This window comes from Dama dama, chromosome 9, assembly GCF_033118175.1.
Source record: "Dama dama isolate Ldn47 chromosome 9, ASM3311817v1, whole genome shotgun sequence".
Lineage (NCBI taxonomy): Eukaryota > Metazoa > Chordata > Mammalia > Artiodactyla > Cervidae > Dama > Dama dama.
Genome location: NC_083689.1, coordinates 90,761,384 through 91,872,207, shown reverse-complemented (window position 1 = coordinate 91,872,207; position 1,110,824 = coordinate 90,761,384). Strand labels below are relative to the sequence as shown.

The 1,110,824-nt window shown below is 38.8% G+C and overlaps 5 protein-coding genes and 2 pseudogenes across 11 annotated transcripts; 4 read left to right on the top strand and 3 right to left on the bottom strand.

The window, feature by feature from the left end:
• Nucleotides 1–167,213: 167,213 nt before the first annotated feature.
• ADGRV1 (adhesion G protein-coupled receptor V1) lies at nucleotides 167,214–716,842 on the bottom strand. The gene is made up of 90 exons (XM_061151999.1): nucleotides 716,761–716,842; nucleotides 689,600–689,784; nucleotides 687,403–687,552; nucleotides 686,152–686,247; nucleotides 681,206–681,310; nucleotides 679,607–679,720; nucleotides 677,199–677,764; nucleotides 676,563–676,833; nucleotides 675,642–675,971; nucleotides 667,995–668,171; nucleotides 665,660–665,883; nucleotides 660,774–660,900; nucleotides 659,512–659,697; nucleotides 658,597–658,777; nucleotides 657,537–657,700; nucleotides 656,062–656,185; nucleotides 654,789–655,055; nucleotides 648,371–648,497; nucleotides 647,512–647,729; nucleotides 646,269–647,012; nucleotides 641,223–641,596; nucleotides 629,669–629,845; nucleotides 625,793–625,973; nucleotides 624,630–624,832; nucleotides 611,030–611,159; nucleotides 608,182–608,262; nucleotides 606,634–606,773; nucleotides 604,185–604,794; nucleotides 600,261–600,476; nucleotides 595,102–595,317; nucleotides 594,177–594,421; nucleotides 592,777–592,958; nucleotides 591,167–591,978; nucleotides 588,061–588,270; nucleotides 580,936–581,066; nucleotides 579,780–579,879; nucleotides 578,896–579,075; nucleotides 578,022–578,185; nucleotides 574,215–574,308; nucleotides 572,071–572,149; nucleotides 571,828–571,966; nucleotides 571,043–571,184; nucleotides 569,475–569,737; nucleotides 567,451–567,626; nucleotides 566,529–566,653; nucleotides 563,472–563,629; nucleotides 563,235–563,381; nucleotides 562,806–562,913; nucleotides 558,782–559,046; nucleotides 557,918–558,040; nucleotides 550,640–550,862; nucleotides 550,105–550,309; nucleotides 545,871–546,017; nucleotides 543,072–543,327; nucleotides 541,354–541,556; nucleotides 539,510–539,686; nucleotides 538,998–539,177; nucleotides 536,892–537,071; nucleotides 533,541–533,705; nucleotides 529,785–529,902; nucleotides 527,772–527,895; nucleotides 525,856–525,994; nucleotides 525,491–525,676; nucleotides 524,994–525,226; nucleotides 523,150–523,298; nucleotides 521,345–521,546; nucleotides 520,603–520,822; nucleotides 516,719–516,958; nucleotides 515,119–515,268; nucleotides 513,569–514,042; nucleotides 506,428–506,571; nucleotides 503,277–503,455; nucleotides 499,922–500,053; nucleotides 496,798–497,903; nucleotides 493,232–493,349; nucleotides 492,122–492,293; nucleotides 483,451–483,693; nucleotides 478,326–478,733; nucleotides 472,565–472,749; nucleotides 469,300–469,549; nucleotides 468,677–468,816; nucleotides 466,991–467,151; nucleotides 459,057–459,157; nucleotides 353,624–353,740; nucleotides 343,060–343,238; nucleotides 260,532–260,689; nucleotides 233,529–233,650; nucleotides 179,847–180,038; nucleotides 177,416–177,593; nucleotides 167,214–167,641 (listed from the first exon to the last, which is right to left on the bottom strand). Exons 1-90 carry the CDS (start codon nucleotides 716,780–716,782, stop codon nucleotides 167,523–167,525), a joined length of 18,924 nt encoding a protein of 6,307 aa, XP_061007982.1. The 5' UTR covers nucleotides 716,783–716,842; the 3' UTR covers nucleotides 167,214–167,522.
• Nucleotides 716,843–745,801: 28,959 nt separating this feature from the next.
• LYSMD3 (LysM domain containing 3) lies at nucleotides 745,802–758,906 on the top strand. The gene is made up of 3 exons (XM_061151998.1): nucleotides 745,802–745,960; nucleotides 750,124–750,386; nucleotides 754,985–758,906. The coding sequence occupies exons 2-3, from the start codon at nucleotides 750,132–750,134 to the stop codon at nucleotides 755,636–755,638; spliced, it is 909 nt and encodes a 302-aa protein (XP_061007981.1). The 5' UTR covers nucleotides 745,802–745,960; nucleotides 750,124–750,131; the 3' UTR covers nucleotides 755,639–758,906.
• Nucleotides 758,907–759,660: 754 nt separating this feature from the next.
• Nucleotides 759,661–806,656, bottom strand: POLR3G (RNA polymerase III subunit G). Of its 7 annotated transcripts, none has more exons than XM_061151992.1 (8): nucleotides 806,544–806,656; nucleotides 791,942–792,063; nucleotides 789,733–789,862; nucleotides 782,795–782,851; nucleotides 779,710–779,760; nucleotides 771,028–771,110; nucleotides 765,713–765,873; nucleotides 759,661–762,071 (listed from the first exon to the last, which is right to left on the bottom strand). In XM_061151992.1, exons 2-8 carry the CDS (start codon nucleotides 792,056–792,058, stop codon nucleotides 761,954–761,956), a joined length of 717 nt encoding a protein of 238 aa, XP_061007975.1. In that variant the 5' UTR covers nucleotides 792,059–792,063; nucleotides 806,544–806,656; the 3' UTR covers nucleotides 759,661–761,953. The 7 variants fall into 7 exon arrangements, with proteins under 7 accessions (XP_061007975.1, XP_061007974.1, XP_061007977.1 ...); XM_061151991.1 differs by lacking the exon at nucleotides 806,544–806,656 and adding an exon at nucleotides 805,717–805,888; XM_061151994.1 differs by lacking the exon at nucleotides 806,544–806,656 and adding an exon at nucleotides 805,717–805,888 and having other exon boundaries at nucleotides 765,713–765,859.
• MBLAC2 (metallo-beta-lactamase domain containing 2) lies at nucleotides 806,523–822,208 on the top strand. Its single transcript, XM_061151989.1, has 2 exons — nucleotides 806,523–807,007; nucleotides 818,717–822,208. Exons 1-2 carry the CDS (start codon nucleotides 806,554–806,556, stop codon nucleotides 819,100–819,102), a joined length of 840 nt encoding a protein of 279 aa, XP_061007972.1. The 5' UTR covers nucleotides 806,523–806,553; the 3' UTR covers nucleotides 819,103–822,208.
• LOC133061496 (small ribosomal subunit protein uS8-like) lies at nucleotides 814,601–815,059 on the top strand (annotated as a pseudogene).
• A 44,767-nt stretch (nucleotides 822,209–866,975) lies between the features above and the next one.
• On the top strand, nucleotides 866,976–884,376 carry CETN3 (centrin 3). Its single transcript, XM_061151988.1, has 5 exons — nucleotides 866,976–867,132; nucleotides 869,137–869,272; nucleotides 871,056–871,170; nucleotides 878,770–878,961; nucleotides 883,981–884,376. The coding sequence occupies exons 1-5, from the start codon at nucleotides 867,116–867,118 to the stop codon at nucleotides 884,022–884,024; spliced, it is 504 nt and encodes a 167-aa protein (XP_061007971.1). The 5' UTR covers nucleotides 866,976–867,115; the 3' UTR covers nucleotides 884,025–884,376.
• LOC133061540 (actin-related protein 2/3 complex subunit 1A-like) lies at nucleotides 875,666–876,493 on the bottom strand (annotated as a pseudogene).
• Nucleotides 884,377–1,110,824: the final 226,448 nt, after the last annotated feature.

Here is a 1,110,824-nt window from a genome sequence, read left to right as displayed (position 1 = left end):
TAAGCCATGCTGGATAAGAATTGTTTCTAGATCTCGAGAGGCGTAGAGGAATTTTTAATATAAATTATCATTGTTTTAATTTATTAAGTGATAGATGCTTTTTTTATAAAATTTAGAAGTTTGATATATGTTTCCATGTATATATGAACCAAACTGAACCAGCTGTTTTCACTTTTCAGGTACTAATTCCTCTCTCTGATGTGTCCCAAGTTTCTAGTATTTCAAGAGCACATAAATTTAGAAATTGTATTAATCTAATCTTAAAACAATTTTTCTAAATGTTAAAACATTTTTTTTTCCTCAAAGAATGTCTGGATTTTATAGTGATTAGTAACATTAAGAAGTAACATTTGGAATCACACTTAGAAGTTATCTTTTTAACAGTGTTTATATACTCTTGGATGATCTATCAAGTTGTATATGTACATTACTATATGATTCTCCCCTATTCTCAAATGTATATATACATGGAAGAAGTGTGTTACAAAGAGACATTAAGAGACATTTACAATTGATTTTATAGCAACACACTATCATCCTTGTTAAGTAAAAGCAGTCTGCACAATATTTTAATACAATAAGGAAGTAAAAACAAGTAGGAGAGGAATCATGAGAAGGGAACATCTGTGTTCTGGGTTCTTTGACTTTAGATAAACTTTGTATAAGATGGAATTTTGATTTCTTCATCTACAGAGTGGAACAGTATGCAGTTAAAATACAACTTTAGGTAAAGAAATGATGCTTGATGTCAGTTGCTGAAACGTTGGAAATTAACCATGTTACTTCTAAATTTGCATTTGAATACTTCTAGTTCAGTACATGTCTCAAGTTACATAAAAGTGAGTTGCCTGGGTCTAATTTTTTCTTATATCATCTCAGTTCAGGTTAGTCGCTCAGTTGTGTCCAACTCTGTGACACCATGGACTGCAGCACGCCAGGCCTCCCTGTCCATCACCAACTCCCGGAGTTTTGAAACTCATGTCCATTGAGTTGGTGATGCCATCCAACCTCTGTCGTCCCTTTCTCCCACCTTCAACCTTTCCCAGCATCAGGGTCTTTTCCAATGAGTCAGTTTGCATCAGGTGGCCAGAGTATTAGAGTTTCAGCTTACTTAGCAAATTCCCTGTGTCGTTAATTTATTGAATGGTCAACATTGGTATATTTTATCAGGACTTTTGAAAATTGTAACAGGGAGAAACTCAGACTAGCTTAAGTAAAATATGTTAAATAGTAATTCCAGGGATGAACTGTATTAAGCACATTTGGATCCAGAAATCCAAATACTATAAGGATACACTTATCTCTGTTCACTCACCTTTTTTGTATTACCATTAGTCTTTCTTATCAGACTCAATTCTCTGTTAGATGGGTTGGGAAAGATGGCCTCAGCTTTTATAGCTCACAGAAGAAATGTCACCTTAAGCCCCCAAGACATTTGTCAGGGAAACTGCTAGTTGCCAGTACCTTGGTCATGTTCCATGCTACCTAGAATGGATTTCCCAAATTTCTGAAAATTTTGTTTCCAGAAGAGAAAAAAGTGAAAGTCGTTCAGTTGTGTCCGACTCTGCAACCCCATAGACAATACAGTCCATGGAATTCTCCAGGCCAGAATACTGGAGTGGGTAGCCATTCCCTTCTCCAGGGGATCTTCCCAACTCGGATTGAACCCAGGTCTCCCACACTGCAGGCAGATTCTTCACCAGCTGAGCCACAGGGAAAGATCACTATATTTTTACTGTTAAAGTGTTGTTCAAAGCAGCAGTAATGGCATCATCTGAGAAAAGGAAAATATCAAAATCTGTCTCAGAGTATTGACCCAAAGTACCTGTTGACATGACTCCCAGGTAATTTGTAAGTACAACAAAGTTTGAGAAACCAGCAGGAAACAAAAGTATAAAATGGAAGCAATAGGCAAATTTGTTCTCATGAATACCAAGGTGTAATTGAGTTGAGGATTTGGGGCACTTAAGAAGTGAAAAATAAACTTGCCATTTCAAATCCCACAGCGTATTCATGGCTTGATATTTTTGAGACAGATCTTTGTAATTACGGAGATGCTAGCAGTTACTATACCTTTAGAACCCTCACGTCTACAATCAGCATTTCTCAATGCTCTTCCATGACTGATTTTGCCTTTTCATGATACAAATCAATACAGAGGGGAAATACATTTTTCAAGTCATGAGAAAAAAAAAAAACCATAAATTTTATTTTGACTTTTGAGGATTGTAAGTCTGCAATCTTACAATGAAAAAAGATTTTTAGGAAAATAACCAGAAGATGTATATACACAAATATGGAAAAGTCCAGGACAACTAGTATTTTAAAAACCCAAAAGCACATGCCCAAATGGAAAGGGAACCAGTAACGCTGTCTGACTGTGGAACAGCACAAAGGTAAATATAAAAGAACTTTTTTTCAAACTAGCTTCACGAATGCCAACGTACGCAAGTAATGTCAAGATATTATACAGAGCCAAAAAGCAATAAAGTTGCTTTAGAATAGTTTCTAGCATTTATGTTAAAAGTATATAGTTTGATGCAATTCACACCTATATTAAGAAGTTTCTGGGGCTTCCCTGGTGGCTCAGTGGTAAAGAATTTGCCTGCAATGCAGGAGATTCAGGTCTGATCCTTGGTCCTGGGAGATCTCACATGCCTTGGAACAGTGAAGCTCATGCACCACAACTACTGAGCCTGGGTTCTCGAGCCCACAGGCCACGACTACTGAGCCCACAGGCCACAGCCTCTGAAGCCCGCACACTCTAGAGCCCATGCACCGCAACAGGAGAAGCCGCTGCAGTGACAAGCCCGAATACCACAAGAAGAGCGTAGCCCCTGCTCGCCGCAACTAGAGAAAAGCCTACACAGCAATGAAGACCCAGTACAGCCAAAATAAGCTTTTTACAGACAAGAAAATGTGTTCCCTAATCAAGAAAATTATTTAAAAAAATAACTGATAAGTCATAGCTAAGTCAACTGGAAGTGGATTTTTGCTAGTTCTAAATTCAAGACTTACATAAGTTCTCAACATTAATTTCCAGTCTAAACAAAATAATCATTACCTCTGGGCACTGACTGGTAAGTCTCTGGGAACACTAATAAAGTTAAAACAATGAGAACATCATTTTGTATAATTTAGAGGTCTGTTTCCCAGTTACATAGTCTTACCAGTGAACAGAAGAATGTGAAAGATGAAAATATATATCTCCTAATTTTTAACCCTATAAGATGGTGTTAATTTTGCCAACTCATAGATCCAATGGTAATGATACAAATAGTGAAAGTCAAAGTATTACTCTGTTACTGTTTTAGATGATATGAATTTTTGCCAAAAGCTATCTGATCCTTATTGAATATAGGAATTCGGATTTAAGTCATTTTTGTTAAATGAATTAATAGCTTACACAATGATATAAATGCAAAAAAAAAAAATGTTAGAATGAGCCAGTTTCTGCTCTCTTTTTTTCTTTTTTTTAGAAAATCAGCATCTCCATCTTCTAGTGCAAGGCCCACTTTGATAATCTAGACGTTTTGACAGGTCTGAATCCCACAAAGTGTACCCAAGATATTTAGACTAATTAGGAAAATAATAGGAAACTCAAATTCAGTGCGAGGATCATGCAAACAAACAGCATGCTGGCAGCCTATAAAAGCATACCCAGAACCTACAACAATAAAATCACACAGGCTGTTCTCCAAATCGTCAATTCCAAAATTACAATAGCAGCGTTGGTGGGATAGTGGTACACATAGCTGCCTTCCAAAATTACAAAAAGCAGAGGAGAAAATGTTCCCTCCCCTTCACTATTTTTCCTTCCATTTGGAAAACCAATTCTACAAAACCCTAGAGAAGAAATAGCCATGGGAGTACATGCTGTGTAGGGAAGCCGTAGACAAATGCCTCAGACTGCTGAGCTTTTATGAGTCCTTGAGCAGACTGATCCGGAAAAGCCAAATAAATTGCCATGTTACACTGCCAAGTGTATTCATTTCCTATAGCTGCCTTAACAAAGTACCACAAACCAGGAGACTTAAAACAACCACAGTTTATTTGCTCACAGTTCTGGAGGCTAGAAGTACAAAATGATGGCAGGGCCATGTTTCATCTGAAGCCCAAAGAAGAAAATCTTTTCTCTCTTCTTCTTGCTTCTGGTGGTAGGAGGCAGTCTTCGGGCTTCCTTGGCTTGCAGATGCCTCACTGGAATGTCTGCCACTGTTACCTAATGGCCATCATCTCCCTGTGTGTCTCTCTCCCTTCATATGGCATTCTCTCTGACTCTCTTTTCTCATTAGGACACAGTCATATCGGATTAAGGACTCACCTAGCCCAGTTTCTGTTAGTCACTCAGTTGTGTCTGATTCTGCAATCCCATGGACTGTAGCCCACCAGATTCCTCTGTTCGTGGAATATTCTAGGCCAATATTCCAAGAATATTGGAGTGGGGTGCCATTTCCTTCTCCAAGGGATCTTGCCAACCGAGGGATCGAACCTGGGTCTCCCTCATCGCAGGCATATTCTTTACGATCTGAGCCACAAGGGAAGCCCTGCCAACAAAGGTCCATATAATCAAAGCTATGGTTTTTCTAGTAGTCGTATACAGATGTGAGAGTTGGACTGTAAAGAAGGCTGAGCACCCAGGAATTGATGCTTTCAAATTGTGGTGCTATAACCCTTTTCCAAATAAGCTCACTTTCTGAGATGTTGGGGATCGGGTCTTCAGCATATCTTTTTAGGAGACAAAATTCAACCCATAACACCTTCCTTCACACTCAAAATGAAACCATCATAACAATACAGCATTTATAAGGAAAGGCTACCACTTTTGGGGGGCCTGTTGAGAGGCTGTGATAGGCAAGAATTCGTCTGGGAGGTAAGAAACCTAAATTCTGGTCCACAGACACCAAGAAGGTGAATGAACTTGAACAAGTCATTTGAGTTTTCTGGTGCCCCCATTTCCTGTTTCCTCATTTAAGAAAAAAAAGTCTTTGGGGACACTTCCAACAATACCTTTCTACTTGGGTTACCTGATATAATGGAGTGAAAATACCTTGTGTTCGGACTCTAGGGTTTCTAAGATTTTATATTATTACAAAAATTATAATTTCCCTATTCTTCCACCAATACTGTAGCTTTTAAAACTTGTACAATTGAATTTCACTCTCAAAAATAGTTTGTAGTAGTATGTAGTGCATTGTGTGTGCACATTCAGTTATTCGGTCATGTCTGACTCTTTGCTACCCTATGGACCGTATTCAACCAGGCTCTTCTGTTCATGGGATTCTCCAGGCAAGAATACTGGAGTGGATTGCCATGCCCTCCAGGGGATCTTCCCTGGAGCAATGAAGAGTGGCAGAAGAAGCTTTGCTAGCTCATCTGCCACTCACCTCCTGCACCGCACTTTCTGATAGGCCACAGACTGGTACGTCAGTTTCTTCATTCTTCAACAGTAAAAGTGAAACTTTTCCAGGACTTTTGCAGTTTCTTGTAGACAAATCTCTTTCTTACCCAGTGGGTAGGAACTCAGGTGTGACCCTGCTCTCAGAGTACCACATACTCAGACTATGTGTTCTGGCATGAGTTGATTATTAAGGGATTAGCCTTTCTTATTTAAAGTAACTAGAATCCTCAATTCTCACACAAAAATTTGTGTTTTAATACATATTCCTAATGCTCTGAGGTATCATTTTTAAATTTTTAGTATATGACTACTAAATGAGAAATAGATTCGGTTTTGTAAGATTTATGAGAGCAAACATTAATTTATAGAAAGAGCCACTGAGTCTGAGTTGGTATAAGAGTCAGAATAGAGTAGAACTTCTTCTGGAGAAGGCTTCCGAGCCATGGCTCAGATGGTAAAGAATCTGCCTGTAATGCAGGAAACCAGGGTTCGATGCCTGGGTCAGGAAGATCCCATGGAGAAGGGAACGGAAACTCACTCTGGTCTTCTTGACTGTAGAATTCCAAGTACAGAGGCAGGCTACAGTCCAGAGGGCAACAAAGAGTTGGACATGACTGAAGTGACTTAGCATGCACACACACAGGAGCAGCTGCAAGGTCACCTGCCCTGCTTATTTAGGGTGAAGACACTAGTGACCCTGGCTTCCATAAAAGGAGGGAGGGAGATAGATGATAAGTCAAGGGAAATTGTATTTCTCTGTTCATCTTAAGGTAGTTTACTTCAAAGATAATCTTCAATTTAGTGTTAACACTGGATTATTTCAAGGGGAAAAAGTGCACCTGGGATACTTCTATCTGGGACAATGCTACTACGGTACAAAGTAGAAAAACCAGGAAAAATGCAGGATAAAGTTTGAGCTACAATTTCCCCTTATTACACAGTAAAATTTCCTTCTAAAATACCCCTCGCTTGGTGCTAATGGAATACAACATAATAGAGTTTTGTTACCTTAGGGCATTATCTACACCACTCTATGCCTCTTTGACAGTTAGCTTTCCTGATTCAATAAAGAAGAAGAAAATTGCTCCAATTTGAGGAAAATCTATTAACTCGTTTCATTCTCTAAGGTACCATTCTTCCATACGCTGAAGAACTAGCTTGCAAAATTACATCATAGAAATTGAAACACTCTGACCAGGTAGAACCTGGAATACACATTCCTAAACTAGGGGAAAGATTGTACGTCTGTCTGCCTTCATCTTTTCCCTAAGCCCATGTAGAATGATTTGTGAAGTGTAGAAATGGTACACGTGTGTTTTTCTTTGGCCTGTCTTTCGAATACCAACCTATGAAATAGCTCCTACAATGTGTCAGGTACCCTGCAAGGTCTCTTTATGTACATTGTCTTATTCATCCTTATAGCCACTTTCAAAGATAGCTATTACATGTCGTAGTTTTTAGTTGGGGAAACTGTCTTCAAGAAAGTTTGATCAAGGGCCTCTCTGGTGGCTCAGTGGTAAAGAATCCACCTGCCCAATGCAGGAGACACGATCCAATTCCTGATCCAAGAAGACGCCACGGAGCAACTAGGCCTGTGCCCTAGAGCCCGGTATTTTAAATCCTGAATATTTCAACTACTGAGCCTGGGCCCTAGAGCCCAAGCCCATGTGCCCTGGAGCCTACGCTCTGCATCAAGAGAAACCACCACAACAAGAAGCCGTGCACCGCAAATAGAGTAGTACCCCCTCACCACAACTAGAGAACGCCAATTCATAGCAACAGAGACCCAACACAGCCAAAAATAGAGAAATAAAAATTATTTTAAAAGAGAGAAAAAATTTTGAGCAACTGTCTCAAACCACACACCTATCCCATTAAAGACCTGTGACTCACATCCAGGATTGTGTATATTTAAAGCCCTGGCATTTTGCTGTAACGCTACACATATTATCAGTGAACCCTTTATCTGCACCGAGGCTTTGTCTTCAGAAAGCCCCCAGTCAGCATAAAATTCATTCATCCTCACCAGGACCCCTCAAGAACTAGACACTACGGTGCTAAACGTTGCAAGTAGGAAGGCAGAAGTTGTTGGGTGCAATTGTAGGCGGCCCTGAGCTCTGAGGGGACAAGTAGGAAGTTTCAGGGCAGACCACTACGTGTTGCCTTCACTGAGGGAGCCAGAGCCCGACTGTCAGCAGCAGCTGCTGGCACAGGAGAAAGGTCAGTGAGAGTGGAACTGCTGCGGGGAGAGGCCACGGCGGGCCCAGGAGACGGGACCTGATTCCAAGGGGAAAACTAGGTCATAGCACAGCGCCTCTGTGCTATTCTCTCCCGGGCTCCCTGCCCACTGGGAATGTCTCAGTGAATGTACCTGGACTAGGCTCATAGTCAGATGACTCCTTTGAAAACTGAACTAATTAATCCCTTCATGTGATGGGAGAACCATTTTAGCTAATCACTTCTTCAGTGTGTGCATGCGTGTGCATGCGTGTGTGAGTTGCTCGGTCATGTCCGACTCTTTGCAACCCCACGAACTGTAGCCCGCCAGGCTTCTCTGTCCATTGAACTCTCCAGGCAAGAATATTGGAGTGAACTGTCATTCCTGTCTTCAGAGGATCTTCCCAACCCAGGGATCGAACCCTGGTCTCCTGCATCACAGGCAGATTCTTTACCGTCTGAGTCCCAGGGTTGAGTGACAAATAATGCTCACAGCACTCAGTTCAGTGGAGGTGGGAAAGCTCCTTGACTTCCAAATCTTCCCTGATGCCTACAAGGCATTTTGGATTTGAAACTTCTAAAATTTACTCATTCAATCATTAAGTCAAACAACAAATATTCATTATATGTGGCACTAAGTGTGTACCCTGAGAGAAATCAGAACTAAACCCATTAAAATTTCAATAGCATTACACCACTAGCCCATTTGCTGTTGCTAGATCCTTCAGGGCAATGAAGATGGCTAATAGTCCTTTGCTTTCCATACATCTCTCTACATATTTTCTCAAAGGAATCTTTCATTTCCCTAGCTTCAACGATCAACTCTATGATAGTGACTCCAATTACCATTATCTCCGATCCTACTTTTCCCCATCTCTTTGCTCTTATTCCAAAGACGTTACAGACATTTTACTCAGTAAAGTCTTCAGTTCCTAAAAATTGGCATTTCCAAAAAGAACTCGTCTTTCCTCATGTACCTAACCCGCCCCCACCCTCAATACCTTCCCTTTATCTGGAATTTCTGATCTCTGTTAAAAAGAATTGCTCTCCTCACCCATTGATTCTTGCCTCATTTACTGAGGTTTTCCCCATGCCAGTAAGCTATGAAGTTTTCTCCGTCTTCTCATTAAGATCTCCAGGGTCCCAATCCCTGTTCTTCCATTCCCGTTGCTACCCTCCTCGTCTAGGTTTTCATCCTCTCACCCAATTCTTACTTCTTTCCACCCATTTTAAAATCCCATTTCCCCCCATTTTCATTTCTGGATCATTCCAAGCCCTCATGGATCCCTGATACTCTGGAGTTCCCTCAGCATTTATTCTAATTTATGATATCCTGGTCTTAGCTCCCCAGTGAGTATTTTATCCCACCCCACCCTACTCTCAACCTTCATAATGCCTGATCCAGCTGTTCCAGGACAGATGCTCAAAAAACACTAGGCAATAGTTAACATTTAGACACTGCTATGTACTGAATGCGCCCTGCCCTTTCTAGTTCTTATGTTGAAGCCACAAAATCCAAGTCATGTATCTGAAGACAGGGTCTTCAGAAGGGAATTAAAGGTAAATGAGGTCTTAAGGGTAGGGCTCTGTTCTGAGAGGACTAAGGCCTTAGAAGGATGAGAGATCTCATCCTGTGTCTCTCCCTTTCTCTCTCTTCCCCCCACCTCCTTCTCTCTCTGTGCCACGTAGAAAAACAGCAAAAAGGCAGTCTTCTGCAAACCCAGGAGAAAGCTCTCAGCAGAACCCAGCCATGCTAGTACCCTGATCTTGGACTCCCCAACATCTAGAACTGTGAGAAAATTAACTTCCGTTGCTTAAGTCAGCCTGTCTATCTTATTTTGTTACTCCAGACCTCTTAGCCATGAGGTATGAGGTGGCACTAGTGGTAATGAACCCACCTGTCAATGCAGGAGACACAAGAGCTACAGCTTCAATCCCTGGGTTGGGAAGATCCCCTGGAGAAGGGCATGGCAACCCACTCCAGTATTCTTGCCTGGAAAACCCCACGGACAGAGGAGCTTGGCAGGTTACAGTCCATAGGATCTCAATGAGTCAGACACGAATGAGGCAGCTTAGCACAGCACATGAATGAGCTTAATAAAGACAAAGCCTTGGTTAGCTTAGTCTTGTTACCTTGACCACAGTGAATCCTCCAAGGATATATAAATGATCTGATGCTGACCAGATGGATATAAGAAGAATTTTGTGGGAATTTCTGGGAAAATTCCTTGCTCTCAAAAGAGTTGTCAAGACAGATATTCCCTCAACATTAAGTTGTTGTGTGTGGAATTGTTTCAACTGTTTATTTACTGTGCAGGAAGGCAGGCTAAAAAGGAAGCAGACTCAGAGAGAGGGGCAGACCTGGGAGAGAGAAGCGAAATAGAGAGGGAACCTTGATCAGATGACACCTGAAGCCTGACCTCTTGAACTTTTTGGTTCTATGAGTGGGTAAATTTCCTTCATAGGCAGTGTGAGCCTGGCCTTCAAATACTTGCAACCAGAAACATCTTTCTTACAGAAAGGAACGCTAAGCCCATTACAATGAAAAAACTGTGATTCACAAGAGAAAATTCAGACCTTCTCCTTTTGTATTTTATGAACTGTATCTGACCCAATTCATCCCACAAATGCTTTGTAGGAACATTTGTCCTAACCCTCCAACACTGCTTCTCTGTAAGTGCCGGCCCATCCCACAGCCTGAGGCATTTTACTCTGAGTACATTAAACAGAAATTACATAAATTTGTCCTCAAAGAACAAACTAAAGTCTCTGATAAAATAAACAGAATGGAATGAACAATTGAAGAAGCAAAGCAAGGACAAGTATTAGAAGTGATCTCAGGTGGCCTGCAGCAACTTGAAGCAGGATTTTAATTCCCAGCCAGAGAGGCCGAGATCAGGCTGCAGTAGTGAGGGCGCTGAATCCTGGCCGCTCGACCACCAGGGACCAGTGGCCAGTGACAAGGCCCTCGTGTGTCAGCTGTGTGGAAATGAATTTCTACATAGAGATGGAAAGTAGTGAAGCAAGTAAAGTGTTTACTGGGAAGAAAAAGAGTACAGTACATGTGGGTAGACAGGGGCTCAGAGAGTGGCGCCCTCGTGGTAGTTTGAATTACTTTTATGGAGCATTTCTTCTGGGTTTCCTTTGGCCAATTATCTTGCTTTGTTGATTCTGAGTCCATGTTTGGTTTGTCTGGATTCTAGTGAAAAGGACTATGGGTAGGATAACATCACTTACTATGAGGTGATGGCCCTTCTCATTTGACCTCCAAGAAACCCTTCTGCACACCTTTAGTCAGGAAGGTCTTGACCTCAAGAATGAGGAATATGTAGTGTTTTATCTCTTATCTGGGCAGGGCTGCACTCTTCCCCTTCTTGCTATTTTTGGAGTCTTTGTCCGCTGGGGAGAAACTTCAGCTGTTCAGCCTGGGGCCCATCTACCTCCTGCCTCAGGAAGACCAAAATTCCAATGAGAATTAAGGAAATAATTGTAAAAACCACCGAAAAAAGCCGGGGTCTCATTTTCTTAGCAGTCGAATGAAAGTCAACAGCATAAAAACAATTGTAAACACAAGAGATCCAGAATCATGTCTTTTTGTCATGGTGGTGATAATACACTCTTAACTAAACTCTCTTGCTGATTCAGGGGTCAGAAGTCTAATTTTTTAAAAGTCATTTTCAGTGGGCAAGTCCACAGAAGATCTAATGACTGCAGATTAAGATCTATGAAGAAAGCTAAAAACTGGAATAATGTAGTGCAGGTAATACAAAATCAAATGCCACCAGCATCCAGGCAGGTACCACGTGTGAGTCGGTTGTGGACGGTGGGGCTTGGAGACGACTGAGGATCAGTCTGCTCTGTTCAAAGTGCACAGGGGCTACTCAGCACCACAGGTGTGTTGCTCTTAGAAATATTACCCCTTGTATTGTCAGATTTTCCAAATTTTTCAAGAGAACCTGAAAATGTGTGTATATGGAGTGTGGGCATGTGTGTGTGTAAAATGAACTAGTCAGGAAAAAAAAAAAATCAGTGTTCAGTCCAAAAGAAGGAAAGAAGGGTAGGGGGAGGAAAGAAGGAAAAAAGAAAGTCAGTGAGCCACTTTTCCCACTCATCCTTTAAGGAAGTCATCTTCAAGGAGCCGGAGGAGCAGACCATCTGAATCATCATTTTCAAACTACCCTCATGTCTCCTCTCCCCCACAGCTGAGACGAGCCCTCACAGACGTCATTAGGCAGAAGATGGCCAGTGCCAGAATAGGGCTCCTTTTTAAAAAAAAAAAAAATGTATTTTATTTATTTGGCTGCATGTGGCTCAGCTGGTAAAGAATCCGCCTGCAATGCTGGAGACCTGGGTCTGATTCCTGGGTTGGGAAGATCCCCTGGAGAAGGGAAAGGCTACCCGCTCCAGGATTCTGTTCTGGCTTGGAGAAGTCCTGTATAGTCCTGGATAGTCCATGGGATCGCAAAGAGTCAGACACAACTGAGCGGCTTTCACTTTCACGGGGTCCCGGTGGCAGCACATGGGCTCTTGTAACGGTGTGTGACCTTTGCTCTGGCTGTGGTGCCTGGGCTCCACATGTGTGAACTCGGTTGTTGCAGTGCAGGCTTAGTTGCTCTGCAGCATGTGAGATCTTAGTTTCCTGACCAGGGATCGAACTTGCATCCCCAGTATTGGAAGGTGGATTCTTAACCACCGGACCACAAGGGAAGTCCCCAGAACAGAGTTTCTTGACCTCCTAACAGGAAATAAGAGTCGCCTGGGAGTCCTGTGAAATTGCAGAGACCAACTCTAAGGTCTAGACGGGTCTAGGGTGGAACCTGAGATTCACATTTCTAAGGAGATCTCAAATGTTGCAAAGTGACTGGTTCACACTTTGAGTAGCAAGATTTTATAGAATAGGTTTTTCCAACGTTTTTTGACAGCAATCTAAAATAAGAAATACATTTAACTTGGCAACCTAGAACATATGCAGAGCAGACATATAATTGAAACATGGACCAAAGTTATTTTATGGAGTATACCGTGTCATTTTTATTCAATTTCACTGTTTTATTCTATCCTAGTGTGTGTGTGTATGTGTGTGTGTGTGTGTGTGTTTAATATTGGTCATTACTTATCAAAGAATTTTTTGGCCCCCTTATAGGTAATGATATAAAGCTTGAAAAACACTTCCATTAAATTTATATTCAAATCTCTTCTATTATATTTTTAAAAATGTATCTCTCCTTCAGAGCAAGAAGACAAGAAAACACTATAAAGGTTGCTGGAGGAACCTAGATCCAAGGAGAAGACAGAAATAGTTAACAGGGATTGAACTCTTCTATTTTTTAACATTATGATTAAGCACATGCCCTGTTGGATCAGACTGCAGGATTCTAAACCTGGTGAAGCCACTTAAAAACTGTGAAACCTGGGCAAGTTATTTAACATCTTTGTGCCCAGTTTCCACATCTGTAAAACAGAGATAACAATAATACAAGTGCCTTGTGGGCTTTTGTAAGAATTGCTATGTATAAAAAGCTGAATATGTTTGCCCATATATATATATATGCATATATATATATATGTGTGTGCGTGTGCTTAGCTGCTCAGTCATGTCCAACTGTTTGTGATTCCCCTGGACTGTAGCTCATCAGGCTCCTCTGTCCATGGGGATTCTCTAGGCAAGAACACTGGAGTGGGTTGCCATGTGTGTGTATATATATATATATATATATATATATATATACACATTTATATATAAATATAGGACAATGTACTACACACACTAAGCATCATGAAAGTGTTTGTCATTGCCATCATTATTACTAAGTACTTTACAGGAGTCATAAAATTTAGCTTTTTTTTTTTTCATTTAGCTTTCTAAAAATCCCATGGGATGATACAGCATTACTGTTAAGTGGTCTAATTTACAGGCATTCCCACTTATTTCTGTGTTGACAGAATTCCTATCTACTCAGGGCATCCATCCCTTACAAGTGATTCCAGAATGAATTCTAGTTGGGAAGGAGATCACAAGAAACCTCTCCTCTTGCCAGTGATGGGTTAAGAAAGAGAACTTGATTCAGCTCTCATCAATGAGCCATGAGGCATCTGGGAAATGTTTCCTCTCCCTTAAAGTAAAACAGAAGAAAGAAACATCCTATCTTCTTGTCTTCAGATGTGTCTAGATGTGACACCAGAAACAGCAGCATTCATTTGACAACCACGATGGAAGCCACAGAGAACAAAGTGAAAGGCATGCACGTGGACGTATGTACATATGTTTATCATCACCACTGTGGATAGGGAGGGTGAGAGATAAAGCAAGTATAGGAAATTTCCAAAAGTCATATTAAGGAAGCCACCTATTCTTTATCCACTATGCTACTATAGCCTCATTTTTTTTTTACATACATAATTATTTTCTTTAAACATCCTGAAAATATGAATTGATACACATGGAAAAGATTTCCAGAATCAGTTGTCCATCTCAAAACCATTAAGGTTGATTACTCTCCAATTATTCCCTTACTATTACATGTCTATGGATTAGTTCCTCTTTAACTGGACTGTCAATATCATAATTATTCTGATAAACAACCTTAACCCAAGGTGTTATTGACTATTCATAGATTAATATATCCTTGTTTTCAGGCTGTTTATGTTTTTAACACACGTCTTCCCTAAAAGAATGTAAATACTTTGGAATTTCTGAGGCTCTGGCTGGGGATCCCTAAAAATAACACTCCTCAAAGAGCAACCTTGAACTCTGAGTCTGATATTTCTCTTCCAAAACCTAACAGGCATAATATTCTTCATGGCTACCTCTCTTAATATTGCAAGTGAACATGGAAATAACTAAATAAAAAAGCATTACATAGGCATAATGTTTAAAATTTGCTGTCATTTTACAAACTCAGAGCCACCTCATTTGTTTTTTTAAATCAATATTTTAAGAAACACACTTTTATTTCACATTTTAGCAGCTTTGAGATTGGATAGTATTTTGCAATTTTTGTTAGTCAAAAAGGGAACAGGATGCAATTGTATAGACTTTTACTTACTTCTGATGGCAGACTGGAAAATTCCAAACCCATATCATTTCAGACCCACTTGAGTTGTTCTTTTTTCAGGAAACTTCCCGTTGATACCTTTTGGTAAGATGAAAAAAGCTACAGTGTGAAAACTTGTAAATAGATGTCAGAAGCTTGGGGGGAAGTGTATAATAACAGAAACATATTCTTTTTAACAATGCTGCTTCCACATCAACAGGCACTGATAAATCTGATTCAAAAGTGAATCTGAAAAGCTGATACCAAAGAAATGTTAGGAATATCTTACCTAATTATCTCCATTTTCCTTTTTCTGTATACATGAGTAAAATCTGAGAAAAAATTTATATCTAAATCAGAAAGAATTCTTTCAACTACAAAAAGAATTAATAATTCTAAATGATAAAAGGATTTGTCAGTTTACTTGGCATCATTTTTTTTTTTCATTTATTTTTATTAGTTGGAGGCTAATTACTTTACAATATTGTAGTGGTTTTTGCCATACATTGACATGAATCAGCCATGGAGTTACATGTATTCCCTATCCCGATCCCCCCCCCCCCAACCTCCCTCTCTACCCGATCCCTCTGGGTCTTCCCAGTGCACCAGGCCCGAGCGCTTGTCTCATGCATTCAACCTGGGCTGGTGATCTGTTTCACTATAGATAACATACATGTTTCGATGCTGTTCTCTCGACACATCCCACCCTCGTCTTCTCCCACAGAGTCCAAAAGTCTGTTCTGTACATCTGTGTCTCTTTTTCTGTTTTGCATATAGGGTTATCATTACCATCTTTCTAAATTCCATATATATGTGTTAGTATGCTGTAATGTTCTTTATCTTTCTGGCTTATTTCACTCTGTATAATGGGCTCCAGTTTCATCCATCTCATTAGAACTGATTCAAATGAATTCTTTTTAATGGCTGAGTAATATTCCATGGTGTATATGTACCACAGCTTCCTTATCCATTCATCTGCTGATGGGCATCTAGGTCATTTTTTTTTTCATTCTCAATTTTACCTGAAAATTATGACGCATCTTCCCATCAATGACATCTTGAATTCTAAGAATATGATTTTATTCATAGAAGAGCAAACAGAATCAGAAAGGCTAAATATATACACATGCATACATACACACACACATGTGCACACAGTTCCCACAGGACAAGAGGACAGGTCTTTTCTCTGCACTGCAATATTTTGCCTCTGCTTTGGTGAGCATCTTATCATGAACCAAAGTTTATAAGGCTTCCTGTAATCCCAGGACTCAACTTCGAGACAGTATTTGCCACCTGTGGAATGTTATGTGTATTTTTTCTCTAAGCCCCAGTGCCTGTGAAATGTCAAATGACATAGCAAAGACCTTGTTTCCTTTTAATGAACATCACTACGAAGGAAGAACTTGATTGCCCCGGTTGTGGCAGGGACTGCAGCCGTGTGAGACACAGACTGTATGTGTTGGGGGAAAGTCACATTGTACACATGCTCTGCTGCTATCACACGTATGGTACCTCCGAGTATCAGCCCCTGGAGACAGTGACAAGCTTTTGCTAGGTTGGTGTGCAAAATACATAATGCAAAATATTCTGATTATCTCTAGGTTAAATTTCAGAGTTTAGCTTCAAGGATCAAGGGTGTCAAAGAGTGATGAAAATCTTCCCAAATTTTAGGGACTTCCCTGGTGGTCCAGTGGGTAAGACTTCAAGCTCCCAAAGCCTGGGTTTAATCCCTGGTCAGGGAACTAGAACCCACACGCTGCAACTAAGAGTTCACACGAAAGTGAAAGTTAGTCTCACAGTTGCGTCCAACTCTTTGCGATCCCACGGACTGTAGCCTGCCCGGCTCCTCTATCCATGGAATCCTCCAGGCAAGAATACTGCAGTGGGTTGCCATTTCCTTCCCCAGGGGATTTTCCCGACCCAGGGATCGAACCCGGGTCTCCTCCACTGCAGGCAGTCTCTTTACCAACTGGGCCACTAGGGAAGCCCAAGAGTTCACATGCTTGCAACTCAAAATTCCACATGCTGAAATGAAGATTGAAGATCCCACATGCCACAACTAAGACTTGGCACAACTGATTAAATACTTTAAAACAATAAGTGTTGGAGAGGGAGGCAGGAGGGGGGATTGGGATGGGGAACACATGTAAATCCATGGCTGATTCATGTCAATGTATGGCAAAAACCACTACAATATTGTAAAGTAATTAGCCTCCAACTAATAAAAATAAATGAAAACAAACAAACAAACAATAAGTGTTGTTGTTTAGCTGCTAAGTTGTATCCAACTCTTTTTTTTTTTTTTCTGAGACCAATGGACTATAGCCTGCTAGGCTCCTCTGTCCGTGGGATTTCCCAGGCAAGAATACTGGAGTGGGTTGCCATTTCCTTCACCAGGGGATCTTCCTGGCCCAGGGATCAAACCCAAGTCTCCTGCGTATCCTACATTGCAGGTGGATTCTTTACTGCTGAGCCACCAGGGAAGTCCCAACATATTAAAAAAAAAAAAAAAAAATTCCAAATTTTAAAATCTGAAAGTTCCTACAGGGGATTCTAGCTTGATTCCATAGCTTTTGCAAGCTCAGATTCAAATAAGCCCCTGCTGGACTGCAAGTAAATATTTCTTTGAAAGAAAAATATACCCTGGAGAGAAGCTGAAAACCATAAAGCAGCTCCTGGACTGTTCGATGGTGCTGAAGTGCGTGGGGTTTAAGAAAGAGCTCTGTCTACAATTATATTTTGTAATCTACGTTCAGAATGCAATGCTTTAAATTAAAAACAATAAATCTTTCTAAACTCCAGTTAGCTGCCAATAATGATTTGGAAACTGAAGCACAGATCAATCATTTGAACATGGAAGGGAAAGGACAAAATCCAAGAGTTTTTCCTGCCAGGAGGCCTTTAAGAGTGGTCTGCCACATGGACAATTTTTTGGCTGTGCTGACTTGGGGAGAGGATGAGGTAGGGGACAGGGAGAAAGGAAAACTTTTTGTACTATAAAAATCCTAGCACATCTACTCTCAGTCAGACCAGTGATATTAAAATCCTGACCCTAATTGAATGTTACCATTGTTAAAGCAAGTTATGAGCTGTTTAAAAAACAAATTTCAGGCTAGAGTTTTTTCCCCCAATGCAATCTCAACAGCTAATCAAATGTAGAGATTTTCAGATAGCAAGTAATCTATTCAATACAACTTTTTGCCAGTCCTCAATTAGAAAGTGTTAGGTGGAATCTCCAATGCCCTTAAGCCTGAATTGTTTTTCGTGTGAATCTAAAATATCCAGACCCTGTGTTCAAGAAGGGGATATCATCAACAGTGAAAATTCCTCTAAGCTACTCCTGTATCTGTGTTTGCAAAGTTCCTGCTTGCTCTTAAGGAAATGTTATGTAAATCAGGAGCACGACTTAGTCATTCCTAGACATTATGTCAGAGGTGAAAGAAGACCTTGAGAACTACCTTCCTACAAAATTCAGGCAAAATTATTTTTGTTGATTTTTCTCCTATAGTAATAGAAGGCATATAGAAATTTCAGTTTGAAAAACAAAACAGAAAATATAATAATGGACAGAACTCCCTTTCCTAATCACTTCTTTTTTTTCTTATTACTTGCACACAAACTGAAACTTTGTTGTAGAATACTTTCAAAAGCATTCAGTCTTTCTGTGACTTCATCTCAATAATTTTGAGAGAAGTCAGTTTGGAAATTTGCAACGTTTCTGGGATAATTTCAAATAAATACGCATCTATGTTCATACGTATGGACCAGTGATTTGCAACAGGGACAATTATGCCTCTTCCTATCCCCAACCCTTATCCAACCCCAGAGGAAATTTGGCGAAGTCGAGATTCCTTTTTGGTCATCCTAACTGGGGGGAGAGGAGAGGGTACTACCAGTATCTGGTGTGCAGAGGTCGAAGAAGTTCCTAAACATCCTACAGGGCACAGAATTGTACCCACTCCCCACCGAAGCAGTCCACCCCAAATGTTGAGAGTGCTGAGATCTTTGATATAGATACATTTTTGTCCCTCTTTATTTGAACTGTGCAATGTGACACAGGGCTCTTGGGACAGAATTTAGTGCACAGGGATAGAAAATAACACATACCATTTCTGCCATAGGCAATGCCTGCACCTTAGACCATTGTGAAACAGGAGGGAAGAGGGCAGGGTGCAACCCTTTTTTAATTGGAGGATAATTGCTTTACAATGTTATGCTGGTTTCTACCATACAACTATGCAAATCAGTCATATATATATATATATATATATATATATATTATATATATATATAGCCCTTCTCTCTTTTGCCTCCCTCCCCCCACCATCCCATCCCTCTAGGTCATGACAAGGGCACAACCATTAAAAGAATAATATAGCCCAACACCACCACACGAACTGATTAGAACCAAATAGGTCCAAGATGGCAGAGAGCTGACATCCACTAGACCTTGAGAGTACATCATGAGAAACACTGGGCTGGATGAAGCACAAGCTGGAATCAAGATTGCTTGGAGAAATATCAATAACTTCAGATATGCAGATGACACCACCCTTATGGCAGAAAGTGAAGAAGAGCTAAAGAGCCTCTTGATGAAAGTGAAAGAGGAGAGTGAAAAAGTTGGCTTAAAGCTCAACATTCAGAAAACTAAGATCATGGCATCTGTTCCCATCACTTCATGGGAAATAGATGGGGAAACAGGGGAAACAGTGGCTGACTTTATCTTTTTGGGCTCCAAAATCACTGTAGATGGTGACTGCAGCCATGAAATTAAAAGACACTTACTGCTTGGAAGGAAAGTTGTGACCAACCTAGACAGCATATTAAAAAGTAGAGACATTACTTTGCCAACAAAGGTCTGTCTAGTCAAGGCTATGGTTTTTCCAGTAGTCATGTATGGATATGAGAGTTGGAGTGTAAAGAAAGTTGAGCACTGAAGAATTGATGCTTTTGAACTGTGGGGTTGGAGAAGACTCTTGAGAGTCCCTTGGACTGCAAGGAGATCCAACAAGTCCATCCTAAAGGAAATCAGTCCTGAGTGTTCATTGGAAAGACTGATGTTGAAGCTGAAACTCCAATACTTTGGCCACCTCATGCAAAGAGCTGACTCATTTGAAAAGACCCTGATGCTGGGAAAGATTGAGGGCAGGAGGAGAAGGGGACGACAGAGGATGAGATGGCTGGATGGCATCACCAACTCAATGGACATGAGTTTCGGTAAACTCCAGGAGTTGATGATGGACAGGGAGGCCTGGCGTGCTGTAGCCCCTGGGGTCACAGAGTCAGACATGACTGAGCGGCTGACCTGAACTAAACTGAGACCATGAGCCTCAGGATACACTCATTGTAATGCATCAGCAAGCTAAACGACACACCCGTGGGCGCCGTGACTGTTCCAAGCCCAATCATAAGGGTCAAAAAGTAGATGGCAGCCCAATTCCGGGAAATCCCCATTCCTTCCTCAAAATAGCTGGAATATTCTCCTACTCATTAGACTATAAAATTACCCACCCCTATAAAAACTAACCACCCTGTACCCTGGGGCCTCTCTCGCCTCTGAGTTGGCCCACACTCTGATTGTGGAGTGTGTTTCTCTCTAACTAAACCTGCTTCTTACCTATCACTTTGTCTCTCTCATTGAATCCTTTCTGCAATGAGACACCAAGAACCTGAGCTTCATTAATTCCTGAGACAGGTGTGATCTCAGTTAAAAGACCAGAGGTTCAAGTCCAGATCTGAGTTACACATTTTCAATTTCACCATACATTCTTGCGTGGACTACTCCCATAGCCTCCCCACTGGCCTCCCTTTTTCTACTTCTGTTCCCCTGTTCCAGACTTCTCTGGAGCAGCCAGAATGGCTTAAATGATGGCAGGTTCCCTTATTGTGGACCCCCCTGAGGTCAACGTCCTTTGAGAACTGTGGGAGCTCCCCTCCCCGCTTCAAGCCACATTGGCCTATCACCAGTTTGTACCTATCACCTTGATCTCTTGCACCTCAGAGACTTCCAATTTTGTACCCACCCCTCTTTCTTTATTCCTTATCTTTCAGATCTAATCTCAGTTTCAGGAAGTCTTCCCCAATTCATCTTCACTAGATAAATACATTCTCATATGCATGCTAAGTTGCTTCAGTTCAGTTCAATTCAGTTGCTTAGTCATGTCCGACTCTGTGACCCCATGAACCCACAGCACACCAGGCCTCCCTGTCCATCACCAACTCCCAGAGTCCACCCAAACTCATGTCCATCGAGTCGATGATGCCATCCAACCACCTCATCCTCTGTTGTCCCCTTCTCCTCCTGCCTTCAATCTTTCCCACCATCAGTCATGATCAACTCTTTGCAAGTTGCCATAGCCCACCAGGCTCCTTTGTCCATGGGATTCTCCAGGCAAGAATACTGGAGTGAGTTGCCATGCTCTCCTCCAGGGAATCTTCCTGACCCAGGGATCAAACCTGCATCTCTCATGGCTCCTGAATTGGCAGATGAATTCTTCACCACTAATGCCACCTGATCCTGTAGTATTTTTTTTTCTCTTAATACTCTGCATAATTTGCATTATGTGCTGTGCTTAGTCGCTCAATCTTGTCTGACTCTTTGCAACTCCATGGACTGTAGTCCACTGGGCTCCTCTGTCCATGGGGATTCTCCAAACAAGAATACTAGAGTGGGTTGCAATGCCCTCCTCCAGGGGATCTTCCCAACCCAGGGATTGAACCCAGGTCTCCCACATTGCAGGCGGATTCTTTACCTTCTGAGCCAGCAGGGAAGCCCAGTTTGCATTATACACTCATGTAAATTAGCTCTGCTAGTTGACCATAAGTTTGTGAATGCACTGTTATTGTTCAGTTGTGTCTAATTCTTTGCAACCCCATGGACTGTAGCCCTCCAAGTTCCTCTGTCCATGGGATTCTCTAGGAGTGGGCTACCATTTCCTTTTCCTAGGGCTCTTCCCAACCCAGGGATCAAATCCTGCATTGCAGGTGGACTCTTTACCATCTGAGTCACCGGGGAAGTCCCTGTGAATGTAGAGCCACTAACTAATTTGCCCATTGTTTCTTCTCCAAGGTCCAGCATGATGTCTGATATAGTGGCTCAATTATGTTACTGAATGAGTGAATTCCCAGGCTTTGCCTTCTAGAAGTTAACACAATTGATGGTGATCAGAAAAAATGTCTGTTTAACAACATACTCTCATGCATCTACTTGCTATGGGTGGGGAAACACGGATAAGCATAGTTTAAATGGGAAAAAAATCAAAGAGAAGAGACTTAGGGCCCCCAAAATATATTCAGGAGACACAGAAATTCTCTATGACAGGGAATAATTGCCAGTTTTTCAGAGAGTTCTAGGAATGATTTTGAAGTTCTCTCCTGTACAGATCTACAACCATTAATCAATCTGAATTCCAGCAAAAACTTGGTACTCTCAACTTTTTAAGAGTAGTGCTCTGTGAAACGGGAGTAATCCAAGCTGTGTCCAACATTGGGAACACCATGAAAAAAAGACATCAGAGAGGGGGGAAGCCTGAGATCTCAACAGATACCAGCCAATTGGAGTAGAATGATGAGAAAGGTGCACCCTTTGATGACTACTGAAGATACGGAGATAGATGCTGGATTTTCCCCATATTTATATAAAGGGCTTGAGTTCACCTTACTTTAAAATTAGAGATCTAGTTGCTTCCAAGCAGGTGACACCTGGACACTGGCATCTGTGTTACAAAACAATGTGGAATGAATAAAGGAAGGGTTAAGCTAGATGATATCTGAGATCTCTTTTTCAAACATTTCCTCTCTTTATTCTTTGTAATGTAAAAGCTGAAGCATGAGTCTGAGAATAACTGCTTTTGATTTTAGCATTTGAATGTGTGTACATTTTCTCTGGCATGTCCAAGTATTATTTCTTTTGTTCCCTGAATTCTCATCTCACAAACTGGCAAATGGAAATCATACTTACCCTTTATTCTGCAGTTCCCAGAAAGGTTTACAACGTCCTAACTAAAAGTCACCAAGTGACTCATTATGAAAAGAAATGGGAAAAACCAACTCCAATGAAGCGTGGGAAAAAGAGATGCAATGTCTTCACAGCTAGTATTTAAATTCAGCTTTTAAGTGCTTTCATATATCAATTCACTGAATCACATCAACTCTTTGAGGAAGGTACTATCATTATCCTTATTTCACAGAAAAAAATATTTGAGGCACTAGAAGATTAAGTAACTTGCTTCTGGTCACATAGCTAGTAAGTGATGAGCCAAGATTAGAACCTAGGCAGTCATCCTCCAGGGGTTACACACTCAACCCAGTGTGCATTCATGCCTCACTGTGAAGAAGTTCACAATGATAGGTGGGCTTTTGAATATAGTACATAGCTAGGTAAAACACAGGATAACATCTCAGTTAATCCCACCTCTGCCATTCGGATTTCCCTGGTGACTCAGACAGCAAAGCGTCTGCCTACGATGCAGGAGACCTGGGTTCGCTCCCTGGGTTGGGAAGATCCCCTGGAGAAGGAAATGGCAACCCACTCCAGTATTCTTGCCTGGAAAATCCCATAGACAGAGGAGCCTGGTGGGCTGCAGTCCATGGGGTCCCAAAGAGTTGGACACGACTGAGCGACTTCACTTTCTTTCTTTCTGTCCTTCATTTGCTCAATCCAGAGAAACATCCTTGAATTCTGTCTTTCTCTTATATCCCACATTTGATTTTCCAGGAAACTTCAAAATATACCCAGACTGCAACTGTTTTTTATCATCTTCACTACTACCATCCTGGTCTAAATCACCATCATCTCCCCCACTGGATTACTGCACTAATTTTCCAAATATTTCCTAGGCCTGCCCTCTAACAGGGACTTCCCAGGTGGCTCAGTGGTAAAGAATCCACCTACCGATGCAGGGGATGATGTAGGAGACGCCAGTTCAGTCCCCAGGTTGGTAAGATGCCCCGGAGAAGGAAATGCAACCCGCTCCAGTATTCTTGCCTGGAGAAGCCCATTACAGAGGAGCCTGGTGGGTATATATTCCATGGGGTTGTGAAGAGTCAGACACGACTGAGCATGCAAGGAATATTAAAACTCTGTTGCTGACTTTTAGGTCTACTAGCCCTTGCAGCCAGCAATAAGAGAGTCTTTCAGGAAAATCACAGAAGCTCTCTCACTGTGCCCTGTACTGAGAACTTAAAACTATTTGGTTGTTATTTTTGCTCACACAGAACGCATACATGCCCGCTAACAAGTTACTCTGGACACAGTAGTCAAGAGTGTGATCCTTTAACACCAAAAGTCAGATCAAGTCACTTCTCTGTTCCTGACCATTCCATGGCTTCCGATTTCATTCAGTGTGAAAGCCAAGATTGTGACAATGACCAGCAAGGCCCCGCCTTCCTCTTTATGATGACCTCATCCCCTCCCACAAAGGCATCCAGCCAGCCACACCGGACGACCTGCACTTCTTGTCCTCAAATATCCCACACCTGCTCTCTGCCCTAGGGCTGCAGCACTGGCCAGTCCCTCTGCCTGAAATTCTGCATGGTCATCTTCCCCAGTTCCTGCAAGTCTTTATTCAAATAATAGGCCTTTCCTGAAAGCCCTGTTTAGAATTACACACTGCTAGGGTATTCCCTGGAGGTCCAGTGGTTAGGACTCACCGCTTCCACTGCTCGGGCCTGGGTTTGGTCACTGGTTGGGGAACTAAGATCCCACAAGCTGTATGCACCCCCACCAAAAAAATATATATATACATAAGTGAACCCCATTGCTTTCTCCCCCACGTCCCTCTTACCCATGGCACTTACCATGTACTACTTAGTCACTGTTTGTCTTTATCGGAGTTTAAACTTGTCAACACTAATGTATCATAAATACTATACAGGTTTGGTGAATGATCGAATGAAAGAGTAAATGGTCATAGTGACCCTAAGGAATGAGAACAGCTGGTTTTTAAAGTCAAGAAATTGTCTATAGACACAGGTGAAATGTATTACTATTGGGTGCATCAGGGTTTTGGTATGCAGACCTAAGGGTTTGAAATTCTCGGGGCCTAAATTTTTTTGCATAAATCAACCTTAAAATATAAATTTAGAAGCAATGAATATTATGGCATTAAACACATAATTCCACATTCCAGCAATATATCTGAACACCCTCTTTTCATTCATCATGTAGGCTCCTGAAAGGAATGGGAACGGTTATAAAAAACAACTATACGCAAGAAAAAAATTTTTGTGAGAACCTTTCACCCTCCCTGTCTGTTCAGCACATCTGTGTCAGTTTTCCTCTCCCAGAGAATCACTCCATTTACGCACTATATCCCTGGGATGGTCCCCAGGAACGTATACAGGTGAGTGGTGATGGCTCTGACAGCAGGTGTCACAGCTCCTCTGACTGGACACCCCTCCCATCAGCACCCAGGGCCATCCAGGATGTCTGCATCCAAATTCCTGGGACTCCAGCTATTCCTACTAATTTACATTCCTGAGAGATGGGTCTGGGCATTTCCATTTTAGCTTGATTCTAAATCCCATGGATTCTTAAGAACCATTGTTCTGATCCAGACTTTTCCTGACCATTCTCCCAGGTACAAATTTGCCCTCCCTTAGTCTCACTTCCTTGTGCCCGATTCTCTGTCAAGACTAATCTTCCAAGAGATGATTAGGCAATAATTATGGACACCATTTTAGTGTGTTAGTTCCTAAACTCTCCTTTCCATAATTGCATTCAACACCTTGACTCAAACTAGCAACAAATGCCAAGGGCTATGCATACTCGCAAGCTCAGAAAGGGAGAGAATTAATGACATTTCTCTAATTCAATACAGTTCTTCCTCTCTAATGTTCTGACCTGGTGTGAGTTTGAAGGGTGTGAGTTTGAGTTTCCAAAACATCTTTCCACTTAAGTCATATATTTGGAAATAAAAACTATTTTCTTGTACACCACGTTTATGTTTTATCTATCCAACTACCAGGTTGACCTAGACAAAACCAGGAGGATCCTGTTTAGAATGACATAGATTAAATTTAGCCTTGATCCTTAAAATTTGCTGGTTATATGAAATGCTAATTTGGTAGGTACTACTGATATTTTAAGAGTAAAATTATTCTGAGAATCCAGAAGTCTTGTTTGTGTAGAAGTTCACTAAATAGCAGGTACTTTTAAAGCCAGACTCCAATAGATTTATGCCACCAGACTTCCCTGGTGGCTCAGATGGTAAAGAATCTGCCTGCAATGAGGAAGACCTGGGTCCTCTGTCAGTGGGATTTTCCAGGCAAGACTACTGGAGAGGGTTGCTATTTCCTTCTCCAGGGGATCTTTGAAACCCAGGAATCAAGACCATGTCTCCTGCATTACAGGCGGCTTCTTTCCCACTGAGCCACCAGGGAAACCCAAATAGTATAATGGAGATAGGAAAAAAGAAACAAAACAAAACAGGGTCACGTGGGTAGAATGACTGAGCTAGAGGTGAGGGATATTTGAGTGGGCGATATTTGAGTCAAGACCTGAATAATGATGGGAATGATGATGTAAAAATCAGAGGGCCCTCTGCCTCGGCCGACCCTCTGCTCAGAAGTGATTCATTTTCCTTTCACATGGCCTCCACAGACTTCAATTGGGCTGGGAAGTAAAGGCTCCTATTACTCCAAGAAGGCGGGGAAGACAGATCATGGGGACCCAGCAGTACTTACTCAGAGTCTCAAAGAAAAGGAAGTGGCTAAACAATAACTTGCCTGCTTGTAATAAAATCCGTGTTTAGTACTTAGCGTGGCTTAAAATATCAGAAGGACAATTGTTCTAGGCAAAGGGAGAAGCAAGTGGTTGCCACATTAAAGGAACCGGGAAGAGGCCAGTGTGTAGCTGGGAGGCAGTGAGAGGCAATGCGGTGGACTTGAGGATGCGGCCTGGGAGGGCCAAGCAGGGGCTCTGGATGTCTGCTCTAAGTGCAGCAGGGTGCATTCAGTTTCCAGAAGAGTCAGGTAATCTGACTTAAGTTTCTAAAGTATCTCTTTGGCTGTTGGGTGCAGAATAGATTAAGATCAGGGAAGATGTGGAGTATAAAGGTGGGTAGACAGTCTGCAGTAGTCCGGGTGAGAGAGGATGGTTAACTAGGCTTGGAGGAAAGGAACAAGGAAGATGAAAGGTGGATCTTTCATGTAGAATAGACAGGACTTCGTGGGAGATTGGATGTGAGGAGGTAGAACATAGAGAACTCCCCTCCTGGTAAATAGCGCTGGGTATTTGTTTTCCTTTCCTTCCTCATTTTCATTCATAAACATGAGGATGCCAGTACATATGCTATACTGTGTTCTTCACTGCAGAAGTTTTATGAACTGTATAAAATAATGTAGATGAGACCAATTTTTAAAAAGAACTTATTATTACTGAAGGATGAGATTGATTTTTTACTTGAAAATAGACTTACTAGTCCTGGTCAAGCCAATAGTCATCTTTTGAAAAATAGTCACCTATTAAAAAAAAAGAGAGAGGCTATTCTTGAGTTTGGATTATTAAATAGATCTTATAATTCAGGGTGCACAACTACAGAATGTGAACTTGTGTTGAAAGTTTTCTAGAAGTTAGTTTAGTACTGTCTGATGTGATTCTAGTATAAGTACAACATTTGAATTTTATAAACCTCTGTGCATGCTCAGTCACTCAGTTGTGTCCAACTCTTTGCAAACCCATAGACTGTAGCCCACCAGGCTCCTCTGTCCATGGGATTCTCCAGGCAAGAATAATGGCATGGGTTGCCATTTCCTCCTCCAAGTGATCTTCCCAACCCAGGGATTGAACGTGCATCTTCTGCGTCTCCTGCATTTGTAGGCAGATTCTTTACCACTGAGCCACCTGGGAAGCCCATAAACCTCTTCATTTGTTGTCACTGCCAATCATATGCTACAAATGCAGATCCCTAATCACTATAATCATTGGTGACTTTGTAGTTACACTTAAAGAGCAACGATCCTAACCTTTTAATAGAAATTCTAACTCCAGCCTCCTAACATTTTGCATTCTCTATTCTTACACAGCATTTTTTTTTAAAGCACTCACATCTTTAACACAAATGGAGATGTAGGCAAAAAGGAAATTTAAGCAGTAGCTCTTCCATTTGTGTTATGTTCCAGACAAGGTTGAGGTGCCAGAGTGGGTTGCTTGCTGTGTGCGCCACCAATATGTGAGACAAGAGTGAAGTAGAGATATAGAACTGTCTGTTGATTTTGTTCTGTAATGTGACCAGATGTGTTTAAAACGCAGCAGATGCTGAGTCACATCTTCCATGAGGCTGAACACCAGGGTAAAGCAGCTGTGTGGTGTGGTCAGAAGACAAGGCTCAAGATAAGTGGCTGCTTGCAAAATTTTTAATCTCTTTTTCCATATTTTAAAAGAATCTGCCTGCAGTGCAGGAGACCTGGGCTCGATCCCTGAGTCAGGAAGATCCCCTGGAGAAGGGAATAACAACCCACTCCAGTATTCTTGCCTGAAGAATTCCATGGACAGAGGAGCCTGGCGGACTACACAGTCCACGGGGTTGTAGCCCAAAGAAGTTGGACGAAACTAACACTTTCACTAAAACGGAATTCTCAGTGCCAGCTTTATCTGGTACACGTGCATTTTTCTGAAGCACATTATACACAACTTTTGTAGATGTGGAAACCCTCCCAGAAAGCTTGAGGAGCCCCAGTCTGATCTGGAGACTTGCAAACCTGTCTTAACCTTTGCTTGTGAAAGCTGAGAGAGCCTGTCTGGTTCTGCGAGTGAGCAGGGGTCATTCAGCTGGAGTGACAGGTGACTCCTGCCTGCGGTTGCCTAGCCGGTACAGAGGAAACTATACTACTTTCAATAAGGCTGCCCGCGGGAGAAACTTTTTTTAATTTAATATAGTGAGGATCTAAGGGGATTTACCAAGATGAAAGATACAGTGGAGAGAAGAGAAATGGAATGCCAACATCAGTGAGGACAGGAACATTAGGGAGAGGGGACATTCCAAGTTTTGAGGGTTTTGTTTTGGTTTGAGAAGTGATTTTGTAACTTTTGGCTGCCGGCAGGGTGGGGATTTTGTATCTTCCTCTTTTTTGGATTTGGAATGTGTCTTTCCATGAGGTAAGGAAGAGTTACTGTAAACGTATACGTCTATTTCTCCTCTTTCTGCTCAGAGAATTGCTGTTAAACATACTTCTGCTGCTCCCTTATTTTGTACCAAGTAAATGTTTAAATATTTTAAAATAAACATGTTTCAGCTGACTGCTGGGTAAGATTCATTACGGCCAGGAGGAACTCAGTGGAACTGTTCAAGGAGATCTGGTTAATATCACCATGATTTATGCCTGTGGTGGAAATTACACTAATATTTACACGAAGGGCATGGTTTGGAGGCAATGGCAAGGCCGGATTGAAGTGGGAATTTGCACAGTCAATGTCCACTAATGAAAATAGCTACAGTTCAGTGCTCTTTGCAAAAGCATAATTAGGCCCTTCAAACGACCTGTTTTTTTCACATTTTTACTCTTAAGCTGCAAAACTTTTTCTTGCCATCCTGTGTCTGCACTGAGATTATTCCTTTGCAAAAATAATTCAGCAAGATAATATTAGGCTACAGGATAACTTTTAAAAAATGTATTTTGGCTATTCTTTGATAAGCTTTACCAATGGAAAAAAAATCATGATTTCCTTGATTAATTATATACATTTTAAAATGACCTTTGAGTTTTCTTTATAGTGTCTCAGTAGCATTGTAGAACTGCATTTCTTGGCACTCTGAACACTTGAATGAGTTCCACATAGGTGGAGAAGAAACTTCAGGCCAAAAATTACACTGAAAATATAGTTCTGTTAAAGTCCTTGTGGGTTTCCTCATTTAAGTGATGAGTGAGCCAGTGGGAAATCTCTGACACTGAGTTTGCCAGGTTTCAGACTTTTTCTTTATCCTTGCTTTCCAAGTTCAATGGTTTTCTAATTTGTTCCAAAAGTAGAACATCCTGTAAGTCAAGGTGCTCTTTATGTCATGTGATAAAATACAGATATAGTTATTCTGATTCAGTACAATAAGTCTGAACTATGCGTGTCTATCTAGAGACAGATTTCTATATAGATACATAAAAAGTTATGCATTTATTTTACTCATCTTTCAAGATTATTCAGTGTTGATGTAGTCTTAAACAGCATTCTCTTGATCTTATATTTATAAATAAAACATGGCTGGATCTTGGTTTCCAATTAGGGCCTCTTCCACCTTTTCCTGTTAGTACTTGTTTGTCACTTGTTCACTCACTTTTGTACCTAGCAAATAAGATGCAATAGCTGATGTTTTAAAGAAAAATTTATGAGAAAAAAATCAAAAATTTTAAAGATTGTATTCACTTATTTGAGATTTTTTTCTGAGGTGGGAAAATACCATTATTTGATTTTAGCACTGAAGACATTAATCCCAGCTCATAGTCCAGCAATAATAGATTTGAGCATAGCTTGAGAACTGTTGCTCTAATTTTACGTTGAGAATGGGTTACAGCTAACTGCTGCTGAGAAGAGAGAGACCATTATTAATATGACTCAAGGTTAACTGAAAGGTAGCTATGGGTAACATCTTTTTTTAATCTTTAACCACCTAATATGTGCCAGGCACTGATTTAAACTCTATGTATATGAATAGTTTTAATCTTCAAAACTCTAAGAAACCTATAATATTCTTTTATTTATTAATACATTTTACTAAGTGCCTGCCACTATTCTATGTCTCAGGGGTAGGACATGAACAAAACAAAGTCCCTACTCTACTACAACTTATAATTCTCATCAAGGCTACAACTCTGTTTAAATCTCTGCTTCACCTCTCATAATCTCTGTGTCTAAACTGCTTTATCTGTAAAATGCAGGCAATAATAGTTCCTACCTTAGAGGCTGATATGAAATGATATGGTATGATATTAATCAGTTAATAGTTGCCAAAGCCTTTGACTATATAGATCACAACAAACTGTGGAAAATTCTGAAAGAGATGGGAATACCAGACAACCTGACCTGCCTCTTGAGAAATCTGTATGTAGGTCAGGAAGCAACAGTGAGAACTGGACATGGAACAACAGACTGGTTCCAAATAGGAAAAGGAGTACATCAAGGCTGTATATTGTCACCCTGTTTATTTAACTTATATGCAGAGTACAGCATGAGAAACGCTGGGCTGGAGGAAGCATGACCTGGAATCAAGATTGCTAGGAGAAACATCAATAAGCTCAGATATGCAGATGACACCACCCTTATGGCAAAAAGCAAAGAAGAACTAAACAGCTTCTTGCTGAAAGTGAAAGAGGAGAGTGAAAAAGTTGGCTTAAAACTCAACATTCAGATCCAACCATTCCATCCTAAAGGAGATCGGTCCTGAATACTCATTGGAAGGACTGATGTTGAAGCTGAAATTCTAATACTTTGCCCACCGGATGGGAAGAACTGACTCATTTGAAAAGACCCTGATGCTGGGGAAGATGGAAGGTGGAGGAAATAGGACGAGTTGGTGACAGACAGGGAGGCCTGGTGTGCTGCAGTCCATGGGGTTGCAAAGAGTTGGACACGACTCGGCACACAAGTACATACATGTGCACAAAGTAGCAGCCTGCCTATCATGGCAAATAGAGAAAGACTAGAAATAGGTGTGGGTGGTTCATTTTATACAAGTGGTTGGGAAAAGATTCACTGTGACAGGGACGTTTGAACAGATACCTGATAGAAGTGAGAGCCTGGATCACATAGCCATCTAGGGGAGGAAGGGTCTGTGTGGAAGAAACAGCAAAGGACAGAGGAGGGGCTTTGCATGGTTTTACAGTCATGTTCAAAGAACAGCAAGGAAGCCAACACAACCAAGAAAGGGAGTCTGGTGGTGAAACCATGTAACTCTGATGGGGACTTGAACCTACAGTCTTAGAACTGAGATCACACATCTGGTCTCAGGACTTAATGAGGCTCAAGTTCTTGACGCCCCATCGCAGAAAGAATTTAGTGAGAAACAAAGTGATAGGAGTGATTTACTGTGAGAAGTGGATTCATTTAGAGAGAAATTCACTCTACAGACAGAGTGCAATCCAGCTTAGAAGGGGAGGCTAGCCTCAAAATACAGCATGCTTAGTTTTTACGGGCTGGGTAATTTCATAGGCTCTTGAGTAGGATTATTTCAACTATTTGGGGGGGAAGGGGTGGGGATTTCCAGCAATCGGGCCACCACATCCCCTTTTTGGTCTCTGACGGTTAGCCTGAGAACTGTCATGGTACTTGCTGATGGGTTACAATGAGACCACACTGGGGCTCAAGGTCTAGTGGAAGGTGACTTGTCCACCATCTTGGACCTATTTGGTTCTAACCAGTTTATGTCATATCCTTGGGCTGTGTCATTCTTTTCAATTCTGTGGCCGATCCCCTCCCTTCTGTTTCAGTGGGAGATGACAGAAGGAAGCAAGGATTCCAAGTCAGGAAGAGCTTTTAGACTATGATGAGAACTCTCTGTCTTAATTAGAACTTGATTCTGAATAAAGAGAAAGGCCCAATAAGCTACACCCCTCTTCACCACCCAGGTTTTAAATAATTGATGAAATAAAGCAAAGGAATTTTTTTTTAAAATCTGATTCTTTTTCTTCCCCTTTCTAATGTATCCCAAGCAGCAGAACAGTATCTGGCATCCCTGGTGACTCAAATGGTAAAGCGTCTGCCTACAATACAGGAGACCCAGGTTCAATCCCTGGGTCAGGAAGATTTCTTGGAGAAGGAAATGGCAACCCACTCCAGTATTCTTGCCTGGAAAATCCCATGGACGGAGGAGCCTGGTGGGCTATAGTTCATGGGGTTGCAAAGGGTTGGACATGACTGAGCGACTTCACTTTTCAAACTTTTAAGGGTCTCAAAAAACATTTGATGAGTGAATAAAGGAAAAAAATCTATTTTTAGATAAAGATGGAAACCAACACGTCAGCTTTATTACTGATAGAGGTACAATTGTTAGATGCTGCTTTGGGTTAGTTGGCCAAGCTGACTTGCCAATACTGAATCCCAATGTTAGGCAGAAAGAACCAGTGATCAGTACATCAACTGACGGCGGGGGGTGGGGGGCTGGGGGGGGAGAGAAGCAACCTGAGGGAGAGACTCGTGATGACAGAGCAGAGCAGAGTGCCTGACCAGATTAAGTAGCATGCCTGGTCTACCATTCCACTGTTATCAGATAAGTCAATCTATCTTCCCAGGAGCTGAGTGTCTACAGATAGAAGCTAGGAATGTACTTAGTAATACCTCTTCCTTATGGAAATCAGGAGAGGGAAAAAAGTAGATCCCTCTAATGACTGAGATAAACACACATTCAAGGATCTGGAGCAGGGACGGACATTTTCTGATTTATATTTTTGAATATTCCTTCTGTTTGCCACTCCAGATCTGAAACAGGAGGGAAGGCAGAAGGGCACAACCTTTAAAAGAATGCCATGGCCTGAGGACATGACATGAATAGATTAGAACCAAATAGGTCCAAGATAGCAGACAGTTGACTTCCACTAGAACTTGAGCCTCAGTATGTGTTCATTGTAACACATCAGTCGGCTAAATGACACATGCACAGGCACCATGACAGTTCCAAAGTCAACAATAAAGGTCAAAAAGTGAGCAGTGGCCCCATTCCTGGAAATCCCCACTCCTTTCCCCAAATAGCTGGAATACTCCTCCCACTCATCAGACTATAAAATTACCTGCCCTTATAAAAACTGACAACCCATACCCTGGAGTTGCTCTCACCTTCTGAGATGGCCCACACTCTGTCTCTCTCTAAATAAATCCACTTCTTAATTACCAGTTTCTCTCTAACTGAATTCTTTCGGTGATGAGACATCAAGAACCTGCACATCATTAAGTCCTGAGACGAGTTATGATCTCAGTTAAAAGACCTTGGGTTAAAGTCTCAACGTGAGTTACATGGTTTCAGATCCACTCTTCTTCACCTTCCTCCTCTGGCTGGGTACTCTGGGGTGAATGGGATTGGACTCTAAGAGGAGGATCAAAGAGTTAGGTAAGAAGTGGATTTATTTCGAAAGAAACACTCTCCACTGATAAATTGTAGACAATCTTAGAAGGTGAGAATGGCCCCAGAGTATGGAGTTGTCAGTTTTTATAGGGATGGGTAATTTCATAGGCTAATGAGTAGGAGGAATATTTCAATTGCTTTGGGGAAGTGGTGGGCATTTCTGGGAATTGGGCCACTGCTCACTTCTTGAACATTATGGTCAGCCTTGGAACTCTCATGGTTCTTGTGGGTGTGTCATTTAGCTTGCTGATGCCGAGGCTCATGGTCAAGTGGAATCTTGGACCTATCTGGTTCCAATCAGTTTATGTCGTGTGCTTGGGTTATGTCATTCTTTAAAGGTTGTGCTGTGCCCTCTTCCCTCTCTTTTCAGTAGGAAGTGGTCTGGGTCCTAAAATTCATTTGAGTGCAGAACCAATAGGACATGCTGATGCATTAGTTATGTGCACTAAGAGAAAAAAGTGTCAGAAAAGACTCCTCATTTTATAAATCTGTGGACAAAATGTTGCTATTTAGTGACCTGGTAGAGAGGGAATTGAATATAGTTTTTTCCAGAGGTGGTAAGATATGTTTCAAGAATTTTCAAGATTGCTTTAGCAAAAGTTTTCCTATTGATAGTGTTCATCTCAAAACTGTGGCTCAGAGGGTAAGGCGTCTGCCTGCAATGCTGGAGATCTGGGTTTGATCCCAGGGTCAGGAAAATCCCCTGGAGAAGGAAATGGCAACCCACTCCAGTATTCTTGCCTGAAAAATCCCATGGACGGAGAAGCCTGGTACAGGCTACAGTCCATGAGTTTCAAAGAGTCAGACACAACTGAGTGACTTCACTTTCATTTTCATCTCAAAACTGTAATTCCTAGGACCATCGTGGGACCTTCTGCAGTTTCTTCAATCATCTCTAGACTGTTACAGATATTTCCACCCAAGAGAACGACTTTTAAGCCACTTTAATTAAAAAAGCAAACTTACACACACGTCACATAGCCTTTTTAGGAAAAAGAAGGAAAAGGAATATTGTAAGTCAAATCACCAAGGGAGGTTGCAATTGCAAAACTCTTGGTAACTACTAACCCACAGAATAAAACCCTACATTTCTGAGCACTCTGAATCTTCTCACTTTGAACTACTGGCTGTACAAACCTCTGACTGCTACTGCCTACGTATTCTGAACAAATGTGCATAGTATTTTCAGTAATCTCAATAATATACAGATGCATGCATATGTATGATGAAGCAAAAACTGAAAAGATAAAACCCAAATTGCTAAGATTATAAGTAATTTTTAATTTTCCATTTATACTTGTACACATACAAAGTTTTCTGAATTAATCAAGTGTTAGTTTTAGAAACAATTTCTATTTTGATTCTCACCCTTAGACTGCGCTTACTAAGCCACCTATCTAAAATAGTGATTCCCTCCACCCCCATCCTGCCCTACTTTCACACAAATGCATACACAGAATGCTTTACTCTTCTTCATAGCTTATATCACAGTTTGAAGTTATATTATTTGTTTATTGTTCAATCCCATCAATAAAATTTAAGCTCTCTGAGACAAGGTCCTTGTCTGCCTTGTTTATTCTTCCAGAGCCTAGAAACAAGACTGGCCATGAGGACGAGGCTCAATAAATTCTACTAATTCACACACACACACACACACACACTTATTTTAAAGGTATCTATCATCAGTTCACTTTAGTTCAGTCACTCAGTCATGTCCGACTCTTTGCCACCCCATAGACTGCAGCATGCCAGGCCTCTCTGTCCATCACCAGCTCCTGGAATTTACCCAAGCTAACGTCCATTGAGTCGGCAATGCCATCCAATCATCTCATCCTCTGTTGTCCCCTTCTCCTCCTGCCCTCAATCTTTCCCAGCATCAGGGTCTTTTCAAATGAGTCAGCTCTTTGCATGAGGTGGACAAAGTATTGGAGTTTCAGCCTCAACATCAATCCTTCCAATGAACACCCAGGACTGATCTCCTTTAGGATGGACTGGTTGCATCTCCTTGCAGTCCAAGGGACTCTCAAGAGTCTTCTCCAACACCATAGTTCAAAAGCATCAATTCTTCGGTGCTCAGCTTTCTTTATAGTCCAACTCTCACATCCATACATAACCACTGGAAAAACCATAGCCATGACTAGACGGACCTTTGTTGACAAAGTAATGTCTCTACTTTTTAATATGCTGTCTAGGTTGGTCATAACTTTCCTTCCAAGGAGTAAGTGTCTTTTAATTTCACGGCTGCAATCACCATCCGCAGTGATTTTTGAGCCCCCAAAGATAAAGTCAGCTAGTTTCCACTGTTTCCCCATCTATTTGCCATGAAATGATGGGACCAGATGCCATGATCTTAGTTTTCTGAATGTTGAGCCAACTTTTTCATTCTCCTTGTTAACCTTTACCAAGAGGCTCTTTAGTTCTTCTTTGCTTTCTGCCATAAGGGTGGTGTCATCGGGATATCTGAGGTTATTGATATTTATCCTGGCAATCTTGATTCCAGCTTGTGCTTCATCCAGCCCAGCATTCCTCATGATGTACTCTGCATATAAGTTAAATAAGTAGGGTGACAGTATACACCCTTGACGTACTCCTTTTCCTATTTGGAACCAGTCTGTTGTTCCATGTCCATGGTGATTCCAAAAAAATCTACACCACTTGTCAAAGTATGTGAAAAATGAAAGTGAAAGTGAAAGTCGCTCAGTCCTGTCCAACTCTTTGCCACCCCATGTACTATACAGCCCATGGAATTCTCCAGGCCAGAATACTGAGTATAATCTTTCCCTGTCAAAGTATAAATTGACTCAAATATTCTACGGGGAAAGTTTACCATATATTAAAGAATAAACTTAAGAAAAATCATGACTCTTGATCCAAAAACTCCACTTGTAGGGATTAACAGAAGATTCATATATTTACAAAAGTGTCTTTGCACCATCCCTGTAATAGGATGAAACATAAGGAGGTTTGGTTAAATATATTATGAAAAAGTCATGAAATAGTAAATCATTATAGCAGTTAAATTGCTATAGAGAGAGATATATTATATAATATTAAATTTTAAAAGTAGGTAACAGACTAGCATATTCAGCCCAATCCCTTATATATGGAAAAACTTTTGAGAACTCCAGAATACTAACTGTGGTTATTTCTAGGCTGTGAGATTATAGATGTCTCAGAGTTTCTTCTATATGCTTATCTAAACATTTTTAAATGTCTACAATAAACTTTTGAAACAAAGTATTGCTTTATTTTCTTTCATTTTTCAATACTGTTGAAAAATTATTATAAGCAATTCAAAACGGATTTCCTAAGGGCTTGTATCTACAACATATCTCAAAGTGGAAAAATGAAATTTTCAAGTGAATTAAAATTAGAAAAGTGTCTGAATGTATTTTCTTTCTCAATTTCTGTTATCCAGTATTTATCTCAAGTGGAATAACATTTCTCTCTGGGCTCCAAAAAGGATATTTGTGGAATCACCACCATCTGCCAACAGAAATTATAACTGCAAACAATAACTAGGCTGATGCTGAAAACCCTAGGGGTAAATACTAAAGCCACAATTCACCATGATCCTTGACTGCAGTTTGCAGAGGTTAGTGAAGATGGTCTCTGTCAAATTCAAGTCAAATAAAGGGTAGTAAGCACGTAGGACTTCCCTGGGGGCTCAGATGGTAAAGAATCTGCCTGCAATGCAGGAGACCCAGGTTCAATCCCTGGGATAGGAAGATACCCTGGAGAAGGAAATGGCTACCCACTCCAGTATTCTTGCCTAGAGAATCCCCATGGACAGAGGAGCCTGGTGGGCTACAGTCCATGGGGTCGCAAGGAGTCAGACATGACTTAGCGACTATCACAACAGTAAGCATGCTGCCTACGCTGAACCCACAGAACCAAGCACTGAGAAAGAGAATGTGTGATGCAAAGTGCTTGCTGGCCAGTGACTGTACAGATGCGGCCAAGACCATTCTCGCCAGGAAGGCTGTTTTGCGAGTGTGGGAAGGATGGTGTTTAGAGGTGAAGAGTGGGTCTGTGGATAATGTGTTACTTCTTTAATCTGAGCCAGGGGTTGCAAAAATGTGATTTGAAAATTGACTCAGTCCTGCAGATATTTGAAACACTTCAGTTCAGTTCAGTCGCTCAGTCGTGTCCGACTTTTTTGCGACCCCATGAACCGTAGTACGCTAGGCCTCCCTGTTCATCACCAACTCCCGGAGCCTACCCAAACTCATGTCCATTGAGTCGGTGATGCCATCCAACCATCTCACCCTCTGTCGTCCCCTTCTTCTCCTGCCCTCAATCTTTCCCAGCATCAGGGTATTTTCCAATGAGTCAGCTTTTTGCATCAGGTGGCCAAAGTATTGGAGTTTCAGCTTCAACACTTAGCGAGCTTAAAAAAGAAGTTTGAAATCTTATTTAGCTCTTTCCAGGCATAGCACTTCGCAGCTAGTCCAAATCACGAGTTTAATTTATGGGCTCCCATAGGTATAGTTTTTGATCCTTATATCTGAGCTATTCTTGGATCCTTACTGGAAAGGCGACCAGCATTTGTCAAACAAAAAATCCAGAGAAACTGCTCTTTAATTGCCAATATGTAAGTGTCATGCTGTTCCATTTTAATAACACTAACTTCCACAATTCTCAGAAAATAAATACTAGGTGGGACTTCCCTGATGGCTCAGGCGGTAAAGAATCTGCCTGCAATGCAGGAGTTCAGGGTTCAGTCTCTGGGTCAGGAAGATCCCCTGGAGAAGGGAATGGCAACCCCCTCCAGTATTCTTGCCTGGAGAATCCCATGGACAGAGAGAGGAGCCTGGTGGGCTATAGTCCATGGGGTTGCAAAGAGTCAGACGCAACTAAACGACTAACACTAGGATTTCCTCCCAGGCCTCTTCCTTAAAACTTTGTCCCGCTCCTGTTTACCGGTCAGGGACAAAAACAAAGCTAAAAAAGTAGCAAGCCAGTGTAAAAGGAGGTGGGTCTAGGGGGTTGGGAGTCAGGGGCAGATCAGGTTCTGCAGGACCTCAACTGCTAGGAGATGGAATTTTGTCTTTATCCTGAAGATAATCAGTGGTCTTTGATAAGGAGATAGAATAAAAATTTGGAAGCAGCCTCTAAATTTCAGAAATGGAATCCGTTCATGAGAGTTCATCTCAAATAGGAATCTCCACACTTGGAGCACGAGATCCGGCCTGTCAAGCAATTTCTGTCAGTCTCCAGATTAGTGATGGGTGACTTGGCACCGGGGCCGCTGGGCTGGCAAGAAAGGAGCTCTCGTGTGTCAGATCAGGGACCGCCACAGACACCCAGGGCCACGTGACTTGTCACTTACAGGAGGACGCGGCCCGAGACTGTTCCATCCGCCGGCTGCTGAGTCATCCTACTCCGGGAGCTATTTAAACAGAAGTCTCCAGGAGACACACAGTCAACACTCCACTCAGACAATGCCCAGACCTGCGGAAACCGTGTCCAGCTTGGACTGCCCACGACACGTGCAAAAGCGGTTTCCATCCTCTTCCCAATTTTATCACTCTAGGGGGTTCTGACTTCTGCCTCCTTCCTCCATTTGGGCCTCTTTAGCGGGTCCTCCAGGGGGCTGTCGGCCCCAGAGGCCACCAATTCCTATTTCAAAGTTTCCTCACGGCCTGCCTAGTACAGTATTTCTGTCAAGTCAGCAAACACGAGTTGCACACCGGTGATGGCTGAGGCACTGACCTCCAGGTAACGTTGTTGGTTAAAGGATAAATGAGACACATTCCTTGCCTTTAGAGGCTGAGTCTAGTGGAGGAGACTCTTCCAGGCAACTACAATTTACAAAGTGACAGCTCCAAGACAGGTAAGAACAAGGTGATGTTTTGAACCTTAATTTGGGGTGGGGAGGATGTGTGTGCCTGCTCAGTCACTAAGGCGTGTTCTGACTCTTGGGGACCCCATGGACCGCAGCCTGCCAGGCTCCCTCGTCCATGGGGAGTGGTAACTACTCTTCTCTAAAAGTTGTCACCCTCTGTGTGTGGCCGTCTGGGAGGAACTGAAGGGATGTGGGAGGCATCAAAGGGATTTGGGAGGATGGGCGTTTCAGAAGGGCTTTGCAGATCTGACAGCGTGCTTGCATTCCCACCTGCCTGCCAGCCGTCGCCCGGTTTGACCTGAGCCCCGCCGGCCACTCTGTCTAGCTGTGAGTTCTGTTGATGGTTCTTCTCCCTGCCCGTTCTCTCGGTGCTCCCTCCAGCGTGTCAGATGAGGACTCGCCTCGCATTTGGCTGTCATCTATCAGCCACGACTGTCCTGTCCAGAAGCGCTGGAATTGGCTTTCAAGCCCGCTTCCTGGCTTGGCTCTCTCCACAACTCCATTAAGGATACCATTTGATATCACATGTGCTGCAAGCGCTGTTGATGGAAGTACTAAAGTTGCTGGACGTGAGTGACGTTTTTGGGAAGGATGAGACAGTGTGCCCATGTGGTTGTTGTGTCCAAATGCTGTCCTTACCTCCCAACGGAAAGGTACAGTAAATAAAGGGAAAGGGCAAGACCTTATTTGAAACACCAGATATGAGCTAGGAGCTGTCCCAGACGCTATGCAAAAGATTTTTTTAGTTCTCACAGTAATAGCATCTGTGTGTTAGAACCCTATTTTACAGTTTGAGGAAGTTATGGCTCAGAGAGGTTAAGAGACGTATCCAAGGTCACACAGCTCTACAATTTTTTTGTTGAGCATGAATCTGAACACAGGTCTATGTGACTTTGACTCTTATATTCTTTAACCTCCTGGAATAACTCATGGAAGGATCTGTGGAATATTAATATGGCAATAAGATTTCTGATTCCAGTCTGATGATTGGTCTTAGAGTGATATAGGTACAGGATGTATAGTACAAGTATCTGAATCTTTGAAAGCTGTCAGAACAACTTGGGGTAGAAAGAAGCAAGGAACACATAGTAAAATCTAATTCATCAGATGAAAATATGGATCAATAGGTTCACATTTGCAGAACTCTTACTACTGAAGAATGAAAGACCCACTGGGAAAAGACAAGGGGGAAAATCTGTCTGTTTTTACGACTTGTTGATATCTATGGCGTTTTTCCTTAAGCCCCAGAACAATTTACAGCATTGCCAGCAGCATTCAGTACATTCAGAACAGGATCATTTCACCCGCAGCTGAACGAGGGCCATGCTTGGGACAGCTCTGAGACGAGCCTTCCAGCAGACATGCCAGGGAGTAAGCCAGGGTCAGTGAGCGAAGAGAAGAGTAGGGCCATTTAAAGCAACACAGTTTATGTAAGTGTGATCTAATCGCTTCCACTGGAAATGGGTCAGATTTGAGTCAAGAGGACCATAGGCCTTAATGACCCCAGTGAAATCAGATTACGGCTTTTCTTTCCGTCTCCTCAGAGAATATGGCCCTCTGATGAAATCAAGATGCTTGGATTCATTATAATCTACCAGGTTTCCCACTCCCTTCTTGCTTTCTCCTAGTTGACTTGCTTTTTATCTTTTTTCTTTTCAGTAAAACCCATTAAACTCAACAGGATATATCAGACGACAGACAAGGATAAATGGACTATGGGGAATAGGGGAAAAGTATGGGATAAAGAAATAGGTCTTTTTCGTCTCTCAGAGCCGTGATTCAGTTCTGACTCAAAAGGAAGTGTGCCACCTTCTGAATCACGGAAACCACTTCCTGTAGCTGTTTGGTTTATTCTGGAAGGGCAGCAGGCCAAGAACTGCCCTGCCCTGACCCTGACTGACTCTCCGGAGCCAAGGCGTTCACAGCTTGAGGTGGTTTGGCCTCAGACTCTGAGAACATATCAAATGACAAGTGTTTCGTATCCTAGCAAGGAGTCTTCAGCAACATGAAAACGAGCATGGGCTATTTGCAAACCAAGTGTATCATTACTCAAGCTCCATATCCTTACTGTTTCACAAGGTCTGTGCTCCGGATGACCACTCTCAGGATCTGAATGCAGGCTGGTTCTGTGTTTCCTGAAGGCAACTTGGGCAGCCTGTAGCGTGGCATTTCCCCAGATGAAGCGGCAAGAGTGCCTTCCATCAGTGCAGCAATACTAGACTTGTACTCATTCATTCAATGTGTTTGGAGCACATGCTCAGGGCTATAGACTGTGCTGGGGTAGGAGTAGAGGCTACAGGGGCAAACAAGACCTTCCAGTTCCTGACCTTATGATACTGATGTTCTATGCTTCATGAAAATTATGTTCTCCCTCTAGAAGCAGGGGCTGTGCTTTGTAAACCATGAAGAGGAACATCAACTAAAGGAAAACTGTTATTTCCTCTCTACCCACAGAAAGTTTCTGACACCAAGATGTGTGGGTTTTTCCACACCGAGAAATTCTCCAGTTCTTGGCAAACACTGAGCATCCCACAGTTCAACTCAAATTCTGTCTGGAGTTACAGCCCAGAACCCTCAGGTTAAGAGCTCAGTCCCATAAGAAGAGCCCCAACTTCAGACATCAAGTTCCAGCTATCACCTGTATGTCGGACTAACTGGCTCTATGGAGCATTCCCCTGAGCCCCTCCTCAGGTTTGACAATTTGCCAGAATGGCTTACAGAACTCAGAAAGAACATTGACGCTTACTGGTTTATTATAAAGGGTACAACTCAGGAACAGGAGATGGGAGAATGATATGGGGCAAGGTTTGGGGATGGAGGGATGAGCAGTGGAGCTTCCATATCCTCTCTGGATGCATCCCCTCTTTAGTACCCTGATTTGTTCACAACCTAGTAGCTTTCCATAGTTCAGGATATTTATGGAGACTCTATTAGGTAGTCATGACTGCCTAAATCATTGATGTATGGTGACTGAGTCCATTTCCAGTCCCTCGACCCTCCCTAGATGTCAGGGAGTGGGGCTGAGAGTTCCAACCCTCTAATCACATGGTTGGATCCACTGGTAATCAGCCCTCACCCTCCAAGAGTTACCTGTGTCATAAACTCAAGTATGGTTGAAAGGAGCTTACTATGAATCGCAAAAGATGTTCCTAGCATCACTATCCCTTAGGAAACTCCAAGAGTTTTAAGCGTTCTGTGCCAGAAATCAGGGAGGAAAACCAAAATAAATATTTCTTCTTTTTTGGGGGGACCAGGGGGGCTGTACCACATGACACTCAGAATCTTAGTTCCTCAACCAGGGATGGAACCCCTACCCCCTGCTATAGAAACAAGAAATCTTAACCACTGGACTGCCAAGGAAGTTCCTATATTTCTTATTATATCACAACATCTAGCATCAGGCCTTACATGAAGCAGCCCCCTCAATACTTGTTTGCTGAGAAAGTATATGAAAGAGGAAAGAATGAAAAAAAGAAAGAAAGAAGGGAGGAGCAGGAAAATCTATTATTTTTTGTTGTATTTGGAAGTAAAGATGAAAGCATTAATTATTTTTTTCTTCTATAATGAGAATTTCAAAAAGACTACAGGTTCCTGTTCCACTATAGGTGGATCTGGAAAGTCTCCTGTGACTGAAGACACTTGTGGGCTCTTAACCAGGAAAGTTCTGAGATCAAGAAAGTCCATTCTGAGATCAGGTCAACACTTGAAGTCCTGAAAACCCTCTCCAAGAGTGAAAGGCTCTTTGTTCTCCTCCTTGGAGTGGGCCATAATCCCTAAAGACAGAGAATGTATTATTCCTGTGATAGTCCATGTCCAACAGATGTATCAAAGAATGGCTGCAAATCTGTGTAACATTAAGCAAATAATTTACCCACTTCATAAAACAGTTGTGATATTTCAACACAATTATGTCTAGAATGGTGCCTGACCCACAGTAGGCGCCTTGTACATAGAAGGCATCACAACTGCAACTTTTCTTATTATCATTGCCATCCATTTTCCACTATTATTACTTGTGCTGTGTGCTCTATCGCTCCGTCATGTCTGACTTTTTTGCAACCCCATGGACTATAGCCTGCCAGCCTCCTCTGTCCATGGGATTTCCCAGGCAAGAATACTGGAGTGGGTTACCATTTCTCCTCCAGGGGATCTTCCTGACTCAGGGATTGAATGCGTGTCTCTTGCCTCTCCTGCATTGGCAGGTGGATTCTTTACCACTGAGCCCTCTGGAAAGCCCACTACTATTCCTTAGGTTGCCTGTATAAAGCCATCAATTTTTCCAGGTATGACCAGTAGTCTTCTGTTTAATCATAGAAGTCTATGGTTCAGAGTGTCTCATCTTTTATAGACCCACATTCTTTTCTGAACAATCCTAAAAATCCAATATTGACCTCCCAGTTGAAAATCCCAGTCAAGAAGATATTGTCTAGGTTACTTAGAATGCTTAATTTATGAGAGCAATATTTTTTCCCAAACATAAAATTATATCACTGAATGTTTTTTAAAATGATATGTAACTCAAATATAAGTAGTGTTCAGAGATAAACAGAGGCATATTAAAAATTTTAAGAATTTATTTGAGCAAGTGAAATTCACTCAGTCATGTCTGACCCTTTGTGACCTCATGAACTGTACAGTCCATGAAATTCTCCAGGCCAGAGTGATGGAGTGGGTAGCCTTTCCCTTCTCCAGGGGATCTTCCCAACCCAGGGCTTGAACCAGGGTCTCCTGCATTGCAGGTGGATTCTTTACCAACAGCTATCAGGGAAGCCCTAAAGATTAGACTAAATGAGCAGCATCAAACCAGAAGTGGTTAGGAGTACTCCACCAGTAAGGAGGCAGGGAAAGACTTCTATAGGAAAGAGGCACAAGACAGTAAGGAAATTACTGGCTATAGATTAAGTGGTTGCATTATTTGGTTGACTGTTTGTGACTGGGTGTCCTTAGGTTTTGATTTCTTAACCTTGAGGCATTTACAGGCTTATATTTTAGTTTACTTACTAGGCTGCTAAGGCATTAGCACAACCTCAGATTAACGGCCTCATGATTTAACTAATAGGTTGTTTTGCCCCTGCCCTAAGGTCTATTTCCTACACATTTAGCTCAGATGGTAAAGAATTTTATTGCAATGCAGGTGACCTGGGTTCGATCCCTGGGTCGGGAAGATCCCTTGGAGAAGGGCCTGACTACCCACTTCAGTACTCATGTCTGGAGAATCCCATGGACAGAGGAGCCTGGCAGGCTACCATACATGGGGTTGCAGAGTTGGACACAACTCATGGATTAATTTTTTTTTAAAAGTCATAAAAGAAGAGGAATTTTTTTTTTAAAGAAGCAAAAAAAAAAAAAAAAGAGAAGTAAGAAAAGATACAAGGGGGGGATAAAAGATCCCCACCAAAAATACTGAAGAGCAATGAAAGTTTTATTGGAGTTTTCTTAAGGACGGCTGAGGCATCTGTACTGTACCTCACACCACAAAGATAATAAACATCTTGTTGAAACCTTGACCAGTTTCACTCAGAGTTTCTCTTTCTGATAGAAATCCCAACATCTCCCTTCATATAGATTCTTCCTTACCTAGGTGACACTTTTCTTCCCCTGTTTCCTACACAGTACCTCAGAGTTTGCCCCTCTGTTTTCACAAAGATTAGTTGAACCTCTCTGCCCCCCATCATGTCATTTAGCTCAACAAAGGACAGGAAATTAGATCCTAGTTTGTTGTTCAGTTGCTCAGTCATGTCCAACTCTTTGTGACCCCATGAACTGCAGCAAGTTTTCCCCAAATCGAGACATTAGAGTCGCCAAGAATATTAAAGAATTACAGCAAGCAAATAAATTATTTCACAAGAGTCTCAGAAGCCCAACAACAATTTAAGCCCTCTTTTGCATGTACAGTTTTGGTACTGGTTTTGTTCCGCTCACTGATATATCCCAAGTGCCTATAAGAATAAACGGCATAAATATGTATTGAATAAATTAGTTTGAGACCTAACATTTCAAGTGAAACAAAATACCATTAGATTATCTTTTCTGTTTTTTCCTCTTTAATAATGTGTGTGAGACAAGTTTCACACATGCATCCATAGGAAAGAATACAAGTTTCTGTCATTAATATTTTATTATATCACTTTAGGTCAAATGTTACAGAAGATTATATTGAAATCTTGACCAACCTATCTACTTTTTTCCATTGGAATATTGGCCCAACTAAGAAATAACATCAAGGAAAAATTATTTTTTTGGCAGAAAAACGTCCTCTCTAAATTCTTATGTGTTTTGTTTTGATTTTTCCTTAGTGACTGGAGGTCAGTTTCAATCCACTCAAGCACAGATTCCAAATTTTCAATCTGGTTTTCTTGAGTACAGACCATGTGCCAAGAATGAGGCAATGACACAGCATCACGACCAAGACAGACACAGACCCAGAGTCCAAGGCATGTTCCAGTGACTTGTTAGCTTCTCCCCACTCAGGTTTGCTCCCAAAATCACACTTTTTAATTTCAAATGAATCTATTCTCCCTGTCCCTAGCCAAGTCTTATGAAATGTTTTGTTTAATGTATTGGTCAGGGTATTCCAGACCCTAAAAGATACCATAATGGGGGACTTCCCTGGCGATCCAGTGGTTAAGATTTTGCGCTTCAAATGCAAGGGGTGCAGGTTCAGTCCCTGGTTGGGGAACTAAGACCCCACGTGCTGCCTGGAATGGCCAAAAACGTAAAAAATATTTTTTAAAAAGATATAATGGAGTCATCTATTGATTACAGACCATGTGTCCTCTATGGATCCTTTCTTGCTTCCTTTGAAAACTTGGATTTTAATATGCTTGTGAGTGAATCAGTGACTATAGTTTCAGTAACTTGTAGTTACTGTAAGTGTAAATACAGTACAGTTGCTATAACTATCAAAGAAATAATACTTTCATTTTAGCCCAGTAAAAAAAGGAGCTAAGTGTTTTCGGCAACCCTCAAAGAACCCCATGTTATTACATATGTGATGCTGAAGAAAAGCGGTGACCCAAAGGAACGGTGGCATGCCCGACAACCAAAGGAACAGACGTCTACCACAAGTAATGTGAGTACCAGGTTTGGATAAGACCCATCTCCGCTATAAGACCGGGGACAATTCACTTAATAGGAACTTAGCTTCTTCTGCTATGACTCCGGTATTGATATACTTATGCGCTTATTTTGTAACTCTCCTTAGTAAAGTTAACTGTGTCTGTTGTTCCATGAGTCTTCAATTCTCAGGATAATCTTTTCCTATTACAGCCACATTCTTTATCATCGACAGAGATATTCACCTGGTTATTTTGGTTTCTCTAATCCTGCTGGTGAGGACACCTCCAAGGGAGCTTTCGGTCAGGAGCTGACCATGGCATTTAAGGTCACATGCTCTTGGTAGAGAAGGAGAATTTGAAAGGAAACCAAGATCAAACCACCAATAATATATATATTTTTAAAAATTTGGACCTAATCACTTCCCTGATAATGATATTTAGTTCATATTTGGTATGTCCTTAATACTGCAAGCTTTTTTTTTTTTTTAATGCATCACCTCATTTAATTCTTATAGTAATCCATTGGAATAAGGTATCAGGATGTTTGGGGCTTCGCTGGTGTCTCAGTGGTAAAGAATCTGTCTGCCAATAAGGGAAACCCAAGTTCAATCCCTGGGTTGGAAAGATCTGCTGGAGAATGAAATGGCAACCTGCTCCAGTATTCTTTCTTGGGAAATCCCATGGACAGAGGAGCCTGGAGGGCTACAGTCCATGGCATCACAAAAGAGTTGGGCATGCCTTAGCAACTAAATAACAATAATCAGGGTGTTTGACTATAAGTGATAGGAAAAAAACAAAAAACGAACTTCAACTGACAAACAATAAGGGCATCTGTTGGCTCACATGACTGGTAGTCTAGAGAGAAAGCAGCTTCAGGTTTGGTTTATGGGTCCAGTGGCTTTAGACTGTCACCAGATCCGCAGGATCTGTCTCTGTCCTGACATCCAGGGGTGGACCCCTCGAACACCAATTCCCCTCTGTAGGATGGCCATCAACAGGAAATCTGCTTCCATAGTCATGTCTAGCAAAGGGGAGTGAGTGTCCCCACGGGCAATGAAAAAAGTGAAAAAACTGCCCTCTCCTATTCATGATCTGCCTAACTTGTCAGCTGCTTAGCTCTGAAACAGAAAGTGTTGGGAATAGCAGTCAGGGGAAGGAGGAATATTATGGCATAATTGACTCAGCTTCCTGAATCTATCAATCTCTCTGGTTGACTTGGATGAATTAGAATATAATCCTGGAGCTGGGGCAGTTTTCTGAACCACGCTGCCGATTACACAATGAAAGAGGAATGGAGCAGATCTGGGGGGAGGGGGGCGACTACAATGTGCATTACAGGTAAATATTGCTGTGTCCTAATTTACAGAGGAGAAAACTGAGGCATAGAAGAGGAAAGATAAGTAATGCCCAAGATCGTAACTGAATCTTAAAAGTCTATCCCCCCCATAACAAATTATCTTTCATGTATATTTCTTGGAAGATTATGATCTATAGGAAGAATTAAGGGAAAAACAGGGCTTCCCAGGTGGCACTAGTATTTAAGAACCTGCATGCCAATGCATGAGATGTAAGAGACATGAGTTTGACCCCTGGGTTGGGAAGATTCCTTTGGAGGAGGGCATGGAAACCCACTCCAGTGTTCCTGACTGGAGAATCCCATGGACAGAGGAGCCTGGTGGGCTACAGTCCATAGTGTTGTACGGAGTTGGACACGACTGAACCCACTTAGCACACATGCAAGGGAAAGACCAAAGCACTAGGCATCAAAAGATGGGATTACAATCCCTCCCGTGCCCAATTACTTGCTGTATAACTTCTTTGAAAATGAGAATTATAAAACCTCCTTACTGAAGTAGTAGCAAATATTCAAATAGAAACCTTTCAGAAGAGTGGCATTACTTGGGGACTTGTTTGAAGCACCAATCCTCTGCCCTACCCCAGAACCACTTAATCAGAAGTTCTGAGGCTGGGGTCCAGTGACGAATACTTTATTAATCTTTATTTATTTAAACTTTTTTTATTTAAATAAACTTTATTTATTTAAACTTTATTTATTATTATTTATTAATAACAAGCCCTCCAGGTGATTTTGATGGTTGCTAAAATTTGAGAACTGCTGGGCACACACCTTGCTTGGTGCCTAAGCTTTTATTTGTTGTTATCATTCTAAAGACAACGAGTATATTGACTTCTATCTCTAAGAGTTTATAATTTAGGGAAAGACAGAGTTCTTTATCAGGTTCTTTAATATAGGACTGTACTGTTTGATAAATGCTCCAATACGGGTGTAATTCGCTTTGAAAGCTTACAAAGGGTTGAATCTGTTTCTAACAAGATGAATCGCAAAAGGCTTTATAGAATAGGCAAGAAACAGAAAGGGGAACATAGCTATGAACTAAAAGCAGCAGAGATAGTTAAACTTTCAGTGGTTACAACAAAGTTATATCTAAAAATTAAAATACAGTTGACCCTTGAACGATGTGAGGGTTGGCGATGCTGGCCCTCTGCACAAAAATTTGAGCATAACTTACACCTGTGCCCCTAGAAACTCGGTCCCATGTCCTCAGATTCAACCAGCCCAGGACTGTGTAGTACTGTAGTATTTACTATTAGAAAAGTTCGCATATAAGTGGTTCCTCACATTTCAAACCTGTGTTGTTCAAGGGTCAACTGTGTAACAATATAAAACTAATGTATTAGAGGCTTCACATATATAGGAATAAAAGCCTATCAGAAGTCAGAAGATGAGGATTTTAGTCTTGAGGTTATTACACTTACCAACTGGCCCTTAACATTGTTACTTAGTTGCTAAATCATGTCTGATCTTTGTGGCCCCATGGATTATACACCCATCCAAATTCCTCCATCCATGGGATTTCCCAGGCAAGAATACTGGAGTGGGTTGCCATTCCCTTCTCCAGGGGATCTTCCCAACCCAGTCATTGAACCCACATCTCCTGCATTAGCAGGCAGATTCTTTATCACTGAGCCACCAGGGAAAGCAGGCTGTTAATGTGCTGTTTCATAAAATAGAAGAGAGGTTGGACCCCCACCTCCACCCCGTTCTTAACCAGGCGAAGTTAAGGTAGAGATAGGGCATGTGTAGATTTAAAGATTCCACAAGGAAGTGTGGACACACTCTGGTTAAGAAGCCCCAGACTCAATGGTCTCTAATCGGTGACCATGTAAAGAATTCTTAAAGAAAAACTAAATACATTAAGAAAGAAGCATGTATATATCATTAAAAATCTATAAGTCAGATTCTTCTTTTTGTGGTTTTTGTTTGCTTAACATCTCTGTAAGTCCTTTAGTACCTAAACACCCAACTGATCAAAGGGATACGTCTGTATTATGTACCAACCAAAGATCCCCCTTCCCTGCATGGATCACAAAGTCCTTGGCAATCACTTCCATACCAGACTAGTGAGAATTGTTGTTCTCATTTTCCAGATGGATAAACAGAGGATAAAGGCCTTGTTATGTGTCACACATTTCAGTCACCAAATGAAACACAATGGATGTCAGTCTTCTCGTCCCTTCAACAATAAAGAGCTTTTAAGCTTTTGCAGTCAACAAGAACTTCTGGAAAGATTACACTGGCTGGAAAATCAAATGTATGGATGATATCCACAAATAGGAGAAAAATGAAATTAAAGCTGAGTATCTAAGCTCACTGACTCCCAGCAGGAAAGACAGAAGTGCAAAGTTTTAGCAAAGAAAGGTTTGAAAGAAAATAAATTAAATATAGCTGATTATCAAGTGGTTTTTACACAGTAAAACAAGGGGAAAATTACGCTTCTTTAAGTAGTAATTCTTATCTCTTGATTGAGTCACTCATCCATTCAATAAATACCTATTGATTGCCTTTTATGTACCAAGTACTCATCTCTGTATTAGAAATGCAACAATGACCAAAAGCAGCTAATAAAAACATATAATGCAGTACGTACTAATACTATATTAATGAATGGTAATAGATTGCTGAATAAAATGTCAAAACCCAGTATGAACTAGCGTTCTCTCTGGGGGCTTCCCAGGTTGGCAAAATGGTAAAGAATCTGCCTGCCAATGCAAGATATGTGGGTTCGATCCCTGAATTGGGCTGATCCCCTGGAGAAGGAAATGGCAACACACTCCAGTATTCTTGCCTGGAAAATTTCATGGACAAAGGAGCCTGGCAGGCTACAGTGCATGGGGTCACAGGAACTGGAGATGACTGAGTGGCCGAACATACACACACACCCAACTCTTCTAACTGTACTTCTTTATTTCCTACTCAAATACTGGAAGAGATGTGTGAAACAAAAGAAGAGCTACCTTGATATTGTTTAAACACAAAACAACAGTGTTCTTTCAACTGTGCTTGAGATGGAATAAAACACAAGCACATCTGACATTAACTTTCAATGGTAAATTCATTCTGTATATGTTTTTTAAGAGTAAATGCTTTGGGGGCTTTAAAAATCATCTCTTCATCTTTTTAAATGTCAATTTACTCACACTGATGATGCTCTCAGAGGTTAGGAAATCTTTTGAGACAGAAAGTGGGAAAGAGTGATGCAATATTTCTGAGTGTCATGTGATTTCACAATTTCTTTTTCTGTCTGTTTGGATTTCCAAAAAGGAAGACTCTCATATGTCAACAAGCTCATGAACTGAAGCTTACAATGACAGAAACAAAACCTTAGGGTTTCAAATATATGAATATAGGTAATCTTGTTCTTTGATGGGATGCTGGCTGGCATTAATGTTTGATCTCCTGAGAAACATTAATTTTTCTCTGACAAATTTGCTAGTTTGCTTCATCTGAACACATGCACTATAAACAATGCTTAATAAGAAGGCTTTCTGTTTTCTCCAAGGTCAAAGTTGGAAGAAGTAGAGGGAATTCAGTTTTCCTTACTTGACATTATTCATTATTCTTGTAGTCAGTATTCTCATAAAGAATGCAAACCTCTTACTGTTAGTACAAAAATGCAGCAAATGTCTAGAGCTAAAATATAAGTGGATGAAAATGGAAATATGTAAATATGTAAGCTTCTTCCATTTCCAGATATAAAGTTTGAACTCTGTGCTCTCATTGTTAAGACAAAGTCCATGTAACTGTAAACAAGAACACATATTCTTGTTTCCTCATATTCTACTACTCTAAGCACCCATGAGAATTTTTTCTGGTACTTAAGCCATTAACCTACTTATGCTTTTAAAGTTTCTGTGTGTTTTTTCAATATTTGTTGAGCATTTCTGGTATAGTATAGACGGCTCAGAGGAGCCTGGCAGGGCGTCCATGGGGCGGCAAAGAGTCAGACATGACTGAGTGACTATCTCTCATAGATGGCTCAGTGATAATAGGTAAATGAGGAAGAAAGAAAAAAAATTAAAGTTTTGCAATGGCATTAAGAATAGCAGCAATAAAACATAATTGCCTGAAAATCACAGCCTTGGAGGCAGGTTGGTTAAATAAAATGCATCATATTTGGTTTGGAGTCAAGAGATGATTGGAATTTGTCTCTATTGAACGTTTATTTGGCAAAATTTAGCCAAAGTTTCATGACTCAATATTCAAAATAAAGTGAAAAGAACGTGAACATGTGAATTAATTTTTAAAAGTAAAATTGTCAATTAAATATAAAGTGGCACAAAAAGATTATATGGAAATGAAATGCAAATTAAGTGTTTTATTGCCAGATCCAGAAGCAAAGCTTTGAGAAACTGTCATTATTATAATTGCAGAATTCTTCACTGCATATTCCTTCAATATTTTTAGATTGTTCTCATCTTTACTATACCACATTGTATTAATGGGTACCACAACCTTGTTTGTTTAGTTTATTCACATCACGGTCCACTTTCCCAAGGAGATTAAGAATTATCCTCCCATACAGCTGTGACCTGATCACAGCAGTTTAAGTCCCCCATGCATTTAACACTTCTGCACAAAAAGAAACACCACCATACTAGAATTGTGATGATGATATGATGAATCACATCAATAGCAAGTTATATGAAGTTTTAAACTTGTTAGAGCAGATATGGTAGTAAAAATAAAATTTTACCTCCCCAAAAACTCTTCTAGTCCCCAAGGCCATGACTTTAAAATAAATGCTGCATGAATTCCTTCCGCATCTTACTAGTGTAAGAGTACTAATATACCTCGCAAAGTGTGTAACTCATTAGCAGGTAGTAACTCAAGCAAAGGAAGCACTCTGGCTGGTTAAGTGATTGGTCAGCAAGGCCTGAATCATGGGAGGTTGGTCTCTGGTGTATCCTCTTGGTCCAGAAAGTGGGAGGCGGTGGTCCAATGAGCCAGGAATTGCCTGGCAGCATCAACATCCTGGCTATTGCTCAGGGTAGGTTGCATTTTTTGGCTTTTGCTCGCGAACCAAAAGTTCAAGTATGAAAAGCAGGACTGAAGCCTCTTCTCAGCTAGAGCCAGGATACCCCCCAGTTCAGCCAGAAGTTAGTTTGAGGGTGGAGTTGCCCAGCATTCCAGGAGTGGCACATGTCAGCCGGAGGTGTGCCAGGGCTGTGTCCCAACTGCAGAGCTGGGCTTGCCACACATCCTCCACTTGGTTAAAATACTGAATTTCTGGACGACTGGGCAAAGATGCTGTTGATTCAGAGTCAAGATGAATGCTGAGTCTATTATCTCACCCTTGGGAGGCATGTATTAGAGAAGAGTCAGGCTGTAGCCTGTAGACTTCAGCCCACCTCTCCATCATGTACCTGAAAGCTGCTCCTGGACCCTTTTGTTTCCTTGTTCTTCAGAGTAAAGCTCTCATGTTCCTCCCTTGCTCCTTTTGTAAAAGCAAAGGCTTCTACAACAGTGCTTCCCAGAGCTGACTCTGCAACTGAGGGAAGGAAACACCTCTCCACCGCGCCTTCTGGCGTGACTTGTTCGCGTCCAATGCTGGCACTGATGTTCTTGTTCATAATATATAAATATATATGTATATATTTAAAAACTACAATGTAGGCTGTACTTACAGGGAAAAAAATCAGAATAGCATAGAGTTGTATAAATTGAAGGTAGAAGTCCATATTACAGAAGCCCTTCTGTACCCCCACTCTCTTGGTGCTTTTCTGGAGAAAATATATGTGTGTGTGTGTGTGTGTGTGTGTGTGTGTGTACGCACGCGCGTGTGCATGTGCTAAGTTGCTTTAGTTGTGTCCAACTCTCTGTGACCCTATGGACCATGTCCTGCCAGGCTCCTCTGTCCATGGGATTCTCCAGGGAAGAATATGGGAGTGGGTTGCCATGTCCTCCTCCAGGGGTCTTTCCGACCCAGGGATCAAATCCGCCTCTCTCATATCTCTTGCATTGGCAGCTGAGTTCCTTACCACCAGCACCACCTGGGAAGCCCACATATACACAAATACACACACATATACACAAATATATATACACATATGCATATATGTAAATGTTTCTATGTGTTTGTGCTTTTGGGGGGTTTATTTTTACAAAAAGGGGCTCTCAGTGATCTCTTTATCTGCTAAAACATGTACCGGGGCAGCAGGTGGAGGAGAAGCAGGTGCAGTTTGCCTCCCTCCTCTCCTTCTCAGGCTTGCCCCTGCGCTGATTCTGTGTGACCTCATGACAGAGGAGAGCCCTCTGGTGTGGCATCCAGGATGCGTCATGCAGCAGAGGCGTGGCCACTGGCACAAAGAGCATCTGGTTTTCAAAGACGAGTCATGAAGCCAAGAGTCGGGTACTTGGGTTTCAGCGCCCAGCATAGGCCAGCACCAGACTGACTTTAACCAGCCAGGAGGAGACATGCTAATGAATTCATGATATGTGATTCAGCTGAAAATGTCAACGATTTGAATGCAACGAAATTGGAATGAACCTTCCCAGTGGCTAAAATTTTATGGCTCACTTTGGCACAGCTCTTAGCACAAAAGGCAATTAGAATATATGTGCAAAGTGGCAGCCTGATTAGTTCACAGGCACAGACACACACACACACACACACACACACAATTATAGTGCCTTTCACACATCTTAATTGCTTTTCTGCTAAGGAGAGTGAAACTGCAAATCATGAAACTGTGGCATCCTTCATTTTATTAGCAGGTAATATATCCTGAAGACTATTGAAAAATGACAAAAAGATACACATTTACAGGGCAAGTTGAGGTTAAGATACTGCTGACTTTAAGACACTTAACCTAGAAGACAATTATAATGTATTACTATTCACACACACAATATACATATCTCTGTACAGAAATTTTATGAGTTACTATTAGAGATAATGTTAAAGGTTCTTATTTTTTGCATTTTTCCTGCTTTCCCACATCAACCTGTAGGTTAGGGGGAAAATATTGCCTCGGAAAGATCAAAGATAGTAAAAAAAGAGTAGAGTACCAAAGTAAATTACTCAGTAGCTTTGCTGAATGCTCAGATAGATAGAATTATCTTGAAAGCCCATATTTACAAAAGAATAAAGGATGTTTTGAGTTCCATAAGACTTAGAGCCCGAGGGAGCCAGAGCCCCAGGGAGCTTCAGTGTAAGGCCAAAAGTGGGTAAAATGGCTAGTGTCCTTATCATTAAGATAGGAGATATACGCTTCTCCAGCTTGAAGTGATGAGAAATTCAAAGGGAGACCCGGTTAGCACCTGAGTCCCTGAGAGGGCGCAGTAGAAGCCCCATAAAGACTTAAGAAGACTAGAGATGGAGAATGTGGGAAATCTTGCCTCTATTTGTAGAGTATGCCCAGAGGAGGCTCCAGACATTTCAGAGAAATGTCATGCCCAGCAAGACAACAGAGCATAGTGGATGAGGGAGGATCTGAGCAGTCAGAACTGAAGGGAGTCTCACTCCAGACAGGGCACGAGGGGACCCACCAGACCCCCCAGTTCTCAGGAGCACGGGGTTGGCTGACAATAGCCAGGGGACCCAAAGGAGCCTGAGTTAGGATGAGGAGGATATAGAACTCTGGTCATGACACCTGCAGTACGTGGACTGTGAGCATCAGCAGTGGAGACCAGAGGCACAGAGCAGACTGGGTTCTATGCCCACCAAGGCTGCAGGGACAGAGGATGATGGAAGACCAAGGACCCCATTCTCACCCGATGTCAAGGTGATATATATGCTTTACTCTCCTCTTTTCAATATCTCAGCTCCAGAAAAGGAGAGGGGAAAGACAGAGAAAGAGTAATCCTGAGTTAAGTGAGAATTACTCAAAAGAAAATGAGATTTGAACAACCAAAATGCAGTTTTCCACTAGCAGTGGAAGCAGGGCCAGGCTAAGATTAGTAATAGAGAAACAAAACTGCATGCTGTCATCATGACTGAACTTCCAGCTCTAAGCTTCCCTCTTCTTCATGGGAACAAGGTAGGCTGTAGAGAAGCATTATCTTTGTCTTACAGGAAACCACCAGAAACGAAAAACAAGAATCCACCAGAATCGGTTGAACCAAGTAGGCTCAAGATGGCAGAAGCTTTGACCTCCAGTGGACCTTGACTTTATAATAGACTCGTTGTAATACATTAGCATGCCACAGAACACACCCACCAGCACCATGATAGTTAACAATTGTCTTGGCAACTGCTGAAAGAACCCTACAAGGACTGATGAATCGTGAATATTTCTCTCTCTCTTTACTCAACTCCCTCCCTTTTACCTTGACCTTTTTGTATATATAGTGTCTCGGCCCAAGTGGGTTTGAAAGTTGACTTGCAAAGTAAGTTCTTCTTTCTCCATTCTCTGGCCATTGAATAAAGCTTGTACTGTTTCAGTCTCAGCAACAGTTTCCTTATTGGGTGTGTGTATCCAAACAGAAAACGAATTGTCCTTGCCAAGGCATGAGACTTTTGTTGGGCTAGCGCCCAAGTCGGGGGTCTATATAACCAATTTTGTAACAATGCTATACCTGAGTCTTTGTCTGGAATTCATGCCCAGTGAAATACATAAGGTCAGTCATAATATCATAGACTCCAGTGGCAAAAAATAGTTGGATAACCTTGGGCATATTTTTTTATCCAAGATTCTGATTCTGTTAAACTAGGTATTGGGAGAATTAAATGAGATACAGGTGTTACCCTAAGACCTGGCATATGGTAAGCTCTTACTAAGTAACCCACACCAGTACTCTTGTCTGAAAAATCCCATGGATAAAGGAACCTGGCAGGTTACAGTCCAGGGGGCCACAAAGAGTTGGACATGACTGAGCACATGTGCGCACATGCACACACACAAGCTTTCAGTAAATGTTACTTATCATGATTGTGACAATAATTATCATTGTGCATTTGTTCATTCTGAGTCTGAACTTTTAATTCAGTTCAGTTCAGTAGCTCAGTTGTGTCTCTTTGCCACCCCATGGACTGCAGAACTTTTAATTGGTAGGATTTAATTACCTGTTGTACACATAGCATTATGCATCCAGCTACCGAGATTGTAAATGCCAATGAAACAGGAGGGAAGGGGAAAGGGCACGACCTTTAAAAGAATGACATCGCCCAAGGACATGACATGAACTGATCAGAACCAGATAGGTCCAAGACAGCAGACAGTCGACTTCCACTTGACTCTGAGCCTCAGTACACGCTTATTACATCACATGGGCAAGCTAAATGATACACCCACAGGCATCAAGACAGTTCCAAGGTCAACCATAAAGGTCAAAAGTGGGCAGTGGGCCAATTCCTAGAAATCCCCACCCCATCCCCCAAACTTCTGGAATTCTCCTCTCACTCATTAGCTCATGAAATTACCCATCCTCACAAAAACGGACAGATCTCTACGGACGGGCCACTTTCACCTCTTGAGATGGCCCACACTGCCTGTGGAGTATGATTCCCCCAAGGCCTCTCACCTTCTGAGATAGCCCACACTCTGTGGAGTGTGTTTCTCTCTAAATAAATCCATTTCTTACCTATCACTTTGTCTCACCCTGAATTCTCTCTGCAATGAGACATCAAGACCCCGAGCTTCATTAAGTCCTGAGGCTAGATATGATCTCAATTAAAAGACTGTGGGTTGAAGTCCCAATCTGGGTTACCTGGTTTCATGAAGAGGTGAAGGGGACATATGCACAGGTCTTTAGAGATAGTATTTAAGGTATACCCCCTTTTACATGTTTGTTTATGTTTATTGTTTAATTCTGTGAGTTTGTTCTGAGGGAGAGATATGTACCTCTAGATTTGGCAAAATTTGAGGTAAGATTCCTTTTGATAAAGTAATAAAAATAAGACAAATCTAAATTTTAAATGAGGAAAGTTTGTTTCCAGTTCCCCACCCCCACCCCCATGACTTAGGTGGAAGCATGGTGGGTGGCCCAAAGTTTCACATTTGGTTTCCTCTTTGCCAGACTCTTCAGAGGCACAGTGCCCTTGAACCTCACCCTAGCACACACTTCAGAACACCGCTTTATGCTTGGCATCCTGAAAACTCCTTTAGGAGATTCAGTCATGGAGTGGTTTTATTAATGTATTGCCCTTATATAGTAATCAGTATTTACAACATTTTTGATATGGCAGCAATATCCATGTCTCTAGGGCCTCCTTGTGATTTGAGAAATTTCACCAGATAAAGCATTCAAGATGTCTCTTATTCAAGAGTGGGTGGGCAATCCTAGTTCCAACCCCCTAAGGCTATCAAAATATAAAGGCTGTGGAAATTGCCCTATCCCTACCTTCGATTCCTGGGTTGGGAACACACCCTGGAGAAGGGCATGGCAACCCACTCCAGTATTCTTGCCTGGAGAATTCCATGGACAGAGGAGCCTGGCGGGCTACAGTCCACGGGGTCACAAAGAGTCAGACATGACTGAGCCACTAACACACACACACACACACACACACACACACACACACATGTAATAAAACAATAGCCACAGGGGCTAATAGTCTTTATCTGGCAGAAGAGGCACCATAAAGTCTTTGCTTGATCTCTGGGTGGCCTCAAGGCTTCCAATCTCTTGACTCAGTTAATTTATTTACAAAAGGGGGATAATGATACTGTGCCAGTTTGCCTCAAAGGGATATTATGTAAAACAAAAGGTTGTACTGTTGAAGGACAAAGCACTATGCAAATGTGATTATCATTAACCAGCCTTGGTTAATGGCGAGTCAGTTTGTTTACTACAGCTGTTCCCTGTATTAATGTAAAGTGTGGCATTTTCTCTGTGCGCCTCTAAATTTCATTCAAGATAGAGAACTCAGCTGAGTCTCTGAGTCTCTCTCCTAGCTTCTGAAACAAAGCAAAACTGACTTATTCCATTAGAAGGAAGGTTCTGTCCTACGAAGTGTGAAGTTTAGAGGCAAAGACTTGGCCATATGAAAGCAGGCCATATGAAATGCAAGTGGCCAGATGTCAGTTGAATTAGGCCTGCCCTCAACACAGAGATCTTTTTTCATCTGATTACACTGTTGAAAATAAAAGTTATACAGATCAGCATTTGGCCAGCCCTTTAAAAAGCGGAACTGTGCTTTCTTACAATCATTAATAAGAATAAATGTTCCTTGGCATCTACATATGTTATTCAAGCTACCCTGAAGTCCCTGCCTTCTTTAGACCTCATCTAGAAATAATTGGTGAATCATTCTTTAGTCACACAAATACATATGTTGTGTACTACTGTGGGAAAAACACACACGAAGTTGCAAATGATCATTCTTAACTCTAAGGGCAACTCTCTCTAATGTTTGAAGACACAGAGAGTCTGTTTTTTTCACCATTACTCAAGTTTCCTCAGGGTCTGTCAAATTGCTGAGGAGACTCAAAACAAGCCCTGATCTACTGGGACGAATGCCAGCTTTATGCTTTGGTCTGGCTGTGGAAAATCCCAGGGTTTTCTCTAGGAATATCTGGGTTGGGACATGTGATTAGATCACCGCCATCATCATCTTTCTAGTGTAGGTCTGTCCCTTCAAACTTGTTTCTTTCTCACACTGGGCTCTCCAAAAGGCCTTCATCACCATTTTATTGCTGTTGTAACTGAATTCAGATCTGAGAGACAAGAAGGTCTAAGACGCTGAGTGGTTTCCAGGCCTGCCTGGCTTCACAGAGCACCCAGCAAGGTCATTTCGGGGCTTACTCAAGGGACAGACGTGGTCAAGGATAGATCTGCTAGGCCCTAGACTTCGTCTCTTGACTTGACTTTGTTTCGTAAAGTAGATTACAAACTCCTGCAGTTGGGGATCCATGCTATTCTTTTGCATATTTCATGAGCTACACCCTGAGAGACCCTCCTGAGGAAAAGTGGGGTTCTGGGGTGATTCACATCAAAACTTGATCTCAGAGCAAGAAACCACATTTATTATTCCTTGAAGATAGAGGTGACAGGCTCTATGTCATTCCTTGACAATGTGATTAAGAAGTGTCAGGCGAGTGTATGCTCCTCGGTTTTCATCTCATCACAACAAAGATTTGGAGTGACAGACATTAAAGCCCCCCTCAGCATGTCACAGCTCTCGGGTCTTGGACAGACCGTGTTATAGCTCTCAGGTCTCGAACGGACCGTGTTAGATAAATTAGATAAATCAGTGTTATAGCTCAGTGTTACAGCTCTATTTTATCTAGATAATAGCAGGAAAATCCATCTTCAAGGCGTGAGGGCATGTCGACCCAAAGACGCGAAGAGAACAGCGCCCCAGCGTGTGGGAGAGAGAGCGAGCTAGTTTTGGCTCCTCTTTTTATGTGTTTCCCTCTCCCTGGGCCTGTCCTATGTAAACTGGGCCAGCCAGGAGTGCTGTTTGTTTTACCTGAGGTTCTCACTCAGGTCCTCGGACCTTCCTTTGTTCTATTTTCGTGGGCTTTTCCCTTCTAGGTCTTTTAGCCACCGCCATTCTGGACTCCTTTTCCGTATTCTAACTACCTAACAGAAGGAATACACTACTTTTCTCAATAAACTGCCCACAGAGGCTGGTTCCTACACTTTAGTGACAGCTGCTACCCCTCACGCTCTAGGGTGTTCCCACAGTTACTTACTAGAACCTACCAGGTACTTGCTTTTTTTGACTTAGAACTGGTGAACATTGAGGTACTTTTGTAAACTGGAGGAGAAACTCATTTATTCCACTACGTTCATTGTTGAATTATATTCAATGGCATTGTAGATTCATTGAAATAGGCTAAAACAACCCCCATTCTGAATATTCATTGATAAAATTGATACCTGAAGCATGTTATAAAGGAAAGAGAGCTGGTGCTGGAATTCAGACCTGCTTCTACCAATTGCTAGATGTGAAGTTCTGAGAAAAATATGTAACTTTTCTCAGACACTGTAAAAATGAAGAGTGTAGAAAAGAGGCCGAATAGCATTAGGAAGATGACCTCAGCCTTTGCAGCTGGACCAGCCTGGATTCCAATCCAATTCTATTCTACCGCTTATTAGCTAAGTACTCTTGGGCAAGTTACATAAACTTTCTGTTTCTTTGCTTTCTGATCTGTGAAAATGAGAATAGTGCCTCCTCATCTCACAAAAGTGCTTTTACAAGAATTAAATAAAAGCATGTCTATAAGTGATTACTTGGGCTTCTCTGGTGAGTCAGATGGTAAAGAATCTGCCGGCAATGCAGGAGACTCAAGTTCGATCCCTGGGTTGGGAAGATCCCCTGGAGAATACAATGGCTATCCACTCTAGTATTCTTGGCTGGAGAATTTCACGGACAGGGGAGCCTGGTGGGCTACAGTCTGTGGGGCCGCAAAGAGTTGGACTGGACTAAGCAACTCTTATAGTGCCTACTTCACTATCTGGCTCATAAAAATAGTAAACTGTGGTTTAAAAAAAAAAAAATCCTGAAAGAACTTTTGAGATCACAAGGTGTAAACTCCTACAGTTTTAAAATGAGAATTAGAGGTCCCGAAGTAAAAGATCCCACTTAAGGTGACTGAGACCACGTGTTTGTGAAACAAATTCCCAAACATTCTATGAGCTCTATGATCTGGACAGAGTACTATCACTTTGTGACCTAATCTATTTACTAAATAAGTGGACTATTAGACTTGGTGATCACCAAGTTTCCATCCACATAAAAATGCCAATGATTGCATTGCTATTGAGCCCCACCTATGTTTAGAACATGTTGCTGATATTGTGGGTGCTATAATGGGCATAAGAGAATCTGTCTCTGGTCTTAAGAGGGTTAAAGTTTAGTTGGAGAGACATTTATATAGCATTTATGAGACATAAACCACTGGCATAACCACGTGACAAGGCCAAATTTCAAGGGTCAAGCAGATTGGATACAGACAGTGAGATCCATTTGATTTAGGTGTTAGCGATGGCTTCATAGAGAAAATAGGCGTTTACCTGTGCATGAACACTGAGCTGGATCTGAGTACACAAATTCAAAGAGGAGAAGGGAGGAGAGGGGAGGGCATTATGCGCCTTGCACCTCTGTGCCTGGATAAAAGTGCAGAGGAAGAGATAAATGCCATTAAGTGTGGGGCATTCATTTAAGCACTTTTCAGTCATCCCTTAAGCGGAACTGACTTCTCTCAGTGTGAACTCCAATTTTCATAAGTGGCAGTGGGGGTGTTCACAAGTGTGTATGTGTGTGTATATACATGTGAGCACACATTTCAAAACTCTTGACTTTAAATATAGGCAGGAAAAAAAAAAAAGAAAGAAAAAAGATATTGGCAGGAAAACACCACCAAGACCTGGTGAATCCCCAAATGCTCTGCACCCGGAAAAGTAGAGCTCATCTATGATTCCTCTTGCTCTTGATTCACTTCAGTCCATCAGCTTCTTCTGGCTCCTCTTCCTCTAGCATATATCTCAGTTTCCTCCCCTTCTTTTATTTCCACTGCCCCAATATCCACTGTTGTACAGATGCTAAAGGCACCCCTGTTCCATTCCTGATCCCTACAATGCATTTGCCACAGGAGACCCTGTATTGCAGGCAGATTCTTTACCAACTGAGCTATCAGGGAAGCCCTTACCCTTCAAGCTGCAGCTTAAATATCACCTCCTCTGAGAGGTCTTTTTAACCTAGCCATATAAATAATTTTTTTCTGGGATTCTAGATGGCAGCCTATGAATCGTCCTTATCTCTTTTTTTTGACAACTTTTGATACTTTCTCAATTAGTTAGTTTCTTAGCTTTTAAAATGTTTGTTCTTCCTACCAGAATATAACTCTACAATTAGGTCTTGTCTATAGTGTTCATTTTTCAGTCTCCAGGATCTAATGCTGAAGACTGCAAAGAATATTGAATGGATAAGCAAAAGCAAATAAATGGAAAACCATTGTAACAAGTAACTATCATTAAATGCAATTGCTTTCATGCCCACGTTCACCTCCTGATTTGGTAAATGTAGGACTGCAATCATGTACAAAGCAGTTGCTTTATTTGAGGGTAATTCTAAAAGAAATATTTATTTTAATTATTTCAAGAGAATGACTGTTACATCTTATGAGTAGGGGGCTCAGAGCCGTTTGGAGTGGTTGATGGGAGATTGGTTGTTAACCTTCATTAATAGCTAAGCTCATTACTTTACACTTGGAAAGAACCAAGTTTCTATCTCTGCGAAATAATGAATTATCGCATGTCATGGGGGTTGATCTATAGTTTAAAGGCAAACTGTTATATTCTCTTTGCCTAGTAACTGCCATACTATTCTGCCAAGTTGTTCTCTCTGAGGACAGAAGAAAATGGCTCTTGCTTGGCTATTTTGCATCATCTTTGCGGCCGACTGATGATTGTAGTCATTCTCTTTTAGCTTTCCTCTCATAACCAAAGAACATTAAACACTCACCCAGCTGTTTTACAATCTTACCCAAATATCTTGCCTAAGGTCACTGAGTCAATGCGTTTGTGATGTATATTCCAAAGCCTTTATTAGTCAGATGAGCTGGACAAAATAACTGCCTCTTTGTGATCTAATCTACAGTTTAATCAAGTTCAGTAATAATGACAATAGGATACAAACATTCATTTACAGGAGTTTTTTTTTTTAATATGTCTTTCAAATGTGTCTTGTAAATGTGCCTAGCAATGTGCAAAACCATTTTTAGGCATCATCTCTTTTAATCCTAACAAGCCTATGAAATAGTAATTTTAATTCCATTTCACAGAGGACGAAACTGAGATGTAGTGAAGCTAAGTATGTAGCCCAAGTTCACGCTGTTAAAAAGTGAACTTGGGTTTCAAACAATTCCATAAATGCCAAGGCAGTATCAATGTTTACAAGGTAATAAGAAAGAATCAGAATTGTATACAGGTTTTTAGACATCAAATGATGTACAGATGATCCCTTAACCTACAATGGTTTGAATGATCATTTTTTGACTTTACAATGATGGGAAAGTGACACACATTCAGTAGAAATGGTACTCTGGATTTTGATCTTTTCCCAAGCACATGAGCCAAGAGGTGTACACTCCAGAGGCAGTGAGTAGTAGCCCCCCATTAACCACATGAGCACAAGCGTGATCAATACACTTACAGCTTACACGATGTATTTACAACTCTTCTGTTCTTTGCCGTCCGTATTCAATACATTACATGAGAGATTCAATATTTTATTATATAGTAGACTTTGTGTTAGATGACTTTGCCCAACTATAGGCTAATGTAAGTGCTCTGAGCATGTTTAAGACACGTTGCTCAGTCACTTCAGTCGTGACCCTGTGGATTGTAGCCCAACATGCTCCTCTGTCAGTGGGATTCACCAGGCAAGAATACTACAGTGGTTTGCCATGACCTCCAGGGGATCTCCCGGAGCCAGGGATTGAACCCACATCTCTTTACATTTCCAGCATTGGCAGGTGGGTTCTTTACCACTAGCACCACTTGGGAAGCCCGTAAGGTAGGTTAGGCTGAGCTATGATGTTCAGTGGGCTAGAAAGAGTAAATGCATTTTTGATTTATATATTCTACTTAATAATGGGTGTTTTGGGACACAAACTCATTGTAAGTTGAAGGAGACCTATATAAACTTAGTTAAGTTTTTAGATATTTTATATGAGAATAATTTAACTTTTTTTTTTTAAGCCTAGCATTTATCTCTGGCTATGAATAGTTTATTAGATTCCATTTCTGGTTCATACTACCCATTTTGCTTTTCTGGTATCTCATCATTTCTCATATTTTCATATTTCCTTGTTTTTTTCAGTTTGGTAGTTTTTCCTACTTTTAAAAAACTGAACAGTCATGCTTCTCTGTAAGCTTGGTGAGTCAGTTCAACCTCTAATTACTTCAGTCTCTTTCCTTGCAGGAAAGTCTGTCAAAATACAAGAACACTCGAATGTTTTGCATCATCTCACACGCACACAGGGGATAAGGAGGGATATAATTCTCCTGAAGAAGCAAAACAACTGGCAACAGCTGGCACAACAACTTCTAAAGACCCAGTCTGACTGTTTGGAAATCATCAGCCTCAAACGGCCCCTAAATAATAATTACCCCATCTGCACCAGGACCATCTCATTGACTAGCTACACTTAATGACATAATACCTGCTATCTACTTTCAGCATTGATGTCATCATCGCCATATTTTGTAAGACCAACAAAACATCATCCATTCAGACAGGGGGATGGATATCCTAGATCACACACAGATATACTTCCCCCATTCTCTGGTAACACTGTATCAAATCACTAACAAACACGTCTCCAGTCTTCAAAATAATTTAGTTATCAGAAAGGTGATTGGACAAACCGGTAAAGATTTTTTTTCCCCCACCAACAAAAAGCAAATCAGAATAGTGTTAGTCTTTTTCCTCCAGTTAGCCAGCCTTCACAACTCTCAACTGCAGTCCCACTATAATCATTTTAGACTCCATTGTGTGAGCATTAGATGCATAATTTTCAACACATGTTTTATTAATCCATTCTTCCTGTGCTTCATTTAAAATACTGGAAACTATAAAAAGATAAGCTTGTTACTCCCCTGCCAGGAAAAGAAAGAAAAAAAAAAAAACTAACCAGAAAACAGGAGGGGGAAAAAAAAAAAACCAGAGCAACTGGAATCTCGGTCTTGAGGAAACACATGGCATTGAAGCATCCGCCGGAGCTCTGTCACCGACTGTCATCTCTGACTCCCGGGCGCTGAAACCTCCAGGCCGGAGCGAGGAGGCTGTGCGTGCAAGCCGGTGAGTATGAGCCTGCGGGGGTCCCGGGGGGCGGCGGGGCCGGGGGGGCGGGGCCGGCGGCGCGGGGAGGGTCTTCCAGGAAGACCGAGCGCGGCGGAGCCCGCGCCTGCGCACTCGGCCGGGGCGCCCGGGCCCGCACGTAGCGCCCGGCGTGACTCAGCGCTGACTCACCGCGGCCGCTGCTCCGTGGCTTTCTCGGTCCGCGCGCTCCGCCCGCCCGGCCCCGCCGCTGCCTGCTCCCCCGTCCCTTCCTGCGCGCAGACCAGGCTCGGCGCTTGCAACAGAGCAGGGCGGATCTTATAGCTTTTGAATCCCGAACAAGCAGGGATTCAAACTGGCTTTGTTTTCTTTGACTTTGAAGGGCTCCATAGTCCACTGGTGAAATTCTTCCAAAAGCTTTTTGGAACAAATCCCGAACGGCGTGCTGCCACGGTGACTTAGAGATGACCTCCACTCAGATTTTTGCTTCGGTCGTACCGAGCTCGCTTCTACTTTTGGCCCACGTGTGGGCAGGTTATCATTTCAGTATGTGTGAGAGCTAGCCTTGGCACACACCCTCAACTGGGGTGACGCAGATCAGGTTGGGACTTGGCAGTATGTTTGGACCTTGAGTGGCTTTACTGTAAAAGCTGCATAGAGACGTCCGTATCTGCCATCTCGCTTCCTGATTAGATGCCACGCTCATTTGCAGCCTGTCAGTACCCTTTGCGAGGTCCTGGGGTACATTTATATTGCTAATAGCCGGATTCTTGAGCGGTAATGCTCATTTCTCCCTCTCTGAGGTTCAGGGCAGAGAGGAATACCAAGACAGTATTTCTTCAGGTGTAGCCCACAGGCCACCTGCATGGAGGGTGTCTGGCGATATTTGGTCAAAAGGCAAGTTCTTAGAAGATCTCACTCCAAACTGCAAACTCAGAATGTCCTGGGTTAGGGTCTGGAGATCAGTCGGGAAAGGATTCTGATGTACTTAGATTTGTAAACTGCTAGGTAGAAGATGAGGCTATGAGACATTATTCAGTTAAGACCAGGAGAAATCTTTATACTCAAGAATACACTGCTCTAAAGTCGATATTGAAGTTCTGATGCCAGGCAATCGTGTATCTAAAATTAGTTTTATATATAGTATTATGTTTAACAGAGTTTTTTTTTTTTTTTGGAAATTCTGGTTTAGAATAAAACGAAGTACCCATTGAGTACATTTTGTTATTTCAGACCGGTATTTCCTAAACCCGACTTTGCATCAGAATTACCCATAAAGCATTAAAGAATTCTAATCCCTGGGCCAGACCCTCGGCCTAAAGAACCACTATCGGAAGGACAGTGCAGTTTCAAGAACATGAGGTTTGAAAAGCTCTGCAAGTTAGTCTCTGTACCTTTGCAAAAGGGCACTCTTCCCAAATACAATAAATAAATAAGTGTTAGTCGCTCACTCACGTCCGACTCTTTGCAACCCGAAGACTGCAGCCTGCCAGGCTTGTTTGTCCACGGAATTCTCCAGGCAGGAATATTGGAGTGGGTTGTCATTCCCTTCTCCAGGGGATCTTCCCAACCCAGGGATCAAACCCAGGTCTCCTGCATTGCAGGCAGATTCTACCTTCTGAGCCACCAGAAGTGAAGTGAAGTGAAGTGGCTCCGTCGTGTCCGATTCTTTGTGACCCCATGGACTGTAGCCCACCAGGCTCCTCCATCCATGGGATTTTCCAGGCGAGAGTACTGAAGTGGTTTGCCATTTCCTTCTCCACTGAGCCACCAGAGTGGCCCCCAAAGACAAGAAAAATGTCACCAACTGCAGGGTGGTTGGCCTGTGTTCGTCTATGGTGCTCACTCATCTCTCAGTCTGTACTGTTTGCTTTTGAAATCACCATTTAAAAAACAAAGTTAAAAAGACACCACATAAAATATCAGCTTATTACTGTATTGATAAATTCACTTATTGAGAAATCAAGTTTGAAATCTTTGTATTCCAGATCTTTTGAGGGGAGTGGATGGGGAGGATGGCAGATTGGAGAATAATCTGGGAGTTTATTTTGAAATTTTTCTCTTTCTTTGAATATTTTATTTACTCATTTTATTTTCATCTCACTGAATAAGTTTTTTCATTTCATCCCTGTTAGCACTGTGTCCGAAAGTCTAGATCTGACCCACACCTGAAAGAGACATCTCCCTTGTTCACTGTACACATACAGCCTTGCTTCTCCAAGGGCGGTCTCTGGATAGCTGCATGCATGTCACCTGGACACTTGCAGGAAATGCAGATTCTCAGGTCCCATCCAGAACCACTGAATCAGAATCAATACTTTAGTAAGATCCCCAAGTGATTTGTTTGTATATTAAAATTTGGGCAGTGGCTATCTTACAGTAATGGGAAGAGTTATACTCTGGGGCTGCTGGAGGAAAAGAGAAGAAATCGAGTAGGGTATATTTGTTTCCTTGGGCTGCTATAACAAAGTACCACAAACTAAGTGGTTTATAACAAATTTATTCTTCCACAGTTCTGGAGACAAGAAGTCAAAATCAAGGTGTCAGCAAGGCCATGTTTTCCCTGAGGCTAAGTAGAACTCTTCTTAGCTTCTTATGGTAGAGATGGATCTTTGATGTTTGTTAGTTTATAGTTGCATCATTCCTGTCTTTGCCCCTATCATCACATATCGGTCTTCCTGTGTGTCTCTTGTTTTTACAGTTCTTATAAGGACTTCCCTAGTAGCTCAGCTGGTAAAGAATCTGCCTGCAATGCAGGAGACCCCAGTTCAATTCCTGAGTTGGGAAGACCCACTGGAGAAGGGATAGGCTACCCACTCCAGTATTCTTGGGCTTCCCTGGTAGCTCAGCTAGTAAAGAATCTGCCTGCAGTGCAGGAAACCTGGGTTTCATCCCTGGGTTGGGAAGATCCCCTGAAGAAGGGAAAGGCTATCCACTCTAGTATTCTGGCCTGGAAAATTCCATGGACTGTATAGTCCATGGGGACTCTTGTCTTTACAGTTCTTCTTATAAGGATGTCAGTCATATTGGATGATGGCCCATCCTAATGAACTCAGGCTAAATTGATTACAGGATTTTCCAAACAAGGTCATATACACAGGTACCAGGGGTTACAGCTTCACTATATCTCTTTGGGGGGCACAATTCAATCCATGACAGGTAGATATGGAAATTCCATTTTCAATATGTCTTTAATGCCAGAGACATGGGTTTGATCCCTGGGTTGGGAAGCTCCCCTGGAGAAGGGAATGGTTTCAATATATAGAAATTCATTATGTGAAAAATAACATTAAACATAAGTATTATAAAATAATCTGATCACATTTTATAAAATAATTATAAACTATTCTCTCCTATTGGCTATTATTTCACCCTTTTGTCTTGTATTCTCTTAGCTGGATAATGAACTCTTTCCAAAACCAGACTTCTTTGCAACCCTTTTTTATATGATTCTGAGTTCATAGTAAGAACTTACTAGTTATTAAGTATAATAATTAAGTTATAAAATACTATTAGACAAATGCAGAAAATCTCATGTGTTTTAATCAACTGGTGGTACAGGGTCAGAGAAAATTCTACCACAAAGATGAGCTTGACCATAAAAATCAAGCCCTAAAATAAAGGAAAAAAGTACTTACAACTGAAACTATCTTAGGACCAGGGCAAGAAAGTGAAGGGAATCCTTATAACCTCAAGAAAGGATAAGAATAGCACCGGAGAGGCAGCTCCAAAACAGTAATGTCTTTTTAAAAACCTTTGACAGTTTGTAGTGGGAGCCTGATTTTGTTTGCTCAGCATGCATTCCCCCCCATTCCTCTGAGAAAGCTCTCATCATTCTCTCCAGCATTTTTGTGCAGGACTGCCAACCACAGGGTTCCCCCCCCCCCCACCCCCACCGCTTCCCAAGGCTAAAACACATGACTGTTTCCTTTTTGTCCTCACGTCTAAATCTGGGTGAGTCTCAAAAATGCAGAAAGCGGTTGAAGGTGAGTCATGTCAGTGGTCATTTCAGACACCAACCAGGTGTTTTTGTTTGTTGGTTCATTTCACCATTGAGAATTCCAGAGTAACCCTAGTTACAGTCTTCTCAAGTCCCAATTATTTAAATCTTTTTTTCTAAGAGCTGCCCCAGTATCTTTCCAAGTATTAATTTATTTTAAAATGTAAGATTCCAATGTTTATTTTTAACTTATTCTTTTTCAATCATTATTTTCTACTATCTTATTATAATTTATTGTCAATTATTTTTTTATGAGGCCATGAGTTAGCCCCAGGTGGCTTCTATTGCTTCCAGTCAAAGGAACATAACTACTAGGAAAATATTGACGGGGAGGACACATATTGCCTACAGCCACCCTACAAGGACAACTTGAGATAGTAGTTTGCATTCACAGTGAACAAAATGTGTACTTTTTTTTTTCTTTTTTTTCAAAATATGTACTCTTGAGGACTTCCCTGGTGGTGCAGTGGACAGGAATCCACCTGCCAGTGCAGGGGGATATGGATTTAATCCCTGATCTGGAAAGATTCCACATGCCACAGAGCACCTAAGCCCATGCACCACAACTCCGGAGCCCACACTCTAGAGCCTGCGCTCTGCAACAAAAGAAGCCACAGCAATGAGAAGCCCTGGCACAGTATGAAAAGTAGCCCCCTACTTGCTGCAACTGGAGAAAGCCCACACACAGTAACAAAATCCCAGCACAGCCAAAAATAAATGAATAAATAAAAATAAAGAGTAAAACTCTTAAAGAAGTACGGGTAATAGCAAATTTGTGACTAAAGATGAAAGATGAGCTTAAAAAAAATATGTACTTTTGAAATGTAATGAAGGAATTTTCAGCTTTCTTCAATTGATTTTTTTCATCTATCATTATTGCCCTGTGTTTCAAGCTGAGTCATTCTTTCCTTCTGAACCATCCAAATTGCCAAGGGGTACAAAAGAGAGAATCACTCTGGTTATGCTCCTCATAAACACCAATAATCTTCTTTATGTTGCCTCCAATGCCTCATTGTGGTTTTCATGATACTTGCAGTTTTAAAGAGATTAAAGAAGAGTACTCCAAAGTTTCTAAGTAGAGCTGTTTACCTGCAGGCTAATTGACAAAATAGAAGCAGTGTCTCTGTTATGCCAGATTAAATGTGATCTTTTCCTTGCAAGCAAAGATTAGCCTAAAGCCTTCATGTTGGTCAACACTAAATATGTGTCTTTTTGAGTTCTACTGATAAAATTGAATTTAAATGAGGTACATAGCTTCTCAGAATCCTTTTTTTACTCTCATCCATCTCTCTCCCATCACATGCCTGTATTAGTTGTTGCATAGTGGATATGGAGGCTGGAGAACTAGTATTTATAGGCACAAAAAGCACAATCTATTCACTTTAGACAACTTAACAAAAGTAAACTTAAAATATACATAGAGCATTCTAAAACTAAATGTGAGTGATCTCCTGGTGGAAAGTTCCTGGTTCCCTTTTAATCAAGTGTCCCAATTTCACAAAATACAAAAGAGCAAAATTCAAACATACAGTACCTCTGATACTTACTACATCTGAACATAGATGTAAAGGGGAAAAAAAAAAAAAGGAACCACAACCCACAACAGTATCCATAGCTCTTTGTAAGTCTTATATTCTTACTAAAATATTGCTATTCACACAGTTCAATTTCTATTAATAGGACAGCCTGATGACTCATTTTGTACACTGAAAGTCTAATGAGGATTTTTTTTTTTAAACGAGGATTTTTAGATCTGTAATACTCTTTGATGATCATTAATAGCTCCTTCACATTAAAACACATTTTGGGGGAAAATAGTTCTATGAAAATATTAATTTTTTCCTCTTTTTAAATATTAAGGTATAATTTACATGCAGTAATTTTTAGCCTTTTAGTGCATATTTCTGTGAGATTTGATGAATACATACAGACACACAACCATCACAATCAAAGCAGAACAATTCCATTATTCCTCAAAGTCCCCTCAAGCTCATTTAAAGTCAAGTCCTACCTTCCCCCTAGCCTCTGGTAATCACTGATCTGTTTTCTCTACATACAGTTTTTCCTCTTCCAGAATGCCATATAAATAGCATCAAACAGTATGTAGCCTTTTGAACTTGGCCTCTTTCATTTAGTATAATGCATTTAAGATTTACAATTTTCTTTTTTTTTTTTTAAGATTTACCATTTTCTTGCATATATCATTAGTTTGTTCCTTTTTATTGCAATAATATTCCATTGTATGGATGTACCGTAGTTGGTTTATCCAACTATTAATATTTAATCGATCATTAATTATTTTGTAAAAGAGGATGGCTTCATGACTATGAAATTATGCATTTATCAAGAAGAGGAAAAAATAAGGTATATTCCATTTGTGCCTTGAATTGTGTAATTACTTTAGATTTATTTGGCTATATACTAGGTATATCTATTTTAAAAAATACATTTTTCACATAACTGAAAAAAGTATAGATATTTGTTCAACTCTGTGGATGTACATTTGAAGCATGTGCTGTGATTTGAAAGGTTTTCTCTACCTAGAATGGGAATAGATCACATCTGATTATTATTGCTGATAACATTAGATAATATTTTGCTTAACCTTCTGAGGGTAAGTGCTCTGTGAAGACTGTATTCAACGCAGACCTCTGAAATGGCTCCCTTCCCATCGAAACTCTGTTAATCTTTTACCACGTGGAGGCAACAGGTGGGTTAGTAAATAGCCAATAGAAAGACAATTCTTGTCCTTCAGGATTGGTGCCAGTGGAAAACAGTGACCTGAAATACAGATCTCAGGCCTGACATGATGAAAATCTAATGCCACAGCTGTTGTCTCTCACAACTGTCACTCGTCATGTTTTAATTTCACAGTTTTGATTTAATCTTTTTCTAAATATGGCAGGCACTAGATAAATACAGAACAAGATAACAAGAGTTCCCAGCAAAGGAGCTAGGTTGGATTAGCACTATCCCCCTTTCACCACCTCCCCAATCTTTTGGATTTTATTCTTTGTGACATTGCATCTCGGGGACACTGCTTTTCATGTTCTTAAGGACCAGAGCTTCAGCACTAGCTCAGAAGCTTAACAGCAATCATAGCTTTGATTTCATGGTGACTTCTTCACCTTTCTTATCATGCTAACCAGATGCCTTTACCAGCCATTTTAAGTTGTAACACACAGTGGAATTGTATTTGAAAAAAAGAATCAAAACTTTCTATGATGTACCCTCAGATTCTCCTCTCTTCTAAGATATATAATTAAAAACACTGTTTTCAGCCACAGATAAAATTCTTTTTCTTTTAAAGCCTCCTCTAAAAAATAAACCCTATATTGAGTTAGAGCTTACTTACAATAAAATGCATCCATTCTAACTGTACAATCTTGACAAATATATATACTTGAGTCAACCATCACTGGGCTTCCCCAATGATTCAGTGATCAAGAATCTGCCTGCAATGCTGGAGACACAGGAGTCATGGGTTTGATCCCTGGGTCAGAAAGATCCCCTGGAGGAGGAAATGGCACTCCAGTATTCTTTTTTTTTTTTTAGTGCACATGATGATTTTTTTTTTTTCCTTTATTTATTTATTTATTTTTTCAGTGGGTTTTGTCATACATTGACATGAATCAGCCATAGATTTACACATATTCCCCCTCCCGATCCCCCCTCCCACCTCCCTCTCCACCCGATTCCTCTGGGTCTTCCCAGTGCACCAGGCCCGAGCACTTGTCTCATGCATCCCACCTGGGCTGGTGATCTGTTTCACCATAGATAATATACATGCTGTTCTTTCAAAACATCCCACCCTCACCTTCTCCCACAGAGTTCAAAAGTCTGTTCTGTACTTCTGTGTCTCTTTTTCTGTTTTGCATATAGGGTTGTCGTTACCATCTTTCTAAATTCCATATATATGTGTTAGTATGCTGTAATGTTCTTTATCTTTCTGGCTTACTTCACTCTGTATAATGGGCTCCAGATTCATCCATCTCATTAGAACTGGTTCAAATGAATTCTTTTTAATGGCTGAGTAATATTCCATGGTGTATATGTACCACAGCTTCCTTATCTATTCGTCTGCTGATGGGCATCTAGGTTGCTTCCATGTCCTGGCTATTATAAACAGTGCTGCAATGGACATTGGGGTGCACGTGTCTCTTTCAGATCTGGTTTCCTCAGTGTGTATGCCCAGAAGTGGGATTGCTGGGTCATATGGCAGTTCTATTTCCAGTTTTTTAAGAAATCTCCACACTGTTTTCCATAGCGGCTGTACTAGTTTGCATTCCCACCAACAGTGTAAGAGGGTTCCCTTTTCTCCGCACCCTCTCCAGCATTTATTGCTTGTAGACTTTTGGATAGCAGCCATCCTGACTGGCGTGTAATGGTACCTCATTGTGGTTTTGATTTGCATTTCTCTGATAATTAGTGATGTTGAGCATCTTTTCATGTGTTTGTTAGCCATCTGTATGTCTTCTTTGGAGAAATGTCTGTTTAGTTCTTTGGCCCATTTTTGGATTGGGTCATTTATTTTTCTGGAATTGAGCTTCAAGAGTTGCTTGTATATTTTTGAGATTAATCCTTTGTCTGTTTCTTCATTTGCTATTATTTTCTCCCAATCTGAGGGCTGTCTTTTCACCTTACTTATAGTTTCCTTTGTTGTGCAAAAGCTTTTAAGTTTCATTAGGTCCCATTTGTTTAGTTTTGCTTTTATTTCCAATATTCTGGGAGGTGGGTCATAGAGGATCCTGCTGTGATTCATGTCGGAGAGTGTTTTGCCTATGTTCTCCTCTAGGAGTTTTATAGTTTCTGGTCTTACATTTAGATCTTTAATCCATTTTGAGTTTATTTTTGTGTATGGTGTTAGAAAGTGTTCTAGTTTCATTCTTTTACAAGTGGTTGACCAGCTTTCCCAGCACCACTTGTTAAAGAGCTTGTCTTTTGTCCATTGTATATCCTTGCCTCCTTTGTCAAAGATAAGGTGTCCATAGGTTCGTGGATTTATCTCTGGGCTTTCTATTCTGTTCCATTGATCTATATTTCTGTCTTTGTGCCAGTACCATACTGTCTTGATGACTGTGGCTTTGTAGTATAGTCTGAAGTCAGGCAGGTTGATTCCTCCAGTTCCCTTCTTCTTTCTCAAGATTACTTTGGCTATTCGAGGTTTTTTGTATTTCCATACAAATTGTGAAATTATTTGTTCTAGTTCTGTGAAAAATACCGTTGGTAGGTTGATAGGGATTGCATTGAATCTATAGATTGCTTTGGGTAGAATAGCCATTTTGACAATATTGATTCTTCCAATCCATGAGCATGGTATGTTTCTCCATCTGTTTGTGTCCTCTTTGATTTCTTTCATCAGTGTTTTATAGTTTTCTATGTATAGGTCTTTTGTTTCTTTAGGTAGATATACTCCTAAGTATCTTATTCTTTTTCTTGCAATGGTGAATGGTATTGTTTCCTTAATTTCTCTTTCTGTTTTTTCATTGTTAGTATATAGGAATGCAAGGGATTTCTGTGTGTTAATTTTATATCCTGCAACTTTACTATATTCATTGATTAGCTCTAGTAATTTTCTGGAAGAGTCTTTAGAGTTTTCTATGTAGAGGATCATGTCATCTGCAAACAGCGAGAGTTTCACTTCTTCTTTTCCTATCTGGATTCCTTTTACTTCTTTTTCTGCTCTGATTGCTGTGGCCAAAACTTCCAACACTAGAGAAGAGCTAACACCTATCTTACTCAAACTCTTCCAGAAAATTGCAGAGGAAGGTAAACTTCCAAACTCATTCTATGAGGCCACCATCACCCTAATTCCAAAACCAGACAAAGATGCCACAAAAAAAGAAAACTACAGGCCAATATCACTGATGAACATAGATGCAAAAATCCTTAACAAAATTCTAGCAAACAGAATCCAACAACACATTAAAAAAATCATACACCACGACCAAGTGGGCTTTATCCCAGGAATGCAAGGATTCTTTAATATCTGCAAATCAATGTAACACACCACATTAACAAATTGAAAGATAAAAACCATATGATTATCTCAATAGATGCAGAGAAAGCCTTTGATAAAATTCAACACCCATTTATGATTAAAACTCTCCAGAAAGCAGGAATAGAAGGAACATACCTCAACATAATAAAAGCTATATATGACAAACCCACAGCAAGCATCACCCTCAATGGTGAAAAATTGAAAGCATTTCCCCTGAAATCAGGAACAAGACAAGGGTGCCCACTCTCACCACTCCAATATTCTTGCCTGGAGAATCCCATGGACAGAGGAGCCTGATGGGCTACAGTCCATGGGGTTGCAAAGAGCTGGACATGACTGAGCACATAGGCACTCAAACCATAGGTACAAGATAAAAGCATCTCCCCACTCAAAGCCTTCCTAATGCACTTTTCAGTCATTTCTAGCTCTACTCCCCATCTCAGGCAATTGTTCTGCATTTTAACATGATAGATTAGTATTACTTTTTCCAGAATTTCCTACAAACAGCATGTGTTCCTTTGGGTCTGGTTTTTCACTTAGCGTAAACTTCGTGGAGATCATCAGTGTTGTTGCATGTGTCTGTAACTTATTCTTTCTTTTCCCCTCTGAGTAGTATTCCATTTTATGGATATGCCACCATTGATTTATCCACTCGCCTGCTGAGGGACATTTGGGTTGTGTCCACTTGAGAGACGTCATGAGTAAAGCCACTATAGACACCTGTGTGTAAAAAAATACATGGTTATTTGTAGAAGATGGTCAGAAAATGCTTGCTAGGCATTTGAGCGAAGACCTGAAGGAAGTGAAGGAGAATACCATGAAAATATCTCAGGGAACAGTATTCAGAAGGCAAAGAGAAAATCATGTGAAAAAGAACTTGATGGGTTTGAGGAATATCAAGGAGACCAAGGGGGCTGCAATGAGAGAGGAAAATAGGAAATGAGGTCAGAAAAGTATAAAGTCCAGCTCACGTAGAGTTTTTAGGCTAATGAACTTTGGAAAGAATGAAATCAGAAATGATTAGAGGATTTTGAACATTAAAAGGAGACAGAGTGTCATATTTTAGAAGAAATCACTCTAATATTGGATATAAACTATAGAAGGCAAGACCTGACGTAGGTATATCAGTTAGGTGTGCTTAATCACTCAGTCGTGTCTGACTTTTGTGACTCCATAGACTGTAGCCTGCCAGGCTTCTCTGTTCATGGGATTCTCCAGGAAAGAATACTGGAGTGAGTTGCCATTTCCTTCTCCAGGGGATCTTCCTGACCCAGGAATTGAACCTGGGTCTCCTGCATTGCAGGCAGACTCTACCGATTGAACTATGAACTATTGAACTAAGCCCATATCAGTTAGGATGTTATTACAATTGCTCAGATGGGAGACTGGACCAGAATGTTAACAGTGAAGCTGAAGAGTAGTGGGATTCTGGACATATTCTGAAGGCAGAGATGACAATACAACCAATGGATTGAAAGGATTCTGTAAAGAGGAGTCAAAGTCATCAATTTAATTCAATCTTACACTTCCTGTAAGTATAGGGGGAAATTTGTTTCAAGAAGAAAAAGGGAGAAAACAATCACACAGTGTGTATGCTTAAAAACTATTAGAAACTAAGTTGAAACTCATGGTCACTGGCAAATCCAAACTATGTTAATCACTCCAAATATTTCCAATCTAAATAGCTCATGGTGTCTACCTAAAGTAAAATTCAGTGTTATGAAAAAATGTGATATACAGATTATATGTTGATTTGTCAATGCTTTAGAATCCTGAATATATAAAAATACTTCACTCAAAGTTTGGAAAATAACTAATAAGAGAGTAAAATGAAAATCATCACAATCCTACAAAATATAAGATGAGCAACAATTAGTCTTACTATTCTATAGGTTGTAAATTAAAAATCAAGATAAATATATGACCCTTTGGATCAAATCTAATGAATCAGAGACTAGGATCAGAGTCTACTGATTCAAATTGTAGCGCAGATATACTTTTGATCATTGCTGACTCCTGCTCAGGGCTATTTTTTCTGTCTATTTTAATGATGGATATTAAATATCAGTACCTTTAATATCTATGACATATATCCAGAAACCTCAATAGATAATTATAAGAAGATTCTGTATGATATCACCATGTTTAGTAAGATCCAACAATGGACTGGTTGTTCAAAATTGGAAAAGGAGTATGTCAGGGCTGCATATTGTCACCCTGCTTATTTAACTTATATGCAGAGTACATCATGCAAAATGCCGGGCTGGATAAAGCACAAGCTGGAATCAAGATTGCTGGGAGAAATATCAGTAACCTCAGCTATGCAGATGACAACACCCTAATGGCAGAAAGTGAAGAGGAACTAAAGAGCCTCTTGATGAAGGTGAAAGAGGAGAGTGGAAAAAGTTGGCTTAAAACTTAACATTCAAAAAACAAAGATCATAGCATTCAGTCCCATCACTTCATGGCAAATAGATGGGGGAAAAAATGGAAACAGTGACAGATTTCTCTTCTTGGTCTCCAAAATCACTGTGGACAGTGACTGTAGCCATGAAATTAAAAGATGCTCCTTGGAATAAAAGCTATGACAAACCTAGACAGCCAGAGATATCAGCTTGCCTACAAAGGTCCATATGGTCAAAGCTATGGCTTTAGAGTAGTCATGTGAGATTTGAACCATAAAAAAGGCTGAGCACTGAAGAATTGATGCTTTCGAATTCTGGTGCTGGAGAAGACTCTTGAGAGTCCCTTGGACAGCAAGGAGATCAAACCAGTCAATTCTAAGAAAATCAACCTGGGATTTTCATTGAAAGGACTGATGCTGAAGCTCCAATATTTTGGCCACCTGATGCAAAGAGCTGACTCATTAGAAAAGACCTTGATGCTGGGAATGTTTGAGGGCAGGAGGAGAAGGGGGTGACAGAGGATGAGATGGTTGGATGGTATCACTGACTCAATGGACATGAGTTTGAGCAAACTCCAGGAGACAGTGAAGGACAGGAAAGCCTGGTGTGCTGCAGTCCATGAGGTCACAAAGAGTCAGACATGACTGAGTGACTGCCCAACAACAAACCAAATGATAGCTCAGTGAAGTATGAAGACTTTGTACAAACCAATTTCTAAGAAATCTATGATCTGTATCAGTTCCCCTAAGTGTTCTGAAACATCTAGTGCTACTATAATTGTGTAGATTTATTTTGCAATGACAAAATCTGTCCAAATGTATGTGTGTTGCAGTAGGGGAATCAAGGGGACGTTTAGAAATCCACACAGAAGGGATATTTGCAAACACATTTAAACAAAGCAGAGTTAGAAACTGTAATTTTTACTTCTCTGATGCTGAGCATACACTTCTCCTAAAATAAAAAATAAAAATTTAAAAGCAGAGGGCTGTAGAATTTATCTGTACCAAGGCAATTTTATTCCGTTATAAATATTTTGCATATGTCTAGAGCTGGCACCAGTAATTAGGCCATAATGGTAACTTGTGACTCTTAAACACAACAGCTGTGTGTATTTGGAAAGATTAGGGATAAGTAGATTGTTCAGTAATTTTGGAAGCCTTGTTTACCAAAGCAAAGATGGCTGACAAGATTCTTACTGTTTACTTAATATGATGTAAACATATTTTATTAAATAGTTAAGACTACATAGCTTAAAATTTAATAAAGAAAGCTTTTTGCCTAATTTTGGGAAAAAATAAAGGAAAATATTTCTTTCTAAGGCTGAAATTTCAACCTTCTTTATAATATCTAATAATTTGCCACATACAGTTTGATACCTGATCATTTTTTTCTTTAACCAACCTTGACTCCTTACATCTATACACACACATGTACTTTAGTATTAAAATGCATTTTCTTTATTATTCCTTGAAACTATTCATGAGGTGGTATTTCTATTTCACAGACAGAGTTATAATTATTTATATGTATAAATTATTTGTATAATTATTTATATGCAATCAGCTAAAAGCTACATGAACAGTAGAATGAGTACCAGAACATGATTCATTAATTTTAGATTTGAAGATCAGCAAAGCCCAGATATCCCTGATTCTGAGCTGCTCCTTTGGCAAAGAAGTTTGCCATTTGGTGATGGAGAGAGTACAAATGCACATTTTATACTGGTATATATTGAGAGTGTAGTAAGTTGTTAATGGGAAGGATCTCCTTTTCCAAATAAAATGCAGGCCTCTAAATACAAGCAAAATTGGGATTCATTTAATTCTGGAACATCAGAATAGGCAGAATAAGTAAAATAATAAATGAAATAATAAGCAAAACCCTTAATGACTTTTCTAACCTTTGAGCTGATTGAACTCCAAGTTCATTTTGCTAAACAACTTTGGAAAGCTTAACCAACCAGTAGAAATGTGAATTATAGCTCTTCCTCAATGAAGTAACAAATTGACATTGCCCAGGCAGTAAATTTCAATAGAGTTCATTTAAAATTGGAAAAGATAAGCCCATTTGGAAACTGCTGTTAATTAGCCAGCCAACAAGGGCATTGAACATCTATTTTATGTCCATCAGTGGTTTAGGGTGATGAAGAAATATGAGAGATAAAATGAATGGTCTTTACCTTGTAAGGATTTATAATCTAGTTCTTAGTGACAATTTTGCTTCAGATTAGTAGATAAAAACTTTACGTATTTCTTGATATCCTTCTTGCAGCCCATGGGGTCGCAGAGTGGGACATGACTGAGTGACTGAACTGACTGATGTCCTTTAGAGAACCAAATTTTGTCAGAATCACAAGACTCTTTTGGACAATACCGTGGAGTAAACAAACAATATTGAAAATGCTTCCTTCAAATGAGGTCCTTATTTTATTCAGTGAGTAAAGATTCCGTATACCTATTTGAAGTATCTCAGTGTGGAAGAAGTCCTGACTGGCCAGGTGACCTCCATGGGCTTCTTTCTTCACTCTCAGAAAGGAAAAAATGATACTGGTTCTGCTTCCTGGTGCTGACAAGGAGCACATGAGGTAATGTGCAGTGTACACCACTCCAGTGTCCCTTATAAACAGATTCTGAAAACATCAAAGAGGCAAGCATTTAAACTAAGCAATTAGATTTTAGAAAAACAGCTTAAAAATAAAATTTGACTAATTATACAATCTTGTTGGACATTCTGCTCAGTCATCTCTCACTACATAGTCCAAACTGTTTCCTCTTGGTGTTCTTTAGAAAGAAAAAAAAAAGTTAATCATTTTTGGTACAAAATTTTTGGTAAAAACTACCTAGAGACTGGTAAAGTTTTGATTTTTTATATGTAATCCTGACTCATGGTCACTATACTGAATATCAGTTACACTTCAGTAATCATTTATTGTGCAAGTTTGAGATACAATTCACTGTGTTAGACATGGAAAGACCTGTATTTGATATCCAGATGCTTAACACCCACCAGAGATAATCCCATAAATTCTGTGAAGTTGAATTTATACTAAGATGTACCTGGTAGCTGTGCTTTAGAATATGTTGTTGTAAAAATAAATAATTAATATTATTTTTGTTTTTATCATTAAAAATAGAATGGGGAATGAAGGGAAAATACAGTTTAAAGAGCTTGCTTATTATTTATATGCCATAAGAAATATAGATGTATATGTAAATATATATAGATACAAGTATTTTGATGAAAATAGATTTGAAAATATTATCTTCTCTTAGTGAAACAATCTCCTATTGAATTCAAAATATGGAGGAAATTGTGTACAGAATAAATCAGTTTTAGGATCTAGAAAATTAGAGGGAAACTTTTCCTGAGTCAATTTAAGAAATGCACGAACTGTTGTAAAAGCCAAAAACACTCAATAAAATTTAGGAGACCAAATAGTAGTGTCCATGATTTACCTAAATCTAAACCATTTAAATGATATCTACCTTCGGATATTTTACATAAACCTGATACCTATAGCTTCAGGGTGCTTGCTGTAATAGTTAAAATAATGAAAAATTGAGTTTAGACTTCTAGATAAAGGATCAAATACATATACTTATGTTTGCTTCCTTTTATAATATCATCAAAGTGATAGTGATTTAAAAAGAAGAACAAAATCCATAACGACAAAGAGGATAGAAGAAGAGTTAATACAAGAAAATTCTAGAAACTAAGAAGCAGACTGAGAAGTGATAACTGCCTATTAAAACTTTAGAAAGTAACTTTAGGGAAAGTCAAGAAGCAATTAGCTTACATTTCAGAATTCCCAAGGGCTCAAAATTGTTGACATTAGGTGCTTTTGAACTGTGTTAAATGCGAGGCTATAAACAGGAGAAGGAGTTGAGTATCTATGGGATGCATTTGGTCACTTCTCTGTCATAGAGCTTCCTCCCTACTCTCTAGAATGGGCAACCTGTTCCTCCCCAACTAGTACAGAAGATCACAAGTTTATTCTAAAGAGGACTTTTGAAAGGGAGAACACTAGGCAAAATTGAAGCTACTGGTACCATGCTTAAATCAGTAGAATTAAGTGAATGTTAACATATGAAATTCTAAGAACAACCATCTTATCTTCTCACCCTTGGTTCCTAGAATGCTAGCTTCCAAACCTCTACCTCCTAGGCCTAGGAATGGAAAAGTCGTCTTTGGGGAATCTGACCAGCTTCAAGATCCTGACATCAGTGTTCCTTCAATGACATGGGCTGCCCAAACCACCGACCAAGAGCAAAGCTCCGCTCAGCACACTGCACCCAGAGGCGCTCAGAGCTTGCCCTCAGCCTTCTAGTCTCCGCACTCTTAGAAAACCAAAATTCATTCAGTATCTAAGGGGAGCCTCTGTGAAAGACAAACATGCAAACAATCAGACAAAAGCAGTGTTGAAGAGATGAACACAGGCAAGGGAAGAAAATAAAAACTCTCTCTTTTGTGGCTCAGATGGTAAAGCAACCGCCTACAATGTGGGAGACCCGGGTTCGATCCCTGGGTCGGGAAGATCCCCTGGAGAAGGCAATGGCAGTCCACTCCAGTACTCTTGCCTGGAAAATCCCATGGATTGAGGAGTCTGGTAGGCTGCAGTCCACGGGGTCACAAAGAATTGAACACAACTGAGTGATTTCATTTTTGTATCCCAGACTGACAAGAGAGAGTGCAGTAGCCATAAAGTTAGAACAGGGTGACTATCTCTCTGTCTGTCTATCTATCATCTATAAGGAGAACAAAAAAGAGCTTATAAAAATTCAAATTATGAGTATAAATTTAAAAAAATAAAGGATTGAAAGATAAAGAGATAAGTTGAGGACATCTCTCTGAAAGCAAAGCAAAAAGACAATGAGAGGATAAGAAGGAAGGAACGGTTTTGGAATCAAAGGACTGTGGACCATCTAGGAGGTCCAACATCTGAATAACAGAAATTTAAGAAACAGAGATAAGAGAAAATGGATGGAAGAAAATAATCAAATAGGGAAATCATGAACATTTTGCAGAACTGAAAGATCTGAATACTCCCATTAAAATGGACTACTGAGACTGCCCTGGGGGTCCAGTGTTTAAGAACCCACCCTGCAAAGCAGGGGACACGGGTTTGATCCCTGGTCAGTAAAGTAAGATCCCACATGCCACTGGCAAATAACCCTCCTTGCTGTAACTACTGAAGCCTGCTTGATTTAGAGCCCGTACACGGCAACTATTGAGTCCACACACCACAACTAGAGAATTGGTGTGCCTCAGTGAAAGATCCCGCATGACACAGTGAAGATTCTGGGAGCAGCAACTAAGACCCAATGCGGCCAAATAAATACATACTTAAAAAAAAAAAAAGACTACCAAGTACACACAACAAAGATTTCTAAATCTTCCACTCTCTCTATATTTTTTGCCGTATTTCAGTATCACATTCTTGTATTGCAGCTTCTTAATTTGGCAGCTTTAGGTATTATCAATTGACTTCCTCATGTTGTAGGTTTAGTATTGTTTCACCATTATCCCATTCATCTCTCTCTTTCCTCTCATTGTCGCATCCAACTAATATAATTATATTGAATATTCATTATTTACATTATTATGAGTACATTAAAATCATTCACAGTGGATCCCTGTAGCGTTTTATGTTTTTTTCTTCTTTCATAATCTTCTGTTTCCTTTAGAGTTGGTCTTTGTCTTGTTTCTTCATTTGTGAAATTAGAAGTTTGCGGTTTGATCTATTTCAGATACAGAGATTCAGATGTTGGGAGATTGGGATCGACACGTATACACTGATACACTATTGATAACTAATGAGAACTTACTGTATAGGACAAGAAAGTCTACTCAGTGCTTTGTGGTGACCTAAATGGAAAGGAAATCCAAAAAACAGGGGTTGTATCTATACATACGTGTACACTTTGCTGTACACTACAAACTAACATAAAGCAACTATACTCCAATAAAAAAAATTTTTTTAATGACATCACTCCTTTGATCTACTCTGTTTTATTCTTTACCTTCATTCTAAGGCAGGCAATCCCAGGGGGCAGCTCTGAGGTTTTCCCAGGTGGTGCAGTGGTAAAGAATCCGCCTGCCAACATAGGAGATGAAAGAGACGCAGGTTTGATCCCTGGGTCAGGAAGGTTACCTAGAGTAGGGAAGGGCAGCCCTCTCCAGTATTCTTGCCTGGAAAATTCCTTGGAGAGAGGAGCCTGGCAGGCCGTACAGTCCATGGAGGTGCAAAGAGTCAGACTCGGCTGAGCGCGCACACACATACACACACAAGCAGCTCTGAACTTACATCCTCATGGTTTAGAAACTTCAGCAGATAAAGAGAATCTTTTTCTCAATAGCTCCAGTGAGGGAACCAATCTCTTGCCCAAGAGGATGTGCTATTCTTTTTGTTCTCTTGAGTCATGACTTAGGCCTGGGTGGTGTCAGTTTTATCTGAGTCTTATAGATTGAGAATGAGTGGAGTCTGGGCAGACAAAAAAATGATAATAGGCTTGGAAAAATTTTTAATGCATTTTGTGTTTGCATCTTTACAGCATAGCTCAAACTCAAATAAGTCCTACAATTGCACAGGTTATAAAGGACGAGAGTTCATTTAATCTTTTCCTCTTTTCCTGGTTATAAGCAGGATCATAACCAAATTATTCCAGATTTAGCACCAAAATTCACTAATGTTGAACTCTATAACTGATGCCTTCAGGTTGACATACTATATAAGTTTTCAAGTTTAAACAATATTATAATTTTAGAGCTAATTCGGGAATGCTTTACTGATAGTCAAAGGGCAGAAATTATAAGTTAAAATTAAGACAATATGAACTCATGACAAATTTTAATCCTATCAACGTGTTTAAATGAAGTTTACTTGATCTTTTAAATGTTATATTTAATATTATTTTTGATGAGTCTTGTGATCTTTTCCATCTGTTATGAGGCAACTACTGGCTAGGAAATTTAGTACTTAGGATCCCCTACTTTTTTAAGATTCAGCCAAACAATACCTGTTTGGTAGAAATGATTATGATTTTGGTTTGGACTGCAAGGAGATCAAACCAGTCAATCCTGAAGTAAATAATCCTGAATACTCATTGGAAGGACTGATGCTGAAGCTGAAACGCCAATACTTTGGCCACCTGATGCAAAGAACTGACTCATTGGGAAAGACCCTGATGCTGGGAAAGATTGAAAGCAGGAGGAGAAGGGGACGACAGAGGATGAGATGGTTGGATGGAATCACTGACTCAATGGACATGAGTTTGAGCAAACTCTGGGAGTTGGTGATGGACAGGGAGGCCTGGTGTGCTGTAGTCCATGGGGTCGCAAAGAGTTGGACACAACTAAGCAACTGAACTGAACTGGTTTCCAAGGAGACAAGGCCATCTTCATTCATTTCATCCTTTTTGGTTTTATATATATATATATATATATATATATATATATATATATATATATATAAATTTATTTTTATTTGTTGAAGGCTAATTACCTTACAATATTGTAGTGGTTTTTGCCATACATTGACATGAATCAGCCATGGATTTACATGTGTTCCCCATCCCGATCCCCCCTCCCACCTCCCTCCCCATCCCATCCCTCTGGGTCTTCCCAGTGCACCAGCCCCGAGCACTTGTCTCATGCATCCAACCTGGGCTGGTGATCTGTTTCACCCTTGATAGTATACTTGTTTCAATGCTATTCTCTCAGAACATCCCACCCTTGCCTTCTCCCACAGAGTCCAAAAGTCTGTTCGGTACATCTGTGTCTCTTTTTCTGTTTTGCATATAGGGTTATCATTACCATCTATTTAAATTCCATATATATGCATTAGTATACTGTATTGGTGTTCATCTTTCTGGCTTACTTCACTCTGTATAATGGGCTCCAGTTTCATCCATCTCATTAGAACTGATTCAAACGAATTCTTTTTAATGGCTGAGTAATATTCCATGGTGTATATGTACCACAGCTTCCTTATCCATTCGTCTGCTGATGGGCATGTAGGTTGCTTCCATGTCCTGGCTATTATAAACAGTGCTGTGATGAACACTGGGGTGCACGTGTCTCTTTCAGATCTGGTTTCCTTGGTGTTTATGCTCAGGAGTGGGATTGCTGGGTCATATGGCAGTTCTATTTCCAGTTTTTTAAGGAATCTCCACACTGTTCTCCATAGTGGCTGTACTAGTTTGCATTCCCACCAGCAGTGTAAGAGGGTAATATATTTTTTAGCAAACCAAAAGTTCTTAGCTGTCCTTCAACTACCTTGCACTGCAAGAAGGGTTGAGATTATTCATTGGGGAAAAAACTCAAAACACCATGCCAACAAAATTCTTTCAAAACTAATGAACAGCTCTGTATTTCTGAGACCCTTTTAGTACTGTTGTACACTGATCTTTAATGTTGTCATATTTATATTCATTTGAGGATAACTTTATTGTCTCTCTGAGATGTGACTATGTTTACATCTAGCCTTGTAAGTAAAAAATGTTCATTATGCATTTATTTAACAGTATTAAGAGAACTATGATCCACTTTTTGTTTATGACAATACAGCTCTGCCATTCACAAATAGTGATAGCAAACAATAGCTAACATTAATCCTAGAAAACCTCTATAAACCAGACACTATTATCAATATATTGATGAGGATACTGGAAAAGAAGATAGAAACTTACTAAGAAACTTACTACCAAGTGGTTAGAGCCCAACTCATTCATACAAGGTAGTCAACTCTAAGAACATAATGATAGCACTGGATGGATTATGACAGTCTGCGTGTTTTTAGTGTAGAATATCAGAAGAAGAAAGATGAACATGAGGTTTGAATGGCATATGTAAAAAGCCAAGAGAGCTTTAAGTTGACACATGGGATTATGTTGTGGTTTGTACCTGGAATAGACTATTCACTGAGTCCATTTGCTTGGGATTCATAAGGTCCTCAGCAGATAAAAATGACAAAGATAAGGTAATAAAGATCAGAGCCCACCATGAGGAAGCCTTTTTATAATTCTGGACAGACAGAACGTTCTTTTAGTGAGCTATTACTCTTTCTTTTTCCATATCATCTCCTCTCCAAACCTTTATTCTTTAAATAAATAAATTTTTAAAATTAATTTTATCATAATATATACTAAATATACAAAAAAGCACGGAGAATAACAAAACCAGCATCCATGTACCCAGCATTCGACTCCATCGAATTCTAACATTTTGTTCTAACACTAACATTATTTGCTAATTTTTAAAAATTATTCCTTTTGACAGTGTGCTAGATTAGTTTAAATAGTATACAACTAACCTGTATGACTCTCTCATACATGACTCTCCTCACCTGTATGACTTGAAGAGTAATATGTACTCTCCAGCAAGCCTAAAGATAAAACATTACTCCTGTCTTAGAAACCCCTGTGTTTCCCTTCCCAGTGTTGCTAGTTTGACAGAGTATAGAACTCTAGATTGGAAAAAATTATTCCTCAGGATTTTGAAGGCACTATGTCACTGCCTTCTGGCTTCCAGTGTTGCATTTCAGACACCTGATGCCACTCTGATTCTTTATCCTTTGTCACCTGCTTTTCACCCTCTGTGGAAGCCCTTTGTCTGCACTGTTTTGAAATTTCACAACCGTGTCTTGGTGTGGGTTTATTTTTATCCATGTACTGAGCTCTCAGTGAGCCCTTTCACTCTGAAAATTCATGAACTCCTGCTCTATAAAATGATATTGGATTACTTTTTTGATGATTATCTATTCTTAATTTGAACCTTGAATGTGATGGGCTGGTGTTCTAACTTTTTAACCATTTTCTCTCATTTTGAAATAAATCACTTTGCCTTTTTGCTATGTTCTGGGACATTCATTGTCTTAATTCTGTCCTTAAGTCCTTCTAATTTCTATCATGTTTATGGTTTCCAGTGGCGCCTATGAGCCACTCTTTGCCCCTTGTTCCTGGCACAGAACTCCTAGATCCCTTGTAATTTTCTAAATGATTAAAGCTCTAAGAGCACGTTTTGTTCTATGTGATGACACTAGGAAAGACAAAGCCACGATTAGAAGCTTGTCAGCCCTGTCCCCCCACTTCTCTAGAGAGGGCAAAGAGGCTGAAAATGGAGTTAATTGATCATGTCTATGTAAAGAAGAGCTTCCCTTGTGGCTCAGATGGTCGAGTCTGCCTGCAATGCAGGAGACCTGGGTTCGATCCCTGGGTTGGGAAGATCCCCTGGAGCAGGAAGTGGCAACCCACTCCAGTAATCTTGCCTGGAAAATCCCATGGACGGAGATGCCTGGCAGGTACGGTCCATGGGGTCACAAAGAGTCGGACACGACTGAGCGACTTCACTTTCACTTTCATGTAAAGAAGCCTCCATAGACACCCCAGTAGCATGGGCTCAGAGAACTTCCAAGTTGGTGAGCACATCCACACCAGGAGGGTAGTGTCCCCAACGCCACGGGGACAGATGATCCCACTCTCAGACACTCCCAGCGCTTCCCCTGTGTACCTCTTCATATGGCTGTTCATCTGCATCCTTTATCATATCCTTTCACACATGGTAAACATAAGTAAGTGTTCCCCTGAGTTCTGTGAGCTGCTCTAGTGAAATAATCAAGCCTGAAGAGGGGGTCATGGGAACCTCTAATTTGTAGCCAAACTTGACAGAAGTAACCTGGGGACCTACTACTTGCAATTGACAGCTGAAGAGGGGTGGGGACAGTCTTGTGGGACTGAGTTTTTAACCTGTGGCATCTGACACTATCTTCAGGCAGAATGAAATTAAACTATAGGACACCCAGTTGAAGTCACGGAGAATTGCATGATGTAGAGGAAAACCTCCACATGTTTGGTGATCAGAATATCAAAAGTGAAATGTTCTCTGTGAGTAGTAAAGGAGAGACACAGGAGGGAAAAACAGGGTGGTTTTTCTTACACAGTTCCTTTTCCTCATCTGTTCTTTTACTAAAGACTCAGATTCTTTTATGGCTACACCATCTTATTTATCTATCTTTTTAACAACTTTAAAATATTTCTCTCCTCTTTGTGTGGTCTCTGTTTTCTTGGAAATGCTCTTTTCTGTTTCCTCACTTGGGTGACCCTCATATTCTGCAGTATCTCATAGTGATCCTTGGCCTCTCACTCTCATTTAAGGACGGGGCATTAACAGTATGTTCAGAGTTCCATTTTCATGTCTGGGGCTTATTGATTGCGAGCTTATTTTAAGATGTTTTGTCTAAACCATTTTATTAGGGAATCCCTGTCATCTTGCCTATTGGTATTTTTTTTTTTTTTTTTTTTTAATGAGAGTTGGAAGATTCCCAGAAGAGATTCTTCCTTTCTCCTTCCTTGCCTTTGAAACCTGACTGCTAATGTTTCAGAGTCAGGAGGATGGTGGGGGTTGATGGTATCTCAACAGCCAGTTTGTAAACATTTCATTTAATCCTTCTGTTCTCAGGGTGGTAGCCAGTTCTGCCCTCAGCTGTGCCCTGAGCCCTCCAGTCAAGAAAAACACTATTCTAGTCTCTCTAGGGAATAAACCTCCAGGGTTCTGCTAGAGCAGGAAGACAGCAGTCCCCTGGCTGCAAGGCTCTGGGTGTCTAGGTCCTTCTTTTTTAGGCCCAACTTTACTCCCACTTCCAAAGTGATGAGATCTTAGCAACGCTGAGAATACTAGTAACTTTGAGGGATATATACTGGGGTGCTCTTTTTGGTTTCCCTACTGTCATTTTGGGGGATTCCCTTGTAGCTCAAACAGTAAAGAAATCGCCTGCCAATGCAAGAGACCCTGGTTCTATCCCTGGGTCAGAAAGATTCCCTGGAGAAGGAAATGGCAAAACACTCCAGTATTCTTGCCTGGAAAATTCAATGGGCAGAGGACCCTGGCGGGCTACAGTCCATGGGGTTGCAAGAGCTGAGCATGCAACTGAGCATGCACAGATGATGATGACTGTTATTTTAGAGTAGGAAGCTTCTTGAGTTCTGCTAAATTCATCTGGTTTTCAGAGTCCTATTTAGACTTCCCATTTTTTTTGTTCTTGGTGCAATTGTTCTTTTCTGCAATTTAACTATGAGTTTAGGTGTGGATTTCACTTATCTTGCTTGGGGTCCCTTATGTTCCTGAATGTGAAGATTTGTATCTTTTCTCAATCCTAGAATATTCTCCTTTACATTTAAAAAAGTTATTTTCTACTAGCGATTGTACACACAGCTGTGTACAATTCTGGACACTTTTTTCCTTTTGGACAATTTCTTTAAAGTAATCATCTAGCACACTAATTCACCTTTCAGCTATGTGTATAAACTCTTTAAACTAAATGTAGAATTTCTAACTTTAATTATTATATATTTTATTTCTAGAATCTATTAGTTCTTTTAAAAATAATTATCTTAAATGCATTAAACAAGCTTATTATCTTATATTCTGTAGCTATAATTTTAGCATCTTTGCAGTTTTGGTTCTGGTGTGGTGATATCATTTTGTTTTCTTTTTGTTTCTCCTGCTCAGAGTGGCCTTTTGTGTTGTATGTTTTGAGATTTTTCATGTTGTGTTCCTGTTCCTTGGAAATGTACCTGTGAGAACTCTTTGATACCTGGATTTAAGAACCATACCCTTTGTTCTATCAGTGCTTCCTGGGAACATTGCCAGCCTAGGATCACTTTGATGTAAATTTTTAGGCTGGGCACTTTGAGCGACATTGAGTAGCAATTTTGACCTGGGTTCAGATTGAGGGTTAAATACTGTCAGCTTGAGGTTAAATACTGTCAAGAAAGAATTCCCACCCTCATCCAGAGTTGAGATCAAGAGAAGCAAGTTTCTTTACTATTTCCCTTTTTCTTAATTGTCCTACTGAGGGGAAAAAATGAACTTTGTTGGCATTGGGCGAGGGTCTCATATAAGAATTTCTGTATGAATGTGTCCTATGACTTGTAGGAAGCCATTAAATCTGAAGCTCTAGACTCTTTAGAATCAGTAGATCCCAGTGTGGCATGCACTGCCCTCCCCGCCCCAGCCCGCACCGCTCCTGCCAAGAGTTGAGGAAATTAGCAAGCTTTTTGTTCCGTGTCATAGCCCTGTTCCATGGTTCATATTATTTCAAATCAGATCACATGAGCTATAAGGGAGGAAGAGATGATCTCTAACCTTAACAAGCTTTATCTCAAAAAGAGATTTAAAAAAGGAACACACACATCTAAATGCATCCACAAATATACAAAGATCTTCCATTTAAATTTAAATATATAAGTGTTATTAAGCATAAAGGAGGCAAAGATGGAGCTGACTTGCTGAGAAGGAAACCTATGACGTGACCTGAACGTCCAGAGGCAACTGTGGCTGTGTGCGCAGCCCGGCTGTCCTCATTTACCCCTCTGCTGCATGCTGACAAAACATTCAACTCCCTCTGTTTGGCAGCTGGAACAATTTTAGCAGTCTTGGAGTCCAGACATGCACACATTTAGATCCTCAATTCTGCTTCTGATTGACAGTCCCTAAAATGGCAGTCTGTGGAAGTCTGGTCATTTATGAGTCTAACATCTCATCAGAAAGAATTGAAAAGCAAAGCATATATTGGTCCTTCTTTCCCAGCCAATGTTATTCAACTGCATTCTTCCACCGCAGAGCCTTGAGATTTTATGGTGCTAAGCATGGACTTTGCTGTTACTTCTAATGTTGATTTCTTTTTCAGTGACCTCAAATGGTGAGGAACATCATCCCCATCTTTGGAGGCCTTGTGGTGGAGTTAGCTACTTGTCGTGAAACAGTTTTGTCTATTAAGGAGCTGGATTATTAGAGGGAAAAAGGCATCTATTTTTTGTTTTTCCTCCTTCTGTCAGATACAACTTAGCAGAGTAGACCAAGTTTGTAGGGGTGGATCTCTCGACCACTGTACTCGACATGCCCTGTAAAACCACTCAATATCTCTTCTTATTCTCCTTTCCAGCACACTTTTCCACCTCTCATTCCAATTCTAGTGTGTGTGTATAACTTGATAAGCGGGGTCCATAATTTTCATGAAAATGCAAAAAAACCAAGTGTAACTAAGACATATATGGAGAACAAGGTAGGAAGAATTCTACTAGACATCACACACAAAAAAAATACAATGTAAGAAGGGGGAACCTTTGAATCATCAACAATTAAGAAAGTAAAAGGAAAAAAACATTCAAAGGAAATTTCATGTCTCCGTAAAATTTGGGGGGAAGGCTCCAGTAATAGGTTAAAAAATAAATGTTGTTTCCAACAAGTGTTATAAAATGCTTTGAATTTGTAGTTAAAAACAATCTGCACTTGAATTCTAACTCATCACACGTCACCGGTGTGTACATGTGTAAAATGGGGATAAAAATTATAGAATCACTGGAGCAGACATTTTTAAAATGAAAAGTACTATTATTAAGTTCAGTTTCCTTTGATATAAGATCAGTAAGAGTTTTAAACTAGCGATTTTGATGAACAATTTTTAGAGAAAAATTAAATTTTGGAGGGGTGATAGGCCGATAAAATTAAATTTTAAAATGTTTCCATTTTCAGAATATTTTGTAGGACATGTATAGATGGAAATTATCAAATGAATTAATGTGTCTGAAAATATAATGTAAAACAAAAATACTATGTTTTGGTCCATTTCCAATTCATAGTTCAAGTAATTAACAGTTGAAATAAAAACATCTCATATATTTCTAATAAGTGTGATATTGCCTAACAAATATTTTCTGAACAGTTTCTTCACTGCCAGCTCACTGCATGAAACATTCTACATGCATATTTTGCTTGTGTTTTCATACTACCTATCAGTTATGCTTGTTCAAAGGTCATTGTCAACTGTCTACTCTCTCTCAGGCATGAAGAGAGACTGCAAATGAAAGATCATGCGTATCTGTGCAGTGACAAAAAAAATGTTTGTTTATATGATATCATGTGTAATTTACAAGCATGAAGTGGAACTTAGTGTGTTGTGTAATATTTTATAAGTTTAAAATATTGCTATTTCTAAACTCAGCCTCCAAAATTTTCAAAATGCTTGTAATTGGGGACTTTGTATAATATTTCAAAATAGCTCATTTTGAGTTGTCTTCAAGAAAAACACACTCTTCTCCTTCAACAATGAAAGTAACCAACCATCATTATAATTAAATATTCCTATGTTTATAATACTTTTTATGTTAATCATGCACTGGCCAGCTGATGGTGAACTGGCTAGTATTTCTGTGTGAGGATGCCAAGGACAAAATTTCATAAGGTCTTTACCTCTCAGTGAAAAATAATAGCTTTTTTAATCAATTAGGAATGTATTGGGGATAGAATATTATTTTTAATCAATTAAGAATGTATTATAGGATAGGAATTCATAATTTAAATAAATCTATAGTTCTTTCTTTTGAGGTATAAAATTTTCATTAATAATGATATTATTGATACAGAACAAGACTGTACCTGGGGCAGTCATCTGGTTTATAAACTAGATTCCAGATCCAAATATTTTATGCCCAGTCTTCTCAACTATAATCCCCAAAGCTGCCTGAAACAGTTAAAAAGTTTTCACAGGTCAAATTCTGTGTACCTTCCAGTGGAATGTAAAGAGGTAAGTCATGTCAATGGTGTGCTAGAACTGGTGCAAACTGACTCTTGAGAACCAATGTGTGTTTTCCAACCCCACATTCAGTGACATCATACTGATAGTTCAAAATCAGCCCTGGTAGAAGGAATTATGGGCTTCCCAGGTGACTCAGTGGTAAAGAACCCACCTGCCAATGCAGGAGACATGGGTTCGACCCCTGGGTTGAGAAGATCCCCTAGAGAAGTAAATGGCTACCCACTCCAATATTCTTGCCTGGAGACTCCCATGGACAGAGGAGCCTGGTGGGCTAGAGTCCATGGGGTCCCAAGGGCCACAAAGAGTTGGACACAACTGAGCAACTAAACAACACCACCAATAGGAAGAGTTATACCACAGAAATGGAAAACACTATAAATTCGTTCTTCTTACCTTGGAGAGTCAACTGTTAAACACTGATCAGCATATCACTATTTAGGGGGAAGAAAAGAAAAGGAAGCATGGATGTGGTTTCAGTTGTAGGAAGGCAGTGAAATTTGTAAGTTGGGTTTAGAATGACTAATCAGATTTAGAATTGGAATGTATTATTCAAAATGTCATGTCCTTGAAGAATATTTTTCAGCGTTCGTGAGATCAATGAGTTTGGAAAATTAGGAAACAGCTACTGGGAATTTTAAATTATGGGAAGTTCTGAGCAATCTAGTCTGTTTGTAAAAGGGATGTGTAATGTAATTAAATGAATATCTTATCAAGCACCTTGGCTCTGGTCTGCTCCAGGTTATCCTGATGTCAAACAAGAATAGCCTTCCCTAGAACCTCAGCCAAACCTGGTGTAGAAGACCAGAAGTCCCTCAAATGTAGGGTGCAGATTGGTGTACACTAGAAAGCAAATGAATACACATTGGCAGGGGCCAGGTAATTATATTCTTCACTTGGTAGAGCCAACAAAAGTCAGCTTTGACTTCAGAGCAATGAAAACAAAGTTCTAAGATGTTATAATCTGACCACATTCGAGTTTCACAGTGGAAATTTACAAAGAAAAACTCATTCTTACTGTTATCATGGCACAATTTCAATATGTAATTTGATTGATTATATATAAAACATAGAACCAGTTATTTTGAATATAATATGAACCCATAGGATATCCTAGCTATTATAGATATTTACAAGTAATAAACAGGTGTATATTCAAGTATGTGAAACCACTGTGATAACAAGATAGGTAGGCTTATTCTTGTAATAATCACTTTTCTATTATTCTTGTAATAATTACCATTCTATTATTAATCAACATGCCATATCTCCTTTCTTGGATTTTTTCTCCATGCGCTTATCACACTACATATTTTTTTGACTGTTATACTATCTATTTCCATCCACTACAATGTGCAGACCTATGTAGCTAAGGATCTTTTCAGCTTGCTTATTACTTTATTGCCACCACTATGTTCTTTCACTACCTGGCACATGATAAATAATGAATATCTGCAGAATAAGTAGATGAATTAACACAAAGATTGGTGAGGAAGTTTCAATGACTAAAAACTTTCAGAATTTTATTCTCTTTGAGATTCCACAGTAACCATAAAAATCAGAAACAGAGAAGATACAAAGACAAACCCAGCATAAAAATGTTGCTCACTTGTACTTAGGTTACTAAACACTGAAAGTATGTTTCAGCTATCATGTCTCAGTTTAGTACAAATAGCTAAGAAAATATCTTGCAAGCATTTTAGCTGATAAGAAAATTTTCCAGAGAGAATAAACTCAAGTCATCCCTAAAGTCCCAGAGATCAGATACTTTTCAACAATGAAATAAAATAGGGTGATTTTCCTTCCTTATGTTGGAGAGCTATATTCTCATTGAGAGCTTTTTTAAAAACAGTATCTCAAGGTGTTTTCAGGGAAATTTATTCCCACATAGATATGCTATCATGCTGTCATCCTCAACAACTTTTCCTATTATGGTATTGTGGTGTTTGAGAAGACTCTTGAGAGTCCCTGGACAACAACAAGATCAAACCAGTCAATCTTAAAGGAAATCAACCCTGAATATTCATTGGAAAGGCTGATGCTGAAGCTGGAACTCCAATACTTTGGCCACCTGATGTGAAAACCGACTCATTAGAAAAGCCCTTGATGCAGGGAAAGTTTGAGGGCAAGAGGAGAAAGGGGCGACAGAAGATGAGATGGTTAAAATAGCATCACCGACTCAATGGACATGAATTTGAGCAAACTCCAGGAGATGGTGAAGAACAGGGAAGCCTGGAGTGCTACAGTTCATGAGGTCACAGTAGGACTCGACTGACTGACTGAACAACAACAATGACAACAACTATTGCTATATTTTAAAAGAAATGTGAAAAATCTTTTTAGATCCATTGTAGAAACAGATTAAGAGAAAACAGAACTAATTGGCAGACATAGGGATAGTGGGAAGATAGCCAATCCAGATGAATTTAGACTATTCAAATTTGCAAGATATGTAAATCCATTAGAAAATAGCCTAATTTTTCATTTCCCTTTGATTATATAAAGCTGGTAGTCAAAAAAGCTGGTATCTATTTCTTATAGATATTTAAAAAATTATCTGTGTTTGTAGGGTTGAAATTGCTGTATTGTTGACAAAAAGTGTTCATCTGATGGCTGATAGTGGGTTCCTTGCTGGGCAATTACTTTGTCATCTCTAACATCTAGCCTGGATATGAGACCATAATCAGTTCTCAATAAATATTTAAGGAATGAACATTGTATAACTGATTTAATAATGAAGTATCTTTGCACCTAGGTCATTAGCTTTGAATTCAGAGCTAGACCAGATACTTTGGCCCTTGAAACCCGTTTTCTGCACTCATCTCCCTTTATTCTTTGCTTGCCCTATGACAGAAGTGTAGAATCTGGAGCCAACAAAGGGAATAGAAATGTACAAAATAGCATTTTTAATACAAGAGTCTGTGTGACCTTTAAGAAGAGTCCAAGCTGCATTGGCTGAAAAGTTTTCTGTGGGCAAAGCATTTTCCCAAGGTCACGAGAGTTCAAAGAACACAGCAAACTTTGAGGAACATGCCAATGAATTTTGTAAAAGTTGTTTTTGTGTGTGTGTGAAGACACAGGGCTTGGCTGGTCATTCTGATCTCCAGATGGTCACAGGATGTAGCCAGTAATGACCATAAAACATCCTGAAACGTTATTAGTTTAATCAAGCAACATAGTCTCATTTGTTTGCTTGTAAAAGAGAATTTGTCAGAAACGTTGACTCTCTTCTCTATCATTCCCACCACCACCCCTGACTAAGTGACCATTGTTTTTCAGCTGGATTGCTGTAATGACTTACTGATTGCCTCTTTAATAATCTTGCTTCCTTGAAATCTATTCACAGCCTAGCTGTAGAGATCATTTTCAAACCTAATTTTTGGATCCTGTCACTTCTAGCCTTGGAAAACTTTTTGCTTCCCATTGTAGTCAGGATAGAATGCAAGAATTTTTACCATAACCTACGAGACCCTGCTTGATTAGGACCCTACATTCTTCAATTGTTTCTCTTGCCACAGTCCCTTTAACTTCAGCCACACAGAACTCTTGTGGTTCTTCCTTGTCTTAAGGCTTTCCCCTGTGCTGGAATCTGCTTCTCACTCACAATTTAGTGCTGCGTGTACTATTCTTGACATCTCTTTAAGGATTAGGAGGCAGTAGTTACTTTTACTGCACCAGGTTGGTAATGCTTCATGACAGGGGTGATGCTCAAACTTGAAGATGAGTAAGGTCTCCTAGTCAGACATGTGGGACAAAAGTGTAATTTCAGCAGAGGTAACAGAATAAATAAAAATAGAGATGGCAAGGAACCATTTGACAGAGAAATAGCACTGACATTTGTTAAAATAAGGAAAATGGACAGAGGATGAAATTTTGATAGCTAGGTGATTTCTCCTTTGGATGTGTTGAGCTTGATTTGTCTGGGACTACAGGATAGATAAGAGGCTAAGCAACGGGTGCTAATGGTAAAGAACCCGCCTACCAGTGCAGGATGAGAGATGTGGGTTTGGTCCCTGGGTCGAGAAGACTCGTTGGAGGAGGGCATGGCAACCCACTCCGGTATTCTTGCCTGGAGAATCCCATGGACAGAGGAGCCTGGAGGGCTACAGTCTATAGGGTCTCAAAGAGTCAGACACGACTGACATCACTGATGTAGCATGCTTGAAGGCAACTGGATATGTGGGGGAGAACATAGAATGGATACATAAAAGGCAGGGAAGGGTATACAGATCTATGAGGTGTCAGCACATACAATTTCCTAGGAGAATTTGTGGAGAAATATAAAAAAGAAATGCCAACATTTAAATAGCAGATACCAGTAAGGAAGAGAAAGAAGAAGCGGTCAGAGAAATTGTCTCTGGACACAAGGGAGGTAAGGGTTTCAAGAAGGAAGTGGTCCAACTCCTACCACAGAAACATAGAAGATAATTTTATTAAGGTGAGGACTGAAAGGACCCAGGGATTTCAAAATAGGTAAGTCTTTGATGAGTTTCACCAAGGAGGTATTCGAAATGGAGCCACAAGGAAAATAGCCAGAGATTGAGGAGGAATTGGGGTATACAGGGATAGAGACAAAACAGAGACAGACTCACAGACATAGAAAACAACTTAATGGTTACCAGAAGGAAAATGGGTGAGTGCAGGGGTAAATGAGGAGTTTGGGGTTAACAGATACACTATTAAATATAAAAGAAATAAACAAGGGCCTACTGTATACCACAGGGAACTACTATATTCCGTATCTTATAAAAACCTGTAATGGAAAAGAATCTGAAAAAGAATATATGTTTATATGCATATATATAACTGAATTATATATATTATATATAACTGAATATATAATATAATTACATATATAATATATATAATTCAATTACAATTATATAATGTATATAATTCAATTATATATAATATGTATAATTCACTTTACTGAACACGAGAAACTAACACAACATTGTAAATCAACTATGAAAAGTGAAAGTGTTCATTGCTCAGTCATGTCTGACTCTTCGCAACCCAATGGACTGTAGCCCACCAGGCTCCTCTGTCCATGGAATTCTCCAGGCAAGAACACTGGAGCAGGTTGCCATTCCCTTCTCCAGGGGATCTTCCTGGCCTAGGGATCAAACTTGGGTCTCCTGTCTTGCAGGCAGATTCTTTACCATCTCAACCACTAGGGAAGCCAACTGTACTTCAACTTAGAAAAAGAGAGAAATGTAGGCAGAGACTGAAGACCATTCTTTTGCAGAGCTAGGCTGTGAAGGGTCGAGGAACAGTGTGGCCAGCTGAGAGTGGATGTAAAGTTGAAGAAAAGTGTTTTAATTATGTTTTATAATACTGAGATTAACTTTGTTTTACAGGGGAAATAAGGATGATATTACAATACAGTTTTTAAGGACATAAGGGCGTCCCTGGTAGCTCAGCTGGTAAAGAATCCGCCTGCAACGCAAGAGACCCCAGTTCGATTCATGGCTTGGAAAGATCCCATGGAGAAGGGATAGGCTACCCACTCCAGTATTCTGGCCTGGAGAATTCCATGGACTCTCACAAAGAGTTGGACATGACTGAGTGACTTTCACCTTTGAGGAAATAACTTATGAAACAAAATATTGCAAGAGAGAGTAGGGGAGGTAATTTTGAATCAAGAAGAATTACCTTTTAGTGCAGGAGCAAACTCCTGAGATGAGGAAAAAAAGTGAAATGAGTCACGGTCCCCTTACACATCTGTTTGCTGCCGTTCTCCTCAGTGGGGTAAGAGATGTGGCCACTGTTAAGGGGATGTGAAAGTAGCAACTCAGTCTCAGTAACTTTGCGGATATATCTGATGGTGCTAAACCATAATGGTTTTATGTTATGGCTCTAAGGACTTGACCCACACATAAAATAACATTCAAAGCTGAGACATTGCTGCAGATATTTGCATATGGCCTCATCTAGTCTCTCTTGAACCAGAAACGGGGATGCAAGACCAGAGGAGGAGGTTCCAAGACCAAGGATGTGAAAGTAGCTGAGATAGCAGGAGAGATCCCCTCTGAATGTGAACATCAGACTGTTAACAGCAATGGATTCTTCTTTGGTGCGGGCTTGACACCACCTTCTTCTTGCCATTAGAGTGCATTTAGGAATCACTACAATTCCAGGCATTGTCTCATAGTGCTTGACTGTACTCAAATTTGAGCTTTTAAATGTTTTAAACAATTGTTTAATTTTGAGAAAAATGAGAAGTTGAGGGGTTGAGTGGGGTGATGTATGGAATTTTCTTTCATCAAAATAAATAACTATGCATTCTCCTTAGGAAATAAAAAGCAAAACACTTTAATATATATATTTAGCCAGGGGCATCACCAACTCAATGGACATGAGTTTGAGCAAACTCTGGGAGATAGTGAAGGACAGGGAAGCCTGGTGTGACCCCCGGCAGCCCATGGGGTCACAAAGAGTTGGACACGATTTAGTGACTGAACAACAACAAATCCTGTGTTTTTAGCATATGTTGGACAGTTACATTTGGTTTAAGTCAATAGATTATAGCTGTGAATGGTTCTTTCCTTCATGTATTTGTGAACATAGTGATCTAGTTTTTACTGGTACTAAAGTTTTCATCAGTGTAGTATGATTTTCTATGCTTAGGGTTTGTTCTTTTGCCTTTTTGTTTTCTTGCCTCTAACTTTTTACCTTTGCCAGCGTTATGCTGTTGAGGCAATAGCATCTGGACACCAAGTAGGCACTGAATAAAGACCTACTGATTCACTGACCCACATCCTGTGAAGATGCTTCATTCACAGGGTCAAATCAGGAAGCTGATGCTGCCAACGTAAACCTGTCTTCCTGGGTGCTTCAAGCCACCTTCTTGTCTAAGCGCGGAACGTGAGCAAACTGCCTTCCCGCATGCTCACAGTGTCAGTGCTGTTGCCTCGAGGAGCAGAAGCAGGAGAATTTGCAAAAGTACAGAAATGTCTAACGGGGGTTTTGTCTCCAGCTGCTAATCTTAAATACACTGTCAACCTAAAGATATCACAGATAAGGCCATTTGGGTTTTTCCCCTTTTTCTTCCTTCTTCTTCTTCTTCTTTTTTTTTTTTTTTAACTATAGCTTTATCATCAAAAACAAAAATTCTTAGGATGAGATGAGTGGGTTAAAGCATTTCATGCAAAGATGGACATAGTAAAGGACAGAAACGGTATGGACCTAGCAGAAGTAGAAGATATTAAGAAGAGTTGGCAAGAATACATAGAAGAACTGTACAAAAAAGATCTTCATGACCCAGGTCACCATGATGGTGTGATTACTCACCTAGAGCCAGGCATCCTGGAGTGTGAAGTCAAGTGGGCCTTTGGAAGCATCACTAGGGACAAAGCTAGTGGAGGTGATGCAATTCCAGCTGAGCTATTTCAAATCCTAGAAGATGATGCTGTGAAAGTGCTGCACTCAATATGCCAGCAAATTTGGAAAACTTAGCAGTGGCCACAGGACTGGAAAAGGTCAGATTTCATTCCAATCTCAAAAAAGGGCAAAGAATGTTCAAACTACCACACAACTGCACTCATTTCAGATGCTAGAAAGGTAATGCTCAAAATTCTCTAAGCCAGGCTTCAACAGTATGTGAACCATGAACTTCCAGATGTTCAAGCTGGATTTAGAAAAAGCAGAGGAACCAGAGATTAAATTGCCAACATGAGTTGGATCATAGGAAAAGCAAGAGAGTTCCAGAAAAACATCTACTTCTGCTTCATTGATTACACTAAAGTCTTTGATTGTATTCAGTTCAGTTCAGTCGCTCAGTCATGTCCCCCTCTTTGTGACCCCATGGACTGCTGCACACCAAGTTTCCCTGTCCATCACCAGCTCCCAGAGCTTACTCAAACTCATGTCCATCGAGTCAGTGATTCCATCCAACCTTCTCATCCTCTGTCATCCCCTCTCCTCCCGCCTTCAATCGTTCCTAGCATCAGGGTCTTTTCCAATGAGTCAGTTCTTCACATCGGGTAGCCTAAGTATTGGAGTTTCAGCTTCAGCATCAGCCCTCCCAATGAATATTCAGGACTGATTTCCTTTAGGATGGACTGGTTGGGTTTCCTTGCAGTCCAAGGGACTCTCAAGAGTCTTCTCCAGCACCACAGTTCAAAAGCATCAATTCTTTGGCGCTCAGCTTTCTTTATAGTCCAACTCTCACATCCATACATGATTACTGGAAAATCAAAGCTTTGACTAGATGGATGTCTGTTGGCAAAGTAATAACTCTGCTTTTCAATATGCTGTCTAGGTTGGTCATAGCTTTTCTTCCAAGAAGCAAGCATCTTTTAGTTTCATGGCTGCAGTCACTATCTGCAGTGATTTTGGAGCCCCCCAAAATAGTCTCTCATTGTTTCCATTATTTCCCATTCTATTTGCTGTGAAGTGATCAGATGCCATGATCTTAGTTTTCTGAATGTTGAGTTTTAAGCCAACTTTTTCACTCTCCTCTTTCATTTTCATCAAGAGGCTCTTTACTTCTTCACTTTCTGCCATAGGGTGGTGTCATGTGCATATCTGAAGTTATTGATATTTCTCCCGGAAATCTAGATTCCAGCTTGGGCTTCATCCAGTCTGGCATTTCACATGATGTACTCTGCATATAAGTTAAATAAGCAGAGTGACAACATACAGCCTTTGTTGTGACTGTGTGGGTCACAAAAAACTGTGAAAAATTCTTCAAGAGATGGGAATACCAGACCACCTTACCTGCCTCCTGAGATATCTGTATGCAGGTCAAGAAGCAAAAGTTAGAAATGGACATGGGAAAATGGACTGGCTCAAAATTGGGAAAGGAGTATGTCAAGGCTATATATTGTCACTCTGCTTATTTAACTTATATGCAGAGTACATTATGTGAAATGCCAGGCTGGATGAAGCACAGGCTGGAATCAAGATTGCTGGGAGAAATATCAATAACCTCAGATATGCAGATGACACCACCCTAGTGGCAGAAAGCAAAGAAGAACTAAAGAGCCACTTGATGAAAGTGAAAGAGGAGAGTGAAAAAGTTGGCTTAAGACTCAACATTCAAAAAACTGAGATCATGGCATCTGATCCCATCACTTCATGCAAATAGATGGGAAAATAATGGAAACAGTGACAGACTTTATTTTCCTGGGCTCCAAAATCACTGCAGATGGTGACTGCAGCCACAAAATTAAAAGACACTTGCTCTTTGGAAGAAAAACTGTGACAAACCTAGACAGCATAGTAAAAAGCTGAGACATTACTTTGCTCACAAAGGTCCATACAGTCAAAGCTATGGCTTTTCCAGTAGTCATGTATGGATGTGAGAGTTGGACTATAAAGAAGGCTGAACAGCGAAGAATTGATGCTTTTGAACTGTGGTGTTGGAGAAGACTCTTGAGAGTCCCTTGGACTGCAAGAAGATCAAACCAGTCCATCCTAAAGGAAATCAATCCTGAATATTCACTGAAAGGACTGACGCTGAAGCTGAAACTCCAAGACTTTGGCCACCTGAGGTGAAGAGCTGACTCACTAGAGTCAGCTCTTGAATGATTGAAGTCAGGAGAAAGATTGAAGGCAGAAGGAGAAGAGGACGATAGAGGACAAGATGGTTGGATGGCATCACTGACTCAATGGACATGAGTTTGAGCAAGCTCTAGGAGATGGTGAAGGACAGGGAAGCCTGGCGTGCTGCAGTCCGTGGGGTCGCAAAGAGTCAGACACGACTGAACAACAAGAACAAGAAAAGGATATTCATTGTAGCAATGTTTGATTTCTAAAGTGTGGAAGCAACAAAATTAATATCAGCTGGAGACCTTGTATTCTAAAATATGGGATGTAATATGTATTAAGGGTTACAGAGCATGTTTCTGAAATACATATACATTCTTTTTTATATTCTTTTCTATTATAGTTAATCATAGGATATTGAATATAGCTCCCTGTGCTATACAGTAGGACCTTGTTGCTTATCCATTCTATATATGAGAGTTTGCATCTGCTAATCCAAAACTCCCAATCAACCCCTTCCTGACCTCTCCTTCACTGGCAACCATGAGTCTGTTCTCTAAGTCTGTGAGTCTGTTTCCGTTTCATAGATAAGTTCATTCATTGAACACCGATTTTAATAGTCCCTTAAGAAGCATTTCTAAGGTGTTTCTATCATAAATTGTATGCTGAGGGCTTTTCCTTCCTATGTATTTCTGGTGAAGTCATGCTGTGCATTACTCTGCAGTGTTATATTTTTAGCACGATTCTTGACTTAAAATGTTATTGATTTTTCCTAGAAAGCTTTTTATTACTCAGTTTAATATGTAGTTTTTAAAACTTTGTCTGCTGTGTCAGTCAAAGAAACTTTGTGTGTTCTTTGTCTGTTTTAAAACTTTGTCTGTGCAAAAGTTTTTTTTGAATCATGCATGGCTTTTTAAAACTAATATCTGGAAGGCTAGAATTTTTAACAGGAATATGCACATTCCTGTAATACAATAGTATACAAGACAGGCTAGATTCTTGCCCTGATGGAGTTTATCTTCCAGTGGGAAAGATACTTTAGAAAAACAAGTAAAATGATGAACATACAATTTTAGGTGGAGATTAGCATTATAAAGAAGAATAGAAGAGTGAGAGGATAAAGTGATAGAGCAATGTTAATTTTTCTAATCCACTAACATAGGGTATCTTTCCATTTGTGTCTTTTTCAGTTTCTTTCATCAAAATCTTACAGTTTTTAGTGTACAGATATTTTCCCTCCTTGGTTAAGCTTATTCCTAATTATTTATTGGTAAATAAATTATTATTTATTCCTAATTATCTTTTGGTAAATGTTATCATAAATGGAATTGTTTTATTTCATTTTCAGATACTTGATTGCTAGTGATACGTCTTTTTATAAAGACACTAATCACATTAGAATAGAGCCTCCATCCTTCTGACTTCATTTAAATTTAATTACTTTTTAGAGGTTCCATCGATAGTATAACCATCCCGTGTAAGGTTTTAGCATATGAACTTGGAGGTGGGGCTACAAACATTCAGTCCATAACAGGAATGATATGATCCGACTTAACTTTTGAAAATATCATATGGGCTGCTGTGTGGTGAATGACCACTCGGGGGAAAGAGTGAAAACAGAGGGCCTAATTGTACATCTAATACAGTGGTCCAGGTAAGAAATGATAAAGGCTTTGAATAGAATGACAGTGGTAGAAACTGGGACAATATGTAGATTCAGATTATACTTTGAAAGCAAAACTGTGGCAACTTGCTAGATGTGGGTGGATAAAAGCATGACAAGAAACAAGGGAAAAAAAGACTATGGTTTGGGGCCTGAGCATGAGGGAGCATGGTGGCATTATAATCTAAGATAAAGAGGACTAGCAAAGGAAAGGCAGAAAAAACAAGAGTTATATTTTAAACACATTAAGATTAAGGTGCCTATTGGACAGTCATTTGGTGACTTGGAATAAACAGATAAATACTCAATTTGTGGCATGTTGACTCATAACCAACTTTCATAAAAGCATCTATTTCAGGAAAGTTACTTATTACTTAGTTATAAGCTCTTAACATTAACTGTTGTTGAATTAAGCAGTTATAATAATATATTGAGTACCTCATAGGATTATTGGGAGAGCTGAAGAACCAGAATTTGGCATAATTAACCAAGGAAATCTTCCCCCAAAACCCCAAACCGGAACTGGCCCTGGGAAGAAAACTGCTAAATATATTTTAGGATGATAATGCCCCAAGCTGGGCTTGAGCTACCAACATTTCAGTTTCCATACTCTCTGGAGACTAACCAGCCTGCTGGTGGCCTGTTTTTATTGAACTTCTTCCAAAATGAAGTACACATTTGGGAATAAATGATTAGATGATTATTTTAATGCTTGTATTTGTTTTTCCTGTCCTTTCTGCCAGAATCCCCATTCATAGATTTATTATGTGTATTCTCCACCATGAAACACCATCCAACATAACTTCCAATCAAGAAATTTATGGTGAAAGGAGAAAGTGGACTGGTGTTTATGGAATTACTTTATCGTGTATTCCCATTATAAAGTGGCAGCTGATCTTACAGAATTTTGAAACAATACATGAAATACTCAGTTCTTATGCTAGCTTGGAAGTTGGGGTGCTAGTATGTTATGTCTGGTATGTGCTCTGAACCAGTAAACATTTCTGGCACTGATGCTTCCACAGCCAGAACACAGGGACTCTTGGAAGCAAGGGGCAAAAGTGGAAGTGACCCCTCCGACATATTCACTCAATGGCTCGGTCACACGAGTTTTATATCCTATTCCAATCCCTTTAGGCTCCATGGGTTTAGGAGTCTTTGTAGACTGGGGGTGGGTGATGCTGCTGCCTTGGAATCAAGTAAAGATTGACTGGTTTAATGGAATTGGAGGCTGAGAGTGCCACTTTCCTGATTCTGATTCTGAAACCACAGGATCAGTAGTCACAAAGAGGATTATAGGGTGACAGAAATGATTGATCGTAGCTGGAATGGGGAAAGAGTGCTGCTATCACACAATGGGGTCAACAAGGGGTTGATGGAAACCCAGTGATCTTCCGAGGTGCCTTTTAATACTGCTGTTTGCAGCATAAAAGTTAAAGGAAAGCCACGACAACCCATTTGGGAAAGATAGTCAAGGGGTCTCTTTTCTCAGGGACGAACGTAAGGTAACATTTTGGCTAAGGGCAAAAGAAACATGAAATTGTTAACAGAGGAGGCAAGTCATTAACACAAATACAGGCTTCCCAGGTGGCTCACTGGTAAAGAGTCTGCCTGCCACTGCAGGGGACACAGGTTCAATCCCTGGTCTGGGAAGATCCCATGTACTGTGCAGCAACTAAGCCCATGCACCACAACTCTGGATCCCGGGAGCCACAGCTACCGAAGCCCACAGGCCCTAGGGACAGTGCTCCCCAACAAGAGCAGCCTCCCCAGTGAGAAGCCCGCAGCTGGAGAGTGGCCTCCGCTTACTGCAACTAGAGAAAAAACACCCATGCAGCAACAATGACCCAGCACAGTCAAAAGTCATAAAATTATTTTTTGAAAAAAGATTGTTATTTAAAACAACAACAACACAAATGCAGCACCAACAATGAGTTGCAGAAATAAGGATTGCATCTACCCATATAGTCTTTTGGGTGTGTCTTTATATATTTTATCAAGTTTTCCTACATTTTCCTCCATTTCTCCAGTGATTTATGTAGTGTATTTCACTGGTAGTTAACTTAAATATTAGTAGATACTTTATAGAATATTGAGACAAGACCATGGCACAACACCAGAAGAACTGGACATCTTCCAGAAAGCCTGGATTTCAATCTGGATAAGACTTCAGCTCATTCCCTTTATATGGGGAAAAATAGTTACTTTAGGCTAGATGCAAGAGAAGTGTGTAAATTGATGGGCTGCCAAAGGTTTGACTTATACAGGAAATTTGTGATTCATTTTGGCTACATAGCAATCAAGCCCCTTTCTATATTTGGGGAATTTTATATTTGGGGAATTCTCTGCTTTGGTGTAAGACTTCCCCGGTGGCTCAGACAGTAAAGCGTCTGCCTACAATGCAGGAGACCTGGGTTCCATCCCTGGGAGGGGAAGATCCTCTGGAGAAGGAAATGGCAACCCACTCCAGTACTCTTGCCTAGAAAATCCCATGGGAGGAGCCTGGTAGGCTACAGTCCATGGGGTCTCAGAAGAGTCAGACATGACTGAGCGACTTCACTTTCACTTTTCTGCTTTGGTGTAGTAGAGTGGGCAGAGAGTCTATTGCTTTAGAAGCTGAAAATGCTAGACACTTAGCGTGCCTGTGTGCTCAGTTGCTAAGTTGTGTCAGATTTTTTTGTGACCCTATGGACTGTAGCCTGCCAGATTCCTCTGTTCATGGGATTCTCCAGGCAAAAATACTGGAGTGGGTGGCCATTTCTTTCTCCAGGGGATCTTCCCAACCCAGGGATCAAACCCATGTCTCCTGTGTCTCTGGTATTGGCTGTCAGATTGGTTTTTTTTTTTTTTTTTAATTGAAGGATAATTGCTTTACAGAATTTTGTTGTTTTCTGCCGAACATCAACATAAATCAGCCACAGGTATACATATGTCCCTTCCGTCTTGAACCTCCCTCCCATCTCCCTCCTCATTCCACCCCTCTAGATTGTTACAGAGCCCCTGTTTGAGTTTCCTGAGTCGTATAGCAAATTCCTGTTGGCTATCTATTTTACATATGACAATGTAAGTTTCCTTGTTACTCTCTCTATACATCTCACCCTCTCCTCCCCCCTCCCCTACCCCCATCATGTCCCTAAGTCTGTTCTTTCCTATTGAGCCACCTGGGAAGCTCAGATACTTAGCAGTTTCCCTCAAAGACCGAACAGTCTCATAGCTGGACTTTGACCAAGTAAGTAGTGATGCAAGAAAGCAAGAAAAGGAGACTTTTTTCTGTGTGTTTGTGATCATGACAATGACAGCAATTATTTCCTTATAAAAACAAGACAGAGACTTAGTTTGGAGGTTTTCCTTTAGCTTCTTAACCTGAAATTGGGCTCCCTCACCCTCCCAGGGTGCCTGTAAACTATCCTTTCAATAAATTCCTTTTCTACTTAACTCTAGCTGAAATTGTTAGAAATCAAGAATCCCAACTAATACAGCATCTGTTGAGGTGGTTTCCAACAATTTTGTCAACCTTATGAATCACTTTTTAAAAATACCTTCAAAATGATCCCTTTTAAAAAATCTGTTTTTAAAAGAAAGAGACCTCCTGAAGTATTTTAATATTAAGCAAAACACATTTGTTAAGTCTGTGCAACTTTAGCTCAGATAAAATTATACCATTCATCAATTTAAGAATTCTAAAAATAAGATAGATGCCTTCATCACTACTTTTAGATTGAGGATCACTAGGTTGAGATAATGTACACTGGGCAATAAGACCTCATTAATTCAAATTACACAGGAGGAAGGACTTCCTAGGTCAATGTAAAAATACCAATTTTTAAAAGCAATGAAGGTTTATAATTTCTAAGTACTTACAGTAAGTAGTGACATCTAAATACCAACAAAGCATTACTAGAGATGTTAGAAAGCTACAAGAAATAACAAAAAATCTGCCAAGCTAGATTTATAGAATACATAATCATACAATCAAAATCCTGTATTTTTCAGGATTCTTTCCATTTCACATAACAAAAGCACAATTCAACTGGCTAAAATTTTAAAAAGGAATGTGTTTGGCAAACAGAACTGAAAGATCCAGTTAGTCTGGCTTCAGGAATTGCTGGCTGCAGGGGCCAAAAATCATCAGGACTCAGTCTACCTCTCCCCATTGTTGGGCAACACCTTCCTTTGTATTAGTTTCATTCCTGGCCCTCTCCTACTGCTTGAAAGATGGTTGTCAGAAGTTCTGGGCCTACATCTTTATCTCTCAGCAAAAAATGATTCTTTTTACCCAACAGTTTCTTAAAACTCCTAGGACTATCACAGCATATGATCCATGTGCCATTCTTGGCCAAGAATCTGAAGGATGCTGAATGCCTGTATCAGGATCACATTCCCATTGCTACAACCCAAGAATGACTGTGGCTCTGTCAAATCTCAAACCTTGTAGAAGTGAAAAAGTGGTTCAACAAAGAATGCTACTACTGGAAGAAGAATGGGATGCTAGCCAGGCAGATGACCATTTCACAACCATTTCACTAGAGGACCTTGGATCCTAAGCATCACCTGGAGCTTCAAGCTTCTCTCTAACATCACTGATAGTGACTCAGCTTCCACTTGTACACTCCTGTTGACACTTTTTTCTCTCATTTGGCAATCTATTTTGCTGCCAGTAAGTGATAAAGTTCTTCCTTATATTGAACTAAGGTTTGCTTCCTTGGATTTTAAAAACATCAATCTCTCTATACTCTGCTCTTTAGAGTATAGCATTTGCCCCTTCCTACTTTAAAATGGAGAGTGAAAAAGCTGGCTTAAAGCTCAACATTCAGAAAACTAAGATCATGGCATCTGGTCCCATCACTTCATGGGAAATAGATGGGGAAACAGTGGAAACATTGTCAGACTTTATTTTTGGGGGCTCCAAAATCACTGCAGATGGTGATTACAGCCATGAAATTAAAAGATGCTTACTCCTTGGAAGGAAAGTTATGACTAACCTAGATAGCATATTAAAAAGCAGAGACATTACTTTGCCAACAAAGGTCCATCTAGTCAAGGCCATGGTTTTTCCAGTGGTCATGTATGGATGTGAGAGTTGGACTATAAAGAAAGCTGAGCACCGAAGAATTGATGCTTTTGAACTATGGTATTGGAGAAGACTCCTGAGAGTCCCTTGGACAAGGAGATCCAACCAGTCCATCCTAAAAGGAGATCAGTCCTGGGTGTTCATTGGAAGAACTGATGCTGAAGCTGAAACTCCAATACTTTGGCCACCTCATGAGAAGAGCTGACTCATTGGAAAAGACCCTGATGCTGGGAGGGATTTGGGGCAGGAGAAGAAGGGGACGACAGAGGATGAGATGGTTGAATGGCATCACCGACTCGATGGGCATGAGTTTGGGTAAACTCCAAGACTTGGTGATGGACAGGGAGGCCTGGCGTGCTGCGATTCATGGGGTCGCAAAGAGTTGGACATGACTGAGAGACTGAACTCACTGACTTTAAAGTGATGTTCTTTCAAGTGAAAGATGTCAGATATGACACAAACCATGCTTGCCACTGAGTGTTATTTTCCTCAGCCATTTCTCACATGACACATTTTCTATAACCTTCATTGTCTTGGACATGTTTCCTCAAGATGTTTCCTCATTTGTCTATGTTTCTTTTACTAGGGTATCATAAAAATGTGCTTCTATAAAAGAATACTTGAGGGTGGATAAATAAAACAACAAGAAAACAAGTCTACACCATGAAATACAGACTGTCATTTTGTTCACTGTGGCCCATCTATCTGCAAAGAGTCCAATAGGGTAAAGATACCAATCCTTGCATTTAAATGTAAAGTGGAGGCAATAGGCCACTTTAGGCTTCATCTTGAATCCAGTGACCACAGTCTGCACTGCCTATGCCTTCTGCGCTAGTGAAAATCTGAACCACTATCTATTACTGAAAGTGAGAGTGAAGTCGCTCAGTCGTGTCCGACTCTTTGCAACCCCATGGACTGTAGCCCACCAGGCTTTTCTGTCCATGGGATTTCCCAGGCAAGAGTACCGGAGTGGGTTGCCATTTCCTTCTCCAGAGGATCTTCCCGACCTAGGGATTGAACCCAGGTCTCCCAAGTTGCAGGCAGACACTTTACCCTCTGAACCACCAAGGAAGCCCATCTATTACTGATATGACTGGTTATTCCACAGGCGCACTAGGCTGTGAACTATTGAGGGACTATGATTTATTTACCCTTGTATTCCTAGAGTTTATCTCCATTCCAGGATAGAGTGGATATTTAAACACACATTTATTGAATAAGGGGATGGGTAATCTCATCATATTGTTTTAAGCTTAAACACAAAACTTTGCATTTTTCCTTAAAAGTACACATATAACTGGAAGATGCATACTTTAGAACAAGTGATCTGTTTAAGTCTTAAAAATAGTCCTTCATGTATTTTTCAAAATAGCCCAAATATTTCATAGACAAGGGCTTCCTTGGTGTCTCAGACAGTAAAGAATCTGCTTGCAATGCAGGAGACCTGGGTTCGATCCCTGGATTGGGAAGACCCCCTGGGGAAGGAAATGGCCACGCCCTCCAATTCTATGGACAGAGAAGCCTGGTAGGCTACAGACAGTGAACAATGGCCAAATAAATGAAATTTATTTAGTAAAACTTAACGAGTAGAGGATCCCTGTGCCCAGGACAGAGTTTCACGGATAGTAAATATTACATAAATATTGCTGGAATCAAGACTAACTTCAAGGATATTTAACTATCACATGTATAGATTATGATGGTAAAGTAAAAATTGAAACAGTGAATTCAGTAGATTTGGTCTTAGATATCTATCAGCTTAGTTTCAGACTGTGCAGAAGGATAGAACTGGCAAAACACTGGTTAAGTAAAATGCCTAGAGAAAGTAGCAACATAGACTTTCAGAATCGTCACTCAAAAAGGTGATAGAGACCACTTATTCTAATCTACTCTTTTGCAAAGGAGAAAAACCTGATCACAAAAAGCCAAATTTCTTGTTCAAGGCCACAAGGTTAGTTTCTAACAGAAACAGATAATGCAAGTTTTAAGGTGGAAAAGTACAAGGTCTTTACTTTCGTTTAATGGGGCTTCTGTGTTGATGGAGTTAAACAGAAATATTTTAGAAATCTCTATTATTTTGTTTTTGAGGAAGGGATGTTGATCAGCTGATTGATATTTCAATACTTTTACTTTCACGTGTAGCTGTGGGAGCATTCTAAATATAAAGTGACCACACTCCAATCATGAGGTTTCCCTATAGTACTTGTAGAGGGAATGCAGATTGAGTGAGCTATATGTAAGGTGGCCAGATAATTTATCACCCAGATGGAAACATTTCTAAGAGTAAGAGAGGGTGCTATTAATAATTCTGCTTGAACAATAGGCACAAACCCAGACGGTCACCCTGGTAAACCAGGGTGTATTGTCACCACAGACAGATGTGTACTTGTTTCATAGTTCATTGCTTTCTGTTAGGGAGCTGTGGACAAGAATTCTAATAATGGAAGTTGGGAGTAAGGGCTTGTATTTGCTTTTTATTAAGAATATACGTAAAATAAAAAATGAGTTTCCAGATTTGGATTTAGTCCAAGCACATTAAACATCTAGAGTTACACATCCAGAAATTATACATTTGCAGTATCATCTGAAGGTATCAAGGTTACTAAACTATAGCATGAATCAGGTCTCAAATAGGTTGGGAAAAGTACAAGTTGTTTTGAGACACCTTAACCCCTCTCTAATATCTTTACTAATCATGAAAGCAATGCAACTGTTTTTATTTTGTCTTTGACTTGGGTCACATTCCATTGCAGGATGATGTAAGTTTTAACCAAGCATGGAATAGTAATGAGCAATTTGGGAGATCCAGTTCTAAAACCTTGCCTTTGGTCACACACAGCTAGCGTTTAGAGTCTAAAAACACGGAACCTTTTGATTTGCAAGGTTAATCGTACACCTGTTTACTTCTGGCATATTTTCTGAGGTTAAACTGTAAAAGCAAATGGTTGACTTGTCCAAGAAAAAAAAAAATAAGCCTATGAGTCTTCTAGTATTTTTCCTAGCTCGTTGAAATGTACAAGCTTGGTCTGCATATCTCTCCTCTACAAACAGCTGAGGGCTCTTGACTTTTGCTTGTAGCCAGTAGTTTCCAGCTTGGCTAAACATTAGAATTATTTGGAAGGCTTTTTAGAAATCCTGAGACAAAGGCCACACCTTAAACCAATTAAATGATCAACTCTGGTAATAGAACCCAGACATCAGTATTTTTAAAACCCTAGATAATTCCAGTGTGCAGGCAAAGTTGAGACACACTACTGCACACCCAGCTCCATCTTCAGCTCTGGAATCATTTCAGGGATTATTAGAAGAATGCTAGTCCAGTGCTCTGAGGAATCTAGAGAAGTCAACTCAAGTTACAGAGCTAGGACTTGTAGTAACTGATGTCCTAGAGTTGCACATGGAGTAAGAAAAAGAGGGATTATTAGCTTTAGACTTTGGTGGGCTTTATTTTTAAACCTGGGATTAGATACTTACATTAGCTGTAAGGCTTTGGACATGTTAGTCTCATTGAGCCTCAGTTTCCTAATCTGTAAAATGGACCAATAACACCTGTTGCTGACCTGCTGTGATCACTTGCCTTGCTAATAAAACCAAACTTCCTCTCTTATTTAATCTAGCTTTGGAAACTTCTATTCCTAAAATATCTAGAGTCCTGTCTTGATCATCTGATATTCTAGGACTTAGCCTCTGCCTTCTTTGTATGGGTGCTTTTTCAATGACTATCTCTCCTGGACATCAGCTTGATGTTGGGAGTTTGCTACCTGCTGACAGATTATCCTGATCTTATTTTTTCTTGCACGTGTACATTTGTGTGCTGCCCCATCTAGATTTATTGTTTCTGGGCTCCTGTCACTCAACCACTGGCATATTCCAGAACTTCTTTCTGGATATCACTGACATCTGTTACCTCTAAGTACACATGAATTGGGCATCAAGATCTACCAGTCCGACTAGACTTCTTCTTAGTACCTCTAATTGGGTTGTCACTCCTATATTTGCAGAGCATTTATCAAATCAAATCACTTTGTCTCTGTGCTCACAATTTACAAAATAGTGGTGGAAGATGGACAACAGAAGGTGTAGTAAGTACAGTGACAGGGACACGTGTTGGCCTTCATCACCCCTATATCCTCTTTTCTCATCAAAGCTTAACACTTTTACATTTGCTTATATCACAAAATAGGATCATTGTTTAAAAATTATTTTAATTTTTTGGGAAGGAGAATGGCAAGGAAAATGGTTACTGGCTGTGTTATGTTGGTTTCTCGTGCTTTGCTCTACACAATTGGGATGATTTAAATTAACTTTGATAAGTTTTGATCATTTTTCAAAGTTCATTTCCCACTCCTTGGCATGTTCAAGCATACGCTCAGTTCTATTTCAGGATCATCTTTGTGAATCTAAAGTGAACTCCATACTTTTCCTTAGAAACCATTTAGTGTGCTGTGTGGATGAGGTATCCTTTGGCTCTGTAAAAACCAATCTGGCTTCATCTGTCAATTTCTATAAAGACTGTACAGGTATGTACAAACAGCTATGTGCAAACAGGTCTCAAAGAGAAAAGGAATTTGATGGCCTTTCCAGCAATCTACATTGTGGAGCAATCAGTGAGAATGTTACCCGGGCTACCCTCTGACTTCCCTTAGCTTTGCGGATCAGTCCTGACTCCCCTCTGTGCCTTCCTAACTGTATTTCTTTGTGTTTCCTGTGGCTGCCTGCAACTTTATATCACCTACTAGAGGAGTAAAACTGACTGATTCTACCAGAAGCAGCGGAGAAGGGGTACAGGGCTCACAGGAGTGATGGTGAAAACCATGATGATGACTGCAGTTTTTGTCTTAAAGCATTTTACCAGGGCTTCCCTGGTGGCTCAGCCAGTAAAGAAACTGCTTGCAGTGCAGGATCCTGGGTTCAATCCCTGGGTTGGAAAGATCCCCTGGAGAAGGAAACAGCAAACCCCTCCAGTATCCTTGCCTGGAGGATTCTATGGACAGAGGAGCCTGGTGGGCTACAGTCCTTGGGGTCCCAGAGGGTCAGACATGACTGAAGAACTAACACTTTCACTTTAGCATTTTACAGAATTCAGAAGTAATTGGCTGCCCCCAGATCACTCTACTCACTACCACTCAACCAGTTTGTTTTGTAGTGATCAGGGCCGGTTTAGCAAAAATTAAAACGGAGGAAATGGTTAGGCTCAGTGAATCTGTCTCCACTCCTATGTGTCTAGGCTCTTCCTGCTGGTTTCCTGGGGTGCCCTCTGCTGGGCTCCAACCGGAGTTCTAACGCATGGCAATAGCCCGTGAAACTCATGCCTCAACCTCCACTAGACACTTACCATTTTATGTCGTATGTCATCAGAATCTTAATATTTGTTTTCCAAGCCGACAATTAATGCAGGTAAATTAACCCATGTCAGTGAGTAATGTATTTTATTGTATAAATGGGAAAAAAACCAACACCCCTCCCAGCTTATTTAATTATACATTTTCACAGTGACCTCATGGAGATAACACTTCTACTTAGAGTCTAATTTATTGGTGATTAATGGTGGGAATGGAGGCCAGGAATATGAAGAAGGCTATATTCTGAGAATTCAAAGGGGAAACTATTTTCCAACAGGTCAGACCTTATGGCTCCTCTCAAAGACTGTGTGGGCAGCTGTGTACTCTAGCTATCTGTATGGTGGTACAGATTACCCCATGGGGGGTAATTTTCACTCTGCCAGCAGGAAAAGAATGAACGACATTGTTTACTTCTACATTTTTATGAAGAATACCTTGAACTCTTTTAGTGGGTATTATCCAAATCCTAATAATAGGCAAGTACATGGCATTGTGGGGTGGATTATTTTGTCCATAAAGATGTGTGTAGGGCGTGCATTCATTGGCATGACCTCTTCTGCCCTGTGTTTTTTCTTGTCTACTGAGATCAGTTGGGCAATCCCTGTCTGTAAGCACATTTCCCAAGAACTGGTTAGAGCCAGTCTTCATAAGAGGAACCTATTATGAAACCAGCTCCAGAGGATATTTACTTTGTTGAAGATCAGCTGAAAGATACACTTGCTTGAAAATGAAATTGCTTTCTCCTGGGTCCCTCCTAGCCCCTTGAAAACCAGAGACCCTTGGGCCTCAGATAGAATTAGAGAAGGGAGATGACAGCTCGACCTGATCTGCTTTTTAAAACTTTCTCATTACTTAAGCTGTTATTTTCATAGCTGTTGAATTCATGTTTCATGAAGATCAGCTAAATCCATAACATATTATGAATTTAATAATGTGCCTGGGGTTGGGAACTTGGAAAACATAGCTCACATTTTTTGAAGGCTCACCTTTTTTCTTAAAGTTAAATATGAAATGTGTATCCTTGCCTTTAACCTAGGTTTGATCCCTGGGTTGGGAAGATGCCCTGGAGAAGGGAAAGGCTACCCACTCCAGTATTCTGGCCTAGAGAATTCCATAGACTCTGTAAGTCCATGGGGTCGTAAAGAGTAACCTATCCATGTTTAAGACAAAAATAAATGAAGGTTGCTTTCCAGATAAGTTATTAAATCTTTAGTTAAATGTCCCAGTAAGAAACAGCACCATTAACTTGTGGCTTCTAATCTGAAACTATGTATCCCCAGGGTTATATGTATTCAAATTTGAGAAGCACAAACTCAGAAGAATCTTGAGGGAGAGGATCTTGTCAGGGAAGAATGGGTGTTAATGATCAATCTGCTGAGAAGGAGGGGTAGCCTGAGTTCTGCTATGGATGACATTCACAGGGGAACAGTGGCTTTTGATGATAACATCTGGTGCATAGTTGTAATGAGACAGGGATGTTAAAAGTATATAGATTACCTAGTATCTAGAAGAGACCATAAACTCAAAATAGAGAGTCATAAAGATGGATGGGGAAGAGGCAGGAAAGTGATTAAACCAGTGCGCATTTCCTAGGTTCCTTATAGAATTATACTGTTTGCAGATGCATGAAGTGAACAGAATTAATTACGTAAAGAAGAAAATTCTCCGTATTAATTTTTGCATGATAGCATCTGAAATATTAAGGTATTAAGTTTTAATATTTAAAGTATTAAAGGATTTTACTTTTAAAATACCATATACTTTGGTACATGGTACCAATATATTTAAAACACATATTTTAAATATTTAAAACACATATCACTAGTGTTTTAAATTTATTATGTGAAATATATTTATTCTAGAAGCTAATTTCCCTGAATATTCACTGAAGAACTGATGCTGAAGCTGAAGCTCCAATACTTTGGCCACCTGATGTGAAGAGTTGACTCACTGGAAAGACCCTGATGCTGGGAAAGACAGCAGGCAGGAGGAGAAGGGAACAACAGAGGATTAGATGGTTGGAAGGCATCACCAACTCAATGTCCATGATTTTGAGCAAATGCTGGGAGATAGTAAAGGACAGGGAAGCTTGGAGGGCTGCAGTCCATGGGGTCGCAGAGAGTTGGACACGACTTAGAGACTGAACAATTCAACAAAAATTTTGTCTATAGGTTATTTGAAACTCAGAGCATGCTTTCCAATACAAAGAATCTTATCAACAGTGAATTTTTCATGCCAGTTCTCAAAGTGTATTTAGCACATAGGGTATCTGGAATAGGTAAGGACCTGACTATCTGCATTTTTTTTTTATAAACACACTTTGATGCAAGTGATCTGAACAATCTGATACAAGTATGAGAGACACTATTATAAGAGGTTGAAGACTCCTGTGATAAGGGCAGGAGACTGCGGACACTGGCTGAAGAGCCCAGGACAAGATTGAAAAGGAGTGTAGAAATAAATTAGGTTGACTGCTTTCTCTGCTGTCACATCCAACATGAGTAGTTACTTTGGCAATTAAGGGAAAACTGATGGAACCATGGGTAGACACTTGATCTAGGGTAGGTAAACCAGACACCTGAGAGTTTGCAAATAGGGACAGGTGTAGAAGTTAATGCCTATTGGTTACTTGAAATGAAGAGATTTCCAGGGGCTACAGGGGGTCAGTCATGTCAAGGGAATGGACCAGCAGTGAGCCAACATACATAGAAGAATGAGAAACACACAGAGAGAAAGAGAGGAAGAGATGAGGAACCATATAGTATGGTGGGGAAGGAGAGGAGAAAAAGTAAACGAGATAGAGAGAAAGAGCAAAAAAATAAAAACAGAGGGAGAGTTTTCCCTGGAGCCTGTCAATTAGTTGCGGTCAATTAGATGCCAGTCCCTCCCAGTGGTCTATGTTTTCTGTGAAATGTCTTTTCTGTCCTTCCAATCAATTCCTCTTTTTCACTTAAGCTAATTTAAATGTACTCCTGATGACAGGACAATGAAGAATTTGAGAGAAGAGAAGCTACAATGAGATGTATCTTTTTCTCTCTGCTGCCTCCTCTGTCCCGTCTTTTCTCCTTTCCTCTTTCTCCAACACCTTGATGCTTCTGAGGCTGTTTCCTTTCGACTAATAACATCCTTCTCTTCTCCCTTTCAAAGAGGAAGAGGACCTTCTTTCCTTTGACCACTTCTGTTCTCTAGGTCTTGACCATTTCTGCCCTGAGTAGAAACAAACAGCCAGGATGCAAAGGAAAAGAACAGAGGGACATTCCTAGGACCACTTGGGCACAAATAAGAATGTAACTACTTATTCTAAAATATAATATGTGGATTATATTTATTTAAAATAACCCCTTTGTTAAGTACGCTGAACTTAAGAAGCAGCTTCAGGTGGGCTTTACAGTATTTACACGCAGCAGATAGAAACGCTTATTACTATCTTTGGAGAAGGCAATGGCACCCCACTCCAGTCCTCTCGCCTGGAAAATCCCATGGACAGAGGAGCCTGGTGGGCTGCAGTCCATGGGGTCGCAAAGAGTTGGACACGACTGAACGACTTCACTTTCACTTTTCACTTTCACGCATTGGAGAAGGAAATGGCAACCCACTCCAGTGTTCTTGCCTGGAGAACCCCAGGGACAGGGGAGCCTGGTGGGCTGCCGTCTACGGGGTCGCACAGAGTCGGACACGGCTGAAGCGACTTAGCAGCAGCAGCAGCATTACTGTCTTTGAAATTTAAACTTTTGTGATGTTTTACTTGATGAAATACTTCTATGGCTCAGTCAGCTTCAGCCACACTCACTGGCCTTTAAAAATTAGACAATCTTCCCTGAACTGAGAGAAAAAGAATTGCAGATGAGGAATAAAGGTCTAGATTTGTTATTAACTTGAAATATAATAGGTCACACATAAGATTTATGATTTTACATCCTAAAAAATCCTCACTATGCTGCGAGGGAGGGCTGAACTAAAAATGCTCCAATTTTGGCTTGGGTTATTTTTATGAACATTTAGGCTGAGTTGTAAACTCACCTGATCAAGGCAGACAACATATTTGCCTTAAAAGGGCCTCTGGCGGGTCTCCCTCCCTGCTTTTGTGTGAGAAGGGGAGAAACGTAGCTTAATGTGAGCTGACAAAGAAGACAACTTTGATTCTGTCTCAGTTCTGCTGCTCACTGGTTAGAGGAGCCAGAATAAGTGACAGCGTCTCTGGGTCTCAGTTTTCTCATTTTATAAAGTGTGAAATCCTTTCTGCAAACAAGGCCACAATAGGTACTTTATGAAGATGATGAAAGTAGACTGCCCCAGGTCCAGCTGGGATGGGGTTGGGTTGACAAGGCTAGAATCACTTCCTCCTGACTCCCTACCTTAATGCCCCAGCACTCTACCCATACGCCACCCACAGCTGCCTCCACCCCTTGGAACACCAATGAACTTTGAGGGTTTTGCTGAGAATCCCTGGAAATTCCCCAGACTTGATAATCTCACAATTGCTTCAAGTTCATTAATTCTACAATTCTATAAGGTCTTTAAGAAAAACTCAACTGAAGAAGAGGAAAATAAGTCTTTTGCTCCACTTCGTGTTTGCCTAGACAATGTAGGAGATCAGATTTTTATTGAAGCTGCCATTCTAATTGGTAGACATCACTTCATGTATGTGTTTGTTGAAAAGATCCCTCATGTACTTGCATTTAGATAGAACTTTAGGGGAACAGAATGTATTCATAAAAAAACAGTTGACATTGACTTTCCAGTCAAAGCAAAGTACCCTACCTTGGTTTACAATATGTCTCTTCTAAGAGCTCTGTTGGGAAGGTTAAAAAAAAAAAACACTTTTGTTTTGGCCATAGAATTATTTATACTTTTAAGATCCATGAATATTAAAATAATACAAATTTTCTGTGATAATTCAAAATTATAAAATTTGAGTAAGGGCTAAACTCATATTTTCCTATACTGACTAGACCTTTTCTTCCGAAATAGTTGAAATTAATACTAGCTACTCATCCATCATCAGAAATGATTCATGGTACTACATTAAAAAAAAGTGTTTTATATCAGTTCTTCAGTCTGTTTTACGCCTCTTTGACCAGTTTGAAATTTGTATCAGGCTTGCAATGGACATTTAGAGGTTTGCTTAGTTCTATTTCAAAGGAAGAATGTGGTTTGGGAAGGTTAACTCTTAATGCTGTTGCTATAATTTTTAATATTGTTGCTAATTCTTAATATTGCTGCGGTGCACGTGATGTCAGGTTTGCTTCCTACCCCATCATCCCTCGTCAGCTAGTAAGGTCTTTGGGAATCTGAGTTTGCTCTTTAACAGAAAAGAGTCTAATTCAGATTAGCAGATTCTTTTTAAGTGTTATGTCAAGGTAAAGATAAAATAGGAGGCTAACCCATCTGAACTTCACAAATAGTACTGGTATTGGTTGGACTATGTCCTTCAAAAATTCATAGGCTGAAGTCCTAACCCTTAGTATCTCAGAGTGTGACTTTATTGGGAAAGAGGTCATTGTTTGCAGATGTAATTAGTTAAGAAGAGGTGATATTGCAGTAGGGTGGGTTCTAATCCAGTATGACTGGTGTCCCTATTAAAGGGGGGAATCTGGCCAAAGGCACACAGGGAGAATGTGTGCTAAGATGCAGGCAGAGATCAGGGAGATGTAGCAGAGGCCAAAGAATGCCCAAGATTGCCAGCAGAACTAGAGAAGAGGCATGGAAGAGATTCTCTCCCAGCCATCAGAAGGAGCTGTAACCAGACCTGTCCCAGAATCAGACTCCTGGCCCTCCCGAATAAAGACCAACTACTCTTAAATTAGTTTCAAAAGGAAGCTGCAAAGAGAGGAAAATAAGAACTGGTTAGAACCAACTAGGCTCAAGATGGAGGAAGATCTGACTTCCAGAACTGGAGCCTCATTACGTGCTCATTGTATTACCTTAGCACGCTGAATGACACACCCACCAATGCCTGACAGTTGATGGTTGCCATGACAACAACCGGAAACGCTCAGACAAGGACTGAAAAGGAGAGCTGCCTGCGTCCCAGGTCCACACCAAGTCACTGTTGTCATGAATATTCCTCCTCCCTTTTCCAATTCTCCCTTTTACTTCGACCCTCCTACGTATTTGGTGTCTCCACCTGAGCTGGTTGAGAAGTTGATTTGCAGTGAGCTGGGATCCCGACTCTTGGTTACTGAATGAAGCTTGTGCTTTCCTAGTCTTGGCAGCAGTTTCCCTATTGGCTGTGCAAATCTGGTTGAAAAAGAGAAACTCCCTGGCCAAGAAAGGGTATTTTGGCCCAGTCTAGGACCCTGGCATGGGACCACTTGACCACTTTGGTAACAGAACCAATACTGCCAACATCTTAATCTCACACTTCAAACTCCAGAACTGAGATAATTTTTTGTTTGCTTGTTTAAGCCACTAAGTGTGTGGTATTTTGTCACGGCAGTGCCGGAAGATGAATACAGCTACCATCACTGTTGATTTTCTAGAGGGGTATTTCTCAAATGTTATTTGAGTAACACTTTCATGACTCTTGTTATAGTGGTACACATAACCTGTATACTTATTTATTTTAAATTTTTCTTAAAAAAACATAGCTGATTGAATAAAAGAAGACTTTTTAGTGGATTTGTGGTCTAAGTGGTCTTTAATTATTATTGAGGTACTGAGTTAAAATATAATAAATATTCTTTAAAATGCATAGTAGACTTCACAGGAAAACAAGAGAAATTTCCAGAGTTCAAAAAGAGCTTGTGAATCCATTCACTGTTCTCTACTTCCCCTGCATGTCTCTTTCAAGCCACCAACCATCTTTCACTCTGGACCACTGTGAAAGGGCCCATCAACAACTCTTGTTTCCTCCAAACCACTCTCCTTGTTGCAGTCAGAATGAGCTAAAATTGTATAATTTAATTTTCAAAATACAAACACAACCAATTCACCTCTGTTTAAATCTTTCCCATGATCTGCCAGAGCTATTAGAATAAAGACCAAACTCTTCTCATAGATGTTGCTTACCCCTCTAGCATAGCAGATTCCAGTTATACTGGTTTTCTCTGGGTCTCCGAGCAAAGAGATTTTTCTGCTTGAAACATACCCCACTCTGCACTCTCCTGCCTCACCTTTATTGGTTAATTCCAGCTCATGCCTCAGAGTTCTGCTCAGTGAAACTTCACTTCATTTAAAGCCTTTCTCTGATCCTCCCAAACCAAGAGAGTCTCTGTGATTTTATTCTACGAATTTTCCGTACTCTTTCCCAGCATGTCACGATTCCAGTTAAACAAATGATTAAGGATTTCATTGTTTTATATGTCTCTCCTGCTTTCACTTAAACTCCACGACAGGAGGGACTGCTTTTATCTTGTTCTCTATAATATGACCTAAACCAAGCATGGTGTCTTCCATAGGTGATTAAAACTATGTTAAGTGAATGATCTGTGTGTACTTAAGAGTAGAGTTGATACTAATTTCTCTCCACTTCATTCCTTATATTCCACCCCCTAAACATTTTAAGAGTGATATTAGCCTGTTACAAGTTTTCTTTTAGCCTTTCTTATAGTGATGATACAAAACCCTGGCGTGCTTCAATCCATTGGGGTTGCAAAGAGCAGCGCACGACTCAGCGACAGAACAACAAAAGCAGCCTAATGCCTGTATAAAGAAGTTTTAGTCCACACTTGCTGGAAAAATGTTATCACTCTTCTGTAATTTGAAAGAAATATTTAGAGCAATATACTCCACATACTTCTAATTGTTGCCAGGGACCGATTTTATTATTGGGGTATAATTGCTTTATTTACATTAGATTCTTCTGTACAGCAAAGTGAATTAGCCATATGCACACATATATCCCCTCCTTCTTGAGCTTCTCTCCAACCCTCCCCATCCTCTAGGGCATAACAGAGCACTGAGATGAGCCCCTGTGCTATATAGCAACTTGCCACTAGCTATCTATTTCACACATCAGGGACCTACTACTTTAAACTCTTATTTAAAATTATGAGCGAATATCAGTTGAAATATACGAGTAAAGTTAATTATTTAGGCTTCTCTCTGGCTAGTGGTTGATACAACTGATTTTACTTTTACCTGAAGTAAGTGTTGTAACAGAAATTTAATTTCTGGTTGTAACATAAATATTAATTTTTGCACTATAAGCAAATTAGGTGTGCGTGTGACTAGCTTCGCAATCTAGCACAGCTAATTTACTAAGGAGTTCGCTTGCCTATATAGCCCTCTTATTTTATCAATTCAGACATAAGGTTTGAAGTCTTTAAAACTATAGACAATGGAAAAAATACTCCTATAGGAGCAAAAGCTGAATGCCTGAAAAGTTAGCTTTGGATTTAAGTAAACCATTCTCAGTGTTTAGCAATCATAATGCAAAAAACATTCTTCAGCATATAAATAACCCATTTTCTCATTGTAATTGCTTTTTCCTTGTGAAAGCAAAATCAAGTAACCTCTGTCATGTGAGACTATTTGCTATTCAGCATTCTTGGGGATTGTTTCATGCTAAATCATTTGCCCACAAATCCGCATCAGCAGTCAGATTAGTACAGAATTTTTTAATACATATGATCTTAAGTGAATAAGATGGTCAACAAAGATCCAGGCCCTGAATTTAAAACTTTATATCCATCATCTAACTTTAGTCTCAAACCAACTGTTGGCAAATGCAGTGGGTTATTTCATTGCTGTTGAGTCGCTTAGTCATGTCCAACTCTGTGTGACCCCATGGACTGCCACCCGCCAGGCTCCTCTGTCCATGGGATTTCCCAGGCAAGGATACTGAAGTGGGTTGCCACATCCTTCTCCAGGGGATCTTCCTGACGCAGAGATTGAACCCACGTCTCCTGCATTGGCAGGTGGATTCTTTTACCACTGAGCCATCAGGGAAGCCAGGCTCATTTTATTATAAACTCATTATTCCCATTTCCTGAAGCTTGGAGAGATTAAGCAACTTTCCCAATGTCACACATTTAGTATATGTTAGAGTCAGGAAGCAAACTCAGTTTATTACATTTCATTCCAAAGCCCCGATTTTTAACCATTATGTTCTAGTGCTTAGATTTTAAAAAGCCCTATATCGCCTAATGTTCAAATACATAGGACTTATATCCATTATACTTTTAGATGAATTCAATTTTACACTTATTCGAGGTCATCTCAGGTGCCCTTGGCCTGCAGCAGCTTGAAGCAGGGTTTCAGTTCCCAGCCAGAGACTCAGATCTGGCTGTGGTATTGAGGGTGCTGAATCCTGGCCACGAGACCACCAGGGACCAGTGGCCAGTGACAAGGCCCTGGGCGGTCAGCTGTGTGGAAAGGAATTTCCACATAGAGATGGAAAGCAGTGAAACAAGTGTAGTGTTTATTAGGAGGAAAACAGTACATGTGGCTAGACACACAGGTGGGCCCAGAGAGTTGTGTCCTCGTGGTAGTTTGAACCATTTTTATGGGGCATTTCTTCTGGGTTTCCTGTAGCCAATCATCTTGCTTTGCCCGGTTCTGAGTCCATACCTGATATTTCTCAGGGTACCCGCCATGTGTGCATGCTCACCTCTTAGCCAAGATGGATTCTAGCAAAGAGGTCTGTCTCTGAGTAGGCTGACATCACTTAACATGAGGTGACAGCCCCCCTCTTTAGACCTCCAAGGAGCTTTTCTGTGCATGTGTAGTCAGGAAGGTCTCCTTGATCTCAAGAATGAGGAATATGTGGTCTTTTATCTCTTATCTGCGCAGGGCCCAGCCTCCTCTATCAACCTACTTTTATGAAGTTTCTGTCCACAGGGGAGAAACCGTTCAGCCTGGGGCCCACTGATTTGTCTCAGGATTACGTTGTTTGTTCCAGATCTGGGAGAAGAACTCAGATGCCCTGATTTCCATCCCAATTATTTCCTAGTTATATTATGATACTTCCAGTTATAGAGCTTATTTGCATACATTTTACTTGTGATATAAAGTAAAGCAATATTACTGGGCTCTTTGCTTAAAGAAGTTGTTGTTTAGTCATTAAGTTGTGCCTGACTTTTGCAGCCCCATGGACTGTAGCCTGCCAGGCTCCTCTGTCCATGGGATTTCCCAGGTAAGAAGACTGGAGTAAGTTGCCATTTCCTTCTCCAGGGGATCTTCCCAAGGAGATCTCAGCCAAGTCTCTTACATTGGCAGGTGGATTCTCTACCGTTGAGCCACCAGGGAAGCTCCAAAGAGGTTACATACACCAGAAATTTAAAAAAAAAAATCCTTAATTAGTTGGACATCTTTGTCGTATATGTTTAACTGTCATTCACACGGTTAACACCCTGACCATGATCTTAAAAAAGACATCTTCTGGGACTAAGATCTAAACCTCCAAACTTTAAATCAGCCAAAATATCAGCACTCTCTTCATTCCCTGCCACTCCCCTCCATCTCTCATGCCAGAGAGAGAACTGCTAGTGAGAAGAAAATCACACAGAAATTCTACCCTAGTTCATTATGCCTAACTTTTATGCTATTTACAGCACACAGTAGAAGCAAGGAGAAAAAATAATCATTATATAGCAACAAAAGAGTGAATTCCTATGGAAGACTTCATTTTTTCATCTGAAAAGTTGTTTTTTTTCCTAAAATTAATTAAAAAAAAAGATGAGTATGTCCCTTCCTGGCATTTCCAAAGATCCACAGGTCATGAAGGTCATGATGTATACCTGAGATTTATGCATCATGATCTTCCTTGCAGCAAATCTTACATAAGCTGCACATTTTAAAAAATTACCAGTAGTATTACTTCTTATTAGAAATCCTAGTTATATCTCCCAAAACCCTTCAACAACCAACAAACAAAGCTTAGTGGTAAAATGAGTAATCATATTTGAACTACTGTTATTAGACTTTGATAACTTTTAGGAACATGATGAATTTTTTTCTTGGGCTATTTTATTCCATGAAGAACAGTTCAGAACTCTTCCTTGTTTCACAGATATCTATTTTCTGATTACTTTAGTGATGTCTCCTGGTTCTTCTCTAAATCTTTCTAGATTCTCCATAAGCTTCTACTTATGGATTATTGTACTAGTGTGCTCAGGGCTGAGACCTGGAAGCTCTATTACCTTCCATTCACTCATCCAACTTCTACTGTCAGATTTATGCCAGGCACTGACAATAAACATGAAAAGCAGTGTCTAAATCAAGCAGAGCCTGGATGACTGTTACCCAAGTCATTTCTTCCTGGGTGCACAGCTAGACCACTATTCTCAGTCCTTCTAATTAGGTGTGGCTGTGTGCGGGAGCCCAGTGACTTGTGGGCACCAGTCATGTGTGACACTAGCAGGCCTGACCCATAACACTTCCTTCCCCTTTGTCAAAGTAAACAGGTATTGAAACTGGCTGAGCCACAAGATAGAACTTGAGACCTCGACTTCTGCTTGGAGAAGAGCCACCCTTGACAATTAGCAACATCTGTTTTGGACTTCTTATGGGCAAGAAATAAATGCCTATTGCATTAAACTACTTAGATGTAGGCGTTTATCTCCTACAACAGCTTTCTGTTGTTCAATCACTAAGTTGTGTCCAGCTCTTTGCGACCCCACAGACTGCAGCACACCAGGCTTCTCTGTCCTTCACTGTCTCCTGGAGTTTGCTCAAACTCATGTCCATTGAGTTGGTGATGCCGACTAACCATCTCATCCTCTGTCACCTCCTCCTCCTCCTGCCCTCAATCATTCCCAGCATCAGGGGCTTTTCCAATAAGTCAGGTCTTTGCATCAGGTGGCCAAAGTACTGGAGCTTCAGCTTCAGCATCAGTCCTTCCAATGAATATTTAGGATTGGTTTCCTTAGGATTGACTGGTTTGATCTCCTTGCTACAATATTTCTATAATAGCTAGCAGTTCCTTAATTAATACATGGCACTCCAAACCAAACAGGATGGTAGATTTAAAAACCACCATATTTATGACAACAGTAATACATGAGTATAGATCAAATAATTTGCTTGATATGTGTGAGGGTTGATACTGGCATCAGATGGCAAAGGATAAGGTCTAGAACAGACCTCCTGCAATGTCATCTCCAGTTGTTTAGATGCAGATTATTTTTTCTCACTTAAGAACGAAATAAAGCAAAGGAGATTGTCCAGCATGAGCTGAAAGAAAGGAGGGCCAAGTGTGGAGGTTTAGGAGCCACTTACATTTCAGTACTCAACTAAATAAAAGGAGAAACTAAGGGAGGAAGAGGAAGGCAACTCTGATGCAAGCCTTCAAGTGCCAAGTAGTGCAGTCATGGCAAGCCCTTGAAATGCTACAAGAAGGACCAGAGGCTTCCATACTCACTAAGACAAAAGCCCTTGGAGACCTTTTGGGGGAAAGTGTAGTAGAATGCAAGAAAGCCAGACTACAGTGACTGAGAGGGAGATAAAGATGTGGAAGCATGAAATGCTACTGTACTATCTGTATGAATGAGGGATGGCTGCCACAAAGGCAATGACACTGAAGATGAAAAAGTTTGGGGATAAGGGGCAAACTCTTAAATGAGCCACGAGATAATGTGAGGCCTCTCTTTCCATTGCTCAGAATCATTTTGGTAGTTTCCAGCACTTTGGCTCTGAGATGAAATCATTTCTCATGAAGGATTCCACAGAGAAAGTCCCTGCTACATGAACCATTCTGTAATCTTCAGAGCCAGTGGGACCACCTGCAGAAAACTGAGAGGAGACATCACCAAGGAGAGAGCCGTAAACTCAATATATGCATTAAACACTGATTTACTGGATATACCTGTCTTGTCTGGAAAGAAACACTGTATCAGAAGTTTGCAGCTAAGTGAGTTTAGTGAGGAGAAATTAATGTTGAAAGGATTGTTTTAGAGGCCAAATAGCACAATGATTTTTTGCTGTTGCTGTTTTATTGTTTCAGTTTTCCTTAATTCTCTCAAGTCCCAAAGGATGAGTATATGACGTACAAACCAAGTGCACTTGATTTGTTTTTTTATCTTGTGAATTAATGGTAGAGGGAAAAAAGCCATTTCTCATGGGAAAACAATTTGATTTTAGACGATCTATGAATACATGTTGCTTCATTCTTACTTTTCAACTGTTTTTCAAAGAACTTTGTACTCGTCCATAATTTAAAGAAAATAAAATATTTTGTATTTCAATCCCACTAATTTTGTGTCATTTTAGTCAAATCAATAAAAAGTTTCCCTTTTTGTTTCTACTTCTCTATGCTTCTAATAAATTACTGCTACTTATCTGTTTTACTAATGTAGACAGTCAGTTCAGTTGCTCAGTCGTGTCCGACTCTTGAATCACAGCACGCCAGGCCTCCCTGTCCATCACCAACTCCCAGAGTTTACTCAAACCCATGTCCATCGAGTCAGTGATGCCATCCAGCCATCTCATCCTCTGTCATCCCCTTCTCCTCCTGCCCCCAATCCCTCCCAGCATCAGGGTCTTTTCCAATGAGTCACCTCTTCGCATCAGGTGGCCAAAGTATTGGAGTCTCAGCTTCAGCATCAGACCTTCCAATGAACACCCAGGATTGATCTCCTTCAGGATGGACTGGTTGGATCTCCTTGCAGTTCAAGGGACTCTCAAGAGTCTTCTCCAACACCATCATTCAAAAACATCAGTTTTTTGGCACTCAGCTTTCTTCACAGTCCAACTCTCACATCCATACATGACCACTGGAAAAACCATAGCCTTGACCAGACGGACCTTTGTTGGCAAAGTAATGTCTCTGCTTTTTAATATGCTGTCTAGGTTGGTCATCACTTTCCTTACAAGGAGTAAGTGTCTTTTAATTTCAAGGCTGCAATCACCATCTGCAGTGATTTTGGAGCCCCAAAAAATAAAGTCTGACACTGCTTCCACTGTTTCCCCATCTATTTAAGATAGTTTTATTCTAGTTTTGAGTGCTTCATAGAACAAGAACTGACAAGGGATCAAGAATCAGAAAAGTCAAGTTGGAGACCTAGCTCTATCTTACACTAAATGTGCAGAGCTTCCCTGTCTGCACCATAGGAAGAATAAATGTCCTTACTGGACGATTGTGAGATATCTGTGAAAAGGGTCCATACAAATACAAGCTAACTTGGACTTCTAAGAGACCAGTGGGATAATACCCTTTACTAAGATGAAATAACCTCATTTCTACAAATAATGTCTATTGCATTAGGTAAACAGCAAAAATCACCCAGCAAAGTGAAGTGAGCTTTAAGAAAACTTCCTTTCAAGTTCACCACAGGGATTGTTGCTATCTGGGCAAATAAAAGGAAAGTGAGATTTGAACAAACAGTCTCTATCTTTCAGAGTGAAATGTTGACACCAGTGAGCTAGTCACATGATCCAGATACCGTCAGGGAGCCTGGGGAGTACAGAAAGCATGTGGATATTTATGAGCCCTATAGTCTGTAGCCCAAACCTCAATTTTTTTAAGCTAAACTGAGAAAAATCTTAGCAACTTTCTCAGTGTGGTTCTTTTAAGACTGAGTAGCATTAGGAAAGATCAGTTTCATCTCCATAGGTTTCTTGAGCAAAAGCTGTGGAGATTGCTTCCTTGCTTTGACTACTGTAAATAGTCAAACTATTTGCAATGAACACTGCAGTGAACACTGAGGTGAGTGTATCTTTTCAAATTATAGTTTTCTCCAGATATATACCCAGGCATGGGAATGCTGGATCACATATTAGCTCTATTTTTAGTTTTTAAGGACTCTCCATACCATTCTGTATTGTGGCTATTCCAATTTATATTCCCACCAACAGTGTAGGCAACCTAGATGTCCACTGATAGATGATGGGATAAAAAAGATGTGGTATATATGTACGCAACAGAAATTACTGAGCCATAGAAAAGAATGAAGTAATGCAATTTGTAGCAACACGGATGGACTTAGAGATTATCATACTAAGTGAAATAAGCCAAAGACAAATATCATATGATATCACTTATATGTGGAATTTAAACAAAAGATAAAAATGAACTTATTTACAAAACAGAAACAGACCCACACATATAGAAAGCAAATTTATGCTTGCAAAAGGGGAAAGGGTGGAGGAAGGATAAATCAGAAATTTGACTCTTGAGAGTCCCTTGGACTGCAAGGAGATCCAACCAGTCCATCCTAAAGGAGATCAGTCCTGGGAGTTCATTGGAAGGACTGATGCTGAAGCTGAAACTCCAATACTTTGGCCACCTGATGCGAAGAGTTGACTCATTGGAAAAGACCCTGATGCTGGGAGGGATTGAGGGCAGGAGGAGAAGGGGACGACAGAGGATGAGATGGCTGGATGGCATCACCGACTCGATGGACATGGGTTTGGGTGGACTCCGGGAGTTGGTGATGGACAGGGAGGCCTGGTGTGCTGTGGTTCATGGGGTCGCAAAGAGTCGGACATGACTGAGCGACTGAACTGAACTGAATATGGAAAATAACCAACAAGAATCTACTATATAGCACAGAGGACTATACTTAGTATTTTGTAATAACCTAGAAGGGAAAGCATCTGAAAAGGAACACCTGTATTTAGCTGCATCACTGTGCTATGCACCTGAAACTGACACACCTTTGTAAATTAACCACACTTCAATAAAAAAAAAAATAACACTCAAATTAAAAATAAAAACTACAGGAAATAATAGACACGATGGGGTGGGGGAACAGTCATGGGTGATGACTGTGTGAATCGCATATGGAGCTCTGCATTTTAGGGTTCCTTCAGGTTTTGGAGAGGTGGCACTAGAGAGCAAAGGCCAGGGTAGAATCCTAGGTCTGGTGCCAGGATTGGCTTCTCAGCTCTCCTGAACCCATGATCAATTAGCCCATGAACCTAGGCTGCAGGTTTGACAGCCCCTCATTCTTGAGGTCAAAGTGTTGTTTGATGCAGCCCTAGGAAAGTGATTAGAAATCAGTTTTCATTCATTTCATAATTGTAGGGGTAGGACACTTTTTGTCATTAATCTGAATTGAGAGAGAATTTTTTTCTCAGAGAATTCTTTCTCCAAACTGAGAAAGAACTGGACAGATTGAAATATATGACCAAAAATGAGACCCTTTTTTCAGGTCTCTCTGCTCTTCAGAAGGAAAAACAGGTAAGGAATGAACTACTGTGAAACAGGCATCCTAGGAAGAGTCTAGAATAGTAATATATCCATGCCTCATTCCAAAATCACTGCAGATGGTGACTGCAGCCATGAAATTAAAAGATGCTTGCTCCTTGGAAGAAAAGCTATGACCAACCTAGACAGCATATTAAAAAGCAGAGACATTACTTTGCCAACAAAGGTCCATCTAGTCAAAGCTATGGTTTTTTCCCATAATCATGTATGGATGTGAGAGTTGGACTGTAAAGAAAGCTGAGTGCTGAAGAATTGATGCTTTTGAACTGTGGTGTTGAAGAAGACTCTTGAGAATCCCTTGGACTGCAAGAAGATCCAACCAGTCCATCCTAAAGGAGATCAGTCCTGGGTGTTCATTGGAAGGACTGATGCTGAAGCTGAAACTCCAGTACTTTGGCCACCTGATGCAGAGAGTTGACTCATTGGAAAAGACCCTGATGCTGGGAGGGATTGGGGGCAGGAGGAGAAGGGGACAACAGAGGATGAGACGATTGGATAGCATCACCAACTCAATGGACATGAGTTTGAGTAAGCTCCAAGAGTTGGTGATGGACAGGGAAGCCTGGCGTGCTGCAGTCCATGGGGTCGCAAAGAGTTGACATGACTGAGAGACTGAACTGATGCCTCATGGCAGCCTCATTACAGCCTGTTGCCCAGAGTAGGGCCACAAAATTAGACAGGAGAAGTCAGCCTACCTGCAATTTTGCTTCATTGGGAAATTTAAATACTTTAACTGATTTGATTTTCAGGTGGATTTAAATCACTCTGTTACACGGTCCGGCACTGGGACAGGCAGCTGGCACATGTCTGTGCAATAGCACTCCAGGCAGAAATAATCTTCACAATATTACCTCTCACTCACAGCAGGTGTCTCTGAGGAGCTCCAGCACCGAATTCCATTTAGCAGGTAGAAATACAACACTTCCATGCTCTCAGTGCATTGAGAAACAATTCAAACGTAACCATGATGATAGCAATCATTTTATGACATGGCTATTACATTACCTCCATTGTTGCAATGGCGTTTCATTGGCTACCACTCATCAATAGACTTGTGTGGTTCACAGGGATCTAATAAATTGCAGCAGATGGAGTTCTGAGTCTCCTCTGGAGAGCTGACTAATCCTACAACCTGTGGAACTGCTTTCTTTACATTTACGGCTTGGCCTTTTTCAGAGACTGAAAATGAATGTGACAGGGAAACGGACAGAAGGCAAACTAGTTGCCAGAGCTGAGACATTCCTCTTTTGTCTGTACTCTTCGGGAGCTGGATCTTATTCCAAACCATAGTGATTTCTTTCCCATGCCAGGCACACCCACTGCTTTTGTTTACACTGGAAATGAGAACTCTGCACAGTACCTTGATGAGCTAAACTCAGTAAAGGGACATTCCTGGACCCTCCCTCTCATCCAAACCTAATTACCCTGCCAGATCATTTCTCCCTTTCTGGTTAGTCCTATCAGACTACTCAGGCTGCCATAACAAATACTGTCGACTGGTTGGTTTAAACAATAGGAGTTTATTTTCCCACAGCTCTGGAGGCTGAAGTCTGAGGTCAGAGTACCAGCATGACCAGGGTTTCCTGCAAGGGCCTTGTAAATGGTTGCCTCCTGGCAGTGTCTTCACGTGACAGAGGGAGAGACACAAAGCAAGCTCTCCGGGGTCTATTCTTCCGAGGCATCTAATTCCTAATTCTCTTAAGGGCCCCACCCTCATGATCTCATCCAAACCTAATTACCACCCAAAGGCCCATCACCAAATACCATCACACTTGGGGTTAGGGCTTCAACATATTGATTCCGGGCAGGACACAATTCAGCTCAAATCACTAATATAAGACATGAGTAGGAGGACTCTACCCGTTTCCTAATGAATCTCCCGGTTCCTCACCAGACCCTATAATCTATTCTCAGAGATTGATTTTTGAAAAATACAAATTGGTTAACATCACTCCACCACTCAAAAATCCTCCAGTGACATCCAACTATGTTTAGAAACCAATGTTCTGTGGACTACAGATTTCCGTAGATTCAGACCTTCATCCTTCCAGTTCCTTGTTGTTCACCTCACTGGCCACACCAAGTCTTTTATCACTCCTCACACACATGCGAAGAGCTGACTCTTTTGAAAAGACCCTGATACTGGGAAAGATTGAAGGCAGGAGGAGAAGAGAACGACAGAGGGTGAGATGGTTGGATGGCATCACCGACTCAATGGACATGAGTTTGAGTAAACTCCAGGAGTTGGTGATGGACAGGGAGGCCTGGCGTGGGGCCATTCATGGGGGGCCATTCATGGGGTTGCAAAGAGTCGGACACGACTGAGCGTCGGAACTGAACTGATACACATCGACTCACTTCTCCTTCAGGGATCCACAGTTGCTGGCTACCTGGTCTGGAGCCCACTTTTCTACATCTTTGAATGGCTTGTTTCCTATCTTCATCTTTCTTTTCTTAATTGTCACCTTGAGGCACTCCTCTTCCTCTAATTCTAACTGTATATTCTGGTTAATGTAAGCACTGTGCCTTGAAAGGACTTCATATATGAAACTTTGTTTTTGTTTTTTTCTCTTCATAGTCTCAGTGACTGGAAGAGTGCCTGGCATGTGGTAGGTACAAAGCATTTATTACAAAACCTAAATTAAATATGATATATGTGCCAATAGCTTGCACATACATTGTCCCACTTGACTATTTCTTAGACATCTCAAATTACAAGTTTCCAAATTGATTAATCTATCCTGTGAAACCGAGGTCTTCTCCCATGTTCCCTGAATAGAATGGTTCAAGCAACATCTGGAAGTCACCTTTCATTTCTCCTTCTCCGTCCACTCCTTACAGCCAGTCAATAAGCAATCGTCTTATTCTATCTCTAAAACGCATCATGAATGTATCCTCTTTGCTCCATTTCTATCACTGCTATTCTTGTCCAAGGGTTTCCCCAGTGGCTCAGACAGTAAAGAATCCACTTGCAATGTGGGAGACCTGGGTTTGATCTCTGGGTTGGGAAGATCCCCTGGAGAAGGGAACAGCTACCCATTCCAGTACTCTTGCTGGAGAATTCCATGGACAGAGGAGCCTGGCGGGCTGTAGTCCATGGGGTCGCAGAGTCAGACATGACTGAGTGACTAAGCACAACACACATCCTTGTCCAAAAATGCCATCATCTCTGGCCTGGAACATGGCATCTGACAACAGATCTTCCACTTTCATTCTTGGCACATCTTCCCAACTATATTCTAAGCAGTAGCCCGAGTGGTGCTGGGTATTTCATAGCAGCAGTGAATGGGTATTTGGTTCAACTATGTGCTACTCTGTGGGCCTTGAAGATTAATAACCTCAACATGAGTTTTGTCTCCCTTGGAGATTAAAAATGAAAACCTGTTCATGTAACCACCCTATAAAAATGTTGAAAGATTTGATCTCATTTGCCCTTTGAATAAAGGGCAATATCCTTACCCGGCCATCAGGCCCTCTGTAGTCTGGCTCTGCTACTTTTACAGTTTCAGCTTGTATAGCTCTCCTCCAGCCTCTCTGGGTTCTGGTTGCAACAGTCTCACAGCCCTCTGAAACTGCCACTTGCCTCTCCCTTCAGAGTTTTCACATAGCAGCTTCTCTGCCTAGGAAAAAGTCACTCTCATCTTCAGGTAACCACTGCTTCTTTTAAGCCTTGACTAAATGTCACTCTTTAAAGATGCCTCCCATGAAACAGCTCATCACAACTGATTCTCCCTAATGCACTCTCTTTGCAGCACTTACATTTAGCTTTATCATGATTGATAATTACAGATTCATCTGTAGCTGCCCAAGAGCTGCTTCTGCCATGAGATAGATAGTAAGCTCTATGAATTCAGAAGTCATGGAAACATGTTAAAAATAACAGACCACATCTGCTGTATCCTCAAGGGTTGAGCTGAGTACCAGGTATACCGTGGGCATTCATTATTTATTATTATAGCCAAAATAAGTGAAACACTCTCCCCCACCCCAGAAAGTACCCAAGGGACTTTTATCTCTGGTCCCTTGGATGGCTTAAAATAAAGTTCAATAACAGACTACTATAAAATGTACAATATACCAAGTAACAGAGAAGGGAGGGGTGTTTCAGTCATGACTTATATTGAAATTTCTTTATTTTCTGTTCAAGAACAAAAGTTTCCTGTACATAGTATGAAAGAATCATGTTTTCTGTTAAGGAACTTACTTGCATTGAGTAATTATTTGTAAAGCATCAATTGTTCATTTGCAAAGCACACCTTTCAGATCTATTCTTTATGATGATAAACTGCCAATTTATTAAGGGAGGCATTGGGATTTCACTGTCAGAGTGAAATGATACTACACAAAGTATGAACACACACGTCTTCTACCCAGTGATTCAGTTCTTTGCCAACACTACTTTGCCATATGTAACAGGGCTTTGACATAGACTTTTAAAGTCCAAAATACTATTTTGTTTCAACAACAACAATTATTATTATTACTACAACCACAAAAGTCTGCACGTCTAAATGCAGGTGTTTTTAATCAAAACAATATGAAGTAGCCAACCATAATAGGAGATATTCTGGGACCAAGTTTCAGGCAATTGGTTAGGACAGATTGCAAGTTGAGAGTCAGAACCAAGAGGATATCCCAATCTGGGTAGACAATTTACACAGGGATCATGGGCTAATAATGATTTTATATACTTAAATGGGTAAAAAATACACTAGAAAATAATTTGTGACATGTAAAATTAGTATGAAATACAAATTTCACACAATGAGGCCCATTCATTTGCATGTTATCAATGTCTTTCATACTATAACAGCAAGGTTAAATAGTTGCAACATAAATTTTTAGAACTGAGCAGAAGATAGTTGATCATGTTATAATTAGACAGTATTTCTAATGTTATTTCTGATTGTGACCCACTTAGGATTGCTACCCATAGCTTGAGAAACATTTGTTTGAATTTGTTTCCACAATCCTGGTTGCATAATAAAGCACCTAGGAAGTTCTTTAAAACTACTTGCCCCCTACCTCCAGACTTATCAAATCAAAATCTCTGGGCATCTGGGTATTGGTCTCAAAAAAAAAAAAAAAAGCAAACACCCAGCCCTCTCAGGGTGATAGGACTGAGAAGCCCAAGTTGAGAAAGAATACCCTTGCTACTCCAAGCTTGCTCTTCAGAACAGCAACGTCAGCACTTGGGAGTTTGTTGGAAAGGCAGAAACTCAGACCCCAACCCGAACCTACTGAATCAAATTATACTTTTTCTTACAAGATGCTCAGATAATTTACATGCACACTAAAGTGTCAGAGGCAGTGATCCAAACCCAGGAAAAGTTTGATGAAGCACTGCAGCATTAGGCTGTATTCTCCTCATTGTTATGGAAAGGAAAATGAACATATCTGTCTCTGGTTAGTATTGGATTTGGACCAGCAAGGGCAAAATGTATATTGGCAAAGAGTAAGATGGTATCCAGAAAGAAAAGCTATTTCATGGCTGGGAGTTTCTACCTGCAGGCGGCCATGTGACTTCAAACAGGGGAATCTGGGAGCTGGATTCCAAGAACATAACAAGAGTAACTTTGATGTACCAAACCAACCAGACATCTCAACGGGGTCCAAGTATGTTCCAACCCTGCCCTGCTCTCTCCAGGACACAGCTTTCTCTGATCTCAGCCTCTGCACCTGGGCCAGAACCAGACTGATTTCTAGGAACCAGAGGATCAGCTATTTGATCAGAAACATCCATGTTTTAAAGGTCAAGTTCTCTGGTGCATTTCATTCCAGTGAGATCAAAGGCCGAGCTGGAATTCTCTCTGGTCGCTGAATCTGAGGCTTCCCGGGGGCACAGTGAGTCACGGAGGAGCCTCGGCGGGGTGATGTCTCCAGCAACCTACACAAACTCCTTGGCAACTGGAACCTTGGGCAGAAAGTTTTCCCTCTGTAATTTCCTGGGGCCTCTTCTACACTTTAAACTATTTGTGTTCTCACAGCATTTCCAAATGCTGGTTTTACCCTCCACTGACCTGAGCGATTCTATTTGGTGCTGTTGTTAACTTTTGAAGTGCTGGTAAGAGACAATATTCAGTTTCGGTTTTTGCTTCGGTTTTGTTCTATTTTGGGTGGAGGGAGAAGGTGTGAGTGGAGCTACTGGATTTAGAAGCATGCGTTGATAGACATTCGGTCAAATAATACTAGATCTAGACATGGGTGTTAGAAGCCACCTTTTCCCCCTGAATAGCTCCCTTCCAGAACAATATACAAAAGATAAGAAAACAAATAAAAACCAGATCTAATTTAAAATGACCGCATCTGAACTTCTCTGGAGAAGTTTACACAACTTCCCTTGGATGTTTTTGCTCTCAGTCCCACTGGTCAGAGTGTACAATTCCCAGGCAGTGGTTCTCAAAGTGCAGGAGAACCCATTTCGCCTGGGAACTTGATAGAAATAACCAGTCTTGGTCCTCATCCCAGACCTGCTGCATCCAAAGTTCTGGGGCTCCAGGCCAGCCCTCCAGGTGATTCGAGACATCCTAAAGTTTGGGGACCTCTGTTCTAAGGAACAAGTGAATTCACATCAGTTATCATTTAAACCATTCTCAAATGAAGGTTGAACTTTCTGGAAACACGATTTACTAATCCCCACTGCCTTTGGAGAAAAAATTGAATTTATGGAAGGCAATTCTGATTCTAAGCATACACAGATTAAGATCAATGTTTTACGGTCCCCAAAGCACTTTTCCAATAACAGCTTAAAAAGTTATATAAACATGGCCAAACCTGGTTAATCCTCAGAGTCACCTCCTGCGCTGGTCATCTTTTGTTGAAGATGATGTACTCCAACGGACATGAATCTGTCACAAGGGAGAGAACAATCTGCTCTCATTTTGCAGTTGAATTTTAACTCCAGTCAATCAACTAGGTAAATTAATTTGGAAAGGATTAAAATACTTCCAAACAAGGAGGAGTTCATCTGTCAAGATTCAGTTAGCAGAAAGAAACCTGTTCCCCCAACTAGTGCTTTAAAAGTTGAAAGGCAAGAAGCGAGCCTGCAAACACATGCAAAGATACAGTCGGTGCCCAAGTTATGTTTGCCCAGTGAACCACAAAATATGGCCTAGCACGAACTTCTGAACAAAGTAAAGACTGAAAGTTGCTGCCCAGTCCTTTGGGACAGCAGTATTTCCTAAAGGACAGTAAGCCCAACATTGACATCGGCTCTAAGCAGAAATATCTTGAGATTACACTTAGGTATATGGAGCATTGCTGAACAACAGCAAAGGGATTAGAGGCAAATGATTTCCCATTTAGAAAGCTTTAAGAAATGAAGGCTAAATTTTGGGTAATATTTTAAAGAAAACAAACTACAGGGTTTAGTGGTGAAGCAGGAAAAGTAAATTCCAAGTGGAGAGCATTTCCTTCTTCTTAAATTTACATACCAAGCATTCATTCATCAGTCTGTCATTTGTTCATTTCTTCCTGAATGATCTTCAAACTTGGAGCTCTCCTGGGACTGAAAAATCATCACTGGTGGTAAGTATTCTAACTTATTATTGATCATCAAAGAAACACAAAAGATTTGGTTGTTATTTACAAGTTATTCAAGTTCTTAAGAGCCTGATATTTCTGCAACAAAATTATAATACTTCTTTTATATGGTCCTTTTTTAAAATTGGAGGATAATTGTTGGTGTCTATCATACAACAACATGAATCAGTCATATATATATATATATATATATATATCAGTTCAGTTCAGTCGCTCAATCGTGTCTGACTCTTTGTGATCCCATGAACTGCAGCACGCCAGGCCTCCCTGTCCATCACCAACTCCCAGAGTCCACGCAAACCCATGTCCATTGAGTCAGTGATGCCATCCAGCCATCTCATCCTCTGTCGTCCCCTTCTCCTCCTGCCCCCAATCCCTCCCAGCATCAGGGTCTTCTCCAATGAGTCAACTCTTCGCATGAGGTGGCCAAAGTATTGGAGTTTCAGCTTCAACATCAGTCCTTCCAATGAACACCCAGGACTGATCTCCTTTAGGATGGACTGGTTGGATCTCCTTGCAGTCCAAGGGACTCTCAAGAGTCTTCTCCAACACCATAGTTCAAAAGCATCAATTCTTCGGTGCTCAGCCCTCTTCACAGTCCAACTCTCACATCCATACATGACCACTGGAAAAACCATAGACTTGACTAGATGGATCTTTGTTGGCAAAGTAATGTCTCTGCTTTTTAATATGTTATCCAGGTTGGTCATAACTTTCCTTCCAAAGAGTAAGCATCTTTTAATTTCAAGGCTGCAATCACCATCTGCTGTGATTTTGCAACCCCAAAAAATAAAGTCTGACACTGTTTCCACTGTCTCCCCATCTATTTCCCCTGTCTCCCCATCTATTTCCCATGAAGTGATGGGACCAGATGCCATGATCTTAGTTTTCTGAATGTTGAGCTTTAAGCCAAACTTTTTCACTCTCCTCCTTCACTTTCATTGAGAGGCTTTTTAGTTCCTCTTCACTTTCTGCCATAAGGGTAGTGTCATCTGCATATCTGAGGATATTGATATTTCTCCCGGCAATCTTAATTCCAGCTTGTGCTTCTTCCAGCCCAGCATTTCTCATGATGTACTCTGCATATAAGTTAAATAAGCAGGGTGACAATATACAGCCTTGACATAATCCTTTTCCTATTTGGAACCAGTCTGTTGTTCCATGTCCAGTTCTAACTGTTGCTTCCTGACCTGCATATATATATCTCCTCTCTCTTAAGCTTCCCTTATGTGGCTCTTGTTAGACATCTTATATGTCCTACAAAGTAATTTTTTCTTAGTGAGGTGGAACATTGTAGAGAAGTCCAGCAAAGATTCCTTTGGGTGTTTTGTTTTGCTTTGCAAACTATATCAATATGTCAAATTTGTTAATTCTAGATATCCTTTAAATTCAAGACGTTCAAAGAGGAGCTATTCCTTCACCCAACAAAACCTCTATTCTTTTGCTGGTGTTGATCAGTTTATCAGTGTTGATGAATTACTATTAATTAAGATAGTCATATCTAGCGCCTTCTTTACAACCTGGCAAACCCACTTTAGCATCAAAATCCTATTGTTTCTACCTTTCTGACATCATACTGACTTCCCAACTCCTTCCCTTTGCTACTGCAGTAGTCAGTTACAGCCTTTTCCTGCTTTCAGTGTTTTATGCTAGTCAATCTAGTCTTTATGGTATAGTGGATGGTCAGACAACCTTTAGCACTTCTTGCTGACATTTGGCTCATCTCCACCTTTTTATAGTTAGATCAACTTGCACAAGTTATTTCAATACAAATAGATCTTGTTTTTTCACCTGGAAAATGGGTATTATAAAAGTACCTACTTTACATGTATTGCTTGGAAAATTCAGTGATATAATCAATATGAACTACTTGGTGCTCAGTTCATAGCAAGCACTGTGTAAATATTATTTTACGCATAGCCCAATCTTTCTAAAGCATATTTTATCACTCAAAATAATCCAGAATGGCTTCCCAATGCCAGCACATTAAATTCTAGAATGTTCATAAATAGCTGATCATTTTATTGGAAAACAGGTATTTTGGAAATCCCTTAGAATAGTGCCCTTACCTTGAGCGACTATATCAGCTACTGTAAAAGAGGCAACTAAAATTTGGATGCTAATACAGGGGAGAAAACGGGTAAATTAAAAATGCCTTGGGACTTCCCTGGTGGTCCAGGGGCTATGACTCTCTGCTGCCAATGAAGGAGGGCCTGCTTTGATCCCTGCTCAGAGAACTAGATCCCACACACTATAACAAAGGACTCTCAGTGCTGCAACTAAGATCTGGAGCAGCCAAATTAAATAAATAGATAAAAAAACCTCATAATCCAAACTGGAGGATCCACGTGCAGGAATCCTCTTCATTCCTTGCAGATGCCGTGTGATTTTTGTCCCTAACTAGCCATTGGTTAAACCCCCAACCCACCCCCAGCCTTCACATCCTTCATCACAACCCTGTGATTGTTTCTTGGTACTTTTCCTGATTCCAGAGAATTTGAGAAAGCTTACAGAAATGTTTACAGCAGGGGAAAAAATACATAGCACCCTGTTAAATAAAATTAAAATTTGAAAATGTAGCCAAAGGAGCCCTCTTAAAATCTAGACTATTCAAACTGATATTCCCTGTGTGTTTGTCTGACCTAGGCCCCAAAGAATACATGTATCTATCTGTCTACCAATTAACCTACATTTTTGTCTCTGTATTTCTACATCTATGTCAATATATAAATTAGGCAGGCAAGTGATTGATGGTAGGGGCTGGACAATTAGCCCAAATCATTTGATATTGACCAGTAAATTGCTGATATAGTCAGGTACTCAAAGTTCTTCCCAAAGGTGAGTCCATTGCTCTACTAAAACCTGGAGAATTTTAGGGAAAAACTGACACTTCCAAAATAAACTTTGAAGTTGTTCAAAATAAAACTAAAAGTCTTTGAAGAATTGTTGAAATCATGGGAAGGACTGTAGGTATTTTACAATAATCTTCTGAAGGGTTCACAGAAACTTAGATTTGTGGGAAACCTACAGCTCAGTTTCAGAGAAGTAGATTATACAATGAAGTTCAGAACAGATTAGCTGAGACTTAGAATATAAGATTATTTTTCAGAAAGGAGAACGAATCCACTTCTCAGTATAAAAAAGAAAGTGAAGATCCTTGCCACGCTGTAATGTAATAAAAACATTATGAGAAGCAGAGAAAAGCTGTTTTAAATAGTCACTGATGGTTGGGTTGACCACATGTCTTGTTTTGCCCAGGACATTCCAGGTTTATATGTGTTGTCCTGCTGTGATTGTTAGTAGCAGTCCCTCCTGATCTTAAGTGTTGTCCTTTATTTATTTTTAATATTTATTTTTATTTATTTACTTTTAAAACTTATTTGTTGTGCCAGGTCTTCCTTGTGGCATGTGAACTTGCAGTTCTCTGACCAGAGATTGAAGCCAGGCTCTCTGCAATGGGGGCATGGAGTCTTAGCTACTGGACCACCAGGGAAGTCCCTGAAGTGTCTTGCTTTAAATGATAAATTTTACATTCACTCTATAAAAGTAAATGTTTTATATTACTTATATTATTATACATTTAATATGTTTACTTATTTGCCTGATTAGCAGAGCTCTCACTGAACTATCTCCTTGGGCTGGAAACAAACCACTTTACCTTTCCCAAATGGGTGTTGCTTCTAGGAGTTGTGGGAGCTTCCCAAGCTTGTTTTATATATAACGATAATTCTGTGTGGATCTGGAAATTCCAGAGACCCAGTAGGAATTAGCATTTTGTTCTTTCATTGATAAAACACTTTTTAACGACCTCTGGGAAGGGCTGAGATTGCTGGCAGAAGCTCAGGGCTGCTGGGAACAGAAAACTAAGCAGCAGGCCCCTTGAAGTAAGGATTAAGGGGAGTGTATTAATCTCATACCAATGCCCTTCACAGATCCCTGTGGCATCAGTATATTGAAAGGTCACAAGCCGACTGTGAAGATTAATTAAACCCTTGGTTAATTCTCTAAATCCAGTTTCCCATAAAAAGTCTTTCCAAGTCCTTGTAACTTGAGGATCTCTCCCATTCATGAGCTATCTAGAAAACCAGTAGAGACTTCTGCAAGGCTACAGGGAGGGGCCTCACACCTAGCCATTGGAGTCCAATATTTCAGTGGAATACTGCTGACTTGCATATATGCAGGAACTACCCATAGCTCTCTACAGAGATGTATTCAGAGAGTTCTAGTTTGTGCCACCAAGTCCTGTCTGTGTTTCATGAACCTTCATCAGAAAACTATTAACATGGACCATAAAGATAGGATTTGTTTAAAAATCAAAGTCTCAAGCTATTTTGAGGGAATAGCATCCTTACTTTAATCTCAAACTTCATACACTTTAATAAATAAAATATGTAAGTGATTATATGAGATGACATGTGAGACTATTCCTTGTAAAGAGGTTATACAAATGGAAGACATTATGGTTCAAATTTCACATGTCTGAGTCTCCCAGATACCTTGGGATGCTTGGCCCCCAGTGTTGAGAGCTAAGCTGCAGCTATACCAGCAGAGGTGATGTTTAGCCTCCTGCTCTCTGAGTAAATGGGTGGGAGGCGGGGCAGATGTTGTTGCAGGCTCTTGTCTTCACCTTACCCTCCTCAGCAAGCTTGTTTCAGCAGTTCCGTGAGTGAGCAGACTTCTTCTGAGGACAGGGATGGGGGAGGGTGTGGGGGTGGGTGGGAGGTTAAGAGTAAATCCTTGCTCTGCTGATCTGGTGTTTTTCTCCTCTTTGCCCAACAATTTCACCTCAGCTTGGCTTGTATTTGATTCCTCTTATGTGAGTTCAACATTTATGCTTCTAAAATTGAACTCTTGCTCCTGAAGCCCAGAGAAGCAAATGACAGAAAAAAGAAAGAAGAAAAAACCACCCATGCCCACCACTCCCCACCCCTGCAAAAAAAACAAAAAAAAAAAAGGCAGAAAAATTAAGGTGGAACGGAAAGAAAGCTGGAAGAGGCTAGGGAGGAGAAGATTGAGGTGGAAATCTTTCTTGATTAAAGATTTCAATTATTCTGGGTTTCAGTTTCCTCTTCTGTAACATAGGAGTAATCAAGCAATCAGCTTTTAGAAAAGTTGGGAGGATTCTGTAAGATTAAGTATGGGAAGAACATGAAGTAGTGCCTAGAACATTCCCAGCAATCAATAATTATTCTATTAAATGGTTATAAGAAGGGAATTGGAACATAAGGAATAATTTTTAAAAATCTCCTATGTATCAATCTATCTTTAGCTAAAAATAGCTCCTTAAAAAAAAGCAAACCATAATCCCTACTCTTGCTGAGATATATGGTAGAGAAGATGTGCCTTCTGGCCACAATTCTTGGTACCCAGACCCCAAATATACAGTGAGTATGTACAGATTTTCTTCCTCTGGATCCCAATTACGAACCTATGGTTCTTGTGTGTGTGGCCATAGGTCTTCTATCACCCTTGGTTTACTTTTCAATAAAAATGACATGATTCATCGAATAACTCAGGGCCTTTTGCAATGGAAATAATTAGAAAGTAGCCAGAGATGCCTCATGGGTTACGTCTGATCTCACTGAAGAGTCACGCCCTGAATCCCAAGGGCTTTGGGGTGCCAAGCCTGAAGAGCTGCCACCTGGGTTCTGGATTCAGCTGGTTTGATTTTGGATGGTGTAAGAGGCCACAGAAAAAAGATAGATCATAAAAGGCCTTAACAAATCCTTTTCAATTATAGGTGTGGTGTTTTCAAAATAACCCTGCTTTCAGGGAGCTCAGCTCCACCCAGAGGAGACAGGTCTGTAGCCAGTCAAAGAGAAATGACTTTGTAAACTGCATATAGAAACACGGAAGAAGGAAGCTGATGCCTCTATCTTTACCCTCAGGTGCAGTCTTCATATGAAGCAGGCAATTATATGTTGAGCCAGAAAACCCCAAGAAATGTATTCTAGGCATACCAGATCCTCCCTTAGGATGGATCTCTGAGTGGATCCTCTCTGGTCTCTTGAATCCTGTTCCTATCCCAGTGGAGGGAAATTTTGTGCATTTAGTTATAATCTTAGTTACAGTCTAGCAATAGAAGCAGATGCAAGTGGTATTCTAGGCATCCTTTCAACCAAAGAAAGAGTTACCAATTGGGAATATGTTTTTCATATATCTAAATAGCTAAAGACACACCATGAGCCAGGAAATGGTGAAATACCTATTATCTTGCTCTGTACCGTCTCTTGAACCTCCTTTGGTACTACATGCATTCTCTTCTAAAGGTCTTGTGTGAGGGACCTGCTATCAGGTCAGAAGATCATTATGGAAGGGAATAATTATGCAAAATAGGAGCTGAAAAAGACTTCCAAAATTTCTGTTGGGTTGAGTGGTTCTCATTGTTACCTGTATATTAGAGTCACCAGAGGAATTATACAAAACTGTCAATACCAAGCCCTTCTCTAAGAGACTCTGATTTAATTGTTCTGGGTTAGAGTCTGAGCTCAATAATGAATTTAAAAGGAGAGGATAAGTGTATTATTACCAAGTGTATAAATAATCAATACATTTGATTAAATAGCATACATAGAAACTAAACAACTTTTCTAGAAAGTTGAAACAGAAGCAAGTATTTTGAGCTATGATCTTGGTTTACTCCTTTTGGTGTTCTGAGAACTCAATTTATAATGGGCATGGGGGGGTTGCCCGTTGCCACCATCAATTCTCTGGGGATAGGAACAGAGTGTCCTACAAATCAACTCAATTTTGATATTTTATCTACCCAGAGATAGTACGACATTCCACACAGTCAGTCCCACAAGGCAGTGTCCCACCCCACCCAACCCTAGGCTCCATTCAGACATTATAGCAAAGCCAGGCTATCACCTGTGGTTCAGGCCAGTTGGCTACCGACTGGAGGTTCCAGTGATCCTCTCTTTCCTTGGGTAAGAAAACTTGCTAGAGTGGCTCACAGAATGCAGAGAAACATTTTACTTAGTGGATCACAGGCTTACTGTGAAAGAATATAACTCAGGAACAGCCGAAGGGGGAGACTCACAGTGCAAGGCCTGGGAAAGGGAGCAGAGCTTCTATATACTCTCCCTGACTCGCCCGGTGTTCAACAACCTGGGAGCTCTGTGAATCTTCTCCTTTGGGTTTTTTAAGGAGGCTTAATTACAAGGCAAGATTGACTAAGTCATTGGCCATTAGTGAGTGACTCAACCTATAGGCTCCCTCCCTTCCCTGCCTTAGGTGGGGGAGGGGGGACTCGTCACCCAATTAACTTAACAGAAAACACCTTTGTCACTCTTACCACTAAAGGAACTCTATGCCAGAAACGGGATGAAGACCCAAAACATATTTCTTCTTGTAAACCATAATACCACCTCCACCTCACTTTGGTGAATTGTACAATGCAATCAATCAAAAAATAAAAGTTGAGTACTGGCTCAAAGGTTAACTCAGAAGATGTCATTGAAAAATCAATGGCAGCTTTAAAAACACGTTCACAAAGCTCTATGATAGTCCTTCTGAAACAGGAGGGAAGGGGGCAGGGCACGACTTTTAACAGAATGACATGGTCATTGGACACAACATAAACTGATTAGAACCAAATGGGTCCAAGATGGCAGACGAGGTGACTTCCACTTGACTCTGAGCCTCAGTATACCCTCATTGTAACACACCTATGTTAACTGCTCAGTTGTGTCTGACTCTTTGCGACCCCATGAATTGTAACTGGCCATGGCATTCTCCAGGCAAGAAAACTGGAGTGGGTGGCGTTCCATTCTCCAGGAAATTTTCCCGGCAGATATCGAACCTCGGTCTCCTGCATTGCAGACAGATTCTTTACCATCTGAGCCACATGGGCACCATTGTAACATATCAGTAAGCTAAATGACACACCCACAGGCACCATGACAGCTCCAAGGCCAACATAAAGGTAAAAAAAGGGGCAGTGGCCCAATTCCTGGAAATCCCTACCCCTTCCCCCAAATAGCTGGACTACTCCCACTCACTAGCTTGCGATACTACCAATCCCTATAAAAACTGACAACCCCCAGTACCCTGGGGCTTCTTTCCTTCTGAGCTGGCCCACACAGTCTGTGGAGTGTGTTTCTCTCTAAATAAATCCACTTCTTACCTACCACTTTGTCATTGAATTCTTCCTATGATGAGACAATCATGAACCTGAACCTCGTTAGGTCCTGAGACCAGGTGTGATCTCAGTTAAAAGTCCGTGGTGGGTTCAAAGCCCAATCCGAGTTACAGGGTTTCATTTCCTTTGTGAGATGGAGCCTAATTTCCCTCTCCTTGAGGATGGATTTAATAAGTTGCGTCTAACCAACAGTATAAAGCAGAAGTTGTGGAGATGAAAGTCAGAAAAAGGCCCCGTGGTGCTCTCTCCCCCTCATGAGTGCCCATCTTTCACTCTAGGGAGGACAGCTGAAATGGGTCGGGACACTCAGGCAGCCCCGCGAAGCCCACATTCTGATGAACTGAGGCCTCTGCCAGCAGTCATCTGAGGAAGCCATTTTGGAAGTGGAGCCTCTAATTGTGGTCAGCTCATCAGATGACTCCTCACGAAGTTGCAGCTCTGGCTGACAGCTTGACTGCAACCCCTGGAGATCTCTTGAGCCAGAAGCTCCTAGCTAAGCTGTTCCCAGATTGCTGACAGAAATTGTGTGAGATAATAAATATGTGTTGTTTCAAGATGCTAAGTTTTGTTTGTGTAATTCATCATGCTTCAGTTGACAATATAACTGAAGGGGCTTCCCTGGTGATTTAGCCTGAATCTGCCTGAAATCCAGATTCAGGAAACTTAGCCTGAATCTGCCTGAAAGGCAAGAGATGCAGGTTTGATCCCAGGGTTGGGAAGATCCCCTGGAGAAGGAAATGGCAACCCACTCCAGTGTTCTTTCCTGGGAAATCCCATGGACAGAAGAACCTGGTGGGCTATAGTCCATGGGGTTGCAAAGAGTCAGACATGGCTGAGCAACTTTCACTTACAAGCTTACTTTTCCAGGCTTTAATACTTACAGTGTTCTTGCCGTTGTTTATTACCATATATTGTGTTTTCCTTGAACTGTACCAGCAGTGGACCTTTAATCTCCATTTGTATGAAATGACCCAGCCCTACCAAAGTTGATTGAATCAGAGGTTCAACCTTGATTCAAACTAGAACAACCTGAGATTCATTTGTAAGAATTAAGAACTGGGCCTGGGTTGAAGTATTCTCTTAAATGGAGGATAGGTTGGTACATGTTGTCAGCCACATTTTCTTCCATATCTACCTGCAAAGCACAGAAATCGCTCCTGAAGGGAGAGAGAAGTAGAGAAGATAGCTCCATACCATGACCTGTAATTTTGTAATAAATTGTCAATTTCCTCATATCATGGAAGCTGGTTACACGTGAATCTTTCTGTAACCAAAAGGACCTGTCACACTATTCATGTTCATGATTTTATAATTTAGATATACTAACATTAAAAATGATTCAAACTTTGTCTATTGCTATGATAATAAGGTTTTAATAGCAAAGCCTCTATTCTCTTGCACTTTAAATGATTTTCTTTTTCCTAAATTGAATAACTTTCCAGAGAAATGGCATAAGTGAAAGAATTTATAAACAACATCTGTCTAGCTCATGTTATTGGTTATTTGTGTAAAAATTTATCTTATTACTCACACAAGATAATTTTTTTACCCTTTGGAAAAGAATAATCTATGATTTCCTGTAAGTAAAAGAGCCAGGGAATTTTTTTTTATTTTGATCTAAGTTGTTTCTTCACTTGTAATTATACCTACTATTGTCCCATTCAGCCAAGAAAAGTGTGACTTGGTGTAAAGCTTTAGAATAATTTAGATTAAAAAAAAGTTTCAACAGCAACAATTTGTTGTTGTTGCTTAGCTGCTAAGTTGTATCCATCTCTGTGAATCCAGGGACTGCAGCTTGCCAGGCTTCCTTGCCCTTCACTATCTCCTGGAATTTGCTCAAACTCATGTTCATTGAGTAGGTGATGCCATCCAACCATCTTATCCTCTGTCACCCTCTTCTCCTACTGTCCTCAATCTTTCCCAGCATCAGGGTCTTTTGCAATGAGTCAGCTATTCACATCAGGTGGCCAAAGTATTGGAGCTTCACTTTCAGCATCAGTCCTACCAATGACTATTCCAGGTTGATTTCCTTTAGGATTGACTGGGTTGGTGTCCTTGCTGTCCAAGGGACTCTCAAGAGTCTTCTCCAGCACCAACAGAAAGTCAATTTAAATCAGAAGAATTGTTATACTCCCATAAGTCATTGAAGAGATACAGATGAAGAAATTAATAAGATAAACCTAAACAAAGTTTGAAAAAGTGTAACATGCTCTAGAAAGAAAAGGTAACATTATTATAATTAAGTCAAGTAGGAACTTTTTTTTTAAGTAGAAATTTTTTAACTTTACTGTATATGATTAATTTAATGGCTACAGGCAAAGGCTAAGAAATCCCACAGTATCGCCCTCTGTTTATTTTCCCGTCAGTGTTTGGATGGTTTTGAATTCCAGAATTGCTGTGAGGTCTTTTTATTATGGTTTTTTTTTTTTTATTCCTTTTGTTTCCAGTGAAGAAAAATATCTGGTTTCGTAGTGAGGTCTGCTGTAAGAGATTGTTTTTCAGAATATTTCAACTCATCTTTGGGTCACTGACCTCAGGTCTGAAAATTGCAAGATGTTTCCTCATGCAGCTTGCTCTTTGGAGCACTTGTGTTTCATAACTAGTTTCTACCTCCAGGCATTCTATTCCGGCACTAAGGATTTACCTTTTCATCTCAGGGGATTTTGAAAGAGTGTAAACTTGTATCAGAGTATCAAGCATTACTGTGTGCGTCTTTTATGAAAACCTGTAAGTTCTATTTCAGCTCCTCTCTTCTCTAGAATTTTCATCATAGCCATTTTTATTGCTTCTAACTCTTAGTATTAATAGTTTCCTACAGTGGCTGGTGATTCTATTGGCTTATTTCTCCCTTATTTTTTTTCATTGCTTGCAAACATTGAAGGGATCAACACAACTGAAGCAAGGATATCAGCTTTGAAAATGTTTGATTCTTCCCTGGAACTTGAAATACAGTGGGAAGGGTTGGCAGGGAGCAACTTACTAGGACTGTGCAAAGAAAACCTCTGGGTGAGTCAAAATGATAGTGCCAGAGTGAAGACAGAGAGGGCAACATGGAGGCTGGGATGGTAAGAGGAGGGTGTGCATGAAACACATGCCTGAAATAAGGGTTGGTCACCTAAGACGTTACGTACATGGAAAACATGGAGAGGCTCTCTGTGTGGTACAGGCTCTCGGTGCTTGCCTACATGTGCTCCTTTGCAGTGCTCCAGTTCAGCGTATTTCCTGGCCCCTCTTGTACCAGTCATGTGACTGAGCTCTGGCCAATGAACTTCTAGTGCTGATCATGATATATTTCAAGTAGATTTCCACTCTCTCTCTTTTCCCCCAAGCCACTCTGCTAAAAATGAAGGGTTCCAAGGGTCTGAAGTATGCAACCACAGGAGAGAAGGAACTGGGACTCCTGAGTCATTGTTTGGAGGAGAGGTATATTAGATTTTGCAAAACAAGAAATAAAGTATGTCACTGAAAGTTGCTATTTGTTTCTTATAGTAGCTAGCATCAGTTATCCCGACTGACATAGTATCTCTTTGGTTATGATATCGTCTTTGATATTGTTACAGTAAGAGAATAAAAGAAGGAATAAAGAAGCAGGAAAAATATTACTCAGAGAGAAAAGACTCAGAGTATTCTCTACAGAGAGTACAGAGAGAATCCTCTGAGAGAATACCCAACTCAAAGGGGTGGGTGGGATGAAGGGCAGAAAACAGATGGCATTTGGGCATGGAGGGCCTCTAGAGATGGAAAACATTCTGTGGATGTACTGATCTAACTTCAGAACTGAGCAGGACACCTCTCAATGGACCTCAGTTCGTGTCAAAGTAGACTGGTATATTTTTAATAACTATAATTAAAGGAATATCTATTTCATACAACTGTAAATGAAGCACAATATACTGTGCTTAAAAATACAAGACAGAAAAAAAATCAAAGTGCTATAAAGTTCTTAAATATAAAATTTTTTTTAAAATGCTGAGGTTTGCTACATGGATTTCAAAATAGGAGAGATTGGAAGCTCTGAGCTTGCAGAGTGGAAGGTGCTGTGAGGATGAGAACTGTATGTAGAGAATGTCTGGATTATGTGCAATTAAATACAAAGCATTCTGAACCTGGGAGCCCAGAGAAAGGGGCTGGAGAGGACCAGTTTTTCCCTTTGCTTTTTAGTAAATACAGTGACTTAAAAGTCAGTTTCTATGCAACAAAAGAAATATTTAGTGATCAGATTTGGAACAGTTATTTGAAATTTCCAAACATCTGAAGTGTAAAAAATTAGAACTAACATTTCCTTTGAAATATAGCAGGGTGTTTTTTTTTTTTTCTGAAACAGGGAAGAAATCCAAACATCTGAAATAATACCCCAAATGTTCACTCTTCAGTGATTAACCACCAAATATATGTCATTATCTTTAAAGTATGCTAACATTGTGGCACCCACTGATTGGGATAAAAACACTCCTTTGTTCCGTCTATAAACTGCCAGTCACAGACCTTTCCTGCAGTTTGGGGCTTTCCTTTTCTTTTCCCCCTTCTTTTCCACACCAGAATTTGAGATTTCCTTAGCCTGAGTGGGCCGTCTACGAGTTTCTTTTTGTTGCTGTTGTCCTTTTTAAAAACTTTAAAATTTTGTTTTGGAGTATAACCAATTCACAAATAATGTTGTGATAGTGTCAGGAGAACAGAGGAGGGACTCAACCATACATACACATACATGTATCCATTCTCCCCCAAGCTCCCTTCCCACCCAGACTGCCACATAACATTGAGCAGAGTTCCCTGTGCTGTACAGTGGGATCTTGTTGGTTATTTGCTTTAAATAAAGCAGTCTGTACACGTCCATCCCAAACTCCCTAACTATCCCTTCCTTCCATCCTTTTCCCCTGCCCCCCACAACCATAAATCCATTTTCTAAGTCTGTGAGTCTTTTTCAGTTTTATTAGTAAGTTCACTTGTATCTTTTTTTTTTTTTTAGATTTCGCATATAAGGGATGTCATATGATATTTCTCTTTCTCTGCCTTAGGAAGTCCAAGAGTTTCTGATTAGAGATCCCCAAGGCTCTAATGCCCTGGCTTCAGTGGTCTGTGGCTCATGGTGGTCTCTCTGAGTTAATTACTGTGATCACCTATAGCATCTATGGTGGTGGTGGTTGTTTAGTTGCTAAGTCGTGTCTGAGTCTTTGCAACCCCATGGACTGTAGCCCGCCAGGCTCCTCTGTCCATGGGATTCTCCAGGCAAGCATACTGGAGAGGAATGCCATTTCCTTCTCCAGGGGATCTTCCCGACCCAGGAATCGAACCTGGGTCTTCTGCCTTGCAGGCAGATTCTTTACTGACTTAGCTATGAGGGAAGCATCTATGAGGCAGATTATAAAATCATGTCATATCCCCCAAGCAACAGGGTGTTTGGGGTCCTTAAACTCTAAAAATCTCACCACCCAGAGGTAGCGGTGGGTGCGGAAGGGAGAAGTAGGTAGAGCATGGAAGAGTTTTAGGGCAGTGAAAATACTGTGTATGATTCAATAGTGATGGATTACATCATTACATATTTATCCAAACCCAGAGAATTACAACATCAAGAGTGAACCCTAAGGTAAATTCTGGATATTGGATGGTTATGATGCGTCAGTGTAGGTTCATCAGTCCTAACAAATGTACCATTTTGGGGAATGTTGATAATGGTGGAGGCAATGCAAGTGTCAAGGCAGATGGTATATGGGAAATCTCTGTTCTTTCCTCTCAATTTTACTGTAAACCTAAAACTGCTCTTAAAAATTGTCTTTAAAAAGATCTCACTAGCTATAATTGTTTCACTAGAAATTGAGAAAAAAAAAAGTGAGGTGTCTTAAACACCACCTGTGCTAAAACAGGGCTGAAATAATTTCCAAAAAGCTATATACTTTTTTTCTGATTTCAAAGATGTTCTTTGTAGAAAACTTGAAAAATACACAAAAACCAGAGAAAATCTCTGAATACTATTAACTTGCTATATACATATTATGTGTGCATTTATGTGTCTGTGAAGATATATGTAAAAATATACTTATATTGTAAACATAATATATAAATGTATATGTTATATATTTACATAAATATAATATGTAATTATAATTTCATATTTATATATTTTCCTATTGAGGAATTTTATTATATATAACTTCATCAGCTATGCTTAAAAACAGTTTTCTTATTTATTCATTAATGTTTTTAAGACACTCTAAAAATAATCTCTTAAGTGACTTCACAAGAGTTTTCTTCCAATACTTATTTCATTCTCCTCAAAATTTGTACCATAGAAGGGCATGTATACTGAATAAATTTCTAATCTTACCACTGTTACACTTTTCCTTAAAACAAATGATGTTCTCTGCTTTGAAATGAAGTTTTAGAGTTATTAGGGAAAACTGTGAACTCCAAATCATCAACATCATCAAAAGGAAGCTTATAAAATCTTTCTTTATGTGTACTTCTCCACATGCTGTGAGCATACATATTGCCATAGTGGTCACTGTAGAGGCTGTATTTTTGAAAATCTACCTATTTGGAAATAAATAGTTTGTGCCATTGTCTATGATTCTTTTACAGTCCTTGAAGGGTCAGTTATTGCCTGAGGGGAGTCAGGGGTCTCTTTGTTTTTCCCATAATGAAAGTGATAAACGATAAACCATTTTAATGGCTTCCTATTTCATTGGAAACCTTGGCAGTGTCAAAATCTATTTATAAAGAATGCTCACATAAGTCGCTTGTAAGTATGTGATGACACGCTGAGCTTAATTTTTACTCTGCCTTGAAGCAGGCAGAGTGTGAGCAATTCCCCACTATGCTTCACATGACAGCTTAGTCCTAAAAGAGAAAGCAACCGTTGTGGATTCCAAGAGCCATATAGGGCCTTGGTTTCTACAGATGGTACCACATGACAACTGGAATTGAGCTGATGAAGTGTATGAAATTTATTATATGTCTGATGGGCATTTTTCCAGTCTTAAGGTCTTCGTCTTCAGAGACTTTGCTCCAGAGAAGGTGTGGAGGCAGAGAGTAATACAAATCACTGAAGTTAAAAGGCTTGTCATCTTTAGAGAGTTTCTAGTTTGTGGTCTCAGTTATTTATTGTCATCTAAATCCTGCAAAGACTGGTTGTCCTCCAAGGAGAGCAAAATCAAATAGTTTAAATGCCTGTAAGTGAAGGAATCTTTTCTTTCCAAATGGACAACCTTGTATTCTATAGTATTTGAGCAAAATACAAAATCCTCTGAACTTTGCCCATGAAATTCTATTGGTTGGATGAGAAAGGAGTACATAATCTCAAGTATGGTACCATGAAACCAAGAAAAGTATGCAGTTGTATGTGGTTTAATAGAAAATATAAACTACTCTCTTTGTCAAAATGAAGCAGCATCTGAGTTTACTTACATGGATCACGGCATGCTAAATTCAATAGAGTTTCAGAAAATGTTGGGTGTTTGCAAAGGAAGCTTTTCAGAATAATCATTTAGTGAATAATTCTGTTTCTCAGTAAGACCACCTTTAAATAAAATAGGCAGACATTAGTTTAGAGTTGTACCATTTTCCAACTTTTTAGTAAATCTTTTGTGTTCCAAATTTGTCAAGTATTTTACAATGCTTGACTTTGTATTGCAAAAGAAATAAAATCTATCTCACTTTTAAAGCATGTTCAGTTCTTGATTTATTTCTAATAACTGCATCCACTTGTGCCAAGTGAAAAAACACAGTTCTCCACCTGACTGAGATTCATTCCTTTTGTTGTTTGGTCTTAATGTTTTCATCCATTCCTTTTATTGTTTGCTTCATTATGAAAATCCAGTATATTGTTATATTACATTTTTCTTTAGTTGTATAGAATTGGTTGTATTTATTTGTATAAGTTCCTTTCATATCCAGGAAAGTAATTTCCTTTAAGGATTTCCTAGCCCTTGGCAAGCAGAGAGTCTTCTAGTGTGAATGTCATAAGGGAACTGATCACTGTGTAAATAAAGTATTCTTAAACTTACCATGAACAGTTGTTTATATTTGGTAACTTAACCCTTAACAACTACATTTTACTATCTAAAGTTTTTAGGTTTTGTATATATGTGTGTGTATGTGAGAGAAAGGGGAAGACAAAGATGAAGAAGAGGAAGAAGGAGAAGGAGAAAGGGAGGGGGGACAGTATCACAAAACCTCCTCCTTTGCTCACGAGAGAGCCAAAAGGTTCATCCCATCTCCCCTCTTATCTATACCTTTGTTTGTTGTTATTGTTGTTTAGTTGCTCAGTTTTGTCCGGCTCTTGTGATCCCATGGACTGCAGCCCGCCCGGCTCCTCTGTCCATGGGATTTTCTGGGAAAGGTTACGAGGGTGGGTTGCCATTTCCTTCTCCGGGCATCTTTCAACCCAGGGATGGAACCCACATTTCTGCATCTCCTGCATTACAAGTGGATTCTTTACCACTGAGCCACCAGGGAAGCCCCCGTCTACATCTTATACCAAAATAATCACCCATATACAGGAAAAAAAAAATTCCTGTCTTTGCCAAAACCACAAATTGCATGGAGAACACTTACAGTTGAGTGTCTTTCTATCTTTTAGTTAGTTAGTTCAGTCACTCAGTTGTGTCTGACTCTTTGCGACCCCATGAATCGCAGCATGCTAGGCCTCCCTGCCCATCACCAACTCCCGGAGTTTACTCAAACTCATGTCCACTGAGTCAGTGATTCCATCCAGCCATCTCATCTTCTGTCATCCCCTTCTCCCCCTGCCCCCAATCCCTCCCAGCATCAGGGTCTTTTCCAATAAGTCAACCCTTTGCATGAGGTGGCCAAAGTACTGGAGTTTCGGCTTCAGCATCAGTCCTTCCGATGAACACCCAGGACTGATCTCCAGGATGGACTGGTTGGATCTCCTTGCAGTCCAAGTGACTCTCAAGAGTCTTCTCCAACACCACAGTTCAAAAGCATCAATTCTTCAGCACTCAGCTTTCTTCACAATCCAACTCTCACATCCATACATGACCACTGGAAAAACCATAGACTAGACAGATGTTTGTTGGCAAAGTAATGTCTCTGCTTTTTAATATGCTATCTAGGTTGGTGATAACTTTCCTTCCAAGGAGTAAGCATCTTTTAACTTCATGGCTGCAATCCGTCTGCAGTGATTTTGGAGCCCAAAAAAATTAAGTCTGACATTGTTTCCACTGTCTCCCCATCTATTTTCCATGAAGTGATGGGATCAGATGCCATGATCTTTGTTTTCTGAATGTTGAGCTTTAAGCCAACTTTTTCACTCTCCTCTTTCACTTTCAAGAGGCTTTTTATTTCCTCTTCACCTTCTGCCATAAGGGTGGTGTCAGCTGCATATCTGAGGATATTGATATTTCTCCTGGCAATCTTGATTCCAGCTTGTGCTTCTTCCAGCCCAGCGTTTCTCATGATGTACTCTGCATATAAGTTAAATAAGCAGGGTGACAATATACAGCCTTGACATACTCCTTTTCCTATTTGGAACCAGTCTGTTGTTCCATGTCCAGTTCCAACTGTTGCTTCCTGACCTGCACATACATTTCTCAAGAGGCAGGTCAGGTGGTCTGGTTCTATCTTATTTACATTGAAAATGCGTTTACTTTGTTGGTGACAATACCAGAAGGGAGAAAATACTAACTGCTTCCCGTTTCCCTGAAGGCAGTAGCAGAGCAGGTATTTGTCAAATACGAGTTTCTAAAAATCCAGTGTTGATTATATAACCTTTATTTCAACACTCAGTGGGGAGGAGATAGGTGGGAATTTTGTGAGGAAAAAAAATTATCTGGTATTTCCAGCTACAAAGTGGAAGTTACGTGAGGTGAGACAAATATGCTGACCATGTGAGTCCATCATTTGTTCTGACCGGGATCAGCACTCAGAAATGGACCTTTCTGGCTCTGAACATCCCCAACCACACGAGGCACACAGGCAGGTGCTGGCCTGGGGGCGGTGGAGATGGGGAGGTGAGAGATTCTCACTCTGGACTGAGGAGCTCCAACCTCAACCTGTTCTCTGTGGACAGAGGACTTGGCGGTGAAGGTTACTACGACTGAATATTCTAACAGGGCATCTAATCCAGCCGCTATTCCCATCTCAGGGTCAACATCTCTGTTACGGAGCAACTGCAACAGTTCAGAGCTGCTCGCAGCCTTAAACAAACCCTGATGATAAGATAAAAACACCAAGAGAAACCTACTGTTTACTGCTCCGTCCTCCCTGTCTGGCTCCGCCTGGTCTCTGATCCATGCCTTGAAACCTGAACCTTTAGACCATCTCCAGCAGCTGAATTATTATCATCTGGGGACTGAGGCGCTGAGGAGAACTGACTGAACATCACACACCTACTTTTTTTTGCCTGTTTCTCTTGTGATGAGCAGGCAGATGTGCTTCATCTTAATATAAGCCAAACTTTGATCAGAATCCTTACTTTTATTTTGCTTTTTTAAAATTGAAGTATAGTTGATTTACAGTCTTGTGCCAATCTCTGCTGTACAGCCAAGGGACCCAGTTATACACATTTACACATTCTCCCTTATTTTCCACTGAATATAGTTCCCTGTGCTATACATTGGGACTCTGTTGTTTATCCTTCAGAACCCTTATTTATAATCAAACTTTCTCACATAGTGTGAAAAATGTGATGTAATTTAAGTACTTTAATATAAAATTTCAGAGATTCTTTCTCATATAAAATAAGCATGACTGTATGAGGAAAAGGGGAAATGGTCAACAGAAAGACAAAGGGTAAAGATCCAAAACCTTTCCTACTATGCAAGCAGTCTTACACGGTAAGACAGAAAGGGAGATTTTGTAGAATTAAACAAATGTGTTTTCTCTCTTTCAAAATGATTTAGGGAGATGTGAGGGAGTTTCAAAAGGGAGGGGATATATGTATACCTATGGCTGATTCATGTTGAGGTTTGACTGAAAGCAGCAAAATTCTGTAAAGCAATTATCCTTCAATAAAAAATAAATTAATTTTAAAAATAGTTTTATACTGTTCTAGTTTATAGAGTTTTAAAATACTTGGACTGAAGATATATCCAAAGAAAATCTGTTCCTCTTTCTGTTCATCTTTCCAATTTGGCAATTCTGCTGTATATTCTATAGCTTCTACACAGGCAAACTGTGATTTTTTAGCAATTTATCAATTATTTTTGACTGACTCTAAAATATTTATTTAAAAAATTTGTTGCTTCTTCAAACATATTTTTGATCCTTTGCCAGAAAGAAAGTCTCTTCTCCACAGTTCAGTCTTTATCTTGGAGAATGACAGGAAACAATGACTTTTGATCCATAATCTTTTGGGTTGTCTTGAGAAATCACATAGTGGCTGAATATGGGAGGTCTTGACTCTTATCCGTAATTAGTTCCTAACAGCACTGAGTAGAGACATTGCTCAGTTATGAAGATGATAGTGTGTTCTAAGCTTGGACACTAACAATTAATCTAATAGACAATGACTTCTTAGCTTCAGAGTACAACTAGTCTTATTCCCTTGGCTCACTAAGATTAGAAATTATATGTTATCTAGGTTTGAGTGTTACAATGCAGACTGTTATTTCAAATATATGTAGTACAGGCATAATGAATCAACCATGAAATGACATATACATACTTCTTTGACTTCCTACTGTGGAACCAGATAAGTATGAGAAAGACTGCAGATTATAACCCTTTGGTTTCAAAATATTCATGCATATGTAATTTCCCACACAAAGCCCTTATGACAAGCAGGTCATGGAATAATAATGAGATGTGAGGAGTAAATATCACCTCTTGCTGTCTATTTACTTTTGGTTTGGCCTCCTTCTTGCCCAGTAATCCTTAAAAAAAAAAACAACTATCCTAGTTTGAAACTTACATAGACTACTGCCAAAATGAAAATAACAAGTTTTTCATAGGTCTTCGGTGGTTTTCAAGACTCCATGGATGACTAGGAAGCAGAATGAATTACATATATATAATTCAACGAATTATAGCTTTGGAAATGAAAGCTGCTGGTAATGTGGAGATGATACGGCATCTGGTTTGTGCAATAATCGCCATTCATTTGGATTCTTAAAGGCAAAACATCTGTAACTAAAATTATAAAAGATCAACAAAGATTATGCTCTAATTAGCTATCCTAGTAGGGTAGGGATCATTTTTTTTTTTGGTTGGACAAATACTTATTGGTCATCAATTTTGTTCCAGACATTGTGGTAGGTGCTTAGGAAACCAAAACAAATAGGACATAGTTCTTACTCTTCAGGAGCTAATGGTCACATGTGGGTTTCTTTTTCGGGGTTCTGCAGATGTCATTAGGGGCTCTGTGAGAGGTGAACTAGGAGTTCCAGAAGACACTGGAAAACATTTAAAAAATTGTTTGAACTTCCTTCTCCATGCAATGCTAACATTTGCAGTGGAGAACAGTGATCAAACAGTCTTGTTAACAATTTTAAGTATTGTTTTATTTTATTGGGGTAAGGACACTGAACATGTGTTGAACCCTTCTGACAAAATTTTAAATGTATATGACAGTGTTGTTGCCTGTACATACAATATTGAAGAGCGGATCTCTAGAGCTTACTCATCTTGTTAACTGAAGCTTTATGTCCACAGACTAGTAACTCCCCATTTCTCCCTGCCTTCAGCCCCAGGCAACCACCATTCCACATTTTGATTCTATAAATTTGACTATTTTAGATACCTTGTAAATGGAATCATGAAGAATTTGTTTTTCTGTCACCTATCAAGAAAGTGAAAAGGCAACCAGTAGAATGGGAGAAAATATTATAAACCACATATCTGGTAAGAAATTAATCTTAAAAAATATGATAATTCTATAACTTAACAGGAAAATAACTAATTATCTAATTTAAAAATGGGCTAAGGACTTAAAAATACATTTCTCCAAAGAAGACATACAAATGGCCAACAGGTATATGCAAAACGCCAATGTCACTAGTCATCAGGAAAATGCAAATTAAGACCACAATGAAATATTACCTGTAAGGATGGCTAATATGAAAAAAACAAAAAACAACAATGCTGGTGACTGTTAGCGGGAATGCAGAATAGCACAGCTGCTATGGAGAAAAGTATGGAGGGTCCTCAAAAAACTTAAAAATGATCCAGCAATCTCACCTGCTGGGTATCTATGAAAAAGGACTGAAATCAGTGTCTTTTTTTTTTTTTTTGCTTGAGTTTCTTTTTTTTTTCTTTTAATTTTTTTATTAGTTGGAGGCTAATTACTTCACAACATTTCAGTGGGTTTTGTCATACATTGATATGAATCAGCCATAGATTTACACGTATTCCCCATCCCGATCCCCCCTCCCACCTCCCTCTCCACCCAATTCCTCTGGGTCTTCCCAGTGCACCAGGCCCGAGCACTTGTCTCATGCATCCCACCTGGGCTGGTGATCTGTTTCACCATAGATAGTATACATGCTGTTCTTTTGAAACATCCCACCCTCACATTCTCCCACAGAGTCCAAAAGTCTGTTCTGTATTTCTGTGTCTCTTTTTCTGTTTTGCATATAGGGTTATCATTACCATCTTTCTAAATTCCATATATATGTGTTAGTATGCTGTAATGTTCTTTATCTTTCCGGCTTACTTCACTCTGTATAAGGGGCTCCAGCTTCATCCATCTCATTAGGACTGGTTCAAATGAATTCTTTTTAACGGCTGAGTAATATTCCATGGTGTATATGTACCACAGCTTCCTTATCCATTCATCTGCTGATGGGCATCTAGGTTGCTTCCATGTCCTGGCTATTATAAACAGTGCTGCGATGAACATTGGGGTGCACGTGTCTCTTTCAGATCTGGTTTCCTCAGTGTGTATGCCCAGAAGTGGGATTGCTGGGTCATATGGCAGTTCTATTTCCAGTTTTTTAAGGAATCTCCACACTGTTTTCCATAGTGGCTGTACTAGTTTGCATTCCCACCAACAGTGTAAGAGGGTTCCCTTTTCTCCACACCCTCTCCAGCATTTATTGCTTGTAGACTTTTGGATAGCAGCCATCCTGACTGGCGTGTAATGGTACCTCATTGTGGTTTTGATTTGCATTTCTCTAATAATGAGTGATGTTGAGCATCTTTTCATGTGTTTGTTAGCCATCTGTATGTCTTCTTTGGAGAAATGTCTGTTTAGTTCTCTGGCCCATTTTTTGATTGGGTCATTTATTTTTCTGGAATTGAGCTGCAGGAGTTGCTTGTATATTTTTGAGATTAATCCTTTGTCTGTTTCTTCATTTGCTATTATTTTCTCCCAATCTGACGGCTGTCTTGAAATCAGTGTCTTAAAGACACTGCCCACTCATGTTCATTGCAGCATTATCCATAATAGCTGAGACATGGAAACAACCCAAATGTCGATCAAGAGACACCATTCAGCCTTAAAAGAGGAAGGAAATTCTGCAATACATGACCACATGGGTGAACCCTTAGGATAAAGATGATCATTTAAAAGAAGAAACCACTCATTTACTACATAATACCAGTGTGCTATTAGATAGGATAGAACATTAAGGAAACGTAAAGCCCCTGGTGGTTCTTGAGTACCTTTCTAATTTGTGTTCTAACCTCTAGCATGTTTTTTATTACATGATTACTACTTCCCTCCTGTGACATGGCAAAAGTTTTCAAAATGACTTTGATGAATGAACAGACCAAGGGTATATACTCTGGGGCAGGATGATTGACATTGTCACATGCCTCATGGGTCAGCTTTTTAAAATATCTCTTTATCATGTATTGTAAAGTATAATGGAAACTGTTATTATCAAGATTTTCCTTGCTTTTTTCTCAGTTCAGTTCAATTCAGTCGCTCAGTTGTGTTCGACTTTTTGCAACCTCATGGACTGCAGCAAGCCAGGCTTCCCTGTCCATCACCAACTCCCAGAGTTTACTCAAACTCATGTCCATCGATGCCATTCAACCATCTCATCCTCTGTTGTCCCCTTCTCCTCCTGCCTTCAATTTTTCCCAGCATCAAGGTCCTTTCCAATAAGTCAGTTCTTCACAACAGGTGGCCAAAGTATTGGAGTTTCAGCTTCAGCATTAGTCCTTCCAATGAATATTCAGGACTGATTTCCTTTAGGATTGACTGGTTGGATCTCCTTGCAATCCAAGAGACTTTCAAGAGTCTTTCCCAATACTCCAGTTCAAAAGCATCAATTCTTCGGTGCTCAGAAGCTTTGACTTCTCAGAATTCTTTTATTCTTTTTTTAATCTCTCTTTCCCTTCCTTCCTTTGTTTTTCTTTCTTGTGAGTATATATACACCCTTACCTTTGAAATTATTATTTTTGTCACTAAGTCATGTCTCTTTTGTGACCTCATGGAATGTAGCCCACCAGGCTCCTCTGTCCATGGGATTTCCCAGGCAAGAATACTGGAGTGGGTTGCCATTTCCTTCTCTAGGGGATCTTCCTAACCCAGAGATCAAAACCACTTCTCCTACATTTCAGGCAGATTCTTTACCACTGAGTCACCAGGAAAGACTTACCTTTGCAATAAGTATAATCAAATAAGGTAATGTTAAAATTATTTGCATTGTCTTTCCCCTTCATTCTTGTTATAAAACATTTCTGAATTTAAAAATATATTAAATTTATGATTTTGCTCATAAGACTCCTAAAGGCTAATCACGGTAAAAAGCATAGTTTACTTTCTTGGATCCCTGGGTTGGGAAGATCCCCTGGAGAAGGGAAAAGCTACCCACTCCAGTATTCTGGCCTGGAGAATTCCAGGGACTGTATAGTCCATGGGGTCTCAAAGAGCCAGACACGACTGAGCGACTTTCACTTCACTCACCTTGTTGGAATCATTTTATCTGTTAGAAAACAATGAGTACTTATCTTTCTCACTGGACTAATATACCATTTCATGCTCTGAAACTGCTAGCAATTTCCTTGAGCTGAGTCTCTTCTAGGGGTTCAGCTCTAACCTCGGGGCTCATCAGTTTAGTTCAGTTCAGTCGCTCAGTCGTGTCCGACTCTTTGCGACCCCATGAATCGCAGCACACCAGGCCTCCCTGTCCATCACCAACTCCCAGAGTTCACTCAAACCCATGTCCATCGAGTCGGTGATGCCATCCAGCCATCTCATCCTCTGTCGTCCCCTTCTCCTCCTGCCCCCAATCCCTCCCAGCATCAGGGTCTTTTCCAATGAGTCAACTCTTGTCATGAGCTCATAGCACTGCCTAAATTGTTGTGTCCCAATGCTGAGTCTCTGGAGGGGTAGGCTGGGAACTGAAATGAAGCATCCCATAGTACTCCTGGTGACTTATTTAAAAAAACACAAAAGTACAACATGAACCTCTGAGTATCTTACCTGGGGCAAACGGAGGACTATAGCCCAGGAGACAGCATTTCAGATAGTTCTGAGAAACTGCTGCAAAGATGCAGGGAGGAAGGTAAGCATAATGTGATTTTGGTGAAGGGAGAATACATGCAATCAAGCACATATTTTTTTGCAGAAAGTTTCTGCTAGTCACGTGGAGCAGCTGTCACCAGGAAGGATTTTAGTACTTTTCTAGATATGAGGAGATACAAGAATTGGGCTCATAAAATCAGTTCCTGAAAATATCGTGTCTGAGGACCTGCTTTGCCAGTTTTTCCCGGAGCACAGAGTGCCTCATTTCTGCTCTCCACCCTGAACTCCTTTCAAGGGGTGTGAAAATCAGCAGCTACAGCAGCATATGATTTAATTCTTGTAGAGGTAGATGGCAAGTGCCCATGGAAAGTGCCAATTTGTAGCTGACACTCCCAAGGACCATGACAACAGTGTCTGATAACTGCATCCCACTGTTACAGATGATGGGAAACAAGGTTAATTTCCGTTTGCTTCTTTTCCTGAAACCATGTAAGTTTCTTAAGTAAAATATTTAAATTCAGGTGGTTGCTAAACTTGTCAGGTTGATGTGAATACAGACCACAAGAGAAATAATGTTTTCCCCCTCCTCAGGACTATTATTTCTCAAAAATACTGCACATGTATTCCTCATATGAGCTAGCTGGTATGGATTATAGTTTAATTAAGCATCTGGGGTTTTCTAAATTTTTGCAAAGGTGAGTTTGGTTTTCTATTATAGTGTTGAAATTATTATAAGAAAAGAATTTGGGTAGGTGAGATGTATTGAATAATAACATCAAAGTACCAACTCAGTCTTATGAAAATCACTCACCTTTATTTCACTAGTTGGTCAATGAAACTAGAAGAGATTCAAGGTAATGGAAGAGTTCCGAGCCTCTGTCCCTTGGTCCATTCTTTAAATGTTACAGGCAATGTGGTCCTCTGACTTACATCCTCCTAGAGCAGTCCTGGAGAGCTGGGTCGTGCCATTAATAAAAACCACATGAAACACAGGATTTCCCTTGTTGCATTCTCTGTGCCTATTAAGGTCAGGCTGCCTGGAGGTGATCCATTCCGTCACCCAGCTGCTTTGAAAATTCAACATTCTCTTCTCTGATTGAGATCTACCCTCAAACAGATCTACCCGGGGCACTTAGGCTAAACTCAAAGTGGATCTTAAGTGTTGGTAAACACAAGACCAAGTTGTTTGGGAGCTAGGTTCCTGAACGGCATTTTTTTTTCTTCTTCCAGTCACAGCCCCATTACATGTTTAAACTTCTCTGGTCAGATTTAGGAGCCATGGAAAGTACTAATTAAACCCTAAAACACCTCAAGAGATCGAAAACCAGCTCAAAGATCCAGTTCCAGGGTGAAATGCTTTCTGTTCTGCTTACTAAGATTTTCACTGGCCTGTTCTCCCCTCCTAGCTGAATTCTCCTGGCTCCACTGCTACTCCATATCTCAAGTGCATACCTTGTTGGTGGCGGCTGCTGCTGCTCTTTAGCCCCCTGAGAAGTCCCATACCTGTCTGCACTTGCATCCAAATTAGGAAAATCCTCTTTTTTGAAAAAAAAAAAAAAAATTGTAAAAAAAGTTGAGAAAGAACTAAAGCAACAAGAAACACAAATTTTAAATAATCACAAAAATGCAGAAGCAGAGACCTTTCCCAAAGAAATTAAATTAGATGTCTACTGACAGAGGGAGGAACTATCAAGGCGATGGGGTGAATACAGAGTTTCTGAGGGTGAGAAAAATGTTTTTAACATTGTGAGTGTAATTAATATCACTGAATTTAAAAACCACAATTAAAAATGACTAAAATGGCAAATTTTGGTGTTACACATATTTTACGACAATTAAAAAAAAAAACAAATGGGAACTGTGTAACACAAGGAACTCTACTCAATGTTCTGTCATGACCTAAATGGAAAAGAAATCTAAAGAAGGGGGAATCTATGTATACATATAACTGATTCTCTCTCTTGTACAGCAGAAATTAAGATGGTAAAGCAACTATACTCCAACAAAAAGGAAAAACCCCAACAACGTCATATAGTCAGCTACTACTGAATTGTGCATTTTAAATGAGTGAGTTGTACTGAATGTCAATATCTTAATAATTATAATAATCTTAATAATCTATCTTAATAAATCTATTTTTTTAAATGTCATGGAGGAGTATCAAACCTGGAAAAGAAAGATCACAAAGTGTCACATTTCTAGTCTTTGAATTTTCAAGACTATGATTTAATTTGCTTCCTCCTATGTCCTTCCCTGGCTGATGTCCCATTTTATTCTACACTGAGAGGAAACTGAATGGCAAAACATTGCCGCTGTGGCAATATGAAGCTTATTTGTTTTAGCACTGTAGTTTCTCAAAATCTTCCCTTTCCTTTTAATATTCAAAGAATCATGCTGATCAGTAGCAGGAGGTTCTCTGATTCTTTAGTGAGATGGCATTTTGGATAACAATAGAAACTCAGTGAGCTGAAGTAAGAAAGCTGTCCCTGATTGATTGCGGTTTCGGCCAGATTATTCCAAATTCTGACAACAAGTAGAAATGAAAATAGATATTGACAATTGCCTTTGTTATTCATCATGGTGGAGTTATAATCCTTTTAGGAACTTTAAAAATGCTGACAATAAGCTAACTTCACCTTAAGTGACAAATAAGAATCGAATTATCTGCCAAAAAATGTTACAGTAATTATGACTCATGGATTCCACACCATGAAATCTCACTTTTCTTCAATCACCATCTAAGCCTCAAATTCATTAAAGCCTATTAACATTTCAAAATTTTCATGCTAAATATTTATTTTATAACCAATTTCCTCAATTGCTTCTACCCTATTTTGGAAGACACTACAGTGCAATGCTGTAGATTGAGACAGACAACAAATTTATTTGTCATTTAATGTATATTTCAATTGTATTACCACCATTTCTAAACTTCCTAAAAAGGACTGTAACTGTGCCAATGATAATTTTGTTTTTTATGCTGTTTGATTTTGTTGTTCAGCTTTTGCTTCCTGTGCAGCTAAAAAGATAATAGATTGATCAAAACTCAATATAATAAGAGATGGAAGTAGGGGAGTATCAACAGAAAGAAGAAAGCAGAGTCATTTTATAATTCATCAAGATCAATACTGCCACCTCAGGCTTTATAAAAAATAAAGCCATTTTTCACAGTGATGATAGAACACTTGAGTGTTTTAATTAGGGTTTTAAGGGAAATTATTAACAACAAAGTTTCCCTTAGGTGGGTTTTTCTTTCAATTTTAAATTTTTCTTAAAATGACTAATGATTTTCCCCCAAATACTTAAGAATTCAAAAATAAAAGGCCAAAAAGTCTTTCTTATAACAAACTTGTTCTGTCCTTAAAGGATTCTTCTGGAACTATAGTCAATGAAATCATCTTGAACACAATAGTGTTTGTTCTAGGACAGACTTTCTGATTTCTCATTCCAAGACAAAGACTGAAAAATCTAAACCAAGAAATAACTTCTCCCAAACAAACTCTGCACTGTTTGGATGATCCTCTTCTTAGCTGTGTTAAAATGCTTGGTGAAGTTATTTTTAACTGGGAACAGAACATTCATTCTGGAAGATGTTCAGTTCCCTAATTTTATAATGAGCAGAAATAAATACTTTTGATGAAAGACTATGTAAACTATAGTACTCTGTCAATACTTGGGTGCAAAATCAGCAGACAATACATTTTATGGCTTTTAGGAATGAAGGTGGAGTCTTAAATCTGGATCATCTGTATGAATGTGGGGGGAAACAGGGTAATGGACACTGTCTAGACAGAGTTTGCTTCTTTGCTTGGGCACAATATTTTCTCATAAATAATGAGCTTGGGTGATGCCAAGTGGATTATGGTTTTTATTGATTGTTATTACTTTTATTAAACAATGTTAGCATTATTAAAAAAACAACGAATACTCTTGGAATATGTACATTCTATTAACTGATACATATCAATCCTATTAACTGATAGAAATCGATCCAGGCTTTCACTGTAAGCAGTTAATTTTCAGGTTGCACAAAGGTAAGTAATTTATATTCCGAACACAACAATCACTTCTGGGTTCATCATCCAGTACAATTCACAGAATCCTATTATAGAACATTTTAGCACAGAGCCAATACAAATATGAAAGTACCCTCATTCTAACGATTACTGAGGTGCTAGAGGTGGGTGTCGGCAATAGGGATCCTTCTGAGTTCCACGATTTGGGAGTCAGTCAAGGTGCCTCCGTCCTGGCTGCCTTGACCGGATTCATTATCACTGACGCTGAGACCAGCACCTGCAACAGAAAAAGAATAAACACAAAACTCCCACCTATTAGTCCAGCAAATTCACGGTCAAGTTCCATTAAGTCAACACACGCCTATTTCTACGCTCTTAGTAAAAAGTGAGCTACACACTTAGAATACATATTACTGACACCTAACGACTATTAAACTGTATTTTAAATTCCTCTTGGTAGTTTCCGTAGGTACAGATTAATTTCTAAAGACATGGATTTGTGTTCTCAATCATTGTTTTCTGTGTCTACATGGTTGACAGGCATAACTTACTCCAAAGAACACCATTTCTTTTTTTTTTTACTTTATTATTATTTTTTTTCCATTTATTTTTATTAATTGGAGGCTAATTACTTTACAATATTGTAGTGGTTTTTGCCATACATTGACATGAATCAGCCATGGATTTACATGTGTTCCCCATCCCCATCCCCCCTCCCACCTCCCTCTCCACCCGGTCCCTCTGGGTCTTCCCAGTGCACCAGCCCCGAGCACTTGTCTCATGCATCCAACCCGGGCTGGAAAAGAACACCATTTCTTAATTGGGGGCTTATTAAAGTACAAAAGAAATCAGGCAAGTTAATTAGAATTTTTCGGCAGAGGGGGCAGGATTTGCTGTTAGAAAACATATATCCTCCAACCCTACATCTACTGAACCTAGTAGGTCCCTCAGCTGACACTCGGTGTGGGCAGGGCCCTGAGAAAACCGTGCGTTGACAACACATGGTATCGTATCGGCTTCCAGAAGACACTGGCTCTGAATGACTCAGATCTGATCCCAAGATAAAAATAATTATGTAACACAGTGCCAAAAGCAGATCTGCATAGGAATCCCACAAAGCTAGCTGTTGATTGCAGATAGCGCCCTGAATCTCTGTATTGAGGAAGTGCCACTATTTACTACTTTTTTCACAACTCGGAATAATTCAGAAAACCTGATAGAAGGCAAGACTAACACCTTGCTGTTTTCTTCTGTAATGTGTAAACACACAAACTCTCCCTCTCTCCTCTCTCTCTCTCTCACACACACACACACACACACACACACACACACACACACACACACACAGACAGAATAGGGACGTGGTCACAGGGTGTGCTGTTGGCTGAATCACCAGATTACAGCTCCCAGCCCCACCCCCTCTGCTGGGCACAAGACTGCAAACAAGAAGGAAAGTGAAAAACCAGTTGCCCGGGTAGTTCATACTTCCCTTTCTATCTGAGGTGTAGGAAGGGCAGTTTTGCAGAGCTGGTAGCTATGGGAAGACAGTGGATTAGCTTCTTCTCAACCTATTTGGAGATGGAAGCAGGAGCCTGCTAAGGATCTCCTTCTAGCCAAACCCTCCCTCTTTTGGGTCTCTGCCCTTCCCACCCTCTCTCTTTTAAAGACTGCTGTTGAAACCCCACTGCCTGACTTTGCTACCGTGACACCACACTGGCCTATCTTATCCTGTGGACTCTTTTCAAAGCTCTTCTGCTTTCTTTTGCGTCTCCTCCTGCTGTTTGACCTCTGGCGGGCTTGTCTTAAGCCCAGCTTCAAGGCTGATCCATCTGACTCTGGCCTGGCTTTCTAGCCTAAATGTCTCACTAGAGCCACTGGTCACTCCCGTTCCCCACCATGTCATTAATCAGCTCTTCAGCCTAGAAGGCTCTTTCCCTGCCCCTCAACCCTTCTGCTTGGTTGCTTTCACTCTTCCTATAAATATCAACTCAGGTAGCATCTCCTGTGCTACCCATGACAACATGATGATTCTCTTTAAAAATTTCTGGTTATTCCATTGCATTATGTCCCCCAGGTCACAGGACAGTGCTCAGCCACTGCGTGTATTCAGTAAATGTTGGTTGAGTACAGTAATAAATTATGCTCTGCATCTTAGTTCTTGAAAATGCCTCTTTAAATTTTTATTACCAGTTCATCAGAATGTCCCTCTGATCCATTCTGCATTCCACTGCCTTCTCAAGAACAAACATTAATTCCTACTGTAAACTGCATCAAGCCTGGAACTCTCTGCATTGTCTTTCAAGATACTAACCCAGCTGGACTTTACCAAATAGACATATTCCAGTCTTTGCCCATTGGAAAAGTTTTCTCAGTGTGATCAGTTCTCTAGACTGGTCCCTGTATGTGCCATGTTAATTTCAGCCTGAGTGTCTTCCTATCCGTCCTTCAAGGCCCATTTCCACATCCTTACACAAATACTTCTTTCACTATTCCTTCAAGCAGGGAGCTGAAGGATGCAATATTAGAAAAGTCCTGGTTTATACCTGAAAAAAATTATTAATCACATTCCATCTACCATCTCAAATTGCCCTGATGTGGATGATAAATTGTATGGGAGTGCTCTATATTGGGTTGGCCAAAAAGTTTGTTTGGGTTTTTCCGTAAGATGTTACGGGAAACCCAGAATGAACTTTTTGGCCAACCTGGTATAATGTACATGTAAATCATGAAGCAAAACATGTGACAAACACCCATGAAGTCCTTCCTCAAGTTAAGAACTACAATATTAACAATGATAATGTGTTTTAAAAAATTTAGTCAGTTGCCATAATTGAAAAATGAATATTGTTAACAACAACAAAAAATCAGACATGGGATTTCTCTTTAAAAAACAGAAGACAAGGCAGCACTGGGCCTGTGTTTCTGGACTGCATAAAACAACAACAATAAATACATGGGGTAGGCAGTGCCTTTTGGTTTGCTGCTGCTGTTATCAGTCTTGAATCCCTTATGGGGTTTGACTGCCCCTACGTTTTAAGTAATATTTGGGTTTGCCAGACTGTCTTTGAAGGACAAAGGACCCATGTTGCTCTGCCAGGGAAGCAGAGGAACTGCCGAACTTATACCAGAAGAACCTCCCAGTGGATCAGTGACACCCTGGCATTTTATAAAGTGGTGACTGAGGCCTTGAGGCCTAGAGCAGCTTGATCTGAGTAACTCAAGGGTTCAGTTGCCCAACATGGGCTCAACTCCAGAGAAACAGAAAGGACCTCAGCATTAGTACCAGGGAAAAGTGGGGCTTAATGAGCAATCGAGCACCAACTCCCTCTGATTTCAAAGGTGGCCTGCTCTAAATGCCATTGTGAGTGCTCGGTCACATCTGGCTCTTTGCGACCCCATGGACTGCAGTTCACCAGGCTCGAATCCAACTCCTTGTGACCCCATGGACTGTAGTTCACCAGGCTCCTCTGTCTGTTGGATTTTTTCGGCAAGAACACTGGAGTGAGTTGCCATTTCCTCCCCCAGGGGATCTTCCCAACCCAGGCATCAAACCCATGTCTCCCCACTGCAGGTGGATTCTTTACCATCGAGTCATCTGGGAAGCCCCTCTAAATGACACTAGGAACATATAAGCATCTGCCCAGCATGGCGACAAAGCATGCTAGAAAGAAATTCGTGAACTGAGAGCCTGCTGAGCAGACTGTGAGGGTCGGGGTACACGGGGCTGAGAGGCTGAACGTGGGTGCAGCCGTACAAGTGACCAGTGTCGCCGGCTTGCCCAGTAGCGCGGAGCCCTGGACGACGTCAGCAAGCTCTCCATGCAGCCTCCCCTGAGTCACCACATCTGTGTGACCCACCTCGTCCTCCTTTTCAGTTTCCTCCCAGTTGACATAAATGCACAATACCCAAATCCTAATCCCTCGCCGAGACTCAGGACGGAACACATTCTCCACACAAGTGTAACACGGCAGAACTGGGAACACAGCCCAGGTTTCTTGTCTCTTTGTAAGTCATTCAGTGGTCTAGGAAGGTATTTGGCAATAGGCATCCTGATATCCTGAAAAGTATTTTCGTGCTTAAATTTTAAGCTAAAAATTTATGAAAAATCCAGTACGTGTGATGATAGTAACTCTTCCTCTTGGTAGACTGAACAGGCAATGTCAAAAGAACTACAAGTAACAATTCACATTTATCTAGAGTCTCTCCTTGACATTTCAACATACTTTAGTTAGAAAGCTTGACTAGTCCTGTTTTATAGACAAGAGATTGAGTGGGGATCAGAGGTGTTCACTGAGTGGCCCACGTCACATACAGGGAAATTACAGAATGAAGATATACAACTGGACTTCTTTTTTTAAATTTTACTTCATTTTTGGCCATGCCATGCTGCTTGTGGGATCTTAATTCTCTGACCAGGGACTGAATCCAGGTCCACAGCAGTGAAAGCCCCTGACCACTGGACAGCCAGGGAATTCCTTATTTAAAAAAAAAAAAAAACACCTTTATTTATTTGGCTATGCTGGATCTAAGTTGTGTCATGTGAGATTCTCAATCTTTGTTGCAGTATGTGGGATCTAGTCCCCTGACCAGGGATTGAATGTGGGCTCCCTGCATTAGAAGTACAGAGTCTTAGTCACAGGACCAGCAGGGAAGTCCCTCCAACTGGACTTCTGACACCAAATGTAGGGTGTTGTCTTTTAATACATCCTATGGTCTCTTATATTAAAAAGCAGAGACATTACTTTGTCAACAAAGGTCCATCTGGTCAAGGCTATGGTTTCTCCAGTGGTCATGTATGGATGTGAGAGTTGGACAGTGAAGAGGGCTGAGCATCGAAGAATTGATGCTTTTGAACTGTGGTGTTGGAGAAGACTCTTGAGGGTCCCTTGAACTGCAAGGAGATCCAACCAGTCCATCCAAAAGGAGATCAGTCCTGGGTGTTCATTGGAAGGACTGATGCTGAAGCTGAAACTCTAATACTTTGGCCACCTGATGCTAAGAGCTGACTCATTGGAAAAGACCCTAATGCGGGGAAAGATTGAGGGCAGGAGGAGAAGGGGACAACAGAGGATGTGGTTGGATGGCATCACCAACTCAATGGACATGGGTCTGGGTAGACTCCAGGAGTTGGTGATGGACAGGGAGGCCTGGCGTGCTGCGGTTCATGGGGTCGCAAAGAGTTGGACATGACTGAGTGACTGAACTGAACTAATGGTCTCTTATGGGGACAGCTCTAACTGTGTGACTTCTTTGTCCCCCAGGTTTCAAGTGTTCACACATCTGTTTATAGGATACATTTCAAACTACTTGGCAGATATTCAGGCACCAACCTACCTCACTATTTTCAAGAGTTATGGTGCAGCAAACACTCAGGTGTTACAGAACACATTATAAACATTTAAAACTGTTTTTAAGCATAACAACAAATAATTTATACCACAAATGGAATTTAAATTCTGCCAGATACTACAGTAGATTCTTCACATAGACAATCTCTAAACTTCATGAAAACTAACAATGAGAATTCTTATGTGATAAATGAGGAAACTGAAAGGTTAAGCTCCTTATTGAAAGTCATAGAAACAGAAGACTGAAGAACTAGGATTACAACACAAACATCTCTGAACTCAATGCCCATTCTTATTTTCTATGGCCTTTTGGAAATGTGGCAATGATACAAAGGTCATATTCCTTCAATCTGCTTCTGAGGCAAAGAACTTAAAATCTTTTCAAATTCTATTTTTCTACTTTGATCTCCATCTAACTTTGTTTAGTACACTGGAGTGCCTAAGTTCTCGGAGTTAAATAAGTCATTGTAGTTTTATGTGATGCCTCTGAAAGAGAAATTTATTAATGGGTTCTTTGAGGAATTCATGAATTTGGACCTTGATTCTGAATGTTTTCACTTGTGTTCAAGGACTTGGTATTTATCTTCTTCTGACTGAAAAAGAAATCGTTTAAAGGTTTCCAGTAAGGAAACGTCTACCATGACATTAGTGTCATTGGTCTGAGGTAAAAGAAGGAAGCTAACAGACTAAGGAAGGTGGGGAATCAGATTCGTCCCTCTGGGAGAAACCCCAGTGAAGAAACACCCTGTTTCAAAGCCCAATACGCTCCCAGCTTGACATTTTCTAGAATCTCGCCAGCTTTGGCTGACATAATGATGACAGCAATCAAAACACTTCTCATTAGGGATGTAAACAGAGTACAAGCCTCTCCATTCTGGACTCATGCTCTGCGTAGGTGGAGTCTGTTCTTGTTAGCTCAGCACCTTCTCCTCTTCCCTAAAACGGAGGCTGCTCCAGGGTGCTTGTTCTCTTTCTCCCAAAGTCCTGACTGGAGACAATGAGGATACACTGGAAAGTTCTATTAATAATAACAAGACACCACTAGTCGAGAACTGAGTGTCTCATTTGCCTGTGAAGAACCTGATGGATTTCTTTTTTCTTCTTTATTTTGGTTGTGCAGTGTGGCATGCTGGGATCTTAGTTCCCCAAGCAGGGATCAAACCTGTACCCACTACAGTGGAAATTTGGCGTCTTATCCATTAGCCTACCAGGAAAGTCCTGAGGCTGATGTATTTTGAGAACAACTAATTGAAAGATGCTATGTTCTCTTTTTAGAGTGAAATGTGAATTTCTCATACAGGGACAAATAATTTACTTTAAAAATGAAAATGGTCAATTGTGTTTTCTTCTTCTTTGTGTTCTTTCTTAAAAAATAAATTCAATATGGTTAAAATTCAAATGGAAAAACAAATCCATGACTGGTTTGGGGGCCAGGGCTTGTATTTTATACCAATCAAATGAATTCAAACATAAAATATATTAAATTAGGATAAAATTCTGTGTTGTGAGTAGAATGGCAATACAAGTTAAAAGAGAAAAGAGAATGGTGTAAAATCTCCAACCGTAAAAGAAAAGTTTGCTTGTATATATTTGAAATAAAATGAATAACAGTGGGCATCAAATTGCTCTGGTACTTAAACCCTAAAATTTATAATACAATAGAAATGACATTGTTTGATACTATTTAAACTCATGATGACACCTTGAGATGCTTATTTAGATACATACAAATAGTAACACAGTTTTTCAAAGTTGTTTAGCGGTTCCAGTGAGAAAGACTTGGAAGATCCATTGTTCCCAGTACTTGACTTTGAGTGGCCCACAGTTAAGGCGGATCTGAGATAGGTCAAGGTCTACAAACTCAAACATCACAGTTGCAAGGGAGGCTCCTGTGAATCAGTGACACAGAGCTGGTGGGTGCTGGACAAACTAAAGAGCTCACGTCCTACTAGAAGGGCAGCCGTTACTCAGCTCCAATCAAGCAATGCTGTGTTAGATTTTAAGCACTTTATCGGTAGATTTTTTTTTTTTTTAATGAAGAAATTCTGGATTTTTATGGGATATCTCTACATTTAAAAATTTTGGCTCCAAAAAATGTTAAAAGTGCAATGAGGTTCAAATAAAACTCCCAGTTAAGCCAAATCTGGCCTATGTGTCAACTGTGAATTCCACTGTGGGTAGAATGGCAGGTGGACTGCTCCTTTGATTTGACCATATTCTATGATGGAAAGCATCTATGGGGTGGTACTTGATTATTATAGTACTTTTTCTAAAAACAGAGGGAGCCAGTGTGAGAGACTGCTATTTTGGTCTTTTTAAGCATTTACTTCCTAAAAGAGTTTAGTGAACTCTAAGGAATGCTAAACTCAGTCTATAAGTAAGCAAGTAATTCCATGCATTCCTCAAAGGAATGCATTTAATACTTGTTATATATATAGGACCCAGATCTAATTTAATTATGTTGTAGGAATTCATTTTATGCTTCCAGTGTCATAACAGCAACTGTCTGCATTGCAATGCCGGGAACATGATCTACCCTGAGAATTATTTGTAACCTGAAAGCCCCCTTTCAGTCCTAACTTGGATGAGCATTTTACACAGTTGCCCCTTCCTCCTTCATGGAACTCTCTTCTCTTTAGTTCTCGTGCTGACCTTGCTATAGCGTCCTTTGTAGGACCCTCTCCTATTCATTCTTAAGCATAAGTATTATCTTGGATGTTCTTCTTGTTTCCTTTCCTTTCTCATGTCTTCCCTTCTTTCCTCTCCGTTTCCTTCCTCACCTCTTTCCATCTCATCTCTTAGCTTCTACTCTTCCAGAGTAAACTCATTTCTCCCCTTAGTTTCACATGTAACTCTGCACAATGCCATTCAAGATCATTACCTCCAACCTTGATCTCTCACCAGGGATCCCAACTTGAATATTTAAGAGCCACCAGGCTGGATGATCAAATGATCCAAGTCTGAACTCCCCAGGGTCCACTTGAGAGCAAATAAACAAGCGAATGCTCTATGTATGATTCCCCAGTCACCTAGGGGAGAAGCCTGAGTCTTTGCTGACTGTCTGCTCAGTGTTCCTTCCGCATTCCTCTTGTTCTTTTTCTTGCCACTTCCCAGATTTGAGGTTTAAACCATGTTTCTTGGGGCTATGTGAATTACCTCTCAGCTTTTCTGATTTTGCTTCTAAATTTATTCTTCAGACTTCCCTAAGAGTTATTTTGCCTCAAAACCAGTGGGAACATGTTGTTTTTCTCCTCAAAAACCTCCATGGCTTACTGAATTCTATAAAAACCCCACCCCTCAGAGTGGCATCTGAAGAGTATTTTCCATCATGCAGAGTGTCAGTAAGTGTTCTGCCTCCCCAAATGAATCTGTCGCTAAATGTGTTCTGGAAGCCACAGGTGAATGAAGTGAGTTTCTTTAGGACTTTTTAGATCTGCTAAAATGCTCAACTGAATACTGAAACTCTGCAGTTTCCCAAGTTTCTGGTCCGGGGGCCCTTTTCACTGAGCATGTCTGTGAATATCCCAAACAGGGTGCCAGCTGAAAGCCAGCTGAGGAACTACAGTGATTTATCAACAAAGCAGGTAAACTACTTTCCGGGCGTTTCTCCTGCTGCCTGACTTCACTCACTCCACTCCCCATCCCCTGCAGGCCATGCAGCTGCAGCCCCGGGCTTTGGCTAATTCTATTCCCTCAGCCTGTAATGCCTTTTCTCTATGCTTTACTTATGTAAACCCTACATATTCTTCAAGACACAATGGATCAGATTTTTAAAAAATTTTCCTTGAATCCTCAATAATTAATAACTCTTTCCACAACTTATCTTACTCTTCTTAATGTTTGTGTGAATGTCTATTCCGCCAAGCAAACTCTTAAATTTCACCTTTCTTTCTTTTCTTCCTTCTTCCCTCCTTCCTTCTCTTTCTTTTTGTCTCTCTCTCATTCATTCATTCTCCAACAACATCTACAAAAGGTTTACCAACTGCCAAGCACTGATCTGAACACAAGAATATATATAATAGAATGTACTTTCAAATAACTGTTTCAATAAGTTCATCTGAGCACAGGCATATCTTCTTGCATGTTTGTACATTTGGAAATGTAAAAGTTCACTGAACTTTTGGTAGCAGTGACAGATCAACATTTTTCTGAGAAAAAAAAGGAAAAGAAAGAAGTTGCATATTTGATTGGAAAACAACTCTCCATGGGGGTCACAGACTGGTGAAGCTGAATATATAGGAAGATCCAATGAAATACTACATATGATGGCACTTTAAAAACTGTAGAACTGCATGAGAGACAAATTATGTTGCCTTTGAAAGTTTCTGCCTCAAAGCTACTCAAGAGGAAATTCTCTTTGGCAGGTCAGAGGCAAAACTCTCTCAGGGAGGTTGCTACCAGATTCTTCCAGCGCTGAATTTATCTCAATCGGTGTTCTATCTAGCAAGATTCCAGTGCACAGATATTTACATCGAGTTAAAACATGCCTTTTTCTTAGAAGCAAATTGTCAATTATTTTTAGGTCGTCTCATATTTGGTGCCAAGAACAGAATATCCTAGAATTCGGCTGGGATTAGGAATGGGTCATGGGAATCGGAATGCGCTCAGGGTGACACCGTACTTCTGAAACTTCATGGGAAGGAGATATAAATCATAGCATAGCAAGAGTGCTTCCTTCTAATGGGCTTTGTGGGTTCACATACCAGTTTTTAATGCAAATATCAAGTCATCAAACTCCTGGGACTCCTCGTCGGCTATTAGTGACCCCTGGCCATATCCTCCAGAGGAAGGGAACGTGGCGGCATTTTGTGGGCTTGGCTTTAAGTCCGGGCTGGCCTGACTGGCTTGCTGGAAGGATGCTCTCTCCCAGTCAGGTGGCACCTTTGGGGTTGGAAGAAAAGGAAACCATAATATGAGTACATATATATTTACCCTGAAATCTACATGAGCTATTTATCTCTAGATCTCATTACAAAAACCAAGTGAAAGGGCAGCTGAACTGTTTATAGATATAAGACCTTTAATTTTACCTCTGTTCCTCAGAAAAGTGTGTCTTTTCATGAGCCAATCTAACCTGGTGACACTAAACAATTCCTCTATGAAAATTACTTGCAGATTTCTATGCTGTCATGTGTGGAAAAAGAGAAGTATTTTTTAACCCAATGCATACATTAATTGTTTTTCACAGAATATGTGCAAAAAAAAAAAAAGCTGTTAAAAGTATAAGAACTGGAAAAGAACTCTGCTAATCTTTAAGATAAAACATAGAATTTTAAATAGAGTAGCTATCTACGAGGATATACTGAATTGAAAAGAAAAGCTCTTTGATAGAATTCTAAAGTCCTCCTTTTTAAAATTTAAATGATGAAAAAGATAGTTCTATCTTGAAGTGAGTAAACATATTTGCTGCCTTTTTGGTTACTGCTTAAAAAAAAAAAAATCCCTTAATCCTTCCTTTCCTAATGCTTTCCCTTCTCTGCGTGGCTTTTCAGAATGCCTCCGCCAGGCCCTCGCGGACAGCTGAAGCAAGGCCAATTCCAAGCTTCCGAGGAATGCAGGGCGCCCTTCAGGGTATGGCTTTGTGCTACACCCGCAGTGAACATTCAAGTAGCGGCCCAGGCCAGGAACCGAACCGTCACAGCTGCTGCCTCCCAATACAAGGTTCTCTGAGGGACTACAGCATGCCTCACAACTGAGGAAAGTGATCTGAGGGAGGGATAAGTCAATCTGAGAGAAGAGGAAACCTTAAAAAATTTCCTGGAGCAGCAGAACATCGGGACTAGCACTGTTCAGTACAGTGATGGTTCAGTATGGCTTGGTGGAGCCCTGAGAGGCTACAAATGTTTTATATCTTTGCTCTCCATTACCATGGCTACTGAGCACTTGGATGCGGCCAGGGTGATGGATGAATTGAATTTTTACTGTTACTTAAATTTGGCTAGTTTAAGCAGTCACACATGGCTAATAGCTAATGTATTGTATAGTTCAGGTCTAGACAGATCTAAACTGGGTAACCAATCAAAGAGACAAAAAAATTCTTTTTAAAGATTTACTCCTGCACTGTTGATCCTGGCAATATTTGTTTCTATTGTTATCAGCTGTGATGTGAAAATAATTCAGTTTTAAGAACTTTTGGGATACAGAAATGGTACTAAACATCTAAGGGTACTAAACATATATCCCAGTCTTTAAATATGATACTTTATTTGTGATCACTTACCTTAATTTTCACCTAACATGAATAAAATTACTTCCAAAATTAACATGGAAGACAGCAAAACATATCATTGAACAGGCAGATTATCTATTTATCTACCGACCTATCTATTATCTATTTTCTTTTCAGATACATGCACTTTGATTTCTTGATTTTTTTCAGGACACAAACACAAATACTGTTTCCCTTGGCTCTTTAATATAGAGACACTGATAAAAGTTCTGTAAGGAATGGTAGGCAGGCACATCTTAGGCACTGCAGAAATTGTCAGGGTAACCCTCCTGACCATGTCTTCCTGGACAAATAACTTCAGGTATGTTTTAAAATACGAGCAGCGCTGCCAGTGCTATGGCTGACACTGTTGATGGGTTGGTGGCAATGTGATTTGGACACAGAAACCCAAAACGATGTGGTCAGAAAACAGGGGGAGGTTTGTCTGTCTGCTGGGATTTGAATGGTGAATCGGGATGGGCAAAGAAAGGAGGAGAGCCGTGAAAATATTTTCAGGAAGGAACAGTATTTAAAACACCATTTGTGAAGCAGATTTAGTCACTGCAAGGACAGAGGAGCCCGGCCGGCTGCAGTCCATGGGGTCGTAAAGAGTCAGACACAACTGAGTGACTACGCGCAAAGGTCAAATTAGGAAGCTTTTGAAGAAAGAAATGACAAATTACGTGCTGACTTTCCAGTACAAACCACTGGTAAGTAGGGCTCACAAAGCACAGAGGAAAAAGAATTAGATACCAGACATGATACCACAGTAAGCGCAGCAAATATCAGAGATCAGAGAACATCAGCAGGAAAAAGAACCTGAAAGTTACGTGGCACCATTTAACTTGTACTCTATAAAATGGAAAGGTCGTGTCTGAGAGAGACAGACAGACAGAGGGAGAAGGAGAAAGGGCAAGGGGAGGCACCTCCTCCATAGCACTGATAAGATTCTGGGTGGACTTGCTGATCTCGCCCCCAGCAGCAGGCATTCCACTCCCGGGGGTGAAGAAAGCGGTGCTAGGTCCTGGGTGCCCATTCATTTCCACTGTGTAGCTGGCCTTCACAGGGCAGCACGTCTGGTTGTGTAGAATGAAATAAACCACAAAAACGTAAAGTCCCTGCAAAAGAAGAGAATACTAGTATGTTAAAGGGGAGCCTGCTACCGTAGCTAAAGAATAAACATGATTGCAAGCATAGCTGCCTTTCTACAAGTGTTCTCCAAATTCTCCCCAAAGCCGGGAATGACAGAACGTGTTTGAAGCAGGAGGCCGCTGCAAATTTCTGAATGGCACAAAGGTTCTTCAATGTCATTTGAGAAAACTGCTAACAAGACAATTTTTTCTTAGTTAAAAAATCAGCACTCTGAAATCTAGCTCTACTATATGTGAATACAGACCTGCAGAGAAATGTGTCTGTCAGATTCACTGTGTACATTTTGTTTTACAGGACAATCTCTTGCCTTTGAAAAAATTACTGTTGTTTTTTTTTTCCTGCACCTATTGCACTCTCTTTTTTTATTTTTTTCTCAGCAAAATGGTGAGTAATGCTCTAGCCACCTTAGAGACTGAGGCAAAGGCAGGACTAATTAAGCCTTCTGCTTTTGTTCATCTATCTCACCTACTTATCTCAGTTGGAAATAAAATCACTGTGTAGGGATTCAGGATGGATTGCTTAATACTTAGCATGCTTCTCAGCGAACATCACATGAGGTTGACAAAGCTATCTTATGCCTTCTTAAACATCTGCTGGCCCTTTAAATTCTCTTGCAATCAAGTCAAACTGGACAATTGCTCTGCTTCCGTCACAGGGAGCAACTCACATTTTGCAATTGTGTTTCAGACATTGCCTACACTGGCTTTCCTTCATGATTTCTACAAGGGGTCTACTGTATACTTCTAATCGTGCTTCTATAAAGCTTGGTAATTTTGACCTTTACACTCAGCCAATAAAATATGTTAAATTGTGCCTTTTGTGTCTATTAATACTGATGTTTAAGTTTTGGAAGCAAATAAGAATCTCCTTAGTTACTAAAATTCTTATATTAATCCATAAAATTGAAAGTAAGACACACAGCCTGTTAAAGAAAAAAAAAGGAGTTAATGTCAAAACTTTATAAAACACAAGTAAGTATGGTCAGTTTTGAGGCCTGCATTCTCCCATGGCCCCTAATATTTCTGGCAGTGTAGAAGCAGGAAAGCAAACAATATTGTGGACTTAAGACTTGTACCTGCTGGAATAAATAGTAAAAAGTCTATTAGAAAATCCTCAAAGCACAAGAATTACAACTAACTTTTAATGGAAAATGAAATTAGAGGACAGTCTGAAAGGTAGGAATACTAGCATTTGATCTCTGTTGCCATTTCTGGAATATTGTTATAAATTAGGATTTTCTCCTCTTTGTACTGAAATAACCCCATCCTGAGTTGGCATCCAGTCTATATAATTAACAACTCTGTTTTGAAATCAGTGGTTTATCTGCTAAAATATTTTAAAATGCAATTACTCTTAACCATAATACAAAATTAGTAACTGAAACATTAATTTCCTTTTGAATTGGGCTTGTTTTGTTTTTTTGGAAACAACATTAATATTCTAAATTATGTAGGGTAAGCGAATTAGCTTCACGTGCAAATGATGTCATGCACATTAGCAGAAACAAATCTTCCTGAAAACACACACGTCCAACATTTTTCTTGTACAAGTAATTTTTCACATGGGTATGACTTAACTATATTGGCCACAGCAATAGACAAAACAGGAAAAAAATTAAACTGTCAGCCTTGAAAACTGTGAGAATGTCACTGATTTATTTCAGGATTTTTCTAAGTGTGACTAAGTGATGGGGTAAAAGCTAGATTGGAAAAAAAAAAATGTCCTAAAAATTCATCTCCAAGGACCCATTTTTTAAAACAGCACATTCTCTCTTGTTTGTTTTTATATCAAGCCTTTTGTGCTTCAGAGGAGGAACTATCTGAAAATAACTTGCATGTGAAAACTGCATACGCTGTGTTTTTTTTATTTTCTTAAAAGCGTATTTACATATACAGTAAATACTCTGAACCTTTTAGAGTATAACTTGCATGTGAAAACTGCATATGCTGTGTTCTTTTTTTCTTAAAAGCATATTTACATATACAATAAATACTCTGAACCTTTTAGATGTGTATCAGGAAATATAAACACTGTTAAAATGGAAAGAAAATAATGTTTAAATGCAGATTGTATGACAATTGCCTGTGTCCAATCCAGGCTGGGCAGATACAGAAAAAGGACTTTCATTGTCCAAAGTACTCAGCTGTGGAGGTTTCTGACCTCAGAGTAAAAATAAGTCCCTATTTCAAAAGCTGTATGTTAAATCTCAGGCTCTCCTTTGAATGCGTGTGTGTGCGTGCACACGTGAGCTCAGCCGCTCAGTCATGTCTGACTCTTTGTGACCCCATGGACTGCAGCCTGCCAGGCTCCTCTGTCCATAGAATTCTCTAGGCAAGAATACTGGAGTGGGTTGCCATTTCCTACTCCAGGGGATCTTCCCAATCCAGGGATTGAACCTGCGTCTCCCGCATTTCCTGCATTGGCAGGCAGATTCCTCACCCCTGCGCTGTATGGTGTGCTGTAAAAGAATTTTATGAGAGCATCTAGAATCTCAGTTACTCAATCCAATGTGTTGACTACCCCTATGTGCACTGCCAGGCAATGAGATGCAAGGATAGAACATTTGACTCCTACTCCAAGTTGCTAACAAAGACAATATCCTACCAAATAATAGGTTAACTGTTTCTGAAGCAGGGTATATATAATAATTCACCTGTCCTTCCTAGTCTTTATTTAGTGAAAGCTTACAGAGGAGGAGATTCTTTCTGTGTATTGCTATTTTCATTATTTTACTGGATTTCCTACGACAATGATGAAAAAATGCTTTCAAAAATCTTTAGTTGGATTATATCTGGACTGACCCACTCTGAATTTATTTTGATGCAGGAATTTAAACTTATTAGCAAGTGCTCAGTGAGACACAAAGGAGAGCGTAATGATCTGAAGCAGCAGTCCCCAACATTTCTGGCATCAGAGACCAGTTTTGTGGAAGACAATTTTTCCACAGACTGGGGCCAGGGGGATGGTTTGGGGATGATTCAAGTGAATTGCATTTATTGTGCATTCATTCCTATTATTACTACATCAGCTCCACCTTTGATCATTAGGCATTAGATCCTGAAGGTTAGGGACCCCTGCTCTGAAGGAGTTAATAAATACTCTTAACATCATCAGGGAGCAAATAAGTACAGGAGATTTTGGCTGCTTATCTCAGTAGTTTATGTTGGTTCCACATGAGATGGGAAAGAATCAACATTGCCATTTAACAAATTCACCCAAGAAGCAGTGGCAGAGGAGAAGTGGGGAAACAGGAAGTTGATCTAGCTGCTTGTCTCGGAAGGAAGTGAAGTCTCAGCGTTTCATACTGGTTCAGAGACCTCATCTAGGTGTCCCCTCTGAGGACTAAGATGCAGCCCTCAGCTAAGAACAGGTAAGCTTTTTAAGGCTTATAAAAAGATCACAGAGGAGGGCTTCCCTGGTGGCTCAGTGGTAAAGAAAAGGCAGGAGACATGGGTTCGATCCCTGATCCAGGAAGATCCCACATGTTGCGGAGCATCTAAGTCTGTGTGCCACAACTACTAAGACTGTGCTCTAGAGCCCAGGAGACACAACTACTGAAGCCGGCGTGCACCAGAGCCCATGCTCCACAAAAAGGGAAGCCACTGCAATGGGAAGCCCGTGTGCCACAACTAGAGGAAAGCCCTCACAGCAACAAAGGCCCAGCACCGCCAAAAATAAACAAATAAATGGGGAAAGACAAAGATCTCTGGAGGGTAACACCAGGTATCAAGGCATAACTAAAGGCACACTGTCTTAGTCAGCAGTCCTTTTTGTCTCTGCCTTTCTCATCCCATAATTTCTTCAGGTTACAGAAAAAGTGGTTAGATGGCCAAGAGGCATGTGAAAAGATGCTCAACATTGCTCATTTTTGGAGAAATGCAAATCAAACCTACAATGAGGTACCACCTAACACCCGCCACAATGGCATCATCAAAAAATCTACAAACAATAAACGCTGGAGAGGGTGTGGAGAAAAGGGAACCCTCTTACACTGTTGGCGAGAATGTAAATTGTAGAGACCAGTATGGAGGCTGCTTAAAAAGCTAAACATAGAACTGCCATATGACCCAGCAATTCACTACTGGGCAGGTACCCTGAGAACACCGTAACTCAAAACAGACACATGTATCCCAGTCTTCACTGTAGCACTATTTACAACAGCCAAGACATGAAGGCAACCTAGATGTCTGTTGACCGATGAATGGATAAAGATGATGTGGTACATATAAGCAATGGAACATTACTCAGCCATAAAACGGAACGGAATTGAGTCAGTTGAAGTAATGAGGATGAAACTAGAGCCTGTCATACAGAGTGAAGTAAGCAAGAAAGAGAAAAGCAAATGTTGTATACTCACACATAAGTATGGAATCTAGAAAAGTGGTACTGAGGAGCCTGTGTGCAGGGCAGGAATGGAGGTGCAGACATAGGGGACAGGCTTTCGGACACAGCGTGTTGTGGAAGGAGAGGGTGGGATGAATTGAGAGAATAGCATTGACAGATACATACTGCAATGAGTAAAATATGAATAGATAGCGGGAAGCCGCTGTGTATAGCACAGGGAGCTCGGCTGTGTTCTCTGTGATGACCTAGAAGGGTGGAATAGGAGGGTGGGAGGGAGGATCAAAAGGGAGGGCATATATGTATATCATGTCTGATTCATGAGGTTATACAGCAGAAACTAACACAACATTGTAAAGCAATTATATTCCAATAAAAAATAGAAAATCAAATACATTAAATGAACCAACCCACTTAACAGCTGCCCAGGCTCATACCTTTAATTTTATTTGTCTCGAAACAATGTGACACATAAGTTCATTATCTTGTCTGCGTTCTGAATGCTGGCCTGCACGCACAGCCAGTTGGAGTGAGTGTGACAAACCCCAGGCTACGTCCTCCACCTGTGCGCGTGGACACACCACACCGCAAGAGGTCTCCGCAAGCCTGAGCTAAACGTGTCCCGCATCCTGACGTACTGGTTCCGTGTGGCCTCTATTTGTAACATTTATTTTAGTTTCTGGCAAAAAGCTATTATATATGATGAAAATATACCAGTGACAGTACCTAGCAAGCCATTAAAACACAAAGAGCTGAATCAGTCTACATATTAAAAAACAGACCTTTTCTGGTGGCTCAGATAGTAAAGACTCCTCCTGCAATATTAAATTATTATTTATATTAATGTTATATTATAAAATACATATTTATATTAAAATGTAAAGTTTATAAAATACATATTTCATATTAAAATATAAATTTTATAAAATACATGTTTTATTATAAAATTTTACAAATATGTATTTTATACAATTTATATAAATTTATATAAATACATTTTATACATTTTATAAATATAAATTTTATATACAGCACTTAAAATATTTGAGGAATAAAGAGCTGGACACCTATAAGCAATGAAAGATTGGTCTTACAGACACCACAGATCTCCTGGATGTCATGAGAGTTGATGAACAACGGAGCTATCAGTAGCTGGAACTGATTATGGATGAGGCATATCATGACTCAGAGAATTTGAAAATAAAGGAAGAGGTTTGGCTAATATAAAATTCCAGTGGATTAAGATGAAAAAAAGACTGATTAAAGTAATAAAAGAAGCTAATCGGTAAGAAAAATACTCAAGAATTGGTAATTACTATCCGTGAAACAGGGAATTCAATGAATGTAACTGAAGATGAATGAGAACATATAATATTAACACAAGAAAAGGTTCCTGGGAAAAAACCAAAACCTTAATCCACAGATTGAAAGTATTAACTACAATACCATGTACCAGGGAAATTTTGATATAGATTCCTTGATACCACATCATAGCCTTACTAGCTGTTAAACTTTGAGAGATTCCACCAGAAAACAAATTTTAAGCTGCCTTCAGACTTCTTTACAGCAACTTTTAGTGTTAAAAGATAATGAAGCAATATTTATTTAGTTCTGTGGGAGAAATATTATATTCAGAATATAATATTCAAGAATATTATATTCAGCCAATATAGTATTTGAAATTATCAAATATAAAGACAATGCTGGGAATGCAGCATTCGTAAATTTTCTTGGGTAAAAAACTTAAAAACCTAACTACATGATAATAAAATATGACTAATAAAGAGAGGAACTGTACATACAAAATGTACATGAAAAAACAGAATTCAGTAATGATGATGGCAAAAGGATCATGTAAAAGGTACTACCATCTATGCATTTAGATACTGGAATAATCTTAAAACTATGAGAATTATATTTATAGATTCAAATGTAAATGTTAAGCCTAGACAATGTAAAACATATAATTTTAACCCCATATATATACACATATATATATGTATATAAACCCTATATGTGTGTGTGTGTGTGTGTGTGTGTGTGTGTGTGTGTGTATGTGTGTATATACACACACACCTAATGTTGGGAAGAGTGAAATGGGAGGAGACCTGAGTATTGATGACTATATCATCTTTTACAGTATGTAGTCAGTTGATACTATAAAATTGAAATACCTAGGTTATAAAAAACAGTGATTCCAATCCTTTACTGTATTTATAATTTCTTGACTTAAGAGAGACCTTTTATCTCTTGTGATGATTAGAATATATTTTGTGGTATAGAAGCATTTTTTGATATTTAATAATTATTTCTCTTCCATTTTAGCTTTTCTCAAGACAAATTCAAATAAATTGAAATTAAATTTTGTATATTATAGAAACTATAATATGGTCACATATTTAAAACATTTATAAGTAGGCATCTAATCATATTTAGTATGTCCAGAAAGATATCTGAAATGATGTTCAGACATGAACATCATTATCTTATTTTAAATGTGATATTTACTTTAAAATAGTCAACAGTCTTTGCGACAAAATGACATAGATATACATAAAGTAGGAATGATTTGTTAACTAAACCTTTATATGTAATGACTTACTTGCTCTTTCCAGTGTTCTCCATTAATTTTCATAGAATTAGATTTCTCTCCTATCATTTCCCTTTCCCTTCAATCTGTGTAACTTCTTTTTAGCATTTCTTGACGCTCAGATTTTTTGGAAATAAATTCCTTCAGCTTTTGCCTGAAAGTGTTTTCATTGTACCTTCCTATTAGAGGGATATTGTCACTGGATATAGATTTGTAGGTTAACAGTTTTGTGTGTTTTGTTTGTTATAGGACTTTAAAGAGGTCATTCCATTGTCTTCTGGTTTCCAGTTTCTGATGAGAATAGTATTAACTTCTATAATGATTTTCTTGAATACAATGTTCCCTTCACTTCCCCAAGCTGCCCTCACGATCTGCTATTTAGATTCTCAAGAGTTTGACTGTGATATGCCCAGGGATACTTTTCTTTGCTTGGGATTCTCGAGGCAATTTGGATCTGTGGTTTGCGCTAATAAACTTGGAAAATTCCTGGGCATCATAATAGTCACTTATTATTTATGAAGATTACTTATGGATGAAATTTGAAGTGACTTTACAAGTTTTTAATCTTTATATTTTTATTATTTATATTCCTATAATAAATCTTTATCATTTTTCTAAAAACAATGATTGAAAAATAGCCTAAGCAAATTTGTCAATATATTAGTAGTGATCAAGTCTACATAAAGGGTACATAGACACAGGACCATTTATTAATACTGCTTTTTTTTTTCCTGTTTTTAAAACTTTGGAGCACAACAATATTAAAATAATAGGAATAATGGTTTTGGAGACCTAAGGGAAATGTGCAATTTCAAAATCTCCAGGTATATGTTAATTCTGTTATTTAAAATAGTTAAGAAACAGGCAGTGCAGTCCTACAAGGGGCCTAATCAAAACCACCTATCTTTTGGCTAGCCTAAGAAAGAACATAGAACAATGCAGGATAAGAACTTAGAAGTATGAAATCTGCACTAAAATCAGGCTATATTTTTTCAACTCAAAAGCTACAAATTTGGGATTACAAAAAAAGAGTTATCTTTGATTCAATGGTAACCTCCTAGAAAGCAAGACATTATATCCAGTTAGTTCACTGATGTATGTTTTGGTTCACAGTAAGGTCCTTGGCACCCAGAAGGAGCTTAAGAAATATTTGTTAACTAAGAGATTCTGGCTTTTAATCTTCATTAGTGGCAGAGAGTAGGCTGGGGTGGGGACAGGCAAGTGTTGGTTCTAGTCCTCTAATTTTCTCACTACAGTTAGGTAATTTGGGAGTTGCTCAATAAAAATTTGCTTTGGCCCAGTCTTTTGTGTTTCTCCCATTACATGTGCCAAGACCCTCTCCCGGGAGAATGAACACCACTGATGGCTGGTCTCTGCTCTCTGGGCCTGTGCCCCTCTGGCGGTGGGCTGGCTTGGCGCTGACCCTCCGGGTGACTTCCTGACTCTGGCTTCTCTGCTGGGCCTGAGTTTGCATATTGCTGCTGCTTTTTCTTGTGACTACTTCTCCTTAAAGGGCTTCACAGCTTCTGCTTTTGCTCTCCCCTTGGCAGACACGCCTGTGAAGTCTCTGTGAGTTCTTGCTTCTGGCGTCACAGGAGCTGCTGACCTACTGCTGTTTTGTATCACCAAGTGACTTAGCGGCAGAGACAATGGATTTAGAACCAATGACAGAAGTGAAAGACCAATACTGTATTTATGCATCTGTACATTTTCTTCAGGCGTGAGAAAACTAGGAATTTCATCTTTCTTGATTCACAGTTTTTCAACAGCTCTTTTTCGCAATTTAACTTGCTTTTGTTAATGTTCTTATTTACAATAAGATTCTTCAATATAACATGTGCTTTAAATATACAGAGAAAAGGAAAATAAGTGAATCATTTTGATGGCCACTGACTCTTAGTGCAATTCAAACATTTAGAATGCTTTGGGAACAATTATCACCCAAACGCTCCTAAAAATATTTGGATGGGATCAGTAATTACCTAGTGTTCACCATGGGTTATGTCAAGTTCTTCTAAAATGCCTTACTAATTTAAGGGCCACTATTCAGAACAAAGAGAGTCAATGAAAGTTCAGTTAGCTTAGTCTGCTGGCTTCAGAGATGTCTGTAACTAAAATATCTGGGTAGCATGACTTCATTTTCAGGGCTGAGGCTTAGACTGATGTCTATTCTAAATTTTGTAAATCCTAGGAGCAATAATTCTATTTTTTTTTTTAACCAGAAATATCCAGATTATAGACAAGATACCTTTTGTTTTACACAACTAAAGTTTCTATCTGCAATATAAGAACCTTTTTCTCTGTGTCACTTATGGGCAGGAGAAACATTTGGTCAGTCTTTTTTTGAGATGGATACTCATGAATCAAAACACAATTATTTGGCTATGCCTCAGCAATTTCATCTCCAGATGGCATGGGCCCCGTTCCTTCCGTTTTTCCTCTTGAACCTTGTCCTATAGGACTTTATCGCAGAGACTCTCAATGTTCTTTCTGCTTCTGTTAAGTTTCAAAGCATGGCATGCTAATCAGTTGTGATACTACTTATCAGGAGCCAGACTATTTCTGACAAGATAGAAGGAACTGAAAATTAAAGTTGTTTTTTTCTGTAAAGTTAGAACAAGACAAACCCCTGACCCCACCAGCGCCCTGCTGTGAGAGTTCCCAGATAAGAACATGTTGAGAAGCACATACTGAGTTGGGTGGTATGATGAGGACAGACAAGGCTGAAAGTGGTCATAAGAGAACTGAGGTGGGACTAGAGAGTGGAGGAGAGGTTTGAAATCGGAGGGTAATTTTTAAAGGTTTTCATAGAAAGTGGAGAAGAGATTCAAGTTGGATTAAGTTTTGAATATGAAAAATAGTTTTAACTGAAAGTACAAAAATTGCCAAACTGTACCATGACTATTTAAACATCGTTATATTTATAAGAACTTTAAAACACAGTTCGAAATAGTTTTTGGTTTACTTTGAGAAATCTCTGCAATAGGAACTGGAAATACTCAGAATCTGTAGACTAAAATACTATTATTATTATTATTAATAATAACAATGACAGTAATAAAATAGTTAAATATTATTATTAATAATAATAACAATGACAGTAATAAAATAGTTAAAGTGAATTGTTTCCTTGTCTCGGGGGTGGTTTTTCTATGCAGAACAGATTATGCAAAAGTTGACTATTATTAATAGTCTTGTCTAACAGTAAAATCAGTAGAGTGTCCAGCAAAATCGGCCCATTTGTACACTTACAGCAAATCACATACATGGCAAATCACCAAGATTAACACTTCAAATATCTTACAATTTTATTTGCCAATTATACCTAAACAAAGCTGAAAAAAGCCTATAATAATGAATAGGACAAATCACTGATACACGTAACATGAATGAATCTCAAAATCAGCATGCTGGGTAAAAAAGTCAGTCATAAAGAAGTGCCCACTGTATGATTCTATTTATACAAAATTCTAGAAACCACAGACTATCATACAGTGACAGAAAGCATATCAGTGGCTCCCTGGCTATGGGAGCAAAGGGAAGGATGGTCTACAGGGCGGCCTGGGGAATCTTTGGGGGGAGATGGAAATATTCTCTGTCTTGACTGTGGTTTCACGAGTGTGTAACCACGTGGTTTTCTAAAGGCTGAAGAACAAAATAGGGTTTTGAATTTGCTGTTTCAATAAAGTGAACACTAATCTTTTAAGCCAAGGGGTCAGCAAACTTTTCCTGAAGGCAGTCACACAGTAAATATTTTAGATTCAGGAGGGCACATGGTGTCTGTCGAAACTACACTGAAATTTGTCTCATACAATTTTTCCCATGTCATAAAATATTATTTTCCTTTCTATTTTTCCTAACATTTGTAAATGAAAAAGCCATCCTTAACACTATAAGAGGACTTCCCTGGTGGCACAGTGGATAAGAATTTGCCTGCCAATGCAGGGGATATGAATTCAATCCCTGATCTGGGGAGATTTCACATGCCATGGAGCAATTAAGCCTGTGTGCTACAACTACTGAGCCAGCGCTGGAGCCCGGAAGCTGAACTACTGAAGCCTGAACGTTCTAGAGCCTCTGCTCCGCAACAAAAGAAGCCACTGCAATGAGAAGCCCGAGCACTGCAACGAAGAGTAATCCCTATTTGCTGCAGTTATGACCAACCTAGACAGCATATTAAAAAGCAGAGACATTACTTTGCCAACAAAGGTCCGTCTAGTCAAAGCTATGGTTTTTCCAGTGGTCATGTATGGATGTGAGAGCTGGACTATAAAGAAAGCTGAGCACCAAAGAACTGATGCTAAAAGAACTGAGGTGTTGGAGAAGACTCTTGAGAGTCCCTTGGACTGCAAGGAGGTCCAACCAGTCCATCTTAAAGGAAATCAGTCCTGCATATTCATTGGGAAGGACTGATGCTGAAGCTGAAACTTCAATACTTTGGCCACCTGATGCAAAGAGCTGACTCATTTGAAAAGACCCTGATGCTGGGAAAGGCGGGAGGAGAAGGGGACGACAGAGGATGAGATGGTTGGATGGCATCACCAACTCAATGGACATGAGTTTGGGTAGACTCCAGGAGTTGGTGATGGACGGGGAGGCCTGGCGTGCTGCAGTCCATGGGGTGAAAAGAGTCGGACATGACTGAGCGACTGAACTGAACTGAGAGAAAGCCCACGCAGCAACAGACACCTAGCGTGGCCAAAAATTAAGAAACAAACAAAAAAACACGGTAAGAACTTTTCAACACAGTTTCTGGTCAGAATCCTTTAAATCGCCTTTTCAGCAGTCCTCCAAAATTTAGCATTCAGGTATTCGTTACCAACTCTGTGGATTCATTTTAATTGTTTGGACAGTGATAGGTGACCAAAGAACAGGGTTGATGACGATGAAAAGGGAAAACTGACTTAGAGCCCATAAAAGTAAGCGAAGAAAGAGAAGGGATCATTCTGCTGTGGAAATTAAGCGAAATATCATCCACCTTGATGTGAAAATAAGTACGATCATTGTAAGTACTTGACAGAAGGTCAGGAAAGAAGACAAAGTTAGAGACTGAAGTGCAGAAATAGCTGCGCAGTGGTAAATGCTGAAGCCATGATGGGTCTATGACTTGTTTTTTAAGGAAGACACTGAATGTAGAGGAAATGCTGAGTCTCAGGACTCGGCACAGCTGCAGGACACGAACAGGAAGAATCACTTTAGTAAACAAAGAACTACCGACTGGTCAGGCAGGTCAGATGAGAGGACAGCCACAACTGACTACACTCGGGACCCCAGGAGAAGACTCAGCTCCCGGAGGGTGAGGGGGTCCACATCACTCTAAACACATGTTAAGAAGACGTGAAAAGAGCCATTTTTTTCACTGCAGATGCAACCATTATCTGGGAAAAACACAAGCAGATCATTCCCTATCCTAAGAGGACTTGTCCCTTGATAGCACTATATATTATATATTTCAGTCTACTGTCATCCCATCCAGAGAGCAGTAAGAAGACATTTAAATACCTAATACACAGAGTTGTCAAGAAAAAGGGTACCCTGAGGTTAGGGAATGATCTGACTCATGACACGAGATCAGCCAGTTTGATAACTACGTGCTGACACTGGATGGGAGTTTTCTTCCCTCCACTTCACCCACTTCATTCATTATTATTCTCATTCAGAGCAAAAGACTGCAGAGAACAGAGTTTAATACCTTTAAACTGTGAATTTCAGGCGTTCCATCTGAAGATACTGAATGAACGTTGACAATTTCACATTTGCTACAATGGGTGTTTCTCCCTGCCAATTTTAGGTCACCTCTGATACCGAGTTCCCTTTAGGAGATGCCCAATTTTTGTACTTTTGACTTATTCCTGTCCCACAGGTTGCTGAAGGCAGCCAGCCAGCCAATGACTCATAACTACTGGGCTTCTACATCTTTTATGCTGCTTTTGAAAGGAAAAAAAAATCTAGTAAGCTTTGAAGAAATGCATTTCATCATAACATGGTTAGTCAAATATCAAAGATGATCTAAACGGCTTTGTTTTAGAAATATTTTTGCATGAGTCAATTCCAAAATAAGGACACAGTCCATGTAGACTTTTATAGAAATGTGGAACTCAACACCTTATGATCCACTGCACTGGAAACAGGTATAAATTCTGCACTGAGGAGACAGAAAGAGATTTGTCACAATTGCCAAGACTGGCAAATTCTGAGATATCTCACCAGTAGACAAAAACTCCGAGTTACTACCCTTCTGGGAATCTTTACATTTACAGATCTGAGATAATACAGCATGTAAACAGAAATTAATAATTGCAGATATTAAGAACCATCTAACATATTATTGTTGTTGTTTGTTATTCAGTTGCTAGGTTGTGTCTGACTCTTTGTGACCCTGTGTACTGTATGTAGCCTGCCTGGCTCCTCTGTCCATGGGATTTTCTAGGCAAGAATACTGGAGTGGGTTGCCATTTCCTTCTCCAGGGGATCTTCCTGGACCAGGGATTGAACTCAAGTCCTCTGCATTGGCAGACGGATTCTCTACCACTGAGCTGCCAGGGAAGCCCATATTACATATTATCAAAATATTGTTACTATTTTCAAATACTCTTTTCTGATGATTACTGAGCTACTTAGTAGGGAGAAATCATTTTGTACCTTTTTGTTGCAATTCTCTAGAAACAAGGATACTAAGATATCTCCAGTAATGCTCTATAGAAAAGCTAATTTACTAACAAACGTCTAAAATGTATGGATATTTTAATTTTAAAGGGCAATAATTTAAAGAAGCCCATTCATTGTTAATATTTATTGCAGAAGGGGGAAAAGGAAATAAAATACAGAGAAGCCACTCCTCATCCCCAAATCTTAACACTCAGAAATCACCACTCTATCTTGGATATAAACTTTCTTAAAACTACAATTTCTAGAGAGGGTTTATTTTCCCCAACCCACTAATTATGTAAGGACATGTTTCCATATGTAAGCATTTTGTTGGGAAAAAGAGCTGAAGGTTGGATTTACAGTTGGGCAATAGCTGAAGAAACCTTAGATCTTGGTTTGCCTGGGACAGCCCTGGTTTGTTAGAAATTCCTGGTTTTGCCTGTTGTCTCAGCATTTTTATCAACATCACCCCGCCTTTCGTTAGGGCTCAAGAAGGATCCAGGCTTCCCTGGTGGCTCAGTGACAAAGAATTTGCCTCCAATGTGAGAGATCCCAGTTCGATCCCTGGGTCAGGAAGATCCCCTGGAGAAGGGAATGGCAATCCACTCCAGTATTCTTGCTTGGAGAATCCCATGGACAGAGGAGCCTGGTGGGCTACATACAGTCCGCGGGGTCACAAAGAGTTGGACACAACTGAGTGACTAGCACACATAAGAAGGATCCAGCACTGAGGAATAAATCCTGATTGAATCAGCAGAGCTATTGAGCGTATCTTAAATCTTAATAAAAATCCAGACTCTAACCAGCCCTCTTTATGTAAGGATGGTCTGCAATTTAAATTCTCTCCTAACCATCTTTGATTCATTCATTAAATTCATATGTAACAGCTGAATGGCCACCAAGAAGTGCATTTAGGTTCCACGCAGGCAGTGGACAGACAGGCTTGAGCGCTTTCTCCAGCATTTCATGCCCAGTCCTGTGGGTCAACGCTTGGAGCTCCACCAGGAGTTCCTCTGCGTCCTAAATCTCAGAACGTTGCCTGAAGGGGAAATAAGTGAAGTGAAAGATGGGTCCAGTGACCGGCTTTACCTAAGTTGGGATATTCTTCCAAATATTTTACCTTTCTTCAACAAAATAAGGTTGTATGCTATTCTTTGAAAAGTTTTTGAGTGTCTAGTACATGGAAAATTCTGTGAGTCATAAAATAATATAAAAGATGGGGTATCTACTTCAAAGATCTTACCCTAGAGTGAAAAATATGAGGCATTTAAATAAAATTAAGTCTTGTGGCTTAAAGTACCTCCTAAGATGGTCCACACTCCCAAAATCTTTCACAACAGAAATTTCCAACTCTGCAATAGTTGGTATGTTTCACATATGGGCATATATTATCTCTTGTGATGAAAGTCAAAGGAAAGAAAAAGATTAAATTTCACATGTTGATTCCATAATCGAAATTTCAGAACACAATTATATATATTATACTGGTAGTAACATGTACATTTTCTAGTTGGTGCCTCTTTGAATAACCATATCATCAAGTCAATTAATTATTTTCCTTTTATTTTTTTAAAGAACACTTTAAATAGAGCATTTCTTTTCCTTAGACCAAAACAAATATAAAAATCAGCAAAATGGGTATTATATTGTTTTATATTTGGAGCCTAAGAACACTTAAAAAGCAGAGATATTACTTTGCTGACAAAGGTCCGTCTAGTCAAAGTTATGGCTTTTCCAGTAGTCATGTATGGATATGAGAGTTGGACCATAAAGAAAGCTGGGCGCTGAAGAATTGATGTTTTTGAACGGTGGTGTTGGAGAAGACTCTTGAGAGTCCCTTGGACTGCAAGGAGATCCAACCAGTCCATCCTAAAGGAAATCAGCCCTGAGTATTTATTGAAAGAACTGATGTTGAAGCTGAAACTCCAATACTTTGGCTGCCTGATGCGAAGAACTGACTCATTGGAAAAGACCCTGATGCTAGGAAAGACTGAAGGCGGGAGGAGAAGTGGATGACAGAGGAGATGGTTGGATGCCATCACTGACTCGATGGACATGAGTTTGAGTGAACTCTGGGAGTTGTTGATAGACAGGGAAGCCTGGTGTGCTGCAGTCCATGGGGTCACAGAGTTGGAAATGACTGAGCGACTGAGCTGAAGAACACCATTTATTATCTTCTGTTCTTTTAGGAACTGCTCAATTCTTAAGATTGATAATTTAACAAAAAATCTAAATAAGGATTTCATTCTATCCCTAAGCTTAATTTTCTTGACTGGCTATAACCATTCTCTTGTAGAGAATGAAATTTACAGTCATATATCTTGGAATTGAATATGCAACTGGTAGTATTAGTACAATAAGTACATACTAATTAGTATAGTTAGTATGATAAAGTGCTTTGCTACTTGCTAAATACTGTTATATTGAGCTATATTTATATGTACCTCAGTTGCTTCATCTATAAAATGGGAACCAGTACCTGTCACCTCAATGGATTACAAGGCTCTGATAAAACAAAGGCAAGGTGCTTTTGCAAACTGTAAATGTGCTTCATAAATATAAAGAGGTACTGTTTTTAAGCTAAAAGGGTTTGCAGAAAGCTAGTCTCATCCTTAACCTGGTTGGCTTCTTTCCTTGCACAGCACATTCCTACCAGTTGAGGTAGCCTGCCACAAAGTCGTGTTCCGAGAAATAATGTAACACTATGAAGCCAAGCAGGATCTTGGTGGTTGAATATTTACCATGGCTAAGAACCACTTCTTTCCCAGAACTGGTAAAGAACACAAACCAAGGTGCTGTTCTGCCTTAGTGTGATTACAAACACAAGTCTTAACCATTTCTCTTAAGACCTGGGCATCAGTTTTTTGTGCTTTTTTTTTTCACTGATACGGTTTATTCTGCATTTGAGTCATTTCACAAAAGGGAGATGTCACTGCTTCAGTGGTTCCCAGTACCTTCAGAAGACAGAATACAACTTGCAACTTGGCTAATTAATAAAGCCTTTCGTGGATTGGTCCTGAATGTCACCACTCCCTGACTTAGACTCCACACTCCAGGCAAAATGAACCACCAGGCACTTTCAGTTCCTCCAAACGAGCTGTGCTTTTTCTCAGGTTTGACCTGTGGAGTTGCTGTTCCTCCTCCCCTAGGCTGGCTGGCCCTTCTCCTTAAGTCTGAGCTTCCTCCAGGGCACTGAGATGTTTCTGCAGCTACCCTCCCACTTCATCCTGGGTTAGGTAACCCAACACCTTGTCCCTGCGCCCTAGACTCCCCCCTTTTGCAGCATTTATTATGCTCTATGCTCACGGCCAGTTTTCTAGTTGGTGTCCTACATCACACTGCAGATAGTAAACGTCTCAAAAGCAAGACAACTGGATTTTTACACTGCCATAAGCCCAGCACAATGCCCTGTGAAGACCCAAGTCCTTCATAGGTATTTGTTGAGTGGATGAAGGAATATATAAAGCTTCCTCAAATCTGTATCACCTGGGGCCTTGAAAAATAAGGGCAAGAAGAATCAGGATCCCACTATGAATGGCACTGATGCCTTAAGGACCTACTCTTAACTAAGAAATGGGTATAGCTGTACCTTCTGTGCCATTGTTTTTAATACACCTTACCAGAAATCTAGAAGACAAATTGGGGCGCTCTCTTTGGCAGCTGCTCCTGTGACTCAGATCCCAAGTAAGTAAGGGTAGGAGGGAATGTAATCACAAATTTTTATAGGTTATTAAGTTGCAACAAAAACCACCTATAGTGGGAGGGGATGAAATGCTTGTTATGGGAAAGGCAATAAAAACTGAACCCTTTGTGTGCAAGTTTAAAGCCCTTGGCTGTATATGTGAAAGCATGATACATTTTTACTATTCTATTGGTTTAAAACATTTTAATTTAAGTATATGAGGCAATAGCTATGTCTAAGAAGAAAATTTGCTAATATTAAGGAATAAACTCCAAACACCAAATTTTGTACATTTGCAAATCTTTCAATGCAGAAAGTAGTTTGTACTTTAATTTCTCCATCAAATCAGAATGAGAGTCGTTCTGGGTAGAGTATTCTTGGTTGTAGATTCTTCCCTTTCATCACTTTAAATATATCATGCCACTCCCTTCTGGCTTGCAGAATTTCTGTTGAAAAATCAGCTGATAGCCTGATGAGAGGTCCCTTGTATGTTATTTGTCATTTTTCCCTTGTTGCTTTAAATATTTTATCTTTGTCATTAATTTTTGTCAGTTTGATTACTATGTATCTTGGTGTGTTCCTCCTTAGGTTTATCCTGCCTGGGACTATGCACTTCCTGGATTTGGTTGACTATTTCCTTTCCCATGTAAGGGAAGTTTTTAGCTATTACTTCCTCAAATATTTTCTCTATTCCTTTCTCTCTCTCTTCTCCTTTTGGGACCCCTATAACGTGAATGTTGGTGTGTTTAATGTTGTCCCAGAGATCTCTTAGGCTGTCTTCATTTTTTCTCCCCCCATCTTTTTTCTATATTCTGTTTTGCAGCAGTGAGTTCCATCATTCTGTTTTCCAGGTCACTTATCTGTTCTTCTGCCTCAGTTATTTTGCTCTTCATTCCTTCTAGTGCACTGTTCATCTGTTTCTTTGTTCTTTAGTTCTTCTAGGTCTTTGGGAAACATTTCTGGCCTCTTCTCCATTCTTTTTCTGAGATCCTGGGTCATCTTCACTATCATTGTTTTGAATTCTATTTTTTCTGGAAGGTTGCCTACCTCCACTTCATTTAGTTGTTTTTTTCTGAGGTTTTATCTTGTCCCTTCATCTGGGACATAACCCTCTGCCTTTTCATCTTGATTAACTTGCTGTGATGTGGTTTTCCTTCTGCCTGCAGGATTTTAGTTCTTCTTGCTTCTTCTGTCTGCCCTCTGGTGGATGAGGCTAAGAGGCTTGTGTAAGCTTGCTAAAGGGAGGGATTGGTGGTGGGAAAAAACTGGGTCTTGCTCTGATGGGCAGGGCCAGGCTCAGTAAAACTTTAACTCAATTGTTGGCTGATGGGTGGGGCTGTGCTCCTTCCCTGTTAATTGTTTGGCCGGAGGCAACCCAGCCCTGAAGTCTATAGGCTCTACGGTGGGGCTCACGGTGACCTCCAAGAGGGCTCACAGGAAGCGGGGCACCTCCCAGGACTTCTGCTGCCAGTGTCCCCATCTCTACAGTGGGCCACTGCCGATCTAGGCTTCCACGGGAGACCCTCCAGCTCTAGCAAGGTCTTGTTCCGTCTCCTGTGGGGTCACTGCTCCTTTCCCCTGGGTCCTGGTGCGTGCAAGATTTTGTTTGTGCCTTCCGAGTCTGTTTCTCCCAGTCCTGTGAAAGTCCTGTAATCAAATCTCGCTGGTCTTCAAAGTCAGATTCCCTGGGGATTCCTAGTCCTTTTGCTGGATTCCCAGGCTGGGAAGCCTGACATGGGACTCAGAACCTTCCCAACAGTGGGAGAACTTCTTTGGTATTATTTTTCCCCAGTTTGTGGGCTGCCTACCCGGCAGTTATGGGATTTGACTTTATCATGGTCGCGTCCCTCCTACTGTCTCCTTGCGGCTCCTCCTTTGTCTTTGGATGTGGGGTATCTTTCTTTGGTGGGTTCCAGCATCCTCCTGTTGGTGGCTGTTCAACAACTACTAGCAGTCTTGGTGCTCTCACCAAAGGAGATGAGCACATGGCCTTCTACTCTGCCAGTCTGTACCTTGACTTTAAATTTTCCCACCCTTATAAGAGAAGGCATATTTTACATTATTCTAACCTAGCCTATAATTTTCAGAACAGATGAATATGTGGGGAATTCCCTGGTAGTCCAGTGGTTAGGACTCAAGAGATTTCACTGCAGAGGGCCCAGGTTCAATCCCTGGTTGGGGAACTAAGATCTCACAAGCCATGTGGCATGGCCAAAAAAAGAGATCTTATAAACAAATGAAAATGTGTGATTTATAAGACAAAGACATGAAATCTCACATTCTCTGAAAAAAATAATCTAAAAAATATTAGAGAAAATTGTTTGTATAAGGAAATGTTTGCACAGTTAATAAAAACAATCTAGAAATATTTATTTACATGGTATTGGTGAAAAATAGTGAATTTCTGTATTCTATCACATGGCAAAAGGATGACTGAGATCCTTTGCTTCATTTGTCAATAATAACAAAATCTGGACCCCAAGAAACATCAGACCATTAGTTGCACATAACATGGGGTAAAACAGATTGACTTATGCTTGCCTATTTTTTTTCCCCTCAGGAATTTTGGACACATATCTCTGTAGGGTACATATTATTTCCTTGTTCCTACATACTTTTTGCACAGATGTGAAATACTAGTGAATCCAATCATAGCAAGTGATGACAGAATTCACAGGAAGGGAACAGCTATTGATGGTCTTTTCCACTTTATTAAAACTTCAATATAGAAAGCTGAAGCAGTGGCTTCCTGAGCATTTATCTTTTGTTTTTAAAAAAGTGGTAGCTACATTTTAAGGACCTTCCTGGTGCTGCAAGCATAGTTACTGCCTATGATAGTGTGATTTATATTAAGAAATAAATATTCGGTCTTCACTCCCATTCTGGCACAGAGTTCTTAGAACTCTTGGAGATTTGTTTTGTGAGGAAAGGAATAAAAGTAAAGGTATTTGTGGTTAGGTAAATGAGGTGACCTTTGGAAAGCACCAGGATGGGGGTGAGATAACAGTGGCGCCACTTTTGGTCCCACCTCCTGACTTCCAGGGAGGAGAGAGAAGCTGGTGGCTGAATCAATTGCTAATGACCAGTGATTTCAACAACCATGCCTGTGTAGTGAAGTTTCCCTAAAAACCCAAAAGGACCTGGCTGGGAGACTTTCTAGGTTGGTGAACACACTGAAATTCAAGAAGAGTGATAGATCTGGAAGAGGGGTGAACCTTCTGCCCCTTTCCCATACCTTGCTCTTGCATCTCTTCCATCTGGCTATCCCTGATATCCTTTTATAATAAACCAATCATCTTGTAAGTAAATGCATCTTTGAGTTTTGCTGTAGTCAATTAATTGAAATGAGGAGGGGGTCTTGGGAATCCCGGATTTGTAGTCAGTTAGAAGCACAGGTAACAACCTGGGCTTGCAACTGACATCTGAAGTTGGAGGCAGGTGCTGAGATGGGCAGTCTTTTAAGATTGAACATTTAACCTGAGGAATCTCATATAATCTCCAGATAGATAGTGTCAGAATTGCGGTAAACGGTAGGATATCCAGCTGGTGTCCTGAGAATTGCTAGTTGGTGGTAAGTGGAAAACACTATCCCCCCCCACCCCCCCACACACATTGGAATCTGGCCTCAGAAGACCCATTACTGCCTAACTCACAAGTATGTGTCTTTAATAAGCTGTATGGTGGAGCTGACCTCTGCACAAGAACCTGATAAAATAAATGCTGGATTAGAAAAGTACTTATTTACTATAGTAGCAAATCAGACAAGGTTAGTGGGATTCCCTGAAGTGTAAATATAAGAATCAGCACACAAAAGAGGAAAGGCAATTTCTACCTCACTGCATTTCTGAATGTGCCATGACTGTATTAGGAACTTTGCAAACACTGTCATTCAAATCTTTGAACGACTCTATGAAGCCTTCCTTCAGAGGGATTGAGGAGTCTCTTCAAGCACCCAGTTTTCCTAGCGGGCTCAGAAACCTAGGTGTGAAGTGGCTGGAAGCAGAACAGTTTGTGCTTCCCTTACCTTGGGGCAGTGGATTAACTGGACGTGATGGTAAAGTCCAGGTGATATCAGGTGGGCCGGAGAGCACCAAGAGCTGCCTAGGATGGATCATCTACGCACACAGAGGTCCCTAGGAGGGGGACCACCTTGGATGACCCTTCTCTCTCCTCCTCCCCATCCCCAGTCCAATCCATTACCAAATCCAGTCAATTTTACCTCCAAAATATTTCTTGAACCTTGGACTTCTTTCCAAATCCATTGCTCACACACTAGCCAAAGTTACCACAATTTCACACCTCGTCATGGCAAGAAACTCTGCCCCTACTCTCGTCCCCTCCTGTCCTACAATAATTAATTCTCTATAATACGAAGTGTCACTTCACTCCCTACAACCCTTTAAGGCTTACCAGTATTTTTTAAGACAAAGGCCCCAATCCTGCCATGATTTATAAGTATGACATGGACTATCCACTTTTCCAAGCTCATTTGTCACCACTCAGCTTGCACTCTTCAAATTCAGCTATCCTGGTTTCGATTCCTGGGTTGGGAAGATCCCCTCGAGAAGGAAACAGCAACCCACTCCAGTATTCTTGCCTTGAGAATCCCATGGACAGAGGAGCCTGGCGGGCTACGGTCCATGGGGTCGCAAGAGTCGGACACAACTTAGCGACTAAACCAACGATGAATGTATATCATAAGGGTATGATGGCCAGGCACAATTCTAAGAGCTGCTTCCTTAAACACTGCTGCTCCCTCCAGAAAACGCTTCCAAAATGCATAATCCCTTCTGGGCTTATTGGTACCACTTAGGCCAACATCTGACCTCTCTTCCTCAGGAATCCCCCAAATTTAGATAACTTTCTTCTGTTTGTGCTTTTTTTTATAATAGCACCCTGCAGTATTCTCTTGTAGAACTTCTCCAATTTTTAACAAGGTCTGTGTTACTGTCTTATTAAAATGTGCCTCCCACAGTAGCAGCAGCCTCTGTGATTTTTCACGTTCGGTTTGGGACCATTTCTGTCGTGCTCAGAACCCGGCACAGTGACCTACATAATAAATATGTCTGAGTGAATAAATGATGAGGGAGGGTGCCTGTTGAAATCTTTTCACTTATAACCTAAAATATGACTTGGAAATGTGTTACTTATGAAGGTAACAAACAGACTGAAATTTATTAGAAACTGGAGAGAATCTTTTAATTAAAGACACACTGATCTATAACGTAGTTAAAATAAATTTAACAGTTTGTTCTATGAAGACAGAACATCTGGAAAACCAATGACAAAGGATCATTTAGGTAGTCAGAGAGAGACAAGAATCTGTCAGGGATTCTCCATCATTAACCAGTGACCCAAGTACTTTATTTCTTGATGTCCTCTTCCATCTTTAAATTTAGAAATTTATTGGTCCCCCCAACCCAAAGTGGAGACAAGGTGCTTTATCAGATGATTTCAGCTTAATGGAAATACCATTTTTGAGTATTTTTTTCCAGCTTAATTTATAGTCACTAAAGAATCTGAACCATCTCTTGATCCAACTGCTGACTATCCATTTCACTCTAAAATCAGGGAGACATTAGGGGCTGTGAAAAGTACATAGATCTCTACCCAGGAGACCTGGATTCTAGTCTCAGCTCCGTCACTACGTAGCGCTGAAAAACTAGGGTCCTACTTTCTCATGTGCAAAATCAAGGTGTGCTGTAGACTGGCTTTTATATGAATTTTTCTAGAATTAAAGTTTGAATTTTTTTCTATAGTTGCAGAACATAACATAGCTGCAGATATTTTGTGTTCTCTTAAAGCCTATCACAAAGAAGGTTAACTTTACAAATTTACTTTCTGTAGACAAGTGGTCTATTTCCCAGCTACACACAAATCTCATTGTAAATTAACACATCATGAATACTTAAGCAGTGAATTAGCTTTCTGGAGCTTTGTTTTTTTTTTTTTTTTCATTTATTTTTATTAGTTGGACGCTAATTACTTTACAATATTGAAGTGGGTTTTGCCATACATTGACATGAATCAGCCATAGAGTTACACGTATTCCCCATCCCGATCCCCCTCCCACCTCCCTCTCCACCCGATTCCTCTGGGTCTTCCCAGGGCACCAGGCCCGAGCATTTGTCTCTTTGGAGCTTTGTTAAGTGTGAGTTTTTGAGCCTGCGAAGTTAAGTATCAAACTCTGATCTGTGGTGCCCCCAAAGATAAAAGCAGTTTCTACAATACATTCAATAGAGAAGGGCATGACAACCCATTCTAGTATTCTTGCCTGGAGAATCCCATGGACAGAGGAGCCTGGCAGGCTATAGTCCAGAGGGTTGCAAAGAGTCAGACATGACTGAAGTGACTGAGCACAATATATTCAATAGTTGAGAAAAATCATATAGTTCCACCTTCTCCTACACATCATAAAGATACTACTGAATCCAACCACAGCAAGTGATGACAGAATTCACAGGAAGGGAAGAATTATACCTTCTTTCTGAAGTGCCTTCTCATTTAGGCTGGCTCATGGCCTACATGTGAGAGTGGTAACAGGGGAGAATTAAGAAATAGATCTTTAATAGTGATTTTTGTTCTTCTTGTTACAGAGAGCTGAATTTTATGTGTCAGAGAAGATAGAACATCTCTAGTAAATGTTAACTGTATTTGTTTATAAATAAAGGAGATGAATTTTAGGGTTAGTTCTAACTCATAAATTAAATAGGAAAACATTCTATACATACATCCATCTGTCCAAATAATTGGGATCTTAAAATACCCACAACAGCCTGCATCAATTTCTTAGTCCAGAGAAAATTAAATATTTTAAACTCAGACTTTTTCTATTTTAGGCTGATTACTATTTTTCTTCATCTATACTATAACTTTTGGTTTTCATTACAGAAGCCTCATTTTTTTTTTTTTTAACATTAAAGAATCCTTGCCTCCTTGTTTTTATTATAATCCTCTAGGAACTGAAACAGAAATTTTATTTTCCAATAAATCCTCTCAGATTTGCCCAAAGTTGATTATTCAGTTTCTAAGTCCTGTGAACACAGGATAGACCATTCTGACATCAGTGGGGTCCTTATCAATTCACTTCAAAGACAGCAGACTGGATCTCTCTGCTTTACTAGCTTTTTCCCCAGTGTGTGTATGTGTGGGGGTTGAGGGGGGCATGTAGAGAGTCGTTTAAATTTAGGATACACCAGTATAAGTCAACATGTTGGAAAGGTACAGTAAACCTTTCATTATTCTTAGCATTCATTCACGTATTCATTCATTCATGGATCCAATCATTTATTCAATATTTATTGGGCATAGGCATTGTTAAGAGTTTGGAACAGAGAGAGAAAACACGTAACACTTATTTTCAAGTGGCCACCAGGTGAGTGAGAGAAAAACAAAACTAAATGATATTATAGCAGATGAATCAGGAAAATAATCATATCGTAGGAACTCAAAGGAAAGGCATCAAAAAGTGGTTGGGGGTAAGAAGAGAAGATACCTTGTAAGAGTTGACTTCTAAGTGAGTTTTTTAAAAACAACTAGGAAGCCACATGGTAGGCAGGAGGAAGGAGGAAAGGGCAGCACAAGAAGGTACCCAAGAGGACCAGACAACATGTCCGTGCTCTGACAACCCACTGGAGAAGGGGAGTGATGCTTTGGCTATCAGACTGAATCGAATCTTCATGCAACACATTATTTTCACTGTACAACTAAAGGGAATCACAGATGGTTACTAAATGGACCTTACTGTTCCCAATGAGAACCTCAGAAACCCCAAATGACTCCTGTTGATTGTTCAAAATTGTAGTACCAAGAAGAGTGATTAGATTTTACATTCTTGGATTGGCCAAAAGGTTTGTTCATGGTTTTCCCATAAGATGGTACAGGAAAATCCCAACAAACTTCTTGACCAACCCAAAACATTGTAGAGCGCTGCTTTAGGGGGTGGGGCTGAGGAATTCTGAACACTTTTAAAGCTAATACACTTCCAGTGAGTGCAAGAATCAGAGTGACTTTAGTGAAGTGAAAGTCGCTCAGTCGTCTCCAACTTTTTGCAACCCCATGGACTATATAGTCCATGGAATTCTACAGGCCAGAATACTGGAATGGGTAGCCTTTCCCTTCTCCAGGGGATCTTTCCAACCCAGGGATCGAACCCAGGTCTCCCACACTGCAGGTGGATTTTTTACTAGCTGAGCCACAAGGGAAGCCCCTTAAAGAGTGACTTTAAGAAAGGCTTAATAAAGTTGTTTAGGTGGTGAATCAACAGCAAGACAGTCTGCTGATTTTGAAAACAATCCAAATTTGTATTACGAAAACAGAAAAAAAACTTGAAATGGTTCAGGCAAGGGCTGGAGTCAACCTATGAAGTTAGTTTTCTAATTTCTTACCCAGGATTCAAGCTGTCAGTAAGTCTTGCTTTGGTTTTGTCTACTGGGCGACTATATGAACTATTTATCCAGCTGAGGAGAGACTTTTCTAAGCTATAAACTGTTTAGCAGTCCCTTTTGTAATAAATCAAATGTCTAATAAGATTATTGTTAGTTAACAAGCAAAGTCTCAAATGCTTTATAGGAGGCCTACAGAGTAAGTTCAAAGGGTAATAATAGCCCTGATTGGGGATGGGCTTCCCTACTGATGATGGCTGGCTCGTCTCTGGCCTGAGGGAATTTAGAAAAACAGTCAAACCATAGTAGCTACAGGAAAGTGCAAAAGGGTATTCTGTCCAGGTCATTGGGAAGTCTAAGGAGGTGACCCCATGTATTACTCGGTTACTATAATTTTGGAAATAAGTGACAATAATCTACAAGATGGACACGTGACTCTTCTGTAAGGTTGGAAGACTCCTCATATGTTGGAAAATCAAAATCTTGGTAATATGAAAAAAGATATAGTAATATTAGTATATTTCTTGTTGCCCTCATGAGAGACACAACTGTTCAAATACCAGGCATTTCTCCTGTTGTTTCCACGTATCTTCCCTATAAAAGTGGCCCATAAATGAAAGAGCCAAGTCCCATAACAAATCCTGTTTCCAGTTCAATGCTGCAAACATAGATTAAGTCACATCTTGGAATTCTTCCACTGAGAAAACTTACAAGAAGCGAAGCAACTTTTCAAAGCCTAGCAAAATAAACATTTGCTCCATGACTTACTGAATTTGGCACTTGGAAAATATGCACTTCCAGTAAACTGAGTGAGTTATCCGAGGCACCGACTTCACCTTCCTGGTTGCTTAAGGCCACCCGACTGCCCTGGAAAGCTATCCTTCCTTTTTCCCCTACCCCGCCATGAAGTCGATGATTTGCGGCAAAGCATGTAACCTTCAGCTATTAGAATAGCTCTTAAGTGGAACAATGCTGCTGGCTATCACACACATCTTAGCACCAATGCATGATAATTAAATATGTTCTTTTTAATATAAATGTTTTGGTAGTACATGCTGGAAAACTATGAAGCATGTAAATAATTTGAAAAGGTCAGCTTGGGATGAGGTGTTGAAAGTTGTGAGTCATTTCAAGAGACTCCCCTAAATTGAGGAGGTCTGTGGGAGAGAAGTGGAGACATTGGGAATTTCAAATAGATTTAGTTCGACAAGAATTTACCGAGGACCTTCTGCCAGCCTTGTAATTAAGTATTCCAGCAATGCAAAAGAAGTGGAAGACTGGGTCTTCAGGGAACTGGTTGGGAAAGAGCCCCAGGTGGTGTAGGATATGCCAAGAAAGTGAAAATACAGAACACAATGTGGGGGTTGGCACCAGGAGATTACAGTAAACTAGAGAGGTACAGAAGGTTTCAGGGAAGTGGGACATTTAATGCTGGATCCTTAAGAAAGGTAAGATTTGGGAAAAAAATTTAAAGGGGAACACGCTTACACACGAACATAGCAGTGTGGTGGGAGGCAAGGAGATGGGAATGAAAGAAAACCCCTCTGTATTGTAAACACCGTAATGGCTGTATTTGCTCCTTCTAGCCAATATGCCCAAGCAATAGTGCTTTCCATGTTTCGGTGACCTGGTTACCAGGAAAAGCTTTAGCACAAAATACATTTACTCAAAATAAATCTGGAGACTTATTTAAGGCCATGCAACCGTTCTCTTCCTCTCTCTCTCTTTTTTTTAATAGTAAAACTACCCTTTATTGAGTGTCCACTTATGTGCCAAATGCTGGGCTAAGCACTTTATATGTGCTATTTCGTTTACTGGGACTTTGGGATGGCGTTGAACCTGGAATTCAAACTTGGGCCTGATTCCAAATCCCCAGCTCTTCGCTGTAATTTATCAAGACTAGTGCTGCTTGACGTGGGACCCTGCTCAGTGTCACGTGGCAGCCTGGATGGCAGGGGAGTTTGGGGGCGAATGGATACATGTATATGTAGGGCTGAGGCCCTTTGCTGTTCACGGAAACTAACACCACATTGTAAATTGGCTATACACCAATACAAAATAAAAAGGGTTTGAAAAAACTGTTTTGAAAAAACAGTTGCCTGACTCTCTCTGGACCTTGGGGCTTTTCAATGCCTTCAGGTTTCCCCATCTACTAATGCTGTGTTGTGATGCTCCAAAATTACAGCTTCCACTGTATCTCCTAAGTACACTCCTGATCCATGCAGAGAGCATGGTAAAGCCTGCTCTGGGGGCCAACAGTGTTACATAACAGGACTTACTCAGAGTGAATGATAGGCACGTTTAAAGGCCAGTGTTTACATATCATGACAGCAGCCTGTAGTTTAAAATGCCTGGGAAGTAACACACTCGGGGAGCATCAAAGGTCGCTCCTCTCTCCTCGCAGAGATTCAGGGGAGGTATATCTTGAGAGTTAACACCTGAACAGGAAGTACAGAGAAAAGCAGTGTTGTGACGATCTTTTCTCTCCTCTGTTGGTTTTATCTACAAAGTTTTGTTCACTCTGAGGTCTGCTCTGCCCACAACAAGGAGGCTGAAACTCCATATCTCTGAGGGACTGTCTCGGTTGCAGACACTTGCAAACTTCCCATTCGAAGAGAAAGTTAATTTTAATACAAAACAATGAAAACATCCCTTTTGATGCTTATTATCCAAATTCATACAAACTCAAATATAAGGGAGTATTATAGAAAACTGTGGAATCAAATATTTTTATGTACTTCCCCTGACCTAAAACCAGTCCATCTAAAATTTTTCTTCCTCACTGAATGTCAGGAATGCTCAAGTTTGTTATGAACAGATTTTTTTTTTTTTTGAGGAAAACTCCATTTTGCTTTTGTTCCTCTGTCATCTTTTCTATCCTTGAGTTAACCTCAGGAGTCTGCACTAGAGGAGAAAATGTTTTCTAATCAGCTATGGTAAAGTCACCCCCGGAGCTTCTTCAATCTCCAGATCTAGTTATTTTTGTCCTAGTTTGGCTCACAGTGCACCTATCTTGGTAAGTGATGTGAAGCAAATAAGCTTAAATTTTCTTTTGATGCAGAAGTACTAGACTGGCCTAAAGTGAAATTGAAACTTTACACTGTGAACCTAATATGAACCCCACTTACCTGGGAGAGAAAAACAAGGCACACATCTTAAAAAATTAATTTTGTGGTGCTTTTGGATGGATGAACTCAAAATAAATCCACCAGAAAATAAATGCGATGGGAAATCTCAGGATGAAGGCCAAAAAAATACATCAAAAGAGCTAGTCTAAGAGACATTCAGTTTGCAATGCCAATAATATAATGGAACTCACTGATGGCTATTCAAACAATACAGCTAAAATCTTCTATTTTTTAAATTTTTAAAAACAAATAGACAAGGAAGTAAAAGCAAATGAAGCTGGAGCTTCCTTTGTTTCCTTTTAGATGTGGTCATCACTTGTCTTCTCAATGAGCTTCCATGACCACTTACTTTTCATTCTCCTGAACTTGGCATTTGTCACCTTCTTATGTGCTACATAATTTCCTTATTATGTTTATTTGTAATATGTACCACCACCACCTCCAAAGCCCTATACCCAACCAAATGCAAGTTTCTCAGGGGCAGGTATTTTGGTCTGTTGTGTTCATTGATTTATCTTAAGTACATATAACAGTTCCTGAAACAGAGTGAATTAGTTAATCAATTAACATTAAGCATCTGCTAGTGCTAACTAGAGGAAGTTCATAGCTCAGGAACAGAGAAGCAATTATAGACCAATTCACAAATGAAATAAAATTTGTAAAATGGGAGTGAATAACAGTAATGACAAAAGATAAGCATTTACTGAATGCTTACTAGGTACTACCACTCTGAAATGCTTTAGCTACATCGCCTCATGCAATCCTCACAACAGAACTGTGAGATCTGTACCATTATCACGCTCACTTTACAGATGAGGAAACTGAGGCCCGGGGGTATGTTGGGTGCTCAGCTGCTTCAGTCCTATCCAACTCTGCAACCCCTTGGACTGTAGTCCGCCAGGCTCCTCTGTCCATGGGATTGCCCAGGCAAGAATACTGGAGCAGGTTGCCATTTCCTCCTTCAGGGGATTTTCCCATCCCAGGGATCTAACCCACGTCTCCTGCGGCTCCTGCATTGGCAGGCAAATTCTTTACCATTGAGCCACTTGGGGAGCTTGGTATGTTAAGTAACTTGTCTTAAATCATAGAACTAGCAAATGGCAAGCCAGGATTAGAACCCCAGAAGTGTGCTGAAGAGCTTGTGCTTGCTATTCGCACACTCTGGAAGGTGGATAACAGAAGCGAATGGGTTTTACTATATTCACTTTCTCTCCAGCAGTAGGAGAAATGGAGGGCGGTCTGGAGGGTTCCTTTTTAAGATGTCAATATCCTGGCAAGAGCCACACCCGAGACTAGCACCTTGAGACCGTCCTGGGGGATTAAGTGACACTGAGCCCCACTCAAAAACAAAGCACAGTTAAGGGGTGGGGTAAGTGAGTCAAGAGAAGGAAAAAGACATAGGAAGCTGAGTGGGGAGCCGCTAAAGATACACTTTTACATACAAGCTGGAACCAAGATTGCCGGGAGAAATAGCAATAACCTCAGATATGCACATGATACCATTCTAATGGTATAAAGTGAAGAGAAACTAAAGAGCCTCTTGATGAGGGTGAAAGAGGAGATTGAAAAAGGTGGCTTAAGGCTCAACATTCAAAAAACTCAGATTATGGCATCTGGTCTCATCACTTTATGGCAAATAGGAGAAAAAGTGGAAGCAGTGACAGATTTTATTTTCTTGGGCTCCAAAATCACTGCAGTCGGTGACTACAGCCACAAAATTAAAAGATGCTTGCTCCCTGGAAGGAAAGCTGTGACAAACCTAGACAGCATATTAAAAAGCGGAGATATCACTTTGCCAACAAAGGTCTGTATACTCAAAGTTATCAGTTTTCCTGTAGTCATGTGATGTCTTCATGGATGTAAGAGTTGGACCATAAAGAAAACTGAGTGCTGAAGAATTCATGCCTTCGAATTGTGGTGCTGGAGAAGTCTCTTGAGAGACCCTTGGGCTGCAAGGAGATCAAACCAGTCAATCCTGAATGTTCAACTCTGAACATTCATTGGAAGGATTGATGCTGAAGCTGAGGCTCCAATTCTTTGGCCACCTGATGCAAAGAACTGACTCACTGGAAAAGACCCTGATGCTGAGAAAGATTGAGGGCAAGAGAAGGGGGTGACAGAGGACGGGATGGTTGGATGGCATCACTGACTCAATGGACATGAGTTTGAGCAGACTCCTGGAGACAGTGAAGGACAGGCAAGCCTGGCATGCTGCAGTCCCTGGGGTCGCAAAGAGCTGGACGTGACTTAGCAGCTGAACAACAACAACAATCTTGAAAATGTTACTAGCAGGTTCTGTCACTAACAGCAATGATCATTTCCTGACCTGCATTTTGCCAGACTACGTTCAGCCATTAGAATAAGATTAGAAGAGGTAATTCAATGGAAATTCATGGTTTCTCACTGTTAAATAATGCTATTTTATTATTTTCACTTTTTTTTCTCCCCACAAAGAGGTATGAGGTGGTAACGCACCATGACCAGATCAAACAGTGCTAATAAATAACAATAGTTATTTGGAACTAACCTAGAACAAATAGTGCTTTCTCTCTTTCTGGCCCTGTGTGTGTATGCTCAGTTGTATATCATCAGTTATAAACAGGAGACGGCTTCTTTGCTTGAGGAGCAAGGCCCTGGTTAGCATTTGGAAAATGCCTATGAAATATTTCAGTAACAGACTTTTATTTCCACAACTATATTCTGTCCAGGAACATCAAAGCATAGAAAAGCATAAGGGAACAATTATGACACCTGACCTATGCAACATAATATATATTCCACATATATGTGCAACACAAGTAATCATCAACAACTTTCCCTGTCAAACCAATTTTCTCCTCGCTTTTTTACTGAAAGGCCCAGAAAGAAGAGGAAAGTCACACAAAGTCATTGACTTTATTGCAATCTAGTCTCTCTTGTTTCAGAGCCAGGAAAACATTTCTTGATTTAATTTTACTGGTAAATAAAACACTTCTGAAGTTCAATAACAAGTGAATGGTCCAAGTTTCATTCTTTCCCCCCTCTTTAAGCCATACTGACCTTTATAGAAGCAAAAGAACAACATTTGACATTTCGTGGAAAATAAAGAAACATAATTTAGCAATTTCTAACCAATGGCCGCACGCTACAGCTTTGGAGTTGCTCAACTCTTTCCAGACACAAATGTCTCACAAGCATGCTTCATATTCTTCTTCAAATAACAAGTAAATAAACACAGTTTTAATTAGATGAGCCTGTCTCACATACTTGGCTGATGTCATCCTTGCCTCTCTAGGGGGGAAAAAATCAATTAAAAAAAAAAAAAAGAAAGGAAAAACACAAGATACAGACATTGTCTCAAACGCTGAGCTGCATTTTTTGCAGTGCAACTCCATAAAGCTGAAACTGCAGGTCCTGACTCGGTTAATCAGATTGCTTGCCCAACTCACACACCATAAAGAAGAAATACAACCGTGAACCCGGGGGCGGGGTGTGGAGGTGGGGGCTGACATGTCTTTTGCCTTGCTCCATGTCATCTGCTCACACGCCCTATTTCTCCACATGGAACAAAAAATCTCCTCTTGTCTCCATCCCAGCCACGGGACCAACTGGCACTGCTTCTATTTTTGGTGAAAATTTCCGAGAGCCTGGCAAATGGATGGGCATACTCAACAAACTCGGAGAGAAGGTGCACAGAGCATTTCCCATGGGGACTGAACTTCTCTTTTGATTTTTCATGGCTTGTTTTTAGTTCCAGTTGGGGAACAGGGATAAGCACTGTTCCCCACACTCCCTATCCACCGACTGCTTTATCTCTCCTGTCTCTGGCAGCATCTCATTTGCTTCTGCATGGCCACATTGCACGCAGGTTGCCAAGTGCAGCCGAGGAGGTTCTGACCTGACTTGCCAGCATGTGCTTTCCCCCATCGAGCACGGCTAACTGGATTTCTGCCTGCTCTCAGGCTGTCGATCTGAGCAAGGCTGAAGCCTGTTTTGGAGTCATCCAGATCATCCCGAAGGGCCAGCCTCTCCCCCTCCTCCCTTCTTGGACATGCTGCAGACTGGAGGTCACTTGAGGGGATGGCTCTTCCTTGAGGCCACCCTGGGAGTTGGGGTTTGTTCCAGACTATGTTCAGAAGAGGGGTCCAAGAACTCTTAAAACGGCTCTGCTTTTTTTTTTTTTTTTTTTAATGTTTGGTATTAAAAAAAAAGTCAGTGACAGCAAAGCCAGAAAAGAGTTTCTTGCGCCCAATCCACATGTACGATGACAGAGGGCCCCCTTCGGTGAGGGCCCACCTGCTGGGTAAGCCAGGGGCCACGGGGGAGCCCACACTGGCAGCTTGAACACCGCCTGCCAACAGGTTGTGATTGGCCTGCATGCTATTTAAAAGTTGTCTTTTAATAGTTGCCAACATTAACACATCAGGAGCTTTCACATAAAAATCTGGTTTCAGGCTTCTCTAGAAAAATCAGAAGACCCGGCTGACACCAGCTCTGCTTCCCGTCTAGCAAACGCTGACTGGAGCCACACAGCTGCTGCCCCTTTAGACAAGGGCCTCCTGACCCACAGCCTGTGCTCGTAGCCCCTGGCACTCGGGGGGAGTCTGCAGCTGCTGGTGAGGGCACCCCAAGCATCGAGAAGAGAGCCTGGTAGAAGCATTAGGTGGCTGTCAGTAGATACCTGGCAATCTGCCTGATGCCTCCTCTAACCATTTCCATCTCCGTTTTTTCCTGCCTCCAGAGCTGCCCTGAAACATCACGAACACTTACTAGTAAGAATCATCTTCCTTTGCCCCAGGGGCAGAAGTTCAAGAAAGGCCCAGGTACCACTGCTTGCTGATGGCCTTCTGTCTCTGAATCCAATGGCTTGGGTAGGGAGAGAACTTGGTGAGAGAAAGAGAGAACTCATAATTGAGCCAACTAATTATTGCTAAAAAGTTGTAACGTCACGCCAAGGGAGAGAGTCCTAGCGGGGTGTGTGTGTGTGTGGCTTTATGCCTTCACGCGGGCCCCAAATTGGAACGTAAAGTTGATCAATATAAGGCGTGATGTCTAAAGTCAAGCTCAGAGCAACTCAAATATTTTCTTTGCTTCAACCTGAAACTATGGAGATTACACAGAGACTCTGTATTCAGGACACTTGCCAACTCTCCGCCTTAGGAAACAGCAGAGGCTGGCTTCTGGTGACACGCAGCATGAAACCCACTGCAGGCTAGGTGAAAAGTTGGTAGCACAGAGGCAGGAGACCATTCGGGGTGATTTTCAAAGTGCTTCGGGGCCCGCAGCTGCGAGATGCCGTAGACGGCACAGCAGTGGGGCAGCGACATTTCTCTTTCACGCGGCTCTAAAAACATAAGCAATCAGCTCTTGGCTGGCTTCAGGAATCCAGTTCCTGCCTCGGATTCCTCACAGCACCTGCCTTTATGAACTGCTCCTAGGAATGTGCCCTGGCTCCCTGAAAATCGCACCGATCTGGAGGTTTTCATCTTTCATTTTACCCTTTCTGAACTGGGAAATTCACTGTGTCTCCTAAAACAAACCAAAAAAACACCCCGCAGGCCACGGCCGGGTGGGTTTCTCCAGGCAGAGGGGGGTCCTTGCGAGCAGCAGTCTTGCTGTCTCAGACCATAGTACACATAGTTATCTTGAGGACTACTGATGGAACCCTGAAGGTGTGAGAATTATCAAGACAGGCAAAAAAACAACGGGGTGCAATTGACAACAGATGTTGAGAGGGAAAGAAAAACGATAACAGATTCCAGCTGATGGAACAGAGACAGAGCTAGGAAGAGGAAAAAAAGAATGGCCAGGGGTCTCAGATGGATACAAACAGTGTCAGGTTCCAGGGAACCCCTCCATCAGGTTCCAGGTGACCATTCTCTGCCTTAAGGATGGGACAAAGTTCTTTCACCGCAGGGCCCCTTCGTGCAGTGTCCAACACCGCAGGTGCTTTCTGGAGTCCATTCAGCAGGTTCTCAGCACTGTAGCAGGGGCTGTGATCATCAGATGCACGAAGGATTCATAAATCACGGCCCCTGCTCTCAAACTTACACTCTGGGTCACAATTTTATTTGCTGCATTTACGATGCATTCTTTATTTATAGTAAATTCCTTTCATGCTGCTCAGAGCCCACTCCGAGTCAGTGACAGTGGGAAGAACAAGAACACGCGTGATGACGGTTCTACATTCCGGCAAAATAAACACCCCGGTGACGGTCCCTGAATTTGTCTTTACAGATGGAATGCAAAAGAACCGAATTAAATATTTACAGTGGTTAAGGTATTTAACAATACCTTAAATATTGGACTTTTTTAGAAGTTTTTTTTTTTTTAAGTTCTTGAAACTGTTCTAGGATCTCATAACAATGTGGTGAAAAGACTTGGCTCATGTCACCTCCCCATCCCCACCTCAGGGCCTTTTCCACGCTATTCCTTTTTCCCCCTCCTATATAAGTGCCAGCCAGATGAAGATGACCATGCTCTTTCCCCGACTTGTGCCTTCATCCCTCCCTTTCTTCCTTCCGAAGAACTAGAAGAGACTTTCTCCTCTTCCAAACTCATTCGAATCTGGACTCTTTTGCAGCCCAGCTGTAGGTGACATCTGTCATGAAGCCATCTATGCCTTCTCTAAGCCTTTCAATGAATTTCTCTAATTATTACTATTGTGGCTAAGAGTATCTACAAATAGGGTTAGATCACAACCATCACCATCACAGTAACTAATATTTCAAACTTGGTCATGCTTCATATTTATTATTCATATTACTCAATCCCAAGGTGGGTATATTATTATCCCCATTTTTCAGAGAGAGGGGGAGAAATTGGGACTTAGAGAAGTGAAGTACATTTCCCAATGATACATAGTAAGTGATAAGAGTATTCTGGTCAGTATCATCAATTTAGCATTTAACTATGAACATCTTTGTCTCTTGAGTTGCTTTTAACTACACAGTCATCAAGCTATTTCAAATGTACTGTTTGGGGAAGGGGCTTTAGTGAGAAGCCAAAGTGAGGTTTCAAATACAAAAGATACTCTTGTTAGTTCTGTGGCTGCTCCTCAGGGTCCTGGGAGATATATGAATCTCAGGTATCTGAGATTCAGTGAGGAGGAGTGTGGAGGGCACCCGTGAGTGAAGAAAGAACAGTGACAGCCCACAAGAGCACTGGGATGCCATCTGGGACCAGTGGTCGTTTGCTGGAAATCCAGGTTCACATCCCAGACCACGCCCTCATTAGTCTATTACTCTAGAGCTCATCTTACTCTCTGAGGTCCCCATTTTCCAACTTGAAACAAAAAAATAGCAGAAAACACTTGTACTCGCACAAGTCATAGAAAGGATAAACGGCAAAAGCAATTGTCTCCAACTTTTCTGGTTCCTCACACAGAGCAGTGTTCGTGTTTATAAAGTTTTGGAAAAGAATCATAAAGTTTTAGAGCTAGGCAAGATTTTGTCTGATTTTGTTTTCTAGATGAAGAAATTCCAGCCTCATGACTTGGTCAAAGTCTTACAATTAGTCACATATCTGTGCTTCCTCGTTCTTAGTTCAAAGCTCTTCTTGTGGGTCATCATGACCCGCAAGTACAACCTATTTGATTCGCAATTCCATACATATCTATTTGTATTTGGGCTATATAGTCACATATTTGCAATTGATTTCTTTCTGTGATGCAAATCATAGAAATCATTTCTAAGAAAGAAATGATTTCTTTCTTTCTATGATTTCTTTCTATGGTGTTCTTTAAAGACTATTTTGGCCCCACGTGAAAATACAGAGGAAAAGGAGAAATTTTAGAAAGAAAGTTTAGCAACTTAGCAAGTCAACCTCTCCAGCCCTGGCTTCTTCATCCATGAGGTGAAGTAGTTGGCTCAAGATTTACTAAAGTCAATGAGATCCTGGTAGAATGAGAAGTCTACTTTTGGCGCCCAAGCTGTCACAAGGAGCAAACAAAAGGCAACATAAATGATGGGAGATAATAATGCAGAGAAGCAGAAAACAAAAGGGCAAGTGACCGCCATAAATAGAAGGGAATTATAAATAGTGTGGATACAGTAGAGAGAAGTGCAGAATCTGTCAAAATTCTGGTTGTACAGAATGAGAGGGCGAGGTCTGCAGAAGAAGAGCAATGAGTAAAAGGAAGAACAAGCTAGAATGAATCCTAGAGATGTGATGGGCAGCCATGGAGAATACTTGGAACGTCCACAGGGGCAGGCAGCAGGGGGACACAGCTACACCTCCATCAGGGCAGAACTAGCCTTTCTCCCTCAGGTCAGCAAACCGAGGCAGGAGAAAACAGCAGGGACACTGAGCATCCAGGCCGGGCTTGCACAGGACTTTGTTAGTTCACACCGATTTTAATCTGTTTGGTGATTCAAAGTCAGATAAAGTGTTTGACATCTCTCATCGTTTGGTGATTCAAACAAAGCCAGATTTCAAACAGATTTTATATTTGGTTTCTATTCACTTTTGAGTTAAAAATGTGTGTTTCAGGCTTGACAGAGAAGAGCACATGATGAAATTACGTATCAAGGACTAGCAAAATGTGGTTTTGTTTTGGTAGAGATGACCTTTTTGTTTCTCTGACTCTACTTTTCCTAATAAAATGTTTGATTTATATGGTTTAGAGGCATTAAAAAAACACGGTGGACTCCGTCCAAAGACGAAAAGTACTAAATTATAGTGTACTAAGAGAAACCTACCAGTTGCAAAACACTGTGGCTTTTATCATTTATACATAAATAACATACTGAAGCATAGAAGAAGAAGATGAAATAAGAATCTTTCATCTTATTAAAGCTACAAGAATCGGGGTGGTAAACACAGCAAGTACAGAAAATGCAGCAATGACTCAAAGGCACTCATTCTTTAAGACAACTCTCGCACCGGGAGTTCACATCTATGTTATTCTGGTCTAGCATTTTTCTGATAATTTAATTTTGAAGTGGAGTTCATGGGTATACAACAGAATGGAGAAGGGGTTCTAGCATAGACTCTGCAGTCAGCTACTGCAGTCAATAGGGACTTGCAGTCTTTGTTTGCTTGTAGAGTATTATTCCATACTGAAGAACGTACACATATAAGGTCACATTGGCACTGCTGAGAGATGTCAAACACTTTATTGAAACCAGTATGTATTTAGAAACAAAAAATATATACTTGGACATTTCCTTAAAATGCTGAGACTAGTTTTGTTGTTGTTCAGTCGCTAAGTCATGTCTGACTCTTTGTGACCCCATGGACTGCAACATGCCAGGCTTCCCTGTCCTTCACTATCTCCCGGAGTTTGCTCAAACTCACGTCCATTGAGTTGGTGATGCTAGCTAACCATCTCATCCTCTGATGCCCTCTTCTCCTTTTGCCTTCAATCTTTCCCAGAATCAGGGTCTTTTCCAATGAGTCAGCTCTTTGCATCAGGTGGCCAAAGTACTGGAGCTTCAGCTTCAGCATCAGTCCTTCCAATGAATATTCAGGGTTGATTTCCTTCAGGATTGACTGGTTTGATCTCCTTGGAGTCCAAGGGACTCTCAGTTTGGAAGCAACCAAATTTGCAAATGGACAAAATTCAAGTAGATGTGAAAAAATTTTGCAGAGTTTTTCCCTACAATGCCTACTTAGTTGTCTTCTTTGGAAGAAAGAAACCTTAAAATACAATGAATGAGGTTGTCTAAATAACAGTAAAGCAAAAGGCTAAGACAAAGTTAAGCTTCTCAAAAGTATCTCATAGGAATGTGATATTGAAAAGCATCTACAGGGACGACTTCTTTTCTTAAATTTGTTTCAAGCATGAATATTTCTAAAATGATTATTAATAGGAAAATTATTATGAACAAACTTTTTACTAATACATATTATTATAAGAAAATTAAAAAGAAGCAGATTCCTGACAGACTCAGAGACACTTAACTTTCACACTTGGGATGAGCAGTGTAAAGGGAGGCATCTCAGTAAACCTTTTTATTTTTATAGTGATTCTTCAGGATAAGTGGATACCTTAAAGGCATATCACCTATACTTCAGTAATATTTACAACTGTGATAAAATTCATTTAATAAGACTATACCCCCTCCAACTCATTGTAATAACTCTGATTACCCTGTGAACTGTTAATTCTGCTAGATTTTAAAAGGGAAAATATCTGAGGGTTTTCTAATTTAAAAAATGGGTAAATTTATTCAATTTTATTTTGCCTATCACTCATTAGAAAAGAAAAAAAAATTCCTTTGAAACTCCCTTTTAGTAAATGATCAGGTCACTAATACAGCTCTAGTAATTAGGTTATACAGATTCAGTAATCTTTTTTCCTGCATTCTTCTATTTAAGATTCTCCAACTCTTGCTAGTGCTGGGGACGAAGGTGGGCATTCAGTGATGAAACAAGAAATCTGCAGTACAAAGTGCTGTGACCACATCAGCAGACCAGAGGCTGCCCTTACCCTCAAAGAGGAGAGAAAGCAAAGAAGCAAAAGAGAGACAATGATTTCTCAAGCACCGAATCCCTGACTTCGTTTTAAAAGGCCCAAAAGCACATCTGTGACAACTGCTCCTCGGACTGATACAGCCAGTGAATCCAAAGTGTCCACTCCTTTCCATCACTTCATATGAGCTGTCTATCCCTAGCTAGTGCTAAATTTTCTATGTCTGTCTTCACAGCAAATATCATGTAAGGGGAGAAAAACAAAGCCAGAGACTTCCCACGTTTTCCTAGAAAAATGGTAACTGTATTGTGCTTTTGCTGCCATGTTTAAACTTCATTGATATTCACTGAAAAGTAATTGCATTAGGGATTTCAGAAAATGGTGGAGTTCATGGATGAGAATGTTACCAGAGGTTTGGAACGCCCACTTCATCTGTCCTGTTTAGTTCTTGGGTCTCCTTTAATAGGCACCCTCCTAGATGGTTGGACCCTGGGCAACGCAATCCAATACTTGATTTCTTCTAGCCCTGTCTTCGTCTCTAACTGTGTCTCATGTGTAAGTTTTTCCTACCCAGTGAGGTCTATATGGGCTTTCCCGATGGCTCAAGTGGTAAAGAATCTGCTTTGCAATGCAGAAGATGCAGCTTTGACCCCTGGGTTGGGAAGATCCCCTAGAGGAGGAAGTGGCAACCCACTCCAGTATTCTTGCCTGGAAAATCCGGTGGACGGAGGAGCCTGGTGGACTACAGTTCATGGGTCTCAGAGAGTCAGACACGGCTGAGTGACGGAGCACAGCACACTGCTCCCAAGGTCTATATGACATTTAAAATACATACCAGGCGACTGGTCCAGGTGGAAGGCAGTTAAACTGCAGCAGTAGTTAAGAGCAGGGGCTTTAGAGAGTGGGGGGGGACAATGAGATAGGAAAAGAAAGCTGGGGATCTGTAAGGGAGCCACAGACATGCCACCAACTTCACATGTTATTTTAGAGCTTTTTCTGCCTTTGAGGGCTGGAATCATGTGTTTTATTTCTGTTTCAATTTTCTCAGTGCTTACAAATGTCTTAAGCAAGCCAGAGAAACTTGACTTGCTAACTTGACTTGATACTCAAGGTCACTTTTATTTAGACTGGCTAAATTACACAACTAGGGGAATGAAGGATGGCAGATAACTTGTGGGCAGCATATTCACTGTGGAACCTTCCGTCTGATCTGGAGTCTACTGTATGTTACTGCAGCCCTACTGACCCCAGTGAAGATCTTCAATTAAGCCAGAAAGAGACTGTTCTTTGGGAGATGGTGACTTTATAGTGAATGCCAACATTACAATAGATGAACGTTTGTGGAAATGCATTAAGTTTTATAAGTGAAGGATAACAAAACAATAATTCATGTGTTAATTATGCTTACCGATTCATTTTAATTCATGCTGCTTTCTGCATTTTAATTTAGCAACATTTTTAATTCAACAAGCATTTGTTGAATAGCTGCTATAACCACAGTCTTCTGCTAAGGCGCTGTGGAATAAGTAAATAATAAGAGGTTCCACAGTCATCCAGCATCACATGGACTAGTGGGGGAACTGATAAGCTACTAGGTGTGTGACCTTTCCTAAGTTACTTAACTTCTCTAAGCCTCTGTTTCTCTGTATTTAGAATGACAAATATAATAGCCTACCTTGTAGGGCTGTTGTAAGAATGAACTGAAATAAATACAATTCCATATAATAAGCACTTAATATTAGTTATATTGTTATGATTTTCATATGATTTCTCATATGATTTTCTTTTTTTTTCTTTCCTTTTTCTCTTCTATTTTCTATTTTTCTTTTTCTCTTATTTCTTTTAAAGTCCTCTAGTACTCCTCTACTACTCCTTAATTTTCATTTTCAATACACTATAACCTTACAAAAAAAAAAAAAGGAAGAGAAGCCCTATCTTTAAACCGAAGATTATTCTCTCCCAATCTTGACTCTCTGTTTTCTACCTCAGGACACCTCTATTTCCTCCTTTCCCCTTCTCTTCCCAATCCAATTCTGTGAATCTTTGTAGGTGACTGGGCTACGGAGAACACTCTGGGAACAGACACCTGTGTAGATCTGTCTCTCTCCTCTTGAGTCCCCCTTTTTCACCTCCTGCTCATCTCTATCTCCCTCCTCCCTTTTCTCCTCTTCATGTAACTCTGTGAACCTCTCTGGGTGTCCCTAACGGGGGAGAATCTTTTCGCCATTAACCTAGAAGTTTTATTATCAGGGCTGTATAGTTGGAGAAGTCCTGAGACTACAGGAAGAATAAAACTGAAATCCAGAGGCAGGAAACTTAAGCCCAAAACCTAAGAACACCAGAAAACTCCTGACTACATGGAACTTTAAGTAATAAGTGACTGTCCAAAAGCCTCCATACCTACACTGAAACCAACCACCACCCAAGAGCCAATAAGTTTTAGAGCAAGACATACCACGCAAATTCTCCAGCAACGCAGGAACATAGCCCTGAACGTCAACATACAGGCTGCCCACGGTCACACCTAACACATAGACCCATCTCAAAACTCATTACTGGGGACTCCATTGCTCTCCAAAGAGAAGAAATCAAGTTCCACGCACCAGAACACTGACGCAAGCTTCCCTAACCAGGAAACCTTGACAAGCCAATCGTCTAACCCCACCCACTGGATAAATCCTCCACAATAAAAAGGAACCACATATCTCCAGAATACAGAAAGCCCACTCCAGACACAGCAATCTAAACAAGATGAAAAGGCAAAGAAATACCCAACAGGTAAAGGAACATGAAAAATGCCCACCAAGTCAAACAAAAGAGGAGGAGATAGGGAATCTACCTGAAAAAGAATTTAGAATAATGATAATAAAAATGATCCAAAATCTTGAAAACAAAATGGAGTTACAGATAAATAGCCTGGAGACAAAGATTGAAAAGATACAAGAAATGTTTAATAAAGACCTAGAAGAAATAAAAAAGAGTCAATTAAAAATGAACAATGCAATGAATGAGATCAAAAACACTTTGGAGGGAACCAAGAGTAGAATAACGGAGGCAGAAGATAGGATAAGTGAGGTAGAAGATAAAATGGTGGAAATAAATGAAGCAGAGAGGAAAAAAGAAAAAAGGATCAAAAGAAATGAGGACAACCTCAGGGACCTCTGGGACAATGTGAAACGCCCCAACATTCGAATCATAGGAGTCCCAGAAGAAGAAGACCAAAAGAAAGGCCATGAGAAAATACTCGAGGAGATAATAGCTGAAAACTTCCCTAAAATGGGGAAGGAAATAGCCACCCAAGTCCAAGAAACCCAGAGAGTCCCAAACAGGATAAACCCAAGGCGAAACACCCCAAGACACATATTAATCAAATTAACAAAGATCAAACACAAAGAACAAATCTTAAAAGCAGCAAGGGAGAAACAACAAATAACACACAAAGGGATTCCCATAAGGATAACAGCTGATCTATCAAATCTACTAAAGCACCCAGGACTTGAGGGGCCAAGACTCCAGAGAAAAATGGAATAATAAAGGCCGAAGCTGCCTGCATGTTGGCTGAAAGGCTAAGAAACTAAGCAGAAAGCAGCTGCTCAGATGCTCAAAAACCAAGCAGAGAATCCAGCAGTTTCATAGGACCAGGGAATGAAAAAATGGTGTCCCGAGACTGCCGAGGAGTTCCAGGAAATATGATCGGCTTTCAGCTGAGTCACTTTGGTACCCTGAACAAACTTTTAGCTTGCCTCAAGAGAGGGTGAAGACCATAAGTGGATTAACCATCGCAATGCCTGAAACCCACAATGCCTAGACCAAAGAGGTGATTGGCCTATATTCCACTTGGCTTCCAAAAGAAAAACTAAACCCTCTTTAGAGAAGGAAATTGAATTTTGTATACAGGAGTCGCACATGACTGCCACCGATGAGAGTTTAGCTGCCAAAACTTTTGTTTGGCCCACACAATATTTGCTTTTCTCATCTGCATGCTTTGGGGAAGAGGCTGTACTGTTTGATTCTTCTACAATCCCCACCAATCCTTGGAGTCTCACAATAAACCTGTCTGCCCACATAAGTTACTTACTTGAAACCTGAGGCATGTCCTACACATTTAAAAACAGACGAGTGATGACAACAGATCTATGTTGTAAGCCAAGCACTGAGTGTAATCACAAAGGACTGCAGGACGGGAATACCTATGAGGGGATGAGCCCTTTCGTGGGGTGAACCGCTGGCTGAAGAGGGGATTGAAAGACTGAGCTGTGATAGACATAGAGAACAGGCTTGGGGGAGTGGGAGGTGAGGGAGGAATTGAGAAGGAGTTGGGGATTAGCAGACACAAACTAGCGTAAATACAAAGGATAAACAACAACAGTCTAGCACAGACAGCTACATCAATTTTCTATGATAAACCACGATGGAACAGAAGATGTAAAAAGAATACAACTGAACCACTTTGCTGTGGTTCAGCAGAAATTAACACAACACTGTAAATCAACTAAGCCTCAATGAACAAAAACGACTGCGTTTACAAAACTTCCTCTCTTTGGCCTCTCATTGATTTCATACAGCTTCTGAGACAAACATTTCTTTTTGTCCATTTATTCACTTACAGGACTTTGTAAAACATCATGTCGTTTACAAATTTTACATACATATATATTTATATAATACGTAGGACGAAACTGAGAGTGAAAATTAGCATCTCCCTTTGGAAAGTATTAGCTAACTAAAGCTCAGAGACACCAAGTCGTTTGGCAGACACTTAATCGTATTCTCCTTCTACTACACCTAACAGCTTAATATGAAAGAATGTTATCATAAAATATGCATATATATATATATATAAAATGCATTCTCCCCACCCCAATATCTGAGTAACACATGAGATAAAAACAAAATTTTAGACCCTGGAAAAATGATAAATTAACACCAAGGCAAAGAGTCTAAATGATTGGGGAAAAACTGGCTCAAATGTTCATTGCTTGCTCCGCTCTCCCCAAACTCTTTTAACATGGGGTGGTATGTGTCTTGCTTACCTTAATTCTTATAGGTTTGATATTTTGGAATCAGAGCATGCTAGGTCTTCTTGCAGGGAAAGTAAAGGCCCACAAAGCTCAAGAAACCATGGTTAAAAATGCAAAAAATGTGGTCATAGAGGGCACAGGAAAAACTTTGAAATGAAAAAACCACCAAGTTAAAAACTCAGATAGGACTGGGGCAGGAGAAATGGGGGTACCTGCTTTGCAAGGATGGAACCAGGTATCAAAAGGTAGTCTATTCAATCCCATCATGTCTAAACGTGTATTTGTAGAAGACATTCACCAGCAGATCAGATCCTGACACTTTTTATTTAGAGAACCTAGCACAAACAAAAGTAAAAATCCTGCAGTCTGTCATAAGAGCCCTGTTTGGCCAATCAACAAGTTAATGAAAAGGTAATGTTGTCATTCACTGTCAAATGGAGTAAGAAGTTTATTGCATGAAAGCCCAAGGATATTAATATTTCGCCAGCCCAGATGCTACTGAGCATTGAACAGAGTGGCACGACCTAATCGGGACAATTTAAATGTATCTCCTTGTCTTAGCTTCTGTATATTTATTTGTAAAGTTATAGAAATGTTCTGGGATGTTCTGAAGAGCACACGAGGCATTCATTAGTTTCTGAATTTCACTCTCCAAAACAAGTGTAGTTAATTTTTTTCCACTGAACTTGACATGGTTCTGGGACAAATCAGTGATACAGTCCCAACCTCCCCTGGCTTCTACATGTTTATTCCAGGGTTTTCTGGGAAGACTGCTTTTCCACTCTTCATGAATAGTTCATGTGCTAGTCTCCAATGGAAACATGGTGACATTTCTTATTACTGCTGGCTGTTGGAAAGCAATAGCAAAGGGAGTGCCTTGAAACAATTAGTCCTCTGTAACTGATTATTTAACAATGTGCATTTCCCAAGAGCTGTTTATCCTCAAAAGGAAGCAGCCAAGACTAAATATGTACTGGATCTAAGCAGACACCTGCACTGAAGCTCTCTGGATGCTAAACAGGAATTCTGAGAAGAAAATTAACAGAGGATTATTAATGTTCTTCTCTATTCCATTTGCAAAGAACTCTGTACCTTTTCGTGTGCAAGGAAACATATTCCATTTCTTGTGATACCTCAAGGACTACTTTTATTGGGAAAATCTCCTTGTGAAAGATGGCTTTAATTTTAAAGCTGAAATTCAACATAAAACAACAAGCGATAGATAGAAAGCAAGGAAGGAAGGGGTTTCCCTGGTGGCTCAGATGGTAAAGAATCTGCCTGCAATGCAGGAGACCTGGGTTCAATTCCTGGGTCGGGAAGATCCCCTGGAGAAGGGAATGGCAACCCACTCCAGCATTCTTGCCTAGAGAATCCCATGGACAGAGGAGCCAGGCAGGCTGCAGTCCATGGGGTTTCAAAGAGTCAGACACAACTGAGCAATTAACACAGGGACACACCAGAAAAGAATAGAGGAAAGAAGGCAGAAAGAGAGGGAAGGAATGAAGGAGGGAGGGAAAGAAATGGGAGAAAAAGAAACACTATTTTTTAGTAGAAGGAAAATGTTATGTGTTCAAGGCACTCGAGTGGCCACTAAAGAACAATTATCTTTGCTAAAATGTATGAGAAACGGTTCCCACCTCTGAGAACTAGGCACTTATTTCCCTAGCCATTTAGCTGTTTAAGATGTGGGACTAGGAATGAAAATGATTTTAACCAGCTGACCTTAAATTTGAATACAGGCTATATATTTTTAGCTACAAATTCCATGTTGTAACTCCCTTCTCTGAAATAGGGAATGACTCAAAAACTGCCAGGGAACATCTCGAGACCAGATGCTCGCATAAACGAACAAGTTTAAGTCAGTTACAGAGAGACAGTCAAGTAAGACTCTGAAGAATGTGATCTCATAACTCACATACTGAGAAGTGTCATATCCCCATACTATGTAAAGTTCTGCTCCTTTGCCAACTTATGCATTCCAAGAAGAATGCATTTTCAGCTTTTGGAAAGGTTCTTCTCCGTATATGAATCAGCTCCAAAAACTTATTTTTCGCCATCTCCAAGAAGCTCATGCCTCTTTACTGCTGGCTACCCTCATTATCTTACACAGGATTCCCTGATAAGAAGATTATCAGTCGGTGAAATTTTGACTGAGTAAATGGGACAGCCCTAGAGAAGCCTGGAATATATGCTGTGTTTAAGTTTGAAGCTGAGTGGTTCAGGTTAAAAATAGAAATGTATTTTAGAACATAGTTAGTCTAGGTGTGATGCCCACAATATTGAGAGTGTGGCATAGGTACCAACCCATCAGATTGTGGGACTAGCACTGGAGCAGTTGCTGGAGGCTCTCTGTCTAGCCAAGCATTAGCTGAAAGCTGGCAGGCCCTCTGGAACACTTGCAGGGGGTTCAGACAGTAGCTGTTTCAACAGTATAATGATTGATAGGGTTCTACTAGTGATACAGCGGAGTATCAAACTTAGTCATTACTTCCTGTAATGGTTTACACATATGCAGATATACCTTGGACTAAACATTTTAAGAAAGTTGTCACCTATAACTTTTAGCACAATTCTACTTTGAAATGATAAGCTCTACCAGAAAAGCTTCCCTGATAGCTCAGCTGGTTAAGAATCTGCCTACAGTGCAGGAGACCCCGGTTCAATTCCTGGGTTGGGAAGATCTGCTGGAGAAGGGATAAGCTACCCACTCCAGTGTTCTTGGGCTTCCCTTGTGGCTCAGCTGGTAAAGAGTCTGCCTGCAAAGCGGGAGACCTGGGTTCGATCCCTGGGTTGGGAAGATCCCCTGGAGAAGGGAAAGGCTACCCACGCCAGTATTCTGGTCTGGAGAATTCCATGGGCTGTATAGTCCAGGGGGTCGCAAAGAGTTGGACATGACTGAGCAACTGAATGCAAATCAAAACTACAATGAAGTATCACCTCACTCTGGTTTGAATGGCCACCATCAAGCAATCCACAAACAACAAGTGCTGGAGAGGGTTTGGAGCAAAGGTCACCCTCTTGCACTGCTAGTGGGAATATAAACTGATACAGCCACTATGGAAGACGGTATGTAGATTCCTTAAAAAACTAAGAATAAAACTACCATACAACCCAAGAATACCACTTCTAGGCATATACCCTGAGGAAACCAAAATGGATAAAGATATATGTACTCCAATGTTCACTGCGTCGGTATTTACAATAGCTAGGACATGGAAGCAACCTAGATGCCCACTGACAGATGTATAAAGAAGCTATGGTACATATATACAATGAAATACTACTCATCCATAAAAAGGAACACATCTGAGTCGGTTCTAATGAGGTGGATGAACCTAGAGCATATTATACAGAGTGAAGTAAGTCAGAAAGAGAAAAAGAAATATCGTATATTAATGCATATATATGGGATCTAGAAAGATGGTACTGATGAACCTATTTGCAAGGCAGCAATGGAGAAGGAAATGGCAACCCACTCCAGTGTTCTTGCCTGGAGAATCCCAGGGACAGGGGAGCCTGGTGGGCTGCCGTCTATGGGGTCGCAGAGTCGGACACGACTGAGGCGACTTAGCAGCAGCAGCAGCAGTGGAGACGGAGACGTAGAGAACAGACTGATGGACGAGGGCTGGGGAGAGGAAGGAGAGGCTGAGATATATGGAGAGAGCAGCATGGAAGCATACACACTAACATATGTAAAAGAGCCAGTGGGAATTTTTGTATGACTTAGGGAACTCAACTGGGGTTCTGTAACAACCTAGAGGGGTGGGAAAGGGTGGGAGGTGGGAGGGATGTTCAAGAGGGTGGGGACATATGTATACCTATGGCTAATTCAAGTTGATATATGACAGAAAGCATACCAATATCATAAAGCAATCATCAATCAACTAAGAATAAATATAATTATATAAAAAGAAATCATAAGCTCAACTTTTAGCTTTTAAAAATAGAAATTATCAAATTAACGGATAAGAGGATTAAGAAAAATATTAAACACAGTCCTGTATGACTTTCTGTGGACAATGTAGACATATTTGCTTTACAATGGATCCTAAGGATATTTGTAATATACCAGTGTCACACTGATTAAGTTTTCTAATAGTTTGACAGCAGCTGTACTTGGCCTTGTCTGAACTTACATCAGTGAACAAGAAAATTTAGAAATATGCTTAGTGGACATGTGTTACTTTGGTCTGCCTAGCCCTGTTACCATTCTATTGACAAGAGACTCTTCTTTTGGTGGGAATTCCATTTCATGTGATTTTTGTGAGAGCAACACATCTTTCCACCGTTAGCATCTGCTCATGACCCAGGCATGGCCAGAGGACCTGTCACCCTATGATTGGTTTTTGGATAATCAGTGACCTAGGGGGTGAGTGTAATTTAAGTCTTTCATAGTGTATTCCCTGCTTTATTCCCTGAAAATCAGGATGTGTTCACCTCACATTCATACATCAAACACATCATAGGGAACTGGAAAATAAAACAGATACCATAAACATGCTGACATGTTAGCAAGCAACTCCTAGAATTAAAAAAAAAAAAAATCCTAGGGAATAAACTTAGAGGACATTTCCCCCTTCATTCTCTATGTTCTGCTCACTCTTGATACTCAACAGTTTAATTTTTTTTTATCATGAAGATGTAAATAACACACACACATAAAATTTAAAAATGAATTAAAGTTAAGCTCTTGGGGAAAAAATGTCTTAGAGTTCAAGGAAAAACAATAAAAATTTTTAGAATATTTAGAATAGACATATTTAGAATAACTTTTTAATTATCACTTTTGCATTGGCATCCATCACTCTTTAAAGTATTTCCTATATTTTCTTAAAATGCTCAAACAGAAGTTTGCAAGTTCAACCCCAAATCTTGAGAAAATGATTGACAAATTTCTGATAATATTTCAAGTAATCAGGTTTTCTTTTTAAAATTGTATCCAATAATATATATCAAAATATAAGTATATTATAAAAATATACCTCCATCTGTCAGTTTCAGAGCACCTACGACATAATAATCTGGATTAAAAAGTGAGGCAGTAATAACCTCTGAGCAAAATATAAAAGCCAAGTGTAAGATACATAATACACTTCTGCGGTCACAGGTGTTGACAAAAGCCAATAAGAAAATACAAAGTTCAGTTAAAAAAAAATTGTTAAGTTTTCATGGAATATATTTACTACTATATAGCCATATACCGTGGAAATGCCCAAGGTGAAGACATGAGATAGTTAATACATTAAATGAACCCTAATAAACCCTAGAGAAACCATATTTTCCAAGTGTTTCTTCACAGGTGCTCATTTTAGCTCTGACTCAGCAATGGTACTAGGAGTGTGCCAAAGTCCAGATACCAGGCACCAGGGATACAAACACTCATGGCCTCACTGGTGCCACAGAGATGGAAGGAAGCTCATTAAACAGGCGTTTGAAATATTTTTAGTTATAGCTTATACTTAGCTTGTTCTCAGTTCCTCAAAGAAAGAAATCATAACAATTCCTTTTATATCTTATGAAATACGGTTCAACTCTCAACAATCCTCCTTTACTACCAAACCTCCCACCTGCATAGCAGCTCAATAAACCTTTTCCTTGTGTGAGTGGCTGGAGAGGTTACAATGGCTACCACTTTCATCTCAGGGCTTAATTTATGTAATTAACTGCTGAATTACAACCAGCAACCTGAATCCCACTAATTTCTAGACAGTCATGCCTTTACCGTCTTCCAACTCACCATAGTTTGCTATTTACATCCTGCCTAGAACCTGCTCCTTACCTTTTACTATTTTTACCTTAAGCTTTTAACCCATTCCTCTCAACCCATTCCTTGCTTTTTGCCTTTCAGAGAGAGATAAGAGAGAGCAGTGGATACAAACTCCAGCTTTCCACAATTTCAGCTCCTAGGGTACTCTTGTCCTTCCTTCTGTCGGAGAAAGAAACATGTCTACGCCTCCCTCAGACAGACCGCGCATCTCTTCTGCTCCCCCTGCCCTGTCCGTGATCTTGCCAAGGCAATGAGTCTTTCCTCTGGTTTTCAGTGCCTTCTACGTCAGCTCTTTTCACAAGGAAACCAAACCCCCAAGTGTCCTTGGCACCAGTCAACCCTCCTTCCTAAGCTATTGCTTTCTCCATTAAACGTCTTGAATAAAACAGACAAACAAAAAAAACCTGTTCTTTATGTATGAGGTACTGTATGCTTTACACACAGTATGCTATTTCATTAAATCACACTGTAATCTTGAATGGTCTTTATTCTCATTTCATAGATGAAGAAAGTAGAACTGAGTAAATACCTGTGACTCAGCTGAAGTCAACCAGATAGCAGGCTGGTGGAGCTGCAGTCACACTTACTTTATCCAGCGGTTCTCAAACTGATTTCCAGAGTAGCTGAGTCAGCTGTGTCAGTCAGAACTGTCAGAAATGCAGATTCTCAGACCCCACCCTGATCTGCTGAATCAGAAACGCTGGGTGTGGGTCCTACCGTCTGTGTTTTAACAAGTCCTTCATGTGCCTCTGCGGACACTCCACTTCGGGGACTAGGGCAGCAGGCCACACTGCGCTCTTCTTATCCTATTTAACTTCTCAGCTACACTGGACAGAGTTAGGGGTCTTCTTCTGAAGCTTTCTTTTCTTCCAAAAATCCCCAACTACCATATCTTGATTCTCTTTCATTAGCCTTCTTATTAAACCATTGGTTAGTTTTACCATAGTCTCCCAAATCTTACCAACTCCACTGCATATTCCCTAGGACTCTCTCCTGATGTAATTTCCATGTTGACCAAAGGAGTCTGTCCCCAGCCATGGACCTGAGCCAGGATCTTTAGGTGACTCTCTAATACACAGTGCATGCTAAGTCACTCAGTCGTGTCCGGCTCTTTGTGACTCTATGGACTGTAGCTTACAGGCTCCCCTCTCCATGGGATTCTCCAGGCATGAATATTGGAGTGGGTTGCCATGCCCTCAGAGGATCTCCCCAACCCAAGGGTTGAACTTGGGTCTTTTACGTTTCCGGCAATGGCAGGTGGGTTCTTTATCACTAGCACCACCTGGGAAGCTCCCAACTCTTACATTTAATTGGCTAAACCAAATTTCATCAATATTTATCTCTATAATATTCTCAAAGCTGTCACCTACCTCTCTTCTCAGGTGCCCTTCCAAACATTATAGGCTGGAAGATGACAACAGCCTTCCTGCCTGGAGCGGCTCTTTTCAACACCCTCCTAAACATTTCCAGCTATCCTTCTAAAAAGTAGGTATGAGCATCTCATTCCTATTCAAATTTTTTTAAAATGCCAAAATTTAAAAAACAAAAAACTCAACTTTGATGGTTTCCCTTTACCTAAAGGCTGAAGTTTATCATCCCCTTCTGAGCATGGAAACACAGCGATTAAGACAACCCAGCCTTCCGTTTCCTCTCCCACCACAACTTTTCTAATTGTATAACCTTCCCCAGTGTAGGCAAGACTAACCACGTTTCCATTTTGCAGCCTGGTCTAACACTGTATTCTCTGCCTGAAATACTGAACTCTGTCTACTTGTCACTTATTGGACTTCCCTATAGCTCAGATGGTAAAGAATCTGCCTGCAATGCAGGAGACCCAGGTTCGACCCCTGGGTTGGGAAGATCCCCTGGAGAAGGAAATGGCAACCCCCTCCAGTATTCTTGCCTGGAGAATCCCATGGACAGAGAAGCCTGGCAGGCTACAGTCTAAGGGGTCTCAAAGAGTCAGACACAACTAAGCGACTAACACACAGAAGTGACACAAAGTAGGAGCAGGTAAAATGAATGAAATATATCGAGTATAATTAGGTCACAGGCCTCATCTAAAGAGGGCAACGTCTACTCAGGACTTGAAAATTGCTACCATGCAAATACTGCCACTGAAGAAAAGCCAGACCTTCAGGGTTTGATGTGAAATTTTTAAATTGAGCAAATAGTAAAAAAAAAAAAAAAAAAATTTTTAAACCCTGTTCTGTGTACCATTGTGTGTTCACCAAACAAAATACATCTGTCGGCTGTCAGTGTAGACTTTGGTATTAGTTCTGCTAGGCCCAGGGATTCAAAGGTGACCAAGACAGGGCCTCTGACCTGAGTGGCTAACCTCTGGGGCGCAGCTCAAACACTAGCCCTGCAGGAGTAAACAAGCCCTCCACTCTGCTCTCATAGCACGGTGTTTACATGGCACCTGCCACAGTATATCCTTACAGCGAATTGTTTGCTTACTCCCCGAATCATCAGGTCCTCGAGGACCGGGCTGTCATCCTCGTCCTCGTAATGGCCTCACTGTGCTGGTACTGGGTACTCAATTATAACTCTATTGAGAGATGTCTATATGTCAACTTGTATCAACCTGATTCCAAATGTTTAAGCGACTTTGTATTTTTCCCCTCCCTAAATTGATATTCTGATTTGATTAGGCACCACCTTGTTAAATAGGATTTCATTAATGAAGCTGTCTGAGAAAAAGCAAACTCAAACATGGTTTGAGTCATATTTCAGTTGTGTGCTATAATCCTAATACTTTTTCTACAGAGTTTTTTTTTTTTTATAAGATGGTGATCTGTTTAGAGAAATCCTTGATAAATTCAAGAGACTGTTTTAGTCTACAGACAGATCTTTTCACTTTGGAAAATAAGAAAAAAGAATGAGTTCATTTGTTCCATTTGCTAATTTCAGGGTGCAACTTTTTTTCCATTTAACAAAAGCACAAAAAAGTCAGCTTTAATTTTTGTTAGTTATATAATTCCTAGTTATGCTATCCAAACATGCTCACAAAGCTAACTTAAGCTAGGCATTGCCAGACTCGGAGGACGTCAATCATTTTCAGTGAACCAAAACACCAAGTACCAGACTTAATAGGGAACTGCTTGACCATCATTGTTATTTCACTCTCAGCTGATCTAATTTTTAGACACAAACCCAGTCCAAATATATGCATGTGCCCTAGATAGCTGCCATCTGTAAACTTTATAAACATCAATCCCGCTGAAAAAGAAACATGTTTTTGTAGTTACTTAGGTGTTGTCAAAATGAAGGAGGGTAAAGATTTTATGTCTATTTGTATAACTAGCAAGTTAGAAGCCCAGCCATATTTAAGGTGTTAAGAAAGTTTAACACAATCTTTATCACTTTGATCTAACACTTGGCGTGATATTTTGTGCATGTGAATTCACCTCTGTGTGGATGCTTGATTCCTTTATGTTGAAACTCCACACTTGGTGTTCACTAGGACACGTGTGTGCTGTAACCCAACCGTGAGGCTTACCTGCAGGCTGTTGAAAATGACGAACAGAACCAACATCCAGAAGTGTCTGTAAGCCATGTGCAGGCCTCCCCAAAGCCATGTCATCGAAATCAGGGCAAAGAGATACAAAACCAGTGGGATTTCTAGACACCATAAAAGAAAAAGAGTTTTTGAACTTGAGAATACTCCATAATCATACACGTACACAAAATTATTTTTAGCTCCTTCCTGGAGATACCCTTTGTGCCCAAGTCCCCATTTTGAAAGAACAACCTTGGAAACCCCATTCTTAGGGATTCCAGAGAAGAGGAGGGAACATTGCTGAGTCTACATTCCTTCTGTTCTCTCTCTGCCCTCCAAGGCTGGAGAAGGAGGAGACCTGTTCCTCTCCTAGACTACCACCTGCTGGCCGGTCCAGGAAGCGCCGAAGATGCAGTCACTCTTCGATCCCGGGAAAGACCCGGTATATAAACCTGCTCACAAGTGCTCTCCATCAGAAAATGGCAGGCAGCAGTGTGCTTCCAAAATTACAGCAGCCTTGTCTAACATTTTGAAACATTAACGAACTTGTTTGTATGTAAACATATGTATTCATATCTTTTTTTCTGAGTGGACACCAAGCTTCATAGCTGCGGTTAAGAGCAAAGATGAAGTGACTGAGTCACTACTGTCAACAGTAAGCTTAGTCTACCATTATTTTATCATGAGATTTGTTTTGACAGTTCCCAGAACATATTTCTTCCAGGCCAAAGGACTTCATTACCCTTTCTACTTTATCTCTGATATTTGGGATTTAGAATAATAATCTTAAAAGAGGAGATAATAATATTTAAAGCCATGTAAGATTTGGAAAGTGAATCAGATCTTCTTGTTGTTGTCGTTTAGTAGCTAAGTCATGTCCAACTGCTCTGCGACCCTATGGACCACAGCCCACCAGGCTCCTCTGTCCATGGGATTTTCCAGGCAAGAACACTGGAGTGGGTTGCCACTTCCTTCTCCAGGGGATCTTCCTGACCCAGGGATCCAAAGTACATCTCCTGCTTGGCAGGCAGATTCTTTACCGCTGAGCTACCTGGGAAGTTTGTCTCGTAGAGTATCCTTAAATTTGAGTTTGGTATTTTCTCATGATTTAGATGATAAACTTTGCCAGAAATCACAGAAGTGATGCTGGGTTCTTTTTACAGCATTCTATTGGTTTCCACAAGAATTCAACTTGTCTCATTATTTAGGGCTGTTCGTTTTGGTCACTTGATAAGGCATGAATTCTCTACTGTAATCTTTTTTCCTTTGTAACTAGTATATCTTGTACGGCATGACTTAGGAACAAGGTAAGTATTCTTTCACTTATCAAATATTTGATTTATTCATTTGTTTTTATAATATAGATTCACAGATTCTCAATGCAATGGGTTATTACATACTATGTTGTTCCGTTGCTAAGCCGTGTCTGACTCTTTGAGACCCCATGGACTTTAGCCCTTCTATTACTACCTGTTTATTCTGATGTTCAAATTGTCCTAAGTCTGATTAATGGGCGCCCCTTCAAGATGATTTCTGTGACTCCTGTCAGGTCATTGTTCTGGGAGCATTTCCTTGCTTTCTGGCCAAACAAGACGTTTCAAGTTCATCTCATACTTCTCCTGCCATAGTCCTATTTCTTTTAGGGTAGAAGGGTGTTTAGAAACCAAGGTCTGGGGCTGCATATAGTCTTTGGTATTGGATTACTGCTGTTCTTAAGTCCTCGAAGGGCTAGAGCATACATGTTTGTGCGTGTACGTGCACGCGTGCATGCACACACACACACACATCCCTATTTCTATATCTATCTCTGTATAATGAAAATCATCCTTTTATACCAATACTTCCAATTCCAATACAATGCCACAGGTTAATTGTAATTTTCTCTTTCTCTGTATTTTAATTTCATTCTCTGTTGGTAAGCAATGTATTTCTCGTTATTCCTAAAATATTTACCTATTTGATGATAACCAATTTCCCATTGCTGTTGTCCGTCCCTGGCACAGATGGGACCCCCCAAACCTACCCAAGGCTCAGGTTCTCATGAGCCTTTTCAGTTCACCCCACCCTTCACACGGATGCCCCCTCACAATGATGGGGCTGGGATCCTGGACACCTTCCAGTGGATGCATACCTTGCTCTGTACAGACTAATGGCATTAGGATAGAATAGTTCCGGAAGAGAGAAGAAAAAGCAGGGAAGAAGGAACATGAGCATTTTTTTTTGAGAAGGAAACCATGAGGACATCTTGTGAGATATTCTTTTCACAGAAAAAAAATGTCAATTGTCTGAGTTATTACCACTACGCAGAGCAAATAAGAATAATATAATGCAACATAATTTACAGATGAATAGTCCTTTTGTCATTAATGCCTTACCATAGGACAGGAGTGAATATATTAAGGTTTATTTAGCCTTTTTTTTAAAAATTCATTTTTGCTTAATGAAGTCATACAATTTGATAAAGGCCAGAAGACTCATTTGTACTTCTGACAAGATACCCTAATATTTAGGAAACTGCCTGAGCTATGCTTATGAAAGTTTTCAAAGATTAGGTATTAGTCTGGCAATTGCCTTCTTCGCTCTCACTGTGCAAGGACAAGATTCTATTTATGGCTCCGTGCACAGTACAAAAGGACGTGCATATTTTGCATGAACAGCGACGAACCAAATTTTCAAAATCTGGCCTGCATGTTCGTGTGAGTGCCGAGAGCCAGATGAGCACTGTGTGCTGACAGAGCTCAGTGCGCAAGCCAAAAGAGCATACCAGGGCTAGCGAGAAACACCCAGAGCTCAGGTTTTTCTGGAACTCTGCAGAAAAGTGTGGTAGCTTGGCACCCCAGACGAGAAATGGCACGGAAAGAAAGCCAGTCGTAAATAACTCAGCATACCAAAGACCCCTGCCTGCTTTTCTGGCCGTGCAACAATGATTCAGACCTGATTTCAGATGGAAGAAACACATCCAGAGGGAAATCTGGATTTGGTGGGCCTGAAGTTTATAAAACTTTGAAAAGCTTCTTTAAAAAATAAAAATTTCCAAAGCATAGTTAGATAGATGATCTTGGAAGGGGCCCATGCAAGTTAAGAGGCCCTAAAATGTATGCTTCATCGGCTTTATGGTCAACCTAAAGCAGGTACCTTTCACCTTTCTGGGGTCGAGAGGAGTGTGTTGTGTTAGTCGTTTAGATGTGTCTGATTCTTTGGGATCCCATGGACCATAGCCCGCCAGGTTCCTCTGTCCATGGGATTCTCCAGGCAAGAATACTGGAGTGGATTGCCATTTCCTTCTCTAAGGGATCTTCCTGACCAGGAATCAAATCTGTGTCTCCTGCATTGGTAGGCGGGTTCTTTACCACGAGCGCCACCTGGGAAGCCATGGGGTCAAGAGTAACAGTGATCAAAGGAAGGGGTGTGAGAGTGGGAGATGGTAATGAAAGTGGAGGGGACACACTTCTGTTTAAAAGCTACTATGAAATCCACTTGGCAAACTGGAAATGAATTCTCTTCTAATGAACAGCGTTCAGTTACATATTTCCTAAGCTGATACTTCACACTTGGTGAAAGGCTAGTCACTTTTCTGTTGGCTGTGTAAGCACTGCTTACAATGCAGGCATTTATAAGAGGCAATGCTAACAAGTTACATTTAGGAGTGAATTAGTTAATAGAAAACAGAATCATTCCAATGTTCTCAATAAAAGGAAACCCTTAAAACACAGTATGGGGCCCATGGAATAATGGTATCTGGATTAAGTCTGTTGAGACTTCCCTGGTGGTCCAGTGGCTAAGACTCCATGCTCCCATTGTGGGGGGCCAAGGTTCAATCCCTGCTCAGGGATCTAGCTCCCACATGCTGCAACTAGGAGTATGCATGCCACAACTGAAGATCCTGCATGCTGCAACTAAAGATCCTACAAGCCGCAGCAAAGACAGAAGAGCCCACATGGCACTACCAAGACCTGGCACAGCCAATAATAGATAAACAAACATTTTTTGTAGAAAGACTGTGCTACCCAAAATATATCAGGAACCCCTACAACTCAACAGAAACCAAACAACCGAACTAAAAAATGGACTTAAAGAGATATTTCTCCCCGAAAGATAGACAGATGGCCGCCGAGCACAGGCAAAGATGACCAACATCACTAGTCACTAAGGAAAAGCAAGTTAAACCCACAATAAGATACTGTGTATATCCGCTAAGATGGCCCTTGTCAAAAATCAGAATACTACAAGTGTTGGCAAAGATGTGGAGAAATTGGAATCCTAGTGCCTTGGTGGTAAGAATGAAATATGGTGCAGCGGCTGCGGAAAATGGTTTGGTGGTACTTCAAAAAGTTAAAAATACAATTACTGTATCGTCTAGAAATTTCACTCCTAGGTATATGCTCAGAATAACTGAAAATAAGGACTCAGAGACTTGTACATCAGTATTCATGGCAGCACCGAAAGGAGGTTCTATCCGAAAGGAGGCAACAACCCAAAAGTCCCTCAACAGATGAACAGATAAGCAAAATGTGATTATGTACATGCAATGAAATACTGCTCAGTCTCACAAAGGGGTGAAATTCTAACATATGCTACAATGTGAAGGAACCTTGAAAACATGTTAAGTAAAATAAGTCAGACACAAAAGGACAAATATTATTTGATTCCACTTACATGAAGTGCCTAGAATAGGCAAATTCAGAGACAAAGCATAGAATAGAGGTTACCTGGAGCTGGGGTGGGGTGGGGGTGGGGGGATGAGGGTGTTATTGCTTAATGGGTACAGAGTTTACGTTTGAGATGATGAAAAAGTTCTGAAAATAGATGGTGGATGCATTTATTGCTACTGAACTGTACACTTAGAAACAGAATGGTAAATTTTAAGTTATGCATATTTTACTACTATTTTTTGAAAGCCATACTATTAATAAAAAAGACAAGCTTGTGTCAAGATAAAGTTCCACAATGAGGGAGAAAAAAAATAAATCCTTGAAATACTTAAAATACTTACATCAGCAAGAATCACTAATGTGAAAAACAAAGCGATCTGAAAAGGTTTTAGTGAAAGAAGTTACTTGTGGCAAGTAAAAAACAAACAAAAAAATTAGCCAGTGCATTTGTCATTTGGTACCACTCTCATTAGAAAAGTCTACTTACGGGAGTTAGTAGATTCCACTGAGAATATACAAAATCTCTTTATTTTTTAGTGTAAAATATGACTTCAATGAATTTCATTGCCATTTTTAAAGAAAGTATGGGGCTGAATTATCTCTTTTCTTTGTAATTGCAGCCTTGGCTTTACTGCTATGCATCAGTGACAATTATGGCTTTATTATGGAAATCACACCTCATTTACATGAAGCTGAAATTTATTCTGTGTTTACAATCTTCTAAAGTACTTGCTTTAATTTTACCTCACTGACCTTCTGATTCTAACAATTTGGATGTGCTACTAAAACAAACTCATCAATGTAAAACAAGGAAGACAAGTGTGAAATAATGTGGATTTAAGATATTTATGGGTCTATTTCCAACAATAAACATGCATCGTGTTTAAATTAGAAAAAAAGGTAATTGAAAAGAAGGCATCAAAGGTCTTATTTCTAAAATACGGGCCTTTATTCTGAAATGAACAGATACTTGAAGGCCAAGAAGTTTCACTGATCTGATCCATTCCCTGGTGAGAAAATATTAAATCCACTCTTGGGCTTTCTTAACGAGGGTTAAGACACGATGCACAGTCACCCAGCGGTGTGTTCGTCAAATAAACCTATTGTCATAGGCGATAACAGGGCACATTCTTCACAAAGCTGCCAAGTCAGCATTAGGGTACTGTGGCTGGAGCAGACAACAAACTTAGAGATGGGATTTGTAAATTGTTCAAAGAAATGCCCCCTACTTCATTTGGGTAGTTGGAATTCCTAATCTTTGGTCACTAGTCCTATACTTGGTTCTATTTTAGAATTTCCTTCTTGCCTCAGTACTTCGACACATTCCTGGAAGAGCTCTTGAGAACCCACCTGGACAACAGGGAATCCACACTAAGTCCCCTGGCTCCAGTCTCCAGACACAGTTGCACATGTTTGTCGCAGCAGGCTAGACTCTGTGTATGTCAACTCAATGATGTGCCAGGTTCTTCACTTTAGCCATCCTGACCAAATTCATAATCTCCAGTGAAACATGAAGATCACACAGAGTGGTGGGTTGCTTTTAATGTGCACACTCACATCCAAACTATCACTGAAAAGTTCCTGATGAACCTTTATTTAAAATGAACCTCTCCATGTCTTCTATTCCCCTGTCCCCTTTGACATTTCCTATTCTCTCCTACCCTATTCTACTCCATTCCAATCTATCCCATCCCATCCCATCTCATCCCACTTCACTCTAAAATGCTGCAATGAGACTCACCAGTGTATTGTGACTCACATGTGTAAATCTTTGATCTAAAAGATAGTTTAAGAAGCTAGTAGGCGATCTTAGACATAAAGTAGGCACAGTAAACATAACTATCATGGGATGCCTACAGCCATCATGTTCTGATATGGATTTACCCTGACCTTTCCTGGGATGTGAAGGAGGCAAGCCTAATCTGGAGGGACCTGCACAGGTAATATATTGACTCTGCAGGCAGAAAGTCAATACTGGCCTACAGCATATTTTCCAGGTATAAGAGAAATGTGAGAAAATTCTCAAAGGAGTCTCAAGTCTGCTGGGAACCTAAATAGCAGTGCTTTGTCAATGGGTGACTTCGGGCTCTCCTGGACGTTAGAAGACAGTTGAGTGTCAGGCCTACTTTGAGGGTGATTTATTGGGATTGAAAAAAAATGGTACAAGCCTAGAATTATGGTCTCGCCTTGCAAAAGCTATATATAATTTTCAATTTGCAGGCTATAATTTTGAATCTAAGGAGAATAATCAAGTTAGATGAGACATACCCACATGGACCTTGCATGCACTGTTATTAGAGTAATTCCATTTGAACCATGTACTTCAAAGTTGCCAGATAATATCCTACTGGGGAGGGGGGTCAAATAGGTCTGTGATTCTTAAGGAAAAGGTGAAATTACCTGTTTTTTTTTCCCTTGTGAGAAAAAATATCTTGCAACTATGGGAAGGAGAATTATCATTTGGTTTCACAGCCAACATAGAAATTTTCTACACACTTCATAAATGTTTCATAAAATGACATTATGATCAACGTTTTTAGAAGATCAGAGTTCTAAAACAAACATGAAGTCAGCCAACCAACAATCGAAGACTGGCTTAACCTAGTTTTCTAACTACATTACCAGTTACTTAGCCGTGAAGGAGCTCAAAACAGTCATCTCCAGGCATGCTCAGGCACCTAAGAGCAATTCCACTTGGCTTTCATAATACAATGAAAATGTACAATGCATCTTTCAACCTGCTACATCTATATTTTAAATCTTACTAGATGGTCTCATAATTTGAGGAATTAGGCTACTGTGTATTTGGCCATGACTAGCCAGTTATGTTTAAAGATAATTTGATAGTACATCACAGAGCCGTCATTACAATTTAATAGGCTCTAATTCAACACTGAAGTCGTGAGTCAATTCTGACACAATGTCTAGAAAAATTAACACTAAAAATAAACTCTATGTGCTCAAGAAAATATTTTTACAGTGTGTTAAATATGTCAGTTCTCAGAACTGTTTCCTGGTAGAGACCCCTGATCTGAATAATTGCCAACTGACCTCAATGCTTATATTTCCTTTCTTTAATTTGGGTCTCTAGCTCTCACATTACAAAACTGTAACATTGAGTAAAATGTTTATTTTATTTCCTTTGCCACATTACTATTCTAAAAAGTCCACCTTCTGGTTCCTGTCAACGTGATTCACTAACTTTCTTCTTCCAACAGATATTCTGGTATCAGATTATCAGGGCATAGTCTGATCTTAAAAATACAGCTATGTATTTCTCAAAAGCTTTGGGGATATTGTTTACTGTCTATTGTTAAATAATTATGCCTGTAAATATAGAAAACTAATACCAAACCCACAAAGAGAGCTGTTTTCAAGAATATATAACAACAGGCCACAAAGTGGTGTAATACTTGTGTTATATAAAAGCTTATCATTGTCTATTTAAACAATGGCCCAGTACCCACAGGTGTGCCAGGAATGTCTATGCCAATGGAAATGAACTAATATTTTATTGCTCATTCTAACTAACAACCTTGGATCAAGCCCTTACAGGAAAAAGAAAGAGAAACCATTGTGCTAAGAAAGAAAGGCAATCAGCTGGGTGAATGGCCATGTGTATGATCTAGGGAGAAGGAGACCGTCCCAAAAAACCATCTACATTGACAATATTTATATGTTGGTGGCCAAAGTAATCTTATCAACATGGCTTGGATCTAATGACAAACTTTAAAATTTTCTTTCTGTATTTGTTTGTCAATGTTATATGTAGATCTAAAAATGTGTAAGATTTTAATTCTAACTCTTTCTCCTCTTTCATGTGGAAATTAACATTGTTAATGGTTAGACCCTTTCAGCTACTAGTATTTCAGGTGTCAGCTATTAGTAGTAAATAGAGGGTAGATATTAGAGCTTATTTTCACCTCAAGCTCAAAACTATGTTCCCACTTTTTTCTTCCCTTTTTCTTTCCTTCTTTCCTCCCTGTCTCCTTCCCTTCCTTCCTTCCCAAGCCTCCGACATGGAGCTACTCACTTACTATTAGTATTACTCTTACTATTGAATTCCATCTTTAATAGGTTGGACAGATCCTTCTACATTTTTCATTTGTTTCTCTCTTTTTTTAAAAATTCAAGTGAAGTTTATTCTGTTACAAAGTTTGTGAGCCACATTTGAAAAAAAAATTGTTTTTTTCATGGTGGCATTTAACCATAGATTGTGTTTACGTGCATAGGCTCTGGCATTAGTGGGGAGAATGCTGGAGAGAGGAAAATCACCCTACTTCTTGGAAATCATATAATTAAATGTGTAAGTATCAACAATTGTTCATTTCAATTACTTGTTGATTTACAACCACATCGATTTACACTGTTTTATAAAACTACAATAGAGTTTCAAATTGCTCTTCAACATTTTTAGTGTTTCCTATGACCCAATTTCTACTTCTTTCTTGAAGCTGATGCATCCTAATTATAAATCATATCATTTTGCTTTCCTGAATGTAATTTATACTAAATTTTATAATTTTCTTCTGTCAAATTCAATTAAAAGAAAAGATACGTTTTGAACAAGGGCCCTGAGCCAAATAAATTTTTTTAAAAAGCATGCACTGAAGTTGACTGAATGGGATTTATTCTAAAAGAGGCAGAATAGTAGAGTGGTTATGAGCATGGAGACTCTGGGGCCAGACTACTTGAGGTCCATTTACTAGCTGTGTGACCTTGGTGAGTTACTTGACTGCTCTGATACACAATTTCCTCATCTGTACAATAAAGATAACATTAGTACCTCCTAAATATGCTTTATTGAATTCAGTGAGGATTTAATGATTGAAATGCAAAATACTTAGAATAGTTTTATATAAACTTTTGCGGTTGCTTATTATTCAAAAAATATAGATATAAATATACATACATATTTAAGATTCAAAAGTGTATTAGATAAAATGTGACAGGTAAAAGGATGAATTACATAGGGATCTTCTTTCAAATATTATATATATACATATATATATAACATATATATATATATATGGGCTTCCCTGGTGGCTCAGATGGTTAAGAATCCACCTGCAATGCAGGAGACCTGGATTCGATCCCTGGGTTGGGAAGATATACTGGAGAAGCAAATAGCTACCCACTCCAGTATTCTTGTCAAGAGAATTCCATGGCGGGGGGGTGGCGGGAATACACACACACACACACACACACACACACACTATAATAAAAGGTAGAAGATAAATATTAGAAGAGAGGGATCAAGTTACATAAAAATTCAGGGAAAACCGCAGTTACTTCCCATAGATGGTATCAGAAAGGCTTTTGTGAGGAAGATGGAATTTCAACTGGAATTTAAAGATGAGCTATGTCTGAACATGTGGATTTTGAGCTTAAGGCAGGAAAGAAAGGCAAAGAGGCAAGTGCATTAATTAGTGTAAAATATCCCTTTCTGACAGGTCCAGGAAGGTTAATAGTGAGAAGAATGAGTTCATGAAGGGATCTTTAGGACCAGGTTAAGCAATCCAGAATGATTTTACAAGAAATGGAGAGGCATTTAAAATTTCTGAGAAGATGAGTGCCCAATCAGAAGAGAAATTTCCTTAATCTCACAGGAAAGTAAACAGATTGGTGGATAGAAAGCTGGAGACAGGGATACTGGTCAGGAAAACACGGCCGTGGTCCCAGTGAGACAATGAAGACCTGGGGCAAGAACGTGGTGGAGGAGTGGTCCCCACCATAGAAACACGGGGATGCACACAAAAATGTGGTAAAGAATCTAAAGGTGAAGTGCCCCCGAATCAGAAAACAAGGAGGAACTTCACAATCATACAGATGTTGGGACTTAATCCCTGGAGACCCCAATTGATTGAGGCTGTAAAGAGACTCATCAAACCATCATTAGTTAAAGAGCGATTTTGATGATCAGTTTTGACAACTACTGACCTGAAAGTCTACGGCTATCAAGTAAAAAAATATTACACTGGCTTCAAAATTAGGAAAACAAGAAAAGGATTAAGAGGAAGGATAGAAGGAACAGGGAGAAACAATAACAGAGAGAGATCAGAGAAATTGGGGCAGGCAAGCTGTGGACAAGTTTTGTACTTCTGAGAACAATCTATTATTCCCGGGAAGAGGACAGAAAAGAAGGTGAGAAAACAAGTTGAACTCAAGTGGATAGATTTGAAAATTACCACTGTGGTGTGAAAAGGCAAAGGCAATCCCTGGAAAACACATCTATTGCAGAATTGTGAGTCACATGAAGAATGAGTCATGGCCTGGGATTTACAGGAAAATAAAAAAGAAGAGAGTATTATGAAAACCAAGGGAGGCAGACTATTCAAGGAAGGGAAGTCACCAGTACAACTTATGCACAAGAGTTTTTAAGGACAAGGACACGAGAGGTCAGCTGATTTGGTGTTCAGGGTTATGGGTGATGGATGGAAGAGAACAGCAAGGCTTAGCAGGGAACAGAAGGTGATGAGTACGGAGAGCTTATATGGACTCCTTCAAGAAGTCTGCTGGTCAGAGAGGCAGGGAGGTAACTTGATAAACCAGCAGGATAACGAGTAAGTTCTTTTAAGCACTGAAAAGTGATGCAGGTTTTTAGAGGGAGAGGAAAGACCCAGAATAGGGAGCTATTTAAGATGCAAGGCAACTGTGGAAAATTTAATGAAACAAGTTCCAAAAGAAGAAAATTGCATGGCAATTTTTTTGCATGGCAATAATTCATTCTTTGGTAAGAATGAATTATTTACTTCCTTACCTAAATGGGAGGAAAAGTGGCAAAGAGGGGAGAAAACAAAAAGCAGGGTTCAGATAAAGTGAGTGAGAGAACATCAGGTTGTTTTCATATCTTACATAGAGAGTGAGAATAGATGGTATTAAACACAAGACTTAGGGGCAATCTGTTTCCTAAAGATTACCTAGGAATCAAGTAAAGATAATCCAAAGGCTCAAGGAGAAGCAGAGATGGCTCAGTTAAGGTTACTTAGAATAAATTAGTATCTATTGCAGAGTAGCACTAATTGGCTGGCAAAGAGAGAAGTATGTGACATAGACTAGAATGGTGAATGTTAAAATTGCTTAAGGAGAGAGTCATGTTGGTGAGGAAATCAAGGGAGCTGTTGAAAATATCCTAAAGGGAGGTCACAGGGAGGAGTGAGAAACTAGGAGAGGAGGGCAGAGGGGGTGTGAAGAGGGAGATGGGGACCCAGGAAGGGAGGACAGCGTGAGAAATCGTAATCACAGTCATATGAACAGGACGAGGGCGATGCAAGCAAAAGAACACAAACTTAAAAACAGGAAAAATTATTAGGCAGGGACATAATGACTTTGAAGTTCAAGATGGACCACAAATGCTTTTGCTATCCTACTAGTTGGAGGGAGTAGCCTCTTGCTACTGGTTGTAGGAAAGTAATTTGTTTATGAGAGTGCCATTTTGGTTATGATAAGACAACTCAAAGAGTAATTTTATAAAAGGTTCAGATCAAGTTTGCTACCGCTGTCTGGCCCAATGAAATTCAAACTTCACCTTTGATATGGTGAAGAAAGCAACTTTTATAAAAATGTCCTTTTTCTCCATTCAATGTTTGAGTTTTATAATGCATTAACTATTAAATATAGTGCCATGATCACAGATATTGTGCCAGCTATACACTTCTAAAGAAATTTATGATACAACTGTAAATTCCCCAGATTACTTGTCTTCACTCCCTATTTCCCTAGTCCCAACAACTCTACTTTCCTTTATTTCTGGATGTCCTCTTTAATATTGTACCAGTTGATTAAAGTGTGATCAAACAACTATTTAGTGACTATGTATTTTTTAAAGAATTGCATAGACACCGAATCATAAATTGAAAGTAGCCCAAGAATACTGGAGTGGGTAGCCTATCCCATCCCCAGAGGATCTTCCCAATCTAGGAATCGAACCGAGGTCTCCTGCCTTGCAGGTGGATTCTTTACCAACTGAGCTATCAGGGAAGCCCTCTCTAAATAACAAGACTGGCAAAAATGAATAAATGAAAAAAGTTGCAAATAGTGAATGGAATTTACAAGTTAGATGTGGATTAATAAATGTAATTTACACCTTACTTGGAGTTTCCCTGATTAGAGACAACCATGGAGTATCACAAGATTTCTGTGTTGATACCAACTGAGGTGCCTCACAGACTAGGTTAGAGGGGAATAGTGTTTTCAATGCCATAGATTTTCTAAGATAAAATAGCCTTGAAAAATTCATTGTTTTTACTCTTCAGTAGAGTTTTAACATATTCTTTGGCAATAGTCTGAATACAAATTTGAGAGAGATATTTAAAAAATCAGAAATTGTATTTTCATCAGCCAAAAGTTGAATGAAAGATTTCAGTCACCCATTAAAGAAATGAATGTGCTCTTAGATCAAAGCAATAAACATGAATAACTGTTTCATGTAGCTTTCAAAAGAGTAGAAAGTAATGCTTCACTGGTAATTTTCCCAAGATAACTAAAGAAGGATTTGGGGGTGGGGGGAAGTCCTTTGAAAGAGTGGAGTATGCCAGGAAAATTAAAATGTAAACTTTTAATTAACTTGGGAAAAAACTGCCAAGGAAATATATGGAAAAACTCATCCTATATATAAAAATTACAAACAATTGGGAAAATTTCACTGACCCTCTGGGTCAAGCTGAGGCATGGCAATGGTATGCCTATGTCAATAACAGATGAAGGGCAAAGAATGTGCAATGCATATGAGCAGCAATGCCACGGTGATGCTCTTAGAAAACAGTTTTAAATGTGTACCATGATCATATCTAACTAACATTCTGCTGAAGCCTATTCATGATGGGTATCAAGAAATTATTTTCAATTGCATTCCTTCTCCTGCCCAATCACCATGAATGAGGAACTCAGCAAGTGAGACTGAATTCAGTTCCACTATTTAAGTCCAGACTTAGCAGACATCATGTCCGTTTTAGAAAATAGCACTAATTCAAAATGGCTGTGCCTATGGAGACTTTATGCATGAAAGCAGTAGAATTTTCCGTTTATCCTACAGCCTCAGGACTGCTATTGAATGAATGAATGACGCCATCAATTTAACCTTTTAAAGGTTCCATGTGGAAAGGGGACAGACAAGAACCAAGAAATATCAGTCTTAAGAGAGCTGTGAGTTGATGATATAAGCTATGTGCTATGAACTGAATTGAGTTTCTGTAAAATTCATATGTTGAAACCCCAACCCTCAATATGATGGTATTTGGAAATAGGGACATAAGGAGTTAATTAAGTCATGAAAGTAGAGTCCTCACAATGGGATTCATGCCCTTACAAGGAGAGACATGAGTGAACTCTCTCCCTTTCTCTTTCCTTCTCTCCCCCAGGTAAGAACATAGCAAGAGGATGGTCATCTGCAGGCCAGGAAGAGGGCTCTCGTTAGGAACCAAATTGGCCAGCACCCAGACTGTGGGACTTCTCAACCTCTATAACCGTGAGGTATAAATATCTACTGTTTAAACCACCCAGTCTATGGCATTTTGTTAATGACAACCTGAGTCAATTAATATACACCAGGCATAATGAGGAAGAAAGGAAGGGAGGGGCATATTTGAAAGATATATAGGAATGATCCAGGACAAAATATTCTGCACCAGTTACATACTGAAAGAGCTGTTACGCTGATAAAAATACCAATGCATACTGCATGCTTACTATGTTTCAGAGTTAAGACTTAATATGTATTAATATGTAAAGACTTAATATGAATTAACATTTAATCCTTGAAACAGCTCTATAAAGTTAAATATTATTATTATGCCTGCACTATACATGCGAATAGTGAGGAAAACTAGGCACATTTCAGTACCATAATGGGACAAGGCAGTCTTTCTTGGAAATTAGAAGATGAAGAAACAATTTGCTAGCCTGAATCACTTCAAATTCTTTCTGGGGCATGGAGCCTAACAATTCCTTTTATGGAATTAGAGCTCTCTAGGTTTAATTTAACATTTACATGTCATTTTTCTCAATGAAAGATTTGAGGACAAAATGGCGAATGGTGAAGCACTGGTGATGGCGGTAAAGAGAGTTCTGGAGAATTTAGGAGTCACTGGTGGTTCTAACCCCAACTGCACAATTCAACAGCTCTGCAAATCTGGACACCTTCCTAAGCTTCTCATTTCCTTCCCTTTCTTGCCTCACTATAGGACTAGATATATATGCTTCACAAGATTTTTGTGAAAACTGAGACAATATACATAAAATGCTTAACACAGTGTGCTGGTATACCGGCAATTATAGCTGTTACAAGGATAATGATGATGCCACCGGGGCTAAAGTCCACCCACAGCTGCCACTTACAAGCAGTCCAGCCTTTTATTCTCTCCCAGTCCTACTACATCCACGCTCTATGCCCACTACCCACCTTGAAAACAAACTGAAATTGAAGCTTTAGTACCAAAATAGCCTAAACAGAGAACCACCCTTGTCCTCATCACTTTTCAACAGAGACTAGGTAAAAGACAGTCCCTGAGGTATAAACATTTGGGAAACTTGAGTTTTGGAAAGACCCAGCTCTGCCACAAATTACTAGTCCCTTTTCTTCTTTGGTTACATGTGGAAATCAGGAGACCAAACAGAAATGTAAGCTTTCTCTTGACTCTGATTTTATTTTTTACTTTTTATCTCAGTGTTCTAAGCCTTAGGAAACTAATTCCTGATGTTAAAGTTCTAAGAGATTTTAATGAGCAATGTCAAATCCCCAGTATTTTTTTTTTCAAAAACAATAATGAAAAAAAGCAAAAAAAGCAATACACATTGAACGACTACACATCATCTTTCAGGTTCAAAGATTCTGATTTGAATCTTTGAAGACTGAGGTCACAGATATAAATCTAAGCAGAGAATGAGCGTCCAAAATGTTTCTTTAAATATTTTGGATTTTCCCCAGCACTACTGACAAAACGTGGGGAGACGAAATGGTGCTCACAAAGATTTTTTTTTTTAAGCTCAAGTGGAAGAGATTGTTTATTGTGCAGCGAGGGGTTCTGGGGTTTTCCTTTGGTCCCTAGGCATTGTTTTTTATTTTCTTTTTAGCAATGGAACTGGGAGTAGACTGCAAACAAGCAGTTTTCTGCCAAGGACATGTGAAACCTGTTATATTGGTCATTCTGGATCTGATTTAAGTATGTACTATTACTAGGTAAGATTACTTTTACTTTGCTTCAGTGGAAACCTCAATTTTGGTTTAGGAAAAAAAGCATATTGTGTTTTTCATTTGTATTTATAAACCATGTAAAATTTAAAATGACAATGATACACTTAGAATTTTGCAATATGTGTTTGAAATGACAAGCAATAAAAATTAAAATAAAACAATGCCATAAAATAAAAGTGACAATAAAATTTAAAATGACAATGACATACTTAGAATTCTGATGTGCAAAAAAATCAGGACACCAGAACCACAGTGTTTCGACTATTGACTGCTACATAACAAACTTGGTGGCTTAAAATATTTTACAATCTGGGCTGGGTACTTTTCTCTTCTGTGTGGTGTCTACTTGGGCTGGATCCGACAAGAAGGCTTCTTCACTCCTATGTCTGGAATCAGAGCTGGGATGCTTGAAACAACTGGAGGCGGCTGACGTGTTGGTCGCTCAGTCATGTCCGACTCTTTGCGACCCCATGGACTGTATCCCATCAGGCTCCTCTGTCTATGGGGCTTCTCCAGGCCAGAATAATGGAGTGGGTTGCCATGCCCTCCTCCAGGGGATCGTCCCCACTCAGGGGTCAAATCCAGGTCTCCTGCATTGCAGGTGGATTCTTTACTGCTTGAGTTACCCGGGAAGCCTGGAGATGGGTTAAATATGCCTATTCATGTCTATTCACTCCACACAATTAGCTTGGAGATGCTAACATCATGCTTGTCTCAGAGCAATCAGACTTCTTACATTGTGGCTGGCTTCCAAGAGAAAGGAAGCAAAAACAGCCTGTCCTCTTAAAGGCCTGACCCATTATGGGGCAGCATCACTTCCATCAGATTATCCGGACTTTCTTTGTGGCTCAGATGGTAAAGCGTCTGCCTACAATGCAGGAGACCCATGTTCGATCCCTGGGTCGGGAAGATCCTTTGGAGAAGGAAATGGCAACCCACTCCAGTACCCTTGCCTGGAAAATCCCATGGATGGAGGAGCATGGTCGACTATAGTCCATGGGGTTGCAAAGAGTCGGACACGACTGAGCGACTTCACTTCACTTAAGCAAGTCTGAGACCCAGGCTTGATCCCTGGGGTGGGGAAGATCCCCAGAGAAGGAAATGGCAACCCACTCCAGTATTCTTGCCTGGAGGATTCCATAGACAGAGGAGCCTGGTGGGTTATAGCCCATGGGGTCACAAAGAGTCAGGCACAACTTATCAACTGACACTTTCACTTTCTAAGCAAGTCCAAAAAGTTAAAGGGAGGGGAAACAGACTCCACTGCTTTATGTGGGGAGTAGGACACACATCAAGGGAGGGAACTAACTGATGGCGGCCATTTCCGGAGAACACAGCACAGTGTGCATTGCATTTGCTAGGAGCTATTTGGTTCCAAACAGGAAAAGGAGTACGTCAAGGCTGTATACTGTCACCCTGCTTATTTAACTTATATGCAGAATGCATCATGAGAAACGCTGGGCTGGAGGAAGCACAAGCTGGAATCAAGATTGCCAGGAGAAATATCAATAACCTCAGATATGCAGATGACACCACCCTTATGGCAAAAAGCAATGAAGAACTAAAGAGCCTCTTAATGAAAAGTGAAAGAGGAGAGTAAAAAAGTTGGCTCAAAGCTCAGCATTCAGAAAACTAATATCATGGCATCCAGTCCCATCACTTCATGGCAAATAGATGGGGAAACAGTGGAAACAGTGGCTGACTTTATTTTTGGGGGCTCCAAAATCACTGCAGATGGTGACTGCAGCCGTGAAATTAAAAGACACTTACTCCTTGGAAGGAAAGTTATGACTAACCTAGACAGCATATTAAAAAGCAGAGACATTACTTTGTCAACAAAGGTCTGTCTAGTCAAAGCTATGATTTCCCAGTGGTCATGTATGGATGTGAGAGTTGGACTATAAAGAAAGCTGAGCACCAAAGAATTGATGCTTTTGAAGTGTGGTGTTGGAGAAGACTCTTGAGAGTCCCTTGGACTGCAAGGAGATCCAACCAGTCCATCCTAAAGGAGATCAGTCCTGGGTGTTCCTTGGAAGGACTGATGTTGAAGCTGAAACTCCAATACTTTAGCAACCTGATGCAAAGAGCTGACTCATTTGAGAAGACCCCGATACTGGGAAAGATTGAAGGCCGGAAGAGAAGGGAACGACAGAGGATGAAATGGTTGGATGGCATCACCAACTCAATGGACATGAGTTTGGGTAAGCTCTGGGAATTGGTGATGGACAGGGAGGCCTGGCATGTTGCAGTCCATGGTGTCGCAGAGTCAGACACGACTAAGCGACTGAAGTGAACTGAACTGATTTCCTCTTCTTCTTTTTCCTTTGGCTTTTAATGAATTTCCTTGAGCGCTTTTTGAAATATCTTAATATGCCAGGAGAAGAAAAGTCACTCATTCTCAGGATATAAGGGATGATACTTCATAATATTATAATCGGCTTTCAGTGATTTTTGAAATAGCAATGGAATGTTGATTTACATTAGTATTAGTAAATATAAAGAAACGAAATCTGAGAAGAAATGGAAGCATTCATTCTCAAATATATTACCAAGCAGAGAAGTAGCCATTATTGCACCAGGAGATTCCAACTACCTCAGATTCATGTTATTCATGTTATACATAGCTTGCTGAACCTTTACATTTTTACATATCATACTGAAACACATGTGTGGGATTTTTATAAGAAAGGGATTTGTAATCATCTACTTCCTCTTTTCATTCAAATTAATTTTCCTTCCCTGATCCATGAATCATAAGAACTGGCTGATGAAACAGAAAAAGTCAATAAATTCTAATGAGCCTAAAAGGAGAGACAAGCTTATCATTGCCAGAGATCAAAACCAAACTCCAAAATTACAGGCTTTGTTTAAAAGACTGTTTGAGACATTGAAATTGAGTTCAGGGAACATACCTTTATCCTGACTCATTCTCACTGTGCACTCACTTCACTGAAGGAGGAGGCAGCCAGTGAATTTCATTAGGAGCCACTGACTTTTGAAAATCTGTTACTTAGCAGTTGAGCAACCAAAGGGGCACAGAAGGAAGACAGACCAACATCCCTGTTCCAGCCACGCTCAGAAAGGGAGGGACTGACAGAGGCCATCTCTGGAAACTACAGCAGAGAATGTATTTTATTTATCAGCAGCTCTTCCTCTGTGCTCCATTTCCTCTGGATTTTAGTGAAAATTTGAGCTCTGAAATTAAGGGATGTCAGGAGCAAAAAAGTCACTAAAAAAAAAAAAAAAAAAAAAAAAAAGAGTATAGTGGGGTTGATACTGGGCAGACATATCAACACACAAGTGTTGCTGAAAAATTGCTCCTACTGTCAGGCACATCTAATCTGCACAAGAGTACTTAGTTGGGAAAAGAGTTCCATGGAAATATGGAAGAGGCCAGGTCCAACAAAATAACTGATGTAAGCTCTTAAGTTATTCAAACAGGCCTGATGCTGGTGTTAACTCACCACATTTGTTTACCAAACCTGAATCTCTAAGGTAAATACATAATCATAATTATTCCAGTTATGAAAAAATGAAAAAACAGCTTAGCTATAGGAAAACTATAAACTGACCTTTCCTTCTCACAAATGCATTTCACTCATTGCTAAAAGTAATTTGTAAATAAACAACAAAAAAAACATCTCTACAAGGTTTGATCAAAAATACTTAAAACCTAGCAGTTTGAAACATCAGGAAATTGTGCTTCTGTAAGAAAAGGGGATTTACTTTCAACTCTTTTTTTACTGTTGTTTTGGCCACACCATGCAGCATATGTGATCTTGATTTCCCAACAAGGGAGAGAACCTGCTCTCCTGCAGTGGAAGTGTGGAGTCTTAAACACTGGACTGCCAGGGAAGTCCTTACTTTCAACTCTTGATTTAATATTTGAGAATGTATTTCTCATAATACTATCTCATACAGTTGACACTTGAACAATGCAATGCCACACCCTTCGGAGTCAAAAATTCCCATATTGCTTTATAGTTATATACATAATAATATGTATATTTTCTGTTTCTGAGGACTCAACCAACAGCAGGTAGTATAGTACTGTGAAAAGTAAAAGTGAAAGTCGCTCCGTCATATCGAACTCTTTAGGTTTCCCTGGTGGCTCAGGTGGTAAAGAATTTGTCTGCAATGCGGGAGACCCAGGTTCAATCCCTGGGTCTGGACAATCCCCTGGAGAAGGGCATAGCAACCCACTCCAGTATTCTTGCCTGGAGAATCCTATGATTGCCAAGAGGTTGCCATGCCCTTTTCCAGGGAACCTTCTGGACTCAGGGACTGAACCTAAGTCTCTTGCATTGCAGGCAGATTCTTTATCATCTGAACCACCAGGGAAGCCTATAGTACTGTAGTACATAGCTACTGAAAAAAATCTGCATGTAAGTGGATCTGAACAGTTCAGTGCTGTTCAAGGGTTAACTGCAATATCTGAAAATGCTCATCCACTTTAAAAATGCAGGGCAAAATAAAACTAAACCATAAACCATCTCAGCTGCATTAGAAAAAAGGGTCACTTTTGCATGCTTGGAATTGTAGAGAAATAGGCTGGACCTGCTTGAGACTACAATCTTCCCTCTATCCATGGGGGATTAGTTCTAGAACTCTGTAGGAAATTAAAATTCAGGGATGCTCAAGTCCCTTATATAAAATGGTGTAGTATTTGCATATAACCTACGCACACCCTCTGGAATACTTAAAACAATCTCTAGATTACTTATAGTACAATGTAGATATTAATAGTTGTAAACACAATGTAAATGCTATGTAAACAGTTGCCAGCATGTGACAAACTCAAGTTTTGCTTTTTGGAACTTTCTGAAATTTTATTTTCCCAAATATTTTCTGATCCATAGTTGGTTAAATCTTCAAATACAGAACCCAGTGATATACAGAGGGATGACTATAATCAGAACCGCCCCCCTTCTTGGGTATAAATTGTACACAGGGTATGCACGAATCTCATAGGAAAGAAGAGAAGAGGCTTGGGACCAGTCTATGCTGCTTTCAAGCTTAGGTTTTTAGAGAACTTGGCAGCATCTGCGTCCACTGTGGACTCTAAACTCCTGAATGGGGTTTGTGCCAATTATTCTAACAGTAAAGAATATGAGAAGCAAAGAAAGGTATTTACCTTTCAAGGTTTTCAAAAATACAGACATGGGAACTTTACTAATATACTAGGCTTTTTAGCATTCTTCCACCTCCCCCTGCTTTTTTTTTTTTAACAATGGATATTTATGTGTAGTTATGTCAATTTTTTATTCTAGAAAATTCTCAACAATTACCTCTTCAAATTTTTACTTTTCTCCATTCTCTGTATTCTTTTCTTCTGGCAATGTATTCTCATACTTCTTAGCTGTTTTCCTATTTTTTCTTTTTTTGCATTTTTCACTGATGAATTTCTCAATCTTAGTTTCAGATTCTAATTAATTCCCTCTTCTCTGTGTCTCATCTGTATCTTATCTCAAGTATTAAGATATTTAAAATTTTCAACTACTAGTATTTTCATTGCCAAGAGTTTTGAAATTTTTTTCATTTTCATATTGGTCTGTATTTTTATTTTGTTTATATCTATTTTTGCTTTTTATGTTTAAGGGCTTTGAGTGGATATATCTGCCTTTATGTCATGGGTTGATGGTCAAACATTTTCTATACAGGGCCAGATATTAAATATGCTAGTTTTCAGGCCACATGGCTTTTATTCAACTACATAAATTCAACTCTGTATTGTGAAAGCAGTCGCAGAATATATGTAAAAAAAATGGGTGTGGATGGGTGTCAAAAAACCCTTTACTTACAAAACAGCTCACTGGAGCTATTTTGGAAAACAGTTTTGTAGTTCCTCAAAATGTTAAACATATAGTTACCACCAATTCTAGGTATATACCCAAGAGAAATGAAAACATATATTAATAAAAAAACTTGTACATGAATGTCCACAAGAAGCTTCTTCATAACAGCCAAAAGGTGAAAACAACCCAAATGTTCATCAACTGATAAACAGATAAGCAAAAGTGTAGTATGTTCATACAGTGCAATATTATTTGGCAATAAAAAGAACTAAGTACTGATACACACTATAATACAGATAAACTAGTAAACCACTGTGCTAAGTGAAAGAAGTCAGGTCTGAAAGACCACCTATTCTATGATCCCCTTATATGCCATGTGCAGAACAGACAAATCTCCAGAGACAGAAAGCTGCCTAATGGTTACCTAGGGCCTAGGAAAGTGGAGAATGGGGAGTGACTGCTAACGAGTATGGGGTTTTTTGAGGGCTGATGAATATACTCTAAAATTAGATTATGGTGATAGTTACACAACTATATAAATATAATAAATACCAATGAACTCTATAGTTTAAATAGATGAACTTTATGACATGTACACTATATCTCAATGAAGCTGTGAATAAACAAATAGATAAAATTGTGAGTGGCTGGTAGGGTCATATTTTGCTAATTCCTGCTTTATCTTTTTGAAGGGTCGAACATAATTACCAAAGTTATTTATAGTTTATATATTTTTCTGGATTATATTTATCCTTTTGATTGGTGATTTGAATGGCTGTCTTCACCAGTTTTCCTCCAGTGTTTGTATCTTTGATATTGCAGCCAATCTTGAGTAGAAAGCATGTGCTTCTTTGCTCGCGCTCTCTTCCCCTCGTCTCTGTCTTCCTCTCTGGCTACTTCTTTCTGTCTAATGGTTTTATGGTTGCCTCCATTTAACCTTCCTGTCCAAAGAAGGCTAATTTGATATCCTGGGTCTTCTACCCCCATAGTTAAGTCGCTCAGTCGTGTCCGACTCTTTGCGACCCCACCGACTGTAGCCCACCAGGCTCCTCTGTCCATGGGATTCTCCAGGCAAGAATACTGGAGTGGGTTGCTATTTCCTTCTTCCGGGGATCTTCCCGACCTAGGGATCGAACTCAGGTCTCCCGCATTGCAGGCAGATGCTTTAACCTCTGAGCCACCAGGGAAGCCCTAATGACATGCAAATATGGTAGATAAAACTGTGAACTCTAGAGAGTCTTGTCCAGGAACTTGACAAGATTCTTCCTCTGCTTTCTCCTTGGGCTCCTGGACCCCTAAGCCAAAGCCCACACTACAGTGATGGTCCTTCCACAGATTCCTTTCCTGCAAGAACTACTGCTCCAGTCCACCTGCCCTGGGGGAGACCTTTAATTCCCAGCTTACCGCCACAGCAGCTGAGACACTTCTGCATTCACAGGCTTGTGGACCCAGAAAACATCAGGCCCTTGGCTGCAGCCCAGCTTATATTCCACTTTGTGTTTCCGATCTCCATTTCATTGTCTTCTTAATTTTCTCTTGTTATATCTTGTCATTAACTGTGATTCATTTGGAGCAGCAAAATGGGCAAAACATGAATTTTACAGCCCCATCTTGACAATATTTTTCAGGTCAAGGCAACGGAATTTTAGCAGACAGATTCAAAGAGACTATCAAATGGCCCTGAGTAGACAGACATTTTTCCTCTTGACATTTTTGAATTTGAGCTAAGTGGAACATACTCAAGTGGAGGAGAGTTAAAGGAGGCTTCAAATAAAATCTAAAGTATCAAGTCAGAGGTCAAGGCTGAACACACAGTTTTGGGAATCATAGAAGGAAAAAATAATAGTCCTAATAATAAATTTCAAAGGGGTAGCTACAAACAGATCAATGAGATAAATTCCATAATTTCTACTTTGGATGATATGACAGATTCCTCTTCTTCTTAACGCTATATTTAGCTTGTGGGTGCATTCCTATAATTATAAGATTTTATGGTGCATTGATGATTATTAGTTTATTCAGTCAACAAATATTATGCTCCTGCTATCCAGCAAGCACTCTACAAGGTTCTGGTGATGCAGAGATGAATAATAAATGGTCCTTGCCCTTGAGGAATCCATAATTTATTAAGGAAATCAGCCACACACACCAAAACAAGTCACCATTCCATTCTGAAGTAAGTGTTAAGTGCTCTAATGGCCGTGGGGGCAAAGTGCTTTAAAATCATAGAAGAAGGGTGAGTAATTCTTATTTGGTGCAGTAAAGACGTTAATTTCAAAGTCTTCATGGAAGAAATAGCATATTGGGAGCTTCCACAATTTCCATAAAAAAGTGAGCAGTATCTTGTTGGAAGGAGTCAACTTAGGATTGTTCAGCACACATTTTTTACTTAGATTATGCATTTATTGAGGATGGCTTTGGGGAGCTAAGATAGATTAAGGGAGCATAGTAAGTCCCTTACACCTCTCTTTCATTTACATTTTCTCTCATTACTTACTAAACACATGAGTTTTTTTTTTAATCAACTAATGATGAGGAGTTCATAGAGGGCATCTTACATGAGCAAAAATGACAGATCAGGTAATTTCAAAAATGAGTAAGATTAAATCAATGACATGGTCAGAACATAGGCTGAGTGGTAACTAACTTGGGGGTGACAAGATGGCCCAGGGGTGATGAAAAGAGACTCTAGTGTTATAAAGAGCCTGGACTTTCTTTTGGGCAATAAAGCTGAATGATTGTAAAGCTAGAGAGTGAGGGGAGCCCCTTGACATTGTTGAAATACAGACATCTGAGAAAACGAAACAGACAAGAACTGGAACTAGTGACTAATTAGGAAACACTGTTTAAGAGTCCAAGTGAGATAATGACTGTTACGTTGACTGGGAACAGGAAAATCAGAACTGCCATAATTGTTTTATTAATTGAAAAGCTATAATAAGAGCAATGCTTCTATTAATATATTTCATTGTAAGAGAGGTTTTGCTAGTTGAGATACAAGTGTTCTAGGGATTTTATGTTCAATACTTGAGAGCTGAGCTGCTTTTCAGATAATTGGAGCATTGTTTATCTACTGTATCCTGGATCACAGCCAAAAGGCACAGGGGTGATTCAGGAATGAAAACGACTAACTCAATAGGTTAGGCCTTTATGATGTTATCACTACTGAAACATGCAAACACTGGCACTTCTATGTAGTATACAGAATAAAATAAATCTTGCTATTTGGGAGAAACAAACTTTGCCTTCAAAAGAGAATATGTATGTTAATAGAATGAATCTCAAGTTGAATAAAGGCGCAGATTCTGGATAGATTCTACGTCCCATGAAAAAGTACAATTTCTACATTGAATATTGTTTTTCTTTTTTTTTTTGCTGCCATGAATATTTTATTTATTTATTTATTTTTCATTTATTTTTATTAGTTGGAGGCTAATTACTTTACAATATTGTAGTGGTTTTTGCCATACACTGACATGAATCAGCCATGGATTTACATGTGTTCCCCATCCCGATCCCCCCTCCCGCCTCCCTCCCCATCCCATCCCTCTGGGTCTTCCCAGTGCACCAGGCCCGAGCACTTGTCTCATGCATCCAACCTGGCCTGGTAATCTGTTTCACATTTGATAATATACATGTTTCGACGCTGTTCTCTCAGATCATCCCACCCTCGCCTTTTCCCACAGAGTCCAAAAGTCTGTTCTGTACATCTGTTTCTCTTTTTCTGTTTTGCATATTGGGTTATCGTTACCATCTTTCTAAATTCCGTATATATGCGTTAGTATACTGTATTGGTCTTCATCTTTCTGGCTTACTTCACTCTGTATAATGGGCTCCAGTTTCATCCATCTCATTAGAACTGATTCAAACGAATTCTTTTTAATGGCTGAGTAATATTCCATTGTGTATATGTACCATAGCCTTCTTATCCATTCATCTGCTGATGGGCATCTAGGTTGCTTCCATGAATATTGCTTTTCTAATGGAAGCATCTAAATTTAGTCATAACCTTGAGTGCTATTTTTGCCCACATAATAATTGCATGCTAAATCAGAGAGAAGAGGGAAGAGTTGGCTAGATACAGCTATTGTACAAACTACCCCATAAGTTAATATACAAGAGTCCTTTCTCTTTAAACTACAAGGAGAATCTTTTTGCATCTTCCCTGACACAGTTTAGGAACTAGAAGCTTTTATTATGTTAGAATGAATCTTTTTATTATCATATAAGAGACAGTATCTATTGATGTATTAGACACTAATTATGTATTAGACATAATGTATTAGACACTATTCTAAGTGACTTCATAGATGGTATGCTGCTTAAACTCTGGACCACACTTAACATGTGAAGAACTTCTCTCATTCCTTTGGCATTAGATCTGCAAAAGCTTAGAAAAGACTTGGGCTTCCCTGGTGGCTCAGATGGTAAAGAGTTTGCCTGCAATGCTGGAGGCCTGGGTTCAATCTCTGGTCAGGAAGATCCCTTGGAGAAGGAAATGGCAACCCTCTCCAGTATTCTTGCCTGGAAAATTCCATGGACGGAGGAGCCTGGTGGGGTCGCAAAGAGTCGGACATGACTGAGCAACTAACTTATCTTTAACTGATCTTATAGAAAAGACTAGTCTTCCTCTTGGCCCAAGAGAGATTCCTCTACTCCCCAACTCATTAGATTCTCAATATTCCAATCACTCAAACCATTTTAGACTGAGTTTTCTGTATGTAGGTATTTGGTATTGTTCCTTAAAAACATTCCTAAGAGACTCTAATTGAACAACAGAAAAAGAATCAGATCATAAAACCCGGTGTTAAGTATGATTCAAAGGGAAAAAATGAGCTGGTAGTGAGAGCCAGTTTGAGCTGGAAAGACTTGCACTCTTAAGTAACCAGACATGTGCAGCCACTTATGAAGCTGTCTGGTCACATATGTTTTTAAACATCTGTCTGCACAATCAGAACTCCACATGCAAAACTACAGCACTCACAAGCACTAGGAAGGTTTGTTTGTGATAAAGTCTCAGAGTCTGCAAGACATGAACAGATTTCACAGGTTGAACCCAGGTTGTTACTGCTTGAGCTGAAAAACGCTTGGGGAAGCAGCTCCCAAAGGCTCTGAGTCATTCACTTGAATATTAATATCTTCAGGACAAAACTGGCACCAGCAATGAAGCCTGCAGAGCCCTGAAGAGAGAGAGAGATTGCAAGGAAGGCCCAAGGAGCAGGAGAAATCAGAGGACTGTAACTTTTGGCTTCAGAGCTGAAAGCTGAGTCTAACCTCCTTCCCGTTCTTGATAAAGACCATTCAGTGACCTTTTCCACTATTAAAAGCGCCCAGCTCCAAAGTGTGAATACGGTTTCTTACAAACCTGCAGCATTTGTCCTTCCTCTGAAGACATCATCGTAGGCTTTCCACTGTGGCTTCACCTGGTAGGCATGGATGAACACCACGAACACCACCACGAGGCACATTAAAGGGACAAGGGCTGCAGTGAAGAGGGCGGCATAGATGTTTGGGATGAAGCACCTGGAAGAGACCAGAGCGGAGATAACTCAGCTGCAGCACCCGCATTTCTAAGTGCGCCGTGCGCCACACCACTTAATACTGGCTCTTTGTAGCTCAGGGCTGGCAACAGCAGCTTTTTGGTTCGCCACATTGGAGTTCTGTCTGAGTAGCGGCTACATGACTAAATCTAGCCCACTGCTTCACAAAGTGGGTTCCACGGAACATGTGTATCCTGACGTGCTCAGAAAACCTCAAAAAAGGTTACGGCCAAATAAGTTTGAGAAATTGGGGGAGTGGAAGGGAGATTCACGAGGGCGGGGGTATATGGATCCATACAGCTGACTCATGTTGTTCTGCAGCAGAAACGAAAACAGCACTGTAAAGCAATATACTCCAGTAATAAAATAAAAAACCATCCAAAAGGTTATACTCCATTTATAGTTGTTATAAAATATTGGCTCTATTCCCTGTGTTGCATAATATAGCCTTGTAGCTTATTTTATGCCTAAGAGTTCCTCCTTTAGACCCCTATCCCTATATTGCCTTTCCCCCTTTCTTTTCCACACTGGTAACCACTAGTTTGAAGAAGGCATTGTTTAAAGGCAAATTTGAGCATTCCCAGGGCTCAACTCTGTCATTTCCACAATTCTGTTTTCTGAGTGAATGACAGCTTTGTCATTCCTAAGCTGTACATTTCCCCAGAGCCATTCATTCTCTTGAAAATGATGACAGTTTTCTAGAAACTATACTACATAACTGTATCTATTATTCATGGAGTTTACTTAGCTCAATGAGGTTTAAGGTAAACAACATTACATATTTTGGTAACACTGAAATTCCACAGAAAATGGTTTTAGAGATGTAATTGGAAGTTTTTACCCATGCACCATAAAAATTCTGTTTATATGAAATATGTCACCAAAAAAAAAAAAAAAACCTCAAAATGGAGAATGGTTAGAAAGGTTCTCAATATCTAAAATTGTGCTTCTGAGGTATTATAGAGGACACACCTCCTACAACTTATATGACAATAATACTTTACAAGGAATTTCAAGAGTAGGCAATGTTTCTTTTCAAAAATTTCCCCCAACTTCTCCATTTCTTAATACACAATATCTGCAAACTTAGATTATTATATAGTAAAAAAAAAAAAAAAAAATGGATGCTGAAAACTCAAGCAGTGCTGTAAAAACTCAAGGATGCTGTAAACTTTTACTTACAAGAAAACCTCAAAATCCAAAATACAGATAATGACGGGGAACATCCATTCTCGCAACTTGGGAAATTAGCCCTTGATTTTTATGTTTAAAAAGAGATACATTATAAAAGACTTTACTCAGATATTATTTCTAATTAACATGATCTGCTAAATGTATTCCTTAAGTAAACAAGACACATTTCAAGAGATATTTCAACACACATTCTGCATCTGCAAAGAGATGTCAAAATGATGAATTTTCTGGCTTTTTAGAATTTAATTTGGACAGCATAAAGCCCGAAACCTTCCCTGTACACTCATTTGTATGCTATAAGACCTGCATCTTCCAGGTAAAAGGCACATGATTAAATAAAATAGGTGAACATTAATGGCTTTGATCGTGAATATATTTCTGCACTAAAAATAGTAGTCATGTGGGCTACTCACTTTCATGTACACTGGCTTTGAATGATTTCTTATTGTTTTCATCTGAATTATGGCTTCACTGCTACAGACTGGCTTAAAGCAGCTTAGACAAATGCAGACATTGACAAAAGAAGTCACACAGGCTTCAGTTCTTTATTTTTATCTTGAGAAATGTCATCACAATTCACTTTCAGGCTGTAAAATGGGCATAATTGCTGAATCTACTGTGAGCTGCTTTGGGATGATCAACATCTTATACAGAGTGCTACGGTATACAGGTTTGGCTCTCCAACACCTGCCCTTTCTGGTGGCGGGCCATGTTGGCGCCTCAACCTGTCGGTGTGAAGGGCGTTCCTGAAAACTTTCCTTCACCTTAGAGGAAAACCTTGGAAAGAAGAACTCCAGTGAAGCGCGTTACCACCCTGATCCAAAAGTAAATTGAGCCAAGTGAACCTCTGAGAGGTCAGCAGGGAGCAGACATGCCTGTGGTGTCTTTGGGGAGAGAGGGGGAACTTTCGACGTGTCCTAGCTCATCACAGTCTCCCGGACAATTCTCCCTGCTTGCACAGTGACGTGGCCGTGCTGGATCATTCTCTCAGAGAAAGGGGCAGGAAAATGACCCAGTCCTGAAGCGGCCCTTTCCCCCTCTGTTTCTTCAGAGCCCCACAAGTCGTGGCCTCTCATTAGTATCAGGCTCCTGAGAGGGCCCTAAGTCTGCCCTCCACACGGGCAGCATGCGGCCAGGTCATGAACAAGGAGGGCTTTGGGCCCCGGCCTCTCTCAGCTGGCAGCCTCTCCTGCCTGCCTCTTGGCCTCAGGCCCTACAGTCCTGCAGGGGTCTCCCTCATCCACTCCTGTCCACTCCCGTGACTCCAATCCCCGTCTCCCTCCAACAAAAAGTCTCTGCCTTATGCGCTCTCTCTCTGAGGGATGAGGGGCTCAGACAACCCTCCTGAAACACGAACACTGGAGACAGGGCTGAAAGGATGACCCACGGGCAGAGACAGCAGTCAGGGTACCCACTCGGGTGACTGGGGCCATGGAATGCAGGGGGAGCTGGCTATGTCATTCTACATTCTCTCTCATATACTTAACGCTTTCTTGTTTTAAATTCTCCCTCAACTTCTCCTTGAAGGCTAATATGTATTTTCATTTTCTGATCAATCTTGTCTGACTGGATTTTCAACCGATGTAGAATAAAACTTGCGACAGACACTTAAAGTGAGTGAGTGAAAGTCGCTCAGTCGTGTCTGACTCTTTGAGACCCCATGGACTCTACAGTTCATGGGATTCTCCAGGCCAGAGTACTGGAGCGGGTAGCCTTTCCTTTCTCCAGGGAATCTTCCTGACCCAGGGATGGAACCCAGGTGTCCCGCATTGCAGGCAGATTCTTTACCAGCTGGGCCACAAGGAAAGCCCATACACTTAAAAGTTCCCAAGATAAATGAACTATTAAAAGAGAAGTGAAAGTTAGTTGTTCGGTCGTGTTTGATTCTTAGTGACCCCATGGACTGTAGCCTGCCGGGCTCCTCTGTCCATAGGATTCTCCAGGCAAGAATACTGGACTGGGTAGCTATTTCCTCCTCCAGGGGATCTTCCCAACCCAGAGATGTAACCCTGGTCTCCTGCACTGCAGGCAGATTCTTTAGCCACTAGGGAAGCCTAAGTGAACTATATCCTACTCTTCAAAAAAAAAAAAAAAAAAGCCTCATTGATCAGAACTTTCTTTAGTCCAACTGAAGAAGATATACAGTCCATCCAGGTAGTCTGAAGATTTGATCACATGAAAGTGATGAGGGGAGTTGGGAAACTGTGACTATCACGTTCTAAATAGTCTCTGAAGTAAGGCTGGGAACAAATTCTTGGAGAAACAAGCAGGCTGAATGCTATGCATACACAGGGCTGTGGACGCAGCTGGTTAACGTGCTGGCAACTTAGTGCTTCAAGGACAGCTCTGGCAGTTACCAGAAAATGAGACAAAGGCCATGTGGATTTGCTTTCTTAAAAAGGATGAGGAAAGTTGTTCCTTCTAATTACCAGCTCAACCAGCTTCAAAGCATTCTGGTGACCCTGCTCTCTTCTGGTGTTAAATATTTCTTTTGGGTTCTGGTAATCCCATGACTAACTTTTTTTGTTGTTGTTCCCTTTTAAAGTTTCATGGGTAAATTTTTTTCTTATTATAACCCACAGACAATCCGACTTTATTTCAAAATCCTGCCAGGACTTCATCCTTTTCTCTATTTTCAGCCAGATGAAATGAGTGGATATTGTTTCATTACCTTCAGATTTTCCTCTTCAAGTCTACCCTGGAGCATTCACAACGCCTTATGTCACTTTCTCATTTAGTTAAGATTATTACCTCCCCTAGGTAGCTCTTTATACTTATTGAAGTGTTTCCACTTGCATTACTCAACTTGATTTAAATAAATTATGTGGGCGGCACAGGGTATTTCAGGGTTTTGTTTTTTTTTTTTTTAATTCTTGTGTGAAATCAAGCATAAGGAGGAGCTCAGAAGCCAAGAGTCCAGGAGAGACAAAGGCTTCACTTACAACTGCTGTAAATATTGGAAGGAATGCTGGGAACTCCCTGGACATGAGTCTGTGATTTGAGTCCATTTTAATTTTATTTTAGAGAACAAGCTGACCTTGGCACACTGGAGGACTTGAAGCGATCCAGGCAGCTGACACGTGGGTTACATCTGGGTTACATAGGTAATGAAAGAATAATAAATGTATGTTCCCAGGTCTTCTTTGTAAGTGCTTCTCCTCAACAAGACAACAATAATAGTTACGATTCACAGGCTCATGTGCCAACCTCTCCCGGAGGGGAGATTTCTTCAATGGTAGCCCCCAAGTCAGTTACATGTGCCGCTCCAACCAGCCTTTCCTTTTCCACATGGACAATCGTGGTGATGCCCTTCTTTATATGCGAAAAAAAAGAAAGATGGTCTGCAGTTTTATTCTAGAAATTTAAAAATGTATGACGAATTAAGAATTGTACCTTTATCGCCAACTGTTTTCTGCTTTGTGCAGAAAGTACAATACATCGGTTTACTGGCCCTATTAGTTGAAGAATACAGATGTGATTCATTATGTAGATGTTTATCATTTATAACTAATATCTAAGCCAATACTTATGTGTTCAATAGTCCTTTCCTCGCCTGCTCAATTTACTTCCTTTCCAAAGATGATATTATTAAACATACTCTTGTAATTCACCTGTGAATTTATGTATGTATATATGTATGTATGCATATATTTTTGTGTATGTGTGTGTATTATCTGTCCCATCCAAAATGGCTGGAGAGATTTAGGGAGACCCCCATTAAGCACATTAATTTTTTCTCATGAGTAAATTTATGAAGACATTGGACTGAAAAGAGCAATTTAACTAACTGCAAGGTACAAAAATAAAGTCTTCTTTCTGTCCTTCTGCTATAGTGCATACAGTTGAGTTCTAAAAGTCACTTTCCTTTAACTTTAGACTCCAAACAAGGTTGATATTAAGACTAAATTGTAGGTGAGCCCTACAAAGTGAAATCTCTTATTAGGATAATGTATGGACTTAGACAAGAGGAAGAACAAAGTATTTTTCTAAACTGAGTTAGCAGGATAAAACAATCTTAAATACTACTGCAACTGTTTCTACTTCTACTACCACTACTGACAGTATTAGCAGTGATCATTTACTCTGTTCCAGGCATGAAACGCAATCCTTACATGCCTCATTACACACCAACACCACAACAGTCACATTAGCCTCATTGTACACACGGAAAATGACATAAAAAATATTTGAGGTCAAATGCTAGTAGCATAAATAGGCTCATTCTGCTACCCCCGATTTTCTAAAATTATTTCACATTTCCAGCAAAGACATATTAAAGTTAGCAGAAAAGATGCCAGTGTTTTCCTTGAAGACTGGGATTGTAACTTAAAAAATATTTTTCCTAGTCCTTTGCATAATCAGACCCTTAAGAAATTTTCACTGATTTCACTGATTTTTTTTAGCAGTGTTTGAAAACCACCCACTTAAAAAAAAAAGTAGGCATAGAAAGGCCTATATTTCCTGTGTGTTCAGTTTAATCATAATCCAAGCAACTTCTGAGTATCTCTCACATTCCAGGTACAGTGCTAGCCATGGAAAGACAGATAAAGATGCCTAAAGCATGGCCTGTTCCATCAAGAAGATCATAGTTGAATAAATGATTCTAGTCTTTCGCTCAAAGTACTGTTATTTCATTACCATCATCCATACTACCTGGGAGTTTGTTAAAGATGCAGATTCTCACACCCCACAACATAGCTCCTGAAACTACATTTTGACAAGATCCCCAGGTGTTTCATGTGCACGCTGAAAGCCAGAGAAGCACTCTTCTGCGCACTCCTGGGGCATAAAGTAGCTTAATGTAATTAATGAATTTACTGATCTTTACTTCTCTTTGGCAGTGAAGCCAAGGGACTATGTAACCCCAAGGAGAATCAGGCCCAGAGATTTTGCTGCACTTGGTTGTCATAGCAGCCTGAAGAACCAGAGAGAGAAAAACAGTAGGAAGCAAAAGGGATAGAGAGCTCACTCAAATGCACTCCTTTTTATGGCTGAGTAGTATTCCATTGTCTATATGTACCATAGCTCCTTTATCCATTCATCTGTCAATGGACATCTAGGTTGCCTCCATGTTCCAGCTGTCGTAAATTGTTCTGCAATGAACATGATGCATACATATGGAATCTAGAAAGATGGTTATGATGAATTTACGTTCAGGGCAGCAATGGAGAAACAGACATAGAGAACAGACCTATGGACATGGGGGGAGGAGGGAGGGAGTGGGTGAGATGAATGGAGAGAATAACATGGAAATTTATGATACCATATGTAAAATAGACAGCCAATGGGAATTCGCTGCGTGACTTGGGAACTCAATCAGGAGCTCTGTGACAATCTAGAAGGGTGGGGTGGGGGGGGAAGGGACTTGGGTGTACCTACGGCTGATTCTTGTTGATGTCTGACAGAAAACCACAAAATTCTGTAAAGTAATTATCTTTCAATTAAAAAAAATAAAGTGCCCCCCCCCCAAAAAAAAAGGGATAGAGAAGCAGAGATCTGTCATATTTGGAAGCCTGGGAATTAGCTTCTGCCATATTTAGGAAGCTGGGAGTAGCAACCCAAGCATTCTCATTACAGGAAAAGAGAGACAGACAGTATACGAAGTGAGAGAAACATAATAGATCTGCTGATGGTGGAAAGAAACAAGAAGGGGAGTGCTGGGTTGTGATAGGTGTGGGGGGAGATAAATACTCAATCCTGCTGCCTCCAAACACCCAGGAAGGAATAAGAATCTGGAGCTGTAAGAGCAATAGGCATGCTCCGTAACCGCCCACACTGCTCTCGGGTTCTGAAAGAGGTGCTCCCGTGTGCCCTATGACTCCATCCTTACACCACAGCCACAGATCACTCAAGTACAAGTAACTAGCTCTGAGACGGATACCTGGCCCAAAGACAGCCATTCTTCTGGTGTGCCCATGATTTATGACCTGGTGACTCTGCTGTAAATACTCTGCTAAGCCAATCAGCTTTCTGCTCTTGAGCATGCGATATGGACAACTGCCAGGTAGTAGTGGGTGCTAGGGAGAAGGAAATGGCAACCCACTCCAGTGTTCCTTCCTGGAGAATCCCAGGGACAGAGGAGCCTGGTGGGCTGCCGTCTATGGGGTCGCACACAGTCAGACACTACTGACGTGACTTAGCATGCACACATGCATTGGAGAAGGAGATGGCAACCCAGTCCAGTGTTCTTGCCTGGAGAATCCCAGGGACAGAGGAGCCTGGTGGCTGCCATCTATGGGGTCGCACAGAGTCAGACACGACTGAAGCGACTTAGCAGCAGCAGCAGCAGTGGGTGCTAGAGTCACTATAAATTCCTGGCAAACAGCCAAGCTGGAGTAAACACACACTGTACATACAGAATAAGGGATACAGAAATGGACGGGCGGTGGTTGGGAGGAGCATTGAGATGCTCACCACAACAAGAACTGAGGGACTCCGTGGTCCCTGAGAGATGAAGAGTGCAGTCTGGTTTTTAGCATTCTGATTCCAGGTCCTCTGAGGTCCACCTGTTCCTCATGTCCTGCTTCTGAATGTCTCTGAGAATGCCTGTGGGGTACACACACTTCTATAACCCCACTTCTTTTATTTAAAGTAGTTTTAGTGGGTTTTTACATGCAACTATACTGGCCATAGTTAAAAAAAAAAAAAGAGCTAGTGAGTGATAATGAGAGAAAGAAGTGAATGCACAGCTATTCTTTAAAACAATGTTGCTCTTGAAGATGCACTCGGTATCACTGCCATGTCTACCAGCTTTAGAGCTCAAACCTACCTCACTGCTAGCACTGCCATCGAATTCTATGCATTGACAAAAGACCAAAGATTAAGAATCAGTCTCGCCTTTCAGCACCTAAAACTTGTCCATATGCTTATATTACTGGAAAAGACTGAGCAAAGAAAAATGAGGACATATAGGAGCACTCCTATCTCATTTACTTCAAAAGGAACAGATATCTTGATTCACTGAGTATTAAACTGCCTTAAATTTTGAAGCAGTCAGACATATTATAAATGCAGCCTTGTACTGTACGTAATTAGCTTCTGATGAATGAGACACCTGCCCCCACCCCAGCTCATTTAAAACTCAAAATATTAACAAGTTAGATTTGATGAAAAACATCATGATACCCCCAAATGACCTTTTTTTTTCACCGCCCCAAGAAACTCAAATCTGAGCAGTCTGTTCCCTGAACAACGTGGTGAAACTGTTGAAATATGTCTAGTGGTCAGTGCTTGCCAAGTGTAGTCCAGGTAGGTTCCAGTGAATCAAGCCCTTTCAGAATTTAATCAGAATAAGGTCAGGCTGACTTGTTCTTTTTCGCATGTACTAATAATGCTCTATGTTCTCATAAAACAAAATTGTTTGGTACTGGAAACATCATTGTCCTAGAGCCTTCAAAGATGTCCCGTCTTTATTCCTTGTTAACCAAGCCTCTGAATGAATGGCTAAAAAAGTTTTTTTCCCCTTAACTAATCCTGTCACTTTCCTGTATCTTAAAATAGAAAAATCATAAAGTTTTTTAAGTTCATCAAAAAATAAATTTACAGAGGTGACCATGGGAATACAAGATTAAAGCCCCCCAAATATTTATCTTTTTGCACCACCCCCATCTTCATTCAGGGCTTCCCAGGTGGCACCAGTGGTGAAGAACCTGCTTGCCAATAAAAGAGACATAAGAGATGCAGGTTTCATTCCTGGGTCAGGAAGATCCCCTGGAAGAGGGCATGATAACCCACTGTAGTATTCTTGTCTGGAGAATCCCATGGACAGAGGAGCCTGGCGGGCTACAAACCATGGGATCGCAAAGGGTCGGACATGACTAAAGCAACCGAACACACATACTACTGAACAATGGCCAAATTACACTGTCCTGAAGATTAGGTCCACAGATTTTTTGCCTTTATGTAAAAGTCGCAAATACTCCAAGAAAAAAGTGTCCAGCACATTCCCTATAGGAGTGAATGCTCAGTTAAAGCCCATCTTTTATTATCTATACTCTTGTTAATATTCACAGCACATTTCAATCAGTAATGTTCCTAAATGCTGACTTAAAATCGCTAAGAAATTGTTAATCAGGTAGTCAGACCCTGTTTAAAACACACTATACACTTCCTTGTGCTTTCTGTAAAAAGTTAATTCTGAAAACAACAATGGTAACATTTAACTATTGAGTAAACAAAGATAATGTAAATAGATGAGGTGATATGTCAATTATTTCAAGGTCATGTCAAGTTGTAGATAACAGAGTTCTCTCTCAACTCCAATACTCACTCTGTTGCTGAGTCCAATTCAATCTGATGTGCTGAATTTTTATTCAAGAAATTTTTAAGGATGTTGGTCTTCAGAGTATTGTGTTAGCATATCAAATAAGCCTTTTAAGATTTGGTTCAGTCGCTAAGTCGTGTCCGATTCTTTGTGACCCCATGAACCGCGGCACACCAGGCTTTCCTGTCCTTCACTATCTCCCTGAGTTTGCTCAAACTCATGTCCACTGAGTCGGTGACGCGACCCAACTATCTCATCCTCTGTCACCCACTTCTCTTGCCCTCAATCTTTCCCAGCATCAAGGTCTTTTCCAGTGAGTTGGCTATTTACATCAGGTGACCAAAGTACTGGGGCTTCAGCTTTAGCATCAGTCCTTCCAATGAATATTCAGGACTGATTTCTTTTATGATGGACTGGTTTGATCTCCTTGCAGTCCAAGGGACTCTCAAGAGTCTTCTCCAACACCGCAGTTTGAAAGCATCAATTCTTTAGCCCTCAGCCTTCTTCATGGCCCAACTCTCACATTCATACATGACTACTGGAAAAACCATAGCTTTAAATATACAGACCGTTGTCAGTAAAGTGATATCTCTGCCTTTTAATATGCTGTCTAGGTTTGCAATAGTTTCCTTCCAAGGAGCAAGCATCTTTTAATTTCATGGCTGCAGTCACTGCCTGCAGTGATTTTGGAGATCAAGAAAAGAAAATCTGTCACTGTGTCCATTTTTTCCCCTTTTCTTTGCCATGAAGTGATGGGACCAGACGCCATGATCTTCATTTTTTCAATGCTGAGTTTTCAGTCAACTATTTTGCTCTTCTCTTTCACCTTCAAGAGGCTCTTTATTTCTTCTTCGCTTTCTGCCATAAGGGTGGTGTTATCTGCATATCTGAGGTTGAGATTTCTCCCAGCAATCTTTACTCCAGCTCGTGATTCATCCAGTCTGGCATTTCACATGATATACTCTGCATATAAGTTAAATAAGCAGGGTGACAACATACAGCTTTGATGTTCTCCTGTCTCAATTTCCCGTTGTTTTCCATGTCTGGTTCTAACTGTTACTTCTTGTCCTGCTTACAGGTTTCTCAGGAGGCAGGTCAGATGGTCTAGTGTCCCCATCTCTTGAAGAATTTTGAGTATTACCTTGCTGGCATGTGAAATAAGTACAACTGTGCAGCAGTTTGAACATTCTTTGGCAATGCCCTTCTTTGGGATTGGAATGAAAGTGACCTTCTTCAGTCCTGTGGCCATTGCTGAGCTTTCCAAATTTGCTGGTATACTGAGTGTAGTAGCACTTTCATAGCATTATCTTTTAGGATATGAAATAGCTCAGCTGGAATTCCATCACCTCCCTTAGCTTTGATTGTAGTTATGCTTCAAAGTCCACTTGACTTTGCACTCCAGGATGTCTGGCTCCAGGTGACTGAATACAGCATTGAGGTTATCTGGGTGTTTAAGACCTTTTTTGTACAGTTCTTCTGTATATTCTCGCCACCTCTTCTTAATCTCTTCTGCTTCTGTTAGGTCCTTGCCGCTGCTATCCTTTATTGAGCCCACCTTTGCACAAAATTGGAGAAGGCAATGGCAACCCATTCCAGTACTCTTGCCTGGAAAATCCCTTGGACGGAGGAGCCTGGTAGGCCACAGTCCATGAGGCTGCAGAGAGTCAGACACGACTGAGCAACTTCATTTCACTTTGCACAAAATGCTCCCTTGGTATTGCTAATGTTCTTAAAGAGATCCCTAGTCCTTCCTATTCTATCATTTTCCTCTATTTCTTTGCATTTATCACTGAAGAAGGCTTCCTCATCTCTCCTTTCTATTCTTTGAAACTCTGAATTCAGTTGGATATAAGATATCTAAATAACCTTAATATGTTCATACTAGGCAGTTGTTAAAGCTCGCCTATGAAACTACAATTAATAAGTATTTATTGAGTATTTTTATATGTTCTGCAATACTACAGTTTCACCCGGAAACTCAGCAAATGTAAAAAGGCATAACTTCTTCCCGGAAGAGTCTTGGAGCAAGAAAATACAATATAACAATGAGTGAATGTGATAAAATCCCATAATATACTGCCAACATGTGAGAGATATCTAATAAATGCTTAAATGGTTAAGAAATGCGGGACAAAATACCTGGAGAAAACAAGACAGAGTTCATGGATCAGTTTCAGAAAAGGAAAGTAAAACTGGAAGCAAATGGAGGCCAAAGTTCTATCCACGCTATGGGGAATCCCCAGCTTTGATGGGAAATGACACATTTCACTTGCTTTGAAGTTTTGAAATCTTCGGGATTAACTCATGCGGATGTAGAAGCAACATCTGAAAGCCCCAAGTAGGAAAGTCCTAACCCAGATACCAGATATATAGATATAAAATGATTTCCTTTATGATTTATGTAAATAATTTTCTCAGAAGAAATTGATCTTGCTACTGACAATTTACATGTAGGGACATGGACAGAGTGGGTAAAAGTCTCTTTATTGGAACAGGATAATACTGCTTACACACACACACACAAAGACTGTACTGTTAAGAATGAAGGCATGAAGGCTCTGGAACCAGACTGAGTCAATCCTTGGTATACCTTTTACTAACTCTGTGACCTGGGCCAGTATTGAGCTTCTTCATACCTCAGTTTCCTAAAAAAATAAAACGGAGTGAACAATTGCAACTGCTTCGTAAGAGTGGAATGAGAACTGAACATAAATCTCTTGGATCAGAGCCTGGCACACTCTAGGTACTCAATAAAGATATCTATGATGATTATCATCATCTATTACTAAGCCCCAAATCCTCTTATGTCTACACAAGACTTAACCTGTGTCTGAGTAAAAAAATTCAGGTTAGAAGGAAGGATGAACATCTAGCACCATTTTTATCTGTTAGGGAAAAGTCGAATAGTATGAATTTAAAGATAGAAAAGTGTTTAAATTGGGGTAGTGAGGGAAGACTTCGTGGAAGAGGTGGGGTTTGATAGCAACTTTTTTCCTTCCGGAATTCCTTGCCAATCAGCAGATACTGAGTGTGATTTAGTCACGCAAAGAAGATGATCGGCCTGTGTCCACAGAGGCTCTGCAAGAAGGGGGAGGAGGAAAGTTTCCCTTTGCAGCTTTCCCCCATGACTCATCTGTTTTTCTGCAAAACCAGTTGAGGAAACTTGGTTCCAACTTGAAAAGCCAAGGTAATTAAGGGTCATTCAAAAACAGGCAGGTAATCCTCAAGGAAGTCCAACAGAACATATGGCACCACACGGGCTGATGAGCAGACCTGGCCTGGAAGTAGCAGCAGGGGAAGAGTTGGGTTCATGGCTTCTCCAGGCATTTGAACAGATGGTTTCTTACCTGCTGTCCTCCTGTATTTCCTGTCCCTCCAACTGCCAAGGAGAAGGCACAAGGTGCTGGAGTGAAAAGGCCAATTAGCTGATGGGTGTTCTAGAAGAGGGAGACTTTCAAGCCTCTGCAAAGTCCACACTCTGGATGGGCTGACTGCTGGAGGGCTCCCAATATTGATTATCAGAAAGCAAGGCATTGTGAATGTCCCATCAACCCGACCTGCCCACCAGAAAGAGAACTGTACCTCCTCTTTTCATGAAGACATTTTTTCTTTGTAGAATCTTGAAACTAGAAAGAATAGTAAAGGTCATTCTGCCTTCCCTCTAGCTTTGGGAGTGAAGAACCCAGGACCCAAAGGCTTCTGAGGCCTGCCCAGAACCTGACTGTCTGAGCTCCTAAGTCAAGTGTTCCAAATGAGGGTCCGAAGTATAAGTCAGACTTAAGAAAATAACCCAGGGACTTCCCTGGTGGTCCAGTAGTTAAGAGTTCAACTTCCAATGTGCAGGTTCGATCCCTGGCCGGGGAGCTAAGACCCCACAGGCCTCGTGGCCAAAAAACCAAAACACAAAACAGAAGCAAGACTGTGACAAATTCAATAAAGACTTCAAAAAAAATGATCCACATAAAAAAAAAAAAACAAAACAAAACCCAGAAGTTTTCAGGGGCATACTTGGCTAATAATCTAAAAATTCCTTTCATGGAAAGGTTCCCAGTGTTTTATTTTACTTGGATATGAATTCCCAGGGGCTAAGGGACTACTAAATAAATCACAGAATGAAACAATAAACATGCATATTTATGAATATGATACTCAATAGTAATGACCCAAGAACATTAGATCTTACTTAGCTCTTTCATGAAACTTTTTAAGGATACCACATATTAAATTTTTGCAAAATATAAAAATTCACACAAAAGAATAAATTTCATTTAGTCAGACAGACAGCAAAGATATAAAGGAAGGGCAGTGGATCCAAGACGGCACACTGTCATTCATAAACTCCCCTCCCACTGAGGTCCTTCTCACCCTCTAAAAAAAATTGGCTTCAGTTGAATTAATACCTTATCTGAAGGAATTTATTTTTGACAACAGGATGTTCCTGTTATTTTCTAGCCCTGTAATTTCAACAACAGGATTTCAGGGCAGTGAAATGAAATGGGAACAGCAGAGCAATATTCATCTCTGAGCACAATCATGAATGTGTGAGAAAAGCACAAATAGTCCAAAATCCTGTCTCAAAACAATTAAGGCTATCTTCTTCATGAATTTTCTGAGTTTCTTTTAATTAAAAAAAAATCATGATCTAACATGCAGTAAATTTTTCTTTTTTTGGCCAAAATTCTTAACATTTTAATTGTAGCCAAACTTCTTAAATGTAGAACTGAGCCAGCCAAAGTCTTCAAAAACTTCCCTTTCTGATGATACACTAGTGTGCTTTTTATTTTCCTCTTTCTTCAAATGAAAGTTCCATGTGCTACAAAATGGAAATAATTTTTAAGACTTGCTGAAAATGCAAGTGTGTGATATGCATGATGACTGGGAGGGTATCATTGTACTTCTGTGATAAAATTTTACCAAGCAAGAGTCAAGACTGTTTTCATAACTCATTTGAAAGCCTATTACTCAGGTGTGTCGAGAGGAGTCAGGAGATATCATCTCCTCTAAATCAAACACTTGCTTGAAGATTCTGCTGCCTGTTATCACAAAGAACAGAGACTAATCCAACTGGGTTTGATTTTGGGTGAAAATGCATCAACAAACACTTCTGTCTAGGACATTCTAAATGGAAGACAGGGAGAGTATGATGCTTTCACAACAGGGAGTAAGAAAGTGAAGTGCTCACAGATGTGGACTCTGAATCAGATGGGCCTGGCTTTGAACCTTGGCACTGCTACTTCATGGCTATGTGACTATGGGCAAGTGAAGTTACCTATCTGAGCTTCAGTATCATTGTTTATAAAATATGAATAAAAATCTATTATTTTTCATACAAGTGTAGTGAGAATTAGATTAACATGATTCAAGTGTTTAGCACAATGCCTAGCATGTGGTAAAGACTCAATAAAGGACAGTCGTTATTTACTTTTGCATGTGAATTGGTTTAATTACTTTGCTGAAACACTGTAATGTAAACGCGTGAATAGAAATTATATGTGGCATTTAACTGTATGCAGATTCTATTTCATATACTTGGCTAATATCATTGATTTTTTGTAACATCAAGCTTATCCACAAAGTCATCACCACCTCTAACCTAGTGTCCAATATCATTTCTCAGAAGAGCAAGCATTTCCTTTAACACCCATAGCAGTGACTTGAATCAAAAAATTTAAAAATAGTGCTACCATGTAACCCAGCAACAATTCCACTTCTGGGTATTTATCCTAAGAAAATGAAAACAGCAATTCAAAAAGATATACGCACCCCAGTGTTCACCACAGCATTATCTACAGTAGGTAAGACAGGGAAGCAACCTAAATGTCCATTGACAGATGAATGGATAAAGAAGATATGGGGTGTGTGTGTGTGTGTGTGTATAAGCGTTTCCCTGGTGTCTCAGACAGTAAAGAATCTACCGACAATGCATGAGACCTGGGTTTGATCCCTGAGGGGGGAAGATCCCTTGGAGAAGGGAGCGGCTACTCACTCCAGTATTCTTGCCTGGAGAATTCCATGGACAGAGGAGCCTGGCGGGTTACAGTCTGTGGGGTTTAAAGAGTTGGACATAAAGGAGCGACTAACACTCTCACTTTACATATACACACAAACATACACACATATTCACAAAGAAATATTACTCAGCTATAAAAAAGAAAGAAATCTTGCCATTTATGACAACATGAATGGACCTAGAGGGCATTATGTTAAGAGAAATAAGACAGAGAAAGACAAACACCATATGATTTCACTCATACAGAGAATCTAAAAAACAAAACAAATGAACAATCATAATAAAACAGAAACAGACTCATAGATATGAAGAACAAACTCATAGCTGGCAGAAAGAGGGAATGTGTGTGTGAAGTAAGGGAAGGTAATTAAGAGGTTAAAAACTCCAGTTGTAAAATAAATAAGTCAAGGATAGGAAATGTACAGCATAGGAAATATAATCAATAGTACCATAATAATTTTGTATGGTGGCAGATGGTTATCAGGGTTATTGTGATGATCATTTTGTAATGTATAAAAATACCAAGTCACTATGCAGTATTCCTGAAACTAACATAATAATGTATGTCGATTATACTTCAATAAAAAATGGTAAGGCTCTGGGTCAACATTAGCCATTGAAAGCTAAGAAAGACATACAATCTTTAAAAATATATGTTAAAATCTTCATTAGGTTTTGCCAAGGTAACCTAAAAGTGTGTACACTAAATCCTAGATTTAAAGCCACAAAAAGGTGTGGTGTGATGAAGTCTTCATGTTGAGATGCCCACTGCCTACCGGATCTGGGATGTTCCCTATGATTGCTGTGTTTGAAGGGTAGAGGGGCACACGGCATCATAGTGGTCTCCTTCACCATGACTAAGCCATTATTTTCACAGCGATGTTACTTGTCCTTGGAAGACGTTTTCTCTGGCAGTTGACGCAGCATTGTTAAAGGTTCCATCATATTATTTCAATCCCGGGGTAATAGTAAACAGCATCCTTGGGGTGCGTTTTCCCCTACTTTCCTCTTCAGCAAACAGATACTGGACCCTATTTATGCTTCTTTATTATTTCTATAAAATACTAAAGCTTAACTCATGTTCCTAAAAGGGTTTTAAGTAGTTTATGTAATCTACGTAAGATAAAATAACAATGAGAGAAATGAGGTAAATAAAAAAATAAATGAAGACTGCATCAGGAGTGGGGTAGCAAAGTGCTCATTGCTAAAAATGGGCTATGCATTCATTCCAGTGTGCTTTCTCTAGCAGGTGTTTCAGAGGCAGGCACACACACCTACACACACATATATAGTAGTTCAAGAGAAGTACAACTCTTTCTAATACAAGAGCAACACAGTTACTGTGTCATACAATGGACAATGTTCTGGATCTTACTTCATGGGAAATTCAGCTTGACTTTTACACGGCCGCTATTCATTCATTCAACACACATCTACCAAGTAAGAACTACGTGCGTGCTATTTGCCATTCATCAGTGATGAATAATACATGCCTCTTGACCTGGAGAAGATCACAGTCCACAGAGGGGGTGAGGCTCGTGCCAAATCTTAGTGCAATGTGTTAAGTGTGATAGCACGGCCACCTGGAGTGTGGGGAGAGCTCAAAGGAAGCCGTGGGTTACTGTGTGCAGGGGAGCTGGGGGGCGAAACCATATTTGCCAAGAAAGAGACGAGGTGAGACTCGAGAAGGACCTTTGTTACTTAAGTGACCCGATAGGAAAATGATTTGCACAGTCTTGGGTGGGCCATACTCCCTTTCCTGGAAAACGGCAAAGAAAAGGCAACGCTCAAAAAATTTCTCAGCTCTGTTTCCTGTTGCTTCAGGAATCATCTGTGCTCTTAAAAAGGAAGTGTGGTCTGAGATTTTCAGGAAGATAACAGAATTATGATTAATCTTTGTTCCTCTGGGGCTATAAAGCTTTCAAGGCCAAGGATTTGTGTATATATCCTGATTCTGGGTACATGACTTCAGGTAAGGACCATAACCAATAACTATGTAGAATTAAAATCCAGATTTGATTGGTCCAAAGACACACAGATTATGTATTTTACTAATTTTAGAAAGAAGGCCCAGAGTAAAAGAGAGACTTGTCATTTTAAAATTCCTCTAATATAGTCTGCACGATGGATAACTTTGGAGGAAGTTTCAAGAGAGATGCCATATAAGAATTTAAAAAAAAAACAATCAGACAATCCAGTTACCATGGATGTCTTCAGAAAGGAAAGTTACTAAACCAATGCTCTCTTCCCAGGACCCTTCAACCCAATGAACATGACCAGATGTGATCTATAAGATCAAAACCGAGTGAAGGGGGCTTGGGAAGTGGATTAAAAGTATAATTAACCACTCCTTGAAAAGTCTACTTTCTTTAGTTAGCTAAAGTAGCAAACTGAAGAACGCTGAAGAAGCAAGACTTCTGGAAGAAGAGCCTTTGATGCTGTTTTCTGCTCATATCTTTTCAATGTGAATTTATCCTTTCTTGATAATTAAAAATTCTTCCTAATCTATAATTGGAATCTGACATAGACATTTTTAACAAGACACAAGGTATTTACAACACTAGGTCTAAAAGCTAGACTGTCCTGATAATCCAAGAGCAGGGTCGCTAACAGCATGTAGCTATCTTATAAAGAAACAGCAGAGCTTCTCCTATTTCAATGCTTTCCACAAAAACAGAGAACAAAACACTACAATCCATCTAATAAGTGCTATTACAATGCCATTTTGGAAAGTTAGATTCTAAGATGAATCTTCCTGAGGAGAATGGATCATGAAAATAAAGAGGCTATCAGGCTATCAAACACACTAATATCAGATATCTTCTTCTTTGTAACTCCCTTTCTTTAATCTTTGCAAAATCTCACTGCAGACTTCCTGATGTTAGTATTTGTATTTGCTTAGAGTTCCAAGTGGAGCACTTTGATACTAATTTAAAAAGAAGGAAAAGCAAAGTCAGAACGTTCCTTTTATAGTTTAGGTGTAATCTTTATCAAATGATCAGTGCCAAGATACCAAATATTTCTCAGTCTATGGTTTGGTAAAATGTTTAGGCTATCATTACATCTTCTATATAAGAAACTTTATAAGCCAAACAAATAGCCAATTGCTAATGGAAATTACAATGAGCTTCTCAACATTCATTCATTATAAAAATAAGGATGCTGAATATAATTTTCAGAAGTCAAATTTATTTAAAACATGCATTTAGTCAGTATCTCCCAGTTAAAGGGTTGATATTCTTATATCTAAGTCAGGCTTGGCATTTATGGGTGCTATACGGGTCCTTTCAGGGCTTTTAGATTCCATTTCCTAGGTGTTGTATTAGGTACTTTTGCACACAATTTTTAGTTTAATCCTCAAGACAAATCCATAAGACACTGTTTTCTCCATTCTTTCACTTAAAGAATATTTACCAAACACCTGTTAAATTCAAGAGACTGTTTAAAGCTCCAAGGCTAGAGCAGTGAAAACCTACCACCACAAAAAGGTCCTGCCCTCCTGGGGCTTGCTTTCTAGTGAATACTGCTTTTTCTTAATTCTTTGTAATCTAAACTTGTCCTAAACTAAGTTATTAGGAATTAAAAAGTAAAAACTTCCTCTTAGACCACAATTGGAATCTGACATGGAGGCCTGAGAGAAAAGAAAATATTTAAAAAACCCACATTCAAATAAATAGATATTATATCTGATGGTGATAATTGCCATGATGAAAAATAAAATAGGATAAAGTCATTGTGAAGTTCTGGGAATTGCTAATGTTATATCAAAGAGTCAGAGAGATATATTTTAACTGAGATATGAGATTTTTTGATAAATCAATGAACTAGACTAGTGATCAGTGAACTAGAACTAGTCTCTTTCAAACAACAGGAAAAGATGGTAACATGCCAGTATTCTTACCAACAACACCTTGTTGTCCTATCATATTAATGCTAAGTCTTGAAATGGCAGACTATCACCCAATGAATACCTTACTCTACTGGAAAAAAAATCCTATCACTTTATTTCTAAAACATAAAGATTCTCATTGTCATAAATGTACCCAAATAGGTCTGGCTAATTATTTTTCTAATTCTTTATCAGCAGGATCTAGAGGAGGACACCTAGAATTCTTCCTGGAAGGCCAGAAAATGATCCAAGTTAGTAAAATAATTGTACTGAGTATCTGATAAGTCTATGGATTTATATGAAGCATTTCTAGACCTTACACACTGTATTGTTTTTCTTACAGTTTCTTTCTTTTGCCTAAAGCATTCTCCCTTCAAAAATGATCAAAGGACACTGGTGATTCAAACCTTAAATTTGTCTGAGGGTGACATTTTTTTTCTGTCCTGTAAGAATTCAACTCATTTGATCATGGTCATCCCTTAAGTCTGAGTATTTGCCTAAACACAAGTTATCCAGTAAATACACTGAATAATAATATTTATTACCAGTGTGCATTAATATGTAAGGTAACAAGTGTCCATGTGTGGCCATTTGATGTAGTGTGCATGTATTTACTTAATTATTTAATTTACTTCATTTTAGAATACTTGTGATTATTTTGTGCTTTTGGGAGTTTTGATAGAAAGATCCATATATCTACAGAAATGAACTCTAATATAAACGTCCTTTCATTAGAATGTCTTCATTCACTCAGTTACCAAATAGTTGCTGAGTACCTACTATATATTATATACCAGATCCATTCTAGGCTCAAGCAATATAGCATTACACAAAATCCTTACTAAGAAACAAAGAATTAGAAGGATGAAATAAATATAAAATATAATATTGGGTGGTGATCGGGGCTCTAATAAAATAAAGCAGCAAATAGAGAGTGAAAAAGATGGTCAGGAAAGGCTTCTCTGAAGTGTGATATTTGAAGTCAAAGAGCATGCCATGTGAGCATCTGAAAGAAGAACATTCCAGACAGAAGGAACATCAAGCAAAGGTTTTGAGACAGGAACAGTTGTAAAAATATGTAACACATACAGTGTTATTTACTAAATGCTAGGTGCTCGTCTCAGTAAGAGAAGGGTAGAATGAGTGGAATATCATTTAATCCTCAAAACAGTCTTAAGAGTAGTGCTAGTATTATCATCTCCATTCTACAGATGGAGGAATCAAGGCACAGAGAAGTTAAATAACTTGTTCTAGGTTAAACACCAGGAGGAGGCAGATTCAGTGTTTAAACCCAAACAGTTGCTTTGGCTCCAGCGGCCCTTCTCTAACCACTGCACAACACTCCCTCCCCGAACAATGGGGCTGTGGGGGATGCGTACTGAGTGAGGCCTCCTTAAACAGTTGTAGCAAGAATATCTAGAGCTTCAAAGAGTATTGCCATCAAGATGTAAGATATTGGTTTTAATTTATAAAATTAAGATTTGTCAGCTTGAACCAACATAATACTTAATGTAATTATATCTGGAATAGAAATGCCTCGAAGAAGAATAACACAGATGGAATTTTGTCCAGGCTATGGACAACTCTACTGTATTAAAAATCGACAACACTCCACAGGTTTGCTTCTTTGATTATATCTGAAATAATGAAGCAGAGATGGGACTTCAGTGCTTCCCCTCAAAAGAGTTACATCTGGTTTTCCCAGATGGTGAACAGGAAATTGCAGATAAACACTGGACTGTGGATAGAGTAACCAAAGAAGGCCCCAGACGGCTGCTGAATACAAATTAATAAAAATGCCTGGGGGTTACTATTGGTTCAAACTATAGCTTGTTTGTTCTCTTGGGAAGGAAAAAAAAAACCCAGAAATCAAGTTTTAAGGATCTCAATAAAGAGTTGGAGCAAAACAGTGAATGCTTTCAGCACTAGGAACTCCATGTAAAAAGAAAGAAACACATGCAGGCTTCCAGGGTGCTTCCCATTTATGGGTCTAGAAGCAGAAATTTAACATCCTGACATACATAACTTTAGAAACGCATAAAGGAAATAGGACAGAGATTGTTTGCTCATGTGTAGGGTCTTATTTTTAAAAGTCTGCTGTATTTTCTAATACTGACATTTTATTCATATTAAATTATCCTGATTTAACAGATAGTTCTCGACAGTGTGATTGGCAAAAACCCAAAATGTATCACGCTGAAGTAGTGTAACATTTGTTTTAATGTCCAAGGTGGTAGACATGTCTTATGATGTCCAAAGGCACAGCTCCGGCCCAACTGTGGATGAAATAGAACAGTTTACTTTGTGGCTGTTAAGAAAGGTGTTAATTTTTTCTTACATACCAATTGGACTGTGATGCTTGTTATAATCCATTATCATTTATGGTGACTCTCAACACCATGATTACTGAATTGCATATTATTCAAAATAAAAGTGATTGTCTATAGCAGAAGCATGATCTTTTCATGATGCATCAACTACTCAATTGATTTTAGAAAACTTTAGGTAAGAGCTTAAGGAGATCTTTGAACTGAATGAGCAAGTCTTCCCGGGCGAATGGTGTTTGGACTGGAGAAATCAGACTGAAGGTAAACCAGTAAAACTGATGAAGAACCTCAAGACTAAATGCATTTAAATAACTTCCTCATTCTCTATCCTTAAAACTACCTCCTAATGGATACTTAATTTTTTAAATACACAATTCTCAAATCTAAGATGTACCTTATACATAAAGAAAAAGGAAAACATACTGAACCTGTATTTATCTGCCTGTATGGAATTTGTTTTCAGAACATTGTGAAAAAAGGAAATTATAAATCAATGAAATCTCATGATGGTATTAAGGCAGAGATTAACCAATTGAAACAATATTTCAGTTAAGATATAGCCTGTGAAAACTTTTTTCTGGCTGTGAAAACGATCTTCTCAGCAGGTTCTAGCCCAAGTTCAACTACATTGGGAAGGTCATTTAACACAGGCTTCGATCTCATTATCATGTAAATAATGAAATGACCAGAGAACTTACTTCAGTTTCTTTTCAGAACCCAAATTCTATCATTCAATTTCATTTTAACCTGGGTTCAATATACAGTCTATTTATAAAGGTGCTATGAACATTTGCTTTTAATTAGTATAATTCATGATGTTAACAGACTCCATCTTTCATAATTATTGTTACAAGGAACTCTTAGTTGATGACACTAATAGAAGGAGACAATGAACCAGATGATCCAAGACTGCAGATAACTGGAAATCATATCAGTTTCACATTGTCATTAATCTTTTACTTGGATTAATAGCATACCCTGCCTCTATTCATTGAGAACACAGTAGCTAGAAAATTGGCAGGCTAGAAGTCTGCTGTGTATGATGACAACACCAGCATAAATAAAATATTTTCTGTGTGTATCCACAAAACAGATTTCATACACAGATAATTAAGAATTGAGTTTATTATACAACTGGCATCAGCACACATTTATGCAGCAAATATTTTAGGGTCTAGTATGTTCCAGCCCCTATGATGCAAACTTGCATAACGTGATTCTTGCCCTCATGAAGCGTACACTCATTTACCTCTTCACTCTGATTCTGAGCAGCACAGGGGCCCCAGCGGTCAAACATATAAGAAGGAACTCTATTTTAAAAGATTTCAGACAGGCTTCTAATGCATTCCAATGCTTATTAACTACCAGCTGAAAATTTCTCTATCTCAAATCCAAATGTTTCATGCTTCTTCTTAAACTTCTTTTATTTGGTTTTATCTTGAGTATAGATGCAGAAAGAGTAAATTTTTTCTCAATTAGAACCACAGATATATAAAAGTATCCCATTTCTCTTTTACTATCGCAATAATTTTATATCTTTTATCTATCTCAAAAGGTTTTATTTGGCATAGACAAAGCCATACTTATTTAAATTTCATTTTCTACCCATCATGCATCTTTGTAGAACTCTTCTGAATCTTTTTCAATTTGTTTTCAGTCTATTTTTTTAGTTGAAGAGTACCAGCCTGGATACAAACATCTTGTTTAAGGATAGTAAAATGGTAAGACTAAATCACTATTCCTGTATTCTACACATAGTTTTTATTCATCCTTCTATTTTCTTAATTTTAAAACTTTGGCAATTTACTGATTCACAAGCAACACAGTATAGTCTTTTCAACCTTTTACTTATATTAAGAAGAGGTGGCAAGAAAACACAGAAGAAATATACAAAAAAGATCCTCATAACTCGGATAATCACCTAAATTCCAGACATCCTGAAATGCGAAGTCAGGTGGGCCTCAGGAAGCATCACTATGAACAAAGCTAGTGGAGGTGATGGAATTCCAGTTGAGCTATTTCAAATCCTAAAGATGATGCTGTGAAAGTGCTGCACTCAATATGCCAACAAATTTGGAAAACTCAGCAGTGGCCGCAGGACTGGAAAACATCAATCCCAGAGAAAGGCAGTGTCAAAGAATGTTCAAACTACCGTACAATTGCACTCATCTCACACTCTAGCAAAGTGATGCTCAAAATTCTCCAAGCCAGGATTCAACAATACGTGAACCGAGAACTTCCAGATGTTCAAGATGGATGTAGAAAAGGCAAAGGAACCAAAGATCAAATTGCCAACATCTGTTGTGTCACCAAAAAAGCAAGAGAGTTCCAGAAAAGCATCTACTTCTGTTTTATTGACTATGCCAAAGTCTTTGACTGTATGGATCACAATAAACTGTGGAAAATCCTTAAGAGATAGGAATACCAGACCACCTGACCTGTCTCTTGAGAAATCTGTATGCAGGTCAGGAAGCAACAGTTAGAACTGGACATGGAACAACAGACTGGTTCCAAATAGGAAAAGGAGTACGTCAAGGCTGTATATTGTCACTCTGCTTATTTAACTTATATGCAGAGTACATCATGAGAAACGCTGGGCTGGAGGAAGCACAAGCTGGAATCAAGATTGCTGGGAGAAATGTCAATAACCTCAGATATGCAGGTGACACCACCCTTATGGCAAAAAGTGAAGAAGAACTAAATAGCCTCTTGATGAAAGTGAAAGAGGAGAGTGAAAAAGTTGGCTTAAAGCTCAACATTCAGAAAACTAAGATCATGGCATGCAGTCCCATCACTTCATGGCAGATAGATGGGGAAACAGTGGAAAGAGTGTCAGACTTTATTTTTTAGGGCTCCAAAATCACTGCAGATGGTGATTGCAGCCATGAAATTAAAAGACGCTTACTCCTTGGAAGAAATGTTATGACCAACCTAGACAGCATATTAAAAAGCAGAGACATCACTTTGCCAACAAAGGTCCATCTGGTCAAGGCTATGGTTTTTCCAGTGGTCATGTATGGATGTGAGAGTTGGACTGTGAAGAAAGCTGAGTGCCGAAGAATTGATGCTTTTGAACTGTGGTGTTGGAGAAGACTCTTGAGAGTCCCTTGGACTGCAAGGAGATCCAACTAGTCCATCCTAAAGGAGATCACTCCTGGGTGTTCATTGGTAGGACTGATGTTGAAGCTGAAACTCTAATACTTTGGCCACCTGATGCGAAGAGCTGACTCATTTGAAAAGACCCTGATGCTAGGAAATATTGAGGGCAGGAGGAGAAGGGGACGACAGAGGATGAGATGGTTGGATGGGATCACCAACTCGATGGACATGGGTTTGGGTGGACTCTGGGAGTTGGTGATGGACAGGGAGGCCTGGTGTGCTGTGGTTCATGGGGTTGTAAAGATTCGGATATGACTGAGCAACTGAACTGAACTGAACTCCTTGGAAGAAAAGTTATGACCCACCTAGACAACATATTAAAAAGCAGAGACATTACTTTGCCAACAAAGGTCTGTGTAGCCAAGGCTATGGTTTTTCCAGTAGTCATGTATGGATGTGAGAGTTGGACTACAAAGAAAGCTGAGCACTGAAGAATTGATGCTTTTGAACTGTGGTGTTGTAGAAGACTCTTGAGAGTCCCCTGGACTGCAATGAGATCCAGCTAGTCCATCCTAAAGGAAATCAGACCTGAATGTTCATCCGAAGGACTGATGCTGAAGCTGAAACTGCAATACTCTGGCCATCTGATGTGAAGAACTGACTCACTGGAAAAGACCCTGATGCTGGGAAAGATTGAAAGTGGGAGGAAAAGGGTACAACAGAGGATGAGATGGTTGGATGGCATTGCTGACTCAATGGACATGAATTTGAGTGAACGCCAGGAGTTGGTGATGGACAGGGAGGCCTCGTGTGCTGCAGTTCATGGGGTCGGAAAGAGTCGGACATGACTGAGCGACTGAACTGAACTGATTTACATTATTGCATAATTATCTCTTCATCTTACATCTATTGCCTTGTTTTAATCTTTCAGGCCTGTAATTCTGCTTTTGTCCTTGTTGAAGTCTCTCAGTGATGTTTCTGCACTTTCCTAATTTTCCTTCCTGAAATGATACCTATTGCTGGTTAATTTGCATGCCCATCCATCACCCCTATCCTGGTGTTCTGGGATCACATTCCCCTTTTCTTGTGGAGAGGAGATTACCTAAAATTCTGGTTAAACTGATCAAGGCAAACAGGTGACTTGAGTTGGACAGTCAATACTTCATTCTCTGGCCAGAAAGAATGGTTCAGAGACAGAGAATCTTCCCTGTCTTCACGGTGGGAAAACAATACACTTTTCTGTTGGGAAACCAGAAGGACCACATAGGCTAGGAAGTGCCAGTGGCCTCTCTTCCTGTCTCATGGAGAAAGACTGCCAATAATGAAAGCAACAAAGGAATCCAGAGATGAGTCAGGGAGTAAGACAGAATCCTGATGATATCTGTATTCAGAGCTGCCTGAAGCCTGCTCTGCTCCAAAGGATGTTACATACATGAGGTATATATTTTCTTATGCAAGTGTGAGTTGGGGTCCTAGATCCTAAAAAATTATTTACACATTATGAACATCAGGCTCATTACATATTTGATGTAATTGCATATCAATTATATATTCAGACAGTCTGTGAGCTGTAAGACCGTATGAGAAAAGGACATAAGCCTCAGAATTAACAAACTTGGAAATCAGGGAGCGTTAATGGTGGCATTATACCCTAATTTAAATTGTAGAAGTTTGGGAGGGATCAGTCATACTGGTAGGAAAATGTGAGGCATAATTTTACACCAACTGATAGCATAAGAATATTCATTCTTCAATGAACCTAAGCAAAAAACCCCACAAAAAACAAAAAAAACTAACACTATATATTGAGGTTAGGAGGTATATGTAACATCTCAATTCCCTTCAGCTCATCTTTCATCTGCACCAAAGTCAGTTCTTAGAGCCCTGGAGAGAATCAGGTTCCTTATGTATATATATCTAAAATGCTTGCTGTCATTGAAACAGAAGTGAATTTATGAGATAAATCCTCAAGAGACTAGTTAATTCTTTCTAGGCACTCTGCCTGTGCAGTTGCCCATGCCAGAAATCTGAGAATCATCCATGACTTTATTTTTCTCTTTCTAAATCAAATCAATCACTTGGGTCTCACAACTGTACTTTGTCTTAAGTATTTCTTGAATCCATTCATTTCTTTTCATCTACATTGCCACTGTCTACAAACCAGATCACTATCGCCTCCTGCCTGGCTTACAGAAATAAGCCTTCAACTCCACTGTCTGCAGTCACCTAGACCCCTACATGTTCCTTACACAACATGGTAGTGAAGGGGAGGCTTTTTAAAAATGCAAATAATGGCACTCTCTCTTAACCCTTCAGTGACTGACTTAGTGTTACTTGGATCAGGTCCAAACTCCAATCTAGCCCCTGCTTATTTCACTCTGATTTAATAACCCTGGACTTCTTGTGGCTCATCAAATAACCTAGGCCTCCCTCATCCAGCATGATCTTCCTTCCATCCAGAAGACTGTATTCCCCACTCTTAACCTATGACTCTTACTATTCTGCTAGGCCTTGTTTTCAACTGCTACTTCCTCAGGGACACATTCTTTGACATCACGAACTAGACCATGTTCCCCCCTAGTGTATAATTTCATAATTTAATTTTCTTGGGTGGAATCTATCCAAATTGCAGTGAGTCAATTTAAGGCCTATCTGTGTAAAACCTGGAAGCTTCCTGAAGGCAAATGCTCTAGGTATCTTGTTCCCTTCAAACTCCTCCTATTACAGTGAAGAGATCATTGATTAACTATCCATATAACTAACTTTATTCCTCTTCCCCCAGTGAACAGATGACAATACCTTCCCCCGCTGACTTGATGGGACAAATACTGGGAGATAGTTCTCCACGGGTCTCTTTCTGGATGGCTTGCAAAAAGAGGCACTGTCAGCTTTTGTCCTGGACTATCTTTTCAAGAATGTATAGACAGCTTTGGAAAGTAAAGATAGTGCTTCCCTCAGGAGCAGAAGGCGGATTTAGTTACTGTCTCTATAATAAATATTTGTCCTTCCTATGCAAAGATCAGACAGGTTTGCCTGCAGCCTGTTACAAAACGATTGGGGTTTCCTAACCTTGTGGATCTTTGGCTGGGATGCAAATCCATTCCAGGCACAGCATCCAGCTAGGCTGTCCTGCATTGCCCCGGGCACCGGGGGGTAGCAGGCAGGGCAAGGGGACCTGATGGTATAGAGAGCTGAGCTGCCGGCTGTGTCAGGGGTGTTAAAGCTGTCTGTCTTGACCCAGAATTCTCATATCTGCCAGTACCCATGAGCTGTGGCAGGCTATAATTCACCAGCAAGCGGGGAGGGCAAACTTTTAGATCCTGACTTTCTGACCACAGGAGATCATCTATTTTTTGTAACCCTTAACATTAAAAACAATTTAAAAACTTTTCAGGGCATCTGATTATACTACAAACTCTTTAAGCCATATATATATATTTTTTTTTTTACTGAAGTATAGCTGATTTAGAATATCATGCTGATTTCAGGTATACAGCATAGTGATTCAGTATTTTTGAAGATTATATTCCATTATAGGTTATTACAAGATAGTGGGTATAATTTCCTGTGCTATACAATATATCCTGTTCTTGTTGCTTATTTTATGTATAGTAGTTTACTAAGCCCATACCCCTAATTTGTCCTTCCCTCCCCCATGTCTGTTTCTATGTCTGTGAATCTGTTTCCGTTTTGCATACAAATTTATGTGTACTGTTCTTTAGATTCCACTTATAAGTAATATCATATAGTATTCGTTTTTCTCTGCCTGACTTATTTCACTAAGCATAATATTCTCTACGTCCATCCACATTCTGCAAATGGCCGTATTTCATTCTTCTTTATGCCTGAGTAACATCTGTGGTAAATGTATATTATATTTTCTTAATCCAATCATCTGGTGACAGGTGCTTGGGTTGCTTTCATGTCTTGGCTATTGTAAATAGTGATGCTGTGAACACTGGGGTGTATGTATCTTTTTGAATTAGTGTTTCTGTTTTTTTCTAGATAGCTACCTAGGAGTTGGGGATACCCAGGAGTCAGTGATGGCATCACCAACTCAATGGACATGAGTTTGAGTAAACTCCAGGAGTTGGTGACGGACAGGGAGGCCTGGCGTGCTGCAGTCCATGGGGTCGCAGAGTCAAACATGACTGAGTGACTGAACTGAACTGATATCCAGGAGTAGAATTGCTGGATCATACAGTAGTTCTATTTTTAGTTTTTAAAGGCGCTGCCATACTGCTTTCCATAGCGATTGGACCAAATTACATTTTTACCAACAGTGTAGGAGGGTTACCTTTTCTCTCCATCCTCTCCAACATCTGCTATTTATAGACTTTTTGATAACAGCTGTTCTGTGAGGTGATACCTCGCTGTGGTTTTAATTTGCATTCTCTAATAATTAGCAAAGTTGAACATCTTTTCATGTGCTTATTAGCCATCTGTATGCTGTTTTTGGAGAGATGTCTATTTAGAACTGCCCATTTTTCCACTGGGTTGTTTGTTTTCTTGTTGTTGAGCTGTATGGCTATCTGTATATTTTGGAAACTAAACCCTTGTCAGTTGCATCATTTGCAGATATCTTCTCCCGTTCCATAGGCTGTCTTCTCATTTTCTTGATGGTTTCCTTTGCTGTGCAAAAGCTTTTAAGTTTAATTAGATCCCATTTGTTTTTGCTTTTATTTTTTTGCCTTAGGAGACTGATCTAAGAAAATATTTAAGCCATGAATTCTTAAGCTGAGGTACCAGGATGGGCTTCATGAGGACAGTGAATCCAATATATCAGCATTACTGTTTTAACATAGCTCTTGAAAAGAATAAATTGCTTTTTTCATATTTCCTAACAGGCCAGAAAAATATAAAGAATCACTTAAGGGTGTATGTCTTACCTCTTTATGAATATTTTAGATTTATTTAAGACATATTAAGGACTTCCCATGTGGTGCTAGTGGTAAAGAATCTGCTTGCCAATGTAGGAGACTTAAGAGATGTGAGTTTGATCCCCAGATGGGGAAGATCCTCTGGAGAAGGAAATGGCAATCCACTCCAGTATTCTTTCCTAGAGAAGCCCACGGAGAGAGGAGCCTGGTGGGCTACAGTCCATGGATCGCAGAGTCAGACACAACTGAAGCCACTTAGCATGCATGCATGATATATTAGAACAAGGTGAAAAAACAGCAATCTACTCATGAAGTATATGTATATGTTTATTTTTATTTATTTCCTTTTGGCTGCGCTGGGTCTTCGGGGCTTTGTGTGGACTTTCTCTAGCTGAGACGAGTGGGGGCTGCTCTTCGCGGTGGTGCGTGGGCTGCCCATTGTGGTGGCTTCTCTTGCAGGGGAGCTCACGCTCTAGCAGCGGCAGCATGGGAGCTCACAGGTTGTGACATGCGGGCTCCAGGGTGTGCGGCGTCAGGAGTTCGGAATGTGGGCTAGGTAGCTGCTGCTTGCGGGCCAAAGAGTGCAGGCTCAGTAGTGGTGCACAAGCCCTGCTGCTCCAGTGCATGCGGAATCTTCCCGGACCAGGGATCAAACCTGTGTCTCCTGACCGGCAGGCAGGTTCTTATTCTCTAAGCCACCAGGGAAGTCCCATTACATATATTTTAAACGTCAGATACCTGGGATACTTAATCTAAATCCCAATTGGTCAACCTCTTTCTTTACATCATATTTTTGTTCTTAATGACTTGAAATAAAGGATGTGGTGTGAATGTGTGAATCTTAGCTAATATGGTTCCTGGCATTGTCCTAAGAGCTTTATGTGTATTAACTTGTCTGTTACAGCATCCATATGAAGCGGGTACTATTATTATTAGATGTTACAGATGAGAAAATTGAAGAGCAAGGAAGTTAAATCCCTTATCCAAAGTCCCATAGCTAGAAAGTGATTGAAGATTTGAAACCAGACTGGGAAATATATGAATTAGAGACACAGACGTAAAGAAAGACTTTTGGACTCTGGGGGAGAAGGCGAGGGTGGGATAATTTGAGGGAATAGCATTGAAACATGTATATTACCATATGTGAAATAGATCAGCAGTCTAGGTTCGATGCCTGAGACAGGGTGCGCAGGGCTGGTGCACTGGGATGACCCTGAGGGGTGGGATGGGGAGGGAGGTGAAGAGGGGGGACACGTGTACACCCATGGCCGATTCATGCCAACGTATGGCAAAAACCACTACAATATTGTAAAGTAATTAGCCTCCAATTAAAATAAATAAATTAATTTACAAAAAAGAAAAATACCCCCCAAAATAAATAAATAAATAAATATGACTTTACACATAAGCTATGTTGACTTTTCAATTTGATTAAAAATTCGGGATCTTTTTGGATTCTTCTTGCTGTTATGTATTGGCCTATGTGTGCTACTTGATTTAGTCAAGTTGGGCTACGTAATAATATAACTAAAAAGATAATAGCTAACCAGTCACATTCTTGAAAAATACATTCTTATAAATTTTATTACTTGACAAAATCAAAGTTAATTGAAGCATTTCAGAAAACTGAGATTAAACAAAAATGATTCTAGAACAAATGTTGGGGAAGAAAAAAATCTGATATTAAAATGTGATAAACAGAATTTTTCTTATGGGTCTAATTTGGTGAGCAAAACTTAACAGGCCACTGGGAGGTAAATGCATGGCCTTCAAGAGAAAGAAAAGGTGAGACCCAGGGAAGGTTGATTTGCTCTTCAAAGAAAGTGAGAAAAAATTGGTTCCTTTCCAGGAGGAGCCAAAGAGGGAGGTAATAAAAGCTTAGGACACAAAAGAGGGTGCATGAAAGAGAAGAAATGACAAGCTAGATGGTGGAAGAACCAAGCTGGAAGATAGAGCCACTGAGAAAGTCTCTATGTTAGGGAAGACAGGAGAAGAACTAAAAACAGGGATGTCAAGCAAGATGTTCATTACCCTGGTTTGCCCCTTTACCCTCACTTATGCTTGTAGAATTTGACAGGGTACAAAAAAGTAAGAAGTCTATGTTTCCTCTGTCTTTATTGATAAGAGAATGGGAGAAGAAAATTCATGAAAAATGCCAGATGCAGAGTAGAGTCGGGGAATACAAGAAATCCAGGAATCCAAACCAAGCATTCATGGAGATACAGGTGAGAACACTGGACTCCCCACATTTCCTGTGACGGGGAATCAGATCAAGCTCTCGAAACCATAAAATGGAAGGTGATCCCAAGAGGATGGAGTACTTGATAAACAAAAATTCTAAAAGGATGTTTTTTCTAAAACAAAACAGATTAATTGATGTTAATACTGGCGCCCCTCCTGAATCTTTCTTCAGATGTTCAGAAAACCTTGCTGCAGAGCTGTCGTCTATGAGTTTTGTGTTATTCTTCCATGAGTTTCGTGTTAGATTTTAACCTGCTTAAAGTCTGCATCCAGGTCTTACTGGATTGAAATGTAATGTGTTTTGTATTTATTTATTTTAAAGGTTATTACTTTATTATTTATTTATTTTTTTGGCCATGAGGTATGTGGGATCTTAGTTCCGTGACTTGGAATCGAACCCTCACCTCCTGCAGCGGAAGTGCAGACTCTTAACCACTAGACCACCAGGGAAATCCCTGTGTTTTGCATTTAGACTGGCCTTGACTCACTTTCACAAGTCTCAGAAAACTGTGTGGGTAACCCCCTAACCTACCCTGGTCTCAGTCTTTCAGCTACAGTTTGGAAGATTTAGAAAAAGCAATCATTGTTCCCACATTCTTATAAGTACTCAACCACACATTAACTTAAAAGTTAAAAAATTTTATATCCACATATAAGATCAAGTTATCAAAAATAGCAGTTGGTTGAGAATTTCTATGGAGTGAATTTCATTTCTCATACATAAATATTAAAATACTTGGTGACCCGAAAGAAGAAAAAAAATAAACTTTAAATGAACAATGTATTTGAATAAGGCAACAGAAATATGAAACAATGTCACTAATATTCTGAATATCAATTTAAAGCAAAAATGTGGAGGTGGGCCTCAGATCAATACACTTGAGTATACTGAATTCCCCTTTGCTCAAAATAAACTACTTAAAAAATGAACAAGAATAATAAAAATGTAAATGTACAGTCTAACTCAACATATAAAACAATAAATCCTTAAATGCCAAAAAGAAAGTCACACATTGGCCAATGGAGGCTGCAGTCTTGTGACTCAGAGCAATTAGAACCAGGCAGATCTGGGTTTAATGCCTGTCTAGAGGTGGCAGGGCTGTGCCTGCAAGTTATAGAACTGAGTTCTATGAAGAAATCTAGGAGCCATGAATGGCTGCCAAGATCATGAAAGGGAATCAGAGAAATCATCGCTCACTGCCCTGAAGAAGTGAAAAATAGGTGCTAACCAGAAATCTGAACTCTAACCTCTGCCTTTTGTAGATGTGACATCCAAATTCAAACATTTGGATAATCAGGAACCTCAAGCTGAAAAATTAAGATAAAACTGGTTTGGAACCTGTTAACTATATAGGACTCAATAAAGAGCACAAAAAATTCCTATAGAAAACAAATCGTGTCTAGTCAAAATTTAAAAAAAAATCATAGACCACACAAGGAAATGAATGTCCTTGTATCATTCAAGAAAATGTTAAAGACATTATTAACTTTAAAAAATGTGCTGAGTAGATATATAAAAACTACACAAACTTGGAGGCAAAAAATTGAACTGCTTAATTAAACCAATGAAAGAATAGCAAAAAGAAAAGCTAAACAGAAAGCTCAGATTCATAGAAAATGCAAAATTGCAGAAATAACTCAAAGTTTACCAACAAATTGGGAAAGGAAAATGTCAAGGCTATATATTGTCACCAAGCTTATTTAACTTATATGCAGAGTACATCATGCAGAACGCCAGACTGGATGAAGCACAAGCTGGAATCAAGACTGCCAGAAATATCAACAACCTCAGACATGTAGATGATACCACCTTAATGGCAGAAAGCAAAGAGGAACTAAAGAGCCTCTTGGTGAAGGTGAAAGAAGAGAGTGAAAAAGCTGGCTTAAAACTCAACATTCAAAAAACTAAGATCACAGCATCCGGTCCCATCACTTCATGACAAATAGAAAGGGGGAGGGGAAAGTAGAAACAATGGCAGATTTTATTTTCTTGTGCTCCAAAATCACTGTGGACGGTGACTGCAGCCATGAAATTAAAAGACTCTTGCTCCTTGGAGAAAAAGCTATGACAAACCTAGACAGCATATTAAAAAGCAGAGACATTACTTTGCCAACAAATGTCCAGTAGTCATGTATGGATATGATAGCTGGACCATAGAGAAGGCTGAGCACTGAAAAATTATGCTTTCAAACTGTGATGCTGGAGAAGACTCTTGAGAGTCCCGTGGACAGCAAGGAGATCAAACCAGTCTATCCTAAAGGAAATCAACCCTGAATATTCTTTGTTAGGATTGGTGCTGAAGCTGAAACTCCAATACTTCGGCCACCTGACGCAAAAAGCTGACTCATTGGAAAAGACCCTGATCTGGGGAAAGATTGAAGGCAGGAGAAGGGGTCAACAGAGGATGAGATGGTTGGATGGCATCACTGTCTCAACGGACATGAGTTTAAGCAGGCTCCGGGAGATAGTGAAGGACAGGGAAGCCTGGTGTGCTGCAGTTCATGGGGTCGCAGAGTCAGGCATGTCTTAGTGACTGAGCAGCAACAACAGCAAATGTATTAAACCCACTAGCCAATAAAGCTTAGATTTGACTTAAGCAAATCCATACAGTACCCATAAAGTTAAAACAGAGGTCAGAAAATGCCACAGCAAAACAGAAAGCTAGGATAGTAACACTAATACAAAACCCAATAGAAGAGAAACCTTATAAGCGCTGATAGAGACAAAAAGATATCCTATTTAATGATAAGAGAACAATTCTCCCTGGAAGAGATAATAATTTGAAATCTATATGCACCTAGCAAGACAGTCTTGAAATAACATATAGCAAATACTGATATAAAGTCAACAAATCTACAATCTAATTGGGAAATTTCATTTTTTTTTCAGAAACTGATAGATCAAATTGACAAAAACAGAAAGTTAGAAAAACAGTGAAAGAATAAACTATATAATTAAGGGATTTGTTCAAATACAATGTTTAATTATAATTAGTAGGACAAAATAGTTAAGAAAAGGTGGCTAGTTACTCGACTCAAGAAAGTAGAAGACTATAATAAAGATACCAGCCAAAACTGCTGAAAAAGAAATGAATAACCAAAATGGCAGAGAGATGATTCACCTCTGCATTCCCACTGCTCTGCTACCACCTTGGGCCAAGTGGCCATTACCTCTTGCCTCTATTATGGCAATAACCTCTTGACTTCACCCTGCTTCCTTCACATTTGTAATCAGATCCTGCCATTCCCTCCTTGGCTGAAAGTTTCAATGTAAACCCAGAGTGATTACACTTCCCTATTTCCCTAATTCCTTTTCTCTTTCTCTCAATCACTCTACTTGGGCCACATGGGTCTCTTTGCAATCTCTTCACACTGGGGATGCTCTTGCCTTAGAACTTTTGCGCTGGCTGTTCCTTCTGCCAAGAATTTCTCCCCGGATACTCACATGGCTAACTTCCCCACCCCTTTTTAAAGGGGGTGTTGAATTTTCTTCTTCTCAATGACATCTCCCCTATTCACCTTCTTTAAAAGTGCAACCCCCATAATATTGGAAATAAAAGCAAAAATAAACAAATGGGACCTAATTAAACTTAAAAGCTTTTGCACAACAAAGGAAACTATAAGCAAGGTGAAAAGACAGCCTTCAGAATGGGAGAAAATAATAGCAAATGAAGAAACAGACAAAGGATTAATCTCAAAAATATACAAGCAACTCCTGCAGCTCAATTCCAGAAAAATAAATGACCCAATCAAAAAATGGGCCAAAGATCTAAACAGACATTTCTCCAAAGAAGACATACAGATGGCTAACAAACACATGAAAAGATGGCTCAACATCACTCATTATCAGAAACATGCAAATCAAAACCACAATGAGGTACCATTACACGCCAGTCAGAACGGCTGCTATCCAAAAGTCCACAAGCAATAAATGCTGGAGAGGGTGTGGAGAAAAGGGAACCCTCTTACACTGTTGGTGGGAATGCAAACTAGTACAGCCACTATGGGGAACAGTGTGGAGATTCCTTAAAAAACTGGAAATAGAACTGCCATATGACCCAGCAATCCCACTCCTGGGCATACACACTGAGGAAACCAGAACTGAAAGAGACACATGTACCCCAGTGTTCATCACAGCACTGTTTATAATAGCCAGGCCATGGAAGCAACCTAGATGCCCATCAGCAGACAAATGGATAAGAAGGCTATGGTATATATACACAATGGAATATTACTCAGCCATTAAAAAGAATACATTTGAATCAGTTCTAATGAGATGGATGAAACTGGGGCCCATCATACAGAGTGAAGTAAGCCAGAAAGATAAACACCAATACAGTATACTAACGCATATATATGGAATTTAGAAAGATGGTAATGATAACCGTATATGCAAGACAGAAAAAGAGACACAGATGTATAGAACAGACTTTTGGACTCTATGGGAGAAGGCGAGTGGGATGATCTGAGAGAACAGCGTCGAAACATGTATATTATCAAATGTGAAACAGATTGCCAGGCCAGGTTGGATGCATGAGACAAGTGCTCAGGGCTGGTGCACTGGGATCACCCAGAGGAATGGGATGGGGAGGGAGGTGGGAGGGGGATTCAGGATGGGGAACACATGTAAATCCATGGCTGATTCATGTCAATGTATGGCAAAAACCACTACAATATTGTAAAGTAATTAGCCTCCAACTAATAAAAATAATTGGGGAAAAAATAAATAAATAAAAGTGCAACCCACATGCCCCCTCAAACCCTACAGCACTTCTGATCCTGCTTAACCTGCTCCATCTTCTCTCATAGCTTTTCTTAGGATATATTATATAATTAAATATATTTTACATTTATTTTTTGTTTCTGCCTCATACACCATAAGAGCTTGGATCTAGAATCTGTTTATTTTTCACTGTTCTCTTTTGTTCCCCATGTCGATTACTTAGAAAAGAGTCTGGCATATAGCAGTCATTCAGTAGAGTTTACTGGTTACTTTATTGAAGTATAATCATTTAAAAAGCTACTTCTTTGAAAAGATACTAACAATATTGGCATTATTGGTCATTAAAAAGAAAGATGGCCCCAAAACAGTGTTAAAAATGAAAAGGAGGATATAACTTTAGATATTAGAAAATAATATGAAGTGCTTTATGCCAACAAATTAAATACTTGGGTGAAATAAAATTTTCTAGAAAAAAATTCTAAAGTGACTCAGTAAAAATGGAAAACAGGAAAAGGCTAAAAATTATTAAAGAAATTATTGTCAAAACTTACCCAATATTTTCAAGTCATTATAGTTTTACAGCTGAGTGTTAAGTAAACTTTTATGAAATGGTTAACTCCATCTTATATAAATAATATTACAAAATAGAAACTTCTCTACCTCATCTCTTGATACTACTATAACTTGGATATCAAAAGGTCAGAAATATATGAAAAGAATCATAATAAACCAGTCCTGCTCATGGAAATAAATGCAAAAAATCTAAATTAAATATTAGTAATTTGAATCGAAGAGTGGACCAAAACAAAGTAGGGTTTATCCAAGGATTTCAAAGACAGCTTCATAAAAAGATATCTATAAATATAATCCTATCACTCAGATTATAGGAGAAATACTATACAGCAATAAAAAAGCATGGTCTTAGCATAGGGATAAGCAAAAGGAACAGAAGAAAGGGTCTACTCACAAGTGCTGGGGAATTTCAGTATAAAAGAAATAAACGGGGGAAAAATAAATTGCCTAATAGATGGTATTGAGACAATTGGTGATTACTTTTGTCTAAAAACCCTACTTGACACCACTCACAAAAATACATTCCTGGTAAATACTTAAATATAAAAAATAAAACTTCAAATATCTTAGAAGACAATATAAGAGATTATTCATGGTATCAGAATAAATTTTTTCTTAAGTGAAGTAAAAAATGTAAGTGTTAAAGGAAAACAATGTTTAAAAAAAATAAAAGGAAAACAATGTTTAATAGACTACACCAACTTGAATATTCATTAGCTACACGGAATTAAAAAGACAAGGGACAGAAGAGAAGCAGATATTTGCAACATATTTATTGGACAAGTTGCTGCTATCATGAAAAACGTCATTAAATGCCTACAAATCAATAACTAAAGGACAACTACTGGAAGAATGGGTAATTATTTGAAAGGACCAGTTACCAAGCATCGGTGGAGCTGTGGGAATATGCTCCTAGATGTCTGGTGGGGTATAAATGGCTACAGTCAACTTTAAGAGCAACTTGTCATTTTTCATTAATATTTGAGATGTGCCTCCATGTATTTATAGTTCTAAATCCCAGAGAAATATTTATTTTCTGCACATGTTTATTTTGCATACGCATTAGATTCACTGAACTACTATTTATAACAACAAAAAAATCAGGGAAAATCCACATGTCTATCTATTGATAGCTATCAAGTTGGAAAGATAAATCACATTCTATTCACATCATGGCATATAAGAGAACAGTTTAAATAGGTGAACTAAAGGTATATGGACCATGTTGGAAAAGCCTCTAAAACATTACATTGATTAAACAAGCAAATGGCAGAAGGATAGGTTCCTTTAAATAAATTAATATTCTATATAGTTCATGAAGAATATAAAAACATGGGTAGAAAGGATATACAGTAACCTTCATAATACAGAGGATAGAAAGAGAAGTTGAACTGTACCTGTGGAGTATGTCTTTTAAAAAGAAAACTAAGAAAAAAAGTCTAACGTTTTCACTTGTTGGATTTTGGTTCAGTCATGTTCAATGAGTCTGGTAAGTTTGGGACAGGCTGTATTCAAACGGGCCAGTCCCTGATGGTAGATATGCCTTAACACTGGGGCAGTGCAAGGCATCACCAGAAGACTAGGGTATTTCTAGTGTGTTAGGTAAGTCCAGTCATGTTTAAAAGGGCCTTATTGCTGGGAGAATCGGTTTGGGGGCAGGATGCAAGCTGGATCAGACAAAGTACAAAATAAAAAGGATACCAAAATCAATCTTAAGAATATCAAAGTCAGCTTAAATTCTCTTGAAAATAAAGCCGAAAGTAAATAAGCAAGCAATCAAAAAGGAATGGTAAAGCAGGCCTCAGTAAGTATAATTTTCTGGCACAAACCAGGCCTGTCACCCAGGCCAGCCTTGTCTCTGTTTAGAAACTCTAGGTTCTTTGAGGTCAGGTCTATCTAGGTTTATATAGATAACTGGGTTTGAGGGTGAAGAGGAGGTATTTTGGTAGGCATCCTTCCCCACATCATGATCCAGACAGCTTCAAAACAGATTCAGAAGCAGGGATATATAATTCTACTCTTTGCTCATAAATCTGTCTTTCTAGTCTTTTTATAAGAAATAAAAGCAGAGAAAAGTTGAAATTCAGCCATCCATTGGTTTAAAGAATTCAAAACAAAACAAAACAAACCATGGACCTGAATAACAAGTGGTCTCCAGTGTCTTCTAGTACCCAAAGCCTGTTATTTAACAAATCCTGATTTAGAAAACAAATTCCACGAACAACAAAACAAAGTCTGCTCGCCTGGTAAGGCTTAGAAACCAGCAGGCTCTTTAAAAAGTTCACTGTAAGATTCGGTATTTACACCACCACCAACATTGTCAATAAATTAGACTCACTATTGTACAACACAGGAAAAGAGCAATGTTCCTTGTTTATCTTTGGCTGCTGTTTACTTTTAGCTCTGCTGTGGGAAAGAGAACTCAAACAATGCTAAGCTTTTCCTTAATGAGATCCTGATTAGACAGTCTGGACCAGGGTATAAAGCACAGTATAGACCAAAGCAGGAGAAGGAAATGAAAATCTTTGTCACCCCCCTCCCCTGCCAGCACCACCATCAAGTCACTGCAGTTTATCCTCAGCGCAGAGCCTTTTAACTTCAGTGACCTCCCTCTTTAGCCTGTCCCAACTGACCCAATAATGTGCTTGATGTCCTTTCTCACGCTGTTCCTGTATCTTTCCATATGCTAGGCTGGCCTTGCCCTGTTGCCAAACAAGGAATCACACCCACTGTATCTCAACTTCTCAGCACCACGCCAGTGCAGGCAATGTAAAGAATGAGAGTTCATCTATATGTTTTTAACCTGGGACCTGAGATGAGATTTAGGAGCCCAAGAATGCCACTGAATTTATACCTCCACGTTTCTCAAGAGAGAAGAGTTCTGAGTTTTCACTAGATTACCAGGAGGTCAGGAACCATGACTTAGTCCATTAATTATTTTATGGGCTGGATAATGAATAACAGAGATTGTTCTTCTCCTCCAGTTAGGCAGCTCGTTAACGGCAGAGAGAGGATTGGTTTAGAGTCCTGCGGACTTTTGGTCCTATCTTCATTACACTAGAAGAACTGAGGTTAAATTGTCTGTGTGAAAGAAAACATCCATTCTTACTGATAGATGAGGCATTTGACCGAGGCTTTCGGCATTCCCACCTCCCACCTGCCAGGTTGTTTTGGCATGCCTCTGAAACCCGCTCACAGCACAGATGGCTGTGTCACCTATGAGTTCAGGAACGTGCATGTGCAAAGTGCTATTAAATCTCCCTAAGAGCTTCGACACTGAACAAATTCCTTCTGTTCACTGAAATCCAAGGAGGCACCACTCCAAAGTCATCCCTAGCTAATAGCATAAACGTATTTTCCTACTACTCCTCAATAGAGATTGAATCTTGACATTTTCCATTTTTCAAAACTTGGGTTCCAACCTAGAGAAAGGGAATTGCACCAAGATAGAAAAAATATGTATTATGTAATAATTAAATTTCAGGATTCTTAAATAGTTTGGTTAATGTTTCCCAAGTGACATATCGGTGGTCAAATGATCTTTGACTGCTTTATTTTTAAATGGCATTGTTCTATGCCCTGCTCCAATGAAACAGCTTATATTTCATTTGCTAATATCACACCAATTCCACTGTAAAGCATCGGCAAACATTTAATCCTGTCTGGGAGAAGTTTATACATGAAATGGGAAAAGGTGACAAGGAAGAGGTCTTAACCATGGAGGATGTCACAGAAGCCGCAGTGAAACTGTGAATTCCAGGTATCTCCATACCTGGGGCTTTCTAGAAGTTGTTGCATTTTTCAAAAAAAATTTTTAAATTTTCTTAAATGTTTTCTTTACTGCTTTGAATGTAGCTTTTTAAAATTGTTGTATTTTTATAGCGTTCTTTTTTTTTTTTTAATCTGGGCTTCCCTGATGGCTCAGTGGTAAAGAACCCACCTGCCAATGCAGGAGACCCAGGTTCAGCCTCTGCCTCAGGAAGACCCCCCTGGAGAAGGAAATGGCAACCCGCTCCAGTCTTCTTGCCTGGGAAATCCCATGGATGGAGGAGCCTGGCAGGCTACAGTCCATGGGGTTGCAAAGAATCGGACACGACTTAGCAACCAAATGACAACAATCTTGTCTGTAAGTCACAGAAGTTTCCTAAAGGCTAACACAACGGTAGGCTCGGGGTCTAAAGCACTGACCTCGGAGCAAGTCTGCATCCCAGCTAACCCACTTGAGAGCTAGGTGACTTGTACAAGTTTTACATCATTACTTTGTGCCTCAGTTTTCTCATTTCTAAAATGGAAATGATAATATTAGAACATACTTCATAGTAGCACTTTATCTTAAGTACTCAGAAAGTATTATTATTAGGTGGTCCTTTCTGGGTAATCATCTCATCAATATAATGTGCCCAGTTCTTCAAACTTGTTGCCTCTGTCTCGTTGAGAATTGAGGTGCTTTCATGTGCCGAAGCTTACCCACTGAGCTTTTCTACATACTAGGCCTTATTTTTTTTTTTTTTTTTTTTTACCAGTATATCCAGAGTTCCTGGGCCAACCACAGTGGAATTAAAGCACTAAAACAGTGTTGTTTGCATTCCCTGTTTGGGCTGCCAGTGGAGGTGCTGGCATAAATGCAATGGCCACTCATGGAAACGAAATTTAAGGGTTTGTGTGGTCTCTTTACACTGCTGCTGACTGGCGATGGCCGTGGTTGACAGGCCAAACGTTGTGGCAGAAGGGTGGGGGAACAGTACACCACCGGCTTTGTCTTTTGCCCGTGGCAGTCAATTGAGAGATGAGGGGAAATAAACCATCTTATCTGAGAGCCTGTCTTTTCTCAAGGCCTTTTCTCAAGGGTCTCTCACAACTGAAAAGATCCTACGTATTCAAAAGTAATTATATCCATTGTTCCAGCTCTGTCCACAAAGGTAGATCATTTTTATCCTAAATCAACCCCAGGTTCTTTTAAAGGCATTTATGCATCCATTTTGATAACTGGCATTAAAATGTTTAATCTTCAGGCTTAGGGAAGATGTGGCCTCAAAATCTTCCTTCTGCCCCTTGGGCAACTTTATTGTTTTTGCAATACACTAGCTCCTGATCTAGTCGCTGACTACTTGTGGGATTTTTACGTAAATTAGCTAAGTTCTACACAGGGGAAGAGGAGGGGAACTGTGAATGGGAGAAGGAGTGAAAGCAAAAACAGAACAGAAAAGCAAGGGGATGTTACAGAGAAGTGAGGGAGAATTATGTAGAACAGGGATTCATTACTCAGCGTGTAATAGGCTTCCTACTTCAATGGATCAGAATGGTCTCAAGGTTGACAGGGCTGGTCAGAGGAGGTTGTTATAGGCATTCAACTTCCCAAGTCTAATGAGGGTTCAAGAAGCTGCAGTTTATAACTCAGAAGTAGCAATGGGAACTTTAAAGCCTTTTATTTTGGCACAATTCCCAGGGAGGTCTACGTGGAGACCCACTGGCTACAAACGCCATTCTGTGCAACTTGACACTTTTCATTTGGTAGAATTCTGTTGCCAAGGCTATTGCATCAAATTACTGAAATCTTAGTGGATGTAAATTGTCTCATCTGTCTCTTAGCCTGGAAAGAAATTTAAAGGGCATGGTTTCTCCTTAAACTAAAGATTTAACCTCTTTAGCCCATTATGCAATAAGCAGGGTTCTAACCCCCTACAGAAATGCTCATGCTTTTGTTTCTGTCTATGAGAACATACCGACTTTCTCTTTTAACCAGAAAGGAAAAGCTTTAGTAGAACCACGTTCCCCTCATTATGAAGCATTCAGAGGCATATTTGAGGGATTAGGAACTTACTTTCGTATCTTTTAATCATTTTATATAGTTACTCAATTTTTAAAAATTTGTGTGTAACTGTGACTGAGCAACAGAACTGAACTGAGCACTGCCTTTAGTTTAATCCCAGGAGACAAACAAATCAGTGCTGACTTACAGGAGATGTAAACAAACGTTTAATGTTTTCAAATCCTAAATGGGAGCAGAGCAAAAAGGGTAGATGATAAAGCATTAACTTAAAGTTTACTGATCAAAGAGCCCGCCTGCAATATAGGAGTCTCAGGTTTAATGCCAGATCTGGGAAGATCCCCTGGAGAAGGAAATGGCAAGCCACTCTAGCACTCTTGCCTGGAGAGCTGCAGGCTACAGTCTACGGGATCACAAAGAGTCAGATACAACTTAGCGACTGAACAAGAGCAACAATAAAATCATTCAGAGCATACAGACATTGCTTCCCATTCCAAAGCAGGATATTATCAACATGAATTTCCTTTCTTCATCGAGAGTGAAAATGCTCAAGCCTTTCCATTTCACTGCCCTTCTTTTCTGTCTCAAAATTGTCACAGAGTAGACAAGGCTAGTGACACAATGAGGGAAATAACTAAGATCATCAAGAGAATAACAGCTGAGACAAAGTGATGCTACGTGGTTGGGCATCCAGAGATGAGGAATTCAACTCTGGCTGTACATTCAGATCAGCAGGGGAGCCTTTAGAACCTACTTAAGCCTGGGCCCTACATCTTAGGTACAGAAACTGGTTTAACTCTAGGTTCAAAAAGCTTTCATGTGATTCTAACGTACAGTCAAACGTACATGGATCTATAGGATGAAAAACATGAAGGAATAAACTTTAATGTGTGAAGTTCAAGTGTGGGCAGTTGCTAGTTGTGTGTGCGCTCAGCTGTGCCCAACTCTTTGTGATCCCCTGGTCAGTAGCCTAACAGGCTGCTCTGTCCATGGGATTCTCCTGGCAAGAATACTGGAGTGGGTTGCCATTCCCTTTTCCAGCGGATCTTCCTGACCCAGGGATATAACCCACATCTCCTGTATTGGCAAGTGGATTCCTTACCACAGAGCCACCTGGGAAGCCCAGTTTACTAGTTTCTATATATTATTAAATTTAGGTTCTAAAAATAAAAACAGCATTTTAAAAGCATTTAAGTAAGATTCTGTGTTTTCCGCCCTGTCTCTGTCATATAAACACTTGCATTTTCTAAAAAGGAAATGTAGTTCCAACAGCCTTGCTCAGGGCTTCAGGGGAAAGCTTTGCTAGGACTCTCTGGGTCCGCTGTCCCACCCCTGGGGGTTGGGGGTGACCCAGGATCCTTTTGAAATTATGAGATAGAAACCACGAGTGGGGATATGATTTGCATTTTCGAATCAGATACTGGAAAGCATTTCCAAATATCTTTCATCCACTATTCTTGGGCAACTAAACCCGCAACAGTTCAGGAAAATTAACAACTCTAACTCAAAAACAAAACAAGATAAGGAGAGGAAACAAATACCTTTTAATATGAATGCATGCATGTGTGCTAAGTCGCTTTAGTCCTATCTGACTTTTTGAGACACTATGGACTGTAGCTTGCCGGGCTCTTCTGTCCATGGGATTCTCCAGGTAAGAATACTGGAGTGGGTTGCCATGCCCTCCTCCAGGGGATCTTCCTGACCCAGGAATTGAACCTATGTCTCAAGTCTCCTGCATTGGTAGGAAGGTTCTTTACCACTAGCGCCACCTGGGAAGCTCTTAATTTGAATATACAGCAGCGATTGTATTTCTGTTGTCAGGTCCTTATTCTCCATTCCATTCCCACTGAGTCTCTAAGTAAGATCTCCATCACCTCACCTTTACCACTTCTTTAGACAATCACACGTTCCCCCTGAGCTCTGATTACCCACCCTTAATTCAGCCTGTGAATATCTGCATATTAACTTTAATACTCTGAGTACCTAGTGCTTATAGTAAAGTCAAAGTCTAACTACATGTTACAGTCATAAGACTGTTATTAATTAAACACTGGCCTTATTAACTGTAAAACTGTAACATGGAAGTCTGCTTGTACAGTTTCTGTTTAAGCATCAACCCCCCTTTAAAATCATTAGATCTTAAGTTTATCTGCAGGATCTTCAATGGGGAAAAAGAAATCACTTCTAATTTAACTCGCACAAATGGAAGTAAGGCCTGAGACAACAGGGAGCTTAAAAATATCAGAAATAATCCTAGGATCCCAAGTTTCCTCTCAAACATCCCAAGCTTTCACACCTAAATTTAGTTATGTTGGTTCTTCTGTCTTTAAATGTAACATCTTAAAACAGCAATACTGAAAGCTGTAGGCTAAAACTATGACTTGCAAACATGTTGGAACAAATCTAGTTCTCATATGAAGGGAAACTAAATCACTGTATTCATCTACCCCAAACTGTATCTCCACCAGTAATAAAGCTTATCTGTGACCCAGTTCCAGTTGCTCATAAACAGGGGCGGGGTTCCACAAACCCCACAATGGAAACACTTGAAGGATTTATGAGCCTTTAAATGGATGTTAGCCATTTCAAGAAAACACAGGCCAAGCCAAACTCTTAGCTGTCTGTATTTAGCTTTGATTATAAGGGCTATACAAATAAGGACCCGAATGTATCCAGAACTTAGAAAATTGCTTAGAGGCTTTCCTTTTCATAAATCTTAAAAGTACAGGGGGTCCTCTATGTTGAACATCTGAATCAAATCTTTCACTCAGATTTTTTTTTTCCTCCTGCTGCCTATTTTCATGGCAGGGGGAAATAAAAGTTCTCAGAAGCCATAGAAAATGTTTGTATTTTGTATTTTCAACTATTCAACTCTCCTTGATGGTAATTTTAGTGGTTCTTCCCACTTGAGCTCCATGGACATTCTAAAGCAGTTGGATGTGTCTAAGCTGAAGTCTAGCTTCAGCAGAAATATGTTTATTTGCTTATAAATTCTACTCTTAAAGATCTGTTATCCAAGCTGAGGGTGCGTTGATACACACTGTAGATAGTTGAATCAGTCACACAAGGTTAGAAGAAAGATAATGATTATGCAATTTTAACTAGTTCAAAATGGAATTGTTTTGAAGGTGGTGGGTGATTACTCTATGGACTGTTCTGTGTTTATTTTTATTTCAAAATGTTTTACATTGCATGCTGTACAACTGCTGGCCTAATTTTAGAATCTGTCACCATATTCGGCTCCTCAATCGCCACTGTGCTGACTGAAGCGGGCACTAATAACAGAGCTGCCCAGTCCTCATGGGTAGTTGTTTTCGTTGCTGTTGTTGTTCAGTCACGTTTTCGTGTCCGACTCTTCGTGACCCCATGGACTGCAGCACGCCAAGCTGCCCTGTCCATCACCAACTCCCAGAGCTTGCTCAAACCCATGTCCAGTGAGTCGGTGATGCCATCCAGCCATCTCATCCTCTGTCGTCCCCTTCTCCTCCTGCCTTCAATCTTTCCCAGCATCAGGGTCTTTTCTAAGGAGTCAGCTCTTCGCATCAGGCAGCCAAAGTGTTGGAGCTTCAGCTTCCCCATCATTCCTTCCAGTGAGTGTTCATGTTGATTTCCTTTAGGACTGGCTGGTTTGATCTCCTAGCCATCCAAGCCCTCTCAAGAGTCTTCGAGGAGTACAAGCTCACCAAACCTACCTGCTGCCAGCCTTTGTCAAGTGCCAATGTGATTTACGCTCACCTCGGTTTTGCACTTCATTGGTAAATATTCATATAAAAGCTGATGAGACAATACAGGATTATGCCACACAGGAAGGATGGAAGCTAAGCAGTCTCTAACGTGGCTCTCTGTGTAGGCTTAATTAGGTCTCTGATTATTTTGTGGGCACACAAATTATCAAACTCAGCTTTGATTTCTCCACATAATAGAAATAAAGCTGAATTCATCAAACCATTTATCTGCTCCCAGCCACTCAAATTGGGTTTTCTGTACTTAACTTTGTAAATACAACATTGTGAAGAAATTGAGAGAAAAACAATACCACCCAAGGAAAGAAAGTAGCCCTCAGTTAGAATTCAAGTCAGATGTTACTTACTGATGAATGAAACTGACAACCTTATGCCATTCTGCATTATAGCCCTTCAAAAAAATCATTTGTGACAGAGGTAATTGACATTCCTCAAACAAGACAGAAATGATTAGAGAAAATATTTTCTTTTTGCAATTCACTCTCCCAACAATAAATTAACTGACATAAAATAATTGCCCTTAGGGATCCAAATCACTGATGTGTGTCTCTTTCTGATATGGGAATATTTGCTTTAAATTCACATTAAAAATTGAAAATATTTAAAAAGGACTTAAAGAAGAAGTTTGCATTGTTTTTTTTTTCTGTTGTATATCAGTAAATGGAATAAGTTTGAAAGAATTCCAAGTTAAACATTACTTATTACAAAACTAGTGATGTTCAATAAAAGTATTTCTTTTATTTGAATTGTGATATAAGCAGTGTAAGAACTGGCTTATACCCAAAGTCAGTATCTCTTAATATTTCAGAAATTTAGATGGCAAGGAAATGGCATTCAGTAGGTTTCATGTTCTTTACAGTGTCTCCTATTGGTTCATTCTCTTCTCAACTGACAGTCTCAATTTCTGTCATGGTTTCCATGATATGGTTTCCAGCTGAAATCCCTCAGCCTTGCAGCCTTTCTGACGGACATGCACAATGGCAGAGAGTCTTCTGCACATGCTTCGCTGTCACACAGTCTGTAGATGCCAGAAGGGATTCCTGGCAATGGCGTGATATAAAGAATACATATTCAATCCAGAGGTAAAGCCTTGACTCTGTCATTTCCTACTGATATAAACTTGGCATGAGTTACAAAACATCCTCAAGCTCCAGGCTACCTGAAAACTTAGGATAATGATGCCTCATGTATTGTGAGACTCACGTGGGACAATGTACATGAAAACAGTTTCTAAAATGGAAAGTCAAGTAACAGATAGAAGCAGCCTGGAAAGTTCTTTTTTCTGTAATCCACTGATAAGGTAAATGCAGTGCCAATGTCAGTACTAAGAAAGTTTAGGGGGCTGAGAGCGGAACTGGATGTATGTAGGATTTCTAGTCCCACTCCTTAGGATAAAAGCAGGCCTCCAGAAGCACACACCCATGGCAGCCTGATAAGAATGATTACTGGGACGTGCCCAGAAATAATATAAACCAGGAGACATTACAGAGATATGTAATGTCTCATATGCAATCTATGGGGAGGAAACCACGGTCATTCTGCTGTAACTATAAACCATGATGAAATGAGAGTTAAAAACACTATCACATTTTCTTAAAATTTTTTTCAAACATGACCTATTTTGATCACCAAGGCTTAGACAAGCCCAATTATTTTATGAGAATTTTTAAATTCCAGATGCTCAAATGATAATTATATGGGGAGAAAGTATGGGAAATCTGGGAGTGGGAGAGATGCAGAGAGTAGGACACAGCTAGACAAATGCATCAAGAAATTCTCTGAGAAAGAACTGTATTTCTCTCCATATGTATTTAAATAGTCATGCAAATCTAAAGAGTTAAAATGTGAAGAACATTACAAAAAAATACGCTTGGATGACAGTTTTTTCACTAACAACCATTTTATTTGGATGGCATCTACCACAAAGAGTCTAGGTATTTTATATTATTTAAAAAAAAAAAAGCAGTTTCCTAATCATCAGACTCCTGTGAAAAAAGCAAAAATCTAATAGCATCATTTCCAGTGTTTCCCCAGAAAATGAGAAAAAAAACTAAGTACATTAATGAGACATAGCAATGGTCAAGCTATTACCATCTATTACCATTAGACAAGAGTACAAAGAGCAATCTTAAGGAGCTTTCATTTTACACTAGAGAGCAACATGCCTATTCAATAGTTTAAGGGAAGAAGAGGTAATTAAAAGTATTCTAGCTAAGAAAGGTCATCTACACCAGATCAAAGTAGACAGCAATCCAATCAGAAGAGTGGATGTCAAAAAGCACACTGCTACTTCTCTTACATTTCCTAGTCCTAGGACTAATTTCCCAAAGATTTTTACATACTATTACTTATGATGTATCAATACCTATGTAATAGACACAGTTGCTAGTTGCCTGCTCAGCATTTATTTCCTCTTCTACTGGTAACAGCACTTCAGTATCTCCTTTGAGATCCATGTGATTTGTTCATAGCTGACCTCATCTTCCTTCTCTAACAATGGGCCTATGACCTGGCCAATGAATGTCACCTGTTCCCCTATCCACAGCGATAAGTTCAGAGATGGACACTGACTCCATGAAGCCAGTAAGCCTCATACTCAGGACTTCTGGTAGAACTCTTGAAAAGTAAAAACCTTTTTCATCTAGTCTGAAGTTACCAGCTATCACTTTGAGAGAAGGACCTTGCAGAAATAAAATGACTGAAAGCCTGATTGCTGTTGACATGGTTTCAATCCCTGGATGGTTAAAGTCACAGTGCTTTGACACCTTAAACCCCTGGATTCAGCAATGCCTGAAGCCAGTCAAAAACAGCACATCGGACTTCCCTGCTGGTCCAGTGGTTAAGAATCTGCCTGCCAGTGCAGGGGATGCGGGTTCGATCCCTGGTCTGGGAAGATCCCACATGCCACGTGGTGACCAAGTCTGTGTGCCGCAGGTTCTGAGCCCGAGCACTCTAGAGCCGGTGCTCCACTACAAGAGAAACCATCGCAATGAGAAGCCCGAACACCGCAACTAGAGAGTAGCCACAACTTGTTGCAACTAGAGAAAGCCCATGTGCAACAATGAAGACCCAGTGCAGCCAAAAATAAAATAAATGTATAAGCCATTTAAAAAAAAACAAAAAAACAAAAAACAGCACATCGATTAACATATATAATCTTCAAGGTTTATGTCCTGCCAGTTAACACTGAGTTTCTGCCTTTTTTATTAGCATGAATTCTGAGTACTATAATCGTGCTTCATAAAATGTTGGGACTTTTATTGAATCAGCATCAGTGTACTTTAGAACACAGCTTTTGGACAAGAGTATTGATGGGAATATTGCATAAAAGGACATCAGACTGACTTCTTAATTTATTTGCATGAATGTACAGTACATTTTTTTTCTATTAGCTGATTTAAAGCAAACATGAGATGCAAGACTTAGCATGTCTGTTACTTTTTATAAGGGCAAAAGTTGACTTTCACACCTCAAAACCCAAAGCAAACACTGTTTGAGGTCAAGATGTTGAGTAACATGAGTCTCAACTTTTCTAACAACACCTCTCTCGAAGAGGCTCTGTCAAAAACTCTGTCCCACAGACTACGTAAATCTCCCATATCAAGTTTACTGATGGCATCTCGCATGGAATCTCTGTTTAGGCCCTGGGAGAGCAGAGGGAACTGTCTGAGAAGCCCAGCTGGCTACGAGAGCTGTCTGAAGCTTCAATTAACTCCAAGCATCCTAGTTAAGGGCAGGGAGAGCGGGCAGAGTATGACACTGTAATCCAGGGAACCCACCGGGACTTCTTGCAGGACACCTGCTCTTCAAACAGACAAGGTCAGTAGGGGCTGGTGATGTTCAGAGGCTTACAGAAAATGTTTTTCTTCCTCTTTCAGGACCAGATTCTTTACTAGGTCTCTGGCTGTTGCTTTCTTTTTGTAAATAAATATGGGAAAACCTAGCATGTGCTTGGGAAGAACTGGGAAGGGCTGATGATGAATACTTTCAGTGAAACAAATTTGCTTTACACTGTCATTCAGTGTTTGATTAGCCTCTTCTATTTTTGTTTCTATCAACAAAAATGTTTTGTTGAGTGACAGGAAAAGATTCATTTTCTTCTAGGTTCCTAGCTTTCAGATTTCAAATTACATCAGAATCCTTTGAGGACTCCTTAAAAGGGCAACCCCCTAGGGCCTACCCACCAGCCCTGAGAAACCTCAATGACTGTGGGTATAGCCGAGAAATCTGAATTTTCAGGTGAGGCAAGTCTCCAGAGAACCACACACTGAGAAACATTATCCTGGGGGCGAATTCACATTCAAGGGCACACAGTCATTTGTGCCCTGTATTCATCTGTCTCTGTGACCCTAACAGCAATTCAGGTCACTGCTACCATGTCTTCAACTTATGGTTTTAGCATAAAATCTTACTTATCAAGAGCCACAGAGTTAAAATTTTGAGTGCAATATTGCTCTGACTGGTTTTTCTGTCTGCAATCACCTCCTATATTCATGCCATGGGAGGATAAAGTGTTCCTGACTCGTGGTGCAAGTTCCATATAAACAAACAACTTCAGTTCTCCGTCAGGTGACAAAGCAAAAGACATTTCATAGATTCCTGTGGACCCACTGATACATTTTAATTTGAAAAGCTAACACTATGAGGGGGGCTTATTTTTTACTCCAATTTTTAACATAGAATTCTAGGACAGCGCCTGGTGTTTTATTTTTATTTTTTTTTTTGCACCTGGTGTTTTATATTTCACTCCAGAACACATTCTGCCAGTTGTGGTCTAAATGTTTACATGGCTTGGTAGCTGGTCAATCACCATGGCAAGAGAGAATATCCCATAGTGAGAAAAAAATATATATGTAAAATTGAATCTAAACAGCATATAGAACAAGGCTCTTCATGAATTGTATATATTCATTCTGAAAGACACACCTAAAGTAAGGCATGTTTGAAATGTATTGATTATGTATTAATTAATTAATTCTTGGAGGCTGCTGGTGCCACTGAATGCAACAGAGCAACAGTTTCATAAATGGTTTTCCCATCGGAACTCTTCAAACGACAGCCTAAACATCCCTAGGTTTTACAGCCATGTGATAGTCTTGAGTAATATCAAAGTCTTCTTCCCTGCTTTCTTTATCTTCCCCCTTTTCAACCCCTTTCAACCTCCAATATCTACTAGACTGTTTGGTACATAAAAATACCTAATAAATACCTCTTGAATGAATGAACAAAGGAATGAATAAATTAATTAAATGGTTCTTCCCCCTCTGGTCACATTATCTTTTATTCCATCTTAACTTGACTCAATCATCTACTCAAAGTGAAGTGAGAGTAATTTCTTATCCTTAATATCACTTGCCACAGAATACCTAAAATCCGTTAACCTTGCCCTTGGCAAGCTTATGGGACTGATGTCTACTTCTCAACTACAGAAGTCAAATGAAGAGAATAGTTTTTAGAGAATACTGGCCAGCATTTCCCCTTCCTTCAAAGTCCCAAGGCTTCCTTTCCTTTAATCAGCAGTCAGTTTAAGGAAATTCAGATAGAGTTCACGAAAGAGACCTGGGTCACAAGTCTGGATCTGTCTGCATTTCTGTGTGAAACTTGTAAAACTGTGTAAAGCCCTTCAGGTTTTAATAATTTCTGAAGAAATCCCCACCACATAATGTCTGGGTCCAAATAGATAATCAGTAAATCTTTGCTGAATGAATATATTTTGGTGTTATAAAGGCAAAAGATGGCCCAAATCAGTCAATAAAAGACTGACTAAAATTTACAAATAGATGTATATTTGGGCCATTTCAATTTTAAACATATTTTCATCATCTGTGAATATACTTTATCACTAACATTTGTTAGGCAAGGAGTAATGGTTATTTGTCTTTCATGGAAAACATCACATCAGCTCACTACCTGACACATAGTAGGTGAGGAAATTAGTAAGGAGAGAAAAAGTTACATAAATGATACAAGAAGATATGTGATAAGTGCCATAAAGAGTATCTAAATAAATAGGAAGCTATTCATAAGAGAGAGTCTGCCTATGATGAAAATGAAGCAAGGCTTCGAGCAAGCCATGGAATTTAACCCCAAAGCATGTATTCTAACAGAGAAGTAGGCAAACAAGACTGAAGGTGATTTATTAAAACAAAGGGTATAAGCAAAGCGGTGGAGAAAGGAAAGAGTCATTTATTCGAAGGGGGATAACAAGGATTGCAACTAGAGTGGAACAAATGGAATGTCTAACAGTTACAGACCAAGCTGAAACGGTGTCCCGGGACACTGAAAGTTGGGCAAAGGGAAATCAGATTTTATTTAAGCCTAAGAAGGAAACCAGTCACGAAAAGGATGGCAGACAGGCCAACCTGACCCCTATTAAAGAGAGATTGAGGGCTACCAGTAAGCTATTGAGGTTGCTTTTATTTCAGTACTTGAGATCATGGATTTAAGTGGCAGTAGTGGGTTGGAGAAGGAAATGGCAACCCACTCCAGTGCTCCTGCCTGGAGAATCCCAGGGACGGGGAGCCTGGTGGGCTGCCGTCTATACGGTCGTACAGAGTCGGACACGACTGAAGCGATTTAGCAGCAGCAGCAGCAGCAGCAGTGGGATGGAAGGCTTCCCTGGTGGTTCAGACAGTAAAGAATTTGCCTGTAATGTGGGAGACCTGGGTTCGATCCCTGGGTTGGGAAGATCCCCTGGAGGAGGGCATGGCAACCCACTCCAGTATTCTAGCTGGAGAATCCCCATGGACAGAGGAGCCTGGCGGGCTACCGTCCATGGGGTCACAGAGTCACGACTGAACGACTAAGCACAGTGGGGATGGGAAGAAAGATCAGATGTGAGATGTTCTGTGAAGGAAGGATGGAAAAGAAGGGGAGATTTTGTTTGCTGTGAAGAATGAAGGTGGGGAATGGAGTCAAGGTAAGTTCAGATATCTGGGAGAAGTCTCAGAATTGAAGGAAATCATGGCTCATTTCCCAAGAAGGAAAGTGCATTAGTTTAAATGGATAGATCAGCTAATTGCTACTATTATCAACGGAATGCCATTTGAAGCTAATAAAGTAGCTTTTATTGGGTGTGAAACAATGTCTTTCTAGCACCACACTTTTTTCTTGCCTTACTAAATGTAATTAATAGAAGCCTTTGTAAAAGGAAAACATAAATCACGTTATTAAAAGATAAATTGACAACGATGAGGGGATAGTAAGGAAGAATAGAGAAATTTAAAATTCATCGTATTCTGCTTTTATAGATGGGTAATGCTATGCGTGTTTGTGTGCTCAGACACTTCAATTGTGTCCAACTCTTTGCGACCCCATGGACTGTAGCCCACGAGGCTCCTCTGTCCATGGGATTCTCCAGGCAAGAATACTGGAGTGGGTTGCCATTTCCTTCTCCAGGGCATCTTCCCAAGCCAGGGATCAAAGCTGAGTCTCTTATGTCTCCTGCGTTGGCAGGTAGGTTCTTTACCACTAGCACCATCTGGGAAGCCCTGAGTAATGCTGTATATTACACAATATGCTAATATACTAATACATATAAAGAGTCCATAAAAGTAAATATTTTGAAGTTAATAGGGTTCCAAAAGAGTGAGGGAAAGTGTAGAATGAAATCTCCTAGGATTTAGGCTAGTGTTTTTTTTGCCACATGCTAATGTGATGATGACTAAATGAGGAAACTGGAAGAAAAGGAAGAGGATACAGATCTATGAAAATAAGCTGAATCCAAGAAATCAGAAAGGAACTAGAACAGACATGTTCATAATCACAAAAAAGTTCAAATAAAAATTTTCTTCCTTTGGAAACAAAATAAATAGTAACAGAAGTTTGTGAAGACGCCAATATAAACATAGGAGAGAGTAGTTAGTTGCGAAGTTTTCCCTTCTACAAACCTTTTAGGTGCCATATATTCTTGGTCTTAAACGTTAAGACCAATATGAAAACAGTAGAGCAAGTCTGTGATAAACACAATCAGAATAATCCAAAGCAGAAAGTCAAGGCCTCCTGACCATTTCCCCATTTCCTTCCCTAGAGAAAACAAATGTTAGTGGTTTGCTGTACACTCTACAGACTTGTTCTATGCACACTAACATTTGCAATAGAAACTGAATTCGGTGTGTTGCTCTCTCCAAGAAATTATTCATTTATCAAATAGTAATTCTGCCTTATGCTGAGAATCTAAAGTCAAGTAATGTCTGGATTTTATTTGCAGGGACTTTACTATCTATCGGGAAACAGAGAGAAGTCAATTATTATGACACAGAACTTAGTAATCTGAGAATCATTACTTTGTCTAATGCATACTGAATATTTCAAAACTTTCAGAAAAATTTCTAGAAATTAAAATTGATATATTCCAGTTGAATAAAAAGTGATTTCTAGGAGAAAAATCTAGATTTTCAGGTTTCTAATGCAAGTATTACCAAAGTTATTTAGCCAGGCATTTTCAGATAAGTCAGGCAAAGCTTCTTTATGTTATGGAGTGTCTATCACTTAAGGTGTTCATTCTCCAGTGGTTTTAATAACTAAAAATATCTTTGACTTAAAGTTTTTCAGTTTATTTTTGCCCCATCAAAAATCCATCTGAACAACTGTGAACACTGATTTTCCTATATCCAAATATTTTAGAACTCAGAGGCAAAAAAAATGACTTACTATTCATGACTATGTCTGTACAAGGGCAAACAAGTCAATGAAAAGTGTCTCAGAGATCATCTGATCTCTGAGAACAAGATCGGTGTTTTAACACAGTCTTTGTGTTCAGTCAAGCATTTCCTCCTCTTTTAGAAGATGGAAAGATGTGCTCGTATTTAGGTGTTTCTTTGATCCACCCTAGGAACTTCGTATGAAACTACCGCTTCTCAGAAACACTGAATGAGGTCATTATTCATTACTTAGGAAGCCCGTGTGTCATGCTGAATTTTAAACATTCCCATTCATTTGGTTCCCCTAAACATCTATGTCCCACCCCAGCCAGCTTTCACTAACTTGCATTTAAAGACTGTTTTGTTTATGACCTACCATAGACAAGTTTTTGTGAACGAGATGCTAAGATGATGGCAGGATTGCTAGGGTAGCCCTGATCCAGTCACTGTCCTTTATTTCTGTAACACCTTAATGGAAGTCAGAAATAAAAGCAACTGTCAGTGTTTTAGAGACACATGAAATATATACTTATAATTCATGTATCCTTAAATTACTGAGACATAATTTAAATATATGGCCTTAATTTTCTGATGCTTTTAGTCTCTCTTCCTCCTTCACTCCAAATACCTGACGAGCTATGACAGAGTGTTTTGAAATCCACTGAATTTAGTGCCATAGGCATTACAGCACAACTTAATACATATTAAATAACTTTAGTTTATGACGACTGATTTGCCTCTCACCATTACAAAATGGAAAAAGAAAACTTAAGTGGGATTCTTTTTATTAAAATCATACTCAAAAGTTAGAGCTTTAGCAAAAGAAAATTCATAATTAATTTTCATTATTTGGTTCTAATTATCTGTCACAGATATTTATTACATAACAAAACAAACATCTGGCAATCCACTCCAGTATTCTTGCCTGAAAAATTCCATGGACTGAGGAGCCTGGCAGGCTACAGTCCATGGGGTCTCAAAGAGTCGGACACCACTGAGGCTGAGCACAACAAACATCAGAGGTGTGACCATCTGGACGTAAAAAAAAAAATCATTCTGACATCTTCCAGGAATATCTTATTTCACGTCAAGGGAAATCAGCAGTAAGTCATTCTTGGAAGCTGCCAGGACTGTATGAGTCTCCTTGTCTTGCTTCAGTTCTGTCCAACAGAACCAAGAGGTTCAACCTGAGGACATGTGGCAGGATTACAATGCTGGGCCAGTAAAACCTTATCAGGGGAAATACCGACAGTTCTGGATTCCACATCTACTCTCCCCATCATTTCCTTGATGAAAGATCATTTTGCAGAGATTCTGAGAGTGGAAGGTCATAGCTACCTCCATTCATCTCATCTCTACACAAGGGGAAAAGTTACACTTGGAGGTAACTTAGGAAATGTTAAGTCTTTACATTACTTACTCGGTGATCAACGCCTCCGGACTACACATTTGGAAAACTCTTATGAATTGAAGAAATAGCAAGTCACATACAAATGCAATAGATTATGAGGCTAAAAGGTCTATACAGTCAAAGCTACAGCTTTTCCAGTAGTCATGTATGGATGTGAAAATTGGACCATAAAGAAAGTTGAGCACTGAAAAATTATGCTTTCAAACTGTGATGCTAGAGAAGATTCTTGAGAGTCCCGTGGACAGCAAGGAGATCAAACCAGTCAATCCTAAAGGAAATCAACCCTGAATATTCTTTGTTAGGATTGGTGCTGAAGCTGAAACTCCAATACTTCGGCCACCTGATGCAAAAAGCTGACTCATTGGAAAAGACCCTGATCTGGGGAAAGATTGAAGGCAGGAGAAGGGGTCAACAGAGGATGAGATGGTTGGATGGCATCACCGTCTTAACGGACATGAGTTTGAGCAGGCTCCGGGAGATAGTGAAGGACAGGGAAGCCTGGTGTGCTGCAGTTCATGGGGTCGCAGAGAGTCAGACATGACTTAGTGACAGAACAACAACATCATTAATTACTTGGGGGAAATATTAGTGTCCCTATTCCACTTTCAACATGATTTTTTTACCAGAATCCTCTGAAAATGATCACTATGATTCATCAACATTTGCTTCTAAGGAGCTACAAACAGTGCTCTGCTGGTGCTGGCTTGTACGAGCTCATGAGAACAGACTGTTACATTTTTAAGAATTTTTGTGAACCAGTTGTCAGAGCCAATATTAAAAATGAGATTACATAGGCTTACAGTTAACTATATTAAAAGCAAAAGCAATAAATACTAAAAACTTCAGTTCAGTTCAGGTGCTCAGTCGTGTCCGACTCTTTGCAACCCCATGGACTGCAGCATGCCAGCCCTCCCTGTCCATCACCAATTCAGAACTTATCATCTTCTAATTAGTGGGTTGGACAAAAAGTACATTTGGGTTTTTCTGTAACATCGTACAGAAAAACCCGAACGGACTTTTGGGTCAACCCAATATTTGACTACATTTTATTATTACTTATATACCTATTACATATGAGCAGGTAGAAATATCATATAATGGTATGCTATTATGCATCTCTTTCCACCTCTCCTTTCAGGGCAGTCATGCTGGTAGCTTGAACCTAACCATGGTAGGAGCATTTACAACCTGGAAACTAAGGCTGCAGATCAGTTGTGTCCTGCTCCCACGAGGCACTTTAAACATTAACCAGCAAGATCCTGGCAGGGTGGGTTCCAGGATTACAAAGAATAATAAGGCCTTGTCTTCATAAAAATTATGACCTAATTGGGAGACAGGTAAATACTTAACTGTGACTTGTCTTGTAAGTGAGAAAACAGGAGTTAAAGATGTAACAGGAAAAGAAAGCAACACAATGAATTGTGCTTGACGTGTTCTTAGAGGGTCTGATAGAGTAAGCAACCTTTGACTAGACCTTAATCATTGAGCGAAAGTTCACTAGCAGAGAAGAAGGGAAATGCGCTTCCAAAAAAGAACAAAGGGTAAAGCATGAAATGCCTTGGCATGCTTTGGAAAGGGCAAATAATTGAATATGTCAAGGGCAGTGCTTCTTAGACTTCACCACGTATAATCATTAATGGCAAAGAATGAATGGGTTATTCTGGTGATCGGAAGTTGCAGTTTGAAAAGACTCACTGCCTAGAGAAATTTCTTTATCTATTTGGTTGCAAAAATTTATCAGAACTTTCTATTGTCTGTATGTATTTTCACTTTCACTTGTCTTCTTTATCTTCTTTGTTCCATCTCAAATTCTCCACGAGGGAGGGAAAGTTCTTTCAGTATATCAAGTATTTAAAGGCATGAAGGAAAATCAGTATTACCAAGAGAAGCAATTATATTTCTTGTACATGCTATGCTCTGAGGAAGTAGAGAGATCAAGGAGAGAAAGTTTCTGGGAATGATCCTAAGCTACACTGGAGGGACATGCTTTCAAATCATCCCCTAGATTCCCAACATATATATGACAGGTATCAGCAGACTGTGGTCTTTCTTAAAATGAACTAGAGGTGGATGTACCTGGTGAAAGAAGTTTAAGCTTCAGGGCCACTCACTTGAATACACCCTTTTCAGGGGTTTGGGAGTGGCCCCAGAAATATGTTCACCTGGGCATGAGTTTTTGCAAAATCTATAAAACTAAGATATTTTCATTGAAATCAGTTAAGACTGCTGTCTTTTCAATCCCAGCTTCTCTTCTGTCACACTGCCTCGTGCGTTAGGTGATGGTAGAATGACTGGCAGTGTGGCTAAGGGGATCAATTCTGCTGGCATCTGTGAGATAAATTCGCGTGGCTTAGAATCACTTCCATTTATCATGACGCATTGTTAGACATCACTAAAATCACTGCAGATGGTGACTGCAGCCATGAAATTAAAAGATGCTTACTCCTTGGAAGGAAGGTTATGACCAACCTGCTAAGTCACTTCAGTCGTGTCCGACTCTGTGCAACCCCATAGACGGCAGCCCATCAGGCTCTGCTGTCCCTGGGATTCTCCAGGCAAGAACACTGGAGTGGGTTGCCATTTCCTTCTCCAATGTGTGAAAGTGAAAAGTGAAAGGGAAGTAGCTTAGTCGTGTCTGACTCTTCACGACCCCATAGACTGCAGCCTACCAGGCTCCTCCGGCCATGGGATTTTCCAGGCAAGAGTACTGGAGTGGGTTGCCATTGCCTTGTCCGAATGACCAACCTAGACAGCATATTAAAAAGCAGAGACATTACTTTGCCTACAAAGGTCCGTCTAGTCAAGATTATGGTTTTTCCAATAGTCATGTGTGGATGTGAGAGTTGGACTATAAAGAAAGCTGAGGGCAGAAGAATGGATGCTTTTGAACTGTGGTGTTGGAGAAGACTCCTGAGAGTCCCTTGGGCTGCAAGGAGATCCCACCAGTGCATCCTTTTTTTTAATTTTATTTTATTTATTTATTTTTTTTGTTTTGTTTTCTTTTTTATTAGTTGGAGGCTAATTACTTCACAACATTTCAGTGGGTTTTGTCATACATTGATATGAATCAGCCATGGATTTACACGTATTCCCCCTCCCGATCCCCGCTCCCACCTCCCTCTCCACCCAATTCCTCTGGGTCTTCCCAGTGCACCAGGCCCGAAGCACTTGTCTCATGCATCCCGCCTGGGCTGGTGATCTGTTTCACCATAGATAGTATACATGCTGTTCTTTTGAAATATCCCACCCTCACATTCTCCCACAGAGTTCAAAAGTCTGTTCTGTATTTCTGTGTCTCTTTTTCTGTTTTGCATATAGGGTTACCGTTACCATCTTTCTAAATTCCATATATATGTGTTAGTATGCTGTAATGTTCTTTATCTTTCTGGTTTACTTCACTCTGTATAATGGGCTCCAGCTTCATCCATCTCATTAGGACTGGTTCAAATGAATTCTTTTTAATGGCTGAGTAATATTCCATGGTGTATATGTACCACAGCTTCCTTATCCATTCATCTGCTGATGGGCATCTAGGTTGCTTCCATGTCCTGGCTATTATAAACAGTGCTGCGATGAACATTGGGGTGCACGTGTCTCTTTCAGATCTGGTTTCCTCAGTGTGTATGCCCAGAAGTGGGATTGCTGGGTCATATCCCACCAGTGCATCCTAACGGAGATCAGTCCTGGGTGTTCATGGGAAGGACTGATGTTGAAGCCAAAACCCCAATCCTTTGTCCATCTGATGCGAAAAGCTGACTCATTTGAAAAGACCCTGATGATGGGAAAGATTGAGGGCAGGAAGAGAAGGGGACAACAGAGGATGAGATAGTTGGATGGCATCACCGACTCAATGGACATCAGTTTGGGTAGGCTCCGGGAGTTGGTGATCGACAGGGAGGCCTGGCTTGCTGCGGTTCATGGGGTCACAAAGAGTCGGACATGATTGAGTGACTGAACTGAACTGATTGTTCAACATCACCCATTGTACCACCTCGCTGGGCATCAATGACGCAGATGTGCAGAAGTTATACTGAAATATGAAAATGTGCAATTGAGTCCAGACTTAGAAGAGCATGGAGGAGAAACAAGGTTTAGAGTGTACATACTCAAAAGTTGGCCTGTGGAAAATGCTTCAGATTATTATCAGACCCCTATTTCTCTTCTGTCAGAAATACATTCAATGAATAAGATGATGCTCTATATACTTACATATATATATATATATATATATATATATAGTTTTTTTTTTTTTTTTTACCAAGACTTCATAGTTTTTATAGCAGTTTTAGATTCACAGCAAAACTGAGGGGAAGGTCTGGAGATCTTCCACATCTCCTGCCCTTATGCACACATAGCCTCCCCCATAGGAGTGGCCCGTGGATTATAACTGATAAACCTACGTTGACACATCATAATCACCTAAAGTCCACAGTTTACATTACAGCTCATTCTTGGTGTTGTGCATTTTACGGGTTTGGACAAATGTACAATGAAATCTCCATTACTGTAGTATAATACAAAATATTTCACTACGCTGAACAGATCCTCTCTGCCCCCTCAATGCTCCTCCCTTTCCCAAGCCCTGGCAACCACCAGTGATCTTTTCAGTCTCTCCCTAGTTGGCCTGAAATCTGGATCTGCCCCATAAGGCCATGTGCCTGTATTCCCACTCAAATATCACAGGGCATAATATTATATTTAGTATAAAACTAGTATTTTATTTATCAACTAAGCTATTGTATCTTTTTAAAAAATTAAACTTCAGGAAGATAAACCACGTCTACCCTGAGGCTCTGTCTACAACTCTGGGGCATTTTATTAATATTTTAGTTTGAAAACTATAGAACCAGGGCTTAGCATACATAAGTGGATATGAACGGCTGAAAAAAATTATAGGTTGGGGCCAATGCATTAATGGTGCTGCCTGCTGTTTATAGGAGTTTGAATTTTATTTCCAGAGAGTTGCTGAAAGGTTTTAAGCAGATCTTGTTTTAGAATGAACTCTGTGATAGTACAAGGAAAGGATTAAACTGGGGAGTAAATAATATGATAACTGACTGCAAAGCTATTGCAATAGGCTTTGTTCAAGACTACAGGGACTTGAATTAGATCTATGAAATAGAAAAGGACAGGAGGGAACAGGTCTCAAGTGTTATCAGAAGGATCGATAGCCCTGTGACTAAGAGGATGTGAAAAGTAGGTGAGAGGAAGCTGCCAAATGTTCTTGCCTGAGCACCTAGAGAAATCATATGGCTGATAATTAGTTGGAGAATGCAGCATAAGCAGATTTTCACAACATAAATGGTAGTGGCAAACGAATTGGAACTGTTGCCTTAAAAAAGTTTTGTATACGTTCATGTGTATGTATGGCTGAGTCCTTTCACTGTTCACCTAAAACTGTCACGACATTGTTAATTGGCTATTCCCCAATAAAAAATAAGAAGATTCAATAAAAGAAAGTTCTGAATGCTTTCAAAATAGATTTTTAAAAAATTACTGCTAAATTTCTCTTTTATGAGTATCTTAGCCTGTCTTTTTCCCCATAGGAAATGTTCATTTTGGGGTTGTGAATTATATCCTAAGTGATATTTTAGCAACAAGTACAATCTTAAAGTAAATCAGCCAGCCAAATTTATTCACTGAGTATTAACTGAGCATTTACTCTAAAACTAGCACATAAATAAGCTTTAAGTTTAAAATGAATTCTGAAAAAGCACACAAAGTCTGCTTTTTAGTGTAGGGTTGAATAGAGTGTGTTATATTTAAAAGAAATTAAAGAAACCACATCAGTATTTCAGATTTATGAAAAAGAATCAAATTAGAAACCATTGAGAGTAGAAGAACTTTAGAGGTCATTTAATTAGCTTTCCATCAAAGCTTGACTCTCCCCGTCTCCCTTTTTGTTATGTCAGTTCTTCACACATTTGAAGAAAGCTCTATTGTGTCCCCTAAGACTATTCTTTCATAACAAGGCCCTGCTTCTACTCATAAACCCCTACATAATGTCACTTGACATCCTCCTAACCATCATGGCCATTCTTTTCCTGACACGCTGTTTTTTGCATTTCACTTTAACTTCAGAATTCAAAACAAATTACTAAATGAATACCCTTCAGATACATTTATTTAAGCAGGCAAGGAGATCCAACCAGTCCATCCTAAAGGAGATCAGTCCTGGGTGTTCATTGGAAAGACTGATGCTGAAGCTGAAACTCTAATACTTTGGCCACCTGATGTGAAGAGCTGACTCACTGGAAAAGACACTGATGCTGGGAAGGATTGAGGGCAGGAGGAGAAGGGGACGACAGAGAATAAGATGGCTGGATGGCAGCACCGACTCAATGGACATGAGTTTGGGTGGATTCCGGGAGTTGGTGATGGACAGGGAGGCCTGGTGTGCTGCAGTTCATGGGGTCACAAAGAGGCGGACACGACTGAGCGACTGAACTGAACTGAAAACAACTTAACCATATCCAGTCCATATTTTACTATCATGTCCTTAACAAAATAATAGGAACATATGTCATAGTTTACAATATTTACAGCATTCTCCTGATATATAGACACATCCTTTATAAAGGAAATTGATATAAGAGTATACATAGTTTATCATCACTTTCTGTTTTCTAAGTGCTCCTAAGGAATCAATTTAAGAAGATGTTTTGAAGAAATACTTATCTGAAGGTAAGAAATTCCCCTAGTTTTCTTTCTGTCAAAAAGAAAAAAAATAGGATGCTGGAAAGGAGAAATCCCTTGAATTTTAGCTATGAACCCAGTTAAAATTTTAGTGCGTACTAAGTAGAGTTGAACATTCCAGTCTGATAAAGGAATGTGTATATATATGTCTGAGTGTTTTCATCCATGTACCACTGAGAAGCAATTATGCTTAATGATGAAAATCTAGTCATAGTCTCATTAAAGTGAAGAACGTACAATTACTGATTATTGGCAATACAGTGCTTAAACCCTTTTCCTGAAAAGTATGATGACTGTAATCAGATAAAAATCAATTAGCTATATAGATTTTTAAAACAGGAAGCAAAATATAAGTATCTGAGGTTGATTTGTCTACCTAGATTTAAGAAATTTTATCTGTGTAAAGTAATAAAAAAAGTAATTTAAAATGAAAGAAAAAGAAAAGATATTTTGGTAACTTTTTTCAGGACCACGAAGAAGGAGAGTCCAATTTATGAAACTGGGGGAAATATCTGCATATTCTCCATTTGTTTTCTGTTACCTAACTGCCCTGTATCACTTAGTGTCCATTCAGCAAATTCTCTCATATTTGAATATCATCATCAAAGCAGGAAGAGAAATGTGAAGTTTTTTAGAACACTTTGGTGCTCCTACAATCAGTTCACTTCTTTGGGATTTCAAGTCTTTTACCAGTAGTCTTTTTTCTCCCTCTAGAGATTCCTTCTACTTGACAGAGAAAGTTAAAACCAAACTACCTTAATCATGTTTTCTTTTTCTAATATTAAATGCTTTCCTATAGTAGATGTTTTCCCCACTGTTGAGTGTATCTTTAACCAGAACAATAACTTTAAATGGCCCCTCTCTCCCTCCAGTTGTCATTTTATCATTTTTTTCTCAAGTCTCATGTCATTCGAGGTCTAAGCTTCCCTTTTTCTTGCACTGGCCATTCTTTTTCTATTAATGATGCTTTCCTACTCTCCTTCACCATGCCTGTCCTTGTTCATCTGAGTCTACCAGAAAAAATACACATACCCCATAGACTTTGATGACTCTCTTTCCCTTTTTCCCCTTTAAAATTATTGCAACCATTCCATTTAATTTTTAAAACTTTAATTCCTCTAACACTGTATTTCCGTTCAGAGTCTCTGGTCATGAAATATTATCTAATTTTTGTCGGAGTGTTTCCAAATTGAGCTTCCTAAATTTTAGTGTGCACACATATCTAATTATATTCAGGCTTTCCTTTCTGTTTATCAAGGGATCCATCTGGCAAAGGTTGATATCTGCTGGATCTTATTGTTTCTATTTCTCAAATTGAACAGAATTATGTCACGCTTGCTTACTGCTTCCTCTACCTTCTGAGAAATTATCAGGTACTCAATATAAAATATCCTCAGTTACTCTCTTTTAAGCAGAACAGAATTTACAGTATGATAGAGCTGCTATGGAGTTATGGATAAGTAGACCCACTGGGTTTAATCCCAGCTGCATTATCCATAATTTTTTCAAGCTTTGCACCTTAATTTCTCTGTAACTTGAAGAAACAAGTTACCCATGCCATGAGCTCCATGGCATTCATTTAGCTAATAAGAGCCAGGGTCTCCATCACTAGTAAGCTAAGCATCTCACAGAATTTCCTTGTAAGATAGCCAGAGTTCTTTTCCTCCTGCCATCAGTCCACCAATCCAGTTGATACTAATGACCTTCAGCCATTATTTCCAAGCCTGCAGTTCATCAAATCGACAGGAGCAACAGAAATAAAGGGGACTGTACTGGGTGTAGTAGTCTGAGAAGTATGATTTCCTAGGAAAGATATATTTCACAGGTATAGAGACAGGAAAAACCTTGACAGCAATGCCTACTGGGGGCTGATATTTTTCATGTATTCTATTTGCTTAAAGTGGCAGACAACCAGGCTATGTAGGTAGATGAAAATGCCATGCTATCCCCTAGACCTGCAATGGATAAATGCTACACATTATCATTAATTGGGCTGTTAGTATGTACATGGACTTTAAATCAGCCTCTATACTTAAAAAGAAGATTCTAACTAAGAACAAAGCAACCAGAGCAAACCTTCACAGATTTGTGTATTGGACAACACAAGGCTCCAGGGAAATCTCATTCCAGGATGAGTAAATAATTTTTGAAGCATCAACACAGGATACATAAGAAGAAGTAGTGAAACCTCTTTAAAAAGATACCGATATTGAAAACTGCTAAGAGGCCAGAAAAAAAAATTTTTTTAACTGCTTAGAACTTAAATAGAATTAAGAAGGAAGGCAAAGCCTAAGGAAAAGAAGTAAAATAAGGCCCAGATGAATGCTGTCTGAAGGAACTGTCAAAGAAGCAAAAGAAATGGGGGAGAATATGTAACAACTGAAATCTGCCTTGGAAGCCGGGATGAGCAGAATGACAATGCTGAAACTCAACTGACTGACAGGGCCTTCAAACGTGAGAAGCTGTGGCAGAATGCATGGGGAAAGTCAAAGAATTGAAAACAATTAAAAAAGGGTGATTCTTGTGATCACAGAAGACAAGGCACAGTGATCTGTACTCATAATAGTTTGGTATCTCTGATTCTAGAAGAATGGGAAAAGAGCAAAGAAAATACATATGATTGGAAAAGTCAGAGGAGCAGAGCACACACTATGTCTGTGGAGCTAAGAATCCAAGTAACACATTTAAAGGCAAAAAAAAGCTACAACCATATACATTCAGCCCCAATTTTTACATTACGGAAATAAAATGTTAAAGATCTACAAGCATCCAAGGTGAAGAATACATTTACCTGAGTGGAAAAATCTAATGGCTAATCTCTGTAATAAAAAATGTTAGATAATAATAAAAAATTATTTCCAGAGTTCTGATGTGAAAAAATAACATCTGGAAAAAATATTAAATTATTTAAGAGCATAAGAAATAAAAAATACAGCAAGCAACTAAATTATCAAAAAGTAGAAAATATTTGAGATGAAAAAAACACAAAGGGAAAAGAAATTAGGGAGAATATAATGCATTTATGGGAGATATGAGGATCCTATGAGTTAGGTGGTATTTAGGAAATAAAGAACCTCCCTAAATGGAAAGAAACAGAAAGGATAAGGATGCAACTGAAGAAAAATTTTCTGAAATTTAGGAAGAAATAAGTATTCATGTTGAAAGAACACAAAACTTTTCTAAGCATACAAGATGCATATTTCAGGAAAAGACAGATAGGTTTTACTACAAATTAAAAATGTAAATCACATGAAGTTGTGACAAATATTTCATCAAATACTATAGAGGATAATATCTTTACTAGGAACAAAGCTCTCACAAATTTAAGGAAAAAAAAACAGAAAAACAAAGAACATGAACAATTTATGAGAGAACTAAGAATGGCCAAGTATATAAAAATGTACTCAAACTCTGGTTTCATTAAGGAACCAGCAACAGAAACAATAACACATCACTGCATGTGATGGCTAATTTTATTCGTCAACTTGACTGGGCCATGGGATGCCCAGATATTTGGTCAAATATTATTCTGTCTATGTTTATGAGGGTGTTTCTGGATGAGATTAGTATTTAAATTGGTAGATAAACAGAGTAAAGTAGACTGCTTTTCCTTATGAGAATTCTTCCTACCTGATGGTCTCTGAACTGGGACACTGGCTTTTTTCCTGCCTTCAGACACCAACTGAAACATCACCTCTTCTGAGGTCTCAAGCCTGCCAGCCTCTGAACTGGAATCACACGATTAGCTCTCCTAGGTCTCCAACTTGCTGACTTTGCCTGCAGATCCTGGTAACTGCTATCCTCTGTAATGTCATGAGTCAATCACTAACAGTAAATTTCTTTCTTTCTTTATCTATCGCCTGTCTATACCCTATTGGTTCTGTATCTCTGGAAAAGTTTAATGAACATTTACCTATCAAAACCATAAAGCTCATAATCAAGACCAGCACTGTTGCTGGGAGACTGGGACTCTCCAGAAATATCATTAAGAATTTTCAGCCTTTCTGGATGACGGTTTGGCAATACTTCTAAATATTTTGTATTTTTAATCCAGTAATTTCAAGAAATCTGTGATGTAGAAATGTGACACAGCACACTTACTGCAGACCTTTTAAATATTAAAAATGAAGTAAGGAAAGAACTTAAATGTTCAATACTGGAGAATGATAAATACACTATGTTAAAGTCTATCTTGAGACAGATATTGTGTGATGCCATTAAAACATGGAGGTATACCAATGGCTGGAAAAGGAAATGGCAACCCACTCCAGTATTCTTGCCTGGAGAATCCCATGGACAGGGGAGCCTGATGGGCTACAGTCCATGGGATCACAGAGAGCTGGACATGACTGAGTGACTAACACACTATACCAATGGCATGGGAAAATCTAATGATATAATATTAAGGGAAATAAGGAGATAAAACTGTGTGACCTCAATTTTACATTATAAAAACAAAAATCTATAAATTAGATAGAAACACACATACAACTAAAAGTGTTAATATTTGAATGACAGGAATAATCTGACTTTTTAAGATTACATTTTCTAAGTTTTCCATAATTTCTAAAACAATGATTAATTTTACAATAAAAAAGAGTATTTTAAGGGAAAAAATAACAAGCAGATTCCTTGCTCTTGAAAAGCTAAAAGCTAGAAAATACCACCCCCAAATCAACTGTCAAAATATTCTCTTGAGCCAGGAATAGTTTCCTTTAGTCACTAAATATCCTGTTGGACAAATTGTTTGTATTTGTGGGCATTTCCTTTTTCATTAGAGACGTCAACAAAACTTCCTCTATAAATAATTGATTTGTTTCCTGAACTAATACAGGCTTGACCATTTGTGGTTGTATGAGCTTTCTTAGTTTTCCAAATGAGAGTTTTTGATACATTATAACATACCTTGTAACACAGAGCATCTGAAAATGAAAGCTGATCAACTCTTCCATTTTATATGTAAAAGTTTTAAAGGAAATAAGCAAAATGAAATGCAATTCACAAGCATCTCTCATTACAACTCCATCTCCTGCAGTTTTACAACCACCTCTTTTCTTTCCTAACGCTTTATTCAGTTTGATATTTCAGATGCCTAAATTTCTAGCACTCCTGTATTAAAAAGTAATCATTATTCTTCCTGATTCTGCCTCTAGTTAATAAATTAGGAGGAACACAGACTGAGAGCCTTGTGGCAACACATTTTCACCATCGTGACCCCGAGTAAATCACTTTAAATGTCCCACCATGTTAACTGTACTATTATTGTACTTGGAAAATTTAATTAGCACACAAAACACTTAAAATAATTCTCTGAAATAGTCCGATATCTCACAAAGGCTTATCTCACACATTAAAATGGAAATTTTCCTTACAAACAGAGAGATGTGTTAATAGAGAAATAAAAATTCAAGGAAGACAAAAGCTAATAGGCCTAATCTAGTGCACCTCACTTCCAAATCAAATGAAAAGGAAAACAAGTCCAAAAAAAAAAAAATCTCTTCAAATTATTGGAAAAGATGAACAATCAGAAAAATTAACAGAGAAAGATGAACAAGCAAGTCACAAAAGAAATAAAATAGTAAATAAATATATAAATGATATAGAAATGTACACATGTACTTAGTATAATGTCTGATACAAAATAAATGAAGCTATTAAAGTATATGTGTGAGTGGCTCACATGGTAACAAATCCGTGTGCAATACAGGAGACCCAGGTTCAATCCCTGGGTTGGGAAGATCCCCTGGAGAAGGAAATGGCAACCCATTCCAGTATTCTTGTCTGAAAAATCCCATGGAGAGAGGAGCCTGAAACTCAATGAGTTGCAACAAGTCAGACACAACCAAGTGACTAAGCCAAAGCACCAGAGGCTGTTGAGTGGTGAATAGATAGATAAAAACACCTATGTGTATAAACATATAAAACATATCTATCCTTACATGTATATATAAACATATATATCTCATGTTGGCAAGTACAGAAAAATATTTTATAATGCCCAGAGTTGTCAAGAATGTGCTGTAACAGGCTCTGTCACATTTTGTGTGTGTCATTTTTGGAAAACACTTTAGTACTATCTTTTAAAGTACAAAATTTTATGTCTTCCTTGAATGAGTCATCCCACTGCTCAAAATGCATCCTATGGCAAACAATAACACAAGTATACAAAGATACCTATATAGGGAAGTTCATTACAACTATGTTACAAAGAAAAAATGGAAAAGTCTACCAATAGAAGGTTGGCGAAATAAATATAATATTGTAGTACAAAATGTGATTGAGATATACTGATATACAAAATTGTCCCATATATAAAAATGAGACTGCATGGAACTTCCCTGCTGGTCCAGATGTTAAGGTTGTGCTTCCAATACAGACGGTACAGGTTTGATCCCTGGTTGGGAAACTAAGATTCCACACGCCAGGCAGCAGGAGCAGAAGATAAAAATAAATAAAATAACAGTAAGAATAATAAAATACTTTTAAAAAAAGAAATACTTGAAAAAAGTAGATTGCAAAATAGAACATTCCTGTTTTTGTTCCAAGTGTGCATGTATGTGTGTATGACCAAGTGCATATACAAGTATTAGAATACATACAGAAAAAAGGCAGAAAAACATGTACCAATATCTTTCATATGAAGTTATAGGTGAGGTTATCTATCATTATATTGTTATTATAATGAGCATGGAGACTTGGAAAAGATATTATTGATACTGCTGAAATAATCATAAATAAAAATATTTATTTGACATTACTCTGAGAATGGAGAAACAGTGGAAACAGTGGCTGACTTTATTTTTCTGGGCTCCAAAATCACTGCAGATGGTGACTGCAGCCATGAAACAAAAAGACGCTTACTCCTTGGAAGAAAAGTTACGACTAAGCTAGACAGCATATTAAAAAGCACAGACATTACTTTACCAACAAAGGTCCGTCTAGTCAAGGCTATGGTTTTTCCAATAGTCATGTATGGATGTGAGAGTTGGACTATAAAGAAAGCTGAGTGCAGAAGAATTGATGCTTTTGAACTGTGGTGCTGGAGAAGACTCTTGAGAGTCTCTTGGACTGCAAGGAGATCCAACCAGTCCATCCTAAAGGAAATCAGTCCTGAATGTTCATTGGAAGGACTGATGCTGAAGCTGAAACTCCAGTACTTTGGCCACCTGATGTGAAGAGATGACTCATTTGAAAAGACCCTGATGCTGGGAAAGATTGAAGGCAAGAGGAGAAGGGGACGACAGAGGATGAGATGGTTGGATGGCATCACCGACTCAATGGACATGAGTTTGAGTAAACTCCAGGAGTTGGTGATGGATAGGGAGGCCTGGCATGCTACAGTCCATGGGGTCACAAGAGTCGAACATGACTGAGTGACTGAACTGAACTGAACTCTGAGAATAATATTAGAATAAATCTAATTGCTTCTGACTATAGAAGAAAACATTTCTTCATCTTTCAACATAGATGAAGTTAATGTTCTATTATTTTTCACAGCTTGTGATCTTCCCTAAAAAGAGTTCCAGGAACTAAATAGATACTTAATCTTTCACTTCAGGTTGTATTTACATTTAGATAAACTGTAAAAAGACCAGCTTTAGACTGAATGCCTGTGTCTTTCCTTCCCCCAAATTCATATGTTGAAACTGTATCTCCCAATGTGATGTATTTGGAAGTGGCACCTTTGGGAAATAATTACTGTTAGATTAGGCCATAGAGTGGTGCTTTGTGATGGGATTAATGCGCTTATAAAGATAAGGAGGAAACACAGAATTTCTCTCCACATGTACTAAGGAAGGCCATGTGAGGGCAAGACCAGTGAGATGGCCCTCACCAAGAACCTGACCCTGCTGGCATTCTGATTGGGAATTGCAGCCTCCAGAACTGTGAGAAATAAATGTTTTGCTTAAGTCACCTGTGTGTGCTAAGTCGCTTCAGTCATGTCCGACTCTTTGTGACCCCATGGACTTTAGCCCACCAGGCTTCTCTGTCCATGGGATTCTCCAGGCAAGAATACTGGAATGGGTTGTCATTTCCTTCTCCAAGTCACCAGTAGTCAATGGTATTCTGTTACATCAGCCTAAACTAAATGAGAGAGTATCATACATAGAAAACTGCAAGCTTTAGAGGCATTTTTTTTCTCATTTATGACAAAAAAAGAAAGCAAAACAAACCTAATTCTACCTTAGGTTGATAAAAGTTAAATTTCATAAATATTAGAGAATGTATTACTTGCAATTCTAATGTCAAAGATGCAAAACAAAAGGACAGAAATAATTGAAATGATAGTTTCAGAATAACTGGAGGTAGTAAAATGATAAGCCGCCCTTCAGGAATTCATGAGGTCAATAATATTTAGCCAGGCTTGGCTAATAATTACATGAATTATTACCTTATGTGTGACACATATTCACAGACACTGTTACCTAAACCAAATAAAGGCAGTGCAAAGGGGAAAAAAAACAATAGATCAGCCTCACTCATGAACAGTGATAAAATAATACTAAATGAAAAATAAATAAAGAGAATCCAACTCCACATTAATGACCAAGATGGATGTCTTCCATGCATGGTAGGTATGCGCCATCTAATAAATATCATAGATCATGTTAGTATATTGAGATACACTAATAAAACCACACGCTTGTCTCCAAAGATGCCGAAAACTGGTAAAATCTGAAGAATGTTTGCAATGTTGTTAAGGGCGTTTTCTCATAGTTAATTTTCTGGTTTTGAACATTGTACTATGGTTATATAAGTAGGTATACATATGTCCTTGAGTGAAGGGTATATGTGAACTTATTTTTTTCAACTTGTCTGTGTTTAAAATTCTTTCAAAAATAAAATGTAGAAGAAGACTGATACAGATACATAAAACAAGTACAGAGGAGAGCTACTAAGATAATGAAAAGACACACAGAAGCATGCTTTATGTGGAAATATTTGAACAAATAGGAAATGTTTAGCTTAGAAGCAAAAGAATAGGGACAAACTGGAAGATTATTAATATGAAATGTTTAGGGTTTTTTTGGTGTGAGTCCGGCAATTAGATTTTTGAGCCAGAATCTAAAAGATTTCTACTCTGTGTGAAAAGCCCTGAGAGGAAATACTTGCCTTCTCACAGAGCAGTTCAAATATAAAGTGAATGAACATTTGTCAGTGATGCGGTAAAGATTACTCAAGGATTGAATGGACACCGGAAGCAATGCTTTATCAAGTTCCCTTTTCAGCTACATTCCCCTTTCTCTGTGCAGAAGAGAATCCAGGAACTTAAGAGAAGCCATGAGGAATGTAAGACAAAGCACCAGTTGGAATTTTTCTCATAGAGATACAGCAATAGTCAGAAAAGCTGAAGCTGGTGTTAGGGGAGCTAAAGCTAACATGAGCTAAGAGAATGAGGTAACGGTGGTAGAATGAGTTGTATAATCAGCAGCTGTAAAAGGTCAGATAAACTGAGTGTGTTTAGAATAAGAAGTTCAAGAAGCTAATGAGTCTTTGAACAGGAGCCTGAATCATGATATGCTTTTGAGGACATGACTGGAAGTTTATTAAGGCAAGCTGGAGATTTTCCAACCCCTTGGTTCCATGATTCCAAGACCTTGTGGGGAAGCATACACTCAATATTTCTTTATTTTGGAGTTCTGAATAAATGAAAAATGCTAGTAGAATGCTGCTATTTCTATTCATGCATTTCTCTCTGTGTGTGTACACACACACCCACGTGCAATAATATACAACCACCTGAGAAAATCCATAAAGAGATCCTGACAACATCTCTCTTCCATAGACTTACACCAATTTTCTCTAATCCTCAGATGATTTTCTCTAAGATGATTTTCTCTAACTTTCTCTAAGATGACAGGTAAATAGGCTTCCCACATTCACAAATTTTTTTTTATGATTCTCTTTTTAAGTACTTCAATAAAAATAAAGACTCTCACATAATATCATATGCCCCATACAGCACCATTACTTCTATTTAGTTCTAATTTAGAGTATACAGATTTGTCCTCCCTGTTAACAAGATTTCTCCTAATATAGCTAGCAAAATTAGATTGTTTTCAGAGGATTGTGTTATTTATAAAACAGGTAATTCAGTTCAGGAGCAGGATAATCAGAATAGGTTACAATTAAGATTTGCTAAGAATATTGAAAATAAAACATGATACCAAACATACTAAGAAACTAAAATACTGAAAAACTAAAAAAAAAAAAAAAAAAAGCAATCGATTTTTAAATTGTTAGGCATTTTTTTTTTAATCACAAGCAAACACTTAGCTTAAATAGAAGAGAATTCAGTTACACTTTAGCACATAATATTAATAGCTACTCAATAAGTAATTTGCTGATTTTTCTTTAGGTTTGAATTAATACAACTTAGCAAGAAAGAGAAAAATGCAAGTGATTGGGAAGTACAAAACAACCTATTACCGTTAAATCACTTTTACTGTTATTGACATTTATTAATCTGTCAGGGTCTTAGAGCTCAGAGGTAGGAATATTGGAATAGTGAGATAAGTAAGTATTTAGATAAGTAAGTCCTCCCCTCTGGCAACTCATTCTCAGTCATTTTACCCTTCCACAATCACATAACTTTGGCCCCAGATTAACAGCAAATTATGTCTTTAGGGACAATTTCTCAGGCCCATATTCCCTTGACTTCCATCCTGGCTCCTGACTCAGGGCTAGACTCTCTTTCCTCTGCCCTTGGTATGATAAAGCTAGAGATTCTTCTTCAGATTTTTTCCTTTCCCTAAAGCAGCTGAGAAGCCAATCTAAGAAAAATAGGTGGCTACTTCCAAAGACACTAAATATAAACCACTCAATAGGGACTACCTCTGGGTATTCTCAATAGCCTTATATCTGGTAACTAATGGAAATCAATCAAGGGTAGATTTCATTTACTTTAGTTAAGCACTGTTCAATTATAAGATTAAAAAACAATTAGAGGAGTTTCTAGCACAATTTTCAAAAAGTTATGAAAATGTCTTTTAAAAAAACATCTTTAAAGTATAGAAGTCTTCTTTTGTTAACTTTGAGTATAGTATAATTTTTCATAGATTCATAGGATTACCTGACTCAGTGACAAAGAAGCAGTAACAAGTCTATACTGGGTGCTCTATTTCATAGAAAAAAGTAAATTTAATATTTTATAGGCTCTTTAAAATCTTTCTCCAAATCATGTTGTGCAATTTAGGTCTAGATTCAAAAATCCAATGGTATTGATGAATTAGAATTTTATCTATCATACATGTATAAGAAAACTTTTTCCTTATAAGATACAACAAGTCTCACACAGTATTTAAGATGTTGAGACATCAGTATCATTTGGTGACTTCCAGATATTTTAGAACAGGGATTCCCAGGTGGCTCAGATGGTAAAGAATCTGCCAGCAATGTAGGAGACCTGGGTTCGATCCATTGGTCGGGAAGGTCCCTTGGAGAAGGGCATGGCAACGCACTCCAGCATTTTTACCTGGAGTATTCCACGGACAGAGGAGCCCAGGGGTCTACAGTCTATGGGGTCGCAAAGAGTCGGACATGACTGAGAGACTAACACACATACAAGTATTTTAGATACATTTTGCTAATAATTTTACTGTGTAAAATTTTATTATACATATATTATTGCATAGAGAAAGCATGAAAGGTTTTTCTAAACCCACATTTGTATACACTTACCTTGGTTGTTAAGGCTTTTCTTTTTTCTGGTTCAGTTACTTCCATCAAGGGAAAAGTTAAACCCTACATTCTTCATAAATTTATTGTTTTTATCATATATTCTGGAAGTAATCACTGACCTCCAGGTTGAATTTCAATTTGCATAGATAACACTTCATCAAATATTCATAACATAGTATGATTGGTACAATCACAGGATTTAGAAAAGTTCTGAGTCTACCAAGAGTATATATGAGGTAGTGCTTTTAATCTGAAAATAGATACTTCAAACAGCTGATATTTAAGCTGGTGTTTAGAGGGAAAAGCAGGTATTTGGGGGGCAGACATAAGGAAAGCATTTGAGATATAGAAGACATAGTTAAAGGTACAGGCATAAATCTGCCTGCAATGTGGGAGACCTGGGTTCAATCCCTGAGTTTGGAAGATCCTCTGGAGAAAGAAAAGGCTACCCACTCCAGTATACTGGCCTGGAGAATTCCAAGACTGTATAGTCCATGGGGTCGCAAAGAGTCAGACACAACTGAGCAACTTTCACTTCACAGGCATAAAAGACCACAGGAAATATCAAGTAACTTAGTTACAAAGGGTAACCAGAACGGATGGATGGGAAGGGTGCTAAAAAGAGCTGGTTTAATAGTTTAGAGTCAACTGTGGATAACCTAACATCCATGACCTTGAGGTGATGAAAAATAACTTTAATTTTAAGCATCAGAGTTATATAATCATTTCCATATTTCAAAATTTAGTGGATGGGTTATAAAAGGAAGAAATTGAGATAAGAATACAAGTTAAAAGGTAATCCAACAGACTAGACAAAGATGACACAGATGAACTGAAGAGACGGTGATGAAATAAGAAATGAAAATGATGAAGTAGATTAGGAAAACATTTAAGAGTTGGGCTAGGAAACAATTTGTGATTAACAGGATGTGAAATGTGGGGAAAAAAGTAGAAAAACTCTCAAGTTCACAGCTTGAGAACCCTGGAAGACAGTGGACTTTTCATAGAGACTGTAGGTCAAAGCACATACTTAAGAGATTAATTTTAACCTTGCTGAATATAAGTTAGTCACGTGTCATCTGGTAAAGATGTTTATTGGACTTCTGAGTAAATAATAGATGGGGACAATATTATTTGGGGACAAATAATAGATGTCCCCAAACTACACTTATAGAGACCTTCTCCAAAAAAACACATAACAAAACTATCAAAAATCAAAGACAAAGAAAAAATCTTAAAAGCAGCAAGAGAGAAAAAAGCTTGTAACCTACAAGGGAATCTCCATAATGCCATCTGTGAATTTCTCAGCAGAGACCTAAGAGATATCCCAGGAGAGAGTGGAATGATACATTCACAGTGCTGAAAGAGAAACCTACCAACCAACAATACCCTACTTGGCAAAGCTGTCAGTTAGAAAAGACAGACCAAAGGAATTCATCATTACCAGGCTCACCTTACAAGAAAAGCTGAAAGGAGTTCTTTAAGCTGAAAAGAAAGGACACTAATTACTCACATGAAAACATATGAAAATATACAACATACTGGTAAAGGTAAGCATACAGTCAAATTCAGAATGTTCTGATACAGTAATCAGGCAATGTGTTGACCATGTAACTCTATTTAAAAGGTTAAAGGACAGAAGTATTAAAAATAACTATACTGCATTAATTTGTTAATAAATACACAATATAAAAAGATGTAAAGTGTGACCCCAAAAAGTAAAAGGAAGAAGTAAAAGCAGTTGTTATATGTAAATGAAGTTGTTATTAGTATAAAATTTAACATTATATCAGTAAGATATTTTATGTAAGCTTCATGGTAACCATGAGGCAAAATCTACAGTAGACTCATAAAGGATAAAGAGAAGGAAATAGAACATTCTCCAGGATAGATCATATGTTAGACCACAAAATCAGTCAACAGATTTAAAAATACTCAAATCATATCAAGTATCTTTGCTAACCACAATAGTATGAAACTATAGTAGAAATCAATTACTACTAGGAATAAAATTGGGAAATTCACAAATATGTGGAAATTAAACAATACACTCCTAAGCAACCAATGAGTCAAAGAAGAAATCAAAAGGGAAATTAAAAAAAAAAATCTGAAAAATGGAAAACAATATACCAAACTCATGGGATGCTGCAAAAGCAATTCTAAGATAAAGTTTATAGTGATAAAAACCTACATGAAGAAAAAAGAAAGATCTCAAACAAACAATCTAACTTTAAACCTCAAGGAACTAGAAGCCCAAAGTTAGCAGAAGGAAGGAAATAATAAAGATTACAAACTGTTGGTGGGAATACAAATTGTTACCATCACTATAGAAAACAGTATGGAGGTTCCTCAAAAAGTTAAAAATAGAACTATTATAAGATCCAATCCCACCTCTGGGTATGTACACAGAGGGAATGAAATCAGGATTGTGAAGAGATATCTGCACCCCCATGCTCATAGCAGTGTTATTCACAGTAGCAAAGATATAGAAACAACCTAAGAATCTGTCTATGAATGAATGGGTAAACATGTGAGATATATATTGCAATATATACAATACACTACATTACTATTCGGTCACAAGAAAGGAAACCCTGCCATGTGCAACAACACGGATAGATCTTGAGGGCATTATGCTAAGTGAAATAATTTAGACAGAGGAAGATAGATATCATAAACCTTATTTATATGAGGAATGTTAAAAAAGTTGAACTCATAGAAACAGAGATTAGAATGGTGGCTGCTGTGACCCAAGGATGGGAAAAGTGGAGAGATGGTCAAAAGGCACAAACTGCTAGATATAAATAAGTTCTGGGGATCCAATGTACAGCATGGTGGCTACATTCAACAATAATGTATTATGTACTTGCAAGTTAAGAGAAGAAATCTTAAATGTTCTTACCACACACACACACACACACACACACAGACACAGTAATTATGTGAGGTAATGGAAGTGTTAACCAATCTTATTGTGATAATTAATTCACAACAGATGTGAGTATCAAATCATCACATTGGATACCGTAAACTTATAAAATTATATATGTGAATTATATCTCCATAAATCTGGGGAAATTTCTTTTAGATAAATAAATACATAGTACCTAACACATAGTAGGAGAAGGCAATGGCAACCCACTCCAGTACTCTTGCCTGGAAAATCCCATGGACGGAGGAGCCTGGTAGGCTGCAGTCCATGGGGTCACTGGGAGTCGGACATGACTGAGCAACTTCACTTTCCCTTTTCATTTTCATGCATTGGAGAAGGAAATGGCAACCCACTCCAGTGTTCTTGCCTGGAGAATCCCAGGGACAGCAGAGACTGGTGGGCTTCCGTCTGTGGGATCACACAGAGTCGGACACGACTGAAGTGACTTGGCAGCAACACATAGTAAACAAAGCGGATAAGATAAATAGAATAAATAAAAAAAGAAAAATGAGATAAAACCTAAAAATAAAAATAAATTAAGAAAATGAGCAATGAAATTGAAAATAAATGCACAACTGAGAATATCAAGAAGTCAAAAGTTGAATTTGGGAAAAAACAACAATATTCACAGCAAGACTGATCTAGAGATAAAAAATGAAAGAAGATACTAATTATTAATATCAAGAATGAAAAACAGATTCATTTCTACAAACACTAAAAAATTTGAATAGGTAGATGAAATAGAAATATTCCTAGAAAAAAAGATAATTTATCAAATTGACACAGAAAGAACTGCATACAGAAAATATGAATAGTTCTATATGCTCAAAAGAAAAATGAATCTGTAATTAAAAGTCTTCCTGCAAAGAAAACACGAGGCCTAGCTGGCTTCATGTGTGACTTCTTCAAAAATAATAAAGAAGAAATAACACCAAACTTGTAAACTTTTTCAGCTAATAGGAAAAGAGAGATCACTTCCTGGTTTTATGTAATTATCAAAATCTTGGCTCTAAAATTTGACAAAAGCATTGTAACAACTTGAATATATTAATGCATTAGAGATCTACTTAGGGAAAATTCTTAACTAAAAAAGTTTTATTACTACAAACAACTACTGCACAACAGATGTCCTACTATTTTATAACCACAATCCTATCATCCCCAGAGGAAAGGCATGTTTTTAAATGATTATATAAGCATAACATATTTTACATAAATATTTTACAAAAATAACATAGTAATTATTCTTTCTTACATTGAGACTAAAGTAATACTAAAAATACAAATTTTTTAAAAATCTGGAATAAATTCACATGAACATTATATGTGAATGAAGCAGCAAAATAACCTATACTAACCAAAGTTTCAACAGTCCTATAATATTAAGATTGGGTAAAAGATTAATATATTTTACATTTCACTTATTATAGCTGAGTTGATAATAAAGAACTTTCTGCAAAGGCCTCAGAGGCAAATATTTTAAGACTCGGTTGATTTGGACATTCTTGTATAAACAGTTTATTTCTCTCTTTAAAAATCCTTTTAGAAGCATCAAGAGGGAGTTTCTTCTGATTAAGATCACTTGCATTGGGTCCCATTTATTCAGGCTGGGTGTCTACACATGTGATGCTAAAATTGCCACCAAATAACTCCTGTCTTGAAGGGAGCTCATGAAAGAGATGCTACTGGCCACCAGGACTTGTCTCATGGTTATTTGACAAAGAAAGATGCAGAACTTTCTGAAATTAATCCTGGCAGTCCAAGATTTAAATTAATGCCAAGAGTAGTAAAGGTCATAATGAACTTATTTACAAAACAGAAGGAGAGTCACAGATGTAGAAAACAAACTTATGGTCATAAGGGGATGGGGGAGGGGAGGGATAAACTAAGAGACTGGAACTGACATATACAAACTACTATATATAAAATAGATAACTAATAAGAACCTGCTGGACAGAACAGGAAACTCTACTCAATACTCTGTAAAGGTCTATCCAGGAAAAGAATAAAAAAAAAAAAAAAAGAGGGGATATATGTATATGTATAACTGATTCACTTGGCTCCACACCTGAAACTAATACAACATGGCAAATCAACTATATTCCAATAAAATTTATTTTATTTTTTAAAAACATTTATTTATATATTTGGCTGTGCTGGGTCTTACTTGAGGCATGCAGGACCTTTAGCTGCAACATGTGAACTCTTAGTAGGGACAGGTGGGATCTACTTCCCTGACCAGGGATCAAACCCAGGTCCTCTGCATCAGGAGCATGAAGTCTTAGCCACTGGACCACCAGGGGAGTCCCTCCAATAAAAAATTTTTAAATGTCTTATATAATTGGAAAAAGACACAACTACTCCTTTCTAGAAGATCAGGCTTTAGGAATTTTATATGGACAGAATATAACACTATATTTTAATAAATTGTTGTAATACTACAAATTAATGAGCATGAGGGAATCTTACTGAATTTAAATAAAAAGACAAAATTACTATATATGGTGTCTCAATAGGCGTGTTTGTATTACATAGTTAATATCCTTTGGTCAAACGGGGTGTGGGATATTAGTATGTGATGACCCATGTGTGAAGTGTATCTGCAACATGGATTACAAGCATTGATTAAGTATATAATGGATGACTGTAACTGATCATAGGCAATAATGACATTAAAATAATTTCTGCTTAATATAGTGCTTTTATTTTAAAAGATTTTTCACATCTATTACCTAGTTATTTTCTTCACTATAACCTGCGAGATAAAGAGGTACTACTGTCCTCATAAGATTACAACCAGGCTATTCTTTCTCACTTACAAATGTTACTTTTTAAGAAAGAAATCTAAACTGGAAATAGAACTGCCATATGACCCAGCAATCCCACTTCTGGGCATACACACCGAGGAAACCAGATCTGAAAGAGACACGTGCACCCCAATGTTCATCGCAGCACTGTTTATAATAGCCAGGACATGGAAGCAACCTAGATGCCCATCAGCAGACGAATGGATAAGGAAGCTGTGGTACATATACACCATGGAATATTACTCAGCCATTAAAAAGAATTCATCTGAATCAGTTCTAATGAGATGGATGAAGCTGGAGCCCATTATACAGAGTGAAGTAAGCCAGAAAGATAAAGAACATTACAGCATACTAATATATATGGAATTTAGAAAGATGCTAATGATAACCCTATATGCAAAACAGAAAAAGAGACAGAAATACAGAACAGACTTTTGAACTTTGTGGGAGAGGGCGAGGGTGGGATGTGTCGAGAGAACAGCATCGAAACATGTATATTATCTATAGTGAAACAGATCACCAGCCCAGGTTGGATGCAGGAGACAAGTGCTTAGGCCTGGTGCACTGGGAAGACCCAGAGGGACTGGGTAGAGAGGGAGGTGGGAGGGGGGATCAGGATGGGGAACACATGTAACTCCATGGCTGATTCATGTCAATGTATGACAAGACCCACTGCGGTATTGTAAAGTGATTAGCCTCCAACTAATAAAAATAAATGAAAAACAAACAGACAAACAAATGTTACTTTTTCCTCTGAATCTGAATCCTCATTACACCAAGGGAGCTGATTAACCTTTATTATTCCAAAGGTTTTTGAAGGGGTTGAGTGGTCCTCAAAGTTGTAAGATACCAAAATCAGGATTAAGACAAAGCATATACATGTATGTATAAAGATCTGTTAGATTTCAAGACTACAGAGAACTTTAACAAGAATCTATCAGAAAGACCTAGCTGACCATGGCTCCTTCCCATGTTCTCTTGTAGCCACTCTCCATTCACTCTGACAGTCTTTTTATATTTAGGCATCTTATGAATGAAGGTACCCGCCAAAATCTGCTCCCCCTCCCCAAAGCATCAGACTCCTTAGACAACTGTGCCACACTCAAACGTTTCCACTGATCACATTCTTGATCAAAACTTTCATAGTTCCCTGATTTCACTAGGTATTTTTAGTTTGTTACAATCTAACAAACTAAACTATGATAAGGTCTCAACATAAATGGCTATGAATTGTTTGATACATCAACCCACCTGAGAAAAATGGTGTCTACTGAAGGAACTGAAGAGGCACCAGTTCTTTATTTAAAGAGAGAATTAGAGGAAGGAGAGGTTTAGACGGTGTGGCAGGAAGACAAAGGTCTTCGTGGTGCTTCTTCAGTCGGAACCCCGAGTCAGCGGCTCCCACCATCTACCAGTAGAGTTGCCGGGTACACTAGGGCTGACGAGGCAGTGGGCGCTCCCTGGATGTACTTACAGATCACCGTGGATGAGTCCATAGGTCTGCGGCATGCTCTGATGATAGACTGCTCTCAAAATGACTATGAGGAGGATCACCACTAAAGCTGGGAGTCCCCAGCTCAGGAGGAGGAAGAGCAGATAGCGCCTTTCGGTGTGTTCATCATTCATCACCAGCACGTACCAGAAATTCACAGACTAAGGAGAAAAGAGAACACAAAATGAGCAGGTCTGACGGCTCAGGACACACACTCACATGGCTGAGACATCAAGAGTTACTGACCGACAAAGGGCTGGGATCTACTCAAGGATTCAAGTTCTGACTTGATTTTTTAATTAGTTCACACATTCATTTTTTTTCCCCTACAAGACATTCAGGGTATCCTAAAAGTCTGAAAACATTAGGAAATACTTAGTATATTTGTGTTACTTTATATTTTGCTTCATTTGTTTTGATTTACTCTCAGTCATAATCAACTGTCATTGTTCTGTAAATGTGTGCTTGAAGAAACCCACGCTGATATTCAAACTACTTTCCATGTGAACAGTTCCGTGAGGATGATGAAGCAAACGGTCCTTTGCTCCAGACTTTTAAACAATTTTTTTTACTTGTTGAGAGCTGATCAGGTGGTAGAATCAGACACTGTTCCAGGGAATGGGGAGATGTGACCACAGCCCCAGGTCTCAGTTCCCAGTGGGAGACAGATAAGTAAACAAACAATGTTTGCACAGAGAAAAATGTACTGTGATGGGCTAGGTTTTATGGCCATTTTTCTTTCTCAATTTATACTCTCTTTTTCATTCATTTACTTGATAAACATTATTGAGAGCATACTAAATTTCAAAGCCCATCTAGGCATTGGGACTATAACAGTAGCAGAGATGACAGAATTATTTACCTTCTTGAATCTTCCTTTCCAGACAGAAGGAATCTGAGGCCTAGAAATGTTACTCTTGGTCCCAAATCACAACTAGCCGTGTATGGAAGTTAAATCTAGAACTTAAATAGTCTGCCTTCTAGTGTTCTTTTTCCATGAGAGTACTTATGTTTAATTATCATTTATTACAGAAACAACACTGAAATCATATCAAACGTATTTCACACAATGATACTTATCCACTAGCTAAATCCCCTTCCTCAACTTCATATGGCAGAGAGAGTGTGGGTACAGATTAATCATATGTATATGTTTTTATATGTTAAAGGGATAACTTGGGCAAGTGACGACAATCCCAGTGCCTCAGTTTCTTCATGCATACAGCAAAGTTATAAAGATTACATAAGACACCATATACAAAGTGCTAAGCACATAGTCATCACTGGAAAATGTGATCGCCTCACTTAAATCTCCCATTAAGATGTCAGAAAGTGTGAAAGACAAAAGATAAATAGTTAAAGACTAAAAGTACGCAGTCATACAATGGAAACTCTTCTATGTGAAACCTAGTGTTCCTGGGAAGGTTTTCAGATGTTTTACTGAGGCTTCCAAGTAAGATTCTATCTGGACCAAATTAGCCTTGGGGGATTAGTATTGATTGGCCTAAAGCAGGAAAGTATAAAAATGTTTGGTTACTTGCAGATTTTTGTGTCTGAATTTTATTTCCTGTCAGCACTCCGTATCTTTGTGTACATCTGCTTATATCTGCAAGTACGAAGCCTGTTTTGAGTTGTTGCTTATGCAAATTTGTTCTGAGGTTTTTTTTTTTAAATGGTCCAAGAGGCTTTTTTCCTCCTTTCTATTTTAAGTTAGGTGGTGGTGGTTTAGTCCCTAGTTCAGTTCAGTTCAGTTCAGTTCAGTCGCTCAGTCGTGTCCGACTCTTTGTGACCCCATGAATCGCAGCATGCCAGGCCTCCCTGTCCATCACAAACTCCCGGAGTTTACTCAAACTCATGCCCATCGAGTCGGTGATGCCATCCAGCCATCTCATCCTCTGTCGTCCCCTTCTCCTCCTGCCCCCAATCCCTCCCAGCATCAGGGTTTCTTCCAATGAGTCAACTCTTCGCTTGAGGTGGTCAAAGTACTGGAGTTTCAACTTCAGCATCAGTCCTTCCAGTGAACACCCAGGACTGATCTCCTTTAGGATGGACTGGTTGAATAGTCCCTAAGTTGTGTCTAATTCTTGTGACTGAAGCCTGCCAGGCTCCTCTGTCCATGGGATTCTCCAGGCAAGAACTGGCATGGGTTGCCATTTCCTTCTCCAGAGGATCTTCCTGGCCCAAGAATCAAACACAGGTTTCCTGCATTACAGACAGATTTTTTACCAACTGAGCTACGAAGGAAGTCCTTAGCGAAGTGACATGACCCAAACAGGTGGAACTGGACTAAGTGTCTGATGCTAGGGTGGTTGATGCTGTCTGTTTAAAGAAAGAAAATTCATGCCAAGTAAGGATGACTAACCCATCCCCAAAAGAAAAGTATGGGTCATTTATTTCTTTTTTTTTTTTGTTTTCCACTTTTTTTTTTTCATTTATTTTTATTAGTCGGAGGCTAATTACTTTACAATATTGTAGTGGTTTTGCCATACATTGATGATGAATCAGCCATGGAGTTACACGTATTCCCCATCCCGATCCCCCCTCCCACCTCCCTCTCCACCTGATTCCTCTGGGTCTTCCCAGTGCACCAGGCCCGAGCACTTGTCTCATGCATCCAACCTGGGCTGGTGATCTGTTTCACATATGATAATATACATGTTTTGATGCTGTTCTCTCGAAACATCCCACCCTCGCCTTCTCCCACAGAGTCCAAAAGTCTGTTCTGTACATCTGTGTCTTTTTTTCTGTTTTGCATATAGGGTTATCATTACCATCTTTCTAAATTCCATATATATGCCTTAGTATACTGTACTGGTCTTTATCTTTCTGGCTTACTTCACTCTGTATAATGGGCTCCAGTTTCATCCATCTCATTAGAACTGATTCAAATGAATTTTTTAATGGCTGAGTAATATTCCATGGTGTATATGTACCACAGCTTCCTTATCCATTCGTCTGCTGATGGGCATCTAGGTTGCTTCCATGTCCTGGCTATTATAAACAGTGCTGCGATGAACATTGGGGTGCACGTGTCTCTTTCAGTTCTGGTTTCCTCGGTGTGTATGCCCAGGAGTGGGATTGCTGGGTCATATGGCAGGGTCATTTATTTTATATTGACGTTGTATACATCCTTATAACAGGGTAACTTGGTGGTGCAGTTGGTAGAAGAATCAGGAAAGAGAGTACAGACTGGTAAATGACTTTTAAGTTGATTCATCATAATAAAGATCAGGGCATGTCCAAAATGTCCACTTTTACACAGATGAACGTTAGTTCCATCAGTTAGAATCACTGAACCTTTCAGCAGCTGTCTGACCTTTCCCTCAGATAAGACTGAGACAAATGTAATTGCCTTGTCAGATTTATACATGCAATGCTTCTGCTCCAAAGAGCTCAAGTAACAGTGTCGCTGAATTCTTGAATACTCAGTTAAGCAAATCCAGCTCTGAATGTCATGAACTTTTGTCAATTAAAAAAAAAAATCTCTTTCTTTCTTTAAAGAATCCAATCATTAAGGTCTACTTGAAGGACAGTATTTACCGTTGTATGACTTTTTATTTATTGTGGTTAAAGAGTGGAAACGTTATGTTATGAAACAACATTTAATTATTCTGGGACATAGCATATGGCCTAAATCTAAGATTTGTTTTGACTAACTCACTTTATGTTTTCCTTGAATTTTAGATATTTTAATATAGTATGTATGGGAGGTACGTTCTGGAAAGTGTGCCCAGGTCATCAGCCCTCTCTCTCTGAACCCTGTCTCTCTCCTCACATCCTCCCACCAGCCGCCAACACACTGCAGGGTGTGCTCACGACCCTGCCCTTCTGCCAAAGCTGTGGATCTGGAGAGCCTGACCCAGGCTGGACCACTCATCTGGCACTGAATGCCCTGAAATTTTGTGAGAGTCTAAGCTGGTCGACTTAAAAAAAAAAAAGAAGAAGAAAACATACGAACTTTAGTGGTGAGAGTAGCAAAAAGCACAGTGAAGAGAGAAAGTGTGTGTGTAGAGAAGAACGGACAATGCCTTCCATTCCTGCTCACTGCTTCTGAGGTCCAACTATACATACAGAGCATGGGTTCAATGAGCTAGCCTATATGCTTACTCTCCCTTTTATGATTTGAATGTCTGCTTAAATTAAGTTAGGTTCCTTCATTGTTTTAAAAATTTGAGATACATGTTGCTCTTCTGGAGCATCTGTGTTAAAAGTTCCAGTTACTGCCATTCTCCATAGTAAGGTGGGAGGGGGACATTTGAGATATATTCCTTTCCTTGTAATCATGGCTCCTCCTTTGTAATCGGAAGAGTATCAAGAGACCCTTTTCTTTGCGTGGTATTTTTATGTTGACAGATATATAGCATATGTGCCTCAGTATCTATGTCTAACCAATGTTAGAACAAAAAAGTTATGAAAATTCAACATAAGTTAAAGGTGTCCCTCTCAGCAACATGCTTCACACTGAGAACAGCTTACCACACACACCTATTTCCTGCTAAGGACAAACTGTGAATTGCACGGTCAGTATCTAGGTCTCCAATTACATTTCCAGCTCTAGTTTTAAATATTTTGTTAGAACCATCTTATGGACCATCTCAGGACATCTTATTTAGATATAAGGAAGCTGAGGTGGTGAGAGAAAAGCAAAACTTTTTCATATTCGGGTTAGTTATAAAACAAAGCATCTTGTGAAGAGTAAGGTTAAGATTTACTTCCATAGAAAGTCATACAAATACTGATGATTTATTATTTACATAAGGCTTACATTTTGTCTTCATTCCCCGCCCCGCCCCCCCCAAATGTATGTGTTAGTGGAGTTGCATACTCCTTGTTCAAGCTTGGAGATAACCCACTCTCTCATTTGCCAAAACTAAATGAGAATTTACAAAGGACATTCAGAAAAGAAATGGCTGAAACATACCTGTGAGCCATGGAAAATTAATTGGTGTATACCTTGTAGTACCTAGTAAAATGCTTTGCGTACAATCTTTATTGAGAAGCATAAAATAAATGAAGATGTACACAATTTCAATATTTAACAATTATCACTGAATTCAGTAAAAACTTCATACTTCAAACTTCATAACTTCATGGTTGAGTTATTCAGTTTACTCATTTATATGCTACCTTCCCAGAAAGAACTGTTGGATTGACTTGAACTCCTAATGAGAAGGGTCAGCCTGTTGTTTAATATTTGATTAATGGTGTCACCAGAAACCTTGCACTGATATATAACATCAAGTTTAGTCACAGATCACAGATGCTATTAATTTTGTTATTACCATAGGTTCTTAGTTATTCTTTCAGAGGAGAATCTAAGAAATGTTATCATGCGTCCTTGTTCCAGTTATCCTTCCTTTTAACAATTTTTACAAGGCTTTGTGAAGATTGGAGAATTCAGTATTTCCTGGGTATGTCATTTTATCTTGATAATTACCAGTCTGTTGCCCTTAATACCTTTGATGTTCCCTCAAATTAAATCAATGATGAAGGAAAAACACAGCTAATATTAGCTTTTCCCTTCCTGTTGTTATGCTCTGGTACTCAGTAGTCTTTCTACCAAGGAATAAATCTGTATACATTTGGTTCTTCATAACCTGATTTTACAGAGAAATTAAAGTACAAGAGGTGAATGCTCAAGTACAACTGTGAAATGATTTCTAACCTTATTCTACTATTTAAAAATATGTTCTTCAAGTAAGCTTTAGTTTCAAAATAAAACATTATATTTTTTACTAAGCTGTGTCCCTCAGCATGAAATGAAGAGACTTCAAGGACAATCCAGGCATGGATATTAACTAAAGCATTTTTTTACACAATTTAACCTGGTGATAGGAAATGATCCTAACACCGGGCCAAATGAATATCCAGGCAAAATTAAGTTTCTGCTTACCTATATTATATATTAATATCGCAAATAATTTACTTGTGATTTATTTCCTGCGAAGATTAATTCATGGTCTGGCTATCCATCTGGTAACATGTTTCATGTAGATGTTAAGAGCAAAGACATTAGTTTTAGGAATTTATTCCATGGATATTCTATAAGTAAATAAATTATTCAGAGTGCAAGGATGTTCAAGGAAACCTTGTTTATAAAAGCAAAAGTAACTGGAAATAACCAGAACTTCATCACTAGGAGATCAGAAAAATAAATTATGGAATAACCATACTATAGTATAGAAAAGAAAGTGTATCAGGATGGGATAAATTTATATATACAATTTATATATACACTATATATATATATATATATATACACACACACACACACTGTATACAAACATATATAGACTATATACACATACAAACACACATGCACTTCTTTATTTATAAATGTTTATATATTTGTGGAATATATCTGGAGGCATACACAGGAAATGATTAACAGTGTTTACCTTTGGGAGTAGGGTAAGGGTAGAGCAGAGGGTGGAAAGCATATGAAAAAGGGAGAAATACACATAACTCTGCTGGTCAAAGGAAGTAGGAAAGTGTTTCAGTAATTTCACAGAGTGATCTTACATAAAGAGAAAACAGAAGGATAACTCAATTTCCATAAGCAAGGAGGGAATTTGTGAGTTGTATACCTCTTAAAAAACAAGCAAAATAATTTGTTACTCTATTCCCATCATGCACAATATGATTTCCCTGTCAGAGAAGAGGGGAGCTTAAAGAAAAAAGTCAGGAGAGGGGAAAACTAAAGATAAGTCAAGGCCACCAGCTCTGGAGCTGGCTATGCATCACGTGTGCACTTCAGTAAAGAGGTTAGAGGTTAGCAGTTAGTTCAGCTCTGCAGCGAGTGTCTGCCTCATTCTGTCAGCCCCCTCTTTCCCCTGTATTGAGCTAATTCTCTTTTACAAAACAAAGATGGGAATTATATTGGAAAGAGAATATTCAACATGTTTCAAAATCCATGAATTATTAGCCTACGTATTTTCCTAGCCATTAGTATGGTAAATTAATACATCTGGAGTGTGCAGTCCGTCCCAGGAACTACTACGCCAAGCTCTCTCCATGTATTCATTCATTTTGCTTTTCCACAGTCCTCAAAGACAGGTACCATCATTATAAATCTACAAATCCAGTCATTCAGTAAGAAAATCCAGGCTCGGAGAAGTTACGCAATATGTTCAACTGCAAAATTGTTCTTTACTTTGAAACAGAATCCAATTTTACTACAATGTACTAAAAGTATGATATAAAAGTAAGCAACTCTCCAAGATAAATTCATTTAAATCCATTTATTCTAAGATTGCAAAATTGATGCAGATCAAATAAATAGTCCTTACATGCTGAGCCCAATGATTAAGTTAGTAATTAACTTTTTTTTTTTTTTGGTTTACTTCACTTAATATGGTAACATAAGGTATTCATACACACACATATATCAAATTCTCTATGTTGCTAAAAAATATGAAGTAGAATTATTAAAATATTAACATCCTTTCAGCTATTTCAACTTTGTTCAGCTAATAAGACTGGATTAACAGTAGTCTAATCTTTTATGTAATGTTTCAAAAAAAAAATTTCAGCTTTACAAAGAAGATTTTAGTAGACAGTATTTCATAAATGGGAAAATACAGGTTAGTAAAGTGACAACGTTTGACCACAAAGTAACTCATTAGAGGTAACCTACCTAGAATGAGAAATTACTGAATTTCTCCCTTGTGGTCATACCACAAACCATGAAAAATGTGTGGTGTACCACCTAAAACACATTAAACTTCACTGGTACTTTAAATAGTTTTCCTAAGCCATTAGCCATACAGAAATGTAATTACCTTGTTAAATATGCATCAGCCACAATCATATTTACTCAAAACTTGAAGACATATAGAATATACTAATCTCTATTAAATTGGGTGAAAATTTATATGTGATCCTATTAACATTCCCCTAAAGCAAGAGATCCACCTAAAACATTATTTGAAAGTTGGTCATTTCCTGCTGTTTGAATTTATTTCATTGAGTAGATGCCCTCTACTTTCAGATTCAGCTTTTTCAAATTTGAAATTTTTATTGGCTATAAAAGTTATTGACGTGAATCAAAATTTGCTTCCCTAATTTTTGGCCCATTTTTTCTGGCTCTTCCAAATGAAGCTATATAGTCCATTCTTTTCTTTCCTATAGCAGCCCTCCCAGTAATTTGTAGACAGCCAGCCCATCTCCTTAAGTTGTTTTCAGGTTAGTTATCTCCAGCTGCCTCCAAGTTTCTTATCAGACTGTCTTTCAGCTCTCATTGGCTGGTTAAAGTTCTTGCTGAAAGTAGCTACAGGGTGCCAAGCTTGTCTGACTATTGTAGATTACAATGTAAACATGGCTCCCTCAGCTGTCTCCATACTGTTATTTATGTAACCCAGGGCTGTGTTTCTGTAGTTAACTTCTGTATGCTTTAAGCAATCTGGTCACGCATTTGATTGCTACTGAGTTTGGGTTAAATTAAAATTTCTAGATGTTTACATTAACCCCCATCAGATTGTCTTTCACTCTCATTTTCAAGCTGTTACAGCACAGTTTCCCTATATTTTTCTACCTTTACTCTTAACACAGGCTGCTTATATTTTAGCTAACTTTTCAGCTCTGTATCATCTGCATACCTAATAAAACAGCTTCCTGTGTCTTCATCCAGGTCATTCATCAAAAACTGAATAGGTCAGGGACATGGACAGAGACCTTCCGTAAACCACTATGGACCTCAGTTCAGGCAGATATATAACAACACACACAGGATGCATATAAAAAGTTCAACTTAGATAAACTGCTAAGGAAGATCAGAGAATCTTGCAAATGCAATTTTAATTTCAGCAAGTATTTGTTTTATGTTGTACAGTTTAGCTTTACTTTTTAATTGTTTGGTGGGAGGTTGGAGAACACCATAAACCTTCCATAATTAGAATTTCTCAAAGAGTTATAAAACAATAATTCTATGAGGTAGGAATTACTGTCCCCATAATGCAGATTTAGAAACAAAACTTGGAGAGAGTCAATAACTTGATTAAGGTTACAAAGATAATGACAGAGCCAGAATTCAAACCCAAGATGCAGGTCTCTAATTGTTCCAACTAGTTCTATTAACTAAACAGTTCGGTTTTCTTCTCCTTCAGAAGTGAAGTGAAGTCACTCAGTCGGGTCCAACTCTTTGCAACCCAATGGCAGGCTTCTCCATCCATGGGATGTTCCAGGCAAGAAACCTGGAGTGGGTTGCCATTTCCTTCTCCATTCTCCTTCAGAGCTAACTATAATATCATACCTGGGAAAAGATCCCTGCCTTGAGTCTGTACAATGTTCTCTCTTAATAGTATCACCTCACTTTCCTCCAAAATTGCCAGATGGTAGAAATCCTACATTCTTCTTATTAAACAAGAAAAAAGAATATACAAGGGCCTGAATGCATCTGTTTACATAAAAAAGTTAACATGCATACTCAGAAACACATAAGAAATTATTTCTCATGAAAGACTGAACATTACCACCATGTAGAAATCATTTTCAAAGGCAGCATATTTTAGTTGACCTATTGAATTAGTGACATTAACAGTGCTTAAGTGGATCCAACTCTAACATTAGCCTCTTTATCAAGCAAATCAGCACTGGGCAATAGAACCTGGAATTTGAGTCAGAAAAGAAGTGTTCAAATCTCTCCTCAACACTTCCCAGTTCCTTAGGAGAGTATGCTGGGTCTCTTTTGGTCTTACTCTGTACTCTCCCAAAGTGATCTCTTCTAAAGCAAGGGCTCCATTTTCCAACTCTAAGCCAGTAGTCGTCTAGTTATTTCTCTAGCATGCACCTCTGTTCTGGAATTTCACCTCTGCATATTCCACTTCTCTCAGAGTCTCCATTGGAGAGCTCACAAGAACTTCACACTCAGCTTGTCTTAAAAAAAAAAAAAAACACAACTCACCATCTTGCGCCAATCTCCAGCAGTCATTATTTCAGTTCAAGGCACCACTATCCATCCACTCGCTCACACGGGAAACTTGGGTAAGCAACCTCTGCATCACTAATAATGAATCTCTAATCCTGAAGTCCTACTTTAAAAACCAATTTTCAGAAGCTGTTCACTTTCCTTTGTCTCTTCTGTTCCTCTTTGGTTCACACCACTATGTTCTTTCCCCTGAATCCAGTTAAAGCTGCTTAAATGGCTCCCATTTCAACTCTTTCTGAGCTCAATTCACTACAACAGGGAGCTTTTCTAAAATCCAAACCTCATCATGTCACTCTTTTGCTTAAAAATAATTCCATTGACTTCTCCTAGGGAAAAAAATTTAAATTTCTTACTATGTCTTATAGGACCCGTATCACAAGCCTCATCTCCTACCACTCACTTACATAATTCTACTAGACCTCTTCCCACTTCCTCAGATTCACTATGCTTTCCAATGCTGTACAGTGTGGAAGATTATTCTTACATTGATCTCCTGGGGATGCAGTGATGGGTATATGGAATTACTTCCATTTCAGTATAAAGAATGTCGGATACAAAGGCCACTCCCTCCTGATGCCCTGGGAAGTTGCATGGGGTAGAAGGAGGAAGTGAGATACCAACCTGCATGAGCATCCAGCTAAACTGGCAAAGATACAGGTAATGTGTGACCGCAGCAATGGCTGAACAGCTCTCCTCTGTGAGTTGGGGACTTGCATATGCAGATGCCAGAAATACAATCTGTAAGAAACAGACACCTTTATTTTTAAATCATGTTAAAGTCAATTGAGAATATTTAAAAAAACCCATTTTCTTATTTGAATCAACGATTCAATGACTCAAAGGGAAAATAAGTTGATTTGTTTCCCAAACTGAGAAGACTAAGTGATCCTAAAAACAAAAATACATGGATTTTTTATGTTTCTAAGAAAAAAATTAATGATATGAAATTATGCTACATGCTGTTTTGCAGTGTCATTGGAAATTCTCAAAGTAAATCTTGTTCTTATCAAGGATCGACAAAAATCATATGAAATATATTTCCCTAAGTACAAATGAGAAAATAGAGTGGAAGTACCATTCTTTGTGTAAGTCAAACCTCATAGGAGAGAAAAAAAAGAGGCAAAATTTCTAAGTTTATTATCATCTGCATCATCTCGTTAGGAAGTAATTCATGTAACAAAATAGACAAAATAAATCTTAAATTTCAAACCCTACAGTTACCCTAATTCTTGGATTTTTATTTCAACTGCCTTCAAGTCTGTTCAAAAGTATCCTTCACAATAAGATCTCTCTTGACTACACTATTGAAAATTACATCCCCTTTTCTTCTTTATTTCCCACTCATGTGATCACCTGACTCTCCTTTTTTTTTTTTAAATAGCACTTGTCACTTTCTAACACACTCAGTAATTTATTTCTTATGTTTCTTGGTCATTTTTAGTCTCACTCATTAGAATGCAATCCCTGTAAAGACAAAATCACTGAATGTTTTACTCACTGTTGTACCCCACTCACATAGCCCAGTATCTGGAACATAGTAAAGTGAAGTGGCTCAGTCGTGTCCAACTCTTTGCGACCCCATGGACTGTAGCCTACCAGGCTCCTCTGCCCATGGGATTTTCCAGGCAAGAGTACTGGAGTGGGTTGCCATTTATTGGGGGTACTCAATAAATACTTGTTGAATAAATGGATAAATAAATGAAGTGAAACACTCCTGTTGATTTTTATTATTTTGCATTTTCTCTATTATATGACTACTGTGTTAAATTTTATAATGGAACGTATACATGGCAATAATAACATACCGTAATATTGCAAGGGATAAATTCCCTCCCTCTTTAGGACAGAGACCAAGTCTTCTTGACTTAATATTTTTATAAGCTACCACTATGCTTGAAATATGCCTGAAAAAGATTGTTGAAAGAAAGGTAGATTCCAAAATGATAAAGGGGTGTTGAAAGGAGAAAACTAACTGACTTATGTCTCAAAATAGCCCAACTTCTAAAAAAGAAACACAAATATCATTAGCGCTTCTTGGATTTAAAAAAATGAGTAATGTGCTCAAAATAGGAAATACAAATATTATTAGTGCTTCTTGGATTTAAAAAATGAATAATGTGCTCAAAATCAAATCAGAGTATTGTTTCTATTTTCAAATAAAATACGCCCCTCCCCCATCCACTTGTCCCAAACATGTGTACATTAAATTTTCTCAAAAATTTCTGCCCGAAAGTTTTCCCAGGATGGGGTCACTGTGGTGAATGACAGGATCTGGGATGAGACCTCACATGCTTCCAGCATCACTATTTCACAGGGAAAGACTAACCATAACCAGTCTCCTCAGTCAATTACAGAAGAACCAAAATGCTAATTAATAAATTTACAGTAATATGTATCTCATGCCATGCTGACTCTTTCCTCTTTGGAAATATTTATTGAATACTTCCTGTACCAAGTATAGGAGAAAAAGAATCCTGCCTTTTTTTCTTTCTCAAGCTATGGACAATGAACAAGTCAGTTTACCCTTTTGGGACTAATTCTCTCATCAGTATAAGGAAGAAGTTAGAAAAAAATTAACTGTAAAGTCCCTTTCTATTTCAAAATCCCAGTATTCTTTTTCAAATGAGAAGTATTCCTCTTTCAATTTTTTGTTTATTTAGTTCTAGATTGGGAGTATATGTTGCTCACAATAAAATAAAAGCAGACACTAGGAATGAATGTCTCATTATTTCCTAACAATCTGGTATAAATGAGTTCCCTGAATAAACAAAGTCAACAAATTGCCTTTCTAGAACATATCACAAATAGCTTTTGAATTAATTAGGGCTTACCTTAAAAACATGCTCAGATTTTCCTAGATTTTTAGCTTCTAAGTTCTGAATTGTAATATGTCATAAATTTAACCTTCCTAAATTGTACAAACGCATTCTTTACCAGCTGAGCCACAAGGAAGCCCAAGAATACTGGCGTGGGTAGCCTATCCCTTCTCTAGCGAATTTTCCCGACCCAGTAATCAAACCAGGGTCTCCTGCATTTCAGGTGGATTCCTTACCAACTGAGCTCCCAGGGAAGTCCATTCTCTTAACACCTTCCTCAAAACACTAACAATGAACAACAAACACCAGAAACTATGCCTTGAAAGACTCAAGAGACACAGAACTATGAGATTCAGTCCCCAAAAATTAAAAAAAAAATTTTTTTTTAATTGTATGTTCTTTCTTTTTACAAAGTGGCATCTTTTCATAAAGATTTTATAAGAGTACTTACAAATCTCTCTAATTCAGACTTTATAGTATAGATTGTGTTGAATTTATTCTGTAGTTTTGTTCTGATCAAACTGAATAGTTTGCGAGGTAAAACAACAAAACAACAGTGTAATTCAAACTGTAGGGCTTCGCTGGTGGCTCAGAAAGTAAAGAATCTGCCTGTAATGCAGAAGACCTGGATTCAACCTCTGGGTCGGGAAGATTCCCTGGAGAAGAGAATGGCTACCTACTCCAGTATTCTTGCCTGGAGAATTCCATGGACAGCGGAACCTGGCGGGTTACAATCCATGGGGTTGTAAAGAGTCAGACACGACTGAGAGACTAACATTTTCACTTTTCACTTTCCAAACCATAATTGAATATGCTTAGTTTTATGCATTCTATGAAACTATTTATAAATGGTACACTAATTTAAATGATTCTTATTCTTCTGTTTATTTCTTTGAAACAAATCAGTGCAAGTCATTGTTTAAAACTGTATTTATTTTCAAAATACAATTTTAACACCTAAAATTTCATCCTCAAGATACTTCTTCATGTTTTATCATGTTGTAATTTTTTTCTAAATCATAAGACTAGTTACAAAACTACTTGTGTAAACTATGAACATTCTGCCAGAATGTTCTCTGAATCAAGAGAAATGCTTTTTCTCATAATGGGAAAAGACTGATAGATTGATAAGCAAGAGAAGGCTGAGCTCTTAATAAACATCACAAAAACAGGGATGAGCTAATACTTGGAGAACCAGCAATTACACATTGGGCCTATCTAAAGCTAAATTAAAGTGAATTAAAATACAAATTAAACAAGGAAAGTAAAGTAAAATCTTCTAGCATATTTGGCTCACCTATCCTTAAGACACTTAACCAAAGAGACAGGAAGTTTACCACTGCTTTTTTACTCAAACATATAGAGATGACCAGGAAAAAGGGATATTCTCCATCAGTTCTCCGGATACACTAAGTTGAACGCCATAAGAGGAAACAATATTTTTTTCAATGGTTTTCAATCATTCAAGTGTTGACCCATTCAGTAAGCAAATGTTGGAGTGCCTACTATCTACAAAGCACTTTACTATCTATGCAAAACGAAGAATCAGTTCAGTTCAGTTGCTCAGTCGTGTCTGACTCTTTGCGACCCCATGAACTGCAACACCCCAGGCCTTCTTGTCCATCACCAACTCCTGGAGTCCACCCAAACCCATGTCCATTGAGTCGGTGATGCCACCCAACCATCCCATCCTCTGTCGTCCCCTTCTCCTCCCACCTTCAATCTTTCCCAGCATCAGGGTCTTTTCCAGTGAGTCAGCTCTTCACATGAGGTGGCCAAAGTATTGGAGTTTCAGCTTCAACATCAGTCCTTCCAGTGAACACCCAGGACTGATCTCCTTTAGAATGGACTGGTTGGATCTCCTTGCAGTCCAAGGGACTCTCAAGAGTCTTCTCCAACACCACACTTCAAAAGTGTCAATTCTTAGGCGCTCAGCTTTTTTTATAGTCCAACTCCCACATCCATATATGACTGCTGGAAAAACTGTAGCCTTGACTAGACAGACCTTTGTTGACAAAGTAATGTCTCTGCTTTTTAATATGCTGTCTAGGTTGGTCATAACTTTCCTTCCAAGGAGTAAGAATATGATGGCAGAAAACAGTGTACAAGCAAGGTGCTACATATTTTCTCTTGGTTTGCTTATGTGTGTGTGAGTACACACACATGTGTGTCATGTACTACTGATGTGAAGTCTTATTGTTTCTATCTCAATTTTGTAAATGATGACAGAGGATCTGATAGGGGAACTAACTTGTTTAAGGGTCACTGAACAAGTGTTAAAGTGGAATTCAAATCCTGGTGCTCTGATTTGTAAAACCAGTGTTCTTTCTAGAACATCATGCTGCTGCTCCCCCAAGCTATTCAACATCAAGCAGGAGTCCTATCTCAAAGTCCTGAAATTCTAGTTTACTGTTTCTCAACCTTTTTTAATCCATGGGCCACCACAGGTTCACAATGGCAACGGAAATAACAACTATGGCAAATATAACATTACTCTTAATTCTATATTGATACAACATATATACATCTTAACCAAAAGAAAACTATATTCCTAAAAGTGAATATCTGATATATTTTGTTGACAACATAAAATTCTTTCTTCTTCTGGTTGATCAGAGCTCTATTTTAACAGCTAAGGGAGGACATGGGCTTCCCTGGTAGTTCAGCTGGTAAATAATCTGCCTGCAACATGGGAGACCTGGGTTCGAACCCTGGATTGGGAAGATGCCCTGGAGAAGGGAAAGGCTACCCACTCCAGCATTCTGGCCTGGAGAATTCCATGGACTGTATAGTCCATGGGGTCGCAAAGAGTCAGACACGACTGAGCAACTTTCACACACACACACACACACACACACACACACACACACACAAGGGAGGACATGGAGGGAAATAATTATTCTTTCACTTTAAATATATAGCATGTGTCTCACATGAAAAGATGCTCAACATCACTCATTATCAGAGAAATGCAAATCAAAACCACAGTGAGGTACCATTACACGCCAGTCAGAACGGCTGCTATCCAAAAGTCCACAAGCAATAAATGCTGGAGAGGGTGTGGAGAAAAGGGAACCCTCTTACACTGTTGGTGGGAATGCAAACTAGTACAGCCACTATGGGGAACAGTGTGGAGATTCCTTAAAAAACTGGAAATAGAACTGCCATATGACCCAGCAATCCCACTCCTGGGCATACACACTGAGGAAACCAGAACTGAAAGAGACACATGTACCCCAGTGTTCATCACAGCACTGTTTATAATAGCCAGGCCATGGAAGCAACCTAGATGCCCATCAGCAGACAAATGGATAAGAAGGCTATGGTATATATACACAATGGAATATTACTCAGCCATTAAAAAGAATACATTTGAATCAGTTCTAATGAGATGGATGAAACTGGGGCCCATCATACAGAGTGAAGTAAGCCAGAAAGATAAAGACCAATACAGTATACTAACACATATATATGGAATTTAGAAATATGGTAATGATAACCCTATATGCAAGACAGAAAAAGAGACACAGATGTATAGAATAGACTTTTGGACTCTATAGGAGAAGGGGAGGTGGGATGATCTGAGAGAACAGCATTGAAACAAGTATACTATCAAGAGTGAAACAGATCACCAGCCCAGGTTGGATGCATGAGACAAGTGCTCAGGGCTGGTGCACTGGGAAGACCCAGAGGGATGGGATGGGGAGGGAGGTGGGAGGGGGATTCAGGATGGGGAACACATGTAAATCCATGGCTGATTCATGTCAATGTATGGCAAAAACCACTACAATATTGTAAAGTAATTAGCCTCCAACTAATAAAAATAAATGAAAAAAAGAAAAAAATAATAAATTTATAGCATGTGCCTCTTCTTCCTTGGGCTAAATAATAACAAATAATAAAAGCTGGTTTTCCTGTAAACTTCATTTCTCAGTACTCCTTATGCACACTCCCGCCACCATCCCCTCCCTTTACCACATACATCCTCCCTCCTCTCTCTGTGAAATAGTCTTCTCTCCACTCAAATTTCACCTACTCTGACCATGACAGACTGCTAGACTTTTTTATTTTTTTGAGTGCTAACATCACTTGCTGAGCATTTATACTGGGCCAAATGTGTCCTTTCAAACAGGGACGTTCCTAGGAGGAAGCAAGACATGCACATACGAGGCAATAAAATGTGACAGGTGTCGTAGTAGAGGATGGGGCAAAACATTAGGGAAATTCAAAGTCAAGACTGAATAGTTCTGCTTGTTTATGGAAGTCAAAGCAATATTCAAAGAGGAAACAGGATTGCAGTGGCTTGGCCTACGCCTTCTTTTCCACAGGACCCTTCATACTACAAACCTGCTGTTCTAACTGCATTCATTGCCCTTCTCTAAAATATGTTCACATCATCTCCCAACTCTTTGCTTTTGTGCATTGTCTTCTGTGTGGCTTGAATTTTTGTTTGATCTTTCTCTACTTGAAATTATGTCCATTTTGCAAGGTGTGGTGGAAATGCCAACTCTATCATATGGCTATTTCTTTCAACCATAAGTAACCATTTCAACCTCAGAATTTTTAAAGACAGGATTCTGTTATAACAATCAATCCATTTTGCTACCCAATTCTCCCAATTCTTAGATAAAAATTAACTTTAAACTCTTGGAAAACTGTAAATTCCTTAAAGGCAACAACCCAGTAAAATTCTCTATTATTATTATTTTGAATATATTTTTAAGAAGGAAAATATTGTTAACTATTCAGTATCCCATACAGACTCTCATGATTTTGAGCATAGTATTTTCTTAAACAGTGTTATTGATGTATGATTGACAGACAATAAATGGGACATAGATAATGTGTATGATTCAGTAAGTTTTGACCTGTGAAACCATCTTCACAATCAAGATAATTAACGTATCATCCCCCAAGCTTCCTCACGACTTTTGTAGTACCTCCTTGCACCACCACCACATTGCACCTCCTCAGGCAACCTGTTTTCTGTCACTATACATTAGTTTCATTTACTAGAATTCCATGTTAATGGAAGCATATGTACTCTTTTCTCTCTGGTTTATTTTACTCAGCATCATTACTTTGAAATTCATCCAAAATAATGTATCAATGGTTTATTCTCTTTTTATCACTGAATAATATTCTAATAACGTGTCCTATCACCCGCTGATGGATATTTGGGTTGTTTCCAGTTTTTGGCTTTTACGAAGAAAAGCTGCTATGAATGTACAAATCTTAGCATGGACATATGCTTTCATTTATCTTGAGAGGAATGGCTGGACCATATGCTGTGTATTTAATCTTTTAAAAACCTGATTAAGGGACTTGCCTGGTGGTCCAGTGGCTAAGAATTCACCCACCAATGCAGGGAACATGTGTTCAATCCCTTGTCCAGACCCACATGCCATATGGGGCAGCTAAGCCTGTGTACCACAAATACAGAATCCACGATCTAGAGCCATCAAGCTATAGCTACTGAGCTCACATGTTGCAACTAATGAACTATATACTAACAACCAACTATTAGAAAGAGAAATTAAGAAAATAGTCCCCTTTACATCAGCTTCAACAAGAATAAAATATCTAGGAGCAAATCTAACTGAGGAGAAAAAAGACCTGAAATTGAAGAAGACACAAACAGATGGAAAGACATACCATGCTCATGAATTGGAAGAATTAATATTGTTAAAATGACCATACTACTCAAAGCAATCTACAGATTCAATGCAATGCCTATCAAAATACCCATAAAATTTTTCACAAAGCTAAAACAAATAATTCTAAAATTTGTATGAAAACATACAAGACCCTGAATTGCTGAAACAATCTTGAGAAAGAAGAACAAAGTTGGAGGCATCACATTCCTTGATTTCAAACTATACTACAAAGCTACAGTCATCAAAGCAGTATAAGACTGGCACAAAAACAGACACATAGATTAATGGCCTAGAATAGAGAGTCCAGGAATGAATCCACACTTATATGAGCAATTAATCTATGACAAATGAGGCGAAAATATACACAGGGAAAAGACAGCCTCTTCAGTAAACGGTTTTGGGAAAACTGGTCAGCTACACTCAAAAAAATCAAACTGGGTTACTCTCTCACACTATGAACAAAACTAAATTCAAAAACAGATTAAAGACTTAAATATAAAACCTGAAACCATAAAATTTCTAGAAGAAAACACAGGCAAGCTCTTTGACAGTGGTCTCAGTAGTACATTTCAGTCCCAGTATTTTTGGATGTGTCTCCTTATTTGCAGAGAACAAAAACAAAAATAAACAAGTAAGACTACATCAAACTAAAAATCTTTTGTTTAGCGAAGGAAACTATTGGCAAAATGAAAACATCATCTACTAAACAGGGGAAAATATTTGCAAATGATACACTTGATAAGGAATTAACATCCAAAATATATAAAGAGCTCACAAAACTCTCCTTCAAATAAAACCAAACAGCCTGATTAAAAAACAGGTAGAGGACCTGAATAGACATTTTCCCAAAGAAGACATATAGATGGCACATGAAAAGACATTCAACATCATTAATCATGCTGGGCTATGCTTAGTTGCTCAGTCGTGTCCAACTCTTTGCGACTCCATGGACTGTGACCCGCCAGGCTCCTCTGTCCCTCTGTCTTGTCTGGGGATTCACCAGGCAAGAATACTGGAGTGGGTTGCCATGCCCTCCTCCAGGTGATCTTTACAACCCAGGGATCAAACCCAGGTTTCCAGCATTGCAGGCAGATTCTTTACCGTCTGAGCCACTAAGGAAGCCCAAGAATACTTTACCAGCTGAGCTACCTGGGATGCCCCATTAATCACAAGGGACATGCAAATCAAAACCACAATGGGATACCACATCACACCTGTCAGAATGGCTATCAAAAAGACTACAAATAACAAATGCTGGCAAAGATGTAGAGAAAAAGGACCCTTGTACACTGCTGATGGGAATGCAAATTGGTGCAGTCCCTATGGAAAACAGTATGATGGCGCCTCAAAAAGTTAAAAACGGAATTACCATATAACCTAGCAATTACACTAAGGAATTTGGGGCATTAATCCAGAGAAAACAAAAACACTAATTAGATAAGATATATGCATCCCTCTATTATTGTTATTTACAATAGCTAAGATATGGAAGGAACCTAAGTGCCAATCAATAAGATGTGTGTGTGTGTGTGTGTGTGTGTGTGTGTGTGTGTGAGAGAGAGAGAGAGAGAGAGAGAGAGAGAGAGAGAGAGAGAGAGAGAGAGAGAGAGAGATTTTGGAATACTACTCAGTAACAGAAGAGAATGAAATCTTGCCATTTACAACAACATGAATGGACTTAGTCGGTATTATGCCAAGTAAAATGAGTCAGAGGAAGACCAATACTATATTATTTCACTTGTGCATGGAATATAAAAAAATAAAAATGAAAAAAAAAAATGACCAAACATAACAAAACAGAAACAGATCTATAGATTCAGAGAACAAACAGGTGGTTGCCAGAGTGGAGGGAAGTGAGTGGAACAAAGAAGTGGGTGAGGGAGATTAAGAGGTGGTTTAGAAAGAATGATTCTACATTTAAAACTTAAGAAAATTTCAGGAAAATATTTAAAATCATACAGTCTATTTTCAAGGCTTCACAGTAACTGATGAAATTTTATTCATTATTTCCTCAGTAAAGCAAGAGGAACAAGTATCTTCAAAATTCTGCATCACTTTAAAAAGAATTCATAATTCTGCCGTGCTCTTGACTTGGTCTTGAAAAATCAGCAATCTCATCATCTCTCTATAACCCAGTTCAACTAGTTTAGCAATCTCATTACCTCTCTACAACCCAGTTCAACTAGTTACCTAGTAGGCACAGAATATCTAGCACTGAGTGGGCTCTATGGAAGACACTAAGGAGCAGAAGAAATGTCTCCCAGTTGGCAACAGTGGATTATCTACAAGCAGAGATGAGATGATCTATATCAAGGCTGAGTCACACACAAGATTCCCTCTCTCTTACTGTTTTTATGCCTTAGTCACAAACTTTATAAAGTGATCATTCTTTGTTCTGCCAAGTAGGAATAAGGATATAAAAGAAGATTGAAGCTTATTTCTATTGATGGCAGTAAAATGAAATAGTCAGCTTTAATGTTTAGCTTAATTAGCCATTTCATCTATAGGAAGAGAACATTATTTATAATTGATTATTAATTTTTTAAAGATTTTCTTGATGTGGGCCATTTTTAAAGTTTTTATTGAATTTGCCACAATACTGTTTCTGTGTTATGTTTTAGATTTTTGGCCATGAGGCATTGAGATCATAGCTCCCTGACCAGAGATGGAACCCACTACTAACACTTTCACTTTCACAGCTATATATATACTCTACAGATCTCTTTCTCCTTCTCATCATATATATATTCAACTTGATCTAGGAGATGAATACAGTTCAAAATGAAGCACCAAACTTTTACATCTACTCATTACTGTATTTTTCATTGAAATAACTACCATAATTATGAATATATGGCCAGCTCTCCTAATATCTGGCAACATCAATAGTTCAGTTCAGTTCAGTCACTCAGTCGTGTCCAACTCTTTGTGACCCCATGAACCGCAGCACACCAGGCCTCCCTGTCCATCACCAACTCCTGGAGTCCACCCAAACCCATGTCCATTGAGTCAGTGATGCCATCCAACCATCTCATCCTCTGTCGTCCTCTTCTCCTCCTGCCCTCAATCTTTCCTAGCATCAGGGTCTTTTCCAATGAGTCAGTTCTTCGCATCAGGTGGCCAAAGAATTGGAGTTTCAGCTTCAACATCAGGCCTTCCAATGGAACACACAGGACTGATCTCCTTTAGGGCGGACTGGTAGGATCTCCTTGCAGTCCAAGGGACTCTCAAGAGTCTTCTCCAACACCACAGTTCAAAAGCATCAATTCTTCAGCGCTCAGCTTTCTTTATAGTCCAACTCTCACATCCATACATGACCACTGGAAAAACTATAGCTTTGACTAGATGGACCTTTGTTGGCAAAGTAATGTCTCTGCTTTTTAATATGCTGTCTAGGTTGGTCATAACTTTCCTTCCAAGGAGTAAGCGTCTTTTAATTTCATGGCTGCAGTCACCATCTGCAGTGATTTTGGAGCCCCCCAAAATAAAGTCTGACACTGTTTCCACTGTTTCCCCATCTATTTGCCATGAAGTGATGGGACCAGATGCCATGATCTTAGTTTTCTGAATGCTGAGCTTTAAGCCAACTTTTTCACTCTCCTCTTTCACTTTCATCAAGAGGCTCTTTAGTTCTTCTTCACTTTTTGCCATAAGGGTGGTGTCACCTGCATATCTGAGGTTATTGATATTTCTCCTGGCAATCTTGATTCCAGCTTGTGCTTCCTCCAGCCCAGCGTTTCTCATGATGTATTCTGCATAGAAGTTAAATAAGCAGGGTGCCAATATACAGCCTTAACGTACTCCTTTTCCTGTTTGGAACCAGTCTTGTTCCATGTCCAGTTCTAACTGTTGCTTCCTGACCTGCATACAGGTTTCTCAAGAGGCAGGTCAGGTGGTCTGATATTCTCATCTCCTTCAGAATTTTCCACAGTACTGATAGGAATTATGGAGCAGATGTTGTACAAAGTTCAAGTTGAACAATGCATTAATTTGGAAATGGTTAATCAAGCATAAGTGAAGTCATCCCTCCTTTGTCAAAGAAGCTCCATATCAGAACATCATGTACTTTACTGAGTCACTTCCAAACAGTGAATGGAACACACTCTATTTTAAAAACTAAGAGGTCTGGGCTGGATGCAGGCTAATGTACCTTACCACAGTGCTCTAAAATATCATGATTTCTTTTTTTTTTTGCTTCATTCTGACTTGTCATTCAGATGCATCTCAGAACATGTGGGTGAGACTTTAAACCACATTCAGCCATCATGTGCACAGGTTCTTTATGATGCAGAGAACCCCTAGAGTTCCCCTATGTCAGGGAAAGGCAAGCACCCTCTCTTTTCTACACTTGTGCGTGCATGCTCAATAGCTCAGTCGCGTGTGACTCTTTCTTTGCGACCCCATGGACCATAGCCCACCAGGCTCCTCTGTCTGTGGAATTTTCCAGGCAAGAATACTAGAGGGGTTGCATTTCCTACTCCAGGGGACCGTCCTGGCCCAGGGATTGAACCTGAGTCTTCTGCATTGGCAGGCAGACTCTTTACCACTGAGCCACCCGGTAAGCCTTTCAACACCCACGCTCATAATCAATTCCTTCTTCTGGTAATTTATTCCGGGATTCCACTCACCCATTTATTACCTCTACCATCTAAGCCCAATTCATTTTTAATTCAGTCTTTATAGTCATTAAAGCAATTTCATGTATATGGTTTTTAAGTTTCAATTGTTTTAGAAGGTTGAGAACAGACCAGCTGTGCCCTAAGGCCTGCTGTGCAGACATCGTCCTGGGATTCCCCTTGCATTCTGGATTCTGGATTTCTATTTTCCTCCTCCTTCTTGTACTGAAGCACATCTCTAGGAGCTACGTCAGAATACACAGAGATCGTTTTTTTTTGAAGTCTTGTGTGACTGAGGTCTTGTTTGTGTTATATGATTGTGTTATAAAAACAATTTACAGTCAGAATCCTAAAGTTACTCATTTTTGTTCTCCAGTGTTATTTTTGAGAAGTCCAAGACCATTCTAATCCCCAACATGTGACACTGGGCTGGGGGTTGGGTGGGTCCTCTGGAAATCCTTAGCTCTTTTGTTTTATTACAGTGTTCTGAAATGCCACAGTGATTCCATATCTTGTTTGGTTTTGTTTGCTAGGCATTTTAAGGGCTCTTATGAATCACATTCTTCAATTCTGGCCATTTTTATTACATATTTCTTTGATAATTTCCTCCTCTCCATTTTCTATTTTCATAGCTTCTAGATCCATTATCAACTAGGCATTGGACCTTCTGGCCTGATTCCTTCTTTCCTTCTTCTAAAAATAAACTCTTTCTATTTACTACCTCTTTGTTCCCCATCTAGCTCATGAAGATACTCGTAAGAAAAAAATTTAACATGTTTAAAATTAAAATCTACCATATATACAGTAGATCTCAGGAATCTTTCATTGCAATTAGACAAAATTTTACATCTCTATACACCCACTATAAAATCACCATCAAGATCAAGATATAGAACATTTCCAACATCTCATAAGGTTCACTCATTTCCCTTCCCAGTGAATACCCAGTAGTTTCAAGAAAATCACCATAAACACCTGTATTATAATCAGTTAGTTCTGCCTATTCTTGAACTTCATATGAATGGAACCCTGTAGTATGTACTATTTCACATCTGGTTTATTTCTTAATAAATGTCTGTGAGATTCATCTATGTTGTTGTAATACGTTTCACTCTGTTTTTAATTGCTGTGTAGTGTTTCATTGCGTGAATATACCAAAATGTATCCATTCTACTTCCTATGGACATCTGGGTTATTTACAGTTTGGGAATATTATGCTTAAAACTCAACATTCAGAAAACCAAGATCATGGCATCCAGTCCCACCACTTCATGGCAAATAGATGTGGAAAAAGTGGAAACATTGGCAGACTTAATTTTTGGGGGCTTCAAAATCACTGCAGATGGTGACTGCAGCCATGAAATTAAAAGACGCCTGCTCCTTGGAAGAAAAGTTTTGACCAACCTAGGCAGCATATTTAAAAGCAGAGACATTACTTTGCCGACAAAGGTCTGTCTAGTCAAAGCTATGGTTTTTCCAGTGGTCATGTATGGATGTGAGAGTTGGACTATAAAGAAAGCTGAGTGCCAAAGAATTGATGGTTTTGAACTGTGGTGTTGGAGAAGACTCTTGTGAGTACTCTGGACTGCAAGGAGATCCAGCCAGTCTATCCTAAAGGAGATCAACCCTGAATATTCATTGGAAGGACTGATGATGAAGCTGAACTCCAATACTTCGGCCACCTGATGTGAAGAACTGACTCATTAGAAAAGTCCCTGATGGGCTGATTCATATCAATGTATGACAAAACCCACTGGAAAAAAAAAAAATAAAAATAATTAAAAAAAAAAAAAAAAGTCCCTGATGCTGGGAAAGATTGAAGGCAGGAGGAGAAGGGGATGACAGAGGATGAGATGGTTGGATGGCATCACCAACTCTATGGACTGAGCTTGAGCAAGCTCCAGGAGTTGGTGATGGACAGGGAGGCCTGGTGTGCTGAAGTCCATGGGGTCACAAAGAGTCAGACATGACTGAGACTGAACCGAACTGATGAATAAAGCTGTAACAAATATCTCACAGACTAGTCTTTTATGGCTTATTTATCTTGGGTACATATTTAAGAAGAAAATTGATGGACTGTAGGATAGGTGTGTGTTTGGTTAGCAGAAATTCCCACTGGTAATACCTGGTACTGTATGTTTTTTCTGAATATTAGTCATTCTGGTTGATGAACAATTGTATATCATTCTGGTTCACATTCATTTTTAACCCTCTTTAACTAGGTTCCATGGTTACCAAGTAAGTAGTCACTAAGACTACTTTTTAGTATTCATGCAAGTTGATCTGTTTGATATTTTATGTTATTGGCACACCTTCCTTCTTTACATTTGCTTGCTTCTAAATCTCTTCCTTATACAACATAAAGATTTCATTCTTCTGAAACAAACAGTCCTGGATTCAAATTTTAATACTGCCAGTAGACAATAGTGATGTCAGGGAAGTTATTCAACTTTCTGAACTTCAATATCTATGTCTTTAAAATCAGGCTAACTATATTCATCTTATGGGGTAGCTGTGAAGAGTAAGTTATGACATGTGTAGTATATCTCAAACTTTTCTATTTAAGTACCTCTACTGGAAAATGCATGTCTAACTCCTCTTGGGAAGTCTGGGGCTGTATCCTTGACAAATACTTCTTTTGTCTGTGTCATACTTAATCTCAAATACTATGTGAATTTTGCATACATGCATGCTAAGTCACTTTAGTTGTGTCTGACTCTTTGTGACCCTATGGACTGTAGCCCGCCAAGCTCCTTTGTCCATGGGATTCTTCAGGCAAGAATACTGGAGTGGGTTGCCATGCCCTCCTCCAGGGGATCTTCCCAACCCAGGGATCGAACCTGTGTCTCTTCTGTCTGCGGCACTGGCAGCTGGGTTCTTTGCCACTAGTGTCACCTGGGAAGCCCATGTGAATTTTACATGTTGCTTAATATCATCATGCTTATCTAACTATATGTATATTAATTTTATTTTGCTGTAAAACAACACTGATAACTGATGATGTAGGAAGACAGCACAGACACATGGGTTCTCATTCACCCTGCAACACTGTCCTCCTTTTTCCAGGGGATAAATATACCTGGGACAAGAATAGACAATCTTGACCTTCTCCATGCTGTTTCAGAACCTGCATTTTCTTCCTTCTACCTCTCTTAAATAATGGTATTTCAGGGCTGCTAGAATACTAAAGAAAAAAAAAGAAGAAAAATCTGTCTTTTGAATAAAAAGAAATTCAGTTCATCGGCCAGAGAATGTCTTCCACTGTGTTGCTTAGGCATTTTGGAATTGCATTTAAAAAAAATAAATAAATGGGGGCTTCTACTAGTTTGAATAGTGTGACCCCAAAATTCATATTTACCTGGAACCTCAGAAACTAACTTTATTTGGAAATAGGGTCTTATAGATTTATTAGTTTAGATGAGGTCACACTGGCTTAGAGTAGGCCCTAAATCCAATGACTGACGGGTCCTGATAAGAAGGCCACATGCAAACAGACTCACACACAGGGAAGAAGTCCATGTGATGACAAAGGGAAACTGGAGGAGAGCAGCTGAAAGTCAAGAATGCCAAGGATCACTGGAAATCACCAAAAACTTTGAAGAGGCAAGGAAAGGTTCTTCCCTAGAGTCTTTAGTGGGGCACAGACCCACTGACACTGTGATCTCAGATCTCTAAACTCCAGGACTGTGTGAGAATAAATTTCTGTTGTTTTACACTACCCCAACTGTGGTCCTTTATTACAGCAAAGCTAGGAAATGAGTACAGGCTCCCCTCTCAATGGGCAGCTCGTGGAAGGCCTCTTTGAAGAACTGACGTTTTAGCTGTCATCTGAAGACAAGAATGGAGGAGGGCATGGCAACCCATTCCAGTATTCTTGCCTGGAGAATCCCACGGACAGAGCAGCCTGGCCAACTACAGTCCATGGGGTTGCAAAGAGTCGGATACAACTGAGTGATTAAGCACTAAAGCCAAGAAAGCGGTGGCCAGGTAAGTGCAAGAGAGGCTTTGCAAGCCAAGGAAACACAGCAGAAGGGTCTATCAGGTTCAATAAGATGAATGATTTGTCCAAGATGAGAAGACCTGGAAGAGAAGAACTGAGAACTTAGAACTTGGTTCTAAGATTTCAGATTCAAAGACCAGGGGCTACAGATTTCATACTACCTCCCAGATCTTAGAACAGCCTCAAAACAACCAACCAACTGGCCAATTCGTTCACCCATCCACCCCTCACTGTTCAATTTTTTTGGCAATTAAAAGTGAAGTAGGGCTAGAGGCTGAGCAGAGACTGCTGACAAAGGATATTTTTATGAGACAGGAGAAGGCTAGTACTAAAGAGCTACTCTACGATTTTTCCCCCTGGCCAAAGCACCCTAGAGAAACACATGTGAAAACCAGCTTAATCAGTCTTCAAGTCTTGGTGATTGTTTGTAGCTCCTAGTTGAAGAAGAGGCAGAAAAGGTTTCCTGGAGGCTGTAGCTCTTTGCGATTCAAAATCACCTAGAGGCAACCACTGTGAAACCTTCCTGAAATATTCATCAGGTCTCTGGCTTGATGAAAAAAGCTGCAAGGCTCATCTTTTCCTACACAAACTGTAGCTATAGTGTCATAGGCTAAAATCAGCTTTCGGGTAGGTTTTTGCTTGATCTGCTTAGTGCTTTTAAAAAATCCAAATATTTCACACAACAGTTTAGATACTCAATTTTTCTTAAAAAGTCAAAAGTCCTTGCCATAGGGAATGATTAGTCAGAGTTGGGTAATGGCTTCCACTTAGAAAGGGCATACATTTACCAGTTACCATAGTCCCCAGGGCCACACTTAAATAGCTTTTCTGGTCTCTTGCAGGCATTTGGGTTTGTGAACCTTGCTCTATAAAAATTAACTTTACAATCTCCAACCTGATCTGGCTTTATCTGTACATTTAAACATCTCACTAGTCTCAAACTCAGAACCTACTATTAACTCTGAGAAATTCCTCATTCTTCTGTAAATATCTCGTATTCATTTCTTTTCCTCAGCTCTCTTTTAGTCAAATCTACCCCTCCTCCAGAGAAAAACATACGTTATGACACTTAAGCCAAATATATCTGGCCCATTATTTTTCTAGAACTAACTCCTTATTATGTCTGCTAAAGTTTTCTTAATTGAATGCTGACTGGTATTGTTAATTATCAAGTACATATATTTAAGCCAAAGGTTATACAGTGTTTTCATGAATGTCTTTGCTATCATCTTAGCACTTAACACTGAAAATACTCATGGTTAGTTGCATAAAGTGTTTGATGAGTGAATGGTCTCAATGAGTCATCATCAAAGAAAGGTGGGCTAGTTAATAATTCTAATTATTCACCCTTTGGATTATATTCGCTAGGCTCTAGGCTTCACCTTCTTATTTTCAGACAATTCTTTACTTACCAAGTAGCTAACAAAGAGTGGAGAGAATAAAGCAGGGTATAGTTTTCTTGCAAATGCTCTAACACAAGGCTTTATGAGGAGAAAGACTGAAATCAGTGGCTAAAATAAGGTTATTAGACTACCTTGGATTAACCAGTTACATTATCAAAATTAAAAACCAACTGCATCATCATATTTTAACTTCCATAATCATTATAACTCCATGAGTTAATACTGGATTGCTTCTACTAAATGAGATGTCAAGTTAGCTATGGCTTTTATTTCACATGCACCTGAATTTAGACTATCCTTGTTCTGCATGAGAGTCGGCTCTGAAGTCGAATCTTTAAATTCCTAAGAGATCTGTGTGGCTGAGAATGTGGGTTAGACCATTCTCCCAATTCTGTCTCCAATCCCTGTATTTTCAGTTGGGGAACTAGATTGGCAGTGACTCCAAAGCAGAAACCATCTAGCAGGTTTTAAATGGTTTTGGACTGTTGCCTGGTAGTAGTAAAACCAAAATTAATGAGACAGAACTGATTTGAGAATGATGAGTTTGAAATATGCCAGAAGCCCCATATCCACACTCTTGCCCACTCAATTTAACTCATTCCTGAAGGTCGTTCTCATTAAAAAAAAAAAAAAAAAAAGCTTTATGTATTACACATTTCCACAAGACTGATTATTTACTATCAACCAATTTCATTTCCTTTTACTTAAGAAAAATTTTTGTGACTTTAAGCCTCACAGAGGATTCTAAGTGATTTCCTGCCCCTGTTGATTTTGAGCAAATGGACGACCCTGATGCACATTTTACAATATTGTAATCAGACACTGTTCTGAAGGAAAGCTTCATTTGCTTTGGATGGTGAAGTTTGCTTACGATATTGAAAAGAAGTGCTTTTACTTGGCACAATATTCTTAGGAATTCTCTAGAAGCAGGCTTTATTTATATTTGGCTTTTTTTTTCCTTAGGAAATGTTCCAAATTAAGGATTTTATTAGTATTCATTTTCTGCTCCAAACAAGAGGGGAAAACAGGAGCAAATCCCAGGGGGAAAGCATATAAAGCTCGGCTATCACACAGTTATTTCTATGTTTCTTCCACAGAAGAGTAAGAAGTTTGTGAGAAATTATGTCTGTAACCACACATTTAAATGAGAGCTTCTAAATGGCTTTCACAGTGAACCTTGAAACGAGGCTCCGGCTGAATGTAATTTCCCTTCTGTGCGCGCCTCCTCTCCGCTGGTCCCACCTCGGTTCTCCCTGTCATTACTAACTAGTGCCGGTTCAAACTGGCTGGCTCCAGTCTCTGCAGCATCCTTCCTCTGTTTCTCTAGGCTTTTGTTTGAGTTAGAATAGAGCATGGCTTTTTGCTTCCATGCAGCTTTGCAATTAACCCCTAAACTGAAAAAACATCACTGAATAACCTGTTAAGGTCTCAATTATCTGAACAGATAGCATTAATCTAAAGCAATTATAACTCCACATTTACTATTTATTATCATATATATTTATATTTCCTCTATTCTCCTGGTTCTGGTAGTAAATAGCTTTCAACCTTTAGCTGAGCATAAGTCATTCTGTATAACGGTTCTGTTTGTTTATGAAGGCCTACAGAAATGTGTATATAAAGAATCTGCAAAGAATCCAAGCAAAGTTCATTCAAATTTTGTAACTTTTCCTGTTTTTTTCCACTAAACAGACAGGAAGCATAAATAGAACAGTCCTGAGTCATCCAACAAAGAGAAACCTGGAAAATGTCACTGATACAGTGGCATTATTTTAAGCAATGCACTGGTTTTAGAATCAATTATTTGAAGCACTGTCCCTTCAGTAGCAATACCTGTGGGAAGGAAACTCTTGCAAAGCCATTTTTATTTTTAGAATTAAGTACACACCATTATCAAAATTCAAAGGAAATAAAAAAGCAATTTAAAGCATATAAATATTCTGTTCTGATAAAATAAAACCTCACATTATTTACCTACATCAAACAAACTGCCACCCTATGTTAACTGCAGTTTCCCTTCTAGTGTTATAGATTAATACTGTCTAAGGCTGCCGTGACTCTGTGTGTGTGTGTGTGTGTGTGTGTGTGTGTGTGTGTGTGTGTGTGTGTGTGTGTGTAGGAAGAGGAGGAACACAGCAAAGATGAAGGTCAGTGACTCTCTCAGTCAAGGCTTCGGAGCCCCGCAAAGGCTGACACACACTTGAGAAATCTAATGGGATCCACCAGATTAAGCTGGCTGAGAGAGCTGAACTTGGCCTGACAGCGGGTGGGACACGCTGGGAAGTGGACTTTCGTGCAGCGTCTTTAATAACTGGAATGTAAACCCCCCTCAGCAGGGCCTGTACTCTTGGGATCCCCACTGCCTTACATTTGTCTTCATTTGTGTGACCGGCCCCCAAAGGACTTAGAATTTGGGACCCCACTTCAGAAACTGAGTCCAATGACCTAACATCTCCACTGACCACATTATAAGGCCCGTCTCCAAGCTCCTGACACACATTTTCCTCTCTGCTTTGGGAACCTCATCTCAGAAGCAAATTCACTGCGACAGCAGTCCTGACAGTGTATACAGAACCCAGATTGTCTGTCCCCAGTGTACACGTTTACAATTAAACAGAGCTTTATACCGAAACTCAGTCAATTCTCCAGTGCGCCCTCCTTTGGCCAGCAATGGATCAAATTGGCATAGGAAGTAACATCATCGAAATCATGGATGACTCACAAATTCAGAGTAAATGCCAACTAACTGTGGCCTTTTGACTTACTGTGAATTCTTACAGAAAAGTAGAAAATGATACAAATAATCTGTTTTCCCTTTTGTGAAATCATTTGAATGCTAACTGTGCTGTACATCACAAAATAACAGTAGCTCATATTTTGGATAAGACAGGATCAGATTCATATCCCATCCCTTACAGGACAGTCAGTGGAAGGCGGTTGATTCTTAGTCTGTTTACATTCCTTTTCTGAAATAACTGCAGCTCTTTTGCTATTCTGCTGCTGCTGCTAAGTCACTTCAGTCGTGTCCAACTCTGTGCGACCCCATAGACGGCAGCCCACCAGGCTCCCCCGTCCCTGGGATTCTCCAGGCAAAAACACAGGAGTGGGTTGCCATTTCCTTCTCCAATGTGTGAAAGTGAAAAGGGAAAGTGAAGTTGCTCAGTCGTGTCTGACTCTTCGCGACCCCATGGACCGCAGCCTACCAGGCTCCTCCATCCATGGGATTTTCCAGGCAAGAGTACTGGAGTGGGGTGCCATTGCCTTCTCCGTTGCTATTCTGGGAGCATGCAGTAAATGCTAAGAGCTATTTACAAGAACAGTCCTTAAGGGAAAAAAGACAACAGTGGGGTTTGGAAGGTCTAAGGAAAATCAGAATATCAAGTTGTATGCTTGGAAAATATGTTACTTCTGAGCTGCATGAAGAGGTGATGTGACAATGACAGGATCTCTGGCCTCTATGGGGAAATTCTAAATTGACATCAGTGTTAAAGGATAAGATAAACATGTCCAATTACTCTTAAGCCCCACAAGAAAAGAGTATTGTCTCTTTTTCATGAGGCTGTACATATATGGTCTATCTTACAGGGCTTTTGTAAGTGAGATATGAAGTTAGATATGAGAAAGTGCTTAAAAATCTAGAAATCACTATTCAAATGTTAGGTATTATGATTATTCTTTAAAAAATGGAGAAGAAAGCTATTCTTCTAACTAATAGAGCCCAGTATCTAAATTTCCACTGAAAAGTTGTTTATCAATTCTAAATATTATTCCAAGGTGAACAAGAAAGGTTTTTTTCTCTAAATTATGATAATTTTGTTCCACACATATTTTCATAGTACTTTATATCCTAGTCCTTTAAAGTATTTCATTCACAATAATGTTAATCCACAATATCTCTACAAGGCAGGAAGAAATTCACATTGCATGGAAAGTAAGCAGTGAGCCTAGAGTGGAATTCACATTTCCTGACCTTCAGTTTAGTGTTCCATCTGTTAGGCCCTGGTTTTGAATAATGAACTCAAATTAACCTAATCGTCATTGCTCAAAAATTCATTAATCACAGCAGCAAATCTGAACAAAATGAGTAAGTCAATGAAAATCGATACCCCAGAGTTGCTTTTAAGTGTCATTCCTCACACAGCTAACTAATTAATGAGAGAAACTCTAATCCACATCTTGTACCTCATTAAAAATGGGGCCCTTCTTTGACTACTATGTTTTAAAACATAATATCATGGCTTAAACTGACAACAGGTTTCTTTTCATCACCTTAGTTTAACTTTGCTTCTCAAGCTGGAAGATTTCAATGTGGTTTTCTACAAGTGGCACATTTAACTTTAGACAAACTTTTAATATTTACACAAAATATATTATCTATCTTTTCCTGGATTGCCTTTATTTAAGTCCATAACAATAGCAACAGAATAACTGATAGTCTTCTACCACCATAGATGTATAATAGAAAATATATAGAGAGAGACATAAACACATACAGATAGGGGTAGTATTTCTTGTGTCCCTGTTTCAGGCATGTGACAAGAATAATCAATTGAGTTCCTCTGGACATAACTCCTGGGTAGAAAGATAATAAAAGTGAACCTTGAAGCACCAACTGCTTTTCTCTAACCAATATTGTACATACTAACCAATTTCCTTAAGAGTTTACTGACTAATGAAAATGCTGCCTAATCAAAGCTATTATTAACAATAAGCTGAAATGTAAGCTTCAAGAAGATGGAGATTTTATATGATTTGTCTGCTGTCACATGCCTATATGTTATGCATAGAACAGTGGCTTGCATATAATAGGTACTCAATTAAGTATCTGTTGAGTGAAAAAGAGTGGAGAATTAAACAGAGGCTCTGCTTGAGGAAGCAGAGTAATATTATCCAGAGTAACTCACAAAAATCTTTATTAGAAGTGTTCAGTAGGGAACCCTTTAATAAAATAATCTCTTTTGACACTGAAACACTGCCAGCCTTGCTCTTATACTTTTCATCCCAAAAGCATACTCTTCAATACTTATGGGTAGTGTATTAATTTTGGCAACAAATTATAAGTCAAAACGAAGCAGCACCAAAATTGAGGCAATCTAAGTAAGAAAAGCTTCAAGGCAATCAAAGTGAAGTTTTCAGAGCAATGAGTTCCACAACTAGAATAAAAGTCAGTTAATAAAAAAGCTACTTCTGCCTTAATGGACATTAAACATTACTTAATGATACGAAATAAAATAATTTATTTCTTCCTCTTGCTCAAACAGTTCAGAACTTCCAACTTAAGATTCACAATAGCTTCACAGAGGAAAAGTCCACTCTAAACACAGACCAATGATAAGAGTTTTTTCCTAAGGGTAGGAAGAGTAAAAATTATAGCCAGCATCAAATATAATCAAATAGTTTGGTGAACTGGAAAGGAATAAAAATCAAGAGACGGGGCAGGTGCTAAAGTAGTGATCTTGTTGGATTATGGGTCTTTAAGTATGCTGAGACATCAGAAGTTTCAGCTCCTGTGGGATAAAGAGAAACTAGAATGTTTCACAGGAGACAGGGCACTGCAGGTGGCATGCACTGATGTCCCCCCTACCTCAACTTCCCAATAAAAGACTGAAACAGTTTCTGCCAACTGTCGCCTGGGTTAGTGTTTTATGAAGTTGTAAGACTTGCTTAGTGAAAACATCAATACAGCCACCCTACCAGAGAATGAGCCAAGTCATTATTTACCTTCTAGACCAGACTGACTAGTATGTTGTTATTATCAGTCTGAGTCCCAGAATGGAGACTCTAAGTGTCGGGTGGAAGCCACTGCAATACTGTTAGACATGAAAAGATGATGAAGAACAGGAAAAAGAGGAGAAAAAAGAAAAAAGAATCTGCTACTCCAAATAAGCCTGCCAACCAATACTTTAAAACACATGAATAAACCTAATGCAAATAAAAGGCAATCAATAAAATCAACTATTTGAACATAAATGTGCTCCAGATGAAATTAATTTCATGAAACAATCTGACAAAGACCTTAAAAGAGCAGGTTAAGGATGACCAGAATTTAGTGCAGACAAAATTAGCAATAAAAGTAACAAGAGTTCACAAAATATACACAGAAGTGAAATAAGAATAGACAAACGAGAAACATACATATCTTGATATTTAAAAGCACAGTTATTGAAATTAAAGATACAATCAGTGAGATAACTTTAGGCTGGCATCAAAGCATGAATTAATGAAAGGGTAGTAAATACTGAAATACTCACCCAAAACACAGCACAGAAAGACAAGGTTAAAAATTATAAAAGAATATGTAAGATTTTGGAAAGTGTGTGTATGTGTTAATAGCTCAGTTGTGCCCAACTCTTTGCAATCCCATTGACTGTAGCCTGCCAGGCTCCTTTGTCCATGGAACTCTCCAGGCTAGAATCCTGGAGTAGGTAGCCATTCCCTTCTCCAGGGGATTTTCCCGATCCAAAGATTAAACCTGGGGTCTCCTGCATTGCAGGCAGATTCTTTACCATCTGACCCACCAGAGAAGCCCATTGGAAAGTACCCTAATGTATCTTTCAGAAAAAGAGAATTGATAAAGAAATATGTGATAAGGCAATTGCTGAGAATTTTTAAGAATTAAGGTAAAACATGTCATTAGCTAACATGCAATGGACATGAGTTTGGGTAAACTCCGGGAGTTGGTGATGGACAGGGAGGCCTGGTGCGCTGCAGTCCCTGGGGTCGCAAAGAGTCGGACACGACTGAGCGACTGAACTGAACTGCAAGTATGTGTTATCTACATTACCTACATTAAAATGATGGACAACATTAGGTGGCAACAACAGATGGCAAGAAACAATGGAGAGATATTAGAAAGGTGCCAAGGAAATAAAACTCTTAATCTAAAATTTCATACCTACTCAAACTATTATTCAAGAACTAAGAGTAAATAAATATATTTCAGACATAAAATGACTGAAATACTTGGCACTAAAAGATCTTCACGACCCAGGTAATCACGATGGTGTGATCACTCACCTAGAGCCAGACAATCTGGAATGGGAAGTCAAGTGGGCCTTAGGAAGCATCACTACAAACAAAGCCAGTGGAGGTGATGGAATTCCAGTTGAGCTATTTCAAATCCTGAAAGACGATGCTGTGAAAAGTGCTGCATTCAATATGCCAGCAAATTTGGAAAACTCAGCAGTGGCCACAGGACTGAAAAAGGTCAGTGTTCATTCCAATCCCAAAGAAAGGCAATGCCAAAGAATGCTCAAACTACTGCACAATTGCACTCATCTCCCACACTAGTAAAGTAATGCTCAAAATTCTCCAAGCTAGGCTTTAGCAATAAGTGAACCGTGAACTTCTAGATGTTCAAGCTAGTTTTAGAAAAGGCAGAGGAACCAGAGATCAAATTGCTGACATGTGCTGGATCATCGAAAAAGCAAGAATTCCAGAAAAACATCTATTTCTGCTTTATTGACTATGCCAAAGCCTTTGCCTGTGTGGATCACAATAAACTGTGGAAAATTCTGAAAGAGATGGGAATACCAGACCACCTGACCTGACTCTTGAGAAACCTGTATGCAGGTCAGGAAGCAACTGTTAGAATTGGACATGGAACAACAGACTGGTTCCAAATAGGAAAAGGGGTAAGTCAAGGCTGTATATTGTCACCCTGCTTATTTAACTTATATGCAGAGTACATCATGAGAAACACTAGGCTGGAGGAAGCTCCTGGAATCAAGATTGCCAGGAGAAATATCAATAACCTCAGATATGCAGGTGACACCACCCTTATGGCAGAAAGTGAAGAAGAACTAAAGAGTGTCTTGATGAAAGTAAAAGAGGAGAGTGAAAAAGTTGGCTTAAAGCTCAATATTCAGAAAACTAAGATCATGGCATCTGGTCCCATCACTTCATGGCAAATAGATGGGGAAACAGCGGAAACAGTGGCTGACTTTATTTTTCTGGACTCCAAAGTCACTGCAGATGGTGATTGCAGCCATGAAATTAAAAGACGCTTACTCCTTGGAAGGAAAGTTATGACCAACCTAGACAGCATATTAAAAAGCAGAAACATTACTTTGCCAACAAAGGTCCATCTAGTCAAGACTATGGTTTTTCCAGTGGTCATGTGTGGATGCGAGAGTTGGACTATAAAGAAAGCTGAGCACTGAAGAATTGATGCTTTTGAACTGTGGTGTTGGAAAAGACTCTTGAGAGTCCCTTGGACTGCAAGGAGATCCAGCCAGTCCATCCTAAAGGAGATCATTCCTGGGTGTTCATTGGAAGGACTGATGTTGAAACTCCAGTACTTTGGCCACCTGATGCGAAGAGTTGACTCATTTGAAAAGACCCTGATGCTGGGAAAGATTGAGGGCAGGAGGAGAAGGGGATGACAGAGGATGAGATGGCTGGATGGCATCACCGACTCGATGGATATGAGTTTGAGTAAACTCCAGGAGTTGGTGATGGAGAGGGAGGCCTGGAGTGCTGTGATTCATGGGGTCGCAAAGAGTCGGACACGACTGAGTGACTGAACTGAACTGAACACACTTACTAAAAGACTCATTAAAATAAATTCTCCTGGAACAAGAAAAATTAAACTCAGCAGGAAGGTATAATATACAGGAAACAAAGATAAACATAGCAAGTTACTATGTGGGCCAAAATTTTTATCTGTTTGCTAAATGAATGATAATTCTTGTTGAAAAAAATCTATAAATAAAAATTGATGACTCATTTTAATTACAAATAGTACAAAGAGAATAACTATAGATACTGCTAAACTTCTCACAAATAATACATGTTAAAATTTGTGAATAAACATTAATACAATTCACAATTTCCAAATTATCAGAAAAAAATAAGAGGTTAAAGAAAACATTATCAATTCACCAGAACACAGGGAAGGAGAAAAAAATGAAGAAGAAAAGAAAAAATAATGAATAGAAAACATAAAGCCATAAGTTATCCAATATATCAGTAATCACAGTAAACATGCACAGACTAAACTCATTAGAAAAGAGAATACTTGAATTTATTAAAAAAAAATCAAGCTATTTACTGCCTAACAAGAATCCCATCCAAAACAAAAACACATAAAAGGCTGAAAATAAAGTATGAAAAAGATAATACAAATACATTAAAAACAGAAATAAAGGCCATCTTCACAATAAGGAAATCAGACAAATATATAATTTAAAAGAAAAAGCATTAAAAGGATATTTATAATAGAAAAACTATCAAAATGTATGAAAAATATCAAAGCAATCTTAAAATATATTTGGTAAAACCTGATGGAATTCAAAGGAGACAGTGAGAAATACCCAGTCAAAATAAAAGCTTTAAAACATTTTTGTCAGATACTGAGAGATCAAGCAGATAAAAAAATAACAAGGATAAAAAAAGTCTGAACAAACAAAAAGTTTGGCACGTTAACAGAAAATATTTATAAAAACTGACTATGTACAAGATTCCTGCTAAAATCTCAAATAATTTTTTTCAAAATGGTGTCATATACACTCCACTTTTGACCCAACACTGCAATATGAGGACTCAGTAGGAAAAGAAAACATTTAAAACTTTTTAAAAAAGTCCTCTCAAACTAAAGTTAAAATGAAAATCACAAAACATTTAGAACTAAATGAAGATACCAAATTTTATTGTAAAGGTGCTATAGTGACACGAAAAGTAAATTTATAGACTTAATTGTAGTTATTTACAAAACTAAAAAGATAATTTAATTCAAAACTAACTACAGATTAAAAAGTAAATATTAAGTAGAAAAATAAATAATAAAGAAAAAACATTTACTGGAAAAAAGCAGAGACAATAAGCAAAACCATAGCTTGGTTCTATGAAGATATAAATAAAATAGATGAACCTACAGAAAGGCTAATAAAGAAAAAAGGCACAAAGAAACAATACTGAGTATGAAAATGGAAAGGGATTTATAGATAAATTGACAGCACTTTAAAAATCATAAAAACATAAAAAATTCTTAAGTATAGATCTAAATCTAGATTTAGATACTGACAAAATGTTTGTACACATGTGAGAAAGAAAAGTACAATCTATGTTGGAAACAAGCAGATAATAAACTAATTAATAAATCAGTACTAATTAGCTCTGTTTGATTCATAGTCCAAAATATCTTGGCCCAGAAGAAATCAAAAAGGTTATTTGGAAGAACACTTCTTATGGCCACTGTCTTTCTCTACAACTTACAACAAGGGTTCAAAAAGTTTAGAGTACAAAAGAATCACCTTAGAAATTCATTACAAATGCAAACTATCAGTCTTCATCATGAAAGATTCCAAGTCAAAAATTCTGGAATAACCACATTTTGAACAAGTAACCCTGATAGACTTGGCTCTCCACCCATCTTCTGAGAAACACTGCTTTAAGACACAGGACATCCGGACATCCGTCTATAAAACCTCAGTACAACTTCCTGTCGTGAGCACACATCACAGATGTGTGTATAGGGGTGAAGGTGTAAATTCTGTGGTGCCCACAGAATTAATAACTAAAAACAATAACAACAGAACTATTAGCAAATCATATGCCCATGTTTTCCTGCTGAACATACAACACTATGAACTTCCAAAAGTCTCAAGAGCAAAATCAATCTCTCCTCTCTACTAGAGAGCAAAACTTGCCCGAATAAATTACAGCTAATCCCCCACAGTCCACTGCTAGCATTCAGGGCCCAGGGGACTGCAGGGAGATGCAAAGTCCCAGGACTACTCACCCCTGAGGCAAGAGAAGGGAGGGCCTTAATCTCTGAACTGAGAGTCTCTTAGTCTCTGAGATGTCAGGCAGCATGTTCTTGCCAATGGATCTTCACAGAGGACCAGACTGATGTCCCTGCCTTCCTCCCCCCAGTGGCTTACAATTACAAGAGTCCCCAAGGACCTAAGTATAGCCAGAGGAAAAGGCCAAGGGAGCCCAGAATTGCCAGATTAAGTTTCTATACCCTAGCAGAATGGGGCTCGATTCAGCTATGATCAAATAAGAGTCATATTCCTTCCATATCTGTGTGTGGGGGAAACTGAGATTCATACCCTGGACATTCCAGGTAGAAGGACCCTAAATCAAACACAAGAGGATTGAAGAACAGGGCATTTACAGGCACTAGCAAGCAGTCTGGCGTTGCTTCAACAGTGGGTGAAGGAAACTGAATATCGAAGACTTCAAACACCTGAATTCAAAAGTTCTGACCTTATGCTAAAGTCATTGTTGTTCAGTCGCTCAGTGGTGTCTGACTCTGCCACCCCTGGACTGCAACACGCCAGGCTTCCCTGTCCTTCACTATCTCCTGGGGTTTGATCAGATTCATGTCCACTGAGCTGACGATGATAAAGCTACAGGGGATCATCACAGGAAGTATGCTGGCAAAGAAACACATACTCAGAACTTTGTTGAGAAATACAGCTAATGTGGAAAAATGTATTTGATGAAGAAGAAAAGGGACTGAGGGAACAGTAAGTAGACTGACTCCTGCAATAATCAAAGACATGATTTTGACTGGGTGAAATATGCATACAGGATATTACACATGCATATGTACACACATGTCCATGCATACAAAACTCAAAAGAGATGACCTTCTGAATGAATCAGTTCTACACGCCCTTGGCCAAATGAAGCCAGCCTGTTCTGTCATTTAATCCTCAAAACAAGTTGATACATCAGTCTCATGATCTCCTGTTAACAGAAGGGAACAGCCTCAACAAAGTTAAAGAACTTCCTCAGGTTCACCAAGAACCCATCATCTCTTGCGTAACAATTGCAAAATGACTTAAGCGAATTTTCTCTCTTTCATTCTAGCCCCATGTGGCTTCACCTCGGAAATCAGAGTGACCCTGTGAAAAGTTAGGTCAGATGAGCCCATTCTTCTGCACAAATCCCACCCATGATGTCCCCATCTCACTGGTAGGAAAATTCTACTAGGCCCTCTCCCATCTCTCTGTCTTCTTCTGCCAACACCCTCCTCCACATTTCAGGCCCAGGCTCTCTGACTGTTCCTAGAATAAACCACAGAACTGTGCCTGCTTTTCCTTTTGTCTGAAGCTTTCTCCCTTAGTCCTGTGTGTGACCTTCTTTCTCACTTCTTTCAGACCTCTGCTCAAATGATACCTTTTCAAAGAGACCTCTCTTGCCTGTCTGTATAAAATAGCTCAGCTTCTGCTCCTTTCAATCCTCTTCTAAGAGCTTTACCCTTTTTTCTTGCAACCTGGTATGTACCCTTGTCCTCTGCCACCACCACTACCAAATATAAACACAAGTAAAGGGATTTTTGTCCTTATGTTGACTGCTCTTAACAAAGTCAGGGAAAGGACAGTCTGCACTCAATGAATGAATGAATACATGGAGCCAGGTCTCTAACTCTGATACAACAAATCTGAAAAATCCATGCTTTTTAAGGTAAACCAGTCAATTTCGATTTGAAATGCATTTTAAATGTTCAGTTATTCTCTTCGATAACAGAAGTTTGAAATTGTCTGAAAATTAAATAGCTGTATTAATTACTATCTCTAAGATGCAGAGTGTGATTTTTTTCTGACACCACTAATGACTTTAGTTTAATTTTATGTGCATCTTTATCACAAGATGCCTGCTTGTAGCAATATGTGACCAGCAACATTGAGACTGACTTTCACACGCCACTAAGAAAATGTTCTCTATGGTCTGGCAATTCTCAACTGTATTTATGTTTACGTATATATGCTACACACCATCCTTACAGCCTCTGATGATTTTATGAAACTGAAAACTCTTCTTTACACAAATCACTGATTACTTTTTGTAACACTGCATTCTATTATGGCTTAATATCCTCAACTTTTCACAACTGAGATAAAATTAGGGATCTATACGATTTTACTTAAGAGAAAAACATTTTGGGGAAAGAATTACTGTTTTAAAGGCATTATTAGAACTTTTAATGAACATGTTAAACCAAAGAGACTGCATTTTTCTAACAAATTAAACACCTCTGGCCACAAAACAATACCTAGAAAAACAGGTACCAACCAAAACGTTTGGAAGTTTTTGTTATTGTTGTTTTAGCAATAAAAAAGGCCTGCTTTCACTAGCAAAAAAGGACTGTGTGTTAGCATCTTTAGCTTAGAAACAGAAAAAGTGAATACCCCAACAAGGTTTATTGGGAAACAAGTCTTCTGGGTGCTTTGATAAATGAGCTTGGAAAGATCGCCTCCTAGTGGGTGGACTTGCTCAATGTAGAAGTGACAATGTGGAAAAGTACCTTTCACGTGAAAATGAAATGGGAAATCATACTCCTAACGAAAAAAAAAATTCACAGCCTTGCAAACTCATTTCCGAGAAAATGACCACTTCCTTGAATTCTCTCACCTGTTAAAATGATTACATACAGATTTGTCCACGAGGAAAATAAGCTAAAATAAAGGACTAACTTTTCAGTAATTGTCTAACAGTGCTTGAGAAATCCTTTCTAGCAAGTGGAAATTTTCTTAACAATTTATGTGGTGAGGGGAAATAAAACCAAGTGAGGAAAGTAAAAACATAAAGTGAGAGTTCTTTATGGCCCTTGTTATTCTAACTTTGTACCTCAGCTCCTTTGAACCACTTATTTTATGACCAATTTCAACGAAGGTGTTAAGATTTCAAGTGCTCACATTCAGATTAGCAGTAAATTGTCAGTGATTTTTCTCTCAGTCGGTATATAGCAAAGGTTTTCAAGTATGTGCTTATTCAGAGATAGTGATTTCATATCTGTCCACCATCAAGGAAACACACCTAATTATGAATTAATCAAAGAAGAAGAAATGGCAAGTTACTGAAATACTTCTCTTCAGAAATTGTGTTGTCAATTGCATGTTGCTGAATCTTCGCTACTTTCCATACTTGAATTTAATCATTTTATAAAATTTAGCACTAAAGTACTGATGAGAGCAAGAAGTTATTTATTCTTACAATCTGTGATTTTAAAAGATTTACCAATTTCTAAGTAATATTATATCACTTTTAAGAAATTAAACATTTTGCCCAGTGATATTTATCAATCTGGGTAGCAATATAAAAACTGAACTAAAAAAAAAAAAAAAAAAAAAGACATTAACTTTACAGAAGCTCCATGAAGTGAGTTAGCAATATTCTTGGATAAATGACTAAGTTTTACAATAATTGATTCCGTTCCTATGACCTCTCTACTCTTAAATCGTCACTGTTTCCCCATCAATGGTAAAATTACAAGCTTCTTCGACCCCTGGATCTTGATGACAAGCTCTTGCTTACCACTCCAGTTTCATCTTCCACTTTGGCCCGGTTTTACTTTATACTCACTCCAGTCATCTTAAACTGAACTTGGATCTCTTTCTCCATCAACACATGAAAAATTCTATCAGAACTGCCTGTGTTTCCCAAGGCTACTTGCTCTACTTGGACACACGGCAGCCAGTATCTCCTCTTCCCTTCCTCCTTCAATTGACCTATCAAAAGTCTACTGAGCTAATCTTTCCCTGATCAGTCGGGATACCATCTGTTCGAAGTCACCTTGGGAATGAATGAAGCGGTGGCTTCTCTGAGCTCTCGTGGCACCTGTTGAGAAGTCGTATTTTAGCGCCGACACTCTGCTATAAATCAATCTGTTTTGCTTTCCCCTTTTCAAAGTCTGTTTATCCCTAGCCCTGTGCACCACACACTGCCCACAGTGGATGCTATGCAAGTGTTTATTGATTTGGATAATCTCTATTACATAGGGTCTCACATCATGAGAAATGTTTCTTTCAAATCTAGGTAAAATTATTATAATTAAACTTGAAACCACAGTATTTCCTCTTTTCCGTTAAATGGAAGCATTCATAAAAGTGCAAGACCAAGCTGATTAGGATAATAAACTTATCACATGAGCAAAGGATAATTATATTGCCCACTCAGAAATTTGGAGTCATGGAAATCTAAAAAAAAAACTTAAATACACATGCAAAAAACAATATTGTATTTACATAAATTCACACATTAAATACCAAGCTATAAAAATCTATGTACAAAACTACCAGACAATGAAAGGGCTTCACCATTTGGTCATTATGAACTGTGTAGAAGACTGTGTAGGAATGTTCTTGGACAAAGAAGCCCATAATGCAAACAATTATTTTATGTTGACATTCTTATTCACTATATTTGTTTTTTATTCACAGTTTGCCAAAAAGTGAAGTCGCTCAGTCATGTCCAACTCTTTGTGACCCCTTGGACTGTAACCTACCAGGCTTCTCCATCCATGGGATTTTCCAGGCAAGAATACTGGAGTGGGTTGCCATTTCCTTCTCCAGGGGATCTTCCCCACCCACGGATTGAACCCGGGTCTCCTACATTGCAGGCAGATGCTTTATCATCTGAGCCACCAGGGAAGCTCACAGTTTGCCAAAGGGACCTATCAAACTGTGTTAGACCAACACTGGAAGTAAGTATTGGCATCATTGTTTCTCACTTTCTGTGAGAAAGCTGCACATCAGATCCTACAGTTCAGGAAGCTCTTGCATCAAGAATCACACCAGGACCTGTCCTTATATGAGTACGAAACATATTTATTTTCCAAACAGTTTGGGGTATATCATATTAAAGAAACCAGAAACAAAAACCAAAAGAAATATTACCAGGTCAGTCCATTCAATGGAAATCCGAAACCCATGGCTGAATTTAATGAATACTTAAACACAGACTGGCCACCTTAAATTCATCTCTTTTTTAAGGCACAATCAGTTCGGTTCAGTCACTCAGTCGTGTCCGACTCTGTGACCCCATGGACTGCAGCACGCCAGGCCTCCCTGTCCGTCACCAACTCCCAGAGTTTACTCAAACTCATGTCCATTGAGCCGGTGATGCCATCCAACCATCTCATCCTCTGTCGTCCCCTTCTCCTCCTGCCTTCAATCTTTCCCAGGATCAGGGTTCTTTCTAATGAGTCTGCTCTTTGCATCAGGTGGCCAAAGTATCGGAGTTTCAATTTCAGCATCAGTCCTTCCAATGAACATTCAGGACTGATTTCCTTCAGGATTGACCGGCTGGATCTCCTTGCAGTCCAAGGGACTCTCAAGAGTCTTTTACAACACCACAGTTCAAAAGCATCAATTCTTCGGCACTCAGCTTTCTTTATAGTCCAACTCTCACATCCATACATGACCACTGGAAAAAGCATAGCCTTGACCAGACGGACCTTTGTTGGCAAAGTAATGTCTCTGCTTTTTAATATGCTGTCTAGGTTGTCTTGGCTTTTCTTCCAAGGAGCAAGTGTCTTTTAATTTCATGGCTGTAGTCACCATCTTCAGTGATTTTGGAGCCCCCCAAAATAAAGCATCTCACTGTTTCCATTGTTTCCCCATCTATTTGCCATGAAGTGAAGGAACTGGATGCTATTATTTTCATTTTTTGAATGTTGAGTTTTAAACCAGTTTATTGATATTTAAGCCAGCTTACTGATATTTCTCCCAGCAATCTTGATTCCATCTTGTGTTTCATCCAGCCTGGCATTTTGCATGATGTGGAGAAGGGCATGGCAACCCACTCCCATATTCTTGCCTGGAGAATTCCATGGACAGAGGAACCTGGCAGGCTATGGTCCATGGAGTCGCAAAAAGTTGGACATGAGTGAGCGACTTAGCATGCACGCAAGCACGCACTCTGCATAGAAGTTGAATAAGCAGGGTGACAATATACAGCCTTGACATACTCCTTTCCCACTTTGGAACCAGTCCGTTGTTCCATGTCTGGTTCTAACTGCTGCTTCTTGTCCCGCATACAGATTTTTCAGGAGGCAGGTCAGGTGGTCTGGTATTCATATCTCTCAAAGAATTTTTCACAGTTTGTTTGTGATCTACATAGTCAAAGGCTTTGGTGTAATCAATAAAGCAGAAGTAGATGTTTTTCTCGAATTCTCGTGCTTTTTCTATGATACAGTGGATGTTCACAATTTGATCTCTGGTTCCTCTGCCTCTGCTAAATCCAGCTTGAACATCTAGAAGTTAACGGTTCACGTACTGTTGAAGCCTGGCTTGGAGAATTTTGAGCATTACTTTGCTAGCGTGTGAGATGAGTGCAATTGTGCAGTAGTTTGAACATTCTTTGGCGTAGACTTTCTTTGGGAATGGAATGAAAACTGACCTTTTCCGGTCCTGTGGCCACTGCTGAGTTTTCCAAATTTGCTGGCATATTGAATGCATCACTTTCACAGCATCATCTTTTAGAATTTGAAATAGCTCAACTGAAATTCCATCACCTCCACTAGCTTTGTTCGTAGTGATGCTTCCTAAGGTCACCTTAACTTTGCATTCCAGGATGTCTGGCTCTAGGTGAGTGATCACACCAGCATGATTATCTGGGTCATGAAGATCTTTTATGTATAGTTCTTCTGTGTATTCTTGCCACCTCTTCTTAGTATCTTCTGCCTCTGTTAGGTCCATACCATTTCTGCCCTTTATTGTGTCCATCTTTGCTTGAAATGTTCCTTCAGTATCTCTAATTTTCTTGAAGAGATTTCTAAGTCTTTCCCCATTCTGTTGTTCTCCTCTTATTTCTTTGCACTGATCACTGAGGAAGGCTTTCTTATCTCTCCTTGCTGTTCTCTGGAACTCTGCATTTAAACAGGAATATCTTTCCCCTTCTCCTTTGCCTTTCACTTCTCTTCTTTCCTCAGGTATTTGTAAGGCCTCCTCAGTAAGGCCTATTTGCATTTCTTTTTCTTGGGGATGGTCTTGATCACTGCCTCCTGTACAATGCATGAACTTCCACCCACAGTTCTTCAGGTACTCTCAGATCTTATCCCTAGAATCTATTTATCACTTCCACTGTATAATCGTAAGGGATTTGATCTAGGTCATACCTGAATGATCTGGTGGTTTTCCCTACTTTCTTCAATTAAAATCTGAATTTGGCAATAAGGAGAATATGGATAAACAAATCAGCTAAAATACAAACCTTCTGTAAAAATGATTTTTAATGTTTTTGTAGCCCATAGCCATCACTCTACTTTCCTTAACAATGTACAGAAAAAAAATACTCATTTCTATATATTAGTCAACAACTTAAATATACTCAGCACAGTATAATCTATACTGGACCAACTCATGACCAAAAGCTATTTAGAGATGTGCCTCGTCATAAATAGCAAAATAAAAAGACGAATACTAGCAGTACCTTTGAACATCCAGGTTGTGTGTGCACATATGCAATGTGTGTGTGTGTGTGTGTGTGTGTATTCCAGAATATATTTAAATTTTAGATAATGCTTCCCTTACTCTTTCATTTTAGATAATAATTTCTTACGACAGTGTATCTCCAGAGAAGACAAGATGAAATGTAAACCTGGTCATTCGGTATAAATGTACTGAGAGCTACTATGTAACAGATGCTCTGTAGAAGTTTTTGAGGACTCCAGATTGAACAAGATACTGTTCCTGTCAATGCATCAAGAGCCAGATACACACACACACACACACACACACACACACATACAACCACACATACACACACACACATCACTGTTTAGGAGCTTTCCTGGTGACTTGGTGGTAAACAATCCTCCAGCAAATTAGGAGATGCAAGTTCAATCCCTGAAAGAGGAAATGGCAACCCAGTCCAGTATTCTTGCCTGGGAAATCCCATGGATAGAGGAACCTGATAGGCTATAGTCCATGGAGTCGCAAAAGAGTTGGACACAACTTAGCGACTAAACAACAATATTTCTAAAGCCTGAGCACCAGCAGATGACAAGGTTGCGAGTTACAAATGCAGATGCTGATTCAGTAGGTCTGGCTGGGCCCAGCATTCCACATTTCTCCGAAGTCTCCAGCTGATGCCAGGGCCATTGGTCTGCAGACCACATTCTGAGCAGAGAAGGTTTAAATTCTTGGCAACACAGGTAAAGCAATAATGAACTGTGTACTTCAAAGGAAGGTTATCTAGGAAAGCCACTGATAGGAAGTGACAACTGTATAGGATAAAGTGAGGAAGAGCTCTAGTTGCACGAAACTTCAAAATTAAAAACATACAGTGATGAAAATACACAATATAGTTAAATGATAATGAGCTAGCACAAGTGTTCCAAGTATAGAATATGTGAAAAGGTTGCCAGGAGACAAGGTTACAGAAGTAACCTGAGGCTGGGATGGGCCTGTTCTACACATCTGTCACGCATCATGGAATTCATTCACTAAGCAGTACAGAGATTCCAGGGGGATATGGGACTTTTTTGTTGTTAATTTTTTTATTGACAATATCTGACATATAACATTATATAAATTTAAGGTGTTACTTTGGTACACTTATATATTGTGATACTATTGCTGTTGTAGCAGTAATCAGCACCTATATTACATAATTTCTTTTCAGTGGCTGGGATAATTAAAGTTTAGTCTCTTAGCAAGTTTGACAATTATAGCACATTATCGTTGTCTATATTCATTATACTATGCATTGCACACCAATACTTTAGAAAGTTAATTTTGACATTAGTATGGGGAATGGACTGGAAGAGATAAACATAACCAGGGAAACAGTTATCTCAAATAGTTTAAGCTAGAGATGCTGAAACTATTGGGGCTTCCCTGATAGCTCAGTTGGTAAAGAATCTGCCTGCAATGCAGGAGACCACAGTTCAATTCCTAGGTCAGGAAGATCCGCCAGAGAAGGGATAGGCTACCCATCCCAGTATTCTTGGGCTTCCCTTGTGGCTCAGCTGGTAAAGAATCCGTCTGCAATGCGGGAGACCTGGGTTCAATCCCTGGGTTGGGAAGATCCCTTGGAGAAGGGAAAGGCTGCCCACTCCAGTATTCTGGCCTGGGGAATTCCATGGACTGTATAGTCCACGGGCTTGAAAAGAGCCGGACACGACTGAGCGACTTTCACTTTCACTTCATTTTCAGAGATACTGAAGCCTTGGACTGCTGCTGCTGCTAAGTCACATCAGTCGTGTCTGACTCTGTGCGACCACCAGGTCTCACATAGACAGCAGCCCACCAGGCTCCCATCCCTGGGATTCTCCAGGCAAGAACACTGGAGTGGGTTGCCATTTCCTTCTCCAATGCATGAAAGTGAAAAGTGAAAGTGAAGTCGCTCAGTCATGTCGGACTCTTAGCAACCCCATGGACTGTAGCCTATCAGGCTCCTCCATCCATGGGATTTTCCAGACAAGAGTACTGGAGTGGGGTGCCACTGTCTTCTCCTTTGGAGTACAGCAGTGGCATTTAAATAAGGTGGGAAAAAGGATCCCCCCAAAACTTTCATGAAGCTATATGTGGCCAGATATGGAACCATCCACCAAAATCCATTCTCCCAGGCTTTCACGGTACAGAGTTAAGCCTACTTAAGAGATTGTGTTTCATGGACCTCCTGCAGTCACCAGCATATGAGTGGAAGCAAGTTGAACAACTTATGCTTTCCTTAAGAATCCATCTTTGACTCTGGGCTTCCACCAGCCCCTCTCACACTGACTGGAACGGTGACACTGGAAGTCCCATGTTGAAGATGGGAGAGCTGTTATAGATTCAGTCTCTAATGAACTGCGCAGATCAGAGCTGTCCACTGACCCGAGCACTCACCTCAAACTGGGGTGCACGAGAAAAATACAAAATAAGACAGAACTCTACTGGCTTAATCGCGCTTATTAGGTACTTGAATTAATCTGTCTTCTTCAAGTACCTCAGTTTTTATTTTCAGCCCCTAGAGGATTTGGTGATTTAAGTATCTGTGAAGAGTAAGGAACACTAGGGATTACAGAAGGATCCAATTAAACAGTATGAACCACAGGGCTGATTGATGGTGCACCCTTATTCAAATCGAGATATTAGAGGGAATTTCAGGGCTAGGGAGAATAGAGTAAACTCACTTTTTGAGGGATGAAGTTGATGGTTACTTGCAGGACATCCTCTTGCAGATATCCAGTAAGTTTTTAGACAAACAAGGCCTGGATCTCTAGAGAATACAAGAGCTGTGGAGAAGTCACTGGAGGTAGGGGATGCACAGAGACAGGCTTTGCAGTAAAAAAGAGAAGGCTGACAGTTACAGGACCCTGAGAACAAAACCAATTGAGGAGGACAGTCCAACCAAGGAAGATGAGTAGGGGGAGTCATGGGGAAAACCAAAAACAGCGTCACAGAAGTTTAAGTAAATAAAAGAGAGGACAAATCTCATAAAACATCGCCAAGTGAAAAATACAAAAACAGATGCTAAATAACACACACACACACACACACACACACGCACACACACACACACACGCACATGCACACACACACACACACACACACTTTGATCTCATTTACATAAAGGTTAAAACACAAAAATGTGACATGTGACATCCTGAGGAGGAGTACACATAGTCAATAAAAGTATAAAAAAGTGCATAAGAATGATAAATACCAAATCTCTGATAACTTCCATCTGGGCAGGGAGGAAATTACCATCAAGGAGGAATACACAGGAACCCTGAACTCTGTTGATATTATTTCATTTATCAAACTGGAAGGCAGCACAAAAGTGCTCACATTTTTAATAGTTTACATGTTTCACAACAAAATTTTGAAAGTAATTAAAATGCTAGAAAAAGTTTCACAGAGTAGGGTGCTGTTAACAGTATCAAAGATGAAAAATGGAAAAAAAAATTGAATTTGGCAGATAGCAGTTTGTTAATGACATTTATAAGAGGAATTTTAATAAGTACAGAAGAGCTGAGTTACAATTTTTTAAATTAACAGACAAGAATTTCATGTTTACATTTTAAACACCAGCTACACTATTTCTGTTGAATTTTTCAGTTTATAGGAAACATTTTATGAGAAAAATAAATTTTGCTCCTTCAATAGAGGAAAAAATACTAATGAGATCATAACTTCAGTTCATCTAACAAAACAGAGATTTCTTGATTAGCTTAGCTTATAGGGATAAACTATAAAGTGTTAATCATTCTCTATTAGCATATTAAAAGTTAGTCCCATTTCTGATAAAATTACATAAATTCCAGGGAACAGCAGAATCTAGAATAATGAAAAGTAAGAACTGACTCTGAAGGGAAGAAATACCATTTTTGTTCAAGAAGTGAACAAACAATTTTCAAGAGTATTGCAAAATAAGCCTCTTTCAAAATATTTTTCCTGTTTATTCTAGTAGCGATGTGATCTCAAGCTATTGTATATGTCTCCTCTAATGGAGCTAAACTCAAAACTTAAACTAAACCTCACCTGAATCACAGATAAGTACATTAAATAACTGTAGTATATTTTAGCAAAATAAGAGATGACTTTCAAGGAAGAACTTCAATTTTCAAACTCCAGCTGTTTTTTTTTTCCTTACTGAAAATTATAATCTCCATAAGATTCTGATAAAAAATTAATTTTGAATTTGAATTTGTAGTAACAGAATATATGTATATATAGAGAGAAATTATGTTTCCCAACATAATTTTCCCTTATAATTCTTTTTGAAATTTCTAATTCTATTTAATCCCTGGTGGCTCAGTGGTAAAGAAACTGCCTGCAATGCAGGAGATGTGGGTTCAACCCCTGGGTCAGGAAGATCCCCTGGAAAGTGAAGTGGCGACCCACTTCAGTATTCTTGCCTGGGAAATCCCATGGACAAAGGAGCCTGGTTGGCTACAATTCACAGGGTCTCAAAGAGTTGGACACATTTTAGAGACTAAACAACAACAAACAACACCCATCTCTATAATCATCAAAATAAATTGCTATTGTGATTGGGTAAGATTTTCTATTTCACTATTGTTTGGGAATAGAGAGATATTGTCAAGAAGTATATAAGAGATGATATAGGAAAAAGCATGCGAGGTTGGATAAAAAGGAAATGATTGGACCAGATGAGTTTCATGGTCGTTTCTGATTCTGTCATTCTAAATATAGGTGGCAGGAAGAATGCTATTAGTTGCTGAAAAATAAAAGTAGAAAAAGCAGTTCTGATCTGATATTTGTGATAGTGGGTAGTTTACAATGCTTTATGTGTAGCCAAAAAACCGAGCAATGATCTTTAGAAGGCAAATTAAAACAAACCAAAAAAAAAAAAAAAAAGCTTTCAGAGAAACTAGCCCAAACTCTGTGTATGAACAATGAACTTTCTGCCAGCTTTAAAAGATGAATACGAAACTGCATGGTCCTTGAAGGCTGTTTCCTCAAAGACCTATGCTGCTATAGACAAAGCGCTCAAGCAAAAGTTTATGAATCACAATCCACCCAGAAAGAAAAAGTTCTCATGCATGTAAAAGTTGATGTGTAATAATGTCTGGAATCAAATAAAATGCTGAAGGGGATGGAAGAGGTGCTGCAGTGACTATCTGACAAATTCAGTCTTTAGGACTCAAGACGAGAAAGCTGAGGGAGACAGAATGAAAGTTTGTACAATGATAAATATGGAAAGAATAAGCACAAATAGAAACTGGGATGTAGAAGGCATCAGTAAAGTCTAAAAGAGTCACATTAAAATCAGTATTTTTTTTAAAAGCTCAAAGACAGCAAACTTTTAGAAAAGCTTATATTATGGCATAAAAGAAGTGCTGTAGAAAAAAATAGATGTATAGAAATTAATGGAAAAATGCAAAAATAAGGAGCAGTAACTATATTGGGAAATGTGCCTTTCTTTTCTAAGGCTGAAAAAATGGGTTGCAATTAGTACTTTTAGATAATATATATCCTGAAATCCCTACTAGAGAAAGACATACTAGATAGGATGGTCTGACCTGGGGACAAACTGATCAGGTCCCTAAACTGAGGAAAGTGAAAGTCGCTCAGTAGTATCTGACTCTTTGCGACCCCATCGACTGTAGTCCATGGACTTCTCAGGCCAGAATACTGGAGTGTGTAGCCTTTCCTTTCTCCAGGGTATCTTCCCAACCCAGGGATTGAACCCAGGTCTCCCGCATTGGAGGCGGATTCTTTACCGGCTGAGACACAAGGGAAGCCCAGGAATACTGGAGTAGGTAGCCTATCCCTTCTGCAGCGGATCCTTCCAACCCAGGAATCAAACTGGGGGTCTCCTGCATTGCAGGCAAATTCTTTACCAGCTGAGCTATTAGGGAAACACCCGGTTAAAAGATTATGTGAAAAGATCTTGGTAGCTGGTATAGGTATATGTTCCACTAACTAAAAAATGAAGAGAGGGAAGCCTAGGCTGTAGTAATATTAGAAGTGGAAATGTAAAATAATATTTTAAATAATCACAGTGGAGTGAAAAGCACCGGGGATAAGAGCTTACATGTATCAGAAACTATATCAAAATTTATATACAGATATGTCAGTCTCCATAAAACCCTGCAAACCTGTTACCATTATACACATTTTCAAGAACCAAAAACCAAGGCACAAAGACATTAAATGACTTAGTTGTCCAAAGCTACAAAAATAGTCAATAGTGGAGCTGGATTTCAAAATTGGAAATAGCTACACTGAAAATCTGCAGTCTTTCCACACTAATATTTGTACCTACATCTCCTACTAAACTTGGTGACTCATAGACATGGAAGATGCGAGAGAACAAAATCATAGAAAATAGCCTCAAGATTCAAACCTACTGATGTGAATGTTAATAAAAGAGAGAACTAGCCTCTGATAAGCAGAATTTTAGATAATTTCTCTCTGAACCTGAACCTTTGTTTAGTCTAGTAAACATGGCTCATCATAAACCCACTGCAGGCTTCCTGAAAATCAAGGAGTCAGAGGTGGGTCAAACTCTGGGAAAATTTCCTACAGGAATTAGCACCTTCTATTGGGCTTCCCTGATAGTTCTGTTGGTAAAGAATCCGCCTGCAATGCAGGAGACTCTGGTTCGATTCCTGGGTCAGGAAGATCTGTTAGAGAAGGGATAGGCTACCCACTCCAGTATTCTTGGACTTCCCTTGTGGCTCATCTGGTTAAGAATCCACCTGCAACGCAGGAGACCTGGCTTCAATCCCTGGGTTGGGAAGATCCGCTGGAGAAGGGAAAGGCTACCCACTCCAGTATCCTGGCCTGGAGAAGCACATGGACTATACAGTCCATGAGGTTGCAAAGAGTCGGACACGACTGAGTGACTTTCACTTTCACAGTCACTAGACTGGAATGGTTTCGCACCCAAATCACAGCATCTGTGCGAGTCAGTCTCAGAAAGTCTACTTAGACATCTGATTACAGGGATCAGAAGGATAGATTCTGGGATGGCACAGGTCTCAGTCAAATTGCAGCTTCTGTTCTTACTGGTTCTATAACCTGGAATTGGGTGTTTATTCTCTCCATGCTCAATTTCTTCATCTGAAAAATGTAACAGTGAAATACATCTCCCTAAGAGCTATGATAAAAATGAAACAAAACAAGGCAGAGAAAATACTCAGTACAGTCCTTTACAAATGCTCCTTTATTAGGCTTTCTGATGGCGATGATGATGATAAAAATGCTAGAGGATGAGGAAGGGGAAGAAGAGAAGGAGTCTAATTCAAAAGTTCAGACATATTCCCTGAACATCTGCACCTCTATGTATTTGTTAGCCAATAACCTTCAAATAGGAAAAGGAGTATGTCAAGGCTGTATATTGTCACCCTGCTTATTTAACTTATATGCAGAGTACATCATGAGAAACGCTGGGCTGGAAGAAGCACAAGCTGGAATCAAGATTGCCGGGAGAAATATCAGTAACCTCAGATAGGCAGATGACACCACCCTTATGGCAGAGAGTGAAGAGGAACTAAAAAGCCTCTTGATGAAAGTGAAAGAGGAGATTGAAAAAGTTGGCTTAAAGCTCAACGTTCAGAAAACTAAGATCATGGCATCTGGTCCCATCACCTCATGGGAAGTAGACAGGGAGACAGTAGAAACAGTGTCAGACTTTATTTTTTTGGGCTCCAAAATCACTGCGGATGGTGACTGCAGCCATGAAATTAAAAGACACTTACTCCTTGGAAGGAAAGTTATGATCAACCTAGATAGCATATTAAAAAGCAGAGACATTACTTTGCCAACAAGGGTCCGTCTGGTCAAGGCTATGGTTTTTCCAGTGGTCATGTATGGATGTGAGAGTTGGACTGTGAAGAAAGCTGAGCGCCGAAAAATTGATGCTTTTGAACTGTGGTGTTAGAGAAGACTCTTGAGAGTCCCTTGGACTACAAGGAGATCCAAGCAGTCCATCCTAGGGGAGATCAGTCCTGGGTGTTCACTGGAAAGACTGATGCTGAAGCTGAAACTCCAATACTCTGGTCACCTGATGTGAAGAGCTGACTCAATGGAAAAGACCCTGATGCTGGGAGGGATTGGGGGCAGGAGGAGAAGGGGACAACAGAGGATGAGATGACTGGATGGCATCACCGACTCAATGGGCATGAGTTTGAGTAAACTCTGGGAGTTGGTGATGGACAGGGAGGCCTGGCGTGCTGTGATTCATGGGGTCGCAAAGAGTCGGACACGACTGAGCGACTGAACTGAACTGAACTGAACCTTCTTTCTGCTTGGAAGTATGCTTTCCATAGTTAAGGGGTAATAAGATGAGACTCTAGGTGGTTTTTCTTGTAAGGAAAGAAATTTGTTCTCTCCAAGAGATTATCAGGTTTGAAACCAATTTTTTTAGCAGTGTGTCAGATTCAGAGCCTGAAGAAAACCTTAAGAATGTACAGCTGATTTCACTTGTTCATTTTGTTTTGATTTACTATGATCTTGTTTGATTATTTTGAGTAGCCCAACTGCTAACGCATGACTGTGGTTGGCATTTGCCATGGTAGCTAATTTTCATCTATTCTTGGCTGCTATAGGTAATTTTCATTAAATTTTTTTTTATTGGTAATGATTTAGAAAGTCATTTTCAAATTAGAATAATGTACCTCAATCTATCTGATTACAGACACAGCACGATGTACATTCCCTTACTGCCAGGGAATTGCCCATGGTTCTATTTGTAAATGTAGCTATTTACAGCACTTTTCCTCATCTTCTGATTTTTGGAGTCCCCAAAATAATGAAGATTTAACATGTGCTTAGTAGATGATAATTCCCAATTCCAGGAAATCCATGGTGAAAGCACTCACTGCTGATAGTAGTGAGATTGCTACATTCCTTATGAAAGCGATGTGGCAATGATGAACAGCAAGTTTTATTACTCACTCTCTCCAATTTGGCCTGGAAATGATCCAACAGAAATCAAATGATACTGCACCACTGTTTTCTACTGACTTACACACAAAACACTGAACATCATAAGAATGATTTCCAGAAATTATGATACACAGATACACGGACATTTTAATGAAAAATTTGAAGACTATGAACAAGCATTGAAAGTATTTGCTATAACATTAAGTAAAATGGTATAGACAAATAAAATGTAAAATAACATGTACACTGTAGTTCAAACTACATAAAACATCAGTTCTTTACCCCAGGGTGCATGTACCACCCGCAGAGCTTCTTAAATATTTAAATGCCAAGGATCCACCACAAAAGGACTCCAATCAATTGATCAATTGGTGATAAAATTGTTGAGAATTTACATTTTCTCTATATTCTGTATAATGATGTTATCAATTTCAAAATACTTTCATATTTTCAAATGTTTTAAAATCACATAGATGATTTAAATGTTCTTAAATCACCTTAATCAGTACTACTTCAAATTTAATAAAAAATTGTTTTATCAAGTCTATATTGTTGTTTTTCTTAATTGCCATTGCCTTATTAAATTATAATCCTGACTTTCGATTAACTCACTGGAATGGGATTCTAGAAGAAATCCCATAAAAATGTAACAAAGTGGCTAAACTGAAGACTCCATGTGGAGGCCAAAAGCATCCCACATCCAAATACCAGCTCCAAGTCTCTCCAGCTCTCCAAGCTCTGCTGTTAGTCCAAACCCAGAGAAAACCTCCTGGCAATGCAAGGAGATTAATATTCCTGGCCCATGCCCATCTAAACTATGACTTGTCCACCCCAAATATTGGCACATCAGAAACATTCAAGAGCAGGAAAATATGGACAAATGATGCTGCTAAGTATGGCCATACTTACAAAAGCCTAATCAGGAGAGTCTGAATGTATTATAAAATGCTCAACTGTTAGTAACGTGTGCATTTATGACTGAAATCAACCAATCTTCTCTTTGGAAGTGATCTTGGGAATTTTTCTGCCTAAGGATGAAGCACGCCCACAGAGTATACTTATAAGGGCAAAGCCTGTGATCAGGAGGCTGGGCTCCTCCTCCCCAGGCACCCCAGTGGGAGGGGGAGGGTCCTCCCAAAAGTGGGCCAGCCAACAGCCCCTGGTGGGCAGACAGTGATAACAGTGGCTAATTGTAGAATTCAAAGTGTATTTTTTTTTTTACTTTGTTCCCACCCCCTTTTCTATCAATCTCAGTCAGCATTCATTTTTTGCAGAATGCTTTTGCCCTCCTAAGAGAGTTTAGCCTTCAGACACAATGAAAAAACAAGCAAACAAGGTCATGGACTGTATCACGCTCAGTTCATGTGGCTCTTCCCCAGATATCTGACCAAAGGTAACAGAGATTAATAAGTAATATTGAGTTAGAGAATTAAAAAGAACACTTAATCCTCAAGCCAAACTCCACACTCACTCAAGTTTCAAAATAATATTTTAACATCAATAGCTGTTTAAACCAGAATATTGATTATTTAAAAATTGTATTTGCAGTTTAAAAATAATACCCTATAACCAATAATTTTTAAAAGTTATGCTAAGCTACAGTTGACTACATTATATTTTCTAATATTACTGTACTGTCCTCATAATTAGTCTTTTCTAGGGAATAATTCCCACTAATTAATTACAATGAATATTAAAAAGAGTTTAACTATACTTAAATTTCTCAAAGTTAAAAGAAAAACAAAGAAAGCAAAAAAAAAGAAATTACAAACATTTCAATTTATCTGGAAGCAACCTAACTGTCCATCAATAGATGAATGAATATGTATGTGGTACACACACACACACACACACACGGGAATATTACTCAGTCATAAAAGAGAATAAAGCATCACCATTTTTAACAACATGAAAGTGTTAGTCACTCAGCTGTGTGTGACTCTACGACCCCATGCCAGGCTCCTCTGTCCATGGGATTCTTCAGGCAAGAATACTGGAGTGGGTAGCCGTTCCCTTCTCTAGGGGATCTTCCTGACCCAGGGGACAAACCCAAATCTCCTGCATTGTAGACAGATTTTTAACTGTGTGTGTCACCAGGCAAGCCCATGTAGCAAGATGGACAGACCTAAAGATTACCATACTAAGTGAAGTAACTAAGACAAAGAAAGACAAACATATGGCATCGTTTACATGTGGAATCTAAAAAAGAATACAAACTTATTTACAAAATGAAATAGTCCTAGAAAACAAACTTATCACTTACCAAAGGGGGGATAACAAATACACATCACTATATATACAAGAGATAAACAAAAATGATTTATTGTATAGCACAGGGAACTGTATTCAATATCCTGTGATAATTTATACTGGAAAAGAATCCAAAAAAAATATGTCTTTTAAAAAAATTCCCAAGGTCTTATTTAGTTGTTATTTTGCGTTGCCACTGCCAAATGACCGTCTTTGGAGAAACTTTAAGCACAATATACACTGAATATTTTTACAGGAAAAACCGACTCGACAGTAGTGGCCTATGGAGTTCAATTCATCATTGTATAGTTCAGAGAAATATCAGATCATTTTGCATTTTTCAAGATATCAACACGAGACATTGTCTCTACTTAATAATTATCACTGGTGTCAGTTTTGTTAAGTGGGGCAGAAAAGTGAGGAGACAGACAAGGACTCCAGGAGTCAGCACTGGATGGTGAGTTAGGCACGCAGTAATATATGCACATATTTATAAATGCATATATATGTGTATATATATATATATATATAAAACTGAAAAATGTGTATATATGCTTATATATACATAACTGAAAAAAACCCCACAACTTACCCAGTTTTGAGGAGAGCACACAGGCAAACACTAAATTATTTTTGTTTATAAGTATTTTAACAGTTAGTTGGAGAATTTGTCTCTTAGGAGACCTTGGAGGGTAATTAAAATATCATGATCATATGACTACTATTAATTAGAAAAGGTTTCTTGGAAAACAGGCTGTTTTGTTTTTATTGTTGTTAATAAATAAACTTATCTGGTAGATTTAAAGGTCTGTTTAAAGATTGTTAACCACTTGACCTAAAAACTTAATGAAAAGAATCTAGCAGCTGCTGGTAAATGAAAACCAATGAGAAACAGAGGGAAAATCTCTTTTACTAATTACTAGATAAAATAGTCACGTTTATAAATTTTTCTCCTATACAATATTTAGTCAAACAGTACAGTTATGCTTCACTATGTGTAATATACAAATTCCTTGGTCTGGAATTAAGGACCAATTACTGTATCACCAATTAGCAGCTGTGTGACCGTAGACAAGCTGAATAAACTCTCTAAGCCTCAGATTTATCTTCAAATAGGGACGATAAGAGGAGCTCACTCAAAGATTTGTTGTGATTGAATGAGATGACCTCCAGGAAAGCTTTAGCATAGTAGCTGGCACAGAGTAAAACCTCAATAAGGTTATTATTCAGCTAAGCCTGGATCCATTATCATAGTTCCACACACTACATTGCATACCTAACAAAGAATTAGATTTTCACTGTCAGTGTAACTGCTAAGAGGGTCTCATGAAAACTTTAAGATCCATGTCATGTGACAAAGCATTATAGCATGACATTCACCTGCATAGATTTATCATGCTGAGGCAGGACAAAAGTATCACAAATCTATGAACAACTAATTCTAAAGATTTTCACATAAAATGAACACATGAATAAAAATCACTTGAAAGTGACTCTGGGTTGCCTCGGTTTTCCCTGTGGACACTCACATGGAACTCAGTTTAGAAGGAGGTTTTACAGAAAGGAAGCTTACCCTTTGTGATATATTTAGAAAACTACTCAGCAACGGAAAGAGATGCATGAATTGTGATATATAGGGCTTACAAGGCACACAGTTGAAAAACTCTGAATGAGTTTTCTTTCCCATATCAAGTTTATATTCCTTGCAATTGAGAAAAAAATCTGAAGACACTTCTTAAAAATTTACTATAATGGATACTATTATAAAGTTATTTTACAATTCTATATCAGTCATTAAATCCAAAGCTAATTTTTAAATGCTATTGCTTTCAGAAGTAAAACTTCTATTAGACCTAATCAGATGCTGCTGTTTAGTCACTAAGTTGTGTCTGACTCTTTTGTGACCCCAGGGACTGTAGCCCACCAGGCTCCTCTGTCCATGGGATTTCCCAGGCAAGAGTAGTGGAGTGGGTTGCCATTTCCTTCTCCGGGGGGTCTTCCTGACCCAAGGATTGAACCCATATCTCCTGCATTGGCAGGTGGATTCTTTAACACTGAGGCACCAGGGAAGCCCAATTAGTTAGATAACTTTCACCAAATCATAAAAGAAAACAGTCTCATTAAGAAAATGGCACGTATTGATATACCAGGATAATTGCAGTGAAAAGTCTACAAATTTAGGCTTATGTTTAGGTTAAGAGTGAAATCCATGAAAGTGCTAATTCTCTGATGGCGAGTGTAAACGCTGCTACCACGGGAGATGACACTTCATTCTAAAGGTGGACCTACGTCAACGCAGAGCACTGCCTCTACCCTGCCCTCAGTATTAATTCACTGAGGAGGCACATTTCTGCAGTCTATAATGCACACGATTTGCCTGGAGCACAAATTAACCAGCAAAATCACCAACTCCTGGTTAAATGTGGTCCGTTATTTTTATGTGAGGCTTTTAATGATCAGAAATCTATGTATATTTTATTAATACAGAATGAGGTTAAGAGAGGTGATGGGACACAGAGGTCTGGACATGAGCCCTGGAGCAGAAACTTATACTAAGCTGGTTAATGGATATTGGACCTCAGCAAAGTTACATTTCTTGTGCCTCAATATCTTCTACTGTATAATGACAATAAGTACCTAGGATAATTGTGAGGATATCTGTGTGTGTGTGTGTGTGTGTGTGTGTGTGTGTATGCACGTGTGTGTGTGTATTTGTTGTTTAGTCGCTAAACTTTTGTAATCCCATGGACTGTAGCCTGCCAGGCTCCTCTGTCCATGGGATTTCCCAGGCAAGATTACTGGGGTGAGTGAGTTGCCACTTCCTTCTCCATGGAATCTTCCTGACCCAGTAATCAAACCTGTCCGGAATTACAGGCAGATTCTTTACTAGTGAGCCACCTGGGAAGACATATCACTGGTCTTTTGGGGAAATAATAGTATATAGCTCCTTAAACACCCCTTTGTGGAGAGATTGTCCTCTCCACAATCATAATGACAATAACAACAGCTTTTACTTAAGAAGTACTTACCATGTGTTAGGCATCTTGTGAGGGCATTTATGTACCTTTTTTTTTTTTTTTTTTTTTTGCATTTTGTGCTTCTACCAACTTCCTGAGATTGGCTCCTTAAGTCAGCTGACCACAGCAAAAAGCTCAGAACTGGCCGAGCCACGATGTAAACCCAGGGAGCTGCACTGCGGACTCAGAGCCCTGATCACTATGGGGCTGCTTCCACAGGAGACTCTGCAATCATTCTCTCATGCATACTGTGCCCTCAACCTGAGCGATGGGAAGATGCTTTTTTGTGGGACCTGAGACAGTTCCGATTTTAACTAACTTCCTAAGAGGATAAGCAGAAAAAAGTCCATAATACTGTTACAGATTCAAAAACTGTATATTCTTTTGGAGATTCAGAAAGCTAAGCAGGCAGAAGCCCCTGCCTCAAAAAAAAAAAAAAAAACCCATGAATAAGTGGAGGAAATATTATGTATTTAATATTTAACATTTATTGAAATTCAGCTGCAATAATATTAAAACCACTAATATAACAAATGAGAAGTTTCAAGGTCAACTTTTGTGTGATTTATATGTTTTATATTAATAAAAATTCTCACAAGGTAAAATAAACTTTATTCTCCTTCTAGGGAAGCCAGTATGTAAAACAATATTATAGACCAATTTTTTAGTTTCTATGGAAATATTACAAGTACAGAGCCAAATCATCCCTTTTAAGAGATTTTGAATAAACAAAGGCAACTGATCAGAGATTCAGCACATAAAGCCTGGATGAAAGTTGCTGGATCAAGAGGCAAACTGATCCTTCCTAATGTTTACAGAATACGAAAGAGTTCAAAAAGTAAATGCCGAGTTGTCTGTCTGAAAGAGTCACGTTGTCAATACATGAAAGAACTGACCTAAGTTAAAAATAGAATTCTCATCATGGTACTTAACCCCTTTTCCTGAAGAACCTCACTTAAAAATAGAGCTGCACGGATTTTATAGCTATAATTACTTTCCTTGGTAAAACCATTATCAAATTTGTTTAAGATGCCATAGTTCTCTATTAACAATCCTTCCCTAGGAACCCTACTCAATGCTCTATGGTGACCTAAATTGGAAGGAAATCCAAAAAAGAAGAGAATCCTACGGACAGAGGAGCCTAACGGACTACAGTCCACAGGGTCACAAAGACTGTATCATACACCACACTCACAATGCTTACTTTCTCAAAGTAGAATATACACTTAGGATGAAGTTTTTCTTCCAGGATATTGGTGTATATGTACTTTTCTAATAGTCTACTTAGAAAATATCTATTTTCATTGATGGTGTTTCTGTGATACCTGACTAAAATACCACTGACTTTTGCTCTAAATACAGTTAAGGAAGCGTCGGTATTAGAAGTATCAGCTTCAACATATGATTGCATCATGAGTGGTAGCTTCAGTCTGCAGGTTCTTGGCAAGAATCTTTTTAAGGCTCTTGATCCTTTTGTGAGTGCTATTTTAGTTAAAGCTAGAAACACAATCTGTAAATCTATGCACACATAAACTGCAATATCTCCCAAAAAGCTGAAAGTGAATAAACACATAAGGTCCATACTGTCAACCCTTCTGGGTTGTTGAGTTTAGATTCCTCCCTCCAGAAACCTGTTTTCACATGTGATGCCTGATTATCTAGCACACAGAGAATCTTGGACTACTCTATAATTGAAATGTTTGTATTTTTGATTTGTTGTTGTTGTTTAGTTGCTAAGTCATGTCTGACTCTTTTGCAGCCCCATGGATAGTAGCTTGCCAAGCTTTTTTGTCCATGGGATTTTCTCAGCAGGAACACTGGAGCGGGTTGTCATTTCCTTCCCAGGGGATCTTCCTGACCCAGGGATCAAACTTGTCGTCTGCACTGGCAAGTGGATTCTTTACTGCTGGGCTACCAGGGAAGCCTCTCCCCACTTTTTAATTTATTTAAATATTTTCATTTTATACTTATTTTGCATTTTAAGTAATTATAGTCATTAAAAAATTTTAAAGATAAACATGCACTGAACTAAATACGATAATAATATCTTTCCACACCCCAATGGATCATCCTGTATATTTTTGAGGTAAGAACACTCCACTTTGAAGACCACTGATACAGAAGTATACAATTCAACCTGTCTTGAAAATTCCTTCGCAGCGCAACTTGAACATTTTTCTTTTAGAATTTCCACAAATACTTTTTCAGTATTCCCACAAATGAACCTTTCATGGCAAGCAAGCTGGTTGTTACGATAGAAAAAGCAACTGGGCAGAAAACTGAGACTACAACAGTCTCTGGTTGGAAACGCAGCCTATGCAGTAGGCCAGCGACTATCAACAGATAGTAAGCGAGCGATTAGATAGAGGGTAAGCTAACGATATTAACAAGACCAGGGTCCGAGGGAGAAGAGCAACTTGGAAAGCTCAGCCAGGCAGAAATGAGAACACAAGGGTCACAGGAGCTCAGAGTCTAAAGGTAGAAAAGTAATCAAGCAGACAGAGAGAACCCCAAGGCACAATGGCGACGCTTCAAGAACGGTCAAAAGGTCGCAGAGTCAGGAACCAGGAGACCCACTTTAACTAGCACAGGGGTTGGTGAAAGGACAAGGAAACAGATGCGAGACACAAGCAACAAAGCAATTTGATACTGAAGCAATTTTGGAATGGCCAGGAAGTTTCTTACACGTTTCCTACTGGATCCTTTCCCAGAACTTGGCGAGTGTGACCCTGTGCAAATCCCAGTATCTGGAGGAAATGGTGGAATAAGGACGGATCAAGGGAATATTCTTCAGCCTGCACCTCTCCTATGATGCTCTCATCCAATGCATCCTTAAAATCACACACAAAACTTACTGCTCCCTCAGTCCTTCCTTAACTATCCCAACACCACTCTATGAATTCCTATAGCAATTATTTCATCCTCTGAGCATTCTGAAACAACTATGTAAAGCCTTGCATTTTTTAAAATTTCATGTGTAAATTGTGCCCAATAAGATTCTAAAGACTGGGTGAGCTATGAATTCAAGGTACAGTTTAACTTTTCGTAGTTCATGCTTCTTAAATGTTTCTGAGAGTTCTTAGAATACTGTGATGTCATTCTTTACCCAGACAAATGCAGAGACAAATGTATGTACACATTGTTTAGTATATATGAGATTGGGGAATTCACCTAAGGTACTGGAGATAATTATGACAAAATTCTACCAGTAAATTCAAAGTAAAGGTTAGCAAATAAAAGACGTTTCTTCACCAAAATATAATAGATTTCTTCACTTATGTGAAATATGAAAACTTAGAATAGTAAATATTGGACACTAGTCACTAAAGCACTGATTATTATCCATGCAGGAAGAGAACACCATAACATTCACTTATTAATTTATTGACAAATTCCACAAACACAATACCTTTGCTATTGAATAGCATAAAGATACTAGGATATATGCTAGGTGAAAAGAGGACTATCGAAATGAATGAAGCATCATCTCAGCCTTAGGAAAAACTCGAGAATGCAAAGTAAGCCCACCTAATCAAACCCAGGAAGGCTGTCCAGCCATTTGACATTGGGGATGAAAAATGAGTAGGAGCTCATGAGGCAAAGAAAGGGGAGAAGCTGCAGGTGGTAGCATGATCTACAGGAGCAAAGCTATGAGACCACCAGAGTGTGGGTGTGGGGCAGGAGGGGTACGTTAGGAAGAGAAGGGATGGAAGGGGAAACTGAAGCTCACATGATGGTAAAGAGTTTAGGCTTCATCTTGGAAGCACTGATGGAGGAGCCGTGGCCAAGTTTAAAGTAGTAAATAAGTAGATTTCATCTGGGTGGGTGAAAAAAATTAACTATTTATTGAATTAAGTGGTTATTTAATTACTAAAGTAGTATGAGAATCGAGAGTGATCCATAACATTCAGACTAACTCTTTTGTTTCTGAGTTAGCTAATTTTTTTTTAAAGCCAGATGACTTCCAAACTATCTTTGAGAATAATTCAAAACACACACACCATTAGACTGAAAGAGAAATGTCCACAGTGACACTGCTTTGTGTATGAATAATGACATGCCTAATAATGTGCGAATTAACAATTAACTTAGACTATTCCCTAGCCGCATTTTCTAGATGCATCTTAACTTCAACAAAATTAAGTCCTACCTGGACTATCATCTGGGAATCATGAATGACAGCACAAGTCACCTGCTGAGAGGTCTGGCAGGTCTGCATGAACATCTCTATACATGGAGATATATGGAGAGTAATTTACATACATATAAAAATATATATAATTTATTTACACATTCATATATATGGAGTAATACAAATTACTATTTGAGTTATTCATGTCCCAATGGAACATTAGTCTACCATTCTGCCTGTTTTATATTAAAAGAAACCAAAAAGACAAAAAAAATCCTGACCTGTTTGCCTCTCAGTTTAGGGTACATTCTAATTTCTTTATAAAGCATATATGATGAATGATCCAGTCCATAGCATGTTCCAAACAAAATATCACTCTTCCAAAATGATAGTGAAAGCTACTCAAGTTAAAGAAAATACTGCTATTATTTAACTTATAGAAAGCTAATACAATTGTCCTATTTGAAAGAGGTAAACATTACTCAGTATTTTTTTAAAAAACTTTGCAGTACCTTATAAAACAAACATAAGGAGTTTATCTCCACCTGAAATCGTGCACAATATTATAATTTCGTGGAAATATTTGGGGGTAATGACTTTCAAATGGATACAGGAAGAATGTTATTAAAAAGAACAAAGATTAGGAAATATACTGGTGAGCATCACCCTGCAGTGGGGAAGGGAACAGCCTTTTATGACCTAATAGGATTTTTCCATTCTTAACTTGGTTAATCTTAGACAAAAGCAAATAAATCAATCTTGGTTTTTGAAAGTTCATGATGATTCGCAAAGGAAATGAATTCCCTCTGCTAAACATCGTTCATAAAAACATATTATTAAAGTCAACTCAATGAAAAAAAAATCTAGATTTATGACTCAAACGAGGTGTCATTTTTTTTTCTTAATAAAACAAGATATTTTTCCATCCCTTTTCAAACAGTTTCTAACACAAAAGTAGCTTTCCAGGATTGGGAAATAGGTGGTGAACTTGTAGACTGGCAAAGGTGAGATACTGGCATCATAGAGAGCATGGTAAACTCAGTGTGGTGAAGAGATGAGTCCTGCAGACCTGAAAGCACAGTGCCGCCTTCTGAAAAACCCAGGTGTATCACCACTTTACTATGGTTGGGGGAAAAGAGCCTGACTCCTGGAAAAGGGTGGTTAAAATTCTTAATGAAACACTGCCACTACAACGGAGTCAAATAGTACATTTTTCAAACATTTATTTAAAACGGAATTGTGCAAGTACAAGGTAGGAAGTGCCATCTAGGTATTAAAAACCAAGGATAGGCACTTCAGACAAATGTACATATACTGAGACATGGAATTAAACTTGTAGAGCAAGTATCTGAACAGCAAACAAGTATTTCTCAGTTACAGGCAGTATGCACTGCAGCAAGGAGGCAACATACATAACTAGGTTGAGGACAGGAAATTAACTTAGACTATTCTAAGTTAATGGAAATTCTTCCTCCCAACTGAATAAACTATGTGGAAATAGTCTGGTCTTTGGTCAATCAGAAGAGTTTGATGAAAGAGAAAGGATTTCAAAATCTGTTACAAAGTCCACAGAATAGGTACAATTGGCAAGCTTCCAGGGGAGGGTGGTGGCAGAAGTGATGGGAAGCAGCTGAGTAATGGAGTAGGGCTCAAAGTTGATCTCTCCCAGGAAGAAGTACCTTGGATAACTGATGTGCCGAAGACAAGTAATCATGACGATTAGATGACTCAAACCAGGGCTTTCCCTGGACTCTCTGTTTCCTCTTACCCACAACATCTCATCCAGTAGGAAATTCTATTGGTTTCACCTTCAAAGTATAGTGTAGATCTGAAACCTCTTCTCCCTGTCATGGAACCCTTAGTTCAAGCTATCACTTTCTCCTGGACACCTCCAAAGGCTTAACTCTTCTCTTTGTCTTCACTGTTTCCCACCAGCAACTGTTCACCACAGTCTATCCTCCATGAAAAACTAAGATCATGGCATCCGGTCCCATCACTTCCTGGCAAATAGATGGAGAAACAATGGAAACGGTGACAGACTTTATTTTGGGGGGCTCCAAAATCACTGTAGATAGTGACTGCAGCCATGATGTTAAAAGGCGTTTGCTCCTTGGAAGAAAATCTATGACAAGCCTAGAGAGCAAATTAAAAAGTAGAGACATTGCTTTGCCAACAAAGGTCTGTATAGTCAAAGCTATTGTTTTTCCAGTAGTCATGTATGGATGTGAGAGCTGGACCATAAATAAGGCTGAGCACCAAATAACTGATGCTTTTGAACTGGGGTGTTGGAGAAGACTCTTGAGAGTCCCTTGGACTGCAAGATCAAATCAGTCAATCCTAAAGGAAATCAGTCCTGAATATTCATTGCAAGGGCTGATGCTGAAGCTGAAGCTCCAACACTTTGGCCACCTGATGCGAAGAGCCAACTCATTGGAAAAGACCCTGATGCTTGGAACGATTGAAAGCAGGAGGAGAAGGGGACTACAGTGGACGAGATGGTTGGATGGCATCACCGGCTCAATGGAAATGAGTTTGAACAAGCTCTGGGAGATTGTGAAGGAAGGACATGGGAGCCTCGCGTGCTGCAGTCCATGGAGTTGCAAAGAGTTGGACATGACTGAGCGACTGAACGACAACAATCCTCCACTCGGTAGTCAAAACTTTATAATGACCTGGCATCACACATAAGCAACTGGACCTTACGCTATCTGGACCCTACCTCTCCCTTAAAATTCATCCTCTTCCATTCTCTGCCCTGATTTCTACAGCCAAACCATCCTAGACTTCCTGCTGGCATTCAGTTCAAAATCTCAGTTAACTGCTCTTTCATGAACAATAAACCCTGACCATGCACAGACAGTATTTAATCATGTGCCCTGTCTTAGCTAGAAGAATTTGCTGTTGAACTCAATTGCAGAAATTTACATTTGGAAATAACAATAGTGGTGATTTACCTGATTACCGAATAAATAAAGCAGTACAGTAAGGCATTTTCAAATTTGTCTTTAAGATAAGAACAGTAAGTAGAAAGACACACAGAAATAACCTATGGTTATGGGCAAATACGTTCCTTTGAAGCATGAGAGATGTTCACCAACATTGCATGTGTGGGCGCAAACAGGAGAGAAATGGTAAGAAAAGAGAGATAGGAAGAGAGGGGTAATACAGGCACCAAAATGTGCCACACATACCATGTGGAGCTGGGATAAGTGGAGGCCATACAGTTCTAGTCTTAATCCCAAAGACCCCAAAAGACCTTAATCCTTAATCCCAAGGACCCAAAATCACACACACTTTATCACTTTGCCCAGGGGTTGCGGCTGAGTGTATGGAATCTAGAAAGATGGTGTTGATGAATTTATTTGCAGGGCAGCAGTGGAAAAACAGACACAGAGAATAGACTTATGGACATGGGGAGAGGAGAGGAGAGGGTGAGATGTATGGAGAGAGTAACATGGAAACTTACATTACCATATGTAAAATAGATCGCCAATGGGAATTTGCTGTATGTCTCAGGGAACTCAAACAGGGGTTCAGTATCAATCTAGAGGGTGGGACGGGCAGGCAGATGGGAGGGACGGTCAAGAGGGAGGGGACATAAGTAGACCAATGGCTGATTCATGTTGATGTTTGGCAGAAAGCAACATAATTCTGTAAAGCAATTATCCTTCAATTAAAAAACTTTCCCACCATCTTTGTAGCCTTTCAAACATGCTTATTACAGAACGCGCTTCTCCACAGAAACCATGATAGGAGATGGTGAAGCTTCCCCAAGAGACCACAGAATCCCAGTGAACCCATTATATTGCTGGAAGAGTACATATTTCTAATAAGGATGACACTGACCTCAACTCAACACCAATTAAATACTTAAGTGTTCAGCTCTATACTTTGTCATTGAAAAATTGATATATATGTATATATAATATATATGTATTTATATATCACAGCTGTATTATAGATTAAATTATCTTTGGGAGTAAGCAAACGAGTTTAAACAATAACTTTTAAAAAATTATTTGCATCCTAAACATCTACATATAAATAAGGTGAACTGCTAACATGCACAGCAACCATAATTAGATTGGTAAGGGTATAAGTAGTCTGAACAAAAATCAAATAGGTTCACATTAATCCCCACGGGGAGGACTCTAGGACTGCAAAGGTTTGAAGGCAATGATGTGGGGCTGGGCATGTCATATCACATGAAAGACAGCTGACTTTCTCAGTTTTGGTCCAGATGAATACTGGATTGTATTCATTTCTTCCATTGGCCTTAAGCTGGTCAGAATCTGAAAAACCCACCTTCCTAAACAGGTGAGGTCAGGACTAAGATGAACCCAACTGCCTTGAAATATCCCACATTTATGAATACTCACCAAGTAACCTGTTAAAACGACTCAGGACTGTGCTGTTGTCCTATTTAAACCACTCTGGAACCAACTGTGTGCTCAGTTGCCAAGTCATATGGGACTCTTTTGCGACCCACATGGACTGCAGCCCACCAGGCTCCTCTGTCCATGGGGTTTTCCAGGCAAGAATACTGAAGTGGGTTGCCATTTCCTCCACCAGGGGATCTTCCTGACTCCGGGTTCAAATCCACGAATCCTGTGTCTCTTGCATTGGCAGGCAGATCCTTTACCACTGAGCCACCTGGGAAGCCCTCATGAAACCAACTGACAGACACATTTTCTACCTGCACCTACTGGCCAGACAGAGCCCTGAATGGGAACTATTAGAGTTCCTGACTGGCAGAACGTCTAATGCCCTAATGACAAAATGAACGGATTCTAAAAACTTGATATTACTGCATCTCTCGAGGAAAAAGGTAGTTTATGGTGGGGGTTGAAGGAGAAATTAACCCCTCTATACTATAAGGCCCAGCAGCTAATATGAGTGAGTGAAACCTGCAGGATGGGAATCGTGTCACACTAGTGAGTACATCCCCATGTCAAGGGGCAGGTCTTGGTGCCAAAAAACAGCTGCCACAGAGAAATACAAAGTAGTGGTGTTGCCAGATTAAAAAAATTTTTGACACTGAAAATCTGGATTTTTAAAAAATGACCTGCTCTTTAAATGTTGGCAAATGATTTAAGTTAAAAAACAAAAATACATAACTCTCTAAGGGGCCAAAGCTTAAGGGATTTTTTGAGGGTGATTTTGCCATTAAATACATATTTGTTTACTTGTTCTGTATACAAATCCATATTCACTCTAAAGTCTGAGAAGCACAATTCCAGATCAAAGAAAAGAATAACAGCAGTCTGAATGTAGACTAAGAGAACTACAAAATCCCTCTGTAAATGGAAACAACCCTATCTAATAGGAGACATTTCTAAGCATGACTTTCTGCTAGTAAAATTTATTCCATTCTGTTTATCATTATGTTAACAAGATCAAACAAAATTAGCAGACTGATCTAAAATGAGCGCTAGGTGGTAAAACTTACTGAAATAGTATATGAAAGAAGTACGCGTGTGTGTTTATTGTGCATCCGCCATGAAAGTTATGGTGAGAAATAGTGTAAGGACCAGGAGAGTCAAAGAAAGGAAACCAGGGGGATCCATTAGGACAAATCCATAGTAAGAACGCCTTCTCCTAGAGAACCAGTGGCAAAGGGCGTCACCCCTGGTGGACAGAAGACAGATGGGTGGGGGAAGGTTAGCTGGCCGAAATTCTATCAGATTGAGGTGGAAGAAGCTCGTGCTTGATTCCAGACTGTTCAGAGGTGGAAAAGATGGGGCAATGGTGGGGGAGAAGGTGGAAGAATGAAGAGTGACAAACCAGCAGATGGAGTGGATAGGCACATCAGGCCGGGGGAAACCTGAAAGTTCGTTCAAAGAAAAAATCCAAGTAATCTGGAGTATAAAGATTAGTGGCAGGGTACAAAAGGAAGAGAGTGAAATGAGGCAGAGAGTGTGTTAGTCACTCAGTCGTGTCCCACTCTTTGTGACCCCATGAACTGTAGTCCACCAGGCTCCTCTGTCCATGGGATTCTCCAGGCAAGAATACTGGAGTGGGCTGCCCTTTCCTCCTCCAGCGCAGAGAGAGCAAAGTCCAAATTCATATGCTAGATGGGAGCTGAGGTCAAGGCCAGAGAGGAAGCACTGTGGCCTGAAGTCAGACCCTGGGAAACAGGAAGAGGCAGATTAATAACCAGTTTCCAATTCAGCCAAGTTTTTTCCAACTTTGTTGTTTTTGGCCAGGTAAGGGATGTTTTACCTATCAAGGGTCAGATAGCATACAGAACATAAACACAGAGAGGTATGTGGGGTGATCTGTCCCCCAAGTAGACTGGAGGTGAGATACACTGTTCTGCAGGTCTGGGCAGAGTGATGACCCAACAGAGCCGTGCGTCTTCCTTCACTGCAGGTGAGTGAGGCCAGTGAGTGCACCATCTGAGGTATTTTGGTTAAAACCCAGCAGCCAGGAAATCCGACTGTTTCATTGACTTTGCAAACAGGGTATGATCATGAAACTATTTAAAGAAAGAGTTAAAAAAAAAAAAAGTTTTGCAAAAGCTCAGTAATTTTTTTCGATATCATGTGACCCTTGGACTTGATGTTTGCATAACAGAGACAGGCAGCGGCAGAGTCCATTCTAATCTGTAACCATAAATGATTTCCAAGAATCTGTGACACCATCCCCAGTTGCTCTGATTCAGTTACTTTCTACCAGTTACCAGCATTTAAATTTATTCAAGCATGCCTGAATATCAGGCATGTTGAAAATGCTAACCTACATTTTATTGAGGAGGAAAGTACTTCAGTATAATAAATCTCATTGATGGCATTTGCTATGAAAGTGAGAATACACTAATGACTCAAGACTGACTAAGCCAACTAAGCCTTGTAACTTGTCTGTTTATCAAGCTTTAAAAATGAATTTCTATGACTGATCTGAAATGCAGAAGCTAATAAAATATATCAACCACGTAAGGCAATGAAATGACCACAGTTCATTTCAGTTCAATTCAGTCACTCAGTCATGTTTGACTCTTTGTGATCTCATGAATCGCAGCACGCCAGGCATCCCTGTCCATCACAGACTCCCGAAGTTTACCCAAACTCATGTCCATCGAGTCGGTGATGCCATCCAGCCATCTCATTCTCTGTCGGCCCTTCTCCTCCTGCCCCCAATCCCTCCCAGCATCAGGGTCTTTTCCAATGAGTCAACTCTCTGCATGAGGTGGCCAAAGTACTGGAGTTTCAGCTCCAGCATCAGTCCTTCCAATGAACACCCAGGATTGATCTCCTTTAGGATGGACTTGTTGGATCTCCCTGCAGTCCAAGGGACTCTCAAGAGTCTTCTCCAACACCACTCTTCAAAAGCATCAATTTTTCGGCACTCAGCTTTCTTCACAGTCCAACTCTCATATCCATACATGACCACTGCGAACCATAGCCTTGACTAGACGGACCTTTGTTGGCAAAGTAATGTCTCTGCTTTCTAATATGCTATCTAGGTTGGTCATAACTTTCCTTCCAAGGAGTAAGCGTCTTTTAATTTCATGGCTGCAATCACCATCTGCAGTGATTTTGGAGCCCCAAAAAATAAAGTCTGACACTGTTTCCACTGTTTCCCCATCTATTTGCCATGAAGTGATGGGACCAGATGCCATGATATTAGTTTTCTGAATGTTGAGCTTTAAGACAACTTTTTCATGACCACGGAGGACCCCAAAAAGGTGACTGTTGCTGGATCCCTACTTCTTAGCCCAAGAATACTGATTAAAGTCATCAGAGACCCTTGTGTTCTGCTGTGAACAGAAAGTGTTACTCATTATTTTGTCTTTGTCTGCAAAGAAGCTTCAGCACCTAGGTACTTCACCATCTATACCCTTTGCTGGTGTCCTCACCAACAAGATGGCATCATGATGAGCTGCATATAGACCAAAATGATCCCTTCTTGGGCATTTAACTCAGCTGTATACTGGTGCAGTAAAAAGGAGCTCAGCACAAGGTTATTTTTTAATAGTATTTTTTCCTTGAGAAAGCATAGTGCTTACTTTTTCATTCACATGGAAAATGTATTTTATAATGCTTATTTCACTTCTAATACATGTACATTGAGACCGTAAGAATAAAACACAGCAATCAAGGACTAAACATACTGAATGGGTATCAACTGCTGGATACTTTTGCTACAATACAAACTGTTCTTGCTCAGTTCTGAAGAATAAACCCCGATGCATATGCAATGAGGAACAAATAATTCACTACAATAATAAATTTGTTTTTAAATTTGATCATTTCAGGGTAAATTCACAAGTTCAAGTAACAGAGAGATAAATTTCTTTCTGTAGACTCTGAAATATCTCAGAAAGAAACTACAGACAGACTGCATTTAAACTAATTGATGACAGTTTTTAAAAAGTATATGGTCTGACAATTTATATTTTCAGCTACAGTAAAGTTCACTTAACTTCATCAATTGATAGTCAACTGTGAAGGTTGGGTTTCAACTGTGAGGTTGGGTTTCAAGGAGTTATTTGCAACTCTACAGGCATGCCTGAGCCTTGACAGATCAGAGCACACCTCATTCTAATGAGTGACTCAAATCTATAGATGAAACAACTCTGTGCACAAAATGAAGAGATAAATGAATGTTTGATTAAAAGCAAAATGTGAATACTATCTTTCTTTTTGATATGTTCTTCCTGACTGCTTGCTCACAACTGTCTGCACAGATCTTGGCTGCATGCTCACTCCATATCACAGGACATCTCCCAAATTGGAGACACTAGCAAGACAAAAATTATTTCAACTATAAATAGCCAAAATAATGACATTATTATAAGCTGGTCCTCTAACCTAAAATTTGCTGGAAAGGAGGCAGTCTACGTGTTTATTGAACTGAAGAAAAAAGAAATGTTAAGTTTTAAAATATGCTCCATATGTGGAATCTAAAAAGGAATGACACAAGTGAACTTAAAAGAGACACAAACTCAGAGAATGAACTAACGGTTGCTGGTGGGAGGGATAGAGGAAGAGTTAGGGAGTTTGGGATGCAAATGTACACACTGCTATATTTAAAGTGGATAACAAACAAGGACCTTTTGCACAGCACAGGGAACTCTGCTCAATGTTACATGGCCACCTGGATGGGAGGGGAGTTAGGGGGAGAATGGATACGTGTAATATGTATGGCTGAGTCCCTTCACTGTTCACCTGAGACTATCACAACACTGTTAATCAGCTATACCCCAACACAAATGAAAAAGTAAAAAAAAAAAAAAGAAAAAAAGAAAAGATGTGTTCTACCAAGGCCCCACCCACCCCCTGACGACATTTTCTAAGATTTCCCATCTTGTTCACTAGGCAAGGGCCACACTGTCATTTCTATTGCTCAACTTTGCCAACCTTGTTCTACCTTCTGAGCCTTTCTTTGCACCTGCTGTTTTCTCTTCCAAGAAGGTTCTTGACCCAATCTTTGCATTTCTTCTCAATTCACGTGTCACCTCTCCAGTGATACCGTCTCTGACTCCACTTCCCTCCAACAGATTTTCACCCTAACACTTACCAGTATGTAAAGTGTGTTTATCCACCTCTTTATGTCTGTCTCAAATGTTAAGATATATACACTCAAAAGTAGACACCTTACCCTTTTTTTCTTTACCATGGTGAATGTGGTTTCTTGGCCCTTATTAGAAACTCAACAAATATTCATGAATGTAAGGAATGATTCAGTAAAGGAGTATGTCAAGGCTCCTGCTTATTTAACTTACATGCAGAGTACATCATGCAAAATGCCTGGTTGGATGAAGCACAAGCTGGAATCAAGATTGCTGGGAGAAATATCACTAACCTCAGGTATGCAGGTGACACCACCCTTATGGCAGAAAGTGAAGAAAAACTAAAGCACCTCTTGATGAAAGTGAAAGAGGAGAGTGAAAAGTTGGCTTTAAGCTCAACATTCAGAAAACTAAGATCATGGCATCCGGTCCCATCATTTCATGGCAAATAAATGGTGAAACAATGGAAACAGTGAGAGACTTTATATTTGGGGGCTCCAAAATCACTGCAGATGGTGATTGCCGCCATGAAATTAAAAGACACTTGCTCTTTGGAAGAAAAGTTATGACCAACCTAGACAGCATATTAAAAAGCAAAGATATTACTTTACCAACAAAGGTCTGTATAGTCAAAGCTATGGTTTTCCCAGTGGTTATGTATGGATGTGACAGGTGGACTATAAAGAAAGCTGAGTGCTGAAGAATTGATGCTTCTGAACTGTGGTGTTGGAGAAGACTCTTGAGAGTCCCTTGGACTGCAAGGAGATCCAACCAGTCCATCCTAAAGGAAATTAGTTCTGAATATTCATTGGAAGGACTGATGCTGAAGCTGAAACTCCAATACTTTGGCCACCTGATCCAAAGAACTGGCTCATTGGAAAATATCCTGAAGCTGGGAAAGATTGAAGGTGGGAGGAGAAGGGGATGACAGAGGACGAGATGGTTGGATGGCATCACCGACTCAATGGACATGAGTTTGAGTAAGCTCTGGGAGCTGGTGATGGACAGGGAAGCCTGGAGTGCTCTGGTCCATGGGGTTGCAAAGAGTTGGACACAACTGAGCGACTGAATGAATGATTAAAACTGATTTAATAAAAGCATCTTCAGGATCAAATTTAGAAAATAAGACAGTGTTCCTTAATACTGCCATTTAATCAAAATTCACCTTGAAGAAATTCAAGGTAGAGAATGAATTAGGTGCCACAGTCATTTTTGGAGTAGGTACTCGGTGCCCTATCTATGCCATGTGCTAGGCTTGGTGCATCAATGCCAACACTCAGGGAACCTGCTGCAGTCTGAGAAACCTACCTGCCTGGTACAGACTGTGACTGTTGTACTCTTAAAAAGGCATAAAATAGTGGTGAAATAAAGAACTGTCCTGAGAATAGAACTGGCATAATGTATTCGTCTACTAAGTTTTGTCAGTTAGCCAACAAATACGGTCTCCCTTCTACTCTTACCCCCCACCCCCAGTGAGTGCGTCTTCAAGTTACTAAGCGAAGGAAAGCTATTTTACTTACTTATTTTAGACGCTGCTTTGTTCTGAGGTGCAGGTGAATTACATCAAGTTGTGCAGGTATTCCTGATGTTTTATAAACTGATCAGTAGCAGCAAATGATGAGGAACCGAAACAAGAGTATGAAAAGAATAGTGAAGTGGAATACAGAACTGGGAGCTTAAGGGGGACTGAGAGAGATGAAAACCTTTGCAAAACTGAAGCCTTGGAATTCACTGCTTCTTCCTTGGGAACTGCATGAGCTACAGGGTGGGGCAAAATGACATCGCTGCCAGATTTTTTGATGCTGTGTTCAATTTTGTTTCATTGTTTGTATCTAGGGGCTTATTTTGAATCACATACTCTATTACTGTTAATATGTGAGAACATGTATTAATATTTTGAGTCTTTATTAGAATTTAACTATACTATAATTTACCTTTAGGTGATCTTTTAAGAGTATGCTAAATTTCTAAGTGGAGTTTATTTTTACACTCAAATCCTCTTCTTTACTTCTCCCCATACCAGTTTTCAAAGCAACACTACTAAGGAATTTTAATTGTATCTACATCTAAAAACCGTCCCTGGTGGCTCAGATGGTAAAGCGTCTGCCTACAAAGTGGGAGACCCGGGTTCAATCCCTAGGTCGGGAAGATCTAGAAAAGGAAATGGCAGCCCACTCCAGTATTCTTGCCTGGAAAATCCCATGGATGGAGGAACCTGGTAGGCTTTAGTCCATGGGGTCGCAAAGAGTCAGACACGACTGAGTGACTTCACTTTATTTAGAGGTTTTCCCTCATAACTCAGTTGGTAAAGAATCTGCCTGCAATGCAGGAGACCCGGGTTTGTTTCCTGGGTAGGGAAGATCCCGTGGAGAAGAGAATGGCAACTCACTCCAGTATTCTTGCCTGGAGCATCCCATGGACAGAGGAGCCTGGTGGGCTCCAGCCCACGGTGTCGCAAGAGTCGGACACGACTTAGCGACTAAACCACCACCACCACATCTAAACTACAGGAAATACATTGAAAAGTGTTAGCAACCCAATAACAATTTTCAAAATGAACAACTTTTTGCTACAGTGTGTGTTAGCCACTCAGTCGTGTCTGACTTTTTGTGGCCCTATAGACTGTACCCACCAGGCTCCTCCAGCCACAGGATTTTCCAGGCAAGAGTACTGGAGTGGGTTGCCATTCCCTTCTTCAGGGGATCTTCCCAACCCAGGGATTGAACCCGGGTCTCCTGCATTGCAGACAGACTCTTTACTGTGTGAGCCATAATAGGGCTTGGGGGAAAAAAAAATCAGTTAACCTTTCTAATTCAATATTTATTACTAATCTTTCTGAACAAAACCACAACTAATAGAATCAGATTCTTTCATAACATGTTACAGGTTTAACCAACACAAAGAGATAAAATACACCAGATTTAACAAAAGTTCTTGAAATATAATGGGTATTTAAAGGAAATACACATTATGATTTTAAATGGCTGATAATAAACTGTTAAATAAATATGTGCTTTTAAAAATTATTATTCAAGAAGTTCTAAGACTGTTAGATAATCAGCTCATAAATATTAGGCATATAGGTCCTGCTAAAGTAGATTTTGTGAGGTGAGTGTGAGTTTCAAGAGCCTTGAAACATACTAAACAGACAAGCAATGAGACTAGGTGGGTTTATGTGATTTGCTTCCTTATATCAGCAATAACATTTAATCTATTTTAATGATGCTGTTTAAAATGGAAGTCATTCTAAAACTAAGAGCAACAGCACTTTTATATGATATCCAAGTATAATAACTGATACAGTTAATTTTGGTAACTCATATTCAATAAATCATTAAAAACAGAATATTCTATATAATATTTTATTATTTAATCACATCACAATTATTCTCTATTGTCAAGAAGTTAAAGATTTTCCCTTTTCTGATCCCACCACTTTCCAAATATATTTTCCATATTTTTTAATAAAGTGAATGGTTATCATTTTAATTTTACTGTTTATAATTTTATAACTAAGGTTTTACTGTAATTGATGAGCTTCCAGTAACATGTACATACTAATTTTCTTAATCAATGATATTTAAACTATTGCTAACACTTAATTGGGACTTCCCAGATGACTCAGTGGTAAAGAATCTGCCTGCAATGCAGGAGACCCAGGTTCAATCCATGCGTCAGGAAGATTCCCTGGAGAAGGAAATGTCAACCCATTCCAGTATTCTGAAAAATCCCATGGACAGAGGAGCCTGGTGGACTACAGTCCACAGGGTCACAAAAGAGTCGGACAAGATGTAGTAATTAAATAACAACAAATCACTTAATTGTCCTTTTTATCTATACGAAGTTGATTTTATATAAAGCCTATTTTAAGATATTATCTTTCAATTTGTGTTACACAACAGGGTATGACTACTCCTGTACACACATCTATGGCTATCTACTCTTGAGATGCTAAGAAAACCAATGACTCCCACGAAAAACTGAGAAAAGTACGAAGGTACATCCAGTCAAAAAGAGGTCTGAATCGCAAGCACATCATGACCTGACTTGATAATAAAAAGTATATTGATCTCTCTTTTTAAATGTATAAAATATAGAAAATGACAAATAATGTAAGCCATAACTAACTACTCATCACCTAGCTATAACATAAAAAATATCCAGATTTTCTTCAAATTTTTGTTGTTTAAAAAAATTGAATGTTCAGATACATTTGTCTTACTCATTCACTCCATTCCTGCTCCTTCTTCGTAGAGATAAAAAGTGAGTTTCCTTATATTTCCATTTCCTGTGCTTGTATCCAGCATTATATGTGTTGTCTTCAACAAAGAACGAACAAAGAATATTAACAGGCAATTCCCAGAAAGGTCAATTAGAAAAGATTTCAACTTCACTCTTCATCAAAAAAATGCAAATTAAAATAACAGAGAAATACTCTGTCACTTATCAGACTGAAAGTGTTGGTGAAGATGAGAAAAAACATCACAGGTAGAAGTGCAAGTAGGTACAATGTCTTTAGAGAACAATTTAAAAAAAAAACAAAAACTGAAAATATTTCTGTGCTATGACCCAGAGATTACCCTTCTAGAGGTATCACACTGAGACCTCAGAAGGCATGTAAAAAGACCATGTTAATAAATGTTATGGCTAAAATGTACAGTGACTCTTACATGCCAGGTACCATTCTAAGTCCCTTCTATGTTCTCACTGTATTATCCTCGTAACACATCTTCCTCAGAGGAAACATACCACACTTCACAGATGAGGACACCGAGACACAGAGGTTTATGAACGGCCACAGTTGCATAACTAGCAGTGATAGCACCACAAACCCAAGTGATCTAGTTCTGGAGTCTGTTAACCACTACGTATGGGTTTCTGAAGCCTGACATGCAAGAGTGAAAGGGTAGAGGTCATCCAAGAGCAGATTAAAGAGGAAGGAATAAACACCTGGCTGTCCATTCACATGCAGCAGAAGAGCGCAGCCAGTAAGACGCAAAAGCCAGACTACACACAGCAGCTTGTATACATTCCAACAGCCTGGCATGGAGAGAAAAGGCAAGGTGCAAACTGATTTGTGGTACATGATGCCTATACTGACAGGCAGAGAAGCACTTGCCTCGGTGTGCTGAGTTGCTCGGTCGGGTCTAACTCTTTATGACCGCATGGACTATAGCCCGCCAGGCTCCTCCGTCCATGGAGTTTTTCAGGCAAGAGTACTGGAGAAGCCATTTGCTTCTCCAGGGGATCTTCCTGACTCAGGGATCGAACTCACGTCTCCTGCATTGCAGGCGGATTCTTTACCACTGAGCACCCTGGGAAGCCTGCATGATACCTAAGCCCATCTTTATTTCCAACAGTTAAAAGTAGCTAAAGGCTATACATACTAATAAAAATATAAAATCATGAGCAAAAACGGGCTCTTTTTATTTCCCTTGAGGTTAAGAACCGATAATGTGTCAGTTCTGAGAACTGTAAGATTGATAAACTAGATTAGGTTTTGGGGTAAGCACCTGGAATAGTGAAGGATTTTGTAGCTGTTTGGAGCATGCATGCAAAGTCCTTCAAATGATTTTAAAAATCTGCTTATGTGCAAAAAAGGAAAATGTTCTCCATCATCACCCCATAGGCTTCCCATTAAACATGTGGGCCCATAATTATCGCTAAGGCTTATATTCTTGATTTATGACAATTATCTTCATATAAAGACCAAAACAACTTCACTAAACTTTACATACATTAGATATGGAAATATATGGAAAGGTTTTACAAACCAAATTGCACACACAAATATTCACAGAAAACCATATAATGGTATAAGAAATCTGGTTTACTTTTACATGACCAAAAAGGATGAACAAATGATGCAAAAATAAAATTTAATATTTCTTATGCTGTATAACTTGGAAGATAAGCCTATCAAGGAATCTCCCTCCTACTGAAATAGACTCTTAAAAAAGTACTCGCTTTAAGAATATAAACTTAAGGGAGATTCTAGCTCTGAAAACAATGATCTGTACAAGATCTTAGCACACAGCTCTTCCTCCTCACTCCCCAGATGAGACTTCTCTGTGTAATGAACAAGGAAGACCTGTCAAGAGAGCACAATGTTGACGTCAGTTCACCTTGACCATCAACCTTTATCGAGCAAGATTACTCTTTTAGTGGTAGTCGCTCAGACATGTCTGACTCTTTGCGGCCCCATGGACTGTAGCCCACCAGGCTCTTCTGTCCATGGGATTTTCCAAGCAAGAATACTGGAGTGGGTTGCCACTTCCTTCTCTAGAGGATCTTCCCGACCCAGGGATTGAACCCAGGTTTCCTGCAGTGGAGGCAGGTTCTTGCTGTCTGAGCCAGCAGGGAAACCTACTCTTCATGGAACAGTGGTAAATATTAAAATAAAAGATTTGTATGGAGAAAAGACCAATCTAAGAAGGACATACCTTTGAAAGAGCAAGAAAAGCATTGACACACATGGCTAAAATGTTAGTTTTCATGGAAGCTTAATGACAAATAAGTGGGGGTATATTAAATGTTAATTACTGTTAATCTTAGTTCTTAAAAAAATGCTTTAGGTTTGGGTGTGGCAACTCCTTTTGAAAAACTTGTTGGCACTCCAGTGGAGACCTTGCTATGATTTCTTTCCAACACTGGACACACCTTGTTCAAAAGCCAAATGACTCATAAGAGGCCACAATCCAAGATGTGATACTCAGCTTTTAACTCACTCATGATACCCCAGATATAACCACAGTTTCTACTGTGAGAAAAAGAGTAGACTGGGGATTAAAAACTATGGCTTCTCTGTTTCACCTGAATCAGTTGTGCAAGAATAGTAAAAATACAGCTTAGAGTGTCAGATAAGGTAATGAGGAGAAAGGCCACAGTGGGGGGTAGTTATGAAAGTACGCCAACATCAACAAACGTTACTCAATATTTGTACCACTTAAAAATAAGCCAAGCATAGAAGGTGAAAATGGTTAGATAAGAAAGAAGAAAACAAACGCTATTAATGTAAGAGTTGACTAATAAGCAAATGGGTACTACGATTAAAAACAAGTGACTGACACATGATATCCAATATCAAATATGTTATCATTTATGAAAAAAAGGCCAAGTAGAATCACTTCTTTCTCCAAGCCCTTAAGTACATTTATGCATGTCTTAATATATGGCAACCCACTCCAGTGTTCTTGCCTGGAGAATCCCAGGGACGGTGGAGCCTGGTGGGCTGCCGTCTATGGGGTCGCACTGAGTCAGACACAACTGAAGCGACTTAGCGGCAGCAGCAGCAATATATAATTCCAGTCACAAGAGTTCCGCTCATATACAGGCATATCTTAGAGGTATGGCGGGCTAGATTCTAGACGAGCACAATAAAGGGAGTCACGTGACTTTTTTGGTTTCCCAGCACATATCAAAGTTATGTTTATACTACACTGTAGTCTATTAAGTGTGCAATAGCATTATGTCTAAAAAAATTGAGACTTCAGCAAATTATAATCTTTTTTGCAATAGTAACCTCAAAGGTCACTGATTACAGTAACAAATAATAATGAAAATGATTGAAATATTACCAGAATTACCAAAATGTGACACAGAGACATGAAGTGAACAAATGCTGCTTGAAAAAAAAAAATGCCTACAGCCTTGCTCAGCACAGGATTGCCACAACATTCAATTTGTTAAAAAATGCAGAATCTGTGAAGAATAAAGTGAAGCACAGGAAAATGGGCTATATCAAGGAAGATACTGCATTTTTTTGTTGTTACAAATTGAAGGATTGCAGCTGATGGTTAGCATTTTTTTAGCAATAAAGTATTTCTGATTAAACTATGTATGTTGTCATTTTAGACATAATGCTCTTACACACTTCACAGACTACAAGTGTAAGCATAACTTTTAATATGCACTGAGAAACAAAAAAAAATTGTGTGACTCACTTTATTGTGATATTCACTTTTATTGTGATGGTCTGGAACCAAACCAGCAATATCTTTAAGGTATGCCTGTATACAGAGATCAGTTTTCTCCTAAAGTTCATTCTACAGGAAAAAAAATTATTTTAATGCTACTCAGTTCTACTAGTCAAAATAAAAGTGATGCAATAGGTCTCATGTATGTTAAACTGCAATAGTATAATGATCCCTCATATATACATAAAATTTTGAGAAGACAATATTCAAAAGGATTAAAATTGAGGCATGAAAATCAAGAGCTAAAGAATACTTTTTAGTTACTTTTGCTTTTATAACCTCCCTCAAGACAGCATATGAAGGCAGATGGCCATTTTCCACCTGTATTTAAGATCATGCCTATATTTGTTCAGCTTCCACATAGATGAAAAAAAAATTAGTTACTGTGTCTGGATTGCTGTACAGACAAACAAAGAACAAGAATCTTACTGTAAATCATACAAATAAAGTAAGCATTGGCTAGTTAATGTTATTAAATATTTACACATAGACTACATAAAAGCAAGGTAGATGACTAATGGGATAATAGTGAGTTGAATTATGACAATGCCACATTAGATTTTAGTCTGTAGGCTCTACTTTCAACATAAAATCAGTAATTTTTAAAAATCTCATTCAAATTCTATTCCCCAACCAACATTTTCCTGGCCCTACATTAAACACAAACAAAACCTAAACCTTCATTAATTTAATAAATATGCACTGAGTGTTTATTATTAACCAGGCACTATTCTAGGTATCGAATGTACAGCAGTGGTGAAAAGGGCCACAGTTCTTGTCCTCACGGAGAATACAGTCTCATGATGGGAGGAGAAATGAATAAATAAATAACCACAACATGCTTAGTATTATAGAGGAAAGGAAAAATGAACTAAGACAATGCTGAGGATGAGGGAGAATTACAGTGAAATAAGAGTGATAAGGCCTCCCTAAAAAGGTGACATTCGACCCGAAGTGAATGAAGGAATCTGCAATGTAAGGAGCCAAGTATCAGGAGAAACAGCATTTCAGGAAGAGGCCACCACCCCTACAAAGGTTCCAAGACAAGGGACCTTCAGGGAATCAAGGAAGGCCAGGAGCAAGGAGCAGAGTGCTGGGGTGGGCTACACTGATGAGGCATCCTGAGCTGGTCACGTACTGACCACCAGCCACATTAAGATGTTTGAATTGAACATGAAGGGCAGTGAGGTGTCATTAAAGAGTCTGAATAAAGAATATACATGACATTTTTAAAAGATGATACTGGTTCCTAGAGAGACAACAAATTGGAAGAGAGCTCAAGGTGAAGTAGGCAGACCGATTAGAAGCCCATTTCAGTAGTCACAGAAGTCTGGGTGGTGGGTGGCATGGAAGGTACTGGATGGATCTATAAAAGAGTAGATGAAATCATGGCAGGATTTGGAGGCAGAGTCAATCGAACTTGCTGATAGATCAGAAATGGTGTGTAAGGCAGAGAAAGCAATGAATAATGCTCTTGAGAAACTCTGGGAAAGATGGCCTCAATTGCTGAGCTATGGGAGACTTTGAGAGGAACAGGTTTGAGAGAGTATTAAACATTTTGTTTGGACATGTTAAGATTGATATACCTATGAGACACCCAAGAGGAGATATCAAAAGGCAAGACAGCATACAAAACCAGAGCTTCAAAGACTGGTTTGTAGTGGAGATACACTGAGAAATCTGCGAGTCGTGAAACAGAAGACGGTACTTAAGCTATGGCTAATGATATCATGGATGGAGAGTGTGGAGTAATATTTCTATTATGTTAATGTGCAAAAAAATTTCCTGGGAGATTTTGACTCAGTAAGTTTGAAGTGAGGACTCTGAATCTGCATTTTTATTATACTCTCTAGTTTCATTCTTGTACCATTTTGTTATATACTGCTATAGAGACAGAAACTAAAAGAGCCCAGTAGTGAGCTGGAAAACTCTAGCAGTTGGACAGAAGAGTAGGACTCTGAGAAGCTGAAGCCATAGACGAACCAGGAGAGACTGGTTCATGCAATGCACACCATCTTCAATGGGAAAATAAAATGTACCTGCTGGGTACTACTAGCAAGAATCTGCTCAGAGTTCCCTTCAGCAAGTTCCTATAAAACAGTGCCAAGAGCAGGCTTCCAGAATAATAGGTCCACACAAGTGCTCAATGCTGCTCAATGAGTCTGTGCTTTGTTACTGTAAGAAGAAAATATGGACAATATCAGCTGCTGATGCCATGTAAGTATGACCACTACTATTGTGAAATCAAGAGAGGGCATCATGGGATTAGTACTGGCCATGCTAGAGTTAATGGGAACTTCACTGACCTACTGAGTAACACCATGAGTTTTTATCCTTTTCTTTCCTGGAGTATGCAACTAAATTTAAACTCCAGTATTTATTAACTTCTTAAAACAATAGACTAAAACCAGTAGAGCCAGACAAATTAGCAGATTCATTTCTACCTCTTTCTCATCTTTATATACTAGTATTAGCTCCTTTCTTGGTATGCCCTATCTCCTGCCTGCTAAAACTAATTTTTAGAACTGGTTTACCTGCCTAGCATTCAGCCTTTACATGTCAGACAAAGCAAGCTTTGGTGCCCTCCCTTCGATGTCCTTTCAGAGCTTGTCACATTTCACCTGGGCTTGTGTAATAACCAGCTGATCCACACAATTATTACATGCTGATGGAATTGTTACTACCCACAAGTTTGCATTTTAACAGGAGCTGTTGTAGATACAAACTTCAATTTGAAGTCATTAAGCTAACACTGGATCACTCCTGTATTATTATGAAGACGATACATACTAAGTATATAGAAGATAACTTTAACAGTCTTTAGTCAACACCACATAGATTCCTATCTATTTTACTTGTAAAGTCTTGACAGACAGTTTAAAAGTCTCTGAGTTATTCACCTGGGAGCAAAAAACCACTTGAAAAGACTGCCAAAAGATTATAAACTGCTTCAGAAAGCTGATTTCATGTTATGTGATAGCTGAAAAAATCCTGAACAACAAATACGTGTCTAGGAGTCTGCCTTGTAAAAAACCTAATAAAGCCAAAGATTTTCTTTACAAAATAATAAAATCGGAAGCAATTTTTAAATGAAGGGTTACAAACCAAAGACAACTGGATACAAGGCAAACCACATAAATGTGTGGGGAAACCAGATACACAGTGCCGAGAGCTCTGTGGCCAAGACCTGAATTCAACTTTTGGTAAACACTGTGAGTCTACACATCCCACAGCTGTGGGCCAAGAATCTCAGGGTCACTGCATTAAACTCCCCATTCCACTGCAGAAGAGACATTAGAGGGGGACTAAATTCCTCTGATTGCCAAGGAAATAAAAGGTAACACCAAGCAGGGCTTTCAGCTCTTGTGGATTTCCCAGGACCGAAGAGTCTCTCAGGATGCAGAATTTTCAGTGTAACACTATGCCAGTCCTGGGCCAACAGGGATTTGATTTGTTCATCCCAAATCAAAAAAATTATTGTACTCTGCTTTGCAGCTAGGTGAAGAAAACATAATGACAACGTGTAGCCTGGTTTTCACAAAAAATGTTGAAAATGGTAGCTTAGTTTGGAAAAAAAATTTATAGGCTGCACATAAAGGAGATGGCAGAGATGTCACCAAGATATTCTCCAAACAGCAGCCAGAGGAATAAGACAACTGATTGTCATAAGCACCAGGTTCACTGACACTATCTTTTCAATATTTCACACAAAAACAACCCTGTGAAAACATATTAACAGCTCTTCAAGAGTTTATGATAGGAAAGGAAGGGAATCAGAAGCAATTTAACAACCCAGAAGTGCTGAAACTAACACTCTAAAGTCAGGTAGACTAATTATTCTGTAAACTGAATAACAACAGGATATAGAGGAGTGATCAAGATGGTGGAGGGGGAAGACCTGAGTTCACTTTCTCCCACGGGTACACCAAAATTACAACTATTTACAGAGCAGCCATCAATCAGAATATCCTGAAGACTAACAAAAAAGATCTACAACTAAAGATATAAAGAATAAACCACAGTGAGTCAGACAGGAGGGGTACAGATGTGATATAGACAAGACCCACTCCTCTGGGTAGGCAACCCAAAAATGGGAGGATAATCACAACTGCAGAGGTTCTCTCCAAGAAGGGAGTCCAAGCCCCAAATCAGGCTTGCCAGCCTGGGGATCTTGCACCAGGAAAAGGAGCCTCCAAAATGTTGGTAATAAAGGTCACTGGGGCTTGCTTTCATGAGAGCCAGAGGGCTGTAGGAATAGAGACTCTGTTCTTAAATGGCACATACAAAAAATCTGAGGCCCAGAGCAGAAGTGGCAACTTGAAAAGAGTCTGGGTTTCAGATCTGGAGAACCTCCTGGAGAGGCAGGAGCAGCTAGGACCCACCCTGGGACACAATGCAGAGGAGGACTATTTTGCGGAGCCTATCCTATGAGGAGGACATTGGAACTAGGAAGCAGTATTTTGGAGTCCTCCCTTTAGCTTATTAGCACCAAGGAACTAACCCCATCCACCAGCCAGTGGTCACTAATCCTAGGACCCCACGAGCCAGCAGCTAGTTGTGTGGGGATAAACCCCAACTACCAGCAGGCCAGATGCTAGAGACCCACCTAAGCCCCTCACATGCACTGAGATCCAGCCCTGCCCACTAGAGGACCCAGGACCCAGCTCTACTGACCAGTGGGCCAGCATTAGCTCCAGGAACTCCTGGGCCCTGCGGCCTGCTGAGTTGGGATCTGGCCAGCCCACCAGTAGGCTAACACCAGCTCAGGATCCCCGCAGACAACTACCCTATGATCCAGCCACGCCCACCAACAGGCTGTAACCAGGACTGGGACTCCCCAGAAGGAGCAGCTAGCTGTGCCAATACCCAGCCCAACTGCCCAGGAGCTGACCACCTCCCCATGAGGCAGGACTTGGCTACCAACTGGACTGAGGGCCAGTCACACCCACCAGTGTGCCCAAAGTAGTCAGCCCCATCACAGCTGAAGGGGCCATTAAGCTCAAATAGAGGGCATCCCTGGAGCATACAGATCTGGTGACAAGAGTTGAGTGTTCTGGGTCCCAAAGGACATCTCCTACATAAAGTCACTTCTCCAAGATCAGGAAATGTAGCAGACCTACCTAATACATAGAAATGCGAATAAAGAATTAGGAAAATGAGGTGACAAAGGAAATGTGTTCCAAACAAAGAAAGAAGATAAAATCATAGAAAAAGAACTAAGTGAAATGGTGATAAGCAATCTACCTGATAAAGAAGTCAGGGTAATGGACAGAAGGATGCTCAAAGAACCTGGATGAAGAATGGATGAACACAATGAGAAGTTTAATAGTTAGAAACTAATGAAAAAAGAACCAAAAAAGAGAAGAATACAATAATTGAAATGAAAAGTACACTAGAAGGAACAGTAGATTAGACGATATAGAGGATCAAATTATCCAACTGGGAGACAGAGTAGTAGAAATCAGTCAAGCTGAACAGAAAAAGATAAAAATAAATAAATAAAAATGAGGACCATTTAAGTAGCCTCTGGGCCAACATTAAACATACTCATATTCTCATTAGAGGGGTCCCAGAAGAAAAAGAGAGAAAGAAAGCGGATAGAGAACATATTTGGAGACATAATAGCTGAAAACTTTAACCTGGAAAAGAACCCAGATATCCAGGCCAAGAAAGCAAAAAGTCTCAAACAAGGTCAAGCCAAAGAGATCCACCCCAAGACACACTGTAATTAAAATGGCAAAATATAAAGATAAAGAGAGACTATTAATAGCAACAAAGGAAAAGCAACAAGTTATGTTTACCCAAAAAAGTGTCAGTAAACATTTCAATACAAACTCTGCAAGTCAGAAAGAAGCAGCATGATATATTTAAAGTGATGAAAAGGGAAAATCTACAATCAAGAATACTCTATCTAGCAGGGCTTTCATTCAGATTTGATGGAAAGATCAAAAGTTTTAGAAACAGGCAAAAGCCAAAAGAGTTTAGCACTACAAAACAGGCTTTACAAGAAATGTTAGCAGGATTTCTCTAAGAAACACAAAAATTACAAAAGAAAAAAACTCATTGGTAAAGACAAATATACAGTTAAATAGATCAACCATTTATAATGCTATAAAGAAAAATAAAAGACAAAATTAATAAAGGTATCTATATCCACAATAAGCACTTAAAGAATACATACAAAATATAAAATATTATGTCAAAAACATTAAACATCATGGAGGGACAGGTAAAACTATAGAACTGTTAAAAAGCATTTGAACTTGAGGGATGACCAACTTCAAATAATCAAATATACATAAATAGATTGCAATATATAAAGTTCATGATAACTACAAACCAAAAACCTACAACAGATATACAAACGAAAAAGAGAAAAGAATCCAAACATAACACTAAAATAGTCATCATATCACAAGGAAAGAGAACAAAAGAAGATGGAAGGAGCAAAAAGGAACTATAAAAATGCTCCCAAAACAATTTAAAAAGGGCAGTAAGTACATACTTATCAATAATTCAAATGGAAATGGACTAAATGGACTAAATGATCCAACCAAAAGACACAGAGTGGCTAAATGGATATGAAAACAAGACATGTATATATATATATATATATATATATATATATATATATATATATATATATGTATATATATGTCTAATGGGCTTCCCTGGTGCCTCAGAGGTTAAAGCGTCTGCCTGCAATGCAGGAAACCCAGCTTCAATCCCTGGGTCAGGAAGATCCCCTGGAGAAGGATTTGGCACCCCACTCCAGTATTCTTGCCTGGAAAATCCCATGGACGGAGGAGCCTGGTGGGCTACAGTCTACAGGGTCGCAAAGAGTCGGACACAACTGAGCGACTGAGCGGCTTCACTTTCACTTTCATATATATATAATATATATACTGCCTACCAAAGGACTCACTTTAGATCTAAAGACACACACAGACTGAAAGTGACGGGATGGAAAAAGATATCCCATACAAATTGAAATGAAAAGAAAGCTAAGGTAGCAGTACTTCTACCATAGAAAACAGATTTTAAACAAAGGCTTAATTAGAGACAAAGAAGGACATTACATAATGATAAAGAGCCTGATTCAGCAGGAAGATATAACAATTGTAAATATACATGCATGCAACACAGGAGCACTTAAATACATAAAGCAAATATTAACAACAGTAAGGGAGAACTTGACAGTAACACAATAACAGTAAGGGACTTGAACATCCACTTACCTTCCACAGACCTTCCAGACAGAAAATCAATAAGAAAACACTGGCCTTAAATGCTACATTAGATTGTGTTAGTCACTCAGTCGCGTCCAACTCTTTGTGACCCCATGGACTAGAGCCCACCAGGCTCCTCCGTCCATGGAATTCTCCAGGCAAGAATACTAGAGTGGGTTGCCATTTCTTTCTCCAGACACATCAGATTAGATGGATTTAATAGACATATATAAAACATTCCATTCAAAAGTAGCAGAATACACATTCTTTTCAAGTGCCCATGTAACACCCTCTAGGATAAATCACGTGCTAGGCCACAAAACAAGCCCCAGAAAATTTAAGAAAACTAAAATCATATCAAGCATCTTTTCCAATTACAATGCTGTAAGATTAGAAATCAATTACGACCAAAAGCTAAACAATATGCTACTAAACAACCAATAGGTCACTGAAGAAATCAACTAAGAAATAACACCTATACACAAATGAAAACAAAAACACAACAATCTAAAATCAATGGGATGCAGCAAAAGTAGTTCTCAGAAGATAGTTTATAGCAATATTAATCTATATCGTGAAACAAGAAAATCTACAAAAAAGAAAACAAAACAACCTATTCATACACCTAAAAGAGAAAAAGAACAAATAAAACCAAAGTTAGTAGAAAAAACAAAACCATAAAAATCAGAGCAAAAATAAATGAAAAATAGCTCAAAAAATAGAAGAGGTCAATGAAACTAAGAGCTGCTTTTTCAAAAAAAAGTAAGCAAATTGATAAACCTTTTGCCAGAGTCATCAGGTAAAAAAGAGAGAGGGGTCATATAAATAAAATAAGAAATGAGAAAGAAGTTACAACTCATACCACAGAAATACAAAGTGTCATATGAAATTATTATGCACTATTGTGCACTAATAAAATGGCCAACCTAGAACAAATGGACAAATTCCAGGAAATGTACAAATTCCTAAAACTAAATTAGGAATAAACAGAAAATATGAACAGACTAACCAGGAATGGAACTGAATCAGTAATTTTAAAAATCCTGATGAAAGAAAGTCCAGGACTAGACACTTCACAGATGAATTCTACCAAACATTTAAAGAAGGGTAAACATCTATCCTTCTCAAAATATTCTAAAAAACAGGAAAGGAAAGGCCACTTCTTAACTCATTCTATGAAGCCAGTATCACTCTGATACCAAAACCAGATGATGATATCACAAAAAATTACAGGTCAATATAACTGATAAACACAGATGTAAAAATCTTCAACAAAATATTAGCAAAACAAATCTAACAATACATTAAAAGAGTCATACAGCATAATCCAGAGGGATTCATCCCAGGGACACAAGTATGGTATCACAAATCAATGTGATACACGTATTAGCAAAGTGAAAAATAAAAACCATATGATCATCTCAATAGATGCAGGAAAAGCTTTTGACAAAATTCAACATTTACTCACAAAAAAATATCCATTAAGAGGGTATAGAGGAAATATTCCTGAATATAACAAAGGTCATATATGATACTCTCACAACTAATGTCACATTCAAGGGTGAAAAGCTGAAAGCACATCCTGAGATCAGAAATAAGACAAGAATGACCACTTAATTCAACATAGTATTGGAAGTCCTAGTCACAGCAGTCAGACAAGAAAAAAATAAATAAAAGGAATTCAAGTTGTAAAGGAAGAAGTAAAATTGTCACTATTTGAGATGACATGAGCATATGTAGAAAAACCCTAAAGACACCACCAAAAAATTGATTCAGTTCAGTTCAGTTCAGGTGCTCAATCGTGTCCAACTCTTTGCGACCCCATGAACCGCAGCATGCCAGTGCTCCCTGTCCATCACCAACTGCCAGAGTCTACCCAAACCCATGTCCATTGAGTCGGTGATACCATCCAACCATCTCATCCTCTATTGTCCCCTTCTCCTCCTGCCCTCAATCTTTCCCAGCATCAGGGTCCTTTCAAATGAGTCAGCTCTTTGCATCAGGTGGCCAAAGTACTGGAGTTTCAGCTTCAACATCAGTCCTTCCAATGAACACCCAGGACTGATTTCCTTTAGGATAGACTGGTTGGATCTCCTTGCAGTCCAAAGGACTATCAAGAGTCTTCTCCAAAACCACAGTTCAAAATCATCAATTCTTCGGCACTCAGCTTTCTTTATAGTCCAACTCTTACATCCATATATGACAACTGGAAAAACCATAGCCTTGACTAATCTCCAAAAAAGATTACAAATAGAACTAATGTATAATCTAGCAATTCTACTCGGGTACTTATCTGACAAAAACAAAAACACTGATTAGAAAATATATATGCATCCCTATGTTCACTGCAGCATTATTTACAATAGCCAAGATATGGATGCAAGCTAAGTGTCCATCAACAGATGACTGGATAAAGAGGAGGTGTATATTACTTAGCCATAAAAGAAATGAAATCTTGCCATTTGCAACAACCTGATGGATCTAGAGGGTATTATGACAAGTGAAATATGTTCAGACAGAGAAAGACAAAGACTGTATGATTTAATTTGTATGTGGATTATAAAAAACAAAACAAATGAACAATCAATACAAAACATAAACAGAGTCATAGATACAGAGAACAAACAGGAATTTGTTAGAGGGGAAAGGAGAGAGAGGAAGAAAGAAATAGATAAGAGATATTAAGAGGTACAACCTTTCATTTACAAAATAAATGAGTGACAGGTATGTAGTATATGTGTGGAGAATACAGTCAATAATTAGGTAATATCTTCATATGGTGACAGATGTTAACTAGACTTACTGTGGCGATCTTTTTGAAATATACAGAAATATCAAATCATTATATTGCACACAAGGAACTGCCACAGTATTCTAGGTCAATTATTCTTCAAAAACCAACGAACAAAAAAACTTACAGAAAAAGAGAGATCAGATTTGTGGTTCCCAGAGATGAGAGTAGGAGGAATTGGACAAAGGCAGCTGAAAGGTGCAAACTTCCAGTTATGAGATAAATAAGTACTAGGGATGCAATGTACAATATGATTAATATAATTAAAACTGCTGTATGTTACACATGAAAGTCATTAAGTGAGTAAATCCTAAGAGTTCTCATCACATGGAAATTTTTTCTTCTATTTGTGTCTACATGAAATGCTGGATGTTCACTAAACAACATAGTAATCATTCCATGAGGTATGTAAGTTAAATCATTTTGCTACACATTTTCCAATTATACAGTGCTGTGTATCAATTATAGTTCAATAAAACTGAAAGAAAACATAAAAACAGGATACATTTCCTAAAGCATGTAGGTAAAAATGATAAAAGGAATAGATTGACTGTCTAGAGTACTGGCTCTCCACTGGTGGCAGTTTCGGTGCTCAGGAAACATCTGGTAATGCCTTGAAGACATTAGTTATCCCCATCAGGTGGCAGGCTCCTGCTGGCATTTAAAAGGCAGGGGCCAGGGATGGTGTTAAACATCCTCCGATGCACAGGATAGTCCCTCGCAACAAATGTTCTGGCCCAAATTAATGCAGAGGTTGAAAAAGTTTAGGTCAACAAAACCTTTATGAAAACCATTTAGATAATGCCAGTGAGGTTAAAGTGCATGAGAAGTATTTTTATTCTAAAAACGTAATTCCGAGACTGACATAGCATGAGCATTTCTCTAGTTAAATCTGGAAGCTGTGAAAGGAAAAGAAAAAAAAAGAAAGTGAAGTCGCTCAGTCGTGTCCGACTCTTTGTGACCCCATGGACTGTAGCCTACCTACCAGGTTCCTCCGTCCATGGGATTTTCCAGGCAAAAATACTGGAGTGGGTTGCCATTTCCTTCTCCAGGAGATCTTCCCGACCCATTGTAGGCAGACGCTTTACGTCTGAGCCACCAGGGAAGTCCGTAAAAGGGAACTGTGTGTGATAAAAAACGACCAGTTGGGAAGAAAACCATTAATAAAAATGAAATGTTCAAAGTACTAACTAGGGATCTGCAGACCAATGTTTTCTATACAACTCAATATTGGACTTTATAATTATTTAAATAATATGAAAAATAGGGGAAAATACCAGACAACTGTTTAACAAGCATCACATATTTGCTGTCTCTTTTCTACTAGGCCTGAGCTACTATGCAGCTATTCTAGAAGACAGAGCAAGATATGACCTTCCTTCTGATTCCCAGAGATGAATATGTAATATCTCTATCACTTCATATCTATTAGAATTCATCTGAAAATATTTTAGAAGAAAAATGATTCTTTAAAATCATATTGTTAAACTAAATCAATTTAGAGATAATTAAGGCAAACAGTAGTTTTAAGGACATATCCAATAACTGTTCAAAGTTTGAACTTTCAAAATAAAGATGGAATTCTTTTTTGCTGCATTGCTATTTTCATAGAAATATTACTAGAAAAAAACTCCCTAATTTACAGACTCTAACTACTAATAGAATAATATATAATATGGTCAAGACATTTTTTAAAGTAAAACTTTTAATTCAATATTAAGGAAACTGATAGACTACTCTAGAATTTTGAAATACCAATTCTATTCTTATTAAAAATTACTTATTTGCCATGTATTTATTATGTACTTATTACTTAAAAAGATCTATGTATTTTCGGATGTTGTCTCTCATCTTGTATGAACTTAATCCATATATACAAGTTTCTTTAGAAAAAGGGAAGCCCCCTAGAAAAAGAAAAGGTATTTATTTTCTAGCTCGAAATGCAAATGCAGTGAGCAATTTATCATGTCTGAACAGGTAAGTGGTGAGTGCATCCAAAGGCCTGTCTGGGCACAGGTGGTGTTTTCCCATCCAGAACAATAGCTTTCTTGAAAGTATTAAACGAGAAACAGCACGGAAGTTTGTAAAAGTCAGTCATGAAAAATATATAGACAGGTATATGTGTAATAGGAAAAAAAAACAGGTTTTGAAATGAGCCTGATACAAGTTATAGTCACAGCTTCCTCAGCAACTCAGGCAGGTGACTATGGGAAAGTCTGTCTCAACATCTGTAAAATGGGGATTTAAAAGAGATTAAAATATCTAGTTTTGAGGGGAGTGTTCGTTATTATTTCCTATCTTCACCTCCAAAATGAATGAGAAAGACACGTTGAGAAGCAGTGTAGTTTTGAAAAACTGCTTTCAGAAATGAGAAAAGTATTTCTTTTAAAATAATTACCCTAAATCAAAATATTCAATTTTAAAATCCAGAAGTAGCTTTTTGTTTGGAGGTGAATATACTGATGGAAGAGATAATGGCTTTACCCCTATGAGAAAATTTGGAAATTTTCTCTCAAAAGTGAATTTTATACATTTTTCCATTGACTTCATCCTCAGTAAAAGTTAACTTATAGTTAAATATTAATGATGAAATCTCCCGCAAATTTTATTCTTGGTATCTCTTCTTTCCAATCACTAAGCATTTTCCAGATTTATTTTCAAACCTTTGCATTAATACTATAGGGACATCTATGAAATACTACAAATTTTGAGCATCCTTCAAACACAATACCCAATCTTTGTCCTTTACTGTGACCCACAGGCCAAAGTCCATCTCCCATGAGTTATCCAATGATGTGACTTTCATGGAAAAATACAAGATTTAATAACAATTTTCTAAGACTTTTAATGAAGGTTTGTGATCAGACAAGTCTATTAAACAGTAGCACATTTAATGAGTTCTTAAATAATATTATTAGCAGCCCAATAATTAGACCCCTTTGCTACATACACACAAAATGTCAAAGTAACAGGGTCATAATTTCCGGCAACACTGCTTTTGGGTGCTCTGGTCTTAACTAATTTTTATGCTTTCTCCTCAATTTAAGCCAGAAATAATGAGCAAATGTGAACTCTTCCTGGAACACATCATTTAATTTCTTCTAACAAATTGCACAGGTGGAATCCAGCAGTTTCTTGGCAATGCACTGAGGTAGGATCCAAGAAATACAATATATTCCATCAATTACCAACTAGGGATGAAATGTACAATAAAATTTCTCACATTGGTATTCACCCTCAGAGTCTGAGTTGGCTAACAAGCAGCCCCAGACATCATCCAGATATGAAGAGAATGTCACCAAGCAGAGTTTTAAGTTTCCCCAAAGAGTGATTATAAAGAAAGCTGAGTGCCGAAGAATTGATGCTTTTGAACTATGGTGTTGGAGAAGACTCTTGAGAGTCCCTTGGACTGCAAGGAGATCCAACCAGTCCATTCTAAAGATCAGTCCTGGGTGTTCATCGGAAGGACTGATGCTGGAGCTGAAACTCCAATACTTTGGCCATCTCATGCAAAGAGTTGACTCATTGGAAAAGATCCTGATGCTGGGAGGGATTGGGGGCAGGAGAAGGGGACGACAGAGAATGAGATGGCTGGATGGCATCATCAACTCAACGGACATGAGTTTGGGTGAACTCCGGGAGTTGGTGATGGTCAGGGAGGCCCAGCGTGCTGCGGTTCATGGGGTCGCAAAGAGTTGGACACGACTGAGCTACTGAACTGAACTGAAAGAGTGACAGCAGGGATGTCAGAACTCCGCAGGGCCACACAGAAACATGGGGTTTATAAGAGCAGCCACTGATCAGAAAAGGTCACTGCTAAACTCTGTCCACGTTCCAGTGCAAACTCACTTATAAGGGTAAGACGCTACAAAAGGGATGGGAATGGGAAACTTGAGATTATTACCATATCTTAACAGCAACAACAGGCTCCAGAAAACTGACATATCGGGATGCTGCTGCTGCTGCCAACAGCTGAGGAACTGCTTAAGTTAGTATTTCCACATGCTCAAACAAGCTGAGTTGAGAGATGGCTCTGGGACGGACCTTCTGACCGTGTAATTTCTCTGACCAAAGCTTTCCAATGCCTGCAAAGCAAAGCCTCAGCTTCTCAAACTGAAATGTCAAGGTCTCCCATAAGCTTATCTGGATCTGACTTTCCAAGCTTTTCTCCCGACACCCTCATTCAAAAATGATGCACGTCAGTCACAATGTCCTACCCTGGGTGGGCTTTTAAAAACACATCCTGTACTTTCTTAAACCCAAGGTGTTATCCATGCTGCTTTCTTTACTCAAAAGGCTTTCTCCTCACTTGCAACTCTGACTGTTTCAATTTCATCTATCTGGCTAAAGCATTCAGCAATTTCACAGAAAAGGGAAAAGCACTATTATATCTGACACACGTCATGTACCTGTGACATACCTGTGCATACACGCTGTGGGTAGTTTAGTGGATAAAAGAGAATCAGACACACACGGATTCAAATCTGAGTCCTGCTTTGTAGTTGTGGCATGTTGGGCAAATTTAATTACATTCTGTGAGACTCTAAGTCTTAGCTATAAAATAAAGACCACAATGCCTACCAAGTTCACTATTTTGAGAACAGAATGAAGTAGCCATAGTTAAAATTTCTGAATTATATAACAGGAGCTTTAAAAGGACATTATTAACAATGTCATCACCTCTCTAGAAGATATATAAATAAAACTGGAAAAAATCCAGAAAATAGGCTCTTAAAAGGATTTATTTATTGGAAAATACCCTGATGTGGGAAAGACTGAAGACACACGGAGAAGGGGGTGGCAGAGGATGAGATGGTTGGATGGCCATCACTGACTCAATGAACATGATTTCAGCAAACTCCATGAGACAGTGAAGGACGGGGAAGCCTGGCGTGCTGCAGTCCATAGGGTCATAAAGAGTCAAACCAACTTAGCGACTGAACAACAAAGCTAACAAAATACCTTAACTGTTTTACTCCCACTATATCATGCCTTATTTATTTATCTGAATGAAAACCTTTAGCTCTTTTCTTTGCAAATCTCCTTTCAAATTTATATCTCATCTTGTTCAGTGATACTTGTTTTCAAAATGTGCACTTGGACCTCACTTCAGATGTCCATGTGAAGTGTGTTTACTTGTAGGCGTAAGACTCATCTTTCCTGTAGCTCTCACAATGACTTCTGGAGAAAGAGTAGGGGTGGAGAATCTGAGGTTTCACTCCTGAGTCGTGTGTGAACCCTGCAAATGCCTGCAAATGAATGTGTAGTCTTTACTCTGCTTTTGCCGCGGGGTGTTCCCTTGCCTTCCACCTGCTTGCAGACGGGGTGAACAGAGGCAAAAGCCTCCTTTCAAACCTGTCTGGGTCTGTGACCTTGTTTCTACAACACCTTCCCCAAGCCATCCTCCCCCAGAAAGCTGAGGTAGGCTTATTCCTGGGGAAAGAATTACTCACATGCAGCTGGTCCATGGCTGCTTTTCCCATTTGTTCCAGTCTTTCCGCAGAGAGAGATACAAACAAACAAATGTGGTTTGAGTCCTCCCCATCAAGTAAATTATCATGTGTAAGTGGGGAAAAGTGTAAAGAATGTGTGAGAGCCTTATAGCACATGTAGCTGATTTCAGGGTCTCCTTACTTTCTCTGGTTCCATATCTGTACAAATGGCCCCAGCATTCCTTAGATTATAACCTTCTTGAGGACACAATTGTGACTACTTGGGGGGGTTGATAGCTAGTCTGATGATCTGCTTAATCTCATGCAGAATTTATAATCAACCTAAAAGTAAGAGGTATTTATGAAAAGTTATGCCTATGACATTTTATAATTACCCCCGAAGAAATGGTAAAAAGGTACTCTGAAGAATGAGATCTCAGGGACGTCCCTGGTGGCCCAGGGACTAAGACTTCACCTTCCAATGCAAGGAGTATGGGTTCGATCCCTGGTCAGGGAGGTAAAGATTCCACATGTCTGGTGGCCAAAAAGCCATAGTATAAAACAGAAGCACAACTGTAACGAATTCAACATAGACTTTAAAAATGTGAAAGTGTGCAAGTCGCTCAGTCGTGTCCGACTCTTTGCAACCCCATGGACTCTACAGTCACGGAATTCTCTGGGCCAGAATACTGGAGTGGGAGCAGTTCCCTTCTCCAGGGGATCATCCCAACCCAGGGGTTGAACCCAGGTCTCCCGCATTGCAGGCAGATTCTCTGCCAGCTGAGCCACAAAGGGAGCCGGAGTTTAAAAACTGTCCACATTGAAAAATCCTTTAAAAAAAAAAAAAAAAAAAGAATCAGATTCTAATTAACATTTAGGACTAGATACTAAGCAGATCTTTTAAATTTATTTTAGTATTCCAAGGTGTCTCAAACCACTCACTTTAACCTTCTAATTTCATGTCAAACCAAAGTGGTTAACAATCTTTTCCCCAAGTTGCTTCCTCTCTCATGACCACGGCTGACGCAGACGTCAACTGGAAGAGAGGCCTCCCAGGATTAGTCAGAGCGCGTTATACGTAACTTGGCAGCTACTTGTAAACTCCAAAGAGAGTAAATCAAATATCAGGGACCGATTGCGAAGCTGAATTGCTTCCTCTTTTCCAGTTTCTCACAAAACTGTTTGAATTCAGCTTCCCCTCTGCCTAACAGCAGCCACTTCTAACGGAAGTCTATTCTCTCAGACTAGCTTCTATTTAGGAAAAATGGCTTATATTGTTGTTCTCAAGCCTATTAATAACTTAGAAAAAAGCTACACACACTGAATTTTAAACACCACCACAAACCCTTTCCTGGGGTATTTTTGCTACCTTTCTCTATGCTCTGAATTCTATCTTTACCTCAAGAATATGAATTCAATAGTAAATTCACAAAGAGTGGTATCATGGAAAAAACACACAGGATATATTTCCTATTGTTATACAGTTAAAGTTACCGCAATTCCTCTGTAGTTTTTTTTTTTTTTTAATTCTGTCCATAGGGCTTACTTAAAGGGCAAATAAAATGTAGTTCTGTATTGAAATGTTTGTGTGTGTGAGTGCTAAGTCGCTTCAGTCATGTCTGACTCTTTGCAACCCCACAGACTGTAGTCCACCAGGCTCCTCTGCCTGAGGGATTCTTCAGGCAAGAATACTGGTGTGAGTCACTATGCCCTCCTCCAGGGAATCTTCCCGACCCAGGGATCAAACCAGTATCTCTTGAGTCTACTGCACTGGCAGATGGGTTCTTTACCACTAACGCCACCTGGGAAGCCTGTATTAATATGCTTACCTAAGTTTAAATATTGTGATATATATATATATATATATATATAGCTATATTGACTTATGCCTTTATGGGTCTTTAACATACAACTGCAGACTATATTTGAAATTACACTGAAAAATATACCTGATCAGCTTTTTCCTATTTTTTAACCAGAACTAACAACAAAGAGTTCATCAGGGTTGTTTTGAGGAATTAGTCTTTAAAATATGAAGTAGCTTTCTACGTCCATGCATAATAAATGCTTCAACTTCTAGGAGGTATCACCTCATTCATTAATAAAAGACCAAAAAAAGTCTGAACTTTTATTGACACTTTATAGAGACTTCTGATTTTTTTTTTTTTTAATGAGCAGTGGAATAGAATTGGGTATGTTAGCCTGTATCTGGTTAGACTAGTCAACACATTCCTAAGAAAAACTCTCATGAGACATAAACATGTATCTCTGGCATACAAATTGTATCCTAGAAAAACCCATATAAAATTCTTGTTTCCTGCTCCTTCACCAAGTATCAGTTCTGCTCAGGTCTGGAGACTATTCTGCATGTCTTCCAGGTCTGCAGCAGAAGTCATTCTTTTTTCACCATCAACCCTTAACTAGTTGATCCACTCCTAAAGCCTTGCAAAATAAACAGAATAGCATGCAATGGAGAGCAATCCTTTTGGCAATCCTGCCAGACTCAGCCCATTCCTCTGCCTTTACTAATGTCTGTATTTTAATTATATGTAGATTCCACCTGGTAAAGACTTCTATCTTTCAAAACAGCTTTAGTACTTTCATAAAGATTCTCCTGACCCCACCCCTCACCCTGGAAAGATTTAATAACGCCCCCTTTTTGGTTTCCCACTGTATGCTGCACAGACTGCAATCATATGTTTACCACACTCTACTGCATTCGTTTATTTACATGTTTATTCCCCGCTGTAGAAGACTATAAATGCTCCAGTGTCTAAAGCACATCTCATTTATGTCTGCCGTTCCTAATAACGAGCTTGAATGTTATATATGACACTAAAAGCTTGCAAGATGTGAACAATGAAAGGTGGTTTACATATACGCAAGGAGATAAATTTAAATTGGGTTTCCACAAAAACTTCAGGAAAGGCCCTTTTCTCTTGGTTACCTAGAGAATAAATATATCTTTTCTGCTGCTCTGATTTAGACTCAAACAAGAGGCAGTAGACAGACCCACCTGCCCTCATTTGACTCCTCTGCATTCACACAAGAGCCTTCAATAATTAACCCTGACAAACATTTTCAAAGAGCAATTCCTAATCCTAAGAGTCGAAAGTTGCTCCAGTGTGGACTGTCTGTACACTATAAGACCAGTTTTTATGGAGTCCCACGAGCACCCAGCGAGTTAACAGCAGTAACGACCGTGACCTGAGCTAACAGCGGCGCTCTAGCTGCTCTCTCTTCCTGGGGTTAATCTCTTCAACGCCTCCGGCCTTTGTACTGCTGTGGAATAAAGAAACTGTGTAAGCAATACCTACACGCCTCTATTTATATAATTTAACATGCTTATATTGCCCTGCTAAAACAAATATTTATTGAACACTTCTCTAGGCAGATTCAAAGAGGCAAAGGAACTTAACCAATACTTTTACATTTTTACCTAAAGATTTCCAAGGTATAAAACCATACTCCATAAAGGCAGAGGCTCTAATTTTTTAAAATATTTTTGGGGGGACAGAATGGGGTTTTGTGATTGTTCTATCACATTAACCCATTTGTAATACCAGGCATTGAAATGAATGCTTTCTGTTACGCGTAGATTCAAAGGCTCTGGGGCTGTGGTATCACGTATGTGCAATAAGCTCAGAAACTAACAGTGGTTTCATAATGATTATGCACATGACCTAAACAAGGCAGGATTGTTTGTCATATCTAGACATATCACAGTGAGTTGGAGTATTTCATCAAAGCCCTAATTTCAACACACTATCCAATATGACAACCTTGATATTTACATCCTTATTTTTAATGGCCCATTTTAATTACATTGGCACTTACAGACACTTTTTAGTGAACTATTTATTAGAAGCAGCTATTACAATTGGTTACTATCTCTGAGTGTCTACACTCAACCTTAACACAAAACGTTATTCCTATGTGATATGGCAATTATATTACAGAGTACAGAAAAACTTATTCTGTGTATTCCAGTGGGGCTTCTCTTATCTCTAACCTTGCTTCTCAATAAGAAGTTAATAAAGCTACTCTGCTTTATGAACCAAATCTCTATCTTAACATGATGTCCACAAGCTCTAGAAAACCTTCAGATTCGCTATCCAACTCATGTGCAGAAACATTTTTCCAAATTCAGGAAGCTGGGTTCAAGAAATCTGCCTCTCCCCTGGAGCTTCTTTCTCTGAGCTCCTCTCTCCTCTCCCTACCCCATTCTGAACCTTCAGGTCAGCTTCTATGGACTTCTTTTTTCAAAAGAAATATTTATTTTTACTTATTTGGCTGCGCTGCGTCTTATTTGCAGCACACAAGATCTTTGCTCTTCATTACGGATGTGGGATCCAGTTCCCTCATCAGGGATAAAACCCGGACCCCCTGCATCGGGAGCACAGAGTCTTAGCCACCGGACCGGCAGGGAAGTTCCTCTATGGACATCTGAAGGACGGCAAAGCAGGTAACAGAGGCTGTGGAAGCACCAAGGATTTTCCTGAAGTTCCCAGAGAGAAATCAGAATGTGTTCATACACGAAGAAAAGTTACTATTAGAATCCATAATCACCGGATGAAGAGTTAAAGGGCTTCAGTAGCTGGTTTGGGATCTTAATGTCTCGTTAACTACTTATGTGGAAAAACTAATCTTGAATTGAACATACTTAAATTATAAACCAAGACTTATAATGTAATTTTTTTCTAAGTTGTAGCTCGCTAGAACATTACAGTTCTTCAAGAACACGAATAATCTATTTTTAAAAATTCTGGTTTTTTAGAGATTGAGAATATGGGAAGTTTATTTTCATGAGAAAATGGCAGTGGGTTATTTTTAAATTGAAGATGTTTACTAGGAGCAAGACTATAATTTCCTTTCATCTCATTGCTTATCACATTAACTAGTTTTTGTTAGAAATCTAATATGTTCCAAAAAGTTTTTTATGGCTGCTAGAAACACAGCAATGGGCAAGACAGGGAGTCCTGGTCTAATAGAGTTTACACTCTAGGAGGTAGGAAGTAGGGAGCAAGGAGGGGAATGAATACAGTAAATGAACAAGAGAATTCAGATACCGATATACAGCATGAGGTACCCACAATGATGGTGTGATATTGTGGGGTGGGAGGGCTACTCAGGGAGGCTGTTCTGAAGTGACAATGTGTGAACTGATTATATGTGAATGAAGGATGGATGAATAAATATATGAATGAGCAAAGCACTAGTGAAGAACTTTCCAGGCTTAGAGATTAACTGGAACCCAGGACGCAGCATAAGAAGGAAGTGGGACATTTAAGGTCCTAACAAGAGTCCACTGTCACGGTGATGGCTGAACGGGTGGAGATGGGAGGAGGTGAGACTGATGTAGGCAGTGACGATCCTCGTGGTCTGCTGGATGCAGGTCAGGAGTTTCTTATTTATAGTAGGAAGTCACTGAAGGACTTTAGGTGGGAGAGGACTTGAGCTGATTTAGTCTTTAAAAGCACTGCTCTGGCTGCTGAGAAAAGAATAGATTATAAACAAAGGGGCCAGAGTAAAATTGTGGGTAATAAGCGTTTCATCATGAAAAAAATCTGAATGAACTTTTTGGCCAACCCAATAACCTGGATGTTACTATAAAAAAGAGATGAGCATGAAAAAGGTAAAGATTGACAGAAGAAGATACAACTGAGATACCTTCTGGAAGCAAAGAGATACAATGCATTTAAATCCTCAAATATGGTTAATACTATACATGTTTTTGAAGGGGAATATTCATACTAATAAAGCTTTAAAAAATGCAAAAATTGAGAATATCATTTCAGAAGTTGACTTTCACTTAGGTTTGACTTCTGTATTCCAGAAGGAGTGAGGGCATTCTGGGATGAGGTGGGGCTGAGAGGGGAGCTCTGGGATGGCAGTAGAATTTCTCTGTTTCCAGGCCAAACCCCATAAAAGCACTTGCACATCCTATCTTCTGAAATGCCCTTGGTTGTTGATACGTGACATGTAAATGTTTCTATTTGGCAGTAACATCCACCCTTAGAACTAACATTCACCTTCACAACTAAAACATAGCTCCTGAAACCAAATTCCTCTTTATTCCTGGCAGAACATAGAGCCTGTTCCTAGGAGACGCTCCCAAACGGGACTCTGCCAGAAGGATGGTTCTAGGCTCACACGACTCACAACCCAAAAGGAAAGGCTACTTTACTTGGATAACTGCTGGCATTATGACCCTCTTATATACCTTTTGGCAATAGTATATGATGTGAAAAAAAGAAAAATCTCTGCTCAGAAACCTAAAGCTCAGTTAGACAGATAGGCAATTACGTATAAGACACTGTTGGCAGAGCAAGCAGCTGAAACTCAGGCACGACTTCCTGGGACTTACAGATGTGTATGGAAATGCAAAAACCAATTTTGTGAGGGCCACTCATAGGAAAGATCCACTAAAGGAAGCAAGATGTCAAGAAGCTATAAAGATTAAAGAGACGCCTGTGGACATGATGAGTACAGGAGCAAACGTTTTCTCTACCTCAATAAAAACTACAAAAATAAAACTGTGGAAGTGGGGGTACGATTCTGGGAATACACTGAAAGCCACTGAATTATACAATTTCAGTGGGTGAATGTATGGCGTGTGAATTCTATCTCAACAAGGCTATTTTTTTTTTAATGTCTGCATGGGAACCACACTGTTATATGCCATGAAAGTGGAGGGAAAAGCACCGTTGATGGGTTCTGAGGTGTCCTTTGCAGATAGAGATGGGGCCATGGACCTAGGACAAGTAATGTAACTGTTTGGGGTCTCAGATTTCTCATGTGCAATGCAGAGGCAATCACAATACTACTGATGGTTTCAACGGGTGTTGTAAGAACTGCACGGAATTACATAGATCAAGAGCTTACGGTAGTCCTTAGCAGTACTATTTCATTAAATATTGTTTCTGTGTTTAAAAAAAAATATGCCTATTCCCAAATGAAATAAAAACAAAAATAAGCAAATGGGAACTGATCAAACTTACAAACTTCTGTAGAGCAAAGGAAACCATAAACAAAAGGAAAAAAAAAAAAACCTACAGACATGAAAATATCTATAAATGATGCAACCGAGAAGGGCTTAATTTCCAAAATATACAAACAGATTGCACAACTCAATATCAAAAAGACAACCCAGTTGAACAGTGGACAGAAAATCTGAACAGACATTTGTCCAAAGAAGACTGTATAGATGGCGAGAGGTACACGAAAAGACGCTCATCATTGCTAATCACTAGAAAACACAAATCAAAACTACACAGAGGTACCACCGCACATCGGCCAAGAGGGTCATCATTTAAAAGTCTACAAATAAGAAATATTGGAGAGGTGTGAAGAAAAGGGAATCCTCTTAACTGTTGATGGGGATGTAAATTGGTATAGCCATTATGGAAAACAGTATAGGGATTCCACAAAATACTAAAACTAAAAAACAGAGTTGCCATATGATCAAGCAATCCCATTGTTGGATATACCCAGGCAAAACTTCAACTGGAAAAGATACATGCACCCCTACGGTCCTTGACTGAGAGATGAAAGGGTAAGGAAGATATAAAACACAATGGAATATTACTCAGCCCTAAAAAGAATGAAATAATGACATTTGCAGATTTGCAGCATCATAGATGGATCTAGAAAATATCATACTAAGCAAAGTAAGTCAAAAAGAGAAAGACAAATATGATATCACCATGTAATATCACTTACATGCAGAATCTAAAATACGACACAAACGAACATAGTTATGATACAGAAATAGCCTCAGAGACACAGAACAGACATGTTGTTGCTGAGGGGAAGTGGGGCTTGGGGAGAGAAGGATTAGGTGTTTGTGATTAGCAGATGCAAATTAGTATATATAGAAAGAATAAATAGCAAGGTCCTACTGTATAGCACAACAAACAACAGTCCACATCCTGTGATAAACCATAAGGGAGAATATGAAAAAGAATATATATGTATAGCCTAGTCATTATGCAGTAGAGCAGAAACTGTAAGTCAACCATACTTCAAGAAAATTTTTTATAAAAATTCATTCCGAATTTCAAATACACATCCACAAGGTCAAACCATATATAGACATACACATAGTTTTCTTTTTCCAAATAGGTATCTATCTATCCATCCATCCATCCATCCGTCCATCTGTATCTCTACAGTTCCTAAGGTTCTAACAATTCAACACAAGCAATAAAGACACAAACACCTAAAAAATACTTAAGAATAAGAGAAAAAAAATCACATTTGAAAAATAAAAACAAAGCAAAATTAATATAGTGTCTAAAGGTCTTGCAGACTAGCATGAAAACATTTCTGCGATAATACAGTGAGAGGTATGGTAACAGGCATGATAGAGCTGATTATCTAAAAAGGGTGGGGGCTGAAAAAATGGTCACTGCCCCTGCTATTGATTTAAGAAAACCTCCAGCGGAGAAAAGCAGGCTCAGTTCCCCTACGGGCATTAGGAAGCACTGGACTCAGAGAAGAACCAGGTGTGACAGCAGCAACTACCTTATCCTCAAACTTTGCCCCTTGTTTGGCCCCAGGCCCTGTGCTTCAGGCTTTTTGAACATGACCAATTATCTTCTTAACAACTCTGCAAGGCATATATTCTTATTATTTTTCCAATGATTTTTCAATTGCAGCCCTGGGATATTACCCCATTTGTCCCTTCAATTCCAAAAATGGGACTCTTCCTCCTACACTCCATATTTGTTAAAGTTCTTGAGAGCTATCATTAAACATTCATAAAAACTTTTTTTTTTTCCTCAGACGCTGATTTTTCCCTACTTCAGGAAATCAAATGAAGTCTTGTAAAAGTCAAGGATAGTTTATGTTTTTCAGGCTGTAATATAAGATTACAAACCAGTATTTTCTGGTAAAATCTGGATTTGCTTCACAATTTTTCGTAATAACAAAAGCCATGTTGCAAACATGATAATGTCACTGTAGCCTCATTCAGAATATTACTCACTCTTTCTGCAGCTTTGCAGCTTCAGCACTTGGGAAAGTTTGAATTTCCCAGTAGTGTGACCAGGATACTATTTTTGTATCTTCAGCGTCCACTTACTTTCAACTGAGTGAGTCTTGCTCAACTGAGGGCTTGCGAAAAAAAGGGAGCTAGATTTTATTATTAAAAGATTTTTAAGAAATAAAGGTGATATATAAGGAAAATGTGTTCTTAGAAAGCAAACATAACATATATTATTTCTTCTGCAATTCAATACTTGATCAATATTCAAGTTTTCTTCCATTTTAAAGACCAGTATCAACTTAATCCCTCAAAGCACATACCTGTGAAAAGCATAATATTAATATTTTCACTTGTATTGATAGAATGGATTATCACATTATTTGATTAAACACTAGGTACAAATTTACTTCATGACAGATTACAAGTTCATGCAAAATTCAATAATAATAATGCTAAAAATATAAGGTTATCAAAAAAATCTGGATTCAAGAAATGGGGGCAGGGAGCTCAAACTAGACTTTCATCTTCTCCTAGATATAACATGATTAGGTTAGGCAGGAAAGGAGGGAGTCAACTTGCCTTACGCGTAAAAAATTTCAAAGTAATCAAAAAGCATAAATAAAAACATGGACCAAAGAGAAATTTACTAATTCATATTACCTTCCCGTCAAACTGCTATAGAAAGTTCTATTTCAGGAAAAGAAAAATACCAATGGGCCCCGGGGGAGGGGTCGGATGGGAGAGAAGGAAACCCTCCCCTTAAAAAGCTGCAAGCTTTTTATATCAGAGGGGCCAGAGCTGTTCGACCTTCTTTGCACCAACAGCCCCCTTCTTTCACGGCCACATTACCTTCAGGTGTGGCCTGAAACAGCACTTCTATTTCCTTCCATCCTACTGAACTCCTCAGGCTTGTATGTCTTATTATTCATCATCTCTCACCAAGGTTTCCAGTGATTCCGCTCGTGCCAAACTGGAGGACTAATCTCCCACCGATCCTAAATCCTCCCATGTGAGGATTTTTTCTTCTTTGGCCTCAGAAACTTTAACTGTGCTTTTAGTTAGCAGCTTCTAACGCCCCTTCTCATTCCACAGGGCACAAGGTCTTAAACACAGACGTTTTGGAGGCAGATGGACCTGAGTTTGAACCGCATCAGCTGCCATGTTCTAGCTCTGAAGGTTGCAACAGATGACTGATTTTCTCTTAGGCTCATTCTTTCCATTTGTAAAATAGCAATGATCAAAGTGTGCACCTCATCTGGTTGTTACAAGGAATGAATAAAGCAAAACATGTAAATCTTTTTGCACAGTTCAGTGCCTTAAAGGCAAGTCCCTGTGACATGAATTATGTGTATTCTAGAATCAGGTTCTCTCTTCAACCTGCACCAAAGAACTACTTTATAGTGTTAACATTTGTCTACATAGCTAACATTTGAGTCACTAGCTTAAATGTGCTACAGGAACTCCAAACCCTGAATGCCCCAAACTGCATGTATCCCTCTCCATCTATTAAAACTTTCAGTCTTTTCTATTTAAGTCAAATGACTTAATAGAAAAGGCTCTCTACCTTTTTGGTGATAGAGTAAATCCCATTAATTCATGACTTATGAGGCAGTGTACCTAATGGTTAAAGGCTGCATGCATGCTGTCTTGTCCAACTCTTTGTGACCCCATGGACTATAGCCCATCAGGCTCCTCTGTCCATGGAAGTTTCCAGGCAAGAATACTGGAGTGGGTAGCCAGGTCCTTCTCCAGGAGATCTTTCCAATCCAGGGATCGAACCCATATCTCTTGCGTCTCCTGCATTGGCAGGCGAATTATTTTACCACTGAGCCACCTGGGAAGCCCAGGATTAAAGGCTGCTTGCATTCCATTTCCAGTTCTTTCACGTATCACTACATGACCTAGAACAAGTAACTTAAAACTGTTCCTGCCTCAGTTTTCTCAGTTGTAAAATAGGAAGCGTGTTAGTATCAACCTCATTTAATGCTTAAGAGGTGCTATATTAATGTTTATTGATACATTACAGAAGATAAAATTTACAATGTGACTTTTGTACTGATTTAAATACAAAACTGAAACAGAAATACTTTCATAGAGCAAACAAATTTTTCTTATTGTTTTTGGGGGGTTGTTTTGCCAGCAACAGCAGCATAGAGGATCTTAGTTTACTGACCAGGGATTAAACTCATGCTCCCTGCTTTGGGAGTGTGGAGTCTTAACCCATGGACCACCAGGGAAGTCCAAAACAGAGTGTTTGTGTGAGTTCATATTCTTTCCTTTGAATTCTCTTTACCACTACCACTGTCCAAGCTCATGATGCATCATAACCAGATGATGGCAAAAACTGCCCACCCTGCCTCTCAAAACTGATCTCCTGAATTCTATTTTCTCTTGCCTTAATCCATTTTCAATCTAATCTCTAACTGCCAGATTAATCATTTAATATTGTGCCCTTTTGGACTATTCCATCAGTGTCTCCCATCAGTTCTCAGATAATATACAACCACCTTACCTATGGTGGGCTTTTCTAGCAGGGCTTTCCTAAGTGGGATTCCCAGGGTTGCTATAGCCTTTGGGTCTTTACTCCTGGTCTTTTCCCTGCCTAGAATGTGCCACATCCTATTTCTTCAAATCTCATCCATCTTTTAAACAACCAAGTCTGATTCTACTTGCTCCATGGAGACTTTTCAAGCTGAGGCCCCCACCCACAGCTAACACACAGCTTGGTTCTTACCATAAGGTTCATTTTCAGGCTGTTATTTACACGCTTCATGTGTGTATATCTTGCCTGGTATTTCCCGCTGCACAATCTCAACACTGTCATAGGGTAGATGAGGTGGAAGTGGGTGAGTTCACAGATGACTGATGATTCTGATGGGGATGTTCAAATTTTTGTTTTAATTTCACCACTGGATGGCTGAATGGGTATTCATAACCATGAATGTGGTGATAGTTTGGCCACATTAATGAGCATACCTAAACTAGAAGCGAACAGTTTAATAAGTTGAACTCAAATGTATATTCATGGCTATGTGTAAAATGCTCTTTATTCAAGTTCACCAAGTCAAAGTCGACACAAAGGAAAGATACAGTTAAATATTCGAAAATTTTTTGTACAAAAATAAAAGCCCTACATACTCAATACTATTGAAGTAGGGGTGCTTACAAGCTCTTCAGAGGAAAGAAATGGGGGATGGGGCTGGTTATACTTTCCTTCTGGTGGTTTATGTCCAAAAGCAACACTGAGAAGTTCTGCAAACGTGAAAAGGGATGAGAAAGACCAAAATAAAAGCCTGGTCTGCACCCTCCGTCCTATATGAGTTCCTCTGACTGAGGATCTTAGTAACCCTCCAGGGGACTCTTCCCAACCCAGAGATGGAACCCAGGTCTCCCACATTGCAGGAGACTCTTTACCAGCTGAGCCACAAGGGAAGCCCAAGAATACTGGAGTGGGTAGCCTATCCCTTCTCCAGTGGATCTTCCCGACCCAGGAATCGAACTGGGGTCTCCCGCACTGCAGGCGGATTCTTCACCAACTGAGCTACCAGGGAATCCCCTTAGTAACCAAAGGGGAGAAAAAAGAAAACCAGAAGGAAACAGAAGGAGAAGTTTTTTCCTCAGGAAGGAAACATAAATGTTTGTAAGTGGTTTCAAGGCAATGACACTTTAAATGATAGTAAAAGTTTAATGAGTGGAATTTCTTCAACAAATAATTTTATAGTAAAGAAAACAGGTTAATCCTATGGGTTAAGTAATAATAACAACAATAACAGCAACACAGCAGTAGCAGCAGCAACAACCAGAAATGAAATAATAAAGTGTTAGTCGGACACAGAAGTCATGCCTGACTCTGTCTGACCCCATGGACTGTAGCCCGCCAGGCTCCTCTGTCCATGCGACTCTCCAGGCAAGAATACTGGAGTGGGTTGCCACTCCCTTCTCCAGGGGATCTTCCTGACCGAGGGCTATAACCTGGGTCTCCAGCATTGCAGGCAGATTCTTCACTGATAGAGCTAGCCTAATCTCTCAATAAGCAGAAATCAGAAACCTACCCACACTTAATGATTCAGTATTTGAATTTTAACAAGATGTCTACATCAAACTTCAAGAAATCCATTCCTAATCCTAATCCATTTACATCTGCACAAACATAAGATCATAAATGTTATACTGAATAGTAACATTTGTAATTCTCAAGTTCCCAGCCTCAAAGCAAGGTTCAATTTTTATTCTTGTACTTAAATTTTTAAATTTCTTTTTCTTAAATAACAAAAGCAAAAATAACAAAGGATACACTGCTTACCAAGCTATTGACCAAAACTTCCAACTAATGAAAAATCTGTAGTGAGTAATGAACATTTAACAAATGCCATCTGACCCTGCTTCAATCCACAAAAATAAGCCTATCAGATACACGTTTCCAGACCCTCCACACACAATGACTGTCTTGAGCTGACAGTCTCAACACAGCAATGCGAGCTGCCAGGAGAGAAACCAGATCCTGGAGCAGCCGCAAGGAACCAGTATTGAAGAGGTCACAGCTGGCTTCTGGCTTCCGTCGTGTACAGCCAATGATCCTGAGACTCAAAGATGCAGATACTCACAGCTAAAATAAAATAAACTGCAGTTTAAAGCAGAATCTACTGTTAGGAAGATCTGAGCATGATCCCACCCAGGAAACAAAATGACATGGCAACACGATCTCTCAAAACATTACAGAATGAATGAAAAACTGTACACATCACTGACAGTCCTGTTTTTGCTCAATTCCAGAGGACAGTCCTCTGAATTTTAAGGTGATTGCCTGGTCCCTTCTTAAGGAGAAGGCCTATGCAAGCTAAAAGTCCTAGACATCAAGTGGCTACCAATAATTCAGACCAAATTCTCAGATATTTGGCATCATCTGAATTCAGAGAGCATTTTTATATACATTTTTTTTCTAGACTAATTTGCTTTTCAGCTTCAGAAAAATGTGCTTAAGCTGTGTGTGTGTGTGTGTGTGTGTGTGTGTGTGTGTGTGTGTGTGTGTGTGTGTGTGTGTGTGTGTGTGTGTATTCAGTCGCATCTGATTGTGACTCCCTGGACTGCAGCCTGACAGGTTCCTCTGTCCATGGAAAATTCCAGGCAAGACTATTGGACTGGGTTGCCGTTTCCTACTCCAGAGGATCTTCCTGATCCAGGGATCAAACCCATTTTTGCACTGGCAGGCGGATTCTTTACCACCACGCCACTTGGGAAACCACCATGCTTAGGCCATACAAACAAACAAAAACAAAAAACCAGGGGAAAGAAAAAACTCAAGCATTTTTCCCTGGTTAAGTTTATTAATCACAGAAAATGCAGTTCTATCTTATCGTCATGTTTTCTGTGAGGAAACTTCTGCTCTTTTTTTGGACTTGGAGAACTGCTTTTCCTGACAGAACCCCCAGAACTGAGAACCCTGAACTGCAAACTTGTCCTTTGTCCTCGTTGTTTACCAGCCTTATCAGGGCACACATGGGTTGGCAATGTGATTCTAAGATAAAAATTTCAAAGATATAATTAGATGTTTTTCCGAGAAATAGCACCCAATGCCATGAAAATTTGTTTACTCTCTTCTCCTTCAAGCTTGAAGATAAAGGTCTCACAATTTCTTGTCATTCTTTCAGATGAATGAGGAACATTACCTTGGCACTGAAGGAAAAACACACACTTTAAAAGTAAACACTAATGAAAACACAGATTGGATCTCAAAACTTCTGTGACACTTCAATCAACACAGTTTTCTGTAACAACACACTTCTTAAAGCTTATAACAATGTAAATATAATGAAAATAATGTTATGCCCCTGAATTTAACTATAAATGATCAGTGATAGAAAGACATAGTCCAAGCTGAAAAGTAAGTAAAGAAGAAAGTATTGGTTGCTCAGTCATGTCCGACTCTTTGTGATCCCATGGACTGTAGCCCGTCAGGCTTCTCTGTCCATGGGATTCTCCACGCAAGAATACTGGAGTGGGCTGCCAAGACCTTCTCCAGGGGATTTTCCTGACCCAGGGACTGAACCCGAGTCTCCTGCACTGCAGGCATATTCTTTACCATCTGAGCCACCAGGGAAGTCAGAGAAGTCCCAGTTAGTGATGCATAAGCTTTCTCATAGCGCCTTTCAGATTCCTTAGTTCAAATCTGAACAAAGGGGATAAAAGGAGAGAGGTAGAAAGTCACAGATGCCTATTTTCTAAGCTGCAGTAGAATATTTAGCCCAGTGAAAGAAGTGCTGAGAAAAAAATCTCAAGTTTTCTACTGAACTCCATCTTTCAGTTCAGTTAGGCATGCTCAGTCATGTCAGACTCCTTGTGACCCCACGGACTCATTGTGGCCCACCAGGCTCCTCTGTCCATGGAATTTTCTAGTCAAGAATACCGGACTGGGTTGCCATTTCCTACTCCAAGGAGACCTTCCAGACCCAGGGGGACTGGGTTGCCATTTCCTACTCCAAGGAGATCTTCCAGACCCAGGGATCAAACCAACGTCTCCTGAATCTCCTCCGCTGGCAGGCAGAGTCAAACTCCATCTTTGCTCCAGACCAAAAACCGGTTTAGGGGGGGAAAAAAAATCATCTACTGCCACCTGCTGGTAATTTAGAGTCAGTAGTTCTCAAAGATGCTTAAATGGCATAAATTCCAGATTAAAGCAGAATCTTTCGCCTTGTAAAGCAAGAACATTAGATACAATATATATTTCTAGAAGCAGAGACAGACTACCACATTCTCCTCATGCTGACTGCCTCCCTCACTGACACATTGTCCTGAAAGGAAGTCAGAGGCCACTACATTTCCATTCTGCCCTTTCCCACAAAAGTTATTCAACTTAGGCCAGAAATAAAGTCTTTAAAACCAAACAGTCTTGGCAGACCTGACTGCAAAAGATTCACAACTCAAACTCTTGAGGTCAGCTAGAGAAATTTTATTCTTTTAGTCTAAGGACCACAAGTCAAACTGTATTTTTTAAGACTTCTCTATAAGAATATGAACCTTGAGTTGATAGAGGATTCAAATGAGAGATCTGAGAAAGGACCTGAACCCCCCCTCCCGCCCCCCGCCCCTTCAATAGGCAAGATTCTATAACTACAGATATAAACATGATTTTAAAATCCATAAAAGAAAAGGCAGGCCCAAGTTCCTACAGTCAGTTCCATTTCTATTTCTGGAGAATCTAAGAAATTTTCAAAGGCTTAGCTAAAAGGTTTTATGGGAGAAAATTATTCTCTTTATTTTAGGGAGTATATTTAAAAATCAAAGTAGATGGGTAAAACATTTTGAGGAAAGAGAACGTTTTATCAAAAACTATCAGCAATCCTCCTGCCAAAAATAAACTATGGACATTATGTTTTACTTATCCCATGTCACAAGTCAGACACTGCAGGGTTTTCATGCCACACTGTTTTATCTCTTCTAAAAATATATTGAAAAACATGGATTTGACTAACCACTTTCTCCAAAATTAATGTTAAGTGCAATGTGAATCAGAAGGCAACATCCCAAGATATAAATCCTGAGTCTTCTTTTTCACATCCCTAGACATGAGCAAATTTGTCTGCTAGGACACTGAAGAGTTGTCTGTAATTCTATGGTTCTATAATTAAGACTTGTACAAACTTTGCTGCCAAAAAATCACCAGAGTGGGTGGTGAATACAGCCAAGTAAACGCTAATTATGGAAGGCGGGTTTTCTAAGATCTTAAATACAAGAAGCAAAGGCAAGATCAGACAGCTAAGATAGTTACCAAGGCAATATAAATAGCCTTGTCAAACTCAGTGTAAACCCCCCTTTGGTAACAGCTGTTACCTCTCATAGTTCATAGGTACTTTAAAACCACAATCTGGTATCTTCTACTTAGAATTCAGCAGTTAATTGTTCCCTAAAAAATAGAGTTAAGAAATTTACTCATGTCATTTTCATTCCGGGGAGCAAAAAAGGCAAGAGAAGGCCAGTGTTCCAAATAATTTTCCATTTTATGTTTCAGCCCCTCCTCTAATAATATTTTTAAAAGTTCTGCCTGGAATTCAATAGAATGCCATTAGCATCTTAAAATGCATGCAAATTCTAAGCACACAGCACAACAAATTTACATAAATCGAATCATGCATACACCAGCAAGGAATCAGGAAACAGCATTTTCTGCACTGTGGAAGTGTACCCACCATCCAAAAAAGAGGAAATTTTATACAATAGTGTTACCAAGTTCTCTCAATAATAACACTATATAGTGTATCCTTACAATCTAGAACTGTAATTACAGCCTTCAAGTAGAAGTGATCATGCTTTTTCCTGTTTACTTATACTTATGTCTATGCCCATCTCACTGCTAATCAAGAAGCTGTGGGAACTTTTCATTTGAGCTCAGCCCAAATATCACCTCCTCTAGGAAGACTTTCTTAACCTTCACAGAAAAACTAAGTCCTCATGTACCTTCACACATAGTCTGTGTTTACACTTATCACACTGAATTAGAGTTATCTGTATACACATCTACTGTTTTAGACTGTGAGTACCTTATGGACAGAAAAGGCATTTAATTTCATCTTGATCTGCCTTCTGGGCTTTAAAAACTAGATGGTTTAAAACACATGCTAATGAATGACTCAGTGTTTTTCACATTATTTCTTCTGCCATAGACAGCTTGTCAAAAAAGAAAGGTCTACCAAATTGTATTCTATAATACTAAATGAAGCAAAATATATTATCCAGATGTCTTAAAGTACGTATCATCTTAATGCCCTCCACATAAAGGATCTATAACACAGCATGTTTTATTCAGATTAAACTGAAATGTGCTAATTTTAATATATTAAATATGTATTTACAATATATTTACATGTATAAATTGCCAACATGATGCTTCTTAATAGGCAGCAGCTATTTTCTTTGTTAGCGGTGATATCAAGGTAATTATCTGTAGAAGAGATAAAGGAGCTCAACAATGTTACACTGCTTAGGCCTGATGCTCCCATTTGCTCTTACGGGTCTCCTTCCTCATTCTTCTCCACTACAAAACTAAGTGAGCTTATTTCAACTAGGGTGAGATTAAATTTTACTTATACACTCAGCTCAAGGATCACAGAAGAAATGAACATTGCATGAAAGCGGGAAATCCCACGCTCTCCTACCTGTGTACCCAAGCTGGCTGCCAGCATGTGAATCAGAAGTTTAGCCGCAAACATGGAATACCTGGCACAGAAGATATGGGAAAGAACGGCCAGGCAGAGACCTGTAGGAACAAAAAAGGCCGTGTGCGGTTTTACAATCCGTGAACAAACAGGAGCATGGTGAAATCTTCAGAAAAGGTAAGCGCAGTATCTTTGGGCTTACAACACAAGGTCACATAGCACAATATCTCTGGGGACGTTCATGTTTCAATTTCAACCCACGCCACTTGACCAGACGTATAAAATCCTCACACTTCTCAATTAAGCCCAAAGGGGAACTTTACATTTCAAATATCTACTTGTTTACTTTCCGACTAAAAAGAAAGCACAAATTAAGCTGATTAATAATTTCATTAAACTTTTACTTTTCTGCTTCCATCAGACAAGTGTTAACTGCTTAAGAAAAGAATCAAATTCCATTCTAAATTCTCTAAGAATGGGTGCCTTGGCTAAAGGGATATATTTGTGGAGGTGAATAGGATTTTTCAGACACAAAATTGGGATTGATGCTACCAAAACTCAGGTTTGGTAATTACCCCTTTTATCTACTAAGAATAGTTAGGCAATTACAAAAGTGGTGATTATGAATTTTAAAAGCAACCTTACACTCCTGGGTGCCAAAACCAGGAACAAAATGTGTTCTTTCCCACCAAAGGTGGTTTTTAACCCAAATATCTACGCTTCTAAGTAGTGTGAAAATCATTATTCCTATTTTCTTTGAATCTACTTAAACTCACCTACCTACACTACTTCAAGGGGATGATTAGAATCTCAGGACTAACCCATAAAATTTTTTATCTTGCAATTTGTATACATTTATTTTAATATTAGTTTAAGATTTTGTATGTGGGCCATTTTTAAAGTCTTTATTGAATTTGCTACAATATTGCTTATGTTTTGGATTTTTGGCCACGAGACATGGGAGCTTAGCTCCCCAACTAGGGATTGAACCGACACGCCCCCTGCATTGGAAGGAGAAGTCTAACCCACTGGACTGCCAGGGAAGTCCCTACTATTAGGTTTTAAATGCAGAATGTGCACATATTTTAAAAGATTTCCTTACTTTTAAAAATTTAAATGTGCTGCAAAAAGCGACATATTTGCTTTATCACTTAAGCCTTTTACTCTACTCTCGTCCTCAGTAGGGTTATTTTGTCTAGGAAGTAATGACACATAACAACTGGCTTGTGTATGTTGCTTTGCCCTGTATTTTGCATGCATTATCTCATTCATCAATGGCCCCCTGGCAAACAGGAGAAGCTGCATTTATTTTGTTTCCTCATTATCTTTTCTGAAGCAATGGAACTTACACCACATGTTGGCATAAGTGGACTGGGCAGCTGCAAAATGCCCACGTGGGGTCTGTGACTACTGGTCAGCACAGAAATGCCTCTCAGAAGCCCTTTCGGGAAAAGCTCTCAGTGTATTTAGGTTTGCAAAAGGTAGACAAAGTTTCACACAGGAAGTGAGGCTCTGCATTAGTCAAGGCTTTCAGCCTAGAAATTGGGCCAAGAGATCCGGAGTAATCCATTTCTTTGGAAGGCTGCCATGAGGCGTTCTGGGACAGGCGTGTAGGTCCTGAGGCTGCCTCCCAAATCCACCCACAAAGGCACACAAGTATGCCCAGAAACTGCATCTTTGCTTAGGCAGCTTATCAACTATTGAAGCTGCTGTTCCAAACTCACTAATGTACGCTTTGCGTTTCTGTGATGATCAGAGCCACCTTAAACTCAAAGTTCAAGTTGAGTGTGACAGAGAGAGAGTGTGTGTGTGTGTGTGTGTGTGTATGTATGTGCGTGTAATACATTGACTTAAAAGCAGGGTCTTGCAAGTCTCATTTCATTGTAGGCCAAGTGATGACAAATACATGCTTTTCTGTGAGCTTACCGTGGTGGATGGTAACAATGTGAGGCAAGGGGATTTGTGTTGGGCAAAGGAAAAATACTCCTGAATCAACTGTTTTTTCTAGTTCCCAAAAAGAGCTTATTCGCAGCCTTTCCCCCTAACTTGGTAATTCTCCATTACACTCCCATTTCGTGATATAAATTTATTACACTTAAACTTGACCAGATCAAGAATATTTAATTAACTCTACTAAGCTTTAATTAAAAATGCTAGCATGACACCTGGTTACAGTCCAGGATTCAAAGCCAGTGGCAGGAAAATGGGCTGGATTCTAACAGCCTGTAACTATGATGTATGATGTTATCCAAGTGCTTTTTTTATTTAGGAAAAAAGGATGCAGGGGAAAAAGCCTCAAGCAGCCTAGCCTCAGCTGACCTTGTGAGAGTTATTGAATACCTTAGATGTAAAGAAATAAACACTTTGGTTACCGAGTTCCTAAAGACTAATTATTTATCTTTTTTCTCATGATATTGAAGAGCTATATTTAGCACACAAAATTTAAATTTACAAGGCAGATTTTTTTAAACTAACAATTTTTTTTTAATTTAAATTCCCTTAATATGTAAATCACATAGTACAAAAGTTAAATTCTAAAAGGAATTCTAAAAAATAAGGTATAACAAATCCAGGTATTACCTAAAGGTAAACTCTAAATAGTTTCTTAGAGATTGATTCCTTAGCAACTAGGCAGAAAAACAAACATGTAATTTATTAAATAATCTTCATTTGCTTTTTTTCCCTAGCACTATGTAGGTTACAGACTTCACTGGAAAAAAAGTTAATCAGTTTACTAACACAAATGACTTTTCTATATGATTAGACATGAAGAGGGAAGATAAATTACCCTTAACAAAATAATATTGATAATCTTTGATTTAGATAAGAAAAACTCTAAAGAACAGCTAGATTCTTTTGTCAGTACCAAAGAGGACCAAAGATCTTGTTATCTATCTATACAATATTTGAATGTTTGCATGTGCATAAATATATGTAATGTTTATATATGAACATACATATCTAGTAAACAACTCCTGTTTAGTATCCCTTAAGAATGAGATATACTTTCAAAATAACTAAAGTTTATCCTCCAGAAGGCAAATATTACATTTTTTCCCATGAAAATTCCTTTAAAATTTTTATAAACTTTATATTGTTTTATTATGTATTTCTGTCTCCTCTAAGCGTGAGTGCTAAGTCACTTCAGTTGTGTCTGATTCTTTGTCACCCTATAGACTGTAGCCCGCCAGGCTCCTCTGTCCATGGGATTCTCCAGGCAAGAATGCCAGAGTGGGCTGCCATGCCCGCCTCCAGGGGATCTTTCTGACTCAGGATCAAACCCACATCTCCTGCACCGGCAAGTGGGTCCTCTATCACTAACGCCACCTCTATGGATAAACATTAAAGAAAAAACCAAATGACCGCTAGATTATTAAATCAGATACTCACCTGTTACCTTAGGTTTTTTTCTATTCCTCCACCTAATGCTGGCTGTAACTATCACGCTTTTAACATTTCTGTTGCTCATTTCTGCTAATTCCCAAATTCCTTCAACCCTCCCTTCAACACAATGCCCCTGGATTACAGCTACTAATAAGCTAAGGACAGAAAAACAAAACTGTCAATCCAGAGAGTTTACCAGGTTGAACAAAAGTCCATATGCCACATTTGACAGTACACAAGTTCTGTGTATCAGAGGGAAGAATTGACTCCAGAGGGATCAGGTTACCAGGAGACCAGCCTTCAGGTAACCTGTGAAGTTCAGTACAATAGCCACTAGCCACACAGGGCCACGTAGGTTTTAATTAATTAGAATTAAATAGAATTAAACATTCAGGTCCCAACTGTTCTAGCCACATTTCAAGGGCTCCATCACCAGATGTGGTCAGGAGCCACATTTCCATCATCGAAGAAACACTGGCTGGGGCCACTGTGTCAAACTCTAAAGGGACTGTTTATAAAAGGCCATACAACACAGTTCTGGTCAGAGATGTGAGGGGAAACACTCTGGGTGGTTTTCCGCTCTTAAAACAGGATCCACATAAGTGCTTTTCTCTTGGCAAGCCCAGACATCGTTGTGGGACGTTCAGAGCTGCTGCAGCCAGCTCAAGACCATGCAGAGGCGAGGTGGAGAAAAGAAAAGAAAACCTTTGAGGAGAGCGAAACAGAAACATGAGACGAGGCTGGGCCCCTGATGATGCCACTGAGGTGCTGAACTAATCAATCCTGGAACTAAATCTGCTTATTTAGTATATCTGACTTGTCTTTGGTTATGTGCCAGCCAGGGTCATCCTAAACGATCCAGCTACGTGTACCTAGCTAGATACATCCTACATTTTTATGCCATGTCAGAGTTAGACGAAGCTCTCTGACTTTTCTATCACCTGCAGTTACCCCTTCAAACTACTTACTTTTTTTTTAAAGCTCTTACACATCTTTCACTATTCTACTTATGAATAACTCCCAATTTGATAGAATGAAACTTTTGATATACTCTCCCCATAATGATAATGGCTGTCTTAGGACAATGATTCGTGTGAATATGAACTTAACATTTTGGGATGAATGTGACACATAAATTTAGAAAATATCTCATCTTCAAAAATAATTTCAAAAGAATGGGTGGAAAAAAAAAAGAACGGGTGGCATCTAATAAAGTTTTTTCTAGAAAAACTATCAAAATATCAGCTTATAAAATATAAAAGGCACAACTAGAATATTCTTACAGCTTAAAGAAAGCGTTAGTAGCTCAGCTGTGTCTGACTCTCTACAATCCCATGGACTGTAGCCCGCCAGGCTCCTCTGTCCATGGGATTCTCCAGACAAGAATACTGGAGTGGGTTGCCATTTCCTCTCTCCAGGGCATCTTCCCTACCCAGGGATCGAACCCAGTTCTCCCACACTGCAGGCAGATACTTTACTGTCTGAGCCACCTGGGAAGCCCTTACAGTTTAATAAACCTGAACAAAAGAATGAGCATGCTTCAAAGAACTCTAGATTGTGGCTGATTTCCTTATCCCTAAACCTAAGTATTTAGTAATTTACAGACAATTATTTCCTGTTACCTACTTTAAACAATGACATTGTGTTGGCATTTATATACTTAGTAATCTATAGAGTAAATAAAGCTATTAGTTATTTAAAAGGGATAGGTTTAGTTTGACTAATGTGTTAAAGGATTTCTCCACCACAGAGAACAAAAAGAGAAAAAAAAAATGAAACAAATGTGAGCTCTGCAGTCTAATCTCAGTTTAAAAGCACTTCAAAATAGAAGACTCTCCTACAAGTACATCAAACATGACTGAGTTCACATACTGATGTTAATGATGAAGTGGATTTTGGAATGCAGGGGTCTCATTAAGCTCATGAGGCCATACGAATTGTACCCAGAATAAAATCAGGATGATTTTAATCCGATGTTTACCTTTGACAGGCCAACATCAACAGTTAGGGAAAGCAGAGCAGGTTTCTTTTGACATTATTCTCCAAATATTAAGAAGCATGCTTAGGTTCCTTAGTAACTATAAGATCATGGTATTATCACCTAATGTTGTTATGAACTGTATTTCTTCCCCCTTTGAGGTGAGTCCCATAACATTACACTTATGTGCACAGTCATTTACTTCTCCTCTCTATAGCTTGTAGTTTCAATAGATAACTTCAGTTTAATTTCTTGCAATTTGATAAACTGGTTTACAGTTTTAAAAGTCACAGGTATATATCCTAATCTTTCACCTTTCCATATTGAGGATTACTCAGCTTCTTGGTTTACATACTCATTACACATGCTTGGATCATCTCAACTGTTCTGCTCTAGTAGAGCAACCAGAACTGTAAACCAGAATTAGAACAGATACACTGTGATCTATCTTAATTTTTTTATTAAACAATGGTTTAATTCCTATTTGACTGCATGTTGCCACTTTTTAAGAAAAGAGAATGCTCCCAAATTCAAAGGGATATTTGGTGTGGCCTAACTTAAATGAGAGCATGTGTATGTAAAATATGGAAAAATCTCTCACCTTGTTTCTGGGGGCCCTCTCAGAAATGTAATTTCAGCCTCCCCAGAAGCTCAAACTGAGCACAAAGACAGAACCACCTCGTGAACCACCGAATGTGCAATCCATGTTACAGTACGTCAGGAGCAGAGGGGGGGAAAACTGATAATTTCAAATATGACTCCAAGTTAAAAATAATGGTAGATACTAATATCTGGGTGTTGGTTTTCAAATACATGAGCAAATCTTTTTAAGAGTGAGTTGCAGCTCCTCCTGCGCCAGCTGCTGGCTCTGGGGGCGTGGAGTGGGGCCAAAAAAAAAAAAAAAAAAGGAGTGAGTTGCAAACATATATATTTATTAATAGTTCTCTCAGAAAATACCTTAAAGTCCTGCTAGTCTTCTGAAAAATCAAGATAACATTCTCTCTTTAGTTTGTAAAATTCTTTGCTTTGATGTTGAGTATTTAGAACAAGCAAGGGATTTTTTTGTGGGTCATATTAGCACTTAGAATTATGTCTCCATGTTTGAGATGATATCTAGATTTTATTTCAGCATTGTACCTTTTGGTTCTATTTCATCAGTCTATGAAATTTCTCTAAATAGATTGCATCAAAATAAAATAGGGTGTTGCCATCTGATTTTGAAACCTAGAAGAATCTATTAAGCAAGAACCATCATTCTTATGGAAGATGTTATTAAGAATAAGAAATTATTAACATCTGCTATTGAATCTAAGGTTTAGAATTAAGATACATTAAGGAAAATGTATAAATTTTAAAGTGAAACTACAGTGGAAATATTTGAACAACTAGGACAAAGAATATTAAATTACAGTGGAAAGATTTTAACAACCAGGCAAAGAAGGATAATTAATTACATGTTTCTACCTCCACAAAATTTTCCGAATCAATAAAGATTATTAGGGGACAGTCTACACACTAAACATTTAATGATAACCACATTTACATACCAAACATCATTAAGGCAGATGGTCTGAGCTAGTATATCTACCACCCTGTTAACACAATTTAAAATCAAGTATTTGGGGCGGGGAGACGGAGGTATTTGCCCTAAGTCTCGCAACTAGCCAGTGGCAGGACAAGGATTTGAATACAGGCACAGTTACCTTATACCCAGTTCTCTGTGTAGCTTATTGTTCATAAAAGCAGCTGTAGGGCTGTAAAAGCTGACTCGGGGCACACAATCCATAAGGGTCGGGATAGAAATACAGTGTAAGGAATTCTCAGACTCGCAACCATAAAGTAAAAACAGCAAATGAGAATAATTCTATAGCTGTTCAAAGTTTACTTATAAGTAAATCGTTTGACACACATTACCCTACTCAAGTTCCTATTCTTGCCAGAAATGGGACCTAGATGTAGAAGGTGAAAGAAAATTTATCTTTTAACATAGTAGTTGAATATACTTAAAGCTTCTAGACTGAAAAATGCAAATCAATCCATGGGGTAGGTTTATTTTTTAATGAAAATACAAAATGCTTTATTTATATTATCTCACGCAATCCCGCTATCTACTGCAGAATCTGCCTTCTAAATCAACACTATCAACTTTAACTCTTTTTTACTATCTAACTTCTATCTCACATTGTACTGGATATACACTGCTGACGAGCTGGAACTGTATCTTGCTCTTGCCTTATCCCCAGTACAAAGTTGGTCCTCCATAAATAACGGCTGTATGAATTAATGAATAAGACCATGAGAGGGAACTTGCCTGGCCTAGTGGTTAAGACTATGTGCTTCCACTGCAGGGGGCATGGGTTCAATCCCTGGTCAGGGAACTAAGATCCCACACAATACACAATGCAGCCAAAAAAAGAAAATTAAAAACAAAACCAAAAAAGACCACGAGAAAGTTTATTTTCTCGTAATGTTGATGAATTACAGCACATCTGCATCTATATAAAAGTACCCTGGGAAAACTTTTATTCTCATCAATATTTTAAATTATTGACTCAAAAATACGGTAACTCACCTGAAATACATATAAAGCCAGAAGAGAAAAAAGCTTCATTGTATGAAGACAAGTTGTCAGTCTGGGCGTAGACTGCATACACAGACATGTATGAACAGGCACATTCCACGTAGTCTGAAGTGTCCTCAACCACTTTGCAAAATTGACTGTCGGACAACCAGCTAGAGCAAAAAACACAATCGTCACTACTCTTTCATCAGTACTTAAGGTGTGGAGACGGCTTTTGAAGAAAAAATAATTTATTGAACCTAAGTGTTCTTTACTCAAGATGGAAGCAGACCACATGTTCAAGCAGAAACACTGGAGGGAACATCTTGTCCAAGACATGAAACAGCAGATCCCACAGACACCTTCAACAGCAGCCTAAACATTAACCAAACCTGCAAAAGCATCGTCAATATTGAAGAAGCTGAGCCTCTCAAACCAGCAGTGCTAGCCCCCACCTCATCTAAAGCAAACAAACTCAAGGTATTCAACAGGAAGTACTCTTCCCTAGCATTCAAGAGTACCAAAAGGTCAACACAGCCAAAAATGTGCAGTGTTCACCATTCCCCATTTTTCACAACTCCTGTATTTTGAACCACATAAATTACTTGCTTGTCTAAGTGCTTCCATCCTCACCTATTTGGATTTTGAGCCAGTTACATTACACACATGTCTTCTAGGGTTTTTTCGGTGTCTCCTTCTATAAGGTTTGACCTTTAGCACCAAAAGTTTGTCACAATTATAGCAAATACAGTGTCACATGCCACACCTTCTGAGCATCCCTTAGTGACTACTCTGCTCAAGAGCAGTCACTTCTAGGTCCTCTTGATCCCCTTATTTCTCTAAGGCCATGAAACTTCTTAACCCGAACTGCGGATTCAAGCTTGAAACATTCACTATTAATTATACATTGAGGATTGTAGAGTATCTATGTATTAGGTTTAAAGTCCATCCTCAGACATTAGGAATTTCAAAGGAAAGTTATTTTCCCACACAGAGACTAGCCAGAATTTTGGTGTTTGAAGAGGACAGCTGGTTACCCAACTAGGCTGTGGAATCTTTTCAGAATTTTAGTTTGTGTGGCTGAAAGTAACAGAATCTAGTGACTGATTTGAACTCAAAACTCTCTAGGCCAGCCATGCCTGATCCTACAACATTGGCTGAGCTCCCAGGGAGAGAACTGCTCAGAAACATGAGGTCTGAGGCCAAGGAGAGTCAAAGGAAGAGTCGCTGTCTTCTTCCCCTTCTTGTGCCTGCTTTAATCCCCAAATGTGATCCAAGTCATACACGGATTAGAATTATGAATCTGTACTGATCCCTCCAGACATAGAGCATCAGATCCAGAACTACAAGTCCAGAGGGAAGGAGTCAAAAGAATTTCCTTCACTGTTTCATAAATTAACCTGTAACCACAGGAAGGTTAACTGAACTGAGCAGAACTCACGCTAAGTTCCATGGAAGTCGTCATAATAAAGGAGTTAAGTAATGAGTTATACACATGTTTAAATTGTTTGGCTGCATTTACCACTTGCACAAGGCTAGACCACTTCCTATACTGCGTTGCCTCATTTAGTGTAGTGGTGATTCTCCAGTCTAAAAATCTCACTCTAGACCATCTACATTCAGTACAAAAAACTGGGCTTAATGGTACTAGAATGAAGAAGGGACAAATTCTGATTTTAAAGAATTATTAACAAGTACCTTGCAGCTGCCGGATTCCAAAGGAGACACAGAGGAGTCTGAGGAACAATTCTAGGCTCGGCAGCATAAATCCTGTAGCGAATCTCATTGTTGTTGGTCAGGGGTTGTGAACTCTGACCTTTCACACTCAAAGATAACACCTGTAATACCAGAAAGAACCGAAAATGTAACATCTTCAAATTAAATGTCAAGACTCCCAGTCTGAAATTTGCTTCATTTTTCTCGTCACTTTTGGCACTATTAATCGTTAGCTTCCTTATGAATACAGGGCATCTGGTGGCTTTTCCACTGCAGACCTACCTCACTCCAGCTACTGACCAGTCTCCAAGTGACAATATTCATTTTCAATGTCAGTCTTCAGCAGGAGTGGGATATAGCTTTAGTGAAAGCTATGTGTTTTTTCCACTTTCTCATTTCATTCAATAAAACAAGAAGGAAATATCTGCAACTATTTTTAAGCCCAAACATTCTACCAAGAGTTCATAAAGATGGGACATGTTTCATCATTAGCTTACCATACGTAGCACTTACCTTAAGTCTGATCAAGTGCATGTATCCTAAGGAGCATGTTTGCAAAGGAAAAAGCAGATTCCAACTACATAATTCTTTAACTGATAGATTACCTTATTTTTCAGGGCATGGAAATTGTTTCCAGTCATAAACCACTGCTGGCTGCTATACTCTGTAAACTGGACTAATTCACATGTGCTTCTCCCGGCCATTATTTCTGCATCCAGAACATCCAATAACCTCTCTGGAACTCGAATATAATCACCTTCTTTTCCTTCAAACTTGTGCCCATTGATCTGCTGAGGGTACCAGTGAAGAGCCAGTATGGACAAATACGGGCAGCTGTCAAGGATGGTTTTGCCTCTATGAGAGAAAAGCAAAGGTTCTGCTAAAATGGCATGTATTTGCATATGTATATCCATTCATATTTGTTAAAAATCCATTACATTGTTAAAAATCTATTACACTGGACCTCTGTTCCTTATGTACAACCATGATACTACCTACCCAGAAGCAGTAAAGAGAATATGCTTTCAGTTATTTTATGGTGAATTGTTAGGACTTTTTGCACAGAACTTTCTGTATCCTCTTGCCTGATCCCCCTTCTGATATGAAACATGGGTTTCTGAAAGTTTTTTCACAGTTATCAGAATCTGTGCTATAAAAATATCTATTTCTGTGTTAGTCACATCAGCATGGGAGGAATAGGGTGAGAAAGGATGCACCATTCAACTGAAACTCTCTTATTTATAATCAAGAGTATCACAAACCTTATATATCTACAGCCAAGTTCTCATCGAGTTCACCTCACCCTTTTCTAAGCCATCAGAGCATTTCTAATTTAACCATGTCCCTGATAAAAGAAATGGCCCTGAATAGAATCTTTATCCATTTAATAATTCTGTTCACAACAACCCCCAGGCACTAGATCCTCTACTCAGTGAAACTGCTTTTTAGACCTCAGTGTGTGTTGAAATCACCTTGAACCTTGTTTTAAAAATACAGATTTCTAGGGACTTCCCTGGTGGTCCAGTGGTTAAGACTCTGAGCTCCCAATGCAGGGCGCGTGGGTTCAATCCCTAATCAGGAGGCTAAGATCCTACAGCCAAAAAAAAAAAAAAGAAATACATATTTCTACATTACATCCAATTATTACTAAATCAAAATCCTTGCCTAGGGGAGACTAGAGATTCTTTGAGTCTGTATTTTGTAACCAGTCCTCAAAAAAATCTGATATATGTTTTTCTGTGGACACATCATGTCTACAAATAATGAAAAGACACAAAGATAAATCACACTTGAAACCTGTCTGGAAAAATATGGAGAACAGTAGGATAAAGGTAAATGAGATAGGCCATAAGTGATGTTGAGTATATATAATTGTATCATGCATACAAATACCTCATCAAGGCCCCTAACCTAGGAAATCGAGTTGAGAATTTTAAATAGAAGATTTGAGAAACAAAAGGAAAAGGTAAGGGTTAACGTTTTCCTCTAGCTATATACTCTTTTTAAAAAAATCTTTACCATATTTGAATTGATGCTTTTGAACATTTATCTTTAGTCCAGCCATTCATTCAGGCTCTAGACCTCTGCATCCAAAATGCCTACTAAAACATCTCAATCCATATAGGCCACCCACAACAGCTTATAAAAACTCATCTCTTCATCTCTCCATCCACATCTTCACTGGTGACTTGGAGCTAAAAGCTGCCACTGTTGACCTCTCCACCATGACCAGGTACAAACTGACTGAGATCAGTGAACCACTGTTGGTGGAAATGTAAGTTGGTACAACCACTATGGAAAATATTAAGGAGGTTCCTCAAAAAGCTAAAAACACAGTTGCCATATGATCCAACAATCCTACTCCTGGGAATATGTCTAGAAAAAACTATAATTCAAAAAGATGCATGAACCCTTATGTTCATAACAGCATTATTAACAATAGTCAAGACATGGAAACAACCTAAATGACCATCAACAAATGAATGGATGAAGAAGATGTAGTACATACATAGCATGGAGTACTACACAGCCATAAAAAAGGAATGAAATTATGTCACTTGCAGCAACACAGATGGACTCAGAGATTATCAAACTAAGTGAAGTAAATCAGAAATAGAAAGACAAATACTATATGATATCACTTATAATATCACATATGTGGAATTGAAATGACACAAATGAACCTATCCACTAAACAGACTCAAAGACCTGTGGTTGCCAAATGTCAGGGGAGGGATGGATGGGGATTTGGGGTTAGCAGATGCGAAGTATTCTCGTACAGAATGCATAAAAAACAAGGTCCTACTGTATAGCACAGGGGCTATATTCAACATCCTGTAATAAACCATAAGAGAAAGGAACAAGAAAAGAATATATACATATGTATAACTGAATCACTGTGCTGCAGAGCAGAAACACAACATTGTAAATCAACTATACAGCAATTAAAACAATTTAAGTGAATTTCTGACACATGCTAGAGCATGGATAAAACCTGAAGAAACATTATGCTAAGCAAAGTACAGCAAACACAAAGGACAAATATTACATGATTCCACTTATGAGATGGCTAGAATAGGTGAATTGAATAGAGATTAAAAAGTAGAATAGAGGTTACCAGGACAGAGGGAAGGAGGAATGGAGAGTTATTAATGGGTAGAGATTTTTAATTTGAGAGGATGACAGTTCTGGATATGCATACTAGGGATGGTGACCCAACAATCATGAATATCTAAGTGTCACTGAATTGTACACCTAAAAATAGCTTGAAAGTGAAAGTGTTAGCCGCTCAGTCATGTCCAATTCTTTGTAACCCTATGGTTTGTAGCCCACCAGGCTCCTCTGTCCATGGGATTCTCCAGACAAGAAAATTGGAGGGGTTGTCATTCCTTCTCCAGGGGATCTTTCCCACCCAGGAGTGGAACCCAGGTCTGCCTGCATTGTAGACAGATTTTTACCATCTGAGCTACCAGGAAGTACAGAAAAATAGTTTAAATGGTAAACTCTGTCTTATGTATACATTACCACAATTTAAAAAATGGCCTGAAATAATCTAAAAGTTGGAATCATCCTTTTTTTCCATTCAGAATGTATCTTCCACTCATTACATAAAAAAGAGTAAATAACAAGATGTTTTATTTTTAAAAGACCCTTCAAAACAAGAAGAATATATTACTGGCAGTATAAATTAATTTTTTCTGGATGTAGTTTCTATGTTTTCTTCAAATAATTAACTTAATTTGCCCATCAGGTATAATTCATTGATTGTATAAGCCTTAGTTACATCATCAAAATGTCAATTTGCATTATTACTTTCTACCCTGTAAAGGAATACATGTAAGGTATGGTATTATATTAAAAGATACTTACTTTTCACCAGGAGAGCCACAGGTAACATCAGTCAGTAAAGAAAAGGCAAAACTCTCTGTCACTTCAGTAAAGTGACTGAATCCCCTAGTGTCCTTGCGTTTTGGGTTAACGAGAGCACAAAGGATCTCATAGAAAAGATTTCGGCTTTCAATGCTTAATGCTTGTTTTCTTCCTTCAACAGTTATCTGGAAAAAAATCCCAAGTATGAAACTGTATCTTAAAAAATCAACTGCTTAAATGATATGTAAGGTATAATGTGTTCTTTATGACCAGTTACTAACATTAACAAAAATAAACATGAACCTATGAAGAATTTGAGTAGTGTCAAAATTATATTTGACATTTAAATGTCAAATACATTTGAACTTTAAAAAGCATAATCATTTTATAAAGAGAAGGCACAGTCACAAGAATATTTTCTATATAATATCTAGATAAAGCTCCAAAGGATTGCATGGGTCACTTAATTCTAACTGCAATAATAAATATCACGAGTCAAAATTGAACTCACTTTTACATCTATCCCAATTCATACGGCCTTATGAAAGACATATATAGCATAAAGCAGATTCTGGTTCAAAGAACTGAGGATCAGGGAGATAATAAAACTTACAAACATGAAACAATTTTACTTAAAGTATGAGACCCTATAGAGCAGGGTTCTATCAGCAATTGGAAATCCTATCCTATACTTCTGAATCTAAGTACATATGAAATACATATGGGACATATGAATGTATGCCAAATAAAGCATAGGTGATTCTATTTGAATTTCAGATAATCAGTCAATAATTGCCTGATATAAGTATGTTCCAAATAATGCTTGTAAATAAAAATATTTATTTTTATCTGCAATACACTTATACTAAAAAATACATTGTTCATCTGCAATTCAAAGTTAATTGGCACCTCATATTTTATTCTTAAAATTTCAACCCTATATTTTCAATGCTTGTTTCATTACTGTCATATTCTAATTATGTCTAAATTGTGAAAACATGTCACATTTTATGGATATGGCAGACCCCTTTTAATGGCTAGTTTTCCCAATTCTTGTTATTATAAGTAATGCTTAAATACTCATTATACAGGTATTTGTACAAATATTCCCCACACCTACTAGGCACTTTTTTTTTTTAGTTTTTCCCTCCAGTTTTATTGGGATATAATTGACTATAAATATTGTTGTTGTTGTTGTTGAGATGCTCAGTCGTGTCCGACTCTTCGTGACCCCGTGGACTGCAGCACGCCAGGTTTCCCTGTCATTCACCATCTCCTGGAGACTGCTCAAACTCATGTCCATTGAGTGATGCCAACCAACCATTTCGTCCCTTGTCGTTCCCTTCTCCTCCCGCCTTCAATCTTTCCCACAGCATCAGGGTCTCTTCCAATGAGTCAGCTCTTTGCATCAGGTGGCCAAAGCACTGAGTCATTCAGGGTTGATGTCCTTTAGGATTGACTAGTTTGATCTCCATGCAGTCCACGGGACTCTCAAGAGTCTTCCCCAACACCACAATTAAAAAGTATCAATTCCTCAGCGCTCAGCCTTCTTTATAGTCCAACTCTCACATCCACACATGACTACTGGAAAAACTATAGCTTTGACTATATAATTGAGGTGCCTTTTGATTTTTCTTGTGGTATATGCAAAGAGAAATTTTGTTTAAACTTTATGTGGTCAAGTTTATCAATCATTTCCTTTATGACTTTTGCGTTTTTATATTCAGAAGGAACTTCCCCAATGTAAACTTTTATATTAAAAGTGATTCATCCATGTTTTCTGCTACTACTTTCCTGGTTTCAGCTTTACAGTTAGACCTCTGACCAGTCTGGGATTTATTTTGGAGTGGGTTTAACATGGAGATACAGCTAATATTTTACTTTCAAATGGTTCAATCAGATGTATCAACACCATTTAGAGAATAATAACTACTGCCTCTTGAGAAATCTGCATGCAGGTCAAGAAGCAACAGTTAGAAATGGACATGGAACAACAGACTGGTTCCAAACAGGGAAAGGAGTATGTCAAGGCTGTATATTGTCACCCTGCTTATTCAACTTTTATGCAGAGTACATGATGTGAAATGCCGGGCTGGATGAAGCACAAAGTGGAATCAAGATTGCCAGGAGAAATATCAATAACCTCAGATACGCAGATGACACCACCCTTATGGCAGAAAGTGAAGAAGAACTAAAGAGCCTCCTGATGAAAGTGAAAGAGGAGAGTGAAAAAGCTGGCTTAAAGCTCAACATTCAGAAAACTTAAGATCATGGCATCCGGTCCCACCACTTCGTGGCAAATAGATAGGGAAGCAATGGAAACAGTGACTGACTTTATTTTTTGGGCTCCAAAATCACTGCAGATGGTGACTGCAGCCATGAAATTAAAAGATGCTTGCTTCCTGAAAGAAAAGCTATGACCAACCTAAATAGCATATTAAAAAGCAGAGACATTACTTTGCCAACAAAGGTCCGTCTAGTCAAAGCTATGGTTTTTCCATAGTCATGTATGGATGTGAGAGTTGGACTGTAAAGAAAGCTGAGTGCCAAAGAATTGATGCTTCTGCACTATGGTGTTGGAGAAGACTCTTGAGAGTCCCTTGGACTGCAAGGAGATCCAACCAGTCCATCCTAAAGGAAATCAGTCCTGAATATTCACTGGAAGGACTGATGTTGAAGCTGAAATGCCATTACTTTGGCCACCTGATGCGAAGAGCTGACTCACTGGAAAAGACCCTGATGCTGGGAAAGATTGAAGGTGGGAGGAGAAGGGGATAACAGAGGATGAGATGGTTGGATGGCATCACCGACTCAATGGACATGAGTTTGGGTAAACTCTGGGAGTTGGTGATGGGCAGGGAAGCCTGGCATGCTGTAGTCCACAGGATTGTAAAGAGTCGGACACAACTGAGCGACTGAACTGAACTGACAACTGACCTGAAATGTCACTTTTATCGTATACGAAATTTTCATATATAATTGGATTATATCTTCACTTTCTGTTTTATTCTACTAATCTGAATATCTGTGACAGCACCAGTTCATCCTGTTTTAATCGCTATAACTTCTTATTTTCATATTGAGAAGAATAAGGTCCCTATCATTTTTCATCTTTTTCATAAAATTTCTGATGTATGTTTTCCCAGGTGAACTCACCATTTTGATTAATTTTAAAAAATCCAAAAGAGTTTACTGATATTTTGATAGTACTAATACCCTAAGAAAGGCAATCCCAAAGAATGCTCAAACTACCACACAATTGCACTCATCTCACACGCTAGTAAAGTAATGCTCAAAATTCTCCAAGCCAGGCTTCAGCAATACATGAACCGAGAACTTCCAGATGTTCAAGCTGGTTTTAAAAAGGCAGAGGAACCAGAGATCAAATTGCCAATATCCACTGGATCATCGAAAAAGCAAGACAGTTCCAGAAAAACATCTATTTCTGCTTTATTGACTACGCCAAAGCCTTCGACTGTGTGGATCACAATAAACTGTGGAAAATTCTGAAAGAGATGGGAATACCAGACCACCTGACCTGCCTCTTGAGAAACCTGTATGCAGGTCAGGAAGCAACAGTTAGAACTGGACATGGAACAACAGACTGGTTCCAAATAGGAAAAGGAGTATGTCAAGGCTGTATACTCTCACCCTGCTTATTTAACTTATATGCAGAATACATCATGAGAAACACTGGGCTGGAAGAAGCACAAGCTGGAATCAAGATAGCTGGGAGAAATACCAATAACCTCAGATGTGCAGATGACACCACCCTTATGGCAGAAAGTGAAGAGGAACTAAAAAGCCTCCTGATGAAGGTGAAAGAGGACAGTGAAAAAGTTGGCTTAAAGCTCAACATTCAGAAAACTAAGATCATGGCATCTGGTCCCATTACCTCATGGGAAGTAGACGGGGAGACAGTGGAAACAGTGTCAGACTATTTTTTTGGGCTCCAAAATCACTGCAGATAGTGACTTCAACCATGAAATTAAAAGACGCTTACTCCTTAGAAGGAAAGTTATGACCAACCTAGGTAGCATATTTAAAAGCAGAGACACTACTTTGCCAACAAACGTCTGTCTGGTCAAGGCTATGAATTTTCCAGTGGTCATGTATGGATGTGAGAGTTGGACTGTGAAGAAAGCAGAGCGCCGAAAAATTGATGCTTTTGAACTGTGGTTTTGGAGAAGACTCTTGAGAGTCCCTTGGACTGCAAGGAGATCCAACCAGTCCATCCTGAAGGAGATCAGTCCTGGGTGTTCACTGGAAGGACTGATGCTGAAGCTGAAACTCCAACACTTTGGCCACCTGATGTGAAGAGCTGACTCATTTGAAAAGACCCTGATGCTGGGAGGAATTGGGGGCAGGAGGAGAAGGGGACGACAAAGGATGAGATGGCTGGATGGCATCACCGACTCAATGGGCATGAGTTTGAGTAAACTCCGGGAGTTTGTGGTGAAAAGGGAGGCCTGGTGTGCTGCGATTCATGGGGTCGCAAAGAGTCGGACACAACTGAGCGACTGAACTGAACTGAACTGAATACTCCGTTTATAGGTTAATTTATAGAAAACTGTTGTCTCTATGTTATTGAGCCTTCCCACTGCTGATCAAGTTATAGATTTCTATTTTTTCAAGTTATAGATTTCTATTTTTTCAAGGCTTCTCTGTTAGTAGAAATGTTCAGTTTTCTTGATATAACATATATTTTAATGTATAATATTACTGAATGATGTCAGTTACTTGAATCTTCATATTTCAGTACTGACATATAAACAGCTTCAAGAAAACAATATGCCATAACATTGAAAAAATTTATAACAATAACATGATTTGAAAATAATCAGAGCAAAGGTAACTTCAGTGGAAATAAAATCATTTTCTTTTTAAGAATACAAATAATGTTTCTACTTGATCTTATAATATTTTAGAACACTTCAAATATATTTCATGCCTCTAATAATTGCCAAGTCACCTATTCCACATAAATGGTTTTAATATATGAGAAGGACTTATACTGTTTATTAATGGTTACTCAAAAAAAAGTTAATTACATTTTTTCCATAGGATCGTCTTTCATAATTCAGTTTCATCATTCATGACAGATTCCAAAAAAAAAAGAAAAAAAAAAAAGAATCAAGATGTACTACCTGACAGCTCTAGTTAAATAAGTGTTGATTCTCAACCATTAATATGTAGCTTTCTTAATGTATCTTTTCTAAAATACAGTTACTGTGCATCCTTTCCCTCTTTATAGCCTAAATCAAATTGCAATTGTACTATTCTATTTCATCATTAGAAAATTTAAGTAACATCATTTCCTACAGTAAATTCTTTCCAGTAGCCAGGAGGAGCAGGGAATAAGCAAAGGGCAACAGCTTCATAGCACTTCAACCAGAAGAGCCATATAATCTAGTCCTAGTCCTCATTTATGGACTTAGAAAAACTGCACACTATCTCAGAAGATGTCCATGCAGTTTCCAGAAGTAGCAGAAAGAGCCTGGAGCTTCTGACCTCCGAAGCCTCTTTTCAGACACCGGTCTGTCCTTACTGCTGCAGTAGAGAACTCATCCTTCTCTGAACTTCCAAACCAGCACCAGTCACATCCAAGCAAAAGTACAGCGTCAGATATGGTGAACTCCACTCTGAGATTCAGAAATTCGACTCTACCATATAAATTCATTATAACTGATACGATAACCGCATGTGGCTTTGGTCTTTTAAAAAAAGTATGAAACTGCTAACACTCGCAAGGGCTTCTTACCTTGTCTATTAAATACAGCACGGCGCTGAGCTGTTCATCTGTGTTCTCCGTGGCCACTTTCACGCTGAGGCTGTGGAGCACCCTGTTGAGAATGTCGCTGTCCAGGGGCTGCTGCAGCTGATCCGCGAGCCCCCAAAAGGCCTGAGAGTCCGCGTCGGAGACGAGAGTGATGTTCGCGGTCCCGTACACTTTATCGACTCCGGCACCCCCTTTTGCATCAAAAAGCATGATCTGGAAGCGTTTAGGAAATGGATTTAAAGACCCTGTCTCTGGCGTGAGGATGACGTCCAGGACAGTGGTTCTCTGGCCAGGCTCAAAGATCAAGGTGCCTTCGGTTCTCACAAAGTCTTTCCCAGAAATAGCTGGAGATATGAGAGTACGACCGATGGTCTCGGCACTCCTCAACTCCTAGAAATTAGACAACACCACTTAAGTGAAACTATAAACCTCTGATCCCATCCGGAACCAATTTTCTCTTAAACGATCTGATGGGCCACAACACTGGTATTAAGACAGGTGTTGCTTTAAATTTATAGTTTGAGTCCACATTAGACTTTCTCCTACTATGGGAGTGTTCTGGCCTGGAGAATTCCATGGACGGCATAGTCAGTCCATGGGGTCGCAAAGAGTCAAACGCAACTGAGTGACATTCACTTTCACTTTTCACTATGAACTCTGATCAATCTTGTCCTCCAGTGTCAATGCGGCTATATTTCCTCAAACTACACAAATGTCAGATTTTTTAATCTTTGGTAATTATATTACAAAGAAGTTGCCTTTTTTCCTTTTATTGTTCAGCTCAGTCACCTTCACATACGCTTTAATCCTTACTAGTCACTTGTGTTATTTCCTTCTCTTCTTTCTTTTTCCATTTCCCTTGATGAGTCAAAGTCTTTTCTACTGGTGTCTAAGAACTCATTTATGACTAAGAACGTTAACCGTTTGTCACGCAATGCAAAGGAAACATCGTATTTTATTTTATTTTTTGGCTGCTCCAGGTCTTAGTTGCAGTACGCAGGATCTCCATATCCGTGGTGGCACGCAAGACCCTTAGTTGCAAAATGCACTCTCAGTCGTGGCATGCAGGATCTAGTTCCCTGACCAGGGATCGAACCCAGGCCCTCTGCATTGGGAGCTCAGAGTCTTAGCCACTGGTCCACCAAGGAAGTCCAGAAACATTGTATTTTATTGTTGTCAATTTACTATGGTGTTTTGTCTTTCAGTTGTGTATTAAAATATAACCATGCTGTATTTTAAAAAAATTTTTTTTTAAATAAAACATGGAGTTTTATAATTTTTCTAATCTCCCAAGACAAATTAGAGAGATAAATACATATCATACAGTGGTGAGGTTAGGAAAGCTAGATGCCTTAGAATAGATCAAGAAAGAGAATTAGAGAAGAAATGCCATAACTACCTCACAGAACTTCTCCAGTTGTGAGCTGACTAACAATTTGAAGATGTATGTGTCAGATCACATACGTCCCTGATACAAAGTGTGGTAGGAAGTCACTGGAGGATTCCAGCAGGAGAATGACCTAGTTTATTTCATATATTTGGGAGCAATCTGGCTCTTGTGGACAGTTAGGCTGAAGCAGGGGGAGAGGATGGAAGCAGGGAGAAAAGATAGGAGATTTTTACATTAGTTCCTGCAGAAAAGGAAATAATGGTAGCTTTGGTTGTAGGAGTAGAGAGGGTGAGAAGAGCTCAAACTAGGAATATATTTAGAATACTGTAGAGTCAGCAGGACTTTCTGATTAATTCAGTGCTGTATGCCAAAGAAGAAGAGAATGAGGATAACTCCAAGCTATTTGCCTGGATGAATGGCAGTAAGCTAGGGGAAATATCACCAAGGGTGAAATAAGAGTTATCCATCATATATATGTTATATATATTAAGCTTGAAATGCTTTTTAGACAATTCAAATGAAGATGCCAAGTAACAGCAATCAGATAAATGAGCCTGGATCTGGGGTGGTGAAGACGTTAGTGATAAAAATTCAGGAGTTCTCATTTTACACATGATATTTAAAGAAAACAGGTGGGAATGGTCTACCCTACAGAGTGAGTATAGGTGGACCCCAAAATTTATTGGTCAGAAAGACTAACACAAGCAACAGGAAGGGGTTCTCAAAGAGAAAAGAGCTAACAGTGGGAAAGCGTGGTGCTCCAGATGCCCAAAGGAGAAGAGCTGGCTTCCAGGGGAGGAAGTGCCCAAGGGTGGCAAAAAGTGAAAAATCAATGAACATACAGGGTTTTCAAGAGTCTCTGCAACATAATGGTGGGAGGTTGGAGGAAAGACTAAAGGAGGCAACACAAAAGTCTACTGGCTTCAGAATGGAGAAAATAAACTATTCATTGAGATAACCATATAGGAGTCAAAATGAAAGAACTACATCATCAGCACAGGCGTTTCTCAAAAACATACTGCTGAACAACGAAAGAAAGCACACCATGAGACAATATTAGAAGAATCTCATCTCCATAATTACCAAACAGGCAAACCTAAACGGCAGATGGTATGTGGTAAAGCTATAAATAAAAGCAAGGTAGTAATTCATCGTGTAATTCAGGATAGAGGTTATCTGCAAGATGCCAAGAGGTTATCCTCCCCTCTCAGGATGGCAGAGAAGGTTCACAGCAGCTAGTGCTAAGCATCTGATAAAGCTGCATTTTCTAAGCTACGTGGTGGTGATTCTATTACTGTAAATTGCACATACACATTCTGTTCACTGTTTTCTGGTAGAATTTATAGAATTTCACAATATAGATGTTTAAAGGAACTAGAACAATCAAAATGTTCTCATGTTTGTAAAATACATGTAACAAACACAAAGAAGAAGCACTATGCAATTTAAAAGCAATAGTGAAAATCAACAGCTTTTGGTGGAATAACCAACGTAAGAATAAGAAGCAAAGACATATTTTTTCTTGTACACACATACACAAATGAAATATCTGGAATTGGTTTTCAAACTTGGCTTAGCTACAGGCCTATTTAATTTAAAGATAACTGGAATGAGTGAAATTTTCATTATCTCAAGTCCTTATATCCTTCACCTTTAGATCAGAAATATGGAGATATATAGGAATTTATAGTATGTGCATACTGGGAATGCGGACCTACTGAAGATAGGTATACTGTATGTATACCACAGCTATTAACTACATTATTAAAAGCTGTTTAAAGTAAAATCAAGAACAGTATTACTGTTAACAGAATAGCAACTTGGTCCATAATAGCAACTTGGTCCATAATTCTTTTCTCATACTTGCTAGCTACTGGAAAATTGAATTATATGACTTTCTCTTCTAACAATATGCTCAGCATTCAAAGACAGAAAATTCAAGAGCGATGAAGCAACAGGAAAATAAATAAATGGTTGATTCATGTCAATGTATGACAAAAACCATTACAATATTGTAAAGTAATTAGCCTCCAACTAATAAAAATAAATGAAAAAAAAAATCAGACCAGAGAGGTAAATTTTTTCTAATTTTTAAAATTAAACCTTGTATTTTGACATATTACAGACTCACATGCACTTCTAAGAAATATAAAAGAGTGGTCTCCTCTACCCTTTCCTAACATCCTTCATAGATATTAATAACATCTTGCATAATTGTATCACAACCAGGATATGAATGTTGATATAGTCAAGATACATTTTCATCACCACAGGACTCCTCTATGTTGATTTTTATAGTGCTATTAAAATGCTATGAGTTACATGCTAGTGACAGCATGTGTTTTACAAGGGATCATTTGTGAATAATCTAGAAAGAACATAAATGAGTATGATAGAGATATTGGCATTCAGATTCTTCTTTTGGCATTTTCAACTCCCCTTTCAACTGAGTGTATGAACTAGTTTAAAATAAGTCTCAAATCTTTTTTTTTTTTTATCACTTCTTCCACTCTTCTGCCCTACAAAGTAGAGAGCATATGATGATATATATTTCATGGGAGAAGAAAGAACACATATTTTTTTCTCATTTCTCTTACCATCTTAAATGCTTAAAAGGAAAAATGCTAAAATCTCCCAATGAATCAAAATACTTCTTTTCATGCTCATACCACTGCGGGCTATTTAGAATGGAGTTTATTTCGAGAGTCTCACATGATAGAGTTGCATCTTCTGGCTTGCCAAGCTGTAGACTCTGTTATAAAGACAACTTTTCTTCCTGGCAGGCTTCCAGGACAGCTCACTACCCACAGCTACCGTCCTCACCTCCAATCCCTGACTCACAGAATTGCTACAGCAAACTGGTGGCACATCTGCTGGATCTCACACACAGAATGTCCTGCTCATGAGAGCCACCCAAGAGTAACACAACCAGCATGCACTAAACAGCACGTGGCACAAAGGCACAACCTAGAAACCGTGAGGCCTGAAGTGTCCCCAGGCTTGGGATCTTGAAACAAAAGAAATGGCAGCACTGTCCAGAATGGCAGCTTTCAAGCTGTGGGGTTTGGGAGTTATACAAGTCCAGGGGAGGGAAATACAGACGGCTAAGGTGGGCAAGCTCCGATCTCCACAATCATGCTTCAACGGGAGCAGACATACAGCTTTGTCTTAATACATTAGAGTTTTGCTCCTAAAATAAAGTTTAAAACATAATACTTCCTCCCTTTCACTTGATGTCACCTAATAAAGTGGATGTTAAAAGTAGCTGTGAGACAGTCTCCTGAACCCATGGATTTAAAGAAACATAAAGATCACAGGAAACACAGAGTTAGTATTTGAAGTCCTAAAGAAGATTTTCAACTAGTTCAGGTAAAAATCAGAACACAGACCCATACTTTTTGTTTCTGGTCTTACACAGTTATATCCTAAAGAAATGTTAAATCTCTACAGATTTTATAGAACAGATGTATGTAAGACATTTTGCATTGTATAATCAACTTTTCCAAAAGAAACAAAAAGACAAAAGACTATCATTTTAAAACATGATCTAAGTGCAAAAAATTGAACTGTATTCAAAGCTAAAGCTTAATGTCATAAACATAATGTGAGTTATGATTGTATCATCAGAAAATAATATATAAAATCTTCTGTTTCATGACACATGCCATAGTTAAGGAAGAAAAGCTTCCTGTGTGCGAATACCTGCTGCCTGCTTACCTGGGTACTGAAGTTAACAGACATCGTCAGTCCGGCCCCATGGTCTCTGGCCACCTGCAGACTAACGAGAGTGGCCTTCTTATGAGCCACTGGCAGTCTAGAACCCACAGAAAAGTACACGAGACTTGGAGGTTTATCAGGCTGGGATAATTCAACCTGTGCAAATCTGGCACTATTGTTTAGGGCTGCTCCAGCTGTGACTTCGTACAGTTCCACAAAAAAATGTATTTCACTTTGAGGTATCTGCCAATGAGAAAAAAACAGGAGGGGGAATGATAACTACTAATATATTTCTATTTTAAAATAATTCTGACATTAAGAAATAACATCATTCATGCACACTACTACAGAAATAAGTATACATTTAGAGATACAGTCTGTATAATTACAGAATTAAATTCTTACGTTAGCTTGCCACGAGATTTATTTTTTTTGGTCTTTCTTCAACACCTTTACTCTCTCTGGGAGAGCATCTTACTAGAAAATCAATGTCAGGAGATAATCTACGCATATACTTCAAGAAACAAAAGGATACATAAAGTATATTCACACAATGAAAATGTTATCCAGTAGTTAAGAACAATGAACTATTTCAATATTTTTCAATGTGAATGGATCCAAAAACATGACAATGAGTAAAAAATCAAGTTCGATAATGACATGCATGCCATGCTACAACAAATGTAAAATTTTTAATTACATAAAGCTTACTACATTTTGTTACCGGATACGTATTTCGTGAAAGGGTAAAAAAGAAAACACACACCACGACAGCGGGGATCTCAGGTGGAGGGGTTGCACTGAGGGTAGGGCAGGGTGTGGAGCTGAAAACACAGGACGGAGAGAACGGAGCTTCCACTTTGTAATGTTTTATTTTTAAAGGTTTTACATAAATTGGCCAAATATTGATGGGTTAACTTAGTGACCTTAGGTATCATTCAAAATTTCCCTAAATTCAATATCAAGAAATCTAAATTTAGTCTGTTGGTTATAGTTTGGTCACATTTTCCCTCGGTTCTGTGTCAACAATCTCAAATAATTTATTTTCTAAAGCCTGCATTCAATTCTGTAACGTACTGTTAATCACCCGTTTTTACTTATTTTCTCTTACATAATAATCAAGAAATCTTAGCATCATTTTTAGCTTCCTAGCATAATTCCAAGAAGCTAAGCTGATGCATTTTCAATTGTATGTCTCACTGTCTAACTTGATATAATGCATTCTTTTTTTCTATCAGCAAGGATCTTAGTCATCATTTGTTTTGTGATCATTTTAATGAGAATTATTATGTCATGAAACAACACAACAAATTCTTCAGTATTATTCAAAATGATTTATATCTTAGTAGCACAGTAAATGAACTGAATCTCTTTCTTGTCTGAAGAAACATATTTAGTTTTCATGTGATATAGATTTTATTTATTTTGCTGATTAACTCTCAGTAAATGTTAAAATGAAGGTAATATGTTTTTCCCACTTTTGACAAACTAAATTGGTAAATACAATAAACTGAAGCACTTGAAAAGTCTGGGTAACTATATTCAACAACTATTATTCCCTAACAGTTAATGAGCTTGAGTTCACAAAAATTTCATTTAACTAAGAATTTCAGAATATTACATTTCAACAAATTCTTGTCTTTTCTTCAGTATAGTATTTCTTCTCATTGTGATGATGATTAAAACATTACTTATAACTACTCTGAGTCAAAAAATATGTTGTTATCTAAGTAGGGAACCATGCAAATTGAACAAATGTGCAGACGGGTGCCAACACATAATTAGAAGAGACAAAAGGAATCTTTCAGTCTAACAACAAAATACTCTGTTCAAAGAATATGCCTGAAGTATGCTGGGAAAGCAAAACTCACAGATGGTTATCCGAACCTCTCTGGACCTAAATATGACTAGAGACCTCACAGGAACCCAAGTTCCTTTCCTAGTTAGGTCACCAGCAGCATTCCAAGATGATCTTTTGCCCAACTAGTATAAAATAACTTTTTGTGGGCCCAGACCTGCTCAGAAGCAAGCCAAGTAATAAATAAGCAAGATCTTACTTAAATAGTTCTTAAAGAAATATGTGCAACAAATGTTTCAACAATCTGTTTAGTTTAAACAAACTTGGTGGGTTAAGAAACGCATTCTAAGTTAAATAACTATGACCTTCATACATTTTGCTAATACAGACCATATGATAGAACCATAGAACCATGAGATACCCAGCAGAGAAAGGGTACATGAACTGGAATTCAAAAGATGAATTCTAATCTTTACTGAGTAATCAATCTGGGGAAAGTTACTTAAGTTCTTTATAACTTGAAAATAAAAAAAACTGAATGACTATAGGGATGATAATTAGAGATACGGTAAGAGTAGAAAAACGTTGAGTTGAGCGTCAGGAGACAGACTGAACTTAGGAAAAACCACCATCAATCAGCGGTGTAGCTCTACAGATGAAAGCAGCGTTGTGTTCACTGTACTGTAAACTACAGTTAGTGTTGGTGTGGCTGCTACTCGGCTCCACTCCCACCCATTCTGAATAACAGTAATACCAAGCCACCCTATGAAGCGCCAACTCCTTGCCGAGAACCATGTGAAATACCTCTCATTCATTATCTCATTTAATATAACGGCCCTGTTATAAACTCCACCAAGTCTGGGAAGTTCAGGAAACCTTAGCAATTTGTCTGTTATCACAAGCTATTTAGTGGAAGAGGCAAAATTTGAACCCAGCTCTTCTATCATCTTACGTATGGACCTAATAGAAGCAGAAGATATTAAGAAAAGGTAGCAAGAATGCACAGAAGAACTATACAAAAAAGATTTTAATGACCAAGATAACCACAATGGTGTGATCACCCACCTAGAGCCAGACATCCTGGAATGCGAAGTGAAGTGGGCCTTAGGAAGCATTGCTAGGAATAAAGTTACTTGGAGGTGAAGGAATTCCAGCTGAGCTGTTTCAAATCCTAAAAGATGATGCTGTGAAAGTGCTGCAACTCAGCATGCCAGCAAATTTGAAAACTCAGCAGTGGCCACAGGACTGGAAAAGGTCAGTTTTCATTTCAATCCCAAAGAAGGGCAATGCCAAGGAATGTTCAAACTACTGCACAATTGCACTCAATTCACATGCTAGCAAGGTAACGTTCAGAAGTCTCTCAAGCTAGGCTTCAACAGTATGTGAACCAAGAACTTCCAGATATCCAAGCTGGACTTAGAAAAGACAGAGGAACCAGATTCAAACTGACAATATTTGCTGGATCATGGAGACAGCAAAAATTCCAGAAAAACATCTACTTCTGCTTCACTGACTATGCTAAAGCCTTTGACTGTGTGCATAACAACAAACTGTGGAAAATTCTTCAAGTGATGAGAATACTAGACCACCTTATCTGCCTCCTGAGAAATCTGTATTCAGATCAAGAAGCAACAGTTAGAACCGGACATGGAACAACGGACTGGTTACAAATTGGGAAAGGAATACGTCAAGGCTGTATATTATCACTCTGCTTATTTAACTTTTATGCAGAGTACATCATGCAAAATGCCAGGCTGGATAAAGCACAAGCTGAAATCAAGATTGCCAAGAGAAATATCAATAACCTCAGATATTCAGATGACACCACTCTCATGACAGAAAGCAAAGAGGAACTAAAGAGCCTCTTGCTGATGGTAAAAGAGGAGAGTGAAAAGGCTGGCCTAAAACTCAACATTCAAAAAACTAAGATCATGGCATCTGGTTCCATCACTTCATGGCAAATAGATGGGGAAAAAAATGGAAACAGTGACAGACTTTATTTTCTTGGGTTCCAAAATCATTACAGTGACTGCAGTCATGAAATTAAAAGACACTTGCTCCTTGGAAGAAAAACTATGACAAACCTAGACAGCATACTAAAAAACAGAGACATTACATTACTTTGCTGACAAAGGTCCATCTAGTCAAAGCTATGGTTTTTCCAGTAGTCATGTATAGAAGTGAGAATTGAACCATACAGAAGGCTGAGTCCCAAAGAATTGATGCTTTCAAACTGTGATGTTGGAGAAGATGCTTGAGGGTCTCCTGGGCTGCACAGAGATCAAACCAGTCAATCTTAAAGAAAATAAATCCTGAATGTTCATTGGAAGGACTGATGCTGAAGCTGAAACTCCAATATTTTGGCCACCTGATGCGAAGAACTGACTCACTGGAAAAGACCCTGAAGCTCGGAAAGATTGAAGGCAGGAGAAGAAGGGGACGACAAAGGAAGAGAGAGTTGTATGGCATCACCAACTAAATGGACATGAGTTTGAGCAAAGTGCAGGAGATGGTGAAGGACAGGGAAGCCTGGCGTGCTGCAGTCCATGGGGTCACAAAGAGCCAGACACGACTGAGCAACAGAACGACAACAAAACTGAAGATGTGGGCGACATTACTGGAGGAAGTGATATTTTTATTAGTCTTTAAAAGAGAGTTAGGAAATGTTGGGTTGTGGGGGTTGAGGAAAGCATAAGACTATTTAGACAAATGCAGAGAGGAGGACTTAAGCGTTATCAAGTAGAAAAACATGACCAAAAGTTTTGAATGTTGAAATTTCAGTTCCTTTTCTTCAGGGCAATAGAAAGCATAGTAACTGATGAAACTCCCACTCAAGAAAAGTAAACTACAATAATATTTGTATAAATTAGGAGTTTGGGATTAGTACATATGCACTACTATACAGAAAACAGGTAAACAGGACCTACCATATGGCACAGAAAATTATACTTGTTACCTTGCAATACCTACAATGGAAAAGAATATGAAGACAAATGTATACACACACACACACACACATACATACACACACATATATGTTATTGTTTAGTTGCTTATTCATGTCCAACACTTTGTGACCCCATGGACAGTAGCCCACCCGGCGGCTCTGTCCGGGGAATTCTCCAGGCAAGAATACTGAAGTGGGTGGCCTTTCTCTTCTCTAGGGGATCTTTCCGACCCAGGGATAGAACCCAGTTCTCTAGCAATGAATGCAGATTCTTTACCACCTGAGCCATCAAGGAAGCCCAAATGTACATATAAACTAACACAGCACTGTACATTAAGTATACTTCAATTTCAAAAATTTTTTAAATGAAATTCTTGGATGAAAAACCAGTGGGAACTCAATATTTTAAATCTGTTTTCTAGCTCCATCACTACCAAGATGGTTCACAGAAGCAGCTGTGTCAACCATCAACTCTCATGCCTATCTCCAGAACAAAGACTCATATCTCTGAAACTCTGATGAAAGAAAACAAATCCTTGGATGTCTTAGAGCAGGAAAAATCAAGATGGCTCTAAAACACAGATTACTGCTATAAGGCAAATAAGTATCCAGAGATGTTAAAGCAATATGAAGAGACACAAGAGTAACTTAGTAGATCTTTCAGTGTCTATGATGTGACTATTGAAGAAGAAGTGGGCATCAGAGGATGAGATATCTGGAAGCCATCACCAATGCAACGAACACAGACTTGGGCAAACTCTGGAAGATGGTGAGGGATAGGGAGGCCTGGTGTGCTGTAGTCTGTGGGGCTGCAAAGAGTCACAAAACTGGGCAACTGAACAATAACAATAGCAAAAACAAAAGTATTTAGTAAGCAATTAAAATTAGATAAATTTGAATCTATAACATAATGGTACTTAAAGGAGAAAAATTATGGTAATGTATTTTTTTAAATGGTTAAAATGAAAAATGTGAGTATAACAGTGTATAATTAATATTTTATTAGTCTTAATGTATAGGGTAATGTTCAGTTCAGTTCAGTTCAGTCACTCAGTCATGTCTGACTCTTTGCGACCCCATGAATCGCAGCATGCCAGGCCTCCCTGTCCATCACAAACTCCCGGAGTTTACTCAAACTCATGCCCATCGAGTCGGTGATGCCATCCAGCCTTCTCATCCTCTGTCGTCCCCTTCTCCTCCTGCCCCCAATCCCTCCCAGCATCAGGGTCTTTTCCAATGAGTCAACTCTTCGCATGACATGGCCAAAGTATTGGAGTTTCAGCTTCAGCATCAGTCCTTCCAGTGAACACCCAGGACTGATCTCCTTCAGTATGGACTGGTTGGATCTCCTTGCAGTCCAAGGGACTCTCAAGAGTCTTCTCCAACACCACAGTTCAAAAGCATCAATTCTTCAGCGCTCAGCTTTCTTCACAGTCCAACTCTCACATCCATACATGACTACTGGAAAAACCATAGCCTTGACCAGACGGACCTTTGTTGGCAAAGTAATGTCTCTGCTTTTTAATATGCTATCTAGGTTGGTCATAACTTTCCTTACAAGGAGTAAGTGTCTTTTAATTTCATGGCTGCAGTCACCATCCGCAGTGATTTTGGAGCCCAAAAAAATAAAGTCTGACACTGTTTCTACTGTCTCCCCATCTACTTCCCATGAGGTAATGGGACCAGATGCCATGATCTTAATTTTCTGAATGTTGAGCTTTAAGCCAACTTTTTCACTCTCCTCTTTCACTTTCATCAAGAGGCTTTTTAGTTCCTCTTCACTTTCTGCCATAAGGGTGGTGTCATCTGCATATCTGAGGTTATTGATATTTCTCCCAGCAATCTTGATTCCAGCTTGTGCTTTTTCCAGCCCAGCGTTTCTCATGATATACTCTGCATATAAGTTAAATAAGCAGGGTGACAATATACAGCCTTGACGTACTCCTTTTCTTATTTGGAACCAGTCTGTTGTTCCATGTCCAGTTCTAACTGTTGCTTCCTGACCTGCATACAGGTTTCTCAAGAGGCAGGTCTATGTTAGTATATCAATAAAGTTATGCCTTTAATTAAGTATATATTGATTTATTAGTGAATGGTAAACATCCTTCTCTTTGCATGTACATAGGAAGGAGTTCATAAAAAAATGTTAGTAAGACAATTATTTCTAGAAAAAATACAAATTGTATCAAAAATAGGAATAAATTTCTAGGACCGGTGAAATGTATACAAATGAAAGCATGTCAGAAGTTAAAGAGTACTTCATACAGAAGGTGAAAGATGATGCAATTTTATGTTCATTCAAATATGGTAGAACAGATGAACTGCAAAGATGCACTAAGATCACAAATTTGTTATCTCATTTCTTTTCAATTTCTGCCACATTCCTTAGCATGTGGGACCTTACGGGGATCGAACCCATGGCCCCTGCCCTGGAAGGCAGAGTCTTAAACACCAGACTGCTGACGAAGTCCCTGCTATCTCATTTCTTATGAAGTGGAGACCCAGGTTGCCCTCACAAATATAACAAGATATTGACAAGGCAGGTCTATCTTTTCAATGCCCCTATAGACCAGCTCAATGTTTGACAGTGACAGGGCAATGGTTAGGGTAAAGCGGCACTGCAAGATTTAAAGAGCAAATCATTCTGTGGAAAACACATGGTGCTGAAAAAAATAACTTGTAAAGCATGAACTTAAAAAACATGTTGATCTCACAAGTCAAGTCATAAAACGGATCTCAATCCACTGTCCAGCAATTCTCATTTGAAACAGCTTCAGACAAGCATTAGTATCTGTGGTCCTAACAAAGAACAAAGTGGTGATAACCAAGTAACCTGATGTGATCTGAGATGAGTGGTCTTTCTCTTCTGGAACCATCAAACTTGCTACAATTCTTCAAGGGATGAAAATATGTATTACTGTAACCTTAGAGAACATCAATATAACTGTTTCAGGAATCCTCAGAAAGTGAAAAACCAAGTAGACAAAAAAAATGAATGAATAGTTAAATCTACAAAATTATTATTTAGAATGGGTTTAAATACAGCTACCCATTTGGAAATAATTTTATTTGTGCAATGCTTTTTCTGCTGTTTAAAGTTTTTGGCATGTACCAAAAAATCGTGATGCTTTTGAACATTCAAAATATTGTGGCTAGTTTTTGCATTAAATATTTGAATTTAATAATTTAAGTGGTAGGCAAGGAACCAATGCTACTGAGTGATCCTTGGACATTAAAGTATCACAGAATAGTCATTTTTTAAGAAGCGATACCTGATTACTAAATGACTAAACTCTGTTAGAGCCTCAGCAGCCAATACCATTTGATTAATGCAGATTCCATCAGAATGAGGAGAGGAACGCTTGGCTCCTGGGTGCCATGTGCAACGTGAACCAAGAGAAATTGATCCAAAGGCTCCCTGAGCATGGCCTCTGTGCCTCTTTGGTAGATCAGAACTGACCTAACTAAATGGATAGCGAATAAGAGAACTTTCATTCTAAGGATGAAATCTATGGATACAAAACAATGTAATCAAATCTATAGCCATGATAAAAGGAAAAGAACTAAACATTCAGAGTAATCAGAAATAAAACTAATCGGGCTGAAAATGACTCAAGGAACCATTCACCCCGTGATCAGTTGGGCCAGGAAGAATCTTAGAAATGACAAGAAATAGAACATAAAAAACTGATGAGCTTTTTTATTACTGATATACAAGTGACTTACAACATATATAAGTCTCAGGTGTACAACTGATGTGCTTATTTACAAAAACTCAAAGCGACTCAGACATCGCAGCTAGGCGAGACACAAAGAATTTCCACATAATGTATACATGTATACATTTCAACAAAGTAGCTTGAAAACGACTAATTCTAAAGAAATACAATCAGAATTCTACAGCACTGGGCCTCACTGTTTCTTACCTTTCCAGGTTTGAGCTCAATGGTGATAAAGCACTTTGTTTGACCTGCCATACAGATAGTGGTCCCTGATACAGACAGAAGTTCATCCGCCAGGTTCACGCCATCTTTCTGGAGCACAGCAGCTGTTCTGTTAAATGTGACTCGCCAAGAGACCTTGACATCTTCAAAGGCTCTAGGAACAAAGCAAAGCCTATGCCAGTGCAGTCACAGAGTGCATTATTCCTGTGGCTAATGTAGAATATATTACCATTATGCCAGAGTGCACCTCCTCATCCAATACAAGCATTATCTCTCCCACTGACAATGCTGAAAATAACCAGTTCTGCCCACTACAGTTAAGAAATTAAGGCCAGAGTTTACGTGGCATTCTTTGACCACACTCCATTCAGTAATGATTAAGTATTTATTGAAATATAATTCTGGATGCTATGTACCAGAAATATGAAAATAAAAATTATAGAGAACCACTGCCTTGAAGTAAATGTTCCTCATTTGTCTTTTAACAAGAATCTTTCTAAAGGAAAAATACTACTGCTAAAAATGGTCGTTACTATAAAGGACAAGAGATGATCTATCCTTTCTGAGAATATTTAGACCCAAAATGGAAAAGGTAACACTGACACATGTACCCGTGTGCATACCAAGTGCACGTATATCATGAACACTCCGATGTGTGCTATACTGCATTAAATTGTAAGCAAAATACTGGCAATCCAAATCTTCCTAAATAGTAAATGGTTGTATATGCAGAGTGATAGAGAATAGTAAACACGATGAAGTGGTGACTTACGTAATCTGACATCTGTATGGTACTTCATAAAGTACTAAATGTTCCAGGCAGCCCTAGTCAGGGCTCAATCACATCTGATTCTGCAATCCCATGAACGGTACCCTGCCAGGCTCTTCTGTCCATGGGACTTTCTAGTCAAGAATACTGGAGTGGGTTGCCATTTCCTACTCCAGAGAAACAAGAGTATCTGAACACTGACATCAAATTCCGCATCACTTTCTTCTACCAACATTTCATCTGCTTCTACCACTTTATAAATTCAAATTAAACACTATGTAGACACACAGGATGTCATGCCTTCTATAGAGATATAAACAAACCTGTTTGGCTGCCTTGTAACAGTGAGATGCAGACGGCTCATCTCAGTTCCTTCACCTAGCTCCAGTCTACTCTGGGACTCCTCACTGAATCCTATGATGCCATTGTGAAGATCACTCCCTGAAAGGAAAAATAGAAGATTATAGTATATCAAAGACTTTAAAAGATCTCCAATGTTCCCCTCATCTGTTCAGTTCAGATGGTATAAAGGTGAGAAATTCACAACTGAATGGGGCAGGCAGGAGCTACAACTTCTAAAAGATCTTTACCCAAAACAGATTAGAATCAAAATGAACACGTCAAGGTAGTTGACACTGTGAGAACAAAAAAAGAAAGAAAAGATCAAATCCTGCTCCCCACACTGATATACATGCTCATCTCTCTCTGATGAGGCTTTTTTATTTCAGTCCTTGATACTGCTGTTTAAAGTCAGCACATCCTGATAGAATATAAGTTCTACTGAGTAGCAATTGTTTTATTTAGTGCTGTATCCCTAGTACCAAGAACAGTGTTTAATAAATATTTAGTGAATACATGACCTTCACCTGATTGGTTTACTTCCCTATAAGACAGCTGACCAAAAGACCACTGAAGTTAAACATCTGATTATTTTCCCCAGAGAAAAACGGAACTATTAATGAACTCTTGGGAATCTTGGGAGTAAAAGAAAACTCCTCTGAGCAACTCTTGAGGTTGGAGGCACCATCATACTACACAACTGTGTCAAAAACTGGAATAAACCCACAGCCCACACTACGCTGAAGCAGCCACTCCAAACCCTGGCCAACACACAAGCTAGCTTCTCAGACAAGAGACATTATCAGTAAACAGCTTCTGCTGCTTTCTCTTTCTCAAGAACCCAGTTTTGCAAAGTGATCCTGAAAGCAATGACCCAGCGGAATTAGCCTCAAAAACCACTTGTACCCATCACCCTGAAACCTGAGGCTCCAAGTAGACAGAACTTCTGCAAGCAAACAGAAAACGACTGATCTGTCTCGAAAGTGTGAATAAATGTGGAGCCTGCGACTTAGGGACGTGCAGGTGACTGGACCACTCTTGTCCTGGTACCTCAGGGGTGTTTTGTCTCAGCCATTGCCCATCCTCATCCTCACCAATTAATCACTACGACTATATCTTAGTCCTGCTTTGGAACCTGACCTTAACTCTTTTTTTTCAGCAGCAATTCTTCTCTTGTCACTTTGAGTAGGAATTTGGTCTCTCAATTAATAATAAACAGATTATAAGATTCTCAAAGCGGAACTTGCATTTTCTTTTTCAATGTAATAGTGACTAGCATGGTCCTAAGGAGTATAATACTTCCTTGCAGCATCTACCATGATAAACTTGATGTCCAGTTTCTAGGAAGATGAATCAAGGCTTCCAGAGTGCCAATGATCAGAAACAAAACTAAATAAACTATTTTCCCCTGATTTATCTTGAGCGTTTGTTCTAAAATCTAAATGTGAAATGATTATGAAGGTTAAAGACAAGAGGAATCAGCAAAATTAATGCCATAGTTAAAAGGGAAATACTAAAATTTAAAATAAAAAGTCAGGTAAGGAGGAGAAGACAGGAACATTCACAGACAGAGTAAGGGAAATCAGAGTATTTGACATGCAAAAATGCTGATGAATTACACCACATGATTCTAAGAGGAGTCAATCATTTGCCACGTGTGTAAGATGCTTGGTGTTAGGTAGAGAAGAAAAACATTACAGAACTTCACTGAAGCGCAACTGACTGACTGCTAAGTTAGGTTCAGAGCTAGCTGACGGGAACTGCCTGGGGAGTCAGACTCAGGGCTGACGTATAGCTGAGCACTGGTAGGCCATATGGACCTAGTATCAGTGCGCCATGTTGGTATGCAATGGTATGCCAAACTGACTGAGGAGCACGTCCATTCCAGTTGGAACACAGCTGCTGTCCTGAGCTCCTGAAGGACCCTAACCAGTGCAATGTCTCCCCATGATCCAGTAACTAATGGAGTATCGCTTGGGAGAGCAAAAAGCCTCCATCAACTATTGTGCCTGGTCTGTGCCTCTGTCAAACTAATTGCTAAACATTTTGACTGTCAACTCTGATCTTATTCAAATAAACATAAAAAAATATCTATGTCATGGAATGGGGGAAGAGACTGTTTATTTAATTTTAAAAGAAATAAAAAAAAAAGAAATATATAGGTGGCATTAAGCTAATGTGAATCAAACTCAGTAAATAACTTGAAGAATAGAATCTGCATTTACAACATTCAATAAACTGGATGATTAGGAATAAATGATAATTCTAATTGGCATAAATTTGCAGGGTAACATAAATGGGATGATGTTGGGTATAAGAGGAAATTACACAATTGCAAAATTACGACTGAATTATAACTGAACGGCTAAAACAAAATTTAGGAAACACCAAATCCTGAAAGTGGGACATAAACATGTTTATTCTAAAAATTTCCTTGTTAAAAAAATAAGAAACATAAAGCATAGACACTAAATGATTTAATCAGGGCCTCTGAATTAATGATTGAGCTAAGTCAAAATTACATACTTCATGATTTTTAATTTTCTTTCCACTGTTTTATTATAGTGTTATCTGAAACTCTAAAACACTGTGTAAAACTCATTACTGTTTATATAAAAGGGTAGACCAGGTAAGAATCATGAGATAGCCTTGTCAATACTCTAATTAGCGTAAGGTATTGACAAGTTGAGCTAATCCACTTGAAGAAATACAGTATGATTTCAGAGGAAAATTGCAAACTATCACTAAAAAATTTTCAAACATGCACACGCACGCACACACACACACACACACACACACACACATTCCCAATAGTTCAAAAGTTATATAAACTACATTGGTTCAAAAGCAGAAAAGGGAATAGCTGTAATCTATTTCCCAACAGATATAAAGAATTTTCTGACAATGACATCTTAGACTTCTCAATAGATTAATAAAAGTGGTTGGGAAATTCAGAATGAGGTTTCAAAACAGGACAGGCAAACATGTTGGGGTGATTAAATTAGGTATCTTCCAGAAGACGTACATGAACTTAAGTATTTTTAAGGGTTTCTGTATATTGTGGAAGTACAGATACATAGATTTGTCTTAGTTAGCTCTGGGCTTCCCTTGTAGCTCAGTTGGTAAAGAATCTGCCTGCAGTGCAGGAGACCCGGGTTCAATCCTGGGTTGGGAAGATCCCCTGGAGAAGGAAATGGTGACCTACTTCAGGATCCTTGCCTGGAAAATCTCATGGACAGAGGAGCCTGGTGGGCTATAATCCATGGGGTCGCAAAGAGTCAGGCACTACTGGGTGACTAACACTTACTTACTTACTAGTTAGCTCTGAGCTAAGTGACATTTTACAGTCCACTAAACTCTACCCTGGTATCTCAGAACAACATGATGAGTTTCTGTTAGGGTTTCATGCCACTGGAAAACAAAGTTTAAGGATTCACTGTGAGTGATTCAAGTAATTCACCTTCTTAAATTAAATTTAAGCTAGAATAATCTTATTACAAATTCTGCACCACAAAGGCACATGTTTAACTCCATCACTCCAAATATATACCTGTAATAATGATCATTGCAAAAGCTGCAAAGCCAGCGTCATCCTCTCCCTTCACGATCTGTGCTCCCCCTTGCGGGTCTGTAAGAAACACGTAGAAGAATTCCTGTCCCTCGGGTTCACCATCATCCAGAATTGGAATTGACACTTTACTTTCTCTTTCTCCATCTACAAACCCAAGGATGAGAGTCTGTGCTCCAAAATCTTCTTCTTCAGTTGCCCACGTTAGGTTGGAAATCCCACGGCTGTCAGGAAAGGGCAATGCATTTGGTTCCTTCTGAGCAGATCTTTCACCGAAAGTTCTAACTGTTACACTGACGTTGCCAGTAGACCCACCAGTTCTCCGGACAAGGACCTCTGCAGCGTTCAATGTGCCATTCTCCATTTCCTCTTCGACGTAAATAACAGGGGGCCCAAGACTAAATGTTCCATGAACGGAGGTATCTGTAGTTACACTGGCCACATTAGGCTTCTCAGACATGGCAGAGGTCCCAGCAAGAGTGACAAGGGTCTCAAGGATGGGAGATACGCCAGTCACCTCTGTAACCACGGCGACCACTTCGGTGGGCTGTGGAACGGCAGTAATCTCGGTTGTGTCAGGGTGTGTGGTGGCGGAGTCGGTTTCCAGAGGAAGGGCTGTGTCCACTGCTGTGGTCACAGCGGTTTCGGGGAAAGACGCATCCGTTCCTGCCAGGTCATCATTATCCAATATTGTGATCACCGCCATGCTGAAATCTCGATTCAGGCGTGGTCTCCAATTAGCATCAAATTTTGGGAACCCTTTAACTTCCACTGAAGTTAGATTAATGTAAAAAATTTCTTCTGTCTCAGGAAGTTCATCGTCAATAATAATGATTTCAAAGTCGACCTCAGCTTGGAATCTTTGGAAAAGCAGCTCCCCGTTCTGAACAGGCTCAAAGTCTTCCTGGGGCTTTGCCCTCCCTGCAGTTGTCTGATAAGAAACTTTAATAAGCTCCCCGTGGAACCCAAACAGTCTTTGTACATGTAATCTGATCATATGTGTATCCTCCGACACAATGATATTTCTTGAACTGGGGGAAAATTGAAAGACTCCCATTGGTTCAATTTCAGCAACAGTGAAACCTGACCTGGAAAAAAAAATTAAACCATGAGAGAACTGATTAAAAAAAAAAAAAAAACAGGGCTACCACTTGCAGAGAGTCATCTTTCACACGTGGAAGATGCTGCTCATGAGGGCATCTTAAAAATGACATGCCCTTTCAAATTCCATAAACCCCTACTTACTTATTGATGAACATACCAGAGAACAAGAAATGAACCAACAGGAGCTGCAATGGCAGGTGACAGGACCTAACAAGCGTTAGCAAGGTGAGGTGCTCAGAGGTCTTGTTCTGTTTCTCCAATCACCCCACAGCAGCTCTTTGAAGGGTCTGAAATGGCAGGTTCTCTCAGCACACAGGGGACCAAAATCAAAGTCTCACAGTATGGGTGTCAGTCAGGTTTCCGATCTACCACGCAGGAACAGTTGCCCCTCCTAGATGTAAAAATGCTTGCTGGTTTCAACTGGCCAGTAATGGGACTATTCTCTCACACGAATGTTGCTAAAATCTTATACATGAATTGGAAGAGTCATCATAATTGATGCTGATCTGTTCCTAGTGCTTTCATGTGGAATTCTGTGGGCTTCCCTTGTGCCTCAGCTGGTAAAGAATCCACCTGCAATGTGGGAGACCTGGGTTTGATCCCTGGGCTGGGAAGATTCCCTGGAGAAGGGAAAGGCTACCCACTCCAGTATTCTGGCCTGGAGAATTCCATGGACTGTATAGTCCATCGGGTCACAAAGAGTCAGACACGACTGAGTGACTTTCACTTCACTTCATGGAATTCTGTTGTGATTTAATCAGTTATATCAGAAGTAACACCGGTAGCCCATCAGCCTAATCCAGACCACAGACATAATTTCTCTGGCTAACAGATTTTTTTTCCCATCTAAATTTAGATGCATTCAGGAAGGACAACTGAGAGCCATCACTTTCTATTGTCATTCATAGTTGTGAGTTCAGACAGAGGCCAGACAGCCTAGGTTCAAATCATGGCCCAACACTTATTATCTGTGTGACACTGGGCCCATTATACAATCTATCTGTGACTCATTTTCTTTATCTATAAAATGGGACTAACAATAGTATCTATGCCCTATGGTGATCACGAACAGTAAATGTAGGAGTAAACGAATATAAATACATATACATATAAAGGGACAATGCCTGGTCTAGGGTAAGCACTATAAAACTGTTAGTCTGAATTACTTTGCTATACTGCAGAAATTAGCACAACATTGTAAATCAATTATACTTCAATAAAATAAAAATTAAACTGCTAGCTATTACTGCTATCACTAAAGGCAACTGAATCTGTTAACCTAAAATACACTGTGTCCACTTTTTGATTGGCATATGTTAAATCAAAAGCCATACTGAATTACACCAACCAATATCTCCCATACATAAACATGTACACAAATATACTCAAACACGTATTGGTTTTGCCCACACACTTTTCCCAGTTTCCAAATAAGTAAACTAAAGAGCAGGAAGATCATGTAACTTTCCCAAAGTCACACAGCAATTAAGTGACAGAGGCAGGATTAAACCCAGGAGTCTGGCTCTAAGATCTGTTCTCTGCTGTTCTGATCAAGCCCATCCCGGGATACGTATGAGAAGTCAACTGCTTTTGGCCAGGACATATTTACCTGCAAATATACTGGTATAAATTTAACTCAAAAGTCACAGTATTATCCTACTATGATTTCTTATTCTTACTCTTTGTCTCTAAGGAAAATCAGATATTTTGGGCTAACTTTTCAGAAGACAGTTCCCTTTTAAAATAGATGGCTTTGCCATCATGGTTCTTACTGGAGATGGCACCCCAAGCCAACATTCTCAAGTTAGAGGTCATGATAAACTCTATTCATGCAAGCAGTGTGTGGTGGCATCTTTGGCATGAAGGCCACGTGTTGCTCTGAACTAAAACTGGTTTTGTCTCTGCTTCAAGGAGACAAATCCTTCTGTCTTTTTTGTTTGAACCAGTAAATTCCAGCTTATCCCTCAGGGACTTTCTTGGCTGAAAATCAAGGGGGTCTTACCGAAGCTGAGCCCCACTGGGGACACTGCTCTGCACTCCAGAGAGGTGAACGACAAAGGCCTCCAGCCGCCCGGGGCTTGGGTGTGTCCAAAGCAAGACTCTTTTACTTTCTTCTCCATGGGAAAAGGAAAGCCTCCCTGACAGGGAACATGGAAAGGGAAGGAAGCAGGGTTTCATTTCTTTGAGTTCTTAAATTGGGATTCAACTCTTAAACATATAGTGAAATCTTTCCTTTTCCAAAATTCTATGACGGTCTACAAAAGGCAAAACATTTAAAAAGTCAGTGGTGGGGGTAGGGTGTAAATAAACTTAGAGGAAGCTCCGGAGACCACATAAACCTTGCCTTCAATCCTGTCTACGCTACAAGGTAGAGGTCAAACCATCCAACACTGGCATGTCACTGACCCTCACAGAACTAATAGTATAACTAAAAACTAAAGTAGATGAAATAACAGCTGCTTTACTATTAGAAATATTCAGTTCAACACATACATGGATATAAGAGTGTGTCTTTTTGATTATTGTATTGGGACTTCCCTTAGCTCAGATTAAATTGAAGAAAGTAGGGAAAACCTCCAGACCATTCAGGTTGTGACCTAAATCAAATCCCTAACGATTATACAGTGGAAGTGAGAAACAGATTTAAGGGACTAGATCTGATAGACAGAGTGCCTGAGGAACTATGGACGGAGGCTCATGACATTGTACAGGAGACAGGAATCAAAACCATCCCCAAGAAGAAGAAATGCAAAAAAGCATAATGGCTGTCTGAGGAGGCCTTACAAATAACTAGGAAAAGAAGGGAAGCGAAAAGCAAAGGAGAAAAGGAAAGATATACCCATTTGAATGCAGAGTTCCAAAGAATAACAAGGAGAGATAAGAAAGCTTTCCTCAGGGATCAGTGCAAGGAAATAGAGGAAAACAACGGAATGGAAAGACTAGAGATCTCTTCAAGAGAACAGAGATGTCCAGGGAACATTTCATGCAAAGATGGGGTCAATAAAGGACAGAAACGGTATGGACCTAACAGAAGCAGAAGATGTTAAGAAGAGGTGGCAAGAAAACATGGAAGAACTATACAAAAAAGATCCTCACGATCCAAGTAATCATGATGGTATGATCACTCACCTAGAGCCAGACATCCTGGAATGCGAGGTCAAGTGGGCCTTAGGAAGCATCACTATGTACAAAGCTAGTGGAGGTGATGGAATTCCAGCTGAACTACTGCCAATCCTAAAAGATGATGCTGTGAAAGTGCTGCACTCAATATGCCAGCAAATTTGGAAAACTCAGCAGTGGCCACAGGACTAGAAAAGTTCAGTTTTCATTTCAATCCCAAAGAAAGGCATCCCAAAGAATGCTCAAACTACCACACAATTGCACTCATCTCACATGCTAGCAAAGTAATGCTCAAAATTCTCCAAGCCAGGCTTCAGCAACATGTGAACCGTGAACTTCCAGATGTTCAAGCTGATTTTAGAAGAGGCAGAGGAACCAGAGATCAAATTGCCAACATCTGCTGGATCATCGAAAAAGCAAGAGAGTTCCAGAAAAACATCTATTTCTGCTTTATTGACTATGCCAAAGCCTTTGACTGTGTGGATCACAATAAACTGTGGAAAATTCTGAAGGAGATGGGAATACCAGACCACCTGACCTGCCTCTTGAGAAATGTGTATGCAGGTCAGGAAGCAACAGTTAGAACTAGACACAGAACAATAGACTGGTTCTAATAGGAAAAGGAGTATGTCAAGACTGTATACTGTCACTCTGCTTATTTAACTTATATGCAGAGTACATCATGTGAAATGCTGGGCTGGATGAAGCACAAGCTGGAATCAAGACTGCTGGGAGAAATATCAATAACCTCAGATGTGCAGATGACACCACCCTTATAGCAGAAAGTGAAGAGGAACTAAAAAGCCTCTTGATGAAAGTGAAAGAAGAGAGTGGAAAAAGTTGGCTTAAAGCTCAACATTCAGAAAACTAAGATCATGGCATCTGGTCCCATCACTTCATGGGAAACAGATGGGGAAACAGTGAAAACAGTGTCAGACTTTATTTTTTTTGGGCTCCAAAATCACAGCAGAGGGTGAGTGCAGCCATGAAATTAAAAGATGCTTGCTTCTTGGAAGAAAAGTTAGGACCAACCTAGACAGAATATTAAAAAGCAGAGACATTACTGTGCCAACAAAGGTCCCTCTAGTCAAGGTTATGGTTTTTCCACTAGTCATGTATGTATGTGAGAGTTGGACTATAAAGAAAGCTGAGCACAGAAGAACTGATGCTTTTGAAACTGTGGTGTTGGAAAAGACTCTTGAGAGTCCCTTGAACTGCAAGGAGATCCAACCAGTCCATCCTAAAGGAAATCAGTCCTGAATATTCACTGGAAGGACTGATGTTGAAGCTGAAATGCCATTACTTCAGCCACCTGATGCAAAGAGCTGACTCATTTGAAAAGACCCTGATGCTGGGAAAGATTGAAGGCAGGAGGAGAAGGGGATGACAGAGGATGAGATGGTTGGATGGCATCACCGACTCAATGGACATGGGTTTGGGTGGACTCCGGGAGTTGGTGATGGACAGGGAGACCTGGCGTCCTGCAGTCCATGGGGTCACAAAGAGCTGGACATGACTGCGCGACTGAACTGAACTGAACTGAACTGATAGCTCAGATGGTAAAGAATCTGCCTGCAACGCAGGAGACCCAGGTTCGATCTCTGGGTCAGGAAGATCCCCTGGAGAAGGAAATGACAATCCACTCCAGTATTCTTGCCTGGAGAATCCCATGGACAGAGGGGCCTCACGGGCTACAGTCCAAGGGGTCGCAAAGAGTTGGATATGACTAAGCAAGTGACACACACAACACACACATGGGCCAGAGCACTCCATGGGCCTCATGGTTACTTTTAACAAACTCCTCATATATAAACCTAGGGTTTCCCAGGTGACTCAGTGGTAAAGAATCTCCCTGCTGTGCGGGAGATGTGGGTTTATACGCTGGATCAAGAAGATTTTCTGGAGTAGGAAATAGCAACCCACTCCAGTATTCTTGCCTGGGAGATCCCACAGACAGAGGAGCCTGGCAAGCTACAGTCCATGGGGTAGCAAAGAGTCGGACATGACAGCAACTAAACAACATGTTTAAACAGAGCAGGCTACTTACGACCATTATTTTCAGGTGAGGTATGATGTTTTTAATTTCAGTGCAATTCTGATCACTTAAATACGAGAAGACTGTTTTAGAAGGCAAAGAGCTAGCTCATTCATTGTCCAGAGTAAAGAGAATCAAAGAAAATTAGTGGCCAATGATACATTTCCATGTTCTACAGATAAAATCCTAGAAAATACACAACTCACCTACATTGGGGGTCATGTTGCCAACAGTAGTGAATTCAGGGATTTCTGACCCAGGGACGTATCCAGCCGCCCAGGAAACTTTGAGAGACCCATACGTGCCTCTCCTAGAAATCACAGCTTGGCTTGTTCCGGCAGTGATGTCCGTGAGTGGAAAAGCAGTAGATTCAAACCCAACCTGAGAGAAAACATGCTTAGAATATTTTCTCTTTCTCTAAAAGTTCCTGTTTTCTTAGGAGTGGGTTAAAAGTCAACTTTCTCTTAGTTTACACAGTATATGTCTCTGCTCTAAAATACTTTTGATTAAAGAGTAGTATTTAAGAAATGGCATCTGAAATTTGAAAATGTATCCTATTTATAATTTTGATAATAGTTTATAGCTTTGTTTTTTGATCAAAATGTAAGCCTCTGAATTAACACTATCTAAAAATACAACTGTAACTCTGGTTAAATGACAAGATTAAAAATGGCATTTTAATGACTTGTTATGGGTCTTTATATGGGAGTATAAAGAAAGCTGAGTGCCGAGGCTATGGCTTTTCCAGTAGTCATATATGGATGTGAGAGTTGGACTATAAAGAAAGCTGAGCACCAAAGAACTGATGCTTTTGAACTGTGGTGTTGGAGAAGACGCTTGAGAGTCTCTTGGACTGCAAGGAGATCCAACCAGTCCATCCTAAAGGAAATCAGTCCTGAATATTCATTGGAAGGACTGATGCTGAAGCTGAAACTCCAATACTTTGGCCACCTGATGCGAAGAACTGATGCACTGGAAAAGACACTGATGCTGGGAAAGATTGAAGGATGGAGAAGGGGACGACAGAGAATGAGACGGTTGGATGGCATCACTGACTCAATGGACATGAGTTTGAGTAAACTCTGGGAGTTGGTGATGGACAAGGAGGCCTGGCGTGCTGCAGTCCATGGGGTCGCAAAGAGTCAGACAAGACTGAGCGACTGAACTGATGGGTCTTTATAGAAACTGTTTTGTATAAAACTAAACTTTGACTTCTTTCTGAGATACAACAATAAATTTATAAAGTGAGTACCATGAACTAGATTTTCTAGTAAGGATTTTTTCAGCCTTTGATTCAATTTAATATCTTTTGTTGAGGATCATAAATCTTTAAGATTTTTTAAAATAATGATTTTTTTCACCCACATAAAGGAAGATCTGATTTTCAGGGTCAACCTTCCCAAAGTACCCTGGGATTTATACATTAAAATAAGTTCTGGTCAGAGAATAGAAATAAAACCAGATTTCTGGCTTCACACTGTTATTTGGACAACTTAGTTTACCTCTTTTGTTCCAAGTATCTATAAATTTGGGATACCATAGGCTCAACAGTTTTATATTAAGACTCATCTTCCCCATTTTAAATTGGACTAGAGAGGGGCAGAAAAGTGTGAGACAGGGCCATAGGACAGCTTCTGAAGCCACAGAAAAGAAAAACAACAACTTCAATTTGACATCAGTCTAGATTCCCTATTTCAGCAAGTCTTCTGCTTAGCAACTGCCAAAATCTGTAGTGTATCTCAGCTCATGCTTGCTACATGGTTAAAGGCTGTTAGAAAGTATCTGAGCAACATCACAAGTGTGCATGCACACACACACATACACACACACTCAAATACTGGTGAGGAGTACAGAAGGACACAGCAAGGACAGAAGGACACAGCAAGGACAGAAGAACACTATGACTGGCCGTCATCTGGCCCTTTGAGGTGACATAATGTTGTGACCACAAGCAGAGACAAGGAGTAGAAAACAGTTCACTACACCAAATGAATGGTTCAGGCTGAAAGGAATCTTTGTTATAACGACCTATGAACAAAAAGAAGATAAAACGTCAACGCATGATACTCTATACACTCAGTCTCTCTTGAACAGAGGAGGTGCAGACAAAAACCAATCCTCTCAGTTATTTTTAACGCTGTGGGTTCCACTTTAGGGGCAAAGCAAATTCATCCCCTGGGAAGTAGCAGCCCGGGAGGCAGTAACTTGAAGACCATCCCCTTTACGGCCACAGACCCCGTTAGTAAACTGTGGGCCAGACCTCGCCACGCCTGCCATGAGTGTCTATCTGGAACAGACGTCACGTCCACTTCCTGGTCAAGCTGAAGGAACCCCCATCTGAGGGAACAGGACGCAAGCTGGTATCTCCTCATGGTTTATAAAACACAGACATTACCACAGCCAGAGGCAGCGGCCCTGCCTTGTTCCCACACTGACAGAATCGGCCTACACAGGAAGCAAAGTCCTCAAGGCATTCTTTGTTCTCATGTGAATTATGAGGTGATTGGGGAACAATCTTCCCTAACATGAACTTAGGCAGGAGATTCAAATACCTAAGTGTGCCACTAGCATTCATCTATGTTAGCACAAGCTTGCCACAGTAAAAAGAGCCCCACAGGAGAATGTGAGGGTGGGATATTTCAAAAGAACAGCATGTATACTATCTATGGTGAAACAGATCACCAGCCCAGGAGGGATGCACGAGACAAGTGCTCCGGCCTGGTGCACTGGGAAGACCCAGAGGAATCAGGTGGAGCGGAAGGTGGGAGGGGGGATCGGGATTGGGAATACATGTAAATCCATGGCTGATTCATATCAATGTATGACAAAACCCACTGGAAAAAAATAATAATAATAATTTTAAAAAATTTAAAAAAAAAATAAATAAATAAATAAAAATAAAAAAATAAATAAAAAAATAAAAAGAGCCCCACAGATTAAATATTCACAATGCTAGTAAATGAGAAAGTCTGAAATATTAACGGATGCTTCATTCTCATTTTAATTTTTTAGCATAAAATGTCTCAATATTAAATACTCATTATCAGAAAAAAAACAAGTTTTGACTCTAAGTGACCATTATTTTAAAGATTCTATACTTTACATTCAAATAAAAATTCTGTACCTTATATTCTACAAGATACAGACTTTTTTAAACTGAAAAAAGGAGATATGGTTTTCCACCTACTGACAAAAATTGCCAAATTATTTTCAGATAGTGTATCCATAATGCTTAAACTTGATATTCACAGGATTACACAGATTTAAGGAATCAAACTCACAGACTCTTAGTCCTTTCTGTAAGAGCTGCCCTCTAGTGGTTCCGAGGGAGTACCACACCCAGTGCCAAGTACCTGAGAATTGGCAGCTTTCTCTGGAACTGGAAGGACAGCGGATTTTGCTTCCTGGAGAATTTTGGGCACGCCATAGAAATTTCCACCAACAAGCATCACAGTCACCAGCTGTAAGGTGAAATTCGAGCCCAGAGGTAGGAAGACCTATAAACAAACAGTGTAAGTGACTTTTTATTAGTAAAAAATAATTTTCAAAGAAAAATACTGACATTTGAAGTGAGTCATTAGCACTCATTCTGTATCAATCTCATCAATATATGTCCTTTCCCCTACATTATAAAACAAAGGCCCATGATGAAGACTTTCAGGCTAAGAGTGAGAGTCATATATTACTAAAAAATACCACAAATTTTCAAATTCACCGTGCATGCCTGGGTGTGCTATGCTTAGTCACTCAGCCATGTCCAACTCTTTGCGACCCTATGGACTGTAGCCCACCAGGCTCCTCTGTCCATGGGATTCTCCAGGCAAGAATACTGGAGTGGGTTGTCATGCCCTCCTCCAGAGGATCTTTCCAACCCAGGGATCGAACCCAGGTCTCCCACATTACAGGCAGATTCCATCCGAGCCACCAAGGAAGCCCAAGAATACTGGAATGGGTAGCCTGTACCTTCTCCAGGGGATCTTCCCAACCCAGGGATCGAACCCAGGTCTCCCACATTACAGGCAGATTCCATCCAAGGAAATCCAAGAATACTGCAGTGGTAGCCTATCCCTTCTCCAGGGGATCTTCTAGACCCAGGAACTGAACCAGGGTCTCCTGCACTGCAGGAGGATTCTTTACCAGTTGAGTTACTGGGAAGCCAGTAACTTGAAAAATGACGAGAATCCCAGGAGTATCAGTGATAGAATCACATGTTCCAGGAATAGAGGGAGCACAGTGGTGAAAAGTGTCAGCTCCTAAAAGTAGCAAAACTCACTTTGTCCTTCTTCACTGGGTTCAGTTCAGTTTAGTTGCTCAGTCGTGTCTGACTCTTTGAGACCCCATGAACCGCAGCACACCAGGCTTCCCTTTCCATCACCAACTCCCGGAGTCCACCCAAACCCATGTTCATTGAGTCAATGATGCCATCCAACCATCTCATCCTCTGTCGTCCCCTTCTCCTCCTGCCCTCAATCTTTCCTAGCATCAGGATCTTTTCCAATGAGCCAGCTCTTCACATGAGGTGGCCAAAGTATTGGAGTTTCAGCTTCAGCATCAATCCTTCCAATGAACACCCAGGACTGATCTCCTTTAGGATGGACTGGTTGGATCTCCTTGCAGTCCAAGGGACTCTCAAGAGTCTTCTCCAACATCACAGTTCAAAAGCATCAATTCTTCAGCGCTCAGCTTTCTTTACAGTCCAACTCTCATATCCATACATGACCATCGGAAAAACCATAGCCTTGATTAGACGAACCTTTGTTGGCAAAATAGTGTCTCTGCTTTTAAATATGCTATCTAGGTTGGTCATAACTTTCCTTCCAAGGAGTGTCTTTTAATTTCATGGCTGCAATCACCATCCGCAGTGATTTTGGAGCCCCCCAAAATAAAGTCTGACACTGTTTCCACTGGTTCCCCATCTATTTGCAGTGAAGTGATGGGGCCGGATGCCATGATCTTAGTTTTCTGAATGTTAAGCTTTAAGCCAACTTTTTCACTCTCCTCTTTCACTTTCATCAAGAGGCTCTTTAGTTCCTTTTCACTTTCTGCCATAAGGGTGGTGATATCTGCATATCTGAGGTTATTGATATTTCTCCTGGCAATCTTGATTCCAGCTTGTGCTTCTTCCAGCCCAGCATTTCTCATGATGTACTCTGCATATAAGTTAAATAAGCAGGGTGACAATATACAGCCTTGACATACTCCTTTTCCTATTTGGAACCAGTTTGTTGTTCCATGTCCAGTTCTAATTGTTGCTTCCTCACCTGCATACAGGTTTCTCAAGAGGCAGGCCAGGTGGTCTGGTATTCCCCTCTCTTTCAGAATTTTCCATAGTATATTGTGATCCACACAGTCAAAGGCTTTGGCATAGTCAATAAAGCAGAAATAGATGTTTTTTTGGAACTTTCTTGCTTTTTCGATGATCCAGCAGATGTTGGCAATTTGATCTCTGGTTCCTCTACCTTTCCTAAAATCAGCTTGAACATCTGGAAGTTCACGGTTCACGTGTTGCTTAAGCCTGGTTTGGAGAATTTTAAGCATTACTTTACTAGCGTGTGAGATGAGTGCAATTGTGCAGCAGTTTGAGCCTTCTTTGGCATTGCCTTTCTTTGGGTAGGAACTAATAACTTTAATGACATTTACTCAAAACAGATATTGATTTAGGTGCACTGATTATCCAAATATTTTGGACAAGTAAAAACTCCTAACACCATATATTAGACACCAAGTTTCAAAGTTTTAGAATCCAACAAAATAGGGAAATCCTGAATTTAAAAACTTGTATTACTTTACAGTAGAGAAGGAGATGGCAACCCACTCAAGTATTCTTACCTGGAGAATCCCATGGACAGAGGAGCCTGGCAGGCTACAGTCCACAGGATCCCAAGAGTCGGACACGACTTAGCAACAAAACCACCACCACCAACACCATTACTTTACAGAGATTTTTTTTTTAGCACTTACATTTGTTAATAGAAACCTTGCTAATTATAATGGATAAGATGCCATAACTGGGAATATTACTAACGACTCTATACATCTTTACTGGATGTAAAAATTACCATTTCTGTGAAGTCTGTTCCTCTTTTAAGTGTAATGTACTTAAACACATATCAAAGCACCCAAATGTGTAAAATATGTACTATGCTGGTTTCAAACGTGCAACATGAGGGGAACAGATGTTTTACTCATTCGATCAATCTTCATTTTTTCAAAATGACATTCACTGAACATGAAGCACAGATCAAGGGCTGAGGGAACAAGACATAAATCAGTCTCCTGACTTCAATCATGTGCCTCCCTTATCTCCTTGAAGGAGTGCCCCCTCCCCATGCAGTTCACTGGCTGGGCAGCTAAGCATTCTTTTGTCCCTACTTCCTAAAACGTGAAGGGCCAGATGTCAGCTCAAAGCACCCAGGCATTCGTGCCCTTCCACCCAGCTCCGTCATGGCCAATCCAGCACAAGGACTCGTGTGTCATGGCAGGACCCCAGGCTGCGGTAGTTAACATTAAAGTTGAACATTAAAGTTAACGGGGCATTTGGGAAAATGCTGGTTTGCCTACAGAAGAAAAGCAGGGTGACTAATTTGAAAAGGAACTTGAAGGTTCTCAGGAGTCGAGCATGTTGTGTTATCCCCTCCATGTCCCTGGGCCCAGGACGGCATCACAGAACCATTCTACAGATTGCCCATCATTCTTGATGGCTTTTGGCACGAATAGAATTTACTCCCCCATAATATCCTGTGTGCATCTTGAATGCTGCATACTCACTCACTTTTATAACTGGCTGTTAAAGGGTCTTCTCCCGCATAGACAGGGAGCAGTATGATAACAGGGATTACACCTGATGATCACTGTGTCTGCGCTGCTTCTCACAAACACTGACCCATGGTTAAGTGCCCCGTAAATACTTGAATAAATGACAGCAATGAATATAATCTTATCTTGCATTCTAAGTTCTCTTCAACATAGGTTTCTTTAATGTACCAGTGATTCTTACCATCACTTCATCTAAGAAGCCTGTCATTTACGTTGTTAGCCAGATGATGAACTGTTCACTCTCTGACCCTCATGTTAAACCAACATCAAGAGTCTTCTAGTTTTCAGAACCTAATGGAAACTCACTCTGTTCCAACACCCACTTGAAGGTCCTTCTCCATGGCTGACCCAGCTGAAATCCTGACATGGATCAGGAGGGTGCAGCAGGGACATTGTATGTAACTTGTAACTAACATCCCAAACTTCAAGGGCACCCGGGTGTGAGGCAAGAAAGGGACCGCTGGGAAAATCCTCCCCTCGCTTTAGCACGTGTCACACTTGGCCCCAAAGGGTCACCTTGGAGACTAATGCACACAGCAACACCTAGTCATCTAGGAGCAGCCTACACCACACATCCTGGAATGTAACAGAGAGAACCCGTGAAAATTTAATCGTATTAATGAAAGATGTTAAAGCATGCCAATAAGAGGAAGCTTTCATGTATGTGCAAGCTAGTAAACTTTCGCTACTCTTTGCTGAAAATAGAAATCATAAAAATAATTAATATAGGTTCAGACCAGATATGAAGATATCCATAGATACCTCAAACAGGTCTTAGAACAGTTAAGTATCTTTATAAACTGTACCATTAAGCGTTCAAAGTGAAAGGAAAAGAGGATGACCATCCTTCAAAATGTCTCAGGTACCACAAGAGATAATCTAAAAGCTAGGCAGATCAAGGATCTTACTCCCTGTGAGATATATATATGATATATATATCATATATATATATATATATTTCAGCTTTCTTATATATAGTCAGAGAGTAACTTGTATTATCCACATTGTAAAAGAATAGCACAATCTTCACCGTGGCATGCCTTACTGCCAAATGAAATGTGTATAAAAATACACAGTTATTCCTAGAAAAGTTAAAGGAAGACCTCCTAGGGCTCACTAACAGAGATTTAAATTTGAGTGTGTTCATAAGCTGATGTTGCGTGGATTGGTATGGGAAAATGTTTCAAATACATAATTAAAGCACACTGTATTTTTTTAAACTCTTATAATTTGTAAATGAGACTCGATACAATAATATTCTGATTACCTTAATCCATCTCTCATTTCCCCAGCTTTGCACTGTTTATTCCAGTCTTGAGAACTTGGGGATATAGGAAATGAATTCAAAAATTGATACAACAAAGCCATGTCATTGAGTCAATTTCTTAAACAATTTCAGGGATATAGGAATAACCATGGATCCCAGGGCTCACTAAGAAGCCTCCATTTTCCCAGCTGATTAAACAGCAAAAGTACAAAACTCAAGTGCACAAAAGATCAAAAGGCTGTATAGTAGGTACCAATTAGTATAATATGTCAAAAGGTAGCCTATTTTCTATGGATCATAGGCTTAAATGAAACTAAGGTCATCCATTACTGAGTGGGCTGAACTTCAGTTCAGTTCAGTTCAGTTGCTCAGTCGTGTCTGACTCTTTGCGACCCCATGAATCATAGCACGCCAGGCCTCCCTGTCCATCACCAACTCCCGGAGTTTACTCAAACTCAAGTCCATCGTGTCAGTGATGCCATCAGCCATCTCATCCTCTGTCGTCCCCTTCTCCTCCTGCCCCCATCCCTCCCAGCATCAGGGTCTTTTCCAACGAGTCAACTCTCCTCATCAGGTGGCCAAAGTATTGGAGTTTCAGCTTCAGCATCAGTCCTTCCAATGAACACCCAGGACTGATCTCCTTCAGTATGGACTGGTTGGACCTCCTTGCAGTCCAAGGGACTCTCAAGAGTCTTCTCCAACACCACAGTTCAAAAGCATCAATTTTTCGGCGCTCAGCTTTCTTCACAGTCCAACTCTCACATCCATACATGACCACTGGAAAAACCATAGCCTTGACCAGACAGACCTTTGTTGGCAAAGTAATGTCTCTGCTTTTTAATATGCTGTCTAGGTTGGTCATAACTTTCCTTCCAAGGAGTAAGCGTCTTTTAATTTCATGGCTGCAGTCACCATCTGCAGTGATTTTGGAGTCTAAAAAAATAAAGTCTGACACTGTTTCCATTGTCTCCCCATCTATTTCCCATGAGGGCTGAACTCAGTGGACCATGAACAGGAAACTGTTTCATTTCTCTCCTCTTACTGCTTTGTAGCGTCTCTTTGCACTTCCCTTTGACAATGTTGTGTGTAGATCTCAAACTTCCTGTCATTTTTTATGAAGGTAAAGGCCGGATCCATACCAACAAAAACTTTCATCTCATACTCCCTTAAAGCTCCTCTATTTATCCCAGCTCTTGCTCAATCCACAGCTGAAGACCTAAGGTGGGAATGGGATCATGGCGTGACTTTTCAGTACTCCTCCAGCCCTTCTTGGACCTTCCCATCAGTCTTCCGGCACCTCTGAGCAGATGGGGAGTTGCTCTGAGGAAGACTGACAAAGGTCTTGCCTCACTTCTGTGGTCCTTTCTTGAGTAACACTGGCAGGCACCCAAACGTTTGACCTTTCATGGAATCCATTCGTATGTTCATCAAAGACTTCAGAATTCAGCTCATTGCCATTCCACCACAGGAATGTACAGTCTTTCAATGACCTTTTTTATTGTCTCCTAACTTCACAATCCACCTCATACCGTTCTCAAGACGACTCCAATCTGGCTACCCTCTGGCACGGACTTTCACGGCCATGAAATAGCAATCCCCACTGCTGCAATGCATCCCATGTGTGAAGTAAATGAACTCCACTCCCACGCGTATGGAACGACACTAGGTATTCTCTTGGAAGGATTCAGACAAACAGTCCCTCAAATTACTCTGCGGCTGAGTGAGAAAGACTGCTGGGTACCCACTTGGTTCCTGTCACTCTCACCTGATATGTTGGCAGAACATCTGCTGTCCTCTCTCCTCATTAACAAAAAAACCCATAGCTGGCTTCGTGGTTGGCAGATTTTCAAGCAGATACCCCGTAGCCCCGTCAAACCCCAGGAGACACATACCCGTCCCTCACTGCACTGCCCTTTGGTAAGAGCACAAGTGTCAGTTGCTCAGTCGGATCCGACTCTTTGTGACCATGGACTGTAGCCCACCAGGCTCCTCTGTCCATGGGATTCTCCAGGCAAGAATACTGGAGTGGGTTACCATTTCCTTCTCCAGGTAGGAGCACAAGGAAGCCTACAAATATCTCCCCCTCAACAAGCATTCAGTGAGTACATGTGTGTGTAATGTGAGTGTGTACAGCACTTGGGACAATTCCTGGAATTCTGAAGGACTAAATAACTGCCTTCTACTATCTAGACAAGAATACTTTATCTCCAGGATAAAATAACTTATCTACTTATAAGCTGCAAATACCTCAGTAAATGTATTATCCAAAAATGACGACGCATTTTCTAAGGCACCTTCCACGGTTCCATTTAAATATCTAAATTAGATTGTAAACTGATCATGAGATTAACAAGGGTTTTCTTGAAGGGGTCTTCCGGGATGACTGGGAAAATGGAAAAGAGCCCACAGACCTGACTCTGGACTCGCACTGAGTCCACTTTGTATCTGGCGCCGCCTCTGACCACCAGCTGCCTCTCCGCATTTTCTGTAACAACAGACTGCTCCTTAGAGTCAGATGAGATTCGATATCTGACAGCCACATCTCCAAATGTGCCTGCAAGTCGGGTTACATTAATTTGGATGAATCTACGAAGGTTCTGCCCGATGAGTATGGACTGGTGATCTGAATAGAGGGCAAATATTCCATGTGGGTCGTCATTTGCAGAAACAGAGAACCGAATGACACAGTTTTCTGTGTCCAGCTTTGCTCCTCCCTTCACTGAAACAAGCCGGAGCACATACACCTCCTCTATCTCAGGAGTATCATCTGGCAGCAAATGAACATCAAAGCTGGCCTCACTTTCTCCATCGGCAATGGTGAAAATTCCTTTTGTAGAAAGAAAGTCTCCGGTAATATCAAACTCACTACTTAATTCCCAGTAAACCTAAAACAAAAGGAAGAAAACCAACAAAGTTATATAACATGGTGTATTTAATCAAAATCCTTTAAATTCATTTACCTCAATTATATATAAAAAGTTTGCATCAACAAGTGTGCATCAATATATTCATATTTAAATTTAAATCAATTCAAATTTAAATTAAGTGCGCATCAATATATTCAAATTTAAATTTTCCAAGTATCTCTACTTAAGTAATCCAGAAACTGTCTTAACTCTTTGAGGCTATTGTATGCCATTTGCAGGACAAGATAACAAAATCTCATTTCACCTACTTCTAAATTAGTATAAAATTTGACAAGATAAAGAGAAACAAATTAACTTTAAAATATACCAGTTCCACAAGTGCATTCAACAGTGAACCAAGACCATATTTGAAGGTAAAAAACAAGTAGATAATCTGATATTTACATTGGAATTTGTTTCTGTTTGTTTTTAATAAAAAGAGGATATCTAAGATTTTAAAAATTAAGAATTTCTCCAAAGAAAAAAATCTCTAAAAAATTTATTTTCCAAAAATTTTTTACCTCCATAAAGTTTCAACTGAAGAAAAATAACAATTAATCTCCAATACAGGGGGAAAGCTAAGTTTATAGAGAGATTTCACAAAATAAATTTAACTAGCAAACAAATAAACTTGATCTGTTCAATGAATATCTAGATAATTTAAAAGGGCATCTCAATGATATCGAGAATAAAGAATATATTAAGCAATTTGTAAAAATCATGGATACTCCTGTTAAGCAGAAAAAAGCTTCACATTATAGCAAACAAGAAATTACACATTATGGCAAACAAGAAAATAGTTCAGTCATATTCTTTGATTAAATATGAGAAAGACCTTTTTAAGCTAACTGTAACTGAATATTTAAAAAACAGCCGAGGTTGGTCCTGACAGCCCAAAGGGGCCTCAGTGAACCTTCTCAGCATGTGTGAAAACTCACGTCACTTCAGTTTATCAAAAACTCTAATTCTCCAGAACACGCAGTTTCTCTGTTCTTCTCAACCACAACCATCAGGCAAGTGATTACTCTGCTTAAAAATCCAAAGAAAAATGGTACCATAATCTCTCCTGAAACGCCCTTGATTCTTTTGACAAAGAAGGTAATGATCAGGGGCCCTTCCAGAGCTGACGGCTCCAAATAGGTCTCCTCAGACAAAGACTCGGGCGCAAACTGAATCACTCCATTAGGATCACCAAACTTCTCTATCTAGAAACAGAGCAAAGTGAAGACGTATGTAACAACTGTGGATGAAATTACAGTCTGCAAAGTACCAGTACGCTGACATGTTGTGTATGTACAAGATAAACCAAGGGAAGGAAAGAAACACAATAACGACACCTGGGTATGATTCTATCTGGCTGCGCAACTTTTAAAAACCTTCATTTCCCTGACTGCTATCTAAAGCAAGAAAGTTCTTATTCACCAGGGATAATGGGAATAAGTGTTTAAAAAATGACAATCTGTAGAACCTCAAAAGGATAGAACTTCAAAGCCTGAATTAGCTTTACTCACCTCATGTTTGCTTCATTTAACCAGCTAAGTTTAGCCAACCTCTTTCTACTGGTTATGATGTATTTATATTGATAATATGGAGGGAGGTGATGGCCCTGTGAGGGTTAATTTTATATGTCAGCCTGTCTAGGCTAAAGTGCCCAACTGTTTGCTCAAATGCTATCCAGATGTTGCAGTAATGACATTTTGTAGATGTCGTTAAAACTGACAACCAGCTGATGAAGTCAATAAAACTTTTCTTAATAATGTGAATGGACCTCATCCAATGAGATGAAAGCTTTAAAGAGCAAACACTGAGGCTTCCCGGAAAAAAAGGAATTCTGCCTCAAGACCACAATTTAGGAATCCTGCTTGCATTTCTAGCCTGCTGGCCTGCGCCACGAAATTCAAACTCAAGAAGGCAACTTCAGTTCATTCCTGAGCTTCCTGCCTGCTTTATGGATTCTGCTTTATGGATTCCTTCCACCTGTTTTATGCATTCCAACTTACCAGCCCCCATAGTCATGGGATATAATTCCTTACAAAATGTCTCTCTTTCTTCATATCTGTTTCCCAACATTAACAGTTCCAGTTCTCTGGGGACATCTGACTGATACAGATACCATATAAAAGAGGCTTTTCCAAACTTAGAAAAAGGTGCATCTCTCTACCTTTTTTCAGTAACCTTGGTCTCCAGGGCTTTCTGCCCCAGTGGACTGGGTGATTCATACCAAATAAGTTGTATCTGGATCTGACTCACACCATCACTGCACCAACTGAAAAAGTACCATTCTTCCTTTCAACAGTCTGACTTGTGACTACCTGTGAACTCTGATGCCCTTTAATGGCAAAGATATCCAATGTTTATGATGCAACAAATGCCTCCTCTCGAAAAGTGCCAAATCTCCCCAAAGCATGAGATTTTCTCAAAAAGTGTAAAATAACTATTTCTCAGTATCTTAAAGAATTACCAATAATCAGGCTACGTAATAACCTGACAACCTGTAACAACCACAACATCTGACCCACAGGAATTACTACGACTTCATTGGGTTTTATAACTTTTAATTCCTCATAAGCCCGTACAGTTTCAACAAATGTAAGCACATTTTCTGAAAGATCCTTTAAAGCTGAAATTCTGTGGGAAAAATAAAGTCAGACTTACCGTTAATGTAACATCTTTAGCTGTGGAGTCTAATTGAGCTGCCCCTCTCACAAGCTTAAGTTTAATAATGAAAGTCTTTTCAATTTCAATGTCATCATGTGGATAGATTACCAGAATGATGCTTCTCACTCCACCTTCCCCATCTCCAAAAGAGAAGGACCCGCTCACTGGGTCTGCAATGTCTCGGTTCTGTGGTGGTAAAGCTTCCTGAGAATTGGGTCCTACTATCTCCCAGTTCACCTGCAGGGTGTTTGTTTTTTAAAGAAAACAATCAGCTTTAAACAAAGAATTTCTCTGCAGGATAGGCAGTATTGAAAATATATACATACATGTGAAAGTTATTCTAGAGTATCTCCCACAAAGTCCTATGTTATCAACTCATGTTGTTTAAAATAGTCTTTACAAACATAAACTATGTAATCTAGAGAATATCCATTTTCATGAACAACAATATCTAACATGTAATGAAAACTCTGAATACCCGGTCATTTGTCATCATCACAGGATAATAAAAATACAAAAGTACATACGCTAAACAGAGTAATATAAACTTTTCAGGGCTTTCCAGGTGGCTCAGTAGTAAAGAATCTGCCTGCCAAAGCAGGAGATCCAGGTTCAATCCCTGGGTCGGGAAGACCCCTGGAGAAGGAAATGGCAACCCACTCCAGTACTCTTGCCTGGAGAATCCCGTGGACAGAGGAGCCTGGTGGGCTATAGTCCATGGGGTCACAGAATCTGACATGACTGAGCAATTGAGCACACATGCAAACTTTGATAAATACAAGTACAAACTGTCTTGCTAGCACACAGGTTCTGTTCATCAAAACCTATTTGAATCATGTGAAAAGTCTGCTGGGTATGCAGCAACAAGTACACTTAAATAAATTCCTAGTGTAAGAGGAACAGAAAGAATGAAACTAGAACACTTTCTAACACCATACACAAAAATAAACTCAAAATGGATTAGAGATCTAAATGTAAGACCAGAAACTATAAAACTCCTAGGGGAGAACATAGGCAAAACACTCTTCGACATAAATCACAGCAGGATCCTCTATGACCCACCTCCCAGAATATTGGAAATAAAAGCACAGATAAACAAATGGGACCTAACTAAACTTAAAAGCTTTTGCACAACAAAGGAAACTATAAGCAAGGTGAAAAGACAGCCTTCAGAATGGGAGAAAATAATAGCAAATGAATAAACAGACAAAGGTTTAATCTCAAAAATATACAAGCAACTCCTGCAGCTCAATTCCAGAAAAATAAATAACCCAATCAAAAAATGGGCCAAAGAACTAAACAGACATTTCTCCAAAGAAGACATACAGATGGCTAACAAACACATGAAAAGATGCTCAACATCACTCATTATCAGAGAAATGCAAATCAAAACCTCAATGAGGTACCATTACACGCCAGTCAGGATGGCTGCTATCCAAAAGTCTACAAGCAATAAATGCTGGAGAGGGTGTGGAGAAAAGGGAACCCTCTTTCACTGTTGGTGGGAATGCAAACTAGTACAGCCGCTATGGAGAACAGTTTGGAGATTCCTTAAAAAACTGGAAATAGAACTGCCATATGACCCAGCAATCCCACCCCTGGGCATACACACCGAGGAAACCAGATCTGAAAGAGACACGTGCACCCCAGTGTTCATCGCAGCACTGTTTATAATAGCCAGGACATGGAAGCAACCTAGATGCCCATCAGCAGGCGAATGGATAAGGAAGCTGTGGTACATATACACCATGGAATATTACTCAGCCATTAAAAAGAATTCATTTGAATCAGTTCTAATGAGATGGATGAAACTGGAGCCCATTATACAGAGTGAAGTAAGTCAGAAAGGTAAAGACCAATACAGTATACTAATGCATATATATGGAATTTAATAAGATGGTAATGATAACCCTATATGCAAAACAGAAAAAGAGACACAGATGTACAGAACGGAATTTTGGACTCTGTGGGAGAAGGCGAGGGTGGGATGTTCTGAGAGAACAGCATTGAAACAAGTATACTATCAAGTGTGAAACAGATCACCAGCCCAGGTTGGATGCATGAGACGGGTGCCCAGGGCTGGTGCAGTGGGAAGACCCAGAGGGATCAGGTGGAGAGGGAGGTGGGAGAGGGATCGGGATGGGGAACACATGTAAATCCATGGCTGATTCATGTCAATGTATGGCAAAAACCACTACAATACTGTAAAGTAATTAGCCTCCAACTAATAAAAATAAATGGAAAAAAAATTTAAAAAAAAAGAGGAACAGAAATGATCAGAGTTATAAGAAACAGAATTTTTATTTTGAAACAAGGGACTCATTTAAAGTTTCTGTAATTTAAAATTATATACTTCTCACATCCATAAAGAAAGAAAACTGGGCACTTGTCTTTGCTTCTTTCATCTTTGTTCAGCGTGAGACATAGCTGACCACTTCTTTCTCTGGAAACACTGAATCCCATCTTCCTTGGCTTACGTGATACTTATATGGCACAAGTCATCCTAATTTTCCTTCTCTACATCTCAGTCTTCTTGGCTGGTTCTCCTTCCTCCAATCCATAAATGCTGGGAGCCCAGAACTTGGGTCTGTATCTTTTCCATCCCTGTCTACACTCCTCGGGCCTCAGAGTTTCAAATGTCTCCGTGTCACCACCTTTCAGATCGGTGTTTTGACCCTTGCACTGGGGTGTCCTGCCGCTATCCCAAATCAACAAAGCCAAAGCAAAACTCTTACTTTTCCCCAAGCTTCGACATCTTAATAAACAGCACTACAATGTAACCAGTTGCTCCTCTAAAATTTCTAGGTTAACCTTTATTCCTCTCTGTCCCTCAGGCTCCACCGGCCCTCGTGTATTTTTCCTCCAAAATATACTCAATCTCTATTCATGCCTGGCCATCTGTACCTCTCTCCCTGTCTGAGTCATTGTTAGCTCTGCTGTGGGCTCTAGAGGGCGACACCCTTCTAATTCCCCTCCCTGCTCCTACCCTGGCTTTTGGACAACCCATTTCCTTCACAGCAGTTCTAAGTCAGCTGACGACCCGGTGACATTGATATCATTCCTTTGCTTAAAACTCTCTGATGGCGTCCTATTGGCACTTCGACTCATCTTCAATCTGATTTAGAAAGTTCTCTGTGGTCAAACACCTACCGGCCCCTATGATCTAACTTGGGCTGTTATCCCTTTATTTGCAAGCCCACCCACCTCGTGCACCTCTTCACACCTCAAGCATACCAGGTCTGTAGATCTGCACTATCTAATCCCTCTGCCCAAATGCTCAGCCCCCCTAATGATTACATGAGCACCTCTTTCAGCTTAAATATCACACCCTCACCATCTAATCAAGGGTAGCCAGCAGGAAACAACATGTTACTAGACAACCAATGGATCACTGAAGAAATCAAAGAGGAAATAAAAAAATACCGAGAAACAAACCACAGCAAAAACACAGTGATCCAAAATCTACGGGATGCAGCAAAAGCAGTTCTAAGATGGAAGTTTATAGCAATTTGTTTGCTTATTGTTTGAAAATTCTAAGAGAACAGGGATGAACTGTGTCCTCTTAACCTGTGCGTTCTCAGGGACATGACAGGGTCTGGCACATGGAAAGCACTCAACAAATATACTTGCTGACATAATGAGTTTTACCAGAATCCTTCATTTAATTGTTAACTTTCTCTCAAGAGTTCCCTGAAGGCAGCTGTAAGCCTCATACATTTTTATGTATTTCATAGGATTTGGAAACTGCTTTACATCTACTTGGTAATTAATAAATATTATTGACTGTGAATAAATGAACATATTTGAGAAATAAGAAAATCCAACACCATATCTATCAATCAAAATTATTTTAAAAATCATGGGGGAAAAAATAACTCTACCTGAATCTCTCCCAAGAGTCCTCCAGTCCGCTCCAGCATCAAGGGTAAAATCATTGTGGAATTGGGATTAGGAACAGAAACTCTGCTTTGATTGAGAAATCTTACTACACCAAAAGGAGAGTCACTCTTGGCAATCGTGATTCTGCACACTAGATGGCGCCCAAGGACCGCTCCACCAGTAGCTCCAATGAGCATAATTTCAATGGGCTCCTCAAATTCACTACATAGCAAGAAGGAGCAATTCTGTGAGTCTAAACATAATAAAATGCTTCTAAAACCCAAATAACTAGTCATTTGCCAAATTGGTCATACATATTCAAGGCGCAGTAGTCACACACCAAGCGCTAAGGAGAGGGTGCTCAGCTAGAAGCATGAAATGATCAACTTCGATATTACATAACCTGCAAGTTATTAAACTTTCTTCCCCTCTTTTTAATTGCTTAATGAATTAAAGAAGTGATTTGCAGGATGTTTCCACATTCTGACTGTAGACTTTTCAATCTAGAAGAACAAAAATCAGTATTTCTTCTTCTATTTGAGAAAAAGTGACACATAATCACTGTGGTCTCTCCTTCCCTTTTTCCCTACCCCTGCACCCCACCCCCTAGAGTTCCTCACTCATTTCTCCATGGGCACAACTATAATCTAAAATTCTATTTTCAGGGCAAAACACAGGTAAGGACTGGAACACAATACTCATGATTTACATATGTGCATGTTACATACGAAACAGTAATATTACCTTTCATCGTCATCAATGATGGAAACATTTATAAAACTTAAGTTCTGCCCATGCTGAAAGGTGACTGAACTACCATGCAGAACATAATCGACACCACCAGGAACTGCAGAGGAGCTCTGAGAGATGAAATCAGCGGTCACACGGCCGTAAGTGCCATGAAGCCTCTGCACGGGAATCATGACCGTCCCTGTGTCTTCCTCCACTGGAACAGGAATGTGCGATGAATTGGCATGCCAACCAAAGAAACTGACTTTAATATGGCTCAGTTAAATCAAACATGACAATTAAATATAACAGGACGATGCAAGCACTCAATTTTTCTGCAGTTCATTTCTCGCTTTAAAGGACCATTAGTGAACACGTCACAACTTACTTTTTAGGAGAAATACAGCGTGTCAAAAGTCAAAAGTTAGAGTGAGCAGTGTAAGCTAGAACTTAAGTAATTGATTTAATCATCAGCGAAGGCATTCTGCCTCTGTGTGCCACATACAAGTAAATAACCCTTACTGGTAGACGAATTGGTAGATAATGGTAGACGAACACAAAAAACACTTAAAACATATGTACTGTACTCAAAGGAAACCATTCTGGATTGTTTATGCATATTTAATTGAAACACTGGTAACATTAAAAAATAAGGTATATGTTATTTATATCATATGAGTGTTTTAAAAGTCCAGATATAAATATGATTCTATTACATTTTTCTGCTTCTATCTACTTGTAAATCTGAACATATATCCTCGATGTTTGATTTCAACTTAAGAATTCTATTCAAAAGTTTATTTCTTCTTCAGCTATACTAATATCAGTATATTAAAATATCATTTAATAGAGTTCATAATAGCCACGGCTAAGTAGTACTGAACTTACATTATAATCATCACTATGCGTTGCACAAATCTTCCCCAAGACACTGAATCAAACAGAAATCAGAGAACAGAAAAAAGACCCCATTTTTTCTTGGTATAAAAATGCAGCCTGACTTCTACTTGCTGTAGGTTGAAGTTTGCAAAATGATGATGTCTTCTATGATGCTACCCATGAAGCCAATAATAAATCACTCCTAAAGTGATTTCTGATGAACTTTAAAATGGCAGATAACAAAAGAATTTGACAGAGGCGATGAAGGTGATAAACTGACTGCAATAATAAGAAAAAATGTTTATTTTGAAAGGTATATTCATATTCTGCCTTTGAATAAAAACAGAAAGGCAGCCAACTGCTTCTACCCAGGAGGATGTACAGAATGTATAACCATATATCCCACATTCCGCTTCTACATGAGGGGAGAATTGGCCACAGAAGGCAAGCTGCTATTAGGAACGGTTTGAAGAAAGCATGATTGGGAGTCCAGGTACTATCTGTGCCTGCAGTCCAGTAAAATGTTTCAAAGGTGATTATTCATTAGAAAATGAATATTCACTGATTTTTAATTGCAAAGGAAATTAAGCACTGCATAAATTAGAACTACACTCATAAAACTCTTCAAAATATAAACATTTCAATAATCCTAAAATTAAACATAATTTCTCTAAATAATTTATTCCTAACCATTCCATTTTGTCATACACGAGTGAGATTCAAGACTGTCCGAAGGTAACTCAAAATATGTTCTAAAAATGAATACAAATATATACACATAAAGGCATAAATAAATACAAAGTATATATGTAAACACACACATGCACACACACATCCCAAACCAAGAAAATGCATGTAGGAATTCAAACTGACAATGTCATGCTCAGGTACTCTGATTCAGAAATTGGTGCTAAACTTATAAGTAAGGTTACTGAACCTACCTTCAAAGGTGGTATACCTTGGGTCAAATTCAATGATTCCCTCTGCATTATCATTTTTCATTATGATGATTCGGACAATGGAGATGTTTCCTATTTCAGGAGGTTGGTCTATTTGAAGTCCATTTTCTTGGATGGTAAAATCATACCCTCTTGCAAAGTCATAAAAAATAAAATAAAATAAACTGAGTACAGAATTGTTTAGCATGAATCAAAGAAGGGTCCTACTAGCTCCTGTAATTGAGTCATGAAGCTCAACACGAAAATACCTTTCTTTCCTGAAATGATGTTTGAAATAGATTTCTGCACTGCTCTCAGTTATTACTGCCTGGATAAAATCAAAACTAATACAATGTTACTAAACTTAGGCCATGGGAGGATAATAAAATTATAAGGAAACTGGGAAGGAGTTGGAAAATGAACTTCTGGGGCTGGGAAGGTACTGCTGAACATACACTAAACCACTTTAGTCCTTCAATTTCTAAATTCTATTTACCTAGTATTTTTAACCTACCTAGCTTTGAAAGTTTGAAAGCTCATCAACATGATTATATATAAGGCAAAATTAGGAAATTAGGCATTAAAATATTAAGATAAACTGTAATCAACAGTCTGAGAAGGATTATGGCTTAGCTGCTTACCATAACTTAATATCAAGGCAATAAGTTTTCTAGAAACTAGGAAAATTGGGTTTATACTAAACTTTCCTTTTCAGATCAAAGTAAGCCTGGAAACGTATCTGGAAGAAAACATTACTTCCTCAGAATTAAGCTTAAGTAGGAATTGGGTTTTTTAAAGGATAACAACGAGGACAAATGCTTCAAGCCCTACTTAGTTAAAAACACAGATATAATATCACACATTATGTGCTATGCTTATCAAAGTTCACTCAATTAATTAAAACTGACCAGCTCGTGTTTTAATACATTTAATACAAGGACAAATTCATTCCCATCATCAGACACAGACTCATTTCTGGCAACTGAAGATTTGAAGGGTTTGTGAGCTCACAGCTAATTTTCCCCAGGGGAATAATATACATTCTGCCTCCTTCAGTGAAATATTTTAGTTAGAAGAAAGCTTTAAGAAATGGCATTAATATCACCAATGCAAAAACATTTTTGGTGCATGCACAAGTAAACTTCCTCTAAGAACTATCTAAATGCAAACAGGATTCCAATTGAAGGTTATGCGTGAGCCAGAGGTGCTGAGGTGCTCCTTCTGCCACGCAACCTCTGAGTATTTCATCCATTTCATCATGGAACACGTGTTCCCACCCTGTTAATCAAGCCACTCCCACTAAATCAGAGAACAAGAGAGTCTCAACAGGGTTAATTCTTGATCTTCAATGAATCCCAACTATCTCTGACTCAAAAATTCTTCCCCTGCTTTAAAAATGCCATTGGGCAAATATCTACCTCATTCATCCACAAAGAAGACAAAACAGTCTTTGGAGATACCAAGGAAAGAAATCTCTCAGTCCAGCCCCTTCTGTGGTGTAGAGACAAGAGATGGGGGAACCAAAATCCGCTGCCAGCTGACCTTTGACCTAGAGAACCGCTCCCCTCTTTTCTCACCAATTACTACCAGCTAACGCTGTGTTCAATTCTCTTGCTGCTCAGAGTGACTTCACACAACGGAAACGCACACTTTCAACTTTCAGGGGAAAAAACTATATTTTACAACGTAGTATAATTAACAGGCTTCGCCACCACATCCCGTCCCAGTGTCACATGAATGTGAGAAAAAGCCAGGGCAGACCATCTTAGAGCTTAGAATTAATCCCTGCACAGCCCAGGGCTGACTCATCCTTTCTCTCTTTTTCCTAATTCTCTCTTTGACTTTACCTTCCCAGGAGTTCCACCTCTGTCATCACGAGGGAAAACTCCTCTGGACCTTCAGGAAGGCTGTCATCAAGGATTTCAGTGTGCACGCTCTTCACCGTCTCTCCGGCTTCAAAGAGGAGCTGCGCGGGAGGCGGCAGGAAGTCCTCGCCGGCCTCGGCCGTCCCGCTCACGGCCTCCAAGCAGAGCCTCACGCGGCCGAGAGACCCACCCGATCGGATGACTGTGAGGTTCACCTGCGCGAGAAGCAATGTTTTTCCACTTGGTTTGGGTGAGTGCTCTACCACGCCAGACTTAATTCTGAGCGTCTCTAATTTTACTTACCAGGATTACCTGGAAGTTCTATGCAAATTGATTAAAAAAAAAAAAAAAGTATGTAAAGTCGACATGAAAACGAGAACAGGAGCACGTGAAATCAGCTTGAAAACTTGAGAATGTGAACGTAGACACACCTTTTAGAGACCGCTCGTGATAGGAAAGAGAAAGAGCATTTCGCGCACCTTTTGTTCTTCCTCGGCCACTCGCAGCTGCTCTTGAGAAAAGGCGAACCGGCCGTAGGGAAAGTCACTAGCCACCACGGTGATGCTGGCGGTGGTGCCAGCCTCGCTCAACACTCCACCCTCGCTGACCGCAGTGAGCTGAAACTCAAAGAAACGCTTCTCCTCGGGAAGGTCATCGTTCAGAGCCTAGAGACGGACAGAAACAGCCATTCGGGGCAGAATCTGAACATTTAGCGAAAAATAAACATCACATCAGCAACAACAGGCTGTGATACTAAGCCTACCGCCCCCCCACCCCCACCCCCTCCAACCACACACAGGCACACTCACAGCAAAGGGCGTGAGAGCATCAGTAACCGTGATACCTGTATCACCACAACGGCCGCAGACTGCCCATCTCGCATCGTCAGCTTTCCCGATGTTTCAGCAAATTCCTCCAAGGAGGGAGGGACTATCCTCCAGGACACGGTGACCTCCCCGGAAATCGCTGGGCCACGAATAAGGCTACAACAAGGTGAAATGTATATTTCAATACATTTTTATTTTCCTAGATATCTGCTTAGTCCTTCAACAATAAACAATTTTCATTTATTTCCAGAACATTATGCATTTCTTTAAAACCTGGTAGGAGAGCACAGTTCATTTATACTGTTGGATTAGTTTCAGTTGTATGGTAAAGCGAATCATTTATACACATGCATATATTCACTCTTTTTTAGATTCTTTGCCCACACAGGTCATTACAGAGTACGGAGTAGAGTTCCCTGTGCTATACAGTAGGCTCTTGTTAGTTATCTATTCTACATATCAAAGTGTCAAAGTGTTAGCTCTTCGGTCCTGTCCTACTCTCTGCGACCCCATGGACTGTAGCCCGCCAGGCTCCTCTGTCCATGGGATTCTCCAGGCAAGAATGCTGGAGTTGGTTGCCTTTCCCCTCACCAGAGGGTCTTCCAGACCCAGGGCTCGAGCCAAGATCTCTTGTATTGCAGGCAGACTCTTTACTATCTGAGCCACTGGGGAAGCCCCATTTTACATATATAGTAGTGGGTATGTATCAATTTCAATTTCCCAAGTTATTCCTCCCCCACCCTACCCTCTGGTAATCATAAGTTTGTTTTCTCCGTGGGTCTATTTCCGTTCTGTAGATAAGTTCCTTTGTACCCTTTTTTAGATTCCACATATGAGAGATATGATATTTGCATTTCTCTGCCTGACTTACTTCACTCAGTATGACAATCTAGGTCCATCCATGTTGTTGCAAATGGCATTATTTTAAGAACATTATTTGCATTTAAACAACCTTATCTATCAACTATAAAGCAAATGAAAGTCGGATAATCCTAAGTCAGTAACACCCAAAATACTGAGCTTGTGTAAATTTGTTTGACAATACTGGCAAAAGCTGAACACTAAAAGTATAAGGCTGAAAGGAATTTTTTAAAAAAATGTATGTACAGATTCTTCATGTACTACACAAGGTATAAAGTTCAAACAGATTAAAGAACAGGAAACACTTCATACATGCAATGCTACTGCAAAAACAACCAAAAAGACAAAAGTTTTAACATAAATCCAGCTACTTTACTGATAGTTGCTATCCCACCCCTCATGAGAGAATTTATAATAAACAAAATTGCCTATGATCATAATGTTGTTGTTGTTTTTGTTTAGTTGCTAATTTGTGTCCATATTTTTTGAGACCCCTTGGATATAGCCCACCAGGCTCCTCTGTTCATGGGATTTTCCAGGCAAGAATACTAGAGTGGGTTGACATTTTCTTCTCCAGAGAATCTTCCCAACCCAGGGATCTAACCTGCCAGCTCCCGTGTCTCTTGCATTGGCAGGCAGGATTCTTTACCACTGCATCACCTGGGAATATCTTAGTTATATAACAGGTCCTAATTTTAGAACATCTTAAAATCTTTGATTCAGATGATTTTTTTAAGGAATGATTTTGTAGCTCAGATACACAAGCAGCTCCTATTTTATGGCCTAAGTGACAAAACTGGGCTGAGAGCACAGACCTCCTGACGTTGCTCAATGTGCTTTCCTCGTCACGGGCTCTGCAAATCATCTAAAGACCACAAACCTCAGATTTAACATCAAGACAGGTCAAAACATACCTTCAGTGTTTATCAAAAATGTGTTGTCACCCCAGGACTGTACCAATTTATAAGAAGACTATGTCTGCACTGAGAACAATGTATTTAGGGCATAAAAATGCTAATTACATACAACTTCAAAATTCTCACCTGGGCAATAAAAATCATGAAGCCCTTACCTGATGATGGCAGTACCATTATATTTTGCTGAAGGTTCTCCAATGAGGACATGCCTAGATGATGGAGCTATCCCAACTTCTCCAGATGCTCCCTTATCTCCTCGAATGATTATTGATGCGCTACCTGAATTCAAGATGATACATCATACCACTCATGTAGAAAACACATGTATTCACTTAATACACACCTGGCAATGTCTAAGGGATTTATATATATGAATCCTGTGAGTTAATCCTCATGACAAGCATGTAAGTTAGGTGCTAATATTATCCTCATTTTACCAACGAAGACGTGTAAGCACACAGAGGCACTGAAGACAGTAAGGCAGATGACTTGCCCACGATCACATTTTAATGAAAGGGGATAAAGTGGGCAGTACTTCCAATACCATTCCCAAGACAAGCAAGTATGGGGATTGCATTCTACCCTATGCGTTAATCCACTTCTGCAGTAACCATTCTGCAGTTCCCTGCAACTGGCTATGTGGTTCGAGGGCTATATCTGTTAGCTATGTAGCAAAAGCAAGAATTCTTGGGGACCCATTTTTATTTTTAATTTTCTGACAACCATTTGCTTCTAAATGTTTATAAAATGTGTCAAGTATTCCTACAAGTGTGGAAATAAAAATCACATCAAGTAATTTGAGTATTCATATCATAATCTGGTAGTAACTTAAATGAACTTGTTTCCAGAAGCACACATTAGTTTCAAGAAGCAAAGGACTGGATTATTACACTATCACTTTCTATGGCAATGGATTAATAGTACCAACAGTGGTTTATCAAGTGTAAGTATGTCACAGTTAGGAATAAATAACGAATTTTTTTATATTAACAAATGATTTACCTTGATCCACTGGTATACTCTTGTCCTTGCATCTAATTAGTCCAGAGAAACATCAACTCTGCTGTTTAACACAATGTAAATAACTAAGCTAGCTGACTTAAGATTTATGTAAGAATATAATGCAAAAATATGATTGACTCAAATGCCTGAAGGAAAGTACTCTAGATAAAAATGCAAAAAGATTAACTACCCTAGGTGGCATCCAGGGTGACAGCATATGATACTCTCTACAATTCTAAGAATTTCCTTGGCCACAGAATTCTGCTTCTTTGGCTACAAACCCTTGCACAGGATGAAGTTCTTAATTTCAAAAAAGGACATGCAACAGGAGCCAAGCTTTCATATCAACGCTGCTGTGCCATTTTTTATGGGAATTATATAATGAAACCATTTTAGCACCATTAATCTTCTTTCTCCAGATGTAAGAAACAAATTTTCACATGGACCATAGGCAAATGAGAATTATGATGCCCGTTTCTGAAAGGTCAAAATATCTAAGCAGTTATTTTATGACGAAAACAGGTATAGATAGGCTGAAAGAGACATAATAACAGGCTAAGTTTTAAAACAACATCTTATTACAAAAGTAATGGTGGTCATTTTAAGTATGTGTAGAAAATACAGATACTCAAAAACCACTATCAACATTTCAAGTAAGTAATTCCTAATGTTTATGACATGCACATGACAAAAGTGGGATTACACTGAACACGTTGTTATAAAGCCAGTTTTATGAATGCAAAAATTATCCATGGAATTAAATGTTCTTAATTTTGATGCAAGTAAGGCTTTTTCTGCCACATTTTTTGAATACCTACTGAGTATTCTGTTAAATTTAACCAGTCCCCTGCTGTTCGGTCATTTAGGAAGCTTTCATATTTTACTTTATGAACACTACTAAAGTAAACATCTTAATTTTTTTTTTAAATCACACAGCTATATAGTATGAAAACCTTGGCGTGTGACCCTAACAATACTGCGTATTATAATTTTAGCTTTAAAAAGTCCTTAGCTGTTATTCAAGTAGGAAATAACATCCTCATGTTTTAACAGACATTTTATGAACTGTAAAAACAAACACTACCCATCATTGTAACTACTGATTATTTGGTCACATTTTTCCAAAAAACTACTTTTTCATTTCCAAACACGTCACTATCTCTTACCTTTTATTGGAGATATTTCTACCTCATCAACTGAGAGCAGCTGAATGGTGAAACGCCTGTCCTCCTCCAACGTGGCATCCTGAAGTGTGTGCAACACAATGGTCTTCTGGGATTCAGTCTACACCAAATGAGAGGACAACACGTGTTTTCAGAGTGGCCAAACTTAAATTTTGAATATTCTCATCAGCAGAATGACATTTAAGTTCATAAGCACTTTTTAAAGGTGCCCTTTCTTTAAACCCTTTAGAATTACGGGTTTCTTCCAGAAATAATTATTACATAAAAATTAGCTCTGAGCAAAAATCCCACTAAGATTCTTAACTGTAAGAAGGGGGAAATTTTTAACACAACTTTCAAATTTACTGAAAATTTTCAACCACTGAAAGTTGAATCACTTGAGTTAAATGGTCACAGTATGATGTAAATACATCACAGTGAGAGGTTTAATACTTATAAGGGTTATCTACCTACTACACCTTTTTGCTACTTGCTTTCTACACACTCCTGCTTCCTTCCTATTCCTTCCGCAGGTGTTGATTCAAGAGAGCTCATATTATTCCTTCCCTCTCTGGTCTTACACTTAGCTCAGTAATTTCTTAGAACATATGGTAAGTTTTCAGTACAGACTGGAAGAGAAAGAACAAGGAAAAGCAAATACACAGAAGACAACAAGCTTAATACTTTGCGATGTAACCATGACAGAAATCATTTTTATCTTCAAGGTCTCCTCCGATGCTGACTGAAAAAAGTCCAATTTTTCCCATGCATCACTGAACAATTTTCCACAGTTTGAATTCTGCTGTTTATTTCCTCTTATCTCAGTTTTGCAGACTTCCCTGGTGGCTCAGTGGTAAAGAAGTCGCCTGCCAGTGCAGGAGATGCAGATTCAATCCCTGGGTTGTAAAGATCCCCTGGAGAAGGGAATGGCAACCCACTCCAGTATTCTTGAGTGGAAAATCCCATGGACAGAGGAGCCTGGCGGGCTACAGTCCAATGGGTCCCAAAAGATTTGGACATGACTTTGAGACTAAACAATAAGAATCTTAGTTCTGCAATCATCTTTTGAGATTTTTATTTATTAAAAGTATTATTTTAATCTCTTCACTCTAGCTTCTCCTTCTTCAGAGTTCCTTTTTTTCTATTTTATAGTATCTTCTTAAAAATTTTATATAAGAGCTGCTAGGAAAATGTATACTTCCTGCCTCAGGCAGGAAGGCACTCATGGAAAATCTAAACTAAAATCTAAATCTAAACTTCCTGGAATACAGTAAACCACTCTCACCCCTTCTACTTTCCACACACTATCAGCTAGCTGAACTGTGTGCCTAGCTACACAGCCATTTGTTAGAGTGGAGACATAGATGTGTCAGAGCTGAATAACCAAGGACAACACAGCTATTATGCAGAAGTAAATGAAATGCGCCAGGCTGCAGAGCAAAAAACAAGATGCAGAGAGTCAAATCCAGGGTCACGCACAAGCTTATCCCTCCTGGTGTTCAGTACTCTGATCAAGGATGGCCTTATTCCCTGCGGGACAGATCAGACTATGTGCCACTTTGGCATGAATATCATGCTAACATCAGAAAACCTTTCTAATCATCTGGGAAGCAGATCCAGTGATTAGAATCTGGTAACTGAAAACTGACTGCTCATTATTACTATGTGAAATCTTCAAAGAAGTTTCAAAGTAATCTCTAAATTCTTCTCATGCCAAGTGAGGATTTTACAGAGGGCTAGGGCAGGCAACTGAGAGGTCTCCTGAGTCATCGCTGATCAGAATCTAAGACGTGAGTGGATGAAACATCTGTGACATCTGACATGGCATCACTAATTCCATTAGAGAAACCAATACCTCAAAAAAGGCGGCAGAATGTCCCAAGTGGCAAATGGATTGGCAGACGGCATCACTGACTTCATGGACTATACGTCCATGGAATTCTCCAGGCCAGAATACTGGAGTGGGTAGCCATTCCCTTCTCTCTTCCCAACCCAGGGATCAAACCCAGGTCTCCCACATTGCAGATGGATTCTTTACTAGCTGAGCCAGTAAAGAATTTTAGCTAGCTGGGTTATTTACTAGGGAAGCCCAATCACCAATTAGAAAATTGAAAGAATAAAAAAAGTATTTGCTTCCGTGTTGCTTGGAGTTGAAAGCTCTCATAATAAAAAAAAGAAAAAGAAGAAAAAAAAGAAAGCTCTCATAAAAGGCCACTAGACTCAAAAAAAAAAAAAAAATAGGCTATGTTTCATTGGAATTATCTTTAAATGTTTGGTCAGTTTTCGTTTAGAAAACCACCATGGGGACCTTCTACTCTCTTATATTTTATTTTGTTTACAGAAATTCATCTGCTTATACTTTCTACATCTACTATATATCTATTAGAATCAATTTCATATAGGTGTTTACATTTATTTGTCTAGAGTTATACAAATTAATCTCTTAAAATTTTATGCTTTCTCTTTTTAACAGTTCTTTCTTACTTGGTCTTATCCTGTGAGATTATTTTTCGTTGCTTTTTAAATAACTTATCCACCAATTCTACAGTTTTTCTGGTTTTTAACTAACTCCCTTTTGTTTTCATTTTTATGAATTTAGGAATTATTTTTGCGAACATGAAGCAAAAACCATGAAAGACTGATAAATCCAGACTCCCCAGGTTCTTCTCTTTAGCCTACTTGTCTATCTCAAAGCCAATCATACTATCGTATTTACCTTTTATACATACTATCCTAAATTTAGTTGGGGAAGGCCACCCTCCAACCTTCTTTGTGAGTTTCTTGCTATTCTTGGTCTTTTACATCTCCATGAAGGTTTAAGAATCAGCCTGTCAATGCTCTTTCACTTAGCCATCCCTCCTTCCAGGACAAAAGAGTTCAGAGTCTGACTGATGACTACTAGTTGGCTCTGGTTAGATTGGATTCACTGAAACCGTCTGCTCAGATTAACTGGGAGAAAGGGACAGCCAGGATTCCTTCCGAGAGGCTCTGTGTTCCATGTTTTAGAGCCCAAAGTTCTATGGGTAAGAAGACAGCATGGATCAGGTTAAGCAAGAGATGGCAAAACAAGACCTTTCTTTCAGAAAGGCAGGAGGAGAAAGGGGTGAGAAAGGATGAGATGGTTGGATGGCATCACCAACTCAAGAGACATGAGTATGAGCACGCTCCGGGAGATGGTGAAAGACAGGGAAACCTGGTGTGCTGCAGTCCATGGGGTCACACAGAGTTGGACACGACTGAGCGACTGAACAAAAAAAAGAAGTCAGAGGCATAGATAACGGACAGAAAAAAGATTTGGAGTGGGACCATAAGTTAAAAGATTACCCAAGGAGAGATGATGGAGGCATGGACTGTCACAACCATGGCAGAGTAGAAGGGACAGAAAGGGTATTGAAAAGGGAAAACTGACCAATCTCGGTTGTCAAATATATGCAAAAGTTACAGAACAGATGGAGATGGGGATGACAGCTGGATGTCCGGCTTGCTTGACTGGTTTTGCCCTCAATCGGGGAGGCAATGTGGACAGCAGAGTAGTTTTAATGGTTGATGTAGGCAGTGTCAAAACTAAATTTGATTTCAGACATTTAGGGAGGGGTGTGTGTGTGTGCGTGTGTGATTTCCCCACAGTGCATGTGATTTCAAAAAATTACAGACATAGTGAATACTGTTAACATCAAATGAATTTATAAGCAATACTATGGAAAAGAACATCAAAGACAAATTAGAGAAAAACTGCAGGCATCCTGATGATGACTATACCTCATCAAAATGAAGCGTTCCACTTAAAGGACTGAGGTCGTCCTTAGCCATCTCATCTATGGTCCACTGAAGTCGGACAGCTCCTTTACCTCCTGGGGACCGGACAACTGTCAATGTCACATACGAATCAGGGTCATCAGACAAAAGGGATTCATCTACCATTACCTGAAAAAAAGAAAGTCAACCACAATTTCTAAATCTAGAATTCTATTCATGGCATGTTATAATATAATCATGTGGCAGAAAACAAAAAAAAAAAATGCTTCACCAAATCCCATTCTCTTTTTGTCCCAGACACTCAGCTGCTGGGCACTTCCTAACCTCTTCTGCAATTAGGTGGAGATTGTTACCGAATATCTGGCCCAAAAAATATAGGCAGAGACTGCTAATCATAGTCTGGCCATCAGTTTCCCACACAATCTCCATATTCCGTCTGTCTCCGTTTGCCGGGTGACCAGAGGAGGCAGAGTCACAGATGGAGAGTCTAGTGCCTGAGACGCCAGTTGGAGAAGAGGTATTCATAAGACCTCAACTAGGAACAGCAATGTAGGACTCGGGCGTAAAGAAGAAATAAACTATTAAGGAACTGAGATTTGGGGATTCTTTTTATGGCAGTAAGACTCCCCACACAATACAGACCTAATATGAATTACATATATTGACTCTGTGAAGCAAAGACCAAACTGAGCCTATTCCATGCATTTGCTATATAGACACAAAAATATGGCACAACACCTTCCATTTTCAAGAAACACACCTAATTGGGGTTTTGTTTTGTTTTTTTTGACATTTTGCATTGGTGCCAAGAGTAGAGATCTGGAGCCAATTGATATTTATTGGGTTTCTATTATGCGTCACGTCTTACACCAGGGCTTCCATGGTGGCTCAGACAGTAAAGAATCTGCCTGCAACGCAGGAAACCCAGGTTCAATCCCTGGATCTGGACGATCCCCTGGAGAAGGGAATGGCTACCCATTTCAGTATTCTTCCTTGGAGAATTCCATGGACAGAAGAGTCTGGTGGGCTACAGTCCATGGGGTCACAAAGAGTCAGACATGACTGAGCGACTAACATTTTCACCTTACCTTATTTAAGCCTCACAAAAACTAAGAAATCTGAGGGCCAAAGATATACATATATTTGGAGAAAAGGAATCTGGGATTTAGTTCTGATAATTTGATTCCACACCGACTGTTGTTCATACCACTCCTCAGAGAACAAAAATAGCAAATGAGAGAGAGTTAAGTAAGAAAGAAAAAATCCATTATTAACAAACTGCATATATAAGTCCTTTTTGTTTCTGTAAATAGTAACATTCTAGTTTCAGCTTCACAAGTGTATTTCCATAAGTCTCTGCTCTACCCAGGGCTTTGGTATATTTAGCACATTGTCCTGGGAGTAGCTTATTAATTTTGACAGATTAATACCAATAATCTTGTCTCAGGGTTTTTCAGTTCTGAATCTAATCAGTGTCACCAAATAATGCTACCAGAATGTTCACTATGTGCACAAAACACTATATCTTATAGATACATGTTAAAATATAAATTCCATGTTATCAAGAGTTTCTGGCTGAAAGAAAGATAAGATATAAGGAAAGTAGCCACAAAGGGTGAGCAACAAGCTACTATTATTATTATCAACAAGTAAAATAGCAATTGACACCTACTGAGGGTAAAGTCCAATTATATATGCTTTACATATAACAACTCACTCCTCACAACAAGAGTTTGGGCGACTAAATCTTACTTTTAGATGATAAGACAAGTTGGGAATCTGAGGCTATTACAGTAAGACAGTAGTTCCCAGATCAAGGGTACACTAAGGTTTTTGCAGTAAACTTTACAACTGCAGCTAAAATAAAATTAATAAATAGAAATTATTTATGAATAATAGCGGATCTCTTCAGTTTCTCAAAAAGTGAGAGAAACTCGTAAATACACTCCCCAACAGCTAACTCCAAAAGTGTAACAAAGTGAAAGGTAAAAACATTATTATAAGGTTTCATCAACTGGAGGCTGGATTACTTAAACCCTGAACATTCATAATCTAACCTCGGAAGCTAATAGAGAATACATTTTTAGCACATTTCATACATTTTATAAAAATAAATTGCATATTCATATATACTATTACTCTGCAAATATGCAAAGAAGGCCTGGATGGAAATATAACCAAATACCAATAATATCTACTAATGATATCTGAGCGCAGTAATATTACGGCTATTTTTTTCTTAATACCTTTTGCATTTCAGACTTCTTAGGTTGCCTGCAGAACACTCACAGATACTCTCATGTGAATCTTTCACCCTTTACAGAACACTTACTTCCACGCATTCCTTTCTCAAGGGGGAGTCTCATGAGACTACAGCAGCAGAGGTACTCTGTTCTTTGATAGTTTCCATTTTCTTATGAAGTTGAAATGTCAGTGGTCAAATAATTAGGCAGTTATTAGTGTCTATCTAAATTGTAGGGCAAGCCATAGTTCTAGCCTTGCATCCAGAGAACAGTAAAGATAATAAGCATTAGAACAATTTGCTATTATTTAAAATGATCTAAGGTGAATTACTGATTCCCTGTAAGTGACTAAATAAAGGGGACGGTAGGTAACACAGGAGCCAGAAAAGTTGTGTGCATCAAAACCATTTAAAGATTCGTGTGGCTGTTTCGTCTTAAAACTCCCTTTGAAAGATAAAGTCATAGGAATTATGACGTAATCATCATGTCAATAATTATGATACACTTTATTTTATATTTAAGGTGTAGAGACAATTTAGTACTAGTCAAAGCTTTTCTCTCTCAGGGGCTGAGCCAATAATAATTGGGCTCATCTTGTAGGTCTTGAAAGCAGGCAGTCAAGGGGAAGTAAGAGGGGAGAGAGAAGAAATATAGGGAAACACATGAGTCAGGGGTGACTGTAGTGTTTTGTTCAATATAAATCAAGATAGAAGACCCAAGAGGTGAGGAACATAAATCTCTCCCCAGCCAAACCATCCTGGGGTCAGAACGTGACAGAATCTTTCCTCCCAACGAGGATGGCAGTCTGGTAGCAGAGCAGGCAGAGAACAGAAGGTCTAGACAAAAGTACCTCGTGGCCTGTCACACCCAATAATGGAAATGTGTCTCCTTTTTAACTGCCTGATGCCAAGAGCTCTCACTACTGTGAAACTGGCTAAGGTAGAGGACTGGCCCCTAATTCCACAGTCAACTCGAAAGAGCCTTGAGAAAAGAATCTTTAAGTAAAGAGTAATGAAATCTACAAAAAAAGGAAATTACCTTTCTACTATAAATGAAATGAAAAACGAGCCTAGAGGAAAGCACCCCCCACCCCCTGATATATTTCACTTACAGTCTTTTCTTCAAATCCAAATACTCCAAATGGAGAATCATTCTGTGGAATAACAACAGTTACCACAACATCATCGCCAAGTCTGCCACCTCCAGCCACCTTGATTAAGGAAATATTGAACATCTCCATGAACTCAAATTCATCATCATCAATTATGGTGATTTCTATCACTGCCGTAACCTGTAAAAGTAAAGAAGGAAGAAAGAGGGAGGGAGAGAAAGAAGAAGGAGGGGGAGAGGCAGGGAGGGTAGAATGTGTTACTAATTTTTGATGGCAAACATTTTTAGTTGGAATTTAGAAACACAGTACCAAAGAAAAAAGCAGGCATTTTCACCTGTGTCATAATACTATTTTAAAGTCATATATTTACAGCATTTCAAAGTCAAAATGTTTCAGTTCACTGTTTCCAAAATAAAGGAAATTATATATGTAATAAAATATAGTTACTGACTCAAAAAAACAATGAAGTCTTATTCTTGAACAAAAATATTTTAAACGTCATGCAGGTTCTAATAACCACTGCACAAACATAAATTTTAGCATATTTAGTATTAATATGACCTGATATAAAACTGTACCTCATAAATTATTACTATCTTCTGCAACTAAAGTAAATCCCTTTGGTTTCAAATTACTGTTCTTGTAATATAGGGGAAAAGACAAGAAGGAAGAAAATCCAAATTCGCTATTATTAGAAGTTTGTGATCAGGGATTTATTCATCTGTCTGGCTCTATGTTAAAAGATTTTATAACTTATAATTTGGTCCAGCTTGTAATATAACTATTGGTCACAAGAATATCCCAGCTGTCGTCCATATTTAAAATCCTTTTTTGTATCCCAAAGGGAAATGACATAGACATTTATCAAGAAATGGTTCTCCTACCTAAAACCACCTTTATATAATAACAGAGAAAATGAAAAATCTGGATGTCATACTCAGGGAAATAGAAACCTGAACAAAATCAAATGTTAAAATAAAAGCTTATCAAAATGCCTGGACCTCGTCAATACTGTGGAACACAGAATACTTGCCCTATAGGATGTTAGATTTAAGAATAATGATGATCCGAAGGGTGCTAAGTGATGGGACTTTAACTTTCTGAAAAGGATAAAGTACTGATAATATAAAGTTAGAAGGCCACCTCAATGAAAGTCAATTTGTTTCTCCTTTTAATGTAAAATCTACATTTCCTTTCCTCTTAGTAGAAAATGTTTTATAGTCCAAAATTTGCTAAAATCTCATGATTTCAAAATGAACAACAGACCTTTATGTGGAGGAAACTCTAGATCTGCATGCTTATCTTTTCGCAGTACTTACTATCCCCCAAGGGCAACTAATAAGTTGATGTACACTACACATATCTGTGCAGGCAAAATCAGACTGCATGTAAATCGATACTGTTGTTTGAAGTTACTAACATTTTCCTGATTGTTCACATGCTTTTTCCACTTACTGATTTAAAAATTTATGAACACATCTTATGCTTACATATTGCAAAATGCCCAGTTCACAAGCTTACAAATCTTAAGGAATATTGTGTAATTTTTAGCACTGGTTGACCCAAATCTAGAATACTGGTTTTCAGTTTTTTCCAGTTTTAACTACTGTGCTCCTTTTCTATCATTTTAGTCTTTTTTAATTGTAAAAAAAAAATGTTTTTGGATAATAATAAATGTACATAATAAATATCTTTAGTTATAAATGTATACACTTTTGGTGCAAATCCTAAATAAATATTTATATTTATAAACATTAAGAAATAAACAGAATAAAAAACCTAAAACTCATAGGAATAGTCTAGTTCATCAGGCAATATCTTATACATTCTTAGGTACCTCTAAGCCAATTATTATCCGTTTATAACTTTATTTAAAATAGAATACGAGGTGGGAAAGCTCAGAAAGGGTGAGATTCTTGCTTATTTATATCTTCTCTCCATGTCCATTAATAAATTATACATCAACTAACAGTATCTCTGTTAGCCTGACATGGGAATTTAGAATATTATACATTTAGCCATCACCACTGCACGTTCATTTGGTAGATGCCTATAAAATGTCTGAGGTACAACCAAAAAATGCTAATATGTCTGTGACTAGCATACTTGTCTATCTGCAAATTCAAGAATCCCATGAGATGGCTTAAAGTCTTCCAGGCCAGCACTGTCCACTGTTGCTTTCCAATAAACATTTACTGCCCCAAAGCTTCCAGCCAGCCGAACTACAGGAACTTGAAGAACGTTCAGGGGTGGAGGCACCTCATAGGCAGTAATGACTCCAGCATCCTTTAAGTAAAGAATATGTAAATTAAAATGCAAGACAAAAGTAACTCTTACAATTCATCACTGTCTAAATTTATTATCTCTACTACTAGTTCTTATACTTTACTCTTCAAATTAATAGCTGGATAAAAGTATGCATATTCAGTCTTCAGAACTCTTACATTTAAATGTTTTGTAAATAAACTTGCTTAATCCCTTGGTCTAGCTCAAAGAGAGCTTAAGAATTAGTCTATAAGAAAAACTTTGAGAGATGTTTTTCAGAAAATACAGGACACTGGCCCAATCAGCAGGTACAAGCTTTTGTATTACTATAAATATGTGAAAGTTCATCTCACTCTGGTAACGTGGAACTTAAACATTCCTCTGGGATCATCATTTTCTTCGATCATTATCTCAACCACTTCCAGCCCCGGCCTTCGCACAACGGGCTGTCCTGCAGAGACGTCAGAGTTCACCAGGCGCACATCAGTGATGCTGACAGTAAACCCTTCCTCCAGCTCGGGAACATCATCCTAGGTGCCAAGAACCAAGGGAGGAGAGAGGGAAATGGTGTTTTATTTTTTAAAATACATTCAATTTGCATTGGAAATGCAGTAGTTTTCAGTAAAAAATGACATCCACAGGAATGGGCTGCTCTACCACACACACAAAAAAATATTCCTTTTTTACATTTTAATACATTCCTATTGACAGGCAATGGCAACCCACTCCAGTGTTCTTGCCTGGAAAATCCCATGGACGGAGGAGCCTGGTAGGCTGCAGTCCATGGGGTCGCTAGGAGTCGGACACAACTGAGCGACTTCACTTTCACTATTGACAACCTCAGAATCTCAGGGGATATTCAAGCATATGGGTGATGTTACCCAATGGAAGCCACTTACTCATGAGCAAGTAAAATAAATTAAAAAAAAAAAAAACTCTATCCTACAATTTTGACCACATCCTATTGAATATGTTCTATATATATGACATTCCCTCAATTTAGGAGAAGGTGGTAAATGCTACATACATCTTAAAAATGAAAGTTCTACACTTTAAAAAATCTAATTATAATCTTATATTTTAATTAACTTTTAAAAAATTGTTATCTTATTTTTCAATAGGTAATAAAAAAATTTCAAAAGATAGAAAGAATACCTAGTGAAAATGAAAGGAAATCTCTGTTCCATCCCTCATGTCTTTCCAGAATGTCCTCTCCAGAAGCCGCCACTATTATCTAATACCATGAATACCACTATTAATAACACTATATTATTATATTCACTCAATAATATTATATTATATAGTACACAATATATAAAGATATATTAGTGATAACACTATTAACCAATTTCAGTTTCCTTTGCTTCATTACAGATGTACATACAAAGTGTATACACATTCTCCTTAGACAAAGGAGAGAAAGAGAATGATCTAATCCATCTGAAGACTAATCTTAATTCAAGTAATCATATCAAATCAATAATCAAAATAACCAGATGAACGTGGGCATTTTATTCATTCCGTCATTAGTTGAAAACAACTAACAAACCAACAGAATAGAGGATCCAACCAGAATATAATCAACCTAAATTCAATGCTTCAAAGGTCATTCCAACAATATTCCAGTTCAAAAATAAAGAATGAATACACCTGTTATTTTTAACTTTAATTACAAAATATTCATTTATTATTAAATATTAGGGGCTTCCCTGGTGGCTCAGTGGTAAAAAATCCACCTGCAAAACAGGAGATGCTGGAGACACAGCTTCAATCCCTAGGTCAGGAAGATCCCCTGGAGAAGAAAATAACAACCAACTCCAGTATTCTTGCCTGGAAAATTCCACAGACAGAGGAGCCTGGTGGACTATAGTGTTGCAAAGACCCAGACATGCCTGAGTGACTGAGCACACACATTAAATATTAGGGGGAGTGGGAGCATTAGAGTACTTACACCTTAATATTTTCAAAGTCTATTTTTTAAAGATTTTACCTTTAAGAGCATCACATTTTCATCTTTCATCTTCATTTTCCTTTATTATTATATCATACTCATTGACGCCTAGCTGCTGCTGCTGCTGCTAAGTCACTTCAGTCGTGTCCGACTCTGTGCGACCCCATAGACGGCAGCCCACCAGGCTCCCCCGTCCCTGGGATTCTCCAGGCAAGAACACCGGAGTGGGTTGCCATTTAGACTCACCGGCAAAATGGCAACTTTGACATAAGTTTCTTTCATGTTTTCTTTCATTATTATCATTGTTTCTTGTAGCACATAGTCTTCATTCTCAGTGGCTTGATTATTGATGTGCAGTAAGAAATTGGGTTTAGCTACCAACTGAATGGCTATGTCTCCAAGTAATCCTTTATCTCGAACGATTTGTAACTGAAGAGCGGTGACGTTCTCTACAAGACAGACGTGCCTCAAGTAAGTAAACGTTTCCAATAGCTGTTGGTGCTATTCTAAGCACTGAGGCTGGAGTGTTCTGACTATCTCTTCCAGACAGGGAAAGCAAGACAGACAAAGCAAAGACAACGTATACTCCCAAGGAACAGTTCGTGCTTTTCCCAAGCAGTGACCAGAGTTGTGCCAAGGATCGCCATACACCGCCGGCAGTAATTCCCAGTTTTAAACCCTCACTTCTGGGTCTCTCTCCCCTCTATGTTGCACATGGCATGCCCATTAACAGAAACTGCTGAAAATACCAAGAAGCGCATACCTGGAGGATGAGCAGAGGGGCTAATGACAAATGCTAAGAAGATTCTTCAAAAATGAAAAATTAAACACACCAAGTCATTTAATGACTCATTATCAAAAGAGCAAGTTTGTTCTTAAAGGTGGCTATCACAGAGCTCAAAGTATCTCACAGAACCTATTTCACTTCTTAGATTTTTAAAATTTAATTTGCTAAAAATGAAAAAAAAAAAAAAAAAAAAAAGGCATGTCAATCTTCCCTACCAGTCTGTCAGTTTCTATCGACCGAATACCACGTCTTTGCTTCCAAAACACGTAGCATAATTTCTGGTACTTACTAGGTGCTATGGTTGCTGAATGGATAAATGAACAGATCATTTTACTTTAAGGCTACTATTTCTGTTCCCATATATACAGACATATAAAGACCTACATGAATAATTACATGTCATTTTTCTCCATCAGCTATTTAAATGAAAGGTCCTTGAGCGATGTCTGTTTCTATTTGAAAATTTTAGAACCTTCACATAGCCTAGTCTTAATACTGGGATGGCCAAAAGGTTCGTTCAGGTTCTTCTGTACTGTCTTATGAAAAAACCCAAACAAACGTTCTGACCAACCCAATACATACATATTATACTTAACCTTTTATTTAAATAGCTCAAATGACCTCTATCTATAAAAATCTATTTACTCTACAATTTATACAAAGAGTCAGGCAAAGATGTCAACACGAAACTCAAAGGAAACAGGGAAATAGAAACTGATCATTCACACTTCACAGAAAAATATTATTCTAATCATTGCCTTGGGTTTAATAATTACCATCTCAAGTATCATATGAATTTCCCTGTGCTACTGATTATTTCCTATAACTACTGAAAATCTATATAGGCGAAACTGAACAAGAAAAGAGAACAGATAGATTAAAAATGAAAAAGAAAAAGCAAAATAAAAACCAAACACTTCTACAACAATGATTTACTAAAATATTACTATTTCTATTATGACAGTAATATCTCAAAAGTAGAAGTATTTCATACAGCCATATCACTGACTGATGACATGATCAGACAATTTAATAAAGACAAATAAAAAGTAAAAAGGATTACGACCTGTCGAACTGAAAAACATCATACAAAAAGCAATTTATATCCCCAGTAAATATTAGAATTAAACTATTCAATAAAACTTACGAGAACCTGAGAATATCTAACAAGATTTACCTTTAGGCTCTGCTACTCTAAGGAAGAGAGACTCAGCATGCCAGCCAACCAAGCCATGAGGTGAGTCATTGGGCAGAGTGGTTATCACAGACTTGTTTCTTTTCTGATCAATAGTAGCACCTTTTGATGGGTCCTCAACCCCTTCTGTGATAATACGGATGAGTGTTACAATGACAATCTCTGACAATTCTGGTAGATCATCAGCAAGAACAGTCAGAGTAATTGTAGACAGTGCCTGGCCTTCAGAAAATGAAATCTAAAATTTTAAAGAAAGAGGATTTTATTTACACTTTAGTTATCACTGTGCAGTAAGAATATCAAAGGTTAGATTATCTTTTAATACTGACCATATCTTAAATAAGCAACAACATATGATCCTACAAATCAATCAAATGCCTTTCACATGAGAAAGATAAGATTTTTAGGAAAAAGAAAAAGTAAATCACTACTAAAACGTTAAGCTAATAAATCATGTAGCCAAATTGTCCTGTCCTGGAACCTACATTCTTAATGAAGCACTTATTACACACACACTCTCTCTCTCTCTCTCTGAAAATTTAAATCCTAGGTACCATATGTAAAATCTATAAACATTAAATATTTTCCTCTACAAAATTTTTGCTAGGAATGCTACTTCCCTTGCTTAAACTCTGAATGTATTATTTAACAATGATTCAGTCAAAATAGAAGTAGAAAGACAGAGATACAAATCAGGGCAGCTCTCTCCTCTGTGTCTCCATTATCTGAAGATTCAAAACTGAATTTGCTAAAAGGCACCTGAAGTCCTTTCTGAAAGGGCTCCTGTCTGTTTCTTGAATGCCATTTCCCTTTGTTCCCCACCTCAAACTTGATCCTCTAGTAGTAGGGACACAGGACTTCCCTGGAGGCTCAGATGGTAAAGAATCCACCTGCAAGGCAGGAGACTCTGGTTCAGTCCCCAAGTCGATAAGTTCCCCTGGAGAAGGAAATAGCAACCCACTTGTATATTCTTGCCTGGGAAATTCTATGGACAGAGGAGCCTGGTGGGCTATAGTCCATAGGGTCACAAAGTGTCAGACATGACTGAGCAACTAACACTTACTTACTTACTTATTAACAGGGATACAAACTATTTACAACTATTTAAACTAGCATTACAAGACTATTTTGCTGGCACTCATCTCTCCACCTGGAGAAGGCACTTTAGGATATAAACTCAAGAGCTTTATTAATAAAATCAGGAGTAAGAAAACTACTGCCCTTTGGTAAATCCATTTTTTAGAAATCAAGTTTTACTGGAAAACAGAAAAACTCATTTGATCACATATTATCTATTGCTACCGTTGTGCTACAAAGGCAAAGCTGACACCTGGGGAAAAGACCCTATAGCCCCTGATGTCTAAAGTATTTATTATCTGACCTTTTACAGAATTTACTCACCTTTGGATAAAATACTTCCCATCCAAACTATAGTCCATACTTAAAGACACTTTTGGCATTTAAATTAGAAATAATTTTAATTATGCTTACACAAGAAATACTAATTGGGGAAATACAATTCAGAACCTGAGAAACACAACTTAAAGTTTTTAGTAGCTTGAATATATATTCACTGCAATAAAATTTGCCATAATATCCTTAAGACACTTTGCTCCAATCATCTTTCCAATGATACAGAAATCTAGAAATGATGAACCATAATAAACACCTACCCTGTTTAGAGAAAATTCCACAAGAGGTCTTTTAAAAGCACTCTTCAGAGAAACACTTGGGCAAAATACACAAGAGTAATCTATGAGACCCAAGTCACAAAAACAAGTCATCGGAAACAAGTCATCCTTCAATTAGGAACCAAAAGCCCCTGAGCCCTCTCTTTGTGAGTCAGCTACTTCTTTGACTCATTCTGAGTCCATCCTCAAACTTGTGTCATGAATGTCTACTACCCTCCAACAGTATATAATGTGATACTCTCCCAGACCCCTTCCTGTGACTTATGTACCCATCCCGCGGCTATTGGGAATAACACCTTCTGTATTTCTCACGGGAACTGTCCTCAGCTGCAGCACACTATTGCACCCAAGATTACGACCCATAGGGCTTCCCAGGTGGCTCAGCGGTAAAGAATTCACCTGCTAATATAGGAGATGCAGGAGACACGGGTTTGATCCCTGGGTAGGGAAGAGCCCCTGGAGAAGGGAATGGCAACCCACTTCAGTATTATTGCCTGGGAAATGCAATGGACAGAGGAGCCTCGCGAGCTACAGTCCAGGTGGTTGCAGACAGTTAGATGCAACTGAACACACATGTATGCCCCAAAACAGAAGGTGACCTGAGATCAAGGATCGCTAAATGGGGGATGCAATATCACATCCCCTCCCTCGAGCTGGACAATAGGAAACTCAACAACTACTGGGCACACAACTCTGGTCTATTTTCCCATACACCTGGCTATTTCACATATACTTGTTCTCTATTTATAGCTTCTATTCTAGCCAAATCTCAAAACCACATTTCCAGCCCCAGATGCATTGGTTTTATCTTTGTGACAGTGTAATACACCCAATAATTTGGCTGACTAGTGTACTGAATTTCAAAAGGGATACTGTTTTACAGATAATTTTGATATTACAGGGGCAAGAAGGAAGAATCACAGCAATAAAACTAACCTTAACGTGTATCCCTCTCTATGGTGATTAGGCAGAATCCAGTGGTGACATGGTCAAACTCAAATACTTCACCCACAGGGCAGTGTTTGGTCCCATGTATCAGTAACAACCACAATTTAAAAGTGACTTTCCTATAATTTTCTAAATTACATACCACTCCTGAGGTAGGAAATATATCACTAATACTTCCGTCAGCTTCCCACGCTACGGTTATACGACCATATGTTCCTTTTAAGCGTTCCACATTCAAGGTTATCAGGCTATCTTGATCCATTTCTTCCACTTGCTTATATAATGAATTCTGGAAAATACACAGGAAGTTGCAGAGAGCTATTATCTAAGCAGACGTTTATTTCATGATATCATGCATTTGCAAAATTCACAGTACTAAGCAACATAATACATTAAGTAAAAAACAATAATTTTAAAAATGTTAATATAGAATGACCATGACTGTACTTTAAAACATGGAAGTATGAATAAGTAAAAGACTGAGTTAAAGTAAATGAAAATGTTAATTTTATAGCTTTTTTCCCCAGCTCTGTATTTTTCAAATTTTCTTCAATAAACGTATATCATTTTTATACTCAGAAAGCATGCTCATTTTTTTAAACAGTATACACAGCATGTAAGCAGCTTGTAGAACAGCAATGTCATAGGGAAGTCAGCACAAAAGCCTTCTTCCTCCACTACATTAAGCTCCAGCAATCCTTCCAGGTCTTTGCTTCCTGACTGTAAAATAAGTGTTTGGTCTACGTGGTCCGCAAGGTCCCATCCAAACGTAATGACATCATGAGAACCCAGGAGCTCCTTTCTGACCATTGACAAATGTTTCCTATCCTTACATTCATATCCTCTGAGACATTTCTACAGGCTGTGATGTTCCTACGGATGATGTTACATTCTTAGCCCATGCTCTTCACAACTGTTTTTCCTGCCAGAACGATCCTTCTCCCTCCTGCTAGAATCCCTTACTCCTCTGCTCACCTATACTTCTGAGCCTCTGCCCTTTGTTCCAAACTGACTTCTGCATCTCTCTGACTGGAACTTTCTTTGCCCAAAGCCCACAACTTCTATTGAGGCCTTTTAACGAACTTTTCCTCAAAATTAATACTCCAAAGAGTCTCTTCTTACAATAACCCTGCTTCCTCCATAGGCAATACAGAGAGAATACAAAGACTTTTAAAAATCCTTCCAGAAAGGTTTTTCTTGTTTCTTTACTAAATCTGAAAAAAAAAAAAACTCCCCCACTAATTTCTCAAATGAAATTAAGTAATTTCATTTAAGCTTATGAAAGCTTCTAGTTAGAATGCTAATTTGAGAAGATATCCAACCCTATAGCAATATTTTACACAGCATCTCAACACACTGTTACAGATGTTACACAGTAATAAAATCCTGCTCAAGGCAATCAAACATCCCTACAGAAAGTCTTTGATTTTAAAATATGCGTATAATTTCTTCACAAAAGACAATGCTTTAAAAAAAAAAAAAAAAGACTTTTCAAAAGAGAAGCCTCTCTCTGGCTTCATGCCATCTATTCACAAGGATTGGTAAAATGAGGATTTAATATAGCCAGAAAATATTCAAGAAATTCTCAACATCTTCTTAAGTCCCATCCTGGAAAGACGTTGTCCAGACACAAGAGGCCTGTACTGAGGAACTTGACTGGGTGGATTGGAAAAACCTAGGATTCTGTCTATTGGCAAGGATCACACCACAGTGATTTGATAGTTCTGAAACAATTATGAAACAGGTTTCACAAACAGAGGTCTATGATTAGGCAGCTGAGGAACACAATAGACTCCCCAAATACAGCATGGCTTGGGGGGAGAGGATGAAGCTGAGCGGCAGAGCATGTGGGTTCCTGCCGCAGGAGCTGCAGCTTCACCCTCCAAACTTGTATGAGGCCCCAAGAAGCCCACGGGAGCCTTCTGTTTCCTCTCCTGCATAATGACAGGCTCACAGGAAGCACCAACTGGGTGCCGGGCACTTCTCTGATTCAGAGAAAGCAGTATGAGAGCCCTCACACTCTTGCATGTACGCATGCTAAGCAGCTTCAGTCATGTCCAACACTTTGTGACCCTATGGACCGAAGCCCGCCAGGCTCCTCTGTCCGTGGGATTCTCCAGGCAAGAATACTGGAGTGGGTTGCCATGCCCTCCTCCAGGGAATCTTCCCGGCCCAGGGTTTGAACCCGCGTCTCTTATGTCTCCTGCATTGGCAGGTGAGTTCTTTACCTCTAGCGCCTCTTGGGAAGTCCCTCATGCTCTTAAATACTAGTGAAAAGAAACAGACAAACTAGGCTGCTGTAAGCGCCATAAGGAAGATTAAGGTGAAATAAAAAGTGATAGACTGCTGGTGGGAGTCGCATTTTTCCATTGTAAAAGGCCTTTCTGTTAAGATGGCATTTCAGTAGAGAGGAAATAAAGTGAGGGAACAAGTCATGCGAACGCCTGGTGGGGAAGGAGGGTGTCTTCTTTCTTTCGAACCTTCCCACAGCTCATGTCTTAGGGTTACTCTGTCCCACCAGCAGCCACTTGCCACGTGTGGCTCCTAAGCACCTAAAATAGGACTAGTCTCTAAGAGTAAAAATGCCCACTGGGTTTGAAGACAAATATTAAAAAAGGGGTGTCAAATATTTCCTAAGTAATTCTATGTTGACTACATGTTGAAACAACAGTATTTCAAATATACTGGGTTAAGTAAAACATGAAAACTGACTTCACACATTTCTTTTTGCTTTTCTAATGGGGCTTCTAGAAAACTCAGAGTTACCCAGGGGCTCATATTATAATTCTGTTGGGCAGAGCTGCCTCACAGGAAGCTGACCTGCCTTTGGCTTCAGAAATGGATGGGCTGGGTAACAGAGTGATCCCACAACCTGTGGAAGCATTAGTTAGCCCCAAACTCCACATTTAATCCCCCCAAACTGCTCCTTCTGCAGAGGCTGTGTCTTGGTGAAAGGCACATTCATGGTCCCCATGGCTCTATCATTTTCTGCTGAATTGCTCTAAGTCTACTTTCTGCTGCATTGCTCATTTCTGCTCTGGTCTCCTACTTGGTCTACTTCAGTCCTTGCCCACATACAACCTAGTCTCAATTCTATGAACATAATGTCCTTTCAAGTGTGAGTTAGATCGTGCTGCTACTTGAATGAATAAATGACCAAGTAAGTGAGCCTGTCACCCCAGTTCTGGGCAATGAGACATACAAAGAGGCAGTTGGGAAACTTTTACACCAAGAGCCACACAAAGCATCTCTCTTCTCACAACCGGCCATGAACAAACATGGACAAGAAAGCAGTAGCCTTAACAACAGCATCAGCTTTCGAACAACAAAATGAAAGATAAGCTTTGTGCTGGCAAAGTAGAGAAGCGGAAAGAATCTGAGCCACAGTGACAGAGCAGAACAACCAGGCAACTCCAAGCCCACCTCCTCGGTAGACATATCCCAGGTGTTTAAGTCAGGTTCTGTCAGGGTTTCCTTACTTGCAGAGTATTTTAAAAAAACATACAAGATAGCTGCAGCTGTAACTCTAATTAAGAAATCAGGATACATTTTGCAAATAGGACCAAATGATGCAAAATAGGGAGTGACCTTTTCCTCACTGGCAAAGGAAGGTGAAGGGCCTCCCAGGTGGTTCATTGGTCAAGAATCTGCTTGCCAATGAAGGAGATGTAAGAGATTCAGTTTTGATCCCTGGTTTGGAAAGATTCCCCTGGAGAAGGAAATGACAACCCAGTCCAAGATTCTTGCCTGGGAAATCCCATGGACAGAGAAGCCTGGTGGGCTACAGTCCATGGGGTCGCAAAGAGTCGGACATGACTTAGTAACTTAGCAACAACACAAGGATGTGAAGTCTGGGCGTGGAAGTTGACCTGGGAAGAACTGCACAGGTCTCTTTCCTCAGGAAAGAGCATGTCCATGTGTAGAGCACACATGTAATTGTAAACATCTCTCTCTCTTTCTCTCATAAAGAAGCAACAAAGGCATAAACGGACAGTAATATATTTGCAGGTGATGTGTGTGACAAGACAGTGTATAGTGTACTTGGAATCTGCTTCACTATTACCCTCTGGAAACAAGGGTAACAGCAGAGCCAAACTCCTGGACTAAGGCCAGCTAGTACCATTTCAAATTCAATCTTATAAAGGGGATCAGTACCAAAACAAGGTGAAGTCAAGGTGACTCAAGGGTCCACTGTGCAAGTCTATAAACTTCAATCATCAGTAGAATTCACCTTATAATGCAGAGTAGGGGGTGAAGCGGGAAAGGGAGAAAAAGAGGGGCTTAAGACACTCAAAATATGAATCAGTGAGGGCTGATAGCAGCTAAAAAGTAACACCATGAATAAACCATTTGCCTTCCAAGTGTGGGATCTTTACCTGAGCAAATCCAACAACTCCATAGGCATCATCATTAGACAGAATAGTTATTTGTACATAGCCATTAATACCAATCTCTGCTCCTCCTTTGGGATTTTTAAGCTGAACTCTGAAGGATTCGTCTTCCTCCGGAACTGTATCATCAAGGACATTTACCGCTATTATAGCTTCTTTGTCTCCAGGCTCAAATATCAATTCACCTGAACTAGCATAAGAAGTATATATAAAATCAGTCTACTACAACAAATTAAAGACATATAAATGGTAGAGTAATCATAAAATTCTCATAGCATTGATTACTACTAAAAGTGTGCAGAAATCACATTTCATAAGTAAAATTTTAATCCAAAACATAATTAATACTAATCAACCTGGAAGAATATATATTAGAAATATGGATAATAACCAAACTTCTGGTTTATAAATAGCTCATATATTTAGTATATTTTTTCCATCACTACCTAAAGACTTAAAAATGAGTGCCATATAAAATTATGGTGAGATAAAGACATTCAACATTAAATGCTGGACCTACCTAGGAATAAAGTCAGACTGGCTTGAGACGTAGGCTAGCTCGTATATATGTGAGTGGGTGGCTCCTGCAAGAGCAATTAAATTCTTGCTTGAATTAAGGGACTTCACTGTAACAAAGGCTGCATCATAAGCAGATGGTGCTTCAAGAATAAAAGAGAAGTGATTCAGCTCTGAATTCCAGCAGTAAAGCGCAGACACAGCTTGGCCAACAAGAAGTATGTGGACTGTAGGAAGGAAAGAGAAAGGAACCAGAATGAAAAGTGAATGTCAACTCACAGGATCCCAACAGGGATATAGCAACAAAACTCTCCCACCTCACAAAGCTACATTTAGATTGCTGAAGTAACTAAATATGGTACAATTTCTGAAACAACTGGATATAAACAATAATTTTAAAATACTGTGAAACAACCAAGTCAGTCTGACAATGTATCCACAATCCTCTTGTCTAAAAAAATAAAAAGCTAATAAAACTCAAATGGATTTTAAACTCTTAATTCACCCTAATATGTATTTTTTGAATAGCACTGAAAGATACTTCCTAAAATGAACAAGACCGGTAATTCTACCACTGAAAGTTTCATTTTTGCATTTTCCTTTCCAGTGAATCCATATGAATTTACAATTGACAAATTATAAATAGTCTAAATGTGAGAAATCTTAATTAAAAAGCTTAATGCTGTATTTATAATGTACATTATATACAGTTTTACATTTTGCTGTGTAGCATCCAGATTTATAATTTTATACACAGATACTAGTCTACTAATATTAAAATATATTTAATTATTCCCCTCCCTTAGATGCTTCTTTTTGTTTTCTATTTGTCAATATTAACTAGAGACAGGGGTAATCATTTTATTCTCATCTGATAAATTCTTAAAGATGTCCTAAGGATATTAGCAAATTTATGATCCTTGAGTATAGTCTGTATTTAATAAATGCCAATATATTCAGTATATTCTGCCAATGCTTTTTGAAATGCTGGTAGGAAAGCATGCTCTTAATAGTTCAAAGAAACAGCATATACTTATATCTACAAAAGTTAGGAGCAGAAGGGGGCTCACTACATTGTATATACCATTCAGCAATCTTCAGACTTAAAACTGGGAAGAAAAGTCAGAAACATGCACAAATTCCAATACTTGGAAAAACACACTGGAATAAGAAGATATCATATAAGATTGACTATGCATTAAAATAGCACACAGATCCAAAAACATGGGTCTTTCTACAGTTGCAGCCAATAGGTTAAAATGGAAAATCCCATATCCTTATTATTAAATATCAAGAACTATTGATCATGTTTATCTATGGTAATTAAATTAAGGACTATTTCAGTTTAGTAAACGTTACATAGTAAAGATCAAGAAAGGTTATTAATAAACCTGCATTTTAAACTCATCAAATATTTTTCATACAGCTTTGTAAAATGGCATACAGTCAGTAAAGAGCAAACTCCTCAGATGAATCACAACATCTCTCAAGTTGTTTTTATAGTCTAACCAGAATCATAAACTGAAGTGTTCTGAATATCACTGATTATGTAGCTTAACCCTTAGAGATACACTCTATTCAAATCCTTGCAATCTCATTAAAATGACAAGGCAGCAAATAGATAATCAGGCATTCAGAGCAGGAAACATACAGGCTCAAATCTACATATATGTATGCAGAGAGTACTTTCTCAAAAAATAGACATGCATATTTGTTCAAGATTATGATGTTGGACAGAGAATTTATAAAGGAAAAAATATTCCTAAATCTCTACCTACTCCACAGAACAGAATTTTAACTAGTACTGATTACAGAATTCTCTTCCATATATCAAAACTATTTTTAAAAAAAGAAAGAAAAAGTATCCCAAAGGAAGGCAACTGTATAGGATTATTTAAAAAGTGAATGTGGACAAAGAAAGTTGCATGACTAAAGCCAACAGGAACTAAAGAGCCTCTTGATGAAAGTGAAAGAGGATAGAGGAAAAGCTTAAAACTCAACATTCAAAAAACTTAAGATCATGGCATCCAGTCCCATCATTTCACGGCAAATAGATGGGCAAACAATGGAAACAGTGACAGACTTTATTTTCTTGGGCTCCAAAATCACTGCAGATGGTGACTGCAGCCATGAAATTAAAAAATGCTTGCTCCTTGGAAGAAAAGTATGACCAACCTAGACAGCATATTAAAAAGCAGAGACATTACTTTACCGGCAAAGGTTCGTAGAATCAAAGCTATGGTTTTTCCATTAGTCATGTATGGATGTGAGAGCTGGACCATAAAGAAGGCTGAGCACCAAAGAATTGATGCTTTTGAACTATGGTGTTGGAGAAGACTCTAGAATCCCTTGGACTGCAAGGAAATCAAACCAGTCAATCCTAAAGGAAATCAGTCCTGAATAATCACTGGAGGGACTGATGGCTGAAGCTGAAACTCCAATACTTTGGCCACCTCATGTGAAGAACTGACTCATTAGAAAAAAACCCTGATGCTGGGAGGGGTTAAGGCAGGAGGAGAAGGGAATGACAGAGGATGAGATGCTGGGATGGCATCACCGACTCGATGGACATGAGTTTGAGCGAGCTCCAGGAGTTGGTGATGGACAGGGAGGCCTGGCGTGCTGCAGCCAATTGGGTCGCCAAGAGTCGGACACGACTGAGCAAATGAACTGAGGGCTCATTCTTGGCATTCACGCCCTTATCTACCCCCGTATCTAATCGACCGTCAGCTCCCACAACCTGTGAGACAGCTTCTGAATGAATCTACTTCTCTGACCTTGTACTTTGTCACCTACCGCTTTCCAAGCTCCACCAGTTCAAGACCTTTAGTCTGAATTGTGATGAGAGCCTCCAGCTTGTCTACAGACATCTTCTCTTACCAGCCTTTAAGCTCTCTCCCATTGGCAATCCACACTCCATTTTGAAAACACACACACACTCACTCATTCACTCTCACAATCTGTGTCTCATTGTCTGTCTTCCTCTTTCTCTCTCTCTCTCTGCACCCTTCTCTTTTTCATCTCCTCACCCCAGTCTCATAAAAGGCACCCTAATATTACAGGATAAAAACAATAGCCCTTTAAGTCCCTCTGGCCTACTGATTACATCCTCAGTTACACTGAGGACCACTCTGCCCTCACTGCCACACTGCCCTCTTCCTGGTCCTTTCCCAGACACTGGCCTTTTTACCCAGGCTGCTCCTGCTGCCTAGAGCCAGCCTCATGCTCAAATCTTTGCCTCATCAACCCCTACTCATCCTATAGTTCACAAGTAAATGTTTCTTCCTTAAGACAGCAGTCTGGGCATACCTTAGACTAGGTCATTCATCTTTGTATTATGCAAATTCTTTATTTTTTCACTGCAGTTATCTGCTTGTAGCCAAAAACTTAACTTGTGTGATTACATATAATGGCCCTTCTTTCCTATTAGATGTTAAAACTTCTTCAGGGCAAGAACTATACCTGATTTTGCTTACCCCTGTCTTCTCGGGGTTTACCACTATGCTGAGTACATAACTGGCACTAAGAAATACCTATTAAATAATGAAGGAAAAAAGGAAGAAGGGGAAGTCAGGTTTATATGTCTTGGCAGTCTTTGTTATATTCATTCTTCCTCTTTCATTTAAAGAATTCAGTCACTAATCTCTGTCAAGTCATTAACCAGAATAAATATGTAATCCTCCAAGTCATGGCTCCAATCTAATACTTTTAATAAAATATTTGACACGTTCAAAATAAGAAAGTCCTTGCATATTATTTAATGCATAATTTCAGCTTTCAGGAGATCTATAATAAGCCATTCTAAATAATTACCTATAATCTTTTCATACTTCTGCATCCTCAAGTCACAGAAACAAAGGAAATAAAGAGACCTCACAATGGTCCCTTAACAAGCCTCCGGCAGAATTTTTCACAAATTCTTTTAGAAAGTGTGCCTATTCTATCTTTTTAAAGTCTTTAAAGGGAATTCTATAACTTCAATTAAAGGCCCATTCAGGCAGCACTCTTCATCCTTAAACACATTCATTAGGCAACTATTTTGAATCATAATAAGTAGCTCAAGTAGATGTAGTTAGTCCACTTGAAAACTTGAGGTCTAAAAAAAAAAAAAATATGATAAAGGTACAAAATTAAAGGACAAGCGGACAAAAACTAAACAAACACATGATGGAAGATACAGAATCTATTCAGTAAGTTGATTGCTGAGTGAGTGAGAAGAAAGTCAGAGGTGGCTGTCACGGAACAGCTTCACAGACCGACAGGCTGTCAGAGGCTGACAATGTATTGGGAAGGTATTGAAGAAAAGCCTGAGTAGAGCGGGGACAGACAGGGGGCTGGCAGCAGACACAGGACCGGTGCGGAGGCAGGAGAATGACCGAGCGCCCAGAGCGAGCGGAGCACACCGCGTGGACACCTGCTGGGACGCAGGGCCGAGGAGCGGGAGCAGGACCCGTGGAAGCACAGGACAGCAGGATAAGCCATCTACCACGAACACGAGGGAAATAAGCTCCGAGTCCTGGGCCGGGGCTGAGGTGGCTGAGGTGACCGTAACTAAAGGCTCTAGCACCTGACCGAGAAAGCAGCGGGCGGGCAGCTAAGAGGAAGACCCACAGATTCCTGCATCTGTACAAAATTCCCTCCTCTTCCCAACAGCATTTTCTCTGTAGATTTTTAACTCCTGTGAACTCAATGACCCCCACGGGCCAACAGGTCCTCTTACTGATGTCCTCCTGACTCAGCCCCTCACCTCTAACCCCCCACTAAGGAGTCTCCATTCCTGCTGCCTCGGGGGCTGCACACAGCACAGCGTGTCCCATGCGGTGAGGACAGATGGGGGTCGTAGAACCACCCTGGGGCGTCATCTGCCTTTGAAACGCGTGTGAGGATTTCTCTACCTCGGCAACGCTCAGAGGGAGTCCAGGGACCCCTAAGCGTCCTTGAGACCCTCTAAGAGGTTGTATGATGGCAAAACAACTTCCCTAATAATACCAAGATGCTGTCTGTCTACTTCACTCACATTCTCTCACGAGGGCCCAGTGGGATCTCCCATAGGCCAGATGACTGATATTATTGCAAAAGGCTGAATTACAGATATAGACATGAGAATCCAGCTACTAAACCAGATAGTAAAGAGATCTACAAAAACAAAAAAGCCAGTGCCACTCTTCTTATAAAGGCTTTGTTTTTTTTTTTTTTAGATTTTAGGAATTTTTTTTTTTTTTTAATTTTTTTATTAGTTGGAGGCTAATTACTTCACAACATTTCAGTGGGTTTTGTCATACATTGATATGAATCAGCCATAGATTTACATGTCTTCCCCATCCCAATTTGTTTTTAAAATTAAAAGGGATATTATTTATGTTGACAGGTAATGAGTTTACTGCTGCCATTTTTCAATGAATATGGAGAAGGGAACAGCTACCCACTCTGGTATCCTGGCCTGGAGAATTCTACCGACTGTACGGTCAGTCCATGGGGTCGCAAAGAGTCGGACACGACTGAGAGACTTTCACTTTTCTCTTTTAAATGAATTCGTATCTTCTAAATTTCTCAGATTTAATTTCTAATATAATAAATATCAATAAATATAACCCACACAAACCAAAACTCTTCAAGGTCCTCAAATTTTTTAAGAGGGTGAAAAGTTTCTAAGAACAAAATGTTTAGGAACTGCTGGACTACCCCCTGGGCACAGTTCAACCCCCAGGCCTTACACTCCAGACCTTCTTGCACAGACTCTAGCCTGTCTGTCCTCAACCCTACCACCACCGATTCTGAGTGCAAGCCTCTGTCCTCTGCACTCCAGTCTCTTCACTGAGCTCTCAATGTCACAGACATTCTGCCTTTCTCTTTCACTCACAACTCTGCCCCTGCCTACAGTATTTCCTGCCAATGCACCCAGGCATAGCTCAAGCTCCCCTCTTTGACCTTTTAACCACTCCAATGCTATATCATTCACACAGCAAACAGGATCGGTACTCTACATTGAATATTTCTCTTCCTATTTTTCTTGCTTCTCCAATCAGACATTAAGCCTTTGAAGGTGAGGAATTCTTCACAACTTTAACACTGACTTACATATATCTATTTAACAAATGATGCTATTTAATTCACACTGAACCGCTGTGTCTCAGTTCGCAAGTGGGACCCAGATTTATTCAGACTCGCCTGCTGAGTCGCTCACGGTTGGCCTCCAAGTTCCACAGGGCACCTCACAAGGGACACACTATCTCATGCTCTCGCCTTCCGAGCTGTTCACACCTGCTCTGGGAGGCAGCCTCCAACCTCACCAGGTCAACTGTCCTTAGCTTCTTCACCTCATGGCCACTAGGTGCCTCTCAGCTCAAGTGATTTCTTACCAACTCAGAAAATAATCCTACGCCTCCAGATAGCATTAACCCCTTGGGTTCTCACTAACAGACTTTGTGAAACCATTGAGATTAAAAGACTGCTTATATTTCTGATGTGGATTTACGGTACAGAGGACTAAGAAAGGATTTTGACTGAAGGAGACAGTTCGGAGAGTGAAGAAGGAAAGCAGAATTCTCATAATCATTATCTGACTTTAAACAAACTCTTAAATGTGGATATTTGCTATCCCACTTATAAATATTTTCATATTTTAAAAAGCTTGTGGAATGTTACTCTGCATTTTCTCTAGACAAAAGAAATACATTATCTTTATTTATCCTTCACTAATAGTTTCCCCCCTTAAAATTGATGCTTTTGAACTGTGGTGTTGAAGAAGACTCTTGAGAGTCCCTTGGTCTGCAAGGAGATCCAACCAGTCCATCCTAAAGGAAATCAGTCCTGAATATTCACTGGAAGGACTAATGCTGAACCTGAAACTCCAATACTTTGGCCACCTGATGTGAAGAAATGACTCCTTCAAAAAGACCCTGATGCTGGGAAAGACTGAAGGCAGGAGGAGAAGGGGACAACAGAGGATGAGATGGTTGGGTGATATCACCGACTCGATGGACTTGAGTTTGAGCAAGCTCCGGGAGTTGGTGGTGGACAGGGAGGCCTGGCATCTACAGTCCGTGGGGTCGCAGAGTCAGACATGACAGAGCGACTGAACTATTTTAGTCATTCTGATTCTTCTCAAACACAGGGTCCATTCCTTTTGAAATTCTAAGAATTCTGGAAATATTATTGAATAGATTTTAATTTTACATCCATATTAAAGTACCTAGTGATACTAGCTCTGATTCAATGAGACTGAAACCATTCCAGGTTTCCACACTTCCTTTAAGATCAGTTAACAGTTGAAATGCTTTACCTATTCCTGAAGCTGGTGTGAAGGAGTGGATCTTATTAACAGCCGCAAAATCCAGGGATTGAGAATATCTGAAAGAAGACTGTCCTGCCTCCCAGACGAAAATGTTAACTGAATTCTGATCTCCTACAATAACAGAATAAAAGAACAATCTGAAGGCAAAAGTTACAGAAAAAAAAAAATGACAAAATTACACAATAAAACTATAATAAAAATGTTAGATTTAATTAAAGAAACAAACCATATGACATTTCCTCAGAATTCATTCAATGAAACAAAAATACAACTTGGAAACACTTCAAAAGCATTTTTGCATTCACCACAAGAAGTATAAGCATGGTTTAGCCACTAATTATGATTTGATATCAAAAAAAAGAATACTGAAGTTTTACTTCTTAGGAATATTGAAACTTTACCTATTAAACTACCACTAAGCATAAAAAAAGCATATTTGTAATCAGAGAGTATTTTTAAATGGTCTCATCAAAAGTCACTTGGCACTATTTATTACCACTGCAGATTATCCATAGCATCCTAAGTACAGTCATATAAAAAGTTATCTGTTTGCACATATAGTGTAAAATTTTCATAATTCTTTCTACTTTACCCACCCAACTCCAGTTTTATTTTAGTGTCTTTAATACAGAGGTTCAGAAAACCTACAGGTTATGGACATAACACTTAAAATGTTTTTCTTTGTTCCCCAAATCCACTTTTACCTGACAGTCAATAGATCCAACAAGAAATATTGTACAGATTAGCTAAAAAAAATTACAAGAGTATTTTCATATGAACATAATATGAATGTAAGATACTTTTGATAACAACTTGCAAACACTATGCCCTGCAAACACTCTATCATCTTACCTAGAAAGATAGTTTTGGCAAAAATTAAGTAAATATCATCGCCTGAAGTCAAGGCTTCCACTTGTGTTGTTCCACTGATGGGAACTTCCTGGAAGTTAACAAACTCATTGCTGGACCACCTGAGTAAAAGGGAGTTTGACCTGGCATTAGCCTGTGAAATGGCTAAAAACACAACGCCGCCTCTGGTGAATAAGGCCATGCTCAGCACACCTCGGACAGAGAGGGTCTGATGCCACACAAAGCTTCCTCCATTCCATCTGAAGACCTGCAGGGAATGATCAAATGAAAACGCTGATGACTAGGAACTCAGCACTTGGAAGAATGAAGCCAATATCATATGTTTACTCTCTAGGACTCTTTAGTTAGGAAGGTACTTGCATAAATGAGAAAATATCAAAACTGATGCTTTCTCATTGCTCTCTCCCTCTTTTTATCTCTGTGTGTGCATCTGCATACACAGATTTGAAGAGAAGTTCTTTGAAAATAAATAAATTTCAAATATACATCTGGGCACGGGTGGGTGACAACAAGAGAAGAGAAATTCAAAAACAGGAAAAAAATATTTGTTTAAATACGAAAACTTTAGAACTGGAAAAGAATACTTGCAATACTGTATTATCATTACTCACTCCTTAAGCAACAGAATATAAAGATAAACATCTAAACTTCTTACTCCTGAAGGTGGCAATGCATACAAGGTCTCAGGTGAGTGTTCATGTATTTAAAACCCCGAATCCACCTGATTTCTTATGCCATCTGGTCACTTTCAAAAGGAACTACATATAAGCCAAACATTATGCAAGAAGTTATAGACAAAATTGCTTCTCCCTTTATGGATCTTACTAACTAGTAGGAAAAGGCAAACAATAAACACATAAATAAATGTATGATTGTTAACCTGAGACAAGTGCTGAACATAACAATTAGGAAGGTATGATACAGAATTAGGACTGTCCTAGGAAATAAAATGAGAAAAATTGGCATGACAAACTTTCTAAGGTAGAAAAAGTTCGTCACAACCTGAATGAAGATTGGCCCCACTGGAATGGAGTTGACAACACAGGGGGAATGAAAATAAGACCAGACAGGTAAGATCATGAGGCTCCTTTTGTTGGGTGACCATACAATTTATCACAGGGATGCTTTAGAGGGTGAAAGAGACAATCATTGTAGGAAGGGTGAATGAGATGATCTTAATCATTGCAGGGCAACAGACATAACCCAGCACTGTGCTGGGCAGAGAAGATGATACAATTATACTATTAACTATCTGTATTAAATAATCTAGAATTTATTCCAAACATTATTGGAAATCACTGAATAATTTTAAAATGAGGAGCAACATGAATTAATATTTTTTAAAGATTACTCCAGCTACTTGGCACATGGATCTGAGAAGTTTGGAGAACCAGCTAGGAGGCTACTACTACTAGTGTGCTGAGAAGTGACAAGGACCTGGTTAGGGAAGGAAGCAGCAGAGATGAAAAGAACTGCCCATACTCAAAAAAAGTATGGGGAGATATAATCAAAAACACTTAATAATAAATTAGATGGGAATGAATAACTAGGAAAAAATCAAGAAAGTTATAGCCTAGCATTCTATCTTGAGCAATCGCATTTATGAGGGTACTATCTCCCAAGACAAAAGCACACACTTGAAACAAGTTTCATAGAGAAGATCTACAGTTTAGTTTGTGATATGTTAAATCTGAGATACATAAAATAAATCTAAGGGGACATGCCAACATGCAGTTAGACAGGAAGTCTAGAATACAGAGAAAAGGCTACTGGTAAATTTGGAAGACAGCCTATAGTTGATATTCAGAGTAGCAGGACTGATAAAAACACTCAGAGTGAGTGGAGAGGGGAAAAAAAAAAAGAATTGTGAACCAATGTATGACAAAACCCACTGAAATGTTGTGAAGTAATTAGCCTCCAACTAATAAAAAAAAATAAATTAAAAAAAACAAAAACTTAATCTGATATCTGCAGGGCAGCAATGGAAACACAGACGTAGAGAAGAGACTTGTGGACACGGCACGGGAAGAAGAGGGTGGGATGAACCGAGAGAGTAGCACTGAAACTCACACTTTACCATGTGGAAGACAAACAGTCAGTGGGAATTTGCTGAATGATGCAGGGAGCTCAACCCAGTGCTCTTTAACAACCTAGAGGGGCGGGGTGGGGTGGGAGGTGGGAAGGGAGGGTCAAGAGGGAAGGGACATACCTATGGCTGATTCGTGTTGATGTATGGCAGAAACCAACACAATATTGTAAAGCAATTGTCCTCCAATTCAAAATAAATTAAAAAAAATTTTTTTAATAACTGAGGAAAAAACTGAACCTGGAAAACTCCAAGATATCTATGTTCAGAAAAGGGAGAAGGAAGGAGCATTGCAGACCAAGAAAGATGACACAGACAAACAGAACAAAAATCCGTGTGGTATCCCAAAAATCAAGAGAAGAGATGCTTTAAGTTTGAGAATGAGGTGACTGTCAAATGCTAATGGGAAGTAATGCAAAATAATAACAGACAAAAACATCCACTGTATTTCCAAGCCAGGTGTCATCAGTAATCATGAAGAAGTTTACAAAGCAGGTAGATGATTCTTTCAAGGTATCTTACTACAGAGGGGAGAAAAGAAATGAAACAAGTAAAGGGGGATGAGATCAAGAGAGAAATCACTTTTTAAATGTGAAGATTATTACACAGATTGGAAAAAGCTGGCTTAAGGCTCAACATTCAGAAAACTAAGATCATGGCATCCGGTCCCATCACTTCATGGCAAATAGATGGGGAAACAGTGGAAACAGTGGCTGACTTTACTTTTCTGGGCTCCAAACTCACTGCAGATGGTGACTGCAGCCATGAAATTAAAAGACGCTTGCTCCTTGGAAGGGAAGTTATGACCAACCTAGACAGCATGTTAAAAAGCAGAAACACTGCTTTACCAACAAAGGTCCGTCTAGTCAAGGCTATGGTTTTTCCACTAGTCATGTATGGATGTGAGAGTTGGACTATAAAGAAAGCTGAGCGCCGAAGAATTGATGCTTTTGAACTGTGGTGTTGGAGAAGACTCTTGAGAGTCCCTTGGACTGCAAGGAGATCCAACCAGTCCTGGGTGTTCATTGGAAGGACTGATGTTGAAGCTGAAACTCCAATACTTTGGCCACCTGATGCGAAGAGCTGACTCACTGCAAAAGACCCTGATGCTGGGAAAGATTGAAGGCAGGAGGAGAAGGGGAGGACAGAGGATGAGATGGTTGGATGGCATCACTGACACAATGGACATGGGTTTGGATGGACTCCAGGAGTTGGTGATGGACAAGGAGGCCTGGCGTGCTGCAGTTCATGGAGTCGCAAAGAACTGGAGACGACTGAGCAACTGAACTGAACTGAAAATAATCTGAGAAAGATGCTAGTGACACAGTAGAGGCAATAACTAACCCTGATGAAGCAAACAGGGATCCCCTATGTGAGGAGCCTGGTTTTTATAAAAGAAGCACTTTTGCCATTGCAACAGGAGGAGGAATAAGATGGTATTGGGGGCTATCTGAATTTGGGGCTGGGAAGATGAGTAATCTCTACCTTGTAGCTCTCATTTCAACAAAGTCATAAACTGAAAGTGAAGAGATAAGAAGCAGGTATAGAAGTTGGGGGAATGACAAAAATTATCAAGTACATATTTTTAAGACACTGTGATATAGCTTATTAGACACATATGGAATTTCTGCAGTGATGTTATGTGCTCCTTTGGCAATGTTAAGATGAAGCTCTGTGGAAACCAGTTGTGTGATTTTTCTCCATGTTTTCCAATGCAATTAAATTCTAATTAAATGTTCATGCCTATTTTTACACTTGGCTCTTGAAGACTATATCATTTAAAAATTAATCAATATCTATATTCTTCTTTACTACTTTACCACAATCAAATTATGCTTTTCTTTTATACCAAACCTATAGGCTACACCTTTTATGTGTTTCAATGATTATATTAAAAAATTCAATTTAAAAGAATCAAACCTGAGTTAATTGAGAATCATCACTTTGACTTGCAACAATCAAATAATCTTGACTGTCGGAAGTAAAATATCTTACTTGAGATGTTTCTGAAATATTGATTGTTTGTACCTGCAAGGAACACAGAATAGTGATGATAAAAATTTAAAGGAAACTTTAAGAAGAAAAGCCCTGAATACAGTAAAGCTGAGTAAATATTTGAAACTCAAAACTTGAAAAATCATTCTGATCCCTAGGTAAGCATATCCAGGTGTCATTTCAAGAAAGGCAAAAATATTCCTGGATTAAGACAACTTGCTAAATGTGTGTCAACTTACAAAAGCCCCTTATCACGTTAACATAGAACATATACTATCTTCTATTTAGCTCAATCTCACAAATCTGATTTTTCTTTTAAATAAAGCAATCTACAAATAAAGTGAAGTTTTTTACCAGTAATAATTTGAATCCAGATGTGAATGTATACACACTATTAACAGAAGACTTTTCTTCATTTCTTTCTTCATGAGTAATCACAAAGTAGGGGGAAAGACCAATATTAAAAGCTTCACATGTTTTAGGATTTTCTACAATTAAATCCTGAGAAACAAGGAATAACACGAATTCAGGAAGCATCCAAAATCTACATGTACATTTTAGTCTGTGTACCGTAACGTAAGTGATGCTTACCTTAAATGGAACAAAAATCCCTTGCCATCGGTAAAGAGTAGAAGACAATTTTCTTAACATTAAACCATGTACTGAGTCTTCCAAAGTAAAGAAACACCAGCCAGAAGCTGATGCATCCAGAAAGCTTTGAAACATAGAAAACATAACATCCATTCCCCCTGAAAAACATAAATCATGATTTCCTTGTGTAAAATCCTCTCCAGACTTCACCTAGTCAAAGTTTATTTAAACAGTGAAACTAATGAGTTTGTTACTAGAAATGAAAATGTTTCCATGGTAAGCAAGTGTGTGTGTGTGTGTGTGTGTGTGTGTGTATAAAAGAAAAGAGACAAACTAGAGAATTTCAAACAAGAAACTAACAGTATCAACTTACAAAAACAAGAAAAATGTTTACTATCTAAACCCACAAAGACTTTTCTGGAGTATATTTATAAATAAATATTAAATGTATATTTTTAAGGGAAATATATCAGTATGATTTTTATCAGCTTCCATAAAGATGATGAAAATACAACTGAGAAATTTAAAAGTAATAAACACCTTTTATGGAAACGTGCTAAATGTTGGGTTTTAAAACCGTAACACTATTAATTTGAAACTACCCCCCAACCAATAATTTCTAACTTCAGGTGTTACATATTTTAAGAATGTCAAAGCAGACTCCCTACCAGAGGCTATCAAATTTGATCAGCCTGCGTCTCCTAAAATTCTGCACTATAATTACACTACATACATGTGCTAAAATTCTGTGCTACAATTAAACAAAAGAAAAAAAACAAAAAAACTCCACCTAATAAAGAATACCTTTTAAAAATCCTTCTATGTTCTATTATAATGACAGTTTCCCATATATGAAGGTCAGTTCTATTTAAACTTTAGTTAATGGTGCAAATGTAACATACCAAGAACAAATGTCAGGGTTGAAACCTGGGCTCTCTGTAAATTACTGATCACTTTTTAGATAACTAGTTCAAGAAGTCATAACGCCAATGCCTTTTATGTACTATCCACTGGTGATTTCCTCTCCTAGAAATCCAATATTTTAGACTCTTGCCTTGCCACTTTCTAAACACCACAGCTTTGGCATTCAGAGCGTGAATATTTTGCACTGGAATCTTAATCATATGGTTAAATCCTTCCCTACCATAATTCAGGAAGAGGGTGGATGAAGAATAAAAAATGCTTGTTGAGAGTTAAGAATTTCCAACATATATTCTCAAAAGTACGTCCACAAAATACATGCAGAGCCCAAACCATAATGAGGTTTAACTCTGAATTAGAAACCATAATCTTTCTTTTTTTGGATCTCATCTCTTCATGGCTTCCAGGCAACTATGACAGTGAAAGTCGCTTAGTCGTGTCCAACTCTTTGAGACCCCATGGACTGTAGCCTGCCAGGCTTCTGTGTCCACAGAATTCTCCAGGTCAGAATACTGGGATGGGTAGCCTTTCCCTTCTCCAAGGGATCTCCCCAATCCAGGGATCGAACCCAGGCCTCCCGCATTACAGGCAGATTCTTTACTGTCTGAGTCACCAGAGAGACCCAAGGCAATTGTACCACTACTAATTACCCCCTTTCTCTTCTAAATATCAACCCTTTTCTACTTATTAGGTCTTTTGCATCAGCATTTACACATGCTTAGGTCTATTCAAACTAAAGAAATAAACAAAAACCCGGAATCCTACCCACCCCCCACCACTAGTCTTGCTAGGTTCTACCTTCTCAGCCAAACTTGTTGAGCTAGCTACATATATTCGAGGTCTGCATTCTCTCACTTCCATTCAAAATGTTATTTGGGTTGCATCCCTCTAAACAAATAGCTCTTGCTAATGACAATGAGTATTTTTTTCAGTTCTCATCTTACTTTACTTCTCATGAGCAGTTGGCACAATTTACCATTCCTCTCTTTTTAAGAAGCTCTTTTGCCGCTGAGTGCAATCCTGCATTCCCCTGGGTTTCTCACCAGGTCTTCTAAGTCTCCTTCTCATCTCCCTGCTCCTTCCATTTGACGCTCTGGATCCTCTTCCCTTCTCTGTCTCCACTCTCACTGTCCAGTGTTGGATGTCAATTCCCATGACTTTTAGCAACAGGTACACTGAACGTTCCCAAATTTCTTTCTCCAGCAGAGATCTTTTATTGAGTCTAAAGAAATGTCTTCTAAAACTTGAGTCAAATTCAAATATTTCACTCCCCTCACCAAAATAACACTTTGTTTCCATTGAGTACTCCCCTTCTAACTGAAGGCATGACTCTCCAGCCAACTGCACAGGCTAGAAACCTAGGAGTCATAGCTAGAACCTTCTCCACGTCCAGTCTCTCACCTAGTCCAAGCTACCACCATCTGCTGCCCTTATGTTGTGCCTTTATCTCTCATTTCTCCTGTGCCAATCCATTCTTTACATGGTACCAAGAATGAAGGCTTCAAAATGTGAATGTGATCATACCATCCCACCTGTTATACATGGGAACCCTCCCTCATGCCTAGACCACGAGACTTTCCACAACCCTAAAATAAAGACTAATGTATGTGATAATATCCTTCAAGTTCTTGAAGGATCTGGTCTTACCGAGCTCTCCAAACTCGACGCTTCCCCTTATTTTTAAACCCAGTGCCCACTCCAGTTTTTCACTTGTATGCTCTATACTTCTGCCTTGGATCCCTGCTTTCTCTTCTATGTTCCTCTAACTCAGGTTTTTGCATAATCCCTACTCATCATCAAGTCTTAGTTCAAACCCTGATACCCCCTGGGAAGCACTGCCTTATGTTCTCACACTTAGAACCTCACCTTTAAAAACATTTATTATAGTTCAAACTACACACTGATTTTTACTTATTTATTTCTTCCTCTCCCTAAACTCTGAGCTCCGCAAGTTCAGTATCATGCCTGGCAACAGGACATGCTCAATAAACATTTGTGAATGCAATCAAAGAATTAAATATTTGTAATCCATTTTCAATAGAGCCATAAGATACAACTCATAATGGAAAATGTAAATCTTATACATGCAATCTTTCTTGGTTATAGAATTTTGTTCTTACAAGAAACTAAACGTACTCATGCCAAAGGCTGTTTCAGAAACTGTCTCCCACTCCACACTCACGGCTAAATCAAGGCCATTGGTACGTGATACACTTAAATATACAGTCCTGGTGGCTTCGTCAATGTTAACAGAGGTGGCTCTAAAAGAAACAAACGGTTACAGAAAGGAGAAAAAGTGCATCATTTCTACATATTAAATATCTGTATCACATTGCTAATATATATTTAATACACTTTTAAATTTACACAAATCAAGATGAGATCCATCCACAAATTTTACACAGCAGGGAGGCTAGAATCTACAGCTCAAAACATTCATTTATGAGGATTTTAAAAAGCACAATGATCTCATACTACGAAAGTAAGAAACTGCTAAGAGTCAGTAACTTCACACTACATATTCTAAAGTAAAGCTCTGTCACTCCTAAGTTTCTTTTCACATAAATCAAAACCACTTAAGAGAAAAAAACAAATCAGAGAATTCTTAACATGTTAATAAAATGAGATCTACTGGAATATTTGTTAAGATATTAAAAAATATATATATTTGTTAGCTTCTAGATGGAATTTTTAAAGCCCAATCATGTTAATATATGATTGAAGAGTCACACAAAAGAAGTCATTCATTTAATTTGAGCATCTAAACATAATTTATATTGTTCCTTATTTTTTATTATTATTGAAAACACAAAATAGGGCTCTTGCCTGAGAGTGTGGATTCTGAGCAAACAAGAATACTAACAACACCATTAAATAGGGCATCATTACATTTTTGATGCTTCCTGTTATGAGAGCATGTGTCCTCTCTGGATCTATCGGCTAGAGCTCATTTTAAATGTTCCCATTATAACAGAGATCAGTTTTCCTCGGCATTTTCTTTATATCACATTGCCAACTTAGCTTCAGAAATGACAGTTTTCTTATAAATAAACTATACCTATTTGCAACTGCAGAGATACTGAATAGCCCTAAAGGGGCCTGGTTCTGCAAAACAGTTATCAGGGTTTGAACATGTGCCCCTAGTCTAGCACCTCCAGTCGGATTAAACAAGGTGCAAACAAAATGCTCATCCATCTCTGGTTCTGTGTCCAGTATGGCAGATATGTGTAGAGCCTGAAAACATAAGCAAAAAGTTATTACTAGAATTCAGTATTTTTGCCACATACATACAGAGTAATTTGACATTTTTTGACAACAAAATACTACTTTTGGAAAATATCACCTCTTTTTTAATACCGATCCTCAAAATGTAATAGTAACAACTCTCTCAAGTTAAAGTTTTCAAGGTTATCAACACTGTGACTTAGTCCACTGAAAAATCTAAAAATAAATATATATAGTATTTGAAAATATCACTGAAATTTAAAAACTAAATTTAGGTCTTCATTTTTTGCTACTTCTTTATCCTGCCCTAGCTATATAACGACATTAGTTTCATTCCAGCCTAGGACTCACACTTAAAAAGCACAAATTAGAAACAACCCCGTATATTTACCAACAGGAGAATGGATAAACAAACAGCCATCGATTCAATGAAATGCTACCAGTCAATTAAAAAAAGCATCAACTACTCATGTGTGCAATCAAAAATTGTGTTGACCAAAAGAAGCTAGACACAAAAGGAATTCATACTGTATGACTCTATTTATAAGAAGTTCAAGAATCAGCAAAATGAGTCTTTCATGATAGAAACCAGAAAGCATTTTTGTCCAGGGAGGGTAAGAGACAAGAAGGAAATTTCTTTCTGATGGTAATGTTTAACACATTAATCCAAGTGGTTGTTACGTTGACATATACAGATTTTTAAAGTCACCGACCCATGCACCTAAGATTTTTGTATTTTACTGTTTATACCTCAGAGAACAAAAATATGTGGGGAAAAAGGTAGTTATAGAGGTAAGAGAAAAACCTATTTAGTCTAATTTGTTCAAACATTTAATTTGTCTAATGAATAGAAAGGTCTTTAAATACACTATGAAAAAGTCTTTTAAGAAAAAAAAATATAGTAACAAGTTTAAAATATACAAAAAGTTAAATAAATAAAGTTTAAAACATTTTTTTAAAAAGGAAAGCATGTGAATGTAAAGCAACAGAAAATTCATTAAATAATTCAAATTTGAATTTTTTTAATCTGTATCAGGATGTAAGTGTCCTTGAAGAAATCCATTAAATGTTCTAAATTTCCAAAAACACACAAAAAACTGGACACAAGTAAATAAATATGAATTCAAAAGTGTGTTGAAGTTTACACAAATTGATCATATATAAAACTATTTAATTATTAGATGGATTGTTTTCCAGTGAAATATTTTAAAATATATTATTTTAGGTATTATACTTTATATACTTGGCTTAAAAATATCAAGCTAATACAATTAGTTGTTTTAAACCACAACTGTATTTTAAAAATAAAGTTTAGTAGCAGGAGCAAAAAATTATTACTATACAGAAAAAGAAGTTTCAGAAAGTGAACTTCTGCAAGTATAGTTTAATTTATGATTAATCCCAAATCCAGCATTCTTCCTCCAACAACCTATTCTTGTTTTCATAAGATACTTCTCAAACAAGCTGTCTGAAGGAAGCAGCTGAATTTTGTTTAACGACAATGTGCAAAAAGAATAACCACCTATGGCTTAATGACTGCAGTGAAGGGCCTGGAGTTTCTTGTAGTTTATGATTTAAAGGTAGTATAACGTGAAGCAAGCTATTTAAATATACTTAACATTCAAAGCACCAATATGCCTATTTTCTTTGTTATTTGCACATTCCACAACTCTGTTAATGGAGCAAATTTCTCCAGCTGCATTCTATACAGACAATACAGTAGTAATCTAGTCATTATCTTTACCTATGCCCTAACCTGGATTTTTTTTTTTCTTTCTAGGATCAAGGGGGCTCCTCAAAGAGAAAATTGTTTTGTAAATATTAATCATTCATTCTCATTAAAGGTTCATCCTGTACCTTGAAACGAACACCTTGTTCTAAAACAACATAGCCTTTGGAAGGAGTCAGGTCTTTCGACTCCACTGAAGAGTTCACTTCCGTCACAATGAACTGAACGGTCACAGTTCCAAACAGCCCTTGGGCAGGTTCCCGAACAACATACAACACTGCCATGCTCTCCTCGACATAGACAGCTGTCGGTTCTCGTAGGAAAAAGTGCTCACTGTTGTTAAAGGACAGAACTCCAGGGCCATCGTCATTAGCAAGGATGGTAATGAAGGCTGTCAGAATAAAAATATTAAAACAACAAATTAAAAGAGAATGGGTTATAAGTAGTGGGAAGTATGTGGATACTTCATTGTAAGCTAGGCCAAGGCTTTTCTAGATCATCTTAAAAATAAATGTTAAAAGGCATTTAATGAAATTCTACACTCACTCATGATATAAATAAAAAGACTCAGAAATCTTGAAACAAAAGGCAGCTTCTTCAACATGATAAAGTAATCTCTCTCAGAAGCCAACAGAAAGTACTAAAATTTAATGTTGAAGCATTAGAAGACAATGATGCCTCTCATCACTGCTACTATTCAGTATTGCCCTGGAGCTACAAGCAACACGTATAAAAGCAATGGAAAGGAAGCATCAGCATGCCACTATTTTCTAGAGACCGTGATTATCTTCTTAGAAAAGGCAAGAGAAAAAATATTAGAATTATTACAAGAGTTCAAAATATAAGCTAAGTAACCTACAGAAATCAGGAGCTTTCTATCTCCTACTACCACCGCTAATACTGGCAATAATAATAGCTGAAACAACAACTACTCCTACTGAGAACCGACAAATTGCTTAACCTGCTTTATTAGCTCATTTAATCCTCACAGTGTCCCCATGCGGTGAATTCTATCATTATTCTCACTTTACAGAACCGATGACTGAAGCACAGACAGGCAATGCGTGGACATTCACAAGCCTGGATGCGGCAGGAACAGCTGTCAAAGCTAGGAAGTCTGCTTTAGAGCATGCGTTCTGAAAGGTTATTGTAACACCTCTACGTATCAGACATGTGCTGCGCTGCGCTGGGCTTACTTGCTCAGCCGTGTCTGACTCTTTGTGACCCCGTGGACTGCAGCCCGCCAGGCTCCTCTGTCCATGGGGATTGTCCAGGCAAGAGTACTAGAGTGGGTTGTCATGCCCTCCTCCAGGGGATCTTCCCAACCCAGGGATCAAACCCAGGCCTCCCACATTGCAGGCGAATTCTCTAGCCTCTGAGCCACCAGGGAAGCCCAAGAATACTGACGTAGGTAGCCTATCTCTTCTCCAGGGGATTTTCCCCACCCAGGAATTGAACCAGGATCTCCTGCATTGCAGGTAGATTTACAGTCATTTAAAAATATAATTACAAGGGACATAGTTCATAGTAACAACAATACCTAGGAATCAAAGTAAAAAAAAGTAAGACTTACATGAAAAAATTGCAAAATGTTAATGTGTAACTGTGGCAGATGCTGTCAATGCCTCATCATACCATAGGGCTCACTCAGGAGTAAAGAGAGGTGAGAGGGAGCTGTGTATAAATCATCAGTTACCTATTATGTTTTCCCCCAGCTCCAGGCCAGGAGAAGGATTTGTCAAAATCAGCTGAAATGCTTCATCTCCTTCTGGAATGTCATCATCAAGAATCATGATGTCAACGTTTTTATACCTTTCTCCATTAGTGAAATGAAGGACCTGGTCCAAGAGGTAGAAGTGGGCAGTATTATATTTAAATACACTGGTCTTTTTTAAATGTTTGGAGATAAATATGACATACTGCTGAATGTGAAATAAGCTATTTACAGGATTTTTTCCTTACATTTTTATGACCTTTTTTTTTTTCAACTGACAATTTTAAGTTTAAAAAGCAGTAGGAAGAAAGGAAACTTTTGACTAAGCAGTAAAAGGCAACAAGAGACAAGACAAAAAATATTTTCAAACACTAAAAGTGTTTCAGTAAAGTAAAACAAAGCAATGACAGCATTAACATTTTCAAGAAGCATAAGAGACACTTTGGTAAGGTCATCTAATGATACAAATTCTTTAACACAATAATGTGTGTCCTCCAGTATCAAATATTGCAATTAGATAGCAAATGAACTTTTAAAAGTGAGTATCAAATATTACAATAAAATAATGAATGAAGTGAAATACAAAATAACCTTTAAAACAGTACTGAAAATTCAATCTATATAATTTATAATTTACCGAAACAGTGAAGCTATTCCACCAGGTGGAACTCTTCAGCTCTAAGTGACTATGGAATACAGAGTAGTTTATTATTTCAAGGTTAACTGATGTACAGGCCCTAAATCACTGTAACTGTCAATGAATTCACCGTTGGGGTAAAGGCGTAATCCAGTCCCAGCTGCGCTTCCAAATTCTGGGCATACACAAACAGGGAAACATGGCCAAGAGCCCCTGTCCTCCTCTGGGCTACCAACGTTAGACTTCCTTGGGTTTCATTTACTTCAAACCTATGATAAAGAGAAAACATTCATCCTCCCTTACAAGCTTTCATTCACCAGGTAGTAAAGAATCTGAAACTCCGTGAAGAGCTCTCGCACGGCCTTGGCCTCACCTGCGCTGCCGCCACTCAACCACGCCCCGGGCACCGTCACTCGCATCAATGATGATTTGTGCAGCCAAGCCCTCTGAATCTGAAAAAGCACAAAGGCATGTCTTTAAATAAGCAATTAAAAAGAGAACTATTTGATATAGAATTTAAAGACCATACCTTTGGTATACAGAGGTATTGTCAACACGAATCAAAAGATGCTAAGATACAAATACTTCTATGAGTAAGCAAGCTTTTGCTAACAAGACCCACTAACTTACAGAAATCTCATCAACTGAGAACAGGATAAAATAAGCAATTGGAGTTGTTTTTATTTCTATTTTATTAATCCACTTCAAGAGGAAAGGAAAATGGGGAGAGTTGCAAGAAGTAGAAAGAAGAAAGAAAAACTAGGAAAGAGAAAGTGCTACAGAGAAAAATACAAGCATCAAAGAGACAGAGAGAAACAGGGGTACAAAGAAGCTGAGATGCATGGGAAAGAAGGGGAAAGGTTAGGTGGAATAAAGACTAAGCTTAATGTAAATTTTCTAATCCCTTTTTATTCTGTATTTCGTTCACCAAGCTCAGTGTGTTACCGATATCTGTTATTCAGTCTTGAAATAGTAACTAACCCGGTTACTGTTTTGCTGTTTTTTCATGTTTGATTTTTATCTTTTAAATTTCGGAAGCTCCACCTTACTCTCGGATCCTTATGACAGCTGTCTAGGTGAAGACGGGTAAGGAGAGTGGCATTTTCTATGAGTCAGGAGATCAATAACGTGGAGGAAGAATACAAAATCAGGATCTGTGACTAGAGGCTACAGGCAGAGGCCCAGTCCCGCCATTCCCTAGCTGCGTGACTGCAGCAGGACTCCTCGTTTCTCTTAGCCTCGGCTCCCTCATCTGTAAAACGGGCAAATGTAACAGATGGTATAGAACCTGCCTGTGATGCAGGAGACCTGTGTTCGATCCCTGGGTCGGGAAGATCCCCTGGAGAAGGAAATGGTAACCCACTCCAGTGTTCCTGCCTGAAGAATCCCATGGACAGAGGAGCCTGGCGGGCTACAGTCCATGGGGTCGCAAAGTCGGACATGACAAGGTGACTAAAACTGCTACAACTACGACTGCTGAGGAGTGGGGGTCCTAATACACAAAACACTTGGAAATAAGAGCATTAGAAAGCACTCACCCAGAGCTAAACTGTCCAAATTATCTGAGTACAAGGAAGACGATGTACTCTGTGAGTTTTCTTAGTGTCAACAATAGCTTGCAGTAACTGCTTGATATAAACAGCCTAGTCATTGGAATCATGTGTTTCTTTTGCATAAAAATGGAAACTTTCCAAATAATAAGTTAAAAAACTGATTATTCCCTTCTGCTAGTTCCAAAGTTGTCACACTGAGCCTCAGAAGTGGAGTGAGGAAGTCCCATTCCTCAGGCCACAGTTCAGGGCCAGGCTTCTCCCCCTTTAACCCAGACTCATCTCCCCTCTGCCCAGAACACCTTCTAACCCAGGGACAGGGAACAGGCTACCTCAGTGCTCCTCACCAACCCCCAACCAGGCCATCACATCTGAAAGCTTCCGAAAAACCTTCTAATATCGAATGTCCAACTCGTGAACAGGAGTTTGTGTTTTAATAGGAAGAATTATCTTTTTAAAGTAATCTACATAAATTTGTACTGAGGTTCAAGTTTTACCTTTCAGTCTGTAACGAATTAACTGAGTCTTTTCTAAAGCATGAAAGGAAAGAGATAAAAAGTCAAAACAGAAGCAGAGAATACAACAAACAAACAAATGCTGTTCTTAATCTAAGAGAAAATAAAAACATCTGATCACCTGGAGATCTAATGAAAACAGCAAATTAAATTTTAAAAGGAGAATGACTTCATAAGAACTAATTCTATTTTGAAGATTACAAATTTGTTTATAAAATAATTACAATGTTTAAAGAAGCATCACACAATAATTCTTAAATGTTTTTATGCTGTCCAATGCACACAACTACAACATAGGAGAGTCTTTAAATCTAAAAGCTCACCATATTTTCACATATAGCTCAGATTAGCGAACTTCACAATGATCATTTCTGATTAAAAACTGACAAAATTTTATTTCATTTGCAGTGAGTAAACAGAAACAAACAAACAAACAAACAAGGCCACCATACCTAATCTAGGAGGAAATGAAGTGAAAGGAGCCATGATAAGTTCCACATGAGTTAAATTCACGAGGAAATATTCTTCTAGTTCTGGTATATCGTCCTGCAAAAATTCACCCATTAAATTCTCTACAATTATGCTCTCAAGGTAATTACCTCTCACAAGCTGCTTTTTGAAATTATCTTTTATCTTTTAAATATATATATTTAAATGGTATACAGAAAATATAAAAATCCAAACACAGAGAAGAAAAGATTAAAGTCAGAAAAAATAAACACATCTTAGCAATGATTTTTTTTGGATTTAACACCAAAAACAAAAACAATAAAAGCAAAAATAAAAAGGGGAACTATATCAAACTGAAAAGTTTCTGCATAGCAGAAGAAAACATCAGAAAAAGAAAAGGCAACCTATTAAATGGGAGAAAATACTTGGAAATTAATCCAAAATATATTTTGACAGTCATAGAAGTCAATAGCGAAACAACAAATAATCTGATTTAAAGTGCAGAGGAATGGAATAGAAATTTTTCCAAGGAGGATATACAAATGGCCGACCTGTACATGAAAATGCACTCAATGTCACTAACCATCATAGAAATGCAAGTCAAAACCACAATGAGACGTCACCTCACACCTGTTAGAATGGCTATTATCAAAAAGATATCAGTGTTGGTGAGAATGTGGAGAAAGGGGACCCCTTTACCCTGTTGGTGGGAATGTAAACTGGTGCAGTCACTGTGCAAAACAACATGAAGGTTCCTGAGAAACTTAAAAATAGAACTACCAGCAATCCCACAGCTGGGTATTTATTCAAAGGAAATGAAAAAAGAATAATGAAGAGGTATATGCACTCCCATATTCATTACAGCATTATTCACAATGGCCAAGTTATAGAAACAACCAAAGTGTCCATCAACAGATGAAGGGGTAAGATGTGGTATATAAGATGGAACATTATTCAGCCACAAGGAAGAAGGAAATCCTTCATTTTGACAACAAAGATGGATCTTGAAGGAATTATGCTAAGTGAAATAAGCCAGACAAAGGAATACATACTGTATGGTAGAACTTATATGTGGAATCTAAAAAAAAAAAAGAGTCATACTCATAAAACAGAGAATAGAAAACTGGTTGTCAGGGGCTAGGTGGGGAAGTTGGGGGTGGGGATAGGGAAGGAATTGGTAAAAGAGTACAAACTCAGCTATAGATGACTAAAACACGGTGATTCCAGCTGACAACACCTTACTGTGTAACTGAAATTTGCTGGTAGAGTAGAACGTGTATGTTCACACACACACAAAAAGATAAACACATTAGGTGATGGAGGTGATAACTAGATATGCAGAATCCTTTCACAGAGTCAACATAAATCAACACCGTATACGCTTTAACTATCTTCCAATTTTATATACTTTTTAAGATTTTACATAAGTTTACCATGCCGTATGGGTTAACTGTACTTCAATAAAGCTGAAATTTTTTAAAAAAAACATAAAACTATTAAACTTTTATATCTGATTATATGCTATTATGTTGAACCACATGAAATCATTTTATATTGATTTCAGTTTTTACCCGGACTAATATGTACACCAATTATATAAATATACAAGCTTAATATTATCTTAAATATAATAAAAGATTTTAAATTGCCCTAATATCCAATTAGAGTGAAGAATAGAATAACATGGTGGGGAAAACACAGGCTTTGTCGTCAAAGAGACCTAGCACAACATTTCTGTAATTTTAGGTGAGGTGTTAAAACTTTCAGCCCTCAATCCTGCCATCTTTTTTTTTATGGCCATGCTGGGTGTTCATTGCTGCGAGTGGGCTTTCTCCAGCTGCGGTGAGCAGCGGCCACCCTCTAGGTGCTGTGAACAGGCTTCTCACTGCAGAGACTTCCCTTGCCGCAGAGCATGGGTTCTGGGGCTGGCGGGCTTCAGCAGTGTTGGCTCCGGGGCTCTAGAGCACAGACTCAGCCACTGCGGCGCACGGGTTTAGTTGTCCGGCAGCACGTGGGATCTTCCCGGAGCAGGGATCGAACCCGTGTCCCCTGCATCAGCAGGCAGATGCTTGCCCACTGGACCACCAGGGAAATCCAATTCCAATTTATAATGAGGGAAATAACAGCTGTTTGGGGGATACTGATTAAAAATATGTAAAACTGCTTAAACATATTGCATAGCAGATGCTTAACCACTGGACCACCAGGGAAGTCCAATTGCAATTTATAATGAGGGAAATAACAGCTACTTTGGGGATATTAATTAAAAATATGTAAAACTGGTTAAACATAATACATGCGGAGTACCTGGCCTAGAGTGAGTCCCCACATAGTGATAGATACTTGTGATGGTTAATTTTAATACAATACTATGATTAACAACTAATAAAGCAGGTGCTCAAAACAGGAGGACTAGCAAAACCACATTATCAGTAACTAGACAGACAGCAATATTTACAGAGAAATCCTATATATATATATATGAATACATAATTTCAGTATATATACCTCTCTCTTCATTTTATTTAATGGAGATATGTTGCCATGTGAAAAACTAAGAAAATACAAGTCACTGGCTCTGTCTTCTATAATACACGGACCAATGAATTACAGAATCAGTGATGTACAGGGCCTGTCTCCCATCTACCCCCACCATACCCCGTCCCCAGAGAACAACTCTCCCCAGTCTGTATATACTGTATATATCCCCCTGACCTGGCTTATTTCTGCACATACAGACTTGTGGTCTTTTAATCTTGTGCTAATCTGAGAATAGAAAGGGCTACAAAGACCTAGGGAGAAACAAAGGAAACTTTGAAGTTCTGTGTTCATGGAACAAGACTCTGTAAACTAGACCTCTGAAAGGTGACTTTCTGCTTTAAAAACTAACATATCTGAGGAATAATTTGTTTATTTTTATTGTTACATTAACAGATACTATATTGGAAAGAAGATCACCTTAAAGTTTCATCAAATCTTGTGTCTTATGTCACAGACTGAAACAATATTACCTTTCATCTTACAGCTTTAGAATTCTCAAATTATTGTATTAGGTCACAGTGTCACAGTAATCAACAAAAGAAGAATTACTGACTTCAGATGGTAGATGGTTTAGTACTTATAATTTTGTAAATGTAAAAAGCCTCTGAGAAAATAAGAATTTTTAAGAAACAGAAGCCCCAAAATACGCAGTAGTTGAAATTTCATTTTCTAAGGCAATATTCACTCTCTCCCTTTCTCCACCCTCTGCCTCACACAGTCATCTCCTACCCTCTCCATAGGTATTATTTTCATAAACCTCTTGGAAGTGAATTTAGGTGGTTGAAACACCAGGTCCCAAAACAGCATAAGATTCTGCAATGTGAAAAATCATTTAAAACACAATTTCAGTCACCAATGATCACTTGAAGTTTGACCATAATCACATCTTATACCATCAGCCTCTAGTGAGTTTCCTGCTATCTCTAATTTAACCAGTCTTAACAACTAAGACTCTGACCTACATGGCTTCACTGCTCCAAGGAATCCTTCGGAGTAATCAAAATGCTCCTCTGGAATCTCTCAGGCCAATGCGATCTTAAAGGGGACTGCTCTAAAGAAACTTTCTTTATCAAAAGTTGTTTCTATAATAAAATACACAACAACAGATGACTGTATCTAGACAAGAACAGAATCCCTGTGTGGTTAAAAAAAAAAAGAAGTCACAAAAAGAGATAAGCTGATTTAAAGGCACCAGAGCATTTAATCGATTTCTACTTGTTACCTGGGTATTCACGTTTAGTGCAGCAACAGCAAAATAAGTGTTTTACCTCAAGGATAGTAATGTCGATGGCTCCCGCTGTTTCCCCTTCTTCTAAAATCAGAAAGCCAACGACCGGGACAAAGTCCACATCTGGCTTGGCGAGGTTTCCTTCTGTTTGGTTCATTCGACTCAACATTCCAGGAACTGTGGCATATGTGACATTAATTGCTCCTAAGTGAATTGGATGGGAAAAGATTTTATAATTAAATTTTTTTTAAAAATAGGAGGTTCAAGAGGGAGGGGACAAAGGTATACCCATGGCCGGTTCATGTTGATGTATGACAGAAACCAACACAATATTGTAAAGCAAATATCTTTCCATTAAAAATAAACAAATTTTAAAAAATAACATTATGAACTTTTTGAGTTTTGTAAAAGCACCTCAGTAGCTGCACTACTGGCCCCCAATTTTTCACCCCTTCCTATGTTTCTGACCTTTACCACCTAATGGCTCAGGGATGCTGCACTGTGGGCAAGGCAGACCGCCCCGCCTCTAGACTTTGAGTTGACTGTATGACTTATTTCTGTTGCCAGCGCAAAGACAAAGTAGGTGCTAGTTCTGAGCCCAGACCTGATGGAATCTGCATGTTTTTGCTTGCCCTCAGTGCTCCTAATGGTAGCAGGAGAAGAATGAGAGGCATATTGGAATAGAGTCACCCTGGGCCAAGCTGAGCCTCAGTTAGTGGACCCACAGCCCACCTGCTATCATACTCTGCTGAGACTGTTATCACTATTCATTGCACAGCACTTTGTGACACTAGACAGTACAATATTCATTTTTTTCCTGTTCCCAATTTATTTTAGCAATGCCTTTCATCCACCCTAGTAGAATATTTAAAAAGCACCTGCCTGAAAATTCCAGTAATTCAAGTAACACAAACCTAGAGATCCAAATTCTCTGTTGATGAAAAGCTTAACTGTCGTGTTAGCCTCCTGCAGCAAAACAAATCTTGACGAAAGAGCAAAATTTAACACTCCGTGTGGTTCATCACTGGCTTCTACAGTCAGAACAGCTGCGTATCCTTGAGCGTTAAGCAGAGCGGTGCCTGCTGGTGAAACTCCTGAGAAAGTCAGGGACCACAAGAAATCGAACAGTGACTTGGCATTAACTTCTAAACACTTAAACATAATCTTAGTCTCTGAAACATAGTAAAGTAAGCAGAAAGTGGTTACTGTTACTTCTCTAACAGAAATCCTTAGATTGACAAACGGAAGCTACCTTTTAGTATTTGTTCTTCTTAGTAAATCATGATTCTTTTTTGCTTGACCAATTATTGTTATTATTTGCTGTACTGGTCATCTGAATTACAGAAAGTGATCAGAAACTGAGGAAAATACCCAGATAACTTACACAAATTACTAAATCTAATTTATCCCATATAACTGATCCAGAATCCAAATTGGGAGTGGGTGATGGACAGCGAAGCCTGGCGTGCTGTGGTTCATGGGGTCGCAAAGAGTTGGACATGACTGAGCAACTGAACTGAACTGAGTATAAAATTAATTTCATCAAATTCTACCTTTGGAGATGTATTTTATTCCATAGGACACACTTAGCAAAAATTCTAGAGTTTCAACTGAATCTATAAAGATAAGTATTTTCATGCTGAGCTGATTTGTTTGGATCTAAATTGTTACAGGGCAGATGATATTTAAAGTAACATTTTTTAAACTGGTATCCACCTAATTGTTATATATAGATAGCAATTATTATTTTTTTTTTTAAATAACATACCAGAAAAATAACAATTAAATTCTGCATTACCTTGTGTCCTGACATCATACAGAATGACCTGGTATACTTCTTTCTCCTCAGGAATATTGTCATCCAACAAATGCACAGATATTGTTTTATTCAATGATCCCTGTATCAAACACAAAGAAATTCATCCCTCTACTGTCACTGAGCACAAACTATCTTCTACTTTTATTGTCTTTATAAGCCATGCACCTAAACATATTTTCACTTAAAGTGTTCTGTGGCTTAAAAAATAAATTATGTAAGAAAAAAAAAACCCACTGACTCCTAGAAAAATAGGCTTAGAGAAGACAGGGAACAACTGGAAGATTTTGAGTGCCGAGTTAATGTATGTAGATCTTATCTAATAAGCAATGTAGCACTACTAAAAATTCCAGACAATGCAATAAGCTGGAGAGATTTCTACGACAGTGACGAATGAGAAAAACTGGAGTATGGAAAAGAAGACCGGTGTTGTAGGGAAACCAGTTAATAGAAGTCAAATGTAGTAACGAGAGCAGAAGGTCATAGAGGTTTATCTTAATCTTTAGGCAGTGGAAAGAAAGAGGAAAAGACTCAAACATGTCACCAGATTAGAATTCCTATCAAGTGAGCCTGGAAAAGAGAAGATGAAGAGTAACAATGAAGTAGTACTAACTTAGTACCCAAGAACTGTTTTTTACAGAGTTAATCTTTCACCAATCATCTTTCAAAATATCAGAAAGAACACCTAAATGCAAGCTCAAAAACACTGTGTGAACAAGAGATAAAAAGACATTTGTTTCTAGGGCTATATTAGCTGTTTCATAGCAATGAAACATTTAAGTTCCAGGGGCAATTAAAGTTCCAAGAGCATGAGGAGTAGGCAAAGAGGGACAAGAGTCTTCATCATCTGCAGAATGACAAGGCTGACACCAGCAGTGGGAGGACAGGAGACCAAGAGGGCTTGCCCCAGACACAAAGGCAATGTTTTCTGTTTGCTTAAAGGAGATCTATTCATACAAGGACATATACGAAAACAAGCCCCCTGCTGAAGTCTTAGAAATCCTTTGAGTTCCTAAGGAAGTAGCTCCCTCATCAATCTCTGTTAATCCTTGTACTACTTCATCAGAATTTTCCCATTTTTCTCACAAAACACAGTTTCCTCCAAGTAGTTCAGTACAGTTTTTCTTGGTGCTATTACCTCAGGAAAGAAGAGTTGACCAGTAGAGTTAGCAAAATTGAGTTCTAGGTTTTGCCCAATAATTTTCCAGTTAACAGTAACATTTCCTCGACCAGGGGGTGTTCTTATCACATGGAACTGTAAAATTTCTCCTGCAAGTCAAATGTACAGATTGATGAATGCTTTAATGTAAAATGAACTTATTCACATTTGAAATCAACAAAACCCAAACCCCAAACATGCAGCTGCTACAATGCCTTTTCTAAGAACATTACAAACCTGTTCTGTTTGCAATTTTCTAGAAGCTTTATACATGCTTATACTTGTTAACACATTACTGCTGATTCCACTTCTAAATACTTCCATTTAGTAGAACTTCAGGAAGTTTAATGAGTAAAAGTTAAAAAGCACATGCTAAAATGGAAAACACAAACTTTTTATACACTCCAAAACATGCACCAGAACAGAAATGTTCTGTAAATTTAATAACTAAGTCCTCATGGTCAAAACTAGCAATAATACAAGTAAATTCTTTCTTCACTTCTCAAAAGGACACAAATTCCTTACACTGGTATGCAATGTGATTTTACACAATGCATGCATAAAAATGCTTGCAAATACCTGAAAATCACATTTCTTTAAATTGTAACTTACATATACCATCAATGATTTTGTTTTATAAAAAGAAACACAAAGGAAAGGTGTCAAATCTGTTTATCAACCTCTGTAACTTCACCAAAGCTACAGTTATCTTTCCTGGGTTATTGAAGCATTTTAGATACTTTCCATTCCTGGCTTTTATCCTCATGTAGTACTTTATAAAACTGAAGAAAATCAAATCAGACATCTCTTCTAAATTACTTAAAGTGAAAAGTAAGCTCCTAAGGAAACTGGTGATGGCTTGCTGAAAATATGCTGCATTCAAAGGTTTGATGATGATGAACACAAGTTATATTAATGAAACATATAACTAAAATGTAATAATAATTATAAAAAGATAAGTGAATGGATGTTTAAAAAGCTTTAAAAGAACACATCCTTATTCAAATTTTATAGCATAGACATATAGTTAAAATCCATGCATATTCATTTAAAAATCACTTTTTAGTTATCTAAACAAGTTAAATACTTCCAACCTTTTTTAAAGGAGAATAGCAGTAAAACAAAATATGAACAGCCTTTCCAAATATATTTTAACTACCAGTTTTTTTTTACTTCGAATAGGTTTCTTAAAGTATCATAAATTAATTAGTTTAGAGATTATCTTAATTTCAATTTGTTGTTGTTCAGTTGCTAAGTCATGTCTGACTCTGTGACCTCAGGAACTGCAGCACGCCAGGCTTCTCTGTCCATCACTATCTCCCTGAGTTTCCTCAAACTCATGTCCATTGAGTCAGTGATGCCATCCAACCATCTCATCCTCTGTCACTCCTTTCTCCTCTTGCCCTCAACTTTTTAATTACTAATAGACAAAAAATTTTCATACTAAATTTGAGCACACATAACTTTAATACAATAAATTATTTGGGGATAGCAGAAAATAAAAGAAAGCAAAAACATCAGAAAGACTTCTAAATAAAATTTCCCGAAACAACTCAATATTTAATGTATACATTTTAAAATGTTTCAATATGAAAAAAAAATTGTAATTGTATCATGTTAGCAGGCCATGACTTGGATTTTTTTGAAACAGAAAGGAAGCGCTATTAGAATGTCCAAAGGTTAGGGTATAACTAAAAGAATGGGTACAATCAGCCATAACTGCCATACCATCCAAAACATTTATACTTGTATAACTCAGAGGAATAAAACACAGACACTATCATGAAACCCCAAAGTAGCTCTCTTGTATACCATGCAGAATTCCACAAGGGTTTATTACTGAAAGACATGGAGAGACCTTTGGCGTTAGTAGAGTGTTGTCTGGTGACACAAATAAAAAGCTAGAGTCATGGATTTCAAGAAAACATAGTAATATTTAAAAATGAAAATTATGTAAGTTTGAAAAACTACTAAAGGTGTAATAAAAATACAAATGGCAAAAAAAAAAAATGTAGATCAATGGAAACCCATGTTGAAAGGGAACCTGTAAATTTCATAATAAAAAATTACAGTTGTAAGATGGTACATAGAGATTTGGGAATAAATGCACCATTAAAGGTGAAACTAAAAATGAAATGCTAAGGAGAAAGATGTAAAATCTCACTATGAATTTATTACATGTAAAAATACTCAGTCTAATACCACTTTTAAGACCACTTTTGAAAATTTAATGATACCATACAAGTAACTTGTAAGAAAATATGACAAGAAACACAATTTGAAGCACAACACACACTCATAAAAGGTAAATCAAGCACTCCTTAAACACATAATTGTCTAAACCTACTGAAAATCATATCAATAGTATAAATGATGTGAAGATTTTCTATTAATCAAAAAACTCTGCCTCTTTAAGGCAGACTGCTAAGAATCAGGCCCATTTGAAATGCTTCCTAGGAAAAATTACCAGAAAGCTACCTTCTACCTAGAGAAGGAGTCAAAGAATATAGGAAAAGGAAAAAATTAGAAATAGATGCTCAGTCTTCTAAATATAAGGGAAGGACAGAAGATAAGGCCTAGAGAGAAAGTCAAATTTTCAGATACCAAATGTCTCAACATACTGCTTCTAGTTTTTTCCTAAGATGAAGCCCTAGGGAGGGCCCTCCCCTACAGAAAAGTCTAACTCTTGGTAGATCATCTTGATATGAAATTGAAAGTCCAGTAAGAGTCAGTGATACATTTCAACTCTAAGCAGAAGATCTATTTTATGTGCTCTTGGCCTAGCCTAACACAAATAAGAACTAGGCATAAAATTCATTTTAATAACCCAGAGTGTTTCATCTACTTGTTGCAAAACAAATCAGGACTCTTTTCACAAAGATAAATATCAAGTACAATATGTATAACAATAATGGAAAACTAAAATATGGGAAACGTATTTTAATAGATACATGTATAATGGTATACAGGTACCATCCAAATTGACTGTGCTCTACAATAGAAAATGATTTAAAACAATTACAGAAATACAAATAGTACGAAACATATACTGTCAATAAGAACAGTTAAGACAGAAAGTTGAATGCTTCTAATATAGCAGTTTGATAATTTTTTAAAGAATCACATCTCTTGTTCAAATATTTGCCCACAAAAGATATATGCTGTCTCTAAGAAAAGGAAAAATTTTAAATCTATTGAACATGACATAATGATTCTGATGCTGCAAAGCTGTGTGAAGTGAACCATCTAACACAGATTTATAAAAAGTGCATTTATACACAGCATGCAATAAAAACCTACTCTCCCATATTTCTCAGTTCTGCCTATTACATTTGAAAGAAAGTAATATTTACCACTGGGCATCTATCCAATTGCCTTAGGACAAAAATGCAGAAGCAGGACTTTACAGAATTCAATATATTGTTAAACACGAGGGCCATCCCTCTCCATGAACTGAAAATGTATTCTAAAGTCAGAAGTTCAGCACAGTCCACATTTTAAAACTAATCACATAAATGAAACTCCAGCACTAGGTCAAAAGCAATGTTAACACTGTCAAAAGCACATACGGCATTTTTATAATTTCATTTCCTTAGCAGTTATCTTTGAAGAATCACCATGAAGTTTTCATTTTTGTAAACTTCTACGTGATATATATGTCTCTATGCAATCTTGCAGTAACATAAAGAATTATAACACAAAATGCTGAATTCTTGAGGTCGAACATAATGCTTTTGAAAAAAGAAAATTAACTTAGACTCTAAGAAAAGGTTCAGGAGGAAAGGGAAAGAAAAGTAAACTAAAAAAATAGAAGTTTCTTCCATTTTTTATTTAGAAAATGTAAGAAGTCTAGGGAGTACTAATAAATGAAAGCACTTCATCTTTCTGCTTCCTGTAGCAAACTCATGCTCATAAGTTGATATGATAGAGCAGCTATCTAACCAACAACAGACATGGACCATGTGTTTTAAGGATCAATCATTTTTCCTGTTTGCATCCCCTGCAGATATCTAGCTGTTGGAAACTGCAGAGACCACAATCTGGCTTTCAGGTTAAGTTCGGTCAGGTGAAAGTGAACACAGGTGTCAGAATGTGCAGTTTCTCCAAGATGACTTGGAGCTCAGCACGAGAGCCTAAGTTTCTTCAGAGCCCCCAGCCCACCTCTACCACCACCATCCAGATTTCCTTAAGATGAACACCATGACACTAGCTCCTTTATAGTTCTAATCCCCCTAAAGTGATCAAGGACATCCAAATACTTTTGTACTCTTAGGGAAAAAACCCCATCATACTGCTGAAAATCATATACCTAGAGCAGCTCTTAAGTCCTCCAATGAATCTAATCCTTTCTGGTTACTGAATTTATTCCCTCCATGAAACTAACACTTTTATTCTCTTCTTCTACATTACCTTCTTCTCTGTATTTCTTCAACAAAATAAAAAGTGAAGTGAAGTCGCCCAGTCATGTCCGACTCTTTGCGACCCCATGGACTGTAGCCTACCAGGATCCTCAGTCCACGGAATTTTCCAGGCAAGAATACTGGAGTGGGTTGCCATTTCCTTCTCCAGGGGATCTTCCCAAGCCAGGGATTGAACCCAGGTCTCCCGCATTGTAGGCAGACTCTTTACCGTCTGAGCTACCAGGGAAGCCAAAATAAAAACAAGTCCAAAATACTCTATGCTTTACTATCTACAATGTAAAAAGTCTAGGGAGTACTAACTAATGAATGCAATTCATCGTCCTATTTCCTGTACCAAACTCATGCTCACAGGTTGATATGATAAAGCAGATTTATTATATCTATTTTATCATATCATATATGATACGATAATCATATCAGCTTTCTCCAGTTTCTCTCCTCTCCTTGCTCTCAGAGCCAATAAGCTGAACATCCCCTAAGGCAGTGCTTCTCAGCCCTAAAGCAGTGAAAGACAAGGGGGCTTTGTTTTGTTTTTCTTGATCTATCATAGACTGACAGTTTTGTAAAACAAACAAACAAAAATGAGTAGGTAAGTTAAATGTCAAAAGGACACGCATACAAAATATAAGCCCAAAGATATCACTTTCAGATTTCACAGCAAAATGAGATTATAAAAGTCTCTAGAAAAGATTATTTCCATTTTTGAATTTATCTTGTCACAAACCAGAAGCAAAAAACACTTTGTGTGAAGACATCAACTTGAGGACCAGACTTTGAGGGGCTAACCGCCCCCAGGGCATCTACATCCCGTCTTTTATCCTCAGTAATTTGCTGTCCATCCGGAGTTGTCTAAAATTCCTCTGCAGTTACTACTGTTTCCTATAGCCCATTTGCGAATCTAACCTCACTGGTTGCCCAGGTTAGGACGGCACAGACACAAGGCTTACTTTCTTCTGATAACTAATGACAACACACTCTTATTTTGGTCTCTTCCCACTCCTCTGGCAGAGCGTTCTCTCCCCTCTCTCCTTTGCCTTCTGCCTTTCCTGGACCCTAGCCTGGTATTTCACATAGCTCCATCCTTGACAACTTGCCTTTCTTCCTCCAACCACCAAAATCTTAATAGTTTTCCTGATTCCAACTATTATCTCTAAAAATCCAACTCCTCTAACTGGAGATAAGAGTCAGCTTCTCTCATCCATTTCCTCCTCTCACATGGACACTGTTACTCAAATTCATTATTCTTTCAACTCAAATATTTACCCGACATTCCTGCATTGCCAAGTTCTACAGTAGATGTAAGTTCAAGCAAAACAAAGCTTCTCACAAGGTGCCCTGGAGCATACGCTCTGGATTCAGACAGCACTAGGTTTAAGCTCCACCACGAATAACTGCGTGCCAGGTAGTCCCTCTAACATTCAGTTTCCTTGTCTGAAAACCTGCTGTATATCATCATACCCACTTCATAGCCCTGTTGTTAAAATTAAGCGAAATAATAGATGTAAAATGTCTGGCAGGCAGAAAACACTCAATAAATGTTATTGTTGTTGTCATTATTATGAAGATTAACTTCTCCTGTGGTGACTTTTCACTCGTATTTTACTACAAATAATTTTTTTGAGAGTTGATGATCTGTCTTTAGACTGGATTTATACTGAATTCGTTAGTCACTTTTACTCACTGTTGCTATGACAATATGAGATTCTAAACCGTTAATAAGAGGGAAGAGTATTGGAAAATGTCTCAGATATTTGCATTAAGTTGAATAAACTTGCAAGTTGGGAATATGGTAAGGTAAAAGACGATGTACACTAAAATGCCCTCAGCTTTCAGCAGAGCCACAACACTCACTATAGGATTCTGTCCAGTCACTTAATCCGTGTGTCAGTTTTCTCATCGTAAAAATCAAAGTCCAAATGCATGACCTATATCCTTTTCATTTCTCAAATCTTTGAGATACAATTATTTTTAAACACAAATTATAGTGAAACCCAATCTATAAATACCAGTTTTATCTCAAACAGACTTATTCAAAGACAAAAACATTGTCATGACGCTTTAAACAAACAAAAGCAGCTATAAATGTAAACCCTATAAATGATGTAAAATATTAAGTTTCAAAGAAATTACTGTTTTTTACAGGAAAAGGGGATACTTTATAAATTTTCTAATTTGGCACTTAGTTCATAAATATACTGCCATACAAATATAAAATCCAGGCTAAAATAGTCACTGATTAGATACTACTATTTGTTTGGAACAGTCAATATTTCACCGTTTAATATCAATAGTTAACCCTTAGCACACATATGCTATGTGCCTAAAACTAGGCTAAGCACTTAGCATTTAGAGCTAACTTAATCCTCACACAGAAACCTACGAAGGAAACAGCATTTCCCATAAGTTAACAGATGAGAAAGCTGAGCATCCCAGGTTTGACCCATTTCCTTAAAATCACACTAGTGGGAAATGGCAAGCTAGAACACAATACCAATCTGTGAGGCTCCTGAATCGAGTTAAACAGTTAAACAGCCCTCTCCCAAATAAGCTCCATGTATATTAACAGACCCAGCTGTACAAAATAATGAAAGAATTTGTAAAAATGGGAAACTTTAAAAGACAAGACAAAAAATTACCTCCATGGAAAAGAGAGTGAATGTGCTCAACAACAAAAAGAACCCACCTTCGTGACCTATGACAGATCTGGAAGCAGTCTGAAAGCTAACAACGCCCGCCACATTGTCATTGGCCAAAATGTTCACTCTGATGGTGTCGGAACTGGGCAAAATTCTACTTCCACCTTCCGTGTACACCAAACTAACTACAATGATTTCATCATCCTCTGGCTCGGAGTCATCCAAAATGGTCAAAATAGCAACCTTTTTGGTTTCACCTGTAAAGAATTAATGGGATAAGACCTAAGTAAGAAAATCATCAATAGAGAACTCATAAAGGTCCAAAATAACTTCCTTCAAAAAATGTTAAGTTAAAATGTGTGGGTGCTCAGTCGCTCAGTCATGTCGGACTTTCTGCAACCTCACAGACCGTAGCCTGCCAGACTCCTTCCTCTGTTCATGGCATTTCCCAGGCAAGAATACTGGAGTGGGTTGCCAGTTTCTCCTCCAAGGACTCTTCCCCACCCAGGAATAGAACCCGTGTCTCCTGCATCTCCTTCATTGCCAGGTAGATTCTTTACCACTGTGCCACCTGGAAAGTCCTTTAAGTAAAAATACAGTTCAATTATAACAGTTCAATATCATGAGCAATATTAGCGTCACTCACTATAAGCAAATGTTGTGTTAGTCTGTATACCCTTTCACATAAAAAGCACTGTAAAATTTCATTAACATGGACAGACTGTGGAAAGGACATTTTGAATTCGGAAACTTAAAGGGTAGAATTATTTCAAGGAATCATGATTTTATTCCTGGTCTCTAGCCTAGAACCATGACCTAGCAAGGGAAAGAGACTCTGAAGCAACTACTGTTTAGAAACAGCTCCTTCTATAAGGGTGGATCTCATTCTCATCCTGGTGTTACTGTGAATGATTTTCAGATAATCAAGCCAAAACTTCCCTGAAAGACCAAGGACACTTAGGGAATACTGGAATGGGTTGCCATTTCCTATTCCAGGGGGTCGTCCCAACCCAGGGACTGGACCTGCATCTCTTCTGTCTCCCGCATTGGCAGGCAGATTCCTTACCACTAGCATCACCTGGGAATCCCCATGACCCTGGTATGTTTTATCAATTCAGTGTTAAGACTGCTTCAAGAAAATATACATTTGTGAAGTAATTAGCCTCCAACTAATTTAAAAAAAAAAAAAAGAAAATATACATTACCTGAGAATACAGGTCAACTACAAAATATAGTCCATTTTGCATGATGCTAAAGTTACAACCCAAGGTAATACTAACTGTTGTAATGGTACTACATTACATGATAAATTCTTTATAGTTACCAAAGCCACTAAAACGTTTAATCTTAAATTTTCATCTCCACTCCCTCCTCAAATTTTCATTACTTTCCTTGAAATAGGGGAAAATGTTACCAATTGCTAACCTATGCACCTACATACCTCCCACATCAAGTGTATCAGTATTCCATTGTTCCCAAAATCAATTACTAGGAAATAACCATTATAGAGGGCTTCCCTGATGGCTCAGCAGGTAATGAATCCATCTACAAGGCAGGAGACACCGGTTCGATTCCTGGGTCGGGAAGATATCCCCTGGAGAAGGAAATGGCAACCCACTCCAGTATCCCTGCCTGGAAAATTCCATAGACAGAGGAGCCTGGCAGGCTGCAGGCTACAGCCTACAGGGTTGCAAAGAGTCAGACACGACTGAGTGACTAAGCACAAGCCCAACCATTATAGACAAGTTTTAAACTATCTTAAAAAGCTACTCTAAAATGTAATGCTTCTTAGATGTTTCAAAAGTATAATCTATATGCATCATAACCCCTAATTACTGTTTCCAAAAAAGTATATGCATTAAAGGATAAAATATGCAAGGAACTGCTCTAAGATAAGAAACTGCTAATAACATTTACTTCCTTCATTTTATTGTATAACCTGAAGCTTTTATGAGTATAATTTCTTTTCAATCAGAGAAAAAAAAAACTATGTTAAAAAGCCATATAGGATTTTAAGTGCCCAAATCATGAGTTTAAAAATGATTTCAGTAAAGATATCTTTCTTTCACCCAAAGAAAACTATTTTAAATATACGAACGTTCAAAATTTTCAGACACTTGGTGATTCAATCAACCCTGGAAAAGAATTGGTTAATCTGCACTAATCCTAATTATTGTCCAAGTTCTCTATAATTTCACTGTTCATGAAAATTTAAAATTATCCCATTCAAGTCTAAGACCAGTATTACCAGCTCATCTATCACTAGGTCACTATGCTTAATATAACATTAATAAAGTCACCCAATGAAGTGAAAGTCGCTCAGTCATGTCTGACTCTGCAATCCCATGGAGCCTGCTAGGCTCCTCTGTCCATGGAACGCTCCAGGCCAGAATACTGGAGTGGAGTGGGATCAAACCCAGGTCTCCCGCTTGCAGGCAGATTCTTTCATGAGTCACCAGGGAAGCCCAAATTTACACTATTTATGCTGTTGCTGTTGCTGGGTTCTAAGTTGTATCCAGCTCTCTGTGAGCCCATGAACTATAGCACACAGCGCCCCCATCCATGGGGTTTCCCAGACAAGAAAACTGAAGTGGGTTACCATTTCCTTCTCCAGGGGATCTTCCCGACCCAGGGACTGAACCTGTGTCTCCTGCACTGGCAGGCAGATTCTTTACCACTGAGCTACAGGGAAGCCCTTATACTATTTATACTTGTTATTTTCTTTGGAGGTTTATCCTGATTTGTCAGTGCATATGAAAAAGCTTCCCATTTCTTGGCTGTCAATACTTTTTACTCACATGTTTAATTGTGGATACATGGCTCATTCTTATAACTTCCTTTACAAAATTAAAACTTGCTTTAGATATGCTTCTACATTTCCTTAAAGGCTCTGCTATCACACATAAGAGGGATAAAATCCTCACATTCCCTGAAAATCTTCTCTTTTTATTCAACTAAAAAGATACACACATAGGGCCTCATCAGCCCTCTATATGTCAGGTCAACCATTAACAAGCCAACTACTACATTTTTTGTTCACTTTTACATATTAACAAGAATGTACATAGTAAGAATGCATATGAACACTATCATAAAAATGGACTATAATGACTTTCCCGGGGGAACAGAAATCCATTGAGAACCATCACTCACCTTCAGCAAAAGTCAGAATGTCTCCAGCACCGACAAAATCTAAACCTTCAGTAGCTGTTCCACCAACAACACGCCATTCAACTGTTACCTGACCTAAGCTGCCCCCTGTCCTGTGGATCACCATCTCCACTGTGGTTTGAGGCTGCTCCTGAACTTCGACATATAAGCCATCTTCGGAGGTGTTGGGACTAATACTATAGATCACAAACACTCCAAAGGCATCGCCATTTAATGCTATGACAACTGTAGAAGTGTTTGGCTGTCCTATGGTTGGCTGGTTTTTGAAACTGGCTGTGATGTTCATGAGATGAACTTCGAGGAGAGAAATCAGGAAACTCTCATCCATCTCTGGGAAATCGTCGGGAAGAATGGAAACGGTGAGATTTGCGAATTCGTCGCCTTCCAGCATGATGGCCCACTGCCTTGTCACAGGCTCATAGTCACTACCAGCCACGGCCTGACCGCTAAAAAGAGATGCTACTCTGGTCACGTTTTTCTTGTAGGTCCAGAAGTCTGAGTTGTTAGCAGTGGGGCTGGTCCATGAAGTCATCCAAAAACACTGGGGGCCTTCAGAAGCACTGAGAAAGGAAAACGCTGAGCACGCGTGTTCTTTGAGGCATGAGGTGGCACAAGAATCCTGGGGTTCCCCCGTCGCAGAGACATTCACCCAAGTTCTCCAGAGTGGGTCAGGCACCCCTTGAATTGGCGATTCATAGTAGGACAGTAAGTCTTGACCCTCCTCAACTGCAAGAGCCACTACGTCAATATCAGAAGTACTGTAGAACAACAACAGCCGACCAAAGTGCCCTCCGCTAAAACGTGGAGTGACAAAAGACAGGTTAGGCATTCAGAGCAATCTGTGTATTGCACGCAGAGGACAGAACGCTGACTGTGGTTCCACTTTTTTTAAATGGATAAAGTACTAGGACAGACACAACCATGTTTCTTAATTAGATTTCTGTGTCTCATTGAGTTTTCTCATGTAAGGAAACCTGGTTCATTATCATTCAGATAATACTTATTTTTAACCCAGCTATGAAAATATCTTGCAAGACACGCAAATCATATCCATTCCAGAATTTTCAAGCAGAGTGAGGAAATGAATCTTCACCACTAACTTTCGCCGAAACAAGGAATGATACCGACATGGGTACATTTCCTTAAAGAAATGTAAATGTAATTACTTGCCACAAGGTTGTAAGACCACCTATTTTTTTATTTCTGAAGGAGCTCAGTGAACGGTATGCTGCCTCACAAAAGAAAGGCAGGAGAAAATAAGAACCTGAAAATCAACTACTTCATATGGCATCTGAATGATTTTCAATTTAGAAACCAGTTGCTTTTTAAGTTCTAATTCAAACAAATCACCAATTAAAGCAATAATTGGGGGTTAGAAAACCAAATAATGCATAACCCATTTCACTAATAAAAGTTATGGGGAAAATAATGAGTATTCTATAGTGATAATTGATAAGCATAATTTAATTAACAGATTATAATAACCTGTAAAATATTTTACATTATGTAAAAACTACCATAATTAAATTATTGGATTGCGCAAGAGTTCTTTTTCCACCACCCCACAAGTCCCAAACAGCCATCTCATATACCTTCTCCTGACAGTTATGTTAGCACAGGAACTTCTCTCCAGAGGCTCTTGAACACGAGAAACCGACTGAACAAAGGCTACTGTACCATAAGGATTATCATTGGCAGGAATAATAATATTTGCCACTCGATCTAACCCAATAGTACCTCCATCAGAGGCATCAGTTAGTTGCACTTGGATAACCTAAAAATACAGTGAAAACTTCCTTAACAGAATCCTGGTTCTGAAATTAGAATAAATATGATGCAAGAAAAAAAATCAAAGCTATCCATACAAGAACACAATATAGAGTAATACAAATGAACATAAAGAAACTCCTCTAGCACATTTACAAACCTAACATGTAACAGAACAGTCCTTCACCGACTTTAACACTAGAGCATGACTGCACATAAGAAATACAGGCTGTTTAAGTTCCTTAATATTCTGTTATACAATCGCCATGAATCAATTTTAAGATGTCTCTTTATGTTTACCACTTCAATAATATACTTGTAATCCCTACACACTTTTTTACTAAGGGAGAATACTGCATATGTGTTTCATGAATAGTTCACTTATTATGCTTTATTTCCCATATTCTCATAAGTGGAAATTCTCTGATAAAATTTGAAACAAAAATATATCATGGTGTCACCTAAATTTAGAGGAAAGAGAAATGTTTTATATGTATTAACTAATAACTAATATTTAAGAAGTGAGTAATGGCACAATTAGCACTCAACTGAAATTTTATGGACTTCCCTTCTACAAAAATTTGACACTATTAAAGAATAAATGCTGTTAAATCTAATTTTATGAGCTCTAGGTTTTAATAATACTTGAATTTCATAAAATAAAATTATCTTCAGCCAATATATGTCAGTGATGAATCAACTTCCCCACTGAGACGCTATCTTTATTTGCCACCGCACTTCTTTATCATGAAAAATAAATATCAGGCAAATAAATCTCACAAGGAATTTGTCACAGAGTAAATCCTAAAGAATAAATGAATGAGCAGAAAATCAAAATCCACATATAATTAAGATTGATTGGCTCACACTCAAGCCAAGAGAGATTATGAATACAAACAAATTAAGTTTATGTGAAACAACACAGCAAACTTTCTGCCAGGTTATATATGTTTAATCACTTATCCAAAATGTAGAAAAATATAATTGTACGAAAAAATAATCTTATACTAGTAAACTAGTATGTGAACAAGAATGAGACCTATTTCTAAAATATTCTTGTTTTTGTTTTCTGTAAGGATCACTTTCACACTACCAAATTTTGAACATTCTGCAGAAATAACTTATTGGACACCTCTATAAACGTCACAATAACAGGCATCTGTTCTAGTCACTATAAGACAAGATACGGTTTACAGTGTCATTCTAGACTAGCCATTCCTCTCACCTCTTCAATCTCCGGAACGTCGTCAGCCAGGACCTCTAACAACAAGGTTTGAATGGTTTCCCCAGGGGCAAAGGTCACATTACCTGAGACAACTCGCAGGTCGCCAGTAGCAAGCTGTCCATTAATAGTGGCAACCCACTGAACAGTAACATTGCCGAGTGTCCCAGAATTTCGAATTATTGGCAGGTTTACCTTCACTGAGTTAAACTCAGGTTCCTCTACAGTAAGTTTAGTAATCTGAAAACCTAAAGGGCAAAGCAGAGATAAAGTCAAATACAACATGAAACTAAGTCAACATAGAGTGAACCAACTGCCACCCTATCGTCAATTCCTTCTTTCCCCCCGAGCAACCTAAGAGGCTAAACTCCACAAAATCAGAGACACATGCTATGATACAAATTGCTCAGGCCTGCCAAATTTTCCAAATTATTTTTCATTATGACAGAACCAGAAATCATAAACTCAGATGCCCACAGGGGTCAGACGTGTATCAGTCATGAGTGAAGCTGATCCCATGACTTCTGGGGTGAATGGCATGGGACAAGCCTGGCAGTTGGTATTTTGCTCCGAAGACTGATGCTATGCAAAAAGGGGGGCTTGATGTCACCATAGTTTTTTACTATAAAGCAAGCCCAGAAATTCAGATTCTTGTAAAAACTTCTGTGAATCAGTTCTTTTAACAATTGGTCTAAGATTCACAAAATACATCCAGGAGCCAGACCTGACCTAAACGCCTAAAAGTGTATGATCTCTAGGTTTATGCTAAGAGGTTGATTTTTAACCACAGGTGGTGAACGAACATAGATGTCCTTATATATCAGTAATAGCAGGTTAAAAGGAAACAAGATTAAATCAATTTTGAGGCTCTAAAAATAAAGAAATATATGAATCTATACAAGTAAGAGACATGGACTAGTCTCATTACCAAATAATCCATAGGGATCGTCAGAGGCCTCAATAATAATGATTGCCTCTGTTAACGCCCCGAGTTTCGCCCCTCCTGTTGTTTCATTCAGCAGTTGCACAAGAAAAGACTCTTCCAGCTCAGGGTAGATGTCATTAATGATATATATTGGCACAGCTTTACTGGTTTCCCCTTCTAGTAAGACCACATCCGATGAAGCTATACTATAATCTTCACCTACAAAGACAAAAAGAAAAATGCTAAGACGTCTTCTAGGACATGATAATAAACTCCCCATATACTAGGGAAATACTATGACATATCACAATTCATGGACACACTTCACAAGATGTTTCTGAGGTCAGTGATTGCATTTTTTTTAAACAGAAGATTTCACCTCTCTTGCAAGAAAAAAAATGGGTTTGATACAACACAATACTGAAAAACCATCCTGACATTCAAGTTCATGTCTTCATTTTTAGAAATACATATACATAGTGTTCTACTTGCCATATACACATATAGACGATACAAATATACACAGACATATAGATTATGGATATGCACATGAACATAAAGAATCATTCACTACCACAAGATGGCCCCTTATTTACAAAAGTAAAAAAATATGTATGGTACTTTCAAAACAAAGAACAAGAATTCTGATCTCACTGGGGAGACCAATCACACTGCTGCACAGAGGTGGGCATGTCAATATCATCAATCTTATAGCTGGAAAACATGAATTTTTCTACAGAGTTGGATTAAAAGCTACTAATGTATACCCCTATATGGATCACAGACTTGTCATGGTGAAGGGGTTTGGGTAATGCAATGAAGCTATGAGCCATGCTGTGTAGGGCCACCCAAGACAGACGTGTCATAGCAAAGAGTTCTCACAAAACGTCCACTGGAGAAGAAAATGGCAAATTATTCTAGTACTCTTGTCTCGAAAACCCCATGGACAGTATGAAAAGGAAAAAAGATATGACACCAGAAGATGAACCCCAGAGGTCAGAAGTTGTCCTATAAGCTCTTGGGGAAGAGACAAGGACAATTACTAATAGCTCCAATAAGAATGAAGTGGCTGGGCCAAAGCGGGAACTTCTTTCTCAACACTTAGCTGTGGATGTATCTGATGGTAAAAGTAAAGTCTGAGGCTCTAAAGAACAATATTGCATAGGAACGTGGAAAGTTAGGTCTATGAACCAAGGTAAATCAGATATGGTCAAGCAGGAGATGGCAAGATTGAATATCAACAGTTTAGGAATCAGTGAACTAAAATGGATGGGAATGGGTGAATTTAATTCAGATGACTATTATAACTACTACTGTGGGCAAAAAAAACACTTAGAAGAAATGAAGTAGCCCTCGTAATCAGCAAAATAGTCCAAAATGCAGTACTTGGGTACAATCTCAAAAATGACAGAATGATCTCGGTTTGTTTCCAACAAAAACCATTCAATATCACAGTAATCAAGTCTCTGCCCCAACCACTGATGTCAAAGAAGCCAAAGGTGAATGGTTCTATGAAGACCTACACCACCTACTAGAACTCACACCAAAAAAGATGTCCCTTTCATCATAGGGGATTGAAATATAAAAGTACGAAATCAAGAGACACCCAGAGTAAGAGGCAAGTTTGGCCTTCGAGTACAAAATGAAGCCGGGCAAACACTAACAGAGTTTTCTCAAGGGAACATGCTGGTCATAGCAAGCATCTTTTTCCAAAAACAAAAGAGATGAATTTACACATAAACATCACCAGAAGATCAATATGAAATCAGACTGACTATATTCTTTGACAGAGATGGAGAAGCTCTATCCAGTCAGCAAAGACAAGACCTGGAGCTAACTGTGGCTCAGATTATGAGCTCCTCATTGCAAAATTCAGGCTTAAGAAGAAAGTAAGGAAAACCACTAGACTAGTCAGGTATGACCTAAATCATATTCCTTATGATTATACCATGGAAGTGACAAACAGATTCAAGGGATTAAATCTGGTTGACAGAGTGCCTGAAGTACTATGAACAGAGGTTCAACACATTATATACGAGGTGATGGCCAAAGCCCAAAAAAAGAGAAATGCGAGAAGCCAAAGTGGTTGTGTGAGGAGGCTTTACAAATAGCTGAGAAAAGAAAAGAAGTGAAAGGTAAGGGAGAAAGGAAAAGATACACCCAACTGAATGTAGAGTTCCAGAGAATAGCAAGGGGAGATAGGAAGATCATCTTAAATAAACAGTGCAAAGAAGAAGAGGAAAACAGTAAAATGGGAAAGTCTAGAGATCTTTTCAAGAAAATTGGCAATATCAAGGAAACATTTCATGCAAGGATGGACACAATAAAGGACTGAAACAGTAAGGACCTAACAGAAGCAAATGAGATTAAGAAGAGGTGGCAAAAATACAAAAAAGAGCTGCAGAAAAAAAGGTCTTAATGACCCAGATAAGCAGGATGATGTGGTCACTCACCTACAGCTGTATATCCTGGAGTGTGTAGTCAAGAGGGCCTTAGCAAGAATCACTGTGAACAAAGCCAGTGGATGTGACAGAATTCCAGCTGAGCTATTTCAAATCCTAAAAGATGATGCTGTGAAAGAGCTGCACTGAATACGGCAGCAAATTTAGAAAACAGCAGTGTTCACAGGACTGGAAAAGATCTACTCTTCATTCCAAACCAAAAAAAAAGAGCAAAGCTAAAGAACATTCAGACTACCATACAATTGCCCTCATTTCACATGCTAGCAAGGTAATGCTCACAATCCTTCAAACTAGGCTTCAGCAGTTCATGAACCAAGAACTTCCAGATGTAAAAGTTGAGTTTCAAAGAGGCAGAGAAAATAGAGATCAAATTGCCAACATCCATTGGATCACAGAAAAAGCAAGGGAAGTCCAGAAAAACATCTACTTCTGCTTCATTGACTACAGTAAAGCCACTGACTATGTGGATCACAACAAACTGTGGAAAATTCTTCAAGAGATGGGAATACCAGACCACCTTACTTGCATCCTGAGAAATCTGTATGTGGGTCAAGAAGCAACAGTTAGAATGGAACAGGAAAAATGGACTGGTTCAAAATTGGGAAAGGAGTATGACAAGGCTGTATGTTGTCATTCCTTCTTATTTAAATTCTAAGCAGAGTACATCATGCAAAATACCAGGCTGGATGAATCACAAGCTGGAATCAAGACTGCCAAGAGAAGTATCAATAACCTCAGAAATACAGATGATACCACTTTAATGGCAGAAAGTGAAGAGGAACTAAAGAGTCTCTTGATGAGGGTGAAAGAATAGAATGAAAAAGTTGGCTTAAAACTCAACATTCAAAAAACTAAGATCATGACATCCGGTCCCATCACTTCATGGCAAATAGATGGGCAAACAATGGAAACAGTGACAGACTTTATTTTCTTGGGCTCAAAAATCACTGCGGACAGTGACTGCAGCCATGAAATTAAAAAACACTTGTGTCTTAGAAGGTATGACAACAAACCTAGACAGTATATTAAAAACTAGAGACATCACTTTGCCAACAAAAGTCCATATAGTCAAATCTATGGATTATCCAGTAGTCACGTATGGATATGAGAGTTGGACCATAAAGAAGGCTGAGCATGGAAGAACTGACGCTTTTGAACTGTGATATTGGCGAAGACTCTTGAGTGTCCCTTGGACTGCAAGGAGATCCAACCAGTCCATCCTAAAGGAAATCAGTCCTGAATATTCATTGGAAGGACTGATGTTGCAGCTGAAACTCCGATACTTTGGCCACCTGATGCGACGAGTTGACTCATTAAAAAGGACCCTGATGCTGAAGAAGATTAAATGCAAGAGGAGAAGGGGGTGACAGAGGATGAGATGGTTGGATGGCATCAGTGACTCAATGGACATGAATTTGAACAAACTCCTGGAGATGATAAAGGACAGGGAAACCTGGCGTGCTGCAGTCCATGGGGTCACAAAGGGTCAGGCACAACTTAGTGACTGAACATCAACACCACCAGGAGATGTGAAGGACAGAGGAGCCTGGCATGCTACAGTTCATGGGGGTCACAAAGAGTCAGACATGACTGAACAACAACAAACGCATATCACTCAGGGTGGCTTTGTCTCTGGTCAAACAACAAATGAGGAAAAGAGAGAGGGAGAGATGCAGGTTCGGTCCCTTGGGTCAGGAAGATCCCCTAGAGAAGGGCATGGCAGCCCACTCCAGTATTCTTGCCTGGAGAATCCCATGGACAGACAGGAGTCTGGCGGGGTACAGTCCATCAGGGTTGCAAAGACTCGGACATGACTGAAGTGACTTAGCTTGCACGCACTTATGGAGTTTATAGGCCAATTTCCTAGAATACGGTCGATCCTCACAATCTGTCAAAGTGTAAAGCCCTCTGTATATAGGCATTCCTTTGGGCTACACTCCCCACATACACACACACACTCACACATACACACTCACACACACACACATCATTCACACACACAGCAGGGACTAGGTAAGCCTGCTTCATTTTCTTCTCAAGCAAGTGTCACATCCAAATGATTTATTTCAAAATATCAATTGGGTTATCCTATCCCTTCACACTCATGACCTTTGAATGCACACTAAAAAGGTTCTAACTGAATAGCTCTTGGGCAAAACTCCCTAAGAGGCCATAACTGAACTAGGAAAGAAGACTGTCTCCTAATGTTTGCATTTGGCAATAAAATCCTTCTGCTTATACATAAAATAGTTAATGCTAATAATTGTCTCTACCATGTTCTTCATAAATAAACAATAGAATAAATGAGTTGAGAGACATAACTGTTGCCAATACTGCAATTATACAGCTGCATATTTTATCCTGCATTCCTCATTATTATTCACACATGAATCCCTTCCAAAAACCTTAAAAGTACACAGGGAGAAAGTCTAACGATGCTTTCCTTGGTTTACTTTTCATTGGTTTGTGCATATTAACCTTTTAAATTCATATACAATTTGCCAACAGTTTTCACAAATTCTGCAAAATCAATGTCATAAATACACAATAAGATATCTAGTCTTTTTACATAATAAAAAGATGCAAGGGTATTATTGCTTTCTGGTTGATTTTTATCACTACATCTTTGCGTGGCTTTGTTAATCAAGGATACAATTTCCCTCTAAAACACTTCACTGCTCCTTAGATGTCTTTTCTCACCGGCTACTGCAGTTACTGGCACGGCTTTAAATTTCACAGAAACATCTGCAAATGCTCCTCCTGTTCTTGTCACATTGATAATGGGTCCAACATGATTTTCTGCTACTCGAACAACTGGTGCTGAGAGCTGAAGAGTTCCAAAGGCATCATCATTGGCAATGATAATTAACTGAGCAATAGCTTCTACCTTAGGCCCCAGGCGTGGAGAGTTTGGAACTGAAAGACAGAAGAAAAAACTAATATATCAAAATTCTAAGAACTCGTCAGAAGTCATCAAGAAGCCTCAGCCAATACATAGGATGGATAAACAACAGAGTCCTACTGTATAACAGAGAGAACTATCATCAACATCCTGTAATAAACCAGAATGGAAAAGAATATGAAAAAGAATGTATCTGTGGTGTATGTGTGTATATGTGTGTGTGTGTATATATATATATCATTTTGCTATACAGCAGTAATAAACAGAACATGTAAATCCACTATACTTCAATAAAAAGAATTTTTTTAAATGAAGTCGCAGCAAGATCCATGAGCCAAATAGGATTATCATTTTGTGTTTTCTACTATTTATATCCAAAATATTTATCGATTACTATGTACCACCACGAATTTAGATGTTGGGGATACAAAAATAAACACAAAAGTTCCTACTTCCCTGTAACTTCTAGGGTGACTTTTATAATAGCAAAGGAATAATTACCCTACAAGGATTATTTTAATAGGTATTAGAAATTCCTTAAAAGAAAAAATGATTAGAGGCTAATTAATCATCACTTCACAAAATATTACAACAGATAATGATGAAACTTACAGAATTATGCTCTTCCAATTAGTTACCAGCATGCTATAAATTTTTTTAAAGCCACTACACTTACAAAATTGAGCAGGAAAGTCATTTAGTTCCTTGTCCTCAAAGAGGAGCTGAATATCATCACACTCCAATTCAATTACTGCCTCTCTTCGAGCTTAACTGTCCTTCCCCACAAACCTATTCCCCCTGCACCATCTCAATTAATAGTCATGCAATTACAGAGTCAGCTTCAACACTATCTCAAAGCTGGTATAAAAAGAGTGTGCTTACTTATGCTTTTCCTGCTATACTTCTAAGCCTACCTTTAAGACTCTCATCTCACTTGCCACTGATTTTAGGGAGAACAAAACTTCCTTTGAAGGCATTTAAGACCCCCCCAAAACTCTCCCTGACTTACTTTCTAGATGCAATTCTGACTTAACATTCTTGCCAAAACAATTTTTATGAACGTTCGACACAAAAGAAGCATCAGCAAGCTCACATTACAAGTAAACAATTTTGAGTTCATATTTAGAACATCTCCAACAATGGTGGTATTTGAAAGCATGTGACAATGAATAAAATTCAGTATTTTCAGACAATGTAATCTAAAACAAGTAACGACACCATTTAATTTCAATGACACAGTCCCAGATCACACTAAATTATACAGTTAAAATCACAAACTGTAAATTGATATAATTAAATATAATATAAATACATTGGGCGAAAATAGCAGTAACCCAGAGTTGCAGCAGCAGATGACATTTTATGAGTGCGCACTACTTGACAGGCATTGTTCCAAGCACTTTCCTTGCATCCAGTAATTTAATTCCCATACCATCTCTACGTGGTGGGTGACACTGTCCATGTCTTATGGATAAGGAATCAGAGGTGCAAAGAGGATGAGGTAGTCAGCTAAGGCATTAGACTAGAACCTGCTGGACACATTTTAGAGACATCATGTAAGGGTTTGTCCAAGCTTCAGCTCCTTATCTGCAATTCCTCAGCAAACCAGGTGGATAACCTTCCTCCACCCACAGCTGCTCATCTTGCCCTCTGCCAGTTCATCCCCACTCCTCTCACACTGCCTCCTGAAAGTGCGTGATTCCACTCAGAGCAGAGGACAGAGATCTCATCAGGTCCCGCACTGATTCTACCTATTAAAATTGAGACCATATCACATAGATTTGCACTGAATTATTCTTTTTCTTCATTTTTAATGACATTTTCTGTTTCCTTTCTAATGCACTCAATTGTTCTTTAGCTGTTTCACTTTACAGCTTATGCTGAGTCTGAATTTCCCCAAGTATGCTGCATGGTTCCAGGAACATATCCAGCATAAACAAACACACGTTGACTGTTTCTCCCAACCCATAGTACAGTGATATTCTGCATATAGCACTTTATTCATAACTTCACATTTATTGAATGCTTACTATATGCCAGAACCTATATTCATTTTTGCATGTATTATCATATTTAATCTCCATAATAAGTCTATACTATGGATAAGGAAACTTGGGCTTTAAAAGTTTATGGGCAACAATTTATTACAATACACTTGGACCTAAGTTATCTGACACTAGCACCCACAGCTCCTAACTAGCCACTGCTACATGCGATCCTTCTTCCCGGTTTTCTCCTAGCTCACTTAATAAACTGCAGTTCCTTGCAAAGTGGGCTATACCATAAAATTCTTGTGGTCAGTCATTCAGTCATATCCAACTCTTTGCGTTCCCAGAGACTGTAACCCACCAGGCTCCTCTGTCCATGGAATTTTTCAGGCAAGAATATTGGAGTGGGTTGCCATTTCCTCCTCCAGGGGATCTTCCTGACCCAGGGATTCAACCGGCATCTCCTGGGTCTCCTGCATTGGCAGGTGGATTCTTTACCACTGCACCACCTGGAAAGCCCCTTTATAATTCTTACTAAGACTACTTGCTGAGTTTTATTTTGATGTATTGCCATGGTAACTGACGCTAAACCATGCTAAGAAAACAAGGGGTAGGTTACCGTGTGGGAATTTTAACCATGACTGTAACCTAAAAATTTAATGATAGCAGTTACCCTAAAAAAGTAAATTTCCTTTTACAACCGTGGACTACAATTACAATGTGGGCAAGAATGGTGCTCACTACACAATGTGTCAGTAAAGTGACAAAATATACTTGTAAGAAACCTTACTCTATATGGCAAAATGCAGTCAACATGTAGATCTTAACTCTTTCGACTATTTAATTCCAATTTTAAGATAGCTTTATTATATTTTAAAAGCTATCTACTTAATATCATATTTACAAATGTTATCCTAAAACTAACATTAAATTGATATTAAATTAATATCACCAATCATCCTTCCTTTTCTTACTGTCTTATTCCAGGGAATCTAGATTCTTTATATAAAAACCTCTATCTAAAGTTATTGGTCTTCAGAGGGAGATGTGACTAACAATCTACAGTGAGCCCCCAGCTCAGGCCAGCTCTCTGCTAGCAGTCCCCCACTCCCTACAAAGCTACTGAGCCATGACCCCAGGGGGAGAGGCTGCTCTGTCCAAACAGAAGCTGTGGAACCAGATCCTCTGGCCAACACAGGTCATCACCCACTCCTCATTCCTCATTCTTATCCCCAACCAGGGCCTTCATCTCAACTCTCAGGATGACCCCCAAATTTCCAGGTCTTCTCACTACTACACAGCCCTTTCCTCCTGCAATGGCCAGATCCACCATCTCTTTGTATTGCTTCCCACCAATACAAAGAGACTCTGTTGGTTAAGGAACCATCTAGGGTGGATCAAGGTGAAAAAGACTCAGGAGCTTACTGTCCTTGGAACCCCCAGATTGATTTAAGAAGGCTTCAGAAGCTACAACATCCAGTACAATAGTATTAGAGATCAGTCATACCAGATTCCATAAACAGTTCTAAAAATTTAGTCTGGGACTATAACAGAGTTTTAAAACACAACAGCAGTTTCACGTCCCACTTCCATTTGCCTTATAAACTTTTTTAAGAGGATGCTAGGAAAGTCAGAGCTTACTATTTTTACAGAATATTTTACTATACCAAATTCTTAATTTGTCTCGGAATTCTTACCTCTAATAATAAAAACAACACACTAATGGTTACTTACCTGGGCGATTCTGTACTTTCTCTGTTAAAGTAGAGTTGAGTAGCTCAACAAACAAAGACTCCGACCTTTCTGGCTCATCATCGTCCAAGACTGAAACAGTTATTGTTGCCTCACTCTGATTGGCTCTAAAAATAGCAAATCCAGAAGCTGGTATATAGTCTTTCCCTTGAGTTGCTCTGGCTAAATTAGGGGGAAAATGAGGCGGTTTTTCCGTATCATCCAGTGTTGCATATGTGACTTTAACTTTTCCCAAGAGGCCTTTTAACCTTATTATTGACAACGTGACGTTCTGGGTTGTTTCCTCCACTTTAATAGGTCTATTTTTCTCAGAAAAGATGAAGACCCCATAAGGATCATCACTAGCCAAAACTATTAATGTGGCATTAGAATGAACGCCCAGAGAGCCACTGGAGACGCTGAGGATGGTCACAGAGAATGCTTTATCCAGCTCTGGATCTTCATCAGGCAGTATTTCCACTGTGATGTTGGCACTCTTCTGTCCAAGCTCAAAGGTGACACTGCCAGAGGTGAAGGCCAGATCGCCATCAGGGTCAGAGTCTATGCTCCAAAGCAAAGTCACTCGAGACAGAGCCCCATGACTTCTCATAATCTTTAAAATATTGAATATTAAAATATGTTAAAACAGGCATTAAACCCACTGACTTAGAGGTGTGGATATACAGAACAACAGGATATTAATTTGTAATTTTATTTTAAATAAGCTGTTCTGAAGAATATGAGATTCTTGAAGGCAATGCACTACATATCTTTGAAGACCCTCAGGGAGTTCCCACTTAAAAAATGATTGTTATATGAAATGACAGATTGAAGGAACATGTTTATCTTCTAACTAAACTGCAGCTGTATCAGTTCTGCAACTACAACATATACCAGTAATAAGGCAAATGTAATTAACAGTGTATTATATTGCACATTCATGAAAATGTTTTCATTTCCTGCAAAGAGGGTATACACTTTATTGTAAGGAATAGGTGACTGATAATTTTTCTGAAGTTAGCCATAAAACCCATTTTTTTAAAACAGATTATATTTAACTTCAATATAATATGAAAACAAAAATTCACCAAAAAGTATATTCAACCCAAGGTTATATAAGATACATTTAAGAAGCAAGAGATGCTTTTGTCAATAGTATGTTAAAAAGAATGAAAAATCTTCTTTAAAAAAAATCACTTCAAGTTACTATATTGTTAGCTGCTCAGTCGTGTCTGACTCTTTGCAACTCCATGGACTGTAGCCTGCCAGGCTCCTCTGTCCATGGAATTCCCCAGGCAAGAATACTGAAGTGGGTTGCCATTTCCTTCTCCAGGAGATTTTCCCGACCCAGGGATCAAACCTGGGTCTCCTGCATTGCAGGCAGATTTTGTACCGTCTGAGCCACCAGACGGTACAAGCCCTACTTCAAGTCAAGTCCCAACTAAACATAATTTTTATACTTAAATTAAGAATGCTGACTCAATTAGAAACAGGAATTTTTATTAAAAAAATTTTAATAAACTTGATGCTTTCCCTGAATCCTTTTTTTTTCTTTCTTGAGTAATTTGTTATCCTTTCTAAAGCTGTTTAATTTATGCCACAACAGTTTACTGCAGATCTGCCATAAGAATACAGAAAATATATATTCTGAGTGATCTTTCTTCATCCTTTGAATAAAATCTGAGGACACTGAGCAAGCTTCTGGCTCCTCTAAATTATCTAACAATAGAAGCCTACTTAATTCCTACTGGATGAATGTACAGTAGAAACACACATACATACATACACACACACATCCCCCACATAGAGATGTTATTATTGCTATTCACAAATGTTTTGCATTTTCTTTCCTTCTGGGAAAGATACAAGCCAGGATTACATTTCTCCACCCAGTTACTTTCGCGTTGTCATGCGACATGCTTTGACCAAAGAAGCTAAATGGAAATGCTATGAATGACCTCCAGAGAGAAGCTGAAGAGCCAGTGTGCAGTTTCCCCCAACCACGCTTCCCCAGTCAGTGGAGACAGAAGTATCTATTGAGTTATAGCCTTTGCAACCCTCAGTCCTAAGTGATTGATGACAGCCAACTTCAGATGGGACATAAAACATGAGTGAAAAACAGATCTTTGTGGTAATAAGTCGATTAGAATTTGGAAATGTTTGTTGCCACAGCTTATCTGAATTAAGATAAAAATCTATATTTTTATATTAATAGATATTCCTTAAAGAGTCAGGAATCCTCAGAATCATAATGTATGCAAAATGAAATACAAAGACAAAAGACAAATCACTGTTTAATTATCAATTTGAATTGTCGGTGCCACTAGATTCATTCCCCTCCACTTACACAGAAAAAATTAACATAAAGTATACCTTAATAATACAATAAAACAGTGTTTAAAAAAAAAACAAAACAGAAAATGTCTAGGACTGGAGGAAACAATGTACTCACATTGAATGTAACAGTGCTGTATCCATCTTCTGGTTCAGTTCCGCTGACAAAGAGTGACTCAGGGCTAAATTCAAATACACCATGAGCATGGTCAGAGGCTGCAATTGTCACTAGAATTTGGGAAGCCACTCCTAGACTGGCTGCAAGATTAAGTTCCAACAAACAGAAGAAAATGTTAATCAGTAATTTACAAACCAAAGGGAAAAGCAAGGAACAACTTTTTGAAAAGGGTTGTACCATTCACTGAGGATGTTCTAATTTGCTTTAGAAAGAAAGGCAGACACAAATGGCTGCCACAATATCCGTGCTTTTCTGACCTTCCTCTGTTTGGGCTCCAACGTGACATACAAGTGCTGCATAAGCACTTGAAGATGAATAAGGAAAACTTGTTTTTCTTTTTCTTCTCTATGAAAGAGAACATTCTTCCACACAGAGCAGAGGAGGAAAGTCTCTCACGACCTTTGCTGACCTTGGAAGAACAGGAGCCAAAATAACTCCTACCTTTATAAAACAGTAGTTTTCCTATGATTTTCACCAACCTGACTGCACAGATTGTTGTTTCCAAATGTGCAGTAATTCTACGCCTATTTTCATCATATTACGATATTATAGATCTCTCTCTCCTGGTCTCAAAGAGTCCAGTACTATAACTAAAAAGATGCTAAAATCTAAATAAATAAGTACTTTTTTCCTAGGAAGTATGTTCGGCTTTTATGCTGATCAAATATGTGGTCAAGACAATAAGGAATCCCAAAATTAGGAAAGTAATTAAATACAGAAGTTACAGGAGACCTTGACAGAAGTCAGGAATGAGAGGGGTGTTAACAACTTCTGAAACTAAAATTATAAAACCTGACACTGTGAAAAAGGAATGTTTTGAGCATAAAAGGAATCTTTCTGAGGGTGAGAAAGAGTACCCCCTAAAGAAAAACAAATAGTCTATGTATTGTCTCTTTATATGAAAAAATATTTGAGGTAAAAAAGCTGAACCATATTTTTATATACATCTAATTCAAAAGGCATCCTATTTTCAATATTTCCTTCAATAAATTGGCAATTTATTCTCCCCATTTATTTTCTTAATTTCTCTTTCCCATGTGTTTGATTAAATGCAACATATAATGACTCATATGTTGTCATAAAGAAAATCAGTATGACACATTTTACATGAAAATATGAATATTCTATTTATCTCTTTTTTAGGTATTCAAAGCTATGTAAAGCTTTTTCAATAATCACTTTTGTAAATAGTACCAAGCAAAATTTCTGTTATAATTAGAATCAGGGAACTGAGTCACATTAGGTTCACAAAGAGAGGAGGAGAGTCTGAGTTGCAGAGGCAGACAGGACTTGATTCTGACTTGATCACTCTCCAGCTGACTTATAACAGCATGGAGTAAATAATACTTGATAAAGTTGTGCTGCTTAATGAGACAAACTATATAAAGGACCTGCATATAGCGGGTATTGAGAAATGGTTAGTATTGTTGTCTCTAAAAAGAAAAGTTAAAATGTAGAATAGTAAAGGGCCTTGGAATAACTGCTTACCACGTCTGTGATTAGCTGGAAGGAAGAATTCCATGTCCCCATCACCACTACCACTGCCATCAACCCTAAAGAGTTCAGTCACTTCACAAGGAGAAACACAGAGTCACGACCCACACAACATACATTGACACAATGAGAAAATTGAGAGTGCTTAAAACATATCCAGCAAAGAGGAAAATACAGTAATACTAGACATGCATTCTTTCAAATAAAACAGATTAGGTGGTAATGGTATAACATTAGTCAAACTACCAAGTTATAAAACTTTCATTCATAGCTTCAGAAAAATAATCCACATAGGTTCCAACTGGTACTTCCCATTTCTGCCAATTTAACTAGCTTTACTTTTAAATTTTCACTTTACAGCAGTGTAAATTGTTTTCATTGTTCATATAAATATTTTTAAATATTTGTGTGTATGTATCAGCCTATACTTAGTCCTATAAACCTGTGACAGTCACCATCCCACTCACAACACTATGTGTATTAGTCACTCAGTCATGTCTGACTTTTTGCAATCCCATGGTGTATAGCCTGCCAGGCTCCTCTGTCCATGGGATTCTCCAGGCAACAGGACTGGAGTGGGTAGCCATTCCCTTCTCCAGGGATAAAACCTGGGTCTCCTACATTGCAGGCAGACTCTTGACCATCTGAGCAACCAGAAAAGCCCACGTACAATAACTAATTCAAAAACTGGGGGAATGCATCCAACATTCCCCTTTAGCCACACACTTAAGTTCTCACATTTCGGCACCTAGACAAGTGGTCTAGAAACCTCGGCTTCAGTCCTGGCTGTGACAGACACCAGCTGTAAAACCTTCAGCCAGTCATGAAAGCCCTTGGCACCTCACTTTTCTCACCTATAAAAGGTGTCTGCTGCCTTTTATACAGAACTGCAGTAAAGACCAAATAAATGATATTGTAGAAAATGAGGGACCTTGGCAATATATGAAGACTGTCAGAAAGGGAAAGTGGTTCTAACTTTATTTCCACTACATCTCAGAAGCCAACCATTATTTTACCAAGTATTTGCAAACAAAGAAGGCAGGAAGGGCAGCGGTGGAAAAGGAAGAAGAAGAGCAAGACGACATCCACACCTATGTGCTTCTACCATATCCTTGATTGACATGTGAGGCGGTCTGCCCTGCTCTTCCGGGCTTCCCCTCCCCGGGATTGGGATATACCAGACATGAGAACTGATGACACCCAAAACCTGAAACAGTCTTAGAGACAAAATGGATTTCAGGGAATATCCAGTGCATGGCTATGCTTCCATATTAACCACAGGTTACAAGGAAGAGGGGCAAAATTTAATCCCAATGTACCCCGACTAGCATACAATACCTACTCTGGTGGTTGTCATATGTAGAAGGGTCTTACAGGCAAAACAGTGTGGAATAAGGATTTCTCCTTTGATCCTCCCAAAAGCTTAGTTCTACAAGCTATCTCACCTCTTAGGCAGCCCAGCTATGACTCAAGGAATGGAGGCCTGCATCTAGGTTCCTCTACCTCCAATCCCCACTCAAGGCGGGCTGGGAGGATCAGCTTCTCTGCCAGTACTGCTGACTTAGGAAAGTGCAAAACTGGTTTTCAAATGAGTTCTCGTGCCCAATAATACATACCGATGTATATTCTACCGATATAGAAGGAAGCTCCTCTATAAAATCACAAGTAAACACTATGATCACAAATATAATTTCTAAAGAAAATCTGATGTTCCTTAACAATCAATATTAGGTAAGGCTCACTAACATTTTCTCTATTACCCAAGTAGTTTTCACAATAAGTAATACAAAAAGCAACTTTTCAAATACTTTACAGTGACTTCTGATTAACAAAGTCCTGTCATGAAAATAATGATCTGGAAATGGGAGGACTTGTCTCTTTGCTTGAGACAAGCAAAGCTGGTCCTGTTACATGACACCAGTCCAGCAGGGTGTCCAGCTTGCTTTTACTGTTCTATGTAGCCAACCAAGCTGTGATGCTGTTTAATCATTTCCCTGACCTGTCCTCTCTGGTTTCACCTGGGCTTTGGGAGAACAGGGAAGGCAAACATGGGAAAATTCTGTCATACTTCCCCAAAGTCTCACTAATGCTAAAAGACAATCTTAGTACTTCTGTCCTACCCGATTTCTCCCCCTTGGATGGCTTATTCAGTACTATGACTTTCTTCATCAAAACATAAAAATAATAACAAGATAATAATACCAGCTTTTGTAAGGGAAGAGACTGATCTGATGAATACCAACTCTCAAATTCTTACACTTACAAAGATAATATGGTACACATCTCATGTGTTCTATAAACCCCCAGCAGCACCTGCTAATCAAACAGAGTGATACTTCTGCAAAGAAACATATACAGTTAATCTATCTGGGATAAATAAAGACTGTAAGCAGCCTCTCTTCAATACAGAGGAGTTTTGCCATAAAATGGATTTTTGACTCCAAAAGTCTGTGATAAATCAGAGTCTTCAGCATATTAGAACTGAGAATATTGTTAACCTGCTTTATTGATAATCACTTCATAATAGGTTTCCTAAAGGGATTAATTTTGACCTATTCTACAACTGGATATAGCTAAAGGAGCTACTGTGAAAACTGAAATAAGGAAGAAGAAGGAGAGATGATTTTAGGGGCACCACTATAAACGATAACTATAATTTGGTGATTCAGTATAATTAAATTATTTCACTATAAAAGCACATCTACTTTAGGAAAAGACCAAAGGGTAATGAAAGAGGGAAAACCAGCACAATAGGTTAATTCAAAAGAAACTTATTTACTTAATCCACTATCATAGTGAGTGGACAAGTAAACTTTTGATATTTTTGAGTCACCCTTCTTACCTCCTCCTTCCAAGTTTAACAACTCAACTTTAAAGGATTTCTCCAATTCAGGAATAGAATTATCAGTGATATTTACAGAAATGTATTTAAATCTTTCTCCTGGTTGAAATTCTAAGGTGCCAGCAACACTCTGAAATATAAATAAAAGATTTGTTCATTAGATTATAATTATTTTGTGTATGAATGTAAAAGATGAGAATGTTTACTATGTCCCAGATTGTTACAAATACTGAAACAGATGCAGATAAATATAAAATTGAAAACATTTAAGTGGCTATGAACAGTGATTAATATAAATTCTAAATAATAAATACTCTCAAACTAAATAAAGTAGATGGATTTTTATTTCTCTTACTTGCTTATTCATCAAAAAACTATTAAGGCAAATAAGAAATCTGTATAGGTGACATCCACAAATTCCTAAACAATTAATTCAATGAGATATATGAAATTCCTTTGACTAAGTATACTGAGAACTATTCGGATTACATCACTGAGTAATTTAAATACTAGGGTATAATAATAATAATGGCATTTTCCCTAGCAATAATAAATATTGATCCACTGGGCATTAATCATTCTTTAATTATACTCTCAAATGAAACTCATAATACAGATTTCCCATCAGAAAAGTTCATAACTAAGAGAAAAAGAGTTACTTGAAGTCTTAGGGTCCTTTTTTCTCCCATTACCTAATATAAGCATTTTCCTCTCAAGTCATGAGAATAAATTTTAAAGATGTTTAAATTTTTCTACGGTTAGGTTTTGTGGACAACTATATTTCATCCTGTGAAACAATTAATGATCTTAAAACTAAACTGAGGAACCCAAGTACCAATTCACTTAATCACTCATTTATTAATTTTTTTTCAATATCTTCAAACACATACCATGTGCATGACACCACTTAGGATGCTTAGGACTCAAAACTAGTCAAGACATATCTCTATCTCCATAAAAATATTCCAGAAAGACTGTTAAGCACAGGATAGAAAACAGCAACTATAAAAGACATATCATGGGCTCAAGAAAAAAAAGTACCTTTGCCTAGTGTCCAGTTATCAGAGGAGTAATTCTACAAGTCTTAACAACAGAAACAACATCTGACTGTCTTAGGAAACCATAATATTTAACCCTAGCAATATCTTACACAATTGGCCACTCCCTCACTCTCTGGTATTCCATGATATCACACTTTCTGTTTTTCCTACCTTTTTGGCTCATCCTTGTGTTTTTTGCAATTTTAACATTCTCCTAGGACCTAAAAAAGCTATTCTTCATCAGATTCTCCCTAGACTCTATCTCTAGACAAGGTTATACCATATTCTAAGCTTTTAATGTTATGTATATGTTTCCAACTCCCAAATTTCTACTGGCAGACCTTATTTTATTCCACTTCACTTTATTATACTTTGCAGACACTGTTTTTTGGGGGTTTTTTTTGTTTGTTTGTTTTTTTTTTTTACAAATTAACAGTGTGTGGCAACCCTGCACAGAACAAGTTTATTTGGGACCATTTTTTCCAATAGTGTTTGCTCAGTTGTCTCTGTGTCACATTCTGGTAATTTTTGCCATAGTTAAAATTTTGTCATAATTGTTATATTTGCTATTGTGATCTGTGATATTTGATGTTACTGTTATAATTGTTTGGAGGCATAGGGAAAGACATCCATAGAAAATAGCTAACTTAATACATGTCACACGTGCTCTGACTACTCCACTGACAAGCCATTCCCCCATCTTGCTCCCTCTCCTGGGGCCTATTTTCTTAGACACAACAATATTGAAATTAGGCTAATAAGTAACCCTAAAATGACTTCTAAGTGCTCAAGTGACAGGAAAAGTCATGTCTCTCACTTTAAATCAAAAGTTAGAAATGATTAAGCTTAATGAGAAAGGCATGTCAAAAGCTGAGATAGGCCAAAACCCATACCCATTCAGCGAGACAGGTAGCTAAGTTTCAAATGCAAAGGAAAAGTTCTTGAAGGAAATCAAAAGTGCTACTCCAGTGAACACATAAATGATAAGAAAACAAAACAGCCTATTGATGTTATGGAGAAAGTTTAGATAGAAGTGGTCTAGATAGAAGTCTAGATAGAAGTGGTCTAGATAGAAGATCAAATGAGTCACAACATTTTCTTAAAACAATAATCCACAGTCTTAAACCCTAATCCACAAAAGGCCCTGCTGCTGCTGCTGTTAAATCACTAGAGTCGTGTCCGACTCTGTGAGACCCCATAGACGGCAGCCCACCAGGCTCCCCCGTCCCTGGGATTCTCCAGGCAAGAACACAGGAGTGGGTTGCCATTTCCTTCTCCAGTGCATGAAAGTGAAAAGGGAAAGTGAAGTCGCTCAGTCGTGTCCAACTCTTAGTGACCACAGGGACTTCAGCCTACCAGGCTCCTCCATCCATGGGATTTTCCAGGCAAGAGTACTGGAGTGGGGTGCCATTGCCTTCTCCAACAAAAGGCCCTAACGCTCTTCAATCCCATAAAAGCTGAGGGAGGTGAGAAAGCTGCAGAAAAAAGGTCTGAAGCTATCAGAGGTTAGCTCATAAGGTTGACAGAAAGATGCCAACTCCACAACACAGAAGTACAAGGTGAAACGGCAAGTACTGATGCAGAAGCTGCAGCAAGTTATCCAGGAGATCTAGCTAAGATAATTAATGAAGGTGGCTAAACTAAAGACTCTTTCAATGTAAATAAAACAACCTTATATTGGAAGAACACATCATCGAGGACCTTCAAAACTAGAAAGAAGTCAACAGCAAGATTCAAAGCTTCAAAAGACAGACTAATTTTCTTATTAAGGGCTAATGCAGCTGGTAACTTTAAGTTGAAGCAAATGCACATTTACCATTCCAAAAACCCGAGGGCTCTTAAGAATGAGGCTAAACCTACTATACCTGTGCTCTATAAATGGAACACTAAAGCCGAGATGACAGCACATCTGTTAACAACATAGTTTACTAAATATTTAAGCCTACTGTGGAGAACTACTTCTCAGAAAAAAAAAAAAAAATCCCTTTCAAAATATCACTGCTAATTGACAAGGGACCTGATCATCCAGGAGTTCTAATGGAGATGTACAAGATTCGTATTGCTTTCATGCCTGCATGAACATTCATTCAGCAGCTCATAGCCTGAAAATTCTCAAAAAGGTCTCCAAAGGTACTAACTTTCTGACAGTCACGGAGGATAAGAACATATTTTTTCATTTTGTTTTAGTTATTAAGCAAAATAATAATCCAACTGGAGATTGAATATGGCCATATATGTCAAATCCACAACTAACAGCATACTCAATGGAGGAAAGCAGAAAGCATTTCCTCTAAGATAAGAAACAAGATAAGGATGCCTACTCTCACCCCTTTTATTCAACAAATAATTTTAGAATTTGTCTGAAACACAGAAGACCTCAAATAGCCAAAACAATCTTGAGAAGGACAGAGCCGAAGAAATCACACTCCCTGACGTCAGACTATACCAGAAGACTACAGTAATCAAAACAGTACAGTACTGGCGCAAAAACAGACACAAAACCAACAAAAGCAAAAGTAAGTCGAAACTAATAAAACCTCAAGGCTTTTGCACAGCAAGGAAAGCTATCCACAGAATGAAAATACAACCTATCAAATAAGAGATTTTTTTTCCAAATAATATGACAAGTAAGGGATTAATATTCAACATATATATACAATTCAGACAACTCAACATTTAAAAAATCAACTCAATTAAAAAATGGGCTAAAGAACTGAACAGATGTTTTTCTAAAGAGGAATATAGATTGACAAGCACATGAAAAGATGCTCAGCATCGCCAATCACCAGAGAAATGCAAATCAAAACCACAATGAGATATCACCTCACACCCGTCAGAATGGCTGACATCAAAAACAGCACAAATAACAAATGTTGTCAAGGATGTGAAGAAAAGGGAATGCTCATACGCTACTGGTGGGAATGTAAATTGGTACAACCACAGTGGAAAACAGTATGGAGGTTTCTCAAAAAACTAAAAATAGAACTGTCATACAATCCAGCAATTATACTCCTGGATATATGTCCAGCATATATATTCACTGGATATAAATTCACTAAAGAATATAAATTTATTATTTTGAGGAGATAGCTATATTTCCATGTTCATTGAAGCATTATTCACAGTAGCCAAGATATACAACCTAAATGTCTGTCAGCAGATGAATAAAGAAAATTATATAGATAGATAAATACACTGATGGACAGACAGAAAGAACAGAATATTATTCAGCCTTAAGAAAAGAAGGGGAGGGAGGAGCCAAGATGGCGGAGGAGTAGGACGGGGAGACCACTTTCTCTCCTACAAATTCATCAAAAGAATAACTGAACGCAGAGCAAACTTCGCAAAACAACTTCTGATCGCTAGCTGAGGTCATCAGGCACCCAGAAAAGCAGCCCATTGTCTTCGAAAGGAGGTAGGACAAAAGATAAAAGATAAAAAGTGAGACAAAAGAGCTAAGGACGGAGATCCGTCCGGGAGCTCTTAGGCGGCATTGCTTGGGGTAGGGTCCGGGCCTGAGTGCCCTGAGGACAATCGGAGGGAGCTTCTGTGAGTTGCCAACATGAACTGTGGGAGACCAAAAGAGAGAGAGTAAATTAACTGGCCCGAACACACTGCCGGCCGTTCGCAGAACAAAGAGACCGAGATGGTCCAGAGAGGAGCTCACAGGTTGCGGACCGGCCCAGCCCCGCCGGAGGCAGGAGGCAGGGGGGAGGGGAAGGTCGCGGCGAGACACAGGGCGCAGGCACCCGACCGGCGCGGGCGGGGACTGGGGCTGGGGACGCGGAGGGCAGAAGGCGCGCGCACCCGACTGGCGCCAGCGGAAACTGAGACTGGGTCCGCGGAAGGGAGGGGGCGCGCCACACCTGGGGAGAGTGCGCCCACCGAGCCCCTGGCTGCCTGGACCGCTCTGACGGGGAAGGCACAGAGAGCAGGCGCAGCTTTTCCTTCCGCGCTTTTGTGGAACACCCGAGGGCTGGAACCTCGCGCAGCGCGGGGAGCGCTCCATATAGAGCGGCCGGGAGCCTGAGCAGCGCAGACGGAGAAAGCAGCGCCAGCCCCTCCCGGCAGCGCAAGCCCCTCCCCGCAGAGCGACGGAACTAGCTACCTGAATAAGAGTCCACCTCCGCCCGCCTGTGTCAGGGCGGAAATGAGGCTCTGAAGAGACCGGCAAACAGAAGCCAAATAAACAAAGCGAACCGCTTCAGAAGGGACTGGTGCAACAGATTAAAATCCCTCTAGAAAACACCGACTACACCGGAAGGGGCCTGTAGATATCGAGAAGCGTAAGCTGGAACGAGGAGCTATCTGAAACTGAGCCGAACCCACACTGACCACAACAGCTCCAGAGAAACTCCTAGATATAATTTTACTTTTTTCTCTTTTTTATTTTTTCTCTTTTCTTTTCCTTTAAAATCCCCTATTACTCCCCCATTACTCCTTAACTTTCATTTCCATAGATTTTTACGATTATTTTTCATTAGGGAAAAAAAAAAATTTTTTTTTCTTTCTTTTTTTTTTTTCTTTTTTCTTCTTTATTTTTCTTTCCTTTTTCTCTTCTATTCTCTATTTTTCTTTTTCTCTTATTTCTTTTAAAGTCCTCTAGTACTCCTCTACTACTCCTTAATTTTCATTTTCAATATACTATAACCTTACAAAAAAAAAAGAAGAGAAGCCCTATTTTTAAACTGAAGATTATTCTCTCCCAATCTTGACTCTCTGTTTTCTACCTCAGAACACCTCTATTTCCTCCTTTCCCCTTCTCTTCCCAATCCAATTCTGTGAATCTTTGTAGGTGACTGGGCTACGGAGAACACTCTGGGAACAGACAGCTGCGTAGATCTGTCTCTCTCCTCTTGAGTCCCCCTTTTTCACCTCCTGCTCATCTCTATCTCCCTCCTCCCTCTCCTCTTCTTCATGTAAACTCTGTGAACCTCTCTGGGTGTCCCTAACGGGGGAGAATCTCTTAGCCATTAACCTAGAAGTTTTCTTATCAGGGCTGTATAGTTGGAGAAGTCCTGAGACTACAGGAAGAATAAAACTGAAATCCAGAGGCAGGAGACTTAAGCCCAAAACCTGAGAACACCAGAAAACTCCTGACTACATGGAACTTTAAGTAATAAGTGACTGTCCAAAAGCCTTCATACCTACACTGAAACCAACCACCACCCAAGAGCCAATAAGTTTTAGAGCAAGACATACCACGCAAATTCTCCAACAACGCAGGAACATAGCCCTGAACATCAACATACAGGCTGCCCAAGGTCACACCTAACACATAGACCCATCTCAAAACTCATTACTGGGCACTCCATTGCTCTCCAAAGAGAAGAAATCAAGTTCCACGCACCAGAACATTGACGCAAGCTTCCCTAACCAGGAAACCTTGACAAGCCAATCGTCTAACCCCACCCACTGGGTTAATCCTCCACAATAAAAAGGAACCACAGACCTCCAGAATACAGAAAGCCCACTCCAGATACAGCAATCTAAACAAGATGAAAAGGCAAAGAAATACCCAACAGGTAAAGGAACATGAAAAATGCCCACCAAGTCAAACAAAAGAGGAGGAGATAGGGAATCTACCTGAAAAAGAATTTAGAATAATGATAATAAAAATGATCCAAAATCTTGAAAACAAAATGGAGTTACAGATAAATAGCCTGGAAACAAAGATTGAAAAGATACAAGAAATGTTTAATAAAGACCTAGAAGAAATAAAAAAGTCAATTAAAAATGAATAATGCAATGGATGAGATCAAAAACACTTTGGAGGGAACCAAGAGTAGAATAACGGAGGCAGAAGATAGGATAAGTGAGGTAGAAGATAAAATGGTGGAAATAAATGAAGCAGAGAGGAAAAAAGAAAAAAGGATCAAAAGAAATGAGGACAACCTCAGGAACCTCTGGGACACTGTGAAATGCCCCAACATTCGAATCATAGGAGTTCCAGAAGAAGAAGACAAAAAGAAAGGCCATGAGAAAATACTCGAGGAGATAATAGCTGAAAACTTCCCTAAAATGGGGAAGGAAATAGCCACCCAAGTCCAAGAAACCCAGAGAGTCCCAAACAGGATAAACCCAAGGCGAAACACCCCAAGACACATATTAATCAAATTAACAAAGATCAAACACAAAGAACAAATATTAAAAGCAGCAAGGGAAAAACAACAAATAACACACAAAGGGATTCCCATAAGGATAACAGCTGATCTATCAATAGAAACCCTCCAGGCCAGAAGGGAATGACAGGACGTACTGAAAGTAATGAAAGAGAATAACCTACAACCTAGATTACTGTATCCAGCAAGGATCTCATTCAGATATGAAGGAGAATTCAAAAGCTTTACAGATAAGCAAAAGCTGAGAGAATTCAGCACCACCAAACCAGCTCGTCAACAAATGCTAAAGGATATTCTCTAGACAGGAAATGCAGAAAGGTTGTATAAACGTGAACCCAGAACAACAAAGTAAATGGCAACGGGACCACACCTATCAATAATTACCCTAAATGTAAATGGGTTGAATGCCCCAACCAAAAGACAAAGATTGGCTGAATGGATACAAAAACAAAACCCCTATATATGCTGTCTACAAGAGACCCACCTCATAGCAAGAGACACATACAGACTAAAAGTGAAGGGCTGGAAAAAAAATATTTCATGCAAACGGAGACCAATAGAAAGCAGGAGTCGCAATACTCATTTCAGATAAAATAGACTTTCAAATAAAGGATGTGAAAAGAGACAAAGAAGGACACTACATAATGATCAAAGGATCAATCAAAAAAGAAGATATAACAATTATAAATATATATGCACCCAACATAGGAGCACCGCAATATGTACGGCAAACACTAACGAGTATGAAAGAGGAAATTAATAGTAACACAATAATAGTGGGAGACTTTAATACCCCACTCACAACAATGGATAGATCAACTAAACAGAAAATTAACAAGGAAACACAAACCTTAAATGACACAATGGACCAGCTAGACCTAATTGATATCTATAGGACATTTCACCCCAAAACAATCAACTTCACCTTTTTCTCAAGTGCACACGGAACCTTCTCCAGAATAGATCACATCCTGGGCCATAAATCTGGTCTTGGAAAATTCAAAAAAATTGAAATCATTCCAGTCATCTATTCTGACCACAGTGCAGTAAGATTAGATCTCAATTACAGGAAAAAAATTGTTAAAACTTCAAACATATGGAGGCTAAATAACACGCTTCTGAATAACCAACAAATCATAGAAGAAATCAAAAAAGAAATCAAAATATGTATAGAAATGAATGAAAATGAAAACACAACAACCCAAAACCTATGGGACACTGTAAAAGCAGTGCTAAGGGGAAGGTTCATAGCATTACAGGCTTACATCAAGAAACAAGAAAAAAGCCAAATAAATAACCTAACTCTACACCTAAAGCAATTAGAGAAGGAAGAAATGAAGAACCCCAGGGTTAGCAGAAGGAAAGAAATCTTAAAAATCAGGGCAGAAATAAATGCAAAAGAAACTAAAGAGACCATAGCAAAAATCAACAAAGCTAAAAGCTGGTTTTTTGAAAAAATAAACAAAATTGACAAACCATTAGCAAGACTCATTAAGAAGCAAAGAGAGAAGAACCAAATTAACAAAATTAGAAATGAAAATGGAGAGACCACAACAGACAACACTGAAATACAAAGGATCATAAGAGACTACTACCAGCAGCGCTATGCCAATAAAATGGACAACTTGGATGAAATGGACAAATTCTTAGAAAAGTATAACTTTCCAAAACTGAACCAGGAAGAAATAGAAGATCTTAACAGACCCATCACAAGCAAGGAAATCAAAACTGTCATCAAAAATCTTCCAGCAAACAAAAGCCCAGGACCAGATGGCTTCACAGCTGAATTCTACCAAAAATTTAGAGAAGAGCTAACACCTACCTTACTCAAACTCTTCCAGAAAATTGCAGATGAAGGTAAGCTTCCAAACTCATTCTATGAGGCCACCATCACCCTAATTCCAAAACCAGACAAAGATGCCACAAAAAAAGAAAACTACAGGCCAATATCACTGATGAACATAGATGCAAAAATCCTTAACAAAATTCTAGCAAACAGAATCCAACAACATATTAAAAACATCATACACCATGACCAAGTGGGCTTTATCCCAGGAATGCAAGGATTCTTTAATATCCGCAAATCAATCAATGTAATACACCACATTAACAAATTGAAAGATAAAAACCATATGATTATATCAATAGATGCAGAGAAAGCCTTTGACAAAATTCAACACTCATTTATGATTAAAACTCTCCAGAAAGCAGGAATAGAAGGAACATACCTCAACATAATAAAAGCTATATATGACAAACCCACAGCAAGCATCACCCTCAATGGTGAAAAATTGAAAGCATTTCCCCTGAAATCAGGAACAAGACAAGGGTGCCCACTCTCACCATTACTATTCAACATAGTGTTGGAAGTTTTGGCCACAGCAATCAGAGCAGAAAAAGAAGTAAAAGGAATCCAAATTGGAAAAGAAGAAGTGAAACTCTCACTGTTTGCAGATGACATGATCCTCTACATAGAAAACCCTAAAGACTCTATCAGAAAATTACTAGAGCTAATCAGTGAATATAGTAAAGTTGCAGGATATAAAATTAACACACAGAAATCCCTTGCATTCCTATATACTAACAATGAAAAAACAGAAAGAGAAATTAAGGAAACAATACCATTCACCATTGCAACAAAAAGAATAAAATACTTAGGAGTATATCTACCTAAAGAAACAAAAGACCTATACATAGAAAACTATAAAACACTGATGAAAGAAATCAAAGAGGACACAAACAGATGGAGAAACATACCGTGTTCATGGATTGGAAGAATCAATATTGTCAAAATGGCTATTCTACCCAAAGCAATCTATAGATTCAATGCAATCCCTATCAACCTACCAACGGTATTTTTCACAGAACTAGACCAAAGAATTTCACAATTTGTATGGAAATACAAAAAACCTCAAATAGCCAAAGTAATCTTGAGAAAGAAGAATGGAGCTGGAGGAATCAACCTGCCTGACTTCAGACTCTACTACAAAGCCACAGTCATCAAGACAGTATGGTACTGGCACAAAGACAGAAATATAGATCAATGGAACAGAATAGAAAGCCCAGAGATAAATCCACGAACCTATGGACACCTTATCTTTGACAAAGGAGGCAAGGATATACAATGGAAAAAAGACAACCTCTTTAACAAGTGGTGCTGGGAAAACTGGTCAACCACTTGTAAAAGAATGAAACTAGAACACTTTCTAACACCATACACAAAAATAAACTCAAAATGGATTAAAGATCTAAATGTAAGACCAGAAACTATAAAACTCCTAGAGGAGAACATAGGCAAAACACTCTCCGACATAAATCACAGCAAGATCCTCTATGACCCACCTCCCAGAATATTGGAAATAAAAGCAAAACTAAACAAATGGGACCTAATGAAACTTAAAAGCTTTTGCACTACAAAGGAAACTATAAGTAAGGTGAAAAGACAGCCCTCAGATTGGGAGAAAATAATAGCAAATGAAGAAACAGACAAAGGATTAATCTCAAAAATATACAAGCAACTCCTGAAGCTCAATTCCAGAAAAATAAATGACCCAATCAAAAAATGGGCCAAAGAACTAAACAGACATTTCTCCAAAGAAGACATACAGATGGCTAACAAACACATGAAAAGATGCTCAACATCACTCATTATTAGAGAAATGCAAATCAAAACCACAATGAGGTACCATTACACGCCAGTCAGGATGGCTGCTATCCAAAAGTCTACAAGCAATAAATGCTGGAGAGGGTGTGGAGAAAAGGGAACCCTCTTTCACTGTTGGTGGGAATGCAAACTAGTACAGCCGCTATGGAAAACAGTGTGGAGATTTCTTAAAAAACTGGAAATAGAACTGCCATATGACCCAGCAATCCCACTTCTGTGCATACACACTGAGGAAACCAGATCTGAAAGAGACACGTGCACCCCAGTGTTCATCGCAGCACTGTTTATAATAGCCAGGACATGGAAGCAACCTAGATGCCCATCAGCAGGCGAATGGATAAGGAAGCTGTGGTACATATACACCATGGAATATTACTCAGCCATTAAAAAGAATTCATTTGAACCAGTCCTAATGAGATGGATGAAGCTGGAGCCCCTTATACCGAGTGAAGTAAGCCAGAAAGATAAAGAACATTACAGCATACTAACACATGTATATGGAATTTAGAAAGATGGTAACGATAACCCTATATGCAAAACAGAAAAAGAGACACAGAAATACAGAACAGACTTTTGAACTCTGTGGGAGAATGTGAGGGTGGGATATTTCAAAAGAACAGCATGTATACTATCTATGGTGAAACAGATCACCAGCCCAGGTGGGATGCATGAGACAAGTGCTCCGGCCTGGTGCACTGGGAAGACCCAGAGGAATCGGGTGGAGAGGGAGGTGGGAGCGGGGATCGGGATGGGGAATATGTGTAAATCCATGGCTGATTCATATCAATGTATGACAAAACCCACTGAAATGTTGTGAAGTAATTAGCCTCCAACTAATAAAAAAAAAAAAAAAAACAGTGACCAGTAAGATAAAACAACATGTATTATTTTTAAATGTATTATAAATATTATAACCCGGGTTGTATGTATATGCTTTAAAAGTTTTGAGAAAACACTGAAAAAAAAATGACCTTTAAAATTACATAAATAAATTATGAATAGTATATTTTAAAATTGGAACATAGCAATAAAATTTATGATCCTACAGATCATTAAAAAAAAAAAGAAAAGAAGGGGTCTTCCCTGGTGGTCCAGGGATTAAGAATCCACCTTCCAGGGAGGGGGGCGTGGGTTCCATCTCTGGTTGGGGAACTAAGATCCCACATGCCAAATGGCACAGACAAGAAAAAAGAAGTAAATTCTGTCATATACAACAGGGATGAACCTGAAGAACATTTTGCTAGGTAAAATAAGGAGACACAGAAAGACAAATACTTCATGATCTCACTAATACATGGAATCTAAAATAGTCAAACTCACAGAAGCAGAGACCAGACTAGAACAGTGCTTGCCAGGATCTGAGGGAAGGGGAAAATAAGGAGATGTTTACCAAAGGATACTTCCAAAGTTTCAGTAATGCAAGGTGAGTAAGTTCTGGTGCAGTACTATACTACACACCTGAAATCTGCTAAGAGGGTAGATCTTAAACTTCCTGAAAGAAAGTGAGAAAGGGGGGAAGGAAGGAAGGGAAAGGAAACATTATCTATGTGAAGTGATGGATACGTTAATTAGCTTGACGGCAGTAATTATTTCACACAGTATATGTATATCAAAATATTAAATTGTAAATCTTATATATAATTTTATTTGTCAACTATACCTCAATAAAGTTAAAAAAAATAGCTTTTAAAAGAACATCAGTATAAGACTGAAGTGTTTCTTTAAGAGAATGCAGAGAAGACAATAATACTAAGCTGAGTCGAGATACCCTATGGAAGGTATTTCATACCAAACTAGCTAAAGATGAAATAAATGTTAGGGCAAGAGAAATATAACTTGCCCAATAAAACAAATCAGAAAACTTTGCCAACTGCAATACAGCCAAAATTAATTGAATTCACTTAGCGAAGTTTTCTGGAATTTGGGAGAAAAAGCATGCACAAATTACTGAAGACTACACCCTTGTACAGGTCTTATTAGGAATAAAAGGAAAATCAAGATAACTAATATTAAATTTAAAGGAAAAGATTCTTTGGAAAAACAAATGTTGAAGGATATAAAATCCTTCCTGAGAAGTATAGCCACGAAGAAATTATGAGTATTCACTTAATATGAGTAGTGGTGATAATAAAACTATATAACAGTTATTCAGGGTTACTTATATATGTGCCACATACAGTATGTGACACTTAAAACTGCCATCAATCCTCAGGGTGACCTGCCCAACAGGTATTATCTCTCTCTTACCAATAAGGAAACTGAGGTCAGGAAAGATTGACTCTCCGTTAAGGCCACACATTTAGAAGCTCAGTTTAAACCCAGTTTCCAAACTGGTTTTCTTTTTTTGCCAGTACCACACTGGTTCTCACTTGGAGAAAAACATTAAAATTGAAATGACATAGACATATAATTTCTTTACAATTTTGATTGTGTTCGACAGACACAGACAAGGGGATTGAAAATGTCTACAAAACATAATTTTTAAATACATACGATTAAAACCTAGAAGATCAAAATAATATGATGAAGACTATGACAGATAAAAGGGACAAGAGAAATCAACAGGATAGCTATTTAAGTGTCAGACTTTGGGGGACAGAAATACTTTAAATTCACATAAATTTAAAGGCTTCACATAAATCTCAAACCATCAATGCTTCCTTTCCTTGTTTAATAAGTTGCACGTACAGTGCCAAGCCCCTTGCAATCCTAGAAGGGGACTGTGTATGTTCTACAAGTGTATGGACTGCTTCAAAAGGATTAAGGGATTTTACCTGGTAGTCTTCAGGACTGAATGCTGTCAGTGACACTGTTCTATATTCTGCTATAACCCTCCCCAGGAGCCCTTGTGCACGGACGACCAACAACCTAACTTCTCCATCTTCCTCCCGCACGGTGACGTGGGGAACACCGCGTGCAGGTAGGGTCATTGGGTCCTCAGGCTGCGGAGGCGGCCCAGTGCAGAACTGTAGCAAGCCTGGCAGATACAAAGAGAAATGGCATATTTGCCCCAGTTATCTGTGGAAGAATTTCATACGCACTTAAAACTATCTCACACAATTATTTTGATCACCAGGATAAAATTCAGAGGGCTCTCCTTTAGAAAAGACCTCAGTGAAGATTTGATTAACATGCTTTTGACACAGAATATGGTAGGAAGTTTTCAGGATATTAAAAACTAAAATGACAATTTTCCTTGTCTCTACCCAAAGAAAACTTTTTTTAAAGGAAACGTCAATAAAAAGAACAGTGATGGAGTTTTACAATATACATTAACTCATATTTGTCTCTAGAATTCATCCTTAAACATATAGCAAAACAAAATTAATGGCACCCCAAAGGACTCGCAATTCATTTTTTTGAAAATTTAAGTATGAAAATGAGTTGAAGAACTTCCCAGGTTTCCTACACAGACTTTTTTTATTGGATGCTTTCCTGCAAAAGAAATACTACTTTTCACTGCAGAAAACAGTCTCAACTTCTTATAACAGACATCTGTTATAGTTGCCCAACTAAGAAAATTACCCCTTTTCAGCATATGACAAGAAGAAATTAATATAAACAGACAGTGATAACTCTACTTTTTGAAGTCTAATAAAACATAAATTACAATGTACTTCCAACCAGGTGTTAACATATCACAGTAGGATAATTTTTAAAACTAAAACTTTTGATAGCCATGAATAAAAATACTTTTATTTCCATTTAAAATAATCCTGCATATACTTTATAAAATATATTCTTTAACTTTAGAAACCGGTTCTTTTATTTCATAAACACCATCCCTCAAAATGGCAGTCTAGAAGTTCAAGAGCTTAGAAGGTTAGAGATCCAAAGAAAGTCTACTTCAATCATTTTGCAAAAGTCCCTTAAACTCCTAACAAGAACAAGTATACCCAGAGGAGGGAAGACTATCCTTGCACAAGGGCGTGGTTACCATATGGATGATCACTAGCTTTGATGGTGATATCTGTTGTTTCCTTTTCAGGGTCTATGCTTGCACCACTGGTGGGAGTCGAACCTATTTTCCCATCTCCAGGAATCGCAGAAACCAAGGTCACACGGAAATACTCATTAAGCTCAGGAATATCATCATCAAGGACATAAATATTCAGGACCTTTAAACAGAAAAATCCAGAGGTAATAAGCAATGACAAGTAGAATAAGCAAGTAGAAAGTATTTACCACTCTCCAGAAGAAAATAAAGTAGTCAACTGAAGTTACTTCCTAACATGACAGATTTCTACAAAAACTTAAACATTAAAACACAGAGTGAGAGAGAGACAGAGAAAGATCTGAGAAATTAATTCTTTAATCAATAATGGGTACTGAACAGTAATATTTTCTGTATAAAAATATCCTAGTTATGTATTAATATCATAGCATATGTGATATAGTAATATACCCGTATCATATATTCCTTGTACCAAAGACAGCAGTATTACCAACCTCAGGGTAAAGAATTCCTACTTAAGGGAATGCACGTTATGTGTTAGGATGTGGTAGGATTGTAGGAAAGGACAATATGTCTAGTTACTGCCTAAGGAAAGTCTGACAGACCTAGAGGCAGCATGCTAGAAAACAGATTTACAACAGACCCTAGAAGTCTGGCATACACAAACTGCCCAAAAAACATTTGGAAAAGAAACAGCAATAATTCAGCCATGCTCTGCAAAACATAAGTCAAAATCTGAAGTGAAAAAATGATTCCTCTCTCTTTTATTAACTAAACAAGCATGTTGACATCTACAATGGGCAATTTCTAGTCCAGAGACTTAAGAGTCGTCTGTAGGAGAGAGACCTGTGGAAAAACATTTAAAATGCAATGTAAAAATGTCATAGAGTTATGTACAAAATAAACTGAGAACAGAACAATCAGCTCTACCCGTGTCTCCTGCGTTGCATTTCCCGTATTACAGGCGGTTTCTTTTCCCCTGAGCCACCAGGGAAGCCTCTGTCTGGTAAAGGTTTTACAATAGACAGGTTTGAAGCAAGTCTTAATGAATTAGTTGTAGTTGTAAGTAATAATGGGGGAGGGCAGGTAAAAGAAACAAGAGCATGAAAGAATAAGATATCTGGGGAACTACAATTAGACACTAAGGCTGGATGGATAAACAGAGGTCAAGATTATAGGGACCTGTCCTGGTATCATCAGAAAAATGAACTTCATTCCATAAACAGTAAAGCAAAACTGAAGAATCATAAGCAGGAGACAGATAAAATGAGAATTACGTTTCAGCATCAGTACCAAGGCAGAATGTAAACAGAGGACAGAGCCAGAAGGGGTGCAAAAGTTAGGAGGTGACGGACCAGAAATACTGAGGTTCTAAACTAGTGCAGGGACAAAGGAGATGAGAAAAAGAGATGGATTTGAGATTTGTTCTGGGGACAAAAGACCCAGATCTTAAAGACTCAGCATAGGGAGTGAGGGACAGGAAGGAATGACATATGATTTCCTGGTTTCTTCGAGAAAGGAAGGTGACAAACATCTGAAAACAGACTGTAGCTCCAAATGCAAGTTTCAAACACTAGTCACTGGGCCTAAAATCATTTGGAGACCCTGTTTTTTAATGTAGTTTTTGTACCACTAGGCCCAAGGTAGAATCTGAATTTGGTTTTGATGTTCATTTTGATCAGAATTTTAATTAATAAACTAATATATGGAATGGTCAATGTGCTCAGATATTCTACTCAAATATTGTCATTGTTCTTGAGCTAGAGAAAACAAAAAGTAGACTTAAGATTTAACACATCTCGCCCCCAGAAAGCAAGCTGACAAATGTTACTACAAAAAGCAACACCAAAACATCAAGCTGTCCATTAAAAATGAAGCGATTAGTATTTTTTCAAGCATTGAATGATACCAAAGTAACTGCTCATTTTAGTGAAATGAAGACTTTGAAACTGAAGACCATATCAAGCTATAAATGCATTTCATACAGTGACTTTATTATGCTATACACTTTACTTTCTATTTTTTAAATCTTGATCATAACTCCCTAAACTGATTTCATAACTAACAGACCACTGAAAAACACTTGAAAAACACATCTCTATTTTAAGTTCTTGCATTGTGGCAAACACCAACACACACTTTTAGACTCTCTGGCAGCTAGGCTTCTGGGTGCAATTTAAGTATACTTAATTAAATACACTCCCTCAGTTATCTAGAAAGCAACAACAAAACTACTGCTGTCTGTGCTAGAAAGCACAGTCATAGAGCATCAGCAGACACCCCAGGATCCAGGCTCTGGCTTGGTAAGACTGAGAGGCTGCTGGAGATTTAGCAGGTATAGTGCTGTTAAACCAACACCTTTATTCAGTGTTTTTACTGTTGCTTTAAAGGTCAATTTATTTTTTAAAGAACTTTTAAAATGACCGAAGAAAATACCTTAAATAAATCTTGACAGCAGCATGTATGACTATTTACCTAACTAAAATCTTATTTATTAACTCTTATCTCTTCCAAAATATATGTAAACCCACTTCATAGAACAGTGGTTCCCAGTTACACTTTTATTTCATAGTTGGTAAATTTTCCAATAGAAATATTTGAGGATCAACTCTGTTTTCCAAAGAGGAACATTAAAAATTCACCACATACTGTTATTATTACTTGATTTGAGTATTTCAAATCCAAAAAAGAAGTGCAAAAAGCATCAGAAAATAGTCCTTTAAATTGAATGATCTCAGCCTCATGAAAGCTTACTAGTGTCCTCCTATTCCTCATTTTATCGAATATCAGTAAAAATATTTATCATCGCTCTCTCTTCAGATTGCTTTTGGGGAAATTTTGTTTTAACATTTTTCCTTCTTTCCCCTAAGTATAGATAGTTGGCCACTCTTCTTGAGCTTTAAATCTTTAAATCTTAAGAATATTTCAAGTTTGCCGTAATTTTATCTTTTTCATCCAGCCAATGCCTAAGTCCCTTAAACATTTCTTCAAAGATTACATTTGCAAGTCTTAAATTATTCTATTTATCACTGTTGACCTATAAGCTATCTACATTTCTAATAAAACATTACACTGACATGAATATTCCAACATACTAGACTAATAGAAAGTAAGAAAATTTTTGATATAAGAGAAGGTCTCATTTTGATTTCACTTATAAGAAGTGTCACTTATTTCTGAAGTATATATTCAGAAATCAGACTCTGGTTCACAGCAAGTTTTTGAGAAAACTGGTGATTTTTTACTTTCAAAACAAAGAAAAATTACCTATTTTTCCAAATTTAAAAATAAAATGAGATTACAGTTAAAATAATTCCTCTTGGCTGACTGAAAGAATTCTTAAGTGTTGAATTTTTAAGTATTAAGAATTCTGCAGTTTCTCACTGTATTGGTAATAAATAATGATAAACCTTCATGCTATACCATGTTTATTACACATATATTAAAGAATAGATAAAACTCTAACTGGTGGCTCAGTGGTAAAGAACCCACCTGCCAATGCAGGAGAGGCAAGGGAAGATGCCCTGGAGAAGGAAATGGAGGAAACCCACTCCTGTATTCTTGCCTGGGAAATCCTTCGGACAGAGGAGTGTATGGACTACAGTCCACGGGACCACTAGAGTCAGACTCAACTTGGCGACTGAACAATGACAAAACTATAACACACGTTATTCAACATTCTTAATGTTTCTTTTGAAGAAATAAATACAAAAATATCTTAGACCATGAGATATACCTAATCACCTAAATATTCCAAATTGCTTAAAAAGCAGGATGCTAAAAATAAATTACACAACAAATGGATAAGGAGAAGCTTCCCAAGAGGTTTTCAAAGAAAGAAAAGAAGATAGGGTTTACCTCTGATCTCTGCCAAGGAAGGAACATGATACTTCCACTGGCATTAGCAAAATCATCAACAAGGTAATTAACACCATCAGATTCGATCTGTGAGATAGTGTAAAAAACACGCACATAATCCAGAGCTCCTCTAGTTCGCTCCACTACACATGAAATGGTGGATCCCTCCTCTGCGATCTGAAATTGAACATAAACTCGTTGTAAGTATATACTGATTCAAATCAGTGATAAAATTACAAATGCTTTCATGAAATTCTTTCACCATAAACTTAGTTCTGTAACTTTCTATATCTGTAAGGAGGCCTCTACATTCTTCCAGAAATATCTCTGATTGCTAAAAAATATTTACAATCATTGGTTTTTTGGTTCATCCCTTTAAAAGGATAAATAAAGGCAAAACAGCAATAATTAACTATACCATGTAATTCATTCATTGAAACCTCTCGGGTCTGGCACTGTGCTAGTTTTTTGTTTGTTTGTTTGTTTGTTTTTAGTACAACCCTTTTTCCAGATAAGTCTAAAGAGGAAAACAAGCTCATGATTTTATGATGAGTTCAGCACTGAAGTTAAGGGTAGAGAGTGGAACATGACATCATGGACAATTTTTTAGGCATAAACATAAGAAGTAATCAGGAGAATCTGGCGAAATCATTTGGAGGTGATACAAAGTATCCAGTGGGGAGAACCTTGAAAAATTCCTGGTGGGGAGACAACGGTCAGGTAAAGGAGGGCACTGATACTGTAATCAATATCTTTTTGCTATTTCTGACATAAACACATATATGTGTGTTTACATACATATGTGTGCATTTTTTCCTGTGGAAAGCATTTTTATCTATATTTTAAGATAGTGTTTAGTAATTACATGGAGCGGGAAATTGGAATATCTTAGGTCTTCATATTCTTGTTCTCCCGATTCTATTTTTATAGTACCAAATACATAACTCATAAAAAAAAGAACTAAAGCTGAATAAACAGAGCTCAAACTATAAATCTTAATACATAGTGTCATTTTTTAATTTTTCTTATCAATCTTAAGCACCTCTGATCAACATTAAATACAGCTATTTTGGTGCTAACATCAGAGCTGAAGAAAACGGACTTGAAATTTGTGTGCTAACAGGCAACAGTCAGTTATCAAGGAGCACGGAAACACTAGTTGTTGTTCCAGTAAACCCTCTGAGTTTCACTGAGCATCAACACCCCTACTGCCTCAAGGTAAAGAAGATCAAGCATCCCAGGGAGCAGTATTGTGTAACTCCTTTATTTGCCGGCTCATCCACTAGCATAAGAAATCCAAAACGACCATATGGTTGTTCAGAAACAGCCTTTAGTCTGTTTCCTGATGGACATATTCTATCTCCTGGTCCAACCAGAATTTCTAATCCAGTGGAGCCTAAAACACGGGAGCAGGAGGGGATAGACATTCAGTCCTACTGCGCCCTCTTGCTTCCTATGCCCATGTGGTCTAATCTCTGGAGACACAGAAATAGACATCAGCCACTGGGTACACATACTAGATCCTGAAGGACAGCACCCAACCCTTCAAATGTTGTCCCTGAGCTGGTACTGTGGCTGAGTCTTCAACAGAACGATCCCCTGTTACACTAGGTCCACTGCTTCAGGTGATATCGTATAATACATACACAGATGATGGAATGTTAGCCATAAAAAAGAATGAAATACTGCCATTTTCAGCAACATGGACAGAGCTAGAGATTATCATACTAAGAGAAGTAAGTCAGAGAAAGATATTATATGTCATCAATTATATGTGTAATCTAAAAAGTAATACAGATAAACTTATTTACAAAACAGAAACAGGAAACTCCCTGATGGTCCAGTGGTTAAGAATCAGGCTTTCACTACCATGGGCCCAGATTCAACCCCTGGTCAAGGAACTAAGATTCTACAAGCTGTGTGGTGCTGGGAAGAAAAGCCAGAAACAGACTCACAGACACAGAAAGCTTATGGCTACCCAAGAGGGAAGGGCATAAGAATAAGTTAGGAGTATGAGATGAACAGATACACACCACCATATATAAAATAAACAACAAGCATTTACTGTACAGTGCAGGGAACTACTTCATGCAAAGATGAGCTCAATAAAGGACAGAAAGGGTATGGACCTAACAGAAGCAGAAGATATTAAGAAGAGGTGGCAAGAATACACAGAAGAACTGTACAAAAAAGATCTTCACGACCCAGATGATCACGATGGTGTGATCACTCACCTAGAGTCAGACATCCTGGAATGTGAAGTCAGGTGAGCCTTAGGAAGCATCACTATGAACAAAGCTAGTGGAGATGATGGAATTCCAGTTGAGCTATTTCAAATCCTAAAAGATGATGCTGTGAAAGTGCTGTACTCAATATGTCAGCAAATTAGGAAAACGCAGCAGTGGCCACAGGACTGGAAAAGGTCAGTTTTCATTCATATCCCAAAGAAAGGCAATGCCAAAGAATGCTCAAACTACCACACAATTGTACTTATCTCAGACACTAGTAAAGTAATGCTCAAAATTCTCCAAGCCGGGCTTCATTCAACTGTACATGAACCGTGAACTTCCAGATGCTCAAGCTGGCTTTAGAAAAGGCAGAGGAACCATAGATCAAATTGCCAACATCTGCTGGATCATAGAAAAAGCAAGAGAGTTCCAGTAAAACAAATATTTCTGCTTTATTGAATATGCCAAAGCCTTTGACTGTGTGGATCACAATAAACTGTGGAAAATTCTGAAAGAGATGGAAATACCAGACCACCTGACCTACCTCTTTAGAAACCTGTATGCAGGTCAGGAAGCAACAGTTAGAACTGGACATGGAACAATGGACTGATTCCAAATAGGAAAAGGATTATGTCAAAGCTGTATATTGTCACCCTGTTTATTTAACTTATATGCAGAGTACATCATGAGAAATGCTGGGCTGGAGGAAGCACAAGCTGGAATCAAGATGACCAGGAGAAATATCAATAACCTCATATATGCAGATGACACCACCCTTATGGCAGAAAGTGAAGAGGAACTAAGGAGCCTCTTGATGAAAGTGAAAGAGGAGAGTGAAAAAGTTGGCTTAAAGCTCAACATTCAGAAAACTAAGATCATGGCATCTGATCCCATCACTTCAAGGCAAATAGATGGGGAAAGAGTGGAAACAGGCTGACATTGTTTTTTGGGACTCCAAAATCACTGCAGATGGAGACTGTAGCCATAAAATTAAAAGACGCTTACTCCTTGGAAGGAAAGTTATGACCAACCTAGACAGCATATTAAAAAGCAGAGAGACATTACTTTGTCAACAAAGGTCTGTCTAGTCAAGGCTATGGTTTTTCCAGTAGTCATGTACAGATGTGAGAGTTGGACTATAAAGAAAGCTGAGGGCAGAAGAATTGATGCTTTTGAACTGTGGTGTTGGAGAAGATTCTTGAGAGTCCCTTGGACTGCAAGGAGATCCAACCAGTCCATCCTAAAGGAGATCAATCCTGGGTGTTCATTGGAAGGACTGATGTTGAAGCTGAAACTCCAATACTTTGGCCACCTGATGCGAAGAGCTGACTCACTGGCAAAGACCCTGATGCTGGGAAATATTGAGGGCAGGAGGAGAAGGGGACGACAGAGGACGAGATGGTTGGATGGCATCACCAACTCAAAGGAAATGAGTTTGGGTAAACTCCGGGAGTTGGTGATGGACAGGGAGGCCTGGCATGCTATGGTTCATGAGGTCACAAAGAGTCGTACATGACTGAGCAACTGAACTGAACTGAACAGGAAACTATATTCAATATCTTGTAATAAACCATAGTGGAAAAGAATCTGATTCAGTGTAACTGAATCACTTTGCCGTACATGTGAAACTAACACGTATTTATTACAGATTATAAATGACCTACAGTTCAGTTTAAAAACTGGTATTTCAAGGCCATATACAAATGGTATATTTTAATGTCATGACATAAATGGTATGTAAAGACTGGATGAGACAATAGAGAAATAAACCTAGACAGAAGAAGACCAAGTACAATCAGGTCTGAAGTAACCCTGGTTTTGAAATGAGTATCCCAATACAACTGACATATCAGGAAGCATTCTAAACATAAATGGATTTCACATTTATTTATGTAAAACTTCATCCGTTAGAAACATGGCAAACACAGAAAACCACCTGAAACAAGCTACATGGGCATGCACACCTTCCAGTTACCCCAGTTCAGCATGTGTGTTATCAGCCACTTACCTGCATCTAATAAGACAACTTTCCCTCCGATTTCAAATAACCCTTCTTCTATCACTTAACTGCACTTTCCCCACTTTTACAAACAAACTTAACATTTTTTTAAGGTATACATGTCATACTTGATAAACATATTTAAGACTTAAAAACATTATGTAAACCTATTCTTTATTAGGTCCCTACATTTTAATTTTTCTACTACTGACCAATTTAGGGGGCTGTGTTCTCCTAACCCATCTCTCTCCTAAGTTCTGTGTTTTTCATTATGTGATTTGCCATAGTGTGGTGATTTTTAGGAACCCATCAATCATGCTATGTGAGAACTAACGTATTCTAAATGTAGGGCTCGCCAAGCCTAAGAGGCTGGAGGGAAGAACAACAGACAGAAACAGGTGCTTAATACGGTACCTAACTTAGACATTAACATCAGCGTGTTCATCACAGCCAAATGGTGCACAAACACATGTGTGCTGGAAAGAGCACGACTCTGAGGTCACTCAGTCCTGGTTGACTGTTTCACTCTGTCACTTACCCAGCGGCCTCAGTCTCAGGGATCTGTTCTTAGAATGAAGATCACAAAGTCTCATGGGTTCTGGTGAAGGTTAAACAAGTGCTTTACATGATCCCTAGTAATATAGTTAAGTGCTAAGAAAAAAAAACCTTACATTTCTTCCCCTTATGTTGCAACCCCATGGACTGTACCCCGACAGGTTCCTCTGTCCATGGGGATTCTCCAGACAAGAATACTGGAGTGAGTTGCCATGCCCTCCTCCAGGGATCTTCCCAACCCAGGGATCAAGCCCAGGTCTCTCACATTGCAGACAGATCCTTTACCATTTCAGCCACCAGTGAAGTCCAAGACATAGATTCAGTTCAGTTCAGTTCAGTCGCTCAGTCGTGTCTGACTCTATGACCCCATGAATCGCAGCACGCCAGGCCTTCCTGTCCACCACCAACTCCCGGAGTTTACCCAAACTCATGTCCATCGAATCGGTGATGCCTTCCAGCCATCTCATCCTCTGTCGTCCCCTTCTCCTCCTGCCCCTAATCCCTCCCAGCATCAGGGTCTTTACCAATGAGTCAACTATTTCCATGAGGTGGCCAAAGTATTAGAGTTTCAGCTTTAGCATCAGTCCTTCCAATGAACACCCAGGACTGATCTCCTTTAGGATGGACTGGTTGGATCTCCTTGCAGACATAGATTAAATAGATCCAAAGATACACTGGGGAGTATGATGTTTCCTTATAGCTTTTTACCAAATCAATGACAAATAGCCAGGCAGAATATAGGACTAAGCTTTTCGTCTGCAAGAATCACATGGGAAAAATTTGCCTATTTCATTAAAAATCTATCACCTACTATTTTCAGTTTTAAAAAGAAAGGCAAAAAGGACTATCCATATTCAATACAAATGTGTGCAGATGTATGCTATATATCAAAATTTCATAGAAAATTTAATAACTTAATAATTTATACAATAAAGCAGATTTTAAAGTTTTAATTAGGGAAGAAGTTTCAAGTGTCAAGCACCCATTAAAAAAAAATTACATAGGATGTTTGGTAAAAATCCACCTTACAAACTTACAAATTTACAGAAAAAATGACATAATGCCTGACATTTGCTTTTAAAATTAATTCAGCCAGCAAAGAAAAAAACAAAACTGACAAAAGGCTGATAAACGTTAAAACTAAGTGAGAGGTAACTGGGGTGCCATATTCTATTTTTTTGTATGGGTATTTTCCACTTTAAAAGATTTTTTAAATTCAGCTTTTTACCTCCCTTCCCATCCCATGCCAGAGATTCTGTCAGAAATGGGGTCCTGATTCAGGAAGGGTGTCGAGGAAAATGCATCAGACATTTCCATCCAAGACCATCATGCACAGCACTTTGGGAAGTGGCAGACTAGATGATGGAATCAGTAATACCAGAAAGGGATTAAGACATAGAGAATAAGTAATCAAAAGATTTTTTTCTACTATTAAAATATTCATCTAATTGACTTTAGAATCATAAAACAAGCAAATGTTCAGGATAGTATATGAAAGGGCATAACATCAAGTAATAAACATCAGAACCACCATCACTCATTTTTTCACAAGAAGCAATAGCAGCCACTACTGTTTTCTCTACTGCGTCAGGAATTTGTCATATCTTCAGATCATCAGAAAAGTAATTATAAAGGTTAACAGTGAGAAGAGTTTTAGAAATACATTTTCTAGAAAAAATAATACACTGTATGCCATGAATTGGCTTTCTCTACTGAAACAGAAGATTAAAGCTAAACAATTACACATTCAATTAATTTTTTAGTTTGTTTCATGCTTGGGTGATGATGTGTGAGATCAGATTATATCAGCATCACTTTTATCTAAAGGAATCTATTCACATAACAGATGGCAGGCATGCAAAAGCGAACACAGTCCAAGTCAAATAATATTCTCTTTTTTACAAAGATCCTCTCAAAATATCTCTAACTTTATTCTTAAACCATGAGTTTAAATATATAAAACATAATTTAGGGCCTTCCCTGGTGGTCTAGCAGTTAAGAATCTTCTTGCCAATGCAGGCGACAAGGTTTGATCCCTGATCAGGGAGGATCCTCTACATGCCACGGGGCAGCTAAGCCCATGTGCCACAACTACTAAGCCCTCACAAGCGCCTAGATTCTGTGCCCTGCAACAAAGAGTAGCCCCTGCTCTCTACAACTGCAGAAAGCCAGAGCAAAGCAACGACAACCCAGTGCAGCTAAAAATAAATCAATAAATAAGTCTTTAAAAAAATTAATGCTTAAAAACAAACCAAAAATATAAAACATAATCCAAATATTGGCTGTAAAAGTAAACCAATAAGACCTTCAATTTCTATGAATCATTAGGAAAGGAAACTTTAGCATTATGGGGCATATACCCTTTCAGGACATACAAAAATAGTGGGAAAATAAGGTGGAGAGAATAACATTGAAAGTATAAAGAATAGCAAAATACAGGAAGGTAACATGAGAACCTGGTTACCAGGCAACAGGTCCAACAAAAAAAAGTCACCTGTTCAGTATAGGGCCTTCTTGGAATAAAAAGAACTACTTGGCCTACCCCACAAGGGCGCTAAACTACGTACAAGTTTGTTCATTCTTTCAATTAAATTTATTAAGTATCTGCTATTTGCCAGAACACACTGTACCTGGTTAGGAGGTAACATATCACAAAGTAATGTCATCTCTTTCAAGATGCCAACTAGCAGACTATGTCACACTCTACATACTTTCATTACCTGTTTCAGATCTGATTATGCTTTCATTTTAACCTTAATATTACTTTATGTCATATGAATCTATGAAAAATTTAAAAGCATAGCATAACTCAGAGAGAAGTCTTTAAGGATCTCTATTGAGTTCAGCATTTTTGAAGGGATAAGAAAAAGTTAACTTTTCAATGTCACTGCAACAACACAATGGAGAAGAATCTATGGAAGTGACAGTGGTTTTTATTTTTGAAAATGAAGCAAGTAACCATAAAATTTAAACTCTGTTATTATATTTGTAGCAATACGCATTGATTATCTGGAAAATATTGGTTAACCTAGTTGCACAGATCTTCCAAACATTGATGCATTTCACTACACAAAATAAGCAAATCACTGTCAATAAAAGCTAACCACTATCAATATAAGGTAACACCACTTTCAATCTTAACCAAAAAGTCTTTAAGTATTGGAAAACAGTCAAGCTCACTTTAATTTGTAAGATAGTTCAACAACTCTTAATTTTTGTTTGAAAGCTCAAATTTTTTATCACTGGTAACAAATACTGGTAGTCACTGGCTCACTTCATTTGTTTCCATAAATGTCTGCCAGGTGCCCAAATCCAAATAACCAAACTTTGTTGGTCATTTTTTCAAGTAAAAATGGTGTTCCACAAAAAGGGCAGCTAGTTCAGCTCACAACTCTTCTGCACACCTCCCACAATTACCACGTTTTGTTAATGCAGAGAAGTGCTTTATGTGTGTTTCTCATTTTATGATTCGTGCATGGGCTGAGTCACTTCAGTCATGCCCGACTCTTTGTGACCCTATGGACAGTAGCCCACGCGGCTCCTCTGTCCATGGGATTCTCCAGGCAAGAATTCTGGAGTGGGTTGCTATGCCCTCCTCCAGGGGATCTTCCCAACCAGGGATCAAACCTGCATCTCTTATGTCTCTAGCATTGACTGGCAGGTTCTTTAACCACTAGCACCATCTATGACACGCAATGTTAAAAAGGTGGGTATTTAAGGGTTGAAATTTTATCAAATGAATGTTTTGTACTCCTTCATCAAATATACTCAAGTGAGATTTTCACCTCTTAAACTACAGGTGTGTGGTAATAAACAGAATAATGACAACTAGTACAGTCAGGTTCTGTTGCCTTGATTCATACAAAGGCACTAGCAACCAGCAGTTTTGGCAATCATTGCTTTTGCAGTGCAAATGTCAATCGTCAATAAAATGAAAAAGACATCGCAGTGTTTTATAAAATTAGATTTGATCTTTGTGGAACTCCTAAAAGAAGTCAGGAACCCATAACGGTCCTTGGACTTGGACTACACTCTGAGAACAATTTCAGTAAGCAATCAATAAATACTGATGACGGTTATCACAACAAAAATATTTCACATCACCCTGTCTTCAAATCCCTCCAAGATGAAAAGTAAGAGTTTTATACTTCTTAACACTTTCAGGCATGAAAATTCTATAATCTTCCTGACGATCAAATTGCAGTATCTGCTATTTAAGACACAACACTTTTCCTGTATTAACCATCTAAACTTTTTCCCAATACAGATGTATATGCTATTTTTCTCTCATGTGGACTTACAGGATAAACAGTCATGTTTTCTTTTTCTTTCCAGAGATTTTAAAACTACAAGTACTGTGGCTCATGTAAGGAAGTTCTATTCTGCAATCAAAGATTGACCCCATTCAAATTCTGAATTATCTTGGAACAAAGGTACATATCTCAGTGGAACTAAACCAACACCAAGACAATCTATCAAGGGAAATTCTGAGACAAGCCAACACTGAAAACTTAGTACTGAGTTTAATGGCCCAGAAAGCTAGAAGAAGTGAAGTCGCTCAGTTGTGTCCAACTCTTTGCGACCCCATGGACTGTAGCCTACCAGGCTCCTCCAGCCATAGGATTTTCCAGGCAAGAATACTGGAGGGGGTTGCCATTTCCTTCTCCAGGGGATCTTCCCAAAGCAGGGGTTGAACCCGGGTATCCCGCATTGTGGGCAGACACTTTACCATCTAAGCCACCAGGGAAGTCCAAAAAAAAAAAAAAAAAAAACAAATAAAAGCTAGAGAAACACTCAAAAACTACTACTCTTTAGGCAGTTTAAAAACTTATGTATTGTTTTGTTTTCAGTTGGCTATTTATGAAGCTTAGCTGAATCCAGATGTATCTGTTACTTGAACTATGAACCTTTTAATGTCTTGATATTAAAATACATTCACAAGTTCAAGAAAGATTTATTGAGTACCTACTGTGCACCATGCTAGATCTCAGAGATACACAGTAATGAACCTTGTTACACCCAGAGCTCTTTCCCCTCTGTGGGAGAAAGGGAAAGCAGTATACAAGTAGGCTTATAAATAATAGAAGGAATTCAAAAGTGTGATCAGTGCTATGAAACAAGTAAAACGAGGTGAAAGAATGGAGACTGACTGGCTGGGAGAAGTGGGAGGATTACTTTAAATCAAAAAGTCTTCACTGAGAAGATGTCTTTGGAGCTGAGACTCGAACAATTAATTCCGTGGATCTGGAATTAGAATGTTCCAGATAGAGAGGCTAGAAAGTGCTGAGGCCCTGATCCTGAAACTGAAAGCAGGCAAGTCTGACCGAAACATGCTGACCAAAGAAGAGAATTAACACAAGAAGTCAGAGGCAGGTGCCAGATCCTAAAGAGATATGAAGGTAAACTGGTCTTACATGGTGCCAGAATGGTTCTCACAACCTGACGGAAGTCCCTTTTCTTTTTAAAAATAAAGATGATACTGAAGATACGAGGGGGAAAGACAGCAGGTTAGAATTCACAAGACCTAAGTTCAAATTCCAGTTCTTCCCACTGCATCTTAGGCGCAAAAAAAGGAGGAGAAAAATGAGTATTTATTAAAATACTAGTAACTGCCAGGCTTTGAATCCGTTATTTGATCCTATCTCATTTAATTCAATGAGGGTTAGTTATTTTCTAAGGTCTCTAAGCAGCCATTTCTAACCCTCCTAAATGGAGAGAGTAATATTTGTTGCAGTACATTAGGAATTGTCAGAAAGGCGAACACAAAACTTAACATGTAAAGTTCTTTGATGACTAAGCATCTAAAAGTACTATCATTAAAGATAAATATATTTCTCTTTTAAATCATAGGAGGACATTTGTCCTCCTTCTCTAGGATATTCTATTGCAGGTGTAAAAAAGGGCACTTCTTGAAGATCTCTTATGACTGTCACCAAACCAAAGAGTAGGAGGGGCAATAAAACACTCCAGAGAGCCAGAAATCCCGATCTGAGCTACAAATAAGGCCTGTGACCTAGATATTTTTTCAAGTTCTACCCTTCACATTTTCCTTAATTGCTTCAATTTACGTATGTATCCCCTGTAAACCTACAAGAATCAACTTGCAAAGGGAACGCCTCTCTTGTTCCCTGGCATCCTTTCAGGGACACTGAGCCGTTCCTGTCACACACAACACCTGTGAAGCAGTTTCACGCGATCTCACGTTACTGAGCAGGAAACCAAGAAGATTACGAACCTTTGAATGCTTGGAAAGGGCTGATAAGGATGGTAAAACTGCCTAATGAATTAAACAGGCCAAGAGAGTGATAAGAAAGGCATTTACACCCAACGTGGAAGAACGTTGTAACTCCTTAAGAATATTTCACAATTGGGGGGAAAAAACACACACAAAAATATATTTTAATAAAATTTCAATTATTCACAGATGCTTTCAATATATATTATTTCATTTACTTACCTGGTAACCAGAAAGTAAATTCCATGTGGAGTACAATTATGCATTCTGTGAAAGGCATTAACTCTAAAGATAATTGCTAAAGCTGCATTTGCTACCTTATTATTACTTCTCTCTCCTCATTAAGCTTCTGATTCAAACTGTGAACTTACAAGAGCAAAGACCTTACAATTTACATTTTCACCACTGCCTATAGCATACTTCTGGGTCTAGTGTCAACACTCAAGCCATCTTACCATATGAAAGAGAGTCCACTCCCAAACAAATCCACATGTGACAAGCTTTTTCACTCTGAAATTCACCATGCTCACTACTTACCTCTGGTATACAGGCTCCTGTGAAACCAAACAAGCCATTGGCATTGTCACTTTTTTGTATTACCAATCTTGCTGTAGTATTCTCTTCGGAAAGGCGAGCTCCTCCATATACAGAAACTAGCTTAAGAATGAATAATTCTTCTCCTTCCTCTTCATTGTCATCTCTTGCAGAAATAATGAATGATTTGTTAGTTTCTCCCTGTCTGAATTTCAGATATCCAGAAACAGGATGCAAATCACTCTTGGCTGGCATGGTGTGAAGTTCATAAATTTCTCCAAGGGTCAATTTCCGCTCATAGGACCTCACATCCTGCATCAGACCTGTAAATCTGTCATTGCCATTCACTCCTGCCCCAATTCTCAACATTCCTGGACCTGAAATTAGAAATGGGTTTAAATGCTACAATAATCACAACTGTACTGTTCTAAATGACAAGTGTGATTCAGAAAATGAAATGATTTTATTAAAAGGTCTTATTAGGTAAGCAAAGCTTTTGCATAACTAGGACACAACTAAAGGCTATTTTCTGTCAATATTACAATGAAAAATGAATCAGGAATCACTGGATTTAAGACATTTTGTACCAAAAGATATGTTGTACATGTGTATGTATGTGTATATAGAAATGTATGTGTATATATTAAGACAGACATTTCTTCCAGGAAATTTAAAAATTTCCTAGCACATCTAAGAATGGAATGATTCAACTCAGTCACAATTTTAAAACTTTAGTATTACTGTTCTTTGAAAACTTCAATTCCTGGTCTGTTAGAAAGTTCAGTTCAATTCAGTCCAGTCGCTCAGTCGTGTCCGACTCCTTGTGACCCCATGAATCGCAGCATGCCAGGCCTCCCTGTCCATCACAAACTCCCGGAGTTTACTCAAACTCATGCCCATCTGTCGGTGATGCCATCCAGCCATCTCATCCTCTGTCCTCCCCTTCTCCTCCTGCCCCCAATCCCTCCCAGCATCAGGGTTTTTTCCAATGAGTCAACTCTTCGCATGAGGTGGCCAAAGTATTGGACTTTCAGCTTCAGCATCAGTCCTTCCAATGAACACCCAGGACTGAGCTCCTTCAGGATGGACTGGTTGGATCTCCTTGCAGTCCAAGGGACTCTCAAGAGTCTTCTCCAACACCACAGTTCAGAAGCATCAATTCTTCGGCGCTCAGCTTTCTTCACAGTCCAACTTTCACATCCATACATGGCCACTGGAAAAACCACAGCCTTGACCAGACGGACCTTTGTTGGCAAAGTAATGTCTCTGCTTTTTAACATGTTGTCTAGGTTGTTCATAACTTTCCTTCCAAGGAGTAAGCGTCTTTTAATTTCATGGTTGCAGTCACTATCTGCAGTGATTTTGGAGCCCAAAAAAATAAAGCCTGACACTGTTTCCACTGTCTTCCCATCTATTTCCCATGAGGTGATGGGACCAGATGCCATTATCATAGTTTTCTGAATGTTGAGCTTTAAGCCAACTTTTTCACTCTCCTCTTTCACGTTCATCAAGAGGCTTTTTAGTTCCTCTTCACTTTCTGCCATAAGGGTGGTGTCATCTGCATATCTGAGTTTACTGATATTTCTCCTGGTCATCTTGATTCCAGCTTGTGCCTCCTCCAGCCCAGCATTTCTCATGATGTACTCTGCATATAAGTTAAATAAGCAGGGTGACAATATACAGCCTGACGTACTCCTTTTCCTATTTGGAACCAGTCTGTTGTTCTATATCCAGTTCTAACTGTTGCTTCCTGACCTGCATACAGGTTTCTCAAGAGGCAGGTCAGGTGGTCTGGTATTCCCATCTCCTTCAGAATTTTCCACAGTTTATTGTGATCCACACAGTTGAAGGCTTTGGCGTAGTCAATAAAGCAGAAATACATGTTTTTCTGGAACTCTCTTGCTTTTTTGATGATCCAGCGGATATTGGCAATTTGATCTCTGGTTCCTCTGCCTTTTCTAAAACCAGCTTGAGCATCTGGAAGTTCTCGGTTCACGTATTGCTGAAGCCTGGATTGGAGAATTTTGAGCATTACTTTACTAGCATGTGAGATGAGTGCAATTATGCGGTAGTTTGAGCATTTTTGGGGATTGCCTTTCTTAGGGACTGGAATGAAAACGGACCTTTTCCAGTCCTGTGGCCACTGCTGAGTTTTCCAAATTTGCTGGCATATTGAGTGCAGCACTTTCACAGCATCATCTTTCAGGATTTGAAATAGCTCAACTGGAATTCCATCACCTCCACTAGCTTTGTTTGTAGTGATGCTTCCTAAGGCCCACTTGACTTCACATTCCAGGATGTCTGGCTCTAGGTCAGTGATCACACCATCATGATTATCTAGGTCATGAAGATCTTTTTTGTACAGTTCTTCTGTGTATTCTTGCCACCTCTTCTTAATATCTTCTGCTTCTGTTAGGTCCATACCATTTCTCTCCTTTATTGAGCCCATTTTTACATGAAATGTTCCCTTAGTATCTCTAATTTTCTTGAAGAGATCTCTAGTCTTTCCCATGCTGTTGTTTTCCTCTATTTCTTTGTACTGATCGCTGAGGAAGGCTTTCTTATCTCTCCTGGCTATTCTTTGGAACTCTACATTCAAATGGGAATATCTTTCCTTTTCTCCTTTGCTTTTAGCTTCTCTTCTTTTCATAGCTCTTTGTAAGGCCTCCTCAGACAACCATTTTGCCTTTTTGCATTTCTTTTCCATGGGGATGGTCTTGATCCCTGTCTCCTGTACAATGTCATGAACCTCCATCCATAGTTCATCAGGCTCTCTGTCTATCAGATCTAGTCCCTTAAATCTATTTCTCACTTCCACTGTATATTCATAAGGGATTTGATTTAGGCCATACCTGAATGGTCTAGTGGTTATCCCTACTCTCTTCAGTTTAAGTCTGAATTTGGCAGTAAGGAGTTCATGATCTGAGCCACAGTCAGCTCCAGCTCTTACCTTGAGTTAAAGTTGTGAGAATTCAGCAAAAGAAATTCTTATGGACCAAATATAACTTTTTACCCAAACAGTCAATGCAATAAATGTAGAAAAAGAAATATCCCTTTCTAGGAACAACAATTATATGAGTCTCAGGGACTTTTTCATGATAATAACAACATGCAGCTTAACTACATTACTATGTAGCAATAATAAACCCTTTCAGGAATTCAACAATTCTTCTTTCTTTATTTATTCCCTCCAATAACTCAACTAAAATATTTATGGAAGATGAGAATTTGGCAGTGATTTGGGATTGCCTCCATGCCTTCTCCAGTGGTTCTGGACTGACTGAAACAGTGAAATGTGTACAATAGACAAAAATATAGATGAACTTCACACACACCACTGAACAAACCTCAGACACTCAAGTGTCCACACTGCTCAATCCTATTTACATAAATTTTAAAAACATTAAAAACTAATCTTAGGCTCTTAGAAATGGCAATAGTAGTCGGGCATGGTGGTGAGTCAATGACTAGCAAGGAGAAAAACAGAGGGTTTCTGGAAAAAAATATCGTGATGTGGGGACTGGTTATATGGAGTGCTGAAACTGATTCATTTAAAAATTTTAAAAATTCATGTATCTGTACACTTCTGTGTCCTTTTATATATTTTATAATAAACATATAATACCCTGCATTTCATTCATAACCTAAATATATATATACACTTTCTCCATTTTAAGTTACAAATTACATAAACAATGTAAGTTCCTTGCAGCAAGCTACATAGAGAAAAGAAACACCAGCTCTTACTTTCCCCAGTCTTTCCCACTCTCATTCTCCCACCATGTGATCATCCAAAAAAATCAATGTTAACAAACATATGTATATATTCACAATCAAAAGATAATAATTTAATGCCAGAGAACGCTGTAAAGCATAGTTCTTGAGGTTGAAATCAGCAGTGTGTGTGTTTTCTTTTGCCCATCTTTTTTCCTACTAGGAAAGAAAAAATACAACCAGATAGCTAATGCAGGAGGTTCAGAAGAAAAGATAATCTGTTAAGATATCATACAAGCTCTGTTCTATTTTCCTACTAAAAAAAAAAAAATAGAATCAAATCACAGGATAGAGGGGCTGGGAGGGAACTGTGATTATAATAGAGATAAGTGATATTTGGGTAGGAACATGCACACAAGTTTATTTCTCAAGGAAACAGCACACTGTGGTTCAGCTTAAAGACAACAAAGATCCTCTCTATAAAGCACACGATAGAATTCACTTGAACTCCCGTTCCTTGAGACCTCTGTAACTGCTGCATTCCTTAATATAATTTTCTTTTGACTCTTCTTTTTTTTTTTTTTTTGACTCTTCTTTAAACTTATCTCCACCATACTCTAACTCCAGAAATACTGAGATAGCAGCAGTTTCCCCAGATGCAATATTCTGTTTCACATTTCCACACCTTTGTTCTTTTCTCTACCTGGAATATCATGCCCAACTCTCCTATGACCACAAGAGGAATAAATGTTTCTACTTGGTAATTTTTTTTCTTTTTTCCTACCATGTGTTGAAGTGACCTGTTTGCATGCCTTTCTCCCAGAGCCTACTTCAGCTACCTTCAAAGGCAGAGTCTCTGCCCAATTCATTTCTACAGTACCTAGCACAAAACGTATGGTCTTCATAGACACAGAGTTTTATTTAAAGAAATTATAAACCAAAACACCAAGCAGATTTTGAAATACTTGCTAGGCCTTTTTTTTTTTTTTAATTGAAGGAAAATTGCTTTACAGAATTTTGTTGTTTTCTGTCAAACACCAACATGAGCCAGCCACAGGTATATATAAGTCCTCTCCCTCTAGAACCTCCCTCCCATCTCCCTCCCCACCCCACCCCTCTAGGTTGATACAGATCCCCTATTTGAGTTCCCTGAGACATACAGCAAATTCCCATTGTCTAGCTATTTTACATATGGTAACATAAGTTTCCATGTTACTCTCTCCAAACATCTCAGCCTCTCCTCCCCTCTCCCCAGAAATACCTGTGAGGCTTTGAAGAAGTCAAAATCTTTCAAAACTCAAAATTCAGGGTCCTAATTGTGGAGATGACACTCACCATCAGTAATGGCTTCTCCTTTCAGACTCTTGATTCCCCTGGGCATTGCATTTCCATTGAGGTAGAATTCAATTATACCATCATCCAGGACAATTAGAAGATGCAGCCAGACATTTTCTTCCAAATATTTCATGACAGTGGTCTTGGCAACATACGTAGCATTGGAACCCAGAGTTTTGTAATGGAGGGAAAGTGTCACGTGGGATTCATTTGTGTGAATTTTTACCCCATAGTAGATGCCTCCATTACCATCATCCTTTGCTATAACAAATCCATTCGTATTGGCATTGGGCATTACCCAAGCTGAAAATGTAAAGTTGGCAATTGAGTTGTTCCTCGAGGGATGGTATTTTGGATTAACAGTTCCAAATGCACCCTCTAGTCCACTGAAGTACAAAGCATCTGTTCCACTATGGTGACGCCTCATGTGTGGCTGTGAGTGCACGGTGCTGGGAAAAATTCCAACCAGCAAAAAATCTATCACTGGAGGCAAACCAGCAATGAACTCACTAGACAATATTTCCCAGCCTACTCGTACATCACCAAAGGCGCCCTGCTGTCTCAGAACAGTAAAGCTGGTGATGTAAGACATAGCGTCTTCCGAGGGGACATCTTCTGCCACTTCTCTCTCAAGGCACTCTGGATCCAAGATGAAAACTCCAAAGGGATCATCATTGAATGGAATCATTACTGTCACCTGGAGGTTGGTTGCTGCCAGCTGGCCCCCAGGACCTGGGGACCCACCTGTAATGAAATCAGGATGAAAAACCAGAATTGAAAATACTTTCCAGTATAAAGTGAAGGCAAAAGGAATTTGTTTACCAAACTTCTCATCAAGTACTTTACTTGTTGATCAATGAACATAGTATCACCATATAGCTTTCATCACATTTTCAAGGGTATTCACTGTAATTTCATTAACAACCAGCTGAGTCTAAAAAGAGGATATTAACTAGAAAGGCTTAATTCTCATGCTTAAAACCAAAATCGATGCAGACATTGATTATTATTTAAATTATGGTACAAAGACCAAGCTTTTTAAGCTACCATGAATCTGTACTGTACTTCCTATCGTCTATTACTGTTTTGTTTGAGATGCCCTATGAAAAAAAATTTATTTGGTATGAATATGGAAATAAGTTTCCATCCACAAAACTTCATTAGGTGCATTTTCTACCTAGCTCTAGTTATTTCAGCATAAAATATTAAGTGGTAAAATAAAATAGATGGGAAAACACTGCACCTGAAATGTTTACAAGCTTTAAAATATAAAACTCATTGAACTCAGGAATTTTGTCTGGAAAAGCATGGAGAATTATTGGTTTGGCTCCTTCCCCATCCATAAAGTTAACAGTCCCTGAAGTTTCATAGAACTCTTGTCCAGGTTGCAAAGCAGAATCATTCTGAAATAGCCGCCAAGCCACAGAAACATTGCCAAAGTGTCCTCGGTGCCTCAAAATCCTATAAAAAAGTAAAGAAAATTATTTCTTACAAGAAATGTGGAAGTGGCAAATCCAACTCTAATGAGAACTTTCTGTACTGTCTCAGAAATACACTTTGTCTGTTTATCATCTTTAATATAAACCAGCCAGCCAGTTCTTACTGAGCAACCATGAAGAATCTCATGAAAAAGGACAAATGAAGTAGAACCTTAAATAATAAACAGAAGAATGCTTAAAAATCATAGTCTAACTAATAGATAAATCCAAACTAATAGATAAATTCTAAGATAAATTCAATCAAAAATATTCAGACAAGAATTGACAAAAGTTCTTCTAAAGCAAAGCCCAGAGTGAAGAGAAGAGTTCCAGAAGACCTTGGATAATTCAAGTCTTTGTGTTCTGATGAGGAACAAAAGTTGGGGTTAAGAAAGGTAAAAAGAATAATTTCTCTTACCATCTAAAGTGTCAAGAGTTTTCTTTAACAAATGAAAACAGCATAAAGAAGTTTACAATTTAATCAGACAACCAAATTTGAAATTATTCCATTCATAGGCATACTTTTTAATTTCGAAAGATTAACAATGTTTCAAATTTTTGCATATGTAAAGATTTTATTTTACTTTATTCAACTTTCAATTTGCCTTATGTAAACATGCTTACCAAAATGAATTAGTCTTTCCTTCTTCGACTGCTTTGTCTATGGGCTCCAAAGAAAAAATACCATTTGGGTCATCATTAGCTTCAATTATCACTGTAGCTATTCCATATGGATATACAACTGTATCACCTAAATTAAAAATGGAGAAGTCAAAATAACAAAAAAGTACCTAACTTACTGCTAAATCTGTATTTTTAAATTAAGAAACAGCTTGTAATAAGGTTCGAATTCCAGGAAGAATTTCCTCATCAAAGGTAATAAATAAATGAGAGAAAGAAATGCCTAAATAAGTTTACTATGACTTGTCTCTGAGGAAATGTTTAATTACAGAAGAACTACTTTATTAAAAAACATACATGATATTTTTATAATAGGAATATCACCTCAATAGTTTAATTAGAAATTTAAAACATAGCTTTATCAAATTTCAAAATGTTGAGGTAGATTCATTTCTTTAAAAAAATTGAATGAAAGGATTACCCTATAAGATACATTAATTAGAATCACTGGCTTAAGTACTTCCCTTTCAATCTCTGCCTTCATAGAGCCAAGTTTGATCTGGTCATACACAGAACAAAGCAATCTTTATGATGTTTAACATGATTTCTTTCTACTCCAATTATTTCCACAGCCTGTTAACACTGTAACAGCCAATAAATTAGGTCTCTTCTCACCAATCCCTTGAGGTCCATAGCTTTTACTCGCCACTGCAGCTGTCACCTCTGTAAGCAAAAGTCTTCCCCATCTTTATTCACCTTTCATCACTCCTCAGGGCCCAGCTCAAGCAACAACTCTTTTGGGGAATTTTTCCTTGAATTTCCAAGTTAAGTGCATCTCTGCGATGTTCCTACACCACTTCACACTTTGTCAATCTAACGTAGCGATTATCACATTATACTAACACATACATACTGACACATACACACACTCACACACACACAATTCCCTATAAGTCCTTGGACAAATGCTTCTTAGTCAACTTCATCTCCTCGCAGATAGATGCTCGGTCACTGGTATTTACGAAAGTTAGCTGAACTGATACAAATAAAACTTTGAAAATTAGATGAGGACAACACCTAAAACTAAACTTAGAGAAATGGACATATGTGGCAAACCAGCACATTATAAGTAACTTACATATATACAGCTGTACTTAATCTTCCTAGATAATTAGCCAATGAAAAGAGGAAGAAACAAGAGACAGTAAGTTATATAAAAAATCCTGACATTACAGAGTAATAGAATAACTTAAAATATATCATAAAATTTAAAAACAAAAACAAGAAAGCCTAATATCAGTAGGGTTCTGATTTCAAGCACATCTATTATGCAATATGTCACAGGTGTACAGCAAATAATAGAAATGAAGGGAAACAGGAAGACACAAATGAGAGAGTCGAAGGAATAGGGAGAATGACAAACAGCACAAACAAAAATTATTTTTTCGCCATCTTCTTTCTGAGTATTTGCATGTAAGAGGCATGAGGTATGCGTGCACACATAGGGTAAGAGACCGGACATCACAGAATCCAGCCCAGGGTTAGAGCTCACTCATGGAAAGGACACCTCCAATGGAGAAAAGCTTGGGGCTTGATGCTAGAGTCTCAGTGAAGTGGGAGGACATCCACCTGGTGGAAAATCAGGAAGTGAGAACCTGGAGCAGGAAGCGAGAACCCTAGTGTAGTAAGAAAGGCCATCTCGTTTTAGCAAGAAGGTAAACAAAGCAATGGAAAGTGGTTACACATAGGGTGAACTGATTAAATAAGTAAACATATTAAACTACAGGCCAATACTGCTGATGAACATAGATGCAAAAATCCTCAACAAAATTCTAGCAAACAGAATCCAACAACATATTAAAAAGATCATACATCATGACCAAGTGGGCTTTATCCCAGGGACGCAAGGATTCTTCAATATCCACAAACCAATCAGTGTCATACACAACATTAACAAATTGAAAGCTAAAAACAATATGATTATCTCAATACATGCAAAGAAAGACTTCAACAAAATTCAACACCCATTTATGATAAAAACTCTCCAGAAAGCAGGCACAGAAGGAACATACCTCAACATAATAAAAGCAATATATGATAAAACCACAGCAAACATTATCTTCAATGGCGAAAAATTGAAAGCATTTTCCCTAAAGTCAGGAGCAAAACAAGGATGCCCACTCTCACCACTACTATTCAACATAGTTTTGGAAGTTTTAGCCTCAGCAATCAGAGAAGAAAAAGAAATAAAAGGAATCCAAATTGGAAAAGAAGAAGTAAAACTCTCACTGTTTAAAGATGACATGATCCTCTATGTAGAAAACCCTAAAGATGCTACCAGAAAATTACCAGAGCTAATCAATGAATATAGTAAAGTTGCAGGATATAAAATTAACACACAGAAATCCCTTGCATTCCTATACACTAACAATGAGAAAACAGAAAGAGAAATTAAGAAAACAATCCCATTCACCATTGTGATGAAAAGAATAAAATACTTAGGAATAAATTTACCTAAAGAAACAAAAGACCTATATGTAGAAAACTAAAACACTGATGAAAGAAATCAAAGAGGACACAAATAGATGGAGAAATCTACCACGTTCATGGATTGGAAGAATCAATATACTGAAAATGAGTATGCTACACAAAGCAATCTATAGATTCAATGCAATCCCTATCAAGCTACCAACAGTATTTTTCACAGAACTAGAACAAATAATTTCACAATTTGTATGGAAACACAAAAAACCTCAAATAGCCAAAGCAATCTTGAGAAAGAAGAATGGAACTGGAGGAATCAATCTGCCTGACTTCAGGCTACACTACAAAGATACAGTCATCAAGACAGTATGGTACTGGCACAAAGACAGAAATATAGATCAATGGAACAAAACAGAAAGCCCAGAGACAAATCCATGCACTGATGGACACCTTATCTTTGACAAAGGAGGCAAAATTATACAAAGGAGAAAAGACAATCTCTTTGACACGTGGAACTGGGAAAACTGATCAACCACCTGAAAAAAAAAAAAAATGAAAATAGAATACTTTCTAACACCATACAAAAAAATAAACTCAAAATGGATTGAAAATATAAATTTAAGACCAGAACCTATAAAACTCCTGGAGGAAAACATAGGCAGAACACTCTCTGACATAAATCACAACAGGATCCTCTATGACCCACCTCCCAGAATATTGGAAATAAAAGCAAAAATAAACAAATGGGACCTAATGAAACTTAAAAACTTTTGCACAACAAAGGAAACTATAAGCAAGGTGAAAAGAAAGCCTTCAGAATGGGAGAAAATAATAGCAAACAAAGCAACTGACAAAGAATGAATCTCAAAAATATACAAGCAACTCCTGCAGCTCAATACCAGAAAAGTAAATGACCTTATCAAAATATGGGCCAAAGAACTAAACAGACATTTCTCCAAAAACGACACACAGATGGCTAACAAACACATGAAAAGATGCTCAACATCACTCATTATCAGAGAAATGCGAATCAAAACCACAATGAGGTACCATCTCATGCTGGTCAGAATGGCTGCTATCTAAAAGTCTACAAGCAATAAATGCTGGAGAGGGTGTGGAGAAGAGGGAACCCTCTTGCACTGTTGGAGGGAATGCAAACTAGTAGAGCCACTATGGAGAACAATATGGAGATTCCTTAAAAAACTGGAAATAGAACTGCCATATGACCCAGCAATCCCACTCCTGGGCATACACACTGAAGAAACCAGAATTGAAAGAGACACGTGTACCCCAATGTTCATCGCAGCACTGTTTATAATAACCAGGACATGGAAGCAACCTAGATGTCCATCAACATACGAATGGATGAGAAAGCTGTGGTACATATGCACAATGGAATATTACTCAGCTATTACAAAGAATGCATTTGAGTCAGTTCTAATGAAGTGGGTGAAACTGGAATCTATCATACAGAGTGAAGTAAGTCAGAAAGAAAAACACCAATACAGTATATTAATGCATATATATATGGAATTCAGAAAGATGGTAACAACAACAAAATATGCAAGACAGCAAAAAAGACACAGATATAAAGAACAGACTTTCGGACTCTGTGGGAGAAGGTGAGGGTGGGATGATTTGAGAGAACAGCATTGAAACATGTATATTATCATATATGAAATATGACCAGTCCAAGTTCAATGCATGAAACAGGGCACTCAAAGCTGGTGCACTGGGACAACCCAGAGGGATGGGATGGGGAGGGAGGTGGGAGGGGGTTCAGGATGGGGGACACATGTACACCCATGGCTGATTCATGTCAGTGTATGGCAAAACTACCAGAATATTGTAAAGTAATTAGCCTCCAATTATAATAAATAAATTAATTTTAAAAAATAATAATGATAAAGGGAGCTGGATTTCTCATCACCAGAGGACAGAGGGATAAATAGGAAAACAGAGAAAACTAGAACAAGCCCTCTGATGCTAGATACAATGGCCTTCAATATATATACAGCTGGGTACAGAACTACAGATGTTAAGGTGTGTGTGTGTGTATATATATTGAGGGGCTTTCCCGGTGGCTTAGAGGTAAAGAATCCACCTGCCAAGGCAGGAGACATGGGTTCGATCCCTGGGTCAGGAAGATCCCCCAGAGAAGGAAATGGCAACCCACTCCAGTATTCTTGCCTGGAAAATCTCTTAGACAGAAAAGAGCCTGGCAGGCTACAGTCCATGGGGGTTTCAAAGAGTCGAACACAACTTAGCGACTACACAACAAGAAATATATATGGAGACAGTCAAAAAGTTCATCCATGTTTTTCTGTAACTCTACAGAAAAACCTAAACAAACTTGGTGGCTAACCCAGTACATAAATGCATACAAACATACATGCATTCCCTATCACTATAAGAGGGCCCAGGAGGAGAATAGCCTAAGAAACAATTAGCACACCTATTACTGAGGTTCTGGTTTCTAAACAGCATTCTACACTAAAAGGAGTCAGGGCTTCTTGAAACAAATGACTGATTTCAGGGTTTTGACAGGAAAAGTATCAGATGAGTGTGGAATAGCTTGCTGTGCCAGGAAGTAAGAAAATGCTCAAAGAATAATAGGAACATGTCAAAAAGACAAGAAAGTCATTTTAACAGACCACCCCTAGCCAAATTTAGGACAATTTGACCATTAAAGTAAATAATGATAGTGAAATATAACCCACTGCATTACATAGAAATCATAAGCCCATACTGATAAATATGTCAATGAACAAATGGAAAGTTTGATGAGTAACAGGATAGTGATGCAGTTTTAAAGTATTTCCCCCACAAAATTTGTATTAAAAACAAAGGAACAAAAAGTACAGTGGTTGCCTGGCAATCACTGCCTAAATTGTGGTCAAAATAGACCTGGCAGTAAAGGGACAAAATAGAAATCTGTGCCAATGGAAGGGATGTGATGGGAACACAGAATTCTTCTACGCAATTCCTGCCAAGGATGCAAAACCTGAATCTAATAATGAGGAACATCAAACCAACCAAAATGAAGGACATTCGACAAAATAACTGCCCTGTAATCTTCCATACTATAAAGGTCATGTAAGTCAAGGAAAGACTGAGTATTTCAGACTGAAGAGATTAAAGATACACAGCAATTAAACGCAATGCATGATCTGGGAAAGGATCATTTTGCTCGAAAGGACACTGATGGGTAAACTGGAGAAATCTGAATGGGGTCTGAGGCAATGATTGTATTAATCTCCTGATTTTAATGGTTAATGTAGGAAAATGTCTTGTGTATATGAAAAAACACACTTGCATAATCAGGGGTGATAGAGTAACATGTCTTCAACTTACTAGAAAAGATAAAGGAGAAAACAGCTCTGTGTACTCTTAAAAGAATAAAACACTTACCAAAAGAAGCTACAGCCCCTCTTAATTTACTAAAGATACGGGTAAAACATTATGCTTCATTTATAGTACAGAGAAGGAAAAGTCTATTTTCCCCCTTGCAAACTGTCACACACCGTGACTACAGCTACAGAGAATTATCATTCAGTTGGGCTCAGTCACCTGCAGAATACAGCTTCCCAACCACTATGCCCACTGCCCTGGTAGGAGGGAAAAGTCTACAGAATAATAATGCCCTAAGCCCTTGAGTGACTAGAAAAGACTTCGGGTAGTTTCAGCTAGAAGATTTCTATTCCTCATGTAATAACATAATTTCCTGTGTGTGCTATTTGTGAAAAAAGATTAAAAATAATGACATAGGGTATACGGGTACACAAAGTTTCAACACATGTATTCTTTTACCCCTTCCCTTAAGAAATCAATGAAACAATTTTGCTCCCTTGAACATTCACAAGTGACAGTTAAGTACTTAATGTCATCTTGTAAAAGAACTGAAACAACAGATCTGCCATAAATATTATTTATTTACCTGTTGAGTTAAAGAGGATTATATAAAAGGGCTCATCTGTTTCTGGGATATCATCTTCCGTAATGAATACAGATATGTTCTGCTCTCTACTTCCAACTGCAAAAACAAGCATTTCTCCTTTTTCAACAGGAACAAAGTCTCCCTCTCTGGCGGTAGCCTTCCCGTCCATGGTAGCATATTGGACGGCGCAGGGAACATCAACAGATCCATTTCTGAGAACTTTAAAGTCAGCAGTCTCGCCTTCCCGAACCCTCACTACATGAGGCTCTAAAATATTCACAAAGAAAAGAAGGAACATGTGAGCTTTTCTGATTCCATCTACACATTATCAGATCGCACATGTTTCTCCCTGCCCCACCACGAGAAATGCCCTCCACTGAGTCTTTGCTGAAAGAGAGCTATGATTCCATTGCCTGCATGAGGTCTCCTCTGATTACTTTGAGTCAAGTGGCCTTCCTCTTGCCTTGATTCCTACAAAATCCATTGTCTGCGACTCCCAATTTGTCAGTAAACTGTATGCTATCTGGAATCCTCTGCTTACTGTTTCATAGACTTCATTTCCAAATTTGGACCATAAATTTTTTTTTAAAATAGGCCAGATACCTTCCACATCTTCTACAGGGTTAATAGAAGACTGAACACAGGACTAATTCATTAAGTACATGTTAACTGAAGGTTAAAACATAAATCGATAGAATTCAAGAGGTTTAAGAGTTTTACAGTTGCAAACTGAACAGCCTGCAAAAATGATTTAAGGAAGAATAAGATACCAATAAATTAGACACCAAATAAAACTAAAAGATGTCTCCAGTGGCAAAGACAGTTGTAAAGAAAGCATTCAAGTGGGGAAAATGGGGAAACCTTAATTTACATGTTAATTTATATGTCCATGAAATTAACAGTAATTATAGTAAGTAACCATTCATTAAGTACAATGCACAAACCCTGAACTGTCTTCAATACTTCCCTGTGTACTGGAAGAGGTTACATGGAGGACTGTTCATTTTTACACAAAGGAAAGAAAATAACTTGAAATTTAAAAGTAAGAAGAAAACAAAGCTAACAAAATAGTACTTAATTTTTCCTTCAGAATCCTTAAAAATATTTGTTAACATGTCAAAGAGATTGAACAATCATCAAATTCTGAAATCCTATTTAAACATGTATCAATCACGCTTTATTGAAAACGTTCACTTAAAACAATTATTGAAAAAAGCATCCTTACACTATTCAAGAAAGGTGTGAACTCACTCAAATAAGAAAGCAATACCACCTGCAAAATAAATGGGGTCATCATTTCTTCTAATCCTCAGAGTAGCAGTAGTTTTATTTCCTATTTTAGCTCCTCCAGTGGCATTAAGTAGGATAACGGTAAATTCCTCCATTTCCTCTGGAATCTTTTGGGAAAATGTTACACATGCTTTTTAGTCAGGTGATCTGTACAAATAATTTCACTACATATTCCTAAATTGTTTCATCTTTTTTTTAAAAAAAATCTTTATTAATAACAGTATTAACATTCATTTCCACTTCTAAGCAGAACCACCCTATTTTATTCAAGTAAGAATCATAACCCTTCAAAACTTTAACATGCATTCATCCAAACAGCCACTTTATTTTGACTCACTATAAAATGTAATGGAAACAGAGGTATTTTTGCTTTACGCCAAGTTAAAAAGAGAAATACTACATCGCTTACGTTTTTTTCTGTAAGAAAATGGGCTATTATGCTGTTTTTAAGGAGAAACAGTGGAGCAGAAAAATAACCTCTGGACACATTTAGAACAGAAATCATAATAGTAACAAAGGGTCAGTTAGCTTTCAAAGGCCCTTTATAAACTTTATTTAAGTTCCACAGAAGTGCATCACAAAGACCTCATTCCACTGTCCTAACAAAGTGAGACTCCCCACATCTCTGAGCCTATATGCCTCCCCATGTGGACTCTGCTTCACTTTCTCCTCATCTGTGTGACTTCACTTTCTCCTCATCCAGGTCTCCGCATCCTGGAACGGAAGAGTGTTGGAATTTTGTCTCTGGAGGCAGGAGTGTGAGGGAAAGGGGACAGGCTTCCATACCTATTTGAAGTGCAGTTCCCCTCAGAAAGGTCCATTCCATTGTTACTAAGTTTTTTCTCTGCGTTATGCTGAGTCCACCATCCACCTGGACCAATGTCCTGAATCTGCACATGCACCCTAGGGTACTCATAGATAGCGCTCTCATTCTGAAAGGGCCTTAAGTCCAAACCAAGCGCTTAACAACCTCTCTCACAAGCGTGAATCTCTGATATTTGACACCTAGGCAGTGTCACCAGCGACTACCAGTAAGTTCTAAAAGTCAAAAATGCCTGTAGGAAAACCAAAAATAACATTTCTACTTTGGCTTGTGTGTGTGTGTGTGTGTGCGCGCGCTCACTCAGTCATGTCTGACTCTTTCTGACCTCACAAACTATCGCCCACCAGCCTCCTCTGTCCACGGGATTTTGCCAAGAACACAGGAGTGGGTTGTCATTTCCTACTCCAGGGGATCTTCCCGATCCAGGGATCAAACTGTCATCTCTGGCATTTCCTGCATTGGTAGGCAGATTCTTTACCACTGAGTCACCTGGGAATCACTTTGGTTTTCAGTCAAGACATTATACCTGAGTTCTTTATCACATACTCTCATGGCAAAGTAAATGACCAGATGTTTAATATTCAATAAAAAAATAACTATTAAACAACAAAAAGAGTTAAATATGTAACATTTACCTCATCTGGAAGGGAGTAAATGGTGATATTTTTTAAAAATTCCTGGTCTCCAAAGAAAATAGTCGCTCGGACAGGAAACACATCTTGCGTGAAATCTGGACTAACAACCCATGATACATTAACATCACCAAAGTTGCCTCGATTTCTTATTACACCATAAACAGCTGTGAAATACAAATGGGTATAACATATATGATCATATATTAAACCATTTTAAAATGATGAGTAAAGAAATTGCTCAAAGTAAAAATAAGTCCCCTTTTTAAGAAAAATCAATTATTTGCTTAGCCCAGCCTCAAGTTACATATAAATTAACCCAGTCATTCCTCTCTAGCCATACAATTGATAAAATAAATGGACTCAATCTTTGCTACCACAGTCTGAGCTCTTAAAACTCACTCAGCACAGGGAACATAATGGTGCCTAGGTACATCTATCACAAGGGTATTTGCTAAAGACAGTCAGAGAAAGCTGCACACTCAAAAGTGATTTTCTTATCCAGATAGACATGGCTCTAAAGATAAACTATGTCTCATTTCGTGCCACTGAAAGAGTTCCCCAGATGTAACTCTCAGTTTCAGAGCTTTTTCTATTTGACTCAACCCATTCTTTTGAATGTTTGAGTTCTATTGCATATGGTTAATGGAAATCAAAATATAACTGTAATGTATGTGTTAGCCACTCAATCATATCTGACTCTTCACGACCCCATGGAATGTAGCCCATCAGGCTCCTCTGTCCATGGAATTCTCCAGGCAAGAATAATGGAGTGGGTAGCCATTCCCTTCTCCAATGGATCTTCCCAACCCAGGGATTGAATCCAGGTCTCCTGCACTGCAGGCAGATTCTTTACCATCTGAGCCACCATCATCATAATACTACATAAGAAATAAAAATTACAATCTTAAATATGATTTTTAAAACACTAATTTCTGCACCGTGTGTAATTTCTAAGCAGCTGGACAACTAAAAATAACTACCTACTAAAGAAATAAATTTTAAAATGCCAAATGTTTTCTTCAGTAAACAGTAATGGAATATAAGAAATAGAATACATTACCACTGTAGGTATCGTCTCCTTTACTTTCATTTATCGTAACAATTAGATCATCAGAAACAAATTCGATAATCCCATGAGGATCATCATTTTTTAGAATCGTTATGTTGACAACTGTAGCACTTCCCAACTTGCTTTCCCATTCACCATGGCTGGTGAGGACCACCCAATAATGTTCATCCAACTAAAGTGAGCATGTCAATTAGGAGAAATAAAAAGTTGAAATTTTCAGAGTAAATAAAAACATATATTCAAGAATATTAATACCATCAATTTTTCACAACAATGCACTCACTGAAAAAAAAAAAGCTGATTTTTTTAAATTTTGAACATTCTTCTATCAATTAAGAGAGATAGGTATAAATATACATTATTCAAAAATGGAAAAGACAAACCATGTTGCTACATTAAAATAGTGAGGAGACTGGATCTTATCACTGATGTTCCAGTCATCCAAACTAATAAAATTAATTTAAAAGCTATATATGGAATAATGTATATACATAATGGAACAATATCTGGTTCTCTTAATATATATAAAACGTAAATTTATTTTCTTTAAAAGGGTAATTTTACAGAAAAATTTCTTCAGTTTGAAACAACATCCTGAAAGTTCAGTCAATACAGATTATATAAAACAATGTTTAACATATATAAAGCTAAAAGGAGACAAAAACTAGTAAGTTTCAGATTGTCTGCTATCATTTTATGTAAGAATGGACAATTCAAATTGGTATGAGTTTTACTTTGCTTTTGAAGCTTGTTTTTTAGTTTCCAAACATAAGTACTTCTCTTTATCTTTTCTTGCCTGCCTCCTTTGCTGTATTTCCTTGCCAACATTCAAACTATTTATATTTATAACATACTACATACGACCAACTTTCCACAAAGGCACAAGAGAAAAATAAAATCCCATACCTCTGGTATCCCATCCAATCTTGTCAGCAAGGTGATTACGATCTCCCTTTCCCCAGGTTTAAATTCCAGTACTCCTGTGTTGCCATAGAATTCATTGCTATCCCTTGGCTCTATTCGATAATGAAGAAACTGTTTAACAAGTGCTCCCCTATATCGGATGATGTGGAGCTCTACAGATTCTCCTTCCTTAAAAAAAAAATTCATGAAATTCAAAAAGATAAATGCACCCCAAAGTTCATGGAAGCATTATTTATAATTGCTAAGATACAAAAGCAACAAAAGTGTCCATCAACAGATGAATGGTAAAGATGTGATGTGTGTATACACACACACACACACACACATACACATATGTATGTGGGTGAATGGAATATTACTCAGTCATCAAAAAGAACGAAAATTTGCCATTTGCCAAATGGCTTCCCTGGTGGCTCAGATGGTAAAGAATCTGCCTGCAATGCAGGAGACCCGGGTTCAATCCCTGGGTTGGGAAGACCCCCTGGAGAAGGGAATGGCAACCCACTCCAGTATTCTTGCCTGGAGAATCCCATGGACAGAGGAGTCTGGTGGGCTACAGTCCATGGGGTCACAAAGAGTGGGACACAACTGAGCAACTAACACACAAACGTGAATGGGCTTAGAGGGCATTATGCTAAGTGAAATAAGTCAGACAGAAAAAGACAAATAATGTATGATATCACTTAAATGTGGAATCTAAAAATACAACAAACTAGTGAATATAACAAAAAAGAAGCAGGCTCACATACAGAGAACTAGCAGTTACCAGTGGAGTGAGGGCAAGAGAGGGGTCAGGGATAGGAGGTACAAACTTCTGGGTATAAGAGAGGCTCAAGGACAAACTGTACAGCATGGGGAATATAGCCAATAATTTGCAATAACTGTAAATGGAAAGTACTTTTTCAAAACTGTATTAAAAAAAATAATCCCACACTCTGAATTCAGACTGAACAGGTTTGCATCACAACTTTAAGCAATTTGTGTAAGGCTCAGCTAGAAGTGCCAATGTGTCTCTTTCACACTTAAATATAGCACTGACTGCTTTGAACAGAGACTAGAACGTAACAGATCCTAATTATATGTTATCTATATGATTATACCAATAATAATGATGATGACTATGTTCTTGCCAGTAAAGTACCATATAAAGGATAGGGAAAAAAGTCCACAAAAGTTCAAATCCTTTGAAATTGCTCTTCTGAGGTTGTGAGTACAGAAGAGATTAAAGTTTCTTTCATACTTACTTTTATAATATAGGGTCCTCTGGAAGCAGGAGAAAATTCAAAAACTCCCCCAGGATCATCATTTTCCAAAATAATTAGGTCACGGCTTGTATATCCAGATTTCAGCACTTGGTTTTCCACATTGACCCTGGAGAAAACAGTAGGGGAAAAGGTATCCACTACCTATAGACTTACTTCTCTTTGAAGTCTTACTTACAATATTTATAACACTTTCATATAATGAATATGAAGGTTATTAGAAGTTAAAACTTAAACTTAATTTAACTATATTAAAATCACATAAGATCAAAACAGTTTCACTGATAACACTTATGGGAGAACTTCTCTTTCTGAATTCATTATATCTTTTATATTTGATTGAAAACAAACACTGCATATGTATGCTAAAAATACAGTAATTGAAAGTTTAAACATATTTTATTAGTATCAAATTTATAGACTTGTTTGCAGTTTTAGAGAAATTTAACTTATAATACATAGTTTTAAAGTAATTTAAATAAAATTGCTTAAATTTTACACACACTTGTATTTGTTTTTTAAAAATTCATTACATAAGATTATACTAATTGAATACAAGTTGGATACCTGCTTGGACTAAAGCAGGACACATTGACCAAAAATAAAGTTGTGATTAGATTTTAGAAATATTTCATGACCTTCAGTATGATTCTGTTCACCCTGACTTTAACCTTATTTTTTTTATTATAAAAGAAATATTATAAATAATAAATAAAAATATTTCTTTTATAATAAAATAAAAAGTAGGACATCATAAAAGAATGGAATGGAATGGATCTGAAATATATGATATGTTATAGCAATTCCTATACAAATCTCAAAAGAACATATTAAAACAAGATGCTTTTTTTATTTCTGGTTTTTATGTTCAGCCTGTAATTAAAATGATCAAAGGGACTAGAACTGTAAGGCTCTGAGGATTTAAAAGCCAGCATACTCTTTGAGAATTCTCAATCCCACAAGCTCTTCTAAACCTTTCCAAATGTCATGTTCTATCGAATCAAAAAGTACCCTGATCAAACCTCAAAATTACAATGCAGCCACAATTAATACGTAGAAAGAACAGCACACTTCCTGTGTAACAGAGAATACGAATTAACATCCTTCCCCAGTTTTTGGAAATATGCCAACCAATACCTATCATACTAGTGGCCACAAAAGATATAATCAAAATAATAAGAGGATGAGATGGATGGCTGGATGGCATCACCGACTCGATGGACATGAGTTTGAGTAAACTCTGGGAGTTGGTGATGGACAGGGAGGCCTGATGTGCTCTGATTCATGGGGTCGCAAACAGTCGGACACGACTGAGCGACTGAACTGAACTGATGTCCATATAAGCTGAGACAAAAACAGGATCGGAATGTGAATATAAAAATCCATTCTGAGCATTAAACAAATGAACTTATTTTTAAGCTTTCTTAAAAAATGCTACCCTTTTGGAAAAAAGGCAAAGCTTTGAAAAGTTCTTTACACAACAACTAAGAGTATGCAGGCAAGAAAATGCTTAAACGCACTCAAAAATCAATGCAAGAAATGAGCGCTCTGCTTCTGAATTCTTTGTGAAACAACCACAAGATTCATAAAAGACTGTTAAGTAAGAACTGCACCAACAAAGGACACTAATTGCTTTCTTGGTTATACATACACTATCGGGAGAGCTAAAATTTTTAAGTTCTTCAAAATATGTAATTACATAAATTCTCAAAATTTTTATCAGCTATCTTAATAGTATTCATAATTTAAAACGCTTAATACCAAAATTAAAAAAAAAAACCCTCAGATAAGCTTATCATTAGAAGATAAATGAACACACAACGCATGCACAGGCAGGTGGGCAAGCCAGCTTTCCCAGGGCTGGCAGTCAGGCAGAACAGAAGCCTTGTCCAAAACACTGGCATGCAAGAGCAAAATGCTGAAGCACCCAAAACCAGACATTCTTCAGTACACTTACCCAAAATACACGACAAACCTTTCGGTTTCTACCCTGTCAACACAGAAGAAAGTATGTGTGGGGTGGGGGAGAGGGGGAAGGGAGACAGAGGCAGTATTTGCCAAAACTTCACTAATGCTGCTAGAAATGGGAATGGCAGGGTAAAAAATAAAGCTAAAGAAAGCCTTTCTTTTCTGCCCCTGCCCCCACCTCCTCACACGAGCTGGTCATATTCACTTGAAGGGAACTCCACACACTGGGTTCTTTGCTATTCACAAATGCTAGCAAGAGGTTGGGCAGTTCCCACTTAGGGAAGATGACCCCACGGCCAGCCAGCATGTCAAGACTCATTGAAGACATTCCTTTCCAGGCCCGCTCCAAGGCGCTAGAGCCTGCCAAGCACTGTGCGTGCTCACAAAACCCCAGCAGCTGAGCAAATTTCATTCAGCCCGGCTTATAATTACTTAGTAGTTTTAATTAGGTTTCAAAAAAAAAATAATAAAAAACCCACATCCTCAGATCTGAAGCCAGTTATTCTTGGAAAGAATAAAAACTCTTATCAGAAGAGAAATATATACCTTTCATCATTTGCATAGGAATATACTTAAGAAAGCAAAAGATATCACTGCATCTTCTAATTATGACAAATACTACTTAAATATAACTTTCTATCAGGAAATATAAACACTTTTCCAGATTTCCAATGTGCTGCATTTTTAAACAGCCTTGAGAAACATGTCAGAATGTATACACCCTAGTGTTTCACTTTTCAAGTCAAATAAATAATACCATAAATAAGGAGTTATATATTCTACATATGTTGCAAATTTTCCTGAAATTAACTGGCATAATAAAGTTGTTTCTGATCTGGAGAGAACTTGAAAATATTTTTAATTAGTATGGTATTAAAAGCATCATAAATCATTCAGTACTAGGGCAACTTTTATCTCTATTTAACAGAAATATACAAAATTTTCATCTGAATTTTACATTAAAAGAAAATCACAAATGATATCAGAATAAAGTACTTTCCTGCAATATTTTACTGTAACTTACTATAATCACACTAGCATTCATTCATTCTTTTAGTTTAGTTAAAAATTTGCAAAATTGAGAGGGAGGTTTTGACAAAATACCTTACTTTAAATTGTGGATTTGATTGTCACATTTATTTCAATATGTCTTAGTAGAGTTCTGAATTGTAATTGTTCACGCACATATAGATAATACAAATATGTGCCAGTTTCTAATTGAGCTAAAAAAATTTAGTATCAATTTGAACTAATTTCTTCCACTTGAAAAGAGAGGAATCAATAACTTCTGAAATTCTTGTCCCTGTGGTTTATACTTTCTTGCGTACTACTTTAACCCACAGGAAAGAGAGAGAGAAAAAATACTTCAAAATTATATTTAGTTAATTTCAAAGATTTATATATGGTTAAAAATGACTGTTTTGAAAGAATATGAAGAATAGTCACTTATGAACTTGCTATACATTTAGTTCAGAGTTGAAACTCTCAACTGAATTAATAAAGTCTCTATAGATTACTGCCTCTTTGGTTTATAACTGCTGTTCATTTTTCTTTAGTTTCTTTTTAAGACAGTCCATTGATTTAATAAGCACTCAAATCTAACTTAAACAAAAAAAGGAAGTGATTGGCCTCCAACTAATAAAAAAAAAAAAAAAAAAGTCATAAGTGAAAAAATAATAATTTTCAGTTTACATTTCACTAATTTCTTATCATATGAAATATCTTCCAAAATATTTAATGTGTGTGTGTGTCTATGTATGTGCATGTGCAGTATTTGGTTTTTGCTTTTTTGGGTTTCTTTGTTTGCCGATTTTGCTGTTGTTTTAATTTTTAATTTAAAAAAGAAACACAATGTGGTTACAAAAGCAAACAAAATGAACAGCAGACATTCAACAGATTAGTTCCCTATATTCTGAATTTTTTTCTTTCACATAAAAATAAAAACTACTCATAAGGTTTATTAAATGTGCTTGTATTTCTACAATACAGCAACACAGAAAAACCTATAAGAGTCTGAGAGCAAAATTTGGATACTATCAGGGGTTATATAAAATGATTATTACTTTTTCAGTCCTGATTAAAACAGTACAAAATAACACCTATTGAACCACTGAACTCATCTATGAATTTTATTGTTTCTAAAATGAAAATTTTGCAAAGTCCTCAAATCACACATTAGCCTTCTCACTATGTATCAACTTTAATTTAGAGACGTATGGTAGATAAGCTGGTTTTAATTTTAACTCAATTAAAACCAATTAAGCAAAATATTTTTTTTATTTTTGAAATTTCATGAATTACTGAAAAATTCTCTTTGAGAGATCCTGGTATTTTCTTGATCTAAATCACTTACTTGAGAAATGTTAAGTAAATCCTTACTACTACTTAAAATACCCGTTAAATGTGTATTTCTTTTTCTTCTTTGGAAGTATTATTTAATATTTAAATCCCATGTAAAAAAGAGAATTTCATTAAATTAACATTAACGCTTTCTTTTTACTCACTCTAAAAAGTTCTAATCCTCTTACTTGATGAAAATGAAGCCAGCAGAGCTATTTGCCTAACCTAACATTTTGCATTTATTGCTGCCTATTTTTTGAATATAGCAACATATTAGCTATGCTTAAGATGTATCTAATACCTTAAATTCTTGATGTAATGTTTCTTCACAAAAATAGCAGGGTAAGAGTTCGCTACATCATATTTACTATCTAACCAAAATCCATCATAAAATAGCAGTAAAGTCAGGTCAGCAGAGCATTATCTACTTAAGTATTTTCTTTTTACTTTACATGGAAAAAGAATTATTCTCCATACTTTACATGGAGAAAAGAAATAAAATTATTTCAGAGAACATGAACATACAAATGTCACTAAACGCTACCTAATTACGTTATTACCTGTCTAGAGAAAGTGTTACTGTCTCATTCATTTCCGGAATGTCATCAGCTTTGACAGTAATGTTGATTGTTGTGTCACTCTGCCCAGATAAAAACACGACAGAGCCATTAAAGGGTCCGATATCGTCCAGGGTCACTGCTTTTGAATTAAAGCCAGAGGGCTTCAAACTCCAGTAGACAGTAGCCTGGCCATCAGTTCCATCCCGATGTAAGGGAATGCATACCTTATAAAGAGAAGAAAACAGAACAAGTTCTTCTGAAATACATGCTTACAAACTACCTAAGCTTTTCAGTTAGTACAGACACATGTTAAATGAATGTTTAGGCACTCTGCATAGAGAAGTGAACAATTAAAATGCTATTACAAGCACAACTGAACAAGCTTCTTTCTAAGCATGACAATTATAAGACTGAACTACTTTATATTAGTTTTTGCTAATCAAATTTATCTACTAAATTTCCCCCGCCTAACAATATTCCTATCCTGAGATTTGTCTTAACAAAAAGACTTCATTTTAAGAGCCAAAGAACTGTGAAAAATATAGAACAATTTAGCTAAAGAGTAAATCTCCATCAGAGGGTCTCTGAAAAGAGAATTAATATCACCATATAAACTGAAAAATAAGCTTTTGCGAATAAATCTGGAAAGCAAACAGTTATCTTTAATGCATCCTAAAGTGATAAAGGGCAAAATAAGAAAATAATAATACAAATAAGAATAAGAAATGCTTCTAACCAAACAAATGCTGATACTCAAATCATGGCTCTGAGTTTCCATGGGCAAGTTACTTAACCTTTCTGACCTCAATTTCCACATGTGAAATGAAGCTAGAGGTTCCCTATTTTGCAAGTTCCTGGTGAAGAGTCAAGTGTCTCTCCATAGCATGAACTAAATAAATGGAAACTATAATAATAATTCTGAAACAAATTGTATTTGGTAGTGTCATTTGAGTCCAGCACACTTTCAAAATGTCTAAGAAAAGGATCACTGAAGATCATAATGAAGTTTTTTTCAAGCAAAAAATATAAAAAAATATTTAACAGTAGCTATGCAATTCTTTTTAAGTGCCTAAAAAAGGTATCCTCTGCACTTTGCCCTTTAACATAGGCCATCTGGAAAAACATGGAAGATATTTTCCTCACTAACCATTCTCCTAATTTGGCTAGCAACGGTCAAGGCTGAAGACCAGCAAGAAAGTAAGATTCTCAGAAAAGATTAAAAAAAAGAAGCAGCAAGAAAGGGCTAGGCCCTTGATTTACCCCAAGGGAGTGGGCGTGGCCAGGCTGTAAATCAGACAAAGAGAACAAAGGAAAATTCTCACTTCTGCTGTTTCCCAGGAGGGGAAGAAGAGGGGTTCATGGAGCCCAAAACTTTCCCTAGAAGCTCATTCCCCTCCAGGAAAAATATGGAATGGTACATGTACAGCTCTGTAAAATAGATGAGCAAGAACAAACCATTCTTTCAGAACAAACTGAATGCTTTTGAGGTTTTACAAGAAAATAGTGTATTATGAGAAATATACAAAACTCAAAATCACCTTGAAAAATTGAGCTTCTCTGCCAATTCACAGAATCAAATATACAAACAAAAGAAGTTGTGGTCACCATATTTTGACATGAGGCTTTGGTAACAAAAACAACTCTCCAACATTCCTAACCTGAACCACAAACCAGTTTAAATCAAATCTAAGTGTGAGAGAACCTTAAGAGGGTTTTAGGGACAGACTGTGGCTCAGGGAATGGCATGGTCAAAGGTCAGAGTGATCTCTAGATAGATGGCAGGAAAATTCAACCAGGTGGCGGGCAGAGAGAGGCGCCATATATGTGAACATGGTTCCGTGTGTGTGTGTATCCAGAATATATGTAAATTATATATTTATGTGTAATTCCTAAGATTTGGTATCCCCTACTTTATCACCACCACCTCCACCACCAAACATAAGATGCCACCCCAATCCTGCCCAAGGCAAGCATGAGGAATGCTTGGAAATGGAAAAAGTCAAGGGTTCTTGGGGTACATATGACTTGACTAATTTTTTTTTAAAAAATTGTGTTGGGCTATTACTTTATCAAATGTCACAAGCCTCCTCATACTATCCTTCTTCTTATATGTGTGTAAGCAATTAATTCTAATTTTATTCTTTCGAATATGGAAAAAGATGAAAAAATCACACATTCATCAATTTCTTTATGTCAAATTACAAACTGAAGGCTTGCTATAACGGTGAAATTTTTCAAGATCTGTTAACTCTGTATTAACCTGACTCCCCCCTCAAAAAAAAGTATCTCTATCTCAAACTCAATATGCCCCATCAATAAGAAAAAGTCTACTTACCACTTCAGCAGCAAAATCTTCTGGCTCACGCAAAATGATTGGAAGATTGCTAACAAAGCCAATTTCTCCATTTGCAATGTCTGGAGTAACCACCAAAGAAATATTTTGGATTTCCCCAAATCTAGGACTTATAGGTGGAATCGGGGGAACTATATTCACCAACTCCACAGCTTCCAACTGTAATAAACAGAAAAACACCATAAAAAGTGAAAAGAAATTTTTAAGAAAAATTTTAAAGTCTTAATTGAATGAAAAGACAAGCACAGGTAAAGGCCACCAATAACCTGGCAACTTCCATCTCCTTCATTCGTCATCCTGATTCAACCTCCTGGACTGGCCTCTTAACCTCTTTCTGCTTCTCAATTATAATTATTCTCAGGGTTCTTCCTGAGACCTTTATCTTACAATTTCACACTTGCTCCCTAAAAATCTCTGGATCTCTCCTTCAAAATTCCAAATCTTTATAACTGCCACTGAATATGACATAAATGTCGCAGAGACACCTTACAGATAGAATGTGCACAAAGCAATCACCATCTCTGCTCCATGTTACACAATTTTCCCCAGTACCGCCATCTACCTTTCCTCATTGCCTGTACCCACCTACCTTGATTTAAAGCCAAATATCAGCGAGTTGCCCACACCTCCCTCCTCCCTTCCACTGAACCACATCTCCAATCAAATCATTCACTCCTCTCTGCCAGAGAAGATTCACTATCAGAAGACCATTCACAACTCCCAATGTGACTTAATATGTCTTTATGTTTAAAGAAATGCATCATGTGTCCCTGTGATTAATGAACATGACTGCAACTTTCGAAGTTTTTCCTCATGTGGAAGGGCCTCTATCCATCATTTCAAAAATCAAAATGGACTTGCTTTTAAAAACTAGTCAAATATCCCTCTCCCCTAGGAAAATTTCCTTGAATTCTCCAGCCCTCTTTCTTCTCTCTCTTCCTCAACTTCTACTACTACCCTCACTAAACTTAGAAATTCACTTTAAATTTCGCATATTGCTTGCTTATCATCATTTTCCATGTTCCAGACTCTTACTTCCCAACAGGACTACAGAACTCTCGTGGATCTGTGTCCTTCTCAGTATTTTCCTGAAACATAACATAGACCTGTATGTACAGCAGCTACACAATCAATGTGTTGATTTACCCCTACAACACAAAAGGAACTTGCTCAGAATCCTGATCTATCAAAATCTTCAACTTTCAAAAACCCAACTTATCAATCCTCACAGTGTTCACATGACTATAGGGATAGACAGTCAATATAGGATTGTAAAAAGCATAGATAATTCAAGTTAAAAAAGCAACTGTAACTTAATGGAACAGAATGGATCTCTCCCTCTTCAGAGCCCTCTGTTAAGCTTTGTAATGTGGATACAATGCCGCTAAGTAACCAGCAGTAGACACTGGTGATTGAAGTTGGTTTTTCACAGGTGGACAAGGACTATACTGATACTGCACATACGCTCACTTTTTCTGATAAACAGTGTACTTTTTTTTTTTTTACTTTATAATATTATATTGGTTTTGCCATACATTGACATGAATCCGCCACGGGTGTACATGTGTTCAACAGTGTACATTTTAAGGGCAAAATTAAATGCTTTTTAAATGTAACACAGTTTGCTTTGAAAATCATATATAGGAGAAGAATACCAAAAGTTCCGTAACTGGTAAATATTCACTTCACTTGAATAAAAAAAAAAAAAAAAGAAATCAGACTAATTTTGCCAAACAGTGGTATGTAGACTGAATCACGTAAAACATGCAGTCCTTCAGGATACTGCATTTGCTTAATAAAATAAATCAAATGTGAAAATAGTTAAAATGACATAACTGTCATTCTTCTAGAGAAAAATAATATACATACATATATATGTGTGTATTCATCTTTAAAGGTAGCACAAAAATTTAAAAATAAAAATATATATTTGAATGGCATATAGTATACACTGGTTAGAGGCAAAGACTTGAAAATACACTGGTCCTGTGTGAGTCAGAATGTGTTTGTGAATGTACACTCTCATCCCTATATATTCACAGAGAGTCAAACTGATAACACTGTTGAAAACATCAAGGGGGAAAAAACCCAACATATTTTACTTTGAAACTTCTCAAAAAGGACAAAATTCATATTCTTCTTAAATTTATCAAAACAGTTACAGAACTAATTCTAAACGTAGTATTTTTGAAAACTAAGAAGAAAGAAGATATAGAAGGCCATGAAATGAACTGATCAAAAGGAAAATGCTAATTTTCCATGGCTTACTTCCTAGTCTCCAAGCCTTTTTTGTCTGGGTTCCTTAAGCATCTGTTAAATTAAACTACTCCATTCATAAAGAGTCGTTCTTTGCTTTCAGACAGTTTGCAAGGGGGACAGCACATTACTAACCCCATGCCTGCCAAAAGCTGTATCCCAGACTAATGTATTTAGCTGAGAGGGTCACTAAAGAATAAGAAGCTCATGTCTCTGATTCTCCTTTCTTCAGTTTCATTCAGATTTCCATGCAGAGTCTGATGCCTCCTATTCTAAAGTTGCTCATCCATTATGTACTATACAAACTACACAACCTTTTAATTCCAACCAGACCTCCAGAGCTGACAGCTGTTCTGAACCTTAAGGAACTGTGTCAGTGACTAATAATGCCTTTTCTTCCTAAAGTGTTAAAAGGACCGTCTGCACTATAAGACCTTTCTTATTCAACTGAATACAGAGAGAGATAAAAATTGAGTCTGGAATTAGTACAAAAAGTTTCTAACCCACAATCACCAAAATTCAGATAGTCTTCAAGTTTCTCCTTACTTTTCAAGTGTTATCAAAAATAAACTGTCATGTTCATATTTGTTCTTCAGTCGCTCAGTCGTGTCCGACTCTTTGCGACCCCATGGACTGCAGCACTTCAGGCCTCCCTGTCCTTCACTATCTCCCAGAGCTTGCTCAAACTCAGGTCCATGGAGTCAGTGATGCCATCCAACCATCTCGTCCTCTGTCATCCCCTTCTACTGCCTTCAATCTTTCCCAGCATCCAGGTCTTTTCTAATGAGGAGGCCAAAGTACCAGAGTTTCAGCTTCAGCATCAGTCCTCCCAACGAATATTCAGGGCTGATTTCCTTGAGGATTGACGGGTTTGATCTCCTTGTAGTCCAAAGGACTCTCAAGAGTCTTCTCCAACATCATAGTTCACAAGCATCAATTCTTCGGCACTCAGCCTTCTTTATGGTCCAACTCTCACATCCATACATGACTACTGGAAAAATAATAGCTTTGACCTTTGTCAACAAAGTAACGTCTCTGCTTTGTAATACGCTGTCTAGGTTTGTCATAGCTTTTCTTCCAAGAAGCAAGCATCTTTTAACTTCATGGCTGCAGCCACCATCTGCAGTGATTTTGGAGGCCAAGAAAATAAAGTCTGTCACTGTTTGCACTGTTTCCCCATCTATTTGCCATGAAGTGATCGGCCCAGATGCGATGATCTTCGTTTTTTAAGTCAGCTTTTTCACTGGTCATGTTCATATAGAAGGCTGAAATAAAATCACTAGAGTAATTTTGACCGGTTGAAGATTTTTAATAGAGTTTTGTTTGCACAGGGATTCTCTGCAGCCATGTGGATAGAGATTTTGAATGTTTTCAGAGGCTAAAGTTCAATATAAAGGTTACTAACACTGGCATAAATATAGGGTGTCTCTTGTTCTTCAGGCGCTTAGTCGCGTCCAACTCTTTGTGACCTCATGGACTGCAACAAGCCAGGCTTCCTGTCCTCCACTATCTCCCGGAGTTTGCTCAAACTCATGTCCATTGAGTCAGTAATGCCATCCAACCATCTCATCCTCTGTCACCCTCTTCTTCTCCTGCCCTCAATCCTTCCTAGCCACAGTAAAATCTGGTTTTGAGGCAGTGTAAGAAAACAAATCAGAAATGGAAAACAGAAAAGTTCTCTACAATGCCAAATCAATACTCTGCATCATCAATGCTCAATCTCTGGTCACATCAATCAATCCATCAATCCTCAGGTCACGTCACTGCAACTACTACAGGAATTCCAGGCCTCCATGAAAGCAAAATCAACTGTGTAAAATCTTTCCTTCATTTCACTTGTTTTAGTAATTTCTTTCTCATATGAGTTTTGACCTAGCCAAGACCAGGGACAAAGAGAGAAGTGACATGCTATGAATTGAATGCTTGTATCCCCACCCCTAGAATTCATATGTTGAAACCCTTATGCCCAATAAGATGGTATTTGGAGATGGGACCTTTGGAAGGCAACCAGGTTGTAACAGTAGAACCCTCATGATGAGGTTAGTGCCCTTTTAAAGAGAAACACCAAAGAATTTGGATCCTCTCTCTCTCCATCACGTGAGCACTCAGCAAAAAGACATCATTTCTGCACAGTAGGAAGGGGATTCTCCCCGAGTCTGATTGCACACCTCCCAGCCTCCAGAAGTGAGGAAAGTAAATGTCTGATGTTTAAGCCACTACCCAGTCTGTGGCAGTCTTTATAACAGCCTGAACTGACCAAGACAATATCTACTAATGAGAATGCTCTGAATCCAAAGGACACCAACAGCAGAGAAGGCAAATGAGTGCCCCTGGTGGTCCAGGGGTTAAGAATCCGCCTGCCAGTGTAGAGGATATGGATTCGATCCCTGGCCTGGGAAGATCTCACACGGCATGGGGCAACTAAGCCCGTGTGCCACAGCTATTGAGCCTGTGCTCTAGAGCCAGGGAACTGCAACTACTGAAGCCCGTGTGCCTGTGCTCAGTAACAAGAGAAGCCCAGAAGCCCCCCCAATGAGAAGGCTGTGCACCAAATACAGAGTAGCCCCAGTCACCGCAACTAGAGAAAGCCCACAGAAAGTGAAAGTGAAGTCACTCAGTCATGTCCGACTTTGTGACCCCATGGACTGTAGCCTACCAAGCTCCTCTGTCCATGGGATTTTCCAGGCAAGAGAACTGGAGTGGGTCACCATTTCCTTCTCTAGGGGATATTCCCAGCCAAGGGATCGAAGCTGGGTCGCCCGCATTGTAGGCAGACACTTTCACTGTCTAAGCCACCAGGGAAAGCCCATACACAGCATAAAAACCCAGTGCAGCCATAAATAAATAAAGTTATGACGTTTTCCAGAAGGTCAAACTTAAAGCTTTTTAAGATTTTCTAAGTATATCTCTAAATGTGCTCTGGCAGCAGTATTCTAATTGCCTTAACTTCTTGCTCAACAGGGCCAGGACCATGGGCTTGACCACTTGCTCAATTTCACTTCACAGATTCAGATCCACTGTCTGGCCATTCATCTCACAAGAGCATTCTGCTAGTGGCAAGGGGAACAGAAAGAACCATGAATGACACCATGTTCCGCTCACCCATCATGCCAAGAGGAGAAATTCAAGGGTCCTCTAAAAAGAGGGTTATCCTCATAGACAGAGGGTACATCACATAAAAATTTACTCATTATGAGGAGACACAACAGAATAATAGTGATAACAATAAAGATGAAAAACAGATCTCCCACCACTAAGGACAAAGTCTTGGGATACTGACAAAAGGTCTCCCATACATAGACCTATCGCAAAAAGTCATCCCTACATACCAACAAACAATATACCCCTTAACGAAGCACTCACTAGACACCTCCACTAGAAGTCCTCAATTAATGCACAAACCATACAAGCACAAGAAGTAGGCCAGCTCAAAAAAAAAAAGATAAAAAGTCTTCAGAATAAAATGGCCCACCCCACCAAGTGCTAAGCAAGGTATGACACAGCCATGAGAAATTCAAATGCCAAGAAGATTTTTCTTAAAAAGCTTTCAGAGAAGAAGAGCAAGTTAACCTAAAGGCAAATAATTTATTTTCCTCAAATTTCTCATCAGCTACCCTAGAAGCTAAAAGAGAGTACCTTTCAAGTTCTTAGGAAGAAATTACTTTAGTCTAGAAATTCCTATAAGCCAGGAATCAATGTATGAAATTTCACTGAGCTCAAAGGCTCAAGAAGCTTACCTGGCACATACGTCTTCTGTTCATGTATTTGAGGATACATGTGTTACAACAAACTAAAACACAATCCAAGAAATAAGAGGCAAGAAATCAAGAAAATTAAGGAGTTAGTAAAACAGTCACAAGCAGCACGTGAGAAGCAAGTTGGAGAAAGCAGCGTGCACAGCTAAACTCAGCATTCAACACGTGAAGACAGCTTGCAAGGACTGATACCGAAGCTCCAATACTTTGGCCACCTGATGTGAAGAGCCGACTCTTTCAAAAAGACCCTGATGGTGGGAAAGGCTGAGGGCAGAAGGAGAAGGGGGCAACAGAGGATGAGATGGTTGGATGGCATCATCAACTCAGTGGACGTGAATTTGAGCAAACTCCAGGAGATAGTGAAGGACAGGGAAGCCTGGCATGCTGCAGTCCATGGGGTCACAAAGAAGTGAATACAATTTATCGAATGCACAAAAAAGACAGCTGGATGGAAGACCTAATTTGGTAAGAATGGCATATAAAAGGAGGCAGTCAGAAACTCCAGAGAAAGCAATAATAAACTATAAAACAAAGTTAGGGAAAAATATGAAACAAATTTAAATATCCCATGGTTCAAAGAAATTGATGAAATATGAGATTTCATTTCATATATACTTCAGTTAGCATAATGTATGGTAACAGATTATACATTCCTTCCTTATTGCTCTATTTATACTATCTGATTATGTTTGAAATTTAGTTACATATTCAAAATCTGATAAGCACCTTTTATTCTAATTTTCAAAATCAATCAATAGCAACCATGTGGAAAATACAACTACAGTATTGTGAGTACAGAGGTATCAAACTTTGGCAATAAAAACAATGCTTTGGTTTGGACGTCCCCAGAGGTTCAGCAACTCCATACTTCCACTGCAGGGGGCATGGGTCTGATCCATGGTCAGGGAACTAAGATTCTGCATGCCAAGCGGTATGGCCAAAAAAATTAAATTAAAAAAAAAAGTTTAAATACTGCTTTGGTTAATAAAAGTTAAGAAATAATAGAAGATAGAAAAATATAAGAGCTTTATTTCTTATTAAGTAATAAAAGTCCAAAGACTCTACATATGTTAACAGATTTTTTTTGGTATACTATTTTAAAGTTATCTACACAATTTTCTGTCATATTGCTTTTTTCATTTCTGAATGCCTTCCCTGCAATATCCATCATGAAAAACATATTTATTCTACAATCCAAATTTCGATGTCACATTTTCCCACATTAACTCGAAAGAATGACAGACCTCTCACTGGCTCTCTCCCGGCCCTCCCCAACTCACAGTTCATGAATAACTCCATTATATCATGAATTATATTGACCTACATTTCATGTCTGATTGGCTTTTATTATTGCATAATTAAAACACTGACCTTACTATGTCTGATCTGCTTTTATTATTGCATAATTAAAACAACGATCTTAGTATAACCCTTGTTTTATTCATCCTTGTATGCCTGAGGGGCAGACAGTGTCTCTTCGGACTCCCTACATAACTTGCAGTAAGCAACAGAATCCAAAATATAAATAAGGATAAAATAATGACTAGTTAACTCTCTCACTCAGGTAAGTATACATGTGGCTGAACCAAAGTTGAGATGATTTTAATCATTAAAGTACCTGTACTAAAAAGTGGGCCCCATTTTGAAGGAATGCATCATTTCTTATAGGCAATTTCATAGTGACTTGGGTTTTCTGTTCTGGAAAAATGAGACTGCTTCTCTTGGATACATTTAAGATGCCATCTTTTGCCCGCAAAGGGTCCACAGCTCCAGCAGGAATATAAAGTGCAGAATAAAATATCTTCACATCTCCTTTAGTTCCTCCTAGTCTTGCAAGACTCAGTGACAAACATCGTTCACCTGGGCTACTTTCAATCTTCTGGTTTTCCACAGGAAAAAATGTTATTAGGCCATAAACATCATCACTATCCTGAATGTAAAACAAAAGCTGCAGATAAAGGAATAAAACATTAAAGTGCAGAATTCTCACATCTAAGATCACCAAACTGTTTATTTTCTAGTCTATTTTGAATTTTAATGTGTAATTCTAAAAATGATTACTCATATAAGTAATGAAGTAAAATATGAATTGGGCTTCCCAGGTGGCTCAGTCGTAAAGAATCTGCCTGCCAATGCAGGAGATGCACATTCGATCCCTGAGTTGCAAAGATCCCAACTGAGCTGAGAGCAGGAAATTGCAACCCACTTCAGTATTCTTGCCTGGGAAATCCCACGAATGGAGGAGACTGGCAGGCTACGGTCTATGGGGTCGCAAAAGAGTCAGACACGACTTAACGACTGAACAACAACAAAAAGAAGATGAATTAAAAACACATTTGAAAACTTTGTGGAAATTTAAGAACCAACTTTTTATTTACAGATGGGACAACCTTCAGCAAGGGAATTAACCACCACTTCCAAAACCCGTCCTCTTCCTGTCATATCAAACTAAACATATATAAGATGTGTATGGTCAAATTCTTTGTCTGTTTGAGAGCACAGAAGTATTTCTACAAGCAAAGCGTAGCAAGAGATCTACCTCCGCTGGTTCGCTCACTTCTGCACCTCCTCGTATCGTATGAGGTAGAATCTGAAGTAGGTAAGCTTCTGCCTCTTCTGGAAGATCATCATTAACGACAATGAGAGGAATCGATGCCAACATCTGCCCTTGTGCAAAATGGAGAACTCCAGATCTTGGCCTGATATCTGTCGTTACTGGTGAGGGATCACTGCTATTGCGTGTCAGTATCCAGTTCACAGAAACATTTCCATGAGTGCCACCATTTCTAACCACTGTAATTTCTTCAAATCTGGAAGAAATATGATATGGTCACATAAGACACTCTATTTCCCTTGAAGTGGGCATTTTCAACATCAAGTTGGCCACTAGCCACTGGTAAGCAGAATCCAAACCATAAAGAATGACTGCTTTTCATATGAAGGAGTAGGTATGAAGATGTGTCCTAGGAAACTACCATAACATGAATTAACTTGCATATTTAAATATGTGCTTCAAGTCTCACTCCCCAAATAAGAAAGAAAACAGTGAAACCATGGGCAAGGAAATTACACATATCCTTAACAGTTCAGCACTGTGTCCAACACCACAAATATCAAATCTTGGAATAATATATTAAAATAACTGCAGCAATACAAGGTTTAAAATAAATTCTACCTTGCTGTTGTATCTTCATCAATTATAACTGTCCTTTCAAACAAGACGCTGTTGAATGAGAGGACCCCATAAGGTTTGTCATTTGGCTTAATGGTGACTTGTACAACAGAAGGGCCTAATAGCACGGCATCTCCCCGTAAAGTATCTTTCAGTAACATGACTTGAAACGATTCAGCAATCTCTGGTATGGCATCATCCACTATTTGAAATTTCAGGTGTGATTCATAAATAAAAGGTGGAAAAACAATAGTTGTGTTTGGCTGAAGATCAATGAAGTCTAAATTTTGCTGGGCATGTGCTGTTGAATTCCCAGTTATAACAACATAACTGATAGAAACTTCACAGTCATCAGATCCAATCAGATTTCCACTGTCATCTTTTCCACGAACCACTGGAATTGTGAGTATGTGGTCTTCCTCGGGTACCAAATAAACATTCTGAATGAATCTCACAGGACTGTCATTTTTCTTAACGATGATTTCAACCGAGTTCCTGGAGGTATTGATCTCAGCTCCTCCTTCTACACTTTTCAGTTGAATCAAAAATATTTCATCATTTTCTGGTACCTGTCAGAGAAATACAAGCAATGCCAAAACATCAATAGCTAAAACACCTGCAAAACACAAAGTATAAAAAGCACTTATATTTCAATGCAATTACACAGAAATTTTTTTAAAAAATCTTTAACTGAAAGGAGCAGATAAGGAGGCTTGTTCAGTGTCTATTTACTAAACTATTTTCCAAAGGTAAATAACATATTCTAGATAAAGCAATGATATGAGCAAGAAATGAAATATCAGCATAATGACTTTCAACCTTGATCAATCTCTAGAGAACTAAAGATCTGACAGAAAAACAAGTTATTAGCTTCATCAGGTATGCAGGATCAGAAGCAACCTTCAAGGTCTAATAATATTTAAGAATTTGGCAGACTACAATAAACATCACATACAAATTGTTAAGTTTTTCTATCATGTCAATTATTCTTGCTTCAAAGCAGCTTATATCTCAAGATTTATCCATGATACCAATTATATGATTTTCAAAATACGTACCATGCATCTCTGGAAAACAAGTTATAAGAGTCACTTTAGGCAAAATGATGACACTGTTAAAATGTAACTTTTTTTAACTACACAGAAATCCCAGGGATAATCTCTACTGTGCTATTTGCACTTTTACTTCACTATAAATGAAGCAAAGTGAAATAATATATACTTCTACCTCCATCAACGGAAATATAAAAAGTAAAGCTATTTATCTCAAAAAAGAAAATGCAATGGTTTGACTGAAGATCTGTTTCCTTCAAACTTTATTGAGGAATAATAAAAAAAATAACTAATATATTTATGGGTACAATATGATGATTTGATATACATATACATTGTGATTACAAAGATCAAGATATTAACAAATCCATCACCTCATACAGTTAATTCTATGTATGTATGTGTGGAGAGAATGCCTATGCCCTACTCTCAGTAACTCTGAATATAGAATACTATATTATTAACTATAGTCTTTTAAACTTACAATTAAAATGTATCACTAATTACTGCTCCCAAACTATAACCTGCTCAATGTTCCAGGTTCTAAAAACAAACGGTTTTTGCTAGCTTTCACAACCACTGAGCTAGAGCTATCAGCACTATTTAATATTTCACTTTTTCAAGAGAAATACTCTTTTCTAATAATGTCTTCTAATTCATCTTTTTTGGGATTTGTTGTGATTTAGTTTCATGATTATTTGTGGGAGGGTAGAGGGATAGATTCCCAGCTAACCTTTTCTTCTGGTATTACTGCTAAGGTTATTGTGTTAAAAAACATGTTTTCTTTTGGTTAGCTCATAAAGAACATCCCTGTATATATTGTTCAAATTCACTCTTTCCTTGTCAGTTAAACTAGCCATGTCATATATCTCAATCCTTGGTAGCTTCACTGTGAAATTAAAGACAACAAAAGCCTTCCTATGAATGTGAACATTTAAAATATCCAAACAAATAAATATCAATTGCAACAGAATTTTGTTTGCTTTTATAGTAATACATTTATGCTAGGTAAGTAATACTATACCTGCTCAAAACTGCAATGACTAGCAAAATCAATCATCAAGGTTTACAAAATTCTGAAATGCTTGTATTGAGTATGGCTGTCAGTTACATTCAAGTTCATCGCCTTTCAGATATACAACTTAATGTGAATTAAATAAGGTAAATATTAACAAGATCTATTCCAAAATAGGCATTAACAGCTATGGCATATCTGGCTGCAATACATTACTTTATATATGACTGTGCTCTTGAATAATTTCAAATACTGAACACAACCTTAATACTTGACATAATATTCTCTAACATGACCATAATACAGAGAGCCATTGTTCCTCTTAAACAGTTAATACATCCTACCTCATCATCAAGTACTGTCAAGTTATAAACTACTGTTGCTTTGCCAAGAGGAAAAGTGATATTTCCTTTAACTGGACTTAAATCATCTTCAGGTGGATTTGAGCCACCCTCTACCTGCAAAGAAACATCGTGCCATCAATAAACATAAAACATTTCATTAGAGTAAGAAAGCATTACTGTGATATAAACTGGCAAACTTACTTTAAAATGTTGTGCAAGAAGAATGACACTAACCTGTATTAAGTCTACCCTTTTAATTAATGGAGTCAAGGCCCATAATATAATTATAGATCTTGACTATAATTAAACGACAAGGGCTTCCCTGGGGGCTCAGAGAGGAAAGAATCTGCCTGCAATGTGGGAGACCCAGGTTCAATCCCACTGTTCTTGCCTGGAGAATTCTATGGACACAGAAGTCTGGTGGGCTACAGTCCACAGGCTCACAGAGAGTCAGACACGATTAAAGCAACTTAGCACACACGCAGATTAAACAACATGGTTTCTAAGAGTTTTTTCTCAACCATAACATTAAGCCTGAGGAAAAACTTTATAAAAACTTTTTCTTGAGCAGAATGCATTCAAAATTATTATATTCTCTTAAGTAATGGAATCAAATACCAGTTCTACCCCTAGTAGTGTAACCTTGGATGAGGTATTTTTAACAACCCTGTGTGGCTGTTTCCCCATCTTTAAAATGAGGAAACAAGGTCCACTTACCAGGCTAGATGTAAATATTTAATAAAATCATATTCCTTTCAAAAAGTATTTATTAAGTACTCTGTGTCTGACCTCTTTTAGGTACTAAGGATATAGCAGAGAACAAGGCAAGCTTTCTACCCACCAGGACCTGACATTTAATGAAAGGGAACAAGTGGAAGATAAATAAATGCGTGGCGGATGATGGTGAGGACTATGGAAAAGAGCATTTTAAATGGCAGGAGGGACACTGAGTACTGGGAAGAGCTACAGTTCACATGCAGCAATAATCAGCGTAAAGCACTTAGAGCAGGGCCGAGCAACGCTAAGTGCTCCACAAGTGTTAGCTGTAATCATTTCAACAGAACAAAAGGCTCAAGTTCAATAAAACAACTTCAGACATTCACGGAGAGTTGAAAACACTATAACCTGATGATGCCTTATTTCTACAGCCAATTTTTTTCCAATTTTTCAAATGTGACTGCTGTTAGCACCATCCATTAAGTGTATTTTTTTAAATGGAGAATGTATATAGGGAAGACTACATATTTGATAATTTTATGTAAGCCTAAGAACCCATGAGCATTTTAAAATTTTATATCCTTAAAGAGATCTGTCATAAATATTCTATGAATTTTATAGAATTATTGTTTTTAATTTGTGGCTTATTATTATCCTGTATCTAAAATAATCTGTTGTGTTTCATGGAAGCATAGTATATTCCAAGCAGCAAGGAAAACAGTTTTCTATTAAACATGAAATCTCTCAGATGATGAAAGCATTCTATTTCATTTTCATTAAGCGTCATGTTTATTATACCAAGGACCTTGATTTTTTTAAATTGCAGAGATCTAGTATGAGTTCTAAGCATTACCATTTAAAATGATTTCACAGTAAACTTACCTCAAAAGTCACAGTCACCATCCCATAGGTTCCTTTTTCTCTGATGAGAGTAAGAGGCACAGATTCATTTCTGCCTCTGGGCTCACTCACTGTGATTGAGAAAGGCTATTGGGAGAGCAAAGACCATCAGGTGCTGATCAACCAGAGGCAGGAGCTCGTGCAAACAGTTACTACCTTAGAAATCCTAATTTTCCACAGACAAACCCATCTACATTGTGCTTTTAAGAATGTGGGGTTTCCTTGCCTTCATCAACTGTAGCTAATAACGCTTAGAAGGTTCAAATAATAGTATAAAGGGAACATAAAACTTGCCAGGCAAAAGATGGAGGTTCCTGCCCTGCTTCTGCCAACAATGAGCTGTTCTGCTGAGGAATCTTAAAGGCTACCTAATTGAAAGGTGATGAATTCAAAGGCTCCCAGGGGCCCAGGAGGTCACAGGAATGAGTTGTGCCTCCAGACCCGGGCAGCTCACTGGGACTACGGCTCAGCCTTGCTCTCAACCACTGTTCCTTCCTCATCGGTCAGCTTGCCACTGAAAACAGATAGCTGCTAATGAGATCCAACCAGTCCATCCTAAAGGAGATCAGTTATGGGTGTTCATTGGAAGGACTGATGTTGAAGCTGAAACTCCAATACTTTGGCCACCTGATGCGAAGAGCTGACTCATTTGAAAATACCCTGATGCTGGGAAAGATTGAGGGCAGGAGGAGAAGGGGACAACAGAGGATGAGATGATTGGATGGCATCACCGACTCGATGGATATGGGTTTGGGTGGACTCCAGGAGTTGGTGGTGGACAGGGAGGCCTGGCGTGCTGTGGTTCATGGGGTTGCAAAGAGTCGGACACGACTGAGGGACTGAACTGAACTGAATTACTTTTTTCAGGACATGATCACTGAGGGGAAGAAGGAGCCAGGACTTCAAGTGTTGGAAAGTGTTGGCATGGCCAGTTGAAACTCAGGGTAGAAGAGGTGAGTGGCCAGGTACAGGCCAGCCAAGGCAGCAGGTGACCCTAGGTCTCAGTATCCCCATCCATCAACAGGGGTAGGAATGCCTGTCTCAAACAGTTCTGATGAGGTTGCAATGAGATCAATTCACACCTAAGTGCTTATCCTAGTACAGGACACATAGTGAGGGCCAGCAAAGGTTGGCTATAATTATCATCACCATCACTGTCATCTTCATCATCGATATAATCATCATCCAGTCTGGAAACCAAAGTCAGACCAGGTACTTTAAGGAAACCAAAGTACCAACTGAGAGCTCATCAGTTACTCATTTTAATTTTAATCACAGAGGGAAGGTACCCAGGCAGAGACTGCCGGGCAGCCATGAGACCACAACAGTTGGGAACTTGGGACCAATGCTAGAAACTGGGATTCATTCCGAGGCTAAGATATTTAATGTCAAAAGAAAGAAGGAAAGAAACCTTTAAATGAATCAGTATGCAGTTGGGGATAAAGAGTCGGGAGTGAGTGTAAAGGCAGAGGGGAGAAAAATCAAGCAATTAAGGGAGCCTGGTTAATAATTAACTAATAATTCCCTATCATTCAAAAAGAAGTGATTTGATTAATAACTTTTGTAAATGCTGTAATAATGGCGGTTACAAAATGTCTACTACATTGGCATGATCTACATATCCTTTTTAATAAGGATACTGCAACTCTAAAGATCATGTTATCTATAACTCACCTTGTTTCAAAGGTAATTTAAGGTGCTAAGAAAATGACATACAATACACCAATTGAAGGAGTTACCTAAATTGGAATATAGATAACAAGGTGGGGAGTGTCATATCATCTTTTAGTAATGATAATCAGTAACATATTTAAAAGATTCTAAAAATCAGGAAACACTGTAGACTAAAGTGTAGTTGCAATATATCATTCCACTTAATATAAATTCTGTTTTTATTTCAGAGCTGAGTACGATTTTTATCAGGGAAGGGACCTGCCTTGTATGTTTGTTTCCAAAGACAAACCCTCTGAACACAGGACTGACCAGGGACACATGAATTTGGTGATAAGGGAGGAAAAAAAATGAACTTTTGAGCAAAACTAAGGGGGATGAGCTTTAACTTTCAAGAAATATTAATTAATAGGAAAATCTCCAGGTAAGGAATAATTATAGAATTTTTAAGAGCTATAATGTCTGCTATTCAACTTAAGCTTACTATAGGCTTTTCTTTTCAGTGCTTTTCCAATGTATTTCTCTTCTCTCAAGTCACTCCAAACTTTCAGAGAAGGCTAACAGACAATGCTTTTTTTAAGCGGCAGTTGAGGACATCAAGCAAAAGGAGCTGAGTTACAACATGTGTTATAGACTGAATGTCCATGCCCCCTCAGAATTCATGTTCAGATCCTAACCTCCAATGTGATGTTATTGGAAGTTGGGGTCTTTGGGAAGGGAGTAGGTCATGAGGGCAGAACCTTTATGAATGAGATTAGTATTCTTATAAAAGAGACCTCCAAGAGTTCTCTTGCCCCTTCCACCACAAGGAAACACAGCAAAAAGAGAACTGTCTACGAACCAAGAAGTAGGCCCACACCAAACCCCAAATCTGCTGATGCCCTGATTTTGGACTTGTCAGCCTCCATAACAGTAAGAAATAAATTTCTGTTGTTACTAAACCACCCAGTCTATATACTGATACTCTGTTTATAGCAGACTGAACTAAGACAATATCCAAGTTAGAGAACAAATGAAGCAGGTAGAATGATCAGCAGAAAGAGATTAGGGCAAGACATGACCATGATTTTATAGGCCTCTTCACTTCTAAGTAATCTTAGATAAAACACTAACAATGAGAAAACAGAAAGAGAAATTAAGAAAACAATCCCATTCACCACTGCAACGAAAAGAATAAAATACTTAGGAATATTATCTACCTAAAGAAACAAAAGACCTGTATATAGAAAACTATAAAACACTGGTGAAAGAAACCAAAGAGGACACAAACAGATGGAGAAATATACCATGTTCATGGATTGGAAGAATCAATATTGTGAAAATGAGTATACTAGGCAAAGCAATCTATAGATTCAATGCACTCCCTATCAAGCTACCAACGGTATTTTTCACAGAACTAGAACAAATAATTTCACAATTTGTATGGAAATACAAAAAACCTCAAATAGCCAAAGCAATCTTGAGAAAGAAGAATGGAACTGGAGGAATCAACCTGCCTGACTTCCGGCTCTACTACAAAGCCACAATCATCAAGACAGTATGGTACTGGCACAAAGACAGAAATATAGATCAATGGAACAAAACAGAAAGCCCAGAGATAAATCCACAAACCTATGGACACCTTATCTTTGACAAAGGAGGCAAGAATATACAATGGAGAAAAGACAATCTCTTTGATAAGTGGTGCTGGGAAAACTGGTCAGCCACTTGTAAAAGAATGAAACTAGAACACTTTCTAACACCATACACAAAAATAAACTCAAAATGGATTAGAGATTTAAATGTAAGACCAGAAACTATAAAAATCCTAGAGGAAAACATACGCAAAACACTCTCCAACATAAATCACAACAGGATCCTCTATGACCCACCTCCCAGAATATTGGAAATAAAAGCAAAAATAAACAAATGGGACCTAATGAAACTTAAAAACTTTTGCACAACAAAGGAAACTATAAGCAAGGTGAAAAGACAGCCTTCAGAATGGGAGAAAATAAGAGCAAATGAAGCAACTGACAAAGAATGACTCTCAAAAATATACAAGCAACTCCTGCAGCTCAACTCTAGAAAAATAAACGACCCAATCAAAAAATGGGCCAAAGACCTAAACAGACATTTCTCCAAAGAAGACATACAGATGGCTAACAAACACATGAAAAGATGCTCAACATCACTCATTATCAGAGAAATGCAAATCAAAACCACAATGAGATACACAGCTGCTATCCAAAAGTTTACAAGCAATAAATGCTGAAGAGGGTGTGGAAAAAAGGGAACCCTCTTACACTGTTGGTGGAATGCAAACTAGTACAGCCACTATGGAGAACAGTGTGGAGATTCCTTAAAAAACTGAAAATAGAACTGCCATATGACCCAGCAATCCCAATAATGGGAATACACACTGAGGAAACCAGAATTGAAAGAGACACGTGTACCCCAATGTTCATCACAGCATTGTTTATAATAGCCAGGACATGGAAGCAACCTAGTTGTCCATCAGCAAATGGATAAGAAAACTGTGGTACATAAACACAATGAAATATTACTCAGCCATTAAAAGGAATACATTTGAATCAGTTCTAATGAGGTGGATGAAACTAGAGCCTATTATACAGAGTGAAGTAAGCCAGGAGAAAAACACCAATACAATATACTAACACATATATATGGAATTTAGAAAGATGGTAACGATAACCCTATATGTGGGACAGCAAAAGAGACATAGATGTATAGAACAGTCTGTTGGACTCTGTGGGAGAGGGCAAGGGTGGGATGATTTGGGAGAATGGCACTGAAACATGTATATTATCATATGTGAAATGAATCGCCAGTCCAGGTTTGATGCATGAGATAGGGTGCTCAGGGCTGGTGCACTGGGATAACCCGGAGGGATGGGATGGGGAGGGAGGTGGGAGGGGGGTTCAGGATGGTGAACACATGTACACCTGTGGTAGATTCATGTCAATGTATGGCAAAACCACTACAATATTGTAAAGTAATTAGTCTCCAAATAAAATAAATAAATTTATATTTAAAAAAGAAAAAAAATGCTAAATAAATAAATTAGTTAAATAAAACAAAAAACAAAAAAAAAGGACAGTCTACAGAATGTGGAATATGGATAAAGCTGAGCAAATCTTATTTAAAACACTTTCAGGATGTTTACACAGGATGATACTAGGTAACATAAAAAGCTATCCAAAAATTTAATAAACTATTATCTAGCAATCACAAGATAAATCAAACCATAACCATACCATATTAAAGGAAATAATCCCAAACGCATTGTCATTTGATAATATTGTCACAGTAACAGTTCTGGGCCACCCAAGCTTCACATTTGCTGAAGGTTTCTAAAACAAAAGCCAAAAAAATAAATTAACACATTAAACAAGAGGAAAACAATTATTTTAACAGCATTTCAGTCTTTAAGTAATCATTCAGAAAATGATAAAAATACAAGTATTTTTTAAGGCACAGACTAAGAAAATACATTCAAACTAAATCAACATGGTGAAGTCCCAAACAAGAACTCTTCAAAAGAGTTTTTAAAACCATTAATCACTGTTAAAATATAAATTGTTGTAATTATAATCACTGGCTAGTAATAAATTATAATTACTTAAATTTCATGACTAATATTGAGTTGGCCAAAAAATTCTTTCAGGTTTTTCTGTAACACAATGTAACAGAGAATTAAGTGACTGTATGAAATCTGGTTCAAACACGACTGTTTTCTTACACGATAGAAGGTGCTAAAACTTAAAGAATTAGTTATTCTATCAGTCATAGAGCCAAAATAAAGTTAAAACAGTACAACAATTTTTCTAATAAGTACGGGCAGAATGTGCTACAACATTTTTATTGATATTTAATAGCAGCATAAAGGATTACAAGAAAAGTTTTTTACAAAAGCAAAACATGATTGTTTCCAGTACCAATTTCATACAATTTTAATCATACCAACACAATCCTTCTAAAAAGAAACTTTCAATCCACTGGAGAAAAATTAACTAGAGCAGTCTTAGCCACCATTGCCTCAACATAATAGATCATGTCATAAAGGATGATTAAACCTTAGGCTAGTCAAGCATTTTCCCCAGGGTCACTCCAAATTTATTCTAAGGCACAGGGACCTCCCACTTCCAGGCCTGCTTTTTGTAGCCCTCTCCTTGGAACTCAGAAGTCATGGTCATTCTTTGTGCATCTGGTAGCAGGGGAGGGACAGAAGAGAAAAGGGCCAAAGGGAAGACAAGGTTTTCTTGAGCATCTGTCATGGCAGTTCCTAAATAAAGCTGAATTAATCCAAAAACTAGCTGCAGAATCTTCTAAACAAGATTGTCTGAGGAATAACCAGACCATGGAATTGCCAACAAGATTGTCAGTTCTGGCTTCTATGAAAACCACCACCAAGCACTTAAATTGGCTTATACCTAGAGAAACTTACTTTTAAGCGTTTTAAGATTTTTATAAGTTTAAGCTTTAACAGGGGGGAAAAAAGGACTTACCTGTAAAGTTAAGTGAAAAATGAAAGTTTCATCTGGCTCTGGGAAATCGTCATCACATACTGCTATGTACACTGTCCTATTGGTTTCTCCAAAGGGTATAAAAGTTGCAGCATATGTGTCAAAAAAGTCCCCAGTGTCATCTCCATACAGCTATCAAATGCAAAACACAGATAGTTCTTACATAACAGAGAGTTAGGACAAGCAGAATTGATGCCAAATACAGCAATCAACAGGAAAAAAAAAAAAAAAACATGAATCATCAAATGACACTGAAGTTTATAAACAGGATGTACAAAAACTAAACAAATATCTAACAACTGATTAAAAATCATCTTTCAAAAGCATTATAAAAAGAAATGATTCTACATAAAAATATGTGTTTATTCTCTTGAAGGTAACGGGATCATTTCATAGAAAAGTAATAATCACATAGGAAAACAATGATGTGAATTTTTTTCCCTCCACCTCTTGATTGATTTGACATGGACTGCAGCAAACCTAACAAGAAGGGAGGCCTGGCGGGCTGCGGTTCACGGGGTCACAAAGAGTCGGACACGACTGAGCGACTGAACTGAACTGAGCAAGGAGATCAACTGTAGCTAAAATTCTCCCAAAGAGGATGTGTAAGTAGCCTGCCAAAACATATCAGGAAGAAAATTTAATGAAACTACTCTTTCCAAAACTTTTGACTTGAAGCCTTATTTATAGTCCCCCAAAGCACCAATAAAGACTCAATTTTTTAGTATACCAAATTTATTAGTCATTATAAACTTTTCCTCAGAACTTTTTAAGACCTCATTCTGTAACATCAGCATTGCTAACATTCTCAAAGGAGCAATAATTATAAAATTATAAAGCAGCAACTTCTTGTGAAAATCCAAATGAGATTTTTTTTCTGCCAAAGAATGCAAAATGAGTAACTTAGCTATTAGGAAAAAATCATGATTGAGTATAAAGAAAAAATGAAGGATGTATGGGGATATTATAGTCAATGTCTAGTTCTCATTTACAAAAATGAAGTTAGTTTTAAACACTTAAGAAATCCAAGTTGTTAAGGGTGTTGAAAGAAAAACTTGTATTCAAACCCTAATAAAAAAGTTGGCACAGTCTTTTGGAAAGTGTTAAATATCAAAAGACATGGATACAAAGAGAAAATCATGGTCCTATAACCCCAAAATCATTTAACAATCCAAAATATGCAGAAATTGGTATGCATGTGTAAACAGTTCCATCAGAGCAATATTTACAACAGCAAAAACTGGAAGCAACCTCAATGAAAAACTGTTGAGAAATGACTGAGAAATGATGCCACCATCAAGAAAAGTTGTGAATATGATAGAGCGATCTGAAAAAGTTATCAGGATATGATCAAAATTATATGTAAAAGGCTATAAAATTTAATAAATTAAAAATATATAAATATATAAACTAAAAATAAATTCAAATAAATATAAACATGCCATAAATTAAAAACTAAAAGCAATGAAAAAAATTATAACATTGGGATTCTTAGTTTTTCTTCTTTGTCTCTTTTTATAATGTTTCCCTATCGGTTAAAAAAGCTTATTTTAAAAAAAAAAATCCAAGTTGTTTGGGCCTCAAATATATCAACGTGCTTAGTGTTCATATGATATGATTTTCTGGTTAAATACAAACACAGATACGTGTACATACAACCCATCTACTAACTAAACTGTGAGCAAGATAGAGCAATAGTCTACCAAATTTCTACTTCTCACTTCTACTTACTGGACTTAATTTCTCCCAAAAGAGGAGCTCCCTAACATAAAGGTTTTTTTTTTTAATTGCCATTCCTCTACATTTAAAATTTCATATATTTTCTCTCAGTCATTTGATTCTAAGCAATAAATCCAAGCAGAGATAACTAGAATCCAAGTTACCCCCCAAAAAATTTAGTAGAAATACTTGACATTTTTGCTTTATATTTGTTTTAAAATAAGCATATTAACATTTTAAAATAACCAGTCTATATTTTTAAAATACTATTACTGTCAAATACACATGCTACCTTAGATCACTCTATAAATCTCCAAGACATATAAAAGGAATGAATAGTCTATCTGCAAATTATTTATCATAATGGAACTATGCAGGATCTCAAACAGTTAAAGACATTCTGATCACTAAGACATTTCCTATCTATTTCTGTAAAAATAGAACTACTGTCATTGCTTACCGATACAATCGCAGTAACATTTGCTGGGTCTCCTATCCTTTCAATGACAAGACGAATAACTGTTGTACTTGTTTCATTAACTACAAATTCTGTTCGTCCAGCAAACCTGATCTCTGTTTCTCCAAACACAAAAGGGATGAATAAAGCTGAAAGAAGATTTACTAATAAAGATGCAGAGGGCATCCCTATAGGGGGAAAAAAAAAAATGACTTTGTTCACAAAACGTATCCAATATATTTTCATTAGGGCGCATTGTCTATAGATATAAACACAGAGTGAAGAGTTAGTAAGCAACTAAGACATAAAAATATATCAAATATTAAGCTATCCAATTCAAATGTGTGGTCACAGAAATAAGTCAAAAATGACAATCCTCTTCTGTGGTACTGTTTACCATTCATAAGTACTTTGTTTTCTTTAACTTTCTTTAACTTTGTTTAACTTTAACTTTGTTCTTTGTTTCTTTAACTTGCATATTAACTTGCATATTAACAGTAATAACTTGCCTTACACTTATCAAATTTAGTTTATTAAAAATAAATGTTCCTCCAATTTATTCTAAGAAAAACCTAGGCAGCAACATGTGAACTGAATTAAAGCCCATCTTCCCCCAAATCAAACTGTAAAAGACAAGCAAAAACTAAAATTATCAAAAGGACTGATAATCTTAATGTGACATTATCTATTTGACAATTATATAAGTATCAATATGAGCAAAACTCTTGGAACGGTCACACAAGGCAGTTAGTGAAAGCCAAAGTTTATTTCTTGGTTGTATCTGCTTTTCCCATAGTTTTGTCTTGAGAATGCTTTTTAAATTTTTTCAGTTATTGCAAGGAAATGCTAATCCTTTGAAAGAACACCTAAGTTTGCAGGACTTAAATTTCTCCATTGTACTAGCTAAAATACTAATATCATTTCTTAGAAAATGCCCATGCTTCTTTAAAACGAAGCAAGTTTGGCAAAGCATTTACTTTCTTTTGCATAACCCTTATTGTTTTCTTCTTCATACAATGTGTGTGTTTATGAGACGCCAATATTGTTCCTACTTTCAGCTCTGTGTGATTCAAGTGTTTTCAAAAGCACAACAGTGCAGGGGCCTCTTGAAAGAGCTGCTGTTTTGTGATGTAGATGTATCTCTAAAAATGTGAGCAATTTATCTCACGGATCATTAAGATTCCAAAGGATTATGTGAGCAGTCACCCGAACATAACAAGTTCATGGCTTTTAAAAAAGAGTTGCATTACGTACTCTATGAACCAAAATGCTTCCTATTAATCTTTACCTTGGTCAAGAAGTAATAAAATTTTCATGTAGCTGCTATTTCCACATGGCTACACAAGGCTTCATATTTAGGAACCACCAGATACACATGTTCTTAATGTACTTTAGGGTTAAAAGGCAAACTACTCAGTGGAATGTATTTAAACAAGGCAGTCTGGGATTGACTAATGATGTCTCACATGTGTGAGGCTGCAAAATCTGTAGACAGGGATGCAGAGTTCAGATAAGAGTCCAGGAAAGAGATGTAGACCAACAGGGACAGATATTCCAGACATTTTTTTACACCTGTGCCTTCTCTCTTAGAAAGCCTGCCATGGGGCTAAGGGACTAGGGAGAAGAAATAAGATAGCAGATAGTTACTCCTCACCAACCACAACCTTTTCCCTGACTTCTAAGCCAGAAGTGTGAGCTGAGAGAAAAGAAAGAAAAAAAGAAGAAAGAGAAGGAAAATAGGAAAGCCTAGGTGAGCCAGGGAACTGGGAGTGCTGGGCTTAACCAGAGACAAATGAAGATCTTTTGTGGAATTCTAAGGCCAGAATAATTTTACATCTCACTTATGACAAATAGTGGGAAAGAAAGCAACTAGGGACAAGAAAGAGAAGGCTGAGTGGAGGGGTGTGGAGGTAGCAACCCAGGCCCTGGACGTGGAAGAAAAAGACAACTTTGGTCTGTTGTGATTTTGAAAGAAAACTCAATTCCTTGAACGTGAGATGTGATAGAACCTTGAGCTTAGAGAAATAAGACGACACCTGAAGTTCTAAGTGAGAAAGCGTGAGACTGAGTCATAGCATGCTGCTGCTGCTGCTGCTAAGTCGCTTCAGGTGTCTGACTCTGTGCGACCCCATGGACGGCAGCCCACCAGGCTCCCCCGTCCCTGGGATTCTCCAGGCAAGAACACTGGGGTGGGTTGCCATTTCCTTCTCCAATGCATGAAAGTGAAAAGTGAAAGTGAAGTCACTCAGTCGTGTCTGACTCTTAGTGACCCCATGGACTATAGCCCACCAGGCTCCTCCATCCATGGGATTTTCCAGGCAAGAGTACTGGAGTGGGGTGCCATTGCCTTCTCCGAGTCATAGCATGAGAAGGATGAATAACTTGTGGGAACACAAGTCTCAGTCTGTCACATGTAACAATCGACTCCTAGCTTTGTGAAAAATACTGATTTGCAAACCCAGAAATTCTGATCCACTTAGTTCAGGGTAGGGTTCAGGAGTCTGCATTTAACAGTCCACCAACTGATTCCAATATAGTTGATCCTTAGGACACACTTGGAAATACACTATCCAAAAGCATGAGGAAGTGTGAGGGATGTGTCTTAAAGGAGACACAAAATAAACCACATTTGGAGCTTTAATTACTGAATTTTTCAATGCAATGCACTTGAACTTACTGCAGACCTTCCATATTCTTTACATATTATTAAACAGAGTTTTTAAGATTTTTTTTTTAACGTAGAGCATTTTTAAACTCTTTATTGAATCTGTTACACCATGGCTTCTGTTTTATGCTTTGGTTTTTTTGGCTGCAAGGCACATGGGATCTGAGCTCCCCAACCAGGAATTGAAGCTGCACTCCTTTCACTGGAAGATAAAGTCTTAACCACTAGACTGCAAGGGAAGCTTGTGATATAGCATTTTAAGATTCCATATATCCTGAAGAAAAAGTTTAAGACCTATAGAAAGTAATCACAACAGCAAATGCTTATATAGTGTTGTTCTAGGTACTTTATACACAAAAACACATTTAATCTTTACAACATCTCTGTGAAGGTATCAGTATTATTAACCCCATTTCATAGCTCAGGGAACTAAGGCACAGATATTAGTTAACACATGCAGTGTCCCTTAGCTAAGTAAGTGGCTGGCCAGATTTGAACCCAGGAGTTCATCTCCAGACTCCCTACCCATAACCACATGAGACTGTCCACTACATGTTATTGCTACAAACCATACACCTCTGTCTTGAATAATATGGTAGGTCATTTATGCTACATATTTCCAAGCATTCTATACTCATGAACAATGACCAAAACCACCATCAGTTCAACTCAGTCGCTCAGTCATGTCCAACTGCGACCCCATGGACTGCAGCACACCAGGCTTCCCTGTCCATCACCAACTCCCAGAGCTTACTCAAACTCATGTCCATTGAGTCAGTGATGCCACCCAGCCATCTCATCCTCTGTCATCCCCTTCTCCTCCTGCCTTCAATCTTTCCCAGCATCAGGGTCTTTTCTGATGAGTTGGCTCTTCGCATCAGGTGGCCAAATTATTGGAGCTTCAGCTTCAGCATCAGTCCTTCCAATGAATATTTAGGACTGATTTTCATAAAGCTGTATAATTATGAGTCTCCTAAAAGTCTGCACCTTATTATTCTGATAAACTGAAACTATTAAACATTTATTTACCTGAAACTATGATTCTCTTGACTATTTAAAATATTTAACAACATCTTTTAATGCCAGGGCTGATGAACTCAAATGATGCATTCTTCCAGTCTCCCAGGCAATTAGATGCTGTGGTTAGGTCAGTAGATTCATTTCGGATTGGTGCACATCAGTAAGTTTTGAGAGATTATGCAAAATGAACAAACAAGCATGACTGGAAATGCCTCAAATTCTGTGACATCACTGATAATTGAATTGCCTCTGCTTTCATCTTTTCAACTTGTAAGAAAAGTTTTTGAGGCAAAGCTGGCATCCAATGGAAGTTAGACGATGTAGAAAAAGCTTTGAAAGTGAAGTTCCCATCAGAAGACAGGCATAATTACATAAGTGCTGAATAGTTTCTTTTTTAAGGTAACTAGGTACATTTTCCTCTATCATACTAAAAATCTAGTCTTGGAATTCCCTTTATTAAACTCAGCAGACTAGGCATTAGTGACTGACACAACACACAAGTCTTACATCTATTTCAGCTCACTTTTCCTCATATTAGATTTAATGAATATTTTACACAACCCACCAGTCCACCTATTGTAAACATCTCTATAAAATGAATTTCAAACAACATACATTTAAAGATCGTTATGTGCTTATTTCATATTCTGTCACAATTGTGAAAGAGTAATTTTAGTTTTACTGACTCATTCCTCTGAACTGTAATGGCATGATATTCCAAAATTCAAATCTTCTCATTTCCAACTATCATCTATGTTACCCTCACGACTCCCACTACTCATCAGCATGATTCAAAAAAAGAAAACTGTTCCTGCCAGTGGGTGATCTCTTATCTCTTAATCAATCTCTTACTGTTTTTAAAGTGTTTACTCATATTTAGGTTACTTTCTTACTTATTTCCCAAATTATACTATGAAGTTTGGGTAGAGTCCAGATAATATGCAGATACAAAGTTTCAGGTTCTTGGATTTTAGTAATTATATTCAGCCTCTCTGTGTGTGGCTTCCTTGACAGCTCTGTTGGTAAAGAATCTGCCTGTAACACAGGAGACCTCGGTTCAATTCCTGGGTCGGGACGATTCACTGGAGAAGGGATAGGCTACCCACTCCAGTATTCTGGCCTGGAGAATTCCATGGACTCTCTGGTCTATGGGATTGCAAAGAGTCAGACATGACTGAGCGACTTTCACTTTCACTTTTCATTCAGCCTATCTAACAAGTCACCTAATTCTAACCAACATCCTTCAAAATTAAAATCAGGGATATATCAGAATAGCTCTAACAATGCAAACTGGTTGCTTTCAGAAGAGCGGGTTACAGTTTCACCTAACATCTGTCCACTGAGCACCTACTATACTATACGTTGTGTAACAACTGTGCTAATCACTGAGGACACAAAGGCCCTCAAGATATGGCCTCTGGCTCCTGATACTACTCACAGGGCTGGGCACAGATTTAGATCAGGCCAATGAGAGTTAACAAGACAATTCTGATGAAATAACGTCATTTGCAGCAACATGGACGGACCTGGCGATTATCGTACTCAGTGAAGTAAGTCAGACAAAGACAAATATCATATGATACCACTTTGTAGAATTTTAAAAAAATGATACAATGAACTTATTAACAAATCAGAAACAGACTCACAAACTTAGAAAACAAACTTACAGTTAAAGAGAAAAGGTGGGGGATTAACATAAACACAATACTACATATAAAATAGATAACCAATATGGACCTACTTTATAGCATAGCCAACCCTGTTTCAAATTCTGTAATAACCTAAACGAGAAAAGAACTTGAAAAAGAATAGACGTGTATATGTATAACTGAATCACTAAGCTGTATACCTGAAATGAACACAGCTTTGTAAATCAACTATAGTTCCAATATAAAATTTAAAAAGAAATTTTTTAAGACACAATTCTGAGACTTTTGCCTAAGCATAAAGATGCAGATTTCCTCTACTGTTGGATTCAGAATCGTGTTGATTGGGACCAGCTTTCTCTGAAGTCTGAGAGTAAAGCCACGCAGCCAAACACAGATCCAAGAGGTGGAGAACTGCCAAGTCTTGATACTCAAGTTCAAGTTCCTGAATCCAGTTTTACCCTTGCCTTTTCAGTGGCTGAGGCAATAAAATACATTTTCTACTACAGCCAGTTTGGTTAGGTACTCAGTCACTTTCAGCATCAATATTCATCCATTAAATGCAAACCTAAGACACTGTAAGCTCATGTCTGGATATACCAAGTAGAAGATCCCTTCTCTTCCACACTCACACTCAACAGCCATAGCGTCTCATAAACATCAGAGAAAGGACGCCACACCAGCAGTCCTTCCTCTTTTCATGTAATTGTTGCTGATTTTTAGTTGCTCAGTCGTGTCCAACTCCTGGTGACCCCCATGGACTGAAGCCCACCAGGCCCCTCTGTCCATGGGATTCCCTAGGCAAGAATACTGGAGTGGGTTGCCATTTCCTTCTCCAGGGGAACTACCCAACCCAGGGATTGAACTCGTGTCTTCTGTACCTGTAGGCACAGTCTCCCAGGCTGAGCCATCAGGGAGACCCCCATGCAATTATTACCACCATCCAGAACATCTCCCCCTCCACTCTGAAACAGATAATTACTAGTGAGGAAATTTACAACAAATACACAAACCACAAATGTCTTCACAACAGAACAAAGCAAGATAGGAGTATATCATTCTGATTCAGTATTCTGAAAAAGTTAACACCCTTCTGATTGTCCTAAGGAATCCCAGTATCACGATTCTTCAAATGAGTCAGGCGTGAATTCCTTTCTCTTCCTTTTTTTCTGGGTGTCTAGCTCTTTCTTCCCTTCTGAAAATCTGGTATTTGCTGATTTCATTCTTCACTTGCATTGTGCTGTGCTCAGTCACTTAAGTTGTGCCCGACTCTCTGCAACCCCATGGACCGCAGCCCACCAGGATCCTCTGTCCACGGGGTTTTCCAAGCAAGATTACTGAGTGGGTTGCCATTTCCTCCTCCAGGGGATCCTCCTGAACCAGGGATCAAATCGGCACCCTCTGCTTTTCCTGCACTGGCAGGCAGATTCTTTACCACTGAGCCACCCAGGAAGCCTTTTCACTTGCATTACTTCGCACATAAACATACTAAGTTTCATTTATGAAACAATACCTGCCAACACAATATGCTCTAATCACTGAATTTTGAATTCTGTTATCTAGGATATTACCTTCCTCTCATCTTGCCTCTTATTAATGGGTACCATAGAAAAGGTAGCAAGTACCAGTTCAGTCACTCAGTCGTGTCTGACTCTGCCACCCTATGAATCGCAGCACGCCAGGCCTCCATGTCCATCACCAGCTCCCAGAGTTTACTCAAACTCACGTCCATCAAGTCGGTGATGCCATCCAACCATCTCATCCTCTGTCGTCCTCTTCTCCTCCTGCCCCCAATCCCTCCCAGCATCAGGGTCTTTTCCAATGAGTCAACTCTTCGCATCAGGTGGCCAAAGTATTGGAATTTCAGCTTCAGCATCAGTCCTTCCAGTGAACACCCAGGACTGATCTTTACTATATTCTAAATAAATGGGAATGGTCTTCTACTTTAAGTTTCAGGAAGTGTGTAGAAACAAAACAGAGAAAAATCAATAAACAAAAATCAGGACCCAACAGATAACAAGATAAAGGAAAACAGGAGAATTCAACTGATGTGCCGATATTGAAGCAAGCAACTTTCATACATAACCTTTCATCAATCTGAACATTAACTTGGTCTTTTTAAGTTTCCCAATAAAAACCGCACAACCTCTGTGAGGACAGGACAAGGGAAAGACAAACATGACTAGTGCAGAACCGAAGGGCTACATGGATTTTTCAGCTTCAGCTGTTGTCTTGCCCATAGCATAGCAAGCATCTTCCCACGGTGGGACCACCAAGTAATTCATACTGAAAATATGATCCTAATGGAGCAAGGCTTTCAAGTTTAGAATTACTTGAATTCTATTACATTTACTAAAGGGCATTCTCAAACTATAGAATTACTCCTGTGGAACAACAGAGGTTTCATCATTCACACCATCAATTATTCAGCCTCTTAAGAATTCTTAATCTGTGTTACTGGTATTTGGCAAGTACTACAAAAAATTGGCTGTTTCCTTCTTCCATACTAAAACAGAATTTAAATGTGCATCTTTCAAAATCAAATAATCTAATGTTATAAATTGAGGAAATGCTAAATACTTTTAAATGATAAAAGGAATAGTCTCACAGTTTTTCCAACTATAAATGTTTCTTACCTTTTATATATATATATAAAACTTACAACTTAAAGGAAAATATTTTATTCACCTGTAAATGACATATGTGTGATACCATATTAAAAAGGAACAAAAAAGTAAACAATAAAAAGTTTCCCGAGCACCAAACCCCACCAGACATATGCTTCTTCTACACATAGTCCATTACGGTTATCGACTTTATCTGTCTCTCGTGAGAGAATCTATACATATATTAAAATGTACGTCTAAAGGAGAAAATTCATGTAACAAATTCTGTTTTCTTCTACATAGAGACTACAGGAATCAACACATTTTTTTCAAGACATAAACGGGTAAATGCTAGGCTTCGAGGTAGACATTCATCATGGGAAAATACTTACTGTCTCAACAACACACCATCAACTTTATAGATCTCATCAATAAAATGATTATTCCCATTGCCTTTTACTGTATCTACCAATTCACCCTCCAGGGAAGGGCAGACACAACTGTGGAAACTTGAAATTTACTAGATCTCATAATATCAAACCTACATTCCTCAAGATCTATATTAAGCATGACCTCTATACCTGAAACACAAGAGTCATCGTGAGATCCCCTTTCACTTCATCCTGGGACTGCGTTTAATTCTTCCCTGTTTGATCTCCTGTTTACTGATTCCACATTTTCCTTTGGTTTACTTGGTTTATTCTCTCGTTTTGATGGAGAACATCTTTCAGTAACTTCCCAAGAAAGTGTACGTAAATACAAACGTTTTAGGTTTTGCATATCAGAAATTACTGTAATATTAATCTTCCATTTAACTAATACTTTCATTTGGGTATAGAATTTTTGGTAAAAATAGTTTTCTTTCACTATTTTGAAAGCCTATTCCACTGTTTTCAAACTTCCAATGTTGCTGCTAAGAAATTCAAAATCATTTTGATTCCCAAGTATTATGTGTTTGCTTATTTGTGTTAGACAACCCCCGCCCCGACCCCGCCCAGAATGTATGTTCTTCTCTTTGTCTAAAGCATGAAACTGCACAAGATTTTTCTTGGAATGTGTTTATTTTTGTCCATTTGGCTAAACAGTCAGTCAGTCCTTTTCACTCTTATACACATCTTTAAAGTATCAGAAATTTTTCTTACACTATTTCACAATGATTTCTTCACCTTCCATTTTCACTGTTCTTTCATCCTGAAACTCTTAACACTGGTTTTCTCAGACTAGCCCTCTAATTTTCTAATCTTTGTCTCTAATTTCTAATCCTTTAGTTTTTGCCCTATTTCAGAGAATTTAATTCATAATAAAATTTCAATTCTTCTAACTTTTTTGCTTATGCCATTGTGTTTTCAATTTCTAGGAAACAGTTATAGTCTGTTGTTTTCCCCTTAACCCATTAAACCTTCTTTTACTTCTCAGAAAATACTTATTTTTTAAATTTTCTATTCTCTTTATGGGGGCTTCCCGAGTGATTCAGTGGCAAAAGAGTCCGCTGGCAATGCAGGAGACATGAGTTTGATCCCTGGGTGAGGAAGATCTGGAGGAAATGGCAACCTACTCCAGTATTTTTGCCTGAAGAATTCCATGGACAGAGGAGCCTGGCAGACTACCATTCATGAAGTCGCAGAAGAGCTGGACATGATTAAGTGACTAAACAACAACAACAATATTCTCTTCATAGTCTCTGTTACCTCCAAGTTGCTTTGTTATTTCTTCTGGTATCTATCTTCTATGTAATGTTTCTTACTTTTCCATGAGCTCATGTACTCTCATTTTTGTGAGTCACGAAATAAGCATATCGCAACACTGATCAAGCTGCGCATATCTGGACTACAAGTGCCTACCAAGGAAAAAGGATGAACAGTGTGGAGGTGCTTCAATTCTAAAACTATGTGGGGTGCTACAAGATTATGGATTTCACCTGTGCTCTTTCAACTCCACTTTGGCAAAACACAAAATGAAAATTTCACTACACTAACTCCTTTGAGGCAAATTCAAAAGCAGTAAATTAAGTCAAGGTATGTTCTTGCATCACCGACTCTATGGACACGAGTTTGAGTAGATTCCGGGAGTTGGCGATGGAAAGGGAGGCCTGGCGTGCTGCGGTCCATGGGGTCACAAAGAGTCAGACACGACTGAGAGACTGAACTGAACTGATGTTCTTGCAGCCACCAAATATGAAAGGTCTTCTGTCAAGAAGAGGTAAGACACACTTGCCTTTTTGCTCCTTTGAAATGTAAGGATCCTGTGTCTAAAGGTTTCTTGAATCACCATTAGATGGCACCCCTCCATCTTCCAAGACAATCAATAACAATTTCTCAAATTATGAAAAGAAGTTGTAAGAATTTTTGCCACCCATAACACTGTACAAATACAATTTTTAATTCTTCATAGAACTCAAAGGCAAAATTCAAAAATAATTTTCTTGAAATTAAAGTCTCACTGAAAACAGCCCCAATTAGTTCTAGTCTTTCCTGAGATTCACTATTAACCTAAAAAACAGGTGGGGAGAGGTTCCCTCAGCCACTTTTGTGTGATTTCTTTCTATTCTGTACCTACTTATGGAATACCATCTGTTTTTACTAAGTATCTAGCTGTTTGTATTTTCTAAATGAATTATTTGCCCTCATGAAAGGTAAGGGAGAAAGCTTCATAAACAAATTCAGAGGTTTCAATCCAGAGAGATGTGTTTTGTAGTCTAAACTGTATTTACAAAATAACACTAGAGAATTTTTGCCAAGATCGTAAGTGAAGATTCTGCATTTTTAAAAAGTGGACTTCTAGACTATTTTCACAGAATTGGTAAATCTGAGTCCACATTTTTACACAATACTGATTGGCTGGATCTGAGTGGCAGCTGTTATTTGGACAGAGAATTTGCTCTCCAGAAACCTGCCCGTGTCTCCTCAGTCTAGGGTCAAAGAGGAAAGCAAAATATTTCATATATTTATGCCATTCAAAGAGGGAAAAAGAGGCACAAATGCGCATCTGCACAGATGCACAGACACACACATTCACTCGTGACACATTTTGTGGACTGTCTCCCTGCAGAGTTCCAGGCATTTGATTTTATAAGACATTGGGAAGCAGTCCTGGCATGTGACGATTCTGTGATAGGTGCTATGAAGCCTCTAGCGGGACGCTGCCAGGATGTCTGGGGGTCAAGCAGGAGGTAAATACTAGGGCTGGAGTCAGACATGGGCTCCCCGCTAGTCTCAATCATCTTCCCACCTGTGTGACCTTGGACAAATCAATTCACTTCTCTGGGACTCAAGTTCCCTCAAGCACTAAAGGCAGGAAAAAAGAACAGCTACAGCACTAGGGTAGTTTCACCCTTGTTTGCCACAAAGGGCCAGATTCCAGGCTCGAGGCCTTCAATGTCCACGTGGTCAAGAGAAACGGATCGGGCAATCTAGACTGCCTTGGGTACAGACCATCCTCTCAGCCACCCACCCTTAAAGCAGCAACATCAAAATAGAAGGAGGCTGTCTGAGGTAGATGAAAACATTGAGAATTTAGGAAAGTTGGAAAAGCACAATGAAAATCCATCATGGGCACTGACTTCAAGGTCAGAAGGGGAATGAACGGCAACGTTGTGTTCGAAGAACAAAATCGTGGGGTTCCTGATATTCTTGGATGACGTGCAAAACTTGAACCAGAGTATTAACTAATTCCACACCTTGTTAGGGACATGGGAAGCAAGCATCAGGGTCTTTTCCAGTAAGTCAGTTCTTCGCATCAGGTGGCCAAAGTATTGGAGTTTCAGCTTCAGCATCAGTCCTTCCAATGAATATTCGGACTGATTTCCTTTAGGATCGACTGGTTGGATCTCCTTGCAGTCTAAGGGACTCTCAAGAATCTTTCCCAACACCACAGTTCAAAAGCATCAATTCTTCGGTGGTCAGCTTTCTTTATAGCCCAACTTTCACATCCATACATGACTACTGGAAGAACCATAGCTTTGACTACATGGACCTTTGTTGGCAAAGTGGTATCTCTGCTTTTTAACATACTGTCTAGGTTTGTCATAGCTTTCTTCCAAGGAGCAAGCATCTTTTAATTTCATGGCTGCAGTCACCATCCACAGTTATTTTGGAGCCCCAGAAAATAAAGTCTGTCACTGTTTCCATTGTTTCCCCATCTATTTACCATGAAGTGATGGGACTGGATGCCATGATCTTAGTTTTCTGAATGCTGAGTTTTAAGCCAACTTTTTCACTCTCCTCTTTCACTTTCATCAAGAGGCTCTTTATTTCCTCTTTGCTTTCATTTTGTCAGTATTAATTGGGTAAATTAATAACAATAATGCACAATTACTGAGCAGTTACTCTAGGTTAGGCAATGTGCTAAGAATACCTAGATGGAACTGCCTAGGTAGTTGACAATGCTGTGACTGATGGAACATGTTGAAAGTCGTTTGTAAAGTTTTGTGTTGCAGATTTCTTGCTGGATGGTGCTCCATGGTCCGGCAGACCAGTTGAAGTTGACAGCGATCAAACTGAGACATTAATGGAAAACAGTCAGCATTATACCATGCAGGAGATAGCCCAATATGCTTAAAATACCGAAATCAAGTGCTGGAAATCACTTGTACCAGCTTGGTTATGTTTATTGCTTTGATGTTTGATTTCCACATAAGTTAAGGAAAAAGAACCTTCTTGACTGTATTTCCACATGCATTTCTTTACTGAAATGTAACAAAAATGTTCCATTTTTAAAAACAAGTTGTGATGGGTAATGAAAAATGGATACTGCACAGCAACATGGAAAGAAAAGATCATTGTTGTTGTTCAGTTGCTCAGTCCTGTCTGACTTTTTTATGACCCTATGGACTGCAGGTCTCTAGGCTTTCCTGTCCTTCACATCTCCCGGAGTTGGCTCAAACTCATGTCCATTGAGTTGGTGATGCTATCCAACCATCTTATCTTCTACTGCCCCCTCCTCCTCCTACCCTCAATCATTCCCAGCATCAGGGTCATTTCCAATGAGTCGGCTCTTTACATCACGTGGCCAAAGTATGGGAGCTTCAGCTTCAGCCTCAGTCCCTCCAATGAATATTCAGGGTTGATTTCTTTTAGGATGGACTTGTTTGATCCCCTTGCAGTCCAAGGGACTCTCAAGAGTCTTCTCCATCACCACAGTTTGAAAGCATCAATTCTTCAGTGCTCATTCTTCTTTCTGGTCCAACTCTCACATCAGTACATGATTCATACATGATTACTGGAAAAATCTGCTAATGCAGGAGACGCAAGAGATGCAAGTTCAATTCCTGGAGGAGGGTATGGCAACCTCCTCCAGTATTCTCACCCGGAGAATTCCATGGACAAAGGAGTCTGGTGGGCTACAGTCTATAGTCCATGGGGTCACAAACAGTCAGACATGACGGAGCATGCAAATCCAATCTTATTACATAACTATTTAAAAGAATGAAGAATATCATATTATAAAATATTATAGTCTATTTTAAATGAATTTTATGATGCAGTATGTTAATTTAAAATAAAATACTTTAAATAAAATATAAATACTAAATATATATACATGTTTATGCATACAAATGAATATCCACCTGGAAAAGTACTGAAAAAACCGTGGTCAACTTTAGGCAAAAGAAGTTTGAAGTGATTTTGCTGTTTCTTTGTGTTTTTCTATTTTTTTCATAGTTACTGCATTTGAAAATGTTCTACTTTGGTCATATCTAACCCTATTTTGAAAAGCAAAATACCAAAATTTAAAACTCTGAAACTGAAGATCATTTTCTAAATGAGATCTAAAACTAAAGATCATTTAACATCCCCATCCTAATACTTGAATTGTGGCTATAAACCTCCAGGCCTTAATATAATCCAAGAATTACAACCTTAGAATTATATGAATGTGTTCTCAACCTATTATAAAATAGGTAACTTCTAGATATGTTTAGTGCCAAAGTGTTTTTCTAAAACAAAAAAGGCAGGAATATCAATCAAAATAAGAATGTAGACAAACAAATCTCTCATCATCTTTGTACCTTTCCTGTTTTCTTCCTTATCCTCCATTCTGCATTTTCTTCTTTCAGCTATAATATACAACTTCAGAAAAGAACACAGTTCCTCCTACACAGGTCTATTTCACATGCTTCTGTGAAATCCTTTCTACCCAAAACTTACCTTTGAAGAAAATTCACCAGTGAAAAAGACTTTAATAGAATTCACTGTGTGTATCAACTACACTATCTTTCATCTCTTGACTTTGCCTTAGGAGACCTGATATCATGAACTGAAATACAGGGAGTCTTTTTTCTGATAATGCAATGACTCCCTCAGACTTTTGCTCCTTTTTTATTTTGCCTTTGATCGATGTGTCCAGGGCACAAAATATCTTGAAGTTATACCACCCACTCTGCCCTCCCCTTCTAGCATGGTAATTGTCCCTTCTTTCAATCATAAAGTTTAATTGGCTTTTTTAAAAAGATGTATCATTTTTCTATCTGTATTTTTGTTACAATTCATGAAAAACAATACTCTTTGTTAATTCTTTCAATGTTAATTTTTAATTTCACCCTATTTTCAATCCACAGTTTCATTTAAACTTACAAAATCAAATGAGAGCGTTGAGGCTCTGAGAATGTAGACTAGAAGTGAAAGCTTCACAAGAACTGACTTAGCTGAATTTCTCTTGTAACTTGGACTTAACTTTCCCATTATCAGACCACACCCTTTCCCATTCTAAATATCTCCCATTTCTCTAAGTTCAGCCACCCGCTATAACTCTTAAACATGCTCTAGTGGTTTAGGATGTGCTGGAAAGATCATAATACAAAAAGTGACTGAGTGACTTTCCTGGTCCAATGGTTACGAATCCACACTTCCAGGGACTTCTCTGATGGTCCAGTGGTTAAGACTCCATGCTTCCACTACAGGAGTCATGGGTTCAATCCCTTGTCAGGGAACTAAGATCCCAAATGCCAAAAAAAAAAAAAAAAGAATCCACACTTCCAATGCAGGGGACGTGGGTTCCACCCCTGGTTGGGAACTATATGCCCACAGGCAAAAAGTAAATTTTTTTTTTTTTAAATGTGACTGAAAGAGCAGGTGGTCGGTCAATTCCTGCTTCTTGAGTCACTTTCTCATGTGGCTTCCTGATGCCACATTCATCTGCCTTCCCTTCTCACTCACTAGGTACCCTTCAGTCTCCTTTGCTGGATCCCTGTCTTCTGATGTCCATGTGATAAAACAGTCCAGGTTCCAAACCCAGACCTCTTCTGCATCTACATTCATTCTCACTGGGATCTCACTGACCTCACTGCTTTAAACACAGTCTTCCAAATGTACATCTCAAGCCAAACTTCACCTCTAAATTTGGAATTTATTCAGCAGACTATTTGACATCTCTAGGTATAGGTAATTTTTTAATCTGATTTTTATTTTCAAAATATATAATGCATTTCCATGAATACAAGCTCAAACCTATAGCATAACAAGGTATATTCAGAGAATTCTCACTCACATCCATCTATTCCTTTCTCCTGCCACCCACAGGTAACCACTTTTAGGAGCCCTGGAATAATGTTGCCAATGTTTCTTTTGCAGACAGACCAACACATGGACAAACAAACTGAAACAAGTAAGATTAATTGTATATCAAGTGGTGATATAATCACTGACAAAATAATTCTTTCTAGTGGCTTTAGAACATAGTATTTTGACCATCTGACCTAAGCAGAATAAATTCTAAGGACAAACGCTGCTTCAGCGGAAGTTTATACTTCATCCAGTATTCTTACCGTCAGTGGTAATATCAGTATTACTATGTTTAAATTAAATTTGTATATTGTAGAATACACATTTCAGGACCATATTTTACACTCTGTAGAATGTATATATTGACACTGCATATGTTGTAGGATAGAACAAATAATAAGTAACTATATAAGAGAAGAAAGAAATGATAATAAAAGCCAAGAAGCTATGCCAAGTCTTTATAAGGTTAAACCTAAGTTGGAAATAGCAGTAGCACCTCATGACTTTTTTTTCTTTGTACAAATAGGTGTTTCCTGACTGTGGAACATTAAAAAGGCTTAGAAATAATGACAAATCCATAACAGTAAGCATTACTAGTGCCCACATTTTTATTTGTAAACATCACTCCCCACTAAAAGGAACCAAGGGTCTTTAGAGGAATAACTGATTACCTGGGGAGGAAAATACATAAAATGAACCTGAACATCTCATACCAGCAAGGAAGCTACTGAAGATTAAAGAGGTCATGTCAGTGGGGCACAAGAGGAATATGGAAGCATTTCCACTGGCCAAAGATTAAAACTTTGTCTGTTCTAAGAGGGTAAAGACTGCAACTGTTTGAAATACACGGAATACATAAACCCTTAAGCTTAAAAGGATACAAAAATCAATCTCTCTGTCTGTCTGTCTCACTGGTCACCACTAAATGCAACCAGGGCATCAACTCCTTACTCTGAAATTAACATTTAAAGGGAAAGAATTAAATATTTATCCTATCTATCCTGGGTAAATTCCTTTTCAGAGTAACCAAATAGCCTAGTTAAGGAAAAAGTTTTCCTTAAAAAAATTCCAGTTAATGTGGCAAGAGGGACAGAGTTAGAAAACCACCTGTTTGCAACTTCCAAAAAAATAACTAAAGAAATGACCATTCATGGATGAAACAATTAGATTAAAATTTAAAAAAAAATAGATCAAAGATTCTAATGCAAGACCTGAAACCATAAAACTCCTAAAAGAAAACCAAGGGGGTAAGCTCCCTGACATTGGTTCCGGCAATGACTTTTTATATTTTACATCAAAAGGAAATTCAACAAAAGCAAAACTAAGCAAGTAGGACCATACTAAACTAAAAAGCTTCCACTCAGCAAAAGCCATCAACAAAATGAAAAGGAAACCTGCAGAATGGAGGAAAATATTTGCAAACCATGTATCTAATAAGAATTTACTATCCAAAAGATATAAAGAACTCATAAACTGAAGACCAAAAATATGTGATTAAAATATAGGCAGAGGAACTAAACAGACATTTCCCAAAGAAGACATAAAAATGACCAACAGGTACATGAAAAGATGTTCAACATCATTAACCATCAGGGAAATGAAATCAAAACCACAATAAAATATCACCTCACACTGTTAGAATGGCTGTAATAAAAAAGATAAGGGATGTGTTGATAAGGATGTGGAGAAAAGAAGCTGGGCAGTGTTGGAGGGAATGTAAACTGGGGCAGCCACTGCAGAAAACATTATAAAGGTTCCTCAAAGAAACTAAAAATAGAACCACCATAGGATCCAGCAACTCTCCTTCAAGGTACATATCTGAAGGAAACAAAATCACTCTCTCAAAGAGGTATCTGTATCACCATGTTCACTGTAGCATTATTTACAACAGCCAAAACATAGAAACAACATAAGTGCCCATCAATGAATGAATGGATAATGTGATAAATATGTGTATACACACACACACACACACACACACACACACACACAGAGGAATATTATTCACCCATAAAAAAGAAGGAAATCTTGCCATTTTTACAACATGGATAGACCATGAGGATTTTATGCTAAGTGAAATAAGTCATACAAAGAAAGAGAAATATTGTATGATCTTACTTATATGTGGCATTTTAAAAAGCAAACTCAGAAACAGATTACATTGGGGCTGCCAGAGGAAGATGGAGGTGAAAATGGGTAAAGGCGTTCAAAAACTATAAACTCCCAGTTATAACTTCTGGGAATGTAATGCACAGCATGATGATTACAGCGAACAAGATGGTATACATATTCAAAAGCTGCTAAGAGAGAAAATCTTAAAAGTTCTCATTACAAGAAAAAATATTTGTAGCCATGCGAGGAGAGGGATATTATCTAAACTACTATGGTAATAATTTTGCAATATATACATATATCAAATCATTTTACAGTACACCTTAAAGTAATACAGTGTTACACGTCAATCATATCTCAGTAAAACTGGGGGTGGGGTGTTAATGGGAAACTTCTGAATGTAGAGACTGGGCTTTCTGACTGTTGATTTAAATCCAAATCCACTGCTGACGCCTAGTGTCACTAAAGACAGAACCAGACATGTCCATATAAACACCATATAAAGTTTACAGCACCACCTATATTGTCCAAAAGACAGAACCTGAATCCAATGGGGGCTTGACAGCTAACTCCCAGTTTACTAGGCAAAAAATAAAACAGGGGATAAAGAAACTCATTGAGTATTCCAAAAAGAAAGTTACACAATCAAATGCAGATACACCAGGTGATACATTACCAAATTTCTTCAACATATCAAAGGTATGGGGGAAAAGGGAGATTCAAAACGACTTTGAGATTCTGTCAGAAGCAACAGCTAAAAATTATTTACATCCTAATTAGAAGAATCAAACTCTAAAAAGACATATTTGAGACAATCAAGGAAATTTGAAAATGAACTCATTAGTGAACAAGACTATAGGATTATTGTTAATTTTGTTAGGTAAGATGACAGAATTGTGATTATGTAAGAAAATAACCATATTTTTACAGCTTCCTGATGTGATATGTTGAGATACATGAAACACATACAGAAAATCTTGAAAATTGCCAATTCTGAACAAAGGTCCATCTGGCCAAGGCTATGGTTTTTCCAGTGGTCATGTATGGATGTGAGAGTTGGACTGTGAAGAAAGCTGAGCACTGAAAAATTGATGGTTTTGAACTGTGGTGTTGGAGAAGACTCTTGAGAGTCCCTTGGACTGCAAGGAGATCCAACCAGTCCACCCTAAATATCAGTCCTGGGTGTTCACTGGAAGGACTGATGCTGAAGCTGAAACTCCAGTACTTTGGCCACCTCATGTGAAGAGTTGACTCACTGGAAAAGCCCCTGATGCTGGGAGGGATTGGGGGCAGGAGGAGAAGGGGACGACAGAGGATGAGATGGCTGGATGGCATCACTGACTCGATGGGCATGAGTTTGAGTAAACTCCGGGAGTTGGTGATGGATAGGGAGGCCTGGCGTGCTGTGATTCATGCGGTCACAAACAGTTGGACACAACTGAGTGAGTGAACTGAACTGAACTGAGCAAGAGGTGTAAAGGGATTCATTTTACTATTCTATTTATGTACATGTTTGAAAGCTTTCATAGCAATACCTACTTACTGACAAACTCACATAACAATCAAAGCTCTAATTAATTTAACACTAACTCTTCTTTTACCCCAACTAGGGCCTGCCACAAGCTGTCCTCTTAGGCAAGATCCTTTGAAAATGACTTCAGCTAACATCCCTATTGTGAGTGCCATAGCTGGCTCTTGGGGCTCACTTCCCTTCGCTGCTGTGGAAGGTGATGCACACAGCATCACCAGACACATCCCTCCATCGTGCTGAGTTCTCTTGTTAACATTTTTGCTACTGTCCTCAACCACAAATCAGACTCTCCAAGCAGAGCTGAAGCCCTCCCCACCACATTCAAGAGGAGGCACAAACTCAGATGGTAAAGAATCTGCCTGCAGTGTAGGAGACCCAGATTTAATCCCTAAATTGGGAAGATCCCCTGGAGAAGGGAATGGCAACCCACTCCAGTATTCTTGCCCGGAGAATCCCATGGACAGAGAAGCCTGGCAGGCTACAGTCCATGGGGTGCAAAGAGTCAGACACAACTGAGCAACTAACACATATACACACAGATACACACAAGATGGGGTAGTCACAGCACTTCCACGAATTTCCAATATAAATTCTCCCCCGAAAATCCTCTCTCAGACTTAACTCTTTTACTTTATATGAAGAAATTTTTTAATTATCCAATTAGTTTCTGTTATCTTCTTTGAAATTCTGAGTCTTGATAATTTGATAGACATTTGATAGACAACTTTTTTGGTGCCTCAGCTGAAAATTCCAATTTATGAAAAATGCAGGGTACAAAAGAAACTACTACAACACTGTAAATCAACTACACGCTAATAAAATTAATTAAAAACTAATTTTAAAATAAATAATTAAAAATTTTAAATGCATGAAAATATTGCCATCAGGAGGTCAAAGTGGCTCTAACAATGAAGTGGTTATTAAGAGTACATGAATTAACTTATGTGAACATATGCTTCGAATCATAAAGTCAAAGTGAAAGTCGCTCAGTCGTGTCCGACTCTTTGCGACCCCACAGACTATACAGTCCATGGGATTCTCCAGGCCAGAATACTGGAGTGGGTAGCCTTTCCCTTCTTCAGGGGCTCTTCCCAACCCAGGGATCGAACTCAGGTCTCCCGTATTGCAGGTGGATTCTTTACCAGCTGAGCCACAAGGGATGCCCAAATCATAAGGTCCTAAGCAAATATATTAGGTTTTTTCAAAAGAGCTTAAGATATTTTGCCTCATCCAAAATTAGACAAATTTGTTCAAATGTCAATTTATTTCATAAAGCACAATAGACCCTTTTAGGAAATTACTTAAGGTTTCAGATAAATACACAAGTGCACACATGCCTCCCCCCCCACACACACATATATACACATACACAACAGAATTAGTGATATCTGACAAACTATACATTAGTGAACTGGACATGTCTTTTACTTAAAGCCCATCTTTCAATCAAATAATCTATTAACTGCCCTCCTTAACAAAATAACATTTTAAAGCTCTGTAATTTACCTTAGAAGAAAAAATAAATTTATTTCATTTTGTCAATTCAACCATATCATTTAGAGATGAGTGCCTACCGAAAGGACAGACGTCATCAGAAAATTGAATTCAGTGTGCATCATGTAACATACAATCACATCTTTTATTTTAGCATATCCTAGAAAGGTCAACCATTATGCCAGCCATTACCATACTTCCCATCTTAAGAAAACCTACAGCCACTAGTGAGGGAGAAGTCATTGGTTGCAAACTGTTCTTTTATTTTATCACAGTTTGGTTGTATTAAATGAATTATAATTGGCAAAGATCTGGGATTCCCAGGTGACAGTAGTGGTCAAGAACCCACCTGCCAATGCAGGAGACATAAGAGATGTGGATTCAACCCCTAAGTCGGGAAGATCCCCTGCAGGAGGGTAGGGCAACCCACTCTAGTATTGTTGCCTGGACAGACGAGCCCAGTGGGCTACAGTTCATAGGGTTGCAGAGTCAGAAACGACTCAAACAACTTGGCACACACACAACTGGCAGAGATCTATGCAAGTAGAGTTCTAAGTGATAAAACTTCAGGTCACACCTGAATCATCTGCCTTATACAATGACACTGAGCTTAATAGAATGTATAGAAGGGATAAAGTTCTTCTAAATGCATCCTGGCTATTTTATTCATCTCTCTATTGACCCAGCAATTCCACTCCTAACCGAGAGAACTGAAAGCATTTATTCACACAAAAACTTGTACACAAACTTGTCCATAATAGTTAAAAATTAGAAACAATCTAAATGTCCATCAATTGATGAATGGATAAACAAAAAGTAGTATATTCACAGAATGGAATTATTATTCAGCCATAAAAAAGAACAAAGGACTTTACGTGTACAAACACGCTACCACGTGACAAACCTTGTAAATATCAGGTAAGTGACAGAAGGCAGACACAAAAGGCCATATGCTGGATGACTCCACGTATGTAACATGTCTAAAAGAGGCACGTCTATAGGGACAGAAAGGAAACTGGTTGCCAAAGACTCGAGAGTGGGGACACAAAAGGAAGTGATGGTGAATGAGAACAGGATTTCTTTTTGAGGTGATGAAAATGTTCTGGAATGACAGTGTTGACAGTGGCACAAATTTGTAAACACATTAAGTGACACCGAATTGTCTACTTTGAAAGGTTGATTTTTTTGTTGTTGTTGTTAGTGAATTATATCTCAATTAAAAAAAAATTCATACCACCGTATGAATTCAGTCATCTTTTTCTCTTCTGTCAACAAGTTGATCTAATGTGTATCTGGGACGAGACAGCCAGATCATTCTTACCTGTGCACCTTTGATCCAAGACATTCCCCAGGCCCTTCTCTCTACCTCTCAGCACTCCCCCTCCTTTACCACTCTTCAAAGTGCAGATCAAGTCCCCCTGTTTCAAGGACACTTTCCATCCTGAGTTGACTAGTCTGCCAGAGGACAGGTAAGCCTTTGATTCATTCCTACTCATCAACACTGGCGAATGCAGTTGAACGATATACAAACCACTCTATTTATAGCTACAGATAGGGCTTTGTCTTTATATCACCGACTGGAAATATAAAGATCATGCAGTTCTTTCATATATGTTCTCAACTATAATGATCACTTACAAGGCTTGTATCTAATACATGCCTTCTTTCAGTTAAACATTCTTCGAAAAATGAGGAATGTATTATTTTACTTCCAAATAATTATATAACTATAACTTTGCAAAAACAGGACTGTATTAAAAGATGAGCTAAATTGAATTATTGCCCCATGACATGGTTTAAAGGATAATATTATTCCAATTATCCTAACAAAAGGATTATCATAATACACAGTGGCTCTTTCAGAGGGATATCACTATATGCATGAAATATACTAACAGCACCCTAATAATCAGAATTCATGACTAAAGAAGCCTACAAAATCTTATTTCCAACTAGCATACAAATACAAACTCTTGAATTATTTCCACAATATGCCTCAGAGCACTTGTTTATTTGTTGTAACACTTAAGAAAAAAATTATTTTCTCTTTAAACATACTCCCCACAGAATTCTTTCTTGCAGAAAGGAGCAGGGTCAATATAATTAAGAATTGCTTCTTTTTTTGTGAATTTTGAGTCATCTTCCTCAGTTAATTCTAATATATTAATATATACCCTCTGTTTATTGCACATACTACATGCAGAAATAAACTATTAAGAGTACCACACAATGCCTTTTTGAAGTTGCATTTGATTTGAAGCTATTCAGCATCTTTCAACCTGTGCCCCATTTCAATAATGACTATTTAATAATTACAATCATCCCCTTATTAGCTTGGCATTTCATTTTCCATGCCCTATGGCACCCTACAGTTGAAGGCAAGGAAAACTCTCTGTTGATTAGTTATTTAAGACCAGCAACAATAACTATGCTGGAGAGTGGGCTACTTGGAGAGGATTACATAAGAGCTGGACTCAACAGCTTCAGACAGAGAGCAGCAAATTATAAACCCAAGTACTTCGTTGCATGTAAGCAAATTGGCTAGCTGAAATGCTAATTGCCTTTCAGCAAAACTAAAGACAGACAGGGAACCTTGTACTTCAGAGAATGAAATGCATTTTTACTCCACTTCTGCACTATTGTCTTGCTGAGAATCGTTTGAAATCTATTCATTAAGGTAGCTCTTTCCCTAACCTTTAAATTGTGGGAATGTTATTTAGCCCCTACCACCACCACTAATGTGCTCATGTGCCAAGACTGGAACAGATGGTTGGACTTAAGCCATGTTAAGCCCCTAATAAAGTAAAGCATGAAAGAATTCCACTCCCAAATACATCGTACAAATCAAGAAAACATGCCCCGGGAAAAGGAATTTTAAATGACATATACATCTATGAAATGCAAAAAATCAAATAATCTTTAAAACTAACATTTACAATATAAAGATATTCAAATGCAGAGAGAGAGAGCTTGGCATTGTCTCTCTCAAATAGAAGCCCCAGCCTTCCTCTATAACTAATAATTTTGTATAAGTTCAAAACTCATGGATGGACCACTATCCCAACAGTCAGTTTGACTCCTTTAGATGAAAGGAGGTCCATTCTGAGTTTTCAGAATCCTGAATAAATGAATGAGAAGTTGCCCTTTCAGCATCCTGCCCCAACTCCGAGGGACAGGCAGACTTACGCCTGACTGCACCAGAAAGGGCCCCATGACCACCTGCCCGACAGCTGTGGGAGGGACTTGGCGTGGGACATTTTAAAGTGTATAGTGTGTCCCAGTGCAATCAGAAAACACAGCCTTTGTATTCCCACAGCCTCCTGTGCCCCAGTTCCACCCTCCTCTTCCTCTGCCACACCTCTTATCAGGACCACAGAGCTCTGTTGCTCTGGCTTCCTGTGTGGCCTGACATCCCAGCATATCAGAGAATCCTCCATACATTCAAAGATGCCTTCTGTGCGCCCAGTCCTGCCTGCTGAAGGGAAAAAAACAGACGTACATTATGTGGCAAAATCAACTTTCTGTACTACTTCATTCTGCATGAGGAGACAGTCCAGTTTATTAGCGGCATGCTTATCTTCATTTCTCAGCAAACATCTTTGTTTATAGAACAGTTGAGTGAGAGAATATAAGACTAAATAGAGCTTTAAACCATCAACGGTTTAAATAAATAATTCACCTCTCACCCTGATTAGGCAGGAGTCAGTAGAAGGAAGACATCTCTCTGGCTGGCTGGTCACCAAAACCTTTGGATAGTGGAGTTCCTGGGGATTTTTCTTTTTTTTTTCTGTACCATTTGAATTTACTACATGAATTTGTATTAACTTTACAACTGGGAAAAAAGTCAGAGAGATGTGTACACTCAACTGTGTGTAATACTTAGCTGTGTGATTTTTCCCCCCACGAAATCAGGGAAATGCCCATCCATCTCCACGGCAACATACTATATACATTTGATAGTAAAATTAAATAACCATCGTCTAAGCAGCTTAATACGCTTTCTGAGCATGTATCAATTGTCTAGTTGCTCTGTACACGAAGCCAAAGCAGTGATGGCATAGTGCTTCCACTGTGCAAACTCTGGATCCAGTGCATCAAAACTAGATCCAAACTCTGGACCCTTGTCACAGGTAAACAGGTGACAAAGCCATTTGTTCAATATATCACTTTGCTAAATCCTACAGATACTAGAGAAATACAAAATATACTCACTGTCCTCAAAGATTTTGTGTCCTAATTGGGGCAACCTTGAAATTTTCAATAACAGGAGGTCAGCAATATCAAAAAGAACATTAGGCAGCATTTGGTTGAAAGGCAATAAATTAAACATTTAGTGACCAAGTTAATCTGTTAATATGCTTCTCACTTATTTGTTTCTGGGAATATACAGATCTAAAGTCTTAAGTGGGAAAACAGAATATGTGACTTTAAGTGAGTCTCTTAACTTAGAAAGTTCCAGTTTCCCCAAAAATAAAAGGGATTAGTCTAGTTTGGCTGCAAGCCTCCTCCCAGTGCTTGAGGATTTCAATGCTATGTTCACAGCTTATTAATTTTTGAGCAATAAATGATCACACACCTAATGCGAGTTAAAATGTGTTTTCTTTGTGGACCTTTCCAGAGCATAGATCTTTCTGCTTCAGTTTCTTCATGTGCAAATCAAGTAATATTTGCCAATTAAATACAAAGCTGGTATATAGTGGACTTTTGAAAAATGTGGCTATCACTCATCATGGGAATATGTACAAAAGGGTTTAGTCACAGCTGATTCCTCTTTGAACACTTCTTCTTTGCATGTACCAAGGCCAACAATACCTCCAACTAGAAAGATATCTGAAATACTTTTGTGTAACCCTAGCCTCCCTCATATCATTTCTATCCATGATTATCACAAAAGTATTTGTGTTCCAAATATACCTTATGTTATCATTTTCTGACAATGAATATAATTAGCACTCATTATTTGATAAGTATATATATAACACAAACTATAACTGTTATTAAAATATAATAAAGGAGTAGCTAATTCATCATTTCTACATCTGATGATATTAAGACTCCATGTTGTTTTGTAATTTACTTTCACCTCCATTACGGACTTACATTCTGGTCTACAGTTATTTACATTATCTAGTCTACAATCACTGGCATTATCTGTAAACTGGGTAATACTATTTAATTTACATCTTGTTGTGAGTGTTAAATAAACTATATAAAGGGCTTCTCAGAATTCATTAGATAGCAAGCATTCAATACTGGGCAACTGCTATCGTCACTCATCATGGAAACAGGAACATGGACCAGTTTGGGTCATACTTATTTCCAGTGTATACATTTCGGTTACTCCTTTTTTTAAAGTTATAATCTTGAGATATTTCATTTCTAGCTGAATTAAGTCTTTTCAAGCACCTAGTCCAATCCCTTTACTTTATAAATGAAGAAACTAAGGCACAGAAGGGTGAACGAATGTCCAAAGTCACTGTATTAATGACTGGCAGAGCCAGGATGTTGTATCTAAACACATATATTTAAAATGCTTTACTGCAACACAATTCAAGGCGCATTTGGCATTTCCGTACAGACTAGGAAATAACCCCCAAACAAACAGATTGCTGGAGTTCATTTGTATCATTACTAGACACAGAACATCTTTTTTTCCTTTTATATGTTTTACAGTTCTATCTGGCTCTTTTGATAAATGACACACTGAGGAGGAACTTTAGTAATATAAAGTAATAATTTCAGCAAGTATTTGCATATAATGTTGAGTGTCTTAAAGTACATTTTTTGAGCTTTATTCTAATTGACAGTAATTATGCATCGTTAAGATCTGATATCAGTAATCTCTAAAACAGTGAACAGCTAACATATAAACACATTACACCCATTTTTAAAGGCTGTGGATTCTGTGAAACGTGAAAAGATGGCTTAAAAGAAAAGTTTTACAGAATAAGTAAACACGGCACCTTAAAATCAGCTTTTCCCCTTAATGAAAACTGCCATAATTTCTTCAGTTTTGGTTTCAAGAAAAAATAAATTTTGAAATAGTTTAAAACATTAAAAATGGGTAAGTTTTTAATACACATTATTCTACAGTTCCAGGCTAATTCCTACTTTCCTGAAATCAATTCCCTGAAAGTTCTTCGACTGTAGCGGTTGTTTTGAAACCTTAAAGACTCTTTCAATTTATCTCAACCTTCCCGTTATTAATTATTATCTAATACGCGCTTTAGATAGATCTAGAGATCAGTTGTTTTTTAAGCAGACTGTCTAAAACTCAAGCCGGAATTCAAGTTTCTAACAGGCAGAAAGAAGAAAACTTTTATTTCCCTCCTTTCGCTCGCTTCCCACCTTCCGTGAGATGAGGCGGCTTCGGCGGGGGCGGCTGGGGATCGCCACGCCAGCTGCCCCGCCGGGACGGCAGACGGTGTGGCCGCGGGCGGCACGCCTGGATGAGCCGCAGCGCGTGGCTCGCTCGCCGCCCACACCACCCGCAACAGGTGCGGGCGAGCCACCCCGCACGGCCGGGATGCTGCGGCGCTCCCGCGGGCCACCCCGAGGCTCGCAGGACCATCCCGGAGAGCCACCGCCTACCTGGCCCCGGGGACACCGACATCCGCGCCCGCCCTGAGGTCCCCGCCGAGCCTCCCTTCGCCCGATCCTCGCTCCGCCTGCCGCTCGCGTCCGCACACTTCGCCCGGGTGCTGCCAAGTCTTTCTCCCGCGGTCGCATCAGGAAGGTGGCTCCATCCTCCCCCGCTCACCCTCCCCTCGGCCTCCTCCAGCTGCTCCAATCGGACACGCGGCTCCCCGGGCTGCGCTCACCTGACCAGCGGAGCGGGGGTGGCCGCCCAAGGCGGCGCGCCCTCGTCTGCGCAGCGGGCCGCCAGGTCCGGCCCTCCGGCGTCCGGAACACCCTGCCTTGGCCGTCCCTAATGGACTCTTCCAGCAGCCAGGCGCCAGAGCTGACCAGCCGACGCGCAGCAACGCGCACGTCCTGCAGCTGCAGCGCATCTTGGACCTCGGGAGCGAACCGTGCTTTATGGTAGTCCGCTTTGACTCAACTTGCTAGTTTGTCCCCTTGGGCACAAGAATCACGCGCACCTATGCAGCAGGGCACTGTGCCTGCGTACAACCCTGTGGGCAACTGCTGGTTTTCTTTCCGCAGAGACAAGTCTTATTTCGTTCCTAAATAAGACTGAGTCTTATTTCGTTCCTAAAAGGGCATTCCATTTAACGTTGAAGCGCTCCATACAACTTGGGTGTGAATTGGAGAAATGTTAGAAATGAGGACTCTACTCCCACATAACACTTCTAAGTACAAACTGAGGTCAACATCTAAATTATCTGCCTCCTCGTTTATAAAATAGGATTATTAATTCTTACTTAAGAAGGCTGTTGGAAGGATTAGATGAATGAGATCGTGTGAGGTGCAACTCTTTACACCTGGCACTTGGTAAAAACCCTCAACAAATGTTGGCAATTATTTGTTCAGCTTGCAAGGTCAAACTAGCTCATCAGCAACGTGCAACTCACCATCTGCATCAGAAATGTTTAAAGCACGTGAAGGATTATTAGAATTATAGAAATTTGAAACCAGGAGGGAGATTGAAATTAGCAATTACCTGTCTAATACCACCTCACTGCAGATTTTATGGTTGAAAAAATTAAAATACTAGGTGATTGAGTGGCTTAGTTAAAGGCATAATTAGGATTAAATCCTAACGTTCCTATTTCCAAACACTCAGTATGTAGGTACCCTTCCTAGCAAATGAGATGACTGCAATTGTGTGGTAGTTTGAACATTCTTTGGCATTGCCTTTCTTTGGGATTGGAATGAAAAGTGACCTTTTCCAGTCCTGTAGCCACTGCTGAGTTTTCCAAATTTGCTGGCATATTGAGTGCAGCACCTTAACAGCATCATCTTTTAGGATTTGCAATAGCTCAACTGGAATTCCATCACCTCCACTAGCTTTGTTCATAGTGATGCTTCCTAAGGCCCACTTGACTTTGCATTCCAGAATGTCTGGCTGTAGGTGAGAGATCAAACCATCCTTACTATCTGGGTCATGAAGATCTTTTTTGTACAGTTCTTCTGTGTATTCTTGCCACCTCTTCTTAATATCTTCTGCTTCTGATAGGTCCATACCCTTTCTGTCCTTTATTGTGCTCATATTTGCATGAAATGTTTCCTTGGTATCTCTAATTATCTTGAAGAGATCCCTAGTCTTTCCCATTCTATTGTTTTCCTCTGTTTCTTTGCATTGATCTCTGAGAAAGGCTTTTATTTATTTAATTATTTATTTGCACCAGGTCTTTACTTGCGGCATACAAACTCTTTAGTTGTGGCATGTGGGATCTAGTTCCCTGACCAGGGATTGAACCTGGGTCCCCTGCACTGGGAGCATGGAGTCTTGGCCACTGGACCACCAGGGAAGTCCCGAGAAAGGCTCTTATCTCTCCTTGCTACTCTTTGGAACTCTGCATTCAAATGGGTATATCTTTCCTTTTCTCCTTTGCCTTTCACTTCTCTTCTTTTCACAGCTATTTGTAAGGCCTCCTCAGAAAACCATTTTGCTTTTTTGCATTTCTTTTTCTGGAGAATGGTCTTGATCACTGCCTCCTGTACAATGTTACAAACCTCTGTCCATAGATCTTCAGGCACTGGGTCTATCAGATCTAATCCCTTGATCCTATTTGTCACTCCCACTGTATAATCATAAGGGATTTCATTTAGGTCATACCTGAATGCTCTAGTGGTTTTCCCTACTTTCTTCAATTTAAGTCTGATTTTGGCAATAAGGAGTTCATGATCTGAGCCACAGTCAGCTCCCGGTCTTGTTTTTGCTGACTGTATAGAGTTTCTCCATCTTTGGCTGCAAAGAATATAATCAATTTTATTTCAGTATTGACCATCTGGTGATGTCCATGTGTAGAGTCTTCTCTTGTGTTGTTGGAAGAGGGTGTTTGCTATAACCAGTGGGTTCTCTTGGTAAAACTCTGTTACCTTTGCCCTGCTTCATTTTGTATTCCAGGGCCAAATTTACATGTTATTCCAGGTATTAGGAGCTAGCAAAGTAATGCTCAAAATTCTCCAAGCCGGGCTTCAACAGTACATGAACTGTGAACTTCCAGATTTTCAAGCTGGATTCAGAAAAGGCAGAGAAACCAGAGATTAAATTGCCAACATTCGTTGGATCATCAAAAAAGCAAGAGAATTCCAGAAAAGCATCTACTTCTGCCTTATTGACTACGCTAAAGCCTTTGTGTGGATCACACAAATTGTGGAAAATTCTTCTAGAGATGGGAATACCAGACCACCTGCCTGCCTCTGAGAAATCTGTATGCAGGTCAAGAAGCAAATTAGAACCAGACATGGAACAATAGACTGGTTCCAAATTGGGAAAGGAGTACATCAAGGCTGTATATTGTCACCCTGCTTTTTTAACTTATATGCAGAGTACATCATGTGAAATACGGGGCTGGATGAAGCACAAGCTGGAATCAAGATTGCCAGGAGAAATATCAATAACCTCAGAAATGCAGAGGACACCACCCTTATGGCAGAAAGTGAAGAAGAACTAAAGAGCCTCTTGATGAAAGTGAAAGAGGAGAGTGAAAAAGTTGGATTAAATCTCAACATTCAAAAACTAAGATCATGGCATCCAGTCCCATCACTTCATGGCAAATAGATTGGGAAACAATGGAAACAGTGAGACTTTTTGGAGGGGGCTCCAAAATCACTGCAGATGGTGACTGCAGCCATGAAATTAAAAGACGCTTGCTCCTTGAAAGAAAAGCTATGACCAATCTAAACAGCATATTAAAAAGCAGAGACATTACTTTGCCCACAAAGGTCTGTCAAGTCAAAGCTATGGTTTTTCCAGTAGTCATGTATGGATGTGAGAGTTGAACTATAAAGAAAGCTGAGCACCAAAGAATTGATGCTTTTGAACTGTGGTATTGGAGAAGACTCTTGAGAGTCCCTTGGACTGCAAGGAGATACAACCAGTTCATCCTAAAGGAAATCAGTTCTGAATATTCATTGGAAGGACTGATGCTGAAGCTGAAACTCCAATACTTTGGCCACCTGATACAAAGAACTGACTCCTTGGAAAAGACCCTGATGCTGGGAAAGATTGAAGGCAGAAGGAGAAGGGGACAACAGGGTATGAGATGGTTGGATGGCATCACCGACTCGATGGACAGGAGCAAGCTCTGGGAGTTGGTGATGGACAGGGAAGCCAAAGGGTTGGACATGACTGAGTGACTGAACTGAACTGAACTGAACTGAACTGAGGTACCCTTCCTAAGGAAGGGCATAGTAATAGGAATAACTAGAATATTTCTTTGAGCTCTAAACTGCTATTCTGGAGTACTAATTTAGCATTATTATGAACTGTTGTGAAGTATATCATCTCAAAGCTGCAACAGCCAACAAATGGCATCAAAGCCAAAAGTTATTCAGGCAAAAGTGTTCTGCTAGAGAGACCATGTGGGAATGCAAATGAGGCACTTCAGAACTTAAGAACAGGTGGTAAGAAGAGCGACCTAAATGATCAAGGGGATTGAACAGTTTTCCTGTGAGGCTCAACTACAAAGGTGGAGCTGGGTCTAGAAGCTGTAAATTCATGAGGTGTTATTATCAGAGTAAACATAGACTTGCTTACTATATACTGCAATAGAAAAACAAACGAAGACAAATTAGAGTCAAAGTAATGAATCAGTTGTATTGATAATGTGAAACAGAAAACAATATTAGAAAAATATTTTCTTACATTTACTATTGTAAACATGTGTCTACTCTATTAATACACCCCGTGGATTTACAGCTCCTAAATTATTTCAGACCTCTTGTAGCTTCTTGATTATTTAAAATATCTTACTGAAATATATACTCAACCCACAGTTTCATTGTATTGTTAGGATGGTTAAAGGTTTTGTGTGCATGCTGAGTCTCTTCAGTCCGACTCTGCAACCCTATGGACTATAGCCAGCCACTCTGTCCATGGGGATTCTCAAGGCAAGAATACTGGAGGGGGTTGCCGTGCCCTCCTCCAGGGGATCTTCCCCACCCAGGGATCGAACCCATGTCTCATATTTCCTGCATTGGCAGGTAGGTTCTTTACCACTAGCACCGCCTGGGAAGCCTGCTTAAAGGCTTTATTTGCTGTATATTACTTTACCAAGACCGCAACAAAGTCAGTGTTTATCAATGAACTATTCTGTGTTAATCATTGTTTCACCAGGTTCCATTCTGCACAACTGGACTTAGCATACATTCTCATTCTGTGGGTGACATTGCCCTAGGCCTTGTGATGGTCAAAATGGAAACATACACCCACTCTTCTCAAAGCTTCCCCAGAGAACTAAGCAATTCATTAACAATTATTACTAAGTGTTTAGGAAGCAGAAAACACAGGAAGGCACTGCAGGAAACACAGTGATCTCTAAATCACAACCCTAAGTTTGTGAGATTGTAGGTTATATCACTGAGGTTGCATTCTCGCTAGGGTGAGAGTTTAATGAACCACAAAGCAGAATATGCCAAGCAGAAAAATGAGCATCCCAGAGAGTACTGGAAATGCTTCAACAGCAAGAGAATATATGGAAAGCTGAAAGCTTCTCCCAAGAGTTGAAAAATAAACCACAACAAACCGAACAGCTGATATTCTTAGTGGAGTCCCATGCGTGTGCAGGCAGGCTAAGTTACTACAGTCGTGTCCAACTCTGTGTGACCCTATGGACTGTAACCCGCCAGGCTCCTCTGTGCATGGGACTCTCCCGGCAAGAATACTGGAGTGGGTTGCCATGCCCTCCTCCAGGGGATCTTAATGACCCAGGGATCGAACCTCCATCTCCTGCTTCTTCTTCATTGGCAGGCAGGTTCTTTACTGCTAGCACCATCTGGAAAGCCTCCGAAAAGTCACATAGATGTTATCAAATGCTGAAAGTTTTCAGTGAACGTCTGTCCCATTGCACTTAAATCCAAACTCCTCTCCTGGACTGAAAGAGCCACACCTGGTTCTGTCCAGCCTCATTTGATCCCAGCCTCCCTCTGTCACTGTATTCCTATCACACTGACCTTCATATGGCTGGCTGCCCCTTCATTTCAGGGGCAGCTGTCCTTTCCTTGGAGGTGTCTGCCCTGATTACTTCTGTATGCTATTACCTACTAGTTTGTTTTATTTTCTCCCCATTATTTATCCCTAAAAAAGATTTTATTTGCTTATTTAGGTATTTTTGTCTACCCATAAAAATGAAAGCTCCAAGAGTTTAGGTTCCATGTCGCTCTCAATCACTGCTCTATACCAAGCATCTGGAATAGGCTTTGGAATATAGTAGAAAGTTAGTATGTTTGGAAGGGAGGGAGGGAAGGAGGAAAGGCCTATATAATAAGATTGTGTGAAGAACCTGGTGGCAATCACATCAAAAAGATTCCCAGAGCCTATTTCCTTGTATTTCACGATCCAGCCTTAGAAAACATGACTTGATCCCAGTTTAAAATACAAATACGCTGGAATCAGAGATATTTTTCTACTTCCACCCTTTTCAGCTTAGTGAGTGGGTCTTCAAGTCAAGCTTTGACAAGGAAAACAGAAAGGAAGAGGATTACTGAACATCTGGAGGTGGGAGATGGAGGGGCCACTGAAAAAGGAGTATGTTGAAAGGGAAGTTGAAAGATCTGAAGGCAAGTTGGCCTAATTCCCAATTCCGCCTAAATGCAGCACTGTTGGAATGTTAAGTCTTTTGAACTATTGGAATCTTCATGAAATCAAGTCAATCATTAAATGTCACATTAAAGCATAAGTCATTTTCTTAACCCTGTAAGAAAAGTATTGATGTCTTACAATTTTTCTTCCTTCTCCAGTTTAGTCCTGCATACTAATAAACCTTGTAAATCTTCTCCAAAGATCTTTTTAGTTCCTTGACAAAGGTGTTTCTCATACTTGACATTCTGAGTTTGAATATCTAAACTTAGGTATGCATAAGGGAATTTCATGAAAGGAACAAAACCAAGCTTAGACAGTAGCTACTTATCTTCCCTTCCAAAAAAAAAAAAAGCAGAAGGAGGAGTACCCAAATCCGCCTGCCAGAGATTTCTTTTCTTTGGGCAAAAACAGGAAAAAATTGAGACTTGTCAGAAGCTTGCTACACACCCGGACCCTTCTGCCTCGAGGTACACACCCACCTGGGCAACTAGCCAATCAACTTTCCTTCCTTGCACCCCAATATGTCATAAAGTTGTCACTAAATTGGAGTGTTTGTTTATCATCTTAGCATTTCATAATGGAAAAACAGACAGTTTAAACCCAGGCTCTCAAAGGACCTGGCTCAATGTAGTAGCTCATTAAGCATTTGTCGGTGAGTGATGTGCCTGGACAAACACGTAAGGAGGAGGCCCCACTGTCAAATCCAGAACCTCATTTTGTGAGCCAAAGGAAGCCATTCTCTGCCAAAATTGGCTCAGAGAATTTATTTAATTACTGAGAATGCTTTAAGCTTGGGATTCTGCTCCCAGGTCAGAAAAAGAGAAATGCTCTTGGCCTTTGGGCACGTAAAAAAGCCCCAGAACATCTGAACAAGTCCATGAACTGTATCAGTCAGAGCTATGCGTTGGTGTTATCAGTCCCTCGAACACTCTGCTCCAGACTGACTTTCATTGACCTGATCTCTTGTTTGCGAGCATTCTCAGTCATTCAATCACGTCTGACTCTTTACGACCCCATGGACTGTAGCCCACCGGGTTCCTCTGTCCATGGGATTTCCCAGGCAAAGATACTGGAGTGGGTTGTTATTTCCTACTCCAGAGGATCTTCCTGACCCAGGGATCGAACCCGCATCTCTTGCATCTCCTGCATTGGCAGGTGGATTCTTTACCACTGTGCCATTTGGGAAGCCCCAGTCTCTTGTTTCAGTTCAGTCCAGTTCAGTCTCTTGTTTACTGATAATTAAAAACCATCTGTCACTGAGCTGCCAGACTTGGCTTTTCTTCTCCTGCAGATAGCACTATAATCCTGTTAGCTAAAACTCATCTTCTAAATCAGTACCTGATTAACCAGAAGCATCGCTGGACCCTCAGGATAAAAACATGGACAAAATGCCATCTCTGCCCTCCTCTAGTCCACAATGAACTGGAGAAAGAAGGGAGGCACGAATCATGATAATCAAAAGTACACAGTGAGCATCAGAGATATACAAAGATAGTTCAGAGAAGGGAGAGACAAGGTTACTGGCCTGCGTCAAGATGACTTTCTTCTTGGCTCTGACAGACCTGTCACGTCCACCTCACCGTGGTTCCCAGGGCTTGGCATTGTTGGATGAAACAGCCGGGTGCTCCCACTGACCTCTGGACCTGACTTACCCATGCTGCGACTGAGTCATGTTCAACTGGAAGCTTATATAAGATCAGTTTTAAACTTCTTGGCCAGAGGTCAGAAAACTTTTTCTATAAAGGGCCAGACAGTCAATATTTTAGACTTGCAGTCTCCGTCGAAACTATTCAACTCTGTCATTGTAGTGTGAAAGCAATCAAAGACAATATGTAAGCAGAAGTACACGGCTGTGTTCCAATAAAACTTATTTACAAAAGCAGGCAGTGGCAGAAATGGCCGAAGGGCCTTAGTCTGTGGCTCCCTGCTCTATGCAGAAACAAAAGTTACTTTATTATCAGGTTTTCTTTTACGCTGGTATCCTGAATTGAGTAATTCACTCAACAAACCTTGTTGTTGTCATTCAATTGCTAAGTCATGCCTGACTCTGCAACCCCATGGACTGCAGCACGCCAGGCTTCCCTGTCCTTCACTGTCTCCCGGCATTGGCTCAGACTCATGTCCGTTGTGTCAGTGATGCCATCCAACCATCTCATCTTCTACTGCCCCTTCTCCTCCTGCCCTCAGTCTTTCCCAGCATCAGGGTCTTTACCAGTGAGTCAGTTCTTCCCATCAGGTGGCCCAAGTACTGGAGCTTCAGCTTCAGCATCAGTCCTTCCAATGAATGTTCAGGACTGATCTCCTTTAGGATGGACTGGTTTGATCTCCTTGCAGTCCAAGGGACTTTCAAGAGTCTTCTCCAACACCACAGACATTTATTGAGTACCAATTATATATGATGTTTCAGAAATGTAAAAATGAATAAGGATATGGTCTCAGTCTTTACGAAGATTTCAGTACAAGAATTTGCTGTCCTATTCTACAAAGTCCCTCTATATATTCCATTTTATGTATATTCTAGTCCTGATTCTTTGCAAGAAATCTATGCTGTTCCCTGTCCTAGGTCCTCATTTTTATGATATACTGTTTCTTTTTTCTCTGCCTAGTTTCTGATTAATGTTTTCATCTGACCCTCACGACAACTATACGTGCAGATTCTGACTAGCCTTTTGCTTAGTCTCATCTAAACTTCTGCCGCTTAACAAACTTTCCGAGTTCAACATTCTCACACTTTAAAAAAGAGAAGAAACTTTTTAAAAAGCAGCTAACAACTATTATCAACGTATGCATGAACTGCATCTTCTTGTCCACCTACTGTGTACCTTGTAAAATATTAAAATTCAGTGTACTGAATGGACCATTTTCTATTCCTGCAGAACTAGTGATTTGGTCCAAACCAGGACCAAAGAGACAAGACACTGACTTGCAAAGATAGTTGCCAAGCACTGAGGCCAGATCATGCCTCCAGGGCTTTTTCAGCGGTGGAGAGACAAATACGGGACAACTACCTCCAACTTCACCTCAGGGGGAAGAAGAATCAGCTCCAAGTAGTTAACCTGTGGTGGAGGTTCTGGCTTTTATCTCTCCTTCGGAATTTTGGTAAATATCGGAGATTGGAGATCACAGTAGAGAGGAGGACTGGCAATTCATTCCACTATTGTCCACTCAGGCCAACAGATATGTTGATCTGCCCTGACACTACCGCTGAGAGGAAAGAGAACTGGGAAAGAAAGATGGTGGGACAGAAAGAAAGAGGGCAAGGAAGCAGCCTCGATGTCACCTTTGTACAAAAATGTGTAGATCGCTCATTGATTGTGATAACCATGGAGGGTGCACCTTGGTAAAATCTTGTCAATACCTGACCCAAGAGAACAGCCCATGAGGTAGGAAGATTCCAGGAACAAGAGGCTGTGTACTTCCGGGAAGTAGCTAAAGGAGGCCATTAAGGAAGAACCCACTTCAAAGAAATATGTAACGGGAAGGCCTCGCAGAACCCACCAGAATGTACCCTTGTGCCTCTGAGAACATCAGCAGGCCAGTCACACAGAGGATAGCGAGTGTGTACCATCCAGGGAAGCAGCCACAGCCCTTCCGGAGGGCACTGTGCCGATAAGCAGGTAGACAAAAGGACGTTTGTCCTTCCATTCTCCCTCTCAGCTCTCAGCATCGGAAGAGTTAGAGCTTGAAAAGAAAGAGAAAAGACAGGTATTCTAGAACCAGGATCACCAGACACACATGCATGCACACACACACACACACACACACACACCCCACTACATACTTCAACAACTAATCATGTGTCCTTTCCATTTCATACCCCTGGAGCCATTGGTCCAGCCTGCAGTGAGGAGAAAAAATCTTTAAATTCAACTTGAGATTGGCAAATATTGAGGGCTTCCCTGATAGCTCAGTTGGTTTGGGCTTCCCTTGTGGCTCAGCTGGTAAAGAATCCGCCTGCAATGCAGGAGATCTGGATTTGATCCCTGAGTTGGGAAGATCCTGTGGAGAAGGGAAAGGCTACCCACTCCAATATTCTGACCAAGAGAATTCCATGGACTGTATAGTCCATGGAGTGGCAAAGAGTTGGACACGACTGAGCGACTTTTACTTCACTTGGCATATATTGAAATTATGGGATCTTTCCAAGAGATTTGCTACCCACTAAGAAAGAATAATTTGACATAGGATACATAGAGAAGAGGGCTTCCAGGTGGCTCAGTGGTGGAGAAGCCACCTGCCAATGCAGGAGATACAAGAGACATGGGTTCAATCCCTGGGTTGGAAAGATCCCCCTAGAATAGGAAATCACAACCCACTCCAGTATTCTAACCTGGAGAATTCCATGGACAGAGGAGCCTGGTGGGCTACAGTCCATGGGGTCGCAAAGAGTTGAACATGACTGAGCAATTGAGCACACATAGGGAAGAGACAATGGATAACAACACTGATTCATATTTACGTTTTTTGGTTTTTTTTTATTATTATTTTTTTTTTCCAGTGGGTTTTGTCATACATTGATATGAATCAGCCATGGATTTACATGTATTCCCAATCCCGATCCCCCCTCCCACCTCCCTCTCCACCCGATTCCTCTGGGTCTTCCGAAGTTCACATTTGAATTCCAGTAAATAAAAGTCCTCAGTGAACCAGCTATGCCAGCATTTTCAAAAGCATATACTGCAGATTTCAGTTCCCTTAACTGGCAAAAGTCTCCATAATTAAACCATAAGTGTGGGAAACATTCTTAGAAAACAGTTAAGCACCATAAAATGTTAAAACATCTGAACACTATAGTAAACAAACCAGTTTAAATTTGTTTAGCTCACTACTTGGTGTATTTATTTGATCATGGAAACATTTTTTTTCTGTGTGATTCCTCTTCATAGCCTTCAAAATACATTGAAAATTCTATTCAAAAAAAGTATCGAAGTCTGGCTATAGGTCTAAAATTGAGGTCATATGAATGCCAGTTGGGCAGTTAATGGAAAGAGACCTATTTTGGGGGATGGAGGTTGTGTTCCTTGCTGTCTCTGTAAGTCCCTCCAGGACTGCAGGAGTTGTGCAAGTCTCAGCAGTATCATTTACATGGAAATCTGTGTGAGGGGTGCATGCCCTCAACAGTTGTTCACACCAACGAAGATCATATGAGAAAACCTGTACTTTACGAGTAGGTTGAAAAGCTGAACGAGGTCTTGTACACTTGAGAGGATTAAGTCCTTTTGGGGAGTATAAGGCTCATATCTGAAAATAAAGTTGGATGCCTGGAAGAAGTGGAAGGTGATCAATGCCATAGCCCCTGAGAGGCTTTTTTCATGTCTTTCCTACCCTGACTTTCATGATCAAGCTTCTATAGGCTGTGAAAAATTAATAAACAGAAACCTCAGTTAAAATGGGCTCAGGAAACCAGAAGAGAGAGCTCTCACACCCCATGGCACTTCTTGTTCAGTCGCTCAGTCCTTTGCAGCTCTTTGTGACCGCGTGGACTGCGGTACACCAGACACCTCTGTCCATCACTATGTCCCAGAGTTGGCTCAGACTCATGTCCATTGAATCAGTGATGCCATCGAACCATTTCATCCTCTGCCCCCCCGCTTCTCCTCCTGCCTTCAATCTTTCCCAGCATCAGTGTCTCTTCCAATGAGTCAGCTCTTTGCATCAGGTAGCCAAAGTATTGGAGCTTCAGCTTCAAAATCAGTCCTTCCAATGAATATTCAGGGTTGATTGCCTTTAGGATTGACTGGTTTGATCTCCTTGCTGGCCCGGGGATTCTCAAGAGTCTTCTCCAGCTCCACAATTCAAAAGCATCAATTCTTTGGCGCTCAGCCTTCTTCATGGTCCAAATCTCACATTCATACATGACTACTGGGAAAACCATAGCTTTGACTATAGGGACGTTTGTTGGCAAAGCGATATCTCTGCTTTTTAATACGCTGTCTAGGTTTGTCATTGCTTTCCTTCCAAGGAGCAAGCGTCTTTTAATTTTATGGCTGTAGTCACCATCTGCAGTGATTTTGGAACCCAAGAAAATAAAATCTGCCACTGTTTCCACTTTTCCCCTTCTATTTGCCATGAAGTGATGGGACCAGATGCCATAATCTTAATTTTTTTAACAGGAAGAAGAAAGACTCCTCTTCTTTCCTGAGAAGGACTCAGCCAAAGAATAGCCTTTGTTTACTGTAGTCCTTCCAAATTCCTTTTCCTCTATATGAAAGTGCTCTCTTTTCCTAGCTGTGGGGGATTTGCATGTGGCTCACTATGGTTGCCAGCCCTGAACTGCAATTCTCTGCTGACCCCGAATAAACCATCTTTGCTGGAAAAAGTATCTGCCAGTCTATTTGTTTTAGGTCAACAAAATAAAACAAAAATGGTACCAAAGCCCCGTGAAAGTTGACATATGTATAGTTGTATGAGGGAAGTGCCCAGACAAAGAAGTATGGCAGAAAGTGTTCACACACAGCTTCAGCAGGAGATGACTTCACATCTTCCCAAGAAATGATTTGGGCTTGAGGAAAGATTTAGTCTCGAGCCCTGGTTGGTTCTAGTTGGACAAGCTGGGGCTGCTGAAAGTTACTGCCCAGTAGTCAACTCAGAAGAGCCAACTATAAGAGGCTAAAGAACTAGTAGGAGCCATAGTCCCCGTATTTTCCTGTCTTACCAAAGCCTTTGGTTACCCTGGCTCACACCTGTTTACCAATTGTCTTAGCAGTTGTCTAGAGGTGACTCATTTGTCATGATTTATGACAATTATTTTGAAAACTCTAATGTGCCCTGTCAGAAACTTCTCTGTAAATGATTTGGTTCCTACAGAGATGAAGTATACAAGGAGTACATCCATGCTCAGCTGTGTCTGACTCTGCAACCCCATGAGAGTTGCGTCTGTAGCCGCCAGACTCCTCTGTCCATGGAATTTCCCAGGCAAGAAAACTGGAGTGGGTTGCCATTTGCTACTCCAGATCTTCTCAACCCAGGGACTGAACCCACTTCTCCTGTGTCCCCTGCATTGGCAGACAGATTCTTTACCACTGAGCCACCTGGGAAACCTGCACAAAGGGTCAGTTCAGTTCAGTCGCTCAGTCATGTCCGACACTTTGCGACCCCGTGAATCGCAGCAGGCCAGGCCTCCCTGTCCATCACCAACTCCCGGAGTTTATTCAAACTCATGTCCATCGAGTCAGTGATGCCATCCAACCATCTCATCCTCTGTCGTCCCTTTCTCCTCTTGCCCCCAATCCCTCCCAGCATCAGGGTCTTTTCCAATGAGTCAACTCTTCTTATGAGGTGGCCAAAGTATTGGAGTGGTAGTTACTTTTTAATTTAAGAAGGAGATATTTGACAAGGTAGCAGTCAACCCAGACCATCACAGATAACAGAAGCTAGGTGGCATGTTAGAATTTTAAATCAGAAATGTGATGCAGAAATAAATAAATAACAACATTAAAACTTACCTCTTGCTTTTTTCATGTAAAATTAACATTTCACTTTTTCTATACTTGGTTATATCTCCCTTTTCTAAGTTTCTCATAATCTCAGTACTTAATAAGCAAAATGTAAAGGATGAATCAACTGTGATTTTTATGTTGTACTACAAATTCTTTAAATCTTTACCTTCCTAAGTTAAAAATACTCTTCTTCTAAAAGTCCATTTACAGAACCTGATAGTTGAGATTTTATAAAATCAGTAACACAGTTTCTATTTCTAAAGGCATAGAAGAACAAAAATAAAACTGTTTCTCCTAATTAGGTCCAGATGATGCCAAGAGATAATACAGCATAACTAGATTGAACAAACATAAATTTTATTAATCTTTGATACTTTTACTTTCCTTATGTGCAAAATGGAAGCTTTTACAATACCTTCTGCACAGACTTGTATGTGGATTGAAAGAGATAGTGAAGTCTGGTATACAGTTAGATTTCAATAACTGACAGGAAAACAGTGACATAAAATAAAAACAATGATTTCCTACTTTAGCTGTATTTTAGATGCATCCGCTAAAATTTCTCTTGTGAGTTAAACAATCTAACATTGAAAGCACTACGATGGTAAACATACATTCACAATTTTATAAATTTATAGTTATGTATTTAAAAGCATTTTCACATTAAATTTTTAAAATAATTTCTTTTCATTGCTATGATGTGATAGCATCCTTTTTAAATATATCTGGGCACATTTTACACCAGTAAAAAAATATACATATAATTGCTAAGTAGCTCCATCAAATGAATATTAAGATCAAGTGTACATATTACCTTCTAACAAATAGTCTCATCTCCTTATATATCTAAATATACACAGTAGTAGTATTTGGCTACATATATTGTATTTTATTTTTATTATGACCATATATAATATCTATTACATTATTTAGCAAATAGGTACAAATTAGGTACAACTTTATGTCCTGTAGAAAATATTTTAAAACTTTATCTTGCCAAGTTAAAAATATTTCTTCCTCAAGCAATGTTTACAAAACATTTACAGGAAATGCTCTGAGACTTTTTTTAGATTAAAAATAGTTTCCATTTTTTAATAAGAAAGATGTCTTCGGGCTTTCCCATATGGCTCAGCTGGTAAAGAATCCACCTGCAATGCAGAAGCTTGTCTCAGAACAGCTTTTCTCATATTTTGAAAGGAATTTCCCCATAAATCGGATATGAATGTGTGTGGAATTTTTAATCCTTTAAGAACAGCTAATGAAATCTTTTTTCTTGGTTGCCTCTGGTTTAGGCACGCTGTGTGTGGTACTTGCCGCTTTAATGACAGGGGGAAGGAACCAGCAAAGTTCAGGAACCACATTGCATATCAAAATGTCACCATGGCAGCATTTGTCCACTTGTCAGAGTCATTCTGAAATGACTCAGCCCTTCATTTTGTTGAATCAATATTGAAGCTTTTGAGATTTATTACTTGAGGTTTGGGAGCAGGCGAAGCAAACAAATCCTTCATTTCGATTATCAAATTCTAGTTGGGACAAGATTATGATTTCTATTGATATTTTATTTATGAGGATAGACTATCAGGTTTCTACTCTTTGTATAATTATCTTGTAATAAGCTTGCATTTGCATGACTGATAAAACAGTGAAAAAGAATTTGAAGTTTCTGAAAACATTGTGTGAGCTGTGGTAAGCTTATCAAATGCTGAATTCCAATAGCTAATTTCCTGGGAGTTATGGGGGTGGAGGACAGGAAGGAGAGATTTCCTTGTGATAGAAAAATCTTTAAATCTGTGATATGATTCCTTAAATTCCATTTTTATATGTATCCCATCTAGAAGCATAATTACTAAGAATGAGGGTAAGCATTTTATGTACTAAGTCTGTTTAATAATGTTCACTTTCCCTTCGACAAATACAAAATTATCTTATCTTTTCTATTTCTAAGTTTTCTATTTCTAAGTTTCTACAAAAACTTATCTTTTCTATTTTCAAATACTGAGATTTCTTCAAAGACTTTTTTATAATCACATAAGCTTCTAGTGGTTAGGTCACAAAATGAGTCTGCATTCTCACTCTAAACACTCCCTGTGTGTATTTTCAGTTACCCCCATGCTGAATTCAGTGCAGAGCTCATCAGTACTGTCCAATGATGAAAGTATAAGACATTTTTGTAACTGTGGGTCTGCCTGGGGAAACCTTGAAGTCTCTCTGAAGCTTCGCTGACACATAGGGCAGGTCTTTGGTTTTCTTCCTTTTCATCTCTTTCCAGGGCTGAGCAGTCTGCCACGCAGCATCTTCTGACCTAGGCCAGTCCTACAAGGATACGCACAGGATGATGTGATGCAATTATCCTCAACAGGGTGCGTCCACACCAGATAATGTGATGAAGTCATCCGTGTTGGGTCATAGAATCTGCTCTCCCAGGACCCCCGAGTTCTACTGAAAACTTCTTCAAACTGAAGTAATGTTTATTTTACCAATGAATGCAAGGAAACAAAGCCACTGCAAACAAAGCTCCCGCTGTCTATTTCCCACATGGGTGGGAAAAATCAAGCCCAGTGGGAAGAGAGGTTTGACCCATGGTATGTTTGGGGAACATTCAGGGCTTTGCAGAGTATACATATGTGTCAGTGATTGCCTACTGAAAACAGGTATTATGGCCAGGAGGTTTAAGTTCTGAGTGTGTTATCTTCCAGACATCCAGTTAGCTTTCTTAAACAATTTCATAGGAGTTGAATTCCATACAGCCACAGGAATTTCAACTCATACTGAAATATGTATGAATACTCTGCAATTTCTGGCTAAGGTGATTAAAAAGCTTTTACACTGAAAAAAATAAATAAATTAAGGAGAAAAAAAATTCATATCAATGTATGACAAAACCCACTGAAAAAAATAAATAAATAAAGGAGAAAAAAAAATTCATATCAATGTATGACAAAACCCACTGAAAAAAATAAATAAATAAAGGAGAAAAAATAAATAAATAAAAAAAATAAAAAGCTTTTAAAGTGAACCATAGAGATAGCTAACATCATGAATGTTATTAACAGCACTGAACTGCATACTTAAAAATTATTAAACTGGCACATTTTATATTTCTCTTACTACTATTCTTCAATCATAATAATGTTATATATCAAAAACCATTGAACTGTACATTCAAAATAAATGAATTGTGTGGTACTTGAATTATATGTCAAGAAAATGGTTTAAAGAAAGGAAAGAAAACAAGAGTATTCCGCAGAGAGCTTCATTGCTTTGTCTGTAGCTTGTATTGTAAGTCAGGTCATAGCAGACATCTTACACTGGAATTGTCTAACTTTTCAGAAAATCTAACTTGTTTCAAGTTTTTCTCTTTGTAGGGTTCTGAACAAGATAAAAGGTTTTTAAGATTGTGCTTGAAAGAGTACTATGCAAAAAAAAAAAAAAAAGTACTATGCAGACAAATATAGCCTTGGCATTGCATTAGAATAATCCCACATGGAATACTCCCAAACAAAATGGAATTCTCTAATACTCCTTAGTTTTTCTTTTTCCTTTTCTTTTTTCTTCTAAAAGCTGAGAAGTGAGTTGTGAATATTTCCTACAAGAAATGGTGAGCTGGTTAATTTTTTATAATTATAAAATCACGGGTGGTCACTAGTTCAAAGAAAGTCTTTCCCCCCAAAAAAACCCAATTAAGAAAAGAGATTTTAACTGTGTCCCTTTATCCACTGCCAAAATGCAGTATCAATAGACCAGAATGTGAAAGCTGCAGCTTTGATATGAAAGGTACTGAAAGCATTCATCTTTTGGTAGTTGTTCTGCCACCATGTGGAATGGAATAAAAGAAGAAAGAATTATGCAGCATAAACTTGAATTATGCAATTGGAGAAAAGGAAACACAAATCATAACCAGATGTGTCTAAGCATACTTTTTTATTATACAAATCTCCTTTGATATCACCAGGCACCCAACAGACTCTACTGGCACCGTAAAGTAATTGAAAACAATATAAAGGAAAAAATTTAGATTCACATACATTATCATTCATTGACAGCAGAGAAATACTATCAGAAATGCCTTTAAAAACACCAGTATTAGGCTGAACCACATGAAACTGATATTTTCTTACATTAAAATGGTCAAATAATGGCAAAATTGTTGACTAATAGCCATTTTATATAACTTGAATACACAGTTTTCCTCCTCATTAAAATGGCAGCCCATTGTGTTCTTTATAATCATCATTCAATAGAATACAAAACAGTTATTTAATTTTATGCAGTTTATTTAATTTTAGACTATTTAACATTTTTAGTCCCTTCCCCTAAACACATGAGTAGATTAATGTTCCTTTTACCCCCCTTGATTAATAAATATTTTATAAGTTGGATATACTTACAGTTACTTAAAATTTTCTACTTTTCTATTGGGGCTACCCTCAGGCAGTCATGAGACACTTTAATGGAGGCCTTTCTCTATTTGATATGATGATTAAGAGGAGAAAACACTTTTTCAGATCGACTGGAGTGAGAGTGAGTGAAACTTAATCCTAATGGAAAGCGAAAGTGAAAGTCTCTCAGTTGTGTCCAACTCTTTGCGGTATAGTCCATGGAATTCTCCAGGCCAGAATACTGGAGTGGGTTGCTTTTCCCTTCTCCAGGGGATCTTTCCAACCCAGGGATCGAACCCAGGTCTCCCACATTGCAGGCGGATTCCTTACCAGCTGAGCCACAAGGGAAGCCCATTCCTAATGGAACCAGAGAGCAAAAGCCAATCTCACTGTGAATGACCATCCTACCTCCACTCAGAAACACCATGTCTCCTCAAGGTCTCAAGAGAAAGCCTAGTGCTGGAAAGTGGAAGGTAAAGCCAAAGAGGAGAAGCCGGCTCATGTTAGGAGCAGCGTGGAAGGGAGAGAAGAAAGGGAGGCGAGAAAGGGGGCAGAATGGGATGAGTCAAAAGAGACAAAGAACTCTGCCACTGAGTGCTGGCTGAAAGACCTGGCTGAAAGATTTAGGACTGGGGGAGGAGGGGGGAGCGGACAGGCACTGTCTATATGCCAGGTCTCAGCGGCCACAGCAGAATGGGGTTCCCAACAAACGCCTGCCCCTCGCTCACACAGCTGCGTTTGGCTCCCATTGTAGGGGCAATACTTTGGCGGTGGTACTATACCACGTTGTCTGTGATAACATCTTCCATTTGACAACTGGAAGAGTTCTGTTTGCAGTTCACACTGCTGGCAATTCACAAAATAGTGCTCAACCCACAATTCTGGACATTGCCCAGGAGAAGAATAACCATTAAACAACTCTTCCTAAATTAAAGTTGAAGATCAGAGGCAGTCCGGCAGTGATGGAGGAGGAAATTGTTTCCCAGAGTTTAATGTAAGACTAACCCAAGGGGAAACACTGGAAAGGAATACTTCCACCCGGAAGGAGCCAGTTTACTAAATGAAGTCACTTATGTTCTTGCTCACCGCTGACTCCTTAAAGCTGCACTGCATTCTTTTCTGCCCCAGGATGAAATCTTGGGTGGATCCCATGTTTCACACTCATTTCAATTGCTAACAAATGGTTTTATTCTCAGGTAGTACAAGCAAAGTTTACTTCCCTCCCATTTACGCTTTGAGAGTCTGTCTGAGCTTGCTTGAGTCTGAGCCAGACTATAAAGCGTACAGTGGAGTTGGAAGGCATGGGCATTCTTTTTCTCGATTCCTCCCAACTCTTAAACTTATCCACTCTGCTGTGCTCTTTTATGGCTCGTTCTGGGTTGAAAAAAACCTGGGAAATAGATGTGTGTGTGTGTGTGTGTGTGTGTGTGTGTGTGTGTGTGAGTTGCACTACCATGCCCGACCCTTTGCAACCCCATGGACTGTAGCCTGCCAGGCTCTTCTGTCCATGGAATTCTCCAGGCAAGAATATGGAGTGGATAGCCATTCCCTTCTCCAGGGTATCTCCCCAACCCAAGGAAGTGGTTAATTTTGTAGAATCTAGGACAACTGTGTTCAGAACTCTGCTCTACTATTTACTAGTTAGCTGACCTTAGACAAGACACAATCTCTCAGCATCCTTACATACAAAGTATTGGAACCCATAAGAAAGAAAAGAAATACCTACAACATAAATTGTTTTGAAATTAAGTGTATTAAGTACCGAAAAAAGTGCCAGGTCACCAGTAGTGAGACAAAGCTACATTGTGTATCTTTTGATATGATGCCTTGAGAAGTATCCAACATGACCCATGTAGAATTCTTGCCCCTCAACATTTAACCTGAATTTAATCATGAGAAAATAATCAAACAAATTCAAATCAAGGTACAGTCTACAAAACAATTGCAGGCTAGATTTCTCAGTTCCTCTATTTCTTTGCATTGTTCAATTAAGAAAATGGAATTATTTTCTAAATTTTCTTTTCAGATTGCTCATTGCAGTATATAGAAATACTAGTGAATTTTATGCATTGATCTTGCATCCCACAACTTTACTAAAGCTATCTATTGGCACTGACAGGTAGATTTTTATATTTGCTCTGCATTCAGTCTGTTGCTATATATTGTTTTGGCTGAAGTATATGAAGAAAATCCAGCCTCTCAAAGATACTTAGTTAAGATAGGAAAAAAAGAACTCTAACAAGTTTTTTCAGACAATTGTAGGTATTTGTCTTTGATACTATATCAAGTCTCAACAAGTGATAGTTTCTCAAAGGTTAGTTGCAATGTGGCATGTGAAATCATATCAATATGCATTTTTTATTTAGTCACATTAAAATCCCTTGGCCTTACACTTTAAAAAGATCTCTTATCTACACATGGTTTTGTAATATGGTACATTTGGAAAATATTGGGTTTACTGAGTTATGAACATTTTCTAAGTGTTGATACTTTTCATTATGTGATATTTGAAAAATCACCTTATCAATATCATCACTAATTTATCATCACAAAATTCTATCAGTTTGGGGAAGTTGCCAAACCTATAGAGGCAATAAAAGTTTTCTAAAATAAAATTTTTGATTGATATAAAACTTGAATTTTATCAATGGTAGCAAATACTGTCTTCTTTGATGTTACTGTCTTACTCAGCTCATTTTCAAGAAAATGTCCATGAAATATCCAAGTCTTGTTGACCATAGTTTTTCTATCAGTCATTGTTCCTATTAAATTTGTGTTTGATGATAAAAATGGCTCCAACTCAAACAAGGGCAGAAGAGCTTTCCCTCCAAGCAACCACTGTACTTTGATACATATAGTAGAAGAGCTATGTAGAGCTTTACCATTTCATCAGAAAGAATAATAAAAAAACCAAGAAGTCAAAGGTTGAAATATAATAATTAAGGAACATTTTCAAAGTAAATGTTTATTTAAAAAAAAAAATGAGTATGCAGAATTCCCTAGTGGTCCAGTAGTTAGGATTTGGCACTTTTACTGCTGCATGCCTGGCCGGGTTTGATCCCTATTTGGGGAACTAAGATCCTCCAAACTGCACAGTGCAGCCAAATAAATGAATGAAGAAATAAAATTTAAAAAATGAGTATGTATCAGTGAGCATTATAATGTATTGTGCTGTGCTTGGTCACTCAGTTGTGTCCAACTCTGCAACCTCATGGACTGCAGCCTGCCAGGCTCCTCTGTCTATGGGGATTCTCCAGGCAAGAATACCTGAGTAGGTTGCCATATCCTCCTCCAGGGGATCTTCCCAACCCAGGGATTGAACCCAGGTCTCCCACATTGCAGGCAGATTCTTTACCAACTGAAGCCACCAGGGAAGCCCCATGCATTATCATAAGTACTAATATATTATTATTAATAGTTTGATGCCACTGTCTTGAGTGTCCGACTCCTTGTGACCCTGTGGACTATAGCCTACCAGGCTCCTCCATCCATGGGATTCTCCAGGCAAGAATACTGGAGTGGGTTGCCATTTCCTTCTCCAGGGGATCTTCCCAACCCAGGGATCAAACCCAGGTCTCCCGCACTGCAGGCAGATGCTTTACCCCTCTGAGCCACCAGGGACTTAAGTATTGATGCAGAAGAGGACATTAAATACCTTTTACATGGATTATTTAGTAGAGCCAGGATAGAAGCAGGTAGATCACTGAGGAGGCTATGGCCATAACGGGGGCAGGAAAGAGGTTGGCTTTAGTCAGAGAGCACATAAAATATCAGATTGATTTTTATTAGAAATACTTGGCTTAAAATAATTTTAAAAATACTGGAGTGTGTTACTATTTCCTTCTCCAGGGGATCTTCCCAACCCAGGGATCAAACCCAGGTCTCCCGCATTGGAGACAGATGCTTTAACCTCTGAGCCACCAGAGAATTCCCTTGATTCAGTCACATGAATATAAATGATAACACAGTGAGCCAGATAAATAACTTCTTAGTATTACTGCAAAAATAGTTTTGATCTTGAGGATTCCATGAAGGAGTCTTGGGGATTGGCAAGACTACCCTTAGACAAGTTTGGCAGACTACACTTTGACAAAAGCTGGTATAGCTATTGAAATGTCAGTTTTGCATAGACTGCCTTAACTTCACAAATATTGAGAAAAGTAGATGTCACCACTCTTATCATAATTTCCTTGTTGAAGTTTTCCAGTCTACTACCAATGTCTTTGGGTGCTCTCATTACACACACTCAACCAGCAGTAGTTGTCTCCACTTCCAATTATTATGAAATTTGAATTTTAATGAGTAAAGAATAGATATTTAGAGAAAGGTGAACATGGCTCGTTGAAGGCAGGACAAGACAGGAAGAAAAAAGACTCATTACAAACACTTTCATGTATTCATATCACGTTCACCTCCAAACTATCCCTTCCAGTTGCTAAAACCAAATAAGATAGAAGAGCTAACACATCTATTTTACCAGACTATGTTATGAAATGCTTTTAATGGCTTCACCCTATGAGCAATCATAATATTTTTATACGAAGAATCATTCTTTCTCAAGCTAATGCCTGATTTTGCTGTGGCATTAATTATAAAGTCTATATAAATTGTCTTTCACAAAGCCGAGAGTAACACTCAAGGAATTTTATTCTGAAGACTGGCATAGTAAAGCAATAAGATTTAGAAATCTTTATACACCAATTATACCAATTATGAATAATTATAATTATTCATTTATACTATGTTATGCTATAGATAACCAAGTCTGTAATGTGTCTTAAGGTCAAAGTAATGAAAGGGAAGTTAATCAATTTTCTGTTAATACAAATTGATTCTCCTATAAAATAACAGATTAGATTTAGAATATTCAGAAGGAAGAAGTCCTTTGTAAAATAATAGATTAAAAAAAAGATGAGTTTCACGGTGTTTTTTCTTAACAGACTGCTTACCAGTCAACATATACCATTGCCAAATATGCAATTCTGTGGAAAGGAAGGTTCCACCACTCTCATTATATGCCCCAGTGAGTAAATCCAAGTGTGAAACACTCTTTGAAGTCAGCAGGCATTCTTTGCTTCAAACAATTCTGAAGGGATTTAGAAGCCAGATAGGATTAAAGCTTGGAAAGAAAAAAAAAAAGAAAAAAAAAAATCAGCTCAACCTTAACTGTAAATAAAAGAAAACATGGTGAAAAGGGAGAAGAGAAACTTTACTTAGATCGATCAATTGCCACAGTGGTAAATCTGGTTTATTTAGTATTAGCAGAGGAAATGAAGGTATACAAGAAGGAACTGGTGAAAAATATCTTAAAAACCAATATGGTGTAACTTCAGGAATTTGGGTGATTTGAAAAAATTATTTTAAGCCAAGTACTTCTAATAAAAATCAATCTGATATTTTATGTGCTCTCTGACTAAAGCCAACCTCTTTCCTGCCCCTGTTATGGCCATAGCCTCCTCAGTGATCTACCTGCTTCTATCCTGGCTCTACTAAATAATCCATGTAAAAGGTATTTAATGTCCTCTTCTGCATCAATACTTAAGTCCCTGGTGGCTCAGAGGGGTAAAGCATCTGCCTGCAGTGTGGGAGACCTGGGTTTGATCCCTGGGTTGGGAAGATCCCCTGGAGAAGGAAATGGCAACCCACTCCAGTATCCTTGCCTGGAAAATCCCATGGACTGAGGAGCCTGGTAGGCTAGTGTCCACGGGGTTGCCAAGAGTCGGACACAACTGAGCGACTTGACTTTACTTCTGCATCAAATCCTCCCGTGGTTTCCCACCTTGCTGGGAGTAAAAGCCCAAGTCCTGGGAATGGCCTACACAGTCCTATTCTATTTGGTGCCCTCTAACCTCTTGTCCTGCTGCTCTCGGACCTGGCGCAATCCACTCCAGCCATCTGACCAGGCTCTGGGCTCTTCCTTCTGCCTGGCAAGTTCTCCTCCTAGGTGCCAGTGTAGCTGTCAAACAGATTCTCCTCAGACTGGTGTCTATCTACCTTTTCAATCAGTCCCTTTCCTGGGACTTCCCTGGTAATTCATGGCTAAAATTCCACACCCGGAGTTCGATCCCTGGCCAAGGAACGAGATCCCATGTGCCACAACTAAGACCTGTCACAGCCAAATAAATAAATAAATACATGCTAAACCAAAATCAGGCCTTTCCTTAGCCACTCAATCCCAAAAGCAAACTGCCCCCCCAATCCAAACCCTGTCTATATCTGTAAAACTGAGTCACTTTGGGGTACAGCCGAGATTGGCACAACATTGTAAATCAACTATACTTCAATTAAAAACAACAAAACAACAAACCACTGCAAGCTTCTTTCCTACTCAATTTTTCTCCATGAAATTATCGCTATCTAACATATTAATGTTCCATTTATTTCTCTCTCTTCTATCACAAGAATATGAGCTCCAAGAGAACAAGGATTTGGGCTTGATTGCTTACTACAGATCCCTAGTCCTTAAAACAGAGCCTGAAACACAATAGGTGCTTAATTAATATTTATCAAATGAATAGATGTCATTTCTGTCTATATTTTGTCAGACGAGTACTACCTTCACTTTAGGTATATGCACCTCGCTATTCAATGATTCTTTATCTGGGAATGGAATTTCTATCTTGTTTTTTCAAATACTGTTGGTTAACATGAAGACTGCCATGGGAGTGGTCCTCTAACTATCTGAAAAGACCTAGGCTAGAACAGGAAAACACTTTTGTGTCTTCGTTTTGGAGTTCTTTCCATGTACCTCTTCATTTTCTCTTCATGCTTCCGTACCTCCTGATCTTCCTAACTCCATGAGTACACTATTGAATACTTAGAAATCTAACTGGATGTCTACTCTCTGGACTCTATTTTGACTTGCTCTCCAATTTTGTACGCTCTTATCCAATTCCATTGACAGGGTCATCTGTTGTGTTTTCCTTTGGTGAAAGTGGACTTAACCATCTATCGTAGGTGTTTGGAAGAGTAGGCAAGACAGCAAGCAGAATACATATTCTAGGGCATTTATCTGCCCCATTTATTTATGTAGCCAGTGTAATTGTAGAAATCACAGGAAACAAGGAATTTCAAATTACAGTCTACTTAATTGTAAACATATAACTATTCCTTTCTTTGTGTAATAACTTCCTAGCTAGAGAATCTAAGAATAGTATTTTGAGTCTAGTTTTCATCTAATAATATCTGTAGATAGAGACATTTGAAGTCATTCAAATCATATTCAATAGTTAATATCCCTAAATTATATTTACTTGCATTTGTAACCACTTACATCTGCATGTACAAATGCATTTATAATTGCATTTGTAAGCAACTCTGAATTCCCGAAGTACACTTGACTCTTCTTTTATACACATTATGGCAGAGCATTATGATAACTGAAAGTGTTAGTCACTCAGTCATGTCTGACTCTTTGTGACCCTATGGACTATAGCTTGACAGGCTCCTCTGTCCTTGGAATTCTCCAGGCAATTCTCCAGGAGTGGGTAGCCATTCCCTTCTCCAGGGGATCTTCTCAACCCAGGGATCAAACTTAGGTCTCCCGAATTCTTTACTGTCTGAGCCACCAGTGATTATGACAATCACTCTGCTTTAGCATCAGAGGAGGAACAGCAGCTAGGGGTTTCATCTGGCTTACCTCGAGTGGAACGTATCTAAATCATGCAGTCTGTTTTTTTAAAGACTTCTGGAGAAGAGACACAATCATTTTTTTTCTACATATAGATTGTTTGAAGATCAGAGATGAGGGGAGTTTTTTTAGGTCTCATCTCATAATCCAGTTTTAAAGTCCTTTAAGTATTTCCTTGATGTACTACAGTCTTTGCTTCTAGAAAGTAGAATGAGAAGGAACAGCTGATAAAAGGATACAAGAAGGAGCAGAGTCAAAAAGCAAGGGTGGGAAAAAAAAAGCAAGGGTGAAAGAAATCTGGCAGAGGGAAATAAAGAAGAAATATAAAAACAATTAAATGTTCCATTACTCTTTTGTCTTTTGATTCCAAAGGACTTGATCTGGTTCTTTTTTTTATAGATACTCACTACTTGAATACAAAGCACAAAGAGACTCAGGAATGATTAAGTGGTGCATGGTTGACTACTGGCTAACTGTGGATAAAACAAGTCCAGTTATTCAACAATAAAAAGCAGGCTTCCCTGGTGGGTCAGTGGTAAAGAATTCACATGCCAATGCAGGAAGATCCCACATGCCACAGAGCAATGAAGCCCTTGTGCCACAACTATTAGGCCTATGCTCTAGAGCCCAGGACACACCACTATTGAAGCCTGCACACCCTAAGGCCTGTGCTCAGCAAGAAGAGAAGGCACCGCAGTGAGAAGCCCAGACACTGCATTTAGAGAGTAGCTTCCACTCGCTGCAACTAGAGAAAAGCCCACACAGCAACAAAGACCCAGCAAGCACAGCCAATTAAAAAAAAAAAGTCTTCAGCCTTAATATTTTTCAATAATAATAAAAGCACATGGTAATAAAAATTCAATCTATGTAGAGAGGTCTAAGAAGAAAAGGCAAAGATTTCTACCACATCTAGTCCTTTCAACCACTGTTATAAATTTCTTTAGTAATATCCTAGAAAGAAAAATTAAACACATTTTCCTGTACAGATATATGAACACGTGTGTATGAGAGTGGGGAGAATGAGGGGTGTGCATTTAAAATTTTATTCCAAAGCAATGACATCAGACATTCTATGTAGCAACTTACTTTTTTTTTCTCTTTAAAATACATTCTAGAGAACTTTCTTTCCATGTGCCTAGTTATGGAAGCCCCATGAATAAGGAAAATTTGGCTTTTTAAGCATTGTACCCCCAATGCCTAGAACAAAGGTTTCACACATAATTCTTCTCCAGGAAAAACGTGTTAGGTAATTAAATGAATAAATCAGAAAATACGAAAAACAACTTCATTGCTTTGAGCAAAGGCATAATATTGCATTATTTAAAAGTACCAGAAGTTTTCTGTCTGCAATTGATGAACATTTAGCATATTTTCAGATTTTTGGCTATTACTGTAATAAACATTCCTGAACCTACCTATTAGATCTTATACATGTTTATCTGTAGGTGAATCCAAGGTACTTACTTCGCAAAGTAATAATTCAGTCAACTACATTTTTAACTTTCATATTTCCAAGTAACACTCTTAACTGGTTGCATCAATTTGCACTCTTATTAAAATACAGTTTTTATTCTGGGACATACCACAAAACCTAAATGTTTAATGACAGAAATACACATTCCTAGAAACTACATATTATTTTCTCTACAGCCTTTGAATGAAAACTGTCAGAGGAGGTCTAAAAAACTGAAAATCCTTTTAGCCTTGCTCAGTACTAGGGACATCCTTTTTCTCAGACAAAATATTTGTTCCTACTGGCCAGTTTTTTGGAACTTAGCCAAACTTCATGGCTAACTGCCTCCTTTGTATATTTTTATAATAAAACATAATTCTATTATTGTCTTTTTGTAAAAAGTTCACTAACTGCACCTTTGTTAAATATAAATAATGGTTCAAGAGCATGCACATATCATTGAGAAAGTATTTATACAAAGGAAATAGGTAGCAGTCCTGTAGAAGCGCTTGAAATTCTATCTCCTGGACTTTCACATGGATTCCACTGCCTATTGACATTAAAATAAGAAAAGTAACCTATATGCAGAAAGAAGGTTGGATTCACATTAACATTCATGAAGGCTGAGCTGCTTGAGCCCTACACATCAAGTAGGGAAAATATCCTTTGTCTACTGATGAGAAAATGTCTCAGTGATAAATGGTTACAGACAGGGGTGTCAGAAGGGCAACAGCACACAGAACAGCTCCGACAAACTTAAAAAACGTGTTTTTTTTTTTTTTTAAACTCTTCTACTCCAGTTCTTTTTGTTGCATTGTGGAGCAGAGTGCCTATCTCCAGAAATAAAAGAAAAAATATTGCAATTCAGAATTCCTAATCTTTACTGAGGCACTTCCCAGAAAACAGAAATCTTTGAAAATAATCTTTGAAAATAATCTAAAACAAAGCTTCAAAGACTTCATGATGCATAAATATTCAGACATTCCTCAAAGAAGTACACTGCACCCTGCCTGTTTGGGTCTAAAATGCATATTGTCATAAGAACAGGCTGGTCGTCAAAGTGTAAAGTCTAACGTCAACACTGGAAGACATTACGCACATCATCAAAAACGCTTTACACTTATTTACATAAATTCAATTTATTACGTTATTACACTCATTCAGTAAACTTCTGAGAAGCACCATGTATGATGTCACGAGTTTGTCATTTAACAAATTAAAATCTTATTGCCTCCAAAACAAACGTGGTAGGCTTTCAGTTAATTTTCCAAACAAATTAAGTTACCATTTGTAAACAGCCTTGTCTCATTGAGAAAAGGAGGCCTGAAAACCCCGGGCTCGAGGGCAAACATTTTCTGGGGCCTAACTCTAGGTGGCTCACTTTCCTCATCTAAGAATATAAAGGCTGAAACAATTGTCCGCCGCCGCCCAAGGGTTTTTTTTCCTCCAGTACTTTGTCTTTTCTGCAGGAGTCGAGAGGATTCAGTTCGAAGAGCAAGAAGCACGGAATAATTTAAAATATGGATGTCAATACTATGCTTTGGGGCGTCCTTCCCCACATCACAGAAACCTTCAGAGGCAAAGAGGAAATGCACAGCAGCCCCGGACAAACCCTCACAAACCCTCAGTACCTCCCCCACCCCTTCAGTGTTTTCCAGCCGGCCTTTGCCTACACTGCGCGAAAGAAACAGACGACCACACGAAGTCCGCCCAAATAGCTGGATTAGACTGCGGATTTGGCCCCGAAGCTTTTATGTACTGGGGCAAATGAAGGGGCGGGGCCAAAGGGGAGGAGTCAGGGGCGGGGCTGGAACCCGCACCCGACTTCCGGGCTGCGGCGGAATCCCTGCGCCTGCGCGCCCGCGGCGGCTTGTAGTTAGGGAGTCCCGGGTTCTTGGGCTCGCCCTCGCGCCCCCGCCCTCCGCCTCCTCCCGGTCCCATCCCACCTCCGCCCACTTGACGCGATGACGCACGGCAGGTTTGCGGACGTGGCGGCGGCGCACGGCACGAAAGGCGGAGACGTTGGTGTTGGTGGTGGTGGCGGCGGCGGCGGCAGCGGCGACGACGGTGGAAGACAGGGCCAGTCAGAGACGGAGGCTCGGCCATGAACTGGCCCGGGACGGCGGCGGCGGACCTGGTGGCGGTCTCCTCGTTGAGTGCCCCCTGCTAACGGGACAGGTAAAGATGGCGGCCAGAGGTGGGTGCGGGGGTAAGGGGTGGCCGGGTCCGGCCGGCGGCGTTGGGGCCCCGGCTGCACCTTCGCTGGAGGCGGCGCGGACCCAGCGGCCGCAGATGTGGCGGGCCGACTGTCGGGGGCTTGGACCCCGGCACCGCTTGGAAGAGACTTCGAGGCAGCGGAGACCTTCGAGACCAGCTCCACCAAAGCCCCTTGTTACACTCTCGGGGAAACTGAGGCTCAGAGGAAAGGCTTCTCCCTGCCCGAATCCCGGAGCAGCGGATTTCCCAACTAGACACCTTTCTCCCACAACCTCGTGTTTGTGTTGAATATTCGTTGACAGCATCTGGTCCACATCGTCCCAAGTGCGATGACAACATAGGGATCTGAGGTTTAATCTTCGCTAGGTGTAGAGAAAGAAAAAAGAACTAGATGTGTGGAGAGGAGGAGGAGGGAAGTTAAGTTTTTAGAAACTCGATTGACCCTGAGAAAACAGTCTCTCTGATACTGTCCCAGTGCTGAAGTAGCTTGTGACCTGTGGCCCTTTTATTGCTGCTTGCTTAAGGAATGTCAAAGCGAAAACACCCAACAGCATTTATAGAGCACGCAGGCATTGGGGAAATAATTTTCACTTACCGAGTGAGCTGATGAGTGCTTTAACACGGGGTCCATTGGGTTACTTTTTTTGCCAGTTCTTGTAATCTACGTAGCATGCAGGTTTGTTTCAGTTTTCTGAAGGAGGCATTTGTGCTTTCTGTCCTGCCTTGAGAGAACTGTAACAGGTGGAGCAAATTGAGCCAGATGACTTCACTACTGTGTACTTTGTAATCTTTTATATAGTTGGCTCAGATAATTACATGCCAGGGCCAGAGTCTAGCTTTTCATGTCAATTAGGGACACAACCAACTCTTGATTATTCAGAGACAAGCTATCCAGTTTGTGGTATTCTACTGCCTGCGTTTTTTCAGTACACGGGGAGTGGAGATCGTGAGACACATACATTGTTTCGCAGTGTATCATGGAGTTGCTTCTGCTAAGTGGCTTCAGTTGAGTCCGACTCTCTGCGACCCTGTGGACTGTAGCCCACCAGGCTCCTCTGTGCCTGGGATTCTCCAGGCAAGAATACCAGAGTGGGTTGCCATGCCCTCCTCCAGGGGATCTTCCCGACCAAATGGATCGAACCTGCATCTCTTAGGTCTTCGGCGTTGGCAGACAGGTTCTTTGCCACTGGCGCCACCTGTGTAGTGCATATTATGGAGAGACACTGATATCAGTATCTAAAATGGTTTGGGGCCTTGCTCAGTGAATTTCAGCGGTACTAAGCCACTTTGGGGTTCTAAGAACAAATTATCAGGAGAAGAAGTCTTAAGTTGGCAGCATAACTGAGTTAGTATAGCCAAGTGTAAATTGCTGTATATTAAGTGGTTCATAAGTTGTACAACTTTTTGAGACTATGAAAACAATAAATATTATCCCCAGAAAAGTGTGCATATGTATAAAATTTTGCTTAGGAATACACAGTATTCACAGATATTTCCTAGATTAAAGACAGTATTGAAAGACTGTTAAATAAGTGGAAATAAAATTATCTGTTTTAGGTGAAGGTGAGATACTCTTTCAACTTCTTTGAGAACAAAATAAAAGTAAAGCATCCTTAATTTATTACGATATTAAAACAAGTTTCATCTTTAAGCTTGTTAGAGTTGTCACTTGTTAGAATTCCTTGAAGGAATAGATGTGATTTTAAAACCGCTTTTGAGATGTAAAACGTGGGTAGCTTTCTTCAGTTTGGTGGCTGCTGAGTTAGGAGTTCCAGTTTATGGTAGTAAATATTGTAGCTTTTGGGGAACAGGTGAAATTATCAACTTAATATGTAGCTATTAGTTACTTATTGAGTAGAAACTTTTGAATTTTTAAAGCATTACTGTGTTGCCACAGAGCAGGGTCAGAAACTGATTTTCTGGGGTTGGATTCAATGATATGAAATAGTTTCCAGATTTTTCTAAGTATGTCCCAACATAGTAGGTGATCTGTTGTGTATATCACAAATTCAGACTTTTGGAGTTGGTCTTTTCTGATTTTTTTTCTTTTCCACCTGGTGCTTGTCCATAGTATTCACAACTGCCTTTGGGAAATCATTTAGTCTTGGCTTTCATTGCTCAGCATGTTCATGATTTCCTCCTCCTCTGATTACTTCTTTTCCATCTTTGCAGGGTGATCTTCCTTCATCTAGATATAAATGTAGCAGTTCTCCAAGGGTCCGCATTGGACCCACTTTTCTTATTCTGTGCGCTCTCTCTCTAGGTAATCTCATCCGTACAGCTTCAGTTTCCACCTGTGTGCAGACGAGTCATGAAATTATGTCACCCAGACCTTTCTGAATTTGACTACATAGTCCACTTGACTATTTGACATTCTTTTTGGTTGTCTTAAAGGAATTTATAATCAAAGTCACCCACTCTCACCATGCTCTTCCAGTGTTTCAAATCTTAAGAGAATGGCATCAGTGTTTACTCAGGGACACAAATCAGAAATCTTGGTGTGACCTTTAAGTAATTTCTTTTCTTCGTATCTGAGCCACATCGTTAAGCCCTAAGTATTTTACCTTCCCAATTCCTTTTACTACTTCTCTACTCTCTTTCACAATTATTGAAAATAACCTATCCTTCCTTATGTGAAAAATTACTATAAACTAAAACTGTGAGCGTGGAATTGGTTTTTTATGTTCTTTTTTGTTTTTAACACTGATAGACTTTGGTGGGGGAGGGCCTGGTTGCCACCTGGGATCCCACTCTCCTGACAGAGGTATGAAGGGATTTAGAAACCTTTGTGCAGTGTCTGTATTCTGGGGCCCCAGGGCAGGAAGGGGGTAATTGCTGGGTGGCCTGGAGGTGGGGAGGCAGCGCCCTTGCTACCTGCATGCCCACATCCAGCCTGAACATGATGGTGGGGTGAGATGCTCTGGGCGGGATGAGCAAGTCCCCAGGCTAGGGCCAAGTTGGCCACAGGGGTTGTGGCAGGTGGCCACCACTTCAGCAGCACTAGGTACCACAGTTACAGGGCATCTTGTTGCTGGCATTGTCAGTGATGAGCCTGTAGTCGTACGTGAGCTCCTCACCATGCGAGAGGCAATGCAGGGTAGGTAAAATGACGACGTGCCCCAGCCCTCCACGTGGATGACTGGGGAAAGCAGTTGGGTTCACAGGAGTGGTTGATGACGCAGATAGCATTGCCATACATCGTGGCACCCCTGTGTCAAAGTCATCCATTTGGAACGCGTAGCACCGAATGCCCCTCCCGTTGGAGAACTTATCCCACTTTTTTATAATGAGAATAGGTCAGCTTGATGAAAGTGAGTTGTGAGTGAGTACACTTAAGTCAGCTCTCATCTCAGTCTTAAAATGTCTTTTCTGAAGTAGAAATTAATATAGTGTCTTAAAATCTGTTCACAGTCTCTGTGGACCATAAATTGAGTTTCATGGGGGCTTTGGTAAGCTAAAAGTTTGATGAAAAGCTGCCAGGGAAGAAAAATCTCTGGTGGGAAGAAAAATTCCTGGTTGAGAGCAAAATCATGACCTGTGTAGATGGCACATATGGTACTGAATATAAATAGTGAAATCAGCCTGATCCAGGGAAGTGGGAAGAGAGTCCAAAAGATAGTTCAATCTCATGGAACTTAAAACTCAGGACAACTCAGAAAGTTTGGGGTTTATAAAAGTCTTGTGTGTATATATGTAAAAACTATATATACTTTTTTGATTCCATCAGATCTATAAATTATATATATGATCACACGTTTTTAAGATGTGTGATCTTAAAATTATTTTTATATATTTTTTATATCTTCTTCACATACTCAGAATGGGGAAACTTAATTTTTTGACCTGAAATAATATAGCAATTTGCCCTTATTAAAATGTAAGCATCACGTTGTGTGACATATGGTCTAAAAGAATGGATTACCTCTTCCTCCCATCCCATTGTCTCCATTGCCAGATATGCTCATTGTTCTTCAACAGCTACAAAACTTGAACCTAAGTTTTTAAATAACTCAAACCATTCTTTAAAACACAAAATATAGAGTGTCTTGAATATAAGATTTATGTAAATCAGTCAAATGGATCAGCTACATTCCAAAGTTTTCTCTGCCTTCTTTCCCCACCAGATTTGGACATGGCAGGGAGGCATCAGAATCGTAGTTTTCCTCTTCCAGGAATTCATTCAAGTGCTCAAGTACATGCATTTGGAAATTGTACAGACAGTGATATGCTGGAGGAAGATGCTGAAGTGTATGAGCTTCGATCCCGAGGAAAAGAAAAAATCCGAAGAAGTACATCAAAAGATAGACTTGATGACATTATAGTGTTAACAAAAGATATACAGGAAGGAGACACTTTAAATGCTATAGCCCTTCAATACTGTTGTACGGTAAGTTTTAACCTGATTTTGCATAACGCAGCCCCAATTACATTATTTGTTCACAGTACAAGTTGAAGTAAAGTCCGTGCCCTTTCATCTTTGTTCCTTCACCACCCCCCCCCCCCACCCCCCGCCTTTTTTTCCTCTTTCCACAGAAATCTCTTATCCTGTTGGTGGATGTTAACTTCTTAAATTTTAAGTGAACACTTGAATTGTTTATTTCTAAATCATGATTCTGTTTTCAGATTGAAAACACTGAAATGTATTTATTTTTCTCCTTATTTAGGTTGTAAGAGAATGTAGAAATATATGAGGAAAATTTTTTTCCTGTCCCAATTTCCTAAGATAACACACACTGGTGTATTTCTTTCCAAACCTTTTCTGGGGGGAGATGTATATGTATGTGGTGATGTTTTTCAAATTGGTTTATATTATCCGTGTTACTGTGAAAGTTGCCTCTGACTTTTTCATTTCTTAGTATATCATGGACATCCCTCATAGCCATATAGGTCTAACTCACTATGTTATATAGCTTACGATGTTCCATAGTATGGATATACCACAATTATTAAATTGTTCTCTTATTCATGGGTAGTCAGGATTTCCTCCATGTTTTGCATTGGGCAGTGAATGTTGTCACTACTAATACCTTTGTTTCTGTGAAATAGATTCTCATAAGGGATTTATAGAGGAAAGGTATATTTTTTATTTTACTAGGTATTAAGCTTTGTTTAAATTCATTTTATATCTGTGTCATGTCCATCTTGCATCCATAGCATGGAATCTGTTTTCATGTAAATACATTCAAATCTTTTGTTATCAAAGTTTTTATTCTTATGCTCCCAAAAGAATTTTGAAATGTATGTACTAGGTAACACCTTGCACATTTTAAAGTGAACATCTTAAATACATCTTAACTTAAAATTGTCACAAAGAATTTAATTTCCAGAATGTTGTCAATATTGATATTTAAAAATAAGACTATTAGAATATTCTTTAAATGTATGCATGGAATTCTAAATACCACCAGGATTTGCTACCTAAAATCATTCATTTAAAATATATATGAGCTCTCTTTTTAGTAGCATGAAATTTTATATATTCCTTTTTCTCCTTGATTAATATTTTCATTCTCCCCCTCAAAATCTTTCATACTGTAAAATATATTTATGCTTGAAAACCTTTTATTGGTTACCTGTCAGTTCCCTGCAGTAGAAACACACATATATTGATAAATTTATATATATATTTAAATTTAATTTTATAAAGTTTCCTATAACCATGAGGTTCTATGTGTTATTTTTTATAAGTACTGCAGTTATTTATGATTGATCAAAACAAATATACATTTTAATTAATAAAATATTTTATTGAAATGCATTTCTTGATGGAGTAAGAAAAGCTGGGTTTGGGGTTTTTTTGTGATTTGTTCATGTATGGGAACATTATTTATTGTTAGAAAAGGATTTTATTCTTTAATGCAGATAAAATTGTTAATATGTATTCTGTAGCGAAATAAGACCGTGGAGAAATAAACCTCAGAAGGTTGTTAATGGAAAATAATAGACCTCTAAGATTGGGGCAAGGCTAAAAATATCAAGCTGGAGATCCAAGAGAAGAGTGTGATCTAGTAGCTTTATTAGAGAAAGACAGTAGTTTTCTAGAGCCTAGAAAGTTTTCTTAGAAAAAGAGAAATTTGAAATGCCATCTAAATGATTCAAAAATAGGTTATATTTTTAATCAGTGAGGTTTTGAAAAGGACAAAGCATTTCAGACATACGACAGTGAAGTAGAAAAGATATCAAGGAGGAAATAAAGTAGACTTCAGAGGAGGTTTATTAGGTGTTTCAGAAATGAGTGACACAGACTAGGATAGAGTGCTTGAAGATAACCGAGGAAAAGTTTGATATATAGTAAGAGAGCATCATTTTAAAGTTTTAGAGAGTGCTGCAAAACGGGGGTGGGGCGGTGGGGAGGGTGGGCAGGGAGAACCTGCTGGTGAATTAGAGGGAATCTAAGAAAGAGGTTATTGGAATATCCAATGAATGTAAGTGTGTGGGCTAAAATATTTATAGAAAGGGTAGAGAAGAAGCTGATAGAAAATGTACTGGGGGGGGGGCAATCACAGGATGTGTCTGCTGTTTCCTTAATTAAATGCAGAGTGATGAAAGGCATTTAGCTTAACAGAGAAGATGGCCTTGGCCATAGTAATGGGAAAATTGATAAAGTGGAGTGAGGGAGGTAAACAGTGCTGTTTGACAGAGCTCAACTAGTGGGAAGAAAAGATTAATCTTATAAAAAGGATTTATCATTTAAAAATTACGGAAATTAGTGCCATATTCTGCTTATAAATATTCAACCTTAGGAATTATTAAAATATGCCTGTATAAAACAGTGATAAGAGGAACAAAAAGTTCAGGGTTGGAATCCTAAATGTAACCAAGGAAGTTAGCATAACAGAGAAAACATTATAGGGATATTTAGAGAGGCAGAGGCTAAATCTTGGAAGCATGGTTCAGAAAGATTGCTGAGTAGTTATTAGTTGGAATATACAATACCAAACAAAGGAGCATTCAGAGAATAGGGTCAGGCTTTCAGTGAATCCTCACTTGTGTTAAGATTCCTAAGGTAGTAAAATGACGAAGCACCCTTTAACATTCCACTGTCGTCTCTTCTCTTTTCCTTCCACACATACACTTCAAAGGAATTCACTTTTTCTCATTCTGCATTACACTGGATCAGTAATATGCAATTAATCCAGGTCACTGCTGCTGCTTAAAACCGTTTGACAACCTGAATTCTGCAGGTTTCTGATTTTCTTACTATTAAAGTTTAATAGCTGCTGCTGCTGCTAAGTTGCTTCAGTCGTGTCCGACTCTGTGCGACCCCATAGGCAGCAGCCCACTGGGTTCCTCCATCTCTGGGACTCTCCAGGCAAGAACACTGGAGTGGGCTGCCATTTCCTTCTCTAATGCATGAAAGGGAAAAGCGAAAGTGAAGTCGCTCAGTCGTGTCCAACTCCTAGTGACTCCATGGACTGCAGCCTACCAGGCTCCTCCGTCCATGGGATTTTCCAGGCAACAGTACTGGAGTGGGGTGCCATTGTCTTCTCCTAATATCAGCTAATACTTGCATAATATATGTGTTTCACTGCTGTAGGTGTTCTTTGGACGTTTTAATAATCTTCACAGTAACCGTATGTGGTAGGTAGTAGTATTACGGTCATTTTACATACGTGAAACTGATTTGCAGAGAGGTTAAACCACCTGCCCCAAATCATACAGCTAGACAGTGTCATGGTCATGCTTCAAACCCAGGTAGCCTGTGCTTGTAACCACTATCATATAGTGCTTTCCTGGCTACTGTTGCTCAGTCTCCTTTGTGGCTTTCTCTTACTCAGCGTGCACCTCACATGTTGGCATTCCTCAGGGATCTTTCCTGGTACCTTTTTCTAGCGAATCTACTCTTGTGACGTCAGTGACCATTTCTGCTGGTAATCCACAAATCTCTCTCTTTAGCTGGGTTCATTCTTCTGAATTTCAGACATTCATCTCTAACTGCCTTTTGCACACCCTCCACTTTCATATTTCAGGCACGTCAAAGTCAATATGTGTGAAATCTGTGTTCATTCTCTCTTACCCCTCTACAGTGTTCCATATCTTAATGAGGGACGTGATTACCCATTGTTGGCCATGTCAGAAACCTAAGTTTTATCCTAGATTCACTTTAACCTCTCTGACATCAATCAGGTGATAAATGATCAGGGCTTAGTTTACAGCTTTGATGGACTAATAATTTAAAGGTAGTTGGAGAACCTGGCATAGTAATTGGTAGCCTGAGAAATACTCCCTTACTCTTGGCATTGTTGGCAGGTGGATAGGATATATAGACAAGTTGAGGACTATATAAAATATACAAGGAAAGCCTTTAAAAATGACTGATCTTGGGAGGAGCTGAATAATGCATTTACAGCAAGAAGTTTGGGGGGAAATGGCTTTCAGAAAACAAGTGAAGGAGATAAATTATCATTTTATTAATTCCAACGTGTATTTTTAAAAATAAAATATTTTAACATCTTTAAATCAGAATGGTGGCATCTTCAATATTTGGTGGGTTTTTTTTTACCCTTATGATACATAAAATAATGGGACAACCTAAGAGTGGATGGCATCTTAGTTTTGATAAAATGTGGTACTTTTTTTGGGTTAGGTTGACATTTGCCTATGCTCTAACTGCCACACAAGAAGAAAGAACTTAAGTCTGTAATCCCTCCTTCACAAATTGTTTACAGGCATCAGAAGTGTGATATTTGTACATGAGGTACAAAGAGAAATATCAGAAGATCCTAGAATCTATTTAAATAACTAGAATTAGTGTTAACAATATATGGGGTGATAGTAGAATATAACTGGTGATTTCTTAAGACTGGTAGATCAAGAGTGGTGTAGAACTGTTATCCACAAATAAAATCTCTCTGGATGTGATAACTCAATACTTCTAATATTAAGCTCATTTTTCCCCCTCTAAAAGTAACAGGTGAATGAATTGTTACTACTTTTATTTTGATTCAGAATTTAGTTGAATGTTGCTTTTTTTTTTCTTTACAGGTAGCAGATATCAAGAGGGTTAACAATCTCATCAGTGACCAAGACTTTTTTGCCCTTAGGTCTATCAAAATTCCAGTAAAAAAGTTTAGTTCATTGACTGAAACACTTTATCCTCCAAAAGGAAGACAGGCTTCACGTCCTTCTACTGTTCAATACCTTCCAGAACAACAGGAAGTTTTGTCAGCTAATGAGTCTCTTTCTTCCACTGAGTCAGCTGGTAGCTTTCTAAAAGAAGTAGACCGAGACATCGAACAAATAGTAAAATGTACAGACACCAAAAGAGAGAACCTTAATGAGGTGGTGTCTGCCTTGACAGCACAACAGGTCCGTTTTGAACCTGATAACAAAAACATTCAACGGAAGGATCCTTACTATGGAGCAGACTGGGGAATAGGGTGGTGGACAGCTGTAGTGATAATGTTGATAGTAGGCATAATTACACCAGTGTTTTATTTGCTGTATTATGAAATTTTAGCTAAGGTGGATGTCAGTCACCATTCAACAGTGGATTCTTCACATTTGCATTCAGGAGTCACGCCCCCATCACAGCAGAGAGAAATGGAAAATGGAATTGCTCCAACTAAAGGACTGCCCTTTGGTGCACAAGATGATCATAAACTATATAGTCAAGATTCTCAGTTACCTGCTGCTTAACAAAACATAGCAGTTGGTTCACAGTTACAGTGTTCCAATCACATGTGCATTTGGAATGTGGTGAATCAGTTAGTCAGTAACCACTTCAAAGGCAGAATTTGGAGAGACTGAAGATGCTTTGTTTTTCACCTTTTGTTGTTATTTGGAGCCACTTACAAATGGGTTGAGTATAAAATCCCTACAGTTGCTAGTTGTTGATATTGAAAGTGAATCTGTGTATCTGTTGTATCAATGCTTAAAGCAGAAATGAATTGTCTTAGGAAGTTCTTGAAAAATGCATCATTTTTCTTAGTCAAGACTGGTTATGTTTAAATTTTATTTTTTAAGTATTTTTGTTTTGAGGTTGTTAGTAATAAATTTAAGCAAATAATGATAGCATCAGATGTCTGCAACTGAGGAAAATTTTAACACTGTGAACCATCAAGATGTTCAGTTGCAAGAAAGTCTGATTCTAAAATTATTTGATAGCACTTAAAATTCTATTTTGAAATTAAAAAAAAACACATTTAGTTCATCCGCTATGAAAGCATAAATAGAACAGAAATGGGAAAGTTATCTATAATGTCTGTAATAGAGGGTAAGATATATCATTAAACCCCCCAAATAATGTGTTACTGTTGGGAAGTTGCCATTTGGTCACTAGAACACTGGATTATGTCAGGATGTAAAGTTTATCTTTATCTCTTAAAGAATGCTGCCACTGCTTCTGTTTTTTAAGTAATTATATTTGCCTCTGATATTTGAAAGCACTTTTGTTGTTCTATAATGAAAGTGTTACACATGTAAAGATTACCATTATTTAGGAAATATTTCCTTACATGCTGTGATAAGTTGTTGCTGTATTACATGTAGTAACATGCCTTAATTACATTTAATGCCTTATATAATTTTTAGAATTAAGCATTGTTTCAGATAGTCCAATAGGATTCATAACATAGGCTGTATAAAATTAGCCTCCACCTTCACATATCAAGCACAAGTTAATGGGACGAAAACATTTTCATTGTCTGTCTCTGAGGTCTGTTGCAGAAAAGCAGGGGTAGAGAGACTGTTAGCATTAGCAGTAACAGACATATTGCTTTATTGATCCCTTAGCCTCTAGAGTTTTTCAAAGAGGAAATGTTCAACTTAGATCCTTTTTCCCTGGACTAGAGCATCACATTGGGGAGCAGGGGCCAGAGGTGTATGGTTTGGTCAGAAGGAAGGGGTTTATAGGGCCACATTTAAAAATCTACTGTGGATCAGACAGACTCTGGCTAAATAAGCATTTGCATATGGATTCCATCATTTAATTTCTAAAAGTATGTGTTTTTAAAATGTTATCAAAATAATTCATTAGAAGTAAGATTTGGTGGAGTCTGGCTTGCCTGTTTTGTGTATAATAAAGTATGCACCTTAAGATACATAATAACACCTCATTTTCTGGGCATTATTTCCTAACTTTTAATGTTTAAGCTTTTTGACCAATTGTTCTATATTTCAGATTTCAATCTGGATACAAAGTGAGGTGAACAAATAAATAAATAAATATATATATATATACACACACATGAGGCTTAATGTACTTTCAGGAGCAACGTGTCAGAAAGATGGGACAAAGAAGTCAAACATTTAACGCCCTTCCATACATCAGAGGGCCTTAGACAATTACCAAAAAGTGTTAATATGGAAGTCTGTACAAATTGATTTTTTGAGCGACTCTATTAGTTTGAGATTTAAAAAATTGTTTTAATGTGCCTTGGGCATCTTTCTAATTTATGCTCAGTGTTAACTTGGTCAGTTTACATTGTATTTATTCAGTCTGCTGAAAATCAAGTTTTAGGGAAGAAAATAAAGATTATTTTAGGATAGAAGGGGCTAGATGGCCTTTGAAGAACTTTTGTTTACATCAAATTGATGAAATTTCAGAGTGTCAAGGATTCCTTTTTGTTTGTGATACTTGGAAATTGACAAAGAGAAGTCTGATTTCCAAAATCATTAACATTTTAAAAAGTAGGTGTACTGTGTTGGTTAAAAACATTTTCTGTCTTGCAGAGTGTCCTGTTCCTTGAAGGAAGTGTAGCATATCCTTATGGCATAGTCAGGCAGTTTCCTTTGTCCTTACGTTTGAATTATATGTTTTTTACTTGATTGAATATAGTTTGAATTCATTATAATTCTATATATATGTTAAATATAGAGAGAATTCTATATGTTATATATATAGAATTCTAGATTTTAATCCTTGTCATTTGTTAAAACAATTTCCTAAGCATTTAATAGATACAATAATTTTAACTTTTAAAAAGTACTAAGTAGTACTACAAAATTTGTAGTAAATGCAGATTACTTTGTAAAACTTAATAAAACAAGAAAAGTTATCATTTGATATTGTGGCTTTTGTGTTGAAACCCTTATTTGAATTTACTTTGAGACTTTACATTAGAAGATATATACACACACACACGTATATACATACAGATGTAAAAGTAACAACTGTGAATCACTGCATTTGGTTCACTTAAAATGTTGGAGTTGCAAGTATTTAAGAAAAACTGCTTATTTTTAAAAAGGGCAGTTCTTTCTTAAAGTTTGGGTACAAATGGTTAAACTTGTTTCAAACAATGGATGGTATTTAAATAATTTTTGCCATCCTATTCCTAGAAAATTATAGGCTTTGTGTCCTTAAAAGATATATTAAGATCAGTTATAGAGTCATTAGGAATTAGAAGACAGTAATGTTAACTTTGAAAACTTGTTTTTTAAAGCTTGTCTTTTTCTGAACCCTACTTGTTCAATGGCCTGAAGAGTTCTTTAAATGAACCATTATTTAGTCATTAGTTTTACTAAAATTATCTACTTGGAATATGAAGAATACAATTAATTAGGTTTTAGAAATACCATGAAACAGGATCCAGTCAGAGTGTTAGAGAGTAAAGGTGGAGTTTTGGGAAGTCTGTATTTAAACGGTACATGATGGGAATCATTCTTATTTTGAATTACGTTGCTCAGGAAATCAGTATTTTTCTTCCAAGTATGTGCATATTGCACTGTTAGATCACAGAAATCTGAATGCTTTAATTATTTTATGTATGCAAATTATATAAAATTTTTGTATAACGTATTTTATACAAATGCAGCATGAAATTGTAGAATATTATGTTAGCATGTACATCTGTAAAACTGGGTTTTAAAACTTTCTGCCCCTTATTTTTCATATTTTAAAAGATATACAAAATGTAATAAAGTTTCTATTTTATTATTCAATAAAAAAATGGAAGCCGGTTAATTGAATTGAATAAAGCAAATCTATTCTCCTCCTCTATTTGATAAAAGAGATACTATGTAAGATAGACTGAATTGCCAAAGATTTACCAATTCAGATTCTCCCTTATATTGAAACAAAAATACACTGGATGACTTATAGAACATAAGTGAAAGGAAATGAAAACAAATTTCAGATGAACGTTATTTGCAATGAAAAAGGCCTTACGAGGCATGGAGATTATAGATTGGTCATGTAATAATATACTCTATTTACATCTAAATTTTATTATGAAACACATTTTTCATCTCAAAACGCTAATTTTTAAAAATAGTAGTAAAAATCAGTTATTTGGAGTTATTTAATGGAGAATCTGTGGTGTAAACCTTGGTTTCTTCATTTTTAAAAGCATCTTAATCTTAAAATTGTATTTATAATTTTTCTTATGAAAAGGTACTAACTTCAGAGTCATTAAGCATACTAAAGAAAAGCCATGATACTGTACATCTGAAAGTAGGGAAGGAAAGGTTAACAAGGTCCAATGAGTGTCAGCATTCTCTCAATATTCAAATCTCTTAGTTTGTTCTTACAGCTAATTTTAATCACCAAGAGTTTTATTGTTGATGGTGGTTTGTTCAAGAACATCTGATACTGGCATCCTGCTCAATAAATATACAGTTATTGTACTAGGTAAAATAAGTAGTAACAAATTAGCTTTCGCAAACACATATTTCAGTAGGGTCAAAATAAAACATCTTAATATAAAACAAAAGGACAATTTTTTTTTTTGCAGGAATTTAATGTGTAAACAAATACAGAAAAATAAGCATTAGAGCAACAAAACAGTTTTGTATCTTATATACAGAAATTTTATTTAAAGACACTTCACCATCAAGGATGAGGCGAATCTCTGCACTAAAGTTTACCTTCTTACAGAATAACTTCACAGTCTTCTTAGATTTTAAGCCAAATAATATTGCCACTGTTAAAAGCAAGCCGCAAATACCTCCTGCCTGTTCTCACAATTAGTCTACTTTAAACTTATGAAGAGATCTTCCCAAGGAGGAAGGCAGTGCACGTAACAGACACGGCTGGGCCTCCCCAGCAATCCTCGCCCGTAGCAGCTGCTTTATCATCTTAGGACTAAAATGGTGGCAACAAACTGAAAGCCCAGAACAAAGATTCCTCTATCTTTGGTGTATTTGCCTGATTCACATGTTATCTTCAGATTCATAAAAAAGGAAGTAAACAGAACAATAAGGTAAGATTTGTATGAATTAAATAGTATTTAGCTGTAGTACTAAGGAGTTGAGAGAATAAGAAACATGTAAATTACCAACCTTAAATGACTATTGCCCATTACAACTGAAAGGTGAGAATTCTACTCTTAAGTAGACTGCTACTTTAGAGTGTTTCATTCATGTTTTCCATTTATAATCTAAAATTTTTCATAAACTCCTTTAAGAAATCACATAGGATCAACACAATACTGAATAATGGCCCTCACACCCATAGTGAATTATCTGAGGAAATATTACAATTCAAAGTGGTCTTTTTTTTTTTTCCTGAGAAAGCCATATTACAAAATGGCACAAGACAATACACATTTTTTTCCACAATAAAATGAGACGGGAAAATCAAATTTTGATATATTTTTGTGAGAAAAATAAGTCTGTCTCTCAAAACTTTTCAATCACTTTGCCAGTTACAATTTTTTTAGAGGGTGAGAATCAAATTTAAGAATGATCATTTCCACAAGGCGAGAGAATGAACACATATGGTAAACTTTGGTTGGAATTTAAGCAGTTTTTATAGAAAATTGTTTACAAGTGAAGAAACTAAGGCACAGAAAACCTAACCAAGCTCAATTTCAAGGCTGAGTTTAATAGTACAGGTAGAAACAGAATCTAGAGCTCTGGTTCTCAGGTCAGAGGGCAATGGGTGGTATCTTCCCAAGAGGGAAGAAGTTATTTCTTTTGGTGAGTAATGTTAACAAATTATTTAAAAAATACATAATATGAATTTCCTTGAAAATCTTTGGCATATGTAAGTCATCAGAAGCTGAAGTTTTTAGATATCCTCCCTCCTACCCCAAACAAAAAGGGGAGCTAGTTTTTAAATGAATCAAGAAAGATTAATCTCAATTTCAAAGTGACCTGAGTTTTATTCTGCATTGTTAAATCAATTGGACAGTTTGAGTCCTATGAAACGTAACAGAGGCCACTATACCTCAAAAACTACACATACATGCATTCTGCAATGAGATTTATACAACTTGAACTTACTCCACATTTTCATCAAGTACAAAATTAAATATCTCAGTCTAATTTTTCATTAACCAATGACTCAAAGATAATAAACTTGTTACAGTGGGATGATTAATTGATCTATAGGATGGTATGAAGTTAGCCCCAAATTCATGTATTTATTTATCCCAGGTCTTTGTATTGGTTTGAGATGTAAGTTATAAAATTAGATTGGCATTTCTCCCTGTGCGTGTGTTTCCAATCACAAAACTTTTAATCTCATAAAATATGCATTTTTAAGAGCTCAGGTAGGTTTTTGTAGTCACAATATAGTAGCACAGAACATTCCATGTAAAAGTAAAAAATAAAATTATTTTCAAGTTTCTTTGTTTCTAAAGTGCTCCATGTGCAGTATTAAACCAACTTTCAGATTATAGAAATCCATTATGATGACTAGTAGCAGTTTTAGAAAAGATCAGCAGTTAAATAAGAATAATTTGTTTAAGTATGAATACATGGATTAAAAGATGCAAAAACTTTTAAAAAAGATGCAGAAACTCTTTAGGCACATTCTAACTAATCCAAAACATAAAAAAAAAAAAAAAAATCCACTTGAATACTTTAGAGGGATGACAGAGGTGTTGAGAAGGAATGTCAGTGTCAGAGATTAACTGGTAAGGTAACTAGTGTGTAAACTCAAAGTGGTTCTGAATATTTTAATAACAAGTATCTTTCCAACAAAACAGTAACAAAAATAAAGTACTTACTCATCGCTTATCAGAAATAAAATAGAAAATAGGTCTGTCCAAATGTTCAGAAGCTGTATCATAAAAATATTTTTTGAGAAATTCCATAGCTAGTAGGTTGCTTCATCCATGTTGTCGTCACTGTCTGCACCAAAATCATCTCCATCTTCAAAGTAGGAATTAATGTAGTCATTTTCCTAAGTGAAATGATATACTCCTCAGTAAACTTTAAAACTATGAGTAGTAACATTAAAGAACATAATGTGGGCTGTCCCTTTAAACATAAGTTTATAAATACCAAAGTTAGGTAACTAGAGACTATGCCAGGCTTAAAAGAAGTCTCTGTTATTTCAATGCTTAAAACACTGCCTTTCACACATCTACCTGTGCTCTTTCTGCCTTGAGACCACCATCCCCTACTAGTCTCAGGCACCAGCTAGCTTAGAGAACACACACGGATACCCGTTACCAGGATACATCTCATTCATCACACCTCAGAGGAGGGACGATACGTGGTTTAGCTAGTTTAACCACTATACACTTACTCCAAACAAATGTACAAACACTCAATAAACGAAGTCAATTTACACTGACATTCATTTGAACTAAGAACTAAGGTTTTCAGTTACAATAGCTGAGCATAAGCAGAGATTTTTGCTTTCTATCCAAAAAAAAAAAAAAAAAAAAAAGACCTCAAGATACTGAATCAAACATAGAAGATGACATATTACATTCCATCTAGGGTGGTTCAGTTTCCTTGAAGAGAGATTAATCCCCTGGGAACATTCTAATTCTTATGGGTGAGTAAGACTACTATCCAAGTAAATGACTCAAGATATTTCTGCTTTCTACCAAAAATTCAAAAATCCATTTTGGATATAGATTAAAAGAAATTTAAGGGAGTTATTAACCAACTGCAGCATATGGACTGTCGCTGGATTCCAACTGGAACAAGGAAAAATTTTTTTCCAATCAAAACAATTTGAACACTGGTTTAATACTTGATGATATTAAAGAAATACATTTTATTCTGTTAGCTATGATAATGTTACTGTGATAAAGAACCCTTATTTTTGAGTACATACTCAAAGACTGAAATATTGAAGTTGAAATTCCCAATACTTTGGCCACCTGATGCGAAGCACTGACTCACCGGAAATAACCCTGATGGGAAAGATTGAAGGTGGGAAGAAATGGGGACGACAGAGGATAAGATGGTTGGATGGCATCACCGACTCAATGGACACGAGTTTGAGTAAACTCCAGGAGTTGGTGATGGACAGGGAGGCCTGGCGTGTCGCAGTCCATGGGGTCGCAAAGAGTTGGATACGACTGAGCGACTGAACTAACTGAAATATTTATGGATGAAATGATACAATGCCTGGGATTTGCTTTACAATGATCCAAGGCAGCTGGGGCTATGAAGGGGGTAGGGGTACATGTGTGGACTGGGTGGATGAAAGAGTGGCAGAAAGGCTGGCTATGAATTGATGATTGTTAAAGCTGAGTGATGAGTCTGTAGGTGTTTTTATTAGTAGTCACTAGTTTTTGAACATGACTGAAATTTGCCATAAAAAATTAACCTCCAAGATACTGTTTTGAGGTTGTTAGCCTGCTGTGGCCCCCTTTGCCTGGCAAAGCACAAGCTATTCTTTACTACTTCATGCCCTGCCAAATTAATCTCCATATCTCTATTATCTATAGCAGGAATTATAACAGAGTAATTAAGAAATAGAGACTATTCTCAAAAGAAAGCCTCCTGGATATCATCATTTTTAGGATCTGCATGGTGGGATACTATATATAATTTCATATAAATAATGTAAGAAAGGTAACTTGTATTATTCAGATATGTCTTTCATTACTTTGTCCTCCCTAAACACTTTAATTTCCAACTAAGAGCCTTATCATATCTAGGGTTGTCCTGGTTTCTCTGGTGCTAAGAAATCCAACAGTCTGGAAACCTGGTTGAATTCTGGGAGTAGTGTATGGGGGAGGGGTGGCAGGGTTCAAGTTAGGCCACCTTTACAGGAGACCTTGGTAAGGACACTGGTGTGAAACTGTAAGCTAGTCAGTTTATATACACAGGTGGAAACGAGTAAGGAAGAGACACTGTATTTCAAATTGAGCACATGCTACTTGGGTTTAGACACGAGTACCTCCAAGCATGGTCAGTGATTCACATTTGGTAATTCTGTGAGATTAGTAATTTTGATACATAGATTGGTACAGAGTCAGAACCTATCGAAACTGATGGTATAAAGGGTTCATGGCTTCATTTGGGCCCCTGCTTTTTTCTTTACTTACAACATTCAAAAGGCTGAAAAAAAGTCCATATTTTCTCAATTTTACGTGTAGGTGTTATATAGATAATTTGCTCCATTTTACTCTTCCAAACAAAATGCTTATCACATCATATATATATACACACACACACACACACACATATATATATATATATATATATATATATATCTCGATGATTTAATTAGCAGTAATTTTTCATTAGTTAACTGCTAGAAAGAGCAAAGAGAGTAACTTTAAATATGGAAAGGCTTTGAGCTTGCTTATACCCAGACTCACCTAGCCTCACCCTTAAAATATCTATCATTTGTTTATTAAAGTAGAAAGTTGGGTTTTTAAAAAATGAAATACAGTTATATGAACCCACTGGTGGTGTTTAGTACTCTATTAAGACCCAATATAGAATTCTGAAATTACTAGAATTCTAATGTTTGTTGTTCTTGTTAGGACAAATCTTAATTTCAACACAGCTCAACTCAAGTCTAGACTTTATAAAGAGAGCATTTCAAAAGCCAAAGAATATTCAGGAAAATTTCAAAAAATAGTAACACGCTCTTAAAATATTAACAAATAATGAGAAGTTTCTATTAATTAGAATGTCTTAGTGATGATTCAGACATAGATCAATGGAACAGAGTCCAGAAATACATCTAAGCAGATGAAGGAATCTAAGAGCTGATAAAGGAGAATTTCAGATCAATGCAGAAAGAAAATTATTTAGTACATGAGGCAGGCAATTGGCTAGCCATTTGGAAGCAGATAAAAATGAATCAATACCCTTCCTGCACACCAATATAAATTTTTTAAAACAAAAATTTAAGGAAAAGTAATTGTAGCATATAATTAAGATTTCTTAGGTGGAGTAGTTCAGGTGAAAGAAAGATTCATCAGTGTGGTGTGTGAAGCTGAAATGGAGTGAAGACAATGGTCACTGGAATGTATCAACAGAAGAAACTCAGCCTTGGGTTACTACGTGAGGCATCTACAAAGTCCCAAAGAGGCCGTGACCAACAAACTCACCCTGATTGATTGACTCCAGCTTATTTTGAAATGCACCTTGTTTCTGAAAGTTGGAAATCCCAAATCTAAAACACGGAGTCCTGACTCAGTCATACTTGAGGTTGAATTATGAATGTTCTCTGATAGTGTCCACATGCACTTTGGGATTTAAAACCTGATGGTATTTCTGGGATTCCCCCTCAAAATATGACTAAACCCATAATTTATACCTTATTGCTGACTTAAAGTGGTAAGTAGATAAATCTCAAACTAAACTGAACTATTTCCTTAACTTATGGACTTCCACAGTCAAAGCTATCAAGTTACTCTTACCTCCTACATTCCATTTGGTATCACTACAATTTCAACGCTATAATTCTCCTAGTATCAAAGACTTGATGCCATTGACAATAACATACCCCTGGTTCCCATCAGCTTGGTGTTTAATATTTTAATTATATACCACATATCTGATTCCTTATTAGAGCATCCTTGAGTTTAGGAACTTCGCTACTCTCCCAGAATAGACCCTTACCTCTTCCTGCTCCTCTTCATCATATTCCTCTTGTTCAGCAGCATCATCTTCCTCATCATCATCGCCTTCTTTACTTTTCTCTTTGCTTCCTTCTTTCTCTTCATTTTCCTCATCTGATTTTTCACCATCACCTTTCTTTTCCAATTCCTGGTATCATTGAGCTTCATTAATTTAAATGGAAACCACCAGACTCTGACTTTCCTGCTCAACCTCAAGAGAGCAGTTATCTACCACCTAATTCTAACCCTCCCTTACCAACACCTCCAGGCCCTCACCTAGGACACTGTGAGCTACCTCAAGGAAGGAGGTACTCATTGGGTTGTCATTACATTAGTACCTTCTTTGATTTTGTTATTTCATAACTTGGTCTTGGGGGAATTCCCTGGTTGTCCAGTGGCTAAGATTCTGTGCTCCTGATAGAGGGGGGCTGGGTTCGATCCCTGGTCAGGGAACTAGATCCCATGTGCCACAACTAAGAAAGACTCTATGAAGCCAAATAAATAGAAATAAATATTAAAAAAAACCCAAAAACAAACCTCGCTCTTGGGTAACGCTCCGATTTCGGCTCTATATCATAGTACTTTGTTTTTATGATTACTATCCTACTTCCTTCTAAAATATTTTGATTCAGTTTATGAAGAACTTTCAGAATGTTATTTTGTTTTCCTTCTCTTTCATGAAAGGAGAAAAGAGAATGTAATGGTAACATTTCAAAGTGTCTATGTTTTAGCTGCTAAGTGAAACTGTTTAAAATAATATCAAGTCATCTTGGGGTGAATTATCCTATTTGCAGATTATCTATGTTTTTTTTTTTCTAACATTTCATTATTTTTTTTTAATTTATTTTTAATTGGAGGATAACTGCTTTACAATGTTGTGTTGGTTTCTGCTGTAAGGCATGATATCTATGTTTTTATCTCTGTTCTCTCTCGTTATTTACTTCCCATATCCAAGGATTTTTGTTTTGTAATGTATCTGGCAGGTTGGAAAAAAGAGAGATTAAAACTCAAATCTGAGTCAATATTAGCACTTATTAACACCCCTAAGAATGGAGGCAAAGAAGAGATACAGAGTTAGAAAATCTTTGATTATGTGATGGCTCCACTTACCTTGTTAAAATCACTATGCCACCTTTTCACAAGGCACAGATTTAACTTTAAGATTACATCTTTATATTTCTATTATGACCACCAACATTTATTTTCCATTTGATAAAAGTGACTTGTTTTTATTACTGTTATTATCCATTCACTAATCTGTCCTAAGTTTAATCTGCACAAGTGACAGAATTTCAAAAGTTTTCTAAGAGGTGGGGAATAGCAATAGTTTTATATATTAATACTCATAATTGAGGCAGAAGATCAGTTTAGCTAAAACATTATTAATCAGGAATCAGAACACTAATTCATAAATCTGTAAGTACTGCACCTTATTTTAAGATATTTGCTCTGTAGATTACAACAGAGAGAAAACATACTTTGTATTTGGCATAACAACTTTATTCCATTTGGCTCTTAAATATTTTTAAAAATCCATTCCCACTTAGCTAGAACAAATAAAATGAAGGTAATAGATATAAGATGATTTATCTTCATACTGGGGCTACTGACCCATGTTACCTTTTATGAATTACTACAATGTAATGTGTGAAATTTCACCAACTGGCAGTCCTGTTGGAAAATTGCAAGCAAACAAAATAGTATTTATAGATTTTTTGAAATGTCTATAAATACACACCTACATATAAAATGATGCTATGTTAATGTTAATGAAGATATAAAATTTTTATTTTCTATTTTAATCAAACCCTAGTAAAAAGGCCTACTCTCACAGACTGTAGTTTAAAGTGAATTGTAGTGCTATTTTTAACTCTGTGCAAAGTATATGCTATACCCGAAAAATCATGCTGTTAGCTCTTATTTCATAATTAGCAACAGAATTATTTAAACTAGTTATGTGAAAATATTTTTAAAATATAGAATTCATTCAGTCTATGTAGGGAGTGGGAGGTCTTGATTTCCAATACTGCCATCTCAATTATCTTCAAATAAATAACCTCAACTTTATTTCTATCACGTAGACCTAAATCAAACCAATAAAATACCTAAATCAGTTAACAAATATCAGATTTATAAAATTTAGAAAAATGATCTCACACACACTGTCTCATCACTTCATTCCCTTTGTGTTAGGCTATTAGTTTTCATTTGTCTATTTAGTAGTCTCCATTTTCTCTTCTGCGAGATGTAACTATTTACCCTTACTACTTTATGGATTTAAGAACAACGTGAATAACAATGTAAAAAACACAATTTGAAAACAGTTAACTTATGGACAGGAAACAGTCCTTTTTGTTTAAATACTGTAGACCACCCAACAGAGACACCCACCTATAAGCGTGTCATACAGAAATAAGCCCAAATATTAGTGTATGCTGTCTCAGTATTCCCACCATTAGATGTGACTGGATGTCATTCCCTCTCCACAGAAGTTTTATTAAAGAAAACCTGCAATGACTTTTGCTGAAGAAATGAATAACTGAGTCATCTGGAAGCTAGCTGTTCTATTAAAGTTGCTAACTTATGGGGATTTCTAGATTTAAAACTCCAGTTTTAACAATGTACGTGATGAAAAAGGTGTTTAAACGTAGGGCATAAGGGGATACAATTTGTTCTGATGAGAAACCACATCCAGAGGTCCAGACTAAATTTCCTTATAGCACACGTCCTCTAAGCAGCTTCTTTCCAGGAAGTTTTAAGAAAAGTCAGAATCTGTGTTCAGTCAATACAAGGTGGCTAGTTCTGCAACCCCATCCATCATTTCATCCCAGTTAAACCTGACATTACTATTCCTTCAACAATCCTCCTGGCTTGACTTTCAGACAAGTGATCTTCAGCACCTGTACTGGTCAAAAGTAAAATTTAACCAAGATCTCCAAGCTTACAGCAAAGACGTGGAGGAGCCCGAGGAATAGATCAGGGCAGCAGAGTAGTCCGGCAGACAAGCTGTGGCACCATGGCTGAGAGAGGTGGTCCTGGGCAGCAGGGAACCCTTCAGAGACTGACCAGAGACCACCACCTTCTGTGTTGCAGCCAACTAAGTCCTAATCCTAAACAGTAAAGTATTTCAGTTCACATCCTACCTTCTTCCGGAGAAGGCAATGGCACCCCACTCCAGTACTCTTACCTGGAAAATCCCATGGACGGAGGAGCCTGATAGACTGCAGTCCATGGGGTCGCGAATCGGACACGACTGAGCGACTTCACTTTCCCTTTTCACTTTTATGCATTGGAGAAGGAAATGGCAACCCACTCCAGCATTCTTGCCTGGAGAGTCCCAGGGACGGGGGAGCCTGGTGGGCTGCCGTCTATGGGGTCGCACAGAGTCGGACACGACTGAAGCGACTCAGCAGCAGCAGCTTACCTTCTTCCTTAGACACTGAGGTTTTTAAATCAGAGATTGTTCCTAAGTGCCTTCCATCAGCTGTGCTCATCCTACACCTTGCAGGGAGTAGAAACTTAAAGCAACGTTCACTGATTAAAGGGTGAATGAAAGATTTTTCCATAAAAGAGAAATGAGGGGGAAAAAAAAAAAGTTTCTGTTACCATGTAACTATGCTAACTTGGTCAGGCAAGTTTTAAAGCCTTGACTTCCTCATCGGTAAATAAGGAATACTAATACCTATTCTATTTGTTGTTGTTAAGTCTTAAGGACATAACAGATGTAAATCGCTCAAAGAACCCGCTATATAAAAAGTTCTCAAAAAGCAATAGCTGCTATCATAATTATATCATCATCATGATCATCACTATAACCATCAAGGCAAGGTAATCCATGCACTGACAGTGGGAATAAGGGAATAAACTGGTATAACCTCTGTGGAGAATGATCTGCCATTATTTATGCATATTATCTATATTTTCTATATTATACAGTACATATAATAATTAACCTAGCAAATCTACTTCTAGAAATCTACCTTACATAAGTGAAATCACATACTTAACATGGATTCACTGTTCCACTGTTTATATATATATATATATATATATTTTTTTTTTAATTAAAAAAAATTTTTTTGGCCATGCCATATGGCATGTGGGATTTTAGTTTCCCAACCAGGGATCAAATGCATGTGCCTTCTGCAGTGAAAGCTCAGAGTCTTAACTACTGGACTGCCAGGGAAGTCCTAGCATTACTTCTAATAGTGAAACACTAAATGAAACACGTGTGTGTGCTAAGTCGCTTCAGTCCTGTACGACTCTTTGCGACTCAATGGACTGGAGCCCGCCAGGCTCCTCTGTCCACGGGATTCTCCAGGCAAGGATACTGGAGTGGGTTGCCATTCCCTTCTCCAGGGGATCTTTCTGACCCAGGGATTGAATCTGCGTCTCTTTACGTCTCCTGCATTGGCAGGCAGGTTCTTTACCATTAGTGCCACCTGGAAGCCCTCTGGTATTTCACAGAGCTTCCTATCCTCTGAGAAATACTTTTTAATGAACAATCACAGCTAGGACAGCCATGTATGTAATGTCCATCAACAGGTTACTGATTAAATTTATTATGGTTCATTCTTATAGTGTAGCCAAAGAAAAAAAGAAAGAAAGAAAAGAATGATGGAACTCTTTTGTAGACTGATACAGAAGCCAACATATTTTAAGTAATAAGATAAAAAAGCAAAACAGGGCAATATGTTACTTTTTGTTATTAAAAAGAAAAAATAGTATTTTCTATGTATAAAATGTTTCTGGAAGGATGTATAAGAAACTGGTAACATTGGTTGTCTCTAATAGGGGACTTGGATGGATGGCTAGGGGCAGGGATTGGAGGGCATATTTCCAGTTTATTAATTTTTTAAATTTTACATCTTTTTATTTTTCAAATATTTTTTAAAAGGCAATAAAAATAAGTGCCATAAGAAAGGATTTTCCCTCAATAGAATCTTTTAGACCTAAGACAGAATAAAAGCATTAAAAATACACATACACCAATGAGAGAAAAAATGAGAGGTTTTTGGAGATATACATTTGTTTCCTTCCCATGCATAATTCAAGAGGAAAAGAGGAATAGAGTGGAAAAGAGGTAGATGATAGAAGGTGAGGCAAGCTGACAGGTGGGTAGTAGAGAGAATAGGATGGAGCCCCTATAGCTCCTAGCCAACATTGTTCAAACATTGCTAGCTACCCTATATGCTGGGCTTGACTCTGCCAAATTCACAAGTCATTTAAAAGAGACAGAAAGTGGAAAGGCTGCAGAAGACAAAAAGAGGTATGACATTTTCTCAGTCTGTTCTTATAATGAGAAGAACACCTTACCTCAATTTTTTTCAATACATCCGCAGGATTTGTGAGTGAAGGGCCTTTGCCTGTATCCGTTGCCTTTTTGGATCTGGGGCCTGCTGAAGTAAAACCACTGGTAACACATTTTCGTATAACAGCAATTGTGTATTAAATGTCTTCACCTTTTAATATGCCATCTAGCAGGGTGGTATGCCACACGGGACACATAATTTGCAGGCTGAATTAACTTAAAGAATGAACAAAATAAACCAGCACACATCAGCAATTTTCCATGATAAGGAGCAAACGATAATCACTTAATAGGATATTTTCTAAGACTGCAACTGTTACCGAAATCGCAAGCCCATGTGCTTGATGCACAGTGAAGCCCATCAATACTAAACATCAGAGTTTGGAACAGAGAAAGGTTTATTACAGATTCGTACAAGGAGATGGGTGGCTCATACCCTAGGAACCCCAAAGCTACTGAAAGCTTTCAGCAAGTCCTTTTAAAAGCAAAAGGTGAGGGATGGGTGTGGTTAGTAGTTGCAGACTTCATAAGTCGGGTCATGACCAGGTAATGATGTTCCTGAAAATCTCTACCAGATGAATGTTATTCTCTGTCCTGACAAGAAAGGGCAAAGTCCCAAGGCACAATGTTCACCCTCCAAGGTCCCAGTCCCGGCTAAGAGGAGGCAAATCTCAGGTGGTGGCTCCTTCAGGGCCAGGTTCCCACATCCTGCCCAGCTGTCACCCCTGAGGGAGTTAGGCGCCCAACTCAACTGGCCCTCAGTCTCCTCAGGCCCCCCAAAAGCGGGGACCAGGTCTCACGGACTGGGACCCAGACAGACGGCCTCTGCTGTTAGATGGCAGAGACAGGTGTGGGGGAAAGGTTCACCGAAGGCCTGAACCAGGGCTAGTGGAGGGCTTTAGTGAGGGCTCTGGAGCCCAGCAGGACATAGTCCCCAGTCTGTTCCCTGGGCCCTCCTGCTCACCCGCTGGCCCAAGACTGGGTCAGCTGAAGGGCCTCCAGGAGAAGGCCTAAATCTGCCTCTGACCTCACTCTCCACATGATGACCCCCGCACCACCAATCCTTGACTGAATCACTTCCCCAGTGGCCCCTCATTGACAGCTGGCTGCTTGGGGACAGGGCCCACTGAGGCAACGAGCAACAGCTGAGCAAAACCTGTTGCTTGGTAACAGTGTGCAGCGCAATGACACACAGCAATAGCTACCTGCTAAAGGCTATGTTCATCTTGGTCTGTTATACAACCAGATATTTTACTAAAAATTTGAACTGGCAATTTATGACATCAGGGTAAAAACTGCAACAATGGTAGAAGCAGAATATATTTAGAAGAGGTGGCAAGAATACACAGAAGAACTACACAAAAAAGATCTTCATGACCCGGATAACCATGATGGTGTGATCACTGACCTAGAGCCAGACATCCTAGAGTGTGACGTCAAGTGGGCCTTAGGAAGCTTCGCTATGAATAAAGCTAGTGGAGGTGATGGAATTTCAGTTGAGCTATTCCAAATCCTAAAAGACGATGCTGTGAAAGTGCTGCACTCAGTATGTCAGCAAATATGGAAAACTCAGCAGGACTGGAAAAAGTCAGTTTTCATTCCAATCCCAAAGAAGGGCAATGCCAAAGAATGTTCAAAATACAGCACAGCTGCACTCATTTCACATGCTAGCAAGATAATGCTCAAAGTTCTCCAAGGTAGGTTTCAACAGTAGAACTTCCAGATGTACAAGTTGGATTTAGAAAAGGCAGAAGAACCAGAGATCAAATTTCCAACATCTGTTGGATCACAGAAAAACCAAGAGAATTCCAGAAAAACCTGTGCTTCTGCCTCATTGTCTACACTAAAGCCTTTGACTATGTGGATCACAACAAACTGTGCAAAATTCTTAAAGAGATGGGGATACCAGACCACCTGACCTGCCTCCTGAGAAATCTGTATGCAGGCCAAGAAGCAACAGTTACAACCAGACTTGGAACAATGGACTGTTTCAAAATTGGGAAAGGAGCACGCCAAGGCTGTATACTGTCACCTGACTTATTTAACTTATATGCAGAGTGAAAGTGAAAGTGAAAGTTGCTCAGTCGTGTCCGACTTTGTGACCTCATGGGCTGCAGTCCATGGAATTCTCCAGGCCAGAATACTGGAGTGGGTAGCCTTTCCCTTCTCCAGGGGATCTTCCCAACCCAGGGATCGAACGCAGGTCTCCCACATTGCAGGAGGATTCTTTACCAGCTGAGACACAAGGGAAGTCCTTACATCATGAGAAATGCCGGGCTGGATGAAGCACAAGTTGGAATCAGGACTGTGGGGAGAAATATCAATAAGCTCAGATATGCAGATGACACCACCCTTACGGCACAAAGTGAAGAAAAAACTAAAGAGCCTCTTGATGAAAGTGAAAGAGGAGAGTGAAAAAGCTGGCTTAAAATTCAACATTCAAAAAAAGAAGATCATGGCATCCGGTCCCATCACTTCATGGCAAACAGATGGGGAAACAATAGAAACAATGACAGACTTTATTTACTTGGGCTCCAAAATCACTGCGGAAAGTGACTGCAGTCACAAAATTAAGACACTTGCTCCTTTGAAGAGAAGTTATGACAAACCTAGACAGCGCATTGAAAAAAGAGACATTACTTTGCTGACAAAGGTCCATATAGTCAAAGCTATGGTTTTTTCCAGCAGTCATGTATGGATGTGAGATGTGGACCATAAAAAAGGCTGAGCTGAAGAACTGACGCTTTTGAACTGTGTTGTTGGCAAAGACTCTTGAGAGTCCCTTGGACTGCAAGGAGATCCAACCAGTCCATCCTAAAGGAGATCAGTCCTGGGTGTTCATTGGAAGGATTGATGCTGAAGCTGAAGCTCCAGTACTTTGGCCACCTGATGCAAAGAGCCAACTCACTGAAAAAAACCCTGATGCTGGGAAAGATTGAAGGCCAGAGGAGAAGGGTGATACAGAGGATGAGATGGTTGGATGGCATCACCAATGCAACGGACATGAGTGAGCAAACTCAGGGAGATGGTGAAGGACAGCAAGCCTGGTGTGCTGCAGTCCATGGAGTCACAAAGAGTTGGACACGACTGAGCGACTGAAAAACAACAAAATCAAGTACACTTTAATTAAAAAACAAACAAGTGCAGAATAAACACACATTTGCCAGTGGTTGAAGAGATGAGAAAGAGGTTCTATTCAGGGCAACACAGCATTATCTTTGAAATGAAGAATAAAATATATAAATGGAACATACCGATCACATGAATCTGAAAACTCAAAGCAATAATAAATAATATGTTTTAATGGCTTTGTGTGTGTGTTAATCACTCAGTTGTGTCCAACTCTTTGTGACCCCATGGTCTGTGGCCTGCCAGGCTCCTCTGTCCATAGAATTCTCCAGGTAAGAATACTGGAGTGGGTTGCCATTCCCTTCTCCATGGGATCTTCCCGACTGAGGGACAGAACCCAGGTCACCTGCATTGCAGGTAGGTGCTTTACTGTCTGAGCTACTAGGGAAGCCCTTTAATAGCTTTGGGATACATAGTTTTTAAGCTATATCAAATATATTGCATTTTGAGGGTATTGTGAAACTGCAGGGTATAGAGAATTGTTTCACATATAGATCTTGCTAGTCAGTTACCAAAACCGACATGTTACAAAAATTATGATGTTATGTTACAAAATTGATAATGTTACAAAATTGTCCCACTGTGATCACAAAGTATTATCATCCTTTCCCAAAATCAAACTAAATACTTAGAAATTACTTGGTAACAGGAAAATATGGCTCAAAAAGATGTAATTTTGTTAAAGATTAACATTTAACCTACAGAAGAAGAGATTTTTAGATTGTGGTGCATGACCCATAACTGATAGAATTTACAATTTATTGTTTTATACCAAATTGCCCCTTGGGGAATCTCTAAGTTAGAAACTCCTGAATATATATATTAGTGAGGTTTTGCTCAAACAAAAGTTATTAAAAAAAAATAGCTAGATTTAATGATGGGTAATTTTCTCTGCTTCCCTTGAGGGCAAAAACTGTTTAATCTGAATTGTAGCACATAAAATATCATATCATATATGAACAAGCTCTCAACATATATTATTGATGCCAGAAAATACTAGCTAGGAATGTAACTTACATCAAGAAGTCCTTTTGTCTAAGTAACTTTTGTCAAATTATTTAAATTTCATAACACATAAATCTGCTAAATGGATATTATAGAACACGGTCAGGTAAATAAACTTATAAAAATTATTAATCTCTTAGCCAAGAAAGTCACAGCTGCATATTCAAGTCCATTCAGCAATTTTTGCTACATTCCATTCTTGTTTTATGTAATGCCAATTCTTTTATTTATAATTGGAAAAGAAGTGTAAAATTACTAAAATCTGTTAAAAGACTGTTTCAACACCAAAATATTTACATTTTTTAAAAAAATCTTTGGCCAAATACATGCATATATTTGAATTTTTTTTTATTTCTTTCAACACAACACCTGCCAGTAGCTGGACCTTCAAGAAACAAACCTTTTCTGTCTTTGGATCTTTAGGTATTATCTGCTTTCTTGTAAATCAAGGGAGACCATTTTTAACAAAAGAGAGTATATAAGCTTACCGGGAACAAAACACAAAAATTGTATAATATGCAACAAAAATATGAGAGCAGAATGGAAAAGGAAAGTTTTGCTGCTGTTTCATTTTTCAACAAATGAAAAGCCTGACACGCTGGAAGCTTTTACTAATCTTTAATGTGTCCATGGGCTTCTAAGGATGAGCAGCTGTGGGATGTATTTGAACATGAATTCCTCCAAATCAGATATATTCTTTTCAGCCCTTTAAAGTCTGCTAAAAATTCGTGATCCACTAGGTCATGACCGGTATCATTCGTGCTGCTGAGTGTGCTTAGTCGTGTCCAACTCTTTGCCCCCATGGATGTAGCCCACCAGGCTCCTCTGTCCACGGGATTTTCTAGGCAAGAATACTGGAGAGGGTTGCCACTTCCTTCTCCAGGGGACCTTCCCAACCCAGGGATCAAACCTGTGTCTCCTGCGTCACCTGCATTGCAGGTAGACTCTTTATCGCTGAGCCACCGAGTAAGTCCATTGATGCAAGTGTTTTTTATTGTGAAAATAATATATTTGCCCAATAAAAGCCAAGGGTATAAAAGAAGGCAGGAAAACTGTGTCTCAATATATAATATTCTGTTCTCAACCAAGCTAAATGTTGTAGCTATGAAATGAAACAAAACGAAAATACTTCTGTTTAAAATACATATGTCAAAATTTTCCAAGTTGTATGTTTTGAATAGGTGCATTTTATTATATGTCAACTATACCTCAATATAGCTGTTGGGGGAAAGAGATCTCTTTCAAAAGACAAAAGGAGAGGGAACACTTCCTAACTTATTCTATAAGGTCAGAATTACCCTAGTACCAAAATCAGATACATGTTACAAGAAAGAAAACTCTCATGAATAAAGATGGAAAACTCAACAAAATATTCTTAAATCCAATCCAACAATATATAGAAAGAATTATACATCATAGCCAAGTGGGATTTATCCCAGAGATGTACGACTGGTCCAAAATCAATTAATGTAATTCATCACATTAACAAGCTAAAGAAGAAAAGTCACATGATCATATTAATAGATGCAGAAAAACATATGTCAAAAACCAAACAGCCATTCATGATAAAAACTCTTAGAAATTAGGAACAGAGGAGAAAATTTTCAACTTGGTAAAGAATATCTACGAAAACACCCTATAGTTACATTATGCTTAGTGATGAAAACTAGACATCAATAGTAATAAAAAAACAATTTGACACTCTCCCACTAAGATCAGGAAGAAGGCAAAGAAGTTCCCTCCTCATTGCTGCTTTTCAACATTGTACTTGAAGTCCTAGCTAATACATTAAGATAGGAAAAGGATATAAAAGGTATGTAGATTGGGAAGGAAGAAATAAAACTTTCTTTGTTCATAGACAATATGTAGAAAATCTGAAAGAATGGGCTAAAAAACTCTGGGAACTAATAAGCAATTACAGCAGGATTACAGCATACAAGGTTAATACATAAAATTCAATAGATTTCCTATATATCAACAATGAGCTAGTGGAATTTGAAATGAAAAACATGCTGTTATTTACACTAGTACTTCCCAAAATGAAGTACTTAGGTATAAGTCTAACAAAATATATATACACATGACTTATATGAGGAAAACTATAAAACTTTGAATAATGATATCAGAGAAGTAAGCAAATGGAGACATATTCCATATTTACTGGTAGGAAGAGGTAATATCTTCAAGATATCTCTTCTTCCCAATTACATCTATAAGTTCAATACAACCTCAATCAAAATCCTAGTAAGTTATTCTACAGATATCAGCAAACTGACTCTACTATATATATGGAAGGCAAAAGACTGAGAACAGCCAGCACAATACTGAAGAAAAAGAACAAAGTTAGACAATGGTACTACCTGATTTTAAAAACATACTATAAAGTTATTGTAATCAAGACTATGGTTCAGGTGAAATAAATACATCAATCAATGAAACAGAATAGAGAGCCCAGAAACAGACCCACATAAATACAGAAAAATGCAACTGGACTTCCATGTGCAAAAAAATTAAATTTACACAGACTTTACACCCTTCACAAAAATTAACTCACAATGGATCAGTTCTAAATGTAAAACATAAAATTATAAAACTCTTGAAAGATAGCATAAGAGAAAATTTAGGTGACCATCAGCTTGGTGATGACTTTTGAGATGCAAAACCAAAGGCATGATCCATGAAAAAAAGAACAGATAACCTGAACTACATTAAAACTCAAAACTTCTGTGTAAAAGAGTGTCAAGAGAGCAAGAAGACAAGCTATGGAATGGGAGAAAATGTTTGCAAAAGATATATTTGAAAAAGGACTGTGTGAAATAGAAACAAATATATATTGGTCTCAGCATCTGGTTCCTGGCATAGAACTGCTAAAACCCTTAAAACTTCCTAAGTGAGAACAGTATTTTGTTGTTGTTGTTCTAAGAAGAATCTACATCCCTTGGAATTTAGTGGAAAATAGGAGTGTCTTTTGGAGTTTCCCTGATGGCTCAGCAGGTAGAAGAATTCACCTGCCAATGCAGGAGACATGGGTTCGACCCCTGGGTTGGGAAGATCCCCTGGAGAAGGGCTTGGCAACCCACTCTAGTAACCTTGCCAGGAAAATCCCATGGACGGGGCCACCCATGGGGTCGCAGAGTCAGACACAACTGAAACGACTGTGCACAGGAGTCTCTTGTTCTAAGGAGGTGACTCTCGGGGGGCGGCCGGGCGCTTCAGGATGGGGCCATGACCAGAACCCCTGGAAAAGGGGCAAGGGGCTGGAGACTGAGTTAACGACTGGTCAGGCCTATGTGATGAAGCCCCCATAAAAATCCCCAAAGTATGCGGTTCATATTCGTGAACTGGAAGGTGACACATCCCAATTCCACAGACATGCATGGGTGACCTTCCAGACTTGACCTTATGCCTCTTTTCACTTGACTGTGCATCCATCTGGGTCTTTATCATAACCTTTATTATAGTAAACTGGTAAATATAAGTAAACATATCACCACGTTCTGTGAGCTGTTCAGGTAAATCAAATCCCACCAGGGAGGGTCATGGGAACCTCCAATTGGCAGCCAATGCAGATAGAAGTTGCGGGAAACTTGGGGACACACTATACTTGTGACTGATATCTGTACTGGGGAGGAGTCTCCTGGGACTGAGCCCTTAGTGGGGTCGGTGCTAACTCCAATTAGTGTCAGAACTGAATTAGATAAGACACGTAGTTGGTGTTGCAGAGAATTTTTTGATATGTAGGAAAAAATAACTCCATCTATCTAGTGCCAGAAGTGCTATAAATGTGGCATTGGTATGAGAGGAAAGGAGAAACAGAGCGGGAATGTTTTTCCTACAGATTAGTATCCAAAATACAGAAAGAACTCTTAAAACTCAACAAGAAAAACACATTAACAAAGCCGGTTTCTCCAGTGTCACTCCCACGACCTCATCACAGCAAGCTCGTCCTCGTCATTCAATCTGGAGTTCAACTGCATCTCTTCTACAAACCCTTCCCTGACCTCCCAGTGAAGACAGTGTGCTATGTTGAATGTCTTTACTCCATCTGACTGTAAGCTCTGTGAGGGTGAGGATTACTCCTCCTTTGCTCACTGGCTTATCCCTCTTAGCACAGGGCCTAGCAATAGTAGATGCTCAACAGCTTTTTATTTGGTGGAATTATGAAAGAACAGCACAACAAAAACTTTCACTTCGGCATTTTATGTACACCATAAAGTTCTATTCTACCAGTTCCCAAAAGTTACCAGTTCCAAAGGTTGTAGTTAAAAACTTCAAATAAAGCCAGTGTAATCATTTAAAAAATTTCAAATATACAAATGAGAATACCTACATAATTGAAAAGTCTTTCCTAGCACATCAAAATTCTTAATTAAGGGAAAAACAAACAAAAAATCAACAGCAAAAAGCACTAACAAAATAATCAAAATATCAAAAAGACTTTTGGAAAAAGCATTTAGAACATTGAGTGTAACTTTATATTGACAGTTTCATATAGATAGAAGTTAAGCAATAACCTTTTCCTATCTGGATTATTATTACATTAGTTAATGTACCTTTTCTGCATTTTTTCCTTGGCATCAACTCTCTAGGGAGTCTTCTCCAATCTGTGTGTACAAAAGCAGAAATAAAAATGGCTGTTTCCTCTGGGAATTCCTGGCACTAGGTATATTTAAAGAACGTGACGGTGGCGAGGGAAATAAAATTTAATATCTGTATAGATTTAGCTGGGGATTAAACTATAATAGTGATATACTTTCTCCTCCAAAGAAAAAAATTCATTAAAATACCTTTGAAATACTTATAAAATTCCTATAATATTCTTTTAAGTTACATAATATTTATATAATTAATTTCAAGTACAGAAAATTTCATAATGAAAAAACGAAGAAAACTATGGGCATGAGAAGTTATTCATGATACACTGTTAAATTTAAAAAGTTTCTAAAACAATATATATATAATTCCATTTAAAGAATAAACCTAACATGCAAATGCTTCAACAGATGTATATTTGTGCAAAGAAGGCACTAGGTTGGAAACAAAATATTACAGGAATTCCTTGTGTTGGGATTATAGCTATTTTCCTTAAATGTAATTTATTATTCAATTACTCTGTATGTTGTACATGTTCTGTAGTTGATATGTATTTCTTACGTAATGAAAAATTTTTTTTCAAAGTTAAAATATGTGACTATAATCCTAATATATGCAAAACTAAACAATTTAATAATTATAGGAAAACTTTAAAATTAAAAATAGAAATAGCTATGGAAAAGTAAATTCCTTCCATTTAATGATTTTGCCTGCATTAGCTAAATAATTTCTCTAATTTGTCACTTGTTTTTCTTTTTTAAGCTTAGAAACAATCAGAAAACTGAAACAACATAAAAATAGACTTAAAAAAATGTTGCCTGCTAATAAAAAACTCAGTACTGTTTGTAGAAAATACTTATATCTCAAGCTATTTTTCCTGAATTAATAAATTTTGCTTTAAATATTAGGTTGGTATAAAAGTAATTGCAGGTTCAGACTGTGAATTTTAAATCATTATAACTAGGCTTAAACACATCTTTATTAATCAAAATAGGAACCATTACAATCAACACATTTTTGCCAATGAGAAATAAGTTTGTTTATTCCTATAGCATAAAAATTCGTGCTTCAGAATTTAAGCAACTCTCGGAAATCATTTTCTGCCTCCAGCTGCTTATGCAAGCATTTTCCCTGCAAAAACTTGTCAAGATGCTTGAAGACGTGGTAGTCAGTGAGAGGCCAGGTGCATATGGCAGATGATGCAAAAAGCCCAGTCATTCAACTTTTGAAGCACTGGTTGCACGACGTGCGGCTGGGCACTGCTGGGCAGAAGAATTGGGCCCTTTCTGTTGACCAATGCTGGCTGCAGGCACTGCAGTTTTCAGTGCATCTCACTGATTTGCTGAGCTTACTTCTCAGATCTAATGGTTTCGCCGGGATTCAGAAAGCTGGAGTGGATCTGACAGTGGGCATCAGACCACCAAACAGTGACCATGACCTTTTCTTGGTGCAAGTTTGGTTTTGGGAAGCACTTTGGAGCTTCTTCTCAGTCTGACCACTGCACTGGTCATTGCTAGTTGACATATAAAATCCATACTTCGTTGCACATCACTGTCCGATGGAGAAATGGTTCACTGTTGTATAGAATAAGATGACACATCAAAATGACAGTTTTTTTGATTTTCGGTCAGCTCATGAGGCACTCACTTATCAAGCCTTTCACCTTTCCAATTCACTTCAAATGCTGAACGACCATTGAAAGGTTGATATCGAGTTCTTTGGCAACTTCTTGTGTAGACGTAAGAGGATCAGCTCCGATGATGGCTCTCGGCTGGTCACTACACTCCTCATCTTCAAGGCTCTCATCTCCTTTGCAAAACTTTTTGAACCATCACTGCCCTGTAGGTTCATTAGCAGTTCCTGGGCCAAAGGTGGTGTTGATGTTGACAGTTGTCTCCATTGCTTTACGACCCATTTTGAACTCAAATAAAAAATCACTTGAATTTGCTTTTTGTCTAACATCATTTCCCTAGTCTAAAATAAATATAAAATAAACAGCAAGTAATTTGTCTTTAGCCAAAAAAAAGACACATAAAGCAAGAAATGAGCATTAAAATGTAAGTACAACATAACCACATTTATTTAAGAATGTATTCCAATATCAAACAGCAAAGTGCAACAAAGCAAAAAACCACAATTACTTTTGCACCAACCTAATATGTTTGTTTTTATAAATGATCCATAGGTGATCATGACAAAGTACTTACAGAGAATCATTTAGAGACAAATATTTATGTAGTAGAAGAAATGAGACACCTAAGAGGAGTGTTTCCAGAGGGACTCAACATCATCAACAATTAGCCTTGAAAAGAGATGCTGTAACCCAGGAAAGCAACCAATGTTGTAAACGCACCTTAAGCTCCTGCATACGGGCAGTTTCTGTAACACAGCATGTCAAAGGGAAGTGAGGTGAAATGAGGAAACCTGGGTTTTACTAGTGCATTCCAAGTTGCCTTGACAGGTCACTGCGTTTCTATAGCAACTGTTAATTTTCTACAAAATGAAGTAGATGATATCTCTGCAGCCCCTTACCCTTGCCTCTACCCAAGGCAATTTTATGAATGTTGGGAAAAAAAATACTCTCTTAGGTATGGTTCTGTTGAAAAGGCATATTAACAACTAAAAAGAGTCTATGCTGGAAAGAAAGGAAGATACATAAGCTTGGCTGAAAATATTCTTAAAACTAGACTTGTTTCCTCCTCAAAAGCTATAAAATCACTCAGGAACACAGAAGTGAGTACTGTTAGTATTAAAGATGAAAACTGTGATTGTATCAAATGAAAATGGAAAATCCAATGAGTTTGGCCAGTCCTATTAAAAAAAAAAAGTATACTAAGAACGTCTACAACATCACTTCAACTATTCCTTGTTACAACATAAAAATCTTTTCATCTTAGTTTTCAAAAGATATATGTTGTTAATTAATTACAGGAAAAGAGCCAGACTCTATTTTCCTATAGTCAAAATAGAAAATAGTCCTAAAAAGACATGGGGTAGGGAGACAGCCTTTGAAGATTATTTTAACATTTTCAGTTTTATAGTTACCTGGTATCCACTCTTCTTTGTATACCTTCATATATCTTTTACTGTATCTTTCAATATCTAGAAAAAGAAAAGAAAGAAAAAAAGAATTTTAAAATAATTGGAAAAACCAGGTAATATCTTTTATTTCCAAAACAGGGAGTTTCCTACATTTGTACACAATGTGTTCCTGGACACATACTGAACAAAGTAATACATGTCTAGGGAAGTGGCAGGAAGCACCTGAGAATAAATGGCTGGGGGTGAGTAGAGACCTAAACCCTAATTAAAGTTCTCAGTATCAGATAATCTGAATCATCTCTGAGAATGTTCACAAAAGCCCAAAGGCAAGTCAGGAAGCCACTTACACAAAAAGTCGGGGGTGGGGGGGGCGGGGGGAGGGCTATGTATCTTTTTTCTTCTTGTGACACTGGCCTCTAGCTCCCAAGTTTTGAATCTTGTGTAACTGGGAGGTATTAAGTACCTAAGTGAGGATGGAGGGCTGTTTGCTTACCTCTAATAAAGTAAGCAAGTATTTAATATACACATCAGTTAGTCTTCTCAGGGAGACACTTTTCACAACCCACTGGGGAAGACAGTGGGGAAAAGGATAGGAGGAGGCGAGGTTGGAGATCCAACCAGTCCATCCTAAGGGAAATCAACCCTGAATATTCACTGGAAGGACTGATGCTGAAGCTGAAGCTCCAATACTTTGGCCACCTGATGCAAACAGCCAACTCACTGGAAAAGACCCTGATGCTGGGAAAGACTGAGGGCAGGAGGAGACAGAGGATGAGATGGTTGGATGGCATCACAATGAGCTACCACTTTATACCCAGTTGGACGGCTAGAACCAATAAATGTTAACAAGGCTGTGGACAAACGGGAACCCTCATACACTGTAGGTGATATAAAATGGTGCAACCACTTTCGAAAATAGTTGGCAGTTCCTCAAAATGTAAAATAAAAACTTGCCATCTGACCCTAGATATACAACAAAAGTGACATGGTACACAAAAACACATACGTGAACGTTTATAGTAGCATTATTCATGAAAACCCCACTGTAGAAGTGACCCAAATGTCCATCAACTGATGAGTGAACAAAATGTGGTATATACATATAATGGAATATTATTCAATCATAAAAAGTAATGAAACACTGATAACATGCTTTACTATGTATGACCCCGAGACCATTCTGCTAAATGAAAGACATCAGTCACAAAAGAATACACATTAAGATTCCATTTATATGAAATGTCTAAAACAGACAAAGCAGATTACAGGGTGCCAAGGGCTGAGGCAGGGAGGGGACAATAGGGGTTCATTCTAAAGGGTATGGGAGTCTCTTCTCAGGATGATGAACCAATTCTATAAATTAGATGGTACTATTGGCACAATTTTGTGAGTACACTCAAAGGGACTGAACTGTATGCTGTAAAAAGTAACTTTTATATATCTGGATTTTTATCTCAATAAGGCTTCCCTGGTGGCTTAGATGGCAAAGAATCTGCCTGCAAAGTGGGAAACCTGGGTTCAGTCCCTGAACTGGGAAGATCTCCTGGAGAAGGGAATGACAACCCACTCCAGGATATTCCTGCCTGGAGAATCCAACGGACAGAGGAGCCTGGAGGTTATGGGCTACAGTCCATGGGGTCACAAAGAGTCAAACACGACTGAGTGATTAACACTTTCTTTCACTATCTCAATAAAGCTGTTATTTAAAAAGAAAGAAAAGTAATTAATGGGAATTTTAATAAGCATTAAGTAAACTGAAACTTACATTCCACTATTTTCTTGGTTTTAAAGGTATATTTACCCAAAATGAGCAACATCCTTTGAATACAGCTAAGTGTGCATCAACCGCGCATTGTGAGTTTGTCATGTGCAAACCATAAATATAAGTATTTCATATATCCTGATTCTGGATTTCAAATAAATCTTTAATAAATTCTAACATATTACTTCTGGCTTTTCTCATACCTACACCACCCAAGTGATTCTAGATTACGAATACATTTCTATTAACATGATCTAGCTTATCATTATGTCCAATTCTTCTTGTACTTGCACCATCAAAAAGTAATGCTTTAAAAAACTTTTATGGTTCACACTTCTGTTGAAGAGAGGATGGCCCAGCCATTTTCATTATTAAATATATCATTACCAATTAATATGATCAATCCAATAAATTGTTTCACTTGTACATAATCTATTTCCTTTCAGTCATCTTTGTCTTTGCCTTTGCTTTCAGCAGCTGTCTAGTTAGTTAACAAATATTTGGTACATAAAAACCAACAAAAAAGAAAAAAATATGGTCACATGTCATTTTAGCAAATGGAATTTTCCATGTTCCTACCACAAAATACTATGTGATGAGGTCTGTTTCAAAAATTAACTGTATGAGAACGCCATGTTTCCTTTTCATTCTTTTGAGAGACACTGTTTACTTATTGATTGATAAGTTTGAGAAAATTCATCTAGGATACTGTCATCTGAAGACTTAGTGTGAGACTTTCCTTATACCATCAATTCCACCAGTGAGAGGGTAACAGGCAGGAAGGCCAGGGGTCTCCAAATGGAAGAAATAGGCTGCAAGTGTCAGACATTTTTATCTCTTTTAAAGCATCAGGAGGAAACAAACTAGGGATATTTTTTTCCTTCTCTATTCAAATTTAAAAGAAGGTTTCTCTTAAAATACTGTGTTGCCATGATACCTGGTTTCACCTGAAACTAACTATTCTCAAACCTTGAGTTAACCAATACATTTCTCTTATGGAAATGTTTGTCTTAAGCTATGTCAATGTACTATGCATTTACCCCAGACTCTGTCTTCAAGTCAGTTCTGCCTAATGGCTCAGAACCTACTTGACAAACCAGTATGTTATACTCAGATATTGTTCCCCTAATCTATGTAAATGAAACTATTTGTATGGTAATCTTCCCTTCTACAAGATTCAAGTCAATCCTTTTATGGCCTGGGATGAATCATCTGGTGCCAAGATTATCCCAAAATGCATCTTATGGATGAGGGGCCTGGTGCCATTCTGAGTTTTAAGACATTCCTTTCTTTTCATTAACAGACTGCTAGTGACTACATGACATCCAGCTGAAGACTAGCAGGGGGTGCTCTTTCTGCCCCCTTCTGATGCCCATGTCAGAAGCTTTCTCTATCTCCTTTATACTTTAATAAAACTTTATTACACAAAAGCTCTGAGCGATCTAGCCTTGTCTCTGGCCCCGGATTGAATTCGTCTCCTCCGTAGGCCAAGAATCACGGCATCTTATCTTTCAGCAACAACCTTTCACCAGCATTCTTAGAATTCAAGGGGCTCCTTTCTATCTCTTTGCATTCCTCTTCTGATTTGTCTAGTAACTGAAACATCCTTCTCTGCCAATTTTTTTCTCTGCAGTTACGGGTAGAAAATGAAAATTTCTGAATTCTAAATTGTATTCTATGAAAGCTAAACAAAACCAAAACAACTACACAGACAGGAGTCTCTCCAGAATTATTCTATATCATCTTAAAAATTAATGTTATACTTTAGCCAACACAATAAAAAAATTAAAGGATGATGTAACAGTGATGATTTGCTTCAGTACTGCATGATGCTTCTATGAAATTTCATCATTCTTCCATTTTTTATATTTTAGTCTTTTCTAGCATAGTAGAGGCTAACTGATGAAAAATGATGAAATAATATCTATGATGATGAAGCAGAAAAATGTTTCAAGATGCAAGAAAAGTAAGATCACTGAAATTCCAAAATGTACTTTAGATTTACAAAAGGGTCCAATGGGCTAATACAGGTAATGTTAAGACAAAATAACTTTTCTTCTCTTTTAAAGCAGGTTCTCTTTGTTCCTTGGAAGATCTCTATGAAAAAACAAGTTATGAATATCAATCATTACATATAGTAAGAAACGCTCCAAAAAAGAAACTAAAAAATTAAAATGAGGTCTCGTGGGCCATGACCATATAGTGAGAGTTAATAAACCAAACAAACTCCATTCATTCAATAAGAGACCTTGTGGTCATAATGTAGGTAGAGGCACGATTTCCATTAAGTTTTGAAGTTCTGAAAATTGCTTACAGAACCATCACCACTGTCACTCCTGTTTCTAGCTCATAGGACCCCAGTGGCTCAGGAACCTGAGCTGGGAACCACTGGACCAGATGTTTTCTATGTACCTTTGGAGCTAAAACTCATTAAAATAATAATATTCATTGATTTTTTTTCTCTTTATTATAAAAATAATACATTTCACTGTAGAGAAAACACCAATCACTTCTATAATTCTACCTCAGAACACTAAAAATAACCCTGGAACACCTAACAACATGAAAAATGTTTATTCTGGGCCCTTGGTTCTTTGTGAAAAATCTCAATGCCCCTGAGCCACCAGGCACTTGATTATCAGCAAGAGATTTCCTACCCTACCTGTTCAAGTCTCTAGAGATTTAGTTCTTTACATTGTTAGTCCATAAGTTGCTCTGTCCTAAAGCACACAGGAAGTCAGTGATGGGGAAAGGGTAGTGAAGATATGGTGATGGAACACTCCCTACCATATGGCTTCCTATGACAGTTGTGTACTTCTATTCAGTCTGGTCAATTCTTTCCCACTCATGGTTTGTATACATACACACTATTAGTATGTGTATATACACATGCATAATGTGTATCTACAGTATATATTATACTAACCTGTATCCACATATATATGTGTATGTTGTTGTTGTTTAGTCACTAAGTCATGTCCAACTCTTTTGCACCCCATGGACTCTAGACCACCAGGATCCTCTGTCCATGGGATTTGCCAGGCAAATATACTGGAAAGGCTGCCATTTCCTTCTCCAGATCTTCCCAACCCAGGGATGGAAACCAGGTCTTCTTCATTGGCAGGTGGATTCTTTACCATTGAGCCATCAGGAAAGACCATATATGTATATATGTATGTGTATATACATATGTATGTATGTATACATACCATATATGTATATACTGTATTAACCACAGTTGTTTTTTTTTTTAATAAAACATTACATCAGGAAAGAGAGGTAAACATGAGTATATTTGAAGAGAATATACTTGGATCAATTTGGAAAATTCTATGCAAGAGTTTACTTCTGAAACAGTAGCAAATGATTCCTTATATTTTTAAATACTTCATTAAGCAGTTATAAAAGGTAAAGAGCCTTTTGACCCATGTATAAGACAGCTACTTCCAGAAATCAGAAACAAAATTATGTTCCTGGTCTAAATGACTCAAATAAATGTCTTCACGGTATGATGTGCTTTTAAATTAGATATGTACTTTACTAACAGTTACATTTGGTTAAGTATGTATGTCCCATAGTCTAGAGACTAATTTTAAAAAGGCTAAAGTATACCCTACATTATTATTTTTTCAATAAAAATGGATATTTATTAGTTCACTTAATCTTACTTATTTAAATCTTTAAAATGAGCTTTAATTTCATTTTTAAATTCAGATAAAAGCAAGGGACATAATCATGAAAGTAAAAAAATTCAGTACTTCTGAGGTAACTTCAAGCAGCTTTCTTTTGAAAAATTAAATAAACCTGTCTAAAATGCTTCTTACAATTATAAGCACATGTGGTCTTACTATATAAGACTTCCTTTTTGATTCTTATCCAATTCTAAGTCTTTTAGAAAGAGGGAAAGGGTATGCATTTTTAATACTAATGGAATGAGATGACACTATAGGAATTTCTCATGTTTTAATGATGTTGTTTTGAGAACTCAAGGATGATATCGATCTCTCTAATTTCAACATTCAAGGGCAGAAACTAAAAATCAATATAGTTCTACTGTGCTAAATAACTACTCAGGAATGTGTTCCCTTCGTCTGAAACCACTTCACTTTCAGTCTGAGACTGTCAAGCCTTCTTCAACTACAATTTCTCCTCTCTGTCCTTGGCATAATGAATGAAGACATCTTTTACATTTTATATTTTATATAAATGGTGAGCCAAAATATAGTCAAGGCTTTCAAAAATTTTAGCCAAAATATTAAATAAACAGAGACCTGCTTCAAAGATTTATGTATAAGGATAAAAATCACAGCATTATACATATGAGCAAAAAAACTAAAAACAATCTTAAATCTAACAGCAGGGAACTAGTTACAATGAATAACGTTATAGCCACACAATGGACTACCATGCAGTCATCAAAAATCATATATTCTAAGAATAAGTGAATAAAACAGGTAACTAATAAGGACCTACTGTATAGCATAGGGAACTTTACTCAGTATTCTGTAATGACCCATACGGGGACAGAGTCTAAAACACAGTGGATATAAGTATAACTGATTCATTTGCTGTAGAGCAGAACCTAACACAACATTGTACACCAACTATACTCCAATACAGATTAATTAAAAAAAAAAAAAGAATATGTGACAATGCTAATACTATGCTATTGAGTAAAAAAGGACAAAGTAACATGAATCCAATTTTGTAAAAGGATATACACATAGAAGAAAAATTTGGAATATATAATATCAGTAGTAGTTCTCTAGACATAAGGAATAAAGGTGATTTTTTTTTTTTTGCCACTCTGCACAGCATGTGGGATCTTAGTTCCCTGACCAGGGGTCAAACCCACGCCTCCTGCATGGGACTGCATTGGAAGCACTGAGCCTTAACCACTGGACCACCAGGGAAGTTCCAGGGTGATTTTCACTTTCTTAATATTTCTGTTTTCATAAATTTCACTGAACATATAACACTTTTATTTTGAAAGGTAATCTTAAAAGTATCAAAAAGTTTAAAATATAATTTCCGCTAAATCAACACAAATATGCTTTTTCAAGGTAGTTGATAATTTCTGACTAAATCAAATCAATCAGCATTAAAGATCATATATCTTACGGTGAAACACTGTTTTATCTGTAGACAGTGAATCACATAATCGGAGTCCAATACGCACCTTGTTTTTCTTCAGGTGTTTCTACAAAATAAGGCATTCTCTTCACAGTTTCTCTTAACTCTTGTTTCAAGGCAAGCACATAATCTTCACTCTCTCCTGTTTTTAGTGGCACTGGCTTGTAGTCTGTATCCTGTTTACATTAAGAGGCAAGTTTTTTCAAAATAAATGAAACATTTTAATATCCCTTTTGTCTATGTTCTGAAAAAATGTCAGTTTTATTGAAAAACCATATTTTATAGGCATTAAGTTTTACCACCAACTTAAAATATTTTGAGCTTTTATTATCAATTAAACCTTTCCACCCATCTCCTATTTTGCTCTTACTTTATACGTAGAAAAGATACTTAACTTTCCTACTTGCCTAATTTTTCTACTGATCACACCAACAGTCATTTGCTATATAGTCTAATGACTGTGATTCCGTATTTTAAAAATCAAAGCACCCAGATAAAAGCAGCTGCTTTAGTCTCCTATTATGGTGGTTTCCTGTAGCCATGGTGGTATTAGTAGGAGCAGTAGCGTTAAAAAAAAGTAGTAGCAGCTACTATTTAACAAGTGGTTACTACAACCTGGATGTACTCAATATTAAGAACTCATGAATTCATCTAAAGTATCAATAATTCCCCTTTTATAGTGAGGAAGCTGAGACGTGAATAATCTGTAAGTCTATATAACACAAAAGCGGCAAAGCAGAAATTTGAACCTATTATCTTCAACTGTTAAGAATTACATGTATACACACATATGTATTATGAATGAATATATATTTATAATACAACAGGAGATATCATGATGAACTAGTCAAACTTTCTGCCTGTGTGGAACTTATACTCTAGGGGAGAAAAATAAGTAAACAAATGAGGTAATACACAATTTCAGATAGTGATAAGTGACAGAAGGACTAAAGCCAGGAAGAGGAAAGAGTGACCGACAGAGTCCATGGAGATTGCAAATGGCTGGTCTATCCAGTAAGCATGCATGATCTCTTGGGTGAGTTATCTTTCAGCAGAAATCTGGATAAGAATATGAAGCCATCCATACAAAGAAATGGGGAGACCAATGGCTCTAGCAGGGAAACTAACAGGGGAAAATGCCTAAGGGAAAAAGGAGACCACCACGGCTAAGGAATGAGGACAGTGGTGGGAAAACGGTCAGAGAGACAGAAGAAAGCCAGATCAGATAGAGCCTTTTAGCCAGGAATAAATTTTATTTCCTGTAGAAAACAATAGTATGTACTAATATTCCCAAGGTTTAGAAGTAATCTCACACATGAAGAAGAGCTTGTTTTAAAAGGAAATCAATATAAAGTGACACTATGTCTATACCTGAGATATTTACCTTTGTTTTTAGGCTGCACTGAATATCAGAATGGCAAAATATCAAGGGTAAAAAAGTAGACACTCCCCATGTGAGATGTTCTAGATCCCAAGAACATCTGTTCAGCGTCCTCTACTTATATAAACCTTTCAACAAAGGACGTTTCCTTTTGAAAGAGGGAAAAGATTCCTGGAAGGAGTATTTGGTTATTTATGACTTTTTCATATTTTGTACCACAGCACATGTGCATCTGGAAATGTAAGCTTAAGTTTTAAACTAAATATAAAGTCAAGCATTTGATTAAAAATTATATCAATTAAGTTTACAGCATAATTAAATTTAAAAGCAATACTAAATGTAGTAGAAATGCTTATATTTTGAAAAACAGTAACAAAATTAAAATTTACTTTAATAAAATAAGGAAATAAGCAAAAAAAAAAAAAAAAAAAAAAGGCCAAGTGGTATACTAGGGAGCAAAATTAAATTCTATAGATAAAAGATGAGAATAAAGTCATTACGAAATGGGACGTGAGGACAACTATAAAATCTAACTTTACTTTTAAAAATATTATTTTAATATTGAAATATATCAATAACAGCATTATAAGACACAAGAATTGAAAGAAAAAATTCTTGGTCACAAAATACTGAATTTATTCAGGGAAAAAATATATATAGTTTTTTGCATTTTAAGAAAGCAATCTGAAAATTAGAAATGTTTCAGAAAAAAACAGTGGAAATATTTAAATTAAAGGTAAGTGACCATCTCTTTTACTTTCTTACAGTTTAGGATATCATAATGATATCATATATTCAAGTCTTACACAGTATTTAAATTCTCTCTGAAACATGAGAAGCACCCTGTGAGAATTTTGCTGTTAAATGTACTTACAGGAAATAGTGGGGGTGGTTTCAATACAACATCAGGTAACTTTTCACCTCTGCTAAATCCAACAGCTTCAATGTTAAATGTATAAGCAGCACGTCCTCTTCCTTTATTCCCAGCCATTGGAACTAGTTATACCAGAAAAAGCAGACAAATTAAGACACTATTAATGTTGAGGTTTCATGGAATTGCAAGAAAAATGAAAGCAAAATATACTCCACCTCTTAAGTAGCATGGCTCATTTAAAACACTTCTGGAAAGCAAAAGTTGTAAAGAAACAAATACGGGATAAACTGATTTCTAAACATGTCCTTAGTAAAGTAATGCTCAAAATTCTCCAAGCCAGGCTTCAGCAATACGTGAACCATGAAATTCCAGATGTTCAAGCTGGTTTTAGAAAAAGCAGAGTAACCAGAGATCAAATTACCAACATCCGCTGGATCATCGAAAAAGAAAGAAAGTTCCAGAAAAATATCTATGTCTGCTTTATTGACTATGCCAAAGACTTTGGCAGTGTGGATCACAATAAACTGTGGAAAATTCTGAAAGAGATGGGAATACCAGACCACCTGACCTGCCTCTTGAGAAACCTGTATGCAGGTCAGGAAGCAACAGTTAGAACTGGACATGGAACAACAGACTGGTTTCAAATAGGAAAAGGAGTACGTCAAGGCTGTATATTGTCACCCTGCTTATTTAACTTAATGCAGAGTACATCATGAGAAACGCTGGGCTGGAAGAAGCACAAGCTGGAATCAAGATTGCCGGGAGAAATATCAATAACCTCAGATGTGTAGATGACACCACCCTTATGGCAGAAAGTGAAGATGAACTAAAAAGCCTCCTGATGAAGGTGAAAGAGGAGAGTGAAAAAGTTGGCTTAAAGCCCAACATTCAGAAGACTAAGATCATGGCATTTGGTCCCATCACTTCATGGGAAATAGATGGGGAAACAGTGGAAACAGTGTCAGACTTAATTTTGGGGGGCTCCAAAATCACTGCGGATGGTGACTGCAACCATGAAATTAAAAGAAGCTTACTCCTTGGAAGGAAAGTTATGACCAACATAGATAGCATATTTAAAAGCAGAGACATTACTTTGCCAACAAAGGCTAGTCTAGTCAAGGCTATGGTTTTTCCAGTGGTCATGTATGGATGTGAAAGTTGGACTGTGAAGAAAGCTGAGCGCCGAAGAATTGATGCTTCTGAACTGTGGTGTTGGAGAAGACTCTTGAGAGTCCCTTGGACTGCAAGGAGATCCAACCAGTCCATCCTAAAGGAGATCAGTCCTGGGTGTTCACTGGAAGGACTGATGCTGAAGGTGAAACTCCAATACTTTGGCCACCTGATACAAAGAACTGACTCCTTGGAAAAGACCCTGATGCTGGGAGGGATTGGGGTCAAGAGGAGAAGGCGACGACAGAGGATGAGATGGCTGGATGGCATCACTGACTTGATGGACATGAGTTTAGGTGGTCTCCGGGAGTTGGTGATGGACAGGGAGGCCTGGCGTGCTGCAATTCATGGGGTCACAAAGAGTCAGACATGACTGAGCAACTGAACTGAACTGAATTGAAACATGTCCTACTTAGTCATGCTTGGAAGGTATGGTGATGATGGTCTCAACGACCTCACACAGACTCTGGCTGGAGGGCTGACGCTGGGGTTTCTTTGCGATGCTGCCCCAACCACTGTGCGGTCAGCTGGTGCAGTTCTCCCCACCACTCTGTGGTTCTGCAATGGGATCTCAGATATGCGTTAAAAATGTGGACCAGTAGGGGCTGTGCTGACGAACGGGGACACCTTGTTTTCCAAATCAGCTCGAAGTCTATCAGCAGTCATACATACTTTAATTGTTTAAATGATTTGTTTATCCCAAAATCTGAGTGTCAGAAAGAATCCTTGAGATCTAGTCCAAAGTCCTCCTTTTAGAAATGGGAATGGACTCATAAGACTTTGAACAGGTGTGTCCAAGCAGAAAAAATTGTTAAAGATAAATCTGTACTCTGTAACTTTAGGGATAAAGTTACCATTATTAGAGAACAATATCATTCTTAAGTTGTACTGAATTTCTGAGTCATCTGAAACATGATTACTCTATATAGTTGATGCTTGAACAACATGGGGATAGGGGCACTGACCACCCCATGCAGTCAAAAATCCGTGTATAATTTTACAGTCAACCCTCTGAATCCATGGTTTTCTAGTCTTAAATTCAACTAACCTCAGTTTGTGTAGTGTTAGTTTTCCACTGGAAAAAAAATCCACATATTAAGAGGATCCACGTAATTCAAACTGTGTTGTTCAGAGTCAACTGTAGTGTGAAAACAGGATTCCTACACTAGGGCCCTTTCACTATAACTCATTGGACTGTAGTGAAGATTATAATGCACATTCTTTAAATCTTTCTCCCAATGATGATACCGAGTATCATTCAACTCTCTAAGTCCAAGAAAGCAAGAATAGGTCCTCCATACCACTGTAACAGTCACCTCCCTTTTTTCCCTAACCATTTATGCATTGAGGAAACCAGGTCACTATCCGCTACATGCTTCTTCAACTTCAACCCTAAGGCATGTGCAGATTACTCAGAAATCTTGTCAAAAAGCAGAATATGAACCAGCTGGCCAAGGATGAGGCCTGAGGATCAGCATTTCTAACAAGCTCACTGAAGACAGCAGTGTTACTCGTTTGCAGACCACACTTTGAGAGTAGGAGGGGTGGACAATTTTACATACTGTGGATTTCAATGATTGCGTACACGAGACGTGATTTAACACATTCCTCTACTCCCTGTATTTTCTATAAACAGATGGACTAGAGGCTTACTCAAATTTGGGTTTGATTTTTTACAAAAATACTCAAAAGAGATGTTGTCTTTCCTACTGCATCAAAAGAGATGCTGTTTTTCCTACTGCATCACATGATGCATATGAAGTCTCTTTCAGGGATGTTCTCTGGTCACTGGGGTCATGTCCTGTCAGTCTGTTTTTGTCCAGTATAAAGTTGAAAAAAAAAAGTCCAAAGATAAGTGGACCCATGTAATTCAAATCTGTGTTGTTTGGAGTCAACTGTAATGTGAAATCAGCTTTCACTTAATGATTTTTAAAAATGCAAGTATTGATGATCATATACTAGATACACAAGTTCACTACAGATTATAATGTGGTGATAAATAAATTTTATCATTTCTTTCTTAACTAGAATCCCACCAATAATCAATTCCCCTCATCTACTAGTTACTGTGAAATACAATTTATATAGAAAAGATACTTATTTTAATATCCGGTTGTCCACACTAAGAGAGGGAAAATATACAAATGGCCTTGTTTCAATTGCTGAGTCACTAAAACATACGCTGAGCCTGTAGAAAGCAGGTCTCCCAAATATGAAAATTACTGAGCACTGGAAAGACTGATGCTGAATCTGAAACTCCAATACTTTGGCCACCGGATGCAAAATGCCAACTCATTGGAAAAGACCTGATGCTGGGAAAGATCGAAGGCAGGAGGAGAAGGGGTCCACAGAGGATGATACAGTTGGATGGCAAGAGTGGACTAGAGTCTGAGCAAACTCCAGGAGATGGTGAAGGACCGGGAATCCTGGCAAGCTGCAGTCCATATTGCAAAGAGCTGGACGTGACTGAGTAACTGAACAAGAACTCACACCTTCACTCTGAGGAAAACCCACCTAAAAAGAGAGTATATCAGCTGTCATTACTTGATGGAGTATCTCCTGAGAACTATCAAATTCTGCTGACTCTAAAGTTTCATATTTACTAAGAAACCTTTGGGTGTATAAACTTGATTATCATTAGTGAATGTACTGCCCTTGGCAGAAAAATCAATCCTAACTCTTGAGACACCCTTAATAATTACATGGCATTCTGGCCTAGAAATCCATTTCTTTCTAGTTTGGTTATCATGAGTCAGTTCTCATATCTGGAGAAGTTGCTGAATTCATTCTCTTCTCCTGCAGAACTGGGAGGCAATGGCTGGACTCTGGTAACAGTCTCTTGGCAAAACAGACTCACAAGTTGTGGCCTAAGCTTCACTGTTTGAATCCCTTGAAATCCCTTAAGTTGATTAAGCCATTTCTGTGGTCTTTTTTCATCCTGCTAAACTTCTTGAATGAAGAGTTTGTTTTTTTTTTTTTGATCAGCTTTCCCCATTTTCTCATTATCAAAATCATCCTCTACTTCATGTGGGCCAATTTCATTCAGCTAACATTGAGCATTCCAGGCATTCAGTGAGCACTCAGCAAAACCAAGTCTCCGCCTTCACAGCTTATGTTTCGGTGGATGAACAGCCATAAGTATGTAACGTAATGTTATGTGCTCCCCCCAACCCCCGTACCTGTGAATATGACCTTCCTTGTTTGTAAATAAAGTCTTTGGAGATGTAATCAAATTAACATGAGGTCATAGGAGGCTGGGCTTCCCTAATAGCTCAGTTGGTAAAGAATCCTCTTGCAATGCATGAAACCCCGGTTCAATTCCTGGGCTGGGAAGATCCTCTGGAGAAGGGATAGGCTACCCACTCCAGTATTCTTGGGCTTCCCTTGTGGCTCAGCTGGTAAAGAATCCACCTGCAACGGAGCAGACCTGGATTTGATCCCTGGGTTGGGAAGATCCCCTGGAGAAGGGAAAGGCTACCTACTCCAGTTTTCTGGCCTGGAGAATTCCATGGGCTGTATAGTCCATGGAGTCGCAAAGAGTCGGACATGACTGAGCGACTTTCACTTTCACTTCACTTTGATACAAGATAAAGGGGAGCCCTCTCCTAGTGACTGGCATCCTTATAACGGGGGTGTTTGGGCAGAGAGAGGCACCCGGGGGAAACACTGCGTGAAGATGGGAGCACAGACGAGTGCCGTAACTGCAACCCAGGAACACTGAGGAGCACCAGGAACCACCCGAAGCTGGAAGAGGCGCACTGAACAGATTCTCCCTCAGAGCCCCCAGAGGGAACAAGCTCCGCTGATACCTTGATTTCAGATTTCTGGCTCTAAAAACTAGAGAATAAATTTCTGTTGTTTTCCAGTCAACCAGTTTGTGGCAGCCATAGGAATTAATATAGCTCTGAAGAAAAATAAATCATAGTAAGGGGGTAAAGAATAACAAAGAGGTGCAGTACTGACTTTTTCACACAAGTGCAGTCTTTCTGCGGACAATAAACTGGAGCGGTGTGCTGTAGAGGGCCTGAGAGCTTTGAGATGGAGGAAGAAATTGAAGATGACTATGGATAGAAGGCAGAACAGGGGCAGGAGAGGAAGCCCCAAGATGCAGTGTCTGAGGAGCAAGAAGCTCATGCAGGTGAGAAGCAAGGAGAGGCTGACAAAGGCCAGCTCTTGTGGAGCCCTGTGTGAGCTGTGGCAGAAGGTTTGCCTTTTATCTTACTGTGATGGGAACGGTACTCAGGCAGATGCTGAAGTGCGAAGGCCCCTAACAGTCCTCAGTGGCAAAACCCACTGGACTCCCCCTTGTTCACGCTCTTGGACTTCAAAAGCATGCTGTTGTTTTTCAGCTGCTCAGTCGTGTCCGACTCTGTGCAGCCCCACGCACTGCAGCATGCCAGGCTTCCCTGTCTGTCACTATCTCCCGGAGTTTGCTCACGCTCATGTCCACTAAGTCAGTGATGCCATCCAACCATCTCACCCTCTGTCATCCCCTTCTTCTTCTTCCTTCAATCTTTCCCAGCATTAGGGTCTTTTCCAATGAATCAGCTCTTCACATCAAGTGGCCAAAGTATTGAAGCTCCAGCATCAGCCCTTCCAATGAATATGCAGGGTTGATTTCCTTTAGGACTGACTGGTTTGATCTTCTTAGTGGCCAAGAGACTCTCAAGAGTCTTCTCCAGCACCACACTTCAAAAGCATCAATTCTTTGGTGCTCAGCCTTCTTTATGGTCCTACTCTCACATCTTCATATGACTACTGGAAAAACTATAGCTTTAACTATATGAACTTTTGTTGGCAAAGTGATGTCTCAGCTTTTTAATATGCTGCCTAGATTTGTCATAGCTTTCCTTCCAAGGAGCAAGCGTCTTTTAATTTCATGGTTGCAGTCACTGTCCACAGTGATTTTGGAGCCCAAGAAAATAAAATCTGCCACCGTTTCCATTGTTTCCCCATCTGTTTGCCATGAAGTGATGGAACTGGTATATCCAAGGCATACCACTCATTATTGCCTCCATCCTTATGAAACTGTCTATTCTCCAGGCTTTAGTATGATCGCAGGTTCTTCTAACTCAAGACCAGCTTTTGTCTACTTCTCTTCTTAAAACTTCCTAAATATGGATTTCCTTAAGGTTCAATCTATAGCTCTGCTCCTTATCTTTGGAAAGAAAAAATACCCCCTCTCAGGATTTGATAATCTCCTTTACACAACTACCTCTACCATTAACCTCTGTTCTGAATTTCATCCCATTTTCTTACTACCAAAAGAGTGTTTGGACAGTACCTTAAACTCAGGGCTTCCCTGGCAGCTCAATGGTAAAGAATCTACCTGCCAATGCAGGAGATGGGTTGGGATCTCTGGGTTGGGAAGATTCCCTGTGAGAAAGAAATGGCAACCCACTCCAGTATTCTTGCCTGGGAAATCCCAGACAGAGGAGCCTGGCGGGCTATCGTCCATAGGGTTGCAAACCAACTGGACACAATTTAGAGACTAAACAACAACAATCTTAACTTAAAATACTGAGATCATCTTTCTATAGTAACTCGTTCGCTTTTCATATAGAATGTCCCTATTTCTATCCACAGTATGCTATTTCCCCAATCACCAATATTTGAAGTTTTGGAGTCAGTCAGGATTTATTTATCATTCTGTTTCACCCCTCCATCAGAATCAATCATCTGTCTTCAAAATGTCCCTTCCTTTCCGTTTTCTCTACCACAATTCAGTTCGGCTTCTTTCCACCTCACTTTTGATGGCTGCAGATTTTGTAGTATCCCCTGTTCTTCCTGTTTATTTTATTCTCTCACACTATTCATTCTAAAGCATAATTCTGATTAAATGCTTCTCTTCTCTTCCCTCTTGGCTAGATAATTAAGTCCAAACTCGCTATTCCAAGTACTGAGAGCCCTTTTATGATGGTTGCACTGACTGGCCTGGAATCATTTCTTGACTAGCACTTGCTCCACTGGAAACCCCTTCCTCCTTGTCTGGCTGCATCCCTTTTCACCTTAAGATCCAGTTTAACTTGCTCAACATCACAACTGTCAGTTCATCCCAACTTGCTTTTGGAAAGATTCTCCTGTTAAAATACATGGATTTTCAAAAACTGAGGTGATATATGTTGCTGCTTTCTTCAATTCTGGAAGAAATATGGACTATGCCTCTTTTGGGAAAAGAATCTTTTCCAAAGGAGTTTCACTTCCATTGTTTTGTTTCTTCAAATGTATTAACACAAGAAATCTTATATCCCCCATTGTTTAGCAGCATACTCCGTATACAGCAACAGTTTCATAATCAATGCTGTTTCCTTATTTATTGACTTATGGTTGATTTGGACTGGAATGCAAAAGTAGGAAGTCAAGAGATACCTGGAGTAACAGGCGAATTTGTCCTTGGAGTACAAAATGAAATGGGGCAAAGGCTAACAGAGTTTTTCAAAGAGAACGCACTGGTCATAGCAAACACCCTCTTCCAAGAACTCAAGAGAAGACTCTACACATGGACATCACTAGATGGTCAACACCGAAATCAGATTGATTATATTCTTTGCAGCCAAAGATGGAGAAACTCTATACAGTCAGCAAAAACAAGACCAGGAACTGACTGTGGCTCAGATCATGAATTCCTTATTGCAAAATTCAGGCTTCAATTGAATAAAGTAGGGAAAACCACTAGACCATTCAGGTATGACCTATATCAAATCCCTTATGATTATACAGTGGAAGTGACAAATAGATTCAAATAGATCTGCTAGACTGCCTGAAGAACTATGGATGGAGGTTTGAAGGACTTCGGATGAAGGTTTGGGACACTGTACAGGAAGCAGTGATCAAGACCATCCCCAAGAAAAAGAAATGCAAAAAGGCAAAATTGTTGTCTGAGGAGGCCTTACAAATAGCTAAGAAAAGACGAGAAGTCAAAGGCAAAGGAGAAAAGGAAAGATATATGCATTTGAATGCAGACTTCCAAGGGATAGCAAGGAGAGATAAGAAAGCCTTCCTCATTGATCAATGCAAAGAACAGAGGAAAACAATAGAATGGGAAAGACTCATCAATAGATTTCATCAAGAAAATCAGAGCTACCAAGGGAACATTTCATGCAAAGATGGGCTCAATAAAGGACAGAAATGGCAGGGAGCCAACAGAAGTAGAAGATATTAAGAAAAGGTGGCAAGAATACACAGAAGAACTATACAAAAAAGATATTCAGGACCCAGATAACCACAATGGTGTGATCATTCACCTAAAGCCAGACATCCTGGAATGCAAAGTCAAGTGGGCCATCACTATGAACAAAGCTAGTGGAGGTGATGGAATTCCAGTTGAGCTATTGCAAATCCTAAAAGATGATGCTGTGAAAGTGCTGCATTCAACATGCCAACAAATTTGGAAACTAGCAGCAGCCACAGGACTGGAAAAGGTCAGTTTTCATTCCAATCCCAAAGAAAGGCAATGCCAAAGAATGTTCAAACTACCGCACAATTGCACTCATCTCACACGCTAGTAAAGTAATGCTCAAGATTCTCCAAGCCAGGCTTCAGCAGTGCATGAACCGTGAACTTCCAGATGTTCAAGCTGGATTTAGAAAGGCAGAGGAACCAGAGATCAAATTGCTAACATCCACTGGATCATCGAAAAAGCGAGAGAGTTCCAGAAAAATATCTATTTCTGCTTTATTGATTATGCCAAAGCCTTTGTGTGGATCACAACAAACTGGAAAATTCTTTAAGAGATGGGAATACCAGACCATCTGCCCTGCCTCTTGAGAAATCTTATGCAGGTCAGGAAGCAACAGTTAGAATTGGACATGGAACAGCAGACTGGTTCCAAATAGGAAAAGGAGTATGTCAAGGCTGTATATTGTCACCCTGCTTATTTAACTTATGTGCAGTGTGCATCATCAGAAACCCTGGGCTGGAGGAAGCACAAGCTGGAATCGAGACTGCTGGGAGAAATATCAATAACCTCAGATATGGAGATGACACCACCCTTATGGCAAAAAGTGAAGAACTAAAGAGCCTCTTGATGAAAGTGAAAGAGGAGAGTCAAAAAGTTGGCTTAAAACTCAACATTCAGAAAAATAAGATCATGACATCTGGTCCCATCACTTCATGGGAAACAGATGGGGAAACAGTGGCAGACTTTATTTTTTTGGGCTCCAAACTCACTGCAGATGGTGACTGCAGCCATGAAATTAAAAGATGCTTGCTCCTTGAGAGAAAAGCTATTACAAACCTAGACAGCATATTAAAAAGTAGAGACATTACTTTGCCAACAAAGGTCTGTCTAGTCAAGGCTAGGGTTTTTCCAGAAGTCATGTATGGATGTGAGAGTTGGACTATAACGAAAGCTGAGCGCCAAAGAATTGATGCTTTTGAACTGTGGTGTTGGAGAAGACTCTTGAGAGTCCCTTGGATTGCAAGGATCAAACCAGCCAATCCTATAGGAAATCAGTCCTGAATATTCATTGGAAGGACTGATACTGAAGCTGAAACTCCAATACTTTGGCCACCTGATGCGAAGAAATGACTCACTAGAAAAGACCCTGATGCTGGGAAAGATTGAAGGCAGGAGAAGGGGACGACAAAGGATGAGATGGTTGGATAACATCACCGACTCAATGGACATGAGTTTGAGCAAACTCCGGGAGTTGGTAAAGGACAGGGAAGCATGGTGTGCTGCAGTCCACGGGGTTGCAAAGAGTCAGACACGACTAAGCCAGTGAACTGAACTAATGGTGAACTAATTAACCCACAGAAATACAACTTATTCAGCCCACTATTAAGAATTTTTGTTTTTGTTTGTTATCTTCTGGAAGCGGTTTGGGACCTGGCTGTACACTGGAATCATCAGGACATTTAAACAAACAACAACATAAAGAAAAAGAAAAAGCCTCAGACACCACCCCAGAACAATGAAACCAGATGTTCAAGCTGGATTTAGAAAGGCAGAGGCAGTAGGACTTTTTAAAGCATCCCAGGAGACTCCAATGTGTAATCGAAATTAAGAACCATGGCTTCAGACTGAACTTCCCATTACATAGGAAAGTGAGGCACTGAAAGGTCAATGGGGTGCTTAAAGACAGAGCTAATTCCTAACAAAGTCAGGACTGGGTTAAAAGTTCAGGTTACCTTTCCATTGTCCTTATATTTATATTAGGCTGCCTGTAGCATACTTCGAGGTTAGCTGAAGACCTTTCAAATCCCAGCAATATCTTTAATCTTTACAATGAACTGAAATAGTAAAGGCAAAATAGATTGGATTGAAAGATGTAAAATCAGATGGACTACCCTTCCTTTTTGGGATGCCTCCTGAAAATTCATATTCAAAATTGTTCTGAGAGAGCTTCATGGGAGCAGTTCAAGCATCCAGGAGCTGACCTGGGAAAGCCTATGCTAATTAATAACAGAAACAACCTTGTGGCAGAGATTGAGCTCATCTCTGAAGCTCCTCCTCACTCTAACATTTTGTGAGTTATAATTGTGGCTTAAATGTGCTGTGTTCCACATCTCACAAGGTTAAGTTTCCTGCACATATTACCAAGGTGAATAATACACAAACAGATATAAGCAGGAATGGAACCTAGGAGAGGCACTGAAAGCCAGGTCACAGTATCTTTCCTGATGAATGACACCTAAATTACCCTAATTAGAAACTAATAGTCATGCTGACCTTGTCTCCATCTCCCTTGATTCCCTCATCTAACCATAGAAGACAATCAGCTCTGTGTCCCTTCTTACAAGTCTGCCTTTCTTTACTTCTGTCTTGGTTCAGGGCTTCACCATCTCTTGACTGGATCTCTAATACAGAACTAGTAAACTTCTCATGGCTGCCTGTGCATACTCAATCGCTTAGTCATGTCTGACTCTTCACGACCCCATGGATTGTAGCCCTCCAGGTGTCTCTGTCCATGGAATTTCCCAGGCAAGAATACTGGAGTGGGTTACCATTTCCTCCTCCAGGGGATCTTCCTAGCCCAGGGATTGAAGCCACGTCTCTGCACTGGCAGGCAGATTTTTAACCACTTATCCACCTGGGAAGCCCCTCTAAAGGCTAGACTCATCCTTTCAACCCATTCTCCAGTCATCTTTCTTGAACACAAACCTTAATGTATCATCCTCTTAACTAACAGAACTTTGGTGTCTAACTTTCCACCTCTTGCATACTGCAGCACCCTCCCACCCCAGCTCTGCTACTGCTGCTAAGTCACTTCAGTTGTGTCTGACTCTGTGCGAACCCATCCCTGGGATTCTCCAGGCAAGAACACTGGAGTAGGTTGCCATTTCCTTCTCCAATGCATGAAAGTGAAAAGTGAAAGTGAAGTCGCTCAGTCCTGTCCGACTCTTTGTGACCCCATGGACTACAGCATACCAGGCTCCTCCATCCATGGGATTTTCCAGGCAAGAGTACTGGAGTGGGGTGCCATTGCCTTCTCCCACCCCAGCTCTAACCACTCCCAATGCTGCTATTTCAGCTGTCGCATGTTGCGCTCCTTCTGCCTGGAATGCCACGTGCACCTGACCAAGCCCCAGCATCACTGAAAGTACTATGCAAATACTTCTCTTCTACCATCTCCTCCACCCTAAGTGGGGGCAGACCTACCTCTTTCCTGTTTCCCAAGTACTACACCGCTTTGGGGGCTTCCCAGGTGCTGCTAGTGGCAAAGAACTTGCCTGCCAATGAGGGAGACATGAGAGATGTGGGTTCAATCCCTGGGCTGGGAAGATCCCCTGGAGGAGGGCATGGCAACCCAGTCTAGTATTCTTGCCTGGAGAAACCCATGGACAAAGGAGCCTATGTCCATAGAGTCTGTGGTCCATAGGGTCGCATAGGTGGTCATGACTGAAGTGACATAGCATGCACACTGCTTTTATTGCCCTTTTAAAAATCATGTTGTAATTGTCAGTTCTTGTCTGTCTCCTCAGTAATTTCTTCAATTATCCACTCTTCAAGTATTAACTAAGTACCCTCTGTGTCAGACCATCTTCTACATAATTTGAATAATGAACAAAACAAAATCCCTGTTTTCATAGTGCTCACTGTCTATTATGGGAAATGGGGGGGGGGGGAATGTACTTTATAGAAAGTGTCAGGTAGTGATCAGTGCTATGAAAAAAAAAAGCAGGAAACATGGGTGCTATTATAGAAAGACTGGATAAAGAAGTTCTCCAGTATCTTGTAATATTTGAACACAAACCTGACACAGAGAAGGAAAAAGCCATGCTGAGAACTAGGAAAGGATATATAGAGGAAAGTGTACAAGCAGAAGGATCTGTAAGTGTGAAAGGCCTCTTTGAAGACTCGTTCACCTTTTCGTGTCCTATTACTAACCAGAGCCTGGCAAAAGTCCAATAAAAATTGGGAGAATTATTGCTGAGCTCATAGCCTGGTAAGGATATCACTCCAATTCACCTCCCTTTGACTAGAGGAAAAATAAAATCATAGAGAGGTCTGTATGTCCCTGCTGAGATCGTGCTAACCAACAGTGGTCTTTTAAGGCCAGCTCAAATTGCTACTCCGAAACAGTTCCTTCCATGCATATTGTCATAGAACCTAGTTTTTAACTTCCTCTGGGGAAATATCTCATTTGCTTTATATTGCCAACATTTGTGTGCAAATATTCTCTTCCTTCAAATTCCTTGAGAACCCAGATTGTGATCTTAAAAAAAAAAAAAAATCTGTAGTTTTACACATCACCTAGTTTGCAGAACTGAATGTCTGGATAAATTCTAACTAGGTTAGGCAAATATTCAGAAAGGCTACATCCTCATCCCAGACTTAACTGTAGGGGAGGAGAATACACCTCTCCCTCTAGGAAGGCTTATTAGAGGCTGCCACAGTAAGTGTTTTCATAATTATCTTTCATAATGCTGTCTCATGAGTCTTCATAATTTTTCCTGGCTGAGCAGGGAGGTTAGTCAAGTTCTCAAAGGAATTTCTGAAGCCTAAATGGGTGTTTCAACAGCGAGAAGATGCGGGATGGGGACAGGAGGAACCTGGTGTTATTAGTGGGGGTGATCTCTGCGGCTGGTGGGGCCACACCCATGTCATTATCCACTTTTCCTGTCTTCTCAAGGTGCGGCCGCTTCCACCTCTCTTTAGTTTAGTCTATCTCTACCAACTTTCTTTGGTCTCTTCCAAGAGCGGACAAACTCAACAAAAACAAGGGAAGGCAGGGGAACGAATATATAATTCTTTTAGAAGAGAAGAAAAACCTTATCAACAACATCCCTCCCTGAGATACAGGATAAAGTGCTAACAGTTAAGAAAACAAACTGAATATCCTTCCTTAGCTGCAAGCCTGCGGCAATGACTCGCGTTTGAGCCCATCACACCGTCGGCATTGAAACTGATCATCAGTAAGAGCATCAATTCCCTTCTAACTCGCCGCAAACAGTCCTAAGAAGTATAGACTAGGTAAACTGTGGAAACTATGATTTTTTTAAAGTGTGAAGGGATTAGGAGAAGGGGAGCTAAAAGCTATCTTCCAACAACCCTCAACCCAGAGGGTTGACTTCCTCCCACCTTCTCCACGTGCCTCTTTAACTTCCCCCCTACTCACACCCCCAACTCCTCCCAAGCCCTCGACTGCCTCCTCAATTACCTGTTCGCTAAGTCTCCAGGCTCGGGGAGAGCGTACAGCCGTAAGTGCCGGCCGGCAACCAAGGGGTGCAGACCGAAGGTTCCGGCGCTCCAGGGCCGGTTCCACCTCTGGAGAAGGCGCGCTCCTCCCTCCACGCGGCCTCTGAGCGGCTTTCGGATCCCAACCAGTTATCCCCGCCCACTCCCGAGCTAGGCCCCGCCCTCCGGGCCCAGAGCTTTTTTAGCCCTCGGCAGGCGCCGTAGTCGTCCAGCCCCGCCCCCGGCGCCCCCGCCCCCCGGCGCCCCCCGCCCACGCCCGAGCCTTGGCCCGACTCTTTCCGCGCCGGCTGGAAATGCGCGTCTGGGCGCGCGGCGGGCGGGCGGCCTGGCTTTCTCCCACCCCTACTGTCGCTCTGAGGCCTCTGCGGTCCGACCCCGTGAGGTTAGGAAGCGTGTCACTTTCTGGATCTCCCGACTACTGCACTGGCCCGTGCGTTAACGTTCCTGGTGTTGCGGCCAGTCACGGCTGCGACTATTCCGGCGCCCCGGCGCGGGGAGAGCGGCGTCTGCTCTCCGCGGACCCGGCGTGAGGGTGCGGGCGGACGCTCGGGAGGCAGCGCCTCTCCCCGAGTCCTTCCTCCTCGCCTAGCGCGCGCACACACACACACACACACACACACACACACACACACACACACACCGCAGCCGCATCCCCCGCCCGCCCCCTCCCGGCTCTGCGCCTCGTCCCCGGCTGCGGGCAGACGGCTCCACACCGCCGCAGCCCGCCCGCGGGAAGGCACATACACGCGCGCGCGCCTACAAACTCCCGCTCGGCTTGGGCCGCCATACCCCGCGCAGCATGTCGGCGCTCGAGTGGTACGCCCACAAGTCCCTGGGCGACGGCATCTTCTGGATTCAGGAACGCTTCTACGAGTCTGGCAACCGCGCCAACATCTGGCTGGTGCGGGGCTCCGAGCAGGACGTGGTGATAGACACCGGCCTGGGGCTGCGCAGCCTCCCCGAGTACCTGTACTCCTCCGGCCTCCTGCGGGACCGCGCGGCCAGAGACGACGCGGCTTGCCGGCCGCTGCTAGCCGTGGCTACCCACGTGCATTTCGACCACTCGGGCGGCCTCTACCAGTTCGACCGGGTGGCGGTGCACCACGCCGAGGCCGAGGCGCTGGCCCGCGGGGACAACTTCGAGACCGTGACCTGGCTGTCCGACAGCGAGGTGGTGCGGGCGCCGAGCCCCGGCTGGAGGGCCAGGCAGTTCCGAGTGCAGGCGGTGCAGCCCACCCTCGTCCTGCAGGACGGTAATGCGCACCCCCCACCCCGCCTTCTCGGGCGCTCGCTCTCTCATTTAAGGGAAGGGATTGGGGGAGAGACTGTTCCGAGGGATGCTTGTTGCAGACCTGCTCGGCTGTGAGGTTGAGGGGGTGGGGTGGAGGGTTGGTTTGTTTTGTCACATCGCATAAACGCTTGTTTCAGTTTCTTCCTCCCCCCCCCCCCCCCGGGGCCAAATAGCCCACTCACTCCACCATCGAGTCGCTGGAAGGCCATCGCAACCTTTCCTACCGGAGGCCAACTCTGACACCGGGTACCGATGCCGCGTACTCGACTGAAAGCCAGCCCCACCCCCTAGTCAGTTTCCTCTTGAAGGTCCACGGTGTGCAGTAACACCACCAGAGACTTGTCACTAGGGTTCCCATTCTTCCCCCCTCAGACATGTCCGTCATTTGCAGGCACTTTTCTAGCGAAAAGACTTATAAGGATGACGCTTCGTGGAGAGAATGCGTGCCGTTGGCTCAGAGCCTTTTGAGAACTGCTGACTCCATCGGCTCGGAATGGACAGTGCCCACCTGTAGGCTTAGAAAGCCATTAGAGAGCAGTGATTCTAATCTTCTCACGCATCTTTAGCTTCCTGATAAGTTTCTGCTCCTGATACTGCCTCACAAGAGAAAAAGCTTAATAGTGAACATATGAAGTAGAATGTGCCTGAGTCTTAACGTTATGACAGCTCTCTGTTCTGGCTGAAAGCCAGGCCTGAGAAAGATTAATAAGGAGGCTGTACCCATAATGGTGAAGTATGTGGACTAATGCATAGATAACCTTGGGCCTCTTTGGCTCTGCGAAAAACAGAATGGGATTCAGAAAGAAATTAATGGAATGAAATAGTATAGGGTTCCAACCCTTCCAACCCCCCACACAGGCACTTAAATGATTGAGCCAGTTGGTCCCAGCAGTGATATTTGTGTATTAATTTCTCTGTTCTTTTTAGAATGCTACTGTTGATACCATTTTATCTTCCCAACACGTTTGAAGTGAGGCTACTTAAATGGCTTCAATTAAATGGCTTGCCTAGGGGCCACAGAGCAAGATAGAGACAAAAGCTAGGATTCCAACCCAGGCACAATAGATCAAAGCATGTAGATCACACATTAATCCTACCCCCAAAATATGTTTTTATGGTAATTAATAGGATATGAAACCCCCTTGCTTTTCTATCTTGAAACTCTTATTTGCCAGGTTAATTTATTGAACTGTTCTGAGACAAAAAAAAAATCCAGTTGCTGCAGTACAATAAGGCTCACTTTATGACCAACCGGTATGACAAATAATGAAGTACTTTATGAAAATGAGTTTATCTTACAGATGAGATCTTGATCACTTGACGTATAAAAAAATAGCAAGTTTCTGTACCTTACACACCACTTTAAAAAACCTATTCATTAAAATTTTAAATCTGAAGATTAAAAAAAGTGGTTTAGATGGGAGCCTTACATTACCTGACACTTTGAGGTGAAAGAAAACTAAATTTAAATTTACACTAAATGTGCTTTTAATTACTATATTTCTTGATGAAATTAATGCTTTTAGAAGTAGGATTTCCTTGTAATTTATGGGTATTTAGACTAATTTAACTCAGACCCCCCCCCCCAACCAAAAAAGAAAAGTTTTTCATCAGTATTTAAAATATGTTTAAGTTGTTTAAAAGAATAAATGACTTTTGATTTATTTACTTTGGATCCTCTGTCAGGAAATCAATGATGAAAGAGTGCTAAGAAATACTGTTTTATAGATGAAGAGTCCACACAGGCTTGAATATTATGCCTGAAATCACGTTGCCTGTTAGGGAAAGAGCCTGGACTAGAAATCAGATTTCTTAAATTCCAGTGAGTACTAGAATTATAGGCTTTTGGAGTTGCAGGGGACCTGCAACCTACCTATGTGGTGTTTTAAGCCTTTGAAAGTGTGAAAAGAGAGCTTAATATTTACTAAACACTTGGTAGGTGATACTGTGTTAAAAGTTGTTTTTCATTAGGAGCTGGATGTCTCACCCTCTCAAGTAGAATCCAATATCCTCTTTTCTCAGGATTGTTAATTTCCTGTCTCTTCTGAATGGTGTGGCCTGCTAACTTAATATTATCATAATCCAGGTGCCTAGAAGGAGATATAAAATATTTATATAAAAATTCATATACTAAAAAAATCATATACAGTTACACACACATGTGAACAGCACATACCTAACAGCATAGTCTTCATTGTTTCAGTTAGAAAATAAGGAGGCTGAATTCCTTAGCTTACTACATTTCATTTAGTGTATTGGTGATCACCTGTCATGGAGAAGCATAAGTCTGTACCCTGTATCACTAACCCAGATGCTGACTTGTGTATGAGGGATGAGGAGGACAAGGTGAGGTCATCATCCACTGCATCATTTTTTATGAAAAAAAGCTACTCACCCTACTAATAGTGAAACTGTATCTTCCTATAAAAAGACAGCAATAAACCCTAGATAGATACAGCACGTTCTTCTTGAATGGACACACATCATTCTGTCTATTTTTCACAACAGGCAGGCATTTTGGCTCCTGTTACACATGTTTAAACAATTTTCCCAGAGTCATCCCAGTTGTTTTAGGTAAACTTAGATCATTTGGGGAGATTAAAAACAAAAAATAGATTCCAGAGAGGCAGCAGGTTGAACGAACACTTTTAATTTGACTCCCTCTCAAAATGTCACTAAGATTGCAGCAAATGGACCGCGGTTTGTCTGTTTTATGTATAAATCCACATTGACGGAGGTTCTGTTTTGCATTGTTGTTGTTTAGTTGGAAATTCATGTCCAGTTCTTTGTGACCCCATGGACTGTAGCCTGCCAGGCGCCTGTGTCTGTGGAACTTCCCAGGCAGGAATACTGGAGCAGGTTGCCATTTCCTTCTCCAGAGGATCTTGCCAATCCTTCTGATGACTGAGTTAGCAGTTTTATCATATGCCAGCAATAGAAAATTGAGAGCCAGTCCACTTTGTTCTGCAGGAGATTAACAGGCTCAAGAATTAGCAGTAGCCAGTACCTTAGCAGGGGCAAAAGGAAAAAAACTAAAACAAGTAGAATTGATGGAAAGCCACTTAAGAAGCTGTTAGAACTCTGGAATTCTCCCTAAGTGAATGCTCCTCTCCCCAGAGTTAGTTGGTTCTCTGGGGAGAATGAAGCAAAAGGGTTTCTTGATTGAGGGATGGTGAGTACTAATGAGCTCAAGGGTTCAGATGGAAAATAGGAGGGATAAGTGTTTGTGAATGTATAGAAAAATATAGAAAAATAATAGATAGTTAATATGTATGTTCTTTACTAGTTTCCCAGAAGAATGAGAGCCAGGCCTTTAGCCTCCATACATACCTCCAGGTAGGAAATTGGAGGAATCTTATTTGGAAATCTGTCCAGCCCTGGGGTAAAGATTAAGATACTGGTTCCTAGGTAATTCTTGGCTTGAACTTTCTACAATGAAGTCTGCCTCACCAGGTGCCATGCATTGCTTCAGACAGCTTTTTCACTATCCTCGAATTCTTAAACAGACAATCAAGCATTATGAAAAAAATCTGAGAAAATCCTCTCACATGAAGTAAAATACTAAAAACATAAAGCGACTTGAGAGGACAATCATTAATATCATTAGGGGATGACAGAAGCTATTGCATTCAAGATATCTGAGAGACAATAGGATGCCATAAAACTAAGCAACAGGCAGAACCATATTCACACTCCTAAAGGAAACCTTGGAATTTAAAATGTCAGAAATTATTTAGTGGAAGGTCTGGAAGGTGAAGTTGAAAACGTACAAAAGGAGCAGATAGGCAAAATGAAAAACTAGGATAAACCCAGTAAAGAACCAGTGTGAAAAATCTGATATAGGAATATTAAGAGCACAGATAGAGCAAATAGAGAAAGTAGAGAAAAGGAATAGTAGAGAAAACACAAGAAAATATCCCATGATTAAGGGATGAACATTTCCAGATTGAAAGAGCTCATAGATGAAAACGTGTTCAACCCACGGCACATTATTATAAAATTTCAGAATGCTGGGATCAAAGAAGAGTCTACAGACTTCCAAATTTAAACACAGAAGTTCATCTATAGCAATCATAATGGCTTTAGAGCTAGAAAAGAAGAGCTGTGACTTATTTGAATAAAACCAATTTCCAACATAGAATTCTGACATCCGTTTCAGTATCAGTCAAGCTTTCAAAAAATTATTTCCCACATGCTGTTACTTAGGAAGCTACTAAGATATATCTTAGAGTCCCTGGTGGCTCAGGCAGTAAAGAGTCTGCCTGCAGTGCAGGAGACCCGAGTTCAGTCCCTGAGTTGGGAAGATCCCCTGGAGAAGGAAATGGCAACCCACTCCAGTATTATTGCCTGGAAAATCCCATGGACGCAGGAACCTGGGGGCTACAGTCCATGGGGTTGCAAAGAGTTGGACACGACTGAGCAACTTCACTTTTTAAGATGTATCTTTATCCTATTTACACCAAGAGGAAGACATGGAATACAGAATATAGGAGATCTGTTTCAAGACAAAGTTGACAGGAATCATCAGGATGATGGCAAAGGATGACACTGACAACAATAGAAGCTCAGGCATAGAGGATTCCAGATCTAAGCACCTGAATCATTCTTTTGAGGGGTGGGAAGATGAGAAATGTATACATGTGTGTTTTTGGTAGGTAGAGAGGAGTAAAAAGAGCTACTAAAAAATCCTTGTTTCATAGTGGAAGTCAATGAATAACATCTAAAATGCCAGGAAATGATAATACATGAATGAAATCAGTAGAGTATGAGGTATAAGCATTATTTACAGATGATTATACCTAGTAGTCATCTGTAAATAATACTTTGGCTCCAACACTTTGACCGCCTGATGGGAAGAGCCGACTCACTGGAAAAGACCCTGATCCTGGGAAAGATTGAAGACAGGAAGAGAAGGGGACGACAGAGAACAAGATGGTTGGATGCATCACCGACTCAATAGACATGAATTTGAGCAAACACCAGGAGAAAGTGAAGGACAGGGAAGCCTGGCGTGCTGCAGTCCATGGGGTTGCAGAGTGTTGGACACAACTGAGAGATTGAACAACAAACAACATATCTAGCAGAGGCAGCTACCAGAGGAAGTTGCTAAAATTGTTAAAAGTGGTTGCCTACTGGGAGCAGGATTGGAGATAGAGCCAGAATGGGGCAAAGAATGTTTTCTTACATTTTAAGCCCTCCTAAAATGTTTTATTTGAAATATGTAATTTAGTTCTTTAATTAAAAGTGAAATAAAAATTAAAAATGGGGAATGCCAAGATGGGAAAGGATATTTGAGAAGCCAAGAAAAGTCTAGTATGGTTGGAATGTGGTGACAACTGGGTTAGGGTGAAGGCTTGGAAGGATAGTATGTGATATATGTGTATATATATATATTTTTTATATAAACTTATATGTGATATTTATACACTTCATAGACAGTGTTGGTTGTAAGAGAGGTCTTGATGAAATTATATGTGTTAGCATTATAAGCATCGTGGAGGTATTTATAAAGCCATATGGTAATGGCAGACCTAATATTAATAATATTCCATCTCTGTGGCCTTATCAGTTGTTTACAGTTGGTGTCCATTTTGATAGGTGGGTGCTTATGTCTTATCTACTGCTAAGTATTTTGAATACCACCTGGCCTTGAATATCAAAAACCATAAGACTCTATCCCTCCATTGGTAATTCTCTACAGCTTCATTTTGAGCATCAAACTTCCCTCATTCTTCTTCTTTCTGTACATCTATTAAATAGTCTGTCTACAACAGTTCTATTATTAAATCAACTTAGCTATAATATCCTTTACCTTACTTATCAATCATACCGGAAATGACAGTGGTTTGTGATCCCCAGAAGCACCTTAAATCTGAAACAATTATCCTGTGAAGGAGTCTGGCCCCTTATGACTGGAATGTGGGGCAATTTGAGTACCTAATTCTATCTTACTGTATTAATAATTACTGGGATTTGAGACAAGACCAGAGCAACCCCTGTTCCCACCCAGGCTTCACTGACCTGTGCCTCACTGACTGCCATTATAGTTTTGTTTTTCTGAAAACTTTCTACAAAACATAATCACATGCAATCTTTTGTGTCTTCTTTCATTTGGCATGCTGTTTTTGGAGATTCATCCATGTTGTTTTATCTAATAATAATTCCTTTCTGTTGCTGAGAAACTACTCATTTATCAATATAACACATTTTAGATGTTCACCTGTTGAAGGAAATTTGAACTTTCTAGTTTGGAATTGTTATGACTAATGCAGCATGAAAGTTTACATGTAATTTTTTATGTTGATGCTTGCTTTTATTTCCTAGGTAGATAGCTAGAAATGAATTTCTGGGTTGTATGGTAAATGTGGTATACAGCGCACACCCACGTGGTAAATGTATGTTAAATGTTTAAGAAGGTGCCAAACTGTTTTCCAAAGTGCTATGCCATTTTACATTCCCAAGTGCAGTGTATAAGTTGCAGTTTCTCCACATCTCTGTCAGCACTTGCTTTTGTCAGTCCTTTTGATTTTAGGCATCCTAGTGAGTATGTAGTGGTATTTCATTGAGGTTTTAATTTGCATTTCCCTAATGACTGATTATGTTGAGCATCTTTTCAGGCTCTTATTTGCTATTCAGGTATCTTCTTTGTCGAAAGATCTTATCAAAATCTTTTTTTTTAATTGAAATTTTGTTTTCTTCTAATTGAGCTGTATGAGTTCTTTATGTATTCTTAATTCAAGTCCTTTATCAGATACACGTTTTGCAATTGTTTACTCCCAGTGTATGTCCTGCCTTTTCATTGTCTTAATAGTATGCTCTTCTTTTTTTCTTTTTTTTAAGTAAGCAAAATTTTTTTCTGTATTTTTCTGGTTGCACCAGGCCTTCATTGCTGCGCACAAGCTTTCTCTGCTGGTGATGAGCAGGGACTACTCTGTTGTGGTGCAGAGGCTTCTCACTGTGGCGACTTGTTGTGGGGCACAGGCCTGTGTAGATAAGCAGACTTCTGCAGTTGCGGTGTGTGGCTCTGGGCTGCATGGGCTTCCGTAGTTGTGCCACACGGCCCAGTAGTTGCGGCTAGCGGGCCCTGAAGTACTTGTGGTCCACAGGCTTAGTTGCTCTGCAAACCGTGGCATCTTCCCAGACCAGGAATTGAGTTACTCAGATGGTCGACAATCCACCTGCAATACAGGAGACCCAGGTTCAGTACCTGGGTTGAGAAGATTCCCTGGGGAAGGGAAAGGCTACCCACTCCAGTATTCTTGCCTGGAGAATCCCATGGACAGAGGAGGCTGGCAGGCTACAGTCCATGGGATCACAAAAACCTGGACAAGACTGAGCTACTAACACTTCTCTCCCCTGCCTTGTCAGGCAGATTCTTATCCATTGCACAACCAGGGAAGTCCTTAATGGTATCTTTAAGCAAGAAAGTTTTAAACTTGGATGAAGTCCAGTTAATCATTTTTCCTTACGTTTTATGCTTTTTGTGTTATTCTGAGAGCTCTATGACTAGCCCAAAATCACAAAGATTTTCTTCTTTAAGAATCTCTCGCTCTTTCCACCATCTTTCCGTGCCGCCAGAATGGTGCACATGAATGTCCTGGCTGATGCTCTCAAGAGTATCAACAACGCCGAAAAGAGAGGCAAACGCTAGGTGCTTATTCGGCCGTGCTCCAAGGTCATCGTCAGGTTTCTAACAGTGATGATGAAGCATGGTTACATTGGCGAATTTGAAATCATTGATGATCACAGGGCTGGGAAAATTGTTGTGAACCTCACAGGCAGGCTAAATAAGTGTGGAGTGATCAGCCCCAGATTTGATGTGCAACTCAAAGATCTAGAAAAATGGCAGAATAACCTGCTCCCATCCCGTCAGTTTGGTTTCATTGTACTGACAACCTCAGCTGGCATCATGGACCATGAAGAAGCAAGACGAAAACATACAGGAGGGAAAATCCTTGGATTCTTTTTCTAGGGATGTAATACGTACAAATAAAATGCCTTAGAGGAAAAAAAAAAAGAATCTCTCATATTTAGGATTATGATCCATTTTGAGTTAATTTTTGTTACTGTTGTGAAATGTTCAATTCAGTTCAGTTGCTCAGTCATGTCCGACTCTGCGACACCATGGACTGCAGCACGCCAGGCTTCCCTGTCCATCACCAACTCCCAGAGCTTACTGAAACTCATGTCCATTGGGTCGGTGATGCCATCCAACCATCTCATTCTCTGTCATCCCCTTCTCCTCCCGCCTTCAATCTTTCCTAGCATCAGGGTCTTTTCCAGTGAGTCGGTTCTTTGCATCAGGTGGTCATAGTATTGGAGTTTCAGCTTCAACATCGGTCTTTCCAATGAATATTCAGGACTAATTTCCTTCAGGATTGACTGGTTTGATCTCCTTGCAGTCCAAGGAACTCTCAAGAATCTTCTCCAATAGCATGTTCGAAAGCATCAATTCTTCGACGCTCAACTTTCTTTATAGTCCAACTCTCACGTTCATACATGACTACTGGAAAAACCATAGCTTTGACTAAACAGACCTTTGTTGGCAAAGTAATGTCTCTGCTTTTTAATGTGCTGTCTAGGTTGGTCATAGCTTTTCTTCCAAGGAGCAAGCGTCTTTTAATTTCATGGCTGCAGTCACCATCTACAGTGATTTTGGAGCCCAAGAAAATAAAAGTCTTTCACTGTTTCTATTGTTTCCCCATCTATTTGCCATGAAATGATGGGACCAGATGCCATGATCTTAGTTTTTTGAATGTTGAGTTTTTTTTTGTGTGTGTATGTGTAATAAAGTTTATTAAAATATAAAAGAGATAGAGAAAGCTTCTGACGTAGGCATCAGAAGGGGGCAAAAGAGTACCCATGAATGTTGAGTTTTAAGCCAGATTTTTCACTCTCTCTTTCACTTTCATCAGGAGGCTCTTTAGTTCTTCGCTTTCTGCCAAAAGGGTGGTGTCATCTGCGCATCTAGGTTATTTATATTTCTCCCTGAACTCTTCATTCCAGCTTGTGCTTCATCCAACCCGGCATTCTGCACGATGTGCTCTGCATGTGAGTTAAATAAGCAGGGTGACAATATACAGCCTTGACATATTCCTTTCCCAACTTGGAACCAGTCTGTTGTTCCATGTCTAGTTCTAACTGTTGCTTCCTGACCTGCATACAGCTTTCCCAGGAGGCAGGTCAGGTGGTCTGGTATTCCCATCTCTCGAAGAATTTTCCAGTTTGTTGTGATCTACACAGTCAAAGGCTTTGACATAGTCAATAAAGCAGGAGTAAATGTTTTTCTGGAACTCTCTTGCTTTTTCAGTGATCCAATAAGTGTTGGCAATTTGACCTCTGGTTTCTCTGGCTTTTCTAACTCCAGCTTGAACATCTGGAAGTTCACGGTTCACGTACTGTTGAAGCCTGGCTTGGAGAATTTTGAGCATTACTTTGCTAGTGTGTGAGATGAGTGCAATTGTGTGGTAGTTTGAACATTCTTTGGCATTGCCTTTCTTTGGGATTGGAATGAAAACTGATCTTTTCCAGTCCTGTGGCCACTGCTGAGTTTTCCAAATTTGCTGGCATATTGAGTGCAGCAGTTTCACAGCATCATCTTTTAGGATTTGAAATAGCTCGGCTAGAATTCTATCACCTCCACTAGCTTTGTTCATAGTGATGCTTCCTCTGGTCCCCTTGACTTTGCATTCCAGGATGTCTGGCTCCAGGTGAGTGATCACACCATCATGGTTATCTGGGTCATGAAGATCTTCTTTGTATAGTTCTTCTCTGAATGTAGCTGTCTAATACATGTAGCTATTTAATACAAATTTAAATTAGTTAAGATTGATTAAAATTAAAAATTTAGTTTCTTCGTTACACTAGCTTTATTTCTCATGCCGTTAGCCACGTATAGCTAGTGGCTACCATATTGCCTAGTGTTGATACAGAACATTTGTATTATCTCAGAAAGTACATATTAGACAGTGCAGCTATAGGAAAAACTGAATTTAATTACCATCTTAACAGTTTTGAGTCTTCCAATCAGTGGGTATGGCATATTTCTCCTTTTGCTCACATTCTCTTTGTCTTCAAAGTGTTTCTGTAGTTTTCAGTGTACAGATATAACAAAACTTCTCTTTCGTGTACAATTGCAAGGAATGTGTACTTAGCTCTTTTGGCATGAATTATTTTATATATGTCAGCTAGGTCAAGTTGGCTGATGGTGTTGTTCAAGTCTTCTGTATCCCTACTGATTTTCTATTTGCTTATATTATGAATTATTCAAACTACTCAAATATCTAAGCTCAATTGTTAAACTGTTCATTCTTATTTTAATTCTTTTTTATTTTATGAATTTTTAATCTCTATTTTAGGTACATATACATTTATATATACATTTAGAATTTTTTTCATTAGGTATTGACCTAATTTTGTCCTCATAAAATGTACCTCTTTTCTCTAGTAATATACTTTATATAAAAAGCCATTTTGTCTGACAATATAACCACTCTAGTTCTTGTCATTTGTATTTATAAGGTATGACTTATCATCCTATTTTTGGCTTTGATTTTATAGTTCCTTTCTTGTAGACTGAGTACGTATCTTGCTTTTTAAATCTAGTCTGACAATCTTTGCCTTTGATTAGAGTGTTTATCCCTTTCATATTTAATATAATTGCTGACACAGTTGTTTTTAGGTCTGCCACTTTGGTCATTTGTTTTCTTTGTCTTTTGTTTATGCCTTTATTTTTCTTCTGTTGTCTTCTTTTATGTTTAATGATTCCTGATTATTATGCCATTTTAATTTCACTAGTAATTTTAGCCATATTTCTTTGATTTTTTTTTTGTATATGTATATGCTTGCACTAGAGATAACAATATGAATCTTTTAATTTATTATGATTTACCTAAGTTTGTACTGATTTAAATCCAGTGAAAGAGCAATTTTATATTCATATAGCTCAGTTTTGTCCCCACTGTCAAATAACTGGAGGAGTTTGAGATTTTACCCTATTTGTAGGTTAGTAAATTGGGCTGCGACGGTTTAGTGGATTCTGACAGAAGACTTGACATTCCAGCGTCTGAGACCAAGAACAGTTTGTTACAGCAATAGCAGTAGCCAGAGCATCACCATTTGTACTGATTCCTCAGACCTTAATTTCTGCAGAGTGATAAAACAAAGGGGAAAATACCACACCCTTCACTAGAGCATCATTCATGAATTGTGTCATGGATATTAATATAATGGATATTCTGAAAATGAATTTTTTGGTCAAATAAATTTGTGAAACTATACAGCCATATCTCACTTGTATGTATCCACAATGTACATTGACATATTAAATGTACATTAGCAAATCTTGCAGAAAAGAAAGCTGCTTATTTTTCATTGAAGGAAGAGTTTTCCAAATTATTTGACCACTGAATCTTTTCTTGAATGTATTATAACAACCAGCAGAAATTGTGTTCCACTGTCTACTTTGGCAAACACTGGTCTAATAAACAACAGAAATGAAATGTAAGCAACTTATTTTAAATCATCTTTTATTACTAGGCTGCTTTTACAATAAAGGTAAAATAAATATCATCTTCCCAACACCTTTGAAACTGTTGTGTTCTGCTGTTCTTTAAGTGATTGAAGTCAAATATATAACATGTTTATCTGTAAATTCTGTTTTCATTTTTAGGGGATGTGATCAACCTTGGTGACAGACAGCTCACTGTTATGCACATGCCTGGTCATTCTAGGGGCAGTATTTGCTTGCATGACAAAGACCGAAAGATTCTCTTCAGTGGAGACGTTGTGTATGATGGATCACTGATTGATTGGCTCCCGTACAGCAGGATAAGTGACTATGTTGGAACCTGTGAACGTCTGATAGAATTAGTGGACAGAGGTCTGGTAGAGAAAGTACTTCCTGGGCACTTCAATACCTTTGGTGCTGAAAGGCTTTTTCGATTGGCTTCTAACTATATTTCGAAAGCTGGGATATGCCATAAAGTCTCTACTTTTGCCATGCGATCTCTTGCAAGTTTAGCCCTACGTGTAACAAATTCTAGGACCTCACCCTAGTATCTACTTTGATTAATTCTATAAATTATTCCAGTTCATTTTGTGTTGTTTAAACAGTGAGCATTTTAAGAAGTGCTTTTATAGTACTGTTATATATTAGAGAAAAAAAAGATTGAGAATGAATAAGCCAAAAAAGGAACTTCTTAGTTTTTTTTTTTTCTTTTCTCCAAATAAGAAACCACTTAAATGAGCTTATAATTTGCCAAAGTTGTAATTTGCCATTGTCCTGTATCATTTGCCCTAGAAATGATATAGAGGTATATGGGGAAGCAAGGAGGCATTTTGCAGTAATAGAATTATCTCTGTGTCTCATTTCTTTTATTTCCTAGATGATCTAGGAAAAAAGAGCATAAGAGAATTTTACATTTAAACTCCAGACTTGATATTTTTAGTATATTATTTCAAGATAAAGCTTATTGGGTTTAAGATAAAAACTCAAAACCTAACAAATAAGCTAACATTTAGAATGACAGCTAAAACAATCCATTGTTATGGTACAGAATTTTTATGCTTCATTTTATTTGTTCTTAATGTAATTATAGTGTACATTATGTGTTGTGTAATTTTACTTACAAAAAGTACAATGAATTTTACTTTATTGAAAAGCTTTAAATATTAATTGCAGAGTGCTTCAGTAAAAAAGCTACAATATATTGTTGTTTGTTATTATGTAAGTGTAATATTTTCAATTGTAGAAACGAAATTCAAATGTTTGTAATCTAACTACAAATTGTCAGATTTTTCAAAAGGACACTGTCAGGCAAATTTGAAAATATACACATTAAGAATAATTTTAAAATTATATCCTATTTTAATAGTAACAGCTATTATAAACAAAATTTTCCTTGTTAAATAGCAGCTTCAGTATATGTATCTTATTTTATAGTACCAGACAACATCCTAAAATAAACCATTCTTTTTCTTAACAAAGCATACATATGTACCACAGAAGGCTTTTCAGATTAATTGCAAAATGTGTGTAAGATACTGACTTAGAATGAATTGCCTTTTTTATCCTGATTCACAACACCTATTCCTGTTCAGTATTCTTTGTCTTGAATGAAAAGAAATTTCCATTTGTAAAATTATAGGAAAGATTATCCCACTATTTAGTAAGATGTTTTGGTTTGGTGCTTTTAGTAATTTATTAAAAAGCCTTTTGGAATATTTCATAAAGGTTTTTTTAAACATTTTTTTCACTGCCTTTTTATTATTGACATATCTAAAACCAAACTCAGATAGCTTTGGAAATCAGAAATTTTAGTATTAGGAAGGTCCAGCAATTTTGATTTCTGAAAAATTATGAAACTTTTCCTACCCTACACCCCACTCAGGTTCTTAGTCTTTTAGTCATTCAACACACATGCACATACACACCCCACATACATACACACAGTCACATACATACATGCATTCATTGTGCTAAACACTGTGGAAGCTTACAAAGTCAGAGACTGTATCCTAGCTGGAAGTAGAAGACAAAACATGAGTAGAAGTATATGCAGTTGAAGTTTATACAAATTACACATGAGTGTCAGGGACATAAATGGAGGAGTGTGAAGTTTGGTTAGGAAAAGTTTCCTGGAGGAGAAGTTTTTGAGTCAGGTTTGGAAAGATGATTTATTAGCTGGTGAGGATAGAAAATAAGAATAGGGTTGTTTCTGCATCTCTCGGAGCTAAGAATAGGGATGGAAGTGTTGCTGTCCAGAGTAGGCTATTCCCTTGTGACAATTTAGTTTTCAGGAGCCTTAGATCTTCTAAGCACCAAGCATTTAGCATGAAAAAGTGATTATGTATGTAAGAACCATCCGTAAGACAGACAAGCTTATGGCCTATATGGCCACATACCACCAAATGATCCCTTACTTAAAATCAGTAAGGAGGCCATGGTTGTTGAAGAATATCATGGGAATTTCTCTGTGATAGTCATTCAAGGCAGTAGGTCTGTTTTAATAGTGCAACATCAAGGCTACAGATTTGGTTCAGGGCAACTACAAACTATCACTTAATGAGCCTTAAATATAGCCATTATTTTTATATCAATAGCACAAAAGAAAACCAAAAGTCCTTAATCATTGATCATTTTATCATATTTTAGGACTTTTTTTTTTTTAAATCAGGGTATAGTAGGCACTAAGTTTTATGGGAAATATTTAAACCTGATGAAGGCTTTCCTTATTTCTTGAAAGTGCAATTTTTCAAAATACACTGATTTTATTTTTAAATTTCCCATTTTTTTTTCCTAGATTTTTCAAATTGTACCAGAACATAAGACTGTGATATTTTGCTTTTGCTTCAATGTGAGTAAATTAGGGAAAGGAGGTATCATTCACTTAGTGCCCGTGCTATGCATTTTAAAATAGGCATCATTTAATTTAATCCTGGCCCCAGTGCCAAGAAGTAATTGACCAGCCTAACAACACAACTTGGAAACAAAGCTGGTAACTGAACACTGGTCTCTCTGCCTCCCAAACTGTGTCTTTCTCTTACACCTGCACAATAACGTAAAATTGGCAAAGTCTATTTTTACTTTTCAAAATGCCACATGTGCCAAGAATAAATCAAGTGATGTTAAAGCTTAATAGCGTATTTTAAAAAAGCTTTAAAAATATGTATTTTCACCCTGACAGTGACCCTTGTTGTAATTTATGGTTTGGAGAAATAATAGTATGTAAGTATAATTCAAAATTGTCAAAATATAAGACATTTAGAAATAATTTTTATTATTTATTTTGTTAATAACTTAATTTTTGGAAATTCAGTTTCCTTATTTGGTGTTTCCTTTTAACTGAGAAGTCTAGAGCAAACAAAACCTTGTGTGTTATCCTGATGTAGTTGAATAAATGATTGTGTGTAGTTGTTCTTATATGGATAGTAACATGAATGTGACATGCACAAATTGTTCTCATAATTTTCAGATAACTGTAACTAAACATTTGTGTGATAACTATTAAAGTGAACATTTTATTTCAATCTATGGTTGGTATTTTTTATAAATGTTAGCAAATTTCTATTTAATGTCTTGCAAGGTTATTTTCTGTATGAAGCACAATTTTGAAAAACTTGAAATAAAGAAGATGTCAAATCCCTGGGCAAGAATATTAGAACCTAGAAACTGAATAATACCTATATAAACCTTGTTGTTCTTTAGTCACCCAGTCGTGTCTGACTCTTTGTGACCCATGGACTGCAGCACCCCAGGCCTCCCTGTCCTTCACCGTCTCCTAAAGTTTGCCCAAGTTCATGTTCATTGCATCCACGATGCTGTCCAGCCATCTTATCCTCTGATGCCTTCTTCTCCTTTTACCCTCAGTCTTTCCCAGCTGCCTTGTCATGATGAAGGGGCTTGTGTAACTCGATTAAGCTATGAGCCATGCCGTGAAGTGCCACCCTAGATGGATGGGTCATAGCAGAGAGTTCTGACAAAACGTGACCAACTGGAGGAGGAAATGCAAACCACTCCACGGCAAGTATACTTGCCGTGAGAACCTCATGAACCATATAAAAGGTGAAAAAGATATGACACCAAAAGATGAGTCCTCCAGGTCTGAAGGTGTCCAATATGCTACTGAGGAATAGCAAAGGAGAATTACCAACTCAGTTCAGTTCAGTTCAGTTGCTCAGTCGTGTCCGACTCTTTGTGACCCCATGAACCGCAGCACACCAGGCCTCCCTGTCAGCCTGAGAAGAAATGAAGCAGCTGGGTCAAAGCAGATAGAAGCCTTACTAGTTCATAAATATGGCCTTTCAAATAAATGGATAAAAGATGGACTATTAAATATATATTTCAGTTGATGTGGGGAAAAAAATCAATGTCATCATAAAAATGTTGATCATAAAGATAAATTCATCATCATAAGAATAAATTCCAAATGGATTTAACATCTAAAGCAAAATCATATGTGTATTGAAAGATAAGTTTAATCATGTTTAAGCCATTAGAATAGGGGAGATCTTCTCTATATAGAAACACAAGATAAAGCTATATTAGAATTTAAAATGTCACAACTCAGATGTCATAATGAAAGTTAAGAAGAGAAATTTTAAAATATTCATTAACGTGTAACAGGAAAAAATTTAAGGCAGATATAAAGAATGCCTACAAGTCAACAAGAAAAAGATATACTAGTGTATGGCTGGAAAGATCTTTTCTCTACCCTCTTAGATTCTGAGGCTGGGCCTGAGAATTAAACATGCAAGACAGAGTAATAGCAAAGCATACAAATTCTATTTGATGTTGATATTTTTATATGTACATGGAGGTCTTTATATATAAGTAAAAAGAGGAGTGGATAGGCTTGAGGGCATACATACCATTTTAACAAAGAATGACAGTCTCTAGGTGCATCCACATCTCTACAAATGACCCAATTTTATTCCTTTTTATAGCTGAGTGGTATTCCATTGTGTGTAGGTACCACATCGTCTTTATACGTTGCTCTGTTGGCAGACATTTATGTTGTTTCCATGCCTTGGCTATTGTAAATAGTACTGCAGTGAACACTGGGGTGCATGTGTCTTTTTTAATTATAGTTTTCTCCGAGTATATGCCTAGTAGTGGGATTGCTGGGTCATGTGGTAGTTCTGTTTTAGTTTTTTAAGGAACCTCCATACTGTTCTCCATGGTGGCTGTACAAATTTACATTCCCCCTAAAAAGGCTTAGAAATTGATAGTAGCAGGTACCTCCAGGACTACGAGTGAAAACCTTTTCGCTTCAATTTTAGTTTGCAACTTTAACCATCGAATTCCCCCTAATTCTATACCACTAAGCACTTTCTTAGCCCCCACTACAAGGAAGATTGGAGGCTAATTTAGATTTATCATGAAATTAAGTAATCTTTAGCTTCATGGTGTAGGACTGGTATGGGTCCCTTCGAAGACCCTGGGAGGGGCTCAAGAAACGTGTTCAAATGGCCATTATTTTTGTTTAATTTGTAAAACTAAGCTATTTTTTATTCTCTGTTTCAAAGCCTCCAAAGTTCATAATTTTCAGGTCCTGAAAAATGGATCTGTTCCTGGATAGAGGATTATTATGTGAGGAGGATAAAATAGGATCTCTACTCGAAATAAACTGGACATTGTTAAGTCAGGGTCCTATACTGAAAAATAAAAGAGGGATTTAGCAAACCTCTGCATACAGTGAAGTTTGTTTACTAAAAGTTCACATTCCCAGACTTCTCTAACCTAGCTTAAAGAATGCTGGCAATCAAGATTATACTTTCCCGGAGTAGATTTTTCAGGCCTTAAAAATTTGAATCCCCAAAGAAAAGACCTAATGATACTGAATCTGGAATCCCCAAAGAAGGGTTCCTGGGAGATTACCCTGCAATGCAAGGCACAATTGCTGAGTCTCCCTTCCTTAGCACTTTCCCACATGGAATTGTAGTCTTTTACTTAAAGTTAAGTATAATACATACATCAAGAGCCAGCATGTTCTGGAAAACTAAAAGAATAAATGGAAATAAATGGAAAAAAAAAAACCCACTTAAAGCAGGAAGAGAATTTAACAAAGTAGCAGCATATAAAATTAACATAAAAAATATATGGTCTTCACCAAAGAAGATATACAGATGGTAAATAAGCATATGAAAAGATGCTCCATATCATATGTCATCAGGGAAATGTAGACAAAAATAAGATATCACTACAGACCTATTAGAGTGGCCAAAATCCAGGATACTGACAACACCAGATGGTGATGAGAATGTGGAACAACAGGGACTCATTCATTGCTGGTGAACACACAAAATGATACAGCCACTTTGGAAGAATGTTGGCACATTCTTACAAGATATATTCTTGCTAAACGATCGAATTGTGCTCTGCCATATTTACCCAACTGAATTAAAGATTTACGGCCACACAAAATCTGCACATGTATGTTTATAGCTGCTTTATTCATAATTGCCAAAGCTTGGGAGCAAACAAGATGTCCTTCTGTAGGTGATAAACTGTGGTACATCTAGACAATGGCATATTATTCAGTGCTAAAAAAAAGAAATGAGCTTTCAGGGAATGGCCACGTCAGATTAGGTAGACCCTCCGCCCCCTTCCCGTGGGCACACCAAAATTGCAACTAGATTATCTAAAGAGCAACTGTTGATGAGAAGGACCAGTAGACTGGCATAAATGATCTTCCACAACGAAATATGTAAAGAAGGAGCCACAGTGAGACAGGTAAGAGGGGCAGATATGTGGTATAATTAATACCTCTGCCCACCTGTGGGCAATTCTATAACAGGAAAATAATTACAATTGCAGAATAAAGAATAAGGAGTCTGAGCCCTACAATGGACTCCTCAGCCCACGACTCTTGCATCAGGAAGACCGGCCCTCAGAATGTTTGGCTTTGAAGGTCAGGATGGCTCACTTTTGGGAGACCCAGAGGGCTGCGGGAAATAGACCCCTAGATGCTCCTAGAGAGGGCATACAAGATCTCACATGCTTCAGGACCCAGAGCAGAAGCAGTCATTTGAAAAGGATCCTGGCTCAGACCTACATGCTGATCTTGGAGAGTCTCCTGGAGAGGTAGGAGGCAATCGGAGATTGCGTTGCGACAGATACTGACTGCAGCCACTTTGGGGAACTCATTCTAGCATGATGACACACGTGTTGGCAAGAAGAACTTAGTAGATGGTATAGAACATTCCATCCAAAGGCAGCAGCACAGGTTCTTTTCAAGTGTACATGGAGCATGCTCCAGGATAGATCATCTGCCAGGCCTACAAAACAAGTCAGAGTAAATTTAAGAAAATTGAAATATCAAGCACCCTTTTCCAACCACAATTCTGTGAGACTACAAATCAGCTATAAGAAAAAGAAACTGTGGAAAAACAAAAAAAAAACCACACACTTGTGGAGGCTAAATAATATGCTACTAAACAACCAATGGATTACTGAGGAAATCAAACAATACCTGGAGACAAATGAAAAAGCAGTTCCCAGAGGGAAGTTTAAAGCCATGCAAACCTACCTCAGAAAACAGGAAAAATCTCAAATGACCTCATGTTATACCTAAAGGAACTAAAAGAAGAGAATAAACAAATTCAAAGTTATTAGATGGAAATACATCATAAAGGACACAGCAGAAATAAATGAAATAAAGACTAAAAAAAATAGGAAAGATCGAACAAAGATCTAGTTTTTTGAAAAGGTAAACAAATTTGACAAATCTTTAGTCAGACTCATCCAGAAGAAAAGAGAGAGGGCCCAAATCAATAAAATCAGAAATGAAGAAAGAGAAGTTCTAAGTGATAGTATAGAAACATAAAGGATCATGAGAGATAGCTATGAACAGCTATACAGTAACAAAATGAAAAACCTAGAAGAATGTACAATCTCCCCATACTGAACCAGGAAGAAACAGAAAATAAGAACAGACCCACTACCGGTAATGAAATCGAATCAGTGACAAAAAACTCCCCCCAAACAAAAGTCCAGAACCAGATGGCTTAACAGGTGAATTCTACCACACATTCAGAGAAAAGTGAACATTTTTCCTTCTCAAATGAAAGTGCAAGAAAGTCTCAAGAAAGTGCAGAGAAAGAAACACTTCTGAACTCAACCTACAAGGCCAGCATCACTCTGCTATCAAAACTAGATAGACAAATTTTTCAATGGTGTTTATATAGCAAACAGCTTTGAAAAATGACATGATATCTCCTCTACAGCAAAGGGAAGGTTTTCTTACTGGCCAGTATAAAAACTTTGGATCCCTAAGCTAACAGTTTCTTTCCTGTGGAACAATTCACTGTGTATGCAGATGTTACCTGGCTCTCTTTACAACTAGTGCTTAGGGAACCAGTGTAAGAATATTATAATATTGTAGCTACTGCCATTGCAGTGGGTAATGAAATCTTTTGTCTCTGATTCAGAAGTTTCATATCTTCTGCCTGCATTCATAAAACTGTAACAAGCTGACTTGTCAGTTTGTGAATGGGGCAAAATTTCATACCCTTCCTAGTTTTTGACAAGCAAGATTCCATATCATAAAGATATCTATACTAGCTATTTACAAATTTAATGTCATCCTAATATATGTTAATACCAAAAGAACTCAAAATTAAAGAAATGGAAAGCTGGTGCCTATGGAGTCCTTTTAGGAAAGCTGGCCTGTCCCTGACTTACAGGGTCACTGATATATACTGAATGGTTTTGTCCCCCCCAAAATTCAGATGTCAAAATCGAATGTGCTGGTATTGGGAGGTGGTGCCTTTGGGAGGTGATTAGATCATGAGCAGCCTGCATGAGTGGAGTTAGTGCCCACATACAAGAGGTTTCAGAGGGTTCCCTTGCCCCTCTGCCATGTAAGGAAACAATGAAAAGGTAACCATCTATGAATAAGGAAGCAGACCTTCTGAAATGGAATCAGCCTTTATCTTGTGCTTCCCAGTTTTCAGAACTGTAACCAATAAATTTCTGTTGTCTATAAGCCACCTAATCTATGGTAGTTTTGCTACAGAGGTTAAAGGGGCCGAGACAGTTCCACACTGACGAGTGGTAAGGAAACTTTCCTTCCTGGCAATCCAGGAATATTCCAATATTTTGGAGACTTCAAGAACAAGGGATTTCCACAAATTTATAGGTACTGTCTATAAAACTTGGCTCAGAGAGTTGCTTGGGTGTGATATCCTAACCTTGGAAGTCAAGAGCATTGCATAAAATTCTTATCTAGCGATGCACATACATTTTTTTCTGGTGGAAGGACAATAGGGACCTTCTCACTCCCAAAAGCAAGCTTTTGGTCCCTCTACAAATTTTTTTCATATTTCTGATTTATAAATATCTCCATTCTTTAACTTTGCCTTTGAATCAGTTATGACATTTTCCTGGTTCTCTCTTTAAGAACAAGTTAAATAGAATCTTTGGTTGTTGTTGTTCAGTCACTATGTCATGTCTGACTCTTAGCAACTGGAGATCAATCCAGTCCATCCTAAAGGAAATCAGTCCTGAATATTCATTGGAAAGGCTGATGCTGAAGCTGAAGTTCCAATACTTTGGTCACCTGATGTTAAGAGCTGACTTATTGGAAAAGACCCTGTTGCTGGGAAGGATTGAGGGCAGGAGGAAAAGCGGGCAACAGAAGATGAGATGGTTGGATGGCATCAGCAACTCAAAGGACATGAGTTTGAGGAAACTCTGGGAGAGAGTGAAGGACAGGAAAGCCTGGCATGCTGCAGTCCGTGGGGTCACAAAGTGTTGGACATGACTTAGCGACTGAACAATAACAATGATCTTCGACTGCAGAAAATAAAGGCAATCTGATTTCCATATTGATCATTGGTGATGTCCATGTGTAGTCTTCTCTTGTGTTGTTGGAAGAGGATGTTTGCTATGCCCAGGGCGTTCTCTTGACAAAACTCTTATACCCCTTCCCCTGCTTCATTTTGTACTCCAAGGCCAAACTTGCCTGTTACTCCAGGTATCTCTTGACTTCCCACTTTCCCATTCCATCCCCTATGATGAAAATGACATCATTTTTTGGTGTTAGTTCTAGAGGGTCTTGTGGTCTTCATAGAACTATTCAACTTCAGCTTCTTCAGCATTAGTGGTTGGGGCATAGACTTGCATTACTGTGATGTTGAATGATTTGCCTTGGAAATGAACTGAAATTCTGTCATTTGAGATTGTACCCAGGTACTGCATTTTGGACTCTTTTGTTGACTATGAGGGCTACTCCATTTCTTCTAAGGGATTCCTGCCCACAGTAGTAGATATAATGGTCACCTGAATTAAATTCACCCATTCCTGTCCATTTTAGTTCATTGATTCCTAAAATGTCAATGTTCACTCTTGCCATCTCCTTCTTGACCACTTCCAATTTGCCTTGATTCATGGACCTAACATTCCAGGTTCCTATGCAATATTGTTCTTTATAGCATCAGACTTTACTTTCACCACCAGACACAACCACGATTGAGCATCATTTCTGCTTTGGCCCAGCCTCTTCATTCTTTCTGGAGCTATTTTTCCACTCTTCCCCAGTAGTATATTAGACATCTACTGAACTGGCGGGGGGGTGGTGGTGCTCATCTTTCTGTGTCATATATTTTTGCCTTCTCATACTGTTCATGGGGTTCTCAAGGCAGGAATAATGGAGTGGTTTGCCATTCCCTTCTCCAGTGGATCACCTTTGTCAGAAGCCTCCACCACATCCAGTCCATCTTGGGTGGCCCTGCATGGCATGGCTCTTAGCTTTGTTGAGGTCCTTTCGCCATGACAAGACTGTGATCTTTGTGAGGTCTGGGTCAAGTAGTGGAGTAGAAGAATGTGTGCCCATGTTCTCCTTGAGAACACCAAAATCTCAACTAGCTGTTGAGCTACCATCAACAGGAGGAGGTTCGAATCCACCAAAAAAAGGTACCTCTTGTCCAAGGACAAAGGAGGAGCCACAACAAGATGGTAGGAGGGACGTAATCATGTTAAAATCAAATCCCATACCTGCCAGGTGGACGACCCACAAACTGGAGAGCAATAATACCATAGAAGTTCTCCCACTGTTGAGGAGGTTCTAGGCCCTGCATCAGAGTTCCCAACCTGGTTATCCAGCAAAGGGACTGGAAATCTCCAGGGAGTCTGACTTTGAAGGCCAGTGGGGTTGGATTACATAACTTCCACAGGACTGGGAGAAACAGAGACTCATGGGGGGCACAAATAAAACCTTGTGTGCACCAGGACCCAGGGGAAAGGAGCAGTGACCCCATAGGAGACGGAGCCAGATCCGCCTCTGGGTGTTTGAGGGTCTCGTGTGGAGGCGTGGGTTGGCAGTGACCTGCTACAGGGACAGGGGTACTGGCAGCAGCCGTCCTGTGTTGGCATATGTCTTCTTGGAGGTCACCATTAGCCCTACATTAGCCTATGGACTCAAAGGCTGGGTTGCCTCAAGCTGAACAACCAATAGGAAGGGAGCACAGCTCCAACTATCAATAAACAACTGGATTAAAGATATGCTGAGCATGTGCCTGCACACAGAGTAAGACCCAGTTTCCCAACAGCCAATCCCTCCCATTGGGAGGCTTGCATAAGCCTCTTATCCTCATCCATCAGAAGGCAGAAACAGAAGAAGCAAAAACTACAATCTCACAGTGTCCAGAACGAAAACCACAATCATAGAATCTTTGATACATGTTTATTTTATTTCCATATCAGAGCTTGATTTCAATTGTTTTTAAAAAATATCCTTTAATAGGACATACCCCATATACATCTGCTTATATAGCATTTAAAAAAAATTTTTAACAGAATTTATCATATGCCCAACTCTGTTTTGCGTACATTATTTGCTCCATACAACAAAATACTATAAGTAAGTACTATTGCTGACTTGCAGTCTTTTGACATTCCATTCTTTAGTGTCAGATGAGGAAGCTGAGACAAAGAGTTCACAGATAAGTGAGATAGAATTAATACCCAAACCAGTTTGGTTCCAGAGTCCACACTCTTAACCACAACTTTATATTCCCTAGATATAGAGAAGACTGGCGCCTCAGAGACAGAGATTTCTCAAGATAAATCTATAAATTAGCTTCTCATTTTGATTTAGCTTTCATTGGAGCTTGAAGATTAGCAAAAATGAGTTAGGTTAAGACCAATATTTCCAGTGTGAGAAAGTTAGAGTTACAGACTTGGCATCCTTGTACTATCCCTCCTGGCAGTAAGTATTTTATGAATTTAATCTTGTGTGATCGTGGCTCTGGGCTGTGGTAAAAGCAAGACAACAGGATGAAAATGGAGCTACTTATACTAAGCCCCATATCACCAAACCAAGACAATTTAATTACAGTTTCAGCACTACCAGAAATGGAATGTTCAGTCAATCAGGAATTGCTTGTTTACCACTAGTTAGGTAAACTACTTGGTAGATCCCACCACCCTACCCTAAAAAAAAAATAACCTTGCCATAACCATCTGCTTTTTTGCCTAGTATAACTTCCTGCTCTCTTAAAGCTATAAAAGTCTTCCATTTTGTATAGTTCCCTGGAGCTCTTTTCTATCTGCTAGATTGGATGCTGCCTAATTCAAATTGATTTTTGTTGCAATAAATTCTTAAAATTTTTAATATGCCTCAGTTTATCTTTTCTAGTCATCTAGTGAAAGTCGCTCAGTCGTGCCTGGCTCTTTGTGACCCCATGGACTATACAGTCCACAAAATTCTCCAGGCCAGAATACTGGAGTTGGTAGCCATTCCTTTCTCTAGGGGATCCTCCCAACCCAGGGATCAAGCCCAGGTCTCCCGCATTCTTTACCAGCTGAGCCAGCAGGGAACAACTTATAATAAGAATGAGTCTCTGGACCTTCAAGTTAGGAAGCCAGGTTCTATTCACCTTGGATAACCCTGTCTCACCTCACCATCTCCACCTTCCTTTATAATTTCTTTCTTTTTTTTTCTTCAAAAGTTAACTATGGTACTTGGAAAACTCCCATCACCCTCTTAATTGATTTATTTATTTGGCTGCATCAGGTCTTAGTTGTGTACAGGAGATCTTTTTGCCTCATATGAGATCTTCACTTTAGTTGTGGCACATAGGCTTAGTTGCCCTGTGGCATCCTTATCATTTCTTGACTGATTACACCATTGTAGTTGAAAATGATTAAGAATCTATATTAAAAAAGATTAAATTATACTCAGTAAACTTCTTGGGAAAAAATAATGAATCTATAACACATTTGAGAATTATCTGCATCCCAAATAGTTTTAGTTTTCAAAGCTTAAAGGAAGAATCATACTGCTATCCAGAAAACTGCCAGCCAAAATGCTTTATTTCCCAAGGTATCCAGCTCTGAACTTTTATCTCATCAGTTCATGACCTCCCCAGCGCTGCATGGAAGTTCATTGACCAATGTGAAGTAAAATCCTGCTGTTCTTCACTCTGGAGTACGCTATGCTGCATAAGCCTTCTTTAAAGTTGTGCGAATCAGCTCGAAACATGTTGATTCCTGCAGCTGTTCTGCAAGTGGGTGCCTATCTTTCTCAGGGACTCCCAGGACTCAACCAAAAGTGAATTGCAAGTCTATCATTAATTCTAAAGTTTAAATCAGACCATTACAGACCTGCCCTATAAATTAAAAAAGAAAAAGAAAAAAAAATCCAGAGATATTTGGGAGATAGGAAAATACTTTAATATCTCTTTTTAAAGGTGAGAGGAATCACAATTCTCAGCCTATAATATAATATAATGTATATTATATAATATACAATAAAATATAATATTTAAATATAATATAATGTATATTTAAATCAGGTAGGAGTGTGAAAAAATATGAATGCCTATAACAAGCCAGTTAAGAGAGTATAACTGAAGGGCTGCAATTTTAAAAATCTGGCTATCTGAGTGCTGAAAACTTCCCAAGGTGATTCTGGTGCTCAGAGGATGGTTAAGAACCACTGCTATGAACATTATTATACTGATATTTTGAATATCAGTTTAGGTAACTTTAAGCAATAGATCTGTTAACTCCTGTTTTCTTTCCACCATTTCTAAGATATCCAGGGTCTTTTGAATTGGAATAATCAACATATTTTTAAATTAAAAAAAAAAATCCAGTTGTGACAAACGAAGATTTGGTCAGTCTCCTTTTCTTTCTTTTTTTTTTTTTAAAGTTAATTAATTTATTTTAATTGGAGGCTAATTACTTTACAATATTGTAGTGGTTTTTGCCATACATTGACATGAATCAGCCATGGATTTACATGTGTTCCCCATCCTGATCCCCCCCCCCCCCCACCTCCCTCCCCATCCGATCCCTCTGGGTCATCCCAGTGCACCAGCCCTGAACACCCTGTCTCATGCATCGAACCTGGACTGGCGATCTATTTCACATATGGTAATATACATGTTTCAATGCTATTCTCTCAAATCATCTCACCCTCGCCTTCTCCCACAGAGTCCAATTATACAGAGTGAAGTGGGTCAGAAAGAAAAACACCAATACAATATATTAACGCATATTTATGGAATTTAGAAACACGGTAACGAAGATCCTCTTCTTAAATTCAGCGAAATGCCCACAACAGTTATCCAAGCTGGTTTCCTTTATATTGGGGACTGACAGTGACAGTTACCTTGGCTGGTTAGCAGATGGTCTATGCTTGAGTGAGAAAAGTTTAGCTGGTGAATGCAAACTACAGCCAGCTGCATTTCTGGTGATACAGTAACTCAAGAAATTTTTTTTTCTCACCTTATCTGCCACCAGCCTCTTTTTCTCACTGCCAAGTTTGTTGTTTTTTTTTAAACTTTATTTTTTGGTATCATCCATTAAAGACTGTATAGTCTCAAAACTTGGAATTCCACTTAAGAGGCTTTTCTGACAAGCAAGGAAGTTGAATTTCTTTGTCCTGTATTATGGCTTGTAAATATAGTAAAGCAGTATTCATCTGTATTCAACCAAGTTGCTATATATTCTTATTCAGGTATGTATTTGGCTATGTTGACTAATTTTCTATGTGTGTCTTAGTACAGGTGTTATTTGTTAGAAACTAAAATTTTATGTGGGAGTTGAAACTTGTGATTCACCATTTATATCCTAGACCCATTCGCCCAAGATTTCTTGTGTTTTTATTTTCTCCAGCAGACAAAGTACAATCCGAGCTGAGGTTTTGAATCACCAGAACAAAAACTCTGTTCACAGGATCAGCTACTTAATCTGTGGGGCCCCAGTGCAAAATGAAAATGAATTTCATTCAGAAATTATGAAGAATTTCAAGATGGCCATAGCAGAACGTCAAACTGAGTGTAGAGGTCTTCTAAATGCAGGCCCTCCTATACGCGTCTTGTATGTATGTGTGTGTGTCTATGTGTGTGTGTGTGTTGTATGCAAATGTATATGTACACACATAAACTTTTATATGAAAATTAGATTTTTAAAGAAAAATCTCAAATATATATGCTTTTATACATACATATACGCGTGTATACACACACACGCATACATGACTTTTTTTTTTTTCCTTAAAAATCTTATCTCCTCTTAAAACTTGAGCTGTTACTTCTGGGATGATGACTACAATATTTGTGCCTCTATTGTGTATTCATTCAGCAAATATTTATTCTTGGCCAGAATTCAGTTCTAGGCATTCAGAGTGGATATAATGATTCAAGTCCAAAAGCCATCTTGGACCAAAGAGGAAACTTAGGAATGAAAAAGCGCATGGTGTGGCAACAAGATGAAACAACCCTGGGTTATTGACATTGTGGGGTCGTCATGCCAACTCTGGACTGCCTGTCTCAGACTTCCATGTGTTTTTGTTATGTAAGCCATGGACAGTCAGAAATTTTCTATTGCTTTAACTGAATCTAATCCTAACAGTAAAATAGACATCTCAAATTTAATGTGTCCAAAAATGGGCTTTGGATTTCTTTTCTCTCAAACCTCAGTAACAGCATCTGACATCCTTTCAGTTGCATAGGCTGAAATCCTCTTGAAAAGGGGTCCTTAACTTTGGGTTCATGAAGGTTCAATGGGTGACAGACTCGATCAACTTGGACAGGGAAAAATTTACACCTATCACACCATGAACCTATAACTGAAATGTAACATTTCCTTCTTTTAAGATCACAGGCAATCAATTACATTAGTGTTAGTAGTATCTGTGACAATGTCATGAATAATGATAACAGACATCTTTATATCATAGTACAGTTGTTGCAGAGATTTCAAAATATTTTTAACACTTCTCATTACTTTGAATTTTATAGGAGCAATTATGAAGGAACACTCATATCACATATTTTCTAATATTTTGATAGTAATATTTTAATAGAATTAGCTTCCCATGTAATCTTATGTATTTCATTTCATACACTTAAAATACTGTTCTCAGAAGGTGGTTCATAAGCTTCCCTAAAGGCTAAAGGGGTCCATGCCATATGAGGGGTAAAAGTACTTTCCTTCTGGTCCTCCTTGACCTCTCAATTTATCTCACCCATGTGTCAAAGGAGCTAGTTATGACCAGTATCCATTCTTCCTATTTCCTTAGTATCAGAACCCCAGGGTTTTTTTTGGCAGAGAGCAACAATATTGTCATCTGAGAGACCTCATTTCCCAGACACACCTTGTAATTAAGCATAGCTTTGTGACTAAGCTCTACCTTAGGAGTTATAAGTAAAAATGTTTTATAAGACTTCTGGAAAGGTTGTATAAAATGTCCAGGTTATACCACCATTGGATAGCCTACTTCTAGAATTACTTTACATTAAAAAAAATACTCTAGATAGATTTCTGTTCCTAATTGCTTAATATAGTTCCTAAATTCCTAACTGATGCATTCCACTTTTGACAAATCCTACTAATTCTACCTTCAAAATTTAATTCAAATTCAGAGTTTGAGTACTTCTCATCCTCTCTACCACTGTCACCCTTGTCTCAGCGCCCATCAAAATCTCATCTGAATTATTGCAATAACAAATTATTATTATTTTTTTGCAATAACCAATTCCAACTGGTCTCTCTTCTCCTGTGTGTCTCCCCATGGTGTTTTCTCACCAAGTGTCCAAAGTGACATTTTAAAATTCTTAAGGTGAATCGTATCACTCCTCTGCCCCAAGCCTTTCATGCTTTTTTTTCTCATTTCAAATGAAAATTAAGTCCTAGTGATGGTTTGTGTACTTTTATAAGATGCTACCAATCTACTCCCTTACCCTTTTGAATTCTTCCCACTCTCCCTCTACTCACATAATTCCTGTCCTATCTGCCCCTTTGTCATTTTTTAAATAGCGCAAACGTGCTCAAGGTAGGTGCTCAATAATATGTTTATCTAATGAATAACTGAGGGGAAAAAAACAACACAAGATGCCTAGTTCAGGCCAATTTTTACTGTAGGTTGGAATTAGTCAATGTGAGCAAACCTGATTGTTCTAAATAACTGGGTTCTTAGGTGTAATATTGATAAAGTACCATTTATGGTGCCAATAAGATAGAGAATAACAAAATTTTCACTGATCATGAGAAGAATTGTTGTATCATCACTCTAACTTAGGAAATCTTGCCACGAAACCATCTCTCTTGATTTCCCATTTCCTCTCATAGGTACTCCGAAGCAAACATTCAGTTATCCTTATTCTTTCCTATCAGAAGTACCATCATCTTTATGATGCTTTTCAAGCTGGTCTCTTACTTTTCATCCCTTCAGCTTTCCATCTACTTCAAGGCTCTATCCTCTAACACACAGATTACTGCAGGGACCTCCTATGTAGTTCCCAGCATCTCCCTTTCTTACTTTGAGTGTTACCAATAATTTCCCTAAAAGACTGGTTTTAATAGACCCTCTATAGTACAGTGTCAGGAGAAGGCAATGGCACCCCACTCCAGTACTCTTGCCTGGAAAATCCCATGGACGGAGGAGCCTGGTAGGCTGCAGTCCATGGGGTCGCGAAGAGTCGGACACGACTGAGCGACTTCACTTTCACCTTTCACTTTCATGCATTGGAGAAGGAAATGGCAACCCACTCCAGTGTTCTTGCCTGGAGAATCCCAGGGACGGGGGAGCCTGGTGGGCTGCCGTCTACGGGGTCGCACAGAGTCGGACACGACTGAAGTGACTTAGCAGCAGCAGTACAGCGTCATTTAATATTTACTTACCGACGGTAAAAACTAATGTACAATGAAGCTTATTACTAGAGATAAAGAAGCTACGGAGTCTATTTGTTCTTATTGCTCTACTAAGTTCATAGCAAAATAATAATGATGAAATTTAATTATCCACCACATTATTCTCCACATAGTTGGTATAATTAGATATGATTACAAAGCTACCTGCCAGTAAAAGACTTGAAAAAAGATTAAAAAAAAAAAAATCTATGTTTTGGGGGCTTCCCTGGTGGTCCAGTAGTTAAGAATCTGCCTTCTGATGCAGGGGTCATGGGTCCAGTCCCTGTTTGGAGAACTGAGATCCCACATGCCCTGGAGCAACTAAGCCCATTTGCAACTACAGAACCCATACACCACAACAAGAAAAAGCCCACGCACCACAGTGAAGACCCAGCTCGGCCAAAACAAAACAAGTCCTATGTTTTATCATTCATTTCAATAATAGATTTATAATATAAAAACAAATGCAACTATGATCATAAATATTGTTTTATAATTCATTTCTACAATTCAATTCTTACATTTAACATTATAAGATACAGAGTACTGAACTAAATACTATGGGAACTGACAAATGAATACACAAATAGAGAATATTGGTAGTACCTTCTATAATATCAAGCTATGTAGAGATTCTGGTAAGGTATTAGGGAAAATGTGAGACATAATGGGAAAGGGGGACAAAAAGTAATTGAATCACTGATCTATGAATCAAGGAGAAATACATTTTTTAGATAGTTTGTTTCCATTGAACTATTTAGGTTATTTCAAGCTTTTAAAAATATCTGGCCGTTAAGTAGACAATCAAATGAACTAACTTTTAAATATCTAAATGCTATTTCTTATGGCAAAAACTGCAAAAATTACAATCCTTGAATGTAACCCTAGCAGTCATCATGATATTTTTAATAGAAACGTATGATGTTGAGAGAATTATGGAGGAAATGCCAAGGAAGATTCAGTTTGACCCTGAGGTACTATTTCATGTCTTTTAGCAGCACTTTAACCCTCAGACTCAAAACGATAAAAAATACTTGCGAATCAACTGTAAGAATCACCATGGAGACCACACCATGTTCTCAGGTCACATTAATGAGGTCTCTCCATTCTGCCAAGGACAAGCTCCCCGCATCTGACACTGCCGCAGCTAGTAGACAGAGAATTGTGTGGTTTCAAGTGACAAACACACACTCAAAACAGCATCAATAAAGAGGATTTATCGAAGGGATGAAACTGGCCATTTCAAAAACACTTGAAGAATAAAATACAATTGGGTAATGAAGAATAAAATACACCTGGAAAATGGAAAAGAGACTGCTATAAAGCCAACAACTTCCTGTCATATCCCTCTGAGCATTACGGACTCTGTTTTCCTGTGCTTCTGGGTTTACTTGTGGCAGCTCTGCTCCCCCATAAATTATCTTGTAGTTGACTTTGATTTGTTGTCTTTCGTCATGTCTTGCCTTGACCTTTCAGTTGGAGCATATAGCATCTTCTGACTTATTGACTCAGTACCTGTATTCAGAAGTCCTGAGAAAAAGAATCTGATTTTTTCAGTTTATGTCTCCAGGTGGAGCCATAGGCTGTGGTGGGTGTGGTCGCCTTTGTATATGTCCTTACAGGGACAGTGACCAGTTAAAATACACATCATCCACAGTTTCCTGAAATCCTTTAAGGGGTAAAGAGGGTTGTGGTAACAATATATTCCCAGCTCCATTTTGGAATCTTACCATTTATTCTTTCACACCTTTTCTTCCCCATTGATTTTAAGAAATTAAGAATACTCACAGACACAAACACACAGTGTCCAAGTTATAAAAGAGCTGACAAAAAATTAAGGTTGTTATTTTGATCCTTCTGCTTGACTTGTTATTTGAATGAAAACTCAATGAGATAATAGTTATTGACTCCCTTCAGTGAACTCAGCACTGGATAACTTGGGGTGGGAGGGGTAAGAAGGACAATAAATGATAAAAGTGGTCTTTGATGTTTTAGATTTTTCTAAGCTACATTAAGTCTAACTCCCCAAAGGATCCTCCATTTCCAGTAATTCCCAATGGGCTCATAAGCGTGTAGTCTACACATACTTACTGTTGACCTGCTCATCTCTGCTGCTCAATTCTTGCCACTACTTCTCAATCACACTCTCACTTCTCAGAACTTGCTACTTCAACAGGCTTCACATGAGATAAGGATTCTAGAAAATTCCCTTAGGCAAGTTTTAGGGAAGGAAGTGAAGACATATGATGTTTATTTTATTTTATTTATTTTTTGGTTAAGTAGCCAGCATTAAAAAAAAAACCCAGGAGAATTCACATAACATGTTTTTCTTGTTTCTCTTGAAAAATCTGAAAACCCAGTGTTTGGTTATCTGTATTTTCATACATGCATGCGTGCTAAGTCACTTCAGTTGTGTCTGATTCTGTGCGACCCCATGGACTGTAGCCCGCCGGGCTCCTTTGTCCATGGAATTCTCCAGGCAAGAATACTGGAGTGAATTGCCATGACCTCCTCTGGAGTATCTTCCTGAGCAGGGGATCGAACCCATGTCTCCTGTGTCTCCTGCATTGGCAGGGTTTTTTGTTTTTTTAAACTACTAGTGCCACCTGGAAAGCCCATATTTTCATACGGTTGGACCCAAATAGCAGTCTCCCTCTTTAGATGGGTCATGAGCTCCCCAATTTGTCACAGTTCCCCTACTCTGTACTGTACGCATTCAACCTGCTTTTCTCATTTTACTTAAACGCCTTGCCCTTACAGGCATTTGTGCGTGCAGATCTTGATCTTTTTAGTTTATAAAATGTACTGTATTTCTTTTTCTTTTTTTCCAGGTCTAACCTCTGGAGAAACTGTGACCCATCTCCAGATTTTGAGACTATTATATGGCACCACATTACACTCAAAACAGTGAGCCAAGTCAGAGACAAGTAACTTCTATTCTCTTTTACTTTAGGAACATTCTTTGCTTACCTCTCTGACATCTGCTTTCAGAGCTAAGGAAATTCATTGTTCATTACAAACTTTATGACAGTGGGGCTTTCCTTGTGTCTCCGCTGGTAAAGAATCTGCCTGCAATGCAGGAGACCAGGTTTCGATCCCTGGGTTGGAAAGATCCCCTGGAGAAGGGAAAGGATTCCCACTCCAGTTTTCTGGCCTGTATAGTCCATGGGGTCGCAAAGAGTCGGACACGACGGAGTGACTTTCACTATCACTTTTTTCATGACAGTGTCCTTGATTTAATCATTGGTCCTGGTCACCATCCGTGCAGTAAATCTAGTGCAAACAGTGCCTCCCTGTGGTTTGCCCTAATATTACAGCACATGGAATAAGGCTCTTACTGCAACTATATTGCTAATCCCAACAACATCGCTATTTTAAAAAATTGTCATGTGAGGAAAAATTGTCCACGACTTGGAAATGGGCAAAAGAGATCACTGAGTTTAGCAGACTTCCTGGGGATTATCTGATTACGTAACATTATGTATCTTTGATCGACTTTCTACTGAAGAGGCTGTTTGACATCTCAATATTGTAGAAATTAACTTGTACAAAACTACTAGTAAAGCAATAATTCTTGTACATAGCAGTGCAAATTAATTGATTTTGTGTTACAGATATAAAACTGATTTCTGCCTTATAGGAAAGATTACCACAACATTAAATTTTATTGCCCTATTGTTTATTTACCAGTTTTGCATCTATTAGCAGATTCTTTTCAGCATTCCTTACTATGTGTGTATGTATGTATGTTTTTGAAATTTTCTTTTAAACTGATTCTCCCATTACTAATGAGCCGAATAAAATCTTTCACGTGTGTTCATTTTATGTTATATATACATAAAAGTGAAAAATATATATTTTTCTTTTTTGGACACAATACTTTAGCAATTAAATACCTGATGTTTTGATTATTGCATTTCAGGAGCTCAAGTTGAAAAAGAAACTCAGGTTACTAAATATGTAAACCTAAATTGCACAAAAATTAGCTGTAGTGATCTTCAGGTAAAAAGAACATTTTGGGTATAGTGATGATAGTTTTTCCATGCAGTCTGTAAACTTTTCTGTGGTAAAGGGATCTCCTCCACAAAGGTGATTTGCTCTCAAACCCTTCCTTCCACCCTTGTCTGTATTTTTTAATGCATAAAGGGGAAAGAGAAGTGTTAGAAACAGTGGAATTAGATGAGAAAGCAAAAAAAGAAAAATCAGTTGCAAGAAAAGAAAACAGATTCAAGAACACTGTTTCAGCTGTGTCTTTCTGTATAGAGCATCCTTACAGGCACAAAATCTCAGAAATTTGCGTGCTTCAAAGTGAATTTTCACCTCAGTGACCCAGTGACACCTCTGGTTATTAAGGAAGGATGTTAGTTTACTACCTGAAATACAATACAGCATCTTTAACTGGACTTCATTTTTTTCCTCTGTAGTTTTCTTTCTTTAAAATTGAGGAATTGCAATTTGGTAGCTGAGGTTTGAGCTTTAAAAAATATAACTGGGTGTTTTTTCCAAGAGCCATTGTCTAGTGGATTTATAAAGAAACAAAGATATTGCCATCTAGTGGTTTAATTGAAGAAATTCAGTGAAACAGTTTTTCTCCTGAAACTTCACATAATACTCTCTCTATATGAAGTTAAGTGTATAAGTTAAAAAGAAACCAAAAAACCTTGACCTTTAAAATTTTATTTATTTATTTTTAATTTAAGGGTAATTGCTTTACAATATTGTGTTGGTTTCTGCCATACATCAACATGAATCAGCCATAAGTCTACATATGTCTCCTCCCTCTTGAACTTCCCTCCCAAACCTTGATTTTAGAAAGAAATTATTAATATATTTTTAATTGATTTTTTTAAATTAGCCACTCTTTTCAGGTTATATTCCCTAATTATTAAGCTCTGTAAAGTATTAATCAGAACAAGCAAAAACATTTTCATAGTTTGAAGAAAATATTAATAAAATACAATGTTCCACTGGTTAAGCAAGCCACAAACCAAATGTTAAACCAAATCATAAAATCAAATTAATGATCAAATGAAAACCATATGCTTACTTTGAACTTAGTAGAGCCTTCTCATCCTTGGTCATGAAAGCGTCATGATGCAATCTATCCAGCTGGGGACAAACAAGAGGAAGGATGTCTTTTCATGGCATCTTCTGGGGTAGATATAAAAATCTAAAGGAGGGACACAGAAACTAGACAGAGGGACATTTATGATCAAAGGCTCCGTTTATGGTCCTCATGTGAAATGATGAAACCTTCTACTCCCAAAATGGTTCAGGGGCACAGATTGTCATATGACCTCTGGGCAGCCCATGGATTGTACGCTCCTCTGTCCATGGGATTCTCCAGCCAAGAATACTGGAGTGGGTTGCCATGCTCTCCTTCAGGGGATCTTCCCGACCCAGGAATCAAACTTGCATCTCTGTTGTCTCCTGCATTAGCAGGGGAGTTCTTTACCCCTAGTGCCACCTGTATATGTATATAGACATGAATAACTGAATCACTTTGTTGAGCAGCAGAAGTTAACACAACATTGTAAATCAACTATATATCAATAGTATATATGTACACATACATATAATGATGATTGATGGTAATGGAAAAAACAAACAGAAAGAGAAGGAAGGAGTATTACTGTGCACACTCACTCTCATGCTGCCTCCCCCACGCACACTGCCCCACGCGCACACACAGTTATTGTCAGAGTTCAGGTAACTACAGATCCTGCTGTGGTTTTTGTGGAAAATAAGCGCAGACTCAAGGTCTGGAGTAAGATTTGATTCACGCATCTAGTAAGGAGGCTGCATGTAGGAAGGTAGCATGGGAGCACACACAAGTCAAAACTAGATAACCACATTCCTAATCCTTGGCTACATTTCCAATTTTGCTGTCAAGAAGCCGTTTAATAAAAGCAAAGGATCCTGGTAGATTAAGTATATAATCTACTTTTATATCTATCAAAAGTGAAAGAAAAAATTTAGGAATGTGTTTTCGTATAAGTTTCGCATAAGTTTCCAGGCAAGTCAATCAAGGCAAAATATTGTAGCACTGCTAATTCAAGACCTGTTTGCAAAGTGTGTTAACGACCTCTGTTGAAACAGGTCACACTATTTAACTAGAAGAAATAAAACTTAAGTATCAATCAGTTTGTAGAAAAGTCAGTCTTTTCTCTGTCTATGTAATATGAAAATCTATTTATTATAGGAAGATCCCCTGGAGAAGGGATAGGCTACCTACTCCAGAATTCTTGGGCTTCCCTTGTGGCTCAGCTGGTAAAGAACTGCCTGCAATGAGGGAGACCTGGGTTCGATCCCTAGGTTGGGAAGATTCCCTGGAGAAGGGAAAGGCTTACCCACTCAAGTTTTCTGGCCTGGAGAATTCCATAGACTATATAATCCATGGGGTTGCAAAGTGTCGGACATGACAGCAACTTTCACTTTCATTTATTATAGGGGATAATTTCTTCTTCAAGATCTTATTAAAAATAGAGTTTGCCCCTCCTCTCTCAAATGTTACTGAGCTAGAATCTGTGAGATTGAAGCCACACCTATTTTTAACAAGCTCTTCAGGTCTTTATAATATCTATTAGTTTGAGAACTATTCTTCTAGTTGTCATTTAAAAAAACCAGTAAGACTAAATAATTTCCATACAAAAGGTTAAAGTCTATCAAGGGTGAAAGAGTGGAACAACTGGTCAAATTTAATAGCCACTTAGCTGGAGGACTAGCAGATCACCAATAAGAAACCCAGTTTATAACATCATTGGTACAAGAAATAATGAATATAATGTTTAATTAATGAGTCATATTGGTGGCAACCTGATAAAATCTCTCTGAGAGTAAAAATACTTAAGATGTAAACAGTAGTATTGATTAATCCAATAGTTACTTATTGAATGTCAACTACATGCTAGATGCTATAACATGCACTAAAATTATTGAGAAACAAGTTTTCCGCTTAGAATGCTCTTGGTATAAAAAAATGATTCTTAGACTTCAGTAGGAATAAAAATGACCCTGGATGCCTATTAAGAATGCAGATGCTCAGTATCCGATTATGAGGAAATTGGTCTAATTAGTAAGTTAGAAAGTAAACAGACATTTGTAATACAAGTGGTAAGTTTTACTAGACATACAGATGCTATTTGATCACTGATCTAGACCAAGAAGGAAGGGTAAATATCAGGGATAGTTTTTCATAAAAAGTGGTACCAACTTGAATTCCTGAATAAAAGCTAGTTATTTTTTAGATGAAGAAAGGTGGTGAAGAGCATGAAAAATGGCCCTGAACTATGAGATAGTGTGGCATATATGAGGAACCAAGGAAGATTTCTTATACCTGGAATTTAAGAGTTAAGAGTGAGGCAAAAGGGAAATGGGATTGGAGAAGTAAGCAGGACTAGATCATGAACAGTCTAGTATCCTAAGCTTTGGGGTGTATTTTTGCCCCCAAATAAGTGGTGAACCATTGACTTATTTGAAGCAGTGACTAGAGGGTAATTCCATCTGAGTTGGATTTTAGAAAAAGCATTCTGATAGTCCTGAATGAATGGGTTGAGTGACGGTTGGGATGGGGCAAGAAAGTGAAATTAGCAGGAAGGCCAATTAGAAGGTCATCTGATAATTCAAGCAAGAAATGTAAAAAGCTTACTTGAGTGTTGATAGAGAAGAGAGAGAGGAAACTGTTAAAGTGATTCGATTGGTGAGATGAGAAGAAGATAGTGTGAAGGATGACTTCTAGGTTTTGTTTTGAGTCCATTCATCTCATCCGCTTGGTAATAGTGTCTCTTCTTTTTAATCGGGAAGACTTTCCCTCTACCATCTTAGTATTTTGTATTTTAAGTAGTTAATTTCATTTGTTAGTGCTGGCTATGTTCCAAATGCTACCATGACAAACACACTATCTCACTACAGAGGATGCTGTCAATGCTCTGCTTATACCCTCTCAGCCCCCGCCAGGTCACCTGTAGCCTTGGTGGACAATGCCTGGAAAAACCCAAAGCTTCTTACTTCAAGCCTTGGACCTTTCTCTGTGGGGGCTCTGTCTGCCCCTGGAATGGACCTGACCTCTGCTCAGGGTCAGCCAGAAGTGTCAGACAATTAATATCCCAGGGGCAACCCTCATCCAATAGGGAATACAGATTGTGGATAATTACCCTTCCGAGCTTCCTAGCCCTTTGCTGGAGGATCCCCCGGAAGATTTCCTTCCCTGTCTCACTTTATCACCCTCACCATGTTTCCTGGGATCAGCTCCCAAATAAACTATTTGAAATTATTGTCTCAGAGTTTGCTCTGGGGGAAACCCAAACAAAGGTACTCAGTTCTCATACCAACTCAGAGAGAGAGGTAGAAACAATTCCTATCATTATTTTATATATGTGCAATTTAATGCTTGGAGAGGTTAAATAAATTGTCTGTATCACTTAGCTGATAAATGCTAGAGCCTGGATTCAAACCCAACACTATGCTCTATCGCCAGTCTCAAATTCCAAGACGCAAACCAGGTATCACCAGCTCACAGTAAAAACCAGAGGCAGCCTATCAGTCCCTTTCGAGCAATATTGAGACTGATTACTATTTTCAGAATCTGACCCTTATTATTACAAAGGTTGAGCCTGAGATTGCAGGCCAGCATATGTGAATGTCCACTCTGTTGTTCAGTTGCTAAGTCGTGTCTGACTGTTTGTAACCTCATGGACTGCAGCAGGCCAGGCCTGCCTGTCCCTCACCATCTCCTGGAGTTCAACCAAGTTCATGTCCATTGAAATGGTGATGCCATCCAACCATCTCATCCTCTGCCACCCTCTTCCACCCTCTTGAAAGAAAGTGTTAGTTGCTCAGTCATGTCCAAGTCTTTGTGACCCCATGGACTGTAGCCTGTCAGGATCTTCTATTCATGGAATTCTCCAGGCAAGAATACTGGAGCGGGTTGCCATTCCCTTCTCCAGGGGATCTTCCCGACCCAGGGATCGAACCCGGGTCTTCAGTATTTTGGGTAGATTCTTTACCGTCTGAGCCACCAGGAAAGCTCCCGAATGTCAATTTCCCTGATCTGGGAAGAACCCACATGCCTTGGAGCTGCTAAGCTGGTGAGCCACAACTATTGAGTTTATGTGTAGCAACTCCTGAAGCCCATATGCCCTAGAGTCTGTGCTCTGCAACAAGAGAAGCCAGCACAATGAGAAACCCATGCACCTCCAGCTAGAGAGTAGTCCCACTCACTGCAACTAGAAAAAGCCCAAGTGCAAGAACAAAGACCCAGTGCAGCCAATAATAATAATAATAATAAATAAAAAAGAATTTGAAGTGGAAATGAGTGATGAAAGGAAAAGGGAAACTGCTACTTGAGGTTATTAAAAACAATATATCCAGAACTCAGCTCATATTTTCTTCTCCTTGCATATAATGTAAACAAGCCACATTGAAGGGAAGTTATGAAGGAAGAATATGAGAAATTTAATTTAATTTTAATTACTTCACCAATTAGCTATGTTACATTAAGCAAATCACATTTTGTTTGGTATCTGTGGGAAGAAGGGTTTTGGGTATAGATGAGCTGTAAGTTCCTTTCTAGTTTTAACATTTCTGTGATTCCATCTGATCCTCATGGAATAATAGAGTTACTGGGATCAAGGAGTCTCAGCTCTAAATTTACTAGTCTACTTTCCTAGTCCTTCCACATATTTTGTACTTTCCTAAATTCACGCATTTTTCCTTTGATTTTTCTTCCATCTGAGATGTTTTTGCTTCAAATAAAATTTCAGCACAACTTTAGAATTCTTTGCCTTAATGATTGCAGAAATAATTGTGGCCTCCTCTGAATTCTCAAGCATTTATTATTATACCATTCATTCACCTGGCAATTAACACTTATAGCACAAGAAAACTCTGCAAGAGACGTTACAATAGGCACAGAGTGTGGGATTGATTGCTAGAGGAGTGGTTTGGACTGTAGTTCTCAACATGTGGTGGAAAAATCATATTGAGTTTCTATGCCTCTATTCTTTCTCACTGATCAGAGCCACACTAGTGTGTCCTAACACTCCAGGTTGAATATAATTAGTATATAAATGAACTCAAATACTTATACAGGCCATAGTGCACAAAGTGAAGCGGTTTGTTCACAATAAAACAGGTGAAGAGGGCTCTGGCAAAAAGGAGAAAGCTCAAGTCCCACACAAAGAGGGCAGCAGTGCCTTGACTGTGAGGGGGGTGCAATGTCGGTAATGCTAAATCTTCCATTCTTTAAGACAAATTGGAAATTGAAAGTTTTTGTTCTTCGTTTTCTGGTTCCTGGTTTAAATGTTAGGAGCAAAATCAAACATTTTAAGCATACCTTTTGTAGGTCTTATTTGGCTAGTAGGTGGTCTCTGGCCATCTCTCCCTTAGCCCATTACTTTTTCACTCTGGCTTTTCCAGTGAGATGACTAACCCAAAAGTTACCAGCTTTGTGACTCAAGAAAAATAACACGTCCTAGCATTTTTTTGGTGTGTATGTACGTATGACCTCATAGGATGTATGATCAGTAAATGAGAAAGCCTATAAGACATAGCACCACAGAAATAAACATTCCATGAATATTGCTACTATACCTAAATCACACTACAATCTGGCTTCCTTCAAACCCCCTCGGGCCATCTCTCCCTCTGTTGGTGCACAATCTCCTCTCTTTACCCTCCGAGTTTTAACTCTTTTGAATAAGAGCCTTCTTAAGTTGCGTGTAAGTTCGGGTTTTTTTTTTCTTTTTTTTAATGTTCTGCAGCATGTAGGATCTTAGTTCCCTGACCAGGGATCAAACACATACTTCATTTGCTTTGGGAGTGTGGAATCTTAACCACTGGATCATCAGGGAAGTCCTAAGTCGTGTGCAAGTTTTTTAATGGTAAAGACTATCCTGTTCCTCCCCGACACTTAAAAAATCTTTTTATTCTGGATAATCTCAATCATATACACATGTAGAAAAATAGTAGTATAATCAAACCCTGAGCTGATTATCCGCACGAATTTTCAACATCTGGCCAATTTTGTTTCTTCCACACCCTCATCAAGTCCCTACTCTCCTACCCTACACACACGCTGGATTATTTTGAAGACAACTGTAGACATCACATCATCTCATTTGTAAATACTTCAATATTTATACAGTTTTCTAAGGGATGAGTGAGAAACAGTGGTTTCGTGGGAAGATTCTTAGTGATGATGGGCAGGGGAAGTACGAGCAAGAAGGGATGGTTTCCTAACAGAGTTAAAGAAAGAAATTCTGTCTGCAATTATTAGGTAAACCTAAGCATTTAAGTAGTTTTCTACCTTATAGTTCTCTTACTTAGAAGAAAATTTCAAAATACATTTTGCATAAATCTTGATCGACAATAGAAATGCTATGCCTGTTTTATTTTAATCCAGTCTGGCTTCCAGCAACAACCTTCTACTAATGTGCTCCTACTGAAGTTACCAATATTGCCAAGTTCAACGGAGCTTACCACTTCTTCCTATTTGGCTTCCAGTTTCTCCTGGTTTTCTTTCTTACACTGACCGTTCCATTCACACGCTTAGGATTTCATCTTAAACTTTCTTATTTTTTTTAAACACAAAGTTTATTCTAGTTGATTTATCTAGTTATATAACTTTAACTACAATTTAAATACTGATGACTCAAATTTATTTCTAGCCTTCACTCACTTTTTCTGAGGCATCATACACCCACACATGTGTTTATATGAAGATTCATACATTTTAGAATAAATTTTAATGATATAAGGAATATGTTGCACAATAAAGACAATATTCTTTATTAAAAATTCCATATAGCACATTAGTTTTTGCAACAGTCTCTCATTGATTTTTGCCAAACCCTTGTATCTGTATTCAAATTATAGTTGCACCTGATAAACAAATGTAGTTCCAATATGAATGGATATTAATTCTTTTCATTATGTCAATAAGTAAGACAATACTAGCCAGCTCTAGTACTCCACGTACATTAGAATTCTCTCTATTCCTGGATTATGCCAAGCTTATTCCTACTTCAGTACATTTGCATTTACCCTTCCTCTTTTTTTTTCAGCTCTTCACTAGACTGGCTTTTGATCCCAGCTCAGGTGCTGTGGAGAGGCTTTCCTTGAACACTATACCAACGCAGCTTTACACACTCCATCTACTTTCTGTCCTACTGTTGTCGATTATTTTGTTCAAAGATATTTAGCAATCGTTATTGTTTAGTCACTCAGTTGTATCTGACTTTTCACAACCTTATGAAATGCAGGCCTCCCTATCCTTCATTATCTCCCGGAGTTTGCTCAAACTCATGTCCATTGAGTTGGTGATGCCATCCAACCATCTCATCCTCTATAGCTCCCTTCTCCTCTTGCCTTCAATCTTTCCCAGCCTGAGGGTCTTTTCTAATGAGTCTGATCTTCGCATCAGGTGGCCAAAGAATTGGAGCTTCAGCTTCAGCATCAGTTCTTCCAGTGAACATTCAGGGTTGATTTCCTTTAGGACTGACTGGTTGGATCTCCTTTCAGTCCAAGGGAACCTCAAGAGTCTTCTCCAACACCACCATACAAAGGCATCAATTATTCGGTGCTCAGCCTTCTTTATGGTTCAACTCTCATATCCATACATGACTACTGGAAAAACTGTAGCTTTGACTATATGGACCTTTGTTGGCCAAGTGATATCTCTGTTTTTCAATATGCTGTCTAGGTTTGTCATAGCTTTTCTCCCAAGGAGCAAGCATCTTTTAATTTCATGGCTGTAGTCACCATTATCAGTTCTAAAAAAGCAAGGCCTGTACCTATGTAGCTATTTATTCATTGAATGGATGATTCATGCTTTGAGTAAAACAATTCAAGCAATGCAAAAATATACCAGGAGACTTCCACTTCCAGGAGAATGGAGTAGCTGTACTTTTCCAATTACAAAAACAAAAACAAAAAACAACTCTTGGCATAACATAACATAACACAAATATATGAAGATTCTAGTAGATAAAAATAGATCAGAACAGCTAAGGAATTCAGGATCCAGAAAGCAAACAACATGGTGAGTTCTTTGGATTTCTTTTTTTAACGCATATCATCCTAGAATGACTACTGGAGAAGCAGACAACTTGAAAATGACAATGGGCACTGACAATGGTCCAACCAACGCCTTATCCCTTGAACCAAATGACCGGAAAAGGGTAGCCTAGCAAGACAGAAATCTTTTTGAAAGCAACTAATTTACCACAGGAAAAACTATGGCTTCATCCCCACCCATGCCAGCAAAGGCCAAGTGGGAAACTGAGACTGTTCAGTTGTCTCTTTATCCTCCCATCAGCTGTCCTCGTTATAGATGAAATTCATTCAGACACCTACTCATATAGTTGACCCTCCTTCCTTGGACCCCCTCAAATTACCCATTCAGAGACAAGTCCTTCCTTACACTCTTTTTCTGAGATACCTCACAATTCTCTCACTGAGCTTGCAGCAAATATAAATAAATAAATTCACTTGTTCAACTACAGTTATTTCTGGTAGTCTTTGGCTGAAGAGCACTGACATTGTGAAGTGGCCTTAATCTCTCTTTATTCTTATTGTTAATGTTATTTTAACTCAAATGATAGTGTATTATATACACTAGTTTGTACTTTTATTTTACTTAAGGACATATCTGAAACATGTTACCTATTAGTTTGTACAGATCTGCATTATCTTTTTTAACAGGAGCATAATAATTCCATGCTATGGACGTAAATTAATATATTTAACTACCTTCTCTTCATGGACATCGAATGTTTTCCCAATCTTTTTCTAAATGGCAGTGAATAGTTATGCACATATTTTATGCATTGTTGCTGCTATTTAGTCTCTCAGTTGTGTCCAACTCGTTTGTTTCCCCATGGACTGTAGCCCTCCAGGCTCCTCTGTCCATGGGATTTCCCAGGCAAGAATACTGGAATAGCCATTTCTTTCTCCAGGGAATCTTCCTGACTTAGGAGTGGAACCTGGGTCTCCTGCATTGATAGGTGGATTCTTTACCACTGAGCCACCTGGGAAGCCCCACTTTCTGCAATTATATTTACAACATAATTTCTGAGAAGTATAAATCTTAGTTTAAATGGTATGTACATTTATAATTTTGATACATATGATCTCCAAGACTCTCCAAAGAGTTTGTTTCAAATTACCTAACAATGCTTAAGGAAGGCTTTTCTGCTAATTCTCCATAGTTAAGTTTGTAATATCAAACTTGGGCTTCCCATGTGGCTCAGGGGTAAAGAATCTGCTTGCTGCTGCAGGAGACATGGGTTCAATCCCTGGGTGAGAAAGGTCCCTTGGAGAAGGAAATGGCAACCCGCTCCAGTATTCTTGCAAGGGAAATCCTACGGACAGAGAAGCCTGGTGGGCTACATTTCATGGGGTCAGAAAAGAGTCGGAGATGACTTAAAGACTAAACAATGACAACAACAATACCAAACTTAGACATTTCTAGTAAGTGAAAATTTTATCTCCGTGTCATTTATTTGAGCATTTAATTTATTTTTAGAGAAGCTGAGTAAGTTAAATGTCTAAAAGCTATTTATAGTTCTTTTTAGGCAAGCTGTCTTCCTTATATTTTAGGTTCTAATATAAAAATATATCAAATGTTGGGCTTCCCTGGTGGCTCAGCTGGTAAAGAGTCTGCCTGCAATGCAGGAGACCCTGGTTTGATTCCTGGGTCAGGAAGATGCCCTGGAGAAGGGGTAGGCTACCCACTCCAGCGCTCTTGGGCTTCCCTTGTGGCTCAGCTGGTAAAGAATCTGCCTGCAATATGAGAGACCAGGCTTCCATCCTCGGGTTGGGAAGATTCCCTGGAGAAGGGAATAGCTACCCACCCCAGTATTCTGGCCTGAAAAATATAATATAAAAGCATATTAAATGTTATATTTAACAATATATAATATACTATATAACATATAAATTTTGATCTTATTTCATACAGTATTTTACGTTCTGTCAAATCTGACTTGCAGGGTTTATTTGGAAATATAAATATATTGCTATTCCTCACCTAAGCTACTATTGTGGTTCTTTTGTCTACAGTGAGAAAATTTGTCTTTACTTTGGTATTCAGCTATTGACTTGCTCAAACCTAAACATAATTATTTCAGTGTTTCATTTCTCTTCTAGTTACTAGTTACCACATTTTACCTTTTAGTCAAAATACTTTTTTCTTTTAATCATTTTTCTGTTTAATAGCCTAATCCACCCCCCCCACCTCCTCCTTTTTCCCCTCTCTTTCTCTTTTTTCTTTCTCTAAATATCTTAACTGTTGCCACAGTAATCACTTTATATAATTAGATGCCCCAATTTTGGGAGGAAAGAGAAGAATTTTGCAGGAACATTATGATTTATTAAACTAAAAGAACCATTAGTTCCCTCCTGCTCTTGATGCTGTCTGCCTGTAGTATGTAGGTGGTAGCTAAAAATAACTCGATTAATCTTCTCTATATTGTATTCAGTAGCATGTTTAGTGCCTCATTACTAAAGAGAATTCATCCAAAAAAATGCAAAATCCTTTGTTTCTGACTGTTGTGATAAGAACACCATTTGGGTTCAAAGACATCCTGTGAATCTACAAGCATGGGTATCTAACTACAACTTATCTGGTTTTAAGAAATGTAAAGCCAGACAAAGAAGCCATGAAATTTCCTTTTCTTTAGCTAAAGCTCCCCAAAGCTGGTTACCAGACCACTGCTGCCAACTAAATATTCTGATTTGAAGAGTAGCTCTGAGATTAATAGATAATTTTCAGTTTTATACAAGGCTTCATAGGGAAACTTTCAATCCATCAAAATAACTCAAAAGGCTAGATGGCTTACTTTTCAAGTAGAAAGCATATGTTCTATTCCATTCTTATTAAAAATTTCAGCATATTTTAATCTTAAGTTTTTTTGTTCTTTCTAGTTAATGTGATTAGAGATATTATGTATATTCAGTGCTGGACGCATGAAGTGCAGATAATCCTAGACTTCAATATGACTAGCTACACTGCCCTTAGCTCTAGGCACAAGAGGTCCCTGCTCAGGGTTCCATACTTTGGAACCCACTCTGGCCCTTCTTCAGCTGTACTTCATATGAGGTGAGGCATCTCAGGGGCCTAAGACATACCCATCTGAGGAGCAGCAGAATACGTTACCTTAAAACGTGCCTCTGACAAAAATTTTTTGAGCCAGAGACAGTTAAGAAGCAGCAGATGGAGGAAAAACTCTCTTGACCCACCCCTTAAAAGGACACAAACCCTCTCTTTGTTAGAGACAGACCCTTATTAACCCAGAGATGGCACCAGAGGAATCTGCAGACCTTATTCTATTAGTTTCCTCTCATATACACATCTTCCCAGTTTTCTGCCCTTGAAAGCCTAAAATTGTTTTCCTTTATCCTGTAACTTCTCTGCAAATGTACTGTTCTTTGTTGAATATTTTATAATAGCTGGAGTTCTAAGCCACTTTTTAGAACTACTCATTTTCCCCTGGATATCTCCCAGGTGTATGGGGGTAAACATGTTAACAAACTTCTGTTTGTTTTTCTCTTGTTAATCAGCTTTTTATTACAGGGCTGTCAGGCAAGAACTCAAAGGGACAGAGGGGAAATTATTTTTCTTCCCTACACACCCAAAGCCCACACACCCACTTTGTGTACAAGTTCCAGAGACTTGGGACCTCAGAAGTCCTTGTCCAAATGGCTCTGAGTCTTCCTCTAGGATTTTTGCCTGGCAAGAACCATGCCCTTGAGTGTATAACCCTAAGCTCATGGGTGGCCAAATGCCTATTTTTTGCCAAGGGTGAGAATGAAGCTTGGGCTTGCAGGCTGGAGTATCTACACATGTACACTAGAGGCCCTCCACAGTGTGGGGCAGTGTTAGAAGAAAGAAGAAAAGGCTGAGTCTGTCTGGATCTTCCCCCATTACCAAGATTCAGTATGAAAAACTAAAGAATCAGAATTTCAACTTTGAACCTGGACTTCAGGTCACCATGAAGCCATGTTTGTTAAAGTAGGATGATAGAACATATTTTATTTAACAGCTTACCAGCCTGATTTATGGGCTTCCCTGGTGGCTCAGATGATAAAGAATCCATCTATCTGCAATGCAGGAGACCTGGGTTTGATCCTTGGGTTGGGAAGATCCCCTGGAGGAGGAAATAGCAGTATTCTTGCCTGGAGAATTCCATGGACAGAGGAACCTGGCAGGCTACAGACTGTGGGGTCACAAAGAGTTGGACACAACTGAGAGACTAGCATACATACACAACTTGATTTGTAACTTGGAAATATTTGTACATTTGCACCAGCCTTCCCAATGCTGCTGGGGACTAGGTTCCTTGTTCTCTGTTGCATCTTTTGTCCTGACTCCAGATTATTCAATTTGTTTGTCAAACAACTCATGAATAATAATTTTCTGCAACTATGGTCCTTTTTTTAAAGGAGAAACTAACATTTACTGATTGTCTTAATGGATAATTTAGATTCATTAATTTACTTACTCTTCAAAGCAACTTTGTGAAGTAAGTGTGATCCCCACAACAGGGATGAGGAAACTTAAAAAGTAAAAAACTAGCCCCTCACAGCTATAAAAGAGCTAACTGGCTTCGTCAAAACTTTCACTCTACTTCCTGTCAACTTTTCATCCCATATCCTGACTTTTAGTGGATATCCCAACTTCCTATTGTACTTACAAGTTTGAGAACAAGTACAGTGAAAGTTCTTAAATTATATTCTACCTCACAGTCTCTGAGTATCTTCACCCTACCTCTCTTTTATCCACTCTAACTTCCTTCTCTTTATGTAGATAATCCTCCACTTCTGACTCTAAGAGATCTAAATCGTATCAACTTTCTCTTCTCCTGCTTCACTCCCATCTTTAACCTGTACCTCTCAATTGGCCTCTCCTCTGGTAAAGTGTTTCCTGTTCCAAAGGAATATTTAAAACTTGTTGATATCTTTATTAATTCCTCAATCTTCTCCTTTCCGTAGCTGAATTTCTTCAAAGTGAAGTTAATCACTATCTCATCATTCTTTAACCCTCTACAATCTGTATTCCCTAATTCTACAAAAATTGCATCCAAAGGCCCTGTGAAAAACTAATATTTTTAAATAGATAACATACCTAGTAAAATGCATAAAGCATGGTAATCTTAAGTATGCAGTTAGAAGATTTTTGTACATGCATACACTCTTGTAGCCACCATGTAGATTAAGATACAGAATACTTCCATTACTCCATAAAGTTCCTTTGTGCTTTTTTCAGTACATACCACCAGCTACTATCCCATCCCCACCTACCCAAAAGTAATGCTGTTGTGATTTTGGTAAACATTGATTAGTTCTGCCTGTTGTTGAACTTTATACAAATGGAATCATGCTACAAATTTACTTGCGCATAACTTTTTGTCTTATTTCACTTAAGATAGTATCCATGAGTATCCATCTTTTTGTTGACTCTATGAATAGTTCTTTATTTTTTTTAATTGTTTATAATTTTTTTCTTTTATCCCTGGTAATATTCCATTGTATGAACATACCTCAATTTGTTTGTTCTTTAGCCTGTTAATGGAAATCTGGTTTGTTTCCAGCTTGGAGTTATTATGAATAAAGTTGCAATAAACATTCTTTCAAAAATTGTTCTAGGGAGACATGCTACTTTTCCTGGGTATATACCTAGAAATGAAATTGCTGTGTCATAAGTTGAGTGAGCTTGACATTAGTTGAGACAGACAATTTTACAAGCGGTTGTTTTATTTTATGGTCACAGGAGCAATGTTTAAAAGTTGGCCATATCCTTCCAGCAATGGATATTGTTAGTCTTTCAAAAAACTTTAATATTTTCAAATTTTAGTCTTTTTGGTGCATGAGTGATGATATTCATTGTGGTTTTAACTTGTATTTTCCTAAGAACTAATACAGTTGAACACCTTTTTATATGTTTATTGCTCATTTAGATATGTACTTTTGCAAAGTGCCTACAGATATTTTATGCAATGTTTCTATTTGATTTTCAGCATTTTTATAATTGATTTCTAATGCTTTCTCAGATATATGTACTGTAAATGTCTTCTCCTGGTTTGTGGCTTGCCTCTTCACTTTCCTGATGGTGTCTTTGATGAGAGAAATGTGAACTTCTGATGCTATCTAATTTGTCAGTTTTAAATTTTATGATTAATACTTTTTAAGTCCTGTTTAAGAGATCGTATCTGCCCTAAAGTCATGGAGATATTCTCTTATATTTTCTTTTAGAAGCTTGAAAACATTTTCTTTCACTTGTAAGTCTAAGACTCATTTCAAATCAATTCTTGCCTATGCCAAGAGATAGGAATCAGGTTAATTTCTCTTTTGTGTGACATTTGGTCGCTGCATTACTATTCATTGCAAGATCTTTTTTTTCTTATTAAATGATATTGATGCCTTTGTAGTGAATTAGTTGACTGTATGAGTAGGCGTCCCAGGTGGCCCTAGTGGCAAAGAACTTGCCTGCCAAGGCAGGAGACGTAAGAGATGCGGGTTCGACCCCTGGGTCACGAAGATCCCGTGGAGGAGGGCATGGCAACCCGCTCCAGTATTCTTGCCTGGAGAATCCCTTGGACAGAGGAGCCTGGCTGGCTACAGTCAATTCATGGTGTCTCAAAGAGTCGGCCGTGACTGAAGCGACTTAGCATACATACACACAGGGCTAAAATGGAGCAAAACGTTAACTCATAGATCTTTGCAAATGATTTTTGTCTGGTAGAGAATATAAATCTAAAGGCTATGATTTATTTTGACCTGTAAAAACATTAACCAACAGGACATTATAACTGAGCAACTTTATTTCAGCACACCTTTTGTGACTATCTACGTAGACTCAAGTTTCTCTAATTTTTTTGTGAACCAGCTTTATCATCTTGCTGGTTTCCTGATTAAAGAATTAAATAGAGCTTGAAAACATATTCACTTCACATTTGTACAATAGTCATGCCTTTAAGTTTTGAATATTATACTTTGACAACAGTGAGGAGTTAAATTTATTCCAATGAGTTACATGAACTAGATGACTGGTTGAGGCCGTTATGCAAGGTAGAGCGTACATAAGAAGTCTTTTAGGAGAAAATGACTGTTGTTTTGGTATATTATTTTCCATTAAGATGGACATGCTAACACACAAATGGAAATCTAGGTTTGAAAACTGAGAGTAGAGGGCTAGAGGAACATTTTTGAGAAATTTTAGGTGATTGTTGGAATTCAGAAGATGAGAGGGCCTAGGATAGCATGGAAAAATTAAGGATATGATTCTGCCAAAAATAAACATTTAGAGAGTGGATGAAGAAAAGTCATCAAAGAAGGAGTAGTAAAAAGCAGCCATGAGAGTAATTTTAAAGAGTGAGTGGTCAGTGGGCAGATGCAACCCAGGGGACAAGTAGGATGGGAATTGAAAAAAAGCAATTGAACCTAGCAATTAAGAAGTCTTTGGTGACCTAGTAAAAGCTCTTCCAGTAGCGAGGTGAGGATGTAAGCTAGATTTGCTGTGGGCTGGGAGAAAATGAGATATGAGGAAATGGGTGCTGTAAATATAGATTGTTTCAGGAAGTTTGCCTCTAAGACCTAAATCAGATCATAATAATTCACTGCTTAAAACATGCTGATGGGTTTCCATTACACTTGAAATAAAATTCATCTCCTTATTATAGTTTATTAGGTTCCCATGTGATTAGGACTCTATTTATCAATCTGCCTTCCTGTACAACTCTGCCACTCTCATCATGCTTCAGACGTATTGAATTATTTTTTTTTTCCCTTGAATATGCCAGTCTTGTTCCTATCTTAGGACCTTTGCTAGTTTCTCTTTTTGATATACTCTCCCTCCAGACCTTTGTAACTCTTGTACGACAGTAATGAAGGCATCCTTTAAAAGAACTTTTAAAAGAAAGTTAAAAAAAAAAAAAATCCTGCTGTGAGGAGCATAGGAACACCTTCCAGCTGTCATACCTTCAGATCCACTCACACTGAGACCACACTTAGCCTGGGCTGCACCTAGCTGGTGAGTACAGCATGGATATCAGAGCTAGCTAGTGTTAGGCTATTTCTGCCTACCATCAGTTCAGTTCAGTCACTCAGTCATATCTGACTCTTTGAGACCCCATGAATCGCAGCACGCCAGGCCTCCCTGTCCATCACCAACTCCCGGAGTTTACTCAAACTCATGCCCATCGAGTCGGTGATGCCATCCAGCCATCTCATCCTCTGTCGCCCCCTTCTCCTCCTGCCCCCAATCCCTCCCAGCATCAGGGTCTTTTCCAATGAGTCAACTCTTCGCATGAGGTGGCCAAAGTATTGGACTTTCAGCTTCAGCATCAGTCCTTCCAATGAACACCCAGGACTGAGTTCCTTTAGGATGGACTGGTTGGATCTCCTTGCAGTCCAAGGGACTCTCAAGGGTCTTCTCCAACACCACAGTTCAAAAGCATCAATTTTTCGGTGCTCAGCTTTCTTCACAGTCCAACTCTACCATAGGGCTCCTCAAAAGGGCAGTTCTTGCTTTGGGGCTCGTCACTGGCCCCAGGTTTTCTCACAACTACGTTTCACTCTAAAGCTCTTCCAACCTGATTTTCCTTCCTTCCTGCTCTCCCTTCCCAGGTGTCACAACTAGACTGTGGTTTGAAGACTCTCTTGACATCCTCTTGCCACACCTTTACCCTCACAGATGTTTCCTAGTCTCTGTCACACCTAATCCTATCTTCTCTTATGCACTTAGAGGATCTGTGACACAGCCGGCAATCATTTTATATGTCAGATTGAAAAATCACTTTCTCAGAGCCTTCCCAGATCTGTGGTGCTCAACCTCTGAACAGTAAACTCACCTCTTACTTCATTCTCCTGTGTTAGTTTCTTCATAAAATTTATCATTGTATTAAAAAAATTTTTTAAACAGATTTTAGTGTGCTATTTTAAAGTAAATTATAAACATTTTAAACATTTCACCTCTAAATACTTTAGTTTGTATCTCTAAATAAGAGAACATTTTCATAGATGGACAGAATATTATTAGAATATTATTAGATGGACAAAATAATAATTTGTTTATATCATTTAATTCCATGTCCATATTCAAATTTCCTCGGTTGTCTACATAATGCCTTTTTTAACTGCTTGGTCCAAATCAGTATTTAATTGAGGACAAGGAATTCTATCTCATTCTGATATCTTTTAAGACCCTTTGAACTAGGTCAGCCCCTTTTTTCATGCACTAACTTAGTATTATTTTGAAATTTACCGATTTTTAAAATTTTTTATTTATTTTTCGTTTATTTTTATTAGTTGGAGGCTAATTACTTTACAGTATTGTAGTGGTTTTTGCCATACATGGACATGAATCAGCCATGGATTTACATGTGTTCCCCATCCCGATCCCCCCTGCTGCCTCCCTCCCCATCCGATCCCTCTGGGTCATCCCAGTGCACCAGCCCTGAGCACTTGTCTCATGCATCCAACCTGGGCTGGCGATCTGTTTCACATTTGATAATATACATGTCTCAATGCTATTCTCTCAGATCATCCCACCCTCGCCTTCTCCCACAGAGTCCAAATGTCTGTTCTGTACATCTGTGTCTCTTTTACAGTCTTGCAAATACGGTTATTGTTACCATCTTTCTAAATTCCACATATATGCATTAGTATACTGTATTGGTGTTTATTGTTCTGGCTTACTTCACTCTGTATAATGGGCTCCAGTTTCATCCATCTCATTAGAACGGGTTCAAATGTATATAGTCTTTTTAATGGCTGAGTAATATTCCATGGTGTATATGTACCACAGCTTCCTTATCCATTCGTCTGCTGATGGGCATCTAGGTTGATTCCATGTCCTGGCTATTGTAAACAGTGCTGCGATGAACATTGGGGTACACGTGTCTCTTTCAGTCCTGGTTTCCTCGGTGTGTATGCCCAGCAATCGGATTGCTGGGTCATATGGCAGTTCTATTTACAGTTTTTAAAGGAATCTCCACACTGTTCTCCGTAGTGGCTGTACTAGTTTGCATTCCTGCCAACAGTGTAAGAGGGTTCCCTTTTCTCCACACCCTCTCCAGCATTTATTGCTTGTAGACTTTTGGATAGCAGCCATTCTGACTGGTGTGTAATGGTACCTCATTGTGGTTTTGATTTGCATGTCTCTGATAATGAGTGATGTTGAGCATCTTTTCATGTGTTTGTTAGCCATCTGTATGTCTTCTTTGGAGAAATGTCTGTTTAGTTCTTTGGCCCATTTTTTGATTGGGTCATTTATGTTTCTGGAATTGAGCTGCAGGAGTTGCTCATATATTTTTGAGATTAATCCTTTGTTACTTTGTTTGCTATTATTTTCTCCCATTCTGAAGTCTGTCTTTTCACCTTGCTTATAGTTTCCTTTGACGAATGCACTAACTTATTGAAGAGAATGTCCGATTACCCTATAGAATGCTTCTTCTGGACTAGGAGCCCCCCCCCCCTGCTTTTTTTTTTTTTAAAGAGGTTTCTTTATCTCTTATATTTCCTATAGAATGGAAAATTAGATATTACAATGTAATAAAATTCAAGTTAAACATTCTAGGCTCAAAGATGTAAGAGGTTGGGTTGACTACTTCATATTAATAACATTAGCAGATATTTGATATCTGGTAATATTGCAATTGGTGTTGTTAATTTAGACCATTATATCAGACTGGTGATGCATGCGTGTGTGCTAAGTCGCTTCAGTGGTGTTGGACTCTTTGCAACCCTATGGACCATAGCCCACCTGGTTCCTCTGTCCATAGGATTCTCCAGGCAAGAATACTGGGGTGGATTGCCGTGCTCTTCTCCAGGGTATCTTCTGACCCAGGGATCAAACCTGCATCTCTTATGTCTCCTGCACTGGCAGGCAGGTTCTTTATCACTAACGCCACCTGGGAAGACCAGACTCATGGTACTTTGTGGTAAAATGACATTTCCCTCCTTGGGACAAGAAAATCATCTATGTGATATTACTTTGGAAATGTATGAAGATGTATTCATAGTTCTCCATCACAAACCAATGAACCAAGGTGGTATGAACCCACCTTTATCTCTTCTGCAAGGCTACTCAATTGTTCCAACACAACTTATCTAACTACTAGGGAAAAGTAATGGACTAGACATAGTTTTGCCATGGATTTGACTTCTTAATACCAGAAAGGAAATCACAATCATAGGGACTTAGTCTTATGACTTAATCAACAATGAAAAGCAAGCTATAAGAGATGCCCTAGACAGAGAGCAAAGGAAGGAGAGATTGGGTAAAATATATTTGAAAGCAGTACTTGGAGAACAAGAAAATAATCTTTTGGTTTGGAACAGGTCAAGGTCAGATTATAAACAGTTTTCAGTTATATTATGAAAAATAATACACCCTTGTCCTTCATGTATTTGAAATATTTTTTCTACTTCATTATTTGCCTTAGTTCCCTGATCAGGATCTTAGTTCCCAGATCAGGGATTGAGCCCAAACCACCTGCAGTGGATGTGTGAAGTCTTAACCACTGGACTGCCCTGGAAGTCTGCTGTTTAATTTTTTAATGTTTATATTTTTAGATCTTTATTGGTTTTAATATCATACTTGTCTTTCACACACACACACACACACACACACACACACACACACACATTCTATCTATTGCTTGCAATCCATTCAATTTTTCTTCTTGAAAACATTCTTGGTGTCTATTTTAGGTTAACTGCTTTCTAAGCCTTTTTTATCTTGCCTTTTCTCTTTTCATTAAATTATGAAATGTATTAGTTTTCTTTTACTGCCATAAAAGATTACTTCAAAGTCAATGACTTAAAACAACAACCACTCACTATGTCTCAAATTTATGGGTCAAAAGTCTAGCACAGTGTGGTTCAACTGAGTTATCTGCTTAGGGTCTCACAAGGCCTAAATCAAGGTGTTAGAAGTGACATACTTCTTTCTGGAGGCTCAGAGGGTGAATCTGGTTAATCAGATCACTGCCAGGATTTAGTTCCATGCTTTTGTAGGACTGAATCCCTGTTTCCTTGCTGGTTGATGGCTGGAGGTTGTCTCAGCTACTAGAAGCTGCTCACATTCTTTGATTCATGACATCATTTCTTCATTTTAAAGCCAGCAATGGTGGGTCGAGTCCTTCTCATTTTGCACATCTCTCTGATTTCTCCTTCAACAGGGAGAAAGTTTCCTAATTTTTAGGGCTAATGTAATTAGATTGAGATTACTGGATAACTGCCCTATCTTAAGGTTGGTAGTGTTAATTACACCTGCAAAGTTCCATTTGCCATGTAATATAACATATTCACAAATTTCAGGAATTAGGGCATGGACATTTTTGGCTAGCCATTCTATTTCCCACACTGAGTTATAATTCTTGTGTTTTACATCTATCTTATTTTTTAATTTCACTCATTTTTATGGAGTACACCGCTTAGCATAGATGATGATTGAGTTTATTGATATACTTATTATGTTCTCACATTTGATTTTTGTCTTGACAGGGAATAGAATTCTAAATTCAAAATAATTTCCCCTTAAAATTTTGATGGCATTGTGGTCTTTCTAATGCTTCTGATAAAAAATCTAATGCTAATTCAATTATTATTTTTATAGAAGATCAGATTCTTGTCTCTGAAAGGCCTTTATCTTTTCTTTATGATGTTATGAAATATCTTGTTGATGTGGTGAGATGTGGTTTCTTTTACCATTTATTTTGTTCCGCACTAGGAATGTCTGTCAATCTGAAGACCTGTGCTACTCTTCATTTCCTTGAAATTTTTCTTCAATTAATTATTACTTTGATAGTTTCTGCCTCTTCTCCAGTTGTTACTGTCTCTTTCTGGAATTCCTATTTGTCATATGATGGACCTACTGAATTAATCCTCCATGTTTTTTTTTTTTTTTTTCTTTCAATTTTTTCATGTTTCTGTCTGAATGCTCTATGTTCTGAAATATTTCCTCAATTAAATCATCTCACTAATGTATTAAAAATGTTAATTTCTGTAATCATTTTTAAGTCTTTTCTTACTGTCAGGATGCTTTCCTTTTTCAAAGTATCCCATTCTCCAATACAATATTTTCTTGACTCTTAGAAAGCTTAATATTATTACTTTATCATGAGTTTCTTTTGGTGCCTAAGTTCAGTCTTCTTAGATAGCTGTTTCCTTAATTTCATCCTTCATACCATTGATTTTCTTCATATCTCTAGTGGTTTTTTATTTTTTCATTCACTTTTTAAGAGTGGGGTTCTAAATAGAGGTGAAGAGAGAATAACGAGGAGGGGAACTTGGAGAAACTGAAGAGGAGTGGTGTCCTAAAGAGTTTTTAAACTTACATTTTTATTGAGCCTTCTTCTCATTTCCACCCTCTACTTTGTAACTCTAAACCTAGTGTCTCTCTGGGACTCTGCCAGGCAGATCAACTCTCTCTGAATCATTAGTCACCTCTTGCAAATTCTGAGATGCCACTTTGGTGATTTGTGTCATTTGTTAACAGGTTTCCATATCTCTTTTGATATTTCAGATATCTTTTTGAAATATCTTGTCTGTAGATGGTACTTCTCCGAGTCACTTCAGTATTAGAAATTAATTTCTCAACGATTGTTTCATTAAGATTTCAGGAGGAAGACTAAACAAATAACTAAATGCTACTAACCTTCCTAAACCAGTTTATCTACTTTTGGCTCTGCTCTGGCTCATCGTGGGCTTCCCTGGTTGCTCAGAGGGTAAAACGTCTGCCTGCAATGTGCGAGACCTGGGTTTGATTCCCTGGAGAAGGAAATAGCAACCCACTCCAGTACTCTTGCCTGGAAAATTCCATGGACGGAGGAGCCTGGTAAGCTACAGTCCATGGAATCTCAGAGTCTCACATGACTGAGCAATTTCACTTCTGGCTCATCATGGAGCATGCATTCACTGACTTCAAATGCTTTTACAATGCCAAGGGGAGAAGGAAATGGCAACCCACTCCAATATTCTTGCCTGGAGAATCCCATGGACAGAGGAGTTTGGGAGGCTACAGTCCATGGGGTTGCAAGAGTTGGACACGTCTTAGCGACTAAACCACCACCACCAAGATGCTAAGGGTTGTGCTCTCTTAAAAAATTAAGCTAAGAAGGTCTCCATCATGCTTTGGATTTAAAGCACAAGAATCAGCTCTTCAAGAATTTTAAAACTCACCCATAAATCTGAGTTGGCTGGATGCCTTTTTGTTTTGAGATAGACTTTTGCATAATTTTAAAGTCTTGTCTATAGCTTCAGTTTTCTTTTTTGAGTCCTTATCTTCGTTTTCCCTGAAAAGTGACTATTTCATTTTAGTATTAGTATTTATTGGCAGAAGGAAGTTGTATAAAGTATTTTAATAGTTTTCAAAACTCCCTTTAAACTATTGACTTTATTAGTGGCAATATTTCCTTTCTTGTTACAATTCCCTATTTCTGTCCATTTTATTGCTATTGCCAAAAACCAGTTTATTATTAGATTATGAGACTATTTATCAATTATTATTTTAACAATTTTCTTCTAAAAACCTATTTTCTTTTGTTGTATTATCTTTAGTAATTTCTTCTTCCTAATTTCAATTAGTTAATTTTGTTTATTTCTAAAATATTCAAATCAGTGTTGATTTATTTTTATTCTCGTTTAATAGTAAAGTAACTTTCTTCTATAGCTTGGTCTATATCTTACAATTTTAACATAGTTTTCCATTGTCATTATGGTCTAGTATGTAATCACAATTTTATTGTCCTTTTAGACTCAAAGGTGATTTATACTTTAAAATTTAGAGTTTTTTACTTCTGTTATTTTTGGGGGGCTATCCTGTAGCTATTAATTCTTAGCTTTACTCCATTATGCCATCTTTGCATATGTGTTAGTCGCTCAGTCATGTCCGACTTTTTGTGACACCCATGGACTGTGGCCTGCCAGGCTCCTCTGTCCCTGGAAATCTCCAGGCAAGAATACTGGAGTGGGTTGCCATTTCCTACTCCAAGGGATCTTCCCCACCAACGGATCCAACGCAAGTCTCCTGCATTACAGGTGGATGCTTTACCGTCTGAGCTACTATACCATCTTTCAGTTCAGTTCAGTTCAGTCAATCAGTCATGTCCAACTCTTTGCGACCCCATGGACTGCAGCACACCAGGCCTCCCTGTCCATCGCCAACTCCCAGAGTTTACTCAAACTCATGTTCATTGATTCTGTGATGCCATCCAACCAGCTCATCCTCTGTCATCCCCTTCTCCCGCCATCAATCTTTCCCAGTATCAGGGTGTTTTCCAATGAGTCAGTTCTTCATATCAAGTGGCTAAAGTATTGGAGTTTCAGCTTCAGCATCAGTCCTTCCAATGAATATTCAGGATTGATTTCCTTTAGGGTGGATTGGGTGGATCTCCTTGAAGTCCAAGGGACTCTCAAGAGTCTTCTCCAATACCACAGTTCAAAAGCATCAATTCTTCTGCCCTCAGCTTTCTTTATAGTCCAACTCTCAGATCCATACGTGACTACTGAAAAAACCATAGCTTTGACTAGACAGACTTTTGTTGGCAAAGTAATGTCTCTGCTTTTTAATATGCTGTCTAGGTTGGTCATAACCTTTCTTCCAAGGAGCAAGCGTCTTTTAATTTCATGGCTGCAGTCACCATCTGCAGTGACTTTGGAGACCCCTAAAATAAAGTCTCTCACTGTTTCCATTGTTCCCCCATCTATTTGCCACGAAGTGATGGGACCAGATGCCATGATCTTAGTTTTCTGAATATTGAGCTTTAAGCCAACTTTTTCACTCTCCTCTTTCACTTTCCTCAAGAGGCTCTTAAGTTCTTCACTTTCTGCCATAAGGGTGGTGTCATCTGCATATCTGAGGTTATTGATATTTCTCCCGGCAATCTTGATTCCAACTTGTGTTTCATCCAGCCCAGCATTTTTCATGATGTACTCTGCATATAATAAGTCAGGTGACAGTATACAGCCTTGACGTACTCCTTTCCTGATTTGGAACCAGTCTGTTGTTTCAGGTCCAGTTCTAACTGTTGCTTCTTGACCTGCATACAGATTTCTCAGGAGGCAGGTCAGGTGGTCTGGTGTTCCCATCGCTTTCAGAATTTTCCAGTTTGTTGTGATCCACACCGTCAAAGGCTTTGGCATAGTCAATAAAGCAGAAGTAGATGTTTTTACCATCTTTACTTAACCAAATTTAGATCATCCTTCTAGGCTTAACATACATGCCATCTCCTTCAAGAAGTCTTTCTTATACCTTCTGTGTTCTTTCCTTTCTCTAAATGTGTACATGTATCTTTTTATACTTATACCACAGTTTTATATATTAATACCTTCCCTCTTCCCTTACTGGACATCTACTCTCCCGCTATTTCATTCCTTTTTGAGATTTGCCGCTTAGCTCAGTACTTTGTGATTTTTCACAACAAGATTCCATTCAATTCAACAAATATTTATTGAGCAGAGGCATCAGACACTTACAATGCATCAGACATTGTTTAAGGCACTAGGAATAGTGTTAAATGAAGGATATAAGCCTTTTAAGATTAGTAGGAGAGATGAACAGGTAAAGATATTAAATGTCCAAGTGAGCTTTAAGAGACTTCTCTTCGTAGTGAAGATAACATGAGTTTAAGCAGCTTATAGCACTCGAAAATAAAGGACAAAAACGAACAAACCCGTTCAAAGGAGCAATAGGGGAGCAAATGGCCCTTTAGGCACAGCTTCAACCGTAAATAGCCTAATAATCCAACCCAGTGATTATCGAAATATAATCCGCAGTATCTGCTTCAGAATCATTTGAAGTTTGTATTAAAAAAAAATGCAGATTCACACCTACTAGAAATTAGAATGAGTGATATTTAAATCTGCGTTTGAAACAAACTCCCCATGTACTCAAACCATCCAAAAATGTACAATACAGTAGAGTCAAGTTCCGCAGACACCGTTCGAAAGCCGCTCCCTCCTTCTAGCCGGAGGAGAGCCTGCGGCATATCTCATCTCTTTCCTTTCCGCCGGGTCTCCGGACACTGGGCCACACGCCACAGGCCTTCTGGTCAGAGGCATAGCTCAGCCACCTCCCACCTGAGTCCAGCGAACACTCAGCAAAGGATTGGGGTGGAGGGGTGTGGGGGGTGGCGGAAAGCAACAGGCCAATCTAAAGGGCGAGAGGCGTAGCAGGGGATGCGGGAGATCTATTTGATTGACGTGAAGTATGCCCAATGAGAGCAGAGGACAAGTGACGCTTTCGCCTCAATGGGCAGGACGTTAGCGATTTCAACCAATCCAGCTCAGAAGTGTGTTGGTTTGTGGGAGGTTTTTGAGACCGCTGAGGGTCGTTGGCGTCTGTCGAACGGCTTGTGAAGTCTTGCTGCTTTGGGTAGGGGGTTAAAGTCGTTCTCGAGAGGAACGTCTCAGTCCGAAGAGAAAATGAGTTTAGCTCTGAGGTCGGTAATGAGGAGGCGGCAAATGCACTCCACACCTCGCAGCGGGCCCCAGGGCGGTTGTGTGTGGAAGGGAAGCAGCTGGGGGCCGAAGCGAGGAAGGGAATGCAGTTTGGGACGAGGGACGGGATGCTTGGTCAACTTTCCCGGGCCCAGAGCCCCTCCCATTGAGGGCCCTGTTGAGCTCCGCACTTTAGCTGAGGTGGTCATTTCTGTCAGGGCACTGGCTTTAGACCGCCAAAAAGCCGGGCTGTGGTAGTCTTGAGGAGGCAGGGAAATATCGCGAGGTTTCAGTGCGCGGTGTTTGTGCGAGAAACCGGGAAACCAGGCCTTGGAGCATCACTTGGTTCAGTGCCTGGTCCATGGCTCCCACCTCAGCCGACCTCCTGCTAACGTGCGTGCTCAGTCGTTTCAGTCGTGTCAGACTCTTTGCGACCCTATGGGCTGTAGCCCGCCAGGCTCCTCTGGGTGTGGGTTTCTCCAGGCAGGAGTACTGGAGAGGGTTGCCCTGCCCTCCTCCAGGAGATTTTCTCTTGCATTGCAGGCATATACTTTACCCACTGAGCCACCTGGGAAGCCCGCTGCTAACATATTTACCCATAAATTTTGGAAATAACGCAAAGCCTCTCCTCTTTCTCCAGGGGCCCTGCAAAAGGGTATAATGAGAGGCCCCCTTTAGTGATTTTAATTGGTAATCTCTTAGATTTCCTAAATTTTCTCATTTTACCTTTCATTCATTTCCAACCTCTAACCCACTGTTTTTTGCTCCCTCTCCTAACCCCAGCTAGAAGTTTTACCTTAAAAGTGTTTATGTAGTTACGCTTCAGTAAAAAGGAAGCGAGTTCTGAAAAGGGATAATCGTGGTATCCTTGAATGAGGTCTACTGTCGGTGGGTTGTGAACTTTTGTCTGGTCAGAATCTTGGGAAGAGAATAACCCCCGGAGTTTCCAAGCTTGTGTGAATCCAGGTCTCTTGTGAAAGAAAGAGCTTTATCATAACCTCATTTGGTCATTTTCTAGCCATCTCTTGCCTTTTTAGAGTAGATTTCAGAGAATAAAAGAAAAGTCAACTGGTTTTTACATTTTTAAAGTTTAGAGAATTCTTGTTTCAAAACTTGTACAAGTGTTGTAGCCCCATTTGAAAATTTGGAACGCTTATATTGGCACCTCTTAAGAAGACATTTCTAGTTTTTAGAGTAAATTACTTTTTTTACTTTAAGTTTTTTCAGAGTTTGTGAGAAAGTGTCTAGATGTATATGCTGAGATTTACAAGACAGTTGACTCTTCACCGTATGTATAAATAAAATACCACAAGTATTAAGTACTTTTTTTCGTATTTGATATTTGTGGTATGCTTACGTTCATTATTTTGGCTGATTTGTTGATATCAATGGGAGATATTACAAAAAAAGTGCCAAACAGTTTAAAATGTGTAGTCTAAAAATACTAAACAGTCTAAACAGTGCCAAAATAGTTTGTAAATTAATTGATGAATTAAATTTTTTGCAATAATTTTGATAATTCTAAGCACTATAAAAGTAAACCTAATATATAGAAATCAACAATTGTGAATTGAATTCTTTTTTTTAAACAGTCTGTATTGTAGAATGATGAGAATAAGTATGGGTGCTTTGTTTTTTGTAGGGGTTTCTGACAGAACTGTTTCTTATTCACAGTTCTTGTTTCTTCCACAGTAATATTACTGGGAATAAATAAAAGCTAGGAAGAAGGAAAAGCTAGGTCCTCATTTCTTTTAATAATCTCTAAAACTGTAAAACTTTTCAGTTTTATGGAGGTACAAATTTAAAGCATCTTAGACAATGGAATGAGCAGGGCTTTGACTCATGTAAGGAAATTTCTTTATGTTTTTACAAAATACTTTTTAGATATTTAAAACATTATTCATTGGCTAATTTTTTTGTTGCATTTTTTGGAATTTTATCATTTAGAAGCATATGACAATAGGGTTAAAGTGGACTAAATAGACTTTTTTCTTATTATTTCATAGAAATGAGCTTGTCGTAGACAAAACAAAGAGGAAAAAAAGAAGAGAACTCTCTGAAGAACAGAAACAAGAAATTAAAGATGCTTTTGAACTATTTGACACAGACAAAGATGAAGCAATAGATTATCATGAATTAAAGGTAATACACTTAAAATGTATCTTTTCTATTAAAATGTTTTGCATTTTTATCCGCTGGTTAAAAATGTATTTCTAAATATTTTAATTGAACTGGTTTTGGAAATGTAAACCATTTTAAACATTCACTGTTAAGGGCTATAATAAAGTTGAGTAGTACTTGTATCTTTGGAAACTCCTTTTCACATGGTAAAATGAGTAATATTTTAAATGTAAAACTATATTCCTGTAGAGGGGCTTATTTTTCATTCACATAATTAAAATATTTGAAACTGTAGGATTTAAACAGTTCTAACAATATTCTTCCCATTGTGTGTCTTTTTACTTTTTTTAAGACTCATTCATTTCTCAGATTGAGGGAGTGTTATTTGTTTTTTAATTTAAACATGTTAGTAACAGTCTCAACCTATTTTCTCTTATTCAGATGACGTGAGTGGTGTCTGATGTTGATGCAGTGCTAATGGGGAAAAATATCAGTTTTAAGTTTTAGAATTTTTTATAAAGAATTAAGGGGAAATTGGTGTTTAAGATAGTTTGGATCTTAAACTCAGCGCAATGAGTAAGGTAGTATCCTTGTGGCTCTTTAGCTTATTTTTCCCTCTGTTTTAGTTACCCAGCTTTGATCAGTTCTTCCTTTATAATGGGCTTCCCTTGTAGCTCAGCTGGTAAAGAGTCTGCCTGCAATGATAGAGACCTGGGTTCGATCCCTGGGTTGGGAAGATCCCCTGGAGAAGGGAAAGGCTACTCACTCCAGTATTCTGACCTAGAGAATGCCATGGACTATATAGTCCATGGGGTCGAAAAGAGTTAGACATGACTGAGCGACTTTCACTTCACTTCCTTTATAATGTCTCTTCTATTTGTGATCATTCTTATTATCTTGGTTTGCGATCTTCTTTTATATCTGGAACTTCTACATGGTTTCTCTATTTCCTGTACACTGTTATTAGATTCATCTTTCTAAAATTCTTTCATCATGTTATTCATTGCTCATGAACCCTTAGTGGCTCCTCATTGTACACTAGATAGAGTTCAGATTTTTTTCATTTGCATTGAAAGCCTTCCACACTTTTACTACCACCTACTTTTTCTCATTTGCTAACTGCTTTTTTTCCACCTGATCTTTCCCCATTCTGGTAAGGTAAAGTGCTCTGTTCACTGTGTTCAAGCCTATTGTATATTTCTTTGTGTGTTTTGGTACTAGTCATTCTTTTCTAAATGCTCTTCTACTCTACTTCATCCAACTTGGATCTCTTCAAATAAGACTTCTTTAAATAATAACATCCCTTCTTCTTTGTTACTATTAACTAGATCTTTTCTTTCTCTAAGCTCAGGATCTTGACTACTTACTTGATAACTAGTAAGTAGTTGATAACTTGATAACTAATCATGTTGAGTAATTCTTATTTTAATTTTTTAATCTCTTCTGTTGTATAACTTTTGAATATTTATGCTATGCCTTTTTAAAATTTGATTGTTAATCCTTTGAGAAAAAATAACTTGTTAAAATTATCTGTGCAGTAAAGTAAGTACATTGTACAATATATTCTATAAACACTCATTGATTAGTTTGTCATATTAAAAAAGGGATACATAAAAATAAAAAAAATGCCATTTAATTTTAGTAATGAAGGAAAAACTATCACTGTTATTTTAGAAACATAAAACATGTGAAAATATGCTTTATTGACATGTTGTCATCTTTTAAGTTTTAAGAACTTAAGAATTGGATTTCACTTATTTTGTAAAAATTTTTTATAATTTGCTTTTCCCTTTTAATCCAAAAGGTGGCAATGAGAGCCTTGGGGTTTGACGTAAAAAAAGCTGATGTACTGAAGATTCTTAAAGATTATGACAGAGAAGCCACTGGGAAAATAACCTTTGAGGATTTCAATGAAGTTGGTGTGTATTTTAACAGTTTTGTAGACTGTTTTACAGAAGTCTTTGTAATCAGCAGTTGTTAGGAAATTATCTGGATACTGTCAGTATTTTTAAAATTCTTTGGGTGGTGGAATTTTGTCATTGGACATTGCTGTATAATGTATATCTTATTTTTGGGTTTTTTTGGGTGCTGTTTCTATTTTTGCTAATTTTCAAAGAAAAGATTTGTAGCTTCACTGTAAATGAGATTTATCATTTTGTTTTTTGTTTTGTTCTGAAGATTTTAACCAAGCAACTGTTGTGTTGCTTGTTATGAGATGATGTCTTTCTACATAATGTGTATCTATATTATGTGATAAAACTAAGAGTGGTTGAGAAATGATTTTCTTAGAGGAAAAGATAAGGTTTGGTGTATTTTTGTTTGGAAAATATTTCCCAAGATCATCCAAGTAAGTGATTTTCGTTGGCAAAGTGGGAGAAGAGGAAATTGGTAGCAGTATCTACCAATCTACCCTATCTAAAGATATGGTATCTTTAGTCGTTTATGAAGTACATGCCTTCAAGTTGACAAAGCATATGAGGGGCTGCATACTGTAGATGACCTTGATGTCAATGAATAAAGTCATCTCTTTAAAGTTACTGGTGGGGAGAAGATTGTAGTAAGGGTGGCAGTTGCCAGACTGGGAGCAGACAACCAGCTGGGTCATAATCTAAGCATATTATTATTTTTTTTTAATGTCTATTCAAATCCTTTGTTCATTTTTAAAAATATTTAATTTGTTTATTTGGTTGTGTTGGATCTTAGTTGTGGCATATTGGATTTTTCATTGTAGTACACAGACACTCTTATTGTGTCACTTGGGCTTAGTAGTTGGCAGTGTGTGGGCTTTATGCTCTGTAGCCTATGGGATCTTAGTTCCTGGATTGAACGCATGTCCCCGGCATTTCAAGGAAGATTCTTAACCACAAGACCACCAGGGAAATCCCTTAAGCATATTATTTAGTTAGTTTTTGATATTCCAAGAATCTAGGAAAATTCAGCTACACACAGACATACACAAAAAAAACCTTTAAGTATTCAATAAGAAGTAATATGAGAAAGAAAAGGAGTAGCAGTTAGTACATGTGGAAAAAATAGATTTGTATCATTAGTAATTTTTGTCAAATCTGAAAATTTGAACCCAAAGCAAGGAAGAGGGAAATTAAAGGAAAAAATCTAGAAGACAAAAAAAGCACCACAGAGAAGATCTCCAACTTATGAACTAATAGATGATTATTTGGAGAGGAGCTTGTCCCTTTGGAGAGCATATTCTTTTTTTTCTCTAATTTGTAGAATTTACTTGAGGAAGAGTGCCATCTTCATTTCCCCAGTATTGAAGCTTTTGGGTTTATGATTTTAGCAAAAGTTTCAACTAGATTGTTTATAGAAACAAGGTTCAGGATACAGTAGGAATGAAACTACTAGAAAGGAGCTATAATTCAAATAAATTTGGTCCAGTGTAGTGGTTTAGCATGGACATTTTGGAATCAGATTGCCTGGGTTTAGATCCTGGTTTTGCCACCTACTAGCTGTGTAACTTGATCATTTTACTTCTCTCTGCCTCATTTTCAGCTATAAAATGGGAATGGTTGTACTATCTCATAGGGTTCTTAGGAATAAATAAGTTAAAAATATGTGAAGTGTTTAACAAAAGAGCCTTAGTATATAGTAAGTTCAATTGAAAGTGAAAGTTGCTAAGTTGTGTCTGACTCTTTGAGATGCCATGGACTATAGAGTCTATGGAATTCTCCAGGCCAGAATACTGAAGGAGGTAGCCTTTTCCTTCTCTAGGGTATCTTTCCAACCCAGGGATTGAGCCCAGGTCTCCCTCATTGCAGGCAGATTCTTTACCAGCTGAGTCAATTAAGTGTTTTTTATTACTTGAAAAATTAGTCTTTGTTTTAATGGCTCAAAAATATCATATATGTGTATTGTTGAAGCATAAAAAGTATTCTACTCCATGTATTTATATTTTTCTCATTACTTTTTCCTGTATGTTGACGCTCAGTTGTGTCTTACTCTTTGTGACCCCATGTACTGTAGCCCACTAGACTCCTCTGTCCAAGGGCTTCTCTTGGCAATAATAGCGGAGTGGGGTGCCATTTCCTCCTTCAGGGGATCTTCCCAGTCCAGGGATTGAACCTGGTGGCACTTGGGTCTCCTGCATTGGCAGGCGAATTCTTTACCACTAGCGCCACCTGGTTGTAGGTTATTTTAAGCACTATATAATTGCCTCTAATAATTTTATAAAACACATTATTTCATCCTAAGTGGATACGGTTTTAAAATTTTGATTTTATTAGCAGTTAAAGCCAGAGCCCTGTGCCATCTCTACCTTTCCTGATCCTCCATCTCTTCTATGTTTTTAATAGAGCAGAACTACTGGGTTCCTTCTAGAATAAAGGTTCATGAATAAACTTCACCCTGACTTTCAAAGATCAACCTTTTCACAGGCTCAGCACATACTTTAGCTATCCTCAGGCCACTTATTAAGAGTATCAACTGTCAGATAAAATTTTATTACTGTTTGGGAATAGTTAAGAGCTATGTTTTCCCTCCATTTTTTGGTTATTTTAAAATAATGACTGACCACAGATGAATATATGTTTTATGTGCTGTGCTGTGCTTAGTCGCTCAGTCGTGTCTGACTCTATGACCCCACGGACTGTAGCCCGCCAGGCTCCTCTGTCTATGGGGATTCTCCAGGCAACCCACATGCCCTCCTCCAGGGGATCTTCCCACCCCAGGGAGCAAACCCACTTTGGGACAAATGACTCTGAATCAGAATAGACCCAGGAGTTGAACCGGGGTCTCCTGCATTGCAGGCAGATTCTTTACCAACTGAGTTACCAGGGAAGCCCAGGCCCCTGCTCTAGAGAATAGGAAAGCTAGGATTGGGCCAGCTAGGTAAAGTCTTATATGCCATAGAGTTTGGCCTTTAGTCAGCAGTTTTTTAAAGAGGAGATATGTTTTTAGAGAGGTAACTCTGTTGAGATTATTAAAGATTATGTTGGAGGGAAGAGAGATTGTCAACAGAAGATACAGTTGGCCTTCTATCCCTGGGTTCCACATCTGTGGATTCAACCAACTGTGGATTGAAAATGTTAGGGAAAAAATGCCAGAAAGTTCTAAAGAGCTAAACTTAAATTTGCTGAATACTTGGCAATTTTTTGCATAGCATTTACATTGTATTTGGGCTTCCCTGATAGCTCAGTTGGTAAAGAATCCTGCAACGATTCCTGGGTTGGGAAGATCCGTTGGAGAAGGGATAAGCTACCCACTCCAGTATTCTTGGGCTTCCCTTGTGGCTCAGCTGGTAAAGCATCCGCCTGCAGTGTGGGAGACCTGGGTTCCATCCCTGGGTTGGAAAGATCCCCTGGAGAAGGGAAAGGCTACCCACTCCAGTCTTCTGGCCTGGAGAATTCCATGGACTGTATAGCCCATGGGGTCTCAAAGAGTCGGATGCGACTTTCACTTCACTTCACCACATTGTATTTACAACTATTTACATAGCATTTACATTGTATTAGATATTTTAAGTAGTCCAGAGATGATTTAAAGTATAACAGGGGTATGTGCTTAGATTATATGCAAATACTATCCCTTCTGGATGTTGAAATCTGAGGAGAGTCCTGGAACCAGTCTCCCATGGATACCATAGAATCTGAGGGACAACTGTAATAGACTTTTTGTGCTGAGGGTGGTGAGAGTGAAAAGAAAAGGGATGTAGTTAAGAGTAAAAAAGTTAGTAACCTCAGTATTCTAGGATATGACTGCTTGGGTTTAAAGTTTTAATGTGATGTTTTCTAATTTGCTGTATTAAGTGATTTTTAAAAACACATTCAGTGTTTTTATTTAATTTTTTTAGCATACAATTTATATACCTCCCCACCCCTTCCTTTATATTAGTCTTGATAATTTTCTATAATAAACTACTCAAAGAGAAACTTTGGTCAAGAATGGAATGAAATCTCAGAACAAAAAAACCCATAAAACAAAACTCAATCTCTGCTGCTTTTAAAAAGCCAACACTTTCACCAATTATACTCAAAACAAAACAAGGTTTGCACCACGTTTGTCTTCAGTGTTTCCTGACAGTGGCTCTCCTCCACATGTGAATGGTGGAGCTGCCTCACGCAGCCTGTCCGTCCTCATGCTGGGTCTGGAGGTCCACTCATCTTCACATTATCCGAAGGCCCTGGCTGGAAGATTCTAAGGTCTTGAAATCCCAAATGGTCATGGCTCTGTCGACACCGTTAGTGCAAAATTTGCAACAATCTTGGTTGTCCACCTCATAAATAGAGACTTGAGTGATGCTTCTTGACTTGACTTCTGATGCACCAGACTTGACTTCTGGTGCAGCATCTCCAGGGCCATGTTGTGGTCCTCGGTCCTGGCCCGCTTGTCCATGTTGCATTGGATGCTCTGTTTGGGGATGTCCAGCTTGCTGATGAAGGTCAAGCAGCTGCGATTGTTCTAGTTAATGAGCATGGGGCAGCAGTCATGGCCAGCAGCCACGATGCTGTTCTCTGAGACAAACGACACACTCAGGAGGGGCAGGAACTCCATCTTCAGAGTTGAGACCTGCATGCTTTTTGAGATGTTGGCAGTGGACATGGTGCTGTTGTGGCTGACCCAGGCCAGGTGGCTGCCACCGGCCAAGAAGCTGACCCCATGCGCCCTGCCTCCATACTCTGACATCAGCTGACTGAAAGGCATTTTGCCGCCCCAGGGCGTACTGGCTGGCTTCTCATCTACTTCTTTACTGTAGGTAGAAAGCACTCATCATTTGAAGTCACAGGATCCCACTGCCAGCAAGACGTTGTTGGGATGCCAATCCAAGCTGAGGGCCGTGGAGCGGATGGGCTTTTTAATGTGCTTGCTCACCCATCAGTCATTTTCAGACTCAAAGTACCAGAGATGAGTCATGCCCTGCTGCCCATGGCAAGTCTGTTCTCACTTGATGAAAGTGGGTGCATGGTTAATTCTCAGGATCACCAGGGTGACACCATCTTTCTGACTCCAGACATAGGCATTGCGGTGGGCCCTGCAAGTGATGGTGCGGTCACTCTTGGGAGCCCAGTCGGAACCTGTGATGTGTCCATTGTGCTCCTTGAGTTCCTGAACTTTCACCCACTGGCCCCCGTTCTTCTTATAGATTTGGACTTTGTGATTATTGGGGCTAAGGGCGCTTTGGGTATCATCCATGTTCTAGGCATGAAAGGTGATTGGCTATAGTAAAAACTGATGCAGCAATATTGTTCTTAGTGCTTTTGAAGGATAGAAAGCTGGGGTTGGGGCCATCTAGACAGGCTTGGAGTGTTGACTTGGTGGGATTTGGTCAGTTCACACTCATAGACTTTGGCAGACACGGGTGAAGGACCCTTAAGTGATTGTTAGAATGTATAAGGTCTAACTGTCTTGAGTGAGTACATTTCTGATAGTATAATTAAGTCATTTGAAAATAGAGTTACATGGACAGAAATTTGTGAAATAGATTGAACCCACCTTTACTGCCTTTCTGTTGATTTATTTTCATTGAAAAAAAATGTTACAATTCTACTTTGTAGAACAAGAATAGAACATGAAGGCATGGAGGAGAGTCATCATAATAAAGTTAAAATGATTTAGCTGTCCAGAATGATGGGTATTTATACTTCCAAAGAAAAGTTGCATTCTAAGGCAAAGTATTGATAAAAGATTATATAGACACACAAGTCTGAAGTAACTAACACAATTAAAGCACCATTGGGATAGAAATTTATACATCTTGGAACCCCATCTGTTCCCCAGATCACCCTGTTGCTTCTTTAAGTACATTAATATTTTAAGCAAGCTGCTTTTTTGGTTCACCTGTCATGTAAATTATTTAATTGGTGAAGAAAATTTCTTAACACTTTTTTTTTCCTTGTCCTGCTTTTTTGTTGGGACTAAATTCAAAATAAGTTGAGTATGAGCCATAAAGTTAAGTGTGGTATTTTATTTTGGTGTTATGGCTGTATATATGCCAACTCCTTTTTAACTGAATATTTATAAGCTTTGATGATTTGCATACTTATAGTAATATACTTCAATTAGTTACTTGGAAGACTTTTGTATAAAATTAATGGATAAAAGAAAATTATTGTAGAGGAAAAACTCAAAAAAAGAAAATTATTTAATATATGTGTAGATGATTTAACATTAGCTTGAATAGGTGCTTATTCTAAAGCTCATTCCAACCAGATATGATGCAGACAGCAGCACAGCAACAGTTTGTGGGGGACTTGAATTGTATTTTTCTTTAGGGTGCATTAAATATTCCAGTGTTTTCCATCTGTAAGCCTTTGCAAATTTTTAATGATTCTGTAAACCTCACAGGATGGAGTTATTTTTAATGGCACAGTGAAAGCCATAAATACCTCTTGTTGTAGTGGTAGATTAACATGTAGAATTACTTCAAAGATTTTTACTTTGATACTTTCAGAATTTTATCTAATAACTTAAAAAAAATTTTATACCACAGATTTAAAAAGTTTTGTTATTGTGGCTATCGATTAAAGACTGTGGTTTTATGAAAATATCAAGCTTACTCATTATATATTATTAAATTTAGTATGTTAAGTAATTGTTACTGTTGAGGCCTGAAATTGCCCACATTTAATTTTAATTTAGCTGTCTGATAGTTATTCTCCTGCTGAGCAGAATGGATTTGACTTTAGAGAGATCTCCTTTCCAGACTTTTTTATTCTTACTGCAATCAGATTCTATCCTTTTAGTAACTTCTTTTGAGAAACCAGGGGGTTCTTCTAAGTTACGAAGATACCAGCAGATTTTTCATATACTGTCTGAGATTGTGTCTTTATCAATGATGGCAGTTAATTTTGTAAATTTGTTAGGGAAATTTGTTTGTTTTTAAGTTGTGTTAAATTCGGAGAACAATGAGTATTACTGTTAAGTTTAGCCAGCAAACAAGTTTTAGTTGGTTTTGATTTGTTGGTATGTCATCTCTGCAACTAGGTTAAGAACTCCTGGACCTGTGTGCTTGATGTCAGTGGAACCTAGTACAGTTCTTAATAGTAGAACTTAAATAAATATGGTATAAATATAGTTTTCAAAAATTGCTTCCGTGTAATATAATTATGCTTACTCTTATAATAGAATATTGTTGTTTAGTCACAAGTTGTGTTTGACTCTTTTGTGACCCCTTGGACTGTAATGCGCCAGGCTCCTTTGTCTAAGGGATCTCCCAGGCAAGAATACTGGAGTGGGTTGCCATTTCCTTCACTCGGGATCTTCCTGGCCCAGGCTTCAAACCTATATTTTCTGCTTGTCAGGCAGATCCTTTACTATTGAGCCACTTGGGAAGCCATATGATAGGATAAATTATTGATAATGTGAAGGTTAAATTCTAGAATATGGATTTGGCTTTTCTGATTTTAGGTTTATCTCAGGGATTTTGTACTTTGGTTTGGCATTTTTATTGCCAAACTAATTGTTGACAATTTGACAGCTTTAATTCTCTTCTAATAATTAGTTGATTTTACAAAGAATGCCTTTGTGACTGTGAAGGTTTACTTTTCATCTCTTTTTAACTATAGTGACAGACTGGATATTGGAAAGAGATCCACATGAAGAAATACTGAAGGCATTTAAACTATTTGATGATGATGATTCTGGTAAAATAAGCTTGAGGAATTTGCGACGTGTTGCCAGAGAATTGGGTGAAAACATGAGTGATGAAGAACTTCGGGCTATGATAGAAGAATTTGATAAAGATGGTGATGGAGAAAGTAAGTTTTGAGTAAAACATATATTCCAAATATTCCTACTTGTACACATAAGTAATTTTTTTTAAACAAAATGATTTTCAACACCCTTTGCAAACTGTCCCTTTATTTAGTGTAAATGTTCATCCTGTAATGGGCTTTTTTGCATAAGTATTACATATACTTGGCTTGGAATGAAGCAGACCTTTAAAACCAACTGTACAGGTTATAATATGAGGTTCCACACTTCAAGAAAGTGTTTTTCTTTGACGGTGAAGTATCTCCAAAATTTTAGCCACTCAGTAAATCTCAGCCTTTAATGCTCTTTCTTCCTCAACCTTTATGCATGTCTAAGTTTGAGTCTACCCTTCAGATATTTTGAAGTTTTATTGCTTTATTTACTGCTGCTGTCCTAATTCAGGCCCTAATTTCTTTGTTGGAATTTTATAATATCATAGCTTCGTTTATTATTTCCTTGAATGCCTGCTGGTACACAGTTCTGTGTGCTGACTGGTGCTGCCCAATAAGAGGCTGTTGTTGTCCCTTCTCTCGCTGACTTAGAGTCTCTTGTAGCCTCCTAATTGCCTCCTCTATGCCTCTAAGCCTCTGTTTTCATCCTAATTTATTCTAATATCATTCTTTTCCTAAAATGCAAGTTTGGTGATGTCATTTTCATATTCAGACACTTATGATTCTTTAGTGCCTATGGAATAAAGTCCAAAGCCTTTTATGAGATCTGTCCTATAACAGCTATCTCGTTTTATTTCCCACTGTATTCTTCTCTTTTTACTCTAACCCTCACCTCTTATATAGTATACATACTTTGACAGAATTTACTCCATCCTGTCCTTTTATGCTGTGCCTTTCATCATGCTGTTCTTTAATCTAATTGCCAGTTTCTGTCTGCTAAAATGTTAGTCGTTATCTCAGGTTCATCTTAAACTCCTGAGAGCCTCCCTCATTGATCTCTATTTTGTAAATGATGAAATTTCCATTGAGGGCCCATTTAGAGAAACAGTCTTTTTTGACCTTTTATACATTGCCTTCTGTTAGTTATATATCTATGTGTGTCTTTCCACTTATATTGTGAGCCACTAAAGAGCAGTATGGAATCATACAGTGCGAAAAGCCTGAGGCTTTGGAATCATACAGGCTTGGATTTGAATTCAGTCTCTACCACTTACTTAGTAGATCTGTAATTTTGTGCAGGTTTTTAACATTTTCTGAGTCTCAGTTTTCCTATTTATAAAAATGCAACTTTAATACCTTTCAAGGTGGTTATGATTATGAAATGAAGATAACTGAACGTGCCTAGCATTAAATGTAAACTTGCTTTCCTTTTTTTTTTCATGTTTATATTCTCCTGCGTTTTCTTGAACGTGATGAGTACTATCATGTTTGTTGACTTAAGTAGTAAGCAAGAGTGTGTGTTACAGTAGATATATGTTGCTATAGTACCAACTATTCATTTTTACATGAATATATATATTTATATGTATATACATATATTTCTATAATCTTGGAAATACTGGCATGCTTCAAGAAGGAGGTGAAACAGTAGTAACTGGTTATCAACTCAGGTTTGTAGATTGTCTGTTAGAATTGTGCATTATTATGCTTTCCCGTTATATTTATGTGACTATTATTGAGCATTATACAACTTTTCTGGGGCTTTCTGGGTAGCTAAGTGGTAAAGAATCTGCCTGCAATGCAGGAGGCTTGGGTTTGATCCTTGGGTTGGGAAGATCCTCTGGAGGAGGGGATGGCAACCAACTTCAGTATTATTGCCTGGAGAATCCCATGGTCAGAGAAGCCTGGGCTATAGTCTGTAGGGTTGCAAAGAGTTGGACACTACTGGAGTGACTTATCATGCATGTATACAACTTTTCTATTTTTAGTCCTAGCTCTTTGAAGAGGATCAACATAATTAATTATATTTTAAAACAGAGATGATTGAAACTTGAGAAAATTAAAATGACTTCTTAAGCTCTAACTCTAATATTTGGATTTATAATCCGTTGCCTTCATGGTTAAAAAACGTTTGTGTCTTCCCAAGCTGTTGATTATTACTCTAAGTTAGCTTTAAATGAGTTCCTTTATGTAAAGTACTCTCTTCAGTGGTAGAGAGAATCTTGATATGTCTATTTCATACTCCTTCTACTTAATGTGTCAAAAGACCAGAGTTATAAACAGTTTCTTTTACCTATACTAGGTACAGGATTGCTTTTCTCAATAAAGCTGTGGTAGTGATATAGAACGGAGAAGGCAATGGCACCCCACTCCAGTCCTCTTGCCTGGAAAGTCCCATGGACAGAGGAGCCTAGTAGGCTGTGGTCCATGGGGTCACTAAGAGTCGGACATGACTGAGCGACTTTACTTTTCCTTTTCACTTTCATGCGTTGGAGAAGGAAATGGCACCCCACTCCAGTGTTCTTGCCTGGAGAATCCCAGGGACGGGGGAGCCTGGTGGGCTGCCGTCTATGGGGTCGCAGAGTCGGACACGACTGAAGCGACACAGCAGCAGCAGCAGCAGTGATATAGAAAGACTCCCTCCCAAGATATATAAACTAAAACACAATAAATCTTTTTGAAAAACGGTAGCAACATTAAAAAACCCCAAGTGGACCATCTTCTAAATAATTATGAATGTTAACATTTGAAGTGAAGTGAAGTTGGTCAGTCATGTCTGACTCTTTGCGACCTTATGGACTGTAGCCTGCCAGGCTCCTCCGTCAATGGGATGTTTCCAGGCAAGAATACTGGAGTGGGTTGCCATTTTCTTCTCCAGGGAATCTTCCCAACCCAGAGATCAAACCTGGGTCTCCCACATTGCAGGCAGACTCTTTACCATCTGAGCCACCAAGGAATCCCTGTAACATTTATTTAGTACTTAATATATTTTATATTTTGTTCTTATAATGTTACCTTGTAGATTATGTCACTTAAGTTTCATAATAGCTTTTGTGAAGTAAATACATTGTTTTACCTATTTAGGCTTAGGATAGATGAATATATAGATGGGGAAACTAAAGCTCTGAGAGTTTAATAACGTGTTCAAGGTTATCACAACACAGCAAAGTCAGATTTAAACTCGGATCTCCATAGTGACAAAGAATATGCTTTTAACCATAATACTGTATTACCTCTTATGCTATAAAGTAAAATATTAATTAGTTTTATATATTTATAGCGTTTTTAAAATTACATATTATTATAGAAAACAATGTGTTAGTAAAATGTTCAACTGGCACTTCAGATGTTAAAATTTGTTATTTCCCCTCTGAAGCCAGATAGTCTCTAAGGTAATTAATCTACTTAATTTTAAAATTTTAATAACATGTAATAAGATTTACCCTTTAAAATGACTGATGAAAATTTTGTTTGAAAAGGTAGTGTACAAAAAAATGAAGTGGCATATTTGTTTGATTCAGTATATACTTTATCAAATGCTTATTTTAAGGTAGGCATTGTGTTAGAATTATTAAAGGAACTTGATATAAGATAGGATTGATAGAGAAGCTTATGAAACCAAAAGTATGAAGGCATCACCAATCTTCCTAATTGTCTGAAAGTCTCACTGATAACAAAGGGAAGTGAAATGAAGTTGCTCAGTATGTGAAGTGAAGTGAAGTTGCTCAGTTGTGTCCGATTCTTTGTGACCCCATGGACGGTAGCCTGCCAGGTTCCTCTGTCCATGGAATTCAACAGGCAAGAATACTAGAGTGGGTTGCCATGTCCTTTTCCAGGGGATCTTCCCAACTCGGGGATGGAACCTAGGTCTCCTGCATTGCAGACGGATTCTTTACTGTCTGAGCCAGCTTTTAAGTTCACTTTTTTGGACTTAAACATTTTGTTTTTAGATATGAAATTATGGAATAGTTTAAAATACTTTTGAAATGCTCCAGTGTTTTGTTTTAGAACTATATGATGCTTGATTTGAAATTTGAGTATTGAGATTTTTACAAATTGAGAGAAAAAGTTTGAGATTTTTAAATAAGAAAACATAAGTGCTTTTCAGATTTTGAATATTTTAATTACGGCTCTGTTATGCTGTTAAAATGATGGTAGTCAAATCATACTAAGGCCAGTTTTCTTATGTTGTTTTCCTTAAAAATATATTCTTGTTTGCTGTTTTGGTCTAGATGCCTGATTCTAGATTTTTCTAAATTAGGAGTTCTTAAATGAAGGTGCATATCGATGAAATTATTCAAAATTTTAATATATTTTGATTATGTTTTATAACTAGAGAGGGAAAGGGGTCATAGCTGTCATAAGATACTGAAGCATATTCCTTTAACTGCAAAGGTTAAAGATCAGTACTGCAGTTTATAAAATCATTGAAAGTATTTTGAGTTTTGTATTATAGATTTTGTATTCTGTTCTACTGTCTGTCATACTGTGTTGTAGATGTTTAATATTGAATGCATGAATCAGTTGTTCTTTCTCAGGTTCTGAGCAACTCATTCTTAATTCCTTCTAGCTTTTTTTTGCACTGTTTTTTCTTTAACTATGTTTCAGTTTTTTTTTTTTTTTTAAACAGAGGCTTTTATATCTATAAAAGTTCCAAAAACAAGTTGACATTTTTTCTAATTCTATTTTCATCCTTCATAATTCTAATTTACATGTATGATATATTTAAGCTTATTTATTCAGAAAGTGTTTGTTAAATGAACTAGTGGAATAAAGATTATCAAGAGAGCTTAACCATCTAAGAAATTTAAAACATCAAGCTTTTAAAGCTATTTTACTGTGTGTATAAATATTATGATTATAATGGATTTTTTGTAACTTGCATACTATTATGTCCTTTTCCTAGTTAATATTATAGAATATTTATGTTTATTATATTTTATATATTTTCATATTCATGAAGTTCAATTTGATGTAGTCAACTTGCTACAAAGAAGTAAAAGCAAAATACTATGTTTTGGTTTATTAAGAATTTTGTATAATATAAAATTTAAAAATACTTAGTGTAAAATAGTAAAAGTGTTCTCTGAAAAAAATTTGTATTTCTGACTTACATTTTCTTTCTTATCACAGTAAATCAAGAGGAATTCATTGCTATTATGACTGGTGACATTTAAAGAATTACAAGGATAAACACTAAGAATGTTGCAGTTGTCATCTTATATTCTATTTTTGTGCCTGGAGCCGTGTTAAAAAAAAAAAACTTTGTTTTTCTGAAAGGACCAAAAATAAGCATCTTATGTATTCATATTTTACTATTGTTAAGTTTCTTTATATGAATAGTATTGTTAGTACTCTAATAGCTTAGCTTTGTAGTTTATAGTATAGCTTTTATATATAAAGTTTAAAACATTGAATCATGTGGTACACATTTTTTGAAGGTTTTATATTTAGCGTTCGTAGTCACTTTGGGTGCACATGTTTTTCAGACTTTCTTTAATAAAATGTTTATTTTTTCGTGTATTAAAATTTGGTACATTTTGTTTTATTTTGATTCCAAATGTCTGTTAACTCTCAAGCGTATCTTTCTAAATTTTTTCTCTTTACACTGTTGGTTTCAGAAACAAAAATTGACATACAGATTTTAATATAATAGTACATTTTTTCATTACAAGTTTGACATTTGATGTTTCAGTACAAAATGATGACTCAATATAGGCATAATTCCTTTTTCATGAGTCTTTTCAGTTTGGAGGGAAAAAGTATTGTGCATATAGAATTCATTTATCCTCATGTATTATGTTCCATAATACTTTTGGTGTCAACGTAAGTTATGACAGTTAAATCTGGATATTTCCATCTTAAACTAATTGAATACAGTTTGAATCATCTAACTTCTTGACAAAGTGAAAGATTTAAATTTTGGAATTTTGATCTCTTAAGATAATTATCACTCAATTAAACGTCACAGTGATGAAAATAGGAATCTGTAAGTCACAGAAATCATTTAAGGCTCTGTTTTACTTGTATAAAGGAACATTCAGTGATTCACCAGCAAACAGTGGGGGCAGATTTTCCAGGTATTGGTGGGTTCTTCTTCCTTATAGAAGTGTATGTTGGGGGAGAACACCTGGTAATGGGAGATAGGTCATAGAGAAATAGAATTTGTACCCATCCTTCACTAATAATCCTATTCCTGGTGGTAGGAAGAAAGTTTGGTTCAGTGGTGCTTTTAGGTTCTTGTTTTAAATCTAAAGTACAGTAATAATTTGAGGCACTCTAAGTGTGAGCCTCTTAGAATACTACAGAAAGAATTATCCACTAGGAATTTAGCAAAAAAAAAATCAGTAAAGAATAATGTAATAGTGGTGATATTTCAGATAATTCTCTAGAAAGCAAGTTAATTGTTCACCATATTAAAATTTAATTTTGAATTTGAAACCAATTGTTCATAGAAGTATAGTGTAGGGATCACAAAGAGCTGGACACAACTGAGTGACCAGTATGTAGGGCAACAAATAGACTGTGAAATTAAAAAAATTGTATCATAGTGATGAATATGTCTTCTTGTCTCAATCACAAAATATGTTGATTTCCAGGAAGTTGAAGAATAAAGAAAATGCAGAGTAGAGCACAAACATATAACCAGGCTTGCTAGTGTTCTCCCACTGTGTTGGAATAAATAACCCAAGGTACTTTTTGTTATGGACAGAGATTCTTCTTTATTCTTAATTATAAATACTTTCTCCTTGGGATGCCAGCATTTTCTTTTGAAACTGTGGCTTGAGGGGAAGAGTGCTCACCTCGGTTCTTTGTTTGTGAAAGCTTTCTCTTACAGAAGGGTATGAATTATTTTCAAGTTTTTTCCAGTGACAATAACTGAAAAGTCCAAAGGCTTATAAAATTAACTAGTAGAGGGGGCAATAAGAGGACAGGAGTGAATTTGCTTTAGAAAAGGAAGTGGAGGTGAGTATTAGTCATTTATTATTATAGTTATATTGATTATGCAATGACATTTCATGATGTAAGAAAATAACTTTCTTGTTAAGCTGGTGCGTTTGCTGCTCTGGTGTCCTGGTAAGCTTTGATAGTTTGTGATTTTTCAGCTAAGATCTTTTTTTTATATGTAAGCTAACAAAGCCTACTTTCTTAAGAAGTTATGTGCCTCTCAACAGTTCCTAGATTAGGGTCTGGTGGTAGGTAGTTGCGAAGGGGAGGAAATCAGAAATATATTTATTATGGACTTAATATGTGATGCATAATGCTTATTTAATAGTTTATTGCAGGAAATTCATATAGCACTTCTAATGGAACACTATCAAATTTAGTTGATGTGCCAGTGTTAATGGCCTTGCATTAGCAAACACTATGATGAGTGAACTATCCAGTTGGGTTGCTCATTTCCTCAACTCCCTAAGCCATCTATCTGATGCTAATCTCTGAATGTAAATCCTCTTGGGAATTGCTAGTGATGTGTTCTACCCTGAAAATGATTTTTAATGTTCTGAAGACCAACATGGAGATGGCAAAATAGTTTTTAAAAGTCACTTAAAATATATAATTAAATTTAACTTGTGTAGGTATTATATAAAGATAATATAGACAGTAACAGCAAAAATTCTTTGTTTTAAGATTGCCAGTTCCATTCCCATTCCTCTCAAGAGTATCAGTATCAGTTAGACTTCAGACATCAAGAGCGCAACTGGATGTTTTAACAGAGTGTAATATAGAGAGTGGACTTCCCTGGTGGCTCAGTGGTAAAGAATCTGCCTACAATGCAGGAGACGCAGGTTTGATCCCTGGGTCGGGAAAGATCCCCTGCAGAACGAAATGGCAACCCACTGCAGTATTCTTGCCTGGCAAATCCCATGGACAGAAGAGCGTGGCGGGCTGCAGTCCTAGGGTCACGAGAGTCCGCCACGACTTAGCGACTGCTGCTGCTGCTGCGTCGCTTCAGTCGTGTCCGACTCTGCGACCCCATAGATGGCAGCCCACCAGGCTCCGCCGTCCCTGGGATTCTCCAGGCAAGAACACTGGAGTGGGTTGCCATTTCCTTCTCCAATGCATGAAAGTGAAAAGTGAAAGTGAAGTCGCTCAGTCGTGTCCGACTCTTCGCAACCCCATGGACTGCAGCCTACCAGGCTCCTCCGTCCATGGGATTTTCCAGGCAAGAGTACTGGAGTGGGTTGCCATTGCCTTCTCCGGACTTAGCGACTAAACAGCAAATATTGGAAGTAAATTAAATTGGTGTTAGAGAACCAAAAAAAAAAAAAAGAAAAGGAACACAGATAGCTGAGGGTAAAGGTGGTGGTTCCTGAAAACTAGAAGTTTGGAGGAGAGGTCCTGCAGAGCAGGGACTCAGAGATTCCTGAGGAGGTGCGCACTGGTAGGGGATTGATGAGGCTGGTTTGGGAAATCTCGAGAAAAAGCTGGTGAGTGGAACCAGGTGATGCTTCTGAAATGAAGACCTGTTGCCTTGGAGATGTTGACAGGAACTCCAGGCAAACAGGAAATATTAAGAGCCTTTCCTCCTTCTGTCTTCCTTTATTCTTCTAGTTCTCTTTCTGCATGCATGTGTGCCAAGTCACTTCAGTTGTATCTGACTCTTTGCGACCCCCTGGACTGTAGCCCTCCAGGGCCCTCTGTCCATGGGGATTCTCCAGGCAAGAATCCTGGAGTGGCTTGCCATGCCCTCCTGCAGGGGATTTTCCTGACCCAGGGATCGAACCCCCATCTCTTACATATCCTGCATTGGCAGTAGGATTCTTTACCACTAATGCCGGTCTGGGAAAACCCAGTTCAGTTTTTAGTGGAGCTTAAAAAAGTTCAGCCGGCAAAGGGAAAATGTCGTTTACACAGACCTAACCCCCGGTATTATGCATTTGAGTATAGAATATGACTTGGAGCTGTGTGGGGAAAAAGTTTAGTAACAAACACAATTGACCATATATTTTATGATCTGAACCAGGTTACTTGAGAGTGAAGGGGCTTAGGGGAGATTATTATTTTATTGGGGCAACAGGTTTAACTCAGAACTAGTCTAGGCAGACTAGGACATACTGTCACCTTTTATCTGGGACTAGTATCCATTGTTATTTTGGAGAAGAATCTTTCATCCTGTTTCCTTTGCACTTACATGAGATTATATAAATAGTTTTTTTTCTTTCACATGAATATTCTATCCATTGTGCAGCTAACTTTTATAAAGGAAATGTCTTTAAAAATTTAGTAACTTGGACTTCCCTGTGGTCCAGTGGTTAAGACCGTGCTGCCAATACTGGGCATGGGTTTGATGCCTACTCGGGGAGCTAAAATCCCACATGCCTTGAGGTGTAGCCAAAAGATTCAAAAGAAAACAAACAGTAAAAATTAGTAACTTAATTAAGTGCTATTGTGTTCCAGGCACACAGAGGTATTTATATACATTATGTATTTTAATTTTAATAACTTGGGATAGATACTGTTGAGTGGCTTTTGTTTTACATACACAAAACTCAAAGCTTAGAGGGCTTAAGTAATTTGTTCAAGGTAATGCTTTAGTTTTAGTTGCTAAGTTGTGTCCAACTCTTGGCAACCCCAAAGAGGCTCCTGCCAGATTCCTCTGTCCGTGGGATTTTCCAGGCAAGAATACTGGAGTAGCTTGCCATTTCCTTCTCCAGAGCATCTCCCTGACCCAGGGTTCGAACTCAGTCTCCTGCATTGCAGGCAGATTCTTTACTAACTGAGCTACCAGGGAAGCCCTTCAAGGTAATAGGAATTGGAATTTGCTCCTAAGCGTTCTGACTCCAGAGTCTGCTCATAGCCACTAGATTATCTGCCTACAATGATGTTTATAAACTATCTCAAGGTACAAAGGATGACACTTTAAAAACCTCCAGGGGATCTATCATGGATGACCTCCTTAATTGTAACAGCTGGTTAATGATTTGTGTTTCATTAGAGAAACTATCTTTCCTTAGAGAACATGTATCTTGCTTGTGTTAAAAATTGAGGCATTTAAAGTCCTCGCCAACCTGGTAAACTTAACCATACTTTAAGCAAAATCAACATTTTTCTTTTTCATTTCCTATTAAGGTAAACATGTTCAATTAAATCTGAAATTGCCGGCCAAAACTAAACTTTCCAGGAGACTTTCTCTATATCAGTCCTGCTGAGAGATAATTATTGCTAATCTAACTCCTAAGAGATGATGTGATGTTTTTCAGCATTAGCAATAAAAACAAAATAACTCCCTCAGAGGGGGGAAAAAGCAAAACAGGAAGATTTAGATTCTGTTTTCTATGAGAGAAAACTTTGTTCAAATCTAATTGGCTAGTTTCACTGCTTAGCAAAGATTAAAAGGAAAAATTAGGAAAGATTTTAAAAAACTAGAAAACATGTTGTAAATACCTTTTTTGGTTTGGGGAAAAATTAAATCAGATTATACTTGTGAAGATGTTTTATGGATTGCAAGTTTTATTAAAATATAAATTGCTATAGAGCTAGACAGGTACTACAGTTGAAATTACTGATCTTGGGCCCAAGTGACTTGTAGTTCTATAGTCTAGTCCTGGAACATCTGGGATCTCCAAGTCCCCTAAGGGACTCTGAGGTGTACCCAGACCCATGTAGCTAGAAGATTGGTAGGGGGAAAATTTTAAACCTGCGTTTGTTTCTTTGACATGTTTATAAGCCGATGAGTAAGCCCAGTGTTTAGTCCATTTGAAGGAAGTATGTTCTTAGGGAACTTGGTATATAAAAGTAGAGAATTATATAAATCATATACTGTTTATGTTTGGTCAAAACAGTAGTAATGTTAACTGCTTCCATTTGGTTGAAATAAGCTTAAAATTGTAACAATTTTTATTTCTACTCATAAAAAAATTGTAAAAAGCTAATCTTAATTTCCTGGAAGCTATTAGGGTCTGCATTTCTAAAGGATTAATTCATGAGAAAAAAAGATAGAAAGGCAAATTTTTTCCTTAGAGAGTTCTCTGTTTCTATTTTACTGATAATTTATATCTCATCTTTTTCTAAAGAGAGATTTATAGCAAATGTCTCCAGCACAAATACAGTAAGATTATTAAATTAGAAATAATAGATTACAAACCAGATGGAATGAAGAAGACACAAATCAAAGTCAACTTTAGTTATTCAGTGTTAATTTGAAGGAGTTTTCAAATTAATTGGCTAGCAGAGACCGTGGACAGGGCTTATGTCCCCATCACAAATAGCTGCTTTTTACCACTGTACTCTCCTTCCTCTTGCCTCCTTGGGGTTGGAGAAGTGCTGAGTTTACTGAGGGCCGTCTCAGTTAAAGTGGGAGTGAGATCTACGGCAGCCCCTCATTCTCCAGAGTGTGCATGCTAAGTCGCTTCAGGCGTGTTCGACTCTGTGTGACCCTATGGACTGCAGGCCGCCAGGCTCCTCTGTCCATGAGGATTCTCCAGGCAAGGATACTGGTGTGGATTGCTATGCCCTCCTCCAGGGGAGCTTCCTGATCCAGAGCTTGAACCACATCTCTTATGTCTCCTGCATTGGCAGGCAAGTTCTTTACCACTAGCGCCACCTGGGAAGCCCATTCTCTGGTACATGCCCCCTACTCCTGGCACTATAGGGAAGGGAAATACTGGACTCCTGCTGTGCCTTAGTGTGGTGAATCTACAGCCTAGTTAAGCTGGGCCTACATAACCAAGATACTTGTCCTAGGAATGCAGACTAAGGTAAAAGGTGAGGGCCAATAATTTTTTTTTTTTAAAGCTGGATTTGGAATATGAGTTAATGTGTCAAAATAGAAGTTTCAGACATGCAAATTAATGCACAGACTCTGCTGAATGACATATCCCATATACTACTTTCTAAAAAAGTATAGAAGCATGAAATTAAATGTATGGTCCAATATCTTAAAACATGGCTCAGGATTCTGATTAATTGGGCATTGAGGAAAACAGTAACCATTTCAATTGATGCTCAGGGCTTCCTAAGCCTCAAGGAAGCCAGAGATTTAGGAGTGGTATGGGAGAAGTTGGCAGGAGTTGTAGGGAAAGGATGGGTGGCCGAGAGACACCGATGGCAAAAGACTGCTCAGTAGTTACTGGCTTGTGCATTTACTGTCACATCTTGAATGTCCCAGGACCTCTAGGGTGTGGGAAACAATCTCATCTATGTTTCTGTTTTTGTCCTGGGACTGACTCTGCTTAACCTCAGTTTTCAAAAGAGCATTAGAATGGAATCTAAGTTCCATACTGTTCTAAGGTGACTGTGGCTGGGCATTCACTGATGGAATTGAATGGGAACACCTGGTTCTGGTTCGTTCCATTTCATTCATTCATAGGAGTCAACATACTTCTCCCACTTTGTATCACTTAGGGTATCATCCCATTCACCTAAAAATTAAAAGTATAAAAAATTAAAAGCAGTTCTATTTGGTAATATTCTTGTGAGTTTTCAATGAACAGTGATTGTGCTTTTGTGTCTAAGGGGCCGTTTTGCTTTGTATACATTAATAGATATAGACCAATAAAATGAGTCATTAGCTTGGTTCTTGTAATCTATGGGTCTAACTTTTTAAAACTTCATCTTGTTACATATTCAACTTTGTTAATCTCTATTAATGAAATCTTATGTTTTGAGAATGTTCTTTTTAGGGGGAGGGGGTTTTGCTTCTTGTAATTTTGAATGTGTGTGTTTTTTTCCTCCATTTATTTTTATTAATTGGAGGCTAATTACGATATTGTAGTGGGTTTTGTCATACATTGACATGAATCAGCCATGGATTTACATGTATTCCCCATCCCAATCCCCCCTCTCACTTCTCTCCCCACCCCATCCCTCTGGCTCTTCCCAGTGCACCAGCCCCGAGCACTTGTCTCATGCATCCAACCTGGGCTGGTGATCTGTTTCACCCTTGATAATATACATGTTTCGATGCTGTTCTCTCGAATCATCCCACCCTCGCCTTCTCCCACAGAGTCCAAAAGTCTGTTCTGTACATCTATGTCTCTTTTTCTGTTTTGCATATAGGGTTATCGTTACCATCTTTTTAAATTCCATATATATGTGTTAGTATGCTGTAATGTTCTTTATCTTTCTGGCTTACTTCACTCTGTATAAGGGGCTCCAGCTTCATCCATCTCATTAGGACTGGTTCAAATGAATTCTTTTTTAATGGCTGAGTAATATTCCATGGTGTATATGTACCACAGCTTCCTTATCCATTCGTCTGCTGATGGGCATCTAGGTTGATTCCATGTCCTGGCTATTATAAACAGTGCTGCGATGAACATTGGGGTGCACGTGTCTCTTTCAGATCTGGTTTCCTCGGTGTGTATGCCCAGGAGTGGGATTGCTGGGTCATATGGCAGTACTAATTCCAGTTTTTTAAGAAATCTCCACACTGTTCTCCATAGCGGCTGTACTAGTTTGCATTCCCACCAACAGTGTTTAGAATAAATTTACATGTAGTGCAACTGACAGTAAATTCACAGGCCTTCTAACTTCTCAATCAGCCAATTCTTCTTTTAAACTAACTATCCCTAGGCATTTCTTCAAGGAAGAATATCAGTGTACTTAATCTAACTGTTCAAATTAGAATAGCATTTGGAGAGAAAAATAGGACAAAATATACTTCCAGCCTCCACTAGGGGGAGCTATTGCTGCAACTAAAAAATCATCTGAGAAAACCTGCATTTCACATGACAGTTACATGATAATAGTTTTTATATTTTGAAGCATACACACATGTGAAACAATGATTTTATAGTCCTCATAAATATTTCTTGTGTTATAATTTTGTTTTTACATTATATCTAAAAATTAAAATATAAAAATGAAGAAATAAGATGAGGTGTGTTTGATTAAACAAACTTTTTTAGAAAATAATTATAAAATGAAGATAGAAGTTCAGTCTTGTGAGTAATTTGTATTTAAAATGTGTATATTATGAGCTACATAAAACAGAAAAATCTTTTTCACAAAACATGTTTCTAAATTTTGCCAATTCAGTATATATTTTTTGCTACTCTACTGGCTTTTATCTGTGATATAAAGGCTTATAATTTCTATGAAACATTTTAGCTTATAATATTAGGTTGGTACAAAAGTAATAGCAGTTTCAGACCCATGAATTTTAAATCATTATAACTAGGCTCATTTTTACATTTTTATTAATCAAAACAGGAACCATTACAATCAACACATTTTGCCAATGAGAAATAAGTTTGTTTACTTCTGTAGTGTAAAAATCAGTGCTTTGGGATTCAGTGAACTCTCGGAAAGTATTTTCTGCCTCCTGCTGGTTGTGGAAGCGTTATCACTGCAAAACGTTGTTGAGACTCTTGAAGAAGTGGTAGTTGGTTGGTGAGAGGTCAGGTGAATACGGTGGAGGAGGCAAAACTCTGTAGCCAAATTTGTTCAACTTTTGAAGTGGTTGTGGTGGTTGTGCTACGTGCGGTCAGGTGTTGTGGAGAAGAATTGGGCTTATTCTGTTGGCTGATGCCGGGTGCAGGCATTGCAGTCTTTGGTGCATCTCATTGGTTTGCTGAGCATACTTCTCAGATGTAGTGGTTTCACCTGGATTCAGAAAGCTGTAGTGGACTAGATGGGTAGTAGACCACCAAACAGTGACCAGGACTTTTTTTGGTACAAGTTTAGCTTTGGGAAGTGCATTGGAGCTTCTTCTCAGTCCAAACTGTGTATGTTGTCGCTGGTTATTATATAAAATCCACTTTTTGTTACAATCTGATTGAGAAATGGTTCGTTGTTGTTGTGTAGAATAAGAAGATGACACTTAAAAAATGACAATTTTTTGATTTGCAGTCAGCTTATGAGTCACACTGGGCTTTTTCACTTTTCCAATTTGCTTCAAATGCTGAATAATCATAGAATGGTCGATGTTGAGTTCTTTGGCAGTTTTTCGTGTAGTTGTAAGAGGGTCAGCTTTGATTATTGCTCTCAGTTTGTTGTTGTCAACTTCCAGTGGCTGACCACTATGCTTCTTATCTTCAAGGCTCTCATCTCCTTTGCAAAACTGCTTGAACCACCACTGCACTGTACATTTGTTAGTGGTTCCTGGGCCAAATGCGTTGTTGATGTTGTGAGTTGTCTCTGCTGCTTTACAACCCATTTTGAATGTGAATTAAAAATATCACTCAGATTTGCTTTTTGTCTAATGTAATTGCTATAGTCTAAAATAAATATAAAATAAGCAGCAAGTAATAAGTCATTAGCAAAAAAACATAAAGCAAGAAATGTGCATTAAAATGATATATAACATAACCACATTTAAGAATGTATTCCAATATCAAATGGCAAAGTTCAAGAATGCAAAACTGAAGTTAATTTTGCACCAACCTAATATTTATAATCATGAAGTGCGTAAGTTACATAATCACCAAACTGGTCAATCTTTTTGTCTCACTTCTAGTTGTGAGGACATTCTCTTTTGTGCCTTCCAATTATACATGCTTTCTTAGCATCAGGTACTATTTGTTTATGCTCATATTTCTTAATATTCCTTAATTTTTTCATGGTTCAAATAATTGTTTTCATATTCAAGGTGTTTTTACCTGATTTGCATTACTCCTCCTTCCTGAGTTTATTGATTAGAAGTAATTTATATTAATGGTTTTCAGTGGTGAACAGTTTACAAATTCTGTGGAGCAGACATTACTGTTTCCATTTTTCAGATTAGGAAGTTTAGGCTGAGAATGATTACCTTACCTGACTAATGTAATGTACTCTGCCTTCTGATTCTAAGCCCAGTATTTTCTCTGCAATACCACAGTTGATTTTAAGGTATCCCAGATATGGACCAACCATCTTTCCAAGCATATTTCTCGACCAAGACTAGTGAACTCATAATTTGAGTTAGTATGTCTTCTGACTAGACATGTTCTTCTGTATGAGAAATGCCTCGCTCTAGATGAAGTATTTGGATAATTTCCCTTGTCCTTAGAAAATGTGAATACATGGTGTTTTAAATGTGGCAAGAGATATTTTTTGTTGATACCGTAATAATCCATTTGGCTCAACAGTGTTTTAATGATACCTTTGTATTTCTATTTACACATATGCACCCAATTTTTTTCCCCAAAGAAAAGTTTTGACTCTATGAAGGACTGAATGTAACTCAAGCAAAATGAGATGAAAATGGGACTCAGATATAGGAAAAGTTCTACCCATACTGAAAGAAATGCCAAGTTAAAGTACTCTGAGATACCATTTTCACCTAGTTATTTTTGTAATATAATCTGTTAGACACTAAAAAGTGTATATGTTGGGAGGATAAATGAATAAACCAGACATTCTTCCACTGCTGGGATTAAAAATCGGTACAACCACCTGTGGATAATGTCTATCAGCACTGTAAATGATAGACACTACTTGACTCAGCAACAAGTTTCTTAGAATTTAGCCTGTGGATGTACTTGTGCACATGCAACATTGTTTATGTTTGAGGCTATTCATAGGTTTATTATAGCAAAAAATGGAAATAAATGCCCTTTGATAGGTGGTTGGTTGGTTAAATAGATTATTACACAGCTGTTGAAAAGAATGAGCAAGCTCTACACTGATAGGCAAAGAACTTTAAGCAATATTAAATGAAAACTGCAAGGTGCAGAACAGTCTTAAGCTATCTTTTGTCTAAAAAGGAAAGAGAATATGCATATTTCCTTTTATACTGATAGAGGCTACACAGAGGACTAATACAAGTGATTTTCTGCTTGGAAGTGGAGGCAAAAGAGGTAACTGGGTAGCTCAGAGATGGGTAAAAAAAGACATTTTCTTTAGAACCAGGAGAATATACGACTTATTTTTAAAATGTGTATCTGAGAAAGAGAGAAAATATGTAAGAGATTAAGTAGACACATATACTTTTGCTTCCTAAAATGACAGTAAAGGGATATTTTTAAAAAGGCATATACCCACAAGGACAGACTGGGAGAGGAAGAAATAGCAAATTTCTGGAAGCTGGAAAGCAGATGAATGAATGTTACTGACTCAGCAGACCCAGAGAGCCAGATTCTTTGCTGACAGTGGGAAAAACAGAAGCTTTCATGTTGCAGAATATCCTGAAGGTCCAGGAATTGGCTTCTCCAGTTACCTCTGGAAATGAGACGGAAGGTGGGGCTAAAAATAGGAAGAATGGTTGAAAGCTTCTTAAAGCAGTGGAGTTCCCAGTTGCACAGCCAGGCAAATTCCCTTCCCCAATCTTAAGGTTTAGTTTCTGAACTGCGTTAAAAAAAAAAAAAAAATCCCACAAAACTCTTTGGATTAAGATGTACCAAAAAAAAAAAAAAAAAAGATGTACCAGGAGGAGGTTGGGGTGCGGGGAGTGTTGTAAGTAACTTGCTGAAAACAAAGTGATTACTCAGCATTTGCAAACTGAATACCAAGACCCTCTAATTTCACTTTGCCTAGGGTTACATCCTTTCCTCCGAGCAGCCCACATCCAGTCTGTTTGAGATGGAGAGTGTTACAAAGACATGGTTCCCTTGCCCCAGTTGGGGACAAAAAATGGGAAACAACTCTAAAGAGCCATTCCAGCTTCAGAACTCCCTGTGGGATTGGCTGTGGCAACTGCATCACGGGTCAGCTTCCTTGTCAGCCCAGTCCTGCCTTCCTCACTCCCTTGAAGGTATTGTTCCTGAAGATGGTCCCCAATTAAACACCTGCCCCTAAATCTCAGCCTCGGGAAACCCTACTTATAACGGAATCTAAAATAAATGGGAAAAATGGAAAGAAAAAGATGGATAACAGATAAATAAGAGAAGATACTACATCCATGATTCAAAAGCAAGACACCACAGGAAGAAAAATAGAAAGAATATAAAAGAGCTTCTGAAAGTTAAAAATATAGTGGTAGAAATGAAAACAAAAACTGAATAAATATGTTGAAAGATAAAGTTTAGGAAATCTCAGAAAACAGAGCAAAAGGACAAAGAGGAAAGAAAAGGTGTTCTTAAGATCAGTCTAAATATGTGGCACCTGAATAAAAAAAGCTTCAGAAAGACACCACAGAGGAAATGATTGTCCTGAGGGAGAATAAGAGGGAGGCAATCACCAACAAAATAATAACATTTCCAAAAATTTAAGGATATGAGTTTCCAGGTTGAGTTCCAAGCAGCCCACTTGTGAATTAGGGCACCTCACAGCAAAATTTCAGGATACCGGGATGCAAAAAGAAGATTCTGTAACTTTCCAGAGAAAATAGATAGTCATAAATCATTAAGAATCAGAATGGCTTCTTAGCACACTGGAAGGTTGAAGACTGTGTGTCAGTAGATTCAAAATGGAGAAGAAAAATGACTTCGATGCAGATATGCCATGAAAGTATTAGTTGCTCAGCCATGTCCAACTCCTTGCAACTGTAGCCTCTGTCCATGGAATTCTCCAGGCAAGGATACTAGAGTGGGTAAGCCATTTGCTTCTCCAGGGGATCTTCCTGATCCAGGGATCAAACTTGGGTCTCCCGCATTGCAGGTCAATTCTTTACTATCTGAGCCACCAGGGAAGCCCAGATATTCTGTAGTGAGTCAAACTCTTATGAGATAGGATTGACATTTGGATACCTCCAAGTTCTCAAAAATTTACCTCCCCGCTTGTCTTCTTTGGAAGCTCCTGGAAGATAAAAAATCTTCTGAATTGAGGACATATAAGAAACTTTAAGATGTAGCATCCATGAAAGAAGAAGCAAAACAAAATCTCTGTGACGGGGGTTAAGCAAATACCAAGATGTTAATTGTGCCCTAGGCTTTAGAGAGTGACCAATCCAGATTCAAACAAGTCTGAAAGTTCTGGCAGAAATTATTCAAGATGAACTCACTGGAATACCTACTATGAATAAAAAATGAGAGATTTAATAATTTTCAGAGAGTTTGGGGTTAAATTAGTGATAACTGCACATGTGTGTGTGCATGCTAAGTCACTTCAGTTGTGTCCTACTCTTTGTGACCCTATAGACCATAGCCCACCAGGCTCCTATGTCCAAGGGGTTCTACAGGCAAGAATACTGGAGTGGGTTGCCATGCCCTCCTCCAAGGGATCTTGCCCACCCAGGGATTAAACCTGTGTCTTTCTATGTCTCCTGCATTGACAAGGCAGGTTCTTTACCACTAGCACCACCTGGGAAGTCCCTGATAATTACACATCAGTTCAGCTGCTCAGTCATGTCCAACTCTGTGACCCCATGGACTGCAGCCTGTCAGGCCTCCCTGTCCATCACCAACTCCTGGAATTCACCCAAACTCATGTCCATTGAGTCCATGATGCCATCCAACCATTTCATCCTCTGTTTTCCCCTTCTTTTCCCTCCAATCTTTCCCAGCATCAGGGTCTTTTCAAATGAGTCAGTTCTTTGCATCAGGTGGCCAAAGTATTGGAGTTTCAGCTTCAGCATCAGTCCTTCCAATGAGTATTCAGGACTGATTTCCTTTAGGATGGACAGGTTGGATCTCCTTGCAGTCCAAGGGACTCTCAAGAGTCTTCTCCAATACCACAGTTCAAAAGCATCAATTCTTCAGCACTCAGTTTTCTTTATAGTACAACTCTCACATCCATATGTGACTACTGGAAAAACCATAGCTTTGACTAGGTGGAGCTTTGTCAGCAAAGTAATGTCTCTGCTTTTTAATATGCTGTCTAGGTTGGTCATAACTTTCCTTCCAAGGAGTAAGCGTCTTTTAATTTCATGGCTGCAGTCACCATCTGCAGTTATTTTGGAGCCCAAAAAATAAAGTCTGTCACTGTTTCTACTGTTTCCCCTTCTATTTGCCATGAAGTGATGGGACCAGAAGCCATGATCTTAGTTTTCTGAATGCTGAGTCATCACATTTTCTGCGGGGAACTTCGCTCATGCTGGGTCTGGAGGCCAGTGCCCGTCCCTGTCCCTGCTGCCATTGTCCCACTGTGCGCCCAATAACTGCACATAAAATTAAGCAAATATAAAACAGGATTGCTATTAATATTATCTCCAGGGAAATGAAATTTTATGCAAGAAAGAAAAAGAAATAATGTCTCTATTGCGTAACTATAAAATCACATACATACTCACAAGAGGTAAATGCTGAATATTGATCTAACAAAAATTAATGAAATAATAATATTGAGAGGGTGAGGGAAGAATGTGTTCATGTGTCTGTATTTGATAGGATTAGAGAACTAAATGCTCATTTTCTATAGATAGAAGTAGCAATATAAGAATGGAGCATACTTAAGTATTAAGAACATGAACTTTGGATTGAGACTATCTAGATTTGAATGATAGCTACTTTCCAGCAGTATGACCTTAAGCAAGTTACTTGATTTCTCTGTACATTAGTAGTCATCTTTAAAAAGGAGATAATGATAATACACATCACACATGGTTACTGTGAGGATAATGAATAGGTGAGATTAGACCACCACTGTACTGCTCTACAGTAACTGTGATGTAAATATTTTCAATTTATGTTATCTGTTATAGACTGAATTGTGTTGTCCTCTACCACCAAATTCATATGTGGAAGCCTTAATTTCTAGTACTTTAGAATGAATATTTGGAGCTGGGGCCTTTAAAGAGGTAATTAAATTAAAACAAGGCCTTTAGGGTAGGCCTCAGTCTAATCTGATTGGTGTCTTTATAATAAAACACTAGGGTGTGCACGAAGAGACCAGGGATGCATGGACACAGAGAAAAAGATATGTGAGGACAAGTGTGTCTTCCTCACAGAAAGGGCAAGTCAAGAGGAGCAATGCTTTAGGAGAAACCAAACCTGCTGAAACTTTGATCTCTTAAGACTTGTAGCCTCTAGAACTGTGAGAAAGTAAATTTCTTTTATTTAAGGCACAACCTATGGTATTTTGTTTTGGCAGCCCTAGCAAATTAATTATCATATTCCAAAAGGTTCACCTCAAAGAGCTAAGCATGGTTGCCTCTGGGAAGCAGGAAGCAGGAAGAAGTAGGGAAGAGAGATTGCTTTTTATTTCCTCTAATGAAATAGATGGGGAAACCATGGAAACAGTGGCTGACTTTATTTTTTGGGGCTCCAGAATCACTGCAGGTGGTGATTGCAGCCATGAAATTAAAAGACGCTTACTCCTTGGAAGGAAAGTTATGACCAACCTAGACAGCATGTTAAAAAGCAGAGACAATACTTTGCCAACAAAGGTCCATCTAGTCAAGGCTATGGTTTTTCTAGTGGTCATGTATGGATGTGAGAGTTGTACTATAAAGAAAGCTGAGAGCCGAAGAATTGATGCTTTTGAACTGTAGTGTTGGAGAAGACTCTTGAGAGTCCCTTGGACTGCAAGGAGATCCAACCAGTCCATCCTAAGTGAGATCAGTACTGAATATTCACTGGAAGGTCTGATGCTAAAGCTGAAACTCCAATACTTCGGCCACCTGATGCAAAGAGCTGACTCATTTGAAAAGACCCTGATGCTGGGAAAGATTGAGGGCAGGAGGAGAAGGGGAAAACAGAGGATGAGATGGCTGGATGGCATCATGGACTCAATGGACATGAGTTTGGGTGAATTCTGGGAGTTGGTGATGGACAGGGAGGCGTGGTATGCTGCGGTCCACGGGGTCCCAAAGAGTCGGGCATGACTGAGCAACTGAACTGAGCTAAATGAAAACTTTGTGGAACTCGTTGATTCTATAAACTATATGTATTTATAACTTTGAAAAAAAGCACAAACAACAAAAAAAAATGGAAGTCAGTATGTGATAAATCGGAGTTATCTCTTGTCTTCTTTTTTTTTTTTTTTTTTAAATCTATGTCATTAATAACTGTTTTGAGGGGGAAAAAAAAAAAAAGAACTGTTTTGAGTTCCCTTTCAAGCACTGTAGACATCTGGGTCTCTATCAAAGATGCCACCAAACAGGGGATGTTAACACTTTGGGCACTCTTTTTTCATTCAGACTAGATTAAATCTAGCCTCAGTAATGTCCAGGTAGCTAATTGGAACCCATTACTCCTGGGAAGAAACCTGAATTCACCAATAACTCTTTGGTAGCTGAGCCCACTCAGAATTGTGAAGTGATACTATGTATCTCTCACCTCATTTGACATCAGTGTATTTTTTATGGCTGTAATATTTTTTAATACTATATTTCGTTATAGTTTTCCTTGTCTAGTCTCTAATTTCTCACCCTGTGGCCCTTCTGACATTTTTACCCCAGGGAAGATATAATCCAATAGTATGCTTTTGGCTAAGTAATAGCCAACAAAAAGTGTTTAACCATAAGGAAATATTCTCTCACATAAAAGAAATCTTGAGATTCTAGGTAGAGTGTTTAGCCTAATGGTTCAATGGTATTACTAGGGGCCAGATTTTCTTTGTGCTTATTCTATGTGCCATTCTCAGCATGGTGGCTACTCTTGTCTTAGGTGCAAGATAACCAACTGCAGCAGTTCAAGGCCTTATGTCCTCATAAGCAATATCCAAGAGCTACATGGGAGAAGAGGACATTCATATTTGAACATTTTGCCGGAAGCACCAGCCTTTGTCTACTTACATCTCTTGATCATAGTTGTATCACATGTCGTTCCTCAGGTTGCCAATGTAATGAATTACCATGGTTGCCTAATCCAAATAATGCTCTCTGAAGTTGAGAAGGGGCTCAGGCTCCCCTGAAACACATCTCATACCTGAGTAAAGTCAGGATTATGTTAGCAAGGAACAAAGGAAGAGAAGGGCAAATGCCATGGAATTGGAAAGAAGAAACCTACATTTTAGCCACAGTTCTGTTGTGATAGGAAGGGAAAGTAGAAAATTCTCTCACTGTGAGAATGAGAGAGAGAAAGGCAGTGAAAGGTCAGTGATGGAAGTCCTGGCTCCCCACCTTGGGGTTTAAACTTGGGGAGGGGCCTTGCAGGCAGAGGTTAAGGATGATGGAAACACATGGTTCCTAGTAAAGGGACCCTTAGTCTTGGTTTCTTAAGACTTGGTTTAGGACATTGCAAGTCTCTTAGATGACCCACAACATTCAGAACAATTATACCACAGAAATTCTCTGTTAAGAAAGTTCTAGGGTCCACAACAGATTTCCCAACCTGGAGATCTGGCAAAGGGACTGAGAACCAGCCAGTGGGACTTGATTACAGAACTTCCACAGGTTGGGGGAATGGACTCTTGGAGGGCACAAACAAAACACTGTGTGTCCCAGGACCCTAGAGAGAAGAGCAGTGACCTCACAAGAGACTGAACCAGACTTGCCTGTGAGTGTCCAGGAGTCTCTGGCAGAAGGGTGGGCCGACAGTGGCCTGCCATGGGGTCAGGGGCATTGAATACAACAGCCTTGGCATAAGTCCTTTTGAAGGAGGTTGCCAATACCCCTACCATAGTTTGGCCTCAGGGAGGGAATACAGCCCCACCCATCAACAGAAAATTGGGTTAAAGATTTACTGAGCATGGCCCTGCCCATCAGAACAAGACCCAGATTCCCTCACAGCCAGTCCCTTCTGTCAAGAATCTTCCCCAAGCCTCTTATCCTTATCCATAAGAGCATGGAGAGAATGGAAACCACAATTACAGAAAACTAACCAAACAGACCACTTGAATCACAGCCTTGTCTAACTCAATGAGACTATGAGCCATGCCATGTAGGGCCACCCAAGATGGATGGGTTGTGGTGGAGAGTTCTGACAAAAAGTGGTCCACTGGAGAAGGGAATGGCAAACCACTTCAGTATTCTTGCCTTGAGAACCCCATGAACAGTATGAAAAGGCAAAAAGATATGACACAGAAAGATGAACTCCCCAGGTTGGTAGGTGCCCGAAATACTACAGGAGAAGAGTGGAGAAATAGCTCCAGAAACCATGAAAAGCCTGAGTCAAAGTGAAAACAGTGCCCAGTTGTGGATGTGACTGGTGATGGAAGCAAAGTCCAGTGCTGTAAAGAACAATATTGCATAGGAACCTGGACTGTTAGGTCCATGAATCAAGGTAAATTGGAAGTGGTTAAACAGGAGATGGCAATAGTGAACATCGACATTTTAGGAATCAGTGAACTAAAATGGACCAGACTGGGTGAATTTAATTCAGATGACCATTATATCTATTACTCTAGGCTAGAATCCCTTAGAAGGAATGGAGAAGCCCTCATAGTCAACAAAAGAGTCTGAAATGCAATAGTTAGGTGCAGTCTCAAAAAGGACAGAATGATCAGTGTTTGTTTCCAAGGCAAACCATTCAATATCACAGTAATCCAAGTCTATGCCCCAACCACTAATGCCGAAGAAGCTGATCAGTTCTGTGACGACCTACAAGACCTTCGAGAACTAACACCCCAAAAAGATGTCCTTTTCATCATAGGGGACTGGAATGCAAAAGTAGAAAGTCAAGAGATACCTGGAGTAACAAGCAGTTTGGCCTTGGATGAAGCAGGGCAAAGGTTAACAGAATTTTGCCAAGAGAACACACTGATTATAACAAACACCCTCTTCCAACAACACAAGAGAAGACTCTACACATGGACCAGATGGTCAATACTGAAATCAGATTGATTATATTCTTTGCAGCTGAAGCTGAAGAAGCTCTATACAGTCAGCAAAAGCAATTCTGGGAGCTGACTGGCTCAGATCACAGACTCCTTATTGCAAAATTCAGATTGAAATTGAAGAAAGTAGGGGAAACCACTAGAGCATTCAGGTATGACCTAAATGAAATCCCTTATGATTATACAGTGGAAGTGAAAAATAGATTCAAGGGATTAGATCTGATAGACAGAGTGCTTGAAGAATTATGGATGGAGGTTTGTGACATTATACAGAAGACAGGGATCAAGACCATCCCCAAGAAAAAGAAATGCAAAAAGGCAAAATGGTTGTCTGGGGAGGCTGTGAAATAGCTGTGAAAAGAAGAGAAGCTAAAAGCAAAGGAGAAAAGGAACAATATACCCATTTGAATGCAGAGTTCCAAAGAATAGCAAGGAGAGATAAGAAAACCTTCCTCAGTGATCAGTGCAAAGAAATAGAGGGAAACAATAGACTGGTAAAGACTAGAGATCTCTTCAAGAAAATTAGAGATACCAAGGGAAAATTTCATGCAAAGATGGGCACAATAAAGGACAGAAATGGTATGGACTTAACAGAAGCAGAAGATATTAAGAAGAGGTGGCAAGAATACCCAGAACTATACATAAAAGATCTTCACGACCCAGATAATCATGATGGTGTGATCACTCACCTAGAGCCAGACATCCTGGAATGGGAAATCAAGTGGGCCTTAGGAAGCATCACTACAAACAAAGCTAGTGAAGGTGATGGAATTCCAGCTGAGTTCTTTCAAATCCTAAAAGATGATGCTGTGAAAGTGCTGCCCTCAATATGCCAGCAAATTTGGAAAACTCAACAGTTATCCACAGGACTGGAAAAGATCAGTTTTCATTCCAATCCCAAAGAAAGGCAATGCCAAAGAATGCTCAAACTACTGCACAATTGCACTCATCTCACACACTGGCAAAGTAATGCTCAAAATCCTCCAAGGCCAAACTGCTTCAACAGTACATGAACTGAGAACTTCCAGACGTTCAAGCTGGATTTTGAAAAGGCAGAGGAACCAGAAATCAAATTGTCAACATACATTGGATCATAGAAAAAGCAAGGGAATTCCAGAAAAATTCTTCTGTCTCATTGACTGTGCCAAATCCTTTGATTGTGTGGATCACAACAAACTGTGGAAAATTCTTCAAGCAATGGGAATACCTCATCACCTTACCTGCAGGTCAAGAACCAACAGTTAGAACTGGACATGGAACAATGGACGGGTTCCAAACTGGGAAAAGAGTATGTCAAGGCTGTATATTGTCACCCTGCTAATTTAACTTCTGTGTAGAGTACATCATGGAAAATGCTGGACTGGATGAAGCACAAGCTGGAATCAAGATTGCCGGAAGAAATATCAATAACCTCATATATGTAGATGACAGCACCCTATGGCAGAAAGCAAAAAGGAATTAAAGAGCTTCTTGATGACAGTGAAAAAGGAGAGTAAAAAAGCTGGCTTAAAACTCAGCATTAAAAAAACTAAGATCATAGCATTCGGTCTTATCACTTCATGTCAAATAGATGGGGAAACAATGGAAACAGTGACAGACTTTATTTTGCTGGGCTCCAAAATCACTGCAGATGGTGACTGCAGCCATGAAATGAAAAGACGCTCGCTCCTTGGAAGAAAATCTATGACAGCATATTAAAACCTAGACAGCATATTAAAAAGCACATTACTTTGCTGACAAAGCTCTTTCTAGTCAAAGCTATAGTTTTTCCAGTAGTTAGGTATGGATGTGAGAGTTGGACCATAAAGCTGATCACTGAAGAATTGATGCTTTTGAACTATGGTGTTGGAGAAGACTCTTGAGAGTCCCTTGCACTGCAAGGCGATCCAACCAGTCCATCCCGAGGGAAGTGAGTCCTGAATATTCATTGGAAGGACTGATGCTGAAGCTGAAACTCCAATACTTTGGCCACCTAATTTGAAGAACTGACTCATTTCAAAAGACCCTGATGCTGGGAAAGATTGAAGGAGGGAGTAGAAGGGGACAACAGAGGATGAGATGGTTTGATGGCATTACTGACTCTATGGAGATGAGTTTGAGCAAGCTCCAGGAGTTGGTGATGGACAGGGAAGCCTGGCCTGCTGCAGTCAATGGAGTTGCAAAGGGTCGGACATGACTGAGTGACTGAACTGAACTGAAGGTTTTTAGAGAAATGTTGAAATTGGAGTTTAGCCACATTCAACATGCCTCTGTTTAAGAGAATAAATGCCTGAAGGATGGGGCTAAATGTCTGAGGTGGCATGTGAGTACCATATAATTTGAAATTCCTCCAGAAGGTAGATTTTATGCCTGAAGACTGGTTGAAGCCAATGACTGTTTAGGCAACAACCAAAAGAATTGACAAAACTGCATGGATCGCAGGAGAGCTTTCCTACATCGTCTATGCATGTGAAGCCTTCATATTCCCTGTACTGTTTCTGGAAGGGAAAGGGAAAGTAGGAGGAAAAACAGATCTGACAGAGATTTTGACCTTTGCACTGACTGAATATTCACATTTGAAAATGCAAATAGACTGGATTACATTTAAATTGGGAATATTTTTCCTACTAGTATAGGACTTCAGAATAAGAAAAGATCAATTGTAGAGAAATTTTACCATTTTTCTTCACTTCAAATTATATAAATTTTGACTATGCTATGTTTTACATATTTCAGGATCATCTTCTTTTCTTAACCTTTTGGGGCAACATCATAAAAAGTGGAAAAGTAAAGAAAAAAATGTAAATATGGAGATACATAGGGCTCTGTTGAGAAATGGCTATGTGGTTTTACAGAACATCAATTAAGATTGCATTACAGGCTTACCTCAAGAAACAAGAAAAAAGCCAAATAAATAACCTAACTCTACACCTAAAGCAACTAGAGAAGGAAGAAATGAAGAACCCCAGGGTTAGTAGAAGGAAAGAAATCTTAAAAATTAGGGCAGAAATAAATGCAAAAGAAACTAAAGAGACCATAGCAAAAATCAACAAAGCTAAAAGCTAGTTTTTTGAAAAAATAAAATTGACAAACCGTTAGCAAGACTCATTAAGAAACAAAGGGAGAAGAACCAAATTAACAAAATTAGAAATGAAAATGGAGAGATCACAACAGACAACACTGAAATACAAAGGATCATAAGAGACTACTACCAGCAGCTCTATGCCAATAAAATGGACAACTTGGATGAAATGGACAAATTCTTAGAAAAGTATAACTTTCCAAAACTGAACCAGGAAGAAATAGAAGATCTTAATGGACCCATCACAAGCAAGGAAATTGAAACTGTAATCAGAAATCTTCCAGCAAACAAAAGCCCAGGACCAGATGGCTTCACAGCTGAATTCTACCAAAAATTTAGAGAAGAGCTAACACTTATCTTACTCAAACTCTTCCAGAAAATTGCATAAGAGGGTAAACTTCCAAACTCATTCTATGAGGCCACCATCACCCTAATTCCAAAGCCAGACAAAGATGCCACAAAAAAGAAAACTACAGGCCAATATCACTGATGAACATAGATGCAAAAATCCTTAATAAAATTCTAGCAAACAGAATCCAACAACATATTAAAAAAGTCATACATCATGACCAAGTGGGCTTTATCCCAGGAATGCAAGGATTCTTTAATATCTGCAAATCAATCAATGTAATACAACACATTAACAAATTGAAAGATAAAAACCATATGATTATCTCAATAGATGCAGAAAAAGCCTTTGACAAAATTCAACATCCATTTATGATTAAAACTCTCCAGAAGCAGGAATAGAAGGAACATACCTCAATATAATAAAAGCTATATATGACAAACCCACAGCAAGCATTACCCTCAATGGTGAAAAATTGAAAGCATTTCCCCTGAAATCAGGAACAAGACAAGGGTGCCCACTCTCACCACTACTATTCAACATAGTTTTGGAAGTTTTGGTCAGAGTAGAAAAGGAAATAAAAGGAATCCAGATAGGAAAAAAAGTGAAACGCTCACTGTTTGCAGATGACATGATCCTCTACATAGAAAACCCTAAAGACTCTACCAGAAAATTACTAGAGCTAATCAATGAATATAGTAAAGTTGCAGGATATAAAATTAACACACAGAAATCCCTTGCATTCCTATACACTAACAATGAGAAAACAGAAAGAGAAACTAAGGAAACAATACCATTCACCATTGCAACAAAAAGAATAAAATATTTAGGAGTGTATCTACCTAAAGAAACAGAAGACCTATACATAGAAAACTATAAAACACTGATGAAAGAAATCAAAGAGGACACAAACAGATGGAGAAATATACCGTGTTCATGGATTGGAAGAATCAATATTGTGAAAATGAGTATATGGCCCAAAGCAATGTATAGATTCAATGCAATCCCTATCAAGCTACCAATGGTATTCTTCACAGAACTAGAACAAAGAGTTTCACAATTTGTATGGAAATACAAAAAACCTCGAATAGCCAAAGCAATCTTGAGAAAGAAGAATGGAACTGGAGGAATCAACCTGCCTGACTTCAGGCTACACTACAAAGCCACAGTCATCAAGACAGTATGGTACTGGCACAAAGACAGAAATATAGATCAATAGAACAAAATAGAAAGCCCAGAGATAAATCCATGTACCTATGGACACCTTATCTTCGACAAAAGAGGCAAGGATATGCAATGGAAAAAAGACAACCTCTTTAACAAGTGGTGCTGGGAAACTGGTCAGCCATTTGTAAAAGAATGAAACTAGAACACTCTCTAACACAATACACAAAAATAAACTCAAAATGGATTAAAAAAAAAAAGAAAAAAACTCAAAATGGATTAAAGATCTAAATGTAAGACCAGAAACTATAAAACTCCTAGAGGAGAACATAGGCAAAACACTCTCTGACATAAATCACAGCAGGATCCTCTATGACCAACCTCCCAGAATATTGGAAATAAAAGCAAAAATAAACAAATGGGACCTAATGAAACTTAAAAGCTTTTGCACAAAGGAAACTATAGGCAAGGTGAAAAGACAGCCCTCAGAATGAGAGAAAATAACAGCAAATGAAGCAACAGACAAAGGATTAATCTCAAAAATATACAAGCAACTCCTGCAGCTCAATTCCAGAAAAATAAATGACCCAATCAAAAAATGGGCCAAAGAACTAAACAGACATTTCTCCAAAGAAGACATACAGATGGCTAACAAACACATGAAAAGATGCTCAACATCACTTATTATCAGAGAAATGCAAATCAAAACCACAATGAGATACCATTACACGCCAGTCAGGATGGCTGCTATCCAAAAGTCTGCAATAAATGCTGGAGAGGGTGTGGAGAAAAGGGAACCCTCTTACACTGTTGGTGGGAATGCAAACTAGTACAGCCGCTATGGAGAATAGTGTGGAGATTTCTTAAAAAACTGGAAATAGAACTGCCATATGACCCAGCAATCCCACTCCTGGGCATACACACCTAGAAAACCAGATCTGAAAGAGACACATGCACCCCAATGTTCATCGCAGCACTGTTTATAATAGCCAGGACATGGAAGCAACCTAGATGCCCATCAGCAGACGAATGGATAAGGAAGCTGTGGTACATATACACCATGGAATATTACTCAGCCATTAAAAAGAATTCATTTGAATCAGTTCTAATGAGATGGATGAAACTGGAACCCATTATACAGAGTGAAGTAAACCAGAAAGATTAAAGACCAATACAGTATACTAACGCATATATATGGAATATAGAAAGGTGGTAACAATAACCCTATATGCAAAACAGAAAAAGAGACACAGATATACAGAACAGACTTTTGGACTCTGTGGGAGAAGGCAAGGGTGGAATGTTTTGAGAGAACAGCATCGAAACATGTATATTATCAAGGGTGAAACTGATCACCAGCCCAGGTTGGATGCATGAGACAAGTGCTCGGGGCTGGTGCACTGGGAAGACCCAGAGGGATGGGGTGAGGAGGGAGGCGGGAGGGGAGATCGGGATGGGAAATACATGTAACTCCATGGCTGATTCATGTCAATGTATGGCCAAAACCACTACAATATTGTAAAGTAATTAGCCTCCAACTAATAAAAGTAAATGGGAAAAAAAAAAAAAAAAAAAAAGAAAATTGAGACAGTTGTTCTGTAGAATAAAAAAAAAAAAGATAATGCAAAATTATTTAGCTAGCCACTTTCTTCAAAAAGTATGGTTAATATAACAATTTTGGTATTTTTAGTAAACTTAATATCTCTTAACTAGACTTTAAATGCATGCTTTAAATTTTTTTAAAATTATGTAAGGATAACCATGATTCAGTACAGAAACAAGCAACTAGGTTACTTATATTATTTTGTTTGCATTATGTTTTCTCTTTACTACATATGTTTAACCAGGTGGAAAACAACAGAAAATTTCCATTTTTTAAAACAAATATAACCTGGTCAGGAATTGAATTTACATTCTAATTATATTATAATAAATCAGGAATGTTTACTGTTGCATCTAGCACCCAGTTAAAACTCGACACATGTATAATAATAATAAGAAAATTTGTTGGCCAAAATGTTGTAATAGCTACTAAAAATACATGAATAAATTTTAATATCCAGAGAGGAAACAACAGACATACAGTGTGTATTTGAGGCACATGTATCATTTGAACAGGCGCCAGAATTGTAGCTAAAGATTAAAGTGTGATTTAGAGATATATTCCACTCCGTATGCACGTGCGTTGCCTCCATTAGCATTAATATAATTTACATGCACACAGAGGAGAGAACTGAAATTTGTTGAAAGGCAAGGAAAGAATGATTTTTAACTTTGTAATTCCAGGAGCGTGGAACTGTATTATTAAAAGCTCCGTGAAAGGTCTTAATTTAGATATTGAGTTATAGAAGCTCTATATCGAACTACTCCATGTATACTTTGTTTGTATTATTAGAGAAAGGTGAGTCAGGCAAGCTAAAGAATTTGCCAAAGGCTGATCTGGGATCATAGTACTGTGTAGAAATGGAAAGCAATATATGCATTTTGGATGTAGATTAATTTGAAAAATATGAACAATTTTTTAAAACAATTTTTAATCTGGGTCAAAATGTAATTTGTATTATTGTATCCATTAGTGGGCACACATGCACACATGCATGCATGCATGTGTGCACACACACACTGCACTAATTTATAGCACCTCTATTCATTTACCTATAAGCATCTATCACCTATCTGGGGTTTAGAAAAATATAAGTATTTTCAGCCTATGGAGGGTTTTTCTTTTTTTACTGCAAAATTATCAAAAAATTGTTGAATCCTAAGGTCCCAGATAAATGTAGGGAAGGGAATTAGAGGTGAAATTAAATTTGTATCCTTTTCTTTCTTACTACTTCCTAGAAAATGGTGCTCATGACATGTACACTTTCCTTTAGTGAGTATCAGGAAGGAAATAATGAGCTAAATAATGAATCAGACCAGGATGGTAACAAGTGATGGACTTAATTTTCTGAGGGAAGAATTATATTTGAAAGTACAGTTTACTTTTGAAAGTCTCTTTGCAATATACTCATTCATTCATTAGCACATTCTTAGTGAAGATCTCCTATGTTCCAGTCACTTTTCTACTGATCCAGGAGATGCAAATAGCTTTCCAGGTGGCACTAGTGATAAAGAACCTGACTGCTAATGCTGGAGACATAAGAGATGCCACTTAGATCCCTGGGTCCAGAAGATCCCCTGGAGGAGGACGTGTCAACCCACTCTAGTATTCTTGCCTGAAGAATCCCATGGACAGAGGAGCCTGGTGGGCTACAGTCCATGGGGTTGCAAAGGTCAGACACAATTGAAGCAACTTAGCATACACAAATACAGGAGCAAATATGACAAATTTCCTGACCTCATGGATTTTACAGGGGAGCAATATGTGTTAAGAACTTAAAGCCCACACTTTTAAATTTAATTTTTATATTTTTATTAATCTAATCTGATACTTAGAGATATGCACAAAGATTGATGAATACAAATTCCTACTGCATCATTATTTATAGTGCAGAAAAACTATAATCTCCTTAAATGCACAACAATATATAATGGATCAAGTGCTTAGTATCAAATAGTTAGATACTTTTGAATATGTTTTGAAGTCCTCTATAAAAAGAAATAGATATCTCTAGGTAGTGAAAAGGAGTACTTTTAATTGTCATGATTCTTTCCTATTATCTCTGGAATTTCTGAGCATACATTGCTTTCTAAATTTAAAATAATTTTAAGGTCCTTTTAATCTAAAGATCCAAAACTGATAGATTTTAGGAGTAGCAGATATATGTGAAGAGCAAGGAAAGCCTCACTATTTCTTTTGCTTACACAAATCATCTTCCTCTTATTTCTGGAAGGTTGCTAGTGTCTGTGCCAGAATCTCTTACGAATTCACCTATATCATAAGAAGCTACCTCAGAAGTGCTGGAGGTGCTGTGTATGAACTGAAATATTTGGGTCAGATATGAAGTCTCACTTGAGACTATGGATGTGAGCAGGAGTGTTTTCTACTTATTATCCAGACATTTGAATTGTCAGGTGTTCAAATGCAAACTATGTCTTAATGTGATAAGTATTACATTTTACTTTTAGGAGTTTGAAAGGAGTGAGCTTCCCAGTCCCTCTGAAGTTAGGTGAGCTACATTATATGTTTTGGTTAATAAAGTTTTACCTTTAGCTTTCTCAACAGGCCATGTCAGTCACAGGTAGTTCGTGGTGGAAGTTCATGGTAGTTATGGTGGAAACTGTTCCATCTGTGGAGAAGGCAATGGCACCCCACTCCAGTACTCTTGGCTGGAAAATCCCATGGACGGAGGAGCCTGGTAGGCTGCAGTCCATGGGGTCGCGAAGGGTCGGACATGACTGAGCGACTTCACTTTCACTTTTCACTTTTATGCATTGGAGAAGGAAATGGCAACCCACTCCAGTGTTCTTGCCTGGAGAATCCCAGGGATGGAGTCCCACAGAGTCAGACACGACTGAAGTGACTTAGCAGCAGTTCCATTGTGGGGTTGTGAAACTTAAAAAAAATGTGGTTCCTGACAGAACTCCTAAGACCATTGTGATTTCCTGAGTGAAAAGAGTACCCTACCCTGAGCTCCTTGCAATTGCCTTGAAATCCCTGGGTGATCGGAATGTGTTTTGTTCTAAGGAGGTGTCTCTAAGTGGACTCCAGGGTGGGAGTCAGTCACTAGGAATACTAAGCCATAATTAAAAGCTTGAAACTTTGGCCCTAATCTCCATTCTCCAGAGACAAGATAGAATTAATATTCCATTGTGCCTACATGGTGAACTTCCAATAAAATCCCCACAGTGCAGTATTTAGGGAGATTCTTGGTTGGCAAAAAAATAAGTACCTGGAAGTGGTACATCTCAACTCCACGGAGACTGATGTTCCTATGTGAAGATCCTCCCAGATCTTGCTCCATGTATCACTTCATCTGACTCTTCATATGTATCCTTTATCATATCCTTTATAATAAACTGGTAGATGTAAGGAAATGTTACCTGAGTTCTGTGAGCTGTTTCAGCAAATGATTGAACCCAAGGAAGGGGGTTGTGGGACCCTCCAATTTATACTATGTTGGGCAGAAGTGTAACCAAAGGTCCCACTGCTTATAATTGACATCTAAAGTTGGGGACAGAGCTGTAGGACTGAGTCCTGAACCTGTAGGGTCCTTACTAACTCTGGTTAGTGTCATAACTGAATCACAGGACACCCAGCTGGTGTCACAAAGAATTGTTTGGTGTGAGACAAAGCCCCACGCATCTGGTGTCAGAAATGCTGTGAGTGTGGTAGTAGTGTGAGAGCAACGGAGAAACACACAGAGGTAAGTTCTTCCTTACGAGGCCCCCTTACCTAGAATGGAATCTGCCGACGGAGAAACAGAACAGCCTGAGCTCTTAAGTGGCTCAGTCACAAAGGCCATTTGTAAAAGCAGGGCTGCTGCTTTGCATGTGGGTAAAGGATCTTTGAAAGCTTGACCTTGGAGAATGGAGAATTCTTAGTGTTTTTATTTGTTTCCTTTTTTTTATGTTAAACCAGAAGTCTCTAAGTATGATTTTGTGACTCACAACTTACCTACTACTTTATAACCATTTCAGATAAGTAGTGACAAACTGAAGGGACTTCTCTGCTAAATGTGTAATAAAGCTTCCATGATAAACACACACCATGCTTTTACAAATAGATGCTTATGAAGTACCTTTCTATGGTCATATACGTTGTCCTTGTTGTGTATGTTTTATTGGTTTTCTTTGCAGAATGATTTTTCTTTTCTATCTATAGAGTCATCCCCAAAGTTCCCAAATTTACATGGACTCAGTTTTTTAACCCTAGTAGAGACAAACTAGAATTTCTTATTCCTAAATACAATTTCCTGGAAAGAGAATATGATTGGACATATTAGTCTAGCATCCAAATCTGGCCCAATTAATTCTGATCTATGGCACCAGAATACATGGGTCCTAGAGCCCATCGCTGAATGGGGTGGAATATTTGTTCTCAGAGAATGAGGATGACAACCTAGAATGTATATGCTACAGACAACAGTTGGAACACAGTGTAGTTGGAAATCATTGCTTTAAGAGTATTATCAGTACAATTATATAGATTATTATTATATTCTCAAAAGATTTGACTATCACAGTTTATAAACTTGTTCCCTTGAGCTGTTATAACTGTTAAAATATTTCTATATGGTTTTAATTTAAATTAATAACAAGGGGAAAACATTGATATGATTCTGGGTATGTCATTTTAACAACTGAGTTGTACTTTATACTAAAAAGAATTACTTTGCATATAATAATAATATCAATGAGTATATAATAATATTTTTGGAGATAGGAATGGGTATGGAGTTAAGTCTATAGGAAATATGGAAAGTAATGATTTAAATGATTTAAATATCACTAGGGGCTTCCCTAGTGGCTCAGACAGTAAGGAATCCACCTGGAATGCAGGAGACCTGGGTTCTATCACTGGGTTGGGAAGATCCCCTGGCAAAGGGAATGGCTACTCAACAGTATTCTTGCCTGGAGAATTCCATGGACGGAAGAGCCTGGAGGACTACAGTTCATGGGATAGCAACGAGTCGGACACGACTGAGTGACTAACACACATACACACGTTCAAAGAAGAGATATAGTTTATAAATCAAACAATTTAGTTAAAAGTTAAAATTACAAATTCAAAGTAAGGAAATTGTTGAAGGTTTGCAATAGGGTGGTATATATTAAAGTGTTAGCTTTATGAGCTGCTCCTTTAAAAGTGTCCATATTTTCACATTAGTGTATGTCAAAGGCTCTGATATGTCCCCTAGGAAAAAGTGTTTTTCCACCTTGTAACTCCAAATTGTATGGATAGAGATTTTTTTTCATTTAATTAATTAAAGATGGTACAGAATTAGTGTTATGAGCTCAGCAAGTTGGCTCATTTGGAGGACTTTGTATCACTACTTGTTAGTTTCTAAACACTCCTATAGTCAGTTGGAGTTATATTCTAATAATACGTGTTTTAGAAAGGACAGATAAGAACAAATGTCAGGCAGTTGTTAGCATTTGCCAGGTTCTTCAACCTCTGTTTTCATGTTCAAACATCTCATAAGATCCCTAATAAGGACTGGGGGGACATATTGTGCGTTATTGATAATTGATGAATTTCATTTTGTTTTTGACAACTCCACAAGCCACCAAAGTGAGTGTCTGTTGTGAAGACAGGCTTAGTCATTTTAATCTCTACTTTAATATACTAGGAACATCTTATTTCCATGGATACCATAACAAACATGATCTTGGCTGAAGTCAATTTAAAAGAGTTCAAGTGATGATAAATGGAAAAGAACAAAAAAGAAAGACTTCATTTTAATCTTCACTAAACAATAGTTGTGTATTTAGTTATTCATGCCAAGTAATATTTATTTAGCATTGATTGTGTGCCAGGCACAATGTGGAGATAGGAGGATTCTCTGCCCTTTCCTCGCTGACATTTTGTCATGAGAATGAAGCTTGTTTGCAATCTGATGCTGAAAGATTATACCATATTCCAAGAATAAATACAAGTTTCTCTGGAGGTGGAGAATGAGGTCTGTTATTAAGGAGATTTGAGGTTTGTTCACTGTTAGCTGAATTATTGAGGGCTTAGCATAGTGCTTACCAAATTTTACTGTATGTTAGAATCACCTAGTATGTGTGTGCATGCTAAGTGGCTGCCTTTGCAACCACTATGGACTCTTTGTGTCTGACTCTTTGCAACGCTATGGACTGTAGTCCGCCAGGCTCCTCTGTCCATAGTGATTCTCCAGGCAAGGATATTGGAGTGGATTGCCATGGCACCCCCCTCCCCACAGGAGATTTTCCCCACCCAGGGATCGAACCCACGTCTCATATCTTCTGCATTAGCAGTCAGGTTCTTTAACACTAGCACCACCCGGGAAGCCCAGAATCACCTAGGGGGCTTGTTAAAACACAAATTGCTGCCCAGCAACTTCAGAGTTCCTGATTCAGTACATCTTGGGTAGAGTCTGAGAATCTGCACTTCTATCAAGTACCCAGAAGAGGCTGATCCTGCTGGTCTTGGAACCACACTTTGGGAATTACTGACACAGTGAGTATATCAGTTAGCTATCGCTAGTATAACAAATGATTCCAAACTTAGATGACTTAAAGGTTTATTATCGTACACAGTTTCTGTGGGCCCAGGTCTTGGGTGTTGGTTCAAGCTGGTTCTCGCTTGGGGTCTCTCATTGGGTTGCAGTCAACACATGAGTCAGGGCTGCTGTCCTTCAAAAGCTAGATGGGTGCTGGGGGGCCGCTTCTTATGTGGCTCCCTCACTTAACTGTTGATAGGGGCCTCAATTCCTCACTGGCTGTCGGCAGGAAGACTCAGTTCCTTGGTATCTGCATCTCATCTTAGGGCTGCTTGAGTGTCCTTGTGTCATGGTAGCAGGCTTTCCCCAGAGCAAGTGATCCACGCTGGAGCGCAACGAGGAAGCTACAGACTTTAATGAACTGGTCATTTGCCATCACTTTTGCCACATACTATTCATTAAAAGTGAGTCACTGAGTCCAGTCCACACTTAAGGGAAGGGGATTTAGGATCCACTTTTTGGAGGGAGGAGTGTAAAAAAAAAATCTGTGGGCATGTTTTAAAATCAATATACAGATTATAATTAGTATTTAAGTAGTTATTTGTTATTGATTAATTATTAAATATTAGCAAATATTTAATTAGTGATTAACTTTTCAAAGATGATTATATGATAAAAGAATAAGGTAGAAATGCTGAATAGCCAGAATTCAGTCACTAGAATTTGTACACTTTAACTTTTAGTGATTTTGAAGTATTTTGAAAAAAATAGTAATATAGAACATTTTTGCTAATATTTTGAATGTTACTCGTATTTTGAATATTCCTATTTTATAAAAATGTATTTTGCTTAAATGTAGATACCAGGATATCTTTTTATTTTATGTATGTGTGTATATATGTGTATATGTATATATGTATCTATTTGTTGTTGCTGTTTAGTCACTAAGTCTTGTCCAACTCTTTGTGAGCCCATAGACTGTAGTCCTTCAGGCTCCTCTGTCCATGGGATTTCTTAGTCAAGAATACTGGAGTGGGTTGCTATTTCTTTTTCCAAGGGGTCTTCCTGACCCAGGGACTGAACCCATGTCTCCTGCTTGGAAGGTGGATTCTTTACCACTGGGCCATGTGGGAAACCCTATGTGCCTATTTAGCTGTGAACTTAAATTTGATTTAGTAAAGGTTTGAATTCCAGTTCATCATTTAGTAACTTCGTGATCTTGAGTAAGTTGTTTAGCCTTTTAGAATTCAGCTTTCTCATTCATAAAATGGATTTAATGATAGTACCTACTCTATAGAATTGGTCTGGAGATTAAATGAACTAGCAAAGAGCTTAGTATGTTAATATTATTTCATTTTTATGAATATATATATATATATATATATACACACACACATTGAAAATAGAATGATTTGGAAGGGATTGAAATGAAAAATATAAGTTTAGAGAGTAGCAGACTTCACTGAATGTTTAGAGAGAAAAAGTTTATATCTTAGCCAAACAGATAATTTTAAATTGCGTTGAACATTGCTGTGCTTAAAGAAAATGACAAACTTTAGCTATTTCTCATGATTTGTACTCTAGGCTCCTGCCATACTACTTACCTTTATCTTTCTCCATTCTTCCTCCACTCTCAAGGAACACAAGTCTTACAATTTTCATGCACAGCAATTTAATTCTCCGTTTGTTCTTCTTCTTTGTTTTCCTGATCTAAATTTTCCAATCCAAGTGGTTCATCAGGACATTTCCCTAAACAAAGATTGTTCTTTCTTTCTTTAAGAAGAATTCTGGTACCAGCTGTTTAACATATATTTTAAATTTTGCTACTTATAAACTAATTACTAATATATCCATTTGCATCCCATAGCTATTGATTGTGCACTTTGTGTTGTGACCATGAATATACTATGACCTACTGAAATAGGAAACTGTGAAGTAGTAGGTCTGGTGCACACCATTTATATTACATTGGCATGTTCTTAATTCCTTAGGTATGACATGTTATGAACATTGTTTTTAATAATCCTAAATATCATTTTTATTCCATGTCACATAAATCTAACAAAAATTTCAAGACTTCAATTTACTAGATGGCAATTAACCTCAGTTTGAAGTTTTTAAATATAGTTTCCTTAGAGGACAAAGGTAAAAGCCAAGATTTTGGGCTTCTAGATTCTTGTTCAGGATTCTGTGCCTTCAACATCTATTTTCACAGATTTGGGAAAAATGATTAGTGGTCAGAATGATGGTTGAGGTACTGTTGAGTCTTGCAATTCAAAAAGGTTTTATTATGTTTTATATCCTTTACTTACTGCTTCTTAGTTTCATCTTAAGATCTGAATAAGATCACTGCAGACAGACATACCAGAGAAGACTCTCTTGTGGGGGAACCTAGGGATCTGCATTGTAGCAAGTTCCCCAGTGATGCTTCTATACAATAAATTTGCTATGCTTAGCAAAATAGATTGGGAAAGGTTTCCAATGGCAACCTTGAATCTGCAAAAAGGTTTTTCTCATTTGTGGTTAGTTAGCTAAATGTTATATTAAAATGAACAATCTCCTAATTGTTCCGGTTAATTGAAACTTTATTATAATGTAGTTTGGTGATTGATTTTAAGTGTTCTATTTGTATCTTTTAGTCAGTGGGTGAGGCAATGAATATTTAAAGATGGTTTTGTTGAGCTAGGTATTAGAAGAATTAAAAGGCGTAAAGTGAGAAAAAGATCTCGAACCCGGGTCTCCTTCTCGTCTAGTGCTATTTGAGTTGATTTTATCTAAGATTGTTTTTGCCTCTTATGCTCTGTTTTAGTTTTAATATAATTAAAACTTCATTTGACTATTTCAATTTTATCCTTTTTAGATTTTATTAGAGATGTTTCTTATTGTGGTATAATAGAAAGATTATTTACTTTGATATCAAACTGAATTGTGAATTCTAGTTCTGTCAGTTACTAGTTGCATGATTGTGAGTGAATTGCTCAGAGCAAATGACTCTGAGTCTCCACTTCCTCACCTGTCAAATGGGAGTAATAATTCCTATGTTAGAAGATTATTGTATGGATGAAACAAGTAGATACTTACATTCCTATTTCCTATACTTTTTTTCTAAAAGAACTTTTGGCCATTTAAAAAATTGTTTAGTTTAATTTAACATGACTAAAGATATTTATCACTTTCAAATTCTCATTTGTATTTACATTTTTCTAACAGACAGTTTGAAGATGATTAAAGGTATTTTTTCTGATTAATTGGTGTCCTTTCTATTCATAGTATGTAATATTGATCTAGCTTCTGTAAAGAAAGCATGTGTCAAAACTGCACTGTCTTTCTCAAACCTTGTCTCCTTCTTCAAGCAAATACTGTGATACATACTATAGGAGGTATAAGGAAGAGAACTCTAAGATAAATAATGTGTCCTCAGGTATCTTGTATTCACCAATGGACAGACATAAAAAACAAGTGGAAAAGTAAATAAAAATAGAAGATCTAAATAGCATTCAAAGCAACTTTAAAGAGTTGCCCCAGGTAGTACCTGAGTTATTGTCAGAACACTCACAATTAGCATAAATATGTGCTAATGCAACTCTCTGAAGAATGGTCAACTTTCATGTGAAATAAAAGCATTGGTCTGAAGTTGATATTGGCAGCCAGAATTACATTTGCCCCTTTTCTGTTTCCAGGATAACCCATGGAGGGCAAAGAAATACTGTCTATAGTTGTTTACCAACTGCTATTATAAGATCATGAGGCATAAAAGTGGACCTTCCTTCTTAGTGTTGGAAATTATTCTTGAGAATAGCATTGAAGTATTCCCTGATAGCTCAACTGGTAAAGAATCTGCCTGCAATGCAGGAGACCCTGGTTCGATTCCTGAATCGGGAAGATCCCTTAGAGGAGGGCATGGCAACCCTCTCCAGTATTCTCGGGCTTCCCAGGTGGCTCAGACAGTAGAGAATCTGCCTGCAATGCGGGAAACCTGGGTTCGATCTGCGGGTTGGGAAAATCCCTTTGAGGAGGACATGGCAACCCACTCCAGTATTCTTGCCTGGAGAATCCCCACGGACAAGAGGAGCCTGGCCGGCCCACAGTCCATGGGGTCGTAAAGAGTCCGACACGACTGAGTGACTAAACATGCGGTATTTAATCTTTATTTGTAACAACAATAATAGGCAAAGAGAGGTTGTATTTAAATACTTAAGCAAATGAAGTGTTTTCTTTTTCCTACTTAAGTATTAGAGCACATGATATAAAATAATTACTTATCCTGTGATTCTAAATACTCTTCAAAAGTGAGTGGGAAAGTTGGATACCTAGACAAAGTAAAATAAAAAAATAAACAAGAGTTAAATGAATTAATTAATTTTAGGTACCTATTTTGAATATTTCAGGTACATTTTTTCTTCACACTCCTTTGCCACCAGTGGCTTTTTTTAAATTTCATGTATTTTCTGCCTTTTTTATTTCATTTAGGTTTTGTGACATTTGTGTATTCGTGTAGGGGCTAATATATCAACATTACCTATTTGAACACTTCCATACTTTCTGGTTCTATGAGATATTCCAGGCACATGTTGAACTTTCTTCACTCCAGCCCTTGACTCAGTTATTTCTCTAAGGAGTCCTGGTTCCTTTTATTGATATCTTTGGAAATCAAGATCTGGGTACTAAGTGCCTTCATTAGTTCTGTGATATTATTGCTTTAAGTGGACAGAGCAAGGAAACATTCTCTCTCTTTCTCTGAATAGATTAAAAATCACAATTTCATATTGATATCTTCAATTCCAGTCCAACAGTACAGGACTCATTCTAGGCTTCCCTCTTTCATTATTTGTAAATCGTTTTTCCAACAGTAAAACAGATACCTGCATTTTGTTATCTACAGTATATTTATTTACTCATTCCTAGAATGTGTTTAGTTTCAGAATAATTTATTAATTGGGGAATAGTACTTATGTAGTTTTTTTATTGTCTTTAGATTTAAAATATAAATTAAAAAAAAGAATTTCCCCCAAAGTTGCTTAAGCTAGTTCTTTTCTTCTTTGTCCTCTTAAATAGGGTTATGTTACTCCTTGCTAAGACAGTAAGGCTCATTTGTTGCTATTTATATCTTCTTTTGAGTTTTCTCCAAATCCTGGTTGATTTTAATAATTTTTTAATATGCTTTTGTATGTGTTTGGTATTTTAAAACAATGTCCTTGTTCTAAAAATCAGAATTATACAAGAAAATGTACTTAAGTTTCCCTTTATCCTTTTTATTCTGTTCTTTTTCTTCCTTCCTTCCATTCTGTTTCCACCCCTTGTAGGTGACCAATTTGATTAGTTTTGGGTTTATCCTTTAGATGTGTATTCTTGTATTTCCCTTTTCTTTTTCTAACACAAATGGTAAAATACCATAGGTGCTCTTTTGCATTTTGCTGTTTTCTCTTAACCAAATACCCTGGAAATCACTCCATATCAGTTCATAATCTTCCTTATTCTTATTTTTATTAGCTGCAGTAATTCTCCCTTTGCAAATGTAGTATGATTTATTAATCATTGTTCTACTTATGGGCATTTAGGTTGTTTCTAGTATTTTGCCATTATAAACAGTGTTGCAATGAAAAACTTGGTATATATGTATTTTTCTATTGTAAATGAAACTTTAGACTCAAATTCAGAAGTGGAATTCTTGGAGTAAGATGTACATGCACATGTAATTTTATTAGGGGAATGTCAAATTCCCCTCGGAATGGCTGTACCTGTAAGACATGAAAGTGCCTGCCTTCCCATAGCCTCACCAACAGAATGGCTTCCCATGTTTTAAAAGTTTTATTAATTTGGTTTGTGAAAATTTTAATTTTCTTAAATTTCACTGTTTATTTGTAATTAACACTTTGAGGATTAATCCCTTTTTATTTTTTAGGATCTATCAGATGACTTTTTTTGAAATCTTATCAATCTTCATAATTTTTCAGTCACAGTTATAAGGTTTTATCTATCCATTCACTCATTGCCTATTAAAAAGATATCTTGAGTGACTTCTGTTTTCCAGACAATGCACTAAGATGTGGTATTTGCCATCAAGTTGCTTAGTGACAGGAAGGACAGGGTAAGCAAGTAGATGGACCATTACAATATAGTGTACTAAGAACCATATGAACTATGGTGTTGGAGAAGACTCTTGAGAGTCCCTTGGACTGCAAGGAGGTCCAACCAGTCCATCCTAAAGGAGATCAGTCCTGGGTGTTCATTAGAAGGACTGATGCTGAAGCTGAAACTCCAATACTTTGGCCACCTCATGCGAAGAGTTGACTCATTGGTCTGATGCTGGGAGGGATTGCAGGCAGAAGGAGAAGGGGACAACAGGGGATGAGATTGCTGGATGGCATCACCGACTCATTGGGCATGAGTTTGAGTAAACTCCGGGAGTTGGTGATGGACAGGGAGGCCTGGCGTGCTGCGATTCATGGGGTCGCAAAGAGTCGGACATGACTGAGCGACTGAACTGAACTGAACTGAAGAACTATATTAGTGAGGATGGACTGGGATGATGGAAATAAGCACACGGTATTAAGGGAGCATTAATGGGGAACATTTCCCTTATATTTTCAAGAGTCATCCTGGGGAAAGTAATTTCTCGGCTGAGTGAATCTTTAACATGAGCAGAAATTAACCAGTAGAAACAGAAGTGAAGGAGTGTTGGTGAGTTTTCCAGAAAGCCACAGCTCTGCACTGAAGAGAACTCTCAATGAGGGAAGACAGAGCCAAACATGTTCTGGAATTGCAGGTGTTAATAGTTTAATGTGATTGGCATATAAAATTCATGTATGCACACATGCGTGTGGAAAAGTGAGAGAGGAGCAGGGGATAATACAGTTGAAGAGGCATGTTGAGAAGTTTAGACTTCATCTAGAGGACAGAGGAGACTTACTAAAAAGCTTTAAGTAGAGTAGAGATATGATTAGGATTTTTGTTGTGGAAGTGATGATGAAGTGATTCCAAAGAACTTGAGGTTTGTCTTCAAAGTGTTGAACTATGTTATATACATAGAGATATGTTAAGTCGCATAAAGGAATGATCCCTAGACCAAGAACTGACTGATCTTAAAGAACAGTAACTTCTTTAAGAAAGAATGAGCCAGTCTGAATTTGGTCAGCAGTGAAAGCAAGGTTGAAGGGAGGTGGCATCTGAGAGGAGACCATTGTCTGTTTTGGTGACTTAAAGTGAGTTGTTTTTTTTTTTAAATGTTTATTTGTTTGGCTGCGCAGGGTCTTAGTTGCAGCTCATGGAATCTTTGCTCTTCGTCACGACATGTGGGATCTAGTTCCCTGACCAGGGACTGAACCGGGGTCCCCTGCATTGGGAGTGCAGAGTCTTATCCACCAGACTGCCAGGGAAGTCCCAAGTTCTTTTCTCAAAACAGGAGCTGCTCTTGGTGTGCTGGGCTTTTCCAGCTAAATAATAGTACTAGTATTTATATGTGTTGAGAAATAAAATGATCTCTACCCATAACAGCCTATATTTTGCATTGACATGGTTTTACTTGCTGTGAGAAAATTCTTGTTCGGAAGGATAAAATTGACTATGACTTTATTGTTCATTTCAGAAAATTCATGAGAATCCATTTAAACCAATATTAGACAAATCAAATTAAAGCAGTATTATATAACATTTTTACTCTTCAAGATGTGCTTTGAAACCCTTTTAATTTTTAAAAAACCTTTCCCCTCCCTTAGTCTGCCAGTCCCAAACTGTCAGATCACAAGTTTGCCTAATCATAATCAAACCCTCCAAAATATCCATCTTAAACTAGATCCCCTAAGTCTTATATGTATCCCCTCTTTGCCTTTCCTCTTCTGAAACACCATCAAGATTCTTGTCAGGATCTTTGGCCTCTTGTATTGTGGTAAGCAAGAAACCCAGGTTTGCTTTATTAACAGGTTATTTTGATGGTTTTATCAGGCAGTAAAGTATATAAAAGATTTATTTCTTATTCCACCTACAAATGCTTTTTTGTATAAGTGGTGACTTATAGTTTGGAACCATAAAGCCTAAATTAACAGTTCAAGAATATCTGTTACCTTTCTAGTTTTGTTTTCTTTCCTTTGTCATATGACGTTTACAGTCAGAGAGGCCTCAGGGAATATCACCTGGGGTTCAGTTATAACTATTGTTTTTCACGTTAGTGAATTTGAAAATGCATTATGGATTCAGGAATGAATAAGTGAACTGTGTGTTCTATCCAGTCAGCCCACATCAACCAAGGAAGACGTTTGAAAAAAAGCTATATAGATTTTATGTTAATTTGGTATTTATGAGCACCAAACTTTTAGCACTGACATCTGCCTGAGGAGAAACTTCATTTACAGCAGTGCAGAAATGAAGTTCACTGCGAACCAGTTTTGGATACCATATGCTTTACCACGCTGAAGAGGAGGGGGAAAAGAGGCATTTTAAAAACAGACTCTCCTTGCTCTCGCTGTGGATGATGTTGCGTGATAACATTGTGACATCATAACTTACGTTATTTTGTTTGCTGTTGCACCAATATAACATAAAGGCGTGTAACAGCACCTTGGATGTATCTAGTGCTTCCCTTCCATGGAACTTAAGGCACTTCACAGGCATTTTCTTTCTAAACCTCACAACATCTCTCTAAGGTATTGCCAAACTGGAGAAAAATTTCACAGTTTAATCATGTGGAACACATTGGTAAATATAGATGTGCCTTTTAGAAAGTTGCTTCAAAGTGTATTTTGCAGCTCACGCGACGTTTCTCAGGGTGTAAACCAGTGGTGTAATGTAAAGCTTTTGGCCTTCCCCCACACGAGCTGGGAGGGGAGACGTGCTTGGCAGCGCGCAGAGGCACAGGAGGAGAGGAGGGTCTTGGGGAAAGGCCGGCTGCGTGTTTTGTTACACGTCCTCCCCTTTTTCCCCATATCTCCACCCAGGGGTGCCTCCTTTTCCTCCTTCTAATTCTTTTCTTTTCAACATCAAAAAAGAAAACCCAGTTAGAAAATTTGGCTGTGTTTAAGAGTCTGGTTAGATTTTTCAGGGCAGAGCACAAAAGTCCATTTAACTCACAAGGCCTGCTGCTTATAATCCTGGTAATTGAACAAGTGCTTATGGTTTTAATGGAAAATGAGGTATTCTTATGACATGAGATTGTGGCAACATTGCAGACCAACTGTGCTGTTTCTTGCACTAACCTCTTCAAATGCACCGTGAAAAGGAATGGGCTCTTTCTCAGAATGCTTCTGCCTCCCACACCCCACCTTTTTCCTTCCCAGATCTCCCAGACTTCCCAATTCCCTAGGAAAGATGTCTTGATAGGGAACAGAGACTGGATGTGAATTCTAGTTGTGCTCTGGAAGAGCTGTGTGAACCCTGGGTTGTTAACCTCCCAGAGACTTTCCTCCCATTTGTAATTTATATGTATTTCCTAAGTCACAGGTTTGCTGTGAAGATTAAATAAGATAGTTTGTAGGGAAGAACTGAAGAGTTACCCAGCAGATAATAAGGCCAGTCAGAAACATTTGACTGTCCAGTTTCCTGAAGATGTCCATTTTTCCACTCTTTTGGGTATCATCCAAACCAGAACCTTTTTAGAGAATGAAAGAGGGAGCTCTAGTACAACCGTCAGAAACTGGGAGTGTCCCAAGCAAGCCAGGATGCCTGATCAGTCCATGTTGTTGTCACATTGCTCAGCATTGTCTGACTCTTTGTGACCCCATGGACTTAGGAAATTTCAGATGGGAAGTGCCTAGGGCTTCCCTAGTGGCTCAGACGGTGAAGAATCTGCCTGCAATGCGACAGACCCAGGTTTGATCCCTGTGTTGGGAAGATCCCCTGGAGAAGGGAATGACAACCCACTCCAGTATTCTTGCCTGGAGAATCCCATGGACAGAGGAGCCTGATGGGCTACAGTCCATGGGGTCGCAAAGAGCCGGACACAACTTTCGACTAACACTTTCACTTTTACTTCTTTCACTATGCCTAACTGCATGTGTTATTGTGGACACAGAGGCTGGCATTTTATGAATAAGAATATAATTTACTGCCCACATACAAGTTGAACCTGTACCACTTATTGTTTATTTTCACAGGTCCTTGTATAGCTTATATTCCCCAGCGTGTGCTACATGGACAACAGGTGGCACCCGAGACCATTTCAAGAGTTACATAGCAAACACTGAATTTTTTAAACTAGCGCGTCAAATCTGTATTTTTGAAAGTAAAATTTCTATACTAAAATACTTTTATTTAGACCAAATTTAGAATTCATTTAAAGAAAACAAGTGAATCATATTTTAATTGGATTACAGAATGACTGATAAATGGGAAGCCCTGCTTGACAGGGTACAGCTAGGAGACTGAAAGAATAAACTAGTCAGTATTTGAATAAACAACATTATAATGTATCACCTTTCATTGCAAGAAAAGTGCTTTGCAAGAACTGGAGAAAAGACAAATACTGAACCCAATCATGCCTCAGGTGAGGGGAATAGAAATGGAGTGTTTGCATCTGACAGTTAGCTTTGGTTACTTTTTCGGGTAAGTTCTGGGCCTTACCACTGCTTTTGTAGTCAGTATTGGAAACTATGTGTGAACAGGGCTTCCCTGGTAGCTCAGTGGTAAAGAATCAGCCTGCCAGTGCAGGGGACGTGGGTTTGATCAGTGGGCTGAGAAAATCCCTAGAGAAGGGAATGGCTACCCACTCCAGCATTCTTGCCTGGAGAATCCCATGGACAGAGGAGTGTGGTGGACTAGTCTGCGGGCTGCAAAGATTTGGACGTGACTTAGCAACCAAACAACAACAACAATTGTATGAAGAATTGATAAAACTTGGTAAAATTTAATACAGATGCTGGTTTAAACTTTGTGGGAACATTTTATTCATGTTTACTCTTTCAGATACATGATTTAGGATGGAGACAGTTGATCTTGTCTTGAGGATTTCAGGAATGAGTACTCTTCAAACTCTTGAGTAGTTCATTTAATTCTCTGGTAATCAAAAAGGTCTTTCTGATATCTAGTCTCAATCCCTTCTATTTTAGTTGAAGTTTCAGAAAAATTAGGAAGTTGTTGCCATTCTGGCTCTCAATATTTGTTACCTCGATGCTGACAGCAGTGGATTTCCTAATGTTCACCTTGCTTTGTTTGCACTGTTTTCTTTTTGTTTGTGGCGGTGAAAAGCATGAATGCTTCTTATTGCTTTTGTTTGTTTGCTTCAAATGGAGACAATTTAGATAATATATCAAGACCCTTTTGTATGAATTATAAGAGGTCAGCCATTAGCAATTACACTCTGTCCTAAAACACATCAAAATATTTGAAAGATGGTCATTCACAGATATCTATGTGCACTCAAGCTTAGGGTTTGTAAAGGTTTACAAGTATTTATGTATGATTTTATGTCTATTTTCAGAGTTTTTTTTTTTTTTCCTTGTGGAACTTTGAAAAATGAAGAGAATTAAGTTGTTTCTAAAAAGCCAAAGCAGCCTGCCATCTCTTTTTCTTTTCTGGGCTACAGTCCAATTTGCACAGCAGTTGCAAAGAAAAAGCAAACGCATCACTAGATTCAGCGAGAAATATTGTAACAGTATGTAATCTCTGTCAAGATAAAATTGCTTTGTGATTTACATTACAATAAATCCTGACCTTTAAGTGCTGCAGACTAAGCTAATCTGTGAAGTACTTTATTCCAACACTGAATCAGCGAGTGAGGCTCAACCAAATTGACTGCATTAGTCCCACAGTGGTGTGGGTAAAGAGCCTATATATATCGAAGCAGATTACAGAGCATTGTTCTGTGTGTACTATAATAAGTAGAATAATTGAAATATTCAATCTGTTTCATCATTGTGAAATAATAGAATTATTTTAACCTCCCTTCTATTTGCCTATTATGGGAATTATAAGTAGCTTCGTTTAAATATCATTAGGGTCTAATTTAGATAGATGAGAACAAGAAAATTCAGAATTAAGGTTAAAATACCACATGGCATTTTAACCTTAATTCATGGCCTATGACTGTTATTTATTTTCTTTTTCTTTCTCTCTCTCTCCATCTTGATACAAGAGCTAAGGTGTTATGTTGAATTTCTCAGTACTAGCTTTGAATTTTTTGTCTTCCCAAGTTAAATATTAGACTTATCAATCACTGGAGAATGGAATTTTCTCCGAGACATTATAAATTTAAAAAATAACTAGAATTTACCAAATTTGGGAGTTTTTAAACTGTTATTTCTTCATGGATTTTTCTCTCCTCCTCTCAGCTTTCCTCTCAATTTTAAGTATACATATATTAGACAACTTTATATTATCCCAGAGGTCAGTGATACTTTCTTTTCCCAATCTTTTCTTTCTATGCTTCAATTCCTGTAGCTTCTATTGCAGGTCTTCAAATCCACTCCCTTCCCCTCCTTAACCCCCCTGCCCCCCACCATAGTGTCTAATTTGCTGTTAATTATATCAAGGATATATATATATATATATTTGTATATTTAATTTCAGCTCCTAAATTTTTCATCTCTAAAAGTTTCATTAAAAAAATCTTCCCTTTCTCACCTCGTCACCTCGTGTGTGCTAATTCTATCATCTCTGTCATTTTTGCCTCTTTTCCTGTGTGGTGAATACTGATTGGATAATGGATATTATGCTTTTGTTTTTTGGGGTTAATTTTTTGGTATTCCTTCAAGTACCTTTAAAAATAGGGCTTTTGTCCTGGCATGTGATTGCATTCTTAGAAATAAAATTTCTTTGAGGCTGAGTTTTAAGTTTTGTTGGGCAGATCCAGAACGGCCTTTAGTCTAGGTCTCATTTGGCCCTGTGGCTAAGACAGTACCTTCTGAAGGTACCTTTCATCCCTGTAGGAGATAAATTGAGAACTGATCTACTTACTGCTTTCTGTTGCTTCTGTAGCTCCCTGCTCTCTGATACTCTGCCCCAGAAAGTCTCCCTGTCTTGGTGTTTCTGAGTTCCAACTTCTGTCTCTTCAGCTCAGCAAGACCATAGGGCTCAGTTTGGGTTCCCTTCCATTCTCTGAGGACTGTTAGCTGTCTTCAGGTAGAATGTTGGAGGTGGTAGAGCTCACAGTGTCTTCCTCTCCTTAGGAGCCACACTCTTGTGTCATCTATTATTCAATGTCTAAAAACCATTGTTTCCTGGATTTCTGTCACATTTTCTAATTAAGGTGGAAGGCTCGTTGTTAACATCTATCAGGGTCAGAAGCAAATATGCAAATACTTAAAGTTTAAAAGGTAGTTTAAGATTTATATTTAGCTAATGTTTAGCAGTTCTTGCCAGGATACATTTCTGGAGACATCAAAGTAAGAAGGTTATTAAAACAAATTCTGGACTTGTTACAATGAACTCTTAACAATGGTTTGATGCTTGTTGTCTACTCACAAAGCAATATAATGATTGCAAAGCAGGGAAAACACTGTAATCACCTCAGCAACTTAAAATCAGATTTTTAAAACTTCTTTCAGAGTTATATACAAGTGTTTTTGGAAGTACTAGAGGCCTCCTCCATTGTTTCCTGTGGCACTTGTTGCTCTGATCTATTTTCAAGTTATATTTAATCCAGGGGAACAGTTTTCATTTTATTAAGGCAAACTTTTAGGGGTTTTGTGTATTTTTTATTTTAGATTTTTATAATAAATTTATAGAGTGCCTTGAGGGCAGCCCAATTTACATTATAGGGGGCTACCTAAGAAACTCACCTGGGACCTACCACTCTGTTCTGCCTTGGAGCACTGGCCCAGAACCAGAATTGTTCATGAGATACCCCACATTATAAATAGAGACATCCTCAGGGCACCATATCAATGTACACTGGAGGGTCTTCTCATGCATTTTGAGGGGAAAATAGCAGATTTGATATCCCCAAGATAAGAGCAGCTAAATGCTAAAAGGATACTTGAGCACTTAGCTAAGACATTAGTATTTTTAAAGGTCAATTGCATAGTTTCAAATAATTTTAAAGTCAAAATGTAGTGATTTTCTAGTGTATTCATTTTAGTGCCCAAAAGAATATAAAACAAATAAGTTGAAGGGGAGATTATATAAAAATATTGATAGATTGATATAGGTAAGGTCACACACACGTACATGAATAGTCTTTCAAATTGCTCTTTATTTTCCTACCAATTTTTAAAAACTGCAAACTAATGGGACTGTTATAACTTGATGAACTTCCAATATTCAAATTTTCTGTGACCTAATCTGCAGATTAGATGCCAACGCCTTTGACTGCATGAATCACAACAAACTGTGGAAAATTCTTCAAGAGCTGGGATTTCTTCTGGGAATTCTTCAAGACCAGCTTACCTGCCTCCTGAGAGATCTGTATGCAGGTCAAGAAGCAGCAGTTAGAACTGGACATGGAACAATAGATTAGTTCCAAATTGGGAAAGGAGTACATCAAGACTGTATATTGTCACTGTGCTTATTTAACTACTATACAGAGTACATCATGCAAAATGCTGGGCTGGATGAAGCACAGGCTGGAATCAAGATTGCCAGGAGAAATGTTAATGACCTCAGATATGCAGATGATACCACCCTTATGGCAGAAAGTGAAGAGGACCTAAAAAGCCTCTTGATAAAAGTGAAAGAGGAGAGTGAAAAAGTTGGCTTAAAATTCAGCATTCAAAAAACGAAAATCATGGCATCCAGTCCCATCACTTCATGGTAAATAGATGGAGAAACAAAGGAAGCAGTGAGAAACTTTGTTTTCTTGGGCTCCAAAATCACTGCAGATGGTGACTGCAAGCCATGAAATTGGAAGAAAAGCTGTGACAAACCTAGATAGCATGTTAAAAAGCAAAGACATTACTTTGCTAACAAAGAGCCATCTAGTCAAAGCTATGGTTTTTCTAGTGGTCATGTATGGATGTGAGAGTTGGACTATAAAGAAAGCTGAGTGCCAAAGAACTGATGCTTTTGAACTGTGGTGTTGAAGACTCTTGCGAGTCCCTTAGACAGCAAGGAGATCCGACCAGTCAATCCTAAAGGAGATCAGTCCTGAATATTCATTGGAAGGACTGATGCTGAAACTGAAGCTTCAACACTTGGGCCACCTGATGCAAAGAACAAACTCATTGGAAAAGACCCTGATGCTGGCAGAGATTGAAGGCAGGAGGAGAAGGGGATGACAGAGGATGAGTTGGCTGGATGGCATCACCAACTCAATGGACATGAATTTGAGCAAGCTCTGGGAGTTGGTGACGGACAGGGAAGCCTGGCGTGCTGCAGTCCATGGGGTCGCAAAGAATCAGACACGACTGAGCAACTGAACTGACTGAATCTGCAGACTGGGCTTCCCAGGTGACTCAGCGGTTAAGAATCTGTCTGCTGATGTAGGAGACTGGGGTTGAGATCCCTGGGTTGAGAATATTCTCTGGATTAGGAAATGGCAACACACTCCAGTATTCTTGCCTGGAAAATTTCATGGACAGAGAATCCCGGTGGGCTACAGTCCCCGAGGTCACAAAAAGTTGGACACGACTTAGCGAGTGAGCACACAGTCTGCAGACGAGAGCGTCAGACTAGCTCACCGATCTTTTGTGATGTCAGTTGAATCAACATTTACCTCTAAAAGAACGATTTTATTTTTATTAGAAAGAAGCCTTGAGTCTTAGCCTGCAACACTTTCCACTTTCCAATGTCATCCTCAGGTCAGTAAGATACTTCTCTACCTTCTTATACAAAAATGCCAGTCCCACACAGGTCATGAGCTGTTGATATTTTGTCCCTATCTGCTTGATTTGGGGGTTCAACAGGACACCTTATCACCTCTTCAATTTTAGATGTTAGTCTGTGGGTTTTGGTTTTGTTGTTACAATTATTTTCTGTTTTTATGACAGAATTTGGGGAGATTCAGAACTGCTCCCCTGCCATCGCTGTCTTCCCAGAGTTTCTTCCTACCTTGAATTCTTGAAGATTTTGCCTCTTCATCTGTTAGAAATAAGAGAACAAAACCACCTCCTAATATTTTTTTCCAATTCTGAGGTCTATGACTGTATAAGATAACTCAAAATTGCTATTTTCACTCTCATATTTTCAGACCCTGCATGTCTAAGATAAGGTGTGTACTACAATTATATTTCTTCCTCTGAGTCAAAACTTAGCCTCATATCCATCTAACTATTCATCCATCCTAATAACAAATACTGAGCCTCTTACTGTGGACTAGCTTTGTTTCTCCAGGTACTTATCAGGTTTGCTGTGCTATTTGAGGCTGTAAATATCCACACTATTAATACCATTTCTCAGATATATGATCACCTAAGCAGATCTGGTTGTTACTTGGAGGTGAAATTTGAGTGTTACAATTTTTGTTTGTTGGTTTGTTTTATTTTCGGGTAAGTGGGGGTTGATAGTGATACAGTATTCCAACTTTTTGATATTGAGGGTTTCTTGTCTACCACTGCAATCTGGACCACTTAGCATGATCAAACCAGCACCTGAAGTTTCTTCATGATTTACCAATCAGCTAAAGAAAGCCAACTGATCTCACCATTGGATCAGTAGCCAGACTCTATGAGCTTGGAAGACTTGAATAAATCTAAGCCCATGAAAAGGCACTGGGGAGTGTTACCTATAGTCAGGTGATGATTTAGTGTTATCAAATAGTCCATGTAGGCAGCTGCCCACTCTGCCCTGAGGAGGGACAGTCCTGCTGAGTAGTTGTTGGGAGAGACTTTGGCAAATGGGGCAGAAGCCACACTCAGAATATACAGGAATTCAATTTCAGGCAGTGCTTCATTTCTCCAGAAGATCTTGAGCTCAACAAATGTATATTACTTACTTTTCACCATTTTACCTGAGGTCATACAATTTGTATAACAAATGTTTATGGAGTATCTTCCATGTATCAGTCATTTTGTTAGGTTATCTTTTTATCTTAATGTAATTTTTTCTTATTACAGTCATATTGGCAAATGCTTAGGAAATCAAACAATACTTCAAGACTCATAAGAAATAGCTAATCCCTGTTTTATTTTTCTCCTCTTCTAATTCCTTCTCTCCAGAGGCAACTACTCTGTTTCTAACTATTGAGCCTTTTATTTGCTAATGTATATAAAAATAGCTTTTATTGCTATTTCTTGATTTGTCTCTTTGAATATTATTTATTGACTTCCTTCTCTAGAAGATTATGGTTTAGCTCTCTTATATCCCACCCCTTCAAGACAGACATATTTCTCCTTTCTTGTTCTTTCAGTAAAATTATATAAACATTTTTATTTGTCAATGTTTATTTACATTGTTGCAATCATGTACATGTACATATTATATACAGATAGTGAACCATGTATTATACTCTATTTCATTTCCTTTCAAATATAACTTATATTTTCTTTGAAATTAAAAAAAATGTTTTCGTTTCTTTTCTATGTAAATATCATTAACTCATCCCCAGTTCTCTGACGGAACTGAAATCCTAACTCATTGGGTAACCGTCATGGTCATTATGTGTGAGAGGTATCCCTTTAAAGGTCTCTTTTCTTCTACTCTAATCTGCCCTGGTTGTTCTTCAGGCCTGCCACATAGCTGTCATCCTGAGAGTTCCATTTATGTCTGTTGGGCTTTCCTGGTGGCTCCGATGGTAAAGAATCTGCCCTCAATGCAGGAGACCCAGGTTCGATCCTTGGATCGAGAAGATCCCTTGGAGAAGGGGATGACAACCCGCTCCAGCATTCTTGTCTGGAGAATTTCGTGGACAGAGGAGCGTGGTGGGCTACTGGCATGGAATCACAGAGTCGGACATGACTGAGGGACTATCACTTTCACTTTTACACTACATCTTTTTGCTGTGTTCCACTTCACTCTAATGCTATTTCTGATTTTTCCATCCTTTTTGTCTCCTTAAGATCATTTTTTCTAATGAAGTGTTTTCTAATTCATTAATCCTTTCTTTCTTTCTTTTGCTTATCTAAATCTTTCATTATACTCATTGATTTCTTAAAGTGTTATTTTTCAGTTTTAGAATTTTCCCTGAATTCTTTTTAATACAGACTGCAGTTTTGATGAAATTCTTCATCTTTCCATTTATTTTCTTGACTGTGTTATTGTAGTTATTTTGAAATTCTTATTGATAACTCTAATACCTGGGATGTGTTTCCATTTTCTCTTTCTCTTTGTTTTTAGTCATTTTTGTCTTCTTGGCATGTGTAATTTTTGACTTAATGGCAGACATTGTAAATTTAAAATGATTGATTTTATCTTTTTTTTTCCAGAGAGAATTTTTTCCCCCCTCTGGCAGGCAGTTAGAGGAGGGATGGATCACCTTGATATATTTGTGGATAGTTATTTCAGTCTGTTCTCACAGTATTTCTGTTTGTAAATCTCAGCTAAAAGTCTGGAGGTATCTACCAAGACCTCTTATCTTTGACAGACTTTGAACCCCCATTTCTGTCTTCTTGACACTGTGGTCAGTTAGACATTGCTTCATTTTCAGCTTCTAACCTGCAGATTCCTGCTTGGTTTCTTGGCTTCTAATCTTGGACATCTTAAGAATCTGCAAATACCTTAAGCAGAGAAGTTCCAAGGAATGTCAGGTTTATCTCTTCCTGTGGTCCCCTTTTCTTTAGGACATTGGATCCTCAAATTTTGGAAGCCTAGGTATCACTGAACTTAAATTTAGGTCTCCATAAACTGTGGAAACTGACACACACACAAAAGCCAACCCTTTTTGTTCAACTTCAGTCCCCACTGTGCAAGTCAACAAATATTCTGGGGAAAAAGCATCAGTGAATGTAAGCTTATCTCAATGAGTTTCCCCTTCCTCTGTAATTTTGGCTCTTGAAGTCCAGGTTGCCTTTGTTGCTATCAGTACTTTTAAAAAGTCTATTTTTTTTCCAGCTTTCAGTTTGGAACCTGTGACATTTAGGATTTGAGATTTTTTTTCTTGTGTTAGTTCTAGAACAATTTATGTCCTTCCATTTTCTTTTTCCCTCTGGAAAACCCTGATATTTTGATGTTGGACTTGCTGGATGGATCCCTTAACTTCTCTCCCTCATATTTTCATATCTGTGTCTTTTCCCTTGGGCCAGTTAATTCAGAGAAGAATCTTTGATATTATGTCTTGGGTTATGGGGTCAGAATGGCTGCTGGTGTTCTAAGAGACCAGTAGGGGTTGAGGAGCAGTGTGCTCTAAATGTAACCTTGCACTCAGTGCCCCTGTTTTGAACTTGATATCTTGCTCATGCCTTTAGCTCTAACTTCTGTCCCTAGCTTCAGAACTTCCCTGGTTCATCCTCCCCAGATAGTAAACTTTGGTCTTCAGCACAGATTGAGGAGAGAGATTTGTCTATAGTTTTGTTTTTGGTCCCACTCCACATGTAGCTTCAGAAATACTTGGTGCTGTGAGTTTTTGAGACTTCCCAGGCTCTTTGGCACAAGTAGATGATAGCCAGGTTTCAGCTTTCTCTAATATGTTGACACTTAGCTTTTACTTGTTTGCTTCCAGCTATTAAAGTTATCTTGTCAAATCTTGTCCCTTTCATTCTCTTGTTTTTGTTGTCCTTGTAGATTCATTCTCAATGTGTATGAATTGTTTTTATTTTTTCTTTTCTTGTTCTTTTTTTAATCTAGAGCACTAGAGCTTTGGGGAAGGACCAGAGACAGGTGTGTTTAATCCACCATACTTAACAGGAAGTTTTAGCTGCTTTATATACATCACAATGTATTTCCACAGCAGGTATTAGTATATACAAAGAGAAATGCTGAAGGAACATAATGAATGACAAGTTGGAATTAAAACTCAGTCTGTTACTGAAACCCTTATTTTAGAATGAGGTTTGTTTTTTTTTTCTTACTTTGAAATTCAGGTTTTACTCACAAGTATGAAGAAATACAATCTTTTGAAATCAAGTGATTCATGAAGTAAGAGTTTTTTACAACATATGTTCACCTTCTCTATTTAGCATTAAATTCTTAAGTTCTTATCACATTATAATGAGTTATAAATTTTCAAAATCTAATGCAATTTTGCTAATATCTTTCTTATTGTAGTTTTTATTTTGTGCTTGAAATTAATTACTAAAACTAAACTCTAGAGAAATTATCCTCTAATTGAGACTTTTCTCTAAGTCAAGATTATTCTCCTTGATAGATTATATCCATTTTCTTTCATAGAAAATAAAGTTTCTTTTTTAACTCTAGTGTTTTTCGTAAAGACTGAAAATTTCTAGGAAGTTTCTTATTCTGTTTCCTTTTGGACTATTCCAGAATTCCCTTTTGCTTCTTCTCAGCATATCTTTGACCCTGGAGACACAGGGTACAAATTTTCCCATATATTCACCACACGATTAATGGTTTGTTCTTTCTTATGGGAAACAACTAAGATCTATGTGAGACAAGATTTTTTTCAAAAGACAATTACCAAACAAATAGAACATGTAATGTGTGGAGAGTTTCTATAAGAAATCACCATCTAAAAGTGTGCCAGCTTCACTTTAATATTTCTGCTAAGGAAGGAATGGAGAAGGTCCTGGTTATGGGACAATGTCATAGAAAAGGGAAAAAGTGAGAGTGTTAGCTCTTCAGTCGTGTCCAACTCTTTGTAACCCCATGGATGTAGCCCACCAGACTCCTCTGTCCATGGAATTCTCCAGACAAGAATACTGGAGTGGGCTGCCATTCCCTTCTCCAGGGGATCTTTCCAACCCAGGAATCGAATCCAGGCCTCCCACACTGCAGGCATATTCTTTACTGTCTGAACCACCAGGGCAAGTGGAATTATGACGGGCTGTTGTCACTTTCAAACACTTTTGTTCCGTGGGAGTTATAAAGGGACATAGAGATGACCTGCTAACGACTGGGTCCACGAATAGGCAGACTTTTTAATAGTGAATACTATAGTATTATATGGTCTGCAGTTGTTTGGATTCCAGTGCAGAAGTGCAGCCGTGGAGAAATCATATATTGGAGGAACTGTGGATACAGAGGCCCACTATAAGTTATATGCAGATTTTTTACTTCTCCCCGAACCCCTGTGTTGTTCAAAGGTCAACTGTATTTCAGTTTTGAAGTTATTACTTACTTTAAGGCAAAAACCTGTTTGTCTGCTCTTCCTTCCCTATTTTCAACTGGTAGGGCGATTCTAGCTGCTAAATATTTATAGGAAAAATATCCAGATAATCAAAGAACTGAAACCATTGTGAAAACATCTGATATATAATATTGTTTGAACTGAGAATAGATTGGGTCTCAAACTTTTAGCTGGTGGCTCAGTCAGTAGAGAGTCTGCCTGCAATGCGGGAGACCCAGGTTTGATCCCTGGGTCAGGAAGATCTCCTGGAAAAGGAAATGGCAACCCACTCCAGTATTCTTTCCTGGAGAATTCTGTGGACAGAGGAGCCTGGCAGGTTACAGTCCATGGGGCCACAAAGAGTCAGACATGGTGGAGTCACTAACAATTTCATTTTCTTTCAAACTATTACATTGGTCTCTAAGTCTCTTGGCACCCTGAAATCTCCATGTTATTACCTGTTTTGAAAGAAATAAGATTACTTTATTTTGTTAAATAGCTAAAAAAATTTATATTGCCTAGGAACTTGCTTTTGAAGGCTTCCCAGGTGGGGCTAGTGGTAAAAAAAACCTGCCTGCCAATGCAGGAGACATAAGAGATGTAGGTGAGATTCCTGGGTTGGGAAGATCCCCTGGAGGAGGGCATGGCAACTCACTCCGGTATTGTTGCCTGGAGAATTCCATGGACAGAGGAGCATGGTGGGCTACAGTCCATAGAGTCACAAAGAGTTGGACACAACTGAGTGACTAACACTTTCACTTCTCTGAACCATTCCATGGTGTTCTGTCTCTCCCAACTAGATTGCAAACTCTTGAACAGCTAACAAAGGAATGCCATGTTGATATTACATAAAAATATGCTCATAAATGTTGTTCCTCTAAATACAGAAAATTGTGTTTGTGTTTTAATTCTATGGTGTGTGTTCTTCAGTAAAGAAACTGATGAAAGGTCTCTATTTCCACATGGGATCCTGGGTGGTTTGCCATGAGCAGAGTCAACAGATGGCTCTGAATGGGAATCTTTTTAAACTAGGGTAGTGATACATAGGATATTCTCCCTGATATTCTACTGGCATACCCAGACCAGAAGAGGATAAAAATGAAATAATTACAAGGAAACATTTTCAAAGTTTAAGTAGTAAAATCCTAGCTGAGGAAGTGATCAATTAACATACAGAAGCAGACTGAAGAATTTTCCAAAACAGGTAAGCAAAGGGAAATTTAGAAACCACAAAAGAATACATATCTCGATCTATTATAAATCGTGGTGACCTCTTCTATAACAAGGGCAGTTTCCAACAGGCAACTCTGGGTAAGAATTTTAAAATCGGTGTTAAAGTCAAGTGGAGAAAAATAAAATTGTAAGGGAAACTAGCTTCAAAATGACTTTGTGGCAAAGCCTTTTAATGATAAAATAGTAACAAAGGGGAATAAATCCCTAAAGAAAGAAAGGTACCAGTAAGGATTAAAATTACAAATGTTAGAGAAAGAGAATCACAAATGAATGGTGGTACAATTTTCTTCACAGGTGTAGCAGGAAAAGAGATTTAAATCATTTTGAGAAATTGACTGTCTCTGATGTAAAAATCATTTTTCTTTTTTAATACATATGTTCTGCCAAAATGTAAGTTTTGAGTTCAAACTTGGATCCTCCTTTTCTTGCCTCATGTCTGTCTTCCTCACGTCCTTTATTTGTCCTCTTAGGAAGAAAGCTTGTGTGACTCTGTACTGACATGCATGTGAGTCTTTGCTGATATTTCAACCCAGATTGGAGATGAGATATCAAAGGCTATAGGGAACACAGGAAAAATTGAGGAATAGCAGCTAGTAACTCAGATGATTAGAATAAGAGATGGAGATATGTGGCAGAAGCAGATGGGTACCAGTACATCGCACATAGCAGGGTCCAATAAATATTTGATATAACAATAAAAAAGATGAATATAATTATGAACATTCAAAGAGATTGTCCCACACCAGAAAATATAATAAAAATAGCTGCAGTTTATCAAGTGCTTTTCACATCTCAAGGGCTGTTCTGATTATTTTTGTATCTTACTTCATTTGGAAAATACCTTTAGAAGCTAAACATCATCCTCAAAGTACTGATCAGGAAATCAGGCTCAGAGATATGAAGTGTCTTGCCCAAGTTCTCCCAGTCTGTTGCTATTGAAGTTCAAGTCCGTTTAACTACTGTGATCAATGATACCACTTTTCCATGAAAAAAAAAAAAGTAAGGCCATGACAATCCCCCTGTTGCTTCTAGTATGTACGAGGTTCCAATACTGGGGCTTCCCAGGTGGTGCTAGTGGTAAAGAACCCACCTGCCAATGCGGGAGATGTAAGAGATGCAAGTTAGACCTCTGGGTTGGGATGATCCCCTGGAGGAGGAGATGGCAGCCCACTCCAGAATTCTTGCCTGGAGAATCCCATGGACAGGGTATCCTGGTGGCTATGGTCCATGGGGTCGCAAAAAGTCAGATATGACTGAAGTGACTTAGCACAGTTTCCAATACAGCATAGTATAGAGTTGTTGTTTTTTAGCACTCTGTAAAATTGCTAGGGAGACATTTTCAGTTGGATGTTCCATAGGCCATAGTCAGTGATTAAAAGGGCCTAAAACTGATTTCATTGTCTTCCCTGAAAACCCCGTCTCCACCTCCTCCTTCTTTCCTTCATTATAGTTAATGGCACCACAGTCTACCCAGGAACCTATAAATAATTCTACTTTCACAGCCTCTGCAGTCAATTTTGTCACCTTAGCTTTCACCTCTACAATATCTGTAGGATCTGAACACTCCATTTCATGACTGATGCCTTTGTCAGGCTCTCATTTGTTCTCACTGGTACTACTCCAAGAAGCTTTTGATTTGTTTCACTGCCTGCCATTGTGGCCATCTCCAACTTAACCTGCAGCTGGAGTCATTGCCCTTGGTTAAAAAGTGCTACCCAAGGGAAAAAGAAATCTCTTTTGCTCCCATGACTTCATTTACCATCTGTATGCTGATAGACCACAAATGCATATCCCTAGCCCAGATTTCTCTTCAGAGTTTCCATAGTAATGATCTGAACTCAGTAAACAGTACCACAATCCACCCAGTGCCTCTGACATTCTCACTCTGATATTCATCAGTTGTAAGTTCCTGCTGTTCTTCTTGCCGAATAGCTTTCTTTTCTGTTCACTTTCTCCCTATAGCCACTTTTCTGCTTCCACCTTATCTGTCTGCAATAGCCTGAGTCACTGGAATAGCCATGAAAATATCTTCTAACTAGTCATCCTGTGTCCTTGGTTTCCCACTTAAAATTCACACATATTATATTTTATTAACTGTAATATATAGGTTTTTCTTTTACATTATAACTTCTCTGAAATCAGGATATATCTTATGATTGATTTAGTATATATAGTTCCATTAGCAGCGTTTTTAAAATGTCATATGTAAAAGGATGGTGCATTTTATATTTAGTGATGTCTTAGAGTCGATGAAATGGTATGGACTTAACAGGAGCAGAAGATATTAAGAAGAGATGGCAAGTATACACAGAAGAACTATACCAAAAAGATCTTAATGACCCAGAAAACCACGATGGTGTAATTATTCACCTAGAGCCTGACATCCTTGAGTGTGAAGTCAAGTGGGCCCTAGGAAGCATCACTACGAACAAAGCTAGAGGAGGTGATGGAATCCCAGCTGAGCTATTTCAAATCCTAAAAGATGATGCTGTGAAAGTGCTGCACTCAATATCCCAGCAAATTTGGAAAACTCAGCAGTGGCCACAGGACTGGAAAAGGTCAGTTTTCATTCCCATCCCAAAGAAAGGCAATGCCAAAGAATGCTCAAACTACCGCACAATTGCACTCATCTCACATGCTGGTAAAGTTGCTGCTGCTACTACTTCAGTCATGTTGCTTCAGTCATGTCCGACTCTATGTGACCCCATAGATGGCAGCCCACCAGGCTCCCCCAACCCTGGGATTCTCCAGGCAAGAACACTGGAGTGGGTTGCCATTTCCTTCTCCAATGCATGAAAGTGAAAAGTGAAAGTGAAGTCACTCAGTCAAGTCTGACTCTTAGTGACCCCATGGACTGCAGCCCACCAGGCTCCTCAGTCCATTGGATTTTCCAGGCAAGAGTACTGGAGTGGGGTGCCATTGCCTTCTTTCACATGCTAGTAAAGTAATGCTCAAAATTCTCCAAGCCAGGCTTCAACAATATGTGAACTGTGAACTTCCAGATGTTCAAGCTGGTTTTAGAAAAGGCAGAGGAATCAGAGATCAAATTTCCAACATCTGCTGGATCATCAAAAAAGCAAGAGAGTTCCAGAAAAACATCTATTTCTGCTTCATTGACTAATCTAAGACTTTGACTCTGTGGATCACAACAAACTGTGAAAAAATTTTCAAGAGGTGGGAATACCAGACCACCTTTTCCTGCCTCCTGAGAAATCTGTATGTAGGTCAAGAAGCAACAGCTAGAACCCGACAAGGAACAACGGACTTGTTCCCAATTGAGAAAGGAGTACATCAAGACTGTATATCGTCACCTTGCTTATTTAAATTATATGCAGAATACATCATGTGAAATACCAGACTGGGTGAAGCACAAGTTGGAATCAGGATTGCCAGGAGAAATATCAATAACCTCAGATATGAAGATATGGCAATAAGCAAAGAGGAACTAAAGGGCCTCTTGATGAAAGTGAAAGAGGAGAGTGAAAAAACTGGCTTAAAACTCAGCATTCAAAAAATGAAGATCTTGGCATCCGGTCCCATTACGTCATGGCAAATAGATGGGGAAACAATGGAAGCAGTGACAGACTTTATTTTCTTGAGTTCCAAAATCACTGCAGATGGTGACTGCTGCCATGAAACTAGAGGACACTTGCTCCTTGGAAGGAAAGTATGACCAACCTAGACAGCATATTAAAAAGCAGAGACATTACTTTGCTGACAAAGGCCCATCTAGTCAAAGCTATGGTTTGTTCAGTAGTCATGTATGGATGTGGGAGTTCAACCATAAAGAAAGCTGAGTGCTGAGAAATTGATGCTTTTGAACTGTGATGTTGGAGAAAACTCTTGAGAGTCCCTTAGACAGCAAGGAGATCCTGCAGTCAATCCTAAAGGAAATCAGTCCTGAATATTCATTGGAGGGATGATGCTAAAGGTGAAGCTCCAATACTTTCTCCACCTGATGCGAAGAACTGACTCACTGGAAAGACCCTGTTGCTGGGAAAGATTGAAGGCAGGAGGAGAAGGAGATGACTGAGGATGAGATGGTTGGATGGCATCACCGACTCAATGGACATAAATTTGAGTAGGCTCTGGGAGTTGGTGATGGACAGGGAAGCCTGGCATGCTGCAGTCCATGGGATTGTAAAGGGTCGGATGTGACTGAGCAACTGAACTGAACTGAATAATAGGAAAAATCAGTTTTCTGGATATGCTACTATCCTGCATAGAACTTCAATGATTTCCCATTGTCCTTAGGATAATATTCACTATTTTTAGAAATACTTTGCAAAAATTACCTTTATGACATGTAACAATTAATCCAACAGTTGCCTGTATATATTGATCACATGATTAGTATTCACTGAACTTAGTGTGGACCTATAACAGGAACTCTTCCCTGTCAGATTCCCATGGTAGAATTCAACATTCTTGACTTCCCTGTGAGGCCCTGCATGCCTGACCCTTGTTTACCACTGTAGAATCATTTTTGCTTATATTCTTCTAGTTATCTATCCTTCAACATACTCATCCAAGAAATATCTAATGGGCAACTACTATGTGTTGGGCACTATGATGCTATTCAATGAACCAAAAAATAATAGATATGGCTATTGCCTCATGGTGCTAACTGTGCATTTGAAACCTGCCTTGAATTTTCCATGTTGTATTTTGTCTCAGGACCTTTAAATATCCTAGTCTCTCTCTTAGGAATGGCCTTCTTCCCTCCCCTGCTTTGCCCTTCTACCTAGCCCCATCTCCTAGTCATCCTTCAAGGCTTGTTTTATAGAACACTCCCTCACAGTCAACCTGTTCCATACTCCCCAGGTTCCTGCACTTCTTTTCACGGCACTTTTAAGACTTACCTTCTTAGGATCTGTCTTCCCCTTTGGACTGTCAGGTCCATGAAGGCAGAGTCTTTATGTATCCAACTCATGACTTTCTCCCAAGCCCTTAATCCAGTGCCTGGCTCATATTAGGGCCTCTTTAAATATTTATTAAATAATTAAGTAATGGAATTGGAAACATAAATTCAATTTTTAAAAGATATTTTTTAAAAAGTTCTATTTATTTTTGGTTGTGCTGGGTCTTCATCGCTGAGCGGGTTTACTCTAGTTGCATCGAGCAGGGGCTACTCTTGTTGTGGTGCACAGGCTTCTCACTGCAGTATCTTCTCTTGTTGAAGATTGCAAGCTCTAGGGCACTTGTGCTTCAGTAGTTGCAGCATGTGGGCCCAGTAGTTGCAGCTCCCGGGCTCTATAGCACAGGCTCTGTAGCTGCTCCGCAGCATGTGGGCTCTTCCCCGACCAGGGATCGAACCTGTGTCTCCCACATTGGTGGCGGATTCTTTAACACTGAGCCATCGGGGAAGCCCGTGAATTCAATTTTGAACCACCTTGAGGCCACTTGAATATATATTTAAAACAATCTAAATAGAACCATCAACATAGGGGGTTGCATGATAAGTTTTAGTTTGACAGGCGAGAAGAAGAAAAAAATATCAGTTTCAAGCTGAGATGCACAGAAGTTGATATTTAATATTATAAATATTTTGTTTTTTGAAATAAATGCTGTAATTCTCTAGCATCATTATTTTCATTGCAAATCAATATACTGACCAACATTTGTACAGTAGTTTTTGTGTCTTGAGATTAGATCATACTCTTCCTCTGTTGATTTTAAAGCCTTCTTTTCCTTTGGTCTACCCTTTGTATTAAAGATGGGCTGCCTTTGTGCATCATGGATTTCCTCAGAGAATTATTTTTAAGAACTAGTTGTAGATTCCATTCCAAGTGGTGAACTCGCCTAGCACACTAGGCAGAGTCTACTGTTTTGCAAATATGGGTCCAATTATAATCCCAAGAAAGAAGCTTACTAATGTCATTTTATTTTTAAATATAGCACATTTTTATCAAAGTTCAAGGCAATCTTTAACTGCTGTCCTTTCTTTGCTCTAGATACAATTTTTTCTTCAATTATGTACACTCTAATTCATTATGCAATTGTATATTTCTTGTAATTGCCTCTGCATTTATATCAGCATAATCTTCCTCTGTGTAATCACAGAAAAATGTTAGAAATAGCCAAAAAAGAAATCTTACCTTTAAAATACTCCACAATAGATAAAGAATCACAATTTTAGGTTTTCTAGTTGTTGAATTTTACCTTTCCTATTTTTAGTAACATCTCTCCAAATTCTTGGATGAAAGTGCTATAAAATGTAAAGTATTATTACCACAACTTATAGCAACAAACTACCTCAACACAGGTATAATCAAAAGGAAAATTTTTATAAGCACATTCATATTCAAAGATCTTGTGATATAAGCCAACCCCTGTGGGGGTATTATTTTCAAACATAACAGGTTGACATTATATAATTACACACTGCTGGATATTGAAATATCAAAAAAGGAAAAAGTGCTTATAGTAGTACTCACAGCACACTATTATGAGTATTCACATTTATCCACACATCTTTAGAGAATTATTTCTGGTTACATATTACAGACTTTAGCAAAGATTTAGTGATTTATTTAATATCAATATTAGGTTTTGACATTAATGTCTTAGCAAGCAAAGGGAGGTGTGGTCCCAAGACTCACTTCCACTCGATAATGGGGCTCCAAGGTGAACCTCTTCTCCATTGTTCTGCATTCAGTTTGTTAAACAGACATTTCACATATTATATGTATATAAATATTCAAAATCCCATTCAATTATCTTTATAATTTGTACTCCCAAGACTATTTAACTTTTCCCTTTATTGTTGTTTCTACTTTTGATGATGACATTTTTATTTTCTAAGGTAGTTTCTTTTTTTTTAATGTTCCACTTTGCCATCCACTTCTTTATGCATCTTCTATAGAAATGATATTGAAATAGAAATTGTAGAAATACTAGAAATGATGGGAATTAATCAGCATTTCTGATTTCTTTCTATTTTCTACTATTTTCAGTGCTATCTTCCTTTCAGTTCATCTCTGGATTTTAACCAATTTTTACCTTTCTCCTTTCAAATGTCAGGTTTCTTAGCTTTCCATTCTCTTCGCTTAACATGAGGTTTTTAGTGCGTATGGTGCACTGTGAGATTTCACAATAGAGATTCACAACTTAGGCCCTAAATGCTGTCATTCTTGGAACATTACTTATGTTGTCTCTCTTCAACTTGGTCAGCTTGGTGATCTTACGTCTCTTCTTCCTACAAGGTTATGTAGGCACAATCTACTGGGTGTTCTTAAATATCTCTCCTTTCTAGACTTCTTTTCTAAAATGGGATGCATATAGTTATAGGGTGTATCATTTCATATTTAATATTCTTAACAGTTTTTTCCTAAAGAAACTTACCTATGGGAGAGTGGGATTGAGATAAAGAGGAAAAACAGAACTAGACCACGAAACAGAAACATAAATATATTTTTGGAGGAGCATTAGATGACATCTGAGAACAGTCATGATTTAAGAGTAAATACTAGGAAAGCAACAAACTGTAGTATATGGAGTATTTTAGGTGATAGTAGTATGGGGAACTAGTCCCTCCATTGTTGACAAAAATCACTCAGTCAACCAGCGAACCATGCAATAATAGAAGAAGCTGTCCCAATTAACACACTTGGATTTAATGGGTACATACTCAATAAAGAGAATTCCAGATAAACTTTTACTTCTGCTTTATTGACTACACCAAAGCCTTTGACTGTGTGGCTCACAACAAACTGGAAAATTCTTCAAGAGTTGGGAATACCAGATCACCTTACTTGTCTCCTGAGAAATCTGTATGAAGGTCAAGAAGCAACAGTTAGAACCAGACATAGAACAACGGACTGGTTACACATCGAGAAAGAAGAACGTTAAGGCTGTATATTGTCGTCCTGCTTATTTGACTTTTATGCAGAGTACATCATGCGAAATGCTGGGCTGGAAAAGCTGATGAAGGTGGAATTAAGATTGCTGGGAGAAATATCAATAACCTCAGATACGCAGATGACACCACCGTTATGGCAGAAAGCAAAGAACTAAAGAGCCTCTTGATGAAAGTGAAAGAGGAGAGTGAAAAAGTTGGCTTAAAGCTCAACATTCAGAAAACTAAGATCATGGCATCCGGTCCCATCACTTCATGGAAAGTAGATGGGAAAACAATGGAAGCAGTGACAGAGTTTATTTTCTTGGGCCCCAAAATCACTGCAGATGGTGACTGCAGCCATGAAATTAGAAGATGCTTGCTCCTCGGAAGAAAAGCTATGACTAACCTAGACAGCATATTAAAAAACAGAGACATTACTTTGCTGACAAAGGTTTGTTTAGTCAAAGCTATGGTTTCTTCAGTAGTCATGTGTGGATGTGAGAGTTTGACCATAAAGAAAGCTGAGCACTGAAGAACTGATGCTTTTGAATTGATGATTTGAGAGACTAGCATGGAAATATGTATATTATCATATGTGAAATAGATCGCCAGTCCAGGTTTGATGCATGAGACAGGGTGCTCAGGGCTGGTGCACTGAGATGACCCTGAGGGATGGGATGGGGAGAGAGGTGGGAGGGGGGGTTCAGGATTGGGAACACATGTACACCCATGGCTGATTCATGTGAATGTATGGCAAAAACCACCACAATATTGTAAACTAATTAGTCTCCAATTAAAATAAATTAATTAATAAAAAAAGACTCTTGAGAGTCCCTTGGACTGCAAGGAGATTTAGCAGCCAATCCTAATGGAAATCAGTCCTTAATATTCATTGGAAGGACTGATGCTGAAGCTGAAGCTCTGATAGATACTTTGGCCACTTGATGCGAAGAACTGACTCATTGGAAAAGACCCTAATGCTAGGGAAGATTGAAGGCAGGAGGAGAAGGGGATGACAGAGGATGAGATGGTTGGATGGCATCACCAACTCGATGGACATGAATTTGAGTAAACTCCAGAAGTTGGTGATGGACAGGGAGGCCTGGCGTGCTGCAGTTCATGGGGTCTCAAAGAGTCAGGCATGACTGAGCAACTGAACTGAATTGAACTGATACTCAATAAAAGAGTGGCAAAGAGTCAGTCATGACTGAGCAACTAATACACACAGACACATACTCAATAAAGTGTACTAAGACTCTTCATGGTGCTTATAAGAGGCTCAAAGAGTTTACTAAGCTAACTTTGTTGCCAACTCTGTCATCTCTCTTAGATCTCTTGCTCTTTCTATTCTGTTTTTTCTTGCTTTTTCTTTCACAAACCAAAGATGCAGATACTAGAATGCAAGATGGAAGTCTTTATAGCTTTTCAACCTCCTACCCCTAAATCATACAGAGACTGAGTTATAACCACGATGGGCTTTCTATAAACATTTATAGATATGAATTGTAATTTGCAAAAGTAATTCAGTTTACCTAGTTTGTTTTGCTGCTTACTTTTAATAAATTTTACTTTGAGAACTCCTATTAAGGGCATCTTTGCTGACCTTTAAGGTGTTGTCTTGAGATATGCAGCTAAAATCATTATCTTTCAACAGAAATAAAATTGGAAAATCTTATTGTCATCAGAAAACTAGAAATAAGTAAAAATAAGCATCAAATAAAAACTAAGTGTAAATACTCTGGAGATATAGTGTAACTATTCTGCTCTTTCTTCCAGTAAGTCATCTCTTCACACCCTTCATGACCTCTTTGGGTGTTGGTGTTCATCAATAAAAAATATTACTTTGAAAAAACAAAATAAATTCCTTTGCTCTAATTAGGCAAAATGAAAGCCTTCTGTTACAATTTATATTATTAAAATTTTGACATTTTCTAATGGCATAAAACAAGTTCTATTTTTAACAAAGTCCTATATTAGAAAAATGCTTAAGGAGATTTTCAAGTTCTAGTGAAGCTTGAGTTTTTGTAACTGTTTGACACGAAAAATTGTAGTATAATAAAATAGTTTTGCTGTCTCTTCTTCCCTTTTAAATAGTAATTGACCTATAGAATTATATGCACCCAGAATAATATTATTAATTATTAAAACTTTAAAAAGCTAATAATTATTAAAAGTTTCATACATAATAGAAGTCATCATCTGGGCAACATAACCATTAGGGTAAAATAGTCAAGTAGTGTTTACCTATGTCAAAAATACTTGAAAGGATTTTTTAATATGAACCTTTATGAACACTACAAAGTTGTTGAGAATGACTGAACTGAATAGCTATTTTTAAGAACAATGAATGTGAGAGGACACAGAATTCTGATCTCCATGTTCATTTATTTATCTTTAAGGAGCTGATGATAACGCTAGACAATGTAGCTAAAGGTACTGTCTCTGCTCTTAGCCTCAATGTTTTTCTTCTTCAGTTTGCATATTTAAAAAATATTAATATATGTATATATGTACATGTATTTAAATATACATATATTTATGTCTTATAGCATAAGACCTATCTCCTTTTTGCATCAGAGCCTTTATTAAATTTTTTTAAATATGCAATTACAAATGCTCAAAATTCACCTCAGAGAAAGTCTTATTTTGGAAATTTTGCTTTTTCCAAAATATTTCCTATTCAATTTTCTAAAAGGGATGACTATTTTATGCTGCAACTCTAGGTCTTATTCTATTCAAAGCATTCTGGGCCTATGTTCATGCTGCTCATGTTTATTGTGTACCTATGATGAACAAGCATTGTGTTAGATGCTGTGTATGCAGTAGTGAATTGGGCATTATCCCAGCCCCAGGGCAATTTATATGCTAGGGGCAAGTACAAACCCATGTAAAGGAAACTGCCCTCTATTAGAGAGCTGGGATTGGGGTAAAGGGGGAGTGCTATGGAAACAGAAAGAGCATCCAGTCTAGTCTTCATGGGTCAAAAAGGGCTTCCCAGGAGAAGAGGCCATGATATTGAACCTTGAAGAGTAAGATTCAAGCTAGATGAGGTAGAGAGGAAGAGTAGGAAGACTGCGCCAGGAAGATTAAATAGCTCAACTTTTAAATTGACGAAATTTTCTCTTCATGAATAATTTTTGTACACTGTGGTGATGAGGATGTTGTTTTTAACAAGTCCTTTTAGGGAAGATTCACTCTATTAGTGCTAAAACGGATACCTCCGTATGGAGATGCATGAAGCATTTTTCCTGTTGACTCCTTCCCCTCCCCACCCAAGTAGCAGCAATTAGCTGGACTAATCACTTGCATATAATACAGTGAATGCAAATGTACATGTATGACCTTGACTGAACCCACCTAACCAGTCTACTCTTTAAGAAGCTGCACAAAATAAAAGAACACTTGGAAGGAATATATCTCTTAACAGTTATGATGTGTTTGGCTGCAAGTAACAACAACAAAAATCCAGCCTAAATTGGTTAAACAATTATGAAGTTTATTTTATATAGCTGATTAAGTCAGGAGTAAGACAAACTTCTTGTCATCAGTTGTCTGGTGTGAAGTCATCGAGGATCCAAGTTTTTTCTGCCTGTGTGCTCTAGCATTCACAGCATCAGCTTCATCCTATTCCTGTTTCTTTCCCTTGTGATAACTATCAAGGCTAAATGATTTCTTGTTCACATCCAACAAAGAGAGAGTGAGACCCCGACCTCAAGTATGGAATCAAGTTGTTGCCGCCAGTCTAATCTGTGTACCTTAGGACACATCCTATCTTAGACCAAAAGCAGCCTTGAGAGGTACACAATTTTCTGTTTACTGGAGAAGTGGAGAAGTACACTTAGAGAGAGTGAGAAGTCAGGAGATCCTTTCCTGAGTCATGGAAGGGAGACATAGATACCTAAGGAAAACCATCCTTCTGTTACGAAGGCCAAAGGGAGACAACATGTGGGATAGACAAGCGACGGTGTGTTCTACCAAATTGTGTGCTGCTTCTTTATATTTGCTTAATTTAAATTCATTCTCCTGACTAGAGGAAAAAACACTTCTATATCACTGGGGGGAAAAAGGGCATGATTCTAATGGACTCTAACTCTTTGAACTATGCTTGGATTGGTACTTAGGCAGAGATGAAGTAAACGCTGAGTTGTGGAGACTGCTATTTTATCTTTCCCTTCCTTCACTTCCTGAATTGTACTTTTGAATTTCTACATTGGTTTTTGTGGTCCACATTTACCATAGAGTAGAAAGAAATTGCAGGCATTTATTTTGCTGTAAAAGTATTTTTAGATGTTTTGTGGGCTGTGTATCAATTACTGTATAACATAGAGTTAGGAAGGAATGTGCAAAATATATTTAGCAACCTTTTATAATATTTTAAGAGCATTTGATTCTGACACATGCTATATAATTTATAGAGATGCAGGTTACATCATTATAAGGTTACATATTGGGAAATCTACAAAAAAATCCGTAACAAAAATACCTTCTTGAAACACAGACTGAGGAATGTTCCCTCAAAGGAAAAATATGTGATGATTGCTCAGGTTTTTCTTCCCCCATTCTTTATTTTGTTTTTGTACTTCCTATGCAAGTATAGTTTTGTGGTTTCTCATCATGACAAATAGATGACTGAAACAGAAGGTGTGTGTGTCTGTTGAATGATTGAACCTTATTTTTTATTCAAGACTATTCTTTCCCTTTGGCTACACAGGGTGGAGTGATATGCTTGCCAAAGGCTGGGTAAAGATAAACATATTCTCCTATGGAAGTGGCAGAGTGCAACAATTACTACATAAGCAAATGCGAAGTTTTTTTTTTTTCCCCCACATTCATTCAGGGTAATCTTTGATGGACAGAAGGGAGAATAAACTTAATAGATTAAAACTAAAAAAATAATGATTTTCATCTAATATTTGAATGTTAGATATTAAAATATTGACATTCAAAAATTGACATATTTTTCAGTATTTTTGTATACATTATCTCATATAATAGAGTAACCCTGTGATAAGAAAAGGGAGGCAATGCTATAACCATTTTACAGATTACAAAAACAATATATATGAGGGTTAAATGAAATGTCAACAATCTCAAGTTTAAGAATGAGGTACAGGAATTTAAACTTTTTGTTTCTTTTCCATGTGTATATGTTTTCTAGTAAAATATTTTACTCTTCTCGCTCTCTTTTTTTTAAGAAAGAGAACAAAATACAAAGAAAACAAAAGAGTCAAACATGTTAATCACACATGAACAATTTTTAAAGGATACATATTTGCTGGATTATGAACTCTTATAAGGTATCAACTGTCAACTTCTAAAAATTGAATGATTTCAAATACTTTAAAAAATACCCTTTAAATACAGTATTTTCATTTTTGTTCATTTTTCTATCAGGCAGGGGTCTCACACACCCAGTTTAGTTTCCTTCGAGTGTTTTTCTTACGCTTATTCTCTCATCCTCTTATTTCCCACTCTCCCAAACCTAAACTCCCCTCTCTTATGAGGGTGTTTGTAGCTCAAAATACTTGTGAAGCCTCCACTCAGGGCCTGGAGACCATTAGTAGGTCCTCTCGTGTTATTTAGAGGCATCTATTTGGGCTTCCCTGATAGTCAGTTGGTAAAGAATCCGCCTGCAATGCAGGAGACCTTGATTCGATCCCTGGGTCCGGAAGATCCGCTGGAGAAGGGTTAGGCTACCCACTCCAGTATTCTTGGGCTTCCCTGGTGGCTCAGCTGGTAAAGAATCTGCCTGCAATGTGGAAGACCTGGGTTCAATCCCTGTGTTGGGAAGATCCCTGGAGAAGGGAAAGGCTACCCACTCCAGTATTCTGGCTTAGAGAATTCCATGGACGGTATAGTCCATGGGATGGCAAATAGTCACATATGACTGAATGACTTTCACTTTCACTTTCATTTAGGAAAATACATTCAGGAGAATGTAATGAAAATGCATTCAGATTATTACTGTTTGGCGTCTTTGAAATCATGTATGTCACATGGTGGTTTACCCATTCCTGGGAGAATTCCCAGGATTTGATGATTGACAAAATAGTTGCCTCTCAATAAACAGCTATAGATAACTATTGAGCTTGCTGCTAAGGGTGAATGTGTTGCCTTTCTGAATTGTGTTGTGCTTTCTGAATCCAAAATAAGTCTTTGAGTAAGGTATGCTTTTTGACAGCTGCTGATAACATCTGAGAGACAATTTAATTCGTCTTCAACTAGAGCAGCAGAAAATAAGAAAAGCAAACAGGCTACATCACTACTCCTGCTTTATTTGATGAATATCAATAAATATGGATGAAACACCTGAAGGAGCACACGAATGCCTAGTTAGCAAATTTGCCAAGTATGCAGACAATGGGTGTACTGCATGATTATGTTTGTTGAAAATAAAAAAGAGAGACACATAAATAAGGCTAGTGAGAATGAAGATTCAGTGACAGCATCACATAATGCTCATAAAGTATGTTTCATCTTGGGTAGTTGAAAGCATTTTAAAAGTGTCCTCATGACATCCTTCTGGTGCTAGTAGATGGTAAAGAAATATCGTCTCCATTTAAATTAAAAAGGACACTGAAATGGGAGTTGAAAAGTGAAGTGAACTGCTTAATGTCTCCGTCTCAGAAACGGAGGCTGTGTCTGTCTGTGGCAAGTGTATTGTGTCATTTGCCCCCAAGCAATCTTTTTCTAGCTCTGTATAAATTATCTACCTGGCAAAAAGAAGACTGAAGCTGGGAGCAAAAATATACTTCTGTGGGTGTAATTGTATTCGTGGCCAAATAGAATTTGGACTTCTTCCATTAGCAGGAATGCCTGGTGGTAGTACTAACTTTAAAACCCTGAGTTGTCAACAAACAGAAGGAGCCTAGCTGAACAGGATTAGAGAGGAAGAAAGGGAGAGATGGGATAAATACGCAGGCACATCCAAGGATTTAACCTCAAATTTCCTTGAGGAAGATGAATTCAGGGGAGGGATCTTTTCCTTATGGCTAGGCTCATTTCTTTCTCTTCCTTCCCCCAGCTACTTTTCTCGTCCCCTTTCGCTTCTTGGTTTCTCTGAAGTACGGAAGTCAGAATTGGGAGCAATTAGCATCCAGGGCAGCTCTCTTCTTCGTAAGAAGCAGCGGTGCTGTTGATATCCTTTCCTCCTGCTGAGGACACTGAGCTTTTCCCTGAAGCACCTCACTTGGTCATATTTTCGTCTGACCATAGGGCTAGTGGTCAGTTTTTCTGGTCATTTTTTATTTCTCTCACATCTTGCTCCCACAGGCTCCCACCAACCACACTGGTCCTTGCTTTTGCTTAAATAAGTGAGGCACGTTCCTGCCTCAATCTTTGCACTTCCCGTTTCCTCTATCTGGAATGTACTTTTTACTCAAATATTTTCAGTTTTCTTTTTCTGGCTACTCAGTCCAGACTTAGAGTGACATGTTTTCCCTGAACATGTTTCAGAGGTGGGACTTGTAGTTTTAATATGTCCTCGGCCCCAGTCAAGCCAGGATGCCTTTGTCACCCTTTTTAATTTGTAGGTTCCTCTCTCCGGCTTCCCTCCTTCACTATTTTTCTTAGAATTTATCACCATCTAATATAATATACATTTTACCTACTTGCATTTGATTGGTTGCTTTGCTTCCTCTCCCAATGCTATCTCCATGAGGGCAAAGATTTTTTTTAATTTGCTTTTTTTTCACTGTTGTATCCCTTGTGTCCAGAATGGTTCATAGTGGGCACTTAGTAACTGTTTTGAAGTAAATAAATAAATTAATGAGTGAGAATTTTAGAAAGTTTAATCATATATGAAGAAACTATGTTAGGGATTTATTTCTTGAAGTGAATTATTAAATCCATTAGCTCTGGTCAAATGTAGTTTGACTCAAAAAATAAATGCATTATCTCCTAAAAAGTAATATGTTTCTTGAGAAATTTAAGTGTTTTTGTTCATAATTCAAAATAAAAGTTATTTAATTCATTTTTAAAATAAGTTTTTCTACAAATAGACTATTAATAGATTCATATCTAAGATCATATTGGTGGATTATTTGTGTGGGTCTAGATCATCTTATTTTAATCTACTGGAATGCATTTGTAATGGAAGTTCTGCTAGTTTTAACCCATATAAGCCTCTCTTTTGCCCCAACGAAAACTTAGGCATATGTTTGGTTAACAAACATGGCACTTCCTCTCCTAATACCAGTTATTATTGACTGGAAGGATGACTTAAAAAGCAAATATACAGAAAACAAAATGAATTTATAATCTCTCTACTGAGCTAGAAATCAGAAGTCATGAGCTGCCATGTACTTAGGCTGGCATTCCTGGGTATCTGACTACTGATGTTAGACCTAAACAGAAAAGCCTGGTCAAGTTGTTTGTTTCATTTCTCTATTATTTGAAAGTGTTTGGATGGTCTCTCACATGTCTATGTTGGTGAGGTGCTATGAGAACGTTGAATCTGAGTATAGAAACCATGGTCCTCATCCCTTCTCACCATCTACCTTTTCATGTGACCTTACATGATTGCTTAATGGCTTTGGAACTTGAACCTCATAACCTGTGAAATGAGGATGGTAAAGGCCTACCTACCTTACCAGGTTGCTGTAAGCTCACAATAGGAGTGAAGCTGTTTTGAGAATCGTTGTTGTTTAGTTGCTAAGTTGTGCCCGACTGTTTTGCAACTTCATGGACTATAGCCTGCCAGGCTCCTCTGTTCGTGGGATTTCCCAGGCAAGAATACTGGAGTGGGTTGCCATTTTCTTCTCCAGGGTTTCTTCCCATCCTAGGGATTGAACCTGTGCTTCCTGCTAGGCAGGCAGATACTTTATCACTGAGCCACCAGGGAAATGCTTGAAAACCATTAGGTGCTGTGTGACAGTGTAAAGTGAGGTAAGATGAGAGGTGAGCCATTCTGGGTGCATGTGCATGTGATTGAGGGGCCACTACTGCATGGCTCTGAGTTTGGCTCTTGGTTTATACTTATCCTACACCTCATGTGTGAAGCGTCTCCCTCTCACCAATGATATCCAGTTAGTTCCAAGAATGGCCTGAGCTTTCCCCTTTAGACCTAGAGCATCACTTAAGGACTACTAAATGACTCTCATTACTTCATTGAGGAGTTACTTTAGTGCTTCTTACCAGGTTTAAATGAGTCACTGTTAATAGAAGCAGGTCACCCAGTGGGAGTAGGGTTTCTGCCTTTAAAATAGGTATCAGTCCTCCATTTTCAAAATACATTCTATCTTGGTAAGTTGGTGAATAGCCACAAAGAGGCCAAATAAATGTAGTGGTTAAAATGGACTCTAGAGCTACTTAGGATTAGCCTCTGACATTTTGGAGATATTTAGCAATTGAATAAGTGAAAGTCACTTATTCCATATGTGTTTTTCTCTCCTCTAAGAATTAAGAGTTAATAACACAAACTGCTTAGAAGAGCTCCTGGTTTGTAGGGAATGCCATGTAATCATTATTATGTTACTATTATTATGTAAATCTAACCAACTCCTCCTTGGAGAAGACTCTTAAGAGTCATGTATGTTCGGGAGTTGGACCATAAAGAAAGCTGAGCACCGAAGAATTGATGCTTTTGAATTGTGGTGTTGAAGAAGACGTTGAATTGTGGTGTTGGACTGCAAGGAGATCAAACCAGCCAATCCTGAAGGAAATCAGTCCTGAATATTCACTGGAAGAGTGATGCTGAAGCTGATACTCTAATACTTTGGCCACTTGATGTGCAGAACTGATTCATTGGAAAAGACCCTGATGCTGGGAAAGATTGAAGGCAGGAGAAGTGGATGACAGATGATTAGATGGTTGGATGGCATCACCGACTTTATGGATATGAGTTTGAGAAAGTTCCGGGAGTTGGTGATGGACAGAGAAGCAGGCGTGCTGCAGTCCCTGGGGTCGCAAAGAGTTGGACATGATTGAGTGACTAAACTGAACCGACTCCTCAGTTAAGTGGGGTGACTTAGACCTCACTCCAGACTTAGTTTCTGGCATTCTTTTTGTATGGATGCTGCTGCTGCTGCCAAGTCGCTTCACTCCTATCTGACTCTGTGCGACCCTAGAGATGGCAGCCCACCAGGCTCCTCCATCCCTGGGATTCTCCAGGCAAGAATACTGGAGTGGGTTGCCATTTGTATGGATAGTCAGTACGAATGTGAGTTGGACCATAAGTAAGACTGAGAGCTGAAGAATTGATGATTTCATACTTTGGTACTGGAGAACTCTTGAGAGTCCCTTGGACTTCAAGATCAAACCAGGAAGTAAACCCTTAATATTCATTAGAATGAGTGATGCTGAAGCTAAAGCTGTAATACTTTGGCCACCTGATGTAATGAGCTGATTCGTTGCAAAAGACCCTGATGCTGGGAAAGATTGAGGGCACAAGTCCAATTTTTAAACCAAATGTGTAATTATACTAACTTTACTCAAGAAAAGTTTTTGAATAAATAAGTGAAAAAATGACCATTGTGATTTTTCCCTTTGTATTTATTGAGGTATGTTTCTCATACAATGGGCTTCCTAGGTAGTGTGCTTGTGGTAAAGAACCCACCTGCAAATGCAGGAGATGTTAGAGATGTGGGTTCGATCCCTGGTTGGGAAGATCTCCTGGAGAATGGCAACCCACTCCAGTATTCTTGCCTGGAGAATCCCATGGTCAGAGGAGCCTGGCAGGCTACAGTCCATAGAGTCGCACAGAGTCAGATATGACTGAAGTGACTTACCATGTATGCACGTTTCTCACACAATAAAATACACATATTTTAAGTGTTCAGTTTGATGAGTTTGATATATAGGTTCATGTGTATAAGCACCACCGTAATCAAAAAGTTTTCTATGCTCGCTTTTAGTCACTCCCAACCCTTAAGAGGGGATCACTTTCTGATATCTATTACCATATATCACCTATTCTTAGACTTCAGATAAAAAAAATCATACAATAATATTCTTATGTATTTTGTTTCATTTTCTCAATGTAATGTTTTTGAGATTCACCCATGCTGTGTGTTTCAGAAATCATTCCTTTTTTGTTGCTATGTTAGTGTCCCATTGTATAAATACAACATAATTTATTTATCCTTTCTCTTGTAGGTGGATATTTGGATTGTTTCCCATTTTGAATCTATGAATATTCCTGCATAAGTCTTTTTGTGAGCATATGTTTTAATTTCTCTTGAGTAAACGGCTAGGAGTGAATTACTGGAGGACAGTATTGATGCATGTTTACCTTCACAAGCCATTATCAAACCCATTCCTCAAGGTGGTTATACCATCTATACTTCTAGGGGCAGAGAATGAACACTCCTGTTGTCCTACATCTTTGCCACATTTTGCATTGTCTTTTTTTAAAAAAAAAAAATGACGTAAAATTAGAACATAACATTATATGTTTCAGCTGTATAGCATTGTATTTAATCACCACCAAAGGTCTAGTTACCATCTATCACCATCCAAATGACCTCTTCACTCATTCTGTCTTCCCCCAACCCCTTTCCTTTCTGGTGACCACCAATCTGCTCTCTTTATCTATGGGTTTCATTTCTTTTGTTTGCTTGTTTGTATTGTTTTTTTAAAAAAATTCTGCATATAAATGAAATCATATGCTATTTGTCTTTTTCTAACTCATTTAACTTAACAAAATACCCTCAAGATGTACCTATTTTGTCCCAAAGGTCAGGATTTTATACATTTTCCCTAAAAATTCATAATGTTGTGCATTTACAAAAACTATTTTAGTGACCCATTGCACATTTTCTTCTGTGAAGTCTTTAAAATCTTTTGCACATTTTTTATTATAATAGATTACTTATCTTTTTATTATTTATTTGCAAGAGTTTTTATATACCTTGAGTCCTTTTCAGATATATGTATTATTAATTTTTTTGTTACTAGTCATTGGCTTGCTTATTCATTTTCTTAATAATTTTTTGAAAACCATTAAGAAAACCATTTCAGCAAAAGTTTAAAATTTGGAGATCGTGAGCATTCTTCAAAAAATGTTTTGGACAGTTTATTATATGAATCAGAGTAATCATTTTTAGGTATTTCTGAGAAATATTTCAGGGAAATCAGTTTTCTTGAAAATATACATTTTTTTTTTAATTCAGGAAGACAGACTTTAGTTTGGGATTAACAATACAGATTGTCTATGTATTGTCTATATTCTCCAATAATTATGGCGCTAATACTGATGGTTGTTTAAAAATTCTGTTTTTTCCAGTCATAGGACCATTATCAAGTAAGCAAGATTATAGGGCACACACAGAACACAAAGAAAAGTTGTCATTTTAGCAAACAGGAGGTATGGTTTTTACTTTGAAGCTTTATTTTAACCCTAACTTGATTTTAAAATGAAATAAAATTAATTGCATTTTCTTTTTAAAATGTGGAGCACATCAAATCATTGCCTTCTTGAAGTAAACCATTTTTTCTCACTTAAATAACTATCTTCCAGATGTGAAATTTTACCCACTGGTTTCTAAAGTGCCAAAGAGGTATTCGTTCTTAATATATATGTGCAGAGCAGAATTTCCTTGACCTGTTTATCAGCGTCTGGCTTATATGTAGTAACATTAAACATTACTACTCAAATTATGGTGGCTTTGGGCATATGTCCTAAGAAACTGAAGGCAGTAGAGTCCTATATTTAGGACACCCTAAAAATCAGCTTTTCTGAAGATGTCTTCCCCACCCCCCCCCAAAAAAGATTGACAGATACAGATCATGTGCTAGTCAAGGGCATGGCATTTGGAACAGAATGAGTTTGAATTTCAGTTCCACCATTCACTAGCTGTGTGACCTTTGGCAAATTGCTCATATGTTCTGTGCTCAGTTTTATCTGTAAAACATGGTAAGAGCAGTAACCATCTCAGTGCTGTGTGAGATAAATGAGTTGATAAATGATAACTGCCACTTAGAATAGTGCCACGCAGAAAGCACTCTCTGTTGGCTGTTACTGCTTCTATTATTATTATTCTCCTCCACAAGAACTTGTCAGGTTTCCTGAGTATGCCTACCAGTTTCATAAATAGCATATCATGTGTTATTTTGGCTGTTTCCACATTGCATATATACTCTGACTTTAGCCTTCCTCCACTTAGAATGCTTTCTCTAGTCTGGGATGGCTGACCATCGTTAGATTGAAAAAGTTCCTCTGCACTCTCAGTTTGATGCTGTACATGAGCATAGATGTTTCTCGGTTTTCTGTATTCTTCCAGAGACCTGGATGTTAGTTTTATCAAAATTTACTAAAGGTTCCTGGATAACACAAGGTAAGAGCAACAGAGATAATAACTTCAGGAATTTGTACTAGAGGAATTCTGTCTTCCAGTTAAAACAGCAAATGATTATAACAAAAAATACAACTCCCCACAGCCCACTCCACAAACTTGAGATAATATATATGTTGAGGAAAGAACGTATGAAACCAGAATAGGATGGGACACCAAAAGGTGCTGCAGAATGGTAGGTACTGTGGGGAAGAACTTGGAGTAAGGTTTTTCTAGCAGAAGCAGAACACGCACAAAGTATCAGCAAATATTCACCCTTCAAAAGAAGGGAACCCCTATTTGAGTGAAAACTGCTGAGGGTAGGACTGAAAACAAGTAGGACAAGGCATCAGGGATGGGGGAAGCAGTGAGAATGATTGTGGAAAAATGCAGTGGAAGACAACAAAGAAAACACCTATCTTTCTTTAAGATCAAGGCACATTCTTTGATCTAAGAAACTGGGAAGCATTCTTACCTCTCTTCTTTCATTGACCAGGTTTTCCTGATAATAGGTAAGCCAAGAAAAAGAAACTCATTCAATGATGAATAAAAAAAGTAAAAATCCTACATCCACATATATGAGGAAAGACAGAAGAGTGAGCTTGGCAATAGAAGAAAACTCACGAGGAACACACCACCAAAATCAGAAGAAAAGAGCAAATAATGTTCTTAGAAAGGAAAGATATATGCATACATATATATTTATATACACACACACACACATCATATAACTGTTTAAAAATCATGAAATAGAAATAAAGGAACTCAGAGAAAGGATGGTCAGACAATAGGAAATGAAAATGGGAATTAATAGCCTTCAGGAAAGAAACTGAAGAAAAAGATAGTTATTTCAGAAATGCAGACTGAATTATGAAAAGCACGAGATACTGTGGAAACACGGTAAAAGTATGGCGGAGAAAATTGGAAAAAAGAAAACATAAGTGAAAAATGAAAGACAGACTAGAGGGGAAAATGATAAGTATTGAAGACAAGGGAGATTCATAAACATCTAATTCTTGAAGAAGAAAAATAAAATAATGTAACATAGCAAGTGTTTAAAATTATAATTCAAGGAAACATCCCTATATTGTGTAAGATTTGAATTTATGTATTGAGAGTGCATGATATATACCTCAGAAAATTAATCCAGAATGGTTAATATTAAGACTTAAAGAAATAGAATAATACAATTACTAGACTTTTGAGAATAAAAAAGAACCCTCTGCTTAACTATACAAGAAGTCTGAGTTATTTATGAGAGGAAAAATCAGGTTGCACCAGACTTCTCAGTAGTTATAGTCAGCAGCTACAGAATATTGCAGAGCTCAGTACTCAAGAAAGTGTGAGCTAAGAGATATATGAGAGTGACATATATCTCTCTATATATCTCACATGTTGAAGTTTCAGATAAAAAGTGTAAAATGACTAAGAACTTGAAGATGGACTTTTCCCCATCAGGAAGCAGGGGCAGAAGGACCAGTAGTAAGCAATACATAGATGTAAATATAGTACCAAGAATTTTTTAAAACATGCAAAACGATAGGGATGATATAATACTATATGTTATATGCTTTGACAATGCAAAATAGAACACATGAGGAAAAAATGGGAGAAGGAAGAGGTCAGATGGTAGCTGCTGCTTCTGCTAAGTCACCTCAGCTGTGTCTGACTCTGTGCGACCCCATAGATGGCAGCCCACCAGGTTCCGCCATCCCTGGGATCCTCCAGGCAAGAACACTGGAGTGGGTTGCCATTTCCTTCTCCAATGCATGAAAGTGAAAAGTGAAAATGAAGTTGCTTAGTCGTTTCTGACTCTTTGCGACCCCATGGACTGCAGCCTACCAGGCTTCTCCGTCCATGGGATTTTCCAGGCAAGAGTACTGGAGTGGGGTGCCATTGCCTTCTCTGGTCAGATGGTAGAAAGTAGTGTAAGTTCAACAGCGCTTCCTTAGTAATAACTAGAAGTAAAGTAATATCTAGTGCTTAGATATTAAAGTTAAGTAATTACTAGTGCTTCCTTAGTAATGAATAGAAGTAAAGAGTAGAGTGAAAAAGTTGGATTAAAGCTCAACATTCAGAAAACTAAGATCATGGCATCTGGTCCCATCAGTTCAGTTCAGTTCAGTCACTCAGTCATGTCCTACTCTTTGCAATCCCATGAACTGCAGCACGCCAGGCCTCCCTGTCCGTCACCAATTCCCGGAGTCTACTCAAACCCATGTCCATCGAGTCGGTGATGCCATCCAACCATCTTATCCTCTGTTGTCCCCTTCTCCTCCTGCCCCCAATCTTTCCCAACATCAGGGTCTTTTCAAATGAGTCAGCTCTTCGCAACAGTTGGTCAATATTGGAGTTTCACCTTCAGCATCAGTCCTTCCAATGAACACCCAGGACTGATCTCCTTTAGGATGGACTGGTTGGATCTCCTTGCAGTCCAAGGGACTCTCAAGAGTCTTCTCCAACACCACAGTTCAAAAGCATCAATTCTTTGGCACTCAGCTTTCTTTATAGTCCAACTCTCACATCCATACATGACCACTGGAAAAACCATAGCCTTGACCAGATGGACCTTTGTTGGCAAAGTAATGTCTCTGCTTTTTAATATGCTGTCTATGTTGGTCATACTTTCCTTCGAAGGAGTAAGTGTCTTTTAATCTCACGGCTGCAAATCACAATCTGCAGTGATTTTGGAGCCCAGAAAAATAAAAGTCAGCCACTGTTTCCCCCTCTATTTGCCATGAAGTGATGGTACCAGATGCTGTGATCTTAGTTTTCTGAATGTTGAGCTTTAAGCCAACTTTTTCCACTCTCCTCTTGCACTTTCATCAAGAGGCTCTTTAGTTCTTCTTCATTTTCTGCCATAAGGGTGGTGTCATCTGCATATCTGAGGTTATTGATATTTCTCCTGGCAATCTTGATTCCAGCTTGTGCTTCCTCCAGCCCAGCGTTTCTCATGATGTACTCTGCATATAAGTTAAATAAGTAGAGTGACAATATACCGTCTTGACATACTCCTTTTCCTATTTGGAACCAGTCTGTTGTTCCATGTGCAGTTCTAACTATTGCTTCCTGACCTGCATACAGTTTTCTCAAGAGGCAGGTCAGGTGGTCTGGTATGCCCATCTCTTTAAGGATTTTCCGTAGTTTTTTGTGATCCACACAGTCAAAGGCTTTGGCATAGTCAATAAAGCAGAAATAGATGTTTTTCTGGAACTCTCGCTTTTTTGATGATCCAGCGGATGTTGGCAATTTGATCTCTGGTTCCTCTGCCTTTTCTAACTAGCTTGAACATCTGGAAGTTTGCAGTTCACATATTGCTGAATCCTGGCTTGGAGAATTTTAAGCATTACTTTACTAGCGTGTGAGATGAGTGCAATTGTGTGGTAGTTTGAGCATTCTTTGGCATTGCCTTTTTTAGGGATTGGAATGAAAACGGACCTTTTCCAGTCTTGTGGCCACTGCTGAGTTTTCCAAATTTGCTGGCATATTTGTGCAGCATTTTGATAGTGTCATCTTTCAGGATGTGAAACAGCTCAACTGGAATTCCATCACCTCCACTAGCTTTGTTCGTTGTGATGCTTCCTAAGGCTCACTTGACTTTGCATTCCAGGATGTCTGGCTCTAGGTGAGTGATCACACCATTGTGATTATCTGGGTCGTGAAGATCTTTTTCATAAAGGTCTTCTGTGTATTCTTGCCACCTCTTCTTAATATCTTCTGTTTCTGTTAGGTCCCTACCATTTCTGTCCTTTATTGAGTCCATCTTTGCATGAAATGTTCCCTTGATATCTCTAATTTTCTTGAAGAGATCTCTAGTCTTTTCCATTCTGTTGTTTTCCTATATTTCTTTGCATTGATCACTGAGGAAGGCTTTCTTATGTTTTCTTGCTATTCTTTGGAACTCTGCATTCAAATGGGTATATCTTTCCTTTTCTCCTTTGCTTTTTGCTTCCCTTCTTTTCACATCTATATGTAAGGCCTCCTCAGACAGCCATTTTGCTTTTTTGCATTTCTTTTTCTTGGGGATGGTCTTGATTCCTGTCTCCTGTACAATGTCACATACCACCATCCATAGTTCATCAGGTACTCTATCAGATCTAGTCCCTTAAATCTATTTCTTGCTTCCACTGTATAGTGATAAGTGATTTGATTTAGGTCATACCTGGATTGTCTAGTGGTTTTCCCTACTTTCTTCAATTTAAGTCTGAATTTGGCAATAAGGAGTTCATGATCTGAGCCACAGTCAGATCCTGGTCTTGTTTTTGCTGACTATATAGAGCTTCTCCATCTTTGACTGCAAAGAATATAGTCAATCTGACTTCGATGTCGACCATCTGGTGATGTCCATGCGCAGAGTCTTCTCTTGTGTTGTTGGAAGAGGGTGTTTGCTATGACCAGTACATTCTCTTGGCAGAACTCCATTAGCCTTTGCCCTGCTTCATTCTGTACTCCAAGGCCAAATTTGTCTGTTACCGCAGGTGTTTCTTGAATTCCTACTTTTGCATTCCAGTCCCCTATGATGAAAAGGACATCTTTTTTGGGTGTTAGTTCTAGAAGGTCTTGTAGGTCTTCATAGAACTGTTCAACTTCAACTTCTTTAGCATTACTCGTTAGGGCATAGACTTGGATTACCATGATATTTTGCCTTGGAAATGAACAGAGATCATTCTGTCATTTTTGAGATTGTATCCAAGTACTGCATTTCGGACTCTTTTGTTGACCATGATGGCTACTCCATTTCCTCTAAGGGATTCCTGCCCACAGTAGTAGATATAATGGTCATCTGAGTTAAATTCACCCATTCCAGTCCATTTTAGTTCACTGATTCCTAGAACGTCAATGTTCACTCTTATCATCTCCTGTTTGACCACTTCCAATTTGCCTTGATTCATGGACCTAGCATTCCAGGTTCCTATGCAATATTGCTCTTTACAGCATCGAACCCTGCTTCCATCACCAGTCACACCCACAACTGGGTGTTGTTTTTGCTTTGGCTCCATCCCTTCACTCCTTCTGGAGTTATTTCTCCACTGATCTCCAGTAGCATATTGGGCACCTACCGACCTGAGGAGTTCATCTTTCAGTGTCCTATTTTTTGCCATCTCATACTGTTCATGGGGTTCTCAAGGCAAGAATACTGAAGTGTTTTGCCATTCCCTTCTCCAGTGGACCACATTCTGTCAGACCTCTGCATCACGACCCAGCCGTCTTGGGTGGCCCCACAAGGCATGGCTTGGTTTCATTGAGTTAGACAAGGCTGTGGTCCATGTGATCAGATTGCCTAATTGTCTGTGATGGTAGTTCCAGTCTGTCTTCCCTCTGATCCCCTCTCTCAGTGCCTACCGTCTTACTTTGGTTTCTCTTACGTTGGACGTGGGGTCTCTCTTCACGGCTGCTCCAGCAAAGTGATGACTGGTCCCATCATTTCATGGCAGATAGATGGGGAAATGGTGGAAACAGTGGCAGACTTTGTTTTTTTTGGGCTCCAAAATCACTGCAGATGGTGACTGCAGCCATGAAATTAGAAGACGCTTACTCCTTCAAAGGAAAGTTATGACCAGCCTAGGCACCATATTAAAAAGCAGAGACCTTACTTTGCCAGCAGAGGTCCATCTAGTCAAGGCTATGGTTTTTCCAGTAGTCATGTGTGGATGTGAGAGTTGCACTATAAAGAAAGCTGAGCACCGAAGAACTGACGCTTTTGTTTTTTTTTTTTATTTTTTTAATTTTTATTAAAAAAAAATTTTTTTTTTTATTAGTTGGAGGCTAATTACTTCACAACATTTCAGTGGGTTTTGTCGTACATTGATATGAATCAGCCATAGATTTACACGTATTCCCCATCCCGATCCCCCCTCCCACCTCCCTCTCCACCCGATTCCTCTGGGTCTTCCCAGTGCACCAGGCCCGAGCACTTGTCTCATGCATCCCACCTGGGCTGGTGATCTGTTTCACCATAGATAGTATACATGCTGTTCTTTTGAAACATCCCATCCTCACCTTCTCCCACAGAGTTCAAAAGTCTGTTCTGTATTTCTGTGTCTCTTTTTCTGTTTTGCATATAGGGTTATCGTTACCATCTTTCTAAATTCCATATATATGTGTTAGTATGCTGTAATGTTCTTTATCTTTCTGGCTTACTTCACTCTGTATAAGGGGCTCCAGTTTCATCCGTCTCATTAGGACTGATTCAAATGAATTCTTTTTAAGAACTGATGCTTTTGAACTGTGGTGTTGGAGAAAACTCTTGAGAGTCCCTTGGACAGTAAGGAGATCCAACCAGTCCATTCTGAGGGAAGTAAGTCCTGAATTTTCATTGGAAGGACTGATGCTGAAGCTGAAACTCCAATACTTTGGCCACCTGATGCAAAGAACTGACTCATTTGAAAAGACCCTGATGCTGGGAAAGATTGAAGGAGGGAGGAGAAGGGGACGACAGAGGATGAGATGGTTAGATGGCATCACTGACTCAATGGACATGTGTTTGAGTAAATTCCGGGAGTTGGTGATGGACAGGGTAGCCTGGTGTGCTGCAGTCCAAGTGGTCACAAAGAGTCAGACAAGACTGAGTGGCTGAACTGAGCTGAACTGAAAGTAATGTCAGTTTACGGTGACAAATCAAGTGGTAGAAGTGTTCTGTTCAATTCAGTTCAGTCGCTCAGTCGTGTCCAACTCTTTGTGACTTCATGGACTGCAGCACTCCAGGCCTCCCTGTCCATCACTAACTCCCTGAGCTTATTCAAACCCATGTTCATTGAGTTGGCAATGCCATCCAACCATCTCATCCTCTGTCAGTCTCTTCTCCTCCCGCCTTCAATCTTTCCCAGCATCAGGGTCTTTTCCAATGAGTCTACTCTTCACATCAGGTGGCCAAAGTGTTGGACTTTCAGCTTCAGCATCAGTCCTTCCAATGAATATTCAGGACTGACTTCTCTCAGGATCAACTGGTTGGATCTCCTTGCAGTCCAAGGGACTCTCAAGAGTCTTCTCCAACACCGCAGCTCAAAAGCATAAATTCTTTGGCACTCTGCTTTCTTTATAGTGCAACTCTCACATCCATACATGACTACTGGAAAAACCATAGCCTTGACTAGATGGACCTTTGTTGGCAAAGTAATGTCTCTGCTTTTTAACAGGCTGTCTATGTTGGTCATAGCTTTTCTTCCAAGGAGCAAGCATCTTTTTGTTTCATGGCTGCAGTCATCATCTGCAGTGATTTTGGAGCCCCCCCAAAAATAACGTCTGTCACTGTTTCCATTGTTTCCCCATCTATTTGCCATGAAGTGATGGGACCAGATGTCATGATCTTATTTTTCTGAATGTTGAGTTTTAAGCCAACTTTTTGACTCTCCTCTTTCACTTTCATCTAGAGGCTATTTAGTTCTTCTTCACTTTCTGCCATAAGTGTGTAAACATATATAAGATTCTTAATAAGTACTTTGGAAAACAATCATTGACTAAAATTGGATGATTGAGGAAAAGGAAGATGGATTTAGAAAAAAACCCATGGTCAATGTGTTATCCTTTAAAAATGTCATGATGGCAGGATGTTTCCTGTGCTGATTAAGCTGTTCCAGTTCATTAAAGAAGACAAATTCATATGAAGGGAGAATAATACTGAGACCAAAACTGCTAAAGTTTTACAAGACAAAAAGCCCCCTACAAATCAATATCACTTCTAAATATTGATGCAGTTACTATATTAAATGAAATATAAGCAAACAATATTCAACAGTATAGTAAAAAATACTTCATAGCCAAGTGGGGTTTATCCCATATAAAAGGGATAGTTTGATATTAGTAATATTAAGAGATTCAGGAAGAAATTATATGAATGCCTGTAGGTGCTAAAAAGGCGTTTGGCCAAATTCAGTCTGCATTTCTGATTTAATAAAAAAAAACATTAAGAGATGGTGATTGGTAAATTAGCTATATCTATCTATCTATCTAAATGTAGAAATACATATAGACACCCATGTGCATAATTATGTCATCCTCCTCCAAACAACATTTTACACAGGAAAGGGAGAGTCAGAGTGTTTTTCAGTGAAGTCAGGAATAAGACAATGATACTTGTTTTTAGCACTGATGTTTAAAATTGCATTGGCAGTATTAGCTAGCACAATTAAATAAGAGAAAAAATTAAAATGATAAAAATAGGAAAGAAAAAGCCAGTCTATAAACAGATAATTGGAAAATTCCAAGAAAATCTGTTAAAAATGACTACAAACAAAGATCAGAAGGGTAACAGGATATGAAGTTATAATATACAAAAATTGCTTTAATGGACACAAAAATGAATTAGAAAATATAATTGAAGCCAAGACCTCATTTACAATAGTAACATAAAGATAAAATATGGTACCTAGAAAAAAGTTAACAAGAAATATTCAAATCTTCTAAGTTGTTCTATATATATATAAAGCAAACCTAAGTTGTTTCTCAAGTTTTTAGAGAAAAATAAACAAGCAAGAAGCATCCAAAAACCCACAACCTAGCACTTCTTGTCTATTTCAGAAAAAAAAAAAAAAAAACCAAAAAAACTGTTGGCATTTTTTTTCTTGGACTTATATTAAATCTATAAGCTAATTTAAGGAGTTTTGCAAATCTTAGGAATTTAGAAGAAAAAGACTAGAACTCAACAGAAAAGTGAGCAAAAGATATAAATGTGTGCAACACAGAAAAATAAAGTGTACGTGATCCCTAGACTCATGAGAAGATACTCAACTTCACGCATATGAAGTGAAATTTAGGTCAAAATGTCACCAAGGAGTGTTTCAGAACTCATTAAATATTGTAAATCCTGTGCATATTTCATTGCAGCATGGTAGTTTTCCGAGTCTCATACAGATATTGTGGTGATACAGGTTTCACTTACATGAAATACAGCCTCATCACCAACTGTGAGGCAACCTGCAAAGTCCCATCTATTATCCGTGTGAATCTGAACATGGTAGTAGCAATCGTTGTTGCTATGTATTTGTCTCTGTCAGGGCCTGGAGCATGTGCTAACATTTAGATATCATCTTGAGCTGCTGATGGATAAGAAGTCAGATGTCAAGAATGCTAGAAGATAAAACCTTTCTGCTCTATTTGTCCCCGAGGCAGAAGGTATTGTGAACTAGTGACGTATTGTGGTATCTTAAATAGAGTAATCTTTGTACTTCAGTGTGACCCAAATTTAGCAAACTTCAACAACACACACACAAAATAAGAAATAGATGGAAGAGTCAGAGACTTTGTGCAATTTTGTGCATAATTTATGCACAAATAACCTAGTTCCTGAGTGTAGGTGAAGCTGTCAGGGCTCTGCCTGTATTTCCTTGGCACTTGGCAATTCCCTTGTGCTTTATAATCTGACTTCCAGTCTGTTTCCATGAGTGAAGTTGAGTTTATCCCAGGAGAACAATCTAGTATGACTTGATGTTCCTGTACTCTGAACTATGAGGCCTAATGTGAGCTGAGAAATTTTTACCATCCCAGTCTCACATGTGCTGTTTCAAGTCTTGTCCTTGGATCTTCTCACTTCCACTTCTTTTTAGGAAACCTTCAGTCTTAAGACCATTCCTGTATGTCTTTGTTCCAGTCACAGCAGAGCATAAAATCTCAACAGCAGATTATTTTCAAAATCTGGGTTTTTAACGGTAGATTAGACCATGAGAGGGTTACCTACAATCCATTGTAGGAGACTTTTCAAACCTGACTGTGCTTCAGAAGAAGCGTGGAGCTTTCTAAAATATACATGTGCAGGCTCCATCCTCAGAGATTCTGACCCTACTTCCCTTTTCTATCCTTGAAACTAGTATAATGTCAGATATCTTTTCGGTAGTTCTAAATCTTAGTTCCTGTTATTCTGTGAGCAATAATTAGATTTATCACACATCCTCACCCACAAGGAAAGCAACAGTTTGGAAGTATGCTGCAATGAAAACAGATATGAAAAAGGAGTTTTTCTTTATGGGAAAAAGTCTGCAAAAGTTGAACTCAGCCTTTTCCATGATTTCAATGAACAATTTTGCTCTTAGGAGTAATAGCTTCTTAAACATTGGTGTTTTATATCTGAATAACAAAGGCACTCACTGTGGTATTTTTCTAACGACAAAGGAAAAAGTGGCGCATGATTTCACATCTTGGAGGACATCAAGTTGCTCACAGCATTGAAAAGGTGGTTTTTCCAGCTTCGAGGATCCAAAGAACTTAGAGTCAGTGTGACTCAATGTACACAGTGCATCTCTCTTCCAGTCATCCTTGGACCAACAAAATCTCATACTAAGATGATGTCGGGAGAAAGGTAAGCCAGGAAGAATCACCCTTTCTCTGTTACACAAATAACATCTTAAACACTTTATCCAAAGTGGCACAAATCATAAATAGGAATTTTTAATGCTTATGATCTTTAATAAGAGGGAGGAAGAACAAATAATGTTGCCTTTCAAATTTGTAGTTGGCAGAACAGTGCAAGTTAAAAAAAAGCAAGTGATTTTCTTAATGTCAAGGGAAAAGATCCAAGAAAAGAATGCACGTTAATGAAAAATCTTATAGAACAAATTACTTTCCAAAAATTAAGAATATTCTTTAAAACTTTTGGATTGCTCTATAACCTGAAATTTTAATGATGACCAGAGTTACTTTGTGAAACCAAGTTCATTTTCACCTATAAAAGGTATAGCATTTTAGATCAGTTAATCTCTACATATCTTCTTGTATTATAATTAATGTTTTCTTATAAGGTTACATCAACTCAATTAGTTTTTTATAGAAATCTATTCATCTCAATAGATGAATTTTTTTCCTTTAGGGGGAAAAGTGTTTTATATTATATTCATCTGTTATGGAAAGAGTGTTTTTTTAAAATAATTGAAAAAATAATTTATATCATCCTTACAACTTTGATTAAACCTTCTAAAATGTTGCATGTAGACAGAACATGGTCTCTTAACAGGCTTATGTTTTTGGATTAGTCCACAGACTGGATTTCGAGGGGATTATCTTTCCCTACTAAAGATTAAAAATCATTTGGAATAAGTTAATCAAGTTTATCCAAGAATTTGTGTGAAAGATTTGGGTGGTATGTCTCAAGTCTTTAGTCTTCCTTTTTTCCAGCTTCTGTGCCCTTCTCCTTGGTGAATTTGCTTTCCCACCCTAAGTCACTTAAGGAAAGCATTTATAGCCTAACAAGATCAATGTGTTAGTAGACAAAATTCTCACTCCTTCCTCCCTCTCTCTGCATCTCTCTTCCTATTTTTTTTATTCATTAGTTCATTCATTTGCTCATCCTAGATACTATCATAACCAAGGAGTATCTTGTTTCTAGATTCTTCTCTATTTGCCAAGAAGCTAACAAATGCTGACAGAAGAGAAGTCATTTTAAAACAAATACCACACACGACTTTGGATAATATTAATAAGATAATGTTTAAAAGACTGTTTTCTCTAGTCTATTTTATGTTATTACTACATTGGAGATGAAATTGGATAGAACTCACCTGTCTAAAAAACTTACAGATTCAACTGGAAGTGAGTAATCATACTGTTGACCACCATTTATTTCCCCTTGACCACTCTTAGTAATTTCAGTAGTGTTTTTAAAATTTAACACTCCATAATAGTTGAACTGCAAATTCTAAGGTCATCTGTGTAAATGAGAAAAATTTTTTGGTGAGAAAATAATTTGTACATGATATAAAGAAATGTGAAATGTAATCTCTGGGTGGCAGCACAAATTCACCAGCAAAAAGTCCTTCTTAAGGAATGCCATTTCCTTTTTTTTTTTTAATGGATTGTGAAATTGATGGTTTGACAATGTTCCATGGTATAGAGTAGCTTGGTCATTTGGTAGCCCTTCTTCATGTACTTTTAGAACAGGTTATAAAACATAGAATTGGTGATAACAATTAATTTGAATTAATTGTATGACTATGAACTAAATGCAAAAAAACTTGGTTAATTAATGCACTTATGTCAATTTTTAAGACTTTCTCTGGTAAAGTTTCATAATGCACTAATCTTTCTATTAAACCTTCTTTTTAATGTCCTGGAAACAGTACCCAAGTTAATAAGAATTACAGTTAATATCAACTTTGAGGTATAGTGAATATACTAGATAACAGAATCAATATTCATTGGAAAGATGAAATCAGATAAAATTTTGCCAATATTAATATATAATCATAAGATTATTAAAATAATATAAAAGACATCAGAAAGTATAATATTATGATATCCTTAGAGTTGTGGATAATTCTAAGTGCAATATAAGAAAAAATGTTGTATGACTGTTAAGGCACACAATTATAGGTTGCATTAGTTGAAGCTTGGCATTGTCCACATCCAGAGACTTCCTGGGGTACTGTCTGCTGGTTAGACTAAACTTATGCCCAGTTCTAGGTGTCACACTCTAAGGAACACCGTCATATGAGAGTCAAAGAGAATCAGAGAAAGTAGAAGGTGGAGAGTCTGGAAACGTATGTTATGAGAAAACACTTGAATGGCTTCAGAGTATTTGGTTTGGAACCACAAAGAACATGGCAACAGTGTTTGAATATTTGAAAGCTGCCATGTTGGGGAAAGAGACATTTTCTTTGTTTGGAATAATTACTATAAGGAATGGGGGCTAGTTGCTGGAGTAAGGAAAACGTTTCATTAAAAAACAGTACAGGTCAACAAGGAACTGCTCATTGTTAATTCCCCATCTCTGGTAGTGCTCACCCAGTTATCCAGTGTGAGTGAACATCTGTCAAGGGCTGTTGTAAAAATGTCCCCTCCCCTCTGCTACTAAAGCCTCTCAGAACCTTCCAGTCCTAAAGAGTTTTTAATTTCTACTTTCTGATGCTAAGTGACTTAGGCAAATTGTCAAAATGAGTGACTGTACTTTTGCTTTTACATTGGATTGATTTGATTGATTGACTAGTTGATTGATTTTTGGTCACAGTATAGCATACCCAAATTGTTAAACAGGGCCTTTTATAATTGTTTTAAAAGTTGCAATTCCTGATAACTACTTGGGTATAAATTTTAATGATGTTAGACAAATGAAATAGTCATGTATGATATACTGTGGTCCAGAGTTTTAGGAAAGATAACTGATTTAAAACAAACCTAAAAACTATGTATATATAATGATAATTGGCTGAGACATGTTCCCCCCCGCCTTTTTTACCATAGTTTTTCGTACATCTGAGACTTCACAAACATAGAGTTGAAATGATACTCAGATTATTAATTCATGTTTGTGCTTCTCTGAGTTATTTGGAGAGACTCCAATCTTGCCAAGTGTATTTTCCCTGATTTAAAAATGTGACTTCATTTTCAGATGAAAGATTTTTATGTGACTAACAGTGTGAAATTGTTTATTACTGTCAGAGAACATTATGCCTATATTATATTGATTTATATTAATAATTAAATTTCTAAATTAAATAGCAAATATAAATAATGTTAGCTGGTTTATCATTTATGTTCATTGCATTTTTTAGTGTAATACTGGATTAATTTTAATTTAATCAACATTGAAAAGCAATGGTCATTTTTAAAAAAAACGTTTTTAATAAGAAAAAAGAAGAAAATGTAGGCAACAATAGTACTTGAATTTTTTGTTTTGTGCTATTATTGAGGGAGAAGGACCCATATTGCCTTGGCAGAGAACCTAATACAGCATTTATTTCCCCTACTACCATAGGTGCTTATTTTCAAAACAACTGAGAAATAACAGAAAATAAATATACAGCAAAAGGTTTTAGGAATTAAATGAAAACTTTTAACAGATGCCTTTAGGCATTCATTCTTTGACTAGATTGTATCCTCAACAATTTATTTTCACCAGGGGCAATGGGCAGAGTTGCCCTTTATCCACACTTTTATTTTCTGTGGTAATAGGGCCTTTGGGTGAGGCTGGCTATACATTCCATAAATATAACTGTTATTGACGTAAATGGAGTGGAGAATATAAACCAGCATTCATTGTTGAAGATCTTATAATGTTTGTCACTCACCTAGACTTCTTGTTTACAGTCTCTGAGGACGAAATTGAGGTTTTAGCATTAGTCTGACTCTACGTATTTTTCTTTCTCTAAATTGTAGTCATTCCCTTGTGCATTCAGTTCTACCCCTGAGGTTACATCTTTCATTTTACATTAGCAACTCACCATTTCAAATATTTATATATTCAGGTTAACAGCTGTCTAGGGAAAAATAGTGTGTTGTATGCTTACATCCTTTTTACCTGCTCCAATTTTTTTATTAATTTTTTATTTTTTGAGGCAATCAGGGAAGGCTGGGCATGGCTTTCTTTTGTAATATTTGGAAGAATGTATTTTAAAAAGTCATCCTAAAAAAGAATTTTGTACTGTTTACTTGATTTTAAGTTTCAGTATAGGTATAAAAGGAAGTTAATTTAAAATGGTTTAAATAGTCATATGATTCAAAATGAAAATCTATGAAAACCTGCATGGTATAAAACATTCCTTCAATTATTTTCTCACACATTACCAGTTTCTACTTTCCCCAGGTAGCTACTGTGAAAGCTTTGTGCCCTTACAGAGTTTTGTTCATGCATGTACTTGCTACTAATATAGATATTTGTCTTTCATTTATACTAAAACAACATTTTATCATACATACTATCCTGTATTTTTAAAATTCAAATCTTTCCATTACTATGTAGAAAGATAGTACTTTTTCATTCTTTTTTATAGCTACATAGTTTTCCATTGTATTGATGTGCCATAAATGACTCAACTTGTCCTATATTAATGGATGTTTATATTGCTTCCCAATCTTTCACTATTACAGTGCACAATGACTCACTTTAATTCCACACCAGTTTCACACTTGAGCAATGACATTTGTAGGCTAAATTCCAAATAGGATTTAAAAATTTTTAATTTTCATTTCAAAAAACAGTTCACTATTATTTCTTAAAAATTCTACAAGATTGACACTAGCCCCTCCTCTCTTTTGCAACTTCAGCGCTTGGAATCAAAACGTTTTCTGCCTGGTCTAATCTTGCACAATTTTCTTCGACATCTGCTCAAGAGACTGGGCCTCCTAAAGCAGAGCCCCTGGCTGGGTCCAATTGAGCTTCTACAACCTTAAGCTATCTTTGTGGTTCACAGAAGTACTGCTTTTACAAACTGATCCTCTGATACTGCATGTCTTCTTGAATTACCATTTCATTGTTTAAGAACAGGTCTCTTCTAAGCTTGAGAGGAAGAGTTCTTAATTCTTTTACTAAATTGGTCAGCCAAAGAACAGCTTTTGGTGAATAAAAGATATTCTCATTTTAGCAAATGAAGGGGAAGTTCTATTCCCTCCAGTCCAATGCAAAATGTTGTTATTCCTTAAAAATGTTCTAAGTGCTCAAAGTGCTGGAAACTGTTCAGAACATACCACAGAACCCAGTTCCTCCCTACATTCAAAATGTTTACATTCTAAAAATGACAAGAGAGGGAAGGTTGGGAAGGTAGCTAGATCCGGAACAGATGGGCACATATGCCCTCTCTCCTTACCAAATGCAGTCCTATGGATGGCTCAACAGTTAATGTAGATTTCTCTTTCCTAAGCTTTATAAGTAACTCTGCTCTGCACAGCCAAATGACTTGAAATGTGAAGATGTAATGCCTCTTTGCTGTGCCCTGCTGTTCAAATGTTCTCAGCTTTGACAATTTATCTTGCTGGAAAATGTCTTCAGAATGTCAGTCACTTCAGTTTCCATGCTTTCCATTTGCATGTTGCACACCTGCTGGTATCTTTGGTTGTGATCTATTGTTATTTTTCTGCGGGGGTGTGGGGAAGGTACAGTATTGCATTTGCAGACTTGGAGTTCAGTTTGTGTGCAGTTTGGAAATGATTCTTGTGAGCCCAGCTATTCTTTTTTTAACATCATTATCACCTACAAACAAATGTTTACTGAGTGCCTGGTGAAATTTTAGTGCTACATTAGCTACTTAGGGAGATAATCATAGCTAAATGAAAAGACAAGTTCTTTGTCCCAAAAGGATTAAGGCCCATATGAGAATACACATAGATATATAGGCACACAGATTCACAAAGGAATACTCACAAACAATATCATCTGGCAAACATAGGTGCAGATATTCCAGTTAAATAAAAATGTGTTTATAGTAGATGCATCTGCTAAGGAGTGGGAGATGGGGTGGGCGGGAGGACGTGAGGAGAAATCTTTGTGCCCTATATGCTTCTCTGTTGTTTGTTTGTTTTTTCAATGAGCAGGTAATCCTTGTATAATTAAAGGTAATAATTTAAAAAACAGCAATAAAATAATTTTATGCAACTTCATATCAATTAGGATAATTTTGGCTGCAAGTACTAGAAAACCCATCTTAAAATTAGTTGAAATAAAAAAAGCATTTATTACTTGACCTAGTAAAATCACCGAGTAGGGTGATGTCAGGGCTGGTTAATCCAGTGGCTCAATGATGTCATCGATGACTGAATTTCTTTCCCCGTCTCTGCTCTGCCTTAGAAGAGGTGCCCCATCAAAGTCATAGTAATAATCAGAATCTGGAAATGGAAAGATGGTGTGTCCTTCTGTGCCTGGTTTCCCCCATGTCTCTAAAATCTTTCAATTTTGAAAAACTTCAAGCCTATGACCTTCCAGCTTTGATGATTATCAATATCTTGCCAATCTGTTTCATTTATTCCTTTCCTCCACTTTCCACTTTTTTTTTTAACTGGACTATGTTAGAACAAACATCACATGTTTTACCCATAGATAGTGCAGCATGCATTTAGCAAATACAAACTTTTTAACATAATCATATAGATTTATCACACATAAAAGTAATAGTTCCTTAAAATCATTTACCACTATGTTCAATTTTCCCCAACTATCTAAAGAAAAAAAAAGAATCCAGATAAGATCCATACACTGCTTGTTGATTGTTATATTTGTCTAAGTCTCTTTTTGGGTTTCCCTGGTAGCTCAGCTGGTAAAGAACCTGCCTGCAATGCAGGAAACCCCAGTTCAATTCCTGGGTCAGGAAGATCCCCTGGAGAAGGCATAGGCATGGGCTTCCCTGGTGGCTCAGACAGTAAAGAATCCACCTGCAATGCAGGAGACCTGGGTTCAATCCCTGGGTTGGGAAGATTCCCTGGAGGAGGGCATGGCAACCCACTCCAGTATTCTTGCCTAGAGAATTCCTATGGACAGAGGAGCCTGGTGGGTTACAGTCCACGGGGTCACAAAAAGTCAGCATTGGGTTATATTTATTCTGTAGACCATCCACATACTAGATTTGGCTAATTGTTTCCTTGTGATGCATTAAACTCCTCATATTTAAGTATTTAAATATCAAGACATAAACAGATTCAGATTCACTTCTGTTTTATTTTGTAGGAATAATTTCATAAGTGATACTGTATACTTTCTAAAAGTCCAAATCAGAAGACAGGTGATAACTGGTGGTGATATTGTGATTCATCAATGGATTCAGAAGTTGTCAATAAGATCCATTCTTTGTGAAGTTCCGCATCAATTTTTGCATAATGTTTTGTCATCTATTGATGGTTGTTGCCTAGATTAATTAATTATTCTCTTAAGGGCTGCATTTGTTAGTTGCAATTCTTGAATAAAGAAGAGTTTTTCCTTATAAACTATTTTGTTGCTCAAAATATAGGAAAGAGAGAATAAATGCTTGATACTTCCTTTTCCTGGCCTTTAAAAAAAAAGTGATAAAACTTGCCCATCAATCCATCTTCAGAATTTTCCCTTTACTTCCTTTTTAAAATTTTTTGGCTGTACCCTGAAGTATGTGGCACTTTAGTTCCCCTACCAGGAACTGAACCTCCGTGCCCTGCCTTGGAAGGTGGAGTCTTAACCACTGAACCATCAGGGAAGTCCCTCCTTTTATTTCTTTTTGGTCATTTTTAGGTAGTACATGTCTATTCCTAAAGTAATCATTTGCATGGGAAGTAGAATTACCTCAATTGAATCAGACAAGCTTATCTTCTTGGGATTGACTAGAAGCCCAGATTTTTGAGAAGAAGATACTGACTTGTATTTGAATAAATTGAGTACTGTTAGTAATGAAAAGGCAGAGAATTCGCTAGTGGGTAGGACACTACAATGCATGGTGGAACATAACTGTCTATATGCATGTGATTGTCACTTCCTTATTCTTTGCTCAGTAACAAGCTAACTGAATTTACTAAAATAAACCTCATCCTTTACCTGTGTATTCTGAATACTCTTTAGTTTCCTTGAACCTTTATTTTTACATGTTAATAAAATCCACTACAACTTTTAATGGGTAATCTACTTTCTTCCCTTTCCAATGGCTTGGCATTGCTTTATGATCCCATGGCCTGACTCCTTCCCTGGGACGAATCTGATCACCACTGAGCTCTTGTTGTCCAAGCCACATTGTTTGAAGTATTTGAAACATTTATGTGAAATCTAGGCTTAAAAGAACACTATAAAGATAATTTTTAGCATAGATGTCAGATTTCCAGAGTATAGGATTTTATCCAAAGTCAGCTCTATTTTGGCTAATTTGAATGGTAGTTTCACTACCAAACTGATGCTCTCCTAATTACTCTGATCTTCTTTTCTTCACAACATGAGGGTGATGTTTTGAATACCTCGGGTCAGGTTGTTCATTGGTTTGCTGATATATTTGAAGTCATAAGAGATCAGACCAAGAGACTGATTATGGGGGCAACAAGTAGGTTGGAAAAATTAGGTCAGTCCAAGGAAGTATTCTGTGTTGGTTTTCTGAGAGATGAGACAAAGGAAAATAGTTTTGGGGGAAAGCCAGGGTCATATTCCAGGGATACTGGTATAAATACAAGCTGAAATTGTGAGGGATGACTCTAATGATAGAATTAATAACAGTTGTATGCTAAAACTGTTGGGAGGATAATATCCAACTAATTTTTTTGAAACTTATGATGTCCCAAGCCATATTCTAAGCACTATTATACTAACTTTGAAGAGTTTTATTACCACTTGTGGGCTTCCCTTGTAGTTCAGTCAGTAAAGAATTTGCCTGCAGTGCAGGAGACCCGGGTTCAATCCCTGGGTTGGGAAGATCCCCTGGAGAAGGAAATGGCAACCCACTCCAGTATCCTTGCCTGGAAAATCTCATGGTCAGAGGAGCCTGGTGGGCTGCAGTCCACAGGGTTGCAAAGAGTCAGGTATGACCAAGTGACTAACACGTACTTATTACCACTTTTTTTCAGATAAGTTTTGGGACAAATACTGTTGATTCCAACTACATGGATTTCTGAAAAAGGGAAAGCTGTGGCAATAGTTAAAAAAAAAAATCAATGGTTGCTAGGGGTTATGTGGAGTTAGAGATGAATAGGTGGAGCACAAAGGATTTTTAGGGCAGTGAAACTACTCTGTAGGGATACTATAATGGTGGATACATGTTGTACATCTTTCAAAATCCATAGAATATACAACACCAAGAGTGAACTGTAATGTAAACTATAAGCTTTGGGTGGGAATGGGGGAGTCCATACATACATAGGGACAGAGGGTATATGGAAAAACTCTTTACTGTCCACTCAATTTGGCCATGAACTTAAAATTGTCCTAAAAAAATAAAATCAATTGTTTTTTAAAATGAAGCTTCTTTGGGAGTTTCCTAAAGATTCTGAGCATTAATTCTTGCTCTTGAGAGCTCATGGTTGGCCTTCTTCCACTTTTCCCAAGACCTGATGGTTCAGATTTTTAAAAATTCTATGAATTATCTTTTATCAAGTTACTTTTCATCCTTAAGTTGGCCAGAGCGGGCTTCTGTTTCTTATAACCAAAGAACCCTAACTGCATACCCTCACACACTAATCCATGTTTTATGGGTGATTTTTTGAAAAAGCATTTGACTTACAAATTGTAATTACATCTTGGCCAAATGGAAAGAAGTTTTAAGGTTATTCAAAACCAATTAAAATTTCAACACAGTTTGAACATGACTTTTCAATGTTACCAAAGTGAAGTTATCTTCACTTCTTACAAACTCAAGACAGTGAGAACATTAGAAGATATTTGTAATATTTGTAGGTAGACATATTGTTACATGGCTTCCCTGGAGTCTCAGTTGGTAAAGAATCTGCCTGCAATGCAGGAGACCCAGGTTTGATCCCTGAATTGGGAAGATTCCATGGAGAAGGAAAGAGAACCCACTTGATGATTCCTGCCTGGGAAATCCCATGAACAGAGGAGCCTGGCAGGCTACAGTCCATGGGGTCATAAGAGTCAGACATGACTTAGTGACTAAAACACCATAGTTACATACTGTATATTTTTGTGTCTATAAAGTTTACCTACAAAACAACAATTTTATGTGACTCAACTTACTATACACATGAAAGAGAGTCAATACTTTTTTCTTTCTTTTCATTTTTGAAATTTCTGTGTTCTCAGGAGTTAATACATATAGGCAGCAGGATGGGTGAAAGGGAACTCATGAAAAAATAGAAAAAGAAGAAAGAGTGAAAGTAAGATTTAGTTAGGAAGAGGTCAAGAATACTTAAAGAAATAGCCCAAAGAATGGGAAAGGTGAAGTGCGAAATGGAGAGAAAAGACAGGTGCCATATTTAGGGTCTGGCAGGCTCAGCTGGCCTCTCTCTGTACTACTGTCATGCTGTTTAGTCTCTGTGTAGTGATCTCCTCTTACAGGGTCCAGTTCTTAAAATTTGCTTATAGATATGCTAATTTCTGGGCTTCCCAGCTGGTGCTAGTGGTAAGGAACTTGCCTGCCAGTGCAGGAGACATAAGACATGGGTTCTGATTCTGGGTTGGGAAGGTCCCCTAGAGAAGGGCATGGCAACCCACTCCGGTATTCTTGCCTGGAGAATCCCAAGGACAGAGGACCCTGGTGGACTACAGTCCGACGAGTTGGACACGATTGAAGTGATTTAGCGCACATGTACACATGCTAATTTCTAAGAGAAAGCATATTTTCAAATAGGAATAAATGATGCTTTTTTCTTCTAAGTAATTATCAGTAAAATTTCAAAGCCTGCTGTGGGTAACAACATGATTGTATTTACTCCATTTACTGAGAGTCAACTGTAAACTAAGAATTCACTTGATCCTCCCAACAACCCGGTGTGCTAGGTTTTATTACTCTGATTTTTACAGATATGAAATCTCTAATTTAAAGAGTTTAAATAACTTTCCCAAATCTTTCTGCTGTTTGGTATGCGAGTAAAACTGGAACCCTGGTCTTGTCTGTATATTCATGCCTACCTCACTCACCAGTAGCTGCCTCAACAGTTTTTCTTTTTATCTTCTCTTTAAATTGAGGGGGATGCTCAAGAAGCAATGCTGGAATTTTTCAGGATAGGGCAAAGAGGCTATAAATCTTCTTATATTAATGTGTGTTCCTGTTATATTTCTTATGGATTTTTTCAATGATTCTGATCTTTACTGTCTTAAACTAATGACTTAATCAAACATTTACAACTTTATTACTTGTACCCCAGTGTCCTTGTTTTCTATATAATTTGACAACTGTTTCATTTTTTACTTTAAAGTGGTGAATAAATGTATTCTATATTTCTCAACTTTTTAAAAAAAGAACTGTTTTGCTCCCAGTCCAACCTCAGTTCAGTTCAATTCAGTCCCTCAGTCATGTCTGACTCTTCGTGACCCCATAGACTGCAGCACCCTAGACCTCCCTGTCCATCTCCAACTCCTGGAGTTTACTGAAACTCATGTCCATTGAATTGGTGATGCCATCCAACCATTTCATCCTCTGTCATCCCCTTCTCCTCCTGCCTTCAATCTTTCCCAGCATCAGGGTCTTTTCAAATGAGCCAGTTCTTCATATCAGTCCAACCTAGAACAAGTCAAATTGTCAAGTATTTATTAAGTGCAAATAACAATATGCTCACTCCTCTGTAAGTGTGGGGAGGCAGAAATTATGGAAGATTTGGTTCCTACCCTCAGGAAGCTTGCAAGCTAGCTAGGATTATAAAATCAACCAAGAGAAAACAATAACAAGTGGTATAGAACAATATTTGTTGAAGTATGAGGTGGAGATTAAAAAAGTGTAAGAATTTACAGAAGTGAGAGGTTGTTGGGGTTTGGAATTGCCATGAGAAATGTTGAGTTTCAGTAGGGTCTTTATGAAGAGTATCCCGTGAATGCATGGAGAGGAGATACAATACTCCAGACCAGGGGAGCATGAGTAAAGGTAAGAAGCAGAAATGTATAATACCAGGGAATAAGATTGACATGATAGATAACCTGCTTCGAGGCTTGTTGGTCTTATATTCGATGTGTGCCAACAATTGTCTTTCTATGCCATATGCATTTTGGTATCTGTCAGCCATAGTCCTCTTGCTTTTCAATATGATTTCGATTATATCTCACTTTTATTACTGTAAAGGCTACATACTTTGGACTTCATTATTTACTTCATGGTCATGAAATAAACAGTATTTTTGGTTTATAAATGGTTTCATGTGTATATCCCAATATGTAGCACCTTACCAGGCATATGACTGGTGCCCAGTTAATGTCGTTAGTGGGATGACTGACTGCATGTGGTATATAAACCTGAGCTTAATCAGGTTTTACAAAAACTATTCTTCTAAAGTCACCTCTTTTATATAGTCAGAGTGATACAAGAAGGGAAGGACTCAGGTAGATGTCACCATTCCAGTGACTTGCAAGACTGGGTTGAAGTGTTTTCTTTTCTCTTGTACATGTGGAAAAAAGCGAAGGTGAGGACAAGAAAACATCCTGCCTTTTTAGAAAAGACACCCTAAGCCTCTAGGTGTGAGAGTTCTTCTAAGTGATAGGAGGGTGCATGGCTTTGCTTCCAGTTTGCTAACACTGCCCTGTGGTGACAAGATCGTACATACCATGGCAGACCTGTGGGTGGCCTCACTTGCAAGCACCTCGGAGATGCGCTGCCCTGGTAACCAAGCCACGAAATCAAATTTTGTTTGCAAACTGACCTGCTTATATGTCTCTTTGAAAGTAAGCATGTTTCAGGTATGTATTTCCAGCACAACAACTTCATCGGCTATAGCTAATAAATTTTTTACTGAGACCAACTTTACCAAGCACTGGCATGAATAGGAAGTGCTCCTGGGGTGAAGACATTTCAAAGACATTTTAATACAGTGGCCCCATGTGGAGGGCATTAATCTTTCTCGTGATTTCCTCTTATTGTAACAATGGAAAAGGCTTCTAATGTACGAACCTCCTCGTTAAATCAATCATCTTGGGAATTTAGATGCACAGTGTGATAAAAGCAACAACTTTCTTCACCTTAGGGAAATTTTCCATATGTTTTGGAAGTTAGGATTTAGGGAAAATAAGCTCTTTAATGGATTTATCATTCAGTTTCAAACATATTATTTGAATTGTTCACTCTATTAGCCAAAAGAAATAGAAAGTCCTAAAAAGCTAATAAAGGATGTTTCATTTTTAGATAATATTTACTTTTTTATACGACTGCTTTGGACATTCCTTTTGTATCTTTTAAGCTGTAACTACACTGACAAAATATAATAGGAAATGTATTCATTTGGAGCAAGGAGCTGTTTATTCTGTTCTTTATTTACAATTCTTCGCTATTTTTGTTTAAGAATTTAACCGCTATTATCTGACAAAGCAGTATTGTGAAGAAGATTAAAAATGGTGAGGAAAATGCTTATGACAAAATATCCCAAGAGACACAGATTTTGTCTAGACGTAGCTTCTTCCTGTTTGTATATAGAAAAGTACACTGAAAAGGAACACCAACTTCCAGAATATTTTAAATTTGGGCCTAAATGCACATGGGTTATGCCTACACAACTACAACATTAGTACTGGCAGGTGGGAGTGACAAATTTGTAGGAGGCACTGTTTTAATGCCATAATGAGATTGGCCAGAAGAAATTCACAATTAAAGCATTTGCCTTAAATCTCTGCTGCTATATTAGGGAAGGAAATTGATTCAAAATGTTAGCTTTGATTTGCTTTTATTAAATGCCATCCATTATTTACCTGCTGGCTAGAGAATATCTGGGCATTTCACAGCAAGATGGAAAACATGCCAAGTCCAAGGGTTCTCAGGAGCACATTTGTAGACCTATGGCTAAACCATGTTGGAATTAATTTGGTCAAAGGTTATTTATATTGCTAAATCTCTCTTGAGCTCTCTGCCTGAACTATGGATATTGGTTCCAGGAATACCTAGATGGGATCTATAGACCAAGTGGGGAACTTATGCTCTGAACTCAAGAATTCCAAAAGTCAATATCATATTGAACCGGTTTCCTCACTGCTTTTTCATAGTCCCTGGTTTGGTATTTTTGGAAGTTGTATTAACTCTTTCAGAGACACTGATGCTGTATGTATATAAGAAGTGTTTCCTAATTATATCATATTCCATCATCTAGCTTTTTTCCAGTTTGAATTGTGCTTATTAAATGGCAGTCAGGTATTAAATTCAGAGACAAAACATTTACTGGAACAAAACTGTTTCATTGAAAATTAATCTATGCTTAGTATTAGGAAATTTTAAATATGCAATTCTATCTCAAAACTTATATAGTATACATACATATACTACAAACATTTTCAGAACTGAGATTATATTTTGTAGCCTCAGAGAAGCGTAGAGCCATTTAAAAAATATTAATTGTATTACTTCCCATCCTGAAGATCACTGACTCTATAATTTTTTATTGTTTGCTAAACACTGATTTTCCTTGGAAAAATAGAGTTTAACTAAGCACTAGATCATTGAAAGAGAAGTACAACATTGTAACATTGTAAATATTTCTACATGGCTAAAAGCTTACATGACACCTAGGTAAACTTACACTATCTATTAATTGACAACAGATCTCCATGGCTCAGAGAAAAGTGACAAGTGTTGGAGTAAGGTAAACCATCAGGATAAGTGGTTTTATCTAGGGTCTAACTGAGCAGTGGTCATTTCCCAAATATACTTATCTTGTAAAAGTGGTGGTATCTCATGTATTTTCGAATAAGAACACCATTTTCTTCTTCCTTTTCTTCCCCTTTGCCCCTTTCTATCCCCCACCACTTCCTCCATCTTCATACTTGTCTTCTAACGTAGAGTTTGATCCTAGTATGTTACCCCCTGAGGGCTATTCTGTGGCCTTTGCTTGCCATCAACCCTCTAACAGCATTTCCTTCCATAATGGTCTATCTTCTGGGTATGAAATGAAGTGGCTTAGGACGCAGGCTGTGTTTTTGCTGTAGTTCTCTGGGGGAGCTGAAGTGGGCAAGTCTCTGGTCTTTATTTACTTGGCTTTTGCATAATTTTTGAGATGTGAGAATGTGAACTGATGCTTACATGATTAGAGTCTCAGGGAATTCTGAAATAGAAGTTTTAGTTCTGTTAGAAAAGCTTTGAGAGAAAGAGAGATAAATAAGAAGAACATGCCCTGAACACTGATGCTTAGATAATAATGGTGTTGGAGAAGGGAATGGCAGCAGAACTCTCAGAGGCTGCAGGACTGGCTTTTCTAGGCAATGCAAAGAGCAACCACAAAGCAAGTCCTCTGCTGAGTGGAGGGAAAGTCCTTTTAAATCCAATCACAGACAAGGAGGAGTGTGAGCAATTTAGGAGCTGGCCAGAAGAGGAGAGAAGTTGGTACTTTCGTGGAAGGCTTGGAGACAAATACCACTTTATAGTATTGACTATTATTTTATAAACTATTATACTATATGAACTTTCCTGGTGGCCCAGTGGTAAAGAATCTGCCTGCAGGGCAGGAGATGCAGGAGTCGTGGGTTTGATCCTTGGGTCAGGAAGATGCCTTGGAGGAGCACATGGTAACATACTCCAGTATTCTTGCCTGGAAAATCCCATGGGCAGAGGAGCCTGGTGGGCCACAGTCCATGGGGTTACAAAGAGTCAGACATGACTAAAGCGACTGAGCACACACACATTATATGTTGTTGTTTTCAGTCACTAAGTCATGTCCCACTTTTTGCTACCCAATGGACTGCAGCATGCCAGGCTCCTCTGTCCTCCATTATCTCCTGGAATTTGCTCCAATTCCTGCCCATTAAGTTGGTGATGCTATCTAATCATCTCACCTGTCCCCTTCTCACCAGAATTTCCTTGGTGCCTCAGTGGTAAAGAATCTGCCTGCCAGTGCAGGAGACATGGATTCTATCCCTGGGTCAGGAAGATAACCTGGAGAAGGAAATGGCAAGCCACTCCAATATTCTTGCCTGGGAAATCCCATGGACAGAGAAGCCTGGTGGGCTACAATCCAAAGGATCGCCAAGAGTTGGACACGACTTAGTGACTAAACAACAACAAATATATATGATTCATTATCATAAAATTAAGCATATTGTCCAAAAGCATTATGAGGAAATGCTAAATAGATATAATGGTGGTATTATGACTATACTCGTATGCTTTATCCCTGGTGCCAAATATGCCCAGGAAACTTTCATATAGAATATGGAGTATACTTGCTCCATGCCTGGACTTCTGATTTAAAATAGGGTAATAACAAATTGGATGAGAGTGTGTGCCAATCTATACAGGGAAATTCTAAACTTGTTTTAAAAGAGAAGCGTGGTATTTAAAATGTGGTGTTACGTGCTCTCCGCGCCCCCTTCTGTGAGGCCTTGGCGCTGGTTCTCAGCCTGGTCAGTCCCCCGTTCTACCCTTGTCATCATACTGTGTTGCTGTCACCCACAGCTCAGCTCCATCTCTGGAGAGATGTGCCTTTGCTCCCATCCTTCTTTATTTGCCTGGCCATCCTAGTATATGCATTCTGCTTTGCTGCTAATTGTTTTCTATGATGCTTTTCCTAGTGACTGATGCTGGCTTTCACACCTTCCAACATGAGTATTTAAAACATTTTCCAGGCTCCTCAATTTACTGTCAGTAACCACTTTTTATTTGTTGTGCCTTTGATATTTTACACCCTTTTCTCTGTTTAGTTTTTCCATCTATTTCAAATAAAACCAATTTAGCCTGCAGATCTCCATATGACGGGGCTAAGGTTTGGAGTCCACTGTGTTTCTGCCCTATTTGCAAGGATCCTGACAGTGACTCAAGTGTTAAGGTTATAGATGGACATTCCAAACTCAAGGCATTTCCCAACTCAGCTCTTGAGAAACTGGCACTTGCCCATGGGATGTTAAGAAATCAAGAGCCTTAATGTTGTTGAATGCCTTTGGAGTAACTGATAGAGTAGAATGTTTACTGCAAATAAGGGGTGGAGTGTTTGGCAGGTTTCTAGGGACTTGTAACAGCTGAGAAGAACACAAAGGAAACATGATAAAAATTAGACCAGGAGTTGGATAAAAGATGATCAAACAGTGAAAGTGAAAGTCACTCAGTCTTGTCCGACTCTTTGCGACCCCATGGACTATACAGTCCATGGAAATTCTCCAGGCCAGAATACTGGAGTGGGTAGCCTTTCCTTTTCAAGGCAGTGTTGAAGCCTAAATCAGTTTGAAAAGTGTTCAGAATTGACCCCCATCTGGAAGGAGCCAAGAAGAAGGAGCACCTGGCTAGGTAGTAATTTTTGGATAGGTGATGGGAACAGGTTACCTCAGTGGCTGCTACTGTATTCTTGTATGTGAAAACCAAAGGTGTCTAGACCTATCCTCAAAGAGTAGTGTTGTATTTTACGCTGAATGACCTTTATTGAAAAGCAAGGCCAAGTGCAAATAATGACAGTTCAAAACACAATTCAAATCCTTGTGGTCAGGCAAGAGAAGGAATCTATGTAAGGAGTCAAGTTATAAACACAAATTATCACGTAGAAGGCAGGGAGAGGAGTTGTCAAAAGACAGGGCAGGAGTGACTCCAGGGCTGACAAGTGGACAGCTGTTATTTATTCACTGAGGGCAATCTTGTAAGTTAAAAACAATTGGGGGAAAAAAATGAATGGTGAGAGTTTGCATAAGCCAGTCCACATGGCTACCTGTCTTTTTTTTAGAAATAGTCTACAGTCTCAGGGCAGAAGAAGCAGAAGAGAGAAGTGAGGAGTTTCAGGCTTTGAAATTGTCCTGGCAGATAATTGGAAGGGTTCGAGGTGAAGTGATTAAAGAGATTAGTGGACTAGAAAACTCATGGTTGATAAAATGAGGTTCTGACTTTCCAAGAGAGACTAATTGCTAGGAAATAATTCTCATGGGGTGGGAGGCAGTAGTAAATGATGGTATAAATTCTTAAATAAGTTCTGATAAGATACCACCTTTCTCTCATTTGGAATCTACCCTCCAAAAAATCACAAAGTAATTTGACCCTCCTCTCTGTTTTATTTCAACTTTTCGTATCTTCTTTTATACTGTAAAGGAAGTTTGCAGATTAACTTTTCATTTACTTTTATAATGGAATGTAGCTCTGTGAAAGGCTTAAAGATATGGTACATGTGAGAAATATACCCTCTACATTATTCATGTAACAGTCATGAGCTAGAAGAAGTTTTATATTCTTGACACACAGAAAGCTGTCTGAATATAGCAAAAAGGACTGGTCAGTCCAACTTGATGCTTGCTTGGCAACATCCCTGGGGTCATGCATGAGTGAGAACTTGGAGCCCTAAATTTATCAGCATTTTGGTATTAACATGAATCATAGCAAGTCATATTTTATGGTTTCATGTTTAATTCAATCACAGGATATAGACAGGGATCTTTTTAAATACAGATAAGGAAAATACGTGGAAAATTTCTAGTTTCTGTGCTCATTGTAACTAGCTCATCTATACGGTTCAGAAGCATGATTTTGGGCTGAACTTGCTAGAAGTTGACTTGTATCAGCTGAGTAACTTCCTGATGCCTTCTTCACTCATTTCTCATAATCTAAACCACCAGCCTACACAAGGAGCATAATAATACTTGGATTAGAAAGCATGATATTCTTTGTCACAAACTTTTACAGTGAAATTTGGGGCTATGACACGGCTTTTTTTTGTTGTTGTCCAAACAAGTGTGAGCCATAGATAAACTGCCTATCTGAAATGCTACTTTACGAACAAGTTTTAAAATTTACTGCCTGCAGCCTGTACCTGAGGGACAAGTATCGCTTGTGAAAATAATAATTGATCTTAGAAGTCATTTTCAGTCTCTACACATAGTTAATAAAGTAATATCCCTTCAGTTAGAAAATAGCAAAGATGGTAAAAATTTAAGGTGTTCTTAAATGGTAAAGGACAAATGTGAACTAGTGTCTACTTGAGACTATTGAAAAAAAACCTTAAATTTTATCCATGACCCACACGGCACACAATTAGTGCCACTTAGCTAAGAAGGACTCCTCTTTTGTAACCAGCTAAATTACTTTGGCTACCAGGCCTCTATTTCCTGCTTGCTATCTGGTGGTTCTTTCCCGGGTGCCTGCTCTTTGTGTTTTCTACAGACTTTTCATCCTCAGTGGCCACCTGGTCCGTATTTCTTTTGTTTGAGTCTAGCTCCCATCTCCCACTGTTTTGAATAGTTTTGCCGAGATCAGCATATTCTATTTCTTGCTGAATGCCTCCCTTTCTCTGAGTTACATTTTGTTGTTTTTGTGCTCTCATTTAATCTTTTTTCCTTGCCTCTTTTCTAATTAACTCCATCGTTGCCTCCTTCATTATGCTTGTAATGAGGTCACTGAGGTGTTCCTGAAATTTCTGCTTTTCCCATCTGCTTCAGGGTTCCAATTCATTTTCTTTGGAATTCTGAAGTTTTTCTTTTGTTTAGTAGAAGCTTCCAATAAGGCTAAGTCTGGGGTGCCCTCTTTTCCTTCATCGGTTCACATGAAAACTTTCAAGATTATTCAGGCTCTCAATGGTGTAAAAGGCATCATTTTCTCTAGCATAGAAATGGAGTTAGAAACAACAACAGTTGAGCTACACAGAAAATTTAAATATCTTTTGAAAGAGTGTGAAGTCTGTTCTTCCAGATTGCAAGTAGATGCAGGTGAGAAATTTCAGAAAGACACTTTTATCCACACTTGGACGTGAAGGGTATGTAGCTAACACAACAAAATGAATTTTAAAGGAAATTTGCAAATAATATATTTTAGGGAAAAAGTTTCTTAACTTTTTTTTTTTTTTTTTGCTCCTGGAGCATTATTTTCATATGGAATTTTTCAGTACACTACTGTCTAGCTTTTGCTGTGGACTGCATTCTGTATCCCACTCCTCCTAAATTCCTATGTTGAAGTCCTACCCGCAATGTGGCTGTATTTTTAGATAGGGCCTGTAAGAATGCAATGAAGGCTAAATGAGATCATCAGGGTGGGGCCCTGAACTGTTAGGATTGATGTACTTATAAAGAGGAAGAAGCCAGACCTTTCTCTCTCTTTGCATGTGCTCTGAGGAAAGGCCACATGAGGACAAAGAGAAAAGGTGGTCATTTGTGAGCCAGATTGAGAGATTTTATCAGGAGCTCTGGCTGAACCCAGCCAGAACCTTAGTCCTAAACTTTTCGGCTTCCAGAATGGCGAGAAAATACATTTTTGGTTGTGTAAGCTACCCAGGCTGTGGTATTTTGTTATGACACCTAAACAGACTAATGCAGTCATTAGAAGTAATTCTTTAAAGAGAGAAGCACTTGTTTGAAAGCACGACACTAAACTAAATACACTAAAATTTTAATTCAAAGAGCATAGGAGAAATTGGAACCCTCATGCGTTGCGGGTGGGAATATAAAATGGTATAGCCACTTTGAAAGCAGTTCAGCAGTTGTTCAAAATGTTAAACGTTGAGTTACTATATAACTCAGCAGTTCTACTCCTCTGTATATACTCGAAAGAAATGGAAACATACATCTACATAAAACTTGTATTTGAATGTTTATGGCAGCATTATTTCTAATAGCCAAAAGGTGGAAACAACGGAAATATCCATCTACTGATGAATGGATAAATAAAATACAGTATATCCATATAATGAGATACTATTCAGTGATAAAAAGGAATGAAGTACTGACACATGCTACAACACGGGTGAGCTTTGCAAATACTATACTGAGAAGCAAGTCACGAACACTACATATTGTATGATTCCATTTATATGAAATGCCCGGAATAGGAAAATCCGTAAAGCAGGAACTTCATCAGTGGTTGCCTGGGACTGGGGGCTGGGTCACTGGAGAAAATAGGGAGTGGTTGCTCATTAAATGAAGATGATTGGGAGAGGGGAGAGTGGAAATTGGGGGAGGATGAAAATGTTATAGGATTAGATGTGGTGATGGTTGCACTACCCTGTGAACATACTAAAAAACGAAGTGTACATTTGAAATTGGTGAATTACATGATGCATGAATTATATCTCAATAAAGCTGTTAAAAAGTGTACACAGTTCAGAATGAGTAGCACTGACATATAGACAGTACCATGTGTAAAGTAGTTAGCTAGTGGGAAGCTGTTGTATAGCTCAGGGAGCTTAGCTCAGTACTCTGTTGAGCTAGAAGGGTGGGATAGGGGACGTGGGAGAGAGGCTCTGGAGGGAGAGGATCTAGGTGTACTTATAGCTGACTCACACTGCAGCATAGCAGAAATCAACACAACATTTGATTATCCTCCAGTTATCCTCCAGTTATAAAGCAAATTTTTTTAAAAGTTAAAAAAAAAATACATATTATGCATAAGCACTTACAGAGAAGCACACTGTAAGGAAATATCTCACAATATTAATAAAAATTTTTTTAAAGATAATTTTACTTATTTATTTATTTTTGGCTGAGCTGGGTTGTAGCTGCTGGACGGGCCTCTCATTGATGTGGCTTCTCTTGTTGCAGGGCACGGGCTCTAGTAGCAAGGACTTCAGATGTTGTGTGTGTTGTCTCAGTAGCTATGCTTCCAGGCTCTAGAGTAACAATAGCTGTGGGTTTCAGGAGTTGTGGTGCTCGGACTTAGTTGCTCTGTGGCATGTAGGATCCTCCCGGATCAGAGATTGAACCCATGACTTCTGCTTTGGCAAGTGGATTCTTTACCAGTGAGCCACCAGGGAAACTCCTTAATAAAAATGCTTATGTATGTTTTTGGTGGATTTTCTACTTCCTTCTTCATGCTTTAATTTTTTTTCAAATTTTCTATATTGAATATACTTTTTAATGACCAGGAAATAAATAAATATTTTTAACAAAGTAAGTGTTCTCAACTTTCATGCCCAATTAGTGAACAATTTAAAGAGTCTGGATTTGGGGTAGTAAATTAAAGGAGTAACAAGGTGTGTTTGTATAGGCTTCTTGGCCCCAAAGTCCCTGTCTTTGGTGATGAGTGTCTTTCTCTCTTCAGATATAGGAGGTGCTCTGTTCATATGATAGTATTGCTTCCTGATTTCAGGGACACAGAAAAGAGAGTCATTGTGTCCCTCTTACACTGGCTGTTTATTGAGTAACCTTATTTCAAAATAATTAATATTCCATTGAGGCATATTTTGGGATGACCTACCCTGGGCCTCAACAATTGGCATTAGACATAGTAATACCAAATGATGTTAATGCCGACCCAACAATGTTAAGAGGCAGTAATCAAGCAAAAGCATTTATTTAGGGTCAAAGAATTGCAATTTGTGTTACACAGATTTGGGTAGCAACCCAAATAGTGTCACCCTGAGGAGACACATCATGGGCTTTAAAAACCAAAAAAAAAGAAGTCTGTATAAATTGCTTATAAAGAATTTTGATTGGTATTGGCAGCAGAAAGTTGTCTTGGCTAAACATGATTTTTGCTAAGGCTATCACTAAGCTAAAGTCTGTTATTAGAACAAGTTGCATTTATTCTTGCAGAGCCCTTGGAATGTTTGCAGTTTGGCCCAGTTCTAAGGTTCATGTTTTAGCCAGTGAGGACAGGCATAAGGTCCACTTCCTTAATGGCTCTGGGCTCCATTAAAAAAAACCCCTGACATAAGTGACTCCATTTTACTTAACATTTTCCATTAATAATAATAGAAAACACAAGCTGCTTTATTTTGTGTCAGGCACTGTATTATGTGTTTTACCAGAATTATCTCATTTAATTTTTTAAATCTTCAAAACAGATTTCTGTGAGTTAGAACTCCATCACTGATTCAGGTACATGTGCATCCAGAGTGCTTCTGCTCGCCTTCTGAGCTGTTCTGGTCATCATCATATTGGCCTTCCATCAGTTCCATCAGCATACCAGTTCTTCCTGACTCAGGGCCTTTGTGTATGCTATTCTCACTGTCTGGAATGTTCCACTTACCCATTACCTTCTACCCCCAGCTCAAAAACAATCTTCCAGTTAACATTTACTTTTAGATTTCAGTTTCAATGCCCCCTTCTCAGGTCTTCCTTATCCCCAAATCCAGGTGAGATCCAATTATTTAATGATGTTATTAACACTATGTACCTTTGTTTCCAAAATAATCTGTTATACATATATGGTATTTGTGTAGTTATTTGGGTCATGTGATTTCCTACATTAGGTTGTACATTTATGGCCATAGGAACCATGCTTAGGTTTCAATTTTATGTATTTATTTAATTTTGATCATTATTAACTTCCTAGCACTTAACACATTATATAGCATATAGTAGCCATTCAATTGATACTGTTTGGATAGATTTGAACTTGGAGACCTTCACTTTCCCCTGTTTACTTTTGAGATTTCCTCAGTTTGCAGTGCTTCTCTCACCACATCTGTGTCATACCTTCCTGGTACTTGGAGTGACCATGAGCAACCAATAATTTATGGTACTTGGGGTTTTTCCTGAACAATAACAGTCATCATGCTACTGTGACTTTCAGCTTCTATCAGCTTCCAGGATTCACTCCTCTCCCTGTTACTAGCATTTCTCCGATGAGAACAAAGGCTTTTAATTTTGTAGATTCATGATCAAACAGAGAGATGTGTGCCTTTGAGTTGACCACTATTCAAGTCAAAACCTGGAACAGTTATTTTTGAGACAAAAAGATGAGAAATGATCAAAGCCTGGGAATTTTTAGTGCAAATAAGGGTTGGTTCATGCATTTTAAAAGCATGACATTCATAATATCAGAGTGCAAGATGAAATTGCTAATGTAGAGATTACAGTTCAAGAAGGTAGTAAAACTTTCAGCTTCAAAGGCAGGAGAGACCAGCAACTTGATCAGTTCTCTCTGTCTGCTTGAGGGAAATTTAAAAAGGAAACAGAAAAAGAGACATCTCTGAATTGGGTTTTCATAAAGTCAAAGTTACAAAATTGAATCTACTTTAGGTTTTTCGTTATGTAAAAATGTTCTATGTGTATAAAAGGGAAATGACAAGATGAAAATTTTTTTTGAGGTAACAAGATTATAGGTGAATGTTTTCCTTTATTTAATTTTGACTTGCTTTCACATTGTCATAATCAATATGCAACATATTTTTTAAGGGACTCCAAATCTTCTGTAGTTCCAAATTATAATTACTGTGTATTTACTATGTGCCGAGTTCCATATTATATCATTTTAGTTGTTCCCAATGACAATGCTAAGAGGAATATTTTGAATAGGTTACAAAACAAAAGATAGAAATTTGCTCCTGGTCTTGTACCTTGGGAGAGGTAGTGCTGCAATTTGAACCTTGTTGGATCTGACTCCAAGCTTAGTTTTGATCCATTGTCCTATCCTTTTCTTTTGATCCCTCGACCTTCTTTTCGAGTTGCTTGACACAATTTCCTCAAAGACTTTATAAATTCCTTGACACTGACAAAAGTATTTCTTCCTCTGTGGTTTTATTACAATTATTTTAATAAATATTTGTTAAACATTTGTTATATGCCAGTGATTGTAAGTTATATTCCAGCTTACTCTTTGGAAGGACAGTTATGACCAATCTAGACAGTACATTAAAAAGCAGAGACATTACTTTGCCAACAAAGGTCCATCTAGTCAAGGCTATGGTTTTTCCAGTGGTCATATATGGATGTGAGAGTTGGACTATAAAGTTGAACGCCAAAGAATTGATGCTTTTGAACTGTGGTGTTGGAGAAGACTCTTGAGAGTCCCTTGGACTGCAAGGAGATCCAACCAGTCTATCCTAAAGAAGATCAGTCCTGAGTGTTCATTGGAAGGACTGATGTTGAAGCTGAAACTTCAATAGTTTGGAAACCTGATGCAAAGAGCTGACTCATTTGAAAAGACCCTGATGCTGGGAAAGATTGAAGGTGGGAGGAGAAGGGGATGACAAAGGATGAGATGATTGGATGGCATCACCAACTCAATGGACATGAGTTTGAGTAGGCTCCAGGAGTTGGGGATGGATAGGTAAGCCTGGCGTGCTGTAGTCCATGGGGTCGCAAAGAGTTGGATGTGACTGAGTGACTGAACTGAACTGAACTGAACTGAGTGATTGTTTTGGTTGCTGGATGAACAAGGTGAACACAACAGACAAAGTCTTTACTCAGACTATTAGAGTAGAAGAAAGACAATAAACTCTCAAAATAACAAGTAAGAAGCTATAAGGTCATATTGATATGTAGAGAATGAATGTTGGTTAGCTAATGGTGACTAGTTATTGGATCCAAGAAGCTGTTTACTAAATAGCATTAATGTGAAGCCCACTGTGAGGAGGAAACATCCAAACTGAGACTCAAATGACAAGAATGCTTCCAGTTGAGGAGCAAGCTTTTCCTGAGGTCCTGTGGCAGAAACCAGCATGGCATGTTCAAGCAGTAGAAAGGGAAGACCAGTGTTGTGAGAGCATGAAAGATGAAGAGAGAAGTACAGAGGAGCAAGATCATGTAGGGATTTGTAAGCCAGAGTAAGGAAAATAAATCTTAGTTTTGTGGACATTGGAAGTCATTGGAGGATTTCATGTAAAAAAATATTTTCCGGCTGCTGTGTGGAAAACGGATGGTAGGGGAGCAAGAGTAGAAGCAAGAAGATGAGTCAGAAGGCTGTTAGGATATTCCCACACACTGACACTGAGAGATGATAGTGGTTTTGAAGGAAGCCTCAGGTTGAAGTATTCAACAGAATCACCAGGAGGGCCTGTTAAACCACAGGCAGAGGCCCCTTCCCTTCTCCTTTCCATCAGGCATCTGACTCTGTACATCTTGGATGGGGCCTGAGAACGGTCCAGCAGTGAGGCTGATGTTGACCCTCCAGTGGGCAAAAGTAGTAGTAATACAGACAAAAGGGGAAAGATTCAGAATGTATTTTAAAATTGGAGTGGTAGAACTTGCTGATGGGTTCAATTTTGGAAGGGGAACAAGAGAAAAATCAACACCTAGAATTTCAGAGAAGTAGGGGAGGGCTTTTCAGTGATTGGAGAAGGAGTAAGATTTAGTGGAATAGGAGTAAGGGAAGAATCAAGATTCAATTAAACTAAGGGAAAATCATGAGGACTTTATATTTTATACTTTCATAGTGGATTGTATTAAATATATAGTGATTATGGTGATTTGAATCCTTTCATTGAACTGATGAGGAGGAGTGATTGGTGCAGGGGAAATAGCTTGGGCAGATCTCAATTAAATGGTGGGGACCAGAATAAGGACTGGCGCTAAAGAGAGCATGGTGTAGCTGTTGGGAATTGGACATATGGTTCAAGCCAGGAGAAGTGACTGAACCAAAACCATGTCAGAAATAACCATGGAGGATCCTATGTGACAGGCTTGGCTGGCATTTTTGTCTAGGACATGTGAGTTGCACAGTGCTTTGATGAACCAGGCCGATTTATAGGGTGAGTAGCAAGACAGGAAACTATTTATTAACAAATACATGAGATAGTGATAACAACTAACCTTTACTGAGTGCATAGTGTTTGATAGGCATTGCTAAGTGCTTTACATAGATTATCTAGTTTAACTCTTTCAATACCCTATGCCTTACATGTCTCCTGAGAAACCTGTATGAGGGTCAAGAAGCAGCAGTTAGAACTGGACGTGAGACAACTGACTGGATCCAAACTGGGAAAGGAGTACATCAAGGTTGTATTGTCACCCTGCTTATTTAACTTCTATGCAGGGTACATCATGTGAAATGCTGGGCTACATGAATCACAAGCTGGAATCAAGATTGCCAGGAGAAATATCAACAACCTCAGATATGTAGATGACATCACACTAATGGCAGAAAGTGAAGAGGAATTAAAGAGCCTCTGATGAGGGTGAAAGAGGAGAGTGAAAAAGCTGACTTAAAACTCAACATTCAAAAAACGAAGATGATGGCATCTGGTCCCATCACTTCATGGCAAGTAGATGGGGAAAATGTGGAAACAGTGGCTGACTTAATTTCTTGGGCTTCAAAATCACTACAGACAGTGACTGCAGCCATGAAATTAAAAGATGCTTGCTCCTTGGAAGAAAAACTATGACAAACCTAGATAGTGAATTAAAAAGCAGAGATATCACTTTGATGACAAAAATCCATATAGTCAAAGCTGTGGTTTTTCTAGTAGTCATGTATGGTTGTGAGAGTTGGACCATAAAGAAGGTTGAGTGCTGAAGAATTGATGCTTTCGAATTGTGGTGCTGGAAAAGACTCTTGAGAGTGCCTTGGATAGCAAGGAGATCCAACCAGTCAATCATAAAGGAAATCAACCCAGAATACTCGTTGGAAGACTGATACTGAAGCTGAAGCTCCAATACTTTGGCCACCTGATGCAAAGACCAACTCACTGGAAAAGACCCTGATGCTGGGAAAGATTGAAGGCAAAATGAGAAGAGGGTGGCAGAGGATGAGATGGTTAAATATTAATAACATCACTGACTCAATGAACATGAAATTGAGCAAACTCTGGGAGACGGTGGAGGACAGGGAAGTGTTGCAGTCCATGGGGTTGCAAAGAGATGGAAATGACTTAGCAACTGAATAACAGTAACAGATACCAGAAAAACTGTCTCTACTCTCATAACACTTCTGACATAAACATGTGGGTTTTTCACAGAAAGTAATAATAATTTTCCATTTCTTGATGGAAGCCAAGCGGGTGGGTTCCCTACAATTGTGTATGTGTGTTAAGTGGCTTCAGTCATGTCTGATTCTTTGGGACCCTATGGACTGTAGCCCACCAGGCTCCTTCTGTCTATGGGATTCTCCTGGCAAGAATACTGGAGTGGGTTGCCATGACCTTCTCCAGGGGGTCTTCCCAACCCAGGGATTGAACCCGAGTTTCTTATGTCTCCTGAATTGGCAGACAAGTTCTTTACTACTAGTGCCACGTGGGAAGCCTGTCCTACAATTAACTTAACCCAGTTCTGACACTAACTGACTAGAGTTAGTGCAGACTTCACAGGTTAAGGGCTAAGTCCCAGAAGAGTACCCTCCCACCCCCAATTCAGACACCAATCAAAAGTCCCAGGTGGTCACCAGCAGTTTGGACTGATGTACTATAAATTGCAGATTCCTGAAGTCCCCTTTTCAGGTTTGACCATTTGCTGAAATGCCTCACAGAACTCAGGAAACTGCTTTACTTACTATTAATGTTTAATGTTTTATTATAAAAGATACATGTATGGTCAAGTCACTCAAGTTAGCTGTTCTTTTGCCCTCTGTAAATTTCCTGCCCAACATGTGCCTGCTTCAACGATTCATAGGACTGAAAGGGGTGATGAGGGCCTCTGTTGGTTTCCCGGGTAACTGATGAGCCAATCTGATGTCAAATTCCCCTATAAGTGGTAACCTCCTCCACCCCCTGGGAGTGAAGACTGCTGCCTTGTCCTGCAGGCCATCTGCACACGATGGAGTGTGGCTCCAGAACCTTGTATCAGACGTGAAAGATCCCCCATCCATTAAACCACTGATGGCTCGGTTACTGACTCCCATCTCTTTGGTCTCGAAGCTGGGTGAGTACACGGCTTGTAGGCTTGCAGAGTGCAGCCCAACAATTCAACTCAGGAAGAGCCAAATGGAAATGATGAGTTAAGATTAGATATGTGGGGAAGGGTGGGGTGTTTCCATGCCTTATCTGGATATGTCACACTTCCAGTAACTTGTCTTCACAAACACCCCCAGACCACTTTGGTTAGTAGAGCTTTTATGGAGGATTCATTAGGTAGGTACAACTGATTAAATCATTGTGTAGTAGTGGTTAACTCAACCTCCACCCTCTTTCCCACCCTGAGGTTCAGATATGGGGTGTAAGTTCCAAATCTCTGATCTCATTGTTGGTTTTCTTGGAAACTAGTCCTCCCATCATTAGGGGCTAACCAAAAGTCACTTCATTAGCATAAACTCAGATGTGGTTGCAAGGGGTTTGCTATTTAGCAGTAAAAGACACTGCTTTCATATTCACCACTCTTGAGTTACTTCAGGAGCCAGGGATGAAAACCAAATATTATAACAAAACACACTCCTTTTACCTTTATCCTTTAGGAAATTATAAGGATTTTAAGAGCTCTGGCCAAGGAATCAGGGAAGAAGAGCAGAATACATATCACTTATTATATCACAATTTCATACCCTATAAGGTAGATATCATTATTAATGTATCAGTTTTATAGATGAGGAAGCTTACATGAAGTCACATAGCTAGAAAGCTATAGAGCTGGGATACATACTTGGGTTCTGTTGAATTTCTATATATTTTAGATTTTTATCTGTACAAATTTAAAACAAACATTTTATTGGGGGGGGGATTAAATAGCTTTATGTTTCCTAGTCTGTAAAATGTTTAATATCAGCTTCAGTTGGAGACATACCTCCCCCACCCTGTTTTTCTAACAGCATTACTTCTATTGAAAAATCCAGATCCAGTTATATCATTGATAGCTCCTCTTCCAGGAATGTAATTCATTATATGCTTGAGGACTATTTGCACGGTCTGGGCCTGAAAACAGTATCGTCAGTTTAGAATTAGCTACAGTTGATATCACCATGTCTTTTAAGTTTTCAATACATTAATTATATATATATGAAAGTGTTAAATTTCCTTGAGAAGACTTTTCTTTTTAATGTTTTTGCTTCCCAGTAAAGGGAAATCCACACATTCTGAGATGCCAGGCTGTTTATCTACTTTCCCTCCTGTTCCTTTGTCTGATGTCTTTCATCTTGTCTCCCTTTTCTCATACCCTCACCTTCCAGAATGACGTTTCCAGGGAACACAGGAAAAGAACAAAAGATAGTCAAAACACATGACCCCTGAAAGATTAAGTGTGCCTTTATCTTCTGCGCTGCTCCAGATGCCACCCTCTGCTTATGACACATCACTCTCCCGAACCTTGTCTGCTAGTACAGTCCCTGATTGTCCCTCTGCAGACAGATAGGAGAATGTGACAGGCTTCCTTGAGGGACCAGAGAAACAAGAAAGATATTTTCTTAACACATTAAATTTCATGGCTTTTTTTTTTTTTTTTTTGCCCAGAGGAACTTTCCAGGATTGTTCATTTGTTATTTTCCCCAAGTCTCTGAATGAGTTATTCATTTTAAAACTTGAGAAACTGAGCAACTTTGGGAACACTGAGGAACTCATGAGCTAAATATAGGCTCTCTGAGGGCAGGGAGATATAATAGCTTTATTAAAGAAGTAGATTATTTTACAGTACTATGTTATGCTAGATAGTCATTTAATAAATATCATTCAGTTATTTCAACTTCATAGAAACTGCTTTGCAGACTTCAGCAAAGATCACAGATAATGCATGATGCTTTATCACCTGCTCTCTGGGTGTTATTTCTATAGCAAGGACTTTCAAATAAACCATATGTTTACAATTCTAAAAAATACTTAAAAAAATCTGACTCTCTTTATTCTATGTATTTTGTACTCAAAGACAGTGTTATGGAAATGTCTAGCAAAACATGTTTTGTTTGGGTATTGATTTGGATTAAATGGAAAACCAAGAAAATCCCAAGTTAGTCAAGTAAATAGACAGAAATATGATTGGGGGCTGGGAGGTGTTCAGTAGAAATTCTCGTTTCTAAATATTTCTCCAATTGTACAGATAGGTTTCTAATATGTCTCCATTAACTGTGAGGAGTCACTAATTTAAATGTAATCTCCTGGGAGTAGCATCAAGTTGTCATTAGCAATTGATGCTGGAGATATTTGATATCTAATTAAGAGTAGGAGGTAATGAGAATGAAGTCCAGGGTAGTTTGGAGCAGGAATGGAGATAAAGCATGTTCATGATGCTAACTTTTCTTGGAGATGAACTGAAAAGAGTAAGAAAAATACAAAAATTCTTCCCCAAGTGGACGTACTGAGTCTCCCATTCTCAGAGAGGCTCTATTGCTTAAAATCCCTGCCGACAGGGAGGTGGTATGCATTTTAAACATACTACCTGTTCCAGTGTTTCTTTTCTGACCAAAGCAATTTCTTTTGTCTAGGGAAAGGAGAGAGGGTGATGGACCTGACACAAGAGCAGCTAACCTACTCAAAAGGTGAGTCAATGACCTATGACGTGGCCTAAAACAAAATGAGTTGACCCAATTAGATTCTCCCTTTTAGTTATTTGAGCAGTTATTTCTCTCTTTTAGTAACTGGACAGAGTTAGGAGCTGGAACTCGAAGTATGCTGTGGTGTGAAGTTGGCACCATGGTAGGCCATAAGCAAACTGAAGATTTTATGGAGCTTACATTTTGAATAAATAAAGGAAGGCAGTAATTAAGACCACCTAGTCCAGGGAAGATTAGGCAGACAGTAACTGGTTAATAACTGTGCATAATCTCACAATAAACTTCCCTTCTTAAAATGGCCTATGTGAGCCTCAGTTCGGTTCAGTTCAGGTGATCAGTTGTGTCTAGCTCTTGCAACTCCATGAACTACAGCACGCCAGGCTTCCATGTCCATCACCAACTCCTGGAGAGTGGTCAAACTCATGTCCATCGAGTTGGTGATGCCATCCAACCATTTCATCCTCTGTTGTCCCCTTCTCATCCTGCCTTCAATCTTTCCCAGCATCAGGGTTTTTTCCAGTAAGTCAGTTCTTTGCATAAGGTGGCCAAAATATTGGAGTTTCAGTTTCAGCATCAGTCCTTCCAATGAATATTCAGGACTGATTTCCTTTAGGATTGACTGGTTTGATCTCCTTGCAGTCCAAGGGACTCTCAAGAGTCTTCTCCAACACCACAGTTCAAAAGCATCAGTTCTTTGGTGCTTAGCGTTCTTTATGGTCCATCTCTCACATCCATACATGACTACTGGAAAAGCCATAGCTTTGACTAGATGGACCTTTGTCAGTAAAGTAATGTTTCTGCTTTTTCATATGCTATCTAGATTTGTCAGAGCTTTTCTTCCAAGAATCAAGCATCTTTAATTTCATGGCTGCAGTCACCATCTGCAGTGGTTATGGAGCCCTCTAAAATAAAGTCTGTTTCCATTGTTTCCCCATCTATTTGCCATGAAGTGATGGGACTGGATGCTATGATCTTTGGTTTTTGAATGCTGAGTTTTAAGCCAACTTTTTCACTCTCCTCTATCCCTTTCATTAAGAGGCTCTTTAGTTCCTCTTCACTTTTTGCCATAAGGGTGGGGATATATGTATATCTGAGGTTATTGATATTTCTCCTGGCAATTTTGATTCCAACTTGTGCTTCATCAAGTCTGACATTTGCATGATGTACTCTGCATAGGAGTTAAATAAGTAAGGTGGCAATATACAGCCTTGACGTGCTCCTTTCCTAATTTGAAAACAGTCTGTTGTTCCATGTCAAGTTCTAACTGTTGCTTCTTGAACTGCATACAGATTTCTCAGGAGGCAAATATGGTAGTCTGGTATTTCCATCTCTTGAAGAATTTTCCATGGTTTGTTGTGATCCACACAGTCAAAGGCTTTAGCATAGTCAGTGAAACAGAAGCAGATGTTTTTCTGGAATCGTCTTTCTTTTTCAATGATCCAACGGATGTTGGCAATTTGATCTCTGGCTCCTCTGCCTTTTCTAAATCCAGTTTGAACATCTGGAAGTTCACAGTTGACGTACTGTTGAAGCCTGACTTGGAGAACTTTGAGCATTACTTTGCTAGCGTGTGAGATGAATGCAATTGTGTGGTAGTTTGAACATTCTTTGGCATTACCTTTTCTTTGGGATTGAAATGAAAACTGACCTTTTCCAGTCCTGTGGCCCCTACTGAGTTTTCCAAATTTGCTGGCGTATTGAGTGCAACACTTTGGCAGCATCATCTTTTAGGATTTGAAATAGCTCAACTGGAATTCCATCACCTCCACTAGCTTTGTTCGTAGTGATGCTTCCTAAGGCCCACTTGACTTCACATTCCAGGATGTCTGGTTCTAGGTGAGTGATCACACCATCATGGTTATCTGGGTCATGAAGATCTTCTTTGTATAGTTCTGTATATTCTTGCCACCTCTTCTCAATATCTTCTGCTTCTGTTAGGTCCATATTGTTTCTGTCCTTTGTTGTACTCATCTTTGCATGAAATGTTCCTTTAGTATCTCTTATTTTCTTGAAGAGATCTCTAGTCTTTCCTATTCTATTGTTTTCCTCTATTTCTTTGCATTGATCACTGGGAAGACTTTGTCATCTCTCCTTGCTGTTCTTTGGAACTCTGCATTCAAATGGGAATATCTTTCCTTTCCTCCTTTGATTTTCGCTTTTCTTCTTTTCACAGCTATTTGTAAGTCCTCCTCAGACAGCCATTTTGCCTTTTTGCATTTCTTTTTCTTGGGGATGCTTTTGATCATACGTTGACCAAAACACTGGAGCTTCAGCTTCAGCATCAGTCCAATGTGTATTCAGAGTTAATTTCCCTTAAAATTGACTGGTTTGATCTCCTTGGTGTACAAGGGAGTTTCAGGAGTCTACTTAGGTTTGTGACCATTATTCCACTAAATTCCTAGAAGTAAGAAATTTTAGATGTGAGAAGCAGATATTTAAGGGTATGCATTAAATCTGATAAGCTTACAAGCAATCTAATTTGAAAACCTCTCACACATTTCAGATTTCTCAGCCCCCTTACTTTTCTGATCTAATCATGTATGAAGATAAATTCTGAGATGATGAACAAATGAAAAGAACAAAGAAGTATGACAAGTTTTTTTACTTAGAGGGATATTAGTAAGCTTTGGGAGACTACCACAAAATTATTTATAGCACTTGATCCCATTGGATAGATGTAAACGTAATTTCTTCCAGATTTAGCTCAATACTACTATTGAGTAACATCAGGGTCTACCCAAACTGAGTATATTAAGACATTTTCTTTTTGGATTAACCTACTTCTGAAAGTATATCCTATAGAAAAGTCTGCTGTTGGCATCATTCCTACATTTTGGTTTTCACAAATGATTAGCTGTACTATAGGATATGAAGAATAAATAAGAGCAAAAGATCATAAAATGAGACCATATTGTCCAAACATGCTATGTATGCCTTGGCAAACAGAATGCATATATTAAGACAAATCACATTTAACTTGCCAGGGAACTGGATCAAACTGGCACAGAAATGACTTCTGTTGGACAAATCAGGAAGGGAAGTTTATCAGTGGTCCCCTTGAAGTAGGGAGACCATATAATTCATCATCTGGACTGGGACATATTTGAAAGTGGTAGAGACACTACTAATAATTCAGTTCAGTTCAGTTCAGTTCATTCACTCAGTCACGTCCAACTCTTTGCGACCCCATGGACTGCAGCACACCAGGCCTCCCTATCCATCACCAACTCCTGGAGTTTACCCAAACTCAAGTCCATCGAGTCAGTGATGCCATCCAACCATCTCATCCTCTGTCGTCCCCTTCTCCTCCCGCCTTCAATCTTTCCCAGCATCAAGATCTTTTCAGTGAGTCAGTTCTTAGCATCAGGTGTCCAAAGTATTGGTGTTTCAGCTTCAGCATCAGTCCTTCCAGTGAACACCCAGGACTGATCTCCTTTAGGATGGACTGGTTGGATCTCCTTGCAGTCCAAGGGACTCTCAAGAGTCTTTTCTAACACCACACTTCAAAAGCATCAATTCTTCTGCACTCAGCTTTCTTTATAGTCCAACTCTCACATCCATACAAGACTACTGGAAAAACCATACCCTTGACTAGACAGACCTTTGTTGGCAAAATAGTCTCTGCTTTTTAATATGCTGTCTAGGTTGGTCATAACTTTCCTTCCAAGGAATAAGCATCTTTAAATTTCATGGCTGCAGTCACTATCTGCAGTGATTTTGGAGCCCTCAAAAATAAAGTCTGCTAGTTTCCAGTTTCCCCATCTATTTGCCATGAAGTGATGGGACCAGATGCCATGATCTTAGTTTTCTGAATGTTGAGCTTTAAGCCAACTTTTCACTCTCCTCTTTCACTTTCATCAAGAGGCTCTTTGGTTCTTCACTTTCTGCCATAAGGGTGATATCATCTGCATATCTGAGCTTATTGATATTTCTCTTGGCAATCTTGATTCCAGCTTGTGCTTCATCCAGTCCAGTGTTTCTCATGATGTACTCTGCATATAAGTTAAATAAGAACAGTGACAATATATAGCCTTGACGTACTCCTTTTCCTATTTGGAACCAGTCTGTTGCTCCTTGTCCAGGTCTAACTGTTGCTTCCTGACCTGCATACAGATTTCTCAAGAGGCAGGTCAGGTGGTCTGGTATTCCCATCTCTTTCAGAATTTTCCACAGTATTTTGCGATCCACACAGTCAAAGGCTTTGGCATATTCAGTAAAGCAGAAACAGATGTTTCTCTGGAACTCTCTTGCTTTTTCGATGATCCAGCGAATGTTGGCAGTTTGATCTCTGGTTCCTCTGCCTTTTCTAAAACCAGCTTGGACATCTGGAAGTTCATGGTTCATGTACTGTTTAAGCCTGGCTTGGAGAATTTTGAGCATTACTTTACTAACATGTGAAATGAGTGCAATTGTGCAGTAATAATTACACTTGGTCAATCGATGTAAACTTGAAATTTTCCAGGAAATTGAATGAATGTTTACCCTATAAAGAAGCTAGTTCACTGTTTCCTCTGCAAAGTATCTTTTACATAATGGTCAAAGAGCTAAAAGATGGAAAGTCCTAAACTTGGAAATAAGGATGTGATGTTCTAAAATCCAGATCTCTTGAAAATGCATACTATTAAAATGAGTAATAAAAGTCAACATATCAAGGGTTTTTAATCTTTAGGGCCACAACTGCCACATTTTAAGAGAGTTCACTTAGACATTGAGATCTTGCTCTGGGAATTTTGCCCAACTTAAAAACAGTGCTTGGAGAATTCCTTGGTGGTCCAGTGGTTAGGTCTCCATGCTTTCACTGCCAGGAGCCTGGGTTCTACCCCTGGTTAGGGAACTAAAATCTTATAAACTGTATGGTGTGTCCAAAAAACAGAAATGGTGCTTGGCTGCCAGGGTCTGCAGCTCACTTGCAGCATACACACCAAACCTGAAGACTTTCTGGGCCAGGTCACATGCACCAAAATTATTATTTAAACTGAAATAAAATTCATAAAATATAAAAGTCACCATCTTAATCACTTAATGATTTATTGGCTTTTTGTACACAGTGTGTACAATTATCACCATTATCTAGTTACAGAACATTTTCATTACCCCCAAAGGAAGCCTCATGCCCATTAAGGAGTCACTCCCCACTCTTCTCAGCCTCTTGCAACTGCTGAGCTGTTTCCTGTCTCTACATGTTTACCTTTTTTGTTTATTTCATGTAAATGAAATTATGTAGTAAATGCCATTCTGTGTCTGACTTCTGTCACTTAGTGTAATGTTTTCAAGGTTTATTCATGTAGCATGTATTATTACTTCATGTAGCAATACTTTTCATGGGTGAGTAATATTCTACCATGTATATATCTGATATTTTGTTTATCCATTCATCTGTTGATGGAAACTTGGGTTGTTTACACCTTCTGGTTATTTTGAATAGTGCTTCTATGAATATTTATATCAAAGTTCTTGTTTGAATAACTGTTTTCAGGTTTTTTTTGAGTGTATACTTAGGGGAGAATTTGAGTGTATACACTAGAATATCCATAACTAGAATTACCATAGAGTGGTAATTCTATGTTAATCTTTTTGACAAACTCAGCAACTAGTTTTATAGACAGGACCGCTGTGAGAGTAGCCTTAGGACCGGACACCTATAAGAGTTCACGCAGGAGAGAGTTGGGGGTGGCCATCTAACTATGGGGCCATTTCCTCCAAAGACTGAGACCCAAAGATGTACATTACTTCCTAACACTTAGAGGGAGTACATTTGTCTGGTTATTTGTAAGGTAAGCAGACTCAACAAGGAAGCCTTAACACTTAATTACTTCCTCTACCAATGGGTTTCACCAAAGTAAAAGAGGAGAGTAAAAAAGTTGGCTTAAAGCTCAACATTCAGAAAACTAAGATCATGGCATCTGGTCCCATCACTTCACGGCAAATAGATGGGGAAACAGTGGAAACAGTGGCTGACTTTATTTTTTTGGGCTCCAAAATCACTGCAGATGGTGATTGCAGCCATGAAATTTAAAGACGCTTATTCCTTGGAAGGAAAGTTATGACCAACCTAGACAGCATATTAAAAAGCAGAGACTATTTTGCCAGCAAAGGTCTGTCTAGTCAAGGGTATGGTTTTTCCAGTAGTCTTGTATGGATGTGAGAGTTGGACTGTAACGAAAGCTGAGTGCAGAAGAATTGATGCTTTTGAAGTGTGGTGTTAGAAAAGACTCTTGAGAGTCCCTTGGACTGCAAGGAGATCCAACCAGTCCATCCTAAAGGAGATCAGTCCTGGGTGTTCATTGGAAGGACTGATGTTGAAGGTGAAACTCCAATATTTTGGCCACCTGATGCAAAGATCTGACTTATTTGAATAGACCCTGGTGTTGGGAAAAATTGAGGGCCGGAGGAGAAGGGGACGACAGAGGATGAGATGGTTGGATGGCATCACTGACTCAATGGACATGGGTTTGGGTGGACTCCGGGAGTTGGTGATGGACAGGGAGGCCTGGCGTGCTGTGGTTCATGGGGTCACAAAGAGTTGGACACGACTGAGCGACTGAACTGAACTGAACTGAACCAATGGGTTTATTTATTCAATAAAACTAAGTAGGAAAGTAGGCAGGAGTTTTTGGTTAAGGATTTTTTCTAGGTCCTATGTTTTTCTTGGTGCTACTGAGTCTCTTTTATTTCTGAGGTTTATTTTGAGTTCAGCAATCCTCAAAATTTACAAAAGGAGACATCACTTTTTTAAAAAATTTTTCATTTCTCAAACACCAATATCTTTCAGTGGCTGTTCTTTCAATATCTTAAGAATTGTTTATTTCCTTGTTTTGATAGGAAATTGCTAATATAAAAAGAAAGTATCTTAAAATAGACAGTATAAGCACGTTGCAACTTTTCTCTCCTTAGAAGTATTATTTTATCCTTATAAAATACTTTTTATTGTTTCCTGCCCATGAAATGTTTTATTTACTAGAAATAAACTTTTTCTTTGCATAGGAACAGAGGAACCACATGTCTTTGGAAAGCTAGCAGATAGGAATCTGTGATTCTATTTTACCAATATTTCAGAAGTTTAAACAGAGGGTTGACTAGCTTCCAAAGTTAAATTGGAAATTTGGTGATTTACTTTGGTTCTTTTTGGAAGGAGAGTCTAAGAAATCAGTTTTATTCTGGATTTTCTTGTTTTTCACCTAATCAATTGACATAGAACACCTAGATGAGTTACCCATTCAATCACTACCTCTTATGATTAGATGGTGGTTTTAAATTGCTTCCTGGCTTCACAAAAGTTTCAACTCTGCATTTCTGAATGTTCACACAACAGATTGGTTATAGGTGCATCCTTTTGAGCTCATGTGTGATCATTTCTTTGCTTTTAAAATAGCCTTTTTGGGTAAGTGAATATAAAAGAAATATTTATAATCATGATTATACATTGGTCAATTGATTATATTTCAATATTTCTTTATTCCACGATAACAATCGAAAATGCTCTTCATGATGCTTTTTATTAACAAAATTTTGAATCATTTTGTCTTTCCTCTATTATGACATTTATGTCACAAAACAAATTAACTTCTCATTTATACTTCCAATCAACACACCTTTATTGATTAAATAAGACAATTATGATTTTGCTTTATTCAATTTCAAATGTTTCCTGTGTTATAAAACTATCACAATCTGTAAATAATAATAAAAAAATTCAAGATCATGATTAATGGAATGATTAGGGCAATGACAACGAGAGGAATGATCTAATGAGCAAAACTAGCACAGGTAATGTTTCATATAGACAGAACATGTGTATCACACACTGGAAACCTACCAAAGAAGTTGGAGGTTGGCACTCTGGTCAGATAATATTTTTATCATTTAGGAGACCCAGGCTGGTCATGTTGTGTGTGTGTGTCTCTCTCTGTGTATTTATATGTAATTAAAAAAAATTCTATGGGATCAACAATGAGATGCAGATTGTAATTTGTTTAAGTTTTTTTTCCCCCCGCAGTTTTGTTCAAACACTGTCATTGTAAACCTTGAGGTCTGAACATAATACTTTGGTGTTCAGTGTTGGGAAGAGGATGGTTAGCAAAGAAAAATCGCCCTGAAGTACCAGACTCTTCTGACTGAGAAAGAAATAAAAATAACCAGAAAGAGGGAACAGTAGCAAAAGGGCAGCATCTGTTTCATTTTTTAAGGAACCACATCTTATGGACCCATTCATTAAAATTCCAAGGTCCCTATGCTTGATTTCTGTGAAGCTGCATTTTAACCCTATCAGATTGGAGTAGAGAAAGAGAGAGAGAGAGAGAGAAAGGGAGAGAAAGAGGGAAGGACTGAGGGAGAATGTCCCTGTTTTAAGTATTTCACGTCTACTACGTTGGATAATAACTACTATGGGGATTGTAAACTTTCAGGCACAGTGATGTATTTTTGAACATCTGAGACACTTGCTACATGCTGAAAACACCACGAAATAAAAATAATCTCTTCACACTTCCCAACTGGTTGTTTATCAACCTTTTCCCTTCCCACATTTATGCATGAAGTGTCCCTTCACAATCAGAAGCCCTGTGGTGTTTTTGGCTGTGATTTGGACAGTAACTTGCTTATTTTCAGAGTTAATGGCAGAAAGCAAGGAAAAATGTAGTCCATTAGTGTGTTACATTATGTAAAGAAAACAAGATTGCTAAATACTGCCATCCAGTATACTTTCCAAGCATTTATTTAAACCTTTGAATTAAAAATCAAACATCAAATCGAACAACTCCCCAATAAGAGTTGAAAAAAGTTGTCCCTGTGTGTCTTACTGCAATTGACCCACTTATTTAAACTTTCTGTAAACCCATCCTCTATCAAGCAACCTCCAAGGTGACCACAGCAAGTACTGAATATTGATTTTCCGGTTTTTCTTTCTTTTTCTCCCCTAAGGGAAGAACAGTGTAGGATTTCTTTCCATGGCTATGCGTATGAGTGTGTGTGTGTTGCAGATTTAACAAGCCTGACAATATGAGATGAACAAAGTCAGTTACTGGACCAGGAGGGAGTGTGGTCTAGAAACTTGCTTTCAGGTTCATCAAGTACAAGTTTTTATAATGGGTGCTGAGGGTGAATAGCATTGCTAGTTTGTACATAAGCCTCAAGCTAAATATATGCTGTCTATCAGAGGGCTGTAAAGGGCATGGCATGGCCACAAAAGCAGACTTTTCTTCCTCAGGCAGGGAATGCTGCTGCTTGTGTGGTTTTTCAGGAGCAAAATTTAGTGATAGCTTGTAGGCCAGTAGTTTCAAGGAGATGTTTTATTTTGCTCAGAACAGTTAATCAAATTGTGCCGTCCTAGAATTAGAAGTTATCTTCTCTCTGTTCATGTAAAACCAAGCAAATAATATATCCTGATGCTCTCTCTCCCCCCATCTCTCTCTCTAAATATATATATATATAATATATATATATATATAATGTGTATGTATTATATATATATAAAATATGAAAAAAATGAAAGTGTTGCTCTGTGTTGTCTGACCCTTTGTGATGCCATGGACTGCCCCTGTCCGTGGAATTTTCTAAGCAAGAATATTGGAGTAGGTAGCCATTCCCTTCTCCAGGAGATCTTTCTGACCTAGGGATTGAACCCAGGTTGCAGATTCTTTACCGTCTGAGTCACAAGGGAAACCCCCTTCTATATATAGGCAATTGTGCATTTATTCTGTGTATCTTTATAAATGCATAAGAAAGAGTTTAGAAGAGGACACTTGTAACTGGTCACAGAGCTTACATCTTGGAAGCTGATTTGAATTAGAATGATAATCAAGTGGAACTTTACAGTTCTGTTTAATGTTTACAGTTTAATGGCAATGCATAAATGTGTAACTTAAGGAATTAAAAATTAAAATAATTTAAGAAATTATCTTTTCTAGGTGCTTGCCCTTAGACAGAATAGTTAAACTATTTAAGATACCCTGTTTTTTTTTTTTTAATGTAAAAAAAGTGTTTTTTTGATGGAGACCTTCATTTCTAGTTCATTTTAGTTGCTCAGTCATGTTTGACTCTTTGTGACCCCATGGACTGCAGCACACCAGGCTTCCCTGTCAATCACCAATTCCTGGAGCTTGCTTAAACTCATGTCCATGGAGTTGGTGATGCCATCCAAGCATCTCATACCCTGTTGTCCCCTTCTCCTTCTGCCTTCAATCTTTCCCAGCATCAGGGTCTTTTCAAATGAGTCAGTTCCTTGCATCAGGTGGCCAAAATGTTGGAGCTTCAGCTTCAGCATCATATCTTCCAATGAATACTCAGGACTGGTTTCCTTTAGGATTGACTGGTTTGATCTCCTTGCAGTCCAAGGGACTCTCAAGTCTCCTCCAACACCACAGTTCAAAAGCATCAAATGTTTGGTGCTCAGCTTTCTTTATGGTCCGACTCTCACATCCACACATGACTACTGGAAAAATCATAACTTTGACTAGACGGACCTTTGTTGGCAAAGTAATGTCTCTGCTTTTTAATATGCTGTCTAGGTTTGTCATAGCTTTTCTCCCAAGGAGCAAGTGTCTTTTAATTTCATGGCTGCAGTCACCATCTGCAGTGATTTTAGAGCCCAAGAAAATAAAATCTGTCACTGTTTCCATTGTTTCCCCATCTATTTGCCATGAAGTGATGGGACGGATGCCATGATCTTCGGTTTTTGAATGTTGAGTTTTAAGTCAGCTTTTTCCTCTCCTCTTTCACTTTCATCAAGAGGCTCTTCATTTCTAGTTATGTCAGTGTTTTTTAAACTCCAGAGTTGAAACTTTTCTTCATCTCTAGGCTAAATCAAGAGAACATAAATATAATGAAGTGTTTCTCTTAGTTCTATTTTCTTTGTAAGGTAGATATAAATGAAGAATGTTAAGCAAAATATCATGAAACAACAAGGAAGTGCTAAAAATTTCTAGGAATTAATGGCAGCATTTAGGATAATTTGACAAGAAGTGTCCCTCATAAATAGATTTATTTATGGAATGTATAATAGCAAGAGTAGGAACAATACTAGATTTTGTGTATAAAGCCTATACTTTTTGTGTATATTTGTGTATATTTTGCATATAAAGCCTATACTTTTAGATATCATAATCCAAAAGACTAGGTTTGCAGGTGGAAAATGCAAAGTAGATCAAGAATTGTGCAGTGGGTTTTCACTTTCATCTGCACATGTAGCAGCTACTTTCAGTTGTGATATTTTTAAAATAGAAGAGACACCAGCACAATGCAATGTTATGTAATTGGGATAAACCATTTCCCAGGCTCCTCAAGCAAGGACAGTCACATAGCTTTTGCCTTGCTGGGTTAAACTGGGATGGGCTCCAGCCTCCATGTGCCTGACTGGCTCAAAGTTCAGTACTGCATGCTTGGAGGGCCAAGCAGTTTACTTCCTTGCTTCCTTAACTTGCTGTCAGGCTCCATGAGCATCACACCCCTTTGTCCAGTATGACATAGAAAGATCTTTCTACTATATCAACCAACTGTTTAACAAGATGAACATCTTGAAATTATAGTAATTGAGAATTCCAGGGATTGTGTCCCATGAAACAAGTAATCACTAAGAAGATGAGATTGTGTATTATTTAAGTTGGATAACCAAATTTATTGAAGAGTTGATTCACATTGAAAAGGGTTTATGTATCAAAGAATCCTGACTTATACCATGAGTATCACTAGCCATGACACTAATGTGGCTACATCATAGTATGAGCAGACCACACCTGCTTGTTTTTTTTTAAACATAGTTAAAAATATGTTGGAATACCAAAGGCTATATTTTTGGTTTATACAATCTAGAAATTTAACACTCACATGTCCATAGCATCTTGGGAACTCTCATGTAACCTCATAATAATTGAACATTATCAAGGAGAAGCATCTCTCTCTCTCTCTATATATATATATATATGTATATATATAATATATATATAATGACTTCTTCCAAGAGACACCAATACAACCCTAGAGGATGCTAACATCAACTTAGACTTGACAGTATTGCTACCCCTTTGGCTTTAGCTCTGCTTAGCTGGCTGGGAGATCCCTGGGTAGCAATTAAGGCTCACACTTCGGAAAGTCTAATATAGTTGCCACCATCCCAATAGCTATATTGTTTGGGCTACTGCTTTTATCTATACAATGTAGTAATCCTTTTGTAAGTTTTAAAGATTATTCTAGTCTTTCTTATATGTAGTTTGTAGATCATTTTATTAATAGCTTGATTCTGTGCACATAATGCTCTATCCATGTCACAATATCCCATGGTCCAAATCTCTCTTGAAAAACTGCTAAAACCAAGAAATAGGGGAAAATGGCAATTATTCGTTGGCCATGGCACATACTTCCCTTTTCAGACCTTTGAATCATGCTTTTATAGCAGATCTATGATAAAGCAGGGCAGTGAGGCTTGCACCGCTGTGGTTTAACCTCAAGTGCTTTTGTCAAATTTTGTTTTTTTATGAAATGTATTTCACTTCTGGCATTTAGAAAATTGCAGCTTTGAAGCATTCATGTGGACCTTCTGCAAGCATTTTATTTTGCTAATGAACTGAAATTGATCTCTGTAATTGAAAGATAATGATACTATTTGACTGTAATGACTAAACGCCAAGTGAAATTCTACACAATCCTGGATATAATATGACTGCTTTATCTTAATTGTAAAATCAGATTGTATAGCTCCTTGAAATTGTTTAATTATTAAAGAAAAATCGGATGAAAAGAGCAGTGGGAAAAATGCTGGACTGGATGTCTGCAGACTTGAGTTTTATGCTGGACTTTCTGCAAAACCTTGGACAAATCACTTAATTTTCTTGGGACTGTTTTTCACCTATAGAACCTGGTAGAACAAGGTTATTTAAGGTCTCTTCCAGCGCTTCTATCTCTAGAATCTGAAACCCACCAAATTGATTTTTCATAGTAAAAAAATCTGAACAAAGCTTAACTGTGAAATATCTGACAAGCATTAACAGGATTGAACATGTTTTAGATGTTCAGTGTTCTGTTGGAGAAAAGAACAGTTAAGAACGACTCCCACCCCTTCTCCACCCCCTCATAACATGTATTTCTTTAAATTTGAAATACTGTGCAATTGCCAGCTACTCTAAACTGGTTTTATACTTCTTGTGGTAGGGATGGAGAGAGAATGGTTCAGCCTATAATTTCTCAGGGCATGTTGTGCTTCATAAACTCAGTAATGAACAGTGGGTTGAGTTGGAGATCTGGGTCAGCTTAGGTGGTGTATAGTCCAGACTATACTTTACTAGATTTATCCTAGATAAACAGGGTCATAAGATTTTTTTTTTTTTCCTTTGGGGGTAGGAAAAAGAGAGACGGAAAAGCAAAACTACCTGCAATACCAAAGTACCTGCTTTATTAAACCCCAGGGAGGCTCTGAAATATAATATTCAGATATTATATTATTAAGCTCTGAAATATAAGCTCTTACTATAAATGACAGATGGAAACCTGTATTCTCTTCATTTTTAATATGCATATTTTACTGATTTCTTATTAAAATCAAGTTTACCAATCGGCTCACACACAAAAATACACTTCTTTGTAGAATTTTATGGGTGGATACAGCATATTAAATTGTAGAGAGAATGTTCACATATTCATTAAAAAAGATTTCTCTGTGAGACAAAATACATTCATTTTTATTGCCTTTGCATTTCTAGAATCTGTGTAAGATAACTGTCTTAAAAATATCAGAAGGAAATTTTAGAAATAGGTAAAACAGAGTTGCTTAATATGCTAGAAAATATCTAGTTTCATTTTTACTGAAGGATTAAAAATAGTATATGTGCATTTATTTTGAAATGAAAAGGTATAAATAAAAATGCAGTTATAGAGTGGATAACCTGAATTAATATAGTGCTATTTATCTGCTTTAGTATTCACATGTGGCTAGCTTTTAGCCATTTACATTAATAAACTTTTTGCTAAATAAACTCTGAGTTACAATACTTGCACTCACTAATACATTTAAAAAAAGAATTTTTTTTGAAGGAATATGTATTCTGTTTTCTTGTAAAGAGGAATTATATTTTCATCATCTTTTGTTCTGAACAAATTCCATGTTTGCCACTCATGGTGTTTTTTAAATAATGATGATAGAAACACTAAATAATTCAGTTTAATTTAGAAAAAAGCAAAACTTTTGCTACAATTCAGAAATTCAGAACATTCAAGGATTGTGGTAAACAGGTCTGTTTTATCTATACCTGAAGAAGAAACAAGAAAGGAACCATCTAGAGTAATAAAGAGTTTGGGATCTGGAGTCTATTAAAGGAAGGCCAAGGTGAAATGGCGGTGAATATAGAGTGCAGGTTTAGGCAGGGGGTAAGCCCAGAAACATCCGGGATGCATCTGCAATCATGACAAACCTATGTTAATTTTTCTGTGATTGGGTGGCTTATCTGAAAAAAGGGGACAATGGTAGGAAAGTAAATATTTGGCAAAGGGAGTGAAATCTGTTTAGAAACCATTTATATTGAAAATTATTCTGAAATGGAAACATTATTTTCTATAGACATTCAAGTAATATATCAAAGCAGATTTTAATGTAATAACCTACCAAAGAACTTTGGAAATAGGGGTGTTATTTTGTAGGGGGAGGATTCTCAACATTCAGAACAGTGCTATCTTATGAATGGTATGAATAGGAATCAAACCTATTCCATGAAATCAATTCTTTGAGAAAATTGATAAAAGATAATTTAATTAAAAATCTTATGAAAAAGAAGTAAGTAAACCCCAATAAAAATGGGAGAGAGAGCACAAAAACATCAAGGTTTATATATATATATAGTTAAAACCTTTTACCACTATCAGTCAAATTCATTTTCCAAATTGAAACTATTTTTAAAACTTTTTTTTTTGGTGGTGGTAGTATTTTGGTGATTACCTTCATCACAAACATTCCCCAAACCAGGGGAAAAAAGGCAGTGATATCACAACAGTGAGACCAGAGTGCTGAACAGGTCTGCTGACTTCTGTACAGGAGACTAAGGAACAGGCAAATGCCTGAGTGAAATTCCTCTTGAATACGCTCCTGTTCTTCTGAGCCAGTGCTTCAGGCAGGGAAGTTTCAAGTTCCCTTGTGCAGAGGCTTTTTCTTTCTCGTTCTTGTGAGAGAAATTTGCTCAGACCTTATAGGTAATGACGAACTGCACTTTGGTTCATTAGGGCTATAGCTGCTATTCTATTTTAGAGACGGAAAAGAAGGTAAACGTCTGTGTTGGTCTAAATACTGCTAGTGGGGGAAGGCAGCAGAGAATAAGGTCGTCTTCCCTGTATTTGGCTTCTGACTAGATTCTGTTATGATTTAAGAAAACTGCAGCTCAGAGATCATTTTGCTCTCACAAAATAGACGTGATCAGATAGGTAAAGAGGTAATGAAAAAGGGCAGCTTGGAAATCACAGAAGCAGAGCTACCTTTAGTGTGACTTGACAAATGCAGTGGGAAATTCTTAGGATATAAGTGACATAGGGGCTTCTGAGGATGGAGGGAAAGAAAGGAAGAACATTTTAGGGCGTTGTTCGGCTCTTTTACACTGGGTGTGGTTTAATATTAACTTGAGATTTAGATAGTCTGGTTGGGATAATGATTCCCCTCAGTGGCCATAATCTTTTTAATGTTTAGTGCCCTTACATTCCTTATTTTTGATTTAATTTGTTCCCAGGTTTTTCACACTGTAGGTATTATCCCAGTCCTCTATTAGAGAGATTACAGCCAAGTAATGTGGTATTAACCTGAGTTTGCTTTACTCATTACGATGAGAAAAGTTTTTGGAAAAAAGATAACAGCTGTTTATAAAAACTGGTGGAGAGACCAGTAGTTCTCAAAGTGTGGTTCCTAGATCATCAAGAGCATATCACCTGGAACTTTACTTACTAGAAGTGAGATTTCCCCCTCCTGCTCCAACCACCCCATACCTGAATCAGAAACTCTGGGTGTGGGTCTGCAGTCTGTTGTAACAGGCCCTCCAAGTGATTCTGATGTGTGATCAAGTTTGAAAGGAATGTCTAGAGACCAGCATTTCTTTTTTCAGTTCTACCACTTTTTAGCCATTAGTTCTTGGTAAATTTGTTGAACTTTTCTAAGTCTCTGATTCTTGTGTTTGTAAAATGATAATCAACAATGGTCTCTCCAGCCCTAACATTCTGTGAGCCTTGTATTCTAATTACTTGGTAAAAAAGAATGTGGTAGAGAAAAGCACTGCCTGTATATGCAGGTATAGTGATAAATCTGATAATGCTCAGTTATATGCTCCTTCCACATGTTTAATGTATAGCGATCCTTTTCAGTCCTCATCACCTCTGTGTCTTTCTTATAGCAGTGACTATAAAATAAAATGAGCCTGCTAAATTACTAAAGACAATTCAAGTGCAAGTAAGTAGGAGAGATGACAATGATCTTACTTTTAATTGTTGAAGATGACACAAAACATCTATGATATGATAAAATGTAATTTAACAGTACACAGCTTTTAGTGGAATGGCTTTCCCCAAATTCATCATAAACTGAGTACTGAGAAAGTACATAATTAAGTTTAGAAGCAATCATAGTGTGACATAACCCTCTTTTTACATTACATAATTTATTTAAAGTTTAGAAAGTGATAGACATAGTTTTACATAAGGATCTGCTAAAGCACACTTCTGGTAGCCAGGTGGAGATTAGTTAGCTCAAACGGCCAAAGGTTGAACTTTTACTTGTGGACTTTATATTCTCTTAAAAGCAAGTTAAATGGTAACCTGAATTTCAGTTTATTCAAAGGTATGTTACATGGTTTGGAAGCTATACTTTCTACTGCAAAATGCTAAGTCTATATTTTTATAAGTATTAGATATGAATGTGAGTATTTATATCATATAAACTAGAATCTAGATCTCCTTTAAGAGACTATGAACCCTGGATACTATGAAGTGCAAGTGTTGACATTTTGTATGGTTGGGTTATGTCAGTACTGCAGACAAAGTTAACCCCTTTTATTCCATAGTTGTAACAATCTGAATCATTATATATTTATAATATATGTATACATGATATGGTATATATTATATATATATAGTATGCCTATTTTGAAAAGACTCACCAGTGATAAATCTACTTTGACTAATTTGAAATAATTTGGTAGAAGATTCTTTATATTAAAAAAAAAATTAGCCCACCAGATACATTTGGCACAGGTCTGATCTGACTTTCCTTGTCTATGTATGTTCATAAGCTCATTCAGCTGAGTTGAATACACTATATATTTGGTTGCTTTGTTTAAAAGGCTCTGTCTCTATATATGCATGCTTTTTTTCTTTATTCAATTTAATGCTAATAATTGTACGCTTGTTTATGGCATCATGAAAGCATATGAATATGACAATCTTTCATTATTGTCTTGTATTTTGCTTCTATTCTTGATATATATATATAAGTCAGGCAATTATTTTTTAAAAAGACACTTTTAAATGAGGTCTTGGAGTAGCTCCATATAAAATTATGTAAAACCGACTTCAATTGAGGGTGGCTTTGCCGCATTTTGTTAGAAGGTGTTAATATACTTTCACTTACAATAGATGATATCAAATCACTTTCTTCTGGCTTTAGGTGGACACTGAAGATTTTTGCAGCAGAACCTGTTGTTGAAAGCATAAAAAGAAGACAATAAATGGTCCGGCTTTCTTTTAGAGTGGCAGTGTCATTTGTCCAGAAGGGGGAGCTCTCAGTCCACATGGAACAGAGCGAAGCAGACAGTCTAGTGTCTTATCTGCGGCTTGGAAATTGTCTGACAGGAAAATATCAACATAAACCATGCGATTTGCCGCTGGAGCACGCTGGACCTCATCTGCTTAAAAAGATGCACGGATATAGTCATCACAGTTCATAATTTAATAAACTGCTAAAAAACCCACACATTTTCATTTTAGCGACTTTGGTCTCACAACTGAATTCACATTGCTACAAAGACATTTGAATTTTGCACTAATATGTCATGAGCACTGCACCCATTGCAAATTAATGAGTCTCTGAATAGCACTGTGCATTTGTCATTTGAATTTATGCTAATGCAATGAGGTCTCCTGGTGATGCTGATAGTCCAGAGCAGCTGCTTGAACCACAGAACCTACCGGCACTTCCCTTCTACTTTATATTGCTACCTCTTTTCTTAGCTTTTCTGGCCCGTCACTTAGGCAGCAGTTGTGTAGCTGGTTATTGATAGGCCTGCTAATTATCTTTGACTTTACAGTATCGGCCTGACCCCCAACACTGAACAGAAGTAATGGATCAGTGTTGAGAGAATTACCTACATCGCACAGTGACAGCCTCCGACCAGAAGGTCAGAAGGAGTTCATTGAGAACCACTGGTATTTACAAAGAATGTTGGCATGGAAATTGGAAATGTTTTTCAGGACTATTGTGTAATTAATATCAATAGGTCAATCTAAGAAAGTGGCTGTAATTTTTATAATCATAATGAATAGCATTTCTATGTGTGTACAAGAAGAGAGAATGGTCCTTTTAGTTTTTCCCTTTTTTATTCAATCTGTTCTATTGCAATCTAAGAAAATGGCCATGGCGATGCTGCTGGCTTATCAGGGTGTTTGAATCCTTATCAACAGTTGTACAAATCGTCAGTGGGTCAAAGAAATGTGGTGACACAATTGGATCTACTGGAGGGATTGTTGACATCAGGCCGTATGTGTAAGAGGGAGACATACAAGGAACTATTTTCATGGGACTCAAGTCCTATGAAAGAAGATTTGCAGTGTCTGTTGTTACTTTCTTCCCCCAAGTCTTAATTGTAAAAATTTTTTAGATTCGTGTTTCTATTTGACTAGTTTCTAAGAACAAAGAATGTAAGTATGTAGAGTTTATTCTAATAGATTCAGGAAATTAGATATGGTGTTTAGAAATGTCATGAAAAAATTAAGCAGAAAATTAAAAGCTAGAAGCAAAAGTATACATTAGGTTGTAGACCTTTGGAAAATTGTTACTGAATTTAAAAAATGTTCTTTTTTCCTGAGGTCAGAGAAACACTTGCAAACTTTTTCTCTCAACCAATCAAACAAATAAAAACCTCATTCTTTAAAAGGGACAAATAAATACACAACACCCTGGTTAAATGTAGCGTTGTTAGTATTCGTTTTTTAGATTGTTAAAGAAGCTAAGAGCTTGAATTCAATTCTTGAATTATCTCCAGGGGTAAAAAGCATTCCAAGGCAGATACATATAATTATTAGTTAAGTGATGGGAGGAAGTACTGAATATAGAAGTAAAAGTGACCTATTAATCTCAAACAGTACCCAAGAGCAAGCAGGCGCTTCTCTTACAAAACTTGTAAAAGGAAGGATTTTTTATCCTGACTCCACAGCCTAGCAAGCTGCTCAGAGCACCTGCCCCAGGAGACGAAAACACTTCTGCTGTCTCTACCTGTTGGCACAAACCTGAGGGTTAAAGGACCACTGGGGAGAAAGGAACTTGACTTAGAAGGCAGCACACAGAACCTTTACTACAGCGCCTCCGTTTTCCATCAAGGCGGGGAGACGTTTTCACTCTTCTTGGAAAAACTTTGAAATGTAAACTGTTTCGATTGATGGCTCCTTCTGGCCCTGGCAACTCTTTTTGGTAGCTGGTGCTCTTTCTGTAATACTTGTTAAAAACGTCTCCGTAGCAAAGATGTTGTTTTTTATGTGATTTTTTTTTTTTTTTTAAGTCAGCGCATGTGTGAGCACAGACAGGCTCTCATCTCGTTCGGCGGAGACTGGCAGGTGAACACCTACTCCTGTTGCCCTTATTCATTTGCAATACTTTATAAGATTAGTCTCTTTGAAAGCTGTTTTCAGTCTAAACTGTCAATCCTCTTCGAATGTGGTCCCTCTCACTGGGGATGACTTCTTAGAACTTGTGAGAATGCTGTGGCCTGAAAGTCCCTTTCTTAGCCCAGAGATGCTTCCGTTAGTCTCTGATAACCTGCCCCTAAACCTTCTACAGCAAGGCTGCCTGGGGGCAGTTATAAAAAACTGGGCACACATCTAAGCTATCATATGTTTTAGAGCAGTCTTTTAACTACAAATACAACTTCCACCACCATTCATGTAATTGTATTCATTTTATCTTGTGTTGGAAATTCCATTTTTGGTCAATCACCTATGAGATGACTGTGTGCACGTGATTTTTTTTATTCCTGTAACATTCTTAAACTGCATCCATGTGGAAAGAATTTGGGTGGTAAAATTGATCAATCTGCTTAAACAGATTGATTTAGAGAGTGAAATTGGCCAAACTGCATAAACCAGTGTGAAAAATACCCATTTTAGTCTAAATGTTGACTGCTTATTTTGATCTGATGGATTTATAATGGTTAAATTATTTCTTTGAGTGAGTGCTCAGTCGCTCAGTTGTGTCTGACTCTTTGAGACCCCACAGATTGTAGCCCACGAGGCTTCTCTGTCCATGGGATTTTCCCGGCAAGAATGCTGTAGTGTGTCTCCATTTCCTTTATTCTGTGCTATATAGAGTCAGGTTCATGAGTTACATATTATTATTCATTGGGGTTACTGTTCTTTGTCTGATCATATTCAATGTATTACACTAGTCTTTGTTTTGCTGCAGTTGCTTTTCTGAAAGATTGTCCTCCTTTGAATGTACCAGAAGAGGAAAGCCCTGTGACCTCTTTCCCAGTAGAGCCAACCTCTCCTCCAGTGTTTTGCATTCGGAATTCTCCCACTTTTCAGACACACTGCCTACAAAAGCACATTCTGAGGCAGTGAGGCTGCAAATCAGTGAAGATTTGATTCGCAAGTGTTGAGGCAGGAGCTGATTAAGTGTATAGACCAGAACAGGAAGCCCTGCTGGTTGTAGTCCTCTTCAGTCAAGTGGCTGCTCAGGCGCTCAGAGATGCTTCTCTCCTTTCATTGTCTTATTATGAACACACACGCACACGTTCACATTCCCTCACACACACACACACACACACACACACATTTCCTCATACACACATATACATTCCCTCATACATATATATACATTCCCTCATACATACATACACATATGCATTCCCTCACACACACACCCACACACACATACACACACCACATATACATTCCCACACACACACACACACACACACATTCCCTCATACACACATATATACATTATCACACACACACATATTCACACACACACATTCCCTCATACAAACACACAAATACACATTCTATCACACACACACACATATACATTCCATCATACACATACATGCACACATTTCCTCATATATACACACGTATGTTCCCTCATACACACACACATATACATTCCTTCATACACACAAATACACATATACATTTCTTCATACACAGATATTCCTTCATACACACACACACGTACATTCCTTTATACACACACATATACATTCCCTCATATACAGATACACACACACACATTCCCTCCTATACACATGCACACATATATACATATAAAATATACTAATACATATACACACATAATCTCAGGCATATATAAAGACTGGAATTATCATATTCTATTGTTTTTAATTTTTAAAATTACAGGTAAATAAGAAACATTTCTGTGAAGTTATAAACATTTTCTGAAACACATTTTAAAATTATTTACTAGAATACAGATAAATTTAATTCCTTTAAAATCAATATGAAACATTTAAGTTTTTTCTTACGGCACTAAAAATTTAAGTAACAATAGATTCTGTCTCATCTCAGCACATTCAAGTACATATGTACTGGGTGCATTATGATTCCTGAGTGGTATGTACAAGCCCTACTTCAAGATCCCTGTCTTCAAGACGCTTATAATATAGGATGAAAACAAATATTAACATATAAATAACTATGAGTTTGGGTAAACTCTGGGAGTTGGGGATGGACAGGGAGGCCTGGCGTACTACGGTTCATGTGGTTGCAAAGAGTTGGACACGACTCAGCAACTGAACTGAACTTAAATAACCATAAAAGGTATGAACAATATAAAATTTGTATTAAAGTTAAAAGTGCTAGGTAGTATTTACTTTTCAGAGCAATGTTCTTAATTTCTTACATTTAATTTTCACATTTGTTTTTTAGAATATGTGAGAAAACTGCACATCAGAAACTAAATCACATTTTAGTTTGCCAGGTCAGTGCTTGACTTGCTTTTCCTTCCCCCATTCCCTCTTTTTTCTCCTCCTTTATCCTGTTAGGTACCTTAGGGCTATGCTGAGACTCTCTCCCCATTGCCATGGCCAATATTTGAGTTAATTACAAACCAAACATAGAGTGAGACCTCTCTACAGACCCAAGTACAAGTCCTGGGATCATTGGCCTTCTTCAGCAAGGATTTGGCTTTCAGTAAATTTCTGCCCTTTTAAGCTTTCTTTCTTTATTATAATGGCTTAAATTTACTGGAGAGAATTATGGCAAGTTGCTCCCAAGGAAGCCTTCTATTAGAATATCTATTAGAAGATATTCTAAATTCTTAAGTGAAGATAAACTTGTAAAAATTGTAAACAATTAGATGATATCTAGGAAATTTAAGGCCTTCCTTGTTGAATACAGGAGATGGAGTTGCCTTCCCTGGGTCAGGAAGATCCCCTAGAGAAGGAAATGGCAACCTACTCCAGTATTCTTGCTTGGGAAGTCCCATGGACAGAGGAGCCTTGAGGGCTACAGTCCATGGGATCACAAAAGAGTCAGACAGGACTTAGCAGCTTAGCAGCAGCAACAGAAAAACCTAAAGAAAAAATTATCTTTTCTATACTTCCAAATGATAGTGTCATGGAGTTTCAGTTTTGATTACTTTAGGATTCTGGAGACTTAATGCATAGTGAAACAAACAAACAAAACAAAATACAAAACCTGAAAGTATTTAAATCAAAATATGTTTTGAATTTGACTAAAGGGTAGTGGAAAGAGGAAAATCAATTCAACCTGGTAAGGCTTTTATTTTAGGAATAGAAGATGTAGGTAAGATAAAAAGAGTGAGAGAGAGTAAAGAGGGGAGAGGTGGTAGGGGAGAGAGAGAGAGGGAGTGAGAAATTTAAAGACAGTATTATTGTAGTAAGATAATTTATGGTATGTACCCATTTCACGAATTTTAAGTGTACAGTATGGTAATGTTAACGGTAGGCACTAGAGTGTACAGCACATCCCTAGAAATTATTCATCTTGCATAAGTGAAACTACATTACCAGTTGAACACTGCTTCCCCATTTCCCCTTCCTCGCAGACCCTAGTCAGCACCATTCTGCTTTCTGCTTTTATGACTCAGCCTCAGAAAAGCAGTGCATCCTGCCACATGTGACAACATGAATGAACCTGGAGGACATGATGCTAAGTGAAATAAACCAGTCACAGAAGGACAAATACTGTGTGATTCCACTTGCATGCGTATGTAAGTGTATGTGTAACAGTCACACTCACAGAGAGTGAGAAATGTTTTAGTGGGGAGAAAAGAGTGAACATGGGAAGAGAATTTGGGTGTAAGTCACTTCTCTGAAGTGCCTCAGTGAATCTCTGGTATCATCTTCTAAGTTCTTTAGGTTGGTTTGCTTTTACTGATTCATTCACCTTTCTGCTTCTTTTTACCGTGGACATTAGGAGGTAAAATGAAAAAGACTCTTGAACGCCAAAGGTACAGAACAAGTATGCACCATCTCAGTTATTTATATTATGATACTACACAGGGGAAGGAGCAAAGATATTTTAAAACTTACAAGTGCACTGATAAGAGAGAAATTATTGAAGAGAAGAAATTTGAGACCCTCATCTAGCATTTATTTAAGGTCACTTGAGAGAGTTCTTTAAATCATAGATGATAAAGAGAAATTAAAATGCTTAGAATATTCTTTGAACAGTATCTGCAAAATGTAATGATAGGGTATTTGTGGGGTCTCCTCCAATTCATGTGGAGACATTAAATTTTGATACTTTTTTTTTAAACCAGAGAAGAGAGTGTTACATGTGAACTAAGGCCCTGTAAGGGGATGCAGCTGATCCTGAAAATAGGATCCATGGCCCTTAATTTTTGGCTAGGTGACTAGAAAACTTCAAATTTTCAAGCCTGTAAAGCTCATGTCACATCCTTTGGCCTCTTTCTGTTCCTTTAGGGCCCAGTTTAAGGGTATGGTCTCTGCAGGGCAGGACAGGCATGTAGAAAGTGCTTGCCAAGTGATTTATTTTGCTAAAATATGGTAATCGGCTTAGTAGGACTTGGTAGCTTAAAAAAAATCATAAATGGTATTAAAAAGATGTCTACATTTCTGCATCTTTCAAAAAAAAAAAAAAAGAGCCTTCAGAAATCTTATCTGGTACTGTGAAAATAGACTCCACAGAAGATTCTTTCCCTTCCACCTCCCACTCCCCAATTTAAATCAACTAATTAAGAAAGACTGTAACTAGAAGCGAATGATTAACTCATTAGCTTAATCATTGTCATACTTGTGAATATGGACTTGTACCAGAGTTAAGAGGTTAATGATTTCAAATACATTGTCAAAACTGTCTATGGTTTTCTAAAAGGAGGATTTTATGTTCTGTAGTTTATATGCTTAGAATTCAACTGTGATAAAGTTTGACGTTAAAACAAGTTACTGAAATTGTGCAGAAAATGCTGGGTCAATAAAAATAAAAATTTCCCTTTATCATTGTTGCCAACACCAAGGCTACCTTCAGTGTAGTTGCCACCAGTGCTGCCATCAGCTTCATGTAAATATTTCTCATCTTGGCAGCTGGGAATTAACTTGCTTGGGCACAGGCTATCCACACATAGGGATGATTGAGATTTCCAGATTTCAGTCTTTGGTCATCTTATCTCCTTACTAGGAATGTTTTGTAGCACTTTTATGTCTAATATGTGCTAAAATGTCTACTAGCAGAGTGGCACAGCGGGAGTGTGCTGGGTCCGTAACACAGAGGTTGATGGGTCGGAACCGTGCTCTGCCAAGCTTCCTTTTTCGGGGGCTTCCCTTGTGGCTCAGCCAGTAACGAATCTCCCTGCAATGTGGGAGTCCTGGGTTCGATCCCTGGGTTGAGAAGATACCCTGGAGAAGGGAAAGGGTACCCACTCCAGTATTCTGGCCTAGAGAATTCCATGGACTATATAGTCCACGCGGTCGCAAAGTCAGACATGACTGAGTGACTTTCACTTTCACTTTCATATGCTAAAAATTTCTGAAATCATGTATCCAGTCCTGCTCTTGCTGAGTCCATTACCCCATCTTGATATCCATCAATCTTAGCAGGCACTGAGCTAGGTGCAGTGGGTCCACCTGTCTTGGCAGTACTTACAACCTAGGTCGATGTGTTAAATAAATGATATAAATAAATATCTAACTATGAATTGTGATTAGTGCTCAGTAAAGCAGGCTTCCTTGGTAGCTCAGTGGTAAATAATCTGCCTGTTACTGTAGGAGACATTGGAAACTTGAGTTTGATTCCTGGGTTGTGAAGATCTCCTGGAGAAGCAAATGGGAACCCACTCCAGTATTCTTGCCTGGAAAATCCCATGAACAGAGGGGCCTGGTGGGCTACAGTCCATGGGGTTGCTAAAGAGTCTTAGCAACTAAACAAGATCAATTCAGTTTTAAAGCACAGAAGATGATGAGAGATTATTACCTCTCATGGTGGAAACTGGTTTAGATTATGAAGCTTCTCTAGGAAGATACCTTCATCTAGGAAGATGTCAGAGCCTGAAGAGTGATCTGGAATGACCCAGTGAAAGGTTGGGAGAATGAGAATTCTAGGCAAAGGTAACAGCACATCTAAATGTCCTGGGGTAGGAAAGAGCTTGGCACTTTGACAAAACTGAAAGAAGGCGTGTATGCCTGCAGGATAATAAGAGAGAGTGGGTGATGTAAGATGAGACTAGAGAGGAAGACAGGAGAAGACCATGCAGACACTTTCCTGACCATGGGATTTAGGATTTTAAGATAAATAGAAAACCATTGACAAGTTTTAAGAAGTACTGACACAATTAGAGTTTTGTTTCAAGAAGGTGTGTCGTCTGCGTGTTTCGTCGCTTAGTTGTGTCCGACTCTGTATGACCCTTTGGACTGTAGCCCACCAGGTTCCTCTGTCCATGAAATTTTTTCAACAAGAATACTGGAGTATGTTGCCATTTCCTTCTTCAGGGGATCTTCTTGACCCAGGGATTGAGTTCGCATCTCCTGTGTCTCCTGCATTGCAGGTGGATTCTTTACCCACTGAACCATCAGGGAAGCCCTTCAAGAGGATGACTATGGTAATATTTGTGGGAAAAACACTGGAGGAGGGAACATAATGGGAACATGAGAACAGCGGTCTAGTTAAGGTAGGATGGTGCCTCAGAAAAGGGAGTGGAGATGAACTCAAGATATAATTGATTGGTAGATTGTGGATCTTGGCTAGATATTGAATGAATAGGCAGAACTGATAGATCAGATGCTTTACTGAACAATGTGTAGTTGGGAAGGGTTTGGGAGAAGGTCTCACTTGTCTGAGATCTCCCACCCTGCTAACTATGTACAAAATTGCATGCTAATTCCATTCTAGGGAAAGTGCTATGCAGGGAGTCATGTGGCACAACTCCAAGGGGACCATCACAATATTTTAACGTGCTTGATGTTCGCTAGAGTTTTGCAGTGCAATGTCTCTAGGGATGTGGAATATTGAATGTACTCTGTTGCTTGTAAAGATTATAAAATAGGATGTTATTTGTGTTAAGGGCTCCTATGTATGATAAGGGAGGCCTGGAAGGTGCAACCTGGCATGGAATAGTGTAATTTCTCAGGAAGGGGGCACTGTTTTAAGCAAGGGGATATTTAATAATTCATTGTCCAAAGGGTTGCTGTTGTGCAATTTATATGCCTAAAAGAGCGATCTTCTTTTAATCATGTATAGTGTCCATGTTTCCATTAGTCAAATATTATATGTGTACCACAAATTCACCTCTTCAAACCACACAAGATGGTAATTCACTTCTTCAGATAAATTGAATGCTCTCTTAAAAAGTTGGTTACTCTGCTATACAATTTACTGCTTTAGCAAAGTAGCTGCTCAAAGTGATGGGTATCTTATTTTCTATGGTGGGCCAATAATCATTAGTCAAAACAAGAAAGAAAATTCCCAACCCCCCAAACCAAAGCAATTTAATCTGTTTTCTAGTGAGCGACAGAAATACGAATTTCACAAGTCATACAAAAATGCAATTTTATATCAAGACCTGTTAAGGAATGAGAGACACTGAGGGGAGAGAGGAAGGGGAAGATTGTAAGAACAGAATCTTTTTATTCATCGTGCTTTGGATTCTTATATTTCTTTGTTCTACTGCCTAGGCCCCGAATTTCCTTTCCAAAGGTTTGGAAAAGCATCTTTCTCCTTCAAGCAGTTACTAAAAACCATGACTGCTGTCGGGCCCCCACTCTCTTTGTCGGCCATTGTACTATCACTGAAACCCATGCCTGTGTTTCTCCCTCAGCCCAGCTTTGTCTGAAGGCCGAAGTTCCCCCAGTGCCCGTGGTGGAAGCACTGGATCTGGAACCTCCCGAAACTGTCTGTCTCGTGGCGATTCAGGCCCTCTTGCTTTTGCAGTGTTCATGTTTCCTTCTCATGCTCAATCTTCAATGCCACAACCAACTCCTTGGGACACACCTGCTTCTTTTCTGAGAATCTCAGAATGAAGCGTATATGATGTGGGGACTCCAACCACACAATTAGAATTCTATTTTGGGTATTTGCATAACTGGATGAGCTTATCAGTCAAGAAAGGCACATTGGGTAGGCAATTAATAAGAAGCTTGCCAGGGGCTTAATGAAATGAGGTTCATGACTGGTTTCAGTTTATTGTCTGGTTCTCCCTCACCAGTCTAATTAAACTACAGGTTTGAGAGCTAGCAGGGAGAATTGAATCCTGATTAATTTTCATGCTGGTAAGACCTTAAACTGATTTCTTACCTTCTCTGGGCTTTAAAGTCTATGGTAATTTGGCGTGAACAGAACCCCTGCCTGAGTGCCGAGTCATTTTCCCAAGAGGACAAAGCTTCTAGAAAGCTCGGTGGATGGTTTTTCATCTCATGTAACCTGGAGTGAACTTCAGATGCTGCTGCCAAATTGGAGGGCTTACAGTGCCTTAGTTGGGCCAAAAGCCCAATGAATGCCAAGGGCCAAGGCAGTGTCTGCTCAGTGACTGTTGTCCCTGCCTCACCCAGGCTGCTGGTATTGAAGCAAATGCTGTTTGGAAAGAGGCCAGATTCTTCTGTGTCTCCTGGTTGGGGGTTGGGGGACTCTAGAATTTTATAACGTATATTTATAATTGTGTAATCAGCAAAATTTCTAATTAAGTGAGAATTAGTGTGTGAGAATTAACTAAGTATAGTTAAAATTATTGCCTTTAAATGCCAAACTAAACTGTAAAGTATAACTTCCGAAATTGTGTGTAGTAATAATAATATATAGTGTTCACTTTGTGTAAACACTGTTTTAATTGTTTAATTTGTATTAGTCCATTTTATTCTTGCAACTCTGAGATTAATTTTCTCTTATTAACCTCAGTTAACATATCAAGATATTAAGGCAAGTAGAGGTTAAGTGATTTGCCTAAATTATACAAAAACTCAAGGTTATACAAAAGCTCCCACTTTTTTTTTTCTGGATGAGTCTGGTATAACAAAATTCAACAGAACTCTACATGGCCTGCTATTTACAGGTATTTTTTGTAGGAGGAGGCAAAATAATCAGGAGATGCATACCTACTTTAGAGACTCACTGAGCTAAGATTTAGTGACCAGGAAAGAAGACTGAAAAACTCAGAGGACTGTGTAGAGAGCAGTGTAGGAAGTGTAAGAGTGTCAGAAAATTCAAGATGCAAGGAATATATCGCTTAGAATTTTATAGGGATAATTGATAATAAAGCCGTTAGTAAAGATGGAAAATGAAATAACTTAAGGAAAAGCAAGAAAACTTAATTCAGGGAACTTAAGTGCACAGAGTATAGTCCTGATGCTGATCCATGTCTGAATTCAAAGACAATTTTGATGTTCCATAGAAGAATCAATGGAAACCATGGCGGAATAAGACTGGAATGCAGTAGTGGTCTGAGATATCTTATACAAGGGATTCTGACCTTGGTTTGGGGGTGAAATAGGGCCAAACTGTTAAGAAATTTACTCAAGCTATGAAACATATGTATGGCACTCAGTAACTGTATGCATTATGATTGCCTGCAAACATTAGACATTTTAACTCAATCCAAAGGAATTGTCTATTGGATGCAAAGGTGTCATCTTCTTTTAAAAAGGTGACATTTTAAAATGCTTACAAGAATTTGATGGGCTACAGTGGATATGTTTTTCTTTCCAAACTCGATTGTCTCCAAGTCAAAGTTCTCTTTTTATAATATATTTGATAATGTCACCTCTACGTTCCTGAGATAAGCTCCACAGATCATATAAAATCAATAATACTACAACTTGTATATAAAATAAAAATAAAAAGATGAATATTAAAATAGTATGTATTCCCATCTGTAAATGTTCTGGCAAAGTGACAGTGGAAGATATAATGAGGTCGTCAGATGTGTGCCCCTGTTTGAAGAATCCCTGTGGATTTGATGGCACAAATGCAAACAGACAGAGTTGTGTTATACCAGCAGCCCAGATACCACGAGTGGTGTTGCTGTCAGTGATGAGATTTTTCAGAATGATGAACAACTACAGGTACACCTTCAAACAAAATAAAATGCAATCTTCTCTCACTTTCCATAGTAGTTACATTCCTCAAATATCACTGAGATCAAAACAGTGTAAAGCATACTTTGTGTTTATATGTAAAAGGAACTTAAGTTGTAGGCTCCGATTTTCCCCCTGATTGAGTCTGGCATGATAATCTGAAGTCAAAAGAGTTGCTGAATGATTTCACATCATGCAAGGTACATAGCATCCCTGTGCCCCATTCATTAAATACTGATGAAACCCTCCATTACTGCAGCAACAAAATAATTAAATGCGGGGTCCAATCATGGACCTTATAGTTTTTAGTCTGAAAAAGTGTAGAAAATCAGGCTTTGATGTCAGTGGTGTGTCAGGATGATTGGAAGGCCATTTTTAGCTCATCAGCCCCTTGACTAGGCCATGTGAAAGCAAAAACAACAAAATGCCCCAAAACTGAATGGCTTAAAACAATGATGGGTTATTTCTCACAATTTGGTCAGTGGGCCAAGTCGACCCTCTCCAGTCATGGTGGTAGCCTAAAAAAACCCCACACGTTTTCAAATCTTTACCTGGCAAACTTTTGCTCACTCTCTAGATCTCAGCTGAGATGTCACTTTGTCAAGGACACCTCTCCTGACTCCGCGTATTAGATTGAATTCCCATTGTGGTACTCTCATAGCATTCATTTCCTAACACTCACCACATTTTTAATTGCTTGGGTATTTTCAGTGTCACCCTGAGTTCTGTGAGGGCAAGTCCTATGTTTTCTTTATTATTGAACCCTTGTTACCTTGTTCCAGATAGTTTTTTAAAAATTGTTTTTGTATTGCATTGCATTGATTTGGAATATAATTTGTAGATAGGTTGCTCCCAAAAGTATGACCTAATAGTTTTAGAAACTATTGGTGAGTTATTTAAAATGTCATGTTTCAACTAAAAAAAAAATCTACCCTTGGATAGTAAATGAAATAAAATTTTTGATCAGGAGAAAAATATCCATACAACATAACGTACATTCACTCTTCAATGAAGTACTGCATCATTGCATCCTTCCCATTTTGCTTAATGGGAGATTAGGATATTCTTTGGATTTATGCAACGTTACCCACCTGGATTTCTAACCACTTACTGTACTTTACTTCTTTGGTACAAACTTTGAATCTTGAACTTGGTTTGAGTCTTTAGCTATCTGTACTAAAACCCTGGATTTCTTTTCCTCCTAGGGATTTATGCTCGGTTATGAATCAGCATCAGTCTCATCACAGCGTGCTCATCCATTAACAGTTGATCCTTTGTCCTGACTCTCATCTTGTGTCTCACAGTCTACACCTGATTCTGCACAGATGTGAGTCTTGGTTTTCACCCATGCATTTCACCCTATATTTTGTCTTGAATCCTGGTAGAACCTATGGCACCCACAAAGTTGCTTGAAGAAATGAATCTAGAATGTGACTCTTCATATTTCCACTTTCCCAGTGAGGTCTTTCCAATTGATGTTGGTTTACTCGTATTAATAATCCTTTAAAATATCTTCTTATCACTCTTACTGAGCCCTTTCATGGTTCTCAAATTATGACTTTGGTAAAAATATGACTCTAGTTAATATAAATTCAATTTCTTCTCAGTTTTCTAGAATTCAAATCACAGTGATTTTATTGTACTGTTTTGTTAACTTAGCCAGCGCAGCATACTTGAACTAAGATTGGAGGTCTCTCTCTGAAAAATAGGGGCTGAGTTAGATTATTTCTAGAGTCATCCACAAATGCAATACCAGAAATACTGATTGCTTCCCTGTATGTAGCCCTGATAGTACATTAAAAAGCAAAGACATTACTTTGCCAACAAAGGTCCATTTGGTCAAGGCTATGGTTTTTCCAGTGGTCATGTATGGATGTGAGAGTTGGACTGTGAAGAAAGCTGAGCACTGAAAAATTGATGCTTTTGAACTGTGGGGTTGGAGAAGACTCTTGAGAGTCCCTTGGACTGCAAGGAAATCTAACTAGTCCATCCTAAAGGAGATCAGTCCTGGGTGTTCACTGGAAGGACTGATGCTGAAGCTGAAACTCCAGTACTTTGGCCATCTCATGCGAAGAGTTGACTCATTGGAAAAGACCCTGATGCTGGGAGGGATTGGGGGCAGGAGGAGAAGGGGATGACAGAGGATGAGATGGTTGCATGGCATCACCGACTCGATGGGCATGAGTTTGAGTAAACTCCGGGAGTTGGTGATGGACCTGGCGTGATGCGATTCATGGGATCGCAAAGAGTCGGACATGACTGAGCGACTGAACTGAACTGAACTGATGTAGCCCTGAACTGCTGGTTTCTCTCTGCCTCTACTTGGTGCAATATCAATTCTTAGATAAGGAACTGGAACCTGGGAGAGTAAGATGGGACTTGAGTAGGTAATTTTTTATTTGCATGCCTGCACTACACATATGCTTAATCAGCTTTGTAGTTTGAATAAGTAGTAGAAGCAATGCTATGTATTTGAGCTATTTTGAGACATTGAAAACACTGTGTCTCTTTCAAAATTGGCCACGTCTTTTTTGATTTTCTTCCCATTCTGAACATAAAACAGGTGCACCCGCAATAGTTGGCACAAAGTGAAAAAGTTTTTGCATTGAAGACTGATCATTTCTTGTAGTTCACTTTATCTTAGTCATCAGTGTTGATTCTGAGATATTAAGTATGGTAGTAACTTGAAGCCAAATTAGTCAAGATTTGGCCAGCACTAACCAGGATTTGCTTTAACTGTGGGAGGAACTTGCAAAAGGCAATATTGATTATGTCTGGGATATGCCAATTATAATTTGACATTCTGATTTCTGCTTTTTGTTTAACTTAGGAGCAGATTCTGCTTTGCTCTGTTTGTGAAAGACAACTGGATGAGTGAAGATTACTACTTGCAATAAGACTAGCAATTTGTCTGGAATTAAAGACAGAGGGAAAGCAATATCTACTTTTTGTTCATTCTGACTCAAAATGGGAGGAAGTGAGGAATATTACTGAACAATATTTCCTAGGTAAAAAGAGAAAAATGAAAAGAAGGAAAAAGCCAAGAGTGACACTTGAGATGGAAATTAAAACAATATATAATTTAGTACTTGGTAGATTCTGAAAGTGATATGTAGAGTGATGAGAAAACTGAAGAAATGATGTCATCATGGAAAAAAGCTAATTGGAAACTGAAAGGATGCAGAGTTAGTTTGTATATAGAAAATGGATATTTTAGAGCAAAACTGGTCACTTTGTGATCAATATAATCTATCACCCATAACAGAGATTATATTCCAAGTTAATGGTCCTTTAATAAGCACCACAAGATTCTGAGATGGGACTCTTCCTCTTTCAGTTGGCTGAGGCATGAAGATATTGGGGCTACATTCAAGAATGAACTATGAGAGTGATGCCCTATCTGAGAACCAGGGAGATGACTCTGAAATCCATGTTGAGGAACCAAGAAAGTGGGGACAGAGCAGGATTTTGTGGATAAAGTTTTTGGAGAGAACTCTGAGTGCTTTGAGTATCATTCCTCCTTTTCATGGGAGTGATTTGAAAACTTGTTGAGAGAGGCTCAGCTCAGAGAACTAGATATGTATGTTCCTTACAACTAGGAACCAAGTGGACAAATCTCTGATTAATGCCCAAGTAAGTTAAAGCAGGTTTTAAGGGAAAAAGACCGTATCTGCAAAGTTTCTATATATGCCTTAGATAGAGGGTCAAAGTACATGAATAGCAGCCATGGGAAAAATTAATTAGGAATATAGCCTGAAGTCAGTTAAACAGGGAATCAGCAAAAGGAGATGGTGTATCAGGGTGAGGGGACTCTAGAGTAAGAGGCTAAGAGGTACACCACTAAGATCAGAGGCTTCACAATGATTAGGAGCAGCCAGCACCAGCATAGTCAGGGGAACTGCATCTGCAGGTGCCCATCATGAGAGTCGCCGAGAATCTGCAAAAACCCCCATTAAAGAAAGAGTCTGCCAGGCCTAGAGAACATTTCATGATAATTCAGCGAGGGAAGAACTTTCCTATCTCTTTTACCTCTCCTTCCTCTCACCCCATGTTTGATCCTGGAAAGTCAAGAAATAGCAGCTATTGAGTAAGGGAGGAAAAAAAAGGTAAGGGAAAGAGAGAATAAATAGACCACATCTCAGTCCTGAAGGCAGGTGGCCTATCTGCTACCAGGCTTTGCTGGAGAGCAGTGGGGAGAGTTTACTTGTGAATGAAGTTTGAAGGATTAATTAATGTATTGGATTAAATACTGTAATTTCTGAATGAAGGGCTAAAGTACTGTGTGTGTGTGTGTCCTCAATCTGATTCTTTGCGACTCCATGGACTGTAGCCCACCAGGGTCCTCTGTCCATGGAACTTTCCAGACAAGAATACTGGAATGGGTTGCCATTTCCTAGCCCAGGGGACCTTCTCAACCTAGGGATCAAACCTGTGTCTCTTGCGTCTCTTGCACAGGCAGGCGGATTCTTTACCACTGTGTCATTTGCCACCTGGGATGCTTAAAAGGAATTTCCAAGAGATTAGACAGCCTAACTTAGTTAGGCTGCCTAACTTTCGATCCAATAAGAAGGGTAAAATTTGTCCTTGTGATCACGTTTTAAAGGATAGAAGAAGATAGAAATCATAGAGATAACTCTTAATTATGTACCACGAGTACCTTTTCAAACTACAGGCTTTGAAGGAAAAAGCATAGGTCCTTTCTTTTTTTTTTTTTTTGTTAGTTTTTTTTTTTTTTTTTTTATTATTATTATTATTTTTTTCCAGTGGGTTTTGTCATACATTGATATGAATCAGCCATGGATTTACATGTATTCCCAATCCCGATCCCCCCTCCCACCTCCCTCTCCACCCGATTCCTCCGGGTCTTCCCAGTGCACCAGGCCGGAGCACTTGTCTCGTGCATCCCTCCTGGGCTGGTGATCTGTTTCACCATAGATAGTATACATGCTGTTCTTTTGAAATATCCCACCCTCACATTCTCCCACAAAGTTCAAAAGTCTGTTCTGTATTTCTGTGTCTCTTTTTCTGTTCTGCATATAGGGTTATCGTTATCACCTTTCTAAATTCCATATACATGTGTCAGTATGCTGTAATGTTCTTTATCTTTCTGGCTTACTTCACTCTGTATAATGGGCTCCAGCTTCATCCATCTCATTAGGACTGGTTCAAATGAATTCTTTTTAATGGCTGAGTAATATTCCATGGTGTATATGTACCACAGCTTCCTTATCCATTCATCTGCTGATGGGCATCTAGGTTGCTTCCATGTCCTGGCTATTATAAACAGTGCTGCGATGAACATTGGGGTGCACGTGTCTCTTTCAGATCTGGTTTCCTCAGTGTGTATGCCCAGAAGTGGGATTGCTGGGTCATATGGCAGTTCTATGTCCAGTTTTTTAAGGAATCTCCACACTGTTTTCCATAGCGGCTGTACTAGTTTGCATTCCCACCAACAGTGTAAGAGGGTTCCCTTTTCTCCACACCCTCTCCAGCATTTATTGCTTGTAGACTTTTGGATAGCAGCCATCCTGGCTGGCGTGTAATGGTACCTCATTGTGGTTTTGATTTGCATTTCTCTAATAATGAGTGATGTTGAGCATCTTTTCATGTGTTTGTTAGCCATCTGTATGTCTTCTTTGGAGAAGTGTCTGTTTAGTTCTTTGGCCCATTTTTTGATTGGGTCATTTATTTTTCTGGAATTGAGCTGCAGGAGTTGCTTGTATATTTTTGAGATTAGTCCTTTCTTGAAGGAGATATGTCATTGAGCTACAGATCATGAACTTTTGATGTTTGTTTTAAAATCTCTGGTTTTCTATTTCTAAGCTTTAACCTTGAACAATTTACTTAGCTTCTCTGAATCTCATCTGTAAAATGAATCTAATAAAACTTAATCTTGAAGGTTGTGAAGATCCAGATTTATGCTCAAGAAATATTGTTTTCTCTACATTTTAGCATCCTTTTCTAGATAAAATCTGAACCTATTATTTCATAAGCTATACCTCATGAAAGATGTGAGGAAAATGGCATAGGGTATACAGAAAACTCTCACAGATCTTGGCTACTGTTTGTGGATATATAATTCTTTCTGGAAAGCAAATTGTAAACTCCTTAAAGGTAAGTAACAGCTACGATGAACGTTATAAAATATGATAGTCAATGTGGTTTATCAGAGTTATAGAGGAGAGAGCACTAACATGGATTATTAGACAGTTGTGAGGCAGTCAAATTCGACTATAAGGATTAAATGAGGCTTAAACTGGATATGATAAGATTATACATAACATTTGAGTGTGGGGAATAAAATCTCTAGCAGAAGTGAAAACTGGCAAAGCATAGGTGGGGAATAATGAGCTGGTGTTTGTGATGGAACAGGGGACTTGTATAGTTTTGGGAATCCCTTTGTAGGAGAAGGAATGAAGCCAGATGGTGGAAGAGCCTTAGGAACTAAACACTTTTTATGGCAAGTATACTATAGTCAGGGCTCCATGGTGTTTCAGTGGCAAAGAAGCCACCTGCCAATGCAGAAGATGAGGGTTCGATCCCTGGGTCAGGAAGATCCCCTGGAGAAGGGAATGGCTACCCATTCCAGTATTCTTTCCTGGGAAATCCCATGGACGGAGGAACCTGGCAGGCTACAGTTCATGGAGCTGCAAAGACTTGGACACAACTTAGTAGCTAAACAACAATAACAACAATACTATAGTCAGTGTGAAGAGTCTGAAGTTTTTGGGTGAGGAAAAAGCCACTGCTTTGGAAAAATTAATCAAGTTTGTGTTACAGGATGGATTAGCTGGGGAAAAGACTAGAAACAGTGAGACTATTTATAGATTATTATAAAATCTAAATCATGAGAATCCTGAACTTGGAAGGTGATAAATAGTTGTTAGCGTGGAGAGAAAGGAATGAAATATAATGAGAGAAGAATTGACAGGATTCAGGAAATATTTGCATTTTTAAACATTACACAAGGAAAGGTGTCTAGACCAGTGCTAACTGATTATTTTCTGTGATGTTGGAAATATTCTCTACATTGTCCAGTGTTGTAGCCATTAGCCACATGTCGCTACTGATAACTTGAAGTATGGCTAGTGAAACTGAGGAATTGAACTTAAAATTTATTTATGTTGATTATCTTAAATTTAATTTTAAATAGCCCCATGTGGCTAATGACTACTATATTAGTACAGCATCTCTTCCACAAGAAATAGCATCATTCACACTTGAGTTGACAATTAGGTAGTTTGAGAATTGCATTGGCACTGTTGCCTCCTGGCTAGTGATTTGAATCTGGCACTATTGCTGTCCTTAGCAATTAGTGCAATGGTTTGAATATTTTATTATATTTTCTCTGAAGTATAATATATTATATTTTCAATTTATGGAAATTGAAAATGAAAATGTTATTAGTATTCTTAATAAACGTGGGTCTCATAAATTAGGTGTAATTAAGCCATAGATGGAAATCATTAAGTGTCCTGAAAGTGATAAAACTTCCATCTCAACTTGTAAAGTCACTTGAGGAGAAAATAAAGATAAAGAATGCATATAAAAATGACAAATATATTGCAAAAATAATTCAGGATTTAAATAATTTTCTTATTATTGTTAAAACAAATTTGTTACTATCATTATTATTATTCAGCAGCAATTTTTGTAGATGCAATGACATAGAACATTATCATTTACTTTTCTCACGTAACATTTATGTTTATAATTTAACAGTGTATTCTGTATGCATGTATGCATTTTTTTTGCCTGTTGCTTCTCACAACATTGTAAGTTATTGCTATATTTTGTTAATTAAAAAAGTGACTAATTTTTCTACAGTTACACATCTAGTAAATGATAGAGTTAGATTTTGAGCAGATCCAGCTGATTCCTAAATTTCTATTATTGAAAGTAGATAATCATGGGACATGAAAAATTCTCCAACTATCATGTGCAGTAGTTCATATTTTAGCATTTTTAGTTGTTCAAATCAGATTTATTCTCTCACCATTACAGTTAGACTTAATCAATAGTTGAATTGTTAGAGATTTGATGATTAACTCAATATAAAACATAATGATTTATTATGTTAGTAAATAGTAATTGCATTTATTAATGAAGTAAAAATTAATTCCTTAAGACAATATGTATTTTCTGATAAAATGTATTAGGAATGTATCATCTATAAGAAATTCTACACTTGACTGTATCACCATTCCTGATTTTTTTCTGAGACTAAAATATTTTATTCTTCAAATTTCTCAAAGGAAGTAAAAGAATGAGCTTTGGGGGTCTTAGTCCCAAGTTGTTGACAAAGTACTACAAAACCAGTTCTAAATTCTACCCAAATATTCAGTAGCATTCTTGTCCTGGTACCTACACTTTTGAAAACCAGCCAGTCACTAAACTCCACACTGAAAATCAGTCAACAGTTATATACTTCATTTCTAAAATTCAGCCAATCCCTAAATTCCATGTTTCCTCCAAATCCAATGCTAGATCAAGGTTTTGCTTTGTTCAAAAGACTCTGTTTTGCCCTTTCTTAGCCTGGGGAATAAATTCATCATTATTTCATATACAGTTGAGTGGTAGTCTCTTCCTTCATTATTTCTTTCCTGTTACACTAGATGAATGATGCACTCCTACCATAACAGTTGTATTTGGTAGGGAACAAATGGCCAAGAGGTTATCTAAAAACCAGGCAAAAACACCTTTCACTTCTTACCTCCCAGTTTTTGTACCCCTCTTGGGAAGACTCAGAAAAGTACATTTAAAGATCAGTAGAGTGACTAATTACAACTAAACCTCATAAACTAATAATTATTAAATGTTCCTCTTCTCTTGTCTTCTCCATTTCTTGGGGTTCCTCCATTACTGAGAATGGGCTGAACTTGGAGAAGATCCAAAGAGTTCTTTCCTGACTTCCAAAACAATTTACTAAAAATGTGGTTTATTTTATCATATAAATACATAATATTTATATAAACAAACATTTAGTTATTAACATTAAATATGATTTATCTGTACTGTAACTTATAGAATATTCTTCTGTCATTTGTAATTTCTAATGAGAGATTGTGAAATGACATTCCAGCATTTTGCACCATGAGAAAAGCACTACGTTTTCTTTTCTTTCTTTTTCTTTTTTTAGTGCACTACCTTTTCTTAATGGAAAGTACCTTGTTCATTAATGGTGCTCTGTAAATGTATATATTTCAACACCTATAAGGTGATGCTGTGAAAGTGCTGCACTCAATATGCCAGCAAATTTGGAGAACTTAGCAGAGACCATGGGACTGGAAAAGGTCAGTTTTCACTCCAATCCCAAAGAAAGGCAATGTCAAACAATGTTCAAACTACCACACAACTGCACTCATCTCACACACTAGCAAAGTAATGCTCAAAATTCTCCAAGCTAGGCTTCAACAGTACATGAACCAAGAGCTTCCAGATGTTCAAGCTGGATTTAGAAAAGTCAGAGGAACCAGAGATCAAATTACCAACATCTATGGACTCGTAGAAAAAGCAAGAAAATTTGACAAAAACATCTACTGCTTCATTGACTACACTAAGCCTTTGACTGTGTGGATCACAACAAACTGGAAAATTCATAAAGAGATAGGAATACCAGATCACCTTACCTGCCTCCTGAGAAATCTGTTTGCAGGTCAAGAAGCAACAGTTAGAACTGGACATGGAACAAAAGACTGGTTCCAAATTGGGAAAGGAGTACCTCAAGGCTATATATTGTCATCATGCTTATTTAACTTATATGCAGAGTACATCAGGTGAAATGGCTGAATGAAGCACAAGCTGGAATCAAGACTGCAGGGAGAAATATCAATAACTTCAGATATGCAGACGACACCACCCTAATGGCAGAAAGTGAACAGGAACTAAAGAGCCTCTTGATGAAAGTGAAAGAGGAGAGTGAAAAAGCTGGCTTAAAACTCAGCATTCAAAAATAAAGATCATGGCATCTAGTCTCATCACTTCATGGCAAATAGATGGGGAAACAATGGAAACAGTGACAGACTTAATTTTCTTGAGCTTCATAATCACTGCAGATGGTGACTGCAGCCAAAAAATTAAAAGACACACTTGCTTCTTGGAAGAAAAACCATGACAAACCTAGGCAGCATATTAAAAAGCAGAGACATTACTTTGCTGACAAAGGTCTGTATATTCAAAGCTATAGTTTTTCCAGTGGTCATATATTGACATGAAAGTTGGATCATAAAGAAAACTGAGCACCAAAGAATTGATGCTTTTGAACTGTATTGTTGGAGAAGACTCTTGAGAGTCCCTTGGACTGCAGGGAGATCAAGCCAGTCAATCCCAAGGGAAATCAGTCCCAAATATTCACTGGAAGGACTGATGCTGAAGTTGAAGCTCCAATACTTTGGCCACCTGCTGCATAGAACTGACTTATTAGAAAATATCTTGATGCTGTGAACTATTGAAAGCAGGAGGCGAAGGGGATGACAGAGGATGAGATGGTTGGATGGCATCACTGACTTGACGGACATGAGTTTGAGCAAGCTCCAGGAGTTGGTGATGGACAGGGAAGCCTGCAGTCCATGGGGGTCACAAAGAGTCATACACTGACTGACTGAACCGAACTCTAAATGTATACACGGGCTTTGTGGTTGTTCCCTCAGGGCTACAAAGTTCTTGGAGCTGCAGAGGTAGGACTAGCAATCTCACAATTTTTGGTACCATATAATGCAGTAAGTCCCCTATATACAAACAAGTTTTGTTCTGAGAGTGGCTTCATAAGTCCAGTAAGTCCAACAAAGTTAGCCTAGGTACCCAAATAACACAACTGGATATCTACTGTAATAGGTTTTTAATACTTTTTGTACAAATATAGATAAAAAGTAAAGAAAATATTTTTAATATTACAGTACAGTAAAGTAGGCAAAAGCACAACCTCTCGTGGAGTATGCACACATGTGACAATGTACACCAGGCATGTGAACTAACTTATGTGATTTGACATGTAAATGCATGTTTGCATCTTTGAAAGCTTGAAACATGAAGGTTCATATGTAGGGGACTTACTGTACCAGAAAACCATGCCTAAACTGAAACCATGAGTTAACATTTATCTGAAGAGTAAAGGAATCATATTGCTGATGTGATTCCTATGAAGGACTAGAAATGGGGCAAATGGCATAAAATAAAGGGTATGAATTTTGATTGGAGAATTTTTCCAGGTAGTATCTCCTGTAAAATGTAATCTTAGTATGTTCTGACACTTGGGAGGAGATAATGATTACATCTATGGGATCAAGTTTTAACACCAATACAACAGGAAATAGGTAAAATAAACTAGACATTACTAGGCAGTGGAATGCTGAAGAACACAAGTATCAATTCACCAGAGCCAACTGTTACATTTTCAGGAATTTTGCTAGCTGGTTGACATCACATTGCAGTTTGAACTCTGCCATGATGAGAGTATTTACAAGTTGGAAATTGACAAATACTCAAAATTAAGGCTTCTTCTCAGCACCCCTCATTGTGCTCATCTATTTAATTATAGTAATCTTTGTCTGAAGATAGATTTTGACACTAGCTTATCTTTATGAGTCACATGGATCCCATATTGAATAGGCAATATTCTTATTTCTGTGTGGAAAAGGAACAACAGTGGACAATGTATTTTCTGGCTAAATTGAAGAAAAATTATTTATAAATTCTAAAATTAGATATAAAAAAGAAGTTTGGATCCAGTCAACTTTTTCTTTTCTTTTCTTTTTGTGATCACATAAACTATAGGCTTTTTATCAGAAGTGAAGGTCTATTTTCCATAGTAGGTGTACCATTTTATTACACGTTCCCACTGACAGTGTACAAGAACTCCAATTTCTCAAAGCCTTCTACCTCATCAACACTCACCTTGTTTTCCTTTCTTTTTAAAAAAATAATAGTTATCCTAATGTGTGGTGATTTTTCATTTTGATTTGCATTTCCCTCGTAATCGTTTCATATGCCTGTTGGCCATTGTATGTCTTCTTTTGAAAGTGTCTATCCAGGCCTTTTGACCTTTAATCAGGTTATTGTTATTATTAAAGCCATATATGGCCTCTGTACCCTGAAACTGAATTAAATCTCAGAGACAGTTTAGGGTGAAGTAGAAAATAATACCTATACTGCTTCGCCAGGCAAAGGGAGGTACAGAGATCTAATGCCCTCAAAATTGCGTGTCCCAACCTGGAGGCAGTAGTGAGAAGTTTTATAGTAATGGTTCTGAAACCGTTTCAGAAATACGGTGTGGTTAGCTTTTATCGGCTGGGTAATTTCAGAGGCTAATGAATGGAAGGATTATTCCAACTATTTTGGGGAAGGGGTGGAGATTTCCAGGAATTGGGCCACCACTCATTTTTTGGTCTTTTGACAGTTGGCCTTGGAAGAAATCAGTCCTGAATATTCACTGGAAGGACTGATGCTGAAGCTGAAGCTCTAATACTTTGGCCACCTGATGCAAAGAGCTGACTCTTTGGAAAAGACCTGACTCTGGAAAAGACTCTGATGTTGGGAAAGATTGAGGGCAGAAGGAGAAGGGAACAACAGAGGATGAGATGGTTGGATGGCATTACCAACTCGATGGACATGAGTTTGAGCAAGCTCTGGGAGATAGTGAAGGACAGGGAAGCCTGGCGTGCTGCAGTCCATGCGGTTGCAAGGAGTCAGATACACCTTAGTGGGTGAACAACAACAACAACAAAAATGAGAAACTCTGGATCTTTGAGCAAGCAAAGGATTGTTATCTCAAGTAATTGTAAAATATTAACACATTTTCAGTAGGGATGACTGTTCCTTTTTGCAGGCTAATCTTTTAGGAAGTGCTTCTAGGCTTTTACCAATATCATCATAATAAATGAGCAGTTAATGATTATCTCCTCTGTGTCTTGTGTGATGTCCAGATTTTGAAGCCAGAGTCAGTCCAGTTAGAACAGCAACAAATGAGAGGAAAAAAGTTCTTTAGTACTCTGTGAAAGGGGGTTTATGAGATTGTGGTGGGCTGGAAGGGATTGGCCATGCTTTGGAAGATTCATCTCTACAGAAACATGGTTGGTTGCTGATCAGTGTTAAATGGCAATTTGGATGAACACAGATTTTAAAGATAGTTTAATTTTTTTTTTTTCCTTTTTGGTTTGTTGCTATGTTCTGAGAAATAATTTGGAGTTAGATTCAATATTCCATTTTAGTTTTTCTTATTAAAGTAGTACTTTGATTCCCATTTCTGGCTGCACATTAGAATCACCTATGGAGCTTGAAAAAAAAATTCCTGATACCTGGCCCCTATCCCAGAACAATTAAATTTGAGTGCAATTGATAACCATTGCTCTGGAATGTAAACTTTTAATAGGGTCAAGGTAACGTAATTATTTTTTTTTGTTTCATCATTTAAGGAGTTAATTAATTTCTAAATTGATTGTTTTCCTATGGTCACATTTTCATATGGTCTCTTAACTTTCTTTTTTTGTGTATATGAAATATTTTTGATAAGATGACACGTACTGGATAAGCTGCTGTTTTGTCCAGGACATCAATTTTACAAGCTGGAAATCTGATAAGCAGTTGTACATGCTTTGTTTTCCTTGATTTAAAAAGGAACCTTTTGAGACATCAGCACATCTGGGGGAAAACATGCTTTTAATATTTAGATTGTTATTATTCACTTTGAATAAAAGCTATCAAACTTGACATGTATCTTTAAAAAATAGAAATGTCTTTGCCGGTAATAATGAATCTGATGTTGAGAAAAAAGCCAAACTAGGCAGAGAGCCTTAAGGAGTTTTCCTTATTGCCACTTTATCACAGGAAAGGACCTTTGAGGATACTGAAATTTGACTCTTGTCTATTGATCTCGTAAGAGATACAGCTCCTGTTAAACGTGGTTGCTTTGGTCTTTGCTTTTGTTCTGCAGGCGTATGCAGCGATATGTTGATTTAAAAAAAAAAAAAGCCCTCAAGACATGAAGTAAAATGAATGCCATGTTCTGGTGCTTGGTATACACCAAACTGGAGGCAAATTCACATGAGAAAAGTGCTCGACAAAAATATTTCATCTAAGATATTTTCCAGCTGAGTTGCCTTCGCATTCTGTTCCCACCACATTCTCTGAATTGCACGGTGGAAAAGCTGAGACTTTTAACTTATGCTCTGCGAAGTACTGGGAACTTGGGCACAGAAAACCAGGTCATTTTTTTTTAATGCTGTCTTTCTGTGAGGGTTTAATTCTTTTTTTTATTGTTTGTGTAAGACAAGAACAAATTTAGGAAGAATTCTCTGTATTTAAGAACTGTCAACTACTCCAGTTATATGATCCCATGCTGTACACTAGTGTACCTTGCTATTATTGATAAATTAACATAGATCAAATGATAATAGCCTTTAAAGTCATAATTTGGGTTTATGTGTGTTGCAAGTACAACAACATAGGAAACCCAATATTGTACTTAAGAATATGTTTATTAATGGCATATGTGCCAATCAACAGAGACCAATGTATTTAATTGAGAGCACATTGCCTAAATTTTGGCTGTTATCAATATTGATTATTTATTTCATGCCAACAATATGTTCAGATCTCTACAGTAAACATAAAGTTTCTTTCTTAAGAGCTTATGTCAAAATTACATATTATTCAGTAGGACTATCCAGGCATGAAATGAGCATATTACCAGATTTCTCTCTGTTTATATTCTGTCTTCCTTTCTAATTTAGACCAGGAACCATTTGGCAAGAACCATGCTTAATCCTATCTGCACTTATAAAATAGTATGTGAAGGAGATCCCTGCAAATTTATTGAAGAATTCCATTAGGGGAGACAAAACAACTTTACCAAAGAGATTTGTATAGCATTTGAAGTAATCTGGGGAGTTTTGAAAAATGGCTGACCTAGAAGAGTTATTATTGTTCACTAGTTTTATAAAAGACCACCCCCATTACATACACATGTGTGTATATATATGTTGTTGTTGTTCAGTTGCTCAGTTGTATCTGACTCTTTGCGACCCCATGGACTGCAGCACACCAGGCTTCCCTGTCCTTCACCATTTCCCAGAGCTTGCTCAAACTCTTGTCCATCGAGTTGGTAATGCCATCCAACCATCTTATCCTCTGTCGTCCTCTTCTCTTCCTGCTTTCAGTCTTTCCCAGCATCAGGGTCTTTTCCAATGAGTCAGCTTTTCGTATCAGGTGGCCAAAGTTTTGGAGCTTCAGCTTCAGCATCAGTCCTTCCATTGACTATTCAGGATTGATTTCCTTTAGGATGGGCTGGTTTGATCTCCTTGCAGTCCAAGGGACTCTCAAGAGTCTTCTCCAACACCGCAGTTCAAAAACATCAATTCTTCGGCTGTCACTGTTTCCATTGTGTTCTGTTTTATAAATGTACTCTCTTTTAATAATATTTATTTAAGGGCTGGAAAGGCTCTTGGAGATAAAGTGGTTCTTACTCTTATTTTACAGATGTGGAAGCTAAGTCCTAGAAAGGCTACATGATTTTCCTGGTTCTATTATTAACTATTTATGTGACAGCAGGAAAATCATGTAGCCTTTCTAGGACCTAGTTTCCACATCTGTAAAATAAGAGTATGAACCATTTTATTCCTAAGAATCTTTCCAGCCCTTAAATAAATCTTACTGAAAGGTAGTGCATTTATATAGTCTTTCTTTAGCAAGAAATTCTCATTGAAAAGTTGATAAAAACTGATTGCATCAGTAGTGCTAAAGAAGGCTGATACGTGGATCAGAAGATGTAAGGAATCAGGATAAAATTCCTAACTTCGTGTTCTTTCCTCCTTGTGAAATGATCTTCCCCCAGACTCATGCCTAGCTCTCTCCTCATCATCCGCCAGGTCTCTACAAACAAGTTATCTCTTCTGAGAAGCCTACCATGATTAACCTATTCAAAAAAGTCTCCTTACTCACATTTCTCTATCCCATACCTTGCTTATTTTTCTCATATCTCTTATTACTGCCTACCATTACAGTATATTTTAGTTTATATAGTTAATTAACTACCTGCCTCTCTCTGTTATGAGAGAAATTTTTTTTATGGAGTTCACTGTCGTTTCACCAGTATCTAGAACACTGTTGGGCACATTGAGGGCATTATAAATATTTATGGATAAAGAAAGTAGATTTCCTTACAATGACTCCGATTTTTGAACAATAGGCTTTCCTCTTTTTCTATAATACCTGTTAGTTTTCAGAAGTAGAGGGCTAAATAGCTTACTAATTTATGCTAGCCTTTTTTAAAAAAAATGCAATTTATTTTTTTGTTTACTTTTGGTGCACGGGTTCCTCGCTGCTTTGTTCAGGCTTTCTCTAGTTGTGGTGAGCAGCCTTCTCACTGCGGTGGCTTCTCTTGTTGCAGAGTGCAGGTTCTAGGTGCACAGGCTGCAGCAGTTGTGGCTTGTGGGCTCAGCAGTTGGGGTGCATGGGCTTTGTTACTCCGTGGAATCTTCTCAGCTTAGGGATCAAACCCACGGCCCTTGCATTGGCAGGCAGATTCTTGCCACCAGGGAAGTCCTGTGCTAGTGTTTGTAGATCAAATTTCAGTTTTGCTTCCCCCCTCCCTCCTTCCCCTTCTCACTCTCTCCCTTTTTTCCTTCCCTCCTCTCTCCCTTCCTTTCCTCTTTCCCTTTGTTTTGAAATGTGGGACGGAATTTCCAGAATTTTGTTAAGTAGAAAAAAATGTGGAGCCTTTACTTTCCTTTTTCCTAAATATTAAATTAGAAACTTTGTGAGATGGAACTTTTTCATGAGTTTCCTGTTATTTCCAAGCTTTAGCAAAGCAGATCTTCAAGCTGGATTTAGAAAAGGCAGAGGAACCAGAGATCAAATTGTCAACATCCGTTGGATCATCAAAAAAGCAATAGAATTCCAGAAAAGCATCTACTTCTGCTTCATTGACTATGCTAAAGCCTTTGACTGTGTGGATCACAGTGGAACTGTGGAAAATTCTTTAAAAAGATGGGAATATCAGACCACCTTACCTGTCTCCTGAGAAATCTGCATGCAGGCCAAGAGGCAACAGTTAGAACTGAACATGTTACAACAGACTGGTTCCAAATTGGGAAAGGAATATGTCAAGGCTTTATATTGTCTCCTTGCTTATTTAACTTATATGCAGAGTACATCATGCAAAATGCTGGACTGGATGGAGCATAAGCTGGGATCAAAACTGTAGGGAGAAATATCAATAACTTCATGTATGCAGATGATACCACCCTTATGGCAGAAAGTGAAGAGAAACTGAAGAGCCTCTTGATGAAAGTGAAAGAGAGTGAAAAACCTGGCTTAAAACTCAGCATTCAAAAAACAAAGATCATGGCATCCAATCCCATTGCTTCTTGGCAAATAGATGGGGAAACAATGGAAACAGTGACAGACTTTATTTTCTTGGACTCCAAAATCACTGCAGATGGTGACTGCAGCCATGAAATTAAAAGACAATCGCTCCCTGGAAGAAAAGCCATGACAAACCTAGACAGCATATTAAAAAGCAGAGACATTACTTTGCCAACAAGGGCCGTCTAGTCAAGCTATGGTTTTGCCAGCAGTCATGTATGGATGTGAGAGTTGGACCATAAAGAAAGCTGAGCACCAAAGAATTGATGCTTTTGAACTGTGGTGTTGGAGAAGACTCTTCAGAGTCCCTTGGACTGCAAGGAGATCCAACCAGTCCATCCTAAAGGAAATCGGTCCTGAATATTCACTGGAAGGACTGATGCTGAAGCTGAGTGTCCAATACTTTGGCCACCTGATGTGAAGAATGGACTCACTGAAAAAGACCCTGATTCTGGGAAAGATTGAAGGTGGGAGGAGAAGGGAACGTCAGAGGATGAGATGGTTGGATGGCATCACTGACTTGATGGATGTGAATTTGAGTAGCTCTGGGATTTGGTGATGGACAGGGATGCCTGGCGTGTGGCAGTCCATGGGGTCACGAAGAGTTGGATAAGGCTGAGCAAGCAAACTGAACTGAGCATAACAGATTTAAGAAATAATTCTTGCAGATTGTTTTCTATTTTTAGGATAACCTGAATGTACATGAATACTAAATATATATTTATATTTATTTTTAATATTAAAATTAGCTTTTGGAGCTTTGTAAATTATTTGTGTCTCTTTGGTCAGAACAACAGATTGTACTTTTATTTTTGATTAATTCAAAATAAAGTGTTAGTACAGTGAAAAGCTGAACTGCAGCTAAATTTGGTTCCCATCATGATTCATTTGAATACTTAGACAGTTACATTGTCACTAGCCACAAAGTAGATGGGAGCAGTTGCATAGGATGAGATAACTCTATAAGGAGAATCTCCTTGGGATTTTGTAGGTGAAAAATGTTATTTTGTTATTTTGGGAAAAAATGGAATTAAATTGCTTACATCAAATTTCTTCTCCCTCTAAACAAAGACTGTAGAACTCCAAATAAAATAAAAGAAATTGGTTGTTTATATGAATCTAAATGATAAATGTATTGCAAAAGCTTAAATTATTTGAATGAAATAAGGAAAAAAGCTATCATAGTTATTGTATAATGGCTCATGTTTGCAGAGTAACTGACATTGACTTAAGGCTTATATTTTGTATTATATCCAGTCATATTTATAAGTTCTTGCTTTTTATCAATTATCACTAGTATACCAAATGTACTTTCAACAACATAAATATAGTTTTAGACATAAATGTGGGTGTTTGCTTTTTGACCTCCTGAGTTAATGTAACTTTGGAAGAAAATACCTTATACCAATTGGAATATCAGTTTTTGTCTTTGGATATAGTCTTTTTCTGGGCTTCCCTGTTAGCTCAGCTGGTAAAGAATCCACCTGCAATGCAGGAGACCCCGGTTCGATTCCTGGGTCGGGAAGACCCCCTGGAGAAGGGATAGGCCACCCACTCCAGTATTCTTGGGCTTCCTTTGCGGCTCAGATGGTAAAGAATCTGCCTGCAATGTGGGAGACCTGGACTTGATCTCTGGATTGGGAAGATCCCCTGGAGGAGGGCGTGACAACCCACTCCAGTATTTTTCCTGGAGAATCCCCATGGACAGAGGAGCCTGGCAGGCTACAATCCGTGGGGTTGCAAAGAGTCAGACATGACTGAGCAACTAAGCGCAGCACAGCACACAGTCTTTTTTTAACCTTTGATACACCGCATGTATATTGCTGGTCTCTGCTCAAGAAAGTGCCAGGGACAAAGGCATTCTGGTGTTATCTGCTGCTTGACCCACTATTGTTTTACTGTGGCTCCTGGTAACAGAAGGCTTTGATGGATGGTGTTCATGTGACAACTGTCTGCTATTAACGTGAGAGAAAATGAAGGACTCCAGTTTCAAATAACATGAGCTCCTTAATCTTCACAAGCACAGAAAAGTCCATCAAAATGTAGTACTTGTTCACCAGTAATATTAAGCTTGGGTTTCTGTTCTTTCTGAAGCTGAGCAAATTGGATATAAATCTAGGTTGTTAGGTTTGTACAACCAAAGCCATTGTGTTTGTGCTGGGCAGTGATTTCACTGGTAACACAGTTCATTTTAAAACTGACTCATGGCTGAATTACAAATGGGACATTGGCCAAGAAATTATAAAAGAAAAATTTTGTGCCAGTGCCTCCTGGTCTCAAGAAAGGTAGCTTTTATCTGTTTTTGGATTGTTGGTAAGCACAAGAGGACAAGACCATTAAGCTATTCATTTTACTAGTTAACAATATTGAGAATTTGTACATGATATGATTGAGACCAGCATAGCTAGATTTTGCCAAGTATAAGTTGAATCTAGGTTACCATCTGACATGGCTACAGATTCCTCTGTAACCATCTGGGCTAGATTCATCAACAAAACTTCTGTGACTACAGATTCCTCTGTACTCATCTGGGCTAGATTCATCAACAAAACTTCTCAAGACATGATGGTAGCCAGTGCCACACACACCCTCTTGAGTTCCAAAACATCTTTTTTTTTTGCAAAAGTAATGTACACAGTATTATTTGATACAAACCTAAGTTAGGCAAATCCATGCTTGGGACTTGTTGTTCAGTCACTAAGTCGTATCCAACTCTTTGTGACCCCATGGACTGCAGCCTGCCAGGCTTCCCTGTCCTTCACTATCTCCTGGAATTTGCTGAAACTTATGCCCTTTGAGTCGGTGATGCTATCCAACCATCTCATCCTCTGTCATCCCTTTCTCCTCCTGCTCTCAGTCTTTCTCAACATCAGGGTCTTTTCCAATGAGTTGACTCTGCATCAGATGGCCAAAGTATTGGAGCTTCAGCTTCAGCCTCAGTCCTTCCAATGAACATTCAGGGTTGATTTCCTTTAGGATTGACTGGTTTGCTCTCCATGGTGTCCAAGGGATGCTCAAGAGTCTTCTCCAGCACCACAATTTGAAAGCATCAATTCTTCAGCACCTCAATCTTCTTTATAGTCCAACTCTCACATCTGTATGTGACTACTGGAAAAACCATAGTTCTGATTATACAGACCTTTGTCAGCAAAGTGATGTCTCCGCTTTTTAATATGCTGTCTAGGTTTGTCATAGCTTTTCTTCCAAGGAGCAAGCGTCTTTTAATTTCATGGCTGTAGTCACCATCCACAATGATTTTGGAGCCCCCCAAAATTAAGTCTGTCATTGTTTCCACTTTTCCCCCATCTATTTGCCATGAAGGGACTGGATGCCATGATCTTTGTTTTTTGAATGTTGAGTTTTAAGCTAGCTTTTGCACTCTCCTCTTTCACCCTCATCAAGAGGCTCTTTAGTTCTTCATTTTCTGCCATTAGAGTAGTATCATTTGCATATCTGAAATTGTTGATATTTCTCCTAGCAATTTTGATTCCAGTTTGTGATTCATCTAGCCCTGCATTTTGCATGATGTACTCTTTACTAGCTGAGCTGCCAGGGAAGCCCTATGTACTCTGCATATAATTTAAATAACCTGGGTGACAATATACAGCCCTGAAGTACTTCTTTCCCAATTTTGAACCAGTTTGTTGTTCCATGTCTGGTTCTAACTGTTGCTTCTTGACCTGCATACAGGTCTCTCAGGTGACAGGAAGGGTGGTCTGGTATTCCCATCTCTTGAATTTTAAAGTTTGTTGTGATCCACAGAGTCAAAAGCTTTCATTCAGTAAATAAAGCAGAAGCAGATATTTTTTTCTGCAATTCCCTTGCTTTCTTGATGACCCAACTAATGTTGGCAATTTGATATCTGGTTCCTCTGCTTTTTCTAAATCCAGCTTGTACATCTGGAAGTTCTCAGTTCGCATACTGTTGATGCCCAGCTTGAAGGATTTTGAGCATTACCTTGCTAGCATATGAAATGAGCACAACTGTAACATAGTTTGAAATACATCTGATTTATTGAAGTGTTTCAACCATATAGATTTTTACATTAAAATATCTGCCTTCAAGTCTACTGTTAAGGCTATTTCTATCTAGGTTGTCAAGCCCCTGGACACATCCTAGGTAAATTGTATAATTTTCTGGGCTGATTCAAACTAGTTAGTTAAAATCTTCAATTCACTGACTGATTTGACTTGCATCACCACCCTGGCTTCCAGAGCAGGGTTGACCACCAGAAGTAAGGAAGGGCGTGAGATCTCTTCTTTTGTTCTTTCCACTCTAGCATGTTAAAAGGAGGGTCTCACACTGTGTTTTGAATGTCTTGTCTTCCTCCTTATTGGGTCTAGCATTGTGAGATGGAAAGTGGAAGCATTAGGAGGAAGGAGAAACTTCCTTAACTGGTTTTCATTTACTTATTACTTCTTCTTTGACTTAAATTTTAGTGGTCCTGGCATGGCAGGTATCTAAAAGTTGCCTTTTTTAAAGAAATTAGTTTTTAATGGGGTATAGCTGCTTTACAATGTTGTGTTAGTTTCTACTACACAGCAAAATGAATCAGCCACACATATACATATATCCCTACTCTTTTGGACTTTCTTACCATTCAAGTCACCACAGTGCATTAAATAGAGTTCCCTGAGCTATGCAGTATGTTCTCATTAGTTACCTATTTTATGCACACTATTAATGATGTGTGTGTATCAACCTCAACCTCCCAATCCCTCCCCTCTCTTCCCCCTTTTATATGTATACAACAGAATATTACTAAACCATAAAAAGAAATGAAATTGGGTCATTTGTAGAGATATGAGATATGTAGAGAGTGTCCTACAGAGTGAAGTATGTCAGAAAGAGAACAAATATTGCATACTAACACGTATATGTGGAAACTAGAAAAATGGTACAGATGATCTTCTTTGCAAAAGCTGGCTCTTTTGAGGGCGTGTGTCTGAGCTCTTCCCAAAGCTCTGGGGGAGAAGGGCCGCCTTACTCTCTCTTCCCTGCTTTTTGGGTTCATGTGTGAATGATGGTCTCCCTCTTGGGAGCCCAGGCCCAGCCACTCCTTACAGTGTTCACCTGAGCGATGGAAAACTAGCGTGAAGCTGTCAGCTGTTCCTCCCCTGCTATCTCTCTCGCCACTCTTCCTTTTAGGCACTGAAGCCGATGAACATGTCTGTTGTCTCAGAAATGCTTCCAGTGAGGAGTGATGTTCTGGTCTCCTCCAAGTAGTCTCTTTTGAACTTCATAGATGATCATCTTAGATTCTTTCTCTTTTTGTCTGGTAGGGGGAAGGTAACCCTTTCCCATACCCATGGGGGAAAGAAGAGAATCTCTTTTCATGATGAAATCTGAATTTTTCATAAAGCTGATGACTCCAGGGACTCTTTCTTCCCCCTTTGTCCCTGGCCATGGCTAATGCAGATGGCAGACTCAGTAGTAGTACCACACTAGTTAACTGGGCGGAGTCCTCTCAGCTGACAGTGAGCCTTGAGGAGGGGGTCTCTCTCCAAGCATCAGTAAATCTCTTCAAACTTAAAAAGTGTTAAGCTTGTCCTTTTCCTTACCTTGGAGCCCTAGATGTTCATTTCTGGATTACAGAAAAACCCAACATCTGTTAAATATCAATAATGTCTCACTTTAGGTTCAAAATCTGAAGCAACTACTCTTTCTGCATTAAAAAAATGTTAACAATTCAAATCTGGTAGGTTGTGTAGATCAAGTTAGGAATCTGTATTTTTCTTATTTCCTCCTGGAGTTGACATTTAAAATGTAAACAGTAATATTCCTATCCTTTGTAATATATGAATTGTGTGACTGCTGAATTAGGCAGAGTTTTCATTCATTCTATATATAAAATGTGACCAAAGTATATTTTTAAAGCATCATATAGATTAGGGGACAATAGCAACAAGTTCCTTACATTGTTTTATATAACTAGATTCTGATGAAATAAACATTTCAAATAGAGTAAGTCCCAATCTGTATGGCGATAACAATTCTCTGACTCTAGCTTCAAAATTAATACTGTTACTGGTATTCATGGCAATTGTTTTCCACATACTTATTCAAATATTAATTTCATAGAGAATTTATAATTGCTTATATTTAGTCTTTGTCCATGTCATTTTAGGATCCTGAACAAAAACAGAGTAATTTGACAAACAAAATTCAATGTACTTGAATGGCATCTATAAGGACAAAATTACATGGGGATTACATCTTACCCATGAATAGCCCATGGACTGTACCCTGCCAAGCTTCTCTGTCCATGGAATTCTCCAGGCAAGAATACTGGAGTGGGTTGCTATTTCCTGCTCCAGGGGATCTTCCCGACCCAGGGATTGAACCTGGGTCTCCCGCATTGCAGGCAGATTCTTTACTGTCTGAGCCACCAGAGAAGGCCAGAATATGTAAAGAAGGTGGTAAAATATTGGTATGTAAGGAGGCTAGAAAACTGGTTTAAGAAGGAGAAAGGTGAATCAGGGATGCATTGGCCAGTGATAGAAGGAAGAGTGCAGGCGAGAGGTCACATCTATATTCTCAGAGTGTGTGGGCGGGGCCGGTGAGGCATAACAGAAAGCATGTAAATAGTCAGTGTCGTCAGGGAATATATAGATGTGCTCTTGAGAGGTGCAGAATATGAGAATGTCTTCACTGAGGAGAGAGGTTCCCGTGGGCACTGTGATAAATCTAATGCATCATTATATATATATATATATATATATATATATATATATATATGCATGATATATACATGCACACACATAGATACATTATATATATTATCTATATATGTGTATTTCTGTATTTTATATTGAAGACTGTATTATGCTCATATTGAAAGAATGGAATAACAAATACGTATGGTTTAAAACACAAAGAGTGTAGATTATACTCAAGAAAATATCCTCTATCATCAGTGTGGGAATGTGGCTCCTCATCTTCCACTCTGTTAGAGAGAGGTGACTTAGGGCTTCACTTGTTGCCTATTAACCAGGTCCTTTCCCATTCCTGTCCCCCAAGCAGTTCTTGTTTCTCCATCCTAGCTCCATGTGATGCTAAAATGGAGTTGATTTGGTGATCAGTAGGGTATCCTGGGTGGCTCAGTCGGACAAGAAGCCACCTGCAATGCAGGAGGTTGCCCGCTGCACAGGAGACCAGGGTTCGATATCTGGGTCGGGAAGATCCACTGGAGACGGAAACGGCAACCCACTCCAGTATTCTTGCCTGGAAAATCCCATAGGACTTCAATGGCCTCAGGAAACCATGGATACCCTAGCAATGAGAAAGAAAGGGGATATGGTTAGTGCTGACGGGCTGTAGTTCAAAAGACACGCGAGGGTTCTGCACCCCTCCTAGGAGTGTTTCACGACTAATTTAGAATAACTAGTGTTTCTAGACTCGGCTTCCTGGATGAGGGAGTGAAGCCCAAAACACTGCCAAGGTTTGCTGAAATAGTTAACCTGTAGGAGTTGAAGGTCATCAGTACACTGCTGGGCAGGCCTAGGGATGGCAGGAACCTTTGTTTTTGTTCACATTTGGGCCAGAGACATCTTCAGAGGGCATAGTCTAGTTTGTGTTTTCTCATTCTTCACATCTAACTGAAAAGCAAACGTTTTAAAGTTTGTATGTGGGTTTTTCTAACAACACAGCATGTCCAAGAAGGAGGGTGGGATATGTGGGGGAAAGTAATCTAAGGCACAGAATCTAGCAAAGATAGATTTAACTTCTTTAATATTGGAACACAGTGTCTTTAAACAAAAAATGGGAGTGGATTCAGAAGCATCCTCTGATAGTTTCTTTTTTCTTAGGTTGGTTTTCCCTGCCTGAGGGAAAAAAAAAAAGTTCCAGAGGTTTGGATCTGTATTTTATTTATAGACCATATCTACACTTTTACTCTCAAATGTTTGGAGTTTGGAAAGAGGAGGATTTGCAATAAAAAAATGTACAAAAGTGAAAGCTATAAAAAAAAACTCATGACAAAGGCACAAGTATTTGCATTTCATGTTTGTAAATGACTCACAAAGTAATGACACCCTTTATGGTGTTTCCCCACATGAAACTGAAATCAAAATCTAACAGGTCTGTCCTTAATTGCATCCTCCAAAAATTTTATAAGGAATTTTTTGTTTTCCCTAAAAGAGAGATGGAAGCACCCATTTGGATCAATTGTAATGGCAGGGAAAAATTAGTTAATTCTCTCTATATTGGGTGAAATTGAAGGTTGCTATAAGGACAAACACAGGCAAGTGGCATGCCAGGACTGCTTGCAGAGAAACTCATATGCTTGGGTTCTGTGTTTGGCCTCAGGCCAAAGGCTGCAACTAACAGGAAAGTGTCAGCATCTCAATATAATTGCATGTCCCAGAGCCTATTATTGCACTAATAAAAATGCTTTTCAATAAATCTGAGAAAGGAAGAGAAAAAAAGCATGAAGAAAAGAATTGCCTGAAATATTTTATTATATTCAATAAAATTCTCATTAATGGAAAGAGTAGCTTTCTGCTAAATAAATGCGCTTTAATTTTATTTTCTGATTAATTTGATTTGGGGGAAAAATACAAGTTATATGTTTTTTTCCAGTGTACTTTCTTGAGTAAAAGGCAAGTAGGCATCACCGTAGGCGAATATTTTCTCAAGGAGAGGGAAGAGGAAGGAGGACCAGGACATAGGAAACTAAGAGTTTAGCTAGTAATTATGTCACTGATATATTGAGTGACCTTGGGCAAATGATTCAACCTCTCCATACCCATATGTAAAATGTTAATGTTTCATGCTTACAAAAATCTTTGAAATATAAAGAATGTCAGAGGTATTTGCCATGTGTACTATTATTTATAATGGGTGAAATAGAAAGCATGTGTGCCCACTAACAATGATCTTAATCACACACAGCAGCTTCTCTGAGATACTTTTCTGTGTTGGCAAATTTCATACCAATAAAGAATATTCCAAATACTTTTATGAAAAAAGCCTCCTGGGTATCCTTATAGGAATGAATCCTAATAATGCTAGTATATGGATGTAATTTATAAAGATTTTTAGTTTGTGCTTCTTATATGACAAAGAAATACAAATAAGCAGAATAGTGATAAGTAAATTTTGTTGCTCACTTACTGTGGGCAATGTTCACGATTGTAAAGGGAAGGAAAAGGAAAGGAAATCCCTTTATATTAAGCTTCAATCATGAACCAGATGTTTACATACAGTACCTTTCGGTGTTTAGGAAAATTTCTGGCACATAGTTGTGCTCAATAAATATTTGTTGGGTGAACAAATGCATCTTGTTTTCATAATTCTTAAAATAACTTTACAAAAAAAAATCTCCAATTTACAGAAGAGTAAGGTTAAAAATCTATATATGAAGAACACACAATTACAATTTGCCAGAGCCAGAATTTTAGCGCTGGTTTGCTAACGCCAAAACGAATGTTCTCCATAACAGGACTTTGGCAGCGTTTTCATCACTTGAGGTCACTATTCCAAAGTCCATCCATTATTTTGATGACTTTATTGAATGAGAAAGAAGTTGACAGGATGAGACTGCTAACTGAACCAGACTTGTTTTCCCAATGCGCAGCAAGCCAAACGTTGAGACACAGAGGTTTGCAGCAGAGAAGGGTTTCTTCACAAGCAGCCAAGTGAGGAGCTGAGAGGACAGACCTCAGATCCACCTTCCCGGAGGCTCAGGACATTTATGCAATAAAGCTGAGGTGTGGGGAACTTGGAGAAAGTAATTGGAGATAGGAAAAACGTGAGACAGTCATCCTGCACAGGTGCAACTCGGCTGCAGGTGCCTGGCTCCAGCACATTCCGAGCCTGGCAGGTCTCAGCCCTCTGACGTCAGAAGGTCGAGGCGCAGACACCTGCTCACGCTCTGTGGTTGGAGGGTCCATGGTCCTCACCAGTCTTAACTGGCGGGAGCTGGAAGTGGGAGCTGGTGACTCCAAGGCTCTGAAAAACAGCTCAGGGAAACATAATGTTAGTGCTGCTAGGAGGATGGTTTTCTGTGAAAACAATTCAAGTGAGCTTGGCCAGTGAAGGCCGGTTACAGCCCAGGCCTGTTTTTTTTTTTTTTTTCTTTTTTAATTTTTTATTTTTTCATTTATTTTTATTAGTTGGAGGCTAATTACTTTACAATATTGTAGTGGTTTTTGTCATACATTGACTTGAATTAGCCATGGATTTACATGTATTGCCCATTAGGCCTGTTGATTACCGTGTTTCAAGACTGCCTACTGCGCTTTGGACTCAGAGAATCTGGGTAACACCTTACGTGAAGAGTTCGTTCTAAGTGAAAGTGGGAGAAAAAAAGGAGATGTTGGATGCCTGTTCCTGGTGGAGAAGCTCATTCGCTGGCCTGGCCTGTGAGTGGCAGATGCGAGTCCTGCAAGCAAGGAAGGCTATAGAAGCTGGGAAGATGGAAGAAAAGAGAATCTGGTTTGGGCAGATACTGGAAGGAAACAGGCGCATGCCTGAGTGTCTCTGTCCTGCCGGTTTTGGTAAATTCTCTGGGGGGGGAGAACGAGGTTTGCCCATCATTAGCAGATTGGACCTTTGCCTTGCGTGCTACTTAACCACTTATGGCCTTGCTTTTTTCCAGCCCACCACCTTTGCCCTGCCTCGTACCGCTGGAGTGGGAACCTGCAGACATTTTTCTTGGCCAGTTGGCGCAACGTGAAGCTTTGTTGGGAAAAAGGTGCTTTCCGGGTGAGTTTGACCATACCCTGACTTCCTGGCCAGTTTAGCCAGCAGCAGTGGTGCTTCCTGGAAGGGTCTCTCCAGAACCCCTGGGGCACAGCTTCTCAGAGTCTTCCTGGCGTCTCAGAGCCCCCAGCAGGGCTGGCTTGTAAGAAACCACCTGTTGGCCCTCTGGCAGACTCCTCAGCTGTCCAGGGCTCATGGCCACGCTCTTGTTAATAAGGTTTGACTTTCAGTCTGGGGGAGAGACCTCTTCCAAATTTCTTCCTTCTTTGGACACTGTCTGAGCTCTCGAAATTGCTGGCTGCTTCCTTAATCTGATGTACTCATGGTTTTTACCTTTACCTCTTCCTCCTTTGTAGTTAATCCTCTGTTAAAAAGCTAAACATTCTTTGTTACATTTTCTCTCTTCTTTAGCATGGTTTCTGTTTCCCTTTAGGACCCTGATCAATTCATCAGATTGCCCTCAAAAGCAGAGCCTGAGGCTTTTGTGAGAGTTGTTTGTTTGGGAATGTTTATTGGGGCTTAGGCAGCCGAAGACAAGGACAGAGGAGTGAAATAGGAAGAAAGGAGAACTGATACAGTTATGCGTTATCCAGTTGGTCTTGCCAGCAGGCAATGGGTTTTCAATCTATAGGCCCTTCTAAGAAACCTGTGAAATCTATCTCAGAGCCGATGGGGGGAAGAATGGAGGAGACATTTACCCGCTGGCTTTCCTCTCCCATGCTTACAGTGAAAACTTACCAAGTTGCATCAGTGGCAATGTGGTTGAAGCCTGCCTAGAACCAGTTGGTGCTGAGGTTGTTGGAATAAGAGGTGAAGGCAATAGAAGGTATAAATTGGTGCATAAGATGTGTTTCGTGTAATTACTAAAATGAGAAATGGATAATTAAATGTTTTATAAAACTTTAGCTAAGAATTCAGGATGAGAAAATTGTTAATAATTAAAAAATGTGAGCTGCAAGTTGGTTCCTCCATTTAAAGTGTCTAGGTCTAATGGGGTGAGGGTGAGTTGGAGATGGGCCCTGTAAACAAACAAACAAACAAACAAAAACCAAGTACTGAGCAGGGCAGTATGCAATGAGGTTGAATAATGGCATGTTCCTGTAGAAATTTACTAGGGGACATCGCATTTTACTGGAGCAAAAGGCCCGCTAGTCCAAGAAATAGTTAGCTCTGCCAAAGCCCTGGTGGCTCAGTGGTAAAGAATCTAATGCCAGAGAGGAGGGTTTGATCCCTGGGTCAGGAAGATCCCCCGGAGGAGGAAATGGCAACCCACTCCAGTATTCTTGCCTGGGAAATCCCATGAACAGAGGCGCCTGGAGGGCTATAGTCCATGGGGTTGCAAAGAGTCAGACATGACTTAGCGGCAAAAGAAAAAAAACAGCAACGAACTCCCAGAGCCCGGAGATCATAGCAAGGAAGAGGAGATGTTGTCAGAAATTCCAAAGATATCAGGAGATAGTTTAAGTAGCAGAGGCTGGAAACTGAGTGTCCCCTAATTTTTTATTCCTTGGGCTGTGGATGTGATTAGAGAAAGCCGTGACTTTCAGAATTTAATTCTGAAATTAAACGGTGCAAGTTAATGGAGAGACAGTGATACCTGTTTTCTGCTGCCCTTGCCAATAGACATCTCCTGTGTCCACCCATCCACTCCCTACCTTCCACATCAGCTCAGTGAGAGAGAGGAGAGAAGTCAGTGTCTTCCTTACTGTTCCTTCAGGCCACTTCCTGACCTTCCTTCTTCCAACCTCATCATCTGAGGACCATGCTATTATTTTTCCCTACAACTGGTCTTATTTCCATTTTCTAATCTGTGAGCCAAAATTACAAAGCTTGACAGTTATTTTGAAAATATTTATACTTTTGACTTAGAAATCTTCAAAAATGTTTTTGAATTTTTATTTAGAGAAGTATTTTTATAAGATTTGGCACTTTTGAATTCTAGGAAGCTAGAAGTTTGTGTGAATCACAGCAAAAAGAAATAGTTTTCTGCTAAATGGTTAATTTTTTTCAACTAATATAAAAGTTAAAGGTGGAAAGAAATTGGAAATTACGGGAGATGGCAATAAGAACTAATATTGTTTGAGAAGTCAATTTGTGTATAAGTGCCTTAACTTGATCTTCTTTGACATACTACCAGACGGGCATCATCTTTGATTTGTAGCAGAAAAAAATTGAACATAGAGAGTTGTAATTAACCTACCTTAAGTCATATAGATCATCCTTTCCTGGACTCTTATGTCCACAATCATTTCTTCCCCCTCTGAAATTCTGTTGCATACTTTAGATGTAGGGTGCTTTTGGCTCTTCTGATATTCTAGACTTATGCTATCAGAGTGTTTTTAAGCTCAGCCTCATAGGATAAAGACAAGGGATATTTCTTTACTATCATTAGTGCCTAGTGATGCTAAAAGGATGATGAGCTCTGAGCGGTATAGGGAGAAGAGGATATATTTGGTGGATTAATACCAGTTCTGCCTCTTCCAGCTGGTGACTACAGGAAAGTTACTTAAACTTTGTGGTTTCAGCTTCTTTATCTTATAAAATGGTCACAATGCAACTCATGTGCCAGTCTTTTTAGGATGATTAAACTAGATGCTGCAGCTGAGCAGTTCCCAAAGTATGTTCTTTGGAATACCAACCTTAAAAGGTGCTCCTCTGCGAGAAAACTTCTTGCCTAAATAACTTCATAAGATGTGTGTGTGTGTGTGCGTGCATGCGTGTGTGTGCTCAATTGTTTGTGTGTCTCTTTGCAACCCCATGGGCTATAGCTGCCAGGCTCCTGTGCCCATGGGATTTCCCAGGCAAGAATACTGGAGTAGGTTGCCATTTCTTCCTCCAGGGGATCTTCCCAACCCAGGGATCAGATCCGCATCTCCTGCCTCAGCAGGTGTTATTCATATTTACCACTGCGCCACCTGGTGAAAGGTACAGCGTAAGCTTCGTAATGAATCACTGACTAAATTAGCACATTCAGGAATCTGGGAAGTTCAGCAAGAAAGAAGGCTATTTACCTTTTTAACCAAGTGTTTCTCATATATGTCTGACCAACCATTTTTTTTTGTTTGTTTTTTACTTAATGTATGTTGAATAGGTAGAAGATGCACTAGGAATAACACTTTGTGTAGTATTATGGAATTCAGATTTTAAGATTTGAACATTAGATTGAAAAGCTTGTACAGACACTAGGATTAGATGAGAATTTAATCCAAAAATATTATTAAGTGAAAAAAGTAAAGTAAAGAAGATGCTCCCATTTGTGTTTTGAAAAAGAATATATATTCCTATATTGTATTGAAATTTTGGGAAAGATGCAATAAACTATGTAGTAATATGTAGTTTTCTCTGTGATTGTGTCTGTCGTGGAAGGGAGTCATGTATATAGACACATGTACATGTGTACATATATGTGTGTATATATTTTTACCCTGGTGCAATGTTTCAGTTGTTTAAGCATATATTACTTGGCTAAAAAATAGTTAAATATAATTAAAAGTACAGACTAAGCAGTTTAGTTTTTGATTTTTAGTAGATTAAAATTTTAGAAAGCTTTCATAGTATTAAATCATTTGTTAATCATTATCTTTGTACAAAGGTGTCTATGATCAGCAGGTCAGTCTCTGTTACGTGAGCTTGCCAGTTTGGTAATGTAAGTGTGTAAAAGTTTTTTACCTTTTTTGTTATGCTTTACCAAAAATTCTCATCTCTCAGTTTGGGGTATTACTACACCCACATCTTTGACACTACAGAAACCAGTACTAGAGATCCTTAGTAATACTGATCTGTAGAATTATGTTTACAGTTGATTCATTAATCCATAATATAATGCTATCTTTGAGAATCTCAAAATAATTTGTGAAAATTTTAGTTGTATGAAATTTCATATTTCCTAGCTTAAGTTGAACCTACATTTAGGCTTATAGACTCATTCAGAAAGGTCACATGTGGCATCTTACAGTTTCAAATCCAAAAGGTACAAAGTGTTGTAAAGTATATCCTATACATTAGTTTCTCATGAGGCAGAAGAGGTGGATTTGAATATCCAGTGATCGATAATATAAACAGGAAAGGAAGAAAAAGCTTCTGTTCCTATTCACAACATAAGGAAGGTAATTTGCAGTGTATTTCCAGTACATGAGATACTTAAAGCACATTTGGCAACACTTAGCAGTAAGTGGCAAATCATTGTTATGTCTTCGTACCTACACACTCTCATCCATCCGGTGTTGGGGCATTAGAAGAGTTTTGCAGCTATATCTGATCAGTAGTCTTGCCAGTCTGTTGATTTTTGAATTTTGGCTGAAATCGACTGGTCTGGTTTTTAAAAGTTATTCCTTAGGGATAAATGGAAGCTACTGGTTTCACTCCTAGTAGGGTAAATAAAATAGAAATGGCCTCTTGTTTTACCCATATCCATTCACTCTTCCCCTCCCCAACTCCCTGGTTCATTCTTCATTACTGATTTCACATTGGGTCCCACCCTCCAGTCTTAGCTAGAAAATTCACCATTTCTTAGTGGAGTGGAATTTCCTGTTTGATATCTATCTAAAAATAAAGCTAAAGAAAAAAAGGAAGTTTAGAAGGGTCAAAAGCAATGCTCTAGGGGATATTTCTTGTTCTTCAGTAGTGACAGATTATCATCTAAACCAATGAAGGAGCAAACAGAGTAACAATTTCTTTGGATGCTCTTTTAGTCTTGTTTCTTTCCCAGTGCCCACAGTTTGAGAACTGGTAGGCAATGAAGGATGTTTTTTTGGGTTGACCAAAAAATTCATCAGGGTTTTTCCGTAAGATGTGACAGAAAAACTTGAACGAACATTTTGGCCAACCCAACACCAATCCTGAACCATTACTACTTAAGAACAGTGTGCTAAAAGCCTGAGTATTTCAGTGATCAGTTAGATAAAATTTGTAGTATTGGGAGCATTATGACCTTTTCTCCACAGCTGTGAGCATTTTTGAATGATTACACGTCCCTACCAACATTAGAATGAGTCTGGATTGATACTTAAACATTTTAGAAAATTGTAAATCAGAAATATGATAAACTTTATTAATTTGTTTACCATGTGTTAGGCACGAATTTGAAGTACTTTACATTTACTCATTTAACCATCTTGTCAAGCCAGTGAGGTAGGTACTATGAATAGTTATTTCCAACTTAGGAAAATGAGGTATAAAAAGGTCACACAGCTAGTGAGTGATAAGGATTGGATCCCAAGCAGACTAGTTCTAGAACTAGTGCTTCTAACTATTAACAATGCAACACAATCTCTTGATGAATATAGAGAATTTACTCTCAAAGGTCCATCTGGTCAAAGCTATGGTTTTTCCAGTAGTCATGTATGGATGTGAGAGTTGGACTATAAAGAAAGCTATAGTTGGACTATAAAGAGTGCTGAAGAGTTGATGCTTTTGAACTGTGGTGTTGGAGAAGACTCTTGAGAGTCGCTTGGACTGCAAAGAGATCAAAGCAGTCAATTCTAAAGGGAAATCAGTCCAGAATATTCATTGGAAGGACTGATGCTGGAGCTGAAATTCCAATACTTTGGCCACCTGATGTGAAGAACTGAGTCATTGGAAAAGACTGATGCTGGGAAAGATTAAAGGAGGGAGGAGAAGGGGACAACAGAGGATGAGAGGGTTGGATGGCATCACCGACTCAATGGACATAAGTTTGAGTGAACTCCAGGAGCTGGCAATGGACAGGGAGGCCTGGCGTGTTTCAGTCCATGGGGTCGCAATGAGTCGGACATGACTGAGCAACTGAACTGATAGGTGTAAAAATATGATATTATGTAATATTTGCATACTTCATTTGGTAGTTTTATGTATTGTATTACAATCTTGGGGAAGGTAAAATTTAGGAGAGTGGTAGTGAAAACTAACAGTAATTGAATATCTGCTAAGTGCCAGGCCATTTACATGCATGAACAAGTGAAAAGAACATTTGGATGCTTCATTTAGCTTAGGGATCAAGTAACTTTTTATTTTTTTCCCTTTATTTATTGATTTATTTTTTTGGTGGGTTTTGTCATACAGTGACATGAATCAGCCATAGATTTACACGTATTCCCCATCCCGATCCCCCCTCCCACCTCCCTCTCCACCCGATTCTTCTGGGTCTTCCCAGTGCACCAGGCCCGAGCACTTGTCTCATGCATCCCACCTGGGCTGGTGATCTGTTTCACCATAGATAGTATACATGCTGTTCTTTTGAAACATCCCACCCTCACATTCTCCCACAGAGTTCAAAAGTCTGTTCTGTACTTCTGTGTCTCTTTTTCTGTTTTGCATATAGGGTTGTCGTTACCATCTTTCTAAATTCCATATATATGTGTTAGTATGCTGTAATGTTCTTTATCTTTCTGGCTTACTTCACTCTGTATAAGGGGCTCCAGTTTCATCCATCTCATTAGGACTGGTTCAAATGAATTCTTTTTAATGGCTGAGTAATATTCCATGGTGTATATGTACCACAGCTTCCTTATCCATTCATCTGCTGATGGGCATCTAGGTTGCTTCCACGTCCTGGCTATTATAAACAGTGCTGCGATGAACATTGGGGTGCACATGTCTCTTTCAGATCTGGTTTCCTCAGTGTGTATGCCCAGAAGTGGGATTGCTGGGTCATATGGCAGTTCTATTTCCAGTTTTTAAAGAAATCTCCACACTGTTTTCCATAGCGGCTGTACTAGTTTGCATTCCCACCAACAGTGTAAGAGGGTTCCCTTTTCTCCACACCCTCTCCAGCATTTATTGCTTGTAGACTTTTGGATAGCAGCCATCCTGACTGGCGTGTAATGGTACCTCACTGTGGTTTTGATTTGCATTTCTCTGATAATGAGTGATGTTGAGCATCTTTTCATGTGTGTGTTAGCCATCTGTATGTCTTCTTTGGAGAAATGTCTGTTTAGTTCTTTAGCCCATTTTTTGATTGGGTCATTTATTTTTCTGGAATTGAGCTACAGGAGTTGCTTGTATATTTTTGAGATTAATCCTTTGTCTGTTTCTTCATTTGCTATTATTTTCTCCCAATCTGAGGGCTGTCTTTTCACCTTACTTATAGTTTCCTTTGTAGTGCAAAAGCTTTTAAGTTTCATTAGGTCCCATTTGTTTAGTTTTGCTTTTATTTCCAATATTCTGGGAGGTGGGTCATAGAGGATCTTGCTGTGATTTATGTCAGAGAGGGTTTTGCCTATGTTCTCCTCTAGGAGTTTTATAGTTTCTGGTCTTACATTTAGATCTTTAATCCATTTTGAGTTTATTTTTGTGTATGGTGTTAGAAAGTGTTCTAGTTTCATTCTTTTACAAGTGGTTGACCAGTTTTCCCAGCACCACTTGTTAAAGAGGTTGTCTTTTGTCCATTGTATATCCTTGCCTCCTTTGTCAAAGATAAGGTGTCCATAGGTTCGTGGATTTATCTCTGGGCTTTCTATTCTGTTCCATTGATCTATATTTCTGTCTTTGTGCCAGTACCATACTGTCTTGATGACTGTGGCTTTGTAGTAGAGTCTGAAGTCAGGCAGGTTGATTCCTCCAGTTCCATTCTTCTTTCTCAAGATTACTTTGGCTATTCGAGATTTTTTGTATTTCCATACAAATTGTGAAATTCTTTGGTCTAGTTCTGTGAAAAATACCGTTGGTAGCTTGATAGGGATTGCATTGAATCTATAGATTGCTTTGGGTAAAATAGCCATTTTGACAATATTGATTCTTCCAATCCATGAGCATGGTATGTTTCTCCATCTGTTTGTGTCCTCTTTGATTTCTTTCATCAGTGTTTTATAGTTTTCTATGTATAGGTCTTTTGTTTCTTTAGGTAGATATACTCCTAAGTATCTTATTCTTTTTGTTGCAATGGTGAATGGTATTGTTTCCTTAATTTCTCTTTCTGTTTTTTCACTGTTAGTATATAGGAATGCAAGGGATTTTTGTGTATTAATTTTTTTTTTTCAAGGTAGATATTTATTAGTTGGAGGCTAATTACTTCACAACATTTCAGTGGGTTTTGTCATACATTGATATGAATCAGCCATAGATTTACACGTATTCCCCATCCCGATCCCCCCTCCCACCTCCCTCTCCACCCGATTCCTCTGGGTCTTCCCAGTGCACCAGGCCCGAGCACTTGTCTCATGCATCCCACCTGGGCTGGTGATCTGTTTCACCATAGATAGTATACATGCTATTCTTTTGAAACATCCCACCCTCACATTCTCCCACAGAGTTCAAAAGTCTGTTCTGTACTTCTGTGTCTCTTTTTCTGTTTTGCATATAGGGTTGTCGTTACCATCTTTCTAAATTCCATATATATGTGTTAGTATGCTGTAATGTTCTTTATCTTTCTGGCTTACTTCACTCTGTATAAGGGGCTCCAGTTTCATCCATCTCATTAGGACTGGTTCAAATGAATTCTTTTTAATGGCTGAGTAATATTCCATGGTGTATATGTACCACAGCTTCCTTATCCATTCGTCTGCTGATGGGCATCTAGGTTGCTTCCATGTCCTGGCTATTATAAACAGTGCTGCGATGAACATTGGGGTGCACGTGTCTCTTTCAGATCTGGTTTTCTCAGTGTGTATGCCCAGAAGTGGGATTGCTGGGTCATATGGCAGTTCTATTTCCAGTTTTTAAAGAAATCTCCACACTGTTTTCCATAGCGGCTGTACTAGTTTGCATTCCCACCAACAGTGTAAGAGGGCTCCCTTTTCTCCATATCCTGCAACTTTACTATATTCATTGATTAGCTCTAGTAATTTTCTGGAAGAGTCTTTAGGGTTTTCTATGTAGAGGATCATGTCATCTGCAAACAGTGAGAGTTTTACTTCTTCTTTTCCTATCTGGATTCCTTTTACTTCTTTTTCTGCTCTGATTGCTGTGGCCAGAACTTCCAACACTATGTTGAATAGTAGTGGTGAGAGTGGGCACCCTTGTCTTGTTCCTGATTTCAGGGGAAATGCTTTCAACTTTTACCATTGAGGGTGATGCTTGCTGTGGGTTTGTCATATATAGCTTTTATTATGTTGAGGTATGTTCCTTCTATTCCTGCTTTTTGGAGAGTTTTAATCATAAATGAGTGTTGAATTTTGTCAAAGGCTTTCTCTGCATCTATTGAGATAATCATATGGTTTTTATCTTTCAATTTGTTAATGTGGTGTATTACATTGATTGATTTTGTGGATATTAAAGAATCCTTGCATTCCTGGGATAAAGCCCACTTGGTCATGGTGTATGATTTTTTTAATATGTTGTTGGATTCTGTTTGCTAGAATTTTGTTAAGGATTTTTGCATCTATGTTCATCAGTGATATTGGCCTGTAGTTTTCTTTTTTTGTGGCATCTTTGTCTGGTTTTGGAATTAGGGTGATGGTGGCTTCATAGAATGAGTTTGGAAGCTTACCTTCCTCTGCAATTTTCTGGAAGAGTTTGAGTAAGATAGGTGTTAGCTCTTCTCTAAATTTTTGGTAGAATTCAGCTGTGAAGCCATCTGGTCCTGGGCTTTTGTTTGCTGGAAGATTTTTGATTACAGTTTCTATTTCCTTGCTTGTGATGGGTCTGTTAAGATCTTTTGTTTCTTCCTGGTTCAGTTTTGGAAGGTTATACTTTTCTAAGAATTTGTCCAATTCATCCAAGTTGTCCATTTTATTGGCATAGAGCTGCTGGTAGTAGTCTCTTATGATCCTTTGTATTTCAGTGTTGTCTGTTGTGATCTCTCCATTTTCATTTCTAATTTTGTTAATTTGGTTCTTCTCCCTTTGTTTCTTAATGAGTCTTGCTAATGGTTTGTCAATTTTGTTTATTTTTTCAAAAAACCAGCTCTTAGCTTTGTTGATTTTTGCTATGGTCTCTTTAGTTTCTTTGGGATCAAGTAACTTTTAATGTAAAGGGCTAAATAGTAAATGTTTTAGGTTTTGTGGACCATATATGTCTCTTGTTCCCTACCTATCCTCCCTCACTCCCTCCTCTTTCTCTACCCCTCTCTCTTCCCCCCTCCTCCCTCTCTTCCCCCCTCCTCCCTCTCTTCCCGCCTCCTCCTGCTCTCTTCCCCCCTCTTCCCCCTCCTCTCCCTCTCTTCACCCTCCTCTCCCTCTCTACCGCCTTCTCCTCCCTCTCTTCCCCCTCCTCCCTCTCTTCTTTCCTTCTCCCTCCCTCTTCCCCCTCCTCCCTCTTTCTCTTCCCCCTCCTCCCTCTTTCTCTTCCCCCTCCTCCCTCCTTCTCTTCCCCCTCCTCCCTCCTTCTCTTCCCCCTCCTCCCCCTCTCTTCCCCCTCCTCCCCCTCTCTTCCCCTCTCCTCCCCCTCCTCCCCCTCTCCTCCCCCTCTCTTCCCCCTCCTCCCCCTCTCTTCCCCTCTCCTCCCCCTCTCTTCCCCTCTCCTCCCCCTCTCTTTTCCCTCCTCCTCCCCCTCTCTTTTCCCTCCTCCTCCTTCTCACTTCCTCTTTCTTCTTTTCTTCCTCTTTCTTCTTTTCTTGTTATGTCTTTTTAAAATGTAAAAATTATTCTTAGTTTGGAGCAGTACAAACCAGATTTGGGTTTTAGGTCATGGGTTTTCATCCAGCCTAAAACGTCAGTTGAACTTGCTGGCTTACATGTTGAAAAGGTAGGATACATTTCAGAAGGCAGTTCATCAGAGTTCTGGTTTCACTCGGCTGAAACTCACTGAGACCCTCTTTGTATTGGATTTGTCTTCATCATTGCAAGATGACTGTGCAGAACAACTCGGGTTTTTTGTTTCCTTGCTCATATTTGAGGGATGGTATGATGTGAAGGAGAGGGCGTCTGCTGATGAGCACAAAGCACCAATACTGATTGGCATTGATCACTCTGATTGGACAGTATTTGTTTTGTCCACACCCTAAACTGATTCCTAAAACTAAGAATTTATGGCACTAATTGGCTTAGGCATGAGTTGGAAGAATTCTCAAGGATTGTGCAGCCAGAGAAGTGGGGTTTTCTATGACTCCAACTCATGAGTCAGGAATGGGTCCTGAGATTTTACATTTTTAACAATTTGCCAGGTGATGTTGACAGTTTCTGGTCAACAGACCACAGTTTGAGTAACAAGATTTTTCTAAACCTAAACAGACTATTAAATGAGTGGCTGATAGAATAAATTTGGGGGAAATAATCACAATGTCTAAAATTTTATAGAATTATATTTTCTGTAACTGTTGAAAATAATGCATGGACAATGTGTGGGCTAGAATCAGGATATGAGGAACAGCTATTGCCTAGATTTTCCAGCATGAGAAGACATTTTTCATCTGGAGAAAACTTTGAAGCTCCCAGGCCAGTTCTGGAGGGAGGCATGGAAATGTAGAAATAGATGAGGGAGGGGGAGTGACGAAGAGAGAAAAAAATGGGAACCATCTTATGTGGTCACACTTTTACTTATAAATGCTTATGAAAACTGAAGTAAGTATACTGAGTTCCCTATGGATTGAAGCATCAGTAAAATTTTGGGAAGCCAGAGCCTAAAAGACAGAGAGCATCGATGTGTATAATTGCTTTGAGGATTATTTGAAGTCTTAAAGGTGCCACTTTAGAGGACTGGGGGATTCTTAAAATCCAGGGAAAACCACCCAGTTTTAACATTCCAGTTCCATGAGGTATTTTATTAATCACTGCAGCACTTTGGAGGGTGGGATATTGATTTTAAAATGGGGATGATTTAAAAGTCTGAGATATTAAAAAGAACCTACCTAAGGTGTCATAGTGGATTAGGAATTTGAGTCTCAAGTGGTCTAACTAGAAAACCCAAATCTCACTTGATTACACTAGTCCTTTTCCTCCCAAATTGAACAAAACCCCTCAAGAACATTTTATAAAACGAAATAGGAAGTGGGTCCTGCTATGGCTTAAGAATGTCTATCTACAAGAATTGAAGGGTGACAACCTGTTTGCAGATACATTGAGGCTGGTTGTGTCTCTTTTACTCAGGTTATAAATTTGTTTGAGATGGTTTTTGGGGAGTCAGATAAATCCTCTCTAACCTGCTTTTTCATGACATACTGTGTGGTATCTCAGTGAGTAACAGAGACAAAATTAAGCTTGTCTCTTGCTGTCTCTGAAACATCTCTAAGGAATCTTAGAGTGAAAACCACTATAATATATACTTTGTTACTCATAATTTTACAAGTGAAAAAAACTGAAATCCAGAGATTTTAGTATATGTGCTGCCGAAGCGAGCACAAATCCAGAGATTTTAAAATGAACTGTGCAGGGTAACACAGCAAGTTAGCAGCAGAATGACTCCAAAGATGATTAAATCCCAGAGCTTAGTAGAGATTATTTATGTTCAAAGTACAAATAAAAATTAAGACAATTGCCTCCAGTGTTGAAGTATGTTGAGATTTGTGGAAAGTAAACTCTTTTTTAGATTTAGAATTTGCATCAGATGAGGCATTAAAGGGATGTACTTTAGACTTTTCCTTATATTAGTAGTTTTATTTTTGTTTTATACTGTTATAATTCTGAAGGTTTAGTTAATATTTTATTAAAACAATATTACTTTTAATATTTGATTCTGTACAAGTAACCATATTCTTAGTCATAAGTCCTACCACATACAGGGGCTTTTTTTTTTTTTTTTTGCCAACAGAATGTGTATCTGAATTTAGATTAAGATCAATGACAGTTTAAAGGAAATTCACTTTACATAAGAATGTTTTTTAAAGCATTGCTTAAATGACACTTGATTATATATATTTTGATTTTATGACTGTCAATTATATTGCTGTTAATTGCCAGTAGGGCCTTGTTCTAAAAGTATCTTTCAAAAAATATTGAACAAATTCATCTGAATTCAGTACTGACTCTGCCTTCTATTAGGCTTTTAGCCAAAATGTGACTCAATAGGCTGAATACAGTCGCTGGAGCCAATATAATAGCTTCACCCTTAGAAGTCCTTTGGAGTAAAATGGTAACCACAGGGCAAAGGGGCATGTCTTGACAACAGTGCCTTTCATTGGTGCAGACGGTCAAGTAAAGGACAACACACAGTGTCACAGGCTAGATCTATAATTCTAATAGCTCAGCTATTTGGCAGGAAGCATAATGTACATAAAAACTCGTGATCCTTAAAAAAAAATTCATGTTCCCCCAAATCTTGTTTCCCTAGATAGAAAAAAGGGACAAAAGACAGATTACAAGGAGAGGGAGACAGACAGACAGACGAAAAATAGAGAAGAGAGAAGCGGGGGGAGGAGGTCAGAGGCTATTATAGTTGGTCTGGGCTTCTGTAAGAAAGAGACAAAGTGAAGTCGCACTGTTCTGTCCGACTCTTTGCAACCCTATAGACTATAGCCTGCTGGGCTCCTCTGTCCTTGGGATTTTCAAGGCAAGAATACTGGAGTGGGTTGCCATTTCCTTCTCCAGGGGAATCTTCCCAGCCCAGGAATTGAACCTGGGTCTCCAGCATTGCAGGCAGGCTCTTTACCCTCTGAGCCACCATTCAAAATTATCTATCTTTGTGATAGTTTAATTTGTATCCCTGAGTTCTGTTGTTCCTTACTTCTTCTCTACTCACTTAGCAGCTATAGTAAATGAGAAGACTGCCTTGCCAGTGATAAAGCACAAGCCCTTTCTGTTTGAAGGTTTCAGGCCCCAACTATTCATTTGTATAACTGTGAGGAAGATAAAAGTAGTAAATCATCCAGGTATGTGACTCATAGGCAATTTAAGGATTATTTGTGTTTTTTTGATCTCTTGATTTATAGTTTCATCTTATTTTCTGTAGAATTAAATATGATGCATATGATATGAATCAAATATCAACTCACACAAAGTGAAATAAGGAAATATCAGTTTAAGAAGTCTTTCCCCCTAGAACCCAGGTTGGATACCTTCACATTCCCTCAGTTCCTAGTACACATGGCCTTTCTCCTCTTTCTGTGCTGAAGGGATTCAGAATATGCCACCTCAGAAGGTGCCTCTTTGGTGTAAGGATCATTTTGAACTGAAGGCAGTTAAGAGCAGATACAGGAAGAATCATCTGTCCTCCCCATTTCTACGTAAAAGCAGGGCATAAATTTCCTATGTGAAGGTATGCTGACTTCTCTCTCTAGTAACGAGAGCAGGAAAACAACCCTTATCCTTGGAGACAGAGCGTGGGCACTGAGATGAATCTGTACAAACAAGTCTTCCTGATGTAACTCTCATCTTCTCTTAGTTTTCTCTTGTATATTTATCAAATCATCCCAGTTTGCCACCTCTACAAGCACAAATTCCTTTTCCTTTTTTTTTAAAATGACTTCTCCACAATTTATTGCCCTTTGTTAAGATGGTATATAAACCTCAAATTCTAACCACTCCTTTTGAGTTCATTTGTATGTATGCTCATTATATGTGTAAATAAACTGTTTTTTTTTCTCCTGTTAATCTGTCTTTTATTAGTTTGCTGGGCCTGACCAAACCTAAGAGGTTAGAAAAAAGGTTTTTTCCCCCCTCTCTTAAAATGCCTTTCTGGAAAACTCAGGTTTCTATTACACAAGAAAGTTTGTTGTTTATTTGTACTGAATAATTTTGTGATTAGCCTGTGCGGTGTAAAACTCAAGTTATGATAAGTTAGTCACTAATCATATAGTTTTTAATTAAAAACTAAAATGAAAGCTTAGTGCTGTATTTGGTTAATTGGACTATATATAGGGATTTTTTTTCTGCTACGTTAAGGTTTTTTTATACCACCCACCCTCAAATCCCGACTAGTAACTTGCTATCTTGATTATTCTTTTCAGTAAGATAAATGAGAACATTTACTGAAAAAGCAGTAAGTCAGGGCAAAGAATGGTGGGTGGATTAGTAGTTTGGAGGTATGAGTTCTGTTTGTCTCTTTCGATTGGATCCAGGGAACTAGACAGTGTGTGGATCTGGAGATCAGGGACAGGGTTTATATCCAAGAACTAGGGTGGAGGCGATATGGGCTGAAGTTCCATGGGAGAAGCAGTCTACAACCAGGCATGTCTTTAAGACAGTGAGATAGGTAGAGGATAGGGGAGTGGATTAAGAAGTCAGGAGTTCTGGAATTACAGAATAGTGGAAGGCAGGTTTGGAGAATGATGGGGAGAAAAAGTAGGAAAGTAGGACTGGGGCCTAGTCTTATGTCCTGTGTGATTTTGGCCATATTTCCTCTTTCATAAACATTATTTCAATTCAGTTTCATCTCTGTCAAGACCAGATTACCACACCTCTTGACAGTTTCATTCAGTGATCCAAGTTGGACTCTTCTTTCTAAATTCAAGTTGAGTCATTAAGATACACTGGAAAGTTACAGAAAACTCTGAGCAGGAAGAAATCTATCAGGCAAACGCCAGGTTTAATATGCTTAAAGGAAGATTCAAGTCATTTTTGATTGCTTAGAGAAGCATTTTCCAAAGTATATCCAGAGGAACACTTGTATACAATAAAAAGTAGTCACTGAGAATATATACAGTTCTTTAATTCAGGACTCCTCAGAATTATTATATTGAGTAATGTTATCTTCAGTATTGAAACAATTTATTTCTTGAGGTCATTTCCATCTTGAAGTTTAACAGAACTATTAGGATCATGCTAACCCAGTGTGGGATCAAGACAGGCTGAGAAGTTAATTTTCAAATGTTTGTTCCTCCTTTCCCCCGAAAATTATTTCCAGGAGAAAGTATCAAGAGGATAATTCCAAATGTTCAGTGATAAATTACCATGGCTTCTGTTGAGCTAAGTCAGATGATTATGTGGGGGAAGGGTTACTCCATTCCGATCTGACATCTGTAGAGCTTTAAAGGCTGTTGTAGCCAGAAACCTTTTGGGAATTCTGACTCCTAGGGTTTCCAAGGTCCCATCTCCTGCAGTCATGGAGATACTGGAAATTAGCACCTTACCTCAGTTTCAGATTTCCTTTTCTATTCTACTTCAGAAAGGGTCTTTGATTTTCATCCTGATGGGTAAATGGGTTTCTAACCCAGTAAAATGCTGACAGTAAGCAGAAATGGAAAACAAATCACTTTCTCTCCAAACTCACAGGGCTCCTTGACTGACAGATGGTCCTCTGCTTGGGCATTTCCTTCAGAAGGGCCAATCACTATGAATTCCGAATAAATTTTGTTCTGTGAAGTAACACTGTTAACAAGAAACTCTTGAAGGATTTGGTTTTTCTTCTTTGCCCCTGAGAACAACAGAGTAACACCTACTGACTGAATACAATTGGACAATTTTGAATTTAAAATTGATAAAAAGAAAAAAGAAAAAAAAATTGATAAATTCCACTTTATGCCTCATTTAGTGGAGGTCTAAATACTGTTTATTGGTAAAAAGTTAATCTACAAATTATACATATGTGTTTGTTGACATGTCCAAGAAAACATAATCATACACTACTGTTAAAAATCATATTTATTAGTAGGGGAAAAAAGGGAATCCTCCATTATCCCTTATTCCTTCAAAAAGTAAAGAATACTTAAAAAACCCTCTAGCAGCTTTTCTTTTATTACTAGCTGAAAGAAAGCTCAAGGAGAGGTGGATACTTTAAAAATACAAAGAACGTGAAAAGATGCTCATCTTTCTGAAACCTCTATTGTTCAGTAATGCCTAATGTTAGACATTAAAGGTTTACGTGTTCATCATCATATTTTATTGAAGTTGGTAATAATTTACTTATTATCTGCAATGGGTTTCTGAAAAATATTTCTCTTTCCATTAAGGATTTCATTTTCAGCATTTGCTTGTCAGTTAAATCCTCACATCATTAATGTAACTTCTCATCATAGGCAAAATTGAATATTCATGCCTAGCTCAAATCACTGTTATTTTGGCCTCTTTTTTTTTTCCCTCCCGAAAGTGTAGATTGTTAACCCATCACTTTACAGCTAAGATTGCTAAATTTCCTGAGATTGCTTTGATTTGTTGATGTAACTTGAAGTTTACATTTAGTCCTTTTTCCATGGGCAGTGATTTCTGCTTTTAACCTGGACCAGATCCAGGCCTGTTGTTTAGCCTTTTGCTCTTTGCCAGCGACTTGACTGACTCTTTGGTTGTGTTCCAGGTCCTGAAGCCATGCTACCTCAACCCTTCATACAGCACCTCGCCTGCTTGTGCACATGGCAAATGGATGATCATCCTCTCAAAGGTGTGACATTCAAGCAAGGAATTAATTTCCTTGTCTGAAAGACTCTTGAAAGTGTTTTTAGAGGGTCAGCCTTCGACAAGGTGATTTCTCAAGCTTCCTCCAATTCAGGATTCTATCTGTCTATTGATTTATCTCACTTTAGGTGAACCAACATTTATAAGGCTCAACTTCAAATATATTTTTTGCGGTCAAGGACCACAATTTCCTTAATCTGTGTTATGGCAGGATGGAACTTTTCCATCCTCTCCCACTCTATCAGTTCCTTGCATATGCCCTTCTGCCTTCTGAGGTCAGGTTCAGATTGAGCTGGGATAATAGTAAGAGGTCTTTAGTAACGTACCTCAGGTGAAAAGGAGAGGCAAAAACTTTTATTGCATAATAGCTCATAGGAATCATGATGTTCTGCCAACTGGTAACTCTTGGCATTTTAAAAGATGTCTGATCGTTTTGGGGCTGCTTGATTCTAAATCATAATCACTGATACAAGCTTACCTTCAGAAGGGAAAAAACTCAGCCTTAAGGGACTCAGCTGGTAAACAGTCTGCCTGCAATGCGGCAGACCTGGGTTCAATCCCTGGGTTGTGAAGAACCCCTGAAGAAGGGAAAGGCTCCCCACTCCAGTATTTTGGCCTGGAGAATTCCATGAACTGTATAGTCATGGGGTCGCAAAGGGTTGGACATGACTGTGTGAATTTCACTTTGACTTTTCAAGGGACAAACAACCCAAATTTCCTTAAACTGGATGAAACATTGACCACTAGTCCAAAATTGAATAGAGGAGGATATGAAGGTAGGCTGAGAGGTAGGGGGCTGTTGGTGAGAAGCGATGGGTTTGAAGGAACTGTAGGACCTGTCATGGAGAAGAGAGGGGAGAGGTTCTGGGGAAATAAGAGGACCAGGAAGATGCAAGCCTGCTGTACCTATGGAAGAGGGGGTGTGGCTGGAATGAGCTAAACATGATGTAGAAGCTGTGTGGATTAGTATGTGACTTGAGACTGAATACGCTTAGGGATTTTATGTTTGTTCTTGGTTAGTTAACAACAAGATACTATTTTGATAATGGAGTGTATAGTTATAGTTCTCTATGTGGGCAAAAAAATAGGGGTTGTATTGTTAATATGCAATTTATTCATTTAGGAGGTGTCTATACTAAAACATATATAGTATCAGTGATAAATGCCAAGCTTCAGAATGGAAGTTTCTAGAAAGTAAACACCCTATAGGATATGCTGTTTATAAGACTCAGTTAATCCTTTTACATGACTCCCTGATGACACACACGTTGTTTCAGGGCATACTTAGCCATTTAAGGGTTGCCTTACTATCAGAGAATTATTTGGAGAAGTCACAGGGCAAGAGAAAACCTAATTAATAATAAGCATCAACAATAATTTGGGCTTGTTTTCACAGTTTGTGTAGTAGAGGAAAATGCTAACCCTGGATTATCAGCGTGAATTAATGGTGGTTTCTTCGGCTGCTGGTCAGAATCACTATAAACCATTTAGCATACAAATTAATATGGATATTATTTTTTATGTAGTAGCACTTGACTCATTCATTTCACTAATATGCAGATCCAGTAATTCTCAAATCAACCTCACCTTTCTATCTATATACTCAGCAAAGTTTATTAATAGCAAAGAGCTGTCATAAAAATCTCATATTACAAAGAATTCATTACTTCTGCAAAAAAGTGCTAGAGTACATTTGTTGGTCTATTACTAAACAATCTAATAAAAAATCAAAATGCAAGTCCATTTATCAAGTAAAAAGAGCAATGCACTTTTTTTTTCTGAGATTTGAAATCATAGCAGTTCATCCTATCTGTATGCATACAAAGTACTTACATTGATTAATTTGCTTTGGACTTTTAATAGGCTTCTTCATTAATATGATATGAAAACTTCAGAAGAAGATTTAACTGAAAGAATTCTGTTACTAGGAACATTCAGTTAAAAGTAAGAGGAATGCTAAGTGTCTTAATGGCTGGAACAAACATAAAATTATTACTTATGTGTCCAACTTTTCTGTCCCCATCCTCCATAATAATCCAATACAATTTCTTACCACATTTACAGTTCATATAACAGAACAGGATGAAAGAGAGCCTATAAATGGCAAACTGTAATAAATTTTCCATACAAATGATGGGTTAACTATCTGGGGAGAAAAAAAGCAACAGGCCAGAATAACAGTGATTTGAGCTAGGCATGAATATTCAATTCTGCCTATGATGAGAAGTTACATTAGTGATGTGAGGATTTTACTGACAAGCAAATGCTGAAAATGAAATCCTAATGGAAAGAGAAATTTTTTTCAGAAACCCCATTGCAAATAATAAGTAAATTATCACCAATTTCAATAACACATTATGACATGCCAGCTAATTCATTATATGCTACTTGAGCTTTGGTTGAATAATAGTGTTCTCTATTATTGACTATAACTCAGTACAGTAATTCACAATTTGAGTGCCTACTATGTGTATCCTGTGTATGGACATCTTAGTTAAGATTGAGAAAAAATCCAGTTCCATTCTAAGAACCCTCCATTTTGCTTTAATCAATTGAAGAAAGTGCTAAATAAATGCAGTAATACCGCATTCATTCAGCAAATATTTACAGAGCACCTGCTGAATTTGCCCTTATTGTAACTGTGTAATAAGATGTTAAATGGGAAAATTTGACTCAGGTACTAAGATATAATAATACAAGCCATGGAGAGAGATACTGTGATGACTATTTTCTTTCATGCATAGTAATGATTTTTTGATGGTGTGGTTACTATAAGCAGATTAAAAATTGCCATCAGTTCAGTTCAGTTGCTTAGTCATGTCTGACTCTTTGTGACCCCATAAATCGCAGCACCCCAGGCCTTGCTGTCCATCACCAGCTCCCGGAGTTTACTCAAACTCATGCCCATCGAGTCGGTGATGCCATCCAGCCATCTCATCCTCTGTTGTCCCCTTCTCCTCCTGCCTCCAATCCTTCCCAGCATCAGGGTCTTTTCCAATGAGTCAACTCTTTGCATGAGGAGGCCAAAGTACTGGAGTTTCAGCTTCAGCATCAGTCCTTCCAATGAACACCCAGGACTGATCTCCTTTAGGATGGACTGGTTGGATCTCCTTGCAGTCCAAGGGGCTCTCAAGAGTCTTCTCCAACACCACAGTTCAAAAGCATCAATTTTTTGGCACTCAGCTTTCTTTATGGTCCAACTCTCACATCCATACATGACCACTGGAAAAACCATAGCCTTGACCAGATGGACCTTTGTTGGCAAAGTAATGTCTCTGCCTTTTAATATACTATCTAGGTTGGTCATAACTTTCCTTCCAAGAAGTAAGCATCTTTTAATTTCATGGCTGCAATCACCATCTGCAGTGATTTGGAGCCCCCCAAAAATAAAGTCTGACACTGTTCCCACTGTCTCTCCATCTATTTCCCATGAGGTGATGGGACCAGATGCCATGATCTTAGTTTTCTGAATGTTAAACTTTAAGCCAACTTTTTCACTCTCCTCTTTCACTTTCGTCAAGAGGCTTTTTAGTTCCTCTTAACTTTCTGCCATAAGGGTGGTGTCATCTGCATATCTGAGGTTAGTGATATTTCTCCTGGCAATCTTGATTTCAGCTTGTGCTTCTTCCAGCCCAATGGTTCTCATGATGTACTCTGCATATAAGTTAAATGAGCAGGGTTCCTATTTGGAACCAGTCTGTTGTTCCATGTCCAGTTCTAACTGTTGCTTCTTGACCTGCATACAGGTTTCTCAAGAGGCAGGTCAGGTGATCTGGTATTCCCATCTCTTGAAGAATTTTCCACAGTTTATTGTGATCCACAGAGTCAAAGGCTTTGGCGTAGTCAATAAAGCAGAAGTAGATGTTTTTCTGGAACTCTCTTGCTTTTTTGATAATCCAGTGGATATTGGCAATTTGATCTCTGGTTCCTCTGCCTTTTCTAAAACCAGCTTGAACATCTGGAAGTTCTTGGTTCACGCATTGCTGAATCCTGGCTTGGAGAATTTTAAGCATTACTTTACTAGCGTGTGAGATGAGTGCAATTGTGTGGTAGTTTGAGCATTCTAGAAAGGGATTGCCTTTCTTATGGATTGGAATGAAAACTGACCTTTTCCAGTCCTGTGGCCACTGCTCAGTTTTCCAAATTTGCTGGCATACTGAGTGCAGCACTTTCACAGCATCATCTTTTAGTATTTGAAATAGCTCAACTGGAATTCCATCACCTCCACTAGTTTTGTTCGTAGTGATGCTTTCTAAGGCCCACTTGACTTCACATTCCAAGATGTCCGGCCCTAGGTGAGTGATCCCACCATGGTGATTATCTGGGTCATGAAGATCTTTTTTGTACAGTTCTTCTGTGTATTCTTGCCACCTCTTCTTAATATCTTCTGCTTCTGTTAGGTCCATACCATTTCTGTCCTTTATCGAGCCTATCCTTGCCTGAAATGTTCCCTTGGTATCTCTAATTTTCTTGAAGAGATCTCTAGTCTTTTCCATTCTGTTGTTTTCCTCTAGTGAGACTTAAAATTAAGCTTTAAAAATTAATTTTTACTGGATTATATTTGCTTTATAATGTGTTAGTTTCTTCTCTACAGCAAGGCGAATCAGCTTACATTTGTCATAGTCAAAAACTGGAAACAACTAGGATGGCTCTCAAATAGGTGAATGGCTAAACAAACTGGTACTTTCATATTGTGGACTACTGCTCAGTAATAAAAAGGAATAAACTATGCACGTCACTACTTCAGTGGATCTCAAGGACATGATGGTGAAGTGAAGTCGCTTAGTCATGTCTGACTCTTTGTGACCCCATGGACTGTAGCCCACCAGGCTCCTCCATCCATGGGATTTTCCAGGCAAGAGTACTAGAGTGGGTTGCCATTTCCTTTTCCAGGGGATCTTCCCAATCCAGGGATCGAACCTGGGTCTCCCGCATTGTGGGCAGAAGCTTTATAGTCTGAGCCACAAGGTATGGTGTCTAGTGAAAGGACATGATGCCTAGTGAAAAAAAGGCCAATCTCAAAAGTTTACATTAAATATCTTCTTGGATTTACAAAATGATTGAAATGGAAAGAAAAGTAGTGGTTTCTAGGGGTTAGGGGTGGGGGTAGAAGGGCATTGGTGTGACAATTAAGGGGTAACTTAAGGAAGATTTTTGTGGTAATAAAATAGTTTGATGATGTGATTGCAGTGGTGGTTACACAAATCCACACATGATAAAATGATGTAGGACTGTATACACAGACTATATCAATGTCAGTTTCCTGGTTTTGATACCATATTATAGTTATATAAGATGTAACCATTGCGGGGGACTAGGTGAAGGGTACATGGGGCCTCTCTGCAACTTTCTGTGAATATATAATTATTTCAAAATAGAAGTAAAAAAGGTCTTGTGACTTAAGGTGATCATAGTTCTTTACCTGAAAATAAGTAGAAAAGCCATAGGATTTACAAATTTTTACCAAGAGGGGAAGAATTGCAAGGTTCACTGAGCAAACTTAAAGGGCCAATCAAGAAACAAGATCAAGGTATTTGTATGACTCCATTCCACGACGTCTGCTTGCTCAATATATGCCCAATTACTTATAATACTCTCTTTTTCTTAAAATGCTTTCTTCCCTTGTTTTTTTTTTTTAATTATTGATTTATTTGTCTGTGCCAGGTCTTCATTGCTGCTTGGGCTATTCTCTAGTTGTGGTGGACGTGCTTCTCATTGCTGTGGATTCTCTGGTTGCTGAGCATGGCTTTAAGCCATACAGGTTTCCGTAGTTACAGTTCCCGGGCTCTAGAGCACAACCTTAATAGTTGTGGTGCATGGGCTTAGTGGTTCTGTGACATGTGGGATCTTCCCAGACCAGGGATTGAACCTGCGTCTCCTGCATTGGCAGGCAGACTCTTTATCACTGAGCCACCAGGGACATGCTCCCTTGGTTTCAATGACATGATGCTCTCCTCATGTCTCTTCTCATAAAATCTGCTCTGTTTAATACTCTTTTTTGTCTGATGGAGATATTAGCTAGTTGGTCACCCAAGTCATAAACCTTTGACTTTGTTTCTTTCCCGTCTTTACCACTCCAGTTGACCCTCTGCTCCATATAATCACTCACCAGGACTTGCTGACTCCACTTTCTAACATTGTTTTTACTACCACTTCCTTTGTTTTTGCCTTCATTTTGTCTCACATGAGTGACTGACATCTGCAACGCCCACTTATATACCTTCAGGCTTGTTCTTCCTAACACCATCCTCCAACAACCAGCCAGAGTGATCTAAAATGCGTATGGCTCCATCATCTCTGGCCTGAAGCCTTTCAATGGTTATCCATTGCTTACAGGAAAATTTGCACACCCTCTTGACTTAACAACCAAGGTTCCTGATCATCTGGTCTCCCCAGCCTCTCTAGGCTAATTCTTCTCCAGAGCCTGACTCATGTTTGTTACACAGATTCATGCTCTGGGTATGCGTTGTTCATGCTCTGTCTAGCTTGAATATTATCTTTGAGGGTTACTTGTATATACCTCTTATAATTTTAAAGACTCAGTTCAAGACGCAAAGCTTTCAGGAAATCTCTGACCCTCTTCAGCAAGGTCAAGTTTCTGTCTCTGTGCTCCCTAAATTGCTCTGTTACTTAGACTGTGTCTATTGGCATAAGTTAGAGTTTTACTTTTCTTCCCAAGTGGCTCAGTGGTAAAGAATCTACCTGCCAATCCAGGAGATGCAGGTTTGATCCCTGGGTTGGAAGATCCCCTGGAGGAGGAAGTGGCAACCACTCCAGTATTCTTGCCTGGAAAATTCCATGGACAGAGGAGCCTGGTGGACTACAGTCCACGGGGTTGCAAAGAGTCAGACACGACTTAGCAACTGAGCGCTGATACATGGTCTTACTTTGTGAGTTGAGAACTGGCTTACATTTCTCAGGGTTTTTCATGGTTTGTTTTCTATGAACTCATATGGTTTCTTATATATTCTGGCATCTCTTGTTCATTATTCATGGAAGTTAGTAAACATTAACTGCTTCTGTGTAGGAAATATTAATATGTTACGGATGGGAGATAGAAAAATAAGTGAGATGTGGCTGTTGCACTTACTTACCTCAAAGTATACAATATGCATTTTTATATTTGTGGACAGTTGGGGAAACAAGGGTAAGATTCTCCTGAGCAAATTAGCAACCTGATGGCACTGTGTTAGCACCCAGATGAGCCTTGGAGAAGTGCCGTGTAGCAGAGTCATGCCGTGAAAGGACTCGTGCTGGTGCAGAGGTTCCCTGTGGTCAGTGAATCCACACCACTTGCTTCTTTCAGAACGAAGGGAGCCGCAGACTCCTGGTTTGTTCCAGTTAAGGAATCCTGAGCATTTCAACGGTAAGATCAGTTACAAGATGAAGCATTTGAAAGTCTGATATTTCTCAACAGCACTACCCATACCATAATAAAAGACCTTTCTGAAGAGTGAGAGGATTTTTGGCAGTTGTCAGTTGGTAAAGTCAGAACTGAAAATATTTTTGTTCATCAGAAACTCAGACTGCTTGCTTTCAACCATCATTTCCCTGTTCTCTCATCTGGATTCTAAATATTACTCTCTTTTTTATTGTTATTTTGGTTGTAAAGGATTAGGAAATGTTATAGTAAATTGTTGTAGGAACTATAGAAGACTGAAAGTGCTTGGTATAATGCCTGGTCCTTTGTAATATTAAACAATCAGTGTAGAGAAACAAAAACGGGTGTCTTGGCAATTTTGTTAGATATCCAAAAAACCCTTACAAGACAAATTAGAGAAGCAATGCTGCTTTTCTTTTTATCCTGTGACAGAGAGCTAATTCAGCTTCTTTAACAGAAACTCAAATAAACCCAGCCCTTTCAAAAAGCCTTTATGCTCAATGTAAAGGAAAATGTGTCTTCAAATCCGAAGAGTTCAGCTTCCACTGGTTTCAATGGGAGCTGTACATTCAGAGCCAAGGGCTAATTTTGGTCTGTGTGCTTCCCCAATAAGTTCTCTTGGGTGATCATTTTAGCTTCAGCAAAGTGTTTCCTCTAGCTATAAGAGCCAGTGTTTAAAAGTTTAAAGCAATGCGAATAGGCCAAAATCTAAATCAATATTCTGTAGAACAAATAAAGAGAAAAGAGAGCTAGGCGGCAGGCACATGGAATGTGCTTCAATTCCCTGGTAGGCAGATCAAGGAGTTTTCAACAAGAACTTAAAAATAAAAGACCTAAAAAACAGATGTTAACACAACTGTTCTCTCCCCCCCTCAGTGAGAAATGACTGGTTAGGTTTTCAGATCAAGACACAGGGGTCACAAAGGGATATGCCATGGGGTAGTGTCAAGTGAGAACCAACACGCAAAAGGGATTCAGATCAATAGGCAGCAGCTTCCTTATCTTCCTCAACGCCAGTTATTATTACAGCATTTGTAGTGACTTTGTTTCGCTTTTAGGTATATTACTTTGGTTCATGTATGAGTTTATATGGAAATTACACAGTATGAGGGGTTGTGTTTCTCCTTTTCCCCACCTACCCTTCCTCCTTCAACTTAGAGGTTTCTTACTAATATCATTTATGAGGAGGACAGCTTGCCTGTCGGTCTCAAGGGCTCTGAAGATGACTCATTATCTTCTGCCCTTTGAGGACTTTGGGGGATAATAGCTTCAAACTGGAAGGAGACACTACATTGAAAGAGCATCCCAAAGCAAGTTCATCACAGGCCCAGTTTAACACAACATTTGACTTCACTGTAACAGCAACTTGAGATGTGATAATAGGAAGGGAAAAAACCTGGGGCTGTATTGGGTCTTTCATATTCTTTAAAAGAGGGTTTAGTATAAGAAGGTTTAAATTGCTGAGATGCAAAATGCATTTTATTATGAGGAAAATTAACCTTTTAAGAATATACTGTAGCAATAATAAAAATAAATGGAATTTATAGAGTGGTTTATATTTGAAGACCGTATTTTTACATCTATTGTCCCTTGAGCCTCTAAAGCAGTTTATAAAAGGATTCCCCAATTTTTTCCCAACATATGTTCCTAATAGGTAAATACAAAAGTCTAAAGAAATATTCAGTGAGGAAAAACTAGGGAGGTCTGAATTATAAAGTAACCATACTTAAAATATGCAGTGGTATATGTATTTTTTAAACCACAATTAAAAACAAAGAAAAGGCAGTGTTTTAACTGAAGTTACAGAAAACACATCAGGGCAGTAAATACATCAGGGCAGTATCTCAGGAGGTGGATCCTCCTTGAATTAAGTGTTACTAAATCACTGAAAAGTTATTATAGGTACCTTACCTTCCAGGTCCACTGCCCTTTCTGTTTTCTTATCCTGTGGAAACTGAGAGTTTTCTGAATTTTCTGGCTCTATTTTGAGATAATGATAAATATTTTGAGTAAAGTGCAGAGGAATCCTTCATGTGGGGCTGGAATAAAATTTGAGGTCTATATAGAGGTTTCTCAACGATTTTGAAAGAGCGAATGGAGAAAGCCCTGGTGCAGGGCTGGGTGAGGGGACAGAGTGGTGGTCAGAGAAAGCGGGAGGCAAATCCCACCACCTGAGACCCAGAGGCAGTCCTGGTGAGCACACACATGAGCAAAGGGTTGATGAACCTGTTAGCTTGACAGGAGAGGAAAAAACCTTTCTGTGTGAAGGGGTTGGTGAGAACCCTGGTGGAAAAGAAGGTTGGGGCCCATGTCTGGAAAACAGAACATTAAGCTACAGAGTTTGAAAATGCCTTGGCAAGATGAGCAACTAAGGTTTCTCAGAAGGGACATGACTCAGTGAAAGAGGTATTTTAGACAAATAAATCTGGCAGGAATGTTCAGATTAGGGAGTAAGACTAGTATTCAAGGGAGCAATTAGCAGGTGACCCCAGGAAGCCCCAGGCATCAAGCGATAAAAGTCTAGACTTAGTCCAGCTATGTACAAATCTCACAAGTTTGGGGAACACAACATTTTCTAGTGTTCTCTAGAGTCTGTCAGTCTCGGTAGCTTCAGGTCAAATAGGACACTTAAAAATTCGCTGCAGGGGTGTGGATGTATCTAGATTGTTAACTAAAGAAATAAAACTGTTACAGAGTCCATCTGAGCTGAAAGGTGGAACCGCACAGACTGGGCGTAGCAGACAGTTAATTTATACAATCCTTGGAGACTGTAAGCAGAAATTACTGCCTTGTCTAGGAGGGAAAGGGTTTTTACTTCAGAGTTTTGGAGATTGAACAAACTTGCCACTGTTCCGAAACTTTAACCCTCAGGCCTTGGCTTTCCTCAGATTAGTTCCTATAGCCTACCTCATGAACTCCTTGAGTGGCTTACTCATTGGTGAGCAAAGACTAACTATTGCCTTTCTTGGGAAGGCTCTGTGTGTGTGTGTGTGTGTGTGTGTGTATTCTTGTGCGTGCACACTTGAATCTGCACTCAGTCATCTCTGACTCTTCAGGGCCTGTAGCCCACCAGGCTCCTCTGTCCGTGGGGATTCTCCAGGCAAGAACTCTGCAGCGGGCTGCCATTTCCTTCTCCAGAGGATCTTCCTGACCCAGGGATTGAACCTGCGTCTTTTTTGTCTTCTGTGTTGACAGGTGAGTTCCTTACCACTAGTGCCACCTGGAAAGCCCTTTGGAGGCACGGGCTTAGCCAGTCAGTGTCCAGGTCTATAGCTTGGTTAACCAGCAGCAGATGATTTCTTGCTTACTTTCCTGGGGCTGTTTTTTTCAAGGAATTATTACAGAGCTGAGAGGTTTAGAACAGGAGCTCTGGCATTGCTAAATATTGGCAAGGTCAAATTCTACTGAACTTTGGGATTAGCAGTGATCTGACTGTATTTTCCTTTTGGTACTTCTGCTCTCTGCAGCTCTACTTTTTGTGATCCTTGTTGTTCCTGAATGTCTCTTTAAGTTAAGATGTTGTTCAGGAGTCAGTAGAGCTGGCAGACTACAACGTTGCATGCTGTATTATTCATTGTTTGGTGACTAGACTTCATATCGGTGGTAAAAATAAACATGATGCCTCTCAGCGTACTTCAGTCCTTTCAGTCCTCTTGTGAATGGTTTCCTGGAACTGTGCATCTCCCTTGAAGCAAAGTATGAAGAAGGAGAAGGTGGGGGAGGGATCAGAGGAGGAGGGGAAGGAAAAGGGTCAGGATCAGTCTCAACCGGGCGTAATTTTTAGAAGCAGGCTGGATGTCACTCAGTTTACAGAGAAGTGTAACAATCGCCCTAGTGGCGCTCTAAACCTAAAGTTAGTTTTCTTCCACAACTGTGGCTTTCCTTTCCATTCTTTGGCTTGGAAGCAGTCATTTTTATATATAGACACCTCTCTATACAAATTAAGTTGTAATTTTTCTCATTAAGATGGAGGAACCAATTTCTGGCCATGATGGTTTCAACTTTTACTTCATAAATGAACCAGTAGGTGCTGCTATGCTAGCACTAATGTGGACTCCATGAAAACTAACCGGTCACTTTGTGGTGAGTGGGTCCCCGAATAATTCTAATTCGTGTGTTCCTTCTCAAAGCTCAAAACACTGCTCCCCAATACTGAAGTTCTAATGGGTTTATTTTGACTGCAGAGGATTTTAAATGAAGATCTCCTATTCTGCTGTGTCTGTTCACAATTCTGAAAAATAATTTCATTGACTTCCCAGTAGTTAAGGTGTTTTGGTCTTTGGAGGAACAACCAATAACCAATGTGTATAACTGGAAAAATAATTTTTCTCCTTCACTTTTCCTAATTTCTGCACTTCTTTCATTATGTATATCATCATCACCCCCAGTGTCCCAAATGTACATTAAAAAAAGAAAAAGAATCTTTCTGGTATAAGCCTACAGGCATAGATAACCTTTGAAACATCCTCTTGTTTGTCAAACAAACAAGTGTATTTACACAAGACCTAACTCTTCATAATATACCTCAGCATCTCCAATATGTTGACATTAAAAAGTGTTTTTCTATTCCTATGTGTAAGAAGAAACAAATGATTTCCTTGTGTTACCCTTTGCAAGGCTGCTACTGTATCAATTATTAGGCAGAAACTGACATTACTACTTCTGTTTTTGCCTTAAAGTTGATAAGCAAAAACTATAGACTTAGAAAAATATTTTCAATTTTTATATTGAAAGCTGAAGTTCTTAAAATTAAAGTTTGATAATTGATTTTTAGGCAATCCACCAACTATTTCAATGTGTGATTTGATGAGGAAAAGTGCGGTTTGTGTACATTCTTCTGCTTTTGCATCTGAAGTTTCCTCAGTTGTACCTAGTAAGTGTAATTGCATGGTGAAAATATGAACCTTTCAAAGCTGCTTTTCTCTCTTTTAATTGCTAAACACAGCAGAAACCTATACACTTCAGATGAAAACTCATGCTTTGATCTGAAAACACCGTTTAAAGAGTGTGAATGTATATTCTGATACAGAGTGAAAGCAAAGGCACTGGGTGAAGGAAATAAAGAACAAAGCTTTAGGAAGAGATGAGAGAGATGGCTGGGGGAAATCTGAAGAATGAATGGAAAAGTGAAACTGTTATATTTTTGTTTTCATAGTTGCAAAACTATTTAAGAATAGGAAGCAATAACAGTTTATTGAGCCTTTCACAGGTAGGGCTGAATCACATGAGCCAAAGTGGACATAGATTTTTCTATAAATTGCTCAGTGCTCATTTAAAAATGATCTTTAATAAAACAGTGAAATACTTCAGTTGTATAAATCTCTTAGCACTTTCTAAAAAGGAAAACAATAAAATAGCTTCAAGAGTGGGGTTTGGAGCAAAGTAAATAAAACTAAACATTTTTCTGCATTATTTTATAATGAATTTTCATTGATCTTCTTGGTTATGTGATTTGTGGCCTGTGGTCTTTCCCCCTGCCTCCTTCCCTCTCTCTCTCCCTTTTCTCATCTTTCTGAGTGGTGTCATCTGGGGGCAACTTCAGAATAGTTAGCTAGCTGAGTGAGAATGCAGAAGGTGAAGGGAAAGCACTCAATTTTTCTCCCTGTTGGGTTTCATTAGTGAAATGCTCTGAAGTCATGGGTGGTGAGTGGGAAAATACAGAGCTGTAGATTGGGTGGTAATCAACTTGATGTTTGTAGGAACCAGAGACGTAGCATTCTAATCATCCCCTCGCACCAGCGCATGGAAGCTGAGTTTAATTCAACTAAATGGCCCATGATACGGACTCCCCTTCAATTTGATTTCTCCCCTCTGGTGAATTCTTAATCAGAATTTCCTACTATTTAGTAACTAAATTAAAATCTGTAAATTGTAGGCAACTGCATATAAAGTGATGATGTATCCATAAGCATTGAAATTACTTAGAGCATTTCATGTAATGAGCATTCTAACATAATGCATTTAAGCTTTGGGATGGGAAAATAATCTGGTTAGATATAGCAATAAAGCATAAAGGATCACTTATCTTTATTTCTGAAGAAAAGATGTAAAATGTGGATGCTTCTTCTCAACAAAGTAGTAATTTAAAAGTAGTTATGAAGTTTTCACTTAAATAATAAAGGTATTCATAAACTGATTGCTTAATATATATATATCAGATGTTTAGATAAACATTTTATGTACCTTCATTTGATCATTTGATTTGTTGATCATTACAACAATTTAATGAGTCTATTACTCATTTTCTACATATCAGAAAACTAGGACTCAGAAAGGTTAATAATTTGCCCAGGATCACACAACTCTTGTTGTTGGGGCTAGGATTCAAATTAAGGCATGCCTGATTCTAGAGTCTGAACTGTTTATGCTATGGAAATATAATCAGAACATTTTTATACATTTAGTTTTTATTATTTTCATTTATTTTGTATGAAGTATTCAACTTAAAATGTGATCAAACCAAAGAAGCAATTGTGAGTGGCATATTTATTTATCAGACCCCCTGCCCCGCTGGCCTTTGCAGTGGAAAGCTGAGCACTGATATGTGACTCTGAAATGGTAAGTCAGTAAAACATGAGACTATGGAAGACTACAGCAGATGAGAATAGTCGGGGAAGACTTCCTGAAGGAGGCAAAACTTCTAAGTGAATCCTGTACAAATACATCAGTGTCTGAAAATCACCAAAATAGATAGGTAGGACAATCTAAGAATATTATTAAAGATAAATGAGTTTACTGTTAGCAAAAAGTGGGGTAAATATAAGAGCTTAGCATTTCTTAACCATGGTTGCATATTAGAATCTAGAGTGCTTTTTAAAAACACAGACACCTAGGCCCCATGCTTGACCAATCTTAAAATTCTGTGTTGGAGAAACTTGGGCAATGGTATTTCTTAAATGTTCTAAGGAATTCTAGTGTACACCTGTTGCTGAGAATCACTGATAACAGCTGTATTGATGTATTTGTGTTGGGGTCAAGTGAAAAATGAAGTAGAATAGGCTTATACAGCTTTGAAAGATGCAAAGATTTTGACGTTAGACTTGCTGGTATAGACACATGAGTATAACTAGATAGTCTTGATCAAGAGAGGTCAATTCAATTCAGCTGACAAGAACTGAAATCTTATATGTACAAGGTACTGTAGAGGGACCTGACAAGTTGAACCAAATCTGATCTTTGCTCTTTAATATTTCATAAATATAATAGGAGGTTTACTGATAGCTGTTAAAGCATGTGCATATCAAGGACTATAGCAGAAATTCAGACATGCTCTGGAATAGAAATATTCTACTTCTGCTTGTAAATGTCTAAAGACTGCCAAAAGGAGATAACTCTCATTGGAATTTTGACCCAAAAGTAAGCCCAAATTTTTGAGAGACATGAAGTGAAGAGCATTCTCGGTACAGAAATTAGTGGCGTTCGGAGGCTCAGAACTTATTTGTGGATGAGGGCAGGAATCACAGTGAAAAGGAGCTGGTGAGAAGGGGAGCGACCTCAAAGAAGAAGAAAGACTGAGTCCAGCGTGCCGACGTGCCCGCCCGAAGGCTGAAGTGTGGCTCCTGACGCGACGTGATAAATTCCGTGTTCCCCCTCAGAAAGTGCATGTGCTCCTCATAAAGTGCAGCCCAAGGTTGTCTGGGGAGGAAATAGTAAGAGAAGGAAGGACAGGTCTGCCACTGCACAGTGTTAAAAATGCTGAAAGATTATGTTTAATTCTTATGACTGTTTTTTTAAAAAAGTTTTTTCCTGGTGTCTTCATTACTCAGTCTCCATCTTTTTGTTTCTATGTGGGATGGTTATCACCAAGCCTACTGTTAAGTAGTAATCGTAGTGAAAGTGAAAGTCGCTCAGTTGTGTCTGACTCTTTGTGACCCCATGAACTATAGTCCATGCAATTCTCCAGGCCAGAATTCTGGAGTGGGTAGCCATTCTCTTTTCCAGGGTATCTTTCTTTCACTTTGAGGTCTCTCCCCTTCTAAATCAGAGACTTCCCTTAATACCTTCCTGTTTGAGTCAACTCTTTCTTTTTGGGTTTATTCTTTTGGCTCACGTCTTTTGGGTTGCTCCCTTCCTTTTGTGAAGTCACTCGTTGTGTCCGACTATTGCGACCCCACGGACTGTAGATTTCCAGGCTCCTCCGTCCATTGGATTTTCCAGGCAAGAGTACTGGAGTGGGTTGCCATTGCCTTCTCCAGAGGATCTTCCCAACCCAGGGATCGAACCGGGGTCTCCTGAAGTATAGACAGATGCTTTACCGTCTGAGCCACCAGGGAAGCTCCTTTTACTGGGGCACATTCCCAAAAACTTTCTAATAGAGGGTGTGAGAAAAACCGTATGTGTTTCTGTATGTCTGATAACGTTTTTATTCTTGACATTTTTCTTCTTGCAGAAAAATTTTAGTATTTCCTCTTTTCCATAGGGTTTTGAAATATTGTGAGGGTATCTCCTAATATGACTATTTTCATTTGTTAATATTTCTGTCCTTTTAAAAAATAGTCCTCTTCTTTTAGTGGGTTGCTTGAAGCTGGAAACCAACCTTACAAACTTTGGAATTTTATTTTGTACCTTTTCTTTGATAATTTTCTTCTTTGCATATGTCAGATGTTGAACCTCCTAGCACAAAACCTGTATTTTATATAGTTTCTTTCAGACTTTCCATCTTTTTTTTTTTTTTAATTATTTTGCTTAATCTTTTGAGAGATTTTTGTTTTCCAACCCATCATCATTTATTTAATTAATATTTTTAATTTGAAAGAACCCTTTCTTTGACTATTTCTTTTTTCAATGCACCTTGTTTTATGTGTAATAACAACTAAGGGCTTTTAAAAATTATTTATTTTTTGCTTGTGCTGGGTCTTCGTTGCTGCACGGGTTACTCTCTAGCTGTGGTTCATGGGCTTGTCATTGTGGTGGCCTCTCTTGCTGCTGAGCATGGGCTCTAGGGCGTGCGGGCTTCAGTAGTTGTAGCATCAAGGTCAGTAGTTACGTTTCCCGGGCTCTAGAGCACAGGCTCAATAGTGGCTCACGGGCTTAGTTGCTCTGTAGCGTGTGGGATCTTCCTGGCCCAGGGATTGAATGTGTGTCTCCTGCATTGGCAGGGGGAGTCTTTACCACTGAGCTACCAGGAAAGCCCCAACTAAGGGCTTTTTTTTTTTTTTTTTAATGCTTCAGTATTTGTTTTTTTCTAGGATTATGCATTCTGATGAAATTTTACCTCTGTCTTGTATCTTGAACATTTTTCTCAAGTCTGGTCTTGTCCATACTTAAAAGTAAGATCTCAAAAACTGAGTGGGAAACCTCTGTTTTTAGATGTGACTCATGAACTGGAAGGGATTATTTTACTGTTACTATTTGGGAAGCTGATGCTTAATGCTAGAGAAGTGCTGTGTGTCAGAATATAGTGGTCTTTCTCTAGGCTTACTCATTTTTTCCAGAGGAAAAACATGCATTCTTCTTTCAAGGGTATCAAGAAGCTAGTTACTGGTGTTTATTGGTGTTTTCTGTAATATGTGGCTCGTGAGTCCAGAATTTGTTAAAGCTAATTGACATCTTTATTAACTTCATCCTTCTGTGAAAGCATTCTAATCTGTGTTTTTGTTCATATCATTTATTATTCCTGTATCTGCCTAACCTTCTCCATAATTTTGTTGTAACTTTTTATCTGTCCCTCTCTGGATTCAATGCTAAGGTCCCCTAGGTAATGTAGTTAGGATCTTTGCTGGGCATTTGCTCCATGTGTTTTGGGCGTTGTTCTTGAGTAAGTTGTACTTGTTATAGACTCATGACTTCTCTTTCTTTGCTATTTTTTTAGTGAGGTTTTGGGATAAGCACAGGTAAATTTGTATGTATACTCCACATCTTTAGCTCAAACTTAAGGCCTGACTGGATACTAAATTCTTCTATGAAACCTTCCTTTCTTGACTTCTTTATCCATGCCAATAGGTCTCTTCTAAAAATTCCTACTGTAATAAAATCAGTGTTTTCATTTGGCACTAATAATAGTCTAATTTTTTCTATATATTAACTGTGGATTTTTAGTCAAATCATGGCTTATATTTCTTTCGAATTCTCCCAGTACCAATACTTATACTGGACAAGTAGTAGATGATTTGCAAACAATTGTTGATTAATTGGATTTAGGAAACAAAGGGTTAAAAAAATTGCATGCATGACTGGTAGTAGAAGTCTTGGTGATAAACTAACAGAAATACTGGCAAAGACAGAGAAGTTGGAGAGGGAAGTGAGCGAGTGGATATTTGTCAGACTTACTGTTTGTACAGAATCCTTGAATACACTTTCTAATTTGATATTGCTTACCTTATTAATCTCTCCAAAGCTGAGGGCAATAATTCACTCTCCCAGCCGCCTCTGCAGATATGATATGTGTGTTCAGTAGCTCAGTCGTGTCTGACTCTTTGTGGCCGCATGGACTGTAGCCCACCAGGCCCCCCTCTCCATGGAATTTTCCAGGCAAGAATACTGGAGTGGGCTGCCCTTTGCTACTCCAGGGGATTTTCCCAACCCAGGGATTGAACCCACGTCTCTTACGTCTTCTGCATTGGCAGGCAGATTCTTTACCACTGGCGCCACCTGGGAAGCCCAGGCTCTTTTGCAGATATGATGCAGCTATGTAGTTGATGACCCTCACTGAGACTTCAGAAGTGGGCAGTGAGAAAAAGCATATGAATAACTCATTTCAGATGAAGGTGGTGGCAGAGGCACTCGCCCTTCCAGGTTAGCAATAGGTGAGGCTTGTTGTCCTGAGCTCTGTCCCTTGGACAGTGCAGGAGGGGTCTTTGCTGGTGGTCCTTCAGTTGGTTTAGGTGTTGTTCCTGACTGCATAGTCTCTAAGCCTGACCTGTAGGTGATCTTGGACACTCTGTATTCATTCTTTAAGAATCCATTGTGTTTGTTTGCATCTAAGAACTCTGAATGCTAAAGCAAATAATAAAAAGAATACATGTGTGAAATAAGGTATAAAATGAAACAGAAGTAGGTCTCATGGTTTTTTTTTCCAAACATGTCAACATATGTATCAAGTCAAGATATGCAGATCTCTGCCCAAAGAGTGGAACTCAAAACAAGAGGACAAAAGACAGGTAAATTTAACATCAGTCATAGTGCAGGAAAGGAAAAAGACATGTAGCTCCCATTTTATAATGATATAAAAATGGAGGAACCAGGGGTACTCATCTAATTTGGTCCTGGAGTAAAATGCCTTTAAAAATACATTCATCTAAGTCTGAATATTTGAGAACTCTTTGGGGATTGAGCACATTACTTCTCCCTCTAATTCTTGTCAAGTTAATGTTGATATTAAATTTTGTAACTGCTTACTGGCATTCCTTCATTTACTCTCTGACCTACTTGGCACTACGTGGAAGAAACCATGCTCTGAGAAAAGGTAAATGCATGCTCTTCTGTTACCATGAGTGAATTGGCCTGAATTAAGGCAGTCAGCATATTAAAAATCAGAGACATTACTTTGCCAACAAAGAGCCATCTAGTCAAGGCTATGGTTTTTCCAGTAGTCATGTATGGATGTGAGAGTTGGACTATAAAGAATGCTGAACACCGAAGAATTGATGCTTTTGAACTGTGGTGTTGGAGAAGACTCTTGAGAGTCCCTTGGACTGCAAGGAGATCCAGCCACTCCATCCTAAAGGAGATCAGTCCTGGGTGTTCATTGAAAGGACTGATGTTGAAGCTAAAACTCCAATACTTGGCCACCTGATGTGAAAAGCTGACTCGTTTGAAAAGACCCTGATGCTGGGAAAGATTGAGGGCAGGAGGAGAAGGGGACGACAGAGGATGAGATGGTTGGATGGCATCACTGACTCAATGGACATGAGTTTGGGTAAATTCCAGGAGTTGGTGATGGACAGGGAGGCCTGGCGTGCAGTGGTCCATGGGGTTGCAGAGTCAGATACGACTGAGCGACTGAACTGAAGGCAGCCAAGGAAATAATGTTGGGTTTGATTGGAATTTCTGTTCCTACTATTATCTAGGAAGGCTTGGCTAGCCTGCAGAGAGGGAAAGATGAGGCAGTTAGTGTATATGTATGTAGGGTAATGTACTAGGGAAATGTTAGGGTGTGGAAATGGGAGTATGTGTAAGGAAAATAAACTTAGTTTAGTTTTAGACATGTTGGGATTTCAGGGCTTCCCTGGTGGCTCAGACAGTGAAGAACCTGCTGTAATGCAGGAGACCTAGGTTCCCTCCCTGGGTCAGGAAGATCCCCTGGAGGAGGGAATGGTAATCCACTCCAGTATTCTCGCCTGGAGAATTCCATGGACAAAGAAACCTGGAGGGCTACAGTCCATGGGCTCACAAAGAATTGGACACGACTGAGTGACTAACTCACTTTCACATTGGGATTTCAAGGGTGGTGTGGGATGTAACTGGGAGTATGAAACTGAAGCTTGGGTGGGAATTTATGCCAAGAGACAGACAGCAAACCTTGTAATTGAAGCCAGGAAAACGGATGCTGTTTCCAAGGAGAAAGTAGAGACACAGAACAGAGGACCTGGTCCTGAGCGTGGAAGGAAGCTCCTGCTAAGGGGTGTTGGAAGACGAACAGCCAAGAAAGGAATGGAATAATCAGAATAGTAGCATGAGAAACAGAAGAATGACATTTTCATGGAAATCAAAGCCAGTTCAATGAGACTCTTTAAAACAGCCCAGTGGTATGAAACTGAGATGTTTAGGCTCTGGGCTTTGTATCCTAAGTGCTTTATTTCATGATAGATGAAAGAGTTAATAAATATTTGTATGTATAAACAAATAGCCCAGGAACACAGGGATCAGGAAAATTGAGGATATAGGTATCTTTTGAAATTTTAGTATATTTGGAAGTGGCAAGCATAGGTTTTAGGGATTTCAGGAGAGAATGAGAATATAATAAGCGCAGATGACATAGATCACATGTTTGATGAATTTGGATGGAGAGAGTAATATATGAAATAAGATATGTATCAGAGACAGCAGAATCCAATGAAAGGATTTAGAAAATTGGAATAGATCTTTGTGTGACTAATGGTTAAAGGAAGGAAACAGTAGGAAGAGAGGAGTTATAGCAAAAGTATTAACTGTAAGAAATGCATGTATCGAAAGTTTTCTTATCTAGGGAATTTAGAAACAGTATTTATAGATGGATCTATTTTGACATAATACTATGAAAAATAATTCAGATCTGATCTACTTCAATCTACTTTATTGTACAGTATAGAACCTTAGATCGTGGGATTTTGGAATTCCAGCAACCTTCATCCTTCTTATTTTAGGAAACGGAGCCCAGGAACTCAGTCGGATCTTAGAGACTTGTATAGACTCAAGGATTAGCAAGAACGAGGATTAGCCTAAAGTCACTTTCTCTTGGTGTACTGATCAGCTGAACAATTCAAAAAATCTACCCCTAATCATAAGCATGAAAAATGGATACAACTTCTTGAGCCTCCCCTTGTTTGTATCAGCTGAGGTGCAGGCTACCCTGCTCTAACACAGGGGACCTGATCACCTGATCTGTCGTTACCTTAGGCATGATAGAAGTTTCTCTCTCTCTCGTGGAAAAGTATATGAACAGTACAGGGCAGGGAAGCCTGGCGTGCTGCAGCCCACGGGGCCGCAAAGAATCAGACATGACTGAGTGACTTAACTGAACAGGGCTGTTGGAGAAGCCCTGTCACCGTTTCATAACCAGCAGCAGGGAGACAGAATGCAAGGCTGATAGTATGTACAAAAGGTGGCTCAGAAATTGTATGTGTGCCTTTTATACACCTCCTATAGGCCTAAATTTAGTCATATGACCTCACTTAGCAACAATGGGAGCCAGGAAATGTAATCCGTAGTGGGACACCCTTGCTGTTACTGCTCTTTCAATTCTTCACACTCTTGTATAAACATTCCTCCTCATAGCATTAGGTGCTTCAGATGGGAGAACTGAGGCAATGAAACAGACAAGTGAAATGAATACTTAATGAAACATCACAGCATATTGAATAAATATGAGAGAGATTAAACACAAATTTACAGAGGCATCTATTTAAAACGACAATGCTATTTGGGTGCCTGTTCGAGTTTCTACTATGCAGCATTTTCAGCCAGTGTGTGTCTGTTGTCTCTGGGCAATTACAATTATTCAGCATCAAAATCTTAGCTCTGAGACCAGAAAAAGAGAATCTAAAAAGCATTCACTGATAGTCTGATTCAGAACAACTGCTTTTCCCTTTGGTCTATTCATGCATATTTCAATTGGCATTAATGTAAAGTACCTCGTGGACTCTCTCCTACATGAAATCCTTGTTCTCTACTTGGCAGCCGTCCTGGCACTAGGTTCTAAATGGTCATTCTGGGATGGTAAATCAGCAATCCTCAGCTGATGGGTCTAACAATGAGGAGATTGCTGGAGGCAGGTGGTGTTGTGAGGCTTAAATCTGTTGGCATTAAGTGACAATTCATATTTGCTACAGGAGCAGTAAATTGCACTGTTTTAAAACAGGAAGTCTGAGTTAAAAGCTGTGTAAAACCATTATACTGTAGCCAGCACTCCAGGCTTTTCTAATTAGGTCATTTGGAAAAAGATGACCTTTTAGTTTTCTGTGCCTCTTTGCTGGGGACACATGTTTCTAATTATCATTTGTATGTTACTACGCCAAAGCTGTTGACAAGCTGAGTTTTTTGGTGTAGTGTGCATGAGCGTATGTGTATGTATGTGTGTGCCTGTGTGCACACTCTATGAAGTTAATAATATTTTTGTGTTCTAGCCCTGGCCAAACAGAAGAAGATGGAAACAATGTGTGCTATAATTTTAACATCAGAGCAACCAAAAATCATATGGATTTGAGTGAAGAACACACCAAGGGACGTTTTTGACATCCCCAGTGTTTTAGGCCAACTTTGACTGTACCTTTGTCTGAAATCAATATATCAAATATTTCTTTGATTTTGGGCTGGCAAGTGTGAACACACTGTGTAAGTTACGAGGGTGAAAATAAATGTCCGTCCACACTGTTACTAGAAATATACGTGCTGGTCATGCTTGAAATTCTGTCCAAAACCAAAAATCTCATATCTTCTAAGGCTCACGTGTCCTTCTGTATGCTATTTTTAGAATGTTCATGGATGCAAACAAACACTGTCTTCTAATGACCACTTATTCCAAAAGAAGTTCTGGATAAAGGCACAGCATGATTATGATTCAAAAATATATTCCGTGTATGTGGAGACAGCCCAAGAAGCAAGGCATTCCCTGGTTTTTCGGCTGACTTCCTTTTCTGTTGTGGGAAAAGTTTCTCAATGTGCTATCAAGTTCTTCATCTGATATCACAAAATCATAAACTCAGATTGCTGGCAGGCCTTTGAGAAGTCTTCTAGCTCATGGTCTGCCTTGAGGCCTTTCTGAACTTACACTCTCCTGGAATATAATGGTCTACTCTTTACTTAGCAATCTCTCACAGGGGAGACTTGACAAGGAAGGATGGTACTATCTAAATGTTTAATATATAAATTACCCTGGCAGTTTGAGGAAAATGTATGGAAGATGAGTTGAAGTTTATTATGAAATTGCTAATAATTTATTCAACTCAATTTTCTCTTAGAAGTTCTCTGGTGGGTAATGATGGTTCTCTAATGGAGCAGTTTCGAGTCTGGAAAGGGAGCTGCCAGTCATAGTATGACAGCCGTAGGTGAGTTACCAAGGCTGGAGTTCTGAGCGGCACGGCCATCGGTCAGACCTAGGTGAATCTATCACACAGGTGAAGGGTTTCCAGTGATATGGAAGCTTTGGCCTTTCCTTGTCTTTTTTCTTACTCTTGGTTCCTGGAAACTATTTCCTATTGAGATGTTTATCAATGATTAAAGCATCAGTTGCAAGTGGTTGAAAGGAACCTTTTGAACAGATGATAGGGTGGAGGGTATGTGTCCAGGAGACGGTTACTCTGGCCAGTCCGAAAGCTGGTTAGGGTCATATTCGTGAGATTGCCACGAGGATGCACATAGTAGGTCTCCAGGTACAAGCACTGTAATTGACCAGACTTGCCCAGATATTGCAGGCTGACATCTATCCCCACGTTTGCACTCAGGCCACACTTCCCAGACAGGAACTAAGCCAGGCAAGGTTACTAAGGCAGCTTCATCCTGAGTGACATGTAACTCCTCTGACAGCCGTCTTTAATTCCTGGACTTCCCCACTGCCTTGCTGAGCCTCCAGGCTGCTGAATGGTCCAGGAGGCTTCAACCCAACCTTTTTTTTTTTTTTCTCATTTTGCCTCACTCAGGGTTTGGCTTGTGTGTGAATTTCACTATTCTTCTGGTTTCCCCTGGCTTCCTTCTCACTTTCACCAGCACTTGCCCTAATTAAATCCTTGACTGGGTAGTTGTTATGCCCTGAACACCACAAACACTAGGATGAGATACTTGAAAAAATTTATTTTGAAGGTTCAAGGGTTTGATAAGAGAATAACAATGTGAAAAAAGGAGAGTTTACCACTGGTTCAAGTCTCATCAATTCTAGATGTCATCTGCCATGCTCGTTACAGGGAGCATCCTTTTGACTGATTTTTCTTAGTGCCTTGCCTCCTGTAACATTGTTGGGAGTCATTTTATCTCCCTTGGAAGGGATCCCCTCAAATCAGTTCTTCCTGGAAGTCTAGGCCATTTGGCCCTACCTCCTTCCTCTTTTCGTTACTGAACAAAACTTGAATCCACTTTCCTCTGCCCAGTGAAGCCAGTCTGCTGACACCTGGCTGTGCTGAAGGAAAGTGCCAGCATTTATGTAAGGCACCAGACAAGGAGTCTAGGCAGCTAGTGCTGAAAAATACAAACTCCCGGTTGGGTTTCAAGAGAGTATTTTCAAGGCCAGGTGAGGGAGAGGGATCTTAGGATTTGTGATCAACTCATGAACAATTTTCTGACTGGTGGATGGTGAAGAAACAGGGCAGTGTCAGAGGGATTAAGATGATCAGTCCTTGGGCTCCAGTAGGCCTGGTGTCTTATGTGCTCATGGTCATCAAATAGTTAACATCTTCCCTTTGGTAGGGGTTTTCATATCTGTAAAACAACTCAGGAAATGTGCACCAGATACTATTATCTAGGTATTTCAGAGAGGAGCTAAAGTAGAAGATAATGGGGGAGGGATCTGTCCCAGGCAGGCCCCATGGGGTCCTAGGCAGTTAAAATTTCTCACGTTGGCCAAGGAATTTAAAAGGAGGTTAGCACCATACTGGTTTCCACAGAAATGCTGCTCACAAAGCCATCATTAGGCCTTAGAGTCTGAAATTCCCTATTTCAGAATAATACTTGGCCTTTTCTTTTGCACAAAACAAAGAACCATTAAAGTAATTCCCCCCTACTCCAAAAAAAAAAAAAAAAAAAAAAAAAACTCTCTTTACATAAGATTATATATTGCTTTTACCCCTAGAACAGAAATTTCTTTAACTTGACGCTGTTGACATTTTGGACCTAGCAAGTCTTTGTTGTGGGAGACTGTCCTGTACATTGTAGGATGTTTAGCAGCGTGCTTGGAGCACTGCCACCCAGTCATAGCATCCCAGAGTGTCTCCACACTTTGCCAAATGCCCCCTGTGGGCCTCATCACTGCTGGTTGAGAATTGCTGCCCTGGAACAACAGGGACAAACTGAAGGCAGCTTTTAAGATAGCATTTTATTTCTATATGGATGGCCACCTGCAGTGCACATTAACTAATGCTAACCTAAAAAGTCAAGTCCAAGGAAGGTGGTGTATCAGTGTGTGTGTGCGAGTGTGTACATGTTCATGCATGCAGCCATCTATCTCTGTTTTGCTGTGAAAAGTGACTTGATTTACCATCAACAGGATCATGGGCTGGTGCAGGAAAAAACACTGAAAGTTTCCCATTCTCTGCTAAACCAACCACACAGCCAAAGCATTGAAATATGTATAGAACTATAACTTCTGTTACTTCCAAAAGTAATAGAGATCTGCTTCTGTCTTTATTTATAGTGAGAAACTTGCTTATATGACATAGGAGCATGCCTTTTCGGGTTCGGATCTCTTGGCTGTGTCAGTGATGCCTGTGCTCTGGGGCCACCTTTGTGATGCAGGCTGTTCCAGAGGTGGAGTGTCCCTGGAGGGAATGAGCTGACAGTGGCCAGCTGCTGATTTCGTCTTGTTATGTCTGACACATGTCCACTGTCTGCTGCATTGTCAAATTTCTACCACCTGGCTTTATCAGATGTTTTCACCTCACTGCTGAAAGTGGGTCTGTTTGCTAGAATGACCCATCGAGGTCATCTGAGATTTGGCTTTCATTTTAGGATGACTCCAAAGGGCAAACAACTTTTGGGAGAGACTATTGTGGTATGTTGGAGAAGGCAATGGCAACCCACTCCAGTACTCTTGCCTGGAAAATCCCATGGACGGAGGAGCCTGGTGGGCTGCAGTCCATGGGGTTGCAAAGAGTCGGACGCAACTGAGTGACTTCACTTTCACTTTCAAAGGTTGAGCAGAAATTTTGATTGGCAGAGAGAAAAGTTTGTGCAACATAGACGTGGGATACGTGTCTACATATCAAAACAGTCTGAGTGAAAGTTTTGAAGTGAAATGCTGCTGGGAGGTGGTCCTGGCAGAGAAAATTTGGCAAGATTTTGACAATTTGGACAGGTAGGATGGAGTCCATCCTGTGGCATTTAGAAACTTGGAAATATCTTAACGACTTCTGCAGCTGTAATGGCAATAGAATTACTAAAATCTGACTTGGGGGTGGTGCCCACTGTTTGAGAAACAAGTCTCATCTATAAAGCATCACAGGAAAAAATCCATTTACTGAGAGTATAACAGGACAACAGAAGTTCATTTGTGAGAATTTTACTCTCCAGAAGTTAGCAGGGAGTTGTGAAAAATCAAAAGAAATTCCTTTTTTGGTGAGTGATGTGCATAGAAATGAGTAAGCATTAATGTGCTTCAGAGCTCATGGATATTGCATGGCTTGGAGTTTACATGGTGAAGACCATCTCTCAAAGCTAAGGACGCAGTTACGTCTGTAGTAGGAATGGACCACAACTTGAATATTGATTTACAAGCTATTGATCTTAAATCGTCTATAAATCACTGATTTTATAGATAGAAAGCATGTCAGCTAGGTTGCTTCTAGAGTTTCAGATCAAACCATCTTATACATGCATTGTCAGCGCTGAAAGACTGGGACTAAGGGTGGATGATGGTTTTTAAGTAGTTTTCTTCTTCTATTTATTGAGGCTATTCCTTTTCCACTTGGGTTCCTAGAGTTCCAAAAGAGTCTGAAGAAAAACAACTTAAGTTTCAACTTAAAAAAGAAAACATAAATGTCACTTCCAAACATTACCATTATTTAAACCCTGCCTTGTTCCAAAGACATCTATTAAAAGAGATTGTTTACCACTGAAGAATCTTCTCTGAGGCATAATAAATATATAAAAAAAAAGCTCAGTATATTTCATGGGTCCAAAATAGAGATAACTGATTAAATTATAAAAATCAAAAGGTGGAAAATTGTGGTAGCATGTAGACGTAGGGGAAGGCAAATCTTTATTTTTTTAAAATCTTTCCACCTGGATAAGATGAGGAGTTGGGAAAGGAAGGCAAGCAGAGCATTTGGTAGACATCTCTTGCAGTGAACGTTTGATGGTTTGATCTTGGGATCAGCCACTGCACTGCCACCAACCTAAGGGATGACCCTCAAATGTTGGTAGTGAAGATGTCTGGTTCTGACGTGGGGAGCTGTCTCTCCCCTTGTGTTGTTAACACCAGGAGAACCATTTTTCTACACACTCAAAGGTGGCAAAAGAGTTTTGGAATTAGAATAAGTGAACTTGGACGACACTAAATGCCACTGGGTGAGCCACAGAGATTCTCTGCACCTCCGTCTCCTCTTCCGTTCATTGAGGCCACTCCTCCCAAAGGTCCCTCTTCTGCTCTAATTACTTTGTTTCCTCTTCTGAATCTATGCCTCCAAAATTCATTGTTTTCTATTTTATGTTAAAAATTTATGGCATTTTTGATCTCATTTATGTTTTTGTCTTAATGAAAAATAACATTTTACTTTTTTCTAGGAGATCACTTTATTTTTTCCAGCTTTATTGCAATATAATTGACATAAAACAGTCAGCTTAAGATAAACAATGTGTTGATTTGATACACTTATATTGAAAAATTATTACCACCTTAGTGTTAGTTAACACCTCTGTCATGTCACATAATTACCATTTCTTTTTCATGGTGAGAATATGTAAGAGCTACTCTCTTAGCAACTTTCAAGTATTAAAAAAAAAAACCACTTAAAATTAATGAGTCCAGTGGATGCTGTTATAATATGGATCTTTCTTATCCTGTGGCTTCTACAATCTCTGGGAATATAACAGTGTAACCCCAAAGGTACTTCACTTAAGGGGGTAGAAGATTAAGCATTGTGAACTAATATCTGCTCTTATTAGGCAGAATAGGGCCACTTATACTATGGCAACAAATAATCCCAAGGTTTTAATGGCTTAAAATAATAAAGGCTTACTTTTCCTCATGGCGCATAGCCCCCACCGGTCAGCTGGGGAGTTCTGCTTCTTCTTAATTCAGGGTCTAGGGAGAAGGCAGCTCCGTCTCTGTGCTTTTGTGATCTAGGCTGGTCAAGGCAGGGCAATAGACATGCAGTGAATCATTTCTTGGCTCTTAAATCAATCACATATCTCCAGCACCAATTTACGGGGGCATACACAATTGCAAAGAAGAATGAGGCAATGCCATTCCACAGAGTTCCAGAAAGCAGCAGAAAAAATTGGTGGACAGGGCTAATGACCACATCAGCTAAAATCAAGAATGGGGCCGAAAGAGGTGCCTGGGAGATAAGGACAGTTTTGGAGGTGTCACCACAAGGTGACAAGCTGCCCTGGAGCCTCTTCACGAAGTGAACTCACACAATATATTCAGGACTAAGTTTTGTTTTACTTTACTGTTCACACACTCTGCTTCACAATATCTTTCTCCAAAGAGTATATGGGACTTTTGACGATAGTACCGTCATATTTCTAGTCCTGCTTTCCTGAGATCACTTTCAGAAACTACCTTTGATGAAATCAGGGAATATTTTGAAACCTTTGGTTGTACGTGATAGGTTCCTACATGGTTTTCTCTTGAAACAAGTTAAATATAGCCATTGTCTCTGGATTTTACTAGTTTAAGTATCAAAAGGCTACCTTATCACTTAAGTTCTTAAAGGCTTCAGTTTAGTCCAGTCACTCAGTTGTATCCAGCTCTTAGTGACCCCATGAACCGCAGCACACCAGGCCTCCCTGTCCATCACCAACTCCCAGAGCTTACTCAAACTCATGTCCATTGAGTCAGTGATGCCATCCAACCATCTCATCCTCTGTCGTCCTCTTCTCCTCCCACCTTTAATCTTTCCCAACATCAGGGTCTTTTCCAATGAGTCAGCTCTTGGTATCAGGTGGCCAAAGTCTTGGTTTCAGCTTCAACATCAGTCCTTTCAGTGAATATTCAGGACTGACTTCCTTTAGGATAGACAGGTTGGATCTCTTTGCAGTCCAAGGACTCTCAAGAGTCTTCTCCAGCACCACAATTCAAAAGCATCTTAAAGGGTGCCCATTATCAAAAGAAGAGAGTATTCTTTTGATGCTCATGGTATTGCTTCATACGGAAGGAGGAAGGACCTGAAAACACAATTGCTCTGGTGGTGGGAGCTAGCCAGTCTAGCTGGGGTCCTTTTCAGTGGCCCTAGGGCCTCTGACTTCTGGTTGTGTGGGAAGTCCATGCCAGTTTTATACATCTTCCTTCCACCTACAAAAATATCTGTTGACCATTAGGGAGTGTTTTCCTCATGAGCGTATCTTTTGTAACATGATACCAGCCGCTATAGAAAATCTGAGGTAAACCACGCCTCTTCTCTTTTTTGGAGGCTCCTATTTTTTACTTTATTAAAAAATAAAGTAATGCCAAAAAGGGTCATAGAAACTGTGATGAATTTAAAGTTGTTGGATGAAATGCTTCTTTTCAAAACTCTTGCCAGTACGTCTATGAAAGTTTAGGTATAATTTCATTTGGAGATATCAAAAATCTAAATTGGAGTCTTATTTTGAATATGAAGCTTATGCCAAATGGTTCTCTTGGATCCCTCATCCCCATTATCCCATGGTCGGTCCTGGAAGTAACTGTAAGCCATTCTGTCTGCCTTTAAGACACTCAAAATCAACTGGGTGAGCAGTGTTAAAAATGTTAATACAGGTGGGTATATAATAAAGTGCTTAGTTGGCAGCAGATACTGGATGTATTTTTTAGAGTTCAGAGAATGAAGGAATCATAGTGGGTAAGAGCAGTAAGAGTGCTTGCATGCAAGACTTGGGATAAAAGGATTTTAGGAACAAAAACAAGATATTGATTTCCTCCTATAAATTTACATTCAAGTAAAATTGGCTCTATTGGACCTCTGAGCTCTTCTGAAATCCTGTATAATTTAAGCCCTGTGTTGCTGTGCCTTTGAAGCTGGCTAATATGTGAAGCCACAGCCACCAACGATGCAGATTTGAGAGGGAACAATGGACTCTGCTCACTCTTCCTTTGAGTCCAGGAGGGAGCTAATAACTTTCCTTCCCAGGCATGCAAAACCTAGTGGGGGACGCCCAGTGTGGATGGCTGAATTGACGCAGACAAGCCTTCTGGAGGGGCTTCTAAAGCCCTCCTGCCTTTGAAGTGAGTCAGGATACCTCATGTGGAGCTGTCCCAAGCATGGTGGGACCAGATCCACAAGACATTCTTGCCGTAGCGCGGCTGCGAGCATTCCCTCCTGCCTCTCTTTTGGACAGCAGGAGCCCAGCAGGAACCCGGGGAACACGCCCCATGGAGTCACCAAGTCTGCTAGAGCAGTTACCACCCATCGGATCCTGTTCCCCAATGTGGTGCTGGCTGGAGCGGAAAGAGGGCTGCTCATCAGACTGAACTTTCTTCCCTTCTAAGACTTTTTTTTTCCTGTTTAAACCAAAGGCAGAATTTTTGTTTGAAAATGATTTCTTAGACTGGTTTTAGTTAGAAATTTCCATAGGGAACAATAGTAGTATAGTACATTTCTAATTTAAAACTTTGCATTTGTTGATGAAGTCATGAAAATAACTAGACTAGGCAACGCAAACATCTGTTACTTTCAATCTTTTCTCCTTTAGCTTGCAGCAAAATTGTGGCACTGGTCTTGGAATGTGGGCTCTGTGTCTGATCAATATTTTAAGGGGTTTGGGAATGCACAAGAAAGTATAGATAAGCGTCTCTGCTTAAAATGTATAATGCATTGCAGATTGCACTGTGGGTTTCTGAAACAACAACAAAAAATTGTGGTGGGTTTTTAAGGCAGTTTGGCGGAAAAGTCCTACCCCTTGATGGAGGGTATTTAAGTTAATGTTAGTCACAGCATAAAGCTCATGTTCAAAATTTGTGTCTCCCTCCAATTACCACACATCGAACTACTTGAAATGGAAACAAAACTGAACTTCTCTGGGGTGGGGCAGGGGAGGGAGGGAGGGAATGCAAGGCTATTTTGATGATCAAATGTATTGGGAACAAAGATCCTTGTTAGCCATGTTGGATGTGCTTGCTGGGAAGTTTCAGCCAACTTGACTAGTTGTGATGGCTGAGCAGGGTGGCTTTTGCTATCAGCAACCTCTGGTAGGGAAGGTGAACCTAGGCCTGGGAGAGGCAAGGACCAAACTCCCAGCACTTGCTGAATTGGGGCATGGAATGCACTAGCTGCTGGGGCGTGGCTTCTGGGTGACCCTGCACAGGTCCAGGAGAGCCACAGAGACACAATTCACTTTGGTGCTGGAAAAGCATTCACATCCTGGAACAACTCCTTATGTGCCACTATTGTTATTATTTTCTCCCAAAGACTTCTTAAAATGAATGTGACATTGAGATGCTTGCTGTTGCCATTCAGTTGCTAAGTCATGTCCGTCTCTGTCTCTTTTGCAACCCCACGGACTGTAGCCCACCAGGCTCCTCTGTCCTTGGGATTTTCCAGGCAAGGATACTGGAGTGGGTTGCCATTTCTTACTCCAGGGGATCTTCCCAACCCAGGGATCCAACTTTTGTCCCCTACCTTCGCAGGCGGATTCTTTACCACTGAGCCACCAGGGAAACCCACTGAGATGCTTGCTATTTAACAAAAGTGCTATTACAGTATAATCTACCAGGAAATTATCATCTTGCTCAAAATATTAAAGGTTATTTTCTTCCCTTTAAAAAATTGAAAAAGTTTCCTTCTGACGCACCTGTCCTGGGCAGGCTGCAGCCTGTGGGTGGAGCTGGGAGGAGACTATTTATAGGGGAGGAAAGACTTTTCCTCTACTGTTAACAGTTTTATTTATTTATGGCTGTGCTGGGTCTTTATGTATGTATGCTGTGCATAGATAGGACTTTTCTCTTGTTGCAATCAGTGGGGGTTGCTCTAATTGTGGGATGCAGGCTTCTCATTACGGTGGCTTCTGTTGTTGCAGACCATGGGCTCTAGGCGTGTGGACCTCAGTAGTTGTTCCATGGGAGCTCCAGAGCACAGGCTCAGTACTTGTGGCACATGGGCTTAGTTGCCCTGTAGCATGTGGGATCTTCCTGAACCAAGGATCGAACCAGTGGCCCCTGCGTTGGCAGGCAGATTCTTAACCACTGGACCACCAGGGAAATCCAGCAGTCCCAGATTTGTTGGAAAGATTGAGGGCAGAAGGAGAAGAGGGCATTGGAGGATGAGATGGCTGGGAGGCATCACCGATGCAATGGACATGAACTTGGGCAGACTTCGGGTGAGAGACGGGGAGGTCTGGCGGGCTGCAGTCCATGGGGTTGCAAAGGGTCGGACACAACTAAGGGACTGAACAACAACATACTGTATTAATAGGGGAAGGGAAGGGGAGTGCAGACTACTTAGGGGAAAGTAAATGATTTGGGGGAAAGCTATAGGGCTCTTAGAAGGAGAAACGGGAGGTGTGACGGTTTGTGACAAAGTTTGTCAGGGGGTGGGCTGGACTTCTAGTCTCCTCTCCTGTGATGAGTCCATCTTCTCTGGTTGATGAAATTTCTGTAGTGAGGGGTGAAATTTATGGAAACTGAATTCTTTTGGAGGATCTGTCTTTAGGCAGATGAGGGGAGCTCAGAGAAAGCTTCTATGAGGTTTCAGCACAAAATAATATACCAAAGCAGCATATTTTGGGGAGGCATGTCCTGAACTCCTTTGCACCCAGAAGGTGGTCTTATCTGGCTGTCCACATGAGGTCCTGGACTGGTCTAAGTGGGAATGAAGTGCAGCAGGTGACCTGACTTGGTCTGGTGCTCTCTCTAGAGGACAGCACACAGAGACCTTGGGCTTTGAAGTTGGATGCTCCAGGGAAGCTTGGAGTTAAAGGTGGTAAATCGGTTGTTTTCAAGCCTTTGAAAGCTTCTGCTGAATACTTTTCTAGACCAAGTTCTACTTCTTTTCAATGCTCTGTCCCTTAGGGAGACTTCTGAGTCTTAAATAGTCAGGTCTTCTTCGCGCTTCAGCTTCACAGTGGGCCATTTTCTCTTAAGAGGAATATTGGTCGCCTAGGAAAAATCAGGTAATACTCTGATTTCCGATTTTCCCTCCTACATTTTGTAAGATATCATTCTTGCCACTTCAAAAAATGAAGTTTTTTTCTTGATTTTTAGGGCCAAGAATTTTTTTCTATTTAACTTCTTTTATGAATTAATAACTTCTGTATCATATGTCTAAATCTGAATAAAAAACTGGATTGTTGTTAGTTTGAAAATCTAGAATCTGACTTTCATAATGACTGAGTTTTCATCTCTGCAGAAATTACTGCTTAGTATTCTGCCATGTTGGATTTTATTCTGTTCCATTCTCTTACTTTAGAAGCTAAACAGTGATTTTCACCATTGTAAATTGCAAAGACCCCACAGACTTAAGCAACCGTCCATGCAACTTCAGAAATATTTAAAAATAATTTCATTTTTTAAAAGTTGTAGAGAATTCCCAATTTCAGTAACTGTTTTTCATTAATCATGGAAGCATAGCTTATCTTTTCTTCCATTCCTTCCATGTCCTATCCCAAGAGCGTGTTCTCTCCATCTTTACCCACCATTGACATTTTCTGTCCTCTAGAAGGATACAGTTCATGTCACTCTTTGCTCATCTACATTACCACTATGATCTCTAACATCCACCTTTATAGGATTTGTGTATACATAACCTGCTTCAGAGGATGATTTCAGGTGCCCTTAGGTGGTCGGATGTCACCTTACCTCTTTATGTCCTCCTCACCCTTAGACCTTGTCCTTGACTTTGCTCTTGCAGATACGCTAACACACAGGGTTACATCCATATGATACATACATGTGCAAATTATTTGTGTGCACAAACATAGCGTATCTTGCAAGTTATGTGTGTGTGCAAATTATGTGTGTGCACACACACATCATATGCAAATTAATTTACATGCCATTCAGTAAAAATGTGTTGAATCAGTAAACATATACTAGTGTGTGTGTGTGTGTGTGTGTGTGTACATGACGGTGGTTTATTTTGCTTGTGTGCTGTAGAAGTCAGCACTGAAAATAGTTTCCTTCCATTCTGAAGTTTCTATTGTGTAGCTTCAGACATTTTCCTTTCTGGATAATTCCTTTTCAAAAAGTTTGAAGAAAATTTGCACAGCAATTTTGACTTACCTGTAGGTGGAAGAAAGGATAATTTTTACACTTTACAGCAATTTTGGATTTTTCACATGTGGATAATTCTATGAGCTCTCAAAGCAAACACTTCAGAATTTCCTTTTCTTTAGAATGAAATGATTGAAAATAATACTATAATGTTTGTATTTTGCTTTTTATAATGATTACTGCGTATACCCATTATTATATATTTATATAATTAATATCACTATGAATGTCTAATTGATTGGTTGCTTACTTAATCCTTTAAAAAGTCTTTTTGAATCTATGTATATCTTAGGCACAAAGGAAATATTTTCTTTCTTTTTGAATCTCTGGAAAATCCACTTACTTGCTTTTAGCACTGGAAAAAATTTTATTTTTTGTTCAACTAGGCATTTATTTTCAGTTGAGAGATAAAGCAGGCTCCTTTCCCAGATGTCTTTAGTATCACCTTTAGCTATGTGCAGTGGGAACTGGGTCACTGTCTTCTTCACCCTACCCACTCTGCCCCAGAGTGGTTGTCATTTAGGTGCTGCTGGTCCTTTATGTAGGTGACAGCATGTCTAGGAAATTTATGATAGTGTAAAGCACTGTGGAGGGATTTAGAAATTCTCTCCCTTTGAAAGTGGAATGTCCTCTACTAACTGGTAAGAATAAGCCTTTTTTTTTTTTGGTATTGCAAGAACTTCAGAGATTTTGAAAAGTAGGGGAAAAAAAATAATCTCACATAGTCTAAGAAAACTGTGTTTAGGAAAGTTTGGCAACCAAGTGATAAAAGACACTGTTTTAGGGTTCTCAGGCTGGGATGTGGCTGTTTTAGTGGGCTATTGAAATCTAGAATGGCCTTCTTTGATTTCTTGGAGAAATAAATAAGCTGTGAAAAAGGTAAGGCTTTCAAGCTGTAATAATAAAGACTGAATTTTATCTTAAGAGATTTTTCAGTAATACTGACTCAACTCCTTCAATATTATTCTCAAACTGAGTATTAAGTATTTATTAAGTATTAGAGTATAGTGGGCAAAAGTAGTACACAGGCAAAATATTATTACGTGAACCTCGTGTCTGACACCCCCTACTTCTCTGTGTAGAATTTGTAACTGTACTCTTACCCTAAGCATTGCATCTCCAAGCGTGTGTGTGTCCCCAAGTCATGTGAGATGGAGCTGACAAACTAGGACTACAGGCTAACTCTGGACCACCACTTGTTTTTGTAAGTAAAGTGTTAATGGATACAGCGCGCACATTCATTTAAGCCTTGTCTGCGGCTGCTTCGGGCTTCCCTGGTAGCTGAGATGGTAAAAAGTCTGCCTAC

Coding starts and splice junctions, on each gene's coding strand:
- LYSMD3 (XM_061151998.1), top strand. CDS start 750,132: ATGGCAGGGAGGCATCAGAATCGTAGTTTTCCTCTTCCAGGAATTCAT. Junction 750,387..754,984: donor CCCTTCAATACTGTTGTACG/GTAAGTTTTAAC, acceptor TTTTCTTTACAG/GTAGCAGATATCAAGAGGGT.
- POLR3G (XM_061151992.1), bottom strand. CDS start 792,058: ATGGCTGGGAATAAAGGAAGAGGACGTGCTGCTTATACATTTAACATT. Junction 779,761..782,794: donor CAAAGAAGAGTGGATACCAG/GTAACTATAAAA, acceptor TTGTACACACAG/ATTGGAGAAGACTCCCTAGA. Junction 771,111..779,709: donor AAGGAAAAAATGCAGAAAAG/GTACATTAACTA, acceptor GTTTTACTTCAG/CAGGCCCCAGATCCAAAAAG.
- ADGRV1 (XM_061151999.1), bottom strand. CDS start 716,782: ATGTCGGTGTCCCCGGGGCCAG. Junction 659,698..660,773: donor GAGGACCCTATATTATAAAA/GTAAGTATGAAA, acceptor TTTTTTTTTAAG/GAAGGAGAATCTGTAGAGCT. Junction 260,690..343,059: donor GGACTCATCCACGGTGATCT/GTAAGTACATCC, acceptor GGTCTCTTCCAG/GTGCTTCATCCCAAACATCT.
- MBLAC2 (XM_061151989.1), top strand. CDS start 806,554: ATGTCGGCGCTCGAGTGGTACGCCCACAAGTCCCTGGGCGACGGCATC. Junction 807,008..818,716: donor CACCCTCGTCCTGCAGGACG/GTAATGCGCACC, acceptor TTTCATTTTTAG/GGGATGTGATCAACCTTGGT.
- CETN3 (XM_061151988.1), top strand. Junction 869,273..871,055: donor TAGATTATCATGAATTAAAG/GTAATACACTTA, acceptor TTAATCCAAAAG/GTGGCAATGAGAGCCTTGGG. Junction 871,171..878,769: donor TGAGGATTTCAATGAAGTTG/GTGTGTATTTTA, acceptor TTTTAACTATAG/TGACAGACTGGATATTGGAA.